Source organism: Pongo abelii, chromosome 6 (assembly GCF_028885655.2).
Source record: "Pongo abelii isolate AG06213 chromosome 6, NHGRI_mPonAbe1-v2.0_pri, whole genome shotgun sequence".
NCBI lineage: Eukaryota > Metazoa > Chordata > Mammalia > Primates > Hominidae > Pongo > Pongo abelii.
The window spans coordinates 11282620-12421543 of NC_071991.2; the positions used below are offsets into that span (position 1 = coordinate 11282620).

The 1138924-nt window shown below is 50.5% G+C and overlaps 16 protein-coding genes, 5 long non-coding RNA genes and 1 other non-coding gene across 64 annotated transcripts in view; 12 read left to right on the plus strand and 10 right to left on the minus strand.

Moving 5' to 3' along the window:
* Nucleotides 1–11731: 11731 nt before the first annotated feature.
* LOC129060252 (uncharacterized) lies at nt 11732–16509 on the minus strand. Its single transcript, XR_008526828.1, has 3 exons — nt 16396–16509; nt 13724–13813; nt 11732–12086 (listed from the first exon to the last, which is right to left on the minus strand). It is a non-coding gene; the product is annotated as an uncharacterized LOC129060252 (long non-coding RNA).
* A 16747-nt stretch (nt 16510–33256) lies between these two features.
* On the minus strand, nt 33257–49437 carry MYL10 (myosin light chain 10). 2 transcript variants are annotated; one of them, XM_002817804.3, is made up of 8 exons: nt 49181–49437; nt 44317–44409; nt 44058–44159; nt 43129–43204; nt 42225–42329; nt 36143–36221; nt 33588–33636; nt 33257–33499 (listed from the first exon to the last, which is right to left on the minus strand). In XM_002817804.3, the coding sequence occupies exons 1-8, from the start codon at nt 49256–49258 to the stop codon at nt 33401–33403; spliced, it is 681 nt and encodes a 226-aa protein (XP_002817850.3). In that variant the 5' UTR covers nt 49259–49437; the 3' UTR covers nt 33257–33400. The 2 variants fall into 2 exon arrangements, with proteins under 2 accessions (XP_002817850.3, XP_054415102.1); XM_054559127.1 differs by lacking the exons at nt 44058–44159; nt 49181–49437 and having other exon boundaries at nt 33263–33499; nt 44317–44469.
* Nucleotides 49438–242948: 193511 nt separating this feature from the next.
* CUX1 (cut like homeobox 1) lies at nt 242949–710294 on the plus strand. 14 transcript variants are annotated; one of them, XM_024249252.3, is made up of 24 exons: nt 242949–243234; nt 342982–343092; nt 454178–454225; nt 496512–496590; nt 523548–523685; nt 530543–530666; nt 537322–537398; nt 540852–540918; nt 584202–584250; nt 595600–595704; nt 603592–603780; nt 614858–614916; nt 618886–618934; nt 620556–620652; nt 621683–622354; nt 623848–623913; nt 625122–625223; nt 626403–627247; nt 629435–629600; nt 630161–630217; nt 653054–653356; nt 659779–659967; nt 664932–665196; nt 674331–677332. In XM_024249252.3, the coding sequence occupies exons 1-24, from the start codon at nt 243172–243174 to the stop codon at nt 674995–674997; spliced, it is 4587 nt and encodes a 1528-aa protein (XP_024105020.2). In that variant the 5' UTR covers nt 242949–243171; the 3' UTR covers nt 674998–677332. The 14 variants fall into 14 exon arrangements, with proteins under 14 accessions (XP_024105020.2, XP_063581536.1, XP_063581537.1 ...); XM_063725466.1 differs by having other exon boundaries at nt 621989–622354; XM_063725467.1 differs by having other exon boundaries at nt 621989–622354; nt 626406–627247.
* LOC129060598 (uncharacterized) lies at nt 252557–260766 on the plus strand. The gene is made up of 2 exons (XR_008527395.1): nt 252557–252621; nt 255149–260766. It is a non-coding gene; the product is annotated as an uncharacterized LOC129060598 (long non-coding RNA).
* On the minus strand, nt 619128–619257 carry LOC112134496 (small nucleolar RNA SNORA48). Its single transcript, XR_002915917.1, has one exon. It is a non-coding gene; the product is annotated as a small nucleolar RNA SNORA48 (small nucleolar RNA).
* Nucleotides 710295–710398: 104 nt separating the features above from the next.
* SH2B2 (SH2B adaptor protein 2) lies at nt 710399–746826 on the plus strand. Of its 4 annotated transcripts, none has more exons than XM_002817805.4 (9): nt 710399–711602; nt 726677–727437; nt 732938–733039; nt 735030–735121; nt 739771–739862; nt 739947–740117; nt 742651–742859; nt 745439–745610; nt 746417–746826. In XM_002817805.4, the coding sequence occupies exons 1-9, from the start codon at nt 711503–711505 to the stop codon at nt 746743–746745; spliced, it is 2028 nt and encodes a 675-aa protein (XP_002817851.3). In that variant the 5' UTR covers nt 710399–711502; the 3' UTR covers nt 746746–746826. The 4 variants fall into 4 exon arrangements, with proteins under 4 accessions (XP_002817851.3, XP_054416304.1, XP_054416307.1 ...); XM_054560329.2 differs by having other exon boundaries at nt 739950–740117; XM_054560330.2 differs by lacking the exon at nt 710399–711602 and adding an exon at nt 713306–713576.
* Nucleotides 746827–774052: 27226 nt separating this feature from the next.
* PRKRIP1 (PRKR interacting protein 1) lies at nt 774053–804361 on the plus strand (the record flags this gene model as incomplete). The annotated part of the gene is given in 6 exon segments (NM_001133284.1): nt 774053–774208; nt 775300–775378; nt 777221–777321; nt 782267–782352; nt 785090–785154; nt 802708–804361. Coding segments are annotated over 6 exon segments (555 nt in total). The 3' UTR covers nt 802806–804361.
* Nucleotides 804362–811161: 6800 nt separating this feature from the next.
* Nucleotides 811162–827303, plus strand: ORAI2 (ORAI calcium release-activated calcium modulator 2). Of its 3 annotated transcripts, none has more exons than XM_009242668.4 (4): nt 811162–811310; nt 813880–813988; nt 816619–816856; nt 823949–827303. In XM_009242668.4, the coding sequence occupies exons 2-4, from the start codon at nt 813981–813983 to the stop codon at nt 824486–824488; spliced, it is 786 nt and encodes a 261-aa protein (XP_009240943.1). In that variant the 5' UTR covers nt 811162–811310; nt 813880–813980; the 3' UTR covers nt 824489–827303. The 3 variants fall into 3 exon arrangements, with proteins under 3 accessions (XP_009240943.1, XP_009240945.1, XP_009240947.1); XM_009242670.4 differs by having other exon boundaries at nt 811176–811310; nt 813857–813988; XM_009242672.3 differs by lacking the exons at nt 811162–811310; nt 813880–813988 and adding an exon at nt 819392–819621 and having other exon boundaries at nt 816719–816856.
* Nucleotides 827304–831311: 4008 nt separating this feature from the next.
* ALKBH4 (alkB homolog 4, lysine demethylase) lies at nt 831312–842499 on the minus strand. The gene is made up of 3 exons (XM_002817809.5): nt 842291–842499; nt 837234–837431; nt 831312–835600 (listed from the first exon to the last, which is right to left on the minus strand). The coding sequence occupies exons 1-3, from the start codon at nt 842411–842413 to the stop codon at nt 835013–835015; spliced, it is 909 nt and encodes a 302-aa protein (XP_002817855.2). The 5' UTR covers nt 842414–842499; the 3' UTR covers nt 831312–835012.
* On the plus strand, nt 842439–850491 carry LRWD1 (leucine rich repeats and WD repeat domain containing 1). The gene is made up of 15 exons (XM_002817808.5): nt 842439–842737; nt 843371–843605; nt 843708–843824; nt 844756–844896; nt 845136–845240; nt 845479–845604; nt 845680–845794; nt 845971–846071; nt 846272–846479; nt 846993–847065; nt 847161–847301; nt 849541–849632; nt 849777–849932; nt 850017–850129; nt 850234–850491. Exons 1-15 carry the CDS (start codon nt 842658–842660, stop codon nt 850372–850374), a joined length of 1944 nt encoding a protein of 647 aa, XP_002817854.3. The 5' UTR covers nt 842439–842657; the 3' UTR covers nt 850375–850491.
* Nucleotides 850492–850750: 259 nt separating this feature from the next.
* On the minus strand, nt 850751–856307 carry POLR2J (RNA polymerase II subunit J). Of its 2 annotated transcripts, XM_002817810.5 has the most exons (4): nt 856070–856307; nt 853471–853560; nt 851617–851791; nt 850751–850982 (listed from the first exon to the last, which is right to left on the minus strand). In XM_002817810.5, the coding sequence occupies exons 1-4, from the start codon at nt 856120–856122 to the stop codon at nt 850947–850949; spliced, it is 354 nt and encodes a 117-aa protein (XP_002817856.1). In that variant the 5' UTR covers nt 856123–856307; the 3' UTR covers nt 850751–850946. The 2 variants fall into 2 exon arrangements, with proteins under 2 accessions (XP_002817856.1, XP_063581725.1); XM_063725655.1 differs by having other exon boundaries at nt 850751–851791.
* On the minus strand, nt 853472–900690 carry RASA4B (RAS p21 protein activator 4B). 3 transcript variants are annotated; one of them, XR_010140646.1, is made up of 22 exons: nt 900532–900671; nt 894840–894896; nt 893088–893201; nt 892508–892569; nt 889694–889823; nt 886148–886229; nt 884073–884204; nt 883675–883769; nt 879787–879904; nt 879408–879558; nt 879079–879143; nt 878223–878335; nt 877825–878017; nt 877462–877599; nt 876751–876895; nt 876122–876291; nt 873992–874129; nt 871200–871335; nt 867809–867929; nt 860746–860853; nt 856041–856548; nt 853472–853560 (listed from the first exon to the last, which is right to left on the minus strand). XR_010140646.1 is itself a non-coding variant. In XM_024249818.3 (21 exons), exons 1-21 carry the CDS (start codon nt 900594–900596, stop codon nt 866357–866359), a joined length of 2412 nt encoding a protein of 803 aa, XP_024105586.2. In that variant the 5' UTR covers nt 900597–900690; the 3' UTR covers nt 865905–866356. The 3 variants fall into 3 exon arrangements, 2 of the variants coding, with proteins under 2 accessions (XP_024105586.2, XP_054416309.1); XM_024249818.3 differs by lacking the exons at nt 853472–853560; nt 856041–856548; nt 860746–860853 and adding exons at nt 865905–866478; nt 866590–866654 and having other exon boundaries at nt 900532–900690; XM_054560334.2 differs by lacking the exons at nt 853472–853560; nt 856041–856548; nt 860746–860853; nt 894840–894896; nt 900532–900671 and adding exons at nt 865905–866478; nt 866590–866654; nt 894668–894824.
* A 530-nt stretch (nt 900691–901220) lies between these two features.
* On the minus strand, nt 901221–933342 carry UPK3BL2 (uroplakin 3B like 2). Of its 4 annotated transcripts, XM_002817812.3 has the most exons (6): nt 933078–933342; nt 931065–931226; nt 930648–930867; nt 929561–929637; nt 929151–929271; nt 924515–928041 (listed from the first exon to the last, which is right to left on the minus strand). In XM_002817812.3, the coding sequence occupies exons 1-6, from the start codon at nt 933187–933189 to the stop codon at nt 927933–927935; spliced, it is 801 nt and encodes a 266-aa protein (XP_002817858.1). In that variant the 5' UTR covers nt 933190–933342; the 3' UTR covers nt 924515–927932. The 4 variants fall into 4 exon arrangements, 1 of the variants encoding a protein (XP_002817858.1); XR_008527397.2 differs by lacking the exons at nt 924515–928041; nt 929561–929637; nt 930648–930867; nt 931065–931226; nt 933078–933342 and adding exons at nt 901221–901828; nt 904335–904439 and having other exon boundaries at nt 929151–929395; XR_002915767.3 differs by lacking the exons at nt 924515–928041; nt 929561–929637; nt 930648–930867; nt 931065–931226; nt 933078–933342 and adding exons at nt 902988–904439; nt 914234–914387 and having other exon boundaries at nt 929151–929398.
* A 5857-nt stretch (nt 933343–939199) lies between these two features.
* LOC129060600 (uncharacterized) lies at nt 939200–952682 on the plus strand. Its single transcript, XR_008527398.1, has 3 exons — nt 939200–939290; nt 950419–950877; nt 952142–952682. It is a non-coding gene; the product is annotated as an uncharacterized LOC129060600 (long non-coding RNA).
* On the minus strand, nt 950217–956101 carry UPK3B (uroplakin 3B). Of its 5 annotated transcripts, XM_002817815.4 has the most exons (6): nt 956013–956097; nt 955698–955847; nt 954875–955100; nt 953595–953674; nt 952651–952780; nt 950217–951683 (listed from the first exon to the last, which is right to left on the minus strand). In XM_002817815.4, exons 1-6 carry the CDS (start codon nt 956095–956097, stop codon nt 951524–951526), a joined length of 831 nt encoding a protein of 276 aa, XP_002817861.2. In that variant the 3' UTR covers nt 950217–951523. The 5 variants fall into 5 exon arrangements, with proteins under 5 accessions (XP_002817861.2, XP_054416318.1, XP_024105488.2 ...); XM_054560343.1 differs by having other exon boundaries at nt 955674–956101; XM_024249720.2 differs by lacking the exon at nt 953595–953674.
* On the plus strand, nt 955360–956650 carry LOC129060601 (uncharacterized). Its single transcript, XR_008527399.1, has 3 exons — nt 955360–955869; nt 956017–956224; nt 956518–956650. It is a non-coding gene; the product is annotated as an uncharacterized LOC129060601 (long non-coding RNA).
* Nucleotides 956651–961958: 5308 nt separating this feature from the next.
* Nucleotides 961959–1017621, minus strand: DTX2 (deltex E3 ubiquitin ligase 2). Of its 9 annotated transcripts, none has more exons than XM_063725656.1 (12): nt 1017441–1017605; nt 1015540–1015713; nt 1002038–1002272; nt 998473–998829; nt 996083–996722; nt 986919–987019; nt 981854–981994; nt 967461–967540; nt 965522–965680; nt 964390–964551; nt 963511–963600; nt 961959–962573 (listed from the first exon to the last, which is right to left on the minus strand). In XM_063725656.1, the coding sequence occupies exons 4-12, from the start codon at nt 998738–998740 to the stop codon at nt 962346–962348; spliced, it is 1869 nt and encodes a 622-aa protein (XP_063581726.1). In that variant the 5' UTR covers nt 998741–998829; nt 1002038–1002272; nt 1015540–1015713; nt 1017441–1017605; the 3' UTR covers nt 961959–962345. The 9 variants fall into 9 exon arrangements, with proteins under 9 accessions (XP_063581726.1, XP_054416311.1, XP_024105481.2 ...); XM_054560336.2 differs by having other exon boundaries at nt 1002038–1002102; nt 1017441–1017594; XM_024249713.3 differs by lacking the exon at nt 1002038–1002272 and having other exon boundaries at nt 1017441–1017621.
* Nucleotides 1006463–1009256, plus strand: LOC100443146 (farnesyl pyrophosphate synthase-like). Its single transcript, XM_054560344.1, has one exon. The coding sequence runs from the start codon at nt 1008314–1008316 to the stop codon at nt 1009118–1009120; it is 807 nt and encodes a 268-aa protein (XP_054416319.1). The 5' UTR covers nt 1006463–1008313; the 3' UTR covers nt 1009121–1009256.
* Nucleotides 1017622–1036684: 19063 nt separating the features above from the next.
* ZP3 (zona pellucida glycoprotein 3) lies at nt 1036685–1084022 on the minus strand. 3 transcript variants are annotated; one of them, XM_054560346.1, is made up of 9 exons: nt 1083149–1084022; nt 1051116–1051340; nt 1046751–1046869; nt 1043657–1043760; nt 1043073–1043250; nt 1042565–1042682; nt 1038387–1038478; nt 1038115–1038251; nt 1036685–1036912 (listed from the first exon to the last, which is right to left on the minus strand). In XM_054560346.1, exons 2-9 carry the CDS (start codon nt 1051272–1051274, stop codon nt 1036698–1036700), a joined length of 1122 nt encoding a protein of 373 aa, XP_054416321.1. In that variant the 5' UTR covers nt 1051275–1051340; nt 1083149–1084022; the 3' UTR covers nt 1036685–1036697. The 3 variants fall into 3 exon arrangements, with proteins under 3 accessions (XP_054416321.1, XP_024106159.1, XP_024106158.1); XM_024250391.2 differs by lacking the exon at nt 1083149–1084022 and adding an exon at nt 1079491–1079758; XM_024250390.2 differs by lacking the exon at nt 1083149–1084022 and having other exon boundaries at nt 1051116–1051427.
* SSC4D (scavenger receptor cysteine rich family member with 4 domains) lies at nt 1067313–1087905 on the plus strand. 3 transcript variants are annotated; one of them, XM_002817818.5, is made up of 11 exons: nt 1067313–1067602; nt 1072812–1073010; nt 1076276–1076311; nt 1076731–1077036; nt 1078514–1078591; nt 1079456–1079770; nt 1081977–1082054; nt 1083349–1083423; nt 1083539–1083850; nt 1085196–1085273; nt 1086863–1087905. In XM_002817818.5, exons 2-11 carry the CDS (start codon nt 1072845–1072847, stop codon nt 1087177–1087179), a joined length of 1761 nt encoding a protein of 586 aa, XP_002817864.2. In that variant the 5' UTR covers nt 1067313–1067602; nt 1072812–1072844; the 3' UTR covers nt 1087180–1087905. The 3 variants fall into 3 exon arrangements, with proteins under 3 accessions (XP_002817864.2, XP_024106157.2, XP_054416320.1); XM_024250389.2 differs by lacking the exon at nt 1076731–1077036; XM_054560345.1 differs by lacking the exons at nt 1076276–1076311; nt 1076731–1077036.
* A 24631-nt stretch (nt 1087906–1112536) lies between these two features.
* The window catches only part of YWHAG (tyrosine 3-monooxygenase/tryptophan 5-monooxygenase activation protein gamma), a 37988-nt gene continuing 11600 nt past the window's right edge, over nt 1112537–1138924 (plus strand). The window contains exons 1-2 of one of the 2 annotated variants that reach the window (XM_054559078.1): nt 1112537–1112889; nt 1115952–1118495. In XM_054559078.1, coding sequence (XP_054415053.1) covers nt 1118409–1118495 — 87 coding nt within the window. In that variant the 5' untranslated portion in view covers nt 1112537–1112889; nt 1115952–1118408. 2 annotated transcript variants of the gene reach the window in all.
* Nucleotides 1118502–1125787, plus strand: LOC129060603 (uncharacterized). Its single transcript, XR_008527400.1, has 2 exons — nt 1118502–1120301; nt 1121577–1125787. It is a non-coding gene; the product is annotated as an uncharacterized LOC129060603 (long non-coding RNA).

Sequence of the window (1138924 nt, forward strand, 5' to 3'; positions counted from 1 at the left end):
CAGCAGCAAGGAGAAGTGCCTTAACAAAAGCAGGGAAAGCTCTTATAAAACCATCAGATCAGGTCTGGCACAGTGGCTCATGCCTGTAATCCCAGCACTCTGGGAAACCGAAGTGGGCAGATCACTTGAGGTCAAGAGTTCGAGACAAGCCTATCCAACATGGTGAAATCCTGTCTTTCTACTAAAAATACAAAAAATTACCTGGGCATGGTGGCGCATGCCTGTAATCCCACCTACTTGGGAGGCTGCGGCAGGAGAACTGCTTGAACCCAGGAGGCAGAGGTTGCAGTGAAATGAGATCTAGATTGCGCCATTGCACTCCAGCCTGGGCAACAAGAGCAAAACTCCCTCTCAAAAAACAAAAAAACAAAAACAAAACAAAACCAATCAGATCTCGTGAGAACTCACTCATTATCATGAGAACAGCAGCATGGGGGTAACATCCCCATGATTCAATTACCTCCCCCGGCTTTCTCCCACACCACATGGGGATTATGGGAACTACAATTCAATATGAGATTTGGGTGGGGACACAGCCAAACCATATCAGAAGCACTGTGTCTTTTTCATTTCCAGCACCGGTTAGAGTTGTCACCTTGCATTTACTTGCACAATTCTTAGATTGCTGCCAGTTTCCTGTTCGGTCCATAAGCCCTATCTGACTTTGATCCATCATTGTGCTTCCAGAATCTAAAACGGTGTCTGACATGTAGAGGGCTTCCAAAAATGTTTCCTGAATGAATGATGAATGTGTCTATGTCTTTGCACATGCTGTTCCCCCTACCCGAAATATCCACCCTTTCCATCCCCTGTCAGTACACCTCTGCATCCTACAAGAATCAGCCCAAGTGTCACCACCTCTGGAAGGCCTCCCCTGGTGCCCTAGGCAGACACATTGCTTCTGCAGCATCGTGACCATGGGCTGGAAGAGAGCAGCCTTGTCACCTTGCACTACGGTAGCCTGGTGCATAAATACTGTCTAAGAAATCATTGCAGTTTCCATATTTTTATGGAATAAGGAAGCCTACTTCCAGCATGAACCCAACTTAGAAAATACTCTCAGCCAATATTTCAGATTTCAGCACAACTCTCCATCAGGGTGCATGACATGAGGACTTTGCAGATGCCGTGGCAGAACCTATGGGCCTAGATGAGAGGGAAGGGGTGGAAGCTGTGCAGGGGCCCACAGCACAGGCTGCCCTACGGAGGCGGGTCTAGATGCTGCTGCTGATGTAAGTCTGATGTGTTATCACAGAGACCCATCCTGAGCCCTGGAGGAGTCCAGCCCAATGCTTAGTGGCAAGGCATTTACAGAGGATCCATTCCATTGTGGAGGGAGCATGATTTATCCTCGTAAATAACACCTACTCCACATTGATATGTGTCTTCCTTGGCACAACCCTGCCAGCTCTACACATGGGATTTCAAAAGTGACTGATTTCTCAATCTAGAATCCTGCACAATGTCACCTTGGACCAAGAAATACTTTTTTTTTTTTTTTGAGACAGAGTCTTGCTCTGTTGCCGTGGCTGGAGTGCAGTGGTGCAATCTCAGCTCACTGCAACCTCTGCCTCCTAGGTTCAAGTGATTCTCCTGCCTCAGTCTCCCGAGTAGTTGAGATTACAGGTGCCTATCACCACGCTTGGCTAATGTTTGTATTTTTAGTAGAGACGGTATCGCCATGTTGGCCAGGCTAATCTCGAACTCCTGACCTCAAATGATCTACCCACCTCGACCTCCCAAAGTGCTGAGATTACAGGCGTGAGCCACTGCACCCAGCCCAAGAGATCAATTTTACAGCAAAAGGTCCACAATGGATACATGGCGATGGGTTCCATCGGTCCTATCAACAACCACATGAGCTGGACACAGTCAGCCTGGATGACCATTGAAATGGCTTATTAAAGGCTGGGCTAAGGGGCCAATTTGAGCTTTCTCTGTGGGGTTTTGAGCTTGTATTAAATTAAAATGTATCTGGTGGCTCATGCCTGTAATCCCAGCACTTTGGGACCCCGAGGAAGGAGGATCGTTTTGAGGCCAGGAGTTCAAGACCAGTCTGGGCAACATAGTGAGACCCCATCTCTAGAAAATATGTATAAAATAGCCAGGCATGTTGGTGGATGCCTGTAGTCCCAGCTATTCAAGAGGCTGAGGTGGGAGGATCGCTTGAGCCCAGGAGTTCAAAGCTACAGTGAGCCATGATTGTGCCACTGCATTCCAGCCTGGGCAACAGAGCAAGACTCTGTCCCCAACTCTCTGCCTCCAAGAAAGTACCTGGGATTTGTTTTAATCAGGTATGGCGAGGCCAACAGATCAGGAGATGAATGCCGTGAAGCAAAAAGTTTTTACTCACCCATCCCTAGAAACAGGAGGCCATGTGGAGTCACTCAGAAAGTACTCAGGTAGGTCAGGAGGGAGAGACGGAGGGGGAACGGGGCAAGAGCCTTCACTGTGATTTGTGCAAGGAGGAACGGGTGAGGCTGGGGGAATGGGTTGATTGGGTTTGGGATTGGCTCATTTGAGTAATTTCAGCAGCCTCCAGGGTATAGGGGCCACTCCTAGCTGTCTGATGTCTGGCCCTGGGATGCTGGGGGTAGAGGAATATTGTCTCCAAGAGTGCAAAAGCCAGATGGAGAAGGTGGTCGAGTTTAGGCTCTGGATTGGTTGGTTTGCATACCAAAGGCGTGCTAGCGCTCGCAGGAAAGTTGTTTACCATCTCTAGGAATTCACTAGCGCTGGAAGGAGCAGTCTCTCCAGGATTAGCAAGGCCCCCAGAAGTCAAAGCATCATAAAATACAGAAAATTTAAACAAATATTACTGATACAAGCTATCTTCTACAATGTGCTGTACACATTGAACCAACAGTCGATGCACCGTATCCCAATAGCTGGAATTGAAATGTTCCCAAAGCAAGGACTGACCCCTCCCAAATCACTCCCAGTGTCCCCAGTGGCACCAGACAGCCCGGTTTTCCAGTTGCCAGAGAAACACTTCCATTAGAAAATTCACTGAAATGGGCCAAGTGCGGTGGTTCACGCTGTAACCCCAGCACTCTGGGAGGCCGAGGCCGGTGGATCGCTTGAGCCCAGGAGTTTGAGACCAGCATGGGCAGCATGGTAAAACCTCGTCTCTACCAAAAAAAAAAAAAAAAAAAGTTAGCTGGGTTGTAGTGGTGTGTATCTGTGGTCCACACTACTTGGGAGGCTAAGGTGGGAAGATTACCGAGCCTGGGAGGCAGAGGTTGCAGTGAGCCATGATGGCACCACTGCACTCCAGCCTGGGCGACAGGGTGAGACCTTGTCTCCAAAATAAATAAATAAATAATAAAACCATGAAAAGTTCCTCTGAACCTGCGTCTGTAAATGTGTAAATGTTATCTGTCACTTTGGGTTTCTTGTGCCGATGAAATAGAATTCAAAGGAAGGAGCTGCAATACTAACGGGGGTCATTACTGAGTATTATGAGGGGTCTGGATGGCTGCTGCACAGTGGAGGTAGGGAGGAGTCTGTCTGGAACATGGGGTTTCACCGGGACCCCATGAGCCCAGCAGACCATGAGGATCTTGGTGCATTCGTGCCTGGTGATAACGGTGAACAGGGGGCAGTCATGCCTGGCAGAGAACAGGCAACCAAAGGCTGGGGCCCCTCAGGGATGAGGGCCTGGGTCACCCCAGCAGGCAAGAGCCTTGGACCATCTGAAGTGCTGGCTCAGGGTGAAGGAAATCTTGCATGGGGTCTCCCTAGAGGGGACTGATGACAAGTATTAATTATGGACTTGGGACCAGCTGCAGCTGCCCGGAATGTAGCTCATTCCAACACATCTTTGTATTCACTGTCTCTGTAGCTCATGCCTGTCCACTCTCCCAAAGACTCAGTGCTACCATGGACTTGGGGTGGGCACATGTGGATCTGAGTGGTGCAAGGGGTGGACTGTGGCAGACACTTTCTGGTGCTCTGTGTCAATTTCCATTGATTTCCTTCTGATTTCTGCAGCAGCAGTGGTGGTCAGTTACGGGCAAGCGCAAGCATGCAGGGAGTGTCCCACATCAAGCATGTGACAGCATCTTTTCCCGCTCTGGCTCAGGGTCCTTTCAACAACAAGGGTCTGTTGAGGCTATGAGCAAGCTCTGTCCAGAATTGTGAGGAAGTCAGTGTCCTCAAGGGACACCCTCTACCTCTCCGGGGGTGGAGGAACAGGTGGATACATGCTCCAGGCTCCTTCTTGCAGAAGGACAATTCTGGGAGACGTTCTATACTCTTTGCAAGTGTTCCTACAGAATCAAGCCCCCTTTTGCTGAAGCAGCAACCATGATAACTCACCCTGACACCAGCTTTTCCTCTTTCTCTTTAACACTCTTTTTCCTTCTGTCTGTTCCTTGAGGTGCCTCCCAAATAAACTCCCAACTCCCAAGACCTTGTCTTAGGTTCTGCTGTGAAGGCTCCCAAACAAAGACACCCCCGTGTTTTTGTTTGTTTGTGACGGATTTTCGCTCTTGTTGCCCAGGCTGGAGTGCAATGGCACAATCTTGGCTCACTGCAACCTCCACCTCCCGGGTTCAAGTGATTCTCCTGCCTCAGCCTCCCGAGTAGCTGGAATTACAGGCATGTGCCACCAAATCCAGCTAATTTTGTATTTTTTAGTAGAGACGGGGTTTCTCCATGTTGGCCAGGCTGGTCTCAAACCCCCGACCTCAGGTGATCAGCCTGCCTCAGCCTCCCAAAGTGCTGGGATTACAGGCATGAGCCACCACACCCGGCCTGTTTGTTTTTCTGAGGCAGGGTCTTGCTCTGTTGCCTAAACTGGACTGCAGTGGTGCAATCATAGCTCACTGCATCCTTGACTTCCCAAGTTCACGTGATCCTCTCACCTCAGCCTCCTGAGTAGCTGGGACTACATGCATGCATCATCATGCCTAGCTAATTTTTTGCTGAGATGGGATCTCACTATGTTGCCCAGGCTGGTCTAAAACTCCTGGGCTCATGGCTGGGTGTGGTGGCTCATGCCTGTAATCCTAGCACTTTGGGAGGCTGAGGTGGGTGGATCACTTGAGGTCAGGAGTTGGAGACCAGCCTGGCCAACACGGCAAAACCCCGTCTCTACTAAAAATGCAAAAAAAAAAATTAGCTGGGCGTGGTGGTGGATGCCTGTAGTCCCAGCTACTCAGGAGGCTGAGAGAGGAGAATCACTTGGACCCGGGAGGCAGAGGTTGCAGTGAACTGAGATCGCACCACTGCACTCCAGCCTGGGTGACAGAGCAAGACTCCATCTCAAAAAAATAAAAATAACAAATAAAACTCCTGGGCTCAAGTGATCCTCCTACCTCAGCCTCCCAAAGTGCTAGGATTACAGGCATGAGCCACCGTGCCTAGCCAAGGACACCCTGTAATCAAGCAGTCCTGGTGGAACGGCTGGGGTGGCCCAGGGCAGCAGGTGTCTGGCCAACAGTTTCTAGTGTTTTGTGACTGCTACTTATTGACACACATAAAAGAGACAGTCATACTGGTGTGTACTGGTGGAATGTCGACTCTTGTCTTCAACAATGCCAAAGTTCAGGGTTTAGTAAAAGTATTTAAACAGGGTGTGGTGGCTCACACCTGTAATCCCAGCATTTTCGGAGGCTGAGGTAGGTGGATCATGAGGTCAGGAGATCCAGACCAGCCTTGTTAATACGGTGAAACCCTGTCTCTACTAAAAATACAAAAAATTAGCTGGGTGTGGTGGCACATGTCTGTAGTCCCAGCTACTCGGGAGCTGAGGCAGGAGAATCGCTTGAACCCGGTAGGCAGAGGTTGCAGTAGGCCAACATCGTGCCACTGCATTCCAGCCTGGGTGACAGAGCAAGACTCTGTCTCAAAAAAAAAAAAAAAAAAAAAAAAGTACTTAAACTGGGCCTGGTGGCTCACACTTGTAATCCCAGCACTTTGGGAAGCTGAGGCAGGAGGATAGCTTAGGCACAGGAGTTGGAGACCAGGCTGGGGCAACGTAGTAAGACCCTCCATCTCTATAAAAATTAGCCAGGCATGGTGGCATGTACCTGTAGTCCCAGCTACCTGGGAGGCTGAGGTGGGAGGATCGCTTGAGCCAAGGAGGTCGAGGCTGCAGTGAGCTATGATTGTGGCACTGCACTCCAGCCTGGACAACAGAGTGAGACCTTGTCTCAAAAAAATAAAAATAAAAAACAGTATTTACAGGTCTGAGAACTGCTCAGGTCGAGCCATTCATAACTAGTTCTTTCATGTATTCATAACATTCCGAGACAAAACCTCCATTTAGGTGATTATCTGAATGGCTGGGGCCTACGCCACTGGTATATAGAGTATGCCGCTTGGTAAGTGGTCTCTCTTTTCCTAAATGGGGCTTCAGCCAGAAATTTGTCTTGTTTGGTTTTGTTGGGTGTTCAGGTTGTGCCAAGCATTACATATGATGCTTGAGTCATAATCACGTTGATAACAGACAAAGAAGCAATTTATGGGCCCTTCCTGTACTAAGCACTTCATATGCAGGATCTTGTATGCCTCAGAATTACTCTCTAAGGTAGCTATTGCTGTTACTTCCAATTTCTTGATGATAACACTGGCTCAGAGAGGTTAAGTAACTTGTCTGGGGCCACTCAGCAGTTAGGTGACAGAGCTGGTATTCTTGTCCTCTCCCTGGGCTGTCTTTTTAGTAGCACCTGTGAGCTCCAGAGCCTGGAAGAGATGCAGTCATTTCTGCTCACATCCTATTGGCTGGAACTGGTCACATGACCCCAGGTGAATTGCAAAGGATGCTGTGAGGTAGAGAAGCACGTGGCTAACTGGTGAACATTCGCAGCTCAGCACCAGATACAGCCGGGTGCAGGCAGGGCTCTGTGAGATGTGGTCATCTCTGCACATTGATTGCCATGCAAGGCTTGACTCAGAGCATCTGTTGGCCTGTGTCTGCTTCTCCAACCTGTGCACGCACAAATGGGACCAGCCCTCGGCATCTCTGAGAGACTAGAAGAGGCCTTGAACTCCACTCAGGGTCAGCTCTTCCGAACGCAGATTAATTGCTGTTGATGTTCTTTGGACATAATTTTCCGCGAGACAGGATCATTTGGAAACCCATAAATACACATTCAGATGCACGTGATGGATAATAAACTCGGCTCCAACGAGTCATTTGAGCTGCCATAAATCTTGTTTGCATTTTCTTCCCTGGTGCTTGTAAATCAGGCCCTATCTCCGCCTTCTAGGTCCTGGTGGCCCCTACCTGCCATCCATTACACTGCAGGTGGAGCATCTGACAGCCAGCCCCACACACTGCCCTCATGCCCTACGCACATCCATCACGTGGCCAACCCTGCATCCTGCTACCCTCCTGGGGGGGCCCAGGTTCCCTGAAGTTTTACTTGTCTCTTGTGCTTTTCTGAGTAGCAGCTGTCCCCTACCCCCAAAATCACAGATTACACGAGCCTGATTGGGTTTTAACGACATGGAAGTTTTAAAAGCAAACTGGAGCGAGCTGCCACTGGGTTTCTATCCTTTCCTTGGCCTGTGTCCCTGTGAGCTGTTTTGTTTTCAACAAGCCAACCATGCAAAGAGCAGACAAAACCTCACGGGGTTTGGAATCAGATGCGGTGGGCTGCAATGGTTCTGTAATTAAGAGATTTCAGCCGAGTTCTTTCTCTGGGCCTCGGCGTGCTCATCTGCAGGATGGAGATAATAAACCCTACTTCCTCGGATTGTATCTCAGTATAATAATACTCAGGTAATCGACATTAAAGAAACCCCCAAAACTCAGTTGCTTAACCCAATGTACAGGTTTGATTTTTGCCCCATGCAAAATCCAGTATGGCAGCTTCCTTCTCTCTTACAGCTTTGTTTTCTGGAGTGGATATTCCTCTAAGATCACTGCGGCAGGAGAGGAGAGAGACAGAGGACACTGGCTCCTAACTGCTCCAGCCCAGAAGAGATGCAGTCACTTTCTGCTCACATCCTATTGGTTGGAACTGGCCACGTGACTCCAGGTGAATTGCAAAGGATACTGGGAGGTAGAGAAGCACATGGCTAATTGGTGAACATTTGCATTCCTGCAAGAGTGGTTGTGAGTGTTCGATCACATGCAGTTCTCGGGGCAGGGCACCGGAGGGCTCTAGCAGAGCCTCGAGATGTCAGAGATGAGCCTAAAATAAGATTGACCGGGCGTGGTGGCTCATGCCTGTAATCAGAGCACTTTGGGAGGCGGAGAGGGACGGATCACTTGAGGCTGCCTGGGCAACATGGTGAAACTCCGTCCTTACTAAAATACAAAAAATTAGCTGGGCATGGTGGCATCTGCCTGTAGTCCCAGCTACTTGGGAGGCTGAGGCAGGAGATTCACTTGAACCTGGTAGGTGGAGGTTGCAGTGAGCTGAGATCGCTTCATTGCACTCCAGCCTGGGCGACAGAGTGAGACTTTGTCTCAAAAATAAAATAAAATAAAATTTTGCCTGTGACCTGCTCTGGGCTGGGCAGCAACTTTTGTTCCTTTGGAATCCAGGCAGGACCCAGAGGTCAGCCCTGGATCAGAGGGACTGTTCCTCCTTCCTTCCTCCTCCCACCCTAAGGATGAAATCTGTTGCTTGTCCTGGTGGAATTCTCTTTTTCCAGCTCCTATTCTCAAAAGCACCCCATAAAATACCAAAAATAAACACTGTGCATGGCTTCCATTTGGGGAGGATTTGTCTTTTTCCTTTAATACTTCTTACCACGACATACCAGCCTTTCATCTTTGCACGCCTGGGTCCGCGACCCTGGGAGGCAGGCCAAAGGCGGTGTATGCAGGCCTCTTGGGTCAAATGAGGACTTACCCCTCTGAATGCTGAGGAAAGCACAGGAGACTGTCTGGGGGAGGCAGCACGCAGTGAACAGACAGGGAGATGCTGGGTCTGGGCCTGGAAGGATGCGTAGGAGTTTGTCAAGTGGCAAGGTTGAGGGAACAGACAGGGAGACATTAGGTCTGGGCCTTGAAGGATGCATAGGAGTTTGTCAAGTGACAAAATTGAGTGTGTTCCTGGCAGAGGGAGCAAAGTGTGCAGAGAGATAGGAATGGGAATGGACTGGCGTGTTCTGGGAGCAAATGGAAGTTCAGGAAGTCTGGATGTGAGGGTTCCTGGTGATGCAGAGGCCAGGAGGACTGGGTTGTGGAAGACCAGACTTTATCTCCAGGACAGTGGGGAGCCAGGGAGCAGTGCAAGTGAGGCGGGGACGTCCCGGGACACCTGCCTGCCACGGCCAACTTTTGTGACAGCACCGAATCTTGTATTGGTGGCAGGGTGACCTGTTTTCTCCCCACATTTCACTTCCTGGGCAAAGGCAGTCTTGCAAGAATCTGAAAGGAGGCACCACATAAAATGACTCTTTTTTTTTTTTTTTTAAGTAAAAAGTCAACAGTTCCGTGATCTTTATAAAAATTAATCAAGAACACATGCGTTCTATTTTTCATAAATTGCGAGGGATCAAAAGGAAAGGAAAATGCTCTTAGGGTAAAAGACAATGGGAGTTCCATCACCAGCTGGAACACTCCACACACTGTCTTGGAGTGGAGGGGCCTTCCCTGCACCCGGCGTCCTGGTGTGCCTCCCTGGAGAGAGAGCATGGGCTGGGCCCGAGATATGGGGTGGGCTTAGATACGACCCAGACCTGAGATACTCCCAGGCAGGAGCAGGGGACCAGGCCCAGCAGGGGGCAATAACAATCTCTGGAGGGACAGTCCAGGGCCGAGGGAACCCAGAGAAGGTCTCTAAGTGTCTCGGACACAGGAGGAGGAACAATTAGAGAGGAGACCAAATGGGTGGGCTGGGGATGTACTGAGACTGTCTTTTTTTTTTTTTTGAGACAGGGTCTCTCTCTGTCACCCAGGCTGGAGTGCAGTGGCACGATCTCAGCTCACTGCAACCTCTGACTCCTGGGTTCAAGTAATTCTCCTGCCTCAGCCTGAGACTGTCTAGAATGTACAGCTAATGAATCTCGATTTTTCTCTTGTACTTTTCTCCCCAGCTATCTGAGGATGGGGGCACAATGGCAAAAGCCCTGGGCACAGAAAATCAATCCAGCTTTTCTCTTACACTTTGTAGGGTTTTTCATTTTTTTTTTTCTTTTTGAGATGGAATCTCGCTCTGTCACCCAGGCTGGAGTGCAGTGGCACAATCTCGGCTCACTGCAACCTCTGCCTCCTGGGTTCCAAGCTATTCTCCTGCTTCAGCCTCCTGAGTAGCTGAGATTACAGGCATGCGCTACCACGCCCTGCTAATTTTTGCATTTTTAGTAGAAATGGGGTTTCACCATGTTGGCCAGGCTGGTGTCGAACTTCTGGCCTCAAGGGATCAGCCCACCTCAGCCTCCCAAAGTGCTGGGATTGCAGGCGTGAACCACCGCGCCCAGCCCCAATCCCATCCTTTGAACCTCAATGCCCTCATCTGTAAAATGGAGATCATAATGAGCCCTACTTCCCCCAGGGGAGCTATGGACAGGTGCATGCTCTCCCGGGCCTCTCTCACACTGGCCTTCCCCTTGCCGGCCTCCCCTGGGTCTATCTGCTGTGGGGGCTGCAGTCACTCATGGGCAGGAGAGGTGAGGAAATGCAGTTGCACAGGCCTAGACCCAGCTGATGCCCTGCATGTCCAAAGCCCAGTGGGGCCTGGGCCTCTGGTGGCCGGGACACCCCTGTGTCCAACCCAGGGTGGAGAAAGAGGCTAGGAGGACATGGTGCTCTGAAGGCCTTTTGGCATCCTCAGGGGACCAGATCCAGGGCTCCTCCTGCACCCTGAGCCCCACCACAGGAGTCGAGCAGCACCCAGCCTGCCGCCAGCCACCCCCGCGGTGGCCTGGTGCCAGCCCTGCAGGCGAGCAGTGAGATAATCCGGCTAGACGGGCTGCCATCTTGGCACGTCCCAAGACGCCCGAGGCCACGGGGAGCTTCAAAAGGAAAATTAATGTCTCTTACCAGCAATTAGAGGAAATTATTCAGATAGAAATCTTGTTTTCTATCTCCTCATCCTTGTTTTTGAATCCCCAGCCTTTGATTTCTTTCTTCTCTGGGGATTCTCAGAAAGACGCTCTGAGAGCCTGGGCTGTGCACCGAGGCCTAATGAGGGCCTGGCACACCTGGCATCGCAGCCTCGCCCGGGGTAGTCGGCTTCTGAGGCCTGTGCCTCCTGAACCCAGCCCTGAGGTCTTCCAAAGAGGCTGGCGGGCCCTTGGCAGCTGAGGGCAGCTCTCCCGAGGTGGGTGGGCCTCTGCTGGGGCTGGCTCCCCCTGATGCCCAAGGGAGGTGGCACGGGGCTACAAGCGGACGTCATGCACCTGGGGTGAAGGGGTGCTGAGGGCACTCCTGGGTGGAGGAGAGGCCCGAGGGGTGGACTCAGTGGGAACTGACACCCTTCCTGTCTCAGCGGGGACCCCTCACACTCTCCACCTTTCAGTCTTTCCCCACTGCCTCAGATGCAGCCTCAACTTCCCAATCTGGCGCTCAAAGCCCTGCGGATCTATCTCCGTCAGCTTCCCTGGCCTTTCCCCCTATCCCCTCCTCTAAATGTCCCCCACTCCACCTGCCCAGGGTGCCGGCTTATTCCAGACAAGAGCTCAGCCGCCATGACCCACGGTGGCACACACCTGGACCTGACATAAATGACCTTCTTCTCTTTTTCTACCTGGCAAACTCCTGCACCTCCTCAGGTGGCCCAGCCCTGCCTCACCTTCTCAGAGATGCTGGCTTGGACCCCACCCATCAGAATAGTTGGCATCTCTGTCACCTAGCCCAGGCCACTGTCCTGAGCTAATCAGGAGCTACTCATGGGCTCTCTTCCCTAGAAGCTCCTCGAAGCCAGGGAGAAGGGCGGCTTCATCTCCAGGTTCCCAGCACCAGGTGGCCCAGAATGGGCTTTAATAAGCTCCTGCTTGAATGAGTGACACCCGATGATAATGATGGCTTGAATAAATGAAGGAATGAATGAATGGGACTGATTAGAAGAGTCACCAGGAACAAGGTGTCAAGAGACTAATCTTGAATCATGATTCAGTCACTTCCTCCCCGTGTGACATGGAGCAAGTTGCTTTACTTCTCTAGGCTTCAGTTTTCAGTTCTGTAGAATGGGATTAATAGTTTTAGCCCTGTCTTCAAAACAGTTGTGTGGCTAAAACAAAATAAAGGGGTTGCCAGGCATGGTGGCTCACATCTGTAATCCCAGCACTTTGGGATGATGAGGTAGGTGGATCATTTGAGGTCAGGAGTTCGAGACCAGCCTGGCCAACATGGTGAAACCCTGTCTCTACTAAAAATACAAAAATTAGCTGGGCATGGTGGCGGGCACCTGTAATCCCAGCTACTCAGGAGGCTGAGGCAGGAGAATTGTTGAGCCCAGGAGGTGGAGGTTGCAGTGAGCTGAGATGGCACTACTGTATTCCAGCCTGGGTGACAGAAGGAGACTTAATCTCTGAATAAATAAATAAAGAAATAAAGGGGTTGAGCATGCAATTATATTAAAGGTCCATGTACCACTCATCCCTCCCTCCCTCCATCCATCCATCTACTCATTCATCCAATTATCAATTCATCCATCCATCCACTCATCCATCCACCCATCTATTCATCTATTCACCCATCCACCATCCATCCACTCATTTATCCATCCATGCACTCACACAGTCATTCACCCCCTCACCCATCTATGTATCCATCCAATTATCCACGTATCCATCCATTCACTCATTTATTTATCCATCCAATTATCCACCCATCCATCCATTCACTCAGCTATTTATCCATCCAATTATCCACACATCCATCCATTCATCCACCCATTTATTTATCCATCCAATTATCTACCCATCCATCACCCATCCATCCATCCATCCATCCTCTTGTCCATTCATTTAACAATCAATCACTGAGACCTCCTGCATGCCAGGCCTGTGTTGAGGAATGGGGGACAGTGTGGGGTCAGAAGAAGTACCTGCCTCCAGAACACTCTCTCAGGGAGAGGTCATCAGTGGCAGCAGAGAAGCCCAGACAGGAGCTAAGGGAAGGAGGCTGAGCATGCCATCTCAAGAGTGCAGCCCAAGCTGGGCGCAGTGGCTCACACCTGTAATCCCACCACTGTGGGAGGCTAAGGCAGGCAAATTGCTTGAGCCCAGGAGTTCGAGACCAGCCTAGGCAACGTGGTGAAACTGTCTCTAGAAAATATTAGCCAAGGCCGGGCACGGTGGCTCATGCCTGTAATCCCAGCATTTTGGGAGGCTGAGGTGGGTGGATCACCTGGGGTCAGGAGTTCGAGACCAGCCTGGCCACAATGGTGAAACCCCATCTCTACTAAAAACACAAAAATTAGCTGGGTGTGGTGTCATGCACCTGTAGTCCCAGCTACTTGGGAGGCTGAGGCAGGAGAATCGCTTGAACCCAGGAGGTGAAGGTTGCAATGAGGCAAGATTACACACCACTGCACTCCAGCCTGGGTGACAGAGCAAGACTCCATCTAAAAAAAAAAGAAAAGAAAGGAAAAGAAAAAATTAGGCAAGCGTGATGGCGCATGTCTGTAGTCCCAGCTACTCAGGAGGCTGAGGCAGGAGGATCACTTGACCCCAGGAAGCAGAAGCTGAAGTGAGCCCAGATCACGCCACTGCACTCCAGTCTGGGTAATAGAGTGAGACCCTGTCTCAAAAATAAAACAAAACAAAAAAAGAGTACAACCCAAATCTCTGCTTCCCACCACCTCAAATGCACCTGCTCTTGTCATGCTCAGCCGGCTTCAGAAACCCTAGGAGGCCAGGAACACTTCTGCCAGGGGTCCAGTTGGGAGGACATTTGGAGGACCTGGTCATGGAGGTGGAGGTAAAGAGGAAGGGAAAATCAGACACAGAGAGGTGAAGAACTATGCCCCCAACTACTGTTGAATTGGGATGTGAGTCCTGAGCCACATTCTTAACCAGGTCCACATCCTGGATCAAATGGGCCCTCAAGTCAAGTGCTCGGAAAGCCTCCAATAAGTGGCTGGCCAGCATCTGTTACATACTTCCCCTGACGTGACACTCACTACCTTTCCAGGCTAGTGAGGCTCATCTGTGTATGGCTCTGACTGTGAAAAGCTCTTTCTTGGATAGAGGATCCACACTGGCCCTGGCTGTGCCCTCTGGACCCTGTATTCCCGCTGGCCTAGAATGTCCCTGCAGAAACTTGAAGACAGTGGTGTGTCTCTGAACCTTCTCTTCCCCAACATGGGTACTCTTCCCTGCTCCCCACAAGTCCTTTCACCTCCCAGCTGTCCATCTGGCACAGAAGATCAAGTGCATTGCTGACACCACAAGGGAGGGGAGGCAGCTTAGAAGATCAGGAAAAAACCTTATGACACTAATTTAGGGTCTTAGCCTCACCCTTGGCCTTATCCTGTGCTTTCTAGACATTAACTTTCGTCAGCCCCCAAATCTTGATTTAATCATTCCATCTTAATGTATTGATGTATTGTCTTCATTGCTATAAAATGCCTTGATTCCTTTTGGGGAGTAGAGATAAATAATAAATAAAGGTACTAGTTAACCCCCCCTAAGTTTTGGAAGATGATCACATCTGGGTCCTTTCTCTCTTGCCTGCTTCAAGAAACAACTGTTAATTCTTTTAGTAAGTTTCAGGCCAGTTGATGTAATGACAATATCTTGAAATCAACCATAGTGGCCAGGCATGATGCCTCATGCCTGTAATCCCAGCACTTTGGGAGGCTGCGGTGGGTGGATCACATGAGGCCAGGAGTTCGAGACCAGCCTGGCCAACATGGCAAAACCCCATCTCTACTAAAAATACGAAAAATTAGCTGGGTGTCATGGTGCGCACCTATAATCCCAGTTACTCGGGAGGCTGAGGCAGGAGAATCACTTGAACCCGGAATCCGGGAGGCGGAGGTTGCAGTGAGCTGAGATCACACCACTGCACTCCAGTCTGGGTGACAGAATGAGACTCTGTCTCAAAAAAAAAAAAAATCAACCACAGTGAGGGTCTTTACACCATGAGAATTGGCAAACGCTACCAGTCAGGGCTTTCCCCACTACATTTTCCAGCACACAACTGAATATGCCTCTCATCTTTCTTCTCCCCACACAGCAGTCAAGTGAGGAGGACTGCCTGATCCTAGAGAGTCCAACCCTCCCAAGACGCAGACCAGGGCTCTATTCTCACAGGACTTTCCCCTCACCTGACTCTCCTCTGCACATATGCTGTCTTATTCTGTATTCTTTTAGGAGCCGCAGGGCTTCAAGAATGCACCCATTCATTCAACATATGTTCAATACCACTATCTGGCAGGCCCCGGGCTGGGGACTTGTGACTGGGGACTTACGGATTGGACAGAGCTGCCTTCTCTACCAGTGCCTTTGAGGGGACTCACTCTATGTCATGTGCATGATTCATGCTATCTCATTTAACCCTCACAACATCCAGGCCCATTTTATAGATGAGAAAACTGCAGAGCCTGGAGTGCCAAGTGGGTGATTGCTATCGGTTCCGCTCCGAAGACCCAGGCTTATCACTCCAAAATGACAGTGGTGGTGATTTTTTCTTTTCTTGTTTGGTCTCACTATGGCTCTGAGAAGAAGCTGTTCGTTGCTCTATTTGCCAAGGGGGAAAACCTGAAGCTCAGGGATGTTGACCGGTCCAACTTGCAAGCTTGAATGAAAATGCAGGACTCTGTCTCCTAATCCAGGTGGTGGTGCAAAGTGAGCCCCCCTCCTGGGGTGGAACCTTGAGTTGGGAGCCCTGAGTTCTTGTCTCAGCTCCACTGGTGATGTCAAGGGTGACATTGGACAAGTCACTTCTCATGATCTAAGCCATTCTGTGCCCCTTAGCCCTGATCGTTCTGAGCCCCAGACCCTGCCATCCCCTGTCACTTGAGCTTCATCATAAGATGTTCCATGAACATTGCCACTTATTGCAACACAGATGGAACTCTCTAAGCCTCTGTTTCCTCATGCGTAAAAACTGGATAACAGTAGTTTCCACTTTACAGGATATTGTGAGGATACAATAATATCATACTCTCAATGGATTCCTCACAGCGCAGTGGTGTGATCTCGGCTCATTGCAACCTCCGCCTCCCGGATTCCGGGTTCAAGTGGTTCTCCTGTCTCAGCCTCCTGAGTAGCTGGGATTACAGGTGCGCTCAGTGAATGTTAGCCATTAAGTATCTGGGAACATGTCCCCACTGTCTAGCTGGCTGTGGTACTCATGTATGAAGCCCACAAACATTCAAGTATCCAATAATCACCTAAGATGCACACAAGTTCATCCATTCAGTGTTGACATGGACAGATGGTACGATGGATTACAGATGGCTATAAATTATTTGTCATGCCTTTCAAGAAATCTATTTCCTTTCCTGTTTAGTCTAGACTATCCTCATGGCTGCTTACCCAATAGAATGCAATGGAAGGAACAGTGGCCAGTCAGTGTCCTAGTCTTCAAGACTGGCAGTTTCTGCTTCTCCCTCTTGGAACACTTGCTCTTGGGACACTGCTTCTCTGAAACCAGACATCATGCTCCAAAAGATGTACAGAAGCCACATTTAGGCACTCTGGTTGACAGCCCCACTAAAGTCCCAGGCAACATCCAACATGAGCTGCCAGTCATATGGATGGGCCATCTTGGATATTCCAGCTCACTATAGCCCCCAGATGGCTGCATCCCCAACTAACATCACATAAAGCAGAAGAACCTCCCAGCTGAGCACAGTCAACTCATAGGGTAATGAGATTTAAGATGGTTATTGCTTTAAACCACTAAGTGGTTGGGAAAATTTGTTATGCAGAAAACCAAAGTGTTGGGGCCATCTGTTATGCAGAAAACCAAAACATATAGTATTCCCATTTATGAAACTTTAAAGTATTTATTTACTACTTTTTGAAAAAGATTAGTCATTCTATACTACAGAAAACTATAACAATAATTTGCTGCCTGTATTTGTATAGCCTGCAAGGTAAGTAAGGCTTTTACACTATAACATGGCTGGAAAAAATCAAAAGAAGAATATTATTTTGTGAGCTATGTGAGAAATTTATACAAAATTCGAATTTCAGTATCCACAAATAAAGTTTGATTGTAATACAGGCATGCTCATTCATTTATAGCTTGTCCACAGCTGCTTTGTCATGAGAGCAGTAGAGTTCCATGGTGATATCAGAGGCCATATGGACCACAGCACCTAAAATATTTGCTGTCTGGCCCTTTCCAGGAAAAGTTCACCAACTCCCTTCTCTAGAGCATTAATTATGTATCATCATTTTGAACTTAAAATCCTGCATATAAGAACTTGTATGTGTCTGAACACTTACTTACTGAGTCCTGTAAGGAAAAAGCAAAAAAGCAACAGTGGGCTTTTTTGCTTATTTATTTTTAATGTTTATAGAGACACGATCTCAGTCTATCACCCAGGCTGGAGTGCAGTTGTGCAATCACAACTCACTGCAGCCTCCATGTCCCAAGCTCAAGTGATTCTACAACCTCAGCATCCTGAGTAGCTGGGACTACAGGTGCATGCCACCATGCCCAGCTATATTTTTTATGTTTTATTTTGTAGACACAGGATCTTGTTATGTTGTCCAGGCTGGTCTCAAACTCCTGGGCTCAAGCAATCCTCCCACCTTGGCCCCCCAGAGTTCTGGGATTACAGGTGTGGGCCACGGTGCCAGGTCTATTTATTTGTTTGTAAGTTTGAAAGCTTTCAGAAGTATAAGAGTGGCCCAAGCTGGGCGCAGTGGCTCACACCTGTAATCCCAGCACTTTGGGAGGCCGAGCTGGGTGAATCACTTGAGGTTGGGAGTTCGAGACCAGCCTTACCAACATGGAGAAACCTAGTTTCTACTAAAAATACAAAATTAGCTGGGTGTGGTGGCACTTACCTGTAATCCCAGCTACTCGGGAGGCTGAGGCAGGAGAATTGCTTGAACCCGGGAGGCAGAGGTTGCAGTGAGCCGAGATCACGCCACTGCACTCCAGCCTGGGCAACAACAGCAAGATTCCGTCTCAAAAAAAAAAAAAAAAAAAAAAGAATGTCCCAACAGTGTGCAAACATAGATAGGAGGAACGCCTAGAAAGCATTCAAAGAGAGATCAAAGGGAAACTCTGATAATGGGGACGAACAGGGGACTTTGAAGAAAGAAACTAGAAATGGAAGGGGTCCTAGTGGGAAAAGGACATTCCCTAAGACCAGCACAGCATCCATGCCCCCAGCCCTTTCTATCCTCCCCGCCCCCACTGTCCTGCCCTGGCCAGAGCTCCAGGCCACACTGTTCCCACTGTAGGGCCTACACTAGCTGTCTCCATCTTTGTCCCCTTCCCATCTTCCTCCACTAGGGCTCAGCTTGACAACCCTTCCTCATGCAGCTTACCACCTCTAAGCCTGCATTCCCTCCCTTCTCTATGCGCTGAAGTTCTGTATATAGGACTTGCCTCTAAGATCCCACTGGCCACGTGGTAACGTTGAGACCCAACCACTCATTCTTCTGCTCCCTGGGCTGGGTGCACCTCGTGGGTAGTCATTGGCCTTATTTATCTCTGGGCCCCCCAGGAAGGCATGAGAGCCAAGCTGCTGAACACAGGGGCCCTGCAGCTTGTACTGAGCATTTGAGTACCAGACACTTCTAGGATTTCACGATGGAAGACCCTACGATACGGCATCTCCTTCCCATGCCACGCTATCAGGGACAAGGGGTGCAGAGACAACGGGGCCTCCCAGCTGGAGGGACTGTTCAGGGCCAGCTCTGAGCTGCCTCCCACCCTCGCCTAGCCTCTGGCAGGGCCTCTGGCCAGGCAGGAACGGCCAACAGAGTCACCTCCTGCTGACAAGCCTGGCGCTGACAGCCAGGATCTGGGAGAACAAGAAGTCCATTCAAGGCGCAGGGCCGGGCGGGCCCACTTTCAGGTGTATGATCTCACCTCTCGGAAACTGGCAAGCCGCCGGAGGGCCTCGTCAAGCCTTTGATGACCCTGTGCTGAGGACGCAAATCCTAGGCCTGGCCGACACCCTTCTCCAAGGACCAATGACTGAGGCCAGATAGGGTCCCAGATGGAGCCTGGGTAGGGGTGAAACTGCGCAGGCAGATGGGCAGAGCATCCACCCTGGAGAAGAGACCCAGGCCCAACCAGGCCCCAGAGCCTGCACGAGCACCTGGAGTGGCAGGGACAGCCCAGCCACCTCCTGTCCCACTTCCTGGGAAGCAGCAGCTTGTGTGTTCTGGTCAGTCAGCCTTGGCAAAGCTGACTGGTGACATCAGGCAGGCACCCCCTCTCACCCAGATCCTGGGCCCCCCACACACTGGGCCCAGCTGGGGGATGGAGCTGAAGGAACTTTGCTCCCAGCTCATCTTGTTTCTAGGCTTTGTCGCCCAATGGCCACTGGCACCCTGGTGGAAGGGACCAGCCAGGGGGAGCCGTAGGCCCCATCTCAGTTGGAATCTCCCAGGGTAACTGGGCCTGCAGCTTGCTGGAGTCCATACTCTTCTGTGAGCTCACAGGGCAGATCCCAGGAGCCAAAACTGACCCAGAGGGAATGGAACTCAGATGGTCAAGAAACCACTGCCCTCTGCCCTCTTGGCATGCGACCTTAGTTCCACCCATAGAGACCAGATGGCAGTCTCTGGCTTTTCCAAGGACCCACGGGGCAGGAATCCAAGACAGAGCACACACTGGCCTCTCACTGTGACCAGCAGTGGCCTCTGTCATCACCTCTGTGGACAGCAACACATGCCTTCCATCCATTCCCCAAAAGGAAGGCAAAGCCACAACACCCATGCAGGGGCCGAAGCCTCGCGAGAGGTTCCCCATGCCTTTGAAATGACTACTGTGCTCTGGCTGGAGGCCCCGGGTCCTGCCACCTGACCCGAGAGCCTCTCTCAGCTCAGGTCCTGCCTCCTGATCACTTGCTGAGCTTGGCCTCCCAACAACTGTGATGACAACAGGCTGTCTACTGCCTCTCGGAGCTCCTCCTGCCCTGGTGGGCCTGGCTCATTGGTGCCCTGGATGGCTCCCCATCTCCCAGCAACCAGGACTTCCCCCTCCTCTAGGCCCCCGGGACTCTGCCTAGCCCATGCCCTGGGATGTTTATGGATGTGTCCACTGCCCAGCTTCTCAAGAACAGAGGCTGGGTGTGAGCCCATACCGATTCCTAGTGCTTAGCACGAGCCTGGTCCAAGGAGGCACCCACTGGTGGTTTGCAAAGTGAAGTCTCTGGTCATTGAAAGGGCAGTGTGACCACATCCTTGGAGTGAAAACATGACAGGCTTCGAGAGCAGACAGCCGTGGGCAGTTGGGGCCCTTGGACAAGTATCTTAGCTTATCTGAGCCTCAGTTTCCTCATCTGCAGAATGGGAATATTAGCACCTATTCCTCTACAAAATAGCACAGCAACACAAGGCTAAAGAGAGGTGTTTGTTGCTTTTGTTTTTGTTTTGAGACGAAGCCTCACTCTGTTGCCCAGGCTGGAGTGCAGTGGTGCAATCTCAGCTCACTGCAACCTCTGCCTCCCAGGTTCAAGTGATTCTCCTGCCTCAGCCTCACGAGTAGCTGGGACTACAGGTGTCTGCCACTGTGCCTGGCTAATTTTTGTATTTTTAGTAGATATGGGGTTTCACTGTATTGGCCAGGCTGGTCTTGAACTTCTGACCTCAAGTGATCCGCCCATCTCAGCTTCCCAAAGTGCTGGGATTACAGCGTGAGCCACCATGCCCGGCCCTAAGGCTGGAGAGCGGTTTTAGAGAGACCAACCATGTGAAGCCCTGTCTACCAGATTCAACACAGGTGCTCAAAAAAATCAGTCCCTGCTCCAGCTCTGGGCTTCTCTGTCACTGGCCTTCTGTGCCCAGTCCCCCGGAAACTGACCTGAGCTGGGGTGTGAGCCTTTACATCAGCGTGTAGGGAAAGTGCTGGGCCAGGGTCCTCCGCCCTGACTTTTGGGCTCATCCTGCCACTTCCTGCCTATGTGTGCAAATGAGAGCTGCCTTTTCTCTCTGAATCCTAGCTTTCTCAACTGTAAAATGGGTACTCCAGGCTGCCTGGCCCACCTCACAGTGGAGGTCCAGGTGCTGTGTAGACTGTCGAGGGTCATGTGTCAGGTGGCCCAGGCCATCCAGGGACTGGGCAACCTCACTGGCAGGTGGGCATAGGGACGGCTCTTGTCCAGGAGGGCCTGCCTGGATGGTGACCCAGTGAGAGTCCTCAATCCCCAGCCAGGGCTGCTGTGGGCCCAGCCTGGCCTGAGATCCCATCCCAAAGGCAATGACCATGCTTCCGCCTCTCGAGTAACTGGGATTACAGGCACACAATCATACCCAGCTAATTTTTTTAGTAGAGACAGGGTTTCACCATGTTGGCCAGGCTGGTCTTGAACTACAGCCCTCAAGTGATCCGCGTGCCTCCGCCTCCCAAAGTGCTGGGATTACAGGCGTGAGCCACTGCATCTGGCCAGGCCTCCAGCTTTTAAGGGAGACTCACATCTGCTCACTTGATGGAAGTTCTGGGCAGGGCAGGAGGGAGAAGAACCAGTATTTACCAGAATGGATGAGAGCATTCCAGGAGGGGCCTTTCACTGAATGGAGGCAGCATGGAAAAGAGGCAGGTGGGACCGGACGGTGCAGGAGCCTGAGGCTGTCCCTCCAGGCTGTCCCTGGGATCCAGAGCCTCATCCAGGCCCCATCCTTGGCTCTTCTACCGCCCCTATCCATGGAAGCCAGGAATCTTGTTGCCCCACTTTGGGAGTCAAACTTCACAGACAAAGAAAGCTCTCCCACTGGAGGTGCTTGGAGGCCTCAAACCTGCATCCTGGAATAACCCAATGCCCTGATGGGCTGGGCTGCAGAGAGGGAGGGAGAGGTTATGGGAGTGCTGGCAGTGGAAATGGCTGGAGGTATGTCATTCCATCTGCAGACCAGGAAACAAGGGATGGCAGAGGGGACCGCACAGCCAGGCAGTGACAGGTGGGGGACACAAAGGGAGACACCCCCCCTGCCACCCATTGTCCTGGGGGTGCTGCCCAGGTTCCTGAGTGAGTGGTTGTGTCAGGTCACCTAAAGAACCCTTGGAAGCCCGTGAGGAGAGGAAACCCCCTTTCAACAAATGTGGAGAAAGGCGTGGATCAGAGTGTAACAGCTGAGGTCCCCGATGACTGTGTCCCGCTCCACGCAGGGCCCGGGGCACACAAGCCTCCTTGGTCCCCTCCTGTGGACATGCGACAAGGACCAAGGTCTCTTCCCCCTGAATATCCCATCCTCCCCAGCCTCCTGCCAACTGCCTGCCTTCCAGTGCCCCCAAGGACACAGGACGGAGGCTGGATAGAGGATTGCTTCGTGGACCTTTGCTGGGGACATGTGGACAGGCAGGGGCTACCAGCTCAGAGCGAAGACGTCACAGATGTGTGAAAACACTGAAGATAGGGACACAGAAGCACCGAGCGTTAGGTGGCTGGAGTCACTGGATCACAGCATCTGGAGCCAAGGGTTTCCACTGTTCCCAGGTGTAATTCTTCCCCGCAGCCGTGCAAGGCGGGTGCCCCAGCTGTACTCACTTGGCTGCTCTGTGGGTCGCACAGTCAGTAAGAGGCAGAGCTGGGACAGGAGGCCAAGCAGGTAGGTGTCTTGATTCGGTGTCTTACCCTCTCTGGCCTCAGTCTTCTCATCTGTCAAATGGTATAATAATAGGATGTACTTCTCAGGGTTGCTGGGAGGGTTACACATGTGAGTGCACAGTGCCTGGGGCTCGGTGACTGTTCTCTAAGTGTTTGCTGCTATTTTTTTTTCACTTAAGGAAACAACATCGAATAGGTTAAGCAGCCGGGGCTTGAATTTAGTCTTCTCTGCACCAAAGTTGCGCTGTGGACTCTTGGGCCGACGGTGATCTAGAGATTCCCAAGCCCCAGAGGCTTTGGGGAAGGCGGAGCCAGGAGAGGCTGCTCAGCTGTCAGTAGATGGCGCTGTGGGGCCACAAGGGCCGCCCTCGCTGCAAAAGCGCGTTGACGCACCAGGCTGTGCACAGACTAGGGTCTCCCCGCCCCGGGCCAGGCCCTGCACCAGATATGGCCCCAGGAGAGGGGGTGCCGCTTACCCTGTTTCCCTGATGAGGGATATGAAGGCTCAGAGAGGTTGAACCACTAGCCTTGAGGTCACACAGCTATGAGGCGCAGAGCTGGGGCTCGCCACCCCAGATGCCTCACTGAGATCTCCAGCCCCACCCCCATCCCACCCCTCACCCTGGCCCTCCAGAGGCCACAGTGACTCCCTGGCGCTTGATGGGAGCCAGGCGCACCCGTCCTCCCCCCATGGCTGGACATTCCAATGAAGCTGAAGCCACCAGCTTTGAAGTGAGAGCTAAACCCGGATTAGGGCGGCTCCAGGCTGGCCTCTCCTTCCCAGCCCCATTGCCAGGCCCACGCCCACCAACCACGTCAGGCCAGAGTCCTGGCGGCGCAAAGGGGTCTGGGGCCCAGAGGGGGCAGGACTTGCCCCGCACAACACAGTCCCTCTCATTGATGCTGTCTGCTAAGAAGCCTTGGGGGCCCCCACGACATGCTACTAGCCTGAAACCCCACGTCACGCGGGTGCCAGCACAGAAACTCCCACGGGGCTGGGAGGCTGTGTGTCCGTCTGTCTGTCTGTGAGCAGCCACACTTCCCTGGCCTCATCCTGCCTGTTTGGGTCCCAGGATCAAGCCTCTTTATTCAAGGAGATTTGGACTCAAGACTGGAAGATGACACTGGTATAGTGAAGCTACACCAGTTCTGGAACCCGTGTTCCAGAAGGTTCTAGAACATCCGCCTTCAAATTAATCTCTCACAGCCTCTTCTCCAGAATTCAGCTCTTTCCAGACTTCACTTTTTTATTTTTTATTTTATTTTATTTTATTTTATTTTACAGAGTCTCGCTCTGTCGCCTAGGCTGGAGTGCAGTGGTACAATCTTGGCTCACTGCAACCTCCACCACCAGGGTTCAAGTGATTCTCCTGCCTCAGCCTCCCAGGTAGCTGTGATTACAGGCATGAGCCACCACACCCAGCCTTATTTTATCATTATCTTTTTGAGACGGAGTCTTGCTCTGCCGCCCAGGCTGGAGTACACTGGTGCAATCTCTGCTCACTGCAACCTCTGCCCCCTGCTGGGTTCAAGTGATTCTCCCGCCTCAGTCTTCCGAGTAGCTGGGATTACAGGCATGTGACACCACGCCCGGCTAATTTTTATATTTTTAGTAGAGACAGGGTTTCACCACGTTGGCCAAGCTGGTCTCAAACTCCTGACCTCAGGTAATTCGCTCACCTAGGCCTCCCAGAGTGCTGGGATTACAGGTGTGAGCCACCGCGCCCGGCCTTTTCCCAGACTTCAGTGATTCCCATTTCACTTTCATGACTTTTTTTTTTGTAGCTAAATATTGTTTACATTTATCTTTTTCCTTAAATCGACTCTATACATATGTTTATTTTAAAGAAAGCTTTTATAAAAAAGGAACCTTGCTATCAAAAATGAAAAGCTAGTCCCCTGTGCCACGTACAGACAATATATATAAAAATGCATGCCACGACTGGGCACAGTGGCTCATGCCTGTAATCCCAGCACTTTCGGAAGCCAAGGTGGGTGGATCATGAGGTCAGGAGTTCGAGACCAGCCCGGCCAACATAGTGAAACCCTGTCTCTACTAAAAATACAAAAATCAGCCAGGTGTGGTGGCAGGTGCCTGTAATCCTAGCTACTCGGGAGGCTGAGGCAGGAGAATTGCTTGAACCCAGGAGGCAGAGGTTGCAGCGAGCTGAGGTCGTGCCACTGCACTCCAGCCTGGGCGACAATGCAAGGCTCCATCTCAAAAAAAAAAAAAAAAAAAATTGCGTACCACGAAAACGGAACAATGCCGTTCAATTCTGGCTGGCTGCCGGGGCCTAAGGAAGGCTGTCAGCCTGGTGTCTGCTCCCCTGCTAAAGAGGGCAGTAGGCTGGTCAGAGAGCTGTCCGCACCAAATCCAGCCTCTCTCCTTGATGCAGCCAGGAGAGAACATTGTGGAAGAAGACTCCCTTTCAGCATCTTTCATTTGGAGACTGGTCATCATCTCCTCTTTGTCTGCATTTCTCCCACCCATTCTTCAAGTTATCACCTCCTCCAGGAAGCCCTCCAGGCTGAAAAGGGCATCTCCAACTGTGCTTCTTCAGCTCCACAGGCATTTCCTGACTTGGCATTTGTCATCCTGGTTTAATAAATCACATTTCTGGTTATGTCACTCCCAAGGGAGTGAAAGTGTCCCTTTTTTTATTCCTTAGAGACAGGGTCTTGCCTTATCACCCAGGCTAGAGTGCAGTGGGACAATCATAGCTCACTGCAGCCTCCAATTCCTGGGCTCAAACAATCCTCTTGCCTCAGCCTCCCAAGTAGCTGGGACTCCAGGCACACACCACCACACCTACCTTTTTTTTTTTTTCAGAGATGGGGTCTCACTATGTTGCCCAGGCTGGTCTCAAACTCCTGGCCTCAAGCAGTCCTCCTGCCTCGGCCTCCCAAAGTACTGGGATTACACACGTGAGCCACCGCACCCAGCAAGGGCCAAACCTTTACCATGGCCCACACGGTTGTGGGCCACTCCCTTCTATCCGCCACAGCCTGTCCTCTGGCGGTCTACCTTTCTGCCACCTTGAGTCCTTCTTACATCATGATGTCCTCACTGGTCATGGTGTCGGCCTTCTCCTGGATATAAGCTCATTGTGGTCTGGTGAGGTGTGATCTGTCCACCCTTGGGTCCCAAGGCCTAGCCTGCTTGAAGGAGGAGAGCAGCCTGGAAACTTAGCATCGTCACTGTCTCCATTTTCCAAATGGAGAAGCTGAGTCCCAGTGAGGTTGGTGACTTTCCCAGGGTCACCCGTCTAGCCGTGGCAGACCTGGATGCAAACCCAGGCCTCCGGGGCCAGCAGGGATCCACTCTCCCCTAAACTCCCTCTCTCTCAGGGCTCTACTTCACCTTGATCAAGCGAGACGTTGTGTTTGAGAGAGACAGGAAGAGAAAAACAGACAGGGACAGACCCCTGGGACCCCCAGAGGCCCAAGCCAACCGCCAGCCAGACTGAAATCCTTAGCCCAGCCCGGGCCTCAGCTCACAGCAGGCATGGAGTACAATTTCCCAACCAGACTCTAGCTATGGGGGCACCCCCTCGGAACCTCACCGCATGCCTTCACCAGCCCCTGAGGCCTGAAATTCCATGAGGACATTTCATTGCCCTGAAGTGTGGTGTCCCAGGCTAAAGACACCATCAGCCCCTAGTCCCCACTCCCACCCCAGCCACATCCTGACTGTGAAAAAGGTGCAGCCGCTCCCAGGATTGCCAGAAAAACAGAGTGATGGTGGAAGCCGGTGCCAGGCAGGGTCCCTCCACCAGCCACGCTGTCCTGGGAGGGGCCCCACCCTCCTGCGGTCAGCAGAGGATCTCTGGGAGAGTCGCCGCCCCGCCAGCTCCAAGCCCCTGGGGTCCGTCCTGGAAAGACCTTCAAAGGACTTGGCCATTCTTGAGTGAGCGCCAGGATGGAATCTGCTCCCAGAGTCAATTTAAGCAGACACACGGGCGGAAGGAATTTGCCGTTTCTCTTAACAGCGACCCCCTCATGATTTATGCGGGGGCCACTGTCCGAAGGCCCCCGGCTGATGGATCCCGAGCGGAAAAATGAAATGCCAAGACCCAGGCGTCTTGCTGGGCTAATTACTCTCAATGAGACCCAGCTGGCTGTGGGAGCCGGCGGCGCCGGGGCAGGCCCGGATCCCTGTACCCAGCTCCCTGGGGCTACAAAGGCCTGTCCCAACCCTGCCTGTGTTCCCTGTCTGTCACCTACCAGGCCAAGTCTGGGGCTACCAGGGATTCTAGGAGAGCCACTTTGGCCAGATAACAAGATGCATCACCTTGGATGCTGCCAAGCAAGCCCAGGACTGGCCATGGCCTTGGGTTTGCTGCTGCCCTGGGGGGTACAGATTCCTTAAGACACCAGGGGCCCTGGGGTTCCATTCTGCTTATGGGAAGTCTAAGGCCTAGACAGACAGGGAAAGTACCCTGAAGCCTCCAGGAGGCTCAGGAATAATTGCAATTCCAGCCTCAGCTTCTGCCCTGCAGTGTCTTGGAGGCCCAAAGCCACAGAGCTGCTTCCAGATAACTCCCGTGATTCAGGGCTGGCTCTCTGGGTGTCCTGGAGCCAGTCAAATATTTCCCAAGAGCCTCCTCCATGCCAGGCCCCACGTAGGGTGCTGGGGGCATAGCCGTGGGCAAAATCCAGCCTACTCCCTGCCCTCAGGGACTTATGGCACTCTGGGGGAAGACAGACACCACTTACCAAAAAGCGAAAGTTCTTAGTGCCATGAAACTATATGGAAAGTGATTTGGCCTATTCCGCTGTCAGGGCCTTAGGATACGCTGCTGATCTGAGACCAGAAAGCTGAGTAGGGAGTGTGATGGTTAATACTGGGTGTCAACTTGATTGGATTGAAGGATGCAAAGTATTGATCCTGGGTGTGTCTGTGAGGGTGTTGCCAAAGGAGATTAACATTTGAGTCAGTGGACTGGGAAAGGCAGACCTACCCTCAATCTGGGTGGGCACCATCTAATCAGCTGCCGGTACGGCCAAAATACAAAGCAGGCAGAAGAATGTGAAAAGACTAGACTGGCCTAGCCTTCCAGCCTATATCCTTCTCCCACGCTGGATGCTTCCCGCCCTCGAACATCGGATTCCAAGTTCTTCAGCTTTGGGACTCAGACTGGCTTCCTTGCTCCTCAGCTTGCAGATGGCCTATTGTGGGACCTTGTGATCCTGTGAGTTAATACTTAATAAACTCCCCTTTATGTATATCTATATCTCTCTCTATATATATTCTATTTTATATAATATGTTATATAATATATATTATATAATTCTTTGTATATATAATTATATATATATATCCTATTAGTTCTTTCCCTTGTGATCCTGTGAGTTACTGCTTAATAAACTCCCCTTTATATATATATCCTATCCTATTATATATAATATATATAATAATTCTTTATATATATAATTCTCTATATATAATAATTCTCTCTATATATATATCCCATTAGTTCTTTCCCTTGTGATCCTGTGAGTTACTACTTAATCAACTCCCCTTTATATATATATCCTATCCTATTATATATAATATATATAATAATTCTTTATATATATAATTCTCTCTATATAATAATTCTCTCTATATATATCTCCCATTAGTTCTTTCCCTTGTGATCCTGTGAGTTAATACTTAATAAACTCCCCCTCTCTCTATATATATATCCTATTTTATATATATATCCTATCCTATTATATATATATATCCTATTAGTTCTTTCCCTCTAAGAACCCTGACTAATACAGGAGGGACTGGGCAAAGGGGGCAGGGAGTGTTCCAGGCAGAGGGAGCAGCACGAGCAAGACTCTGCAACAGGAGGAAACGTAGGGCCCCCAGTGAAACTGTGCAGCTGGAACCCAGAGCCCAGGGCATGGTGCTGCAGGGAAGTTCAAGAGGCCAGCAAGCGGTTCTTTTGTTTGTTTTGTTTTATTATTTCTTTTAGAGATAGGGTCTTGCTTTGTTTCCGAGGCTGGTCTTGAATTTCGGGGCTCAAGCAGTCTTCCCACCCTGGCCTCCCAAAGTGCTAGGATTACAGGTGTGAGCCACCGCACCCCGCCACGTTCTTGTGCCGTTAAAAAGGTGCTTCCAGAAAGAACTCTGGAAAGACAGTGTGTCCATCCACATGCTCATTCTTGCTGATTTCTCTCTGGCTTTTGGGAGCCTCAGCCCTCCACCCCTGGAAGGGCAGCTCTGTGGATTACCCCAGTTACCGGGACCAGAGGAAGAACTGGAGAGCCTGGGGTCATCCAGGTATTCCTCAAGGACTGGACAGAAAGGTGTGGATATTGAAGGCAGCTGGCCGTGTGCCCAGGTCAGGGGCAGTGGAGACCACCAATGAACCAAAGCTTGGGAGAGAGGGGCCTCCAGGAGGCCATGCTGTGTAACTCCCAAGAGTGGCGGAGACCAGGGAGTTGGAGCCACCAGCAGCCTCACAGTCGGCTTGTGCCGTCTGAGAGGCCCCCTGCTTTTCTTTTCCCTGGGGCCCCACTGGAGTCTCGTCACTCCCATGCCTGTAGCCTACCCCCATCCTGGTATCTCCCAGCCAGAGACCGTTGAGGGCAGAGGTGTGGTGTTACTGGTGTTATTGATCACCCTTTCTGAGCACTGGTACAGAGGAGGTATAGACAAGTGGAGACACTGAGGACAGAGGAATAAATGAGATGAATGCCCCTGGCCTCCTCTCTGAGCTGACGTGGAGTCCCTCTGGCCTTCCCTGCCGACTGGCCCTGTGTCTTGGAGGAGCCGGGCTCCTGCAGGTGGGCAGGCCTAGCTGCAGGGAGCAGCTGGCAAGCAGTTGCCTGTGGCCTACGGTGCCTTGGCTCTGGCTTGGTTCTGCGGGGCACAAACAGGTCTGACAAGTTCCTCAGCAGCAGAGACAGGGCTCGGTCCATGATTTCCAGGAAAGTCAAAGTCTTGGAGAGCAAGCGGAGCCAGGCTGGGGGTGGAGGGAGGAGCTCCTCTGCCACGTACCTGTCCCCTGTGTCCTGAGCCCAGAGCTCCAGACTGATGGTGGTGCTTCTCTCTCCCGCCTCCCACAGAGGGAACAGGAACTCAGCAGTGGGGGAAGAGGAAGGGAGACCTTTCACTGTGGCCGAGGGGTTGGGGAGTGTGGCGCCTGTGGTTAAGCAGCTACCGTCAAAGCCAGGGCTGGCCCTCTGTAGGGTCCAACATGCCACCCTCCCTGGCCTCCTTCCTCCTGGCCTCTCAGGTCTGAATTCTACCCTCAACCCACAGCCTCCAATCCTTGGCTGCAGGGACCTCCTCCCTCAGCCTCAGCCACCGTATTCCAGGGTCACACCTTAGACCTGCTCTTCTCTTCCTTAAACACTCGGTTCTTGTTTCTTACTTTTCTTTCCTTTCCCTCCCTCCCTCCCTCCCTTCCCTCCCTCCCTCTCTCTTTCTTTCTTTCTTTTTCTCTTTCTCTCTCTCTCTTTCTTTCTCTCTCTCTTTCTTTCTTTTTCTTTCTTTCTCTGTCTTCCTTCCTCACTCCCTTCCTCCCTCCCTCCCTTCCTTCCTTCCCTCCTTTCTTTCTTTTCTTTTCTTCTCTTTCTTTTTCTTTCTTTCTTTCTTTCTGTCTTCCTCCCTTCCTCCCTCCCTCCCTTCCTCCCTCCCTCCCTTCCTCCCTCCCTCCCTTCCTCCCTCCCTTCCTCCCTCCCTCTTTTCCTCCCTCCCTTCCTCCCTCCTCCGTTCTTTCCTTCTTTCCTCCTTTCCTTTCTTTTCTTTATTTTTTTTTCTTTTCTTTTTGTTGAGACAGGGCCTCAGGGTCTCTCTCTGTCACCCAGGCTGGAGTGCAGTGGTGCAATCACAGCTCACTGCAGCCTTGAACTCCTGGGCTCAAGTGATTCTCCTGCCTCAGCCTCCCAAGTAGCTGGGACTACAGGTGTGTGCCACCACACCAGGCTAGTTTTCTTGTATTTTTAGTAGAGATGATGTTTGGCCATGTTGGCTGGGCTGGTCTCAAATTTCTGACCTCATGTGATCTGCCTGCCTCGGCCTCCCAGGGGCTGGGGTTACAGGCATGAGCCACTGCATCTGCCCAACAGTTGCTTAGATATAACACCCAAAGCACAAGCAGAAATAGCTAAAATAGACTTCATCAAAATTTAAAACTGTTGTGCATCAAAGGGCACTATCAAGAGGGTAAAAATACATCCCACAGAATGGGAGAAAATATTTGCAAATCACATATCTAAAAGGGTCCAGGCTGGGCATGGTGGGCTCACGCCTGTAATCCCAGCATTTTGGGAAGCCAAGATGGGAGGACTGGTTGAGCCCAGGAGCTCAAGACCAGCCTGGGCAGCTCTCCAAGTAAATAAAAAAATAATAAAATAAAATAATATAAAAATTAACCAGGTGGGGTGGCTCATGCTTATAGTCCCAGCTACTTGGGAGGCTGAGGTGGGAGGATTGCTTAAGCCCGGGAGATTGAGGCTGCAGTGAGCTGTGATGGTGCCACTGCACCCCAGCCCTGGGTGACAGAGTGAGACCCTGTCTCAAAAATAAATAAATAGACAAATAAATTAAAATAAAAAGATCTAGTATCTAGAATATATAAAGAACTTCTATAACTCAGCAACAAAAAAGTGTAACACAATTTTAAAATGAGCAATGAACCTGAACAGATTTCTCCCAAGAAGAGATACAAATGGCCAATAAAAACATAAGATGCTCAATGTCATTATCCATTATAGAAACGCAAATCAAAACCCAAATGAAATACCACTTCATACCCACTAAGATGGTTATAATTTTGGAAAAAAAAAAAACAGAAAATAACAAGTGTTGGCAAAGATGTGGAAAAATTGAAACCCTTGTACATCACTGGTGGGAATACAAAATGGTATAACCTTTTTGAAAAGCAATTTGGCAATTCCTCAGAAGGTTAAATATAGACTTACCATATGAACCAGTAATTTCACTCCTAGGTATATGCCTAAGAGAATTGAAAACATATATTTACACAAAAACTTGTACACAAATGTTCATAGTAGCGTTATCCATAATAGCTAACAGAAATATCTCAAATGTGCATCAACTGATGAATAAACAAAATGTGATCTATCCATAAAATGGGATCTTATCTGGCTATAGAAAGGAATGAAGCCAGGTGCGGTGGCTCACGCCTGTAATCCCAGCAATTTGGAAGGCTGAGGCGGGCAGATCACCTGAGGTCAGGAGTTCGAGACCAGCCTGGCCAACATGGCGAAACCCCATCTCTACTAAAAATACAAAATTAACCAGATGTGGTGGCACACGCCTGTAATCTCAGCTATTCGGGAGGCTGAGGCAGGAGAATCACTCGAACCCAGGAGGCGGAGGTTGCAGTGAGCTGAGATCATGCCACTGCACTCCAGCCTGGGCAACAGAGTGAGACTGTCTAAAAAAATAAAAATAAAAAAAAAAAAAACTGGGTTTTATGGTATGTGAATTGTATCTCAATAAAAAGGTTTTTTTTAAAGTATGCACTCTTTTGCCTCTTTTTCCATACAACATAGTATATATGAGCAATCAACGAAGCTGTTGTGTACATCAGTAGTTTATTCTTATTGCCATGTGGTATTCCCATGTATGAGTGCCCTATCATTTATTTATTTATTTATTTACTTATTTATTTTTTCAGACAGGGTCTCGCTGTCTTCCAGGCTGGAGTGCAGTGGTGTGATCATAGCTCACTGCAGCTGCCAACTCCTGAGCTCAAGTGATCCTCCCACCTCAGCCTCCTGAATAGCTGGGACTATAGGCATGCGCCACCATGCCAGGCTAATCTTTAATTATTTTTATTTTTATTTTTTTTGTAGAGATGGGGTCTTGCTATGTTGCCAGGACTGGTCTCAAACTCCTGGCGTCAAGCAATCCTCCTGCCTCGGCCTCCCAAAGCTCTGGGACTACAGGCCTGAGCCACTGTGCCTGGCCTCTTTTCAGATCGTTATGGCCATTTGGATATTATTCTTGTCATCTACCTTTTTTGGGGTTATAATCTATTATAGATATGTAGGATTTTAAAAAAAATATCTTCTGGATATGAGATCTTGTCACGATCTATGTGTTGCCGGTATCTTTTCTCATCCAGTGCCTTTTTGCATTCTTAATTGCATCCTCTGGTGAGCAGAAGTTTTTAATTTTGATGAAGTCCAGTTTATCCACTTTTATGGTCAGAGCTATGTGTGTCCCGTTTAAGAAATCCTTGCCTACCCCCTAAACATCCCTTGAAGCTACCTCTTCCCTTCTGACGTCTTCGCCTCTAGCCAGCTCTTTACAGCCAGTTTTCTCCCATGCTTCTCCATTCTTCTCCCACCGACGTCTCCCACGTCCCCACCCCACTTTTTGCCCCCTCCTCTGCCTTCCTCACTGCAGTCAGCACCATCTCCTGCCCAGGGACAGTCCTGGCTCCTCTGAGAGTCCCTGGGACCAGCACAGCCTCTGGCACGCACTAGGTGCTTAATAAAAGCTCCATAAATGAAGGCAATATCCTGTGGCTTAGCTGGGAGTCGTTAAAACTGTCAATTAGCTCTAAACACTAGCTCCTCGGGAACATTTGAGCAGAGCCAGAGAAACAAAAAAGTTTTGGAAAAACCAACAAGATAGGAATGTTTCGTTTTCTCCCTCGCTGGAGCATTTACCGCACAAACTCAGACCTTGTTAGCATTATTTATTCTTGCTTTGTCCCCAACCATAGGACAAGGGAAGCCTTTTTCCTGCGCCATCTGGCTTCAAGAGCTCCCTGTCACCCCCACAACAGTGTTTGCTGCCCCTGAATGTCGGGGAGACTTGTCATCCCCTAATCCTTCTCTTCACCATGAGTGATGACGTAGCACAGGTTTCTGTAGTCCAGGTTGCCGTACACATCTGGGGGAAACGCTGCAAACATCTGCTTGACCTGGGAAGGAGGAGAGAGTCAGCCGGCACCAGGCCAAGTGGGAGCCAGAGCAAAGAATCCGCTGTGACCCACCAGAATCCCAATTTACCTCCTCCTCACTGAAGCGGTCTGCCTGGGTCATAAGTTTTTCTTTGATGCTATTCAAGGGAGAGACACAGTCATGTTCAGGGAACGGGATACCCAGCTTGAACATGCAGATCCCAGGGGTGACGAGGGGCAAGCGGGGGCAGGGGGACATCCTGGACCATGAGGACATCAACCTGGGGCTGGCCCTGCCGGCCCCTCCGATGGCCAAGTAGCTTCTGAACCTCAGTTTTCTCCTCCATGAAGTGGGCTTTCCTCCCAGCATCAGGCAGGGACCAAAAGCAATGACCTGGAGACCCCATCATGGGAGCTACTCCGATTTCCCATCATGCACTATAACCAAGCTCTGGATCATTGAGGGGAGACACCTCAGGTCCCCCGCTACAGAGCCTCTTTTGCCTGATTCTGGACACACTCTTTTCTCCAGCTTGTGACGTTCACTGACACCTGCACAGCGTTTTAGAGACAAGATGCTTGTGCTCCGCCAAGGGTACAGGAAGGCCTGCCCAGGTCCGTGTCCTCCTGGGCCTGCAAGGGACTGGCGCCCCCTCAAGCTTGGAGGGTCCTGCAGGGTTCTTAAGGGAGCTCAGTGCGCAGGGATGGGATCAGATGGCTGAGTGGGGCCTCGTTCACCCAGAGCGTCCTCTGGCACCGGCTGCAGCAGGCCTCGCTAAGGAACAATGCACATTTTCCATTATTTATGTTTCTGTGGGACAGTCACAGTTTCCAGCTCTCCAAGCTGGGGACTTTTCACAGACTCTGTTTCAACCAGAGCCTCCACCGTGGCCTGTCTGGCCTGCCTGGCCTGCAGCCACAGATCCAGGTCCCATGTCCCAAGGCAGTGCCTTCAGTTCCCAAATTAGGTCCCCAAAGGGTCTTCCCGGCCTTGTCCTTGCACCGGTGAGAGTGAAGGTGGTTGACAGTAGAGGGAGGGCTCGGGGTTACTCTGGGGTTGCCTCTGATGCCTCCTCAGGTCCCCAGGATGAAAGTAGGAGCCACAGACCCCGAGGGAGGGGTGAAGGGGAGGACTGTGGCCTGTGGCAACCCTCAGCATCCCCTCCCCATCCCAGGGGAGTATGTGACTCATGGTCTTGGAGTTGAGAACGTGTGAGACGGGACAGACCCTCTCCACCTCCACCCCTGCTGCATCTGCCCTCTCCCTTTGAGATGGGAGAATCTCAAAACTAGCAAAACTAGCCTCAAAATGAAGGCCAGCAGCATTACAGTAATTGATCCGGAAGCCTGGGCTTGGGGAGGAATCTCACCTGCCCCAGGCCACCCTCAGGTCCAGCAAGGTTCTGAAGGGACTGCATCGGCACAGCTCAGAGGTCAGCCCTGAATCTTGGGTCCTGCGAAGGCTGCCACTCCCCTGCCCACTCGTGCCTGCAATTCTTGGCTCTCTGTTCCCTTGTTGTCACTGGGTGGGGCACCCCCTACCCTCACGATGGCAGCCCCGGTACCTGCCAGACAGCAGCCTGCAGCCACTTCCTCTTCATGCATTCCAAGTGAGCTGGTCACTTTCCCCAATCCTTACTGCCCTCTTGCCCAAGGCGGTGCTGCCTACGATCTGGCTCAGTCCTCTCCCCAGACCCTGGATCCTATGGGCACTGGCCCCTGGCTCTTTGCTTATCTGTCCGCCCGACTCCGTCTCGACGGCCGTGACCCTCCTGGGAGCTGCAACCCTCTCCTCTCCTTCTCCAGGCTGGCCTCCATGGTGTTCTTGCCTAACTCCTCCTCAGGTTCTCCCATGCTCCCAGGGCAGACGCAGGGTCCAGGGGCTAGGGTGTGAGCGCCCCCCCACAGGCCCTGCCTGCCACTCTGTGCTCAGTCTCCTCTACACCATCTCCACCTGCACCCTCCAGCTGCAGCCAACTCTGAACAAACATGCACAGGCCAAGCCCTGGCCCTCTGAGCTCTCTGTTCCCTCACCTAGAATGCTGTTCCCGCCCTAGCCTGGGCAACCCGTAGTCATCCTTCAAGACCTGCCTTTGCCCCCACACCCACCCCACTAGGAAGCTCTCCTGGAGTGACCCACTACTTCTTTTTTTTTTTTTTTTTGAGACAGTCTCACTCTGTCACCCAGGCTGGAGTGCAATGGCGTGACCTCGGCTCACTGCAACCTCCACTTCCTGGGTTCGAGCGATTCTCCTGCCTCAGCCACCAGAGTATCTGGGACTACAGGCATGCACCACCACGCTAATTTTTTTAAATTATTTTCAGTAGAGATGGGGTTTTGCTGTGTTGGCCAGGGTGGTCTCGAACTCCTGGTCTCAAGTGATCTGCCCACCTCGGCTTCCCAAAGTGCTGGGATTACAGGCGTGAGCCACCGCGCCCAGCCTGACCCACCATTTCTTATCCATTTCTACTTCCACGCACACATAGAGAAGGGGACACCAAGGCCCAGAGAGGGGAAGGGACATCAAGCGATATCACTGGGCTGGGCAGCGGCCCCCCAGCTCCTGGCTTCTGGGAGAGGAGACTGGGCGACCATCCACCCTGACCCCAGCCCAAAGCTGGCTTATTCCCCTGAGCATTTTCGGGGAGTCAGGGGAAACTTACACATCGGCCTTGACGAAACCTTTCCCTTCAGTGTCGAACACTTTGAAGGCGTGAAGAATGGTCTCCTCTGGGTCCGTGCCTATAAGCAGCACATACAGGGCAGGGAGAGAGGCAGGTGAAGAGGGCCCCACAGAGACAGGCACCAGGCTGGGCAGGGGCTGGGGATGGGGGCAAGTCCCACGGCCCCTGCACAGAGGCACAGCTCTGGGGAACTTCTTCCCCAACTTTCACTGCACAGCGAGTGCCGAGCTCACTTGAAGCAAGAGCAAGGAGGGAAACAGGTAATTGTAATCATAGACAAGGGTACCACATATATATATTTTGTGAACAACCTGCGCAACTGTACACGGAGACCCTGATTGAGCATTTAATTTGTGCTTAACCCTTCCCTATTTTGCAGATGGAAAAGCTGAGACCCAGAGAAGTTAAGTGACTTGTCCAGGGTCTCACAGCTGCATGACCAGTGGTCTGGGTGAGGGGGCATGACTCTGGAGCTCACGTGTTACCCAAGCTGTGCACAAGAGGCCGTGGGTGGAGGAAAAAGAGTTCTGTATGTGGATGCCAAAAGGCTGGGGCTTGGGCAGTGGAATTGGAGGGGTCTGAGAGACTGTCCCGGCCAGAAGTCGGGCAGGTGGGCCAACAGGCCAAGGGAAGGGATTCAGGGGGGCAGAAGTGAAGCCAGAGAAGTTCCGCTTTTATCACAGTCACAGCACAGCCTTGGGAAGAGATGTCATTAGAAGAAATGAATCTGATACCCACAATGGGATTGAATGTGCAGCCCCCACATTGCACCAATGGGAAACTGAAGCCCAGAGAGAGGAAGGGTCTTGCCCAAGGCTTCACAGGCTGCGTGAATGACAGCAGGTGACCTGGCCACCCTCGCCCGGTGCCCTTTCCCCCTCTGTCACCATGTCCCCCTTGTTCACTGTGGATGCGGGGGTGCCCCCTTCCTTTCTTCAGTGCTCAAATGTGTCATTGGTGAAAGGGGACAGAGATGGTGCTTGCTACCCACCTCACAGGAGCAGCTAAGATAACATACCATTCATGGTAAGGTTTTAACGAACATGGGTCGATCAGGGCTGCAAATACAGCTGAGCACTCTATGCCTGCAGCTTTAAGATTTTATCCCCTGGAGCTCTGAGAGCACCCATAGAGTAGATGTGGATTTCTTGGTTTATCATAGAAAAAACAGGCTCAGAGAGGTTTCATTACTTGCCCAAGGCCCCACTGATAAGAGAAGGGAGGATTTAAACCCACCTCTGTGGACTCCAGAGTCTCCTGCTCCTTTTGTCACCCTGTGCTCCTGCCTGTCAGATTAGGTCAGCCAGGGCCATGTGCCTCCCTCATCAGACTAGGTCAGGGCCATTTGTTCCTCCACCATCATGCTAAGTCAGGACCATCTGTGCCTCCCCCATTAGACTGGGTCATCACCATCTGTTCCCCCTGCATCAGACTGGGTCAGGGCCATCTATGCTTCCTCCATCAGATTAGATCAGGGCCTCATCTGTTCCTCCCCCATCAGACTGGGTCAGGGTCATCTGTGCCTCTTTCATCAAACTGGATCAGGGCCATCTGTGCCTCCCCGATCAGACTGGGTCAGGGCCATGTGTGCCTCTTCCATCAGACTGGATCAGGGCCATCTGTGCCTCTCCCATCAGACTGGGTCAGAGCCAACTGTGCTTCCCCCCTCAGATTAGATCAGGGCCTCATCTGTTCCTCCCCCATTAGACTGGGTCAGGGCCATCTGTTCCTCCCACATCAGACCAGATCAAGGTCATCTGTGCCTCTCCCATCAGACTGGGTCAGGGCCATCTGTGCCTCCCCCATCAGACTAGGAACTAGCCAGGACTGGGCAGTGTCTGAGTCTCTGCGCATCTCTGAAACTGGCACAGAGTGAAAAAACCTGGCACACCCTGGCCTCGCTGGCCTGGGAACTCCTAGAGGGCAGAGCCATGGACTGCCTCTGGGCAGGGTGGCAGGGAGCTGGTGTGCCCAGCAGAGAAGCTCAGCCCAAGGTGCAGCGAGGGCAGGGCTCCAGGCCCTCACAGCCTGGCCAAGCAGGCAGGGGGTAGCGGGTGCCTCTAGGCGGGTGAGGGTTGAGTGACCAGAGCATCACATGGGGCACCCATGTGGGATTTGCCTCCGAGGCCACAGCCTCCCAGGTTTCACTGATTAGTTGAAAATTCCCAGCGTCTTTGAAGAGGCCTCACTGCTGGGGTAGGTTTGTGGCCGGCTCCAGCCTGTCCCCCTGCGGACCATGCACATGGGCTTAGGCACCCAGCACAGCCCTGCCACTCCCTGTTCCTGTGGCTGGCAGTCTTCCCTTCTCTCCTCCCCAGAAAGAGCCTCTGTTCTTGAGACTGCAAACCTCATAAAATCTGCTATAAAGTGGCCACCTCCCCCCATCATCGTTGGGAATCTCATGACACAGTCTCCTCTTCCCAATTAGCGGGGTGAGGTGGCGCCCGCCCCAGCACCCTGCCCTCCCGGCTCCTGTCCCCTCCCACCGGCCTCTCACGCAGTCTGGCCACGTCTGCACGACAGGCTCAGCCGGAGCCCCAGTCCCGGCGCCCCTGCAAAAATGAGAAAAAGCTGCAGCCCTGCAGCCCACACCAGGCCCCAGGTCACAGCTTCAGCTCAACCATGGACCGACACGAGGTTTTAGTCTCAATATTCCCATCTGCGAAACAGGTTTGGGGCCCACCGTGAGCTGACAGAGTCCCCTCCCCTTCCCCTGAGCACTCTTGGAGGTCTCTCTAAACTCCTGCTCTGGCAGCAGGGCCCCTCGCCCATGCCCAACACCAGGGGCGGGAGGTGCTCACAGCCTCACCTTCTGGGCCGGGCCCTGGGCCGTCCACCCTGGCAGAACCGCAGGCCACTTCCCCAGGCCCTCCCGCTGGCCTTTAACATGCCTCCTTCAGTTACATGCCTCTGGATAAAAGAATCAGGCCTGTCTGCTTCCTTTGAAGTTGCTGGCTGGAGTCACACATGTCTTTCCCATAGAGCATTCTTCTCTCCCGGCCTCCTGGGCTTCTGAGCTCTTCCAGGAGGCGGACATGGTCCTGGAAATAGGCCCCGACAAGCTGCCTGGAGGTGGGCCCAGTGATGCTCCTGATTCGGCTAGACAGCCCCAAGTTCAAAGCCTGCTCCGGATGAGCCTGCCCTCCCCAGCCCTGGGTTTCCTCATCTCTCGCACCCAGGCTGATGGCTGTCTTCCTTCTGGCTCTAGATCTGCCAGGACACGGTGCGTGGAGGCTGCTCTACCCCACAGCAGGTCACGACCCATGAGAGTACTGATTTTTCACCCCATCAAACCTGTGATGTCAGGTCGGATCACCCTATGGTGGAATGGTGGCCCCTAAAAAGATACATCCACCAGAGGCTGGGCACGGTGGCTCACGCCTGTAATCCCAGCACTTTGGGAGGCCGAGGCAGGCAGATCACGAGGTCAGGAGATCGAGACCATCCTGGCTAACACAGTGAAACCCCATCTCCACTAAAAATACAAAAAAATTACCCAAGCATGGTGGCGGGCACCTGTAGCCCCAGTTACTCGGGAGGCTGAGGCAGGAGAATGGTGCGAACCCAGGAGGCATAGCTTGCAATGAGCCAAGATCACACCACTGCACTCCAGCCTGGGTGACACAGCAAGACTCCATCTCAAAAAAAAAAAAAAGTTATGTCCACCAGAGCCTGCAAATGTCACCTTATTTGGAAAAAAGGACTTTGCAGATGTAAGTTAAGCATCTTGAGATGCAGAGATCATCTTAGATTATCCTGGTAGGACCTGAATCCAACAGCAGTTAGATTCTGGGCACGGGGGCTCATGCCTGTAATCCCAGCAGTTTGGGAGGCCAATATGGGCGGATCACTTGAGGTCAGGAGTTCGAGACCAGCCTGGCCAATGTAGTGAAACGGTGTCTCTACTAAAAATACAAAAAATATTAGCCGGGCATGGTGGCGGGTGCCTATAATCCCAGTTTCTTGGGAGGCTGAAGCGTGAGAATCACTTGAACCTTGGAGGCGGAGGTTGTCCTAAGCTGAGATGGCACCATTTTACTCCAGCCTGGGCAACAGAGTGAGACTCCATCTCAAAAACAAAACAAAAAGAAACAAAGAGGCAGGTGGAGGGAGGTTAGATAGAAGAGGATGGGGCCATTGACGACGAGGCTGAGATGGGAGAGGTAGAGCCACCAAAGGCTGGGAGAGACAAAGAACGGATTCTCCCCAAATCCTCTGCCAGATTTCGCACTTCTAGGCTCCAGGACTGTGAGAGAATACGTGTCTGTTGTTTTGAGCCACCCGGTTTTGCAGAATTTGTTACAGCGAGCTCAGGAAACTATTATAAGCCCATTTTACAGACCAAAAAACTGAAGCCAGAAAGCAGATAAATCTGTGCAAGGTCAGCCTAGGAGTCAATGGGAAGCCAGGGTCTGATCCTAGGCCTAGCCAAGGCAGGGGGTCCAAGGGAGGGGGCCCAGCAGGGGCAGCCTGAGGGTCGGGGGCTGACAGTGCTCACTTTCCAGAGGCCACTGCCTAGGCTGGCCTTTCCTTTTTTTTTTTTTTTTTTTTTTGATGAAGTCTGGCTCTGTCACCCAGGCTGGAGTGCAATGGCACCATCTCGGCTCACTGCAACCTCTGCCTCCTGGGTTCAAGCGATTCTCCTGCCTCAGCCTCCCAAGCAGCTGGGATTACAGGCACCCACCACCATGCCCAGCTGATTTTTGTATTTTTAATAGAGACAGGGTTTTGCCATGTTGGCCAGGATGGTCTTGATCTCTTGACGTCATGATCTGCCTGCATTGGCCTCCCAAAGTCCTGGGATTACTGGCGTGAGCCACCACCCCCGGCCTTCATTTGTATTTATGGCTGCATCCCATTGCTTGCATTACCATCTGAACTCTGCCTCCTGTCAGATCAGCCGAGGCATTAGATTCTCGAAGGAGTGTGAACCCTATTGTGAACTGCACATGGCATGCGAGGGATCTAGGTTGCTCCTTAATGAGAATCTAATGCCTGATGATCTGTCACTGTCTCCTGTCACCCCCAGATGGGGGTGAGCCACCATGCCCGGCCTTGGCCCTTCCTTCTAACCATGGAACCCTCAAGCTCTGGGACGTCACTATAGGAGAGCTCCCCCAGGGCCAGGACAGAAAGGAAACACAGATGGCTCCAACCCTCCACCCAACGTCTAATGCTGTGTCTCGGGCAGGTACACTGGTTACAGCCAGGGTTTGGGGTTGAGGCTGCATCCCGGCCACTTTTTGCTGGAGCATCTAGGGCAGGGGGCGTGACTCCTCTGGGTCTGAGTCTCTTCATTTGTGAATGAGCCTCCCCGATCCTTCCTCTGGGGGCTCCAGTGACCACAGAAAAAGACAAGGGGAGTAACTTGCCCTGCACAGGGGTCGACCACAGCATCTTTTGGAAACACCCTCCCTCCGGCACCCTCTGCCTATCCCCCCAGCCCCATGTGCAGAGCAGGTAAAAGGGGCTCACAGGTAGGAAAGTAGGGAGGCAGCATGGATGGGGGCAGTGGGATGAGTGGGCAAAGGGGTTAAAGGCAGGGTTTAGTTTTTGTTGTTGTTGTTGTTGTTGAGACAGGGCCTTGCTCTGTCACCCAGGCTGGAGTGCAGTGGTGCGATCTCGGCTCACTGCAACCTTCACCTTCCAGGCTCAAGTGATCCTCCCACCTCAGCCTCCAAAGTAGCTGGGACTACAGGCATATGTCACCATGTCTGGCTAATTTTTGTATTAGTAGAGATGAAGTTTCATTATATCATCCAGGCTGGTCTCAAACTCCTAGACTCAAGCAAACCGCCCACCTCAGCCTCCCAAAGTGCTGGGATTACAGGCATGAGCCACCATGCCCAGCCAAGACAGGGGTCTTTACAGTTACCCCAGTCTGCAGTGAAGAGAGGGAAACTGAGGCAGGGCCCTTGAAGGTGCGTGCACCTGGGGGCTGATGTCTGGGGCCACATCATGCTCCCACCTGTGTTGTGTATGTGTGTCAGGCCCCTGCCTTCCTACACCCATCCCCCTGCCATTCCCCGCTGCCCCCCAGGACTCCAGGTGCCTGGCTCACCCTTCAGCTTCTCCCCAAACATGGTCAGGAACACCGTGAAGTTGATGGGTCCGGGGGCCTCCTTCACCATGGCCTCCAGTTCCTCGTTCTTGACATTGATGCGGCCTGCGGGAGGTGAGACGTGGGGGCGCACGGGAGGATAAGAGAGAACAGAGCTTGGGCCTCAGAGGATCCCACAGAGCCTCCTCACTCAGCTGCCCCACGTGCCCCCCACTCAGCCCTAAGGCCCTGTCGCCTTTTTGGGGGACTCTTTAGGGGGCATTTGGGCCACAGCCAGCTTCCGGCTGCCTCCAGCCTCATGAGAAGGGAGCAAGTCACTCTCATCCCCATTTTACAGGTGAAGAAACTGAGGCCCAAGAAGCTGCAGCTGAGGTGCACGGGGGCTGCAGGCTCAGGGTTCCTGTGCCCCAGGAGGGGATCAGTGGATGCCTGGATGCTGGGATTCCCTGTGGTTCCAGGGGACACTCAAGATTCCCAGGGGCTCAGGGCCTGGTTACGTCCGTTCCGCCACCTAAACCCCGCATAGGCGACTTCAGGTTCTTCCCTGGGGCCTTAGAGGGGTCAGAAACCTCAACCTGGGAGTTGGGTCTTTCCCTCCGACTCAGCTTGTCCCCTGCTTTCCTGGCCCCTCCCCACACCCAGGGTCCCCTACACCAGGCCCAGGCCCAGGCCCATGCTGCTACTCCTGTCCCTGAAGTGTTTTCCCCTTCCCTGGCCAAATCCTTCTCCAACCCCCCAGGAAGGTCCCCCCCCTCCCGACTTTCCAGGCAGCGGCTGTCTTTCCCCTGTGCTCCCCAGCACAGGAGCCTCTCACGCTCACTGCGAGCCCTGCCCCGCTGGCCCCAGCTGCCCGCTCTCTCTGGATGGCCTGGCCCTAAGCTCCCCCGGCTGCTGGCTCACCCACCCAGCGCGGCAAAGGTGTCCCTCAAGTCCTCTTTGTCGATGAAGCCATCGCGGTTCTGGTCCATGATGGTGAAAGCCTGGCAGAGACACAGGTGCTAAGTGGCCACCCACCCTTCCGAGCCCGGCCACCTCCCCTAGGGACCGTCCTCCTGCCGACTGCTGCCCAAGGAGCCTCAGGGCAGGTCCCTCTGGCAGCCCAGCTGGGATAGGCTTCATCCCCAACCCCTCATTTCAGGCACACGGCAACTCCAGTTTACAGACAGGGAAACTGAGGCTCAGAGAGAGAAAAGCCTGACCCGAGGTCACACAGCAAGCACAGGGTCAGGTACAGAGAGATGAAGAGGCTGCCTGAGGGCAACAGGTCACACACCCAGGCTCTGGGCCAGGGCCATGGCAGCCTCAAAAAGTAATGTCATTGGCCAGGCATGGTGGCTCATGCCTGCAATCCCAGCAATTTGGGAGGCAGAGGCAGGAGGATTGCTCGAGGCCAGGAGTTTGAGACAAGCCTGGGAGAAATAATGAGACCCTGTCTCTACAAAACATTAAAAAATTAGCCAGGCATGGTGATGAATGCCTGTAGTTTCAGCTACTCAGGAGGCTGAGGTGGGAGGATCGCTTGAGCCCAGGAATTTGAGGCTGCAGGGAGCATTGACTGCAACACTGCACTCCAGCCTGGGTAACAGAGCAAGACCCTGTCTCATAAAACAAATAAACAAACAAACAAACAAAACCTAATCATTTGAAAATGTAGTAATGGGCTGGGCACTGTGGCTCACGTCTGTAATCCCAGCACTTTGGGAGGCCGAGTCGGGTGGATCACCTGAGGTCAGGAGTTCCAGACCAGCCTGGCCAACATGGCAAAACCCCATCTCTACTAAAAATTCAAAAAATTAGCCAGGCATGGTGGTGTGTGCCTGTAATCCCAGCTACTTGAGAGGCTGAGGCAGGAGAATTGCTTGAACCCGTGAGGCGGAGGTTGCCGTGAGCTGAGATCACGCCATTGCACTCCAGCCTGGGCGACAGAGCCAGACTCTGTCAAACAAACAAAATAATAATAATAATAATAATAATAGTAATAATGACATCTTCAGCCCCTTGAGACTGAAGCCTGAGCCTCTGCCCAGCTCCTTGAGCAACTGGCATGCATTCCAAGAATCCTCATAACAGCCCCATGGGGCAGCAGACCGACCTCTTTAAACTCCTGGATCTGGGACTGATCAAACATGGAGAAGACGTTGGAGCTGGCGGTGCCTTCTGCTCTTTTCCGAGCTCTTCTCGGTGCCTGCGAGGTACCAGACAAGGCCTTGCAGCGGCCCCTGCCTCGGGGGTCAGCCCCCACCCCCTGTCTCACCTCCCAGGGCATCACAGTCCAGAATGACACCGCTCCGCCCTCCCTGGTGCCCACAGCAGACAGACAAGGCTACCCCTGAAGCCTTGCAGGTAATCAAGACGTTTTCCCAGCCCATGGCAAGAAACCTGCACGGCGTGCACCCCCACAGAGCTGGACAGCTGCTTCCTGGCCCTGTCCCCCGGGCTCCGGAAGGTGGGCGGCCGGCGCCTGCGCTGCGGAGCAGAGGCGGGCATCTCTTCCTTCAGCCTCCCCATCTCTACCCCGGCATCCTCCACTACAGCTGGAATCTGACCTTATCGCCAGCTGCTAAAAACCTTCTTTGTGTTCTCAGGAGAACAACTGAGCTCTTAGCACCCCCACAGGATCTGCCTCTTGCCCCCTCCCAGAGCTGCTACTCCCTCTCACCCAGGCCCTCTACTCTGTCCCAGAGCTGCCTTCCCTCCCGGCGTTTGCCGCTGCCTAGTATGCGTTACTCTGTTGGAATTCCCTGCTTGGAATGTCTTCCCTGGAGAATCTATCTAGAGACTCCTACCTATCCTGCAGCCTCAGCTCCCTGTCACCTCCTCCGAGAAGCCTTCCCTGACCCCAGGCCCTTCTCCCCTCCCCGCATGGTTTCACGGTGGACTGTCACCCCCACAGCACGTATCACACTGTCCTGACATATCTGTGTGTCTGTGTCCTCGACTAAGTGGACACCTCAGGGGTAAAACCCACTTTGCCCCATCTTTGATCTCTTCTGTCCCCAACCTGAACCTGGCTCAAAGTGGGGATCAGCCAGTGCTTGGAAATAGCTGCCCAGAACTCAGGGCCAACCCACGCAGCAGGCAAAGCAGGAGGCCACCCACGTTGAGTAGTTAGATGGTCTCCGGCCGGCCTTCCTGCCTCTGTGAAGTCAGGGTGTCTGGAAGTCCACCATTGGGCATTTGCTGAAAGCCCTAAGTCCCCAAGACCCCCTGTGGGTCCTGTCCCTCGGCAGCCATCCTTACAGCCCCCAGGGGCGCTGTGAGCCCCAGAATGGGCTCTCGATGGGGGAAAAGAATTGCTGGATTCCAGAGAGGGAGGTGGACGGGATGGCACAGAAATGGGTTCCCACCGCCAGCTCCTGTCTCCATCACAACCTGTACCACCCTCTTCTGCCAAGCCGTTGTCTACCCGCCCCCGCCAGAGCAGAGGAGTCCCCTCATCCCCTGCTCCCCTCCCCCCACGCCTGTGTGGTCCCCCCTGCCCCCAGCTCACTGCTGTCCCCACCCCCGCCCAGGAGCCTGCCACGTCGAGGGCGGGAGCAGAAGCGCCGGCTGACTTATAATTAGCTTTTACTGGGTGCTTTGTCTCTCCTAATCCTTTGAAAGGGGGCTGCCAGGGCGGCCGGGACGTTATGATGCTGTAAAACCTCTGTAATATTTATAAATCCTTTCAGACATCATAAAGAAAAGAACTTCCCCGCAGAGTTCATCTCACATAATTACATATACATTTCCTCCGATTAATAAAAAATGATCACTTCCGTCTGTGGGAGGTTCTGCCCTTTCTCTGGCAGACCTGGCTGTGGCCTCGGCGTCCTCAGTCCCTGCCCCCCACGCCCCCAGCCTCTCATGATCCCCCTGGTTACACCCCCACCTTACAGTGTCCCAGAGCTCCACGAGGGAGGGCGAGATCATGTTCTCTACTGCGCAAGAGAGTCCTAAACCCTAGGGTCTTTGCAGCCCAGCTGTCTTGAAAATTCCTTTTGAGGATGGGCCCCTGAAAAATAAAATTCCCCTGAAAGGAACATCTCAGGGAAGAAGGGGGGTCATCCGGATCTGGGTTCAAAGCCTGGCTTGGCTGCTCCCAGCCTCTGTGATGTTAAGAAATTCACTTGTCTTCTCTGAGCCTGTTTCCCCATTTATAAAACCTAGAGCATGTCGAGCTCAAAGCATCAGGACATGTATTAGACACCTACGGACCTCCAGGCAGGCCCCATGCCCAGTCCTGGGGACCCAGGGCTGAATCAGGCCCCGTCTTGGTCCCCAAGAAGCTCACAGTCCCGCTGGAGGCAGTCCATAGAGGCTGACGCGGAGGAGGGACAGGCGCTGAGAAGACGAGACAGAGAAGCCCCTAGGCCCTTGGGCAGTCAGGAGGTGACAAGCCGAGGCTGACAGCTGAGTCAGAGCTCTGAGCCGAGAGGGACTAACTAATGAGGCAGGTGAGATGCAGGCACAGAGGGACAGCCAGATTGATACGCCGCAGGGAGTCCCCAGGCACAGGAACCCAGAGTAAGCCCCATGTCACATGAGGTGCACAGGCAAAGGTGAACAGGGGGACCTCGGAGTTCCAGAGGTGCCACGCTGTCCCGAACACTGACCCCCGGCCCTCCCAGGGGGCCCCTGCCCTCAGAGCCACTGCCCCTGTGAAGCCCCCAGGCCCTGCCCACCTCGTCTCTCTCCACCCTCCTCTTCCTCATTCCCCAGCAGTCCCCACGAAGTCCAGGAAAGCAGAGGCTCAAATCAGGACCCACGCGGAGAGGAGTCCCGAGTGGGGCAGGTCCAGGCATGGCATCGAGAGGGAAGAGCAGGTCAGACCGGGGCAACATCATATCAAGGTCAGGAAGGTCAGTGAGAGGCAGGGTGAATTCAGGCAGGAGGTGAAGGTCAGAATCACACACGGAGTCAAGGTCACAGAACAAGGTCAAAGTTGAGAAATGAGGCCGGGCGCTGTGGCTCACACCTGTAATCCCAGCACTTTGGGAGGCCGAGGTGGGTGAACCACTTGAGGTCAGGAGTTCGAGACCAACCTGGACAACATGGTGAAACCCCATCTCTACCAAAAATACAAAAAAAAAAATAGCCGAGTGTGGTGGCGGGCACCTATAATCCCAGTCACTCGGGAGGCTGAGACAGGAACCTCACTCAAAGCCAGGAGGTGGAGGTTGCAGTGAGCCGAGGTCGAGCCACCGCACTCCAACCTGGGTGACAGAGTGAGATTCTGTCTAAAAAGAAAAGGAATTGCAGAATGAGGTCAGGGGCAGGGGCAGGGGTCGGAGGGAGGGGACCGCAGTGCTGAAGCCAAAGACCCAACAGCCACAGGCCTGAGCTCCCCAGGGAGGAGGTGGAGGTGAGAGGAAGGTGGCCGTGGCAGAGGCAGAACAACCCCAGCCTACCATGGTCTGGAGAGCTCCCTGGAGCTGCAGCTGGCCTGGGGATAGCTCAGAGATGGCCCTTAAATAGTGGTCCTCCCAGGGCCCCTGGCATGCACCAGGCCCGGTGTGGAAGGTGATCCATGACAGGATGAGGACCTCCCTGCCAGGCACCTGCCTTGGGCCATTCAGAGTGGATGGGGTTGGGGGGAATCTGTGGGCAAAAACCACGGACGCAGGGACTGCCTAAGCCTCCAGGATCTCCGAGAGCCCTGGGCCAACTGTTTTCTCTAGAGCCAAGGGACCAAGGCCCAGGAAGGGGCATTTGGCCAAGGACACAGAGTAAGTTGAGGCCGGCAACCCCAATGGGAAGACTTGGCCTTGAGTCATCAGGGAGTGTTGCCCAGGGTGGCGCCACCCATGCCAGCTGGGACCAACTCAGATTGCAGTGTGGCCGGACCTCTGGAGCCGTGGGACTCTGGGTGGGACATCACCCTCTAGGAGGCTCAGCCGTCTCATAGGAATTGGGGGAAGGGTGTGACACTCCCCTGGTCTGCTTATGGAGAGGGTTTCTGCACCAACCTGGCCCTTGGGGGCCCTTTCTACCAATATGCCTATTATCAGGGCCCCCATTCCACACCCACAGGCCAGGGGACCCCCTCAGGGCACTGAAATGCTCAATGAACAGAGAAAGCAACAAGACAAATAAAAGAAAAATGGGGTGGGCGTGGTGGCTCATGCCTGTAATCCCAGAGCTTTTGGAGGCCAAGACAGAAGGATCGCTTGAGGCCAGGAGTTCAAGACCAGCCTGGGCAACATAGTGAGACATCCGTCTCTACAAAATATCAAAAAAATTAGCCGAGCTTGGTGGTGTGCTCTTGTAGTCCCAGTTACTCAGAAGGCTGAGGCAGGAGGATTGCTTCAGTCCGGGAGTTTGAGGCTGTAGTGATCTATGATTGTGCCACTGCACTCCAGCCTGGGCGACAAAGTGAGATATTGTCTCTTAAAAAAAAGAAAATAGAAAAATGGAGGTGACTCTGATGAGGAAGAACTGAAAAATGAGACCTCCGTTCCACCCTGGCCTCACACACATACATATCCATCCCCACCAGGCCTGGCCCAGCCCAAGAATTCTCTAGTAGATCTGCCAAACAGAGCCCACACCTGCCCTGGAAAGCCCCTCCTGTGTCTAGTGCAGCCCCAGCAACCCCAGCTCGGCCTCAGAGGCTGCCACTGTCCATCTGGGGCCCGCCACATCTGATCAGCTGCCAGGGCCGGCAGTGCAGGGTTCAGGCAGTGAGCCCACAGGTCCCCAGGGGCTGGAGAGCTTAACTGTCCCTGGAGCTGGCCTCAGGCCTTCAGGCCCGGGTACAGCTGATCCCCTGCCTTGGGGGAAGGGAATATCATCATAATAATAAGAAGAGTAGCTAATATACAACACAGAAGGTCAGGCCATGTCTTAAAACACGTGTCCTCACATTCAATCCATACCCCATTTTTCAGATAAGGAAACTGAGGCACACATGGGTTAAGTCACTCACCCAAGGCAGATAAGAAGTGGGGCCAGAGGCCAGGCACAGTGGCTCATACCTGTAATCCCAGCACTTTGGGAGGCCGAGGAGGGAGGATCACTTGAGGCCAGGAGTTTGAGACCAGCCTAAGCAACATGGTGAAACTCTGTTTCTACAAAAAAAAATTTTTTTAATTAAAAAATTAGTCAGGCATAGTGGTGAAGGGAAAAAGTTCCCTTATCCCCTTCACAGGGCATGCGATGGGGGTGTGGCTTGCTTCCTCCGTACCCCGCTGCTCAAACCTCTAGGGGGACCATGCAGACAGGCAGGCTATGGGGCTCTGACCCCACAGCAGTGTCTAGGGGTGGATGCTTACAGCTCCTGAAGCCCCAGTGGGCATGTGTTACAGGATGCTCTTTTACTTTTGCCATCTGTAGGTGGCTTGTGTTCATCAGCTCAGTTAGACCCTCTGCCTTATTGCAAGGACAAAGGGCTTTCTGTATCCTGGGGTTCTTGCCTTGGTGTACTATGAAAATTGAATCACACGTGGGCTTGGAGAATGAGTGCGAGGTTTTATTGAGTGGTGGAAGTAGCTCTCAGCAGATGATGGGGAGTCAGAAGGGGGATGGAGTGGGAGGGTGATTTTCCCCTGAAGTCAAGGTGCTCAGTGGCCAGACTCTCCTCTGACCATCCCCAGCCAAATTCCCCTGGGCATTTGTGTTATTCAGCCAGTCGATGGCCTGCCAGCATCTGCTGGTGCTGTCGATGTGCTCTTCCGATCCTCTGCTCCTCTTGATGTCCAGCCACCTGTGTGTGTGCCCACTGGGGTCTCAGGGTTTTCATAGGCACAGGATGGGAGGGGGGCGTGGTGGGTCAGGGTGGTCTTGGAAAATGCAACATTTGGGCATATAAACAGGAGTGCCTGTCCTCAGCTGGGTCCGTGGGCACAGGCCCAAGGGTGAAGCCCTCTCCAGGGACCCTGCCTTTCTCCTCTCAGCACTTCCCTGTCCCCCTCCTGTATCAGCGGCACATGCCTGGAGACCCAGCTACGTAGGAGGCTGAGGTGGGAGGATCACGTGAGCCCAGGAGGTTGAGGCTTCAACGAGCTATGATTGCACCACAGCACTCCAGCCTGGACAACAGATCAACGTCTCATTTCTTAAAAAAAAAAAAAAAAAAAAAAAAAAAAGAGAGAGAGAGAGAGAGAGGTGGGGCTGGGACAAGAGCCCCTCTTTCTAGTGTTTCCAGAAGGAAGCTTCCAAAAGGTTCTGCTTATTCAAACTCTCCCCTCCTCCTCCTCCCTTCCAGTCATCCCTGACTACAGCTGACTCTGATGTCCCTAAACTCCTATGACTGAGTCCTCCTCCCAGAGCTGGGGCCAGGTCCTGCCATGATGCTGTACAGCCCGCTTTCTGCAGCAGGAAACTGTGTGCCTCAGTTTCCCCGACAGGGCTGCTCTCCTGGTGTCCTGGCGTTCCTCTCCGGGGAGACAAACCACACGTTCCACAGGTGTTCAGCAGGGCAGGGGGAAAGGAGAACCCAGCTCTGGGGATGGGAGCCTGGATTCCAGTTCCAGCCGCCTGGACCTGCTGCAGAAAGGGGCCTGTGTGACCGCGACAGTGGCTGGGGTGCAGGCTTTCCATGCCCGGTCTGTGAGCCTGGCCCTGGGGCCTCCTGGCTCTGGGCTTACAGACTGGGTAGCGGACCTATAATTCCTGCTTCCTGGCCCTGGCTTCCTGCTGCCCTGAGGCCTCTGCGAGCAAGGGTTCTTGCCTCCGGGGAGCACGCCCAGGACCATGGCAGGGGCTCCCAAAGGCCGGGGACAGGCCTGAGCAAGCGGAGAGCCCCCCCGCTGCCTGCCCGGAGGAGGGGAAGCGGTGCTGGTGAATCACACCGGGCTTACAAATTAGTCTGAGTGGATTTCCTCCCCGGCCTCCTCCTTCATAGGACCGGAGGCAGGAAGAACCGGTGAGAAATCTGGTAGAGACGTGAAAACCCCCGGGTGAGATGGTTGGGAGATGTTTGTTCCTGGGGGGCGGGAAGTGTGAGGGTGCAGTGGCCTTGAGAAGGGGGAGCCGTGAGTTCTTCACCCTCAGTTTTCCCCATCTGAGAAATGGTGCCAGCGGCTAGGACCCCTTGAGGCTGCCATCGGGAAGCCTAGTGCCATTGGAAGGAGGTGGGCTTTGGGGTCGTCGGCCTGGGGTTTGGAGAACAGAGCCTTCCCCTGTCCCCCTTTCCCCCATGTAGACGGAGTCCTTGACAGAACTCGCAGCCTCTCCAAGCTGCAACCCCCTCTCCCAGGTGACACTGCAGTGAGTCAGTTGTCGTGGCTGGGTCGCACTGTTTGACTCAACTGACCACAGGGCCAGGGCCAGTTCTTGGGGTCAGAGACAGTCTGAGGGGTCTCTGCTCCCAGCCAGGGGACCCTGGAGAGCAAGTATCCTCTGGAACTGGAATTCCAGGTCTGCCTGGGGTTGAGTCAGAGAATACTTAGCACTCCCGGTTTCCAGAGGTAACCAAGGTCCTGGGAGTGGCCAAGCCGGGAAGAGAGCTTGGAATGAGCCCAGCTGCCTGGCAGGGGGACAGCTGTTCCCCCAGACAACACTGGAACAAGCTGGGGAGATGCTTTCCTCTTTCAACCCTCACCCCTAACCTCTCACCTCTAACTCCTCAGGGCCAGCAGGCTGTCCCTGTCCCCCAGCCCCACAGCCCTTGACCCCTTCCCTGGCCAGCCACCACCCTGACCTTAGCTGTTCTGCAAATGCTTCCCGAAATCTCCTTCCTCCAAGCCTTTGGCCACATCGTATGTTTCCCTACTCATCACAGTCGGTCTCCAGCCTGCTTTAGAACACCTCTCGGATGGGCGCGGTGGCTCCTGCCTGTAATCCCAGAACTTTAGGAAGCCAAAGTGGGCGGATCATCTGAGGTCAGGAGGTCGAGACCAGCCTGGACAACATGGCAAAATCTGTCTCTACTAAAAGTACAAAAATTAGCCAGGCGTGGTGGTGTGCGTCTGTAATCCCAGCTACTCGGGAGGCTGAGGCAGGAGAATCGCTTGAACCCGGGAAGTGGAAGTTGCAGTGAGCTGAGATAGCACCACTGCACTCTAGCCTGGGTGACAGAGTGAGACTGTGTCTCAAAAAAAAACCATAAAAAACAAAAAACAACAAAAACAAAAGGAAGCCAACAGTGCTGCCTTCGGTCTGTGGCCAAAGGCCCGAGAGCCCCTGGCAAACCACTGGTTTAAGTTCAAGAGTTCAAAAGCTGAAGAACTTGGAGTCTGATGTTCGAGGACACCTCGAAGCTTCCAGCACAGAAGACGAAAGCTGGAAGACTCAGTGAGTCTTCTTATTCTACTTTCTTCTTTCTGCTTTATTCTGGCCTCACTGGCTGATTAGATGGTGCCCACCCAGATTACGGGTGGGTCTGCTTCTCTCAGTCCACCGACTCAAATGTTAATCTCCTCTACCAACACCCTCACAACACACCCAGAAACAATACTTTGCATCCTTCAATCCAATCAAGTTGACACTTAATATTAGCCATCACACCTACCTACTGAATTTGAGAGCCTAGGCCACTTTCTGACCCTCCCTGAGCAATCCCAGGCTGCCATAAAAAATGCCTGCAAATTCTTTGACACTTTTTCCATGGAGAGGAGGGATCTATACCGTCATTCCTTGCCAACGGGTAGGCTTTTGTGACTGCTTTGACCAAGAGAGTAGGGTAGAAGTGTCACTATGTGACTTCTGAGGTTAGGTCACAAAAAGCCATGGAGCTTCTACCTTATTTGCTGGGACTTTGTGCTGGAGCCCTGAGTCACTCTATGATGAGTCTGACTACCATGAGGCGGCCATGTTGTAGGGAAGACCAAGTCACATGAAGAGGCCTCGTGTCTGCACTCTAGTCAGCAGTCCTTGCCTTTGAGTCATCATCCGAGCCTCCCAGACAACAAACATGTGAATGACCAGTCTTCAAGTGATTCTGGCACCAGCTATGGAGTCACCCCTATCCTTAGAGTCCCCCAAGCTGAGGCCCTAGACATTATGACAAGCCACCCTCACTATCCCTTTTCTGAATTTCTGATCCATAAGAACCCCTGAGCACACTGCTATGCTTTGGTGTGTTTTTTTGTTTTTTATTTTTCTTTGAGATAGAGTCTCACTCTGTTGCCCAGGCTGGAGTATAGTGGTACACTCTCAGCTCACTGCAACCTCCACCTCCTGGGTTTAAGCGATTCTTCTGCCTCAGCCTCCCGAGTAGCTGGGATTACAGGCACCCACCGCCATGCCCAGCTTATTTTTGTATTTTTAGTAGAGACTGGTTTCACCATGTTGTCCAGGCTGGTCTCGAAGTCCTGACCACAAGTGATCTGCCCGCCTCGGCCTCCCAAAGTGCTGGGATTACAGGCATGAGCCACCGTGCCCTGCGCTTTGGGGTGATTCTTTACAAAATATCATAATAACCATCACAGTGAGATTTAAATGTGATCTGTAGGGGGACAGACTGCACAGCCACAGCCCACTCCTCGGGACTCTGGGCCCGTGGAAAAATGAGAGCATGAATTTGAAATCAGGTGAAAGTGATTTCAAGTCCTGCCGGACCACTTGCTCTGTGACCTCACCCACATCACTGAATTTCCCAGAATCCTCAGCTTCTCCACCTGTCACATGGAATCAGTTTTCACTTGGCAAGTTTGTTACATGCCTGGCGCTTGTAGATTGCGGCTACCAATCCTGTCTGGTTATTGGCAGAGGACATGCTGCCCGTGACAAGACACTGAGCCAAGAGATGCCTCTATTGGGCTTCCAGAACGTGCTTCCTGTGCCATGGCTACAGTGTCCTTAGTGGAAGAGAGATGCCCTCACGGCCTGCCCTTTCTGGCCTGGCCAGGGCAGCATGACTCATTGGATGACCCCTCACCCCATCCTAAATGTCACAGCCCTGCACCATGGCTTCCCTCAGACCCTGTGGCCCAAGGACAGACAGTAGGCTGGGTCCACAGGAAACACCCAAAGCCACACAATGCCATTTGCCTATTCCCCCATCTGTATCTCCTTTACCCATCTCTGTCACATATTGAGAAAATGGCTCCAGATTGGGGGTGCACACAGCCCCTGAGCTCCTGCAGCCATCAAGGCTCCTGACAGGCTGGAGCCGACCGGGAACTAGAGGCCGGCTCAGGCCAGAGCAGCCACACATAGCATTTCAGAAAGACCCTGACTCGGGGCCAATTCGCCTCTTTCTCCCTTACCCCAGAGGAAATAGCTTCTCATGTCCATCAACTCTCTCATTGCCAGGTGGGATGCCTAAGATGTTGACAGTTAGAGAGGGTGGGTTGTCTTTTCCCAAAGCCCCTGGTGTCCCCTCCTCCCCAGCTCCCGTCCCATCTGGAGCCTTCTTCCAACTGGAGGTCACTTAGAAAAGACAAGGAAACCTTTAAACTAAGAATGCCTCCTGGAATGCCTCTTGCCTGTTACATAGCTGCAGCTCAGCAGGCTGGTGAATGTGCTGTCTCGCCCACAGAAGCTCAAGAGAGGCATCCCATTCAAGGGGCCTGTGGTCACAGCATCCTGCTGTAAAAATAGCTGTGGATGGCTGGGCACGGTGGCTCACGCTTGTGATCCAAGCACTTTGGGAGGTAAGGTGGGAGGATCACTGAGGTCAGGAGTTCGAGACCAGCCTGGCTAACATTGTGAAACCCCATCTCTGCTTATAAAAAAACAAAAAAATTTAGCCAGGTTTGGTGGCACGCACCTGTAATCCCAGCCACGCAGGAGGCTGAGGCAGCAGAATCATTTGAACCCAGGAGGCGGAGGTTGCAGTGAGCTGAAATCATACCACCGCACTCCAGCCTGGGAGATGGAGGAAGACTCTGTCTCAAAAAAAAAGAAAGAAAGAAAAAAAACGGCTGTAGAATCAATGGCTGACAGGAGAAAGAGTAGGGTTTTTCTGCCCAGTGGTACTGGAAGTCACCCTAAAAGCGAGTAGATGAGGTCTCTGAGCCAGGTCTGGGAACCTGTGGCTGGATCTTGTTTGCTATTTTTTTTCTTTTTTTTGAGACAGGGTCTCGCTCTGTTGCCCAGGCTGGAGTGAAGTGGCACAATCAGGGCTCACTGCAGCCTCCCAGCCTCAAGCAATCCTCCCACTTTAGCCTTCTGAGTAGCTGGGACTACAGGTGCACACCACAATGCCTGGCTAATTTGTGTATCTTTTGTAGAGACGGGGTCTCGCTATGTTGCTCAGGCTAATCTCAAACTCCTGGACTTAAAGGATCCTCCCGCCTCAGCCTCCCAAAGTGCTGGGATTACAGGTGTGAGCCACCACACCCAGCTGGCTTCCTGACTTTTGAGGTTTTGGGACTCCAACTGGCTTCCTTACTCCTCAGCTTGCAGACGGCCTATTGTGGGATTGTGTGAGTCAATTCTCCTTAATAAACTCCCTTTCATATATACATCCATCCTATTAGTTCTGTCCCTCTAGGGAACCCTGGCTAATACAGTAGGGGAGGCAGAATTCAAATACAGGCCTGAGGGACTCTGTCCCACAGCCAACTATGTGAGCCCAGGAAGTCCAGGAAACTCAGTGGGGGGTGGCACAGCATGGCAGGTAGTGGCTCTCTGGCTACAGCTAGGAAGGCCTGCATTTGGAAAGGGACCCGAGAAGGGAAGAGAGGTCGGGCCCCCTTTTGCTGCTGAGAATGACCTTGAGAGGAGGCTGGGCCTTCCTTCAATGCCAGCTCCCTCTGACTCAGCCTGGACTGGGGCATCACCTCTCTGGGTCTGCGTGTCCCCACATACCCTTCCTTGAGCCCCTGACCCAAGCCCTGGGGGAGGGAGGGGCTTACACATTTCTCTCTTGCCTCACTGTCCATCGACAGCTGTAGAAACTGAGGCTCACAGTCTGGGCATGGAGGCTCACGCCTATAATCCCAGCATTTTGGGAGGCCGAGGCGGGTGGATCACCTGAGGTCAGGAGTTTGAGATCAGCCTAGACAACATGGCAAAACCCTGTTTCTAGTAAAAATACAAAAATTAGCCAGGTGTGGTGGTGTACGCCTATAATCCCAGCTACTCGGGAGCCTGAGGCCAGAGAATTGTTTGAACCCGGGAGACGGAGGTTGCAGTGAGCCCAGATCGTGCCACTGCACTCCAGCCTAGGCAACAGAGTGAGACTCTGTGAAAGAAAGAAAGAAAAAGAAAGAAAGAGAAAGAAAGAAAGAAAGAAAGAAAGAAAGAAAGAGAGAGAGAGAAAGAAAGAGAGAGAGAAAGAGAGTGAGGGAGGGAAGGGAGGGAAGGGAGGGAAGGAAGAGAAGGAAGAGAAAGAAGGGAAAGAAAGAAAAGAAGGAAGGAAGGAGAAAGAAAGAAACTGAGGCTCAGGACGGCTGAGCCTCCTAAGCCAGCTGCTTCACCAACCTTCTGCCAGCTCTAGCCCTTTCATCCTTCTGCCCTGTCAGTCCCTGCCCTCTGCAAGTGGGACAGGGGTGAGGGGAGTGTAGGAGCTCAGGTACGTGCATTCTCCAGTCCCCGTGGCATTTCTGCAGGGGTTTGGAGCAGAAGAGAATGGTGGGGTGGGCGGAATCCCCGGAGCCTGCGTGGAGGAGGAGAGAGAGGATGAGCTGGGCCCTGCTGGATGCCTGGTTTTCCTATCTTTCCCCTAAGAGCCAGGCCGACCTCGTCCTGCTGGACGCCTGAGGAAACTGAGGCTTGGAGCAGTGAGGGGCCTGCTCAAGGTGCACCACTGCAATTCCAGCCGTGACTCCACCCACCCCATTCCCTAAGGGGTGCCTGGGAGCTGAATAGCCTGGAAGTTCAGGTGGGACCTCCCGGAGGCTCTAGGCATCCATGTAGTGGACGGTGGCTCAGGCAGGCAGTGCCCAGGGTCGGAATCTTCCCAGGGGCCTGGAGGTTGCCAAACGGGCCCAATTTGCTGTGCTAATGTGGGCTTTCTGCTACTTGGAAACTGCACACACCCTCCTCCGAGAGCTGAGCCAGCAGCAACAGGACAAACTATAATTATGACAAGTTACATCCTGTTGTCCTGGCTCAGTTATTAGCCACATCGCCCAGCACCCAGCAGCTTGCACTCCGGGGGTCTGCCAGAAGCAGGGAGGGTGAGGTGAGCCATTTGTTAACGCTCGCCCTCTATCCTGCCATACAACCGCTCCCCCACCCCCTGCCAACTAGGGGTGCCTTTTCCTGCTAGTTACTCATCCCCTAAACCTGACCTCAATCAGCCTCCAAGAGAGATCGCTGAGCTGGACATTCCACCAGCCTCCACAGACCGGGGCACCCACAGCAGGGAGGATGATGGACAGTAGGGAGTCCTCCCGAAAGATATCCCACAGCAACACTCATTTTGATGCCTTTAATCCCACACTTCTGGGGCTGGGCTCTGAGACAGGAATGCCATCCATGTTTGTGCCTTGCACAACTCCAGGGAAGCCACTCATATAGACCGCAACAACTGAGAACCTTAGACTCCAATGAAACTGTGGCCTCTGCAGTTGGGCAGTGTACAACTTGAATGGCTGTACATGTTCTGCAAGGTACAGTTTCTCAACTCCTTCCCTCAAGCAAATAAGACACAAGTCCTGGAGGCACAGATCTGTCCACCCAGCTGACAAATTCCGGGACTGCATTTCCAGAATGTTCTATGTGAAGTGGGAAAAGGATTCTTTCTCTTCTCTCCTCCTCTGGACCAGTGTCATCATGGGAGTTCTGAGTACAGTTGCAGGCCTGCTCTGGGAGAGAAACAGATACATGGAAGGAGAAATTCCAGGAGCTTGGGAGATAGCAAGGACTCATACCCAGATTGTCTGAGCCTGGCTGATGTTCTTCAGTCAGCAGAGCTTCTCGGACCTCAAGTTTAGAGAGTTAGATTCATCATGAATTTTGGTTCATGGAACACCCGATCATTGGCCCATAGCTGGCCCTTTTTTTCTCCATCTGGTTGATTAATTGATTGATTGGCTGATACAATGAACATCCATGAACACCACCCAACTCAGGGACTAGAATGTCACCAATAACTATGTCACTTATGCCTTCTGATACAGTTTGGCTGTGTCCCCCGCCAAATCTCATCTTGAATTGTAGCTCCCACAATTCCCACGTGTCATGGGAGGACCTCCCATGACCTGGTGGGAGGTCATTGAATCATGGGGGTGGGTCTTTTTCATGCTGCTGTTCTCATGATAGTGAATAAATCTCATGAGATCCGATGGTTTTATAAAGAGGAGTTTCCCTGCACAGGCTATTTCTCTTGTCTGCTGCCATGTGAGACGTGTCTTTCACCTTCCGCCATGATTGTGAGGCCTCCTCAGCCACGTGGAACCGTGAGTCCTTTAAACCTATTTCTTTTGTAAATTACCCAGTCTTGAGCATGCCTGTATCAGCAGTGTGAAAACGGACTAATACATATTCCTATCCACCTGCCCTCCTCCACACAGAGGAACGACCATCCTGAATTTATGCCTATTATTCTCACCCTGATTTTATGACATCTACATGTACACTTAAACAACACATACTTGAATTTTGCTTGTTTTTAAACTTTTTTTTTTTTTTGAGATGGAATATTGCTCTGTTGCTCAGGCTGGAGTGCAGTGGCATGATCTCAGCTCACTGCAACCTCTGCCTCCTGGGTTCAAGCGATTCTCTTGTCTCAGCCTCCCAAGTAGCTGGGACTACAGGTGCCCACCACCATGCCCAGCTAATTTTTGTACTTTTAGTAGAGATGGGGTTACACCATGTTGGCCGGGCTGGTCTCAAACTCCTGACCTCAGGTGATCCACCCGCCTCAGTCTCCCAAAGTGCTGGGATTACAGGCGTGAGCCACCGCGCCTGGCAAAAATGCCATTCCATTTATTGTGCACTTTATTTCTATTATTATTCCATTGTAATATATAATTAAATAATTCTACAACTCACCATTGTGTAGAATCAGTGGGAGCCCTGAGCTTGTTTTCCTGCAACTAGATGCTCCCATCTGGGGGTGACAGGAGACAGTGACAGATCATCAGGCATTAGATTCTCATTAAGGAGCAACCTAGATCCCTCGCATGCCATGTGCAGTTCACAATAGGGTTCACACTCCTTTGAGAATCTAATGCCTCAGCTGATCTGACAGGAGGCAGAGTTCAGATGGTAATGAAAGCAATGGGATGCGGCTGTAAATACAAATGAAGGCTGGGGGTGGTGGCTCACACCAGTAATCCCAGGACTTTGGGAGGCCGAGGCAGGCAGATCACGAGGTCAAGAGATCAAGACCATCCTGGACAACATGGTGAAACCCTGTCTGTACTAAAAATACAAAAATTAGCCAGGCATGGTGGTGGGTGCCTGTAGTACCAGCTACTCAGGAGGCTGAGGCAGGAGAATCACTTGAGCCTGGGAGGCAGAGTTTGCAGTGAGCTGAGATTGCTGTCACTGCACTCCAGCCTGGTGACAGAGTGAGACTCCATCTCAAAAAAAAAAAAATGAATACAGATGAAGCTTCGATAGCATGCCCAGCCCTCATCTCCTGTGCTCCAGCCCAGTTCCTAACAGGCCAGGACCGATACCAGGGGTTGGGGACACTTGGTCTCGCCTATTGCTCCTAAGCTACAAACCTGTTCAGTACGAGACTGTACTGAATATTGCAGACAACTGTAACACAATAGTATTTGGGTATCTAAACATAGAAAAGAGACAGTAAAAACACAGTATAAAAGATAAAAAATGACACACCTGTCTACAGCACTTACCACAAATGGGGCTTGCAGGACTGGAAGTGGCTCTGGGTGAGTCAGTAAGTGGAGAGTGAGTGAATGTGAAAACCCTGGACATTACTGTACACCACTGCAGACTTCATAGACGCTGGACACTCAGGCTACATGATTTTCTTTCTCTTTTTCTTTTTTTTTTTTTTTTTTGAGATGAAGTTTTGTTCTTGTTGCCCAGGCTGGAGTGCAGTGGCCCAATCTTGGCTCACTGCAACCTTCACCTCCCAGGGTTCAAGTGATTCTCCTGCCTCAGCCTCCCAAGTAGCTGGGATTACAGGTGCACACCACCACGCCCAGCTAATTTCTGTATTTTTAGTAGAGATGGGGTTTCACCATGTTGGCCAGGCTGGTCTCCAACTCCTGACCTCAGATGTTCTGCCCGCCTCAACCTCCCAACGTGCTGGGATTTCAGGCGTGAGCCACCACGCCTGGGCGATTTTTTTTTGAGACGGAGTTTTACTCTTGTTGCCCAGGCTGGCCTGCAGTGGTGTCATCTCTGCTCCCTGCAATCTCCACTTCCTGGGTTCAAGCAATTCTCCTGCCTCAGCCTCCCGAGTAGCTAGGATTACAGGCATGCGCCACCACGCCCGGCTAATTTTGTATTTTTAATAGAGACGGGGTTTCACCATGGTGGTCAGGCTGGTCTTGAACTCCTGACCTCAGGTGATCTGCCCGTCTCAGACTCCCAAAGTGCTGGGATTACAGGTGTGAGCCACCACGCCCCGCCATTACATGATTTTTATTTAAAAAAAAAATGTCTTGGCCGGGCTTGGTGGTTCACAGCTGTAATCCCAGCACTTTGGGAGGCCGAAGTAGGAGGATCGCTTGAGGCCAGGAGTCCAAGACCAGCCTGGGCAACACAGCTAAACTCTGTCTCTACTAAAAAAAAAAAAAAAAAAAATTAGCTGGGCATGGTGGCATGTGTCTGTCATCCCAGCTACTCAGGAGGCTGAAGTGGGGGAAGATCACTGGAGCCCAGGGGTTTGAGGCTGCAGTGAGCAAAGATGGCACCACTGCACTTTAGCCTGGGCCACATAGTGAAATCACTTCTCAAAAAATGTGTATTTTTTCTTTCTTTAGTAATAACTAACCTCGGCTTACTGTAACTTTTTTACTTTATAAGCCTTCCAATTCTTTTTAACTTCTTTACTCTTTTGTAATAACATTTACTTTAAAACACAAACACATCGTACAGCTGTACAAAAATATTTTCTTAGGCCAGGCGCGGTGGCTCATGCCTGTAATCCCAGCACTTTGGAAGGCTGAGGTGGGCGGAACACTTGAGGTCGGGAGTTCGAGACCATCCTGGCCAACATGGTGAAACCCCGTCTCTACTAAAAATACAAAAAATTAGCCAGGCATGGTGGTGGGTAACTGTAGTCCCAGCTACTCGGGAGGCTGAGGCAGGAGAATCGCTTGAACCCAGGAGGTGGAGGTTGCAGTGATCTGAGATCACGCCACTGAACTCCAGCCTGGGTGACAGAGCAAGTCTCCATCTCAAAATAAATAAATAAATAAATAAAAATAAAATAAATTTTTTTCTTTATATTCCTATTCTATAAGCTTTTTGCTATTTTTAATTTTTGTTTTTACTTCTTAAACTTTTTTGTTAAAAACGAAGACACAAACACACACGTTAGCCTGGGCCTACGTGGGCTCAGCATCATCAATATCACTGTCTTCCACCTCCACATCTTATCCCACTGAAAAGTCTTCTAAAACTCCTGGGGCTGTCATCGCCTATGACAACAATGCCTTCTGGATACTTCCTGAGGGAACTGCCTGAGGCTGTTTTATAGTTAACTTTTTTTTTAATAAGTAGAAGGAGTATACTATAAAATAATGATAAAAAGTGTAGTATAATAAATACATAGGCCGGGTGCAGTGGCTTACGCCTGTAATCCCCACACTTTGAAAGGCCAAGGCGGGCAGATCACTTGAGGTCAGGAGTTCGAGAGCAGCCTGGCCAACATGGAGAAACCTAGCAAAAAATACAAAGATTAGCCAGGCATGGTGGCACATAAATCTCAGCTACTCGGGAGGCTGAGGTAGGAGAATCACTTGAACCCGGGAGTCAGAGGTTGGAGTGAGCTGAGATCACGCCACTACACTCCAGCCTGAGCGAGAGAGCGAGACTCTGTCTCAAAAACTAATAATAATAAAATACATACATACATAAACCAGTAGCATAGTCATTTGTTATCATTATCAAATATTATGTACTATATATCATTGTATGTGCTAGATTTCTTTTTTTTTTTTTTTTTTTTTGAGACAGGGTCTCGTTCTGTTGCCCAGGCTGGAGTACAGTGGTGCAGTCACAGCTCACTGCAGCTTCAATCTCCTGGGCTCAAGTGTTCCTCTTGCCTCAGTCTCCCAAAGTGCTGGGATTACAGGTGTGAGTCACTGCACTTGGCCTTGCTTATTTTTAAACTTTAAATAAAGTTTAAAGTTAGCAAAAGTCTCTAGGAGTTGCCTTTTCACTGCACATGACACAATCAGGCATCGCTTAATGACAGAGATACGTTTTCCGAGAAATATGTTCTTAGGTGATTTTATTGTTGTGTGGACATCCTAGAGTGTATTTACACAAACCTAGATGGGCTAGCCTCCTACACATCTAGGCTAGAGGGTCTAACCTGTTGCTTCTGGGCTACAGACCTGTATAGCGTGTGACTGCATTGAATACTGAAGACGCTTGTAACACAGGGGTAAGTGGGCAGGCATTTGGCCATCTCACACTATTTAGACGAGGGATTCCTCCTTCACCAATGGGGTGAGTAGGAGATGATCAGGGCACATGTGACTTGCTTTGATCAATGGCATGAGAGGAGAAATGACGGGCCAGTCCCAAATCTAAAGTCTTGACTCTCTCCTTCTGCCTTCACCCCATGCCATGACCAAGAGAGAAGCTGCACCCTCAGCTTGGGACCCAGGAAGAATATACTCAGAGCAGAGCAGCCCTGGCCAATCCCCAGACCCTTAGCTTGAGTCAGGACTTCCCACCAAGTTCAACATAGCCCCAAGCTAGATCAACCAAGCCCCAGCCAAGCTGCAGAGCCATTAGCATTAACGAATGTAGCTTTGAGCCACCAGAGATGGGGGTGATCTGTTACTCAGCATTATGGTGTCAATGGCTAATCCATTGCATCAAAATTCACTTTTGTTGCTATATGACGTCACATGTGGCTTATTCTTAAATGTGTAACTATAGGCCCATTAATGTATCCGCTTTTCCTATTGATGAGTATTTGAGTTGTTTCAATCTTTTGCTACCATAAATAGCACTGTCTTAACCTTCTTTTAAATTTCTCAGCCAGGTGCAATGGTATATGCCTGTAATCCCAGCACTTTGGGAGGCTGAGACGGGCAGATCACCTGAGGCCAGGAGTTCGAGACATGCCCAGCCAACATGGTGAAACCCCATCTCTACTAAATACAAAAATTAGCCAGGCGTGGTGGCGGGTGCCTGTAGTCCCAGCTGCTCGGGAGGCTGAGGCAGAGAATCGCTTGAACCTGGGAGGCGGAGGCTGCAGTGAGCCAAGATTGCGCCACTGCACTCCAGCCTGGGTGACAGACTGAGATTCCATCTCAAAATAAATAAATAATCTTGATGTGTGTAGGCAAGAGTTTCTCTGGAGAATATAGCTAGAAGTAGAAACGCACATATTCAACTTTACAAGATAGTATCAAATTGTTTTTCAAAGTGGCTGCACCAGTTGTCACTCCTACCAGTTATCCATGAGACCCGGCTCATTTCATCCTATCCAATATCTGCTGTCAGAGTTGGGTGGTTTTTTATTTTTGCTTTGTTTTGTTTTGGGTTTTGTTCTTGCTTTTTTCTTTCTTTTTTTTTTTTTTTTTTTTTTTTTGAGATGGAGTCTTGCTCTGTCGCCCAGGCTGGAGTGCAGTGGCGCGATCTCAGCCCACTGCAAGCTCTGCCTCCTGGGTTCACGCAATTCTCCTGCCTCAGCCTCCCGAGTAGCTGGGACTACAGGCGCCCACCACCACGCCCAGCTGATTTTTTGTATTTTGTTTAGTAGAGATGGGGTTTCGTCATGTTAGCCAGGATGGTCTCGATCTCCTGACCTCGTGATCCACCCGTCTCGGCCTCCCAAAGTGCTGGGATTACAGGCGTGAGCCACCGCGCCCAGCTGCGCTTTTTTCTTTCTTTCTTTCTTTCTTTCTTTTTTTTTTTGGGACAAAGAGACAGGGTGTCACTCTGTTGCCCACGCTGGAGTGTAATGTTGCAATCATAGCTCACTGCAGCCTCAAATTCCTGGGCTCAAGCAATCCTCCTACCTCAGCCTCCTGAGTAACTGAAACTACAGGTGCATACTCCATGCCTGGATAATTTTTATTTTTTTATTTTTGTAGAGATGGGGGGGTCTTGCTATGTTTTCCAGGCTGGTCTCAAACTCCTGGCTTCAAGCAATCTTCTTGCCTCCGCCTCCCAAAGTGCTGGGATTACAGGTGTGAACCACTGTACCTGGCAGAAAAATATTTTTTTATGAATGTAGTGTAGCCCAAGTTCTCTATCTTAATGTAGCCAAATTTTTCTTTGCTGTTTTGGTGTGTCTCACACCACTTCACTAATAGCAAACAACATTAACAGCAACTAGATGCTAAATGTTCTATAACAGGGATAAGTTGAATTATGTCAAACCCACACAATGAAATACTATACTGCAGGCCAGGTGTGGTGGCTCATGTCTGTAATCCCTGCACTTTGGGAGACTGAGGTGGGCGGACCACCTGAGGTCAGGAGTTCAAGACCAGCCTGGCCAACATGATGAAACCCCCATCTCTGCTTAAAATGCAAAAATTAGCTGGTCATGGTGGTGTGCACCTGTAATCCCAGCTATTCAGGAGGCTAAGACAGGAGGACTGCTTGAACCTGGGAGGTGGAGGTTGCAGTGAGCCGAGGTCACGCCACTGCATTCCAGCCTGGGTGACAGAACAAGACGCTGTCTCAAAAAAAAAAAAAAAAGAAAAGAAAAATATTATACTGTAGTTAAAAATCATTATTTCAAACACATATGATATAAAAAGATATTCACATTGTAATAAGTAAAACGGCTAAGTAACAAAATTTGATTCTAAATGTGTTAGGATAAACTGAAATGTCTTCCACCTGTCATTAGACCCAGACTTAGAATAAAAATCAATCTAATCCGAGCTGAGTCCATCCACACAGGTTAGAAAAGAGCCCTTTATTGCTAGAGAGGGTTTTATGGTGATATAAGTCAGGCTTCCCAGGAAAATCTACGGAGGGGACAAGACCAATGCCGTATAAATGAGGAAAACAGATTCATCTTTTTTTACAGAGTCTTTTTTTTTTTTTTTTTTTTTTGAGACAGAGTCTCGCTCTGTCACCCAGAGTGGAGTGCAGTGGTATGATCTCGGCTCACTGCAATCTCTGCCTCCCAGGTTCAAGCAATTCTCTTGCCTCAGCCTCCTGAGTAACTGGGATTACAAGTGTGCGCCACCACGCCCGCCTAATTTTTGTATTTTTAGTAGAGACGGGGTTTCGCCATGTTGGCCAGACTTGTCTTGAACTCCTGACCTCAAGTGATCCACCCACCTGGGCCTCCCAAAGTGCTGGGATTACAGGTGTGAGCCACCATGCCCAGCCCAGGTTCATCTTGATTTGAAATTGGCCACGTTACTTCTGAGAAAGAAATGATGAAAGCAGTGGTCGTTTTGGTGAGATGTGCTTAGTTCTTGCCCTCCTGAGGGTGGCCCCTGCAGCCCTCTCTGGGGGGATCCTGAGGTGGTCCAGGGGTGCCAATCTTTGCTCCCCAGCAAAGCACCAGAAGGGGCCAGTGGAGGGTAGGGGAGACGGGGAGATTCAAAAATTTCTCTGTCATATAAGATTAGAAACAAGTCAAGTGTGGTGGCTCATGCCTGTAATCCCAGAGTTTTGGGGGGCCGAGCGGGGAAGATCACTTGGGCCCAGGAGTTCAAGACCAGCCTGAGCAACATAGCAAGACCCCGTCTCTACAAAAAATGTAATAATTAGCTGGGTGTGATGGCGCAGGCCTGTAGTCCCAGCTACTCAGGAGTCTGGGGTGGAAGGATCCCTGAGCCTAAGAGTTCAAGGCTGCAATGAGCTATGATGGCACCACTGCACTCCAGCCTGGGTGACCAAGGAAGACCCTGTCTCTAAAAAATAAAGCCAAGAGGGCAGGTACGGTGGCCAGCACTTTGGGAGGCCAAAGTGGGTGGGTCACTTGAGGCCAGGAGTTCGAGACCAGCCTGGCCAACATGGTGAAACCCTGTCTCTACTAAAAATGCAAAAATTCCCCGGTATAGTAGCGCATGTCTGTAATCCCAACTACTCGGGAGGCTGAGGCAGGAGAATCGCTTGAACTTGGAAGCGGCGGAGAATGCAGTGAGCCAAGATTGCGCCACTGCACTCCAGCCTGGGTGACAGCAAGACTGTCTCAAAAACTAAAAATAAAATAATAAAATAAATACAATAAAATCAGGAACTACCTATTGGAAGGTGGAACTTCTTTGAGATTTGCATCAAAGTTACATTTGTATAACAAATGCCCTAATTTATTTATATTGTCTATTTCAGGTGGCTGGGCGCAGGTGGTGGGGGTAAGCCCCTACAGAGATTGGAGGGAGAGCTAAAGATTCCCTTAGCCCTCACTTGTGCTGTGTGTGGTGTAGGTGAAAGTGACAAGGGGTTTCTTTCTCCACAGGGGAGGAGAGGCGTATCTACGACCAGGATGTATCTAACACGGGGACTTAGAGGGAGGGGATGCAGAGGAGAAAGGAAAACAGGAAGAGGGTCTTCTCCTCTCTGCTCCACCTCAGAGCCCCTAGCAGAGCTGGGCACATGGCGAATTCTCCGGGAAACCTCCCAGGCTCCGCTCACGCTCCCACCTGGCCCCAGGTGACCTCGGGGTGCCCGCGCTGTGGGGAGCCTTCAAGGCGCCCGAATGAACCTGGGGACTGTTTGAAGTCCCGGCACCTTCTAAGGATTCCGTTTAACAAGCTGGGTGCCGTGAGCACTTGGATGAAAGGCATTATGTAAAGACATGATATCATTACCTATTAAAGCTCGTTTTCTTAGAAACAGGAAGGTCCATTTGCCAAGAGTAAATAGTAAGGGCAAACCCTGCCCAGGCACAGGACCCCGCAGTTGGGAAAGTCATGCTGGGTGGGCTCAGGAGCCAGCATGAGTCAGAGTGTGGGGGTGAAGAGGGGTTGGAGGTCTCCCCCGCGCCCCAACCCCAGGAGGGAGAAGTCAGCAGAAACAGCAGCTGGGGCCCCAGGGGGCTGGAGAATTCCAGCCTAGCAGGAATGAGGGAATTACTGGCCCGGCCTGGATGGAGGGGGCCACTCTGTCAAACTCAGAAACACCCCGACATCCTCTGCAGGATGTCACCTCCATGAAGGGACAAATGGGGGTTGCTGGCCCTGTAATTCCCCTTTCATTAATTCTACAAATGTCAGGCCGGGCACGGTGGCTCACACCTGTAATCCCAGCACTTTGGGAGGCCAAGGTGGGTGGACCACTTGAGGTCAGGAGTTCGAGACCAGCCTGGGCAACATGTTGAGATCCCTGTCTCTATTAAAAATACAAACAAGTAGCCAGATGTGGGGGTGTCTGCCCATAATGCCAGCTGCTTGGGAGGCTGAGGCAGGAGAATCTCTTGAACCTGGGAGGTGGAGGCTGCAGTGAGCTGAGATCGACCCACTGCACTCCAGCCTGGATGTCTCAAAAAAACAAACAAACAAAAACATTTTTTGGAAGAGGTGGTATCTGAGCTTCACCTGGAAGGATGAGTAGGACTTGAGGGAAATAACAGGAAGGAACACAAGCACCTTGAATATGTCCAGGGATTTCCAGAGGCAAAATGCACTTCACTCACCCAGCAGGAGGGCCCTGGACTGGAAGCAGGGCCGGGCTTCCCATCCTTTCTTGAGCATGAACAAGCCAAGGCTTACAGTGGGCCTGTGACCCACCCCTGACCAGACCCCCCACCTCCCACCCAGCTCTCCCCCACCCCCACCATGCCAGGCCCTGGCACTGAGGTTGTACCCCGTCTCCCCGTCCTGCAGAATCCAATCAGCTCCCCCAAACTCAACCTCAGGCCGCGACCCTCGCAAAGGCCCGGAGGAGCCAGGCGCTGCTTCCCAGCAACTGCGTTTCCTCAGCCTTGTTTACAGTTGTTGAACTATTTTCGCCAAATTAATTAAATACATGCTAAATCCTCTCCAATTTGTTGTGCGATAAATTAAAGATGCGAAGATTGTGAAACGCTCAAGGAAGCTCGTTGATGCTGATAAAAGCCGGCACCATAGCCCCGAGTCAAGCGTCAGGCAGTCCAGAGTCTGCTTCTACAACCCGGCTGAATCAGAGCGGGGTTCTGAGGTCTCAGCTGCCAGGGTCCTGGGGAGACTTCATGTCTACCCACAAAGGTGACTCAAGGTGCAGGGGTGCCCCATGTCACTGGAGAGCACAGTACATGGCTGCCAGGGGCACAGGACACAAAGTCCTTCCCCAGAGTGTACCACAGGGCTTCCTACAACCCCTCAGGTCAGCAGCTTGCGGGAATAGCAACAGCTCGACCAGGCGTGGTGGCTCACACTTGTAATCCCAGCACTTTGGGAGACTGAAGTGGGAGGATCACTTGAGCCCAAGAGTTTGAGATCAGCCCGGGAAATACAGGGAGACCCCATCTCTACAAATAATTTTTTAAAAAACTAGCCGAGGCTGGGTGCGGTGGCTCATGCCTATAATCTCAGCATTTTGGGAGGCCGAGGTGGGTGAATCACTTGAAGCCAAGAGTTCAAGACCAGCCTGGCCAACATGGTGAAACCCCATCTCTACTAAAAATACACAAAATTAGCTGGGCATAGTGGCATGCACCTGTAATCCCAGCTACTCAGGAGGCTGAGGCAGGAGAATCGCTTGAACCTGGGAGGCGGAGGTTGCAGTGAGCTGAGCTAACCTCTTTGCACTCCAGCATGGGTGACAGAGCGAGACTCAATCTCAAAAAAAAAAAGAAAAGAAAAATTAGCCAGGCATGGTGGTGTGCACCATGAGTAGTCTCAGCTACTCAGAAGCTGAGGCAGGAGGACCGCTTGAGCCCGGGAGGTCAAGGCTGCAGTGAGCTATGATCACGCCACTGCACTCCAGCTTGGACGACAGAGTTAAGAACCTGTCTCCAAAAAAAAAAAAAGAAAGGAATAGCAACAGCTAACGCTGATCTGAGATCGCAGCGCGCAGTAACTCATGTAATCCTCATGCATCTCTCCAAGGGAGCACAGGAAGTAACTGGCCAGGTTCACACAGCCTGGGAGGACAAAAGGCCTGGATAGAGGCTGGGCTGTCCAGCTGTAGAGTCTGTGCTGTCCAGCTGTAGAGTCTGTGCTGTCCAGCTGTAGAGTCTGGGCTGTCCAGCTGTAGAGTCTGTGCTGTCCAGCTGTAGAGTCTGGGCTGTCCAGCTGTAGAGTCTGGGCTGTCCAGCTGTAGAGTCTGGGCTGTCCAGCTGTAGAGTCTGGGCTGTCCAGCTGTAGAGTCTGGGCTGTCCAGCTGTAGAGTCTGTGCTGTCCAGCTGTAGAGTCTGGGCTGTCCAGCTGTAGAGTCTGTGCTGTCCAGCTGTAGAGTCTGGGCTGTCCAGCTGTAGAGTCTGTGCTGTCCAGCTGTAGAGTCTGGGCTGTCCAGCTGTAGAGTCTGGGCTGTCCAGCTGTAGAGTCTGGGCTGTCCAGCTGTAGAGTCTGTGCTGTCCAGCTGTAGAGTCTGTGCTGGTAACCGCTATGTACACGAGACCCTCCTCGAGATCCTCCTCTAGCTCCGGCCTGTGCCAGGCATGGCTTTGGCAGAATCAGCCACCACAGGCCAGACCACACCCCTAGGAGGCCTCTGAGGTCTGGGACACACACCATCCCACCCACCCCACAGCTAGCATCTACCTCGTTCTAGTCTCGTTCTGTGTAAAGTGTACCCCATTGGCCTACATGAGAGGGCAGGTCACCTGTGAAAATCCCTTCACTCAGACAGGGGCCTCCTGCACCTGCCTGGGAAAAAAAGAGAGGCATGAGTGTTCTAGCCAGAGAAACTGAGGCACAGAGGGTCTTGCATCTGTGAGTCCGTGGCCTAAGCCCCCTTTCCTGGAGCAAGGTGATGCATAGATTCAAAGTGACCACACAGCCATTGCCCAAATGTGGATCCAGTGGAACCCCAGGCTGTGTGTTTGTTTGTTTCGAGATGGAATTTCACTCTTGTCACCCAGGCTGGAGTACTATGGAGTGATCTCGGCTAACTGCAACCTCTGCCTACAGGGTTTAAGCAATTCTCCTGCCTCAGCCTCCTGGAATTATAGGCATGCACCACCACACCCAGCTGATCTTTGTATTTTTAGTAGAGAGGGGGTTTTGCCATGTTGGTCAGGCTGGTCTCGAACTCCTGACCTCAAGTGATCCGCCCACCTCGGCCTCCCAACGTGCTAGGATTACAGGCGTGAGCCACCACGCCCGGCCTGTGTTTTCTTTATTCCATGTTGTGGATGAAGAGACTGAGGTCCAGAGAAGAACAGGGACGCGTGCCCAACACGCAAAGAGAGCGGGTAGGAGAGCTAAATTCAGACCCGGGAAGGGCTGGCTGAGCTGCTGGTACCCAAAGCCCAGGTCCCATGCTGGGCTCCCCGGTCACTGCCATCACTCCGCTCCCCCAAGGCAGGCAGTCTGGGTGTCTTGCGGCCCAGGGTGCATTTCACAGAGCTTTGATTCCACCCTGTGAGGTGGGCACGGGTGTACCCCACCCGCTAAGCAGCACTGAGAACCCAGAAACAACTGTGGATTTGAAAACATCTCGTAAACTCCAAATCCCAAAAAGGATGGTGATTTTTGGAAATGTTGATGCTGGAGAAGAGGATGGGGACAAATTAGGTGAGCTCCAGGCCAGCGCCTCTTGCTAAGACACACGCACCCCCTCAACAGACCTCATTCCTTTAAAAAATATATATATATATTTTTTTTAAGAGACAAGGTCTCAGTCTATCACCCAGGCTGGAACGTAGTAATGCAATCATAGTTCATTGCAGCCTCGAACTCCTGGGCTCAAGTGATCCTCCTGCCTCATCCTTCCAAGTAGCTGGGACTACAGGAGTGCACCACTGCAGCTGGCTAATTTTTTAATATTTTTAGTAGAGGTGGGGTTTCACCATGTTGGCCAGGCTGGTCTCGATCTCTCAATCTTGTGATCTGACCCCCTCGGCCTCCCAAAGTGCTGGGATTACAGGCGTGAGCCACCACACCCGGAAGCTTTTTTTTTTAGCTCATCAGCTATCATTAGTGTCAGTGTATTTCATATGTATGGCCCAAGACAGTTCTTCTTCCGATGTGGCCCAGGGAAGCCAAAAGATTGTATACCCCTGGACTGGAGGGACAGTGGGGAAGAGCCAGGAGGATATGGGACCACCTGTGATCAAGGAGAAAGCTCACCCCCATGTCCTGTGCTGTGGCCAATGGGTGGTGCCAGTCATGCTCCTTCAAGGAAGCAGAACCAGGAAGGGTATTTATTATAGAATAAGAATGAGCATTGGCCAGTCTTGGTGGCTTATGCCTGTAATCCCAACATTTTGGGAGGCTGAGGCGGGCAGATCACATGAGGTCAGGAGTTCAAGACCAGCCTGGCCAACATGATGAATTCCCGTCTCTACTAAAAATACAAAAATTAGCCAGGCGTGGTGGTGTGTGCCTATAATCCCAGCTATTCGGGAGGCTGAGGCAGGAAAATCGCTTGAACTCGGGAGGCAGAGGCTGCAGTGCGCTGAGATGGCACCACTGCACTCCAGCCTAGGCGAAAGAGCGAGACTCCGTCTCAAAAAAAAAAAAAAAAAGAATGAGCGTTGAGATGGATGGGACAGTCTGCAGAAGTCAAGGTTCAAAGAGGGGGAGATGTACTGGGGACTAGGGAAAAGTCACTGGCCAGCTCTCCCGCAGCAGGGAGGCAGGCAGAAGAGCTGGAGCTTGTGGGGAATCTGGGAGCCCGGAGGATGTGGCTGCTTCAATACGAAGGCAGGGCCAGTGTAGACGCTCATGGAGGTCTCTTCACACCATCTCTGTAAGATCACAGCCAAGCGTCCAGGGAAGGCACGGGTCACTGTGACTTCTTAACAGGGCCAGCAGCCTGGGAGAAGAGCCAGCTACCAATCAGGGAATAGGACACGCAGAAGAGTGTGGATAAACTGGAACCTGCGGGCACCTCTCTGTCCGTCTCTCTGCCCTGCCTCTAGCCATGATGATGCTCAGAGCACAAAGTTCGCTTTAGTCCAACTCTAACTCAGACCCACAGTGGGAAGGGGATTCTAGGAAACAAGGCTCCAGCTTGGCCAACTTGAGTCAGTACAAAACCACCACAGCAGGAAGAGATGGAGCCACTTGCTGAGACCAGGCGCCGGGGATGGGGCCAGGTTCAAGGATGCCTGGTATGGTTGTGTATGTTGTTCACTGCTCAAGAGCACCTGGCTAGGGAGCCAGGAGGGGCTGAAGCTGACCCTGGCATGAAGCCATATCTACTTGGAGGAAGGGGCATCTTTTTCTAACTTGCATAAGATACCATTCAAACCTGGGCAGGATGAGGGAAAGGCGTGGTGTGCTGGTTGAGGTGGGAGGTGTGGGGGTGTCCATAAGGTTAAGCTTCTCCCAGCATCTGTCATCCCCCTCTGTGACCAACACTGTAAGAGCCCCATACACAGGGCCCTTGCTGTCAGTTGGACTAACCAGTAACAGGCTTGTGGCATACGGCGATGGTCCTAAAATTCCCAGAGGGCAGGCAGTGCAAAAGCAGGCAGAGCCAGCTAACTTGGAGGGGGGATTGTGCCTTAGGCAGAGCTGTTTCAGATAGAACGAGATGTCTTTTGAGGTAGTGAGCTCCCCGTCACTGGAGGTATGCAAGCAGAGCCAGATGGATGCTTGCAGGGTTTGGTGCAGGGGATGTCATGAAGCTCCAGGTGGCAGTTCAACCACTTGCTCCTCCTGGACAGTGAGTCAGACATGAACAAGACCTCAGAAGATTGGTGTTGGGTCTCGGGCGGGGTTGGAGGGAGTTCCTATCCAGCCCTCCCCCACCCTTTGTCTCTGCTCAATTCTTTTTGGAACCAGCTTAGGTATTTAGAAGATTAATTTCATGTTTGTGCAAAGCAGGGGATTAGGAGGGGAGGAGACTGAGGCTTTCTGCAAGTTGTTAATCTAAAAAAAGACTGCAAAATCGCTCTGGCTACGAGTCACAGATGAGGGTGCCACTCACCGCCAACAAGCCAGGGCTTTTCATCAGTAGTTTGCTTTCATTTTCTGCCGTCTCAGGACCAACACTCTTGAGCTCTGGGGAAGATCAAAGGCAGAACATGGTGGGGTGGCCTCCATGCCACAGAACAAGGAGGCTGGAGTGCCACCCCCATCACCCCTATCCTGCCGAGGTCCAGACTGCAGACCTCCAACAGAATTCCTGCCACGAGGACCACCCTGACTCCTCAGTCCACTGCCACCTCCTGCCTCGCTCCTTGGTGCTCCTGGAGGAACCAGAGGCTCAGAGAGGGCATGGATTCACCCCAGCACACACAGCAAGTCGCTGATTCCTAGCTCAGAGCTCCTCCTCGATGCTGCCACTTAGAGTTGAGGCGGTGGGAGCTGCTGGAGCCATTCTGGGACTATCTGGAAGCACAGCCCATGCATCCAGGAGGGATTTTTTTTTTTCATTATTATTTTTTTGTAACAGCATTATTGGGATAGAATTCCCAAGCCATACAATTCATCCATTTAAAGCAGGGATGTCCAATCTTTTGGCTTCCCCGGGCCACACTGGAAGAAGAATTGTCTTGGGCCACACCTAAAATACACTAACACTAACGATAGCTGATGAGCTAAACACAAACAAACAAAAAAACTGTCGCAAAAAAAGTCTCATAATGTCTTCAGAAAGTTTACGAGTTTGTGTCAGATTGCATTCAGGGCCATCCTGGGCCACATGTGGCCCACGAGCCACGAGTTGGACAAGCTTGATTTGAAGTGTACAATTCAATAAACTATTGAATTTTTGTATATTCAGAGTTGTAAAGCCACCACCAAAATCAATTTTAGAACAGTTTCATCTCCCCAAAAAGCAACCGTGTACTCATTGGCAGTCACTCCTCACTCCCTTCCCCATCCCAGCTCCTTGTAAATAATCTACTTTCTGGCCAGGCAGGGTGGCTCACGCCTGTGATCTCAGCACTTTGGGAGGCCGAGGCGGGTGGATCACTTGAGGCTGGGAGTTCGAGACCAGACTGGCCAACGTGGTAAAACCCTGTCTCTACTAAAAATACAAAAATTAGCCGGGTGTGGTGGCGCATACCTGTAATCCCAGCTACTCAGGAGGCTGAAACAGGAGAATTACTTGAACCCAGGAGATGGAGGTTGCAATGAGCCAAGATCACGCCACTATACTCCAGCCTGGGCAACAGAGTGAGACTCTGTCCCCCGCAAAAAAAAAAAAAAAAAAAAGATGAGCTCAGGAAAGATTTGGCCAGTTTATAAGCAGAACTAGAAGGGAAAAAGGAAGAGGCCAGAAATGTCGGGGTTTGCAGGGTTTGAAAAGCCAACTGTAGGCTGGGTGCAGTGGCTCCCCCCTGTAATCCTAGTTCTTTGGGAGGCCAAGATGGGAGGATTGTTTGAGCCCCGGAGTTAGCGACCAACCCTGGTGACACAGCCAGACCCCATCTCTACAACAAATTTAAAAAATTAGCTGGGTGTTTTAGCGTGCTCCTGTAGTCCAAGCCACTCAGGAGGCTGAGTGGGAGGATCACTTGAAGCTAGGGGTTTGAGACCAGCCTGGGCAACATAGCGAGTCTCTGTTGGAGTCCAAGGCTGCATTGAGCCATGATCGCACCACTGCACTCCAGCTTGGGTGACAGAGAAAGAACATGTCTCAAACAAAACAAAACAAAATAGAAGAGAGAGAGAGAAGAAAAGCCAACTCTTTCTGGCTTTTAACTTCATATATGTTAAATGTCAATAAATTTACCTTCGTGTATGTAAAATGTCAATTAAAAAGTGCCCTTGATGAAACAAAGTTAATTCAGGAGATAGAAGATAACGTGAACAAAAACTCTAATTAACATCCCCAGGATATTCACTAAGTAAACAAAAAAAGAGCTCTGGGGAATTCAAAATATCTTTGCTAGAATTTTTAAAAGGTAACAAAAGAGTTGGTGATTAAAGCTGAGGAATCTCACAGAAAGGAGAAAAAGAGAGATGGGAGATAAAAGATCAGACGTAGAGGGGAAAATCCAACCGCTCTCCCTGGGCGTTCCAGAAAGACAGAACAGAGAATATAGAAGGAAATAAGTGACCAAAGACACACAAGAAGAGAGGTTCCCAGAACAGAAGGCTAGGAGCCTTCAGATTGACTGGCCATACAGCACGATAATAAAACTAAAGACGGCAAGGTGCGGTGGCTCATGCTTGTAACCTTAGCACTTTGGGAGACTAAGGTGGGAAGATTGCTTGAGGCCAGGAAATCAAGACCAGCCTGGGCAACATAGTGAGACCCCATTTCTATTTAAAATAAAATAAAAATTTATTTTGTTTTTATATTTATTTATTTATTTATTTATTTATTTATTTTGTGGCAGAGTCTCGCTCTGTTGCCCAGGCTGGAGTGCAATGGTGCGATCTCAGCTCACTGCAACCTCCACCTCCTGGGTTCAAGTGATTCTCCTGCCTCAGCCTTCCGAGTAGCTGGGATTACAGGCGCCCACCACTGTGCCTGGCTAATCTTCATATTTTTAGTAGAGATGGGATTTCACCACGTTGGCCAGGCTGGTCTCAAACTCCTGACCTTGGCTATCCGCCTGCCTTGGCCTCCCAAAGTGCTGGGATTACAGGCATGAGCCACCACACCCGGCCAATAAAATAAAATTTTAAATAAAACTAAAGAAAAGGCATGAAGAAACATCACTGAGAAACTTCAGTAGGTGTACCAGTGATAAACAGATGGTCCTAAATATTTCCAGTGGGCAGAGGTGAAAGCAAGTCACTACAAAAGAACTGCTGATAAGCTGGACACGATGGCTCACGCCTGCAATCCCAGCACTTTGGGAGGCCAAAGTGGGTGGATCATTTCAGGTCAGGAGTTCAAGAGCAGCCTGGCCAACATGGTGAAACCCCATCTCTACTAAAAATACAAAAGTTAGCCGAGTGTGGTGACACATCCCTGTAGTCCCAGATACTTGGGAGGCTGAGGCACGAGAATCGCTTGAACCTGCGAGGTGGAGGTTGCAGTGAGCAGAGATCATGCCACTGCACTCCAGCCTGGGCGACAGAGAGAGACTCTGTCTCAAAAAAAGAAAAGAAAAGAAAGCAACAGAGCTGTGTCTTCTGGGTTCTCAAGGAAAAGTTTTTTGTTTTTTGTTTTTTTTTTGAGATGGAGTCTCGCTCTGTCGCCCAGGCTGGAGTGCAGTGGCGCGATCTCGGCTCACTGCAAGCTCCGCCTCCCGGGTTCACACCATTCTCCTGCCTCAGCCTCCCGAGTAGCTGGGACTACAGGCACCCGCCACCACGCCCGGCTAATTTTTTTTTGTTGTTCTATTTTTAGTAGAGACGGGGTTTCACCGTGTTAGCCAGGATGGTCTCGATCTCCTGACCTCGTGATCCGCCCGCCTCAGTCTCCCAAAGTGCCGGGATTACAGGCGTGAACCACAGCACCCGGCCAAGGGAAAATATTTTTAACCTAGAATTCTATACCCAATCCAACTATTGTGAACACGGAAAATCTGAGACGGGTCTCCGTTAATTTAGAAAGTTTATTTTGCCAAGATTGAGGACACGCGCCCGTGACACAGCCTCAGAAGGTCCTGATGACATGTGCCCAAAGAGGTCGGGGCACAGTTTGGTTTTATACATTCTAGGGAGACATGAGACATCGATCAACATATGCAAGATGAACATTGATTCGGTCCGGAAAAATGGGACAACTCAAAGCAAAGGTGGGAAGACTCAAGCAAGGAGGGGGCTTCCGGGTCTTAGGTAGATAAGAGACAAATGGTTGCATTCTTTTGAGTTTCTGATTGGCCTCTCCAAAGGAGGCAATCATGATGACACGCACCTGTAATCCCAGCTTCTCGGAAGGCTGAGGCAGGAGAATTGCTTGAACCCTGGAGGCGGAGGTTGCAGTGAACCAAGATTGTGCCACTGCACTCCAGCCTGGGCGACAGGGCAAGACTCCATCTCAAAAAAAAAAAAGATATGCCTTTATTTCAGTGAGCAGAGGGGTGACTTTGAGTAGGATGGGAGGTAGGGCTGGGAGGCAGAGGCTGCAATGAACCGAGATCAGGCCACTGCACTCCAGCCTGAGCATCAGAGTGAGTGAGACTCTGTCTCGAAAAAAATAGATAAATAAAAATAAAAATAATAAAATGAATTTAAAAATCGAAAAATGCTTTTGTAGAGATGGGGTCTTGCTATGTTGCCCAGGCTGGTCACAAACTCCTGGGCTCAAACGATCCTCCCACCTTGGCCTCCCGAAGTGCTGGGATTACAGGCGAATGCCACGGTGCCTGGCCTGTGAATGCTTTTTGCTTTAGGGTCCAGTTTTTCTTTCTCTGGAAGTTTCTAAATGCTGTTCTTTTGCCTGCATTTTCTGCACCTTGAGTTCTTCTGATGTTTCAGAAACAACATCAAATCTATGGGGCCCTCGTTTTCCCTGGGTTTCTGGTCACTGGTGTTCACTACTCGCTCATCCTCTTTTGCTGATCTGGATCCTGGCATCTGGACACCCCCTGGACTGCAGCTGCTATTGCCTGCATCCCATTTCTCCCTCTTTCTTTTTTTTTTTTTTTTTTGAGATGGAGTCTCGCTCTGTCACCAAGGCTGGAGTGCAGTGGCTCAATCTCGGCTCACTGCAGCTTCTGCCTCCCAGGTTAAAGCGTTTCTTCTGCCTCAGCCTCCCGAGTAGCTGGGACTATAGGCGTGAGCCACCACGCCCAGCTAATTTTTGTATGTTTAGTAGAGAAAGGGTTTCACCATATTGGCCAGGCGTGTCTCAAACTCCTGATCTCATGATCTGCCCGCCTCAGCCTTCCAAAGTGCTGGGATTACAGGCGTAAGCCACAGCACCTGGCCCTCCCTCTTTCTTGGTTTATTTATTTATTTTTCCCTCTGGGAGGGATGGATAGACAATACACTCGTGAAGATTTTGGAAGTCTAAAAAATGGCATGGTCCCCAGGCTTGTTCAGTAGTGTGAAAGGAAAATAAATCCTGGGGCCCCCACTTCACTAAGCTAAAGAGAAAAGTCAAGCTGGGAACTGCTTAGAGCCAACCTGCCTCCCATTCTGTTTTGTTTTGTTTTGTTTTGTTTTGTTTTTTGAGATGGAGTCTCGTTCTGCCGTCACCCAGGCTGGAGTGCATTGGCATGATCTCAGCTCACTGTAACCTCCACCTCCCGGGTTCAAGCGATTCTCCTGCCTCAGCCTCCCTACGGGCGCCCGCCGCCATGCTTGGCTGATTTTTTGTATTTTTAGTAGAGACAGACTTTCATCATATTGGCCAGGCTGGTCTCGAACTTCTGACCCCAGGTGATCCGCCCACCTTAGCCTCCCAAAGTGTTGGGATTACAGGCACTGCACCCAATTTTTATTTTTATTTTTTGAGATATATTTATTTTTATTTTTATTTTTTGAGATGGAGTCTTAGTCTGTCACCCAGGCTGGAGTGCAGTAGCGTGATCTCAGCTCACTGAAACCTCTGCCTCCCAGGTTCAAGAAATTCTCCCGCCTCAGCCTCCCAAGTAGCTGGGACTACAGGTGTGTGCCACCACGCCCGGCTTTTTGTATTTTTAGTAGAGACAAGAATTTGCCATGTTGGCCAGGCTGGTCTCAAATTCCTGACCTCAGGTGATCTACCTGCTTGGCCTCCCAAAGTGCTGGGATTATAGGTGTTAGCCACTACGCCCTGCCCCCCCAAATTTTTTTTAATTAGCTAGGTGTGGTGGTGAGTGCCTGTAGTCCCAGCTACTTAGAAGCTGAGGTGGGAGGATCACTTGAGCCTGGGTGGTTGAGGTTGCAGTGAGCTATGATGGTGCCACTGCAATCCAGCCTGGGCAACCAAGTGAGATCCTGTCTCAAAACAAACAAACAAACAAACAAACAAAAATTGTGGGGTCACATTATGGTTGATGAGCAAGGCAAAGTGTGACAGTCAAGGGAAGCCTCTGAGTGGTGTGGAGAGGAAGTCATTTGCCTCACTGTGAGATAGGTGACCCTCGAGGCTCAGAGGCTGCGAGGGTGGAGGAGTGAGAGGAACCCCATAAATGGGGCTAATGTCTTCACCGAATGAGGGGTTATGGGGATCAATGGATGAGCCTCCAAGGATCCTCAGAGACATTTCTGCTGCCTGACCAGGCCAGCATCCCACAGCCCAGGAGGCTGGGCTCTGTATTTGGTTCATTGATCCAAGTTCCCTCTAGACCCCGGGATCATCTTCCTACCCCACACCACACTGATCCCTCCCACCTCTCATCTCAGCCCACTCCAATTCTGACAAACACATTCCCCAGGACCTCATCAAATCCCACACCGGTACATGCTCGGGAAGGGGTGGAGTTGGTTCCAGAGAGGTTGGCAGTGAACTGAGTGAGGGATGGACAGATAAACTAAAGGAATTTTCCTGGAGGGAAGGGCTTGAGGGTAGAGGTTGGGCGGGGGCTGTACTCAGCTGCTGTCAGCAAACATCTATAGAAGATCCAAGGAGGAGGACGCAGACCAACTGCAGTCTGGGACCCCAGATTGCTGAACCATCAGCAAAGGGAGGGTGCTGCAGGGAGTTCCATTTGCGTTCAAATAAGGAAGCCCACTTGAAGGACAAGGAGTGAGTTCTCCATCCAAGGGGGTGTGTAAGCAGAGGCTGCACATCCACCCTGCTGGGATGGTGCTGGTAGGATTCAGGCATGAGATGAGGATCTCCAGCCCTGAGACTCTAAGAAAAGGAGATGAAGAGCAATGGGAGGGAGGGGAGAGCAAGACAGGGCCCGAGGCTAAAGAACAGACGCCACGATCTCAGCTGTGGAAGCGGCAGCTGGAGATGGAACAAGCCCTTATGTGTGGGGAATTCGTCTCAGCAGATGAGGTACAGCGAGGATGCTCACGATGTCTCCTGAAATGAATACCTTCTGGAAAAAAAACAAATTCAACAGAACCCATTTTTTTTTCCACTAATAAACCAAGCCAACTTCAGTGCCATCCTAATTTATCTGTTGAGAAAGGTCTTTATTCTCAGGAGGTGGGAATACCCCTTCTTATTATTATTATCATCATCAACATTTTTTTTTTTTTTTTGAGACGAAGTCTTGCTCTGTCGCCCAGGCTGGAGCACAGTGGCATGATCTCGGCTCACTGCAATCTCCACCTCCCGGGTTCAAGTGATTCTCCTGCCTCAGCCTCCTGAGTAGCTGAAATTACAGGCGCACGCCACCACGCCCGGCTGTTTTTTTTTACTTTTAATAGAGACAGGGTTTCACCATGTTGGCCAGGCTGGTCTTGAACTCCTGGCCTGATGTGATCTGCCCGCCTCGGCCTCCCAAAATGCTGGGATTACGGGCGTGAGCCACCACATGCCCGGCCAGACTCCCAAGTTTTCTTTGTCAATTCTTGCTTTAAATATCTTGAGGCTATGTTATTAATGTATAAAAGATAAAAATTTTCTATCTTTCTGATGAATTTACTCTTTTTTATTTTCCATTGACCCTCTTTATCTCTAATAATGCATTAGACCTTAACATCTATTTTTTCTAACATTGATATAGCTACCTCATCTTTTTTCTTTATTTGCCTAGAGCATATTTTTCATCCGTAGATTTCTAATCCTTCTGTGTTCTTATTTTTGTGTGTCTTATGTTTTTGTGTGTCTTATGAATACCATATACTTGAATTTTATTTTAATTTTGTTTGACAATCTTTGTCTTTTAACTGGAGAGTTTAGTTTGTTTGTTTATTTATTTATTTATTTATTTATTTATTTATTTATTTAGAGACGGAGTCTTGCTCTGTCACCCAGGCTGGAGTGCAGTGGCTCGATCTTGGCTCACTGCAAGCTCCGCCTCCTGGGTTTACACCTTTCTCCTGCCTCAGCCTCCCGAGTAGCTGGGACTACAGGCGCCCGCCACCACGCCCAGCAAATTTTTTGTATTTTTTAGTAGAGACAGGGTTTCGCGGTGTTAGCCAGGATGGTCTCGATCTCCTGACCTCGTGATCCACCCACCTCTGCCTCCCAAAGTGCTGGGATTACAGGCGTGAGCCACCAAGCCCAGCCTATTTATTTATTTATTTATTTATTTTTTAGATACAGAATCTCACTCTGTCGCCCAGGCTGGAGTCCAGTGGCGCGATCTCAGCTCTCTGCAACCTCCACCTCCCGGGTTCAAGCGACTCTCGTGCCTCAGCCTCCCAAGTAGCTAGGACTACAGGCATGCACCACCATGCCCTGCTAATTTTTTGTATTTTAGTAGAGACAGAGTTTCACCATGTTGCCCAGGCTGGTCTCGAGCTCCTGAGCTCAGGCAATCTGTCTGCCTCAGTCTCCCAAAGTGCTGGGATGACAGGCGTGAGCCACCACGCCCAGCTAGTCCATTTATATTGAAGTGATTGGTGAGCAATTTGGGTTTATTGCTATCATCTTATTATATTTTACTATTTGACTCATGTTTTCTCCTTCTTCTTCCCTCTCTTTTCTTGTCTTCCTTTGGTTTATTAGTTAGATATTATTGTAATAATGTTGCATAACAGAAAACTTCAAAATCTCCGTGGTTTACAACACCAAAAACGATTTCTCACTCGAAGATCTGAGGCTGGCTACCGCTCTGCTAGGTCTTGTAATTATTCTATATTGTGGGTCTCCTCTAAGCATATTCTCACAGGGAGCAGGCTGAAGCAGGAGAGGCTACCTAGGGCATGTTTTTCTCACAGCAGTGGCAGGCACAGAGGGACAAAGCTAAATCATGCAAGGACATTTAAAACTTCAGTTTGTGGCCAGCTACAGTGGTTCACGCCTGTAATCCCAGCACTTTGGGAGGCTGAGATGGGCAGATCACTTGTGGTCAGGAGTTCGAGACCAGCCTGGCCAACATGGTGAAACCCCGTCTCTACTAAAAATACAAAAACTAGCCAGGTGTGGTGGTGTGTGCCTGTAATCCCAACTACTCAGGAGGCTGAGGCACGAGAATCACTTGAGTCTGGGAGGCAGAGGTTGCAGTGAGTCAAGATCACGCCACTGCACTACAGCCTGGGCGACAAGAGTGAAAGTCCGTCTCAAAAAAAAAAAAACAAAAAACAAAAAACAAACAAACCAGAATGTAGATTTTCCCCATGAAAGACAGTTTTGCAGGGCCATTTCAAAATACATCAAAGAAATATATTTGTGGGTAAAATACTTTGATTTCTTTCAGGGCCTGCTATCTGTCATGCTGGTATCTTATTGCTAAAGAGAGTCTTGTTTTGTCAGTCTTAAGGTCTCTGTTTTAATGTGAATGCTGGTCAGCTGTACCTGAATTCCAAAGGGAGGTGGGTATAATGACACATGTCTGACCAAAGCCATTCCCATCACAGCCTGAACTAGTGTTTCAGATTTACTTTAGAATGCCCTTGGCCAAGAGGAGAGAACTATTCACTTGGCTGGTGGGGGTGCTTAGAATTTTATTTTTGGTTTACAGCTCCTAGGAGAAATATGTGTGTAGGTACACCCACCACACACAAACACCCCCCACTCATATAGATTATAATCTAAAAACAACACATTCTGGCCGGGTGCGGTGACTCACGCCTGTAACCCCAGCACTTTGGGAGGCTGAGGTGGGCGGATCACCCAAGGTCAGGAATTTGAGACCAGCCTGACCAACATGGTGAAACCCCGTCTCCACTAAAAATACAAAAATTAACCGGGCATGGTGGAGGGTGCCTGTAATCCCAGCTTCTTGGGAGTCTGAGGCAGGAGAATCGCTTGAACTTGAGAAGTGGAGGTTGCAGTGAGTGGAGATGGCACCAATGTACTCCAGCCTGGGCGACAAGAGTGAAACTCCGTCTCAAAAAATAATAAATAAAATAAAAAATATAAATACATAAAAACAACACATTCTGTTAGATTCTATTTTATTTATTTTACAGAAGACAAAATGAAGTTCAGAAGTGTGAAGTGACCTGCTTGGGGCTTCCCCACTTAACAGGGGCCAGAGTTAGAATCAAAATCCTGTTCAACTGGCCCCAAAGCCAGAGTTCCTTGTACTACCTTGTCCCTCCCCCCTCTATCTCTGGTCATCTCTGCATGAGGCTGAAACAAAAAGGCAGATCATTGCCTTGCTCAGCCTTAGCTGGGAACAGGTGCATCGGGCAATGCAAATCTTTCACCACTCTACAGATATCCGTAAGGGACAGCAAAAGGGAGCACCAAGTCACTGTGAGTATCGACTTTGGGATTACAAACAAATTGCAGTGTGTAGGTGAATTGACAAATGCAGAATTCATGAATGATGAAGATCAACTCTACAGATGCTCCTTGACTTACGACGAGGTTGCATCTCAATAAACCCATCTTAAATGGAAAACATTGTAAGTTGAAAAATGCATTTAATGGCTGGGCACAGTGGCTCACACCTGTAATCCCAGCACTTTGGGATGCCAAGGCGGATGGATCACCTGAGGTCAGGAGTTCGAGACCAGCCTAGCTAACATGGTGAAACCCCATGTCTACTAAAAATACAAAAAATTCGGTAGGCGTGGTGGTGCACACCTGTAATTCCAGCTACCCAGGAGGCTGAGGCAGGAGAATCACTTGAACCTGAGAGGCGGAGGTTGCAGTGAGCCGAGATCACGCCACTGCACTCCAGCCTGGGCGACAAGGGTGAAGCTGTCTCAAAAAAAAAAAAAAAGAGAGAGAGAGAAGAAGAAGGAAATGCATTTAATACACCTAATTTACCAAACATCGTAGCTTAGCCAAGCCTACCTCAAACATGCTCATGTAACCAAATACCCCCATTTTTCTAAGAGATAGTTTAATTATTTTTCTCTCTCCCTTCTTTCCTCTTTCCTCCTTTACGCTGCTTCCTATTTAGCTATTTAGAAATGCAATTATAGCCTTTTACCTCCCCTGCACCAGATACTCCCTATTTAGGGGTCCCCAGCCCCCAGGCCATGTTAGGAACCTGTTAGGAACCGAGCTGTGAGTGGCAGGTGAGTGAGCATTACTGCCTGAGCTCCACCTCCTGTCAGATCAGCGATGCCATTAGATTCTCATAGGAGCGCAAGCCCTATTGTGAACTGTGCATCCGAGGGATCTACGTTGTATGCTCCTTATGAGAATCTAACTAATGCCTGATGGTCTGAAGTGGAGCAGTTTCATCCCAAAACCATCCCCTGCATCCACGGGCTGTGGAAAAAACGTCTTCCATGAAACCAGTCCCTAGTGCCAAAAAGGTTGTAGACAGCTGCCCTACAGGCAGTTAGATGTGCCCTAAGCACATCTAACTATGTGCTTAGAAGCTCCAGAGCGGAACTCTCTCCCACCAGGAAGTTGCCTTGGCAGACAACAGTCCATCTGCAGCCCAAAGTGTGCCCGCTACGAAACTCTCCCCCACCTGGAGAGTTTTTGGCCACTTCTCCAATGTAGTCCTATCCACGAAGGTGCCAGCAGTCACCAGCTCAACGGCCTGGTCATGCTAGCACCAAAGCTATCATGAAGAACCCCCCAACCTGCTTGCTTCCTTCCCTGCGTGTCACTCATGCCAAGCCCCCTTCTAAAAGCACCTTCTAAAAGCACCTGCCTTCTGCTCTAAAAGTGAAGTGATACCCTTAAGGCAGGAAGCCTGTACTTCTCCCCCTAAGCTAGCTTTGGAATAAAAAGTCACTTTCTTGGCCAGGCGTGGTGGCTCACGCCTGTAATCCCAGCACTTTGGGAGGCCGAGGCAGGCGGTTCATCTGAGGTCAGGAGTTCAAGACCAGCCTGGCCAACACGGTTAAACTCTGTCTCTACTAAAAATACAAAAATTAGCCAGGCGTGGTGGTGCGCACCTGTAATCCCAGCTACTTGGAAGGCTGAGGCAGGATAATGGCTTGAACTCAGGAGGTGGAGGTTGCAGTGAGCCAAGATTGTGCCACTGCACTCCAGCCTGGGCGGCAGAGCGAGACTCTGTCTCCAAAAACAAACAAACAAAAAGTCACTTTCTTTTTTTCTCTTTTTCTTTTCTTTTTTTTTTTTTTTTTTGAGACGGAGTTTCACTCTTGTTGCCCAGGCAATGGCGCGATCTCGGCTCACAGCAACCTCCGCCTCCCGGATTCAAGCGATTCTCTTGCCTCAGCCTCATGAGTAGCTGGGATTACAGGCATGTGACACCACGCCCATCCAGTTTTGCATTTTTAGTAGAGACAGTATTTCTCCATGTTGGTCAGGCTGGTCTTGAACTCCCGACCTCAGGTGATCTGCCCGCCTCAGCCTCCTGAAGTGCTGGGATTACAGGCGTGAGCCACCACACCCAGCAAAAAGTCACTTTCTTTATATCAGACTTTGCTCTTGTTCATTGGACTCTACAAGCAGCAAGCGACTGCACCCGCAATTCGGTTACACTCAGAACACTGACATTAGCCTACGGTTGGGCAAAATCATCTGGCAACACAGTACTCTGTCCAGTATGATTGTTTACCCTCATGGTTGCCTGGCTGACTGGGAGTTGCAGCTCACTGCAAGAGAGTATCATACTGCATATCGCTTGCCCCGGAAAAGATCAAAGTTCAAAATTCAAAGTATGGTTTCTGCTGAATGCATATCGTGAAGTCAAAAAATCCTAAGTCGCACGATTGTAAGTCTGAGACTGTTTGTATGTAATCTTTCATCCTCTGCCAGAAATATCTCTTCAATAATTGTCCAGTGCTTTAAGTACATTTCCAGAGAGCTGGGGAGTAGGGGGACAAAGGGCCTTGAGCAGAATGGTCAATGCCTTTGTGCCTCCAAACTTCATCTGTTAAATAGAAAAAAGAATCCAGGTCAGATGAGCAAATGGAATGATGTCAAAGTGCTCAGCAAACAATAATGTACAAGAAAGTGCTTAGCAAACAATAATGTATAAGAAAGTGCTTAGCAAACAATAATGCACACAAAAGTGCTTAGCAAACAACAGTGTACATGAAAGTGCTTAGCAAACACTAAGGTACACGAAAGTGCTTAGCAAACAATAATGTACACAAAAGTGCTTAGCAAACAATAATGTACACGAAAGTGCTTAGCAAACAATAATGTACACGAAAGTGCTTAGCAAACAATAAGGTACACGAAAGTGCATAGCAAAAAATAAGGTACACGAAAGTGCTTAGCAAACAATAATGTACACGAAAGTGCTTAGCAAACAATAATGTACACGAAAGTGCATAGCAAAAAATAAGGTACACGAAAGTGCTTAGCAAACAATAAGGTACACGAAAGTGCTTAGCAAACAATAATGTACACGAAAGTGCTTAGCAAACAATAATGTACACGAAAGTGCTTAGCAAAAAATAAGGTACATGAAAGTGCTTAGCAAACAATAATGTACATGAAAGTGCTTAGCAAACAATAGAAGTGTTAATACCACCTGCATTCTTGCAATAGCACTGAACCTACAACTTCAGTGACACTCTGGTTCTAAGCATGATTTTCAGTTATTCCCAAGGAACTGAAGTTGATGTAGCAATGAATGTCCCAGGAGCAACTAGACCCACTTCACTTCTCTTGATTGTCATTTAATATTCTTTTATTAAGCATCAGTTGTGAGTGCAACCTAGAGAACCACTTCATGTCAGAGACATCAGAACTGAGCTCAAGAGACACTCAGGTACCTGATCCAGACCTCAAAGGAAAGATCTGTCCAAAGTTGAGGAACTAAGAGAATGATCTGTCCACCTAGACAACGCCAGGCCCTAGGAGAAGGTCTGTCTACTCAGACCCTACAGGATAAGCTCAGGGAACAGTTTGACCACACAGGAGCTGCTGAAGAACAGCCAGTCATAGGTGCGGGGGGAGAAGGGTGCAGGGAAAGAGGCAGGAGGAAGATGTGCTTCCAGGGGGGCAGAAGTTAATGGCGCCCAATGCAGCTGAGATGTCAAGCATGACACAGACTGAGAATTACCCATTGGGTTTGGGCCATGATGTGGTTTGGTTGTGTCCCCACCCAAATCTCATTTTGAATTGTAGTTTCCATAATCCCCATGTGTCACAGGAGGGACCCAGTGGGAGGTAATCGAATCATGTGGGCAGTTACCTTCATGTTCTCATGATAGTGAGTGAGTTCTCATGAAGGCTGATGGTTTTATAAAGGCGTTTCCCCCTTTTGCTCGGCACTTCTCCTTGCTGCTGCCATGTGAAGAAGGACATGTTTGCTTACCCTTCCACCATGATTGTAAGTTTCCTGGGGCCTCCCCAGCCATGCTGAACTGTGAGTCAATTAAACCTCTTTCCTTTACAAGTCACCCAGTCTCGGGTATATCTTTATTAGCAGCATGAGACCGAATAATATGCCCCATGTGTCATCTCATCTTCAAGCACCCCTCTGGATGTGGGTTCAGAGAGGCGAGTGGCTTGCCAAAGGTCACACAGGTGAGAGGAGCCAGAGGCAGGATTTAGAGGCTGGCCAGGCACAGTGGCTCATACCTGTAATCCCAACACTTTGGGAGACTGAGGTGGGAAGATCACTTGAGGCCGCAAGCTCAAGACTGAGCCTGGGCCACATAGCAAGACCCCATCTCTACAAACGAAAAAGAAAAAATTATCCGGGCATGGTGGTGCATGCCTGTTGTCCCAGTTACTCGAGAGGCTGAGGTGGGAGGATCACTTGAGCCCAGGAAGTTGAGGCTGCTGTGAGCCATGATCACGAGACTGCACTCCAGTCTGGGTGACAGAGTGACACTCTGTCTAAATAAATAAATTAATTAAATAAAGCCTCAGTTTGTGTTACCTCTACTCACAATCATTGGCTAACGCAAGTCATACCGTCAGACTCAATATCAAAGGGGGGGGGGGGAGTTTGAAAACCAACGGCCTCAAATTCTTTGGTTTTGAAACTTGAATGTGATGAGAACCTCCAGGCTACTCATTAATTTGCATCTGAGATGGGACTCAGAAGTCCACTGCACACCCACGAGGCCCCAGTAGCACGCATGGCCTCCTTCCTACTGACCCTTGTAGCCGGGGGTCCCTGAGTTCTGTTGGGCTCCCCCTCACCACCCTGCCTGCAAACACATCTGAGTACATCACCGAGGTTGCTCCCCAAGGGAGGAGGGTGGCCCCCAGGGCACTCACAGCCCCTCTCCTCTGCCTGGCCGTCCCCTGAGCTCTCTGCAGATTCCTCATTAGCAAGTGCAAAGCCAGCCCCTTCGCGCCTTCCCAGGCCTCGCAAGGACTGAGAGAGGCCGGAATGCAAGCCCCGAACCGCCCTCCAGCAATCCTTCATTATCCCTTCCCTCGCAGGTCCCACCACCAGGTAATTCCATTGTTAATTAAAATCCTGCAGCCTTTAATATCTCGGCTCATAATTGCTGTTTTCCCCAGCCCTGGATTGGCTGTGCAGGCTTCGGGGGGACCCGGGATTTTTTCCTGGGCTCTGCTTTGTACAACCACCGGCTGTCTATTTCCTCAGCCTCAGCCAAAAACCTTCTCCGTGGGCTTCAGTAGTGGAGCAATGGGGACCACCCTGGTGGCCATATTAGCACCCCCTGGATGCCTCCTAGGAAACGAGGCCAAGGAAGGAGTCGGTCTCCTCCCCCAACCCCAGGCAGGCCTCCAAGTACAACCCCCAGCAACATGGCCTGGGAGACAGAGACAGCCAGCTCCTGTACACGGCGGGCCACGAAGGCTCCAGAGTCCCGCAGAGGCCCCCTGAGACCATGTTCATAGGCAACAAGGATCTTCCTCATCCACGTATCATTTGCTGCTCCCCCGAGCCCAGAGCCCCCATTGTTCAGCTAAAGAAGAAAAAGATCAGAGAGGGAGGTGAATTTCCCAAGGCCACACAGCAGAGCCGGGAGGCCTAGAGTGCAGACCTTCTGCTCTTCTGATCATACCCTCTGCCCGTTGACCTTCAGGACCTTTCTCACCTTCCTGCTCTCAGCGTCGATACCTTTCTTCCTCCTCTGCTAGCCTCACTCACACTTAGCCCGGCCCCTGTCTCTTCCTCTGCCATTCCCATTCTAGCTAAGGAGCTGAATGCTGTAGATGCCCACAGGGGAGGCAGGGGGCCAACAGTGAGAAAGGACAGAGGACTGTGACTATTGGTCACAGATTTCAAAGGCTGGAGGACCACAGTGGAGCCAGGAGGCGGGTGTGCTGAGGTTAGCCCTGTCTTTTTTTTTTTTTTTTTTTGAGATGGAGTTTTGCTCTTGTTGCCCAGGCTGGAGCACAGTGGCACAGTCTCGGCTCACCGCAACCTCTGCCTCCTGGGTTCATGCACTTCTCCTGCCTCAGCCTCCTGAGTAGCTGGGATTACAGGCATGTGCCACCATGCCCAGCTAATTTTGCATTTTTAGTAGAGACGGGGTTTCTCCATGTTGGTCAGGCTGGTCTCGAACTCCCAACCTCAGGTGATCCACTTGCCTCGGTTTCCCAAAGTGCTGGGATTACAGGTGTGAGCCACCGCGTCCAGCATGCTCTATCTTAATCACTCTGTGCTGTTGATCCAAAGGCCCCGTAAGGACTGAAGGATCATCCCCCCGTCCCCTGCCTGCTGGGAAGGGAACCGAGTATTGCCCTCTGTGGAAGACAGCACCTCACTCAAGGTCAGGCCTTTCTTGGGCAACCGTGCAGATGGGGGCAGAGCTTGGCTGGCCTGGCTCCAGCTTTAGAGGGTCTGAGAGTGGACCGAGCTCTTGACGCAACTGCCTTGCTCCTCCCTCCGTGCCCCCTGCTGCCGTCCTCCTCCCCGGCAGGTGTTGACCCCAAGACCATATGACCATAAAACCTCCATCCAGAGTCTGCATCCCGGGGGGACCTGGCCTTCTAGAACCATTTTTCTTTTTGGGATTTCTAGGGCCTGCTTCCTCTACTCTCCCTTCCCACAGGGACCCCAGACCCTGTGCACCATGACCCATTACCCACGCCTGTCCCATGCTCCTGGCTGGTCTGTCCTTTCAGAACTGGAGAACGGAGACGTATCCTCTCCACTCTCAAGAACCTCAGCTCGACCAGGTGCTACAGATCCTGCCTGTAATCCCAGCACTTTGGGAGGCTAAGGCAGGAGGATTGCCTGAGCCTGGGAGTTGGAGGCCAGCCTGGGCAATGTAGTGAGACCCTGTTTCTACAAAAAGTTTAAAAATTGGTTGGGCACGTGGTGCATGTCTGTAGTCCCAGCTACTCAGGCGGATGAGCGGGGAGGATCATTTGAGCCCAGGAGGACGAGGCTGTAGTAAGCCATGATTGCACCACAGCACTCCAGTCTGGGCAACAGAGTAAGACCCTGTCCCCCCACCAAAAAAAAAAAAAAAAAACCTCAGCTCCCCCCAACAGAAAATCTTCAGGGGCCGAGGACCCCTTCAGAGCCCTTGATGCTTCTGAGGTCAGCTGTGTCATCCCAAATTTCCAGGAACTGGAAAATCTGTCACTGTCCCAGTTGCATAGCTGGGAGGTGTTGGAGATGGAGTTCTGAAGACATCTGATTCTCATCTAATCCTCAGCTCACAGCTGCCTCAGTCAGCCTCCAACAAGATTCCTCTGTTACTGGTGGCTGTGCGAGAAAACCAATCCTTGAACTGACCAGCTCTTCTGACTGCTCAGAAGTAGGATCATGTTTTTGTTTTTGTTTTGAGACGGAGTTTCACTCTTGTCATCCAGGCTGAAGTGCATTGGCATGCTCTTGGCCCACTGCAACGTCTACCTCCTGGATTCAAGCAATTCTCCTGCCTCAGCCTCCTGAGTAGCTGGGATTACAGGCACGTGCCAGCATGGCCAGCTAATTTTGTATTTTTAGTAGAGATGGGGTTTCACCATGTTGGCCAGGCTGGTCTCGAACTCCTGACCTCAGGTGATCCGCCTGCCTTGGTCTCCCATAGTGCTGGGATTACAGGCATGAGCCACCGTGCCAGGCCAGAAGTAGGATCGTGTTTACAGAGGACTGCTTGCATTCATTCATTCATTCATTCATTCATTCATTCACTCATTCAATAAACATGATGTCTTGAGCATCCCTTGTGCCAGGCAATGTGTTTGTTGCTGGGGACACCTTAGGGAACAAGATGGACAAAGCCCTGATCCTCTTGGAGCTTCTATTCTAGGGAGAAAGACACACAATCAACAAGATAAATAAGTAAAATAACATACAATAGGTTAGATAGTGCTAAGTGCTAAGGAGGAAAATAACAGGGAATATGGACAGGAAATGCCTGCGGTGGGTTAGAGGGTGAAAGTTGAGTCAGGGTGGCCAGGGAAGGCCTCAATGGGAAGGTGGCTTTTGACAAAAGGGTGCAGGAAGACCAGGTGCAGTAGCTCACAGCTGTAATCCCAAAACTCTGGGAGGCTGAGGCAGGAGAAGTTTGAGACCAGCCTGGGCAATGTAGCAGGACCCTGTCTCTACAAAAAAACTTTTTTAATTAGCTGGGCCTAGTGGCACATGCCTGTAGTACCAACTACTCAAGATGCTGAGGTGGGAAGATCACTTGAGCCTGGGAGGTCGAGGCTGCAGTGAACTATGATGGTGCCACTGCACTCCAGCCTGCGTGACAGAGTGAGACCCTATCACAAATGATTGAGAGAGAGAGAGAGAGTGAAAGGGTGAAAGGGTGAAAGGGTGCAGGGCCCAGCTGGGAACAATAGGTCACATGGAGCCCTTTCTCTGGACTCTTGGTGGGGAAGTTCCTCCAAGGAAGAAGTTCCTCCAAGCAGAGGCTAAGCAGAAAGGAACGGCTGCTGCCCCAGCTTCCCAGTCTGGTTGTCCTGACAGGGGCAGCAGGAAGGGTGCACGGACACCCACCTGAGCGAGGAGCTTGCTAGGCAGGGGGCCCCCTTGTCCCAGTGCTTCCACCAGTGCACCCAACCTGAGCCCCGCCCAGGTCCTGCTCACCTGCTGAATGGCCTTCCAACACTGAAGACCTCAATCAGTTGCTTCCTGGCAATGAAACACCTGCAGCCTCCTTGCAACAAGTACTATATATTGGAAGGGCACCCTGAGATTCCAGGCGAAGGAAATCGGTCACCCAGCGGTGTTGTGTGTTCCCTGCAGGAGATAATGCAGATTCAACCAGGTCCCCTAGCCTCCATGAGGAAAGTGCCCTGCACTGTCATCCTGACCACAGTTCCTGGAAACCCACAAGGAAATTGGCACATTCTGCAGATCTGATCTGCTGGCTTCATCTCTGTGAGGCACCTAATCAGTGACAACACCCAGATCCAGGCTAGAGCCCTGTAGCAGTCCACTAGTGAATCTGTGCTGGCTGCCCCTTCGTGTTTGCTAACAAGCCTTCTGCGGTATCAGGGAGGGACACCAAGCTCTCCCCACTGTGTGACCTGAGTGTCTCTCTTTAGCTCCCATGTGTGGAGGAAAGAAAGGGAAAGGTGCCAGCTGATATCAAAATGGACTGAGTAAAACCATGACAAATACAAGACAAACTACCTAAAGTCCTTTGGAACCATTCTGGCCTTGGGAGGTGTCTGAATCCACAAGAAAGACTCAGTGAGAGTTAAAAAGAAGCATTCTGCTCAAGACTGGAGAGCAGCTGGGATGAGGCTAAGTAGAAACGGACAACAGCTACAAATTCATGAGAACGGGAACTGCCATGGATTGGACAGCAGGGCCCTTTGTGTGTGTGTGTGTGTTTGTGTGTATGTGTGTGTGTGTATTTAAGAGATGGGGTCTCATTCTGTCACCCAGGCCAGAGTGCAATGATGTGATCACAGCTCACTGCAGCCTCAACCTCCTGGATTTAAGTGATCCTTCCACCTCAGCCTCCTGAGTGGCTGGGACAATAGGCATGCACCACCACCACCATGCCCAGCTTATTTTTAAAACTTTTTTGTAGAGATGGGGTCTCAGCCAGGTTGCCCTGGCTGGTCTCAAATTCCCGGCCTCAAGCAATCCTCCCGCCTCAGCCTCCCAAACTGCTGAGATCACCGGTGTGAGCCACCATGCCCAGACCACACACACTTTTTATTCATGAGAAAAGTGAGGCTCAGAGAAATTAAGTATCTTCTCCAAGTGGTGTGGTAGGGATTTGAACCTGCATCTCTTCAAATTTCAAGAGGCATCTTTTCGCCTTTGAGACAGCCAAACCCCTCAGGATGTGCATGTTTTCCATAGATGGAGGGAGCACCTTGAGTGCCAGCAGGAGGCAGTGTGGAGCAGAGGAAAGGCCAAAGCTTTGGACTCAGACCCACCTGGGATTGCATCTCAATGCTGTGCTATCTTGAACAAGTTACTAAGATTCTCTGAATCCTGTTGTTGTTGTTGTCGTTGTTGTTTTCCTTATTGGTGCTGCAAAAAGTTATCACAAACTTAGTAGCTGAAAACAACACAAATGTATTATCATTCTGGCAGTCAGAAGTATGAGATGGGTTTCACAGAGCTGAACTCAAGGTGTCGGCAGGACTGTGTGGCTTTCTGGAAGCTTGAGGAGAGAATCTGTTTTCTTAATTTTCCTTCTTCTTTTATTTTTTATTTTTTTTAAAGACAGCATCTCGCTCTGTCGCCCAGGCTGGAGTGCAGTGGGATGACCTCGGCTCACTGCAACTCCACTTCCAGGGTTCAAGCAATTCTCCTGCCTCAGCCTCCCAAGTAGCTGGGATTACAGGCATGCACCACCATGCCTGGCTAATTTTTTTGTATTTTTAGTAGAAACAGGGTTTCACTATGTTGGCCAGGCTGGTCTCGAACTCCTGACCTCAGGTGATCCACCCACCTCAGCCTCCCAAAGTGCTGAGATTACAGGAGTGAGCCACCAGGCCGTGCCTGGCCTTAATTTTCCATCTTCTAAGACTACCCACATTCCTTGGCCTGTGGTCCCCTTCCATCTTCCAAGCCAGTGTGTTAGTCCCTTCTCATGCTGCTATGAAGAAATACCCGGGACTGAGTAATTTATAAAGAAAAGAGGTTTAATTGACTCACAGTTCTGCATGACAGAGGAGGCCTCAGAAAGCTTACAATCATGGTGGAAGGCAACTCTTCACAGGGCAGCAGGAGAGAGAATGAGTGTCAGCAGAGGAAATGCCAGATGCTTATAAAACCATCAGATCTCGTGAGACTCACTCACTATCACGAGAACAGCATGGGGGAAACTGCCCCCATGATTCAATAACCTCCTACCAGGTCCCTCCCACAACAGGAGGGGATTATGGGATTACAATTCAAAATGAGATTTGGGGCCAGGCACAGTGGCTCACAGCTGTAATCCCAGCATTTTGGGAGGCCAAGGTAGGAAGATCACCTGAGGTCAGGAGTTCGAGATCAGCCTGGCCAACATGGTGAAATCCCATCTCTACTAAAAATACAAAAATTAGCCAGGCATGGTGGCATGTGCCCGTAGTCCCAGCTACTCGGGAGGCTGAGGCAGGAAAATCGCTTGAACCTGGGAGGCGGAGGTTGCAGTAAGCCGAGATCACGCCACTGCACTCCAGCCTGGGCAACAGAGCAAGACTCCGTCTCAAAAAAAAAAAAAAAAAAGAAAAAGAGAAAGAGAGATTTGGATGGGGACCCAAAGCCAGACCATATCAGCCAGCAAGGTAGCATCTTCAAATCTTCTAACACTGACCTCCTCTTCTGCCTCCTTCTGCTTTAAAGAACCTGATCACGGCTGGGTGCAGTGCTCATGCCTGTAATCTCAGCACTTTGGGAGGCCGAGGCGGGTGGATCACCTGAGGTCAGGAGTTCCATACCAGCCTGGGCAACATGGTGAAACCCCATCTCTACTAAAAATACAAAATTAGCGGAGCGTGGTGGCTCATGCCTGTAATCCCAGCTACTCGGAGGCTGAGGCATGAGAATTGCTTGAACCTGGGAGGCGGAGGTTGCAGTGAGCTGAGATCGCGCCACTGCACTCTAGCCTGGGCAACAAGTGAAGCTCTGCCTAAAAAAAAAAAAAAAAAAAAAAAATTAAAACCAGTTTTAAAAGCGATTATCTCACCAAGGTTATCAAAATTTTTAAAGGAGCCAGGGCCAGATGCTCCCTGCCACCCGCAAACCCACCCCTGGTCTGCTGTAGGCAGGCTGGGTCACAGCAGGCTTGGCAATAAGGGGGTCCCCAGGGGAAGTGCTCCCTCCAACTGGAGGCTCCTGCCCTGGCTGCGGGGATGCCCTCCTGGGAGGTGAGCTGGCTGGAGTTATGTGCCAAGACTTAATTAACCCTGGAGCAACCAGATGTCCAAGGACAACTCTGGAGCCACTGAGAATGACCCAACCTAGATCTGGCATTTCCCCCACAGCCCCAGGTGCAACAGACTAGAGGGGCTACCTCCCAGTCAGCCACAGCCAGCTGGCTCCGGGCCTCTGGAAGTGCTAGTGCTTGGGGTCCGCTGAGCTTTCTGACTCCTTCTCAGATATTTTAAAAATCCCAGCCTAAATGAATTTGCTACTTGCAGTCTTGTGCCTTTAAGTGAAATTCAAGCCACTGATTTCCAGAGTCTAAGTCACCAGCTGGTTTTACAAATAGACATGCAAGTTCCTAGAATCTTCCAGCTGTTTGCCTTCAAAGACGGGACACCAGATTTCTTTTATGAGGCAACCCTTGAGCCCCTAGAGGCCTAGCTTTGGAAGGAAGGAAAGATTTAGGCTGCTTAAGTCTTATTGCAGCCACTCATGGCTACCATAGACAGTTGTGCAGCCTGCGCACTGCACAAATGCCCCCATCTGGGATGTCAGGGGGAGCAAGCATGGGAATTAAGATTCAGCCACACTGCACTCACCAATGGCATATATGATCTCAGACTGGCCCCTCCCAGAGGGAGGTGCACACACAGTGCGGGCTCAAACTCTGCTTCTCAAACTAGCTGTCCATCATGCACAAAACGTGGCCTACCCGCACAAAATCAGGATGCTGCTCAAATCAAATGTGACACAGCTCAGAAGCTGACAAAACTCAAACTGGTCTATTTCCCCGTGTGTTTGAGGATCACAAACTTAGATGTCAAGGCAATGTCGAATTTCCATCTGGGTGCCTGGACGTTACTCTCAATCTCTGTGTTCATCGTGTCTCAACCTGTAACTGTTTGCCCAATGCTGGGCCTAGAGGCAGCCCTGCTCTCACCCACTGTGGGTTTCCTGCGTATACTCTGGGGCCTCCTAACCTCACTCTTTGGTAAATAGTCAGAAATCAAAGCCAGGGGTAAGTTCTGAGTCCAGAAGAAGAGGCAGTGAGGACCTCCTTCCACAGGCCCCATTTTTCTTCCTTCCTTCCTTCCCTTCTCTCCCTCCCTCCCTCCCTTCCTTCCTTCCCTCCCTTCCTCCCTTCCCTTCTTCCTTCCTTCCCTTCTTCCTTCCTTCCCTTCTTCCTTCCTTTCTTCCTTCCTCTCTTCCTTCCTTCTTTCCTTTCTCTGTTTCTTTCTCTCTCTCTCTCTCTTTCTTTCTTTCTTTCTTACAGAGTCTCACTCTGTTGCCCAGGCTGGAGTGCAGTGGTGTGATCTCAGCTCACTGCAACCTCACCTCCTGGGTTCAAGCAATTCTTGTGCCTCAGCCTCCCAAATAGGTGGGACTACAGGTGTGTGCCACCACACCTGGCTAATTTTTGTATTTTTCGTAAAGATGGGGTTTCACCATGTTGGCCAGGCTGGTCTTGAACTCCTGACCTCAAGTGATCCACCCACCTTGGCCTGCCAAAGTGCTGGGATTATAGCCATGAGCTACTGTGCCTGGCCCAGGCCTAGCTTTCTGTTACGCCTGGACGTGCTCTCAGAAGCTTACTAGCTGGTGTGGAGAGGCCGTTTCAGAGGGAACACGGACTGTCTAGGCTCTGAAAAGCTGCCTAGATTCTGTCCTGTTTGTGAGAAGGCTGGCACTGAAACCTCCACATCACCCTGAAGTCCTGGTCTAGACCCAGGAGGCATCAGCAGTGTGAGGTGTTGGCTGGTTATCTGTTGTTCCCTAACAAGCCACCCAAAGCACTGTGGCTTTACAAATTTTATGATTCTCGTCCTCATGGTTTCATAGAGCTTACTGGTTTCAGCTGGGTGGGTGGTTCTGGCCTGGGATCACTTGTGGAGTTACAGTCAGATGGCATCTGCGGCTGGTGTCATCTGACTAGAAGTCCAGGATGGTCTCCTTACTTACATGTCTGGTGGCTCAGCTAGAAGACCCAGGTCCTGGCCAGATCACTCTCTCCCCCTACCAGACTTCTCCATGAGGCTCCTTGGGCTTCCTTCCAACATGGCCACCTCAGAGGAGTCAGACTTGTTACATAGTGGCTGGCTTCCCCTAGAGCAGGCATTACCAGAGAGCCAGGTGGAAGCTACAAGGCTACTTCTGACTTAGCAGGGCACACAGTCCTGTCCACTGTGTTCTCCTGGTATACCCAGGGCCAGCCCCTATGTATTCAAGGGGAGGGGATTATATAAGGGCATGAAAACCAAGAGGCAGGCTGGGCGCGGTGGCTCATGCCTGTAATCCCAGCACTTTGGGAGGCAGAGACGGGCGGATCACAAGGTCAGGAGATCGAGACCATCCTGGCTAACACGGTGAAACCCCGTCTCTACTAAAAATACAAAAAATTAGCCAGGTGTGGTGGCGGGCACCTGTAGTCTCAGCTACTCGGGAGGCTGAGGCAGGAGAATGGCGTGAACCCGGGAGGCGGAGCTTGCAGTGAGCCGAGATCGCGCCACTGCACTCCAGCCTGGGTGACAGAGCCAGACTCCGTCTCAAAAAAAAAAAAAAAAAGAAAAGAAAACTAAGAGGCATGGTTCATTGGGGCCCTCTCTGATTACTATCCATGACAAGGGCAAGCAGGTCCAGGGTGGGAGAACAGAGAACAGGTGGCCTGACTGTTCCCTCCAGCTAGGACTGAGCTGGGCTTTTCCACAAGCACCATCATCCATTTATTTCACAATTGTTCTGTCACCCGCCACAGTGATGACTCAGCCCCTGTGACTCAGCCAACTATCTTTCCTATAGGAAATGATCCTTCCAGGTGGAGAAACAATGCAAGATATTCCCGTCCTCAGTATTCAATCCAAATCACTGATTCAATATCTGTATATTTAGTAACAGGCCTGTAATCCAAATGCTTTGGGAGGCTGAAGCAGGAGGATCTCTTGGGCCCGGGGTTCCAGACCAGCCTGGGCAACATGGCAAGAACCCACCTCTATAAAAAAGATTGGCGTGGTAGTGCACGCCAATAGCCTCAGCTACTCAGGAGGCTGAGGTGGGAGGATCATTTGACCCAGGAGGTCGAGGCTGCAGGGAGCTATGATCACACCACTGCACTCCAGCCTGGGCAACAGAGAAAGACCCTATTGCAAATATATTTATATCATATTTATATTTATATTATATAATTATATTATAAATATATTATAAAATATAATGTAAATATAAATTTATCTTTATAAACATATATAATTATATATTTTATATATATATACAGTATTGATTATAGCCCACTCCATTTTTCAGCTAGTTCAGAAAGATCCACAATTTTTTTCCTCAAGCCACAGTCTCCAAATGATTGAACTCTTTCGTGTATTTCCAGCCAGACACGCACAGCTCTCTATCCATCCACCCAGGAACTCTAAACAAGCTCCTCCCCTCCCAAGTCTTGCTTTTCTTCTGGAAGAAAGGGGGGTTATGGAGACAGAGAGGTTGACCAGATGGCTGGACTCCAAGAGCCACCATTATGATCAAGGGGCTCCAGCTACCTTCATACTCTTCGGCAGGTTCCTCCCTTATCAGAGTCTTAATCTTCTACCTGGATCACAGAAAGTCAGACAAGATGACTCTATGGGCCCTCCCAGAACCACCATTCTTCAGACTCTCATCCGACCCCCTTCTGCACATCCAGGAATACAACCACTGCCTTGGGATTGGGATTTCAGCCCAGATGTTCAGTGTAGCCTGTTCTTCCCCAGATCCCACTCCTCTGAAGTTCAAACCATTGCAAACAGGCAGACACTGCAATGGAAGCTGATCTGACTCCATTCTCTGGCTGGGTGCAGTAGTTCACACTGGTAAACCCAGCACTTTGGGAGGCCGAGGCAGGAGGATCACTTGAGCCCAGGAGTTGAAGACCAGTCTGGGCAGCATGGCAAAACCCCATCTCTACAAAAAATAAAAATAAAAATTAGCTGGGCGTGGTGGTGCACATCTGTAGTCCCAGCTACTCGGGAGGCTGAGGCAGGAGGATCGCTTGAACCCAGCAGGTCAAGGATGCAGTGAGCTGCGATCACACCACTGTACTCCAGCCTGAGCAACAGAGTGAGACACTGTCTCAAATAAAATAAAATGAAATATTAATAAAATAAAAATAAATCCAGCTGGACATGGTGGCTCATGCCTGTAATCCCAGCACTTTGGGAGGCCGATGTGGGTGGATCACAAGGCCAGGAGTTCGAGACCAGCCTGGCCAACAAGGCAAAACCCCTTCTCTACTACAAATACAAAAATTTGCTGGGCATGGTGGTGCATGCCTATATTCCCAGCTACTTGGGAGGCCGAGGCAGGAGAATCACTTGAACCCGGTAGGCGGAAGTTGCAGCGAGCCGAGATCACGTCATTGCACTCCAGCCTGGGCAACAAGAGCAAAACTCCGTCTCAAAAAAAAAAATTTTTTTTTAAATCCATTTTCTGGCCCCTAGCTACCACTGAGTGATGGGGCCAGGGTGGGCAGCAGCTTAGTGTAGCAGAAAAGATTGAGATGAGGGGTCTGCCAGGCTGGGTGACAATCCAGGCTTTTCTACTTGGTGACAGCATGACCTTGAGGCATTTCTTAACCTCTCTGAACCTCAGTTTCCCCATTTGCAAAATGAGGGTTATAACGCCCACCTCGCAGGATAGGTCCTATCTGAGAAGGCCGGAGGAGTGCATGTTATTATTCAAACTGCATACTGGAAAGTGACATCTGTTTCAAAGGCAGCGGCGCTGATTCTTGTCACCGGCTCAGAGCCCTCCCTGATATAATTTAGGAGTTCTGGGTTTGGGAGTGATCCCCGGGCAGAGCTGCCATCTCCCTCCACCCCTGACATCCGCAGGATGAATAAACCCTGCAGCCCGCCTGGAAGGGTTCTCGATGCAGCAGCCTCGGAAGATGCCCTGGGCTGTCGTACTCTCCGACAGGCCGTGCTAAAAAATGACTCCAAGGAAAAGTAAGCAGACACTCCGGGCCATAAATATTTCAGAGCGGAATGAACGTCCTTTCCCCAGCACCGACTTGCCATATATATTATTTATAAAACCATAACTTGAGTTGAAAGGTAGTCATCGAAAGAATAGACAGTCTCACTCAGATTCACCCGGCGATTGGGAAAACCATCTAGATGGAGAGAAAATAGTCTCTGGGCTAGGTGAGGTCATAGGAAGTCACCTGGCCCCATCCCCTGGCCCCAGCCTCACCTGGAGGGACAGCCCAGAGAGGCCCTGGACCCAGCAAACTGCCAGGTTTGCACAACCCGGGGCCTCCCTGGTTTCTTAGGAAATCTCCATTAAATGACAAACAATAGTCACAACCAGATGGTTAAAAAAAAATCTGTTAGCCCCCTTTATAACAGGGATAGGGCTTGTCATGACAGAGGAAGCTGAGAAGGGCTTCCCAGAGGCTATTGGGTGAGCAGACTCACTCCCCAGCTAATTTTTGTATTTTTAGTAGAGACGGGGTTTCTGGTCTCGAACTCCTGGCCTCAGGTGATCCGCTCATCTCGGCCTCCCAAAGTGCTGGGATTACAGGCGTGAGCCACTGTGCCCAGCCCTATATTGATTGTGTAATATGTATGTGGATATGAGGTAGGAGGTGGGGCTTGATAGAGGACCAGATAGAGGACTGGTTGAAACAGGGAAACAGCAGCAAAGCCCCTCTCCGTAAGACACGCCCACCAGCACCATGTCAGTTTCCCTTTGCCACAACATCCGGAAGTTACCACCCCCTTTCTATAAATTTCTGAATACTCCACCCCTTCATTTGCATGTAATTAAAACAGAGTATAAACATGTACAATAAGACAGCTTCCACTCCCTCTGATTTTATCCCTGACCCATCAGCACTACTGGCTCACTGGCTTCCCCTCGCTTACCAAGTTGTCCTTTTTTTTTTTTTTTTTTTTTGAGACGGAGTCTCGCTCTGTTGCCCGGGCTGGAGTGCAGTGGCGCGATCTCGGCTCACTGCAAGCTCCGCCTCCTGGGTTCACGCCATTCTCCTGTCTCAGCTTCCCGAATAGCTGGGACTACAGGCGCCCGCCACCACGCCCAACTAATTTTTTGTTTTTTAGTACAGACGGGGTTTCACCGTGTTAGCCAGGATGATCTCGATCTCCTGACCTCGTGATCCACCCGCCTCGGCCTCCCAAAGTGCTGGGATTACAGGCGTGAGCCACCGCGCCTGGCCCCAAGTTGTCCTTAAAAACTCTGCTCCCCAAATGCTCGGGGAGACTAATTTGAGTAATAATAAAACTTCGGTCTCCGGCACAGCCTGGTCTACGTGAATTACTCTTTCTCTATTGCAATTACCTGTCTTGATGAATCGGCTCTATCTAGAGAGGGCAAAGTGAACCCCTTGGGTGGTTTCAGCCACACCCTGCCATGGTGTGCATGCGCGTGTGTGCAGATGTATCTTCCTCCCCCATCCAATCCTCAGGCCGGGCTTGTGCCCCTGAAAGCCCGCAGTTCTGCAGGAGGGGGTCCCTGTGTTCCCCCCAAGATCCTCCCAGATTATGCCAGGAACCCAAGGAGGACTCACAGATGCCCTGGAAACTCCAGCTTGGCTGCAGTGGGCCCCTGAGGCTCTCCCTCTCCTGTTGCAAGGCACTGCAGCCCCCTGAGCTACTAGAACCCTCAAAGGTTGGCCACACTGCCCACCTCATGGAAGACACCACCACAGCAGACACAGGTGAAGTTCGCTCCAAAGTGTGGGTGTCCAATGTCAACAGCATCACAATCTTCTACGAGGCACCATCTCATCATCACCAAAGCTGCCACCCCCGTGATGTGGAAGCACAAGAGGAAATGGTCTCAGCCAGGGACGGTGGCTCTTGCCTGTCATCCTAGCACTTTGGGAGACCAAGACAGGAGGATTGCTTGAGCCCAGGAGTTCAAGACCAGCCTGGGCACCATAGCAAGACCTCCCCACTCCAACCATCTCTACAAAATATAGAAACATGAGTCAGGCATGGCAGAGTGCACCTGTAGTCCAAGCTGCTGGGGAGGCTGAGATGGGAGGCTCGCTTGAGCCCAGGAGTTTGAGGCCAGCCTGGGCAACACAGCAAGACCTCCCCCTCCAGCCATCTCTACAAAATATAGAAAAATGAACCAGGCGTGGCAGAGCATGCCTGTAGTCCCAGCTACTGGGAAGGCTGAGATGGGAGGCTCACTTGAGCTCAGGAGTTTGAGAACAGCCTGGGCAACATAGCAAGACATAGCAAGACATCCATAGCACAAAAACAATTTTAATAATTAGCCGGGTGTGGTGGTAAGTGCCTCTGGTCCTAGCTACTTGGGAGGCTAAGGTGGGAGGATTGCTTGAGGCCAGGAGTTTGAGGCTGCAGTGAGCCGAGGTTGCACCACTGCACTCCAACTTGGGCAACAGAGTGAGACTCTGTCTCCAAAAAAAGAGAGAGAGAAAAAGAAACAAAATAGAAACCACTGGTAATTCCGTGACCCAGAGGTACTCCAATTACCACTGGTGTCCATGTGTGTGGATGGACGGTTACATATGCATAAATATCTATACACACACATATGTATATATCCCTGTAGGATAGTATGAATGAACTTTAATTTATTTAAACTATTCCCTACTATTGTTCCCACCTAAGGCGTGGGAATCCCAGGTCCCAGCTGGAGAGAGACTGTCCCAAGGCAATGCTGTGGCAGCACTGAGGTCAGTGAATCACCAGCAGAAATGAAAGCCGCTGGGCACTGGGCCGAAGGTCTCAGGAGACTCAGAAGAAACTTCTGGGATCAAGGCCCAGCCCAGCTGTCTGGGGGCTGTGCAGTATCTGGGGACAAACCAAGGAAGGACAGGGATCTGGTGGGGTCTTCCTGGCACCGTGGTGTTCAAAATGAACACAGCACCATCTGCTCCGGCCCCCATCCCACAGACCCCCTGCTCAGACTCATGACTCCAGTGGGGTGGCCCATCCCACCCTACATGCAGGCTGGGGCTCTTCTCCATCCCTACAGTGGATCCTAATCTAGCAGCCACGGTCAACAGGACCAGGGCACGGCAGAGTGGGGCATGGAAAGGTGGGAGAAGTTGCGGGGAGGGTGCACGAGCTAGGGAAGGTCTCGAAGGCTCTCAGGGAAGGCAGAAGTTAGGCTGCTAAGGGCCTGGATGGGGCCTGATGCAGAGAGAGGAGGAGACCTTCCAGGAGAGAAAAAGTGTGCACCAAGACCCCAACCAGAAGCAGACGTCACCTGGTCGGCGGGGAGGCCCAAAAGGCCACAGTCCCCCACCACCACCCAAGGGAAGCCCCCAGGATCGGAACCACTGGCCACCCTCAGGCTCATTGGCTTGGTATGGCTCTTTATTTTATTTTATTATGATCATTTTTTAAGAGACAGGGTCTCACCCTGTCATCCAGGCTGGAGTGCAGTGGACCATCATAGCTCACTGCAGCTTCCAACTCCTGGGCTCAAGCAATCCTCCTGCCTCACCCTCCCGAGTAACTGGGACTACAGGTGTGTGCCACCACACCTAGCTCTTTTTTAAAATTTTTCATAGAGGCAGGGGTCTTGATTGCTGCTCAGGCTGGAATGCCGTGGCGCTATCATAGCTCACTGCAGCCTCAAACTCCTGGGCTCAAGCGATCCTTCCGCCTCAGCCTCCCGAGTAGCTGAGACTACACTACAGGCATGTGCCACCACATCTGGCTAATTTTTTAATTTTCTCTAGGGATGGGGTCTCACAATGTTGCCCAGGTTGGTCTTGAACTCCCAGCCTCAACTGATCCTCCCACCTCGGCCTCCCAGAGCGTTGGGGTTACAGACATGAGCCCTGGCACCTAGCCAACTCTTTAAGATCAAATGCTGGCCGGGAGCAATGGCTCATGCCTGTAATCCCAACACTTTGGGAGGCTGAGGTGGGCAGATCACCTGAGGCCAGGAGTTCGAGACCAGCCTGGCCAACATGACGAAAACCCATCTCTACTAAAAATACAAAAAAATTTAGCCGGGCATGGTGGTGCACACCTATAATCCCAGCTACTCAGGAGGCTGAGGCAGGAGAATTGCTTGAACCCAGGAGGCAGAGGTTGCAGTGAGCCGAGATCATGCCATTGCACTCCGGCCTGGGCAAAGAGAGCCAAACCCCATCTCAAAAAAAAAAAAAATGCCTTTTGTACCCCCAACCATTTGAGGCGGGGAAGATACAGGGCCCTACTGAGAGGGGAAGGGAGCAGGGCCCGGGGTCACTGTGTGAACTCGGGTGAGATTCCCGTGCTCAGGGGGTAAAACAGGGTTTGCAGTACCTCCCTTAGGGCTAGAAGTAAGAATGAAATGCAAGAGCAAACGTAAAAACCCCAGGCTGGAGGGCTGAGCCTATTGGTGCCTTGGGAGTCACAACAGTGGGATCATTCACACACAGACAGGCCTGGTGGAATCTTCCAGACCGGCGCCTTGTGGCGAGGAGGCAATATGTCCCACGAGGACTGCTCAGGCCCCAGAAGCCCCCCTCACTTGGGCACAGCCCAGCTACCATGCCCTCCTGGTTAGTGGGCACAAGAGTGTCGAGGGAATATGCTTTGTGGACAGCAAAGTCCTTCTTCAAAGGGGTGTTTCCACCTGCAGATCTGAGCAGGACATGAGGTCATGTCGGGCCCCAGGACAGCAGCCCCTGTCCTAGGCTCGGCCCTGACCCACCTTTTCTGGAAGCCGGTCCTCGAGTACCCTTAGGGCCTTTACACACTCACACATGCAGACACACGCACATACACACACACACGCAGACACACATGCGCACACACAAACACACACACGCATACACGCACACATGTGGACACAAGCACACACTCACACACACATGCACACACGGCTGCCTCCACTCACTCAGGCCTCCAACCCCCTCCCCAGCTGTAGCCACCACCGCCACCCCCAAAATTAAAAAGAAATAAAAATAAAAAACTGAACGAGTTAATTTGCTAAAATGAACCAGAATGCAATAACTGATTACATTTTTCCCCAAAGGAAACTTGAGTTAATTTGGCCGGTGACTCATATGCCTGGCTGCCAGTGACAACACACACCATCCCAGACACAGCTCCTCGCTGTGCCCCGTTGCCAGCCGTCCCCCTCCTGGCTTCCCTCCTGCGGGAGGCGGGGACGGAGGGGTGGAGGCAGAAGTGCCCACTGGATAAAGAGCTGTTTGAGGCCTTTCTGAAAGCGCAGGATACACACGCATGCACACAGACATATATCTGTACAGAAGTGCGTGTCTGTGCACTCACACCAGGCACGCACATGCACACACACACACGCCTGCACCACAGCTGAACTCTGGCATGGGCTACTCAGTAAATCATTCAACGATAACCTCTGCATACCAATACTGGGGGAAAATCCAATTAAAGTAACTCATTACTAAGTCATTCCTATTTTCCCAGCATCTTAAAGCTCCTGGGAAGAGAAGGGAAGGACAGGCAGATTACTAATGCGACCTCTCCTAGGCTGTGGGGAAAATTCCTGGCCCGGCTCCCAGGGGTGGAGGCCCCAGATGGATTTCTCTGTCTGCTCAGGGGTGGGGGGAACACTGGGGACAGCCCACCTCCCCATCCCTGTGCCCTGTATATGGCCATAGCCTCTCCTGAAAACAGCACACATAGCTCAAGCTAAGTCCTAGGGTCAGCAGACCCAAGAGGCCCAGCCTTGTCATTCACATGCTGTGTGACATTGCACAAAGCGCTTAACCTCTCTGAGCCTTAATCTCTTCTCTAAAATATCTTCATCTGGTGGTTGGTTTTTGGGTTTGTTTTGTTTTGTTTGAGACAAGGTGTTCCTCTATCACTCAGGCTGGAGTGCAGTGGCACAATCATAGCTCACTGCAACCTTGGCCTCCCTGGCTCAAGCAATCCTCCCGTCTCAGCCTGCTGAGCAGCTGGGACTACAGGTATGCACCTCCATGCCTAGCTGATTTTTTTGTATTTTTAGTAGAGATGGAGTCTCAACATGCTGCCTAGGCTGCATCATCTGATTTTTTTTTTTTTTTTCTCCCTGAGATGGAGTTTAGCTCCCGTTGCCCAGGCTGGAGTGCAATGGTGTGATCTCTGTTCACCGTAACCTCCACTTCCTGGGTTCAAGCTATTCTCCTGCCTCAGCCTCCTGAGTAGCTAGGATTACAGGCACCCACCACCACGCCCAGCTAATTTTTTGCATTTTTAGTAGAGATGGGGCTTCGCCATGTTGGTCAGGCTGATCTCGAACTCCTGACCTGAGGTGATCCACCTGCCTTGGCCTCTCAAAGTGCTGGCATTACAGGCGTAAGCCACCTCATCCATTCCACCTGATTTCTTTAAACTGGGGGGTGGGGGAGGGAAGGAAAGGTACACACTTTTCCCCTCCTCTTTCCCCCTTGCCACTGGTTGGGTTACAGAAGTGATGGCAGGAGCTGAGGCAGCCGTGTTGGACACAAAGATAGAAGTCACCTACTGAGCAAGACAAGAAAACCCGGCAAGATACAAGGAAAACGGAGAATGGTTCCTTGAGACTGTGGAGCTGCCGTAGAAGCCCTGGATTGTTTGTCATCAGACTATTATATGCAAGAGAAACAAACTTCTATGTTGTTTTCAAAATATGTTACGTATATTTATGTATCACCATCATCCCTATGTTCACACATGGTGAAATCTAAAACCATTCAGAGGCCGGGCGCGGTGGCTCACACCTGTAATCCCAGCACTTTGGGAGGCCGAGGCAGACAGATCACTTGAGGTCAGGAGTTCAAGATCAGTCTGGCCAACATGGTGAAACCACGCCTCTGCTAAAAATACAAAAATTAGCCAGGTGTGGTGGTGTGCACCTGTAATCCCAGCTACTCAAGAGGCTGAGGCAGGAGAATCACTTGAACCTGGGAGGTGGAGGTTGCAGATAGCCAAGATAGTGTCTCTGCACTCCAGCCTGGGCGACAGAGTGCGAATCCATCTCAAAAAATAAAATAAAATACAAAACCATTCAGAGGAGGTCACTCGATAAAGACAAGAGATGTCCCCGGACTCCTCATCCAGTAATCCAGTGAAAGGACACTACTCAGGGCTCCAAGTTTTGGCCCAACTCACCCACCAATTTCTGTGCATCCTCAGGTACATCATTTTCCTCCCCATGCCTCAGTTTCCCTACCTGTCTTTTGACACTAATATCAGTCTCAATTTTTAAATGCTGATCAATGAAGGACTCAAGCCAAGGATAGGCAGGAAATCACTTTGTAAAGAATTGGGATTGGGCAAGGTGGCTCATTCTTGTAATTGCAGCACTTTGGGAGGCTGAGGTGGAAGAATCACTTGAGGCTAGGAGTTTGAGACCAGCCTGGGGAACATAGAAAGACCCTTGTCTCAAAAAAAAAAATTTAAATTAGCTAAGCATGGTGGTGAGCATCTATAGTATAGCCCAGCTACTCTGAAGGCTGAGGCAGGAGGATCACTTGAGCCCAGGAGTTTGAGGCTGCAGTGAGCTATGCTCACGCCACAGCACTCCAGCCTGGGTGACAGAGCAAGACCCTGTCTCAAAAAAAAAAAAATTATTTTAAAGAGCAGGGAGGCTGGGCATCTGGGCATGGTGGCTCACGCCTGTAATCCCAACACTTTGGAAGGCCGAGGTGGGAGGATCACTTGAGCCCAAGGAGTTCAAGACCAGCCTGGGAAACATAGGGAGAACTCCATCGTTATAAAAATTAAAATTAAAAAATTAGCTAAACGTGGTGGTGCGTGCCTGTGGTCCCAGCTACTTGAGAGGCTGAGGCGAGAGGATCCCTTGAGCCCAGGAGTTGGAGGCTGCAGTGAGCTGTGATCACACCACTGCAGTCCAGCCTGGCAACAGAGCAAGACCCTGTCTCAAAAATAAATAAATAGGAGGGTGGATCACGAGGTCAGGAGATCGAGACCATCTTGGCTAACATGGTGAAACCCCGTCTCTACTAAAAATACAAAAAATTAGCCGGGCGTGTTGGCGGGAGCCTGTAGTTCCAGCTACTCAGGAGGCTGAGGCAGGAGAATGGCGTGAACCTGGGAGGCGGAGCTTACAGTGAGTCGAGATCGCGCCACTGCACTCTAGCCTGGGCAACAGAGCGAGACTCAGTCTCAAAAATAAATAAATAAATAAATAAATAAATAAATAAATAAACAAACAAACCAATAAGTAAATTAAAGGACAGAGAAAAGCAGGAACTGGGTCTAGGTGTCTAGGTGGGACTGATGACTGGCTGGAGCACAGAGCGTAGAGACACCCGCAGCCACCAAGCTGGTTTCAACCTCACCTGATCCTGTTGCTAAACCACCTGGCAGGAGAGGAAGCTGAGAAAGAGAGAAAGCCCAGAGGAGAAGCTGGAATCCCACCACCCAAGCCCTACCACACAGCTGCAGGTCGTCAGAGCCTGCCAGAGCCCTGTGCCCTCCTCCCAGGCCAGACAATGGAGACAAAGGCAATCCCATGTGGGGCGCAGGTCAGGGCTCCGTGTGGCCCCAGGAATGATGACACCTGGGGACGGTTCTCAGAGTGGCCAGACGTCTGCCTAAACTCTGAGCCCAAAATTCAAGCACAGAATAACTGTCCACCATGACCTTGAAGGCCAGCTCTCACAGCCCCGGGGAGCAACAGCCAGGCTTCTGGGCAGCGGGCACCAGCGGTGCCCACCCTGAGGCACACCCAGGCCCCACCATCCCCTTGGTGTGGGTCTGAGCTCGTGCCTTTCGGCATGTGCACAGCCTTGGGGTCGGTCTAGCCTGGATTCGAATCCCACCTGTATCACTTACAAATGGAGGGACCTTGATCGAGGAGGTTTTACAACCTCCCAGAGGCTCAGCCCTGCCCCCCTACACCCAGGGGACTGCTGAGAAGCTGAGAAGCTGAATGAGATCAGGGCATAGACAGCCGCGCATGCTGTAGGCTCACACATAGGAAGGGAACTTCCCCTGCCTCCCAACCATGGCCATCTGCACCCTGACTGGCGTGACAAAAGGGCAAAAAACATTGGTCAAATTTCTATGCAGCATCCTTCAATGTCCCCAAGCCCTGTTATTTCAAGATAGAAATCGGGCTAATGTGCTTCCTCTTCTCCAGAAAACAGACTCCAACATGGTCAAAAAACCAAAGGTGGCTGGGCGCAGTGGCTCACGCCTGTAATCCCAGCACTTTGGGAGGCAGAGATGGCTGAAACACCTGAGACCAGGAATTTGAGACCAGCCTGGCCAACATGGCAAAACGCCGTCACTAACTAAAAATACAAAAATTAGCCGGGCATGGTGGCACACACCTGTAATCCCAGCTACTCGGCAAGCTGGAGTGTAGTGGTGCGATCTTGGCTCACTGCAACTTCCGCCTCCTGGGTTCAAGTGATTATCCTGCCTCAGCCTCCTGAGTAGCTGGGATTACAGGTGCACACCACCACGCCCACCTAATGTTTGTATTTTAATAGAGATGGAGTTTCACCATGTCGGGCAGGGTGGTCTCAAACTCTTGACCTCAGGTGATCCACCCATCTCAGCCTCCCAAAGTGCCAGGATTACAGACGTGAGCCAGCACTCCCAGCCACACCTGGCTTTTTCTTATTATTTATTTATTTATTTAGAAATGGGTTCTCACTCTGTGGCCCAGGCTGGAATGCAGTGGCGCAACCACAGCTCACTACAGCCTTGACTTCCAGGGCTCAAGTGAGCCTCCTGCCTCAGCCTCCCAAGTAGCTGGGACCACAGGCACGTGCCACCACACCCGGCTGATTTTTAAAATTTTTTGTACAGCTAGGGTTTTGGTATGTTACTCACACTGGTCTCGAACTCCTGACCTCAGGTGATCCGCCCCCCCTCGGCCTCCCAAAGTGCTGGGATCACAGACATGAGCCACCGCGCCAGGCCCACATTTTGATTTTTAAAGCACGCACCACATAGCTTTATGTCCTCATTGTTTCCACCTGAATCTCCTTATACAAGACTCTCAGGCTAGGCCGGGCACAGTGGCTCATGCCTATAATCCCAGCACTTTGGGAGGCCGAGGCAGGCATATCATTTGAGGTCAGGAGTTCAAGACCAGCCTGGCCAACATGGCAAAACCCCGTCTCTACTAAAAATACAAAAATTAGCTGGGCATGGTGGTGCATGCCTGTAATTCCAGCTACTCGGGAGGCTGAGGCAGGACAATTGCTTGAACCTGGGAGGTGGAGGCTGCAGTGAGCCAAGATCATGCCACTGCACTAGAACCTGGGCAAGAGAGTGAGACTCAGTCTTAGAAAAATAAATAAATAAATAAATAAATAAATAAATAAATAAATAAATAAATAAAAATATTCTCAGGCTGAATCACGAAGCAGGGTGGTCCCAAGCCCCCCTCAGCTGACACAGCCCAAGAGGGCATCTGCAAAGAGCAGGACTGTGGGTTGTGGGCAAAACGTGGAGGGGAGGTAGAGGAGAGAAGGGGACCCCCTACACCAGGAGGAATTTGCAGGCTTCGCCAGGGAAATAGGAAGGCACCCCCTGCCCCAGGGAGGCGGGCAGGGCACAGAGGGCATTTTCCAAATTGTACAGCCACAGGCACCACTCTGCCCAGAGCTCCACTCACACCCTCCAACCCCCTAGTCACACAGACACACATTCACGCACACACACTACAGTCATACACACAGAGACGTGCATTCACATATACACTCACAGACATACAGATACACACTCACAGGCACACACAGACATGCATTCACATACACAGTAACGCAGAGACACACACAGACAGGCATTCACAGAGTCACACTTACACACAGACATGTATTTACACATTCAAATGAATACACACACTAACACACAGAGACACACACAAACACGCACACACAGACATGTATTCACACACCAGATGCACACACATACACTAACACACAGAGCTGTACTCACGTAGACCACACACATACACACGTAGGCATCATCACTACGCTAATGTCTCTCAATGTCCTACGACAGGTGTGCACCGCCTTGCCTTGTATTGAGGTGCCACTGCAGTACTGGGGTTCCGCCATAGTGCTGGGGTCCACTCACCCATAGACCGTGCATCTCCAGCTTCACGTGCAGGAATTTCCTGATGCCGCAGGGCCTTTTGCTGGGGAAGATGCTGGTCTGCTCAAAGTCAACGTGGAATCTGGGCAGAGCCAGAATGACCTGCCCCAGGCTTGGGAGCCCAGCATATAACCCCCCTACACACAGCGCCATTCAGACCCTGGCACCCCACCGTTGGGCTCCCTAAAGATGTGTCCGTTCTGCTTGACTTAAACACTGTATTCCTGGTTGGTCCTTCAGTGACAGGGGAGGGAGGAAGAGGCTGTGGCTTGCAGGACAGGGGTTCAGAATATGGGCAATGGCTTGGGGACCTCCTACTTGTAAGGAACCAGGGTGGGGTCCTACTGGGGGGACGGAAGCCCCAGCAGCCCTGGCCTCACTGCCTCCGGGAATCCTCTGCCACAGGTTCCACCCCGCAGCCCATCCTGGGCCTGTGACCCACAGCCTGTGCCTCCTGTCCCCTGTCCCTCCCAGCGCATCCTGAGCCCACCCTACCCGGCCCCCGCCACCCCTGCTGCACTCCCAGGGCTGACCTTCTTCCCTGCCCAGGCTGGACATCCCGCCTCTCTTGCCTCCCCATTGACCTCCCTGATGGGACTAAGTGGAGGCTTCTGTTCATGGAAACTGGGGTTAAGGAAGCAAACTACAGGGCCTGGGGTCAAGGTCAGGTCCAAGATCAGGGCTGAGTCAGCCCTGACTTCCTTCCTCCCGCCTCTTCCCCAGGGCATCCAGGCCCTTAGGTGTCAGGAGTTACAGCCTTGCCCTCGCCTCCTGCTCCTCTGGCCGAGGCCAGGGCGGCCCCTTTCTGCCCCCCTCCCCGTCGTTCGCTCCCTGAGGGCGCAGCAGAAGCACGGGGAACTCCGGACCCCACGAGCCGCCCTGGACGAGGTCGCGCCGCCGCTTCCCCCGGACGCCGCTAGGTGGCGCCACGCTAACGAGGATCGGGATAGACCGGAGGGGCCGCGCTGCCACCAACCGAGTCCCCACTCCCCGGGTCCCCATTCCCCGGGCCCCAGGCTCGCTCCAAAGCTCAAACACGCACCCGGGGCCCCTTCCACCACCCTCCCTCCCCACCCCTGGCATCCTTAGCCCTCGGCAGCTCCCGTGGTCCCAGGGGCCTGTCCGGTCCCTTAGCAGGAGACCTGGAGTGCACGGCCCGTCCATGGCTCTGGGACGCAGGACAAAGTGGACGAATAGGAATCAACCATGGGGAGGGAGGGGCCACCCAGGAGAATCCCAGTCCACGGAGTAAGGGAGGGTGGCATGCTGAGTGCCAGGCAGAAGGCCTGGCCCAGGCGGTGCTCCCTAAGTGAGGGTGCACCCTCACTTACATCCTTCCAGGATAGTTCCTCTTCACATCCTTACAGGATAGTTCCTTGCCTAGGCGTTTTCTCCCTTAGTTTGGGGGTAGTGGTTTTTAGGGCCCCGTGTGAGAGTGAGAAGGCTCAAGAGTGCCACTACCCCAAAACCAAGGGGGCAAGTGGCAGACCCCACCTGTACCAGCAGCAAGGAGCTGCTTTAATTTGCTCATCCCAACATGTCTATTAGAGGTTTTACCAACGAGGAAGATGGGCTCAGAGCCCAAGGTCACATGGGGGTGGATGGCAGAGGCAGGGTTGGAACCCAGGTCTGGCAGATGCCCTTGCCATGCCCTGGGGTGCCCCAACTCTGACCACAATGAGCCCTTCCAGCTCCTTCCCTGCCCAAAACTAAACCCTGAGGCACAGTGACCGGGCCACACTCAGACGTCCCTGACTCTATGCTCCACCTCTGTCCCTCTGAGACTCTCACTGTCCTACAGCTGCCTTCTGGTCTTTGCAATGGCTGATCTTCCTGCCGGAAAAGGTGTTTCCCCAGCCTCACCCTTCAGGGCCCACTCTGGCATCAACTCCTACAGGAAGCCCTCCCTGATTGATCCCTAAGTGGAGGCTTCAGGTGGGTCCCAGCCTCAGGAAACTGGCATCAGAGCCTCCCATGGTCCCGGGCTCAGACACAATAGTGAACTCAGCCAGGTGAGGGAAGACCACGATGCTGGTCCATCAGCAGCCTGTACCACACCCCATTTACAAAGAAACTTTTCAAAGGGCATTTAGGGTAGATGATAAAACTATGGCCCAGAGAGGCCAACTGACTGGTGCAGAGTCACACAGCAAACCAGAAGAGAGACTAGACACCAACCAAGGTCTGTCACTATATTCATGAAAGAAAAGAAGACTGGGTGCGGTGTTTCGTGCCTGTAATCCCAGCACTTTGGAAGGCCAAGGGGGGCAGATTGCTTGAGCCCAGGAGTTTGAGACCAGCCTGGGCAACATAGTGAGACCTCATCGCTACTAAAAATGTAAAAATTAGCCCAGCATGGGGACGTGTGCCTGTTGTCCCAGCTACTCAGGAGGCCGAGGCGGGAGGATTGCTAGAGCCCAAGAGTTGGAGGCTGCAGTGAACCGTGATTGTGCCACTGCACTCCAGCCTGGGTGACAAAGCAAGGCCCTGTCTCTAAAAAAAGAAAGAAAATAAAAGGAAGACCAAAAGCAATGAATTTAAAACACACACACACACACACACACACGAATGCATGAGTGCATGCATGTACTTAAGTGGTAGGGCAAAGTGCCGCTGTGGACTGCAGCTGGGAGAGAGGGTGACTCAGTGCCAAGATGCCCTGCACGGGGCCCCTCGCTTCTGAGAACAGTCCAGAAGCCGCTCCCAGCATGCAGCTAAAGCCATCCTCTCCTGTGGGCACATCCCTGGGGACAGACCCCGTCTGTCATCACCTGGCTTGTGTAACCCAGAAAGCTCTGTCCTCCAGTCACCAGGACAGTGTCACCCATAATGAATGCCCCAGAGCACCTAGGGGTAAGTTGAGCTGGGTCAGGCCAGGCCAGTCCAGGCAGCCCCCAGGGACCCCAAAACCCACTGGCATCCACCTCTCAGGGTCTCAGGCTGAGAGCCATAGGTGCTGGGGGACATTATGGAAAGTGGCCCCAAGAAGGCTTCACAGAGCAAGTCCTACACTTAGGAGTTGGATCCAGGTTCAGCCCCTGCTCTGCCCTGCCTCAGTGTAGCTCTGAGTGCTTCTCTGGGTTTCATTAATACAACCATGGGCTGGGGTGGGTGGGCACGGAGTAACGTGTGCTGAAGAGAGAGAGAGAGAGACAGACAGAAAGAAAGAGAAGGCGCATGCATATCATGCATATCTTCACACTACTACTTCTTCTCTCTTTTTTTTTTTTTTTTTTGAGATAGGGTCTTGCTCTGTTGCCCAGGCTGGAGTGCAATGGCATCACCATAGCTCAATGCGTCCTTGAACTCCTGGCCTCAAGCAATCCTTCCACCTCAGTCTCCCAAGTAGCTATGAGTACAGGCACATGCCAACACACCTGGCTCATTTTTAAAATTTTTTTGTAGACATGGAATCTTGTGCTGTGTTGCCCAGGCTGGTCTTGAACTCCTAGCCTCAAGTGATTCTCCTGCCTTGGCCTCCCAAAGTGCTGGGATTACAGGGCATTAACCACCTCTGGCCCTTCTCTCTTTTTCTTTCTTTCTTTCTTTCTCTTCTTCGTTCCTTCCTTCTTCTTCTTCTTTTTTTTTTTTTTTTTTTTTTTTTTTTGAGATGGCGTCTCGCTCTGTCGCCCAGGCTGGAGTGCACTGGTGTGATCTTGGCTCACTGCAACCTCCACCTCCAGGGTTCAAGCAATTCTCCTGCCTCAGCCTCCCCCATAGCTGGAAAACTACAGGCACCCACCACCACGCCAAGTTAATTTTTTTTGTTTTTTTTGAGATGGAGTCTCGCTCTGTCTCCCAGGCTAGAGTGCAGTGGCGTGATCTCAGCTCACTGCAAGCTCCGCCTCCCGGGTTCATGCCATTCTCCTGCCTCAGCCTCCCGAGTAGCTGGAACTACAGGCACCTGCCACCACGCCCGGCTAATTTTTTGTATTTTTAGTAGAGATGGGGTTTCACCATGTTAGCCAGGATGGTCTCGATCTCCTGACCTCGTGATCCACCCGCCTCGGCCTCCCAAAGTGCTGGGATTACAGGCATGAGCCACTGGGCCCAGCCAATTCCTTCCTTCTTTCTCTTTTCCTTTCTCTTTCATGCTTTTTTTTTCCTTTCTTTCTTTTTTTCTTTTGAGAGCCAGTTGTAAATCATTTACCTGCAGAGGCTGAGAGAGCAGCCTCTTCCTCCTCCAGCCCAGGAAGCCAGCCAGCAGCACATCCAAGCAGCAAGCTGACCCTGTCCTCCCTACCCCGACTTGACCTCTGCCCCAGGGACGCTCTGGGGCCAGACATCCTCTCTGATATTTTCAGAGAGTCACCTCTGGGCCTCCCGGGGACCATCCATACCAGGGGGTGATGGTTTCTGAGGTTCGACCCCAGGAGAACACAGCAGTAAGCCCTGAGCCTCCCGGACAATCTCCGCACCACTCAGCAAGAGCCCAAGCTGATCAATCAGTGAAACGGGAAGGCAGGGCCATCGTTAATTCAGGCAGCACCGGCATGGAGTTGGCCTAATTTGGACATGGCCTCTGCTAAAGCTGGCCTTTGAACCCTCCAAGAGGGGGGAGAAAAAAAGAAAAGAAGAGCTTTACTAAGCTATAAGCAGAAGCAGGACTGTAATCGAGCTGCTTCACCTATTTAAGGAAAGTGATCATTTTCAAATGCGTTTAATGCATGAATTCGGGTACACCAAAAACTGATATCCTGATTATGATCCACCCTTTGTCCCCTAAAGGTGGTGACACCCTCCTTAGCACCACCAGCAGTCAGAATTGCTGCCAGCACTGAGCATTAAACTCCCCATCTTGTGTTTTGTTTTTGTTTTTGCTTTTGTTTTTTGAGACGGAGTCTTGCTCTATTGCCCAGGCTGGAATGCAGTGGTGCAATCTTGGCTCACTGCAACCTCCGCCTTCTGGGTTCAAGCAATTCTCCCGCCCCAAACTCCTGAGTAGTTGGAATTACAGGCACACACCACCATTCCTGGCTAACTTTTGTATTTTTAGTACAGACAGGGTTTCGCCATGTTGTCCAGATGTTCTTGAACTCCTGACCTCAAGTGATCAATGGGCCTCAGCCTCCCTAAGTGCTAGGATTACAGGCATGAGCCACCGTGCCCAGCCAAAACTCCTTTTTAAAGAACATCCTTGGCTGGGCACGGTGGCTCACGCCTGTAATCCCAGCACTTTGGGAGGCCAAGGCGGGTGGATCACCTGACGTCAGAAGTTCAAGACCAGCCTGACCATTATGGTGAAACCCTGTCTCTGCTAAAAATACAAAAATCAGTGGGGTATGGTGGCACGTGCCTATAGTCCCAGCTACTTGGGAGGCTGAGACAGGAGAATTCTTTGAACCTGGGAGGTGGGGGTTATAGTGAGCTGAGATCGTACCACTGCACTCCAGCCTGGGCGACATAGCGAGATGGTCTCAAAAACAAAAAAACAAAACAAAACAAATTCTGGCCAGGCACAGTGGTTCATGCCTATAATCCCAGCACTTTGGGAGGCCAAGGCAGGAGGATCACTTGAGGTCAGGATTCTGAGACCAGCTGGAGCAACATAGTGAAATCCTGTCTCTACAAAAAAAAAAAATGCAAAAACTTAGCCAGGCGTGGTGGTGCACACCTGTAGTCCCAGCTACTCAGGAGACTGGGATGGGAGGATCGCTTGAGCCCAGGAGATCGAGGCTGCAGTGAGCCTGTGATCATGCCACTGCACTTCAGCCTGGGCAACAGAGCAAGCCCTTGTCTCGAAAACATAAAAGAACATCCCGCCATCCATTCCATCAGGCAGCCCTTCTCTCTTTCATGTGGCAATGTTTATGAGAGGACAGCTGTGGCCACAGCCCTGTTGAGTCCACACACACAGATATTTTCTGTGGCACGTTGCTCCTGTTCTGCCCTTCGTGGGGTCTGATTGCAGAGGCTCTGGGGATAGGACGTCACTGGACTGCAAATTAGCACCGGCGCCACGTCTGTCCCACGTCCCGCCCAAGTTTAACTTGACTTCTCTTAGTTGCTACCCCGTCAATGTTTGCCCAGCGAATGTTCACTGGTCCTACTCACATCCCAAGCGAGTGGCTGGCAGGAAGGCCAGGGCTGTTGGGGAAAGCAAGTAACTGCCTGTTCTGGACAAGGTCAGTGGCTTTTAATTATTTTTCAGCAGAATTCTCTTTACAAGCAAAATCATAGTCAGAGCCTCCGGATGTAAAACAAGAGAGAACAAAACGGCTATAGTTGAATTGGGCCCTGCCTAGCTGCCCCTCCGCCTGGAATTTCCTGGATTTTCTCTGGATCTTCTAGTTTTGAAGTCTTTTTTTTTTTTTTTTTTTGAGATGGAGTCTCCCTCTGTCACCCAGGCTGGAGTGCAGTGGTGCGATATCGGCTCACTGCAACCCCCACCTCCCAGATTCAAGAAATTCTCCTGCCTCAGCCTCATGGGTAGCAGGAATTATAAGTGCCTGCCACCATGCCCGGCTAATTTTTTGTATTTTTAGTAGAGACGAGGTTTCACCATGTTGGCCAGGCTGGTCTCAACCTCCTGACCTCGGGTGATCCACCTACTTGGGCCTGCCAAACTGCTGGGATTACAGGCATGAGCCACTGTGCCCAGCCTAGCTTTGAAGTATCTGGTTTCCACCAGGGCCTGATCCTGCCTTCATCCAGAAACTCAGTCTCGAACTCCTGTGGGTGTAAAAGAAAATATAAGGAACAAAAATTGCTGGCACAGTGGTTCATGCCTGTAACCCCAACACTTCAGGAGGCTGAGGCAGGAGGATCGTTTGGGGCCAGGAGTTCAAGACTAGCCTGGCCTCTTCACACATAGCAAGATCCTGTCTCTCTCTCTCTCTTTTTTTTTTTGAGACAAGGTCTCTTTCTCTCACCCAGGCTGGAGTGCAGTGGTGTGATCTTGACTCACTGCAGCCTCGAACTCCTGAGCTCAAGAAATCGTCTTGTCTCAGCCTCCCAAGTAGCTAGGACTACAGGCACGCACCACCACACCTAGCTAATTTCATTTCTTTTTAAAATTTTTTGTACAGACAGAGTATGGCTATGTTGCCCAGACTGGTCTCGAACTCCTGGCCTCAAGCGATCCTCCCACTCCCGCCTCTCAAAGTGCTGGGATTACAGGCATGAGCCACTGTGCCCAGCCAAAACCCCCATCTCTACAAAAATGGAAAGCCTGTAGTCCCAGCTACTTGGGAGGCTGAGGCAGGAGGATCACTTAAGCCCAGGAGTTCAAGGCTGCACTCCAACCTGGGCAACAGGGTAAGACCTCCATCTCTAAAATAGAAATAAATAAATAACAAACACTGTGCCAGGTGGGTGCGGTGGCTCACGCCTGTAATTCCAGCACTTTGGGAGGCTGAGGCGGGCAGATCATTTGAGGTCAGGAGTTCAAGACCAGCCTGACCAACATGGTGAAACCCTGTCTCTACTAAAATACAAAAATTATCCAGGCATGGTGGTGGATGCCTGTAATCTCAGCTACTCAGGAGGCTGAAGCAGGAGAATCACTTGAACCCAGGAAGCAGAGGTTGCAGTGAGCCAAGACTGTCCCACTGCACTCCAACCTAGGCGACAGAGTGAGACTCCCTGTCAAAAAAATAAAATAGGGCCAGGCGCTGTGGCTCACGTCTGTAATCCCAGCACTTTGGGAGGCCGAGGCGGGCAGATCACTGGAGGTTGGGAGTTTGAGACCAGCGTGGCTGAAACCCCACCTCTACTTAAAAAAAAAAAATAGCCGGGCATGGTGGCACACTCCTGTAGTCCCAGCTACTCGGGAGGCTGAGGCAGGAGAATCACTTGAACCCAGGAGGCAGAGGTTGCAGTGAGCCGAGATTGCACCACTGCACTCCAGCCTGGATGACAGACAGAGACTCCATCTCAAAAATAAATAAAAATAAAATAAAATAAAAATAATAAACAAAAATTGGAAATTACAATAACGTCTCCAAAACATCATTTCCTGGGCTCCACCTCCAGCTCCCCAGAGTCCCAGAAGGAAGAATTCTCTTCTTTCGCACCTAACAGCTACCCTGTCCCTCCGTGGCTCCAGGTCAGCCTGGCAGTGATGATTCTGGTTATATCATCTTCCAAACCAATGACTGGGATGCTGAGGCCTGCAGAAGACCCCGTTGTCCCTACCAGCACCTCGGACACCAGATTGGACCTAGGAGCCATCTCCCATGACTGTACAAGTGACAATAAATCACTTGTTCTTCATTCATTCATTCATTCAATGCTATCGTGTCCCTGGTGTCCAGGGCAGAGCCAGGGACAGCTGTGAAGGGCACATTCTCATTGACATGTGCCAGGCTTTGCACTGGGCACCAGGGACATGGCAGTGCCCAGGTAGACAGAGGTGCTGCCTGCGTGAAGTGTGAGATGGACTCTGGTGAGGACACGGGCAGTCCCAGCCTGGAACCACACAGGCATCCATGAGAGCAGGAGGGGAGCTCTGGGGCCCATGGAGGGATCTGATTCAATCTGGGAGTCAGGAAAGGCTTCCTGGAGGAAGTGGCCTCTGAGCTGATACCTGGGGAGTTAGCAAGAAGAAGAGGGTACAGGCTGGGCACGGTGGCTCATGCCTGTAATCCTAATGCTTTGGGAGGCTTAGGCAAGAGAATTGCTTGAGGCCATGTGTTTGAGGTCAGCCTGGGCAACATAGCGGGACCCCATCTCAAAAAAAAATTTTTTTAAAGAGGGTGGGTGCATGGCCGGGAGTGGTGGCTCATGCCTATAATCCCTCTGGGAGGCCAAGGCAGGTTGATCACCTGAGGTCAGGAGTTCGAGAACAGCCTGGCTAACATGGTGAAACCCCGTCTCTACTAAAAATATGAAAATTAGTCAGGCATGGTGGCACATGTCTGTAATCCCCGCTGCTCGGGAGGCTGAGGCAGGAGAATTGCTTGAGGCAGAGGTTGCAGTGAGCCGAGATCGCACCACTGCACTGCAGCCTGGGCAACAGAATAAGACTCCATCTCCAAAAAAAAAAAAGAAAAGAGGGCCGGGTGCGGTGGCTCACGCCTGTAATCCTAGCACTTTGGGAGGCCGAGGTGGGCAGATTGCCTGAGCTCAGGAGTTTGAGGCCAGCCTGGACAACATGGTGAAGCCCTGTCTCTACTAAAATACAAAAAATTAGCCAGGCGTGGTGGTGGGCGCCTGTAGTCCCATCTACTAGGGAGGCTGAGGCAGGAGAATCACTTGAACCCAGGAGGCAGAGGTTGCAATGAGCTGAGATTGTGCCACTGCACTTCAGCCTGGGTGACAGAGCAAGACTCTGTCTCAAAAAAAAAAAAAAAGAGGGTGCAGGCGAAATGGGGTTCCAGCAGAGGAAATGGCACGTGCCAAGGCTCAGGGTGTTGCAGGAGTGTGGGAGCTGGAGTTTGGTGTGGCTTGGAGAAAGAGGTCAAGGTGAAGGTCTGGGCTGAGGAAGGCTAGTGAGGGACAATTGGATTTCTAAGGTCCTAGTAGGCAAAGCAAAGAGGGAAACTCTATCAGTCATCACATTCATGGGTCCAGGCAGGTGCTGGGGATATGGACATTTTTTTCCAAGGACTGAGGCCAGGGAGAGAGGCCTTCTGTGTGCTCCCATAGGTGCGTACAGGGGTAGAGGGAGGGTAGCATTTTGGACAGCACCCCCATGACAGAGGCACGTTGGTAGTCCGGGGCCAAGCAAAGGCTGGTAGAAGTCAATCTGTGAGCGTCCAACTCCCAGGGGTCCCATTCCACCATACCTCTAACTGGTAACATTTGGGATCCTGGAGCAGCAGAGGGCCCACAGCAAACAGCCCAGTCCCTGTCTTCCGCTGCTTTTCCTCATCCTTCCTCAAGGCACACCTTGTACCAATGTGGCATTGGCCTTTAGCAGGCAACCTTGCCTGAGCACTGCAGAGGTGCATCCTTGCCTGCACTGGCTGGTTCCCGATGGAGCTGCGGCTGCCACCAACCCCTGGACCCCAGGCCGCCTGCTGGTGCTGCACAATCTCGGCTCACTGCAACTCCGCCTCCCGGGTTCAAGTGATTCTCCTGCCTCAGCCTCCTGAGTAGCTGCGATTACAGGCATGCACCACCATGCCTGGCTAATTTTTGTGTTTTTAGTAGAGACGAGGTTTTGCCATGTTGGCCAGGCTGGTCTTGAACTCACCACCTCAGATGATCCACCTGCCTCGGCCTCCCAAAGTGCTGGGAGTACAGGTATGAGCCACTGCGCCTGGCCTCTCCTATTGTTTAAATGCATCTCTGTACGCCTCCTGACATCCTTTTCTGAGCAAGGCAGGTGACTTGTTTATTGTTTATTGTTTATTATATTGTTTATTGTTTAGTATATTGTTTATTATATTGGTTATTGTTAACCAAATAAATAAATTCAAAATGACTCCCCACCCACCCACTCCTCCCAGTACTGAGCCATTGCCGAAAGGTGAGTGTCATGAGGCCAGGGTGACTTTATTCCCAGGGGGCCCCAGGCTTCTTGTGCCAATGAACCCAGGCAGACCTGCACCCATTCTGCATGTGCCCTGACATCTTAGGGAGGCAAGACCCCCTTCCCACCCCAAGCCATCCATCCATTCATTCACTCAGTCACTTGTTCAGCAGATGACGGGTCTGAGGCTCTAACTGGCTCACCCCCTGGCTGCCCTGGGCCTAGGGGACGTGGGCCTCAGCAGCTGACTGATGGGGCCTGTGGGACAGTCTGTCCTCACCCTGGCGTGAGGCTTGCTGCAGAGTCCGAAGTCACCATGTGCCTCCCGGCCTGGCTCTGTGCTGGCAGAGGCTGTTCCCTGGAGCAGATGCAGGCTCCCATATGGGGCCTCAGAAGCCCGGCCCTGCCCGCTGCCTGTAGCCTCTGTCACCTGCTCCTACGCAGGCATCTTCAAGGCCTCCCCTGCAGACACAGCTCCAACCTCCGCAGGCATCGGGCCAGGGCTCCCTGCAGGGCAGCCATCACCCCAGCGGGCACCAACCTCCTTCCTCTTCAGAGCTGCCCCAGGTCTCCAGGGACTGGATCCAAGGCTCTTGGGTCTTAGAGAGGACTGGAGACGCCCCGTCCTTCATCCCCTCCTCCTGCCTCAGTGCAGCCCTGGATCCTCAGATCCTTCCCCAGGATGAGAGGTGGCAGTAGAAGTGAAAGCTCCATTTCTCCTTCATGCCAATAGGCAGACAGACAGACAGACAAAAAGGCAAGCAAATAGGCAAGCAGACAGACAGGCAGACCAGCAGACGGGTAGGCAGACAGACAGGCAGGTAGGCAGGCAGAGAGATGGACAAGCGGGCAGGCAGACAGGCAGACAGACAGGAAGATAGTCAGGGAAACAGACAGACAGATGGACAGACAGGCAGACAGAAAGCAGACTGGCAGGCAGACCGGCAGACAGATGGACAGGCAGACAGACAGGCAGACTGGCAGGCAGACAGGCAGACAGACGGGCAGACAGATGGACAGGCAGACCCACAGAGAGGCAGACTGGCAGGCAGACAGGCAGACAGACGGGCAGACAGATGGACAGGCAGACCCACAGACAGGCTGACTGGCAGGCAGACAGGCAGACAGATGGACAGGCAGACAGACAGGCAGACTGGCAGGCAGACAGGCAGACAGGCAGACAGATGGACAGGCAGACCCGCAGACAGGCAGACTGGCAGGCAGACAAGCAGACAGATGGGCAGGTGGGCAGGGAGGCGAGCAGTTGGGCAGGCAGACAGACAAACAGGCAGACAGACAGACAGGCAGACAGTCAGGCATGCATAAAGACAGGCAGACAGACAGGAGGCCATCAGACAGGTGGTCAGAGTTGCAAAACTCCCAGGCCAAGCAGAGACATTTTGACAGAGCAGGGTGGTGGGTTTCCCAGGGTCCTCTCCACTGTGGTGATGAGCAGTGGCTCAACGCCCCCACAGGAAGTTGGAGAACAAAGACCAGGCAAGGGGGCCACCTGGTCCTCACCCTGGTCACCCCGGCCATCACCCCATGGGGCCCGGCTGACCCACGAACTCTCCGTGGCTCCCGGAGGTGCCATCACCCTCATCTTAGGGGAGGGCGCCTCGCGGGGCCGAGAGTACAGAAAGAGCGGAGTCTTATTGTGCACTTTTTCTTAAGTCTGTGATAAGCTCCTTCTATTAGACTATAGATCTCATCACATAAAATAGATTTGTGGACTCGCAGCCAGGGAGAGCCACGTTCTGGAGCGGTGGAAACGGCTCATTTTTCCCTCTCTTCCGAGAGTAACTGATGGTCATGAATTTTTCACCCAAATGTCGCCACTAAAGATGTCACCAGCCTCCCTCCCCTGGAGATTTTACGATCTGGCTCTAATGGGGTGGGGGTGGGGGGCCTGGGGAGAAGGGACTGGTGTGACCTGGAGCTGCAAAAAGGATTCAATGTCATCCGATGGGGCGGTGGGGAATCAAAGGGGTCAGAGGCTGGGGTGATGATGCCAGGTGACAACAGCAGTTCTGTTTACTGAGAAGTTACTGCATGCCAGACATGTCATCCACCCTCTCTGGCTGAAGTTCTTGATGCAAATAAGATAACATGAAGTAGCTGGGCCAAGATGTAAGCCATACACTTGCCTTCTCACCTGTAAGGAGAGAATAACTCTTTTTTTATTTTTTATTTTATTTTATTTTATTTTATTTTATTTTATTTTTGAGACGGAGTTTCGCTCTTGTTGCTCAGGCTGGAGTGCAATGGCGTGATCCTGGCTCACCGCAACCTCCGCCTCCTCGGTTCAAGCTATTCTCCTGCCTCAGCCCCCCGAGTAGCTGGGATTACAGGCATGCGCCACCACGCCCAGCTAATTTTGTGTTTTTAGTAGAGACGGGGTTTCTCCATGTTGGTCAGGTTGGTCTAGAACTCCCGACCTCAGGTGATCTGCCCGCCTTCGCATTCCAAAGTGCTGGGATTACAGGCAAAAGCCACCGTGCCTAGCCTTTTTTTTTTTTTTTTTTTTTTTTAAAGAGAGAGAGAGTCTTGCACTGTCACCCAGGCTGGAGTGCAGTGATGCAATCGTAGCTCACTGCAGCCTCAAACTCCTGGGCTCAAGTGATCCTCCCACCTCCACCTCCCGAGTAGCTGGGACCACAGGTGCCCGCCACCACACCTGGCTAATTCTTTAATTATTTGTAGGAAGGACAAGGGCTTGCTATGTTGCCAAGGCTGGCATTAAACTCCTGTACTCAAGCGATTCTCTCTCCTCGGCCTCCCAGAGTGCTGGGATTATGGACACAAGCCGCCACACCTGGCTGGGAGTAACTCGTTTGCAAGAATCTGTGTCAAAGTCCTTCTGCAAGGCTACACTCCAGGAAAATGGGATGCTGGCTTTGGCAAGGTGTGTTTTCTGTTTGGGTAACTCATTAGGGAAATACCTACAGCCATTGTGGGAGAGGGGATGAAATTAGGACTGGAAATAGCCACTGTCTCCCTGCTCATGGAATCCCAGCCAGCCTCCCCAATCAGGAAGGGTGAAGTCCATGCCGGGAGGGCCTGACCAACACCTGAAGTACCAGGAGAGCTGGAGCCATAGACTCGTCACCCTCTGCGGAAGGATGGGAAGCCGGATTGAATGAGAGGGTTCTGGGAAACAAACAGAAAGAGGAGATCCAGGCATGGGAAGAATGTTTTTGAGGGACGTTACCCCCAAACATCCAGGCTGGCAGTGCCTGCTCCCCTCGGATGGTGCAGAGCAAGGAGAAGGTCAGACAATGGCCCCCTCGTCCTCCCACACCCTGAACCACAGAGTTAAATAACAGCGGCACCTCCATCACAGCCCAGGGTCTATTTGGTTTGCAGGGACTGGCACCAAGCGACAGACAGTCGAGGAAGGGGTGCTACTTCCTGATCAGCAGAGAAGGGACTAAAGAAATGCTCCTGGCCGGGCGCGGCGGCTCACGCCTGTAATCCCAGAACTTTGGGAGGCCGAGGTGGGTGGATCATCTGAGGTCAGGAGTTTGAGACCAGCCTGACCAACACGGCAAAATCCCATCTCTACTATACAAAAATTAGACAGGCGTGGTGGTGCATGCTTGTAATCCCAGCTACTCAGGAGGCTGAGGCAGGAGAATCACTTGAACCTGGGAGGCGGAGTTTGCAGGGAGCTGAGATCGTGCCGTTGCATTTCAGCCTGGGCGACAGAGCAAGACTCTGTCTCAAAAATATAAAAATAAAAATAAATTTTTTAAAAAGTCCTCTTTCCCAGGGTGAGGAGGCCCAGCCTGGGGGAGAGGGAGGCAGTTTGCATGGAGCCCATGGGAGGGGGCAGCAAGACTGAGGGATGGGCGGCAATGGAGGAGACACATCGAACGCCAAGCCCCAAGAGGGGACTCGGGAAATGTCCAGGGATTGATTGACACTTTACAAGCCTCAAACACGTTGCACGTGGCACTCCCCAGATTATTGCCCTATAAATGAGTATGCAGCACGTTGACTGATTCATGACCGGGAGGAATCCAGTCCGAGACAAGTAAACAGATGACTGCAGTACCGCCCAATAACGCTAATAGGTGCTTTGAGAGAAGCAAGTTCAGGGTTCGCTTTCCAAGCTCAGGGTTAGTGACTGGCTTGCTGGGCAAATTACTCACTCTGCCTGGGGGCAAGGAGATGTCCAGGAAGGCTTCCTGGAGGAGGGGACAACTCACCTAATAACCATTAGGAGCACTTGGAGTGCAATTCTCTTGTTGGCAAGAGAGTGATTAATACCGGAGGTGGGTCTACTGTGTGGAGGAGAGAGTGGAGGGACAGTGAGAGAGGAGAAAAGGTTGGGGACAAGCTCAGAATCTCTTGGAGCTAGAGCGTTTTTTCTTTTCTTTTCTTTTTTTCTTTTTTTTTTTTTTTTTTTTTTTGCGACCGCGGCTCACTGCAATCTCCGCCTCCCAGGTTCAAGCAATTCTCCGGCTTTAGCCTCCTGAGTAGCTGGGATTACAGACCCATGCCACCATGCCGGGCTGATTTTTGTATTTTTAGTAGAGATGGGGTTTCACCATGTTGGCCAGGCTGGTCTCCAACTCTTGACCTCGTGATCCGCCCCCCTCGGCCTCCCGAAGTGCTGGGGTTACAGGCATAAGCCATCGAGCCCAGCTGGGAGCAAGAGTTTTATTTTGAAAAATACATGCAACTTTTGCATCCTGCTCCGTAATACAGTGTTGGTTTTTGTTTTGGGGTTTTTTTTGTTTGTTTGTTTGTTTGTTTTTGAGAAAGGGTCTCCCTCTGTCTCCCAGGCTGGAGAACAGTGGCTCCAGCATGGTTCACTGCAGCCTCAACCTCCCAGGGTCAGGCAATCCTCCCACCTCAGCCTCCCGTGTAGCTGGGACCATAGGTGCGCACCACCACCCATCACGCCAGGCTAATTTTTAATTTTTTTGTAGAGATAGGCTTTCACCAGGTTGCCAAGGCTGGTCTCGAACTCCTGGGCTCAAGTGATTCTCCTGCCTTGGCCTCTCAAAGTGCTGGGATTACAGGCATGAGCCACACGCTCAACCAGCGTTGGTTTTTATGTAAAAACAAGTTTTCTTTCTTTCTTTCTTTTTTTTTTTTTTTTTTGAGACATAGTCGCTCTGTCACCCAGGCTGGACTTCAATGACTGCAATGGCACATTACAACCTCCGCCTCCTGGGTTGAAGCGATTCTCCTGCCTCAGCCGCCTGAGTAGCTGGGATTGCAGGCATGTGCCACCACACCTGGCTAATTTTCACATTTTTAGTAGAGACAGGGTTTCACCATGTTGGCCAGGCTCGTCTCAAACTCCTGACCTGAGGTGATCCACCCACCTCGGCCTCCCAAAGTGCTGGGATTACAGGCGTGAGCCATTGCGCCTCGCCTAAAAACAAGTTTTCTAATTACTTACCACATATGAGTAGACAGGTCAATGGAACAGGAAACAAAGCCCCAAAATGTACCCCAAAACATACTGGAATTTAGCATATGATAAAGAGGGCCTTACATCAGTGAGGTAAGCATGGGCTTTTTAATAAATGGTGTTGGTAAAACAAGGAAACCATCTGGAAACAAATAAAACCGAATCTGTTCGCCAGAACACAAAAACAAATTCCAAATGGGCCCTGAGATTTAGATGTAAACATTAAAATCATAAGAGAACCAGAAGAAATATGAATGAATCCCTTTATAACTTTGGACTGGGGACCACCTTCCAATGACTTAAAATCCAAAAACCAAGAAGGGGGGATAGTGAGCATTTAAGTTGATGATGATGATGATGATGATGATGATGATGATGATGATGATAATAATAATAATAATAATAATGGGGCCAGGCACAGTGGCTCATGCCTGTAATCTCAGCACTTTGGGAGGCTGAGGCAGATGGATAACCTGAGGTCAGGTGTTTGAGACCAGCCTGGCCAACATAGCGAAACCCCGTCTCTACTAAAATTACAAAAAAATTAGCCAGGCGTGGTGACATGCCTGTAATCCCAGCTACTCAGGAGGCTGAGGCAGGAGAATTGCTTGAACCTGGGAGGCAGAGGTTGTAGTGAGCTGAGATCATGCCACTGCACTCCAGCTTGGGCAACGAGAGCAAAACTCTGTCTCAAAAAATTAATTAAATTAATTAATTAATAACAATAATGAACAACTTCTACATGACAAAGAACATCATATGCAAAGTAAGTCAAAAGACAAACAGGGAGAAAATATTTGCAACCCATATTACAGCCAAGGGGCTGCTTTCCCTAATATGTAAAAAGTTCTTACAAAAAAGAAAAAAAAGACCAAAAATCTGGTAGAAAAATGGGCAAAGGATTTGAACAGAGCATTCCAAAGAAAAGAAATATAAGTGGGCTTTAAACATATGAAAATGCTCAACCTTATTCATATTAAGAGAATAATGGACCTCGGTGGTGGCTCACACCTGTAATCCCAGCACTTTGGGAGGTTAAAACAGGAGGATCACTTAAGCCCAGAAGTTTGAGATCAGCCTGGGTAAAAATCTCATCTCTACAAATATTTTTTTAAAAAAAGTTAGCCAGCATGGTGGCACATGCCTATAGTCCCAGCTACTCAGGAGGCTGAGGCAGGAGGATTGCTTGAGCCCAGAAGGTAGAGGTTGCAATGAGGTGAGGTTGGGCCACTGTACTCCAGCCTGGGCGACACAGTGAGACCTGTCTCAAAAAAAGAAAAGAGCGAGAGAAACGAATTATACACCACACCAGAATACCATTTCTTACCTATCAGATAGGCCAAAATCCAAAAGTATGCCAACATGGTCCAAGGATGAGGCTATTGTGTAGGCAAACAGGCCGTCTGGTATGTTGCCGGTGGGAATGCAAAATGATACAACCCCCAGTGGCAAGTGATTTAGTAATTCTTATCAAAGTTACAGATGCATTCACCCTATGGCCTGTCAGTCCCACTTCTGGGAATTTGTTCAACAGTTTCACCTTGAGCATTTAAGAAATGATGTACATATAAGCTTAATCATTGCAGCTGCGTGTAGCAGCAGAAAGCTGGCAGCAATCCAGTTGTTTCACACGTTATCTATGCAAAAAGACAGTGAAATAAATCATGGTACATCCACGCAATGAAATACTATGAAGCTGTTGAAAAAGGAGGAGGAGGAGAAAGAGGAAGAGGAAGTGGGAGAGGGGAAGAAGAGGAGGAAGAGGAGAAAGCTCTCTATACACTGACGTGGAAAGATCTCCCAGATAGAATATTAGGTAAAAAACACAAGGAGTAGAACACCATAGGCTGGTGGGGTGTCTCATGCCTGTAATCCCAGCACTTTGGGAGGCTGAGGCAGGAGGAACGCTTGAGCCCAGGAGTTCGAGACCAGCCTGGGCAACATAGCGAGACCTCGTCTCTGCAAAAAAATTTTTAAATTAACTGGCATGGTGGCTAACACCTGTAGTCCAGACTACTTGGGAAGCTGATGTGGGAGGATTGCTTGAGGCTGGAAGGTCAAGGCTGCAGTGAGCCGTGATCATGGAACTGCACTCCAGCCTGGGTGACAGAGCAAGGCCATCTCAAAAAAAATAAAAATAGGCTGGGTGCAGTGACTCACGCCTGTAATCCCAGCACTTAGGGAGGCCGAGGCAGGTGGATCACCTGAGGTCAGGAGTTCGACACCAGCCTGGCCAATATGGTGAAACCCTGTCTCTACTAAAAATACAAAAATTAGCTGAGCATGATGGTGGGCGCCTGTAATCCCATCTACTGGGGAGGCTGAAGCAGGAAAATCACTTGAACTTGGGAGGCAAAGGTTGCAGTGAGTTGAGATTGTGCCACTGCAGTCCAGCCTGAGTGACAGATTGAGACTCGGTCCCAAAAAAATAAAAATGAAATAAAAATAAAAATAAATAAAAAGAACAGCATCTATGTCAGCAAATACAGATTGCTTTATGCATTTGCATAAAGAAATACTAGAAGGATACACAAGAAACTAATTGTTCCTCTAGGGATCAGGGGGATGAGATCCCTGGGACATGGATAGAAATGGGACTTGTGATAAATGCCTTTTCATCGCAGTTTGGACTTCAAACCGTGTGAAAACATTACATATCCACACTTTTGTAATGATATTAACATAAATAACTTGCCAAGAAAGTAAACATCGATATTTATCAGGTATAGGTCTGGTGGTTTGTTCATTCCTGAATACCAAGTCCTAGATCCATGGGAACTTGCCCCCCAGTTTGGAGGAAACAGCAATGGGGAGCCATTGAAGGTCTCTGAGCAGGGCAGGCACATGGTGAACCCAAGAAAGCCCATAGCCCTGCAGCCAGTGCTCAGGGCCAACTGACAGCTGTAGGGCCAGGGGACCTATGGCTGCAGCACTATGGGCAGCTTTGGATCAAAGCAGAACTTCCTTGGGGGCCCAAGCCCCCATGCACCCCCGTATCCAATGTCCAAGCTGCCCTGGAAGCAGCTTATCACTCAGCTCTTGCCTTCTGCTTCCTACATAGGGAGGAGATTTCTACTATCGGGAGAGAGTCGCCACCCGACAGGGCTCAAGGAAGCCCACGAGAGCCGGTTTCCAAGACCAGGGGCTCGGGCTGGGCTGGCTGAGCCCAGGTCCCTCAACCATGGCAAGTTGCTGAGAAGCCTTGCATGGCAGCTCTGATACCCAATGGGGACCTAGTGGGTGTCCCTCTTCTCCCTTTCAAAATGAAGACATCCTTCCAGCTGCAGCTCAGGTATAAGTGGAGACAGAGGGAGTCCTAGAATCACTCTCCACACCCCACCTCCTTCAGGAAGCCTTCCCAGGCCATCAAGATGGTAGAACACCTCTTCAGCCTCCGTCTTCTGGACCAAAACCTGCCCTGCTGCCTTCTCCGAGTCCTCCGTCCAGGGCTGCGACCCTTGGTCCTGACTTCACACCACCGCATGACCAGCCCTCCAGCTCTGGCATGCTAGTCCTTCATCTACAGCTCCCAGCCCCTCACCTTTGCTGCCCCTGCTTGGGAGCTTGTCAATACAAACACTTTGCAAACTGTAAAGGGCTGCGTACCGACAAACACTTTGCTAACTGTAAAGGGCTGTGCACCCACAAGCACTTTGCAAACTGTAAAGGGCTGTGCACCCACAAGCACTTTGCTAACGCTAAAGGGCCATGTACCAGCAATGTCTCCTGAGGTTAGGAGGAGAGGGAGGGAGAGGAGAAAGCCTCTGACTGTGGTTCTCCACCACAGGCCTGGGTTTTACTGCCCGCATGAAATGCTGTGTTTGCTTGGCACCCCACCCGGTGGCTTGTACACACCTGTACGCGGAAGACTGTAATTTTGCAGCATTAATCACAGGTAGGATCACACCCAAGTTCCTGGCACTCCACTCCCCAGGGAGGGCTGGCCAGGCCGTCGCCTTTGTTTTCCAATTATGCTGTCTTTTATTGTTTTTTTGTTTTTTTTTTTTGAGATGGAGTCTCACTTTGTCACCCAGGCTGGAGTGTAGTGGCGCGATCTCAGCTCACTGCAACCTCAAGTGATTCTCCTTCCTCAGCCTCTCGAGTAGCTGGGATTACAGGTGCCCGCCAACATGCCCGGCTAATTTGTGTATTTTTGTAGAGATGGAGTTTCACCATGTTGGCCAGGCTGATCTCGAACTCCTGACCTCAGGTGATCCACCTGCCTCCCAAAGTGCTGGCATTACAGGCATGAGCCACCATGCCCGGCCTTATTGCTCTTTTAACAACAACAGAAACACTTAAAGAGGCAGGGTCTGAGGGTGAAAAATGACATGCAAAAAAGCCACGCAATGCCACTGCACTTGGTACCTAGAGGAAGTTCTGTGTCTGGACAGAGCACTCCCCATAGGCGGGTGTGAAGAGGCTGTGCGGAGTAGTGGCTAGCACATGGGCTCTGGCATCCTACAGCCCTGAGTTCAAATTGTGGTTCTGGTGCTAACCAGCTGTGTGACCCCAGGCAAGTGACTTGCCCTCTCTGAGCCTCCATTTCCTAATCTCTAGAACAGTATATCGAAGACAAAGGACTGAGATGACCGTGGGGAGAGGCTGCTACTTAGTAGACCTTTGTCAATGCCAAGTCCTCCCAGGCCCTCCCATAGCTAGTGCTGTCTGTTTCTCCCTCCAATTCATATCATTTCCTACAGGTGTTCACTCACTGCTATGCACGCGGTAGGTGCACAGGGTGGCCGAAACAGCGTGGGCTTTGGAGTTGATTTTTCTTTTCTCTTTCTTTTCTTTTCTTTTTTTCTTTTCTTTCGGTGTCTTGATCTGCCACCCAGGCTGGAGCCCAATAGCGTGATCTCGACTCACTGCAAACTCCACCTCCCAGGTTCAGGTGATTCTCCTACCTCAGCCTCCTGAGTGGCTGGGATTACAGGTGCCTAGCACCACGCCCAGCTAATTTTTGTATTTTTAGTGAAGACGAGGTTTCACCATGTTGGCCAGGCTGGTCTCAGACTCCTGACCTCAGGTGATCCACCCACCTCAGCCTCCCAAAGTGTTGGGATTACAGGCGTGAGCCACCGCACCTGGAGATTTTTCATCTATTCAGTAAATATTAACTTCCTGTGGCCAGGGTGCTGGGGATCTGGCCCCACACAGACGGTGTAGGAAGGTGTCTTTTGGCCCATGCCTTCCTGATGCTGTGCCCTGGGTTGGGGGAGGAGTGAGGCAGGCGCAGGAGGAGGGCAACACGTGCGAAGGTCCGGAAGTGAGACAGAGGGGCTTTGGGAACAGTAGACTGGAGTGTGCAAGGGAGGGCGGGAGACAGGAGGCCCAAGGCCAGATCCTAAAGGGCCTTTGCACCTGGGCTATGGAGTCCGAGCTCCATCCAGAGCACATAAGGAGCCACCAGAAGGACTCAAAGCACTTTGATGCGCTAAGGGGAAATGTGGGTTACGAGGCCAGGACTGGAGGCAGAGGGTTGGTAAGAGGTTGCAGTTGTGGACCAGTTTCAAAAGATGGATGGGAGCTGGGCACAATGGCTCATGCCTGTAATCCCAGCACTTTGGGAGGTCAGGAGTTCGAGACCAGCCTGGCCAACATGGTGAAAGCCCGTCTCTACTAAAAATACAAAAAAATAGCTGGGCGTGGTGGCGGGCACCTGTAATCCCGGCTATTCAGGAGGCTTCAGCAGGAGAATCATTTGAGCCAAGGAGGCCGAGGTTGCAGTGAACCGAAATCACACCGCTGTACTCCAGCCTGGGTGACAGAGGGAGATTCCATAAAAAAAAAAAAAAAAAAGATGGATGGGAACCAAATCTGGGGTTACTTTTTTTTAGAGACAGAGTCTTGCTCTATCACCCAGGCTGGAGTGCAGTGGTGCAATCACAGCTCCCTGCAGCCTCGACCTCCCGGGCTGAAATGATGCTCCTACCTCAGCCTCCTGAGTAGCTGGGACTACAGGCATGCGCCACTGAGCTGGGCTGAGGTAACTTTGTGTCCCTTCTCAGCCATTTACCAGCTGTGAGACCTTAGGCACGTGATTGACGTAACTCCAGGCCACGTTTCCTTGTTCCTAAATTGCAATAGTGATGCCTGGTTCCCCAGGTAGCAAGATTTAATAGAGATTAAAAGAGGGGCTAGCCGGGGGTGGTGGCTCATGTTTGTAATCCCAGCACTTTGGGAGGCTGAGGTGGGTGGATCACCTGACGTCAGGAGTTTGAGGCCAGCCTGGTCAATGTGGTAAAACCCCATCTCTACTAAAAATACAAAAAATTAGCCGGGTGTGGTGGCGCACGCCTGTAATCCCAGCTACTCAGGAGGCTGAGGCAGGAGAATCGCTTGAACCTGGAGGGGGAGGTTGCAGTGAGCCAAGGTCGTGCCATTACACTCCAGCCTGGGCAACAAGAGCGAGACTCCATCTCAAAAAATAAAAAAATAATAAAAGAGGGGCTATGCCATACTTAATAAATAATTGCATAACTAAATAAATGGGGACAGAAAGACTGCTCTTTCATACAGTAGAATGCTGATTAATACGTGTACAAGAAAAGAAGGAAATAGGAAAGTCACCAGTAGACAATGAGTGTGGCAAATGATATCACCAATGGATGCTAAAATTGATGGATGAGAGTTTAAGCAGAAACAGGATGTGCCTGGTCTCAAAGTATCACCCCAAAATAATGGTTAACTAGCAAGAGAAGGGAGACAGTAACTGTACAGGGAGACTCCACTGTAATCAGTGAGCAAGGCTCCTACTGCAAGATGCGCGCAGACTGCACTGAGATGGACGTGATGTTATCTTTGTGATATTCTCACCCAAAATGCATACACTCGCTCTGAGCAAGAGAACGCACTGGACAAACTCAAAATTGAGGGAAATTGGACAAAATAGCTGATTGGGGTTAGTCTTCAAAAGTGACTTCCGGCCAGCCACGGTGCCTCACACCTGTAATCCCAGCACTTTGGGAGACTAAGGCAGGCAGATCACCTGAGGTCAGAAGTTCGAGATCAGCCTAGCCAACATGGCGAAACCCCATCTCTACTAAAAATACAAAAATCAGCCAGGCGTGGTGGCTCGCACCTGTAATCCCAGCTACTTGGCTGGCTGAGGCAGGAGAATCGCTTGAACCCGGGAGGTGGTGGTTGCAGTGAGCCGAGATGGCACCACTGCCCTCCAGCCTGGGTGACAGAGCAAGACTCCGTCTCAAAAAAAAAAAAAAAAAAAGTGACTTCCAGGCTGGGCACAGTGGCAGTGGCTTATGTCCATAATCCCAGCACTTTGGAAGGCTTAAACAGGAGCATTGCTTGAGCCCAGGAGTTCAACTCCATCCTGGGCAACATAAGGAGACCCTGTCTCTACTAAAAAATACAAAAAGAAAAATAGCCTAGCATGGTGGTGCATGCCTGTGGTCCCAGCTACTCAGGAAGCTGAGGTGGGAGGATTGCTTGAGACCAGGAAGTGGAGGCTGCAATGAGCTATTATTGTACCACTGCACTCCAGCCTGAGCAACACCGCGAGACCCTGTCTCAAAAAAGAAAAAAAAATGACTTCCAAAGCGTCAAGGTTATGCAAGAAGAAAGACTGAGGAGCTACCACCAACAGCAGGAGGTGAAGGAGAAATAAGAATTACATGCAACATGGGATCCTGAGAACAGGATCCTGAGAACAGGATCCTGAGACAGAGTAAAGACAGCCATGGAAAAACCAGTGAGATTCAAATAAACAGGCTTTGCAGTTTTCTTAATGGTATTGCACCCACGTTAATCTGCTTCTGATCATTGCACTGTGTTTATATAAGACATTAACTTTAGGGAAAGCTGGGTGTCACCTATACAGAAACTGTATTTGTCCAACTTTCCAGTAAATCTAAAATTATTAATAATTTAAAATAAATAAGTTGGTTTATTTTTTTTTTAAAGGACTATATCAGTTATCAGTTGTTCTTAGCCTCGGAGACACATTTGATCACCAAGAGACCAAGAGAGTTGTGTGTCTTGCTTTTTTTTTTTGAGACAGGGTTTTGCTATGTTGCCCAGGCTGGTCTCAAACTCCTGGCCTCAAACAATCCTCCTGCCTCGGCCTCCCAAAGTACTGGGATTATAGGCGTGAGCCACAGTGCTCGGCCCCCAAGAGAGGGTTTTAATACTGTGTCCTGGCCCCTCCTGGGATCAGTTGAACCAGTATCTTGGGAGAGGCCCAGGCATGGTTAGTTATTAAAAGTCCCCAGGTGATGCTCATGGCAGCCCCTGTTGAAGGGTGGGCTATATGTAAATTACTTGGCCCAGAGTAGGCTCTTTTTTTTTTTTTTTTTTTTTTTGAGACAGGGTCTCACCCTGTTGCCCAGGCTGGAGCACAGCGGTGCAATCTCAGACTCTCTGCAGCCTCAAACTCCTGGACTCAAGCAATCCTCCCACCTCTGCCTCCCGAGTAGCTGGGACTACAGGCACGCAACATCGCAACTGGCTAATTTTTTTTTTTTTTTTTTTTTTGTAGAGATGGAGTTTTGCCATATTCCCCAGACTGGTCTTGAACTCTTGAACTCAAGCGATCCACCCACCTCAGCCTCCCAAAGCTACACGCATGTGCCACCATGGCTGGCCTGGTTCTTCAATAAATGATCATTCCGCAATATAAATGTGTGGGTTCATCACCTGACATCTTCATGCACTCACAGACTGTTGAGCACCTACTACGTGCCAGGCACTGCGAGACACAGCAGGGATGCCACGGTGGGCAAGAAAGACAAGGTCCTCGTATTCCAGAGCGGAGTGGGGACAAGACAAACAATAAATGCATGAAATGATCACACATGGGACTTTACAAAAAAGGAGGCTTTAATGGAAATAAATGGATATGATAGGGAGTAACTGGAGATGGAGGTGCAAGTTCCATTAGATGGAGTAGTTCAGGAGGACATCCTGGAGGAGGTGACATTTTAGCTGACAGTTAAATTGGAATGGTGAGAAAGATGCAACCATAAGAAGAGCCGGGGAGAGACTAGATTTTCTGTGCAATGGAAAGACTCCAGCGATCATTGAAGGGATGAAGGGCAAGGCAGGGATGTTCTTTGATCTGATTTTGTTGTTTTTTTTTTTAAGACGGAGTCTCGCTCTGTCACCCAGGTTGGAGCATAGTGGCGTGATATCAGCTCACTGCAACCTCCACCTCCTGGGTTCAAGTGATTCTCTCACCTCGGCCTCCTGATAGGCTGAGACTACAGGCGACCACCACCACACCCCGCTAATTTTTGTATTTTTAGTAGAGACAGGGTTTCACCATGTTGGCCAGGCTGGTCTCGAACTCCTTTCCTCAAGTGATCCACCCACCTTGGCCTCCCAAATTGCTGGATTTACAGGTGTGAGCCACCACACCCAGCCTCATATATATATATTTTTTTAAATTATTATTTTTTAGAGACAGGGTCTCATTCTGTCATCCAGGCTAGAGTGCAGTGGTACAATCATAGCTCACTTCAGCCTCCAACTCCTGGGCTCAAGTGATCCCCCAACCTCGGCCTCCCAAAGTGCTGGGATTACAGGCACGAGCCACTGCACCCGGCCTGATTTAGGATTTTTAAAGATTACTCTGGAAAGCAAAAAGGTTACTCTGGCTGCCAGAGGGAGGCTGATCCATGGGAGATGAGTTAGGAGGTTCTAAGATCTGTACAGGAGAGAGATGATGGTGGCTTAGACCAGAAAGGCGGTGACAGAGGAGGAGTTGAACACATTGAAACTGGCACCCCATTGAGCTAAGGGTTGGGGTAAGCAGTGCCCTGGCCGCCTAGCTCCTCAGCAGAGCAACTGCCCTTTCGTTTATTATTATTATTATTATTATTGAGATGGAGTCTTGCTCTGTCACCCAGGCTGGAGTCCAGTGGTGCCATCTCAGCTCACTGCAACCTCCACCTCCTGGGTTCAAGCAATTCTCCTGCCTCAGCCTCCCAAGTAGCTGAGATTACAGGTGCCCACCACCACACCTGGCTAATTTTATACTTTCAGTAGAGACAGGGTTTCACCATGTTGGTCAGGCTCGTCCTGAACTCCTGGCCTCAAGTGATCTACCCACCTCAGCTTCCCAAAGTGCTGGGATAACAGGCGTGAGCCACTGTGCCTGGCCAGCAACTGCCCTTTCAAATCCAGCCAGTGCCTACTTGTTAGCACCTATCGCATGCCAGTCCCCCAGCCCAGCAACATCATGGCCACAGGCTCCCCTCCTGCAGTCACCCATATGCCTGAACATGTCACGTCCTACAGTCACACTGTAAGCCACATGCTCCCAAAGTCCCTAATACTGATGGCAGAACTAAAGCTCAGAGAGAAGAAGACACTCAGCCAACATCACACAGCTTGTGGAACCCAGGACAGCCTGTTCCGCTGCCCCAGGTTGGTTCCCCAATCAGGACCCACCACTTCCTCTCAGCCTGGAGGATGAGGGGAGGTGTTGGCAGAAAGCCACCCTAGTGCTCCGAGCAAACAAGGACAGGATTGATCTCCAGAGCCAAGCTGGGCCCACGCAGCTGAAGATGGCAGCACTGTCATCTCCAGGGTGCCTGGGCCTCAGCCCAGAGACGTAGTTCTACCTGCCCAGCCTGATCCCCGAATTCCTAGACATCCCAGCCCAGGAAGGCCAGGTTCCCAGGAAAGCAATTCTTACTAAGGTGTGAATGGCTGATAGCCAGTCCTTTCCTGAAAGGGAGTGACAGCATGGGGACACTGAGCTCCAGAAGCAAAAGAAAGGGGAAGGTACTAAAAATAAAACCTTTGGCCAGGTGCAGTGGCTCACACCTGTAATCCCAGCACCTTGGGAGGCTGAGGCAGGCGGATCACTTGACGTCAAGAGTTTGAGACCAGCCTGGCCAATATGGTGAAACCCCGTTTCTACTACAAATACAAAAATTAGCTAGGTGTGTTGGCAGGCGCCTGTAATCTCAGCTACTCAGGAGGCTGAGGCAGGAGAATCGTTTGGGGGGCGGAGGCTGCAGTGAGCCAAGATCACGCCACTGTACTCCAGCCTGGGAGACAAAATAAGACTCTGTCTCAAAAAAAAAAACTTAGCCCCTTTTCTATTTTACATCCTCTTCACAGCTGGAGCTCCTCGGGGCTCAGTTATTAGCTGCAAACTCCTCCACTTAAATCCTCAAATCAGCAACAGATGGAGGAACTCAGCTTCCAGCTCAGCCCCACCTAATGCTGGAGTCCCGTCGACAGTGGACAATTGTCCCCTCCTGGCTTGGATGCCTCCAATGACCAAGCCTTATTATGTTCATTTAAAAACCTAGTGTTATTTAACAACATTGCTATTAGAAAGTCCCTTTGCACGTGTGAGCAACAAAGCAGTAGATATAAAGCAAACACGGCTGGAACTATTGGTTTCCTTTTTACAGATGGGGAAACTGAGGCACCAGGAGGTGAAGGCATTGCCCGAGGACACCCATGAAAGAATGGAGCTGGCCAGGCACAGTGGCTCATGCCTGTAATCCCAGCACTTTGGGATGCCGAGGCAGGCGGATCACAAGGTTAGGAGATCAAGACCATCCTGGCCAACATGGTGAAAATACAAAAAAAAAAATACTAAAATACAAAAAAAAAAATACAAAATTACTAAAAATACTAAAAATACAAAAAAAAAAAATAGCTGGGTGTGGTGGTGCTTGCCTGTAATCCCAGCTACTTGGGAGGCTGAGGCACAAGAATCACTTGAACCCAGGAGGTGGAGGTTGCAATGGGCCGAGATCACGCCACTGCACTCCAGTCTGGTGACACAGCAAGACTCCGTCTCAAAAAAAGAATGAAGCTGGGATGTAAACCAAGGCAGGGATCCTGGCTCCTGAAACCTCTCCAGTGAGTGATCTGAAGGCCCCGGACCCTGGCCTGCTGACTGCATCATTAGCTACTCCCCAACTAAAGTGTGGTCTCCCAAAGGCCACTTCCAATGCCCTGCCATGTGCCCCAGGAGGAAGTGGGGCCTTCCTGACCCAACTTTGAACATGCACTTGGAGCTGAGCGCGGTGGCTCACACCTGTGGTCCTACCACTTTGGGAGGCTGAGGTGGGTGGATCACGGGGTCAGGAGATCGAGACCATCCTGGCTAACACGGTGAAACCCCAGCTCTACTAAAAATACAAAAAATGAGCTGGGCGTGGTGGTGGGCGCCTGTAGTCCCAGCTACTTGGGAGGCTGAGGCAGGAGAATGGCGTGAACCCAGGAGGCGGAGCTTGCAGTGAGCCGAGATCGTGCCACTGCATTCCAGCCTGGGCGACAGAGCCAAACTCCATCTCAAAGAAAAAAAAAAAAAAAAAAAAACGAACATGCACTTGGAGTCCCCAATCAAGACAGCCTGGAAGAAATGAGGGCAACATGGGCGACTCAGTGGACCCCAAATGCAGCCACCATGGCTTCCCCTGATCCACACATCTTCTCTTGTCCCCTGCCTTCCATCCACTCACATGCTGGGCTTTCTCAGCATCCCTGGCAGGGACCTCTGTCTCGGATCACAAAGATGAATAAGAGAAGGAGGCTGTTGGCCTGGCGCGGTGGCTCACAGCTGTAATCCCAACACTCTGGGAGGCTGAGGTGGGCGGATCACCTGAGGTCAGGGGTTTGAGACCAGCCTGGCCAACATGTGAAACCCCATCTCTACTAAAAATACAAAAATTAGCTAGGTGTGGTGGCGCACACCTGTAGTCCCAGCTACTCGGGAGCCTGAGGCAGGAGAATCTCTTGAACCCGGGAGGCAGAGGTTGCGGTGAGCCAAGATCGCACGACTGCACTGCAGCCTGGGCAACAGAGCAAGACTCTGTCTCCAAAAAAAAAAAAGAGAGAGAGAGAAGGAGGCTGTTTTCCTCTTGACCACAGAGTGGGGTGGGCGGGTGAGTGGGAGACAATGTAACGAGAGGACGCAGGCCTCCTCGTCACAGGCCAGCTTCAGGATGAGGCCTCAGCGGAGGATGGTGGTTCCCACCTTTAATCCCAGCACTTTAGGAGGCTGAGGCAGGAGAATCGCTTGAGCCCAGGAGTTCAAGACCAGCCTCAGCAATATAGTAAGACCCCCATCTCTACAAAAAGAATTTTAAAAATTAGCCAGGCATGGTGGCACATGCCTGTAGTCCCAGCTACTCAGGAGGTGAGGCAGGAACATCTCTTGATCCCAGGAGGTCGAGGCTACAGTGAACTGAGATCATACCACTGCACTCCAGCCTGGGCAACATAGCAAGACCTCATCTATATGTAAATAAAATATGCATAATAATACTTTTTTTTGAGACGCATTCTCACTTTGTTGCCCAGGCTAGAGTGTAGTGGCACGATTTTAGCTCACTGCAACCTCCGCCTCCCGGGTTCAAGTGATTCTTCTGCCTCAGCCTCCCGAGTAGCTGGGATCACAGGCATGCGCCACCATGCCTGGCTAACTTTTGTATTTTTAGTAGAGACGGGGCTTCACCATGTTGGCCAGGCTGGTCTTGAACTCCTGACCTCAGGTGATCTGCCTGCCTCAGCCTCCCAGAGTGCTGGGATTACAGATGTGAGCCACCATGCCGGCCTAATAATAATTTTTAAAAGACAAGGCCGGCTGGGCACGGTGGCTCATGCTTGTAATCCCAGCACTTTGGGAAGCTGAGGTGGGCAGATCACCTGAGGTCAGGAGTTTGAGACCCACCTGGCTACCATGAGAAAGCCCCGTCTCTACTAAAAATACAAAAAATTAGCCAGGCGTGGTGGCACACGCCTGTAATCTCAGCTACTCAGGAGGCTGAGGCAGGAGAGTTGCTTGAATCCAGGAGGCAGAGGTTGCAGTGAGCTGAAATCGCACCACTGCACTCCAGCCTGGGTGACAGAGGAAGACTCTGTCTCCAAAAAAAAAAAAAAAAAAAAAAAAACAAGGTCTCATCCTTTCCTGGTTGGGGCTTGGAAATCACCTCTCTGAGCCACACAAGATTCCCTCCAAAAACAGTCCCACATCTAGAGGACACAGAGCCGTCTCTGCCCTTGCACCCCTTCCACAGTGATTGTGGACTCTGGGATGAAGGGACAGCTGCACTCATGCCCCCTTCTGCCTGTTCTCACATCCTTCCAATCCTAGACCACCCCTCACCTTGTTCTCTTGGGAACCCCAGCTGCCGTCAGCCCCAGACCCCCCGAACCATACTCCTACTGGGACCTGGGCTACCTTAATCCGGGCCCCCTCCCTCCCTGCAAAAGGCTGCGAATGCTTTTGAGGGCTGGAACATCTGGCTAATGGCGGGGAAAGTGCTGAGACGACAGGTTATTTCAACACTGTCATCATCTGTTGGGTATTTCAACACTCAGTGCTTGTGCAAGAGACTTAATGGGACCTGTCATAAACTCACGCTGTCTCAAAGCTCGGGCACGTCGCGGCGGGGCTGATGGGGAGTTGTCGGGGTTTAGCAATAGGCCCTGTCTTGGGGCCCGTAGCCTCCTTAAGGGTTATTTTGGCTCCACCGTGGAAGGCTCAGAGAGAAATCTCAAGGTGTCAGAGAAAATCCCGAGCAATTACCTCCCGGGGTAATTAGATGGTGGCACAGATAGCCTGTCTTCCTGCCTTCCCTCCTGCCCGGCAGAGGGAGGGAGAGTGGGGGACCAGCCAGCCCAGTCCCCTGCGCCAGCCCCGTGGGGGAAAGAGGCCGCAGATGACCTCATGGAAGCAACGGTGGTGAATCACGGCCCAGACCACGTTCACATTTCCCCGGGGGTGGGCAAGCGTGTTGATCACCGGAGCAGCAGCTTCAACACCCAGAGAGATGGGGGGCAGGTTGGGGGCTGGGGGTGCTCCAGGAACCCTCCGGCCTCTGTGCAGCAGACCAGAGCCTAGATCTGGACTCGAGATGTTTGATTCGGTTCAGCCCTGATCCAAGACTTTGTCTGAACTCAATCGCCTCTCTGAAAGGCTACACAGGGTGGAGGGTGGGGTAGCGCCTCCCGAAACCAGGAGGCGAGGTCCCCGGGATGGAGGTCGCCAACCACACTTGTGAGGGCTGTGCAGAACTCCCCACCACTGGCTCTCCTGGGGCAAGTAAGAGGCCCTGCCCCATGCTGGCAACACCGGAAATGAACTAAATTGGGCAGAGCAGAGACTCTAGGGCCTCAGACAGCCCCACTGGCCGGGAAGAGGGGCAATGGCTGAGCTACAGAGGCCTCTTGGTATAGGGATTCATAGGAGGGCCCTGGGGAGGCCTGAGGGATGAGTGATCAGAGACTCCCTCAAAGACAACCAGAGCCCCAGCTGAGAACCAGCTCGGTGCTCATCCACCCTCCCTGTTCCACCCCAACACGCTTATCCCCAGAGTGTTCCGGAGAGGTGGTTCCAACTAGGGGTCTGGTGGGAGTTCATGAGGATGGGCTGGAAAGGGAGCACAGAATTCCCAGCCCTGGATGGGACAGGCAGGGAGGTGCCGGGACAGGACACCCAGGGAGAAGGAAGAACGTGGAGAACGCGGAGAACGCATCGGGTATGCCAGCAGGACTGTGTGCCGGGAGACCAGAATGCAGGCCATTAAGACACGGACCGGGCAGGCCTGGGCAGGGCAGCCCACGAGTGCGGATCCCTTGGGGCACTGGGGAGCTACAGAAGGTCTTTGATTCCTGCAGTTACACATACACCAAGGGACTTTGAGCCCCTTCTCGGGCTCGGTCTGGCAGCAGCTAGGGAAGAGTTCTAGGGGTGGGTAGGAGGAGGTGGGAGGTGCAAAAAGTCGGAGAATAATCTGAGTGAGGACAACCGCCAGGATGAGAAGGCGGAGGGGGCATGGGACTAAGGACGCTGGGAAGTAGACACCCCAGGACTGGGGCCTGAGCTAGGAGGAGCTGTACGAGGAGGGGCCCCTTCTCAGAACCAGTCTACAGAGGTGAAAGGGAGGACAGATAGGGAGGGGCTTGCTTGGACTTTGGGATCTTCCTAGAAATCGGCCACACAGGACCTAGATGGTCTCTGTGTCCCTCTGTCATGGGGACAACAATCCTCCGCTTCAATCGGACCCTTTAGAGTCACTCATTCTCCCAGTGCATACATCAACCAAGAATACGGCTTTTTGTTTTGGTTTGGTTCGGTTTTGTGGCTTGTTTGGGTTTTTTTCCCAGACAAGGTCTCACTCTGTCACCCAGGCTGGAGTGCAGTGGCAAAATCATAGTTCACTGCAGTCTCAAGCTCCTGGCCTCAAGTGATCCTCCCACCTTAGTCTCCCAAGTAGCCAGGACCACACAGGCGTGCGCCACCATAACTGGCTTTATTTATTTACTTATTTTTAATTTTTTTTTTTCTTGAGACAGAGGCTCGCTCTGTCACCCAGGCTGGAGTGCAGTGTCACAATCTCGGCTCACTGCAACCTTCACCTCCCGAGTTCAAGTGATTCTCCTGCCTTAGCCTCCCAAGTAGCTGGGATTACAGGCGTGTGCCACCACGCCGGGCTAATTTTTTTGTATTTTTTAGTAGAGATGGGGTTTCACCATGTTGGCCAGGCTGGTCTCAAACTCCTGACCTCAGGTCAGGTGATTCACCCACCTCGGCCTTCCAAAGTGCTGGGATTACAGGCATGAACCAACGCACCCGGCCATTTCTTTCTTTCATTATTTGTAGAGACACTATGTTGCCCACGCTGGTCTTGAACTTCTGGAATCAAGCGATTGTCCTGCCTCAGCCTCCCAAAGTGCTGGGATTACAGGTGTGAACCACCACGCCCGACCTGAGCCCCTGCCTTTATACGATCACATCACCACCTCCAAACAGGGGAGAAGCTGCCCGCCCTGCCATCTTCAGACAGACAAGGGTTGGGGACAGAATGGTTTCCTCTGACTCGCAGTCGGGACTCACCTGATGCTCACTCCTGTCCTGTGCGGCAGGCACTGTGATCATCCCATTTTACAGATGAGAAGACTTGCTGCTCACAGGTGCGGAGCCCAGGCCAGCCATCCCTGTGACCTCTCTCCTGCCTGGGGCAACTCAAGTGTCAGGACTGGCCCTCCTTTACTTTCTGGGCAGGAAACCTCGTTGGAGCTCCCCTGGGTGAGGTGGGAGGGATCCAGCCCCTGCCCCTCACCAACACTCCAGTGTGGCTTCCTGTCTGCCACCTCCCTCCCTCCCATGCCGAGGACCAACGTTGCCTGGGTACAGGGGCCCATGGTGAAGCAACCGTGAAACAGAACGAGGCCCTGGGATGGGAGTCAGGAGACGGATGCTGTGGCAGCCCCAGCCCCGACCCTAACACCTTCTGCCATCAGGAGGAAGTTATCTATCAATTCCAGGCTTCCAATTTCTGCCCTGCAGAAAGGCAGTAGCCTCAGCTTCTGGTCAAGAGATGACATCGTGGCGTGGTGGAGAAAGGCCCCCCGAGCACAGCCAGCCACCAGGTTGGGGTTTTAGTCCTACCTCTGCCTCTGGAGTGGACAACCTCGCTTCCCCAGGCCTTGTCTTCCCTTTTTTTTTTTTTTTTTTTTTGGAGACGGTCTCGCTCTGTCACCCAGGCTGGAATGCAATGGTACGATCTCAGCTCACTGCAACCTCCGCCTCCTGAGTTCAAGTAATTCTGCTGCCTCAGCCTCCTGAGTAGCTGGGATTACAGGTGTGTGCCACCACGCCTGGCTAATTTTTGTATTTTTAGTAGAGATGGGGTTTCACCATGTTGGCCAGGCTGGTCTTGAACTCCTGACCTCAGGTGATCCACCTGCCTCAGCCTCCCAAAGTGCTGGGATTACAGGCGTGAGCCACCATGCCTGGCCTTCTCATCTTTAACTGGGGTACAATAGCATCTCTCTCAGACACAGCCCAGTGCAGGTGCCACAAGAGAGACGCATGATGTTCTCAGTGTGACAGGCAACGTCCCCATCCTGCTCTAGAACCTTCTGTGGTTCCTTGACAGACCGTCCCCAGCTGGAAGGCTGGACCACCAACTACTTGCTAAAAACAGGTCTGTGGACTGTGGGCTAAGTGCAGGGGCTCATGCCTGTGATCCCAGTGCTTTGGGAAGTGGAGGCAGAAGGATCGCTTGAGGCCAAGACCAGCCTGGGCAATTCAGTCTCTACAAAAAATTAAAAAATTAGCTGGACATGGTGGTGCATGGCTATAGTCCCAGCTACTCAGGAGGCTGAGGTGGCAGGATTGCTTGAGCCCAAGAGCTGGAGGCTGCAGTGAGCTATGATCACACTACTGCACTCCAGCCTGGGCAACATAGTGAGATCCCATCTCTACAAAAAAAAATAAATAAAATTTAAAAAACAGGTTTGTGCCAGGCACGGTGGCTCACACCTGTAATCCCAGCACTTTGGGAGGCCAAGGCAGGTGGATCACCTGAGGTTGGGAGTTCAAGACCAGCCTGGCCAGCATGGTGAAAGCCCATCTCTACTGAAAATACAAAATTAGCTGGGCATGGTGGCGGGCATCTGTAATCCCAGCTACTCGGGAGGCTGAGGCAGGAGAATTCCTTGAACCTGGCAGGTGGAGGTTGCGGTGAGCCGAAGATCGCGCCACTGTACTCCAGCCTGGGCAACAGAGTGAGACTCCCTTCGTCTCAAGGAAAAAAACAGAAATACAAATACAGAGCAAGGAGAAAGCACTGGAAACCCAAGAGTGGGGAGCGTGAGGGCTGGGACAGGGGTGACAGGAAGGGTGACATTTCCTCTTGCATGCCCCGTGGCAGGCCACGTGCCGGGAACGAGATGCCCACAGTCCCTACTCTTCTCACCCCAGCTCTGAACCCAGGCAGGGCTGCATACAGCATGCCGAGAGGCTCCTAGCTCCTGAGAACGGGGCCCAGGAGGGCATCCAGACTGGCTCTGACCCCTCGCTCTGGAGCAGCCTCCCAGCCCAGCCTCCCAGCCCGGCCTCCCACTCGGCGCAGGGCAGCCCAGACACCATGGCTCAGGCCAAGGGCCTCCCGCCGTGGCCTCTCCCTCGGCTGCACTGGATGGCACCGTCTCCTCACGCATCTGCCAGTTTACATTTCCCCAACGAAAAGCAGCTTTGTTTATGGAAAGAGCTATTTTGGTTCCACGATTTCCCTCCACTCCTCCGGCTCACAGGCGGGATGGCGGCTGCTCTCTTGGGGAGCTAGGAGGAACCGTGGAGCCATCTCCACCCCCTCAGGGAGGGGACCACAGGGCTCTGGCAGGTGGAAGGGGACAGAGACCAGGGACACAGTGCCATCACCCCCACGAAGGCTCTGGGAAAATGACCAATGCAAAAACCATGTCCAACACCAGGTCAGGGCAACCTTGCCCAGAGGCAGGAGAATGGGGTCCCCACGAGCTGCTGACTTGGGCACGGCACACTCTGCCTGCCCCAACCACGTGCCCTGGGCTCTTGGACCATACCCTCCTCTTCCCACAGCTCTGCCTGGTAAGGAAGGTTATTATCCCCATTGCACAGATGAGCAATTGAGGGTCCTGGAGATGATGAAGCATCTGCAAAATTACAAAACTTGGGGACAAGGGGCAGAGTTCCCTTCCCGGGACCCGGGGGTCTGACCCCAGATCTCATGCTTCTTCCCCTGATGCCACCCTCTGATGGAAGTAGAGACACATTTCTCATAGAGACGGGAGCCAGTAGGAGTCCAGGGTCACTGCCATGCCTCAAAAAATGTGTGGCAAACATTAACTCCAGTGACAGGAGGCAGCGAACCAAGTGTGAGTGGCCATAGTCCAGTTTACAGCATGGAGGCCTGCCTGGAAGGAAACTTCAGTTTCCTAGATGGGAGCCCCGATGTCCCAAGGGGCAGGAGGGATCAAATAACAGTGTCCCTCCAAAAAAAAAAATCAAGAGGCCAGGCCAGTAGCCGTGGCTCATTCCTGTAATCCCAGCAGATTGGGAGGCCAAGGTGAGAGGACTGCCTGAGGCCAGGAGTGTGAGACCAGCCTGGGCAACATAGCAAGATCCCGTCTCTACTAAAAAAAAAAAAAGCTAGTGCAGCATGGTGGTGCACTCCTGTAGTCTCAGCTACTTGGGAGGCTGAGGAGGGAGGATCACTTAAGCCCAGGAGTTAGAGGCTGCACTGAGCTATGACTGCACCACTGCAATCCAGCCCAGGAGATGGAGCAAGAAACAGTCTCAAAAAAAAAAAGAGAGAGAGGCTTGGCCAGACACAGTGGTTCACGCCTGTAATCCCAGCACTTTGGTAAGACGAGTCAGGCAGATCACAAGGTCAGGAGTTTTGAGACCAGTGTGGCAAACAAGGCAAAACCTGTCTCTACTAAAAATACAAAAATTAACTGGATGTGGTGGCAGTTTCCTGTAATCTCAGCTACTCAGGAGGCTGAGGCAGGAGAATTGCTTGAACCTGAGAGGCGGAGGTTGCAGTGAACCGAGATCGCACCACTGTACTCCAGCCTGGGGGACAGAGCAAGACTCTGTCTTGAGGGAAAAAAAAAGAATTATATAATAGATCTACTTCCTACTCTTCCCTCCAGATGAAGAACTCCTGGCTGGGGGTCAGACACATTCCTTTTGCCTCCCTGAACACCTCCAAATGCCCCTCCTATGTCTGGGGAATTCCCCACCTTGTGAATTACATGCACCTTTTCAGACTCCCTTGGAGCTAAGGTTTAATCATGTGACCTGGGCTCCACCAATCCATGCACCCACCAGACTCACAATAAGGAGCAATGACCCAGGAAATAGAGGCCATGTGGAATCCATTCTGGCTGGCAAAGGGTCAGCTCCCACATCCAGTTTCTGAAAGCAGCACCGTGACCCACGTCAGAGCCCAGTGGAAGGCTAGCCTGGCATGCGGTGGGATTTGGGGCCTCGCTTCTGATTGTACAGCCTCAGAGCCTGGAACTCTGGCTTTCAGGGAGATACTGAGTTACGTAGGAGCTTTGAATAAATTCCTTATCTGCCTAACCCAGCCAGAGTGGGTTTCTGTGTCTGGAATTACAGACCCTGATGTGTTCACCTCAGGATAATGAAAATGCTCCGGGAAGCCCCGGCTCAGCCCAGCTTACAAGAGTCAGAGGTATTTGTGCATGAGCAAGAGGCCTGCCCTGCCTCCTCCAAGACGGCCCTGTGATGGGCCACAGGCTGGGGATGGGAGGGAATGGAGGTCCACCAGGCCAGATCCTCCCTGGCGTGTGAGATGCCCCGACACCAAACCCAGCCCAGGACAGAGGTCTGGGCAAGAGTGGCTTTCACACCCCAATGGTCCTGCACATCCATGTGCCTCCTGTGGGGCACATCCAGAGCTGTGCCCCACAGGAGGATCACTTGGGCTCAGGACTTTGAGACCAGCCTGGGCAACATAGTCAGACCCCATCTCTACAAAATATAAATAAAAATAGCCAGGCATGGTGGTCCCAGCAACTTGGGAGGCTGAGGCAGGAGGGTCACTTGAGCCCAGGAGGTCGAGGCTGCAGTGAGCCATGGTTGTGCCACTGTGCTCCAGCCTGGACAATAAAGTGAGACCCTGTCCCCCACCGAAAAAAAAGACTTGACATCTCATCTTCTCTTTCAGGAAGCTTCTAGCCCTATGCTTTCTGAGTCAGGTGCCTCCCAGGAACATCCAGAGGCACTGGGGCCCCATCAGCTAACACAAGTCCACACTAGATTGAAACCGTCCATTTCAGGTCCTGTCCATCCATCTCCCTATTGAATGGCAGCCCCCAGAGAGCAAGGGTCATATCCGGACCACTCTGAACGCCCAGTGCCAAGCACAGTCATGACGCGGTAGATGCTCAGTGTGTTTGCTGAGTGACTATATGAGTCACAGAATGGATGTGCTCCCTTGTGGGAGAAGCCTGAGGTCTTGGCATGGTGAGAACCAGGAAGGAGAAGAGCAGTTGCAGAGTGGCGCTGTGGCTTGGTGGGCAGCACACACTCCTACCTGAAGCCCCCAGGCCATTGATCACCTATGCAAAAGGCATGAGAAGGGCTGGCCAACGCCTGCTGCTCCCACCACTGTGGGTTTATTCGTGAGCCCCGCAGAAAAGTATTTCCCAGGAATCTGGAGCTGCGGACTTGCTTCAACGCTCCACTTATCCCACTATTGATGTGGATTTTTAGACACAAGTTCTCACTCTGTCGCCCAGGCTGGAGGGCAGTGTTATTATCATAGCTCACTGCAGCCTCAGCCTCCCCAGGCTCAGGTGATCCTCCTACCTCAGCCTTCCAACTAGCTGGGACTACAGGTGTGCGCCACCACGCCTGGCTAATTTTTATATTTTTTGTAGAGGTGGAGTTTTGCCTTGTTAGCCAGGCTGGTCTCAAACTCCTGGATTCAAGCAATCCACCCACCTCAGCCTCCCAAAGTGCTGGGATTGCAGGCATAAGCCACCACACCTGGCTCCCAACCACTAATGGTCTGTATCTAGGAGACTTGCACCTCTCCATTTATTTGCCAGGGACACCTGTCCAGCATACGTCAAGGAATGAAGCAGTGATTGAGCGGCTTTGGAGTCTCTCTTCTTTCCCTAACATGGGCAGGCAGAAGGAAGTTCCCAAGGGGCCCCTCAGAGGGAATCTGGCAGCTCCAACCCGCCAGCCTGGCTGCCATCGTCAGCAGAAGAGGACAATTGCAAAGGGTCTCTGCTCCTCCAGACCATAGCTGCCCGAGACTCACACCTGGTCTTGCAAGCTGGCATCAGTGGGGTTATCCTGGCCCTACAGGGCTGGCCCAGAATGACTCACAGCCCATACCAAACCGTGGATGGTGGAAGACTCTGGACTCCCTTCCCAAGATGTCTGTGACGTCTCGTTGTGGACACAGCATTAGTCATATGTCACAATTGCCTGGGACCCAGAGCCCAGCTTCCACTGAATTTCAGTTCAGGGACAGCCTCAGCTTCTTGCATGAGATGCCTCCAGCCTCCAGCACAGCCACCAGATGTCAAAATCCTTTACCTTAGTTTCCATGCCCAAACCCACTCACGACAGGCATCTGTGTGGGTAGAAGGTTTACTGTCACTTGGAGAGGCAGAGGGATTTGCTTTGCAATTATCAGGACCTATTAAAATCCTTCTCCCTGGCCGGGCGCGGTGGCTCACGCCTGTAATCCCAGCACTTTGGGAGGCCGAGGCGGGCGGATCACGAGGTCAGGAGATCGAGACCATCCTGGCTAACATGGTGAAACCCCGTCTCTACTAAAAATACAAAAAAAATTTAGCTGGGCGTGGTGGTGGGCGCCTGTAGTCCCAGCTGCTCGGGAGGCTGAGGCAGGAGAATGGCAAGAACCCAGGAGGCGGAGCTTGCAGTGAGCCGAGATTGCGCCACTGCACTCCAGCCTGGGCAACAGAGCAAGACTCCGCCTCAAAAAAAAAAAAAAAAATCCTTCTCCCTAGATGTTTCTGTGTCATCTCTGCTCTGGCCTCCGCCTTCTCCTTCCTCCTCCCGCCCCTGAAATCCTGCCTACCATCCAAGCAGAACAGTCCAGCCCCCATGGTCCTGCCTTCAATCCCGAAGCATCTGATCCATTTTCCTAAACAAGGAGGATTTGCTTCTAAGCAGAATTTGGTGCTGGTTCTTAAAATAATGGATTTTTTTAAAAAAATCCCTTGACACTGGGATCAGAGTCATCTTTTCAGCACAGTTCCTGGTACTTCTTATGTTGCAAGAACCTGAACTGAATGCACAGAGACTCAGACCTCAGAGAGTCCAGGAGAGGTGAGGCCTACGTGGACCAGAGCAGAGCCGGTGGGGTGATAACAGGATGAGAGAAGGCAACCCAGCCCTGGCGGGGACTAATGAGAGCAGTGGCCTCTCCTTGGAGGAGCCAGAGAAAGCTTTTTCTAGAGAGGTCACAGGAGAGCCAGTCTTGGAGGGGTTTCATGAGCAGAAAAGGCAGCTGGGATGGTCAGCCAGCAATACCTCTCCAAGATGCAGCACTCACACTGCACCGTAATCACTGGGTTCAGACCAGGCATGGTGGCTTACGCCTGTAGTTCCAGCACTTTGGGAGGCTAGGGCAGGAGGATCACTTCAGACCAGGAGTTTGAGACCACCCTGGGCAGCATAGCAAGATCCCACCTCTACAAAAAATAAAAATAAAAAATTAGCCAGGCATGGTGGCATGTGCCTGTGGTCCCAGCTACTCAGGAGGCTGAGGTGGGAGGATTGCTTGAGACCAGGAGTTAGAGGCTGCAACGAGCTATGATTGCACCACTGCACTCCAGCCTGGGTGACACAGTGAGGCCCTGTCTCTAAAAAATAAAAATTAAATTAAAAAAAATAATCCGGTTTAGTGTCTGCCTCCTCCATCAGACTGGAAACTCATGGAAGGTGAATGACAGGGGCTGAGGTGCAAGTTCAGTCAGCCTCTGGCCCTGGGAGGAAGAAAGGGAAAAAGCAGGTTAGGGGATGGGACTGCAGTCACAGCTCAGAGGCCCTGCGTGCCTCTGACACTGAGGCAGAAACAAGGGAAAGCATTAGCTGGATTTCTATCCTACACGTGTCAGCGGATGTGATGGCTTCAAACTGAAAGTGAGCAGGTTGCAGGTCCTTGGGCCACACCTATGAAAGGCTTTTTTATTTTTTATTTTTTGAGACAGGGTCTTGCTCCATCACCCAGGCTGCATTGCAGTGGTGCAATCACAGCTCACTGCAGCCTCAAACTCCTGGGCTCAAGCAATCCTCCCACCTCAGCCTCCCAAGCAGCTGGGACTATAGGCAGGCACCACGATGGCCAGCTATTTTGTTGTTGTTGTTGTAGAGATGGGGTTTCACTAGGTTGCCCAGGCTGGTCTTGAACTCCTGGCTTCAAACGATCCTTCTGCCTCTGCCTCCCAAAGAACTGGGATTCGAAAGGCCTTTTATATGAAGCATTTGTGACCCACCAAAAATCCCATCATAAGTCCTGTTGCTCTGACAAGCACCATAATTCCGCATCTGTCCAGAATTCTGCATTTAGGAGGAGGCTTCAAAGCCCACGTGCTCAGAGCTACGGTGTAGACTCTATACTCCACCATCATCCCACAGGATTCAGGGAGCAGCTGGAGGTGAGATAATTGTAGGCTCCGGCTCTGCACCCTGGGTGGGATTAGCATTAGTTAGTAGGTTTCTCTGTCCCCTCAATCTCCCCGCTCCCGGGACTTGCAAAGCAGTGAGAGTGGGCAACACGCCGTCTAACACAGTTAATTACACGTTGCTTGCATTGTGCTCTAATTACTGTTCAGGCGTGTGGGGCTCCTCGCCTGCACTGGATCCTGGAACTCAGAGAAAGAAACTTCTGTCTCCTGTAATCCCAGCACTTTGGGAGGCTGAGGTGGGCAGATCGCTTGAGGTCAGGAGTTTGAGACAAGCCTGGGCAACATGGCGAAACCCCATCTCTACTAAAAATACAAAAATTAGCCAGGCGTGGTGGCGGGTGCCTGTAATCCCAGCTACTCGGGAGGCTGAGGCAGGAGAATCACTTGAACTCGGGAGGAGGAGGTTGCAGTGAGCCGAGATGCCACCAGTGCACTCCAGCCTGGGTGACAGAGCGAGACCCTGTCTCAAAAATAAAAATAAAAATAAAAATAAAAATTATAATAAATAAAATAAAATTGATTGTAGAAATTGCATTAATGGATACATTAGAAGTCATTGAATTGTATATTTTTAATGGATGAATTGCATGGTATGTGAATTATATCTCAATAAAGCTATTACTTAAACAGGAGAAAATAAAAAACCCCAGCGACAATCTTCCTCAAGTTCCTTGGCAATAGGAGGCCTTGCCATCCCCACCCAGCCTGCCTGAGTTCCTGCTTACAATTGCTTCTTTTTTTTTTTTCCTTTGACACGGAGTCTCCCTCTGTCACCCAGGCTGGAGTGCAGTGGCGCAATCTCAACTCACTGCAATCTCCACCTCCCGGGTTCAAGTGATTCTCCTGCCTCAGCCTCCCGAGTAGCTGGGATTATAGGCACACACCATGATGCCCGGCTAATTTTTGTATTTTTATAGAGATGGGGTTTCACCATGTTGGTCAGGCTGGCCTTGAACTCCTGACCTCAAGTGATCCGCCTGCCTTGGCCTCCCAAAGTGCTGGGATTACAGGGGTGAGCCGCTGCTGTCAGCTGCTTCTTAAATGCAGCTGGGGACAAGCAGAAAGATGGCCCTGTCTCATGCCAGGCAAACGCAGAGCCCACTGGACAGAGTTCCCTGAGATCGAGGCAGGGATGACGCATGGCTGCCTTGTGACCAGCTGTCTCTCCGCTCTCTGGTGAACTATCCCAAGCCAGACCGTGGTTTTGTAATCTGAAGTCTAAGGCCGTGAATCAACATAATCTACTTATCAAGACCAAAGGCTGCGGTCGCCGTGCATGTAGAAGGAACAGCTCACAGTGCATGGCGCCTTCATGCCAGAGGGCTGGGCCACACCCTGGTGCCCACTGGGGGTGGTGCCCAAGGTTCCTGCTGGACTAACCAAACACAGCCCTGGGCCACACCTTCCCACAGGCCTCTCAGCCATCTCAGCTCTTCCACTTGGAGCCTGAGAGTCTGACACCCCCCACCTCACCCCCAGTCGGCTCTGTGACTCCCAGTGCTCTGGCTTTGGCATTTGTTTTGCTTATTTTAGAGACAGCGTCTCTCTCACTGTGTTACCCAGGCTGGGGTGCAGTGGCGCCATCATGGCTCAATGCAGCTTTCAACTCCTGGCTCAAGCGATCCTCCCACCTCAGCCTCCAGGGTACCTGGGATGACAGGCATGCGCCACCATGCCCAGCTAATGTTTTAAATGTTTTGTAAATGTAGGGGGTCTATGTTGTCCAGGCTGGTCTCGAACTCCTGGCCTCCAGCGATTCTCCCACCTCAGCCTCCCAAAGCCTTGGGATTATGGGTGTGAGCCGCCGCACCCAGCCTGGCTTTGGCTTCGGCATTTACTTTATGTTGTAAAACACAAAAGTTCAATCAAGGCCAAGTCTTTCAGCTTAAAACCCTTCAGTGCCTTCTGGGGATAAATACTGAGCTCTTGGACCCAATTTCGTTTGACCCCTGGGAGTCCTGCCCTGACTGGGAGCCCCCACAGCTCATCCTCCCCGTGGCCCCTTCACTCCAGATACACAGGTCTTATTTTAGCTCTTTGGTTTTTTGTTTGTTTGTTTGAGACAGAGTCTCGCTCTGTTGCCCAGGCTGGAGTGCAGTGGTGTGATCTCAGCTCACTGCAACCTCCACCTCCCGGGTTCAAGTGATTCTCCTGCCTCAGCCTCCCGAGTAGCTGGGATTACAGGTGCATGCCACAATGCCCGGCTAATTTTTGTATTTTTAGTAGAGACAGAGTTTCACCATATTGGCCAGGCTGGTCTCAAACTCCTGACCTCATGATCCACCCTGGCCTTGGCCTCTCAAAGTGCTGGGATTACAGGCGTGAGCCACCACGCCTGGCCTATTTTAGCTCTTTGTAGTCCTCCTGTCCCCTCTTACCTGTGAGCCTCTGGGTAACGTCTTCAGCCCGTTGTCTTTGCATCCAGCTAATTAGGTCACTTATCCCTACAGAAACCCATCTTTCAAGGAATGGCCATCCCTGCTGAGGCCACTGAGCCCTGTTGACTCTGGACTCTCTCCCGTCTCTCCGCGGCGCTGGTCAGTGTGTCCATGTTGCTGCGATTGCTGAATTAATGTCTGTCCCTCCCTCCAGGCCATGCATGATGACACCCCCTGTAGCTGCCATGGAGCCCAGCACCCAGCGGATATGCAAAAAGCCCACGTAGGCCAGGCATGATGGCTCACGCCTATAATCCCAGCACTTTGGGAGGCTGAGGTGAGATGATCGCTTGAGGCCAGGAGGTTGCAACCAGCCTGGGCAACATAGTGAGACCCCATCTCTACAAAAAATTAAAAAATTAGCCGCGCATGCTGGCATGCACCTGTCATCCCAGCTACTCTGGAGACTGAGGTAGGAGGATCGCCTGAGCCCAGGAGTTCCAGGCTACAGTGAGCTATGATGACACCACCGCACTCCAGCCTGGCCAACAGAGTGAGACCCTGTCTCTGAAAAAAAAGAAAGAAAAGAGAGACAGAGAGAGAGAAAGAGAGAAAGGAAGGAAGGAAGGGAGGGAGGGAGGAAGGAAGGAAAGGAGGAAGGGAGGGAGGGAGGGAGGGAGGGAAAAGAAAGGAGTGGAAAATTCAAGGTTGGTGTAAGCTGAATGAAAAAGCATTGTCCTGGAGTTGCACTTAAGCCCATTCCTGTTTTCAGCCTCTCAAACTCTCCCATTTTTCCCAAGCATAAATTGATCCCAGTCCTCCTCTACCTATAACCCACCAAGAGCTTCCCATTGTGATTGTAATAAAACCTAAGCTCCTTACCATCACTCACAGGTGACGTCACCTACAGATCCTACAGGGACATGGTCCCTGCCTCCTCTTACATCACAGTGGGAAACTCTTAGAGGGTTCAAGGGGGAGAAGCGTCTTCCCTCCTAGATTGACATTTCAGCCACTTTGTGCCCTGACCCTCTCCAAGTTCATTTCCGTCTCCCTCTCTGCAGGGCCAGGTGAATCAGAAACTGATCGCATGCTGGAGAACCAATGACCCACTGCCCTTGAGCCTCTTCACAGGGACATTTGCAAGAGGAGTTTTTTTTTTTTTTTTCACCAACGTCATTCGGAATTGCCAGGACAAGGTGATAATCAAAAGCAGACGGCTTTGAGTAATTTTATTATTGTTATTAAATTGGCTACAGACAAGGCATTCCCTCATTACCTGCACCTGGGAGGGACCATTTGCACCACTGCCAGCCCCAGCCCCAGCCCCAAAGGAAGACATCCACCATCCGTCCCTCTGCTGGGCAGGCATAGGAACAGAGGATGTGACCTCATGGCCACCCCATAGGGTCACCTGATACAGAATGAGGCAGGCACCAGCATGGATTTTACGTCACCCCACCAGGGTGGCGAGGGGGGCAACAGGCCCTCAGTCATGTGGCGACAGGGCAGGCGTTCAAGGAGTATCCACATGACAGGTTTTTGATTTGGGGCTTGGAAAGAAGTAAGGCATCCATGGCCAGGTGTGGTGGCTCACGCTTGTAATCCCAGCACTTTTGGGGGGCCGAGGTGGGCAGATCACCTGAGGTCAAGAGTTCAAAACCAGCCTGGCCAACATAGTGAATCCCCGTCTCTACTAAAAATGCAAAAATTAGCCTGGCATGGTGGTGGGCGCCTGTAATCCCAGCTACTCAGGAGGCTGAGGCAGGAGAATCACTTGAACCCGGGAGGTGGAGGTGGCAGTGAGCCGAGATTGCATCATTGCACTCCAGCTTGGGTGACAGAGTGAGACTCTGTCCCAAAATAAATAAATAAATAAATAAAAGAAGTAAGACACCCACCACACACCCCTCTGTCAGCTTCCTCTGGGACTAGCGTGGATGTTCTCAAAGGCAGCAGAACTCTAGGACCATTCCTTTATTATTTTTTTTTAGAGACAGGATCTTACTCTGTTCCCCAAGCTGGAGTACAGTGGCACAATCCTAGCTCACTGCAGCCTCCAATTCCTGGGCTCAAGCGATCCTCCTGTCTCAGCCTCCTAAGTAGCTGAGACTACAGGTGCATGCCACCATGCCTGGCTAATGTTTAAATCTTTTTGTAGAGATGGGGTGGGGGGGTCTCACTATGTTGCCCAGGCTGGTCTGGAACTCCTGGCCTCAAGCCATCCTCCCACCTAGGCCTTCTAAAGTGCTAGTATTACAGGCCTGAGCCACAGCATTTGGCCTAGGATCCTTCCTTAGAGTCCCTGCTGTGAAGCTGGGCTGGGCTGCTGACGGATCATGGCAGATGCTGATTACAGGGAACAAGAACAAAATAGGAAGAGCCTCTGAGCATCCTTCCCTGGCTGTTCCCTATGCTTGTCCTTCTCCTTGCCCTGAACCTACACCTGTTCCATGCTCTCTCAAGGAGGTCCAGTTCTGTGCATTTTATTTTTTTTAAGAGGTAAACTGGAGCAGGCTGGGCAGGGCACAGTGGCTTATGCCTGTAATCCCAGCACTTTTGGAGGCTGAGGTGGGCAGATCACTTGAGGCCAGGAGTTCGAGACCAGCCTGGCCAATGTGGTGAAACCCCATCTCTACTAAAAATACAAAAATTAGCTGGACATGGTGGTACATGCCTGTAATTCCAGCTACTCAGGAGGCTGAGATAGGAGAATCGCTCGAACCCAGAAGGTGGAGGTCACAGTGAGCCAAGATCGTGCCACTGCACTCCAGCCTGGGCAACAGAGCAAGACTTGTCTTAAAAAAAAAAAAAAAGATGTGAACTGGAGCAAAGTTACAGCCAATGGGCTCTGGTTGCATGCCAGCAGGGTTTTTTTCATTTTGCCTCTCTGGGAACCCTCATATTCCCTGTACCCCTGCCCCCTAACAACAGAGAGGAGCTCCAGGACAGCAGGAAGAAGAGACAGGACTGGGGAATGGATCAAACACGGTCCTGCTGAATAACTAGCCAGGCAGTGGAAATGCTTCTGAACAGTAAAATTTCAACAGAAACACCAGAGAAAGGAGACGCCGGCCAAGTGGGCAGAGAAAGCTTGGCCCCGAACACAGCCTCCCGTTCCAGCTTCCGCAGGGGGATTAAAGACAGATTCGGCCGCTCACATCCAGCCCTTGTGAGGGGCCCGCCGCTGCCCCAGGCATTAACACCCACCTCCTGATTCATTTTGTCCTGACCACAGCCCTTGGGGGAGGAAGAGGCATGCCCATTTTACTGGTGGTGGCACTGAGTCTCTGAGAAATGTAATGATTGCAAGGGAAGCCAGGCTCTTTGCCTGCTGGCCCAGGGCTGTTTTCAAGGGAACCTGAAACCTGACCTCCCTGCCCTGGCTCTCAGCACAGCCTCCTGCCACCTTCCCACTGTCCCCCCCGCCCCGCCACTCCCATCCCCCTTCTCACACACCTGCCTGCAGGCTGGTGGCTGGCCACTACTGGAAGACTTCCAGGCGCTCTCCCCTCTCCATTCCCTGAAACATTTTGGAAGAAGGGAGAGGCCGGGAACTTTGGGCCCAACATGAAGGACATTAGTAGGTGTTAGAAAAAATAGTCAAGTGTGAAATAAATTCCTGCAAACCTCCCGGCCTTGCTGGGAACCTTCACTTCACTATCCGACAAACCCACAGCTAATAAATCAGAGGTGGTGACCAGAGCTGGAATGACCAAAACAGCCTGAGCTGGATCCACACAGAGCCTCAGAGGGGCAGAGAAGGGAGCGCTCTGGCCACCTGCCCCTCTCCTGTAGCGCCAGCTCCCTGAGCATTTTTTTTTTTCCAAGACAGAGTCTTGCTCTGTCACCCAGGCTGGAGTACAGTGGCGCAATCTCGGCTCACTGCAACCTCCGCCTCCTGGGTTCAAGCGATTCTCCTGCCTCAGCCTCCCAAGTAGCTGGGATTGCAGGCACGTGCCACCACACCTGGCTAATTTTTGTATTTTTAGTAGAGACGGAGTTTCGCCCATGTTGGCCGGGCTGGTCTCGAACTCCTGACCTCCAGTGATCAGGAGTTCACTGCGGTGATCAGGCCCGCCTCGGCCTCCCAAAGTGCTGGGATTACAGGTGTGAGCCACCTCACCCAGCCCTCCCCAAGCTTTTTGAGTTCTCCCTGCAGACTTAGAATCTTTGGACAGCTTCCAAAATGACTCCCTTACAGCCAGAGCTGGGTCCCAGGTCATGAGAGGTTTTCAGAGCGTCTGAACAGACAGGCCAGCTTGGGGATCGCTGAGAGGGTATACCTCCCACTCTACGAAGCCTCCTCCTGAGACCGCAGCCCCCATACCCTGAATCCTATCCCAGCTGGCCAGGCCTTGTGCCACCTCTTCTCACCAGGCAGGAATTGAGGCCCACAGAACAGAAGAGATCTGTCCAGAGCTTACTCTGAGTCTATGTTCCCTCTCTGGGCCCCAGCATGTTGTGTCTGTACCTGAAGGGTATATGTACAACCTGATGTCTCATGTGAGCATGTGAATTCTAGCCGGCTGGCCCAACCAGAATCCAAGCGCTGTAAAGGCAAGGCTTGAGCCTGGTCTAATTTTTGCAGGCTAAAATGCTAGACCCCAGCTATAGAAAGAAAGAAGAAAGGAGGGAAGAGAGGAAGAAGAAATGTGAAACAAGTAAAGTTTTGGAACTGGGATTTTATTCTGATGGGGCCACAATAACAATGACTTGTACAATTCCTTCAGGCGCGTTGGCTCACACCTGTAATGCCAGCACTTTGGGAGGCCGAGACGGTAGGATCGCTTGAGGCCTGGAGTTCCAGACCAGCATAGGCATCAAAGCAAGACCCCAAATCTACAAAAAATTTTAAAATTAGCCATGTACTGCATTCCCAGTGGTGCGGGCCTGCAGTCCCAGCTACTCAGGAGGCTGAGGTGGGAGGACTGCTTGAGCCCAGGAGGTCGAGGCTGCAGTGTGAGCTATGACCATCATGCCACTGTCGTCCAGCCTGGGTGACAGAGGGATATTCTGTCTCTAAAAAATAAAAATTAGCAGCCTGGCACAGTGGCTCACACCTGTAATCCCAGCACTTTGGTAGGCTGAGGCAGGCAGATCACAAAGTCAGGAGATCGAGACCATCCTGGCTAACACAGTGAAACCCCGTCTCTACTAAAAATATAAAAAATTAGCCAGGCATGGTGGCACACACCTGTAATCTCAGCTACTCTGGAGGCTGAGGCAGGAGAATCATCTGAACCCAGGACGTGGAGGTTGCAGTGAGCTGAGATCATGCCACTGCACTCCAGCCTGGGCAACATAGTGAGAATCTGTCTCAAAAAAGAAAAATTAAAATTAAAAATTAGCCAGGCATGGTGGTGCATGCCTGTAGTCCTAGCTCTTCAGGAAGCTGAGGCAGAAAGGTCACTTGAGCCCAGGAATTCAAGGCTGCTGTGAGTTACAGTCATACCACTGCCCACCAGCCTGGGCGACAGAGCAAGACCCTGTAAAAGAAAAAAAAGAAAAGGGATTTTGTTCTCCTGCTCTAGAGTGTGAAGTCCCAGGGAAGGACTGTGATAGGCCCAGGCAGTGTCATGTGACCACCCCATTGGCCCAATCACGATGACCAGAACTGAGTCTGTTCCAAGAAACAAGGAAATGGCCCAGGGCAGACAGAGTCCCAGATGTCCACTACAGGTGGGTTTATTTCGTTTGCCCAGCATATCAGCTCTGGAAAGGAAGGCAAGAAGAAGGGGTAAGTACTATGGCCTCCACCTTCTGGCTGAGAAACTGAGACCTTAAGAGATTTCTTTTCTTTTTTCTTTTCTTTTTTTTTTTTGAGGCAGAGTCTGGCTCTGTTGCTCAGGCTGGAGTGTAGTGACATGATCTCGGCTCAATGCAACCCCTGCCTCCCAGTTTCAAGCGATTCTCCTGCCTAAGCCTCCCAAGTAGCTGAGATTACAATCGCCCACCACCACATCTGGCTAATTTTTGTATTTTTAGTAGAGACGGGGTTTCACCTTGTTGGTCAGGCTGGTCTCAAACTCCTGACCTCAGGTGATCTACCAACCTCAGCCACCCAAAGTCCTGGGATTACAGGCATGAGCTACTCTGCCCAGCCAAGATTTCTCCCATCATGAAACACTAAGTGGAACCTGTACCTGCCTACACCCATCCCCCACAAAGCCCAGGCCACAGCTGCCCCCACATCAAAGGAAAATTCAACTGGGGCCAGACACAGTGGCTTACGCCTGTAGTCCCAGAACTTTGGGAGGCCGAGGCAGGTGGATCACCTGAGGTCAGGAGTTCGAGACCAGCCTGGCCAACATGATGAAACCCTGTCCCTAATAAAAATACAAAAATTTAGCCAGGCGTGGTGGTGGGCACCTATAAACCCAGGTACTCTGGAGGCTGAGGCAGGAGAATCGCTTGAACCCGGCAGGTGGAGGTTGCAGTGAGCCGAGATCGCGCCACTGCACTCCAGCCTGGGCAACAAGATTGAAACTTCATCAAACACACACACACACACACACACACACACACACACACGGAAAAAAAAGAAAAGAAAATTCAATTGGGACTTAACTCCTGCCAGAATTAAAGTGAGAGAAGGGAAAATGGATTTCAAATGTGTTTTGAGAGATTTCTTCAAGACTGAAATGGCATTTTCTAGCACATGTCTCAGCACAAATCCATGTAGAGAAGGAAGCCGTGTTCAGATGAGAATCTGAGAGCTCTGCGTGATAGAATTGGAAGAGGTCCGGCCAGGCGTGGTGGCTCACACTGTAATCCCAGCACTTTGGGAGGCTGAGGCGGGCAGATCATCTGAGGTCAGGAGTTCGAGACCAGCCTGGCCAATATGGTGAAATTCTGTCTCTACTAAAAATACAAAAAGTGGCTGGGCATGGTGGCACATGTCTGGAGTCCCAGCTACTCGGGAGGCTGAGGCAGGAGAATTGCTTGTACCCGGGAGGAAGAGGTTGCAGTGAGCCGAGATCAAGCCACTGCACTCCAGCCTGGGTGAGAAGAGTAAAACTCCATCTCAAAAAAAAAAAAAAAAAAAAAAGAATTGAGAGAGGTTTTAGCAATAATGTCATCCCCCCAGGTGGGTGGTCTCACAAGTTCATGCAAAACCAGAAACAGGCTAATAATGGCTGTTTATTGAGTGCTGGACATTTTTTGTATATTTGGGGAGCACTTCCTCCCCGACCCCTGAAGTTTGCATTGACAATGAGGAGTCCCCTCTTCACTTCCTGCTTTTCTGATCCACTTCCTTCTCCCCTAGGAGGAGGACTCATCTGATTGGTGGGTTTGGGAAAAGGAAGTGACTGCCCATTTTAGTCCCTTCTAGGCACGTTTCAGTCCAATCAGCTGCCCACAGAGGGTGCCTTCCCATCTCAATTGATCCAACTCGTGCAAGTCTCTTGTGTCAATTGAGTTCTGAACTTCGGAGGAGGAGTTTGAATGTGTGTGTGTGTGTGTGTGTGTGTGTAAAATATATATAATACATAATAATATATATTGAATTCCCAACAATATATATTACTATAATTATCAACAATACTGTGAGATGAGTATTATTCCCACTTTATTTTTATTTTATTTTATTTTTTGAGATGGAATTTCACTCTTGTTGCCCAGGCTGGAGTGGAGTGGTGCTATCTTGGCTCACTGCAACCTCTGCCTCCCAGGTTCAAGCTATTCTCCTGCCTCAGCCTCCCGAGTAGCTGGGATTACAGGCACCTGCCACCATGCCCGGCTAATTTTTGCATTTTTCATAGAGACAGAGTTTCACCATGTTGGCTAGGTTGGTCTGGAACTCTTGACCTCAGGTGATCCACCTGCCTTGGCCTCCCAAAGTGCCAGAATTACAGGGGTGAGCCACCACCCCAAGCCTCTCTTTCTCTTTCTTTCCCTTCCTTCCTTCCTTCTTCCTTTCTTTCTTTTTCTTTTTTTTTGAGACAGGATCTTACTCTGTCACCCAAGCTGGAGTGCAGTGGCACTATCACAGCTCACTGCACCTCACCTGGGGTCAGGAGTTCGAGACTAGCCTGGCCAACATGGCGAAACACCGTCTCTACTAAAAATACAAAAATTAGCTGGGTGTGATGGTGCGCACCTGTAATCCCAGCACTTTGGGAGGCCGAGGCAGGCAGATCACCTGAGATCAGGAGTTCAAGACCAGCCTGGCCAACATGGAGAAACCCTGTCTCTACAAAAATACAAAAATTAGTTGGGTGTGGTGGCACACGCCTGTAATCCCAGCTACTCAGGAGGCTGAGACAGGAGAATCACTTGAACTCAGGAGGCGGAGGTCAGCCGAGATTGTGCCACTGCACTCCAGCCTGGGCGACAGGGCGAGACAACGTCTCAAAAAAAAAAAAAAAAAAAAAAAGAGAGAGAGAGAGAGACTGGAGGGAGGGAGGGAAGAAGGAGGGAAGGGAGGGAGGAAGGAAGGGAAAGAGGGAGAGGGGAGGGAGGAAGGAAGACTATCTACTTTTCAGGGTTAGTATGTAGCATTCAATGTAAAACTACACACAGAGTGATTACAACCGGTCATAGCACACAGTGAACACCAATACAGCCTGTCTACTGCAGTTATTATCCATGTGCCCTTGAACAAGTCTCCTGCCGTCTTGGAACCTTGGCTTCGCTATCTGCGTAGCAGATGAAATGGTGGCACCCCGTGAGGTGGTTCACATGAGTGTCACATGGGAAAAGTTTTGGAGAAGGTCTTTGCAGTGTGTCCAGCTCAGATCAAAGGCAAGGGGTTGGGATTCTCTCACACCCTACAGGAGCCCCAGTGCATAAAAATGGGCTGTTCCTGCCCTCTGGGAGCTCACGGTCCAGTGCAGGGGATTATTAAACTATGCAAGGAAATACAGTATGGAAGGACCTGCAGGCTCTGACATATGGAATTTGGATTTTGTCTTAAGTCCAATGAGAAACCATCAAAAAGTTGTAAGCAGGGGGAAATGTGATCTGATTGACATTTTAATAAAATTACTCTGGGCCAGGCGCGGTGGCTCACGTCTGTAATCCCAGCACTTTGGGAGGCCGAGACGGGCAGATCACGAGGTCAGGAGATCAAGACCATCCTGGCTAACCAGGTGAAACCCCGTCTGTACTAAAAATACAAAAATTAGCCGGGCATGGTTGCAGACACCTGTAGTGCCAGCTACTCGGGAGGCTGAGGCAGGAGAATGGCGTGAACCCGGGAGGCGGAGCTTGCAGTGAGCCGAGATTGTGCCACTGCACTCCAGCCTGGGCAACAGAGCGAGACTCTGCCTAAAAAAAAAAAAAAAATTACTCTGGTTGCCAGGCGCAGTGGCTCAGGCCTGTAATCCCAGCACTTTGGGAGGTCAAGGCAGGAGGTTCACTTGAGGTCAGGAGTTCAAGACTAGCCTGGCCAACATGGTGAAACCCTGTCTCTACTAAAAATACAAAAATTAGCCATGTGTGGTGGTGCACGCCTGTAATCCCAGCTACTTGGGTGGCTGAGGCAGGAGAATTGCTTGAACCGGGCAGGCAGATGTTGCAGTGAGGCCAGATCGTGCCACTGCACTCCAGCCTGGGCGATGGAGTGAGACTCCATCTCAAAGAAAGAAAAAAGAAAAAAAGTTACTCTGGCTGCAGGGTGGAGGATGGGTGAATTGGAGGTGGAGCGAGGGCAGAGGCCCCCACGGGTAGGGCAGCAGAGATGGCCAGGAATAGCTGGATTGGGGTACTTTTGGGAGCTGGAGTCTACACAGTTTGATGTCAGATTGGGTGGGGAAGGTGAGGGGCAGGGTGATGTCAAGAAGGACTCCAAGGCTTCTGGCCTGAGCCCTGGGTGGAGGGCGGGGACATTCCCTGAGAGGGGAGAGCCTGAGTTGAGTTTGGGACACGGGGAGTTGAACATGCCCTTGAGACATCCAAGTACAGGTCCCAGGGACAGCAGGGTACACACCGTGACAGAAGGGACTCAGTGAGTGGGTGAGGGCGGGTCTGCTATCCTTGGAAACAGCGCTTCAGAGGACCTAAGGGTGAGACCCTTGGGCCAGGGAGACCTGGACGGCCCCAACCCCTTCTTCCCATGTCCCACTACTGCCAACTCTAGGGGAAATCTGGAGTCTTCCAAGGACTTGGTCCTAACACAGTGGTGCACATTCCTGCAATTTTCAGGGAGAGAAGGGGCCCAGAGGGATGGAGCCAGCCTGGGCAGTCTCCAGGGAGGAGGAAGAGGAGGAGGAGGAGGAGGAGGAGGAGAGGCACAGAGTGTGGCCTGGAAGCCCCTTCCTCAGTCTGTTTGCACAGCTGTCCAGGCCTGGCTGGGCAGGGAGGAAGTGAGTCATGGGTTTCCGGTTCACCAACCCCCACCTCCAGGGGAGGACAAGGTGCCTGCAGGTATGGAGTTTGGTGATTAAGTCTCCCCTGGGGAAGCTCCTCCTCTCTCCCTCCTCCCCAGCCCTTTGACCACACCTCTGGGGATTGTTTTAGCTTTGTTTTTTGGCTTTTTGTGTTTGGTTTTTAGAGATAGGGTCTCGCTCTGTTGCCCAGGCTGGAATGCAGTGGTGTGATCATAGCTCACTACAGCCTCCAACTCCTGGGCTCAAGCCATCCTCCAGCCTCAGCATCCCAAGTAGCTGGAACTGTGGGCACACACCACCACACTTGGCTAATTTTTTAATTGTTATTTTTTGTAGAGACGAGGTCTCGCTATGTTGCCCAGACTGGTCTGGAACTCCTAGCCTCAAGCGATCCTCCTGCCTTGGCCTCCCAAAGGGCTGAGATTGTAAGTGTGAGCCACCATGCCTGAGCAATCCCCATTTCACGGTTTAAAAGGAAGACTCGGGGCCTAGCGCAGTGGCTCACGCCTGTAACCCCAGCACTTTGGGAGGCTGAGGTGGGCAGATCACCTGAGCTCAAGAGTTCGAGACCAGCCTGGCCAACATGGCAAAACCCCATCTCCATTAAAAATACAAAAATTAGCTGGGCATGATGGCACATGCCTATAATCCCAGCTACTTGGGAGGCTGAGGCAGGAGAATTGCTTGAACCCAGGAGACAGAGGCTGCAGTGAGCCAAGATTGCACCACTGCACTCCAGCCTGGGTGTCAGAGTGAAACTCCAACTCAAAAAAAAAAAAAAAAAGGTGGATTCGGGAAGGTCAAGTGACTTCCCAAGGGCATTAGGCATCTCTGTGCTGGGCCTGCTTGACCCCAGGTCTCTGCTCCTGCCCACTGTGCCCTCACAGGATACCTCTCAGAAGTGAGAGAACTCTCTAGGTAGGAAACAGAATAGCATGGGAGGAAATTTCCCTCCCAGACCCATGATTTGGTTACTCCTCTCCTCAGCCCTGCCAACAGCCCCAAGGTGCACAGAGACCTTGCTTCTGAGACTCTGGCCAAGCTGGCTCTGAGAGTGAAAGGCTCAGTCTCTCTTGCCTAGGGAAGAAAGATGCAGCCTTTACAATCATGCAAGTAACCGTTTACCCACTTGGCTTCCTGTTAGGTTGTGTTTTTTTTTTTCTTCCTTCCCCCAAGGGGTGTCTCTTATCTGAAGGTTCTTAGGGGCTTTTGGTGCTGGGCTGTTTACCAATGCGTGACAGTTAGTGTCAGAACCAGCCTCTTGGGAAGAGTGAGGTGAAGAAAAGCAAGACCAGGTGAGCCCTCGGTCATCCACACAGACACAGGAGTACAGGCTGGATGGGACAAGCACGCCCTGGGCAGTGAAGGACCATGGCCACATCCAGCTCTCCTGCCAATTTCAGGCTCCGTCTTCCAAACAGGGCCCGATTTAGCCAAGTGAAAATGAGTTGGTGGCTGGGCGTGGTGGCTCAAGCCGGTAATCCCAGCACTTCGGGAGGCGGAGGCAGAAGGATCACTTGAGGCCAGGAGTTTGAGATCAGCCTGGGCAACATAGTGAGATCCCACTCTATAAAAAATTATAAAGTTAGCCAGGCATGGCTACACAATCCTGTAGTCCCAGCTACTTGGGAGGCTGAGGAGAGAGGATCACTTGAGCCCAGGAGTTTGAAGCTGCAGTGAGCCACAATTGCGCCACTGCACTCCAGCCTGGGCAACAGAGGGAGGTTCTGTCTCTTCAAAACAACACATTTAAAACATTTCGGCTGTAATCCTACCACTTTGGGAGGCCAAGGCAGGTGGATCATCTGAGGTCAGGAGTTCGAGACCAGCCTGGCCAACATGGTGAAACCCCATCTCTACTGAAAATACAAAAATTAGCTGGGTATGGTGGCTGGCACCTGTAATCCCAGCTACTTAGGAAGCTGATGCAGGAGAATCACTTGAGAGGGGGCGGAGGCGGAGGTTGCAGTGAGCTGAGATCATGCCACTGCACTCCAGCCTGGGCAACAGAGCAAGACTCTGTCTCAAAAATAAAAAATAAAATAAAAATAAAACATTAGAACAGTGCTTGGTACACAGTGATGGCTCAGTAGGTGTGAGCCAGTTATGCAGCACTTAAAGCATAGCCTGTGCAAAGAGGCCATGCTTCTAGCTTAGCCTTTCCAACAGCATCTTTCCAGAACTTTCTGTCTCCGGTGGGCAAGGACCGTGAGAAACACCATAACCTGGAGAGGAATTCTGGGTCTCGAGATGGCTCCAGTTGTGCCTGTCTTAGGCAAGTGGGGTGGTGTGTGTGTGAGGGTGAGGATTCCAGGAAGGGTCCCCGCACTTCACTCCTGCACCTCTCGCTCCCCACAGCCCCCCTCCCCTTCTCTAACTCCAAAAAGCCCAGAGGCCCAGCCGTGTTTGGAGAAGGAGGGGGCCCTGAAGCTTGGGCCACCTTCAAAGTGACTGCAGGGAGGAAGATGTGGACACTAGACTACGTACTGACCACTCTGAGAAGGAAACCCGCAGGGAAAGGTGGATGGGCGGTGGGCGTCACGGCAAAGGGGTTTAGGGGATACAGGGATGTCTGTGAGCTGTGGGAGGTGCACACTGAAGACCCAAGAGGTGAGAATGGATGGAACTGCCCCTGAGAAAGGCGACAGGGGTCCCCTCCTCCCCTGAGAAGGAACAAACCCTTGCACTTGTCGGCAGGGCCCTGAGAAGTGGAAAGTGGATTTGGTCTTCCTTAGGAGACCATCACTCACCCGCAGCACCCTAGAATGTAAACAGGGCTGGGAATGCAATGACCAGGTCCTGGTACCTTAAGGGCTGGTACCTCTACCTCCATCAGGACCTGGTGCCAGAAATAAGAAGATTCTTAGACTATCCCCACTGGAGGCTGGGCGCAGTGGCTCAGCCTGTAATGTCAGCACTTTGGGAGGCCGAGGCGGGCAGGTCACTTGAGGCCAGAAGTTTAAGACCAGCCTGGCCAACACGGTGAAACCCCTCTACTAGAAATACAAAAATTAGCCGGGCATGGCGGCGGGGGTCTGTAATCCCAGCTACTCGAGAGGCTGAGGCAGGAGAATCACTTGAACCCGGGAAGCGGAGGTTGCAGTGAGCCGAGATTGTGCCACTGCACTCCAGCTGGGACGACAAGAGTGAGACTCCATCTAAACAAAATAATAAATAAAAAATAAAAATAAAAAAAGAATATCCCCACTGGAAGGGTCCTGCAAGGCCAGCCACGAATCTATACAAGTCCTCGGACAGACTGAGAAACTGAGGCTCAGAGAGGCGGCCCCCACCCCATCGGAGCGTCCAAGCTCCACGCGCGCGCCTGGCAGGGGGCGCCCTTCCCCGCCGCGCGTGCCGGGCAGGGTCCCCCAAGGAGAAATCCCTCTTAAAAGAGTTTTTCCTTTCGCGTGAACTCGCCGCCTGCATCCAGCGGCGCGGTCTCCAAGGTGAGCCTCGCACAAATGCGTTGCAGATGTGCTCCTTCCATTTCTGGCTACCGCAGAGCTGCTCGGGAGCGGCGGCGGCGTCCCCAGAGCGATCCAGCCCGCGTTTTCCGTTCCGCCCGCCAACTTTTGCAAGCTATAGTTATTTGATAATGATTTTTTTTTTTAAACCTCTCCCAATAATTGTTATCCTCCCCGCCCGGTGCAGCTCAGGTGATGGGCACAGACGGCAACGCAGCCGCCGCCTCCTCCTCCTCCTCCTCGTCCTCCTCATCGTCCTCCTCCTCCTCCTCCTCCGGGTGCGCTAGGCTCTGGCTCCAGCCCAGGGGGAAGAGCCACAGCGGAGGCGCCTTCTGCAAAGGCAGCGGGGAGGGCCCCCGAGGCTGGGCCAGAGCGACCCCGGATCCGCCCCCGCCCCCCTCCATGAGGCCTCTCACATCCTCCCCCGGCGCAGGCCACCTCCCCCAAAGCCCGCTCTCCGGAGGCCAAGGCTGTCTGGTGAACTGCTAGGGGCTGCTGGGCACAGAGTTCAACGTTGCAAATATTTATTAGGCACCTACTGTGTTCCCAGGCCCTGAGCAGAGCTGGCCTCCAAAACAAATGAGAACAGCCCTTGCCCTCAGGGAGACTGGGGGACGCCACCCCTAACCTGGGAAGGTGAGAGGGCTTCCAAGGCAGGGATCCCCCCACATAACCTGCTCAAAGTGCCAGTGATAGACAAGGAGGGAAGGCTTGGCTCCGCAGCAAAGCTCAAGGCAGAGCTCCGCCCCATCCCCATCACCTTCAGCCCTTCCTCCGGTTTCTGCCAAGGGTCATCGCTGAAAGCAACCTCAGAGCCTCTTTTAGAAAGCTACGGGTCTCTGCGGTCGTGTTGGCTCACGCCTGTAATCCCAGTACTTTGGGAGGCCGAGGCGGGCGGATCACTTGAGGTCAGGAGTTCGAGACCAGCCTGGCCAACAAGGAGAAATTCCGTCTGTACTAAAAATACAAAATTTAGCCAGGTGGGATGGTGTGTGCCTGTAGTCCCAGCTACAGCCTGGGCTGAGGCAGGAGAATCGCTTGAACTGGTGATGAGCCGAGATCGTGTCACTGCACTCCAATCTGGGCCAGAGCAAGACTCTCTTAAAAAAAAAAAAAAAAGAGCTACCGGGCTCAGAAAATGGAGTCATGTAGGTAAGAGTGGAAGCAGGTGCTGAGAGGCAGACCCACACTGACTCCTCTTTGGAATCCCTGAGATGCACACATAAACAGGAGTGGGAGGAGGGCAGGCTGGAGAGAGCCCAGGTGAGCTCCTGACCCCCACTGGGAGGGGGTCACATCTGGGTCTGATGGCTCAGCCACAAGTGGTTTGAAAGGGGCCCTTTGCTGGAGGGATGTGAGCCCAACCTCAGCTTGGTTACATCCCCAGAAAGCCCGGAGAGTTCTTTTTTTGTTTGTTTTTGTTTTTTGAGACTGAGCTCATTTTTTAAGTTTTTAAGTGAATATTCAGTTTTGGTTTAAAGTTTTTAAATGAATACTAAGAGTTTTCGTTAAAGTTTTTTTTATGCATACTAAGTTCTTTCTTTCATTAAGCCTGGGTTGATTTTCAGCTTTTTAATGAATACCATTTTAATTATTTATTTTAAATACTAAGGTTTTGTTTTTTGTTTTGTTTGTTTGTTTTTTGAGACGAAGTCTCACTCACTTTGTCACCCAGGCTGGAGTGCAGTGGTGCAATCTGGGCTCCCTGCAACCTCCGCCTCCTGGGTTAAAGTGATTCTCCTGCCTCAGCCTCCCGAGCAGCTGGGATTGCAGACATGCACCACCATGCCTGGCTAATTTTTGTATTTTTAGTAGAGATGAGGTTTCACCATGTTGTCCAGGCTGGTCTCAAACTCCTGACCTCAAGTGATCCACCCACCTCGGCCTCCCAAAGTGCTGGGATTACAGGCGTGAGCCACCGTGCCTGGCCTTAAATGCTAAATTTTTATTTTAATAAGTTTTTAATTAATTCATTTTAAGTTTTTGGGGTTTTTTTTGTGGGGGTCCAGGGGGGACAAGGTCTTGTGTGTGGTTCTGTCACCCAGGCTGGATGCAATGGCGTGACCATAGCTCACTGCAGCCTCACACTGCTGGGCTCAAGTGATCCTTGGTAGTGGCCGGAGTTCTGGGTACCTGGAGGTGCGCAGTGATAGAGGCATTTCCCAGGCAGGAGGTACCACTTAGGTGATGACTGACTCCTGGTAACTCTTTGGCCTTCCCTGAACCACGAGTCACTCTGGAGCAGCGAATGTATTATCTCTATCTCGCCAACCAAGAGCTGGTATAGATAGGACATTATTGAAGATCTGTCTAAAGGCAGATGGAAGAGGGGCCCGTGAAGCCCACTCCAAGGTCTAGTTTTCTTCTTGTTTTTTTTTTTGTGGGGGGAGACAATTATGGGTTTTTGTTCTTTGAGGGGTTTTGGGGGTTTTGTTGGTTTTTTGGTTGGGTTGTTTGCTTTTGAGACAGGGTCTTGCTGTGTCACCCAGACTGGAGTGCAGTGGCACAATCATGCCTCACTGTAACCTCAACCTCCTGGGCCCAAGTGATCCTCCCACCTCAGCCTCCCAAGCAGCTGGGACTACAAGCATGCACTGCCATGCCTGGCTCATTTTTAAATTTTTTTTAGAGATGGGGTCTCACTATGTTTGCCCAGGCTGGTCTTGGACTCCTGGCCTCAAGAGGCCCTCGGCCTCCCAAAGTGCTGGGATTACAGGTGTGAGCCACACCACAGTTGCCTAAAGTCTAGTTTTATCTTGTGAAGAGTGAGGAGCCACTATGAGGTGATAAGTCAGGGTCCTTCCAGACCCTTCCAGGAAGCCCACTCCAACTGTTACCCTGGGGTTCACTGGTATCTCTGAGCACCTTGTGCCTCTGAGCCAGGTCCCCGGCTATGGAAGGGGTGGGGGCGATGCTCCTAGAGGTTGGAGGACAGATCATGAAGGACAGAACAGTCTGATTTTCCTGGAGGATGCCCCTTCTTAGACAGGCCAAGCCCCCAGCCAGTGCCTCCTCCTTCCCAGCACTCAATGCTGCTCCTCTGCCTCCTTCATCTTTCACTTCCTCTTCCTCCACCTTCTGCTGCTCACCAGAGCCCAACTCACATTTCTTTAAAAACTTAAAATGGGCTAAGTGCATGGTGGCATGCACCTAAAATCCCAGCACTTTGGGAGGCTGAAGCAGGAGGATCGCTTGAGGCCAGGAGTTCGAGGCTGCAGTGAGCTATGATCACACTGCTGCACTCCAGCATGGTTGACAGGCTGGTTGACAGGCCCATCTCTAAATATTAATAATAATAGGCTGGGTGTGGTGGCTCATGCCTGTCATCCCAGCACTTGGGGAAGCTGAGGAGGGCAGATCACCTGAGGTCAGGAATTCGAGACCAGTGTGGCCAACATGGTAAAACCCTGTCTCTACTAAAAATACAAAAATTAGCCAGGCCTGGTGGCGGGCACCTGTAATCCCAGCTACTCGGGAGGTTGAGGCAGAAGAATCGCTTGAACCTGGGAGGCAGAGGTTGCAGTGAGCTGAGATCGCACCACTGCACTCCAGCCTGTGCAACAGACCATGACTCAGTCTCAAAAATTAATAATAATAATAATAAAGCTTCTTTGATGAATGGATCCAAACTTTTCCAATCAGAAAATCTAGAAAGAAGCTATTTTAATTTCGGCATATGTATAAGTTTCATGGTTTCAGGGGTGTCCAAGGGAGAGAATACAGTCACTGGTTCTTAGTTTCTGTTTCTGGTTGGGCCAGTAAATCCCCTTCCTCATCCCTCTTTTCCGCTTGTCACTAGAGACAGAAACTAAAAACCATGGCTTCAGGCTGCTAAAAGCCTAAAACGGAACAGAACAACAACAACAGCCACATAAGGCAGGTTGGACAAGCTTGATAGGGTTTAGTATCATTTTTTATTGTTTATTCTCTGTGGACAGGGCACATCATCTGCTCATTGTGGGACCTGCGCAAGACCCAGATCAGGGCTACCTCCTCCAGGAAGCCTTCCAGGCTCTACAGGCTGCATCAGGTCCTATCTGCCATGCTCCCACAGCCCCTGGGGTCCTCACCATTGCAGTCCTCAACACACGGTATTGGAGTCATTGGTTTACCCATCCCTCTCCCTCATCACGAGCTCCTGGGGGCAGAAACTACAGTCATTCCTCCCTGTGTCCCCAGCAGTGCAAGCAAGGTGCCAGGAACAGTTAGTGGCACTGAGTCTGAGAAGCAGCCTGGCCTGTGTGAGTTGCCTTCTGCTCCAGCTGTGTCCTGGGTCGTGATGGGATCAGGCCTCCTTATAAGAGGCCCTTTCACAAGCTTGCCACCCTCCCCCACCGGGTTGTGGGACCCTCTTCGGAGCCTCGGAGAAATCCCTCTCTTCCTGTCTCCCTGGGCTCAGCCACCACCCTCCCAGCCTGCCGGGAGGGGCTCCCACAGGCACCTCCCCTCCCTGTCCAGCCCGGAGGAAGGGGATCAGATGCCGGGCTGGAGGCCCCTTGTCTGCACGGAGGCAGGATTTATCTCAGTTTGGGGAGGTCTGGGGCCCCCAAAGTCCTAGATCATCATTAGTTCCATCAAAGAAGCGGCTGTGATCTCAGAGACAAGATGCATGGTGTTCAAATTGGAAACAGCCTGGTGGGCCGAGGGGCAGCACTGGGTGGGGTGAGGGTTCGGGCCGCCTCCGGGGGAGCCCAGGACACTGGAGGCATCCCACAGACGGTCACAGGAAGAGGAGGAGGAGGAGGAGGGAAGAGAAAACATTCCACTCAGGCTCCAGGGAAGAGAGCCATGCACAGATGGAGCAGAGCCAAGTCTGCGAGTCAAGGCGACCTCCCCACGGAGGCTGGAGAGAAAGGATGGCCAACTGTACTCACTACTCACCCCATGAGGGTCCTACTGTGTCCCACCCCGCACCGCAAACCTTCGTGGGCCCTGTCTCACCACCCACAGCAACCCCTGGGAACTAGAAAGTGAAGGAATGCATTGCCTTTGCTTTACAGATGGGGAAACTGAGGCTCGGGTGGGGGGGGCAAATGGATGTGCTCTAGATCACCAGGGGTACCTGGCACGGCTGGGGTTCCAGCCCAGGTGCCTGGGTCTCTGGAACTTCACCCCGACTCTGGAAAGCCATAGCAAGGAATTGGTTTGTTTGTTTGTTTTAAACGGAGTTTTGCTCTTGTTGCCCAGGCTGGAGTGCAGTCTCACGATCTCAGCTCACTGCAACATCCGCCTCCCGGGTTCGAGCGATTCTCCTGCCTCAGCCTCCCAAGTAGCTGGGATTACAGGTGCCCACCACCATGCCTGGCTATTTTTTTTTTTTTTTTTTTGTATATTTAATAGAGATGGGGGGCTGGGCGCAGTGGCTCACGCCTGTAATCCCAGCACTTTGCGAGGCCGAGGTGGGTGGATCACGAGGTCAGGAGATCCAGACCATCCTGGCTAATATGATGAAACCCTGTCTCTACTAAAAATACAAAAAAATATTAGCTGGGTGTGGTGGCGGGTGCCTGCAGTCCCAGCTACTCGGGAGGCTGTGGCAGGAGAATGGCGTGAACCAGGGAGGCAGAGCTTGCAGTGAGCCAATATCGTGCCACTGCACTCCAGCCTGGGCGACAGAGCGAGACTCCGTCTCAAAAAAGAAAAATAGAGATGGGGTTTCACCATGTTGGCCAGGTAGACCTCAGGTGATCTTCCCGCCTTGGCCTCCCAAAGTGCTGGGATTACAGGCGGGAACCACTGTGCTCAGCCAAGGGATTGTTGAGCGTGTACAGTTCTCTATCCTTGTCGCTGCCTGTTAGCGGCTGGCACCAAGACAGCAGTTCGATTTGAAACTTGAGGTTTAAAATAGAGCTGGAGAAACAAAACAGAAATTTCTCCTAAATATTGAGAAGTAGCCATACTAGCAGACAGAATGAGATTTAACTAGTACATTCAACTATAGAAACAAACATAAAAGATCTCTCCCACCCTACTGCTCTTTGTGGATGACCATCTCTGTCTAGACCCCCTCCAAAGGATGTCCTCTAACCCCTGCCCACCCCATAGGCCTCCAGACATCTGGTCTCTCTGGTCCCCCTGGTCCTCCACCTGCGCTCCCCACATACTCCCCACAAGTCCCTTTCCAGTGGATGGAGAGTAGTTGAAGCCGCCGTCTGCTGGTGCTGTGGGCCACCTGGGCGCAGTCCCTGCCCGGCTCTGCTGAAAAGAGAGAGGCTCTGACTTACTGGATGTGGCCCCCAGCCCCCAATGGACAGAGGCAGCCTCCAAGAGGTAGCCAAGACATTAAAATGCCTGCAAGGCGGGTGGGGTGGTAATGGTTTAGTGGACAATAGGACCAGAGAAGTGATCAGGTGAGGAAGCTGTCCCTAGGAGCAGGGGAGAGAGAGGAGATAGGACTTCTGTTGGTCAGGCATGGCAGTTCGTGCCTGTAATCCCAGGACTTTGAGAGGCAGAAGCAGGAGGCTCACATAAGGTCAGGAGTTCAAGACCAGCAACATAGCAGGACCCTGTATATAAAAAAAAAAAAAAAAAGGCTTCTGCCTAAGAGTGTTTCAGAGACTCTGTTTATAATGGTGAAAAATGTGGAACAACCTAAATTTCCAGCAATAGTTAACTAATCCCATGTGATGTTCTATCAAGTCGCCATTACAAGCAATGCTTGTGGACTTCTTTTATTAGCATGGGAGAAGTGCTGTCAGCACGATACAAGATTAAATGAGATAATTTATGTAAAGGATTTATCACAGTGCCTGCCACAATATAAACACTCAAAAACTGTTAGCTGTGGTGTGTGATACAGGCAGGAATGAAAAAACATATATATATGGAATAATTCCAGATTTGTAAACAACAACAAACACGTTTTAAAAGGCAGGAGGGGCTGGGCACGGTGGCTCATGCCTATAATCGCAGAGCTTTGGGAGGCCGAGGCGGGAGGATTGCTTGAGCCCAGGTTTTCAAGACCAGCCTGGGCAACATAGCAAGACCCCATCTCTAGAAAAAATTTTAAAAATTAGCCAAGCGTGGTGGCGCATGCCTGTAGCCGCAGCTACTCTGGAGGCAGAGGTGGGAGGATGGCTTGAGGCCAGGAGTTTGAGGCTGCAGTGAGCCATGATTGCAGCACTGTACTCCAGCCTGGGTGATACAGCAAGACCCTGTCTCAAATAATAATAATAATAAAGGCAGAAGGAAATATTAGAAAATATTGTTGAGTTGTGGGATTATTGGAGATTTGGGGGCTCACTCCTCTGTATTCTCCAATTTTTCTATGACTGGATATATTTTTCTATTAGTGGAAATTTTTTCCAGCATTTTATTATGCAAATTTTCCAACATGCAGCAGAGTTTAAATAATGTTACAATTAGCGAATATATACCTCTTCCTGGATTCCACACTAACACTTTATTATCTTTTATCTCACAACCATTCACCTACCTAACCTCGCTCTATCCAGTCATAAATCAATCTTAGTTTTCATAATGCCTTTTAATTTATTTATTTATTTATTTTTTTGAGATGGAGTCTCACTCTGTCCCCCAGGCTGGAGTGCAGTGGCGTGATCTCGGCTCACTGCAACCTCCGCCTCCTGGGTTCACGCCATTCTCCTGCCTCAGCCTCCCAAGTAGCTGGGACTACAGGCTCCCACCACCACGCCCGGCTAATTTTTTTTGTATTTTTAGTAGAGACGGGTTTTCACCGTGTTAACCAGGATGGTCTTGATCTCCTGACCTCGTGACCCGCCTGCCTTGGCCTCCCAAAGTGCTGGGATTACAGGCGTGAGCCACCGCGCCCGGCCCTATAACGCCTTTTAAAGTAAACTGCAGACACCTTCCCGTAAATACTTCAACACGCGTATCAGGAAAAGTAGGGTTTTTTTGTTTTTGTTTTTGTTTTTGTTTTTGTTTTGAGACAGAGTCTTACTCGTTGCCCAGGCTGGAGTGCAGTTGTGCGATCTCTGCTCACTGCAACCTCTGCCTTTTGGATTCAAGTGATTCTTCTGCCTCAGCCTCCTGAGTAGCTGAGACTACAGGCGTGCACCACCATGCCCGACTAATTTTTGTATTTTTTTAGTAGAGTCAGAGTTTCACCATGTTGTCCAGGCTGGTCTTGAACTCCTAAACTCAAGTGATCCTCCCACCTTGGCCTCCAAAATTGCCAGGATTACAGGCATGAGCCACTGCACCTGGCCAGGGAAAGTAGTTTTTAATAGTTACCTAGAGGAGAGAGGCTGTCCTCAGCCCTGAGAAAGCAGCCCCCCTTCTCCACCCTTCTTGCAACAGGCTAATCTGGAGGGGCTGCCGTGGGGTGGGGTGAGGCCCAGCCCTCCAGCCTTCCTCTCTGGGTGACCTAATCTGCCCTTGCAGCCCCCGGGTTTCTCCTGACCTGATGCAGAGACAATGAGATGTAAATAAACCTCTCTTCTCTTCATCACCGAGGGTGTGGTGAAGGTTACCTGAGATTAATCTGAATTCACCTTGGGCTTCCTATAGGGGTAAAGTTGTCAGATTAAGCAAATAAAAATATAAAAATCAGCCAGAATTGGTGGCATGCACCTGCAGTCTCAGCTACTCAGGATGCTGAAGTGGGAGGATCACTTGAGCCCAGGAGTTCGAGACTGCAGTGAGCTATGATCGTGCCACTGCACTCCAGCCTGGGCAACAGAGCAAGACCCTGTCTCTAAAAAAAAAAAAAAAAATTTGCCGGGCGCAGTGGCTCACACCTGTAATCCCAGCACTTTGGGAGGCCGAGGTGGGCAGGTCATGAGGTCAGGAGATCAAGACCATCCTGGCCAACACAGTGAAACCCCGTCTCTACTAAAAATACAAAAAATTAGCTGGGTGTGGTGGTGGGTGGCTGTAGTCCCAGCTACTTGGGAGCCTGAGGCAGGAGAAGGGAGTGAATCCGGGAGGCGGAGCTTGCAGTGAGCCGACATCACTCCACTGCACTCCAGCCTCCTTGGCAGGGCGAGACTCCGTCTCAAAAAATAAAAAAAGAAAAGAAAAGAAAAGGAAAAATACATAATATAAAAAATACAGGACACCCAGTTAAATTTGACTTTCAGATTAACAAATTTTTTTAGTGTAAGTTTATCCCATGAAATATTTGGGATATACTTGTACTAAAAAAATGACGCAGTCTGTATTTTATCTGGCAACCCTATGCAAGAAGGGAGAATCAAAGTCCCAGAAAGGAAAGCATGTCAGGAGTTAGGATACGGGATGGGATTTTTTTTTTTTTTTTGAGGCAGGGTCTTACTCTGTTACCAAGGCTGGAGTGCAGTGGTATGATCATAGCTCACTACAGCCTCGACCTCCTGGGCTCAAGCAATCCTCCTACCTCAGCTTCCTGAGTAGCTGGGACCACGGGTGTGCACCACCACACCTGGCTAATTTTTTTATTTTTAAGAGAGACGGGGTCTCACTATGTTGCCCAGGCTGGTCTCAAACTCCTGGCCTCAAGCAATCCTCCCACCTCAGCCACTCAGAATGCTGGGATTACAGGCGTGAGCCACCATGCCTGGCCCAGCTGGGGATTTTTGATAATAAAGTCTCACATTTGTACTGTTCATTGTAGCCCACAAGGTGTTTTCAGTTTGTCATCTCACTCAAGGCTCGTTATCAGTACCCAGGAGAGTAGGATTTTATTCCCATTTTAGAATTGAAGAAACTGAGGCTCCTAGAAGCCCAGCTTCCAGCTTCCCCACCCAGCTGAAAAGGTGCGGGGTTGGTGCTCAGCCGCGGCATCTGGCCTCCCGTGCAGGCTCTCCCCAGTCTTGTTTCTTGCTCTGAGCTCTCAGTAGACTACACGTTTTTATCCTGAAACCCACAAGCGGGGTTCCGGGACCAGGCTTTCAAGCCTGCAGCTCCAGCGAGCTTGAACGACCCTGTTTAAATGGACGTTAAAACGATGCAGAGAGAGTCCACCATCTCATCTCACTCAGAGGGGTCACGCAGAGTCAGAGAGAGGCCTCTGCAGGGTCTGCCTTCTCTGAAGTCCCTACTTTCCTATTTGCAGGGCACCTGTGTGCCTTGCAGGGCTGTGTGCAGAGCCGAGAGGTAGGCGCTTACTGGGCGACAGAGTTGAACCACCAGCCAAGACCAGTGATCCAGGCAGAGGCTGAGCTCTGTGTAGCTTTGGTGAAATTGAAGTTTTAGAGTCTTTCTTACATCAAGTGAGAAAGACCATTATCTGGCCGGGCGCAGTGGCTCACACCTGTAATCTCAGCACTTTGGGAGGCCAAGGCTGGTGGATCACCGGAGGTCAGGAGTTTGAGACCAGCCTGTCCAACATAGTGAAACCCCATCTCTACTAAAAATACAAAAATTAGCCAGGCATGGTGGCGGGCGCCTGTAATCCCAGCTACTCAGGGGGCTGAGGCAGGAGAATGGCTTGAATCCGGGAGGTGGAGGTTGCAGTGAGCCGAGATCATGCCACTACACTACAGCGTAGGGGATAGAGCGAGACTCCATCTCAAAAAAAAAAAAAAAAAAGACTATTATCTCATATATCTGCATGCATGTGGCCATTGCTTCATCTATTGGTTGCTTGGTTTGTCTGGAGACAGGGTCTCGCTCTGTCACCCAGGCTGGAGTACAGTGATGCAATCATAACTCACTGCAGCCTCTCACTCCTGGGCTCAACGATCCTCCCACCTCAGCCTCCCAAGTAGCTAGGACTACAGGTGTGCATCACCATGTCCAGCTAATGTTTAGTTTTTATTTTTGTAGAGAGTGGTTTTGCTATTTTGCCTAGGCTGGTGTCAAACTCCTGGCCTCAAGTGATCCTCCTGCCTCAACCTCTCAAAGTGCTGGGATTACAGGTGTGAGTCCCTGCACCCAGCCAGTTCAATGCATTTAAGCAGTGATTTTAAAACGTACTTTCTTTTGCTATCATTATTCACTGAAAAATGTGCATTTAAATTTAGTAACGCAGTAACCAAATCTTTCTAGGTTGAATATCGTTGCATGCTGTTCTGACAAAGGAGGGGAAAACTCCCTGTCTGAATTTCCATGTTCCCTCCTCCTACACACATACACATCCTGCGCCACAACAGACTTTTTCTTTCCCAAAAGGAAGGTTCTTTTTTTTGTTTTGTTTTCACTTTGAACTCCTGAGATTCGTTTCTGGCAAGGTTCCTTTCCTCTCTCTCTACCAAACGGTTTTGAAACAGTCATCATTTCTCTGAGATGATAAACAGTGAGAGATTGCTTTTACTTTTGAAGGCAATGAAAACACGTCTATGGTTTCACTTTGAAACACATCAGGAAAAACACTCCTATCACATTTAGCACGTGTAAAGGAATTCTCCATTCATGGGCCACCTGTGTGTCTGATGATCGTTTGATACTGCTTCCCAAGTTTCAGCAATCGCTGGAAGCCACTCAATCACATCCAGCCTCGCGATGTGCTACCCGATGTGTTTTCAGCAGTTACCCAGCGTTCTGCAGGTCTCTCCGCCACTCCCGTTACATGTGTTTTTGGGTAATCGCCAATCTTTTCACAGATGAATGCCAGAACGTGGAACAAAGGCTTGAATGCAACGAAAGCACGTCGCGGTTTTTTATTTTTTCTACAAAAGCGTCAGCATCACAAATTGCAATGGACAATGGTCCCCGATGTGCCTGCACAGACCCCGTTATTCCACCTTGTACAATACCGCGGTGCCGCCAGCATTCCCCACAGATGCGTCCACCCTTCTGTTGCGAATTTGGCCCCATGTGACAAATTCCACTTTCATTAGCGGATGATAATTCATTACTGACAGTTTCATTAGGAAGTCAATATCTTCGCCTCGCCCAAACTGCAACGATTTCAGATGTGCTTTACTTCTTCTGTATTTTCAGAATTTTTACAGAGATTTTATTTTTCAAAGCAGAAACTCCTGTGCTATGTGAATAAGTCTATATATATATACAACTTTATATATATACACAACTTTATATATATTATTTATATATTTATATATTATTATATATTATATATTTATTTACATATATTATATATTATATGTAATATATTATTTATAGATCATATATCATATGATATATTATGTATATGTCGTATATCACATATGATATATTATGTATATGTCGTATATCACATATGATATATTATGTATATGTCGTATATCACATATCATATATTATGTATATGTCGTATATCACATATCATATATTATGTATATGTCGTATATCACATATCATATATTATGTATATGTCGTATATCACATATCATATATTATGTATATGTCGTATATCACGTATCATATATTATGTATATGTCGTATATCACGTATCATATATTATGTATATGTCGTATATCACGTATCATATATTATGTATATGTCGTATATCACGTATCATATGTATATGTCGTATATCACGTATCATATGTATATGTCGTATATCACGTATCATATATTATGTATATGTCGTATATCACGTATCATATATTATGTATATGTCGTATATCATGTATCATATATTATGTATATGTCGTATATCATGTATCATATATTATGTATATGTCGTATATCATGTATCATATATTATGTATATGTCCTATATCATGTATCATATATTATGTATATGTCCTATATCATGTATCATATATTATGTATATGTCCTATATGATATATCATATATTATGTATATGTCCTATATGATATATCATATATTATGTATATGTCCTATATGATATATCATATATTATTTATATGTCCTATATGATATATCATATATTATTTATATGTCCTATATGATATATCATATATTATTTATATGTCCTATATGATATATCATATATTATTTATATATCCTATATGATATATCATATATTATTTATATATCATATACGATATATAAATTATTTATATCGTATATGATATATGATATATTATTTATATATCATATGTCATATATTATATATTATTTATATATCGTATATCATATATTATATATTATTTATATATCGTATATCATATATTATATATTATTTATATATCGTATATCATATATTGTATATTATATTATATATTATATATACCATATTATATATTATATATACTATATTATATATTACATATACTATATTATATATTATATATACCATATTCTATATATACTATATTATATATACTACATACTATATTCTATATATACTATATTATATATACTATATTATATTATATAATATATATAATATATCACATTATGTATTATATATAATATATAACATATCACATATATAATATATAACATATCACATTATATATTATATACAATATATAACATCACATTATATATTATATACAATATATAACATATCACATTATATATTATATACAATATATAACATATCACATTATATATTATATACAATATATAACATATCACATTATATATGATATAATATATAACATATCACATTATATATGATATACAATATATATTACAATATATATTATATATAATATATAATACATTACATTATATATTATATATAATATATAATACATTACATTATATATTATATTTTATATATAATACATTACATTATATATTATATTTTATATATAATACATTACATTATATATTATATTTTATATATAATATATTATATGTTATATTATATGTTATATTATATTTTATATATAATATATTATATGATATATTTTATATATAATATATTATATGTTAGATTATATTTTATATATAATACATTATATGTTAGATTATATATTATATATAATGTATTCTATATATATCATTATATATAGAATATATATAATATATATATTATATATATATAGAATATATATATAATATATATATTATATATAATGTATTGTATTTTATATTATATTATATATAATGTATTATATAATATATTATATATTATATATAAATATATAAATATATATTTATATATTATATATAAATATATAAATATATATTTATATACATTATATATAATATATAATATATAAAAAAGACATATATAAGTTGCCCATATATTATAAAGTTGTATATATATACAACTTTACATATATATACAACTTTATATATATACAACTTTATATATATACAACTTTATATATATATTTTTATATATATACAACTTTATATATATATTTATATATATACAACTTTATGTATATATTTTTATATATATACAACTTTATGTATATATTTTTATATATATACAACTTTATGTATATATTTTTATATATATACAACTTTATATATTTTTATATATATACAACTTTATATATATATTTATATATATAACTTTATATATATTTTTATATATATAACTTTATATATATTTTTATATATATAACTTTATATATATTTTTATATATATAACTTTATATATATATATAACTTTACATATATATATACACACACACAACTTTATAATATATGGGCAACTTATATATGTCTTTTTTTTGAGATGGAGTCCCCCCTCTGTTACCCAATCCGGAGTGTGGTGGTTCAATCTCAGCTCACTGCAACCTCCACCTCCTGGGTTCAAGAGATTCTCCTGCCTCAACCTCTCATGTAGCTGGGATTACAGGCATCTGCCACCATGCCCAGCTAATTTTTGTATTTTTATTACTGATGGGGTTTCACCATGTTGGCCAGGCTGGTCTCGAACTCTTGACTTCAAGTGATCCACCCGCCTTGGCCTCCCAAAGTGCTGGAATTATAGGCATGAGCCACCATACCCAGTCTATATATGTCTCCTTTTTTAGAGAGAGATGGGGTCTTGCAATGTTGCCCAGGCTGGTCTTAAACTCTTGCTCTCAAGCAATCCTCCCACCTCTGCCTCCCAAAGTGCTGGGGTTACAGGCATGAGCCACTGCCCCTGGCCTCAACTTATGTATGTGTTTATGACCATATATATAAGTTAGTCTTAATCATCTTTTCAATACCAGCAAAATCAAAGAGTCTCTATAAATTGAGATAGTGATTCAGATTTTTCTTACCTAAACTACAGTGGTTCTTTCCCTTCCCAGAGATGGCCTTTACATGTTATCAGGAAACATGGATTTCGTCTGCCATGCCCTGCAATGTTTCTGCTTTTATTTTTCTGGTGATTTCATTTTGAATTTGCTGACTTCTATAGGCATCAACAGATTCATACATTAGAATCACTCTCTTTTATGGCCTCCCAAAACTCCCTCCAAATTGGCTTTATTCACAGAAGGAATATTCTTGTCATGACTCCTTAAGGATAAACACTGTTTCGCAAGAAATAAAATATGTTTAACTTTGAATTTCAGGTGTGTTCTTGTTTCCTCAAGCTGTTATGAGTGAGCAGATAATAATTTGTTAGTGACAGTTTCACTAGGAAATCAATATCCTTTCCCAATTGCAAATGATTTCAGGTGCATTTTACTTCTTTTGTATTTTCAGAATTTTTACAGAGATTTTCTTTTTCAAAGCAGAAACTCCTTGTACTGTGCAAATGAGTCTGCTCTGCAAAACATTGACAGAAACAATGAGGAGGGTTTTTTAGTTTTGTTTTGTTTTGTTTTGTTTTGTTTGAGACAGGGTCTTGCTCTGTCGCCCATGCTGGAGTACAGCGGCATGATCTCAGCTCACTGCAACCTCTGCCTCCCGGGCTCAAGCAATTCTCCTGGCTCAGCCTCCCAAGTAGCTGGGACTACAAGCACATGCCACCATGCCTGGGTAATTTTTGTATTTTTAACAGAGATGAGGTTTCGCCATGTTGGCCAGGCCACTCTCGAACTCCTGACCTCAACTGATCCACCTGCCTCGGCCTCCAAAAGTGCTGGGATTACAGGTGTGAGCCACCTCGCCTGGCCAGGGAGGGTGTTTTTTTTACCCCATTTCCTACCCTGGAAATCTGACTCCAAGAGTTTTCATCACTTCCAGATTTGCCTTAAACTCCTCACACATTAAAAATACATTTTAAGACTCGGTAACATAGTGAGACTCCATCTCTACTAAAAATTAAAAAAATTAGCCAGGCGTGGTGGTGCATGCCTGTGGTCCCACCTACTCAGGAGACTGAGGTAGGAAGATTGCTTGAGCCCAGGAGTTCAAGGCTACAGTGAGCTATGATCACACCACTGCACTCTAGCCTGGGCAATGGAGCAAGATCCTGTCTCAAAAAACTTAAAATTAAAAATAAAGTAGAAATAAATTTTAGCTTATCTATCACAAATGTCAAACTATGTGTGGCATCCTGGCATGAAACCCTGTAATTTTCTATATCTATATTGCCGTCATTTATATACAGATTAAGTACTGGTGATAAAGGCATACTTGAAACATTGAGTCCCACCATTTGACAACATGACTCAAGAATGAAAAACAGATCGGGTACGGTGGCTCACACTTGTAATCCCAGCATTTTGGGGGGCCAAGGCAGTAGGATGGTTCAAGCCCAGTAATTTGAGACCAGCCTGGGCAGCATAGTTAGGCCCTCATCTACACAAAAAATTCAAAAATTGCCAGGCACGGTGGTTCACGCCTGTAATGCTAGCACTTTGGAAGGCCGAGGCGGGCAGATCACCTGAGGTCAGGAGTTTGAGACTATCCTGGCCAACATGGCAAAACCCCGTCTCTATTAAAAATATAAAATTTAGCCGGGCCTGGTGGTGGGCACCTGTAATCCCAGCTACTTGGGAGGCTGAGGCAGGAGAATCACTTGAACCAGGAGGTGGAAGTTGCAGTGAACCGAGATCGCGCCATTGTACTCCAATCTGGACAACAAGAGTGAAACTCCATCTCAAGAAAAAAGAAATCAAAAATTAGGTAGGTGTGGTGGCACGGACCTGTAGCCCCAGCCACTTGGGAGGCTGAGCTGGAAGGATCGCTCGAACCTGGGAGGTCGAAGCTGCAGTGAGCGATGACTGCGACATGGCACTCCAGCCTCGGTGACAGAGTGCGACCCTGTCTCAAAAACAAAACAAAACAGAAAAAACATTGCTGGCATTCCTAAGAATGGGGTCAATATCTTCAGAATCGAACTGCCCTGGACTCAAAACGCTCCCACGTTTCCACTTATCCACAGGCTTTTTAGACTGACTAAGCCAAACTCTTAGAAATATAAACACAGAATTTGATTTTCACATCTTTTTTCCAATAATTGCACTTACCAAGAGAGAAACCATAGCTGACCATGATCAATGTATCCAATGATTGAAGGAGTGTAAGACATTTGTCTTCTCAGCAATACAAAGGTACGCACTTGTCAACGTGAACAGGAGGTTTACTTCAGTCAGCAGACACAATATTTGTCAACTGAGGATGCTAAACTGATGGATCCCATGGTGTTGGCTTTCATTTTTCTTTTGTAAGTGCCTTTTTAATTTTTCTTTTATAGAGATGGAGTCTCACTATGTTACTCAGGTTGGTCTCGAACTCCTGGACTCAAGCGATCCTCCCACTGCGGCCTCCCAAAGTGCTGGGATTACAGGCATGAGTCACCGTGCCCAGCCAGCTTTCATTTTCTATCTTGATGAGGAGATAACTATTTTTTATTATTACTATTATTTTATACTACTACAGCAGAAAGAGAAGAATGGGCTAGGTGTGGTGGCTCACACCTGTAATCCCAGCACCTTGGGAGGCCGAAGCAGGAGGATTGCTTGAGGGCAGGAGTTTGAGACCAGCCTGGGCAACATAGCAAGACCCCAGCTACAAAAAATTTAAAAATTAGCCAGGCCTGGTGGTACATGCCTGTAGTCTCAGCTACTCAGGGGGCTGAGGCAGGAGGATTGCTTGAGGCTGGGAGTTTGAGACCAGCCTGGGCAACACAGGAAGACCCCATCTCTACAGAAAGAAAAAAAATTTTAATTAAATTGTTTTAAAAAGAGCTGGGCCCAGTGGCTCACGCCTGTAATTCCAGCACTTTGGGAGGCTGAGGCAGGTGCATCACCTGAGATCAGGAATTCGAGACCAGCCTGGCCAACATGGCGAAACCCCGTCTCTACTAAAAATACAAAAATTAGCTGGGCACGGTGGTGAGTGCCTGTAATCCCAGCTACTCGGGAGGCTGAGGCAGGAGAATTGCTTGAACCCGGGAGGCAGAGGTTGCAGTGAGCCAAAATCGCACCACTGCACTCCAGCCTGGGGGATAGAGCAAGACTCTGTCTCCAAAATAAAATAAAATGAATTGTTTTTAAAAGAGGATGATGAATTGTATTTCATACATATGTAGCTAATTCCACGTTGTCTGACTTCTCGAACACGTTTTTGACATTAATGCAGTTTTTCTACTCTGCCTTTTTGGGAAATCGGGGTCACTCCTGGGATGTTCCATTCACCCTCTTACTCCTTGGACTTTTGAGGAACATTTCCATTCCAGGGACACAGCTGAGCCCTGGACACACAGATGAACAACCCATTCCCTGGCCTGGAAAGCTCATAACTCCAAAGGTAAGACAGCTGTTGACAATTCCAAACTGTTTTTATTTACAACACTTCTAACACCAAACCCAAACGTGTGAGGTTTTCTTCCCCATATCAACCAATTCTCCAACTTTCCGGATACCAACTGGGTGTCCTACAATTCAAATCAATTCTTCTTTATTTTATTAATTTATTTATTTTGAGACAGTGGCCCAGGCTGGAGTGCAGTGGTGCAATCACAGCTCACTGCAGCCTTGACCTCCCAGACCCAAACAATCTTCCTGCCTCAGCCTTCCAAGTATCCTCTGGGACTACAGCACCACCATACCTGGCTAATTTTTAAAAAATTCTTTTTGCAGAGACAGAATCTTCTTATGTTGCCCAGGCTGGTCTTGAATTCCTGGGCTCAAGTGATCCTCCCACCTCAGCCTCTAAAAGTGCTGGGATTATAGGCATGAGCTGCAACACCCGGCCAATTCAATTCTTTTTTTTTTTTTTTTTTTTTTTTTTTTTGAGACAGAGTTTCTCTCTGTTGCCCAGCTGGAGTGCAATGGCATGATCTCAGCTCACTGCAACCTCCACCTCCAGGGTTCAAGAGATTCTCCTGCCTCAGCCTCCTGGGTAGCTGTGACTACAGACGTGCACCACCACACCTGGCTAATTTTTGTATTTTTAGTAGAAATGGGGTTTCACTATGTTGGCCAGGCTGGTCTCGAACTCCTGACCTTAAGTGATCCACCCGCCTCGGCCTCCCAAAGTGCTGGGATTACAGGCATGAGCCACCGCACCCAGCAATTCAATTCAATTCTGACACTAACTGCCAGGAGTTAGGGCAGATCCCACAGGATAAGGACTCAGTCCCGCAAGATTGCTGCCCACTTCAGATGCCAATCACATGTATTGAGTGCACAGAGGACCCACTTTTCTTTTGAGATAGGGTCTTGCTCTATCACCCAGGCTGCAGTGCAATGGCACACACAATCATACTTCACTGCAGCTTCGATCTCCTGGACTCAAGCAGTCCTCCCGCCTCAGCCTTTCAAGCAGCTGAGACCACAGGTGTGTGCCGCCATGCTCGGCTAATTTTTATTTTTTATTTTGTAGAGACAGAGCCTCGTTATGTTGCCTAGGCTGGTCTCAAACTCCTGGACTTAAGTGATCCTCCTGCCTTGGCCTCCCGAAGTGCTGGGATTACAGGCATGAGCCACGGCACCCAGCCCCATATCCTCATTTTTGTCCAACTTGGCTATAAAGTTGTGGGTTGGTTCCCACAACCCCCTACTCAGATTCAGTAATTTGCCAGAATGGCTCACGGAACTCAAGGAAACACTTTCTTTACTATTACCGGTTCATCTTCAAGGATATAATAAGGGATACCGATGAAGACACAGAAGAGATTACACACGGCGAGGGGTGGGGGACTGGTGGAGTTTCCATGCCCTCTCCAGCGAGCCATGCTCCGCCCAACTTTTTTTTTTTTTTTTTTTTTTGAGATGGAGTTTTGCTCTTGTTGCCCAGGCTGGAGTGCAATGGCGCGATCTCGGCTGACGGCAACCTCTGCCTCCCAGGTTCAAGCAATTCTCCTGCCTCAGCCTCCCTAGTAACTGGGATTACAGGCATGCACCACCACGCCTGGCTTATTTTGTATTTTTAGTAGAGACGGCGTTTCTCCATGTTGAGGCTGGTCTGGAACTCCTGACCTCAGGTGATCTGCCCACCTCAGACTCCCAAAGTGCTGGGATTCCAGGTGTGAGCCACCACGCCCGGCCTCTCCCCGCATCTTGATGTGTTCACCAGCCTCAAAGCCCCCTCAACCCAGTCATTTTTAGGGGTTTATGGAGGCTTCGTTACATAGGCATGATTGATGAAATCATTGGCCATTGGTGATTAATTCACTCTCCAGTCTCTCTCCCCTCCTTGTAGGTCCAAGTTGGGGCTGAAAGTTCCCACCTTCTAATCATGTGGTTGGTTTTTCTGGCATCCACCCCCATCCTGAAACTGTCTGGTGACCCAGAAAGTGTCACCTCATTAGCATAAACTCAGATTTGGTGGAAAGGAGTTAGTGATGAATAATAACAGACACTCTTGGGCCGGGCGTGGTGGCTCACACCTGTAATCCCAGCACTTTGGGAGGCTGAGGTGGGTGAATCACCTGAGGTCAGGAGTTCGAGACCAGCCTGGCCAACATGGTGAAACCCAGTCTCTACTAAAAACACAAAAATTTGCTGGGCGTGGTGGTGCACACCTGTAATTCCAGCTACTTGGGAGGCTGAGGCAGGAGACTCACTTGAACCCAGGAGGCAGAGGTTGCAGTGAGCCAAGATGGCACCACTGCACTCCAGCCTGGGTGACAGAGTGAGACTCCGTCTCAAAAAATACATATAAAAATATAAAAAAATAAAAGACACTCCTAGCACTCAGGAAATTCCAAGGGTTTTGGAGGCCTGTGCTTAGAACCAGAGACAAAGACCAAATATAGATCTATTTCTTACTATATCACAGTTACAGTGGGATAACTGCGGGAGATCGGTAGGTCATTTCTTCCTGGTGGGGTGAGGAGGAAGGAGCAAAGGTTTCATAGAAGTGACTGGCAGCCAGGCAGGGTGGCTCAGGCCTGTAATCCCAGCACTTTCGGAGGCTGAGGCAGGAGGATTACTTGAGTTCAGGAGTTCAAGACCAGCCTTGACAGCATAGCAAGACCCCCATCTCCACAAAAAAAATTGAAAAATTAGCCAGACATTGTGGTGCACACCTATAGTCCCAGCTACCCAGGAGGATGAGGCGGGAGGATAGCTTGAACCTCAGAGGTTGAGGCTGCAGTGAGCTGATTGCATCACTGTACTCCAGACTTGGTGGCAGAGTGAGAACCTGTCTCAAAAAAAAAAAAAAAAAAAAAAAGGCCAGTTGCGGTGGCTCATGCCCTGTAATCCCAGCACTTTGGGGGGCTGAAGCTGGTGGATCACCTGAGGTCAGGAGTTCAAGACCAGCCTGACCAACATGGTGAAACCCCGTCTCTACTAAAAATACCAAAAATTAGCCAGGCATGGTGGTGCACGCCTGTAATCCCAGCTACTCGGGAGGCTGAGGCAGGAGAATTGCTTGAACCCAGGAGGCGGAGGTTGCAGTGAGCCGAGATCGCGCCACTGCACTCCAGCCTGGATGACAGAGAGAAACTCTAGCTCAAAAAAGGAAAAGAAAAGAAAAGAAAAAAAGAAGTGACTGGCAGTGGCAGGAGCAGGGGATGACTTGTGGCCACCCATAAACCCAACCAACACCCAAGCCACCACCTCCAAAATCATACAACCTCAGTGGAAAGGCCATGAAAATTCAGTTTCAAGACAAGTTCCCAGTTTCTCTACCCAACCTGATTTCAACCCTCAACCCTCTCCCAAATAGAAATTTGGTGGGGGGGTTGCTTTTTCAGGCCCTTTGCCCACCTTTAGGGAGAGACAGCCTCCTCCTCTGGCACTAAGAGGATGCTGGTGTTAGCTAGTGCCATCCTTCACATCCAGAAAGGACTCCCTGCTCCCGGCCCCCAAAAGCAGACCTTGTTCCACCTTGGATGGGGCTGATATGACAAACACCGGTGCCTGTCCCAGGATCAGACACATTTCCACAGAATCTCTGGGCATGGGACCTAGGTGTCTGCATGCATTTAAAACAATTTTTTTAATTTTTATTTTTTATTTTATTTTATTTTATTTTATTTTATTTTTTTGAGACGGAGTTTCGCTCTGGTTGCCCAGGCTAGAGTGCAATGGCGCGATCTCGGCTCACCACAACATCCGCCTCCCAGGTTCAAGCAATTCTCCTGCATCAGCCTTCCAAGTAGCTGGGATTACAGGCATGCACCACCACGCCTGGCTAATTTTGTATTTTTAGTAGAGACAGGGTTTCTCCATGTTGAGGCTGGTCTCGAACTCCTGACCTCAGGTGATCTGCCGACCTCAGCCTCCCAAAGTGCTGGGATTACAGGCATGAGCCACTGTGCCCGGCCAAATTTTTTTTATTAAAGAGATATGGAGTCTCACTCTGTCGCTCAGGCTGGGGTGCAGATTATAGTTCACTGCAGCCTTGATCTCCCAGGCTCAACTGATCCTCCTGCTTCAGCCTCCCGAGTAGCTGGGACTAGAGGTGCGCACCACTACACCTGGCTAATTTTTTAAAATTTTTGTCAGCCGGGTGTGGTGGCTCACACCTGTAATCCCAGCACTTTGGGAGGCCAAGGCGGGCAGATCACCTGAGGTCGGGAGTTCGAGATCAGCCTGACCAACATGAAGAAACCCCACCTCTACTAAAAATAAAAATTAGCTGGGCATGGTGGCACATGCCTGTAATCACAGCTACTCGGGAGGCTAAGGCAGGAGAATCACTTGAACCCAGGAGGCAGAGGTTTCAGTGAGCCGAGATCGCACCATTGCAGTCCACCCTGGGTAACAAGAGTGAAACTCCATCTCAAAAAAAAAAAAAAAAATTGAAGAGACAGGGTCTCACTATGTTCCCTAGGCTGATCTTGAACTCCCAGCTTCAAGCAATTCTCCCACCTCAGTCTCCCAAAGTGCTGGGATTACAGGCATGAGCCACCGTGCCTAGCCCTGCACTTTTAAACACCTGCCCGATCACCTGTTATGCACACTGAAGTTTGAGAACCGCTGCTCTTACCTTTTGTTTCATAAAGGGGAGTGGGGCTCCCTGGGAAGCCAGACCCCCAGGACAACCAGGATCACTGATGCCCATTGGAAGGCTGGGCCTTGGAATTGAAAAACCTGCCTGGTTGTGAATCTGGGCTCTGTCCAACAGCCTCACCATGGAGGACGTCCTCCATCTGTCAGGCCAGCCTGACTCCCACCCAAACCAATCCAGACAGAGGAAGGAAATCAAACATAGCATCTGGATTTTGCCAGCAACCAGGCACTCGGGACCTTACCCGCTTTTCCATTTCCTGGGCTCACAGCCCGCACCCTCTTCCCCCTCCCCTACGACACGGCCTTGAGTCAGGTCTCCCCAGCTCCTACAGCTTCCTCTATGGTCTTTCTCCCTCTAGTCTCTGCGCCTCCAACCCATATGCCATTCTGCTGCCTGGGCAATCATCCATAAATGCAAATTGATCTGATTTCTCCCCATCAAAATCCTTAAATGACTCCTCATTGTCTATGAGGAAATGTCCAAATTCATCAGCCCAGCATTTAAGACCTTTCAGACGTCCGACTTCCTTTCCTTGTCTCCGAATAGCCCCACTGATGTTCCTACCCACCACCTACCTGCTCCCTCATCCCAGCATGTCCAGGCGCCCCTGATGCAGTGTAGACAGTGGTTATGGACTCAAGCTTCTGGAGCCAGACCTCTTGAGTTAAGATCCTAGCCATGCCTTTGACAAGATCTTGGGCCTGGCTGGGTGCCATGGCTCACACCTATAATCCCAGCACTTTGGGAGGCTGAGGCAGGAGGCTCGCGTGAAGTCACAAGTTCGAAACCAGCCTGGCTAACATGGTGAAACCCCGTCTCTACTAAAAATACAAAAAAAAAAAAAAAAAAAATAGCTGGGCATGGTGGCAGGCGCCTATAATTCCAGCTACTCGGGAGGCTGAAGCAGGAGAATCATTTGAACCCGGGAGGTGAAGGTTGCTGTGAACCGAGATTGCACCACTGCACACCAGCCTGAGTGACAGAGTCAGACTCCATCTCAATAAATAAATAAATAAATACAAATAATAATAATAATAATTTTAAAAATGTAAAAGCCTGGCATCCCTTTTGCTCCCTCTGTTACCATGTGACACACCTGCCCTCCCTTTACCTTCCACCATGAATAAAAACTTCCTGAGAGGCCGGGCATGGCAGCTTACACCTGTAATCCCAGCATTTTGGGAGGCCAAGGCATGCAGATCACTTAAGGCCAGGAGTTCAAGACCAGCCTGGCCAACATGGTGAAACCCCCTCTGCACTAAAAATACAAAAATCAGCCAGGCATGGTGGCACATGCCTGTAATCCCAGCTACTTGGGAGGCTGAGGCAGGAGAATTGCTTGAGTCTAGGAGACGGAGGTTGCAGTGAGCAGCCTGGGCAATAGAAGGAAACTCTGTCTCAAAAAAAGAAAAAAAAAAGGCTCCCTGAGGCCTACCCAGAAGCTGAGCAGATGCTGGCACTATGCTTGGACAGCCTGAAGACCCCTAAGCCAAATAAACCTCTTTTCTTTATAAATTATCCAGTCTCAGTCATCCTTTTTTTTTTTTTTTTTTTGAGACAGTGTCTTGCTCTGTCACCCAGGCTGGAGTGCAGTGGTACAATCTCGGCTCATTGCAATCTCTACCTCCCAGGTTCAAGCGATTCTATTGCCTCAGCCTCCCAGCTAGCTGGGATTACAGACACGAGCCACCATGCCTGGTTAATTTTTGTATTTTTAGTAGAGACAGGGTTTCATTATGTTGGCCAGGCTGGTCTCGAACTCCTGACCTCAGGTGATCCACCTGCCTCGGCCTCCCAAAGTGCTGGGATTACAGGCATGAGCCACTGCTCCCAGGCTCAGGCATCCTTTATAGCAACGCACAAAGGACTAACACATTTACCTTGTATCAGCTTGAGGACCAAACACTAAAAGCCACATGATAAAGGAGAAAGCTGATTTTTATTTATGCAATGTTTCCTAAAGCCATAAAAGACGATGAATATTTCCAAAAAGAAGAAACTGAACAGAATAAAAGGTTAGACTTTTTTTTTTTTTTAATATCAGAGAGGTAATAAAATAGAAAACCTTTTTTGTTTAATTAGTCATTATGATCAGGTATCTATGGAAACAAGTCCGTGATCATGCTGGAAATAGGTAAATCATCTCCTCATTGAACAATGTAACAATCAACACAAAAGCTGGAGGTGTGAAACATCAACGTTCATTTCTTCAACAAGTGCTTTTTTTTTTTTTGAGACAGGGTCTTGTTCTGTCACCCAGGCTGGAGTGCTCTGTTGCCCAGGCTGTGGTGCAGTGGCGTGATCTTGGCTCACTGTAACCTCCGCCTCCCCCGTTCAAGGGATTCTCATGCCTCAGTCTCCCGAGTAGCTGGGACTATAGGCACCTGCCACCACCCCCAGCTAATTTTTTTTTTTTTTTTTTTTGAGACAGAGTCTCGCTCTGTCGCCCAGGCTGGAGTGCAGTGGCGCAATCTCGGCTCACTGCAAGCTCCGCCTCCCTGGTTCACGCCATTCTCCTGCCTCAGCCTCCTGAGTAGCTGGGACTACAGGTGCCTGCCACCGCGCCTGGCTAATTTTTTGTATTTTTAGTAGAGACAGGATTTCACGGTGGTCTCGATCTCCTGACCTCGTGATCCGCCCGCCTCGGCCTCCCAAAGTGCTGGGATTACAGGCATGAGCCACCGTGCCCAGCCCACCCCCAGCTAATTTTTACAATTTTAGTAGAGACAGGGTCTCACCATGTTGGCCAGGCTGGTCTCGAACTCCTAACCTCAAGTGATCCACCTGCCTCAGCCTCCCAAAGTGCTGGGATTACAGGCACAAGACACCATGCCCAGCCTCCTCCTAGTAATTTTCTATCCACTCACCCCACCCTGCTCCCAGGCTATGAATTCCCACTTTTTCCTGTGGTATTTGTAGTTAAGTCCAATCTCTTTCCCTACTGCAAGATCCCATCGTGGTGGTTCTTTACCCTGTCGCAGTGGGCCCCGCTTTTATTCAAGGTGTTAATTTTTTCTTTAACACTGGAAACTTGTTAGAAACACAGGGTCTGCCCAGGCCCAGTGGCTCATACCTGTAATCCGAGCGCTTTGGGAGGTCTAGGCGGGAGGATGGCTTGAGCCCGGGAATTCTAGACCAGTCTGAGCAACACAGCAAGACCCTCATCTCTATTTTAAAAAGATTTCAAAATTTAGCCAAGCGTGGTGGCACACGCCTGTGGTCCCAGCTACTCAGGAGGCTAAAGCGGGAGGATCGCTTGAGCCCAGGAGGTCAAGGCTTCAGTGAGCTGTGATCGCACCACTGCGCTCCAGCCTGGGCAAAACAGTGAGACCTTGTCTCCTAAAAAAAAGAGAGAGAAAAACAAAACAAAAAAAGATCACAATGAGCCTTTTTTCCGTTTTACAGGTGAGGAAGCTTCAGCTCAGAGTTGAGGGTTTCCTAAGTGGCCCAATAAGGGTGGCCTGGTGCCTCGCTCCAAAAGGCCTTATCAGTAGACCTGAGATGATGGGCTGTGTGGTCTTCATTAACCTCTGAAAGCATGCCTGGGGAAGAAGGGACCAGCCCGGGCCCTGAGGGCCTCCTCAGAACAAGACCCTGCTTGTCCAAGTGCCTCACTCCCGGGTGGCTTGATTTCCAGGAATATCAGAGCAGTTCCCTGCAACGCCCACTCAGACCCAGGAGCCTTCCTGGTATCAGTCCTGATCCCAGCAAACTGCACAGATGGCTGTGTCCATCCCCCGGCTGTGCAGGGAAGCCCAGGGAGAGCCTGAACTTCAGCCACTGGTCCCCGCTTTCAGGCCTAACCCTGCAGCAGCTGAAACCAGGGAGAGTGGGGGCCGGAGTCTGCAGGGGTGGTAGGGTTTCTCTCTGCTACTGTGAGCTGCAAAGTCCATTTCTGGCCTCAGCGAGGGCTGCCTCCTGCCCTCTGTTCTACTCTTAACCCCTACACCATGGGACCATTTGCTGGTCTCCAGATTTCTTTTCTTTTCTGTTCTCTTTTTTTTCTTTTCTTTTCTTTTCTTTTCTTTTCTTTTCTTTTCTTTTCTTTTCTTTTGAGACAGAGTCTCACTCTGTCACCCAGGCTGGAATGCAGTGGAGCAATCTCGGCTCACTGCAACCTCTGCCTCCCAGGTTCAGGCGATTCTCTTGCCTCAGCCTCCCAAGTAGCTGGGACTACAGGCACCCACCACTACACCTGGATAATTTTTGTATTTTTAGTAGAGACAAGGTTTCATCATGTTGGCCAGGCTGCTCTCGAACTCCTGACCTCAAGCGATTCGCCCGCCTCGGCCTCCCAAAGTGCTGCAATTACAGGCATGAGGTCTCCAGATTTCAAGCTCGCACATGTTAGAGCTCACCCTTGGAACTCAAGCCAGCTCTTCATTGTGCAGAGAGAAAGATAGAGCCCAGAGAAGGTAATGGAGCTGCCCTGGTCACACAGCAAGCCAGAGGCACAGCCAGCCTGGCACCCAAGGCTTCCCTTTCCAGGGCTTCAGCCTGCCGGCCCACCATGTGCCCCAACGTGGCCATGGCCAGAACCTTGCCCCAAACACCCACTGCAGGGCCCTGTACCTGCTGTTCCCTCTGTCTGGGAGTCCCATCCTCTCAACATCCCTATGGCTTATTTTCTGCTCTCTGCTCACAGATCAGCTCATTGGAGAAGCCCTGTCTGACTCTACTTTCTAAAACAGACCCCTCCCCACTCCTGCTTTGTGGCTGTGCACAGCTCTAGACATTGTCTGATATTATATTCTCTGCTAATTGTTTTATTTCGGTCATTTTCTGCCTCTCCCTGGCCTGAATTTAAAAGCCAAAAGGGCTGGTGTTGTGGCTCACACCTGTAATGGCAGTGCTTTGGGAGGCTGAGGCAGGAGGGTCACTTGAGGCCAGGATTTCAAGACCAGCCTGGGCAACATAGCAAGACCCAATCTCTAGAAAAACTAAAACTAGGTCGGGCATGGTGGTGCACACCTGTAGTCCCGGCTACTTGGGAGTCTGAGGTGGGAGGATCCTTTGAGTCCAAAAGTTTCAGACCAGACCAGGTGTGGTGGCTCATGCCTATAATCCCAGCACTTTGGGAGGCTGAGGTAAGTGGATCGCTTGGAATCAGGAGTTTGAAACCAGTCTGGGCAACATGGTGAAACCCTGTCTCTACCAAAAATACATAAATTAGCCAGGTGTGGTGGTACGCACCTTGTAGTCCAAGCTAATTGGGAGGCTAAAGTGGGAGGATTGCTTGAGCCCGGGAAGTGGAGGCTGCAGTGAGCTATGATGGCGCCACTGAACTCTAGCCTGAGCGACAGAGTGAGACCCTGTCTCTGTTAAAAATAAATAAATATTTAAAAAGAAACAATAAAAGCCAGAGTGGCAATGACTTTGTTTTGTTTGTTGCTGTGCCTCCTGTGGCCGGAACAGTGCTTGACATAGCAGAGGTTTTCACTAAGTATCTGTGGAGTGAATGCATGAATTCACCCATGCTTTCCAGGTCTGAGGGTGGTGAAATATTCCCTCACCATTGTGTGCGGAGAGCTGCAAACACATCCCAGCTTCTTCCCTTCATCTCCTCTCTGGTTTGCAGATTCAGCCTCTCACAATTCACTGTTTCCAGGGAATTGCATGAGGGAAACGGGCCTCATCTTCATCTTGTCCTTAGATTACTGGTCTTTATTTCTCCCCACACACAAGCCCCAACCACCAGCCACCACCATCCTCCCCTGGGCCCTTCTAATTGCTCATCTTAGAATGGTCTCTCCCACCTTCCAGGTGAAATGGCAGACAGTTTGCAATTCTATCTCCTTGTCTATTTAATCCTCACGGCCATCCACAGATGCCATCACAGTCACACTCAGCATCCTGACCCCCAGGCTCAGAAAGAGTGAGTAACTTCCCCGAGACCACACAGCTAGGAAAGGAGCAGAATAGACTCAAGCCCCAATGCCCTGATTCAGAGTTCTTTTGTCAGCTTTTCTCTCTCCCTTTCTCTCTTTCTCTCTTCCTTTCTTCCTTTCTTTCTTTCCTTCCTTCCTTTCTCTCTCTCTTCCTTCCTTCCTTTCTTTCCTTCCTTCCTTTCTCCCTTCCTTTCCTTCTTTCTTTCCTCCTTCCTTTTCTTTCTTTCCTTTCTTCCTTTCTTTCCTTCTTCCTTTTTCTCTCTTTCTTTCTTTATCTTCCTTCCTTCCTTTCCTTCTTTCTTTTTTTCTTCCTTCTTTTCTTTTCTTTTTTTTTGAGACGGAGTCTCGCTGTCTCCCAGGCTGGAGTGCAGTGGCGCCATCTTGGCTCATTGCAAGCTCCACCTCCCGGGTTCACGCCATTCTCCTGCCTCTGCCTCCCAAGTAGCTGGGACTACAGGCGCCTGCCACCACACCCGGCTAATTTTTTGTGTTTTTACTAGAGACGGGGTTTCACCATGTTAGTCAGGATGGTCTCGATCTCCTGACCTTTTGATCCGCCCGCCTCAGCCTCCCAAAGTCCTGGGATTACAGGCATGAGCCACCGCGCCCGGCCTTTTCTTCCTTCTTTTCTTCCTTTCTTCATTTCTTTTTTCATTTTCCTCCTTCTTTACTTTTTCTTCCTTTCTTCCTTCCCTCCTTTCTCCTTTTCTTTCTCTCTTTTTCTTTCTCTTCCTTCCTTACTTTATTTCTTTCCTTCTTTCTTTTTTCTTCCTTCTTTTCTTCCTTTCTTCTTTTCTTTTTTCCTTCTTTCTTTCTTCCTTCTTTTCTTTTCCTTCCTTTCTTCCTTCCCTCCTTTCTTTCTTTCTCTTTTTCTCTTTCTTTCCTTCCTTCCTTCCTTCTTCTCTCCTTCTTTCCTTCTTGTCTCCTTCTTTCCTTCCTTTTTTTTTTTCTCAGATGGGCTCTTACTTTGTCACCCAGGCTGGAATGCGGTGGCATGATCACAGCTCACTGTAGCCTCAACCTCCTGGGCTCAAAAGATTCTCCCACATCAGCATCCCAAATAGCTGGGACTACAGATGTGTGCCACCATACCTGGCTATTTTTAAGGTATTTTTTTAGAGACACAGTCTCACTATGTTGCCCAGGCAGCCTCAGATTCCTGGGCTCAAACAATCCTCCTGCCCCAGTCTCCCAAGAAGCAGGTGCACATCACCATACCTAGCTAATTTTAAAAATTTTTGTAGAGATGGGGTCTCGCTATGTTGCCCAGTCTGGTCTCAAGCCATTCTCTCACCTCAACCTCCAAAAACATTGAGATTACAGGCGTGAGCCCCTTGCCCGGCCACCTGCCTTTTCTAGGTCATCTCTGAGGTCCAGCATGGAGGGAAAATGCCAACACTAAATCAACACTGGGGGAGTAATGTGAAGTGCCTATTAAGTTGCCGGTGCTCCGTGAGGGCCCGTGATCCCAGACCAGGGGGCTCTGTTCGTGGAGTCTGTTCTCTTGGGATGCCGTCCAACAGGTTGGGCAATCCTCCTTCTTTGGCCCCTTCTTTTTTTTTTTTTAAACGGAGTCTCGCTCTGTCACTCAGGCTGGAATGCAGTAGCGTGATCTTGGCTCACTGCAACCTCTGCCTTCTCAGTTCTATTGATTCTCCTGCCTCAGCCTCCTGAGTAACTGGGACTACAGGTGCCCGCCACCACACTCGGCTCTGGCTAATTTTTATATTTTTTAGTAGAGACAGGGTTTCACCATATTGGCCAGGCTGGTCTCGAACTCCTGACCTCATGATCCACCTGCCTCAGCCTCCCAAAGTGCTGGGATTACAGGTGTGAGCCATGGCGCCTTGTGGCCCCTTCTTTTAATTAATTTATTAATTAATTTATTTTTATTTTTATTTTTTTTTAAGGTGGGGTCTCACTCTGTCCCCCAGGCTGGAGTGCAGTGGTGCGATCTCGGCTCACTGCAAGCTCTGCCTCCCAGGTTCATGCCACTCTCCTGCCTCAGCCTCCCGACTAGCTGGGACTACAGGCGCCCGCCACCACGTCTAGCTAATTTTTTGAATTTTTAGTAGAAACGTGTTTTCACCGTGTTAGCCAGGATGGTCTCGATCTCCTGACCTCATGATCTGCCTGTCTTGGCTTCCCAAAGTGCTGGGATTACAGGCATGAGCCACTTTGTCCGGCCTAAATTTTTAATTTTTATTTACTTATTTTTTTTAGAGAGAGTCTCACTCTGTCGCCCAGGCTGGAGTGCAGTGGCGCAATCTCCTACAACCTCCGCCTCCTGGGTTCAAGAGATTCTCCTGCCTCAGCCTCCCGTGTAGCTGGGATTACAGGTGTGTGCTACCACGCTTGGCTAATTTTTGTATTTTTAGTAGAGATGGTGGTCTCACCATGTTTGCCTGGCTGGTCTCGAACTCCTGGCCTCAAGTGATCCTCCTGCCTTGGCCTCCCAAAGGAGTTGGAGATCCACAGACCTCACCTCTACCAAAATATAAAACTAGCAGGGCGTGGTGGTGGGCACCTGTAGTCCCAGTTACTCAGGAGGCTGAGGAAGAAGAATAGCTTGAACCCGAGAGGCAGAGGACACAGTGAACTGAGATCACACCACTGTACTCTAGCCTGGGTGACAGAGTGAGACCCAGTCCAAAAAAATAAGAAAGAAAGAAGGAAAGAGAAAAAAGAGAGAGAGAAAGAAAGAGAGAGAGAGAGGGAGGGAGGGAGGGAGGGAAGGGAGGGAGGGAGGAAGGAAAGGAGGAAGGAAGGAAGGGAGGGAAAAGAAAGAAAAAGAGAGAAAGAGAAGAAAAAAAGAAAGGAAAGAAAGAAAGAAGGAAGAGAGAGGGAGGGAGGGAGGAAGGTAGGAAAAGGAAAGGAAGGGAACGGAGGAAGGGAGGGAGGGAGAAAGGAAGGAAAGGAGGGAGGGAGGAAGGAAGGAAGGAAGAGAAAATAGGCAGAGAGGAGAGTATTTAAGGAGGGAGGGAGGTATGGCCAAAGTTGTGAAGTTGGTAATGATCATGGTGTATTTCCAGGAAAAGTAGGTCTGGCAGAGCCAAGCATTCCCCATGGGAGCCCCGAAGTGAACAGGGGAGTGGAGACAGATGATGGACGGCCTTGAATGTGACAGGCTCAGGGATTTGGACTTCTCATAGGCCACGGGAAGTCACTGAAAGTTCATCAGCAAAGGGACATAATGGCTCATGATTCAGAAAATGTATGGATGGACTGTAGGGGTGGGTGGAGCAGGAAGGCAGCCCATATTAGGAGGCTGCCCTTCCAGCCACACAGGAGCAGAGGAATGATAGAATATCACCCTGAGGTCTCACCCCCATCATCCACAGGTGAGAAAACTGGGGTCCCGGAAGGGAAAGTGACGGCAACATGCCCAAGGTCGAAAAGCCACCGAGGAACAGAGCCTGAACCTGACTTCTGGGTTTTAATTTTTTTTACTTTTAGAGACGGGTTTTGCTCTGTCACCCAGGCTGGAGTGCAGTGGCACAATCATAGCTCACACAAGCCTTGAGCTCCTGGGCTTAAGTGATTCTCCCACCTCAGCCTCCCGAATAGCTGGGACTACAGGCGCACACCACCATGTCTGACAAATTTTTTTTTTTTTTTTTTTTTTTTTGTAGAGATGAGGTCTCACTGTGTTGCCCAGGCTGGGAGATTTTTTGTTTTTATTTTCCTTGGAGACAGAGTCTCACTCTGTTGCCCAGGCTGGAGTGCAGTGGCATGATCTTAGCTCACTGCAACCTCTGCCTCCTGGGTTCAAGCAATTCTCCTGCCTCAGCCTCCCAAATAGCTGGGACTACAGGTGTGTGCCACCAAGCCCGGCTATTTTTGTATTTTTAGTAGAGACAGGGTATCGCCATGTTGGCCAGGCTGGTCTCAAACTCCTGACCTCAAGTGATCTGCCCGCCTCGGCCTCCCAAAGTACTGGGATTGCAGGAGTGAGCCACCGCGCCTGGTATGTTGTTGTTGTTAATTTCTAGTCCCAGTGTCTTTCTGTTACAGGAGACCCTCCCCAGACCATAGAACCCAGTAGATATTCAAAAGATAAATGCGGATGTGATGGTTTGATGTGCTGCCCCGCTTAGGTTGGTGGCAGTAAGGAGGCATAATAAGTGTGAAAGACAAGGCTTAGGGATTGATGGTGGTTTGGAGCAGGGTAGGAGGGGAGGTGATCAGCAGGGCTTAGACCACCATCGAAGATGAATGACAGCCAGAGGAAGTCAGGCCAGGATCTCATTTGTCTGACACAGGAGGAGCTCATTCCCAGAGATGGCTACACAAGAGGGTCTCCTCTAGGTTGGAGCTGCGGAGAGACCCAAAGTGCATCAGAGCCGGGTGCGGTGCCTCACGCCTGCAATCCCAGCACTTTGGGATGCCAAGATGGGAGGATCACTTGAACCCAGGAGTTGCAGACCAGCCTGGGCAAACATCGCGAGACCCTGTCTTTACAAAGGATTTTAAAAATTAGCCAGGCGTGGTGGCACTTTCCTGTGGTCCCAGATACTTGGGAGGCTGAGATGGGAGGATTGCTTGAGCTAGGAAGGTCGGGGCTCCAGTGAGCTGTGATCAAGCCACTGCACTGTGATCATGCCTGGGTGACAGAGCTGAGACCCTATCTAAAAAAAAAAAAAAAAAAGCAACAAGAACAACACAAAAACAGGCTGGGTGCGACAGCTCACACCTGTAATTCCAGGACTTTGGGAGGCGGAGAGGGGAGTGGATCACTTGAGGCCAGGAGTTCGAGACCAGCCTGGCCAACATGGTGAAACCCCATCTCTACTAAAAATACAAAAATTAGCTGGGCATGGTGGCGGGTGCCTGTAATCCCAGCTACTTGGGAGGCTGAGGCAGGAGAATCGCTTGAACCCGGGAGGCGGAGCTTGCAGTGAGCCAAGATCGTGCCGTTCCATTGCACTCCAACCTGGGGGACAAAAGCAAAATTCTGTCTCAAAAACCAAAAAAAAGAACAACCCAAAAACAAAGGGCATGAGAGACGCCCTGATCCAGAACCTGGGTGTGGAGAACAGGAAAGGGAATTCGAGAATTCCCCTGAGGGGCCCTTCCAGGAACACCCCAACTTGCTGGGCATCTGCAGGCCCCCTGCACAGTGGGAGGCCCAGCATGGGAGAATGGAGGCCCCCACCTCCTGGCAGCAGAGCCAGCGGGCTCTCCTGATGACTATGAGCTAATCACTTACCTTCTTTGTGTCTTGGCTTTCTCATCCGTAAAATGGGAATGATGATACTTCCCTACCTCATCGCCGAGTTATGAGAATTAATTAATGTTTATAAAGGACTTGGAGATCCACAGATGAAAGCCTCTAGAGAACTACAAAGTATCATTACCGTAATTACATTACACTATTATATCTCGGGCCAAGGGCTTTCTGCAGCTTTGCTTATTACTGAGAATGGGCGATGGCGTGCAGATAAAACCCAATCTCCTCCAACCATCGCGCAAAACGCCGACCCAACTTCATCCAGATCTAAGCTCCGGGAGATTCCATCAGGCTTGGAAGACATGACAAGCGTCTCCAGCATGAAAATCCCCCAGGGGCAGTGAGACATGGAGAAAAGACTACCTTCTCAGTTTCCTCCTGGGAGCAACAGTTCCGGGGGTCTTAGGGAATCAGGGGCTACTCTGCCTTCCTCCAGAGGCCACCTCCTCATAGGTCAGTCTGATTCAGCAACATCCAGTCAGGCTTTCTCTTCTAGGGGGCACCCCCCACTTTTTTTTAGCAGAGACACAGGTCTTACTTTGTTGCCCAGGCTGGTTTGAAACTCCCGGCTTCAAGCGATCCTCTTGCCTCGGCCTTCAGAAGTGCTGGGATTACAGATGACATGAGCCACCGCACATGGCCTCTTGGGGACCCTTTTTGATGTTAAACTGGGGCCTCTATAGGATCCCTGCCCATCATTTCCCTGGCTCCAAGTCAGACTCTCCTTCCAGACCCAAAGAAGACAGCTGCTTGGCCTCGGATGGTAAACTCTCCCTCGTTTATTGAACCTCCAACGATTTTGGTGTTTACCCATCTTCCCTCATTTCACAATAGCCCAACCTGACCGGGTAGGCGAAAGCTAGATCAGAAAGAAATATAATTACCTTTTTACGAGCTTATGACATGGTTGCACCCTACTCTCCTGCCAGCTTGTCCAGTCACTCACGAATGATGATATACATACTATAAATTATATCATTATCGACCTATAATTACAGGCAACATATATATGAATCCCCCTGAAGGAGATTTAGGCTCCAAGATTACGTACCCTCGCCCCTTGGTCCCTTGGGAAAAAGCCCGTTGCAAGAGGGGAGGTTGTTACCAATTTCCAAATATCACAGACGCTCTGTTAAAACAACAGAGACGCCCCCTCCCAGCTTCATGTATACACACCCCCGGGCTCCCTTAGAACAAATCAGCTCACCCCCCAGCACGCACAAAGACTGAGATGTTGGCAGGAACAGATCTGGACGTGTGAGGGCTGATTCTCAGGGGGAGACCAAGGGCAGAGTGCCCTGGCTCCGGGAGCTCCAGGGAGAAGGACTGGAGTGCGTGGAGCAGGACGAGGCCCTAGGATACCAAAGTAGGGCAAGGCTGGGAGGGCTATTGCTCCCCTCTGTCCTCAAAGGACACCCTTAAAGACACCTGCACCTCCCAGGACAGAGCATTGGTGCCCTCAGAGATGCCCTCTCTCCATCAGGACATTTCCCAGTGCCCGGCAGTGGTCTAGCCACACAGTCACCCTACATCATCCTGAAGAGTGATCTGGAGGGCTAGACCTGGCTGAGATGGGCTGCAGATGCTCCCGGGCCTTTGGCTGATGGCAGGGGGGTGTGACTCCTGAGCTCAGCTCAGTTCCTCATGGGAACCCTGGGCCGGAAGGAGATAGTAGGCTTGGTATAGGAAGGGGACCAGGACCACTCCAGATCCCCCGCTAGGTGCTAGAGCTGGCCAGCCTTCCACACCTCTCTTCCTCCCTTCTATGGGCTTCCTGGAAGCTCTGGGGCAAGCTCTGGGGAGCAGACATGAAAATAGCAAGTGGAGCCGGGCGTGGGGGCTCATGCCTGCAATCCCAGCACTTTGGGAGGCTGAGGTGGGTGGATCACCTGAGGTCAGGAGTTTGAGACCAGCCTGGCCAACATGGTGAAACCCTATCTCTACTAAAAATACAAAAATTAGCCGGGCGTGGTGGCGGGTGCCTATAATCCCAGCACTTTGGGAGGCTGAGGCGGATGGACCACCTGAGGTCAGGAGTTGGAGACCAGCCTGGCCAACATGATGAAACCCCATCTCTACCAAACATACAAAAATTAGCTGGGTGTGGCGGTACTCATCTGTAATCCCAGCCATTGGGAGGCCGAGGCAGGAGAATCACTTGAATCTGGGATGTGGAGGTTGCAGTGAGCCGAGATCAAGGCTCTGTCTCAAAGAACAAAAAAAAAAAAAACAAAAAGAAAAAATAAAACAGCAAGCCTCATTCATCCTTAAGGAGCTCAGAGAGAGAGAGAGGCCTTTGGCCAGAGGAGCATGTATTCTGCAATGAACGTGACACCAGAGGGCCCGGACAGAACCCAGGGGCAGGACAGAGGGAGGTGGGAACTTGACAGATCAGGAAGGATTTTGCAGGTGGGAAAATGGGAAAAGGAGATTCTGCAGAGAGAGCATCTCCCATGAAGGCGTGGAGGTCTGTCCACGCTGCAGTGAGCACGCCTGCAGTACTTACAGCACTAGCCAGGCAGAGGTGAGAGGGGAGGCTGGATCGGGCCAGCCCTCCCCACTCTACCTTTCCTATCTTACCTCCAGGTTTTCTTCATACAAACCCACACTCAGCCAACCCGACACCTTGGCGTCTCCAGTGATCCCCTCAGTCTTCTGCAACATTTCCTCCTTCCTCTTCCTTCTTTTGTGACATCCCCTCCTCCCGGTCCCACCAGCTTATCTGGTCACACTTGGGATGTGAGGGCCTGGATGATTGTCTATCAGGGTATGACACACACTCTGATCCCCAAATAGCCTTGCCCTGGTCAGCTCCTCCAACCAGCCCGGGACCGGGCACACAGCGGCGGGAGCAGGAAGAGGAAGAGGGTGCCGGGGGACAGAAGGGTTTTACCCAGAGTCACAAGTGGCAGACTCAAAACAGCCGAAAGCCTCCTCCATCTGGATGGCAGGCGACCCCAACTGTGGCTCTCCCTCGAGTCACATCTTGTAAAAAAATCATTTGCACATTTGAATTCAAAGCCCCTCAAAACAGTATAAACACCACCATCCCGCGTACCATAAAAACCACACTGAGCATTTATGGAAACTGAAACATGTGTATTAACATATGGCAAAAATTTCACTTACTGCATCTTTTTAGCATTGGACTGATGCATGAGGCATCTGTGCAAAAAGCATTGGAATGGAAGCTTCAGAAACGAGCAGAACGAGAAAAAGGCTGTCGCGGAGGCTGGCAGGCCAGCAGGGCGGCAGGGAAGCCCGAGGATCCGTCCCTGGCACAGGCTGGTGGCTTTGGCAGAGAGGCAGGGGTTGGCCCACCAAGGAGCAGGGCCCAAGAGTATACGCAGCACAGCCATCCACCGCAGACCCTCCGAAGCAGCCCCCACCCGCCCTTCAAACGATTCTCCCACCTCAGCCTCCCAAGTAGCTGCGATACAGGCTCCCGCCATCATGTCCAGCTAATTTTTGTATTTTTACTAGAGACGTGGTTTCACCATGTTGGCCAGGCTGCTCTTGAACTCCTGACCTCAGGTGATCCATCCGCCTCCGCCTCCCAAAGTGCTGGGATTACAGACGTGAGCCACTGCGCCCAGCCACTGCCTTCCTTCTTCTTTCTTTTCTCATTTTTCTCTCCCTCTACCTCCAAGCAGTAGATGGATCTTAGACGCTGGAAACAGGAGAAGCAAGCTCACTTCTTTTTTCTCACCTCCGGTCCCAGCAGGAGAGAGTCGAGTCATTCTATGCTCCACCATCCATGATTGAATATTTTCTTTACTATTTATTTATTTATTTACTTACTTATTTTTGTAGAGATGGGGGTCTGGCTATAGTGCCCAGGCTGGCTCCAACTCCTGGCCTCAACAATCCTCCCTCCTTTGCTCCCAAAGTGCTGAGGTTACAGACTTGAGCCACAGCACCTAGCCTCATGATCGAGCTTTGATGGGAGTCCCAGAGTAGGACCTTCACTAGCTTCTGCTTGGAACCAACAGCCAAGTGTCCCTTGTGGCTCATCTAGGGTTGAGATGGCTGCAGCCTGCCCCATTATCTCATCTAAAAGGCCAGTTAGGGCCAAACACAGTGGCTGACGCCTGTAATCCCAGTGCTTTGGGAGGCCAAAGTGGGAGAGTCAGTTGAGCCCAGGAGTTGGAAGCTGCAGGGATCTACCATCATGCCATTGCACTCCAGCCTGGGTGCCAGAGCAAGACCCTGTCTCAAAAAAAAAAAAAAAAAAAAAAAAGGCAGGAGGCAGTCAGCAATGTTCTTCTCCTTCCTTAAAGGAATGTTTGTGGTTCCAGGACACACAGTCCCTGTTCACTGAGCCAACCCCCCATGCTGGGCTTCATGTCTAGGAGTGGCAGCTGCAAGCAAGAATGCCAAGACCCTTACCAAACCCAGCATTCTGATGGTCATAGGTCCTTCAGCATCCTTCAATTCTAGCTGGCAGCAGCCTCAACCTGGCAAGTGGAGGCCCCCTTCAGGCCTGCAAATGGGGCTCTACCCGGAGTCCTCACATCAGCACGTGGCATGGAGCCATGCTTAGGGATGTGCTAGTCACTCTGAGTTGCTTTGAAAGAATAAGCCAGCCTTGGGCCAGGCGCAGTGTGGCTCACATCTGTAATCCCAGCACTTTGGGAGGCCGAGGTGGGCAGATCGCCTGAGGTCAGAAGTTGGACACCAGCCCGGCCAACATGGTGAAACCCCGTTTCTACTAAAAATATAAAAAGTATCTGGGCGTGGTGGTATGTGCCTGTAATCCCAGCTACTCAGGAGGCTAAGACAGGAGAATCGCTTGAACCCAGAAGGCAGAGGTTGCAGTGAGCCGGGAGCCACTGCACTCCAGCCTGGGTGACAGAGCGAGACTCTGTCTCAAAAAAAAAGAAGGCTGGGCACAGTGGCTCACGCCTGTAATCCCAGCACTTTGGGAGGCCGAGGTGGGTGGATCAGAAGGTCAGGAGATCGAGATCATCCTGACTAACACAGTGAAACCCATCTCTAGTAAAAATACAAAAAATTAGCCGGGCGTGGTGGTGGGCGCCTGTAGTCCCAGCTACTCAGGAGGCTGAGGCAGGAGAATGGCATGAACCCAGGAGGTGGAGCTTGCAGTGAGCGGAGATTGTGCCACTGCACTCCAGCCTGGGCGTCAGACTGAGACTCCGTCTCAAAAAAAAAAAAAAAAAAAAAAAATAAACCAGACTTGTAAATAGCCACTGGCCCAGGGTGAGTTACAGTTTCCATGAAATGAGATAACAAGAAATGTGCTTTGGGTTACTTTGATACTGTGTGTCTTTGACAAGAGATCATGTGTCTTTTACAAGAGGTCAGGTGGACTTTCAGCTTCCCTTTGAGTGAGAGAGCATCCAAAAGGGTGATGCAAAGAACGTGGCCACGTGGCTGTGGAGCCTGTGGGATGGGGACATGCAGCAGATCCACTCATGTCATGACACGAATGTGGAGAATGAAGGCACCAGAACCGCCACACCTCACACCTTGCAGGCTCAGGCATCTGCTGGCCTCTGTCATCTGATTGGGGTCTCTGCTAATTGAGGGACAGGTGTGAGAGTGAATAGCCACAATCCTGAAAGCAAGGTGGAACAGCATCACCAATGCATAAACATGCTGGCTGCCAAGAAGGGCCCTTCCGGCCGGGCATGGTGGCTCTCGCCTGTAATCCCAGCACTTTGGGAGGCCGGCGCAGGAGGATCATTTGAGCCCAGGAGTTTAAGAGTTTAAGACCAGCCTGGGCAAGCTAATGACACCCCCATCTCTACCAAAAAAAAAATATATATATATATATATATATATATGTGTGTGTGTGTGTGTGTCATGAATAGTAGCACACACCCGTAGTCCCAGCTACTCAGCTACTCAGGAGGCTGAAATGGGAGGATCACCTAAGCCTGGGAAGTCGAGGCTGCAGTGACCCTTGACGGTGCCACTGCACTCCAGCCTGGGCAACAGAGTGAGACCCTGTCTCAAAAATAAATAAATTGGTCAGCACGGTGTCTCATGCCTGTAATCCGAGAACTTTGAGAGGCTGAGGCAGGTAGATCACCAGAGGTCAGGATTTGGAGACCAGCCTGGACAACATGGCAAAACCCTGTCTCTACTAAAAATACAAAAATTAGCTGGGTGTGGTGGTGGGCACCTGTAATCCCAGCTACTCAAGAGGCTGAGGCAGGAGAATCGCTTGAACCCAGGAGGCAAAGGTTGCAGTGAGCAGAGATTGCACCATTGCACTCCACCCTGGGCAACAAGAGTGAAACTCCATCTCAAAAAAAAAAAAAAAATTAATTAATTAAAATAAAGAAGGGGCCTTCCAGTGTGGGGGCTTATGGGTCCTTGGGGTTTTTAAATCCAAGGCTGAGCAAGTCTGTTTCTCACGGGTGAGGGGTAGCCAAGCTGGTCTGGAACTGGGAGCCTCCATCGATTTCTCCCGATGGCAGCTTTCCAGGTCCACAGTGCTGATTTGTGCTGGCGTGCTATCCTATCTGTTAATCAATGGCATGGGAGAGAACATGGACCGCTGGGCAGATCCCCACAGTGCCTATCAAAGAATAACATTGAGTCTCAGCCTTACACGGAAGGAGGAAATTAATCCACTGCCCTCCCACTCATGAGGATGCTCCTCCCTGCACCCAGACACGCAGTTTGCAAAGTGCTTCCGTACACATCCACACGGTTGAGATGTGCAGCCCCCCTATGAGGGAGGCATCCTGACCCTCACCTTCTTAGATGGGAGGAAACTGGCTGGGCGCCATGACTCCCGCCTGTAATCCCAGCACTTTGGGAGGCCGAGGGGGGCAGATCACCTGAGCTCAAGAGTTCAAGACCAGCCTGGCCAACACGGTGAAACCCCATCTCTACTAAAAATACAAAAATTAGCCAGGCATGGTGGCATGCGCCTCTAATCCCAGCTACTAGGGAGACTGAGGCAGGAGAATTGCTTGAACCCAGGCAGCAGAGGTTGCAGTGAGCCGAGATCACGACACTGCACTCCAGCCAGGGCAACAGAGCAAGACTCCATCTCAAAAAGAAATAATAATAATAATAAATAAAAATAAATAAATAAAAGGGAGGAAACCGAGAATCAGAATATTGAAGTGACTGGCCTAGGGCCATATGGTCAGTGGGTGGCAAAGACATGACTCAGAACAATGTGCCCTGGCCCAAGGGTTCCTCTCTCTTCAGAAGATTCCCCCACCTCCAGTCAGGAAATCTTAACTCATATTAAAAGCCAGACACTAGGTCCTAGCCCTCTTTCTTGCACAGTGGGTACTGCGTGGGTGGCTGCTAACTCCTTATCAGAAAGTAGACTTTCAGCCTAATGCAGTGGCTCGTGCCTGTTATCCCAGCACTTTGGGAGGCCGTGGCAGGAGGATCACTTGAGTCCAGGAGTTCGAGACCAGCCTGAGCAGCCTAGCAAGACCCCATCTCTACAAATAAAAATAAAAACATGAGTCAGGTGTGGCGGTCCACAACTGTAGTCCCGGCTACTCAAGAGGCAGAGTTGGGAGGATCCCTTGAGCCCAGGAGGTTGAGGCTGCAATGAGCTATGATGGTGCCACTACACTCCAGCCTGGGCCACAGAGTGAGATGTCTCAAAAAAAAAAAAAAAAGTAGGCTCTCTTAGTCAACCAAATTGCCTAACATTCTATCTCTTTAACCATCAGAATATCAGAACCTGGCCCTGAGACAAAAGAATATCTAACTTTCCTTTCTTGCTTTGATAAAAATCAAAGCCCAAGAGGTAAAGTCAAGGATTACCAACCATTCCCCGCAGCCAGCATCCCGGACTTGGGGTTTATCCCTAGCCTTATGGGGTTCCTGGCCAGGCAAAAGGCAGGCAGGGCTTCCTAGCTCTCTCTATATTTCCTGTTCCTCTCATAAAGAAAAAAAAAATGTGGTGGGGCCCAGAGCACAAACAAGTTGCAAGAAGATGAGATGATACGCTCTTGTCACCATCCTGGTATTTCAGTATCTAGAGAATGGCAGCTCAGTGCTTGCACTGGCAAAGAAAGTGGGGTAATTGATATATCTTACGACATCTTTCAGAATGTGCTCCTCCCTGCTTTAATTTCAGCCTCAAGGTGTGGAGAAGCAGGCTGCTTTCTGAAAAACAAGAAAAATACATCCTTCCGTTAACCAGGGTACTAAATGGCTTCAGGCCTTTCTCACACCTACAGCCCCAGAGGGCCCCCAAGAGTCCTTGGGTGGTCTAGGAACCTTTCTTTATTATTATTAGGGACAGGGTCTCCCTCTGTCTCCCAGGATGGAGTGCAGTGGCACAATCATAGCTTACTGCAGCCTCCAACTCCTGGGCTCAAGCCATCCTCCTGCCCTGGCCTCCCAAAGCACTGGGATTACAGGTGTGAGGCTTAACATCCAGCCCTAGGAGCCTTTTTTATTGAATCTGTCCTGGTTTCCTCCTGCTGGAAAAGGGGTGGGAGGATGTGATATGATTTGGCTGTGTTCCCACCCAAATCTCTTGAATTGTAACTCCCACAGTTCCCTCGTGTCGTGGGAGGAATCCAGTGGGAGGTGATTGAATGATGGGGGTGGGTCTTTCCTGCACTGTTCTCGTAATAGTGAATGAGTCTCAAGAGATCTGATGGCTTTAAAAACAGGAGTTTCCCTGCATAAGCTCTCTTTGCCTGCTTTATATCCTGGCCACGCCAGCAGCTGATTAGCTGGTGCCCACCCAGATTAAGGGTGGGTCTGCCTTTCCCAGTTCACCGACTCAAATGTTAATCTCCTTTGGCAACACCCTCACAGACACACCCAGGATCAATACTTTGCATCCTTCAACCCAATCAAGCTGACACTCAGTATTAATCATCACAGGTGGGTGTGGGGTTGGATGGCCTTCCAGAAGATTCTGTTCTGAGTGACCTTGGGAAGCCAGGCTGTGACGTTGGAATGAAGGTCCAGAGATGACTGTGTACAAAGGGAAGGTAGAACGTGGGTGGGCAGGGGACAGGGTTTGCTGTGTTTCTGGCATTCAATGTCCACTGTGATGGAGGAAAAAAACCCTTCCTGAATTCCAGGGGGAATTTTGAGTGATGTCAGGAGAAGCAGGCGCACAGGTGTGCAATGCATGTTTGCCAAGACAGCCACATAAGCCGTCGGCAGGAATCAAGGTACAGGAAGGGCTTCCTGGGGTACTCAGTTGGGAAAGGGGTGCTTTGGAGTAGCTGGGAGGGCTGGAGCACTTAGAACACTTAGCCCACTGGGAGTCACTCCATGGACAGAACATGATAAGGCAAAGGCCACATGGAGGACCTGAACACCTCTGGGTGACCTCAGACTGTCACTTCTGGTCTCTGGCCTCCGTCTCCTGTTCAATCATCAAAGCTGTTTACCGACTTCCAAGAGTCACTGTAAGTCCCAAGTGTGGCGACAGGCGTGCAGGAAACTCACACACTATAAATTCTCTTTCAAAAGTCAGGAGGAAGCCGGGGGAGCGGACGTTGGTCTAGACTGCTGTGACATTTCTGAAGCTCTTCTGAAAATCCACCACCATCCGCAGTGTGCCAGGAAGAGCCTCTGTCTGAGGACAGCCATTGAGAAGTGGACAAGAGTGGGTACATTTACAATTTGCAGAGAGGAAAAAAACAAAAAAAGGAAGAAAAACAGTCATCCGCGCTGGCTGGCTCACGGTCACACACATTTCTGGGTCCTTCCCCAGCAGGCAATGACATCTGGTAACCCCATTGTCTGCTATCTGCAGGGAAGAAAGTGTTAGACACGAGGGCAGATGGAGTTTGCCTAACGTGTCTGTTCTCTTCTTTGCTGCCTTTTCAACTCTTCTTGGGAATGCAGCAAAATAGCAGCTGTTCATAATTTCATGAATAAAGAACTATGTAAATTTCAACTATGAAAATGTGTTGCGTCTCTTGTGGGCAAAGTGTGGTGTATGCTCCTGCGCCGTCTCTATTTCCATCTCGTGCGCATGTTGGAGTTTATCTAAACGGCACTCTCTGGGTAGCTGCTCAGTTTCAGATTCAGACTCAGCTAATTCATGACAAACAGCTTCGAGAACTATCCCTGCTTAGCCAGAGCAACAGGCTTGGAGGCCAAGCTCTCAGGGTTATAATTCAAGGCCCATTGCCTCTGAGTAGGATGTCAGTCTCTTCTCTATGCCTTTCTTCCTTTTCTTTTTTTTCTTTCTTTCTTCCTTTCTTTCTTTCTTCTCTTTCTTTCTTTCTTTTTTCTTTCTTTCTTTCTTTTTTTCTTTCTTTCTCTCTCTCTTTCCTTCCTTCCTTTCTTTCTTTCTTCTTTCTTTTTTTTTTTTTTTTGACAGGGTCTGGCTCTGTCACTCAGTCTGGAGTACAGTGGTGCAATCTCAGCTCACTGCAACCTCCACCTCCTGGATTCAAGCAACTCTCCTGCCTCAGCCTCCTGTGTAGCTGGGATTACAGGTGTGCATCTCCGTGACTGGCTAATTTTTTGTATTTTTAGTAGAGATGGGGTTTCACTATGTTGGCCAGGCTGGTCTCGAACACCTGACCTCAGGTGATCTACCCACCTCGGCCTCCCAAACTGCTGGGCCACCTTGTGAGCCACTGTGCCAGCCTCTATGTGTTTCTTTTTATTGATCTGTAAAATGGGTATAATGATGTGGAAAAAAAACAGAAAAGAAAAGAAAGGAAAAAAACACACACACACAAAAACGGAACATTTGTGGTCTGGGTGTGCATACCTACTGTGGGAGGCCCAAACAGAAGGATGGCTTGAGGCCAGGAGTTTGAGATCAGCCTGGACGTCATAGTGAGACCCCATCTCTATGAAAAACATTTAATTAGCTGGGCATGGTGGTGCACACCTGTAGTCCCAGCAACTTGGGAGGCTGAGACAAGAGGGTTATTTGAGTCCAGGGAGGAGTTCCAGGCTTCAGTGAGCTGCAGTCGCGCCACTACACTCCAGCCTGGATGACAGACAGAGACCCTATCTCTAAAAAAAAGAAAGAAAGGAAGAAAAAAAACAACATTTGCATAATAATTATGGAGGCCAATTATGTTTAGAGTTTTCTTCCAAATTCCTGCACAAGGCCAAAATTACCAGCAAAGGATTCCAGTCCCTAGGACCTAGATGGGTCTCCATGGGTATACACAATTCTAAAGCTGTCATATCCTCGACTCCTGGGACCTCCAGGCAGCTTCTGGACAGTTATGGACGCCATCTTGCTGGGGAAGTTACTGCACTCTTTGCGAACAGTCTTTCTAGTTCATTTCAGAAGGGCAGGGGGCACCCCTTTTTGGATGGGTGTCATCTGGGAAAGATACTGAACCTATTGTGAAGGAATCCAGTGTGTGGAGCGAGGACCTATGAGTGGACACTGTAGAAATTCCAAGTTCAGGCTGGGCGCCGTGGCTCACACCTGAAATCCCAGCACTTTGGGAGGCCGAGGCGGGTGGATTGCTTGAGGCCAGGTGTTCAAGACCAGCCTGGGCAACATGGTGAAACCCCGTCTCTACTAAAAATGCAAAAATTAGTCAGGTTTGGTGGCACACACCTGTAATCCCAGCTACTTGGGAGGCTGAGGTAGGAGAATCGTTTGAACCCAGGAGGCGGAGGTTGCAGTGAGCAGAGACCGTGCCACTGCACTCCAGCCTGGGCAACAGAGCAAGACTCCGTCTCAAAAAAAAAAAAAAAAAAAAAAAAATTCCAAGTTCAGCCCCTTAAAAGGAGGAGTTTTCTGGTGATGCTCCAGAGATGGACCAGACTGCTCTGGAAGGATGAGGGCAGAGTCCTGGTTTCCGGTTGGTTAGGGTGCTGCAGAGAAGCACCTCTCATGTTTTGATGCACGCAGGAATCACCTGAGGACCTCGTTCAAATGCAGACTTTAATTCAGCAAGTCCAAGGTGGGAGGCATTTCTAACCAGCTCTCAGGCTTTTCTAACCTGATGCAGGTGCAACTGGTCCCCAGACCATACTTAGGACGCTGATCTTTCTTTCTTTTTTCTTTTAATTTGTGATGGAGTCTCGCTCTGTCGCCCAGGCTGGAGTTCAATGGCACCGTCTCAGCTCACTACAACCTCCACCTCCCAGGTTCAAGTGATTCTCCTGCCTAAGCCTCTCAAGTAGATGGGATTACAGGTGCGTGCCATCACACCCAGCTAATTTTTGTATTTTTAATACGGACGGGGTTTCACCATGTTGGCCAGGCTGGTCTCAAACTCCTGACCTCCGGTGATCCACCCTCCTCAGCCTCCCAAAGTGCTGGGATTACAGGCATGAGCCACCTCGAGGACACTGATCTTTCATATCTCCCCAGCCCCAAGGTCTGTCCTTCTGTGATTATATGATCAAATGACCATTGAGTTAATGGCACAGAGGGTCCTGGTTGGCTTGGACCAGTGAACGTAGCAACAGGAGTTAGAGAACCTCCATTCACAGGGTGTTCTTCTTAATGCCCCCTGCTTTTATCCTCATAGACAAATGATTTCTGTGTTGTGTTGTGTTGTGTTGTGTTGTGTTTTGTTTTGTTTTGTTTTGTTTTGTTTTGTTTGAGACAGGGTCTCGCTCTGTCATCCAGGCTGGAGTGCAGTGGTGCAATCTCAGCTCACTGCATCCTCAACTTCCCGGGCTCAGGTAATCCTCTTACCTCAGCCTCCCAAGGAGCTGGGACTACTGCCTGCCACAAGGCCCAGTTAATTTTTGTATTTTTCATAGAGACAAGGTTTTGCCATGTTGCCCAGGCTGATCTTGAACTCTTGGGCTCAAGCGATTGGCCCGCCTCGGCCTCCCAAAGTGCTGGGATTACAGGTGTGAGCTACCACGCCAGGTTAACTTTTGTAACTTTTGTAGAGATAGGGTTTTGCCATGTTGTCCAGGCTGGTCTTGAACCCTTGGGCTCAAGTTAATGGCCCACTTCAGCCTCCCAAAGTGCTGGGATGGTTTTCTGTTTTGTGATTAGCAGAGAGAGTTCCGCTGGGATGGTTTTCTGTTTTGTGGTTAGCAAAGAGAGCCCCACTGCACCTGACCCTCCCTCCCTGAGGCCATTTGGGAGATTGTGGAGTCAGACCACATTGAAAGCTCAGCCCCAAAGGGCTTCCACTGAGGAGGCTGGGGCTGGTGTGGTTTGTAGCTTCAAAGAACTCAGACAGAGGTCTTTTCCAGAGTCAAGGTGAAAAGAAGAGAGCAAATTACAAGAATGTCATTGTGCCTGCAGGCAGGGAATTTGTGACTAAGACCCTATCTCTGTCCTATGTTGCCTATGGCTCCCCCTCATTCCCCAAGCCCAGTCCATTCCTGCCCACCCTGATCAACACCAAACCATCAGATTAAGCCAAAGCACATCACGAAGATTTTCCTCCCCTTGCCAGGCACCAGGTCTGGAGCTGGGGACCTTGAGGTGGGCCAAGCACAAGGCCCCTCCTCATGTTGTACCATGAAGACCAAATGATCAGTACAAGAAGAGAGATGGAAAGGACCCCTGTGGACTGGGGTAATCAGGGTGGGTTTCCTAGGAGAGGTGAGATTTCAGAAGGGTCTTAAATTATGAAGATAAAGATCATTGACCTAAGTGTCCATCAACAGTGGATTGGCTAAAGAAAATGTGGAACCATATACACCATGGAATACTAAGCAGCCATAAAAAAGAATGAAATAATGTCCTTTGCAGCCACATGGATGCAGCTGGAGGCCATTATCCCAAGTGAAATAACTCAGAAACAGAAAACCAAATACCACATGTTCTCACTTATAACTGGGAGGTAAACAATGGGTACTTATGGATATAAAGATGGAAATAATAGGCCAATCAGGGTGGCTCACACCTGTAATCCCAGCACTTTGGGAGACCAAGGTGGGTGGATTACTTGAGGTCAGGAGCTCGAGACCAGCTTGGCCAACATGGTGAAACCCCATCTCTACTAAAAATACAAAAATTAGCCAGGTGTGGTGGCACATGCCTGTAATCACAGCTACCTGGGAAGCTGAGGGAGGAGGATTGCTTGAACCCAGGAGGCGGAGGTTACAGTGAGCTGAGATCATGCCACTGCACTCCAGCCTGGGAAACAGAGCAAGACTCCATCTCAAAAAAAAAAAAAAAAAAAAAGATGGAAACAATAGACACTGGGGTCTCCAAAAGGGGGGAAGGGGCAAGGGCTGAAAAACTATGTCATGGATATTATGTTCGCTATTTGAGTGATGGGTTCACTAGAAGAGCAAACCCCAGCATCACACAATATACCGAGATCACAGACTTGCACATGTACCCCATGAATGTATAATAAATAACAACAACAACAAATTAACAAGATATTTAAAAAAATAAAGATCACTGGCAATGGGTCAGAGGTGAGGCATATTGTGGAGATTCCACAGAAAAAGCCCACTGAAGAAGCATGGGGGCCGGGTGTGGACACTCAGGCCTGGAATCCCAGTACTTTGGGAGGCCAAGGCGGGAGGATTGCTTGAGGTCAGGAGTTTGAGACCAGCCTCGCCAACATGGTGAATCCCCATCTCTACTAAAAGTACAAAAATTAGCCAGGTGTGGTGGTGCATGCCTGTAGCTCCAGCTATTTGGGAGGCTGAGGTGGGAGGATTCCTTGAGCCCAGGAATTTGAGGCTGCAGTGAGCTATGATCGCACCACTGTGCTCCAGCCTGGGCAGCAGAATCAGACCCTGTCTCTAAAAAAATTAAAATTTAAAAAATTAAAAAAGAAAAAAAAAAGAAAAGGAGAAGAAGCATGAGGGTAGTTCTTGGCCCAAGACTCCTCAGTCATGTGCTTAAAGCTTTACCTTTGACCAGCAAACGCTACCCCTATGCCCTCAGCAGCCTCTTCCCAATCAGGCCCCCTCCCACCTCTCTGCTTGTATTAGGTCAAACTCAGTTCTCAATTAGCTGGTCGTGGTGGGCGTCTGTAATCCCAACTACTCAGGAGGCTGAGGCAGGGGAATCACTTGAACCTGGGAGGCAGAGGTTGCCTTGAGCCAAGATCATGCCATTGCACTCCAGCCTGGGCAACAGAGCAAGATTTCATCTCAGAAAAAAAAAAAAAAAAGGCTGGGTGCAGTGGTTCATGCCTGTAATCCAAGCACTTTGGGAGGCTGAGGTGGGCAGATACCATAGGTCGGGAGTTCGAGACCAGCCTGACCAACATGGAGAAACCCCGTTTCTACTAAAAATGCAAAATTAGTCGGGTGTGGTGGCGCATGCCTGTAATCCCAGCTACTCGGGAGGCTGAGGCAGGAGAAGCGCTTGAACCCAGGAGGCGGAGGTTGAGGTGAGGTGAGATTATGCCATTGCACTCCAGCCTGGGCAACAAGAGCAAAACTCTGTCTCAAAAAAAAAAGTCAGTTCTCCGGGAAGCAGACTCTGAGACAGAATTTTCAGTGAAGAAAGCTTATTGGGACTGGGTGAATACTTCTGGATCAATACATTTAAGGAAGTGAGGGAAGGGCTGAGCTGCTCTAAAGTCACAAAGGCCACAGTGAATCCTGTGAGGTCCCCTGGAACTGGGTTCACCCATCAGGATTGTCCCACCCTGAGGCATGGGGACTGGGCCTTTATACCCTCTACACTGAGAAGCCATAGATGTTGGCTGCCTTCGGGGAGGGACACGGACTTGACCAAGGTGGCTGTCTTTGGGGAGGCTGTATTTGCAAAAGGACTCAGCTAAACGCTGTTAGCCACCGGCATTCCCAGCAGCAGGGCACTGAGGGTGTCAGTCCTGAAGGAATGACGGGCAATGCCCCACCCTCCACTGTGCAGCCAGACCTACTCCCCACCTGGTCAGAGAGAGGAGCCTCACCTAAGAGGAGGGACCTGTGCCCTTGGCCTTATAGCACAGAGAAAACAAGAGAAAGCAAACTTGTTTCCAAAGGGCCATCATAAAAATACTATTTATTGATTTTTCTTTTTTTAATTAAAACATGTTTGGTTTTTTTTTAATTATCAATCATAGAGATGGGATCTCGTTATGTTGCCCAGGCTGGACTCGAACTCCTTGTCTCAAGCGATCCTCCTGCCTTGGCCTCCCCAAGCTCTGGGATTACAGGTATGAGCCACAGCACCCAGCTCCCTCTTGTTTTTAAATCTTTTTCCCTCCCCTTCTCCTGTTCGAAGGCATCGTGGCACAAGTCTTACTCTTGAAGCATCAGCCTCTCTGACTGTAGAGAAAGAAACATCAGTGAAGAGTTTTCAAATGGCAAAAATAATGACAGTAATCAGCCGTCTTGTTATTTCTTGGGGACTGGGTGAAGTCAGTCCTTATTCAAAGAGATGGAATTTTCAGCATGGTTCCAATATATCTTTTAATGGTTACACACATAGGTCCCTGAAAAGTATCCATGAGAAATAAAAAGAGCTGGGCTGTTTCTCTGGGTATTCTCTCAGCAGAAAAAAAAGAAAAAAGAGAAAACTGACTTGAGGGTATTGCTAAAAGATTTTCTGGTGTGGTTTTCTTTTCTTTTTCTTTCTTTTTTTTTTTTGTTTTTTTGTTTTTTTGTTTTTTTTGAGACAGTATCTTGTTCCGTCACCCAGGCTAGAGTACAGTGGCATGATCACAGCTCACTGTAAACTTGGTGTCCTGCACTCAAGTGATCCTCCCACCTCAGCCTCCCGAGTAGCTGGGATTACACGCATGTGCTACCATGCCCAGCTAATTTTTGTATTTTTTTGTAGAGACAGGGTTTCGCCATGTTACCCAGGCTGGTCTCAAACTCCTGGGCTCAAGCAATCTGCCCTATTTGTTTTCATTTGCGGGACAGGGCATCATGTATTATTTAAAAAAAAAAAAAAAAAAGCACCAGGCATGGTAGCTCACCCCTGTAATCCCAGTACTTTGGGAGGCCGAGGTGGGAGGATTGCTTGAGCCCAGGAGTTCAAGACCAGCCTGGGCAATATAGTGAAATCCTATCTCTACAAAAAATTTAAAAATTAGCCAAGCGTGGTGGCAAATGCCTGTAGTCCCAGCTACTTGGGAGGCTGAGATGGGGAGATCGCTGGAGCCCAGGAATTCCAGGCTGCAGTGCGTGGTGAGCACACCACTGCACTCCAGCCTGGGCGACAGAGCGAAACGCTGACTCAAAAAAAAAAAAAAAAAGGAAAAAAAGAAAGAAAGAAAGGAAAACAAATTGGATCATCAAATTGTCTGAGTCAGCTGAGAAACCACAATTTAATGCCACCTTTCTATACCCAGAGTTCCTATCTTTGAATCAAATTAAGTAGAAAAACAAGTTTAAAAAAAATCCTTAAATAATTATGGAGGTGGGCAGAGGTTTGTTTTTTTTTTTTTTTTTTGTGATCGAAATGGTTGATAATGCTTGTAGAAGAAGGGAAAAACATCTCATATAAAAATTTAATCTGAATGTTTTTGTTGTTAAAAGTCTCCTGTGAATCATGAATTATGAAAAACATGACCCAGGAAAGCTGTGAACAAGTTGATTCAAGTATCTCAGGCATGTGATGATCTCACGCCCCAGTCCAGCTTGGCTTCTGGGACGGTTAGGATTTTATCAGGTTCAGGGAGCACTGATGGCCTAATTCTGGCTCCAGGCCTCGCTTGGCTCTTTTCACACTGGCGCCAGATGTTTGGGAAGTTTTCAGGAAATTGTGGAAAACCAGACCTCAGGCTGGTCACCTTCCAGCAAGGTAGGAGGTGGCTGGTATGGTTTTCCCATTATTTTTTTCTTTTTCCTTTTTTTTTTTTTTGAGACAGGGTCTTGCTCTGTCACTGAGGCTGGAGTGCAGTGGTGTGATTTAAGCTGACTGCAATCTCGACCTCCCAGGCTCAAGCGATTCTCCTTAAGGATTGCAACCTCAGCCTCCCAAGTACCTGGGACTACAAGCCCACACCACCACACCTGGCTAATTTTTTTATTTTTTGTAGAGACAGTGTCTTGCTATGTTGCTCAGGCTGGTCTCAAACTCCTGGGCTCAAGCAATCCTCCCACCTCAGCCTCCTAAAGTGCTGGGATTACAGGCGTGAGCCACCGTCCACAGCTGCTCACCCATTCTTAAATACAAAAGGAGACCCTGAAAATAAACTGTACAGAGGGATAGATTAGACCTCATGACCCTTGACCTTTAACTCTTCACTGAGGAATGAGTCTGGCTCATTTTTTCCTACCTGCACTCATCAGACATTTATTACACGTGGTGGGGCGTGGTGGCTCACGGCTGTAATCCCAGCACTTTGGGAGGCTGAGGCGGGTGGGTCACCTGAGGTCAGGAGTTCGAGACCAGCCTGGCCAACCTGATGAAACTCCGTCTCTACTAAAAATACAAAAAATTAGCCGGGTGTGGTAGCGTGTACCTGTGATCCCAGCTACTCGGGAGGCTGAGGCAAGAGAATAGCTTGAACCCGGGAGGTGGAGGTTGCAGTGAGCCGAGATAGCGCCACTGCACTCCAGCCTGGGTGACAGAGCGAGACTCTGCCTCAAAACAAACAAACAAAAAGACATTTATTAGATGCCTACTATGTGTCAGGCCTGTAGAGAAATATGACAAGGTCTCCACCCTGAGGTGGAGCCCAGGCCAGTGGAAGAAACTGGAAAATAACTGAAACACAGTGAGACCAACAGACTGCAGGCAACATCCGATTCTGAGATGAAATCCATGCGACGTGCTCTGAGGGCCAAAGGACAGCCTTGGCCTGGAGAGTTGGGCACCCTCACAAAGTGGGACAGAAGACCTGCCCGCCCCTTGCATGGAGTGATTAAACCCCGGGCAAAGAAAGGAATCAGTGATGACTCTGGTGCCTGGGACGTTCAGATGTGGGTGGATGTTAGAAAACGCTTTAACAACTGTCCAATCAGAAGGGAGGGACCCTGACCAGTCATGGTGGACGCTGGCCATTAAAGGACCGTGGGGCCCTATTGGTGTACATGGTGTCTGGGGAGGAGGGAGGAGGGAGGATTCTGGAGGGCTGGAGCACTGATGGAAGTATAGAGGCTGAGACCGGAAGTAGGGGCCTAGAGCTTAACTCCAAGGAAAATAGCGAGAAGCCTGAAAGACTTGCCAGACAGTGGCCAGGTGGGGCATAGTGGCTCACGCCTGTAATCCCAGCACTCTGGGAGGCTGAGTCAGGTGGATCACATGAGGCCAGGAGTTTGAGACCAGCCTGGCCAACATGGCAAGACCCCGTCTCTACTAAAAATACAAAAATTAGCTGCGTATGGTGGTGCACACCTGTAATCCCAGCTACTCGGGAGGCTGAGGCAGGAGAATAGCTTGAAACCAGGAGGCAGAGGTTGCAGTGAGTTGAGATTGCACCACTGCACTCCAGCCTGGGCAACAGAGGGAGACTCTGTCTCCAAAAAAGGGAAAAAAGGAGAGATGCCAGAGGTAAGCATTTCAGGAGGCTCACTCAGGTGGCCCTGGAGAATGGCCACTGGGTGACTTCGTCCCTAGGTCCTGTGAACTTGAGAGTATAGAACCCAAGGGGGAGGGAATGAAGGGAAATGAAAAGCAGAAGCAGGTTGGGAGCAGTGGCTAACACCTATAATCCTAGTGCTTTGGGAGGCCGAGGCGGGCAGATCACTTGAGGCTAGGAGTTTGAAACAAGCCCAGGCAACATAGTGAGATCCCATCTCTATAAAAAAAAAAAAAAATTATCCAGCAGTGGTGGCATGTGCCTGTAGTCCCAGCTACTTGGGAGGCTGAGATGGGAGGATCCCTTGATCCCAGGAGTTTGAGGCTACAGTAAGTTATGATCACACCACTGCACTCCAGCCTGGGCAACAAAGCAAGACCTTGTCTCTAAAAAAGAAAAAGAAGGCCAGGCGCAGTGGCTCATGCCTGTAATCCCAGCACTTTGGGAGGCTGAGGTGGGCGGATCACGAGGTCAGGAGATCGAGACCATCCTGGCTAACACGGCGAAACCCCGTCTCTACTAAAAATACAAAAAATTAGCCGGGCGTGGTGGCGGGCGCCTGTCGTCCCAGCTACTCAGGAGGCTGAGGCACGAGAATGGTGTGAACCCGGGAGGTGGAGCTTGCAGTGAGCCGAGATTGCGCCACTGCATTCCAGCCTGGGTGACAGAGCAAGACTCCATCTCAAAAAAAAAAAAAGAAAAGCAGAAGGGTCTGGGCTGTCGTTCCCAATCTTTCCCTCTTTCTGATGCACAGTGAGGGTCCAGTCACGTAGTGTCCACTTCTATCATCTCTCCACCATCCATGACCTAGAAGCCGCCCAAGGCAGAAACTGGGCTTTACGGACGTGATTTCTGTATCATCATTTTTTTTTTGAGGTTTTTTTTTTTTTTTTTTTTTTTTTGAGAATTGCTTTTCAAGCAATTCTCCTGCCTCAGCCTCCCGAGTAGCTGGGACTACAGACACACACCACCACACCCAGCTAATTTTTGTATTTTTAGTAGAGATGGGGTTTCACCATGTTGGCCAGGACGGTCTCAATCTCTTGACCTTGTGATCCTTCTGCCTCGGCCTCCCAAAGTGCTGGGATTACATTGCACCCAGCCTTGCATCACCTTCTTAAGCCCCTTTTTTCCGGCCCCACCTAATATCGCACACATCGGGGTTGCCTGGCCTAGCGCAGCACAGCCTAGCCTGGAGGAGAAGTCCATACTTAACCTATGCCCGGTGGGGGATGCTGCCTTCACCAAGGTGTGAGCCCATGGAGGCTGGCCTCCTTTAAGAGTCTGGCCAGAGGACTTGAGGTGGCCTAAACACACCATGAGCAGACTAATGACATCAAAGTGGAACCAGAATGATAAGTCCTAGCTCGCCAAAATTTGAGCGTCTGTTCTGTGCCAAACACTATAGCAGACATTTTATTATTTATATATTTATTTATTTTGAGACAGAGTTTTGCTCTTGTCACCCAGGTTGGAGTGCAATGGCGTGATCTCGGCTCACTGCAACCTCCAATTCCCAGTTCAAGCGATGCCTCAGCCTCCTAAGTAGCTGGGATTACGGGTGCCCGCCACCATGCCCAGCTAATTTTTGTATTTTTAGTAGAGATGGGGTTTCATCATGTTGCCCAGGCTGCTCTCGAACTCCTGACCTCAGGTGATCCACCCGCCTTGGCCTCCCAAAGTGCTGGGATTACAGGCATTAGTCACCCCGTCTGGCCTATGCTACTTCCAAAACCCTACCATTGTCCTTTTAGTGATGACCATACCCAGGCGATCTCGATGCCCAAGATTTAAGGTGCAGGAAATCCCACTGGAGTTCAGAGCTGCTGCTTTTTTTTTTTTTTTTTTTTCCTCCAAGAGGAATTGTTAAAGTCAAATTGACCAAGTTCTTTCTGCAAACCCGATGCCTTCACATGCCTGTCTCCAGATCCATGCTTCAAGGCCAAGTGTTATTAATAAAAGTAATGCAGATTGGGAGGCCGAGGAGGGCAGATCATGAGGTCAGGAGTTCGAGACCACCCTGGCCAACATGGTGAAACCCCGTCTCTACTAAAAATAGAAAAATTGGCCGGGCATGGTGGCTGGCACCTGTAATCCCAGCTACTTGGGAGGCTGAGGGAGGAGAATCTCTTGAACCCAGGAGGCAGAGGTTGCAGTGAGCCGAGATCACACCACTGCACTCCAGCCTGGTGACAGAGTGAGACTCCATCTCAAAACAAAACAAAACAAAAAGCCATCCTGGCTAACACAGTGAAACCCCGTCTCTACCAAAAATACAAAAAAATTAGCCGGGCGTGTGGCAGACACCTGTAGTCCCAGCTACTCAGGAGGCTGAGGCAGGAGAATGGCATGAACCCGGGAGGTGGAGCTTGCTGTGAGCTGAGATCGTGCCACTGCACTCCAGCCTGGGCGACAGAGTGAGACTCTGTCTCAGAGAAAAAAAAAAAGTAATGGAGAAGCTGAAGGTTACCCAACTCGTTTCCTGGGCTTGCTTCTCTCTGTCACAGTTCCCTGACAATGATGAAAGCCTGTTCTTTCCAGCCCTCGGCCTCTGTTGGTCCTCACTTTGCAAATGTCTTTCCCAATCTTCACCCACACCAGAAACTCCACGTCTCCCCATGAGAGTTCCCAGGACATCCCATGAGCCGTTTGCAAGAGAGTGTATCACCTTTAACTCGCCCCTGTCTGTTGCAGGAAACAGGGGTCAGACCGTTCTACGCTTTGAGCACATGGCTTTTGAGGCTTCTCACTTGATCCTCAGAGCTAAATGCTCTCAGGTCAGAACAGCAAAGGACTTCGGCCTCAGCCCCAGCAAGAGATATTGTCATTGCATACAATCAGCCAGGAATACCTTCATTCATTCTACACATCTTTATTGTCACAGCCTGGCCCTGAAGTCAAGAGAATGAGAAAGGTGGAAGACAGGCTCGGTGCCTGCCTCCCTGTGTTTAGAGGTTAGCAGAAAAAGAACTAAATCAGGGATGCATTAGAAGTATGGTATTATGCCACCATGGAATACTATGCAGCCATAAAAAAGAATGAGTTTGGCCGGGCACAGTGGCTCATGCCTGTAATCCCAGCACTCTGGGAGGCTGAGGCGGGTGGATCACCTGAGGTCAGGAGTTTGACACCAGCCTGACCAACATGCTAAAACCTCACCTCCACTAAAAATACAAAATTAGCCAGGCATGGTGGTGCATGCATGTAATCCCAGCTACTTGGGAGGCTGAGGCAGGAGAATCACTTGAACCTCGGAGGCAGAGGTTGCAGTGAGCCGAGATGGCACCACTGCACTCCAGCCTGGGCAACAAGAGAGAAACTCCATCTCAAAAAAAGAAGAAAGAAAGAAAGAATGAGTTCATGTCCTTTGCAGGGACATGGATGAAGCTGGAAGCCGTCATTCTCAGCAAACTAACACAGGAACAGAAAACCAAACACCGCATGTTCTCCCTCCTAAGTGGGAGTTGAACAATGAGAACACATGGACACAGGGAGGGGAACATCACACACCAGGGCCTGTTGGGGGGTGGGGAGCAAGGAGAGAGAGAGCATTAGGACAGATGTCTAACGCATGCGGGGCTTAAAACCTAGATGACAGGTTGATAGGTGCAGCAAACCACCATGGCACATGTATACCTATATAACAAACCTGCACTTTCTGCACGTGTATCCCAGAACTTAAAATTTTTTTTAAAAAGTATGGTATTATGCATACTAGGCTGGGTGTGATGATTCATGCCTGTAATCCTAGCACTTTGAGAGACCGAGGGGGGTGGATCGCCTGAGCTCAGGAGTTCAAGACCACCCTGGGCAACATGATGAAATCCCGTCTCAACTAAAATGCAAAAAATTAGCCAGGCAAGGTGGCGCACCTGTAGTCCAGCTACTCAGGAGGCTGAGGCAGAATGGCTTGAGCCCAGGAGGTGGAGGTAGCAGTGAGCCGAGATCACGCCACTGCACTGCACTCCAGCCTGGGCAATGAAACGAGACGCTGTCTCAAAAAAAAAAAAAAAGAAAAGAAAAGAAAAGTGTGGTATTATGCATACTGACAAAAGGGAAAAGTGAACCAGCTCCCAGCTGAATCCTACTTTGCTAAGTTGTGTACATGTTTTCTTTACTCATTTCCATTCACTTATGTATGTTAAATATATATTTTTTAATTCCTGCTGTATCAGTTAAAGGACTAGCAGGAAACAGAATCAAACAGGGACGATTTAAGAGAAGTTAAGAAGGGACTAGGAGGCTGGCTGTGGTGGCTCATGCCTGTAATCCCAACACTTTGGGAGGACTGCTTGAGTCCAGGAGTTTGAGGCCAGCTTGGGCAATATGGCAAGACCCCATCACTATAAAGATTGTTTTTGGCTGGCCATGGTGGCTCACGCCTGTAATCCCAGCACTTTGGGAGGCCGAGGCAGGCAGATCACTTGAGGTCAGGAGTTCAAGACCAGCCTGGCCAGCATGGTGAAACCCCATCTCTACTAAAAATATAAAAAACTAGATTGGCATGGTGGTGCTTGCCTGTAGTCCCAGCTACTTGGGAGGCTGAGGGAGAAGGATTGCTTGAACTTGGCAGACAGAGGTTGCAGTGAGCCGAGATCGAGCCATTGCACTCCAGCCTGGACAACAGAGCGAGACTCTGTCTCAAAAAAAAAAAAGTTTTTTTTTTTTGTTTTTTTTTTAATAGCTGGGCATGCACCTGTAGTCCCAGCTACTCGGGAGGCTGAGGCGAGAGGATTGCTTGAGGCCAGGAGTTTGAGATCAGCCTGGGCAACATAGAGAGACCCTGTCTCTACAAAAAAACTTTTTTTTAATTAGCCAGGTGTGGTGGCACACTTCTGTGGTCCTAGCTACTTGGGAGGCTGTGGCAGGAGGATCACTTGAGCCCAGGAGTTTGAGGCTGCAATGAGCTATGATTGCTCCACTGCACTCCAGCCTGGAAGACAAAGTGAAATCCAGTCTCCAAACAAACAAACAAACAAATACCTCACAAACCATCAACAAGCAAAGGACAGTTAGGAGAGTTGGTTAATCCGTGCTCTTTCAGGAAGCCAGGGTGCACAATTTACTCTCAAAATAAGAGTGGGCAGGGGTGGAGATGGTAATCATTCATTACCATTTTGTCTATATTAATCGACTAAACCGATAACCAGCAGCTGTCTCGCGTCTTTGTGAATTCACAGACATAATGTGTGTGCATCTGGGTCTTAACAAGAGATCATGGAGGCTGAGTAATGTTTGGGCAGAGAAAAAAATTATTGCATTAAGCAATATGATCTTCAGCAATTGACAGCTGGTGATACAGAAGCTTTCAATCTTTTATTTTGTCTTAGGCTGAAAGGCGAAGTCTGGTGTTTAGCTGTATTTTGTATTGATTTTCCAAATGACAAAGAAAATTTCAAAAGCTGTCAAACAAACACGAGACGCTTACGAAGTGAAGCTGTGTTTCATTGGGATTTATGCTTTCTCCCTCATCTATTATGGATATTTCATTAGCGATTAGTCAGAAACTTTTGAAGCTAGCTTTGGAGTTTGTCATTTAGAGCTTTCATATCAATTTCCTTAAAACATAAGAAATAACATTCCTATAAATAAGGCAAAGGGCTAAGGCAGATAATATAATGCAGAAGGCAAAACATAATTTCCAAACATATGCAATTATGAAAAATAGAATAACAAAGTAGGCAATGTTTCAAATGAAGTTCCTAAATGCACATTTCATTTAAGCTTAATAAAATATCACTTATATTGCAGTAATACCATTTAATTATTAAAAATTCTATCCAACCGGATTAATAACTATGTAAAAGATGCTTGTCTAAATTCAAAATTTTCCTCCACTCAGCAGCCTCTCATTATGAAGACTAGCCCTCATTTAGAATGAATTTTCTTCTGTCCATCAAAAACCCTGCCTGTTAACTCATTTTTAACACTGTAAATTATTTATATCAGATGCTTGGAAACACAGAGCAAAATAGAGAAGATGTCACCCACGCATCATTTTATGTTCATTTTTCATCTACTATATCTTCTTAGGCTCAGGCAATTTTTAAAAAGCAAATTTTTTGAGACAGAGTCTCACTCTGTTACCCAGGCTGGAGTGCAGTGGTACGATCTCAGCTCATTGCAGCCTCCAACTGCTGGGCTGAAGTGATTCTCCTGCCTCAGCCTCCTGAGCAGCTGGGACAACAAATGCATGCACCACCATGCCCCAGGTAACTTTTTGAATCTGTTGTAGAGACGTAGTCTTACTATGCTGCCCAGGCTGGTCTTGAGCTTCTGGCCTCAAGCCATCCCCCCACCTCGTCCTCCCCATGTGCTAGGATAGAAACTGGCCTTTATACATGCTAGGTGTCCCACACACATGGGACATGTGTTATTTTTATTTATTTATTTATTTTGAGGCAGCGTCTCACTCTGTTGCCCAGGCTGGAGTGCAGTGGCAAAATCTTGGCTCGCTGCAACCTCTGCCTCCCGGGTACAAGCGATTCTCCTGCCTCAGCCTCCAGAGTAGCTGGGACTATAGGCGTGTGCCACCACACTTGGCTAATTTTTGTATTTTTAGTAGAGATGGGGTTTCACCATTTTGGCCAGGCTGGTCTTGAACTCCTGACCTCAAGTGATCCACCCGCCTTGGCCTCCCAAAGTGCTGGGATTACAGGCATGAGCCACAGCGCCCGGCCGACATGTGTTATCTTAATTATTCCTTACAAGCTCGTGAAGCAAGTTTTATTGCCCCCATTTTACGGATGGGAAAAGTGAGGCATAAGGAACTCATACAACCAGTACAAGCAACTGGGCCTGTTCTGAAACTTTACAATTTCTGCCTTTTCCCGCTCATCACACCGCTAAAGCAACTTGTAATTATTACCGACTATAATTTCCAAAGAATTCTGTGGCTTTGTGATTTGGCTTTTGTTGCATTATGAACAACCTGTTTTTGTTATTTTTTTTTTTTCGTTTTTCAGCTAGAGTCTCGCTCTGCCGCTCAGGCTGGAGTGCAGCAGTACGATCTCAGCTCACTGCAACCTCCACCTCCCGGGTTCAAGCGGTTCTCCTGCCTCAGCTTCCCAAATAGCTGGGATTACAGGCATGTGCCACCACACCTGGCTAATGAATCATGAACAAGCTTAATTCCAGATAACAGCAATGGGGCCTGTCTCACCCATGATACACGTTGGGAGTAGATCTTAAATTGATGGTTTTATTAATCAGCGACATGTCACGGAAATTCAATCTCACAGAGTTTGGGGACTAGACAACCAGACAGGATGTGCTGGGAAGTTTCCATCTGTGTTTAAAATATGTTTTAGAAGTTGCTGCTGGCCTATTGTGGTTGCTTTTTACTCAATCGTTATTGCAATCTTGGCCTCAGGATACCAAAGAGTAAGACTTCAGTTGCTCAGTGGGATCTGAGATGGGCAGGAAGGCGGTTTTTATTCTGTGCAACAAGACTCTTTGCTTCTTTCACTTAGTTTGGGTTCCAGAGTCTTTAGAGGCTTTGGTGATTTCACCCGACCACTATTTCTAGCAAGTCAGGAAGATGAGGCCAGTGGCTCAGAGGTTGAGGCCACAGCCTGGGAAAGGTAAGGCCACGGCCAGGCACAGTGGCTCATGCCTATAATCCCAGCACTTTAGGGGTCTGAGGCAGGAAGATCGCTTGAGGTCAGGAGTTCAAGACCAGCCTAGGCAACATAGGGAGACCCTGTCTCTACACATATATATATATATATACTTTTTTTTTTTTTTTTTTTTCTGAGACAGGGTATCACTCTGTCGCCTAAGTTGGAGTGCAATGGCGTGATCTCAGCTCACTGCAACCTGTGCCTCCCAGGTTCAAGCAATTCTCGTGCCTCAGCCACACGAATAGCTGGAGTTACAGGTGTGCACCATCACACCAGGCTAATTTTTGTTATTTTTAGTAGAAATGGGGTTTCACCATGCTGACCAGGCTGGTCTCAAACTCCTGACCTCAAGTGATCCACCTGCCTTGGCCTCCCAAAGTGCTGAGATTACAGGTGTGAGCCACCACACCCAACCAAAAAACGAAAAAATTAGCCGGATGTGGTGGGGTGTGCCTGTAGTTCCAGCTACTCAGAAGGCTGAGGCAGGAGGATTGCTTGAGCCCAGGAGTTGGAGGCTGTAGTGAGGTATGATGACACACCTCACTGGGTGACAGAGAACGAACCTGTCTCAAAAAATTTAAAAACAAACAGAAATTAAACCATATTGGCTAGGTGCAGTGGTTCACACCTGTTATCCCAGTGCTTTGGGAGACCGGGGCAGGAAGATCACTTGAGCCAGGAGTCTGAGACCAGCATGTTTCTACAATTATTTTTTTTCCGAGGTGGAGTCTCACTCTGTTCCCCAGGCTGGAGTGCAATGGAGCAATCTCAGCTCACCGCAACCTCCGCCTCCTGAGTTCAAGTGATTCTCCTGCCTCAGCCTCCTGAGTAGCTGGGATTACAGGCACCCACCACCATGCCCAGATAGTTTTTGTATTTTTAGTAGAAATGGGGTTTCGCCACGCAGGCTGGTCTCGAACTCCTGACCTCAGGTGATCCGCCTGCCTGGGCCTCCCAAAATACAGGGATTACAGGTGTGAGCCACTGCTCCCGGCCAAAAAAAAATTTTTTTTTTTTTTAATGCTAGCTCGATGTAGTGGCACACAGCCCTAGTCTCAGCTACTTGGGAGGCTGAGGCAGGAGGATCGCCAGAGCCCAGGAGTTCAAGGCTTCGCCACTGCACTCCAGCCTGGACGACAGAGGGAGATTTTGCTTCTGAAAAACAAACAAACAAACAAACAAACAAACAGAACCATATTGACACATTGTTATTACATCGCTATTAACTAAAGTCCACAGTTTACATTAGGGTTTACCTTTCTAGTTGTACAGTTCCAAGGATTGTGAAAAATGCATGTCACGTGCTTACCATTACAACATCACACATAATATTTTCCCTGTCCTAAAACTGCAGTGCTATGGCTCCATCCCTCAGGTATTTTCGTCATCCTGAAGTTAAGCAAAAAATGATATTCCAGGAACAAGAAAATAAGAACAAACCCTACACTCCCGATGGGCTGAGACCATTATAGGATATGGACCTGGGATGGTGAATGCAATGTTCTGATAGCGATGAAACAGAGTTATTGAAGGAGAGCAGGGCCAAAGATCCCTTCTGGAATGAGGAATAAGGAGGAAGAAAAATTAAAACTGTCACTGAGGGATGACTGTGCCGAGGTCTAATGTGTATTAACTCATTTAATCCTAACAAAGATACGACAAGGTATGTTCAATAATTATCTTAACCTCCAGCATTGGATGTCATTTTGAACACAGCCATAGGGCTGGGTTAGGTAAGGTTCAGATATTACAGGTGAGGACAAGGTGACTCAGAGAGGTTAAGTAACCAGCCCAAAGTCGCCCAGCAAAAAAGCAGCATGCAGTGCTTAGGGTTTGCACACAGGTCTGTCTGTCTGACGTCCACATCTGTGACCTTCTCTCTGCCCAATGGCGCTGGCTCCTCTGAGATGCAGAAGGGTGAGGATTGAGCTTTTTTCATCTGCAGACTGCCCGCTGCAATTGTTCTAGGGAGTGTGAGGGAGGCAGTTTTTAAGAGACTCAGCAACAGGAAATTTGGTCTATTGTTTGAAACAAGAGGTGCAAACAAGTGCCCGCTTTGAAGTGCTGAATAACAAACTCTGCCGGGAGTGGAAAGGCAAGAGGCTACAAGATTCTAGAGCTGGTGTCAAATGCGCAAGACACGGGGCAGAGGGGAAGAGGTGGTGCAGGAGAAACTGGGGCAAGATCTGTTTGAAGAGAACGGGTCTTAAATAGATCAGGCTACAGGGGACAGCAAGGGGTAGGGGGACCCAGAGGGTCATTTCTTTCTTCTTTTTTTCCTTCCTAAGGGAGCATGTGTGTGTTTTAAAAGAAAACATAACAATCACAGGTGGGGGTAAGAGGCAACCAGGTGAACAGTAAAACACAGACCAGTTTCAAAAGAAAACAAAACCAAACCCCGCCACCTGGTCTGACTTGGTTGGTAATAAAACGCTAGTGGATAAACGGAGCTTGTGTAAACTAATCCCACCTCCCACTCACAAGTCAGTATTAAATTTAGGAATGAGAGAGTCTAAGATACCGACTTGGAATTACTTACAATTGTTTCACTAAACTGCTCGCCTTGGACTGTGTAATAGCACATCCATGACCCCACCCTCCCAGCCATAGCTGCCAGAATGGGATTGTTAATCAGATACTTCCCCAGACAGTCCATGAAACCAGACTCCCCTAAAGTGAAGATAGAGCCCACGGCAATTAGCAAGTAGATTCCCAATGATGACTTGGAAAACACACCCTTTTCTAGCTGCTTAGACTGCCAACCACCCGTCTTCCTGTACTTAAGGGGGACTTTTGACTCTTCCCGACGTCTCTCATTTGCAATCAATGTCTCATTCAAGACCAAGGTCAAGTTATCAATCTTGATTATAGATGCCCTGGACCGGGGTGTCTGGAGCCTCCACCGCCGCAGAGAGATGTCTGGAGACAAAGCCTCTACGGGGAAGGATTGCTGGCAAGCAGTTTGCGGCAAGGTAAGTTGAAAGAATCCTTCCTGGGCAGGTAATACCCAGGACTTCCTGAAGGGGGGAAATTGAGGCTCCCTTTTGGACAGCTCAGGTAGGTTCTGACCAGTTCAGGGACCAGGTGTGGCAAAACAGCTGCATGTAAGTCTGGGGTGGTACCGAAAGTCCACACTTTGGCTTACCAGAGAGTAAGTCGTTGTGGAGAAGTTCTTTTACCTTGCTGAGCCTCAGTTTCCCCCTGTTTAAAAGGGAGATAATGCTTTGTACCTTGCAAAGCTGCTACCAGGGTTAGAGAGAAGCTGTGTAGAGCTCAGTGGGTAATAACTGTTGTGATTAGGCGGTTTTACAGGCAAAGATGACTCTTGCAGACTTGTGACTTCCCATCTGGCCTTTCCAACCTCAGGAGGATAGTAGATAACAGCAATGTCCCTTCGTGGCTCTATTCCCAGTCCCTTGCCAAGAGTTCTCATAAACATTTTATTCTGGGGAGGCGTGAACTCAGAAGTCCCCCAAAGGGAAAGAAGTCTAAGAGAGGTGTATGGCTGAGTCAGAACGAGGGACCCTGAAGTCTTAAGAACATTTTCTTCTAGCTAAATCTTGACTCACAAATACAACCAAGTAGTACCAAATACGATTTTTCATGTGTACATCAAATAATTGGCTTAATAGGATCAAACCAATTACACATTTTCCAGATCTTCCCAGTTGAATTTTAAGCTCTCTCCCGGGCAGGAGCTACTGTATTTCAGGTGGCTTTATATACACTCGGCCACCTTGCCTTCTTGCCTGCTCCAGCAAACACACACACACACACACACACACACACACACATCCCCACCACCACCACCAATACCACCAGACTGATACAGGCTTCAGGAACAGTTGCTGACTTTATTTTGCATGACATTTGAGAAAACGGGAAACTTGACTTCTCTGTATAGAGCTGGGGGGGTCTCAGCCCTGGTTTCTGAAATAAAAGGTCCCAGGTAGACAGGCCTGGAAGCTGAATATTAGACCAGTCTTAGCAGGGTTTACAGGCATGAGCCAATGTGCCCAGCCCATTATTGTTTTCACAGGTTACTGCCCTGTTCCCACTCCCAACTAAATTGTAAGCTTCTAAGGGCAGGGACTTAGTTCACCTCTGCCATGTGGTTGGTTTTTTTAGTGTCTGACACAGCACTTTGCTCAACACATAGTGTTTGGTGATTGGACAATGGGCTTTCCAGCATTATTGGTGACATCCTTATCTGCCCCTCAGAAAACCTTTTTAAAGAATACAGGCCAGGAGCAGTGGCTCATGCCTGTAATCCCAGCACTTTGGGAGGCTGAGGCAAGAGGATCTCTTGAGCACAGGAGTTCGAGAACAGTCTGAGCGAGATAACGAGACTCTGTCTCTACAAAAAATTTAACAATTAGGCTGGGTGTGGTGGCTCACTCCTGTAATCCCAGCACTTTGGGAGGCCAAGGCGGGCAGATCACAAGGTCAGGAGATCGAGACCATCCTGGCCAATATGGTGAAACCCCGTCTCTACTAAAATACAAAAAATTAGCCGGGCGTGGTGGTGCATGCCGGTAGTCCCAGCTACTTGGGAGGCTGAGGCAGGGGAATAGCTTGAACCTGGGAGGCGGAGGTTGCAGTGAGCCGAGATCATGCCACTGCACTCCAGCCTGGCGACAGAGCAAGACTCCATCTCAAAAAAAAAAAAAAACAACTTTTAACAATTAGGCATGGTGGTGTATGCCTGTGGTCCCAGCTACTTGGGAGGCTGAGATGGGAGGATCACTTGAGCCTGGGAGGTTGAGGCTGTAGTGAGCTATGATCATACTACTGCACTCCAGCCTGGGCAGCAGAGCGAGACTCTGTCTCAAAAAAAAAGTAAAAACAATTAAAAGAAAAAAGAAGACAAAGATCTCGAAGATCCAGTTCAGCGGTTGGCATTGTGTCTGCTGCCTTCCTCAACTCGAGGTAATGACTTCAATTTCTCTCAAATGCTTTTGTTTTTATGTTCACTTCAATTAGCACTAATAGAACAGCACTTCGCACCTTCATAAGGTCTTTCCTTGGAAAGCTCTAAAGCATTTTACAAGAAAGTGTTAATTATTCCCATTTTACAGGCCCGAAACCTGAGGCAAAGTGAAACAGTGACTCAGTGGCAAAATTAGGACGTGATTTTCCCTCTCTGTTTTCAATTGCCTACTATAATCATTAGATCACAAGACCCCTTTTAGGTTAGAGTTAAGTTACTGTTTAAAGAGATGAGAGGCTGGCACGGTGGCTCACCTCTGTAATCCCAGCACTTCGGGAGGCCAAGGCGGATAGATCACCTGAGGTCAGGAGTTGAAGACAAGCCTGGCCAACATGGTGAAACTCTGTCTCTACTAAAAATATAAAAAATTAGCTGGTTGTGGTGGCGGGCACCTGTAATCCCAGCTACTCAGGAGGCTGAGGCAGGAGAATCACTTTATCCCAGGAGGCGGAGATTGCAGTGAGCTGAGATTGCGCCATCGCACTCCAGCCTGGGCAACAAGAGCGAAACTCTGTCTCAAAAAAAAGAAAAAAAAAAAAAAAAAAGACCGGGCGCAGTGGCTCACGCCGGTAATCCCAGCACTTTGGGAGGCCGAGGTAGGTGGATCACGAGGTCAGGAGTTCAAGACTAGCCTGGCCAAGATAGTGAAATCTTGTCTCTACTAAAAATGCAAAAATATTAGCCGGGCATGGTAGTGGGCGCCTGTAATTCCAGCTACTCCAGAGGCTGAGGCAGAGAATTGCTTGAACCTGGGAGGCGGAGGTTGAGGTTGCAGTGAGCTGAGATCACACCACTGCGCTCCAGCCTGGGCGACAGAGTGAGACTCCATCTCAAAAAAAGAAAAAAATAAAAAGATGACATAGGCTCTAATGTGTCCTTATTTTAAATAACATTTACTATTTCCCTGCATTATACAGGTGGTATATACTCATGTAGAAAATATATAAAATATAGAAATAAGGCTGGGTGCTGTGGCTGATCCCTGTAATCCCAGCAGGTTGGGAGGCCGAGGAGGGAGGATGGCTTGAGGCCAGGAGTTCAAGATCAGCCTGGGCAATATAGAGAGACTCTGTCTCTACCAAAAATTGTTTAAAAAAATTAGCAAGGCTTGGTGGTGTATGCCTGATGACTTGAGCCCAGAAGTTCGAGGCTGCAGTGAGCTATGATTTTACCACTGCCCTCCAGGATGGGGAACAGTGAGACCATGTCTCAAAAAAAAAAGAAAGAAAGAAAGAAAAGAAAAAATATTAAGGAAAATAAGTCACTTATAAATTCATCATCCAGAGACACCCACTCTTAGGAGTTAGCCTGTTTTTTCCCTAGCATTCTTTTTTTTTTTTTTTTTTTTTTTTTGAGACAGTCTCTCACTGTTGCCCAGGCTGGAGTTCAGTGGCGCGATCTCAGCTCACTGCAACCTCCGTCTCCAGCGTTCAAGCGATTCTCCTGCCTCAGCCTCCCAAGTAGCTGGGATTATAGGCGCCTGCCACCACGCTGGGCTAATGTTTGTATTTTTAGTAGAGGCGGGGTTTCACCATGTTGGCCAGGCTGGTCTTCATCTCCTGACCTCAGGTGATCCACCGACATCAGCCTCCCAAAGTGCTGAGATTATAAGCGTGAGCCACCATGCCAGGCCCATATAGGCTTTTCAAATTATACAAGTGTGTGTGCCTGTGTCTGTGGGTGAATATTTTGATAAGAAAAGTAAGTGCCAGAGTCGAGGCTTACTTTCCTTACTTCTTCCTTCTGCCATTTACCTCTCTCACACAAAAATAAAATGTTGACATCCCCTTAGATTCTACCCTGGTTAAAGCTAGCTTCTTAAACCTCTAAAGATATTATAATACAGACTCTCAAAAACTGACACTACATCAAATATTTCACGTGCATGGAGCTTGAGGGAATGAAAAAGTTTTCTACTCCTGCTAGAAATACAAGCTTTTCTATTTCCTATTTTCCACTGGAACGATCTTTCTCTTCTCTCTTTTTTTTTTTTTTTTTTTTGTCAGAGTTTTGCTCTTGTCACTGAAGTGCTGTGGTGCGATCTCAGTTCACTGCAACCTCCACTTCCCGGGTTCAAGCAAGTCTCCTGTCTCAGCCTCCCGAGTAGCTGGGACTACAGGCAGGCGCCCACCACCACGCCCAGCTAATTTTTGTATTTTGAGTAGAGATGGGGTTTCACCATGTTGCCCAGGTTGGTCTGGAACTCCTGACCTTAAGTGATCCCACCTCGGCCTCCCAAAGTGCTGGGATTACAGGCATGAGCCACCGCGCCTGGCCGGAACAAGCTTTCAAAATCTTGCAAAACACACTTACTCAGGAAAAAAAATAATATACAATCTGACAGTGCTTATGACAAAAGAAAATCTAATTACATTTCATGAAAACAAATCTTCCTTCAACACCAACTGTATAACTGTGGAGAAGTGTCATGAAAGAAGATGTAGAAAAATATTTTGCTTTGTATGATGAATACAACTGGGAAAAAAAAAAACCCAACCCGTGTCTATACCCTACATAGCCTAGCACCAGGGACGTAGTTGTTGTTTAAAATATTGGATGGCAAACTTATGTTATAAGAGCAATATTAATAATGAAAGCTCAATATACATAAAATGCACATGGTTCATATCTCCCAGGAGGAAAGCAAAGAAATTAGTATAAGTCTGAGCACAGAACTTGAACTTTACATGAAGCAAGTTAATAATAATATTTATATAGTGTTTTACATATCTCAAGTCCTTTCAAGCTACTGTTACCCTATTAATTTCTAGTGATTCAGCAATGACATCAGTGAGAGTCACAGAAGATGGCATTTATTTTAATTGTGTACAGGAAATGGGTAATATGACATCTCTGTGGGAGTCTCATGATGTGGGGGAGATAAAAAAGGAAAAGCAAGATTTGATATTCGAATAAACTCGAAATATCAAGAAAATGTAGGCCTGGGTGTGGTGGCTCACGCTTGGGAATTCTAGCACTTTGGGAGGCCGAGGTGGAAGGATCCCTGGAGACTGGGAGTTGGAGACCAGCCTGGGAAACTCTGCTCTGTACAAAAAAAGAAGAAAAAAAATAGCCAGATGTGGTGGCACATGCCTGTGGTCTCAGCTTAGCAGATTGAGGCCGCAGTGAGCCTTGATGGTGCCACTGCACTCCGGCCTGGAGTACAGAGTGTGACTCTGTCTCAAAAAATAAAGAGGTCAGGCGCGGTGGCTCACACCTGTAATCCCAGCACTTTGGGAGGCCGAGGCAGGTGGATCACTTGAGGTCAGAAGTTCGAGACCTGCCTGGCCAACATGGTGAAACCCCCATCTCTACTAAAAATATAAAAATTAGCCAGGCCTGGTGGCGCATGCCTGTAGTCCCAGCTACTCCAGAGGCTGAGGTGGGAGAATCGCTTGAACCCGGGAGGTGGAGGTTGCAGTGAGCCGAGATCGCGCCACAGCACTCCAGCCTGGGCAACAGAGTGAGACTGTCTCAAAAAGTAAATAAAAAATAAAACAAAATAAATTAAAATAAGAGAAAAGAAAACCAAATTTATATTAGAATATAAATTTGGTAAGAAAGAGATTGCAGCCAGGGGTCAGTGGCTGGTGAGATGGGCTTTGGAAGCTTGTGTGATAACAAAAGCTCCAGGTCTCTTGTTAGAAACTTGAATGTCCTAAAGCAAGGAGGAGTCAAGTCCATTAAGCTTGATGTATTTTCTTCTTTTCTTTTCTTTTTCTTTTTTCTTTTCTTTTCTTTTTTTTTTTTTTTTTTTCTGAGATGGAGTCTCACTCCGTCACCTAGGCAGAGTGCAGTGACGTGATCTCGGCTCACCGCAACCTCTGCCTCCCGGCTTCAAGCAATTCTTCTGCCTCAGCCTCCCGAGTAGCTGGGATTACAGGCACACACCACCACACCTGGCTAGTTTTTGTATTTTTAGTAGAGACGGCATTTTACCATGTTGGCCAGGCTGGCCTTGAACTCTGGATCTCAAGTGATCCGCCCGCCTGGGCCTCCCAAAATGCTGGGATTACAGGCGTGAGCCACCTCTCCGCCATAGATGTATTTTCAAAGTGTAAGCCACTACCATCTGAGTAGCCAAGCTGTACACTTTTTTTGTTTAAGACAAATCGGAGAGAACAGAACATAATCATTAGAGGTGTCGAAAGATACCTAGAGTGAATGTCATTAACATATGCTGTCCAGAAGTGGAAAGAAGGGGGAAATGGTGGGCCAGACATGAAGTCTGTGAAGATTTCCAAAAGGAGACCGAGAAATGCTGTCACCAGGGCCAGGGTGGCAGGGTGGGAGGGTGGTGAACAGGAGTCTACTGTTTAGAAATCATTATAGTTTGTTCTTACAAGTTGGGCAGGTTTTTGGTACAATTATATAACTACACATACATTCAGGGTATTGAAATGAATGATGTACTATACATGTAATTACATGCAGCAAAATGTGTACTTTTATTTGGTGGGTATTTACATATAGTACACTGAATAGTGTACTTAAAAATAATTAACATAAAACATTCTTTTAAAAACAGAGCAATTAAAAGTAGTTTGGTTTTCTTGAGCTCAAAAAATAAAAGAATCTGGAATCTTCCTTTCATTTATTCCAGTAGTCTATGCCAAATCATTCTAAAAGGCAGTCGCCAAAGACAAAAGAAAGAGTCATTCTCCTCTGTTATTCATAATCTTTTGATTTCAGGAAAAGGGATTTTCAAATGTAAAGTGTCTCAAAACTTCTGTCTGGTCTTAGTCCTAAATTTAAAACATTTACAAATTCAGGCAGCTTGCATTACTACCTCGATATAATTTTGAACTTCTATGTTTGTAAAGTTGAGATTCTCCACATAACTTTTTATTAAGAGTAGGATTCCTTTATACCATACATCAAAATAGTCATATCTTTATGTTTATTTACGAATAAATTATGATGTAAGCATTTAGCATTATGAATTGTTTCTGATTATCCAAAATATTTCTTGTTGAAAACTATTTGAAACTCGTTCTAGTTTGTATGCAAAAAAAAAAAAAATTCAGAAAATAGATTAAGGTTTTAGAACGAACCTCTTGATTTTTCCTTTGAAGTATATCTGATTTCTGAGTTTTTTTCATTTTCCTTCTAGCTTGGTAAAAATTATAGATTATTCCCCAACTTTTCTTGGGGATAAAGTTTCTTAACTTTAGGTGAAACTTAATTGCATGAGTCCATAAGAAAAGATCTTGTATGGGATAAAGAAAATGGATTTTTAATATAATGCCTTACAGTGTAAGACATTTTTCAATTTGGAAGAAATTCTTGATAGTTAATTCCTTCAAGGAATTAGGTGAAGTATAACAGAACAACTTCTAAATTTGAATCTTTAGAAAACAATGCGACACAGTTTCATTTCTTGGGGTTGCCAAGAGGGCCAATTTAGTAGTAATCTACCCATATTTTGGAGAATTGGACAATTTTTTTTTTTTTACCTTAGTGGATTTAATAAACTGTAGGTGGATGTCAGGGAAAGGAGAATCCATTAGTGTTAGGAGGATAGGAAAGAATGAACTCCCAAAAGCACTTTACAATTTTCTGCAAGTTAAATTAGTTAGTATTATCACATCCCCCATGTGGCTACTTACTGCTTTTTAGGCAAAATAAAATGGGCCAGAAAAGAGATTTAGGAATTCTGGGCTCAAATATTAATTATTCAGTTACCTTATTTGGGGCTAAGCTGTATTTCATTTAAAGGCGTCAGGAACAAACATCATCTTGGTCAGTTCCTCCATCTGGTGACTGGGGGCTTGATTTTGAAAACTTGGGTGGCAATTTGGTCATATACTTGGAAACTGTGAGGTTTCATCCCCTAAAGGGAGAGCCTGAGTGTCGAAAAGTGACCAAATGCCTGTGGATTGTTTTTTTTTTTTTTCCTCGTTTTTCATTCTAAGTAATATTAATTATGTGTCCAGGTGCCCGAGGTATTTCTTGGTACTGGGCCATTTATCTTGAGAACTTACCTGCCTCTCACACTATGTTCTGGGAGGTCATAGCCATTACTGTATTATCTTTGTAGGTGCCAGTGGAAATCTAGGTCCTAAAACCTATAAAATATTTTGTAAATATTTTATGCAGTGCACAGCTTTGTAGATCCACCCTGCCAGTGGGTATTTCTGGGTTTTTACAATGGTGGGGCTAAAAGTCAATCTGAAACAATACAAAAGAAACAAAACAGTCTTTGGAAATAAATACAATTTGCTTTTATTCTGTGTCTATACTTGCTCAAGAAAAATCAAGTGCACTTTAAAAATTTTTTTTAGGTCTCTGCTGTTTCACTCAACGCAGATAACTTTTGATCAGTGGTTTATTTTGAATGATTTTCTTTTTACAAAGTAACGTTTTATGGTGCTGGTGAAAGTTATTCTAAACTCCCCCCTTCCCACCACCCCCTGCAGAGAGCAACAAGGTTTATGTAACCCAAAGCTTTGGTGGGAGAAATCTAAACTGTATTTAAATAGAGGTTAACCTCTGGGCCATCCAATATAGTGTGTCTGTACTAAGTCAGGTTAGCATGTAAATAATATAAATATAACCAGAAATGTAACAACGGTATTTAATAGTCATCAGATTTATTTCTAAAATATTGCCATGGATTCAGAATCCTGAATTCCAACCAGATGTATTTCGGGAGTATTACACAGGTCATATATATTTCACTTTTTTGGTTCAAACCCAGGGGATCTACACGATAATTAGATTGAGAACATCTGCATCAAATCCAAACCATTTCCCTGATCCTTCCTTGAGCCTTCCCCATGGGAGGGATTTCTTTTTTTTTTTTTTTTTTTTAAGCCCCTGCACATTTTATTTGTCTAGCCACCTTTAGCGCAATTCCTAGGTCTCGCCTGCCTGCCACCGCAGAAATAGACATGGGAAGGGAAGGCGGAAGCACCACCCCCCACCCCCGCCGCCTCCCCGAGTGTGCAGGCATCCTTAGAAGTCGCATTTCCCCGGCACAGTAGTGTCCCGCGGTGGCAATGCCGCTTCCCGCCAGGAGCCTGAATCCGGGACAGGGCGTGGCCAGGCGCGGGGGCCTGGGCGCGCCGGTGGGCACGTGCGCGGGGACCCGAGGACCCGAGTGTCGGGGCGCCGCTGCCCTCTACCGGGCGGCGCGGTCGGAGCTACAGCGCGGCGGCCGGCCGACTGCGCGCGCGGGCTGGGGCGCCCCACACAGAGGCAGCCCTTGGTCACCCGAGATCCACAGTGCCCTGCTCTGCGCGGCGTCACCGCATCTGGGGTGGAGGCTCGCAACGTGCCCCCCGACGCCAGCGCGCTCCCACCCACCAGCGAGTCAAGGTTGCGTTGGGGAGGCAGTGAACCCCGTTCCCGACATCAGGAGCCTCCCCTTGGGGAAACTGAGGCCCCTGGCCAGCAGCGCAAGACCTGGAGACACGCGTGTTCTCTAAATCTTGGGACTTTCATTTCCAGCCTCTTCCTCCAAAAATGCCGAATTCACTGCGCCAACCCTCGAACTCGCTTGAAAAGCAATTGTTTTCCACTTGCGCGTTTTATTTTGTATCCTATACAGATTTTATTTACATATGCATTTTGAGATTAAGGAATTTGGGGACTTGTTTTAACTAATTACTCGTTCAATGAAGTACGGGAGAGTCAAAGAACAGTATTCCTACTGGAAACTCCAAGTCACACGTGTGTAAAATCAATGAAAGATGACGATCATAAAACGTGTGCTTTCGCCAGCTTTCCGCGAGGAGAGAAATCAAAAGAGAATTTATTTTTTGGCTTGCATTTTAGCATTTCTGTAAACTTGGGACCACGCTTTCCGTTTTCAGTGAGTGCACCCACACTTTCCAACTTTCTGCGCCCAAAGTTGCAACAAACCAAGGTGTCTGAACCACAGGAAGTTTCTTGGGCTGTTCCGCTGAAGCGGCGCGGGGGGACACAGAACTGGGCTCCCAGACTTTTCCTGTCGTGGCCTAAACTGGAACGGCTTGGGCGAATGGGGGCTGCCGGGACCCCCATCGCCACCGCCGTTGGGGTGCGTTCGGGTGCGACGCTGGCACCGCCGCGGTCCAGGTGTGGGGCATCCACGCGTGCGGCCCCGAGAGGGTCAGGGCTGTTTCCCCCTCAACTCCACTCCTCCAAACATGCCACGCTGTTCCTGGTCGTCTCGGTGTCCCCGTCCTCGCTGGGCGCAGAGGGATCAGAGTGTCGCCGTCCACCGTCGGGGCGCCTCCCACGCACGCCGCTGCGGGGGGCCTGAGCCACTCAGGGGTCTGGTGGGGGGGTCCCGGGCAGGTGGTAGCGGCGTCTCCGCGCTCTGGACACTAACCACTACACGGGCGCTCCGACGTTCCCCCCAACAGGAGCCTTGAAGGCGCTGCGCTCGGCCACCGCGGGCGATCGCGATCCCTGCGGGAGACCCCCCCCCCCAGCCCTCCCCAGGTGCGCGGTGCCGGGGGACCCCGGGCGCTGCCCTCCAGCGCCCCCTCGGGGCCGGGTCTGTGGCCGGCGCGACCGCGGACTTTGAGGGGGGGTTGTCCCGAGGGGCGGGGGTCGCCGGCCGGCCCGCGGAGGGGAGGGGGAGAGCGGCGGTCGGGGGGTTGGGGGAGCAGGGGCCGGGGCCGCGCGCGCGAGGCCGGGCCGCGGCCGCCGCGCCCTGGGGCTGCGACTCCGGCTCCGGCTCGGGCTCGCCATGGCTGCGGCGGCGCCGTGAGGAGGAGTCCGCGTCCTCGGTGGCGGCGGCGGCGGCCGGCTCCAGGCCGGGTTTTGGCGCCGCCCGCCTGCTGCCTCCTGGCGGCTCCTGAACTCCAGCCCCCTCTCTATCAGCCGCTCACTCCGTCTCAATATGTCTCAAGATGGCGGCCAATGTGGGATCGATGTTTCAATATTGGAAGCGCTTTGATTTACAGCAGCTGCAGGTCAGGCTCCTCCGCGCTCGGCCTCGCGCCCGGGGGTGGGGGCTGCGGGCGGTCGCGGCCTCCGCCGGGGGCCCCGGGCTGGCCCAGCCGCCGGGGGGCCCGCGGCGGCGGGGAGGAGGGGGGTGCCGGGCACCGCGGGGCCGAGTCGGGGCCGAGTCCCTCCCGCTCCCCGGCCCCCATTGATCACTCGCTTGATCGGAAATTGATCCTCTTTGTTCAATTCATCGATCAGCCCAAGATGGCGCCGGGAGCCGCCGCCGCCACCACTGCCCCCGGTGTCTGCCCCCACCCCGGGCGCCCCCCCGGGCCCCGCGCCGCCGCCGCCGCCGCCGCCAGCGCCGCCGCCGCCGTTGCCGCCGCGGGACCGGGGAGGGGGCGGCCCCGGCGGCCCGCGGGGCGCGCGCGCGAGCGGGGAGCGGGGAGCAGGCGGCGGGGGGCGGGCGGCGGCGGGCGCCGGGAGGGGGCCGCGGCCCGGCGGTGGCGCCCGCCCGCTTGCCCCGCGCCCCCGGCCCGCCGTATTCCCGGGGAAAGTTTGTGGGGAGTTGCTGCGGGGGGTGAAGCGCCTGCCTCTCCAGGAGGAGCCGCCGCCACTGCCGCCGGCGCGGCGGAGCTGGGGCTGGTGGCGCTGTGGTGCCGCCGGCTCGGGGGAGGGTCAGAGCGGCCACCGGCGGCGGCGGCGGCGCGGCCCGGCTCCGGCCAGGCGGGCGGGTGGCCGGGCGGGCGCCCGCGCTCCCTACCCCCGGCCGGCCCCGGCCGCCGCCCCCGGCTGTCACCGGCCCGGGCCGCGCCGCCGCTCCGGCACCCCGCGTGTGGCTCCCGGCGCGGACCCCCGGGTTTGTTTACGTCCCGGGGAGCGCCCCGGGGCCACCCGCGCACCTCGCGGCCGCCCCGCTCTTTTGTGTGCCTGTGTCGGTGACGCGGACCTGTCCCTCCGTGGCGGACCCCCGCGGGGGCGCTTTGGGGAAACTTGGCGACGGGCTGCGGGGGTGCCCCGCGCGCAGTGCCGCTGGGTCCCGGTGTCCCGGACCGCCGGGTGCGGGCGCGGGAGGAGGAGGCTGCAACTTTCCCTGAACGCAGGCCCCGCGCTGTTCCCCCGGGTGCCCGGGCGGGGTACGCTGTCTCCCCGCCGCCGGTCCGAGCCGCGATCGCCGCGCACCTGGGGGCTCCGGCGGCCCCCGGTGACCTGCCGTGCCCGGTCCCTTCCTTGCCTCCCCTCGGGGCTACTGCCCTCTCTGCAGGGCCCGCCATGGAGCGCGCGGCGGGTGCGCTCGGAGATGCCTTCTCGGGCCGGGTTTTCGAAAGCAGAGCCCCGGGGGCCCGTTGGGACTGTGGCGTGCCGGGCGGTGGTCCGCGCGCGGAGTCCCCGGCGCCGCGGGGGGACCGTGCCGGGGCTCCCCGGCCCGCGCCCGAGCCGCCGCCGTGCCCAGGGGGCGAATGCCCGCCTGCCACCCCCCGCCCGGAGGAGCGGCGCACCCTTAGGGTCCGCCCCGCACGTGCCAGCTCGGCGCCCGCGGCGCCCGGACAGCCCCGGGACTCTGCCAGGTGGATGTTGTGCGTAGCCGGAGCCAAGCTGAAGGTGAGCGGCGTGTGGGCCAGAAGTCCCGAGATTGCAGGCGCGAAGGGAACCCGGGATGTCGGGGGGTGCCCGGGTCCCGCGGCTTAGAATGCCCCAGGGCGGCCTGGTGCTCTGGGAGGGGATAGGAGGGTTCCTCAGGGCCCCTGGGGAACTGCAGCTGCTCCCAGCTGCTAAGGTGTGCGTGAAGGTAAACTTGGCTGAACTTTCCTAACCTGGAGGACTGGTGACAGGGACCTACAGCAATACCTTTGGGAGCAAAGCTCGAGATGCAGGCTTGTATGAAACGAAGCGGGTTGCATTAAAACATATTTAAATGGAATCTGACAACTTTAATTGTATATGCTTGTTTTCTGCTCTTGCCTACTAAGAACGATAAAGCCGAGTCATAGTCGTTATGAAATTTCCTGAAATTTCTCGCTTAACTAGGAAGAAGACTATGCGAAATATGTATTTCCGATAAGATTAAAACTTAAAGGAGTTTAAGTATTTATTGACTAAAATAGATTACTCCAAAGTGTCTATTGTGTAAATTAGATTCCTGGATGTAATGAACACAGCCGAATGGCATTTTTGATAAATTGGTCTACCCTGTTTTAGTAAAAATAGCTCCCTTTTACCATAATTTAATTCCTGTGCTTACTGTAAAACCCGTTGTGGAGTTTTAAGAGACAAACCTTATTATTATTATTTTTCTCTCTTGTCTTCCTAAATGTGACATCCTAGCTTAATATCAATGAAGTGTCTTTTTTAAAGCATCCTGGCAAAATTGCCTGGAAAATGGATTTGGTTTCTAGAGTTACTAGATTGTAAGAACTCTAAACCATCCTGTCCCCCATATTAGCTACTTCTTCAGGGCATCAGGGCTCCAGGATTCCACCGAAAGTTTCCATGTCAGTTTACTTGCACTTTATGTGGATATTAAGAAGAAACCAAAACCAAACCCCAAAACAAAATCCCTTATTTGAATGCCATTCCTCTTTACTCCTTTGCTTTTGGTGGTTGCTAACGATTTGGCCTTAGATGATTTCCAATGGGTTTGCAAACTTCAATCGAATACGGAATGTCAAAGTTCAAGTCTCAGGCCAATCTGGTTCTTTTCTCTGGGCGGTGAGGAGGCCTTTGGAGTTGGTGTCTGGTTAATTCCCACCGATAGTCAGTGAGTCAATAGAACGACAGTTTGAGAGAGAATTCATTAGTTCCAGATTTTTCTCATTTTTCCAGACCTCTTTATACTGAGATTGGGTTGCCACCTGGGGGTAAAGAGGCTGATCGGTCTTAGCAGAGAGAAATCCAGGTTGGAGATGTCAGCGGGTCCAGGTGAGGTTGGGCAGTTCCGCAGTTCTGCAACCCTGGCTCACTGGGTTCTAGTCCCTCGGCTTCCTGGGTCTTGAAGCTGCCGCCTTGGCACAGGAGTGCGTGCTCAGGAAGAGAGTTTCTGAAGACTGTGTTTTATTCCGTTTCCTTTTTAGTCCCAAAGGCTTATGGCATAGAAGTTTCAGTGCTTTGGTATTGCTAAGACTAGTTGGACAAGTTTTTTATCCTATCTCAGACTTGTAAAAACCAGGATTTCTTTTTAAATAAGAAAAGCACTGTTGTATAAATTTGTCTTTTAAATACATATTTGAAAAGAGGACAGTTTCTAAGACAAAGCTCATGGCACTCTGTATGTTAGTGGAGCTTTGAACTCTTTGGGATGGGGCCCGCCAATGATTGCCTTCCCTTTGGGACACTATTCCCACATAGTGACCAGCCTTCCCCTTTAAGCCGCCTCTGCAAAAGTAAACTTGAAAAGTTGCCTCCTTTTTCAGAATCAAAAAACAATTTCAGTTTTGCTGAAAGTCCATTTTCTGATGGCTTTTCTTCCCCCTGTTGTGGAAGTGTGTATGTTACTGGCTGTCCAGTACTGTTTGCCATAATAAGTATATTATTTTAATTAAAATGTCCCATCTAGTACCCTTTATAAAAGAACAGTTCAAGAAATTACACCACTGCTGCTCCTGCTTTTGTTTTCTTGGTTCTTTTAATATGGGTGTCTTTGAGGTTGGATGTGGGAAGGGGTCATTGGCAGTTGATTTAAGTTTTTTCCTATGTGAAACTCTTTTTTTCCTTAAAGGTACAAGTGGTGAGTTAATGCAACAACTCCTGGTACAGTTGAGTCCACAGAGACCCCTTTGACTACATCCTCGGCTTCGTGTATCTTCTGTCAGTAGTTAGCCAACCTAAGAAAGTTGAAAGGGCCAAATAGTCCAATACCTTCAGGAATGATTCTCTCCTAAATCCACTGAGCTAACCTTAAAAATTCAGTCTGGTGAACTGTGCTGAGCCTAAAACCTTTAATGGCTATTTAAAAAGTCTCCTGTTTTTGCACAGTTAAGACAAACCCACCAGGGTTTATATGGGAGCTGTGAAGGAACAGTAGTTTGTGCCCTCTGATTCCCTTCTGGGTCTACCTGTAGCAGTAAACAATCAAAACCACTCCTGAGGCTGTACTCACTTTCTGTGTCTTAGGAGAGAAAACAAGGCTAGAAGTAGAAAATCCACATTTGTTTCAGCTCCTCTGTAATGCCCCAGGAACGTCTGTTTTTAGTGAAATGAAGGAAGGACACGTTAGGGGAAAACTCATACATTTCATAAACAGAGAAATTCATCATATGAAGAATCCTACAGAGGTAGGTTAAATTCCTACCCGTGCTTCCATTTCAAATAGTTTACACATTTGTCACGTGTAAATTTCACAGACAGGTATATCTGACGAATTGTAACACAAATGCTGCGTAAAAGGCAACTCTAACCATTATTCGAATATACAGGATCCAGGATCGTGAGTTATTGTAGAAATTACTTAAGACCTATTTAAAATTATTGAATACATAACTTTAAAAAATATAATTGCTCTCTCTATGAAAAGTGACTTTTATTATAATTGTCAAAGACAGAAATTTGTCTGTTTTGTCCTTTTGTTTTGTCTGAAGCCCCACGTTATCGCTGCAGAGAGAGAGTTTTGGTTTCCACCGAAATTTCCCTGCCTCCGATTGTTTAAACCAGACCCTTAATCTTATTTTAACATATTTAAAATGTTCGAAAAACCCGGAAGAATTGTTTTGTGTAAGTAGCAAGCGAATGTAGCTTAAACACTCAAGCAATTCTGGTATCTAATTGGAAACAGGTGGAATTCTTGGAATCCCATGTTTGAGTCTTTTTATAGCAAAGCCCAGGGACACTTTTCACTTATAGCCATTCGTTTTGTCGAAGCTATTTGTAGAGGGGCCCCACAGCCTCTCCTTATGTCCCACTGTTACTTACCTGGACAAAGCAGTCGTGCTGGGCGCTTTAGGAACTGGATACCTGTGAATGCCTGGATGCCGAGAGAAGTGTGTGTGTGTGCCGATAATAGAGTGAAAAAGGAATCTAATGGTATAGTTAGACAAGCAATTTAATATCTGCATTGTTATATGACTTTAGAGCAAAGAATTTGTGAATTCATTTGTGATTTCTGACTTGATGAACCTTGACTGACCAGAGCATGTTAGGTACATTTTATTATACCCCAATAATGATATAGAATTCAGAGAGAAGATACTTCCCCCCCCCAAAAAAGTTCTACATTTAGAGAATATAAACTCCACCAGCAACCAAAAAAGTATTAACTTGGTGAGGGGGATATTTTCTTATTTTTTTTGAGACGGAGTCTCGCTCTTTCCCCCAGGCCGGAGTGCAGTGGCACTATCTCAGCTCACTGCAAACTCTGCCTCCCGGGTTCACACCATTCTCCTGCCTCAGCCTCCCGAGTAGCTGGGACTACAGGCGCCGGCCACCACACCTGGCTAATTTTTTGTATTTTTAGTAGAGGACGGGGTTTCACCGTGTTAGCCAGGATGGTCTCGATCTCCTCACCTCGTGACCCGCCCGCCTTGGCCTCCCAAAGTGCTGGGATTACAGGCGTGAGCCACCGCACCCGGCCTATTTTCTTTTTCTTTTTTTTTTTTTTGAGACGTGGTTCTGTCGCCCAGGCTGGAGTGCAGTGGTGCGATCTCGGCTCCCTGCAAGCTCCGCCTCCCGGGTTCAGGCCATTCTCCTTCCTCAGTCTCCCAAGTAGCTGGGACGATAGGCGCCCGCCACCATGCCTGGCTACTTTTTTTGTTTTGTTTTGTTTTTTGAGACGTAGTCTGGCTCTGTGGCCCAGGCTGGAGTACAGTGGCGCGATCTCGGCTCACTGCAAGCTTCGCCTCCCGGGTTCACGCTGTTCTCCTGCCTCAGGAGTAGCAGGGACTACAGGCGCCCGCCACCACGCCCGGCTAATTTTTTCTATTTTTAGTTGAGATGAGGTTTCACCGTGTTAGCCAGGATGGTCTCGATCTCCTGACCTCGTGATCTGCCCGCCTCGGCCTCCCAAAGTGCTGGGATTACAGGCGTGAGCCACCGTGCCCGGCCGATATTTTCTTAAATATTAATGGCAGGGCCCTCTGGATTGACTGTGTCATTTGACCCATTCTATTTCCAAGGCGTGGTCTTGAAAAGCAGTCGATCACCCTGGTTTTGGGATGTGTTTCAGAACCAAGTTTCGATGGTGTGTCAGTGTTGGATTTTCCTGCTGAGGACAGCTAAGGTTTGGTATGGAGCAATTTTGGATTTGCTGAGCTGTAATCAGTCCAGCTTCTCTGCTGTCTTCTGAGAAGGTTGATGGAGGAGAGTGGTCTTTGGCGGGGATGGAGGTTTCCCTGCAGGAAATGAACCAGGACTGAGGGGAACCTGTGCTGTTCCCCTCATTTGTGCTGCGCCTGAAACAGCTTTGAAGCACCTGGCTTGTGACTTAAAAGATTTTTAAAAAGCATTTGTGCTGCCCTATTCGGGTATTACACAGTGAGGGTGAACCATTCTTTTCGAAAGATGTCTAAGGCCAGGCGCAGTGGCTCATGCCTGTAATCCCAGCACTTTGGGAGGCCGAGGGGGGCAGATCACTTGAGGTCAGAAGTTCGAGACCAGCCTGGCCAACATGGCAAAACCTCATCTCTACTAAAAATACAAAAATTAGCCTGGCGTGGTGGTGCATGTCCATAATCCCAGCTACTCGGCAGGCTGAGGCATGAGAATTGCTTGAGCCCAGGAGGTGGAGGTTGCAGTGAGCTGAGATCGTGTGACTGCACTGCAGCCTGGGTGACAGAGCGAGACTCTGTCTCAGCAAAAAAAAAAAAAAAAAAAAAAAAAAAAAGACATCTAATTTGTTGTAAAACCTGTCAAGAATCTTCCCTTTAAAAAGCTAACACCTCTCTAATAAAAATAATTTTAATTTTGTTGTAATTAAATTCAGAGAGGATGATGTTAGTGCACAAAATAAAGATTGTCAATTTCTTTATTTTAATCCAGCGGCATTTCCTTACTGCAGGAGGCCCAGGACCGTTGGCAGAAATTTTGTGATTAGAGCCTCGGGCCATGGGAAGTGCAGGTACTGTGGCCACAAAGTTCGTCGCCCAATCCCTGGCTGACCCCACAAGCAGGATTGGTACAGATCCCACCCTCAGGGGTCTTCCTACACAGAGAAACATAATCACACAGGTGACTGGAACGGAGCCAAGGATGGCAGTGTTCCTCCCAGGGATTTACTAACACTGCCAGCAACTCAAGAACTAGCCAGCCAGGAGTTTCATAGTAAGTGAAACTGACTTGGTTCTGCTTCCTTTCATGAAAACCTTTGTGAAAATGAGCCCAATAAGGGGTCCAAACCTTTATAAAGCACAGGCCCCCCCAGAGTGGACCAGGCCCTGGCTGACTCCATCAGCCAAAGCTTGAAATCTTGGATGGTCTGGATGGTCTTGACCGTGTGTGATTGATGCAGTTAACAAAGGAGGAAATTAACAGAGCTTATTCTGAGACACCAGGGAAGTGGCTTGTTCTTTCTTCGGGTTACTTTGAGTGGATACTGGCACACTGCTTGTTTTCTTATAGATACCCTTCTATTGGGCTGTGCTTATTCAATAAGGAAATGCAGTTAACATTTTTTTAAAAAATGAACCACGGGTTATGAGGTGTTCCGAGTTTGGTTAAGGGAAAAACAAATTGACAAATTAGCTCTTTCTTAAGTGAGTATTGCGAAACAGTGAGAAATAGAATGCCTGTCGTACCGTCATTAAAAATTTATCTGGGTGTTGACAGCTTTTTGTTAAATGTAAGACATTCAGATCCTGTCCACCCAGCATATGAAAAAACCAAACCAAACCAAAAAACAAAATGCAACACAAAACCTTCTTTCCATTTCCCCCCAAAAGCAAGACAATTTTTCTTAAACTGGGGCTTTCTCCCTAATGAATTGCCATGATTTTGTTTTCTCTAATATAGTTTTATATCTTTAAGACAGAACAAATATCAACTCTTTTTATTTTATTTTTTGAGACGGAGCCTCTCTGTCGCCCAGCCTGGAGTGCAGTGGCACAAACTCCGCTCACCGCAACCTCCACCTCCCAGGTTCAAGTGATTCTTGTGCCTCAGCCCCCACGAGTAGCTGGGATTACAGGCGTGCACCACCACGCCCGGCTAACTTTTGTGTTTTTAGTAGAGACAGAGTTTCACCATGTTGGCCAGGCTGGTTTCAAACTCCTGACCTCAAGCAATCCACCCACTTCGGCCTCCCAAAGTGGTGGTATTACAGGTGTGAGCCACCGTGCCTGGCCTCCACTCTTTTTAGACACCTTTGTTGAGTTGTTGTTTTGGGCCTGTAAGTTTCTCTGGCTTATTGCCACTTTCCCCTCCTGTTTCTAGGGGAGAAATGATTATTTAGATAAAAAATAATTTGATAAAAGGTAGCAGATGATACCAAAGGTAAATCTTTGTTTTGAAGAGCCTGAAGCTGTGAGCACTGGTAAAGCCCCGGGCTGCAGTGAGGGAAGGGCCGGCTCGGAGCCACCCTCAGCCTAGCCTCCGGGTGTTAGCTGGAGTCCTTGCTGTCAGGATGGCCTGTCACTTCTCGCCCTTCTCCTGCCCTGCCAAGCCTGTCCCTTCCTGTGTTGTGACAACTTTTTTTTTTTTTAAACAAGTATTTCTACAGCTCCATTATTTTGAGATTCTTGGAAGAAAGATACTATGTAAATGAAAATTAAAAATAAAATTCTCGCTGGAGGGAATCGTATACATGTAATGTTTTTGATGAGGTTTGGAAAAGACTTTCGTTCTCCCTCTGGAACTGGGAACATTCTGTGGCTCCCGTCACCATTTCTGTGTCACTCTGAAAGGTGTGGCAGATAATGGTGAAACATATTATTTTCTGTTTTTCACCAAGTAGTTGACCCAGAACTTGAACCCATGCAGTCCTGGGTCCAGTGAATTATTTCTGTTGCATACAGTTCTGCTGTGTCCTCGCCGAGAACGTAGTCAGCAACCGCCTGGAGAACACCAACGTTTCAAAAGAAAAAGGGCTGGAGTCCCCAACATACAGAGATTACAGCTAAAATTACGACCAGAGCTGTAAATCAAATCCCGTCTTCCCTTCCTATTCACACAGCAGAGATGTTATAAGCCATACAGGTTTGAGACAGAAAATTGAGAGCAGAGGAGCATGTGTTTAAACCAGCATAGAAACATTCATTTACCAGAATTGCTTTATTTCAGCCGTATCTCAGCTCGTTGCTTACACAGTAACGCATGCTGTCTCGTCACTCCGCCAAGTGGGAGACAAGTTCAGGTTTCTGCTCCATGGGATCCAGGAGCCTGCAGTCACCGGTGAGCCTGGAGGACCACAAGGTGGCCGGGGCCCTTGGAGAGCTGTGCTGCGGAATCGTAAAGCTACCACCCGGAGCTGGCCGTCCCAGACGGAAAGCTTGGTAATCTCTTCCCCTCCACCTGGTCCTCAGCCCTGGTCCCGCAGTTTGTCAGCATCGACGTGGGACTGGGAGAGGAAGGATATTGCCAGTTATGGTTGAATGTCATTGTCAGGAGAATAAGAAGTAGTTTGTGATTGTTTTACGTGGCTCTGTGTTGGTATATAATTATGCTGTCATCTTAAAACGCCCTGATACCTTAATGAAATCTGTGTGTGTGTGTGTGTGTGTGTGTGTGTGTGTGTGTTTGCAGTTAGTCTTCGGGACTGCTTATTGTGTGTGAGAGTCAAGTCTTTCTAACACACACGAGCTGAGTGTATCATCTTTTACTTGTTTCAAAACAGCCCATTCGAAACAGGTCGCAATCCGTTATAAATGCAGCTGCCAGATTAATCTTCCCGAACCATTGATTTCATCATGCCATTCCTCTCCTCAAACATCCATGGTGGCCCACTTAGGCACAGAATGGAGACGACATTTCTTAGGGTAGCAGACAGAGTTCCTGATAGTCCTTTCTGCCCCACCTAAACCTTTTCCATCGCAGCTAGAATGACTCCAGAATCTTGCTTATTTAGGGGAGCTCCCTCATCCTCCCTCTGTACATCTGAGCTTCAAGCCTACTTCAGAATTTTTTTGTTTTTTTTTTTTTGATTTTTTGAGGCAGGGTCTTGCTCTGTTGCCCCGGCTGGAGTGCAGTGGTGAGATCATAGCTCACTGAAGCCTTGACCTCCCGGGCTCAAGCAATCCTTCCACCTCAGCCTCCCGGGTAGCTGGGACTATAGGCATGCACCACCATGTCTGGCTGATTTTTCAATTTTTTTTTTTTTTTAGAGACAGGGTTTTGCCCTGTTCCCCAGGCCGGTCTTGAACTCCTGGGCTCCAGTGATCCTCCCTCCTTGGTCTCCTAAAGTACTGGGATTATAGGTGTGAACCACTGCGCCCGGCCTTCAAGCCTATTTCATGCATTCCTTTTTCTTTTGCCCCTGTGTGCCCGGCAGTAGTGATGGAGACTTAAAATAGCAGTGGCTTCTCGCCTAGAGGGGCAGACAGGACTGGCAGGACGAGGCTGGGATGGATGGAGCAGTGTGTCTGAGCCTCTGGGAAGGCTGCAGGAAGGGCTTGGAAGGCGGGTCGGGGAGTGGGCAGGGGGCGCCCACTGAGTTCCGTGTGCTTGGGGAGGTGTGGGAGAGAGGGCTTTCCAGCAGAACAGTCGTGGGGTGGCCAGGGATCTCTAGGGCTCCCCTCTGAGCTTGGGTTCCCTCCCTCTGCCCTGATTATCCCTTGGGTACCCACCACACCATCGCCACACAGGCCCCCACTCTCTGCCTTGTGTGTCTGATTTAGTACTCATTCAGCTGCTTAAGAATGCAAAATTAATTCTTTTTTTTAATATAGTGAAAGCAGGTAGATTATATTAAAACGGCTGTGTTTTGAAAGCTACTGATAGGTACACCTATGGAATAGATGTTTCTTTTTCAGTCCCATTAATTATCTTTCTGTGCAAAGTAACATAAGTGTTACTTTTTCAGTCCCATTAATTATCTTTCTTTGCAAAGTAACATAAGTGTTGGTTAAAATACAGTTGACCCTTGAACAACATGGGGGTTAGGGGCTGATCCCTTCTTCTGTTCCCCTCCACCCTGCCTGCACAGTCAAAAATCCACCTATAACTTTTTTTCCCTCCCCTCCCCTTCCCTCCCCTCCCCTTCCCTCCCCTCCCCTCCCTTTCCCTCCCCTCCCCTCCCTTTCCCTCACCTCCCCTCCCTTTCCCTCCCCTCTCCTCCCCTCCCCTCCCCTCCCCTCCCCTCCCCTCCCCTTCCCTCCTCTTCTCTCTTTTCTTTTCTTTTCCTTTCCCTTCCTTTTCAGACGGAGTCTCACTCTGTCACCCAGGTTAGAGTGCAGTGACATAATCATAGCTGACTGCAGCCTGGACATCTGGGGCTCAAGCAGTCCTCCCACATCAGCCTCCCAGTAGCTGGAACTACAGACGCTCACCAGCATGCCTGGCTAATTTTTAATTTTTTTCTTTTTTTAGAGACAGGTTCTTGCTTTGTTGCCCAGGCTGGTCTTGAGCTCCTGGGTTCAAGTAATCTTCCTGTCCCAGCCTCCTAAAGTGCTGAGATTATAGGCATGAGCCACCAGGACCACGTAAAACTTTTCATTCCCCAAAAACTTAATTACTAATAGCCTACCGCTGATGGGAAGCCTTACCGATAACATAAACAGTTGCTTGATTAACATGTATTTTGTATGTTAATATGTGTGATATACTGTATTCTTAGAATGAAGTAAGCTAGAGAAAAAATGTTATTAAGAAAGTCATAAGGAGAGAGAATATATTTACTAATCAGAATGTAGAATGGATCATCATAAAGGTCCTCATCCTCTTTGCCTTCACATTGAGGAGTCTGAGGAGGAAGAGGAGGGGTTGGTCTTGTTTCAAGGTGGTGGAGACGGAAGGGCTGGAGCAGGTGGAGGGGGAGTCAGGAGAAGCAGGCCCAATTGGTGTAACTTTTTTTTTTTTTTTGAGATGGAGTTTTACCCTGTCACCCAGGCTGGAGTGCAGTGGCGGATCTCGACTCACTGCAACCTTCGCTTCCCAGGTTCAAGTGATTCTCCTGCCTCAGCCTCCTGAGTAGCTGAGACTACAGGCACCCGCTACGACGCCCAGCTAATTTTTGTAGTAGAGACGGGTTTCACCATGCTGGCCAGGTTGGTCTCAGAATTCCTGACCTCAGATATCTGTCCGCTTCGGCCTCCCAAAGTTCTGGGATGACGGGCGGGAGCCACCGCACCCAGCCCCACTCAATGTCACTTTTATTATGGAAAAAAAAAATCTGCGTGTAAATGGCCCTACACAGTTCAAACCTGTGGTGTTCGAGAGTCAGCTGTATGTATAATTGTACCTGTGGCACATAGAACACAAAAAGATCCACATTTTTAAAAACAGCACTGGGCAGAACAATTTTTTGACAGAGGTTTGTTGCTTGACTCTGCTGATGGCCTGAGCGGGAAGAAACTTCCCCATGTGAACGAATGGGGAAAGTGCATGTTGTAGTTCTCAAAACCCAAAAAAATCTAAGAGAAACCCAGCAGCAAGAAACACAGAGGTTTGGGTGTCAGCATCGGAGGAATGTCTCACGTCTGCCTTGTCCCCCAAACCCCGTCCCAGGGGTCTGGCCTGTGTCTGGGCAAAGGCACGCCCTGCTCCGGGTCGGCCCCATTTCAGAGCAGTGGCCCTCATAGGCTTTGTGCCCTCTTCATTTAGTCCAAGAAAGTACCTAGGATATTTTTGTAGAGGTGACGTCACTGTCTGGCTGCAGAAGCATTTGCTTGGATTTGGGGAAGTGAGGGCTGGGAGAGGAGGGCTTAGAGAGGCAGGATGCCCAGGCCATTGCGGTTGGCTGATGAGAGGTGGGCTTAGCGTCTGCAGGGACAGGGTGGAGGGAGAGGAGCCATCCCCAGCAGGGGGAGGGGGTGTGCCCCCTTTGGGATATGGAGGTTTTGGGGGGCTGGTGGGAGGGAATTCCAGGAGTCGAGCCCCTGGGGAAAAGGAGGCTTTAAGGTCAGTGGAAAAGTGGGTGCCGAAGTCTGGAAGATGAGTTGAAACCTGGAGTTTGAAGCCCGGGGAGGATTTTGTTGGAGTGTTGGCTGGTGCTGGAGAGTTTTGCATCACTTGGGGTGGGGTGGGGTGAAGAATTAATTTGAACTGGCACAGCACCCCTTTCTCTTGACTTTCCATGTTCTGGAGTGAGGACGGCTTGATGTTTCAGCAAAAGGAGTAGTGGAGAGAGAGAATATTGCTTGTAGGATTGGGTTCCACATACCATATCCAGTTTTACATCCACTGGTGACAAGACAGGAGCTTTTCAATTTTTGTTTTGTATTTTTATGTTTTTGTGCACTAACAGTAATGGTTTCATGGGAACAGATGGCGGGTGGGCACGGGCTTAGGCTCTTGGTTTATTTCATGTTACTTGCATGACAGCCCTATGGAGCTGCGTACCTGCCACAGGTGAGAAGCTGGGAGTTGGGGTTACATCCTGGACTTTGCCGAGCTCCAGGCGTGTTTTTCCTCCCGACCCGCGCTGTTCCCTAGACAACCCTCAGCCGAAGCAGTGGGGTCATCGGGTGACTCAGAAGGAACCTCTTCTCAGGGGCCACCCAAGATGAACTTGGCTGGGTCTGGGTCAGTTAGCAGTGAGCAGCTGGGGATGGAAATGGGGCCGGGGTGGGTGGGCTTGAGGGGAGCACTTTGTCGGGGAGGCCTGGCTGGAGCCTTGCCCTGGCAAGAGGCTTCAAACTCAGCCCCGCAGAGAAGGGCCATCTGATGATAGAATCACAGCTGCCCCATCATTCCCATTAGCAAACTTAATCTTATAGTTGGGGTACGGTTGTGGCTCAGGTTGTAAGGAGCCCCCCTGTTGGCATTACTCGGTATCCTCAGATGCCCCATCCTTGCCTGAAGCAAGTTTGTTGGGACAGTTTTGGGGAACTGTTAGGAGAGAGGCCTGGTCATGGGGCCGGAGGGGCCCAGAGGAGCGGCCTGCCCTGTCTGTGGGCGGTTCGGTGAGTGCTAGATGGGGTGTCTCTTTACAGGACTTTCCTCTGAGATGCCAGGGCTATGCCCCTGGGTGCTGGGGAGTGAATTGCCCGTAGATACTGATACCTGTACTTAACCCTGTGACGGTCAAGACCAGATCCCCACTCTCCAAGCCCCTGGGAAACTGGTTGATGTAGCCCCTGCAGTGATACTGCACTCAAATCCATGCAGATCCCCTGACATGATCGGGGCAGCACCCACCACACAGGCTTCTGTTCTGAGCTACATGGGATGTTGGGCGTGTGTTTTCTAAGAGATTGATTTCCTAAAACATGTACCAGTGGCCGACTGGCCTGAGAGAAACAGCCTGGTCACAGCGACATCCCTGAGATCTTAGCTTCTTTTCCTCAGGGAATTATCATTGGACTGGAAAACTGAGGTTTTGGGCCACTCTGGATTCAGATGCTTTTGTTGTTGTTGTTTTGAGACAGGGTCTTGATCTGTTGTGAACTGCAGTGGTGGGATCATAGCTCTCTGCAACCGCAAACTCCCAGGCTCAAGTGATCCTCCTGCCTCAGCCTCCTTAGTAGCTGGACCACAGGTGTGCCCCACCATGCCTGGCTAATTTTTTTTGACATATTTTTATACAAACAGGGTCTTAGTATGTTGGCCAGGCTGGTCTCAAACTCCTGGGCTCAAGTGATTCTCCTGCCTCAGCCTCCCAAAGTGCCGGGATTATATAAGCGTGAGCCACCGCGCCCGGCCCAGATAACTCTTGCCTGCCTGATTTTTTTATAATGATGCACTTTGTTTTGTTAAAAATTTATAAATTTAAAGACAAAATATGCAAAAATGTGCACTGGTCTCAGAAATAACACAGCACATTCGAGTGAAGTTGTTGGCAGTTCCGTGTGTTTTGGGGTGACTCATTTTTTTCATAGGCCGTTGGGGCCGTGCATCCATTCGTGTTCTGAGCATATCTCCATGGTACCTGATGACTCGAATGGATCCTGTTCAAGCCCCTGGGTTACCCAAAGAAATACACTCCTGGCCTGCTGGTTGCTCAGAGAATGCAGGACACATTGGGGTATCACGAGGTGTCCGATGGCAGCGGGTTGGATGTGTCTGCTGTGTGGACAGGGCAGGGGTTTGGAAAGATGGACTCTGGCTGTCTTGCTCCAAAGACTTCCTTAGGCCATTGTTGAGCATTTATTGAGTGTCTCCTGTGTGCCAGGCAGCATTCTAGCATAGGAATTGAGTGACCAGACATGGAATCCTTGCCCTCAAGGAACCGACATTCTTTTTTTTTTTTTCCAAGATGGAGTCTTGCTCTGTCGTCCAGGCTAAAGTGCAGTGGTGCAATCTCGGCTCACTGCAACCTCTGCCTCCTGGGTTCAAGTGATTCTCCTGTCTCAGCCTCCCGAATGGTTGGGATTACAGGTGTGCACCACCATGCCGGGCTAATTTTCTGTATTTTTAGTAGTGGCAGGGTTTTGCCATATTGGCCTGGCTGGTCTCGAACTCCTAACCTCAGGTGATCCGCCCACGTCAGCCTCCCAAAGTGCTGGGATTACAGCCGTGAGCCACCATGCCCGGCCGGAACTGACATTCTTGCAAGGGGGATGGAAAACAAAGGCAAGGGATAAGTGAGTGCCCAGTGGCCTGGGAACAGACGGAGCAGGACTGATACCCAAAGCCCCACAGAGTTACTTCTGTCTTCTGAAGGCCCTGAGAAATAACTTATTATTATTATTATTATTATTATTATTATTATTATTATTATTATTATTATTTAGAGACAGAGTCTCGCTCCGTCACCCAGGCTCCAGTACAGTGGTGTGATTATAGCTCACTGCAGCTTTGACCTCCTGGGCTCAAGCGATCCTCCCACCTCAGGTTCCCGAGTTGCTGGGATTACAGGCATGCGCCACCAAGCCGGGCTAACATTTTGTATTTTTTGTAGAGATGGGGGTCTCACTGTGTTGCCCAGGCTGGTCTTGAACTCCTGGCCTCAGGCGATCCTCCTGCCTTAGCCTCCGAAAGTGCTGGAATTCCAGGCCTGAGCCGCCACGCCTAGCCCCGATTTTTAAACTGAAGAGGGATGGTTCAGTTGTTGGGGTATGTCTTGGAGGATCCTTCCGGAAGCCCCACATGGAAGGCGGGCTAGAGTGAGGAGGGAGGGGTGATAATGGAACCAGGAGGGTGTGGTGGTCATGGCCTGGTGAGAGGATGCCAGGCTGTGGCTGTGCCAGACTCAGTGTGCCTGGCCCTGGCATTTCAGGCAAGGATCACTGAGGGGTGATGGGAGAGATGGGTGAGTGGCATTTCTGCAGGCATCCAGAGGGGTGTGAAAAACTGAGGTTGGGGAACAGCAGGGGCAGGGAACAGCCTGTGGAGGATGTGGTCATCAGTGTCCCCCACCGACATGGCACATCCAGCGAGCCCACTGTGTCCCCAGCACCTGCGGTGCAGGGGGCTGGCACCTCCAGGGGCGGGCTCTGTGCAGACGTCCACCCAGTCAGGCCCCACAGGTTTATCAAACACAAGTGGGGTGATAGGACCCACACTTCGGCGTTGGACGTGACTCACGCAGGGAGTCGGCTTGGAGTTCCTTTATTCATCCCTATTTGCTTTCTGTCTGTAATCCTTTGTAATTGCCTGGTTTCGTGATGTAATTCTAATGGAAATAAACTCGAACCTTTCAAAATTCTGTAATTAATTGCATTCAGCTTCAATGACAATGACTAATTATAGTGATACCTGGTGGCAAGGCAGGTACCTACTGCTGGGGGGCTCCTGTCTGCTTGGTACTAGGACTGCCACTTCTGGGCGCATCGGAGCGGCTGCACGGGGGTCGGCTGGCTGCCCTGTGACCTGCTCCGGTGCCTCTGGTCCCCACCTTACCAGGAGCAGCGCCATGGCCATGCAGGGAGGGGCCGGAGAGGGTGGCGGTGTGCAGGGAGGAGCTGCTTAGGGGTGGGAGGGCTTGGACTTGTCTGCAGGTTAAAGAGAAGTCTTGCTGGGAAAGTAACTTCAGGGCTGGTTCCCTGAGGGCATTCTTCTCTGATTCACGTATTTTCCTGAGAAAAAGGAGGGAGGGTGCGTCCGACTGAACATGAAGGGTTCAAGGAACGGAAAGGCAAGCCAGGTACAGTGGCTTACACCTGTAATACCAACACTTTGGGAGGCTGAGGCAGGAGGATCGCTTGAGCCCAGGATTCAAGACCAGCCTGGGCAGCACAGTGAGACCCCATCTCTACAGAAAAAAAAAAGAAAAGAAAAGAAATTAGCCCAGCATGGTGGCTCACACCTGTGACACCAATACTTTGGGAGGTCAAGGCAGAAGGATCGCTTGAGCCCAGTAGTTCAAGACCAGCATGGGCAACAGTGAGACCCTGTCTCTACAGAAAAAAAAAAAAAAGAAATTAGCTGAGCATGGTGGTGCACACCTGTGATCCTGGCTACTCAGGAGGCTGAGGCAGGAGGATCGCTTGAGCCCAGGAGTTGGAAGCCGCAGTGACGTATGACAGTGCCACTGCACTCCAGCCTGGGCAACAGAGCAAGAGGAAGACTGTCTCTTAAAAAAAAAAAAAAAAAAAAAAGAATCCAAAAGCAAGCTTATGGAGAAGGGAGAAAGTGCGACAGTCACCTCGAGGAGTGGGAGAGCAGAAGATGGATGTCAGGTTAAAAACCATTACTGTGCTGTAGTATTTCCAGGAAGCCAAGTCCAGGGCTCTGGGACCTGTACACTGTGGCATCAGACCCTAAAACAGAGCTCTGAGGTTTTAGCCTTCCCAGAAAGTCTGTATCCTTTTTGCAGACTGGTTTTATTTTGTGTTAGGAGGAGGTGATTTTGCTAAGAAATCTTCACTCCAATTTTTCCCCCCAAATCAGGGCACTTAGCATCTCCTTCTAACGGGGGGTGCAGAGTCTGTCCTAGAATGGGACACACAGTGTTCACATGAGGACCGAGTAGGTGGGGTGCTGGGCCGGCCCCTCTGATCGGTCCTACCCTGTGCAGCCACGTGCCTTTCCTTATCCCCAGACTCCTGTTGTCACGATTCTTCCAGGGAAGAATCTGGAAGTGGAATCCACAGGGCGGTGCCCAGGGATGGCCTTCAGTGCCTAGTGTTCTGTTTCAGGGAGATGCCTCTTATTTATTTGAAAAGCTGATTCTTTCTTTCTTTTTCTTTTTTTTTGAGATGGAGTCTCCCTCTGTTGCCCAGGCTGGAGTGCAGTGGCACTATCTCAGCCCACTGCAAGCTCCGCCTCCTGGGTTCAAGCGATTCTCCTGCCTCAGCCTCCCGAGTAGCTGGGACTACAGACACCCGCCACCACGCCCAGCTAATTTTTGTATTTTTAGTAGAGATGGGGTTTCGCCATGTTGCCCAGGCTGGTCTGGAACTCCTGACCTCAGGTGATCTACCTGCCTCGGCCTCCCAAAGTGCTGGGATTACAGGCATGAGCCACCACGCCCAGTCTTATTTTCTATTTTTAAAGAAAGAGCAGGACTGAAAACATTTGCACGCACAGTGAGTTTTAAAAAGTTCCTTTTTTAGAGAGGACCAAGAAGGTGCAGAGTACTCTTGAAAAGAAATTTTTTTTCTGTTCTAAATGTGCCGCTTATTGCCCTGGTGCAGAGAGCAGTTCTTTTGACACAATACCGCCGTCCCGTAACTTTTTTTTAAAGCTAAAATTCATATAATGTACCATTCACCTTTCCAAAGTTTAAAATTCTGGCCAGGCCTGTAATCCCAGCACTTTGGGATGCTGAAGTGGGCAGACCACTTGAAGCCAGAAGTTTGAGATCCGCCTGGCCAACATGGCAAAACCCTGTCCCTACTAAAAATACAAAAATTAGCCAGGCGTGGTGGTGAGCGCCTGTAATCCCAGCTACTCAAGAGGCTGAGGCAGGAGAATCTCTTGAACCTGGGAGGCGGAGGTTGCAGTGAGCCAAGATCTCGCCACTGCACTCCAGCCTGGGTGACAGAGCGAGACTCTGTGTCATAAATAAATAAAGTTTAAAATCCATAGATGTTTGGTATATTCACAATGTCGTGCAGCCATCACCACGATCTAGTTCCAAAACGTTTCCAACACTCCGACAAGAAACTCCCATACCTGTCAGCAGTTACCATCTGTCCTCCCTCCTGTACCCCTGGCACCCTGTAACCATTCGTCTATTCTCTGCCTCAGTGTGTCTCGGGAATCAGGGATCATGTGACCTTCGTGCCGTGGCTTCTCTCACGTAGCACAGTGTTTGCAGGGCTCACCCACATTGACTCATGCACGTGTCTGGGTAGCATTCTTTTTTATGGCTGAATAATATTCCCTGGTATGGGCATACCAGGTTTTGTGTATCTTTTCATCAGCTGGTAAACATTCGAGCTGTTTCCACTTTTTTGGCCATTGTGAATAACGCTGCTGTGAACATTCGTGTACAAATGTTTGTGTGAATGCAGTTTTCCATTTTCTTATGTGCAATTGCCAGGTCATATGTAGTCACTCTGGGCTTCACTTTTTGAGTCAGTTGTATTTTATTTATTTATTTTTTTATTTTTGTGGGTGTGCATATTTATGGGGTACATGAGATGTTTTGATACAGGCATGCAATTCATAATAATCACATTGTGGAGAATGGGGTATCCATCCATCACAGATTTATTCTTTGTGTTACCAACTGTCCAATTATACACTTTTAGTTATTTTATTTATTTATTTATTTTGAGTTGGAGTTTCACTGTTGTTGCCCAGGCTGGAGTGCAATGGTGCGATCTCGGCTCACTGCAATCTCCATCTCCCGGGTTCAAGCGATTCTCCTGTCTCAGCCTCCCAAGTAGCTGGGACTACAGGTGCCAGCCGCCACGCCCGGCTAATTTTTGTATTTTTAGTAGAGACGAGGTTTCACCATGTTGGTCAGGCTGGTCTTGAATTCCTGACCTCAGGTGACCCACCCGCCCTGGCCTCCCAAAGTGGTGGGATTACAGGCGTGAGCCACTGCGCCCGGCTGCTTTTAGTTACTTTAAAATGTATGATTAAATTATGATTGACTATAGTCACCCTGTTGTGCTATCAAATACTAGGCCTTATACATTGATTCTAACTATTTTTTTATAGCCATTAGCCGTCCCCACCTCCCTGCATTGTTGCATTTTGACCTGTGTAAGTCCCGTTTGTTCTCCAGAATGCTTCTTTTAACACCCAGCCCATTCCATCTCTCTCTCTTCTGCCCTGGGTGTCATGCCATCTCTTCCTCAGATCTCTCCTGGGGTGTGTAGGTGCTCCCCTGCGAACCACTGCTGTGCACAAAGTGATTTTGTGCTCCGGCAGGTGGATCGCTTGAGCCCAGGAGTTTGAGACCACCCTGGGCTACACAGTGAGACTCCATCTCTACAAAAAAATGGCTGTTGTGCAGTTTGGGATGAGAGTTGGTTGCCCCCGCAGTCCTTCCTCCCCCCAACCCCACCTGCCCTCCTTGCTCAGCAACAAGGGACCCCTGTCCCTGGGCGATGAAGCCTGAGGGTTGTCTAAATCAATCCCTGGCCAGGCGCAGTGGCTTATGCCTGTAATCCCAACACTTTGGGAGGCCACACTTTGGGAGGCCAAGGCGGGTGGATCACCTGAGGTCAGGATCACCTGGCCAAGGCTCTGAGACAGAGCAGCGAGACTCCTTCTCAAAAAAAAAAAAAAAAAGAATCCTGGCTGTTCCTTCCCCACGGCCAGTGGACATTACACTTTGTTTTGGCCGGAGAAACTGGGAGTGCCCATTGTCTGCCTGGGGACATGCCTGTGGGAGAAGAGGCTGCCCCCACCTGCTACCACCATCCCAGCATGGGTGTGGGGCAGGGGCAGGGGAGACAGAGTAAAAATCGCAGAGGACATGGGGCAGGAATATGGAAGGAACCTGGGCCCTCGATGACTCTGAGTGAGCCAGTCCTGCAGTGCCCCGTCCCCATTTTTCTGTGGCCTGAGAAAGTCAAATTTCCTCATCTTTTGTAGTTGGCCATTGTGTTATTTGGAGGTGGAAAAGCATTCTGAAACAAGCCGCTATAATGAAAATCCAGGTCGTAGCAACTTGCCGTGCACGGCTTTGGCTTGGCATGGACTTACAGTGACGTCTTTGAGATGCACTGGTCTGGGGTGCAGGTATATTTGATAGTGTGAGGAGGACATATGTCCTCTAAGCTCTGTTTTCTAAAGGCAGCAGAATTCCATTTGCCAAGCCAGATGTCCCTCAATACGTTAGATCCCGCCAATAAAACATTAAGCAATTACAATGGTTAATATTCAGTAAAGTATAATTAGAAGCTGGCCGTAAATTGTGAATGAAATTGGCAGGTTCCATACGTTACAGTGAAATACCAAATCTTTTTTTAGTTGTGTATGTGTATCTCAGTGAGTCTGTCAACTCAGATGGGTGAATCTTACCTCCTCTGTGGATAGAAACGAGCTCAATTTCAACTCAGTTCACTATAATTTTAAATGTTTAAGAACATCTTGCCAGTTGTTGTATCATGTTAAAGATACTGAAATCTGGCTGGGTGGAGTGGCTCATGCCTGTAATCCCAGGACTTTGGGAGGCCGAGGAGGGTGGATTGCTTGAGCCCAGGAGTTCAAGACCAGCCTGGGCAACATAGTGAGACCCTCTCTACAAAAAAATCCAAAAGTAGCTGGGCATCATGGTGATGCCCACCTGTGTTCCCAGCTACTCAGGGGGCTGAGGTGGGAGGATCACTTGAAGCCGGGAGGTCGAAGGTGCAGGGAGCCATGATCGTGACACTGCATTCCAGCCTGGGTGACAGAACGAGACCCTGTCAAAAAAAAAAAAAAAAGGATACCAAAATTCTCAAGTCAAATTATAAGGGTTTTAACATTCCCATTTCCACACCATGTGCAAGAAAAACCAAATCCTTGTTTTCTGCCTGCCTTTACGGTCCATTCTCATTTTCAGCCCCCTTTCCTTATTCTACTGTATTAATTATGCCTTTATATAGACGCAGACTTATAAAATATGTGGCCTATTTTGTGTGTATACGTGGTTTTAATTCATAAGTGTGGCATTGTGCCCTAAATCTTTTTCTCCTTCCTTTTCACTCATCACATTTTTTTTTTTAAATGACACAGAGTCTCGCTCTGTCGCCCAGGCTAGAGTGCAGTGGCACAATCTCGGCTCACTGCAACCTACGCCTCCTGGGTTTAAGTGATTCTCTTGCCTCAGCCTGCTGAGTAGCTGGGACTACAGGCGCCCGCCACCATACCCGGCTAATTTTTGTATGTTTAGTAGAGACGGGGTTTCACCATGTTGGCTAGGCTGGTCTTGAACTCCTGATCTCAGGTGATCAACCCACCTCGGCCTCCCAAAGTGCTGGGATTACAGGCGTGAGCCACCTCACCTGGCCTCACTCATCACAGTTTTTGAGATCTTGTTGTCTATGTCATTCCCTGTGAATTTTGTTTGTTATGACAGCCGTATTGAAATCCATCTTCAGGGCCAGGCGCAGTAGCTCACGCCTGTTATCACAGCACCTTGGGAGGCTGAGGTGGGTGGATCACCTGAGATCAGCAGTTCGAGACCAGCCTGACCAACATGGTGAAACCCCCGTCTCTACTAAAATACAAAAAATTAGCGGGGCGTGGTGGCGCATGCCTGTAGTCCTAGTTACTTGGAAAGCTGAGACAGGAGAATTGCTTGAACCTGGGAGGTAGAGGTTGCAGTGAGCCGAGATTGTGCCATTGCACTCCAGCTTTGGCAACAAAAGTAAAACGCTGTCTCAGAAAAAAAAATCCATCTTCAGAATTGACCTGTGTTAATCTGTCCAGACTGCCTGCCGTGACAGAATACCATAGATGGGGTGGCTTACACATATTTACACAACACATATTTATCTCTCATAGTTCTGGAAGCTGGAAAGTCCACGATCCGGGTACGGGCCAACGTGGTTCCTGGTGCGGGCCCTTTTCCTGGCTTGCAGATGGCCTCGTTTTTTCTGTGTTGCTACACAGCAGAGAGTGTGCGCAGGCAGGCAAGCCAGCTCTCTGGTATCTTTTGTTTTAAGTACACTAATCCCATCCTGAGGGCTTTACCCTAGTGACCTCATCTCATCCTCATGAACTTCCAAAGGCCACACCTCCAAGTACCATCATATTGGAGGCTGGGGCTTCAATGTATGAATTTGAGGGGGATGGATGACACAGTTCAGTCCCTAGCAGCACCCTAGCTCACACGTCCATTTCCCTGGGGCTGGTCATCCTCGGTGGTATCTGACCCCCCTCCCCCAAGCCCCTCCACGCACAGCACTGCTAGGAACGTTCTTACACACGTCCCTTACCGGTATCCAGGAGCAGCCTTGCTGGATCCAGCCAGAAAGTGGTCCTCCTTTCACGAAGCACCTCCAGATCGCTTCCCAGCGTGGCTGCCCCACTTACTCCCCCACCCACAGTCGTGAGAGTTTCTTTCCCCCACAATCTCATCTGTGCTTTGTGGAGATATTTTTTGCCAGTGAGATGGTTTTAAAGTGGTACTTCAGTGTTGTGTCATTTTCTCTGATCACCAGGAAAGTCGATCTTTGCGATAAGCCTCATTTTATACTTGTCAGCTTTTCAGATTTTGCCTTTCGTAAATTGTCTGGTCATATATTTTGTCCTTTTTTTTTTTTTAATGGTTTACCATCTTTTTGTTGATTTGCAAGAGCTCCTTGTATGTTTCACATGCGAATAATTTGTGAATTTTCTTTCTTTCTTTTTTTTTTTTTTGAGACAGAGTTTTGCTCTTGTTGCCCAGGCTAGAGTACAATGGTGCGGTCTCGGCTCACTTCAACCTCTGCCACCCGGGTTCAAGCGATTCTTCTGGCTCAGCCTCCCCAGTAGCTGGGATTACAGGCATGTGCCACCACACCTGGCTTATTTTTGTATTTTTAGTATAGATGGGGTTTCACCATGTTGGTCAGGCTGGTCTCAAACTCCTGACCTCAGGTGATCCGTCTGCCTCGGCCTCTCAAAGTGCTGGGATTACAGGCGTAAGCCACCACGCTGGCCGTTATAGTTTTTTAAATTAAAAAAAATTAAAATTCTAATAGATTATTGTGGTATAAAGGAAACAATTGGTTTTTGTTGATTTTGAAGCTGGGAAGCTTGCTGTTAATATTTTTACTAATTAACTTGATTCTGTTGCATTTTCTCTGGAGATAATATTATATGCAAAAAAATGCAAGTTTTTATTTGTTCCTTTCCTTCTGATTCTTACAGTGGAGTGACTTGCTGGCTAGAATCTGAAGTACTCAATTACAGGGTGGTGGTGATAGAGGCTGCCCTTTTCTTTTTCTTTCTGTCAAAGGAGATTTTTGGTAGAAGGTTTAACCAGGTGAAGGAACTACCTTAACTCCCCTTTCCATAGTTTTTAGAGAATTTTTTTTGGTATAAATAGGCGTTATCCTCTTGCAAATACTTTTCCTTAAAACCTATTCATGTCCGTGCAATTTTTATCCTTTAGTTTATGAATGTGGTAAATTACATTGATTGACTATATGATGTTGAATTATTTATTGCTTTCTGGGATAAACTCTTCTTCCTCTTGTATTTTAAAAATATTGTTGGATTTGATTTACAGTTTCAAATCTGTGTTATTAAGTGAAATTGGCCTATAATTTTCTTATTCAGTTGGAATTGAGGTTTATTAGTCTCATGAAATGGGTAAACGTTGTGTTGGAACAATTTATATAACATGAGGATTATCTGTATCTTAAAATTTGATAGCTCACCTTTGAAACCATCAGGGCCTGAGACTTTAGAATGGTGGCTGGGAGGCATTGAACATTTCACTTTTTTTTGTTTTTGGTCTATTGAGGTTTTCTATTCTTTTTTTTTTTTTTTTTTTTTTTTTTTTGAGACGGAGTCTCTATCGCCCAGACTGGAGTGCAGTGGCGTGATCTCGGCTCACTGCAACCTCCACCTCCCGGGTTCACACCATTCTCCTTCCTCAGCCTCCCGAGTAGCTGGGACTACAGGTGCCTGCCACCACGCCTGGCTAATTTTTTGTATTTTTAGTAGAGACGGGGTTTCACCGTGTTAGGCAGAATGGTCTCGATCTCCTGACTTTGTGATCCGCCCACCTCGGCCTCCCAAAGTGCTGGGATTACAGGCGTGAGCCACCACACCCGGCAGGTTTTCTATTCTTATGCCAATTTTGGCATTTTATAATTTTCTAAAAATGTTTTCATTTTATCTTGGTTTTAAAACTTAACTGTTCTGTGATCATAGTATTTTTTTTGTAAATCTGTTTTGAACTCTAGCTGTCTCCCATTTCTACAGTCTGTATTTCTGAATTTATTTACAACTCTTCTCTTTTTATTTTTAGTTGTGCATAGAGGTTTGTTTAATCTTACTGATCTTGAAAAAACAGCTTTTGGTCTTGTTAATCTTGCCTTTTTGTTTATGTGGCTTATTTCTCACCATTATTTTACTCTCTGAGTGCATTTTTTTTCTAACTTATTTTTTTGAATACTCAGCTTTTTATTTCATTTCATTTCATTTCATTTATTTATTTATTTATTTTTGAGACAGCCTCACTCTGTCACCCAGGCTGGAAGGCAGTGGTGTGATCTCGGCTCACTGCAGCCTCTGCTTCCCGGGTTCAAGTGATCCTCCCACCTCAGTCTCCCGAGTAGCTGGGATTATAGGCGCCCCTGCCACCACGCCCGGCTGAGTTTTGTATTTTTAGTAGAGACAGGGTTTCACCTTGTTGGACAGGCTGGTCTTGAACTCCTGACCTTGCATGATCCACCCACCTCAGCCTCCCAAAGTACTGGGATTACAGGCATGAGCCACTGCTCCCAGCCTTGAATACTCAGCTTTTTAAATTGGGATTCTTTCTTGTTTTGGATAAATCTATTCAAAGCCGTAACATTTCTGCTAAGTATTATTTTAGCTGTGTTCCACAAATTTTGACATGTAGTGCTTTCATTTTTATTCATTTTGTAATTTTCTATTCATTTTGTAATTTCCCTTATAATTTTCTCTTTAACCTAAGGGTTATTTAATACTGTATATTTCTTAGATTTTTGACACTTTTCTTTAATGGCTTTTAAAAATGTTGTTGGTGTCATTTTTATCACATATGGTCAGAGAACATAGTTCACGTAATCCTGGTTCTTTGGAATCTATGAGGTCTTCTTTTTGGTGCCTTGCACATGGTGGATTTTTGTGAATTTTCCATATGTGCTCAAAAATAATGTGTTTTTTGAGTAGAAAAAAAGTTATATATGCAGTATACAAGTGACATATACAGTATAGTCATACAGTTTGTTTGGTATATGGAATATATTCATGTCAATGTTTCTTTGATAATTTTCTTCCCATAGTTTTTTTTTTTTCTTTCTTTTTTTGAGACAGAGTCTCACTCCATCACCCAGGCTGGCATGCAGTGGCGTGATCTCTGCTCACTGCAACCTCTGCCTCCCAGGATCAAGCAATTCTTGTGCCTCAGCCTCCCAAGAAGCTAGGATTACAGGAGCACACCACCATGCCCAGCTAATTTTCATAGTTTTAGTAGACTGGGTTTCATTATGTTGCCCAGGCTGGTCTTTAACTCCTGGCCTCAAGTGATCCTCCTGCCTCAGCCTCCCAAAGTGTTGGGATTACAGGTGTGAGCCACCATGCTGGGCCTTCCTATAGTTTTTGACAGTTGTTACATTATATTAGGTTAAGGCTGTACTGTTACATTGCATGTATGATCATGATCTTTAGATTTTCCTGATCTATTGGGGTTTTTTTTGATGTCTATATAGACTCTTATGATGTTTTTCGCGTTAAATTCTATTCGTTTTGACATTAAAATTATTCTTTTTTTTTTTTTTTTTTGAGACAGAGTCTCGCTGTGTCGCCCAGGCTGGAGTGCAGTGGCGCGATCTCGGCTCACTGCAATCTCCACCTCCTGGGTTCACACCATTCTCCTGCCTCAGCCTCCTGAGAAACTGGGACTACAGGCGCCCATCACCACACCCGGCTAATTTTTTGTATTTTTTAGTAGAGACGGGGTTTCACCATGTTAGCCAGGATGGTCTCGATCTCTTGACCTCGTGATCCGCCCGTCTCGGCCTCCCAAAGTGCTGGGATTACAGGCGTGAGCCACCGTGCCCGGCCTATTCTCCTATTTTTTTGTTTGTTTTTGGTTTCCATTTGTTTGATGTTGCTTTTTCTCTTTAATTATTTCCAATCCATATCATTTTGCTTTCATTGCATTTGTTGCAGACCTGTGATGTAAGATCTTGTTTTTAAAACCCAGGTTGAGAATCTTTGATAAGTGAATTTAGCTGACACACATTTCTGGTAGTTGTGTTATATTAGGATTTCTGCCATCTTATTTTGTGTTTTCTGCTTACCATTACTTATTTTTAAAAAAGCTTTTCTTGTAGTGCTTTGTAGGGTTGAACTTTCTTCTGCTGGATTTTAAAGTTGTGCCATCTATTTTATTCTTCTAGAGCTCAGAATTGTGATTATTCTTAAAATTATTAAGAGCCACTTATGTGATTAGTTTTTCCTATCCATTTCTTTTTTTTTTTCTTTTAGAATATAATTGATTTTTAAATTCACTTACTTGTTTCAACTGCCTGGAGTAGGGATTCCTGTCAGTTTCTAAAGCCTATTAATATCTTTGTCTTTCTGTCAAACAAGTTAAGTGATAGGGACCTCGTTTCCTCCCTTCAGCCCTTTGAGATCGTCTAGATTCTAGGATAATGGTGCCATATAGGACTGTGGCCCTCGGGTGTGCAGAATCAGCGTCACCAGGTATTAGACTTTCAGTATTAATGTTCTCTCCTTGCTAGAATATGTGAACAAATGTGAACCTTTTGAAAGAGCCCATCCTTCAGGATGGATCCAGAGTGGCTAACCAGGTCTAAATTTAAAATAGAGCCAGACGGCCATTTGCAGATTAGAAGTCACACACTTAGTCTGAGTTCCCTGAAAACCTGCACCTTTCTTAAGTTTGGGACTTTCAGAGCTCACCTGACCCAACTAGTCTGAGTTCACCAGCCCTGGCCAATCAGGGCTCAGCTGTGTCAACCAATCAGCCCTAAGCACGTTTGAATCATTCATAAAGAAATCTGATTGGGAACCTGGGTGGGCACTTTTGCTATTAACAAACACCCCCCCCCCCCCCACACACAACCCCAGCACCTTCTGTTTACACCGAAGGCTGCATCTCCCTGGTTTGCACATTGTTCACGGGAATAAAGTCTCTTTCCTCCAGATTCCTTTTCAGAGCACTTTTGTTAAGAAGTATTTTAAATGATAGTGCATTTAAAGAAGTCTTTCTGTGATAAACTTCCTGAGACTTTAAAGTCTGAGTCTATACTTATTCCACCCTCATATTTAAGTGATACATTAGCTGGATGTAAAATTGTAGGTCAAAATTCTTTTTCTTCAACACCCAGATTATTTCCCTGTTTTCGTTTTGCACAGAGAGTCACGGTTGAGAAATATGAGGACAGTGTGATTCTTACTGCTTTGGAGGAAGTCTGGTTTTTCTTTTTATCCCTGTCTTCATTCTTTTTTCTTTTTATCCTTGTCAGCATTCTTCTCTTTTTTTTTTTTTCCCGAGACAGAGTCTCTCTCTGTCGCCCAGGCTGGAGTGCAGCAGCACGATCTTGGCTCACTGCAACCTCCGCTTCCCGGGTTCAAGTGATTCTTGTGCCTCAGCCTTTTGAGTAGCTAGGATTACAGGCACCTGCCCCCACACCCGGCTAATTTTTGTATTTTTAGTAGAGACGGGGTTTCACCACGTTGGCCAAGCTGGTCTCGAACTCCTGACCTCAAGTTATCCATCCACTTTGGCCCCCCAAAGCGCTGGGATTACAGGCGTGAGCCACTGCACCTGGCCTGTCTTTATTCTTTAATGTCACCAAAATGTATCTAAATAATGATTTCTTCCCCCTACCTATCTTATTTGGCACTTTACCGACCCTTTGATTCTGATGTCTTATTTTTTTCTTTTATTCTAGGGAGTTCTCATACATTTATCTCTCCAAATATTTTCTCTCCTCTCTTTGTTTTTTCTTCTTTCTAGGACACCCACTGTACAGGTGTCAACCCTTCTTCTGTTGTCCATCTCTCTCTGTCTCTCTTTTTGAAATGGAGATGGGGGTCTCACTATGTTGCCCACTCTGGTCTCAAACTCCTGGGCTCAAAGCAGTCCTCCTGCTTTAGCCTTCCATAATGCTGGAATTACATGTGCGAGCCACCACGCCTGGCCTGTTCTCTGTATCTCTTAACATTAGCCTCATTCTCATACATGAAGAGAGTAGCCTTGGTGTAGACTGGCCACGAATTGGCGATTGTTGAGATGGGTGATTGGTAGTGAGGGTACCCATGAATTGGCAATTGTTGAGACAGGCGATGGGTGGTGAGGTACTGTTTGTATGTATTTGAAATACTGTCTGTGTATAGCTCCAGTTGACTTACCTCCTACTGAGACCCACTGGCCTTAGCCTGTGGTGTGGGGTTGAAAGTGGGGAGGGAATAGAGGAGGAGGCTGGCTAGATAGGCCTGGGGCTGGCTGCCAGGACAGTTAACATGACTTACATGGCACATCTTACATTTCTATGGGACAGTGCTGTTCTGATTTAGCCCCTTGCTAGGCAAAGTGATTCATGAACCAGCAACAGTGGTATCGCCTGGGAGCTTGTTAGAAATGCAGGATCTGGCCAGGCACAGAGGCTTATGCCTGTAATCCCAGCACTTTGGGAGGCTGAGGCCGGAGGACCACTTGAGTTCAAGACCAGCCTGGCCAACGTGGTAAAACCCCATCTCAACTAAAAATACAAAATTAGCCAGGTGCAGTGGCACATGCATGTAATCCCAGCTACTTGGGAGGCTGAGGCAGGAGAATCGCTCGACCCCAGGAGTCGGAGATTGCAGTGAGCTGAGATTGCGCCACTGCACTCCAGCCTGGGTGACAAAGGGAGACTCCATCTAAAAAAAAAAAAAGAAAAAATGCAGGCTCTCAGGCCCCACCCCAGGCCTCCTGAGTCAGAATCTGCATTTTTATGAGACTGCCAGGTGAATCATACGCACATGAATGTTTGCACATTAAATGAGCACTGGTCTGGATCCTTTAAAAAGGGATGATTGGTTTTATTTAATTCATATTTTAATAGAGTGACTCCTCCCTTATCTTCCAAGTTGAACTCTCCCAGCATAGATGGCCCAGCTACCAGGGCTGATGCCCACAGTCTGTGCATAAACAGGGGAGTTCCCGAGCCCTTTTCCAAGCCGCTTTTAAATGCAACTCCTTTTTTTTTGAGATAGGCTCTTGCTCCATTGCCCAGGCAGGAGTGCAGTGGTGCAATTCTAGCTCACCGCAGCCTCGACCTCCTGGGATCAAGCGATCCTCCCACCACAGCCTCCCACCTAAGCCCCCTGAGTAGCTGGGACTACAGGCGTGTGCCACCACACCCAGCTGATTTTATTTTTTGTATTTTTTGTAAAGGCGATGTTGTTCAGGCTGGTCTTGAACTCTTTGGCCTCAGCGATTCTCCCACCTCAGCTTCCCAAAGTGCTAGGATTGCCAGCGGGAGCCACCCTACCCAGCCGAACTCCTTTCTTACACATAGTTCTGACAGTATCGATCATCCACCCTTCAAGGTGCTGATACATTAAAACAGCAAATTGGAAGTAGGCCAAGGAGGTGCTAGTGGCAGCCCCACGGACAGTAGCATTTAGGACCAGCTGCCAACTTGATAGTGGGAGACCAGAAAGACTAAAAATAATTGCAGGCTGCGTTGGTCTGGTATAGATGCTGACTTCCTGACATGTAGCTGGGTGCAGTGGCTCATGCTGTAATCCCAGCACTTTGGGAATCCAAAGTGAAACGATAACTTGAGGCCAGGAATTCGAGAGCAGCCTGGGCAACATAGCAAGACCCTGTCTCTACAAAAAATGAAAAAAATTAAAAAAAATTAGCTGACGTGGTGGCACGCACCTGTAAGTCTCGGCTACTGGGGAGGCTGAGATGGGAGGATCGCTGGAGCCCAGGAGTTCGAGGCTGCAGCAAGCTGTCATTCTATCACTGCACTCTAGGTTGGGCAACAGAGCGAGGCCCTATCCCCAAAGAAATGACAAAATAAACAGTCAACCACCTGGTGGAGAAGGTAGTATTTTCACCAACGCTGTAGCGAATGACAAGGCCAAGACAAACACTTGTTTGGAAAATTTAGTTTTGGGGAACCTCCTCTCCTCTAGTGTGCTGGATTCATGATATATTGTTACCTGGAAATGGCAGCTCTCAGTGGATAAGAACCTGGGATTTTAGAGATGGCGCATGTTTGGAGGCACCTGATCCCTGTCAGCAGCCATGCGTCCCACTGTCTAGGCAGTGGCCAAGGGTGCTCTGTCTTGGATGGCAGACAGCGCATCTGATTTGGAATTTTTGTCCCAGCACTTCTTAGCTGTGTGACTTTGGGCACTGCTGAACCTGCTTCCTCCGTGAAACAGCCAGCGATAAAACTATTTACTGTGTAGAGGATTCTGTGAGACTCAACGTATGGCAGTGCCTGATGTACTATTCTAAATTTATTTTTATTTTTATTTTAGAGATGGGGTCTTGCTGTGTTGCCCAGGCTGGTCTTGAACCCCTGGCCTCAGGTGATCCTCTGGCCTCAGCCTCCCAAAGTGCTTTTTCATTTTCGCCTCAAAATGAGAAAGTAAAGTGTTGTGGTGTTGGCAGCTCACCCATAGAAACTGCTTTAAAGGCCAGGCACGGTGGCTTATGCCTGTAATCCCAGCACTTTGGGAGGCCAAGGCAGGCAGATCACCTGAGATCAGGACTTCAAGACCAGCCTGGCCAACGTGGTGAAACCCGTCTCTGCAAAAATTAGCTGGGCATGATTGCGGGTGCCTGTAATCCTAGCTACTCAGGAGGCTGAGGTGGGAGAATCACTTGAACCTGGGAGCCAGAGGTTGCAGTGAGCCAAGATCGCGCCATTGCACTCCAGCCTGGGCAACAGAGCGAGACTCAAAAAAAAAAAAAAGAAAAAGAAAAAAAGAAACTGCTTTATATTAAAAGAAAAATAATGGTCATAATCTGGCCTTAGGGGCCATAGCATCAATGGTGAGGCCTAGATCGCCCAGGTCACTGGGCGTGTATTGACGTTGTTTACATGTTTTATTTCTTTTATGCTTTTTCCCAGAGATTGATTTTTTTTCTCCCTTATGTGATTAAAAATATCTGCTTACACGTTAAACCCAGCTCAGTTGGCATAATGTCTTTTTAAGGCACAAGCCAGCTTCCTGGGTGTGAGCAGCTTCCACATCAAATGTTCAGTGGGCAAATGAAACATGTGAGTCACACAACACTTGGCACCTCTGTGGCTTTTAATATTTGGTGGCAAACTTCCTACTGCGAGGAGAAAATTTTCAAAGTGGAAGTCCTTTCAGATCCAGATGGCGAAAGAATTTGTTGGGCGAGGGATCTTGATTCTTAATGTTGAGGGGACTAGGAATGTTTGAATTTTCTCCCCCTTGTATTTTCCCAGCCTGGTAGGCCTCCATGGGGGCCAAATTTAGTTGCGAATTTGACCACTTTTGTGCAGAGTGAGGCTCCATCTATGGAATGTGCTTAACCATAAGGATCAGAAAAATTTCTAGTAGCTTTGTTAAGTGCACAGCAAACAGAAGACAAAGTGTGGCCGGGTGCGGTGGTTTATGCCTGCAGTGCAAGCACTTAGGGAGGCAGAGATGGGAGGATTGTTGAGCCCAGGATTTCAAGACCCAGCCTGGGCAACATAGCAAGACCCCCTTCTCCAGGAAAAGGAAAAAAAGAGTTTGAAAAAAGTGTGTAGACTAACTGAACACTTGCAAGACAATTTTTTTTTTTTTTGACTGTCTGGAGAGCTTGGGTTCCGTGAACACAATACAGCTCTTGTTCCACGTGACTTACAAGTTGGGCCCCGGGTTTTGTTTTCTTGGCCGAGATCTTGAAGACTGTCTCCAAGTAGGTGTTTCTTCCTTGGCAGCAGGTTTGGCCAGTTATGTAGTCAGCCCTGTCCTTCTCCGAAGGGTGGGTAGTTGAGTTGGGGGTATGAGAGGGGTGACAGTGGGTCATCTTAGCTTTTTTTCCTATTTCACGCCATTGTTCATGGATAAAAGTGCAGGTTTGTGACATAGGTAAACTTTTGTCATGGGGGTTTGTTGTACAGATTACTTCATCACCCAGGTATTAAGCCCAGTATCTATTAGTTTTTGTGTGTTTTTTTTTAGTTATTTCTCCTGATCCTCTCCCTCCTTCCACCCTTCACCCTCCAAAAGGCCCCAGTGTGTGTTGCCCCCCTCTCTGTGTCCATGTGTTCTCATCGTTTAGCTCCCACTTATAAGTGAGAACATGCAGTATTTGGTTTTCTGTTCCTGAGTTAGTTTGCAAAGGATAATGGCCTCCAGCTCCATCCATGTCCCTGCAAAGGACGTGACCTCTTTCTTTTTTTCTGGCTGCATAGTATTCCGTGGTGTGTATGCGCCATGTTTTCTTTATCCAGTCCATTATTGATGGGCATTTACATTGATTCTATGTCTTTGCTATTGTGAATAGTGCTGCAGTGAACATACATATGCATGTATCTTTATGATAGAATGATTGATACTCTTCTGGGCCTATACTCAGTCATGAGATTGCTGGATTGAATGGTATTTCTGTCTTCAGGTCTTTGAGGAATCACCACACTGTCTTCTATAATGGCTGAACTAATTTACACTCCCACCAACAGTGTATATAAGTGTTCCCTTTTCTCCACAACCTTGCCAGCATCTGTTACTTTTTGACTTTTTAGTAATAGCTATTCTGATTGGTATGAGACAGTATCTCATTGTCTCATGCAATTTTTTTTTTTTTTTTTTTTTTTGACAGGGTCTCACTCTGTCGCCCAGGCTGGAGTGCAGTGGCGCGATCTAGATCTTGGCTCACTGCAACCTCCGCTTCTGGGTTCAAGCTATTCTTCTGCCTCAGCGTCCCTAGTAGCTGGGATTATAGGCATGTGCCACCATGCTTGACTAATTTTTGTATTTTTAGTAGAGATGGGGTTTCACCATCTTGGCCAGGCTGGTCTCAAACTCCTGACCTCAGGTGATCCGCCTGCCTTGGCCTTCCAAAGTGCTGGGATTACGAGTGTGAGCCACCATGCCTGGGTTATTTCATTTTAAAATACAATTTTTCTGAAGGTAGTCATTGTTTTTGCATGTTTTCTTTTCTTCAAAATATTTTTCATTTGTTAACATTTTATAAGGCTTAATATTAAAAAAGAACCAACCCCACCCCACTTCTCCCCACTCTCATTTCCTACACGCAAGAGCAGCCCTGGTTTTCTTTTTCTTTTTTTTTTTGAGACAGGGTCTCGCTCTGTTGTCCAGGCTGGAATTGCCATGGTGCGATCATGGCTCGCTGCAGCCTTGACCGGGTGTAGGAAATGAGAGCACTGTGCCCAGCTAATTGTTGTATTTTTTGTAGAGATGGGGTCTCACCATGTTACCCAGGCAGTCTCGAACTCCTGGGCTCAAGCGATCCTCCCACCTCCGCCTCCCAAAAAGCTGGGATTACAGGCATGAGCCATTGTGCCCAGCCAGCCCCTGGTTTTCTAAGTAGCAGGCTTATACCACTTGTCTTTGATATTTCAGTGTTAGGTGTTGACTTACTGATGTGTTTTATGAGACATGGATGAGGATTCCGGCCTCAGAAAAGGCCGCCTCCACCTCTCTCTTTCTCAGAATAGTCACATTTCACCTGTAATTCCAGTGCTTTGGAAGGCCGAGACAAAAGGATCACTGGAGGCCAGGAGCTCTTGACTAGCCTCGGCAACATTGCAAAACTCTGTCTCTACCAAAAAAATTAAAAATAAAAAAATTATCCAGGTGTGGTGGTGTGCACCTGTAAGTCCCAGCTACATGGGTGGCTGGGGTGGGAGGACTGCTTAAGCCGGGGAGGTCAAGGATGCAGTGAGCTATGACCACACCCCTGTACTCCAGCCTGGGTGACAGAGCGAGAGTCTGTCTCTTAGAAAATAACAAATAAATACATCTTCAAAAGCATAGTCATACTTCTCTTTTTGGCTCAATCAATTTTCAAATATACAGTGTTTCCATAGCTATGATTTTGTAAATATTAGTATTCTTTGTACACTACTTAACATATCCCTAAACTCTCCTCCAGCAACATAGATCTCTTAAAATATGGAAGGCCATCAGTGAGGTAGGGTTTCATCTTTCTTGAAGACAGCCCTTCTTGGCCCCCCTATTCTGCCCAGCTGGGTCTCCCATTCCTCATCATCTCGGGGGCTTTCTCCCATCTCTCTCCAGCTTTGGATCTCCTGACTCCTGTACGCCATGGCTTTGTTCTTCCTGGTTAACCTCTCATTTGCTGCAGGGACGTTCTCCGATTGCTTCCTGATAGATGGTGACCATATCTGTGATCTGACAAGACCTTTATTCTGTCCTCAAATCCCAGGTTGGAAAACACTTCCTGCAGAATGGGAAAGATTTGGCTCCCCGTTTTCTAGCATCCGTCAAGGGCGTTCTGCATTTTTGTCCTTTGTTCTAACACCTTGTAGAGTTGTCTTTTTCTTCTTCTTCTTCTCAGATTTCATGAACATGCACCTTGGCGTGGTTCTCATGGCCTGGTCTGTTTTCTGTCTTCCAGAGTTGCGTTAGTCAGACGTTGCACTTTGTGGCCTGATCTACTAATTTTTCTTACTTTTCATTTGTCTTTCTTCTCTCTTTTTTTTTTTCTTTTGAGACAGGGTCTCACTCTGTCACCCAGGCCAGAGTGTGGTGGTACCATCATGGCTCTCTGCAACCTCCACTGCTTGGGCTCAAGGGATCCTCCTGCCTCAGCCTCCCCAGTAGCTAGGACTACAGGTGCACACCACCATGCCTGGCTAATTTTTTAAGTATCTTATAGAGATGGGGTCTCACTATGTTGCCCGGACTGGCCTTGAACTGCTGGTCTCAAGCAGTCCTCCCACCTTGGCCTCCCAAAGTGCTGTGATTACAGGTGTGAGCCACCGCGCTCCGCCTTACCTTTCACTTTCATGCCTCTGTCTTTTTTGATGTGTTTTCTGCAGGAATTTCTCAACCTTCCAGTCTTTCTAAACTTTTATGCATCTTATTTTAGATTTCCAAGTTTTCTTATTCTTTGAACATTTTTATGGTCTGTTCTTTCATGGAAGACCTGTTATATTCCTGGCTACATTCATCACAGTTTTTTAAAAAAGTTTTTGGCCAGGCAAGGTGGCTCATGCCTGTAATCCCAGCACTTTGGGAGGCCAAGATGGGCTGATTGCTTGAGCCCAGGAGTTTGAGACCAACCTGGGCAACATGGCAAAACCCTGTCTCTACTAAAAAGATAACAATTAGCTGGGCATCGTGGCGCACACCTGTAGTCCCAGCTACTTGGGTAGCCGAGGTGGGAGGATGGCTTGAGCACTGAAGGTGGAGGTTGCAGTGAGCCGAGATCACACCACTGTACTCCATCCTGGGCAACAGAGCAAGACCCTGTTGCAACAAATAAAAAAAATTTTAAAACGTTTTCTTCTGTTCTCTGCGTTGAATTTTTTTTTTTTTTTTTTTTTTTTTGAGATGAAGTTTCACTCTTGTTGCCCATGCTGGAGTACAATGGCATGATCTTGGTTCACTGCAACCTCCACCTCCTGGATTCAAGCAGTTCTCCTGTCTCTGCCTCCCAAGTAGCTGGGATTATAGGCGCATGCCACCATGCCTGGCTAGTTTTTTGTATTTTTAGTAGGGACAGGGTTTCATCATGTTGCCCAGGCTGGTCTTGAACTCCTGACCTCAGGTGATCCACCCGCCTCGTCCTCCCAAAGTGCTGGGATTATAGGCATGAGCCACCGCGCTTGGCCTCTGCGTTGAATTCTTATTGTCTTTACTTTGTAAAATGTTTTTTAAAAATATGTAAACAGTTGCATACCATGCATTTTGGTTGCAAAATATAACACAGTGAACACCCAGGAACCCTCCACCCAACCCTAAGAACCAAAGCTTTGCCAGTCAATTGCATCTGCCTGTATATTCCTCCCACCTCCTATCCCTGCCCCCCCCGGGACAGGTGACCCATCCTAAGTGGTGTATTTATTATGCTCTTGCCTAAAATAATGTATTTTCTGCACCCATGAATAGATGCTTAAGTAGTACATGATTACTCTTCCCTGAGTTTGAGCTCTATAAAAATGGTATTATTCTGCAATAGTCTTGCAGGATTTGCTTTTTGAACTTGAGTTAGTGCAACCTTATCTGTGAGGTTGTCTATTATAACTGTGGTCCATTTATTTTCTCTGATGCTTAAATCCAGTTGTGCGGCTAGACTCAAATTTCTGTAGCCTTCGTCCTGCCGCATTGTCTCTGTTCCTCGTTTCACTCTTTGTTTTGGTCCCAGTTAGAGGTTTCCTCAAATGCCTAGTGACGTGTTGTTGTTTGTTCATATATCAGAGCATGGCAATAGAAGGGTGTGGGTGTGTGTCTGTGTGTCAGGGTGAAGAGCAGTTTTGGTGGTCCCCACCGTAAGTGATTAACCCAGGTGTCTAGTTGCGGGGAGCCCCCAGGCATGGGTATCAGTGGCTCATTCTCTTGGACTGGTCAGTTTCTCCAGCAAGGAGCCCTCAGTGTTCCTGCTGGGTGGTGCAGTTGGGAACTGTTAGTCTGACCACCTGTCTTCTAGGCACCAGGTTGGGGAATGTGCTGGGATATTCACTCAGCCCCCTGCCCATGGTCATGAGAAACCCCAGTCTTCTGCCCACAGTGCAGGAGGGACCTGACCGCAGTGGCATTTTGCACACCTGCCGGCCTCCAAGTCCTGCAGCTCGAATGAGCTTGCTTGCTGCAGGTGGCCTGCTCCATCTTGAGGCTTGTCTGGAAAGGTGGCTTCGGCTTTCCAGTACTTTCCAGCTTCTGAGATTTTGGGGGCTTTTCATTTGCTCTTGCTTTCCTGTTCTCTTTGTCAGGTGAGTTTATACCTTCCTGTTCCAAAGCAAGCAGGATCATCTGCCGTGTTGAACTGGATGTCAGACAATTCTGAAATGTGTGCATAGGGCAAGGCTGTGTATGATGATACCATTTTCATAGGAAACACTTCGGTTTTGGTTTTGTCTTTCGAAGTCATCTTTTGTGAGCTCCTTCTAGCCGGGCTGCCAGTGAGTAACATACGATTAACATAAGTTTGGAGTCTGTCTGCAGAGCAACTTTATGAAATGCTCAGAAAGCCAGTCACCTAAGCATAGGAGCCTGTTTGGTGGTGATGGGATGAGGAAGCAGTGGGGGCTTTGGTGCCAGAGGCCTGGGCTCAAATCCTGCCTCCATCATTTAGGGGTTGGGCATCTCCATTCCCTTATCTCTGGGTGGTGAGAACTTCCTAAGTTCTTAGTGTTTGGAAGGGACCCCCTCCATAAAGTGAGGTGCCTCTTGGCCACTGCTCAGCCAGTGGGGGCTGTTCCTAGCAGTTGCCTCCTCCGATTGCTGGACTAAGAAATGACACCCTGTCTCCCGTTTCTGTGGCACCCCATTCTCAACAGCGATGCTTCTGCCTGTTTTTAGTCACACACACCTGCACACTTAAAAGGACTAAAAATGGACTTTGTTTTTGTTTTTTTTGTTTTTTTTTTTGAGACGAAGTCTGTCTCGCTCTGTCACCCAGGCTGAAGTGCAGTGGCATCATCTTGGCTCACTGCAACCTCCGCTCCTGGGTTCAAGCGATTTTCGTGCCTCAGCCTCCCAAGAAGCTGGGACTACAGGCATATGCCACCACACCCAGCTAATTTTGTATTTTTGGTAGAGGCGGGGTTTCACCAGGCTGGTCTCAAACTCCTGACCTCAAGTGATCCTCCCACCTCAGCCTCCCAAAGTGCTGGGATGACAGGTGCGAGCCACTGCACCTGGCCTGGACTCAATTTGGATTGCAATGCCCCGCAATGGTGACTTTCCTCTTTTCTGTTAATGCATCCGCTTACCTCTTGCTTAAAAATTTCCCCAGTGCCGTGGCATCTTACCTCTTGCTGAAGTGGGTGCTGATGCTTTGCTGGGGGCTGGACCCCGTCCCTTGGAGCCTGGCCCAGGCCCTGCCTCCCAGCAAAACCCTGGCCGCCTTTCCAACTTCAGAGGCTCTATCTCCTCCCAAACCCTGTAGCCCTTCCAGTCGCTGGTCACTGACTTCCATTAATTGGCCCGGTGGCCTTGCCTGCCAGGGGGACCATGAGGTGAGGGGCCGTGTCCTCCGAGTTGTCTCTTTCTCCAGGGTGCTGGGGACCCAAGAAATACCTGGTCGTTTCTCCTAGGTTGATAAGGAAAATGAGGCCTAGGTAGGGACAGGCAGGATTTCACCTGAATTTACAAGATGACGCAATGGAAGAGTCTTCAGTGTATTTTCAGGTATTTTAGAATTGAGTCACAACATTCATTTTGGTACTTTCTCTGTGTTCTTCCCATGTGTTAAAAAGCAGCTTAAGGCCGGGCGCGGCTAATCCCAGCACTTTGGGAGGCCAAGGCGGGTGGATCACGAGGTCAGGAATTCGAGACCAGCCTGGCCAACATGGTGAAACCCCGTCTCTACTAAAAATACAAAAATTAGCTGGGCGTGGTGGCAGACGCCTGTAATCCCAGCTACTCAGGAGGCTGAGGCAGGGGAATCGCTTGAACCCGAGAGGCGGAGGTTGCAGTGAGCCAAGATCGCGCCATTGCACTCCAGCCTGGGCGATAGGAGTCTCCATCTCAAAAAAAAAAAAAAAAAAAATGCAGCTTAAGTGGTGGCTTAACGCCTGTAATCCCAGCACATTGGGAGGCTCAGGTGGGAGGATCACTTGAGCCCAGGAGTTTGTGACTAGCCTGGGCAACATAGCAAGAATCCGTCTCTACAAAAAATAAGAAAAATTGGCCAGGCATGGTGGCGTGCATCTGTAGTCTCAGCTCCTTGGGGGCTGAGGCTGAAGGATCGCTTGAGTCCAGCAGGAGGTCAAGGCTGCAGTGAGCTATGATCAAGCCACTGCACTCCAGTCTGGGTGACAGAGTGCGACCCTGTCTCAAAAAAAAAAAAAAAGGGAAACAAGAAAGAAAAAAGCAGCTAAATTCTGCTGGAAGTGTGCAGTAAAGCACAAGTTTTCAGCCATCAATGCAGGGAGCCGTTAATCACGACCCATAATAACCAGAATGTTATTCCACAGTTGCGGTTTGTTTATTTCATTAGAGTTGTGTCTTCACCTATTTCCCTCCCTACTCTTAATTGTTTATCCAAGTTAGTGTTTTCCATTCTTTCACTGAAGGCTCTAAAAATGGTCCCATCAAGAAGTCTGGTAGATAACGGAAGACGAAGTTGACTTTACAGAAAGATGAATTTTCTTCCCTAGAGCTGGAAAACCCTTCAGCGTGTCATGCGTTCCCCAGCCAGGACAGACAAAGCCACGCAATCTGTTTCCTGCAGGCCCAGAGGGGAAGGCTTCCTCCTTGTGGTTAGTGACTTCAAAAGCTGTCCCCACTAGAGCAAGTCCAACTCTTCCTCTAGTTCTGATGACCTCATGGCAGCCAACTGAGCTGCTGAACGCTGTTTTTTTCTATGCAGAAACCCTCCCGACTTTCACGAGGAGTTGACAGGTTTTCCTCTTCACTCGGGTTCCCTCGTCATCGTTAAACTGAAACTGCCTTCTTGTAGCCAAATTCTGTGGTCCCTTTTCGGCCTCGGCCTCCTTGACCTCTCCGTGTCCCCCCCTTGGCTCTCCCACGCCTGCCAGCCCCTGCCAGCCGTACCACAGGCCCCGGCTGTGAACCCTCCCTCCGCGGTCATGCGGCCACGCCTCTGCTCAAGCTGTGCCTCCTCCCGGGCGCACCCTCCCTCTCCCATCCTTCAGCGTCTGAAGTCCTGCCCAGCTCCGGTTCCTGTTTCTGTTAGGACGAGGCCCTTCAGATCCTCTCCAGCAGGTGGACTCTGTCCTGCCCCGTACCCCCCGCCGCGGGCCACTTTTTGGGCCTGCGCCATGTTCCTGCCCTTACCCCGCCCGGTGTTAGCGTCACGTGGGTCCTGATGTCCTCCCGCTCCCAGGCCTCTGTTTATCTGATTGGGGGCTGTGCTTGACTCTGAAACCCGGGCACCTCCCACAGGGCATTTTGCCTGTCACAGGCCTAGCATTCAATACCTATTCTATTTTTGAAATATCTGCAGAAATAAAAAGAAATAACTATTTTCTTCTTCAGGAGTTAAGATGCATGGCCACCAACTACTTTTCAATACATAAAATATGTTTTCAGCACAGAAAGGCCTTTCACCGCTCTTACTTACAGCCTGCTTTTGGTATGATGGGGACGGATGAAAAATGAGGACTGTAGGCCTCCGAAATCAGCTGTTTTGAATTAAAGAAAGCAGCGCACGCTTTGAGTCAGGTGAAGCGAGGATGGGGTTTCACCCGTAGAGGATGAATTTGCTGGGTTACTTTAAACTGGAACTGTTCTTTTCAGAAATGAGTGAGGCAGGAAGGGAAAGACTGAGCTTGTCTGGCTGGGTCGGATGACCCCCTTTGCAAGGCCATCACCCTGCTAGGTTGACTTAGCTCAGAATGACTTAGCTGTGCTATAGCTTTGCATAATTGCAAGGAGCTTTGTTTCGTTTTTTTTTTTTTTTTTGGCAGGGAATTTTTTTCCCCCTTAGCTCTTCCTCCTGGTGTATTTGTAGAGATCAGCTTCATCATGGTCATTTAACAGTAAGGGCCGGGGGTGGTGGCTCATGCCTGTAATCACAGCACTTCGGGAGGCCGAAGTGGGCGGATCACTTGAGGTCAGGAGTTCAAGACCAGCCTGGCCAACATGGTGAAACCCCATCTCTACTAAAAATACAAAAATTAGCCAAATGTGGTGGCACGCACCTGTACTCCCAGCTCCTTGGGAGGCTGAGGCAGGAGAATCACTTGAACCCAGGAGGCGGAGGTTGCAGTGAGCCAAGATGGTGCCACTGTACTCCAGCCTGGGCAACAGAGTGAGACTCTGTCTCAAAAAAAGAGAAAATAGAACATACTATTTTTGTTGTTTCTGAGGAGTAGGGTTTCTTACCAGGGAACCTGCTTAAAAAAAAAATGCAGTATGTAGATTCCTTAAGAACAAAGTTAAGCAGCAGCTAACCAAGCACATGGCTAAAAACCCGGCCAAGAGCATTGTAGTATCTGGTTTTGGGGTTGGTGGTGGGGATCCCATTTTAGAGGCCGACTTTGGTTTGTGATGGTTAGGTTTTACTTTCTTAGGTCTCAGCTCAGCATGTCCCCTTCTCAGAAGAGCCATCCTCACCCATCCCTTCTTGGTCCCTCCCCACTTCCCTGACTTTTTCTTCTTCAATGACTTACCTGCACATGATCCCCCTACTTACAAAACCTGTGTCTTCCACTCCTCTTGCCCAAAAGAATGTTTGAATTCTGAAAACAATGACTTTGTTCTTAGCACCCACAACAGCAATTGCTCAGTGAGCCCTATGTTGAGTGAGTTAGTTGTGAGCTGTGGTGATTTAGTGAGGGTATACTTTGGCCCTTAGAATGGGAATGGCTTTTTTTTTTTTTTTTTTTTTTGAGAAGGCGTCTTGCTCTGTGGCCCAGGCTGGAGTGCAGTGGCGCGATCTCAGCTCAAGAGATTCAAGAGAGTCTCCTGTCTCAGCCTCCTGAGTAGCTGGGATTACACGCACTCACTACCATGCTCAGCTAATTTTTGTATTTTTAGTAGAGACTAGGTTTCGCCCTGTTGGCCAGGCTGGTCTCAAACTCCTGACCTCAGGTGATCCGCTCCCCTTGGTCTCCCAGGGAATGGCTGTTTAATCACAAGAAAGTCTTCCCTTCATGTGTTGTGAAAACCAGCAGTATTTTAATTGAAGAAATCCGGTATTGTTCGGCTTTCTAGATTTGGAAGTAGGTCAGGTGGCTAATGATTGAAAATGGACCGGCAACCAGAGGGCCTTTGTAAACTGTAGCTCGACTTCAGGCTATAGTTTTGTTTATGCCCTTGTCACTAAAGGCACTGCCCATGAGAGCTGGGTTTGCAGTCCCTGCTGAGCCGGGGGTTGAGAGCAGAGCCCTAGAGTAACTCAGCAAAGGCATCCCTCCCTGCACCTGAGCTGGGGGAGAGGCGGCTTATGATTAACTCAGCGATGTCTCAAATGCCATTTCTAGAGGCTGAACACATTAACTTTTAAAAAATGATTTAAAAATTACCAATTGACCGTATCCGGGGCTGAACCTGCGTGATTCAGCTTCTTTTAAAAATATCTTTTCTCAACAAATTGCTTCCTTAACATTTTAATTTGTTGATCATCAAGGAAGCTTGCCAAATATTAGCTGTTCTTTTCCATTTCCTACCGCCTCAAGCTTCCCGTATTTGGCCTATTTCAGTGGAGCTGTAAGGTCACTCCCTATTTTTCTTCCCAAATAACTATTTATTACTGTCAGGTATTGGCGGGTTTGATCCAGCTGTCATCAGAACGTTTGGAAATACCGATTTTTGCCAGAATGCTGATTTAATGATCTCATACCGGCATGGCTTGTTCTCTCTGCAGACTTGATAACTTGTTGAATATGTTCCCTTTTCTTATTGAGCAATGGTGCTTTTTGAAAATTTTTCCCAGCCAGAAGGCTTCGTGGGTAGTATCTTTAAGATCCTAGCAGAAGGTTGCTTTTCTCTCTCTTTCTCTCTCTCAATCCTTTCTTTTTCTCTTTTGTTTCTTTCTTTCCTTCTTTCCTTTTTCTTTCTTTTCTTTCTTCTCTTTCTTTCTCTTTTCTTGACTTATTTCCTTCTTTCCTTTGTCTTTCTTTGCTCCTTCCTTCCTTCCTTTTTTTCCTTCCCCTTTCTTTTTCCTTCCCTCCCTCCCTACCTTTCTCCCTTCCTTCCTTCCTCTCTCTTTCTGTCTCTCTGTCTCTGCCTGCTTTTTCCTCTCTCTCTCTCTCTCTCCCCCCCCTTCTCCCCTCTCCTATCCTCTTCTTCCTTTTTTCTTTTCTTGGAAGGCCCAAGATTAGTAGCAGAGACTCTCCTTGAAGGGGATAGATGCATTGTCGCTGTTTGGTATTTTGAACAGATTCTTAAGAAAATGTTTTCCTGGTGGAAGATTTCAAACACACATGAGGTGAGAATAATGAACCCTGTGTGCTGCCCCCAGCATGATCAGTTCCGAGCTATCGGCCTGTCTAGTTTCATCTCCGCCCCTACCTACCCCTGGAATTTTGAAAAGGACATCATATTATTTTGTCCATAAATATTTCAGTATGTATCTCTAAAAGATAATGTCACTTCGAAAAAAATACCTAATACCACGATCACACCTAAAACATAAACGAACAATATGAAGGGTCAGTTTCTGCTGTGTGGCACGGCAGAATGATGCTCTGTGGGGTCCCAGGGGAGAGGTGAGCTAAGTTCAGTGTGTCACCTGCAGTCACCTGCCATCACCTGTCCCAGGGCCTGGGGCTAGCCACTGCTCTTTTGTGAGCCTCAGTTTCTTCATCTGTAAAACTAGAGGATTGCACTAGTCTGTCTGTCTTTCCTTCCTTTCCTCCCTTTCCTTTCCTGTCCTGTCCTTTCTCCTCTCTCTCTCTTTTTCTCTCCCCTCCCTTCCTTCCTTCCTTCCTTCCCTCCCCTCTCTCCTTCTCTCTTTCCTTTTTTTAAAGAGACAGAGTCTTGCTCTGTCACCCAGGCTGGAGTGCAGTGGTGCAGCCATAGCTCACTGCAGCCTTGACCTGGTAGTCTCAAGTGATCCTCCCACCTCAGCCTGTGAGGTTCCGGGAGCACAGGTGGGCAACACCATGCCTGGCTAATTTTTAAATTTTTTGTAGAGACAGGCTAGTCTTGAACTGGCCTCAAGCAATCCTCTTGCCTCAGGCACCCAAAGTGCCGGGGTTATAGGCTGAGCCACTGCACCTGGCCTGCGCTAGTTTTTTTGTCTCTAGAAATCTGCATCTCTGAATGTGTGAGGTCCTGACCTGCTTTAGAACAGATCTCAGCCACCCTGCTCCTTCGAACCCACATTTCTGCCCCGTGCCTGCTGGTCGCAGGAATTGGCACATTTTCCTTTAGCTGCGCCCACCAGTCCTTGCACGCATACTCCTGGTCACTTTTTTAACGTCTGGCAGACGGTTTCAAGTGTAATGGTGTCTCTGCATAATAGTTGATTCTCTAAAGAACAGAGTCTACTAAGTGGAAGCTGCGTTTCCACATTTAGCAGTTAGCTGTTAAGAGCCAGTAACAGGTGCAAATTTGCAACCCGTTTTTTCCCCAATCTTTTGGAATGGAAATGGTTCAGTCATTTGAATTTAACAAACTGCCTGCCTGCCATGCACTGCAGATGCTGGGCTGCAAAGCTGGTTGTGGTGGTGGTTGGCCCCCTGGGTGCCCCTGTCTACTGAGGGTGGGACAAGTGGAGGACTGGAGGCTCAGTGCCGCAGGGGCACATGTAGGGTGGGGTGGGGTGGAGAAGAAGTCCTGACCCGTCCTGATTTGGTGGTGCTGGTGCTTATGGGCTAGTGAGATTTCTGCATGCCCAGGCTGGCTGGTAGCCATGTGTCAGTCATTCATAATCCCAGTACCAGAGTTATCATCACCCCTAACTTTTTTTTTTTTTTTGAGACGGAGTCTCACTCTGTGGCCCAGGCTGGAGTGCGGTGGCACAATCTCGGCTCACTACAACCTCCACCTCCCCGGGTTCAAGCGATTCTCCTGCCTCAGCCTCCCACGTAGCTGGGATTACAGGCGCCTGCCACCATGCCCGGCAAATTTTTATATTTTTAGTAGAGATGAGGTTTCACCATGTTGGCCAGGCTGGTCTCAAACTCCTGACCTCATATGATTCGCCCACCTTGGCCTCCCAAAGTGTTGGGGTTACAGGCATGAGCCACTGCGCCCGGCCACCCCTAATGTTTTGATTTATTTCCTTTGGATTTTTTTTTTCTCCAAATAAATGGATTGATGATATCTATTGACATAGTCAGAAACTCAAGAAACATCTATGGAGCATCTAGCCATGGAGCAGACACTCCTCTTGGTCTCGGGGGTGTGTGATGGGAAGGTCAAGGTCCTTCTAGTCCTCCAAGAGCTTCCAGTCTGGTGGGTCCCTAGAATATAATACATTGTGTGTTGTCGTAGGCGGGACCTGCACGCTGTGCAGTTGGCTTTACGGTTGACACCAGGCCACCAGTGGCCTCCTCCGCCTGCCCTTCCAGCCTGCGGTTGTCCTTCAGCTGCTGCCTATGAAATGTGATCCTTTCCATAAGTCCCCAGCACAGAAACTGGGAAGGCAGTTTCTAAGAAGGCCCTTCTGCTGGGCTGGCTCAGAACCTGCCGCCTTTCCTCTGACTTGCCTATAAAAAGGTGGGTTTTTCCTCCTGCCTATAAAAAGGTGGGATTTCACACTGACATAATTTACATCGAGGGACATATTAAGCCTGGTGTAATTTGCAAGTGTGCCCCAAACACGTTTCATCATCAGGCTCGTTGTGGAGACCACGGTGTCCCTTTCCTTCCCATCGTAAGTCCCCGGTGTGTGTGTGTGTGTGTGTGTGTGTGTGTGTGTGTGTGTGTGTGTGTGTGTGTGTGTGTGTGTGTGTGTGTGTGTGTGTGTGTGTGTGTGTGTGTGTGTGTGTGTGTGTGTGTGTGTGTGTGTGTGTGTGTGTGTGTGTGTGTGAAATGTCACACCCAAAGTTTAGAGCTCAGAGAGGATAAAGACCCGTATTCCCAAACTTATCAGGAAAATGTGGCTTCAGATTATTTTTTTCGCAGCAATAATTGCATTTCATGTATTTTTTTTTTACTTATTACACAAAATTTCAAATATATACCCAAACAGAAGAAGATCATGAATGCTTTTGTGTCCGTGACTCAGCTTCAATAATAATTATTTACTTGTCGTTGGCCTTGTCTTATCTGTAACTTTCTCATCGCTCACCCGACTTAAATTTTGAAACAAATCCCAGACATCATATCTTATGCCATCCACAGATACATCAGTGTGTATCTCTAAAAGAGAAGGACTTTGCAGAAAGTACAACCACAATACCATTAGCACACCCTCGAAAAATGACAAAAATTCATCAATATCAGCTATCCAGTATCAAACTGCCACTTTCCCACAAATGTCATAATTAAAAAAAAATTTGTTTCAATTAGAACAAGAAAATCCAAGTGAGATTCAAGAGTCCCACTGGGACTGGTTCATGTGTCTTAGTCTTTTGAGAGTTCTTTTTTTTTTTTCTTTTTTTTTTTTGAGATGGAGTCTCGTTCTGTCGCCCAGGCTGGAGTGCAGTGGCACGATCTTGGCTCACTGCAACCTCTGCCTCCTGAGTTAAAGCGATTCTCCTGCCTCAGCCTTCCGAGTAGCTGGGATTATAGGCATGTGCTACCACACCCAGCTAATTTTTATATTTTTAGTAGAGACGAGGTTTTGCCATGTTGGCCAGGCTTGTCTCAAACTCCTGACCTCAAGGGATCCGCCCGCCTCGGCCTCCCACAGTGTGGGGATTACAGGTGTGAGCCACCGTGCCCAGCCAGGACTCTTTTTATATTGCAAAACTGAAACTCTGCACCCATTAAACAATAACACTCCATTCTTCCTTCCCCACCATGCCCTGGCAACCATGATTCCACTTTGTGTCTCTGCCTTTGACCACTCTAGGTCCCTCGTCTAAGTGGAATCATACAGTATTGTCTTTCTGTGACTGGCTCAGTTCACTTAGCACAGTGTCAAAGTTCCTCCATGTTGTAGCTTGTGTCAGAATTTCCTTGCTTTCTAAGGCTGAACAATATTCCCTGGTGTGTGTATACCCCATTTTGTGTATTCATTCATCAATCAGTGGATGCTTGCGTTGCTTCTGCCATTTGGCTGTAGTGATGCTGTGTGAACTCTGGTGTGTATATATCTTTTCAAGATCCAGTTTTCATTTCTTTTGAGTTTATACCCAGAAGTGGAATTGCCGGGTCTTATGGTAATTCTATTTGGGTTGCACCATTTTAGATTCCCACCAACGGTGCACAAGGGTTCCAATTTCTCCACAGCCTCACCAGCATTTGTCATTTTCTGGATTTTTTTTTTTTTTTTTTGGAGACAGGATCTTACTGTGTTGCCCAGGCTGGAGTGCAGTGGCACAATCATGGCTCACTGGATCCTTGACCTCCTAGGCTCAATCAGTTCATCCACCTCTGCCTCCTGAGTAGCTGGGACTATAGGTGCGCACCACCACACCCCACTAATTTTTATATTTTTTTGTAGATACGGGGTCTTGCTGTGTTGCCCAGGTTGGTCTTGAACTCCTGAGCTCAAGCGATCCTGCTGCCTTGGTCTCCCAAAGTGCTGGGGTTATAGGGGTGAGCCACCATGCCCAGCCTGGATCTTTTTCTTTTTTAATGGTAGACATCTTAGTGGGTTTAAGGTGGTATATCTCATTGTGGTTTTGATTTGCATTTCCCTAATAGATAGTTATTTTTATTTTTATTTAAAAGGAGTCTCGCTCTGTTGCCCAGGCTGGAGTGCAGAGGTGCTATCTTGGCTCACTGCAACCTCTGCCTCCTAGGTTCAAGCAATTCTCCTGTCTCAGCCTCCCGAGTAGCTGGGACTACAGGCGCACACCACCATGCCCAGCTAATTTTTATATTTTTAGTATTTATATATTGGTCAGACTGGTCTCGAACTCCTGACCTCAGGTGATCCACCTGCCTCGGCCTCCCAAAGGGCTGGGATTACAGGCATGAGCCACTGCGCCCAGCCTAATAGATAGTTATTTTTAATACTTATTTAAGCTTCATGTTTCAACTGGGGGTGCTTCATGATGGGGAATATATTAATATTTAATGAGCCACCTTAATTATTTCTAACAAAGTAAAAAAGGGAAATACTATCTCCCACATGGTATTTATGATGTATATCATTTTTTAAAATGTTTTGTAGAATCGGACAAAAATCGGACCAGTCCTCTCAGTTTATCACCAAGATACCAAAACCCAGAGAGAATGAGGCTTTGCCATAGCCTCGGCCCTGGGAGATAGAAGAGGAGCCTGGGGCCCAGGTTCCCCCTGCCCTGGCTGCCCAGTCCTTCCCCTGACACCATTTCAAGGTCCCCTTGTGGAACTTCGGTGGGGAGGCCAGGTGCACAAAGTCCGGTTTGTTGAGCTACAGATGCCCGTCAGCAGTTGCTGTTATTATAGACTGGTGGTTCTGATTTGTCAAGAAACCCAGAACAACTGTTTTTCTTCTTTGCAGTGGATGTGTGTGCACATGACCTTTTGAGAACATATTTCCTGATATGGTGGAGGCACTGATGTTCGTGCAGACTAGCTAAGTTAAATCTTCATTTCTTTCAGCTGAAATTGCCTAGCTGCTCCTTTAAGAAGTGCGCTGTGTGGAGTTATCATGTTTCTCATGCTGTTAAGTGTTTACTGGCAATCCTGTCTACCTTAGCGTATTATTGTCAAATGACAAGGGAGTCCCCCGTCAGAGAGCAATGACGCAGCCTGTACTTCTGGGGGCAGCCAGCGTCTGAGCGTTTCCACGTTCATTCTTACGCAGTCGGTAGGCTCAGGATGTTTGTGAACGCCGAAGGGTGTGCGTGCACCCTGGAGTGTGGAGATACTAGCATGCTACTTAATGATGGCCACCACGGGACGTGCGCGCTCATTCATTAAGCTGACGTTTTATGGTTTGTTGAGTGAGAGCAGGCACAATGGTAGGTAGTAGGTACTGGAGCAAATGACTGCACCGGCCCTCATGGGACTTCCATTTCAGTGGATTCAGGGGAAAGCAGCACATTTTTTTGAGAGACCTTGGCAAGGCAGGTGACCTTGACGTCGACCAAAGGAAGAGAGATTTGGAATGCTTGTTTTACAGCCTCCGGTCAAAAAAAATCATATGGGACCCTTTATTGCAGACTGGAACATTTATTTCAAGGTCTCAAATTAAACTAGAGGAGCCCAGGCATGGTGGCTCACACCTGTAATCCCAGCATGTTGGGAGGCTGAGGTGGGAGGATTGCTTGAGCCCAGGAATTTGAGACCTGTCTGGGCAACATAGTGAGACGCCCATCTCTACTAAAAAAATAAAAATTAGGCTGGGCATGGTGGCTCACGCCTGTAATTGCAGCACTTTGGGAGGCTGAGGTGGGTGGATCACTGGAGGCCAGGGGTTCAAGACCAGCCTGGCCAACATGGCGACACCCCGTCTCTACTTAAAAAAAAAACAAAACAAAAATTAGCTGAGTGTGGTAGTGCACGCCTGTATTTCCAGCTACTTGGGAGGCTGAGGAACTAGAATCTCGAACCTGGGAGGTAAAGGTTGCGGTGAGCCGGGATTGCACCACTGCATTCCTGCCTGGGTAACTGAGTGAGACGCTGTCTCAACCAGAACAAAAATTAACCAGTTGTGGTAGCACTTGCCTGTAGTCCCAGCTATTTGGGAGGCTGAGGTGGGAGGATCACTTGAGCACAGGAGTTGGAGGCTGCAGTGAGTCATGATCATACCATGGCATTCCAGCCTGGGTGAGAGAGCAAGACCCTGTCTCTTAAAAAAAAATTAAACTAGAGTAGATAAATGAGCAGGCATAGTTGTTTGCTGATCATTCACGGTTGAGACAATGAACAGCTCATTAAATAAATTGTTGGTAACAATGAAATCAGGAGAATTTCAATCCTAAGTCAGTGTACACAATACAAGGCACAAAACGTTGAGTTAAAGGTGGTTCTACTTTGCCCTCTAAGCATTTTATTGACTTCAAAACCTACAAAGGCGGTGCCATGGCAGCCTTTGGGGGAAACTGATACATAGGAATAAGAAGTTTCAAAAAGTTTCACAAAAGTTGTATTTGGGGCTGGGCACAGTGGCTCACACCTGTAATCCCTGCGCTTTGGGAGGCCAAGGTGGGCGGATCACTTGAGGTCAGGAGTTCGAGACCAGCCTGGCCAACATGGCGAAACGCCATCTCTACTAAAAATACAAAAACTAGCTGGGGGTGGTGGTGCCTGTAATCCCAGCTACTCGGGAGGCTGAGGCAGGAGAATGGCTTGAACCTGGGAGGCGGAGGCTGCAGTGAGCTGAGATTGTGCCACTGCACTCCGACCTGGGAGACAGAGCAAGACTCTGTCTTGAAAAAATAAAAGTAAAAAAAGAGAGAGAGAAAAGCAAATTATCTGAAATCCAGAAAGATCAGAGAAGGGAAGGAATGGCTGGAGTAAGTGTTGATCAGCGGACACACTCAAGGGTTTCGTAATGCGCTCGCCCTGCCCCAGGCATCAAGGGAGGTGCACACTCTGTGCGCTCAGAATCCCACCAGGGGCCCACCTGCCACCCCGTTCTCACCTGTGACCACTCACGGCAGCCACAAGAGGCACAGGTGTTAGGTCTGCCCCAGCCACGACACCTCAGCACGTGGTGTGTGGCTTCAACCAGGCCACCACGGGCACACTGGGAGGGGAGGGCTTCTGTGCGGCCATGCTTGATAAACAGTCTGCCTGGGAAACTGAGCATCCAAAGTGCCCTCTGAAGGAGTGGGATGCTGCTGCCCGTGGTAGCTCCGTCACACGCATTCTGGAAGGTACCTCCCGGTAAGCAACCTGATGTTTCATCTATCACTGTTGACGCATCTCCATGTTACAGAATTAAGCATATGGAAGCAAAACGCCGCAGGAATACAGAACGCATTCATGATCACCACGGAAAATCAAATCAAATCAAATCAGTCCAAATGCAACTTTTTTTTTTTCTGAGACAGGGTCTCGCTGTGTCGCCCAGGCTGGAGTGCAGTGGCACTATCTCATCTCTTAGTAGAGATGGGGTTTCACCATGTTGGCCAGGCTGGTCTTGAACTCCTGACCTCAAGTGTTCTGCCCACCTTGGCCTCCTAAAGTGCTGGGATTACAAGTATGAGCCTCTCTTTTTAAAAAAAAATAGAGATGAGGTCTCGCTATGTTACCCAGGCTGGTCTCAAACTCCCGGCCTCAAGCGATCCTCCTGCCTTGACCTCCCAAAGTGCTTTGATTACAGGCGAGCTTTTCTCTTTTTAAGGCAACTTGTGTGTAGAATCATTCACTTGTGCCTTTTGCTGTTGTCTCTGTGTTGAGGAATCCAGAGTCCAGTCCTTCTAGACTTATCTGGGGACCCGAGTTTCCTTCTGTAGAGTTAAAAATACCTGTCGCATCCATCCCCAGTCCCTTTACGGCACCTGTGTAGGTCTGTGGTGGAGCTGGCTTTTGTCCTTTGCTGTCCCTGGCTGAGCCTTGGCCTCGTCTTGGGCCGATGCCTCCTCCCGTGGGCTGCCGTGATGTGTTGGCATTTCCTGGGGAGAGTCTTGTGCTTGCTGTTTTCTCCTGTCTCAGTCTTTTCCCCCAGGGACCTGGCATGTCTGTGTGTTGGGGACCCTTTGTTCATCTTACACACTGAGGACAGGCACCTTAGCGCTTCGTGCCCTGGGATGAAACAGCCACTAGACACCCAGCCCTGTGCCCTGTGTCCACTGCAAACCTGATCCTGTTTTTTGGAGCCCCTCACTTGGCAATGAGACCTTCATGGGTGGGGTTACTGAAGCAGGAGTTGGTTTAAGTTAAATACCATCAGCCGCAAAGCTCAGAGTGGATGATGAAGTGCTTTAGGGGTTGACAGGGCAGAGCTGGCTGTAGGGAGTGATGGAGAGAGGCTCCCAGGAGGGGAACCCTCTGACGTGGGAGTTAAAGGACTGGGGCTATTTGTCGTGGGGGGATGGGAGCAGTGGCTTGGGAAGGGACAGAACCGGAGCAGGAGGGCCTTGCGCACCGATGCTTTTGAGGACTGGATCTGAACGGGAGCGTGGGGAGAGGGCTGGAAACCTGGGCGGGAACAGGAGAGGAGAGGCCTCTGGATGCCAGCAGAGCTGTAGCCATGATCTGGGCCATGCCCTGGGAGACGCTTCCGCAGGAGGTGGTGTGGCTGGGGCGGAGACTTACTGGCTTTGGAGGGCGGGCGAGGGGGCAAAGGGCCTGGGGCATGGACTTGGGTAGGTAGCAAAGGCCAGAAGGAGTGAGAATCATTCCACCTGGGATGTGGGAATGGCTGGTGGGGACAGGCAGGGGGAGACCAGGATGAGCCCCATGTGCGCGTGACCTGTGGCAGAGGGGCTGTGTCGGAGCCCCGGGTGGCGGGAGGAGCGTCAGTGTGTCCAGAGGACGCGGTGCCTTTCAGACCTCTTGAGTAAGAGACAGAGTGGGTCTGTCCTGTCTGGGCTGAGTTTTCATTGCCCAGCACAGTGCCTGGCACACAGTAGGTGCTTAATAAACACGTGGACTGAACACAAGAGGTTGAGGGAAAAGGTAGGAATTGGCCACAGGTCTCCTAATGCCTGGCATGTACGTTAACGCATCTGTGAGGATGGAATTTAAAGGCAAGAGCCGGAGGCCCAGGGCTGAGGCTGTGGGGTGAGCGCAGCATTTGCGGGGCCCGGGCAGGATGTGGCTGGTGGGGCGGGGGAGGGAAACCAGCATGTTAGAAGGTCAGCCCAGGTCAGGCGGCCAGCAGGGCGGGAGGAGGCGTTGGTGTGCACACGCGGGGAGCCTCCGTGTCCTCAGGACACCATGGAAGACGGCAGGACACACGTGCGAGCCACAGCAGGTGGGCGGGAGCACACAGGCTGCAGAGGAAGTGCAGGGGAGGCGCAGGGGGGGAGGCAAGGCTCTGGCGTTTCCCAGGAATGTAAACCCGGCTTCAGCTTTCCCGTGGCTCCTCTCCGCCACATCTTAAATCCTCTTGCTAACACGCGCTCCACCCCCTGCGCTCCGCCCCTGTGGCCTTATTTCCCACCGTGGTGGGCAGCTTGTCTGCCGTCCCCTTCCAGGTGCCCCGCAGAACCACCACCCCTCGGAAGGCGGCTCCTCGTGCCCCCCCCCCCCCTTGTGCCTTCCCTCCCCAATGCCTTTTCTGACCCCCTCCTGAGACCGCCTCCCTGTGGGCCATTTGAGCACCTGTAGCGTTCCATCCTGTGTCTTCAGCCCTTTGCTCTTTGTAGCTGTCTCACCCCGCTGTAGCTTGTGAGGCCACGCAGGCCCTGATGTTTAGTGTTTTTTTTTTTGTTTGTGTGTTTTAAAGACAGCATCTCCCTTTGTCACCCAGGCCGTTGTGCAGTGGCACCATCCTAGCTCACTGCAGCCTCAACCTCCTGGGCATAAGAAGTCCTCCCACCTCAGACTCCTGAGTATCTAGGACTACAGGCTCTCGCACCCACCACGCCGGGCTAATTTTTGTATTTTGTTGTTGTTGTTGTTGTTGTTTTGTGGAGACAGTGTTTCACCATGTTGCTCAGTCTGGTTTCGAACTCCTGGCCTCAAGCAATTCACCCGCCTTGGCCTCTTAAGTACCGGGATTACAGGCATGAGACATTCCCTGATGTTTAGTTTTAAAGAGGGGGTGGTGCTATTTATCTCCAGGCTCAAAGCAGGGCATTCTTTCCTTAGGATCTGCGATACTCCAGTCAGGGCTGTCTCTTTTCTGCCTTTTGTAAAACTCTTGTCTAGAAATTAATGGATGAGGGAAGCTAGGGACTCTTCTCAGATTATTTCTTGTGAAAACCTCAAGAGTCTGAATTTACAGGGAAATCTTACAATTAGCTTGATGTGGATTACAGAGCGGCAAACAACCTTAAGTGGCAGAGCTGGTTCTGCAAGATTTTTCCAACCCTTTGTGGTCTAGTTTTCATTTTTCCCCTTTTAAAGTTGTTTTCAGCTAAAGCTGCGAGGACAGTATAGAGTTTTGCCTTGTAAAATTGGTAGTGAGTAATTTTAGAATAGATGCTTATGAAGTCTGTAAATAAATAGTAAGGCGCCTTGCCTAGTTCCACGCACATGTCAGTTTCGTAACTATCTCCTGAAGCTGAGCTCACCTGCCGGTGCCTTGGATGGACCTAGCCGCCAGGGGCTGCAGATGAGTAGGAGAGCGGGTGTTGCCCAGAGCAGGGTGGACACCCCTGTTCCCTGTCATGTTTTCTTCTCCAAAACCGGCCGCAGGCCATTGGAGAGCATTCCTGTTGCTCTCTGCACCCCTCTTTCTGAAGCATTTTACTATGTGATCCTAGCATCTGTGGTTCAGGAGATCCTGCTACGTTTTCCTGACTGCCTTGCTCTGCCCGGGAATACCTGGCTCATCAGCAGAATACAGGCCTCTGCTTAACTGAATTTGGTCTTGTAGTGAGGACTGAGAAGTGATGTACTCAGTTACATGATAATTCTAAAAAATAAAAAAAGCCTTTTTTTTCTTTTAACACCCATCATAGTGGCAGAATCTTAAGTCTGCGTGTAGAGGGGGTTGGCAGGGCAGTAGAAGCAGGGGGCCCTGTGTCCTGTTGGTAGAAGAGTGAGCAGAATGGCCACTGGAGAGCCACTCGGTGGAGGTGCCTGCAGCACAGCAGACTAGCCTCCTTCCCAGATGAAACATGCATCTTAGAGGCAACCTTGGGCACGTGCACAGTGAGACAGGTACAGGAGTGTCTGTTGTCATATATTCCAGGACACAGATGTGCATGCGTGGTGCTGGCCCCCATCAGGTGGCATCTAGTAGAAGTAAGGGTGGTGGTGGCATGTGTGGTCACCTCGCCAGCATGGCCTCACACAGGAAATGGCTGTTGAAAATTGTGTGGGCCAGGTGCCGTGGCTCTCGCCTGTAGTCCCAGTTCTTTGGGAGGCCAAAGTGGGCGGATCACCTGAGGTCAGGAGTTCAAGACCACCCTGGCCAAGTTGGTGAAACCCCGTCTCTACTAAAAATAAAAAAATTGACTGGGCATGGCAATGTGTGCCTGTAATCCCAGCTACTCGGGAGGCTGAGGCAGGAGAATTGCTTGAACCCTGGAAGTGGAGGTTGCAGTGAGCCAAGATTGCACCACTGCACTCCAGCTTGGGTGACAGAGTGAAACTCCGTCTCAAAAAAAAAAAAAAAAAAGAAAAGAAAGTTGTGTGCAGCGTGATTATGTGAGTTCAAGATGCAAAGCAATGACTTTATGTTATTAAAGATCTAGCAGACATAGAAGGATATTTTATTTATTTATTTATTTATTTATTTATTTTTGAGACAGAGTCTCTCTCTGTTGCCCAGTTTGGAGTGCAGTGGCATGATCTCAGCTCACTGCAACCTCTGCCTCTTGGGCTCAAGTGATTCTCATGCTGTAGTCTCCCGAGTAGCTGGGATTACAGGCGCCCATCACCACGCCCGGCTAATTTTTGTATTTTTAGTAGAGACGGGGTTTTACCATGTTGGCCAGGTTGGTCTTGAATTCCTGACCTCAAATGATCCACCCACCTTGGCCTCCCAAAGTGTTGGGATTACAGGCATGAGCCACCGCGCCCGGCCCATAGAAGGATTTTTTTTTGGGGAAAGAATCTGTAAAGTGATTATTTTGGAGGTGGAGAGGAGAAAATGAGACTAAAGAAGATAGAGTGGGGGCTTCTATGATAATGTTTTGTTTTTTTAAAAATAGCAGATATGACAAAATGATAAAATTTGGTAAAGCTGTGTGTTAGGTACATAGGAATTTATACTTTTCTGTGTGCGTGAAATATTATGAAAAAATAAACCCATGTACACTATCTGTTTTTGTGTGTGTATGTGTCAATAGGATTTAGGCCTTTTTTGCACTTCTACGTTAAAGTTTTCAAGATGAGGGTATTTTTCCCCCTCTCTGTTAGAGAATACTAAAGTTATGTTGGTTTTATTTTTTATTTATTTACTTAGTTTTTACAGTGTACCATTTTAATCATTTGGGTATCCTTTTTAAAATCTCTGAGCTTTTTTATTTTTTATTTTTTTTGAGACAGAGTCTTGCTCTGTCACCCGGGCTGGAGTGCAGTGGCCCGATCTCAGCTCGCTGCAACCTCCGCCTCCTGGGTTCAAGTGATTCTCCTGCCTCAGCCTCCCGAGTAGCTGGGATTACAGGCATGCACTGCCATGGCCAGTTAATTTTTGTATTTTTAGTAGAGACGGGGTTTCACCATGTTGGCCAGGATGGTCTTGATCTCCTGACCTTGTGATCCTCCCATCTCGGTCTCCCAAAGTGCTGGGATTACAGGCATGAGCCATCGCGCCCGGCCTCAGCTGCTTTTTTTTTTTTTTTTTTTTTTTTATTTTAAGTTCCATAGTACATGTGCAGGATGTACAGGTTTGTTACATAGGTAAACGTGTGTACCATGGTGGTTTGCTGCACCTAGGTATTAAGCCCAGCATGCATTAGCTATTTTTCCTAATGCTATCCCTCCCCCCACCCCATATTTTTTATTTTATTTTTTATAGAGACAGGGCCTCACTATGTTGCCCAGGCTGATCTCGAATTCCTGGCCTAAAAGCGATCCTCCCACCTCAGCCTCCCAAAGTGTTGGGATTACCAGGTGTGAGCCACCATGCCCGATATTATGTTGGCTTTAATTATATTTGTGGAAGAATTTCTATGTTCTCTTTCCTTATTTTAAATATTGGGAGGTAGATGAAGCATTTTAGGTTTCTTTACATTTGAAGAAGAGGTATATTTTCTTAGGTTCTTCTTTTTGTGAGACAGAGTCTCGCTCCATCACCCAGGGTGGAGTGCAGTAGCACAATCTTGACTCACTGCAACCTCCACTTCCCGAGTTCAAGCGATTCTCCTGCCTCAGCCTCCGGAGTAGCTGGGATTACAGGCGTGCACCACCACACTCGGCTAATTTTTTGTATTTTTAGTAGAGACAGGGTTTTGCCATATTGGTCAGGTTGGTCTCGAACTCCTGGCCTCAGGTGATCCGCCTGCCTCGACCTCCCAAAGTGCTGGGAATACAGGCATGAGCCATGGCGTCCGGCCAGGTTCCTCCTTTTGATAGAATAATATAGGTACTTGCCTCTGTTTCTGTTCAGTATCAGTGAATTATCTACAGGAAAACGAACACAGGAAGACTGCTGAAGAGGCCCACAGTGCCTGCATTCCCTTGCCTCATGTAGTCTTAGACTATTCAGGATGCTTTGAAAAGAGTAAACTGTAAGTCATATTTCATATTCTCTGGGCCGGGATCTGGAATGGTTTCATATTGCCCATGAAACAAGAGATGCTTCTCAGAATGAGATTTCTGGCTTAATTGAATTAGGATTATTGCAGGCAGGATGGGAGTGAAATGGTACATTCCTTTCATGCCAGTCGTGGAGAGGATCTCCGTGCAGGCCGTTGATAGAATAATATCCTGCGCTTCCTTGGTGTCTCTCTCTGAGGAAATAAGGGCTTAATATGTCCTATTCAATTAATCCTCACCGCATCCTTAAAGGTAACTGGAAGGCAGATAGTATTAACTCCATTTTACTTAAAAAGCAGCGGAAACATGATGATTTGGAGCTCCCTGGGAGCCCTCGAACTTTTCTCTAAACTCCACCGGTAGCTGAGGAGCAGGACGCACGCACAGAGGAAGGACATATTTATGGCGCTTCGCCTTGGTGCCAGGCACCGTTGGGAACTTTTTAAGATCGTGATGTCTTTGAATTCTCAGGACGTTTCTGCGAGGTGGTGGGCGGTATCATCCTGGTTTTTCAGGGAGAAGCCAAGTCACTGGCCCAGGTCCCCAAGCTGGCCGGTGTGGCCCGGTCTGACCCCGAGGTTCTGCCCGGGTTTCTGTCCCTCCAGCCTGGCATCGTGAACTCAGGGGAAACAGATGGGGAATCTTGTTGTTGTAGCAAAGATTCTAAGGATTTGAAGCAAAATCAACACACTCAGTTGTAGAGGGTACCACGTGGTTGATACCATTGAAAACAATTGCACCTAAATGAAATAATTTGATGGCATGGAGTTGAGTTTCAGAGTGCTTGCATCACACCTTCTGACACCGGGCTGGGGGGCCGCCTGTCCCAGAGCATCGAGGACAGACACCGCTGCTGTTAGATCTCATTCCACCCCTTTAGTGGGGACCCACCGCGCGCCGGCCACAAGACTATTTTAATTTGTAACAATTCTGCTTGATGACAGGAAGGCATCAAAAAGGACAAATCAGGCTAATTGGGGCTTCTTGTCCACTTGGGGGGCATGTCTCAGTGTCTTGCCTGGGGCCTTGTACACACCCTCTCTTACTGGGAGTAAAGTGAGGTTTAGAAAGATTACCTTTGTCCTGGGTCATTTTTCCTTAAATGCACAGCTAGGATGCAAACCCAGACCTCTCTGACGACAGTTTGCAAGCTCTTTCAGGTACCGCGTCAGCCACATGCCAGGCCTTCGGTGGGGTGATGTTTTTTGTTGTTTTTAGAAAATACTGCTAATCACTCATGGGAAATAGGGATGAGGGCTTAGATTTCAGCTGCTTTGCATTAGACAATGATTTCTCTTATTATAAGCAGAGCTCTCTATTAACCAAAAACACTTGGCTGTTAGACATGGTGTTTAATTGCTGTTAAAATATATTTTTGTCACACTGCCCTATAATAAGCCAAAGAACTGTTTGTGCCAAACAGCGAAGGGAAGCTAAGGGAGGATGAAAACCATGCCTGCTACTCCACCTCCCTTCTTTCGAGGTCGTGGTGTTTTGTTTGCTGTTTTAGCTGTGATGTGTGCGTACCACTCGTACCTTTCACAGGAGGACACCTCAACTGAATACCAGTCAGGACCTGAGACGGGATGAGCCCTCCCTACAGTGCCCATGGGTAGGTACGCCACTCTCTGCCCCTTAGCCGGAAGCTCTGCTTTTTCTACCTTTAGAGATTTCTTTCATCCTCTATTATGTAGGCCTGACTTTTTGCCTAATAAAGGAAAAACAACCATCTATTTAGCACTCTTTTTTTTTTTTTCCAAAATGGAAATGACTTTCTCTCTGATTTTTACAAAGCAAAAAATGAGAGTAAAGATTAAGAAACTACAAGAAATTATGGTGAAGGGAGTAAAGATGGCCATGAATCCTATGACTGCCGATGGTTTGGTCCCAGGATGCATTATTCAGATATTTTCTCCCTGTGGGCTTATGTAAACAGAAAGCTAGGTGAGTGGAAGTAACACTTCAAATACTGATTTGTGGCTGGGTGTGGTGGCTCACGCCTGTAATCCCAGCACTTTGGGAGGCCGAGGTGGGTGGATCACCTGAGGCCAGGAGTTCAAGACTAGCCTGGCCAACATGGCGAAACCCCATCTCTACTAAAAATACAAAAATTAGCCAGGTGTGATGGCTCACGCCTGTAGTCCCAGCTACTCTGGAGGCTGAGGCAGGAGAATCACTTGATCCCAGGAGGCAGAGGTTGCAGTGAGCCGAGATCGTGCCACTGCATTCCAGCCTGGGCGACAGAGTAAAAAAAAAAAAAAAAAAAACCTGATTTGTAACAATTTTGTGTCCTAGCCTAGAGTTTACCGTACTATTGAAAATGTCTTTTGGCTGGGCACAGTGGCTCATGCCTGTAATCTCAGCAGTTTGGGAGGCCAAGGTGGGCAGATCACGAGATCAGAGATCGAGACCATCCTGGCCAACATGGTGAAACCCTGTCTCCACTAAAATAGAAAAAATTAGCCGGGCGTGATGGCATGCACCTGTAGCCCCAGCTACTCGGGAGGCTGACGCAGGGGAATTGTTTGAACCTGGGAGGCGGAGGTTGCAGTGAGCTGAGATCGGGCCACTGTCCTCCAGCCTGGCAACATAACAAGACTCCGTCTAAAAAAAGAAAAAAAAAGAAAATATCTTTCAACGATAGCTAAACGTATATATATATACATACACACACACTGTATTTGAAGTGACATGTTACATGGTGTTCCACTGTATGATTTCTCATATTTCATCAAATTGATCCTCTTGAACTCCTGACCTCAAGTGATCGGCCTGCCTCGGCCTCCCAAAGTGCTGAGATTCCAGGCGTGAGCCACTGCGCCCCCTCTGATCTTCTTTTTTTTCATCTTTTTCCTAGTTTCTGACCTTGCTACCACCGTGTACCACATTGGGATGGGTATCCTTGTACATCCATGCAGCTTTTCGATGATTTTTAATGTCTGATTATTTTCTTAGGTTAAATTTCTAAAAGTAGAAGTGAACAGTGTGTGCACATTTTTATGACTTTGGGTACATTTCATTACATTACTTTCCAGAAAAGTTGGAACAATTCATAGCAGTAACTGCACTGAATTTCTTGTATTACTTACCTATTTTTAAGCAAGTAATATAATCTCTTGGTTCCAAAAACAAAGCATAAAGAAAAGTCTCCTATCTGCCTACCTCCCCACCCACTGTTGCTGATTTTTTGGTGTGTATCCTTCCAGAGTTTCATTATGTACACAGAAACAAATACCAGTGTCACCGTCCTTTGTATGCACATAGTCTAGCGTGCTATGCATACTCTTGTGCAAGTGGCTTTTTATTTTTTTAAATTAACAGGCCAGGTACAGTGGCTCATGCCTGTAATCCCAGCACTTTGGGAGGCCAAGGAAGGCGGATCACTTGAGGTCAGGAGTTTGAGATCAGCCTGGCCAACATGGCAAAACCCCGTCTCTACTAAAATTACAAAAATTAGCTGGGCATGGTGGCAGGCACCGGTAATCCCAGCTACTGGAGAGGCTGAGGCAGGAGAATCGCTTGAGCCCAGGAGGTGGAGGTTTCAGTGAGCCAAGATCGCGCCACTGCACTACAGCCTGGGTGACAGAACGAGACTCTGTTTCCAAAATAAATAAATAAAAACAGTGTTTCTTACACTTTTCAAATCAGTACATTAAAGTCCCTCCAATTGTGTGTGTGTGTGTGTGTGTGTGTGTGTTTATTAAAGCAACACCATTGTTCAATGATATGAATAGGTATATTTTATATACTTGGTTACATTTTGATAGATATTCAGGTTGCTTCCCTGAAGAATGTTGTGCGTACACCGTTTGACACAGGTGCAAGCTTATCTGCAGGGGGAAGCTGATCTACAGGACTCATTCCTATAGGGAGAGGGGCTGGGCCCAGAGAGTTAAGTGTTTGTGAATTTGTAGGAACTGCCAGCTTACCCACACTTACCAGTTTACACCCCTTCCCTCCAGCACTGTCTGCAGAGAGCCCTGTCCTCCAGGGCCCTAATGCTAATTCTTTCATGATTGCACTAATTATATGCACAAAAGGAATGCAACAGAACAAAACAAACCACCTGGTTTTGTAGGTGTGGAAGTGCACATTGCAGTAAGGAGTCAGTGAAATCGGTTACTGTGGGATACTACACTCCCCTCTCCTCGGTTATTTTACTAACTTGGAATAACGCCACTTCCTTGTAGGAAACAGGCAGTGACTGTCAGTGCGTGTGCCCAGGAGAGGGGTGGGTCCTTTTAGAGACCGACCTCGTAGTTAGCCAGCAACAGGCTGCAGCTTAGCTAGATGAAAAGTTAGTTTGAGAAGCTAGATGAAAAGTTAGTTTGAAGTCATTGCCGCTAAGGCTGGCAAGGTGTGGCTGGGGCCAAGTTGGGGGAATGTCATAGCCGGCCCTGTGCGCCTGAGCCCACAATTACTGCGTCGCTGCTGGGGTCTGGCAAAGTTCACCTTGATGCAGTTTTGTTCAAAGCAGTGCGATTTCCAAGCCACAAAACAGATCCTTTTCAATACAATGTGATTCTAAAAATTCTATTAATAAAGAGAAAAAAAAACTCACCAGCAGCTTACAAGATCTTTTTTTTTTTTTGAGACAGAGTTTCACTGTCGCTGAGGCTGAAGTGCAGTGGTATGATCTCGGCTCACTGCAACCTCCGCCTCCCAGGCTCACACAATTCTCCTGCTTGAGCCTCCTGAGTAGCTGGGATCACAGGTGCGCACCACCATGCCGGGCCAATTTTGTATTTTTAGTAGAGATGAGATTTCGCCATGTTGGCCAGGCTGGTCTCAAACTCCTGACCTCAGGTGATCCTCCCGCCTGGACCTCCCAAAGTGTTGAGATTACAGGCGTGAGCCACTGCACCCAGTCAGGAGATCTTAAAGTAGAAGTAACTATGGTATTTTTTTCGAGAATTCTGTTAGGGCAAGAAGCCCATTCGTACTGTGCTGGAACCATCCTGACCCTGTCTGTTCTTTGCAGGAACTCAAACCAATATGCCTAAGGAGCTGAAAGTGTTGCATTTCAAAGCCTTTTCAAGCATATCTTGAGGACACTGTTCCCTGCAGCTGAACTGAAGTCTTGATCTGAGCCCAGGAGGAGTCCCTGGGGTTGTCTTGTTGGGGGTGGGGGAGTGGGAATGCTTGCACTCAGCTTTGGGGGACCTTAACCCTTTTCCCCCTCCCCTGTCCCCTTCACATAGCTTTAACGTGAAAGTCTTTCTGTCCGTCAGATCTCCCCTGTACAAAGAGTGGTCTACTCTAAAAATTGCTTTGAAATTGGAATGGACCCCTCCCTCTCTTCTATTTTAGTTCTAGTTTCTAGCTCTTTAAAATAATGCAGCTTTTCGCTTTATTGTTCTAAATCAATGCATTCTAGCCATTGGCTGTCCCAGTTGTTTTCCCTGTGGCTGGGAGCCCCTCTCGGTGGTTGAGGCTGGTCTTACCATTGCTCCAGTGGTCTTCGGCCTTCTGGGGTTTACTTCCCCTGCCCTGGAGGCCTGGGGCCAGCTAGCCAGTGTAGTGTGACCCCCCCGCCGACAGTGGGCTCTCCCGGCTGGCCCAGTCGAGGGTGGTCAGTTCCTTTTGTGGCCTCGCCTTCTTGGGAGGTAAAAGTGGCCCCCTGGGTGCCGTGTGGCCCACCCGCAGGGTCCTTGGTGGAGCTCCAGCATTGATTCCTGCAGGTTCAGCTCCTGCCCCAAGGCAGCGTCCAGCTGGCTGAGTGGGGTTCTCCCAGGGTCCGTAAGCACAGGACAGCCTGCTTCTGCATGGGGGCGCACAGGGGACCGCAGAGTTACACTCAGACCCTTCTCCCACCTCCTGACTTGTGGACTTTGGTGGTGGGTGGCGACAAACTGGAGTCCACTGGGTCTGTGGCAGAGAAAGGTGGCTTTGCTGGGGGCTGGGGGAGAGGAGGCGTTTTTGGATCGCAGCATATACCTTGTCTAGAATTGTATAAAAACGTACAGGAAAAGGCTGATTTTTTTTAAAAGGCTGTTTTTTTAAAAACAACTAAAGGCACAAAAACTCCAAGTGTGAGAATATCCAGAATGCGTTTATATAATGTGCACCGTTGAAAGGAACATTGAAAAAACAAAAAACTCCGAGGAACAGGTCATCGGGTTTGGAGAAGTTTCCTTCAGAAAGTTCTCTTCCTGCTTGTTCACTGTGGATCAAAGCTCGTTGGCAATTTCGGAAGCTGGCGTTCTTGAGACTTGGTGCCTTTGGAACGATGGCTCACAATGAGGACAGTGTGCGTTCCCGGCAAGAATGAGTGGTGGGGGCTTTTCTCCTTATCACCCGTTCCCCAGACCCCTCTCTCCGGCCTCATAAAGAAACAGATGGTGCATCAGGAATAGCTCAGAAATCACGTTGGCTCCTGGCTGTATAAAGAGTGGGAACTGGGATCATAAAAATTTGAAATCTCCTAGGAAAGGACAATGATTCCCTCAATGAAATATTGATGTAAAGGGAGCATTTTAAAAGGCAGAAATGATGAACCCTGATTCAGGTTGAAGCTGGTAGTGTACTTTAACCTTTTTGAGAATTGTTAATTTAAAAGCAAATAGAATGAAATATAGACTATAAAAGCAGATTAAATCATTTTTATGCATTCTGGGTTTTTTTGGTGTCACGTGACAGGAAGAGTTAATACAAAGAAGACCAGCTTTTGGAAAGACAGTGGGGCTCACGTGATGAAACGCAGGCCATGACCCCTTTAGGAATTGGAGGGAAGCCAGCCAGGCCAGGCCCCCCACCCCCGGGTCCTGGGTTGGGGCTCTGTGGGCCCAGGGAGCCCCCCAGAACCAAATTCTCCACTAAGAGCAATTTTTAGAAGAGCAGCTGCCCATCCCATGTCCAATTAGAGCGAGCAGATGTTTAAGAAACATGTCTGATTGATTTTGGGAGAGCCCCCCGCAGTTTGATGTTTTGCTTGGAGGTAGGGGAAACGGGGGCTGAGTTACAAGTATCTACCTGTAGGAATAAACAATTCTTTTGAAATATCAGTAGGGAAGAAAGAAAAAAAAAAGGCAGCTTAAGATTTATCTAAAAAGGAAGTGGAAAGTTAAAGTTGCTGGAGATCTCATTACTGTCTGTCTCGCTCACCGTAATTAAAAAATGCCTGAATGATCTTAATAACACATGATTCAGCTGACAAGCACTAATTGCCCTGTATCAGGCCAAGAGAAGATGAATGTTGTCAAGAAAACCACAAGTCAGACAAGCTGATTCTCTGTGAGTCTGACACCGTGTTCCCATGTACAGACCAGTTTTTACTGGAGTTCTTCCAGCATCAAAAGCAGCTTCTTACCTTCCCATTAATTTTCATCGCTGGCAGGCCCGAGTTGTTTGCAATACACTGACTACCTCCCTTGATTCCTCCTGGCTGGCTCAGGAGCTTGGGTCTGCAGACAAAATGTAAATATGTTTCTTGCTCTTATCTTTGTCCTTTTTCAGAAAAGAAATCTGTTCCCGTCCAATACGAATGCCCTGGTGGGCTTGTCAGTGAATTACATGGTATTTGGGAATTGATTTTCTGACGCCACCGATTTGTCAAGAACTTCTCCTGCCTTTTCAGTGATTTGACAGCACCTGTTAGGCTGTAGGACCATGTGATTGGGCAGTTCTTCTGCCGAGAAAAAGGGGACTGATGACTTTTTGTCACTTTGGCATCCAGAAACCTCCTTGAAGGTGGAGGTTATTGAGGGAGGAGGCAGGAGTGGAAAAATGCTATTGGTTTGTTCCTGCGCTTTTATAGAACAGCCGAACCATTCTATGGCAATAAAACAGAATCATAGGGCAAGGTGTAGTGGCTCACACCTGTCATCCCAGTATTTTGGGAGGCTGAGGCAGGAGGATCACTTGAGCCCAGGAGTTTGAGACCAACCTTGGCAACATAGTGAAACCTCGTCTCTACCCAAAAATAAAAAAAAATTAGCTGGGCTTGGTGGTGCATGCCTGTAGTCCCAGCTCCTCGGGAGGCTGAGGTGGGAGGATCGCTTGAGCCTGGGAGGTGGAGGTTGCAGTGAGCCGTGATCACACCACTGCACTCCAGCCTGGGCAACAGAGTGAGACCCTATCTCAAAAACAAACAAACAAAAAAGGAACTTGTTTCCTAGCAAGAAGCAGATGAGGCTGGTGAATAAGCTTACCACATAAGTAAGTAATCCACTCACTTAGGGAATTTCGTGACCAGTCACTCAGCACGTCCTGTTGCGAGGGGGACAGCTGACCAACAGGATCATCTCAGAGTCACCCTCACACAACTTGGCTTAGCCTAGTTGGCAAAAGTGTCTCTTTTCAGAGACCTACCCTCCTGGAATTGAAATAAAATGAAAATTTGTGATGACGATCAACTACTGTCAGCGTGACTTAGGTGTAGAAATTAAAAAAGAAAAAAAAGACCACTCTAAAGGCATTTGTGCATGAAGACACCCACAGAAATAAAGCCGGGGTGCTGTTCTTGGTCTTCATTCAGGCTAGCACCTCTCATCACCTTTTCACTTTGGAGCTCAGGGCCTGGTTCACTCAGCAAGTGAGTGGCTCACACAGTAGATGCTCTGCACACAGTAGATGCTCTGCACACAGTAGTAGCTCTGCACACAGTAGTAGGTACTCAGAATATAGCAGCTGTTGATGTACATGTTTCCGGAGGGGCCAACACAGGAATCTGCACGTGGGTCCTTGCTTTAAGCCCAGCCCCTCTCTGTGGGTGTGGGATGGAGTCTTCCTTTCTTGGTGACCGGCGCCCTCTGGGGTCACTGGAGGCCTGGATTTCCCCACTGGCCCAGTGACCTTGTTTCCTTGTTCCCTGTCTCGCCCAGCCTTGGCTGTCCTGGGATTTGAAAATCTGGGATAAAGCCTTTTTCGGTCCTCTAAGGCCCTGCTGGTTCTGCGTGTTCCAGGGAGCTGCACCTCTGGGTGGTGAGCTGGCCTCTTTGGCATTTGATTTATGTATAGCCCTGAGTCACTGGGAGCGGATCTAGAGACCAGGCCAGTGACTGATTTCAAACGCTAACACTCTTGGCTCAGGCTCAGGTTTCAAGTCAGCCTCCAAAGGGGATGTTTGCTCATTTCGTCATCTTCCTATCACAGCAATTTTCGTCATATGGAGGGGTGGCACTCATGTACCTTGATGATTATTATTCTTTTAAAAAATGAAGTTATTTATGTTATGGGGCGAGTTCGTCACACAGTCCGAATGTGGAATGTTGCCATCCTTTTCATCCCAATCCTGCCAGTGATTTCTGTTTACAATAGAACTATTGACATTGTATGGGGATGAAACTAGCATGAGATAGTAATTGTTGGCTTGCCTGAGATTTTCATCATATGTACACAGAGACAAAACCTGGCTTTAGTTCCTAAAGCTATTGCTATTTATTGTACTTTTATTAGCCAATGTTACAGATCCCCATAGCATGCCAGAGGCTATTAAGAAATACAGGGGCCGGGGGTGGGAACGAAGTCCCTGGCTATGGATCATGCAATTGATCTATAGTTACTTTTTTTTTCTTTTTCTTTAAATTTATTTTTAAATTTTAAATTATTATTATTACTATTTTTTGAGATAGAGTTTCACTCTTGTTGCCCAGGCTGGAGTGCAGTGGCACGATCTCCCCCTCCCAGGTTCAAGCAATTTTCCTGCCTCAGCTTCCCAAGTAGCTGGGATTATAGGCGCCTGCCACCATGCCTGGCTAATTTTTATATTTTTAGTAGAGACGGGGTTTCACCATGTTGGCCAGGCTGGTCTTGAACTCCTGACCTCAAGTGATCCACCCACCTCGACCTCCCAAAGTGCTGGGATTACAGGCAGCAGCCACCATACCCGGTCCAAATTATTATTATTTTTTATAAGATAGGATCTTATCACACAGGCTGGACTGCAGTGGTGCAATCATAGCTCACTACAGCTTCCAACTTTTGGGCTCAGGTGATCCTCCCACCTCAGCCTCCTGAGTAGCTGAGACAGCAGGTACATGCCACCATGCCAGGCTAAGTTTTAAAATTTTATTTTGCTAGGGGGTCTCGCTGACTTGCCCAGGCTGGTCGTGAACTCCTGGCCGCAAGTGATCCTCCTGCCTTGGCCTCCCAAAGTGCTGGGATTATAGGTGTGAGCCATGCTGTTGGCCAGTTTTTAGTTATTATGGATACATAATAGTTGTACATGTTCATGGAGTACTTGTGATGTTTTGATATAAGCATACAGTGTGTAATGATCAAGTCAAGGTAATTGGGATATATACTTACAGTTAGCCTACAGTCTTATTGATAATGTTCTCAGAAATTTCTGATTCCAGAACTCCTTGCTCCTCTCCCATAATTAGATAATGTGTTTTTCTGTCCAGTAATTGCTGCAGTACTCATTTTTAGATGGGGTAGGGAAGGCTGTGTGCCATGTGGGGGCCTCATCCCAAAGACCTTGTGCTGTTTGGAACAGGTAATTATTTAAAGCCCCGTGCGAGGTGGGTGGGTGTTAAACTCACACTCTCCACACCTTCCCAGAGTGCCTGGGAAAGCAGGCTTCTCTAAGAAAGTGGAATAGCAAATAGGCACTGATCCCTGAGAGAGATAAATAATGATCGTCAGTTTCATGGATTACAGATAATTCCGTTTAATGTCCTCTGTTTTTCCTTTTTGCAAATTTCTATGCATTATATAGAACATTGACTTTAGCATAGAAAGTGCTAATTCTTGATTTGGCACTTTAATGGATATTTACACAGTGACACCATAAACATTGGATAAACAGAGGATTTGTTTTAATGAGATCTTCGGTGATTTGAAGCCATTTCCCCCTTGCCTTCTGGAATCCCGGGCTCCAGTTCTGCCTGGTTTTGGTGATGCTGTCACAGTGGAGGGCTGACTGCAGGCCTCGACTGTGAGCCCGCACTCGGCCACCTTTTCATTTCCTCGCTGGGTTCCAGGCTCTTGGAAGCACTCGCCTCCTCCCCTCCCTGCATGTCCTCTGCAGTGCCTATTTCTGTGATTTGCATATGGCAGAAATATTTGTTGAACTGAATTATTTTTACACACAAGCCTTTCATGTGGCCAACATTTTGAGGTCTGTCTCCTTTGGCGGGAGTCTGGGAGGAATCGTCCAGTTCACTAAGAAGTGTTTGATAGCTTCAGGGCAGGCGTGCCCTGATTGGGGCTGGATGCAGCCCTGCCTCCATCCAGAGGCTCTCTGTCCAGGAGGGGAATGAACCAAGTGCCCAGATCCCCCCTCTACAATGTTTTTGCAGAGGTGACTGTCACCTGCCAATGGTGACAGTCCACCAGGGAAGTCCAGAAGGCCTTTGGATTAAAGCTACAGGACAGGCAGATCCCCCCGCAGGGTCAGAAGGGGAAGAGAGAAGAGAGAGAAAACCAAAGGTGGGAAGGTTCAGCTACTCGGGGCTGAGGTGGGAGGATCCCTCAAGCCCAGGAGGGCAAGGCTGCAGTGAGCTATGATTGCACCACTGCTCTCCAGCCTGGGTGACAGAGCGAGACCCTGTCCCAAAAAATAAAAAATAAAGATGGAAAGATGGGAGGATTCTCCCCAGGAAGGCCCAGGCCACAGGGTCCCCTTGTCCTTAAAGGCCAGCTCAGTGAGGCTACAGGTCCCCTTGCCCCAGTTCCCCAAGCACAGAGCAGGCATGGCCTTGGACGACTTCCTCTTTGTGTCTCATGGACTACTCAATAAATATTAATGTTTTCCAAAGATATCTTGCCCAGCTCTCCCTGACGAGGCTGTTGGCTTGAAGGAATAACAACACTCGTTGCACTCACGGAATATTAAGTCTGTGCCAGGGCCTGTTCTGAGCTCATCACTTGTGCTGACTCGGTCTCTCCCCACAAGCTCACAGGGCGGATGCTATGTCACCGCCGTTTATAGGAGAGGAAACTGAGGCACAGGGTCCTTCTGTGGCTGGCCCCCATGAGCAGGCGGCACATCTGGAATTCCAGCCTGTGCAGCCTGGCCCCAGGATCCCTATGCCTCGTGGGGGACACTCTGGAAGTGACAGGTGAGGCACTTCTCTGGCCTCTCTGGATCTGCTGGCCCTGAATGTGGGCGGTTACCCTTTTGGGGTGCTATCGGTGCCTCTTAGATGTCTCAGTGACCCTACAGGGTCTGCCTTCCATAGGACTGCCTTTTTCTTCTTTTTTGAGACAGGTTCTCACTCTCCTGCCAAGGCTGGAGTGCAGTGGCCCAATCTCACCTCATTGCAACCTCTGTCTCCTGGGCTCAAGTGGTCTTCCTACCCCAGCCTCCCGAATAGCTGGGACTATAGGCGTGCGCCACCATGCCCAACTAATTTTTTTTTTGTAGTTTTTTTGGTAGAGATGGGGCTTCACTGTGTTGCCCAGGCTGGTCTCAAGCTCCTGGGTTCAAGTGATCTGTCCACCATGGCTTCCCAAAGTATTGGGATTACAGGTGTGAGCCACTATGCTCGGCCGGCACCCACCTTTTTGTGGACTTTTCTTTGTTGACTTGGCAACCAGCAAGGTGCAGGCTTTTGCCACCAACACGATACCCATGGGGAGAAGCCCCGTGGCCTCCGTGCCTGCCAGAAGAAAGGCTTAGGATCCCCTGAGAGGGCCCACATGTGCACTGCATGCCTGGATAGCACATGCCAGCTTCACTGAAGCCGGATTTAGTTCCTGAGTATGTTATGGAGACGTGCCCAGAGCAGACTGCAGGGACCGCAGGCACAAGGTGGTCAGGTGGGCCTGGCCTTTGGAGGAGGCTGGGCACGGCCACCTGCTCCTCCTCTCTCCCGTGGGCAGGTTGGCCTTGTTGCCATTGGAAACTCTTGAGAGCTCACGGGTGTTTTCTGGTCATGTGACCTAAATGGGAGGCTTGCTGAAGGGTAGATGCTGCTTCACCAGCAACAAGAGGAGCCCCCAGACCTCAGCCACAGGGCAGCCCCCACCCCGCTCAGCCCCCACTTTTCGCTCCCTGCTCAGCAGAGCAACACATACCATTGCCCAAAGGATGGACCAGGCACAGTGCGGGGCCCAAGAGCAAATGTTCTGATGAAGGAGGTCAGTGCTGGACACTGCTGGGTGTTGCTGAGTCCTGGGCTGGCAGGGACAGTTTTGCAGGGATGCTTTGGAAGGGGCTTTGCTGGGGAGGGGGTCTCTAGGAGGGGCAGCCCCTGAATAGGGCAGCTGAGTTGCTATGACTGCATCTTCCTTTCTTCCCGATGGGGGCAAAACTCACTCTTCTTTTTAACCATTCTCTGTTATCTGTTTTTCTTTTCTTTTGAAACTTTTTTTCTTTATTTTTTTTTAGAAAGAGGATCTTGCTCTGTTGCCAGGCTACAGTGCAGTGGTGTGATTATAGTTCACTGAAGTCTTGATCTCCTGGGCTCAAGCAGTCCTCCTACCTCAGCCTTCTGAGTAGCTGGGACTACAAGTGTGAGCCACCATGCCTGGATAATTTTTATTTTTATTTTTTTAGAGATAGGGTCTTGCTATGTTGCCCAGGCTGGTCTTGAACTCCTGGCCTCAGGTGATCCTCCTGCCTCGGCCTCCCAAAGTGCTGGGATTACAGACATGAGCCACTGCACCCGTCCATGTCCTCTTTTTCTGAATCAGGAGGATAAGGGCTCCCCATGACACTGGCATCAGCATTGGGAGCATTTCCGTGACCCCAGGGCTGCTGATACGCCCCGTGGACAGGGCAGGATCCACAGCTAAGTCAGTAAAGCACCATCCTCTGGGACTGGCTGTCATATGACATTTCTTGCTTTTAGGACCATTGGACTGAAAAACCAAATCCTGCCACTGTATCTGGTGATGACAGTGACCTTTTTTTTTTTTTTGCTTGTTTAGAAGCTTATGATTCATCAGATCTCTTTTGGTTTATGGAAAGCCCAGATGTCGTGGTCGCTCTGTGTGCCCACTCCAGGAGAACGCATTCAATGTCAAGGAACCCTGTAGTGTGCAAAGTTGGATTTAGGGATTTCCCGGATAAAGCTCACGGAGGGTCAATGAGTTCCATAAACATTATTGAGGCCGGGCGCGGTGGCTCACGCCTGTAATCCCAGCACTTTGTGAGGCTGAGGGGGGCGGATCACCTGAGGTCAGAAGTTCCAGACCAGCCCTGCCAACATGGCGAAACCCCGTCTCTACTAAAAATATAAAAATCTGCTGGGTGTGGTGGCACATTCCTGTAATCCCAGCTACTCGGGAGGCTGAGGCAGGAGAATCGCTTGAACCCAGGAGACGGAGGTTGCAGTGAGCCGAGATTGCGCCACTGCACTCCAGCCTGGGTGACAGAGCAAGATTCCGTCTCCAAAAAAAAAGAAAAAAGAATTATTGAATGTCTTCCTTGTACCTGACACTGTGCTTTATCCCATTTAATTCCACTGGATAATATGTTGAATTCAGACTTGTTCATAGATTTATATACATCTACATATCCATCTTAATACATTGGTTTATTCTGTTTCTCCATGTTCATACCGCCAGCCTGATGCCTCATTTGCACAAATGAATGGATGAGTGAATCCAGCTTGTTCTTTTATTTCTCCCCAGGATCTGGTATGTAAGAGATGGTTATTTTTTAATTTGAGACAGAGTCTCACTTTGTCACCTAGGCTGGAGTGCAGTGGTACAATCTCAGCTCACTGCAGCCCCTGCCTCCTGGGTTCATGCGATTCTCATGCCTCAGCCTCCTGAGTAGCTGAGATTACAGGCGCACACCACCATACCTGGCTCATTTTTGTATTTTTGGTAGAGTCAGCATTTCACCATGATGGCCAGGCTGGTCTTGAACTCTTGACTTCAAGTGATCCACCTGCCTCGGCCTCCCAAAGTGCCGGAATTATAGGCATGAGCCACCACACCTAGCCAAGAGATGGTCATTAAAGTTGAATTTTGGCACTCCTTACAGAAACCCTACAAAGTTGGTATCACCTCTATTTTGCATATCAGAAAACTGATGCTGGCCAGGTGCAGTGACTCATGTCTGTAATCTCAGCACTTTGGGAAGCTGAGGCAGGAGGATTGCTTGAGGCCAAGGGTTCAAGACCAGCCTGGGCAACATAACCAGACCCCGTCTCTACAAGAAAATTAAAAAATGAGTTGGATGTGTACCTGTGGTCCCAGATACTTGGGAGGCTGAGGTGGGAGGATCGTTTGAGTCCTGGAGTTTAAGGCTGCAGTGAGCTATGATTGCACCACTAAATTCCAACCTGGGCAATGGAGCAAGACCCTGTCTCAAAAAAAAAAAAAAAAAAAAAATGTGCTGAGAGAGAGATCGTTTCCCCTGAGGGTCTTTGGATAGTTTGTAGAAAAACAGTACTTTTCCTTCTAAAGCCCTGTGGCTTTTTCCCTATTCCAGGTGCACATTGGCCTTTGAGGCTGGAAAACACTTTTACTTACTTCCAGCTTTATGGGATTCATAAAATGGCCTTGAGAAAAGTAAACCGATTTTTCTCCTTTTAAAAACATCCAGTGGGCCAGGCGCAGTGGTTCACACCTGTCATCCCAACACTTTGGGAGGCCGAGGCCGGCGGATCACTTGAGGTCAGGGGTTTGAGACCAGCCTGGCCAGCATGGTGAAACCCCATTTCTACTAAAAATACAAAAAATTAGCTGGGCCTGGTGGTGAGCGCCTGTAATCCCAGCTACTCGGGAGGCTAAGGCAGGAGAATTGCTTGAACCTGGGAGGTGGAGGTTGCAGTGAGGCGAGATCACACCGCTGCACTCCAGCCTGGGCGACAGAGCAAGACTATATCTCAAAAAATAAATAAACAAACAAAAACATCCAGTGCAGGTAAAGTGTTCAGGAAATAATTTCCTGGAAGAAGGAACTCTGCAGTTGCAAATGCGGCCTTCTTACATGTCGCTTGTAGGGTGTTGAAACTCTCTCGCAATCCCAGTGACTTGAGATGCTCTGTTTTCTGGAAATCTAAGCTTTTCCACCTTCACTACGGGGTACCAGGGTCTTTGTAGCAGAGATGCAGCTGCCTTGATGGTGGAACCACTCCCGCCAGTGTGTGGTGGGGTGCCCCTAGGGATTTGGGGAGAGAGAAGGCCAGTGGCAGGGACTGGCTGGAGGAAGAGGGTGCGAGGAAGAACACTGGCTGACATTTGAAGGAACGTGCTTCAGTATCAGGGAAGCCCAGCGTGGGATAATCGGTGTCTTGGCAGATGGGCTTGACGGGGAGCTCTGAAGCCGGCAGTGTTTAGAGATTCAAAGAATAGGGGGGCTGTGGGGAGTCTTTTGGTTCACAGCAGTGTCCCCCAAACCGGCACAGTGGTATGAGAGTGGGCCGGCCAGGGAAGGACAGGGTGTTAGGTCCAGAGGTGCTAAAATCCCCAACCATGGTCAAAATGGGGACATGAAAGACTCGGGGTTCAGAGCTCACCTGAAGGATGACTGTCTCCGCCTCTGCCCCCACCTTGGGTCAGAGCTGGCTGGGAGAGCCCACCCTGAAGCCTGTCCTTTGTGGGAATCAGCATGAGGGGTGCAAAGCGTTTGGCAAGGCCCAGCACCAAGTTTGTTCTTGGGATCAGAGTGACACACGCACCTTACATTTTTAAGCTGCTGGTTTTGTGGGTCAGTACAGGGAAAAACGGTGAGTCTCTTTTATAAAATATATATAGAGGTTGGTGCGAAAAATAGCAGCTTGTGTCTGCTTGTGTATTTCTACTCACTGCTGGGACACAAATCTACCCTCCCGTTTTCTGAATTGTATTCATTCAAACTCTGATTTAACCTCTATTAAGTTAACGAATTGGGCACGTTAGCCTCGAACTCTTCAAGGCTGTGGCTGTAACCGTCACCATCTCCTGCTTCTCAGTTTACACACTCACATGAGAACTTTTTTATTTCTGAAGTGTGGCCTGACATTGTTTAGGCTGTTGTTTGGTGCTTATTTTTAACTCTTCTTTTGTCACTTAAGTATGATGTCTTAATTCTTATTTAGTGTTAGATCACTTAGCAGGATTTTTTTTTTTGAGTGGGGTGGGGGGGTGGAATATGATTTTGTGTCACATTTTGAATACTTCTCTATGGCAGTATCTTTTAGAGTTATTATGGACCCTGTAATTCTGTTCTCAAAGACGTTTAACCACTAGAGGTAGACACCAAAAATGTTTTATTTAATTGTCTCATTTGGGACTCTAATTCAGTGAAGTTGGCTGTTTGGAGTCTGAGACTGGGTCTGTTTTTTTGTTTTGTTTTGTTTTGTTGTTGTTTTATTTGTTTTGAGACAGGGTCTTGCTCTTCTGCCCAGGCTGGAGCGCAGTGGTTTGATCACACGTCACTGCAGCCTCTAACTTACAGGCTCAAGCGATCCTCATGCCTCAGACTCCCAAGTAGCTGGGACCACAGGTGCTCACCACCAGGCCCAGCTGATTTTTGTATTTTTTCTAGAGACAAGGCCTCATAAGTAGTTGTTGCCGAGGCTGGTCTTGAACTCCTGGGCTCAAGTGATCCTTCTGCCTCAGCCTCCCCAAAGTGCTGGAATTACAGGCATAAGCCATCACACCCAGCCAGGACTGGATCCCTTGACTCACTTAATGATCGGGTTTATTTCTGACCTGCATGAGGTGCGGTGGGGAACCCAGAGATCAATAAGACAGCCCCTACCTTCTTGGAGCTGTATTTAGCAGGGTCATAGAAGACACACTCATAATCAGAAAGCATCCAGAATGTGACTTATGGCTAGGGAGAATAGAGAAGGGTTCATGGAGATGGTGGCATTTGACTGAATTCTGAATTTGGGGTTGTAGATTTCAAATATTAGTTTGGGGACAGTCATCCTTTTATTTTCTTCTCTAAATTTAAAGAAATTGTTATTTTAAAAACCAATTGGAATGGGTATTGAATTTCTGTGTGGAGAATGTCTACCAGTTTTTCATCATTTTCTCCATTGCATAGTGTCAATAAGTGTTAAATGGAATGGTCTGTAAGGCTTTGTTGATAATTTTCTTTTCTTTGATTTAGACTTGTAAACTAGAAACCCTGTGTGGGTAATGAGCAGTGCCTATTTCAGCTTCTTGTCCCCAGAAATCCACTCCCTAAAAGGCTTGTTGAATGAATCAGATGTAGGAGCATCTCTTTTGTGTTGGAGCGGAGAGTCAGTCCGGACTTTGAGCCTCTCCTTGCACTGACCAGCGGCAGGCTAAAGACAGTTGGACTTAAGAAAACTTCATCTAGAAGCAATATGCTGGTCAGATTCTTTCAATGCTAGGTTTAGTATCGTTCCTTTTTCTCCCATTTGGTGAAGTGGTGTAATGCTTTAGCACATTTTAAATAAGATTACACAAGCGGCTGTTAGTTGGCATCAAGAATCTTTTAATCTGGAAAGAAAATGTTACCTCCTTCATTTGCAAAACAGAGTGTTTCTGGCACCGTATCCCAAAGTGTCTTCTGGTTGTTCTGTTTTTCAGAAGTTACTGTGGGCTTCTAATTACCCTCATTTAGACATCCAGGACAGAAATTGCCACTTCAACAAGAAAATTTTGTAATGAGCTGGAGGAAATGGTTTCATCATTACTACGTTATATGCAGTCTGAAAGTCTGCGTGGATTTTTATTTCACAAGAATGTGACTGTTTAATTGAAAAATTTTGTTAAAATGTGCTTTCTGTTCCTATCAGTATGTTGTTAATGCTTATATAGCCATGCTCAAGTCAGTGAAAATTGGTGCCCTTTGCCAAAATACTTTTTTTCATTTTTGTGTAGAATTTTGTGAGCTAGATCTCTTTTTGTTTAATTAGGCCCTACAAGAAAATGAGGGAGAGCTGTATTTAAATTTTTAGACCATTAAAGGGCCTAAAACTATCCTAGATGAAAGGCCCCCAAAATTAGCTTTAATATTTATTATATGAATAAAACCAATAGGGAAAACGTTTCCAGAAACCCTTTCTCTTTTTCCTTCTTCAGACAGCTGGCTAAGATTAATTGCAGGCCTGAACATGGGCATGTTTGCTAGTTTCTCTTGTTCTATTACTAGAAAATAACTCTTAGGAGAGAAATACCGTCTCCTTGTATTTGGGGGGCAGGTTGTACATTTTATAACTCACTAATATAATAAAATGTTTGTTGATAACATCATATTTTGCTTTCTGATAGAAAAGTCCTAATTTCTATTTTCTTTTTACTTTTTATTTTTATTACTTTTTTTTTTTTTTTTTTTTAAATAGAGATGAGGTCTTGCTGTGTTGCCCAGGCTGGTCTTGAACTCCTGGGCTCAAGCAACCCTCCCACCTCAGCCTCCAAAAGTGCTGGGATTACAGGCATGAGCCACTGCCCCTGGCAAGTTTGTTTTACTTTTTATTTTTATTACTTTTGTTTCTAATTTCTACTTTCGACAGGATTCCTTTTAAAATTTTAATCTAGGAAACAAAACTGCACGTGAAAGATTTGCCTTGTAGACTGAAAGTTCTGGAAACATCAGCTCCAGGCTGTGGTGTGAAGCTGTCGGGCTGATACGCCTGGTAAGAAGCGCGTTTGGGGCACGGACCGTCACCTTGCCCCCTGCGAGCGTTCTTTCATCAATTGAGCAGTCAAGCATCCCTTTTGAGCCAAGGGTTTGCCAAAGACTCTTACGTGGAGAAATGGACAGACCCAGTTGCATGCTCATGTTAGGGGCAGAGAGAAAGAAGGAAAGATCGTTGTCTAGCTTAAGCTCTTGTGCTTCTTCCCCACATGTATTTGACTTCCCAAATTGGATTGCCTGTTGTGATTGAAAAGATTGTCAGCACTATGTAAATGAGAACGAGAAGTAAAAGTGCATCTCATGCAGATAATTTCTATGTAGATAATTTGCCATAAAAATTTATATTGCAGTCCTTAAAACCTTCGGAGATTTAGTCTGTCTAGGGAAAGGTGATTTATATGGCGTTAAAACACTTTTTATGTCCCAGTCCTTTAGATTTAATGTTTATTGCCTATAAAAATGAAATCTTCTTGTGGATATTTAAAAGTTTTGGTACTGTGTGAAATATATATTCAAGTTAGAAATGCTTTGGAGATGTTGTAAATAAGTGGCAAATCTCTTGCTCCAAAGTCCACTGTGTGGTCTGGGCCCGCGTCTTGGCTTTGCACACCTGAAAAGCTGCCTCGGGCACCGGTGTCTGATCAAGGTAGGAGAATGTCTTATGTAGGGATTGTGTTGGTTTTTCAAAAAACTTAAATGAGCTAACAAGGATGGAACTATTATAATTCCTCAGAAAGTTATGCAAGGTCTGACCAGAATTTCATTCCAATCTGCAGAAAGACTGAATTATGGCGCAGGTTTTTTTTTTTGGTTTGTTTTTTGTTTTGTTTTATTTTGAGACGGAGTCTCGCTGTGTCGCCCAGGCTGGAGTGCAGCAGCACGATCTCGGCTCACTGCAAGCTCCGCCTCCCGGGTTCACGCTATTCTCCTGCCTCAGCCTCCCAAGACGCTGGGATTACAGGTGCCCACCACCACGCTCGGATAATTTTTTGTATTTTTAGTAGAGACGGGGGTTTCGCCATGTTGGCCAGGCTGGTCTCAAACTCCTGACCTCAGGTGATCCCCCGCCTCGGCCTCCCAAAATGCTGGGATTACAGGTGTGAGCCACTGCGCCCAGCGTATGGCGCAGGTTTTAAAGAGTGGAAGTGCTTTGACAATGCACTGCCCAGTACAAAGCAGTTTTTAGGCCTTTGCAGCCACTCAGATTCATAACGGCAGGCTTCAATTCTGGTCTTAAATAAAACTCTCATGGAGTAAATAAATCATATGGTGGGGACAGCACTGCTGGGGAGGAGAATACTATTTAAGCATTTTGGGGGTTCCTGAAGGATGTTTCTCAAAGTGAGCGCTGGAGAGGAGTACCTGGTTTGATTGTTGAACTAAAGTGTGGTTTCTGTAACCCCAGGGAGTTCTTCCCTAGGTATGATTGAGCTCCCTGAGTGCTGGGATGGTGGCCTCCCCAGCCTGTCTCCAAGTCCGAGTGCTGGTCGGCTTCTTAGACTCCTTAAAACGCTGGGTATTTTATTTAATTAATTAATTAATTTTTGAAATGGAGTCTTGCTGTGTCGCCCAGGCTGGAGTGCAATGGTGCGATCTTGGCTCACTGCAACCTCTGCCTCCTGGGTTCAAGCAATTCTCCCGTCTCAGCCTCCTGAGTAGCTGGGATTACAGGCATGCACCACCACGCCTGGCTAATTTTTGTATTTTTAGTAGAGACGGGGTTTCACCATTTTGGCCAGGCTGGTCTTGAACTCCTGACCTCAAACACTGGGTATTTTAGAAATCATGTGGGAAGTGCTTTTCCTAGAGTTTTGTAGCTCCTCAAAAAGGCAGAACTAATCGACCAGGCTTCCCCATTGTAGCCACAGTTGGATCCCAATGGTAAGGGCCATTGGGAAACCATCTAGCCTGGGTGAGTCTGGCCTGGGACCCGGCATGGGGAAGAGACTGGACATGAAGGCTTTGGATGGGCAGCTTGGTCTGGACAGTATTGGGAATAAAGGAACTTGAGACTTTGAAATTGCTGTGATGGGGGTGTTCTCACCTGTCCATAGGGGTGGGATGTCAGTAAGCTTTGCTGGTGTCTGTCACATAGATACTCAGCTCTGCATTGCAGCCCCAAAAGGAGCCTGCATTCTTAAAAGAATTTTAGGGGAAGAAAGATTTAAGAGAGCACCTGAAGTCCTGAATCCCTTCAGATGGAATTCATGGCTGCCTGTAGTCAGCTGCCAGTCCAACTCTGCCCTCCAAAAGAAGTAGCAGAGATTGAGTTTTCAGTGAGGCAGTGAAAAGTTGTCACATTTGCCTAATTCTTGTAGAGGCAAGAGTGGGAATAAACTGGAAGGGGGTGGATTATTGGTGATTTGGGGGCCACGTTTCCTTGTATCACCTGTAAAGTTGTTTTTTTTTTTTTTTTTTGGAGACAGGGTCTTACTCTGTCATGCAGGCTGGAGTGCAGTGGCACGATCACGGCTAATTGCAGCCTCAACCTCCCCAGGCTCCCAAGTAGCTGGGACTACAGGCATGCACCACTGCACTTGGTGTATGTATTTATTTATTTATTTATTTATTTATTATTTTTTCAAAGAGACAGGGTCTCCTTATGTTGCCCAGGCTGTTCTCAAACTCCTGAAGCAATCCACCCACCTCAGCCTCCCAAAGTGCTGGGATTACAGGTGTGAACCACCATGCCTGGCTCACCCATAAAATTAAAATGAAAAGAGCAGACCACAGCCAGCAGTCTTCAACCTCCAGCTCTCACAGGTGGTGGGCAGCCTTGCCCCAGGTGCAGCAGGTAGGCCAGGAAGCAGGTGTAGGAACAGAGCAGCAGCAGGCACTGTGGGAACATGCAGAGTAAGCGTCGAATCGTTGTGCAATTGTGGAAACGTGAATGGGTGAATGAAGGGGTGTACGAAGGTATACACAGGAACGCCACCGTCAGCTTTGTGTAAAGTGGACCAGTGAACAGATTGCTGGTATTGCTTCTGACAGCTCTGCTCCTCAGGGGAAAACGGTGAACTCACTTTAGAACTCGCCTTTGTCAGCTCCAACTAGACTCTGGAAGAAACACAAACACTCAGACTTCCCCATGACAGACTGTGAACCAAAGCCAGTTACACAGCTACAGTCACTAATATTTTTGGTATAAAGCAGTTGCTAAAATTAATTCCAGTCTGAAACCTGATGAATTCTCAGTCATGGAATTAACAGGTCTCAAATGGGAAAAATAAAAAATTAGCTTGATTAAAAATAAATGTTTGTGCTGGAAATGTGGAGCCTGTCTGTCCCTAACAAACTAAATATGAAGTTTTTCATCTTAGAGGATTTGTTTGCCTTTGAGTATTCATAGGGAAAGCGCATGTTTGTACCAGAAATTTAGAGACGCACTCCCAATAAGTTCTTATGAGCAGTCAGTATTATCCTTTTTGTATAAGGCCAGCAATCAGTCCCTATGAAGAGTAAGATACAAGCCTGGCTCAGCAGTGGCCCCCCGAGCCCATCTGATGTGCAGAAAAGTCACACACACACAACTGTCTTGAAGGGCAGCTTCCTTTCAGCCAGCACCCATTTACTCCCTCTTATTAGGCCTTCCTCTGAATTTATATCAAGCAAACTATTTAGGACACATCTGTGAAGCAGGAAGTGTGTTTCATTTTGTTTTTAATGAGGTTTCAAACTCTCTCTTCCCATCTCTGTCCCTGGATGACAGCGCAGAGTTTTACATCATTTGCTGTTAGACGTCTTGTGGCTTGACATCCTCGAAGGCTCAGCCACCCCTGGGTGTGATTGGTTAATATAGCAAGTGAAGAAGAAGAGGTGGTCTGTTAAGAATTTGGAGATTCTGGCCAGGTGCAGTGGCTCACGCCTGTAATCCCAGCACTTTGGGCCAGGGCCGGAGCAGGGGCGTTGGGGAGGGGGCGGGCATTGCTTGAGTCCAGGAGTTCGAGAGCAGCCTGGGCAACATATCAAGGCCTCCTTTCTATAAAAATTTCTAAAAAGTAGCTGGGCATGGTGGCATGCACCTGTCATGTCAGCTACTTGAAAGGCTGAGGTGGGAGGATTGCTTGAGCCCAGGAGTTCAAGCCTGCAGTGAGCTATGATCGTGCCACTGTACTCCAGCCTGAGTGAAGGGCGAGATGTTGTCTCTTAAAAAAAAAAATAATAATAATAATACAGTAAAGAAAAGAAAAAAGTAGAGGTTCTGTGCTTAGAAGATTTCTAACAACACAATTGGTTAGACTTTCATAATTATTTCGCTGATGTGAGTATCACAACGCAGGTCATGGGCAACAGCTTACTATTTTCACACCCAGCTTCAATGTTAAATGACCCCCAGAGTATAGCGTGACCAGTGTGATATTATCATCTCCAAATCTTTATAGTTTTAGCTGTTGGGATGGATAACTGAATAACCATTTTTTTTTTTCCAGTGTGGTGGTCTTGGCGTTTTGCTTATTGGTGTGTGTGTTTCAAGAGGAACCTCTGTTCCTCGGACTTGATGTTCAAGTGGCAAGTCATGCAAAAAGCTGGATTTTATCAATAGTTTTTGTCTAAAAACCAAAACCAAAAAATTCTTCCCCCACAGTACCAGTGCTTGAAATAAACTGCCCTCCTACCCCCATCCAGCTTGCCTGCGTGGATCCAGTAGCACCCCCGGTACCCCGGTGGGCCTTTTTGGCAGCCCCGAGGGGTCAGGGATCTAGGGGGATGAGTCACCGCGGGGAGCACAGATGTACTTGGAGTGGGGAATGGTTGGGGGGGACCCATTCCCCTGCTTTAAACCGCAAATGTCTTTTGATATCTAGTAAAATTGGCAAGCAGAATGATTGAAAACATGTGAGAGGTAACTGGATCTAAGTCTCAAGTAGTACATATTTGAGAAGTTTTCCCCAATGTAAAAGTCACTCTTTAAGAGCCTTAAACTAATAAAAACAAGGAAATTCCATGTTACGGCTGCCACTCGGCCTTTTCATTTTTATTCCAGAAGTCAGATCTGACAGGTCAGCAACTCACTGGCTCTGGGCTCCCTGTGTTTAAAGCAGTGGGGACGAGGAGAAGAACTGGCAGCCGCCGGGACGGGGAAGTCTCCAACGCCATTCAGTGCCAGGCTCGTAATTCCATCTTAGTTTATCCTATTTTCTCTTCTTGGGGCAGCTTCCTGTATTTACTTTATTCACTGAAGCTGCTTCAGGATTACTTTAGAGACTATTCTTGTTTCTTTCCGTTTCTGTGTCTTTTTTTTTTTTTTTTTTTTCTTTTTTTTTGAGACAGTCTCTCCCCCTGTTGCCCAGGCTGGAGTGCAGTGGCACAACCTCGGCTCACTGCAACCTCCGCCTCCCGGGTTCAAGCGATTCTCCTGCCTCAGCCTTCTGAGTAGCTGGGATTACAGGCACGCACCACCACACCTGGCTAATTTTTATATTTTTAGTAGAGACAGGGTTTTGCCATGTTGGCCAGGCCAGTCTCGAACTCCTGACCACAGGTGATCTGCCTGCTTCAGCCCCCCACAGTGCTGGGATTACAAAGCGTGAGCCACCGCACCCGGCTATAGTTACATTGGCTTGGAAGAATAACATACTGAGTGGCATGGAAGGCGTTGGTGCACATAGGTGCGGCATCCCAGAGCCCCGTCCACTGGCAGCTGCTTGTGCATGGCTGCCTGTGGCTTCTTGTCTGTGATGGAACCTCGTGGGCAGAGGAGTGGCTGGAGAGCATCACCAAGGCTGCCTGGTCCAAGTTGCTTCCTGTTGCTGCATGGGCGGTGTTCTGGGGTCCAGACCCTGGGTGGTAGCGATAAGATGGTGATGGGGTGGAGTGGGTCCTTATAGATCCCACATTACTGGGCGGCCTTTTGCCCTTCAAACCAGATCACAGTCCCCTCCCTGCCAGGTGGTCCTCAAGAAGTCACAGGAGGCTGGGCGCGGTGGCTCACGCCTGTAATCCCAGCACTTTGGGAGGCCAAGGCGGGTGGATCACTTGAGGTCAGGAGTTCAAGACCAGCCTGGTCAACATGGCGAAACCCGGGCTCTACTAAAAATACAAAAAAAATTAGCCAGATGTGGCGGTGCACTCTTGTGATCCCAGCTACTCGGGAGGCTGAGACAGGAGAATCGCTTGAACCCAGGAGGCAGAGGTTGCAGTGAGTCAAGATTGGATTGTGCCGCTGCACTCCAGCCTGAGTGATTCTGTCTCAAAAAAATAAAAAAAAAAGAAGTCACAGGAGGCCCAGCATACAGAGAACATCAGGTATAGAGAGATGTCCTTCCTGGGCCAAAACAGGTGGTGTCATTTTGCTGAGTTTGATAGAGAAAAAATCCTGATGTCTGTGTACATAAGAACTGACATCTAGAGTTCGAGAAAAACCAGTGATGAGAACTTGAATTTGGAGGAGTCACAGGGAGATCGGGAACGCTTGGTAATTGGCATGAATTTCCTGCCTCCAGGGGCCTGGCATAGAGACCTAGGATGAAGAGGGGGCCATCGAGCGTTGTGTGAACTTGGAGAGTGTGGGGAGCTGCCCCAGCCGAGGGCACTGGATGGGAATTCATGCCAGAACCCCATCACATAGCGGCAGGAGCTGTAATTGTGCTTCTTAATTGTGTATCTTCATTTAGTGCGAGTTTAGGTGGTTAGCAGTAGCTCTTTAGCTAGCTTTACAGAGTTTAAGTTAAAGAGCCCCCCAGCTATCTTGTAGAAAGCACCCTGGACAGGATGGGGTGATGCTGACAGCGGGAGTTGCTGTTCCAGCACCCAGAATGGGGAGACTAGCAGCACTTCTGGGCAGCGCATGAAGCAGCCTCTTCCCTCCGCCGGTGTCCCTCATGTCCAGCAGAGCTGGAAGTGAAACTCACTGAGGATTGACGCGGCCCCTTTAAAATCGCATCTCCGCTCTTGGCACCAGGAGCTGTCATGTAGTGTAACCTGTTGGTGCCCAGAACCCAGGTTTCCTGGTGGCAGCCAGCGGTACTGGTGCCAGGAGGCAGCGAAGGAATCACTTGCGACGCCCGCTCTCTCTGCCATACGAGCGTCGTTCTGCGGGGCCATCTGGCTGGCAGCAGCTCTCAGCCAATGGCAGGATGTTGTAAACCTCACTCGCTGAATGCGGCACCGAAAATCTTGAAAATTAACTGCAAAAATAAAATCAAAGCTGGCTCCGAGATGGTATTTCTTGGCCTGGCATAAGCTCTCCGGATGAACTTGCTCTGCCTTGTTGATAGATGCCTCTTACTAGTTTGGTTTTTTCCCAGGAGCCAGTTGGCATCTTTTAACTTTTCCTTGTAAAATCCAGGCAGAAACATTTTGAGAGCTTTCTGGAGTTTTTATTTGCTAATTAAAATGTGAGAAGGGAACACAGCCACAGGTAGAGGTCTAGTGCAAGCCACAGCTGTGATTCAGAAGAAGAAGAAAAAAAAGCCAAACCTGACAGTTTCAAAATGAAGTTATTAGCACTTCACCTATAACTGTGATAGCTTTTAACTTGCATGATCTGTCTCTTAGGCACCACCTCCCATCCGAACCCCAGAGCATATGGGAAAAGGAGCTTATGTGTGTAAGTTGCAGGATACTTAATCGCTGAAGAATCTAACAATGATAACTACTATCTCTCTGGAAGTTTTTTTTAACTTAGAAGAGTATGTCTTGTTCTGTTTATATATCACATAGTTTTCCAACGACCCTGGGAGGTGAGGTAGGTGGTATATTTTACCAATGGGAAAATTGAGGCTCAGGAAGTCTTGGTGACTTGCACAAATTCCCATAACGAGAAGCTGCTGAATCCAGGATGGAACCTGGTCTACCCCAAATACCCCTACTGCTTCCTAGGGCCCAGTAATGCCCCTGGGTAGGGCGGGCCCAGCTCTGGAAGAAACAGGGCTATGCAAAAAATCACCCAATATTGGATCACTAGCCTTCTTCCCCTTGCTAAATAATTAAGCAAAATCTGTTTTTATTTGTTTTTGAAATGGAGTCTCGCTTTGTCGCCCAGGTTAGAGTGCAGTGGTGTGAACTTGGCTCACTGCAACCTCCACCCGTAGGGTTCTAGCGATTCTCCTGCCTCAGCCTCCTGCGTAGCTGGGATTACAGACTTGCACCACCACACCTGGCTATTTTTTTTTTTTTTTTGTATTTTTAATAGAGACAGGGTTTTGCCATGTTGGCCAGGCTAGTCTCGAACTCCTGACCTCAGGTGATCCACCTGCCTCAGCCTCCCAAAGTGCTGGGGTTACAGGTGTGAGCCACTGTGCCTGGGCACAAAATCTATTTTAATTCTGCAAATCATAAGCAGCCAGTGGCCCACCAGGCCCAGCTGTATGTGCCCAGGGACCCCCCCAAAGCGTATATGTCCCGGGCACACACACACTAGGTGGTTTGTTTTGTTCCCCAGCAGCCCGTGTCTGCCCGGGCAGATGTTAGTGGCTGGGGAGCCCCAACAGGGAGTGAGCCACAGGCCCGCGGGTGGCTTCCCCGCCAGTGTTCTCCTCGCGAAGGGGAAGGGAGCCCTTGCCAGAATGGCTGGTGCCCTAACAAATTGATTCCTGCCAAACAATAGAAATAAATATTTTCAGCAGACAGAAATGTTGGCTCTGAAAGCATTCAAATTAAAGGCTTATTTCTGAAACAAATACTTTAGGAGGAAAACATTTTTACCAGCGCAGATGAGATCAGAGCTATTCCTTTTGGCAGTGGCAGGACTATTTTGAGACTCAGCCACAACGGTTTCCCTGCCCCTGTCTCGTTTTTCACTGATGACCTCGCCCCCTGTTTCATGGAGACAGGGAATTGCACTCAGCTAGAGGCATGGGGAAGAGATGGTGGCATGGTGTTCTGCAGAGAGCCTCAGCTGGACAGTCGGCCGAATCTGGATTCAAATCCAGGCCCTACCTCTCCTGCTATGATTTCGACAAAGCCAGTCAGTCATCTGATCATCAGCTTCCTCAGTCTGTGAAATGGGGCGGTGCCTACCTTGCAATGGTTAATAGCGTTATCCTCAGGACCTGGGGGTCATTGGAGGCCAGCACTGTCCCTAGAACTCTCTGTGTTGATGAAATGGTCTCTACCCGCCCCAGCAAATATAATTGCCACTAGCTACGTGTAACTGTTGGGCCCTTGAAGTATAGCAGCTGGAATGGAGGGAACAAATTTTAAATTTAACTTAGATGAAATGTAATCCACATGTGGCCACTGACTACCATTTTGGATAGTGCAGTTCCCGTTCATCCCTCTCATTTCATTAGTTGGTCCCTGGAGCCAATTAATTGGTTGGAGGGTCAACCCACTACAAATCTCCCAAGTCTTTCTCTGTGCCGGATGCAGCTGTGCAGAGTTTGGGCCTGTCTGTTGTCTTTGGCATCCGTCTTCTGTCCTGCAGCCAGAGCAGTGGGGCAGTGCCATCGAGCTTGGCAGAGGAATGAATATCTTAGCCATGAACTCCCCAAATCAACCTTCATGGGCATCTCTTATTAATTTTCTAAGAGATGGGGTCTTGCTGTGTTGTCCAGGCAGGACTCTTGGGCTCTTTCCGCCTCAGCCTCCCGAGTAGCTGGGACTGCAGTTGTGCACCACCACAACCCTCTGATGCTTCTTAATTTTAACAAGTTCCCATATGTCTCAAGATGTATGCTAAGTATAAAAAATAATAATAGAAGGCATGAAGTCAAGGGGCCTGTTTCCCGGGCGTTTGTTGCAGTGGTGAGTCACATTCATGCGAAGCCTCGGTTTCATTATCTGTAAGACCAGATCAGCAAACCGCCTGTGACGGCCTCTCTCCCTGGTTGACCCCGAGGCCAAGAGGAGGGGCAGGGTCAGCAGCCGGCCAGATCTCAGCAGCCCCTCCCCATCCTGGTCTGGGGGAACACAGGAGGTAGAAAACAAGTGACCCACCCAAGGCGGGCGGTGGCAGGGGAGGTCCCACTTTAACAGGAGGCAAGATGGCCGGAAGAAAGCTACAGGGAACCCAGGCAAATGGAGATGAGCAGACCCCAAGAACTATACCTCGGGGGCTGGCTGGGTGGAGGGATTAGGGTCCTTTGGGCTCCTTGCAGAGCCAAAGATTGTAGTGGGGAGCACCACGTGTGCCTACAAGGCTGAGCCTGGCAGGCAGAATTGTGTGTTGTTTTGAGATAACAGCCACAACAGAGCAGTAAAGAATACTGCTTATAAAACGGACATTTTTTTGTAGCTCAAAAATGGTCAAATATCAGTAATTTCATGCAGTTTGAGTAATCCATAAAGCAGAGCCCTTCTCGTTAGGGCTGAGAATTATCCTCCCCTCTCCCTGCCACACAGCCGGCCACGTGGCCTGCCCCCGGCACCTGCTCCGCCTTACATGTCATTATGCGTCTCCGAGACAGCGTCTCTCACATCTCACCGTTTAAATGAGCGTCTAGCAAGTATTCTATGGAGTGCAATGCTTGTTGGATACATCTGGCATTTTCGTCTTTGCAGAGTGGGTTTGTGACGGGGTGAAAAACAAAAAAAACAAATTCTTGATTCTTGATGGAAATCTCTCAGTCCTGAGAGATTTATAAAAAAGGCTTGTAGGAAAACTTTGTACGCATAGCTTTTGTACTCCAAATTATTTTGTAGACCAAATTATAATTTTTTATTCAATCTTATTTTCTGAATAGGTAACGTGTTCACTTGGTCTAAAATCAAAATTTTAGCCAGGTCCAGTCACTCACACCTGTAATGGCAGTACTTTGGGAGGCTGAGGTGGGGGGCGGTCACTTGAGTTCAGGAGTAACATGGCGAAACCGCGTCTTTACAAAACACAAACACACACACACATACACACACAAATAAGTTAGCTGGACATGGTGGCACGCGCCCGTAATCCCAGCTACTCAGATGGCTGAGGGGGGAGGATTGCTTGAGCCCAGGAGTTCGAGGCTGCAGTGAACTGTGATTGCATCACTGCAGTCCAGCCTGGGTGACAGAGTGAGACCCTGTCTCCAAAAAAATAAAATTCGTATGTTTATATACTGAGAAATTTTGTCTCCGCCTCTGTCCCTTTTTATCCCTACTGTTTACCCTAAGTCAGTACTGTACTTCTGTTCATTTTCTGGGGGTGTGCTGAACAGATTCAAGAGAATAGCATTTCCATGGAAAGTCCACAGCTCGTAAGTTTCACTTGAATTTCCGTGATTGGGAGTTAATATCAAATAATCTCTCAGAATCAAGAAATACTGATACATATCAAATGTATAATAACATTTTGAGATTTTTTTTTTTTCAGACAGTCTCACTCTGTTGCCCAGGCTGGAGTGCAGTGGTGTGATCTTGGCTCACTGCAACCTCTGCCTCCCAGGTTCAAGCAATTCTCCTGCCTCAGCCTCCCAAGTAGCTGGGATTACAGGTGCCCGCCACCACACTCAGCTAATTTTTGTGTTTTTAGTAGAGATGAGGTTTCACCATGTTGGCCAGGCTGGTCTCAAATTCCTGACCTCAGGTGATCCCCCTGCCTTGACCTCCCAAAGTGCTGGGATTACAGGCATGAGCCACTGCGCCTGGCCCCATTTTGAGAATTAAAGGAACATGGGCACATAATCTTTATACGAGGTGGAGTCAGATTGAATAGCAAGAGGAAGAGAAACTGACATCCATGCTCATTGCACTGGGCGTTTTATGTGACTTAATCCTCATAGCAGCTCTATGAAGTATGTATCAGAGGGTGTCCCCATTTTACATTAAATCGCTTGCCTGGATCACTCAGCTGGGGAGGGTGAGAGCCAGGTGGCCTACCCAAGGCTGTGTCTCTGGGTGGGGGGCTCAGAACCTCTCTCCCTCGTTTTGTAGTAGCCAGACATTGTCTCGTATAAACTATAGCAACTGGAAGTGAACCAGGTCTTTTCCTGCCCTCTGATTTTGGTGGAAGATGTGACCTACCCAGGAAAAGCACTATGATTTTAGGAGTTTAGGTGCACAAAGCTATTTTCCAAGCATGCTCATTCTTCTCCCAAGCTGGGACTCATTGCTGCCCCTCTGCCCTCATCTGTGGGGCCGAGGGAGCTGGAGTGACAGCCACAGCAGACCGCTCTGCATCCCTGTATGCCTTGTGGGAAACAGCAGAGGAGGTGGCGTTGCGCCCATCTTACAGATTCGGTGGCTTGCCGAAGCCGTTCACCCAACAGGCAGTGGGAATCCGTGTTCACGCTGGTCCTTTGGATCAGAAATTCAGTGCCCTTCCCTCCACACCACGCTGTAGACACCTCTTTCCTCTCCTAGACCCGGAACATCCTCTCTTCTTCAGGGTACTGGGGACCAGGATCCACCCTCGTGGTGAGAAAACCACACCATAAATAAACACAGCCACCATACGCCGTGAGATCTGGCCAAGAGGTTTCCTTCTGTTCATTCGGCCCCTAATCTCCAAGATGGGAAAGCATTGCCAGCTGCCCTGTGTAGAGATTCCTGAACACGCAGTGTTTCTTATTAACCCCCCCAGATAACCAGAAAATCAGTCTTTGGGCAAGCGCTTGCTTCTCCACATGCCCAGTATTTTCTTTCTTTCTTTCTTTTTTATTCTTTTTTTCTTTTTTTAATGAGACAGGGTCTTGCTCTGTTGCCCAGGCTGGGCTCGAACTTCTGGCCTGAAGTGATCCTCCCACCTCAGCCTCCCAAACAGCTGGGACTATAGGTGTGCGCCACCATGCCCCGCTAACTTTTTTTTTTCTTTTATTTGGTAGAGACAGGGTGTTGCTATGTGGTCCAAGCTGGTCTCAAAGTACTGGGCTCAAGTGATCCCCCCACCTCGGCCTCCCAGAGTGTTGGGATTACAGGTATGAGCCACTGTGGCCAGCTATTCTTTAATTTACTAGCGCTGACTACCTGCCTGTGATGTCGCCAGGACTCTGCAAAGTTCTAGGAAATTCATAGTGAGCAAAACACAGTCCCTGCTGGAGTTTGCAGCCCATGGGGAGACGGCACCAACCCTGTGCCCAGACTAGGAGAGCTGCCACGCAGCCACTCACTGAGCTGAGCACACAGGTTCCCATCTCTTATGAGGTAAGGCAGGAGGAGCAGGGAGGGAGTTGGGGAAGTGGCATCAGAACATTTTTTGGAAGAGAGAAAGGAAAGGTTTCCAAGCAGAAGGAATAGCCTGTGGCGAAGTCCGAGGGGAAAGGAGGGGACCCTGTTCTCTGGGGACACTAGGGGAACGTCAGCGTGCCAGGTCAGGGTTTTGGGGGGCCCTGGGTGGTCTTATCCGTGGCCCCCAGGAAGCCACAGAAGGCATTTGAGCAGGGAACGCCAAGCTCATGGCGGGCTTTGGCAGGGCGCGCCCCGTGTCCTGGAGGACTGTGTCCTGGTCATCTTTCCAGGCCCCCACTGCACGCCCTTGAGGACTAGGAAGGGTGCCTCCTTCTCTGCATCAGGCTGACTCCTAGCAGCTGCCGTATCTCCAGCTTTCCCGCTTTCAATTATGCTTTTTGTCTCCTTTTCCTCATTGCCAGCCCAGGCCTGTGTGGGGTGGTGGAGTGGGTAGGAGCTCACTGCTTAGGGTGGGTGGGCAATGTGGGTGGTGGTGGTTCCATGGGTCTCTCCCTCCCACTGTCCCGTCTTTGCCACTCATCTGCTGCGCCCCCCCCCCCCTCCGGGACCCCTTTTGGAGGTCAGTCTCACTCTGTGGAAACCCTGGCTTCCTGGTTCGAGATGCCCCCTCTGGCCCACGTGTCTGACATCACATACCAGAACACTGTGGCCATCATTCAGGATTTTTTATGACATAGCAGTGAATCAAAGCCTGTCAGTGGGAAAGTGATGGGGAAGGATTAAGTGTCTGAGGATATTTGGGAAATATGAGGTTAGACCTGGTTCTCAAACTTACGAAATAAGCGAAAACATGAACGTTCACTTTGGGAATTCTGCAAGATTCTCCTTTAAATGGAGTCCATGAAGAGAACAAAATGAATTTTCTGCAGCGTTACGCGGGAGCACTTTTCGGAAATGAGGTTTCCTAGGACCTTGTCAGCCCTTCAAAGCCTAGGTCTCCTTACTAGGGGGGAAGAAATGAGATTTTATTTATTTTTATTTTTATTTTTTATTTTTTGAGACCAGAGTTACTCTGTTCCCCAGGCTGGAGTGCAATGGCGCTATCTCGGCTCACTGCAACCTCCCCCACCGGGTTCAAGCGATTCTCATGTCTCAGCCTCCCGAATAGCTGGGATTACAGGTGTGCGCCACCACACCTGGCTAATTTTTGTATTTTTAGTAGAGACAGGGTTTCACCATGTTGGCCTGGCTGGTTTTGAACTTCTGACCTCAGGTGATCCACCTGCTCCAGCCTCCCAAAGTTCTGGGATTACAGGTGTGAGCCACCCACCGGCCACAAACTTATGAAATAAGCAAAAACATGTACTTTAACTTTAGGAATCTACAAAGTTCTCCTTTAAATGGAGCCCACAAAGAGAACAAATGAACTTTCTGCAAATGAGATGTCCTAAGACCTTGTCACCCCTTCAAAGCCTAGGTCTCATTACTGGAGGGGAAAAAGTAAGATTTTAAAATATCAATGTTTAGCCAGAGTCAGTGGCTTACCCCTGTAACCCCAGCACTTTGAGGAGGCTGAGGTGGGAGGATCACTTGAGCCCAGGAATTCAAGACCAGCCAGGACAACATAGCAAGACCCCCATCTCATTAAAAAAAAAAATTGTTTACTTTTAGGAGTAGGCATTACATTTACGTGCTTAAAATACCAAAGGTACCCAAGTGTAGATATGAAAGACTTTCCTGCCCCCAAATGAGTGCCCAGCCCCTTAATTTCTTTCCCCTGGTATGGATACTGCCAGTATCTTATGTTTGTAGAACCTTCTACAGAACCTTGTGTAGGTAGAAGCAGATTCTATGCATCTATGTATATCTGTGTATTTGCGGTGACTAGATTGATTGCTGTTGATGGACATATTCTGGGGAGGTGTTTTTACACTTCCATTACCGAGCACAGGCTCACAGGATGGCACTTTCCCGCATGTGCCACCATGCCTGGCTAATTTTTATATTTTTAGTAGAGACAGGGTTTCACCATATTGACCAGGCTGGTCTGGAACTCCTGACCTCAGGTGATCTGCTCGCCTCGGCCTCCCAAAGTGCTGGGATTACAGGCATGAGCCAATGTGCCCAGCCTGTTTTTTGTTTGTTTGTTTTTAAATAGAGACAGAGTTTCACTATGTTGGCCAGGGTGGTTTTGAACTCCTGACCTCAAGTGATCCACCCACCTCAGCCTTCCAAAGTGCTGGGATTACAGGTGTGAGCCACCGTGCCTGGCCTTGTTTTCTCCCTTTTCTAAGCCCCCCACCTCTGTTTTTGTCCCACGGTCTGGTCCTGTCTGTCTTGTTGCACCTGGCAGTCAGGGTTGACTTGTGATTTACCTGCACCATCCGTGGAGCCCCTGGCCTGGTGGGGGATGCTGGTGGCAGAATGAATTCGGGTCTGAGGTCAAGCGTGTGTCTGTGAGAGTACAGAAAATGAACCGTGATGTAGCGTTTACCGTGCCACAAACTTGAAATGCATCATCTTGATTATGTCCAGAGAAAGGAAGTCATTTGACCACAGCCACACAGGTTACAATGGGAATGGGGCCTGGAGTCCAGGTGTGAGCTACCACACCCAGCCCACATACACTTTAAAGATGACCAAATCCAGGCTGTAATCCCAGCACTTAGGGAGGCCGAGGTGGGAGGATCACTTGAGGCCAGGAGTCCAGTCAGGTTTGGGAGGCCGAGACAAGAGGATCGCTTGAGCCCAGGAGTCCAGTCAGGTTTGGGAGGCTGAGGCAGGAGGATCGCTTGAGGTCAGGAGTCCAGTTCAGGTTTGGGAGGCCGAGGTGGGAAAATTGCTTGAGGCCAGGAGTCCAGTTCAGACACCACTGTTTGAAGCGTCTTGAGATGTTTTCAGTAGGGGGCTGGGAGAGGTGATAGAAAGAGGCTGGTGAGTGGGCTTAGGCCCACCACCTCTTTCTAGCCAGAGAACCCTCCATTCATCGAAATGATTCTGTTTTTGGAAATGAAACAAAAAATAAAATGCTCTTAGGACCTTCCTGTGCGGGAACCATGGCCGACCTTTCCCTTTTTGTACAAGTGATCTATTTTTTTCACTAACAAAACCATTTAAGATTTCTATATAGGATGTGCTGTTTGATTAGTTTGACAGATAATCCCCCAAGAAACATCAGATGAACTCACTCTTTGGATTAAAGTTTGAGATAATAAAACAAGAATACTTGTGTTGCTGTTGTGGACAGCCCAAGTATGTTTTTCCCACCAGCCCAGGGGTTCTGGGGGCAGGAGGTGTCCTTTGCAGGCCTAGAAGGACCCACCTTGTGGGAGCCTGGCCCTGTGCGTCTGCAGAGAGCACTTGCCGGAAATCTCAGTGGGAAATGGTGGGGATGCCTCCCATACCTCCCACTTTAGAACAAACAACTGACAATTACACTTTTTTTTTTTTGAAACAGAGTCTCGCTCTGTTGCCCAGGCTGGAGTACGGTGGCACCATCTCGGCTCACTGCAACCTCCGCCTCCCGAGTTCAAGCGATTCTCCTGTCTCAGCCTCTCAAGTAGCTGGGATTACAGGCGCACACCACCATGCCCAGCTAATTTTTTGTACTTTTAGTAGAGACGGGGTTTCACCATGATGGCCAAGCTGGTTTCAAACTGACAATTACACTTGTTGAGACAGGGTCTCCCTCTCTCACCCAGGCTGGAGCGCAGTGGCTTGATTATGACTGACTGCAGCCTTGACCTCCTGGGCTCAAACGATCCTCCCGCCTTAGCCCCCCAAGTAGCTGGAACCACAGGCACCCACCACCATGTCCAGCTAATTTTTGTATTTTTTGTAGAGATGGGGTTTTGCCATGTTGGCCAGGCTGGTCTCAAACTCCTGGGCTCAAGTGATCTGCCTGCCTCGACCTCCCAAAGTGCTAGAATTACAGGCATCAGCCACTGTTCCCGGCCCACATATACTTTAAAGGTGAGCAAATCCAAGCCAGGCATGGTGGCTTATGCCTGTAATTCCGCACTTTGGGAGGCCAAGGCGGGCAGATCGCTTGAGGCCAGGAGTTCAAGACCAGTCTGGCCAACATGGCAAAACCCCCTCTCTACTAAAAATATAAAAATTAGCTGGGCATAGTGGCTCACACCTGTAATCCCAGCTTCTCAGGAGGCTGAGTCTTGAACCCTGGAGGTGAAGGTTAACCAGTGAGCCGAGATCACACGAGTGCACCCCAGCCTGGGTGACAGAGCAAGGCTGTCTCAAAAAAAAAAAAAAAAGGTGAACAAATCCAAATGGATCTCTGGTGTTATTTAAATACTTATTTGGGAAAAAAATTTTCCCACAATTTCTGTTAAGCAGACAGCTGGTTACATGGTAGTTTTTTAATTTTGTTTTTAATAACATCTGAAATGCCTGGCTGAAAGTCTGGAGTTGGGGGCAGAAAGAAACTTAAAATGTTAGGAGCTTTGCCCTTTGAGGAGCTGTCAGAATTGGAGAAAAAACATCCCAGAAATTGTAATCAGTGAGGAAAACAGGATTCCAGCTATCCACAGCACCCCAGCTGTACACCAGCGTCACGGGATGAGGGATGCCTGTGTGCACGTAGCCCTTGGTTTCTGAGCTGAGACAGCAGCAGCCAGGCCGACTTGGTGATAGGCTTGGCCTGCCCCTGCGGTGGACTGCCTGGGCCTGAGCCTTGGCCTTGGTCTCAGCCCTGTGGTGGATGATCTGAGCCTTGACTTTGGCCCTCCAGTGGATGGCCTGAGCCTTGGCCTTAGCCCTGTGGTGGATGATCTGAGCCTTGACTTTGGCCCTCCAGTGGATGGCCTGAGCCTTGGCCTTGGCCTCGGTCCTGCCATGGATGACCTGAGGCTTGGCTTTGGCGCTCCAGTGGATGACCTGAGCCTTGGCCTTGGCCCTCCAGTGGATGACCTGAGCCTTGGCCTTGGCCTTGGTCCTGCGGTGGATGACCTGAGCCGTGGCCTTGACCTGTGAAGCTCTTCTATGCAAGGGCGGGGCTCCCGTTGGTGACACCCACTTGTTGAGTCTACACCTGGGAAGCTCTTGGTCAGCTTGGCCCATTGACTTGAGTGAGGGATAGTTGCCGTCCAGCGAGTGCTGGGGGTGTAAGGTGGACCGGGCCACACGGCTGCCAAGGGGCCGGCTGGGTGGGACTGAAACCTGACCCATGTGGGTCCTCATTGCCTCCTGACATCAGTCATCCCGTGATCTCTTGGAAAGATAAAAACACATTTTCTGCGTTCTGGTGCCTCTCCTTGCCAGACATTTTCTCAGTAAAGTTTGTGTCTCTTTCAGCCTAGTTGGAAGTGCCAGGTTCTGAGCCCATCAGTTTGCTGCTAGCCTGCCAGCTTCCCATGACCTGGGGCCTGGGACCAGGGGCCCACAGGTGTTTCTAGCTGGAGAGGAATTCTAGATAGTTCTGAGCGGATACCCTCTTCTGTCTTCCTCAGGAGAGTTCTGGCTTGGCTGGGTGGTGTTTTCTGTGACCAGCAGTGGCCACCACCACCACCAACCCCTCTTCCCCCTCCCCTCTTCCTCCCCCTCCCCCCTCCCTCCTCCTCCTCCATCTCCCTCCTCCTCCTCCATCTCCATATGCCCTGAGACTGGCCAGTGGGCAGCATATTGTGCAAGAAACAGCTGTTGTTTTGACAAAGGACATACTCGCCTCACTTCTTGCATCACCAGACCCACGAGGCTCTGGATTCCAGGCCTCTGCCCCTGCAGGTGGACACACAGACCGTAACGCAGAGGCTCACGTGTCCCACACTATGCATTACCATTTGTGTACACACTCGTTCACATTTAGCAGCATTGTAAAAATTAATAGATAGTGCACTTCTTCCAGCTAGATAATGCATGCAAATGGCAAGACAGTCCAAAGATACACACTATGGAGTAAGTCCCTCTCCCCACCGGCCCCTCTGGAGAGAGCCAGGCACGGTCACAAGTTTCTTCTGTATCCCTCTGGAGATAATCACAGCCTATGTGAGCATATGGATGGATATTCTTTTAAACATTGTGTTGCGGTTTGCTTTTTGGCTTGGATGTATCTGATGATTATCATATCCCTTACAATACACCGTGTTTTTTTACATTGCAGGAAAATCTGTGAGGGGCTAAACCGACAGGGTATTGCTGGGCATGGAGGAGGTTGGGTCCAGGTTTTTTGCTCTTTGTGACTTTGTAATGCCTTTCAGATGTGACGACTCTCCATACGCCATCTCACACGTGACCCGTGACTCATGGGCCGAGGGCTCTGCATTTGGGACCCCCACCTCCACCTCCCCAAGATGCATTTCATTCCCTTGTTAATGTGTCATTGTAGTTGACGCTTTGAGGATAGGCAGGCTTGGTAGATAATAAAACAGTATTTGGCTTATGTTTAATCGCTGTCTCCTCCCACAGCCCGAGAACGCCTTAGCGTCCTTCAGAAAGGATTTGGTGGTGCTGTTTTTTATGTGTGTGTGTGTGTGTTGTTTTTTAAAAAAATTTTCTCCAAGGGACCCGGTCAAAGATTTCAAGCCTTAAATCTGATCAACCCAATCTGGGGCGGCGGCAGCTCAGTCTCTCCTCCTCGCTGTGCCAATCTGTTTCTGTGGTGACGGGTGGCGGCTTGGTGTTAAATTTGGAGACCCCCGTGGGTTTCCCATGCCGACCTGCATATGTCTGCAGGCGCGGGGAAGGGAGGGCCGCAGACCCCCGTCGAGTCCCCGACTGCCAGCAGCAAGTTGCCGCAGGTGCACTGGCTCTGCAGCCCCGGGATCAAGGTGGGTTCACCTTGCACCGGGCCACCTGTTTCAGTTCCCTCCTCCACCAGGCAGGCTCTCTGACAGATCAGCCCAGGGAGGGGCAGGTGGGGGCCAAGGGGGATGGAGGGGGCCCACAGACCCCCTGCTCATCTGGCATCTTCCCCAGCGTTTCCCACACTTGACCCACTAGATGAGAAGTTGGGGGTCGGGCCTGGGACCTCACAGTCCCCTTCATACCTCCAGTGCCTGCCGACTCAAAGACATCAGTAGACGCCTACCGATTGGCTAACCACCCCCAGCACCCCCACCCTGCTAGGCTTCCATGCAGTGGGGGAAGTAGGGACCCCCAGCTGAAAGCAGTCATGTTCTTTTTGTTTTTCTCCTAAGTTTTCTGCGTCTGTGTGCGATTGGAACGAAACATCAACTCTTTTTTTTTTCTTTTTTGTCATATTTCAATATTGGCTTTCTTCCCCGCCTTCTTTCGAAGGCTCCTTTTATAACTTCGGCTGCTGCTGCTTAAATATAGATGTCGAAGCCCTCCTCCCTCCAGATTGTTTATATTTTTGAAGAGCCTTCTGCTTCGCTGTGACTGCTCCTCTCTTATCTGTATCCCCCGTTCCACCACATTGGTTTCGGTTGCTCTTTTTTTTTTTCCCTGCCTTCCCTTAACTGGGATGTGTTTCAAATGTGGTCTATCAAAATGTTCAGTGTTTCCCTTTTTTCTGCAATAGCTTTGACATCTGTTCTTGAATTCTAGCCCACGTTATTCCTTAGGACTTGTTTGCCCAAGATGTGCCTGAATGCCAGAAATACTAAGGGGAGAAGAGTGTGGTGTGGTGGTATCTTCCCCTCGTCGCCTGGTTTGTTGTTTTATTGTTGTTTTTTTTCTTTCTTCCCCTGCTTTTTAAAGTGTCTACAATTCCTTCCTTCCTTCCTTCCTTCCTTCCTTCCTTCCTTCCTTCCCTCCCTCCCTCCCTCTCTCCCTCCTTCCCTCCTTCCCTCCTTCCTTCCTTCCCTTCCTCCTTCCTTCCTTCTTTCTTTTTTCCCATGGGACACCTCACTCTATTGCCCAGGCTGAAGTGCAGTGGCGTGATCTTGGCTCACTGCAACCTCTACCTCCCTGGTTCAAGCGATTCTCCTGCCTCAGCCTCCCAAGTAGTTGGGATTACAGGCATGTGCCACTATACCTGGCTAATTTTTGTATTTTTAGTAGAGACAGGGTTTCACCATGTTGGCCAGGCTGGTCTCAAACTCCTGACCTCAGGTGATCCACCCACCTCAGCCTCCCAAAGTGCTGGGATTACAGGCGTGAGCCACCTCACCCGGCCTGTTTGTGATTTGTAAGTTGACAGCATGCTTTCATCCCATCTGGCATGGCCCACCCCGTAGTGGTACCAAGGAAGCATTTCCCAGCAAGAACTTGTAACGTGTAGGTTTGCTGGTTTACTTCCGCCAAGGAGGAAAGCCTGTGGGACTTGGTGAGGTGGGTGGTGGGGGGTGGAGAAGGAGAGGCTCTGGTGTGCTTCTTGGAGGCGTGGGGATAAATCTTCAGCTTTGATTTTTCTCGCCGTTCAGCTCTGCTTGGACTCAGGGTGACGGTCCCCACCATGAGAAGCCAGCTGGAGCAGCCACCTTGGATCCCAGCAGAACGGGCCGCTGTGTGTCTTTAGTCGCCGAAGCGACTCGGCAGGAAAACAGGCCTTTTGGTGGCGACAGCAGTGTGTCCTTGGGCGCCTGCTGTCAGCCTGGAACACCATTCTGGGGCCATCTGCTGCAGGCTTGTTGGAAACAGATCCTCTTGGCAGCTCTTCCCAGAATTTCTGAGGCCAGGGCACAGGTTCTCTGGCGCGTTGATTATCGGTTTGTTGCGGGGAGCAGAGCCCAGAGCCCTCAGCCCCCTAGCGGGTCTCTCATGGGGAACCCACTCCTGGTGGTCCTCAGCGTTCCCGCGCAAGTAATGTGATTTGAGAATAACCGCCAATGCCAGGTGCCTCGTTTCTGAAAAGTGGTTGGAAATAATTATTCTTGGAATGTACCTTTTAAAGGTCCCTCTTGAAAACTAATCATAGGTTAATGGTCTCGAACATGATGCTTGGCCTAGAGTGAGCTCACCATAAATATTTGTTGAATGAATACAAACCAAGTATTACTCCCAGAGATCCCAGGCCCCCAGCTTTGAAAGACAGAGGGCATAGCTCAGCAGAAGGACTAGAGCCCAGGAGAGTGGCTGGCTGGAAGGAACCCTTGGGAAGAACAGGCGTGGAGCAGCTTGGGGAGGCGGGTCCTTTGGGCATTAGCCTGATAGTTGTGGCTGGAGCAAGAAAGATGTTTCTGTGTATTCTGTTACGGGAACAGTCATTTATGGCGTGCACATTGAGGCACGACCCATGATGTCGAACAAACTTGGTTTTCTCAACCACTTCACATGGGATGGACGTGGGATGGGGGGATAATGTTCATTTCTCTGCCTTCCCGCCGCCCTCCAGCCCCTCCTCTGCCAATGAGTTGATGATCCCTAGAGCCACTGGGGTCTCTCCCCCAGTGTTCTGGTCAAATGCAAATAGGACCCTCCTCTAGTACACTGCAATTACAATCTCACTTTTCCTTTCCTGTTTCCCCAACAGAGAGAACTCGATGCCACCGCAACGGTATTGGCGAACCGGCAGGATGAAAGCGAGCAGTCCAGAAAGCGGCTTATCGAACAGAGCCGGGAGTTCAAGAAGAACACTCCAGAGGTGAGGCGCATGACCATCGTGTTCGCTTTGAAGGGATCTTAGAATGCTGGTGCATATTCAGGCGACGCTCCGTGAGCGTTTCATTTTCATCAGACGAATGCACGGCCGGCAAACAACCCGTTTCTTTCCCCAGATGTCTTCAGCCCCATTTCCAGCAGAACGCATGCCATCCTGCAGGCTGTGGGGATGTGGAAATTGATAGGTTGTCTGGAAATATGGAAGTCAGAGCTAATTCCAGTTGCAGATACTAGACTAGCTGGGTCTGTAAGAACACGTGGGCAGGTGTGTGGGTGTGTCAGACCCTGGAGTTCGTCCCAGACCCTGTCCCATGTCAGTTAGCAAGCCACCAAAGTCCATAAGGGATCCTGTGGGGTGGAAGGTCCTCGGGGCCTGTTTCCCCGGTGCTGGGGCAGGCAGAGTGTCTGAAGGCTGCACGCATCTGGGCATAGCAACACGCCTAACGCTTCTTGTAAAACAGACATTTTGCCTGCTAGGCCTTTTAAATGCCTCTCTGTTTCTTGAAATATGCCGTAAAGGGCAATGGAAATGTGCTTTTTACATACTCCTGTTTTTTCTCTCGTGAGTGTGCAATTGGGGGACAGTGTTGAGTTGCTGGGGTGGCATTTTTCTGCTTGTTTCCTGGGCCCCTTCTTCCTTCCCTTCAACCCTACCAGGGGCTTAGTAAGAAAAAAAAAAAGACCCAAGCGTGTTGCAGGCAGATGAGCAGTCGCAGGAATGGCTTTCCAGGTGACATCTGCCAGTTTGGTCCCCATGGTGCTCATCCTGCGGGCTCGGACCCCAGCCTCTCTTACACCTTCCCCTTGTATGGGAAGGGGTCGCAGCAGCCCACAGCTTCGGCCCAGCTTCCGGGCTTGGGGAATCTTCTCCATAGCTCTTGGCTCTTCCATATAGGACATAGGAACATGCCTGGAGGCAAAGCTCCTTTCTAGGAGAGATGCCCCTCTCTTACTTACATAATATTGCTGGGAAATTATATGTGAACTGCATTTTTAAAAGCGGGCTCATTTAAAATGTTTCAAAGGAGGCTTGCTAGTCAAGGGAGTGCTGGCGTGAATCATTATAGAAAACAAATTAATAACCTTCTGTCTTCAGAATAAATATTTTGGGAGAAAGCCTGGTAGCAGAGTAGAAAGAAGGTAGCCTTTGGCCACAGAGCCAGCTAAGGGTTCAAATCTCACACCCGCTGCTCGCCTCGGCTGCCCCTAAATGCAGGTACTCCATGTTTCACGAGACCAAAAATGCAGGTGGGATCACTGGTGCTTGGGGGTTTCTGCCTTCTCTGCCAGTGTTGGGGAGTGGAGGGCCCTATTCTCCATGTCAGTCTTGCCATGAGTAAAAACAGGAGGAAAAAAAGAGCTGGGGACAGAACGTCCTTCTTCTGTTGCCTCCAGCGGCTTCAGAGCAGACTTTCCTGGAACTCTGGTTTCCTGAGCGCTTGTCCTTGACTCAGTTTCCCCAGCTCAAGCCCCGCCACATCCATCTTGCGAGCTCCTCTTAGTGCCATTCCTATAGCTAGTGGTCGTCCGCCGTTCTGTATCGTCACTGCCCTTTCCTCGGTGACCACATGTCTGCGGATTTCCATAGAAAATCTTAGAGGTTTGGCTGGGCGCAGTGGCTCACGCCTGTAATTTCAACACTTTGGAAGGCTGAGGCAAGCAATCACTTGAGGTCAGGAGTTCAAGACCAGCCTGGGCAACATAACAAGACTAATCTCTGTTATAAAAAGTAAAAAGAAAAAAGAAAACATTTTATGATTAAAAACAAACAAACAAAAAAACCCAGAAAATCTTAGAGGGGCAAGGCCATCCTTCAGAGGCCACGGGCAATAAATACACGAGTGTAATCAGCCAAAGAATGAGGTTCCTAAGAGGCCTGGCTTCCCGGGTGTTCCTCAGAAGTCCCCAACTCCTAGTGACAGTAGAGGAGGAGCGTGTCCCCCTTCGGTCACCCTGTCTGTTCCTTATGCTCTGCTGATAAATGCCGCTCGTACTGTGCTGAGCCCTATCCCTCCATCGTGCCTTGTGTCGAATTCCACATTAGTTACTCAAAGACATCTGGCCTTAAACTTGGTGTTTTTATCTCCTTCTGATCCCAATAAATGGAAGAGGCCTGGGGAGGCAGCAGCCTGGTAGGTACCTGCCACTTGGGGCATTTCTTCTCAGGACACATTTTTAGACTCTGTCTTCAGGGAGAAGGAGGCTGGAACTCACCAGGAAGGGGAGGCAGAGGATAGAAGGTCACCACCTGCTTGGCCCCAACCCTGCCACTGCCAGTGGATGGAGGGTGGCGCCCACTTCCTCATCTTTGGCTGTAGTAAGGAGGGTCTCACTGCAACATGTGGTCCTGGGGAGGCGGGGAGCGGGGAGCTGACTTCAGGCTCCTGCCCCACCGGCCCCATGCACCTTCTCATCCAAGGACCAACCTGGAAATCTGTGGGGCACCCATGCAGAAAGTCCAAGATGAGGCCCACTTCACTCGTGCCAGCAGCCAGAGCCTCCTGCTGGTAACTTTTTTTTTATTTTTTGAGACAGAGACTTGCCCTGTTGCTCAGTTTGGAGTGCAGTGTCACAATCTCGGCTCACTGCAACCTCCACCTCCTGGGTTCAAGTGATCCTCCTGCTTCAGCCTCCCAAGTAGCTGGGATTACAGGCGCACGCCACCACCACACCCAGCTAATTTTTGTATTTTTTAATAGATTTCACTATGTTGGCCAGGCTGGTCTCGAACTCCTGACCTCAGGTGATCCGCCCATCTCAGCCTCCCAAAGTGCTAGGATTACAGGCATGAGCCACCGCACCCAGCCCTCCTGCTGGAAATTTTGAAACCACATAAGACCAGAGCAGTGGTGGGAGCGGGAGGCTGTGGCCGGAGTGTGCTGGGTGTGCAGGAGGCGGAGTTCCTTGCTGTTCCCTGTGACAGCAGGTGTGTGTGGGGGGTGAGCTGTGACAGTACGTGTGTGTGTAGATAGCACATGTGTGGAGCCTCAGCTCAGTGCCTGGCCTGTGCCCCGAGGGGACGTTGGGTCACCGTTTGGGGTCTCAGTCTTGAGGAGCTACCACTGCCCCGACACTGGTTGCTCCTCTGGCCACACCGCAGGATTGATTACTATCCGTGGAGGTGACGTCGGGATGTTGCATGTGTAGAAACGAGGCTTGCTTAGAGCTTTCACCTGTCGGGTAGGACAGCCTGGCTTACCGGAAGGAGGGTGTCCTCTTCCCTACGGATGCAGCCCACGATCCCCACGGCAACATACCTTCTAGGGCACAGCGTGGCAGAGCCAGGGCTGGTGGTGTTCCTGTTGGTGTGATACCAAGGGTGTTGATCTTGATGGAAACGCCCACATCTCCCTTTGTTCTGGGAAAGGAGGAAAGGTTTCCCGGTGTCTGATGAATGTCTAATGTGTTCCACGGGGAGGATTAGGCACCCGCGAGGGTTCAGTGGGGAGTAAAGTTCGTCTGCCGTCGGAGATTTCACCTTCTAGACTGGCCCTTCCCAGATGTCACTGGGAAAAGCTCTAGTCCAGGAGGGAAAAGGTGGCTTCTGACGGGGAAGTGGCCGGGGAGGGGTGCTGTGTGGTGGCTGGGACTCCGACAGGTGGGAGAAGCTACAGAAACATCAGGAGGTGAGCGCCAGGATGTCTGGAGCCTTGAAGGGTTTTTCTGGGGACAGGATCCTGCTCTGTCACCCAGGCTGGAGCGCAGTGGCACGATCACAGCTCACTATAGCCTCCAACTCCTGGGCTCAAGTGATCCCTCCGTTTCAGTATCCCGAATAGCTGGGATTACAGGAACGTGGCACCACAGTGCCTGGCTAGTATATTTTATTTTACTTTATTTTTATGTTTTTTTTTTTTTTTTTTTCTTCAAGAGTCTTGCTCTGTTGCCCAGGCTGGAGTGCAGTAGCGTGATCTTGGCTCACTACAACTTCTACCTTCTGTGTTCAAGCAGTTCTTCTTCTGTGCTCAAGCAGTTCTTCTGCCTCAGCCTCCCGAGTAGCTGGGATTACAGGCATGCGCCACCACGCCCAGCTAATTTTTTTTGTATTTTTAGTAGAGAGGAGGTTTCACCATGTTGCCCAGGCTGGTCTTGAACTCCTGACCTTGTGATCCACCCGCCTCAGCCTCCCATAATGCTGGGATTACAGGTGTGAGGCACCGTGCCTGGCCGTAGTTTTTAAATTTTTTGTAGAAATGGAGCCTTTTGCTGTTGCCCAGGCTAGTCTCAAATTCCTGCGCTCAAGCAGGGTCCTCCCACTTTGGCCTCCCAAAGTGCTAGGATTACAGGCACGAGCCACCGCGCCCGGCTGAAGGTTTTCTGTTTAGGATTAGTTTTTTTAAGTTTCAGTTTTATATCATTAGATTAATATATTTGTCATCATTTGATATTGTGTCTTTTTAATCCAGAAATTGTAGTTAATTTGCAGAAGATTGCAGTTCCTCTGCAGATAAAATTGTATACATTTTCTTTGAATCTACAAAAAGAGTCTCTTTGAATCTACAAAAAGAGTCCCTTTGAAAGAAAAACGTTTTTAAATATTCTAACTGAACATCCATTCCCTATTGAGTTAAGAATCAATCGTGGAACATAATACGTGGTGGAGTGTTTCTAGGGTATAGTGCTTCCTATGTTTTTGTTTTTTGGAATATAGTGGCACAATCATAGCTTACTGTGGCCTTGATGTCGTGAGCTCAGGTGATCCTCCTCTTATAGCCTCCAGAGTAGCTGGGACTATAGGTGCGTGCCACCACACCCTGCTAATTTTATGTTTTGAAGAGACTGGGTCTCACTTTGTTGCCCAGGCTGGTCTCAGACTTCTGGGTTCAAGCTAAATCACCCACCTTGGCTTCCCAAAGTGTCAGGATTACAGGTGTGAGCCACTGCGCCCAGCTCTGGTTTTTGTATTTCTTACTTCAGGCGACATACTTAGTAGCTGTGCGTCTTGGGGCAGATACCTCCCAAAGCCCCAGTTCTGTCATCTATAAATAATGTAACAACAGGGCCCCGCTCACAGGGTTGCTGTGTGCACATATGTGTGTGTACGTACCCATGTGCCTGTACGAGAAGGGCTGCACGCAGGCCTGTCCCTAGAGTTTAGCTTATGTTCATTATTAGTATTAACCTGGGAATACTCACTCGCCGTGTAACTCATGAGATACAGTGGATTTCTGTTCCTCAGAGCTAGCTTGGGGGAAATTTCTATATTTTATTTTATTTATTTATTTAATTTATTTATTTACTTACTTACTTATTTATGAGGCGGAGTTTCACTCTTGATACCCAGGCTGGACTGCAGTGGCACCATCTCTGCTCACTGCAACCTCCGCCTCCCAGGTTCAAGTGATTGTCTTGCCTTAGCCTTCTGAGTAGCTGGAATTACAGGCACCTGTCACCACGCCCGGCTAATTTTTTGTATTTTTAGTAGAGACGGAGTTCCACCATGTTGGCCAGGCTGGTCTCGAACTCCTGACTTGAGGTGATCCACTGGCCTCGGCCTCCCAAAGTGCCAAGTGGCATGAGCCACCGCACCCGGCCTTAGCTCGGGCAACTTTAAAAAAAAATAAGAACAAATATAGGTAGTTTCAGCTTAAAGTATTTCAAAAGTTGGTTTGTGGCCAGGCACAGTGGCTCACGCCTTGTAATCCCAGTGCTTTGGGAGGCTAAGGTGGGAGGATCGCTTCAGACCAGGAGTTTGAGACCATCCTGGGCAACATAGTGAGATTCCATCTCTACAAAAAATCAAAAGATTAGCCAGGATGGTGGTGTACACTTGTAGTCCCAGCTATTTGGGAGGCTGAGGTGGGAGGATGGCTTGAGCCCAGGAGGTTGAGGCTGCAGTGAGCCATGATCACACCACTGCACTCCAGCCTGGGCAACAAAGTGAGATCCTGTCTCAAAAAAAAAAAAAAAAAAAAAGGGTTTGTAATAACAGTTAATCATCTTACAAATATTTATTGAACACCTTCCATGTGCCAGACAGTTTGGCCCTGGGAATAAAACTCTATCTCCATTCTTTAAAAAGTTTCTTATCTTTCTTAGCGAGCAAATAGAACCCAATGGCAGAGCATGTTAAGTGCTAGGATAGAATGACTGGAATCTTCTGACTGTAGACTTTCCCCACAGAAACACTCTTATGTCAGTGGTGATAAAGTTCTCCGGATAAGCCACATATGGCTCAGTAACCCTTTTTATAGATAAACAGTTCTGCTTTTTGAGCCTTGGTTCTTAACCTTTAAAATATCCATAAAAGTTGAGGACCTAAGCCCCTGAGAAATGCACGTTTGCAGTTTCTTGGGGGCTCTCAGACACTCATCCATGCAGCCCTAGTTTGGAACACAGTTCCCTGGGCCCATAGTCCCAGTTTCAGCTCACCATTCCAGGAGAACCACGTGGGTCACCTCCACCCTCCTTCTCCTCCTTGTGCCCTGGGGTGGAAGGGGATGAAGGAGGGAGGAGGGGGGACTCTAGAGCTTTAGGGTGGGTGACAGATGAGTGCCAAGGCCTGACCGCTGGGCAGGGACAGAGTGTACCTGGCCTTGGGCTGGGTGCTGGTGATTGGGAGATGGGTGAAGGAGCAAGGCCACCTGATGTGACAAGGGGCTCCACGGGCTAGCAGCAGGGGCGGCACCTCTGCACTGGGCTGGCCACAGCATGTCAGGAGGGAGCAGCGGCAGCTTTCTGGAAGCCCGGTGGTGTTAGAATCATGTATGTGAGCAGTGGAGGCTGAAAGCCTAGCTCTCGCAAACCCCAGAAAGTGTCTCTTAGCCTTTCCGTTTGCCGTTTGCTTTTCCGTGGCTTTGATCGTGGCCAAACTCTGATTTTCCGCGTATGTGATTCCAGAGTTCTTCCGGAGGTGAGGTCACGGGAGGTCTGCAGCACGTCTGACCTGCAGCCCTGGCTCACTGGCCTGGCTGTAGGGAGTTAGTGGATGGAGAGTGGCTGGGCAGGTTGGAGACCAGGTAACCCGGCGTGGGGTCCTCCCTGGAGAAACCCCCAGTGCTCCTGCGACATCAGCCTGGCTTCAGAGGTCTGCTATTTGAATGTGATGCTCAACTCTCCAATAAATGGTCGTCTGTGTTAGCTTGCTTCCAGAAAGAGCACAGGGATGGTTTTGGGCTTTGTTCTGCTTCTTTTCAGTATGGGAGGAACCTTTCCTGATGGGAGGAAAGAGAGGAGGAGAACCACATTCCTGAGATGCTGTGATTTTATCATGAAACCATCCCCAGCCCTCATCCTGGTGACGTCAGTCGGCCCAGTCCTACTCCAGAACGCTTCTTGGGTGTCTGTCTGCAGGACTTTGCTCGGTTAATTTTTGTCTCCTCTAAAACAGACCCCGTTGCTCTGGGAGGAGAGCCGAGCTGCGGCTCAGGGGCCGTCGCTGGTCATTTTTGCCCTGATGTATTTTTGCCTCCACATTTCTTGATCTCTGGAACATTAATCCCAACGATGCCTGGTCCGCGGTGCTCACAGTCTGCGTCTGTGCTTTCTACACCTGTCCTGCTCAGATGCACGTGATGTCACACCCAGGTCTCCATCCTGGCTCTTGTTGGCTGCGGCGGCAGCCGTGACTGTCGGGGACGCCTGGCTCAGCACGCCCACCTTGCAACAGGGAGCACCCTTTGCTGCTCACAGAACTGCCCATCCACTTTCTTTTCCTTTCCTGGGTGCCAACATCTTCTGCTCCTTCTACGCCGGCCTGGCGTATTTCTCTGATTTCTGTGTTCCCAGGTAGCAGTTGTAAAAATTCAGGCTTGGGAGTTGTCTTGAGATAGGACTTGGAATGGAATCTTTTACCATCCTTGAAATTGGCTAGATTTGTGGATTCCTTCCCAACCCCGGCAGGCGCGGCGAGGGGAGGAGGTCCCTCCTTTTTATTGATCAGGATGCACTGTGTGCGGGGTAAGCCAGGAAGCCACGCACCTGACACTATCTCTGCCATGGTGAGGAAGACAGAGGATGGGAAGATGCTGTGAACTTTTATGATTCGTTTTTCACTCTCGGTGAGAAAAGGAGCTAGCAGGATGGGTGAGGGAGTGGAGGGCAGTAATATATAGTTGTGGCCTGGGCCCAAACGCATTTAGTCACTGCCTCGACAGCCTTTATATAGACACCACCAGAGTGACTCAGCCTGGAAAAAGAGAGTCACTTAAAAATAAAGTTGCGACTCCAGTGGACACGTGGTGCACAGGCTGCCCTGAGATAGTCACCAGGGCTCCATGGCCCTGCACGCCCCCCATGGCCCTGCGCGAGTCAGGTGGTGAAGTGAGGGTGATCATTGTAACCCCATCTTGGCATTGTCGTGAAGATTTAGCAAAGTCACATATCATCCCCGATTACTTTTTCCTTTTTTTTTTCTTTTTAGAGACAGGGTCTTGCTCTGTGGCCCAGGCTGGAGAGCAGTGGCATGATCTCAGCTCACTGCAGCCTCAACCTCCCAGCCTCAAATCATCCTCCCACCTCAGCCTCTTGAGTAGCTGGGACTACAGGTGTGCACCACCATGCCTGGTTAATTTTTTTTTTTTTTTTGTAGAAATGGGGTCTCACTTTGTTGCCCGGGCTGATCTCAAACTCCTGGGCTCAAGTGATCCTCCCACCTCAGCCTCCCAAAATGTTGGGATTACAGGGGTGAGCCACTGCACCTGGCCTTTGATGCTTTTTAAACATGAAACAGCATCCAGGCATCATCAGCTACTCCTTGATATGTCAGTGTTACCCACTGGACTCTCAACTCTTCTCTGTTATCAACAAATTTTGTTTTACTCCTCATTAGACCCCAAAACCACTGCACACAGAAAAGTGAAAAGCCCAGCCTCATTTTCCTTTCATCACGTTGAGCCCATTGAGTTGGCTTCATTGAAGGCCCACAGCCCTGATGTGACACAATGGGGCCTTTTTTTGAGCTAGAATTCCACTCTGTCACCCGGGTTGGAGTACAGTGGCTCAGTCTCGGCTCACTGAAACTTCTGCCTCCCAGGCTCAAGCAATTCTCCTGCCTCAGCCTCCCAAGTAGCTGGGACTACAGGCATGTGCCACCGTGCCCAGATAATTTTTTTGTATTTTTCGTAGAGATGGGGTTTCACCATGTTGGCCAGGTTGGTCTCAAACTCCTGGCCTCAAATGATCCACCTGCCTCGGCCTCCCAAAGTGTTGGGATTACAGGCATGAGGCACAGTGCCTGGCCAAAAGTAGATTTCTATAGAGATAGAAACCCCCAGGGGTGAGGGGATAGAGGAATGTGGAATGACTGATAGTTGGTATGAAGTTTCTTTTTGGAATATAAAAATGTCCTGGAATAAGACAGTGGTGACACTTGCACAGCTTTGAATATGCCAAATGCCACTGAACTGTGTACTTTAAATGGGTGAGTTGTATGGTATATAAATTATATATCAATAAAGCTGTTATTTAAAAAAAAAAAAATTCAGCCAGGTGGCCAGGTGCAGTAGCTCATGCTTATAATCCTAGCACTTTGGGAGGCTGAGGCAGACGGATTGCTTTTGCTCAGGGGTTGGAGACCAGCCTGGGCAATATAGTGAGACCTCACCTCTACAAAAAAATAGAAAAATTAACTGGGAGTAGAAAAATTAGCTGCGAGTGGTGGTGCGTACCTGTGGTCCCAGCTACTCAGAAGGCTGAGGTGGGAGGGTCACTTGAGTCTAGCAGGAGGTTGAGGCTTCAGTGAGCCATGATTGCGCCACTGCATTCCAATGTGGGGGACAGAGTAGAGACCCCCGTCTCAAAACAAAACAAAACTAAACTAAATTAAAAAAGAATTCCTCTCTTCATGGGGGTGTCAGAAACCCCTGAAGAGATTTCTTATTCAGTTGTTCTCTCATCCCCTAAAGAAACTCCCCACAGAAAAGTATCTTGTGAATTTTCATTTTTGCAGGGGGCAGTTTGGTTTTAAAAAGGCTGCTCCAGGATTTGGCAAAATGAGAAAACCCCAGTAATCAACTTGGGTGTTTAATCATTCTAGAATCACCTACTGTTAAGTTATAATAAGCCTTTAACTAGACAAAGCTTAAAAATTAAAAGTGAACTTTTAACTGTTACCAATTAAACCCTTTAAGCCAGTTTATCAACCCAAGACATTATTTTCTTTCTTTTGGGTCTCTAGGGGAGAAGAGGTGCCTTGAGTGGGACCAGTAATGAAGGCAATTTGAACCTAATTCGGGCCCCAGTCAGGGAGGGTGGCTGCATTATCCCCCTACAGCCCAGCAAGACCTTGCCGCATGGTCTGCAGAGCACCAGCGGGGGCCCGTAGGGAAGAGGAGGTTGCCTGGGCCCAGGGACATTGAGTGCTAGTCAAGCCCTGGTTTCATTTGCTCCAACAGCATTAATAGTATTGTGACTTCCATGGCACTGTGACAGAAACTTAACCCCAGTTTCTTTGTCTGCAAAAACATACCCTGCCTACTTCAAGGGGTCCTGGAGGCTGAATGTTCAGTCTCAGGCCAGGAGTAGAACGCATAACTAGTAAGTGGTGACATGCAGTGACCTTGAGCAAGGTCACAAACTGTTCTAAGACTTGGTCACCTTATGTATAAGCAGGAAGAATTGGTGCTATCCCATTTCACCCAGGAGGTGAAATGAATTCAGATGCACAGAGCATATAGTAGGTGCTCAATAAACACCCTCCTCTCTTCTTTCCTTCCTTGCTTTCTTTTACAAGTAGTGCTGAGCCCTTTTCTAGGGCCAGGGGCAGTCAGATACAGCAGGGATGGAGGGAGAAGATTCCAGATCTCACAGAGATCCGGCAGTGGCCAAGTAAACAAATGATGCACAAGATAATTTCAGGTGGCGGTAAGAGCTCAGACAGAACAAGATGGCAGTGAGTGATCAAGGATGGGCAAAGGTACTTTGGGGAGTCAGAGAACGTTTTTTGATCTTAAGAGTGCAAAATGACTTTTTGTATCACCTGTCAGCACAACACACACACACACACACACACACGGAGGCTTTAGTGCAAATTTTGAAATAACCATCGATAAATTTGGGCAAGCTGTTAGCAGTGGAGTCCCCCACATTTCTTCCATGTAAAGCCCTGATCATCTTGGCTCTAACCACTCACTTACTTTGAAGCGTCAGATTCAGTCTCTCTGCTTTCTAAGACCAGGGATGCTATTTAATTTGGGCATTAGAAAATTCAGTTGGCCAAGTGCAGTAGCTCATTTCTGTAATCCCAGCACTTTGGAGGCTGAGGCGGGAGGACTGCTTGAGACCAGGAGTTTGAAACCAGCCGGGGCAACATAGCGAGACCCCATCTCTACAAAAAAATGAAGAAATTAGCCAGGCGTGGTGGTGCACACCTGTAATTCAGGAGGCTGAGGTAGGAGGATCCCTTGAGCCCAGGAGGTCAAGACTGCAGTGAGCTATGATTGCGTCACTGCACCCCAGCCTGGGCGGCAGAGCAAGACCCTATCTTCAAAAAATACAAAAACACACACACACACAAAATTAGTCAATGAATTGTGGAGTTTCAAAGAGACCTTATTTTGTTTGTTTGTTTTCTGGGCCAAAGGCCCAGAAATTCTTAGGTAATTCTTCGGTAATTAATTCTTAGGCAATTCTTAGGTAATTAACGAGGAGCTAATCTCCCAGTTGCTCTGTTCCTTGTCACTGGAAGTGGTCAGAGCCGTGGCGGGGCTTGGCCCAGGGGCGGCGGGTGGCATCTGAAGACCCCGCAGGCCCTGCTTTCCTTCCAGGAGCATCTCAGGACGGCCGCTCTGTCTGTCTGCTCCCGCCCCTTGCTGAAACATCAACAAGGCCGGCATCCCCTTTCCTTCCTGAGAGCCATGTGTCGCTTCCTTCATGTGTCCAGCCGTTTTTACAGGGCTATTTTAAGTATAACAGACGCATTATCTGAGAGTTTAATAACTGTCAAACGGGAAGCACTGTCATTAGATTCATGTGCCCTGGAATTTTGGTCGAAAACATGCTGCGTTCTATCACGTCTGAGCCTCTATTTTCTTATCTCAAAAAATAAGAATGATAACGACCTCGGAGTCATTATGGGCTGGATGAACTCTTACAGGGATTCAGAACAACCCATGCACCAAGTAGAAGGTCAATAAATGGCTTATTGTGTTCATGTTACCAAAATCTACTCTTTTGAGAAATTGTGTTCACAAATGGCCTTTTTTTTTCTTTTTTTCTTTTTTCTTTTATTTATTTGTTTTTTTTGAGATGGAGTCTCCCTCTGTCACCCAGGCTGGAGTGCAGTGGCGCGATCTTGGCTCACCGCAACCTCTGCCTCCCGGGTTCAAGCGATTCTCCTGCCTCAGCCTCCCAAGTAGCTGGGACTACAGGCACCAACCACCACGCCCGGCTAATTTTGTATTTTTAGTAGAGATGGGGTTTCACTATGTTGGCCAGGTTGGTCTCAAATTCCTGACCTTGTGATTCACCCACTTCGGCCTCCCAAAGTGCTGGGATTACAGGTGTGAGCCACCGTGCCTGGCCTCACAAATGGACTTTAAAGCTATAAATGTGACGGGGGCCAGAGGCTCACACCTAAAATCCCAGCACTTTGGGAGGCTGAGGCTGGTGGATCACTTGAGCTCAGGAGTTTGAAGCAGGAGAATTGCTTGAATCCGGGAGATGGGGGTTGCAGTGAGCCGAGATTGCGCCACTGCACTCCAGCCTGGGCTACAGAGCTTTATTATAAAATAAAGCTATAAATGAACACTTTAAAAAATTCTTAAAGCCTAGGGTAGACCCTAGTTTCTACTGCGGACTTGAACAGATACAGTAAAATAAAAACTTGCCTTCTTCCATATGTGTCTAGAGAGTTATTTTCTCTCCTTTTGCATTAGTTTCACTGTTCATAGAGTGGAAATGTTTGCTGCTGGACTTTCTTTTTTGAAGCTATTCTTTGAGAGTAGCCCATAACTTGTCTTTCTGGTCAATAACCTCAACTGAAATGCATTCTGAATGGAGAACGTCATTCTGTGTAGGATTTAATAATAACTTCGGCACAGAAAAGCACTCTCTGCCTCTTCTCAGCAAACAACTTTGTTGAGCATGATTTTAAAGGTGTAACGGCTAAATGTGAAAGCCATATGATTTGGTTGAAATCGTGGTGAGCTGTTATTAATATTTATTGAGTACTTGCTAGGAGTCAGGCATTATGCTAAGTGCATGACAATCATTTCTCTGCCCCTGGAAGTCACCCTGGGAGCTAAGTATCATCGGTGCCACTTAACGGAGCGTAAGCCACCCACCCACCTACCAGGATTTTCCCAGGCAGACAGACTCCTGGGAATGAGGCCATATAATCCCCCGAACAACCTGCCTCCTTAGGGTTCCAGAAGCCAATTTTTTTTCTTTTTTGAGACAGATTCTTGTTCTTGTCACCCAGGCTGGAGTACAGTGGCCTGATCTCGGCTCACTGCAACCTCTACCTCCCAGGTTCAAGCGATTCTCCTGCCTCAGCCTCCCAAGTAGCTGGGATTACAGGCACCAACCACCACGGCTGGCTAATTTTTGTATTTTTAGTGCAGATGGGGTTTCACCATGTTGGCCAGGCTGGTCTTGATCTCTTCACCTCAGGTGGTGACTCACCTGCCTTGGCCTCCCAAAGTGCTGGGATTACAGGCATGCGTCACCGCGCCCGGCCTAGAAGCCAAATTTTTAGTCACTTAACCGTTAGCAATTCCTCTCCATTAGATTTTTTTTAAAATTGCTTTTGAGTATTTCTTTGAAGTGGCATACTCATTTAAAGGATTCTATATGTCAGGGGGAACGTTTTCTAGGAGTGTACTTAGGAAGGAACATATCGTTATAGCCTAAAATTTGCCATTGGCCGAAGAAAGCCTTCTTAACTTACGGAATTGATTATAAGCCAAAGCGTGGGAAAATCTCCCCTTCCACTTTGAGATTATGTCAGTCAAGAAAATGACAATTGGATGCCAAGCCATGCTAAGTCTGATACTTGCTGTCTTCGTTTTCTTCTTTCTTTGGCTAGGGGGCTGGGGCGCATGTGGTGTGGGTGGGACTAGTCACTGAGCATGTTATTGACTAACATTGGCTTTTCATTTTAACTTGCAAATGTGAGTGGCATAAAAGTGAGTTTACGAGGAGCGTGACTGGCGTGTTATGCAGAGTCTTGTAATTTTGTTTGTGGCCCTTTATTTTAAGAAGATGTTGTGTTATATAGTTGGTGTCCTTAAAGGAGTATATAATTGGATCCGGAAGCTTAGATTCTGATTCTGACTTGGCCACTTAATGAATGCAAGATCTGAGCAAGCCATGTCCTCTCTGTTGTTCAGTCTAAGAAAGGAGTTGTTGGTGCTGAGCGCGGTGGCTCATGCCTGTAATCCCAGCACTTTGGGAGGCTGAGGCGGGCGGGTCACTTGAGGCTGGGAGTTTGAGACCAGCCTGGCCAACATGGTGAAACCCCGTCTCTACTAAAAATACAAAAATTAGCCGGGTATGGTGGAGCGCACCTGTAATCTCAGCTACTCAGGAGGCTGAGACGGAGAATCACTTGAACCTGGGAGGCAGAGATTGCAGTGAGCCAAGATCATGCCACTGCACTCCAGCCTGGATTTCAGAGCAAGACTCTGAGGTTGTGTGTGGCTGAGAGCCACAAATTTTGCAACAAGAGACTCGTCCCTTTTCCAAAGGTGTGCTTATTCCTATTGATCTTACCTGTGGGCCCAAGACTTAGGCACATCCCTTTCTTCTTAAAAGGCATCACCTCCTCTGCCTCTTGGAGTTTTCCTACCTAGAATTCATTCATGTGCGCAGCAAATATTCCTGGCAGTCCCATTGTGTGTGGAATGGGGTAAACGAGGAAGGCTGTTGTAAGGGCTCGGTAACTTCAGGGACACAGCCGTCGTAGCTTATGATGGCAGCTGATATTTAGTGAGCACTTACTGCATATCCAGTACTATTCTAAACACTGAAAAGGCATTTAACTAACTTAATACTCACAGTATCCCTACAAAACAGGTACAGTGTTTATTTCTGTTTCAAAGAGAGGGAAACTGAGGCCCAGAGAGGAGGAGTAACTTGCCTAGGCCCACAAGTGGCAAAGCTGCCTGAAGGTTTTTTTTTTTGAGACAGAGTCTCACTCTGTCGCCCAAGCTGGAGTGCAATGCCACGATCTCAGCTCACTGCAACCTCTGCCTTCCAGGCTCAAGCGATCCTCCCACTTCAGCCTCCCAAGTAGTTGGGGCTACAGGCACGCGCCATGGTGTCTGTCTGATTTTTGTATTTGTTGTAGAGAGGGGTTCTCACTATGTTACCCACGCTGGTCTCAAACTCCTGGGCTCAGTCCCTCCCAAAGTGCTGGGATTATAGATGTGAGCCACCGTGCCCCTCAGGAATTCTTATTTTTTAGATGGAAATTTTAAATTGGCTTTTATTGGAATCTCATTAAATTTGTAGATTTGAGAGGCTTTAGAAGGCATTTTCAAGTTTTGATTGATTGTTTTAGATTTCATTCATAGGTGAATTTCATTCTCTATATTTGACTCGAGGGATCCACAGAAACTACCTACATGGACTTCACTTACTCTGGTTCATTGTGTGGGATACAAAATCGTCAAAATTGAAGGATTGATCATTGTGTCTGGAGCCAGGTATAAAAATAAACCTCACTCTGTTATCATAGGTGGCTGTGATTAAGATCGAGAGAAAGGTCGGCCCTGGGCCTCCTAACATTGACAGTTTCCTTCAGAAGATTAAGTGCGGCTTCATTTTTGGCCCGGGCCATCAGTAGCTTAAAGCCATTACTGTCTATTGGCTGTTTGGTTTGTCTGAAATATGGGGCCGGCCTCAGCCTATTTCCCTGGGGTCAGGTGTGTTCACATAATCAAAGTGCCAGGAACCCATATCGCATGCAAGCATGTGTGTTCAAATTAGCCTTCTCCAGGGAGGAATTCACAGCGCCGGCAATACGCGCAGAGATGTTCTTTTGCACTTTTGCATTTTAAAACATGCATCGCTTATGAGCGCAGCATTTTCAAGCCTTTTCTTGAGATCAGCTCGTTCAGTTACATGTGCTTTTGAAGATGACCATTTGTGAAACCGTCAACCACTGGCAAAGTGAAGAAAAATGAAGATTTCGGCCTGGTTGATGTGTGCTCGGGGAAGGGTGATAGCTTCTGTTTCCTTGAATTAAAAGTTGCAGACAAGTATATTTTCATTTATTTTGTTTATATATCAACAACCCACGAAAGGTATTTCATACGTATTTTAATGATTGCTTTGCCGCCATCACGAAAAAATACTGTTTCACTTAACAGTGAATTGAGACAAGGGACAGTGATGTGTGAATAGAAATAAAGAAATTAAAGTGAAAAACAGGATCAGGGTAGGTTCAAGGGCTAATAATTTAAGAACAGAACATGTGGTTTAACTCTTTTTGCCACTCTAAGGGGAGGTGATATTTGTATTTTTCTTTTTACTGAAACCAGATCGTGAGACACGCTTTTCATTCATACTTGAAACTTGATAAAATGTTTGGCTTTATATTAATTTTCTCAATTATAAGTGTGGGAAATGAATTCGTTGATAACCCTTTTCAAGTAAATGAACTGATAGATTAGAACCAGAAGAGCCGAGAGTCATTTTTATTTTAAAATTCTTTTTGCATGAACACATCTGTAGTGTTGAGGAATATGTGGAAAATTGAAATATTGCTTCTCTCCTACTGTGTCTCCAGTGCCTCGATAAATCACCTTTTTTTTTTCCTTTTAAAATGTCTGGCCTTATAATTTATGTTTGCATAACCCATTACTAAATTCATAGTAGGTGTTTTAGTTGGCAGGCATTATTCCAGGGATTTGGAGGAGTTAAAAAAAAAAAATACAGAGCCTTTGTTAGTATTTATACTAAGTGGACATTTTCCTTTTTTAACAACAACAACAAAAAAGAATTAGATTTTTAAAAAAGAATTCAGAGCTAGCTATTTACCTTTTTCCTAGACAAACACTACTGAGTCCATATTCTCACATTATTCATTGTCTTAATGGAGATTAAGATTTCTTAGTGGACTTTATAGCTTTTCTTTCTTTTTTTCAAAATTAGAACTGGCCGAAGAAAATGCTTCTGCTATTAAGATTGGGTGAATTTCTACGGAATTTTCAGTAGGTGTCATGTTGTACAGGAAATAAACATTTCTGTTTTAGTAAGTTTTCGATTTCTTACCTCCCGTTGACCGTTTTGATGAAAGTGAAGATGAATACATTCATTCATTTACTGCAGTCTTTGGTACTTGAACAGAAATAGCAATGTTCTTGGTTTGTTCGCATACTTGTGGCTTACCTTTGAGACTTTCTAATTTTTAACCAGACATTTAAAAATAGCCATTCTGTCTTTTAGCCCTAATTTAGAAAAACTTGTAGCGCTTTCCTTTGAAATGATGAAAAGAAAAGTTCTTTCTGTTTTCTATCATCAAAGTTTAAAAAGCAATGTTTGGATATTTTAAAAGCCGGAAAGACCATGTATGGTGTGCTGAGGAAGTTTGCTTTGTTTGATCATTTTCTCTTCCCCTCACCCCCATCAGCTGGCTAATAATGTTTTCCATGTAAAATGTGTATCACAGCCTGTTGAAATCCCTGTGGTTAATCAGAAGAGAAGTTGTTTCTATCCTATGGAACCTTAATACAGTTGTCAGGAGGTTTGTGGCATCTTTAGTCTCTTTGTGAAATAGAATGCCTGTTACTATTAAAAGGATAATAGTACGTTAAACAGAAATTCAGAATTCATCACACCGTAACCATGATCTAAAGGTCAAGTTGTACAGTATAAATTTGAAAATCTCTCTCTGACTTCCTTTCCACCTAAATTAGAGCCTGAAAGTCATGAGAATTTTGTCTTATTTTTGTTTATTTTAGAGATAGTGTAGTCGATGTTTTAAAAAGTTGCCACCTTTTCACTATAATGCGCTCCCATTATCAGAAATGTTTATTCTGGTTGTATCTCTCTGACAACCTTCAGTACTTCACAGATTAATTTAGTTTGGATTCAAAGAAGTGCCTCTTCTATTTCTGTGTTTGTTTCTAGAAACTTTGAGGTGGAGGAATTATTGTTCCTTCTTCTTGGCAATGTGCAGGGTTTCACGAATCTGACTTTTAAAAGCTCAGCTCTCAGCCCCGAGCCTCTCAAGTTAAAGAAAGGGTTTTGCAGCTTTTGGTAGACGAGAAACACATTTTATGGCTCTTCGTGAAGTCGCCTGCTCTGTCCACGTCCTGTCCTCTTCCTCTTTCCCGGTTTCTGGGTTCCCTGGCTCTTGTCATGAGGCTTTCAGTTTTGTGTCCCAGAAAGTGCTTTCCCCGGGGACAGTGCCATGCCAAGGCTGGGAGAAGGGAAAAAGGAGGTGTTTATTGCCTTGAAGATGCCTTCCAGCCTTTATTATTAACTCCCTTCCAAAGTAAACTTTCGGGTTTTTTTCAAGTCTGTTCTGGCCAAAGTACAGGTGGGTTTACCGTGTTCTCTGGGAGTAGAGGTGAAAACAGCATTGCCCGGGGTAAGGAGCAGGAGGAGCAGGAGGAAGAGGAGGAGGAGGAAGGGTCCACGTATAGGAGTGGATGGAGGGGATCTGTGAGACAGCTGCTGGGACAGATCTGACTTATAGACTGTCAGGCCTCTGAGCCCAAGCTAAGCCATCATATCCCCTGTGACCTGCACGTACACATCCAGATGGCTGGTTCCTGCCTTAACTGATGACATTCCACCACAAAAGTGAAAATGGTCTGTTCCTGCCTTAACTGATGACATTGTCTTGTGAAGTTCCTTCTCCTGGCTCATCCTGGCTCAAAAGCTCCCCTACTGAGCACCTTGTGACCCCCACTTTGCCCACCATAGAACAACCCCCCTTTGACTGTAATTTTCCTTTACCCACCCAAATCCTATAAAACGGCCCCACCCTTTTCTCCCTTCGCTGACTCTCTTTTCAGACTCACCCCATGTGCATCCAGGTGAAATAAACAGCTTTATTGCTCACACAAAGCCTGTTTGGTGGTCTCTTCACACGGACGCGAGTGAAAGAGACTGCCATACATGAACGGACAAGGCCTGGCTCTGTCCACGCTTTCCCAGCTCTGTGTCCTGCCATTGGACATGCTGGCACATCTGCTGTGGGTGCCCTGCACTTCTCCGGGCACTCCTGGCCCAGCTGGGGAGGTTGGCATGGTATCCACCATTTTGATCTAAAGTAGTAAATGAACTCGTGGGAGGGCAGCACCCAGCAGATGTTTGGAGCTAGAGACAGGGCTCTGGGGATGTGTAGGAACCCGGACCTGGTGTGGCAACGGTGTGGGGCTGTCACGAGGCGTGAGGAGGCTGGGGTGGTGTTGGGGACAGCACACGATGGTGGGGCTCAGGCCAAGTGAAGCTTGGACTTCATTCTGTCTAAGGCCTTGCCAAGTGTCAGAGGGTGCACACTTGGGAGTCACATGGCCAGGCTCACATTTCCAGCCGACGTTACACTCTACAGCCTGGCAGCAGATGGATGTTTGGGGACAGAGGTGGAGCCAGAACAGCTGAGACACTGTTTTAGAGGACTCTGCGAGAAACACGCTCTTAAAACAAGGAAGCGGTGGTTATGTCTTACCCATGCAACACCGATCTGTTGTGGACCAGCTATGTGCCGGGCAGTTGCAGGCCCTGAGGCTGCAGCAGTGAGCAGAAGGCCAAGGTCCCTGCCCTCACGGTGCTTACATTCTAGTGGAGACAGACGTTAAACCACAGGGCAGGAAAACACTGTTCAAGGAGATGCAGGTGGAGGATTCTGTTCAGGGAGATGCAGGTGGAGGATTCTGTTCAGGGAGATGCAGGTGGAGGATTCTGTTCAGGGAGATGCAGGTGGAGGATTCTGTTCAGGGAGATGCAGGTGGAGGACTGTGGAACTGGGGCATAGAGACGGTGGGTTTTGAAAGCACTTGGCTGAGAAGGATGGGAGGAGGGAGGAGGGCGGGTACATCTGTAGATGGACCAGGTTAAGGTATGGACTTCCCCATCCTGACAAGGGGGAGCCCCAAGCTTGTTTCCAGGTGTGACGGGGGTGGGGAGAAAGGGAGCATTCCAAGAGAGGCACGAACGTCATTTCCAGAGGGAGATGAAGGTCACAGAGTTTGGGAGGAGATGGGATCGGGCACTGGGGCTGGCGGGCGGACAGGAGGGAACTCAGGGAGATGGGAACCCCGGGGAGGAAGTTAGGGCAGGATCCCCTGGGAGTTTTCCCGGATAAGTAGGAGAAAAGCTTATCCTTCAAGGGTGAGCGGGGGCTAAGTGCAGGGGACAGAAGAGAGGAAAGCCCGGCGACCATTATGCCCGGCTGCCGTGGGTGGTCTGGATTGGAGGCGGCAGCCGGGCTGTGTTTGTACGGAGGGTGGCAGGGGGCCAGCGGAGGAAGCTGCCCAGGCGCCAGCCCTGCCATCCCCACCGGCCTCCTCGCTTTGGGGTTTTGCTTTCTGCCCTGGCCACGTGGGACCGGCTAGGTGGAGATCATGCAGTCAGGGTTCCTGGCTCTCAGAACCGTAATGGTTAAGCAAGCAGCTTCGTTTCCAGGCACGCAGGAGCTCCCCCGTGTCAGCGTTTTCCTAACATGGCTAATCATAAAAACCTCCTGGGTGTGTGTGTATGCTTGTTAAAAATACTGTCCCTGGGCCCCACCCTAGACTTAGTGAGACACAGTCACCGGGGAAGGGCCTGGGGACTTGCATTTAGAACCAGCCCCTGGAATGCTTACTCTGAGGCCAGTTTGGGCCCCCTCCCATGGCCTCCGTCTGTGTCCCTTCCTCCAGATGCTGATTGAGATGTGTCCCCTGCCGGGGCTGTGGTTTGCATGTCTCTGTCTCTGTCACAAAGTAGATGCCTGGGGAGTGTGTGCTGTGTGGCCCCCTGAAGACCCTGTACCGGGATGTCAGCACCCCAGCCCCCAGCTCCTCCCCCTGTGAAAGACATTAGCTCCTGGAGGGGCTCAGGTGGTGGAAATGAATCTTACCATCAATGTTTAGACCTAAAAGCCGTCTCCAGGTTATCACAGCACAAGACAGAGATAGAGGCAGAACCTGGTGTCTATAGGATTATTTTTGAGCAAAGATCACCCAAGCTTTGGCAGAGGCCAGGGTTATTCACATGTCCGAGTCCCTGGAAGTGAGGTGTGAGGAGGTTGTGGGGGGCCTTCAGAATGAGGGAAAAGGGATAAATCAAAATCAAGTCTTTTTTTTTTTTTTTTTAATTGAGACGGAGTCTCGCTTTGTCTCCCAGGCTGCAGCGCAGTAGCACAATCTTGGCTCACTGCAACCCCTGCCTCCCAGGTTCAAGCAGTTCTCCTGCTTTAGCCTCCCGAGTAGCTGGGACTGCAGGTACGTGCCACCATGCCCAGCTAATTTTTTTGTATTTTTAGTACAGACGGGGTTTCACCATGTTGGCCAGGCTGGTCTCGAACTCCTGAGCTCAAGTGATCCGCCCGCCTTGGCCTCGCAAAGTGCTGGGATTACAGGTGGGAGCCACCGCGCCCGGCCTAATGATACAAATATTAGTAGATTTCTGCTTACTCACTTCATCACTACCAGCATTTTCTAGCAAATGTGAGTTCAGCAGTCACCAAAGATTTTTATAAATCATAGGAGACAGTCTTTAACGTTGAGAAGATTCTGTTAACTCATCTGTTCTACCCGCACTCTTGCCCTTCCCCCCTCACAGAAAAGCCAGAAGGTGAATAATTGAATTACAGATGGCAGTAAATATTTGGATCTAGCTACTTATGAGGCCTTAATGATATCAGTCAGTACAAAAGGTTGATATGTTGGTGTGTGTATGTTTTTTTTTGGTTTTTTTTTTTTTTTGAGACACAGTCTCGCTCTGTCACTCAGGCTGGAATGCAGTGACGTGATCACAGCTCACTGCAGCCTCCACCTCCCAGGTTCAAGCGATCCTTCCATCTCAGCCTGCTGGATAGCTGGGACCACAGGCGTGTGCCACCACACCCAGCTAATTTTTTGCAGAGACAGGGTCTCACTGTGTTGCCCAGGTTGGTCTCAAACTCTTGGGCTCAAATGATCTTCCTGTGTCGGCCTCCCAAAGTGCTGCGGTTACAGGCATGAGCCACTGTGCCTGGCCGATATCCACCATGTTTGGAGCCTGTTTTTGGTTACATTTCATCCTCATCTACTGGCCTGGAGATATTGGTGTCAATCAGCTCTTCACTGGGGGAAGAGATTTTTTTAAAAAGTCAGATTTACACTCAGTAAGATTCACCCTTTTCAGGTGTCCACTTTGATGAATTTTGACAACCACATATAGTCATGTGCCACCACCACTATTAAGATACAGGACAGGCTGGGTGCGGTGGCTCACACCTGTAATCCCAGCACTTTGGGAGGCCGAGGTTGGCAGATCACCTGAGGTCAGGAACTCGAGACCAGCCTGGCCAACATGGCAAAACCCTGTCTCTACTAAAAACACAAACCTTAGCCGAGCATGATGGCTCATGCCTGTAATCCCAGCGCTTTGGGAGGCGGGCAGATCACTTGAGGTCAGGAGTTTCAGACCAACCTGGCCAATGTGGTGAAACTCCGCCTCTACTAAAAACATAAAAATTAGCTGGGCATGGTAGTGTATGTCTGTAGTCCCAGCTACTTGGGAGGCTGAGGCAGGAGAATCGCTTGAACCTGGGAGATGGAGGTTGCAGTGAGCCAAGATCGTGCCACTGCAGTCCAGCCTGGGCAAGAAGACCAAAACTCCATCTCAAAAAAAAAAAATATATATATATAGGATGGTTCCACTGTCCCCCCATTCTCCCAGGCCTCTATGTAGTCAGTCCCTTCCCCCGCCCTCAGCCCATGGTAACCACTTACCTGTTGTTTGTTCGCATCATTTTGTGTTTTCTGGAGTGTTACATGAAGGGATCATGCCATATGCAGTCTTTGAGTCTGGCTTCTTTCACTTAGTGCGGTGCATTTGTGGTTCAACAACGTGGCCGCTGTCAGTGCCAAGTAGTATTCCATTGTATGGATGTGCCACAGCGTGGAGGGATTTTTAAGGCTGGTCAGGCAGTGCTTATGTCACGAGTCCAACATCCAGTCCCCTGGACCATTTAAAGCCAAGCACAGCCCCACACCTAACCCTCGTCTGAACAATCTTGTACAGCCACTCTGCAGTTTCACATCCTGAATGTAAGCAGTCTTTTTTAAAGAAGGAGGTTTTGGGCCAGGTGCAGTGGTTCCTGCCTGTAATCCCAGTACTTTGGGAGGCTGAGGATGGTGGATTGCTTGAGCCCAGGAATTTGAGACTGGCCTGGGCAACATAGTGAAACCCCACCTCTATAAAAAAATACAAAAATTATTGGTGGTGGTTGCCTGTGGTCCCAGCTACTTGGGAGGCTGAGGCAGGAGGATCACTTGAGCCTGGGAGTTTGAGACCAGCTGGGGCAACATAGTGAGACCCCTGTCTATAAAAAATACAAAAATTGGGGCTGGGCACAGTGGCTCACACTTTGGGAGGCCAAGGTGGGTGGATCAGGAGGTCAGGAGTTCAAGACCAGCCTGACCAACATGGTGAAACCCCATCTCTACTAAAAAGACAAAAATCAGCCAGGCATGGTGGCGGGTGCCTGAAATCCCAGCTACTTGAGAGGCTGAGGCAGAGAATTGGTTGAACCCGGGAGGTGGAGGTTGCAGTGAGCCGAGATTGCACCACTGTACTCCAGCCTGGGCAACAGAGCGAGACTCTATCTAAAAAAACAAAAAAGTCAGGCATGGTGGTGTAAGCCTGTGGTCCCAGCTACTTAGGAGGCTGAGGCAGGAGGATTGCTTGAGCCCGGGAGGTTGAGAATGCAGTGAGCTCTAATTGTACCACCGCACTCCAGCCTGGGTGACAGAGGGAGACCCTGTCTCAAGAAAAAAAAAAAAAAAGGAGGTTTTAATGTTCGCAAAGCTGGTCAGTTTCCAGTCTGGTGTCACCAGTGGAAAAAAGATGTGAGTTTTGTTGGCAAGAGAAGCTCGCCCAGAGACACGCTCCATGAAGTCCCTGGACCCCGCTGGGGGTGCCTGTGACGGAGGGCAGGCTGTGGTGCCTGCAGGCGCGCACAGGCGAGATGGAAGGAGTAAGGGGTTATTCCTTCCAGGCGCAGCTCTGCCTGGAGGCCAGATGTCCTCCTCCCTTCGATCTCTGAATTAAAGACACTCTTCTAGTATTTTCTTATGTTTATATATATGTGTATATATATATGTGTGTGTGTGGGTGTTTTCTTATTGTTCTAGTTCTTATATTGTCATTTAATTCCTTTGTCCTTTAGCGTGCAAGGGAATGTGTTTTCTTATTAGATTGTAAGCTCTGGGAAGGTAAGACCAACACTTCCACCCTCCCAGATCCTTGGTTGGGCACGTTATTGATCAGTCCACATCTGCTGCTTGGCTGATTGATTAAACGCTGTGGTGCCTGTATTCACTGAGGGATTCCAGACCCCTGTCTAGCCCAAGGATGCCTCACAGTGGGAATGCTGGCACAGCTGTCTTGGCAATCAGTAGACCATCCTGTCAGTTCTTCAAGCCCAGAGAGGGTCTGTGACTTGCCCAGAGTCACACAGCAATCCATTAGTGAGGCCGGCCCCTTCCCTGGGCTCTGCATTTCTCTTGTAGTGAAGAGCTCCTCACAGTTTATTTGCATACTGTAAATTTGCAAAGTCAGAAGGAAAAGGGCAGGGAGCCGGGCTTCCTTGAGGCAGGTGGCTCTTTTAAGGCTGGGGCATGTTGTCACCAATCTGAGCTTGTTTCCATGGATGCAGCCAGCTGGGCAGCCTGTTCCCGTCAACCTGAGCCCTGATGGAGCCTCGGACCTGACAGGCTGCCTGAGGAACTCACTGGGAGGAGGGCGGGTCGGGGGAGACCCAGGAGCCATGCTGGAGTCTCTCTCTGGCCTACTTTTTGCCATAGTTTGAAGGGAAAGTTAGTGAATTGCCAGGCTCAACCTGCAGTTTCCACAAAACTGGCACAGGAGTGGGCTTCATCGCTGCATGGGGAGACCTCATTTGCGGGTCTGCTTAGCGGTAGCTGGAGTGTCTCTGAGGAATACCTGGCTTTCCTCACTGTTCCTGGAGAATCTTAAAGACGAAAATGGAAGAAAGGGCTCACATCTTTGTTTTGTGCTGCAAGCAAAGTCTTGGAAAAACGAATGATGCCAATGGAATCCATTTCTTGTAATTAAATTTCCTTAAGCTACTGGATCTCCTTTTCTTGCTGAGTTTGCAGTTTGGCAGTTGCAGTTTGATAGCCCAATTCTGAGACTGGATCCCTCTCTTCCCTTGTCTGGTAGTTTTCACGTAGGGGCATTCCTGAACTCCGTCTGCCTCGTTTCAGGCTGGGATCACAGATCAGGAGCAAAGGCTTTATGATATTAACTAGTCAACAGATATATTCTTTGAAGAATTTCTGTGTTTTTAATTACGCCACGCAAGCCTTTGGACGCAAGGGTTATGAGGGGCATTTTGCATTGCTAAATTCCAGCCTTGATTGCAAACGTGTAAAGAGCAGAAACTGCTCAGAACAAGTTGTTAAAACCACAGACACAAGGGAAAGGTTTCTCTCTCTCCCTCCCCCTCTCTCTGTCCCTGTTTTTAAGTCCTTTCAGCTGGAGGTGAAACTGCAACATTATCAAACATGCCAGTACACACTGTTTCCCAGGCCTGTTTTTGCATGAGTTGGGGTAGAAATGTACCCAGCTTCTGTTCCAGTAGGTGGAGAAAGATGCTTAAATCCTAGAAGCACTGTTCACCTACCTTTTTAGGGTACTGCAGGTTTAGCTCGAGGGTTGGAGGGCGTCCAGAAAAGCATGACTAAGAGAGAAAAAGACTACTCCCAAAGCTAACAGGGTGGAGTATCATAGCCAGGACAGGAAAATTCCCAGCAGGGAAATGGCCTGTCTGTAATGCAGACACATTGGGTCATAGGTTTGCTTTCACAGAATAAGTGAAATGGAACAAAAATCTTTTTTGAATTCTCATTCCAAGAGGCCCAGTTTCTGCAGGTGTGTCTTTTCGATCTCACCTTGTATTCAGTATTATTTCAAGCAATCTCCATTTTAGGCAGTGTCTACTCCAGACCAAAAAACCTGGCTAAGAAAGAAATTTTGTTGTTTTTGAGACAGGGTCTTTCTCTGTCACTCAGGCTGGAGTGCGGTGGTGTGGTCTCAGCTCACTGCAGCCTCGACCTCCGGGGCTTCAGCAATCCTCCCACCTCAGCCTCCCTAGCAGCTGAGACCACAGATGCCCGCCACCATACCCGGTGAATCTTTAAATTATTTGTAGAGACAGGGTTTTCCTGTGTTGCCCCAGGCTGGTCTTGAACCACTTCTGGGCTCAAGTGATCCCCCTGCCTCAACCTTCCAAAGTACTGGGATTACAGGCGTGAGCCACCGCAGGCCTCCCAGACTCTGGGTCGCTTTTCATGTTGCGAGGGCAGCTTGAGCTCCTCCACCGATTGCTCCAAGCCTTTGCTCCAGCTCTTGGTGCCTGGGGTGGTGGGAACAGCATGGGCTTCGCTGCACACGGACCTGGGCCCAGATCTTGGTTCCATCGGCTGCTGGGAGATCAGTTCCCTTCTCTGTACCTCCATTCAGCTTGGACGGGAATCTGTCCTTCCTAGAACAGCTGTGATTAATAACTGAGACCACACCCATGTTCGTTGTGGCTTAGTGCCATGCACACAGGTACCTAGTGGATGTTAACTTTCCTCTTCATCCTGGTCAGTGCTTTTTTTTTTTTTTTCTTTTTCTTTTTTTGTTTTTGAGATGGAGTCTCGCTCTGTCACCCAGGCTGGAGTGCTGTGGCGCAATCTTGGCTCACTGCAACCTCCACCTCCCTGGTGCAAGTGATTCTCCTGCCTCAGCCTCCTGAGTAGCTGGGATTACAGGCACCCGCCACCATGCCTGGCTAATTTTTGTATTTTTGGTAGAGACGAGTTTTCACCATGTTGGCCAGGCTGGTCTCGAACTCCTGAGCTCAAGTGATCTACCCGTCTTGGCCTCCCAAAGTTCTGGGATTACCAGCGTGAGCCACTGCACCCGGCCTCTGGTCAGTGCTTCTGTTGTGTTCAAGAAAAATGACCAATTCATCTAAAACTCCGAGCTGGCAGATGCTCTTCTGCGCTGTGGCAGCTGACCTCAGTGCTGCTTTCGGTGTCCTTGGTGCAGTCTTGGCGTTTGCTCTCAAATGGGCTCTTTTCAGTATCACGTATCATATGCAGGATGCAGAGGGGCCCGGGTTATATACCGAGAGTCAGAGGACTTATGCGGCCACAAGTAGGTTGGGAACAGTGTCCCCTAATAGGATGAGTTTTGGGCTTTAAAATTTAAAAAAAAAAAAATGGGGGTATCAATGAGTCTCGTTGGCACCTTTTGGTTTGTGGAGGCTCATGATCTAATATTGGTCTCTGCTGTATACCCGGCACAATACCTGCCACTTAGGCATTCCATAAATATCGTTAAATAAGTGAATTAGGCTGAGTGCCATGGCTCACACTTGTAATCCCAGCACTTACGGAGGCCGAGGCTTGAGGATCGCCTTGAGCCCAGGAGTTTGAGACCAGCCTGGGCAACATAGCTAGACCGCGTCTCTATTTAAAAATTTAAAAAAAAATGACGACTTGAGCCGCACACAGGTTCTTGCCAAAGCCTCTATTAGTGCTGTGACTCAGGAAAGAAAACTTGTTTTTTTCTTCAGTTGACTGGGCTTAGCCATCCCAGGTGTGAGTGACCCAGGCCTTGAGAGCAGGTAATGCATCCATAGGGAGCCCTGTCTCCACCCAGGGAGACTGTCCCAGTCCATCCTGATGGCTCCTTCCAGAAAGGGGCGCAGTGGGCTGGGTTGCAGGTGGTAGTCGTGTCCAAGAGTCCTGCAGGATGGAGTGGGAAGAGGCGGGAGGGCTGCCCTGCACTGCCAGCTGTTCATCCACCCCAGTGCCATGGAAACAGAGCTCCTGCTTTTCCCCAGGAAGGCGTTGATACATTTATAGGCCAGCATTCAACATTAGCGTTGTGCTCTGGCAGTCTCAGCAGTAAGACATAAACCTACCAAGGTCTGGGGGAACCACTGGGTGTTACCATCCTGGCTCACGCGGGAGACGCATGCTCCTCCGTGACTGTTTGTGGCCAGTGAGCCACCAGTTGACACCAGCAATCCAGCCTTCTGCCCCTCTCACTTCACAGATGAGGGAAGTGGGGACCTGCCTAAGGTCACGCTTTGGTGCATTTCTCAAATGAAACCCAGGAGCCGGAATTTTTCTACTGAGCTCCTGCTAAGAGACCCTGGGCCGTTTCCTCTGGGCAGTCCATGTCATCTGCTGTGGCGTGTATGTTCATGGGTGATTCTGTTTCTGTTTTTAAACCCTGTGCCTCTTGGTTGGTGCTTTTCCTCCTGGAGGGTCCTGCAGACCTGCAGCAGTCACCTCGGGCCACCCAGGGAGCAGGTGGGCACACCCAGGTTGCATCTGTTGCCACACTGGTGCAGGCCGTGTTGCACATCACTGCTGCCGGGTTGACCCCGCTTGGCGTGAAATGAAAGGGCCTCTTTTCTGAAGCAAGGTGTTGCAGTTTAGCCTGGGGATGAAGCTGCTTCTTCCAATACCCAGAGTTAACACCAAATGCCACAAGAGTGAGAAAATAAGACAGCATTGTACTTTCCCAGAAATTGTCACCCCAGGGTGCCACCCCACCTCCCAAGCCCACTCTGGGACTCCTTCCACACACAGTCACCCACTGATTACCAAGCCTGCGGGGCAGGTGCTAGGTGCGTGCTGGGAGTCGGGGGTGGATGAGGTCTTTTGCAGACAGGGCAGAGCGACCTCAGGGCAGAGCCATGAGGGCCTGTGTGCAGCGGTTCCCACCCAGGCAGGCTCCGGCTCTGCACCTTCAGCTACAGGATACATTTGCTTTCGACACCTCCACTGTCATTTAGACACAAAGCACACCACCACCGAAACCACTCCACAGAACGTAGAGTTTCTTGCCAGGAAAATAAAATAAATTAAAAGTCACTAATACTTTTATTTAAATGGCGAGTACATTTCCTCTCTGTTGCATTTTGTAATTTATACCTGGGAGTTAATTTATTGTTATTTACAGTTGCACAAGGACTCATGGAAACGCCGTGTGTATCGAGTGTTCTCATCATGCTGGGCATGGTCCCAGGTGCTGGGGAGGCAGGTCATAGTCCTGGCCTCGTGGAGCTGATGTTCTGAACGAGAGTTAAGTTCCCAGTGGGACATCCTGAGAGCCCAATGCAGGTCCTGGCCAGGGTTGTGGGGACTGAGGGGAAGACCTGGATGGCGAGAGGAGATCTACAGGATTCTGTGTGCGGGGCTGCAGGCCAAGAGGGAGGAGTTGGGGGTTCTAGTCCGCCACGTTCAGGGAGCCAGACGTGTCTGCTGTCCCAAACCTCCTGTGCGCAGGAACGTGGTTGTGATGAGCCTGTATCACCTTCCCTTCCCTCCACCTATGGGTCTGAGTGGCAGGAAGAGTTCTAGCTCTGTCAGCCAAGGCCGAGGACACCAGAGGCACAGGGCTTGGTTTAGGAGTCAAGACAAGGCGTTTGCTTATTTAAACAATGAGTTCTGCGCACTTCCAGTGAGCGGTTCTGTGGTCAGGAGGGCGGCACCTGGAGAGACGTCAAGGTAAAATTGTGGATTTGGAAGGGTGGAGGATGGAAGGCCCCAGAGGAAACCAGCGGTCAGGGACTGAGGAGGTGATGGCATTCTCTAGTGTGATGTGTGGACAGACAGAGTAGAAGAAACAAAACCAGTCTTGAAGTGACAGGTGGGTCAGACGGCAGCTTTCTCTGGACTCGGGTCAGGAAGAGAAGGGTTTCCAGCAGGAGGGAAGATTGCGCTTAGGAAGAAAAGGGTTTGCTGGGCTCGATGGCTCACGCCTGTAATCCCAGCACTTTGGGAGGCCAAGGCATGTGGATCACCTGAGGTCAGGAGTTCATTTTGAGACCAACCTGGCCAACATGGTGAAACCCCGTCTCTACTAAAAATACAAAAATTAGCCCAGCGTGGTGGTGTGCGTCTGTAATCCCAGCTACTTGGGAGGCTGAGGCAGGAGAATCACTTGAACCTGGGAGGCGGAGGTTGCAGTGAGCCAGGATCTTGCCACTGCACTCAAGTCTGGGTGACAAGAGCGAGACTCCGTCTCAGAAAAAAAAAAAAAAGAGAGAAGGGTTTCCAGCAGGAGGGTCAGTGGCGGTCAAGCTTGCAGCTGGCAAATGTTGGGTTGGATTTGGGGTGGGGAGTGAGGCCAGGAGCTGGTAGAGGGGGGCAGAGGAAGGAAAGATCACTCACTGCTAAGCCTTTCAGATGAGTTCCCCATGGTCATCAGAGGTAGGCCTTGCTGTCTTAATTTTACAAAAGATGAAAGTCACAGGAGGCGTAGACTTGCTCGGTGAATTCGTACTCAGTTCAGCAGACTCCAGCATTGATGCTCAGCCCATGCTGCCGCTGGGGAGGGCTCAGGGGCCAGTGTTAAGTGAGACCAAGGAGGTGGCACCCCTGAACCAGTCTCTCCGTGAGCTCGGTGGTGAGAAAACGGTGCACAGGGAGAGGAGCCACAGAAAGCCCGGGATGTGTCACCCAGGGTTTCAGCTGGGAGGGGACAAAGCCGATTTGGGTGGGAGAGTGGAAGCAGGTCCCAAGAACGAGGAAGCAGTGACCAACTTTTATTTTAAATGTTTTGATGACAGGTTTAAAACTTGAGTAACTTCACTGTAAAATGGCCAGGCGTGGTGGCTCACACCTGCAATCCCAGCACTTTGGGAGGCTGAGGCTGGAGGATCCCTTGAGCTCAGGAGTTGGGAGACCGGCCTTGGCAACATAATGAGAACCTGTCTTAACAAAAAATTAAAGAATTAGCCAAGTGTGGTGGCATGTGCCTGTAGTCTCAGCCACTTGGGAGGCTGAGGCAGGAGGATTGCTTGTGCCCAGGAGCTCGAGGCTGCAGTGAGCCGTGATCATGCCACTGCACTCCAGCCTGAGCAAGAGCGAGACTCCGTCTCAAAAAAACAAAAACCAAAAAAACCACCTCACTATTCTAGGCACGAGCCCGAGCTTAAATATTTACCCCATGTCCAACCATAAGTTAATCCTGCACACACCTTCATCAGTTTCTTAAAGAAACTGGTGCCCCAGCACAGGGCATGCCAACGTATTAGACAGGCAACAACTTAGACATGGGGATGAAACGAATTCCATCTTAAATCTCAAAGTGCACAATACAGTCTCTAAAATTAAAGAAAAGAAAGATTTATTTCCAAAAAAGCCCACAGTGAAATAATTGTCTCAGTCTGTGGAGAGAGCTAATTTGGACAGAATCACATATTTTGATTCCTGGGATTTTTTTAAAAGGAATCTTTTAAAGCAGTAAATGAAATATTTTTGGATGTAGACGAAAATGACTTACTTAGCCATTCCACTGGCAATGTGGAAAGGATGAAGACCAATTTTGAGTTAGCAAGGACACCTTCAGAAAGTTCAGCTCCCAGGAATTGTTGACCCTAGCCATCCATGTCTGTATTTCCTCAGGACTATTGCTTACGGAATTAATTGGGACTAATTTCTGTTGCACCTGATCTCTAGCCAAAACACTCACATTTTGCCTCATCTACAGAGACCTGGGCTGAGTTTTATCTCTGCGTCACTGCCGGGTTCCCTGCCCCCGCTCTGTTAACAGAGCTATAATTAACTCACAGGACGCCAGGCAGCCAGATTCGGCCAGGCGCCAAGAAATCAGCCCCAATTACTATATTCACATTGTCAGTAATGCCCACTTCACAGCTTCTGCTAATTTGAAATGGCAAGTTCCAACTTTCCATAGTAAAATTACCATTTTTGTCCTATTCTATTACGTGGTGATATTTGTCCATTATTTGGGCTCCGTAAACTTGGCATTATCATGACAATTAGTTGTTGAGGGTTTTCTAAAATGATTTGCAATTACATCTCTTAAGCGGAAAACTGTCTGCTCTGATGGAGTGAGAATCCATTCCCTCTGTGCCCTAGATCCACTTTAGGAATTGGCTTTTCATAGGGGAACGTGGTGTCTTGGGATTTTATAATAAAGTCGAGCCTTTAAAATAAGGGCTAGCCTTGGAACGTTGCCTGCTTTGTAGATTTCCAGCGTTCAAGTTGTCTGATTTCTTTATAAAGATGGAGAAGTGTCTCTGTCCCTCTGGGTCTCCGAGTTCCCTTGAGTCTGGGCCTCTGTATCTGGATCCCCTCAAGCCCTACATTGTTGTAAGAGCCAAATTAGCCAGAGGCTACTGGTTGGTGGCTCTGCTGGGGCATCACAGAGTCTGTCTTCTCTGACATTTGCTGACCTTCAGCCCTCCCTGGTACAGGAGCACCCCATTGAGGTCCTCCGTTTTCCAGAGTGCTGTCCCTGAGGAATCACCTGCCTGAGTCCCTAAGCTTGGGACTGGCTGGCCTGATTGGGTTGTACATTTTGTTCTCTTTTCAGCAGAGAAACCTCAGGAGGCACCATGCCGGGCCACTGTGCCCCTGCAAGTGTGTCTGAGTGTGGCCCAGGACCCTGGCCATCACTGGTCTGCAACAAGATAAGCACAGAAGTTCAGAGTAGGTGTCTAGAAATGTTCATAGCAATTTAACGTGACGGTGACATCCAAGTGGCATTTTAATTTTATTTTATAAAGATCTCAGTCCACAATGGGCTGGAAATTTAAAAATCTGTCGTGTGTTCTTCTCCCACAGATTGTTTGACAAACATTGGTCATTATTATTATTATTATTATTATTATTTTGAGACAGAGTCTCACTCTGTCGCCCAGGCTGGAGTGTAGTAGTGCGATCTCGGCTCACTGCAAGCTCCGCCTCCTGGGTTCATGCCGTTCTCCTGCCTCAGCCTCCCGAGTAGCTGGGACTACAGGCGCCCACCACCACGCCTGGCTAATTTTTTTTGTATTTTTAGTGGAGACGGGTTTTCACCGTGTTAACCAGGATAGTCTTGATCTCCTGACCTCGTGATCCGCCCGCCTAGGCCTCCCAAAATGCCGGGATTACAGGCATAAGCCACCACACCCGGCCAAACATTGGTCATTATTTAATCTCCTCATCTCTGATTGGATTTCACTGTGATCATTTACTGTGGCTAAGGCAGAGTGCTTGCTTTTTTTTTTTTCTTTTTCTTTCTTTTTTTTTCTTTGAGACAGAGTCTCGCTCTGTCGCCCAGGCTGGAATGTAGTGGCACGATATTGGCTCACTGCAACCTCCACCTCCCGGGTTCAAGTGATTCTCGTGCCTCAGCCTCTCAAGTAGCTGGGATTATAGGTACACATCACCATGCCCAGCTAATTTTTGTATTTTTAGTAGAGATGGAGTTTTGCCATGTTGCCCAGGCTAGTCTTGAACTCTGACCTCAGGTGATCCACCCACCTCAGCCTCCCAAAGTGCTGGGATTACAGGCATGAGCCACCACGCCCGGCGAGTGCTTGCTTTTTCTGCTAGACAGGGATCCTCAGGCCCAATCCCTGAGAGAGGGGCTTCTGAGAGGTGAAGGAGGCAGGAGTTCTTGCCCCTGACTCTCAGGAGCTGGTGTCTCCTGGGCATCACTCACGGATGGGCTGGTTATTGCTCATTACCCCACAGGATCCAACAGTTCCAGTACAAGCTTCTTCTTTGAGACAGAGTCTCACCCTGTCGATCAGGCTGGAGTGCAATGGTGGCGCTATCTCAGCTCACTGTAACCTCCGCCTCCTGGGTTCAAGCAATTCTCGTGCCTCAGCCTCCTGAGTATCTGGGATTACAGGCGCCCGCCACCATGCCCGGCTAATTTTTGTATTTTTAGTAGAGACGAGGTTTCACCTTGTTGGTCAGGCTGGTCCTGAACTCCTGATCTCAGGTGATCCGCCTGCCTCAGCCTCCCAAAGTGCTGGGATTACAGGCATGAGCCACTGCGCTTGGCCCAGAAGACTTATATTTTATGATATAAGAAAATTATATGAAATTCCCAAAAAAACCCAGAAAATTATATGAAATTCAAATTTCATTGCCCATATTTGTTTTTTTTTTTTTTTTTAAATTGTAGTAAAATACACATAACATAAAATTTACCATTTTAGTTATTTTGAAATCTACAGTTTAGTGGAATTAGGTACATTCAGTGTTGTGCAAGCCATCACTGCCATCCATCTCCAGAACTTTTTCATCATTCCATACCTCACCTCCATAAATAAAGTTTTATTGGCACTCAGCCATACTCATTTGTTTATCTATTGTCTGTGGCTGCTTTTCTGGGCTACAGAAGCAGAGTTGAGTAGTTGCAACAGAGACCATATGGCCTGCAAAACTTAAAATATATATTTTTTCTTCTTTCTTTTCTTTTTTTATAGAGATGAGGTCTCACTACGTTGGCCAGGCTGGTCTCAAAAATCCCAGACCCAAGCAGTCTTCCTACTTTGCCTCCAAAAGTGCTGGGATTACAGGCGTGAGCCACGTAGAATATTTACTATCTGACCCTTTCCAGTGAAACTTGGCCAACCCCTGTCCTGGTGCACACTCTCCTTACTTCTTAGTTACCATAGCAACTGCCTAACTGGTCTCACTTCCTTCGGTTTCATTCCCTTTCTGTATATCTGCCCCCCGGAGGAGTTTTTCCAAGATACAATTCTGATTGATTAACTTCCCTCGTTAAAATCTTTTAGCAGGCTGGTGCGGTGGCTCAACTTGTGATCTCAGAACTTTGGAAGGCCAGCGTGGGCAGATCACTTGAGGCCTGGAGTTCTAGACCAGCCTGGCAACATAGCAAAACACCATCTCTACTAAAAATACAAAAAATAAGCCGAGTGTGGTGGTGCATGCCCATGGTCCCAACTACTTGGGAGGCTGAGGTGGGAGGATTGCTTGAGCCTGGGTGGCAGAGGTTGCAGTGAGCTGAGATCATGCCACCACACTCCAGCCTGGGTGATAGGGTGAGACACTGTCTCAAAAAAAAAAAAAAAAAAAATTTCCTTCAGCAGCATCCCGTAGACTAATGCCATGTCTGGGAACACCAGTCCCAGGATAACTGCACTAGTTATTAAAGGCTCTATAAACTCTTGCAGAAAAGAAACCTGCTGAACATTGATCAACCCAGTACCCTTCAAAAACTCATTGACTGTGCAAGTCTTTTTGGTTTTTCCCTTTTTTGTTTTTTTTTGGAGACAGTCTCGCTCTGTTGCCCAGGCTGGAGTGCAGTGGCATGATCTTGGCTCACTGCAAGCTCCGCCTCCTGGGTTCACGCCATTCTCCTGCCTCAGCCTCCCGAGTAGCTGGGCCTACAGGCACCCGCCACCACACCCTGGCTAATTTTTTTTATTTTTAGTAGAGACAGGGTTTCACCATGTTAGCCAGGATGGTCTCGATCTCCTGACCTCATGATCCGCCCGCCTCGGCCTCCCAAAGTGCTGGGATTACAGGCGTGAGCCACCGCATTTTTCCTTTCTTACCACCCATTCTCATTAGCCTACAGCAGGGATTGGCAAACTGTTTACTTTAAAGAAACAGATGGTAAAATACTGTAGGTTTCGGCAGGGCCATATGGTCTCTTACAAAGACTCAACTCTGCTGTAAAGTAGCCATAGATAATACAAAAATGGTGGGCGTGGCTGTGTGCCGATAAAACTTTATTTAAAAAGACAATCAGGCCCATTTGAACTCCTGTCCTATAGAGCAGTGGCTGTCAAGGTGTGGCCCAGACCAGCAGCATCACAGGACCTGGGGACTTGTTAGAATTGCAGATTCTGACCAGGCATAGTGGCTCATGCCTGTAATCCCAATGCTTTGAGAGGCCAAAGTGGAAGGATTGCTTGAGGAGTTCAAGACCAGCCTGGGCAACATAGCGAGACCCCATCTCTACAAAAAAAAATACAAAAATTAGCTAGGCGTGGTAGCATATGCCTGCAGTCCCAGCTACTCAGGAGGCTTGAGGATTGCTTGAGACCTGGAAGGCTGGAGCTGCAGTGAGCCATGATCGCACCACTGCACTCCAGCCTGGGTGACAGAGCGAGACCCTGTTTCAGTAATAAATAAATTAAAAGTACAGATTCTCAGGTCTACTCCAGACCTGCTGAATCAGAAAATACGAGGGCAGGCCCAGCCGCCTGTGCCTTCACCAGCCCTCCTGGCTAAGGCCTGAGAACCCTGCTAACGGAACCCCGAGTACCTTTCAGAACATGTCGACCTCATTCGCAGGGATCAGTGGCCCTTTGCCATCTGGTCTCTGGCCAGTGTCCCTCCCTCATCTGGTGGAGTTGGTACTGATGCCAAACCACCTGTGGGTTCCGAACGTGCCATCGTTTGTCCCACCCACGCATTTGCACAAATGTGGTCCTGTGTGGCTCACTCCCTTTTCTGCCGCCACCTTCTCCCCCACTGCACCGTGCTGGTCTCGGCTCAGGGCTTACCTGGTCCCAGAGGTGTGTTGGGAGGTCCCCACCCCTTCCCTCTGCCCGTTGCGTTTTCCACCCCTGCACTGGGTGTGCATAGGTGTGCAGGGCACATCTGTGTGTCCTCTGCGGTCACTGACTTGATTGTCTGCCTTTCCCAGGAGGACGTGGGCTCTGTCGGGACATTTTATCCGTCTGTTTACAACATGAAATAGACACCTCGGAAATGTGTGTGTGTTCCGTAAATGAAGGAGCAGAGGGACCCCTTTGGAGCATCTCAGAGGCCAGGAAGCCTGGCTTCTGGCCGCCCTGCCCGCTCCTCACGTGTGAGGGGAACTGGGGAAGTCGAGTCAACCCTCTGGGGTTCCTGATTTTCTGCGGTTCTGGGAAGAGCTGGCAGTGGAAGGCCTCCCAGCCATTTCCTCTTCTCCCTCAACTCTGACTCACTGATTGATTAATGTTTGGAAATTGTGACTCATCTTGTTAGAGAAGGAAAAGGAAATTTTATTTTCTTCATTCTCCCTCCCTTTCAAATAAGTAATAAATAAAAAGTGGCTGATCTTCCACTTGGTGCGGTAAGAAGCATTTAAATACATTCCCTGCCCTCATAATTGGTGGCTTCTTGGAGAAAGGTACTTATTAGAAGAAAAACACTTCCCTGTGTGTTGGTGTTCAGCCTTCTCGTTGATGAAATTACATGGTGAGTTGGTGAGTGAATTTACCTTCCCCCTTTTTAAAGGTATTTGTGGCAGCTCTTGTTGTAGGAATCGGGGGAGAGGAGCCACTTCTCTTTTAGTAAGAAATGCGAAGAGTGGCCTCTCCATCTTCAGAGTTTCAAAATGAGTTCACTCGGGTGGTGAGTAATGATGTCTTAAGCTGGCTTATTAAAGGCGGAGGAATAAGATGTTCTTGCTTTACCTCACGTACCAAATATAGATAAGGCGCTGGATCAGCAGGGCCTCAGGCCCGTGCCAGGACACAGTCGGGCCTGGCGATGTCTGTTTTGTCTCACGACGTGGAGGGTTGAAGGGGAAGCACAGCCTTTGCTTTTAAGGGTTTTCTTCTGGGAAATCCACAAAAAAAAAAGAGGCATTTGTTCACTTCTCACGTTGTGATGTTGAAATTATGGTTTGGAGTTTTACATTTGCCTTTTAATTCTCTTTATGGGCAGCATGTCTATATGTCTTAGGCTCTTGGTTCTGGAAGACCAAGTAAATTCACTATCTTTTCAAATTGTAACCCTCTGGTCTGGGTAACACAGCGAGACCCCCATCTCTACAAAAAAAATTTTTTTAAGTCGGCCAGGCATGGTGGTGCGCACCTGTAGTCCCAGCTACTCAGGAGGCTGAGATGGGAGGATCGCCTGAGGCAGGAGTTCATGACCATCCTGGGCAACATAACAAGACCCCATCTCTATGAAAAAATTTAAAAATTAGCCAGGTACAGTGGTGCACACGTGTAGCCCCAGCTACTTGGGAGGCTGAGGTTGGGGGATAGCCCAGGAGTTCAAGGCTGCAGTGAGCTATGATGGTGCCACTGCACTCCAGCCTGGGTGACAGAGTGAGATCCTGTCTCAACAAAATAAAATTGTAATCCAAAGTAAGGGCTCAATAGATGTTAGCCACTGTGATTATTCTATTATTCTCATCCTCGTTGTAAATATTTGTGTGGCTTGGTGCCTAGCGTCTTTTGTACCTGTATGTATTGCCAAGGAGAATCCCAAGGAAAAAAAGTAGAAATATGGTTAAAGCTGGCTGGGCACAGTGGCTCATGCCTATAATCCCAGCACTTTGGGAGGCCGAGGCAGGCAGATCACTTGAGTGCAGGAGTTTGAGACCAGCCAGAGCAACATAGCGAGACCCCTTCTCTACAGTGTGCTGGCATTTGCAGTGCAGGCACCATTGCCCATGGTAGCGATGAGGAAGCTGTAGCTTAAACCAACTTCCAGAATCACTACTCTGGTCACACAGCTGCTCGCAGGTGGCATCATGAACACGCCTAGTCTGCCTGCTGCTTAACCACGACAAACTCCATCCCCTTCCACTTTGCCTGGCTGAGGATTGGATGCATTACGTAGAAATATTTGAACTTGGAAGCTGTTGAAATGCAGGTTCAGGCCAGGCATGGTGGCTCACATGTAATCCCAGCACTTTGGGAAGCCGAGGCAGGCGATCACCTGAGGCCAGGAGTTCGAGACCAGCCTGGCCAACATGGTGAGACCCCGTCTCTACTAAAAATGCAAAAATCAACTGGGCGTGGTGGTGCACGCCTGTAATCCCAGCTACTCGAGAGGCAAGAGAATTGCTTGAACCCTGGTGGCGGAGGTTGCAGTGAGCTGAGATCATGCCACTGCACTCCAGCGTGGGTGACAGAGACAGATTCAGTCTCAAAAAAAAAAAAAAAAAAAAATACAGGTTCAAGGAAGGGAGAGGATGATTTGTGTTCCGCTCTACACCTCCTCCCTGGTCCATTCCCTTCTTCCTGTTGGACCGTTGCTGTGACACAGGTGATCTGAGCGTCAAGAAAAAGGCACTTCTTGCTTCTCAGTGATGATATTAGCCAGCACCTGCTGCTTGTATTCACTGTGCTGAGTTCTACCCATTTATTCTCTCATTCAGTCTTTACATCTCCCTGATGAGGAGGCATAATAGTATCAGCCCATTTTATAGACTTGAGGGAACTGAGCCCAAGCCACTCAGCCGGAGAGTGACTGAGCTGGGGTTCCACCAGGTCTGTCTGCTCTGATAGCAGGCACACCTGACCTCCGCACCTACCCACTTCCCCACTTCTGCAGTCTCATGCGTCCCAGGGAATGCACAGCTGGGGCCCCTCTCTTAATTTGCACCCTTCCTGAGCCAGTTCAGAAGTCCCAAACTGTGTCTTTCTGGTTGGCTATGTCACTGGGCCCAAGGATGGCGCTATGGGATTAAAGATCTTCCACACTGACCCTCTCCACTAACGGGAAATCAGAAAAGGGAACTTGCAGAGAACATTGGCACCAATGGTTGGACCTAGGGATTTGTAGCCACCTTTCTAAGGGAGATAGAGGACAGGGCTAAGAGTCACAACTTTTGTTCTCTACCCTTGAGTAATCGAATACTTGCAAAGCCCTGTTTCTAAGGTTATAAAAAAAAAAAAAAAAAAGGCCGGGCCCGGTAGCTCACACCTGTAATCCTAGCACTTTGGGAGGCCAAGGCGGGCGGATCACGAGGTCAGGAGATGAGACCATCCTAGCTAACACGGTGAAACACCGTCTCTACTAAAAATACAAAAATTTAGCCAGGGGAGGTGGCACATGCCTGTTGTCCCAGCTACTCGGGAGGCTGAGGCAGGAGAATGGCGTGTGAACCCGGGAGGTGGAGCTTGCAGTGAGGCCATGTCTCAAAAAAAAAAAAAAAAAAAAAAAAGGCAGCTTTGAGGGACAAAACATTCAGCGTGGCCGGCTCTCCGCATCTTACAGTGGTAGGGATGAAATGCACGCGCCCACATTTGAAATGAGAATCGCGGTGCCTCAGTGAAACGGCAGCCTCTCCGGATGCCAAGCTGAGATCATTTCCATTTCTGTGCCGAGATCGGCCTTTTGCAGAGATAGATGGGTTATATTTATCACCAGCTAACTTATTAGCATGTGACACCAGATACACCAAATTGTAATCTGACTCATAAAAGGATACGTAGTTCATGATGGTGAAGCAGGTCAGTTTCAAAAAAAAAAAAAAAAAAAAGACAGATAATGGAATCAACGTTTCCTTCAGAAAACTTCTTCAGGGGTAAACTGGTGTAATAGGAATGTCCGTTCAGACTGTTCTGTAAACAGTTACCTTAAGAATTTTATATTCCTTTGACCCAGCAATCTCCCTTTTGAAAATCTATCGCAAGGAAAAAAATTAGAAATATGGTTAAAGCCGCCTGGGCACGGTGGCTCACGCCTATAATCCCAGCACTTTGGGAGGCGGAGGCGGGCAGATCGCTTGAGTGCAGGAGTTTGAGACCAGCCAGAGCAACATAGCGAGACCCCGTCTCTACACAAAATACAAATTGTTTGCTAGGCATGCTGGTGTGCACCAGTAGTCCCAGCTACCTGGGAGGCCAAGGCGGGAGGATCGCTTGAGCCAGGGAGGTCGAGGTTGTGGTGGGCTATGATCACACCACTGCATTCCAGCCTAGGTGACACAGTGAGACCCTGTCTCAACCAAAAAGAAAAAAAGAAATATGGCCATAGCTTTATGAACAATAATGTTTATTATAGTGTTATTGATATACTAAAAACAGGTGGGAGGGAACAAGGCTAGTGTCCAATATAGAGGAATGGCTAAATGATGTTAAAAATCATTCATTCAAATTATTATGTAACTGATATTGTTTCCCAAGAATATTTACTAACACGGAAATATCATGATATCACCCAAAGTGAGAATTACAGATGCTGTATCATCCTAGTTTTATGAAAGAAAAATGTTCAAAAATATAAAGACAAGATGAATATATGGACATACAGCACAGTAGTTGCAAATACCTGCACATCACACAAGGGCTGGTGAACAAGAGGACACTGGATTCTTCCAGGCCTTTTTCTAAGTCTTAGCAGGGATTATTTTTGGTTGGTGTGAGATTGGCTTTTTTCTTTGTTATGCTTTTCTGTGTTTTGCAGATTTTCTCTATAGAGAATGTTATTTTTTTTAGGCAGGGCACGCTGGCTCACGCCTGTAATCCCAGCACTTTGGGAGGCTGAGGTGGGCAGATCACCTGAGGTCAGGAGTTTGAGACCAGCCTGGCCAACTTGGTGAAACCCCCTCTCTACTAAAAATACAACAAAAATTATAGCCGGGTGTGGTGGCAGGTGCCTGTAGTCCTAGCTAGTAGGGAGGCTGAGGCAGAAGAATCGTTTGAACCTGGGAGGTGGAGGTTGCAGTGAGCTGAGATCACGCCACTCCAGCCTGGGCGACAGAGTGAGATTCCATCTCTTAAAAAATTAAATTAAAATAATAAAAAAAAACCCAAGAGAATGTTACTTTTTAATTTGAAAACAATAAGAAAATGTCCAAGTCTGCAAAATAGAGTCTTTTTGAAAGACTCTTTGTACTTATTAATTTATTTACCAGACATCTTTAAACAGAAACAGTGGTTAAGCATGAGAGTTTGGAAGTCCCATAGATCAGAATCCCAGCTGCCGTTTACTCACTGCAGTCCCTGCGCGAGTAATTCAGTCATCTTAAGTTTCCTTGTCCCTACCTTTGTAATGGGGGATCTCTGGTACCCATCTCATGGAGCTGCTAAAGTGATTAAATGAGACAAAACTATGCGAGCCCTTTGCTGGAACATGTTTCTGGAACACTTGCTATTATTAGTGGAAATATTGCCACCGTGGCATGTGCCAGACTCCGTGTGAAGTGTGCAGAGTGCTAGGTGGGTAAGAATAGCCCCCCTCCTTCTAGAACCTCCAACCCCAAGCTGGGAAGGGGCACACAGGTAACAGAAATGACAGCGTTGACGTCTGGTGTGTGCTGTGTAAGTCATGTCATCTGTGCTGAACCCTGGGACTCAGGAGAGATGTGGTGGGGCTGTCGTGGGAACTGGGCCCTACCTGGGAGCCAGGATGTGGGCCCGGCCTGAAGCTGCAGCTGCAGCAGCAAGATGTGAGAATATTTAGGAGATGGAACTTGGTTCAGTGGGAGGAGTAACCCCAAAGGACTCTAGGGTGGTCCTGAGATTTTCTTTCTTTCTTTCTTTCTTTCTTTTTTTTTTTTTTTTTTTGAGGCGGAGTCTCACTCTGTTGCCCAGACTTGAGTGCAGTGACACAGTCTCAGCTCACTGCACCCTCCGCCTCCCACGTTCAAGTGATTCTCCTGCCTCGGCCCCTCAAGTAGCTGAGATTACAGGTGCACACCACCATGCCTGGCTAATTTTGTATTTTCAGTAGAGACAGGGTTTCACCATGTTGGCCAGGCTGGTCTCAAACTCCTGGGCTTGAGCAGTCTGCCCACTTCAGCCTCCCAAAGTGCTGGGATTACAGGCGTGAGCCACTGTGCCTGGCCAGTCCTGAAGTTTTCGCAGAAGCATGAAAACACAGAGAGAATTCCTTTTCTGTCATAAGGAGATGATATCTTTTTTTTTTTTTTTAAGAGACAGTATCGCCCTGTCGCCCAAGCTGGAGTCCAGTGGTACAGTCGTGGCTCACTGCAGCCTCGACCTCCCTGGCTTAAGCAATCCTCCCACCTCAGCCCTCGTAAGTAGCTAGGACTACAGGCTCATGCCAGCCACCATGTCTGGCTAATTTTTAAATTTTTTATAGAGACACAGTCTGGCAGCGTTGCCTAAGCTGGTCTCAAATTCCTGGGCTTAAGTGATCTGCCCACTTCGACCTCCCAAAGGATTATAGGTGTGAGCAACTACGCCCAGCCTGGATGACTGGATGATGCCTATAGATTCAGGAAAAAGACTTTTCCCCCAGAATGTTTTCCTTACCTAGCTCTATGTGTGTGCAGTGTGCAGTGTGTGTGTGTGTGTACAAGAGAGCGTGGCTAAGACAAGGGTATTCACCTGGCATCCTCATTCCCAAGTTGCCAATACTCCTCTCCCCTTTTTTCTTAACTCACCACCTGGGAAGTTTTCCTATTTCTCTTCCCCCTATCCCAGATAAGAAGAATTGCCTTCTTTCCTCCCAGCTGATTTGCTTTTCTCGTCATTATATGGCAAACCAGGCTGCACTCCCCTCCTAAGGCAGGCGGTGGTTCGCTTTGGGCTCTGAGTCCTCAGTGTTCTGCCTCTTCGGGTGCCAACCAGGAAAGCCGCCTTCCGCTTTTAGAGCAACGTGAAGAAATCATGGCAGCCCACGTAAGATCTCTCATTATTTCTGTTGAAACTGATTCTATCGAGGGTGGAGTGCATTGCCTTTAATTTCTTTGTTTGCGTGTATTTTTTTTCCCTCTCTCTCACAAGAAGTATATTCTTTTCTTTCCTGTTTGTTCCTGCTCGATTTGGGGAGGCTGCTGTTTCCACTGCCTAATTAATGGGAAGGTGTTCTGCAGAGGATTTCACCGCGTACATGTTCTCTGTTTGGACATGGTACAACCTGTGGACCCTTTTAAACATAGTTACATGTTTGACTCTTTATAGGGTAATAACTCGATTAATTTTGCAAGGCTTTTTAGAATACCATTGTTCTCTTGAAAAGAACAGGTTTGCTGTTTTAACAAGACTTTAATGCCATCGAGATGCCTCACATTGGCACGGTTGCATAAGAATCGCACAGTCCCATGAAATGAAATTGAGAGAGCTTTTTCTGGCGCCTGGTTGTTTGGGACGGCCTCCGTTCGGTGCTTTTTTCATCCTCGACCCAGTGACCAACTGTGTTTGCCCTGATATTTCTTTGAATTCCACCATTCCGAAATGTCTCCGGAATCTGTCGTTTTAGCTTTTGCAGCAAGGTTCATTGTGTTTGTCTTGCCCGCTTCAGGTTTCTCTAATGAGATTCACGTGTAAAGGAGGATTGGCAATTAATCGAATGACTGATTAATTGTGAGATTCTTATTCTTACCAAGGAATGCTATAGAAGTCCTGGCTTCAGATAAAATTCTCAATGAGGGCCAGGTGCAGTGGCTCACGCCTGTAAGCCCAGCACTTGAGGAGGCCGAGGTGGGAGGATCACTTGAGCTCAGGAGTCTGAGACCAGCCTGGGCAATATAACAAGAACCCATCTCTGCCCGAAAAAAAAAAATTAGCCGGGCATGGTGGCACACACTTGTGATCCCAGATACAGCTACTTCGGAGGCTGAGGTGGGAGAATCTATTGAGCCTGGGAGGTTGAGGCTGCAGTGAGCCGAGATGGCACCACTGCATTCCAGCCTGGGCAACAGAGCAAGACCCCGTCTCAAAAAAAAAATTCTCAAAGAGGCCTTAATATACGTTTTTTAATCGTAAGCTTTAAGAGCCTGGTCATGCAAAGAGAATTCAGTGAGATGAAAGATTGTTTATTTCCTTCTGTGCATTGGTCACACCTTTGATTCCACAGAAAGGCAGTGTGCTGTCCTAACAGAGCTGAGTGTGTGGAGTCTGAAGACCTTCCTCCCTCTCAGCAAATGTCTATTAAATGTTTCCACTTTGCCAGTTCCAGTGCCAGTGCCCTGTGATTAGAAGGTGAGCTTCACTGAGGCCTCCTGGTGTCGTGGAGAGGGAGCCCCAGGAATGGCTGGATGCAGAGGGTGAAGGTTGAGACGCAGGAGAGGAAGCAGTCAGCCTTCTGGCTTGGGCTATGGTGGGTGGTGCTCTCCATGAGATTTCAAAAATGACTAGTTTGGGGAGGAATGAAATTGGCATTTGGAGAGTGTAAGATACTAGTGGGGTCTCCAAACAGAGCTGCCCAGGAGACAGGCTGACCATGAGGAGAGTAGTATTGACCTGGATGTAGATTTGGGAGCCACTCACTGGGAGAGAGATTCCATCTGTGCGTCCCTGGGCAGCGTGATCATGGGAATACCGCTTAACCTCAAATCCTTGGCTTTCTCTGTAAAGTAAATGTAATAAGATCTCCACAGGGTTTGCTGTGAGGGTTGAACGAGCTCAGTGCACATGAAAGTGCCCTATACACTCAAAACCAGCTATAAATATTGGTTATTATTGTTAGGATGCTGACGTTCAAATATAATTTGCCAAAATCATTTGGGAAGCATTGCATACTCCAGTCCCACATGGAGATTTGCAGGGCATGTGATTATCTGTTTGTTCATTTAGTCACGATATTGATCAATATAGAACAACTAAAGCAGTATATTTTAAAAATCAACCAGGAGCAGCCATTCTTTGAAGTGTTACACAACCATTAAAAATTAGGTTTGGCCAGGCGCGGTGGCTCAAGCCTGTAATCCCAGCACTTTGGGAGGCGGAGGCAGGCAGATCACCTGAGGTCAGGAGTTCGAGACTAGCCTGGCCAACATAGTGAAGCCTTGTCTTTACTAAAAATACAAAAATTAGGCATGGTGGCAGGCGCCTGTAGTCCCAGCTATTCCAGAGGCTGAGGCAGGAAGATAGCTTGAACCCGGGAGGCGGAGGTTGCATTGAGCCAAGATTGCGCCACTGCACTCCAGTCTGGGCAACAGAGTGAGACTCCATCTAAAAAAAAAAAAAAAAAAAAAAAATTGCAGAGAGTTTGTAGTACCTGGGTCAGGCTCAAGCAAAAAGAAAGCAACTTAGGAAGTATATATACAGTATTATTACAACTACAAAAGAAACAGGCAGAAAAAACCCTGGAGGGAACCATGCCAAAATATTAAGTCCCCTTTAGGGAGCAGGACTTGGAGTCATATTTCTTTATGTTCTCCTGTGCTTTAAACATACTCTGCCATGACATATTCCTTCTGTGATCAGAAAAATATAAACTAACATTAACAGCAGAACATCCCTTCCCCCCAAATACAGGTGGGAATTAGATGTCTGAAGAGCTGAAAAGACAAGTGTATCGATTTCATCTTTTTAATATTTCCCTGCAATTCATCTTGCCTTAATCACGGTTTTCTCTCTGGCCGTGGAATCACAGAGCTAACTGCACAGAAACGGTGTGAATGAAACCATGTTGGCCCTACGTGGAATCTCAAATTGCTCTGCCCTTTCGGGATCTTCCGTTTAAGTTTTTGGATAATGAAAATTTGATCTCGATTTCAACTAAAGCTGTTGTGTATAAATCTAACGTTTCTATTTAGCGAAGGTTTTTAGCGGTCCATAGAGGCCGGAGATAACGAACTGTTACTTGTCTTCTGTCTTTCCCGTGTCTGCCGTGGGTTCTGGTTTGTAGGCAGATATAAATGCAGATACGTGTGCCCCTGTCATGTCTGAAAGGATGATAGAAGCGAGCTGAAGACTCTTTCCTGGGAGAAATGGATTTCTCCCTTGCTTTTAGAATTCTCGACTCCTCCCATTCATTCTGAGCAATAGCCATCATACCATATTTCATCAATCTCAGATTTCTTTTTTCTTCCTTTTTGTGAGACAGAGTCTTGCTCTGTCACCCAGGCTGGAGTGTAGTGGTGCAATCATAGCTCACTGCAGCCTCAAACTCCTGGGCTCAAGCAATCCTCCCACCTCAGCCTCTTGAGTAGCTGGGACTACAGGTGTGCACCACTGCACCAGGCCAATTTTTGTATTTTTTGTAGAGACAGGGTCTTGCCATGTTGCCCAGGCTGGACTCAAACTTGTGGCCTCAAGTGATCCTCCTCCCAAAGTGCTGGGATTCCAGGCATGAGCCACTGCGCCCAGCCCAATCTCAGCTTTCTGGTTTGGCCAAGGGATTTACTCTCAAGTTGTAAAGTAAACAACTTGTGCTTTTCTGCTTTTGCCATCTCCTGGTTCCCCCTGCCGATGCCACCTCTGATGCCACTTGTCACCTTTCTCTAAACCACCCCCTTCTCTCACCTGGCAGGAAAATTCCCTACCTATCCGTCAGTGACCCCAGCACCGGTTTCAGTGCCAGAAAATGTGCTGTCCTCCCTGTATTTGGCTCGCCTGTCCTCCTCACTGATATTTGCTGCTCATTGGGTGGGGGAGGAATCACATGGGTTAGGTGCCCATCCGTCCACTCCTGTATTCCATGCGCGACTACGGTGGCCCAGAGTTGGATTCCAGCGTGTGACGTTGAATGAGGTAGGCGTGGCTCCCGTCCCCGGGCTGCACCCAGCAGTTCATCCCGGATGCAGGCCTCTGCCTTCCTCTACTCTCACCTCTTCTCTGCAGAGAAGTGACCGCTGCTGGTTAGTAGGGCAGGAAGTGGAGGCTGGAGGGCATTTGAGAGGGCAGAGCTGAGTTCTGGCCTGATCCAGTCACTCAACAGCCCATTTCCTCATCTAAAAATAGAATAATAATCAATTACTTAGTACCTGTCAACACAAGCCTATGTATATATATATATTTTTTAAGAGACCAGGTCTTGCTCTGTTGTCCAGGTTGGAGTGCAGTGGCATAATCATGGCTCACTGCAGCCTCAACTCTTGGGCTCAAGTGATCCTCCCACCTCAGCCTCCTGATTATCTGGGACTACAGGTGTGTACCACCACATCTGGCTAACTTTTTAATTTTTTATAGAGATGGGATCTCACTATGTTGCCCAGGCTGGTTGCAAACTCCTCACCTCAAGTGATCCTCCCACCTCACCCTCCCAAAGTGTTGGGATTACAGGCATGAGCCACTGTGCCTGGCCAAGCCAATATTTTAACAGGCCCTTTACCTACGTAATTTCACTTCAACTTCTCAACAACCCTGTGAGGTCAGGAGGTCGGGTATTCTTGTCAAAGACACATCAAGAAATGACAGGGCGGTACCGGGCACAGTGGCTCATGCCTGTAATCCCAGCGCTTTGGGAGGCTGAGGCGGGTGGATCACCTGAGGTCAGGAGTTCGAGACCAGCCTTGCCAACATGGTGAAACTATGTCTCTACTAAAAAATACAAAAATTAGCCTGGTGCAGTGGTGAGCACCTGTAGTCCCAACTTCTCAGGAGGCTGAGGCAGGAGAATTGCTTGAACCTGGGAGGCAGAGGTTGCAGTGAGCTGAGATCCTGACAGTGCACTCCGGCCTGGGCAACAGAGCGAGACTCTATCTCAAAAAAAGGTGAAAGAAATAACTGAGCAGGAATTTGGGCCCAGGTTTCATCACCAAATTTTGTATGTTTTAGCTATCATTATTGCTGTCCTTGTTATTGATGTTATCGGCCCTGAGGGTATAATGATGAGCAGAATATATCCCGATTCTAAGAAGTCAAGAGGAAAGCAAGCTAGCTTTGCTTTATTTCGAGTTTCTCATTCTTTTTTGCCATCATTCTTTTTTGATCACGAAATGCCCACCTGTGCTCTAGAAACCACGTCTCCATTGGACACGCTTTGGGAGTACTGGCTCCAGTGATTTGGGTGGTTTTGCATTGATTTCACATCCAGCAAGCAAACCTCAACACCTTCAGACTGTCCCCAGCAACCAGAATATTGTTGTTTCAGAGTTGCGAGGGACCACAGCTGTCAGCCTGTCTGTCCACCCTGCCTGGCACTGGCCTTAGTTGGAGGATGGTTGCATTTGGACCAGAGCAGAGGCAGATATCTCATTCCTCCAATGAAATATGAGGGCTTGTGCAACAGGCTTCTTATCTCATCTCCACCTGATCCCAGGAGCCTGATTCCTTTCCAGGGAGCAGCAGATGAGACCTTTCTCTTTCCAGCACCAGTGTGTGTGAGACAGTGAGTGAGTAGGGTTTAATGGTGATTAAAGGCGTGGTCTTCATTTTGACACCTTTTGTTTTATAACAAGCCTAACAACCATGGACCTACTTCTTGCCAGACAGAAAAGTCATTCCCGTGCCTTGCTCCTGAGCCTCCTTGGAAATGGCAGATCCGCACACGAGGAATTACTCTTCCTCGAACAGCAGCGTATGAGTCGTGCCTCTTCCCTAACTCTGCTTTGCAGTTTGTGACTATAATCTAATGACTCCAGCGGATGTTGATCAGGTCCTTGGTGTGGGCGAGGCACTGTACCACGGGGAGGGGGCTTCCTTCCTTTGTTCCTCCCCAGTGCAAAGCAGTGGGTATCACAGACAAAACTCACAAGCCACAAAGAGGTTCCCAGGTCGGGCTGGCCTTTGTGCCCATGACATCTCCCTCCCAGACCTATTCTCCTTCCACCATCCTTGGTTCCCAGTCAGGGCGTGGTGGTGGGGGAAGGGCAGGGCCAGCAGGGCATATGGCCTGGCCCTGTCCTGCAGTGGGGTTGACTGTGGCACTGCTCCAGAAAAATGGACTTCGTTGCCAGCGTTAAAAAATGATGACTTGGAGATTGAAAGAGGTTGAAGAGATAGGAGCCAAAGGCCATGTGTGGACCTCATTTGGATTACAGTTGGAAACAAACCAGCAGAAAACATGCTTCTGAAACAACTGGAGAAATTAGAACAGTGGATTTCTGGATATTTTATGATATTGAGGAGTTATTGCTGTTATTTATGAAGTGATAATAGTGTTTTATTTTGTTTTGAGACAGGGTCTCACTCTGTTGCCCAGGCTGGAGTGCAGTGGCACCATCAGGGCTCACTGCAGCCTCAACCTCCCCGGGCTCAGCTGATCCTCTTGCCCCAGCCTCCCAAGTAGCTGGGACCACAGGTGCACGTCACCATGCCTGGCTAATTTTTGTATTTTTTGTAGAGGTGGTGTTTCACCACATCACCCAGGCCCCAGATAATAGTGTTTTGACTGTCTTTTTTTTTTTTTTTTTAAAAAGGATCCTTATCTTTTAGAGAATTCACACTGAGATATTTCTGGATCAAATGACGTGATATCTGAGATTTGCAACAATTAATATAGTAAATGAAACAAGCCTGGCTGAGAGTTGATACTCATTGAAAGCACATGATGGGCACATGGGGACTGGTGTTACTGTTTGCTTGATGTGGGCTTGTCTTTGAGATGTTCATAGTAAGGTGGTATTTTGCACAAAACCCCAGCTCTGATTTTTCTGGGAAAAGGGAAGGCCTGGTGACTGCAGGCTGCTGGAGCTTTAGATGGGTGGGAATGTCCTAGGTGGCGGATGTCCCATGGCCATGTGGAGGGAATGATAGGAAGAGCATGGCAGGGGGCCAGATGCCTCGACAGGTGAGGGCCACCTGCAGGGAACATCAGCGGCGTGTGCTTCTTGAGGGTCGTTACCCACGGTCTGTATCTCCCTATATTCACCAAAATACACATGGGACTTCCCTTCTGATCAGGTACACAGCCAAGGGGATCCTCTGGGCCGAGCGGACCTGCCAGGGAAGCCCTCAAGTGGTCTGGATAGAACAAGCAGGGGGCTTCTGCGACAAGCCAGCCTAGCTCCAGGACACCCCCATCCAAGAGGGATTTGACAGATCCATCCCAGCCCCACAACTTGGTTCCTTTGCAGAGGGATCATTTGGGATTCTTTTTTTTTTTTTTTTTTTTTTTTGAGATGGAGTCTCACTCTGTTGCCCAGGCTGGAGTTTAGTGGCGCAGTCTCGGCTTACTGCAACCTCCACCTCCCGGGTTTAAATGATTCTCTTGCCTCAGCCTCCTGAGTAGCTGGGATTACAGGTGCCCTCCACTTATGCCCAGGTAATTTTTGTATTTTTAGTAGAGATGGAGTTTCACCGTGTTGGCCAGGCTGGTCTTGAACTCCTGACCTCAGGCTATTCACCCGCCTTGGCCTCCCAAAGTGCCGGGATTACAGGCGTGAGCCACCGCGCCCGGCCAGGAATCTTTTTCCATTTGCCACACTTGTGACTCAGCCAAGTGTCTTTTTCAAAGACTAATAAAGCCTTCACAGCTTCCGAAACACCGCACTAGATCTGGTAGCGGCGGACAATTTGGATTCCTTCTCCAGTGGGAAAGATTCAAAACTTCAGGTTTCAGAAGCCTTTAAAAGCTTCTTGTTTGTGTGATGTTCATTGAATGCAAATTCTTTCGCAAATAATGGCCTGCATCTGCTTTAAAGAAGTAAACTCATCTTGCTGAGCCCGGGCATGTATGTGTCTATGGTGAAAAACTGCAAACACACATTCTGTTAGCAGAATCGTTTAATTAAACCACATTCTTGAAATGGTCTGCGCTGTAGGAAGGGATGTTGTGTGCACCACACTTTCTAAAAAGATATGTAAAGGGTCCCCAGAAACATATAATCAGAATTTATCCTAGACAAGTAATTTCCTCTCCCCATGTCTGTGTCCTCATCTGTAAAATGAGATAGCGGGGCCAGGACGTCTGCAAGGTCCTTGGAGTGATGCTGTTCACAGGTGCTGTTACTTGGGGGAATCATAATGCTCTAGGGTTTTTGGTTTGGGGATTTTTCTTTGTTTTTTTGAGACGGGGTCTCCCTGTGTTGCCCAGGCTGGAATGCAGTGGTGTGATCGTAGCTGCCTGCAGCCTCAACCTCCTGGGTTCAAGCAGCTCCCCCTGCCTCAGCCTCCAAGTAGCTGGGACTATAGGTGCACACCACCACAACTGGGTATTTGTTAAAATTTTTGTACAGGGGAGGTCTCCCTGCATTGCCCAGGCTGGTCTCCAATTCCAGGGCTCAAGTGATATTCCCACCTTGGCCTCCCAAAATGTCGGGATTACAGGCATAAACCACTGCACCTGGTACTAGGGTTCTATCCTTTGTCTTTTAAAAAATCTTCACATAAAAGTTAATTGTGGGGTGGGAGGGAGTTCCTATATCAGAAGTATGTCAAAATACAAGAGTCAAGAGGTTGAGTCTGGGGTCCAGGTGGGTCCCCTGGACAACCCTCTGCAGACTTGCTGCTGCTTTTGTTAAAGTGTCTGGGAGTCCCAAGCCACATGGGGTAGGGGCATCAGAGGAGTCTAGAATTATTATTATTTATGAGACGTGGTCTCGCTCTGTTGCCCAGGCTGGAGTGCAGTGGCGCCTTCTCGGCTTACTGCAGCCGCTGCCTCCCAGGTTCACGTGATTCTCCTGCCTTAGCGTCCTGAGTAGCTGGGGTTACAGGTGCGTACCACCGTGCCTGGCTAATTTTTGTATTTTTAGTAGAGACAGGGTTTTCCCACGTTGGCCAGGCTGGTCTCAAACTCCTGGCCTCAAGTGATCCCCCTACCTTGGCCTCCCAAAGTGCTGGGATTATAGGCATGAGCCACCATGCCCGGCCTGAAGAGCCTAGAATTCTTCAGCCCTCTCCAGGATATCCCTGCTGTCTGGGGGGAGGCAGGGGAGAGTTGGTGAGGAGAGGACTGTGCTGTGGGGGTATGACTCTGCAAGGTGACCCTGGCTCTGCAGCTGATCAGCTCTGTGGCCTTGGGCAGGACACTGGGCTCCCTGAACTTCTCTCTCCACATTGGTAAAGGGTCTGGTCAGGCCAGCTATGGGCTAGTGGTGAGAGTAGCAGAGATACTGGTCTGTTACTGGGAACGCCCATGAGCTGATTGCTGTCATTAACCTCCCTGCACTGAGAGTTAAACAAACAGGCACCTAGGATGGGGGCAGTGGTTCACACTTGTAATCCCAGCACTTTGGGAGGCCAAAGCAGGAGGATCACTTGAGGCCAGGAGTTTGAGACCAGCCTGGGCAACATGGTGAAACCTCATCTCTACAAAAAAAAAAAAAAAGCAAAAAATTAGCTGAGCGTGGTGGCGCACACCTGTACTTTCAGCTACCCAGGAGGCTGAGGTGGGAGGATCGCTTGAGCCCAGGAGTTCCAGGATGCATTGAGCCAAGATTGCGCCACTGCATCCATCCTGGGTGACAGAGCAAGCCCCTGTCTCAAAAAACAGCAAAAAAAAAACAGGCACCCAGATTTTCCTGTACCGTAAAGAGAAAAACCTTGAATTTAGATTAGGAAGGTCTGACCCTGTCACAAACAAAAGTGACCAAATCATACATTTTGAAATTCACCTCCTTTTGACAAAGCCAGGATCCTCATGAAAGAGAAGATTGTGATGTGAAGTCAGCCCTGCACTTTCAGCATTTCCAGTGTGCAGGTTGATAGAATCCCACGCTTTTTAGCGGTCGAAAGGAACTTAAGATGTAGCAGTTATTTCAGAGTTGTGAAGCAGAGACTAAAATAGTTTGAAGCTGAATTTTAAGCCTCTTTTGGCCAGATCAAAGAAACCCAAACTTCTAAAAATACCAAATTAGCTTTTTAAGCATAGTTTCTATCTTTAGTTGAAAATGTGTGCAGTGTATACTTCTGGAACCTACTTAAATGTATCCATTGAAATGAAGATGTACCTTGAAAAAAGAGGCACCTGGTCTGCAGTAATAATTAAGTAACTTTCTCTGCCCTTGACTCTCGCCCCAACCCGTATCAGGATTCCACGGTCCCCTTTCTCCTTCCTTTTTCAATTCTGAATCCATCCTTGTCTTCTTGCCGGAGTTAGCACCAAAAAAAAAAAAAAAAAAGTTACTCTTGTAGTTGACATGTCATAAATGAAAATGGATATTCCCTCCCAGGGCACAATCTGAAATATTTGTATTTGGGTTTCAAATGTGTGATAAGATGCTCTCTGTGGCAGATCGGCCTTTCTAATTGCTGTGCTTGTTAAAATTCAAATTAGGCTTTATTCTCTTAGCAAACGTTGACTGACAGTTGCAGAGAGTGGCCCAGAATGGGACTGAGTGTTGGGTGGCCAGGAAGCCTGCGGTAGGAAATTCACGACAGACCCTTCATAGAGAAGTGGCCTTGACTTTGAGTCCTTCCATCCCAGGTGCTTTAGAGACAGAGCTGCCTGACCCTTCCTTAGCTTGGCCCGGGAGAGCGTTGGAGGGGGCTGTTCCCACCTGCAGTTCCTGAAGGACAAACTGTCTGATACAGGCTTCATGTGGGGCTGGCCAAACCCCACCCCAGGATTGCAGAACCTGAGCTCGAGGAGTAGTGGGACATGACCTCCCCACACCTCTGCTGAGTATCCCAGACCTTCCCATGTCTTTCTTTTCTTTATTTCTTTTTTTTTTTTTTTGAAAAGGAGTCCCACTCAGTCGCCCAGGCTGGAGTGCAGTGGTACGATCTTGGCTCACTGCAATCTTGGCCTCCCAGGTTCAGGCAATGCTCCTGCCTCAGCCCCCCGAGTAGCTGGGATTACAGGCACGTACGACCACACCCGGCTGATTTTTGTCTTTTTAGTATAGACAGGGTTTCACCATTTGGGGCGGGCTGGCCTTGAACTCCTGACCTCAGCTGACCCACCTGCCTCGGCCTCCCAAAGTGCTGAGATTACAGGCGTGAATCCCCGCACCCAGCTGAACCTTCCCATTTCTAATCAGGACTGACCCTGGGATCAACTGACCTCCTTGGAGTATAGAGGCATCCTGGTTGTCTGGGGACTTTGGGTGGGATCTCTGCCAGTTTTGCCTGCAGCGGAAGGAAAGGGAAGTGACTTATCTTGGGCACCTGCTTTGAACAAGGCACTGAGCTGAGCACGTTCACATGCATCTGCTAATTTAATCCTGACAACGGTCCTGAAAAAGATACTTTCCCCATTTTCCATCTGGGGAGACTGAGGCTCAGAGAGGTCACTGGCCTGCCCAGGATGGCGCTGCCAGCAAGGGGTGAGCTCATATTGAGTCTGGGTCGGTGTGACCCTACAGCCATGCCCTTGCCACTATGCCATTCCTGCCCTCCTGGCTGGTTGTGTTCTGCCCACTTCCAAGAATGATTTCCAATGGCCTGCAAAGGTACAGTTAGCACAGTATGACAAGCAAGGCATGAGACTGGGAGTGAGTGGGAATGAAGAGGAAAGAAAGTGAGAGGAGGCTGGGCATGGTGGCTCACACCTGTAATCACAGCACTTTGGGAGACCAAGGCAGGAGGATCACTGGAGCCCAGGAGTTCAAGGTCAGCCTGGGCAACATAGGGAGACCCACTCTCTATTGTAAAAATAAATTGTAAATAAAGTGAGAGAAAAAGGCAGTTAGAACCAGAATTAGACAACTATCCAAAGTTCCCCAAGCCCTGTGTACTTTGTAAAGATGAGATACAGACTTGATTGTGAGCTTCCCAGCAACCAGTGCAAAAAGGGCAACCAGGTGAGTCATGTGACTCACACTGTCCACAAGCTCGAAACAAAGCACGCGTTGAGGGAAAGCAAGCTCCTCTGGTGTTGGCAAAAAAAATTCTCCCTAAGATCCTCGTAAAAAGAAGTCACTCGGTTTCATTGCCAGTTACAAGTTACTGGCAACCAAGTGCCACTGGCAGGTATCTTACAGCTTAATAGAAGCAGCATTACATTGATCTGAAAGAAGATGAGAATTACAGGCCCATTTTTAGGAGTGGATACACCTCTTTCTAAAGGTAGAGGAACTTCTGTCTGGATTTATGAGTTGGGTGATTTCAGATACTGATTTTTTTTTTTTTTTTTTTTTTTTTGAGACGGAGTCTTGCTCTTTTGCCCAGGCCGGACTGCAGTGGCGCTATCTTGGCTCACTGCAAACTCCGCCTCCCAGGTTCACGCCATTCTCCTGCCTCAGCCTCCCAAGTAGCTGGGACTACAGGCGCCCACCACCACGTCCGGCTAATTTTTTGTATTTTTAGTAGAGACGGGGTTTCACCATGTTAGCCAGGATGGTCTCGATCTCCTGACCTCGCGATCCGCCCGCCTCGGCCTCCCAAAGTGCTGGGATTACAGGCGTGAGCCACCGCACCCGGCCCAGTTGCTGATGTTTTGAGTTCAGATACAGAGTAAATGTAGCTTGTAAAGTACTGGTCATTAGAACCAGAGAATGAACTCTGTCCCTCTCTTTTAAAAAATCTGGTTGGTTTAGTCTTTTTAGACACATACCATTTGGGGACAAAGAGATTGATCAGAATTTTCTTGCCTCCTCGGACGGCATCTGACCTGGCTGGGTTGCGGGAATCTGTTGGAGAGAGAAGCGTGTCATGGATCCCATGTCGAAAACAGCCTTGAAGAGGGCCAGGAGCACGGAAGACCCGGGGAGGGCCCTGACCACTGGGCACATCTGCCCTTTGCCTCTCCTTTGGCGTTTTCTTTCTGCCGGTGGCCCTTTCTGCTGTATTCACGCGCCCTCACCACCTCCTGCGTATTCGTGTGCTGGGGTTCAGCCGCCAAGGTGGAGAGAGACTCCCTGTTGGGGAAGGACTCCGGCCCCAATGCCTCCTCTTCCAGGCCAGTCCGCCATGGTGGGTGGGAAGAGAGGCCACTCCTAGAGAAAGAGACACTGTCAGTAGGTGTCAGGAGGGGTCCCGGTAGCTCGCCGCATGGTAACCAACAGACACAGCCCTTCTTGGCATTCAAAGTTGCACCCTGATGCCTGCCAGGGAGTCGTGACTTTCTGTTACCACTGACCCAGGGCAGAGTTTTAAACAGTGACCTTAAGGCGAAAAGCTCCAGATCTCGTTACTGACCAGTGCAGCCAGCCACTGCCTTCCTTCCTTTTTGATTCTAAAAATGACACTCGGGTTTTAGAGGGTTGCTTTTCAGGCAGCCGAAATCCCCGCATGCACCTTCTGGTACATTTCAGGAGAGAAGAATCAAGTCCATCCACGGTATCCTTGCCCAGGTACTGGTATCCATCAGAGCGTGATTGGGGTTTCAGCAGAGCCAGGCCTGCTTTTCCTGGCAGAGGCTGGGCCCCTTTAGATTTTTCTTGTAGCCTGAATGTACCTCCAAGCCCTTCCTTGCTCAGCACCCGTGACCCACTGGGTCACAGTGACCCACATCCCATGGCTCTGACCGCAGCTGGACTCATCTCACACTCACAATCATCACGGTCCCCAGAAGGCACGTGTTTTTAATGAGAGGCTCATTTCCACCACTGCCCCCCAGCCCTCCACAGCAAGCCAGTGCAACGCCAGGACAGAGTCTGCCGACAGGGGAATTGGAGACTGGAGGGAGCAAGTCTTACCTTTTTGGTTTGACCATTTAAATTGAAGTCATGCATACAGGGAAAGTTATGCATATAGAAAAATGTACACTTCATACTGTGTGCATTCAATTAATTTGTGCAAAATGAATGCACCGGTGTCCCCTACACACAGATGGAAAATGCCACCAGCACCCTTACCAGCCCCCACCTGGCCCCCTGAATTGGAGTGAATTTTAAAAGAAGAGGGAAAGAAAGTGACATTTCCCAATTAGAACATATGGGACAGGCACTTTGTATACTGTCCACCTTGCCCCAGATTCTTTTTCTTTTCTTTTTGAGATGGAGTCTCACACTGTCGCCTGGGCTGGAGTGCAGTGTCGTGATCTCAGCTCACTGCAACCTCCACCTCCCAGGTTCAAGAGATCCTCCTATCTCAGCCTCCCGAGTAGCCAGGATTACAGGTGTCCGCCACCATGCCTGGTTAACTTTTTGTATTTTTAGTAGAGACAGGGTTTCACTGTGTTGGCCAGGCTGGTCTCGAACTCCTGACCTCGTGATCCACCCGCCTCGGCCTCCCAAAGTGTTAGGATTATAGGCGTGAGCCACTGCGCCCAGCCCAGATTCTTTTTTTTTTTTTTTTGAGATAGGGTCTGGCTCTGTCGCCCAGGCTGGAGTGCAGTGGCGCAATCTCACTGCAATGTCCACCTCCCTGGGCTCAAGTAATCCTCTCACCTCAGCCTCCCGAGTATCAAATTCTCATTTTAAAAATTTAAGAATCAGACCCAAAAAGAACAAATGACTTGACCATGACTGAGGCCACAGAGCTGAAAATGTCCCCATCCTGGAGTCTTACTGTGGCACAGTCTCATCTTAACCACACGCTTGAGTTTTATCCTCTCTGCGTCTTTCATAGATTATCAGGAAGCGAAATAACCTGTTAATATTTTCAAAACTTCTTATGAAATGTGAAGTGCTGTATAATGATTAAGATAGAAAGGAGAAACTAGGAAACGAGAGCTTTTAATCCTAGCTTACAGGAAATTCTAACTAGTAGGAAATCTAATTCAGGCAGCGCTGGGAAACATCACAGGCCATGAGATGAAAGTCAGCTAAATTGGGATCTAATTCTATAATCTAAATATAGATGTAGATATATTACAGGTTGGCCTTTTCAGCTGGAGAGAATATCATTCACTCCAAAAGTGCCTTTTGTATCACAGAGAAGAGCGCAGCCAGGAGTGGTATCAGCTGAGGAAGGGGGCGGGCAGCTTGGCGTGAGGGGCTTTCATTCATTCCTTAGTCATCTCTATTTCCTTAAATTTTATAGTAGGAATTATTTGTGCGTTGTATGTATAATAAACACATGGAAAAGACAAGAGCGAGGAAGGCATCTCAGGAGTGTTTTTGGGAAGAAGGCTGTCATGGCATGTGGGCAGAGGGAGGCCTGGGAATGGGATTTGCTGGATCAGAAAGATGTCCATGTTCTTTGCCAATTTGGCATCAGAAATGGCCCACGCCAGCCAGGTGTGGTGGCTCATACCTGTAATCCCAGCACTTTGGGAGGCTGAGGTGGGTGGATCACCTGAGGTCAGGGGTTCGAGACCAGCCTGGCCAACATGGCAAAACCTCGTCCCCACTAAAAATACAAAACTTAGCCAGGCGTGATGGCAGGTGCCTGTAATCTCAGCTGCTCAGGAGGCTGAGGCAGGAGAATCCCTTGAACCCGAGAGATGGAGGTTGCAGTGAGCCGCGATTGTGCCACTGTACTCCAGTCTGGGCAACAGAGCAAGACTCCGTCTCAAAAGGAAAAAAAAAAAAAAAAAAAGAAAAGAAAAGGCTCACATCTGTAATCTCAGCATTTTGGGAGGCTAAGGCAGGAGGAGCTTGAGACCAGCCTGGGCAATATAGTGAGACCTCCTATCTCTACAAAAAATGAATTTTTTTTTTTTTTTAATCAGCTAGGCATGGTGGCATGTGCTTGTAGTCCCAGTTACTCAGGAGGCTGAGGTGGGAGGATCACTTGAGCCCAGGAGTTTGAGGCTGCAGTGAGCTATGATTGTGTCATTGTACTCCAGCCTGGGTGACAGAACGAGACCCCGTCTCTAAAAGAAAAAAGAAAATGCCTGTTTCAGTTGTCACTCCTCACCAGTAAGGCATGGGAGTGTTCTCTTCCTCCAAACTTCACTAACCCTGGATAATGGCATTGTGATAAATTTTCTACTGGTCAAAAAATATATATTGCCTTAAATTCAAAACTCGTCAATCAACAGTGAGGTTGGCTGTCTTTCCGTGTGTTTGTTAGCCAGTGGTATCTCCTGTGTAAATTACCTTTTGACATCCTTTGTTTATTTATTTTGGTTGGTCTTTTACCTGGTCGTCGTCTTACTCACTTTTAAAGAGCATGAATTAAGGCCGGGCACAGCTGCTCACGCCTGTAACCCCAGCACTTTGGGAGGCCAAGGTGGGTGGATCACCTGAGGTCAGGAGTTCCAGACGAGCCTGGCCAACATGGTGAAACCCCGTCTCTACTAAAATTAGCCAGGCGTTGTGATGGATGCCTGTAATCCCAGCTACTTGGGAGGCTGAGGCAGGGAGAATCACTTGAACCTGGGAGGTGAAGATTGCAGTGAGCCGAGATCACACCACTGCACTCCAACCTGGGCACAGAGAGAGACCCTGTCTCAAAAACAAAAACAAAAAACCACAGTATGAATTAATTATTTCTGTCTTACATATTGTAGAAATTTTCCCCAAATCTACCATTCATTTTGTAAACATAAACATATATTTCTGTACTCTCTTATAGTAATTGTAGATTTCTAGTTTTTCACTTGGTTTTTGAATCGACAACAGTTTTGTGTGTAGGATGTTGTAGTGTAAGGGATCTGTTTTTCCCCCCAAGCAGATAGCTCATTTTCCCAATGCAATATTCCTTTAAATATTCTGAATAAAAGAGAATTTTAAAAATCTGTTTTTGAGCGATGGGAAATGTGAATCAAAAATATGCATAAGGAATTTTTGATTGAAAAACCCAGACGGGGGCAGGAGTTTGAAATGAACTACCCCTAAAAGCCAAAACTTGTAGAGGTGGCAGCCTGAGGGCTTTCCAGAGAGCTGTAATTGACTGTTTCTCCCATCAGCCACTCTCCTCTTTCTCATAACTTTTTTGGGCAGCCATTAAAGATCTGATGACGAGCGTGAATGTGGCAGCATTTTGGCATTTTGGATGGTGGCATAATTGCACATATTGAAAAACTCTAAATTTACATCGGTGGATCCAGTGCGTCTCATTATACTGGAGGTGTGAAAACTCCATGTGCCTCTTTGAACAATTGTCCTGCTCTGTCACAGTTCAGGGGAAACAAAAGTAGCTCCAACTTCCCAAGATTTAAATTTGACTTTATTCCATTTAGTTGATATTGTAACTAGAATTTGAATAGTCTTTTCCCTTTCTGATTTTTTTTTTTTTTTTTGGAGATGTAGTTTCATTCTTGTCACCCAGGCTGGAGTGTAGTGGCATGATTTCAGCTCGCTGCAATCTCCACCTCCCAGGTTCAAGCAATTCTCCTGCCTCAGCCTCCCAAGTAGCTGGGATTACAGGTGTGCACCACCACACCCGGCTAATTTTTGTATATTTAGTAGAGATGGGGCTTCACCATGTTGGCCAGGCTGGTCTTGAATTCCTGACCTCAGGTGATCCTCCCACCTCGGCCTCCCAAAGTGCTAGGATTACAGGCGTGAGCCACTACACCCGGCACCCTTCCCGATTTCCATTTCCACTTTTCTCTCTCCACTCCTGAAGATATATCAACCCACAAGGAACTTCCTTCCAGCCCTTACTTAAAACATTGCTCTTTTTCCAGCTCCAGATATTCTCTACATTGGCTGCCACTCCTCCTTGTCTCTGTTCAGTCTTGGAAAATTGGTTTGGTCCAAGCTGAAGCTATTCTTTGAAGAAATACCATTATTTTTAAATAAAAGGATTCCCCAGCCTGGACAGTGTAGCAAGACGCAATCTCTACCAAAAAATCAAAACTTTAGCCAGGCATGATGGTGCACACCTGTAGTCCCAGCTGTTCAGGAGGCTGATGCAAGAGAATGGTTTGAGCCCGAGAGACAGAGAGAGGCTGCAGGTTAGCTATGATCGTGCCACTGCACTCCAGCCTGGGCAACAGAGTGAAACCGTGGCTCAAAATAAATAAATAACATAAAAAGATTCCTCCTTTGAGAGAATCGCTTGAACCCGGGAGGCAGAGGCTGCAGTGAGTCGAGATTGCACCACTGCATTCTAGCCTGGATGACAGAGTGAGACTCCGCTCAAAAAAAAATAAAAATAAATAAATAAAAAAGATTCCTCCTTCCAGGAGCCAAGAACTAGGAATCTCAAGCTGCAATCTTGCTTTTTAAGCATGGTTATATATGGGGAGTCAGCAGAGTGTGTGAAAATTATTAAAAAGTAAAGCATGAGACGTGACTGAGCTCTTGAGAGCGGACCACTCTCCCCTTCTTAAAACGTTTTTTTTTTTTTTCCCTGACCCCTGTCTGAGATACAGGCTCTCCTGGTTCAGCCCACCTTGCCTATCACTCTCTGCTGGGTCCCCACTCGCGCCCTGCACCTGAGGTTGGAGGGCACACAAGTCTCGGGGACCTGCCCTTTGATATCTACAAGACCCTGTCCTCAGGGGATCCCATCGACTCTCGTGGCTTAAAATACCATCCACAGAAGGATGGCATCTATATTTATATTAACCCAAATATTCAACTGAATATTCAACATCTCTACTTGGAAAGACATCTTCCAGCTTCACATGGCTTCAAAAGAGAACCGTTGACCCCTCCCACACACACCGCCTGCACCACCAATCCCAGTCCCCCTGTCACCTCGGGAAATGGTGTCACCACCCAGGGGCTGCTCAGGCTAAAACCTAGGTGTGCCCTGGGGCTCCCCGTCTCTCCCCCGACATGCCCGGTCCAGCAGCAAGCCCGTCCTTCCTCCTGGATACACCTGGGCTCCCAGCTACACGCTGTCACCTTGGCCCAAGCCACTGTCATGGCCACCCCACCACCACTTCCATTCTTAGCTGCCTTCTGTCCATTCTCTTTCCCCAGCGGCCCCAGTTTTATTTCTAATGAACACAGTTCAGATCTTTCCGTCTCCCTGCTAGACCCTCTGATGCCTTTCCATCCAACCTGCCACATTCGGTGACCGCACATCACCTCACTGGCTGGGCCATGGCCCCTCTAGCCCCGGTCTTCACCCTTGAACCTGCCTAGCCTCTGTCCTCATCCTTTGCGCCCCGTGGCTTCTTCCACTTTCTTCCACCTGGATCATCCGGGAATTCCAGCTACTTGTGCTCTTCCTGTCACACGTTGCCTGGTGTGTCATTTCCATCTCTGTCTACCTTTCCCTCCTAGAATGCCATTCCCAGGCATGAAGAGTACTTTCAGGTCACTTCATGGCGTACCTCCAGCCCCAGGCACAGAGCCCGGGATATCATAGGTGCACAGTAAAACATCTGTTGACGGGCTGGCTGGATTCTATGTGGGAAGCATAATGGCCAGTGTTCACAAATTCCCGGGGCCAGAGGGGCGCTGCCTGGTGTTAACCACCTGGTGCCCACCCTACCTTTAAAGCCAAGAGTGTCCATTTAATGAGCAAGAAGCAGAAATCCTGGGCAAGCAGTGCAGATGTAGGTTTTCAGGAACATGTTGACCACTCAGAAAACCTTCCAGGAGGTGAGTACCAGGAGATGGAGGTGCTCTAGCCTGTGATGCTGGGAAAGGATTGTGGGCTGGAAAAAGGGCTCCCTAGTGTCGGCGTATGGGCCGCTGGGTGGAAGAGGGGCTCTGAGACCCTCACCCTGGAGCAGGTCATCACCCACACCAAAGGAACGAAGCGTGAATTCAGTCATGCTTAAAATGTTGAATTGTTGGCAAAAGTCCAAGTTAATGAAATAGCATGAAAAATGGACGTGATGAGATTTTTGAATTGTAATTAGATTAACATTGTCACTAGTTATCAGTCTGATATATCTTATAAATCAAACGTTGGGTTGATTTATCTTGTATCACTTCTAGGGACTTACTCCTAACAGTAACTCACAAACCAGCCCCAAATCAGAGCTGGTAGGATGGGCTCCCAGCTATCTTTAGGAAGTTTGTTTGTTTGGGGAAGACAGCTCCCCCTTGGCAGGGCTCAGGTGTTTTCTTTCTTTTTTCTTTTTTTTTGAGATGGAGTCTCGCTCTGTCATCCAGGCTGGAAGTAGCACAATCTCGGTTCACTGCAACCTCCACCTCCTGAGTTCAAGCAATTCTCATGCCTCAGCCTCCCGAGTAGCTGGCACTACAGGTGCCCACCACCACGCCCAGCTAATTCTTGTATTTTTAATAGAGATAGGGTTTTACCATGTTGACCAGGCTGGTCACGAACTCCTGACCTTAGGTGATCCACACGCCTTGGCCTCCCAAAGTGCTGGGATTACAGGCATGAGCCACCGTGTCCGGCCGCATGTTTTATTTCTTCGTCCGTTATTCAGGAACTTTGTTTCCAGCGCTGTGAGTAGAGGCCCAGGGCTGTGAGTAGAGGCCCAGGGCTGGGTGACAGAGTGCAGAGAGCGGGGCCCTACCCTTGAGCTGTTTCTGGAAGGGCTCCCAGCCAGCACCGGGCTTAGGGAGCAGTGCCCTGCAGTGTCATTCTAGGCCAGGAAGGTTGTGATGAATATTATTCTCAACAGAGGGTCCCCAGGGCAGTGATGCCACTACTCAGGATCTTACAGAAGAACCTTCAGGCTGGGTGTGGGGGCCCACACCTGGAATCCCAGCACTTTGGGAGGCCGAAGTGGGAGGATCGCTTGAGCCCAGGAGTTCGAGACCAGCCTGGGCAACATAGCAAGACCCTGTTTCTACAAAAAAAAATGTTTAAAAAGTAGCTGAGCATGGTAGCATGCACCTGTGGTCCCGGCTGCTCGGGAAGCTGAGGTGGGAGGATTGCTCCACCCGAGAGGTCGAGGCTGCAGTCAGCTGTGATTGTGTCACTGCAGTCCAGCCTGGGTGACAGAGGGAGACCCTGTTTCCAATTAAAAAAACAATAAAAATCTTCATTTTGAAGAATCTGACCAGTTCTCTACCTGGCACTTGAGTGAAAAATGACACAATCCAAAGTAGGTGGCAGATTGGTTCTCACTCAGGCAGTCCCTGGAGACACCTCTCCCGCTTCTGACTCGGGGGAGAGTGCGGTGACATAAACCACCTTCTTCTGCTCTAGGCCAGCTTGTAACTGTTCAGCCAGCCATCTCCTAGCTCTGTGAGCCCCCGGCCCAAGAATGGGGCTCCTCAAGGCCCCGAGAACCAGCCCGCCATCCCCACGGATGTACCTGGAAGCCACAGTGCCCCACACCCCGTGGGACTTTCTCCCAAACACAGCACCTGCGCTTCCTGACTCCTCTCTCTGAATCTGGCCTTGGAGTTCAATGTCCTAGGAACTTAACTCTAGGATGCTCTTTCCCCCTTTAGCTACCGAGTCACATGCTGCGTCTTTGGGAATTTCAGGCAATATTTAAGTTGGTGCAAAAGTCATTGTGGTTTTTGCAATTAATTGCAAAAATAATAAATGGAAAAATGAATTTGTGGATATCAGGCTTGCCTAGGGAGATGACCTAGGAAGAGGCCTCATTTGGCATAGCTCCTGAACAGGGAGAGGTCCTGACATGAATACCCCCCTTCTTTTTGTGAATCCTGACCCAGTACTGTGTCCCCGGCCCCCTCCTCCCCCAACCTATACACACGCCTCCCTTTCCCTTACGGGACGTTTTCTACCACAATTCCTCTCTCCTGACATTGTATATGTTTGTTTCTTACTTGTCTTGCCGCATGAGGATGTAAGTTGCCTGAATTCAAAAACATGTCTTATTTTTTGTGAATGAAAGAGTGGCTGGCATGTAGCAGGTACTGAAATTATTTGTAGAGTGAATGATAAATCTCAGTTCAGGGCACTCAGTGTGGCCTGGGCTATGTGGAATAGCCAATTGGTGGCCACAGAGAGTTGCCAGCCATTCCCAGGCTGGCAATGTGAGTCTTAGCCACTCTCTTTTACAGATAATGTGCTTATTAAAATGATATCCCAGGCGTTCTCCAGTGGTGTTTGAATCGTGAATGCAAATGTCAGAAGCTCTGAAGTTTAAAGTCTTTTTTTTTTTTTTGAGATGGAGTCTCGCTCTGTCGCCCAGGCTGGAGTACAGCAGTGCGATCTCGGCTCACTGCAACCTCCGCCTCCCTGGTTCAAGCGATTCTTCTGCCTCCGTCTCCTGAGTAGCTGGGATTACAGGCAAGCACCACCACGCCCGGCTAATGTTTGTATTTTTAGAAGAAATGGGGTTTCACCATGTTGGCCAGGCTGGTTTTGAACTCCTGACCTCAAGTGATCCGCCACCTTGGCCTCCCAAACTGCTGGGATTACAGGTGTGAGCCACCGCACCTGGCCAAGTTTCAAGTCTTGACTCTCATAAAACCAGGGAGGTTTCGCTCGGTCACATAAGTGGGAGGGAAAATTAACTGTTGTTTTCTGTATTCACCAAGATGGCCTAAAATAAGCAAGCAGAAAAGGGAAGAAAGAAAACCAAACCCATGAGGTTGTCCAGGTCGATCTTGGCAGGTATTTTCTTGCCTGTTGATTGCTAGAGTTTCCCTCTACCTGCATTGCAGGCTGAAATGTCTGACTCAGCCCTGGCCAATAACATAGCCATAAAAAGTAGTTTCCCCTGAGAGCTTTCTCTTCCTCCATAGCTGTGAGTGGCCACAGCTTCCACTGTAAGTGAGAAAAGCTGAGTGTGCCCCGGCTGCCTTGTTTTTCTCACCAAGGTGTTATGAGCTGGTGGGGAAGGCCAGGAGCTGGGGCAGCAGCTTTAGAATTAGTGCAAGAGACAGGAGGACAAGTCACTGGGCCTCCTGAATTTCCTCACCTGTAAAACAGGGACAGTTTTTTAATTTCTTTTTTTGTTTCTTTTTTTTTTTTTCTTTGTTTGAGATGGGGTCTTGCTCTGTCACCCAGGCTGGGGTACTGTGGTGCGATCTCGGCTTACTGCAACCTCTGCCCCCCGGGCTCAGGTGATTCTCATGCCTCAGCCTGCTGAGTAGCTGGGATTACAGACGCAGGCTACCATGCCTGGCTAATTTTTGTATTTTTAGTAGAGATGAGGTTTCACCACGTTGGTTAGGCTGGTCTCGAACTCCTGGCCTGAAACGATCTGCCTGCCTCGGCCTCTCAAAGTGCTGGGATTACAGGTGTGAGCCAACAGGGACTTTTTTTTTTATTATTATTATACTTTAAGTTCTAGGATACATGTGCACAACGTGCAGGTTTGTTACATATGTATACATGCACCATGTTGGTGTGCTGTACCCATTAACTCGTCATTTACATTAGGTATATCTCCTAATGCTATCCCTCCCCCCTCCCCCACCCCATGACAAGCCCCGGTGTGTGATGTTCTCCTTCCCCAACAGGGACAGTTTTAATCAATCCCCTTTTTGGGTGGTGTCAGGACACCCACAGAGGTGTGGGTCTAAGCTCTTTGTGAGTGTCCATGTCCTGTGCCTAAGGAAAGCACTAGTCATTCATTCATTCACCCAACAGTTACTGACAGCCAACCTCAACAGGAAGGAATATTATACAGCCACTAAAATGTAAAATCACCAGTGCTGTTTAGAAGGATGGAGATGTTTATGTCATTGGCTGTGTGACCAAAAGAAAAAGTTCTGCTGGGGATGTGGGATGGGCATATACATGTTTTGAATATAAGATCTTTCTTTAATGCTGTTATATTTGGTCTCCATAAAATAATTATTCTTTGGGTGACAACCTCTTAGAAAAAGAAAGAGAAAAGCAGCTATTTGCATAATCCTCAGCCCAGGTGTGGTCTCCTGCCCCAGGAACCTTCTGTAACACCCCTCCCATCCTCCCACCAGTGGTTCCTCCCTCGGTGGCATGAGGTGGTTCATTTTTTTTCCTCTGTGCCCACCCTGGGTGCCCTGGGCCCATGGTCACTGACTGCAGTGAACAATTATGTATGAGTCTGTTAGTTCATTTGCATTGCTATAAAGAAATACCCGAGGCTGAGTAATTTATAAAGAAAAGAGGTTTAGTTGGCCCATGGTTCTGCAGGTTGTACAAGAAGCGTGGCGCCAGCATCTGCTGCTGGTGAGGCCTCAGGAAGCTTCCAATCATGACGGAAGGCAAAGAGGACTTGACATATCACATGGGGAGAGAGAGAGTGAGAAGGGGGAGGTCCCAGACTCTTTTAAACAACCAGATCTCACAAGAACTCAGAGCAAGAACTCACTCATTACCAGGAGGTGGGCACCAAGCCATTCATGAGCCATCTGCCGTCATGGCCGAAACACCTCCCACCAGGCCCCACCTCCAGCACTGGGGATCACATTTCCACATGAACTTTGGAGGGGACACTAGCCAGGTGTGGTGGCATGTACCTGTAATCTCAGTTACTCGGGAGGCTGAGGCAGGACAATCGCTTGAACCCGGGAGGCAGAGGTTACAGTGAGCTGAGATTGCGCCACTGCACTACAGCCTGGGTGACAGAGCTGAGATTGCACCATGCGCTCCAGCCTGGGTGACAGAGCAAGACTCTGTCTCAAAAAAAAAAAAAAAAAAAATATATATATATATATATATATATATATATATATATGTGTGTATATATATATATATATTAGGGGACAGATGTCCAAAGTGTGTCAGTGTCCATCATGGCTATTAGACTGTCAGGCATTGAATGTGGGCCTGTGTTTTATTTGTCTTTATTTCCTCGTTGTTGAACACATGGGTGTGCCTCCTATGGATGGGACCAGTGGCTGACTCACCTTTCCAAACTTGCGTCCTGATGATCTGTAAAGTGTACCCACCCTGTAAGATTGTCGTGGGACAATGTAGATAAAAACCTCGATATACAGCCTAGTACACAAAGGACGGTGTAAATATTCTCTTCCGTGCTTCGTAGATTTCATTTTTGAACGCTCAGATTGTTCTCTGGCAAAAAAAAAAAAAAAAGTGCTTGCAGTGAGAACCTGCCCTGCACTCTCAGGCGAGCTGTTGGGTGCAAGTCCTGCAGGACTGAGCTCTGAAGGCCACCCACTCCCTGGGTTGTGCTTGGATGATGGCATCCCTCCTGGCACAAGCGCAGATGGGCAGTCGGGAGGGAACATCAGCCTGGGAAAACTAGATGTCAGTGAAAAATGCTGGAGGTGGCTGGCATTCGCAAAACTCAGTCGTAAAAAACAGCACATTCTCAGTACAAAATGAGCGCTGTTAAAAATAAACCACGCAAGAAGAAATATATTTGAATACGAGGGCATGGCAAACAGTTTTGCAAGGTATTAAGATCGCATTAATCTTAATTTTATTATATATTAAAGTTTCTAACTTTTCAAATAATGCAGTTTTCGTTGTTTTAAAACATCTGAGAATTATAGAGCTATTTGGTGTGGCTGTCAGGCAAGGACTCCTGCCATTTATTGGGGCCCTGGTTTTATTTAATAGCCAGATGAATGGAATAGTTAATAAAAGAAATATTGCTTTATTCCCTGACATTTATGTCCTTGGTTTCCAATAAAGAATTGAAATTATGAATAGTTGATGGTTTAAATTGATGTTTTATGTTGAACGCTAGCTATAATTTGCCCTCTGAGGATTGTAATACCGAGAAACAGATGGTTTCTCACAGTAACAAATTGCTATGTGTATACACTCTATAGTCTTGGCTTTCAGATACTTTCACCTTCGGTTCTGAGCTGCCCTGCAGACGGGAGGGGGGTGGTGCGGGGAGATCAGCCTCTGGAGGAAGGGGTTTCCTGCCTGGTGGGGGAGACACAGACAGGCCCTGGGGGTTCAGGGAACCTGGGGAAATGTAGCTGGCCTGGGATGGTGTCAGTACCTGGGGCCAAGAGGAGCGTTCTGTCCAAGATCATGGTAGCAGCTGCAAGGTAGTGCCTGCAGGACTGCTGTGCGTGTGGCCGTTTGACACCATGCCGTGCTGCAAACTCCACATCTTCCTAGAACAAACAGGAAAATGCCGTGGAGACTTGTTGCCAGATTTTTGCAGTTGCCTTGCAGTGGAGAGGTTAAGACCTTGGACTCCGGAGCCAGGTGGTTGGGCCACTTTGGGGGAAGTTTCCCGAATTCCCACATCTCAGTTTCCTCATGTGTAAAATGTGCATAAGAGCAAAAGCCACCGCCCTGGTTTGAGGATTCAGTGAAACCATCCCTCTAACACAACACTGAGCCCAGTGCCGGGTATGGTGTCAGTGTCTGCCAGGTAATGGTGTAACGAAAATTACAAAGCAGATTGATGTGGTGTGATTCTTGACGTTACAAAAGCTTCCTTGTTTTTCAGAGGAAGTTCCCACAGGGGTTCTTTAGACAGGCAGTGCATTAAGGTTGCAGAAATTTACTTTCCAGAACGTTTTAAAGGAACGCAGCTTCGATGGCAGCAAGGTACCTGAAACAGGAACCCTTTCCAGAGTGTCTCTGTTTTGTTGGCCTTTGAGACCTGCCGCTTCTGACTGCGGGGACCTGGGCTGCCCCAGATCTGCCTGTCAGAAGCCTGGAGTTGTTAAGCTGGTGAAATTTAACACCACTGTGAAGAGCCCCTCACAGACAATTCAGGAACACTTACAGATAGAAACGGGTCCTGGTTTTAAGGTGTAATTTTGCACAAGTGTTAACAACAAGAGATGGAATTGGTAATGAGGCACTGGGGTCAGATCTTCATATTTTTGTCACATTTCATCGGTGAGATCAGTAGTTCTGTCTTCTCTAAGAGGAGTGTGGAATTTAGTGTTTTTCCTTTTTTGGGCTGTGACCCAAGAGCTTGTTTTCAAGATATGTATTTATTTAGAATACAAGGCTCTTTTCCATAAGGAAAGAAAATGTTACAGAAATGAGCTCTCAGTTAATTGAATAAGAAACCTGTTCGTCTCATGACTCACTTAAGAGAGAGCTGGCAGCCCTTCCTGAATGCCTGTTACAGGCGGCACTGTATCCTTTTACTTAACCTTCCCAAGGAGGATGAGGGTTGCAGGCTCCCCAGGCCCATCGCTGTGTTGGTGAGTGACAGAGCCTCTGTAAAGGAATGGGGATGAGCTCTGAGCCCTTTTCCCATGGGCTCTGCTGCCTGGAAGCATGCCCTCCCTCGGCTTGTCTTCCAGCTCTCACACAGAACCAAGTGATAACTGGTGGTGGTTTGGAGACGAGAGGAAATGGACTGTAAGGACCATTGAGTTGGCATAAGGAGACCAGGGCCCAACTCCGGACCCTACCAGAGCAGAGTCTTTCTCCTCTGTAATGTGAGACTGTAGAGCTCTAGAATGTTCCTTCTCCAACTCCTAGCTAATGCTGTCAGGGCCCTGCTGCAGCGTCCTTCAGTGGCTCCCTGTGGCCTGAAGGACAAGCCAGCTCCTGCTCTGGAAGCCGTGGGGATGTGGTCCTAGCCTGTGCTCCTGCCTCGCTCACCTCTCTGGAACGCCAGGGCCACCTCTCTGGGCTCCTCCTGTGCCCCAGTCTGCTCCCGCCACCCCTGTCCCACCGTGCTTCCTCCCTCCCTGTGCCTTGGCTCAGGCCTTGCCACCTGGAGCTCTGACCTCGTCCGTCTTGGAATGAGGCACCTGCGTGGGTAGCCCGTGGGTGGAGTTGCGATCATCTGTTTGCTTTCGGTTCACTCCCGCGTCCCGACACAGTGCCCAGCACATCGTCGATGAATGAGCGTGGGACAAATGCTTGCACAGAAGTCCTTGTGTGAGCCACGACGGTAAACAGAGGCGCTCCTCTCGTCCTAATGTGGAACTCCCCAAGCTGCGGGAAAGGGCTGCATATGGACCACTGCTCACTCACGGCTCAGATACTTCCACGGTAATGGGTTGGTGACAGTGACTCATAGCTTCTCATAGGTTCAAGCGGAAGAAATGGTGAGTCCTGGAGCACTGCTTGCTTTGAAGTCTGTTTCAGATTAGGGTCATGTTTCAAAGTTTTTGAATTTCTTTTTTATTCAAAAGACATTTGATGAGTTGACTATTGGGGGGACCTTGACCCCGGTGACTCCGTGGGACAGGGGAGACCCCTGGGCTCCCTTATAAGCCTGCTGACTCACCGCCTGTTCTCCATCTTCTGTCTTCTGCATTAGAAGCAAGGGCGGGGATGTTGCCTTTCCCGGCCACTGCGGTGTCCTGGCAAAGGGCACATGCCCGAGGGCCCTTGGTGATCCGAGGGAGGGCTGCACCAGGGACATCGGAGTGCTGATCTTAGAGGAAACGGCAAACGAATGGAACTGATCTGACTCCATATTACTCCTTACGCAGATGCAAAACAAATACACATGATTTTTCGTCCTAGAAGAAAGTCTAAACGAACTCTTGACAAAAACAGCCAAGTTCAGAGAAAGCTGACTCTGTTGGTGTAAGAAGCTTTTTTCAGGCCGGGCGTGGTGGCTCATGCCTGTAATCTCAGCACTTTGGGAGGCTGAGGCAGGTGGATCACTTGAGGTCAGGAGTTCGAGACCAGCCTGGCCAACATGGGGAAACCTTGTCTCTACTAAAAATAGAAAAATTAGCCGGGCGTGGTGGCGCATGCCTGTAATCCCAGCTACTCGGGAGGCTGAGGCAGGAGAATCACTTGAACCTGGGAGGCAGAGGTTGCAGTGAGCCGAGATCACGCCACTGCACTCCAGCCTGGGCAACAAAGAGAGAATCTGTTTCAAAAAAAAAAAAAAAAAAAAGATAAGAAGCTGTTCTCCATGAGTCAGCCCCGGTGTCTGATAAGTGTCTGCAGCTGACAGCTCAGAGCTGGTGTCAACCCACTTTGGAGGCTGCGGTGGGAGGCAAGAAACCCAGACAGAACCCCTCCTGGCTACAAAACCTCCAGGCTTAACTGTGGCGCCCACTCCATGGTGGGTCTTAACTCTCCTGAAAACACTTCATGGGCTGCAGTCCTCTCGGGTGCTTCTGCGCCAGCTCTTCCTCTTCACCTCCTGCCACAGATCTGTGTCCCCAGGTTCTCCTGTGTGTCTCCCTGCTCCTCCTTTCCCTCCAGGTCCGATTCCACAGCCCTGGGCTGCCTTTCCACCTCTGCCTTCTCTGGGGTATGTCCTCACCTCTCCTGTCACCATTGTCCTCAGGGATCGTCCAGCTTTCCAGGCATTTGGAAAGAGGCCTCCATACCTTGATGTGGCCTCCCAGGTTCCTTGTGACAGATTCCGGCATCGGGATACCGGGGGCTGGGCGCGGTGGTTCATACCTGTTATCTCAGCACTTTGGGAGGCCAAGACAGGAGGATTGCTTGAGGCCAGGAGTTCGAGCCAGCCTCGGCAGCATAATGAGATTCCATCTCTACAAAAAAAATAAAATTTAGCCAAATGTGGTGGCGTGCACCTGTGATCCCAGCTACTCGGAAGGCCAAGGCAGGAGGATTGCTTCAGTCCTGGAGGTTGAGGCTGCAGTAAGCTATAATCGTGCCATTCCAGCCTGGGAGACAGGGTGAGATCCTGTCTCAAAAAAATAAAATAAAATAAAAATAATAATAATTGTGGGGGAAGGACACTCAGATTTCCTACTGGAAGCAAGGCTTCCTCATTCAGTCAGATTCTGCTCCTGCTCCAAGGCTCGGCTCAGGGGCCTGCCCCTCCGTGAACCTTCCCAGCCCTCAGCCCCCTTCCTTCCTATTCCCGCAGCACCGACGTCACCTCGTCCCGCCCGACTCTGTAGCATGCAGACCTCCGTCCTCCACCCAACTGCAGAACCGGAGACCTCAGGTGGTATCTGGTTCCACGTGTCCCCAATGGCACCTCGCCTGGGACGCTGTCTGCGCCGACCAGTGATAACAATGGAAATAGCAGGCGTGGCTGACCGTGTGCTGAGGCTTGGCGTGCCGCACTGGTCACCCGTGATTTCATCTCAGCCTCTAGCATCCTGCTGGGGTAGGTTAATAATCCCTGGATTTCTCAGATGCGAAATGTTAGGAAAGTCTGTAAGCCCCCATGGAAGGTCCCGGAGCCCAAATTCAAACCCGAGTGGAGCGTTCTGTTGCTTCGCTGTGCTCTGGTGTGAATTTTAACGTAAGGTCCTGGTATTTAAGAGCTCGAAGACACCATGGAGGTGGAGAGCTCAGCCCTGTCATTGGATGGAAGCTGAGACTGGTGAGATTCTCACCGGGGCTTTTGCAGGGAGTTTGGGGGAATTTTGAAGGCGGTACAGGTGTTCTGACCCCAACACCGTCTCCTCCAGCTGGGCTACACACTTATTTCCTGCTCCTACCCTGGGTTAGCCTCATGGACACGGTGGGCCTGGAGCAGGAACCCACCCGATAGAAGACACTTAAAGTCTGTCTGTACACGTTCGGTGTGGGCATCGCTTGCATGCAGGTGCAGCTTTTGCTCTGGGAAACCACTTTAAATGAATTGATGGCCTCACCACGGTGGAGCCGTGGCTTGACTGCGGAGAGACTCCATTGTAGAGAAATATTTGAGTAAAAGATTTCATGTTAGAACAGCATCTGCATGCAAATAAGAGGCATGGGCGGGTGCGGTGGCTCACACCTGTAATCCCAGCTACTTGAGAGGCAGAGGCAAGAGGATCTCTTGAGCCCAGGAGTTTGAGACCAGCCTGGACAACATGGTAAGACCCATCTCTTAAGGAAAAAAAAAAATGTTTAAATTAGCTGGGCGTGGTAGTCCCTGTAGATGAAGCTACTCGGGAAGCTGAGGCGAGAGGATTGCTTGAGCCTAGGAGTCCAAGGCAGTAGTGAGCTATGATTGTGCCACTGCATTCCAGACTGGGCAACAGAGCCAGACCCCATCTCTTTTTTGTTTGTTTGTTTGTTTTGTTTTTTTGAGATGGAATCTCGCCCAGCCTGGAGTGCAGTGGCGAGATCTTGGTTCACTGCAACCTCTGTCTCCTGGGTTCAAGCGATTCTCCTGCCTCAGCCTCCCAAGTAGCTGGAATTACAAGTGCCCACCACCATGTCTGGCTAATTTCTGTATTTTTAGTAGAGACGGGGTTTCACCACGTTGGCCAGGCTGGTCACGAACTCCTGACCTCAAGTGACACTCCCACCTCGGCCTCCCAAAGTGCTGGGATTACAGGTGTGAGTCACCGCACCCAGCCCAGACCCCATCTCTTTAAAACAAAAAACTACATGGGATAAATGGGGAAAACGCTCTTGAGACAAGACCAAAACATACAGTGGCTGCTAAATGTCAGTGCCACGAGCCCAGGGTTCTCCTACATCCCCTTTCGTGGTCAGGGAGGACCTCTGGGCTCTGTGTCTTCTGTGATTCTCCCCTGGCTCGGAGCCCTTTGCACCTGCACCTCACAGCACCGCTCAGGTCCCTGGGGGTAAAGTGCCATAGGATAAAAGCCACAGGAGGGTTTTGAAATTCTCTTTTCCTCTCAAATATGTACTTCCGCATCTTTACAGAGTCTCGTCAATGCTTTTTAAACCTCCCCTGGGATTTGAACCAGCGCCCATAGATACAGATGGCTTGTCAGGTCAGCCAGGTGCTGCTACTGAGGCGGCATCTGTCCCTAGCCCCGCACCCACAGGTTCAGAAGGGGAACGCTTCCCCCGGGTGGCTTATGAGACCCAGTACTTCTAGTTTCACTTCATTAAAAACACTGTACAAAAGAAAAAGGCTGTCAAAACACAAGCAGTGTTTGAAACGAAGCTTTGTAGATCCCCCTGCACCACCACCATCGTGGGCAGCATAGCGGATGAGTTCTGGGACATCAGCTAAAATGTGTGCAAGAGAAGCCAGGGCGCGTGGCAGATGTGTGTGTCTTTATGGGATTCAAGTCATGTCTCTGTTTTGTTGACCAACTTCCGCTAGAATTCATAGCCATCTAGCCTATGTATTGGATTTTTATTTCTGTGATGTCTGCTTCTTTTAAAAATATCAGATGGGGCCGGGTGTGGTGGCTCATGCCTGTAATCCCAGCACTTTGGGTGACCGAGGGGGGCGGATCACTTGAGGTCAGGAGTTTGAGACACACCTGGCCAACATGGCCAAACCCTGTCTCTACTAAAAATACAAAAATTAGCCGGGCATGGTGGTGTGCACCTGTAATCCCAGCTACTCGGGAGGCTGAGGCAGGAGAATCACTTGAACCCAGGAGGCAGAGGTTGCAGTGAGCTGAGATTGCACCACTGCACTCCAGCCCGGGGGACAGAGTGAGACTCCATCTCCAAAAAAAAAAAAAAAAAAAAAAAATCAGTTAGTAGCCAAGCACCATGCACACACCTATAGTCCCAGCCACTCAGGAGGCTGGAGGATCACTTGAGTTCAGGAGTTCAAGACCAGCCTGGGCAACATAGCAAGACCTCATCTCTACAAAAAATAAAAAATTAGCAGGGCATGGCGGCACATGCCTGGAGTCCCAGCTCCTTGGGGGAGGCAGGAGGATCTCTTGAGCCCAGGAGTTCGAGACCAACTTGGGGAACATAGTGAGATTCCATTTCAAAAATATATATCAGTAGGTTAATCCAGACTTTGTGACATGGGCCAACTGGCCAAAGTCACATCTTAGAGTTGTGGACTGTGTAATCAGGTAAGTGTGGCTACAGTCACAGAAAGTCAGGGTAGAAAGAGGCTTGGAGGGGGGTGCACTTCTTCTAGCCAGAGCTTTCCTACTGAGCTCCTTAAAGCTCAGGGGAAAGTGGGACGGGGTTGGGGGCGACCTAAAACCCACCCCCTCCCATCTTCAACCAGAGCGACCCCGTTTTTACCTGCTCAGCAGTATTGTGCATCCGTGTAAAATTTTACTTGAAAATGGCCTTCTGCTGTTAAAACTACAAAAAAAGGTTGAAAGTGGCCAACTTAAACTCCACTCTGTTTCTTTTTTGACTGGGGACACTGGTGTGCATAGAAGGGAGGTGTCAGCTAACGAGACTGTGACCTCACCACAGATGCCCGCCCGTGGGTGATGGAGCTCCCAAGTCCTGGGCCACACCCTATGTGCCCCGTGCCCAGCAAGTTGGTGGGGGAGGGGTCAGTACATGTTTGTAAGATAAAGAAAAACATGCTTCCCAATCGGCCATATTACCCAGAGGGTGATACTGATTTAGGTCTTATTTCAGTTTGGTTAGAGAAGCTCAGGTACCAGTGAGCAGAAGTCTGGCCATTGTGGTGGCTTCTGGAAGATGATGTGCCATACTGTTAGCAGGGGTGCAATTTGGGGTGTGAGGCCACCAGAGCTTTGATTCCCCCCCGCCCTTGTATTATTTGGAGTTTTTTTGTTGTTGTTCATGATAATTACCTGCTATTAGACAACAATCTAGTTCCATTTGCAATAGGGAATAATACGTCTGTGACACAGTCTCCAGACTTAGGGAGCCTCTGGCCACCCCGAGGGGGACCTGGTCATTCTGCTGCTGGTCATGCTTAGCTCCGGGTGGCTGACTAGGTGGCCTGGGCGGGAGGGTCCACCCTTTGCCTTTATAAAAAGAAGGGCTTGGGCCAGGCGTGGTGGTTCATGCCTGTAATCCCAGCACTTTGAGAGGCCAAGGCGGGAGGATCACCTTAGGTCAGGAGTTCAAGACCAGCCTGACCAACATGGCAAAACCCCGTCTCTACTAAAAAATACAAAAGTTAGCCAGGTATGTGGTGGTCGCCTGTAATCCTAGTTACTCGTGAGGCTGAGGCAGGAGAATCGCTTGAACACGGGAGGTAGAGGTTGCAGTGAGCCGAGGTTGCACCATTGCACTCCATCCTGGGTGACAGTGTGACTCCGTCTCAAAAATAAATAAGATAACAAGGCGCGCTGGAGATGGCCACAGGCCTGCAGCAGCTGCACCATCAGGGAAATGGAGTCAGAGAGAGCTGCAGCTGCTCTGATGGGGGGGTGGGAGTGTGCAGGATCCTCTGGGGGTGGCTCAGGCCTCCCAGGGGAGCACTTACCTTTTCATTTCATAGTATGTCGGAGCTGCTGATGCAGGAATAAAGCAAAGTGCGTGCCACTCCGTGCGACTGCTGTTTTTTCATTCATTCATTTATTTGTCCTTCCTCTACACATGTATGGCAGATTAACAGAAGCACCTCCACGGCCTAGCGATGTGGCCCCCACGGGTTTCTTAGCCTCTCTGAGCAAGTTGGACAGGGCTGCCTTTTCCTCTCCCTAACTCTGACTTCTGCCCCAGCCTCTTCCATCTAATGTCAGCCCTCGTCCCTGCACTGCGCCTCCTGATGCAGACTGGGACGCTCTCAGGCTGTGTTTGAGCCACCCCTTCATCCTCTGTGCTTTTCCCTGGCATCCTGGACTACCCTCTCCCCTTTGTGGTGCTCCTAGGCCATTCCCAGTGCTCCTGTTACTCTCTGTCCTCCCAGCCCCAAACCCGTCCAGCTCTGTATCCATCTGCCCAGCTGCCATTCATGCTGCAGACGTAGCACTCCCGGAACCCATCTGTCTCCACACGTTCAGGCTTCCAGCCCCCTAACCCCAGTAGTGGCCGCAGTGCCCAGTGGGCCACCCCAGCCAAGCCCAAGAGTGGCCACGTGGGAGCCCTTTTTCCATCTCCCTCCCCTCATCCACACATTACCAAGTCTTGCCAATTTCATCTCCTGAGGACCTCAGCTTCTGACATTCTCTCCCCATTATACTGCAGTTGCCACCATTATTTCTCTCCTAGACCTTGGCTGGCATTACTTGGGCATTCATTTCTTTAGAACCTCTTGGCCAGCCTTGCACACCTTTAACTAGACTAAGAAGATTTGAGGCTGGGGGCGGTAGCTCATGCCTCTAATCCCCAGCAGTTTGGGAGGCTGAGGTGGGCAGATCACCTGAGGTTAGGAGTTTGAGACCTACTTGTGCAACATGGTAAAACCCCATCTCTATTAAAAATACAAAAATTAGCCAGGTGTGGTGGCACACGCTTGTAATCCCAGCTACACGGGAGGCTGCGGCAGGAGAATCGCTTGAACCCAGGAGGTGGAGGCCACAGTGAGCCAAGATTGTGCCACTGCACTCCAGCCTGGGTGACAGAGCAAGACTCCGTCTCAAACAACAGCAACAAAAAAGAAGATTTGAGCTCCCTTCCTAGATCCACGTCTCTGGACCTGGGCTGAAGGCTCTACTCCCTCCATCATCACCTTCAGGAACCTGCTTATTACTTTCCTCCCAAGAATGTTCCAGAAGGTCTTGGTTTAATTTCTGGAGGGCATTCAAGAACTCAGAGTCATCTCACGTGTCTAGAAGAGAAACATTAAGGCCAGGCACAGTGGCTTATGTCTGTAATCCCAGCACTTTGGAAGGCTGAAGCAGGAGGATCACTTGAGCCCAGGAGTTCAAGATCAGCCTGGGCAACATAGCAAGATCTCATCTCTACAAAAAAAAAAAAATAGCCGGGCATGGTGGCACATGCCATTAGTGTCAGTTACTTAGAAGGCCGAGACGGAGGAATCATTTGATCCCAGGAAGTCAAGGTGCAGTGAGCTGTGATCCTGCCATTGCACTCCAGCCTGGGCAACAGAGCAAGACCCTGTCTCAAAATTAAAAGAGAGAAACAGAAACATGGCGGCTCAGAAACCTGGCTGGGGGTGATTGTGGGGAACTGCTGCTGACGGGCTCTCGGGCACACCCCCCACTCCAGCCATTTTGCCTGGATGCCTTAGGAAACACTCCTCATACCCTCCTGAGAGTCCCATCCAGGCCGCCGTGGCTCACTTATCCCTGCCACCTGGACTCCAGAAAACATTCTCGGTAGAAACCCACAGAAACTGTTCCCAGTCACAAAGCACGCCAGGTGCATCCTGTTCTTTCTGTCATTTAAAAAAATGAATGTATCTTTATCCCTCCTTCTTATAAAACAGTACCCTCTCACCCTGCATGGCTTGAATTCTGGTCTGTTTTATGCCTTTGGATTCAATGACCTTCATCAAATGTCTGCAAGGCAAGGGCCATTTACAGTAAACATGGTTGGAACTTCACTTAGCAGTGTACTTGGGTAATAAATTCTGGTCACAAAATAGAGAAGCAAATGCAACAAATAATCCCACAGACCATTATAAAATGTCTTTTAGACGATAGTTGTCAAGGATTAGAGTTACTCGTCCAAAACTGTTTTTGGTGTTTGGAAGCATCCGAACATCGGCTGGCCCATGTCCCATAGGGGCGTCTGCTCAGCACCCTGGTGAGTGGAGAGTTTTGTGTATGGGGACTTAGCAGAGCGGTAGGCAGTTTGCAGGAAGGTTGCCAACGCTTATTAATATTTACCAAAAAGATGCAGGACCAGCCGCGGTGGCTCACGACAGTCCTCCCAGCACTTAGGGAGGCCAAGGTGGGCGGATCACCTGAGGTCAGGGGTCCAAGACCAGCCTGGGTAAAATGGAGAAACTCCGTCTCTCCTAAAAATACAAAAATTAGCCAGGCATGGTGGTGCACACCTGTAGCCCAGCTACTCGGGAGGCTAGGGAAGGAGAATCGCTTGAACCTAGGAGGCGGAGATTGCAGCGAGATGAGATCGCGCCACTGCGCTCCAGCCTGGGCAACAAAGAGCAAAACTCCATCTAAAAAAAAAGAGAGAGAGAGAGAGATGCAGGACCATCTGCCTATGTTACATTTTGGTGATGATATCTGACCTTCTGGGAGAAGAGAACGTCTTACCCCCACAGACCCAGGAAGGCGTGCACGTGAGGATGGCAGGAGAGTGACTGTGGACACTTCCTGTGTCGCCATCCTCTGCTCTAGGTGTGTACTGGTCACAGGCACAGGACAGAAGGCTCCCCAGAGTCCGATCCCATCTCTTGAGCCTGGCTGGCTATCCTGGAACCCCCCAACCTGCTGACCTTTGGAAGTGGACAGCAGCCCACGCCTGCAGGTGGCCCGGCCCCGCTGTGCAGCCCTGTTACAGCATGTTGTGTTTTTCTGGCTTGTCTCTGCCCAGCCCCATGTGACCATGGAGGGGGCCCCGAGCAGACCTGGGGGTGGCGATACCGAGGCAGAGGCAGGCGCACAGTGGTTTCCAAGGGAGAAAATGAATTCATGATCTAAAATGCAAAACCTTAATTATGCCTGACTCCTTTCCTCCCTCCCTCCCTCATTTCTTTCCCTCCCTCCCTCATTTATCTCCCTCCCTCCCTCCCTCATTTCTCTCCCTCCCTCCCTCCATCCATCCTTCCCTCGTTTCCTTCCGTCCCTCTTTTTCCTTCCCTCCCTCACTTCCTTCCTCTCTTCCTCTTACCCTTCATTGACCTTCTTTCATTTTGTGACTTTGTCAAATACAGCCCCAGGCTATCTTCTCTTTCTCCTCTGCTCCAGGCTGTTTTCTCTTGCTCCTCTGCCGCACACATACCCTTCCACCCTGTGTCTGTCCATAGAAATCTCGCGTCCCCTCCAGTATTCCTGCCCACGGTGGCCTCTGTTAGGAAATTCCAGCGCAGTCTCCTCACAGGGCGGCCCTTCTGGGAATCGCTCCCCTGCGCTCGTGTGCACTCCAGCCCAGCCCTCAGAGCTGCTTACCTGGCTCTTGTCTTGTGTCCTCTGACCGCCCATCAGGGCCTGTCCGTGGGGCTGTGTCTGCAGGGGAGCAGCCCCAAATACAGTCCTTGTCAGCACCCCGATCTGGACCTGAATTGGGCCCTTGCGCACACTAGCTGTGGACCGAAGACAAATCAGGTTCTCCCCGTCCCCACAGTGGGGAAAGCGGTAGTGTGGGCCTCCCTGAGGTGCCCATGATGGTGTAATGAGTGCGTGCACGGAGCCTGCTCCACGTCTCTATGGACATTGCCATAACTTTTGTTTTGTTTTCTTTGTTTGTTTTATTTTGTTTTTTCTGAGATGGAGCCTCGCTCTGTCACCCAGATTGGAGTGCAGTGGCGCAATCTGGGCTCACTGCAACCTCCGCCTCTTGGGTTCAAGAGATACTCCTGCTCCAGCCTCTCTAGTAGCTGAGATTACAGGCGTCCACCACTACGCCTGGCTAATTTTTGTATTTTTAGTACAAACGGGGTTTCACCAGGTTGGTCAGGCTGGTCTCAAACTCCCGAACTCAAATCATCCTCCCGCCTCAGCCTCCCAAAGTGCTGGGATTACAGGCACGAGCCACCATGCCCAGCTAACTTTTCAGTTTATAAACACTAATACCTACTTGTGTCCCACGGCCTCATCTCAGCCATGTGAGGCTGATGTTGTGCCCATTGTACAGATGGCAGAGCAGGCTCAGGGTCAGGAAGCTGCTGGAAGCCACCCAGCCATGTGGCGCAGAGCACAGCCGTGTGTGCAGTGCGGGTTGCAGGACTGTGCCTGAGTCTGGGACAGGGTCTTCGCGACAGCTCTTGGAATCCTCTCTTCTCATCATTGTTATCTCAGAGAGCTTTCACTGTTGGATAAGAGGCTGACCCCAGACCCCACCCCAGTGCTGCTGGGCCCTGTGGGCACTCACAGAGCAGTCCTTACTGGCCTGACTCATTCCTGAGTCTCGGGGGTTCCTGTGCCACCAGAGAACGAACTCCCCAACTGTCAGTCACTCAGCTCAGTGCCTGTATCTTAAACTGGGCACCTTTAGCAAAAGTGCAGTATAGAACTGTGTACCCTCCTGCCCCAGCCCAGGACCTAGCACACAGCCGGGTACTGTGCCATCATAAGCCTTGGTAAAGACTGCTGTAGGCATCACAGTACAGATGGCAGGGCTGTGCCCGGGCTGCAGGCACCCATTTACCACATGTGTGCAGTGTGGATTGCAGGGCTGTGCCTGGGCTGCAGGCACACATTTACTGGGTGTGTGCAGTGCGGATTGCAGGACTGTGCCCGGCTGCAGGAACACATTTACCGGGTGTGTGCAGTGTGGATGGCACGGCTGTGCAGGCACACATTTACCGGGTGTGTGCCACGTGGATGGCACGGCTGTGCAGGCACACATTTACCGGGTGTGTGCCGTGTGGATGGCAGGATCGTGCCCGGCTGCAGGAACACATTTACCGGATGTGTGCAGCGTGGATTGTAGGGCTGTGCCTGGGCAGCAGGCACACATTTACTGGGTGTGCGCAGTGCGGATTGCAGGTCTGTGCCTGAGCTGTAGGCGCACGTTTACCGGGTGTGCACAGTGTGGATTTCAAGACTTAGAGATGAGACAGCCAGTTCTTGTCCTGCCCAAGGGTCGGGCAGGGGTAAGCATCAAAGACCCAGGGTATCTTTCCCAGCCCGGGCGGTGCCCCCAGCCATTGCTTCTCAGCAGGACAGCCGGCAGGGCATCTGTCGTCTTCGTCCACCAGCATCATGACCTGTTTGGGGGAGAAGTAGTATTTCCACACCCCACTCAGGCTGATAGCGTTTGAGGAGGAAGAGAAAGAGAGACTTTTGGCTTTCCTGATTTCAATCTTTCTGAAGGTGGACCCATCACTGGTGAAAAAAATTGGTTTTTTTGGAACCAAGAAAGCGGCCTCGGCCTCCAGTGCCCGAGCAGACTCTGGCCAGGGCATAGGATCCTGGCGACGATGCTGTGCTGTGTTGGGCAGGAAGCCACTTCCTCCCTCCAAACGTCAGTGTCGCTCTCTCTTCCTCCCTTTCTTAAGTTGAGGGAGCTGCTATGCCAAGGGCAAGCAAGGAACAGACCCCTGAGCGCCCAGGTTCACGGCTGGGCTTTGAAGCAGGAGTTTCCTCTTGGCCCTCCGGCCACACCTCTGTAGGGTGCCTCTGCAGCATTTCCCTCCTCGGGCAGGAGCCTGGCTTGCAGAGGACAGACAGGCAGGAAGAATGCTGGCCTCCACCGTGCCACCAGATCCTGTCCCCAGGCCAGCAGGAGGGGAGGGGAGGCAGTCTCATCACTGCAGCAGGAGGGGCCACCTCTGGAGTCCGCATGGCTGTGGCTGGGCTGTGATTCTAGAAGCAGCAGCTCTCACCTCCACTCTCTAGGGATTTTTATCTTTCCTTTACGAACCTTTTTTTACCTTCTTTTTTTTTTTTTAAGATGGGGTCTTGCTTGTTGCCCAGGCTGGTCTCAAATTCCTGGGCTTATGCGATCCTCATGCCTCAGCCTCCCAAAGTGATGGGATTACAGGCATGAGCCACTGTGCCTGGCCAATTTTTATCTTTCCTACCAGCCTTTTCATGTGAGCTGAGCCTGCAGGCTGTGCCTAAGCATAGCCCTTTGAACTTGATTGACCATGAGCTTCGAAAGGCTCCTTTGCAGTCTCAGTTCTCTGGCAAATACACCAGCTCGGTTAAGACGACTTTGATTGATATTGGCTACATCTAGAAAGCAGGATTGCCACCACTCCTCGAAGCACCCCACGATTAGAGTGTCTGAGTGCCGCTTCTGCTCTGCCGAGGCTGGTGACAAATTGCCTGGAAAGACCTCCTGACAGAGGATGACGGGCTCGTCTGCAGCAGGGCCGCTTGCAGCCCAGTTGCTTCCAAGATTAAACCTTTCCAAGGCAGCCTGCACTGCCCCGTACACAGTTGGGCTGCTTGGTTTAAGATTACGGATGAATGTACTGAATTGGATCTCATTTAAAAATATATAGATTTTGAAGTTTGAGGGCTCAGGAAGAAAATGAAATCCTTTGTCTCAAACCAGGGCCTGGTTTTATCAGTGGTGTGCGTGCGTGTGTGTGTGTGTGCGTGCGTGTGTGTGTGTGCGTGTGTGTGCATGCGTGTGTGTGTGTGTTCTAAAGAGACCCTAGTGGCCACGCACCGTGGCTCACGCCTGTAATCCCAGCACTCTGAGAGGCCAAGGTAGGAGGATCACCTGAGGTCAGGAGCTCAAGAGCAGCCTGGCCAACATGGCGAAACCCTGTCTCTATAAAAATACAAAAATTAGCTGGGCGTGGTAGCAGGCAACTGTAATCCCAGTTACTCGGAAGGCTGAGGCAGAAGAATCGCTTGAATCCGGGAGGCGGAGGTCGTAGTGAGCCAAGATTGCGCCATTGCACTCCAGCTTGGGTGACAAGAGCAAAACTCTATCTCAAAAAAAAAAAAAAAAAAGAGAGAGACCCTAGTTTAGCTCCTTCGGAAAGCAGCTGCCCTGCATTGAGACACATGTGTCTTAAGCTTGCTTCTGGATGCTAGCACTAAAATAGCAATCGGACTCTGCATGCCTCTCACAGGCAACTTGTCCACAAAACCGCTTCCAAATGTTTTCCCAAGTGCATGTGTCCGACCCAGTCTTCTTTCTCATCTGCCTCCTGTGGAAGGAAGATCGCATCTTGAGTTCTAAAGATTTTTAAATAATCTCGTACCTGCAGAGCAATGTATGTTTCATGTCCATTGACATTGGAAAACATTCTTGTCTAATCAGTCACTCTGGTCCTGCTTTAGATTTCTCCAAAAATAGCCAGATCCCGTGGGCACGTTGAGGCTGCAGCCCATTGTGCAGAATTGCTTAATGTGTACCTCACCTGGTTTTGGCCTTCACTCAATTGTTGCTCCCTTAGCAAGATGTTCGTTTGGTTGGGTTTTATGTGCAGGAATGCTGGTGGGTTGGCTGAGTATTAGTATTTAAGGGAAGGTTTTGTTTTTATTTTGTTTTGTTTTTAAGAGCTAGGGTCTCACTTTGTCACCCAGGCTGGAGTGCAGTGGTGCGATCATAGCTCACTGCAACCTCAAACTCTTGGGCTCAGGTGATCCTCCCACCTCACCCTCCCTGAGTAGATGGGACTACAGGGTGTGCGTCACCATGCCAGGCTAATACTTTTTATTTGTATTTTTGTAGAGGTGGGGTATCGCTTTGTTGCCCAGGCTGGTCTTGAACTCATGGGCCTCAAGTAATCATCCCACCTTCGCCTCCCAAAGCATTGGGATTGCAGGCATGAGCCACCATGCCTGGCCATAGGGGAAGATATTTTTAAACATGATTTGCTTTCGACTCGTGTCCTGCATTTGTTAAAGACCCTAGATTGCTCCAGGTGTTCTAAAAATAACCAAGCCCACCTCCCTGCCTTCTAGACGTGGGCTGGAGGGTCTGCCAGGAGCATTCTTGGGGATTCCCAGTAGCCCCAGTTAACCCAGGCTGACTTACAGTTCCTCCCTCTCTTAACTAAAATAATGTTGAATTTTTGTGTTCCTTGTCTTTTAACTGAAAAGCTCCGGTTTGTTTGTTTGTTTGTTTATTTTCTGAGACAGAGTCTTGCTCTCTTGCCCAGGCTGGAGTGCAGTGGTACGATCTCGGCTCACTGCATCCTCCGCCTCCCAAGTTCAAGCCATTATCCTGCCTCAGCCTCCCGAGTAGCTGGGACTACAGGTGCCCTCCACCACACCAAGCTAATTTTTCTATATTTAGTAGAGACAGGGTTTCACCATGTTGGCCAGGCTGGTCTCGAACTCCTGACCTCAGGTGATCCACCGCCTCAGCCTCCCAAAAGTGCTGGGATTACAGGCGTGAGCCGCTGCCTGGTGGTTAGGATGTTCCTCCTGGCCATGCACGTGTAGGACACACAACAGGTTTTCGATAAGTGTGTGCTGAGCAAAACTCACTCCTTCCTTCTGGACACATTCATCACAGGTGTGCTCGAAGCAGCAAGAGCTTGCCCCTGCTCAGAAGTGCTTAGATGCTAATTAGCTGTTTCCGCAAAGGTACTGAAATTGGAGGCATCAGTGTTCATCCTTTAGCTATAGCGTTGGAAAAATGTGATTGATTTACAACTGTGACTAAAAAGGTGTTTAGAGAACTGTTCTATGTAAAACAAGACGGTAAGCTGGGCACGGTGGCTCGTGCCTGTAATCTTGGCACTTTGAGAGGCTGAGATGGGTGGGTTGCTTGAGCTCAGGAGTTCTAGACCAGCCTGGGCAACATAACGAGACCCGCATCTCTACAAAAATATATTTTTTAAAAAAGCTGAGCATGGTGGTGCATGCCTGTAGTCCCAGGTACTCCAGAGGCTGAGGCAGGAGGATCTCTTCAGCCCGGGAGGTGGGGGTTGCAGTGAGCTGTGCTTGCACCACTGCACTCCAGCCTGGGCATCAGAGTGAGACCCTGTCTCAGAAAGAAAAAATAAATATATATAGTGTGTGTGTGGTTGCAACTTTTGCACATCACCTTGAGTTCTGGGCAAGGGGAGAGGAACTGAGTTTGGTCACTCCCTTCTTGCGTGGATGGCTGTGGGATTTGGGTGAGTTTTTTGCTCCATAGTACTTTTCACCCTGTATTTTCTCATAGGTTTTGCCCCACTGGGGCTTTGTGTAGAGATTGGGGCTCTCAGGTCCCATATGGCACTTACTAGCGAGAGTTCCGAGTGGCCAGTCCCCTCCCTGCCCTGGCATTGGTACAAGGGGGCCTTGCTGTTGGACCACAGTCTTCCAAGAGTCCAGCTCCCCTGTTCTATCGAGTCTGAAGCAAGGTCCCACTTGGGAGTTATAGATGAGGCTCCTTTGATGTCAGAGCATCGCAGCGGAATTCTAGGCCACCCGGCAGTGAGTGCTCTCTGCAGATCTGTGAGCGGTGCTGGGCCGCCCTGCCACATCCATCCCTAGCACCGTATCTGTGTGATTAAAGCCGTGACCTGCCCCTTGGGTGGAAGCCTTCCAGTCCTTGGAAGGGAAATCTTTGCTGCTGCTACTGTCTGCAGAGAGACTCTTTTTTTTTTTTTCTTTTTGTGATGTAGTCTTGCTCTGTCACCCAGGCTGGAGTGCAATGGCACAATCTTGGCTCACTGCGACCTCCACCTCCTGGGTTCAAGCAATTTTCCTTCCTCTGCCTCCTGAGTAGCTGGGACTACAGGTGCTCACCCCCATACCCTGCTAATTTTTGTATTTTTAGTAGAGACGGGGTTTCACCATGTTGGCCAGGCTGGTCTCAAACTCCTGATCTCAGGTGATCTGCCCACCTCGGCCTCCCAAAGTGCTGGGATTACAGGCATGAACCACCACGCTTGTCCCAGAGGGACTCTTTAGAGAGAGGCTCCTTGATCCCACAAGGGGCGGGGGTCTCTGACCAGGCACAGCCCCTCCCCACTAAGCCCAGGACCTGGTGCTGAGCACACACACACACACACACACACCCGCCCCCCGCCCCACTGTTCTGTTGTCAGATGTGTTTGTTGTTTTCTTGTAAATAAACAGTATGACCATAAAGGGAGGTTACTTCTTAGCTGCTCAGAAGGTGACCAGAGCAGGGCTGGAGTGCCAGCCTTGCATTCATTGTTTGCTTTATTGCAAGGCTGCTTGGAATTGAAGGGGATCTCCGTTCGAGTCTGAGCTGGAGGAAGGAAGGGGCTTCTGCATCGTGGATAGAACTTGGGCTGTCCCCGAGGTCAGGGGCCTGGGCTCTGGTGCAGCCCCACCACTTCATCAGGTCACCCCAGGCGGTTTCAGCCTCTGATTTCTCATCCCTGGAATGGGGTGTTTGCAGCCTCGTAGGTTGCTATGGGGATTGAATGAGATGTGTTCGTGAGCCAGTAAGGCAGCCAAGATGTCACTTACATGGAACTTACATTGCAACCCCAGTTTTAGAATGACATAGGATGTTAAATATCACCATCTCCTTGAATATTCACAGTCCGCAGTTCACTTCATGTTACAAGGTGTTTAGTTCTAGGCTGGGCCTGTAATCCCGCCACTTTGGGAGACCAAGGTGGGAGGATCACTTGAGGCCAGGGGTTCAGAACCAGCCTAGGCAACATGATGAGACCCCTGTCTCTACAAACTATATGTATACACATATAAATTTTATAAAGATGTTTAGTTGTTCTGAATTTCCTAAAGAATACAGCTTAACTTTTTTGTCTTCCTTTACCTGCACCTGGCTGCAGTGGGAAAGATTTTTCCGGTAGCACAAGGTGGACCAGGTGAGCTATCCTCACCCGATGGGGCTGAAAGACAGGGCTTTGGTATCCTGCCCCAGAGCCTGGCTGTTACCACATGGCTTGATTTGCGATGCCAAGCAGCCTTCCTTACGGGTCCACACACCTCTGGTTTTTAGCATGAGATTGGGGCAGCTGTTCCTCCTCTGGCCCAGCCAGGTATAATCAGGTACAAAGGAAAGTGACCTAGAATGAAGAGGTTCCCCTGACCTGGTGGTGGAATTGGAGGCTGGGAGCACAGGTCGGATGGCTTAGTTCATCTCTTTGGCAGTGGATCAAATCCCCCTCCTCCCACATACTTGATTTATGTGGACTGGGAAAGAATGTTGGGTTTCAACGTAAAGAAAATAAATTTGGCTGATAACTCATAAATCACAATAAACTTTCCTTCCAAGAGTGTTCTGAGCTTTTAAGAAATATATTCCTATCCCACATCTCAGTTGATATTCACAGCCACCACTGAGCTAGAGTCATTCCCAGGTGGAGAAACTGAGGCTTGGGAGTTACGCCTGCCTTGGAGAGGGATGGGGCTAAGACTTGGGCTCTGGTGTCCTGACCACCGAGCCTGGTTCCTTCCACGTGGCCTGATTCCTGGGATGTGAAGCAGCCATCCTCACAGGGCCACACACCTGGACAGGTACACAGTGCAGCAAGTAGAGAGGCAAAGAAACAAGGGAATTGATCAGGGGTCCACACGCTTTCTCTAAAAGAGCCTGGTGCTACATATGTTAGTCTTGATGGAGAAAGAGGCAAAATCAGGATATCCTGTAGGCACTTATGTAACCACTTTAAATGCAACCATTTAAAAGTGTAAAAACCATTCTTAGCTCATAGGCCGTAAAAATCCCAGCAGCTGGCTGGTTTGGCCGGCTCGCCGCGGCTTGCTGACCCCTGGGAGAGAGCATCTGCTGCTGTTGCAGGCAGGGGACTGCAGGTCGTCCCCCTGTTCGGGTCCCACTCCTGCCCGTCATTCAGGCTCTGTCAGCTTCTACCCAGAAGTACCTGGGAGTCGGGGGTTTTGCTGTGTCACAGAGAACTTGGCTCTCGATAGAGTCAGAAAGGAATTCTGGGAAAACTCTAGAGATGCATTAAAAAATCTCCACTGGGCCGGGCGCGGTGGCTCACGCCTGTAATCCCAGCACTTCGGGAAGCTGAGTCAGGCACATTACCTGAGGCCAGGAGTTCGAGACCAGCCTGGTTTTTTGTTTTGTTTTGTTGAGACAGGATCTTGCTCCATCCTCCAGGCTGGAGTGCAGTAGCGCGATCATAGCTCCACTGCAGCCTTGAGCTCCTGGGCTCAAGCGATGCTCCCACCTCAGCCTCCCAAGTAGCTGGAACCACAGGTGTGCACCACTGTACCCGGCTAAATTTTTTTATTTTTGCAGAGATGACAGTCTCCCTATCTTTCCCAGGCTGGTCTCAAACTCCTGCCCTCAAGTGATCCTCCTGCCTCGGCCTCCCACAGTGCTGGGGTTATAGACGTGAGCCGCTGCGCCTGGCCTCTTTCTTCTTGAGGCTAGTTTTCCTGACTGTGTGATTCCCAAAGCTTCACCCCACTGATGCTGGGTTCCCCTTCTCTCTCTACTCCACCTACTGAGGCTGGGGCTTTTAGGGACAGTCAGCAGCTCAGCCTCTGGAAAGACCTGGAAAGATCACATCCTTCTGGGAACCTGCTTCTGGAGGCACAAGTGGTGTAGCTCCTCTTAGGCCCTTTCAATGAAGTAAGAGCAGCTCATTAGCATCCCAGGCTATAAAGCCTGAAACCCTTTGCTTTTACCAAAACCAGAGGGTCTAAAGAGAAAAGTCATGAGGAACGAGCGGCCGTGTAGATGAGGTTGGCCAGAGAAACTGGTTTGTTTTGGAAGCCGATAGAAGATCCGCTTGGAAAGCTAAGGCTGCCGAGGTTGAAGTCTGTCGTTCTTAGTTGCAGACCCTAGGGAGGAAGTAGGAGGACCCCGGTGGGGCTGCAGCCATTCAGAAAGAAAGGTGCCTGGGGTTTCCCTTCAGAACCTCCCTCCTTTTAACCTGGGAGTAAAAAGAAAAAGACCCGCGGGGTTCACTGGCTCGGAAGTCGGTCTCTTTCAGTTTGGAGCCTCCAGTTGGAAACCTGCCTTTTAATGGCCAGGCTGATGGTCTAGTTACTCTTTGAACAGGGAAGCCTCGTCAGGCTCTCTGCTGACCACGCCTCAGTGCTCCCTCGAAGGACAACTCTGGAATGCCAGTTTTTATCGCCTCTTGGTAGAATGGATTTTTTTTCTTTTCTTTTTTTTCTTTGAGACAGAGTCTCATGCTGTCACCCAGGCTAGAGTGAAATGGCATGATATCGGCTCACTGCAACCTCCGCCTCCCGGGTTCAAGCAATTCTCATGCCTCGGCCTCCCAAGTAACTGGGATTACAGGAGCGTGCCACCATGCCTGGCTAATTTTTCTATTTTTAGTAGAGACGGGGTTTCAGTATGTTGACCAGGCTGGTCTCAGGCAATCCACCCACTTCAGCCTCCCAAAGTGCTGGGATTACAGGCGTGAGCCACCGTGCCCGGCCCTAGAATGAATTTTTCTTTTAGGGAAAATAAGGTTATTGGTGAATGGGTTTGGGCTGTCGTCTTCAGAAACGACAAGGGGCTGCTCCATGCTGCCCCTTGCAAGGGGCTGCTCCATGCTGGGTGTGCGAGAGGAGCAAGAAGCCATCCCTGCCCACCACGGTGCAGGCCGGGATGCAGTGGAAAGCCCTTGCTTCTTAGATTTCCCACACAAAAGTGTATTTCTTGTAGATTTCGCCAGTGCGGGCCTCCTCCTCTGCTTGGCAGTGGCTCTCCGCGAGCTGCCTCGGGGTGGATCTCTCATCTTTGCTGCTGGCCTCATCCAAGGAACAGACCCCACGCAGGGAGCCGAGATGCCCCGAGGTCTTCACTGATGGCCCTCTGAATTTTTATTTTGTTTGTATTTCGTTTTTTACTGATTGAATTTTTGAGACAGGGTCTCGCTCTGTCACGCAGGCTGGAGTGCAGGGGCGCGATCCTGGCTCACTGCAGCCTCGGCCTCCTGTACCTAAGCCATGGCCCTCTCTGACTTTGAACCCCTCAGTTCATTCTCAGATTAGACCACTCACTCACTGAGGCCCTCGGCTCTTCCACAGGTCTCAGCCTTTTGCCCCTTTTAGTTTTTAATTGTTGCAGCCTTTCTGTTCTCTTCCCCTCTCCTGTTAAGGGGACATTTCCAAGGGCCCTGGCCGTAGAACTTCCTCACCTCCCACCCTCCGCCCCTGGGTGCCAGGGCCTGGGTCCCCTGTGGAAGTCCTGCCAGCTCCGGGTATTTCCCAGCGTGGATTTCTCATCATCTTCACCACTGGATCAGTTCCTGGCCTGTGCCCTTCCTGTCTGGCTCGTGGCAGGGGCTGCCACCCTCACCCTCACCTGGGCCCTAAACTTCTACAAAGCCCCACTCTCTCCTGTTTCCATCAGTCTGCTTGCCAAGTCCAGTTTATTTTAATTCTGGGGAACGTTGTCTTCCTCCTCCCCCCTACCTCGCCACCACCCACCTCTGGTGTTTGTTTTTTTTTTTTTTTTTTTTTTTGTCTCGCTCTGTCACCCAGGCTGGAGTGCAGTGGTGCGATCTCGGCTCACTGCAACCTCCGCCTCCTGGGTTCAAGCGATTCTGCTGTCTCAGCCTCCTGAGTACCTGGGACTACAGGCACCTGCCACCACACCCGGCTAATTTTTGTATTTTTAGTAGAGGCAGGGTTTCACCATGTTGGTCAGGCTGGTCTCGAACTCCTGACCTCAGGTGATCTACCTGCCTTGGCCTCCCAAAGTGCTGGGATTACAGGTACCACTTCTGGTTCTGTTACCTTCGTCCAAACTTGTATTTCCCAGCTGGTATCTTCCATCTCCAGGCTTTCCCCTCTGGCCTGTCCTTTAGCAGGAGTCACCTTCCTAAAGCAGACCCTGGTCTGGTCTCTGCGTACTACCTTTTGCATGGTTGGTGGCCGTCCACCCGCCTCTCAGGCCATGTCTGGGTTCTTCTAGGGCCTTTGGTGATCTGGGAGCCTGTCCCCGCTGGCCCCCTCTCCCATGTCTTACTCCATCAGCTTCACCTTGTTTGTATCTCTGGATCTCCTCTTTTTTTCCTTCTGTTTGCATCTTGTCTCTTTCTAGAAAGCCCCCCCACCTCTACTCGCCCCTCTGTGTGCAAATGTCACCCAATTCAGGTGCCCCCAGCCCAGCAAAGAGGGATTTTCATTCCTTGGGCCCCCGTCGTAGGCTAGCTGCTCCTGTCTTTCGGCACATTTCATTTCCTGCCTGGTATTTCAGTCGTGTGCGTGTCTTTATTCTCCTCGTGTAATCCCTGAGGTGCAGAGTGCGTGTCTGTCCTCCTCTGCCCTCTCCAGAGGTCGGAATATGACCAGTGTTCAGCACCCAACCAAAAGAGCCCAAGAATCCCAGGTCCCCAGCCTGTCCTGCTCTGCTGGGGGCCCACATGCCTGGGGACAAGGCACCTTTCCTTCCCTGACCTTGACTAGGACAGGACACAGGGTAGGGTCTGAACATTGAGCAATTGTCAAACTGCCTACTTACGATGAACAAAATAGCTTTTCAGGAGGCAATACCGCAGCACAGTCATGGTGAATCCTGACGCGCACCCCAGGTCTTTTATCAGGATTTTTGTTTTTCCTGGTGGGCACAGATGTGGGTGGAGCAGATCAGAGGCCTCTCAGGTTCTTGATCACTCATGGCAGTTCAGGCCTGCCAGTAGTGAGGTCAGAGATCCATACAGCAGGGGAGAGAAGGGGGAGGTACAGGGAACCCTCGGCCCCGCGTGCTCCAGCAGGTCTGCGTGATTAACCTGAATTGCAGTGTTCAGAGGCTCGGCCTGCCAGCCACGGCGTTTCCAGATGAAATGCAGCTTAGAAGGCAGCGTGGCGTACTAGCTTTGGCGCCAGCCGCACCCAGAGTTTGGATTGTAGCCAAATGGCCTCAGGTGCAATGTACAACCTCTGGGAATTCCAGATTTCCTATTTACACGACAGGGATGATTCCATACCTGAAGGGCTGTTCGGAAGCATCTAGAAGCAAGCACAGTGGAGTGGCTGTCATGATGCTGACCGCACAAATGATGGTGTTAGGATCCCTCCACGGATGTGGCCAGGTGACACCCCTCACCTGGGCCGCACAGCACCCTAATGTCCACACTGAAGAAAGGCTGCGTGGGGCTGCAGAGCGGCTCATTTCTAAGAAGGCCAAAGAAATTGCTCAGTCCAGACCAGGGAACCCAGCTTCTCTTTTAGAGGTGGGATCTTGCTATGTTGCTCAGGCTGGTCTCGAACTCCTGACCTCAAGTGATCCTCCCGCCTTGGCCTCCCAAAGTGCTGAGATTCCAGGCATGAGCCACTGCACCCAACCTGTAGCCTCTTTCTGCAAGTAAAATGATTCAGGTGAGTTCAGGCCCACGCCAGGTCTTAAACCCTGGCCCTCCGCCCATCTTCCAGCCTCCACCCCTTCTCTCTCCTTACAGAATCTTCTGTCCTTCTGCATACCAGCGTGGCAGACAGGTTGGCCAGCGGCCTTGGACTTCTTTATCTCTAGTACATGTTCCTGTAAATTTAAACCTCCTCAGTTGGGTAAAAGCTTTGGAATTACTAACATTCCTTTTGTGCTGCCTAATGTTCTTGCCATTTAAAAGATTAGCAGGCATAATTTCAGCGAGCCTTCATGACTGGCGTGCCTCACTTAGCTTAATCTCTGGTTGGTACATGTTAAAACCTATAAAGACAGCCTCTCCAGCACACACGGGGAGCTTGAAAATGAAAGAAAGGTTGCTCTGACCTCTCAGAACAGCGGACTTCTTAAAAAAGAAAGAGTGAGGTGGGCGGCCTCCCTTGCTGCCGGTGCTAGATTCCATGATATGAAACAGCAAGGGTGCAGCTGGGCGCGGTGGCTCGTGCCTGTAATCCCAGCACTTTGGGAGGCGGGAGTGGGCAGATCACCTGAGGTCAGGAGTTCAAGACCAGCCTGGCCAACATAGTGAAACCCCATCTCTACTAAATAATACAAAAATTAGCCAGGCATGGTGGTGAGCGCCTGTAGCCTCAGCTACTCAGGAGGCTGAAGCAGGAGAATCACTTGAACCCGGAGGTGGAGGTTGCAGTGAGCTGAGATCACGCCACTGTACTCCAGCCTGGGCAACAGAACAAGAAGACTCTGTCTCAAAAAAAAAAAAAAAAAAACTGACTTGCATATGTGCTTACATAAGAAAGGGAGATGCACCGAGTGGACCATGCATAGCATCTCTTAAATCTGTATCATGGAATTCGTGATTGGGCATCTCTTTCGTATCAGGCAACATACAGGTGTGTACATACCTGTAGCTTCCCGGAAATGGAAGGAAGTAGAGATGACATTGTCTGTTACTTGTTTGTATGTGTGTATGCGTATTTAAGTTAATATGTGTCTGTGTGCATAGGGACATGTCACATGCATGTGTGGCACATTTATAGGATGAAGGGGTGTCTAAAAGACATTCGGGAAACTCAGTGAAAGGAGTTCTGCCGGTGGGCATGAGAACCACACTGAAAGATGCCAGTTGTGCTTTGTGTCTAAGCCAAAAGCGTGGATATCATTTTATAAAAGTAAAATTATATTGGCCAGGTGTGGTGGCTCATGCCTGTAGTCCCAGCACGCTGGGAGGCCGAGGTGGGCGAATCACCTGAGGTCGAGAGTGTGAGACCAGCCTGACCAACATGGAGAAACCCCCATCTCTACTAAAAATACAAAAAACTAGCCGGGCGTGGTGGCACATGCCTGTAATCCCAGCTACTCAGGAAGCTGAAGCAGGAGAATCACTTGAACCTGGGAGGCGGAGGTTAGCCAAGATCACGCCATTGCACTCCAGCCTGGGCAATAAGAGCGAAACTCTACCTCAGAAAAAAAAAAAAAAGTAAAATTATATTATTATTGACGGTCTCTTTGTTCAGGTAAGCCGTCTCCGGATATATCATTGTATGGTGTATCCATGCCAAGGATTTGGTGTGAGTCTCGAAGCATTCACACCAAATTGTGGCCAAGCCCAGCACTGAGAGCGCAGTGGGCGTTCGGAGGAGGGCACGTTTGGATTTCGTGATCGTCTGCCTGGCAGGAGCTGCTCAGCCCCTACAGCCCCTTCCCCGAGACCACCAATGCCTTTCTCTTCAGTTTCACTATTCTCATACGCTGGTGATGGGATTTTGGAGACAAACATGGTCTCTTCTGCTTGCTTGCTTGCTTATTTATTTATTTTTCCTCCCGGGTTCAAGTGATTCTCCTGCCTCAGCCTCCCAAGTAGCTGGGATTACAGGCATGCGCCACCATGCCCAGCTAATTTTGTGTTTTTGGTAGAGATGGGTTTCACCGTGTTGGCCAGGCTGGTCTTGAACTCCTGACCTCAGATGACCTGCCCACCTCGGCCTCTCAAAGTGCTGAGATTACAGACATGAGCCACTGCGCCTGGCCTTCTGCCTTTTTTTGTTAACTCCCTGTGGGTGGGAGAACTACCCAGTGGAGTCGGTGCCTAACCAGGGCAGGACACGGAGGTACACCCCTCTCATTTTCGGCGGCAGGGTGAGAGGATTTTTATTATCTTACTTAGACACTTGAATTTATTTGTTTATTTTGAGATGGAGTTTCGGTCTTGTCACCCAAGCTGGAGTGCAATGGTGCGATCTTGGCTCACTGCAACCTCCGCCTCCCGGGCTGAAGCAATTCTCGTGTCTCAGCCTCCCAAGTAGCTGGGACTGTAGGCGCGTGCCACCACACCTGGCTAATTTTTGTATTTTTAGTAGAAACGAGGTTTCACCATGTTAGCCAGGCAGGTCTCGAACTCATGACCTCAAGTGATGCACCCGGCTTGGCCTCCCAAAGTGCTAGGATTACAAGCGTGAGCCACCATGCCTGGCCTTCAGTAGCTTTTAAAGGTTGTAGCTGAAGATTTTGTACTTGTCACATGGGGGAATATGATAATGAAAGCAGAAGACAGACTAGCCACTCTAGTTTCCCCAGCATCCTCTCTGGCTGGACTCTTTGAAGGTACTGCCCGGGATCATGAAGAGATGGCCCTGGCTGCTTCCAGAAGGTATACATTCCCGTGTCCACTCTGTGTCCTGGAGAGTAGGGGCAGGGGGGGACTGTCCATCTTTTTATCTCTGTCTCTTAGTACAAATTGAATGAATGAATGAATGAATGAAGCAAGCATTCCCCCAGAGAATTCTTAAATCATCTTAGCCAGTCATGGAATTTCCCAGCAAGTCAGCTTTTAGAATCCTGAAAATATTTTCAGTATTCATCTCTTTAAGGAATATATCAAAAGCCGTCAGCACCAACCACGGTTTTTCAGCTGATTCCCAAATGTGTGATAAGAAACACCTAATTCCTTGGGGGAGAAAACTTGTTCAGGTGAAATTCTTGCAGTAATCCTTACGGCCCTGTGGTGTTCGCTAAGATGTAGCAAGAATGTAAATAGCTAGGTACTTTGATCTACCTCAAATACTTACTAGTTTAAACATTCTGCCGTTCTGCTGTCATACCCAAAAAAAAAAAAAAAAAAAAAGGCACCGTCCCAGGGTCATGAATGACATTACTGTCGTTGGACATGCTGTCTTGTGTGGCTGAGACACAGATCAAGAGAAATTTGTAGGAAAGACAATAAGATACAAAAATCGCCGAAGCTAATGTCAAGATGGAGATAAATAGATCTATATTTGCCATATATGGTAGTAAAAGAAAAGTCTGTGCAAATTTGCTCGACATTTATGGACTTCTATGATTCATCTACCAGGGCCAGCAGCTCCAGCCAAGAGATATAGAATGTCTTCAACTGTATTTCTTTCCTAAATTGTTTCATTACAAAGAAGCCATGTTGTGTATTCAGAAGAAAATTCCAGGACTGCGTGAAAGTCACTATTTGGGAACAGGCCTGAGAAAGCTGGCTTAGAGGAATTCCGAAAGTATTCAAAAGGCAGTTATTGACCAAACACATAATAATTCTCTAAGCATCAACAATTTTCCATAGATCCAAGCTCACGTATACAGCGTATTTTCTGTGGCTAGTCACTCCAGAAATAGAGGGTTCCCTGCTTTCTTAACTGACTGACTCATATGCAAACTCTTCTCATTTCATTTTATTATTTTTTTGAGAAAGAGCTTGTTCTGTCTCCCAGGTTGGAGTGCAGTGGCACAGTCACGGCTCACTGCAGCCTCAACCTCTCTGGGTTCAAGCCATCCTTCCACCTCAGCCTCCCGAGTAGCTGGGACCATAGGCACATGCCACCACACCTGGCTAATTTTTGTATTTTTTGTAGAGACAGGGTCTCGCCATGTTGCCCAAGCTGGTCTCGAACTCCTGGGCTCAAGCAATCCTCCCACCTCAGCCTCCCAAAGTGCTGGGATTACAGGCATGCATCAACATGCCCAGCCTGTTTTTCGTTTTAATCTGTTATTGAGTAAGTTGCAATTTGTGGCTCCATTTCCAGGGACAGAGTACAAAACAGATATTGAGCCATGTGTATCCTTCAGGTCCAGCAGCTTCTAAACTGTGTCTATATCTGTTCAGGTCCCTGGAACTCTCCTGGGCAGCAAGCTCACAAGAGACCGACCTCTGTGGCCTTCGCAGCGGGTTGCTGTTAGACACACCTTTTAGAAGCTACATTCATAGTATCTCAAAAGACAGACATAAGGGGTACTTGGTATGGCCACCACTCACTCCCAGAACACAGCCACCATTTCCCACCTAGAATTTCCTGTCAAATGTGCTCATTATAAAACAGCACGCATCCTGAGAATTGCAAAGTTGGACATAGAGATCAATACAAATTAGACTTCTTTTTAGATACACTCTACGCTCTGCAGAGCCCTCTGGGGTCTCCAAGGGCTGGGACCTGCTGGATAAAACTGGATGAAACTAAGTTGCTGCTTCTTTGGGTCCCCTTCCTAGCCGCATGCTGCTCTGCCATCGGGGATGCTAAAGTCGGGGAGGGCCAGGAAGCCTTTCTTTGCTTGGAAGTTTTTGTTTCTCATTCGCCCGCTAGGCTGGGATAATCCATTGGGAAGCCTCTGAGCGTCTTTAAACATAAAATCTAGTTTCAAAGGTTTAAATTCCCTAGTTGCCCCCTAAGTTATATGTTGCTTAGGCTTGGTTGCTATCTGTATGGTATAAATAATTCCATTTAGAAATTAAGAAATTATGGGCTGCATTTTCAACGTCAGTGGCTCTGTAGTATCCCCCAACCACCAAAAAAAAGCATCTAAAAATTGTGAGGTTACCGCTTAGATCTTTCTTTCTGGCTGCACATGGGTTACCAGGTGCCTTGCCAAGATCCTGCCTCCGTGTCCATGTGTGAGTTTGAATGAGTGTCCTGGAAAGCATATACACCATGCTTTGTGTCTGCAAGTAGATTTACCCATCGTTCATTATTAATTATTCCTCTGAGCAGCTCTGTGAAGCTAGTAAATATTAATAAACAATATGTGCTGATTATGAACCTAAGACGAAAGGATGTCTTTTTCAAGCCGCTTAATTTTAGGTAAACTAGTTGCACACAAGCAATGAATAAACGTGAAGTCAGGCATCCAGGCGGAGAAACAAAATCAAACTGGAACTGCGAAAGGAGAGTGCCTGAGATCTGATTTTATTTTATTTTTGGGATGGAGTCTCGCTCTGTCACCCAGGCTGGAGTGCAGTGGCGCGATCTCGGCTCACTGCAACCTCTGCCTCCCAGGTTCACGCAATTCTCCTGCCTCAGCTTCCCAAGTAGCTCGGACTACAGGCACACACCACGATGCCCAGCTAATTTTTGTATTTTAAGTAGAGACGGGGTTTCACCGTGTTGGCCAGGCTGGTCTCGAATTCCTGACCTCAGGTGATCTACCCGCTTCAGCCTCCCAAAGTGCTGGGATTACAGGCGTGAGCCGCCATGTCCAGCCGAAAGGATACAATTTATTTAAAGACAAAGGAAAAAGAAAAGCCATAATTGTGTTCACTTAGAAACGTCTCCCATTTCATACCGATGTCTTTCCTGGTGGTGGTGTCCAAATGCTTATATGTGTGTGAGATTCATTGTTATCATGTTGGGGTCAGACTGTAAACATGCTTTATAAAAGTTCGTGGCTCCTTTCACTCATCCGCCCCCTATGCATCGTCCAGATCTGAGTTCACGTGCTCCTTCCCCAAAGGAGCCTTCTCTGCTGTCTAGGGTCAGGTCTGCCTCTTTTTTTCTTTTTCTTTTTTTGGAAGCAGGATCTCACTCTGTCACCAGGCTGGAGTGTGGTGGCGCGATCACGACTCACTGCAGCCATGACCTCCTAGGCTCAAGCAGTCCTCCCACCTCACTCCCAAGTAGCTGGGATTACAGGCACATGCCACTACACGTGGCTACTTTTTAAAAATTTTTTGTAGAGATGAGATCTTGCTCTGTTGCCCAGGCTGGTCTCAACCTCCCAGGCCCAAGCGATCCTCCCTTAGCCTCCCAAGTAGCTGGGACTACAGGCTCATGCCACCACACCCAGCTAATTTTTTTGATTTTTAGTAGAGACGGGGTCTGGTTATGTTGCCCAGGCTGGTGTTGAGCTCCAGAGCTCAAGCAGTCCTCTCGCCTTAACCTCCCAAAGTGCTGGGATTACAGGCACATACCCCTGTGCCCGCCCAGGTTTGCCTCTTAAACTCCCTTCGCTCCATGTGTCCCTTCTGCAGCACCGGCCACAGATCCACAGATAAGTGTCATCCATGCTGGTGGTGATTTGACTCATGTCTCACCTGCCACACAACAGAAGCCCAGGAGGCACAGCAGCCTGTGGTCTCTGCTCATGATTGAAGGAGCCCCTGAAACAGGGCCGGAAGGCCCAAAATAGCCACTCAACAAACATCTGTCGAATAAATGGAAGTCACGTGCCTCATTCCAAGTCTTTGCTGTTCTTCAAAAAATAATGATACTCCAGGCTACAGTGAGTGATGACCACGCCCCTGCACTCCAGCCTGGACGACAGAGCGAGACCTCGTTTCTTACAAAGAATTATACTGACTACCTAATATGCGATTGTATTGCTTTAGTAGAATTCTCTCATAAGTACTCCCCTGGTGTCGGAATCCACATTGTTCCCAGTTGTTCTCTGTTCTAAACTCATGCTGAACATTCTTGTGCATAAATCTCTGTCTACATCTCTGATTATTCTTACGGATAGAATCCTGAAAGTACTAAGAGAAAGGATTCATCTGCATTCTGATTTTAAACAGCTCATTTGTCTAAATGTTAGCAGGGCCTAAGATCTGGAGTAAATGACACAGTGGCAAAAGTTGGAGTCACACATCCTGGTTGGTTTCAGAGAGTCCTGGGCTGAAATGGTGCCTTTGGGGTCCATCCCCGTCTAGCACAGGAGTCCCCTTTGCAGCAGTGTCCATAAAACGTTAGCTTGGGCTGGGCGTGGTGGCTCATGCCTGTAATCCCAGCACTTTGGGAGGCCGAGGCGGGTAGATCACCTGAGGTCAGGAGTTTGAGACCAGCCTGGCCAACGTGGTGAAACCTTGTCTCTACTAAAAATGCAAAAATTAGCCTGATGTGGTGGTGGGTGCCTATACTCCCAGCTACTCAGGAGATTGAGGCAGGAGAATTGCTTGAACCCGGGAGGCGGAGGTTGCAGTGAGCCAAGATCGCGCCACTGCACTCCGGCCTAGGCGACACAGGGAGACTCCGTCTCAAAAAAAAAAAAAAAAAGCTTGGTGATGAGTCTGGGAAGAGCATCTCTTCATTCATTCAATCCACAAGTATTCACTGAGTGTCTGCCCTGAACCTAGCAGCATCCTTTGGCCCAGGAATAGAACGGAGGAATGTACATCTCCTAGAAATTGAGACCTCACCGTTCTCGCTAGAACATAAACTCCCTGAGGGCAGGGACTGTGACTGTCTCATTCACTGCTCATAGTTAATGCTCAAATGGTTTTTGAATAAATTAAAATACAGTATGTGGGCCGGACGCGGTGGCTCACTCCTGTACCCCAGCGCTTCGGTAGGCCAAGATGGGTGGATCACCTGAGGTCAGGAGTTTCAGACCAGCCTGGCCAACATGGAGAAACCCCATCTCTACTAAAAAGTACAAAAATTAGCCAGGTATGGTGACCCAAACCTGTAATCTCAGCTACTCAGGTGGCTGAGGCATGAGAATCGCTTGAGCCTGGGAGGTGGAGGGTGCAGTAAGCCAAGATCACACCACTGCACTCCAGCCTGGGCAACAGAGCGAGACTCTGTCTCAGAAAAACATGTGGTTCCTCTCTTTGACAAGTTCCAAATCTATTGATGTATATAGATGCATCAGTAAATCACAGATGTATTTTCAAAGTTCTGAAATGTACCTAGAGATTTGTTTATTTTTGAGATGAAGTCTTGCTCTGTCACCCAGGCTGGAGTGCAGTGGCACGATTATAGCTCACTGTAGCCTCAACCTCCTGGGCTCAAGCGATCCTCCCACCTCACCCTCCCGAGTAGCTCGCACTGTAGGCACTTGCCACCATGCCTGGGTAATTTTTTTAGAAATTTTTTGTAGAGCAGGAGTCTCTCTGTATTGCCTAGACTGGTCTTGAACTCCTGGCCTCAAGCAATCCTCCTGTCTGGGCCTCCCAACATGCGGGGATTACAGGTGTGAGCCACTGTGCCCAGTCAGAGGTTTCGACATGAGCAGTTATTCAGAAAGGGACCTGGAAGAATATTTTGAAATCAGACCTAGAGTCAAATCAGACTTATTTAAGAGAATTAACCAGTGGAGCCTGAATTTGGCTTCTCCCATTTCTTACCACTGATCCCCTGGCCATGAGGACAGCCCTGCAGGAAATTCCTGTGCCAGGTGGGCTAGCCCAGGACACATGGCTTTGGAGACTGGGCAGGGCAGATCCAGCCCAGGGTACTGGAGCTGGCACTTGCATGCCCCTCTCACTGGGGTGTCTGATCCCCAGATGCCAATGAGGCTCTGGCTGTCCTGTCTGAGCTGCCCCTGAGGCCACACACAGGATCTCAGAGTGGACAAACAGCCTTTCCCTTGACAATGAGCAGTTCTCAGCTCTGAGACCAGAAGAAGCCTTAATGCAACCATTTCTCAAAGTTTCAGTCTCTTAAAATTGGGGACTCCAGAGAGCTTGTGTGCGTGCGTGCGTGCGTGCATGTGTGTGTGTGTGTGCTGTATCTCCCAGTATTGACTGTGTTAGACATGAAAGCTGAGGAGTCTGCAAAGCACAGGAACACACAGACACACGAGCCACTGGTGTCAGAGTGAGGCTGTCATCACACATCGCAGCCATCTGGAAAACTCCACTGCACACTTGCGGGAGAAGGTGAGGAAAAGGCAAGTAACAAGAGTAGTTTTGACCTTGTGGATCCATGAAAGGATCTGGGGAGCCGGGAGTCCCCAGACCCTGCTTTGAGGATCGCTGGCTTAGTGGCATTGGCATCCAGGCTCCGCCATAACCCTGAGCCATGGCCACGTGCTGCCAGATCATGGCCTCTGTGCAGTTCGAATCTGCCCTTCTTCTGAGTCCTTTGCACCATCCTCAGCCTTTATCCTCCTCGGTCCACATTCAGGCATTAGCACTTAGATAACTGCCCCCGCCGCCCCCTCTCCACACACACACACCCCACTTTTCAACATCAGACAAGTCTTTTGTCTGTCTGTTTGTTTTTTGAGACATAGTCTCATTCTGTTGCCCAGGCTGGAGTGCAGTGGCACAATCTCGGCTCACTGCAGCCTCCGCCTCCCGGGTTCAAGAAATTCTGCCTCGGCCTTCGGAGTAGCTGGGATCACAGGCACATGCCACCATGCCTGGCTATTTTTTCTATTTTTAGTAGATTCGGGGTTTCACCATGTTGGCCAGGCTGGTCTTGAACCCCTGCCCTCATGTGATCCACCTGCCTTGGCCTCCCAAAGTGCTGGGATTACAGGCATGAGCCACCATGCCCGGTCTCATCATCAGACAAGTCTTGCAGATCCCCTCTTGCTCGGGAACTCAGGGGTCCCCGCCTGCAGCTTCAGGGTACCCCTCGCTGCTTACCAGCAGGCACCCTATGTTGAAATCCTGCACCCTCATCTCAGTTCCCGATCCCACCAGTCCCCCAAAGCCAGCCCTTCCCATGGTGGAGTTATAGCAGGTACCACGCGAAAGCCACAGCATCAGCATTGGAGACTCTGCCAGGACACGTAACGTGTTTTAAATGGCGCAAAGACATTTAAATGGGAAGAAATTATAGCAGGAGTGAGTTTATCCCTTTCAAGATAATCTTATTTAATAACCAAAAAACTCACAAAGATGTGCATTTTATCTAACTACAAAAGCAGCATGGCGGGTTATATATTGTGGTAATTACATGTTTGGGGTTTCATTCCTCCTTTAAACCAGATTTCTTTCATTTCAGAAAATCAGCCATTGTAGAAAAAGACTATTCATTTATTTCATTGCTGGGTGGCCCATACACTGTAAAAATAGGTCAAGAACAGTAATCTAAATTGACTGCTGATAAATAATTAAAGCTAATGGAATTTTTCTCAAACCTGTGAACTAAAATCTTTGAGAAATTGCCAGGACATACTTACTGTCTGCTGTTGTATAGAAAGATATTTTTTATTTAATACTTGAGTTTCAATGCCATTTAAAATTACCCTTTTCTATCACAAGGACTGGAAGGAATATGTGTTCATCTACAAAAGTAACCAAAGGAACGATGCCACGTTGATGGTTATATGGTTCATCTCCAGATGAGATGGGAAGTGACGGTTTCAGTATCCTGAGCAAAAGAAATTTCATTTTTCACTGAACTGGATTTTAAGTTGAAGTCTACAGTCCACATATCATATAATATATATTGTCTTGTTTTTAAAGACTCCATACCTGGTCTGAGCTCTTGTATACATTGATAAGGGAAACTTACAGCTATCTTACATGACATCCAGGAAAATAAATACTAAGAACATTTTTTCTTTCATTAGTAATTACTGTTCTCCCATTGGTGCTACCAGGACCTTATAAAAAGACATCGGGGTCAGGCGTAGTGGCTCACGCCTGTAATCCCAACACTTCAGGAGGCCGAGGCAGGTGGATCCCTTGAGGTCAGGAGTTCAAGACCAGCCTGGCCAACATGGTGAAACCCCATCTCTACTAAAAATACAAAAATTAGCTGGGCATGGTGGTGGGGGGCGCCTGTAATCCCAGCTACTTGGGAAGCTGAGGCAGGAGAATTGCTTGAACCCAGGAGGCAGAGGTTGCAGTGAGCTGAGATCGCGCCACTGCATTCCAGCCTGGGCAACAAGAGTGAAACTCCGTTTGGAAAAAAGAAATTACAAAGTGAGCTAAGACCAGAGGAGAGAGGAGAGGCAAGAGCGGAGAATTACCCCAGGTGGGGGAGATCTGGAACAGAAGGTGACAACAGGCCAAGCCACAGGGCCAGGTCCCTAAGGGTCCCCACCTCTAGCACCATTGGCAACAACCTTGCGACAGTCAGAATCAAGTCTTTCAGAAGTGACCCAGTTCAGCCCCTCACTACCCCCACCCTGCCCCAGTGCTCTTGGAAAGACTACATTGTCACCAAAGGAGAAAGGGTCCCACCCCTGAGCTGTCACTGTACAGGATGGGGTACCACCAAGAGATGTTGCACCTCTTAAATGCAGTCAGGGTTATTTCCCAGAAAAGTATCCAAGTTACTGTAGAGTGAAAAAGACATCCAGGAAAACCTGGATTATCAGATTTTTTTTTTTTTTTTTTTCCCCATTTGGAGACAGGGTCTTGCTCTGTCACCCAGGCTGGATTACAGTGGCACAGTCATAGCTCACTGCCGTCCCAAACTCCTAGGCTCAAGCCATGCTCTGCCTCCGCCTCCAAAGTAGATAGGACTACAAGCCTGCACCACCATACTCACTAATTTTTGTATTTTTTCTAGAGACGGGGTTTCACCATGTTGCCCAAGCTGGTCCCAAATGCCTGGGCTCAAGCAGTCCTCCTGCCTTGGCCTCCCAAAGTGCTGGGATTACAGTTGTGAGCTACCAGATACTTTTTTTTAGATGGAGTTTCGCTGTTGTTGCCCAGGCTGGAGTGCAATGGTGCAATCTCGGCTCACTGCAACCTGCTCTTCCTGGGTTGAAGCGATTCTCCTGCCTCAGCCTTCTGAGTAGCTGGGATTATAGGCGTGCACCACCACGCCCACCTAATTTTGTATTTTTTGTTAGTAGAGATGGGGTTTCTCCATGTTGGTCAGGCTGGTCTCCAACTCCTGACCTCAGGTGATCTGCCCGCCTCAACCTCCCAAAGTGCTGGGATTACAGGTGTGAGCCACCACCCCCGGCCCAGATATTTTAAAAATAGAAATGACTTGATGACTTTAGAGATGTGTTTGTAATTCACAGCCTCCTTCTGTGTGTGCATTGTGTTTGTGCTGATTCCAGTGAGCCTCTCGCTCCTGCAGACAGAGGTGAACCTCCGTGCAGCAGCTCAGCGTGTCACCAGCTCTGGGTCCCTGGCACGTGACTCTGGGATATGGGGAGTGGAAGAAAGCTCATGGGAATTGGGAGCACGAGGCCCTAAGATGGGGCAGAGCCTTCCAGAGAGGGCCTGGGAGTGTGTGTGTTACGACTCTCGCTCGTACATTACAGGTGCAATTGAACACTGCATGACGATTTTGTCCTATTTTGCTTTTACATCAGAATGGTTTCCTCCAGCAATTGGCATTACCTAGAAAATTCCTTAATAGCATTTTGCTGTTCAGTCCTCTGACCTAAAAACTGAGTTGTGAATCAGCGGTTTCGAGAATAATGGAAATCCGGCCAGACACAGTAGGACACGCCTGTAATCCCAGCACTCTGGGAGGCTGAGGTGGGTGGATCACTTGAGCCTAGGTGTTTGAAATCAGCCTGGGCAACATGGCGAAACCCCGTCTCTAGAAAAAATGCAAAAATTAGCCGGACATGGTGGCGCATGCCTCTAGTTCCAGCTGCTCGGGGTGCTGAGATGGGGGGATTGCTCGTGCCCGGGAGGTCAACACTGCAGTGAGCTATGATTGAGCCACTGCACTCCAGCCTGGAAGAGCGAGACACTGTCTCAAAAAAAAAAAAAAAAAGGAGAAAATAATGGAAATCCTTCCACATAGAAACATCTCTGTGTAAACATCATTTATTTGCTGTGTACTCAAAGGAGAGAAGGTTGACATGAGCTATTCTGGCTTTCGCCAAAAGACATATGATAGGAATTATCTCAAGAACATCACTTTCTGTGCATTAAGATGTTTGTTGCTTTTTGCCCAATAGATGGGATGGGATGGAAACAAGGTGAAAACATCACTGACAAACCTGAATTAAGTATATAACTGAATTAAGTGTGTAACTTGAATTAATTAAGTTTTAAAATATGGCCAGGTGCAGTGGCTCAAGCCTATAATCCCAGCACTTTGGGAGGCTGAGGTAGGCAGATTACTTGAGGTCAGGAGTTCGAGACCAGCCTGGCCAACATGGTGAAAACTTGTCTCTACTAAAAGTACAAAAATTAGCAGGGCGGAGTGGCTCACACCTGTAGTCCCAGCTACTTGGGAGGCTGAGGCAGGAGAATCACTTGAACCTGGTGGGTGGAGGTTGCAGTGAGCCAAGATCACATCACTGCACTCCAGCCTGGGTGACAGAGCGAGACTCCATCCCCGCCCCCGCCGCAAAAATGTTTTTAAACATGTGTTCACTGCCTCATTATCATTTGTTCCACTGTGGTTTTGGACGGCCTTAACCCCACTTTTTCCAGTTTATGACCACAAAGAAGGATTGTGCGGGTGTGCATGAGGACCAGTAAGCGGCAGAGTCTGCATTTTCTGGTGCTGTCCAGACAGCAAAGAGTGCTGTGTTCTAGAAAGACAGTAAATCGTATCATGTCCTTGCTAACCAATGACGGAGAATTTTGTGGGTCAGAATTGAGCATCTTTTTTGAGACAGTCTCTCTCTCTGTCACCCAGGCTGGAGTGTAATGGCACGATCTTGGGCTCACTGCAGCCTCAACCCCCCGGGTTGAGATGGGGAACCTCCCAATGTGCTGGGACTATAGGCGTGAGCCACCGTGCCTGGCCAGAATTGAACATCTTTGTATCTTTCTTCTTAGTTTAGTACAAAACTGAATAATATTTGCAGGCAGCAGAATTGGATCGGGAATTTCTCAAACTGCCAAAGATGAAATTAGAATGAGTGATTTTTGGCTGGCAGCTTGAAGTACATATATATCAGTTTGTGTATGATACGTGTGAGTATATAGTGGTTTTTCCCTCTTCAACTGTCTTTAAATATGTGTGCGTGCGTGAGTGTGTGTACAAACACACATGTAACTTTAATATCAAAAAGGTTATTTTTGTAGGTCTGTTAGGAGACATGAATATGCTCAAAAGGGAAAAAAATACATGGATAGGGTGAGAGGAGTTTGCTTTATTTAAGGACATTATAAAAGGCATAGCCCTTCTGCCTTTCTGGAATGCTGTGACAGAATATAGAAATAATTGTGTCATCTCCTGTACTTCTCAGAGCTGGTGTTTGCATGAGGCTGGCCCTGTGCCAGGTTGGCAGGGTTGGGGGTAACCCGGGAGCATGCCTGCTAAGGCACACTGCCATTTAGGGCCTGGCCTTGCCCCTGCACATCAGCCCCCTGCTCTCCTGCATCAAGCTCTGCCCTCTTCCATTTCCCTGCTGTAATCTGAAATCTCTCAGCCCCACCAGCTTTCTCATTCCGTGACTTCATCTGGCTTGTCTCCTTCCCCTCTGAATCTGAGCCCTTGTTAAGCCTTTTTTTGTTTTTTCTTTGAGACAGAGTCTCACTCTGTCACCCAGGCTAGAGGGCATTGATGCGGTCTCAGCTCGCTGTAGCCTCTGCCTCCGGTGTTTAAGCGATCCTCCCACCTCAGCCTCCTGAGTAACCTGGACTACAGGCATGCACCACCACGCCCAGCTTATTTTTGTATTTTGAGTAGAGATGGGGTTTCGTCATGCTGGCCAGGCTGGTCTCAAACTCCTGACCTCAGGTGATCCACTTGCCTCAGCCCCCCAAAGTACTGGGATTACAGGTGTGAGCCAGCGTACCCAGCCATAGCTATTCTTCCATTCATTCCCTCATGCACCCTTTCCATGTCTTTTGAGTCCCCACTGTGTGCCAGGCCCCATGGTCGTTTTTCCTGGACCCTGCTGGGATCACAGTAATCTTTCCCCCATCATTCTTTACGCCTTCCACCCTCTTTTCCCTTGTTACCCTTTGTGTTATATTTTGTCCTCTACTTTTCTGAAAAGCACAGTGGGTGAAATGCGGTGATGTGTTAGCTTCCTGTTGTTGCTGTCGTAACCTGCCATGCGCCGAGTGGCTTAAAACAACAGAAATTTATCATCTGACAGTGCTTGAGTTCAGGAGTCCAAAGTGGGATGGATTCCCCAGGCTGGAATCAAGGTGTCAGCCAGAGTTGTGTTCCTATTAGAAGCTCTGGGGGAGAATCAGTTTCCTGGCAGTTTCCAGCGTCTCGGGCTGCCCGCATTCCTATAGCATTCTTATAGCATTCTGACCTCTGCATCCGTCCTCAGATCTCCTCTGACTCTGAGCCTCCTGCCTGTCTCTTACCAGGAGCACTGGGATTACACCGGGCCCACCTGGATAATCCAGGATCATCTCCTGACTCATGATCACTGACATAATCCCATCTGCAAAAGCCCCCTTTACCATTGCAATCTAACGCATTCACAGATGCCAGCTATGAGGACGTGGTTATCTCTGGCGGACTATTATTGGTGCTGACCACAGATAGCCTTATTTAATATAAAAAGAGATTGGTGGCCAGGCATGGTGGCTCATGCCTGTAATCCATAGCACTTTGGGAGACCAAGGCGGGCATATTGCTTGAACCTGGGAGTTCGAGACCAGCCTGGGCAACATGGTGAAACCCTGTCTCTAAGAAAAATACAAAAACTAGCCGGGTATGGTGGCGCATGTCTGTGGTCCCAGCTACATGGGAAGTTGAGGTGAGAGGATCCCTTGAACCTGGGAGGCGGAGGTTACAGTGAGCCGAGATCATGCCACTGCACTCCAGCCTGAGTGACAGAGCCAGACCCTGTCTTAGGTGGGGAAAAAAAAGATTGGTAAAGAATCTGATTATTTTTTGTCATGGAGCCTGGTGTAAAAATATAGAAAGTCATCTAGTTGAGGAAGTAACAGGATTGACTTCTCCAAGGAAATAATGGTATCACGTTTAGAAATGCATCCTTTGGAACAGTATATAGTTAAAAGGGAAATTATAATGCTTCTTGACCAAATGTTTCTACAGGATCACAATACAAAATAACGTGGGCTGGTGATATTTGTCAAAAAACTTGTGGTACGGTGGCCAGGCACAGTGGTTCACACCCGTAATCCTAGCACTTTGGGAGATCGAGACAGGCAGATCGCTTGAGTCCAGGAATTCAAGACCAGCCTGGGCAACATAGCAAGACCCTTATCTCTACAAAAAAATAAGAAAATTAGCAAGGCATGATGGTGTGCGTCTGTAGTCCCAGCTACTCAGGAGGCTGAGATGGGAGGATCTCTTGAACCGAGGAAGTTGAGGCTGCAGTGAGCTATGATCTATCACACCACTACACTCTAACCTGGGTGACAGAGCAAGACCCTGTCTCAAAAAAACAAAAACTTGCTGTACAGGTCTGTCCTCTAGGTCCCTCTGCAATGATGGAAAAGTTCTGTGTCTGCATGGTTGGAAGCAGTAGCCACCAGCGCCAAGTGGCTACCGAATCCTTGAACTGTGGCTAGGGTAACTAAGAAACTGAATTTTCCAAATTTATTTAACTTTAAGTTATATTTAAATATAAATAAGCACATGTGGCTGTATGTGTTGAATAAGAAGACTTCTTCATCTGGGATCTTGATAGGTCTTACTTAGGAAGCCTCTGATAAAATAATTTGCAGAGTTTTATTTCTAATGGCAAGGTCAGTAGCTTTCCTCAGATTCTCAGAAGGCTTCATCAACTAAAATGTAGGCCTGGCGTGGTGGCTCATGCCTGTAATCCCAGCACTTTGGGAGGCTGAGATGGGCGGATCACCTACGATCAGGAGTTTGAGACCAGCCTGGCCAACATGGTGAAACCCCATCTCTACTAAAAATACAAAAATTAGCCAGGCGTGGTGGTAGGCACCTGTAGTCCCAGCTACTCGGGAGGTTGAGGCAGGAGAATCACTTGAACCTGGGAGGTGTAGGTTGCAGTAAGCCGAGATCTCACCACTGCACTCCAGCCTGGACAACAGTGAGACTCTGTCTTAAAACAAAAACAAACAAACAAACAAACAAAAACAAAAAAAACATAGTTTCAATGCCTAAACTTTCAGTAAATAAGATATGATCTTAGTCGAGTCTTTTCAAAGTTTTTGAAGCACTTTCTCAGTTACTTCATTTTAAATAAAATGCTCTGAACAAGATCATAAGTACACACCTATGGGATGTCCTGGTGTTTCGAAATGGGCACTAGTGGCATGGGATAAAATTTATTGTGACTGTCAGATGCAGATTCAAAACAGGCTGTATCTCCCACTTAACAGTGCATTAAAATGGCAGCTAGGGCCGGCCACGGTGGCTCACGCCTGTCATCCCAGCACTTTGGGAGATGAAGGTGGGCGGATCACCTGAGATTAGGAGTTCGAGACCATCTTGGCCAACATGGCGAAAACCCATCTCTACTACAAATACAAACATTAGCCGGGCGTGGTGGCGGGCGCCTGTAGTCCCAGTTATTCGGGAGGCTGAGGTGAGAGAATCACTCAAACCCAGAAGGCAGAGGTTGTAGTGAGCTGAGATCTTGCCACTGCACTCCAGATTGGGCGACAGAGCAAGACTCCATCTCAAAAAAAAAAGAAGCAGCTAAGACACAGTGCAGTAGCCCAGGTCCATTTCAGATAGAAACAGCCAGGCAAACCCCCCCATTCTAGTCTATTTTATTCTAAGCAAATTATCTCACTTAGACTGACATCAGCGAAAGCTTTAGTCTGTAGCACATTCAAAATGAGGTATATGTGACCAGGAGTTAGTTGAAATAAAACATCGTTGTAGGCCGGGTGGGGTGGCTCACGCCTGTAATCCCAGCACTTTGGGATGCTAGGGTGGGAGGATCTCTTAAGCCCAGGAGTTTGACCCTCGCCTGGACGACATGATGAAACCCTGTCTCTACAAAAAAATACAAAAATTAACCAGGCATGGTGGCAAACGCCTGTAGTCTCAGCTACTTGGGAGGCTGAGGTGGGAGGATGACTCTAGCCCAGGAGGCAGAGGTTGCAGTGAGCCGGGATTGTGCCACTGCACTCCAGCCTGGTCAACAGAATGAGACTTTGTCTTCAACAACAACAACAACAAAGAACCACCTCGTTGTATTCTTAAATAAGTTTAAATCCTGGAGCGCCAGTTGGCATTATTTATGTTTTAGGAGTGCAGGAATGGATGAGGTCCCAGGCTTGCTTTAGATAATGATAATCAGCACTGACTGCCACACTGTTTTTAGGAGGCCTTAACCAATGTTTCCCTTCTTTCTCCTTCTCAAATGGCTGCTTCCTGACCTCCGCCTCCTGCTCCAGGATTTGCGCAAGCAGGTAGCGCCGCTGCTGAAGAGTTTCCAAGGAGAGGTAAGCTTTTCTATTCATTTTCTATCCTGAGCCACCCTTCGTGGCTAATTGGTCTTTTTATTCACGTTAAAGAAATGCTCCGGGCAGAAGGTGCTGCCCAGATGGTGCCTTCCCGGCTGCTCCGACCCAGCGTCATGCAGATTTTGCGCTCTGCGATGTGATTTTCCACTGGGTCCTTGGTGAAAGCCCTCCTGGAAAAGGAAGCTATGCGCAGAATATACAGAGCTGTGGTGGATTCCCAGCAGAAGCGCCCCGTGTGTGGTTGCAACAGGCAGGTTGTTGGCGCCACGGCCTTTAGGAGCCCATGCGTCCCCTCTAGGAAGTCGCCTTGTCCCCTGAGCTGGTCTGGGGCTGCCAGTGCCATGAGTGTGTGCCATAAGTGTGGTGCTTTGGTGAGAGGCTGGCGGGGGCACAGGGATGCCACTTGATCACAGGCTTGAAACACAGAGCATCTGGCAGAAGCCATGAGGAGCAAGCCTAGGCTCGGTAGAAGGAAGTGGTTTCTAACGGATCCTTCCAGAGAAGGACGGAGCCATCTGGCAGACGGCACGTGGGTGGCAAGTCATCGGGACATCTGCCCTGGCTACCTGTTAGCGGGAACAGCAGCCATAGAGGGGACTGGGCTCCATGTGAGTGACACTCCTTGCCAGCCCTTTGTGTAAAGATTCAGTGATGTTTAGAAAACCAGAAATTATATTATTCTTGCAGATTTATTGAATCTCACCTCTTTAGCTTCTCCCGTTGGAAAAACAGAAAGTGGAATCATAGCAGGCTGATAAGGAAAGGAAACGAGACATTTCCAAAGCCCCTGAAAGAGCCCATGTTGGTACAGTCTTAGGGAATTTTTTTTTTTTTTTTTTTTTGAGACAGAGTCTTGCCCTGTCACTCAGGCTACAGTCCAGTGGTGCAATCTCGTCTCACTGCAACCTCCGCCTCCCAGGTTCAAGTGATTCTCCTGTCTTAGCCTCCCGAGCAAGTGAGATTGCAGGTGCGCACCACCACACCCAGCTAATTTCTCTATTTTTAGTAGAGACGCAATTTCACCATGTTGATCAGGCTGGTCTCGATCTTCTGACCTCAGGTGATCCACCTGCTTTGACCTCCCACAGTGCTGGGATTACAGATGTAAGCCACTGCACCTGGCAGGGATTTTATTTTCTTGCAACTACTAAGTCACAGGGAACACATGGGGGAAGGGACAGGAGAGATATGGCCATGAGATATACAGTAGGTTCCGCTTGGGACACAGGTGATGTGGGCCTTATATATGGAAGGCTGGGTTCCTGGGCCCAGAGCTCTAGAGCAAGTGGTTGGGCTTCCGTTTGGGAAATTCATCAGCTGGGAGCGAGAGCAGGGAGTGAGTGAATGAAGGAGGCCAGGGAGATTGTAGCCAGAGACAGAGAGGCAATTTCAGGACATCAAAAGGGACCAGCATAGAAAGAAGACACAGCAGTTGGTGATGGCTGGAAATTTTAGAGGGTAGAACAGTGCTCCTCTCTTTTTATGATTTTCTTCCTGCCTCATTCAGCCCCCATGCACGTAGCTTGGTCCGGCCAGCAGGACACCCGCATCCCAGGGCTTAGATGGACTTGAACAGTCTTTTTCTCAGAACTTCATCTCCAAGCCCGTAGTTGATGAGTGAGGCTGTTACCTGACACCTACCCACGTTTGATCTTACCTGTTCTGTTACCTGTCCAGCAGCTTTTGGGAGACCCACTGGCTTCCTAGTTCTCTCACTCAAAGAGTTCAGTGTGCTTTCTAGGTGTTTGCTTGTTTTTCTTTCTTACTGAAAAATTTCAAAGCTGTGTAAAAATGGAAAGATTAGTACAGTGAACAACTGTATTTTTTTTTTTTTTTTTTTTTGAGACGGATTTTCGCTCTTGTTGCCCAGGCTGGACTGCAGTGGCACGATCTCGGCTCGCTGCAGTGGCATGATCTCGGCTCGCTGCAACCTCTGCCTCCCCGGGTTTAAGCAATTCTCCTGCCTCAGCCTCCCAAGTAGCTGGGATTACAGGCATGCGCCACCCCCTCAGCTGATTTTTGTATTTTTAGTAGAGACGGGGTTTCATCATACTGGTCAGGCTGGTCTGTCATTCCTGACCTCAGGTGATCCGCCCGCCTCGACCTCCCAAAGTGCTGGGATTACAGGCGTGAGCCACTGCGCCCGGCCCACCTATACGCTCTTTACCCAGATCCACAGTCACTAACATTTCACCTCATGTACCTCCCCCCTCCCCTCCCTGCCCACCACTTTTGCTGAACATTCAGAAGTAAGTTGCAGAAGCAGGCACTGTGTCCCTCAAACACACATGGAAGGCTCCCGAAGTTAAGGAAATATTAGCATTCTCCTACATTACCACAATAACCACAAATATCACACCTGGGAGAATTCACAGTAATTCCAGGTCATCTCATATTTGATCCAAAATCAAATTTTTCCAATTATCCCCAAGATGTCTTTTATAATGGCCCTCCTCACAACTGAGGTCCAGTCAGGTTCACACATTACATTTGGAAATCTGTCTATCAATTTTCTATTTTAAAAAGTGTTTTTTTTTTTGTTTTTTTTTTTTTTGAGACAGGGTCTCGCTCGGTAACCCAGGCTGCAGTGCAATGGTGCCATCATGGTTCACTGCAGCCTCCACCTCCTGGGCTCAGCAATCTTCTTGCCTTAGCACTCCCCCGCCCCCCCCAAGATAGCTGGGACTATACGTGTGCACCACCGCATCTGGCTAATTTATTTTTATTTTTAGTAGAGACGAGGTTTCAATACGTTGCCCAGGCTTGTCTCGACATCCTGGGCTCAAGCCATCCTCCCATCTTGGCCTCCCAGAGTACCTTGATTACAGACATGAGCCACTGTACCCGGCCCCTGCATTATCTCTTTTAATGTAGGACATCCTCTCCATCTCCATCACCTTTATTTATTTTTATTTTTATTTTTTTTAGACAAGGTCTTGCTCTGTCCCCCAGGCTGGAGTGAAGTGGCGCAATCTCAGCTCACCACAACCTCCACCTCCCGGGTTCAAGCAATTCTCCTGCCTCAGCCTCCCTAGTAGCTGGGATTACAGGCATGCACCACCTTGCCCAGCTAATTTTTGTATTTTTAGTAGAGATGGGATTTCGCCATGTTGGTCAGGCTGGTCTGAAACTCCTGACCTCAATGATCTGCCCGCCTCAGCCTCCCAGAATGAGTGCTGGGATTACAGGCATGAGCCACATCACCTGGTGTGATTTGTTTGTTTGTTTGTTTGTTTTGAAGAGTCTTAGCAAATTATCTTGTAGATAGCCCACGTTCTCAGTAGGATAATGGGTTTGATTCCTGATACCTTAAATTTGAAATACCCAAGAAACATCTAGGCTAAGCTTCCATTTGCCTATTTTTTTTTAAAGGCCATATGAAAGCTAATCATAAATAAATACATAAAATTATCACAGATTTTGAACCCATAAAAGAAAGGTAATTTTTTGGTACCGTTAATTAATATTTATCAAGCCTCTGCTAATTTATAAATAAATTTTATTATGTATACTTAAGGTATACAACATGATGCTGTGGGATACATACTGACAGTAAAATGGTTATACAGGGAAGCAAATTAACATATACATCGTCTCATAGTTACTCTTTTTTGTGTGTGTGTCAGGAGCAGCTAAGATCTCATTTAGCAGAAATCCCTCATATTGCAATTATATTTACTATAGTCCTTGTTTGCACATTAAACCTCTAGACACTCCCATCATCATCCCTCCCAAAATGTTACATTTATATTAAATAATTTGTACTTTTTTTTTTGTTTTTTTTTTTTTGAGATGGGGTCTGGCTCTTTCACCCAGGGTGGAGAGCAGTGTGGCATGATCTCGGCTCACTGCAACCTCTGCCACCCTGGCTCAAGCAATTTGCCCACCTCAGCCTCCCAAGTAGCTAGGACCACAGGCGCTTGCCACCATGCCTGCCTCAATTTTTGTAGTTTTTGGTAGAGGTGGGAGTTTCACCATGTTGGCCAGGCTGGTCTTGAACTCCTGAGCTCCGGTAATCCACATGCCTCAGCCTCCCAGAGGGCTGGGATTACAGGCATGGGCCACGACGCCTAGCCTGAAAGTGGGTTTTAAAATATTTTACTTCCATCCTTTCATTATGATGTGTTCCTATTTAAAAGGTGATCATGCCTGTAATCCCAGCACTTTGGGAGGACAAGGCAGGAGGATCACTTGAGCCCAGGAGATCGAGACCAGCCTGGTCAATATAGTGAGACCCCGTCTCAGGCTCGTGCCTATAATCCCAACACTCTGGGAGGCTGAGGCAGGTGGATCACCTGAGGTCAAGAGTTCGAGACCAGCCTGGCCAACATGATGAAACCCCGTCTCTACTAAACATAAAAAAATTAGCCGGGCATGATGGCATGTGCCTGTAATCACAGCTACCTGGGAGGCTGAGGCATGAGAATCAGTTGAACTCGGGAGGTGGAGGTTGCAGTGAGCCAAGCACTCTAGAGCCACTGCACTCTAGCCTGGGTGACAGAGTGAGACTCCGTCTAAATAAATAAACAAATAAAAGTTTCAGATAATGAAATGATTACTTATAATTATTATAACAAAATCACAAAATGTAACTCACACTGAAATTAGATATCGATTGATTGATTATGATACCTAATTTTGGGTGTTTCACAAGCCCAGCAAATTGATGGGTGGTGTGGGGGAGGTGTACCCTTAATATGAAGTCCAATTTAAAGCTTATTCTAGCCCAACAATAATTTAGACAATCCCTTTAGTAAAGTAATGCACATACCCTCTAGGAAAATGCTGTCTTTCCACTAGTCTGGCCAATCCTTGCTTCTCTCCCTGAGAAGGGGCGTGGTATGGAAGGTTGAGGGGATGAGGGGCTGGCTCAGAGAACCTCTTGGTAGTGGGGGACAAGTGTCCTCAGGGAGGAAAATCCTCTTAAGAAATAACTTGAGTGCTCGTATTAGAGAATAAATGAAAAACTAACAATCTGTGAACTAAGCATCGGCTTTATAAAATTACAGTAGGCTGGTGTGATGGCTCACGCCTGTAGTCCCAGCACTTTGGGAGGCCAAGCCGGGAGGATCATTTGAGGCCAGGAGTTTGAGACCAGCCTGGCCTAACCTAGCAAGACTCCATCTCTATTAAATAAATAAACAAACAAATAAGTGTACAACAGAATAAGTTCAAATAGAATGAAAGAAATGACAAATATAATGATAAACATAAGAATAGAAATGAATGAAAAAACAAAGAGCCAGGAGAGAAACATTGCAGAAGTCATTTATTTGAAAATACCACTGCAACTGACAAACCACTGTACTCATCAGGACAAAAAATGTTGGGAATAAAATTGGGGATGACATTGCAGTTGCTGCAGAGATTAAAAAGATAAAGGGAATGTTATAAGCAACTTTGTGCCAATAAATTCTGAAGTCGAAAAAGTTCCAGAATTCTGTTACTAGCAAAATTGATTAAAGAAGAAACAGACAACTTGAATAGCTTTGTAACTATTACTGAAATATTTCCATAAGGTCTAGACAGTTTCCGAGAGAGTTTTATCAATCATTCATGAAATAGAGAGTTCTCATACTTAGCAGACTCCTTCAGAAAATAGAAAGAGTGAGCACTTCTTAACTCCTTTTATGAGGCTAATATAACCTTGATACCAAAACAAGACAAGAACAGTACAAGAAGGGAAAATTAAAAGTCAGTCTTATTGGCCAGGTGTGGTGGCTCACATCTCTAATCTCAGCACTTTGGGAGGCTGAGGCAGGCAGATCACTTGAGGTTAGGAGATCGAGACCAGCCTGGCCAACATGGTGAAACCCCATCTCTACTAAAAATATAAAAATTAGCCAGGCGTGGTGGCAGGTGCCTGTAATCCCAGCTACTTGGGAGGCTGAGGCAGGAGAATCACTTAAACCCAGGAGGCGGAGGTTGCGGTGAGCTGAGATCATGCCACTGCACTCCAGCCCAGGCGACAGAGCGAGACTCCATCTCAAAAAAAAAAAAAAAAAAAAGTCAGTCTTATTATTGAATAAATACGCAGAAGTCTTTTCAAAGGTATTAGTAAATTAAGTCCATCAAGCTTGGTATATCCCAAGAATGCCGTTTTTTTTTAAATTTTCAAAATTTATTAACATAAATCCATGTCATTAGCAGATTAAAGGAGGAAACAACTTCAGTAGTTATACGAAAAGATTTTGATAAAATTTAAATCCATTCATGATTAAAAACTACCAACAGGCTGGGCATGGTGGTCAGGAGTTTGAGACCAGCCTGGACAATGTGGTGGAACCCCGTCTCTACTAAAAATACAAAAACAGGCCGGGCGCTGTGGCTCACACCTGTAATCCCAGCACTTTGGGAGGCCGAGGTGGGCGGATCACAAGTTCAGGAGATGGAGACCATCCTGGCCAACATGGTGAAACCCCAGCTCTACTGAAAATACAAAAATTAGCTGGACGTGGTGGCATATGCCCGTAATCCTAGCTACTTGGAAGGCTGAGTCAGGAGAATCACTTGAACCAGTGAGTCAGAGGTTGCAGTGAGCCGGGATCATGCCACTGCACTCCAGCCTGGTGACAGAGAGAGAGACTCTATCTCAAAAAAAAAAAAAAAAAAAAAAAAATACAAAAACAAAAAATTAGCTGGGTGTGGTGGGTGCAGGCCTGTAAACCTAGCTACGCAGGAGGCTGAAGCAGGAGAATCACTTGAACCCGGGAGGCAGAGGTTACAGTGAGCCGAGATCGCATCACCACACTCTAGCCTGGGCAACAGATCAAGATTCCATCTCAAAAACAAACAAACAAACAAACAAAAAACCCTACCAACAAACTAGGAGTAGAGGGAAACATCTTAGGAATAAAACTTCTTTAACGTGGTAAAAGGTATTTATCAGAAACATACATTAATCATCAGACCCAGTGGTGGTAAAAAAAAAAAAAAAAAAAAAAAAATTCCCAGAAAACCAGGAACAAGACAAGAATACCTACTATTGCTACTTTAATTAACACTGTACTGGAAGTCTTAGCTAGCAGAGAAGACAAATGAAGTACAGATAGCTCTTGACTTAGGATGGTGCAACTTTAGGATGATGCAAAGAAACTGTACTTTGAGTACCCATACAACCATGCTGTTTGTCAGTTTCAGTACAGTATTCAGTAAATTACATGAGCTGTTGAATACCTGATGATAAAATAGGCTTTGTCTTGGATAATTTTCCCCAACTATAGGCTAATGTAAGTCTTCGTTACTACTTTACTACTTTAAAATATATTTAAAGTAGGCCAGGCTAAGCTATGATGTTTGCTAGGTTCGTTTATTAAATACATCTTTGACTATAATATTTTCAGCCTACGGTATAAGTATTGCAACAGAAGAAATCAAACTGTCATTTTTCAAGTGAGCCTCAATTATTTAACCAGGTTACTAGGTACAAAATCAATATACAAAAGTAATTATATACCCCTGTATCAGCAGCAAACTTAAAAAGTCATTTAAGTTTTTAAATTTGGCTGGCTAGAGATAGCCAGCCAAAAAAAATCTATAGCTAGAAATAAATGTAACAATACAAGGGAAATCTTTCTGGAGAAAGATGTAACATTTATATTGAAGGATATTAAAGGAGATTTAAATGGAAAGAGAGAAAGTATACAAGGAGAGCAGTTTCCACTACTATTGAAGCGATCACTTTTCTCCAAATTGATCACAGAATCGGTCATTGTAGTTCCAGTAAAAATCCCAACAAAATTTTTTTTTTTTTTTTGAGACAGAGTCTCGCTCTGTCACCAGGCTGGAATATAGTGGCACCATTTCAGCTCACTGCAACCTCCGCCTCCCGGATTCAAGGTTATCTCCTATTTGATCTAAAATCAAATTTTTCCAGTTATCCCTAAGATTTCTTTTATAACGGCCCTCCCTGCAACTGAGGTCCAATCAGGTTCACATATTACATTTGTGTAATCCCAAGTAGCTGGGATTACAGGCGCCTGCCACCACACCCAGCTAATTTTTGTGTTTTTAGTAAAGACGGTTTCACCAGGCTGGTCTCAAACTCCTGACCTCAGGCAATCAGACTGCCTCTGCCTCCCAAAGTGCTGGGATTACAGTCATGAGCCACCGCGCCCGGCCCCAACAAGAATCTTAATGAAACTTTTGAAAAGCTGATTCCAGAATTTTTATACGTATGCAAGAACAAATGGTAAATAATAGTGAACATAATACTGAACCAGTCCAAGTTAGAGGAATTGCCCTACCAGATTATTAAAGCTACAGTAGTTGGCAGAGAGTGAGATAAATAAACCAAAGGAACACAATAAAGAAATCAGAATCTGGCCGAGCGCGTTGGCTCTTACCTGTAATCCCAGCACTTTGGGAGGCCAAGGCAGGAGGATCCCTTGAGGTCAGGAGTTCCATACACCACCCTGACCAATATGGTGAAACTTCGTCTCTACTAAAAATACAAAAATTAGCCTGGTGTGGTCACGTGCTCCTGTAGTTCCAGCTACTTAAAAGGCTGAGGCAGGAGAATTGCTTGAACCCAGGAAGCGGAGGTGGCAGTGAGCCGAGATCGTGCCACTGCAGTCCAGCCTGGGCCACAGAGTGAGACTCCATCTCAAAAAAAAAAAAAAAAAAACCGGAATCTGGCCTATGCATATATATAGAAGCTGAATAAATTGCAAAGATGGTATGGATCAGTGAGGAAAGAGGGGACTTTTCATGGTTCTCTGACGATTGGCAAATCCTTATAGATTAAACGAAGTTGAGACCGAGTGCACTGGCTCCTATCTGTAATCCCAGCACTTTGGGAGGCTGAAGCAGGCAGTTCCCTTGAGCCCTCGTGTTAGAGACTAACCTGGGCAACATGGTGAAACCCTGTCTGTACAAAAATTTACAAAAATTAGCTGGATGTGATGGCACACACCTGTAGTCCCAGCCACTTGGAAGGCTGAGGTGGGATAATCATTCCACCTTTTGTGGCTTGAGCCCACAAATTGGAGACTGCAGTGAGCTGTTGATCGCATGCCACTGCACTACAGCCTGGCTGACAGAGCAAGATTCTGTCTCAAACAAACAAACAATTAACTAGAGTTGGAGCCCTACCTTACACCGTGTGGAAACACAAATTACAAGGAGAGTCTTAGATCAAAGCTTTTAACTTTATAGAATAAAATATAAAAGATGATGACTTTGGGCTGGGTAGAATTTCTTTCTTTTCTTTTTCTTTTTTTTTTTTTGAGACGGAGTTTTGTTCTTGTCGCCCAGGCTGGAATGCAATGGCACGATCTTGGCTCACCGCAACCTCTGCCTCCCGGGTTCAAGTGATTCTCCTGCCTCAGCCTCCAGAGTAGCTGGGATTACAGGCACCCGCCACCACGCCCGGCTAATTTTGTATTTTTAGTAGAGACAGGGTTTCTCTATGTTGGTCAGGCTGGTCTCGAACTCCCAACCTCAGGTGATTCACCCACTTCGGCTTCCCAAAGTGCTGGGATTACAGGCGTGAGCCACCGCGTCCAGCCCTGGGCTGGGTAGAATTTCTTTAACAGAAAACCATAAAAGAGATTGTTGCAGTGAACTACCTTAAAATTTTTAAATAGGAGCTTTTTTCATGGAAAGATACCCTAAAGAAAGTGGAAAGATGGCCGGGTGTGGTGGCTCATGCCTGTAATCTCAGCACTTTGGGAGGCTGAGGCAGGCGGATCACTTGATGTCAGGAGTTTGAGACCAGCCTGGGCAACATGGTGAAACCCTGTCTCTGCCAAAAATACAAAACTTAGCTGGGCATGGTGGCACATGCCTGTAGTCTCAGCTATTTGGGAGACTGAGGCACCAGAGTTGCTTGAATCTGGGAGGTGGAGGCTGCAGTGAGCTGAGAGCATTGCACTGCAGCCTGGGTGACAGAGTGAGACTCTGTCTCAAAAAAAAAAAAAAAGAAAGAAAAGAAAAAGCGGAAAGATAAGGCCAGTGCACTGCTAGCTCCATGGTATGTTCATGTGAACTAGAAAAAAGGTTTGCCATTCTCAGTACTTTTCACATCACCTGTTGGAAACTTGCCGTAATAAAGATTCATACTTACCTCAGTGTTTACCGTGATAGATTCAGACGTCCAGAATGTGAAGCGTACTGTCTAGGGCTGTGCATCCCACCATTGTATGTGGGGTAACCTTGGCCATGATTTACAAATCTGGAAGAGGTAGTTGTCACACCTGTAATTAACAATGTTCACAAGATATTCAAAATGCTCGCGTGTCAATGGGGGGAAAAAGCCAGTAAGGAAATGAGTACAAGTCATGAGCGTAATTGTCAGAACATTGGAATGGTCAGTAGCTATATGGAAAGATGTCTAGGTTGCATAATAGCCAGGGATATGCAGATTAAAATGACTCATCAGCAAGTTATTCCTCCCCACCAAGTTGGCTAAAATTAAAAAGTCAAGTTAGGAGCGTAAGTTGATTTAACCTTTTTGAAAGCCAGTTTGGCATCTGGTGATAAAGACTCACCTGTACCTTGATGCAGCAGTTTCACTCCTAAATATATACGCTAAAGAAACTTAAGCATGGCGGGCGTGGTGGCTCATGCCTGTCATCCTAGTACTTTCGGAGGCAGAGGTGGGAGTGGTGCTTGAGCCCAGAAGTTTGAGACCAGCTGAGCAACGTAGTGAGACCTCCATCTTGACAAAAAAATTAAAAAGTTACCCAAGCATGGTGGCACATGCCTGTAGTCCTAGCTACTCAGGAGGCTGAGGCAGGAGGATCACTTGAGCCTGGGAGTTGGAGGCTTTGATAGCAACACTGCACCCCAGCCTAGGAGACAGAGCCAGACCCTATTTCAGAAGAAAATTAAATAAATAAATAAACTTAAACTTGTTTGCCCTGGAAAACCAGTGCAGAAATTTTGAAAATAGTTAACATATGTGAACAACCCAGCCGGCCATGAACAGGAAAAAGAATATGATAAAACTTTGTTGTAACAAAAGATTAATAATAGAAAGCATATGGATTTATTTACTGAAAGTTACGAGCTCTGTATACCCAGGGCCTCTCCTTCACGAGCACTAAATAAGTGTTTATTGGATGGATGGATGGAAGCATCGTCCTCATCTTACAGATAAAAGGACTAAACCCGAGAGAGGATTCCAAGTCACACAGGTCGTAATGGCAAGACTGGCCTCGATCCTGGGGCCGTCTGGCATCCCAGAAGTGCTAACGCTGGTGTACTCTGATACTGCTTGAGCGGGGCCCCTCCCTGATCTCAGCCAACCTTTCCAGTCTTTGATTGACACTTTGAGAGGCCGAGACAGGCAGATCACTTGAGCCTAGGAGCTCCAGACCAGCCTTGGCAACATAGTGAAACTCCATCTCTACAAAAAAATGCAAACATTAGCCAAGTGTGGTATCACACACCTGTAGTCCCAGCTACTTGGGAGGCTGATTTGGGAGGATCATTTGAGCCCAGGAGGTTGAGGCTGCAGTCACCTATGATCGCACTATTGCACTCCAGTCTGGGCAACAGAGCGAGACCCTGTCTCTATTTCAAAAAAAAAAAAAAAAAGATTGATGTTCATCTTGCATACAGTGCTCTGCAAACCCTGCCTGAAGCCCCCTTCCCTTCTAACCAGCGCCTCCTAGATAAATTCTGGAGCTTGTTGCATTGTCTCACGTGTACATCCGTAACTGTGTCCACGCGCTTTGCTACAACCACGATCTGCATCGTTGGAAGGAGTGAGGCCCAGGTTAACTGTGAATTTCATCACAGCATCACCTGCCAACATGGCCTGAGGGAGGGACCAAAGAATGATCTGAAACTTCCCTTTGTGCCGAATGTCTCCCTTACATGCAGCGTGCTGGGCCACATTCAGGGCTGCATGCAGGACGTGCTCTCGGAGGCTGGGTTTTACTCTCTGGTCTTCATTCAATGCAACCTTTTCGGGAGCCGCCTGCTTCCAGCTATGGGCCAAACGGTTGCTAAAGGTGTCTCATTGAATACAGTCAACTAGGATCCTGCTATTCTAATGAAGGGAAACTGATGATAAACGCAAAAGGCAATGTTAGATGGCACCAGGCACTGCGAGGGAGACACACTGGGTCTTGGGGTAGAGTGGGAAGAGGTGGTAGTGACTTCTTCAGTCATCCAGGGAGGATGACGGAACATCAGAGGGAAGAAGCAAGGAGAACCAGCCACACTCGGAGCTGGGAAAGAGCAGCAGGAAGATGGGGGCAGTGAGTGCCAGGGCTCTGCAGGGATGGGCTTGCCTGGCAGGGAGCAATACCAAGGAAGTTAGTAGGGCCTGGGTCATGCCAGGGCCTTGTAGGCAGAACCCTTAAGTTTCTTTGTAGGGACCCTTTGGCCTCCCCTTTGAACTAGGCCCTTTCAAAGAGGTACAGTAGAAAGCAAATTCCCCATGGGCACCGGCAGGATGATTTGACAGATTCTAATCAAATAATTGGGGAAATAAAGTTGGGTGAACTACAACAGTCTATGAATGAGTTAAAAGTGACTACGAGTCTGCTGCCCATCTTGCAGCCCATGTCTGTTGAGCTGTAACATATTTAAGCATTCAGATCTAAAGGCCGTTGCTAAATAAAGCCAGGGCGTCCATGTGGTTCGCTCCAAAGAGCATTTCACAGGGAGCCGGTCCAGGCGCTGCCGCCCACCACCTCTGTGACCTTGGGTGAGTCTCGGGGCCTCTTTCTGCCCGATTTTGCTCATCTGAAAAACGAGTGGGTTACCCAGATCCTCCCCCAAGGAGCTCCGTCGCCCTGAAACCTCATGAGACTCACTGGAGCAGTACTTTCGTTGACTATCGCTAGCAGAACCGAAAAGGACATTTTCCAGCAATGTAGATCTGTTCGAAAATATGATGAGCTGGCTGGGCGCAGTGGCTCATGCCTGTAATCCCAGCACTTTGGGAGGCTGAGGCGGGTGGATCACAAGGTCAGGAGTTCAAGACCAGCCTGGCCAACATAGTGAAACCCTGTCTCTACTAAAAATACAAAAAATAAAAAAATAAAAAAATTAGCCAGGCATGGTGGTAGGTGCCTGTAGTCCCAGCTACTTGGGAGGTGGAAACAGGAGAATTGCTTGGACGACCACCTGCCAGGGAGATTGTCACCTCTTATCCATTCTTTTTTTTTTTTTTTTTATGAGATAGAATCTCTCAGTGTCACCCAGGCTGGAATGCAGTGGCGCAATCTCGGCTCACTGTAACCTCTGCTTCCTGGGTTCAAGCGATTCTCCTGCCTTAGCCTCCTGAGTAGCTGGGACTTCCAGGTGTGCGCCACCATGTCCGGCTAATTTTGTATTTTTAGAAGAGATGGGGTTTTACCATGTTGTTCAGGCTGGTCTCGAACTCTTGGCCTCAAGTGATCAACCCGCCTTGGCCTCCTGAAGTGCTGAGATTACAAGCATGAGCCACCATGCCCTTGCCTTATCCATCTTCTAAATGCCAGATCCTCCAAGTCTTCCCAAAATACCCAGCCAGAAACAGATTCTTCCTCTTCTCATCTCTGATAGTCTGATAGGGCTTCATTTATATCTTCCTTTTTATTATTTATTTATTTATTTATTTATTTATTTATTTATTATTATTTTTTTTTGAGATGGAGTCTTGTTCTGTCGCCCAGGCTGAAGTGCAGTGGATGATCTCGGCTCACTGCAACCTCCACCTCCCGAGTTCAAGCGATTCTCCTGCCTCAGCCTCCCAAGTAGCTGGGACTACAGGTGCTCACCACCACGCCTGGCTAATTTTTTGTATTTTTAGTAGAGACGGGATTTCGCCATGTTGGCCAGGCTGGTGTCAAACTCCTGAGCTCAAGTGATCTGCCTAGTGGTTAGGATTCGGCGCTCTCTCTCCCTTTTGGTTTTGAGCCTAAAGACATTCTGCCCTTATAGTTTACTTACCAAGGCCTTATGCTTCTAAAATGTAGAAGGGAGGATGTGTGTGTGAGTGTGCGTGAGTGAGTGTGTGTGCGTATGTGTCTTTGTACCTATTTCTTTCCCCATCTTACCAGTACTTGCCTAAATAACTGCATTAAGCATCATGGGTGAAATAGGATTAGAGAAGGTTGGACCAGATCAGTGGCTCCCAAAGCTGCTGCTGGGTTGGACCAGTGCTGCACTGGCCCTATGAGAATTGCTCACATGTTTCCAGAAATACAGCTCCCCGGGCTCCTACCCTGACATTCTGGTGTAGAAAGCCTGGGGTGGAACCTTAGAATCTGTCATTTTTCAAAGCCCACCTCTGATGCTCATGCACTGCTAGTTGTAGGAACCACTGGGCTCGGTTCCCTGAAAGAGCTCTTTCTCCTGGTAACAAGTTCTGTGACTCTCTCTGGCCACTCAAGCTCCTTAGATTGGTGTGTTAGGAGCTCCATGACTTGCCTTTGAAATATTTTTCCAGCTTCAAAGTCTTGGACTTCTACTCTGGCCGAACTGGCCTGTGTATTATGAGTCACCTGAACATACTTTTTGATTTCCTGAAGCCTCTGTTATTGTTAAGATCCTTTTGCTGTTCCCTACCTATAAAACTCATTTCCATCCTTTAGGGCTGAACTGAAAAGTCTATCTCCTTTGATCATTTTCCTGACCCTCTCAACCAATTTCTAACTTTTTCCCTCTTTTTTTATCCTCAGCTCTATGAAAGTATCATTAACAAAGAAAAGTTGTATATATTTATAGTGTATAATGTGATGGTTTGGGGTTTTTATTTTTTGAGACAGGATCTCCCTCTGTCACCCAGGCTGGAGTGCAGTGGCATAATCAGGGCTCACTGCAGCCTTGACCTCCCGGGCTCAAGCGATCTTCCTTTTTCAGCCTCCCAAGTAGTTAGGACTATAGGCGCCTGGCCAGGCTAATTTTATATTTTTTCGATTTTAGTAAAGCCAAAGTCTGGCTGTGTTGCCCAGGCTGGTCTTGAACTCCAGCAGCACAATCTCAGCTCACTGCAACCTCCACCTCCTGGGTTCAAGCCTCAGCCTTCTGATTAGCAGGGACTGTGGACGTGTGCCACCACGCCTGGCTAATTTGTGTATTTTTAGTAGAGACGAGGTTTTGCCGTGTTGGCTAGGCTGGTCTCGAACTCCTGACCTCAAGCGATCCTCCCACCTCATCCTCCCAAAGTGCTGGGATTACAGGCGTGATCCACCACACGCAGCCCAATGTGATGTTTTGATACATGCATACATTACAAAGTGATTTCCACAATCTGACAACATGCCCATTAGCTCACAGTCACTGTGTGTCTGTGTGTGTTGAGAACACTTGAGATCTACTGCCTTAGCAAATGTCATGTATATGATTACAAGATTATTAACTATAGTCACCATGCCGTACCTTAGAAAAGAAAACCTACTTTTCTTGCATAAGTAAAACTTTTACCCTTTGACTGGGGGACCTTGAGTATGTGCAGATTTTGGTACATGCAGGGGGTCCTAGCACCAATCTCCTGAGTGTACCAAGGGATGACCGTGTGTATAGAAAATCACATGTTTATTACCCATTTATTTGTTGTTGGATGCTTAGTCTGTTTCCATATCTTTCTATTGTAAATAGTGCCGCAGTGTACATGGGTGTGCAGATAACTCTTAACAATACTGATTTCAGTCCCTTTGTGGTGTTGCTGGATCGTATTAATTTTGGGAGGAACCTCCGTACTGTTTCCCATAATGGCTGTACCAATTTACATTCCCACCAACAGTGTACAAGGGTGCCCTTTTCTCCATGTCTCACTAGCACTCATGTGTCTTTTTGGTAATAGCCCTTCTAACAGGTATCAGGTGATACCTCATCGTGGTTTTGAGTCAAATTTTCCAGACGATTAAAGATGTTGAGCAGCTTTTCATATACCTGTCGGCCATTTGCGTGTCTTTTTTTAGAGAGAGACAGGGTCTCGCTCTGTTGTGCAGGCTGGCGTGCGGTGGTGTGATCATGGCTCACTGTAGCCTTGAACCCCTGGCCTCAAGTGATCCTCCCGTCTTGGCCTCCCAAAGTTTTTGGGATTACGTGAGCCATTGCACCAGGCCTTATGTGTCTTCTTTTGAGATCCTTAGCCCATTTTCCGTTTTTTTTGTTTTTTTTTTTTTTTGGAAAGAGTCTTGCTCTGTCGCCCAGGCTGGAGAGGCTGGAGTGCAGTGCTGCGATCTTGGCTCACTGCAACCTCCGCCTCCTAGGTTCCAGCGATTCTCCTGCCTCAGCCTCCCAAGTAGCTGGGATTACAGGCGTGTGCCACCACACCCGGCTAATTTTTGTATTTTTAGTAGAGACGGGGTTTCACTATGTTGGCCAGGCTGGTCTCGAACTCCTGACCTCAGGTGATCCGCCTGCCTTGGCCTCCCAAAGTGCTGGGATTACAGGTGTGAGCCACTGCGCCCGGCTACCTTAGCCCATTTTCTAAACAGGGTGCTTGTTTTCTTGTTATTGCATTGTTAACTTTTCCCCTCTTTCCAGCCCACTCTTAAGATTGTACACGCTTTGAGGGCCTGTATCTTGTCTTAGATGCTTTATCTATTCTTTGCCTTATGGAACTGGTTATGTAAAACATTCTTAGCTGAATTTCCCCCTGCTTCTCGCCTTCTCCTTGTTAATGAGTACTTACTGAGTGCGATGTGCGAGCATCTACTTTGGTTCCTAGACGCCCACAGGCAAAATAGGTCAGTGCCCTGCTGGGAGTAGGGAGAGGTTGTCAGGGTCTTCTTTGGGTTTGTGGCCAGACAGGCAACTGTGGAGCAGGCCAGGCACTCTGGGGACAGGATGACGCATTCTGGCTGGAAGATACAGGGAGGCTTCCCAGGGACCCTAACACAGCCTGCTGCCCTGGACCTTTGCTGGGGAACTGACTTCTCACCCAGTATGTCTGTCCGCAGGCTCTTGGGCCTTCTGCGGTGGTGGAGGTGACAGTGGTGTTAGCTGTGGTGGTCACCGTGGTGATGTGGCTGCTGTACTGTCATTATCTTATGGCAAAACCCGCAGGCCTGACACACACAGTGTCTCCCTGTAAGTTCGCGCCATGATGGCTCAATTAGGGACCCATCGGACTGCGTCTCAACATCCAGGCCAGCTGCGTAATTGAAAGCACATTTTCTCCTCCAAAGCTGCAGCTGGTTTGGTTCTGCTCATGCAGAAAGGGATCTAACCTTGCATAACATAGGAAATGAACAGTTGAGAGAGAAGCCAAATTCAATTTCAGTCAGATATGTTGAGGCTAAGTCCATGATCTATGGAAGCCGGGGCAGGAGCCGTGCGCCTGTGGAAAGGGGCGCTCTCAGCAGTCTATTAATCACGGCCGCCCGCCCGGCGCTGCCGCCACTGCCGGGTGCCACCGCGCCCGCGCGCCCCCTCCGATGCGGGCTGGAGCGCAGCCAAGCACTCCAGAAGTTAACCTCTTAAAGACCCGGAGCTGCTTTCTGTTGAATAAATGTAATTTTGTGGTCAGAAATAAATGCTTGTGATATAGCAGGAGCTTTGAAAACAACGGCAAGCCGGAGCGATTACAAATTGCTCCATGTTGTACAAGTCAACAGCAGACATCAAAATTCCACGTGGAGGGCAAATTGATTTCGGCCCAGAGCTCTGCAGCTATTCAATAAAAGTCCTATTAAACCATTGTATGTAATGAACAATCCAGAGCAAATCTAATATTTTCAGTGGATAATTATTTTTAACATCCTCTCGGTAACCGCTGGTAGATTTCTTGGATGTTTACAGCTCGAACTCTGGCAGAGTGGGCCTTCTCAGCTGTCATTTGGCGTCAAGGCCCGGGGGCCCGCTCCAGGGACCCAGCTGCCTACATGGCTCCTGAACATGGGGTTCTGGGCCTGGGGTTCAGGCTGCCAAGGAAGGGTGCATGGGGTTTCTGAATCTCCCAGTGCCTGGGATGTAGTAGATGCCTGGGAAGTGTTTGTTGAATTGAGCTGAACTGAGTTGAAATGCACAAGAGGAAGCTCTAAGAACCCCAGAATGACTTAGGAAAATGATATTGTGGTAAAGTTGACTCAAAACCTGAGGCTGAAGAGACCAGTGGGTTGCAGGTAAGGAAATTGAGGTCCCTTGGGATAGAGAGACCAATGTCAGCCCCTATGGGAGTCGGGACAGAGCTGGCACCCCGGGAACCCCAGGACTTACCCATTTCACTTCCCTTTTTTGGAGATGGACTCTTGCTCTGTCACCCAGGCTGGAGCGTAGGGATGCGATTTCGGCTCGCTGCCACCTCCGCCTCCCAGGTTCAAGTGATTCTCCTGCCTCAGCCTCTGAAGTAGCTGGGATTACAGGCACGCACCACCATGCCTGGCTAATTTTTATATGTTTAGTAGAGACGGTTTCGCCATGTTGGCCAGGCTGGTCTAGAACTCCTCACCTCAAGTGATCCACCTACCTCAGTCTCCCAAAGTGCTGGGATTACAGGCGTAAGCCACTGTGCCCAGCCCCCATTTCACTCCTGTTCTGTTTTGGTTTGGTTTGGATTTTTTTTTTTTTTTGAGACAGTCTCACTCTGTCACCCAGGCTGGAGTGCAGTTGCACGATCACAGCTTGCTGCAGCCTGGACCTCCTGGGCTCAAGCAGCCCTCCAGCCTCAGCCTCCTGAGTGGCTGGGACTACAGGTACACAGCACTACACCCAGCTAATTTTTGCTTTTTTTTTTTTTTTTTTTTTTGAAGAGATGAGGGCTTGCTGCATTGCCCAAGATGGTCTTGAACTCCTGGCCTCAAGTAGTCCTCCCACAAAGGCCTCCCAAAGTGTTGGGATTACAGGCATGAGCCACCACACCCAGCTGACTTCTGTTCTTGACAGCTTACCAAGTGCGTGCTTTGTCAGGGAAGCCACACTGGGAGAGTCGCCAAAGCAATCTTGTTGCTCATCTAGTGTTCCCACCCCCGGGATGCTCCCCTACCTTGCTCATGATGAGACTGTAACCCTGTCCCCTTCCAGACCAAGAGCTTCTCAGGGAAGGTCTGTTCATTCATTGATTCATTAAATATTTGCTGAGCATGTGTGCCAGACTAGACCAGAACTAGACCCTGGTTAGTGGTGGTAGGTGAATGAATGCAGCCATTGCTTTCATGAAGCTTAACAGTTTAGCAAGATCTGTATCCCCATGTGGCACAGTGCCTGGCGCTCTGTTAAGTGATGGTGCATGGGTGGATGGATTGGTGGACAAATGGGTGGATGGTGGGTGGGTGGGTGGGTGGATGGATGATTTGATAGATAAATGGGAATGAATAGATGGTTGATTGCATGGAGGGATGGGTGAATAGGGGATAGATGGATGGATGATTGGATAGAGGGACGGATGGCTGGATGATTGGATAGAGGGACGGATGGCTGGATGATTGGATAAAGGGATAGATGGATGGATGATAGGATAGAGCTATGGATGGATGAAGGGAGAGATGGAGGGAGGGAAGGAGAGAGGGAGGGAGCGATGGATGGATGGATGATTGGATAGAGGGATGGATGGATGATTAGTCTAGAGGGAGGGAGGGATGGAGGGATGGATGGATGGATGGAGGGATGGATGGATGGATGGATGGATGATTAGAAAGCACCATGTGTCTGTAAGAATAGATTGACTCTTACTCATTTTCGTCTCCTGGAGTAAAATCATCCAACTTGTAATGCTCAGTCATACGGTATTTATTTGACTATCGTGGATTTTAAATTTCTAGGGTATTTTATTTTCTGCAGATCTCCCTTCCCTTGGAAAAACTCAATATGGATGTTAATTGGGTTTTACTAAAGTTCCATCAATTTAATGCAGTTGTTCCTTAAATGAAACTGACACCAAGGACCACATAGCCAAAGGGAGCCCACGTTCCTGTGTGTGGTTCTGAGGAGGGAGCACAGGATGCAGTTTGATAACAGCTGAGAGCCCTGAGGAGTTTGTTGCTGGATGTGGAGTATTCCATGTCTCGTCCCTCCCCTAGTCTTTTTCCAGTTGTGTCACAACTCCCTTTGCTAATAATATTTTGCACAGCATTTTACGTCTACAAAGCACCATTTCCATGATGTCACTCACCCTTCCTTACCACCCTGTGCTGGGGGCATCATCATCATTCTGAGTTACCAGCAGGAGGGGTAGCAGAGAGTCCAAGGAGCAAGGCAGGGACTCCCAGCTCCAGGCTCCAGCCTCTCCTCCCCTCCACCCTCTCCTGGTCCTGTCCTGAAATCTTTGGCTCCCTTGAACCTTGTTATGCCCAGGCAAATGCCACCCTCATGCCACTGTATTCCCACCACCTCCAATGAGTGTCCCCAGCCTGATGGGGTCACACGCTTGTCCAGCCACCTGCACAGAAAAGCCTCATGGACACAGCCCTGCGAGGTCAGAAATAGACCGAACAGGGTCACTCGGTTGGAAGCGGTGGTAGTGTTAGAACCCAGGTGTTTGAACTCGGTCTAATATTCATTCCACTCTCTCATACACACATAAGGGCACATGACCACTATTAATCAAATTTTAAAAAAAAATCAGCCAGACACGATGGCTCATGCCTGTAATCCCAGCAATTTGGGAGGCCAAGGCGGGCGGATTACCTGAGGTCAGGAGTTTGAGACCAGCCTGGCCAACATGGTGAAACCCCATCTCTACTAAAATACAAAAGTTAGCCATGCATGGTGGCACACGCCTGTCATCCCAGCTACTCAGGAGGCTGAGGCAGGGGAATCACTTGAACCTGGGAGGCAGAGGTTGCTGTGAACTGAGATTGTGCCACTGCACTCCAGCCTGGGCAACAGAGCAAGACTCTATCTCAAAAATAAGTAAATAAAGGGAATTTGACATAAAATCATTAATGTTGACTATTTCAGCCTGGGTGACAGAGTGAGACTCTATCTCAAAAAAACAAACAAACAAACAAACATGAGCTCCGTGTCTGTTTCATCTGTTCCCCTCTAAGTGTAAACTTGCTGACCCTTCAGCCAGGTGGGCCGGCGGTCACCGAGATCCCTCCTCGCTGGGGGAGTGAATAGGCCTCTCCCTGCTTTGCTGCTATTCTTTGGCCTTGTCTGCTGCCTCTTTTCTTGGACCACCTACAAGGACCTAGAGGGACACAGTACTGAGGGCAGGAGCTGGGAAAGGCCTGCCATGGTTCACTGATAGTAAGAAATAGAGACTCTGAAACAGAGCAGACCCAGCGCAGCCCTTTGAGCAGATGAAGGAGGGTGAGAAGAAGAGCATCCCTTCAGCAACAGCTGCGTGCCAGAAGCTTTGCTTACGTTCTCCCATTTCATCTGCACAGCAGCTCAGCCCAGAGAGGAGAGGAGTAAATGGGCCCAGAGAGATCAAGTAACTTCCTTGGAGCTTGTCAGCCTTGAGCTGAAACTTGGACTCTGATGTCGAACTCCGAAGCCCATGCTTATTCTGTAAAGCCTGAAGAGTGTCTTGGAATTGCTTTAGAAGTAGGAGAAGAGGGGGAACCTGTGAGATTACACTGTCTTCCAGTATAACAAGAAAAGAGAAACCAGTTGGATGCGGTGGCTCACACCTGTAATCCCAGGTGTGATGGAGAGGCCGAGGCAGGAGGATCACTTGAGCCCAGGAGTTTGAGTCCACTATGGCAACATAGTGAGATCCCATCTCTACCAAAAAAGAACCAAAAACAAACAAAAAAAGAAAAACAGAAACCCATGAAATGATCCATGGGTACATAGGAAGGGAGAGAAACTGGTTCCTAGGGCTGTGGGAGGAATGACCGCAGGCCTGCCCTGGGAAATAGCTTTGCTTTTCAGGGACCCCCTTGATGTTTGGGGACTTAGGAGAGCAAGTCTGGCCCTGAGATGTGGGACCAGGCATCCCCACAGAGCACACATCAGCAGGTAAGGGCTGCCGCTCTAGGAACAGTCTTGTCTCGGCGCAGGCATGAGGAGGGCTCAGGAGTCTGGCTTCGAGCATTCCTGCCATCCCTACTGAGGAGCTGCCACTGTGGACCAGGACACCCCCATGATAGGAGCAGACTCCCGGGGTGTAGACACTGCTTCCCTTTTCACACTGTCTCCTGAATTTTCTCCTGGGTTCCTGCTTAAAGGAGCGGAGAAAACCAAACCGGCAAGTCACTGATCTTGGAGTCAGATCTGGATTTGAATCCTGACATCATTTGCCAGCGTGACCTTGAATATCTCATGTCCGCTTCTCTGTCCCATCCATATAACAGGAAATCTGTCTCGCAGAGCAGAGACGTTATATGCACATGTTTAAAGATGATGGCATAAAAGCAGTGCTGGATGGGAGCTGGTAGCTATTTATTGATTATAGGATCTTCCAGGTCCTTTAACTTCTTCAATAGCCGTACTCCCCAGGATTTAACCTTTTGGGGCTTTCCCTGTATCTCTGTCCCACTGTCCCATCCACACTCCAGAGTAAACTCATCTGGACTGTTTGGGGCTGGTGGTTCCAAATTTTTGCCTCTGGCCTGGGCCTGTCATCCAACATCAGGCTTCCCTGGGGCTCCCACTTTGGGCACCTCACTAACTAATAATCTTCATTTCCCATGTAAACATAGGCACCTCCGTATGCCCCATTTCAGGAGAGGTAACCAGCCCCTAGTTGCCCTGGCCAGAACTCTGGGAGAAGCTATGTTTAGTATTAGATCCTGTGAATTCTTTTTATTATTATTATTATTTACTATTATTATTGTGTTGGGCTCTCGCTCTGCTGCCCAGGCTGGAGTGCGTTGGTGTGATCATAGCTCACTGCAGCCTCGAATTCCGGGGCTCAAGTGATCCTCCCGCCTCAACCTCCCGAGTAGCTGGGACTACAGGTGCATGCCACCACTCCCTGCTAAGACCCTGTGAATTCTATTTCCCTAACCTCGCTGGAATCGGCTCCCTCCTTCCCAGCAGTTAGCTTCCTCCCTCTCTTTCCTAGTCTGGTCTGTCTGCCACCAGTTGCCATCCTGTCCCGAGTGCTTGCTTCATTTCCCACCCTGATTGACATCCTCAGGGATTCCCCTTCAGCATAAGCTGCCTCCCGTGGGCGTGGTCCCCTGCACCTCCCTCCACAGGCTGGCCCCTGCCTGCCTCCTCACCTCACGTATCCCCAGTCACCTCCTCTGCTCCAAGGCACGGCAGGTCCCTGCCCTTCTCTGAACAGGTCACTCTGTTTGAACACGTCTCTGTGTCTTTGAATAGCCCTCCTCCCCCCACTGAAGCCTTGTCCCTCCCACCACGAATAAAGATGATCTTTGTCTTCTTTAAAACTTGCCCTAAGTTTGCAAAACACAGGATGTAGAGCAGCATCTAATAGCCTATCATTTGTGTTTGAAAAAAAAAATTGGGCCGGGCGCAGTGGCTCACGCCTGTAATCCCAACACTTTGAGAGACTGACGCGGGCATATCACCTGAGCTCAGGAGTTCGAGACCAGCCTGGCCAACATGGTGAAACCCCGTCTTTACTAAAATACAGAAAATTAGCCAGGCATGATGGTGTGCAACTGTAGTCCCAGCTACTTAGGGTAGGAAAATCAGAGGCAGGAGAGTCGTTTGAACCTGAGAGGCAGAGGTTGCACTGAACCAAGATCATGCCTCTGCACTCCAGCCTGGGCGACAGAGCGAGACTCCGTCTCAAAAAAAAAAAAAAAAAGGAGGAAGACAGTGCATGTCTATAGGTGCTTGTAAATGCATAAATATCTCTGGGAGGATGCCCAAGACTATCTTTACCTCCAGACCAGGCAGCTGGATGACAGGTGGATGTGGATGGGAGGAAGACCTACTTTTCACTATCAACTTTGTTGTCGCTTTGCTTTGCTTTTTACAATTAAATGACTTTTAGTGTATTCACTAAGTCGTGCAGCCATCACCCTAATTCCAGAACATTTTCGTCAGCTCAGAAAGAAACCTCATACTAGCCAGGCGCAGTGGCTCACATCTGTAATCCCAGCACTCTGGGAGGCCAAGTCGGGCAGGTCACTTGAGGTCAGGAGTTTGAGAACAGCCTGGCCAACATGGCGAAACCCCATCTCTACTAAAAAAAAGAAGTACAAAAAAATTAGCCAACCGTGGTGGTGGGCGCCTGTAATCGCAGCTACTCAGGAGGCTGAGGCAGGAGAATCACTTGAACCTGGGAGGCAGAGGTTGCAGTGAGCTGAGATTGCACCACTGCACTCCGGCCTGGGTAACAGAGTGAGACTCCGTCTAAAAAGAAAGAAAGAAACCTAATACCCATTAGTGGTCACTCCTCATTTATCCCAACGCCATCCCTTGGCAACCATGAATCCCCCTTCTGTCTCTGTAGATTTGGCCATTCTTAACATTTCATATCAATGAGATCAAATAATATATTAGTTTTTTGTTCCTGGCTTCTTTTACTTAACCATGGTTTCGATATTCATCTATGTTGTAGCATATACCAGTACTTGCTTTCACTCTTTTTATGGCTGAATAATATTCCACTGTATGGATGTCCCATGTTTTATTTATCCAATTATCAGCTGATGGCCATTTGGAGTTTTTTTTCCCACTTTTTGGCTATTATGAATAATGCTTCTATGAACATCCATATACATAAGTTTTTGTGCAGGTAAACATTTTTGTCTTTCTTGCCTACCTAGGAGGAGAATTGCTGGGTAATAGGGTAACTCTATTTTTAACATTTTCAGGAATGGCCAAACTGTTTTCCAAGGTGGCTGGATGGTTTTACATTTCTGTCAGCAATGTAGGAGGGTTCCAGTTCAATTTCTCAACATCCTTTCTAACACTTAGTATCATCTTTTTTTTTTTTTTTTTGGAGACAGGGTCTCGCTCTGTTGCCCAGGCTGGAATGCAGTAGCATGATCTCAGCTCAGTGCAACCTCTGCCTCGCAGGTTCAAGCGATTCTTCTGCCTCAGCCTCCTGAATAGCTGGGATTACAGGCGCATGCCACCACGCCCAGCTAATTTTTTTGTATTTTTAGTGGAGACAGGGTCTCGCTCTGTTGCCCAGGCTGGAATGCAGTAGCGTGATCTCAGCTCAGTGCAACCTCTGCCTCGCAGGTTCAAGCAATTCTCCTGCCTCAGCCTCCTGAGGAGCTGGGATTACAGGCACGTGCCACCACGCCCAGCTAATTTTTTTGTATTTTTAGTGGAGACAGGGTTTCACCATGTTGGCCAGGCTGGTCTTGAACTCCTGACCTCAGGTGATCTGCCCGCCTTGGCCTCCTAAAGTGCTGGGATTATAGGCGTGAGCCACCGCACCCGGCCCCATTATCTGTCTTTTTGATGATAGTCATCCCAGTGGATGTTGTGGTATCTCATTGTCGTTTAGATTTGCATTTCCCTAATGAGTATTGGCATTGAGCATCTTTTCATGTGCCTATTGGCCATTTGTATCTTTGGAGAAATATCTATTCATATCCTTTGCCCATATTCTAATTCAGTTACTTTTATTAAATTTTTTATTTTTAATTTTTGTGGGGACGTATATATATATTTATGGGGTGGAGCACATGAGATGTTTTGATACAGGCATGCTATGTGTAATAATCTCATTATGGAAAATGGAGTATCCATCACCTGAAGCATTTATCCTTTATGTTACAAATAATCCTATTATACTTCTTTAATTACTTTTAAATGTACAATTAAGTTATTGACTGTAATCACCCTGTTGTGCTATCAAATAATAGGTCTTAATTCATTCCTCCTGGCTTTTTTGGTACCCATTAACCATACCACCTTTCCAGCCCCACTACCCCTCCCAGCCTCTGGTAACCATCCTTCTACTTTCTATGTCCAAGAGTTAAATTGTTTTTATGTTTATATCCCACAAATATGTGAGAATATGAGATGTTTGTCTTTCTATGCCTGGATAATTTTTTTTTATTTAATGAGTTGTAAGAGGGCTTATATATTCTGGAGTATCTTTTCAAAACTTCCATTCTGTGGGTTGTCTTCTCACTTTTTTTTTTTTTTTTTTTTTGGAGACAGAGTCTCACCCTGTTGCCCAGGGTGGGTGCAGTGTCACGATCTTGGCTCACTGCAACCTGTGCCTCCCAGGTTCGAGCCATTCTCCTGCCTCAGACTCCTGAGTAGCTGGGATCACAGTTGTGTGTGCCACCATGCCCAGCTAATTTTTGTATTTTTAGTAGAAACAGGGTTTCGCCATGTTGGCCGGGCTGGTCCCAAACTCCTGACCTCAGGTGATCCACCTGCCTCAGCCTCCCAAAGTGCTGGGATTACAGGTGTGAGCCACTGCACCCAGCCTCTCTTTTCACTTTCTTGGTAGCGTCTTTAGAAGCACAGAAGTTTTACATTTGATGAAATCCAATTTATCGATTTTTCTTTTGGTGTTTGTGCTTTTGGCATCATACCTAAGAAACCATTGCCTAATCCAAGGTCATAAAGGTTACACCTGTGTTTTCTTTTAAGAGGTTTTATAGTTTTAGCTCATACATTTTGGTCTTTGATTTATTTTGAGTTAATTTTTGCATATGGTGTGAGGTAGGGATCAAACTTTGCTCTTTTGCATGTGGATATCCGGTTGTCCCAGCAACATTTGTTGAAACACTGTTCTTTTACCCTTGAATTGTCTTGTCACTCTTGTCAAAAATCAGTTGATCATAATATGAGGGTTCCTTTCTGGGTTGTATTGATCTATATGTTTATCCTTATGCCACTACCAGTTCAGGTCAATGTAGTTTTATATTTAGTATTGAAATCGAGAAGTGTGAGTCCTCCAACCTTGTTTCCTTTTTCAAAATTATTTTGGTTATTTGGGGTCACTGCATTTTCATATGAATCTTAGAATCAACTTGTCAATTTCTGCAAAGAAGCCAGCTGGGTCTAGGCACAGGGGCTCTTGTCTGTAATTCTAACACTTTGGGAGGCCAAGGCAGGAGGATCACTTGAACCTAATAATTCCAGACCAGCCTGGACAATATAATGAGATCTCATCTCTACAAGAAAAAAATTAAAGATTAGTCAAGCATGGTGTCACATTCCTGTAGTCTCAGTTACTCAGGAGGCTGTGGCAGGAGGATCACTTCAGCCTGGGAGTTGGAGGTTGCAATGAGCTGAGGTTGTGACACTGCACTCCAACCAGGGTGACAGAGTGAAACCTTGTCTCCAAAAAAAAAGAAGAAGCCAGCTGGAATTTTGATAGGCATTACCTTGAATGTGTAAATCAACTTCGTGACTATTGCCATCTTAAAAATATTAAGTCTTCCAATCCATAAGCATTGGCCATCTTTCCATTTAGTTTAGTGTCTTTCAGCAGTGTTTTATGGTTTTTAGAGCACAAGTTTTGTAGTTCTTTTGCCAAATTTATTCGTAAGTATTTATACTTTTTGTGAGCTATTATAAATGGATTTTTTTTTACTTTCACTTTCAGATCATTTATTGCAAACATATAGAAAGACAAATTATTTTTTTACAGGGATACTTTGTTGCATTGACCTTCACTTGTTTATGCTTTGAAGATATTGTGTTTCTTCACAAATTGAAGTCTGTGGCAACCCTGAGTCAAAAAGCGTTGTGTCAGCATTATTTTTCCAACTGCAGGTGCTCACTTCATTTCTCTTTGTCACACTTTGGTAATTCCCACAATATGTCCAATTATTCACTATTATTATATCTGATATGGTGATCTGCAGTCAGGGAGCTTTGATATTACTATCGTAATTGTTTGGGGACACCACAAACTGTGCCCCATATAAGATGGCAGACTTAATTGATAAACATTGTGTGTGTTCTGACTACTCCACCAACCAGCTGTTTCCCATCTCTTCCTGTCTTTGGGTTTCCCTGTTTCTTGAGACACAACAATATTGATATTAGGCGAATTAATAATCCTACAATGGCCTGTTTAATTAAGTGAAAGGAACAGTCACATGTCTATCACTTTAAGTCAAAAGCTAGAAATGATTAAGCTCAGCGAGAAAGGCATGTTGAAAGCTGAGGTAGGTTAAAAGCTAGACTTCTTGCACCAGTTAGCCCAGTCATTAGTGCAAAGGAAAAGTTCATCAAGGATATGAAAAGTGCTGCTCCAGTGAACACATGAATGATAAGAAAGCCTTATTTCTGATAGGGAAAAAATTTTGGTGGTCTGGATAGACGATCAAACCAGCCACAACATTCTGTTAAGCCAAAGTCTAATTCTCTTAATTGGCTCTTAATTGTCTCAAGCCAAAGCCCTGACTCTTCAATTCTGTGAAGACTGATGGAGGTGGGGAAGCTACCGAAGAAAAGTTGGAAGCTAGCGGAGGTTGGTTCATGATGTTTAAGGAAAGAATTCATCTCCATAATACAAAAGTGCAAAGTAAAGCAGCAAATGCTTTGGTGGAAGCTGCAGCAAGTTATCCAGAAGATCTAGCTAAGATAAAATCAATGAAGATGATAGCACTACTCAACAGATTTTCAATGTAGGTAAAGTAGCCTTTTCTTGGAAGAAGATGTAATCCAGGACTTGCATAGCTAAAGAGAAGTCAGTGTCTTGTCTTCAAAGCTTCCAAATGCAGGCCAACTCTCATTAGGGGATAATGCAGCTGGTGACTTGAAGTTGAAGCCATTGCTCATTTACCATTCGGAAAAATCTTAGGGCCTTCATAATTAAGCTACACCTACTCTGCCTGTGCTCTAGAAATGGAATAATAAAGCCTAGATCACAGCATCTGTTTATAGCATGGTTTACTGAATATTTTAAGCCCACTGTTGAGACCTACTGCCCAGAATAAAAAAATGTTCTTTTCTTTTTTGAGACAGTCTTGCTCTTGTCACCCAGGCTGAAGTGCAATGGCACGACCTCGGCACACTGCAACCTCTGCTTCCCAAGTTCAAGTGATTCCTTCGCCTCAGCCTCCTGAGTAGCTGGGATTACAGGCTCCCACCACCATGCCTGGCTAATTTTTGTATTTTTAGTAGAGATGGGGTTTTGCTATGTTGGCCAGGCCGGTCTTGAACTCCTGACCTCGTGATCCACCCGACTCAGCCTCCCGAAGTACTGGGATTACAGGCATAAGCCACCACACTCGGCTGATAAAAAGATTTTTTTTTTTTTTTTTTTGAGACAGAGTCTCACTCTGTCACCCAGGCTGGAGTCTAGTGGTGCGATCTCGGCTCACTGCAACCTCTGCCTCCTGGGTTCAAGTGCTTCTCCTGCCTCAGCCTCCCAAGTAGCTGGGATTACAGGTGTGTGCTACCACGCCTGGCTAATTTTTTATATCTTTATTAGAGACGGAGTTTCACCGTGTTAGCCAGGATGGTCTCGATCTCCTGACCTCGTGACCTGCCCACCACAGCCTCCCAAGTGCTGGGATTACAGGCGTGAGCCACCACGCCTAGCCAAAAAGTTCTTTTCAAAATATGACTGCTCATTGACAGTGCATCTGGTCAACAAGAGCTCTGATGGACATGTACAAGATGAATGTTGTTTCCATGCTTGCTAACGTAACCTGCATTCTACAGCACATGGATCAGGGAGTAATTTTGACATTCAAGTCTTATTTTTTAAGAAATACATTTTGTAAGGCTATAGCTGCCATAGATGGTGATTCCTCTGATAGATCTAGGCAAATTAAATAGAAATCCTTTCCTTCTGGAAAGGAGTCACCATTTTAGATTCCATGAAGAACATTTGTGATTCATGGGAGGGGGTTGAAATAGCAACATGAACAGGAGTTTGGAAGAAATGGATTCCAACCCTCATGGATGACTTTGAGGGGTTCAAGGCTTCAGTGGAGGAGGGAACTGCAGATGCGGTGGAGATAGCAAGGGAACTAGAATCAGAAATGGAGCCTGAAGATGTGACTGAATTGCTGCAACCTCATGATCAAATTTGAATGGATGAGGGGTTGCTTTTTATGATGAGCAAAGAAAGTAGTTTCTTGAGATGAAAACTACTCTTGGTGAAGATGCTGGGAATATTGTTGAAATGACAACAAAGGATTTAGAATATTCTATAAACTGAGTTGATAAAGCAGTGGCTGGGTTTGAGAGGATCGACTCCCTATTTTTTAAGAAGTTCTACTGTGGGTAAAAATCTATCAAACAGCATCGCATGATACACAGAAATCTTGTGTTAACGAAAGAGTCAATCAACCTAGCCAATTTCATTGTTGTCTTAAGAAATTGCCACAGTCACCCCAAGCTTCAGAAACTACAACCCTGATCAGTCTAGCAGCCATCCAACACCAAGGCAAGACTCTCCACCAGCAAAAAGATTACAACTCCCTGAAAGCTCAGATAATCGTTAGCATGTTTTGGCAATAAAGCATTTTTTAATTAAGATATGTACATTTTTGAGACATAGAGCTGTTACATACTTAATAAACTATGATATAAACATAACTTTTATATTCACTGGAAAATCAAAAAATTTATGTGACTTGCTTCATTGCCATATTTGCTCTTTTTGTCGTATTTGCCTTTTTTGTTCTATTTTTGAGACAGTCTCCATCACTCAGGCTGGAGTACAGTGGCACAATCTCGGCTCACTGCAACCTCCACCTCCTGGGTTCAAGCGATTCTCATGCCTCAGCCTCCCAAGTAGCTGGAATTACAGGCATGTGCCACTACACCTGGCTAATTTTTTTTTTTTTTTTTTTTTGTATTTTTAGTAGAGACAGGGTTTCACGATGGTGGCCAGGCTGGTCTCAAACTCCTGACCTCAGGTGATCTGCCTTTCTCAGCCTCCCAAAGTGCTAGGATTACAAGCGTGAGCCACCGTTACCTGGTCTGTTTTTACTTCCTTATGGTGGTCTGGGACCAAACCTGCATTATCTTTGAGGTATACCCATATATTGATCTTGCATCATGCAGTCTTGCTGAATGTGTATGTTTTTATACATCTACAATTTTTTTTATTGTACACATATATTATCTACTCACAACAATGGTGATGTAAAAATCTCAGGTAGGCATTTATCCCCTAGGAAGCCTGCCCCACACCCCCACCGGCATTTACCCGAGGGAGGTAGGGGAGGGGAGCATTACCCCATCTTAAACTTTTTGGGAGCAGCAGTAGGAATCTGTGTCTCCCATAGGCTGGAATAGAACACGGCCTAGCACATCTTAGCCTCCTTAAATGACTTTATTGACAGAATGAAGGAAGAAGTGAAGTGGGGGTGAGCAAGCAGCCAGCACCTCCTTCCTCTGAAGAGCCTGCTGCAGGCAGGTTTCCCTGTTGTCTAAGCCGTGATCTGCCATCCTGGAGCATTTACCTGCTCGTTCTGGTTTTGCACTGTGGGGAGAGAGAAGACAGCTAATCTTTCTTCCCCAAGACAGCCTTTCAGATAGATGTTGACAGCCAGAATGGCAGATGTACTTGGAAGGGCTTTGTAAACTCAAGGAGAATAGAAATCCTCGTTGCTGTTTTTATCATCTTGGCTTTTAATCTTATGCTGTCCCCTGCCGCAAATCTCCTCTATGGATCCCACACCCTTTCTCCAAGCCAGCGGCTTCTTCGGGGCCTCTCTAGTTTTCCTCTTAGAAACTTTACTAAGTTTACCTGGGGCCAGGTACGGTGGCTCACACCTGTAATCCCAGCACTTTGGGAGGCCAAGGCGGGTAGATCACTTGAGGTCAGGAGTTCGAGACCAGCCTGGCCAATGTGGTGAAACCCCGTCTGCTAAAAATACAAAAATTAGCCGGGCATGGTGACAGGTGCCTGTAGTCCCAGCTACTCGGGAGGCTAAGGCAGGAGAATCACTTGAACCCAGGAGGTGGAGGTTGCAGTGAGCCGAGATCGTGCCACCTCACTCCAGCCTGGGTGACAGAGTGAGACTTCATCTCAAAAAATAAAATAAAAATAAAATAAAATTAAACCCTCAAGATTTGGCCTGCGTACATGTCTGTTTTGGACAGCACCCGGCTCAGTCTTAGCTGACTTCTAGTGTTTAATGTGGCCCTTCAAACCATACTTTGCTCTTGAAAACATTCTACAGCCAGACTTTGAGTGAGACAAAACTACCCTATCATATCCCTGCAGCTTTGTTGATTTTTATTGGCCTATAGTCCGACAGAGCTCATCGATTTGAAAATTCTTTTAATGGCCTGTGTTTATTTCTAAATCATTAGCTTGTAAACTCCCAAGGCATACAGGCTAGTGGATTGTTCTTGAATATGCCGTCTTAACTGTGGTCTTAAATGTTGCTTAGGGTCCGGGCGCGGTGGCTTACGCCTGTAATCCCAGCACTTCGGGAGGCCGAGGCAGGCAGATCACTTGAGGTCAGGAGATCGAGATCATCCTGGCTAACATGGTGAAACCACGTCTTTACTAAAAAAATACAAAAAAATGAGCCAGGCATGGTGGTGGGCGCCTGTAGCCCTAGCTACTCGGGAGGCTGAGGCAGGAGAATCGCGTGAACCCGGGAGGTGGAGCTTGCAGTGAGCCGAGATCGCACCACTGCACTCCAGCCTGGGTGACAGAGCAAGACTCTGTCTCAAAAAAAAAAAAAAAAAAAAAAAATGTTGCTTAGGGTCCTGGTCTTCCAGGACTTTCCACATCTTGGCTTCCTGCTTGATTTGATCATGACGGGGAATAACCTATGGTGTGGTGGAAAGAAAGGTGCTGACTTTGGATTTATTAGCGAAGGTTAGCGATGTTGACCCGGTTTCTATCCAGACAGTGTCAGATACTTGATGTAGGAGGTTCCCACGTTTATAATCACAACAGCTCAACAAGGAGGGAGTTACTACCCTCACTTAATAGACAAAGAGATCAAGGCTTCATTATATGTATACACACACATATATGCACATACACATACATATATGCATATATGTATACACACACACACACACACACACACACACACACTTTGCTGCCCAGTCCTAGAGTGCAGTGGCATGGACTTGGGTCACTGCAACCTCCGCCTTCTGGGTTCAAGCAATTCTCCTGCCTCAGCCTCCCAAGTAGCTGGGATTACAGGTGCCTGCCACCACGCCTGGCTAATTTTTTGTACTTTTAGTAGAGATGGGGTTTCACCATGTTGGCCAGGCTGGTCTTGAATTTCCTGACCTTGTGATCTGCCCACCTCGGCCTCCGAAAGCACTGGGATTACAGGTGTAAGCCACCATACCTGGCCTTTTTTTTTTTTTGAGACAGAATCTCACTCTGTCTCACTCTAGCGCAGGTTAGAGTGCAGTGGCATGATCTCAGCTCACTGCAACCTCTGCCGCCAGGGTTCAAGTGATTCTCCTGCCTCAGCCTCCCCAGTAGCTGGGATTACAGGCGTGCACCACCATGCCTGGCTAATTTTTGTATTTTCAATAGAGACAGGTTTCACCATATTGGCCAGGCTGGTCTCGAACTCCTGACCTCAGGTGATCCATCCGCTTTGGCCTCCCAAAGTACTGGGATTTACAGGCGTGAGTCACCGTGCCCAGCCAAAGACTTCAGCATTTAAGTAACCTGCCTCCCAGTCACCCAGCCAGTGTGTGCTGGAACTAGGATTCCAACCCAAGTTTGTCTTTTGATCAAACCACACACTCTTTCCATTGACCATATGGCCCCCAGCCCCAGTGCCCAATGTTGGATGTTATCATATCCCTAGGAGGGGCCAGGAGCCAGGTTCCAAGTAACTTGGTGGGTTTCTGCATCTGAGAAGTGAAGCTGGTGAGACGGCGGTTCCTTCACTGTTTTCCAAGGGCTGCCACGGCTTTGATCTTGACAGCAACCAAGATGTATCTCCCCACTTTGCAGATGAAAAAACTGAGGCCCAAAGAGGTTAATTCAGTGGTTCAGGCAGAGCACCTGTTTTACGTTGGAGCTGGAAATCAAACCCTGGTGTGCCAACAGCATGCCCAGGCTCTTGGCTGTGTGTGGCGTGGACTTGCCTACCACATGGGCATGACCAGGCCCCTGTGGTACACTGGAGAGATGAGCCTTTTTTATTTCAAAATACACAGCACTTCTTGGCCGGGCAAAGTAGCTCATGCCTGTAATCCCAGCACTTCGGGAGGCTGGGGCGGGTAGATCACCTGAGCTCAGGAGTGAGCCACTGTGCCCGGCACTGTATGTTACTCTCTTAGAGATATGGCCAACTCTTGAGATCTGTAACCATCAGCTTTTACTAGATTATGCTGCAGTAACAAACTGCTACAAATCTCAGTGGCCTGTGGCAACCAAAGATCATTTCTTGTTCGTGTGTCATGTTGCCTGGGGGTTGGCTGTGACTGTGCCCCAGCCCCGTGGGTGGTCCTCATTCTAGGATCTCAGTGGAGGAAGTAGGTCCTATAAGGTCCTCGCAGCGGAGGGAGGGAGCATACTGGCTCTTAAATCTTAACGCTCAGATAAGACACCATCACTTACATACCATTGGCCAAAGCATTTCATGTGGCCATGCCTGACATCACTGGGGACGGAAAGCACCCAGGGCGAAGTTGCTGTTATACCACAAGTCACGTGGCAGTGGGCAGAGATGTGTGACGCCTCCTCCAGGGAGCCTAGATGGTAGTTGGGAGCGGCAGCAGCATGTTCCATGTGACTCCGGGAGCCCACAGCACAGCCCTGCTGGCACTCACATGGTTGGGCACTTTCTCACCCCTTCCGTATCTCAGAGATCTGGTGGATTTCTATGAACTTGTTTTCCAAACCTAGACTGGGTTTTTGTACTATCATAAGCAGATACTGATTGAGAGCTAGATTAAAATACCTTCCTTTAGACATTTGTCTTTATCTTACTTGAGACAGGATCTCACTGTCACCCAGGCTAGAGTGCAGTGGTGCAATCATAGCTCATTGGAGCCTTGACCTCCTGGGCTCAAGGGATCTTCCCAAGGAGGTGGGACCACAGGCATGCACCACCACACCCACCCAGCCAATTTTTTATTTTTTGTAGAGACAGGATCTTGCTACGTTGCCCAGGTTGATCTCGAACTCCTGCACTCAAACGATCCTCCCACCTTGGCCTTACAAAGTGCTGGGATTATAGGCGTGAGCCACTGCGCTACGCATTTGTCTTTAAATGTAACACTTAGCCGGGCGCGGGGGCTCATGCCTGTAATCCCAGCACTTTGGGAGGCCGAGGCGGGCGGATCACCTGAGGTCAGGAGTTCAAGACCAGCCTGACCAACATAGAGAAACCCCATCTCTATTAAAAATACGAAAATTAGCTGGGCATGGTGGCAGGCACCTGTAATCTCAGCTACTCAGGAAGCTGAGACAGAAGAATCTCTTGAACCTGGGAGGGGAGGTTGCAGTGAGCCAAGATCGCACCATTGCACTCCAGCCTGGGTGACAGAGCGAGACTCCGTCTCAAAATAAATAAATAAATGTAACACTACATTAAAAAAAAAAAAAAACTCAACCTTATGAAAGTGATGTTGCTGAAAACATAACCGTGGAATCCAGTAGCAGCCATTAGTGCAGATGTGCGGCTCACTGCAGGAAGACAGCTGGAGAGCGCTGTTGGGTGTGTACAGTGGAGAAAGACTACGTCCCAGGAGCTACTGCCAGCCAAGTGGCTGTCATCATCTCACAGCACACAAAACAGATGCTTACTGCACAGAGAACTCTTTACATATTAAGCATTTCCTTTCCTTTTTTTTTTTTTTGAGACGGAGTCTCACTCTGTCACCCAGGCTGAAGTGCAATGGCGCGATCTTGGCTCACTGCAAGCTCTGCCTCCCGAGTTCACGCCATTCTCCTGCCTCGGCCTCCCGAGTAGCTGGAATTACAGGCGCCCACCACCACACCCAGCTAATTTTTATAGTTTTAGTCGAGATGAGGTTTCACCATGTTGGCCAGGCTGGTCTCGAACTCCTGACCTCAAGTGATCCACCCACCTTGGCCTCCCAAAGTGCTGGGATTACAGGCGTGAGCCACCGCGCCTGGTCAAGAACCCTTTACATATTGAACATTTTCATAAATATTTAAACCTGGATTCCCGAACCCTTGGGTCACGTCTGCAGACCATGCAATTTGCCATTGCGGAAGATATTAAAAGCATATTAAACACCCACTGCGTGCCCGTGGTCGGGAGGAAAAACAGTTGATGCTACAGCTTAGTTTTCCAGGAATTCAGGATCCCTGGGTCAGGCAGCCTTATCTGTCGTCCTAGAACTCCAGGACAGCCCCAGGTGGTGGTGGGAGTGGCCGCGGCTGGGAGATGGATCTGCTCTGAGCCTGCGGATCAGGATAGCATTCCTGGGAGGCGCCTTCCAGGCGGAGGGGAAATTGCTCATGTGTTCTGGGAACTGGGAGTGACTGGGTGTGGCAGGAGTGTGAGGCATGGCAGGAGGTGAACCTGAAAAAGAGGCTGATCCCTCAGAGCAGGACAGGTTTTACCCAAGGCCGCAGGCCAGTGTCTCACCGTCTCTAGATCCGTCCCGGTTTAGCTTCTTCTAAATGGTTTTGTGTCTGTGTGAGAGAGTGTGTGAAATGGAGTTTTGCTTTGTTGCCCAGGTTGGTCTTGAACTCCTGGGCTCAAGCGATCCTCCCACCTTGGCCTCCCAAAGTGCTGGGATTACAGGCATGAGCAACGGTGCTGGCTCTAAATGGTTTTAAGGGCACGGTACCTACCTCAAGCTAACGTGCAGGCAGGCACGAGCGAGCTGGAACCCTAGCCTAGGATCCTCTCTTCAGCAATCCTTGCCTTAAGACCTCGCGTTAGACGTTTGCTCATTCACAGATCCCTCCCCTTCTCAGAGGGAGCTGTGTTGCCAAGCCTTGGCTTGCATCTCCAAGGCACGCAATGGATGGGCTGGGCTCCCTGCAGGGAGTCAGGAGGGGGTGGGTGGGGGGCGTGAAGGTGAGCAGGACACTGTCCCTTCCTCCCTCCCTCCCACGGGTGCTCTTCCTGGCTGGTAGCCATGTGGACACCTTGGGGGAAGCTGTTCAGTGTGGCAAAGTCACTGTGTTGTGTCTGGTACTGGGGCCCTTGCCAGGGTAGGTCAGTGACTCGTCCAGCCCCAGGAGGCTGCTGCTGTCCCCTCCTCGTGCAGATGAGGTGGGGCTGGTGTTCAAAGCCCTGGCTCCCTCCCTCCCTCTAGACTCAGAACAGCCCAGGAACCCAGCTCGAGGTCTGGAGGAAGTGGTGTGTGCATTGGGTCTTGCAGCATAGATAGGTTTTGAGTGGACGGAGAGGTTAGCGAAGGGTGTTCCAAGTAAGCAAAGCACGGAACTAGGAAGTCACCGGCTGCAGCAGGGAAGTCACACAAAGGAACAACCCACCACAGACTGGGTGAGCTGCAGAGGGAGGATGGACCAAACTCCAACTTCAGGGTCATTCTGGTTTTTTTTTTTTTAAGACAGGGTCTCTCTTGGTCATCCAGGCTGGAGTGCAGTGGCTCAGTCATAGCTCACTCCAGCCTTGAACCCCTGGGCCCAAGTGATCCTCCCACCTCAGCCTCCGAGTAGCTGGGACTACAGGCGTGGACCACCGTGCCTGGCTAATTTGTATTTTTTTGTAGAGATAGGGTCTCACTCTGCTGCCCAGGCTGGTCTTGAACTCCTGCCTCCATTTCCTAAATTGTTGAGATTACAGGCCTGAGCCACTGCGCCCAGCCTTGAGGCCCATTCTTGTCTATGGGGCGGAGGGGACTTTATCATTTAGAAAAGGATCTTTTAAGTCATCTCTTTTAAGAAACCTCATGGTCCATTTGCATACTAAATTAATTAAACTCATCGGCCTGACCGTGTTCCTCAGGGGTGGGCTGGAATTTCCCTGTGTTAGTGGAAGAGGGCACGGGGAGAGGACTGAGAGTCGTGGTCCCTGTGATAACAGCTCCAATGAGTGGAGGAACACTAGGGTTTTTGGTTTTTATGCCGGTTTAGATAAAATGACATGGATACACGTGGAGTGGTTGTTTTTTTTTTGTTTTGTTCTGAGATGGAGTCTCGCTCTGTCGCCAGGCTGGAGTGCAGTAGCATGATCTCGGCTCACTGCGACCTCCACCTCCTGGGTTCAAGCAATTCTCCTGTCTCAGCCTCCTGAGTAGCTGGTATTACAGGCGCCCGCCACCATGCCCGGCTAATTTTTGTATTTTTAGTAGAGACAGGGTTTCACCATGTCAGCCAGGCTGGTCTACATCTCCTGACCTCGTGATCCACCTGCCTTGGCCTCCCAAAGTGCTGGGATTACATGTGTGAGCCACCACGCCCAGCTCAGTGGAGTGGTTTTAAAACCCCGGTGTCCACGGGGCTAGTTCCTTCTGCTGGCTGTAGGGGAGAATCTACTGTGTCCCTGTCCCAGCTTCTGGTGGTTTCCTGGTCATCTTCATCTTGCAGATCATCAGCCCAGTCTCTCCTTCATCTCTCTGTGACATCCTACCTGTCTACATGTCTGTTTCTGTGTCCAGGTTTCTCCTCCTTATTGGATCCTATTGGACGAAGCCCCAGGCTAATGACCTTGCCTTACCTTGATCACCTGCAGAGACCCTAGCTCCAAATAAGGTCACCTTCACAGGTATTGGGGGTCAGGACTTCATCATCTTTCAAAAGACACAATTCAACCCATAATAGCCCCGAAGTGTGCCGTGTAAATTACCAAACCCCACATCCAGGGGAATAACCCAAACAGGAGACAGGAGGACAGAGTTCGGGATCCTTCCAGATCCCAGCCCTTGCCTCCAGGAGATGCAGCCACCCGGTACCCTGAGTTGGAATACCTGGGAAGTGAGGGGCCCTCCCTAGGCAGATCCTAAGCCAGAAAGAGAAGCCTCTGTGTGGCCATCAAGCAGTACGGACAGCAGCCGGGGCGTCTGCCCAGCTTTCTGGACAGACTCTGTTACCCACCTGCCTCTCTCAGAAGAGCCCCAGGGAGCGTTCCAATTCATCTGGAGAAGCAACTCCAAATCCGTTGCTTACTCTAGACATCTATAATATGTGGGCTTAGGTACAGTTGAAACAGTGCCATTTAGTTCCCAAAATTTGTAATAGATATTGAGAAAGATATATGATACAACAGGGAAGGAAAACACAACGCACAATCTTACGTATAGGCTGATTTCAAGTACTTACGTACACGCATTTTAAGCAGCTTGATTGAGATATAATTCACATACCATATAATTCACCCATTTAAAGTCTGGAGTTCATTGACTTTTAGGATATTCACGAAGTTGCACAGCTGTCACCACAGACAATTGTAAAACATTTTCATCACCCCAAAAGGAAATCCCACACCCTTCAGTTGGCATCCACCAGCCCCTCCTTCCCACCCACCCCCAGTCCAAGACCACTCTAATGTATAATACATCTGTCTCTTGTTTGCCTGTGTGTCTGCATTTTGTGTAACTTTTTTTTTTTTTTTTTTGAGATGGAGTCTTGCTCTGTTGCCAGGCTAGACTACAGTGGTGTGATCTCAGCTCACTGCAACTTCCACCTCCTGAGTACAAGTGAAGCAATTCTCCTGCCTCAGCCTCCTCAGTAGCTGAGATTACAGGTGCATGCCACCATGCCTGGCTAATTTTTGTATTTTTAGTAGAGATGGGGTTTCATCATCTTGGCCAGGCTGGTCTCAAACTCCTGACCTCATGATCTGCCCACCTCGGCCTCCCAAAGTGCTGGGATTACAGGCGTGAGCCACCGCACCTGACTGCAACTCTTTTTTTTTTTTTTTATAATTAGGAAAAAAAAATAGAAATAAAGACCTGATAGTCTGACTCCTGCCGGTGAGTGGCAGATTTTAATTATACTTTTAAATTTTTTTTCTATATTTTTGATATTTTTCTGATCACACAATGAGGATGAGTTGCTAATAATGGGGGAAGGGGTTATTTTAAAAACAAAGCGTGGTCTTGTCATATTAATAGTCCTTGTAGGCAAGGCATGGTGGCTCATGCCTGTAATCTCTCCTGACCCCTGAGGTCAGGAGTTCAAGACCAGCCTGGCCAACATGACGAAACCCCGTCTCCACTAAAAATACAAAAAAAAATTAGCTGGGCATGGTAGCGCACTCCTGTAGTCTCAGCTACTTGGGAAGCTGAGGCAGGAGAATTGTTTGAACCCAGGAGACAGAGGCTGCAGTGAGCTGAGACTGCGCCACTGCACTCCAGCCTGGGCAACAGAGCGAGCCTCTGTCTCAAAAAGAAGTCCTTGCAGATTGTTCTGAAACTCTACTCAACACCAAATTCGCAACCTTGTTTTTTGTTGTTGTTTTTTTGTTTTTTGTTTTTTAATTTGAGACAGGGTCTCGCTGTGTTGCCCAGGCTGGAGTGCAGTTGTACGAATACAGCTCACTGCAGCCTCGAACTCCTGGGCTCAGGCAGTCCTCCCACCTCAGCCTCCCAAGTAGCTGGTATTACAGGTGCATTGCCACCCGCTCAGCTAATTTTTTTGTTTTTTGTAAAATTTTTATTTTTAAATTTTAATTTGTAGATAGCTCATTATTTTGCCCAGGCTGGTCTTGAACTCCTGGGCTCAAGCTATCCTCCTGTCTCTGGCTCCCAAAGTGCTATGATTACAGGCGTCAGCCACCACACCTGGCCTAGAATCACAGCCTTATCTTATCGGGTTGAGGGGAGTGGAAATGTGTCTGAGTTCCAAACAATTGACTTCAAATTGGAATCTTGGTGCACAGCTTGTTAGAAGTTGGAAATGCTTGCATTGCACTAGGCTGCTATGCGTTCGATTTTCTAGGCCCAGCTTCCGCTAGCCATCGTCCCCCACTTCTGAGCGCCCCACATCCTTAATTAGGAGACCTCTCTCAGCCCTTAACAAACTGCCCTGTGGCTCAGGTGAGAGGCCCTGTAATTAAACCACATCCTTTGCCTCTGTAATAACATCGGAGACAGCATAGTTCTAGGAGGGGACAGACGGAATATACAATTTCCTGTCCTTTGCCTGAGCCAGTATGACATTGGTACATGTGCAGTCTTGTGTATTTCGGCTGTAAAGTGCGATCTGTTGTCTCAGCAAGTGTGTAGGTAAGCTAAATATTCTAACAAGTCGGTCCAACCACGGCAGGCTCTTTGCATATGCGTCCAGCATAGTTGATGAACAGACGTCTACACTAGAGGAAACTGGCTCAGCTAGTCAGTTCACAAAACAAACCAATCCTGGCCACCGTCGCAAAACCTTGCCAGTTGCCTAATCTGGAATCCCCTGGACCGTCCTCGATTCACCTTGTTCTTCTGGGCCTCACATCAACTGTGTGTGTCGTTGATCTCTCCAGCCTCCCCCTCCTCCTCCTCAACACCCACAACCACTGCCCAGCGCATCTCACTCAGATGAATGCAGTGACGTCCGAGAGGTCTCTTCCTCCCTGCCCTCTGCTGTGCTTTTTCCACCCTGACTGCTGCCCAGGTGATGAGGGTCGCCCTGCACCATGTGCCCTTGTGCCCCTCAAAATCTCACCCCACTTACTTGTCCAGCTGCGTCACCCACAGCTCCCGCATATGTATCCGCATTCCCACCTGGCAGACTCTCGTGGGTCCCCTATGCCCCATGGTGTGTTGTAGCGTGTTGGTGGACTCTTAATCTGGACTCCAGGAATGGAGCACAGGCTGACATATGAATAAGTGTCTTAAAACAGAACACATAGGCCAGACGCAGTGGCTCATGCCTGTAATCCCAGCACTTTGGGAGGCTGAGGCGGGCAGATCACCTGAGGTCAGGAGTTCGAGACCAGCCTGGCCAACATGATAAAACCTCGTCTCTACTAAAAATACAAAAATTAGCCGGGCATGGTGGTGGGCATCTGTAATTCCAGCTACTTGGGAGGCTGAGGGCAAGAATCGCTTGAACCTGGGAGGCAGAGGTTGCAGTGAGCTGAGATCGTGCCACTGTACTCTAGTCTGGGCGACAGAGCAAGACTCTGTCTCAAAAAAAAAAAAAAGAATTTTATGAAATTCTTTGCTCTCGGGATTTAAATGCGTTCGTCCGTTTACATGCAGCGTCTTACCCGTCCACCTGGGTGAAATGCTTTTTAAGACTCTGCTCCAAGGTCACGAATTACTGCCTGAAGTTCCCTTCTCCATGTGCCCGGGGATTTAATTACTTGTTAATTACAAACCTGTTTCCCTCCTAGACCCTGAGCTCCTGGGGGTAGGAACTGTCTCTTCCCGCCCACCTCTGATCCCCAGCAGGGTCTCGCACATGGCCAGCTCCTAAGTCAGTACTTGGAGAAGAAAAAAGACCAGGAAGGGCTTGCCAGACCATTCTCTATGGAAGACCCACCCAGTGTTCCCTGCTATAGAGTGAATGGCTCCATACTCCCAAATCTCTGCTCTTCCCTCGTTTACCTTCATGAACAGGGTCCTTTTGTGTTTGCAGGCATTTCCTCTAAGAGGTTGAAGCCCAGTTGTCAAGCATCTATGCGGAGGAATCAGACTTCCCCTTGCTACGGGAATTCACTAGATGTGTAATGCTTTGTAAATTACCTCTTGACAAATGTTGAGCTCTTTGTTTTTCTTTCTTTCTTTCCTTCCCTTTCAGATTGATGCACTGAGTAAAAGAAGCAAGGAAGCTGAAGCAGCTTTCTTGAATGTCTACAAAAGATTGATTGACGTCCCAGGTAAGCCCCAGCATTAATGGCCCACCAGTGGGGGGCGTTGTGTCTGGTGAGTCAGTAGGTTTTGGGCTCATTCTTCTTGGCTTTCCTAAGGAAAATAAATACGCCATCAGTGGCAACTTACCCCCAAGAAACCAGGGAGTGCAGGACACGTGAATTCTCCACAACCCAGACTTTGGGTATGGAGGGAAATTGGATGCACTTGTTGAAGTACTCACGTAATCTCTAGGGGATGACTTCGTAAAAGCAGAGACCCAAATCTCTGGGGCTACAGCATAAAACCCTGCACGTACTGCAGAGAAGATGCAGACCCGATGTGTGTGTGCTGTGCGGAAGTCCCTCATACTGCCCAATGCCACCTTTAAGACTTTAGGAATGGCCCTACTAAGACACCTGGAGTGTCCCGCTCCCCTGCCACGTCATCCAAGATCAGTGGCCCCTGGACAAGCCCTTCACTTAAGGGTTATGGGCAGAGGGTAACTGATAATCCTTGCAGCTACAACCAAGTATGTCAGTTGTTTCTTTTATTTTTATTTTTCTAATTTTATTTATTTATTTTTGAGACAGGGTCTTGCTCTGTCGCCCAGGCTGGAGTGCAGTGGCACAATGTCCGCTCACTGCAGCCTGCACCTCCCGGGCTCAAGCAGTCCTCCCACCTCAACCTCCCAAGTGGCTGGGAGGTACATGCCACCACACTCAGCTAATTTTTGTATTTTTTGTACAGTGAGTGCGATGAGGTCTCACTTTATTGCCCAGGCTGGTCTCGAACTCCTGGGCTCAAGCTATCCTCCCACCTCAGCCTCCTAAAGTGCTGTGAGGTTAAAGGCAGGAGCCACCACGCCCGGCCCCGTGTCTTCTTTTAGAGGGATTGAAGAATTAAAATTTAAATATGTTTGTGAGGCATTCTAAGAGGTGATGGCTTCCGATTCTTTATTCTGGAAAAGTGAGAAGGCAGGTAGAGTGCCTTGAACTCTCTGGTCCTGTTTGTGGGTCCTCAATTGCCTTAGAACCTGGAGTAAGGTGATGGACATAACTATGTGGGGCCCAGCTCAGCCCTGGAGAGATGCTGATCAGAAAATTAGGAAAGTCACTTGATGCCTTTCTCTGCCAAGCAAGGAATTGGAATTACCACCACCCTCCCCTCTCCACCCATTACAGTTGCACACTTGCCCTTGTTAGCAATTCTTTGAATATCATTGACGTCATTAGAGCTACATTAACAGAGCGAGGCAGACTCAGGTCTCCTTTGTACCTGTCCTTGTGTTCTGATTCAGGTCCACCACGGGCTTTGCTGTCCCCTCTTGGAGCTGGGATTAATAGAGGTCACACCAAACACGGGACAGCAGAAAGCACTTCGGACAGGGAATGGGGAGACCCAGATTCTCCTTCCCTGGATGACATTCCTTTTCCTCTCTGGACTTCAATGTTCTCATCTGTAAAATGGAACAGGGTCAGGGAACAGCCTAACCGTAGAGAATGGTTTGCTTTGTTCTAAACTTTTGCTGTCTTAGGAACTTATCTAGTTATTAGTTCTAAATTCTAGCCTTTTGATTTTCTGTGAGAGTTTGTATCTGACTAGGAGTTCCCTGAAGAACCTGACTGAGCCTCACGCAGCGGCTCCTTCACAGTAAAATGGATCAGAGTGTTACCACTGGAGGGTGTCCACGTTCTTGGCGTTTTGGGCAATGAATTGGACAAAATGCACAAAGCAAGGAAAGAATGAAGCAACAAAAGCAGATTATTTACTGAAAATGAAAGTACACTCCACAGGGTGAGAGTGGGCTGAGCAGCCGCTCAAGGGCCCAGATACAGATTCTTCTCCAGTCCAAATATCTCCTGGAGGTTTCCCACTGGCAATTGGTGTTCACCCCATGTAAATGAAGTGCTGGCCCTCAGTCAGTCTCATCAGTTGCAGAAAGCAGCCAACCAGAGGCTGAAGTGAAGTTAAAAAGGTCACGCTCCTATGCAAACATCTTGATTGGTTGTGGAAAGTAACCAATCAGAGGCTAAATTGAAGTTACAAAGTTGCACTTCTGTGCAAACAAAGACTTGGCCCTGCAATCAGTCTGTTTGGTTGCAGCCAATCAGAGGCTGAAGTTACAAAGTTACGCTTCTCTGCAAACAACTGATTGGTTGCAGAAAGCAACTAATCAGAGGTACTTTCAATTTCCCATCTGCAGTGCAGAAAAGGTGGGGGTTTGCAAAGGAAGTAGCCGCTGGTCCTTTTGTTACTTAGGCATGGAAAGTGGGGGTTTTTCCTTCGATTTAGTTCTAGGAAGTCAGGGTGAATCGGCCTTTGGTTCCCTGCCTGCAGACCCTATTCTCCTGCCTCAAGAGCACTGTCCCTCGGGCGTCAGCAGCCTGGCGGGCATCACTGGCATTTTCTTGTGCGTAAGGTAGTGACTGAGAATTTTCTCTCTGGACTATGTCATGTCCATACTGACGCAGGGATAAAGAATTTACAGAAAAAGCGTGACCTGGGCTTTGAGAAATTTTATTTTGTGTTTCGAAAGAGTTCATTTTTTGACTTTTTGTTGGTTTCTCAGGCTCAGGAAGGTTCTGCTCCATTCTATTCCCGGAAGTTCTTGCTACCACTTCTGGGAGCAGGATCCCAGAAGGGGAGTGTTTTCCAGCTGAGAACTTTGTCCAGTTGGTGACTTAGTCGAAAGAAGACTGGCCCACTTCATCTTTGCCAGAGACCCAAAGACTCTTTAGCTGCTGTTTTCTAAATAACATGTAATCTCTTTTTTTTTTTTTTTTTTTTTTTTTCTGAGACAGAGTCGCACTCTGTCAAAGAGGCTGGAGTGCAGTGATGCGATCTTGGCTCACTGCAACCTTCGCCTCCCAGGTTCAAGCAATTCTCCTGCCTCAGCCTCCCACATAGCTGTGACTACAGGCACCTGTCATCACACCCAGCTAATTTTTGTACTTTAGTAGAGACGGGGTTTCGCCATGTTGGCCAGGCTGGTCTCAAGCTCCTGACCTCAGGTGATCCGCCTGCCTCAGCCTCCCAAAGTGCTAGGATTACAGGCATGAGCCACCATGCCCAGCCTAGCTGCTGTTTTCTAAATAGCCTGTAATCTCTTTTCAAAAAGTCAAATTTGTACCTCAGTTTTTCCCTAGTGAAATTTTCCAACTGGGCAGTCACTTTAAAACATTGCTAGGTTTCTTTCTCTGCAGTTACGTTCTGTGTTAATTTCCCATAGAAAAAAGACCGTTTTTCTCATCAACGTTTCCTCTTTACCTGAGCCGACCTTGTCCATGTACACGTACAAATTTTGTAGAATTTTGATCATAGCATGGGTGTATATTCATATTCTGCCTTTCTCTCTTAATATTATGATTCTTATTATTACCGTAAGCATTTTCCTATATTGGTAATATTCTTCACAATTTTTATTTCTGGCCAGAGAATTGAAGTTTTCAGTTTAACTTGATGAATGGTGGGAGCAAAGAATGTTTGATGTTTTCTGTAATACTAAAAGTCAATACATCTACATTCCACATAGATCACTTTCACCCACCGCCTCCCAGGTATTTCTTAAAAATGCTGTAATCTGCCAGATCTAACAAGTTACTTACGAATCAGGAATGGTGCTCGGAGCACTCTCCCTGTGTTTTGAAGTCTGATTATTGCTCAGATGCAATCATTTCTGTGACTGAGGCTTACAGAAAGGGCCCGGTCAATAGCGATGATGCATTTACTGACAGTCACTCAGTCGAGGGGAGTCGGGGTGCCTTAACTGTCTGCATACTTCAGGCCTTAATCCAGTGGAATCCAGAAATATTAGTAGGGTACAGTAAGTTCTGCTAGTTGCAAGAGACAGCAACTCACGCTGTCACAGGAAAAGGCAGGAAGCCCGTGGGAATAATGCAACAGGCATTCCAGCTATATGCCACACAGCCCTGCTCCTGGATCACAGGGACAGCCGCCAAGCTGGCCCCAGGAACAGCGGAGCCAGAGTCCCACCCAGCCCAGGAGTGACAGGCACCTGACCGAACCAGCTCCCACCTGCTTCCCCTTCCTGAAGTTTTATTTTTTTGTGCATTTCCTTGTTGCTTATCTCTGGGTCTCATTACAGTGACAGCTCCGTGAGGATAGGGCTTTGCATTGTGGCTCTCTGCCCAGTGCCTGGCATGCAACAGGTGGGACATAGTCAATGACTGAAGGAGTCAATGGACCCAAATTCCCGCCACTCCCACTGAGTCCTCAGCAGCGGAGTTCACCAAGGGTTGCACTGGTGACTCTCAGAGCTTTGTCCCTGGTCCAGGTCTCTCTCCTGAGTGCCAGCTTGCATATCCGACTGCCGCCTGGACTTTCCTGCTGGGATGGCTGGTGGGCACCCACCTGATGTGTCCGGCAGAAGCCGTCTTCTTACTGCCTTCCTTCTTTTGGCAGGTAGCATCACCTCCCACCTTGCTGCTCATGTTCTGAGCTTTTTGTTTTTCTTGAGACGGGGTCTCGCTCTGTCACCTGGGCTCGAGTGCAATGGTGTGATCTCTGCACACTGCAACCTCTGCCTTCTGGGTTCAAGCGATTCTCATGCCTCAGCCTCCCAAGTAGCTGGGATTACAGGCGTGCGCCACCACACCTGGCTAATTTTTCTATTTTTAGTAGAGATGAGGTTTCACCATGTTGGCCGGGCTGGTCTGAACTCCTGACCTCAGATGATCCACCGCCCCCCCCCCCCCCCGGCCCCCTTCAGCCTCCAAAAGTGCTGGGATTACAGGCCTGAGCCACCATGCCTGGCCTGTGTTCTGAGCGTTTTGTCACCAACTCTGGCCATCCGACCTTTAGGATGTGTCTCAATTCCATCCACTTCCTTCACCCAAACTCCTGCCCTACAGTCTGCAGTTCACGTTGATGTGAGTCTAAGTGCTTACAGGGCGGCCAGACTCTTCCTGGCTAATCACCACTGACCCCTCTGGATTAACCTGTTGAGACGCCACTTCCTGACAGAGAGGCCTTCCTGGCCTCCCCAGCTGGTTTAGGGGACCCTTCCCATGCACACACACACCCTGGCCGGGGACCCTGCCGTTCACTTCATCGTAATTCCTTGGTAACTGTTTGGCCGAGAGACTGGTTCAGTGCGGTTTTGTCCCTATTTCCTTTGTTTCCACCCCAGTGCCTGCCATGTGGCAGAAACTCCATAAATATTGCTATAAACGAATGCGGAAATTAATGAATCAAATTATTTCTTCAAAATGCTGAGTGTTTTTTTGGTCTCAGGCTCCTACTGTTCCCACTGAACCACCCTCCCGAGGTTGAAGCTTCCCAGTGAGGGCAAGCACTGCAGAGCGCTAAGACAAGTCAATTGCAGGAGAACAGAATGTATCTTTTATTGAGTTGTAGCAGTTTAATAGCTCTCTGAACTCTCATTTTACTTTGGTGTCACTCTATAAAGATTTACGTGCCTGCATAGACATTTATACAGCACTTAGCATTCGGAGTTGCCCAAACCAGCACATGTGCATCTGAGGACTTCGGCTTTGGGGCCGGCCCTTGGTGCCTGGGATCTGTGTTTGGTTTACCAGACGTCCCGCCGGTGCCCCAAGCCCAGCACACAGGGTAGGATCTCCCTGCACCCCAGCTAATCCCCCACCATCCCCACCCGCCCACTTCTCCCTCGGTGTTCTGGCTCCTCCCTCTTCTTCATCTTCCACCTTCTGTAATTTCCTTCACATTAAAGACACCAAGGCCAGGCGTGGTGGTTCACACCTGTAACCCCAGCACTTTGGGAGGCTGAAGCGGGCAGATCACCTGAGATCAGGACTTTGCGACTAGCCTGGCCAACATGGTGAAACCTCGTCTCTACTAAAAAAATACAAGATATTAGGTGGGCGTGGTGGTGGGCACCTGTAATCCCAGCTACTTGGGAGGCTGTGGCAGGACAGTCGGTTGAACCCAAGAGGTGGAGGTTGCAGTGAGCCAAGATTGTACTACTGCACTCCAGCCTGGGTGACAGAGCAAGACTGTCTAAAAAATAAAGAAAATTAAAAAAAAAATAAAGACACCAAATAAGCATTTAGCAATACAGTAGCATTGAACCATCGTGGTCCTCATATACCCTCTGAGTAGGTTTGATAGTTCAGACCTTGCTGTTTCTGTTCTTTTCATTTGCCACCAGATCAGTTCTTATTCCTTAGTCAGTTTCGCGAGTATTATCAGACTTATCTTCCTGGGTATTACTCGGGTCAATGCCTGAGACCCCAGCACCCCTCATCCCCCACACCATACCCCCAGGGCATCAAGAACCAGGCCGAGGCCCAGGGATACAACAGCCAGCTCAGTTCCTGCCCTCAGAATATACAGCCTGGTGGGAATATGAGCATTAAAAAGTAATTGCGACCGGGTGCAGTGGCTCACACCTGTAATCCCAGCACTTTGGGAGGCTGAGGTGGCTGAATTACCTGAATTACTTGAGCCCAGGGGTTGAAGACCAGCCTGGGCAACACGGTAAAACCCCGTCTCTACAAAAGATACAAAAGTTAGCTGGGCATGGTGGCGTACGCCTGTAGTCCCAGCTGCTCAGGAAGCTGCGGTGGGTGGATCACCTGAGCCCAGGAGGTCAAGGCTGCAGTGAGCCGAGATCGTGCCACTGCACTTCAGCCTGGGTGACAGAGTGGGACCCTGTCAAATTAAAAAAAAAAAAAAAAATTAGAAAAAAGAAGAAGAAAAAGTAATTGCACAAATAACTGAATTTTAGGCGCGATAAGCAAAGGCCACTGGGCAATGAGAGTATAGAATAAGGTGAATCAAGCAGGACAGAGGCAGCTGCCCTCAGGTGGCACCAACTGAGGCCAGGAGAAGAAGACACAGGAAGCAGTTTTCTGACCAGAGAAAGCAGCAGCAGGGAGGAGCTGGGACGAGAAGGAGACCAGCAGGTGGGGGGAATGTCGGGTCAATGGGGCTCAGTGAGCAGAAGAGGAAAAGGACCCAGGAGCAGCCAAGCCCTTGCAGCAGCCAGACGGAGACACTGAAGTAGTCAGAGGGGCTGTGAATAATGACTCTGGGGATCGGGCGCAGTGGCTTACTCCTGTAATCACTGTACTTTGGGAGGCTGAGGCAGGAGAAGTATTTGAGGCCAGGAGTTCGAGACCAGCCTGGGCAACATAGCAAGACCCCCCCTCCCCCCCCCCAATCTCTTTAAAAAAAAAAAAAAAAGATAAGTAAAATACGCAGCCTCTGTCTCTAGTTCGAGACCAGCCTGGCAACATAGCAAGACCCTCCCATCTCTTTAAGAAAAAAATAAACAAGTAAAATAGGCAGCTTCTGTCCCTTACTGTAATGAAATGAGAAATGTCTCTGCTCTTAAAATGTGACCCTCTGAGATAGCTGGGAATATTCTGGAATGACCGCTTCTAACAGGCTCTTGCATGGCTGGAATTTTACTGAGTTCTGAGCAAAGTTATGACAGTATGCATAATTCGTCAGTAATTAACCTTGTGTGGGTGACTTGCTCTTGCTTCTTGATACTTTTTTTTTTTTTTTTACAATGAGTATGTATGTATTTCTACAATGGCGGAGAGCATAAATTAGGAAAATATTCAACTCGCAATCTTAGTTTCTGAATAGGCCTTATTAATGTATTGCAGATAAGAACTTAGTCAAGTAGTTGTAGGATAAAACACAAGTGTGACTTTTCTGTTCCAGAAACATCTTAGTAATGGTTTTGGGGGGTTTTGTTTGTTTTTTATTTTTTAGCAGCGGGGTCTCTGTTGCCCAACCTGGAGTGCACTGGTACCATCATAGTTCACTTAACAGCCTCCTGACTCAAGTGATCCCCCTGCCTCAGCCTCCTGAGTAGCAGGAACTACAGGCACACACCACCACACCTGGCTAATTTTTAAATTTTTTGTAGAGATGGGGTCTTGCCATGTTGCCGAGGCTGGTCTCAAACTCCTAGGCTCAAGCAATCCTCCCGCCTCGGCCTCCCAAAGTGCTGAGATTACAGGCATGAGCCAGCACACCCGGCCTAGTAATGGTGTATTTTAAAGAGTTCCTAGGTAGAAGAAAAAGACTAGGCACTCCAGAACTTCTGTGCTTTGGTTGCAAAGTTCACTGGAAGCATCTCTTTGCAAGTTGTCCTTGCCTCTGTCTATGACCTGCTATCAGAACCGTATTTTACTGCTTGCTGAGATGCAGTTTAGTTCCTACAGACACAAACCTTTCAAACATAAAGGCAGTGCCTGGAAGGGTTTATTTTAAGATTTAAATCTTAGGAAGCACATTACCAGTGATATAAAATATTCATTGACTCATGAAACACTGCTAGAAGTCGCTCTTTCGTGACTGACTTGTCTCCCTTTATTTCCATAGGTTAACTGGTCTGCCTTTGTGAAAAGTAGATGTAGGTTTTTCGAAAGTCCTAAAAGAGAGCTGGCTGGAAAGAGTGCATTTGTAGACCATTCCATTTTCAGAGCCTGCTCCCAAATGCCCATGCTCTGAGGTCCTCCCCCCGGGAGAGGTTTCATTTTGGATGTAGGAAAACCATCTCTCCTGGTGACTATCCTTGTCTGCCTAGCATCTGAGAATCTAGAAATAAAATGGAATGTCATCATTTTTGAGAACTGCTTTTTAATGCTCCTCCAGGAGAATAAAATAGCAATCTGGTTCTTGGTGCCTGCTACTTTCAAGTGAGGACACATTACAGGTTAAAATTAGAAAACACTGTTCTTTTATACTTCTTTCTCCGCTGCCTGCCCCTCACTCAAAGATCCCACATTAAGACTCCTGGAAAAAAGAGTGAAGAAATCAGCCCAGCGTGGTGGCTCACGCCTATAATCCCAGCACTTTGGGAGGCCGAGGCAGGCGGATCACCTGAGGTCAGGAGTTCAAGACCAGTGTGACAAACATGGTGAAACCTCGTCTCTACTAAAAATAGAAAAATTGGCCGAGTATGGTGGCGTGCACCTATAATCTCAGCTACTCAGGATGCTGAGTCACGAGAATCGCTTGAACCTGGGAGTCGGAGGTGGCAGTGAGCCTAGATCATGTCACTGCACTTTACCCTGGGCAACAGAGTGAGACTGTGTCTCAAAAAAAAAAAAGTGACAAAATCTTACGATTTCGTTAGAAATAGCCCCTGGTTTTCATGCCAAGATGTTCATCAATGTGCCACTTGGTAGCCTTCTCGAAGGCGATAGAAATGTGGCCGTTGCAGCCTGATTCTGTACGGTGACTCCAGTCCACGTATTCCAGGTCTCCTGGTGTTGGCAAACAAGACCTGGGACCCAGGGCCCCTCCGGAGAGCTTCCTGTAACTTCGGTAGTGGGAGACATGCGGGATCCCTTTACAAATCCTCAGTTTGCCTTCATAAAACATCTTCATTCATGTGATTAAGAAGCAATCACAGGCCCCAAACAAAACAAGACAGAAAGAGGAACTGGGTCTGGAAGAACAAAGCCCCGTGGGTGGTGGATAATGTGCTGACTCCTGTCCAGGATACAGGTCCCTGGCCCCAAGCTGGTCCTGAAACAGCCTCGGGGGACGAGGCTATATGCTCTGTCCCAGTTACACTCAGGCCCCGGCATTAGGGAAATTGGAAACCAGGCATGGAAGCAGCCCCTACCTTCCTCGGCCAGGTTCACAAACCTGGGGCTCAATCCACCTCTCCATGTAGGACACTGTATGTTTGCAGGCTGAGGAATTGGCCACCACTGTTCTAAAGACAAGCGGGCATGACAAGATGGGCGTTAGGCCCGTTGCTGCCAGGTTTTGGCGGCTGCCGTCCTTCCCAAGGCTTTCCCTTCTCCATCCATCCTCCCCCCGGTCCCTCAACACAGCACTAGAGTGAGAACACCCTGGATGTGACTTGGGGACTCCTCCTCGGTGTGCTTGCGTGGAGAGTGGAGAGGTGCGTCGCTTGTGACCCGCTTTGCCGTGACCGGGGTGGTCCTGGCGTGCCGGGTATCTAGACAGCTTTTCATCAGTCGCTCATCAGCATGCTAATTGCCGTATGACTAATTATGCCCTGAATTCCAGTTGATTTTCTTAATGAGACAGCTGGGTTAATTATGTAATCGTATGATTACATTAGCCTAGAGTGCCCTGGCGAAAAGTAGCGTCTGCCGCACTGTGATGTCATCGCGGGGACGGTGCTCACAAGGGGGACATTCATCCTCAGGCTGGTGGCAGGGGACGGCCCCCGTCGCCCGCAGAGCGCACTGTGCAAACATGAGCCTCGTGTCTATTAAGATTGGCCTTTTCAGCCCTCACAACCTACAAGAAAAGCAGTTCACCACCAGCAGTCTCCTCGCCACCCTGCGCCCTCTCCACGCCCCCAGCCGAATCCAAAAGCCGCCTGCAGGCCTCTGCAGCTCTTCTGAGATCCAGCCATGTGTCCTTTCTTCTCACAGGACCTCTCTGCACAAGGCTGTTGGGCTTTATCAGGGTACCCCAGCACTTCCTTCGGAGTGATCCGAAGAACTCAAAGCAAAATGTTTGCATTAAAGTCCCAGAGCGACTTAGTTTACGATAACATATAAACAAGCCCTAGACTGGCCCCGACCTTAGATCCCACTGCGCACCCCAGATACGCTGTTTCATTCCTTCTTTCTGCCCTGATCTCTAACACACATCATATTTACTAGGAAAATACATGACCGATACCTTCTGGTTTCTGGCCGCTTCACTACTCCCCATCACAGCAGAACTCCCCTGGGAAGTGACTGCCTGCTGAATCCACTTCTTCACCTATTTACACTCTTCCTCCTTAGACTTTTGTGGCTTTCTCCTCTTCCTCTGCCAGGGCTCTAAATGTTGAAGTATGCCAGGACGTTATTCTTAGCCTTTTCCTTTTCATTTACATTCCCTCCCTAGGTGACTTCTAAAACTCCACATGACCAAAAGAGAATGATCAGTTCCCCCCACGTGCTCCCAAGACAGTCAGTGGCATCACCATTCACACAGGTGCTTTGGCCACTGATATGGTTTGGCTCTGTGTCCCCACCCAAATCTCACCTCAAACTGTAATCTCCACATGTCGAGGGAGGCGATTGGATCATGGGGGCAGTTTCCCCGTGGCTGTTCTCATGATAGTGAGTTCTCGCGAGATCCGATGGTTTTATAAGTGTTGGGAAGTTCCACCTTTGCTCTTCTCTCTCCTGCCGCTTTGTGAAGAAGGTGCTTGCTTCTCCTTCACCTTCTGCCATGACTGTAAGTTTCCTGAGGCCTCCCCAGCCATGTGGAACTGTGAGTCCATTAAACCCCTTTGCTTTATAAATTACCCAGTCTCAGGTATTTCTTTTTTGAGACAGAGTCTCACCATTGCCCAAGCTGGAGTGCAGTGGCACAATCTCGGCTTGCTGCAACCTCCTCCTCCTGGGTTCAAGCGATTCTCCTGTCTCAGCCTCCCTGAGATTACAGGCACCTGCCACCATGCCCGATTAATTTTTGTATTTCTAGTAGAGACAGAGTTTTGCCATGTTGGCCAAGCTGATCTCGATCTCCTGACCTCAGGTGATCCATCCGCCTCCGCCTCCCAAAGTGTTGGGATTAGAGGCATGAGCCATCACGCCTGGCCCAGGTATTTCTTTATAGCAGTGTGAAAATGGACTAATACAGCCACAACGCACAACTCAGCCTGGGTTCCCTTCTTTCTTTCACACGCAATAGCCAGGCTGTCAGTAAGTCCTAGTGAGCCAGCAGCCTCCAGAATGTATCCCAAATTCGGCCACTTACCCTTCAGCCACTGTCACCTAGTCCAAGCCACCTGTCTCTGTCACCTCACTGCACTCACACCTCCACCTAACGTCCTTTGCACAGCAGGCAGACGGGTCTACGTCAGTGGTCTCCAAACTACTTTTGCTTATGCACCTCAAGAGTAAAAAAGTTTGAATTGGGCCAGGCACGGTGGCTCATGCCTGTAATCCCACCACTTTGGGAGGCCGAGGCAGGCAGATCACCTGGGGTCAGGAGTTCGAGACCAGCCTGGCCAACGTGGTGAAACCCCGTCTCTACTAAAAATACAAAAATTAGCTGGTGTAATGGCAGGCGCCTGTAATCCCAGCTACTCAGGAGGCTGACGCAGGAGAATTACTTGAACCCAGGAGGTACAGTAAGCCAAGATCGCGCCACTGCACTCCAGCCTGGGCAGCAGAGCGAGACTGTCTAAAAACAGATACATACATACACACATACAATGAAATGTACTCATTTCAAGTGTGCAGTGTGATAGCGTGGCCACCTTCACAGTCAAGATGTAGAACATTTCTGTCACTTCAAAAGTTCCCTTCTGATCCCAGTACCCAGCAACTGCTGTTCTGCCCTTTGTCACTTCTGGAGTTGTATAGAAGTGGAATCATTTGGTCTGTGGTCCTACATCTGGCCTCTTTCACTCAGTGCAGTGTTTTGGGATTCATCTAAGTTGCTAGTATCATTAGTCCTTTCCTTTTTATTGATGAATGATATTCCACTGTGTGGATATATACCAATTTGTTTATCCAACAGGTATGTTGACAGACATTTGGTTGTTTGTGGGTATTATGAATCAGTCTATAAACATTCATGGAGAAGTTGTTATATAGGTATATGTTTTTATTTCCCTTAGGCAAATACTTAGGATGAGGGTCAGGGTACCTGTACATTTTACCTGATAAGAAACGCCAAGCTGCTTTTCAATGTAGATGTATCACTTTATTAATTTTTTTCATTTTCTTTTCCTCAGGATAGCAAAGTTACAGTTGTATTATTTTATCCCCTCATGAGAAATTGAGAGGAGTTCCAGTTGCTCCATGTCTTTTGTTTCACTGGTTATTTTCTAATTTTAGACATTCCTAGTGAATGTGTAATGTATTTCGCTACGATTTTAGTTTGCATTTTCCTGATGATTAATGATGCAGAATATTTTTTCATGTGCATTTTTGCTTTCATAGATTTTTATTTATAAAGGTTTCAATCCCTTGCACATTTGAATTTTGGAGACAGGGTCTTGCTGTGTTGCCTAGGCTGGAGTGTAGTGATGCAGTCATAGCTCACTGCAGCCTCAGTCTTCCAGGCTCAAGCGATCCTCCCACCTCAGTCTCTCGAGTAGCTGGGACTACAGGCATGTGCCACCACACCCGATTAATTTTTTATTTTTTCTAGACATGAGCTCTAGCTATGTTGCCCAGGCTGGTCTCAAACTCCTGGGCTCAAGCAGTCTTCCCACCTTGGCCTCATGAAGTGCTGGGATTATGGGCATGAGCCACTGCGCCTGGCTTCTATATACGTTTTAGATTCAGCTTGTCAGTTTTTACAAAGGAGCTTTCTGTGATTTTGATTAGGATTCCATTGTATTTGTAGATCAATTTGAGGAAAATTGACAACGCTATTTATTCTTCCAGTCTAAACATAATATATTTATTTAGTTCATCTTTAATTTCTCTGAGCAGTATTTTACAGTTTTGATGTATAAACCTGGCACAGATTATGTTCAGTTTATTTCTAAGTTTAAGTCATGTTTTTGAATGTTATATTAAAGGGTATTTTCTTTTTAAAAAAATCTACAATCTGTTTATTTAATTATTATTATTTTTAATCTCGCTTCATCACCAAGGCTGGAGTAAAGTGACGCGATCTCAGCTCAGTGCAACCACTGCTTCCCAGGTTTAAGCAATTCTCCTGCCCCAGCCTCCTGAATAGCTGGGACTACAGGTGCCTGCCACCACACCCGGCTAATTTTTGTATTTTTAGTAGAGACAGGGTTTCACCATGTTGGCCAGGCTGGTCTCAAACTCCTGACTTTGAGTGATCTGCCCACCTCAGCCTCCCAAAGTGCTAGGATTACAGGTGCAAGATTAAAGTTTATTTTCTTTGGAAATTTATTTTCCAATTGTTTGTTGCTTTTATATAGAAATATAATGAATTTCATATATTATATAATTTTTACATTTTAACAAATAAAATATATAAATATATATTTTATATTATATAATGTTTATATAATAATAATATAGGTGACCTCTTAATGCTCACCTATTAGCTCTAGAAATTGTTTTCAAGTTTTCTTGAATTGTCCATATGCCCTTGAAGACAATATATACTTTTTTTTTTTTTTTTTTTTGAGACACAGTCTTGCTCTGTCACCCAGGCTGGAGTGCGGTGGCACAATCTTGGCTCAGTGCAACCTCCGTCTTCTGGGTTCAAGCAGTTCCCTGCCTCAGCCTCCCAAGTAGCTGGGATTACAGGTGCCCGCCACCACGACTGGCTGATTTTTTTGGATTTTTAGTAGAGACGGGGTTTCACCATCTTGGCCAGGCTGGTCTCGAACTCCTGACCTCGTGATCTACCCGCCTTGGCCTCCCAAAGTACTGGGATTACAGGTGTGAGCCAACGCACCTGGCCACAATATATACTTTATAGATGTTGGATGGAATGTTCTATAAACATCAGTTAGGTCAAGTTGGTTGATAGTGTTGTTCATGTTTCCTGTATCCGTACTGATTTCTGATCTATAATGCTGTATATTTATTTTCCTGGCTTTTTTTTGGCACTTGCTACCTGTATATAATGTTGACTAGAACTAGAGAAAGCAGACATCCTTGCACTGGACCCAACATTAGGGAAAAGCATTCAGACTTTGATAATTAAGTGTAATATCAACTGTAGATTTTTTTGTAGATGCCATTTATAAGATGGAAATTCTCCCATTCTCAAATGTTAAACAAATCTTGCATTCCTAGGATAAATCTTACTTAGCTATGCATTTTATGCATATTATGCATTTTATCATATATTTTGTGCATTTTAAAATTTGCTGGATTCAATTTGCTACTGTTTTACTGAGGACTTTTGCCTTTAAATTTATGAGGAACGATATGGTTTGGCTGTGTTCCCACGCTATCTCATCTTGAATTGTAGTTCCCATAAAACCCACATGTCGTGGGAGGGACCCGTGGGAGGTAATTGAATCATGGGGGGTGGTTACCCCCATGCTGTTCTTGGGATAGTGAGTGAGTTCTCACAAGATCTGATGGTTTTATAAGGAGCTTTTCCCGCTTTGCTTGGCACTCCTTCCTGCTGCCATGTGAGGAAGGACATGTTTGCTTCTCCTTCCGCCATGACTGTAAGTTTCCTGAGGCCTCCTCAGCCATGCTGAACTGTGAGTCAATTAAACCTCTTTCCTTTATAAATTACCCAGTCCAGGGTATGTCTTTATTAGCAGTATGAGAGCAGACTAATACAGAAATATAGAACTATAGTTTTCTGGTTTTTTTCCTTTGAATGTCTGTATAGGGTTTTCACTTTAAGGTTGCACTGGTCTTGTAAAATAAGTTACAAAGTGCTCCCCCTTTCCTCTATTTGCTGAAAGAGTTTGTATAAGATTGCAGTTATTTTTTTCTTAAAACTTAATTCATCAGTGTTGCCATCCAGGCCTGGAATTTTCTTTATGGCAAGTTTTTAAATTATAAATTAACTTCTTTAACAGATGCAAGGCTATTAAGATTTTTAAATTTCTTCTTGAGTCAGTTTTGGTAATTTGGAATTTTTAAAGGAATGATCCATTTCATCTAAATTATCAAATTTGTTGGCATAATATTGTACATAATATTTTATTAACTTTTAAATATCTGTAGGATGTGTAGTGATGTCCTTTCTTATATTTCCTGACATTAGAATTTGTGAATCCTCCCCCCAGGCTTTTTTCCTTGGTTAGTCTGGCTAAAGGCTTATCAATTTTAAAGTTGTTTAAAAATAGAACCAGCTTTTGTTTGCATTGGTTTTTCTCTTTTTTTTTCTCCTTGTTTTCAGTTTCGTTGCTTTCTGTTCTTATTAGCTACCTTCTACTTACTTTGGGTTTAATTTGCTCTTCTTTAGGAGTTTTACTAAGTGGGCATTGTTTTATTTCATTGTGATCAGAGAACATGTTTGTATGATTTCTGTTCTTTTGAATTTATCAAAAGTTGTTTTCTCATCCTATACATCGATGAATGTTCCATGTGTACTTAAAGAGAATGTGTATTCTGTAGTTGTTTGAATGGCATGTTCTAGAAAAGTGAGATCTGTTTAGTTAGTGGTGTTCTTCAAGTCTCTTATATCCATATTGACTATATAAAAATCATAATATTAATTAATGTGAATGGCTTTTTTTTTTGTTTTTTTTTTTTGAGACAGAATCTCACTCTGTCGCCCAAGGTTGAGTGCAGTGACACGACCTCGGCTCACTGCAACCTCTGCCTCCCAGGTTTATGCAATTCTCCTGAATGTGGATGGCGTTTTGAAATCTAATTATTATTTTGGATTTTTCTTTTTTCTTTCAGTTCTGTCAGTTTTTGATTTGCATAGTTTGAAGCTTTGTTTTGGGGGAAATATACCTTTAAGATTATTATATCGTCTCTCAATTGTTTGATTCTTTTAAGTTTATACAGTGACCTTCATTATTCCTGGAAATATTCCATATCGTAAAGTATTCTTTTTCTGATTTTAATATAAGCACTCTGGCTTTCTTTTGATGAGAGTTTTTATGTTATATATTTTTTCTATCCTTTTACTATTAACCTGTCTGTATCTTCATGTTTAAGTTGTGTAAATAGCTACATCTTGCTTTTTTATACATTCTATCTGCCTCTTAACTGGAATGTTAGATCATTTACATTTAATGTAATTATGGATAAAGTTGGATTGAAGTCTACCATCTTACTTTTTCTATTTGTCTTGCCTGTTTTTTCTTGTATTTTTCCTGCTTTTGATTAACTGATTTTTTTATGTTTTTATCTCCCCAATTATCTTATTAGCTATAACTCTTATTTTCTTAAGGGTTACTTTAAAGTGAAAAGTAAGCTGGCCATGGTGGCTCACACCTGTAATCCCAGCACTTTGGGAGGCCAAGGTGGGCAGATCACCTGTGGTCAGGAGTTTTAGCCCAGCCTGACCAACATGGAGAACCCCTATCTCTACTAAAAATACAAAATTAGCCGGGCATGGTGGCACATGCCTGTAATCCTAGCTACTCAGGAGGCTGAGGCAGGAAAATCTCTCGAACCCGGGAGATGAAGGTTACAGTGAGCTGAGATCGTGCCATTGCATTCCAGCCTGGGCAACAAGAGCAAAACTCCATCTCAAAAAAAAACTGAAAAGTAACCATCTTTAACTTATCATTTTATACCTACAAATAATATACCACTTCACATACAATATAAGAATCTTATAATACATTGTCACTTTCTCACTCTTGTTCTTTGTGCATTTTTACTGATTTTACTTCTACCTATATTATAACGCTATAATACATGGTTACTATTTTTTCTTTAAGCTGTTATCTTTTAAAGAAATTTAAAATGAAATTATAATATTTTATTTTTACTTATCTATTTACCGTTTCCAGTGTTGTTTATTCCCTTGTGTGGATTCAAGTATGCACATGAAATCATTTTCTTTTGGTCTATAGAATGTCCTTTTAACATTTTTTATGATATAGGCACACTGGCAATGAATTCTGTTAGTTTCATTCATCTGGGGAAAAAAATACGTTAATCTCACCCTTTTTTTTTTTTTTTTTTTTTTTTTTAAGACAGAGTCCTGCTCTGTCACCCAGGCTGGAGTGCAATGGTGCGATCTCAGCTCACTGCAACCTCCATCTCCCGGGTTCAAGGGATTCTGCTGACTCAGCCTCCCCAGTAACTGGGATTACAGGTGTGCACCACCACGCCTGGCTAATTTTTGTATTTTTAGTAGAGACGGGGTTTCTGCATGTTGGCCAGGCTGGTTTCAAACTCCTCACCTCAGGTGAAATGCCTGCATTGGCTTCCCAAAGTGCTGGGATTACAAGCATGAGCCACCGCTTCCAGCCACCTTCATTTTTAAAGAGTATTTTTTGTCAGATATAAAATAGTTTCTTGGGTCTGCCAGTCATGGTGGCTTATGCCTGTAATCCCAACACTTTGGGAGGCTGAGGCAGACAGATCACTTGAGGTCTGAAGCTGGAGACCAGCCTGGCCAATATGATTAAAGCCCTGTCTCTACTAAAAAAACAAAAATTAGCTGGGCGTGATGGTGCACACCTGTAATCCCAGCTACTCGGGAGGCTGAGGCAGGAGATTCTCTTGAATCCAGGAAGCAGAGGTTGCAGTGAGCTGAGATCGTGCCGCTGCACTCCAGCCTGGGTAACGGAGCAAGACTCTATCTCAAAAAATAAATAAAATAAATAAAATTAAATAGTTTGTTAGTGGTTTGGGTTTTGGTTTTTTCTCTCTCTGGACTGACTGTTTCTGAGACAGGACATCTCCAGTAATCCATATTTTTTTTTTAACCTATATACAATTAATCTTTTTCTCTCCACCATTTAAGATTTTCCTTTTCTAATTTTGATTTCAGAAACTCTCTTACGCTTACTGGTGTTCTTTGGGTTTATCCTGCATGGAGTTTGTAGAGTTTCTTGAATGTTTAGGCTTATAGCTTTTATGAAGTTTGGAACATTTTGCCACTGTTTCTTCAATACACCCTTTCCCCCTGTCTGGGAAATGTATGTTTGGTTGCTTAATTTTGTTTCATAGGTTGCCGAGGTTTTACTAACTTTTTTTTCAATCTTTCTCTCTGTGTATTTCTGTTTGGTTTGTTTCTGTGACTATATCTTTAAATTCACTGATCTTTTTCTTTCACTGTATCTAATCTATTTTTCAGCAAATCAAATGAATTTTTTTCATTTCACATATTTTAGGCTTCACAATTCAATTTGATTCTTTATGTTTTCTGTTCCTCTCTGTATTGTATTCATATTTTTCTTTAAATCCTTGGACATGCTCATAATGGATGTTCTAGTCTGCTTCTTCCATTATCTCTTGTCATTTCTGGTTCTGTTTTTATGAAGTGATTTTTCCCCTGATCATCCTGCTGCTTTGCATGTCTAGTAATTTTCTATTGAATTTTAGACATCATGAGCTTTAACTGGATTTTGTTGTCTTATTTAAGTTTGGGCAGGCAGTTAAGTTACTTGCAGGTCAGTTTGATCATCCTGAGACTTGTTTGTAGCTTTTTGGAGTGGATATGGGCAAGCCTTGAAGATGAGTTGAGCCCTCCACTCAGGTGGGACACTTCCAGTGTCTTTACTCTTCAACAAGTCCTTGCTCTTCAACAAGTGTGTCCTCTCTGGCTGGTCGCAGTTGGAAAGTCCTCCAGCCCTCAAACTGTGGGGGGTTTTCAGCTCAGACTTTCCTTTCTATTCTTGCCTGGCCTTAGGAGTTTCACCCTGTGTGTAGGCACTTTAGCTCTTGGCAACAGATTGCCTCTCTGCAGATTTCTGTAGCTCTTGTCCCTCCTTTTCAGCGCTCTGCCTTGCAAGTTCCAATTGCTGCAGCCATCCAATCTTCTGATGTGTGTCCTTCAATGGACAGGGAGACCAACACACTCTGCTTGGGTTTTTTTCTTCATTGTGATGCAATCCAGAGAGTTCTTGCTGCCAGGAAGGGTAGCATAGGGCTCGTCTCATTTGCTTCCCTTCCTTCAGGGAAGTCTTGTTCCACCAGTTGTCCAGCGTCTGTAAATAGTTGTTTCATTGACTTTGCCTAGTTTTCTAGTTGTTTGTGACCAGAGCGCAAGTTGAGTATCAGTAGATCTGTCATGGCCAGAAGCAGAGACTCCAAGTTCTGTTAATTTTGATTTTTGGATTTCATGGAAATGGCTGGAAAAAATAACTTACAAAGATAAATAGATTCAAACCAAAGAAACACATTATTGGCTATCTTTACAAAAATAGGATTCATATTTATGAAATCTAGGTATAGGTTGAGTGTCTTTTATCCAAAATGCTTGGGATCAGAATGTTTTGGATTTGGGATTTTTGAATTAGTGATACTCAGCTTGTACTAATTATGAGAAGGTATTTGTTGAAACTCAGCTAGTCAATTTTCATTTTCCATGATACAATTTTTTTTTGGTTTTTTTTTGGGTTTTTTGTTGTTGTTGTTGTTGTTGTTTTGTTTTTTGAGATGGAGTCTCTCTCTGTCGCCCAGGCTGGAGTGCAGTGGCGCAATCTCAGCTCACTGCAAGCTCCACCTCCCAGGTTCATGCCAGCCTCCCGAGTAGCTGGGACTACAGGAGCCCGCCACCACACCCAGCTAATATTTCTGTATTTTCAGTAGAAACAAGGTTTCACTGTATTAGCCAGGACGATCTCGATCTCAATCTCCTGACCTCATGATCCGCCCACCTCAGCCTCCCAAAGTGCTGGGATTACAGGCGTGAGCCACCACACCCGGCCTCTTTTTTTTTTTTTTTTTTTCTTCTAGCTTTTCAGAAGATCCTGCGTTTCTTATATTAATTAACAAACGATTTGAAACTTCTTTTGGCAAATGTTTACTCAGATTTGAGTTGGTAAATAATAGTAGATAACATTTATTGAGTGTTAACTCTGTGTGTGGCAATTTTCTTAAGTTAATCCTCACGACAGCACCATGACATTGGCACAGTTACTATGCCCAATTTATAGATGAAGAAACTAAGGCACAGAGGGGTTAAGTAACTTGTCCAAGATTGCACAACCAGTAAATGAGAGAGCTGAGACTTGAACACATGCAGCCTGGCTGATACTGCAGACCATTACACTACGCTCCCTCTTGTGTGATATAAGGCATTGAGCCATTTTTGTAAGAGGTGCTGTCTTTGCCCATCAGTATATAGATGATGGGAACATTTCCATATATTCACTTTTAGAATGCTGTCACTGTAGCATGAAATAGTTATTTTCCTCAACAAGCATTAAAGCACCACATTTATTGCAACAATTTAGAGTATGTGTTTATTTTTTCAAAAGTATCTGTCAAGCGGCATATTACTGATATGATAGCCATTTACCATCACAAAACAGGGCAGGTAATTTGGGTCCGTTAGCTTGCTTTTTTTTTTCTTTTCTTTTTTTCTCTCTGTTTTGAGGACAGGGTTTCGCTCTGTTGCTGAGGCTGGAGTACAGTGGCATGATCATAGTTCACTGCAGCCTCTAACTCCTGGCCTCAAGCAATCCTCCCACCTCAGCCTCCCTAGTAACTGGGACTACAGGTGTTTTCCCACCATGCCCAGCTAATTTTTTATTTTTTATTTTCAGAGATGAGGTCTTGCTATGCTGCCCCAGCTGGTCTTGAACTGCTGGCCTCAAGTGATCCTCCCACCTCAGCCTCCCAAAGCACTGGGATTACAGGCACGCACCGCCCCACCCAGCCAGGATCACTTAGCTTTTCTAAAGAAAATCGTATAGCTCATCTTTAAGCTTAAAACTCTTACATACTTTTGCCAAGAGAAAACCAACAAACCATTGTGTGGGTTGAAGTACTACAGTTTTGGTTTGGTTTGGTTTGGTTTGGTTTGGTTTGGTTTGGTTTGGTTTGAGATGGAGTCTTGCTCTGTCACCCAGGCTGGAGTGTAGTGGTGTGATCTCGGCTCGCTGCAACCTCCACCTCCTGGTCTCAAGCAATTCTCCTGCCTCAGCCTCCCAAATATCTGGGACTACAGGTATGCGCCACTACACCCAGCTAATTTTTGTATTTTTCCTGGAGACAGAGTTTCACCATATTGGCCAGGCTGGTCTCAAACTCCTGACCTCAGGTGATCCACCTGCCTTGGCCTCCTAAAGTGCTGGGATTACAGGCCTCCTAAAGTGCGCCATGCCGTCCATCTCTGGCTGCTTCTTGACAGGAACAGAATAGCATCCAAATTCTGACCATTGGCTCATTTCAGACATTGTACTTTCAGCTCTAGCATTTAGTTTGCTTCTTTTTATATCTTCTTTTTCTCTCCTCCTTGCACTCCTATTTTTCTTAAAATCCTTGTGCGCAGGCTCCCTCTCCCTGATGTCTTTTCCCTTCCTGTTCTCCCTCTCCTTCCCTGGGACCACACTGGCTTCTCACTATGCCTTGACCATGCCCTGTTCACAGCTACCACAGGACCTTTCACTAAGCGCTGCCTCTGCCTGGGGTGAATCCTTGCAGTGCCAGGATTCATCCCCGCTCACTTCTTCAGAGGCCTTCCCTGTCCCCTTGTCTCTAGGACCCATTCCCCTCACTCCCTGTGCCTCTCCTTTCCATGCTCGGCAGCGCAAATGCTCCTCACTCACAGTGGGGCTATGCCCCAGTCAACCCATCACAAGTGGAAAATATCATGAGTCAAAAATATATTTAATACCCCTAACCTACTGAACATCATAAGTTGAAAATATCATGAGTCAAAAATATATTTAATACCCCTAACCTACCGAACATCATAAGTTGAAAATATCATGAGTCAAAAATGCATTTAGGCCGAGCGCAGTGGCTCATGCCTGTAATCCCAGCACTTGGGGAGGCCGAGGTGAGCAGATTGCTTGAGGCCAGGCGTTGAAGACCAGCCTGGGAAATGGGGTGTGAATCCCTGTCTATACTAAAAATACAAAATTATCCTGGCATGGTGGTGCATGCCTGTAATCTCAGATACTTGGGAGGCTGAGGCAGGAGAATTGCTTGAACTCGGGAGGCGGAGGATGCAGTGAGCCAAGATAGCACCACCGCACTCCAGCCTGGGCGACACAGTGAGACTCCATCTCAAAAAAAAAAAGAAAAGAAAAAAAGAACTCCTTTTCCCAGTTTCTCCAGGAGCGCTCTTCCACTCATCTGGTCTCCTGCCTTGCGTTTGTCATTTACATGCATGGCTTATCTCTGCTATGAGGCTGAGCCTTTCCCAGAGCAGCTAGTTGGTTCTGTTGCTTAGGAAATATTTGTTAAATTAGTACTGAAAGAGATTTTCTTTGGCTGCTGGTTAAGAAAACAGAAACTGGTTTTTTTTGTTTGTTTGTTTCTGAGACAGGGTCTCACTCTGTCCCTTTTCTGAGACAGGGTCTCACTCTGTCCCCCAGGCTGGAGTGAGACCCTATCTCTTAAAAAAAAAAAGTCATAGCTCTCTGCAACCTCCACCTCCTAGGCTCAAGGAATCCTCCTACCTTAGCCTCCCAGGAGCTGGGACTACAGGCGTGCACCACCATGCCCGGCTAATTTTTGTATTTTTTCCAGAGACAGGGTCTCACTTATGTTGTCCAGGCTGGCCTCAAACTCCTGGGCTCAAACAGTCTTCCCTCCTCAGCCTCCCAAAGTGCTGAGATTACAGGTGTGAGCCACTGTGCCCAGCCAGTAAGCAGAAATCATACTGAGAATTTTTCATACTCGTTTGCCTGGCCGGCTTCTTTCCTTCTTCCTTCCCTCCCTGGGTGAGATGCACCCACCCCATCCATTGCAGAGCGGGCTCCGCCAGCCTCTGACTGCGATGGCTGGAATTAACGAGATAATGTTGCGTGCACTTAGGAAAAGGTGCTGAATATGTACAGTATTGTTGTTTGTAATAATTATGTTCTTTGAGCCCTGTGTTGCATAACAAGCTATATAATACCTCCAAGATTGCTTTAGGAATTAAGTATCAGATGATTGTAAAACACTTTACAAGATTGTCGCATTGGGTGGGTGGAGCTGGCAGGAAAGCGTGTTGAATCGGAGGAGGAGGCTGGGAAGACAGGGGTTACCAGATTTTGTGTGTTCCTGTTTTATATATGGGTGTGTCCTCTTCGCCTCCTCCAGACGATTCCCTAATTGAGCTGCTAAGATCGGAGGCATCTGAAGTTCGCATAAGACCTGACAATCCTTTTGTGGGGTTTAAATGGCATTGGAAATCATTAACGAGACAAAAAGCTATGATTTCCGTAGATTAACGCACAGGTTGGGTTTTGGCATGCCAAAATTCATTGTTTTGGTCTTTAGCCCAAACATGCTAGAGTCATTATATTGTCATGCAGTAATTAGCTGTTCCTTTAATACAAGTAATAAAAATTAAGCCTAAGAAGTTCTTTAGCAATGCCTCTTACATATCCCAAAACAATATTCAAATGCTGTAGGCATTTAGCCATTCAGCTGTACTGTAGTAAAGTTTGGAGTTTAATGCACAGAGATGTTTGAACATTTAGTTCATCCTTTAGTCTGTGACCAGCTTTGCTACATAGGCATTAACCTTTAGTAGTGTCAGACTAAATATACATGCCGTAATGAATGATGATGAGATTGCCTGAATTTTCATTTACAGTATAAGGCTCTGAAAATTGGTGTAAAGGTCTGGTTCCTTGGTTCCTCCTCACTTGATAATGTGCGTGTCATTTTCATGTCACCGGATTCCTTGCTTAACAGCATGGGAGAAGCTATTTTTTAATTCGAAGCAGATACAGTGGGGTCCTGGCCTTTTGAAAAGAATGGACTGGAAATGTTGTTGACAGAACTTTTAGGGAGGGCAGGCAGTATACTAGGTTTGTTCTTTAAAGATATAATTTGCCGGCACTTGTGCTAGAAAGCCTACATGAGCAACTCTTAATAGAATTTTATACGTGATCAAAGGTTCCTCTCTTTACCTCCTCTTCCCTGACCTCTATGACAAGTTTAAATCGTGGTTCTGTATAAAGGAGGCTGTGAACGAACGGGCTGTTCACTTTCTTGAGACCATTTGCCCAGCACAAGGCCGTGAAGGTGGGGAAGAGGGGCAGGCCTGAGAAGGTGAAGGTATCCAGAGAAGTTACGGAAATTTTTTTTACAAACAGTACCTGGAATGTTTTCGGGAATTCTGTTTTTGTGTGTTATCACAACTCCTGCTTGCAAAGAACCATCTCCCCAGGATAGCTTCCCCCCCCCCCCCCGCCCCCCCCGAGACAGGATTTCGCTCTGCTGCCCGGACTGGAGTGCAGTGGCTCAATCACAGCTCAATGCAACCTCGACCTCAAGGGCTCAAGCGATTCTCCTGCCTTAGCCCCCCTAGTAGCTGGGACTACAGGGGTACGCCACCATGCCTGGCTAGTTTTTTGGTTTGTGTTTTTGTTTTGTAGAGACAGGCTTTCACCATGTTGCCCAGGCTGGTCTCGAACTCCTGAGCTCAAGCAATCCGGCCACCCTCGGCCTCCCAAAGTGCTGGGATTACAGGCATGAGCCACTGCAGCCAGCCTCCAAAATAGCTTTTGGAGTCAAATTTAACATAAATATTTTGATGCTGATTAAAATAATAATGAAAAGCCATGCACCAGAAAGAAATGCAATTATAGGCTGTGTATACGTGCAGAGTAAGTGCCCAGCAGCCAGGGATTCTGCATGATGGACTGTGTTGCTGTGAAACCCCAGCACCCGGGATCTGCTGACGTTGAACCCAACATATCCCAGTGCCTGCCTTTTGTAAACTCTGCAAAGACGCTGGCATCCTAAAGAGTCCCTGGCTCCCGCTGGATACGTTAACCGAGGCATGGTAGACCTGGCCCTCAATTCCAGGAACCTAGGGTGGTCTGAAAAATTAATGACTCTGGCATTTGAAAATTAAGTGAGCTCTTAAATATATACTCTTGTTGATCCGCTGGGCATGGTGTTTGGCATTCTTCGACTGGAGACTAAATCTCTGCAGCCATCTCACAAGTGACGCTGGCGCCCATACCAGAAATATATTCAATAATCTTTCTAAGCCCTGTGGACTTGCGTATTCTTCCACTCTGATGGAGCCCGAGAATTCCAAAGGAAGTATGCCCCAGGTACCCAGCAGGCGGAATATAATTGCCTCTTAGGCAGCAGAAGGAAAACTAAAGATCGCATGGATGCGGAAGAACATTTAACGTCTCTCTATCCTGTGTTGAATTCACAGTAAAGGCGAGAGCCGTGAGTTTATACTGTAAATTCCAGGTCTGTGACTTCTGACTTTGGATTAAAAATCCAGTTTTCTGGAAGTGAATCTGATGGCAGATGTGACCTTGAATTGGCCGCAAGACCCCAGCACTGGCCTGGCTGCCGTTCAGCGCGCGCTGCTCTGCACTTTGTTATCATCAGGATTGTGGTGGCCTCCTGGCCAGCTGGTCTATGACAGGGCCATGCCAGGCCACCAGCTGTGCCTCTGCAGGGGTCTCCAGCCTTGGGACCTGCAGCCACTAACCCCTGACTCTTCTGAACACCCTTCATTAGTGAAGGAGGATCGTAATGGAAAGTGGTCATGTCGTGAAATGGGGTGGCTTCTTATAAAGCCTAAGTGTTTCTTTCCTCTGCTTCACCAAGTGACCTACCTTGTTGTAAAGAATGGTCACTCAGGGCTGGGTGGGGTGGCTCACGCCTGTAATCCTTTGGGAGGCTGAGGCGGTCAGATCCCTTGAGTCCAGGAGTTTGAGACCGGCCTAGGCAACATAGGAAGACCCTATCTTTACCAAAAAATATAAAAATTAGCCCAGCGTGCTTGTGCATGCCTGTAGTCCCAGCTACTTGGGAGGCTGAGGTGGGAGGATCGCTTGAGCCCAGAAGGTGGAGGCTGCAGTGAGCCGTGATCATGCCACTGCACTCCAGCCTGGGCGACAGAGTGAGACCCTGTCTTAAACAAACAAACAAAAAAGCATGATCACTTGGAGTTAACAGACTTAGGTGTGCATTCTCCATGCCAACCAACTAGCTGGGTGACCTCAGGTGAGTCACTCCGCTTCCCTGGGCTTTAGTTTCTGAGGCCTCTTTCTCAAGATCTTTGTAAGGCTCAAAAGACAAAATGTCCATAAAGTGTCCCGTGAACTGTGTGGTGTTCTCAGGCATCAGGTGTTACTTCCAACCTCATAATCACTGGACCCTTAAACATCCCGGCACCTGTCCACAGACTTGTCCGTCCTCCACATGCAGCTCCGGGGATGTGATTGACCTCCTGGGGCTGCTACCTGGTGTATTTCTCTACTTATCTGATCAAAGAATGAAAATCATGAAAGTGTCACACCAGGCAGGAGTAATCGGGAAATACCAGTGAATCTCGTGGCTATTGCCAACCCATTTTCACACCTTGAGGACCCCGGGCTGGGTCCCTCCTTTGTAAAGCACTTGAGAATTCTCCCACCCAGCAAGGGGGCTGGCTGCAGGGGCATGACTGTGGCCTCTAGGGAGCCCCCTGGAGCTGATGTCCCAGGAGCCCTGCTCTGAGCCTGTGTACCACCGTGGAGGGGGCCTGTTTGCGGGCAGAGTGGGGTGATGGCTGTTTTCCTGTTGTGCAGATCCCGTACCAGCTTTGGATCTCGGACAGCAACTCCAGCTCAAAGTGCAGCGCCTGCACGATATTGAAACAGAGAACCAGAAACTTAGGGAAACTCTGGAAGAATACAACAAGGAATTTGCTGAAGTGAAAAATCAAGGTTGGTGGAAAATGGGTTCTTTGCTTTTTCTTCTCTTCTTTTTTTTCTTCTCTTCTTTTCTTTTTATTTTAATTGGCTTTTCCCATACTTTTGAGACCAGCTCTCCTTGTAATATACACGTCATAAAGTCAGGGTGGGGCAGGAATCTGAGTCGTTAAAGAGAGATGATAATCATGCTGAGCTATTTCGAAGTAAAACTTTTCCTCTGCACAACAACGACGACAACGTAAGATTTTATTGCCCTCTGATGAGACCGATCAGGATTCTTTGAAAATTCTTCCTGTATCATTACGTGATTGGGTCTGCCTCTTGAAAGGCCGATGCGTTGCCTCCAGGCGACACCTGTCAGAGAGCCAGCTCATGATCAAAGGGTCACACACAGTAAGTCATTTAATAATTGCTGCGGATACATTAAGGCTTCAGACACATCTTAAAGGCTGCATGCTTAAGCCCCGCTGTTGCCTTGTCAGCATCGCCTATTCATTAGGAATTTAATGAAAGAAAACAACCTCTTGGTGTGTTTGCCCAGCCGTCAACAAGACAGAGAGGGCAAAGGTTGCCTGGCTTTTCCCGTCAGGGAAGAACAAAGGAATCTCTCCTCTACCTAAAATCCAGAGGCACTCAGGATCCGGGAGCCTGTTGGCTTCCTTGGCTTGAAGGAAAATCATAGCCCCCCTCTGACAGCAGCAGCAGCAGGTTTTTCAGCCAGCTCCAAAGAATAATTCGGCCTGTTTGTTTTTGTTTGGGAATGTGAGTATGGAATTAAATTGAAAGGGGAGGCTGCCCATTCCTAGTGGCCTTCCATTGACCATTTGTAGAGACCTCAATAAAGAGTTAATTGGGGCCACGTGCGGTGGCTCACACCTGTAATCCCAGCGCTTCGAGAGGCCAAGGTGGGAGGATTGCTTGAGGCCAGAAGTTCGAGACCAGCCTCGGAAACCTAGCAATACTGTGTCTCTACAGAACATCAAAAATTAGCTGGGCATGGTGGTGCACACCCATGGTCCCAGCCACTCAAGAGGCTGAGGCGGGAGGATCGTTTGAGCCCAGGAGGTCAAGCCTGCAGTGAGCCGTGATTGTGACACTGCACTCAGTCTGAGTGACAGAGCAAGATTCAGTCTTTAACAACAACAGAAAAAGTTAATTGGCAAAGACTTTTTTTTTTTTTTTTTTTTTGAGACGGAGTCTCACTCTGTCTCCCAGGCTGGAGTGCAGTGGCGCAATCTCGGCTCACTGCAAGCTTTGCCTCCCGGGTTCACGCCATTCTCCTGCCTCAGCCTCCCGAGTAGCTGGGACTATAGGTGCCCGCCACGGCACGCAGCTAATTTTTTTTTTTTTTTTTTTTTTGATTTTTAGTAGAGACGGGATTTCACTGTGTTAGCCAGGATGGTGTCAATCTCCTGACCTCGTGATCTGCCCCCCTCAGCCTCCCAAAGTGCTGGGATTACGGGCGTGAGCCACCGCACCCGGCCAATTGGCAAAGATTTCTAAAAGTATCCTGTGGCTTTAAAAACACTGCAGACAGACCAGGGAAGAAGAATTGTCCATGGGAATGATCCAGAAAGCATCTGTGATGATGTCTGAAGAGCCAGAGGTAGAGGCGTGGGCTGTGAGGGCAGCGGTGCCCAGGACCTCCGAGCACACCTCCCTGCAGTGTGGGCATGGGGGTACTCAAGCCCTCAGGCCAGCAGGGCTTCTTTGCTGAAATTTGGGGGCATGAGGTGACAGGCAGTTGGGGAAGCCAGACCCCACTTCTTTCTGACTTTGCAGAGAGTGGTGAGCCTTTAGGACCAGAAGGGACAGCTGTGTCCTGCTAGAGAGCGAGGCATTGGGCTTACTAGGCTGGAACTGCTGTGAGGGAAGGTATTACCTTCCCCTGTAGGAAGCATTTCATGCCAGAATCACTCCAGTATTACAGTAAAAGGTAACCTGCAAATCTGCACATTGAGTTTTCATAGATACGCTACCCGAAAGGGGAGTATCCTGGCTTTTTTTTCCCCCCTTCATTGTCCTCTGATATCTAATTTTGATAGATCCACTCTCTGGTTTGTTTGGTGGGTGTTTTTTATTTATTTATTTATTTATTTATTTATTTATTTATTTTAGATTCAGGGTCTCGCCCTGTCACCCAGGCTGGAGTGCAGTTGCACGATCATAGCTCACTGCAACAACCTTGACCTCCTGGACTCAAGCAATCCTCCCGCCTCAGCCTCCTGAGTAGCTGGGACTACAGGCATGTGTACCACCGTGCCCAGCCTCTTTCTGGCTTATTTTATTTTTTTGAGTTTGCTTTTGTTTTGTTGGAGGGAGGTGGGGCCTGGAGGGCTGTGCAGGATTGTCCTTCCCTTCTCCTTCTATCACCGGTGCCTCAGTTACCACCTTCCCAGTGGCCAGGGCTTTGCACTGGGGTTGACCAGGATCCAAGCTGGGTGTGGATGTTCTCTCCCCAAAGATCTCATCCACACTCGGGAATGGCTTTTCACAATGAGTTATAGAGTCCAAGATTTAATAACAGCTCCAGGCCAGGTGCAGCGACTCACGCCTGTAATCCCAGCACTTAAGGAGGCCAAGGTGGGCAGATCACTTGAGGTCATGAGTTCGAGACCAGCCTGGCCAACATGACGAAACCCCATCTGTACTAAAAATACAAAGATTACAGGCATGGTTGGGCACGCCTGTAATCCCAGCTACTCAGGAGACTGAGGTGGAAGAATCACTTGAACCTGGGAGGCGGAGGTTGCATGAGCTAAGATCACACCACTGTACTCCAGCCTGGGCAACAGAGAGAGACTCCATCTCTAAAAAAGAATGGCTCTGGAGGCAGACAGACAGACAGACAGACCTGGTTTGAGTCCTTTTATTGCTACCACCTAGCTGTGTGACCTTGGGCAAATTATCTCACTTTGCTAAAAGCCTCTTTCTCTTGGGAGGCAATTCTGATATTTACCAGGTAGGGTTGGTGTGGGATTAAATATGTATATACACACAGCATTTGGCACTCAATAGTACCTGCTACTTATTCAGCAGTGTGGTTTTTGCCAGAAATTTACCCCCCTTTATTTGGATAACAAGTGTTCCCAAGCTCCAGAAAAATGTCATTTCCTCTCCCCACTTTCCAAGAATAAAAGTGATTATAATTTGGGAAGGTGGGCGGTGCATATCACTTCTTGTAATTATCACAGCAGTAGTGTAAATGATTAAAAAGTTAGAGCAGGGGCCAGCACAACGGCTCATGCCTGTAATCCCAGCACTTTGGGAGACCGAGGCGGGAGGATCTCTTGAGGCCAGGAGTTTGAGACCAGCCTGGACAACATAACAAGGCCCTATCTCTTAAAAAAAAAAAAGGATGGTGTGAGTCCACTGTGTGTTGCTGTAAAGAAATACCTTAGGCTGGGTAATTGATGAAGAAAAGAGGTTTATTTGGCTCATGGTTCTGCAGGCTGTATGAGCACGATGCCAGCCTCTGCCCAGCTTCTGAGGGTCCTCAGGAAGCTTTTACTCATGGCAGAAGGTGAAAGGGGATCAGGCATGCCACAGGACGAGAAAGGTGGGGGCATCCCAGACGTCTTAACAACCAAATCTCAGTGACTCGTCACCAGAGAGAGGCCACCAAGCCATTCATGAGGGATTCACCCCCATGACTCAGACACCTCCCACTTGACCCCACTTCCAACCCTGGAGATCAGATTTCGACCTGAGATTTGGAGGAGGCAAACATCTAAACTATATCAGGTACATAACAAAAGTTAGAGCAAAGAGGGAACTTCTGCCTCATGGGCCACAGCCCCACCCACCCCGCAATGATGAGTCAATGGAGGCCCCAAGTAATGCCAAGCGCTTTAGATTCCTCTCTGTTATGCTGGCCCCCTCCTCCCCTACACGTGCCTGGGAGGCCTACTGAGACACCTAGCATCTGCGCGGGATGCAGCCTGGGCCAGAAGGCCAGAGGCTCTAGGATGAAGTGGCCTCTGGCTGAGGTTGGGCTGGTCCGTGAGCACTCACCAGGGACCAGGGGGTGGCAAAGAGACCTCATCAGGCACAGCACACTGTCGAGGTCACACACTGTGATGTGTCACTGAGGAGCCCCACTGGAGCAAGCGTTAGGGTCCAAGTGCTGTACAGCCACTTCCAGCTGGTCCTTAAAGGCAAAAATGAGGCCAGGCGTGGTGGCTTATGCCTGTAATCCCAGCACTTTAGGAGGCCAAGGTGAGCACATCATTTGAGGTCAGGAGTTCAAGACCAGCCTGGCCAACATGGTGAAACCCTGTCTCTACTTACAAAATACAAGAATTAGCCAGGTGTGATGGCACACGCCTGTAATCCCAGCTATTCGGGAGACTGAGGCATGAGAATTGCGTGAACCTGGGAGGCAGAGGTTGCAGTGGGCCGAGATTGTGCCACTGCACTCCAGCCTGGGTGACAGAGCGAGTCTCTGTCTCAATAAAAAAAAAAAAAAGGCAAAAATGCCGCATGTTTACACGAGAATGTAGACCATTGACGTAGCAGAGCAGTGCGGGATTTTTCAGAGCTGACCTGTCTGGAGTCCATTCTGGAAATGTCCAGCTCTTGCCTCACTTTGGCCTCATCTGTATGGCTTGAGAGAGATGTATCACCAACCATTGTGTGCGCAGAGCATTTCTTCCAGGCCCTGAACAGCCAAACCAAAAGGCAGAAAGGTGCCCAGTCCCCTCTCCTGTGCCCTGATGGGATGGTTGGTGGAATTCCACCTCTATGGAAAGCACTCTGGGACACACCTCATGAAAAAGGCCAACCTCTTCTCTTAACAAAAGAGCCTTTAACACAAAAATTAGCCAGGTGTGGTGCGTGCCTGTAATCCCAGCTACTCAGGAGGCTGAGGCAGGAGAATTGCTTGAACCCAGGAAGTGGAGGTTACAGTGAGCCAAGACTGCACCACTGCACTTCAGTCTGGGCCACTGAGCGAGACTCTGCCTCAAAAAAAAAGCCTTTAGCTTGTATGCACTAAGCCGCGTGGGTGTTAATCCCCCAGGTGATGCGCTCCTGCTCTGGCCAGCGCATGTCTGTGCAGCTCAGGGAGCAGGAATGGGTGTGAGTTACACACCTGGCAGGTGCCCTTGCTGCACCAGAGGGAGCTCCATTGCCACAAGCCCTGTCTGGGCCTCCCCCAGCTCTGCCCGGCCTCGGCTCCTTCAGTCATTCATGCCACAGTGCTTTCCTGAGCATGCGTCTGTTTGCCGGCGTGCAAAGAAAATGAGCCTCGCCTGCTAAGAGGTAGATCTGTAGCAGCGGGCGACAATTCCTAAGAGCTCCCCTCTCCTGGGGGCTGGGGCCACAGTGCTTCTCCACAAAGCATCCAGCATGCGGAGTGGCATAGGCGTATCTGGAGGAGGGCGCAGGTGGAGTTGTCCTGCCCCAGAGCCACCCACACACAAGGCATCCAGCATGCGGAGTGGCATAAGCATATCTGGAGGAGGGTGCAGATGGAGTTGTCCTGCCCCAGAGCCACCCACAGGTCTGTTCCATTCATCAAATCTGCTTTGATGTTCCCCATTTGGGCAGTTGAGGTGATGTCTGTGAACTTGCAGTTGGTGGTACGGGAGCCACTCACCAGAGCCGCCTGGGCCTGCGCTTTCCCAAGACAGCCCTGCCTCCCATGGGGCCCCTCGCTGCCCCACATCCCTGGTGCTCACACGTCACTCTAGGACTCCTCCAGGCCACATGCCAGTCACCGGAGCATCTTCCCCTAGGCTACATACAGCACCCTCTGCTCTGCACATACAGCCCATGACCACCAGAGTGGAGGGCACTCCAGGGTGGGTCCCTTCCAGCCCAGTCCCTCCATGCTTTATCCACCTAGCACCACATGTTTCTTGTCACTTGTGAACCAGCAGAGCTGCGAGGCCAGGCCTGCTTGCTTGCTTCCTTCCTTCCTTTTCTGTCTCCGTCTCTTTCTTTTGCTGTTTCTCTCTGTTTCTCTCTCTCTCTCTCTCACTCACTCACTCACTCTTACTCTGTCACCCAGGTTGGAGTACAGTGGCGCAATCATAGCTCACTGCAGCTTCAAACTTCTGGGTTCAAGACATCCCTCCACCTCAGCCTCCCAAGTCCCTAAGCTGGCACTGCAGGTGTGCGCTACCACGTCCAGCTAATTCTTGCCCTTTTTGTAGAGGCGGGACTCGCTATGTTTCTAGGGTTGGTGTCAAACTCCTGGGCTCAAGGGATCCTCTCACCTTGGCCTCCTAAAGTTCTGGGATTACAGATGTGAGCCACTGTGCTTGGCCTGTAGACTTTCATCTTTTTATTTATTTGTAATTTGTGTGGGTACATAGTAGGTGTCTATATTTATAGGCTACATGAGACGTTTTGATACAGGCATGCAGTGTGAAACATCACATCATAGAGAATGGGGTACCGTAGACTTTCTTGACTCCACTTCGATTGCTTCTTCCAAAATGCACACACCATTATGAACTATTTTTTTTCTGAGAAAGTACTTAAACCCACCTAAAACTTTATTAATCGTCCCTCAGTTACAGGACTAATTTAAGACTCATCAATAAGATAGTATGATATTTTACCATTGATTTCCATCTCCCCCCACCCTTTTTTTTCTTTGACTGGTACTACAGGAACCAAAGCTCTTCTTTTCAGCAAAATCCATTGATCCTCCTCAGCCTAAACGTTTAAAGTTCAATTTAACATTTAGGGAGTTAAAGGTCTCCAAAGGGACTCGTAACCATTGATTTTGTGTCAGAGTTGAAGAGCTAAGGTTTAAAACACACCGATCCTACCAGGTTATGAGAGCCTTGTACCTATAGCCATATGGAATTGTGTGCTTCTCTTACTGTAGGTTTTTTTTTTTTTTTCCTTTTCTGCAGAGGTTACGATAAAAGCACTTAAAGAGAAAATCCGAGAATATGAACAGACACTGAAGAACCAAGCCGAAACCATAGCTCTTGAGAAGGAACAGAAGTTACAGAATGACTTTGCAGAAAAGGAGAGGTGAGCGTGGCTTCCAGGCACACACAGACTGACATAGCATTTGCCCCCGAACTTCACATCACAAGACATGTTGATAAATGGATCTGCAAAATAAGCCCAGGTTGTAACCCCAAATCTATAAGGGGCAAAATGTTTCAAAAATGATATTCTGGCCGAGTGCGGTGGCTCACGCCTGTAATCTCAACACTTTGGGAGGCCGAGGTAGGTGGATCATGAAGTCAGGAGTTCGAGACCAGCCTGACCAACATGGTGAAACCCTGTCTCTACTAAAAAATACAAAAAAAAATTAGCCGGGTGTGGTGGTGCGCATCTGTAATCCCAGCTACTTAGGCTGAGGCAGGAGACTCACTTGAACCCAGGAGGCAGAGGTTGCAGTCAGCCGAGATCACGCCCCTGCACTCCAGCCTGGGCAACAGAGTGAGACTGTGTCTCCAAAAAAAGATATTCTACATTTGTGAGGTTTCCTTGAGCAAAATGCATCTGTCTTTCCCAGTCAGTGGATGGTGTCAGGCAGCCAGTGAGCCCGAGAGTATCCAAGCCGTGTAGGTGCAGAGGTGAAGCTCAAGGCATGAGTCGTTAGCAAGGTGGCACCCGGCAGCTGGACCTGGGCTGAGACCACAGAGGAAAGCCCATTTCCCAGTGTGTGTCATCTGGGGACAAGCCCTGGGCTAGTGCTAAACTCTTTCTGCCTTCTCAAGCGAATTGATATTTAATATTACACACACACACACACACACACACTCACTCTCTGATGTGATATTTAATATTACACACACGCGCACACACACAATCTCGGTGGGTTTTTTGGTATTGCCTCTTTCATTACCTCACATATCAGGGAGTTAGTAAAATATATTAATGCCCTGTGTAACTGATGTGAGTTTTAGATTTCTAATGACTTACATTACCAAAAACATTTCCCACAAACAATGAGCTGGTTTTCCCCTAGCGTGATGAGTTAATGAAAGTTAGATTCCTTGTAACAACAATAAGGACTATTGAGCTTACGGATCCCAACCATATAGATCGTTTTTTGTTTTTTTTTTTTAAGAGTTTCACTCTCGTTGCCCAGGCCGGAGTGCAATGGCGCAATCTCAGCTCACTGCAACCTCTGCCTCCTGGGTTCAAGTGATTCTCCTGCCTCAGCCTCCCGAGAAGCTGGGACTACAGGTGTGCACGCTACCACGCCCAGCTAATTTTTGTATTTTTAATAGAGACGGGGTTTCACTTTGTTGGCCAGGATGGTCTCGATCTCTTGACCTTGTGATCTGCCCACCTCGGCCTCCCAAAATGCTGGGATTACAGGCGTAAGCCACCACACCCAGCCCTTGGTGAACTTTTATAAGGTGGGCTCTGTAACAACATCATTGGGTTAAGAGGTGGGGCTTAGACACTGGACCAAATTGAAGACTAGCTAAAACAGGGCCTGGAGAGAAGCAGCTTTCTGTAAAACTGCCCACATCAGTTTACCATTGCCATGGTAACACCCAGGAGTTACCACCCCTTTCCACAGCAATGATCTCACAGCCCAAAAGTTACTACCCATTCCCTAGAAATTTCTGTATAAACTGCCCCTTAATCTACCGGTAATTAAAAGTAGGTACAAATATGACTACACAACTGTCCTCAGCTACTACTGGCAGCACATGGCCTATGGGGCAGTCCTACCTCACGAGACCAGTCACAGAGCTGTAACGCTGCCACCTCCATAAAGCTGCCTTCTTCAGCCCTACCACCAGCTCGCCTTTGAATTCCCTCCTGGCTGAAGCCCAGAGCCTTTGCCAGCTAAGCCCTCCTTTGGGGCTCGCCTGCCCTGCAGCATCATGAAGGCCTCTGAGGAGTGCCATTAAGCTGACTTCATTCAAAAAGAAAACTGGCTGGGCACAGTGGCTCACATCTGTAATCCCAGCACTTTGGGAGGCTGAGGCAGGAGGATCCCTTGAACTCAGGAGTTCGAGACCAGCCTGGGCAATATAGAGATATGCCATCTCTGTGGCATGAATGAATGAATGAATGAATGAGCCATGCATGTCAGCATGTGCTTATAGTCCCAGCTACTCGGGAGGCTGAGGCAGGAGGATTACTTGAGGTCAGGAGTTCCAGGCTGCAGTGAGCTATGATCAGGCCACTGCAATCCAACATGGGTAACAGAGCGAGACCTTGTCTCAAAAAAAAAAAGAAAAAAGAAAAAAAAAAAAGAGGCTGGGCGCGGTGGCTCACACCTGTAATCCCAGCACTTTGGGAGGGTGAGGTGGGTGGATCACTTGAGGTCAGGAGTTCAACACCAGCCTGACCAACATGGTGAAACCCCATCTCTACTGAAAAAATGCAAAATAAGCCGGGCGTGGTGGCCCATGCCTGTAATCCCAGCTACTCGGGAGGCTGAGGCAGGAGAATTGCTTGAACCCGGGAGGCGAAGGTTTGCAGTAAGCCAAGATCACGCCATTGCATTCCAGCCTGGGCAACAAGAGCAAAACTCTGTCTCCAAATAAAAAAGAAATAAAAGAGAACTGCCAGCTTCCACCCACCCAGGGCCCTCCCTGCATCAGAACTTGGCCGTAGGCTTTCAGTACATTCTCTCACTAATTGCCCAGGATGGATCTGTAACATAGACCATCTCTTTTCATAGAGGGAGAAAGCAGGTCGTGGGTGAGGTACCTCCTACAGCTTTTGCAGCTAATCAGGGCCAGAGGTGGGACTTTGCAACTCCAGACTGGCACCTGCCCACCTCTGCAGCCCTGGCCTTCCCGTCTGCTCCATTGTGGCCACCTGGAGCCCTGGCTGCCAGACCAAGGCCAGTCCCTTGGGGCCACGCCCAACCCTGCAGGTGGAGGCCACATCCATCGTCCCTGGGGGAGTGCGACAGGGCACAGACTCTAGGAAAGGAGTGCGCATCACAGAGTCAAGGCTCGGACAGATGGGCAGACCCTTGACCCCGTTGATATGGATTTGGTCCTAAGTAAATGCCTTTTAGGAAAGCACTCCTCACCAGTGAGTGACCAAGAGGGAAAACGCAAGCAATCTCAGTGCCCTGCCGTGGGGAAATGGGTTAGTAAAAAGAAGGGACCATCCCTAACTGGGATGTTATGTCACCATTAAAATATTAATAATAGTTATGGAGAATTCATAGTAATGTGAGAAACGTACCTAATATAATATGAAGTCAAAGCATGCACCATACAAAATTATTTACAGTGCAGTATGATTGTACATCTTCCTACAGCAAACTCATGCATTACCACAATGTGGAAATAAACACATACAGGAATTAAATATTATTCAGTTGACTTTTCTTGTTTTTTGAGACGGAGTCTTGCTCTGTCACACAGGCTGGAATGCAGTCTCACAATCTCAGCAACCCTCCGCTCCAGGTTGAAGTGATTCTCCTGCTTCAGCTTCCTGAGTAGCTGGGATTACAGGCGTGTGCCACCAAGCCTGGCTAATTTTTTAGTAGAGACAGGGTTTCACCATGTTGCTCAGGCTGGTTTTGAACTCCTGACCTCAGGTTATCCGCCCACCTCACCTCCCGAAGTGCTAGGATTACAGACATAAGTCACTGTGCCCAGCTCTTGACACTTCAAATTAGGTAAAGGGATTAGCTATATTAAAATATACGATAACTGATTCTTAGAGGGAAGGGCTGAAGCTAGAATTTACTTCATTCATTTTGTGTGTGTGTGTGTGTGTGTGTGTGTGTGTGTGTGTGTGTTTTGAGACAAAGTCTCACTCTGTCACCTAGGCTGCAGTGCAGTGACACGATCTCAGCTCACTGCAACCTCCACCTCCTGGGTTCAAGCAGTTCTCCTGCTTCAGCCTCCCAAATAGCTGGGGTTATAGGTGCCCAACATCACACCCAGCTAATTTTTATATTTTTAGTAGAGACAGGATTTCACCATGTTGGCCAGGCTGGTCTTGAACTCCTGACCACAAGTGACCTGCCCACCTTAGCTTCCCAAAGTGCTGGGATTACAGACGTCATTCTTTATACCAAAAAATTGTTGATGGATCTAGGATTTAAATATTATAATTTTTTATTGTCACAAACATACTGGAAGAAAACTGGGGTGCATATTTGTTTTTATTAATATGACTATTTAAAACTTAAAACAGATTCTCAAAAACAAATAATAACATTTTAAAAGCATCAACAAACTAGGAAGAAATATTTGTACCATGTAAGACAAAAGGCTAATTTTCTTTATATACAAAGAGGTCTTCTAAATTAATAAGAACAAAATCCGCTCTACAAAAATAGGCAAAGGAGATAAGTAGGCATTTCATACAAAGAGAAATAACATAGCTTTACTCAGCAGTAAAAATTTAAATTTGATTTTATCTTGTGTTGGCAGAGTATACGAAAACACACTTACATATTGTTGGTGGGAGTTTAAATTGGTGAAAGTTTTTTGTTGGGAAGTTTTTCACTATCTATCAAAACAAGAAAACTGGCCAGGCGAGGTGGCTCATGCCTGCAATTTCAGCACTTTGGGAGGCTAAGGCAGGCAGATCACTTGAGGCCAGGAGTTCGAGACCAGCCTGGACAACATGGTGAAACCCCTTCTCTACTAAAAATACAAAAAACAACCAGACTTGGTGGTGCACACCTGTAATCCCAGCTTCTTGGGAGGCTAAGGTATGAGAATTGCTTGAACCCAGGAGCAGATGTTGCAGTGAGCCGAGATCATGCCACTGCTCTCCAGCCTGGGTGACAGAACAAGACCCTGTCTCCAAAAAAGAAAAAAAGAAAGAAAAAATTGCAGATACCCTTTAGCCATTGTAATTCCTCTGTTAGCATTTCATCCAACAGATTCACTCTCAAAATTATACAACAATATCTCCACGATGATCATTGAGGGACTGTTCAGCAGAAAGAAACCTAGAAACAATCTGAGTGTCCACAGAGGCTTAAGTTAATTATTTAATAAGAATGAGGAAGAACTGTGTTTGCTGGAATAGAACATTTCCAAAATACGGAGAGAAGTGAATAAAGAAACCCAGAATGTGGTGCATGTTGTGATCACCTTTGTATTAAAAGAACAGGGCAGGGAGATTATATTGTACTGTAGTATATTAAACACTTCTTTTTCACTAGCCTATTTCATATTCATATTACACTATAGTATATTACATTACTTCATTATTACACTATAGTATGCTACATATTAGTTCATACTGTGCTATAGTATATTACATTCATTCATATTTTGCTGTACTGTGACATATTAATTTATATTGTGCTATAGTGTGTTACATATTCACATTATGCTATAGCATGTTACATATTAGTTCATGTTACGCCGTAGTATTTTACATTAGTTCACATTCCACTATAGTATGTTACATATTAATTCATATTATGCTATAGCATGTTACATATTAGTTTGTATTACACTATAGCTTGTTACATGTTAGTTCACATTACGCTCTAGTGTGTTACACATTCGTTCATATTACGCTCTAGTGTGTTATGTATTAGTTCATATTACCCTATAACGTGTTACTTAGTAGTTTATATTACACTATAGCATGTTACGTATTTAGTTCATATTACACTATAGCTTATTACATATTAGTTCATAGTACACTATCATTTGTTATGCATTAATTTCTATTATGCTATAGTGTGTTGTGTGTTTGCTTATATTAATTAGACTCTAGGCTGTTACATATCATAGTTACATATTCGTATTTTGCTATAGTATGTTACATATTTGTTCATATTACACTTTAGCCTGTTACATATGATGTTGTATTTCTGCACATGCAGAAACATTTTAGAAAAATACAAATGAAGTCTATCTGAGGAGCGGAAATGAGCCAAGGGTTAGTAAGAATCTTCCACTTTCCATGCTCTTGTCGTATTTGATTACATCCCTGAGTGTCCATAATTGAAATACATGAAAATATTAGCAGTGCTTTTCTAGAGGTGATAAGAATTGGGGTGACTTTGTAAACTATGTCATTTCTACTTTTCTGTATTCCCAGTTTATTATTATGAGAGCATATGTTATATTCATATGATATAAAAATAATAAACTTATTTTTGGAGGTTTTTTATTTTTTTTCCCCCCAGATTAAGAGGAAGGAATGCTATTTATCGACCAGGGAATTCACTTAGAGATCCTGGGAAATCTGAATCTGTGGAATGCAGTTGCGAGCATTCACAATGTCCCCATTAGGTATTGCAGTTGCGTTTGCATTCCATTATAACAGAGACAGAACAGCTGCCACATCTATTTAGTGCATCCTTTATTCCAACAAACTCCTTCATTGTGTCAGCAGAATGTAAATGGATCATTCTTCTTGGGCTAACTTCAGAAAACAATGAGTGCGTGATGATGATTTTTTTTTTTTTTTCTTTTTAAGATCTGGCATTTCAAGAACAAATTACATTTAGGATAACCTTCTACGCCAATTACCACCCATCAAGCCCCACGGTTTGCACACTTGCCGTGATGTGACACGCAGTTACAAAGTTGGGGTGTGGAAGCTGCGGGAGCGGGGCCCACGGCACACGTGTCGTCGCCGGCGATACCCCGTGGCGCGCCTGCCGCCAGCTGAGCGCAGGGAGGGAGCTGAGCTCAGCCGAGAGGCACACGTGCATTTCAGTTGGTAAAGGAGATGACCAATTTGGCTTCATCCTCTTCCTTTGCAGAAAGCTGCAGGAGACACAGATGTCCACCACCTCAAAGCTGGAGGAAGCTGAGCATAAGGTTCAGAGCCTACAAACAGGTTTGATACTCTCGTTCCTAGTACCATGGATGTGGGGAGGACCCAGGGGGAGAGTTGGGTCAGCCCCCTGACCGCCCCGGTCCCCGCGGATACCTGTTGCTCTTCGCGGCCGTGGGAGCTGCCAGGAGCCCACGCTGAAGAATTCCGCAGCACGCCCGCCAGCTGCTGCGCCTCATTCCTCACTGACTTTGAGTTGTTAATGTAGAGGTGGGAGGATCTCAATTCCATTTTCATCCCTTCCACACGCCATCCTTGCTTCCTGCTCTTTTTCCAACAAACACGTCTAAATCACCAAACTGTCAAGGACTGACATTTCATTTGGAACAATAATAGAAAAAAAAAAAAACTCACTTCTACCCTAAGTGAAGTTAAGGAGAACAGTAATTTCAGACCTTTAAAATTTAAAAGCCACCAAAAAAGGTTATGCTCAAGTTTTTACAGTATCTTTAAACTTCTTTCTCTTGCTCTCTTTTTTTGTTTTTTTTGTTTTTTTTTTTTTTTTTTGAGACGGAGTCTCGCTCTGTTGCCCAGGCTGGAGTGCAGTGGCGCGATCTTGGCTCACTGCAAGCCCCACGTCCTGAGTTAATGCCGTTCTCTTGCCTCAGCCTCCTGAGTAGCTGGGACTACAGGCGCCCACCACCACGCCCGGCTAATTTTTTGTATTTTTAGTAGAGACGAGGTTTCATCATGTTAGGCAGGATGTTCTCGATCTCTTGACCTCATGATCCGCCCGCCTCAGCCTCCCAAAGTGCTGGGATTACAGGCGTGAGCCACCGCGCCCATCCCTCTCTCTATTTCTTGTTTTGTTTTGTTTTGTTTTGTTTTTGTTTTTTTGAGACAGGGTCTTGCTCTGTCACCCAGGCTGGGGTGGCATTGGTGTGATCTCAGGTCACTGCAACCTTAACCTCCGTGGGCTCAAGCCATCCTCCCACCTCAGCCTCCCCAGTAGCTCGGATTACAGATGCCCGCCATAATACCCGCCTAATTTTTGTATTTTTAGTAGAGATGAGGTTTCACCACATTGGCCAGTCCGGTCTCAATCTCCTGAGTTCAAGTGAGCCACCACACCCAGCCTTTCTTTTTTATTTCTGAAAGAGAAGCATCACTATGTATTTCATTTAAATGTATTTTTAAATTTTTATTATTTTTTTTGATGACCCAGAACTGAGCAGATTATTTAAATGTAGACAGACATCAGAAGTCATAATTCAACTTAAAACACAAATGACGAGAGTGGGAGAAGATAATCACAACAAATTTGACAAATGGATAATTAAAAAATGTAAAGGCTGCCAATCAGTCCGTTAAAGGAGAGAAGCAGTGCAGTCAAACAATAAGCAAGGGATATGAACAGTCAGTTCACAGAAGAAATGCAAATGGAAACTACACATATGAAAAAATGCAAAGTTTTTTTTACAGTCGGGGAGATGCAGATTCAATTAGTGAAAGACTGTTTTGCCTGTCAGACTGACAGCATTTTTTAATTATTTATTTATTTATTTTTGAGACAGAGTCTCGCTCTGTTGCCCAGGCTGGGGTGAAGTGGCACGATCTCGGCTCACTGCAACCTCTGCCCCCCGGGTTCAAGTGATTCTCCTGCCCCAGGTTCAAGTGATTTTCCTGCCTCAGCCTCCCGAGTAGCTGGCATTACTGGTGCACACCACCATGCCTGGCTAATTTTTGTATTTTTACGAGGTTTTGCCATGTTGGCCAGGCTGGTCTCGAACTCCTGACCTCAAGTGATCCACCTGCCTCGGCCTCCCAAAGTGCTAGGATTACAGACGTGAGCCACTGCACCTGGCCTAATTTTTTATTTCGTTTTAGAGACATGGTCTCTCTCTGTTGCTCAGGTTGGAGAGCGAGCAGTGATACAATCATAGCTGATTGCAGCCTCAAACTCCTGGGCTGAAGTGATCCTCCTGCCTCAGCCTCCCAAGTAGCTGGGACTGCAGGCACACACCACCACACGTGGCTAATTTTTTTTTTTTCATTATTTCTTTTATGGACATGGAGTCTCACTGTGTTGCCCAGGCTGGTCTTGAAGTTCTGGCCTCCAGTGATCCTCCCACTTCAGCGTCCCAAAATGCTGGGGGATCACAGGTGTGGGCTACTGCACCTGGCCTTTAAAAACAATATAGCAATTCTGGCCTGACAAAGACTTGTCAAAAATTGTTGAAACATCCAGTGTTGGTGAGGGTGAAGTGGCACTTATGGAATGGATGGGCATGGAAGGAGCCTCTTGGGAGGCCAGCTGGGTGGCATTTATGTAAAGCTCCAGTGCCCAACCTGTTCAGCCAGCAGCTTCACTTCCAGGTATCCTGATGAGAGAACTGAAGGTTATTGCCACTGCCTGCGTCCACATGTGGAAGGACTCCCATACCATACTGCCCAGGGAAAAGGGCTAGTCTCAAGAAATATTCATACCGTCCCATTTATGGGGGTAGAAAATTAAAAAAGATATATACACACACATATATACATGCAATTATGTATGGAAAATTTTTTCTTAATATAAAATACACTTTCTTTTATTTTGTTATACTTTTTTGAAATGAGTCTCGCTCTGTCACCCAGGCCTGGAGTGCAGTGGCATGATCTCGGCTCACTGCAACCTGCATCTCCAGGGTTCAAGCGATTCTCCTGCCTTATCCTCCCAAGTAGCCGGGATTACAGGCTATGTGCCACCACGCTTGGCTAATTTTTGTATTTTTAGTAGAGACAGAGTTTCGCCATGTTGGCCAGGCTGGTCTCAAACTCCTGACCTCAGGTGATCTGCCCGTCTCAGCCTCCCAAAGTGTGAGCCACCTCACCCAGCCAGAAATAATAAAATACACCTTAAAACATGAAATCATCCAGGTACAGTGGGCCACACCTGTAATCCCAGCCCTTTGGGAGGCCAAGATGGGAGGATGACTTCAGGCCAGGAGTTCCAGACCAGCCTGGGCAACACAGCAAAACCCTGTCTCTACAACAGTGTTTTAAAATATTAGCCAAGCGTAGTGGCTTGCACCGGTAGTCCCAGCTACTTGGGAGGCTGAGGCAAGAGGGTGGCTTGAGCCCAGGAGTTCAAGGATGCAGTAAGCTGTGATTGTGCCATTGTACTCCAGCCTGGGTGACAGAGTGAGAAAACTTGTCTCTTAAGAATGGAAGGGAAAGAAAGAAGGAAGGGAGAGTGGGAAAGAAGAAAGGAAGGGAGGGAGGGAGGAAACTATTAACATTGGTTCTGTCTTTGTAGGTGCTTGGGATTAGATGAGGCAGAAATGAAAGGGGATTTCCTATTCCATTTTTTATATTTTCATCATCTTGGCCTCTTTTGTGTTTCTTTAATCTTTATTTTTCCATGCACCTTGCTCTTCACAGAAATCTTTGCCTCTTTTGAAATGAGAATAGATTACCTGTGTATGCATTCTTTTAAAATTTCATTTAAATAGTTAGTAATTCTTTGCCTTTCAGCCCTGGAAAAAACTCGAACAGAATTATTTGACCTGAAAACCAAATACGATGAAGAAACTACTGCAAAGTAAGTCTCTCTGCTTGGCCTCCCTTATCTGAACGCATTTCTCACCTGATTTTGCTTGAGTAGGGCAGGATCGAGAAGGTTCTTGACCTCCATGCTGCTGCAGGGACACAGTGTCTTTCCCATGAGTTACTCGCATCGGTTCAATGCACGTTCTAGCACTCACTGGGTAATCCTTCCAACAAACTTCCTTCTTTGTTGTGATGGCTGGTCACTGCTATGCCTTCTGCCATGAAAATTTGGGAGTTAGTTTATATAAGATGTGACACATGGGACATTTTTTGTATGGAGTTGAGTCTGGGTAAATCACATGTCTTTTTCCCTGGGCCACAGTTCTTCATTTCTCCCAGGGCCCTTTAGGAAGGCCTGCCCCAGAATAAGCACATTCCCACGCAGGCGTAGGGGTCATGTCACACCTAACAACGCTAGGTGTGGATATACGGATAGACACAGATTTGGGCAGGCAGAGTCACAAAAGGCCAAGTTCCTACCCAGCTCTTGTCCAAAGGAAATTAGAGGTGTCCACTACAAGTGTACTTTTTACCAGCCCATCTTTCATGCAGGACACCAGCAAGGAAGAAATAATAATTGACATAAATCATGAAAAGATGAAGAAATGGCAGAAATTGCTCCTAGCCATGGCCTCCTCTACCAAATTCTCGGGGGGCAATGCCAGGCTAGAGTTTGAACCCCTTTTTCCTGTTCTGGAACGCTCTTCCCATCTTCCATTGAAACACACATGCGTGCTTACTGCCATGTCTCTCGGGTTTCCCTGTTCCAGTAACAAAGGTCCCTGCACTCAGCTCACACAGTGCCTCCGTGGGCATCGGCAAGAAGATGGGTGCTTCTGAATGGCGCCGCTGTCCTGCCAGGCTCCAGCTCTGTATGGGGTGCTGGCACTTACTGTCCCTCTGCCCCATCTCACGTGACCTTGGGCTTTGAGGTGCTGCTGGGTCTGTTGCTTTCAGGATGCTGTATGGGGTTCTTGGCCCTTTGCTCTGGGTCGTTTAGTAGCCCGAGACCTCGAGAGCACAGCTTCCCAGCCTAGTGGTCAGAACGGATTCTGATCATGAGTATGAAACTTACAAAGACTAAAACATCACCACTAGATCAGCTAGTCTTCTCTCAATTACTTCTGCTTGGACCTGATTAAGCAACTTACTTACTTGCACTGAGTAAGTTGTTTTTCTCATGAAATCTGATTTTTAAAAATTAGTATATTTCACCGGGCATGGTGGTGTGCACCTGTAGTCCCAGCTACTTGGGAGCCTGAGGTGGGAGGATCACGTGAACCCAGGAGTTGAGGCTGCAGTGAGCTGTGATCGTACCACTGCACTCCAGGCTGGGCAACAGAGCAAGACCCTGCCCCTAAAAAATTTTTAAAAACATTTTTTTAGTTTTAAAAAACATGTCAGGGGCTGATTGTCCTTCACGTAAAAATTAGCCCTGTCTCAGGACTGTAGCTGAGAGGTCAATGGCTCTCTTGGGGTGCGCCCCACCTGCCCTCTGAAGTAAGAAACATTCTTGGCTCCCCGGTGGTGAGCCAGGCCGAGGGGTGTGGTGTGCACGAAGGGAAAGAGACTCACTCGGTTACATGATAGGCACGGCTCAGAGATAATAGATTCATTCATTGATTCAACAGATGTTCACAGAGGCTTCCTCTGTGCCTTGCCCTGTGCAAATTCTGAGACTTTTATGGCTCCATGGGGAGACGGGCCATTGCAATCCAGCATGCCCAGTGCTGCAATCAAGGGGACGGGGCGCTGACTGTCAGCAGGTCAGACAGGGAGCCTGCAGGTGGCAGGCAGGGCACTCCCATTGGGATTGTCAGAAGAGAGTTTGGCAGGGTGCAGTGGCTCACGCCTGTAATCCCAGCACTTTGGGAGGCCGAGGCAGGTGGATCACCTAAGGTCAGGTGTTCGAGACCAGCCTGGCCAACATGGCAAAACCCCGTCTCTACTAAAAATATAAAAATCAGCTGGGTATGGTGGCGTGCACCTGTAACCCCAGCTACTGAGGTGGCTGAGGCAGGAGAATCGCTTGAACTCGGGAGGCAGAGATTGCAATGAGCCGAGATAGCACCACTGCACCCCAGCCTGGACTACAGAGCCAGACTCCATCACAAAAAAAAAACGGTCAGTATTGGGCCTATTTGCAGAGATGCAGTTCCTAGGCTCATAGTACCGGCAGAGTTTCCACGCCTGGGTTTGAATGAGCCAGAGGGGGGAAAGGTAGCTAGAGCCTGAAGGTGAGGGCCCCCTCGAGGGGAGCCGTGGCCTTGGGGAGGGGAGAGGGACCCAGGGCAGCGCCAGGAACCCCTTACCTGGTCCCCTCTCTCCTCCCACCAGCCAGGGCAGCTGGGGAAGGGCATAGTACATCCCTGGCACCAGGGGAGCGCAGGGAAAGAACTGTCAAGCAAGCCTTCCTAAAGAGGGTGTATGGGATTCGGGATTGGAAGATGAGTCAAGTCAGGGTTTGCAGAGGTTTGTGAAGATGCAAGGCTGGTGAAGCCTGTCTTGGGGAGGACCTGCCAGAGGTTTTGAACGATTTGCCTGTGGCAGGATGGGCACAGGCTGGCAGGGCATTTCCCACATCAGAAACGGTCTGGACACTGACAAAGGCAGCCTAGGACTAACCACGTACTGTAATAGTTCCCGGAGTAAGTCATCCCCCAAAAATGCAGAGAATGGCCTGAGAGAATTGGATCTTGGCTACTTTCTTTTAACTTTGGAGGCCATGGGCTCATTCTGAGACCTCCCCCACTGCCTTTCCCTCCCCTTTTATTTTCCAGGACAGATTTGTCACTATTCCATCTGCTTCAAGTCCAACCTACACATATTTTATTAGACCAGACACGTTTTTATTCATGTTTGTGAATATAAGCCCCTTGGGGGCAAATCTTTTCACATATGGTCTTACAGCATTTCAAAAACAATTTATTTTCCCTCTTTTGAAGGAGGGATTCTTAGGGCCAGGCACGGTGGCTCACACCTGTAACCCCAGCACTTTGGGAGGCTGAGGCGGGCGGCTCACTTGAGCCCAGGAGTTCAAGATCAGCCTGGGCAACATGACGAAACCACGTCTCTACAAAAATACAAAAATTATCCCAGCGTAGTAGCTCCTAACTGTAGTCCCGGCTACATATAGGGCTGAAGTGGGAGGATCGCTTGAGCCCAGGAGGTCGAGGCTGTAGTGAGCCTAGATTATACCACTGCACTGCGACCTGGGTGACAGAGCAAGACCCTGTCTAAAAAAAAAAAAGGAGGGATTCTTAAATATTTGTTGACGGGAACTGGAGAGGCATGAAGGAAGATGGGTTTTGGAGAAAGACTGACTTGGGAGTGATTCACTAGGGTCCACTGCCAGTTCTCTGCAAGACCCTGAATGAGCTATGAGCTGTCCACCTCCCTTTCTGACCTGTATAATGGGCATACCAGAAGTCAAGTCACTGGGTGGTTTTTGTTGTTGTTGTTGTTGTTGTTTTGTTTTGTTTTGAGATGGAATCTTGCTCTGTCGTCTAGGCTGGAGTGCAGTGGTGCAATCTCGGCTCACTACAACCTCCGCCTCCTGGGTTCAAGCGATTCTCCTGCCTCAGCCTCCCAAGTAGCTGGGATTACAGGTGTGCGCCACCACATCCAGCTAATTTTTGTATTTTTAGTAGAGACGGGGTTTCACCATGTTAGCCAGGATGGTCTTGATCTCCTGACCTCATGATCTGCCTGCCTTAGCCTCCCAAAGTGCTGGGATTACAGGCGTGAGCCACTGCACCCGGCATGCTGGGTGGTTTTGAAGAGGAATGGGATATGTGTGTACAGCACCTGGCATGGTGAGAGTCTGAGGCTAAGCTGTCAACAGATAGAAGCTATTCCCAGCAAGCTCAGAGCAGGGCGTGGTAGGCGTTTCTGAAATTAACGGCCTTGGAGGAAATTGACCTTCACCGCATCACCACGATGGACTGGGCCCATGTTGCCTGTCTGTCGTGGGGAGATGTCACAGGGTACCCATCCCTCTCCCCTGTTTTGGAGAGAAGCCCGCAGGTCTGTGGCACCGAGGCTGCTCTGAGACCCCAGTTTATCGTGAGCAGTCATCGCCATGCGTCAGCTGGGACAGCACGGGCTGACTGTGGCAGAGACAACGGCAGTAAAGTTTTCCATGTGTAGGCTTGAAGCAAAATGTAATTAGCCTTTATGTGCAGAACAAGGGCCCATTGATGAATACAGCTGGTCTTTGTTTTGTCCTGTCGTTGAGAGTGGGAGGTAAAAGTGTTCTTCTTCATGTTTATTAATGCAAGATTCCTTAGACAAATGGCAAGCACAGTTTAATATTTGTTGGAACATGGGGGCTTTGCCAAAACAGTTGTTGTGTAAGAGGATTGCAAGGTTTCCGATTATAACCATTTCTGGGTTAAATAAATGAATTATTTCTGCCCTTTTTTTCTTTTTTGAAATTTTTTTTAGTGTCAGGGTCTCACTGTGTTGCCCAGAGTGGTCTCAAACTCCTGGCCTCAGGTGATCCTCCCGCCTTAGCCTCACAAAGTGCTGGGATTACAGGCATATGCCTCACATTCTTTCTTCTTTAGTTAAAAACATAGCTCCTTCTCAGATGGTCACCCTGTGTACAGATCTTCCCGCTTCTCTTAGCAAATGGAGATTTACCACCCTAATAGTCTTAACCTTGGAGACTCTAGCAAAGGAACATGGTGTGGATTTTAACATCTAAACAATTCCTTGGGATGGATGGCCGTGGAGGTGGCAGATCCCTGGAATCACGCAGCAGCAGCCGGCCCAGAGAGAGGCCTGGGCATCCCTCACTGTCCCAAGTTCCTGCATCCGTCTCCTGCAGCTGTTCACTTACTTGATCTTGGGTTTGGGTTGCTACTGCACCCTCCAGCAGGAATGTCACCCTCCCAGCCAAGCGGCTAGTGTTCCGGGCAGAATTGCAGGAATTCCCATTTTTGCTGAAGTCCACGATCCTATGCCCTGTCCCCATGAATCTGGATTGGAAAAGGAGTTCCAGCTGCAATACACACAGTCAGCTTCTTGCATTCCTCCCCACTCGTGGGCCGAGGCACTGAGCCTTGATGAAAGAAAATATTGAATCACACTGAAATACTACATTTTTTATAGCTAACATTAGTCTTAGGAGAATTTGCACCTCCCAAACCTTTCCTGCCAGTAAAATTCATATTTCTTAAGGTTACTCATGTTGTATTCCTAGCCTATATGCTTTTTTCAAAGAACGACATTGTATATACACATACTTACATAGTACGGTTACAAAAGAGACATTTACGAGGAACTTCACTTGGGTTAATTTTAGAGTATTTTCTTTATAATGTGTATATAACCAGCACTTTATCACAAAATACAACGTGCTCTGAAATAGCAGAAAACTTTCCCGTAGCTAACTCAGCATTGGGGAGCCTCTACACTTCTTTGGAGGGATAGAGAACTCCAGGTCCCAAAAGAGGACATAAGACAGAATTTGAAAAGGGGAGGAGGCTGGGCACGGTGGCTCACGCCTGTCATCCCAGCACTCTGGGAGACTGAGGTGGGAGGATCACTTGAGCCCAAGACCAGCCTGGGCAACATAGTGAGACCCCACCTCTACCAAAAAATACAAAAATTAGCTGGGCATGGTGGTGTGCCTTTAGTTCCATTTACTTGGGAGGCTGAGTTGGAAGGTTCGCTTGAGCCTGGAAATTCCAGCCTGTAGTAAGCTATGATTGCATCACTCTACTCCAGACTGGGTGACAGAACGAGAGCCCATATCTAACAATAATAATAATAATTTTTTAAAGGAGGGGAGGAGCATACCAGCAGTTCAGGACACAACTCTCTGCATGGCGAACGTGGATGGGATGGATACTTTCTTTTTATTTTATTTTTCATTTTTTTGAGACAGAGTCTCTCTCAGTTATTCAGGCTGGAGTGCAGTGGTGCGATCATGGCTCACTGCAACCTCCACCTCCTGGGTTCAAGTGATTCTTCTGCCTCGGCTGCTGGAGGAGCTGGGATTACAGGCTTGTGCCACCATGCCTGGCTAATTTTTGTTTTTTTGTTTTTTGTTTTGTTTTTTTTTTTATTGTTTCTTTTTGAGACTGAGTCTCACTCTATTGCCCAGGCTGGAGTGCAGTGGCACGATCTTGGCTTACTGCATCCTCCGCCTCCCGGGTTCAAGCGATTCTCCTGCCTCAGTCTCCCAAGTAACTGGAATTGCAGGCATCTGCCACCACACCCAGCTAATTTTTGTATTTTTAGTAGAGACGATGTTTCGCCATGTTGGCCAGGCTGGTCTCGAACTCCCAGACTCAAGTGATCTGCCCGCCTTGGCCTCCTGAAGTGTTCGGATGACAGGCATGAGCAGCTGGGATGGATACTTTGTTTACGTACTCTTCTGGACTATTTCACAATGATTTCCTGAGTGTTATCTTGCTTGCCCTTTCCTGAAGTCGTTGGGGCAGCTTTTATTGTGCTCATTGCATGGATGAGGAAGCAGTCCCAGGAACACGCAGTCAGGCCCCGGACCTGGTCCTTTAGGCTCAAATTCCACTGCTCTTTGCTTGAGACCATGGTGGTCTTCAAAGCCCCTTTCTGGTGCCAGCTTTGTAATCAAGCAGCAAAGGTGAGGGCTAGCCAGGTGAAGGCAGGCGTTCCTGGGGGGTTCAGCCTTTCCCAGCCTCACAAGCCCCTGTTGTATTTACCATAGCAGATTGATTTTTCCCTTTTTGAACAATAATTCTGCATGAAAGACTCACGGAACTGGGGCCAGGTAGAGCCCGGTTGACTAAACCTGAGAATCACCCAACTGTCTTGACCATCATATTTAGACAAATATTGCATCCCCTGATTGAATTGGAAAGGGACAACTTAAGCATCCTGAAAATAGAATCTGTCTGCTATACCTTTAAGAATGTAAAATTTTCTATTTCCTGTCTTTTTGATGAGTCATCAGTTTCCAGTACGAGTTGCTGTAATTACCCTGGTTGGATTAATTTCCCTAAAAATAGAGAAGCAGCCACTTTTATGGTTTTCAGAGTATGGACTTGAATAAAGAACCTCCTGTCCCTTAAACCTTAGAGAGCACTAAATCAGACTTGCAGGGAAAAACCAATGGCCTTTTTTTTTTTCCTTCCTATGTCTTATCTCCAAAAGCACTTGTGGATTTTGTAGAATTCTTTGGATTTTTTTCATCTCTGTACAAGTATTTTGCTCCACACCTAAAAATTGATGCCTGGGTGAGCCCTGAAGGATTTTCCTTGTCTTTTGTATTAACACCAGCTGTCTTGGCCCCCTCTGAATAGTACAACCATGACCTGGTGTCTCCTCAGGCTGGGGACTAGACAAAAACAAGGGGGTGGCTTCGTAGTTCCAAGTCCAGGTAGAAATTCCTCTGAGCGCTGAAGATTCTTTGCCTGGTCTGTGGACCCCAGACATGGCTAGGAATTGTAATTGACATGTAATAGACATGCCTATTGCAAAGCATCAGTGAGAATTGCCAAACTTTACTCCTCTCCTTCATTGATGTTTAGGGAAGGCCTGCTTTACCGTGGTAGGTGTGGTGTCAGGTGCTGGAACGATAAAGACAGGGTGGGAGGGGGCTTACAGACATCACATGCACACACACAGGCTCACACCCTCTGTACGCAAAAACACATACACATAAATAGAGAGGCAGCTGGGCACGGTGGCTCACACCTGTAATCCCAGAACTCTGGGAGGCCGAGACGGGTGGATCACCTGAGGTCAGAAGTTCAAGACCAGACCAGCCAACATGGTGAAACCCCGTCTCTACTAAAAATACAAAAATTAGCCGGGTGTGGTGGCGCATGCCTGTAATCCCAGCTACATGGGAGGTTAAGGTAGGATAATTGCTTGAACTTAGGAGATAGAGGTTGCAGTGAGCCGAGATGGTGCCACTGCACTCCAGCCTGGGCAATAGAGTGAGACTCTGTCTCAAAAATAAAAAAATAAAAAAAAACAGGCACTGTGCATGTGTCCATTTATATAAACATGTTTGTGAATATAAACATGCAATCAGTTTTTTAAAAATTTTTATCGGCCGGGCACGGTGGCTCACGCCTATAATCCCAGCACTTTGGGAGGCCGAGGCGGGCGAATCACGAGGTCAGGAGATCGAGACCATCCTGGCTAACATGGTGAAACCCCGTCTCTACTAAAAATACAAAAAATGAGCCGGGTGTGGTGGCGCGCGCTTATAGTCCCAGCTACTCGGGAGGCTGAGGCAGGAATGGCGTGAACCTGGGAGGCAGAGCTTGCAGTGAGCCGAGATTGCGCCACTGCACTCCAGCCTGGGTGACAGAGCGAGACTCTGTCTCAAAAAAAAAAAAAAATTATCATACAGTCTCGCAACCAGTCCTACTGCTTTTATTTGTTTATTTTGAGACAGGGTCTCACTCTGTCACCCAGGCTGGAGTACAGTGATGCGATCTTGGCTCACTATAACCTCCACCTCCTGGTTTGAAACGATTTTCCCACCTCAGCCACCCAAGTAGCTGGTATCACAGGTGGGTACCACCACACCTGGATAATTTTTGTATTTTTAGTAGAGACGGGGTTTCACCATTTTACCTAAGCTGGTCTCGAACTCCTGAGCTCAAGTGATCCACGCATCTCGGCCTCCCAAAGTGTAGGATTACAGGCATGAGCCACCGCGCCTGGCCAATAAAGCAATCATATTCATCCAGCATCCTTTGAGAGGGTAGAGAAAATCATTATTCACAGACTGTCACCTGGGTTTGGCGTGCATTCCTACAGATTTTACCTATTTAAGAGATCCTTAAAGTTTTTCTGATTCACTGTTAAGGTAAGCCTAGGGATTTCACAGTGTATATGTGAAGGAAATGGGTAACGGACGGTTGAGTGAATACAGTGTATAGATCGTAGCACATATGGTGATCTGTGAAATGGGGGTGTCATGACACACCCCTTCCTGCATCCCAGAATTGTGGGGGTCAGGGCGGATAATGGACGTTTCTGCAGCCTTCATAGCAGTGCCAAATGCAGGCTGCAATCCAGCAATGTCACTGCTGGGTATTTATCCAAAGAAAGGAAATGGCTGTGTTGCAGGCATGCCTGCACTCACACATTTATCACAGCACTATTCACACAGCAGCCTATGTGGGGAAGTGACCTATGCGCCCAGCTTCAGATGAATGGATGAAGAAAATGTGGTGTAGATCCACAGCGGAATACGATGGAGCCTTACAAAAGGAAATCCTGCCATTTGCAACAATAACATGGATTCATCTGGGGGGTGTTACATTAAGTGAAATGCACCAAGCACAGAAAGACGAATACCACAAGATCTCACTCATGTAAAAGGTTGATCACATAAAAGTTAAGAAGAATGGTAGTTACCAGGGGGTGAGGAGAGGTTGGTTAAATGATACATATTTATAGGTAAACAGGAGGAATAAGTTTGAGAGATGTATTAGACAGTGACTATAGTTAATGCCGATATATTGTAAAATTGGTTAGTAGAAATTTTCTTTTTTTTTTTTTTTTTTTTTTTTTGAGACAGAGTCTCCCTCTGTTGCCCAGGCTGGAGTGCAGTGGCATGATCTCAGCTCACTGCAGCCTCCGCCTCCAGGGTTCAAGCGATTTTTATGTCTCAGCCTCCCAAGTATCTGGGACTACAGGCACAGGGCACCATGCCCAGCTAATTTTCGTATTTTTAGTAGAGACGGGGTATCGCCATGTTGGCCAGGCTGGTCTCGATCTCCTGACCTCAGGTGATCTGCCCACCTCGGCCTTCTAAAGTGCTGGGATTACAGGCGTAAGCCACCGTGTCTGGCCCCATTTTTTAAGTGTTGACTGAAAACTACCTCAAAAGAGGGACTTTATCCCACACTCTGTACACCACAGGCTTAGCAAATCATGGCTCTGCAGGAACTCTTGAGCCTTCCCTGTGATGATGAGTGGGTCAGGGTTACCGCAGAGCTGAACGGCCTCTGTAGCGTTCAGCCTGCAGCCTGCCCAGTGAGGACATTTGCGCTCTGGAAAGGTAAACTCAGGATGCTGTTGGCTCCTAAGCAGAAAGCAGGCACCACCCAGCCTTCAAGTGCTTCAACAGTGAAGAGTTAGGATGGAGGCCCAGCCTGGAACATTCACGCCACCTTCTGCCCCCAGTAAAATTCCTTAAAGCTATGAGGTTCTGACTCACCACGGGGAGTCCCTGGCCGCCGCTGGGAGGGCCTTGGCCACGCAAATCTCAGTGACATAGCACATCTTATTTGCTTCAGAAGTGGCAAAGGAGAAAGTGACTTGCCTCACGCTGCCCGGTTCCACCCAGGGACCTTGTGAAGAGACGCAGGAGGGCTGGCAGAAAGGAGAACCATCCTTCCCTTGGGATACTCCTGAGATCGCACCACTCCACTCCAGCCTGGGTGACAAGAGCAAAACTCCATCTCAAAAAAAAAAAAAAAAAAAATGAACAGGCACTATACATGTGTCCATGTATATAAACATGTTTATGAATGTATATAAATTTTTTAAAAATTTTTGTCATGCAGTCTCAGCCAGTCCTGCTGTTTTTATTTTATTTTATTTTATTTTATTTTATTTATTTTTTTGAGACAAGGTCTCACTCTATCAACCATCCTGGAATGCGGTGATTGGATCTTGGCTCACTACAACCTCCACCTCCTGGGTTCAAGCAATCTTCCCACCTCAGCCACCCAAGTAGCTGGAATTATAGGCTGTTTCCTTTTACATGACATTATTTTCCTTTTTATTTTTTATTTTATTTTATTTTTGAGACAGAGGCTTACTCTGTTGCCCAGGCTGGAGTGCAGTGGTGTGGTCTCAGCTCACTGCAACTTCTGCCTCTTGGGTTCAAGCGATTCTCTGGCCTCGGCCACCCGAGTACCTGGGACTACAAGTGTGCACCACCACTTCCGGCTGTGTGTGTGTGTGTGTGTGTGTGTGTATTTTTTGTAGAGATGGGGTTTTATCATGTTGGCCAGGCTGGTCTTGAACTCCTGATCTCAAGTGATCCGCCTGCCTCGGCCTCCCAAAGTGCTGAGATTACAGGCGTGAGCTACCGCGCCTGGCCCATGACATTATTTTTAAGTACAAAAGCCGTACATGTTTACTATACAAAATTTAGAAAATTCTCAAAGATTTTTTTAAAGGAAGCAGATCATCACTCATAATCCCACAGCAAAGATGATCATTGTTAACATTTTGGCCTATTTCCATAGTCTTTTTTTCTATACAGATTGTTCCTTACAATGGCATTATGTCCCCCTAAACCCGTCGTAACTTGTAAATACCTTAAGTCTAAAATGCGTTTAGCGCACCTAACCTAAACGTCATAGCTTAGCCTCACCTATTTTAAGCGTGCTTAGAACACCCACGTTAATTAGCGTACAGTTAGGCAAAATCATCTAACACAGCTGTCCCCAACCTTGTTGGCAACAGGGACCGGTTTTGTGAAAGACAGTTTTTCCACGGACCAGTGTGGTGGGGGGCACGGTCCAGGATGATTCAAGCACGTTCTATTTATTGTGCACTTTATTACTGTGACTTGGTAATATATAATGAAATAATTCTACAACTCACCATCAAGTAGAATCAGTGGGAGCCCTGAGCTTGTTTTTCTGCAACTACACAGTCCCATCTGGGGGTGATGGGAGACAGTGACAGATCATCAGGCATTAGATTCTCATAAGGAGTGTGCAGCCTAGATCCCTCACATGCGCAGTTCACAGTAGGGTTTGCGCTCCTATGAGAATCTAATGCTGGTGCTGATCCGACAGGAGGCAGAGCTCAAGCAGTCATGACAGCAATGCGGAGCAGCTGTAAATACAGACGAAGCTTCCCTCCTGCAGCGCATCTCCTGCTGTGCGGCCCACTTCCTAACAGGCCACAGATGTGGCCCAGGGACTGGGGACCTCTGATCTATATAGTGCTTTCTTTTATGAGATAGGGTCTCACCCTGTCACCCAGGCTGCAGGGCAGTGGCACTATTGTAGCTCACTGCAGCCTCCAACTCCTGAGCTTGAGCAATCCTCCCACTTCAGCCTCCCGAGTAGCTAGGACTGCAGGTGTGCACCCCACACCGGGCCAGTTTTGTATTTTTTGTAGAGACAGGGTCTTGCCTTGTTGCCCAAGCTGGTTTTGAACTCCTGGGCTCAAACAATCGTCCCACCTTGGCCTCCCAGAGTGCTGGGTGGAATTATGGGCATGAGCTACTTCGCCCAAACTCGTCTGCTTTTTACCAGTGGCATAGACTGATAACATGATTTTGATTTCTAGGGTTTGTTTTTTTTTTTTTTTTTTTTTTACCTGACATGTTGTAAATATTTCTTGCTTATCATTAAATATTCTTCAGAAACACAGTGCATACTGTGTGACATTCCATCATGTAGGTGATGGAATAAGACTTACCGCTTATTTCCCTGCTGTTCAGGAGCCTGATTTATTACACTGCTTTCATTGCCCTGTGGGTTTTAATCTGGGGAGCTTTGTCCCTGTTCTTTCTATGCCTTCATGTTCTGCCAGTGGCTGTGGCACCTTGTTCGTGTTTTTTGTTTGTTTGTTTTGTTTTGTTTGAGACGGAGTCTTGCTCTTTCACCCAGGCTGGAGTGCCGTGGCATGATCTCGGCTCACTGCAACCTCCATCTCCCAGATTTAAGCAATTCTTCTGCCTCGGCCTCCCGAGTAGCTGGGACTACAGGTGTGTGCCACCACGCCCAGCGAATTTTTGTATTTTTAGTAGAGACAGGGTTTCGCCATGTTGGCCAAGCTGGTCTGACCTCAGGTGATCGGCCCACCTCAGCCTCCGGAAGTGCTGGGATTACAGGCTTGAGCCACCATGCCCAGCCGGCTGTGGCATCTTGAGGTAGCCTCCCAAGGCCATCATCAGACAAGAGCGTTTGGAAGCCCAGAACTCTCCAAGGGCTCACAGCAGTACTGTCACGGGGCCTCTGTTCCTAGACTGCTGCTCCATGACATTTGTAGATGCCTCTAGTGAAAAGTCAGGGACAGTGGATGATGTGCACGGCTCAGAGACCCTGACTCTGGTCCCATCTGTCCCCAGGTGTGGCCCCACAAAGCCCCTCCCTCGGCCGCAGCACCGGATCGAACCGGATTGCCAGGCAGGACGGAGGAGCCGGACCCTTTGTCAGCCTCTTGCACTTTCTTGCCCAGTTCTACTTCCCAGAGACCTGGATCTCTGATGCTGTCTCCCAGCAGGGCCTGTTTGTGGAGTGGCCTTCAGGCAGGGCTGCATCCAGGGCACCGGGCAAGGCATGAGTCTCGGTGGGAAGAACCTGGGTCACAACATCGTAAATACCTGGGTTTAATTCCCAACTCCATGAATTATGTAACCTCAAGCAGGGCAGGAGGTTTCCTCACTCAGACCTTAGTATTTTCATAAGTGAAATAAAAGAATGCCACGCCTCACCTGTAATCCCAGCACTTTGGGAAGTCAAGGCAGGTGGATCATTTGAGGCCAAGAGTTTGAGGCCAGGCTGGCCAACATGAGGAAACCCTGTCTCTATTAAAAACACAAAAATTTGCCGGGCGTGGTGGCAGGTGCCTGTAATTCTAGCTACTCAGGAGGCTGAGGCAGAAGAATCACTTGAACTGGGGAGGTGGAGGTTGCAGTGAGCTGAGATCCTGCCACTGCACTCCAGCCTGGGCAACAGAGACTCTGTTTCAAAAAAAAAAAAGAAAAGAATGCCACATTAGTGCCTGGCACAGGACCTCTATAAAGGGTGGCTGACATTGCTGCTGCTGCTGCCTGCAAGGCACCTGGGATCACCTGGCACATTTTAAAAAGGTCTGCTTACCTCCCCCTGCTCAAGGTCTCTTCCCACTCTTAAGAATTCTGTCGCTTTCCATGATGAATTTGTAAAAATCGTTATCTGCACTGCAAGACCTACTCATCCATATTAGCCTGCCACAGCTGGGGCACCCAGGTGCAAGGCTTTGTTTCCCATCATCTTCCTCAGGGACCCTAAATTTTAAAATCTGCATCAGTCACCATTGAGGTGCCACTAAATGTGGTGGCCAAAAGTTCCAAGTTCAAACCATTGCACAGCTGCAAATGCCTTCATAGATGTGTCTCTAAAAAATCAACACCGGGGCCAGGCACAGTGGCTCACCTCTGTAATCCCAGCACTTTGGGAGGCCAAGATGGGCAGATCACTTGAGGTCAGGAGTTCAAGACCAGCCTGGCCAACATGGTAAAACCCCGTCTCTACTAAAAATACAAAAATTAGCTGGGCGTGGTGGTGGGTGCCTGTAATCCCAGCTACTCGGGAGGCTGAGGCAGGAGAATGGCTTGAACCCAGGAGGCAGAGGCTGCAGTGAGCCGAGATTGTGCCATTGCACTCCAGCCTGGGAAACAGAGTGAGACTCCATCTCAAAGAAAAAAATCAACACCAGAGGTTAATAATCTAGTAACTAACTGTCTTCTATGTGCCACATTTTTGCAAGATCCAAGTTTTAAAGTGAGAACAAGCTGTTCGGTCCCCTCCCAGCTGACTGTGACACCAAGGTGGCGGCCCACATTGGAGATCTGGCTCCATCTGATTTGGAGAATTTGGGGCACCCTGGGCTGGTGTGAAACAAATTCAAGGAGGTGCCAAACAGCCAGGCACCCAGCAAGGATGCCCAGGGCTCTTGTTCGGGGATTTCGTTAAAAAACTTTTTGGAACCCACCTCAAAGAATGAAAAGTTTCCTATAGGAAGGCAGGAGCGAGCGAGATAATTGAACTCATTGATTTCCTTCACGGCTTGTTTGCCCTTTCATTCTCTTCCCGAGGTGCTATTTGTTGAGGAATGTCTCCAATTGCCAGAAAGACAGTGGGGTGTCTCGTATTTCCTCGCCACCTCTCCTTTCAGCCAGTGCTGAGTTCTAAGGCAAGCCTGCAATATGAATTTTTAATGCCGAGCTTTATGGCATCACTCCTGCACAGCCCGACTGCATCGCTCTCCTGAGCCTTCAGATTTAATGCTCCAATGAACAGAGCAAAGACTGGGGCATTCAACATCGGTGAGAATTAACCCCCACATGACCACGGCGGTGCCCTCTGATTTTCCTAAAGGGAGTTGGGAAAAAATAAAATAAAAATTATGTAGTGTTGGCTGGGTGAGGTGGCTCACACCTGTAACTCCATCACTTTGGGAGGCTGAGATGGGTGGATCACCTGAGGTCAGGAGTTTGAGACTAGCCTGGCCAACATGGCAAAACCCCATCTCTACTAAAAGCACAAAAATTAGCTGGGCATGGTGACGGGAACTTATAATCCCAGCTACTTGGGAGGCTGAGGCAGGAGAATCACTTGAACCCAGGAGGCGGAGGTTGCAGTGAGCTGAAATCACACCACTGCACTCCAGCCTGGGCAACAGAGCAAGACTCCATCTTATAAAAAAAAAATCATGTAGTGTTGAGAATCCTTGCTATCAAAATAGCCTGAAGCACAAAAGCACAGCTTATTCTTGAAATTTTATGGAATAGCCTATATTTTTACCTTTTCGCTTCTAAGTTGGACGATGTGTGCTTCGATGCATTTCTGTGATCTTCCCACCCTTAGAAAAAAAAAATCTCTGCAGGCTGGGAGCGGTGGCTCATGCCTGTAATCCCAGCACTTTGGGAGACTGAGGTGGGCAGATTGCCTGAGGTCAGGAGTTCGAGACCGGCCTGGCCAACATGAGGAAACCCTGTCTCTACTGAAAATACGAAAATTAGCCGGGCATGGTGGTGTACGCCTGTAATCCCAGCTACTCAGAAAGCTGAGGCAGCGAGATCATGCCACTGCATTTCAGCCTGGTCAACAGAGTGAGACTCCATCTCAAAAAAAAAAAAAAAAAGAACTCTCCAATTTGTAGGATTTAATGAATATATAGATGACCGGCTGCTCTGCGGTTTCCATGGAAAGCCCAAATGTAATTAGAAATCCAATTTCCGATGGATTTTTCCAATGGAAAAAGGACAGGTTGTGTTAAGTGGCTACTTCTTTTTTTATGCATTTGGTTGATTGTCATTTTCTTATAGTAGCTGTCTGAATTTTTGCAGACGTCAAAACTAAGAAAAAGTTGTATATAAAAATTGCTCAATTGGCCAGGTGCAGTGGCTCACGCCTGTAATCCTAACACTTTGGGAGGCCGAGGCGGGAGGGTCGTTTGAGGCCAGGAATTCAAGACCAGCCTGGGCGAAACAGCAAGACATAATTTCTATTTAAAAAAAAGAAAAAAGTTTGAAAATAAAAACTGCTCAAATTTAAGTACATTAAAGAAGGACAGAGTTGTTAGTAAATGGTAGAGTAACAAGCCAACTATGTAGAAGTCAGTAGAATCAGAGCTGAGCCCCATGCAAAATAAAGTCTATTTAGTTATTTTTATTTATTTTTTATTTTTTATTTTATTTATTTATTTTTTTTTTTTTTTGAGACAGGGTCTTGCTCTCTCGCCCAGGCTGAAGTGCAATGGCGCAATCTCGGCTCACTGCAACCTCCGTCTCCCGGGTTCAAGCAGTTCTCCTGCCTCAGCCTCCTGAGTAGCTGGAATTACAGGCGTGCACCACCATGCCTAGCCAATTTTTGTATCTTTAGTAAAGATGGGGTTTCACCATGTTGGCCAGGCTGGTCTCGAACTCCTGACCTCAAGTGATCCACCCACCTCTGCCTGCCAAAGTGTTGGGATTACAGGCGTGAGCCACCACGCTCAGTTTAGATGTTTAAAACATTTAAATGTGACCAAAAAGAAACCCATAAAAAACACTAGGAGCAATTTTAGGTATATATTTATACGATAAGGGGGTGGAAAAAAACCTTTTTTTTTTTTAAGCATGATGCCAAAAGTAGAAATCACAAAGGGAAGAAATTCAGAGCTTTGTGGAGATGGATGGGCGGGTGGATAGATGGATGGGCGGGTGGATAGATGGATGGATGGACGGATGGATGGGCAGATGGATTTAGACAGACTGGCAAAAATATTTGCAGTGTATATGAGAGAGAGAGAGAACGTGTGTGTGGGTGTGTGGGTGCGCGCGCACGCGCGCGCACCTTTACAGAACAATAAGAAAAAGTTTCATTTCCCAATAGTAAAACCTCTATATTTTCAGTTTCTTACTAGACATTTCTACTATGAGCCTCTCAAACTCAGATTAAGTTGTTATTCTCCATAACTTCCCCCTTCCCTATAGTCAGCCCCGTTCTGCTTTCTTCCTCTGCCCCGACCATACCTGCTCCTCCTTCATTCCAGAAACTGAGGGTATTTCGTCACTCCTTTGTGAGCCCTCCTGTCTAATTCATGTTAGTTCTGCCTTCTTGCAACATTTTACATTCCCAACTTCATCACCACTCTAACTACCGTCATTTAAATTTGTTTTTCTTTGCTTTTCGGGTTTTTTTTTTTTTTTTGGTTTTTTTTTTTGGTTTTTGAGACAGGGTCTCACTCTGTCACTTGCAGTGGTGCAATCTCTGCTCACTGCAACCTCCACCTCCCAGGTTCAAACGATTCTCCTGCCTCAGCTTCCTGAGTAGCTAGGGTTACAGGCACCCGCCACTACACCTGGCTAATTTTTGTATTTTTAGTAGTGACGGGGTTCACCATGTTGGCCAGGCTGGTCGCAAACTCCTGACCTCAAGTGATTCACCTGCCTCAGCCTCCCAAAGTGCTGGGATTACAGATGTGAGGCACTGCACCCGGCCTTAATTTGTTTTTCATCTCTTGGTCTCACTTCAAGATCTTCTGAACTTGACCATCTGCCACCAGTATCTCCCTGGACAAAACCACCCTTCAAGCATCTCCTAAAGTTATCTTTCTAAAATCTGTCCCACTTAAAATCTCTCCGTGGCGCCCTCTCTCGTATCTAAGGGAAAGTCCAAAATCACAACGTGATGCACAAGGCACTTTGGGATGCAGCCCTGCCTTCCCAGCCTCATCTTAGGCCAACTCAAACTCCACCGTCCTATAGAATACCAGGCCTTTCTTTCCCCAGCTCACCTTGCAGCTGGCTCCACCTTTCCTGACAAGCAGATCCTGCCCTGCCTTGCCTGCTCCCATGCTCACACTTAACTGCTCTGGTGAAAGAGGGTTCTGGTCTCCCTCATTATAGGGGCTCTTCATGTGGGGTCTATAGAGAGAACCCGGGAGCTTCATGAATTGGAGCCAGAAAAAAATACGTCTTCTTTTTTTTTTTTGAGATGGAGTCTTGCCCTGTCACCCAGGCTGGAGTACAGTGACGCGATCGCAGCTCTCTGCAACCTCCGCCTCCCGGGTTCAAGCGATTCTCCTGCCTCAGCCTATCAAGTAGCTGGGACCACAGGCGCGTGCCACCACACCCAGCTAATTTTTGTAGTTTTTAGTAGAGACGGGGTTTCACCATGTTGGCCAGGCTGGTCTTGAACTCCTGACCTCGTGATCCACCCGCCTCCGCCTCCCAAAGTGCTGGGATTACAGGCGTGAGCCACTGCGCTCGGCCTAGAAAATACATCTTTATTTCCATCAGTGTCTAACTGCAATGTAGCATTTCCTTCCATTGTAAATGAAGCCCCCCACACAGGGGTAATTGCAGACTGTGACCTCCTTGCGAGTGGAAGTCACAGAGGCTTTCACATCTCATTCCTGTTGTTGCAGAGATCACAAACGCTGTTTGGATTCATCACTACTTCAAAATGTCAGTGGTTCTTAGATTTGTTATTTAGTGCAACAGTAAAGAACAGTTGTTCCTGTATCACAAATCTGGTTTTAAAAAAAGATTGTCCTGGCGCAGTGGCTCACGCCTGTAATCACAGCACCTTGGGAGGCCAAGGTGGGCAGATCACTTGAGGTCAGGCGTTCGAGGCCAGTCTGGCCAACATGGTGAAACCTCATCTCTACTAAAAGTTTAAAAAATTAGCTGGATGCAGCTACTCTAGTGGCTGAGGCAGGAGATTCGCTTGAACCCGGGAGGCGGAGGTTGCAGTTAGCTGAGATTGCACCACTGCGCTTCAGCCTGGGCAACAGAGCTAGACTCAGTCTCAAAAATAAAAATAAAAATAAATTGCAATAACTGCACTTCAAAATAATTGTTTTCCTTGGTCCTTAAAACATGATTAGACTTCTGTCCAATAATGGCCTTATGGACTTACGTCTTTAAAACATTCCAAATAGATGCTTGTATTCTTGACAAGACTTCCAGAGGGGACCGTGGCAAAGGAAGGGTTAAGCATCTGCATCAGATTGACAGTGTCTTGACCGGATCCTCCTCCGTCTTTCCCCCACCGCTTTGCACAGTGCCACTTTGTACCACATGACTTTTTATTTGTTTGTTTTGAGACAGGATCCAGCTCTGTTGCCCAGACTGGAATGCAGTGGCGCAATCACGACTCACTGCAGCCTTGACCTCCTGGGCTCAAGTGATCCTCCCACCTCAGCCTCCTGAGTAGCTGGGACTATAGGCAAGTGCCACCACACCCAGCTAATTCTTTTTATTTTTAGAGATAGGGTCTCACTGTGTTACCCAGGCTGGTCTCGAACTCCTGGGCTCAAGCGATCCTCCCACCTCTGCCTCCCGAAGTGCTGGGATTACAGACAGGAGTCACAGCGCCAGGTCCCTATTTTACTCTTTGTGTGTTTCCTTATATCCTGTAAAGATGGGTACAGTGGAAACTGGGCAGTAATTCTACGCGTATTCTGGATTTTAGCTACTCACTCACATCTATGATTACTTTTACCTGTCAATTAATTGCTTTTCTTTTCACTCGAGTTTTAGTGATTTTCACTGTCCAAAAGAAACGTGTATAGTTAACCCTTGAACAACACAGGGGTTAGAGGCACTGACCCCTGACACAGTGAAAAATCCAAGTACAACTTTTGACTCCTCAAAAGCTTTACTGACAGCCTGCTAGTGACCGGAAGCCTTACCAGTTATATGAAGTGCCGGTTAAGATGTTTTGTAAGTTACATATGTTATATACGATATTCTTCCAATAAAGTAAGACAGAGAAAAGAAAATGTTAAGAAATCCTAAGGAAGAGAAAACACACTTTCTGTTCATTAAGTGGAAGTGGATCATCAAAAGGTCTTCATCCCTGTTGTCTTCACATCACATCAAGTAGGCCAACGAAGAGGAGGGCTGGTCTCGCTGTCTCGGGTGACAGCGGAGGAGGACGTGGAGGAGGTGGGAGGGGAGCCAGACACACTCAGTGTAATTTTACTGAAAAATATTCAAGTTGAAGTGGAACCATACTGTTCAGACCCATATTCAAGGGTCAACTTATGTGTGTGTATGTGTGTGTGTGTGTGTGTGTACACACACACAAAAAAATATATATATAAATAACATGGGTCCCAGCAATCTTATCCTTAATCATTTCTAATCTGGTTTCAGTGAGAGAAAATAGTCTTTTCAGGCCAGGCATGGTGCCTCATGCCTGTAATTCCAGCACTTTGGGAGGCCAAGGCAGGCGGATCACTTGAGGTCACAAGTTCAAGACCAGCCTGGCCAACATGGTGTAAACCCATCTCCACTCTAAATACAAAAATTATCCTGGTTTGGTGGCACGTGCCTATAGTCCCAGCTACTTGGGAGGCTGAGGCAGGAGAATCCTTGAACCCAGGAGGTGGAGGTTACAGTGAGCTGAGATCACACCACCACACACCAGCCTGGGAGACAGAGCAAGGCTTCGTCTCAAAAAAAACAGAAAATGGTCTTTTCTCCTCAACCCATTTTCTTATTTTTCAGTGATTTATTATATCTTTAACGTGTCTGAAGTTTATTATAGCATATAAAGTAATATTTGTTTCTGTTTGTTCTTTACTACTCAGTTTGCCCAATAATATTGATGATTTCTTCCCCCAACATATAATATCTGACAAATCAGGTATAAATACATATATCTCTGGATTTCTATCTATAATTTCATTCTATCAGTCTAGTTTTTCGCTCTAATAAGTGCCACACTCTTGATGACATCTCCTTGTTTTCTATTTCAATATTTGTATAGCCAGTTTACTATTGTTGTTTTTAGTTTAAAAAAAGAACAACAACCTTTAGTATTTTGGTCACCTATTTTTTCTGTATGCATCTTGTCATTTTACCAACTTTTTTTTTTTTTTTTTTGAGATGGAGTCTTGCTCTGTCACCCATGCTGGAGTGCAGTGGCGCGATCTCAGCTCACTGCAACCCCCACCTCCTAGGTTCAAGCAATTCTCCTGCCTCAGCCTCCCCAGTAGCTGGGATTACAGGCACCCGCCACCAAACCCAGCTAATTTTTGTATTTTTAATGGAGACGGGGTTTCACCATTTTGGTCAGGCTGGTCTCAAACTCCTGACCTCGTGATCCGCCCACCTCGGCCTCCCAAAGTGCTGGGATTGCAGGCGTGAGCCACCGTGCCCGGCTATTTTACCAACTTTTATAAATTAACTTGGGAGAGAAATGTATGTTTCTTTATATTTAATGCAACTGTACATAAATGTATCATTCTCTTCCTTTGCTCCAAGCATTTTGTAATCCAATTTTTCTACAGATGGAATTTATACTATGTTATTTTAATTCCCATGTGCTTCTATGTTTACCTCTGTTGTAAATGAGATAGATCTTTTATTTCATTTTGTGGATGTTTATTACTGGTATAGGGGAATTTGTTATTTTCTTGTGTTTACCAAGAAACATAGGGCTTTGCTGAGTGCTTGATTGTCCCAGCCCATTTGCTCAAGTGAAGCCCTTGGATCTGGGGAGCGTGGGACTGCATTACCTACAAGTAGTGAATGTGGCACCCTGTGTGACACTCAGAACCTCCTATCCTCTTTTTCATTCCTGTTTTCAGAAGGAGCATTCTGTTATAGGTCTGGGAAGAATCGTGGAGGCTCTTGGTTTAAGCCTGTGTCCTTTTCCATGTTAACCAAATGCTCCAATGATTTCCCCTCTGTAAATTGAACTGTGACCTGGTTTTTAGATTCCATGGGATCAAAGCCCCACAACTGTGTTAGATCCTCCTAGTGGGGTAATTTTCTATTAGGTCGGTGCAAAAGTAATTGCAGTTTTTGCCATTAAAAGTAATGGCAGGTCGGGCGCGGTGGCTCACACCTGTAATCCCGGCACTTTGGGAGGCTGAGGCAGGCGGATCACCTGAGGTCACGAGTTCAAGACCACCCTGGCCAACATGGCAAAACCCTGTCTCTACTAAAAATACAAAAATTAGCCGGGCATGGTGGTGGATGCCTATAATCCCAGCTACTCGGGAGGCTGAGGAACGAGAATTGCTTGAACCCGGGAGGTGGAGGTTACAGTGAGCTGAGATCGCGCCACCGTACTCCAGCCTGGGCGAGAAGAGTGAATCTCCGTCAAAAAGGAAAATAGTAATGGCAAAACTGCAGTTACTTTTGCACCGACCTAATAGTAGGATTATACTTTTATATAGTACATTTCATTCCATTTTTATTTTACATATTTTATAGATTTTCTTGCTTATTTAAGACAAGTTGAAGCTTATGTTTCTATTTACTGTGCCATTTAGCATTTCTTATTTCTCCCTAACATTATTATGCTACATATAATATTGATTAGTCTGGCTTCAAACCTTACCTTAATTAGCCTTAAAAAAAAAAATCTAGTTGGCCAAGTGCACTGGCTCACACCTGTAACCTCAACAATTTGGGAGGCCAAGGCAGAAGGATCACTTGAGCCCAGGAACTGGAGACCAGCCTGGGCAACGTAGTGAGATCGTCTCACTAAAAAAATTAAAAATTAGCTGGGCATGGTGGTGCTCACTGTAGTCTTAGCTACTTTGGAGACTGAGGAGGGAGGATTGCTTGAGCCCAGGAGGTCAAGGCTGCAGTAAGCCAAAATCGTGCCACTGCACCCCAGCCTGGGCAACAAAGTGAGATCCTGTCTCCAAAAACAAAAAAGTCTAGTTAATCTTTGCCTTTTTACTCAAAATGTGTTTCTACCAACATTTTTGGATTTTTAAAAAATATGTATTTTATTTTTATGGGTAAATTTGGCCTAATTACATTTACTGACAGAACTCTTAAATTTCTCTTTATTGTTGAACTGTTGATCCTTTTCTTTTTTCTAATTCACAGTATCTCTGTCCTAGGCTTTCTGATCTATTTAAGGAAGATTGAATGAACAGCCTAATTGACCCTCTGAATGTCCCCTGAGCCTTCTAATCAGCCCTGCCTTGAGCCGCCTCTTGTAGCTGAAATTCACTTTCTGATGCAGAACCATTGAGCCCTTCTGAAACCTTTTCAAAACTATATATTTAAATTTTCTTATCAAACTGTACTGTTATTAGATTACATGTCTAGCATAGCAGCAAATTATACCTCATTATATTAACCTTGCCACTTCCCTCTACAATGAGACCCGATATTTTATAAAATACTCTGGACCTACAAATTCCTGCTGGTGAATTCTTTAAAGTTATATGGATTTTCAACGATTGTCTGCTCCCTTTATAAAGCAGCTGCTGTTTAGCAGGATTATTCATTAGTGGTAAGAATCCTTTATTCCCTAGCATATGGTAAATATTTTTTTACCAACTTGAGGTATGCCACTTAGATCCCATGGGGTTTACACTCATAGACAAAGGCATTCTTCTCATCACATTGTTTTAAACAATCCAGCTGCCATTTTAACTTTCACTAAACTCAGAAATTTATCAGCTTGGCCAGGCGTCGTGGGTCACGCCCATAATCTCAGCACTTTGGGAGATCGAGGCAGGCAGATCATTTGAGGTCAGGAGTTTGAGACCAGCCCTGCCAACATGGAGAAACCCCACCTGTACTAAAAATACAAAAATTAGCTGGGTGTGGTGGTACGCGCCTGTAATTCCAGCTACTCGGGAGGCTGAGGCCCGAGAATCGCTTGAATCCGGGAGGCAGAGGTTGCAGTGAGCCGAGATCGTGTCGCTGCACTCCAGCCTGGGCAACAGAGAGAGACTACATCTAAAAAAAAAAAAAAAAAGGAATGGTATCAACTCGACACTGGTCCTTCTGTAAGTTAAAACCTGGGAAGTGCCCTACCCTGGCATTTGAAAAGTGGCTGAATCCAATTTCCTGTCCAGAATTACAAGACATTGTGTTGATCTATTGATGATCAAAAGCATAGCTAAGCTGTAAGGCTGGTTATTGGATATACATCTTCCTAGAGGAGAGATTATTACCACCTGAAACAGCTTTTGGCTTGTCCAATAAGACTCCTTTCCAGCCAGGCATGGTGGCCCACACCTGTAATCCCAGCACTTTGAGAGGCCAAGCTGGGGGTACTGCCTGAGCACAGAAATTCGAGACAGGCTGGGCAACATAGCAAGAACTCATCTCTACTAAAAATTAAAACCCCTTTCCAAAATGAATTTTTTTTTTTAAGACAGGATCTTGATCTGTCACCCAGGCTATAGTGCAATGGCACAGTCATAGCTCACTGCAGCCTCAAACTCCTGGGATCAAGCCATCCTCCTGCTTTACCCTCTTAAGTGGCTGGTTCTACAGGGGCACACCAGCACACCCAGCTATTTTTTTTTTTTTTTTAATTTATTGTAGAGACGGGGTCTTGTTACATTGCCCAGGCTAGTCTCAAGCTCTTGGCCTCAAGCGATCCTCCAGCAGTCCTCCCACCTGAGCCTCCCAAAGTCCTGGAATTACAGGTCTAAGCCACTCCGCTCAGCCCAAAACAAATTCTATAACCATACCAGAAAAGTTGTTTTTCGTTTAGCTTTTTACCTTAAAACTTTCATTACCCCTACTTCCAACAAAGTATTTGAGGTGGATTTAACACAAGACACAGAATCAATAAAGCTCTTAAGTGAAGTCTGAGATTTAAAGGAGAATAGCTCAGTGGGGAAGATAACTTCTAAGGCTTGGCTTTGAATAAAGCCCAACTCTTCAATAGCCTGGTGTGACTAAGACATGCTCTACCTATGTGGGTTTTTTTTTGGAGACGGAGTCTTGCTCTGTCACCCAGAGTGGAGTGCAATGGCATGATCTCGGCTCACTGCAACCTCCGCCTCTGGGTTCAAGCAATTCTCCTGCCTCAGCCTCCCAAGTAGCTGGAACTACAGGCGCATGCCGCCGCGCCCAGCTAATTTTTTGTATTTTAGTAGAGACGGGGTTTCACCATGTTGCCCAGGCTATTCTTGAACTCCTGAACTCAGGCAATCCGCCTGCCTTAGCTTCCCAAAGTGCTAGGATTACAGGCGTGAGCCACTGCACCCAGCCTCTATGTGTTTTTTTTTTATTGTTAAGAGTTCGAGGCTGGGTGCAGTGACTCATGCCTGTAATCCCAGCACTTTGGGAGGCCGAGGCGGGAGGATCACTTGAGGTCAGGAGTTCAAGACCAGCCTGGCCAACATGGTGAAACCCCGTCTCTACTAAAAATACAAAAAAAAATTTAGCTGAGCGTGGTGGTGCACGCCTGTAATCCCAGCTATTGGGGAGGCTGAGGCAGGAGAATCTCTTGAACCCAGGAGGCAGAGGTTGCCGTGAGCCAAGATCATGCCACTGTACTCCAGCCTGGGGGATGGAGCAAGACTTCGTCTCAAAAAAAAACAAAAACAAAAAAAACAGTATTACTATGCCACCCTGATACACTGTTTGCTTGGCTAGGAGGGAAAACTTCTTGTTGCAATTAACCTTTCTATTTTTTTCACTACGTCTAAGTATTGTGAACTTCCTTTGTGGTATTTTAGTGATTAGACAGGATGGAGGGCGTTCTTAAAGATTCATGGCCAAATCCGATGATGTCAGAGTGAAGGGAACGGACGGTCTTCATGGGGCCAGCAAGTCTGGCCCCATCTGAATTGTTTGTCTAACACTTCACAAGCAGAATAGGAACTGCTGAATTATTCATTTTCAAGTTGCCCTAAAAAAAGGTACTTAGCCTGCCCAAAGGCAGACTTTTGGTGCCAGCAAGAGGAAGAGGAAGGATGCTGTCTTTCCTATGAACATTCTCGTGCCTCCACTGCCTGGGTCTTCAGTTTCACTTCCCAGCCCCGCGGGGTGCAGGAAACCACCAGCTAACTTAAGTGCAAGGCAATTTAGCAGGGAGGGAATTGTGGACAAATCTATAGAACTCTGAAGCCACAGGTGAGCCAAGCATTGAGTTTACTCGGGAAAGACCAGGGGGAGGAAGGTTGAAGGAGCTTGGGTTGGTCAGATGGTGCCAGGATTTGGGACCTGAGCCAGGGAGGTGGGCCCAGGAAGTGGGATTGGGCTTGGGGAAGGAGAAGGAGAGGAAGCTGAGAGCAATAATTAGTATGCAATCAGAAATTTTTTTTATTCTTAGTTTTAGCTTCTCTGCCTCTGCCACCAAATCTGGTTTTTTTTTTTTTTTTTTTGAGACAGGCTCTCACTCTGTTGCCCAGGCTGTAGTGCAGTGGCACAATCTTGGCTCACTTCAACCTCTGCCTCCCGGGTTCAAGCAATTCTCCCACCTCAGCCTCCCGAGTAGCTGGGATTACAGGTGCATGCCACCACTCCCAGCTAATTTTTTTTTTTTTTTTGTATTTTTAGTAGAGACAGGGTTTCTCCATGTTGGTCAGGCTGGTCTTGAACTCCTGACCTCAAGTGATCCACCCACCTCAGCCTCCCAGAGTGCTGGGATTACAGGCGTGAGCCACCGCGCCCGGTCCCAACCTTTCCTTAACACTTCCTACCACGCAGTACTTAGGGGAGAAAGTCATTAGAAACCTTTGCATTTGGGAGTAAAGATAGGGCTTTTAGTAGAGACAGGTTGCCTACCATGCCCTTGAGCCCATGCACCACTGTGTCACCCTGCGCCTCAGTTTCCCCACTTATGAAATCCTAGCAGTCTTCCTCTGTAGGTCTGCACTGCTCCCCTGTGGTGTGTCTTTTGTGTAGCGCAGGAGGCAGGTGAGAGAGAGAAGCCCGCGTCTTGTCCAAAATACGATTTGGCTCATTCTTGGGCAGCGTCTGTTGGAGCTACAGGCGGGATGCTTACAGGTGAAGTAAACCAGGAATGGCAAACAGAACCTGAAAGGTGTTCTGAAAGAGAGAATGCAGAAATTGGGCAAGCAGTACTCCCACCAGTAGGAAAGTTTGCTGGCAAAGTTTCACACTAAAACATGAAGGAGACTGCTAAAAACAATGGGTATAGATGACAGAACAGCATCCCTTCCTAAACCTTTAAAAGTCTGAAACTAGGGCCAGGTGTGGTAGCTCACACCTGTAAGCGCAGCTACTTGGGAGGCTGAGGCAGGAGGATCACTTGAGCCCAGGAATTCGAGGCTCCAGTGAGCCATGGTAGCACCACTGCACTCCAGCCTGGGCAACAGAGCAAGACCCTGTCTCTATAAAAAATAAATTAGCCAGGTGTAATGGTGCACACCTGTAGTCCCAGGTATTCAGGGGATCGAGATGGGAGGATCGCTTGAAGACAGGAGTTCAAGACCAGCCTGGCCAACATAACGAGATCTCGTTTCTGCAAAAAATTTAAAAATTAGCCGAGAGTGGTGATGCACACTTGTAGTCCCAGCTACTTGGGAGGCTAAGGCAGGAGGATCTCTTGAGCTCATGAGTTCAAGGCTGCAGTGAGCCATGGTCAAACCACTGCACTCCAGCCTGGGCTAAAGAGCAAGACCCATCTATTTAAAAAAAAAAAAAAAAGTAATAATAAAAACAAACAAATCTGAAAGTAAAGAAGTAACAACCAGTCCCCATTTCCTGCCAGGTTGCTGTCTACCCATGATTCCTGGCACAGTTGGGGCAAGTCCCCGGAGTGCAGGTGCCATGTTGCCTGCGTCTTTGTAACTGTCCCATGGCCAGGGGGCTCAATGGATGGCAGGCTGCCGGCCCACGATGTCAACAGCAGGAACTTGTGCCTCAGTTTCCTCCATCACCTAAGTGTAGGCCTCTCACCATGACAGTTCTCTTCCTGGGTCAGATGGTACTTGGGGGGTTCCCTTCCAGAATTCATTTTCTTCCCATTCTCTGTTCTTGGCTAACAATCTTTTTCTTTTTTTATGAGACAGAGTCTTGCTCTGTCGCCCAAGCTGGAGCACAGAGGCGCGATCATAGCTCACTGCAGCCTCCAACTCCTGGGCTCAAACAATCCACCCACATCAGTCTCCAAAGTAGCTGAGACCACAAGTGCATACCACCACACCCAGCTAATTTTTGTATTAATGTTTTGTAGAGGTGGAGCTTCACCATGTTGCCCAGGCTGGTCTCGAATTCCTGGGCTCAAGCGATCCTCACACCTTGGCCTCCCAAAGTGCTGGGATTATAGGTGTGAGTCACTGCACCTGGCCCAATCTTTTTCTGTGTCAAAGAAAAAATATGGTATATTATTTTTTAAAGCCACATTCTTCTTATAGAGATGTGCTCTTTGTATACATTTTTTTCCCCTTGACAAGTGGGTAAACGAGATTCTGGGAAGGTAACTGTCTTGACTAAAGTTAGCAGAGTCTGGCATCAGGCGGACCGCACAGGACGGCCACTTCTTTTGTTTTTTTGTTTTGTTTTGTTTGAGACAGAGTCTCAATCTGTCTCACCAAGACTGGAGTGCCATGGTGCGATCTCAGCTCACTGCAGCCTCTACCTCCTGGGTTCAAGCCATCCTCCTGTCTCAGCCTTCCGAGTAGCTGGAATTACAGGCATGCACCACCACACCCAGCCAATTTTGTATTTTTAGTAGAGATGAGGCTTCACCATGTTGGCCAGGCTAGTTTCGAACTCCTGACCTCAGGTGATCCACCCACCTCAGCCTCCCAAAGTGCTGGGATTACAGACGTGAGCCACTGTGCCCAGCCAGGACGGCCACTTCTAATCCATATTCTTTGCCACAGCCACAGCCACGCAGCATCCTTTAGATTCTCCTTCTTCTGAGTATTTTTATGTCTTGCTTATCACCTTGTTTCATTGCAAATGGAATAGTAGCAGTCAGCATCAGCGCAGGCTTTACAATTAATGAGTGACGATGGAGGGATACCTGACTACTGTGATGCTCTTCGCTTTTTTTATTGTCTTATGGGGTTTTTTGTTTATGTTTCATATGTTAAATTTCCAACCTACGCGTGACCTGGTGCCAGCATCTCCCGTTCATGGCCCATCCTGTCTCACCTGTCCCCACTCCTGTTTTGACTTGAAGCTACTCCCAGAATCCTTTCATTCCCTTTGTAAACATTTTAACACACATATCCTCACAATAAGGACTTTCTTTTTTAATATAGTCACAGTGCAATTAGCACATTCAAAAATAGTTTTTCACCGGCAGTCCCAGCAACTCAGGAGGCTGAAGTGGGAGGATTGCTTGAGCCCGGGAGGTTGAGGCTGCAGTGAGCTATGATCACACCACTACACTCCAGCCTGGGTGACAAATCAAGACCCTGTCTCAAAAAAAAAAAAAACAGTAAAAATAATAATCATAATAATTTTTTAATATGATCAGGTAAATCTAGCCAGTTTTGAAATTTCTAGTTGCCCCCAAACTTCATAAATGGTTTTATTTTCTAAAATTATTTTAATTTAGGCTGGCACAATGGCTCACGTCTGTAATCCCAGCACTTTGGGAGGCCGAGGCGGGTGGATAACTTGAGGTCAGAAGCTCGAGAACAGCCTGGCTAACATGGCAAAACCTCGTCTCTACTAAAAACACAAAAATTAGCTGGGTGTGGTGGCACACACCTGTAGTCCCAGCTACTCAGGAGGCTGAGGCAGTGGAATCACCTGAACAGAGAGGCGGAGGTTGCAGTGAGCCAAGATCGCACCACTGCACTCCAACCCGGGCAACAGAGTGAGACTCCGTCTTAAAAAAAAAAAAAAAAAAAAAAAATTGAATCTGGATTCAAGTAAAATCCACACTTTGCAGTTGGCTGGTGTATCTTTAAGTCTTGATCATTGTATAGATTCCCTCTTTGTCACTTTTTGTTTTCCTTGCAATGTATTTATGCTAGAAATGGGGTCATTTGTCCAGAAAAGATCTCCACCCCACTGCTGAGATTTTACTGATTGCCTCCCCAGAAATAGTTTATCATGCTCCTCTGTCCTCACGCTTTCCTGCAAACTTACAGTTGAATCTAGAGGCTTGATAAGATTCAGGCTAGAAGTCTTTGGCCAAAAGCCACTTCGTGGGTGGTTGTGATGATCTCGTGATGGTCTCAGGTACTGGAAGTGAGCGCTTACCAGAGGAGAAAGGTCCTGACTTTGATATACAATCATAATGAATCCAGGCGTGGAGCTTGGTGGTTTACAAAACCTTTTCCTTTCTCTCTGTGTTCTTGTTTTATCCTCATGCCAATTTCTTTGAATTTCATGGCCCCTCCTGTATAGGTGACTGTCCAGCTCAGAAGTCTGTCCAAGGTCAAACAACTAAAAGACAATAGGAGGGCCGGGCGCAGTGGCTCACGCCTGTAATCCCAACACTTTGGGAGGCCAAGGTGGGTGGATCATCTGAGGTCAGGAGTTCAAGACCAGCCTGACCAACATGGTGAAACCCCGTCTCTACTAAAAATACAAAAATTAGCTGGGCATGGTGGCACACACCTGTAATCCCAGCTACTCATGAGACTGAGGGAGGAGAATTGCTTGAACCTGGGAGGCGGAGGTTGCAGTGAGTCAAGATCGTGCCATTGCACTCCAGCCTAGGCAGTAGAGCGAGACTCCATCTCAAAAATACATAAATAAAAATTTTTACAAAATAAAAATGCAGTGGAGAAGAATTCCAACCTGTTTTCCACCAGCCACACTCTATTCTGTAGACCACAATTTTCCTAATTTCACTTGATTTTAAAAAACAAAGGAACCTCCACACCCAGCCCGCTCTCCACTTCTTTGGGTAGAGCAGGGCTGTTAGAACTCAAGAGAGATGCAGGAAGCAGCCGCCGATGAACCCAGATGCTCATCCCTGGAGGCACTGTGCGGTCTCAGGAGCAGAAGCCGAATGAATTATGCAATATCAGAGCCTCATTCCCTGGGCCACAGCTGTCCCATGTTCCCTGCCTGGAGATGACTGAAGCCCGAGTGACAGTCACAGGCTGTTCCTGATCATGCCGAGGGTCACACGCTCTGGTGAGCACCCAGCTGGCCAGAGCTGTGCTATTGGTTTGGCACAGGTAGAAAGTTGACCCCGCACGTGCCGTAGAAGGTCATTTCGTTTGGTTCATCAGCTATACTCGGACGGAGCTAAAGGAAGATTTTATTGAAATTGTTTCCCATGAGCAAGTCAACTAAATAGTGGGGCAGGAAGGGAAATTTTCTTCCCGTTTGGGATTGAAAAGATGAGGCTTAACCAAACTCGTTTTTATGTTGTTTTTTTCTTTCTTTCTTTCTTTCTTTTTTTTTTAAACAGAGTCTCACTCTGTCGCCCAGGCTGGAGTGCAGTGGCGTGATCTCAGCTCACTGCAACTTCCACCTCCCAGGTTCAAGCAATTCTCCCACCTCAGCCTCCTTAGTAGCTGGGATTACAGGCACACACCACCACACCTAGCTAATTTTTGTATTTTTAGTAGAGACGGGTTTTCACCATGTTGGCCAGGCTAGTCTCAAACTCCTGAACTCAAGTGATCCACCCGCCTTAGCTTCCCAAAGTGCTTGGGATTACATGAGTGAGCCACTGCCCCTGGCCTAAACTTGTTTTTAATCATTACTGTTGTATCATTTAAATTACTATAATGGTAATCTACAAAGAACAAATTCTGGTTAATTTCTGAGCAGGCAGAGGTGACATCCTGGCCGTTTAACTGTCTCTCGGCACAGTGTTACTTCCAGCAAAAATGAAAACCTCTATTTCCAGAAGGTTATCTGTAGGGATAAAGCTCCACAGACTGGACCGACTCTCTTTCCAGGCCTTTGATTGGGGAGGGGTGGGGCCACCCTGGAGTGTGACACATTTGATCCGGGGCTTGGAAGATGCAAGATGGCTTCATCCTCCCCTCTACTTCTGCCAAAGCAGAAGTGGTTTAACCTTGGGTGGAGAACGAAAGATAGGGCAAGTCGTACAGATGAGGGCTGCCAAGAAAACCTTTCCCCGAAAAACACTCTCTCCTCCCCTCCTCCCCTTCCCCATCAGCCTCCGTGTCTTCAGTCCTGACCTGGTTCACAGATCCGTGTTGGGCACGGGGATGAGTGATGAGTGGTGAGCCGGGCCGCCTGGTTCTGCACTCCAGGACCTCACAGTCCAGTGGACAAAAAGAAGCCTAATTCTGGGTCTTTCTATACTTCTCCCCCAAGACTATTATTGCCTTGTTTTTCAAAGGCTCTGAAAAGCGAATCATTTTCCTTCTGCAATAACATCTTGTAGGCTCTTTCCTTAAAAGTCGTATTTACAATTTGGCAAAAGAAATCTACCCTTTCTGCCCTTTAGAATACTAGCCAGTGAATGGCTGTCTGTCAAGAAGAGAGGGGACCTCAGGTATCACAGATGTCGTTAATTTGCATATTTGGGCCGGTGCGGTGGCTCACATCTCTCATCCCAGCACTTTGGGAGGCCGAGGCAGGTGGATCACTGGAGATCAGGAGTTCGAGACCAGCCTGACCAACATGATGAAACCTGGTCTCTACTAAAAAAATAGAAAAACTAGCCGGGCATGGTGGCGCATGCCTGTACTCCCAGCTACTCGGGAGGCTCTGGAGGCAGAGGTTACAGTGAACCGAGATCACGCCACTGCACTCCAGCCTGGGTAACAGAGTGAGACTCCGTCTCAAAAATAAATAAAGAAAGAAATAAATTTGCGTATTTGGTCAACCAGTATTTTGTGAGTACCTGCTGTGTTCTCTGGAACTATGGCAGTGGATAAGCAAGTAATCAATATATGAACAAGAGACTTTGAGACGGGAATAAATGCAACAGAAACAAAATGAATGGACATTGGAGAGTGTGGCTGTGGAGAGGCCTCTCAGAGGAGGGCCAGGAGGGCTGAGACCTAGAATGGCTACCTAGGCCTGAAGGTGGGACAAGCATGGTGCTTCCAAGGAACAGAACAGGACTAAAGAGGCTGGGCACGGTGGCTCACACCTGTGATCCTAACACCTTGGGAGGCCGAGGCAGGCAGATCACCTGAGGTTAAGAGTTCAAGATCAGCCTGACCAACATGGTGAAACCCCGTCTCTACTAAAAATACAAAAATTAGCCGGGCGTGGTGGCACACACCTGTAATTCCAGCTACTAGGGAGGCTGAGGCACAAGAATCACTTGAACCCCGAAGGCAGAGGTTGCAGTGAGCTGAGATTGCACCAGTGCACTCCAGCTTGGGCAACAGACCAAGACTCTGTCTCAAAAAAAAAAAAAAAAGAAATACCCATCTTTTATTTAAAAAATCTTAGTAAAATAGGAATATAGTTGGATATTTCATTAATAAATGTGTATATATATAATTATGTTATATATAACTACATATTAATGTATGTGTTTTATATATTATATATATATAAAGCCAAAATTCAGCAACATGGCTTCATGGTGAGCCATTAGATCTGGTACCCACATATCAGTCAGGCCCCAAACCAGGATTCTCTTGTGTTTAAGATAGTTCTGGAAGCACTAGTCAGTTCAGTTGTCCAAGAGAAAGAAAGACGAAGATTTTGGATTTTGGGGGAACAGGTGGTGTGTGGTTACATGAGTAAGTTCTCGAGTGGTGATTTGTGAGATTTAGGTGCACCCATCACCTCAGCAGTATACACCGCACCCAATATATAGTCTTTTTTCCCTCACCCCCTCCCACCCTTTCCCCCCGAGTCTCCAAAGTCCTTTGCATCCTCATAGCTTAGCTCCCATTTATGAGTGAGAACATACAATGTTTGGTTTTCCATCCTTGAGTTACTTCACTTAGAATAATAGTCTTCAGTCCCATGCAGGTTGCTGTGAATGTCATTAACTCATTCCTTTTTAGGGCTGAGTAGTATTCTGTCATGAGATAAGTATTCAAAGGGAGTGCTGAGAGACTCTGCCATCTTTATTTGCAGATACGGCCACAGGATGCCTCACAACCCCGAGAGAGCCACTGAAAAGTTGTTACAAAATTGAACAGGCTTCCGTTTCCCTGTGTCCTCTGTCTCTAGACGGCCGTACCTCTCTACCCCAGAGTCCCCTGCTCAGTAAATCTGTCCTCATCCTCCAGGGTACAGACTGGATGTCCCCTACTCCAGGATACTGTTTGTCCTGGTGTCTGCAGAGGCCCTTGTACCACTTTCTGGGATGTCACTGTGCTGAATCGCTGGTGGCTGCCATTTCCTTCCACCTCCCGCTGGGTAGACAGGAAGGGGGTCCCTGCCCACCGACCCACCCATGCCCGGTATATCCCTGCTGAGCTCCTAGGATGTGCAGGGTGTACTCCTGTGTGCTAGCGAGAAGGGAGTCCCAGCGCCACTACGCCATTGCCCACTCCTCCCCTGGGACATTTGTTTCCCTTGGGTGTGGTTCATGGTAGGTGCCCCTACCATGGGACATTATTGGTGGGAGACCGCCCTCTCTCAGTCTGAGCTGGGCCCATCACCATCAGGGCGCGACAGCCACAGCAGGTGCCTTTGCTGGGAGTAATCTTGCCCTGGCTCGCATGAGACTGCAGACCAGACCTTCCTCTCCGTAAGATCAGGCATTTGTGCTCCGATCAGCTTTTCCTATAGTTTTGTCCCCCACCCCTTGCCCAACTCTTTGACCCCCCGAGTTAAGGGGATTCCAGACCCAGAGCCAAGTGACCTTCCTCAGAGCCTGGCCCTGTCTCCACTGCTTCAGCAACCTGCTCTTTCTGGACAAGGTCCAGCGAGCCCCACCTCTGTCCATTTCCTGTACCCCCTGTGCTAAGAAAGCCTCACCTGCAGTGTAGGTTGTGGTGAAAAATGACCCCCCTTAAGGACAGAGCAGGTCATCACATGCAGCCCTGGGGTGGAAGGGGAGAGTTCGCTTGTCCAAACCTAACTGGAGCTTTTCTACTAAAGCAGGAAGAATTAATCTGTAGATATTTCTCCTTTCAGTGCCAAAAACTTTCTGATCTGGTATTGAGACTACTGGTGGGTTTTTTTGGGTTTTTTTTGTTTTTTTATTTTGTTTTGTTTTGTTTGAGACAGGGTCTCGCTCTGGTACCCAGGCTGGAGTGCAGTGGCACGATCTCAGCTCACTTCAACCTCCGCGACCGGGGTTCAAGCGATTCTTCCGCCTCAGCCTCCCGAGTAGCTGGGATTACAGGCGCTCGCCACCATGCCCGGCTAATACTTGTATTTTTAGTAGAGGCAGGGTTTCATCATGTTAGCCAGGCTGGTCTCAAACTCCTGGTCTCAAGTGATCCACCTACCTCGGCCTCCCAAAGTGCTAGGATTACAGGAGTGAGCCACTGGGCCCGGCTGAGACTATTGGCTTGTGAATCAAGTCTAAGAAGATACACTAGTCTTTGAAGGCCGCTCTGTATGTTTTTCCAACTGCCTTGTAGATATACTTTGTTTTAGCAGCTCCTGATGCCAGCGTGCTTATTTGGGTATTGAAATATGTGCCAACAGCGTGCCCCGATGCCATGCGTTAGCCCCCAGGAGGCTCGTGTGAAAGTAAATACTAGAATTTCTAGCGTGGATATAATTTCCCTTCCGTCGACCTTCACCATGTCCTTTTCAGTTCCTCATAAAAACTGTGTGTTAGCCCAGAGAATACCCTGAAATGATCTGTAGTGAACTGATTGAACGAACTACATATTCTAGGCCAAACTGAAATTATTCGCTATTTGAAGTCAGAGCCGAGCGTAATACCGGGCAGGTTAATAGATCAGTGGAAGCTGTTTTGTCAGCTCATAAAAAGGTGAGAGATCTAAATTTTTATAATAAATCATTTTGCTGAGCAAACAATATGTGCGGTTATTACGGACTTTGGAAAATAAATGATTTTAGACCAATGTCAGGCTGCAGATACTGATGTGGTTAGTTGAGCCTTCAGCATGAAGAGAATGAAAAATCTTTGGAATACTGTTGACACTCACGCTATGAAACCACATGCCATTTAATTCATTACTGCGCTTCCAAGATTACATTTACAGTTGTGGTATTAACCCCTGGGCATTTTTGTATTACTTATTGCAGACACTTTGTCAGGCAGGATTAATTCAGTGGGGGAGGAGGCAGCAGTTTGGAGAGAAAGTGGATGATTAAGACTGGGGTGGGGCTGGGCGCGTTGGTTCACGCCTGTCATCCCAGCACTTTGGGAGGCCGAGGCGGGTGGATCACCTGAGGTCAGGAGTTCGAGACCAGCCTGGCCAACACGGTAAAACCCCGTCTGTACTAAAAATACAAAAATTAGCCGGGTGTGGTGGCGCATGCCTATAATCCCAGCCACTCGGGAGGCTGAGGCAGGGAGAATCGCTTGAACCCAGGAGATGGAGGTTGCAGTGAGCTGAGATCACGCCATTACACTCCAGCCTGGGCAACAAGAGTGAAACTCCATCTCAAAAAGTAAAAATAAAAATACAAAAATTAGCTGTGATTGGGTGCGCCTGTAATTCCAGCTACTTGGGAGGCTAAGGCAGGAGAGTCACTTGAACCAGGAAGGCAGAGGCTACAGTGAGTTGAGATTGTGCTACTGCACTCCAGCCTGGGCGACAGAGCAAGACTCTGTCTCAAAAAAAAAAAAAAAACCAAGGAGGCAAGACCCGCCTCCTTGGTCCTGGTCTGCAAACACTGACAGCCACACTTCACATCTTCCAAAGCCCCGATCGCACTTACTCAGCTAGTTGTATTTTTCTTTCGGCTTTTAAAAAAGAATACCTCCTTAGAAAAGTTAATAACGGGCCAGGCACAGTGGCTCAGGCCTGTAATCTCAGCATTCTGGGAAACTAAGGCAGGAGGATCGCTTCAGGCCATGAGTTCAAGACCAGCCTCGGCAACATAGCAAGATCAACCTTGTCTCTACAAAAAAGAAAAAACTAGCTAGGTGTAGCAGTGCATACCTGTAGTCCCAGCTACTCAGGAGGCCAAGGCAGGAGGATTGTTTGAGTTCAGGAGTTTAGGACCAGCTTGGGCAACATTGTAAGACCCGTGTCTCTAAAAAACAAATTTGTCTTTTAAATTAGCTGGGCTTGATGGTGCACACCTATAAGTCTCAGCTACTGAAGAGACTGGGGCAGGAGGATCACTTGAGCTCAGGACAAGAGTTGGAGGCTGCAGTGAGCTATGATTGCAACACTGCACTCCAGCCTGGGCAACAGAACCAGACCCTGTATCAAAAATAAAAAGGAATTCTCAGAAAAATGAATAACAAACATACAGACTTTTTTTTTTTCTGAGACAGGGTCTCACTTTGTCACCATCATCTTGGCTCACGATCCTCCTGCCTCAGCCCCTCAAGTAGCTGGGACTACAGGCATGCACCACCACACCCTGCTAATTTTTGTACTTTTAGTAGAAACGGGGTTTCACCATGTTGGCCAAGCTAGTCTCGAACTCCCGACCTCAGGTGATCCACCTACCTTGGCCTCCCAAAGTGCTGGGATTACAGGCATGAGCCACTGCACCTGGCCGACTTTTAAAATAATAATCATAATGTTTCCTCACCAACTGCATCCCTGGTTCCTCCCATTGTTTCCTCCTGTGGTTTCTGGTCCCTTCTGTGAATGGAGGCAGCAGCCCCTCCGGGCCTAGCTGTCACCACAATCCCTGGTATGGAATAGGCCTGCCCTGCAACTGCAGTGTGTGGTGTCGTCATTGTCATTTGAAAGCTTGGGGAAAAGAGAGTTGCTTTCGTCATGGAAGGTAAGTGCAGTCCTTGTTATCACATTTAATATTTTGGTCCGTTTAGCAGTTGCTTAGTAACCAAAGCGCAACTGACCAGGAGATGGAAAAGTTGAAATTCACTTCTAGGGATTGCCTCACACTGCCAAGTCTGCACCTTCCCGCGTCAATGGGACTGATTTTTTTTATAAGTGACGTGAAATCTTCTGGAGATGAGGCGTGGTTTTCCGGATATTAGGTGTCCTGATGAAAATCCAAAGCCATGTGCTATCTGAGAGGAAATCCAGAGAGTGTGCACTTTCCAGGAGGTGCCCAAGCCCCACCCAGGCCCCATAAACCTGGCAGGAACTGGACTCGACCCGCACAGACCCCAGCCCTGCCAAGCCGGCCTCTGTGTAAAGCTGGGCCCCTGGAACCTTGCTCTTCTCTATGCCTGGGCCTTTGGCCACTGGCAACACCAGGCCGCAAGTGAGGAGTGGATGAAAGCAGCCAGGGGCGGGCCGGCACCCCCAGGCAGCCACGCCTCCAGCTTTTCAGCTCAGCACTCCCAAAATCTGGGAGCTGCACCCAGGGAGACGGCGTCCTCCTGTTGCTGCTACTCCCAGAAGAGTCAAGGCTAAGTAAGCTCCCTGGCCGGAGGGTTTTCCTGGTTGACAAGCAGCAGAGAGGAGGCATCGGCGAGGCATCTTGGAGACTGGGGCCATCCCCTTCCTTTTCTTCCTGTCTTCAGCAGAAAGGCATTGAATGCCTACCGTGTGTTTTTCTCCTTCAATTCGCTTGAGAGACACACAGCAGGGCTGGCTTCTCTGTCCTCCCACCATGTACATTGCCAGAAAGAGCTGCTGGTATCCCTGGAGGACCTAAACACACAGGCAAAAACAGCTGGGCCCCAGAGGAGAGCAGTGCTTCTGAAAGACACACCCAGACCCCAACAGTGGGTGTGATATGAGGCGGGACAGCTGGGCCACAAAGACAAAGTCAGCACCACAAAGGCACGCAGGGAAACAGAGGAAGATATTGGCGGTGTGAAGCGAAACCAACAGGTAATTTTCAAATGGACCAAGAGGAAGTAACAGCATAAAAAAATTAAATAACTTAGGAGCAAAGAAGAAAGGATACATTGCCAGCTGGGTCTGGTGGCTCATGCCTGGAATCTCAGCACTTTGGGAGGCCAAGGCCAGAGGGTTGCTTGAGCTCAGGAGTTCGAGACCAGCCTGGCAACATAGCAAGACCCCATCTCTATAAACAAAATGTTTTTAAGTAAGTAAATAAAAGAATCAACACAAGCCTGGAAAATGAAGATATTTCCCAGAAAGTAACTAAAAAGATGTAGATGTAGATGTTAGAAAGAAAAGAAAATTAGAGATCAATTCAGGAGCTCCAACATCCACCTAATAGGAATTCCAGAAAGAGGAAGTAGAAAATAGGCCAGGTGCAGTGGTTCACACCTATAATCCCAGCACTTTGGGAGGATCGCTTGAGCCCAGGAGTTCAAGACCAGCCCGGACAACATAGCAAACCCCCATCCGTACAAAAAAAAAAACAAATAGAAAAATTAGCTAGGCATGGTGACATGCGCCTGCAGTCCTAGCTATTAGGGAGGCTGAAGTGGGAGGATCGCTTGAGCCCAGGAGATTGAGGCTGCCTTGAGTCGTGATCATACCACTGTACTCCAGCTTGTCTCCAAAAAAATAAATAAATAAATAAATAAATAAATAAATAAATAAATAAATTGCTAAAGACCAGTTAGATCAAGTTAACCTTGATCCAGAAGGCAGCAAGAAAAAGCAAAATATAAAAGTTGAATGACATGGAGGACAGAAGTAGCTATGCCAACAATATCCAAATAACAGCAGTCTCAAACAGAATAGAAGTATTCAAATGAAAATAAATTAGCCAGAATCAAAGAAAGAGAGGGCTTATATAGGGGCCACACTGAAGCCATTAGGAAAAGTCCTCACCTAGACCCACATTCAGTGTCTCTTCACTCACCAGCCGACCAGTCCCCATCCACCTCCCAAGTTCTGCAGCCAGCTCTGCTGATGCATTCAGAGGAGGATTTAGGCAATTGTCAACCTCTGCACATCTTGTTGTGGGTACACAGCAGCTATGTATTTTCATTGTCATCTTTTAAATCTACGACATTGGTGAGATACGCAGGACCCAAGCCTGCATCTCTATGTGCCCATTCCAGCACCAGGAAACTTTTAGGGGTCTGAAACGCTAGTGGAGCAAGTGAATGAATGAATGAATGACGGTAGCCAGGGCAGTTTTGACCTGTGTATGTGGACATTGGAAATACACGATAGGTAACTAACTGAAGTACAAAACTGTGTTTAAAACTTGTGATTTGGGACAGGCGCAGTGGCTCATGCCTATAGTCGCAGCACTTTGGGAGGCCGAAGCGGGTGGATGGCTTGAGCCCAGGAGTTTAAGACCAGCCTGGGCAACACGGTGAAACCCTGTCTCTACCAAAAAAAAGAAAAGGAAAAAATTATGTGTGCTGACGTATGCCACTAGTCCCAGCTACTCTGGAGACTGAAGCGGGAGGACTGCTTGAGCCCAGGAGGCAGAGGTTGCAGTGAGCCAAGATCACACCACTGCACTCTAGCCTGGGTGAGAGTGAGACCCTGTCTCAAAAAGGAAAAAAAAAAAAAAATTCCTTGCAATTTGCCTTAAGAAAAGTTTGCAAGCTTTTATTTTGTGTCTGAAGGAGTTTATGCTCTGAATTCTTCATCAACAGGGCGTCAAGGTGGCAGCTTTCTGCATTGACTGGTGATTATCCTTTTCTGATATGTTTTAAGACCCTTAACACTTTTAATTTTTTTTAATTACCATTTGTAGTATCAGACTATCTTTGCACAGCAATTTTTCTGTCAGATCTTGGAGGTTTCACTTTGAGATGATACAGTAGGATGTTTCATCATTTAAGTAGCCCCGTCCCTTCCCCACTCCCTGCACCCAGCACTGTACTGCAGAGGCCCAGTTTGGGTATTTATCTTTCAGAGACACTGCCTTCTTCATGAAATCGTCCTAAAAATAGCTTCATTTAACTAGGCCATTTGACAGGCTTTTTCAGACTTTTTCTCAGACCAGTCTGAAAGCCGGATATTATTTCAAACAGATACAATGAACATTGAACCTGATCACAAGGCATCTGTTACCCTATTCAGGCTGCTGGGAGTTGATAAGGCTACCTCAAATCACTGTGTGCAGTTAAAGGCTACAAAAGCCTCAGGCCACAAAAATTCCCCAGCCCAGGGGCCTGGAGACACCCAGGGGCCCGGAGACAGTTTTTCCAGCTCTCAGTGTCGAGGGTGTACCTTAGCCCGTTTTCTGTTGCTGCAACAGAACACCTGAGGCCAGGGTGATTTATAAAGAAGATAGGTTTATTTGGCTCACGGATCTGCAGGCTGGGAAGTTCAAAGACATGGCCCTGGCTCCTGGCGAGGGCTTCAGTGCTGCATCATAACATGACGGATAGGGTCAAAGGGGAGGTGGATGCGTGCCAAGAGGAACAACCCAGGGAGGTTCCTGGCGTTATGATAACCCACTCTCAAGGGAACTCATCCAGTCCCTAAAGTCTGGTCAGAGCAAGGACTCATTCACTGCCAGGACAATGGCACCAAGCCATTCATGAGGGGATCCGCCCCCATGACCCAAACACCTCCCCCTAGACCCCACCTCCCAATGCCCCCACACTGGGGATCAAATTTCAGTAGCAGTTTTGGTGGAGACAAACCGTAGCAGGGTGGGTGGGTACTCTCACTTGGACCTGTCTCCTTGGGACCATGGAGCAGGTTTCGGAAGGACAGAGCTCTCATTGTCAGGCCTGTCCAGCACCCTGGGCTGTCCCCAGGAGTAGACTTGCCTGTCACTGACAGGATGGGCCACATCCAGGACTCTGGCATCCAACGTGACATGCAGCCCTGTGAATACAGGACAAATTCTAGGGATATAGGGCAAAAGGGACCTATGGCCCAGCATTCAGAGACAGCTCACAGCGTGAGCACCCAGTGAAAACTCAAACCTGGAAACTAGGACTAGGGACAGTGCCACTTCCTGAGACAGAGCCGCTGAGAGGGTCTGGGAAGGGTGGACGGGGTGGAAGTGGGAGATGAGGTTCCCTGGGACGAGAAGGCATTCAGGCAGGCAGCGCAGGTGGAGGCCTAGTGATGAGGGAGGCCTGGCTCTTCGGGGTCCCGCACGAGATGGGAGTTGTTAGAGCACAGGGTCCTGAGAATGAGTGGCGGGTAAGGCCAAGAGGAGGAAGGACCCTTGGTGTAGAAGGGCCTTGCGTGTGGCTGAGGGAGGGATTGCGTCCTGAGGGCAGCAGAGTGCAGATGCGTGTGGACTCAGACCCACGGCATGAGAGCCCTCAACCCCAACCAGGTCCCTGTGGCCGTAACATTGGCTCCACGTCCCTTGGGCATGCTAAAAAAACCTTCCTTGGGTCACAGACAGTTCCAGCCTGCGGCCTCCTAACAGAGACCGTCCTCAGGACCTGCTTGCAGACGTTGGGGTGGTGGTCTGCCCGGATGTCCTGCTCTAACCTCCCATAGGCTTTTGGAGTTGGCCGTGCCCTTCTCAAAAGGACTCTCCAGGCCGGGTGCAGTGGCTTATGCCTGTAATCCCAGCACTTTGGGAGGCCGAGGTGGGTGGATCACCTGAGGTCAGGAGTTCGACACCAGCCTGGCCAACATGGCAAAACCTTGTCTGTACTAAAAATACAAAAATTAGCTGGGCGTGGTGGTGCACGCCTGTAGTCTCAGCTACTCGGGAGGCTGAGGCAGGAGAATTGCTTGAACCCAGGAGGCAGAGGTTGCAGTGAGCTGAGATCTCATCATTGCACTCCAGCCTGGGTGACAGAGCTCTGTCTCAAAACAAACAAACACACAAACATAAAAGCACTCTCCACATTCCTCTCTCATCATGCTCTGTGTTGGTTTCACGTGTTTGCCTTTAGATTACTCAAGGAAGTACTTTCAATACAGAAAAAGGGAAAGGCAGAACCTGGACAATTGCTTTTATAAGCAGGCTGGGCCATAGCAATGAACCCAGGCAGTCTGCACCGCAGCCTGTACAGTCCCCCAACCTGTGTCTCCATCCTCACCTACCCTCCTCACCTCCAGTTGGCCACCTTCTCCTGGTTTCCTCATTCCTGGTGAGGCTTTCACTGCCAAGTGCCTTTTCCTAAAGTAGCCTTTCCCCAGCTCCTCCTCTCACCCCCGGCCTGGCAAACTTCTACTCATCCTCCAAAACCCCACTTACCTGTCACCTCCTCTGCAGCCTTCCTTGCTTCCCTCCCACAAAGAGAATTTATTTCTCCCTCTGTTTTTCTCAGAGCACTCTGCTCAGAGCTCTTTTTGAACCCTTGGCAGGACATGCTGTATTTTATATTTTTATGGTTATGTCTCCCCAATGAGATTGGGACCCCATCAAAGGCAGGCACCCCATGCGCACCAGACACGTGATTATCAAAAGAGCGCATGGCGTCAGCAAGCACATCTCTTCCCCCAGTGTGAGCCCACCTCCTCCTGCTGGACAGCATTGGCTCACGGGTCTGCACAGCCTTCCCGAGCCCTGAGCTAGGAAGCTGTCCCATCAGTCACCCCCTGAGCCGGTCTCCTTGTGACTAACCTGCTCTCTCCCTCTCACCCTCCTAGGGCCGACGAGATTGAAATGATCATGACGGACCTTGAAAGGGCAAACCAGGTAGGACCCTGGACGCTTTTAGTCCTAAAACCCACAATAGCGGGCCCGTTTCTGGCATCTCGGAAGATGCGTCACCCGAAGTTAGAAGGCCGGTTATCCTTCCATTTTTTACTGACAGCTTTCAACATCGATGCTCCTTCTGATGTCGTGAGAAGTAGGAGAAGACATAAAAAGTCCCAGGAACCATTTCCTTGGCAAAGTCTTTGATGTGGTTCCAACATCTCAGACATCCCATGGTGAACATCCCCTCTAAAGTGGTAACTGTCTCCTTTTCCCTACTCCGTCTCTAAACACCCGTCTGTGTAGCTGTGGCATCCGTGACGGTGTAGACATCTCCCCATGGAATTATCCTCGGAGAGTTCCCTAGTGTAGACACCTCACCACGGTGTTATCCTAGGAGAGTTCCTTACCACCACGTTCTCATGGGTCGCAGCCACTTGCTCCAAAGAGGGCTCTCAGCTGACGGCCCCCTTTTGGCTGACACTTGGTTCTCAGAGAGGCCTTATGGCAAGTACCCAGCACAGTGTCCAGCACAGATCCAGCACATGGTGTTGGGTGATTCTAAACACTCTGCTTCCTGGAAAATTCAGCCATCCCCAAAACCCCTTCCTCCCCCCAGGAGCCCACAGAACAGGAAAACATTTTACTTTAACCGGTGCTGCTGTTGCTCTGAAAAGAAAGTGGTCCCCCGGCTGGGCGCGGTGGCTCATGCCTATAATCCCAGCAGTTTGGGGGGCCAAGGTGGGTGGATCACTTGAGGTCAGGAGTTTGAGACCAGCCTGGCCAACATGGTGAAACCCCATCTCTACTAAAAATACAAAAATTAGCAAGGCGTGGTGGCAGGCGCCTGTAATCTCAGCTACTCAGGAGGCTGAGGTAGGAGAATCACTTGAACCACTGGAGGCAGCGGTTGCAGTGAGCCAAGATCTAAGTGTGGGCAACAGAGCAGAAACTCCATCTCAAAAAAATACAAAATAAAATTTAAAAATAAGAGCTTTGGGCCGGGTGTAGTGGCTCATGCCTGTAATCCCAGCACTTGGGGAGGCCGAGGTGGGTGGATCACTTGAGGTCAGTAGTTCCAGGCCAGGCTGGCCAACATGGTGAAGCCCCATCTCTGCTAAAAATACAAAAAGTAGCCGGGTGCGGTGACATGCACCTGTCATCCCAGCTGTTCAGGAGGCTGAGGCAGGAGAATCACTGGAACCCGGGAGGCAGAGGTTGCAATGAGCCAATCACGCCACCATACTCCAGCCTGGATGATAGAGCAAGAATCTGTCTCAAAGACAAAAAAAGCAGTTACTGGAAGGAGTTACCTTCATCACAGATCACTATTCCTATTTCTGAAGTTTCCACCGGCTCCCCCTCTCCCCTCAAGGCCAGTCTTGGGCATGCCTTGCCTTTAGATGGCACTTCTGGGCAATCTAACGTGCCCAACAGGAGAGCCTGGTTTGTTAAACGGGAGAGCCTTATCCTGTGAATATCAGTGCACTATCCGGAACAGACACTCTGTGGTCTCAGAGACAGTCCCCAGGTACCTAAGAAGTTTGGCAAAGCGAATGCACTTCTCAAGGTGCCGAAGCCACTCAGTGGACCCCAGTCTCAGGAGACACCAGACAGGGCCGTAGGGACAGGTGCTGACTCCAGAACGACACGGGTTCAGTTCCTAACTCGGTATTTCCTGTGTGGCCTTGACGGGTCTCTTAATCTCTTAAATTTCTTGGTCATAAAAAAATCAAAAGAAAAGTGAACCTTGAGGCCATTATGCCAGGGGAAATACGCCAGTCACAAGAAAAGACAAATACCAAATGATGCCACCTGTATGAAGTATCTAGAGGAGCCAACTTCAGAGAGACAGAAAGTGCCACAGTGACTGCCAGGGACGAGGGGAGGAGGGAAATATGAAGTTGTTGTTAAATGAGTACAGAGTTTTGGTTTTGCAAGATGAAAACATTCTGGGGATTAATTGCACAACCACGTAAACGTCCTTGATGCTACTGAAAAGTACGCTAATGGTTAAGATGGTAAATTTTATGCTTTGCGTATTTTACCATGATTTAAAATATGTTAAAAAAAATTTGAAAGAAAGGAAGCAAATTTAGCTAATGCTTCCTTTGCAAGGTTGTTTTGAGGATTTGAGGTAAAATGCCAGAGTAAAAAGTAGATGGTGGCCGGGCACAGTGGCTCACACCTATAATCCCAACACTTGGGAAGACCAAGGCAGGTAGATCACTTGAGGTCAGGAGTTTGAGACCAGCCTGGGCAATTTAACAAGTCCCCCATCTCCATAAAAAATACAACAGCTGGGCGTGGCAGTGTGCCTGTAGTCCCAGTCACTTGGGAGGCTGAGGCAGGAGGATCGCTTGAGTCCAGGAGGTAGAGGTTGCAGTGAGCTATGATTGCACCACTGCACCCCAGCCTAGATGACAGAGTGAGACCCTATCTCAAAAAAAATAAAGCAAAAGAAGTAGATGCCTAAATAAATGTTAGTTCCGTAGCTGATGAAGAAGCACAGGTTTTGGGGGAATTGTAAAGTCCTGCCTTCAGGAAAGGGTGGTGAGGGGTAGAGGCGAGTTCTCACCAACAACTCAGCCAGAGTTTATAGCCTGATACAGCTGCATTAATAGAAATACAGTTTCTAGAATGAAGGAGGTGGTGATTCTGCTCATTGGCAGCAATGAGTCCATGCCTAGGAAATTCCTTTTTTTTTAAATTTATTTATTTTTCTTCTTTGAAATGGAATTTTACTCTTGTCTTCTAGGCTGGAGTGCAATGGCACGATCTCAGCTCACTGCATCCTCCACCTCCTGGGTTCAAGCAATTCTCCTGCCTCAGCCTCCCAAGTAGCTGGGATTATAGGCGCCCACCACCATGCCCGGCTAATTTTTGTATTTTTAGTAGAGACAGAGTTTCACAGTGTTGGTCAGGCTGGTCTCGAACTCCTGACCTCAGGTGATCTGCCCGCCTTGGCCTCCCTAAGTGCTGGGGTTACAGGCGTGAGCCACCGTGCCCAGCCGGAAATTCCATTTTAGACTGGAAGCCACACTGTAAGGAAAACAGCTCCTTGGAGTGCGTTCAGAGACGACTCCATGGCCAGGACAGGGAGGGGCTCTAACATAAAAGGAACTAGGGGGTTTGGAGACGTTCCTAATCTTGGGGTAGCAGGGAAAGATGGCAGCACCACTGGACAGCAGGAGCAAGAGGAATAATTTCAGGAATCTGGGATACGAAAAGATAAGGGGGAAGGGTCATGGGGGCATTTGTGGGTTCTGTCCTTGTAGTTCTCAAGAGCCGACCAGAAAGAAAGGCCAGGGGACGGAGCCAGGCTTTTTCTGAGAGACCCCTGTAGACCCCAGCCAAGCATAGAGGCTGGTGAGAGGAAACTTTTTTGTTTTTGCTTCTGAGACAGTCTTGCTCTGTTGCCCATGCTGGAGTGCAGTGGCGCAATCTCGGCTCACTGCAACCTCCCTGTCCTGGGTTCAAGCGATTCTCCTGCCTCAGCCTCCCGAGTAGCTGGGACTACAGGCATACGGCACCACGCATGGCTAATTTTCTTATTTTTAGTAGAGATAACTCCTGGGTTCAAGCGATCTGCCCACCTCGGCCTCCCAAAGTGCTGAGATTACAGGCACATGCCACCACACCCAGCTAATTATTGTGTTTTTAGTAGAGACGGGGTTTTGCCATGTTTGCCCAGGCTGCTCTTGAACTCCTGGGCTCGAACGATCCACCCACCTCCGCCTCCCAAAGTTCTGGGATTACAGGCGTGAGCCACCGCGCCCAGCCAGGAAGCTTCTTCACAGTGGAGTTCCTCCTCAGTCTGGCTCTCCAGAGTTGCCATGCTGAAAGATACTTGCTCTGGAGAGAGTGAGCTACCTGTCACCAGAGCTATGCAAGCAGATTCAGGCCAGCCCTCCCGGAGAGCATGAGATGGGGAATCACGCACAGAGTGGACCGAAGGAGGCATTGAACAAGAAGGCTCAAAGGGTCCCTTTTGACCCGGAAGTCTAGGATTTCGTGAAGCTACAGGTGAACCCATTGGCATGAGAAGCATCCAGGGAGGAAAGAGGCAAGCCCTGGAATATCGAGAGAATATTTCCAGCAGGAAAAGAAGTGGAAGGTTAAAGGAAAGCCAGAGAAGGGGACGTTGGTCTGGGCCATCAACTAAGAGAAAAGCTGCCCAGAGCCAGGCATGGTGGCGGCGGCGGCTGTAGTTAACCAGCACTTGGAGAGGCCGAGGCAGGAGCATCACTTGAGCCCACGAGTTTGAGACCAGCCTGGGCAACATAGTGAGACTTTTTTCTCTACAAAAAAGTTTTAAAAAAATAGCCAGGTATGGTGGTGTGCATCTGTGGTCCCAGCTAACCCAGGAGGCTGAGATGGGAGGATCTCTTGGGCCCGGGTGTTCAAAACCAACACCAGAGATGCAGGTCGGAGAGTGGGCTGGTAGGAGGGGACCTGACCAGGCCTGTGGGAGGGTCTGAGTGTGAAGGATTCATCCTGGGAGTAGTGAAGAATTGTGGGCGGGATTGAGACATCAGGTTTGAGTTCTAGAAGGATCTCTCTGGCTATACGTTGGAAAACAGATGGGAGTGGAAAGACCAGAAGCCAGGAGATCAGTGGGAGGCTATTGTGACAGTACGGGGATAGATGGCATGGGCCTGAGCCGAGGCCATCCCTGCGGAGGTGAGCTGGAGGCGGGCTGGGCAGGAAGAGGAGGGCGCAGACGCGGTCCCACACTGTTGCAGGCGGCAGGCATCTGGACCAACGCCTTTCTCATCAGGAAACCCCCAGGAGGAGCAATTTACTACCTCACTGGCATACAACATTCATTTTCCCTAGGTGTGTAGTTAGAATGTTCTACTGAGACCTGAAGTGCTCGTTTATTGCTAAACCACTGTGCTTCCGTTATGGAGAAGTAGCAGAGCAGTCGGCACCTGTCAATTACCTCCGAGCCTCATTCACCCCTGTTTGTTGAACATCAGGGCACTGGCATAAATACTCACTGTCCCAATTGGTGACAGTAAAGGTTCAGAACTCTTGAGACTTCAGGGTAAATAAGAAGCCACAGCTTTGCACTTTGAACTGCGTGTGAAACCCCCTCCCCGGGCTTTCAGGCTTTCAGCAATTCACGACTTTTTTGCAGTGAAAAAAAGCGGCCCGCCCACTGCCCCTCCGGGGCCTCCTTTCTGAGCAGTGGTGATCCGAATTGCTGGTGGGCCTTGGTCTCAAACTCCTGGGCTCAAGCTATCCTCTTGCCTTGGCCTACCAAAGTACTGGGACTACAGGCATGAGCCACTGTGCCCGGCTTTGAAGCCAGCATTTCTTTACTACCTACGAGGCCTGCTCAGAGTCTGTGCTCAAAAAGATGTACTGAATGAATATGGGCTTTGACGGGCAGGCTGGAGTGCAGTGGCATGTTCTCCTAGCCCACAGTGGGGCTGGGAGGGAGTCATTGAAGCGAGCTGCCCTTCTCCTGTTCACCTGCCTGGTGTTTATGTCACAAGACTGCCCTAGTGGAGGACCCTCCAGGTTGAGGTTAGGGGTTGGAAACCACAGCTGACCCTCACCACGGAGAGTGGGTCTCCATGGAGGCCTTGGCCACTGGTGCAGCATCAGCGTGGGACACGTGGTGGTCAGCATTTGGTCTCCAGCTGTGGTAGATGTTCCTGACCTTCCTGCAGAGTCATTGACATGGGGTTACCTCTGGGAGTCAAGATGTTCGCTGTAATTGCGCGCTGGGGGTAGGGCAGCAGGACCTCAGCCCATCATCAGCTCCTGGGTCTACTTCGTTCCTCGGGGGACTTGTTCATCTCTGGTGTCCTCAAGCCTGAGTTTTAATGGCCATGCAAGCAGAGAACAAGAGACAAAGCCTGGGGCCAAGAAGGAGGTGGAAGATTGGATCAGAGACTACCCCCCTCCCCCGCCATATAAAACCAGGGACTTCAAAGGCCACACTCTGAAAGTGTAAACTGGCGGGGTGGGGGAAGGAGTCTGCCCTTAAAGGGAGACGGTGAGGGTTCTCTCTTGTTGGTTCCAGAGGGAGAAGAAAATGAGCCTCCCAAGAGAATTCCTAACCACAGCCACCTCTCCACAGGTCTGGGGCCACGTTTCACATGAGACCCCCCAGCCCTCTCCTCACACCTTCGCCCCACCAGGCTGCAGCTGGCCCAAGGCCCTGTCTTTATCCTCTGCAAGCCCACCCCTCTCTGTGTCCTTCCCATGATGCCTCACCACATTTTATGAGTCAAATTATTCAGACTTCAGAGGCCTGGAAGTAGCTGTCTACATCCTGTATTCACATCCCAATCAGGGGCACTGCGGTTAGGGGAAAGCTTTTTTTTTTTTTTCTGAGATGGAGTCTCGCCCTGTGACCCAGGCTGGAGTGCAGTGGCGTGATCTTGGCTCACTGCACCCTCCCCCTCCCGGGTTCAAGCAATTCTCATGCCTCAGTCTCCCAAGTAGCTGGGACTACAGGTGTGCACCCCCCACACCCAGCTAATTTTTGTATTTTTAGTAGAGACAGGGTTTCACCATGTTGACCAGGCTGGTCTCAAACCCCTGACCTCAAGTGATCTGCCCACCTCAGCCTCCCAAAGTGCTGGGATTACAGGCGTGAGCTACTGCACCCAGCAAAAGCATTTACTTGCTATACTTCCTGGGGCCTTTCAGGGACCCTTGAGGGATGGGCAGGGGTTGGGGGGCCCGTGGAACTTCCTCTAGGATGAAGTGACCTCGTGGTCCCCTGGTTCCGGCTCTCCTTCCCCAAATCAGCCAGTGAGGAATATGACGCCAGCCCAGGGAGCAGAAAAGCCTCCTTCACCTTCCCCAGAGACGTGAAGCTCCCCTGGGTCTCACAGTGGAAACCATCTCTGTATTTGCTGGCTTGACTCTTAACAGGAAGAATTCCTGAGACACGGTGTCGCTGGCTGCTTGCTACCTCCCAGGTGACTGCTGAGGGGAGGCAGAGTTTAACCTGATGCCAGCTAAGAGTAATTTCCCCCAAAAGGGTCTTCCATTTTGAGATGAGGAGGATGGTGAGGTGTGCCTGGGGCCACACATGCCAGGGACCTTCATGACAATGTCCTGGACACCATCACCAGGTGATGGGCATCGGCTTGTGTGAGCCCTGTGGCCGCCAGTCCCCTTGCCGGGTGGCTGTTTTCTGCCATCATGGTCTGGGTTACCACCAATATGCAAGCAGTATCCTCCTCACCCCCATGTTTCTAGCATCAACTCAGCAAATGACAGAGAATAGGCAAGAAACAGCAAGAAAGATCTCCCGGGACAGTGCTCAGGCTCTGCGAGGGGCCATTCTCATGGTGGGGCAGACACAAAAGTAGAACGAGGGCTCCCAGTGGCCCTGCCTCTGCAGGGACACAGGAGGAGACGGGAGCCCGACGGTGACCACAGGGAAGTGATGTCTCAGGGCCGCCCCCGCTCTTGCGTCTGGGGTTCCGGATCTAGAAACACAGCTACAGCTGGTTGAACAGGGGTCTTCAGGAAGACGCCAGAGCCTCAAAACCAGCATCACCACGCGCCGACCCGGCACAGGGCCCCCTTCTTCCTGCCTCAGCTGCCAATGATGGGCTACACTTACTTCTCAGCTCCTGAAACGAATTCATCCCAGCTCCAGATCAGCGTCTGTTTCCCTGTTCCTTCCTTTCACTGCCATTAGGCCTGTTTTTAGTTTGAATTCTGCTGTTTCGTGGACGTCTCACCGCACAAACCACCTCAACGCTTCGTTTTGTGAGTTTTGTATTTTTTTCGACGCCCTCAGGACAGAAATCCTGAATAACTATGTGATCAGAAAGTTGCATGAAAGTAACGAAGTCAAGCCAAAAGTGATAGAGGTCTGACCACTGTGACCGCCAACAGACGGGCCACAGAGAGACTGTCTGTGAACTTGGAAACTGATTGCAAGTACAAATGCTACACAGAAATTATACAATCAGGCTGGGCTCGGTGGCTCCCACCTGTAATCCCAGCACTTTGGGAGGCCGAGGCGGGCGGATCACTTGAGGTCGGGAGTTCGAGACCAGCCTGGCCAACATGGTGAAACCCTGTCTCTACTAAAAATACAAAAATTAGCTGGGCATGTTGGAGGGCGTCTGTAATCCCAGCTACTCAGGAGGCTGAGGTGGGAGAATCATGTGATCCTGGGAGGTGGAGGTTGCAGTGAGCCAAAATCACACTGCTGCACTCTAGCCTGGGTAACAGGGTGAGACTCTGTATCAAAAAAAAAAAAAAAAGAAAATTATGCAGTCAGAAATTGAAATCATCAACAGCTGGATCCCTTCTTTTGTGAACTGTCACCCTGTGATGAGATGGTATCCTCTCTGAACAGCTAAATGCCCGCTTGAGACCCATGAAGGCTCCTGCGGACACCTTGTAACCAGATGCCCGGGACATCCCCAGCGCTGGCCGTTCCAGAACACTTCAGAGCCAGTGTTACAAGTCAGGGTGGTGAGGTCACCTCCTTGGCTGCCACCAGAACAGCTTCTCCACTAGGCTAAGAAATAGGTTTTCTAGCCTAAGAGACCAGGAGAAATATCTCCAAATACATCTTATTCCAGGCAGAGTCTTAGATATTTTTTGCCCAAGAGTTGAACTGACCAACAAGGCAGGCATAAGCTCTTCAATGATTTGACGTGATCGTCAGAAAGACTTGGCGTGACTCATCTGGAAATAAACTGGGAAAAATCTTTTTTGTTGAAGAGGACATTTTTCTGTAGTCTTAATAGTTGATTAGGCCGGGTGCAGTGGCTCACACCTGTAATCCCAGCTCTTTGGGAGGCCAAGGCACGGATCACCTGAGGTCAGGAATTCAAGACCAGCCTGGCCAGCATGGCAAAACTCCGTCTCTACAAAAAATACAAAAATGAGTCAGGCGTGGCGGTGCGTGTCTGTAATCCTAGCTACTCGGGAGGCTGAGGCAGGAGAATCGCTTGAACCCGGGAGGCGGAGGTTGCAGTTAACTGAGATCGCACCACTGCACTCCAGCCTGGGCAACAGAATGAGATTCCATCTCAGGAAATTAAAAAAAAAACAAAACAGTTGATTAATTAGCATGAACCAGAAATCACCTCTACAGTCCTGGACATACAGGTCACCTTGCCACCTTCCTGATGGCTGGTTCTAGATTCAGTGTGGACGAGAGATAGTGACAGAGGTGACCTGCTTGGGCCTAGGCAGACCCACCCAGGCACCACATGAATTCAACTGAATGTAATTCCAAGAGCTCCTGGAGAGGCAAGACAGGCGGCCACCAGCACCATCCTGGGCAGACGGAACTGCCATTAGAAATATCCTAAATTGGCTGGGCGCGGTGGCTCATGCCTGTAATCCCAGCACTTTGGGAGGCCGAGGCAGGCAGATCATCTGAAGTCAGGAGTTCGATACCAGCCTGGCCAACATGTGAAACCTCATCTCTACTCAAAACACAAAAATTAGCCAGGCATGGTGGGCACCTGTAATCCCAGCTACTCAGGAGGCTGAGGCAGGAGAATCGCTTGAACCCAGGAGGTGGAGGCTGCAGTGAGCCAAGATCATGCCACTGCACTCCAGCCTAGGTGACAGAGCGAATTTCTGTCTCAAAAAAAAAAAAAAAAAAAAAAAATTCCTAATTTGTCTGTATGCAGGGCAAATAGATTCAATGCTGTTGCCACATAATTGCTTAAAGCTGCCAAAGCCACTCCTCCTAGAACTAGATTAATCAGCCAGTTCCAGGGCAGGCCAACTTCTTGTGTCTTTCTGAGTCCTTTCTCAGCCATTGTTAGCCACACGCTGCTGTGCCACAAAATAAGAAAACACACGATGGAGAAGCTGCTTGGCCAGGCTTTGCTTTTCTTTTTTTTTTGAGTTAGTTTTGCTCTTGTTGCCCAGGCTGGAGCGCAATGGCGTGATCTCTGCTCACTGCAAACCTCCACCTCCTGGGTTCAAGCGATTCTTCTGCCTCAGTCTCCCGAGTAGCTGGGATTACAGGCATGTGCCACCATGCCCAACGAATTTTGTGTTTTTAGTAGAGACGAGGTTTCTCCATGTTGGTCAGGTTGGTCTCGAACTCCCGACCTCAGGTGATCTGCCCACTTCAGCCTCCCAAAGTGCTGGGATTATAGGCGTGAGCCACCGCACCTGGCCAATTTTTTGTACTTTTAGTAGAGACATGGTTTCACCATGTTGGCCAGGCTGGTCTCGAACTCCTGACCTCAGATGATCCACCCGCCTGGGCTTCCCAAAGTGCCAGGATTACAGGTGTGAGCCACCACACCCAGCCTTTGGCCAGGCTTTTCTGATTGAATGTTTCTAGCAGTGGAATGTAAGTCTGGGAGGAAGAAGCGGAACTTTCACCTCAGCCCACGTGTCCCATGTCATTCGCCACCGTCTCCCACCTGTCTTAGAACTGTGCCTCAGTCCTAAGTATTAAGCTGGCACAAGGCCATTCACAAACGACCTCTGCCTGAGTTCTGTGTCCCGGGCACTTCCGTGACTAGGGACCGTGTTCCCATTTTACAGACAGGTAGGCGGCAGCTCAGTGAGTTTGGGTAACTTGCCATGGTATGTCTTTTCCCAGACACCCTGTTGGGTGGCGGGCACTGGGGTGACCTGTCCTCTTCATCCAGTGGGAAATCCCCATCTGCTCTCTGGGGGTGGTGGTTTCCTTGTTCAGGAATTGCAGGCAAATGATGGAAAAGTCCACTCATTTGTCCCGCAGCCCCCAGCACTGGTCTATGCCATCCTCTTGCCTACGTCCTCGGATTGGCCTGGTTGGCTGAAAATGCCAGGATCAGCATTCAAAACACTTTGTCCAGTGAAGGGTTAAATATGTTGAAATATGCCCGGCCTTTACAAAAGCAGTGGCATTTACATCCTGTACGTTTATGGAAATCCTTGCTGAAGAAAAACAACCACAACATTGTTTGTGCGTGTTTTTAGGAAGAGAATGGCCAAAGTGTCTTTAATTCACTGTTTACCCGTGAGAATTACTCCCAGGAGTAATCCCGCAATAAAATCTTCTTGGTCTATGAGAATAGAAAGAAATTGAATCAAAAGACTCGATTTCCACTTGTATTTATTCAGTCTGGGAAATTCAGTGGGCCGGAGTATTAGTATCAGCAGGGGATTCCTTTGCTCCTAGCGTTAAATTACTGTCATAATCGCTCAATTATTTCTTCCTTGTACTGTTTAAAATAAAAATCCATCACATTCTGTGTTTTTTTTCCTAGCATTTATTAGGTTGAGTGTTTAGGAAAATCAATTATAGTCAGGCATGAATTGATGAATGTTCTTGTAATAATTGTCAGTTGTTAAACTGAATGTACTTTCTCTTTCACCCCTTTTCATTTCCTTCAGAGGGCAGAGGTGGCTCAGAGAGAGGCGGAGACCTTAAGGGAACAGCTCTCATCGGCCAATCACTCCCTCCAGCTGGCCTCACAGATCCAGAAGGCACCAGACGTGGTGGGTAGCCCCGGCCCCGTGGGGGACTGTCCCCGCCTGGCCTCTGCACCTTCAAGTTACAGCCGCTTGCTCCTTTTTGTTTTCAGCATCTCTTTTTGGGAATCACGTTTTAACCAGTACTGCTTTCTCGGTGGGGTTTGCTTTGACCAACTGGGGGCTGGAGCTTGTTAAAGTCGAAGGAAGAGCTTTGCTAACTGTGCGTGGGTGGGCTGAGGCCAGCGTGGCGTCCATCCAGGGCCAAGGTGGAGGCTGCGCAGATACAGTCACAGACACAGTCACTGTGCCCCAGCCAGGCCTGGGGTGTGATTGCTGGCGTGCGGGTGGAGACCTGAACCAGGAGCCGCTCCAGAATGACACGGAGAAATTGAGGGTTTCCGCTGTGCCCTTCCAAGATGAGGAACAGTTCAGGATGAGCTGGGAGGGTAGGGGTGGGTGGGCAGAGGTAATAAAATAACATTCTGCACCGAGTTTATAGAGCAGGAAGAGTGGGTATCACACCACTTTTTTGCAGCTTGCTTTTTCTGAAATTCGCGCAAATGGCTCTTCGCCCAAACATTCCTAGCTCGATCAAGGTGGCTTTGAACTTTGGGTTTCCAGACTCTTTTTCAATGCTGTGTAGGGACAAGGAACAGCGTAGGAGCTAAGACCTTGGGTGTTGGAGCCGTAGCCCCCGGTGCAGACCCCAGCTCTGCAGTCTGGTGATGGGGACAAAGGAACTTAATGTCCCTGAGTCTCCGTTTCGCCGCCTGTAAACTGAGGGGTTGGCGCAAAAGTTATTATGAGCAAATAACTTAGAGCAAAGCTGGACATGTAATAAGACTAAGTAAACCTTAGCAGTAATTCTGATCCCTCAGAATTTATCTCTGATCCCTCAGTTTTGGGGGTTTTTTTTCTTTTTTTTTTATTAAGACAAGTTCTCTCTCTGTCACCCAGGCTGGAGTGCAGTGGCGCAATCTCGGCTAACTGCAGCTTCCACCTCCCAGGCTCAAGGGATCCTCCCAGCTCAACCTCCCGAGTAGCTGGGACTGCAGATGCACACCACCACACCTGGCTGATTTTGGTATTTTTTTGTAGGGACTAGGTTTCGTCGTGTTGCCCAGGCTGGTCTCAAACTCCTGGACTTAAGTGATCCTCCTGCCTCAGCCTCCCAGAGTGCTGGGATTACAGGCGTGAGCCACCACGCCTAGCCTGATCCAATTTCTAGCACATAATTTCATCACTAGTTCACTTACAAACCTCAGTTTTCCCATGTGTAAAATAGGAATTAAGTGATCACAAGGCCCCTCTAAGTAGCCCTCATCCTAATATTACAATGAGTACATATCAGTTGTAGGAGTCCTTTTATTCAACAGTGACTCTGTTGAGTCCTTGCTATATGCCAGGGCTTGTAGTGGACACCCGAAGAACCATAAGGAGTAAGATGAGGCTGATTGCAGAGAGTACAGTCTCGTCAGAAGAACTTGCTCTTGTAATAAATTCATCTGTCAGTTTGACAATCATTATTTCCACCCAATCTGTTAAACAGGGTACCGTTATTTCTTTTTTTTTTTTTTTTTTTTTTGAGACAGAGTCTTGCTCTGTCGCCCAGGCTGGAGTGCAGTGGCGTGATCTCCGCTCACTGCAACCTCCACCTCCTGGGTTCAAGCAATTCTCATGCCTCCAGCCTCCCAAGTAACTGGAGTTGCAGGCGCATACCACCACGCCCAGCTAATTTTTGTATTATTTGTAGAGATGGGGTTTTGCCACATTGCCTAGGCTGGTCTTGAACTCCTGTCCTCAGGATGTCCACCTCCCAAAGTGCTGGGGTTACAGGCGTGAGCCACTGCGGGATCTCACTAGGTCACCCAGGCTGGAATGCAGTGGAGTGATCATGGCTTACCTCAGCCTCCCAGGTCTTGAACTCCTGTCCTCAGGTTATCCACCTCCCAAAGTGCTGAGATTACAAGCATGAGTCATCATTCCGGCCCTGTTTTTTTATATAGATGAAGAAACAAAAGCTCCATGAATGTAAACACCTTTTCCCAAAGCACAGTCAATCTAATGGCTGAGCTAAGACCTGAATTAGGCCTTCTGGCACCTCAGTCTGTGGCTTTTAAATTATTCCCCAGGAGTGAATCTAAATCAAGGTATTAAGACTCCCTTCTAAGAATAGATTTTAGCTTTCTTTTTAAAATTAACATTAAATAAAACATTTGTTGCTGGGCGCAGTGGCTCACGCCTGTAATCCCAGCCCTTTGGGAAGCTGAAGCAGGAGGATCACTTGAGGCCAGGAGTTTGAGACCGGCCAGGGCAAAATATCGAGACCCCATCTCTACAAAAATTTTTAAATTAGCTGGGCATAGTGGTATGTGCCTATAGTCCCAGCTACTCAGGAGGCCGAGGCAGGAGAATTGCTTGAACCCAAGAGGCAGAGGCTGCAGTGAGTTATGATTGTGCCACTGTGCTCCAACCTGGGCAACAGAGAGAAACCCTGTCTCCAAAAAGGTAAATATGAGACTGGGTGTGGTGGCACACACCTGTAATCTTAGCATTTTGGGAGGCTAAGGCGGGCAGATCACCTGAGGTCAGGAGTTTGAGACCAGCCTGGCCAATATGGTGAGAACCTGTCTCTACTAAAAATGGAAGAATTAGCTGGGCGTGATGGCGGGCTCCTATAATCCCAGCTACTCAGGAGGCTGAGGTAGGAGAATCGCTTGAACCTGGGAGACAGAGGTTGCAGTGAGCCGAGATCATGCCACTGCATTCCAGCCTGGGCGACAGCAGGACTCCATCTCAAAACAAAACAAAACAAAAAAGCAGATATGATTGAAGTGTTTCTGGATGTAGAGAAAAGATTTGCATTGAGCAGGCCATCACGTCCTTCATACTTCATGGACTCTGGAACTGAATTTTAACTGAATGTCCCTTTGGCTCTGTTACGGTTCCTTCCTCTAAGTTTAGACAAACTGGGTGCAGCACCATGGCTAGGGTGGGAGGCAGCCTTCAGGACAGGGTCAGCGGCTTCCCCTGGCCCCTGGGGTCCTGCTTGGTTCTGCAAAGGAAGCCGTCTATTCTGATGTGTCTACATGGGGCCCCTGAGCTCAGTGTTTTGGTTGAAAAGAATTCTGGCACTATCCTGGACTGCAGCAACCAAAACATTTCAGAAGGAAATGAATGTTTTTGCAGGTAGAGTCCGTTGTGGATCCTAGGGGCGCTTAAACACTTCATCATCGGTTAAGTGCTGTGTTTACATGGCACCGGTTCAGTCTCCCCAGAGCAGCCCTGTGGGGCTCCCCGCGGGCATGTATTTCCACATAGCCAGTGGGTTCCAGCTGCAGCCAGTTGGGGAGCAAACATAGGAAACTGGGCCAGCGGAAAAATGGTCTGTTGGGCTTGGCTGGCAGAATGCAGCAGAGAAACAGTGGAGTCTGTAGATCTAGCAAAGGCCAAAACCCATCCATTGGGTATCCCAGTGGAATCCGCAATTCTAGAAGGTGAGCGGTCACTGAGTGAGCTGCTGGCTCAAGTTTGCAGCCATGCTGGGCTTTACATAGTTTTGTTTGTTTGTTTGTTTGTTTTTTAGTGAGACGTAGCCCCGCTCTGTCACCCAGGGTGGAGTGCAGTGGCGCAATCTGGGCTCACTGCAACCTCCACTCCTGGGTTTAACCAGTTCTCCTGTCTCAGCCTTCTGAATAGCTGGGATTACAGGTGTGCGCCACCATACCTGGCTAGTTTTTGTATTTTTGGTAGAGATGGAGTTTCACCATGTTGGTCAAGCTGGTCTTAAACTCCTGACCTCAGGTGATCCGCCCACCTCAGCCTCCCAAAGTGCTGGGATTACAGGCGTGAGCCACCGCACCCAGCCTCCCTAAAGCTTTGAAGGCCACCTCTTCCTCTCTCTGATTTCCTCTCTAGCTTTTGCCCATGTCTCTCCCAGCCATCACCCTATGGACTGACAGGCCGCTGCTTCTCATCCAGGCCCCCTGGATCGCTCCCCAAGCCCCTCTCCGTTTCTTTCTTCGTTCTCCCTTATGTCCTTGTGACAGGACAACTGGGAGTGCCCACTGTGTTGAGATGGAGTGAGCCACAGTTTCAGATAAAGGAAGGATGAGCCAGGCGCAGTGGCTCACGCCCATAATCCCAGCACTTTGGGAGGCCAAGGCAGGTGGATCACAAGGTCAGGAGTTCGAGACCAGCCTGGCCAAAATGGCAAAATCCCATCTCTACTAAAACTATAAAAATTTGCCTTTGCCAGGCATGGTGGCATGTGCCTGTAATCCCAACTACTCAGGAGGCTGAGACAGGAGAATTGCTTGAACCTGGGAGGCGGAGGTTGCAGTGAGCTGAGATGACACCGCTGCACTCCAGCTTGGGTGACAGAGCAAGACTCCATCTCAAAAAACAAAAACAAAAAGATAGAGGGAGGATGGTCATGTCTGTGTCATTTCCAAGGTCTTACTGCTTTGGGGTTCATTTTCACCTCGTTTAGTTCATGCGAGACAGCGATGATTTTTGCTATTTTATGAAGGAGGAGTTTGTGGCTTGAGTTGCTGGGAGTTGGCCAGTGCGGCCAAGCTCTTGTGGCCATGCCCAGCCGGGTGCAGGAGTTGAGCCCTCGACCACCCGCTGCCTGGTCCCCACTCTGGGTCCAGGGACAGCACTGAAATCCACACCTTTGACCTGTGTCATTAGAAGCATCTGTCCCAGATACATTCACTTTGACTTGCCCCTGGTAAAACCCACATTCCCTTGGCTGGTTTTACTGACCCTTTTCGTAAAAGCCCTTTAATCAGTGTCTATGGCCAGCACCCCTCAGGGTGGAAGATTAAGATGAGGATGTGATATAGTATGATTCAACCTGTGCCCAAACTGACCTCCCTACATGTCACTTCTGCCATGTCCCCTCCTTGCTCCAGAGCTGGCAGGGACTCCCCAGGGCTGCCACCACACGTCCAGGCGCCTCTGGCCACCCCTGGCAGCCGTCACTCCTCCAGCCCTGCCCCACGCTCCTGCCAGCCTCTGCACCTGCCTGCATGTCCTCCACCCTTCCCCGGCACCCACACTGAGATGGAGCCCCCTTTCCTTCCGACAAGGTCCCGCCAGCCCTCCCGAGGCCCACCCATTCCCCTCTCCTGTGGGTCAGCCCCACGTGCCGTTGTCCTGGTCCTCCTACCCTGGAGGGCTCGTGACGTTGGCCCTGCCCGGCATTATTCAGAGCGGTGCTTTCCAGACTCCCTGTGATGGACAGTTTTGTTTTGTTTTTTAAATTTCCAGTCTGTGGCAGACTGATCGTTTTATATAAAAGACATTTAAAATGTCACCGAAATGCCGAATCGCTATAAAAGTTTCTAAACACTTATTCTCGATTTCTGTAATTGCCTCACTGTGCATCAGCAACAGTTTGCAAATTGGCAACGATCCGTGCAGCTCACGCTGCACAGAATGGGCCTGGACAGCCTGTGCCTGGTAAATAAGCCGACAGGAGATGCTCGCTGCAGCCCCCCAGGGCCACGCACACAGCTGTCAGAGGTCAGGAGAACCGAAACACCTCTTTTACAACCTCATACAAATCAAAGAAGCAGGAAGGAGTACCCTCTTTGCACACAAAACTTTACAAACTTAAATGGTAAAGGCCTCATTTTCCCCGAGGGAGATATGAAACATTATTTCCCTGAGTGAATGCCTGTCCCCAAATTTGAAAATCCGTGGTGAGCACACGGTGCATGGGATGGCCCAGCTGCACCTGCCACCCGGGGCCACGGTGCCACCCTTTCCCCACAATACAGGCAAGATCAGGACGTGAAACTGAGCACTTCAGAGGGGGGACAACGGCAAGGACAGTGGCTTTCTGTGTTACAGCATGAGCTGCCCCCAGGATTCGGCTGTCATAGACACCATGCAGCTCTGCCCTCTCCACCCCAGCCCCCGTCTGGTCTGTCATGCGCAGAATTGCATCTGCCCTGCAGAAAAGATTTCAGAATCTTTCAGGAGCCAGGATTCCCTTTTTTTTTTTTTGGCTTTGACACAGTCTTGCTCTGTCACCCAGGCTGGAGGTCAGTGGTGTAATCATGGCCCACTGCAGCCTCAACCTCCCCAAGCTCAAGCGATCCTCCCACCCCAGCCTCCTGAGTAGCTGGGACTATAGGCGTGCACCACTATGCCTGGCTAATTTTTGTATTTTTTTGTAGAGATGGGTTTTCGCCATGTGGCCCAAGCTGGTCTCGAGCTCCTGAACTCAGGTGATCCACCCACCTCTGCTTCCCAAAGTGCTTGGATTACAGGTGTGAGCCACAGCTCCTAGCCCCATGATTACTTTTAAAGCTTGAAAAAAAGTACTTGAGTCATTGGGAAGTAGAAGTACAGATTTGACTTTTTCCTTTTTTTTTTTTTTTTTTAATACCTTGCCTTTTTTCTATTTTGCATATTTTCCACAATGAGCATTTGGTGAGGTTAAGGGGGGGGTAGCCAGTTTTTTTTAAATCAGTTATCCTAAGAGTTCTTCAACAAAGGAACACCAAATATACATCTTCCACATCTTTTAATTCTTTTATTAAATAAAATACTGGCTGGACACAGTGGCTCATGCCTGTAATCCCAGCACTTTGGGAGGCCAAGGTGGGTGGATCACTTGAGGTCAGGAATTCGAGACCAGCCTGGCCAACATAGTGAAACCCCATCTCTACTAAAAATACAAAAATGAGCCAAGTGTGGTGGTGCCCACCTGTAATCCCAGCTACTTAGGAGGCTGAGGCAGGAGAATTGCTTAAACACAGGGGACGGAGGTTACAGTGAGCCGAGATGGCGCCATTGCGCTCCAGCCTGGGCGACAGACCAAAACTCCATCTCAAAAAAAAAAAAAAAGAAAGAAAAAGAAAATGCTGATAGAGAGTTTCCAATTTGTCAGACAATATCTCAGCTTCCGGGTAATTTAACAGTGAATCTCAAGGACCTTGGATCCCACCTTGTGGTAGAAAATCTCATTGGTTTGGGAGCATTCGAGGGAGGCTTCCTCCCCTGAGCCACCCACTCTGCCGTTCCCCTGCCTGGAGCACTCTTCCCTCTTCCCCAGCGCTCAGCAGCCCCTCCCCACCTCCTCCAGGTCTTGGCTCACACATCACCATCTCAGTGAGTGTTTTCCTGGCCATCTTATTAAACCCCCTGCCTCTCTCAACTCTGACTGTGTGGCCTCTGTTTTAAGTCTCCTTTGACAGTGGTCACCCTGCACACTTTTCATTACTAAGTGTATTTTCTGCATCTCACTCACCCGGCCCCATCTCTGCTGGGCTGTAAGCCCTGGAAAGACAGGGACTTTTCTCCTGGTTTTTTTGTTTGTTTTTTTGTTTTTGAGACAGAGTCTCATTCTGTTGCCCAGGCTGAAGTACAATGGTACAATCTCAGCTCAGCGCAACCTCCACCTCCCGAGTTCAAGTGATTCTCCTTCCTCAGCCTCCTGAGAAGCTGGGATTACAGGCCGCCACCACGTGCCTATAATTAGCCCAGCTAATTTTTGTATTTTTAGTAGAGACGGGGTTTCACCATGTTGGCCAGGCTGGTCTCGACCTCCTGACATCAGGTCATCCACGCACCTCAGCCTCCCAAAGTGCTGGGATTACAGGCGTAAGCCACTGCAGCTGGCCTGGACTTTTGTCCTTGGATTCACTGCTATATGGTTGGTACATGGTGGGCACTCAGTACATATTTGTCCAGTGAATGAATCCAGGTGGCAGCTAACCGCAGGGGGAGGAAGGTGGTATAGGGGAAATGCAAGCAAGGGCAAGAAGTGACGTCCTGCCATCACCATCCACACACTGACATCTGTGCAGCTTCTGTCTCAGTTGCCAGCACAGGTAGCCCCGAGCACCTGCCTCAAGGCCAGCGCAGTTTTGTCATCTCTTTTCTCCTCCCCAGGAGCAGGCCATAGAGGTGCTGACCCGCTCCAGCCTAGAAGTTGAGTTGGCCGCCAAGGAGCGGGAGATCGCACAGCTGGTGGAGGACGTGCAGAGACTCCAGGCCAGCCTCACCAAGCTGCGGGAGAATTCGGCCAGCCAGATCTCGCAGCTTGAGCAGCAGCTGAGCGCCAAAAACAGCACGCTCAAAGTAAGGGGGCTGCGGGGGCCGGGGGTGGCCCAAGGAGGCAGGGTGGGTGGCTGGACATGCACACGCACACACACCCTCTGCCTTTCTGGACCTGATAGCAAGTGTGGCAACCTTGAACCTCTGTAAAGTAGCACCAAGCAGAGTCCTGGAGTCCATGGCAGGGAGACTGGATGTTGAACCCTGCCATCAGCCCTTGTGTAGACAGCATTTCCCTCTTTTTTTTTGGAGTCGGAGTCTCGCTCTGTTGCCCAGGCTGGAGCATGGTGATGTGATCTCGGCTCACTGCAGCCTCCACCTCCCAGGTTCAAGTGATTCTCCTGCCTCAGCCTCCCCAGTAGCTGGAACTACAGGCGTGCGCCACCACGCCAGGCTAATTTTTATATTTTTAGTAGAGGCGGGTTTCACCGTGTTGGCCAGTCTAGTTTCAAACTCCTGACCTCAGGTGATCACCAGCCTCGGCCTCCCAAAGTGCTGGGATTACAGGCGTGAGCCACTGCCTTTTTTTTTTTTTGAAAAGGAGTCTCACTCACTCGCCCAGACTGGAGTGCAGTGACAGGATCATAGTTCACGGCAGCCTCGAAGTCTCGGGCTCAAGCGATTCTCCTCGCCTCAGCCTCCCAAGTAACTGGGACCCTGGGACCAAAGACATGCCCCACCACACCCAGCTAGTTTTTTAATTTTTTATAGAGATGGGATTTCACTATGTTCCCCAGGCTGGTCTGGGACGCCTGGGCTCAAGCAGTTCTCCCACCTCGGCTCCCAAAACACTCTGGGATTATAGGCATGAGCCGCTGCACCTGGCCCAATGTCTTTTTTTTTTTTTTTTTAATTGAAATTTTCTTTTCGACACATGACCAAATTTATGCCAAAACTCAGTTTCCAGCAAATCTATTGCTGATGCTGATGGCTCCCACGACCCTCCCTCGCTCCTTTCTTCTGCCTCTTTGGGGTGAATTTCACCCATTCACTGAGAACTGTCCAGCACCAGGTCCCTTGGAGGAGACAGTCCTTCCGACTTCGGGGATAATGGTTGAAACCTGGTTCCGTCTGTCCTCAGCCAGGTCGTTTATTTTTCATTTTATTTTATGTTATGTTATGTTATGTTATGTTATGTTATTTGAGACAGAATTTCATTCTGTTGCCCAGGCTAGAGTGCGATGGTGCCATCTTGGCTCACCGCAACCTCTGCCTCCCAGGTTCAAGCAATTCTCCTGCCTCGACCTCCCGAGTAGCTGGGATTACAGGCATGAGCCACCACTTCCGGATAATTTTGTATTTTTAGTAGAGACGGGATTTCTCCTTGTTGGTCAGGCTGGTCTCGAACTCCCGACCTCAGGTGATCCGCCTGCCTCCGCCTCCCAAGTGCCGGGGTTGCAGGCGTGAGCCACCGTGAGCCGGGTCGTTTATTTTGTCACCGCCATTTCTTCCTCTCTCATCGGCTTACCCAATGAGTACCAGGATTCAGTTTTTATTTCTAGATTTAATCTCATTTTCTCATGTTACAGCCATTTCTGACCCCAGCAATGGCATCATTATGAGATAATTTGCCTTTCTCTCCATTGTGGAGTTAAAGGGCGTGACTCAGATACACACCGGCTACAAGAGAGCAAGGTTGTAGACCTCACATTTTTTATTATAGAGCAATTTCTTCCAAATCAGTTAAGGTTTCAATGTTTGCCTTCACAAAAAAATGAAATGCGGTTTTGCAAATTAATGTTCGTTATCCGTATCTTGGGGGAATTGTTTAATACCGTACAGTTAATGAAACAGTTCAGCGATACTTCTTCCAAAATCATTGCTACCTTATCTTCATCTAATCTAATAATCAAAACATATCTTCTAGTAACAAGACTTCTGGTTTTAATTATCTTAACTCCTTGTTGCCAGATTTCGCTGATACGAAACCCACATGCAGAAACCCGGGTTTCCTCTCACCCCAAAGGAATAAGGTTAATTGAATGAGATACCTTCCGAGGGCTCTTTGTTTTTCCTAATGTGTATAATGTATAGCCTCAAATATAACCTAAAGGAATACAATTGTTAGGAAAATATTTTTATGAATAAGACTTGGCAAATTGGCAACCTGATGCTTTTGCCATGGGGAACCCTGCCCCCGCAGTCTTGGCTACTCAAAGAACTCACCTTTACTTACCACAGAGCTGCTTTCTTTTTTTCTTCTTCCTGTCCCCTTCCCCTCTTTTCTCTCTTACGGGGGACCCTCGGACGCACGATGGGGCCTTGAATTAGGTTGCTGTTTGGGAGAGGAGGCTCCAAGCTCCCAGCTCTGGGCTCAGCTGTTTGGAGTTGCGAGTGGTTTTCCCATGAACACTTGGCAGCAGGTCCTTGATCTTTGAGACATGTGCCAGGGTGTTTGGTGACAGTCACTTGGGGAGAGGGCATTTCCCATAAGCAGAAGGCTTATTGGGCAGAATCTTTTGTTCTGAGTTCGTTGAATTGTCTCCACCCATACTTTCCAATGATACTTTCTGTAGTTGGATATATGGGAGGACTGACTAATTGGTTTTCTTTCTCTAATCCATTGAAATTCTCCATCTTTCTGCCATTGAAATTTCTCCTCTTCCCTCAAATTTGATTTGTCATTTCACAAGGATACCAGACAGCTGCACATCTTCGAGTCTGTCCTGTCCAGGGCTCTACTTTTTCAAGCAAAGTTCCCCATAAGCGCCCCGCTATCCACGTGTGTCACGGGACATCTCTAACCTTTAATTAGGCATGGAAACAGACGCAGAAGTGGAAGATGTTTCCTCCTGCCTAATCTGACAAGTGCTTAAGCATAGTGCCACTTGTAAAGAAGAACTCTGTTTTTGCAATTAATGAAATAGCCCGACCGCCGTGACAAGACTGCTTTTTGATAACTCTCTATTCTGTGGTCTTGTGTTGGAATGCTTTAATATAGAAGCAGTATAATTAGCTAGTCAACTGCACTGTACTTGCTACAGCACAGAAGATAATGCTACTAATAGCTTCGATTTAAAATAGATATTTATAAGAAAGGCTAACTAAAAGAACACCAGTCTCCCAGAAGAAGAAATTATATTTTTCTAAAGATGCGTTAAAGATCAGTGCTTCCCACTGGGTGGATGGTCACATGCGTTAGAATCACCTAGGGGTCTTTTTCCAAACTGCTCCTGTTTCCCCACCCCTCGCCCCACCTCCTGAGGTTCTGATGGGTCCCATGGAGACACTATGGGATGATGCTATGTCCCTCAGGGTGCTGAGGTGGTATAAAACCCACCATCTCCCCACACCCTCTGGCCTTGGGGGTCTCTCTTTTCATCTTGCATTCTCGGATCCCAGGAGTTCAAGACCAGCCTGGCCAATGTAGTGAGATCCCACCGCCCCCCCGCCTTTTTTTTTTTTTTTTTTGGAGACAGAGTCTTGCTCTGTCTCCCAGGCTGGAGTGTAGTGATGTGATCTCGGCTCACTACAACCTCCACCTCCTGGGTTCAAGCAGTTCTCCTGCCTCCGTCTCCCAAGTAGCTGGGATTACAGGCGCCTGCTGCCAAGCCCAGCTAATTTTTTGTATTTTTAGTAGAGACAGTGTTTCACCATGTTGGCCAGGCTGGTCACGAGCTCCTGACCTCGGGTCATCTGCCCACCTCAGCCTCCCAGAGTGTTGGGATTACGGGCGTGAGCCATCGCGCCCGGCCCCATCTCTTAATTTTTTTTTTTAATGAGCCAGAGTGGTGGCACATGCCCGTTGTCCCAGCTACCTGGGAGGCTGGGGAGAGAGAATCACTGGAGCATATACAGCACCCACCCCATTGCTTTGGAGATTTGGACTCACCATCCAGAGTCCAGAGTATCCTTGGGCTCCTCCCCAACTCCCAGCATCAGCAGAACCTAAATCTCCATGCCTGCTGCCTCTCCCTGAGGAACCATGGAGACACATGTCCTCATCTGGGGAGAGTCCTTGTCCAGTAGAAAAGGAGGGGCATGCTGCCCAGGCCTGGACCCCAGAGATGCAGTGTCAGCTAAGGGTCTGTGCCTCAGACCCCTGCCCTGGGCCAGGGGGTCCCCGTGAGGCCGAAGACTCCCACACCAACTCTAACCTGAGCCAGTCAGACAGTACCACATGGAGCCTGGCCCCATTTATCTGCACTGCAGATGCCACTCTGCCCCCACGGTCAGAATTTTATGGAAAAGAGATATTGTCACCTTGACCGCTGGCTGTGCAACCTGGAAGACACGACCTTTCCCTGGGTCTCTGCCTTAGTCAGACCTGCCAGAGGCCCCTTTGCTGTTTTTTTGAGACAGGGTCTCACTCTGTTGCCCAGGCTGGAGTGCAATGGCACAATCATAGCTCACTGCAGCCTCGACCTCCCTGGCTCAAGGAATCCTCCCACCTCAGCCTCCCAAGTAGTCGGGACTACAAGCACACGCCATCACACCCGGCTAATTTTTATATCTTTTGTAGAGAGAGGGTCTTGCTATGTTGCCCAGGCTGGTGTCAAACTCCTGGGCTCAAGTGATCCTCCCACCTCAGTCTCCCCTAGTGCTAGGGTTACAGGCGTGAACCACCATGCTCTGCAGTAGATAGACATAGTTTATAGATTGAACACGTAATTTGCTAATGCCAAAATAGTTGGCATTGTAAAGTTTATTATCATTTAAATCTTAGCCAGGCTTTTAAGAGCTTCAAATAGATAATTCTTCTGGCACTTCAGGACCCAGCTGGGGAGCACCAGCTAGGTTTCTGGAGGCATGTGGGCTCCGTGTATCTTTTCCATCGTATTATTACAACAGGTGTGTTTGATTGGCACTTGATCATCCTACATCTCACCACTGTCCTTTGAAAACCCATATTCATTCTGAATCTCCCCATTCTTCAGATGAGAAACATGAGGCCCAAACAGGCTAAGGTTATCCAAGGTCACAGTCAGCCGGGGTAGGACCAGGTTGGCAGCCAGGTCTCTGACACTTGGCCTTTTCTTACCTGTCTGTGTAAAGCCCACGTGTGTTCCTTAGATTCATGCATTTTATTTTCTTTTATTTTTAAAGACAGGATCTTGCTTTTTTGCCCCAGGATGGAGTACAGTGGCGTGATCATAATTCACTGCAGCCTCAACCTCCAGGGCTCAAGTGATCCTTCCACTTTAGCCTCCCAAGTAGCTGGAACTACAGGTGTGCACCACCACACCCAGTTAATTTTTAAATTTTTGTAGAGACAGGGTCTCTCTATGTTGCCCCTGCTGGTCTTGAACTCCTAGGCTCAAGCAATCCTCCTGCCTTGGCCTCCCAAAGTGCTGGGATTCCAGGCATGACCCACCGCACCCAGCCAGACAAGTGCATTTTTCAGGAATATGACCAGTTCCCAGATTCTCTTTCCACAGCCTTGGACATGAAGTTACCCTCGACAGCGGGAGCCACTCCAGGGCACATGTGCTCTTTATCTGTGGCTCTGCTGCAGAATAGCGGGGACCCTGGGAGGTGACAGGCTGAGATCCCGAGACCTTCACGAACAGAGACCCTGGAGAAACAGAACCAGAGACTCTCTTCAGATCCAGTGTAGCCAGATTCAACCCCACCTAGCAGGGATGTAGTAATTGTTGTAACAAGGACAGTAACAGTGCTAACCACCATTTACAGAGCACTTTGCCATGTGCCCAGCACTGTACTAAGCTCTAAGTACCCAATATTTTTTAATCCTCATCAAAGCACTGTAACACATAAACACGATCCCCATTTTATAGATAAGGAAACTGAGGCTTGGAGAAGTCAAGTCTGGGTGGGTGGGTTGGTTGGTTGGTTGATTGGTTGATTTATTTATTTATTTAGAGACAGGGTCTCACTCTTTTGCCTGGGGTGGAGTGGCACCATCACGGCTCACTGCAGCCTCCACCTCCCAGACTCAAGTGATCCTCCTGCCCCAGCCTCCTGAGTAGCTGGGACTACAGGCACATGCTAACACACCCAGCTAATGTTTTGGGGTTTTTTTTTTGTAGAGACGGGGTCTTGTTATGTTGTTCCTGCTTGTCTTGAACTCGTATGCTCAAGTGAGCTACCACACCTGACCCAAGATGTTAAGTCTTATCTAGGTTCACCCTGCAAGTACATGGTGGAGCCAGGATCTGTTGGACTCTGGAGCCCAGGTTTGCAGAGAGCCCCTGGCTCATCCTGGCCTCTCTGGCGTCTCTGGTCCCACTGCAGGCAAGTGGGACCGGCCTCAGCTCTGTCGAGATCTGCACTGTAGGACCCCAGAGATTTTTTTATTTATTTGGGTAGTCAGACCCATCTGCAAAAGTTTTGCAATCATGAAATCAGATAGCGTATGAAATGCTAGGAATAAGCACAGGTCTAGCATACCACGCGGCCAGCGGTAGCGTGACCTGACAGGAGGAGTGCGTCTTCAGAGACATTGAGAAACTGGCGTGCCTGTCGCCCGTCCCAGGTTCAGAGTCTTTGAAACCGGGCTTTCTGGGAACCCAGCAAGGAGTTTCTGATTGAAGAACCGCACTGAGGACAGTTAGTCTTTTTTCCACACTGGGCATTTTCAGCATTGGAGGCCAATGGGAGCCCTGCGTCTGCAGGTTTTGAGATGTGGCACTCACAGCAGGGTCACTAGAATGGAGACGTCCATGGGACTGGGTTACAGGTGCTCCGCCAGTTGGGAGAAGTGTCACCAAGCAGCCTCCCCTAGGCTCCATCCAGCTTGTCTGCCCAAGACAGGAAACGTCATAGAAGGTTTACAGAAGAGATCTTGGGGACTTCCTAGTTCAACTGCCCCTAGGTGGATGGCAGAACTCTCAATGGAAGCTGTTTAGCTCTCAGCAAAAACTCACGGCCAACTAAAATACAGTCGTGTGTCACTTAACAGTGAGGCTGCATTCTGAGAAATGCGTCATTAGGTGAATGTGTTGTTGTGCAATCATAGTGTGTACTTGCACAAACCTAGATAGTATATATATATATATATATTTTTTTTTAATGCCTATTTTTCATACAGAAAACCAAATGTCCCAGCACCATTACTGAGCATTAATCATTTCCCCTGCTTGATCTGCAGTGCCTTTATAAAGGGCCGTATGTCAGCTTTCCCTGTATGTTCCATTAGAATCTTACGGGACTCAGGCCAGGCACGGTGGCACAAGCCTATAATCCCAGCACTTTCGGAGGCCGAGGCAAGTGGATCACCTAGTGTCAGGAGTTCAAGACCAGCCTGGCCAACATTGTGAAACCTCATCTCTACTAAAAATACAAAAGTTAGCCAGACGTTGTGCGGGCACCTGTAATCCTAGCTACTTGGGGAGCTGAGGCAAGAGAATTGCTTGAACCCAGGAGGCGGGGGTTGCAGTGAGCCGAGATCGTGCCACCGCACTCCAGCCTGGGCAACAGAGCGAGACTCCATCTCAAAAAAAAAACAAAAAAACTCTTATGGGACTTAGGCAGCCTTTGTTGACCAAAGCGTTATGCGGTGCATGGTTATACACGGATTCCACTCCTAAAACCTTCCGATTAGGGCCAATCACAGGCCTTCGAAGAAGACCTGCAGCCGTGCCCTTAGACAGAAACCGTAATGGGACTTAGCAGTGCTAAGAGTCCCAATATCAAGGCCGGGAACCTGGAATCTCGGCACTTTGAGAGGCCAAAGCAGGAGGATCACTTGAGCCCAGGAGTTCAAGACCAGCCTGGGCAACATAGTGTGACCTCGTCACTACAAAATAACTTTAAAAAAAAAAAAAGTCCCACTGTTGAGGGCCCAGAGTTGCCAACATCTGCACCGGTTCTTTGCTTTGTGCAAACCCTTGAGTAATTGCTGTTATTCCCATTTTACAGATGAGAAGTTTATTAACTTGTCCATAGGCACCCAGCTCATAAGTGACAGACTCGAGTGCCAGGCTTAGGCCATCGGCGTTCTTGGTCTGTGCCATGCCAGGCTCTGAGACCCTCTGTGTGCTCCTCCGTCTGCCTTATTCCCAGCCAGCTCCTATTCTCTGGATATGACCATGTTTATGCACGTTCCGTATCCAGCTTCGGTGATCGCGACCGTCTGACATGCATTTTGGATTCCAGTGACACTGAATAATCTCTCGCAACGGAATATGAGTATATTAGTACCAACTGCTATTTGACGATAGGGAAGAGAATAAAATAATCACTTCTTGACAGGCCCCTTCTGAGAATCTTTTGTAGGAAAATGAGTGCCTTTTACCTCCTGTTTGATTAGGACTGAGAAAACCATCATAATATACAAAGTCAGCAAGAGGCTTTCAAAGGGACCTAGGGCAGAGCAGTTTCATGCAACGGGAAAGGCACACTCAAGAAATCACCAGCGAAGGCAACAGAAAAGATGGGCCCAATGAAGGCTGGGCAGCTGGAATCCCAGCACTTTGAAAGGCCAAAGCAGGAGGATCACTTGAGCCCAGGAGTTTTAGTTAGTTAGTTATTAATAGTGTGTGCTTGTACAAACGTCGATAGTATATATGTTTTTATTTATGTCCCAGCCCTGTTACTGAACAGTAGTCATTTCCCCTGCTTGATCTGCAGTGCCTTTATAAAGGGCCATATGTCAGTTTTCTCTGTATGTTCCATTAGAATATTAGGGACTTAGGCTGGGCATGGTGGCTCAAGCCTGTAATCCCAGCACTTTGGGAGGCCGAGGTAAGCAGATCACGTAAGGTCAGGAGTTCGAGACCAGCCTGGCCAACATGGTGAAACCTCATCTCTAATTATTATTGAATAATTAGTTAATTATTTATTAGTTAACTAATTAATAAAACACCTGAAAAAAAATTTTTTTTTTTTTTTTGAGACAGAGTCTTGCTCTGTCACCCAGGCTGAAGTGCAGTGGTGCCATCTTGGCTCACTGTAAGCTCCGCCTCCCGGGTTCATGCCATTCTCCTGCCTCAGCCTCCCGAGTAGCTGGGACTACAAGCGCTTGCCACCACGCCCAGCTAATTTTTTGTATTTTTTTTTTTTTTTTTTTTAGTAGAGACGGGGTTTCACCATGTTAGCCAGGATGGTCTCAATCTCCTGACCTCATGATCCACCCGCCTTGGCCTCCCAAAGTGCTGGGATTACAGGCATGAGCCACCGCGCCCAGCCCTGAATTTTTAAAACAGCGGGCAGGTTGGGATTTGGATGGCGCCATCTCCTCCCCAAAGTCTAGAATGTTCTCAGTTGGCTTTAAACTGTGGTCTTAGCCATGGCTAGTCAAGCAGAACCTGAAAGGGCACCTACAGCTGGGCATGGTGGCTCACGCCTGTAATTCCAACACTTTGGGAGGCTGAAGTGGGAGAATCACTTGAGCTCAGGAGTTTGAGACCAGCCTGGGCAACATAGCAAGACCCCATCTCTTAAAAAATAACCGGGTGTGGTGATGTGCATCTGTAGTTCCAGCTACTCAGGAGGCTGAGGCAGGAGGATCGCTTGAGCCCAGGAGTTGGAGGCTGCAGTGAGCTATGATTGCACCACTGCACTCCAGCCTGGGTGACAGAGCAAGACCCTGTCTCTTTTTAAAAAAAAAAAGAAGAAGAAGAAGAACAAGAAGCATAATACCTAGAAACCCTGTAGAGGGGAAGTTACCGGAAATGACAATTGTTCACCTCTAGCTTGGAAACATGCTGAATGGCCAGAACACCCGCCCGGCACCGCCCCTCCATGTTCTTGTTTTATGTAGAGTTGCCTCATTTCCTCCAAGGAGCTCCCTTTAGAAACGATCAAAAGCAAACTAGTCCAAAAACACCTTCAGAAAAGAAAGCACCCCCTACGACCACCCCACAGCAATGGCTCCTCTCACAAGAAAGCTCTGCAGAGCTGTGGGCAGAAACGGCCACATCAGGCCGGGTGGGGTGGCTCACACCTGTAATCCCAGCACTTTGGGAAGCTGAGGTGGGAGGGTCACCTGGGGTCGGGAGTTCGAGACCAGCCTGGCCAACATGATAAAACTCCGTCTCTACTAAAAATACAAAAAAAATTAACCAGGAGCGGTGATATATGCCTGTAATCTCAGCTACTGGGGAGGCTGAGGCAGGAGAATTGCTTGAACTTGGGAGACGGAGGTTGCAGTGAGCCAAGATCACGCTACTGCACTCCAGCCTAGTCAACAGAGCGTGATTCTGTCTCCACCAAAAAAAAGGATTAAAAAGAAAAAAAAGAAACAGGCCACATCAATCCCCAGTGAGCTCACAGACCTTTCTGGAGCCCACTGGAGCATCACCGTACTTTGGAAATGTGCCATCCCTCCCCTAGGCCCCTGAGAGGGAGCAGCATCTCGGTCAGGGCCCTCCCCGCAGGACTCAGACCAGCTGGCTGTCAGGGAAGCCACCAAGCACTCGACTGAATAGGCCCCTGCTCCTAAAACCCCAGCATCCAGGGGTTCAGGAGCTCAAAGGCCTTTGCCCTGATGCCTATTTGATGCCTACTGTCAACACAAAAGGGCTATGTCTCTTGTTAGCGGAGGTCCTCCCAAAGGTGTTGACAACCAGCTGTATGAGTTCCTCAGCCTAACATATTTTGTTTAAAACCACATGCTGCTTTTCAGATACCAGGAAAGCCTCTCCTCCTTCTGTTTGCTGTTTCATGGCACTTCCTACAAAGTACACTTTTCCTCCTCTGCTTTTCACCTCTGGAAAGATTATTCCTTCTTTTTTTTGCGGGGGCGGGGGGAGCATTTTTTTTTTTTTTTTTTTTTTTTTTTTTTGTAGAGGTAGGGTCTCCACTCCTCACTCTGTCACCCAGGCTGGAGTGCAGCGGCACAGTCATAGCTCACTGCACCCTCTAACTCCTGGGCTCAGGCAGTCCTCCCACCTCAGCCTCCCAAAGTGCTGGAATTACAGGCATGAGTCACCACACCCAGCCTTCATTCTGCTTTTGCTAAGTTGTACGTTACAACCTTACAGCATCCCTACACACGTTGCTGTGCCTGGGCACGCACTCACACTGGGCAGGCCAGGAGCGTGAAGGACAAAAGATGGCCCCAGCACTGTTGACTCCGTTCGCAAGGGCTGGCTTCCCCTCTCAGGCACAGCAGGCTGTTCCGCAGTGAATGCCATCGGTGAAGTCCATCGACCTGTTGTCAGGCATGGCCACTGATCAAATTATTCTCTGTTTTCAGCAACTGGAAGAAAAACTCAAAGGCCAGGCTGACTATGAAGAGGTGAAGAAAGAGCTGAAGTAAGTACGGAGAGCCCTGTGGCCCCTCACAAGCTGGGGCGCGTTAGGGCCATCTGCTAACAATGCCAGGCCGGTGGCAGGCAGCCTTGGCCCCCTGCCCTCTGGCTCAGCAAATGCCCGTAAATGCAGCCAGAGTTCTACCACTCCACGGTGTCCTGGGCTACCCAACACTGTGGGCATTTGCCCTCGGACCTGTCCCTGAATTCTTTGGGCTTTTGCTAAAAGCTGTGCATTGCAGGTATTCCAGAATGTATGGAATCAGGGGCATAGGGCTTTTACAGAAATGATCAAATATGACCTTGTTTTGCAACTATAAATTCCCCAAACAGAAACAAAGCACAGGAGGAAAACGTTTTCGGGTTGAAGGTGGGCATATGGCCTCACGCTGCCCTGGCCTCCTGGACTCAGGAACTCTGTCTTCCAAACTCTATTCTCCATCTGTGAGGCTGTAGCGGAAAGCTTATCATCTTTTCAGGGCTAATGATGGCATTCTCAGTTCTCAAGCTTCAAAGTTCCCTTCTCGGCCAGCAGCCCCCACCTCTGCCTCCTCACCCTGAGCCTGCTTTGGCACTCTGGAGCTCCCAGGTCCTGGTCTTTACCTGTCCCCCCACATCCATCGTGCTCCAGGCTCACTGACTTCCCCTGCAAGCCTGGAGCCTGTGGTCAGACCCTCTACGTTCATACAGCTCCCGTGGATCGTCAGCCATTCCAAGCCTTCCCACTGGCATCCCTGCCTCACTCCTAGGTTATTAAGCACTGCAAACGAAGGTTGCCTAGGGCATGGTGACCAGCCCCACAAGTCCCCCGTGCTTCTCGTGGCTGGAGCTCTGCTGGTTCGAGGCTTCCTCAGGGGTTCCTCCCTGCCCTTGTCACTGTTACCCCAACCACTATCCACAGATGCCCTAGCCCTCTGCTAGGGACAGACTCCCGCCTCTGGTCTCAGGTGCCACCTCCCATCTCTGCAGGCTGCCCCTTCCGCCTAGACCTTGGGTCCCTTCCGTCCTGCCTCTCCTGCTGTCCCATCAGCCCCTTTCTCTCTTGCTGGTATCTTCCATTTCTCCTTTTAAGATGAGCCTACACCCACTCACCACGTTTTCTTTGTATTGTTAATTCCATTCTGCTAAGAAAAGCTCATCGGGCATCCTCTTGAACCATCTCACTTCCATGACCAGCTGCCTTCTCTCGCCTGGGACCCCCAGCCTCCCTGGCATCTGCTGGCTCTCGTAGTCCCTGTCCCCGTCCCCACCATGCTCTCCCCCTGAGTGGTCTCATCCCCTCTCCAGCTGCAAAGCCTCTGCCGGCGCTTCCTCGGACAGACCCCTTCATCCCTCTAACAGTTCCAGCTTCTGTAACTTACTTGCTTGCTTACTTATTTATTTATTTGACAGAGTTTAGCTCTTGTTGCCCAGGCTGGAGTGCAATGGTGCTATCTCGGCTCACCGCAACCTCCGCCTCCCGAGTTCAAGCGATTCTCCTGCCTCAGCCTCCCAAGTAGCTGGGATTACAGGCATGAGCCACCACCCCAGGCTAATTTTGTGTTTTTGGTAGAGATGGGGTTTCTCCATGTTGGTCAGGCTGGTCTCAATCTCCCGACCTCAGGTGATCCACCCACCTCAGCCTCCCAAAGTACCGAGATTACATGTAACTTATTATTAAACATTACCTGGTTAACCTTCTCTACCTGCCTCTCCTATCCCATTCTTTCCTTCCTTTCCCTCTTCTTCCCTCTTCCAAAAAGAAAAAGAAATTGGGCCTTTTAATTTTGAGCCAGAGAAACTCTGCTGCGAAGGCCTTTCCCCAGCCTCACCCTGGGAGTTAGTCGTTGTCTTTGTTGTCTTCTTCTTCTTTCTTCCTCTTCTTCTTTCTTCCTCTTCTTCTTCTTCTTTCGTCCTCTTCCTCCTCCTCCTCCTCCTCCTCCTCTTCCCCCCCAACCCCCACTTTCACTTCATCCCCTGGGAGCTGAGGCTTCCAGGCTCCAGCCTGCAACACATACCGGTCTACTCCCTCTCATCCACAGCCCTCTGGGCCACAGGCTGCCCCTACCCCCACTGCAGGGCTGCTTCGCCAGCCCCGCTTGTCACTGCATTTCTGCTGACTCTTTCTGTTGCATCTGCACACGACAGGCCCCACCACCATGTGCACATCTGGAAGCCCCACTCAGGTGGCTTCTTTGCCCAAATGCGCTCCTAGCTTCCCACTTCCTGGTGAACCAGCTGTGCTTTTGGGTTCTTGCCTGCATCCCCTTCTCAACATCGTCCCATTTCCACTTTCTCACCCCCACGCAACAGGGGATGCTGACCTCAGATCCTCACGCGCTGTAGCACAAGACACCCTGTCCCTTCAGGGCCCTTCTCCAATGCTTGTTCATCATGATTTTGAGACGTGGTCTCCAACCCATCAAGATCCCTCCTGCTGGGGTCCTCACAAGTTCTGTCTCTTAATGGACCACTTGGAGTCTTGCCTATTACCTGTAATGGCCTGTAAATTTCCTGGAGTACGGACCAGGAGTGGTTCTGACTCCCCACGGCAACAAGCGGATAGCAGGCTGCTGGTAAAGATCTGTAGAATAAAGAGACACGTGGTCTTTTATTACATAATCGTAAAGAAAATAAGAAACAAAGGACAGGATTCCATCTTAAAAAACCCCTTTTGGCCGGGCTCAGTGGCTCACACCTGTAATCCCAGCACTTTGGGAGGCCGAGGTGGGTGGATCACCTGAGGTCAGGAGACCAGCTTGGCCAACATGGTGAAACCCCATCTCTACTAAAAATACAAAAATTATCCAGGTGTGGTGGCACACACTAGGGAGACAGAGGCCGAAATCGTGGCTGCAGGAACACGGTGAAGGTCCGGTTGACTCTGTACCTGCGAGTTGTAAATCTCACGGTCCAGCCAGCCTGCTCTGAGTCTCTCTCTTCCATCCTTGGTATTTCAAAGAAACGCTTACAGCTCCTTCAAAGCCACATAGCCTCACTTCCCCTCTTCTCCCTGGTAAACTCAGCAAAAAAGGGACATCTACAGCAAAAGGAACTCAAGAAACAGTAATAATCCTGGGGACCTGGACTCACTGAGACAGCCCAGAGACCGCAGTGATCAGGGTGCGGCCCTTTTCAGTGCCACTGAGAACAAGGGAGGGAGAAGTCACCTTCTCTTGCCACACCTTTGTCATTGCGCTCCTTCCCCAACCTGGGGCTGCAGAGAAGTTCTGCCCACCTGGCTTCTGAGTCATCCAAGTCTAGGACGTTGCTCTTTGCCTGTGTCCTCTGGTCCCCAGGTAGGTGCCAGTTAGGAGTGAGGTGTGGACAGTGGCCGCCCTGGTGGGTTCCCCTCTCTCTGGCTTCTCCTTACAACTTTTTCCTTCCCTTTAAGCTTTACAAATACATTCCACTTGCAACAATGTTATGTCTGTATTAAACTTTAAAATTATACTCTGAACAGACCTGGTGTGATTCCATATGGAATGATTTACATGCTAGGCAAGAAACTTTTGCCAGCCAACTGCTAGTTGAATAGTTATTCTAGAGACATTATCAGATTCTATTACTGCCAGGAAAGTTGTTAAAGTTGACAGTTCTTCAGTTCCTGGAGAGCAGGAAATTGTAATGTTAATGCTTATTAATGTGGCTATTGTCAAAGGTATAAGTAGAAAATAATCACTCTCGTGGCTCATGCCTGTAATACCAACACACTGGGAGGCTGAGGCGGGTGGATCACTTGAGATCAGGAGTTCGAGACCAGCCTGGCCAACGTGGTGAAACCCTGTCTCTACTAAAAATACAAAAATTAGCTGGGCATGATGGCACATGCCTGTAATCCCAGCTACTCGGGAGGCTGAGGTAGGAGAATCGCTTGAACCTGGGCAGACGTTGCAGTGAGCCAAGATTGCGCCACTGCACTCTAGCCTGGGTGACAGAACGAGACTCTGTCTCAAAAAATAAATAAAATAACCCCTCTGTCGTGCTCTTGCAGCATTCTGAAGTCCATGGAGTTTGCACCGTCCGAGGGCGCTGGGACACAGGTACGTGTCTCACTCAATGGTCAGCACTAGCCTCAGCCCTGCCGCTGGTTACCACTGGTCCCTCCGGCATATCCCACGATCTCACTGTTTCTACGAGACCTCTCACTTACAGCTGATGAGTCATACTTCAAGAACATTTAACCAAGTTAAAGCAAATTATCTTTTCTTTTTTTTTTTTGTCTCTCCTTTTTTTCCATGTGTCCAAGCCATGAACCAGGCATAGATCAAAAGCCAAGCTGGGGATGAACAAGGGATTGCTTCATCCCTGACTGATAGGAGATGGGCACTACTGTAAAGCAAATTGTCTTTAACAAAAAGAGGCAAAAAGAGAAAAGCTAGTGTTTTCCAAACTGGTAACTGAAGTGAAATTGTGATTTCACTTGAGCAGGTACTAAGAACATAAATAAAAAACAATTTCAGATTGTGTTTAAGAAGGCCAGGCTCAGTAGCTCATGCCTGTAATCCCAGCACTTTGGGAGGCCAAGACAGGAGGATCGCTTTGAGGCCAGGAATTTGAGACCAGCCTGGGCAATATAGCAAGACCACATCGCTATTAAAAAAAAAAAAAATAGCCAAGTACTATGGCATATGCCTGTGGTCCCAGCTACTTGGGAGGCTGAAGCAGGAAGATCGCTTGAGCCCAGTAGTTCAAGGCTGTAGTGAGCTATGATCGTACCACTGCACTCCAGCCTGGACAACAGGGTGAGACTGACTCTATTTTTTTTTTTTAATTGCATTAAAGAGCAGCCAAAAGTGGATTGGTTTAGGAAATTTAGTTACACGCTGCCTCAGTAGAGAAGGCACAAGGGAAGGATGACAGTGGCCCAGGGTCATCTGGTGGCCAATTAAAATTGACATCCCAGACCAAGCACGGTGGCTCACGCCTGTAATCCCAGCACTTTGGGAGGCTGAGGTGGGTGGATCACTTGAGGTCAGGAGTTTGAGATCAGCCTGGCCAACATGGTGAAACTCTATCTCTGCCAAAAATATAAAAAATTAGCTGAGTGTGGTGGCGCATGTCTGTAATCCCAGCTACTTGGGAGGCTGAGGAAGGAGAATCACTTGAACCCAGGAGGCAGAGGGTACAGTGAGCCAAAATCGTGCCACTGCACTCCAGCCTGGGTGACAGAGTGAGACTCCATCTCAAAAAATTAAAAAATCAAATCAAATAAAATTGACATCCTAAGTGGAATCTGACTCCTGATGCCCAGAAGACAGCCAACATCTTTGTGGCTGGCAAAAAAAAAAAAAAAAAAGTTCCCTTTACAGTAACGTTCGGACAGACGTTTGTGGCTTGGCAGCCAGTCTTAGGGCCAAATGAGGCGCGGGTTCAGGTCGCTTGAATTTGAGAACAGATGAGAGAATTAATTTTTTAGAAGCTGTGGAAGTCTAAGAAGGAAAATGACTTCAACTAGAATCCATTCTTTCTAAAGGGAACTTGTTTTCCACGTGTGTTAAACGTCTTGGGAGGAAATCAGCTGTCCGCAGCCCACTTCCTAATCAGATCGAGAGCTGGGTGGAAATGCGGACAGATGGAGGGAGGCAGGGCTCCGGGCCTGGTGGCCTGGGGAGCGGATGGGTGGCCGGCCCCGCAGTGAGACCCCTGCTCTGCCCCTTCTAGGATGCGGCCAAGCCCCTGGAGGTGCTGTTGCTGGAGAAGAACCGCTCGCTGCAGTCCGAGAACGCCGCGCTGCGCATCTCCAACAGCGACCTGAGCGGTAGGTTGGCCGGGCTTCGCGCGTGTGCGGTGCTTGGTTCGCTTCCAGGGGTCGGTCGAGGAAGAGGAAGGTGAATCGTGAGTCTGGGCAGATGCATGGCCAGAGAAGCGCCGGTTGACGAGAACCTTTGACTAACGCGTGTTGGGTGTCCTCCTCCTCACCGCTCCTCCCTTCCCTTCCCCACCCTGCTTAAAGCTGGATGTCGAGACGAGCCAGCCGCACAGGCTCTGCGGAGGTCAGTTAGGGGCAGTGTGGCTGGAATCCCCGGGAGGGACAGCTCGGAGGACGTCGGCCTTTCTGATCCGTGTCTGGTTGTGCTGCACAGAGGCCAGGGGCAGTGTGAACCCAGCCTCGCTCTGGTGGTGTTTTCAGGGACAGCCCCGGGCCTGCCGGGTCCAGTAGAGGTTTTTCTTCCTTGGTCAGGTTTCCCCTGGGGACGCGTCCCCCATCCTTAGCCTTTCTTGGCTCATCCTCCAAATGGTGGCGTCACTGACTGTGCTTCTGGTTTGGGCAGCTGGTAAAACGCGTACAGGTGTCTCGGGCTCTAATGGTATTGCATTCTCAAAACGGGCGCGCGCCTCCAGATGAGGGGGCTCGGTACGGTGCATCTGCCTCAGAGCAAGAAGTGCGAGCGAATCCATTGGTCCTAAAATGTCAGTGTTTGCTGCTCCTCCGGCCGGGGCCAGCGGGCCCAGTAAGAGGCCCGCGACCCGTCAACTCTTCCCTGTGTGTGTCACCGGCTCCTTGTCACGCTAGGAGTTTGAGTCTATGTCAAGGGGACTCTCCAGGCTGCAACGTACAAGAAAGGCGCAAACATGAATGCATGTTGCTTGTTTTGGGAAGCCTCCTTTGGCTGACTTACAAATTTAATCGGAAAACAAACCAACCCACCTCATTGGCCCTTGTAAAAAAAAACCTGCACTTTTTTTTGTTTTCCCTTTTGCGGGGGCAAACTTTTGCATTTTGGTCTTGGTTTTTTTTTCCCCCTTTGGAATCCCCCATAATGCATTCTGTTTGCCCTTCCTTGTAGGGTCAGCCAGGAGGAAAGGGAAAGACCAGCCTGAAAGTCGGCGCCCGGGATCTTTGCCGGCCCCCCCTCCTTCTCAGTTGCCCCGCAACCCGGGGGAGCAGGCTTCCAATACTAATGGTACACACCAGTTCTCACCAGCGGGGTTAAGTCAAGACTTTTTCAGCTCATCCCTGGCAAGCCCCAGCCTACCCCTGGCTTCTACAGGAAAATTTGCACTAAACTCTCTTCTCCAGCGGCAGCTAATGCAGTCCTTCTACTCCAAGGCTATGCAGGAAGCCGGAAGCACAAGCATGATTTTTTCAACAGGTCCATACAGCACAAACTCCATATCTTCCCAAAGTCCATTACAACAAAGCCCAGATGTCAATGGCATGGCCCCATCCCCCAGCCAGTCAGAAAGTGCTGGGAGCGTCTCCGAGGGCGAGGAGATGGACACTGCAGAAATCGCCCGGCAGGTCAAAGAGCAGCTGATTAAGCACAATATCGGACAACGTATTTTCGGACATTATGTGTTGGGACTATCTCAAGGGTCCGTCAGCGAGATTCTGGCCCGGCCCAAGCCATGGAATAAACTGACTGTTCGCGGCAAGGAGCCATTTCACAAGATGAAACAGTTCCTCTCCGATGAGCAGAACATCCTGGCCCTCCGTAGCATCCAAGGCAGACAAAGAGGTGAGAGACTGGCGTTGGGTGGCGCCAGCGTGTGAGCCCGTCACAGAGTTGCACGTGTGTGTGCATGCGTGTGTGTGTCTGTGTGCGTGATGAAACATTTGTGCATCACATCAGGTAAAGTTCTCTTTACTTCTGCCACGTCCAGAGCTCAAGGGTGACCCGGCATGAGTTAAGGCTGTTAGATTTGGGAGATCTGGCCTTTGAAACGCACTCAGCACTCCGTACTTAGGAAACCCTATAGTATTTCAATACTAGAGATCATATCAGAGGGAATTGCATTACATGATGTATAGCGTCTCAGTATGCTTAGTGGCTATGGGTCCAATTGGCCTTGGGTGCTGGTCTTACTTTTGGGAGGAGCCCTTAAGTCCCCTCCAGCCCCATAGCAGCAACGCTGACTGGGCTCGATCCTCATGCAAAGCTGGTTCTGTAGGGAGAACACATCACAGATGACACCTCCCCTCTTCCCACCCCGCAGAAGAGGGCGTGTCCCATGGCCACGTTCCCTACATTGTTCACAGTCCATTAGTGATTTGTTTAGCATTATGAGTAAAACAGGCCTGGCTTGAGTAGAATACACAAAAGTTTTATTTAAGCACCCTTTCTACCCAACCCTCCATAAAAAGATAAAATGTCAGTTACATTCGTAATTTCAAAAATCCCAGCCGGGCACAGTAGCTCACGCCTATAATCCCAGCAGTTTGGGAGGCTGAGGTGGACGGATCGCTTGAGTCCGGGAGTTCAAGACCAGCCTGGGCAACATATATTTTGTAATCTTTTGATCTACAAAAAAATCAAAAGGTTAGCTGGGCGTGGTGGCGTGTACCTGTGGTCCCAGCTACTTGAGAGGCTAAGGCAGGAGAATGGCTTGAGCCCAGGAGGTGGAGGCTGCAGTGAGCCATGATTGAGCCACTGCACTCCAGCCTGGGTAACAGAGTGCGAACCTGCCTCAAATAAAAAAACAAAAAAGAAAGTTCCTTTTCTGTTTAAGACCAGGGGATCGATGTGCCACATCAGCAGAGCTATAGAGAGGTCATTTCATCAGACATATTTGAAACACCCTGAAATTTAGACTCAAACAGAGCAGGGAGATGTTTTGAACAGCATCAATTTGCACCAAGAAAATGCAGTGTTTTATGAGGATGTTAGCCGAAATTGAATGTCTTTGGATGATTAATGCGAGCTTTGTTTTGGGGGCTGGCGGGTGATCCTCCTTCAAGGGAGTCCTCCCTCCCGTGGACCTCCCTGGCCTCGATGCCGTAGGTCGCGACTTAGATTTCCCCCATCTCCTTTTGCAGCAGAGCCACGGCCTCTGCGGGCCAGTCAGCCAGGGAAGGGCCTCTCAGAAGATTCTAGAAACTCCCGAGTTGCACAGGCAGCCCTGAGCCCTTTCTTTAGCGACAGGCGGCTCAGATTTCATGTCACACAGCCCATATCGTCAACACCACCATTCCCCTGATTGTTTTGTTCTTACCACACTTGTTTTTCAACAGAGAATCCAGGCCAGAGCCTGAACAGACTATTTCAGGAAGTACCGAAACGAAGAAATGGGTCTGAAGGTATGTTGCAGGCAGGCGTTTTCTTTGCAGTCAGTCACCTAGGGAAGCAGCATGTCCTTAGCTGTGTATTTGGGTTAAAACTGTGCAGTGTGATTCTGGCCTGGAACCTGATGGAAAAACAGCTAGTAAGTATAAAACAAGGCACGGGTTCAAGCACACCCAGCCCCTTCCTCCCGAGCTGCCTGCCCTCTCCCAAGCGCAGGAGGGGGTGAGAAGAGGCATTGCTAAGCTAAGCCCCCCGAGTCTGAATCCCAGCCCACTTCAGATCCTAATTACCCGGTCCCCCGTTTTTCTCAGACGCAGTTGAAAAAATAACAACGGTTGCTCTGAGAAAAGTCAGGTGACCCCATCAAATTAAATACTGCTGCTTCCTTGTATTTTTAACTCGGAAACACACTCAAGGTCCTACGGAACGGACGCATCCCACATCGTCCCGGTGGCATACTTGTTTTTAAATGGTGGTATACTTGTTTTGAATGCAGTGGTTCCTATTTAGGAAGGTAGTAAGAAATTAAACTATCCGGGTGGCTTCCCGAAAGAGCTGGGGCCAGCCCCTGGGCCATAGTAGCTTCATTTCATCAGCACGTGTGCCTGCACAAAACATCACCATGTGGCTGAAAGAATCCATCCTCCCCTCTTAGGAATTTCTGCAGGCTCCTTTCCTCCTTTGTAAATTTTAAAAAGATACTATGTGATAATAGGTGCAAACAATTTTTTAAGTTAAGCCTGTCTTTCTTCACCCTGTGCCTCTGAATGATTGATAGACAATCAGCCTCAAACCCTCTACCCTCCTTTCCCGTTTGTCCTGTGTGGGACCCCAGCCTCCAATAAACATCTAACCCCGAGGAGAGTCAGTCCCAAGCCACAGCAGTTGCTTCTAAGTGACTCATGAGAAACATTGCCTTTTAATCACTCGCCTTCTATATATGTGGATTAAATGATCGGTTCTCCCGGGTACTAACCTACGGGTGGTGTCCGGCTCTGGCAGAGTAACATTGACCGTAAGGTCAAATGAGCAGGAAATCCCTCCTGCCCGGTGTCGCTGTGAAGTTGCACTCACAGCAAACACAGGCCACTGGGAGGCCACATCTGCCTCCTTGTGTCACCAGCCCCCACCCGGGGCTATATATCAGAATGACGTCTTCGCGCAGCGCTGATTTTTGTCCGAGGTTTGGGTTTGATGTCATTGGCGCAACTTCTCCCCGCAGGTAACATCACCACCCGGATCCGAGCCTCGGAGACTGGCTCTGATGAAGCCATCAAGTCCATCCTAGAGCAAGCCAAGAGGGAGCTCCAAGTGCAGAAAACTGGTACAGCTTCCATTTCTTCACCCACTGTCTTCCAAACTTAATTAAGAGAATTGTCATGAGTGCTCTGGTCAGCAGTAATTAACTTTTTTTTTTTTAAACAATAATGAATGTCTGTTCTCAAGCATTTAGGCACGTAGAGAGAAGCAGGTCTATGTGATCTGTATTTGCCTAATAGTTACTTTTTTTTTTTTTTTTTTGAGATGCAGTCTCGCTCTGTTGCCTGTGCTGGAGTGCAGTGGCACGATCTCAGCTCACTGCAACCTCTGCCTCCCGAGTTTAAGCAATTCTCCTGCCTCAGTCTCCCGAGTAGCTGGGGCTATAGACATGTGCCACCATGCCCACTGATTTTTGTGTTTTTAGTAGAGACGGGGTTTCACCATGTTGGCCAGGCTGGTCTCGAACTCCTGACTTCCAGTGATCCGCCCACCTCAGCCTCCCACAGTGCTGGGATTACAGGCGTGAGCCACCGCGCCTGGCCCCTAGTTGTAATTATTCACAGAAATTACACTCCTCAACTTTGATAGAACCACTTGCATTTCAGAATATAGCACAGGAAAATGAATACCAAGTATAAAAATTATCAGAGGTCAGGTGCGGTGGCTTACACCTGTAATCCTGGCATTTTGGGAAGCTGATGGGGGAGGATGACTTGAGTTCAGGAGTTTACGACCAGCCTATGCAACACAGTGAGAGACCTTGTCTCTTAAAACACTAGCCAGGCATGGTGGCATGCACCTGTGGTCCCAGCTACTTGGGAGGCTGAGCTGGGAGGATTGCTTGAGCCAGGGAGGTGGAGGTTACAGTGAGCCGTGATGATGCCACTGCACTCCAGCCTGGGCAACAGCAAGATCCTGTCTCTAAAAAAAAAAAAAAAAATTCTCGGGGAAAGGAGCCCCAGGAGGGCATGTCAGGGAGCACTTTCACTGACACCCCCTTTATTACCCTCTACATCTGTGTGTACCAAACGCCACCAGGTCATCGAGCTGTAGCGTCAGGCCCTGGTCCTTGGTTCAGACAAGATGCCTGAATGTCTCACTGACAGGGGCCATGCTGGGGAAATACACAGTGTGGTTCTCCCAAATAACCCACACTTTGCAGTAGGTCAAGTTAGGATGAGAAGCATGTCCCCAGCTGAAGGGGGCTGCCCTGCCACACTCTCACCCCTGTTTCTCCGTGCAGCAGAGCCGGCCCAGCCTTCCTCCGCATCCGGCAGCGGGAACTCTGATGACACCATCCGCTCCATCCTGCAGCAAGCCCGCCGGGAGATGGAGGCCCAGCAGGCCGCCCTCGACCCTGCCTTAAAGCAGGCACCACTGTCCCAGAGTGACATCACCATCCTCACCCCCAAGCTTCTCTCCACCTCGCCCATGCCCACCGTGTCCAGCTACCCGCCTCTCGCCATCTCCCTGAAGAAGCCCCCCGCAGCTCCCGAGGCTGGTGCCTCTGCTCTGCCGAACCCCCCGGCCCTCAAAAAGGAGGCCCAGGACGCCCCCGGGCTGGACCCCCAGGGAGCGGCCGATTGTGCACAAGGGGTCCTGAGACAGGTGAAAAACGAGGTGGGCCGCAGCGGTGCCTGGAAGGACCACTGGTGGAGCACGGTGCAGCCGGAGAGAAGAAATGCCGCCTCCTCCGAGGAGGCCAAGGCCGAAGAAACGGGCGGCGGGAAAGAGAAGGGCAGCAGTGGCAGCGGAGGTGGCAGCCAGCCTCGGGCCGAGCGCAGTCAGCTCCAGGGACCCTCGTCGTCAGAGTACTGGAAGGAGTGGCCCAGCGCCGAGTCCCCTTACTCCCAGAGCTCAGAGCTGAGTCTGACCGGGGCCAGCCGCAGCGAGACACCGCAGAACAGCCCCCTGCCATCCTCCCCGATCGTGCCCATGTCCAAGCCCACCAAGCCCTCGGTCCCCCCGCTGACCCCCGAGCAGTACGAGGTCTACATGTACCAGGAGGTGGACACCATCGAGCTCACCCGGCAGGTTAAGGAGAAGCTGGCCAAGAACGGCATCTGCCAGAGAATCTTCGGGGAGAAGGTAAGGGATCTGATCTGGGGGCTTTGGTTCTCCCGTCTCTTCTCCTTGCTGAGGACCAAGTATCTATCCCAGAGCCTGTGACCCTCACCCATTTCAATTCACCCAAGAGCGGAGCGTAGGGCATCCTCTGCTCCCAGACTTCCAAGGTGCGGCTGGTGAACATTCCAGCCCCTGATCCCATTTGCCGAGCCCGGACTGCAGCCAGGTTCTAGGCTCAGACTTTCATCTGCATGCTGCCCTTTCGACCTCTCAGTTACGCTGGGAAGTGGATGGTAAAATCCCCAATTGACAGGGAAGGACACCAAGGCTTGGGGACGTTAACTACTTGCCCCAAGCTGGCCAGCAGCTGAGTCCACATCCAGCTTTTGCTGCCAAGGGGAGCTGAGGGGCACCCCTGCAGGCTTCTTTGGCCAAAAAAGATCTGATCTGATCACACAGAGGGACCACCAGTACGCAGAAAGCCAAAAGGGACTTACTAGAAAAAGCTGCAGAGAGCATTATTGTTCCTTTCTGTGTAACTCTTGGATATTGTTCAGTCAGAGAGGTCAAGCAACCTGCCCAGGGACACACAGCTTGGGGATGGCCCAAGCAGGGTGGCCCGTGTTTCCCCGTCATCCTTCCCTGGCTCAGGAAAGTGTAATCGTGCATGGACGAGCTTCTAGGCCTTTCTGTTCTTGACACTTTCGTGGTCACTGAGATTCAGGAGAATGAGGGTTAACCGCGCCTGCCAAATCTAAAATAAACAGCATGTCCTAGTATCATTTTATTTATTTATTTTTTGAGATGGAGTCTCACTCTGTCTCCCATGCTAGAGTGCAGTGACGCTATCTCGGCTCACTGCAACCTCTGCCTCCTGGGTTCAAGCGATTCTCCTGCTTCAGCCTCCCGAGTAGCTGGGATTGCAAGTGCCCACCACCACACCCAGCTAATTTTTCTATTTTTAGTCGAGTCGGGGTTTCACCACGTTGGCCAGGCTGGTCTCCTGACCTCAAGTCATCTGCCCACATTGGCCTCCCAACCCCCTACCATTTTAGATTAAGTAATGGAGTGCTGAATAGAAGGAGAAGCACCACTCTCCCCTAAAAGGCACCTTCCTGAGGGAGCACGTGGCTGGATCAGCAGGGGACAAATCCCACCCCCTCCCCTGCCAAGCCAGGGTCCCTGCATGGCGCCGTCCCCGCACTCCCCGCCCCGCCTTCCACTCAGTGTTTGCCATATGCTGTGCTGTGAATCCTGGTGATGTCCGATGGCGAACTTTGCCCTGATTTTGCAAAAGGTGAAGGGGGGCGACTAGAAATGAGGATGAGTATTTCAAGCCCCTTGAGATTTCTAGTTCAGTGTTGTAAAAATACCATTTGAGAACATTGAAATAGACATTCGTGCTCATGCCTTAAATTTAGCAGAGACTTAATAGCATTGAACTTGTTTGGCCCGTGAGTGCAGTTTTATTCTGGAACTTGAGAACTTTTCAAAAGAGTGATCGGATGCAGCCCCTAAATATCCCAGGGCGGCATCTGTGTCCTGTGGGGGGTGTTTGTGCCTATACATATGTATGGCCATATGGGAGCATCAGAAAACTCGGGTGTGTACACGCAACTCGGCAATCATCTGCGGCGGAATGTCACTCCCAGGCCGGCTCCCCAGGTCCCACCAGCTCACCTCTGGGCCCCCACCTTTGATCAGGATGTGGTCAGAGCAAGCAGACCTTTCTAAATGCCGGCCTGGCTCAGCGTTTGCAGAGGACACCAGCTTCCCCGGTCCCACCGGCACCCACTGCCCCACCTCTGGAGGGATCTTGTCCCTGGCACCTTAGCCTTTCCCGGTACCACCAGGTGAAGAGCAAGGTGCTTGTACACACCTCCTCCGCAGGGTGTCAGGGTGACAGCCCTGCCATCTTGGCAGGATCAAGACCCTGGGATGAGACCCTCTTCCCTCCCTGGGAGCTAAGAGCTGTGGCTGTAACCATGGCTCACCTGAAAGTCCCCCTGTGCTGAGGTCTCAGCCACCGTTGATCTTTAAATGGGTATTCCCTGCCCACAAGCTGTCACCACCACCAGGCCGCGGTTCTGTGCTCAGAAGTCAGCCCTAGACACGCCCTGTGCGTGGTGCGTGTGCATTGCAGCAGCATCTGTGGCGTCATGCTAATACCCAGGCACTGATGGCCATATGTGTTCGGTGCCACTCCAGGTGCTGGGCCTGTCCCAGGGCAGCGTCAGCGACATGCTTTCCCGACCGAAGCCATGGAGCAAGCTGACGCAGAAAGGCCGAGAACCCTTCATCCGGATGCAGCTCTGGCTGAACGGCGAGCTAGGCCAGGGTGTTCTACCCGTCCAGGGCCAGCAGCAAGGGCCAGGTAATGGGAGTCCTGCCACAGGAGAGGGGCTGCCCCCACTGTAGCAAGGACCTGGTCACAGCAGCCCCACCTGGGCTATGCAGAGAGGGAGGAGGGAACTCCACCCCAGGAGGTGGCCAGCCACACTCCCCACCGTGGGCTGGTGCTGGGGACAGAACCGTCCCCTTCCTCCACAACCTGTCACCGTGGGACTGACTTTAGTGTTTAGGAGAGAAGATCATGCCTGTCTAATTTTATAAGCAGCAGAAAATGAGTTACCAATTTAAAAAATGCTGTTTATACATAAATACAGGTAAAAGTCAAGTAGCTGAATCAGGGAGTCTGGAAAGAAAGTCAGCCAAAGGTATTAAAGTGGAAGATGTCACAGGCAAAACCTTTCACCTGCTCCTGGCCCGGGGGCCTGGCCTTGCAACAGCAGCGCCTCCCCGGCCCGCAGGTCCCCATGCCCGCCCCTCCCCAGGAGGAGTGGGAAGCCTCCCCGGGCCTTGCCACATTCAGTTAGGAAGCTTTAAGCCCTGGGCCGCGTTCCTTCCTTTAATTATAACCTTTTTCTACTTTAGTCCTCCACTCCGTGACGTCGCTCCAGGACCCGCTGCAGCAGGGCTGTGTGAGCTCAGGTAAGCAGCCAGTTTCTGTTGCTTTTGCATGAAATGTCTCACTGCCTTTTCTGTTGTCCCGTGCTGTGGTCTGTCCCGGCGAGACTCCAAGGGACTGCACGTTCTGGATTTGGGGAGCTGAAATATGGCATCCTGTCTGCAAACGGGGTCCCTCTCTGTGTCAGTTTCTAATGGAGAGCGAGCTGACAGTGCGTGGAGGGACTCTGCCAAGATTTGCACACCCACTGTCATCCTTTGTCAGCCCAGAGCCTTGTGTTCAGGGCTGGAGTCTAAGTCGGAGACAGATTCCCCACTCAGGGGGCTTACCGTCTGATAGGAAGGGACAAAGCACAAGCACACGTCCCTCTCTTCAGGGTCATGTTGGGGGACTTCTTGTCTAACCGGAAGACATCCAGGCAGCCTCTGAGCAGGAAAATGGGGAGCTTTGAGCTTGAGCAGTGGGAAAGGTAGGGTAGCAGAAAGGAAATGGCCAGGAAGCCCCTGAAGACAGCTCAGGTGTGAACGGATGGAGAGCTGCGAACTGAGATCTGAGCCTGGGAGCAGGTGGTGGCAGAGGGTGGTGGCTGCAGGCTGAGAAGTTCGGGCTCCTTCCTGTCTGCATTTCACAGCCTCGAGGTCTCCAGCCACACTTGTTCTCTTTGCCACACGGTGCCTGGATGCAGCCTACCGAGGCTGACTCATGGCCACGGCTCCCAGGCTCCCTTCTGCGCCCCCCGCCTCCCTTCTCGTACGCCGATCCCACACTTGGAGCTGAGCTTTTCACAGCCAGCTTTTAGGAACAGCCAGCACTGTGAGCTGGTCCTCTTTTTCCCTTTCTGTATTTTTCTAAACATGTTGATTCGTCTCCATATCCCATTGATTCATTGAAAACACAAACAAAGCTAACAGGAGCACGAAGCCCGCCAGCTTGCCGCAAGCTCCACGAGGGGGAACATGTGTAGCATGGGGAACAGCTGTGTGGCAGGGGCTGCTGCTTCTGCAAGAGCCCAAACCCTCACACAGATGCAGCCGGAGCACCTCGGTGGCATCCAAGTCCCCAGTTGAGAGTTCTGCGTGTTTTCTGTGTTCTGATTTGATTCTGACCAACGTGGGGGTCGGGAGGCTGCATCTCACCCGCGCCGTGGGTCTTCTTGGCTGGACATCTAGGTGGAGCGGGCGCCCATTGGAAGAAGGGATCACTCATTCTGGCTTGGCCAATTTAATTAGAAAGTACCAAGAACTAATCCAGATCGGCTCGAGTTCAGAATACTTCAGGGGAAATAATGGACGTAGCTGTTTGTGCTGGAGTTTTACGGACGTCTGCTTGGAAAGTTAGCCTTGATCCCCTGCTCTAACGGGAAGTTGGCCTTCTTTAAACTCACGAGAGTATTTGAGTCCATTGAGGCAGGACTGAACTTGGCAGAAAGTGACTAATGTGTTCTAGGTCAAAACCCCTCTTTAGGCCGGGTGCGGTGGCTCACGCCTGTAATCCCAACATTTTGGGAGGCCGAGGTGGGTGCATCACCTGAGGTCAGGAGTTTAAGACCAGCCTGGCCAACATGGTAAAACCCCATCTCTACTGAAAATACAAAAAAATTAGTTGGGTGTGGTGGTGGGAGCCTGTAATCCCAGCTACTCAGGAGGCTGAGGCAGGAGAATTGCTTGAACCCGGGAGGCGGAGGTTGCAGTGAGCTGAGATCGTACCACTGCACTCTAGCCTGGGCAACAGAGCGAGACTCCATCTCAAAAACAAAAAAAAAATCCTCGTCCTACATAAAACAGGAAGTCTCCCCTGGTGCCAGGCCTGCTAACGATCGATGCCAGAAGCAACTTCTCCGTGACGGAACAAATCCTTGAAGAATGACGTTTTACTTTGTATTGTAACAGATCATCGCCACTGTGCTGGAACATTCGTACAACAGTCACATTTCAAACCTAGGAAAAACACACTAGGCTCCTAAGAGGAATGTAAATGATATTTGTAAAATATCAATTGACTTTATAGAATAAAGTTAGTTAAGACTCCTGGGCAATCTCGCAGATTGGAAGCAGGAGAGAGAAAAAGGCGATGAGCCCCTGGATGAAACGGAACAGAGTATAGAAGTTGCCAGTGGTTTTTTTGAAGAGGCAGCAGATGGGTGTGTCTCCCCCGCCCGCCTTCCATGTCATTCCAGCAAGAGGGGAGGTTGAGCACAAATCACTTACCCAAAACCCTGAAGTCATAGGAAAGCCACCAGCAGAAGCAAAAATCATGGTGACTAGGGAGAAAAATGGAAAAAGATTTCTTATTTGCAGGAAAATTTTTTTTTTTTTTTTTTTTTGAGACAGAGTCTCGCTCTGTCACCCAGGCTGGAGTGCAGTGGCGCAATCTCAGCTCACTATAACCTCCACCCCCCCGGGTTCAAGTGATTCTCCTGCCTCAGCCTCCCGAGTAGCTGGGAATACAGGTGCCCACCACCACGGCCGGCTAATTTTTGTAGTTTTAGTAGTGACAGAGTTTCACCATGTTGGCCAGGCTGGTCTCGAACTCCTGATCTCAGGTGATTCCCCCCACCTCGGCCTCCCAAAGTGCTGGGATTACAGGTGTGAGCCACGCACCTGGCCAGGAACATTTTTAAAAATTGTATAGCATAATGATGGCAAAGTGAAAATATTTCTCTGGACCAGGAAGACTAGGAGGGCTTTGCCGAAAGAAAAGAGATTATCATATGGCTTTCCTCGTCTGAATCTTTACTGTCAGAGGTTACTTTTCAAGGGAGTTTCACACAGAGGCTCACATCTGTAATCCGAGCACTTTGGGAAGCCAAGGCAGACAGATCACCTGAGCTTAGGAGTTCGAGACCAGCCTGGGCAACATGGTGAAACCCCATCTCTACAAGAAATGCAAAAATTAGCCAGGTGTGGTGGCACGCACCTGTAGTTCCAGCTACTTGGGGGACTGAGGCGGGAGGATTGCTTGAGCCCGGGAGGTCGAGGCTGGAGTAAGCCAAGATCACGCCACTGCACACCAAGCTGGGTGACAGACGGAGACCCTGTCTCAAAAAAAAAAGAAAAGAAAAAAAGCTATGTTCACAGTATATGGAGTGTGTGTGTGTGTGTAATGGAGTCTCACTCTGTCGCCCAGGCTGGAGTGCAGTGGCACAATCTCAGCTCACTGCAACCTCCGCCTCCTGGGTCCAGGCGATTCTCCTGCCTCAGCCTCCCAAGTAGCTGAAACTACAGGCATGCGCCAGCACACCCAGCTAGTTGTATTTTTTGGTAGAGACGGGGTTTCGCCCTGTTGACCAGGTTGGTCTTGAACTCGCAACCTCAGGTGATCCACCCACCTCAGCTTCCCAGAGTGCTGGGATTATGGGCATGAGCCACCGTGCCCCACCTAGTATATGGAATTTAATTTAGAAAAATAGAGTTGCTTTCTAACAGTGGGTTTTAGTAATTCCTTGGGATGAGTGACATGAGAGACTCTAGAATCTTCCTTGACAGTGTCTCTGCAGAAGCTTCCAGCATTGCTGCCCCTGAAGCAGGGGAGCGAGCCTCTGTCCTAAGATTGCTACAAGGATTCCGATTCCCTGTTCTTCCCATGGCTACCCCAGAATCCTTTCAAGAGGCCCCCAGACCCAGAAGATGCTCCCTCCATTGCCTGCCTCAAGTAGCTCGCCGTGGTAGAACCAATGTCTGCAGGAAGGTCATTGCAAGCCCGGCTTGGCTTCTTCCTGAATGTCAGTGAGAAATGCTCAGTGCTTGAGATTCTGGGCCTCGAAGATGGACTGGCGGTTGGTTTTCCTTCCCAGGTAGGCAGGGACTTTGGACAACTTGCTCAGCCAGCCACAGCCCTGCAGTAAGGGAAGCGGGCTTACAGTGGAGTCCGTGGGGGCGGATGGCTCTGTGCTCTGTGCTCGGTTACCATGGCGATCAGGTGCCCTGCTCTAGAGTGGCCTCGCCCATCTGAACAGCAAGCTGCCGGCCCAGGAGTCTATTTTCTTTTCCTCACTGAGAGCTCCCGTCAGCCTTTTCCTGCTGGGTTCTGTTGCCCTGTCTGTCCTTCCATTTTCCTTAATGACTTAGATGCCAATTTGCCAAAAAGGAGGGAGAAACTGACATTTCATTCACATCATCACTTTTTCCTCTTGGCGGATACAACTGGCTTTGAATGTTCCTCTAAGAATCCGAGCATGGGGGTGACGGCCTTGGGCATTAAGGAAATTTAATGCCATTTTTAAGCAGCAGCGTCACTAGTGTCCCACCACTTTTTCTTAGACACTGTTGAGGCCTTGAAAAGGCGTAAGGTGAGCGATAGGTTCCATGCCAGTCATGAGTAACTTTTTTTTAAGAAAAAGGATTTTTAAGAGACAAATCTTCAGATCAGTTACCTGTTAATAGATTTCCTGGTACGTCTTAACTTTCTACAAATATTTTGTTGTTGTTGGCTTCTTGCAAAATGCCCAGCACCTTGGGATATAAAGGGGGGTGTAGTTATAACCAGGGTCATCTTTGATCTCATTTGGAAAACTTCATTTCAAGATGGAGTTGCAGGTGGTCCTTGGGGACTGATTCTGCAAGCTCCTTTTGTCTGTCAGTCATTCCAGGCTTCATCCCTCATTCCTGGACCTCACACTACTTAACCATAGCAAACATTCGTTCATAGAGGAGAAGGTAGGGGCTCATTAAGGCTTGTTTGCTCAGAATGTGCCCTTCTTATCATTTGGCAATTTATTTTATCTTATTCTATTTATTTTATTTATTTTTTATAGATAGACGGGGACTCACTCTGTTGCCCAGGCTGGAGTGCAGTGACACAATCACAGCTCAATATAGCCTCAGTCTCTCAGGCTCAAACAATCCTCTCTCCTCAGCCTCCTGAGTAGCTGGGACTTACAGACACTTTCCACCACACATGGCTAATTTTTTTATTTTCTGTAGAAGTGGGTCTCTCTTTTTTATTCTTTCTTTTTTTTGTTGTTTTTGTTTTTGTTTTTGTTTTTTGAGATGGAGTCTCGCTCTGTCGCCTGGGCTGGAGTGCAGTGGCGTGATCTCAACTCACTGCAGCCCACACCTCCCGGGTTCAAGCAATTCTCCTTCCTCAGCCTCCCAGGTAGCTGGGATTACAGGTGCCTGCCACCACACCCGGCTAATTTTTGTATTTTTAGTAGAAATGGGGTTTCGTCATGTTGGCCAGGCTGGTCTCGAACTCCTGACCAAGGGTGATCCGCCTGCCTCGGCCTCCCAAAGTGCTAGGATTACAGGTGTAAGTCACCACACCCGGCCTTTTTTTGTTCTTTATTTCCAAATACCCAAGTAAGCTGGAGAAGTAGGGGGTCTCTGTTGCCAGGGCTGGTCTCAAACTCCTGGCCTCCCAAAGTGCTGGGATTACCGATGTGAGCCACCACACCCGGCCACTTTGTAACTTTTTAATGTGGAAGCATTTCATTGCTGTTGCTAACAAGCTGTTACGTCTGCGTTCACACTGGCTTCAGGTGTATTATGGCTATCCAGGTGGAAGGATGGTCCCCTGCCCTTGGCTGAATCGTGAAATACCCAGCTCTTTCCTGGCGTGTTAGGAATCATGGGTTCCAAGCCTTCTCTGCTGCCTGTTGCTGTTCCCAGTCAGCCAACAGAGTATCAGTTGCCTCTTTGAGGAGACAGCTGCTATGGTCTGTCTCTAACGTGGGTGGTCCAATGTGTGCCCCTCTTTGACGTGAAGCCCACGGGGCCATGGGCTGTCCATGACCTTGTACAACCAGGAGATTCCCGTGGCCGCAGCCCCTTTCGCGGACAGGTCCACGTTCCTTTTGAATGTGCGTGTGTATCATGGTCATGGCTCTTAGCTGGTTCCCACCAGACAGCCAGGAACACGTGTCCAGGGCTCGTGAGCTTTGAACTCTGCAGTAAGATTCTGAAGCAGTGTCCTTGATAAGCAGTTGGCTCTCCCATGTTCATGGCTAACAGTCAGTGTGGGGGGCATGTGGATAGCATGTTCATAGGGACAGGAGGGGCTGATTGCACCCCTGGGAATTCCACGGCACTGTCTAAAGCAGGCAGGGGCCAGGCACGGTGGCTCACACCTGTAATCCCAGCCCTTTGGGAGGCCGAGGTGGGTGGATCACTTGAGGTCAGAAGTTTGAGACCAGCCTGGGCAACATGGTGAAACCTGTTCTCTACTAAAAATATAAAAATAAGTCAGGCATGGTGGCTTGCACCTGTGATCCCTGCTACTCAAGAGGCTGAGGCAAGAATATCACTTGAACCCAGGAGGTGGAGGCTGCAGTGAGCAATGATAGCACCACTGCTCTGCAGCCTGGGTAACAAAGCGAGACCCTGTCCCCCCCAAAAAAAAGAATATCTCCTCAGTTGGAGACATTAAAGAATCAGCTTTTTGGCCGGGCGCAGTGGCTCACACCTGTAATCCCAGCACTTTGGGAGGCTGAGGCGGGTGCATCACCTGAGGTCGGGAGTTCGAGACCAGCCTGGCCAACATGGGGAAACCCCGTCTCTAGTAAAAATACAAAAATTAGCCAGGCGTGGTGGTGCACACCTGTAATCCAGCTACTCGCGAGGCTGAGGCAGGAGAATTGCTTGAACCCGAGAGACCGAGGTTGCAGTGGGCCGAGATCACACTATTGCACTCCAGCAGGGCAACGAGCGAAACTCCATCTCAAAAAATAAATAAAAAAATAAAAACTCAACCTGATCTCGGCTGAGCTAAGATGCAAAGGGACTGGCTGTGCCACCGTGAACCCTTCCAGAGGCAGGTGAGGCAGGCCGCGCGGGACCAGCACGGGAAGTCCCGGCTGATGAGACGAGGCTAGGGGGCCGCCCCAAGAACCACAGGAGGAAGGGCACATGCACTTCTCGAAAGTTCCTTGATGTGTGATGTGTAGGGATCACTCGGGGACCTTGCCAGAAAGCCCCTTTGTCACTGTGCGTGACCTGCTCGTTCAGTTCCCCAAGCCCCTCCAGATGCTTGTGGGATTCACGGTGGGGGCTGGCCACATGTTGCTGGAACCAGCACCCTGTGACATTTATGCAGGAGAACACGGGCGTGTGGAGGGTCTTTTGTTCCTGGACAGCCCTGCGTGGGGGACCCTGCACACCCAGATCCTGCACAGATGTCCCAGGCAGCCAGTGCTGAGTACCACAGCCCACTTCAGGTTTTGTTTCAAAGCAACAAACGTCGCTGTCATCAAGTGAGCAAGGCGGCCTACGCAGGCTGCCAGCACCGCCCCAGCACCCTGCAGTCCCACCTCCCAGCACCACCCATCACACACCCTTGGGGAAGGCTGCTTTGCCAGAACTCGGCCCCCAAAGTCTCTGTTCCTAGAGCAGAATTTGTCCCTGTGCCTCACCCAAAGAGAGGGGAGAAGTCATAGCCCAGAGTCACAGATTTATTTGACTTTTTTGTTTTTATTATGATTTGCAGGATTTTTTCCAAGAAGTAAAATGCACGATGGTTACAAAATGCAAGCATTCAAACTTACAATCTTTTTAAGAAATCGGTCACCATCCCTCCCTCATCCTCCTGTCACATACCACCCGCCCCCCACACCCCACCCCACCACCATCCCCAGTTTGTCGTGTGTCCTTCAGGACAGTCATGCATCTAAATATTTATTCCACGCAGATGGGGGACGTGCAGGCCTCAAAAAGGCCATGTGCCTTGCTTTTCTCACTTAGTAACACACCGTGGAGACCTTCCTCCATCAGCACATGGAGAATTTTCCCTTTTTGTGTGTACATGTGTGAGAGGGAGTCTCGCTCTGTCACCCAGGCTAGAGTACAGTGGCGTGATCTCGGCTCACTGCAGCCTCCGCCTCCCGAGTTCAAGCAATTCTCCTGCCTCAGCCTCCAAGTAGCTGGGATTACAGGTGTGCGCCACCACACCCGACTAATCTTTTGTATTTAGTAGAGACGGGGTTTCACCATGTTGCTCAGGCTGGCCTCGAACTCCTGACCTCTGGTGATCCACCCGTCTCGGCCTCACAAAGTGCTGGGGTTACAGGTGTGCACCACCACGCCCGGCCAGATGTCTGCTTTTAAAACAGACTCTAGTTGCATCTTCCCACCTCCTTTGGTGGAGATTGTCCCTTGCAGATGGTGCAAGGTGCTCCTGGCGCCTCAGTCCTGTGAGAGGTGATCTATATGTGCCTTTCCAAAGTCTCGACTTCTACAAAATGCTATTCCATCCTTGGAAGTTGCCTGTTCGTTGACCAATTCCTTAAAGTGGATACAAAACCTTGAGCTTCCAGAGTAAGACTATAGGACCTAGGTCATTGCTCAGGCCATCTGGGGCCAAGCTAGTATGGAACCAGGCCAACTAGGCTAGAAACAGCCGGCGAGGCTGAGAGGTCACATAACTCTCGTTCTTCCCGTCGCTTTCCCTGGACCCACCATCCTGGTGCTCCCTGGTTTCCCCTTCTGAAAAGGCCCGACAGGCCCAGTCTGGCTTATAGACACGTCCCGTTCTTTCCCCTTCAGGCTTTCCATAGAAAACAGAATTTACAGCACATTGGACATTCAATACAAGAGGCAAAAGTAGGTCATAGGAGCAAATGAGGACTTCAGTTTTCAGCGGTTGAATTCTAGGGAAGGAATGAAGAAGCTTAAATGCCTAGGTGATTGCAGAAAGGGGGGTGGGAATAAAACAAGGGAGTCCACATGCTGGCGTGGTCTCTGTGCCACTCACAGAGCTGATGTCCTTAATCCTTAATCAGTAAGTGAGGCCGGGTGCAGTGGCTCACGCCTGTAATCCCAGCACTTTGGGAGGCCGAGGCGGGTGGATCACCTGAGGTCAAGAGTTCAAGACCGGCCTGGCCAACATGGCAAAACCCTGTTTCTACTAAAAATACAAAAAAATTAGCTGGGCGTGGTGGCGGATGCCTGTATTCCCAGCTACTCGGGAGGCTGAGGCAGGAAAATAACTCGAACCCAGAGGTGGTTGCACTGAGCCGAGATCACACCACTGCACTCCAGCCTGGGCAACAAGAGCAAAACTTCGTCTCAAAAATAATAATAATAATAATAAGTGGAAATGGTTCCCTCCTCTTATGGATGGAGTAAACCAAGGCTCAGAGATAAGAGGTGATTTGCCCCAATCAAGAAGAAGGTAGTGGCCAGGCGCGGTGGCTGACACCTGTAATCCCAACACTTTGGGAGCCTAAGATAGAAGGATCGCTTGAGTCCAGGAATTTGAGACCAGCCTGAGCAACATAGCAAGACCCCATCTCTACAGGAAATTTAAAATTTAGCCGAGCATGGTGGTGCGCGCCTGTAGTCCCAGCTACTCAGGAGGCTGAGGCAGGAGGATTGCCTGAGCCCAGGAGCTGAATCAGCAAATCAGTGACAGCATGGAAGCCACGTTTACTAGGTTTGGCTGTTGGAAAATGCATAATCCACCTGGCCTAGGCTGCATGGAGTGTCCGTGCTCCTTTGAAACCTCTTCTGGTCTAAATTCAGTGAACCTATACACACTGGCTTGAGGTCTTCTCCCTGCTACAGGGCAGCCCTGCCTTTCAGCTGTCACGGTTCCCCGGAGTCATGCCAACACCCAGGCCCCAGCCCCAGGCGGACTGGCCCGAGGGACCTGCTCCGCTCCCGGCGAGGATGAGGAGGGGAGTTTCTTAACAGCATTGCCCTGGATAGAATGGGAGCCAGGCAGGAGGCTTCCATCGGGGCCTCCTCTAGATTTTGTGTTTACTTCTTCCCTTTGGAACCGGATTCCTAAATATAGCCCGAGTCTGAATTGGCAGATGTTGGGTCTGTCCTTTCCATGAGGGCCAAAATTAGTCTGTCATTTGGCACCTAAATAAAGCAGCCAAACTGCCTTTATACCAACTTTGCAATTAGGCAGTAGTTGGAACATTCTATTTGATAAGGCAAGTTTTATGGATGCCTTAGCAGCACCTCTGAACCTAGGAGGCTGAGGAGAGAGGACACCCGGGCCCCAGAGGGACACTCCTTCCTCGCCATCATCAGGCCTTCTCATTCCAGAGTTAAGGTCAATTTTGTTTCACGTGGCTTAAAAACATCTCGTGAATGTGGAAAAGACAATCAATGCTCCCCAGAAATAGCATTCTGAGAGCACGGCAATGGTTACTCCAACTTTTTTTTTTTTTTTTGGCAAGCAAAGAAAAATCTGTCCAGAGTGCCTGGAGCTGGGTTAGTGCAGGGACTCCCCAGGGGCCGCAGAAAGATGTTATAATCAATTATCACATCATAACACTGATGTATGATAATTACTGAGTGTTTCTCCTGAGATAGTGCAGCATTTGGCTGGGATGCCGCTCTTTCACGGTCCACTGCCTGATTAATATGCAAATAATAGGCTGATTGCATGATGAATGCAGAAATGAGTTCGCTGATAACGTGAGCACCGAAGCGGGAAGATGATAAATTACTTTTACTGACTGTCCTACATTAAGTACCCTTTCTCAACAATTTCATCACAAATTAAGTAAAGCAGTATGGAGAGATTAGGAGGACGTGTAAAATAATGTACCTTAATGGTTTTTCCAATACCGTCGCGGAAGACGAAAATCTCAACTTGGTTCTGCCCGGTGCTGCCCCGGGTCTTTGTAGGGCCAAGTGAGTTCACTCACCTGGGCATTGAGTGGAAGACAGGAGGCACCCCACCACACCGGCATGTTCCATGGGCCATGATCAGCCATGGATTCTCCGAGGAATATTCCATTGCAGCCCAGACGTCACCCGCACACTGGGCCAACAGGCAGCATCATGGAGGAAGGAGGACAGGCTGCTCTTGGGGCAGACACAGCATCCTCCACATGGATGGGCACCCCCAAGCCTGCTGTCCACCATGTGCCTGCAGGAAAGGAGCATTTCTGAGCTCCAGGCCTGGAAGACTCGGAAAGAAAACACTTAAGACCTCCTGCCTGGGCACAGTGGCTCACGCCTGTAATCCCAGCACTTTGGGAGGCCGTGGCCGGAGGATCACTTGAAGCCAGGAGTTTGAGACCAGCCTGGACAACATGGGGAAACCCCATCTCTACAAAAAATACAAAAATTAGCCAGGCATAGTGGTGTGCATCTATAGTCTATAGTCCCAGCTACTTGGGAGGCTGAGGCGGAAGGATCATTGGACCCTAGGAGGTGGAGGTTGCAGTGAGCTGAGATCACACCACTGCACTCCAGCCTGGGCAACAGAGCAACACCCCATCTCAAAAAACGAACAACAAAAAAAGACCTCCTTGACTTTTTAGCTCTTCCAAGTCTCAGAAATCTGGAAAAATTAATTTCACTATTAGAATGGCAGTGGGCACACTGGCCAGAGAGCATGACTTGGTAAGGGACGGGTAGGTTTGCCCAAAGCCAGAATTGAACCCTTGAGAAAAAGAGGGTGTGCACACACACACACACACTCACTCCCACACACACACACTCTCTCTCCCCCACACTCTCCCACACACACTCACTCTCTCCCACACACACACACACACACACACTCCCCACACACACACTCTCCCACACACACACACACACTCTCCCCCACACACACTCCCCCACACACACACTCCCACACACACACACACACACTCTCCCACACACTCCCACACTCTCCCACACACTCTCCCACACACACTCCCACACTCACACACACACACTCTCCCCACACTCTCCCCGCACACATTTCCACACACATTCACCCACACACACACTCCCACACACACTCTCACCCACACACACACACTCTCCCACATACTCTCTCCCACACGCATACACTCCCACACACACACACTCTCACACACTCTCCCACACACACACACTCTCTCCCTCACACACATTCTCTCTCTCCCTCATACACACACACATTCTCTCACACACATTATCTCTCACACACACACACTCGCAGTGATTAATCTTTGATTACAGCAAAGCAATTTAACTAGAGGCTTTGTTTTTTCCCGTCTTAGTAATATGTATTTAGACTGTTTGTATGGCATACATTTTGTCTTAATGCACAGGGACGCATTGATAAGTGTTCGTACACACAGCTGGCTTGGTAATAAGGTTATTGAAGGTAATTTGAAAGCGTCATTTCTAAATCAGTATGGATCTGCAGAAAAGCCGGAACAAGGCGAGCCTGTGCCCCTGAAGCAGGGCCATCTGTGTCACCCAATGTCCCTTCAGCAATCTGGCCAGACTGCGAGTTCACTACCAAAATCGAATTGTAACTTAAGCAGGGTTTTTAATTTTTAATATCTGCAAGCTCTGCTTTTGATATGCTTATTTCCTTAAGAGCTTATAAAAGATACACAAGCCAACTGAGCCTGGAGGAAAAGCAAGTTTCCACTCCGAATCCCCGGCAGGTCCCCTCCCTGCCCACGGGTGAGCTCTGGTTCTGTGCAGGTTCCCTCCAGCCACAGGGCCTCATCACCTCTGCAGCTTCCTCCTCATGCATTTCAGTCCAACACAGAATTTCTAAGATCATTTCTCCCCAGCGTACCTTCCCATGTCGGGGAGATGAAAAAGGAGAGTCGAAAACCATCCCAGAGGGAGGGAGGCTCCGGATGGATGCGATGGTGTCTAGAGGGAGGGAGACTCTGGATGGACACGATGGTGTCTAGAGGGAGGGAGGCTCTGGATGGACACGATGGTGTCTAGAGGGAGGGAGGGTCCGGATGGACACGATGGTGTCTAGAGGGAGGGAGGGTCCGGATGGACACGATGGTGTCTAGAGGGAGGGAGGGTCCGGATGGACGCGATGGTGTCTAGAGGGAGGGAGGGTCCGGATGGACACGATGGTGTCTAGAGGGAGGGAGGCTCCGGATGGACGCGATGGTGTCTAGAGGGAGGGAGGCTCCCGATGGACGCGATGGTGTCTAGAGGGAGGGAGGCTCCGGATGGACGCGATGGTGTCTAGAGGGAGGGAGGCTCCGGATGGACGCGATGGTGTCTAGAGGGAGGGAGGCTCCGGATGGACGCGATGGTGTCTAGAGGGAGGGAGGCTCCGGATGGACGCGATGGTGTCTAGAGGGAGGGAGGCTCCGGATGGACGCGATGGTGTCTAGAGGGAGGGAGGCTCCGGATGGACGCGATGGTGTCTAGAGGGAGGGAGGCTCCGGATGGACGCGATGGTGTCTAGAGGGAGGGAGGCTCCGGATGGACGCGATGGTGTCTAGAGGGAGGGAGGCTCCGGATGGACGCGATGGTGTCTAGAGGGAGGGAGGCTCCGGATGGACGCGATGGTGTCTAGAGGGAGGGAGGCTCCGGATGGACGCGATGGTGTCTAGAGGGAGGGAGGCTCCGGATGGACGCGATGGTGTCTAGAGGGAGGGAGGCTCCGGATGGACACCATGGTGTCTAGAGGGAGGGAGGCTCTGGATGGGCACGATGGTGTCTAGAGGGAGGGAGGCTCTGGATGGACACGATGGTGTCTAGAAGGAGAAAGGCTCTGGATGGACACGATGGTGTCTCTTCTAGTTAGAGGAGCTCATGATTGACTTCTCAGAGCAACTTCTCGCTCGCTTGGCAGCAGGGACCTGTCACACCCCTGTGCTGTGGCCAGGACCATGCTGCCTGCACTGCTGCACCTCCAAACCCTGCCCTGACACTGCTCTCCCCAGAAACACCCTCGTCCCAGACTCTGTTTGAGTGACCCGCTTAGTGACTTCGGCCTCCCGCTTTGGTTACAAGATGTGGGGGCGCAGGGTCTGCCTTGCTCATGGCTGTACCCCCACACCTGGCACATGGAGGGTTTCCCCATTGTGGAAAGCACAGGTCCCATCTTCAAGCAACTTAGAAGTCAGGTTTGGGGAGGTAAAATACACATCACACAAGTTAAACAACCTTGCTCTAATTGAAACAGGTTTTCTTTGGGGGCCAGATATGGTGGCTCATGCCTGTAATCCCAGCACTTTGGGAGGCCGAGGTAGGAGAATCACTTGAGCCCAGGAGTTCAAGACCAGCCTGGGCAACATAGTGAGACCCTATCTTGACAAATAATAATTATAGTAAATTAGCTGGAATGGTGGTATGTGCTTGTAGTCCCAGCTGCTCAGGAGGCTGGGGCAGAGGGATTGCTTGAGCCCAGGAGGTCGATGCTGCAGTGAGCCGTGATTACACCACTGCACTCCAGCCTGGGCAACAGGGTGAGACCATGTCTCAAGAAAAAAATCAAGAGAGAAAGAATTTTGGCTCCCATGTCATTATAAGAGTTTCTTGGGCAAACCTAAAAACATACATTGTTGGCCAGGCACGGTGGCTCAGGCCCGTAATCCTAGCACTTTGGGAGTCTGAGGCGGGAAGATCACTAGAGTCCAGGAGTTCAAGACCAGCTTGGGCAACATAGTGAGACCCCCATCTCCACAAAAAATTAAAAATAACCAGGCATCGTGGCGCACGCCTGTTGTTCCAGCTACTCAGGAGGCAGGGGCGGGAAGATCACTTGAGCCCAGGAGGCAGAGGCTGCAGTGAGCCAAGATTGCACCATTACTCTCCAACCTGGACAACAGATCAAGACCCTGCCTCAAAACACACACACACACACACACACACACACACACACACACTATGGCTATATAGTTGTCACACAGACACACCCCAGCACCTACTAGGTACCAGAGACTTTGAGTTCATCTTATCCTATTCTTTCTTTAGTCCCTGCAGAGGGTGTGTGTGAGAGAGAGAGAGAGAAAGAAAGAGAAATCATTGCTGTTCCATTTTATAGAAGAAACTGGCACCCATTGGTGGGGGTGGGGGGGGGCATTGATCTTTCCTGGAGTGGGGCAGAACTACCACCCGTCCCCTCTAGTTCCTCTGAGGCGTCTTCCCACCCACTCCAACCCTTCTCCACCTCCCCCCCCCCATACTCCCTACAGAATCTTTCTCAGGTTCTTTCTGCTGTTGAAAAACAGTGATTTGATAGGTTTGGGGCTGGCAAGGGATGTGTCCAAAGCTTGATGCTGCCACTTGTATGGGCACGGGCCTTCCCAGGGGGCAGAAGGCCAACCCGGGACCCTCGGGAATTGGACCTTCCCGTCGGCCCCCCCGCTGGCATCAGGCATAGCTGCTCACCTTCTTGGAAAGAAAGCCATTTTGTAGTTTGGCCACGCTGGGTACGTCTCTGATATTCCTTAGTATGTTGTTGGGCTACTTTTGTTTCTTTCGTGGTAGGGAAACATCCAGTGGCCCAGGAAGGAGGTGTGGAAGGCTCATGAGTGTCTCTGTGACATCTGCTAAAGTCACTGCATATTTTGTTTCAAGCTCTTGCTAATCAGTCAAGATGCCAGTCTTACTCAAAAGAAGAACACATAGGTTTTTATATGGGCTGTGTCTAATGGAGACGGAGGACTGTTCGGGTGGAGATCCAGCAGGGCTGTGAGCTTCTGCTGCTGGATTCAGAAGCAAGGCTTGGGAACCGAGGAGCCCAGAGTCGCTGCCACGGCCGAGGAAAGCCTTGGTGTTCAGAAATTTCGGAGCTGGTCATGCAAGAGTGTCTCATGTTTGTGATATGAGCCTGTATGACCAAAATACAGGAGGCCAGGGCCGGACACGGTGGCTCACACCTGTAAGCCCAGCACTTTGGGAGGCTGAGGCAGGCAGATCACTTGAGGTCAGGAGTTCGAGACCAGCCTGGCCAACGTGGCGAAACCCCATCTCTACTAAAAATACAAAAATTAGCTGGACCTGGTGGCGCACACCTGTAATCCCAGCTACTCAGGAGGCTGAGGCAGGAGAATTGCTTGAACCGGGAGGCGGAGGTTGCAGTGAACCGAGATTGCACCACTACACTCCAGCCTGGGCAACAGAGTGAGACTCCGTCTCAAAACAAAAAACAAACAGGAGGCCAAATGAGCGTTGCTGTTCCCCTTTGATGCTGAGAAACTCACTCCAGGCATAAACCCCCAGGGGGTGTGGTCTGTTCAGAGCACAGGGTCAGTTCCAGAGCAGGTCTGGTGCCCACATCACGATCTGTCCCTCTAAACCCAGCTAGGAAGTATCCAGGCTGGTGGTCACCCTGTTGTGGCTTCTGAAGCTGTCAGCGCCAGTCGCTAGAAAGGCCTGCAGGCTGGGAAGAGTCTTTCTGAGCCTCCAGGGCTCCTGCCAGCCCCAGCATGCCCACACTGGGCACCTCAGAGCCCGCTGTGCGTCCTTGTATCTTGCACCACTCCCTGCCACCTCAAGGCCCATCCCTCCCTTGGGCTCTCCTTTCCTCTCCTCCCGGGCTCCCTTGATGTTTTTTATTTGTGTTTTTTTATTTTGTGTTTTATTTTATTTACTTATTTATTTTTTTGAGATGGAGTAGCTGGGACTACAGACATACGCCACCACACCTGGCTAATTTTTGTATTTTTAGTAGAGACAGGGTTTTGCCACGTTGGCAGGGCTGGTCTCGAACTCCTGACCTCAAGCGATGTGCCCACCTCGGCCTCCCAAATGTTGGGATTACAGGCGTGAGCCACCGTGCCCGGCTTCCCTGCTCATTCACACTTACATGTGCCAGGCCACGACCACCCTCCCCTCTCCCCTCTCCCCTAACCTCCTCCCTCCTTCCTCCCGCCCTTCCGTACGTGTCTGTCTGTATAGTCATTGGAATTTCCTGGCTTGGCATGGGCTCAAAGCCGAAACCATGGACAGAATGAAAAGTGGCGCATCAGACCAGCCGCCAGTTAAATAATGTTTGGGTTCTTGTCAGAATGTCACGGAGTACCCTGTCATTTTGTTTCAGCAACTTGTCCTTCCGAATGCACAGTTCGCCTTATGGCATGCCAGCAGTAAAAATGTCACTTACAATAATTACTTTTTGGTGAAAATGCTTGCTGACTTCCCACCTTCAAGCTGTTTTTTACACAGTGGGGAGATAATAAGAAACGACTGTATCCTGACTGCTCAAATGAACACTAAATGGAATTTGGGTTCTTATTACTGCGGATAGAGGGCCGGGTATGGAAATTTCAACAGTGGATCGGAGGAACTGCGGAGAGATGTATCTCCGAGAATTACGGCAGGTGCGGGTTTTCAATTGGCTCCCATTGAAAACTTAAGGCAGCTGTTGTTTGCCTGCTGTTTTTGGAATATAATATTTTTCATAATCCTTTTATAGTTCCTGAATGCCTTGTGTGTCTCAGAGGGGCTTGAGTCACTATCTCTGCTTTCTGTAGCTTGCTAACCAAGCTCCTCTTATGCCAGATTCAGTGCCTTGTTAAAAAAAAAAAAAAAAATTAATTCACATAGATCACTTTTTAAATGTAACACCTTACTATTGCTGTCAAAACTGGATGGATGGGACTGTGCAGTGGGGCTTTTAAAATATGCAAATTACCCATTTTCAATTGTCCTGGTCCTGCAGGCTGCAGGGTCCTTGGAAGCGAGGTTTTTGTCTGATTTCTCCCTTATCCCCAAGACACAGAGTAGGTGCTTTAAAAATGTGCGAGTAGGCTGGATGCGGTGACTCATGCCTGTAATCCCAGCACTTTGGGAGGCAGAGGTGGGTGGTTCGCTGGAGCCCAGGAGTTCGAGACCAGTCTGGGCAACATAGCAAGACCCCATCTCTCTACGAAATATACAAAAATTAGCCAGGCGTGGTGGCACACACCTGTGGTCCCTGCTACTTTCAGTCATGCATTGGCAAGAAGGCTAAGGTGGGAGGGTCTCTGAAGCCCAGGAGATCGAGACTGCAGTGAACCATGATCACACCACTGCATTCCAGCTGGAGCAACAGAGCAAGACCCTGTCTCAAATAAAATAAAATGAAAGTGAAATGACGCAGGAATGACAGTAGGCTGCAATTCAGAATCACGTGGTGTTGGCAGATAGCAGGATGGGTAGGAACGTCGAGGTTTTCCCCTCCTAATCTGGTTCTGATCCTTGCACCATCTGTGTGACTTTAACCAAGTCACGTTGCCTGTCTGAGCCTCCTCTCACCTGGGATGTAGGGTGTAAATTTCCACCCCAGGGGCCATTGGGAGAATTGAATGAACCACATGCAAACGCCCTCAGCTCGCTGCTCCATTCACGCCTGGTATGAAATGTGTTTTGGTTCCCTTCCACAATCCTATGAGTGGATCAGCTTTTTGTGACTCATCGTTAAGTCTTCGAGATTCACGCATGTCGATATGTGGGTTGTAGAAAAACTGTGCCTGGGAAGGCAGGCGCAGTCACTCTGTCACTAACGCACACTTGGGTGCAGGGTGCAGGCGCCACCAGCTGTACAGGGGCTGTTTAGAATATGGCGCATCCACCTAGCTCCTGGCTGTGTGTCTCGGGGCACCATATCTTTTTTTTTTTTTTGAGACAGAGTCTCACTCTGTTGCCCAGGCTGGAATGCAGTGACACGATCTCAGCTCACTGCAACCGCTACCTCCCGGGTTCAAGCAATTCCCCTGTCTCAGCTACCAGAGTAGCTGGGATTACAGGCGCGCGCTACCACGCCTGGCTAATTTTTGTATTTTTAGTAGAGATGGGGTTTCACCATGTTGGCCAGGCTGGTCTCGAACTCCTGACTTCAGGTGATCCGCCCGCATCAGCCTCCCAAAGTGCTGGGATTACAGGCATGAGCCACTGCGCCCGGCCAGGGCACCATATCTTACCTGTGTAAAATGTGGGAAGTGGCTGGGCACGGTGGCTCACACCTGTAATTCAGCACTTCTAGAGGCCAGGGTGAGAAGATCACTTGAGGCCAAGAGTTTAAGGACCAACCTGGGCAACATAGCAAAACCCTGTCTCTATTTATTAAAGTTTAAAAAAAGTTTCATGTTTTAAAAAAGATAAATGCATCATACAGGATGTGGCCTTTTGAGTCTGTCACCAGCGTCCCTGTCATGTGCCAGGCATTGTGGGAGAAATAGCACTCAGTCATAAGATTTATGTTGACTGTAGGTCTTTATAGAAACAAATACATTTGACTAGGTGCAGTGGCTCACCCTGTCAGGGTGGCGAGGGTGAGGGGACCATCTGTGCAGCGGGGAGAGTTGGCTTCCTGTAGGATTCACTGTCTGTCCTAACAACAAAAATACGGTCAATAGAAAAGAAACATTACTTCTCCTTTCCAAACATTAGCAAATGGAGCCCTGTGATTAAAACGATACTCTCTGAAACAACAAGGCTTTGCTCTGTTCCATGCAATTAAAAATAATAATTAAAAAAAGAAAAAAAGGGCCAGGTGCGGTGGCTCACACCTGTAATCCCAGCACTTTGGGAGGCCAAGGTGGGCGGGTCATCTAAGGTCAGGAGTTGGAGACCAGCCTGGCCAACATGGTGAAACCCCGTCTCTACTAAAAATACAAAAATTAGCTGGGCTTGATGGCACGAACCTGTAATCCCAGCTACTCGGGAGGCAGAGGCAGGAGAATCATTTGAACCCGGGAGGCGGAAGTTGCAGTGAGATCGTGCCACGGCACTCCAGCCTGGGCAACAGAGTGAGACTCTGTCTCAAAAAAGAGAAAAAGAAAAGAATGACTTTCTTCCCAACGTGATATTCTGAGCGCGTGGATTCACGGTGTCTCCAACGCGTCTGTTTGCTGTGGCATCTCTCCATGCCTGTGCAAAAAACATGTACTCAATCCTGTTTCTTTGACCTGAGACCGTAGCCACAACTGTGCATGCGGATGTCTGTTGGCGAGTAAACTATCTCCCAGGAAGAGTGCAGCTTCCAGCTGTCTTCTACATTTTAATTAATTAATTTATATATTTATTTAGAGACAGAGTCTCACTCTGTCCCCAAGGCTGGAGTGCCGTGGCACGATCTCAGCTCACTGCAACCTCCGCCTCCCCGATTCAAGCGATTCTCCTGCCTCTGCCTCCCCAGTAGCTGGGATTACAGGCACCCGCCACCACGCCTGGCTGATTTTTGTATTTTTAGTAGGGAGGGGGTTTCACCATGTTGGCCAGGCTGGTCTCGAACTCCTGTCTTCCAAGTGATCTGCCCGCCTCAGCCTCCCAAAGGTCTTCTGCATTTTAGACTCAGACTGAGAGTGGAAAGACAGATACAAGCCACCTCCAGCAACCAGCCGCCACATGTCACTTTCACACGCCTGGACCTCTCAGGGCTGGGACAGGGCTTTGATCTCAGGGGGCCCGCCTTTGTCTGTAGTCACAGGCTGGAGCACAGAGGGACACCTGTAACAGTAGTGAGCACCCCTGTTTAGTTCTCCTGGGGGTTCATGATGGCAGAAATCCACACCACTGGCTTGCAAGGCGTGCTGGAAGAAAGAACTGCACAGCCTCTGAGTTTCACAGTGACTGCCTCCGCCAGCACCCAGAACAAAACGGGGAGGTGCCACAGCAGCCGGCACCACACTCGGTTTATTAGCCAGGCAGCCGTGATGTTGACCTTGCTGTGGGTTAAAGGACACAAAACCTGAAAAGAAATCTGTTTATCATTTGGGAAATTCATGCCATCCTTGACGGTATCCGGTGAGCAAGATGGATGATCTGCCAGGCCGGCCCCTCGCATGGGTGAATCACGCCATCCTTACAGTATGATTCCTCTGCCGGCTTCAGACACAAAAATAACATTTGCGGGGTTTTATATCCAGTTCTCTGGTGACCTGGGGGGTGAGCAGAGAGAAGAAATCTGATTTGTAAGATTCACATTGCCCTAAAGATTTATACGGACCATTTCTGCCTCTTACGCTTGTCTCTTCTACATCTTTCAAAAACCGGTTTGGCGTGTGTTTTTCTCTTTGTAACCTGATTTCCCAGGTCAAGGACACAGCCTTATGCGATGGCGGAAGTTTGTGCCGGTTCAGGATGATAAACGGGTTGATCGCTTAAGTTGCAAATGTTTTATTTGAGGCTTTGCTCTTTCTAGGTATGAATACAAAATATTCCTTGTAGTTGGAATGTATTTATGGCAGGTTAGTGTATCCTGGATACAGTATGTCCAGAAAAGGACTCTTGAGATAAATGGTAAATTGAAGTTAAGTTGCTGCTCTATGCTACATTTTCTTTTCAGCCAGGTAACAAGTATTTTGGGCTATCTACCATGGTGCTGATGTTGACTGAGTGACCTGCTAGGGCCCGAGGGAGAAGCAGCAAGAGTAAGACCCTTGGCCAGGCATAGTGGCTCATGCCTGTAAACCCAGCACTTTGGGAGGCCGAGAAGGGAGGATCACGTGAGGCCAGGAGTTCAGCCTAGGCAACATAGCAAGACCTCATCTCTACAAAATAAAAAATTAGACAGGTGTAGTGGTGCACATCTGCAGTCCCAGCTACTTGCGAGGCTGAGGTGGGGAGGATTGCTTGAGCACAGGATTTTGAATCAGCCAGGGCAACCTAGCAAGACCCCATTTCCACACAAAAAATTTTTACAAGACCCTGCGAGCAGAGAGCATGGCCTGGGCCCTCTTACCTGGCACTGTGGGGTGCTACTCTGTGTCACCCTCTGTGGGCATCGGGGGAGAGATTGTGCCAAGACACTGAGCTGGGCCAGGGGCAGATTCTGCCTTGTAGGAAGGACCTCAGCCCGAAGCCACATCTTCCTCCTGGACAGTTTCTATCTGCAGAAATTAGGAAATGGTCTAAGTCTTTATCTCAGACATCCCGGAACTGAAATCCAGCCTCTTTTATCAGGTTTTATGGGATGTTATCAGAGGTCAGAGGGATCACTCACCAACAGAGCCCAGCTGGCATTTCCCACTGGGCACCCACAGCGACCCCAGCAAGGCAGAAGAGAGTGTAGACTCTGGCTTGTCCACACCAGCCCAGTCACTTCTGCTGTCGGTTACAGCATGGCTTATACCAGCAAAGAGCTCGATTTTCAGAAGCAGGCAGAACGGGCAAGTCCCAAGGTTGTAGGTAGAACTCTAAAATGGAAGAGCTGGAGAAACAGGGTTCTCCTCCTCTCCTTGCCTCTCTCCGTCTTCCCCTAGAGTTGGGTGCTGTGGAGTTCTGTGCTCTTCACAACAAAAAAACAGCTGGGCATGGTGTTGTGCACCTGTGGTCCCAGCTCTTCAGGAGGCCAAGGCGGGAGGATCTCCTGAGCCCAGGAGGTCGAGGCTGCAGTGAGCCATGATTGCACCACTGCACTCCAGCCTGGGCCACAGAGCAAGACCCCATCTCTAAAAAAATAAAAATAAAAATAAACCACCCTAGGTCCTGAGACCCAGTGCTGGGGGACCAGAAGCTATGGCCTTATGTTTCCACAGTTTTTGGTGTTTTTTCTTTTTTTCTTTTTTGAGATGGAGTCTCACTCTCACTCTGTCACCCAGGCTGGAGTGCAGTGGCGCAATCTCAGCTCACTGCAACCTCCACCTCCCGGGTGCGAGTGATTCTCCTGCCTCAGCCTCCTGAGTAGTTGGGATTACAGGCGTGAGCCACCATGCCTGTCTGATTTTTGTATTTTTAGTAGAGATGGGGTTTCACCATGTTGGCCAGGCTGGTCTCGAACTCCTGACCTTAGATGATCCACCCGCCTGGCCACATTTCCTCTTAAGGGTCTTCATAACTGTGGTGACTACGTATTATGGGCAGCCCTCATTTAAAACAATCTGTCTATGCTTTTTGTTCTGGAAAATATGGACAACATAACTACACAAGTTATGATCTAGCCAAAGTGCTTCTGAATTACCAAGTGATGGGGTTTCATTAGAAGAAATCATGACAGCGATAATATGATTAATAGGAGTTTTTTTAGCAGAATGCCCTCATGTTAAGCCTTCCGAAGCCTTTCTTTTAAATCCCTAGTTTTTCTCGCAGTGATGTTATTTTTGTTTTTTAATATGGAATATTAGAGGTTACTCTCAGTCAAAAAAATATGAAACAGTTCACTAAGACCCACAGAAAACCCTACCGTCTGCTTCTCCTACAGAGCGTTTAATTAGTATTTCCTAGATAAGGAACGTAGATGGTCGTGGTGAAAGACGGCTATTTTCAGGCACGGTTTCTCGTGTGCTTTAATTACAGAAAGCACTCCAAAGACCTCCGCCAGCTGCAGCCCTGCCCCTGAGTCCCCGATGAGTTCCAGTGAGTCGGTGAAGAGCCTGACTGAGCTGGTCCAGCAGCCCTGTCCCCCCATCGAGGCGAGCAAGGACGGCAAGCCACCGGAGCCCAGTGACCCGCCAGCATCCGACTCCCAGCCCACAACGCCGCTGCCTCTCTCCGGACACTCGGCCCTCAGCATCCAAGAATTAGTAGCCATGTCCCCAGAGCTGGACACCTACGGCATAACCAAGCGGGTGAAGGAGGTGCTGACAGACAACAACCTCGGTAGGTTCTCCTCTCGGCTGCTGAGTCAGGAGGTGGCAGGGAGTTTGCAGGAGGAGCAGGTGAAGGGCGGGCCCTAGGCCAAGCCAACCACAGAGTCTCAACTTGTGTAGGCACCCTCTGAGAACATGAAACGTCCTATAGTTGTGAACAGTAGGGAGCAGGCGTTCTGCAGGTCAGTCCCCACCTCCTCCCCACCCTGCACCCCCATGGGGACCAGTTAGAAGATGAACATGGGGTCTGAGTGGACTCCAGAGGATCCATGCAGACTCTTTTTTTTCTGTCTTTTTTTTTTGTTGTTGTTTTTTCTTTTTTTGAGACAGTCTTGCTCTGTCACCCAGGCTGGAGTGCAGTGGCACAATCTCAGCTCACTGCAACCTCTGCCTCCCCGGTTCAAGTGACTCTCGTGCCCCAGCCTCCTGAGTAACTGGGATAACAGGGGCCCACCACTACTCCTGGCTAATTTTTGTATTTTTAGTAGAGATGAGGTTTCACCATGTTGGCCAGGCTGGTCTCGAACTCCTGGCCTCAAGCAATCTGCCCACCTCAGCCTCCAAAATTCTTGGGATCACAGGCATGAGCCATCTTGCCTGGCTTGGATGTATCTCAATAGAGACAGTCTGAGTAAGTCCAGATTGCTTGAGGCTACAGTCTGAGACCAGCCTGGGCCACATAGCAAGACCCCATCTCTACAAAAAATTTTAAAATTAGCTGGACGTGTTGACGTGCACCTGTAGTCCCAGCTACTCAGGAGCCTAAGGTGGGAGGATCACTTGAGCCCAAGAGCTCGAGACCAGCCTAGGCAACATAGCAAGACCCCTTCTCTATAGCAGATTTAAAAATTAGGCTGGGCGTAGTGGCTCATGCTTGTAATCCCAGCACGTTGGGAGGCCACAGCAGGAGGATCGCTTGAGTCCATCCAGGAGTTCGAGACCAACCTGGGCAGCATGGCAAAACCCTATCTCTACAAAAAATATAAAAATTAGCCGGGTGTGGTGGTGCACGCCTGTAGTTCAGCTACTCGGGAGGCTAAGGCAGGAGAATCGCTTGAACCCTGTAGTTTTAGGCTGCAATGAGCTATGATCATGCCACTGTACTTCAGCCTGGACAACACAGTGAGATTCTGTCTCAAAAAAAGAAAGAGGTAGACACCCAGTAGAGCCTGGCATCCTCGGGGCTCCAGAGCTGGGCAGCGTCCACCCGACAGTGCCAGGATGGCTTAGTGGAAGGTCTGACGAACCCCGGTTCTCACTCTGCTCACTGAGTCCGTGATGCTGGCCAGGCGGCCTGCGTTCTCAGATCCCCCTCCACGAAACTGGAATAACCACACCTGCCTGGGGGGTGTGAGTAGCAGCAATTTCTAGCACCAGGCCTGACTGGTAATAATAGTCATTGTTACTTTATCATTGCTATTCCTGCTGCCTTGCGAAGCCATCTCCATTTCACAGCCCACAGCTGGGGCGGGCAGCCCCTGGGGAACTCACTTCGTCACCCTGGCATCCCACCGTGCCTCAGACCTGGCCCCGGCCTGGCACATGCTCCAGCCCCCCGGGTGCTCGGCCTCGGTTGGTTCTCTGTGCTCTGTGTCACTGCTCATCAGCTGCTGTGGCTGTAAGAATGTTACAGTGTTTCATCATTTTTATTTATTTATTTTTTTTGAGATGGAGCCTCACCCTGTTGCCCAGGCTGTAGTGCAGTGGCGCGACCTCAGCTCACTACAGCCTCTTGGCTCACTGAACCCCGGGTTCACATGATTCTCCTGCCTCAGCCTCCCAAGTAGCTGGGATTACAGGCATCTGCCACCACGCCCAGCTAATTTTTGTATTTTTAGTAGAGACGGGGTTTCACCATGTTGGCCAGGATGATCTTGAACTCCTGACCTCAAGTGATGCACTTGCCTCGGCCTCCCAAAACGCAGGGATTACAGGCATGAGCCACTGTGTCTGGCCTTTTTTTGTTGTTGTTGTTGTTTTTGAGGCAGAGTCTCACCGTCTCACTCAGGCTGGAGTGCAGTGGCACAATCGCGGCTCACTGCAATCTCTGCCTCCTGGGTTCAGGTGATTCTCCTGCCTCAGTCTCCCAAGTAGCTGGGATTACAGGTGCCTGTCACCATGTCCAGCTAATATTTGTATTTTCAGTAGAGACAGAGTTTTGCCATGCTGCCAAGGCTGGTCTCGAACTGGCCTCTGGCCTCAGGTGATCCACCTGCCTTGGCCTCCAAAAATGCTGGGATTACAGGCATGAGCCACCACGCCGGCCAAGCCTATTTTGTCCTTTTAAACCACCGTGCTCCTCCAGTGTGGTGTTAACCAGGCAGGGTTCCCTGGTTTAGGCACGCGGAGATTGGAAACCCACCCTTTCTATCTTTATTTCCCAAGGGTGAAAGTCAGTTAAAGGGGCAGTGTTCTCTGCAGAGCATGCAAGCACAGCCCTACCAAGTGGTTGCAGTGTGTCTGCTGCTCATGGAAAGGCCTTGTGTGTCTTTTGTTTCTCCCATAGGATGAGAAGAGAAGGGAGGCTGAGCACGGTGGCTCACTTGAGAATGACAGGTGGCCTGTAACCCTAGCACTTTGGGAGGCTGAGGCGGGTAGATCACCTGAGGCCAGGAGTTCGAGACCAGCCTGGGCAACACAGTGAGACCCCGTCTCTACAAAAAAATAAATTAAAATTATTATCCAGGCATGGTGGCGCCCACTGTAATCCCAGCTGCTTGGGAGGCTGAGGTGGGAGGATCACTTGACTCCAGGAGGTTGAGGCAGCAGTGAGTCACGGTGGCACCACTGCACTCCAGCCTGGGCAACAGGGCAAGACACTATCTCAAAAAATAAAAATAAAAAATAAAATAAAAAAAAGAACAGAGTAGCTGAGTACCACTAAAGTTTGCTAGTGATACTAAACTAAAGTTTGTTAGTGATCTAACAGCCTGGGGGTTAGGCCAGCTTGTCCAGTGGAAGCCTCGCATCCCCATGTCTGTACGATGCAACAGACAAAACAGAATGAGAGAAAAAGTCATATCAATGAGACCTTATATAATTAAGTCAATTCATAAAAATAAAAATGTAGCTGTTGATTGGAAAAAATGGCTAATTCCCATATGTTCATCAGTTATTGAATCATGCAGGGATTCCTAGACTTGAGTCATCTCCCCCTTCATGACTCGTCACACATCCAAGGAAGCAGACCAGTTGCATCACTCCCGCCCACCTCCTTATAGGAAGTGGCATTTCGTGTAAATGTTGAAAATCAGATAGGGTCTAGCTCTGTTGCCCAGGCCAGAGTGCAGTGGCACGATCATAGCTCACTGCAGCCTTGAACTCCTGGTCTCAAGCAATCCTCCCACCTCAGCCTACTCAGTAGCTGGGACTACAGGCACACACCACAAGCCCGGCTAATTTTTTTTTTTTTTTTTTTTTTTTTTTTTGAGACGGAGTCTTGCTCTGTCGCCCAGGCTGGAGTGCAGTGGCGCGATCTCGGCTTACTGCAATCTCCGCCTCCCAGGTTCACGCCATTCTCCTGCCTCAGCCTCCCAAGTAGCTGGGACTACAGGTGCCTGCCACTATGCCCGGCTAATTTTTTTGTATTTTTAGTAGAGATGGGGTTTCACCGTGTTAGCCAGGATGGTCTCAATCTCCTGACCTCGTGATCCGCCTGCCTCAGCCTCCCAAAGTGCTGGGATTACAGGCGTGAGCCACTGCGCCCGGCCTTTTTTTTTTAAAAATAGAGATGGGGTTTCACCATATTGCCCAGGCTGGTCTCAAACTCCTAGGCTGAAATTATCATCCATGCCACCATCATTGCTGGAGTTTTCCTTGATGTTGGTTTTACTGGGTGAAGGTTTGTAGCTTTCTTCAGGCTCTCAAATGGGTCTGTAGCCCCAAAACGATTAAAAGTCATGGCTAGGAAACATCTAGGAGTCATACAGATAATTTTCCAGGAATAATCATCTGATTTTTTTTTCCCCGTTCAACTGGGAGGCCTAAGCAAAGAGCAACTAGCTATTCATATATATTGCTTTCCCGAACATAGCAAGCTCCTTGAAATGAAAATAGATTCTTTTACCATGTTAGCATTAAGTAAAATTTTCTCTTTTTTTTTTTTTTTTTTTTGAGAGGGGTCTCGCTCTGTCGCCCAGGCTGGAGTGCAATGGCACGATCTCGGCTCACTGCAAGCTCCGCCTCCTGGGTTCACGCCATTCTCCTGCCTCAGCCTCCCGAGTAGCTGGGACTACAGGCGCCCACCACCACGCCCAGCTAATTTTTTGTATTTTTAGTAGAGACGGGGTTTTACTGTGTGAGCCAGGATGGTCTTGATCTCCTGACCTCGTGATCTGCCCACCTCGGCCTCGCAAAGTGCTGGGATTACAGGCGTGAGCCACCGCACCTAGCCAAAATTTTCTTATAACAACTAAAAAAAAAAAAAAAAATCATAAGGACTTGGGACATTTATAAACTAAAGAGTTTGAAAAGCAGAGAAACACAGGTTTACAAAATCAGTAAATTTATCTTTAAGTTTTTTGTTTTGTTTTGTTTTGTTTGTTTGTTTCTTTTTAAGTTTAAAATGACCAAGCCAGGCGTGGTGGTGCACACCTGTAATCCCAGCTACTCGGGATGCTGAGGTAGAACAATTGCTTGAGCCCAGGAGTTCGAGTCCAGCCTGGGCAATATAGCAAGAGCCTGTTTCTTTAGGGAAAAAAATAAAAAAAGACTGATAAGAAATTAATGTCTCAGCTTCAGTGCTTTCTAGGCAGTAAACTTTTACTTGGAGGCCCCCTTCTTAGAAGCCATTGTGTGGTGTTTCTATTTCACAGACAGGATGTAAGCCACAGAGAGAACAAGCCAGCCCTCTGTCGTCTCCCTGCCCCGGATGGGGAGAGGTGCCTTCTGTTCTGTACGCTTTATGGGGTCAAACGCTGGCCCCTCTGATCCCAGTCTCCACTTCCACCTAATAAGTCCTGTTCATTCAAGTACTCCCGTCAGGCCATCCAGGTTATCACTGATCCTAATTTGTATCTTTACAAGCGGTGGCCCTCTAAACCAGCAGCAGAATGGCCCTCAGAGAAGTGAGCCTTTCTTTCTAAGCTCCTGACAAGCATTGCCAACTCAATGCGGCTGTGCTCTCCACAGCGAAATGCCCTCTGATCAGCCTGTGAAGCGGGCTGCCTACCCCTGCCTGGGAGAAGAAAAGGTATCGGGAAAGGGGTTTTGATCCACTTCCAGCTACTTTATTTAGCAAAGGCAGCCTAGACTGCAAAAGCAGACTTTGGAATTGGAATTGGCCGGCCTCTCAGAAAAGCAGAGCTGGGCAGCTCCCTCTCCTCTGTCCTGCTGTGATTGTGGGTTGCCTGCCCCGTTTTCTCAGCGAGACCTGATAACCTTGCTAATTGTGGAAGGAGACTCAGGTTGCCCTCTGATTTGAGGTTGTACAAGAGAGGTCTCCTGTTTGCTGTTTGGCCTTCTGAGCTCTGGCTTAGAGATTTCACTGCCTCTGAGAAACACCACAGGTGTTAGTGTGACCGCAGCACATACAAAGCCTGAAGGCTTTTTTTTTCCTTTTTTTTTTTCTTTTTTTTTTTTTTGAGACACGGTGTCTCTCTCTGTTGCCCAGGCTGGAGTGCAGTGGTGCAATCATAGCTCACTACTGCAGCCTCAACCTCCCAGGCTCAAGCAATCCTCCCATCTCAGCCTCCTAAGTAGCTGGAACTATAGGTACACGCCACCACGCCTAACTAATTTTTTGTGTGTGTATTTTTGTAGAGACTGAGTCTCACTGTGTTGCCCAGGCTGGTCTCAAACCCCTGGGCTCAAATGATCTTCCCGCTTCAGCCTCCCAAAGGGCCCTTCTGGCCACCACACCAGGCTGAAGGCTTAAGAGAAACGTCATTGGCCGGGTGTGGTGACTCACGCCTATAATCCCAGCACTTTGGGAGGCTGAGGGGGGTGGATCATCTGAGGTCAGGAGTTCAAGACCAGCCTGGCCAACATGGCAAAAACCCGTCTCTACTAAAAATACAAAAATTAGCCAGGCGTGGTGGCGAGCACCTGTAGTCCCAGCTACTCTGGAGGCTGAGACAGGAGACTCGCTTGAACCTGGGAGGCGGAGGTTGCAGTGAGCCAAGATTACACTACCGCGGTCCAGCCTGGGTGACAGAGTGAGACTCCATCTCAAAAAAATAATAATAAAGAGAAATGTCATTGGTTGTGTGTACGGAGAATGCAAGAGCAATGCCAACTCCCTGGCCAATGGAGAGTATTAAAAGTCTGGTTGAAGATATATTTCTACCACGTGTTTGCTGTAAGCTAGGATGTCGCCAGCCCAACCCTGGGCCTTTAAACTCCTGTGTCTGATTTTAACCTTGACAAGTACTTGGCCCTTCAGATCCCTGGCTCTCGGTGACAATACCTGTCTCGCTTCTGTTTTCTCTCTAGGCCAGCGCTTATTTGGGGAGACCATCTTAGGGCTCACCCAAGGCTCTGTCTCCGACCTCCTTGCCCGCCCCAAACCCTGGCATAAGCTCAGTCTGAAAGGACGAGAGCCCTTCGTCCGGATGCAGCTGTGGCTGAACGACCCCAACAATGTGGAGAAGCTGATGGACATGAAACGGATGGAGAAGAAAGGTAAGTCTCCCTGCCCCGCCAGGGCCAGCTGCGTCCTCATTCATAGACAGGCTGTTTCTTCCAAATCTTTCACACACAGCTGATGAGGGACATTGACCCATGACCAAGGGACTGGAGGACAGGGCAAAAATATTTTTGGATGGTCGTCCGCTAATGAGTACCTAAGAGGGCTGGGAAGATGTGTAACTTTTTCTCTCCAGCAGCCTGAATCTAAAGATTTTTTTAGCACTGGGAGCACTTTTAACCAAGGAGAGCGGAACAGCTCTGGGGGCGCTGCATTTGGTTTTTGTGTCGTGTGGGTGGCTGATCGGGCTATCACAGCATTTACTGAGCGTGTACCAGGTGGCTAGAGGCCTTCCTTTGTTATCAGAGAGAGAAATAAGAAATGCATTTTGTAGGCAGGGCACGGCGGCTCACGCCTGTAATCTCAGCACTTTGGGAGGCTGAGGCAGGCGGATCACTTGAGGTCAGGAGTTCAAGACCAGCCTGGCCAACATGGCAAAACCCCTTCACTACTTAAAAAAAAAAAAAAAGCCAAGCGTGGTGGCGTGCGCCTCTGTAATCCCAACTACTTGGGAGGCTGAGGCACAAGAATCGCTTGAACCCTGCAGGCGGTGAACAGAGATTGAGCCACCGCACTGTAGCCTGGGTGACAGACCATGACCCTATCTCAAAAAAAAAAAATGCATTTTGTAGATCAGGAAACAGAGGTTCAGAGAGGTTCGGTGCCTCCACCAAGGTCACCCAGCCTGGAAAGTGACAGAGCAAGCTCCTGCCACAACAGATCTCTCTCTTGCTGTTATTTCTCAGCCTCTGGGGATTTGGCCTCCCTAGAGGAATAACCCCACATGCACCCACATGTCATCTCGAATGTGGATTCCTGTTCTTCTTGCAGCCTGTAGGCTACAGCATAGGAAAAATGCCTAAAGCCCGGTGTGCTGTGCCTCGTGGTTTGCAGTTTCTAAGCGCTGGTCCTCGCCAGTGAGTCCGCCTCTCGAGCACCCTCAGTCCTCAGGTCACCCATGGTGCTGGGAGCTCACTGGGCGGCTGAACTGCATCCCTTAGGGGCAGAGACTGGGAACCAGCTGCTGCTGGTCTGACCGTAAGAAGAGGCAGCCTCCCTGATCAGCTAACGCAGAGGACCGTAACTAAGAGTGGGCATCCCAGGGGCCGGGCGCAGTGGCTCACGTCTGTAATCCCAACACTTTGGGAGTCCGAGGCAGGTGGATCACTTGAGGTCCAGAGTTCGAGACCAATCTCAGCAACATAGTGAAACCCCATCTCTACTGAAAAATACAAAAATCAGCCAGGCATGGTGGTGCACGCCCATAATCCCAGCTACTTGGGAGGCTGAGGCAGGAGAATCGCTTGAACCCGGGAGGAGGAGGTTGCAGTGAGCAGAGATGACACCACTGCACTCCAGCCTGGGCAGCACAGCGAGACCCCATCTCAAAAAAAGAAAAAAAGGGCATCCCAGGCCCTTGAGTGGTTCTGCCCCAGCCCACCCTGCCCCCACCCCCCCAACACACACAGAGCATCTGAGCCAGGGGTGGGTACGGAACCCAGGCCTGTCAGTTCTTAATTCACCCAAAAATTCCAGCCAAGCAACACCGTTCTCACCCAACCTAGGAAAGGGCTGCTGAAGGAGAGAGAGTATCTGGTGCTTTCTCTACAAACCCTGTGGGGGTTCCTTTATAATAATAGAGGCTTCTATTTTCTGAGAACTGCCCTGTTTGCCAGGCACTGCGCTAAGACTGCTCTCCATCCACACGACCCTGCTTAGATGTCCTTATCCAGGAAATATGAAGCTCGGGGCTTCATGCAGCCTAGCCGATTTCAATAGCTCCTATCAGTAGGGAGCGGGAATTCACACTCAGGGCTGTCCAATTTCAAAGCAGATGCTCTTAAATATACGTCCGCTGCCTGTGCTGCGAGCTGCCCCCCTGGGATGACCGAAGGACACTGCTGCTGCCCACTGATGACCTGCCCAGGTAGTGGCCTCTGCCCCATTCAGGGCCCCTCTAGCGGGCTCTGGCCTGTCCTTGGGCCTGTAGTCTAAGGGTCTGAGGTAGGCCACGCCTCTTGGGCAGCCCCAGGCAGCACTGTAAGCTGCAGAGGCCTGGTGCCACATTGCCCCCCCAAAAGTTTTCAACTTATTTTTCGTTTTGTTTTTTTGTTTGTTTTTTAAAGTCTCGCTATATTGCCCAGGCTGATCTTGAACTCCTAGCCTCAAGCAGTCCTCCCATCTCAGCCTCCCAAAGCGCTGGGATTACAGGCATGAGCCACTGCGCCCGGCCCTTTCAACGTCTTATTATGGGAAATCTCCAACATAAACAAAAGTAGAGAGAATGCTGTCATGAACACAATATATCTGTGCAGAGTTTCCCGTTATCCCATCATCCGAGCAGCGTGAAGCTTCCTGCCCTCGCCAGGAGGCAGCCCTCGGCCCTTAGGAGGGAGGAGGCCCTGACAACCGGGCTCTCTGCTGTGTTTCTCACCCTGGGGCCCTTAGGAAAGGACCTTAGTCCCCGCAAATACGTCTCCAGGGCTTCCCAGGCCTCTCATCTTCCCTCTGCACAGGCTCGGGGCGCCCTCTTGTGTTACAAATGAGTTACTGTTTCTGCGGGGCCCAGACCTTTCCAAAGGTGCCCCAGTCTCCAAAGCCACTGTGGTCCCGTGGCCTTCTCTTCACTCCTGGGGGTACCGGACACGACGGCTGCTCCCTAGAGAGGCCTTCACCAGCCCCCCGCTAGCCCCTGGTCAGTTGTCTGTCCCCTAGGAGGGAACTGGAGGGAGTCCCCAAGGTTGGACAATCCAACTCCTTTCTCTGGATCCAACAGCTTTGACTCCGCTGTTTGGGTTTTCTGTGGGGAAGATTTACCTTCTCAGTTGCTTCTGAGTTCTCATGACAAAATAGCAAGTTAATTAAGGAAATCCCTTGCCTAAGTTGTTTATTTTATTTTATTTTATTTTTTTAGAGACAGGGTCTCTGTTGCCCAGGCTGGAGGGCAGTGATGCAATCATAGCTCACTGCTGCAGCCTCGGTGTTCTGGGCTCAAGTGATCCTCCCGTCTCAGTTACCCGAGTAGCTGGGACTACAGGTGCATGCCACCACACCTGGCTAATTTTTAAATTTTTTTTGAGACAGGGTCTCGCTATTGTTCTCCAGGCTGGTCTCAAACTCCCAGGCTCAAGCAATCCTCCCACCTCAGCTTCCCAAAGTGCAGAGATTATAGGCGAGAGCCACCACACCCAGCGATGTCCTTCAAGATTCAGTTTAAACATCATCTCTTCTAGGCAACTTCCCCTTCCCCCTCCCCAGGTGTAGGGACCAGCCCCACAGGGTCAGTGGGTCTCTCCCCGTGTGCGGAGACGAAAGAGTGTAGAAATAAAGACACAAGACAAAGAGATAAAAGAAAAGGCAGCTGGGCCCGGGGGACCACTGCCACCAAGACGCGGAGACTGGTAGTGGCCCCGAATGCCAGGCTGCACTGATATTTATTGGATACAAGACAAAGGGGCAGGATAAGGAGAGTGAGCCACCTCCAATCATAGGTAAGGCCACGTGGGTCACGTGTCCACTGGACAGGGGGCCCTTCCCTGCCTGGCAGCCAAGGCAGAGAGAGAGAGGAGACAAAGAGAGAAACAACTTACACCATTATTAGAGACTTTTAGTACTTTCACTAATTTGCTGCTGCTATCTAGAAGGCAGAGCCAGGTGTACAGGATGGAACATGAAGGCGGACTAGGAGCGTGACCACTGAAGCACAGCATCACAGGGAGACGGTTAGGCCTCCGGGTAACTGTGGGCGAGCCTCCACAAGAGGTGGAGGAGTAGAGCCTTCTCTAAACTTCCCCTGGGGAAAGGGAAACTCCCTTTCCTGGTCTGCTAAGTAGTCGGTGTTTTTCCTTGACACTGAGGCTACCGCTAGACCACGGTCCACCTGGCAACTGGCGTCTTCCCAGATGCTGGTGTTACCGCTAGACCAAGGAGCCCTCTGGTGGCTGTGTCTGGGCATAACAGAAGGCTCGCAGTCTTGTCTTCTGGTCACTCCTCACTATGTCCCCTCAGCTGCTCTCTCTGTATGGCCTGGTTTTTCCTAGGTTATGGTTATAGAGTGAGGATTATTATAATATTGGAATGAAGAGTAATTGCTACAAACTAATGATTAATGATATTCATATATAATCATCTCTAAGATCTATATCTGGTATAACTATTCTTGTTTTATATTTTGTTATACTGGAACAGCTCATGTCCTCGGTCTCTTGCCTCGGCACCTGGGTGGCTTGCCACTCACACCCAGGCCTGGCTGAGGAACTCTTCTCAGTATCCCCATGGTCCCTTGCACTTACTTACCCCCACCCCACTTTTCACTCTGCTGGGAACATCTCTCTGGATACTTCTCTGCCTCCCCTACTAAACTGTTAAGTTGTGCAGGGACAGGTGAGGACCTCACATTCCGTCAGAGCAGGTCCTTGGTGAGCATGTGCTGGAAACAGAATGGCTCTCATCTTAGTGTTGTTTCTTTTGTTTTGTTTTGTTTTGTTTGAGACGGAATCTTGCTCTGTTACTCAGGCTGGAGTGCAGTGGCACCATCTCGGCTCACTGCAACCTCCACCTCCCGGGTTCATGCAATTCTGCCTCAGCCTCCCTAGTAGCTGGGATTACAGGCGTGCACCACCACGCCCAGCTGATTTTTGTACTTTTAGTAGGGACGGGGTTTCACCATATTGGCCAGGCTGGTCTTCAACTCCTGACATCAAGTGATCTGCCCGCCTCAGCCTCCCAAAGTGCTTGGATTACAAGCATGAGCCACCGTGCCCAGCCTCATCTTAGTGTTTTGAGATGCTCTATGCAAAGTCCCGCAAGCCGGCACTATGCCATCCCGCTAGCGGGACTGGGGATTTGGGCTTCTGTCCCAGCTGGGCCTGACCTCAGTCTGCCATCTCTTCCTCCGCAGCCTACATGAAGCGGCGGCACAGCTCAGTCAGTGACAGCCAGCCCTGCGAACCGCCCTCTGTCGGCACCGAGTACAGCCAGGGCGCCAGCCCACAGCCCCAGCACCAGCTGAAGAAACCCCGGGTGGTGCTGGCTCCGGAGGAGAAGGAGGCGCTGAAACGAGCCTATCAGCAAAAGCCATACCCGTCACCAAAAACCATCGAAGACCTCGCCACCCAGCTCAACCTGAAAACCAGCACCGTCATCAACTGGTTCCACAACTACAGGTACGGCTGGCTCGCAGGGAGCGCCAGTCGGCCCAGGGGAAGGGGCTGATGTGTCCGGAGGCCGCCATGGCGCACAGGGATGAGGCTGGGGGGCGGGGAGGGGGGCGCTGGAAGCTCGGTGATTGGTCCGTTCCTTGGTCCCTTAGGTTTTTTTTTTTTTTTTTCTTTTCTTTTTTTTATTTTTTTTTTGAGACGGAGTTTCAATCTTGTTGCCCAGGCTAGAGTGCATTGGTGCAATCTCGGCTCACTGCAACCTCCGCCTCCAGGGTTTAAGTGATTCTCCTGCCTCAGCCTCCCAAGTAGCTGGGATTACAGGCATGCACCACCAAGCCCGGCTAATTTTTGTATTTTTAGTAGAGACGGGGTTTCACCATGTTGGTCAGGCTTGTCTCAAACATCCTGACCTCAGGTGATCTGCCCACCTCGGCCCCGCAAAGTGCTGGGAGTACAGGCATGAGCCACCACGCCGGCAGTTCCTTAGGTGTTATTGGAGGTTTTAACTCCAGAGATGTAAGGCCACGCCCCTTCCCGTCACTGTCACATGGTTAGAAACAGGTGGTGTCTGCCATGACCCAGAAAGAAAATCACCTCTCGATTACATCATTTAGTAAGGGAGAGTGTAGGCATCCATGGTTCAAAAGGAGTGGAACTTTTGTGGTTTAGTTTATATATATCTATATTTATATTTGTATTCATATTTATTTATTTTTAGAGACAAGGGCTTGCTCTGTCACCCAGGCTATAGTGCAGTGGTGCAATCATAGCTTACTGCAGCCTTGAACTCCTGGGCTCAGGCAGTCCTCCCACCTCAGCCTCCTGAGTAGCTAGGATGCCAATGCACCACCATGCCTGCTGATTTTTTATAGAGACAGAGGTCTCACTCTGTTGCCCAAGCTGGTCTCAAACTCCTGTACTCAAGCAGTCCTCCCACCTCAGCCTCCCAAAGCCTTGTGATTATAGGCATGAGCCACCGCACCTGGCCTGAACTTTTATTTCTTAGTGATTTTGCAGTGCTTTCTCGGGGTCTTCTGCCGTGTTATCTTCCAAATTAGTTTGATTAGTTCTGTAATTAAATAAATGAAGTCATTTAAGACCTTTACATTTGGGAAAGTTCATGAGTTAACGAAGACAGATTGAGCATCTTCTAGATCTCAGATTCTGAGCTAAGTGTTTCACCGAGTTATATAACTTAATCCTCACAGCTCACAAATGTATATGAGATAACCATATTCTCATCATTCCTTTTTTTTTTTTTTTTTTTGAGACGGAGTCTTACTCTGTCGCCCAGGTTGGAGTGCAATGGCACGATCTCGGCTCGCTGCAGCCTCCTTCTCCCAGGTTCAAGTGATTCTCCTGCCTTAGCCTCCTGAGTAGCTGAGACTACAGGTGTGCACCACCATGCCTGGCTAATTTTTATATTTTTAGTAGAGACGGGTTTCATCATGTTGGCCAGGCTGGTCTCGAACTCCTAACCTCAAGCGATCCACCTGCCTCAGCCTCCCAAAGTGCTGGGATTACAGGCATGAGCCACCGCACCCAGCCACTTCTGTTCATTCTACAGATGAAAAATATAGAACTCAGAGGGGCTAAGGAGGTCAGGCCCCAGTGCTCTCTTGGTAGAACAAAGTGCGCTGGGATGAAGTGTTTGGAGTAGATGGAGGAAACCCACTGAAGGATCCTGAGTTTCTGATCATAGCTATAACCATACTCTCTACTGCTAGAAACCAAGAATTCCAGGGCCCTGATGGAGATCCCTAAGCTAGTGCCTTGCCATTGACCATCTCAGGTGCTGCTTCCCATTGTCCCTAGGGCACAGTAACATTGGGGTAGGTGCTCCTGGTTCAACCAAGGTCACCCTACGTAGGTGTAGCTGATGGCAATGGGGACCTCCCAGCTGTGCACGTGACACAGTCATGGGCAGTACAAAGTCACAGTCAGGCTGGAGGGGAAGTTGTGTCTCTCACCAGGCCCTCCCTCCCCCATAAGGTCCACTGGAGTTCCTGAAGGGGCCCAGTAAACAACCCAGGCTCTGAACAAATTGGGAAACTAAAATATTAGGTCGGAGCCCAAATCACACCTTTATTGCCCATAGAGGCAAAGTCACAGGATGCTGCTCATTGTGAGAGCTGAGCGCACCTGCTCCGTGGACCCTAGACCCAGGCAAACTTCCCCACAATGGCAGCCCTGGCCCCGCACGGGCCTCCCCGTGTTCCGGCTGCCTCCCGCAAGGACAAAATCCAGGATTAGCCAGGTGTGGTAACACTCACCTACAGCCCCAGCTACTCAGGAGGCTCGCTTGAGCCCAGAAGGCAGAGGTTGCAGTGAGCCGAGATCACACCACTGCACTCCAGTCTGGGTGATACAGCCAGACCCTGTCTCAAAAAAAGAAAGTCCAGGAGCTGCACAGCCAGTTTCTTCATTCCAAATTTAGCAATCAGATCAAAACAGAGGCAGAGGGAGGCCAGCAGTTAGAACAGTGGAGGTCCCTCTACTTGGAAGGAAACTTCAACAGTAATGAAGCAGAATGAAGGAAATGAACGGAAACGTGGACAGGGGTTTCCTGAAGCTTCTCTTCGACAGGTGCCATGCTATCCCATTTCCACTTTCTTTCTTTTTTTTTTTTTTCTGAGACAGAGTCTTGCTCTGTCACCCAGGCTGGAGTGCAGCACCACAATCTCGGCTCACTGCAACCTCTGCCTCCTAGGTTCAAGCCGTTCTCCTGCCTTAGCCTCCTGAGAAGCTGAGATTATAGGCCCCCGCCACCATGCCTGGTTAATTTTTTGTATTTTTAGTAGAGTCTGGGTTTCACCATGTTGGCCAGACTGGTCTCAAACTCGTGACCTCAAGTGATCCACCCACCTCGGCCTCCCAAAGTTCTGGGATTACAGGCGTGAGCCACCACGCCTAGATGCCATCTCTACTTTCTAGCCACAAAGATGCGTGCACTTTGAAGTCTCCTGCAATTCACATCCATTTTAGGGCGTGTGTGATAACTCTTTCTATAATACAGACGCATGCAAAGCCCTAGGTTACCATCTGGGCATAGATGCTACCAATTATACAAAACAGTTCCAAAAGTATGTTCCCTGGCCCTGCTGGGGCCACGTTTGTTTCCCAAGTCCCCCAACAGGCCTCAGCTGCATGGCAGTCACTGCCCCCTGGCCAGGGTACACCCCCTCGGGTTTCTTAGTTTGCTGCTTGTCTTGCTGGTCTTCTGATAGTCATGCCTATCACACTGTAGTCTGTGGTCATTGTGGGGACGCCTCTTTTGTGCATTTTAGCACTAGGAAATTCAGTGGTACACCTGTGGCAAAGATAGAGAAGGGGAGAGAAGAAGAATACCAGTAGGACCTCAAAACTTAGTAAATAAAATTTAGTAATCACAGGTCTGGGCTGGGTGTGGTAGCTTATGCCTGTAATCCCAGCACTTTGGGAGGCCAAAGCGGGTGGATCACTTGAGGCCAGGAGTTCAAGACCAACCTGGCCAACATGATGAAACCCCATCTCTACTAAAAATACAAAAATTAGCCAGGTGTGGTGGTGCACACCTGTAATCCCAGCTGCTCAGGAGGCTGAGGCAAGAGAATCGCCTGAACCTGTGAGTTGGAGGTTGCAGTGAGCCATGATCATACCACTGCACTCCAGTCTGGGTGACACAGCGAGACTCTGTCTCAAAAAAATAAACGAATCCCAGGTCTGAATCCAGAGTAGACACTCAACAAATGCTTCCTTTCAAAAATAACTCCACAACAAAGCAGGCTGGGCTGAGTCAAATATGGGATCCAAGAGATGAGTTTGAGCTGCAGAGATCTGGAAAAATATCATGGAAGAGGTATGAGATGAGTAGGCTCTTGAAAGGAGGATTGGAGTAGAGAAGAATTTTATAAGCAACGAAACAGGTGGAAGGAGAAACGAGGGGCCAAGCACAGTGGCTCATGCCTGGAACTCCACCACACTGGGAGGCTGAGGCAAGAGGATGGTTTGAGGCCAGGAGTTCGAGACCAGCCTCAGCAACATAGTGAGACCCTGTCTCTACAGAAAATAATAATAATAATAATAATAATAATAATAATAATAATAATAAAAAAATAAATGAAGGAGAAGTGAGCATTCAGAATTAGCATGAAGTCGCTTGTCTAAGATCACCCAGCAGCGGCGGGCTTGGTGGTTCACGCCTATAATCCCAGCACTTTGGGAGGCCAAGGCGGGCAGATCATCTGAGGTCAGGAGTTCGAGACCAGCCTGGCCAACATGGTGAAACCCTGCCTCTACTAAAAATACAAAATTAGCCCGGTGTGGTGGCACATGCCTGTAATCCCAGCTACTCTAGAGGCTGAGGCAGGAGAATCTTTTGAACCCCGGAGGCAGAAGTTACAGTGAGCCGAGATTGCGCCATTGCATTCCAGCCTGGGCAACAGAGCAAAACTCTGTCTCAAAAAAAAAAAAAAAAAAAAAAAAAAGACCACCCACCCAGCAGGCCAAGGGCAGAGGGGCAGAGCAGAGATGCAACTGAGTTTTTTCTCCAAGGCTTTGGTTCTTTCACTAAATGCTTTATACAGACCAACCTGCCGTTATACCCGACAGAGCTTCCCAACACTGGATGTGTTAAATCCCTAACCGAGAACGTAGTTGTTTACGTTCTTTTCTCAGGGGTTAAACAGGAAAAGTAGATTTTCTTTTCTCCTGCCCCACTGGAACCCTCAGGGAGTAACACTTGGTGTCAATTTTTGCCCCCTCAAAAATAAAAACCAAGCTTTATTTCCTCTTATCCTTTCACTTTAAGGGAATTAGGAATATCTCTGGCTAAAGGCAATTAAAAATATCTCAGGCTGGGCCGGGCATGGCCTGTAATCCCAGCATTTGGGGAGGCCAAGGTGGGAGGACTGCTGGAGCCCAGGAGTTTGAGACCAGCCTGGGAACGTAGTGAGACCGCATCTCTACAAAAAATAGAAAAACTTAGCCGGGCGTGGTGGTGCGTGCCTGTGATCCCAGCTACTCAGGAGGCTGAGGTGGGAGAATCACTTGAGGAGGTTGAGGCTGCAGTGAGCTGTGATCATGCCACTGCACTCCAGCCTGGGGAACAGAGCAAGACCCTGTCCCCCCGCAAAAAAAAAAAAACATATCTCAGGCTGACCATTTACCCAGGATTGACGACGAGATTGCCAGAACAACACGCCACAGGACACTGCTCTCCCCTGGAAAAACAGGTCCACCCAAGTAGGAACTCGGATTCCGAACCCTCGTAGCCATGGCATTCCACGAGCCTTGTGTGACTTCCCTAAAAACCACAACTGCTCCTGGTAGCTCATCTTTCTAGGCCAGAAGACAGTATTCCTTAGAAACATGGAGACAAATCTAGGCTAAGAAGGATGATGTCTCACATCTGTGGGGCACAAAGGATGTGCCAGGTGCTGAGCCAAAAAGTTTTTTTTGTTTGTTTGTTTTCTGATTTTGGTTTTGGTTTTGGTTTTTTGAGAAAGGGTCTCGCTGTGTCGCCCAGGCTGGAGTACAGTGGCAAAATCTCAGCTCACCGCAGCCTTGAACTCCCAGGCTCAGCCAATCCTTCCATCTGAGCCTCAGGAGTAGCTGGGGCTTCAGGTGCATGCCACCACACGTGGCTAATTTTTTGTATTTTTCTGTAGAGATGGGGTTTTGCTGTTTTGCCCAGGCTGGTCTCTAACTCCTGAGCTCAAGTGATCTCCCACCTCAGCCTCCCAAAGCCCTGGGATTACAGGCATGAGTCCCTGCACCCTGCCTGAGCAGACAGTTTTATAGATGTACCATCTTATTAGTCCCTCCATCAGCACCCAAGTGCAGTGCTGCTGGCCCCATTTTACAGGCAAAGTCTGCACACAGGGGCCAAGCTCACAAGCATGGAAACACAGGCCCCATGCCTAACGGTGTCCCCTCCCCACCCCAGCCTTAGGGCTTATCACAGCACACAAACAGCGGCTGGATAGGGGGAAGGGTGACCCCTTTTTGAGTGGCTACTTTGGGTCCTACATCATACATTTAATACCTTATTTAATCTTAATAACTTCTCTGCAAGGAAGATACCATTCTCCACATTTTTCAGACAAGAAATAAGAAAACTGAAGTTGTAGCCAGGCGTGGTGGCTCACGCCTGTAATACCAGCACTTTGGGAGGCCAAGGCAGGTGGATCAGCTGAGGTTAGGAGTTCAAAACTAGCCTGGCCAACATGGTGAAACCCTGTCTCTACTAAAATACAAAAAATTAGCCAGTTGTTGTGGCACGTACCTGTAGTCCCAGCTATTCGGGAGGCTGAGGCAGGAGAATCATTCGAACCCAAGAGGCGGAGGTTGCAGTGAGCCAAGATCGCAGCACTGCACTCCAGCCTGGATGACAGAGTGAGACTCCCATCTCAAAAAAAAAAAAGAAAAAGAAAAAAGAAAGAAAAATGAAATTTTCTTATTTCTTACAGAATCCTATGGCTATGAGTTTAAATAACTTCTCCAAGTTGCACAGCTAGTAAGCACCATAGCCAGATATCCAACCCAAGTGTGCCTGCTTCCAAAAAGCCTGTACTCTGGTTTTGGGTCGGGCTGGGACCAAACCTCCGTATAGCCTCCCGCCTCCCCAACCAGAGTAGGTGGGGTGGAGCGTTTCACCCCAACTAGCAGCCTCACTGCCAAGGAGCTTGAAAGCCATAGCGCCCAGGAACCTGTTCACAGAAGCCACCATTTCCTGGGTTCCCAAGGTAGCCCCAGGGAAAGGGGAAAGACTTACACACCTTGGAACTTCTGGGGGGCTTCTCAGAACCTTTCCTTTCTGAACCAGAGCTCACAAATCTTTCAGGGCAAGGTTCAGAGCTCACTGCACGCAGGAACCAAATAACTCCGTAGCAGATTCACAACCCCCTGCACCCCACCAGAGTTCAATACCCTGGGCTAAGCTACAGTAGGATCTTCCCCAGGGGAGTCCCCACAGTCAGCACAGGATCCGGCGCAGAGTAGGAACCCAGAAAACCTTTTTTTTTTTTTTTTCCTTGAGACAGGATCTTGCTCTGTTGCCCAGGCTGGAGTGCAGTGGCACAGTCTTGGCTCACTGTAACCTCCGCCTCCCAGGTTCAAGAGATTCTCCTGCCTCAGCCTCCTGAGTTGCTGGGATTACAGGTACCTGCCACCACGCCCGGCTAATTTTTGTATTTTTAGTAGAGACAAGGTTCCACCATGTTGGCCAGGCTGGTCTCAAATGCCAGGCCTCAAGCCATCTGCCCGCCTCAGCCTCCCAAAGTGCTGGGATTGCAGGCGTGAGCTACCATATCCAGCCTCAGAAAGCCTCATTGGCCGGGCTTGGTGGCTTACACCTGTAGTATCAACACTGGGAGGCCAAGGCAGGAGAATCACTTCAGCCCAGGAGGTCAAGTTTGCAGTAAACTATGATCTTGCCCCTGCACTCCAGCCTAAGCAACATCATGAGATCCTGTCTCTACAGTATTTAAAAAATTTAGACATGGTGGTATACACCTGTTGTCCTAGCTACTCAGGAGGCTGAGGCAGGAGGATCACCTGAGCCTGGGAGGTGGAGGCTGCAGGGAGCTATGATCACACCACTGCATTTCAGCCTGAGTGACAGCAAGACACTGCCTCTAAGTAAAATAAGGGAAGGAAAAAAAAAAGAAAAAGTACAGAATTAGGTGGAATTCCACGCTACCCTGGACCACAAGCCCCCAACCTGACCTTCTGTGGCTCAGAGATTAAAATTGTCACTTTGGCCACTATCCAATAATTGGTCCTCTCTCCTGAAGTCCTGCTGGATGCAGCGGTTATCAGGCAGTTTCATTGATGAACTCACCCAGCCTTCATTACTGCACACCAGGCGCCAGTGCAAGGCCTGGGTGTACAAAGAATAAATAGGACCTTGCCTTTCTCAGTCTGGGTGGAGCAGGATGGGATGAGATGGAGGAAACGTGTCACTCGATAAGAACCCTGGCCAGAAGTGGTGGCTCATGCCTGTAATCCCAGCACTTGGGGAGACCCAGGCAGGAAGATTGCTTGAGCCCAGGAGCTCCAAGACCAGCCTGGGCAACATGGCGAGACTCCATCTCTTAAAAAAATTTAAAAATTAGGCCGGGCGCGGTGGCTCACGCCTGTAATCCCAGCACTTTGGGAGGCCGAGGCAGGCGGATCACGAGGTCAGGAGATCGAGACCATCCTGGCTAACACGGTGAAACCCCGTCTCTACTAAAAATACAAAAAATTAGCCGGGCGAGGTGGCGGGCGCCTGTAGTCCCAGCTACTCGGGAGGCTGAGGCAGGAGAATGGCATGAACCCCGGGGGGCGGAGCCTGCAGTGAGCCGAGATTGCGCCACCGCACTCCAGCCTGGGCAACAGCGAGACTCTGTCTCAAAAAAAAAAAAAAAAAAAATTTAAAAATTAGCAAGCATAGTGACACAGTTGTGGTCCTAGCCACTCAGGAGGCTGAGATGGGAGGATCACTCAAGCCCAGTAGTTGGAGGCTGCAGTGAGCTGTGATGGCACCACTGCACTCCAGTCTGGGTGACAGAACAAGGCCTTGTTACCAAAAGGTTTTTGAAAAATAAAATAAGTGGCTGGATGCAGTGGCTCACACCTGTAATCCCAGCACTTTTGGAGGCCGAGGCAGATAGATCACGTGAGGTCCGGAGTTTGAGACCAGCCTGGCCAACATGGTGAAACCCCATCTCTTCTAAAAATGCAAAAATTAGCTGGATGTGGTGGCGGGTGACTGTAATCCCAGGTACTCTGGAGGCTGAGGCAGGAGAATCGCTTGAACCCAGGAGGCAGAGGTTGCAGTGAGTGGAGACTGAGCCACTGCCCTCCACCTGGGCGGCAACAGGGAAATTCTGTCTCAAAAAATAAAAATTAAAATAAGTGCCCGTGGCAATTTGTTGCAGTGGAGAAGAGGGGAGTGGTGTCCCAGCCCTGAGATGGCTCCTGGCCAGGCCCGGAGGGGTGGTTGGTGACACTGGAGAGGGGTTGCCCCGTGGCCCCAGGGTCGCTGGAGGGGCACGGAGGGGCCTCCAGGCTGGATGGAGCAGGAGCCCCAGAGAGAGGGGTCTGGCTGGGGTAGCACCAGAGGCCCTGACCCCAGCAGCATCCCCCTCACGTCCCTGCCGCTTGTTGTCTCGTAGGTCTCGGATCCGCAGAGAACTGTTCATTGAGGAAATTCAGGCCGGGAGCCAGGGCCAGGCGGGCGCTAGCGACTCACCCTCAGCCCGCAGCGGCCGGGCGGCGCCCAGCTCGGAGGGCGACAGCTGCGACGGCGTGGAGGCCACTGAGGGCCCAGGCAGCGCCGACACCACCGAGGAGCCCAAGTCTCAGGGAGAGGCCGAGCGGGAGGAGGTGCCGCGGCCAGCGGAGCAGACGGAGCCGCCGCCCTCGGGGACCCCGGGCCCGGACGACGCCCGCGACGACGACCACGAGGGAGGCCCCGTGGAAGGCCCGGGGCCCCTGCCCAGCCCCGCCACCGCCACCGCCACCGCCACCGCCACCGCCACCGCCGCGCCCGCGGCCCCCGAGGACGCCGCTACCTCAGCCGCCGCCGCCGCCGCCGCCGCGCCGGGGGAGGGCCCCGCGGCCCGGAGCTCCGCGCCGCCGCCCAGCAGCAGCAGCAGCAGCAGCAGCGCCCCCCGCAGGCCCAGCTCACTGCAGAGCCTTTTCGGCCTCCCCGAGGCCGCGGGCGCCCGGGACTCGCGCGACAACCCCCTGCGCAAGAAGAAGGCCGCGAACTTGAACAGCATCATCCACCGCCTGGAGAAGGCCGCCAGCCGGGAGGAACCTATCGAATGGGAGTTCTGAGGGGCCGTGGCCCCGGGGCGGGCAGCCAGGCTGGGCCGCAAGGGCCTGGACGGGGTCGGACGGGGCAGGCGCTGTGGACACCGTGGCCTGGGCTTGGCCCACGGCCTGCACCGACCCAGGGCCGGACCTGAGCGCGCAGCCCAGACCCACTCCACGGTCCGCAGCCTGCACCGACCCGAGGCCCAGATCCAAGGCCGCGGCCCAGACCCACTCTGCGGCCCACACCGACCCTGAGGCCCGGGCCGACCCTGCGGCCTCCACCGACCCCGCGGCCCAGACCCAGCCCGCGGCCTGGACCGCTTTGCGCACTTACCGCCCTGCGGGCCACAGGGCAAAATCGCCATAGGCCAAGGTGCATATAGAAAACAAAGGAGCATTAAGCCCAATCTATGTCGTGTTTTCAAGGAAGAAAACGGAAATGTGTGGTCGAGCTTTTTTGTACCCTGAAGTGTTTTTTTAATTGCCCTAAGTGATTTCCACAGGTTCTGGAATAACTCTTACAGCTTTGCCTTGTGTCCTCCTGTTCCGTGTGGGCTTTAAAAGAAAAAAAATCAAACCCACATATTAAAAGGGGGCTTTTTATCTGCCATCTAATGGCTTCAGAGCGATAATACACTATTATCTTCTTAAACCAGGAAAAAATAAAAGGGGAGGGGGTGGGATTTTTCAGAAAAATTAAAAAAGAAAGTTTTTGTAGCTGTTCAGTTGCCACTAAGAGATTGCACAGTCAAAACGACTCTAAACACACTAGTTTGGATTCCTAAATATTTTCAAGAAAAGAATCTTCTCGTTTGAAACTTTGAATTAAAATAAAACACATTTACTCCACATATTTTTTAACAAAAAGAAAACGTCACATCAGGAAACTCTGATTTTGTGGTAGCTGACATAGTGTTTTCTTGTATGTGAATAGAATCCTGACATGTAGTGCACATCGATGTATAGCTTTAACTGACCCTGGGTTTTGCAGACCAGGGTTTGTTTAATACACTCCATTCTAGGCCAAATCAGGACAAAAAAAAAAAAAAAAAAAAAAAAAAAAGAAAAGATCCGAATCTAGGTATTTTATAATCTGCTTTTTAACCTCTAACCGCAGAGCACGCTGATCAGACCTCATATCTTGGAGGTTTAGGAGACAAGTTAGAACTGTAGCATGTACCTGTTAATTTTGTTTAATTTATGGTGTCTCAGTCTGTCTGTGCGTCTGCACGTGTGCAAGCATTGAAAGAAAGGAGAGAGTAGTCCGGGCGAGCACAGCAGGCAGTTCCAGGGCCAGACGGGCCCGTCCCCAAGTAGATAGCAGTCTACGGATCTCTCTCTGGCACAGAAGGCACCTCACCTCACACCACTCTCCTGGACACCTGATGAACTGAGCCCTCCCAGGGGAAGACACTCCCCAGGCCTGGGCAGGGCTTACACGCGCACTCTCTCTCTCTTTCCCTTTTTCTTCCCACCGCAAGCACTGATGACCCTGTTGAACTCGTGGGAAACTTCCTTTCTCTGCAGGAGAGAGAACGTGGCATTCTGGGCTCCCCACTCCCATCCCTGTAGAAATGGCCCAAACTCACACCAAAACGTGGATGCTCTTCAACTTCCAAACCTACCATTTGCCCTTCTTTCATTTCGCCTCTTAGAAAGTTCTTTTATGCACAGTTTTAGGGCAGTCTAAGTACAAACTGAAAGTCTAACTTGTCTCTGATTCCTCCCTTGTCTATGTGTATATGCGTGAGAATAGAGGCGGGTGAGAGTGTGCGTGCGTGTGCGTGTGTGCAATTTTATACGTCTGTGTATTTTCTTAAGTACCTGTGCACACGTAGAGTGCATTACTGCCACCTTTTTCAATAAGCTGTTTTATCAGTTACGGCTTCTACAAGTTTGCTAATTTAGACTCCTTTATTGCCATATCTTTAAACTAACAATAGATGATTTCGGTATATATATATATTTTTTTTTGCTTATTTATAGGTGCTGTATTTTATTATCTGATTGTTAGGAAGGGATGAAAGGGGCAAATATTCTTTAGAGGGATAGACTGCCGGCAGTATTGGGTATAATTTACAAGATGTAGTTGTCATACTGTATATTACTGATTGAAAACTTTTTGACCGTATTGTGTATCATTGAAACCTTTGTCTTAGGTCAACATCTTTGGATGACATTTTAATGGTGCATTCATTATTTCTTAAGTTTAATTAATATTACTTTTTTTTTATTTGGGGGGTGGGAGGGAGTTATAATTTTAAAGGTATGCTCTGGCTATTCCACCTCCGTGTGCTTGTTAATTAACTTGTAGGACTTTGACTGTAAGATGTGAAACCACGTTTCTTGCATGATGTTTTAGAGATTATTTCATTTACAGTCTTTTAACCTGCAACTGCAGCACTTAGTTCACGTTTTCACAAATTTTGAGAGTCACTACACTAAAGACAATGCCTTTTCATGAATAAGAAGTTTTCAGAAGGCTCTAGGGGGCTGGGAGGCAGGCCGTTTGTTTGTCTTTTGTTGGGGGTATCATTTCTGAACTTGAAATCCGGTTCAGGGAGAAGAGAATTCAAAATTAGAGGAGCTTAAGGGGACACGGGTCAACATCTAGCTCAATTCAGGTGCATGGAGAAGAGTGAGTTCACATCAGTGACCCTTAGGACAGTGAGTGGCAGAGCCCTGATGACTGTGGCGTCCTCTCCACAAAACCCTCAAGGGACTTTTGTCACCATGTGTGATGAATCTTTAAATATTGTCTAATTTTTATAAGATGAAAAGTTAACAGGAAATAGTAGGCTAGGGTTTAGTTTTAAAGGCATGACTGTTATTTACAAAGGTGTTAAATCTGAGGAAATTGACAAATACAGATTTGTCCCTTCTAGTGGCCAAACAGTAACAGTCTAAAATGCAGTCATTTTGACCCTCCCAAGCAATTTAGTCATATGTGTTGTTTTCTCTTTTTTGTTTTTACTTCTTAGATTTTTAACTAGGTTACTGTTTGTTCCCATTCTGTCTTTTTTGCCAGACTTACATCTGGTGCCGGATACAATCAGTTGGTTAAATTTTGCTTGCAGTTCTGTGTATTTTTTTCCTCTATTATTTATTTTTTTTTTTAAATGGAGATCCTAACCTTAGATTTTTGATGTGAAGCTAGCACTGTCTGTAATACTTCTAAGAGCTGCCACTAAAATAATACAGCAATCCGTGGCCAGGGGAGCACCCCCTCCTGGTTGGGCCCCTCAGTTGGAGTCTAAGGGTTAATCTCTCATCTTGCTAAGCAGTATTCAAGTGCCTTGAACAGTGTCCCCTCGGCATGGCTCCCCTTCAGCAGGCTGGCATTCCAAGCAGTGGCCCCCGCAGGCAGCCGACCCCCTTCCTCTTCACGCTCTACGAGTTTAAAAAGCTGATTTATACCTCTCCCCTGGGGGAAACGGTTCCATATAAAACACTAACACTTAATTACAAGCTCCATTATGCCATTTTAAATGGCTTCTTTTTGTTAATTGGAGGCAGTGTTCATAACTTAAGGCTTTTGCCATTAACTTAGCTGGCTAAGCAGAGGCTCGGCATAAAATCAGTGTTTGCATTTAGCCTCTTGACCCGGGGTTCTGGCCCAAGCTCCCTTGTGATAGCTGAGACGGCAGGTGTGAGAGTTCTGTTCTAGACCTGTGCCCAACTCACTTCCATCCCAGAGGAGTCTTCTATCCTCCTCCCCAATCCCCGAGCTCCCAGGTAACCTCCTCTTGAACTTCTGTATCAGTGAAGACATCTGTGGTTTCTGCTCACCAGACCTCTCTTTAGAAAGGGTTATCAGAGCCATGGAGCTTAGCTCAACTGGATTCTTCTAGACGATCTTAGGAGGCATCTTGGCATGAGGCAGCTTCTAAGCGTCTCCTGGGACAGGATCGGGGTGGCAGCCCAGGGATGCATGCGTGGGAGAACTCTCTGAGAAATGCCAGGATCGTGGCTCACAGGGACCCACCATCAAAACCTGCTACTTTGTGCAAGTAATTGAGGCAAAAGATACCAGTTGACGGCCTCCCTGGGGTAGATCCCTTGTACCTCCAAAGTACAAATACCTCCCTGCTCAGTTTCCTTCCTGTCGCCATCTTTGTTTTCTTCCCATTGAAAAACCATCCTGTCTGATGTGGACGTTCAGGTCTGCTGGTTGGCGGTCCGGGTCCTGAGTGCAGCAGAGCTCTGGGTTAAATATTCCTTTCTGGCCACCGCCCAAGCCCAGGTGGCCAGCTCTCATACCCCATCTCCCTCCTTGGCCAGGGCCAGCATCAGGCGTGCAGCTCACGACCAGTTTACACAGGCTGCAAAGAGATCACTGTGGGCCTCAGCTGACTACTTTAAGATCATGCCACAGCCAGGCCCTAAAAAGAGAGGGGAACAGGAGTCCCCAGGTGAGCTCTCTCACGGGCAGGTGCCTTCCCGACTAAGGTTGGACTGGATGACTTTGTTCCTCCTGCATGCATGTCCTTTGATACAAGGGTGATCAGTGAACTCTGTTGACATTCTATGCAATGTTTTTCATTCCTCTGATTTTAGCAAAGCAAATCTTACTGAAAAATAGCAGAGCCAGGGGAACGGACGCATGTCCTTCTGGGAGTCACACAAAAGCAGAGATTTTGAACTGAGGGGCGACAGCCTTTGCCTTAAATGCACTATGACAGGCGCTTCTTGGCAGACCAGTAAAAACAAAAGCCCATAGACCTTACTCATCCCAAGGCCGACAAGCCAGCTGTACAGGGCGAGATGTAGCAACACGGGGCATGAGCAGTGGGCGTGCTGGGCTATTCGCTGTGGTACTTTAGGCTGGAGGTTTGGCTCCTGTGCTGCCGGTGGGGGGCCCTGTCCCTCCCCAGATATCCTCCCTCTTCTTCACACTCCTCATTGTCCCTTCTACCTCACTAACCTGTGTTCTCCATCTGATGTCACCCAGAACCACACCCCACAGAACTGTGAGGCACGTGGGCTGGAGAGGGCAGAAAAGCTGCCAGCGCAGCAGACACGAGCATCCCTCTGCCTGGTGGGCCGGCTTTGTGTGTCTCTCCTTTTGTGAGCACAACACGGAGAAACAGCTGTGCTCTGCAAGGCACACGGATTTTTCTCTTGACTTCCACCTGTTCCCAAAGCTCCAGCAGCTGTTTCTTTTGCAGGCAGGGCGTGGTCTCGGGCCTCCGAGGGTCTTGTCTTCTGTCCGCCTTCCTTTCTGTCCAGTCCTGTTCAGCTGTTAAGATCCATCATGGCCATTATCCTTGCCCCGGACTGCCCCAAAGTGGCCACATGAGGACACTTCCCAAGATTCCCAGCTGGCTTTGGGGAACGCGGTAGCTCTTGGGTGTCTGTCGTCTGTGGCGTGGTTTTAGCGTCACTGCGAACGCTACTTTGCAAACATCAAACATCTCAAAGACGGAAAGGATAGATGGCTTTCTCCAGCCTACATGCCCCGTCCACAGTTGCATCACCCTCTTATCCCAAAAGAATATGCCAGTTCCCATCCAGCACCGAAGAAAACCGGCTCCTGGGGCTGCTGGTTGGAGGTGGGTCTGTCCACCGTGGGGGCCAAACTGTTCCCCTGCTGGAGAGAGTTTGCAAGTAAGAACCTAAGGATGGGGACAGCATCCTGTGCTTGGGCATCGACCAGCCAAAGCTCACATTTAGAAATCCCTCAGTGCTTCTGTGGTTTCACCTGGGCATTGATGACATTAGGGAAGCCTTTGTGACCACAGGGCAGGGCTTGTGCCCTGAGTGGCAAGGTGGTGACCTGGGGCCAGTGTGATGTGGTTGGATCTCAGTGTGTACTGAATGCCAGTCTGGCCAGCACACTCGAACGCTAAGAGAATGGTCCAATTTGATGATCTTGTTTCTATTTCGATCAGGTTTTGACTTTTTGTAGATGAAAACTACCAGGGAAAAGGGGAAGCAGGTACCCAATAAAGTTTAGAAGGATCCAGTCTGTGAAACCCTTAGAGATGGGCCGAAAGTTAAGTCCACAACCCTTGGGCTTAATCAGGATGGAAGAGGAGGGGGTGTGGGGGGCAGAGCGTAAAACAAGCCCCAGCCCTACTCCCGGCCCCCCAGCCCAGTCTTCCCAATCCCAGAGGCCCCGGCGGCCTGTGCTCCTCACCACCCTGGTCAGGGCAATAGAAGGACATGCAATTTCCACCTGTCTGCCCGACTTCCAAAAACTTCCTCCTCCTGCCCAGGCCTCTCCCACCGCCACCTCCCCTCCAAAGATAACCGTGTCCATGCCATCCGTGGCATCATCTCGAGTTTTCATTTTTGGATGAAGTGACATTTAGCTTTAACAAGACATTTCCAAAGCGCCTAGTCTCCTCCAAAATGCTAACTTTAAAAGTTGGGCATTGTAGGCGAAAAATCCCGAAAAAAAAAAAAAAAAAAGACAAAAAAAAAGGCTGGCGAGAGAAAGACATTTGGCTATGCATAAATGTGCACTTCCCCCATGCCCCCGTTCTTAAACTCTTAAGATACCTTTGAGTTGCTTTTCATGAATCCTTTTAGTTTACCCGATAATGTTAAGAAAGCATTAGTCTGCGTTACTGTAATTTCTGTAGTGTTTACGCTTTAATTTCTACCACAAAATATGCTATATGCTATGTATCAAGCTTTCTGTAATCAGAAAGAAAAGGTGCCTTATATCCCAATGTCACGGCTACATCCCTATGGAAATTAATCAGAAGCACAGTGTGTACGGAAGCATTGGGACTTCTGCTGGTGAAACAAGAGACCATTCAGCAAGACACATAGAAGTGGCACGGAGCTGCTTTTGTTTTATAATTCTTTTTTCCCCCCTTTTGCTTCTTCTTTTTTATTATTATTTTTTTTTTTTTGTAGTTTGCTTTAAACAGAAAGCACTTAAATAGATGACTATGTGTAAAAGCTCTGTGCAATTGAAATCATTTTTCTTCATTTTTAAAAAATAACGTATTGCACACCAAATGAACTCAAAGTAAGCTTTAGACCAGGACGATTCAGGTTATGAATGAGTTTGTTCACTGTAGTTCCGTTTGTTCATGAACCGAAGGGAAAACAGGCCTCCCCGACTCCCTCCAGTCTCCCAGCCTGCCTCTTGGTGACCACTGTGCTGGGCGTGCGGGGCCCGAGGGCTCTGGCCGGAGCCGCTGGCCTGACGAGGCAGGTTGGGGAGTGTCCGTGATTCAGAAGCTGAGAGGCTTCCCCAGTGTCTGAGGCCACAGCCATCCCTTCCAGCACTTAATCTTGTCTTGTTGAAATGGACTGACTGCTACTGACCTGCCGGCGTGCGTGAGGGTGATTATAAAAGGATGTTTCCTTGAGAAAAAAAAAATTATTTCTATCCTCTTCTATTTATTATTAGGTTAATCATTTAAGTACTTATCAGGAGTGTATTGTTATTTTGTGTTTTGTTGTCATAAATGCTTTTTGCTGTCACTCTAGTGGTTACTATCCTCTGCCTTCCTCTTCTCCCCCACTCCCCCAGAGAACCAAGGCATCTGGGGGATTGACTGGGGGCAGAGGGGGTTTCCCCAGCAAAATCAAACACCTGTCTCCAGAGTAGCCACTCAAAAACTGGTGGTCTCTATGTGTCTAACTTTTTAAATGAGAGAGTTTATGAACAAAAAAATCTACCAACGTGTGAGGGAGTTGCTGAGTTGAAGAATGCTCGCTTGAGGAGCTTCAGAGGAATCTTAGCAAAGCCAAGTTCAGTTCCCCAAAGCCTCCTAGAGCCTCTGGTAAGACTTCTGGGTTCATGAAGTTTCAGCGAGCCCTGGTCAGAGAGGGCGCGGTGGCCTGGCCAAGACTTTACCTCCAAGCGAGAGAGTGATTTCTTGCAAGGCCCGCACGGGTTGATATGTTTTGGTTGGTTTTTTGTTGTTGTTGTTTTTCTTGCGTACAAAGTTGGTCAAAACCATCTTTCAAAGCAACAGTGTTTTGTAGTACCAGGCTGTGGCTTGAGGGCTCACCTAGGAGATCATAGGCAGAGGGCCCCTTTCCCCTCTAGGTGGTTCAATGTGGAGGAAGGTTGGGTGTGGAGATTGCTTGCTGTGGCCCCAACCTCAGCCAGCAGGACACCCAGTTGTTGCCAATCGGGTGTGAAGGTGAGGCGCCCTGCCTCGATCCCGTGGGCCCAGCAGAAGGAAACTTATCCCAGGCCAAGGCAAGGGCCCTGCTCACCCCAAGGTAGGCTGGGAAGAGCATCTCTTTCCATACCATCACCTCCGCTTCTCCAAGATCGCCGGGGGCCCTGATTTTGTTCTCTCTTTGAAAGAAACCCTCCACCAAAACAGTGGTCCCCATCTCCCAAAAAGGCTTTTTTTTTTTTTTCATTTTTCTCTAATTAGTCTATGCATTTCTTTCTCTCTCAAACCATTTTCTGCCTCTTCCCTTGAGAAAACGGGCATCTCACGTACCCCCATCTGAGACCTCTTGGAAAAAAAAAATCCCGTGTATTCTGGAGATGTGAGAATTCACCCAAAATTCTTGAAGCATTGGAGAATAACTTGTTATAAAATAAAAGTGGGGGTAAAAAGAAGGTGGTTTTCCCCACATCCCTTTGCATTGAATAAGAGACCTAGTTCTTTGCGTTTGTGCAATAACTCTTTGCTGCTTGCCTTGAGAGCGGGTAGCACCACGCTCCTGTCCAGACTACTAACAGCACAAGACGCACTCGCAGGGTGGCGGAATCTTCCGGAAAACTCTTTATAAGCTCAGCTCTCCCCACCCCACCCCCGCTCCAGTGTTTTGTCACGTCTTACATTTTAGCAGTATTTTATATTTTCTGTAACGCATCAAGTCTTAGATCTTTCTAGAGCTTGTTTGTTCATCCTCACAATCACAGATTTTTTTTCTCCAATCCTCACAGAGACCCAATTGACCAAAAAAAGAAAAAAGGAAAAAAAAAAAAAAAGTCGTCCTTTTTTTTTTTTTTTTTGTACAAATCGCTTTGAGATGCCTCTGGTGTGTTGCTGTGTGACATCTCTCTGATAACATTTTATTTCTTGCTATTTGTTTTTCTACATTAAGAGTCAAAGTTGACCTGGCTGGCGTGGGGGTGGGGGAGGCACCCGTCGGCCCCTTGGTGTTGTCCCTCTGTCTTTGGTTAGCCATACGATGTTTGTTCTCAGCACTGTACAACGGTCCCTATATAATACGGAGAAGCAATATCACTGTATGAGACTCACACCATGTATTATTATTCACTAGCACCCTAGGTGTGATAATTGAAGTAAATATCTTTTATACAAACACGAGAATGTGTGGGTTGTTTTTATTTAAAGTGCTCTGGCCTGAGGACGAGCAGCAAACACTGTCATTCGGGGTCCAAAGGGCACCTCGAGAATCGCCGTTCCCGAGGTCGTCCTCCTTGCACCTGTCCGCAGGTCCTTGGGCGTGTGGCTTCCAGGCACACAGAAAACCATGTGGCTCTAGGATACATGGGGATCTCGGGCACTGTTCTGTCAATCTGCATCCGGTTCACAGGAAGGGCTTCGCCGGGGCCTGCGTTCCTACTTGCTGTTGTCACCAGCACTGTTTGTCTACCCTTGAACCAAGCCCTTACCCTCCCTGGCATCCGCTTCCTTGTCTGTAAAATGGAGACACCATCGCCTGGCATATAGGCTTGCTGTGGGGAACCAGGAATGGTGGCCAGTGCTGGTGTGGCACTGGGCTGGTGGTGGCAGCCCCAATCGATGGCACTCGGGCAACCGGGACTACGGCCAGGCTCCTCTGCCATGTGGCCTGCAGCTGGTCAGTGGTGTGGCCTCAACCTTCTGTGTGGGGGTCTCACTGTGCCCCTGACTCCTGATGTAACAGAAAGACAGGTGAAAGGCACCAGTTAATGCTTGCGAGTGGGCGGGACACGGGGATTGGGACAGTGGCTTGCGGGTCTCTGGAGCGCCAGGGCCACTGAGAAGAGTCTCTTTCCAGATGGCGCTCGGGCTGGACGTGGGGGGAGAGCTCTGCAGAGGTGGCTGTTAGGCTTCTCCGCGCAGTTGTGACTCAGAGGCTGTTGCTCGTCTTGAGACCTACCGGGTTGGAAAAGAGCCGTCTGCCAGGCCAACGTGTGTCTGGTGGAAGTGGGGGATGACTTGGTCGCGTATTAATTTGGAGATTTCAGATTGTGAAACACCCACATGTGATACAGAATCATAAGCCCCTCTCTGAATTAAACTGGATTCAATCCTCCCTCCAGTGGGAGAACCCAGAGTATAGGATGGAGACATCCCCCAGTGCCAGGTGCCCTCGGCAGCCCCGCGTCGCATGCAGTCACTTAGGGCTGGGGGTGTCTCTAGAGTTGCCCAAAATGCCGGTCCCCTCAGATAGGAGAGGCGTGCATAAAACCCTAAGAGCTGGCCAGGCGCAGTGGCTCACGCCTGTAATCCCAGCACTTTGAGAGGCCGAGGCGGGTGGATCATTTGAGGTCAGGAGTTCAAGACCAGCCTGGCCAACATGGTGAAACCCCATCTCTACTAAAAATACAAAAATTAACCAGGCATGGTGGCGGGTGCCTGTAATCCCAGCTACTTGGGAGGCTGAGGTAGGAGAATCGCTTGAACCTGGGAGGCGGAGGTTACAATGAGCCGAGATTGCGCCATTGCACTCCGGCCTGGGCAATAGAGCGAAACTCAGTCTCAATAAAACAAACAAACAAACAAATAACCCTAAGAACTCTGCCAGTTTGGTATTTGACAGACTGAAGTCTAACGTGGTTAATTTTTCTGTTTGCTAGTTTAGGTATGCCCCTATGTATTTAATGATCTGCTAACTAAATTAAAATAAGAAATGTTAAAAAAAAAAAAAAAAAAAAGGAAGGAAAGGAAGGAAGAAAGAACAGCTGGGCACAGTGGCTCATTCCTGTAACTCCTATAAGCCCAGCACTTTGGGAGGAGGTCAAGGCAGGAGGATTGCTTGAGCCCAGGAGTTTGAGACCAGCCTGGGCAACAGAGTGAGACCCCATCTCTACAAAAAATAAAAAATTAGTTGGGCATGGTGGCATGCGCCTGTAGTCCTAGCTACTCTGGAGGCTGAGGTGGGAGGATCACTTCTGCCCCTGAGTTCAAGGCTGCAGTGTGCTATGATGGCACCACTGCACTCCAGCCTGGGCAACACAGCAAGACCCTGAATCTTGGAAAAAAAAAAAAAAAGGAACACTTAGCTCAAAGTCTTCTTCCCCAGAAAGTTGAGACAGGGTCTCAAGTCTGTCACCACCTCCTCCTCCCAGGCTTAAGCAACCCTCCCATCTCAGCCTCCCAAGTAGCTGGGACCACAGGTGTGCACCACCATGCCTGGCTAATTTTTTGTAGAGACGGGGTTTCGCCATGTTGCCCAGGCTGGCCTTGAACTCCTGAGCTCAGGAGATCCACCCACCTGGTTCTCCCAAAGTACTGGGATTATAGGAGTGAGCCACTGCGTCCAGCCTCCCCAAGTGCTTCTAAAGTGAGATATAATTAAGCAAAACTGCAGTTGTAACTGGTTTTGCAGGGTCAGCTGCAGAGGCAGAAAAAGAGAGTGAGATTTCATGCTCTGACTGCAATTGGGCGATGCCTCCATTCCAGGCAAATGGTTCAGCCTTGACCTTTCTCCCGTCCCTGCAGTTATGTGGGTCTGAACAGAACCTTGTTCCTTGCTTTTGTTTTTGTTTGAGACAGAGTCTCTCTCTCGCCTAGGCTGGAGTTTAGTGGCGCTATCTCGGCTCACTGCAACCTCTGTCTCCTGAGTTCAAGCAATTCTCCTGCCTCAGCCTCCCGAGTAACTGGGCTTAGAGGTGTGCACCACAACACCCAGCTAAATTTTAGTATTTTCAGTAGAGATGGGGTTTTACCATGTTGGCCAGGCTGGTCTCGAACTCCTGACCTCAAGTGATCCGCCCACCTTGGCCTCCCAAAGTGCTGGGATTACAGGCGTAAGCCACTGCGCCCGGCCCCTTATTTGTTATTTGTTTTGTTTCGTTTTGTTTTGTTTTTAAGATGGAGTCTGGCTCTATCACCCAGGCTGGAGTGCAATGGTACAATCTCGGCTCGCTGCAACCGCCACCTCCTGGGTTCAGGCGATTCTCCTGCCTCAGCCTCCCAAGTAGCTGGGATTATAGGTGCCCACCACCACACCTGGCTTTTTTTTTTTTTAATTTAATTTTTTTTTATTTTTTATTTTTTAGTAGAGGTGGGGTTTCACCATGTTGGCCAGGCTGATCTCGAACTCCTGACTTCAAGTGATCTGCCTGCCTCAGCGTCCCAAAGTGCTGGGATTACAGGCTTGAGCCACCGTACCCAGCCACGTTCCTTACTTGATGCTCTGAGGAAATACAATTGCACGTAGACAGGGTGGCGCGACGTGATGATGAGATATATTAGAGCACTTGAATTGTCTGCAATGGTCCTGTGTGCTTCTGTTAAAAAGCCCCTCTGAGTGGCTGCCTGGGGGCGTGCTGCTCCTCTCCACGGTCCTAGCATGCCAGCTTTGGGGGCACACAGCTTGCTGGTGTCTACTTCAGCTCATCACTGATTCCTGTGAGGTGGCAGAGGCCCAGACCTGCATGTACAGACCCAACCAGGGAACTAGGAGGGCTCCACAGAGCTACTGTGATGTTGCCGGGGCTCCCGGCCGGTGGGCCATTGCTCAGCAAACAACTCATACAGTGTGGAGTGACTGGCCTCCATAGACAGGGGAGATACAGCCTGGGCCCAGCCTTGGGCAGGCATTGCTGAAGTTCCTGTCTTTTCCAAGAAACTCAGACTCTTAGAATACCAACAGGAAGGGCCCTGGTCGAGCATGGTGGGTCACGCCTGTAATCCCAGCACTTTGGGAGGCTAAGGTGGACGGATCACCTGAGGTCAGGAGTTTGAGACCAGCCTGGCCAACGTGATGAAACCCCATCTCTACTAAAAATACAAAAATTAGCCAGGCATGATGGCGCATGCCTGTAATCCCAGCTACTCAGGAGGCTGAGACAGGAGAATCGCTTGAACCCAGGAGGCGGAGGTTGCAGTGAGCCAAGATTGCGCCACTGCACTCCAGCCTGGGCAAGAGTGAGACTCTGGCTCAAAAAAATAAGAAATAAATAATACCAACACGAAGAGCCCCTTTTTTTTTTCAAGCAGAATCGAGTATGGATAAGTAATAGCAGAGCTGCCCATTTGGGGCAGTGGTGTGTCTCCAGGGAGCAGGATTTGAGGACAACCCTCCCACTGTTCAGGGAGGTGTCAGTGTCTGTGGTCAAGAGACACTGGCTGTATCAGGATCCCAGCAGCGTTTCTTAGGGGCTGATGACCGTGAGCAAGTCTTAAGTCGACACTCAGGAAATCTTTGAAAGAATGAATGAGTTTAACTTCCTAGTGCTTCTGTTTCTGTCTCTGTAAAGGGGATATAAAAAGCCAAACTCGGTCGGGCACGATGGCTCACACCTGTAATCCCAAGGCTTTGGGAAGCCAAGGCAGGAGGATCACTTGAGGCCGGGAGTTCAAGACCCATCCTGGGACACATAGCAAGACCCCGTCTCTACAAAAATGTTTAAAATTCGCCGGATGTGCTGGCACATGCCTGTAGTCCCAGCTACACGGGAGCCTGAAGGATCGCTTGAGCCCAGGGGCTCAAGGCTGCAGTGAGCTATAATTGCACCACTGCACTCCGGCCTGGGTGACGGAGTGAGACCCCATCTCCAATTGAAAAAATAAGAGGTAGGTGGCTCATGCCTGTAATCCCAGCACTTTGGGAGGCCGAGGCAGGTGGATGACGAGTTCAGGAGATTGAGACCATCCCGGCTAACACGGTGAAACCCCGTCTCTACTAAAAAGACAAAAAATCAGCCGGGCATGGTGGTGGGCACCTGTAGCCACTCAGGAGGCTGAGGCAGGAGAATCGCTTGAACCCGAGGCAAAGGTTGTAGTGAGCCGTGATACCTCCACTGCATTCCAGCCTGGGCGACAAAGCAAGACTCCATCATGGATGGATGGATGGATGGATGGATGGATGGATGGATGGATAACTCACAGGGTTACTGAGAGTACCCAGTGAGAAGACCTGGAAACCACTCACCCAGCACCCAGTGGCAGGGCACAGCCTGGAAGGATCCAAGTGAGGCCTATGCAGTTACTGGCAGTGGAAGCAGCAGAGGACTGGCTGGCCCTGCCAGGGCCTTGCTGCCCGTGGCCAGGCCCCATCTCCTGGGGTCTCTAGTCTCCTCTAACACACATGGCCTCTGGGTTTGGCTGTGATGGGGTGGGACTGAGCCGTGGTAGATGCTTACATCAGACGGATCACAAAGAGGGCCAGCTGTGCCCCAGCCTGGGAGACCCTGCAGCTGTGGGAATCCCGGTGCAACTTTCCAACTGAGGAAACAGATGCTTGCCGTGGGGTAGCATTCACTCGCCCGTGAGCTAATACATACCGAAGGCTGACTGTGGGCCGCTGCCTTACACGCTGGGGTTATTACAGGGCAAACCAGGAGCTCACCTTGTGGGAGGGACAGACAGTAGACGTAATAAATAAGTGAATGAGATAGTTGCTTCGAAGGTGATCAGTGTTATAAGGAGGATGGGAAGAGCAAGTGAAAAGGGTTAAAGTTTTGTTTTTGTTTTTTTTTTTTTTCTTTTTTTTGGAGATGAAGTCTTGCTCTGTTGCTCAGGCTGGAGTGCAATGGCATGATCTCAGCTCACTGCAACCCCCACCTCCCAGGTTCAGGCGATTCTCCTGCCGCAGCCTCCCAAGCAGCTGGGATTACAGGTGCATGCCACCACGTCCAGCTAATTTTTGTATTTTTAATAGAGACAGGGGTTTCACCACATTGGGCAGGCTGGTCTCGAACTCCTGATCTCAAGTGATCCACCCGCCTCGGCATCCCAAAGTACTGGGATTACAGGCGTGAGCCACCCACACCCAGCCTTTTTTTTTTTTTTTTTTTTTGAGATGGAGTCTCACTCTGTTGCCCAGGCTAGAGTGCAGTGACACAATCTCAGCTCACTGCAACCTCCTCCTCCCAGGTTCAAGCAATTCTCCTGCCTCAGCCTCCCAAGTAGCTGGGATTACTGGTGCATGCCACCACGTCCAGCTAATTTTTGTTATGTTTAGTAGAGACAGGGGTTTCATCATGTTGTCCATTCTGGTCCCAAACTCCTGACCTCAGGTGATCTGCCCGCTTCAGCCTCCCATAGTGCTGGGAGCCACTGCGCCCAGCCGAAAAGGGTTAAAGTTTTAAATCAGGTGGTCAGGGTAGGCCTCCCTAAGAAGTTCACGTCTTTGTTTAATTTTTTATCTTTTTCTCTTTTTTTTGAGACAGGGTCTCACTCTGTCACCCAGGCTGAAGTGCAGTGGTGTGATCATAGCTCACTGCAGACTCTAACTCTTGGGCTCAAGTGATCCTCCCAGCCTCCCTAGTAACTGGGACTACAGGCACACATCACCACTTTTGGCTAATTTTTCTATTTTTTGTAGAGACGAAGTCTCGCTATGTTACCCAGGCTGGTCTCAAACTCCTGGCTTCCAGCAACTTTTTTTTTTTTTTTTTTTTGAGACGGAATCTTGCTCTGTCACCCAGGCTAGAGTGCAGTGGCGCGATGTCAGCTCACTGCAACCTCCACCTCCTGGGTTCAAGTGATTCTCCTGCCTCAGCCTCCCAAGTAGCTGGGATTACAGGCGCCCACCACCGCGCCCGGCTAATTTCTTGTATTTTTAGTAGAGACGGGGTTTCACCATCTTGGCCAGGCTGGTCTCGAACTCCTGACCTCAGGTGATCCACCCGCCTCGGCCTCCCAAAGTGCTGGGATTACAGGCGGGAGCCATCGCGCCCAGCCCAGAAGTTAACTTCTAAACAGTCCTGGCAGAGCTGAGGGAACGAGCCCTGCAGATGTGAGAAGGAAGGACGTTCTAGGCAGTGGGAACCGCCAGTTCAAAGGTCTCGTGGTGCAAATGTCTCTGGAAACCAGCATGGCCGCAGCACCGTGACCAGGAGGGAGCGGGAGGCGATAACGTCAGAAGAGACCAGGGAGAGGCGGGGCATGGGGGCCTTGTCGGTCATTGCCGAGGCTTTGGTTTTTACTCTGAGTCAACTGGGGGCCCTTGGAGGGTTTGAACAGAGGGTCCTGGCTCTGGTGGAGAAACAGGAAGTAGGAGTTAATCGTAGGAGTGAGTAAGGAGGGGTCAGCACAGGGGAAGCCCTCAGAAGCTCACCCAGGAGGCCACGACTGGGGCTGGGTTTGACCCCCCGAGCCATGCCAGATGAGCTGCTTCTCAGCCACCGTGTGGGATCAATTTCTTTCACACTGAGCTTGGTCGAAGCCCGCTGCTTTGTGCTGTGGATCTTCTGGCAGCCAGGGAACGTGGACTTGGCCCTGCGTATGGCCTCAATCACACGCTCATTGTTCTGCTCTTAGTACGGATAGACACAATGACCTGGCCAACGTGAACCCTGGCTGTCACACCCTGGGGCTTTCCAAGGGCACCCCGAATACTTGCCTGGTGCCTAGACTACAGACAGCACGAGGTCAGAGACACAAATGTCCAGTGGAAAGAATTGTCTCCAAGGTTCCTTAGGGCAACCCATATAAGAAACAGACTATGTGGCCGGGCGTGGTGGCTCACGCCTGTAATCCCAGCACCTTGGGAGGCCAAGGCGGGTGGATCACCTGAGGTCAGGAGTTCCGGACCAGCCTGGCCAACATGACGAAACCCTGTCTCTACTAAAAATACAAAAATTAGCCAGGCATGGTAGCGGGCGCCTGTAATCCCAGCTACTCGGGAGGCTGAGGCAGAAGAATTGCTTGAACCCAGGAGGCAGAGGTTGCAGTGAGCCGAGATTATGCCACTGTACTCCAGCCTGGACAACAAGACCAAAAATCTGTCTCAAAAAAAAAGAGAAAGAAAGAAACAGACTATGTACTTTACTGAGGAGGCTGCTGTTTGCAACCACTGCACCTTATGAGGTCACTATTTTTTTTAAGAGACAGGGTCTCACTCTGTTGCCCAGGCTGGAGGGCAGTGGCATAATCATCGCTCACTGCAGCCTTGACCTCCTGGGCTCGAGCAATCCTCCTGCCTCAGCCTCCCAAGTAGCGGGGACAGGCGTGCACCACCACACATGGCTAATATTTTAATTTTTTGTAGAGACAGTTTGGCTATGTTGCCCAGGGTGTTCTCAAACTCCTGGACTCAAGCAATCTTCCTGCCTCAGCCTCCCAAAGTCCTGGGATTACAGGCATGAGCCAGTTGCACCCGACCAACTTTTTAAAAGGCTCTCTCTGGCTGCTGTTTGGTGCCCAGAGCATAGGTGGCAGAGGGAGGCCAATGAGGAGGCTGATGCCATCATCGCAATGAGAGGTGGTCATGACTCAGACTAGGTGGCAGCAGTGGTAACAAGGGACTGGATTCTGGAGATATTTTGAAAGTAGAGCCAAAAATGAGACTTACGGCAGGCGCAGTGGCTCACACCTGTAGTCCCAGCACTTTGGGAGGCCGATGTGGGCGGGTCACTTCAAGCCAGCAGTTTGAGACCAGCCTGACCAACATGGTGAAACCCTGTCTCTACTAAAAATACAAAAATTAGACGGGCGTGGTGGTTCATGCTTGTAGTCCCAGCTACTCAGGAGGCTGAGGCAGGAGAATCTCTTGAACCCAAGAGGTGGAGGTTGCAGTGAGTCGAGATGACACCACTGCACTCTAGCTTGGGTGACAGAGTGAGACTCCGTCTCAAAAAAAAAAAGAGAGAGAGAGACTTAAGACAGATTCAGCATCAAGAGTGATGGAGAGGAGTGAGGCTACCTCCGGGGTTTGGTCTGAGCCACCGAAGGGTCGCAGAGAGCTGGGTCAGGCCGGGAAAGGGGTCTCTGCCTATCCCTGCAGATGTCACCTCCCAGGGCTGGACTACAGGGGTCCACACTTGGGCTTGGGGAGGAAGGGATCAGGCTGAAATTCACACCCGTGAAGGTTGAAATGCCAGTAGAAGGTCAAGTAGAAGATAAATCCAAGGAGAGGCGTGGACTGGAGTCCCACACTGGGGAGCCATCGGCTTGTCAATGGCATCCCGCATGGCCAGAGCGGATGAGAGGGCAGAGTGAGGCATCTGTGGACGGTCCCTGTGCAGCAGCAGCAAGAAGCTTAGCAGGGAGGGCAAGGACCAGTCAAGGAAACAGGGACAGAGCAGCCAGCCGGGGAAGGAGGCCCAGGAGGGTCGGTGACCTGGAAACTAGCTGCTAACACAGCAGCTCAGATGAGAGCCAAAAAACAAGGACGTGGCAATGTGCGGAGGTCATTAGGGACCTTGGCAAGGACAGTCCGCGTGGGGGGCGGCAGAGTCTGATGGGAAGGGCTTGAGGAATCGGAGGAGCGGAATTAGATGCTTGAGAAGAGACAGCTTCTTCAAGGAGTTTTGCCGGAGTGAGGTCAAAGGAAGGGGCATGTGTGCATGTGTACATGCCTGGTAGGAGAACATGCTTGCCTGTATGTAGAAGGAAGAAGCAAGAGCTGGCGCTGCAGGAGAGGGTGGCATTGCTGGAGACCCCATCGAGTAGGGGTGGGGGCCAGCACCTGCAGGCATGGAGAGCCAGCCGGGGGGGCTCAGTGGTCACCTGTGGCTACCTGCAGGATCTACAGGTGCAGAGGCAGGGAGGGGTGGATGAGGCAGCAGCTTGGCCCCCTCAGTGTCCTCCTAGCAGAGATACCATGTGCACCGAGCATCTCCACTGTTCCTACCTGGCCTGCAAGTGATTTAATAAGACAGGGGCGGCTGGGCGTGGTGGCTCATGCCTGTAATCCCAGCACTTTGGGAGGCTGAGATGGGTGGATCACGTCAGGTCAGGAGTTCAAGACCAGCCTGGCCAACGTGACGAAACTCTGTCTCTACTAAAAATACAAAAATTAGCCAGGCGTGGTGGTGCATGCCTGTAATCCCAGCTATTTGAGAGGCTGAGGCGGGAGAATCTCTTGAACCTGGGAGACAGAGGTTGCAGTGAGTCAAGATCACAACATTGTACTCTAGCCTGGGTGTCAAGAGTGAAACTCCGTCTCAAAAAATAAATAAATAAAAAGACAAGGGCCCCTCATGCCTTCAGGAAAACCGTAGGTACAACACCACTGGCCTTACTATGATAAGTCTCTGCATTTAATCCTTCTGCAGTCAGAAATCATGCCTAGACTTTTTTTGGGTGTGGGGCAGAAGGGGACAGGGTCTTGCTCTATCACCCAGCCTGGAGTGCAGTGGTGCAGTCGTAGCTCTCTGCAGCCTTGAACTCCTGGACTCAAGCGATCCTCCCACCTTAGCCTCCTTAGTAGCTGGGACCACAGGTGCACACCACGATGCCTGGCTAATTTTTTTATTTTTCTGTAGAGATGACGTTTTGCCATGTTGCCCATGCTGGTCTCAAACACCTGAGCTCCAGCGATGCTACCACCTCTGCCTCCCAAAGTGCTGGATTCCAGCCATGAGCCACCGCGCCGAGCCCTCCTGAAGTCTTGAGCTTAAAGATGCTTTGATTCCCTCCTCCCCTCTGTGAGGTGCCCCCTCTAGGATGTCTTTCCGGGTTCTCTCAGAAGGATGAGGTCCCAGTCTTTCGTGAGGGGAAGGGGACCATCTTGGGCCCTTGCCCCACAGACTCCTTTTCCAAGCCCCTTTCCCTGTCTTATGCTCACTTATTCATCCATCACCTGTCATCCCCCTCTCTCCCCTAAACAAAATCTGTCCCTCTCTCCTGGGTTTCTGGGTTGCAGATGGTCCATTCCACACACTCCATGCTTCTCAAGATCCCCTCTCGGGCACATGTTACCGCTCTTTCACCAGTTCTGCCCATCGGGCTGTGCCTTGCAGCCCTGCATACCCCCACCACCTCGACGACAACACCTTCGCCTCGCTCAGCCTCTCTGTAGCTTCTGACCCCCTGACCCTCGGTATTCATTGACCCTCCTGCCTCATCTTGGTGCCTTCACATGCATCCTCCTGGTGTCTCCTCTGCCTTCTGCCGCCTCTTCTCAGGGTCTTTGCGGGACCCCCTTTGTGGGTCACCCCCTGAGGCTCCGGCCACCTCACAGCAGCACTCTCTCAGAACCTGTCCACCACCCCTGATGTTCTGTATTAGCTGTTCTGGCATTGCTATAGAGAAATACCTGAGGCTGTGTAATTTATCAAGAAAAGAGGTTTCTTTGGCTCATGGTTCTGCAGGCTGTACCAGAAGCGTGGTGCTGGCGTCGGTTTGGCTTCTGGGGAGGCGTTGGAGCCTTTACTCGTGGCGGAAGGCGAAGTGGGAGCAGGTGTGAGACATGGCGAGGCCAGGAGGAAGAGAGAGAGAATGGGGGTGGGGCAGGTGCCACGCTCCTTAAACAACCAGATCTCTATCTCAGAGACAGCACCGTGCCACGAGGGACCTGCCCTGTCCCCCAAACACCTCCCACCAGGCCCCACTTCCAACACTGGGGATTAATTACATTTTTTTTTTTTTTTTTTTGAGACAGGGTCTCACTCTGTCACCCAAGCAAGAGTGCAGTGGTGTGATCACAGCTCACTGCAACCTCTGCCTCCTGGGCTCAGGTGATCCTCCCATCTCAGCCTCCCTAGTAGCTGGGACTACAGCTACACCACCACACCCAGCTAATTTTTTTTGTGGGTTTTTTTTTGTAGAGACAGGGTTTTTCCATGTTTCCCAGGCTGGTCTTGAATTCCTGGGCTCCCTCCTCAGCCTCCCAAAGTGCTGGAATTATAGGCAAGAGCCACTGCACCTGGCTTGATTACATTTCAACATGAGATGTGGACAGGGATGAATATCCAAACTGTATCATTCCACTCCTGCCCTCCTCACGCAAATGTCATGTCCTTCTCACATTGCAAAATACAATCATGCCTTTCCAACAGTACCCCAAAGTCTTTTTTTTTTTTTTTTGAGATGGAGTTTCGCTCTTGTTGCCCAGGCTGGAGTACAATGGTGCCATCTCAGCTCACTGTAACCTCCGCCTCCCAGGTTCAAGCCATTCTCCTGCCTCAGCCTCCCAAATAGCTGGGATTACAGGCGCCCGCCACCATGCCCGGCTGATTTTTTTTTTTTTTTTTTTTTTTTGTATTTTTAGTAGAGACGAGTTTTCACCATGTTGGCCAGGCTGGTCTCAAACTCCTGACCTCAGGTGATCCGCCCACCTCAGCCTCCCAAAGTGCTGGGATTACAGGCGTGAGCCACCACGCCCACCCCCAAAGTCTTAACTCATTACAGCATTTTGGTCACAACCATCGAACCAGTCTCTAAGAAGTTCCAAAGTTTCCCTCATCTTCCTGTCTTCTTCCAAGCCCCCCAAACGCTCCCAAGCTCTGACCGTCAGGGCCCTAGATCTCCTCAACCAGCATCTCCAGCCTCAGGTCCACAGGTCCAAACCCCACCACACACATACCCTTAGCTGTTCACAAGCACCTTTGTGCTTACCAGAACCGAGCCAGCCAGCTGCCCACCCCTTCCCCCACAGGGGGCCAGGCCCGAGCCTCCCCACCTGGGTTCTGTACAGCGATGGGGTCCACAGCTCTCTCTCCAGCTCCTCCTGTGGCCTCGCCCCAGAGCCCTGTACTCCAGAGGTTGAAGAACTTGCCGAAGGTCGTGAAATTCATAAAAGGCAGGGCCAGAATGCAAGCCCGGTTCTGGACTTGACATCAAGTGGCCACCAGAGATATGACCCCAGCTTCCCCACCTGCGTGTTCCAGCCTCCAGCAGAGAAGGCAGGGTGAGGCAGCTGGTGGGGGATAGGGGACCCTCCCATGGCTGGTGAGGCCCTGTCCTTCTCTAAGTACATCTAACTGAGGCCCCTCTCTGGGGGAAGCCCGCACAGCCAGTCTCCTGGCCTTTGCGTCCCCCCAGCATGGAGTGACAGTTTCAAAGCACAGCTCTGGTTGCTGCTGGGATCCAGCTGGGCTCTGGAACAGTGTCCAGATCCTGTCCCCTGCATCCTCCAGTTCTCTGTCCACCCCCCTCTACCCAGAGCCTTCCCTCCAGTCTCACCGCCTGCCAGCCTCTGCTGCCCTGTCTTACCCAGCCTGTTCTCTCTGCCTCACAAGCAGCCATCCCCCAATTCTGCTGCCCGTGCAACTGGCCTGTGCTCCTATCACCCCAAGCCACCTCTTCAGGGATGGCCTCCCCCAACCACTCAGCCCTGCACCCTGAGATCCCCTCAGGAGCTAACCCAGTGCCCAGAGCGTCTGCAGCAGCGCCAATGGCCAGGCCTCCAGGCCAGCTTAACACATGGACCCTCTCCAGGATAGCGGGCCACCAGCTGGGAACCAGGGCAGCCTAGGATAGAGGGTTTGCAGCCAGGGTGCTCACACCCGCACAGAATGTCACCTATATGCACAGCGGGACGGTGTGCCCACCCCTGCAGGAGCAGGCACAGGAACAAGTGCACAGGGACCGGGCCCACGCACCCCATCATCTCCCTGGTGCCCACGGATGGCGCTGGGAGCTGCAAGTCGCTGCCACCCCAGGGACCTGACCAAGACCACACTGGGGTGGCCACAGACTGGGGGCAGATAAAACAGGCAGTGCAAGGAATCATCTCAGCAGCTTTTTATCTACCCCTCTTGCCAGGCGCACACCTCCAGGGAAAAGGGCTCACTCTGGCCGGGCAAAAGTCACCTCTGCAAAGGTTCCCCATCTCAGCCCTGTCTCTCTGTCCCCCAGGCCCTCATCCCTGAGGTGGAATGTGGTTTCCCTGAGCCTTGTTGGGGCTTAACACCCTCTTTTTATCCCAGGAGTCTGTCCCCATGGGATCAGTCCCAGCACAGTTCTTGGATGTGCTCCTGTTTGTGGCCAAACTGAAGCATCCCCTCCCTTGGTCGAGGCCCTTCACCTCTATTAATGTGACCCAAGGCCCCATTAGCTTTCTGGTGGTTTCGTCTCCCTACATCTCACAACTGCTGTCCACCTCCCATCCTAAGCATGCATGGCCGGCTCTGCCATCCCATCCCACAGGCCAGGACCCAAGAACTCTGCACCCAGGCCAGGAGGGCATGGCATTTATCGTCTCTCTGGTCCTCTCCCCTTTGGAGTCTCCTTAAAGTCCCTGCAGGTGGCCCAGGGCCAGCCCCAACCCTGCCCCCGACAGTCCTCCCTCCAAGACCGGGTCCTGTCTTCAGGTCCTGCCTCTTCCTTCATCCCCTCCTCACTTCCGCAGACACCACCTTCCTGCCAGGGACCCAGGGGCTCAGTGAATGTCTGAAAGAAGAAATCCATTTAGGGGCCCAGCGCAGTGGCTCACGCCTGTAATCTCAGCACTTTGGGAGGTTGAGGCGGACAGATCACTTGAGGTTGGGAGTTTGAGACCAACCTGGACAACATTGCTAAACCCCGTCTCTACTAAAAATACAAAAATTAACTGGGTATGGTGGCAGGCGCCTGTAGTCCCAGCTACTCAGGAGGTTGAGGCAGGAAAATTGATTGAACCTTGGAGGCGGAGGTTGCAGTGACTCGAGATGGAGCCACTGCACTCCAGCCTGGGTGACTGAGTGAGACTCTGTCTCAATAAAATAAAATAAAATAAAATAAAATAAATCCATTCGGGGCCTGAACGAGGCGAGACTCTGGTGTGGTCAAGGGCTTAGACAAAGCTGGGGGTGGATGCCTTGGGTTTGGTTCCAGGTCTGGAAGTCTCCGTTCTTCGACTGTAAAATGTGAATCGTCTTTTCTGACTCATCTGTAAGGACTTGGTGTGCAGTGGGAACCCAGGAGCATGTGGGGGTGAGGCTGGGCTGCCCCATCCTGGCCCAGGACTCTGAGCCCAGCCAGGGCAGGTATGACAGCCGGTCAGCGGGCCGCGCAGTCAGGGATGAGTCCAAGGAGGAGGCCGCACATACCATTTCCCTGGCACTGCCCACAGCCTGCAGCCTTTGTGCATTTCTGAGGCCACAGTGCCCCCTGGCGGCTGTGCAGCCTACCCCAAAGGACAGCGTCCTGGGTCTCAGGCCTCCGACTTCCTCTCTGCAGCCCCAACAGCTCACCCTAAACAAGGTTATTGTCACCATGTTACATGTCATCATTTGGGACCAGAAAGGGAGATCCAGTGGCCCTGAGTCGCACAGTCAACCAGAAACAAGGCCAAACCTCACCCTCAGGGCAGCCTGGCTCCTGGGTCACTCAAGTCCTGCCTGGCAATGCATGCTTGGGTCTGGGTCCCTTCCCCGACGTCTCTCACCCTCCTGCAGGGCAGGAAAGTCACAGTTTGGATGCTTTGTTATAAAGATGACCCTGGCACCTGGAGGAGGGAGAGACAGACAGGGCTGTGGGTCAGGGGACTCCTTGGGGACCACACCACCCCCACCACTGCAGCTGGAGCCTCTGTTGGGGGCGGGACCAAGCACCTCTGCTGTCAGCCCAGAGATGGGACCCCTACACACCCCACTGCACCCCCGGCAGCTTTCTCTGCCTCTCCTACCCCCAGGCTTCCCACTGGACATTATCCCAGAACATCAGCTATGGAAGCAACTTAAGCCTCTTTGCCCCTGCATGACAAGCAAAGTGAGGCCCAGAGAGGGAAAGGTGCTGGCCAGGGCCCCCCAAACAGCTGTGGGCAGAGCCACGTTGCACCGGTTTCTCCTAATCCCTGACCTGAGCTCCTTCTCCTACCCAGGGGATTTCACCAATCCAGAGAGTACTTGGGGCCAGGAGTGCCTCTGACAGTCAGGGAGGGCTTCCTGGAGGAGGCCCTAGGTCTAATGGGGTCTTCTAGGCAGTGGTGAGTTGGGAAGGAAGAGCCAGCACTCTCATGGCATCCAGGCGGCCCTGCTTCCAGACCGTGGGTTGGAGGGGCAGAACCAGGGGAGGGCACCAAGCGTCCCACCAGGCTCCCTCTGACGGCCATGTCTTCCTTTGGCCACAGGACGCTGTGCGGAGCTGCAGGTCCGTGTCACTGAGGCTGTGGCCACAGCCACTGAGCAGAGAGAGCTGATCGCCCGCCTGGAGCAGGACCTGAGCATCATTCAGTCCATCCAGCGGCCCGATGCTGAGGTGAGCCCACCTCCCTGCCCCATGGCCATCTCGCCACCTACCCAGGGTTATTTTAGCCTCTGCAAACACTGACTTCCCAGATTCGCCTGTGTATCAGGCAGCTGGGGACAACCCAGAAGGGCTGTCACCTAAAACCATTGGGTTCTCCCTGCTTACTCCATGAATACCACCCTGCCTCCGATTTGGGGTGACAGGCCATGGGGCAGAGGCCACAGGGCTTCCTAGCGGTAGCACGGAGGCCCCTCTTTCCAGGCACTGCCCTGAGAGCAGAGGCAGAGCAAGGCCAGGACCATGCACCCATCTCCCAGCTAAAGGACCTGGAACCCAGAGATCACAGCAGGCTGGGGCATAAACAGCCCAGGGAGGGCATCTCCTCGCCCACCTGCCATTCTATAGAGGCCACAGTGGGACTCTGGGAGAGAAGTCTGGGCTGTCCCAGGTCTCGTGGCAGGCTGGTTGCAGGGCCAGGGAGGCCCAGGTGTCTGATGCATGTCAAAGCTGAGTGGCTGCGAGGAGAGCCGCACTGCTGCTGAACTCTGGCCTCAGGAGTGACTCAGGGCCCAGCCATCTCTTCTTTGATAGCTCATGCCACGCGTCCAGGTCCGGGCCCTCCTGCAGCCAGCCTGCACCCCGGACGGCCCCACCCACTCCTTGCCACACCCACCCCGCCATTTGCCTTGGCCATGCTGAAAGGGAATATTCCGTGCCCACTGTGTGGAGGCACCTCCTCATCGCTTCCTGTCACCTGCAGGGTGCCGCCGAGCACCGCCTGGAGAAGATCCCGGAGCCCATCAAAGAGGCCACTGCCCTATTCTACGGTAAGGAGAGGCCTGACCAATGGAGGGAGGAGGAGGGAAGAGGAGACAGGTGATACCGCCTGAGAACCCAGATCCCCAAAGAGTAGTCCCTTCCTCTAAGAAGGTCAGGCCCCCACGCCTGCAATGCAGCAGCAACCTTCGAAGGGTCAGGTAAGGCCAGGTGTGGTGGCGCACATCTGTAGTCCCAGCTACTTTGGAGGCTGAGGTGGGAGGATCGCCTGAGCCCAAGAATTGGAGGCTGCAGTGAGCTATGATGGTGCCACTGCACTCCAACCTGGGCGACAGACCGAAACCCTGTCTCTAAAAAACAAAAAGGTGAATGAGCCCCCAACCTGCCTTTCTGGATCTTAGCCTGACACCCCCCACCTTGGGGCCCTGACCCTTCGGCCCTGCCGGTAGCCCGTGAAAGGCTGGTGAGTGGTGATCAGCCAGGCCTCACTGCCAAAGTGCAGCCAGAGGTCCATGCAGTGAGGCGAAGGCAGCCTCCTTGGGTATTGAGGACAGAACCTGAGGCTGCTGGACTGGGATACTGGGGGTGTGCCCATGCCTCCCCAGTTCCCCTCCTGCCCCTTCGCTTCCCCAGGGGATATAGGCCTAGTCTGACAGCTGCAAGGGTCTCAGATTCAAGGACAGAGTGACTGGGAGGGGAGTTCTGGGCCTGGCCCTCTGACAGTGCAGACGGGGTTGCTGGGCCCTTCCCCAGAGTCCGTATTGTCAGGGCAGCCCCTGCCATCCATTGTCACGCTCCCCAGTTCCCCTGGCTGTCCCCTCCCCTTCCCTGACCTGCCCAGCACCAGGGAGTCAGACACCATGTGGCTTCTACCCCATGGCATTTGGCCAGAAGTCCCCCAGGGCTGGGGGACCCGCCCCAAAGGGCCCCCTGCTGGGTTCCGCCTCCTGCCACCCCAAGCCACCCTCCTCTACCTGCTAGGACCTACAGCACCAGCCAGCGGTGCCCTGCCAGAGGGCCAAGTGGATTCACTGCTTTCCATCATCTCCAGCCAGAGGGAGCGCTTCCGTGCCCGGAACCAAGAGCTCGAGGCCGTGAGTCACATCCTTCTCTCCCTGATGCTCCTTGGGCCCAAGGATACAGTGGGGGAACACACAGGCTTTCAGGAGAGATGCGGCACAGACCGTAAACCTCAGGGGGAAGAGATTTGTTCTGTGCAGTCAGGAAGGGCTTCCTGGAGGAGGTCATGCCACACTGGGCTTTGAAAGAAGACTCAGATGCTCACAGTAGAGGAGACACGGGGGCCAGTGAGCCAGAAGGGAGCATAGATCATTCCAGGCGAAACAAGTCACAGGCGAGTGCCCTCTTGCCAGGCTGGGGGACATGGCCTTCAATCTGCAGGGAGGGGCACCAAGGAAAGATTTAAGCCAGGCAGTGGCGCTGCAAGAATGCAGGGTGAGCCCGGCGCGGTGGCTCACGCCTGTAATCCCAACACTTTGGGAGGCTGAGGCAAGCGGATCACTTGAGGTCGGGAGTTGGAGACCAGCCTGGCCAACATGGTGAAACCCCGTCTCTACTAAAAATACAAAAATTAGCCGGGCGTGGTGGCAGGCGCCTGTAGTCCCAGCTACTTGGGAGGCTGAGGCAGGAGGATCGCTTGAACCTGGGAGGTAGAGGTTGCAGTGAGCCGATGAGATCGTACCACTGCACTCCAGCCTGTGTGACAGAGCAAGACTCCATCTCAAAAAAAAAAAAAAAAAAAAAATCCTTCCTTTTTAAGGCTGAATAATATTTTATTGTGCATAAGAGCACATTTTGTTTATCCATTCAGCTATTCATTTCCGTTGCTTCCACCTTTTGGCTGTGGGAAATAATTCTGCTATGAACATGGATGTATAAATATCTCTCCAAGTCTCTGCCTTCAATTCTTTTGGGTATCTACCCAGGAGTGATATTACTGGATCCTATGGTAATTCTATGTTTAACGTTTTTAGAGGACGCGTCATACTGCCATATACTTTTTTTGTACTGCTCAAGTTTTGGTTGTGTTTGTTTCTTGAGACGGAGTCTCGCTCTGTTGCCCAGGCTGGAGTGCGGTGGCACGATCCCGGCTCACTGCAACCTCCACCTCCCGGGTTCAAGCGATTCTTCTGCCTCAGCCTCCCGGGTAGCTGGGATTACAGGCATCTGCCATCACACCCAGCTAATTTTTGTATTTTTAGTAGAGACAGCGTTTCTCCATGTTGGCCAGGCTGGTCTCGAACTCCTGACCTCAGGTGATCTGCCCACCTCAGCCTCCTAAAGTGCTGGGATTACCGCGCTGGCCACTGCTTGAATTTTGAATAGTGTGAAAGAAACACTTATTCAAGCATTTGAATAAATTGAAAACTGAGATTCCATTTCACCTTGCCCTTAGATTGGCAAATATGAAAACCACACAGTGTGTGATTCCATGAATACGAAACATCCGGTATAGGCAAATCCATAGAGACAAAAAGGAGACTGCCGGTTACCAGGCAGTAGGGGAGGAGGGAATGGGGAGTGACTGCTGGCAGGTTTGGGGTTTCTTATTGAGGTGATTTTAAATGTTCTGGAATTAGGTAGTGGGGATGGTTGCATAACATTCTGAATACAAATGACCGAACTGTACATTTTGAAATGCTGATGTTTATGTTATAGGTATTATATCTCAATAATAGTTTTTAAAAGGCTAATACCAATGACAAAAAAAAGTGTGAAGAAATCTGACCAGGCATTGTGGCTCATGCCTGTAATCCAAGCACTTTGGGAGGCTGAAGTGGGAGGATTGCTTGAACCCAGGAGTTTGAGACCAGCCTGGGTAACGCAGTGAGACCCCGACTCTGCAAAAATAAAAAAGTAGCTGGGCATGGTGGTGCGAGCCTATAGTCCCAGCTACCTGGGAGGCTGAGATGGGAGGATCACTTCAGTCGGGAGGCTGAGGCTGCAGTGAGCTCTGGTCATGCCACTTTATTCTAGCCTGGGTGATAGAGCAAGACCTTGTCTCTAAAATATGTAGACAGCGGCCAGGCGCAGCAGCTCACACCTATAATCCCAACACTTTGGGAGGCAGAGGTGGGTGGATCACCTGAGATCAGGAGTTCGAGACCATCCTGAACAAAATGGTAAAACCCTGTCTTTACTAAATACAAAAAAAACTAGCCAGGCATGGTGGCACATGCCTGTAATCCCAGCTACTTCGGAGGCAGAGGCAGAAGAATTGCTTGAACCCGGGAGGCAGAGGTTGCAGTGAGCCGAGATTGACTGCGTCATTGCACTCCAGCCTGGGCAACAAGAGCGAAACTCCGTATCAAAAAAATAATAAAAATAAAAATAAAAAATAAAATAAAATATATAGACAGGGTCTTGCTCTGTCATATATTAAGGTTGATGCAAATGTAATCATGGTGTTTGCCATTACTTTTAAGGGCAAAAACCACGATTACATTTGCACCGACGTAATACATATGAAGAAACCTGACCCAAGATCCCTGACTTCTGCCTGGGGTGGGGCCGCAGTGGGGGAGGGGGCAGCTTTACAGAGTCAGGCAGGTCAAGGAGAAGGTTGTGGGCACAGAAGGCGCTCCAGGTAGACGGAGCAACACCTGTGCCTGCACCGAGGCCTCTCCCCCACCCCTTTCCTTGCCCCTCTCCCCATAGGAGAACCGCCTGGCCCAGCACACCCTCCAGGCCCTGCAGAGTGAGCTGGACAGCCTGCGCGCCGACAACATCAAGCTATTTGAGAAGATCAAGTTCCTGCAGAGCTACCCTGGCCGGGTGAGGGCCCTCCCCTGGCCTCAGCTGCAGGTGGACCAGGCAGGGAGAGAGAGGCCGATCAGGGCTCTGGAGGTGGGAGGGTCGGGGACCAAGACCTGCTGGGCAGCACTGGGCCCCAGAGGTCCCCTGAGGCCTTCCGACATCTTCCCACCCACCTGCCTGCTAGCTGCCCTCCCTAAGCCGGGAGAAACTCACAGAGTGGAGCTCCTGTCCAGATTCATTCATAAAAACTGGCCAGAAGGGCCAGGCATGGTGGCTCATGCCTGTCATCCCACCACTGTGGGAGGCCAAGGCGGGAGGATTGCCTGAGCTCAGAAGTTTGAGACCAGCCTGGCCAACATGGTGAAACCCCATCTCTACTAAAAATAATAAAAAAGTAGCCAGGCATGGTGGCGCATACCTGTAGTCCCAGCTACTCAGGAGGCTGAGGCAGGAGAATCGCTGGAACCCAGGAGGCAGAAGTTGCAGTGAGCCAAGATCACACCACTGCACTCCAGCCTGGGCAACAAGAGCGAAACTCCGTCTCAAAAATAAAATAAAATTAAATTAAATTAAATTAAATTAAAATAAATAATAAAATAAATAAAATAAAATAAAATAAAATACTAGCCAGAAGGGCCGGGCACGGTGGCTCATGCCTGTAATCCCAGCACTGTCAGACGCCGAGGCGGGTGGAGTTTGAGACCAGCCTGGCCGACATAGCGAAACCCCGTCTCTACTGAAAATACAAAAATTTGCCAGGCATCGTGGCACGTGCCTGTAGTCCCAGCTACTCAGGAGGCTGAGGTGGGAGGATCACTTGAGCCCAGGAGGTAGAGGCTGCAGTGAGCTGAGATCCAGCCACTACACTCCAGTCCAGATGACAGAGCAAGACCCTGCCTCCAAAAAATAAAAATAAATAGGCTGGGCATGGTGGCTCAGGCCTGTAATCCCAGCGGTTTGGGAGGCTGAGGCGGGCGGATCACTTGAGGTCAGGAGTTCCAGACCAGCCTGGCCAACATAGTGAAACCCCATCTCTACTAAAAATATAAAAATTAGCTGGGCGTGGTGTCATGCACCTGTAATCTCAGCTACTCAGGCGGCTAAGGCAGGAGAATCGCTTGAACCTGAGAGGTGGAGGTTGCAGTGAGCTGAGGTCACACCATTGCACTCCAGCCTGGGCGACAGAGTGAAACTCTGTCTCAAATAAATAAATAAGCAATAATAAAAAATGTAAACAGGATTTGGTCCACACTCCAAAAAGCAACCAAGAGAGTGGATCAGAAACTCACTTGCCGAGTTTTTCTGGGCTAGGGAGGCCTGTGCGTAGCTTCTCTCAGACCCCAGGCCTCCCAGGGACCACCCCGTGCCAGGAAACCCTTTCTATGAGTGAGAGAAGAGCGTGGGGCACAGTGGGGCAGGGATTCATCTCTCCCCCTCCCTTTGGGGCCCAGCAGCCACCAGCCCCGTCCCCACCCATCAGAGCCGCTCCTTGGCCACCAGAGGGCACTCAGACTCTGCAAACCAGCCTGGCTCTGGGTGGCCAGCTGGGGGGCGTCTCCTCTCCCAGCTGCCTGCCGGCCCGCATGACCACCCCACACTCCCAGCAAACCCACCTTCCTGCACCTGCGCCCGGCCCTACCTGGGCCTCAGTTCCCCATCTGTGCCCAGAGGCACTGTGGCCCTGACCCCATGGGTAACTCCATGCCCCTGTGGCAGGAGGCACCAGCCACATTCACGTTGTCACCCCAGCACCCTCTCCTCCCACCTCTGGGATCTAGGGCTCCCTCCCCCACTTCCCTTTTTTGCAGATGAGGAAACTGAGGCTCCCCTGGGCTCCTGCCCTTCCCGCTGGGCCCCAAGGCACTGACTGGGTCTCTTCCCCTCCCTGTCTGTGCAGGGCAGCGGCAGTGATGACACGGAGCTGCGGTACTCGTCCCAGTACGAGGAGCGCCTGGACCCCTTCTCCTCCTTCAGCAAGCGGGTTCGTGAGCCCAGCCTGGGCAGGGGAGGGGAGGGGCCTCAGCCCAGGGAAGCCCCCATCACCTGGCCCCCATCCCTGAGCACTCGGCCTTCCGTGGCTCCCCTCGTCTGGGTGCTCTCGGCCAGCCTTGCCACACCAGCCCTGCACACTCTGGCCCCTCAGGCCAGGAGCCCCCCCAAGACAGCCTCCCCACCGCTTCAGTGCAATGTAGCCCCAGGGCCCATTCAGGAACACCTGCCGACGGCTACCTGAGGGTGTGTGGCAGTGACCAGGTTAACCTGGAGTGCATTTAGGGGACAGGCAGACAAGGAAAAACCAGTTACAGCTCCCAGAGTCAGGCGATCCATGGTGGGGACCCCACCCTACAACTCCCCTCCCCCACCCAGACTGCAGAAGCTCTGCCCGTGGAGAACTTTCCCGTGGGCAGAATGGGCGGCTGCAGAGGCGGGGAGGGGCTCTCACAGATGTCAGGGGAGTCCAGAATGTCACACTGAGTAGACTGTGCACCCAGGGAAGCCCCTGGCAGCACCCTGGCAGCCCCCTGGGGGTCTGCAAGAACAGCAGGCAGGGTGTCCTGTGGCTGGCCAGGCCCTGCTCTCTGCCACAAGCCAGGGCCTGTGAGGTCCTCTGGGGTCCTTTCCTGATTGTCCCTCCCTGTGCAGGAGCGGCAGAGGAAGTACCTGAGCCTGAGTCCCTGGGACAAGGCCACCCTCAGCATGGTGAGTCCCTGCCCCTACCCGCCCCTTCCCCGGACAGGCCTGAGCCTCTGTCTCCAGGCACCTCTTCACCTGCCCTACAGCCCAGGCTGGAGGAGCCGCCTGCCCTGCCAAGAGTGGCTGTGTGATCTGGGACAGGGTCTCTCCCCTTCCCGGGCAGATCCTCTGAGATCATGGTTCACAGCGTGGTTCTGAACTGGGCTGTAGCGGGGGCCATTCCTCAGAATTCCTGCAGCCTAGAGTCAGGCGTGGTGGCTCACTCCTGTCATCCCAGCACTTTGGGAGGTGGGAGGATTGCTTGAGCCCAGGAGTTCGAGACCAGCCTGGGCAACACAGTAAGACCCTGTCTCTACAAAAAATAAAATTAGCCAGGCGCAGTGGTGTGCACCTGTAGTCCCAGCTACTCAGGAGGCTGACGGAGGAGGATCACTTGAGCCTAGGAAGTCAAGGCTACAGTGAGCTATAACCACTACATTCCAGCCTGGGCAACCTTGTCTCAAAAAAATGTTTTTAAAGAATTCCAGTGGCCGGGCATGGTGGCTCACGCCTGTAATCTCAGCACTTTGGGAGGCCGAGGTGGGCGGATCACCTGAGGTCTGGAGTTCGAGACCAGCCGGGCCAACATGGTGAAACCCCATCTCTACTAAAAATACAAAAATTATCTGGGTGTGGTGGCGCTCGCCTGTAATTCCAGCTACTCAGGAGGTTGAGGCAGGAGAATCACTTGAACCCAGGAGGCGGAGGTTGCAGTGAGCCAAGATCGTACCACTACACTCCAGCCTGGGCGACAGAGGGAGACTCCGTCTCAAAAAAAAAAAAAAGAATTCCAGCAGCCCATGTCCCTGGCCCATAATGGTGGAATGGGGGCCCCAGCTTCCTGTCCCTTCCCTCCTCTTGCCACCCTAGGGCCCTTTCTGTGAAGCCCAGGCAGCCCTGCAGGGGTGGGTGAGGCCGGCCCCATCCCCACTCACCCCTCACCCCTTCCTTGCTCCCAGGGGCGTCTGGTTCTCTCCAACAAGATGGCGCGCACCATCGGCTTCTTCTACACACTGTTCCTGCACTGCCTGGTCTTCCTGGTGAGTGTGCACACGGGTGGGCCAGGGACACATTCACCACCCCCAGCCCTGACCTCCAGGGCAGCAGGGGCCTGTTACGGTGGCCTGGCCCCTGGGCCTACCCCAAGCTGCATCTCAAGCTTGCGGCCACGCCTCTCCCCTTTGAGAGCCTTGGCCCACCCCAGGGACAAGAAGGACCCACCCCATTGGGACCTCTGGCCAGGGCACCAGCCAGGCCGCTCTGTGAAAAAGGCCTGGCTGATTGCCTCTGGGACTGGTCCCAGAGGGGCTTCGTAGGAAGAAGGGATGGAGTGGGAAGGGAGCAGGTCTAATGAACTCCACCAAGGGACAGTCACGAAGGCTGCACAGGGAAGGGGCGTCTTGAACTAACCTCCTCAGCTGTGGAGGTGGCATTCTAGTTAATGGATAAGGGCCTCCATGTCTGCCAAGTTGGGGGAGAGGAGGGGTGGAAGGCTGTGTCTCTGGAAGGATCCAGCCTTGGGGACTCCTGTCCCCAGCACAGTCAAGATGGCCCCTACAGGGCTAACCTGGGCTCAAGTTCTGACCCCAGGGCCCAGGAGGTCCTGGCCCTTCCAAGGGTTGGCCCACAGTATTAGAGGCGGTGCCTCCGTGTCTGGGCCCATCTGACCATCTGCAGAAACAGTCGGCGCAGGAGCATGTCTAAGGCCACCCGCCCCGGAGCCTGGGGCTCAAGAACCTTTATGTTCCATGCCAGGCCCAGGGGCCACGGGTGGGCTGCAGGGGTGGCCTTGAGGCGAATGGGCAGCTCACCGTGTCTCCACCTGGCCAGGTGCTCTACAAGCTGGCATGGAGCGAGAGCATGGAGAGGGACTGTGCCACCTTCTGTGCCAAGAAGTGAGGACCCCCACTTGGGCCCCCCCTCAGCCCCACAGCGAGCTCCCAGCACCCCCCGCAACACCCCCGAGTTCCTGCCGCATGTCCCCCACTCCTTAGCCCTCCATCACAGCCCCCCATTCTGGCCCTCCCCCTATCCCTACTCCTGGTGTCCACTACCCGCCAGCCCCACCCCATCACATGGTACACACCCCCCTTCCCCAACACACACACTTGGCCTCAGCAAAGCTTCCCGTGTCCCCCAGGTTCGCCGACCACCTGCACAAGTTCCACGAGAATGACAACGGGGCGGCGGCTGGTGACTTGTGGCAGTGATACCCCGGGGCCTCCCCCGTGACAGTGTTGGCTGTACCTCCACCCCGACTGCTCAGTGCATCTAATCACTTAGACTCCCCTGAAGAATCCCCCATGGAAACTGCCCTTATCTGCTGTCCAGCAGCTGCCAGAGGCCCCAGGTCCCCTTGGGTCCCCTTGAAAGAATGTCTCGGTCACATCAGGCCCGCTAGGACCAGAGAGCCAGCCCCCAATGCCCGGCCAGGCTAAGCCGCAGAGACCCTCTCAGCCCCCACCTCAGGCTAGGGCTCTGCCCGCAGCCTGACCTCTAGCCCTGGTGGCAGAGGTCCCTCAGCTGCGAGGCTGATTGGGTGACCACCCATTCCAGCTGCGGTTAATCCAGCTTGGGCCTGTCTGCACTGCGATCCTCTTGGGCTCTCCTAGGATCCCCCCATGCCCCGTAAGAGGTGGAAGGCGCTTCCTTCCAGGACAGCAGGCTTTGAGTCCAGCACCCCCAGCCTGCCTTTGCCACCGGCCCCACCCTGCAGAGTATATGAGGCTTGACAGAGTCTGCCTCCTCCCCCACTGCACCCCAAGAGAGAGAGCCCCAGCCAGCAGAACAGTTTCTATTACTCGCTCCCTGCCCCCAGACCCACGTGATTTCTGCTGTCTTCTTTAGCAAGATATTCTGGTTTCTAGATAAGGAAGAGTCTCTAATGAGCCCCGGAGCCCCAGTCTCTTCAGACTCATGGATTGGTCTGAGGGGTCTGAACGTCTCCTAGCCAATCAGAACTGGCTGTGGACCACCCTAGCACGGCCACCTCTCAGGGCCACTGGCAGGCCTTCCTGAGTTAGATTTGTAGTTGCATATTTAGCTTTGCACATTTGAAATAAACCACAGTTGCAGCCACCCTGGTGCCCTGTGCTCTGGGACGCTGGAGGGACTGGAGGCTGGTGGGGACGCCTGCGGTGCCACCCCTGGGAGCTGGAGCTGGGGGCTGGCCTCACAGCTGGGCACACAGAACATTCCTCCCCCTCTTCTCATCTCCAGGAATTCCATGAGTACGTTCAGAGCTCTGCTGAAACCCAGATCCAGTGTCTGAGTGCTTTTGAGAGGACAAGTAGCACCATCAAAAAGAGAAACCCATTCCTTTATTCAAAAACCACCCGGGGCCAGGCGCGGTGGCTCACACCCGTAATCCCAGCACTTTGGGAGGCCGAGGCAGGTGGATCACTTGAGGTCAGGAGTTCGTGACCAGCCTGGCCAACATGATGAAACGCTGTCTCTACCAAAAATACAAAAATTAGGCGGGCATGGTGGCGCATGCCTGTAATCCCAGCTACTCAGGAGGGTGAGGCAGGAGAATCGTTTGAACCCGGGAGGCGGAGGTTGCAGTGAGCCAAGATCGTGCCAGTGCACTCCAGCCTGGGAAACAGAGTGAGACTCCATCTCAAAAAAAAAAAAAAAACCACCTGTCAGGCTGTGGTTGGGTGTATGACGTGTCTTGGTCCACGTCAGTTCCTGGGGAATCTCTGCTTCCCTTTCTGTGCTCCCCTTTCCCATGGGCCCCCACCTGCCAGGGGCTGCAGAGCCCATGCCCATCAATCCCCCTGAGCACCAGCCTCGCATGGGAGCCCCCCTGAGCCACAGGTTCTGGGCCACCTCACCTCCAGCCCAGCCTCGGATGGAGGAGCGCATTCTCTGGGTCTGGAGTGGGTGCATTAACCCATTGTCCAGGCATCACAAGACTGGCTACAAACCCAGGTCCCCCACTGCAGCCCACCAGGCCAGGGTCTCCTGTGCTACCTCTGTCTCCATTTTAGTTCTGAACAGTCTAAAGCGTGTGTATCCAGGGGCCTTTCTTTGGGGTCCCAGTCCCAGCACCCCTCATCTCCCCTATGAGGACTTCCTCCAAGCCCCTCAAGCCTCCTGCCCTCAGGGACCCATGATGGACCTTTCCTCCCCGACCCTCATTCCTATCCCCAGCGAGGTGACAGCTGCTCTTGGCCAACCACGCCCCCTCCACCCCCACAGCCACTTCCACATCTCCATCAGTTCCTCCTTGTGGGTCCGAGGCGCTCTGCCGCCGGCCCCTCCTCGCTTCCTCCTCCCTGGGGATGGATCCAAGCTATTGTCCTGCCCATGGCTTTCCATCTCAGGACCCTCTCTGGCCACTATCATCCCAGCAGTGGAGTTCAGCCCACTACTCTGAACCAGGTTAGTCCACCGCGGGTCAGGCTCTCCCCCCTCCCGGGAGGGTGGAGACCACAACCAGGCCATTTATGGAGCTTCCCTTTCTCCCACTCTCGGACACCCCCTCCTCCCCTTTCCCGGCCGCATTCATAGGTGTCCTGGTTCCCAGCCAGGCGTGCAGGCCTGTGTGCAGCTCCGATCGAGGCCTGGCGCACTGCCGAAGCTTTCATTAAAGTGTCTGCTGGCCTGGTCCTGCGGAGGGAACAGAGCGGAGATGTGGGGCAGCAAAGGGGCCTGCCTGGCTTCCGTGCCCCCGTGGAGGGCAGCACGGGGGTTCTGGGCAGCAGGTGAGGGCCCTGTCCCCTCCACCTTCAACTCTGGAAGCCCCACCTTTCCATCCCTAAGAAGGGTTTGATAAAAGCCCTTGTCTGTCCAGCCTCCTGGGAAATTAGAGATGGGAAATGGCTCTGGGAAAAGTCAGAGGTCAGTTTGGGCCCAGGAGGGCGACAGATGGAGGCAGCTCCGGCTGGCAAGGAGACCAGGACAGAACTGCCAGAGGTGGGGGCAGGGGACAAGGAGGGAGATGAGAGGAGAAGACACCCAGGGATCCCCCCTGCTATCTCTAGGAGCAAGACTACTGTCTTCTCTGAGCGGCCCCTTCCACACCTCTGCCCCCACCGAAGCCCTCCCTCCCCTCTCAGACCCCTTCCAGGCCTGCTGAGCCCCCTGCACCTCTTTCAGGAAGCCTCCCAGAGCCCCCGCGCCGTGCCCTCAGCACCAGGGGTCAGGCTACAAGTGCCCCGCAAAGCCCAGCGGGACTGTTTCCTTAGCCCCACTGGTCTCTGCCCTAACGCAGGCGAGTTCTGGAGCCAGGCAGGGGTGAGCGAGGTGCCAGGGCTGTGGCCCCTCATCGCCCCTCTATGATCTCTGACACCTCTCCGAGTGGCATCAGGCCCCCATCACAGCGAAGGCTGCGTGGTGGGGGCACTGCGCTCAGGGGGGCCGTCCCACCCTGTGGCCCGGGGGCGATTTCCCGCACCGGAGGGCTGCAGGGAGGGGGCGTGGAGGCGCCCTCGGGATTTATGAGAACCAGGCGTCGACTTCCTCCGTTGCGACATCCAGGCCTCCTCGAGGCTCCCATTGTCCCCGCTGCGGAGGGTCTGGCCACAGCGGCGGCTCCCGCGAAGCACCCGTCAGCGAGGGGCGCTTCCAGGGCGTCCGCGTCCCATACACCCGCCACGCAGGACATTCCCCCGGCCCCACGCGCCGCGCTCCCGGGGCCACCACCACCACCCTGGGCTCGAGGAGTGGCCTCCGCGAGGAGGAGTGGGAGTCCCGCGCCTGGCCTGGGGCCGGCTCGGCGACATGGGGACCCCCGCCCAGATGGGGCGACTCGGAGCCGGCTCCTAACCCCTCTCTCCGGGCCCCAGGGCCGGGCAGTCTCGGCACCGCAGCTGCGGGGAGCCAGCAAGCACCGGCCACCGGCGCCGCTCGGGCTCAGCGGATGGCCGGGGGCGCGGCGGGGGCGGGGCCTGAGCGGCGCAAGTGGGGGCGGGCGGGGCGGGGATCACAGCGGGGACGGGGGCGGGGCCATGACGCGCGAGGGGGGGCGGGGCCGGGGCTCGCGGCGGGGGCGGGGGCGGGGCGGGGCGGGGCGGGGGCGGGGCGGGGGCGGGGCGGGGGCGGGGCGGGGGCGGGGCCGGAGCCGGGAGGCGCGCGCCTTGCGGGCGGGGGGCGCGCCGCGCGGGGCTGGGCTCGGAGCGCGCGGAGCTCGGCTGCCAGAGAGCCGCGCGGGGGACGCGCCAGGACCGCGAGGAGCGCACGAGCCTTCGAGGCGGTGAACGAGGGAGGGAGCAGCCGCCACCGTCGCCAGCTCGCTCCCGGAGGGAGCCCAGTCCGCCGCGGGCCATGAGCCACCGGGCCCGGGGAGCCCGGCCGCGGTCCGGACAGCGCTCAGCCGGCGCCCCAGCCCGCTCGGCCGCAGCTGCGCGCCTGTAGGTATGGCCTCCTTATATCCCGTTCCTCGCTCCCTGGTCCTTCCCCTGGGACCCCTGTCTGTCCCCGGGGACGTGCGCTGTGTGCGCACCGCTGCCCGGAGGAGAGCGGCCGCACGCGCCTCAGTCCGCGCGTGTCGTCTTTGTGTGCGCGGGTGGGAGGGAGGAGGGCGCGCGAGGGAGGGGACGCGCCCCCGGCTGGATCGGCTCCCCGATCCCCATCCCGGGCGGGGCGGGGAGGGGAGCCTCTGGAGGGGCCGAGCCGCCTCTGGAGCAGCTGCGCCCCCGCCCCCTGCTAGGGCCCCGGCCGGGTAGTGGGGCGAGAGCAGCCGGGCCCTTAGAGGAGGGGTCTCTGGTTGGGGGAGGGGGTGCCCAGGTCTCTTCCCTACGCTGGGAGCGCTGGGAGGGTGCGTCAACCTAGAATGAGGGTGAGGGCCACGGGGTGGGATCGGGGAGGACCTCCTCCAGGCCACAGTCTCTGGGCAGGCACGCCCTCCCTTTGGCCCAGGCCCCCCTTTCTCGACCCGCCCAGCCGGGGAGCTCCCCGGAACCCCCGATTGCGGGGAGGATCGTGGAGGGTGCCCAGGAGGCCGGCGCCTTTAAGAAGGGGCGGGTTCGTGCCCTCCATTCAGGCCCTTGGGCCTCGGCCATTGATGAACCTGCGGGCAGCGCGGGCCGGAACCGCGCCAGCCCAGCGGGCTGAGGCCGGGCAGAGGCAGGGACGCATCCTGGGCCCCTGCAGCCCCGAAGTGGGGGCCTTCAGGGAGGGAAGTCTGCAGTGACTGGAGCCTCTCAGGAGCCACGCAAGGCAGACCGGGCAGCCCCAGGCGAGACCCTGAGCACGAATAAGCCAGGATCTACGTGCACTTCGAGCTAGTGCAAGGGAGAGCCTCAGGCTAGGCTGTCAGACCTGGGTGGAGCCCTACCAATGCCCCCGAGCCAACATCACCTACCCTGTAAAATGGGATGGTGCTGCCTGCCTCCTGGCTAAGGGACCGGCAACTCCCGGCAGGAATTGCGTCCCAGAGTCAGGTCCCTGGAGCTCCTCTGGGAGGACTGGGGGCAGGGGGTGTGGTTTCCCCAAGAGGTTTTGACTGCCTCTTGAGCTGAAGCCCCCCTACTCTGTCCCACCTTGAACTCTTCCAACCTCTTCCCTCCTGGCCTCCTCGCTCCACGCAGGAAGAGGTTGGGAGAGTGACCTAGAACTTTTCAGCTCCAGGAACTTTGGGAGAGGTCTGGTGGTGGCGGTGGTGGCACTTCTTTTAGGCTAGTGTGGATCAGGGCATTTTTGGGGGTCTCAGAGACAGTTTCCCGCCAGCTACTTCCTTAGAGGTCTGTCCCAACAACATACAAGAACAGCCCCACCCCGTGGCAGGCCGGCTTCTGATGCTGCTTGGTTGAATGCTTCTGGGTAATCAAGGGTTAATGCGCACGCTTTTCTTTTTACCCTTGTGAAAAATCTGTCTAAAGTGTCTAAACCCCTCTTCCCTACTTAATGTGAGTCTCCTAGGGAGGACTTCTGTACAAATACCCAGGGGTGGCCTTCCCTTGGGGGTCTTGGAAGTGGGATCTCCACCCAAGTGATCCTGGGCCTCCCAGGGCTGAGCTTTTGGTTTCAAACTTACTTGTGCCAAGCTAAGGGCATCAGGGTCGCTGTTCGTGTCATCTTTACAACAACCCTGTGGGTTTAGTGCTATTATTATCCCCACACACTTAGGGAAGGGAGGTGACTGGCCCAAAGTCCCGCAGTCAACAAGCCAGGCCTCCCAACCACTGCTCTCTGACAAGAGGCTGGCACTTCTTGCCCTGCCTACCCAGCCTGGGTTGCAAGGAATTGGGGGTTTAGGGGCTTCAGACCTCCTGGCTGCTGTCTTCCTGGGGCTACGCTCATTCTTACTGTCCAAGTGAGGCCAGGGGACTGGTCAGAGCCCTGGGTCCTGGGGAGGTTTCTCTTCCCCGCTCACCTGGCTGGGTGCTGTTTTATGGCTATGCTGTGTCTAGGGGGATAGCAGGTGTGACCCCTCAACACGAGGTCACAGCCCACACCTGTTTGGGCAGAGCAAAGCAGGGCATCGCTGTGTGGGCGTGCAGCATCTTTTGGTTCCTCTGGGTGAAGCAGGGTTTGGGCCCCATTCTCCACATACTTCCGGGCCATCTGAGGGTAGCGCCCACCTGCGGGGTGGGGAGGACAGCCAGCCAGGAGCTCACGGTCTGGTGGAAGAGACAGGCCACAGCCATGCGGTGTGGTGGAGGGGCAGGGGGCAAGGGTGGAGGTGGGGACAGGATCAAGGGGCGTTCCCGAAGCCTCTGTGGGCTTGGGGGCCTGCCTGCTATTGGGGCAGAACAGGGGAAGTAGGCAGTGCCTGGCTGGGTGCTGAGGCTCTGTGCAGAGGACAGGCAGGAATTGGAGGAAGAGGATGTATTCGAACTTGGATGTGGTGAGTTTGAGGTACCTGGAGATCAGCCAGGCTGGGAGTTGAGCTCAGAGAAAAGCCCAGGGAAGCTTTATTAGCACCTGTAGTCCCCAGAGTTCGGGGATGCTCAGATCTTAGGGGTGCCACCAGAGGTCTCAGGAGGCACTGGTATGAGTGTCCTGGAAAAGCCAGAAGGCAGCTGGGTGGGATGAGTTGGTGAGGGGCACTAAGGGGGTATCCTGCAGGTTTAGGGGGCTGGGCCAGGGCCCATGTGAGACTTATGACACTGGGGGAGTGGAAGGGGCTGAGTGTCTCAGGCCAGAGCTGGAGATGGGGGGGAACCTCTGCTGTGCAACCCCAGAAAGGCAGGGTGGGGTGGGAGTAACCAGGGCCGGTGCAGCTGGAACCAGCCCAGCCTGCCCTCCACCTGCAGAGCCCATCCAGGAACTGTCCAGCACTGGGCGCTCCTGAAGGAGGCTGAGTCTGCCTCTTGAGCCCACAGGCCCTGGCTTAGCTTGTTGTCCTGGCCCCCACTCCCTGCTCATCTGACCCCCACTTCCTGCAGAGCCCAGCTGTGGATTCCCCTACCCCCACCCAGCCACTCATAGTGCCCCATCCTCTAAAGGTAGTCATTTCCTTTCCTGAAACAGGGATTCAGTCTTCCCACTCTGCCCTTGGAAGCGGAGTTCCCCAGAAACAGGTCTCAGAAAGGGACCAGCCTGGAACTTGGCTCCCTACCCCCTTTTTTTTTTTTTAATTTTTTTGAGACAGAGTCTTACTCTGTCGACCAGGCTGGAGTGCAGTGGCGTGCAATCTCAGCTCCCTGCAACCTCCACCTCTGGGGTTCAAGCAATTCTCATGCCTCAGCCTTCTAAGTAGCTGGGGTTACAGGTGTGCACCACCATGCCTGGCTAATTTTTGTATTTTTAGTAGAGATGGGGTTTCAACGTGTTGGCCAGGCTGGTCTCAAACTCCTGACCTCAAGTGATCCACCCACCTTGGCCTCCCAAAGTGCTGGGATTACAGGTGTGAGCCACTGCACCTGGCCTCCCCTTTTGTCCATTCCACGCCAGACCCCTCCCACCTGGCGCCTGACACACAGTGGGAGCTCACCACTTCGTGGTGGCCAGAGCATGGTGGGTGACAGTCACCTCCCTCCCCAGAACCCCATTTCTTCATCTCTACATTGGAGAAACAACTCTTTCTTACAGGGAAGATGTGGGGAGAAGGGTTTTAACAGGGCCATGGCCCACTGAAATGTGGTTTCTAGAACGCTGACCTTGGCCACACTGGAGCCTGGGTTTATGTGTTGGGGCAGTGGGTACCTCTGCAGCCGCCTGCACGAGCAGTTGGAGGAAAAGGGAATGAATAGAGCTGTGATTTTTAAACAAATTGCTTATTTAATCTTCATGACAGCCCCTTGAGGTTGGTACTGCCGTCACCTCCATCTTAACAGATGGGGAAACTGAGGCTGCAGAGTCCGAGGGGTCATTTCACGGGGTAGCAGGGCAGCTGGGATCCAAACCCAGACAGTCTGACTCCAGATCTCAGACTTTTAACACTGTCCCAGTGTGTCAAATGACCAGAGGTGACCATAGGGAGACGCCCAGGCAGTGGGGCTCCCTTTGCTGGGGAACAGCTGTCAAATGCAACTGTGGGAACCCCTGGGACTGAGGGTCTGCAGGCCCCAGTGCGAGCAGGGCTTGTCAAGCTTGGGATGTCTGCAAAAGCCGGGGGGCTCAGCAGAAGGGCTCCCACCCTCCCATGGCGGAGGTAAAGGCTGAGCGTGGCATGAGAGGCCTGGGGTTGTCCTGGGTGCAGGGCTGTTGTAATAGCTGCCTCCAAGCAATGCTGCTCAGGGCGGGCCTTGGACTAGAAAGTTATCTGCACGGAAGAGCAGCTAGAGAAACTAATGCTCAGAACAGCCAAGACCACTTAGTACCTACTCACCCGTACAGAGGCATACAAGTCCCAAGGGCTCTGAATCCACACCTGTCCCCATCGCCTGCCAGAAGGCCCCCCCCCACCCACTCTGCAGCAAAGTCACAGCAAGTTCAAGGGTTAAGTTAAGACCAGAAACCATGCCTACTTTGCCTTCTGCCAGGGTGGTGGAGTGAGCGCAGGTATTCTGGGAGGGGAGAGTTGGGGAATTCCAGCCACATCTGGCAGGAGGCCCTGGTTCAGAGCCTACCTTGTGGGGATGTGGTCTCTGGGGAGGTGAGAAGTAAGATGGGCTTGAAAACCAACACCCACGTATTCAGCAGTGAAGCAGAGACTGTGCTGTGTGCTGTGTTCCTGAATCCACAGGGGAGAGAGAGACTCATACCTAGTCAGCGGGTGGGAGTCACTCCAGGACAGAGGGATGGCCTGCCCAAAGAGCATCTGTGTCCTGCCCAGGGAGGGGTGCAGAGAGGAGGCTGGAGGGGTGGAAGGGACTGCCCCACCAAGGCCAGGAGGGTGCTTGAGGAACAGCAGGATTGAAGGAGCCTCTGTTGTCCAGAGCAAGGCTGAGCGGGCCAGGCCAGTGCTGCTAAGGTCCTGAGGACCCCTAAGGGCAGTGGACATGAGAAGGCATGGCTGGGCAGCTTTTCTGAGGATGGTGGAGGTGAGCAGAGTGAGGCCTTGTCTCTTGTGTCAGGCAAGGAGGTACCCCAAGAAGAGGCTGCACGAGACCAGCCTGGGCAACATAGTGAGACCCCCATCTCTACCAAAATATCAAAAAATTACCCGGGACCAGGTGCGCTGGCTCACATCTATAATCCCAGCACTTTGGGAAGCTGAGGCGGGCGGATCACCTGAGGTCGGAAGTTCGAGACCAGCCTGGCCAAGATGGTGAAACCCTGCCTCTCCTAAAAATACAAAAATTAGCCGGGTTTGGTAGGACGCACCAGTAGTCCCAGCTACTCAGAAGGCTGAGGCAGGAGAATCGCTTGAACGCAGGAGGCGGAAGTTGCAGTGAGCCAAGATCATGCCATTGCACTCCAGCCTCGGCAACAGAGCAAGACTCCGTCTCAAAAAAAAAAAAAAAAATTACCTGGCCATGGCATCATGTGCCTGTAGTCCCAGCTACTTGGGAGGCTGAGGCAGGACAATTGCTTGGGCCCAGGAGTTCGAGGCTGCAGTGAGCTATGATTGCACCACTGCACCCCAGCCTGGGCCACAGAGTGAGACTTTGTCTCCAAAAAAAAGGGCCTCAGTTTCCCCATAGTGAATGGTTCATTGGGGGGTAGGTGGCACTGCCCACCCCAGGACGTAGGAGAGGACCCTTAGTTCTGACCGTCTCCCCCTTCATGCACTTGGTTCTCTGCTGCTCTGAGGACGAAGCTAAGTGAGGGTGCAGGAGGAAGGGGGGTCTCTTGGCAGTGGGGCGCAGCCTTTTGAGGTGCTGCATAGCTAGTTTGACCTGTGGGACCACTGACCATCCCTCCTCTTCCCGGTGATCCTGGTCTCCTGTGGCTGGGATGGTGCTGGGGAGGAGGTGGGGGGGGCGCCCGCTGGACGTGGGCGGGGCTCCTGCCTCTCCCCGCCCCCAGGGCCACCGCCCACTGTGCCGCGCATCTATTGGTCGCAGGCCCATTAGCTGGGGCGGCGAGTCCGACTCATCAATATTTTAAGGAATGACCCGGCCTTGGGGTCCGGAATTGCTGCGCGGGCGGGGGCTGAAGACCGGCTTTTTTTTTTTTTTTGTCCTCCAATTGTCAGCGCTATTTTTACCGCCGGAAAGCCGCCGCCCCCTCCCCCATGCCGGCTGGACCTACTGTCTAGCCGGGCTGGGGGCTGGGGTCTCTTGTCTGAGTTGCTGGTCGTGGGGTTAGGAGAGGCCGTGGCTTGGAAAGGCGATGAGCAGGGACTCCATTAGACTTCCCCTGCCGTCCTCGCTCCATCCCCCACCACCAAAAACCCCTCTGAAGCCCCCATCCCATCAGAGATGGGAAAAAAACAAAACAAAACAAAACATTTTTTTCAGGAGGAGAAGCCAGACAGCCCAGCTGAGCCTAGAAAAACCGGAGGTGGAGGGGTGTAATGGATGGGGGGAGGGTGGTCTACCCGCCCAGTGCTCTGAGGAGGGCCAGCACCATAAGGGGCCCTGGGTGGGCTTCCTTTGTCTCCAACGCCAGTCCTCAGAGAAGCAGCCTGTGAGGGGGAGAGGCAACCCCCTACCTGTCCCTAGTCCCAATGGAATGACAGCCCAGTCTTCAATGTCCAAGGCCATCACTTCTGCATCAAAATCAGGAGCCCCTAGAAGCCACACACAGCTCCAGCAGCCCCATTTTACTGATAGGGAAGTGGAGGCACCAAGAGACACAGGGCCCGGCCCAGGACAGAGTCCAGATCTCTCAGAGCCCAGTCCAGCACTGCCTGGCACCAACTCAGCTGGTCTGTTCGGACACCTTGGGACCATAGGAGGAGAGCTGACCACCAAGAGAGTTAAAGACCATAGGGGTCTTGGAGATCAGAGGGGGAGAGCAGTATAGGGAAGTTTTCCTGGGAGAGGAGAAGGTTTTGTTTTGGTTTGGTTTTTTGAGACAGAGTCTCGCTCTGTTGCCCAGGCTGGAGTGCAGTGGTGCAATCTCAGCTCACTGCAGCCTCAGCTTTCTGGGTGAAAGTCCTCCTGCCTCAGTCCCCCAAGTATCTGGGACTACAGGCGTGTGCCACCACACCTGCCTAATTTTTGTATTTTTAGTAGAGACGGGGTTTCACCATGTTGCCCAGGCTGCTCTCGAACTCCTGAGCTCAAGTGATCTACCTGCCTCCGCCTCCCAAAGTGCTGGGATTACAGGCGTGAGCCACCACATCCAGCCAGAAGAGAGGGTTTTGCACGGTCTAAAGGGAGGGAAGATGTTGACTAGTCGGAAGAGTAAAGTCCCTAGAGAGGGCTTGAAACACCAACCTTGGCAGCACCGAGGTTGGAGGAGCTCCCGCCCTGCCCATGCCTGCACATGGGTTGTAACATTTCAGACACCACCTCCTGTGCCATCTTGCCACTGAGTGGTCAGAAACTGAGAAGAATGGGCTCAAAGGTTGGGAGTGTGGTCAGTGTCACTCACTCAGGGAGCACCCGTGGGGTCACATCTTGAGCCCAGGTCAGCCAAGCTCCCTACATGGGGTCTCCTCCCCAGTTCTGGTCCCAAAGGTGAGTGGGGACAGTGCACTCCTGCCTCTGCCACAGCCAGGCCCCCTTCTCTGTGTCTTGCAGCCTCCCCTCTACAGAGAACCATGTCCGGGCCTCCCTCTCTCCATCTGTAGCCAGGTGGAGGCCTCCCTGCTGGCACTGCTGTTTGGAGACTTATACCTCTAGCTGCTCCACCTGCTTCCTCTGTGCATCCGGGGCTGGACCTACTGAGGGCTTCTGTGCCTGGCATCAGGCCTACAGGCTCCTGGGTGGCCTGCAGGGTTAGGTAGGGGAGGTCAGGGCAGTCCCAACCTCCCAGTGCCTCCCAGGCCAGTCCCTGCCTAGGACCTGGCCACACCTGCCATGCCCTTAGAAGATTCCTCTCTAAGTTCCACTCCTACTCCAGTGAGGGCTACCTGAGACCCACCTGCGACAGCCTCCCCCAGGGCCCTGTCCCCCATCTCTGTGCCTTCTCCCTACCAAGGGTTCCTCCAGCCAGGAGGAAGAGCTGGGGGCAACAGGGATTGATGTCTGAGGACTCGGCACTGGGGCTGACTTCCTGCCTGCCGCTGCCTGCCCCATGTGGGGGCATAATCATCTCACTCAGGGACCCCACATCTACCCTTCCCAGGCTGCCAAGTCACTGGCTCTGAGCCCCGTGGGGGTCGTAATGGTATAGGGAGAGAGATGGCCACCATCAGGAGCACTAGGCTACCAGATAAATGGATGGGCTTGGAGCTCAGGGACAGGGTTTCATGGGTTCAGCTGCGGCCCCACCCCCACCCCAGGAAATGCCACCCCTGCAGGTCATGGCCTGGGCCTGGGCTCGTGACCTTCCCTGGAGGCCATGGTGGTGGTGGTGACAGGTGTGTTCCCGTCTCCACCCCTCAGGGAAGAAGCAAGTTCCAGGAGCCTGGACTTTTGCCCTGCGCACTCTCTGTCTCAGATGGGGAGACAGCCATGAGGACAGACACTTGAAGTACCCTATAACTGGCACCATGCAAGAGAGACAGGCAGGAGGAGACTGTGGGAGCTCAGAGGAGACACTTGTACTGGCCTGGATCAGAGAGAAAGGAGGGGTGTCAGGGAAGGCTTCCTGGAAGAAGTGGCTTCTGGATTAATTATTGAAGGGTGAGTAGGAGTTAGGGGAAGAAAGGAGGAAGCACGGGGCAGGGAAAAGGTCAGGCATGAGCAAAACTCGTGGGTTCCTCAATCCCCATCCTCCCCCCACCTTCCTGAACTCTAACCACCACCACCACTACCCAACCGCCAATGTCCTGATAAGTCCTGCCCCCAACTCATTGTTCAGGCCCCCAGCACCCTCTTTATGTTCTTTGCACTCAGGAAGCCCAACGCAATAACCACCTCTTGAAGGAAACCTTCCAAACTCCCTGCTCCCCTCCCCCAGTACCAAGGCAGGAGTCTTCTAGGAGACCGCTGGTTTGGAAACCTGTCCTTGAAGCTAAGCAGGCTCAACCGGGAGCCCTGTTCCGTCCCTGGGGCTGTCCCTTGGTTATTGACTGCAGATTGATCGCGAGGTTGCCCCAAGGAGAGAGGGAATTCCCACGGTGCCCTATGGCCCAGAGGCCTCGCAGATGATCTCACAGAAATGGGGCAGCTATTTTTACCTGGCATTTAATTACATGGTTTGGATCCCAGAGGAGAGATGAGATGGTGATCCCAGGAGCTGCGAGGGAGGGGCATTCCGGAAACTGTGGGGATCCTGGGAGGACAGGCGAGGGCATGATCCTCTAACTCAGTTCCTTGGAAGGATGGTCGCTTTTCCCCCAACACTAGGCTGGCTCCTTAGACAGGGACTCCCCAGGCACTACATCACCGCACTTTATCACTATTGGTAATTTTCCCCCTGGCTTGGATGGGGGCTGTAAGCACACAGCAGGTTGGACCTGTGTCCCCAGGGGCAATGACAAGGCCCCCAGGTCTGATGGGCTGGGCCCAAGCCACACAGTTTAGCCATCCAGAGCTGTGAAGGACAGAGGGGCCTGGGAATAAGAGGATGAAGCTGGGGTGAGGAGACAGCTGGGATTCCTGGATTGGGGATTCAAAATCGGATTTGAATGGGAATTCTGGGGGAAGCCAGATTCCAGAACGTGGGAATGTAAAAGTAGAAGCGTGCAGGCCATTGTGATGGAAAGAAGCAAGGTCTTCAATGTCAGTACAAAAACTTGGTCCCTTTAGCCAGGCATGGTAGCTCTTGCCCGTAGTCTGAGCTACTCGGAAGGCTGAGGCGGGAGGATCGCTTGAGCCCAGGAGTTGGAGGCTGCAGTGAACTATGACCTCGCCACTGCACTCCAGCCTGGGAGACACTGCAAGACTCTTGTCTCAAAAAAAAAAAAAAAACAAAACCTTGGTTCTTATCCACAGCTTTGCTTTCCAAGGCTTCAGATACCCGTGGTCAACAGAGGTCTGAAAATATTAAATAGAAAATCCCAGAAGTAAACATACAAATAAAAATGTAAATTGCAGGCCATTCTGAGTAGCAGGATGAAGTCCCAAACCGTCCCGCTGTTCTGCCTGGGATGTGAATTATCCCTTTGTCCGGCATATACGCACTCTAGATATGACCCGCTCGCCACTTAGGAGCTGTCTGGGTTATTAGATCCAAAAAAACATAGTGGACCAGGTGCAAGTGGCTCATGCCTGTAATTTCAGCACTTTGGGAGGCCAAGGCCAGAGGATTGCTTGAACCCAGGAGTTCAAGACCAGCCTCATCAATAGAGTGAGATCCCGTCTCACACACACACACACACACACACACACAAATACAGTGTACAGAGGTTCAGTATTAGCCAGTCTCAAGCATCTGCTAGGGTTCTTGGGACATATACCCCTTGAACAAGAGGGAACTACTATATTTGATCCACACTAGGAGGAGACCCCTCAAGTCCTGGAGTCACTGCAGACCTGGGTGAGAACCCTGGACCTGTCTGGTCACTAACAAGCTGTTTGTCCTCAGGCCCCATGTGAGGGCTTAGGCGGTGACAGCTGTGGCATGCCTGGTGTGCCGAACTCATTCATTTGTTCCTTCAGTCAGTGTTTCCCAAGCGCCTGCCATATGCCCAGCACTGAAGACACAGCCATTTCTAGGACTGGCAAAATCCCTGCCTTATGAAACTGGCATTCTCGGGGGAAGGGGGTGGAGGGGGACACACAACCAAGCAACTAAATATATTATCTGTCAGCCGGCAATAAGGATAATGGTGAAAATAGGCAGAGTGCATGGAACGCATCAGAGGGAGTATTGTCATCAGAGAGATTTGTCATTCTCAAGAGTGGTCAGGGAAGGCTATCCGCCAAGCCATTGGTTGAGCAGAAACCCGAAGAAGGTGAGGGAATGTGGAGGAAAGAGCATTCCAGGCATGTGCAAAGGTCCTGAGGTAGAAATTTGGCTGCTATGCTTCTGGGAGGGCAAGGAGGCAGGTGCAGCCAGGGAAGAGTAGCAGGAGGTATATCCAGAGGGGTAAACAGAAGCAGATCATGTCAGACCCTAAGGGCTGTGGATAGGGCTTCGGCTTTTACTCTGACTGTAATAGGAACCACTGCAGGATTTTGTGCAGAGGAGGGACGTGATCTCTCTTGTGTTTTGGTTTTGGGTTTTTGTTTTTGTTTTGTTTTGTTTTGTTTTTGAGTCAGAGTCTCTATCACCAAGCTGAAGTGCAGTGTCACGATCATAGCTCACTGCAGCCTCCAAATCCTGGGCTCAAGCGATTCTGCCACCTCAGTCTCCTTAGTATCTAGGACTGTAGGCATGCCACCACATCCAGATTGGTTTTTGTTGTTGTTGTTTTTGAGACAGAGTCTTGCTCTGTTGCCCAAGCTGAAGTACAGTGGTGCCATCACAGCTCACTGTAGCCTCAACCTCCCAGGCTAAGGTAATCCTCCTGAGTAGCTAGGACTATAGGCATGTCACCACATTCAGATCAACTTTTTTTGTTTATTTTTTGGGACAGGTTCTCGCTCTGTCCCCAGGCTGGAGTACCGTGGCCCCATCACAACTCACTGTAGCCTCAACCTTCCAGGCTCAGGTGATCCTCCTGAGCAGCTGAAACTACAGGTGTGCGCCACCTTGCCCAGCTAATTTTATGTATTTTTTGTAAAGACAGGGTTTTGCCATGTTGCCCAGGCTAGTCTTGAGCTCCTGAGCTCAAGCAGTCCGCTCACCTCGGCCTCCCAAAGTGCTGGAATTACAAGCCAATGTGTAAGCCAATGTGCCCGGCCAAGACAATTTTTTCGTTATTACTTTTTCTTTTTTTCTTCTCTTTTTTTTTTTTTTTTTTTTTTTTTTTTTTGAGGTGGAGTCTGGAGTCTCGCTCTGTCGCCCAGGCTGCAGTGCAGTGGCGCGATCTCGGCTCACTGCAAGCTCCACCTCCCAGGTTCACGCCATTCTCCTGCTTCAGCCTGTGCCTGCCACCACGCCCAGCTAATTTTCTGTATTTTTAGTAGAGATGGGGTTTCACTGTGTTAGCCAGGATGGTCTCGATCTCCTGACTTCGTGATGCGCCCGCCTCGGCCTCACAAAGTGCTGGGATTACAGGCATGTGCCACCACACGTGGCAGTCTTGAGTTTTGGAAATGACTGGGCTCCTGGGAGGAGAACAGACTTCAGAAGAAGTGCGATCAGGATCCCGGGGACCATAAAGCAGCTGCTGGAGTGCTGCATGTGGGAAAAATAGTTATGTGAATCCCAGGACGGCAGCCTGGACCTGGAGGAAGGAGCTGAGTCCTCGGTATATTTCAAAGGTCCAGCCAGCAGGATTCCATGTGACTTCTTCCTTTGTACCCGGCTTTGGGGAACATCAGAAGAGGTCACTGAGGAAGTGAGGTCACCAGAGACGCATGGGGACCCCACTTGAAAGCATCCGTCATCCCAGCCTCTTCTGCCAGCCCCAGGAATGACCCTGAGGTTCCCTGAGACTACTGTTTGGGGAGAGAATGAATGCAGGGCTGGCCCTTCTGCAGACACCACCTCCTGCCTCCCCAGTTGTCTTTCTCTTTCTTTTTGCAGTCTCCCTCTGTCGCCCAGGCGGGAGTGCAGTGGCGCAATCTCGGCTCACTGCAACTTTTTCCTCCTGCGTTCAAGTGATTTTCCTGCCTTAGCCTCCGGAGTGGCTAGGACTACAGGCGTGTGCCACCACGCCTGGCTAATTTTTGTATTTTTACTGCAACCTCCGCCTCTTGGGCTCAGGCAGTTCTCCTGCCTCAGCCTTTTGATGGCTAGGGTTACAGCGTGCACCACCACACCCGGCTAACCGGCTAATTTTTGTATTTTTAGTAGAGACGGGGTTTCACCATGTTGGCCAGGCTGATCTCGAACTCCCAACCTCAGGTGATCCACCCACCTCGGCTTCCCAAAGTGCTGGGATTACAGGCGTGGGCCACAGCGCCCGACCCCAGTTGTCTTTCTCTTTACACACATCCATGCTGCTTGGAATGGCTGCCTGCTGTAGTCCCACAACACACACAGCCCCAGAGAGTCCTAGGGGAGCTGGAAGGAGGGGACAGGTGGGCGCACTGATCACAGGCCTGAAAGTCACTGCGCGCTCTTCTCGCCCGCAGCCGCAGGTGGCTGCGATGGGACGGAAGCCATGAATGGTGCCGGCCCTGGCCCCGCCGCAGCCGCCCCGGTCCCGGTCCCGGTCCCGGACTGGCGGCAGTTCTGCGAGCTGCATGCGCAGGCGGCCGCCGTGGACTTTGCGCACAAGTTCTGCCGTTTCCTGCGGGACAACCCAGCTTATGACACGCCCGACGCCGGAGCCTCCTTCTCCCGCCACTTCGCCGCCAACTTCCTGGAAGTCTTCGGCGAGGAGGTGCGCCGCGTGCTGGTGGCTGGGCCGACTCGGGGCGCGGCCGTGCGCGCGGAGGACATGGAGCCGGAGCCCGCGGACACCTCTGCACTCAAGGCGGCGCCCTACGGCCACTCGCGGAGCTCGGAGGACGTGTCCACGCACGCGGCCACCAAGGCCCGCGTTCGCAAGGGCTTCTCGCTGCGCAACATGAGCCTGTGCGTAGTGGACGGCGTGCGCGACATGTGGCACCGGCGCGCCTCGCCCGAGCCCGACGCGGGAGCTGCCCCGCGCACCGCCGAGCCCTCCGCCGAGCCCCGCGACAAGTGGACGCGGCGCCTGAGGCTGTCGCGGACGCTGGCTGCCAAGGTGGAGCTGGTGGACATTCAGCGCGAGGGGGCGCTGCGCTTCATGGTGGCCGACGACGCGGCTGCGGGCTCCGGGGGCTCGGCTCAGTGGCAGAAGTGCCGCCTGCTTCTGCGCAGGGCCGTGGCCGAGGAACGCTTCCGCCTGGAGTTCTTCGTGCCGCCCAAGGTGAGTTACCCCATAATCCCACTTCCTGGGGGGACCAGAGGAGGCGCCTGGGCAGCAGCTGAGGGTGCCAGGGACTGCCTTTGGGGACCGTGTGGTCTAATCTGGTTGACAGGGTGAAGTATTTGGTGCCAGGACCCTGGGAGGTGGGCCCGTCATGCCTCTTGGACAAGTCACGCCTTCAACCCCGGTTCTTCCTTTGCCAGGAAGGGTCCTCTGGCTACACCAAAGGGTTCTGGGGCACTGGTCTTTTCTTTCTTGTGTGTGTGTGTGTGTGTGTGTGTGTGTGTGTGTGTGTGTGTGTGTGTGTGTGTGTGTGTGTGTGTGTGTGTGTGTGTGTGTGTGTGTGTGTGTGTGTGTGTGTGTGTGTGTGTGTGTGTGTGTGTGTGTGTGTGTGTGTGTGTGTGTGTGTGTGCGCAGTGGCATGATCTCGGCTCACTGCAACCTCTGCCTCCTGCGCTGAAGGGATTCTCCTGCCTCAGCCTCCCGAGTAGCCGGGATTTACAGGCACCCACCACGATGCCCGGCTAATTTTTGTATTTTAAGTAGAGACGGGGTTTTGCCATGTTGGCCAGGCTGGTCTTGAACTCCTTACCTCAAGTGATCTGCTTGCCTCAGCCTCCCAGTGTTGGGATTACAGGCGTGAGCCACCATGTCCAGCCTTTCTTTCCTTTTTATTTTGAGACAGGGGCTGTCACCCAGCCTGGAATGCAGTGGTACAATCATGGCTCACTGCAGCCTCCACCTCCCAGGCTCAAGCAGTCCTCTCTTAGCATCCCAAGTAGCTGGGACCACACACACCGCCACTCCCAGCTAATGTTTTTTATTTTTCGTAAAGACGGGATCTGACTATGTTGCTCAACTGGTCTGGAACTCCTGAGCTCAAGAGATCCCCCCCACCTTGGCCTCCCAAAGTGCTGGGATTACAAGCATGAGCCACTGTGCCCAACCCAGGGCACCACCGTTCTTAATGTTGTTCAAGAGCCCGGCTACCTGCCCTCCTCTCCTGCACCCCAAGGGTGCCTGGCACCTCCCAGAGCTGAGGCCTGCAGGGATGAGGGCAGGAGTGACGGAGCACATTCGCAGAGGGCTCCCTGGGAGGTCTGTGTCTGACTCCATGGGGCTCTGCTCTTCCCCAGCTCAGCTGCCAGGCTCCAGCCCAGCCCCTGCCCAGGGGGTCCTTTTCTGGCCAGGGGGATGCCAGGCTTCTTTCTGGCTGTCACCAACATTGTTGCTCACTGGCGTGCACTGACCCTTCCCCTCTTAGGGGCTGGCCATCAGGTCCCTGGCAGTAGTGTCATGTCTTCTCCAAGGTGGCCCCCCTGCTTTGGAAAGTGGGAATAGCTGTAACAATAGTGCACACACTCTGAGAGCCCACAGGTGTCCAGACCCCAGCGTGATGGGCATCTGCACAGACACACTGTCATCCTCTGGGTACCCCACCCCAGCAAGGTGAGCACATGGTCCTCAGATTACAGAAGAGAGCGCAGATGGATGCTCAGAGAGGGAGTGTGGCCTGCCCAACGTCACCCAGCTGGCAGGTGCCAGAGCTGGACTAACATGCCAGGGCATGGTGGCGCGCACCTGTAGTCCAAGCTGCTTGGGAGGCTGAGGCAGGAGAATCGCTTGAACCCAAGAGGCAGAAGTTGCAGTGAGCTAAGACCGCGCCACTGCCCTCCAGGCTAGGCGACAGAGTGAGACCCTATCTCAAAAAACCAAACCAAACCAAAACAAAAAACTGGGGGCCGAGTATGGTGGCTCACGCCTGTAATCCCAGCACTTTGGGAGGCCGAGGCAGGCGGATCACCTGAGGTCAGGGGTTTGTGACCAGCCTGACCAACATGGAGAAACGCTGTCTCTGCTAAAAATACAGGATTACATGCCTGTAATCCCAGCTACTTGGGAGGCTGAGGCAGGAGAATCACTTGAACCCGGGAGGCAGAGGTTGTGGTAAGCCGAGATCACGCCGTTGCACTCCAGCCTGGGCAACAAGAGCGAAACTCTATCTCAAAAAAAAATAAAAATAAAAATAAAAACTGGTCTAGTGATACCTGCCACCCTGGTGGTCCCAAGAATGAAGGGACATGGAAGTGGAGGTCCTTGGGCACTGGGAGGTTTGGGCAGGGGGAGGTTTTGCTGGTACAGTAGCCGACAGCACCCCCAGGGACCACTGGGGGCCCCACACCCGCCTCCCGCATCAGGGCCCACTCTGTCCCTGGGTGCTCTCTGAGTCACCCACCGCTTCTTGGCTCTCTCTCCATCTCTCAGTCTGCTGGGGTGCAGGGGTGTGGGCTCCCCAAGGCTCCGTGCCCATGAGCCACATGGACCCTGGAAAAGTGACTTCCCAGGGACACAGCTACTCTCTGAAGAGCTTTTTCCCCAGGTCCCAGCACCCCTACACTTCCCTAGGCCTTTTTTCCTGCCCAGGCCCTTGCCTTTAATTCCCTGGGAGAAATCCTAGACCCCTAAGCCCGACTCCACTCCTTGTCAGAAAGGGAGACCGAGGCCCAGTGACGGGTGGGGTGGGGCTTACCCGGGTCACCCAGAGGGCAGGGACAGAGGCCCAGGGCTCCAGGGCTCCAGCGCCTTGGGCCTGAGTGACAGTCACAGCTGCCCTTCTGTAAATAGCAGTGTCTGCTGCCCTCGGGGGAGGGGAGGGAGCAGCTGGTGCCCGCCCCCCACTCCCCGCACCGCTTAGTCCCAGCAGAGCCCACTGATTTTGCTGCTGGCAGAGGGCAGTGTTCCTGCAGGGTCACTGGGCCCTTCCCCTCCTTTGTGTCATGCAAAGGTGGGGGCATTTGTGGGTATTCAGGAGTCATTCCCATGGGAGGGCAGCTCCTACCATGCTAAGAACTTGGTTGAGTTTCCCAAATGTGTCTGGTCCCAGGAGACAGGCTCCCAGGGTGAGTGAGCCCCCTGGGATGCCCCGAATGATACCCCCACTGCCTCTGCACCCACCCACGGTCCAGATCTCTTGCCTCCGAGAGGCCTAGATGCACCCTTAGAACAGTCAGGAGCTCGGGGCCTGCAGGCTCAGAAGCCATTGCCTGGCACCTTAGATTTCTCTCTCACACAACCTTTGAGGAGCCAGCCCTGGTGAGTCGGGTCTCTGGCTTCCTGCCTCCTCACCCCAGCAGGAAGAGCCTCCTGAACCCCAGGTCCCCTTATTGCCCTATGCCAGGCCAAGCCCTGGGGACGCAAGGAAGAATGAGGCCGGCCCCCTGCCATTAGGGATACCACTGGGAAACCTGGTATTTTCAGGATGCTTGCAAATCTTACTGGGGTGAGCCCCAGAGGAAAAGTCTGGGCTACGTAAGTGTTCACCAGGTGGCCAGGACCCTGGAACGGGCACTTTTGGAGGTTCAAGCTCTGTGGGCAAAGGCCTGGAGTTGTAAAAGAAGTTGACCATTCAGGCACGTAGGCACAGTGAGTTGTGGCTGGAGTGCGTGGGAGGAAGCCGGACCAGGACGGATGGACCTCAGATTCCAAGCTGGGGAACTATAGCATCTCTGGCCAGCAGGATACCTGCTGAAGCTTCCAGTCCAGGCCTCCACTGCAGGCCTCTGTCTGCTCTGTCCCTGGCCCCGCTGGCCAGCATGATGGCCGCACACCAGGGTCAGCCAGGCCCGGTTCATGCTCCAAGCCTAGCCCTGCACCCGCTGGACAGGGGCCAGTTCTTCCTGGAATTCCCATCTGCCTGCCCATCAAATGTGTGGCCTTTCCTTTTCCTCCTAAGAAAGTTCCTGTCCCGGAGACAGCCCTGCTGGGAATCTCACTCAGGCCAGCCCCAAAGGGGCCTCAGGCTCACGGCAGGGAGCTTTGAGGCAGAGTGAGTGGGGCCAGGCACAGAGTGGCAGTCCCACAGAGCCCTGCCAGCTCACCTTGAATCAACCCTGCCCGCAGCGTTGTTGGGAACACTGGTCCCTTTTACTCACTCCAGGAAACAGTGAGCCCCGTTCTGAGTCGGGGGCTCCAGGCCCTGCTCTGGAAGGTCGGGTCTGTAGCAGGAGACCAGCATTTTTTCTTTAAGCAACCAGGTTTTAAGACCATCATTTTTTAATTTTTTATTTTATTTTATTTTATATTTTGAGACAGGGTGTCACTCTGTCGCCCAGGCTGGAGTGCAGTGGTGCAATCTCAGCTTACTGCAACCTCCGCCTCCCAGGTTCAAGTGATTCTCGTGCCTCAGCCTCCCAAGTAGCTGAGATTACAGGCACGCACCACCACGCCTGGCTAATTTTTGTATTTCTAGTAGAGATGGAGTTTCATCATGTTGCCCAGGCTGGCCTGGAATTCCTGACTCACCTCAAGTCATCCTCCTTGGCCTCCCAAAGTGCTGAAATTACAGGTGTGAGCCACCACACCCAGCCAAGACCAGCATTTTTTAAAACGTGAACTAGAATAGAATAGAAAATATCACACTCTATCCCACACAGGAAGGGTAACTATGTCTGGTGAGATGTTTGTTTCAGAGATATTTTTACCTGCGTATGTGTGTATTGGGCCCCAGTGTTAAATGTATTTCTCACAATGGGTCAAGGTCAAAAATAAGAAAACCACAGATCTCGTGGGTACGTTGGGCAGAGGGCAGCCCAGGTGGGGTTCTCTCCTCAGGGCTTGGAGGTAGGAGGCTCAGATGTCAATTCTGGTTACGTTCTGGACTTGCAAGGTGACTATAGGAGGAGGTCCTTTTTTTTTTTAAGGCATCGTCTCACTGTCACCCAGTTGGGAGTATAGTGGTGCCATCATAGCTCATTGCAGCCTCGACCTCCCCTGATCAAGCGATCCTTCCACCTCAGCCTCCCAAGTAGCTGGGACTACAGGCACGCATGCCACCACACTTGGCTAAGTTTTTTGGTCTCTTTTTGTTTTGTTTTTTTTTTCTGTGAAACGGAGTTTCATTCTTGTTGCCCAGGCTGGAGTGCAATGGCGCAATCTCGGCTCACTGCAACCTCCGCCTCCTGGGTTCAAGCGATTCTCCTGCCTCAGCCTCCCAGATAGCTGGGACTACAGGCATGCACCACCACGCCTGGCTAATTTTGTATATTTTTTAGTAGAGATAGGGTTTCTCCATGTTGGTCAGGCTGGTCTCAAACTCCTGACTTCAGGTGATCCGCCCGCCTCGGCCTCCCAAAGTGCTGGGATTACAGGCGTGAGCCACCGCACCCAGCCCGTTTTTGGTCTTGAGTAAAGATAAGGTCTTGCTATGTTGCCCAGGCTGTCCTTGAACTACTGGACTCGGGCCATCCTCCTGCCTCAGCCTCCCAAAGTGCTAGGATTACAGGCATGAGCCACCATGCCTAGCCAGGAAAAATGTCTTTCTTGTTTCAGAGAAATGCCTTCCTCACCTTCCCCATCTGTGAAATGGGGATTGGGACTCCTCTGTACCAGGGTGGCTGTGGCAGTCTATTTGAGGGCCACTCTAACGCCTGGCAGCAGGGAGGGGATGGAGAGGGTGTCGGAAAGTGCTGGGGCCACTCACTGTCCTTCTTCTGACCCCCAGGCCTCCAGGCCCAAGGTCAGCATCCCACTGTCAGCCATCATTGAGGTCCGCACCACCATGCCCCTGGAAATGCCAGAGAAGGATAACACATTCGTGCTCAAGGTGAGGCCTCACCCCTAACCCCAGAGATCCTCCGGCTGCCCCAGGCCACCTCCCCTTTAGGTGCTCCAGCTCCGTAGGGGAGCGAGGGGAAGGAGCCTAAGGTGGGATGGTAGTGGGAAGGAGCCCTGGTGTGGGGGGCGTCCCCAGACCCTATGACAGATGCCTAGCACATAGCTAAGACTTGAGTCTGGGCTCCACAGCCAAGTGCCTCGGGCGTTGCCCAACATCTGGGCCCCTTGCTCCCATTTACCACTGGGCCTGGGCAAAGCTCATCAGTTTCACTTCCTGCCCTCCCATCCCCCACTGGAGCCAGCACATACCCACCCGGCTGGTGGCCAGCCGGCAGCCAGCCGGCAGCAGTTATGCAAATGTTCCCGTCCCAGGGCACTGGAGTGTGGGAACTGGGCGGTCTCCCACAGAGGGCACAAAGGCATCAAGGGTGGGCGGGGAGGCACCCCGGTGGGTCTAGGGGCAGCCCAGCCTTTTCCCAGGCCCCACACCGCTGCCAGGGTGGCCTGCAGGGGTTTCTGAGGACACGGCTCCAGGCTGCCAGAGCTGTGGTCCCTGGGCCTCCACAAAGGATCAGAGGGTGTTGGTGAAGCAATGTCCCCGGGGAGGCCTGGTCCCACCCACTCATCCTGCATGAAGCCCCCACCCTCTTCTCCCAGCTTCTGGTTGTGTTTGTGTTTCTGCCCGTTCTCATCTGTTTAGTCACGGACTCACTTATTCATTTAGTGAGTGTTTACCAACCCCGGACCCTGAGTCATGCCAGGCTGGGGGCTGGGGACACAGCCCCTGCCCACCTGGTACCCTCTAAACTGCTGATCATGCATGACAGCCTTGAGGCAGAGGGGCTCACCTGCCTCAGTTTCCCCATCTGTTCAGAGAGGGATTAAAGGCAGTCTCCGAGAACCCTCCCAGCTCTGTCATCCTGGGAGCCCAACAACTACATTTTTTTGGTTTTTTGTTTGTTTGTTTGTTTGGAGATGGGTCCCACTCTGTCACCCGGGTTGGAGTGCAGTGGCATGATCTCAGCTCACTACAACCTCCTCCTCCTGGGCTCAGGCGATCCTTCCATCTCAGCCTCTTGAGTAGCTGGGACCAAAGGCACACGCCACCATGCTTGCCTAATTTCTGTATTTTTGGTAGAGATGGCGTTTCACCATGTTACCCAGGCTGGTCTCGAACTCCTGAGCTCAGGAGATCTGCCCGCCTCAGCCTCTCAAAGTGCTGGGATTACAGGCGTGAGCCACCACACCCGGCCCAACAACTGCATTTTGACAGAGGCAGCATGGGACCTGGGTGTCCCAGAGAACCGGGTTCAGGCCCTGGCCCTGCCACTGGCTGCTGTGTGACTTTGAGCAAGTTCCTTGGCCTCCCTGAACCTTGGTCTTCTCATCTATAAAATGGGGGAAATGGCTCCTCTCCCTCACAGGGCCGTTGGGAGGAGTTGAGCAGAGTGCAGGGTTATGCTCTGGGCCTGGCCCCAGCAGGGATGTCTCCTGCCCTCTTCCCCTTCAGAGGCTGCGTATCTCAAGTGCATGGCCATGCCGGTAGAACTCCAGGCACTAAGACATGCAGGCCCCCCTACTCAGTGTGCTTGGCCAGCTTGCCTCTCCACTTAACTTGAACCCCACCCCTGGGGTGCCAGGGCATGGGTTTGGGATGCTGGGCCACCCATCCCTCCCCCTGCCGGCATGACCTCCTCAGAGGCTGCGTCTCCAAGGCAGAGGAGCTGAGATCAGTGGGGTGGGACATATCCCCAGTGGGGAGGCCCAGCAGGGAGGGAATACAGAGTGTGAGCTGGGTCCCTGGCCTGAGTTCCAGGTGGTACCTGACGGTGACCCCCCTGTCTTTCCTGCTGCTCATGCCCTTGAGCCCTGCTGTGGGAGAGGGGGATGAGCCATTTGAGCCACTCTGGCCCTATGTCCTGTGGTCTGGAGCCTGTCTGCTGACCGTGTTCTGCACTCCTGGCCACCTTCCTCCCCAGGTAGAGAATGGAGCCGAATACATCTTGGAGACCATCGACTCTCTGCAGAAGCACTCATGGGTAGCTGACATCCAGGGCTGCGTGGACCCCGGGTGAGTCCAAGTGGCCCGAGGATGGGTGGACAGGCTGGGTATATCCTTGGTCCAGCCTTCACCAGGAGCATCTTCCTAACAGGGCGGGAGCTCAGCTTGAGAAATGAGCAATTCAATGCAATTCAGGTTGGTGCCAGCCAGGATCATCCTCCTTTAAAATACCCCCTACCTCCAATCCCCAGCAGGCGCTATGAGGCCTGCTCTATGGGGCCAGGGCCTGGGGACCTGGAAGGAAGTTGGACCAAGTCTTGTCTTCACCCCAAGAGAGCCTCAGAGCACTAGGAGTTGGGCAGAGATGGGAGTGAGTCCCCAAAGGGCTGGGGGCCTGGTGCAGTGGCTCACATCTGTGACCCCAACACTTTGGGAGGCCAAGCTGGGAGGACCGCTTGAGCCAGGAGTTCAAGACCAGCCTGGGCAACATAGCCAGACCCTCTCTCTCTTTTTTTTTTTTTTTTTTTTTTTGAGACAGGGTTTTGCTCTGTTGCCCAGGCTGGAGTGCAGTGGTGTGATCTTGGCTCACTGCAATCTCCACCTCCCAGGTTCAAGCAATTCTCCTGCCTCAGCCTCCTAAGTAGCTGTGATTACAGGCGCCCACCACCGTGCCCAGCTAATTTTTATATTTTTAGTAGAGACGGGGTTTCATCATGTTGGCCCGGCTGGTCTCGAACTCCAGACCTCAAGTGATCCGCCCAACTCAGCCTCCCGAAGTGCTGGGATTACTGGCATGAGCCACTGTTCCCAGCCAACCCTGTCTCTTAAAATAAAAAGAAATAAAAAGAGTTGGAGAGAGGCTCCTAACCCAGCCCTGGGCTCAGGTCAGGGAAGGGTTGCTGGTAGGCGTGCTCACCTAACCCGAGGCTTAAATAAAGAGTGGACCAACGCCAGGCAGAGGAGGATAGGAGAGGGCAGAGAGAAAAGCCCAGCAAAAAGAGTGGAAATGGAACTGGGCACGGTGGCATGCATCTGTTATCCCAGCTACTCAGGAGGCTGAGGCTGAAGGATCGCTTGAGCCCGGGAGTTGGAGGCTGCAGTGATCTAGGATTGCGCCACTGCACTCCAGCCTGGGCAACAGAGCAAGACCCTAACTCTTAAAAAATAATAATAAAAATTTGGCCGGGGCCAGGCACAGTGGCTCATGCCCATAGTCCCAGCACTTTGGGAGGCCGAGGCAAGCGGATCACCTGAGGTCAGGAGTTTGAGACCAGCCTGGCCAACACGGTGAAAACCCATCTCTACTAAAAATACAAAAATTAGCCAGGCATGGTGGTAGGCATTTGTAATCTCAGCTACTCGAGAGGCTGAGGCAGGAGAATCGCTTGAACCCGGGAGACAGAGGTTGCAGTGAGCTGAGATTGTGCCATTGCACTCCAGTCTGAGCGACAGAGCAAGACTCTGTCTCAAAATAATAATAATAATAATTTTAAAAGGTGTGGAAGTGTACAGGCACCTGGGACTCGCAGGGAACATCAAGGCCTTTGGGACAGCCAGTGAGGAGGAGATTTTGATGAAAGCTCAGGAAATGGGTAGGTCAGGGACATTGGGAGCCATGGCAGGTAATAAGCAGAGGGCAGTTACGGTCAGCTATGAACAGGAAAAGCAGCAAGAAGGTTGACTCCACCATCCAGGAAAGATGCCAGGCCAGGAGTAGGAGGGACAGGCAGCCCGACAGGCCGAGCAATTGGCAGCAGCTCTGCTGGCTAATGGGGTGAGCCAAGCCCCGGGGGGAAGGGCCGCTGCTTTCTAATTAACAGCTTCATTTAAAGAAACACAATTAAGGTCCTGGGCGCCTCCCAGGCCCTGATCCACAAAGTGATTGTAATCCCTCCTCCGCCGCCCTCCGGACCATCTGCTCTGCAAACTCTTTCCCCAGCCGCTGTGAAGGTGAACCTCACTTGGTGGAATTTTCAAGCTGGCAGGGTCCCAGACACCTCGCGTCACAGATCGGGAGAGAAACCTTCCCACCCTCTGAGGCTCTCCACGGGATCCCAGGAGGAGCCCAGCCCCTCAGGGATAGTGGGCAGGGATCATGGGCCCTCAGTGGGGACTGCCCACTTAGTGGTATCAGGGCCAAGTGGTATCCTTGGCTTTCTGAAGTTTCATTGGAAAATCAATTTGCAAACGGCAGATAAATGAGAGAAAAGGCATACACATTTATTTATTTATTTTTATTTTATTTTATTATTTTATTTTTTAGAGGTAAGGTCTTGCTCTGTCACCCAGGCTGGAGTACAGTGGTGCAATCAAGCTCACTGCAGCCTCGACCTCCTGGGCTCAACTGATCTGCCTGCCTCAGCCTCCCAAGTAACTGAGACTGTAGGCACATGCCACGATGACTGGCTAATTTTTTTTTTTTTTTTTTTTTTTTGAGATGGAGTCTCGCTCCATCATCCAGGCTGGAGTGTAATGGCACAATCTCAGCTCACTGCAACCTCCACCTCCCAGGTTCAAGCAATTCTCCTGCCTCAACCTCCCGAGTAGCTGAGATTATAGGCACCTGCCAACAAGCCCAGCTAATTTTTGTATTTTTAGTAGAGACGGGGTTTCCCCATGGTGGTCAGGCTGGTCTCGAACTCTTGACCTCAGGTGATCTGACAACCTCATCATCCCAAAGTGCTGGGATTACAGGCGTGAGCCACTGCACCTGGCCTAATTTTTTTTTTTTTTTTTTTTAGAGACGGGATCTTGCTATGTTGCCCAGGCTGGTCTTGAATTCCTGGGTTCAAGAGACCCGCCTGCCTCAGCTTCCCAAAGCACTGGGATTACAGGCATGAGCCACAGTGCTTAGCCGCACAAGGCAGATTAACAGGCGAAAAAGCGTGTAAATTTATTTAACGTGTATACATAGGAGCCTTCAGAATGAAGACTCAAAGATACAGGGGAGGGCTGGGCGCAGTGGTGCACGCCTGTAATCCCAGCACTTTGGGAGGCTGAGGCAGGCACATCACCTGAGGTCAGGAGTTCGAGACCAGCCTGGCCAACATGGGGAAACCCCATCTCTACTAAAAATACAAAAATTAGCTAGAGGTGGTGGCGGGCCCGCTGTGATCCCAGCTACTCGGGAGGCTGAGATAGGAGAATTGCTTGAACCTGGGAGGCGGAGGTTGCAGTGAGCTGAGGCTGCGCCACTGAACTCCACTGGGTGACAGAGTGAGACTCAGTCTCAAAAAAAAAAAAAAGCCCAGGCGTGGTGGCTCACGCCTGTAATCCCAGTACTTTGGGAGGCCGAGGCAGTCAGATCACGAGGTCAGGAGTTTGAGACCAGCTTGGCCAACATGGTGAAACCCCATCTCTACTAAAAATACAAAAATTAGCTGGGCCTGGTGGTGGTGTGCGCCTGTAATCCCAGCTACTTGGGAGGCTGAGGCAGGAGAATCACTTGAACCTGGGAGGCAGAGGTTGCAGTGAGCCGAGATCACACCACTGCACTCCAGCCTGGGCAACAGAGGGAGACTCTGTCTCAAAAAATAAAAAAAGGATACAGGGAAATGGTCCATTTTTATGCTCAGGTTCAGCAAAATATGGACAGCAGTGTAGAAAGAGGATTGGACACAAAGGGTAGGATCTAAAGGGAATAGACGGAGCAGGGGACCCAGCCAGGCCTGTCTGTCCAGATTCTTCTCGGCCTCTCTGAGCAGCATTCCTTCCTTCTGGATGTGGGACAGAACCCTATCTTGAATGGGGGGGGTCTTATGACCTACAGTCAAACCAGGCAGATTGGGTAATTTCTTTCTTTCTTTTTTTCTTTCTTTCTTGCTTTCCTTTCCTTCTTTCCTTTCTTTCTTTCCTTCCTTTTGTTTTTACTTTTTTTTTCTGCTCCATTGCCCAAGCAGGAGGGCAGTGGGGCATGATCAGAGCTCACGGCAGCCTCCAACTCCTGGACTCCATTGACCCTCCTGCCTCACCACCACGCCCAGCTAATTTTTTTTTATTAAGACGAGATTCTCAGGGCCGGGTGCGGTGGCTCATGCCTGTAATCCCAACACTTTGGGAGGCCAAGGTGGGCAGATCACCTGAGGTTGGGAGTTTGAGATCAGCCTGGCCAACATGGAGAAACCCCGTCTCTATTAAAAATACAAAATTAGCCGGGTGTGGTGGTACATGCCTGTAATATCAGCTACTCGGGAGGCTGAGGCAGGAGAATCGCTTGAACCCCTGGGAGGCAGAGGTTGCAGTGAGCCGAGATCACACCACTGCACTCCAGCCCTGGCAACAGAGTGAGGCTCCGTCTCAAAAAAAAAGAGTATTTTTAGGTTTTATGAGTATGTTTTGGAAAAAGGGGTTCTGGTTTCTGTGACCCACCTTGGGAAAGAGGGACTTTTGTTTCTCTGGTGCCTCTGGGGAGAAGAGGACTGAGAGACAAGTAGGCAGGAGAAGGTCAGAGAAAAACTTTTTTGTTCGAGGCTGCTGCTGAGGACTTTGTTTTGGGGTATTGTTTTCTGAGCCCCACGAGTGGCCTGGTCAATCACACGGTGGCCACAGAGCCAGCGTAGGTGGGACAGAGGGACATGGAGGCAGAGGGAGGTGACCAGAGCCAGGAGGCCTAGATTCTGGGCCATGGGACTGCCAGCCACTGCCTGGCCACGTAAGTAGCCTGTGGTCCGAGTCCAAGTCCCACGGCAGGACATGGCTTCCATTTCTTGTCTCCACAGTGACAGTGAGGAAGACACCGAGCTCTCCTGTACCCAAGGCGGCTGTCTGGCCAGCCGCGTGGCCTCCTGCAGCTGTGAGCTCCTGACTGATGGTACATAGGGGGACAGGGTTGGAGGAAGGGCACACTGGGGGTGGACAGATAAAGATACGTGCATCTTACCTGCCACTTCCCCAGCAGTCGACCTGCCCCGCCCCCCAGAGACGACAGCCGTGGGTGCAGTGGTGACAGCCCCCCACAGCCGAGGTCGAGATGCCGTCAGAGAGTCCCTGATCCACGTCCCGCTAGAGACCTTTCTGCAGACCCTGGAATCCCCGGGCGGCAGCGGCAGTGACAGCAATAACACAGGTGCCAGTGGGGACAGTCTGCTCTTCCCACCCCACCTCTCCTGGACCCCCACCCCCGGCCATGGCCACCCGTGGGCTCCCTAAACCTTGCTAAGCCTCAGAAGCTGTGACGTCTCATCCCCCTGGGTCCTTCACACATCTCCGAAGTACTTCTGGCCTTTGTAGACTGGTCTAGGAACCTGGCCCCTCCCACTGGACCCAGTTTCAATAGAAAATGTTCACAGGGGCCGGATGCAGTAGCTCACACTTGTAATCCCAACACTTTGGGAGGCCAAGGCGGGCAGATCACCTGAGGTCAGGAGTTCGAGACCAGCCTGGCTAACATGGCGAAACCCCATCGCTACTAAAAATACAAAAATTAGCTGGGTGTGGTGGTGCACACATGTAGTCCCAGCTACTGGGGAGGCTGAGGCAGGAGAATCACTTGAACCCAGGAGGCAGAGGTTGCAGTGAGCGAGATCATGCCACTGCACTCCAGCCTGGGCGACAGAGTGAGACTCTGTCTCAAAAAAAAAAAGAAAGAAAAGAAAATGCTTACAGGGGCTAGGTGCAGTGTCTCACACCTGTAATCCCAGCCAATGTTTTTTGAGGCTGAGGATCACTTGAAGCCAGGAGTTTGAGACTAGCCTAGACAACATAGCAAGACCCTATCTGTACAAAATCTTTGAGACAAAGTCTCACTTTGTTGCTCACGCTGGAGTACAGTGGCAGATCACAACTCACTGCAACCTCCACCCCCGAGTTCAAGCAATTCTCATGTCTCAGCCTCCCAAGTAGCTGAGATTACAGGCGCCCGCCACCACACCTGGCTTATTTTTGTATTTTTAGTAGAGATGGGGTTTTGCCATGTTGGCCAAGCTGGTCTTGAACTCCTGACCTCAAGTGATCCTCCTTCCTTGGCCTCCCAAAGTGCTGGAATTACAGGCGTGAACCACCACGTCTGGCCACAAACTTTTTTTTTTTTAAATTATCTGGGCAGTTTGGCGTGTGCCTGTAATCCCAGCTACTTGGGAGGCCGAGGTGGGAGGATCACTTGAGCCCAGGAGGTCGAGGCTACAATGAGCTGTCATCACACCATTGCACTCCAGCCTCGGCAACAGAGAGAGACCCTGTAAAAAAAAAAAAAAAAAAGAAAGAAAAGAAGAAAGGAGGGAAGGAAGCAGCTCACAGAAAAGGATCCATAGGGTTGGAATCAGGGGCTGGAAACAGGCGACTGGATTTGTTCCTAAGTTTGTTGATGACTTACAGAGCAACTCCAGGATAGTCCTTCACAGCTCTGTGCCTCAGTTTACCTCATAGACTTTACCAGTGGGTTGGGTCAGCTCCCTGCCCAACTCTAAAATTATTCCAGCTGGGCACAGTGGCTCACACCTGTAATCTCAGCACTTCAAGCAGCCAAGGCAGGAGGAGCTTGAGCCCAGGACTTCCCGACTAGTCTGGGCAACAAGACTCTGTCTCTACAAAAAATAAACAAAAATTAGCCAGGCATTGTGGCACAGGCTTATAGTCCTAGCTACCCAGGAGGCTGAGGTGGGAGGATTGCTTGAGCCCAGGAGGCCAAGGCTGCAGTGAGCTCTGATTGTGCCACTGGACTTCAGCCTGGGTGACAGAGCAAGACCCTCTCTCAAAAAATAAGTTAAATAATAAAATTATTCGGCTGGGCACAGTGGCTCACACCTGTAATCCCAGCACTTTGGGAGGCCAAGACGGGCGGATTGCCTGAGCTCAGGAGATCAAGACCAGCCTGGGCAACATGGTGAAACCCTGTCTCTACTAAAAATACAAAAATTAGCCTGGCATAGTGGTACATGACTGTAATCCCAGATACTCGGGAGGCTGAAGCAGGAGAATCACTTGAACCTGTGAGACGGACATTGCAGTGAGTCGAGATCATGCCACTGCGTTCCAGCCTGGGCAACAGAGCAAGACTCTGTCTCAAACAAAAAAATATTCAGGCCAGGTGCAGTGGCTCACACCTATAATCCCAGCACTTTGGGAGGCCGAGGCAGGAGGATCACTTGAGCCTAGGAGTTTGAGACCAGCCTGGGGAACACAGCAAGACCTTGTCTCTAAAAAATAAAAACTAAGGCCGGGCGCAGTGGCTTACGCCTATAATCACAGCACTTTGGGAGGCCGAGGTGGGTGGATCATCTGAGGTCAGGAGTTCGAGACCAGCCTGACCAACATGGTGAAACCCCATCTCTACTAAAAGTACAAAAATTAGTTGGGTGTGGTGGCGGGCACCTGTAATCCCAGCTACTCGGGTGACTGAGGCAGGAGAATCGCTTGAACCCGGAAGGCAGAGGTTACAGTGAGCCACTGGGATTGCGGCATTGCACTCCAGCCTGGGCGACAAGAGCAAAACTTCGTCTCAAAAAAAATAAAAACTAAAAACCAACAAACATTTTAAAAATTATTCCAACAGCATTTTGCATGTAAAAAACCAACAAGATGTCACCTCTCTTCTCACATTTATTTATTTGTCCCCCTTTCTCCTTCCCCCCATGTTCCTCACACTGTCATCCCCACCTCAGGGGAACAGGGTGCAGAGACGGATCCCGAGGCTGAACCCGAGCTGGAGCTATCCGACTACCCATGGTTTCACGGGACACTGTCCCGGGTCAAGGCTGCTCAACTGGTTCTGGCAGGGGGACCCCGGAACCATGGCCTCTTCGTGATCCGCCAAAGTGAGACTCGGCCTGGGGAGTACGTGCTGACCTTCAACTTCCAGGGCAAGGCCAAGGCAAGTGTGCATGGGGCGCCATGGGGGTGCAGTGGCCAGCCCTGAGGGAGAGGGGTCATGGTGACCCGGGTCCTGAGTCTGTGCCCCGGAAACAGCTGCAGGCGAACAGGTGTGGCATGACTTCCCACGTGCCCCACTCGCCCTAGCCATGCTCCATGAGCCACCTGCGTCCCTCCTACACATCATTGAGGGACTACAGTCAGCCCTATTTCAGCCTCTCCATTCTCCAGAAGGGGAAGCCACCTACTGGCGGCTGAGCCCTCAGGAGGCTGGGCCCTTCTAATAACCCAAATCTGCAAATCCTTCAGCCCCTGCGCTAGGGGGATCTCATAGCACTGGAGCTTCTGAGGTTCTCCACCCAGAGATCCCCCAGTGCGGAGTTGGAGCCAACTAAGGCCCTCAGAGCCCCACCTTCTGCCCCACCCACCCCAGACAGCCCCTCTTCCCTGCCCAGGTCAGGTCACCAACCCCTGAGAAGCACACACGGGCAAGCCCTAGAGACCCAGCAGGGGAGGAGGAGCTGGGCTGGGTGGGAGAGCTGTGCAGGGTCTGGGGGGTGGGGTTCAGCATTGGAGGGGACAGCCTGATCAGACACCTGCAGGGGAGGGAGAATTGTAGAGGGGAAGACAGTCAGGAAGGCGATCCCGACAGCACCCAGCTGGATCAGAGGCATGATGGTACACCCAGGCGGTGTGCTTTCAAGGAAGAGGATTGCATGCTATATTGACCTAAAATGCTTTTTTTTGAGACAGTCTCGCTCTATCCTCCAGGCTGGATTGCAACATCGCAATCTCAGCTCATTGCAACCTCCACCTCCGGGTTCAAGCAATTCTTGTGCCTCAGCCTCCCAAGTAGCTGGGATTACAGACACGTACCACCACACCTGGCTAATTTTTGTATTTTTAGTAGAGACAGGGTTTCACCATGTTGGCCAGGCTGGTCTCGAACTCCTGACCTCAGGTGATCCACCAGCCTCAGGCTCCCAAAGTGCTGGGATTACAGGCGTGAGCCACCACGCCCGGCCTATTGACCTGAAATTCAAAGGAAAATTTGACAGCAAAGCCAAATGATTATGGGGGGGTGCAATGTGGCCAAAGGGGGCAGGAACCTCAGTGCCCGCCCCCGCATCCCAGGTTTCCGATAAGGAAACACTCAGCCCGGGCTCCTGCCAAGACGGATTTCCTGGCGGCCCCTACTAGAGGAGGAAGAACCTTAGGACTCCTGCTCCAAGCCTGCAGCTAGGGGACAGTGTCTCTCTGCAGGGACCCCGGCTGCCCTAACCCCTAGTGGCCCAGTGCAGACCCTCTAGTGGCTTCTCTCCTGCGCCGGGTTGGCCCCACCGTGCAGAAGGTAGCACCTCCACCAGCGACATTTCCCTGGCAAGCAGCCACTCTTACAGTTCCTCCGACAACCAGGTGCTTAAGGCTATCCCTGGTGATGCGCAGTTTACTTCTCAGCCAGTGCTGCTCCAGGCAGCCTCCCAGAGGGCCTGGATCTGACTCATGCCCAAGCCAGAGGCTAGGATGGGGGAACAAAGGGTGGGCGGGAAGCTCCTCTCCTTCCTGGAACGAGACCCAGCCTTGAACCTGCCTCTCACCTCTCTACCCGGCTGCTCTTCTCCCAGAGTGGAGATGACTGCCCCAGGCCTGATAATTGAATGGTGGGACAAAGTAGGAACCCCAGCCTCCAGCTTACATACCTCCTGGGAGGGAAGATCACTACCTTCCCAGAGGCAACTTTTTCCACCTTCACGGAATAAACATCTGGAAGGTCTGGCAGAAGATTGGGATGCGTCCAACTTGCTTCTCCTCACCCCTGGGACCCAGTTGTGCCCTGTGCAGGCTCTGCCCAGCTATGAGGCTGCGGTGGGACCCCTCTGTGCTGTTTCTCTCGGGCTGAGTCCCTGCATTGTCCTGGCAACTTATTCTGCTAAGTGGCAGAGCTCACTTGTGGGACCGCCACCCTGCTCCAGAGATTGTCTGTATTTTTTTGTTTGTTTTTTAAAGGGTTGGGGGGGATGTCACCATGTTGGCCAGGCTGGTCTTGAACTCCTGACCTCCAGTGATCCACTCCCCTCAGTCTCCCACTCCTCCGTAGCCAGCCCTGGGGAGCTTTCCACGCCTCCGGGTTTTGGCTCTGCAGGGACAGAGGGCCAACCTCTAGCCTCCTGGGCTGGGGGAACCACCCAAACAGGAGTTTTCTTCCCTGCTCTGTGCCCTGTGACCATGGGCCAGTCATTCCCCTTCCCTGGGCCTTGGTTTTCCTATCTCTAACATGGGGGCAGTAATCCCTATCTTCTGGCATCAGGGAGGGGATTAGAGATTATAGGTGTGTAGGGCATGGGCCCATAGTGGGGGTGCTCCCAGTGTGGGGACAATGCCTGATGCCTTCTGTCCCAGCCTGGGTCCGTTGCCCCCATTCCCCATCTCCAGATGGGGCTCATGTGTGAGGGGCCCCCTGGCCCTGACACAGCCCCATACAGCCCCTGTGAGCCTTGGTCCTTCCATCAACCCCCAAAGGCGCTTACCCAGGTGCCCAGCCCCGGACCTGCCCCTGACCACACCCACCTGTACCCACAGCACCTGCGCCTGTCCCTGAACGGCCACGGCCAGTGTCACGTACAGCACCTGTGGTTCCAGTCTGTGCTTGACATGCTCCGCCACTTCCACACACACCCCATCCCACTGGAGTCAGGGGGCTCGGCCGACATCACCCTTCGCAGCTATGTGCGGGCCCAGGGCCCCCCACCAGGTAAGATGCCGCCACCTGGCTGGTGTGATTACTCAAGATGACTTCCCATTGATTACTCAAGAAGGTGGCCCCTGGGGTGGGATGAGCCCCAGGTCTTCTGTCCCATAGCCTCAGCCGTGTCCCTCCCACCCTAGCCTAGCCACAGCAATTTCAAGCAGTCAGGTCATAAGGAATGGAGGCAGAAGTGGCAGCCTAGAGGCAGCCAGGTCCCTAATGATTCCTGGCAAGGGGAAGGGGGTGCCCAACAGCAGTGCAGGTGGGTGTATGGGGGTGGGGACAGGGGTGTGGATTAGGGCAAGTGGAATGAAAGGAGCTGGGGATATGGATTCCCAAACCCTGCACGGGGGAGGCTCAGAGCAAAGCTGCTGGGACCGAGCACTAAGGGCATGGGTGCACGTGCATGCGTGTGCTTGTGTGTGTGCATGAGTGCATGTGTGCATGTGCCCGTGTGTGTACGTTTACGTGTGCGTGTGTGTGCGCATATGCATGAGCGTGTGCAAGTGTATGCATGGGCGCGCATGCGCTTGTGTGTGTGTGCCTGTGTGCGAGCGTGTGCATTATGTGTGCGTGTGTGTGCACTCCTGTGCGTGTGGCTATATGGGCGTGCACACGCGTGGTTAGGTACATATATGTGTGTGTGCTCCTGTTTATGCATATGGGCGGGTGTGCTTGCATATGTGTCCGAGGACATGGGCTGCAACTCGGAAACCTGAGCGTGGGCCCTGGCCCTTTGAGGGATCCCGGCCTCCCTGCAGGATGTGGCCAGCCCAGGTCCCCACTCATGCCCTGCCGTCGCCTTGTTGCAGAGCCGGGCCCCACGCCCCCTGCCGCGCCCGCGCCCCCGGCCTGCTGGAGCGACCCGCCCGGCCAGCACTACTTCTCCAGCCTCGCCGCCGCCTGCCCGCCTGCCTCGCCCACCGACGCCGCCGGCGCCTCCTCGTCTTCCGCCTCGTCGTCCTCTGCCGCGTCGGGGCCCGCCCCCCCGCGCCCCGTCGAGGGCCAGCTCAGCGCGCGGAGCCGCAGCAACAGCGCCGAGCGCCTGCTGGAGGCCGTGGCCGCCACCGCCGCCGAGGAGCCCCCGGAGGCCGCGCCCGGCCGCGCGCGCGCCGTGGAGAACCAGTACTCCTTCTACTAGCCCGCGGCGCCGCCCGGGTGGGACACGCCAAGCTCTTCAGTGAAGACACGATGTTATTAAAAGCCTGTTTTAGGGACTGCACCTGGCTCTCCTGTCGTCCTTTCTCCCACGGGGAAGGCGGGGACTGCGGGGCAGCCACTCTCAGAGACCCCCGTCCGTCAGGGACCCCCGTCCAGCCCAGTGTGACCTGACACCTGCCAGGCCCCCTTGCAGCTCTGTCTCTGGTGGGACAGCTGAGAGACTCCCCATGGGGCGTCGGGCAGCACCTGAAAGAGGGCCCAACAGCAAAGGTTAGGGCTTAGGATCGGGAGGGGGCTTTAATGGAGCTGTGAGGGAGAGAGATGGGGGTAGTAACAACGAGGGGTGCTGGAAAGAGAGGAGGGGCATTCAGGACACAGTGAGGGATGGGGAGCACGCCCAAGTCATACGGAGAACTTGGATGCCGGGAGGAGGAGTGGAGGCCCGGACTAGGAGGGTAAAGGCGTTTTTGGGCAGATCTATGAAGCCTGGCGGTGTGGACAGGGCGGCAGGGCAGGATGTCTCTGTATTAGCCCTTAGGGGATTGGGCAATGGAAGAGGCTGGATTTCCCAGCTCGGTCATAGACTTAAACTTAGAAGAAGCTTAAAGAGCCCTCCCACCCACCGCGCTCCACCCCATTCACACCCCGTCCCCACCCCCTCCCATTCCCACCCCACACCTACCCACAAGTGGAATTCCAGCTGTGACTCCCATGACCCCAGGCTCTGGAGACACTGCTTGCTGGCAGTCCCAGCACCCCAGTCCCCAGGCAGTGTTCAAGAAAGATCCTGTTCCTACTAAGCCAAACCTCTGCCTTCCCCACAACACCCCAGACCTGGGGTCACAGACCCACAGTCCCCTTGCCCAAGACTGGCCTTGCAGGGCTTGGGTCAATGATGCATCCATCTATTTTTCTTTCTTTCCCCTTCCTTCCTTCCTTCCTTCCTCTCTCTTTCTTTCTCTCTTCTCTTTCTCTCTTTCTTCTGTTTCTCTCTCCTTTCTTTCCTTTTCTTTCTTCTTCTTTTTTGAGACAGGTGCAGTGGCACGATCTTGGCTCACTTGCAGTCTCAACTTCCCGGGCTCCAACTGTCCTCCCACCTCAGCCTCCCAAGTATCTGGGACTACAGGCATGCACCACCATGCCCAGTTAATTTTTTTTGGTAGAGACAGGGTTTCACCATGTTGGCTAGGCAGGTCTCGAACTCCTGAGCAATCCTGGGTGGGAGGTGATCCACCCACCTCAGCCTCTCAAAGGGCTATGATTATAGGCATGAGCCACTGCGCCGGGCCAGTGATGCGGATTTCAGATCCCTAGACATCTAAAGCTCTCAGGACTGTAACTAAGACACTCACAGCCTCTTCCCCATAAAAGGGGCATGAACACCCTTGGGCGGCTCCCAGGACTTTCAGCCACCCAGTCCCCATGCACAACATCATCAGGAAGTGACAGAGCAGGGCCCCCTGCTGCTCCATGGTGAGGGAAGACTACAAATTCAGAGGTCAGGAGAGCACCCTGCTACCTCTGCTTCCAGCACCTCCATTCGGTTGTGACCGGAGCCCTTCTGCCCCCGTGCCTTGGTGGTTTGGGGTCTATGCCAGGCCAAGTGCAAGACCCCATTCCATTCCAACAAGAACAAAGCAGGCTCTGGACTGAGGCTTGGGCTGGGCAGAGGAGCAGGGGCAGACTTAAGACTTAGACCCACCAGGCGGGGGCAGTGGTTCACGCCTGTAATCCCAGCACTTTGGGGGGCCAAGGCAGGCAAATCACCTAAGATCAGGAGTTCGAGACCAGCCTGGCCAACATGGTGAAATCCCTCCTCTACCAAAAACACACACACACACACACACAAAAACTAGCCAGGCATGGTGGTGCGCACCTGTAATCCCAGCTACTTGGGGGGCTGAGGTGGGAGGATCACTTGAACCCAGGAGGTGGAGGTTGCAGTGAGCCAAGATCGCGCCACCGCACTCCAGCCTGGGTAACAGAGTGAGACTCCATTTCAAAAAAAAAAAAAGACTTGGACACAGAGTGTGCCAGCCTTCAGGCCCTCCTGTCCTTTCCTCCTGATGTTGTCAGCCACAGCAGAGGCCACTCTCCATGCTGAATGCTCAAAACAGAATCAGCACAGAAGCAGGCAAAAGCACTGATGGCTGTCGCCTTTGCTCAATGGGGGGCTCATGCACATACGCACACGCGTAGAGTATAAGACTGTGGGAGAGGGTCTGTGCCCATCCTAAGGGGGCAGGTGCTGTTCCTGGGTTGTTCCCAGGCTAAAGTGAATTCGGGGGGACAACAGAAGTTGATACAGTGATCCCCCGGGCTCTCCCAAAGGATGCAGCAGGAAGGCCCAGGAGGTCAGTGAAAAGGGGGCTCTCTCTTCAGTATGGTCACCAGCGTGAGATCCTCAAGCCTGTCACTCAAGAGGGTGGTTCCAGACAGCCCAGACTCAGTGGGGGCTCTGGCGAAATCACAGCCGTTGCACAGATGGCAGCAACATTTTCAAGGGGTTTCATTTGTTCCTCAACAAGCATTTCAGATGCCTGCTCTGCGCCAGGCCAGGCCCATGGGGTAACTGAGCCAAGCTTTGGGACCACAAGTGCCCTGGCTGACTGTGACACTGGGTGTCGAGGACATGGGGGACTGCAGGTGCAGGAGCAGCAAGGTGGGATATGAGACCTGCAAGGTAGAGAGAGCCTTCAATGCCAGGCCAGGGAGTTTGGAAGGTGCTGAGAGCCAATGCCAATTAAAATGGTAGCTGAGATCACCCTGTGGCCAGAGGGTTGGGGCAAGGATGGATTGGAGGTGGCAAAATGAGGCGGGGGGCCAGGGAGGCTCTGGTGGGTCTAGGTGAGGGGCAAGGGGCCAGGGCAGGGCAGCAGAGAGGAGGACAGTGACGGAAGAAAGATCACAGCCGCGTGTGGTGGCTCACGCCTGTAATCCCAACACTTTGGGAGGCCAAGGCGGATGGATCACTTGAAGTCAGGAATTCAAGACCAGCCTGGCCAACATGGCGAAACCCCGTCTCTACTAAAAATACAAAAATTAGCCGAGCGTGGTGGCGCGTGCCTGTAATCCCAGTTACTCGGGAGGCTGAGGCAAGAGAATCGCTTGAACCCAGGAGGTGGAGGTTGCAGTGAGCCGAGATCATGCCACTGCACTGTAGCCTGGGAGACAAAGAGAGACTTGTCTCTAAATAAATACATAAATAAACAAATAGAACTGGCGTACAAAACAAAATAAAATACAATACAATAAAAATCAGTTCCTTCTGGTGGGCATTTCTGTTATATTTTTCTTCTTTTTTTTTTTAGGGGGGATGATGTGACCCTGCTTTCATGGTCTGTCTTCCTACTGAAAATCAACATCAATCGAGCTTCTGCCTTCCTGCTCCGGGGTAGGGCTTTTTGTCTTCCCTGAGATCACCTTAGCCCCTGTTGGGCACTTCTAACTTAGAAAAGTTCTAGCCCATTTGGGGTAGAAGAAATAAACTTCCTGCAATGTCGAGGAGCTCTTACATCCCTAGTATTAAGAGACAGCAAAGCAGCCAGGTGCAGTGACTCATGCCTGTAATCTCAACACTTTGGGAGGCCAAGGCAGGCAGATCACTTGAGGTCAGGAGTTCGAGACCAGCCTGTCCAATATGGTAAAACGCCATCTCTACTAAAAATACAAAAATTAGCCCAGCATGGTGGTGGCGCCTGTAATTCTAGCTACTCAGGAGGCTGAGGCAGGAGAATCACTTGAACTCGGGAGGTGGAGGTTGCAGTGAGCCAAGCTTGCGCCACTGTGCTCCAGCCTGGGCAACAGAGTGAGACTCTGTCTCAAAAAGAAAAAAAAAAAAGCAAAGCAATGCACTAATGTGAATGTTGAGTAATGAATCTCAATCATTGTCCCCACATCCTACATTTATTTCTTATTTATTTTGAAGAGTGTCTTGATCTGTCACCCAGGCTGGAGTGCAGTAGGGCAATCACAGCTCACTGCAGCCTCAATCCCCTGGGCTCAAATGATCCTCCCACCTCAGCCTCCCAAGTAGCTGGGACTACAGGTGGGTGTCACCACACTCTGCTAATTTTTAATTTTATTGTAGAGACGAGGAATCTCACTATGTTTCCCAGGCTGGCCTTGAACTTCTATCCTCAAGCGATCCTCCTGCCTCGGTCCAAAAGCCTTTTTTTTGTTTGTTTGAGACAGAGTCTTGCTCTGTCACTCAGGCTGGAGTGTAGTGGTGCAATCTTGGCTCACTGCAACCTCTGCCTCCCAGGTTCAAGCAATTCTCATTCCTCAGCCTCCCGAGTAGCTGGGACTACAGGTGCCCACTACAACGCCCAGCTAACTTTTGTATTTTTAGTAGAGTTTTAGTAGAGACTGGGTTTCGCCATGTTGGCCAGACTGGTCTTGAACTCCTGACCTCAGGTGATCCACCCGCCTCGGCCTCCCAAAGTGCTGGGGTTACAGGCATGAGCCACCGCACCCGGCCTCAAAATCCTTTAATAAGAAAAAAACATGTATTTGGCCAAAACATGCATTTGGCTAGGTAGAAAGTTTTCTGCAGTGCTCACCCTTCCCCTAAAAGGCCCTAAGCCAGGGATTTCTAATCTCTTTTGTGCCTCAGGCCCCTGACAGTCTGGGGAAGACTATTATGCCCTGCTTAGCATAATGTTTAAAGTGTACAGAATCAAATACACAGACTTGCAAGGAAAACCAATTACCCTGAAATTCAGTCAAAATATTAAATACAATTAAAAAGTAATCAAAATATTTTTTTTAACTGGTGATGTGGTAATATACATGCTTCTTTATTAACACTTTAAATAGCAAGCTTTCATAGCAGCCCTCATAACTACTGTAATTTCAGTCAATGATGAGCATGAATGATACTTTGGAGTTCTGTAACAAACTAGACGTGCTGTGAAAAGATCCCTTATTTGGATAAGCTCAGTGGCTCACATCTGTAATCCAGCACTTCGGAAGACTGAGGTAGGAAGATCGCTTGAGGCCAGGAGTTCAAGAACAGCCTGGGCAACAGAGTGAGACCCACCCCACTCTGCAAAAAAATACAGAAAACAGCTGGGCACGGTGGCTCACACCTATAATCCCAGCACTTTGGGAGGCAGAGGCAGGCAGATCACTTGAGGCCAGGAGTTCAAGACCAGCCTGGCCAACATAGTGAAACCCCGTCTCTACTAAAAATACAAAAAAATTAGCTGGGTGTGGTGGCACGCGCCTGTAATCCCAGCTACTCCGGAGGCTGGGGCAGGAGAATCGCTTGAACCTGGGAGACGGAGCTTGCAGTGAGCCAAGATCGTGCCACTGCACTCCAGCCTGTGCAACAGAGCAAGCGAGATCTGTCTCAAAAAATAAATAAATAAAATAAAATACAGAATTTTAGCCGGGTGTGGTGGAGTGTGCCTGTGGTCCCAACTACTCAGGAGGCTGAGACAGGAGGAACACTCAAGCCCAGGAGTTCCTGGGCAGGAACACTCAAGCCCAGGAGACAGGAGGAACACTCAAGCAGTGGGCTATGATCTGGCACCACTGCACTCCAGCCTGGGTGACACAGCGAGACACTGCGTAAACAAACAACAAAGAAAAGAAAAGATTCCTGATTTCCATTGGTGGCAAAGTAGCAGCTGCTGCTAATACTGTTGGTGGTTTCTCCTTAAATGAAAGAAATGTAATTTTTCAGTTAGAAGTTAACTAAAATAAGGATGTAATTTTTTACCCACTTAAGTTTACGAGCCTCCTGAATTTTTTTTTTTTTTTTCCGAGACAGGGTCTCACTATGTTGCCCAAGCTGGTCTCAAACTCCCGCTTCAGCCTCCCAGAGCGCTGGGATTATAGGTGTGAGTCACCATGTCCAGGCCAAACTTCCCGAATTGTATCTGTGAACCATTCAAGACCCTTAGATGAACAACCCTGTTCTAAAGAGTGGAGACACATTGCAAGAATTTGAAATAAAATGTTCAGGCCAGGCGTGGTGGCTCATGCCTGTAATCCCAGCACTTTGGGAGGTCAAGGCAGGGGGATCACTAGGTCAGGAGTTCAAGACCAGCCTGGCCAAGATGGTGAAACCCCGTCTCTACTAAAAATACACAAATTAGCTGGCTGTGGTGGCAGGTGCCTGTAATTTCAGCTACTTGGGAGGCTGAGTCAGAGAATTGCTTGAACCTGGGAGGTGGAGGATGCAGTGAGCCGAGATCACGCCACTGCACTCCAGCCTGGGCAACAGAGAGAGACTCCATCTCAAAAAAAGGAAAAAAAAATGTTCAGGCTCACACCTATAATCCCAGCATTTTGGAAAGCCGAGGCGGGTGGCTCACCTGTGGCCAGGAGTTCGAGACCAGCCTGGCCAACATGGCGAAACCCCGTCTCTATTAAAAACACAAAAATTAGCCGGGCTACTTGGAAAGCTGAGGCAGGAAAATCACTTGAAGGATTTTGGGAGATCAAGGTGGGCGGATCACCTGAGGTCAGGAGTTTGAGACAAGCTTGGCCAACGTGGTGAAACCCCATCTCTACTAAAAATATAAAAATTAGCCAGGCTTGGCGGCACGTTCCTGTGTCTACTGCTCCATCTCAAAAAAAAAAATTTATTTGAGACAGGGTCTCGCTCTGCCACCCAGATTGGAGTGTAGTAGTGCGAACATGGCTTACTGCAGCCTCAACCTCCTGAACTCAAGCGATCCTCCTGTTTCAGCCTCCCAAGTAGCTGGGACTACAGGTGTGCACCACCACACCCAGCTAATTTATTTTTTTTATTTTCTGTAGAGGTGGGGTCTCACTGTGTTACCTAGGCTGGCCTCGAACTCCTGGGCTCAAGTGATCCTCCCACCTCAGTTTCCCAAAGTGCTGGGATTGCAGGCATGAGCCACCGTGCCCAATGTTTAGTAAATATAATTTTCACTTCCTTTGTGTGGTGATGATGTAGTCACCACACATGCAACTTTGGGAGTACCAGCATCACATATTTAATGTGTGCAAAGAGAATGGGCGCCGTGGCTCTTGCCTGTAATCCCAGCACTTCGGGAAGTCGAGACAGGTGGATCACGAGATCAGGAGTTTGAGACCAGCCTGGTCAACATGGTAAAACCCGGTCTCTACTAAAAATACAGAAATTAGCTGGGCTTGGTGCACACCTGTAATCCTAGCTTCTTGAGAGGCTAAAGCAGGAGAATTGCTTGAACCTGGGAGGCGTAGGTTGCAGTGAGCCAAGATCACGCCACTGCACTCCAGCCTGGGCAACAGAGAGAAACTCCGTCTCGGAAAACAAAAAACAATTAAATTAATTTGTGCAAAGGTTCTGAAGTTTGCACCAAAGGTAAGAAAAGCTTACGGTGTCTTTTACAGTTAGTTACTATTGCTGCAAATTACTGCAAAACTTAGTGACTTACAGCCGCAACAATCATTTTGTTCTTTCTAATAATTGCTGTGGGTCAGAAATGCAGGAAGAGTTCTGCTGGGCAGTTCTGGCTTATTTTGTTTTTATTTTTTTATTTTATTTTATTTTTTAGATGGAGTCTTGCTCTGTCACCCAGGCTGGAGTGCAGTGGTGTGACCTCAGCTTACTGTGCACATGCAATTTTGGGAGTACTAGCATCACGTATTTGTGCAAAACTTCTGATGCGTGCACCAAAGTTAAGAATAGCTTACGGTGTCTGTCCTAGTTACTATTGCTGCATAAATCACCCCAAAATTTAGTAACTTACAGCCTCAACAATCATTTTATTCTCTCTTGTAGTTGCTGTGGGTCAGAAATTCAGGAAGGACTCTGCCATGCGGTTCTAGCTCAGGTTCTTTTTTTTTTTTTCATTCTTTTCAGATAGAGTCTCACTCTGTTGCCCAGGCTGGAATACAGTGACACGATCTTGGCTCACTGCAACCTCCGACTCCCTGGTTCAAGCAATTCTCCTGCCTCAGCCTTCCGAGTAGCTGGGATTACAGGTGTGTGCCACCATGCCTGGTTAATTTTTGTATGTTTAGTAGACACCGGGTTTCACCATTGGCCAGGCTGGTCTTGAACTCTGAACCTTAAGTGATCTGCCCACCTCAGCCTCCCAAAGTGCTGGGATTACAGGCGTAAGCCACCAAACCCGGCCTCAGATTCTTAGACAGTTGCAAACAGATGACAGCTGGAGCAGAGCAGCTGGGCCTGGCTGAACATCTCTCTCTCTCAAGTGGCCGCAGGGTCTCTCCATATGGGCTAGCTTGGGCTTCCTTACAACATGGTTGCCTCAGAGCTGAACTGTTTATCTGGTGGCAGAAGGCTTAAAGAACAAGTATTCCAGCAAGAAACCAAACTTAAAAACCATTCAATGTCACTTTGGCACAGTTGGTTACAGCCTACCCAGAATTCAGGGGGAAGAGAATCAGACTCCATCTCTCCATGGGAAAGTAGTAAGATTCTAAAGGAGCCTGTGAGATGGAAGACTTTTTTTTTTGAGATGGAGTCTTACTGTAGTGCAGTGGCATGATCTTGGCTCACTGCAACCTCTGTCTCCTAGATTCAAGCAATTCTCCTGCCTCAGCCTCTTGAGTGGCTGGGATTACAAGTGCCCACCACCGCGCCCCACTAATTTTTGTATTTTTAGTAGATAGGGTTTCACCATCTTGGTCAGGCTGGTCTCGAACTCCTGACCTTGTGATCCACCCGCCTCGGCCTCCCAAAGTGCTGGGATTACAGGGGTGAGCCACCATGCCTGGCCTGGAAGACGTTCTTGTAGCTATTCTTGCAGATATTGATGGAAGAATATCTTGTAGACATTCATCTTTAGAAGATAGAATCTGCCAGTGTCTGTGGCTGTACCTATCTCACTTTCTTCTGCTTTTAAAAATAAATAAACTGGCCGGGCACGGTGGCTCACACCTGTAATCCCACCACTTTGGGAGGCCGAGGCAGGCGGATCACGAGGTCAGGAAATAGAGACCATCCTGGCTAACATGGTGAAACCCCGTCTCTACTAAAAATACAAAAAATTAGCCAGGCGTGGTGGCAGGCGCCTGCAGTCCCAGCTACTCAGGAGGCTGCGGCAGGAGAATGGCGTGAACCTGGGAGGTGGAGCTTGCAGTGAGCCCAGATCATGCCACTGCACTCCAGCCTGGGCGACAGAGTGAGACTCCGTCTCAAAAAGAACACAAATAAATAAATAAATAAATAAATAAACAAACTCTAAAGTATGCCAACAACCAAGCTGATCTTAGGAACTATAGGAATAAATGCAAACCCAGTTTGGTAACTAAAATGTATTATAATCCAAGTATGCTGGTGGTATCTTTTTATAAATTGACTCTTGAGGAACTTACAGTAAAAATGATCAGGAGTTTGAGATCAGTCTGGGCAACATGGCAAGATCGCTTAAGCCAAGTGGGGACTGCAGAGATTGCAGTGAGCCAAGATCACACCATTGCACTCCAGCCTGGGTGACAGAGTGAGACACTGTCTCAAAAAAATTAAAAAAAAAAAAAAAATTCCAGGACCAGATGGTTTTACTGGTGAATTCCACCAAACATTTACTGACACTCACCAAAGAAGATACATGGATGAGCCTGGTACGGTGACTCACGTCTGTAATCCCAGCACTTTTGGGGGTTAAGGCAGGTGGATCGCCTGAGGTCAGGAGGATCGGACAGGTGTGCTACTCAGGAGACTGAGGCAGGAGAATCGCTTGAACCAGGGAGTAGGAGGTTGTAGCCTGGCCAACATGGAGAAACCCCGTCTCTACTAAAAATACAAAATTAGCTGGGTGTGGTGGCGCATACCCTGTAATCCCAGCTACTCGGGAGGCTGAAGCGGGAGAATCGCTTGAACCAGGTAGGTGGAGGTTGCAGTGAGCCGAGATTGCGCCATTGCACTCCAGCCTGGGCAACAAGAGCAAAACTCTGTCTCAAAAAAAAAAAAAAAAGGAATATTGACAGCAGTAAATTAAAACACATCGAATAGGCCAGGCGCAGTAGCTCATGCCTGTAATCCCAGCACTTTGGAAGGCTGAGGTGGGAGGATCACTTGAGACTAGGAATTCAATATCAGCCTGGGCAACATAGTGAGTCCTCATCTTTATAAAAAATAAAAATAATTTTTGTATCTTGGTTGGATGTGGTGGTTCATGCTGGTAATCTGGTAATCTCAACACGTTGGGAGGCCAAGGCGGGAGGGTGGCTTGTGCCTAGGAGTTCAAGACCAGCCTGGCAACAGAGTGAGACTCCGTGTCTATAAAAACAAAAACTGAAAAATCAATCTATATATTGGTATTTTTTTCCTCATCTTGGTTCCCCTTCTCTACAAAAAAAAAAATGAAAAAATTTGCCAGGAGTGGTAGGGCACATCTGTAGTCCCAGCTTCTTGGGAGGCTAAGGTGGGAGGATCACTGGAGTTCAGGAATTGGAGGCTGCAGTGAGATGTGATTGCACCACTGAGATCCAGCCTGGGCAACAGAGCAAGACCATGTCTCTAAAAACAACAACAAACCACACACACACACACACACACACACACACACATCAAATATAATCTCAGTCTAATCAAGAGAAAAATATCAGACAAGCTGGGCACGGTGGCTCACGCCTGTAATCCCAGCGTTGTAGGAGACCCAGGAGGGTGGATCATCTAAGGTCAGGAGTTCGAGACCACCCTGACCAATATGATGAAACCTCGTCTCTACTAAAAATACAAAAATTAGCCGGACATGGTGGCGGGCTCCTGTAATCCCAGCTACTCGGGAGGCAGACACAGGAGAATTGCTTGAACCTGGGAGGCAGAGTTGCAGTGAGCCAAGTTCGCACCACTGTACTCCAGCCTGGGCAACAGGCCAAGACTCCGGCTCCAAAAAAAAAAAAAAATCAGACAAATTCCAATAGAGGGACATTCTACAAAATAGCCGACCAGTACTTCTCAAAACTGTCAAAGTCATCAAAAGCAAGGAACATCTGAGAAACTGTCACAGCTAAGAGGTGCATGAGGAGACATGACAATGAAGGTAATACGGTGTCCTGGATGTTCACATTAGAAGAGAATGTGCCCATCAGAATGCATCGCTTACAGAAAGAGCACCAGACAACGGGATAATAGGATGACTTACACATTGCGGTCAGAAAATATACTCAGTATGATTTCAGTCTTTTGAAAAGTATTGAGATTTGTTTTACAGCCCAAGCATGTGGTCTATCTTGGTGACTATTCCAGTGCATTTGAAGAAAATGTGTATTCTGCTATTGTAGTGTGAAATGTTCTATAAATGTTAATTATGGGTCGGGCGCAGTGGCTCACCCCTGTAATCCCAGCACTTTGGGAGGCTGAGGCAGGAGGATCACCTGAGGTCAAGAATCCTAGACCAGCCTGGCCAACATGGTGAAACCCATCTCTACTAAAAATACAAAATTATCCGGGCGTGGTGGCAGGATCCTATAGTCCCAGCTATTCGGGAGGCTGAGGCAGGAGAATCACTTGAACCCAGGAGGCAGAGGCTGCAGTGGGCTGAGATGGTGTCACTGTATTCCAGCCTGGGCGACCGAGCAAGACTGTCTCAAAAAAAAAAAAAAAAAAAAACAACTCAATTAGGTCAAGCTGGGAAAGTACTGTTCAGATCTTCTATATTCTTATTGTTTTTGTCTTCTTTTTAAAAAATCAATTGCTGAGGACTGGATGCGATGGATCATGCCTGTAATCCCCAAGCTTTGGGAGGCAAAGGCAGAGGATTGATTGAGGCTAGGCGTTCAAGACCACCCTGAACAGTATAGCGAGACCCCATCCCTAATAAAAATAAAAAAAGTAACCAGGCATGGTGGTGCATGCCTGTAGTCCCAAGCTACTCAGGATGCTGAGGCGGGAGAATCGCTTGGGCCCAGGAATTCGAAGCTGCAGTGAGCCATGATAGCACCACTACAGCACTTTGAGAGCCTGAGTAACAGAAAAATACCCTGTCTCTAAATTTTAAAAGTTAACTAAGTCTGGGCACAGTGGCTCACGCCTGTAATCCTAGCACTTTGGGAGGCCGAGGCAGGTGGATCACCTGAGGTCAGGAGTTTGAGACCAGCCTGGCTAACACGGCAAAACCCCGTCTCTATTAAAAATACAAAAAAAAATAGCCAGCATGGTGGCTCATGCCTGTAATCCCAGCTACTCAGGAGGCTGAATCAGGAGAATCGCTTGAACCCAGGAGGCGGAGGTTACAGTGAGCCGAGATCGCGCCATTGCACTCCAGCCTGGGCGACAGAGCAAGACTCCATCTCAAAAAAAATAAATAAATAATAAAAAAATAAAAATTAACTAATTAAAAACAGATAACATCAATTGCTGAGGGAACAGTGTTAAAGTGTCCAAATGTGATTGTGGGTTTGCCTATTTCTCCTTTTAGTTCTGCCAGGTTTTCCTCCTTATATGTTGAATGCTGTTATTGGACCATGCACATTTAGAGCTGTTGCATCTTTCTGTTGAATTGACTCTTTTATCATGAAAAACGCATCTGTCTTTTTCTCTGGTAGTACTTTTGGCCTTATAAACCACTTTGTTAATAATTTAGCCACACCACCTTTCTCATGGTTGGTGTTTGTAGTCCATAACTTTTTTCATCCTGTTATTTAAATATGTCTGTGTTCTTATATTTATTTATTGTATTTATTATTATATTTTTGAGACAGAGTCTTGCTCTGTCACCCAGGCTGGAGTGCAGTGGTATGATCTCAGCTGCAACCTCTGCCTCCCAGGTTCAAGCGACTCTCCTGCATCAGCCTCCCGAGTAGCTGGGACTACAAGCATGCACCACCACACCCAGCTAATGTTTGTATTTTTAGTAAAGACAAGATTTCACCATGTTGGCCAGGCTGGTCTCAAACTCTTGACCTTAAAAGATCCACCTGTCTTGGCCTCCCAAAGTGCTGGGATTACAGGCGTGAGCCACCAAGCCCAGCCTATTTCATTTATTATTATTTTTTAAGACAGGCTCTTGCTCTGTTGCCAAAGCTGGAGTGCAGTGGTGCAATAATAACCCATTGTAGCCTCAACTTCCTGGGCTCGAGTGGTCCTCCCATCTCAGCCTCCCAAGTAGCTGGGATCACAAGTTCACTCACTGCAACCTCTGCCTCCTAGGTTCAAGTGATTTTCCTGCCTCAGCCTCCCAGGTAGCTGGGATTACAGGCGCGCACCGCCACACCCAGCTAATTTTTGTTTTTGTTTTTGAGATGGAGTCTTGCTCTGTAGCCCAGGCTGGAGTGCAGTGGCGCAATCTCGGCTCACTGCAACCTCTGCCTCCAGGTCCCGGTTCAAGCAATTCTACCTCAGCCTCCCAAGTAGCTAGGATTATAGGTGCATGCCACCATGCCCAGCTAATTTTTGTATTTTTTTTAAATTTCATTTTATTATTATTATACTTTAAGTTTTAGGGTACAGGGGCACAATGTGCAGGTTAGTTACATATGTATACATGTTAATTTTTGTATTTTTTAGTAGAGATGGGGTTTCACAATATTGGCCAGGCTGGTCTTGAACTCCTGAACTTGTGATCTGCCTGCCTCAGCCTCCCAATAATTTTTGTATTTTTTAGTAGAGATGGGGTTTCACCATGTTGGCCAGGCTGGCTGGAACTCCTGGCCTCAAGTGATCCACCTGCCTTGGCCTCCAAAAGTTCTGATATTACAGGTGTGAGCCACTGCGTCTGACCTGGGTAACTTATTTTTAAAAAGAAGTTTATTTACCTCACAATTCTGCAAGTTGCACAAGAAGCATGGCGCCAGCATCTGCCTCTGGGGAGGGCCTCAGGCTGCTTCCATTCATGGGGAAAGGTGAAGGGGAGCCCGGGGTGTGCAGAGGTCACGTGGTGAAAGAGGAAGCAAGAGAGAGGAGGAGGTCCCAGGCCCTTTTTAAACAACCAGCTCTAGTGGAGACTCAGAGTGAGAACTTGCTCACCCCCGAGGGATTCACCTATTCACAAGAGATTCACCCCCATGACCTAAACACCTCCTGTTACGCCCCACCTCCAACCTTGGGGATTATATTTCAACATGAGATTTGGAGAGTCAAAAATCCATACCATAAGCTGGGCACCGTAGCTCACCCCTGTCATCCCAGCACTTTGGGAAGCTGAGGCAGGCGGATCACCTAAGGTCAGGGATTCCAGACCAGCCTGGCCAACATGGCGAAAGCCCGCCTCTACTAAAAATACAAAAACTGAGCCCGGAGTGGTGGCGGGCGCCTGTAATCCCAGCTACTCAGGAGGCTGAGGCATGAGAATCGCCTGAACCCGGGAGGCAGAGGTTGCAGTGATCCGAGATCATGATACTGCACTCCAGCCTGGGTGACAGAGGGAGACTCCATCTCAAAAAAAAAGAAAGAAAGAAAAAGAAACTGGGCTCAGACAGGTTAAATAATCTGCCCAGGGTCACATAGCAGTAAATGATGGGACTGTGATTCTAACATAGTGTCTGACTCCAAAGCCTATATCCTCTCTTATTTTTGACTTTTATTTTAGAATTGGGGGTACACGTGCAGGTTTGTTGCAAAGGTATACTGCATGATGCTGAGGTTTGGAGTACGAATGAATCTGTTACTCAGGTAGAGAGCATTTTTTAGCTCTTCCCCCTCTCTCCTCCTCCAGAAGTCCTCGGTGTCTATTGTTCCCACCTTTATGCCCATCTGTACCCAATGTTGAGCTCCCACTTATAAGTGAGAACATTCAGTATTTGGTATTCTGTTCCTGTGTTAATTTACTTAGGATAATGGCTTCCAGCTGCAACCATGTTGCTGCAAAGGATATGATTTCATTCTTTTTTATGGCTGCATACTATTCCATGTTGTCCAGGCTGGTCTTGAACCTTTATGACTGATCTTCTCTTTTCCCAGTGAAGTTGGGAGGCTCCTAAGGACAAGGATGCAGGCCTGGCTCTGGGGTGGCTCATGCTTGTAATCCCAGCACTTTGGGAGGCCAAGGCGGGCAGATCACCTGAGGTCAGGAGTTCGAGACCAGCCTGGCCAACATAGTGAAACCCCATCTCTACTAACAATACAAAAATTAGCCAGGCGTGGTGGCGGGCGCCTGTAATCCCAGCTACTCGGGAGACTGAGGCAGGAGAATCACTTGAGCCCAGGACACGGAGGTTGCAGTGAGCCGAGATTGCACCACTGCACTCCAACCTCGGCAACAGAATGAGACTCTGTCTCTAAAAAAAAAAAAAAAAAAAAAGACAAGAATGTAGGCCCTGCTAGTCACACTAAGACTTCTAGGGAGCTGAGAAGGATCCAGTCACATTCTCGGTTCAAGACTATCTGGGCCAGCCAGCCAGGGAGACAGAGGTGTGTTCCTATAGAAGGAAATTCTGTAAGGAGAACTGTGGTGTCTCTTATGTGGCCCCCGCCCATTCTGCAGCAGCTTCAGGAGGGAAAGGTGCAATTCCAGAGAGTGTGAGTTGCTCAAGCTGCAAATGAGTCAGGAACGGGTAGAGCGTTTTCAAATAAAAAGCGTGCAAACTCAGCTGCTACCCAGAGCCCCAGGAAAGGGAAGCAGTGTCCAACCCGCTCCCATCTCACTGGGCCGTGATCGCACTTCAACTTCTGTTTTCCGTACAGTTCTGCTTTGTCCTTGGGAAGAGCCCTGCATGAAGTTGAATGGGGCCAAAGGAAAGAACAAGGAGGCATAAATGAGCTCTGAAGGGTCCCTGAGCAACAGAGAAGGGAGAGGTGAGAGCAACTGCTGGGAGGAGGCAGGGCCCAAGGCATAAAGGACTTTAGGCCAAGGAGCTGGATTACCTGATGGCATCATAGCATGCTAATTAAGAACACAGGGCCAGGAGTGGTGGCTCACGCCTGTAATCCCAACATTTTGGGAGGCCCAGGCGGGCAGATCACCTGAGGTCAGGAGTTCGAGACCAGCCTGACCAACACGGAGAAAACCCATCTCTACTAAAAATACAAAATTAGCCGGGCTTGGTGGCGCATGCCTGTAATCCCAGCTACTCGGGAGGCTGAGGCAGGAGAATCACTTGAACCGGGGAGGTGGAGGTTGCAGTGAGCAGAGATCACGCCATTGTACACCAGCCTGGGCAACAAGAGTGAAACTCCATTTCAAAAAAAAAATAGTATCAGCCGGGCATGGTGGCTCTTGCCTGTAATCCCAGCACTTTGGGAGGCCACGGTGGGCAGATCGCTTGAGCCCAGGAGGTTGAGGCTGCAGTGAGCTATAATCGTACCATTGCACTCCAGCCTGGGTGACAGAGTGAGACTCTGTCTCAAAAAAGAAAAAAAAAATGTCTACTAAGACCTCCACTCCCTGTAATGGCACATTAAGTATCTCCAACCAACCCACTCAGTGAGTAAGATAGGAAAGCTGGTCAAATGTAGTTTTTAAAATCTTAAGCCATTGTAATGTTGACGAGGTAGTGAAGAATGATGAGGCTACAGCCTGGGAGAAGAACAAAAAATCTAGAGAGGTGAGCCCAGCATGGCAAACTACTTTTTCCTGGAGTTGTCTGCCAATTTGGAAGAGGTGGATGAACGTCTAAAAGGCTGAGAAGCCTTTCAACAGCCTTGTTGGGCTAGGGGACAATTATTTGAATACAGGACCTGCCAAGGCAAGGGGCCCTATTAAAGCCTCTGCGCTTTGGAGTGAAACCAAAAAAAAAGGCTGCATCCTAGGAATCAGAAATAGACCAGAAAGCCAGGCACAGTGGCTCACACCCATAATCCCAGCACTTTGGGAGGCCAAGGCGGGCAGATCACTTGAGGTCAGGAGTTCTAGACCAGCCTGGCCAGCATGGTGAAACCCTGTCTCTACTAAAAATACAAAAATTAGCCGGGCATGGTGGTGCATGCCTGTTGTCCCAGCTACTTGGGAGGCTGAGGTGTCACAAGAATTCCTTGAACCCAGGAGGTGGAGGTTGCAGTGAGCCGAGATCACACCACTGCACTCCACCCTAGGTGACAGAACGACACTCTGTCTCAAGAAAAAAAAAATAGAAAAGAAAGAAATAGACCAGCCCTTCTGTGAACTAAAGTCCAGCTTCAAATCATCTCAGTTCCTAAAATTGAATAAAAGTAATCATAGATTCATAGACTGTTAGCACTCTCAAGCGCTAGCAATGTATATCCTGGCGGAAGCCAAGGTAAATTCTCTCCAGAGGTAGTTAATATAATGCTAAATTAAAAATAAATATCAAGGTTTAAAGGTTAAAAAAATTATTCCTCAAGATAAAGAGTAACTCTTCACTGTAATAAAAAGTTACATTCACCAGGAAGCTATAAGAATTCTAAATTTGCATGTACCTAATAATATTGTCTCAAAATACATAAAGCAAAAATCAACAACTCTATAAGACTAAATAGCTAAACCAAAAATAGTGGGAAATTTTAACATACTTTTCAACAGAAACTGATAAAATAGTTAGACAAATAATTAGTAAGGATATAGAAGATTTGAACAACTTAATCTATGGACATATATGGTCAGAGTGACATGATGAAGCTGGCTTGTATCCTCTCATGAGAACCAATTTTTAAAATTTCAAGACTTTTGTGAACCAGCTGATATCACCCTAGTAGCTTGACATTGACCACTACGGGAATATTTATATAATAGTATGATAGACAAATGCTACCAATCACAGTTTTATCCCCTTCCCCTCTGAAGCCAGTTAGTTTTTTTACTTTTTCTTTTTTTTTAATAGAGATGGAAGTCTTGCTGTATTGCTCAGGCTGATCTTGAACCCCTGGACTCAAGCCATCCTCCTGCCTCAGTCTCTAGTAGCTGGGATACCATGTCCAGCCAGTTGTTAAGTTTTGTTTGTTTGTTTGTATTTGAGACTGAGTCTCACTCTATCGCCCAAGCTGGAGTGCAGTGGTGCGATCTCAACTCACTACAACCTCCGCCTCCTGGGTTCAAGAGATTCTCCTGCCTCAGCTTCCTGAGTAGCTGAGAGCACAGGCGTGTGCCACCACACCCGGCTAATTTTTTTTTTTTGTATGTTTAGTAGAGACGGGATTTCGCCATGTTGGCCAGGCTGGTCTTGAACTCCTGACCTCAGGTGATGCACCTGCCTCGGCCTCCCAAAGTGTTGGGATTACAGGCGTGAGCCACTGCACCTGACCATGCTGCATCTTCTTTGCCCTAAAATGACCCCTTGGTCTGAAGAGATGACATAGGAGATCCCTTGCCCACAAGTCAGATGCATTTTGCAAGCCCTTGAACGATGGTGCTGGCAGAGGTACTGCAGATAGAAAAGGCAAGTCCATTTCTGGTGTAGTACCAATTAGAGTAAGACAAATCAATGCCCCCCTCTAGGATGAAAGGCGGCCAGTGTAATCAACTTACCCCCAAGAGACTGACTGGGCTCCTCAAAGGATCATGCTGTATCATGGGTCATTCAGTTCAGGCATTCAGTGGCAGCAGTAAATATATCAGCCTTGCTGAGAGGGAGCCCATGCCATCATGCCCATGTGTAGCCTTCAGTCCTGCGCGTGGCCATTCTGCTCATGGACCAATTGTACAATCACTGGAGTGGCTTAGGACAGACACTGCATGACCTCTATAGACAAGCTATCTTTTTTTTTTTTTTTTTTTTGAGACAAGGGCTCACTCTGTCACCCAACCTGGAGGGCAGTGGTGTGATAATCACTTTTGGAGGCTGAGGCAGGAGGATCACACGAGCTTGGGAGGTCGAGACCAGCCTGGACAACAGACCAAGACACCATCTCTACAGAAAATTTAAAAATTAGCCAGGCGTGGGCCGGGCGCGGTGGCTCATGCCTGTAATCCCAGCACTTTGAGAGGCCGAGGCGGGCGGATCACGAGGTCAGGAGATCGAGACCATCCTGGCTAACACGGTGAAACCCCATCTCTACTAAAAATACAAAAACTTAGCCGGGCGTGGTGGTGGGTGCCTGTAGTCCCAGCTACTCGGGAGGTTGAGGCAGGAGAATGGCTTGAACCCAGGAGGTGGAGCTTGCAGTGAGCTGAGATTGCGCCACTGTACTCCAGCCTGGGCGACAGCGAGACTCCATCTCAAAACAATAAATAAAATATAAAATAAAATAAAATAAAAATTAGCCAGGCGTGGTGATGTGCTTCTGTAGTCCCAGCTACTCAGGAGGCTGAGGTGGGAGGTTCACTTGAGCCCAGGAGGTTGAGGCTGCAGTGAGTTATGATTGCACCACTGCCCTCCAGCCTGGATGACAGAGTGAGACTCTGTCTCAAAAATAATAATAATAAGTAAACCAATAAATAAAAAGAAGTGTAGGGGCTTCAACCACATTGGCCTCTGGGTTTTCAAAAACCTGTCACTCCAAGCCTTGGCCTCATGGTGGGCAGGCCCGAGCTGCCTCAGAGGGTACAAGGAGCTTAAGGCTGAACTCCTCCCCAAAGCAACTCAGACAATGGAGGGTTAGCTCCCCTGCAACCTGGAAAATCCACATTGTTAATTAGGTCAAGTTTGTTGAGGATCAATGTTCATACGATTAAGTCCACCCTTTTAAAGTATATGGTTCAAGTCCAGGCATGGTGGCTCACACCTGTAATCCCAGGACTCTGGTTTGAGACCAGCTTGGGCAACATAGTGAGACCCCATCTCTACAAAAAAAAAAAAAAAAAAAATTAGCCATGCATGGTAGTGTGCGCCTGTAGTCCCAGCTACTCGGGAAGCTGAGATAGGAGGATTGCTTGAGGCTGAGAGGCAGAGGTTACAGCGAGCAGAGATCGGGACACTGCACTCCAGCCTGGGCAACAGAGTGAAACCCTGTCTCTAAATAAATAAATAAATAAATAAATAAATAAATAAATAGAAGTATATGGTTCAACAAGTTTGATAAATGTGGATGGTTGTGTAGCTGCCACCACAATTCAGATATAGAACATTTTCGTCATCCAAATATTATGCAGAGAGGCCAGGTGCAGTGGATCACGCCTATAATCCCAGTGCTTTGGGAGGCTGGGGATGGAAGGATCGCTGGAAGCCAGGAGTTTGAGACCAGCCTGGTCAATATAGCAAGACATCGTCTCTACAAAAATAATAATAATAATAATAATAAAGTAAAAAAAATAGCCAGGTGTGGTGGTGTGCACTGATAGTCCCAGCTATTCAGGAGGCTGAGGCAGGAGGATCACTGGAGCCCAGGAGTTTGAGGCTGCAGTGGGCTATGGTCACACCGCTGTGCTCCAGTCTAGGCAACAGAGTGAGACGCCATATCAAAAGAAGGAAAGAAGGGAAGAAGGGAGGAAGGGAGGGAAAGAGGGAGGGGGAAAGATATCCATTACCCTGAGGCCCTTTCAAGTCAGTCCTGTTCTCCTACTTGGCCCGTGGCAACTGCTGATCTGTTTTCCGTCCCTATCATTTTGGCTTTTCCAGAACATCAAGTAAATGGAACCATTCAGGTTGTGGCCTTCTATTAATAGGTCTGACTTCACTCACTAAGCATAATGCATCTGAGATCCATCCACGTTGTTGCAAGCCTCAAGAGGTCCTTCCTTCCTTTTTCTTTTTTTCCTTTTTTTTGAGACAGAGTCTCACTCTGTCGCCTAGGCTGGAGCAGAGTGGTGGGATCTTGGCTCACTGCAAGCTCCACCTGGGTTCACGCCATTCTCCTGACTCAGCCTCCTGAGTAGCTGGGACCACAGGCACCCACCACCATGCCCAGCTAATTTTTTTGTATTTTTAGCAGAGACAGGGTTTCACCCTGTTAGCCAGGATGGTCTCGATCTCCTGACCTCATGATCCGCCTGCCTCGGCCTCCAAAAGTGCTGGGATTACAGGCCTGAGCCACCTCACCTGGCCTCCCCCTTTTTTTTTCTTTTGTGATGGAGTCTCACTCTGTCGCCCAGGCTGAGTGCAGTGCTATGATCTCTTAATCCACCTTCTTAATCCGACTCACTGCAACCTCTGCCTCCCAGGTTCAAGCGATCCTCCTGCCTCAGCCTCCCAAGTAGCTGGGATTACAGGTGTACACCACCACGTCCGGCTAATTTTTGTATTTTTAGTAGAGATGGGCTTTCATCATATTGGCCAGGCTGGTCTTGAACTCCTGGCCTCAAGTGATCCTCCCTCCTCGGCCTCCCAAAGTGCTGGGATTACAGTCATGAGCCACCACGCTCAGCAAAAGCTCCTTCCTTTTATTGCTAAATAGTATTTCCCTGTAGGTCTGGATCACAATTTGACGGACATATGGGTTGTTTCCAGTTTTTGGAAATTATGAATCAAGCTACTGTCTGTATTCACACAAAGGTCAGTCAGTGGACATATATTTTCATTTCTCCAGTTCGAGACCAGCCTCGGTAACAAGAGTGAAACTCCATCTCAAAAAAAAAGAAAAGAAAAAGAAAAAGAAAGAAGAAAAAAAAACTTTGCTGTTTTAGTACTTTAAATATCAACCTCCTTTGAGGAGTACTCCTTTGAGTACTCCTACTCAAAGAATTGAGGTAGGAGTACCCACTCCTCTAGGGTAATCAACCATCCTGACTTGCCAAAGATTCTCTTGGTTTTAGCACTGAAGGTCCCACTTCCTGGGAAACCCTTCAGTCCTAGGATCAAACTAGGACAGGTGTGGTCACCTATTTTTTTTTTTTTTTTTTTTTTTTTAGACAGTCTCTCTCTGTCTCCCAGGCTGGAGTTCAGTGGTGCGATCTTGGCTCACTGCAGCCTCCGCCTCCTGGGCTCAAGCGATTCTCCTGCCTCAGACTCCCCAGTAGCTGGGATTACAGGCGGCCCCCCAACCCCCCACGCCCAGCTAATTTTTGTTGTATTTTTAGTAGAGACGGAGTTTCACCATGTTGGCCAGGCTGGTCTTGAAATCCTGACCTCGGATCATCCACCCACCTCGGCCTCCCAAAGTGCTGGGATTACAGGCGTGAGCCATGTTATTGAGTGTCAGGCACTGTTCTGGGCACTGCACGTCCAAACATCATTTTACCCATGCGCCAGCATCAAGGTAGTTTCGCTTGTACCAATCTTGCACATAAGGAAACAGCCTTAGAGAGATTAGGTTGCTTGTGCAAGCCCAGGGTAAGTGGCACCCAGTCTGCCATCTGCAAAGCACTGGTATCTTCCAGCCAGTAGACCTTGCTCCCTGGGTGCCCAGTTCTGGGTCTCAGGAAAGGTGGATTAAGGCTCCTAGTGGCGGGACCTGGGTGGGGATTTGCTGCCCTCTGGTGGCAGAAGGGACATCACCCTGGGTGTGAGACTTGTGGGCATCTGTGAGGCGGCCTTTCATCCCAGGGAGCCGGACCTCAAATCTGACCTCAGTTAGCTGAGTGCGGTGGCACCAGCCTGTGGTCTTAGCTACTCAGGGGTCCAAGGCTGAAGAATTGCTTGAGGTCAGCCTGGGAAACATATCAATACCCCATGTCTACAAAAAATGTGAAAAATTAGCTGGGCATAGTGGTACATGCCTGTAGCCCTAGCTTTTCTGGACACTGAGGCAGGAGGATCCGTTGAGCCCAGGAATTTGAGGCTGCAGTGAGCTATATTGGCACCACTGCACTCCAGCCTGGTGACAGAGTGAGACCCTGTCTATTGAAAAACATATATCTGCTGATAAATATGTCCACAATTTAGACCAGACTTAGACACTGAAGTTATTACCAGCTCCTTCACGCCCACATGCCTTAACTCTCTCTTGCCTTCGTGCATTCCTTCACTCCATTCATTCGCTTAACTTCCATCCAGCAGCTCTGTGCCAGACACTGAGGCTGGGGGTGCCAGGGAGACCTTTATCAACCGGACAGACACTGCCCTGCACTCCTGGCTCTGTAGCTTTCCGATAGTCCATTGCCTCACATGTTCATTTATTAAGTGTCCATTTATTGATTGAGCCTTCATCCATTCTTTCTCCTAATGTCCTTATTCATTCATTCATCTGTCACTTGCTCACCTCACTGACATATCTATTCAGTCTTCATATATCTTTTCATTCCTTTATTCTCTGAGCATCCCGGAAGTACCCACTCTACACCACACCAGGGTTAGATGCTGGGATTCTAACCCAGCCCACTACCCTGCCAAGACCATGGGGACGCAGATAGTGAGGACATAGTGGTAACTACTTCACCAATTATTGGGATTCAGAGCTGGGGGAGCACCAAGAAGCGAGCAATTCACTTCCTGGAGGTGAGGGGTGGGAGAGGCAATCTGAGAAGTCTTCTTGGAGGAGGTAGCATTTTGACCAAGTTGAGAAGCCTGTATGGGAGTTCTCCGAGGAAGAAAAGATGCTTTGTTTTGTAGACAAAAGTCTTTGTTCTGTGGAGTGTTTGGAGAAAAGTGAGGTACTGGTTGCTAACGTATGTGATGCTGGGTGAGTTTGTGTGCATGGCCCCAGCCAGGCCAAGCCCTCCCCAGGTTCCAGTGACACACCTGGGCCACTAAGGACCCTTAATTCCACCCTGAGCTCCTAGAAAACCACCCACTATTGGGCAGCCAGGAACGACCTTTGGAGAACAAACACTTCACCCTCCAGGTATCATCCACTTGTCCACCTGTTCATCCCTCTGGGGACTCAGTAGGAGGGCGACCCTGTCCCTAGGAGCCCGTGTCCCTCCAGCAAATGTTTCTTTCATTTTTATTTTTATTTATTTATTTATTTTGAGACAGAGTCTTGCTCTGTCGCCCAGGCTGGAGTGCAAAGGCATAATCTTAGCTCACTGCAGCCTCTGCCTCCCAGGTTCAAGCAATTCTCCAGCCTCAGCCTCCTGAGTAGCTGGGATTACAGGTGTGCACCACCACACCTCGCTAATTTTTGTATTTCTAGTAGAGACGGGGTTTCACCATGTTGGCCAGGCTGGTCTCAAACTCCTGACCTCAGGTGATCCACCCACCTCGGCCTCCCAAAGTGCTGGGGTTACAGGCATGAGCCACCGCACCAGGCTTTTGTGGTCATGGAATGGTCTTGTGTGATGTTGGTGTCCTGGAAATTACTTTTGTTTGACAAGAGAACACCAAGACCCAGCTGTGAATGTCTGGCCAGCTCCCAGGGAAACAGAACAGGAACTGGACAGAGCTTCTCCTTCACATTCTTTCCCTTTTTCCTTCTCTTGTCCCACTGATCACAAAACCCACACCATTACCTCGCTGACAATATACCTGCTAACCCCGAGGCTTTAGTCATACAAAGAAAATAGCCATTCTTCTGTGCTCTCGTAACATTTAATCATGCCTCTTACTTAAAGAATTCCAGCCGGGCATGGTGGCTCACGCCTATAATCCCAGCACTTTGGGAGGCCGAGGTGGGTGGATCACCTGAGGTCGGGAGTTCAAGACCAGCCTGATCAACATGGAGAATCCTTGTCTCTACTAAAAATACAAAATTAGCTGGGGTGGTGGTGCATGCCTGTAATCCCAGCTACTCGGGAGGCTGAGGCAGGAGAATCGCTTGAACCTGGGAGCCGGAGGTTGCGGTGAGCCAAGATCGTGCCATTGTACTCCAGCCTGAGCAAAAACAAAAAGAGCGAAACTCTGTCTCAAAAAAAAAAAAAAAAAAAAAAAAAGAATTCCAGAGACTGGCCTTAGGAGATCCAAATATCAAATGAAGCTTGCGGAGTGTCCCACCTCAGGAAGGAATGCTGAACAATTGATTGACACGCTTGTTGCCACCAGCCAGACTACCAGGTGACTCATTACTTAAGATAACCATCGCAACCAGATATGTGACCTGCATACCCTCACAACCAGATATGCGACCTGCATACCCTCACGTGCTTTGCCCGGCCCAGCCTGCATACCCTACCCCTGATGTCAATTCTCATGCTTTGCCTAATAAAAATTTCCCAGCCAGGCGCAGTGGCTCATGCCTGTAATTCCAGCACTTTGGGAGGCCGAGGCGGGCGACCATGAAGTCAGGAGATTGAGACCATCCTGGCCAACATGGTGAAACCCTGTCTCTACTAAAAGACAAAAAATTAGCCAGGCATGGTGGCGTGCACCTGTAGTCCCAGCTACTTGGGAGGCTGAGGCAGGAGAATTGCTTGAACCTGGGAAGCGGAGGTGTAGTGAGCCGAGTTTGCACCACTGCACTCCAGCCTGGCGACAGAGCAAAACTCTGTCTCACACACACACAAAAATTCCCCACTGGCTTTTCCACAAGTCAGCTGGAGGATCCCTTCACTTCTGCTTCCATTGTCTCCCCTGCACTCAAGCAAAAGCTCTGAAATAAACGCCTTGTCTGAGAAATCTGCTTGGATCCCTGTTAAGTCTCATTACAAGGGGAGCCAAACAGCCTATGGTCTGTAACACCAAATGTATGTGAGCAACAGTTTTTCTCTTTCTCTTTCTCTCTCTAATTTTTTTTTCTTTTTCTTTTTCTTTTTTTTTTTTAGACACAGAGTCTTGCTCTGTCACCCAGGCTGGAGTGCAGTGGCACGATCTTGGCTCACAGCAACCTCCATCTCCCAGTTTCAAGCTATTCTCCTGTCTCAGCCTCCCGAATAGCTGGGATTACAGGCACACACCACCACACCTGGCTAATTTTTGTATTTTTAATAGAGATGGGGTTTCACCATGTTGGCCATGCTGGTCTCGAATTCCTGACTTCAAGTGATCTGCCCATCTTGGCCTCCCAAAACGTTGGGATTACACGTGTGAGCCACCATGCCGAGTCTTTTTTCTTTCTCAATGTCAACTAAACAAAAAATCAGGCTTTTAAAAAATTAAGGTTAGTTTTTTGCGATCTTACTGAGGACTGTAACCAGGGAAAGTCTTTCACAGAGTTTGTTAAACTGCTCCAAAACAGAGTTTCAGCACACATTTATATATTTATATGCAGTTTATATAAAAACATTTATATACAGTTGGTGGTACCCTGCATGTGCTCAGAAGTTATATCAAGCTGGGCGTGGTGGCTCATGCCTGTAATCCCAGCACTTTGGGAGGCCGAGGCGGGCGGATCACCTGATGTCAGGAGTTCGAGACCAGCCTGGCCAACATGGTGAAACTTCATCTCTACTAAAAATACAATAATTAGCCAGGCGTGGTGGCGTGCACCTGTATTCCCAGCTACTCAGGAGACTGAAGCAGGAGGATCGCTTGAACCTGGGAGGCAGAGGCTGCAGTGAGCCGAGATTGCACCACTGTGCTCTAGCCTGGGGGACAGAGTGAGACTCTGTCTCAAAAAAAAAAAAAAAAAAAAAAAAAAAGTTATATCTAATGTGCTCAGAAGTTACAATAGAGCAAAATTTCATCAAGGCTGTGTGTGAGGGTATATCTAGTTACAGATTACAGAGGCTTGGCTGGGCATGGTGACTCATGCCTATAATTTCAGCACTTTGGGAGGCCCAGGCGGGAGGATCGCTTGAGCCCAGGAGTTCAAGACCAGCCTGGGCACCACAGCAACACCTTGTCTCTGAAAAAATAAAAATAAAAAAATTAACTGGGCGTGGTTGCATGCGCCTGTAGTCTCAGCTACTCAGGAGGCTGAGGTGGGAGGAGTGCCTGAACCCGGGAGTTCAAGGCCGCAGTGACCTATGATCGAGCCCCTGCACTCCAGCCTGGGCAACCAAGCGAGACACTGTCTCTAAAAAAAAAAAAAAAAAAAGTTACAGAAGCATAATCATTAATCCCATCAGGAAGAGGCAGGGGCTAGGATCATTGAACTTGTCTTTTCTAAAAATGCAGTGATTCAGGCAAAAGAGGTGGAAACCTGTGTTCTCTCTCTCTTTCTCTCCCCAGCTTATTGTTCAGGGCGTTATTGGAGAGGGCTGAGCTCAGTCACCGAGTCACGGCCTTTGTGAAATCCTGCTCGCAAGCAGAATGAGCAGACATGGTTCCTTAGGTTTACTACTTTGTCTCACACTACGAGAGGGTCATTCATTGGCAGAGGTGTATTTGCGGCGGGCCAGGTATAGAGTAATTCGAGGCGGACAAAGGAGGCAGGTCCCAGTCTTCAGGGAGCTCAGTGACATGTTTGCGCTGTCTTATGTAAACAGGAGATTGTCAGAAATGGAGGAGGGGGCACTAGACCCAAGGAAGTGCCCGGACAAAGCCGGGAGGAGAGGAGAGCCGACGGGGAGGAGGTGCCGAGAGCATCAGCAGGGCTGCTTGGTGGCACGAAGACGCCCGCGGGGACTGGAGAGGTCTGCTAGGGCCAGGCTACTCAGCTACGGAGGGCCACCTCCTCTCCAGGGACGTGAGCATCTAGCTGCACTGATTTGTTGTTCAGGAACAGGAAATGAAACCCCGCAGCTTTGAACACAATAACCCACGCCAGCCTCAGGCTCATGAATATTCAGCAGGCTGCTAGCGTCTTGCAACCCCGCCTCCGTCCCCCTCTGCGGAGACTGCGTATGCGTCGCCGGCGCGCGGCTGTGTCGTCATAGTTGCGCGCCGCCGCCGCCGCCGCTCGCTGGGGAAACTGGAAGGCTGCCATGGCTAGCCCAGCCGCCTCCTCGGTGCGACCGCCGAGACCCAAAAAAGAGCCGCAGACGCTCGTCATTCCCAAGAATGCGGCGGAGGAGCAGAAGCTCAAGCTGGAGCGGCTCATGAAGAACCCGGTGAGACGAGGCCCGGGCTCCACGGCCCGTCCGAGGCCCACCCCCTTCCTCTGCAGCGCCTCTGGGTTCTCGCAGGTCCACCTTCCGCGCCTCCAAACTCAGAAACTCAGTATCCGACCCTCCAAGAGCAGTCTTTGGGGAGGAGGAGGAGGAGGAGGCTGTCCCGGAGATAGTGAACTTCCCGTCTCTCCTTGTGTGAGAGCCCAGCTTGAATCAAAGCACGGTGGAGCGGCTTCCCGTGCTCCAAGACCCCTTCTGGTTTAACTTTCTGTGAACAAAAAGCGTTAGACTGAAAAGGTAGAATTTGTGGGTTAGCAAAAGGGTATACTCTAAACAACACTAATCGTTAGAAAGACAGTGGCCGAGACGTTTGGAGCGGGTCACTCCTCTCCCGCCCACACCCCCTCTGGGCCTCGGTCCCCTCAATCATAAAAACAATTGAACGGGAACGGGAACGTCCTTTATACCTTTAACTAGAAAAGCTTGACTCTTCTTATCTAGTAGTGTTAAAGTTGGCGGTTTCTAGCTGGAAACTATGGCTCAGGTTTCTCAGTTCTGCTCCGGAAAGCGTAGCCCTGGGAAGGTGTGGACTGTGTTATACCCAAGAGTACATAGAATGAAAAAAACCACGACAGAGGGAAGAACACAAAATCAGCTCTGTGTCCAAGCAGCAAAGCAGTCGTGCTTCGTTAGTCAATTAAAGTTGTTTGGTCATAAGAGATGTAACTTGGGCTGGGTGCTGTGGCCCCTGCCTGTAATCTCAGCGCTTTGGGAGGCCAGGCGGGAGGATGATCTGAGGCCAGGAAGGAGTTCAAGACCAGCCTGGGCAACATAGTGGGTCCCTGTCTCTACAAAAATAAAAAAATTGCCTGGTGTGGTGGTGCACGCCTGTGAGTCCTAACTACTCTGGAGACTGAAGCGGGAGGATCACTTGAGCCCAGGAGTTCAAGGCTGCAGTGAGCTCTGATGGCACCGCTTCACTCCAGCCTGAGGAACACAGCAAGAACCTGTCTCTAAAAAAAAGAGAGGGAGATATATAATTTTGTCAACAGGTTTATACTTAGAAATGCTTTCATGTTTAAATGTTGCAGGACAAAGCAGTTCCAATTCCAGAGAAAATGAGTGAATGGGCACCTCGACCTCCCCCAGAATTTGTCCGAGATGTCATGGGTAATGTCTCTGTGTGTGTGTGTGTGTGTGTGTGTGTGTGTGTGTGTAAATATAATTTTTTAAGGTAACTATAGGCTGGGCGTGGTGGCTCATGCCTGTAATCCCAGCACTTTGGGAGGCCGAGGCGGGTGGATCATGAGGTCAGGAGATCGAGGCCATCCTGGCTAACACCGTGAAACCCTGTCTCTACTAAAAATACACAGAAAAAATTAGCCGGCATGGTGGCAGGCATCTGTAGTCCCAGCTACTTGGGAGGCTGAGGCAGGAGAATGGCGTGAACCCGGGAGGCGGAGCTTGCAGTGAGCCGAGATGGCGCCGCTGCACTCCAGCCTGGGCAACAGAGCAAGACTCCGTCTCAAAAAAAAAAAAAAAAAGGTAGCTATAAAAACCCTGTAGTTAGTATTTGTTAAATCCCTGATGAGGGGAAATATGTGTTCACATGTTCGTGTTTTGCTTTTACAATGATGGGGATATAGTTGCTTTTACTTGTTTTTCATTTGACGTCGGTAAATTTAGCTTAAGGGCTGTAGTTGCTTATGGTTTGGCACTATAGAATTTTCTCCTGCAGTATTGCGGTTTTTTTTGTTTTTGTTTTTATTTTTCTTTTGGAGACAGAGTCTCACTCTGTCACCCAGGCTGGAGTGCAGTGACACAATCTCGGCTCACTGCAACCTCCGCCTCCCGGGTTCAAGCAATTCTCCTGCCTTAGCCTCCTGAGTAGCTGGGACTACAGGCCCGTGCCACCATGCCTGGCTGATTGTTTTATTTTTAGTAGAGACTGGGTTTCACTATGTTGGCCAGGCTGGTCTTGAACTCCTGACCTCAGGTGATCTGCCCGCCTCAGCCTCCCAAAGTGCTAGGATTACAGCTGTGAGCCACAGTGCCTGGCCATCTCCAGCATTATTCTTAATAATGCATTGTGGGGTTTTTTGTAAATAAAAATAGTGTTATTATTTTGTTGGATCATAAATTAACATATCTACAGGCTTACCATGGAGATAGTGTGGGTTTAGTTCCAGGCAACCTAGTTAAAGTGAATGTCGCAATAAAGGGAATCATATAAATTCTTTAGTTTCCCACTGTACATACAAGTTTTCTTTATAATGTACTATAGTTTAATGTGCAGTAGCATTATGTCTTTAAAAAGCAACGTAGGCCAGGCACGGTGGCTCATGCCTGTAATCCCAGCACTTTGGGAGGCTCGAGTTCAAGACCAGCCTGGGCAACATAAGAAGACCTCATCTCTACTAAAAATGTAAAAATTAGCCAGGCATAGTGGTGCACACCTGTGGTCCCAGCTACTTGGGAGGCTGAGGCAGGAGGATCGCTTGAGCCCAGGAGGTTGAGGCTCCAATGAGCTGTGATTGTGCCACTGCACTCCATCTTGGGTGACAGAGCAAGATCCTGTCTCAAAAAAAAAAAAAAAAAAAAGCTGAAGAAAAAACACTTTTACAAAAATATGATTTTTCTACATATACTACTTTGTAAGCACCTTTATTTCATTTAATGTATCATGGATGTCTTTTCAACTCACTAGAAATCTAGCATGTCAAATGTGAAATCATGGAGGAGGTGAGAAAGTCACTTAACCACAGTTTGCCCCTCCTGATACTGCATTTGAGTGGGATTTTTAGTGACTTCACATTCAACATTCATAGAACAAATAATTCACGACATCTACAATATGCCAGGTACTGGGCCAGTTCTGGATACAGTGGGGAGAAAGGAAGGCATGGTCGCTTCCACAACTTCCACTTTTTGTTTCTTTAGTCCCCTTCGATTAAGGGTCACCTGTGTTGGTAACTGAATTTCGTCTAGAACTGTGGACTGTTCTGGCTACAGGTTCAAGTGCTGGGGCCGGCAGTGGAGAGTTCCACGTGTACAGACATCTGCGCCGGAGAGAATACCAGCGACAGGACTACATGGATGCCATGGCTGAGAAGGTCAGTGAGCCAGAAGGCTGGCTGAGGCCCCATGTTTGGGCAGTGTGCATGGACTCTCTTTAGAAAAAAGCATTTGAGGAGGCTGGGCATGGTGGCTCACGCCTGTAATCCCAGCACTTTGGAAGGCCGAGGCAGGGGATCACCTGAGGTCGGGAGTTTGAGACCAGCCTGACCAACATGGAGAAACTCTGTCTCTACTAAAAATACAAAATTAGCCAGGTGCATACTTGTAATCCCAGCTACTCGGGAGGCTGAGGCAGGAGAATCTCTTGAACCCAAGAGACGGAGGTTGCAGTGAGCCAAGATCGTGCCATTGCACTCCAGCCTGGGCACCAAGAGCGAAACTCCATCTCAAAAAAAAAAAAAAGAGAAAAGAAAAGAAAAAAGCGTTTGAGGAAGAATAGATACTGCTGGTTGTGGCTGGTGTGAGGTCTGCCTTCTATGGACAGCACGAAATGCAGAGTCTCAAAAATACAAAACCCCATCTCTACTAAAAATACAAAAATTAGCTGGGCATGGTGGTGGGCAACTGTAGTCCCAGCTACTTGGGAGGCTGAGCCTGGAGAATCGCTGGAACCTGGGAGGCGGAGGTTGCAGTGAGCCTAGATTGCACCATTGCATTCCAGCCTGGGCGACAGAGTGAGACTCCGTCTCAAAAAAAGGAAAAAAAAAAAGACACCAAGCAATAATCATAAAATATTGTAATATTTAGCCATAAAAAGGAACAAACTACTGCTCTGTACAACAACTGGGATGATTCTTTAAACATGCTGAGTGAAAGAAGCCTTGCACAAAAGAGACCATATTGTGTAATTCCATTTATATGACGTTTTAGAGCAGGTACAATTAGTATGTGTGAGGAAAAAAACTGGTTGTCTGGTTGGGGTCACGGTTGACTGGGAAAGATGTATGAGGGGACTTTCTGGGGTGATCAAACTGTACACTCGAGATCTGGACATTTGGTTCTGTGTAGATATTAACTTTATTTATTATTTTGAGATGGAGTTTTGCTCTTGTTGCCCAGGCTGAGTGCAGTGGCGTGATCTTGGCTCACTGCAACCTCTACCTCCCGGGTTCAAGTGGTTCTCCTGCCTCAGCTTCCTGAGTAGCTGGGACTATAGGCACGACCCACCAGTCCTGGCTAATTTTTTGTATTTTTAGTAGAGATGGGGTTTCAGTATGTTGGCCAGGCTGGTCTTGAACTCCTGACCTCAAGTGATCCACCTGCCTCGGCCTCCCAAAGTGCTGGGATTACAGGCGTGAGCCACCGTGCCCGGCCAGCTATTACTTTAAAAGGAAAAAGAAAAGCATACACAAATATGAAACCCTGTTTAATAATGTGCGTGCTCGAATGTTCAAGAATGGAACGTCCTGATGTCTGCAGCTTACTTTGAAATGCACCAAAACAAACAAACAAAAAAATGATGAATTGATGGAGGAATAGAGGTATGAGTAGAGCTCTGGAAGGGAGGAATTATAATTTTCCCCATTTTATAGATGAGGAAAATGAGGCTTGGAAACAGGACTGCTGGGAAGACATAATACAATGCATACCAGTAGAGGTATGGATAGATCGATAGGTATGTGATAAAGAAAATCCAGCACAACAGGAATTGTTGAGTGAAAGGGGAGTGGATATATCGGCTGTATAATTCTTTTAACTTTTCTGTTGGAAATTTTCAAAATAAAACATTAGGGAAAATTTAAACCTAAGAGACAGCCAGGATACAGAAGAAAATATGTAAGAATTTATTGGAATGGCCAAAATTGAGTTAGAAAAAATTCTGCTTTTGGGGGCCAGCCGTGGTGGCTCATGCCTGTAATCGCAGCACTTTGGGAGGCCAAGGTGGGTGGATCACTTGAGGTCAGGATTTTGAGACCAGCCTGGCCAACATGGTGAGACCCCATCTCTACTAAAAATACAAAATTAGCCAGGCGTGGTGGCACACGCCTGTAATCACAGCTACTCGGGAGGCTGAGGCAGGAGAATCACTTGAACCCAGGAGTTGGAGGTTGTGGTGAGCTGAGATCACGCCATTACACTCCAGCCTGAGCAACAAGAGCAAAACTCTGTCTCAAAAAAAAACAAAAACAAAAATTAACCAGGCGCAGTGGTGCACACCTGTAATCCCAGCTACTCGGGAGGCTGAGGCAGGAGAATTACTTGAACCTGGGAGACGGAAGTTGCAGTGAGCTGAGATTGTGCCACTGCACTCCAGCCTGGGCGACAGAATGAGACTCCTTGTGAAAAAGAAGAAGAAAAAAATCCTGCTCTGGGCGCAGGATGGGGTCATTGTTGTGCTGGCTGTCAACTGATACTTGCTTGTCCTGTAGTTTTTCCTGGCCCCTGGGTGTTGGTGGTTCTTCTTGTTCCTGCCGTCTTCTGTTGGTAACAGTCTCAATCCTAGTGAGAAGTATTAGACAGTTTTTGTCACAAAACTCTACCAGGTCACTGCAGTGGGTTTGCCTGTCAAAAATAGTGCTCTGTGTATAGAAACCATCAAGCTGGGTGTGGTGGCTCACGCCTGTAATCCCAGCACTTTGGGATGCCAAGGTGGGAGGATCACTTGAGCCCAGGAGTTTGAACCCAGGCAACGTGGCAAGACCCCATCTCTACAAAGAATGCAAAGACTAGCCAGATATGGTGGCAGCCGCCTGTAGTCCCAGCTGCTTGGGAGGCTGAGGCAGGAGGATCGCTTGAGCCTGGACTGTCAAGGCTGCAGTGAGCTGTGATCACGCCACTGTACTCTAGCCTGAGTTAGTGAGCAAGACCCTGTCTCAAAAAGAAAGAAAGAGGGTGGGGGGTGGAGGGAGGGAGGGAGAGAAAGGAAAAGAAACTACTACCAGAAACACTTTATAAACTATTTTAGAGGGGAGGACATAGAGCAGGTTGCTGTCTCAAACACTGTAAATTCATCTGAAGTTTTTACATATTTATTCAAGACTCAGAGAAAATACAGAAAAATGTTTCACAAACCTTGGCCTCTATGCAAATGCAAAGATTCTTATTTTGGATGGCAAAAGACAGTCTCTGAGATTTAAAAAAAAAGGAAAGAGCATCCTCGTTTTTTAGTGACAGATCACCTCCATCAGAGCCCAGTCCCACTCACCCCTGCTTGAGACATTGCCTCTGCCAGGTACGGCAGCCAGCTGGGGCTCTGTTTAGTTCACTTGCTGGTAAATTCGGCTTCTTCAGCAGCACAGAGTAAGACATTCACAGCTCAGCTTTTTTTTTTTTTTTTTCCCTGAGACAGAGTCGCGCTCTGTCACCCAGGCTGGAGTGTGATCTTGGCTTGCTGTAGCCTCTGCCTCCTGGGTTCAAGCAATGCTAGTGTCTCAGCCTCCCGAGTACCTGGGATTACAGGTGCCTGCCACCAGGCCTGGCTAATTTTTGTATTTTTGGTAGAGACAGGGTTTCACCATGTTGCCCACACTGGTCTCGAACTCTGGACCTCAGGTGATCTGCCCACCTCAGCTTCCAGTGTGCTGGGATTACAGGCGTGAGCCACCGCACCTGGCCTTCACAGCTCAGCTTCTAAGCAAATCAAATCTTTTAGATTTAAGTCATTTGCTTTTTGGTTGTCCAGAAAGTTGATTAATTAAAGTTGATTTCCTTCCTGAAGGAATATTTTCTGCCCTCAGAGAGAGGGCTTGTTTGGTTTGGTTTCTGTGCCACTGTAAGCAGATGCGTACAGCCCTGGCAGTGCAGACCAGCAGAGGTGTTGAAGGCACCTCTTCCTCCTTTGCCGGCTCCTTATTTTTTGCTCCATTGACCTTTATGGCTGTGACTGGAAGAAACAAGAGATGACACTTTGAATCAGTAGATGTCTTTGTAGTTTACAGGTGGTTTTCTATTTTTTTTTTGAGACAGTCTCCCTCTGCCGCCTAGACTGGTATGCAGTGGCGCGATTTCCGGTCACTGCAACCTCTGCCTCCTGGGTTCAAGTGATTCTCCTGCCTCAGCCTCCCGAGTATCAGCCTCCCAAAGTACTGGGATTACAGGCATGAGCCATTGTGCCCAAACCCTTATTTCATTATTGTTCCTAACAGCTCTGGGAGAGAGGAATTACAATTTTCCCCATTTTATAGATGAGTAGACTGAGGCTTGGAGACAGAACTGCTGAGAAGAAGTAATGCAGTACTTACAAATATCTGTGTGGGTGTGGGTGTGTGCTTAGTAGCAGGTCATGGCAGCAGATGGCATGCGTTACGCTGCGTTAGAATCAGTCATTTGGTGGCTGGGCACAGTGGCCTGTAATCTCAGCACTTTGGGAGGCTGAGGTGGGAGGATCCTTTGAGGCCAGGAGTTTAAAACCAGCCTGGACAACATAGCCAGAGCTGTCTCTACAAAATAAACATAAGAATTAGCCAGATGTAATGGCATGCACCCATAGTGCCAAGTACTCAGGAGACTGAGACAGGACGATCTATCAAGCCCAGGAGTTCAAGATTGTAGTGAGCTGTTGTGCCACTGCACTCCAGCCTAGGCAACAGAGTAAGACCTTGTCTCAAAACAAAAACAAAAAAACTCAGCCATTTGGTAACTATGGTTGGGCTTAGGGCTTGAAAATGCCATGGTTCTGACCCTCCAGCCATTCCTTCTAATGAGCTGTGGGCAGTGTCGGAGGCCCCAGCTGAGCAGACGGTGAGCGCTGCCCTCAGAGTGTCCTCTGCACTCCCTCCTGTATTGTCTCCTATATCGTGCTGTGCATGAGTGGTGCCTCCATCAACTGAAAGAGTTACTTCGCCATCGGAGACCTATGTATTGATTACCTGCCCTGCCTCTGGGACAGCCTTTTAAAGTTAAAATGGCCCTGGGGACCCAGGTAGTGCCTCTAGCACCCCCAGTGGTGTGACTTCTAGAACTCTCCTACTTTGCCTGAGCAAAACCTCCCACAGTCTGCCCAGACCAGAGCGTGTCTAAATGATGTGGGTTTTGTTGCAGCAAAAATTGGATGCAGAGTTTCAGAAAAGACTGGAAAAGAATAAAATTGCTGCAGAGGAGCAGACCGCAAAGCGCCGGAAGAAGCGGTAAGCGGCATGGCCTAACTGTGATGACACTTAAGGGCCAGGGGTGGTGGCTGGGTGAGCTGAGTCCTTGCAGTCAGTAGTAGTTCCTCTGCGTGACCTGTAGGGGTCATGAGTGTAAAGCAATGACTTCAACTACCTAAGCAGAGAGCAAGTTCCTTATGACCCTCCAGCTGGTTACAGATTGTCCAGAGCTTGCAAGTCAGGACTTCAGTGATCACATTGATTTCTGTGTCTCCTTCAACTCTGTATTTTTTTTTTTTTTTTTTGAGACAAAGTCTCACTGTGTCCCCCAGGCTGCAGTGCAGTGGCACAATCTTGGCTCACTGCAACCTCCGCCTCTTGGGTTCAAGCAATTCTCCTGCCTCAACCTCCCGAGTAGCTGGGATTACAGGTGCCCGCCACCATACCCAGCTAATTTTTGTATTTTTAGTAGAGACGAGGTTTCACCATGTTGGCCGGGCTGGTCTTGAACTCCTCACCTCAGGTGATCTGCCTGCTTTGGCCTCCCAAAGTGCTGGGATTACAGGCATGAGCCACCACACGCGGCCGCATCTGTATTTTAACAAGGTGCTGCAATCAAACTTCCCATTTAGCATGTTTCTTAAATTACGGTTTATGACTCCCTCAAGTGACTACATGGTATATAGGCTGTGTGTTTATATGTATATCTGTGTGTTTACATAAGTGGTCCCTCAACTTTTGCAGTTAGAGCTGAGCAGGATTCTAACAACAGCCCCTAAATATCTTGAAATGAAAAAGCATCTTTAGGGACCAGGCATGGTGGCTCACAGTTGTAATCTCAGCACTTCAGGAGGATCACTTGAGCCCGGGGGCTGAGGCTGCAGTGAGTTACGATCGCACCACTGCACTCCAGCCTGGGTGACAAAGTGCAACCCTGTCTCTACAATAATACAAAAAATTTTTTTTAAAAAAAAAACATCCCCATTATTTCTGAGGTTGCTTTGCCTCAGGGTGCCCCGGGATTTGCTCTTGAATCCTAATGAAAGCAGCTGATAAGGATGGACTGGCAGAGTCATGCAAAAGTTTTGGTTGGTGCAAAAATAACTGCAGTTTTGGACCGTGAATTTTAGATCATTATAACTAGGCTGAAACCATGTTTATTGATCAACATTACAATCAACACATTTTCACCAGTGAGAAATAAGTTTATTTCTATAACGTAAAAATCCATGCTCCGGGATTTGAAGAACTCTTGGAAAGCATTTTCTGCATCCTGCCGGTTGTGGAAGTGCTTTCCCTGCAAAAAGTTGTCAAAGTGCTTGAAGAAGTGGTAGTCGGTTGGCAAGAAGTCAGGTGAATATGGTGGATGAGGCAACACATTGCAGCCCAATTTGTTCAGCCTTTGAAGCATTGGTTGTGTGACGTGTGGTCGGGCGTTGTCCTGGGGAAGAATTGGGCCCCTTCTGTTGATCAGTGCTGGCTGCAGGCGTTGGAGTTTTCAGTGTATCTCATCGATTTGCTGCACGTACTTCTCCAGTGTACTGGTTTCACCGGGATTCAGAAAGCTGTAGTGGATCAGACCAGCAGCTGACCAGCAAACAGTGGCCATGACCTGTTTTGGTGCGAGTTTGGCTTTGGGAAGTGCTTTGGAGCAGCTTCTTGGTCCAGCCACTGAGCTGGTTGTTGCAGGTGTCATGTAAAATCCACTTTTCATCACATGTCACAGTCTGATCAAGAAATGGTTCATTTTTGTTGTGTAGAGAAAGAGAAGACGACACTTCAAAATAATGATTTTTTTGATTTTCGCTCAGCTCATGAGGCACCCACTTACCGAGCTTTCTCACCTTTCCAGTTTGCTTCAAATGCTGAATGACTGTAGAATGGTCGATTCTGAGTTCCTCGGCCCCTTCTCATGTAGTTGTAAGAGGATCAGCTTCCATGATTGCTCTCAATTGGTCATTGTCCAATGACTGATGGCTGGCCACGATGCTCATCTTCAAGGCTCTCATCTCCTTTGCAAAACTTCTTGCCCCACCACTGCACTATACATTCGTTGCCAGTTCCTGGGCCAAATGCGTTGTTGATGTTGTGAGTTGTCTCCACTGCTTTACGACCCATTTTGAATTTGAATAAGAAAATCACTTGAATTTGCTTTTTGCCTAGCATCGTTTTCATAGTCTAAACATAAAATAAACAAGTAATAAGTTATTAGCAAAAAAAAAAAAAAAAAAAGCCGATTAAAATGATGTATAACATAATCACATCTATTTAAGAATATATTGGCTGGGCGTGGTGGCTCACACCTGTAATCCCAGCACTTTGGGAGGCCAAGGTGGGCGGATCACAAGGTCAGGAGATCGAGACCATCCTGGCTAACACAGAGAAACCCCGTCTCTATTGAAAATACAAAAAATTAGCTGGGCGTGGTGGTGGGTGCCTGTAGTCCCAGCTACTCGGGAGGCCGAGGCAGGAGAATGGTGTGAACCCAGGAGACAGAGCTTGCAGTGAGCCGAGATCGCGCCACTGCACTCCAGCCTGGGTGACAGAGCGAGACTCCATCTCAAAAAAAAAAAGAATATGTTCCAATATCAAACAGCAAATTCCAGCAATGCAAAAACGGCAATTACTTTTGCACTCACCTAATATTTTTCTTATTTTGTTATCGTAATGTTTGTGTTATTCCTCAGGTTTTAAAGATACCATAAGGAGGTGTTTATTTTCTAAAATATACCATAAGGTAGTTAAGGAATCAGTGTATATGGTTTTACATTTTTAGCCAGAAGTTAAAAGAGAAGAAATTACTGGCAAAGAAGATGAAACTTGAACAGAAGAAACAAGAAGGTGAGTGGTGCCCACTTTTCTTGGCTGTAGCCTCTTTCTTGCTGTTGGTCACAGTGGCTGAACTGTCAGGAAACACAGGGACGGAGAGTTTGGGCTGGATGGCTGGCCACTGAAGAAATAACAGCTTATTCATATTAGCTAGGACCCATTGAATTGCAAGTATCAGAAAACCAAACTGGCTTAAGCAAAAAGATACTGGCTCAAGTTAGGTCAAGGACAGACCTCCCTTCTGGCATGGCTGGTCAGGGAGATCAGTGACATTATTGGTTATTGACATCTCCTCCTCTGGCCTGGTGTCCTGTCCTCAGGCAGCTCACACTCCTTGTGGTTTTGAGGTGCCTGCAGCATCTCTCGGGGCTACATCCCTCCTCGATCTTGTCCAGGAGGGAAAATTGAGAGGATGTCTCAGCTTTCCTAGCAGAAGTCTTTTTGTGTCTCTCTGGCTCTGATTGAGTCACTTGCCAGGTCAGGTAAGAATGCTTTTGGCTACAAGCAACAAAAAAGTGCCTAAATCACGAGGAGTTGGTTTTTTTTTTACAAGATGAGAAATCTGGTAGTAGGTGGCAGCGTGATGTGGCTCAGCAGTTGTGGGCTGGCTCCCCCGCACGTTCCTTGGCCTTTACCCTGAGAGTGTGAGGTGGCTCCCATGGCTTCTGGCACCATACCTGTGTTCAAAGCAAGAAGAAGGGGAGTGAGGTGGTACTTATGTGGTCTGCCTTTTTTAAATTGGAGAGCAAAAGTTTCTCCAGAAGTGCCCAGAAGACATCACGTTAAATACTAGGTCTCTTTGCCATCCCTAGCTGCCGTCAGGCTAGAGGAATAGAAAACAGAACTGTTGTAACCAACTCAAACCTATCGTGATCCAGCACTGCGAGCTGCGTACATTGCCACCCTAGCCAGATTCCAGGTCCCATTAATAAGGAAGAGTGGGGGTCAGGGTTGGCTGTTAGGTCAGCATCCCACCGTGCTGCCAATCCTGCCACCTCTGAACTCATCACAATGCTAGTGGTGCTATCCCCCATCCCTGGGAACTCATGGGCTGTGAATAAGGGAGGGGGGCCCCAGCTGGAAAGGACCAAGGTTGCTAAGAGACCAAAAAATGACACTGTCCCCCACGTGACTGAATCTATGGCTATTCCATGCTTGACTGGATCTGCTTCCTGAGTGCATGATTGTGGTTTTTGGTTTTAGGGTGAAGTCAGACTTTCATTGACATATTAAAATAGAATTGGGCTGGGCATGGTGGCCCATGCCTATAATCCCAGCTACTTGGGAGGCTGAGGCAGGAGAATCACTTGAACCCAGGAGGCTGAGGTTGCAGTGAGCCGAGATCACGCCATTGCACTCCAGCCTGGGCAACAAAAGCAAAACTCCATCTCAAAAAAATAAAACAGGCCAGGCATGGTGGCTCGTGCTTGTAATCCCAGCACTTTGAGAGGCCAAGGTGAGTGGATCACCTGAGGTCAAGAGTTCGAGACCAGCCTGGCCAACATGGTGAAACCCCATCTCTACTAAAAATACAAAAATTAGCTAGGCGTGATGGCAGGCACCTGTAATCCCAGCTATTCAGGAGGCTGAGGCAGGAGAATTGCTTGAACCTGGGAGGCAGAGGTTGCAGTGAGCCGAGATTGTGCCATTGCACTCCAGCCTGGGTGACAGGAGCGAAACTCTGTCTCAAAAATAAATAAAATAAAATATGATTGGCCACTTCTAGGAACCACTTCCTTATGAGTTGTAAATGTACTGTGTGACACATCGGATATAGTTGTAGGTTGTTCCTTACCCTTTCCTAGAAGAAATTATTTTAAACTGCTGAAATGTGACTGATAGGACCTCATCTCTCAAACCACCTCATCCCTTCCCCTCCACCGCAACAGCAGATTGTGGAAGTACTTGGCCCAAGTAGGAGGATTGGGCATAAAAGCTATTCTCGCAATCTGTTAAGGGGTTATTGTAGCTTGGACCGATTATATTTGGAAATTTGAGACCAGCCTGGGCAGCATAGTAAGACCCCATCTCTACAAACAGTAAAAAATCAGCCAGGCATGGTGGTGCACACCTGTAGTCCCAGCTTTTTGGGAGGCTGGGGCAGGAGGATTGCTTGAACCCAGGAGTTCAAGACTAGTCTGGGCAACATAGTGAGACCCCATCTCTACAAAAAGTTTTAAAAATTAGTCAGGTGTGGTGGTGCACGCCTGTCGTCCTAGCTAGTCTGGAGGCTGAGGCGGGAGACTCGCCTGAGCCCAGGAGGTCAAGGCTGCAGTGAGCCATGATTGTGCCACTGCACTGCAGCCTGGGTGACAGAGCAAGATTCTGTCTAAAAATAATAATAATAATAATAATAGATCTCCTTTGCTGAGTAATTTGACCCTACCTCCTCAGGGTTTGTTGGTTTTGCTGCTTATCATTGTCATTGTTGCTATTTGTGTGTTTAGTGACTTTCCTAACAAATTCTGTAAAACCTGTATTCTTTGTTGTGTTTGGACTCTGAAGTCTCTGCTCGGTCAGCTTAGTTGGTCAGTGGAAGATGAGAGATTTCCTTGAATGTCTTGAACCACCGCATCTCCCAGTCTTTGCCAAGGAGCTCTGTGTGTGTGTTGGAATGTGCCTCCAACCCCCTGGCAGGCAGTCTGCAATTTGCTGTAGCTTTTACTTCCTGCTTGCACAGAGCCTCCAGGGCAGCAGAGGTGAGCGGTCGGGGCCTTGGCTGTCTTTCTTGGGCATGTGCACTGCTCTGGTGGCCCTCTAGAGTCCCAGCTTTTCCTTTTCAGCTTTTTGGTCAGTTTCTTGTTTGTGTCCATCGTTACTGCTGTCTTGGTTGGTGGGATGTTAAACAGTTGTCACTGATGGTTTTTGACAAACGCCCAGAGGAAAAAGCTGTTCATGTTGAGTGAGCTCACCTCAATACTGAGTCAGATCAACTAAAGACAGGCCTTGCAGGTAGACGTTTCCAGGGAACTGCCAGACAGGTCAACTAGGGCCAGTACCCTGGGAATGGAACTTCCAACAGCTCCCAACCCAGTCAGCCTCCTCCCATTTTTACAGCTACTGTGGCAGGGGGGCTCTTGGTTTTCAAGACTCCCTCAGATCTGGGGAGAGGGAGATGGGAAATTAAAACCCACAGAGCTCATGCTCTTAGTGAGGTTCAGGCATTTGAACAGCTTGAGGAGCATTTCCAGAGTTCTGAAAAAATTGATTTTTAGGATTTTTGCCAGTGTTCTGTTACCTTTATGGAGGAGCAGATTTTTGGAGACCCTTACTCTGCCATTCATCCCTTTAGATTTTAACTTTCAAACAGCACTGCATTTGAAGTATGTTTCCTGTACGTCAAATGTTTGGGTCATGTTTTTTAATTCCTTCTGACAGTCTGTCTCTTTTGTGATATGTTTGGATTCAAGGGTACCATTTAATTTGTTTTTTGTTTTCATTTTTGTGTTTTTGAAGCAAGGTCTCCCCTTGTCACCCAGGCTGGAGTGCAGCAGTGCAATCACGGCTCACGGCAGCCTCGAACTCCTGGTGGGTTCAAGCAATCCTGCTAGCTCAGCCTCTTGAGTAGCTGGGACTACAGGTGTGTACCACCATGCCTGGCTAATGTGTTATTTTTTTATAGAGATGGGGTCTCACTATGTTGTCCAGGCTTGTCTTGAACTCCTGGGGTCAAGTGATCCTCCCACTTCAGCCTCCCGGGTAGCTGAGACCACAGACCTGTGCCACCACACTCAGGTAATTTTTGTGTTTTTATAGAAACTAGGTTTCACTATGTTTTGAACTCTTAAGCTCAAGTGGCCCTCCTGCCTTGGCCTCCCATAGTACTGAGATTTCAGGCATGGGCCACCATGTGAAGCTGTCGTGGTTTTTCTCTGGCTGCTTGGTGTTTTTTTTGGTTTTTTTTTTTTGTTTTTTTAAGATGGAGTCTTGCTCTATCACCTAGGCTGGAGTGCGGTGTGCAGTCTTGGCTCACTGCAACCTCCGCCTCCTGGGTTCAAGCAATTCTCCTGCCTCAGCCTCCCTAATAACTGAGATTACAGGCACGCACCACCATGCCCAGCTAATTTTTGTGTTTTTAGTAGGGATGGGGTTTCACCATATTGGCCAGGTTGATCTCGAACTCCTCACCTCAGGTGATCCGCCCACCTCAGCCTCCCAAAGTTCTGGGATAACAGGTGTGAACCACCACACCTGACCTTAGTTCTATTTTTAATTTCTGTGTAATCACCATACTTTTCCATAGTAACTGAACCATTTTATACTCCCACCAGTGCAAAAGGGCTATAATTTCTCCACATCCTCACAACACTTATTTTCTGTTTTTGAGGGTTTTTTGTTTTGTTTTTAGGTAACTATCTTAATGGGTGTGAAGTGGTATCTCACTATAGTATTGATTTTTGTTTCCCTAATGATTTGTGATGTTGGGCATCTTTGTTGTTGTTTTGTTTGTTTGTTTGTTTTTGAGACAGTCTCGCTCTGTCGCCCAGGCTGGAGTGCAGTGGTGTGATCTCGGCTCACTGTAACCCCTGCCTCCACCATGCCCGGCTAATTTTTGTATTTTTAGTAGAGATGGTGTTTCACCATGTTGGCCAGACTAGTCTCAAACTCCACCCACCTCGGCCTCCCAAAGTGCTGGGATTACAGACATGAGCCACCACGCCCAGCCAGCACCTGAACATATTAAAAAATGGTTAATACCCCATGACTGTACATGCTTTGTACCAAATGGGAAGAATAGAGTGTTCTAAGGATAACCGTCATGAAAGTGGTTTGGGCTTGGACTCATTGGCTCACATCTGTAATCCTAACATTTTGGTAGGCCGAGGTGGGAGGATCACTTGAGCCCAGGAGTTTGAGACCAGCCTGGTCAACAAAATGAGACCCCATCCCTACAAAATATTTAAAAATAAGCAAGGTGTGGTGGTGCACACCTGTAGTCCTGGCTTCTTGGAAAGCTGAGGTGGGAGGATGGCTTGAGCCCAGGTGGCTGAGGCGGCAGTGAGCTGTGATTGCACCACTGCACTCCAGCCTGGGTGGCAGAGCAAGAGCCTGTCTCAAAAAAGAAGTGGTTCGTATGCCATTTATCTCGCCTTCTCAGTTTCCTTCTTTATTTTTCATTTTGTGAGAGTAAGCAAGCTTTTCCAGTTATCCGGTGGAAAGAAATGGGAGTAATGTGGTAATACCGAGTTGCGCCCCAAGGTGGCTTTGGTGCTTCATGGGTCCTGGATGGACTCAGAGGCACAGATCACTCAAGCTACTTTGGCTCTTCTCCTAAAAAGCAGGAGGGGCAGCTGGCTGGGTGTTCTGTTGTTGGAGAGGACATCTCACCGCTTGTTTTCTGTGCTGATCCAGTAGCTCGGGGAAGACTCCCAGCAGTGTGGGACTTGTGTCTGAATGACAGCATAGGATGACATTAAGCCAATGTGGATTATTCTGAAGCCTTGAACTCCCCAGATGATGTATTCCCACACCACTGTTACTTATCCTAACATAGGCCTGCCCGTCAAAGAAATCCAGGGCGCCCTTAGGGGATTTGTTACTAGGCACATCTAGAGCAGAGCTTCTCCATAGTTGCACTACTGATGCTTCAGGCTGGAAAATGCTGTGTCATGAGGGGCTGTGTCTTGGTCACTGCAGGGTGTCTCACGGCGTCCTAGTGTCTACCCCTGCTGAGGCCAGGAGCACCCACCTTCCCCCAGTCATCAGCAATTGGAAGTCTTCAGACACTGCCAGATGCACCCTAGTGGAGGAGGACGGAATTGTTCCTGCCTGAGAGCTCCTGATCTAGGGGCAGGTATCCGGTGTCCAGAAGGCACTCAACATGTGTTTGGATCAAACTGTTTCTTTCAGAGCCAAAATCCTTCAACATAATATGCTGGAAAACTACCCACATCCTTTGTGTCTTTGGAGAAAAGAGATACTCTATGATCATTTTAGAAATTTTTAAAATATGCAGAAAAGAACATCATCAAAAATAAAAGTTGGCTGGGCACAGTGGCTCATGCCTGTAATCCCAGCACTTTGGGAAGCTGAGGCTGGAGGATCATTTGAGGCCAGGAATTTGAGACCAGTGTGGGCAACATAGCAAGACCTTGTCTGTATTTTGTAAATAAATATAAGTTATCTGTAACCTGTACTAAAAATGACTTTAACACTTTAATATAATTTCTTTGATTTCAGTTTTTTCATATATAAGCCTTATTTCTATAAATGCCATATTTATAGATGTCCTGATTTTATCACGTAACATTGTATCACAAGTGTTTTCCCAAGTCTGTACTTACAAGGATTTTTTTCTAATCCATCTGTTAAAAACAAAGTGTGTGCTTCAGTTGCAGTCAGTGGCATTTTACCCAGTATGCCTGTAGCCTGTGAATAAAATTTCAGATTCCTGGATCTTAAAATATTACATAAACAGTAGTAGAAGAGTACTGGAAGGAGGGCCGGGCGCGGTGGCTCACACCTGTAGTCATAGCCCTTTGGGAGGGCGAGGTGGACAGATCACCTGAGGTCAGGAGTTCAAGACCAGCCCAGCCAACATGGTGAAACCCTGTCTCTACTAAAATACAAAAATTAGCCGGGCATGATGGCGCGTACCTGTAATCCCAGCTACTCGGGAGGCTGAGACGGGAGAATCACTTGAACCTAGGAGACGGTGATTGCGGTGAGCTGAGATTGCGCCACTGCACTCCAGCCTGGGCGGCCAAGTGAGATTCTGTCTCAAAAAAAGAAAGAAAAAAAAAGAGTAGGGGAAGGAAATTATGGAGAAAGCTCAAATATCATCACCCAAATTGATCACCTTTTTCTCTATTCATTTTCTGTGAGTCTCCATGTGCACATCATTTGTGTGTAGCTAGAATTATAGGAAGTTTTCCATTTTGCTTATTTTATTTAACATTATACACATATTGCTTAATGAAGCAATTCCTTCATAATTTTTTCAGTGACTGGTAATATCCAGCAGTTGACATGCCATAATACACCTAATCTTTCTCCTTTTATGAAACAGTAGATTGATTCCAGTACTTGTCTTCTGTGAATATCCTGTGTCTTTCTCCCTTCCCCCTTTCTGGGGTGATAGATTAAGATAAATTTCTAACCCAGGCATGGTGGCTTACACCTGTAATCTCAGCACTTTGGGAGGCCAAGGCAGGCGAATTACTTGAGCCCAGGAGTTGGGAAACCAGCCTGAGCAACATGGTAAAACCCTATCTCTACACAAAGTAAAAAAATTAGCCATGTGTGGTGGCACATGCCTGTATTCCCAGCTACAAGGGAGGCTGAGGCAGGAGGATCACCTGACCTTGGGGAAGTTGAGGCTGCAGTGAGCTGTGATCATGCCACTGCACTCTAGCCTGGGTGACAGAGAGAGACCCTGTCTCAAAAAGGAAAAAAATAATAAAGATAAATTTCTAACCATGGGAATTACTATATCACACAGTATAAAAAGAACTCCTGGCTCTGGAAGTACATTGCAGGTTACTTTCCAAAGGGATAGCCCCAGTTTTTGCCGTTGACGGTGTGTGTAACAGGGTACACTCTCACCATATCCTTAACATTTTACTCTTCCTCCACATGGGTAAGAATGGGGCACATGAAAGCCACTCAAGGTCTTACTGGGGATTGAGTAAAAAGCCTTACAGAAATACAGTGCAGACCTGCAAGACCGTGGAGGCAGTCCCACTCTCTTGCCATTCCACCCACCACACACCCACCTGTGTACAGCCTCCAAAGCTCTTTTTTTTTTTTTTTGAGACAGTCTTGCTCCATCACTCAAGTTGGAGTGCAGTGGCGCCAGCTCAGCTCACTGCAACCTCTGCCTCCCAGGTTCAAGAGATTCTCCCACTTCAGCCTCCCAAGTAGCTGGGATTACAGGCACCTGCCACCACACCAGCTAATTTTTGTATTTTTAGTAGAGATGGGGTTTCGCCATGTTGGCCAGGCTGGTCTCGAACTCCTGATCTCAGGTGATTCACCCGCGTTGGCCTCCCAAAGCGCCGGGATTACAGGCGTGAGCCACCACGCCCAGCCCCAAAGCTATTTTATAAAATGTACATTGGATTGTCAATCATTCTTCTGTCTTTATAACAATACCCAAGATCATGGAATGCTTGTTACGTACCCCTAGTTCTAAATGCTTTGCTTGTATTAACTAACAGTCCTCACAGCAGCCCTGTGAGGTAGTCAGTGGTGCTGTTATCCCCATTTTACAAATGACAGACCTTAGGCACCGTGCGGTGATGGTGCCCGCAAAGCTGCAGAGGATGTGGGCAGCAGGCCAGGATGTGATCCCAGGCACCCACACCCGCCCATGAGGCAATGCTGCGTGAAACCCTGTCAGCAGCCCCAGTGTTCCTGGCCCTCACGGTCTGGCCCCTTCTGGTCTCCACCATGCTGGTCTGTCCACTCCCTTCCACATGCCCCCAGCTCTCTGTCCTCCAGCCTCACTGCATGTGCTTAGGCTGCCTGTACTCTCTTCACGCCGCCTGACTTCTCATCTGACTGGAGAAGCTCTCTTCACCTTCAGCTTCCTCTTACAATGCTTTCTGTTTCTGTGTAAAGCCTCTCCTCACCTTCCTCCGGCGCCCGGCCCTAGAAGTCGCCTTTCCTGCCAGCCTGCCCCATGGGGTTGTGTGGGGTTGTGTGTGCCCTTGGCTGCAGGCCCTGCCAGATCAGATAAGGTGCTTGTCCATTCAGCTATAATGTCAGTTCCATCTTTTTCAAAATAAGCCTCATTTTAAAATGACTTTAGATTTATAGAAAGATTGCAAAGATAGTACAGAGCGTTCTCATATATCCAGTCTCCCCATTGTTTAACTTCCTAAATTAACCTGGTACATTGGTGACAATGTGTGAACCCACATCGATACACTTGTTAGCTAAAGTCCATACCTTATTCCAGCTGCCTTAGTTTTTACCTGCTGCCCTTTTCTTGCTCCAGAATCCAATCCAGGGCACCGCATCACATTGTGTTATCACCCATTCTTCGGCTCCTGTTGGCTGTGACAGTTTCTCAGACTTTCTGTGGGTCCAGTGCTCTATAAAATGGCCCTCAGTTGGGATTGGTCAGATTTTCTCATGATTTGACTGGGGTAGTTTGTTTTGGGGATGAGGACTACAGAGGGAAAGCACCCTTCTCACCACACATCAGGGCGGTGTACTGCCAATGTGGCCATCAGGTTTTGTGGCGTGTTTTTTTTTTTTGGTTTTTGGTTTTTGTTTTTTTTTTTTGGAGACAGGGTCTCTCTCTGTTGGCCAGGCTGGAGTACAGTGGGACCATCTTGCCTCACTGTAGCCTTGAACTTCTGGGCTCAAGTGATCCTCCTTCCTCAGTCTCCTGAGTAGCTGCAACTACAGATGCGCACCTCCACACCCTGCTAATTTTGGTGTTTTGTTTATTTGTTGAGATGGAGTCTCGCTCTGTTGCCCAGGCTGGAGTGCAGTGGCGCGATCTCGGCTCACTGCAACCTCCGCCTCTTGGGTTCACGCCATTCTCCTGCCTCAGCCTCCTGAGTAGCTGGGACTACAGGTGCCCACCACCACGCCCAGCTAATTTTTTGTATTTTTAGTAGAGACGGGGTTTCACCACGTTAGCCAGGATGGTCTCGATCTCCTGACCTCGTGATCCACCCACCTCAGCCTCCCGAAGTCCTAGGATTACGTGTGTGAGCCACCACACCCAGCTAATTTTGGTATTTTTTCTGGAGACGGGGTCTCACTGTGTTGCCCAGGCTGGTGCCATCACTGTTGATGTTTACCTTGATCACATGGCTGAGGTAGTGTGGTCAGGTTTCTCCCCCATACGTTTACTCTCTTTTCCCCTTCCTGTACGTTACTCTGTAGAAGAAAGTCATTGTGTGTAGCCCACACGTAGGGAGTGTGGGGCTGTGTTCCTCCTCCCTGACAGTGGAGAATCTACATGTGTCATTGAAGTCATTCTGCACGCTAGGGTTATTTCTTCTTTCCATGTATTTATCATTATTTAATCATTTCCATCTATCAGGATGAGCTTATGGATATTTATTTTGTACTTGATAGTCCATTATTACTGTATTTGTTTTACTACTCATAGTATTCCCAGCTTTGGCCATTGGGAGCTCTTTCAGTTGGCTCCTGTGTTCCATTGACAAAGTCCCATAATTGTGGGTACTTTTTTTTTTTTTTTTTTTTGAGACAAGGTCTCTGTTACCTAGGCTGGAGTGCAGTGGCACCATCATAGCTCACTGCAGCCTCAAACTCTGGGCTCATACAATCCTCTCGCCTCAGCTTCCTGAGTAGCTGGGCCCACGGGCGTGCACCACCATGCCCGGCTAAGTTTTAAAATTTTTTTGTAGAGACAAGGGTCTTGCTATATGGCCCAGGCTGGTCTCAAACTCCTGGGCTCAAGCAGTCCTCCTGCCTCAGCCTCCCAAAGTACTGGAATTATAGGCATGAACCGCCACACTTGGCTTCCTTACTTCCTGGTACTATAGGATATTCCAGACTCGTGTCTTGTGTTTCCTGCCCTGGACCTGGGATCAGCCATTTGTCCAAGAAGTCCTGGCTGCTGCTTTCTTCTTCTTCTTTTTTTTTTTTTTTTTAAGACAGAGTTTCACTCTTTGTTGCCCAGGCTGGAGTGCAATGGAGCGATCTCAGCTCACTGCAACCTCCGCCTCCTGGGTTCAAGCAGTTCTCCTGCCTCAGCCTCCTGAGTAGCTGGGATTATAGGCACGTGCCACCACACTCAGCTAATTTTTATATTTTTAGTAGAGACAGGGTTTCACCATGTTGGCCAGGCTGGTCTCAAACTCCTAGCCTCAAACAGTCCACCTGCCTCGGCCTCCCAAAGTGCTGGGATTATAGGCGTGAGCCACCATGCCTGGCCCCTGGCTGCTTTTACTAGAGAAATGGTATTAAAACCCAAGGTCTGCGGACTAGGCATGTTCTGTGCTACAGGATAGTTGCTTTTAGGCTCTCTCAGCTGACAGAGCCAGGAAATTTACCTGTGTACTCCACCAGTATATATGTACATATCTGTCAATACTAATACCCATAACTATCCTCATCCATATTACACTAACCTGAGTTCATACTGATGTCTCCAAGTCCAGCCCAGTATGACATGGCTCATTCTAGCCTTCTCTCCTTGTTTCTCTGTCACCTCTCACTCCAATAGTGAGTATCTTTGCTACCACCATCCACTAGCCATTTGCTTAATTGCTCAATTCCAGCATACATGGATAATGGTTTCAGAATTGTTTACCGTTACCCTGGGGGAAGCATCATTATCAACTAGAGGACATTGCTATGTGCAGTCCCTTCAGCCTTACAGCTTACAGAGGCCACTCGTTTCAAGAATTATTTAGATCAGCACTTTCTTTGTTTATAATGTTTAAAAAAAATTTGAGACGATGTTACATTTTATCACCCAGGCTGGTCTTGAACTCCTGGGCTTAAGCGATCCTCCGGCCTCAACCTCCCAAAGTCTGGGATTACAGGCGTGAGCCACCACACCTGGCTGATCAGCACTTTTCTCCACACTCCCTTCACAGAGGTCATTTGGTACATTTATGATACGTTTGGATTCATGTGTCACCTTCTACGTTCCATCCTGGGACCCCAACTTCCTAAATGACTTTTAAAATTAGCATAATTCAGCCAGGCACAGTGGCTCATGCCTGTAATCCCAGCACTTTGGGAGGCTGAGGTGGGCGGATCACTTGCGGTCAGGAGTTTAAGACCAGCCTGGCCAACATGGTGAAACCCCATCTCTACTAAAAACACAGAAATTAGCCAGGTGCTGTGGCGGGCACCTGTAATCCCAGCTACTCAGTAGGCTGAGGCAGGAAAATCACTTGAACCCTGGAGGTGGAGGTTGCCGTGAGCCAAGATCACACCACTGCAGTCCAGCCTGGGTGACAGAATGAGACTCCGTCTAAAAAAAAAAAAATAATAATAATTAAGTTTTAATTACTTGTGCTGTAAGGTTCTGTGGATTTTGTCAAATGCATAGTACCATGTATCCACCACTGCCATATCATACAGAAGAATTCCACTGCCCTAAAATAATTCCGTGTTTCCCCTGTTCAGCCTCCTTCCCACCCCCAGCCCCTGGCAGCCCCTGACCTGTTTACTGGCTCTGTGGTGCTGCCTTCTCCACACTGTCAGAGTCGGAATTAAAGCGTATACAGCCTTTCCAGATCGGCTTCTTTTCCTTACCAGAACGTGGCTTAATGCCCCATTCCTTTGGCCAAATAGTTTTCCACCGTCAAGATAGACCACGGTTCACCCACTGAAGGACAGCATGGTTGCATCCAAGTTTTGGTGATTATGGATAAAGCTGCAACAAACATTTGTGTGCTACTGTTTTTTTTTTGTTTTTTTTGTTTTTTTTTGTGTGTGTGTGTGTGTGTGTGTGTGTGTTTGAGATGGAGTCTCTCTGTCGCCCAGGCTGGAGTGCATTGGCGCAATCTCAGGTCACTGCAACCTCTGCCCTCTGGGTTCACGGGTTCAAGCAATTCTCTTGCCTCAGCCTTCAGAGAAGCTGAGCCAGGCATCTGCCACCGCGCCTGGCTAATTTTTGTATTTTTAGTGGAGACGGGTTTTCGCCATGTTGGCCAGGCTGGTCTCGAACTCCTGACCTCAAGTGATCTGCCCGCCTCGGCCTCCCAAAGTGCTGGGATTACAGGCATGAGCCACCGTGCCCGGCCTTGTGTGCTAGTTTTTGTGTGCACATAAGTTTCATATCAACTGAGTAGTACATCTGCAGGAACATGATTGCTGGGTTGTATGATAGGATTAATCTTGTTAACTTTGTAAGAAACTGCCAAACTGTCTTGCAAAGTGGCTATTCCGTGCTGTGCTCCCACCAGCAATGATAGTTTCTCTTACCTCACATCCTTCTCAGCACTTGGTATTGTCCGTTTTTGAATTTGAGCCATCCTAATATATGTGTTGTGCTTTTTGTTTTGATTTGTGACAGTATCTTTTTAATTCTTATATCACCAACATGAAGCATAGTAACTAACAGGAAATAGCCACTTGATGATTTCTTACTGTTATATATTTGTTATGTTGAAGGAATGAACTGGGGTAATTTTGTCAAATTGCCAAATGACTTGACTGTGCTCCCGGTTTCTGAGTTTCTCCTCCCTGAGAGTGATACTCTTAGACCCTGACAGTGGGTCTTCCACACACACAAAATCCCTTGTGTTGACCATTAGTGAGATACAGGTTGAGCATCCCAAACCCAAAAATCCAAACTCGAAAATGCTGCCAAATTCAGAGCTTTTGAACACTGACATGACGCTCCAAGTAGGAATTCCACCCCTAACCTCATGCAAGAGGGCACAGTCGAAACGCAGATACACAACACAGATTATTCAGTGTCTCCCAGGGACAGAAGACCCTCCCAGCCTCCTTTAGCTGCAATACAACCTTTCCACATACACCCAGATTTTTCCCCCACACAGGCACACCTACACAGGGTAAGAAAATGGCGCCTCTCCAGACCACACACACACCAGCGGCAGGTTCCCCACAATGCCCCACACGGCGCCCAGACCTCCATGCTTACTCAACAGTTTCTTTGCTTGTTCTCTGCTTTGTTATGTAAAGATACTGTTGAAAACGTGAAAAAGGCCTGCAGATCCCCTGTGGGTAACAGTGATAAGAAAAGGAGGAAGCATTTGTGTTTTTCTGTAGCCCAGAAAGCCAAGAATGACTGCCACGCATGACCTGAAGAAGCAGAAAGATAAAAGGTTGAAACACCAAAAGCCATGAACAGAAGTTGGTGAAAAATTGAAAAATGAGGCCGGGCACAGTGGCTCATGTCTGTAATCCCAGCACTTTGGGAGGCCAATGAGGGAGGATCACTTGAGCCTAGGAGTTCAAGACCAGCCTGGGCAACATGGTTGAGACCTCGTCTCTACAAAAAAATACAAAAATTAGCCAGGTGTGGTGGCACACACCCATAGTCTCAGCTACTCAGGAGGCTACAGTGAACCGTGATCACACCACTGCACTCCAGCCCAGGTGACAGAGTGGAAACCCTGTCTCAAAAAAAAAGGCCGCGTGTGGTGGCTCATGCCTGTAATCCCAGCACTTTGGGAGGCCAAGGTGGGCAGATCACAAGGTCAGGAGATCAAGACCATCCTAGCTAACATGGTGAAACCCCGTCTCTACTAAAATACAAAAAATTAGCCGGGTGTAATGTCACACACCTGTAGTCCCAGCTACTTGGGAGGCTGAGGCAGGAGAATTGCTTGAACCCAGGAGGCAGAGGTTGCAGTGAGCCAAGATCGCGCCACTGCCCTCTAGCCTGGTGACAGTGTGAGACCCGTCTCCAAAAAAAAAAAAAGTGTCCAGTAACCCTTTAATCCAAACACAGCATAGTAGGTGGGGATTGAAAGCCTGTTGTTACCATTTAGCAGCCGATCCAGGTGTTCCCGTGACACAGCTGTGCTGCTTAATTACTCTGAACATACTATTTTCCACTGTATGAATGGCCCATCGTATTTATTACTGTTAAGCACTTACGTGTGAATAAGTGTAGGAAAAGGATTGCTTATCAGTAGCAAATAAATTCAGAGTAAGAAATGATGGTGATGCCTAGCCACAGATCAGCCACATGGGTGAGAGACAGACGCCTTTGCTTTCTGATGGTTCATTGTACACAATGAACCATACACAAAATTATTATTATTATTATTTCATACACAAAATTATTATTATTATTATTATTATTATTATTAGAGATGGATTCTAGCTCTGTTGCCCAGGCTGGAGTACAGTGCTATGATCTTGGCTCACTGCAACCCCTCCCTCCTGGGTTCAAGCGATTCTCCTGCTTCAGCCTCCCAGTTAGCTGGATGACAGGCATGTGCCACCACGCCTGGCTAGTTTTTTTTTTTTTTTTCTGAGTGTTTCACTTTTGTCCAGGCTAGAGTGAAGTGGCATGATCTCGGCTTGCTGCAACCTCCACCCACCCCCCACCCCCTGTTCAAGCAATTCTTCTGCCTCAGCCTCCCAAGTAGCTAGGATTACAGGTGCACCACCACGCCCAGCTAATTTTTGTATTTTTAGTAGAGACGGGGTTTCGCCAGGTTGGCCAGGCTGGTTTCAAACTCCTGACCTCAGGTGATTCACCCGCCTCGGCCGTTGAAAGTGCTAGGATTACAGGCGTGAGCCACCACACCCGGCCTAATTTTTGTATTTTTATAGAGATGAGGTTTCACCATGTTGGCCAGGCTGGTCTCACACTCCTGACCTCGAGTGATCCACCTGCCGCGGTCTCCCAAAGTGCTGGGATTACAGGTGTGAGCCACCATACTCAGCCACAAAAATTATTTTTAAATGTTATATTTACCTTCAGGCTATGTGTATGGGGTGTATATGAAACATAAGTGAATTTCATGTTCAGACTTGGGTCCCATCCCCAAGATATCTCATTGTGTAGATGCAGATATTCCAAAGTCTGAAAACATCCAAAATCTGAAACACCTCTGGTCCCGAGCATTTTGGATAAGGGATCTGCAGCCCATACTGCATTTTCAAAGGCTTTTCAGCCATGGGGAACGCTTCCAGTCCTCCTCTGTTGCTCCCTTCCACAAACATCCAGCTCAACCAGTATTCTACGATTCATCAGAAGCAGAATTAAAGATCAGACCCTATGCTCTTTTTTTGTTTGTTTGTTTTTGTTTTTTGAGACAGAGTCTGCCTCTGTCACCCAGGCTGGAGTGCAGTGGTGCTATCTTGGCTTACTGCAACCTCTGCCTCCTGGGTTCAAGCGATTCTCCTGCCTCAGCCTCCCAAGTGGCTGGGATTATAGGCACCCGCCACCACGCCCGGCTAATTTTTGTATTTCTAGTAGAGATGAGGTTTCCCCCATGTTGGTCAGGCTGGTCTCAAACTCCTGACCTCATGATCCATCCACCTCCGCCTCCCAGAGTGTTGGGATTACAGACGTGAGCCACCGTACCTGGCCCCTTATACAATTTCTGCAGACAACATAGGCAGAGGCTGAGAGAGTCAGAGAACGTGTTTGAGCCTGGGTCCCTGTCTTAGCGAATAGGAGATCTCGAGCAGCAAGTTCCTCCACCTCTCTGGTCTTTTATCTCCTTCATCTGTAAAATGGATATATAAGAGTGGTACTTACCTCATAGACTATTGTAGGAATTAAACAGGGTACTCTATGTACAGACTTAGCACAGTGCTTCCATGTAATAGTGTTGGACAAATATTAGCTATTAAAATATCCTCACCATTTAAACTTTAAAAAAAAAAAATCTGTTCCCAGGCTGCGGTGCAGTGGCATGGCTCACTGCAGCCTTGAACTCCTGGGCCCAGAAGGTCCTCCTGCCTCAGCCTCATGGGTAGCAAGGACTATAGGCATGTGTCACCAGGCCATTTTTTGTAGAAATGGGACTTGCAGTGTTGCCCAGGCTTGTCTTGAACTCCTGGACTCAAGTGATCTATCCTCCTCAGCCTCCCAAAGTGCTGGGATTACAGGTGTGCACCATTGCACCCGGCTTCCCCGTTTGAACTTTCAAAGCTAATCATGCTGTGTGGTATGAGGTTGAGGGGAAAAAGGGATGCCCCAAATTAATGAAACTAAATCTTCCAGATGCTTTCGCCAGAGCCGTGCATGTTCTTTCTGGGGTCCCATCCTGGGTATGACGGTGAATTTTAGGCTGGGCTGTGCCTTCGGCTGTGCAAGGCCCCCTGCTTAGAGGCCCTTTGCCTGACCTTTGGTGACACAGCAGTAGCAGCGCTCAGGGTGTGTAGTGGGCGTGTGGGTGGCCAGGGCAAGCCCTGCCCATGTGCGGCGAGGAGCATTGGCTGGCCCGGGTGAGCCCACGCATTTGTGAGTTGCTGAGGCCACTGTGCCTGTGGCCGGCGTCCTGGCATGGCTGAGCCGGGCCATCTGCTGCTGCCTTGTGGTCTCTGCCTCTGCCTTTCCAACTCTCACTTGTCCTCCTGCTCCCCCATGAAGAGGGGGAGGGGAGGAGTTGGAAACACGTTGTCCTCGTGCTCCGCTTCTGGTTGGCAGTCATGATGGGGGACAGGGAACCTGTGCTGCTCACAGGTGTCAGGAGGGGCTTCCTGGGCCATGCTTGGGAGGAGTTGGGAAGCTGGCATATGTGTTGAGGGCAGAGCCCTCTGCCACACAGGTTTCGGAAATCCTTTTGCGGACAGCAGTGAGAACTTGAGACTTCAGCGAGAGTGTTGTCAGCCTGGCATTAGGTGTTGAAGAGCTGGGTCGGGAAGTTGCCCACCCAAGAGGCAACTTGAACCATGTAAAAGTAGTAGGGCCTGGTTTATGAGGTGTCGGGTCTTGCGTGTGCCTCTGGGCCTTTGGGTAAAGATGGGGTGCACCCGTGAGAACAGTGGTAGATCAGGTCTGTGACCCACCCTTACTCCTGGGGAATGGCTCAGAGGACTGGCGGGCGTGAGGCATGACCCTGGTTTCTTGCTGTACAGTCCAGGAACGGGGACTTCTGTCTTCCCATCAGCTCTCCTCTTTGAAAGCACCCTTGACCCTGAACGATTTTGCATGTCTGTAATTTGAATGTTATGTGGTTACAGGACCCGGTCAGCCCAAGGAGCAGGGGTCCAGCAGCTCTGCGGAGGCATCTGGAACAGAAGAGGAGGAGGAAGTGCCCAGTTTCACCATGGGGCGATGACAATGTTTGCCACAGCCTCTGCCTGGAACCTGGCTCGTGCTATGACCAGAAGGGAAAGGCAGCTGTTTGGCTCTTTCTCCCCCGCAAGGACCCGCTGACCCGCTGGATGGAGAGCCAAGGAGACCCCTCCCAAGCCGCTCGCAGTCCTGCATTTGGCAGGGTTGGGAGCCTGAGGGGCCATCTCCCTGACACTCAGAGGCACTGCCTTGCAGACGCCATCAGTGTTCCTGGTAAAAGGGGACAGAGAGCCTCACCTTGCCACATATTTGAACAGTGATGAGTTTGGGGCTGGTTTCTGGGAAGGGAACGTTTATTTAGTAAAGAGCAGAACACCCTTGCGTTTTGTTGGGACATGTGGACCGTGAGTCACAAACACTCTGGAGAAGGCTGAGATGCCACCATTCCCACGGGGACTGAAGACACATTACGTGGACCTGGTCCCAGGCTCAGTGAGGAGATGGCCTCGGCTGTGGGGCTGGTCCATGTTGCCCACTCACTCCAGTGGGAAGTGGGGACCACGCCACAGAGGGTCTGCTCCCACTGCAGCTCCCGGTGCTCTGGTGTTCTGGGAAGCCCTGGGTGTGTGCACAAGGAGGCCCGGGCCAGGGGCTTCACCAGGGGCTGGGTCACAATGGCACAGGGTGTGTGGGAAGTGCTGTGGGGGAAGAGCTGGTCACCGGAGAGTGAGCAGGCGGAGACTCCAAGCTGAGCTGAGCCAGAGCAGAAGGCGAGGGATTCCCAGCCGGACCAGGGTTCTCACCGACAGCTGCATTTTCATCCCAAAGCGGAAGGGGGTCTAAACAGAACGGGCTGAGAGAGGCGGGACTGGGTCAAGTGGGTGGAGCTCCTCCTTGCATGACTGCAACCGTCAGGGCTTTCAGCTGGCTCACAGCAGTTGGGGCCAGTGGAGAGAAGAGAGGCAGAACTGCTGTGTCCTCAGGTGGCGCAGCCCCAGACTGGCATCGAGGCACTAGGCCCGTGCAGAGAAGGCACCTGCAGAGAGCAGGGCAGCCTGGCACAGGGGCGTGCGCCTGGAATCCCAGCTACTCGGAAGGCCAAGGCAGGAGGACCGCTTGAGTCCAGGGATTCAAGGCCAACCTGGGCAATAGAGCGAGACGCTGTCTCTTAAAAAACGACGATGATGATGAACACAGAGGATGGGGCACTGTGCTGGGAGCCAGGGGACCTGGGAGGAGCTGAGACCAGCCTTTTACCTCGGGGTTTTGAGGCAAACAGGGACGACAGAGACGGTTTCTAGTTAGAGCCTTGGCTCCATTTTTGGATGATTTAGCCCCGAGTTCCTGTGTCTATTTTATGCCCCTTACATACTTTGATAGAACTGAGGAAATAGTGGTTTTGAGTGAAGGGAAAGGAAACCCAGAAACATTTTACGTTGCTTTTACTTCTGTAGTGTAGATTTCCCCGGCCCCTCTCTGAGCCCTGTAGCATCTGTGATAGCTTCTGTCCCTTCATCGGTTCGTGTCACAGGGATTTTCTTTCCCAGGAAGCGGACACGGAGAGTTATCCCTAATAAATGAGCACATGCCCTGGCTGTACATTTTGAAACCTGTTTTTCTCTGTCTGGGACTGGCTGGTTTGCGTTTCGGTTTTAGTTCTATCTTTGGACTGTTGGTTTCCATCCCTCTCCCCACCCCTACATGTGTCACAGCCCCTGCCCTGAGTCTGCAACCTGGAGCTTGTGGGCCGCCTCAGTGCTGCGGAGGGTGCTGGGGCTTGGAGCCTGATGACCTGGCTTTGAATCCTGCCCCTGCCTCCGGTAAGCCAGGGGACTGTGAGCGAGTCCCTTCCTGCCTCTGCCAGCTCACTGGGCCAAGAGAGACAGTCGCCACAGGCGTGCGTTGGGTGGATGGGCACATGGCGACACAGCAGGATGCCAGGTTGCGGTGGGCTTCACCCCCATGGGGTGCGGGAGATGATATTTAGGCAGGACATGTCCTGTAGCCCTTTCTGGCCATTAGTACTAGGTTATCAGCCTTAAGTTGAGAGATTCTTTCTTCAGGGCATCACTTATTTAGGAAAAGAGGAATAAACAGATGTCATCATTGAGAAAGGAGTGGGTGATACTGAGCCCCTGCCCTCCCCCACCAAAAAAAAACCACGATTAGGGGAGAATCATGAAGTAATGTCCCTCATTGCTCGTGGGTGGGAAGGAGTCTGGAACTGAACACAGAGGTGTAGTTAACAGAATCGTCTCAAAAAAACTCACACACAAGAATTCTTATGGCCAGGCGTGATGAGCTCACACCTGTAATCCCAGCACTTTGGAAGGCCGAGGCGGGAGGATCGCTTGAGCCCAGGAGTTTGAGACTAGCCTTGGCAACACAGTGAGACCCCATCTCTACAAAAAATTTTAAAATTAGCTGGGCGTGACGGTGCGCACCTATAGTCCCAGCTACTTGGGAAGCTGAGGTAGGAGGATCCGTTGAGCCGAGGAGTTCAAGGCTGCAGTGAGCCGTGATCACTCCACTGCACTCCAGCTTGGGTAACACAGTGAGACCCTGTCTCAAAAACAAATATATCTAGGTTCCCTGGTGATGCCCCTGTAATTCTGCATCATTTATGATTCATGCCCAAATACACATTTTAACAGGTATTTTACTGTTTAAACAGGAGATTCTACTACAGAACCCACCCCTTTAATTAGTTAACTTTGAGACAAGGTCTTGCTATGTCGCCCCGGCTGCAGTGCAGTGGCGCCATCATTGCTCACTGCAGCCTCCAACTCCTGGGCTCAAGCATTCCTCCCACCTCAGCCTCCCAAGTAGCTAGGACTACAGGCATGCACCACATGCCAGCCTAATTTTTGTTTGTTTTTGAAACAAGGTCTGGCCTTTTTGCCCAGGCTGGGATGCAGTGGCATGATCTCAGCTCACTGCAACCTCCACCTCTCGGGCTCAAGCCATTCTTCCACCTCATCCTCCCAAGTAGCTGGGACTACAGGCGTTCACCACCATACCTGGCTAATTTTTGTATTTTTTGTAGAGACGGGGTTTTGCCATCTTGCACAGGCTGGTCTCCACCTCCTGAGCTCAAACGACCCTCCCACCTCAGCCTCCCAAAGTGCTGGGATTATAAGTGTACACTACCGAGCCCTGCCCTGTTACTATTTTAAATTTATTTCCCTGTTTCCAACATTTATATTTTGGTAAAAAACAAAAACGACATTAAAATTGAGTTAGAGGAGTGTTCTACTAACTCTTGGAAATAGAACTCAGGCCAATTCTTTTTCATTCATGGTGGAGACACGTGTTTTCTCCTTCTCCCTCTTGGAAGTTAATTTCTGTTTACTATTTGGTGTACTTGACTAAAGTGAGCTACGATTACCATATATTAACATATATTTCAGTAGAGAGAACACTCTTGGAAATTAACCTGGAGCGAGTTCCAGGAGGCCGTTTCCTGTTTCCTTCACAGAACGTCGCAAATCCACTGGGTGTGGTGGCTCTTCCCTGTAACCCCAGCACTTTGGGAGGCCTAGGCGGGAGGATCACTTAAGGCCAGGAGTTCAAGACCAGCCTGAGCAACATAGTGAGACCCCACATCTCTACAAAATAAAAATTGAAAAGTGCACCTGGCCTAGTGGCATAGTCCTAGCTACTTCCAAGGCTGAAGTGGGAGAATCACTTGAGCCTGGGAGATCGAGGCTGCAGTGAGCCATGACTGTGCTGCCGCACTCCAGCGTGGGTAACAGCAAGACCTCGTCTCAGAAGTAAAAGGCTGGATGCAGTGGCTCACACCTGTAATCCCAGCACTTTGAGAGGCCAAGGCGGGTGGATCACCTGAGGTCAGGAGTTCGAGACCAGCCTGGCCAACATGGTGAAACCCCATCTCTACTAAAAATGCAAAAATTAGCCAGGCATGGTGGCAAAAGCCTGTAATCCCAGCTACTGGGGAGGCTGAGGCAGGAGAGTTGCTTGAACCCGGGAGGCAGAGGTTGCAGTGAGCCAAAATGACACCACTGCACTCCAGCCTGGGCAACAAGAGTGAAACTTCGTCTCAAAAAATATAATAATAAATGAAAAAAGATAGCAAATGTTTATTGAGCACCAACTAAGTGCAAAATCCAAGGGATTCCAAGGCCCATTGCTAGGCACTGGGGATGGTGGTGGACAAGACACAGTCCTTGCCTTCAGGGGGCTCCAGGTCTGAGCAGGAACAGGACTGGGGAGAGCAGCACAGCCTGCTGTGTGGGCACCTGACCCAGGCCTCTGTGAAGGCGAGCACCGAGCTGAACTCAGGTGGCTCAGGAGAACAAGAGTCCCCAGAAAGCGAGCTGGGGAGGGAGGAGGCACCCTGCCATGGCCTCAGACCCTGTTAATCAGGGGACTGGAGTCTCAAAGGCCACAGGGTAGGGGCTGGAATGGAGAGACATGGGGGACCTTTGAGTTTGTGGAAGGGGACAAGGCTCCTGCCTTGCCATGCAGACCAGAGGTGATGGTGGCCTGAGTTAGTGCAGACGCAAGTGGGGACAGGGAGAAGTAGGGGAGAGGCCAGCAACGTGGAGGTGGGGAAATTCTCACGACCCGATGGGGAGGGGACTCATGGGTGCCAGCAGCTGAGTGGGTGAGGGAATCCTTCTGAGACGGCTGACCCAGGCGGTGGAGCAGGAATGTGAGGGAAGATGACAGATTCGGCTGTGGGCCTGCTAAAGTGGAAGGCCCTAGGCATATTTGCTGGGAAGAGAAATCAAGGCTGAAGGTGATGATGGGGTCGTGAGGCTGCCCTGGTCCTTGGAACTATGGGAGTAGATGAAACCAGTCAGGAGCATAGAGAGGAGAGAGACCCAGACAGAACCCTGAGAATCGTGTATCGAGGGGACAGAAAATGGGGGGACAAGCAGGCAGACTCACTGGAGCCAAGGAACAGGGTTTCCTGGTGGAAGGAGGGGTCCCTGATGACAGGGCTGACGGCTGAAACATCCTCTGGGTTTAGGAGCTGGGTTTAGGCGGGCAGATCAACTGAGGTCAGGAGTAGGAGACCAGCCTGGCCGACATGGCAACACCCCATCTCTCCTAAAAAATATATACAAAAATTTGGTGGGCGCCTGTAATCCCAGCTACTTGGGAGGCTGAGGCAGAAGAATTGCTTGAACTCGGGAGGTGGAGGTTGCAGTGAGCCAAGATCATGCCATTGCACTCCAGCCTGGATGACGAGCGAAACTCCATCTCAAAAAGAAGCTATTATAGGCCAGGCGCGGTGGCTAACCCCAGTAATCTCAACATTTTGGGAGGCTGAGGCCGGCAGATCACTTGAGGCCGGGAGTTCGAGACTGGTCTGACCAACATGGTGAAACCCTGTCTCTACTAAAAATACAAAAATTAGCCAGGCATAGTGGCCCGTGCCTGTAATCCCAGTTACTTGGGAGGCTGAGGCATGAGAATCGCTTGAACTCAGGAGGTGGAGGTTACAGTGAGCCAAGATGGCACCACTGCACTCCAGCCTGGGCAACAGAGCGAGACTCTGTCTCATAAATATGAGAGAGAGAGAGAAGAAAGAGAAAGAAAGGAAAGAAAAAGGGAGGAAGGAAGGGAAGGAAGGAACGAAGGAAGGAAAGGAAGGGAGGGAAGGGAGGGAAGGGAGGAAGGGAGGGGAAAGAAAAATGAAGGGAGGGGAAAGAAAAATGAAGGGAGGGAGGGAAGGAAGGGAGGGAGGAAGGGAGAGAAAGAAAAGAAGAGGGAGGGAGGGAAAGAAAAGCAAGCAAGCAAGCTATTCTGTGTTTGGTTAGGAAACCAACTCTGCAAAGCACTGGCAATTATGACTTGCATTTTGCTTCTGTCTGGGCATGCTGGATAAATATGCCTGGGGGGTGGCGGCATCAGTAACAGGCACAGGAAGCTTTCTCAAGGATGAGTGAAGTCGCTGCAAGAGTGAGAATTCAACAAGCAAAGGACTCCTTTGCTGAAAGCATGTTCATCTATGATGCAAACTACTGTCGTTTACAAAGTGTTTTCTTCCTGGTTTTTTTTTTCTTTTTTGAGACAGAGTGTTGCTCTCTGGCCCAGGCTGGAGTGCAATGGCGTGTGATCTTGGCTCACTGCAACCTCCGCCTCCCAGGTTCAAGGGATTCTTCTGCCTCAGCCTCCCCAGTAGCTGGGACTACAGGCGTGCGCTACCATGGCTGGCTAATTTTTGTATTTTTAGTAGATACGGGGTTTTACCAGTTGACCTGGCTGGTCTTGAACTCCGGGCCTCAGGTGATCGGCCTCCCAAAGTGCTGGGGTTACAGGCATGAGCCACCGAGATTCATTTTACCAAGAACTCCACGTTGGAAAGCCATAACATGATTGCTTTTTGAGGACTTCACCCCTGAAATTCAAATGATCCCTTACCCATAGCCATTGATTGGGGTGGCGGGAGGAGGGCCAGTAAGGAACCCTGGGATTTGCTTATGCCCATGTTAGAGCCTAACCTGCCTTTTAGGTCAGTAACCCAGAGGGGAAAACCTGGTTTATTAGACTAAGTGTCCTCCTGGTTTCATTCTGGCTCTCAGCAGTAGCCTGTAAAATACAACTCGAAGTGTAGATGGATTTAACCTGGCGTCCGTAACATCTACTCTTCCAATTGTCATAAGATGTGGGCTGGCTGACATGAGTGGAATTTTTCCTTCGTTTGGATAAATGTGTCACGGTCCAATGCTGTTGTGACAGATGGAAAAATCCTATGTAGGGCACGCAGCAGCCTACCCGGCACGGAGGAAGGACTCCAAGGGACCGTCTGGCACCGCTGGGCTGATAGGAACCCATCTTGTCTGTCTGTGAATTATTCATGTGCTGCACTTCCTGAAAAGAACACTCCTGTTTGACTACCTCGCTCGTAAAACCGCAGAGAATTCACCGTTAAGGGTGAGAGGCTCCTTGCAGTAGGGAGTGGAGAGGCCGGGGCACAGCAGAAACTCTTTGCTGCTGTCTGCGAACAGCATGAGAAGGACAGCGCGCTGCACTGGAGTTGGGACCCCAGGGGTCTCGCTGGGCCTGTGAGTGGCAGTGCGCTCTGGGTGGCAACCCCCAATTAGCTCAGTGCAAGCTCTTCATGGTGCCATCCAACACCCTGGGCAGGGGCCAGGCAAGGTCGCTAATGCCTGTATGCCCAGCACTTTGGGAGGCTGAGGTAGGAGGATCACTTGAGCCCAGGAGTTCGAGACCAGCAGAGGCAACATAGCGAGACCCATCTCAATTTTTTTTTTAATTTAAAAATTAGCTGGACATTGTGGCACATGCCTGTAATCCCAGTGCTTTGAGAGGCTGAGAGAGGATTGCTTGAGGCCAGGAGTTTAAGACCAGTCTGGGCAATACAGGAAGACTCTATCTCTAAAAAAGAATTTTTTCTTTTTTTGGCCGGGCATCGTGGCTCACGGATATCATCCCAGCACTTTGGGAGGCCGAAGCGGGTGGATCACCTGAGGTCAGGAGTTCAAGAGCAGTCTGGCCAACATGGTGAAACCCTGTCTCTACTAAACATACAAAAAAGTAGCCAGGCTAGTGGCGTGCACCTGTAGCTCAGGAAGCTGAGACAGGAGAATCGTTTCAACCCCGGGGCGGGGGTTGCAGTGAGCTGAGATGGCACCACTGCACTCCAGCCTGGGTGGCAGGGCAAAACTCCCTCTCAAAAAACAAACAAAAGCAAAATTTTTAAAATTACCACGGTGTGGTGGCTCCTGCCTGTAGCCTCAGCACTTTGGGTGACTGAGGGCAGAGGATCACTCGAGCTCAGGAATTCTAGGCTGCATTGAACCATGATCGCACCACTGCAGTCCAGCCTGGGCGACAGAGCCAGACCCTGTCTCAAAAACAAAAATTTAAAAAAAATCCTGTGAAAACTCGGGCGTGGCCAGACGGATTCTCCCCTCCCCACCTTCCTTTCCCCTCCACTGCCCACCTGGCACCCGCCCGCCCTGTCCCCACTCCCCACCCCTCCACGCAGCCAGCGTCCAATGCTGGGCACCCCCCGAGGCTCACCCTGCCAAGGCTGGGGCTCCCCTTTTTCGCCCGAACCCAGGGGCAGGGAAAGACCAGCTCGTGGTCTGTGGGTAGCCGGACCCCCAGTGGGGCTGGGGGGGCCTCGCCTTGACTCCCAGAGCTGGGGCCGGGGACAGGAGCTTGGACAGGAGGGATGCGCGCGGGTCAGGGTCTTCCCACCTCCCCTGCTCCTCTCCCTCGCGCGATCCCGGGGTGGTTCCAGGTGAGGCGGGGACCCCCACCCCCCCACTCTCCGAGGAGGCGCCGCCAGCCCCGCCCCTCCCGGCCCGGCGGGTGACGTGGCCGCGGCTCCCCCGCGGGCGGGTCACGTGTTGGCGGCGCCTCGTTGCCTTGGCAGCGGCTGCGGCGGCCGCGGGGGCGGGGTGGAGGCGGGGCCGGGGGACCCCGCGCGACAGGCGGAAGGAGGGAGGGGGCCGCGCTCGGCGCCCCGGCCCGGCCACTGGGCCACAGGCCACGCGGCCACGCAGTCCGAACGGGAGCCGAGGCGGGCGGGGCGAGGGCAGCTCCGGTGAGTGTGGTGGCGCGGGGGCCTGGTGCGGGGAGCGGGGTCCCTGCGGCTGGGGGGGGCCGGAATTGGACCGGGGACGCTCGGCGGGGAAGGGGACGACTGTAGGCTGCCGGGGCGCGGTCACTACCCATCCGGGGTTGGTGACCTCCACCCCGCGGGATCCCTGGCGGGGTGCGGCGCCCAGAGGATCAGGGTCGGGGGCGCAGCCGGGTCCGGACACCGGGGCGTCCCTGGGGGAGGGACAGGGATGCTGGCTGGCGCCCCTGGGAGGCCCCCTCCCAGTGCGCCTGCTGGAGAGAGACACTCGCCATTGCCGGTGCCCCAGATGCTTAGAGGAAGTCAAACTCCAAGATCGCCCTCTGGAAATGTGTCCAATAGGCCAGCCAGGAAGAAAAGCTCATCTCTAGAGAGGGGATCGCGTTATTCTACAAGACCTGTTTTCTCTGACTGCTCATTAAAGCAAAAAAAAAAAAAAAAAAAGCAACCCCACAAGGTTCAGTCCCGGAGCATCCTCTAGGGTCTGTGCCACCTAACAGAAGTACAGGGCTCCATCCTGCCCCACCCCACCCCCTGCCTGGGATCCAGTGTGAGGCCCAGACTCTGTCCCTCCCCCTGGGCCACCGGGCCTGGCACACACAGTTGGCATTGGGAACATAAAGGATGAATTGGAACCCCCTCCTGGGCTACTTCGAGACCTGCAGACCTGTCTCAAGACCTAGCTCCAGGCAGACAGACATCGTTTCCTCCACAACCCCACCTACTCTGGGGACATCTGCAGGGCCTCACCGATGGGGCATGGGAGGCCTGGCGGCTCCCAGGAAGCCACCCTCAGCCCTCACTGCCCTGAGCTCTTCACCTCCACTCTCAGACCTGAGCCCAGCCCACCCTTACTGATGGGGCGTCCCTCTTGTTCACCCTTCCTTCCTTTGGAGGCCACCAGGCTCTCCCTTGCATCCCACTCCTGCCAGTTGGCCGGCCATTTCCCTGGGTTGAACTGTGGTCCCAAACCACAATGATCTAGCAGTGCCCAGACCGTTCCACTCACCAATTTCTTCCGTTCTCCTGTGGCTGGATGCCCAGTTATGCTGCCCAGACCCTCCGGCTCTTTCCACAGCCCCAGGCTCCAAGTGTCTTCCACCCACATCTCCCTGCCCCCTCCACCCCCCAGGTGGCAGCCAGCCTTCCCTCCATACCTCCTGGACAAGGAGAGCCACCCCACACGTACACCTGGAGTGGCCTTCCCATCTCTCGGAATCCTTCCGTGCAGGCAGCATCTTGTCTTTGAGGAAAGGTCCCTCTTTTTTGAAATTCTTTTTAGAGGCTGGGTGCAGTGGTTCACGCCTGTAATCTCAGCACTTTAGGAGGCCAAGGTGGGCAGATCACTTGAGCTCAGGAGTTCTAGACCAGCCTGGCCAACATAGCAAAACCCTGTCTCTATCGAAAATACCAAAAATTAGCCAGGTATGGTGGCACACACCTGTAGTCCCAGCTACTCGGGAGGTTGAGGCGGGAGGATCGCTTGAGCATGGGATGTAGAGTTTGCAGGGAGCTGAGATTGTGCCACTGCACTCCAGCCTTGGTAACACAGCAGGAACCCCATCTCAAAAAAAATTATTTTTAGAGACAGCATCTTACTCTGTTGCCTAGGCTGGTCTCCAGCTCCTGGCTGCAGGTGATCCTCCGACCTTGGCCTCACAAAACACTGGGATTACAGGCATGAGGCACTTTGGCCTGCAAAGGGCCGCTCTGTCTCCTCCCCGGTGTTACCCGCAAGCACCTTTTCCTGGCCTCAGTGTGAGGCAGCCAGTCCTCTGCTCCCTGCCCTCCAATGAAGCCTTTAGCTCAGTGGATGAGGAGTGCCCCTAACTCTTTTTTTTTTTTTTTTTTTTTTGAGATGGAGTCTCGCTCTGTTGCCCAGGCTGGAGTGCAGTGGTGTGCTCTCGGCTCACTGCAACCTCTGCCACCACACCCGCCTATTTTTTTTTTTTTTGAGACAGAGTCTCACTCTGTCACCCAGGCTGGAGTGCCGTGGTACGATCTCGGCTCACTGCAACCTCCGCCTCCTGGGCTCAGGCGATTCTCCTGCCTCAGCCTCCTGAGTAGCTGGGATTACAGGCGCCCACCACCATGCCCAGTTACTTTTTGTATTTTTAGTAGAGACAGGTTTCCACCATATTGTCCAGGCTAGTCTCGAACTCCTGACCTCTAGTGATCCGCCCGCCTCAGCCTCCCAAAGTGCTGGGATGACAGGTGTGAGCTACTGCTCCTGACCCACATCCCCTTATCTTGCTGCCCTACTGGGAGGCCATGAATTCTGGCCTCTTTCATCTTGGATCTTTAAGTGCCAAGTGCGCTAAGCACCTGTGTGATGGAGGAGGGAGGACGGAGGGAGCAAAGGTTAGCGTCTCACCCCTCCAGTCTCTGTATACTGCGGTCATCAGACCTGCATGCTCAATTCTGTTAACTATGGGGGTGGGGGGAGAGGAAAAATGCAGTTTCCAAATTACAACATTTTCCATTATGTGGAGCTAATCTATGGATTGCAGCGTTTCTCTGAATTCTCCCCAAGGGAAGGAACGTCCCAGGGATGGAAGTGCTTGGACGCGGTGCTGCTCGCTGTGGATGTGCGCAAGGAGATGGGACGGAGAGCCTGAGCTGGCATTCGTATAAATGACCTGGTAATTGGCATCCCCTGGCAGAAATAGCACAGAACTGTTCCCAGAGGTCCTGTTGGCCAGGGAAGGCTGTGGCTTTGTAGCCTTGTTGAGAACAAAGGGAAAGGCAACACTGTTTTCCACCTCCAGCACCTTCCTGTGTAATTTCCAAATTAGGGCATTTTTAATTATGGGGGGCTCGACTCTGGCATGGATGGACTAAGTTTGGGGCATTTCCTCAGCTGCTGACCCTGTTAAGCACCCCCCACTCCACTCATCCACCCCAGCCACACTCCCTGGGACCTAGAAACACGGATCTGTGTGTAACAGCCTGACATAGACTTTCCATGGGGCCTATGTGGGCCTGGACATAGAAGGTTCTTCTCTTTTCTTCTCTTCTCTTTTTCTTTTTCTTTTTCTTTTCTTTTCTTTTTTTGAGACGGAGTCCTGCTCTGTCACCCAGGCTGGAGTGCAGTGGCGCAATCTTGGCTTGCTGCAACCTCTGCCTCCTGGGTTCAAGCGATTCTCCTGCCTCAGCCTCCCGAGTAGCCAGGATTACAGGCGCCTGCCACCACGCCTGGCTAATTTTTGTGTTTTTAGTGGAGACGGGGTTTCACCATGTTGGCCAAGCTGGAAAAGTCACTCTTTTTGATGCCAAGTAAACCACAAGGTGCCTGTGCCCTTGAAGCACGCCCTGCAGATTAATTAGAACTGGATCCTGGCATGTGGCCGAGCAGCCCAGCTCCTTGGGACACACGCGACCGCCAATCCCCTACTTAGTGGAGATTTAGGTTTAAATTCACAAATCTTGACAGATCCGTCCTTCTGATGTTTAATCCATGTTAGTCAAACCAGATGTTTACCAGGTGTGAGTCCAGGCATCTCCGCCGTCTGTTTCTCCTTAAAATGTGGTCATGTGAGTTGGTGGATTTCATTTTTCATCTTGCTAAAAGTTTGCCTTGTAGCTTAGATGTGGCTTTAGTTATGTAAGTCCAGTGTTTTTCTTAGGGTGAACTGTACTGATCAAAATTTAAGTTGAAGGCCAGGCGCGGTGGCTCACACCTGTAATCCCACCACTTTGGGAGGCTGAGGCGGGCGGATCACCTGAGGTCCAGAGTTCAAGACCAGCCTGGCCAACATGGTGAAACCCTGTCTCTACTAAAAATATAAAAATTAGCCAGGCATGGTGGCGCATGCCTGTAATCCCAGCTACTCGGGAGGCTGAGGCAGGAGAACAGCTTCAACCCAGGAGGCGGAGGTTGCAGTGAGCCAAAATTGCGCCACTTCACTCCAGCCTGGGCGACAGAACGAGACTCTGTCTCAAAAAATAAATAAATTTTAAAAAAATAATAAAATGTAAGTTGGATCTGTGAAACTAGCAGCTACTTGGAAATGTTTATTCCATGGCTGGCACCTGGATGTTGGAAGAAGTCTTTCGTCTTCAGATGCATTATCTTATTCAAAAGCCCTAGAGGTGAGGCCGGGTGCAGTGGCCCACACCTGTAATCCCAGCACTTTGGGAGGTGTAAGAGGGAGGATCACTTGAGGCTAGGAGTTCAAGACCAGCCTGGGCAATATAGTGAGATTCCTGTCTCTAGGAAAAATTAAAAAATTAGCAGGCATGGTCCTGTGCTTGTGGTCCTAGCTCCTCAGGAGGCTGAGGCAGAAGGATCCCTTGAACCTAAGAGTTCGAGGCTGCAGTGAGCTATGATCGTACCACTGCACTCCAGCCTGGGCAACAGAATGAGACTCTGTCTCTATTTTTTAAAAAAGTAGGCTGGACGCGGTGGCTCACACCTGTAATCCCAGCACTTTGGGAGGCCGAGGCAGGTGGATCACCTGAGGTCAGGAGTTCGAGACCAGCCTGGCCAACATGGTGAAACTCCATCTCTACTAGGAATACAAAAATTAGCCAGGTGTGGTGGCGGGCGCCTGTAGTCCTAGGTACTTGGGAGGCTGAGGCAGGAGAATTGCTTGAAGCCGGGAGTCAGAGATTGCACCACTGCACTCCAGCCTGGGCAACTCGGTGAGACTGTCTCAAAAAAATATATAAAATAAAATAAAATAAAAATAAATAAAAAGTCCTATAGGTGGAAATATCCCCATTCTCAAGATGAAAGATCCAGGTCAGAAAGGTCAGCTGTCATGCTCAGAATCACAGAGTAGAGTCAAATCCAGGTTTCATAACTTTAGGTCCTGGAAGACTGGGCGCGGTGGCACATACCTGTAATCCCAGCACTTTGGGAGGCGAGGCAGGCGGATCACTTGAGGTCAGGAGTTCGAGACCAGCCTGGCCAACATGATGAAACCCTGTCTCTACTAAAAATACAAAAATTAGCCAGGCGTGGTGGCGGACACCTATAATCCCAGCTACTCAGGAGACTGAGGCAGGAAAACTGCTTGAACCTAGGAGCCGGAGTTTCCAATGAGGTGAGATTGCCCCACTGCACTCCAGCCTGGGCGACAGAGCGAGACACTGTCTCAAAAACAAACGAACAAAGAAACATAACTTTAGGTCCTGGGCACTTTCTAAACCCCTGGGCTCTGGCGTGGGCTGTATATGGCAGCCTCTGTAGGTTGAATGGGCTTGGAGTCTAGCTCTTCCAGGCTGCAGTAACCTAGGATGTCTGAGCATGTCTCTCTCTCACCCTCAGCCTGGCTCCCACCATGAGCGCTGAGCTCAACGTGCCTATCGACCCCTCTGCTCCTGCCTGCCCTGAGCCCGGCCACAAGGGCATGGATTACCGGGACTGGGTCCGCCGCAGCTACCTGGAACTGGTCACCTCTAACCACCACTCGGTACAGGCCCTGTCGTGGCGGAAGCTCTACCTGAGCAGGGCCAAGCTGAAGGCCTCCAGCAGGACCTCCGCCCTCCTCTCCGGCTTCGCCATGGTGAGTGTGGGTGCCAGGTGAGGAGCACACTGGTCAGATGGGCTTTGCTAACTGAGGTCCTGGGATGCCTCGGGGACCAAAGCCTTCCCTCCAGTCTCTGGCAGCCAGGATGGACCAGTGGGAAGCATCTGCCCAAGTCCCAGCTCCTCTAAGAGGACGACTCTATCAGTGCGAGTGGGGGTGCTGGGAGTTGCCAGGGGCTCCCAGCTCTAGAATCTTCAGAAAGCCCACTCTGTCCTGTTCACATCAAGTATTTGCTTAGCAAGGAGGGAGGTTGGTGCGGGGTAATTATAGTAGCTCAGGTTCTGTGACTCACACCTGTAATCCCAGCACTTTGGGAGGCCAAGGCAGGAGGATAGCTTGAAGCCAGGAGTTTGAGACCAGCCTGGGCAACACAGCGAGACCCCTGTCTTTACAAAAATAAAATAAATAATTAGCCGGATGTGGTGGCGCGCACCTATAGCCCCAGCTGCTTGGGAGGCTGAGGCGGGAGGATCACTTGAGCCCAGGAGGTGGAGGACTCGAGTTATGACCACACGACTGCACTCCAGCCTGGACGTCAGAGTGAGACCCCATCTCTAAAAAGAAAAAATAAAATTTATTTATTTATTTATTTTGGCCAGGCGTGTTGGCTCACACCTGTAATCCCAACACTTTGGGAGGCCGAGGTGGGTGGATCACTTGAGATCAGGAGTTCGAGACCAGCCTGGCCAACATGGTGAAACACCGTCTCTACTAAAAGTACAAAAAAATTAGCTGGGTGTGGTGGCAGGCGCCTGTAATCCCAGCTACTCGGGAGGCTGAGACACAAGAATTGCTTGAACCTGGGAGGCTGGAGGTTGCAGTGAGCCAAGGTCACGCCGCCATACTCCAGCTGATCAAGAGTGAGACTTCGTCTCGAAATAAATAGATTAATTAATTAAAAAGATAAAATCAAATCAAATCGCTGCATGGTACAGGGTTTCCTGGAGAAAGGTGCCCATGTCTGCCCCGTCTCGGGCACCACCCAAAAGTTTGGAACTCTCAGGGATCTCTGAGCAGGGCCTCAGGGATTGATTGGGGTTGGATCAGTTTAGCCCAGTTAGCGATGCAGACGTTCCTGGAATCTGGCCTCCAGGGTGACAAAGGAGAGCTTTTGGCCTGGCTCCCAGCGGCCACCTTCCCTCTGAGTCATCCCCTAGGACAAGAGTCAGTTTCCGACAAAGCTGCGGCTCTGACAAGGGGCCCATCTCCTGTTGACTCCAAAGCCGCTGACCCACACCCCTGGAGGGAATTGTCCCAGAGGTTAAGGACTCACAGTGAGGACACAACAGTGTGCTCACAGGTCCTATTGGGTGGAAGTGATTTATTTGTTTTTTGTTTTGTTTTTAGAGACAGGGTCCCGCTCTGTTGCCCAGGCTGGAGAGGGCGGTGGTGTGATCATGGCTCACTGCAGCCTCTACCTCCTGAGCTCAAGCCATCCTCCTGCCTCAGCCTCCTGAGTAGCTGGAATTATAGGCACGTGCCACCATGCCTGGCTAATTTTTTTTTTTTTTTCAGAGACAAGTTCTCTGCTCTGTTGCCTAGGCTGGAGTGCAGGAGTCCAGTCATGGCTCACTGCAGTCTTGAACTCTCAAGTGATTTTCCCACCTCGGCCTCCCAAAGTGCTAGCATTGCACCTTGTCCAGCCTGTTTCCTTATGTGAAAACAATTATTGTTTTTCTTTTTGTTTGTTTTTGTTTTTTGTTTTGAGATGGAGTCTTGCTCTGTCACCCAGGCTGGAGTGCAGTGGTGTGATTTCAGCTCACTGCAACCTCCGCCTCCTGGATTCAAGCGATTCTCCTGCCTCAGCCTCCCAAGTAGCTGGGACTACAGGCACACGTCACCACGCCCGGCTAATTTTTGTATTCTTAGTAGAGATGGGGTTTCACCATGTTGGCCAGGCTGGGCTCAAACTCCTGACCTCAGGTGATCCGCCACCTTCGGCCTCCCAAAGTGCTGGGATTACAGGCAGGAGCCGCCATGCCTGGCCTCAATTGTTTTTCTTAGGCCAGAGCCTCAATTGTTAGATTGATGGTGCAATTTAAAAGAAAAAGCTGGCTGGGCATGGTGGCTCACTCCTATAATCCCAGCACTTTGGGAGGCTGAGGTAGGCAGATCACCTGGTCAGGAGTTCGAGACCAGCCTGGCCAACATGGTGAAACCCTGTCTCTACTAAAAATACAAAAATTAGCTGGACCTGGTGGCAGGTGCCTGTAATCCCAGCTACTCCGGAGACTGAGACGGAGAATTGCTTGAACCCGGGAGGCGGAGGTTGCACTGAGCTGAGATTGCGCCACTGCACTCCAGCCTGGGCCACAGAGCGAAACTGCATCTCAAAAAAAAAAAAAAAAAAAAAAAAAAAGAGGTGGCTCTTGCTATGTTGCCCAGGCTGTTTTTTTTTTTCTTTAATTATTGTTATTTTTTTCTTCATCTTGTACCAAGGGAGAAATATTGTTGTTTCATTTTGTATTTTTCCCCCAAGTATTTTTGACCTGCGGTTGGTTGAATCTGCAGATGTGGAACTCACAGATACAGAGCGCCAGCTGCAGTGGGAAGCAAGTGAACCGTCTGGCGTGGAGCTGAGCCTCCGGGGAGCTGCAGTGCACCTGCTTGATTAGATTAGCATAGCACCATCAGGTCAGATCGTTCTTCACACTGCAGGGCAGCCTGGGAAAAATAAGTGACAAATACAAATCATCAGAAACTGTAGCTGAGTCGGGGCAGTGCCCTGGGAAGAGGCAAAGGTACAGATTGCTAGGTAGGGTTCGCCCTTTATAGTGTGTCTTCCCTCATTAGAATTGCAAAGCTGTTCCTTTGTCTAGCAACACGTGCTTATGCCTAACGTGAAGCTTAGTTCTTGATGCGTATTCTTCCCCCAACACAGAGAACCAGTGATCCGAGGCTCCACCTCATAAAACCTCTGCATAGGCCAGGCGGGGTGGCTCACGCCTGTAATCCCAGCACTTTGGGAGGCCGAGGTGAGCAGATCACTTGAAGTCAGGAGTTGGAGACCAGCCTGGCCGATCTGGTGAAACGCTGTCTCTACTAAAAATACAAGAATTAGGTCGGGCGCAGTGGCTCACACCTGTAATCTGAGCACTTTGGAAGGCCGAGGTGGGCGGATCACGAGGTCAGGAGATGGAGACCATCCTGGCTAACACGGTGAAACCCCGTCTCTACTAAAAATACAAAAATTAGCCATGCATGGTGGCACACGCCTGTAGGCCCAGCTACTCGGGAGGCTGAGGCACGAGAATCACTTGAACCCGGGAGGCAAAGGTTGCAGTGAGCCGAGATCTCTCTACTGTACTCCAGCCTCGGCAGCAGAGCGGGACTCCGTCTCAAAAAACAAAAAAATTAGCCAGACGTGGTTGCTGGCACCTGTAACCCCAGCTTCTTGGGAGGCTGAAGCAGGAGGATCACTTGAACCTGGGAAGGGGAAGTTGGAGTGAGCTGAGATCATGCCACTGCACTCCACCCTGGGCAACAGAGCAAGACTCCGTCTCAAAAAGAAAAATATATTAGTCAGCTGTGGTGGCGCATGCCTGTAGTCCCAGCTATTGGGGAGACTGAGGAAGGAGAATCGCTTGAACCCGGGAAGCAGAGGTTGCAGTGAGCCAAGACAGCGCCACTGCACTCCAGCCTGGGCAACAGAGCGAGACTCTGTCTCAATTAAAAAAAAAAAAAAATTATTTAAATAAAAAAAATTCTGCATAAACACAGTGAAAAATTGCCTTCTTTTTTCTTCTTCTTTTTTTTTTTTTTTAAAATAGAGATGGGGTCTCGCTTTGTTGTCCGGGCTGGTCTTGAACTCCTGGGCTTAAGTGATCTCCCGCCTCAGCTTCCCAAAGTGCTGAGATCACAGGTGTGAGCCACCTCACTCAGCCCCTTTTCTCTTTTTTTTTTTTTTTTTTTTGAGACGGGGTCTTGCACTGTCACCCAGGCTGGAGTGCAGTGGCGCGATCTTGGCTCACTGCAAGCTCCGCCTCCCAGGTTCACGCCATTCTCCTGCCTCAGCCTCCTGAGTAGCTGGGACTGCAGGCGCCCACTTTTCTCCTTTTAAGGTGGAACAAAACCACTTTTTGCAAGCCCTGCCCCTTATCTCGTAATCATCTTTATTTCCTGTCTTGGAGGCCTCTGTGGTTTGTAATATTTGTCACTTGGGCCATATCTTTTGAGGTGACCATAGCCAACCCAGGGCCACACTGAGAAAAACCACCCCTCAGCCCATGTTCTGTGGCTACTGGTTTTTGGATACGTTTCACAAGGGCCCCAGCCGTATTACTGCTGAGTTGCTTTCCGGCTCTGGTCCACTAGGACTGCCGTGTCTTTTTTTTTTGAGATGTAGTCTCGCACCGTCGCCCAGGCTGGAGCACAATGGCGCTATCTTCGCTCACTGCAACCTTTGCGTCCCAGGTTCAAGAGATTCTCCTGCCTCAGCCTCCCAAGTAGTCGGGATTACAGGCGCCCGCCACCACGCCCGGCTAATTTTTGTATTTTTAGTAGAGATGGAGTTTTGCCATGTTGGTCAGGCTGGTCTCGAACTCATGACCTCAGGTGATCCGCCCACCTCAGCTTCCCAAAGGGCTGGGATTATAGGTGCCCGGCCATATTTTCTTTTATCTAGGAAGCGTTCCCTCACCACTGAAAGCGAGGTGAAGAAATGAGCTGCTAAGAGGTGGCAGTTGCTGAAGGACATTATGAAATCTTCATATATATTATTTTATTTTTTACTTTATTTTTTCCCCAGACAGGATATCGCTCCATTGCCCAGGCTGGGGTGCAGTGGTACATTCATAGCTCACTGCAGCCTCCAACTCCAGGGCCCAGCCTCTTGAGTTATTTTTTTATTTTATTTTATTTATTTTTTTGTGGCAGGGTCTCACTCTGTCTCCCAGGCTGGAATGCAGTGGCATGATCTCAGCTCACTGAAACCTCTGCCCCCCGGATTCAAGCGATTCTCCTGCCTCAGCCTCCCGAGTAGCTGGGATTACAGGCACGAGCCACCATGCCTGGTTCATTTTTGTATTTTTCATAGAGAAAGAGTTTTGCCATATTGGCCAGGCTGGTCTCGAACTCCTGACCTCAAGTGATCCGCCCCGCCCCCCTTGGCCTCCTAAAGGGCTGGGATTACAGGCATGAGCCACCGCACCTGGCCTGAGTTTTGTTGTTGTTGTTGTTGTTTTTGTTTAAACAGGGATGGCTTAGGTCTAGGAGGGAAACACAGTGGATAGAACCTTCCCCAGGCTTCTTTTTTTTTTTTTGAGACAGTCCTGCTGTGTCGCCTAGGCTGGAGTGCAGTGGCATGATCTCCACTCACTGCAACCTCTGCTTCCTGGGTTCAAGTGATTTTCCTGCCTCAGCTTCCCGAGTAGCTGGGATTACAGATGCCCGCCACCACGTCCAGCTAACTTTTTGTTTTTTTAGTAAAGACGGGGTTTCACCATGTGGGCCAGGCTGGTCTTGAACTCCTGACCTCAAGTGATCCACCCACCTCGGCCTCCCAAAGTGCTGGGATTACAGGCGTGAGCCACCGCGCCTGGCTGACCTCACATTTCAAGACACCAAGCAGAGCCTGCCGTTCCTTGGTTTGTTCGTTTTAGACCATACCTGCTGTAACCTCTGACTGTGGTTGATGATTTTGCTTCCTTAGGAGACCCAGCCATGCCTCCTTTCCACAGCTTCCCTCCTCACCCTCGGCCTCACTTCCATCACCTTTCCTGGGCTTTAGAGATGCCGGCTCTCACTGGGCTTTTGGCCTCTGCTGAGGAGGCACCATGTGGTCTGTCTGAGGCCGTCCAGGTGTGCAGCTCTGAGTCTGGGGACTCTCCACAGTTTCAGTTGTTCTGTTTTAAAAGGTCCGTTTCCCTTTTTTTTTTTTTTTGTCAAGATGGGCTCTCACTATGTTGCCCAGGCTGGTCTCAAACTCCTGCACTCAAGCGATCCTCCTCTGCCTCCCAAAGTGCTGGGATTACAGGCATGAATCATCATGCCTGGTCAGTTTTTACCTTTTGAAAGGTCAGTTTCCTTTTTTTGTAGAGACGAGGTCTCACTCTGTCACCCGGGCTGAAGTGTAGTGGTGTGATCATAGCTCACTGCAGCCTGTTATCTCCCGGGTTCAAGCAATCCTCCCACCTCAGTCTCCTCAGTAGGTGGGACTACAGGCGTGTGCCACCATGCCCGGCTAATTTTGTATTTTTTGTAGAGACAGGGTCTCCCTCTGTCCCCCAGGCTGGAGTGCAGTGGTGTGATCGGGGCTCACAGCAGCCTGGAATTCCTGGCCTCAAGTGATCCTCCTGCCTCAACCTCCCAAACCACTGGGATTACAGGCATGAACCATTATACCCAGCCAGTTTTTCACTTGTTTCTTTTGTTTCCTTCCTTCCTCCCTCCCTCCCTTTTCTTTTTCTTTTCTTTTTCTTTCTTTCTTTCTTTTTCTTTCTCTTTCTTTTCTGTCTTTCTTTCTCTTTCTTTCCTTTCTTTTCTTTCTTTTTTTTAACTTTTGTGGCTTGTTTTGTTTTGTTTTGAGACAGAGTCTCACTGTGTCACCCAGGCTGGAGTGCAGTGGTGAGATCTTGGCTCACTGCAGCCTCCGCCTCCCAGGTTCAAGTGATTCTCCTGCCTCAGCCTCCCAAGTAGCTGGGATTATAGGCACCTGCCACCATGCCCGGCTGCTTTTTGTATTTTTAGTAGAGACGGGGTTTCACCATGTTGGCCAGGCTGGTTTCCAGCTCCTGGCCTCAAGTGATCCACCAGCCTCGGCCTCTCAAAGTGCTGGGATTATAGGCGTGAGCCACCACGCTGGCCTCTTCTGTACTGTTGAGATGTTTTTCTCAGTGCAGTCTTCTTTAGATAATTAGAACAAAGGAAAATGTGAAACATTTGATCAGTGAGGAGGTTGTCCTCTGGTCTTCAGGGCCCAGAACATGGGTGAGTCCTGCCAGCAGGTGAGCCCATGGCTACCCTGTCCCCCGAACCTGGCCCAGCCCCTGCTCTGCCTGGTAGGTGGCCCTGGTGGGGCCATGCCTTGCCCTCCCCACACCCAGCAGCACCTGTCTGCTGTCCCCGCAGGTGGCCATGGTGGAGGTGCAGCTGGAGACGCAGTACCAGTACCCGCGGCCGCTGCTGATTGCCTTCAGCGCCTGCACCACGGTGCTGGTGGCTGTGCACCTGTTCGCCCTCCTCATCAGCACCTGCATCCTGCCCAACGTGGAGGCCGTGAGCAACATCCACAACCTGAACTCCATCAGCGAGTCCCCGCACGAGCGCATGCACCCCTACATCGAGCTGGCCTGGGGCTTCTCCACCGTGCTTGGCATCCTACTCTTCCTGGCCGAGGTGGTGCTGCTCTGCTGGATCAAGTTCCTCCCCGTGGATGCCCGGCGCCAGCCTGGCCCCCCGCCCGGCCCCGGGAGCCACACGGGCTGGCAGGCCGCCCTGGTGTCCACCATCATCATGGTGCCCGTGGGCCTCATCTTCGTGGTCTTCACCATCCACTTCTACCGCTCCCTGGTGCGCCACAAAACGGAGCGCCACAACCGCGAGATCGAGGAGCTCCATAAGCTCAAGGTCCAGCTGGACGGGCATGAGCGCAGCCTGCAGGTCGTGTGAGGGGCTGAGGGCCGGGGCTGGGGGCGGCCCTGTGCCCGGGAGTCGGCAGAGGCGGGGATTTGTCAGATGCAGACATTTTGCAAGGCTGCCGGGTAGTTCAAGACCAAAGTTTTCCTCTTGTCTTAATACCATAAGGACTGGATGACTTCTCCTGAGATAGAACCGTTTGGTTCAATGACGGACCGTGTTGCTAAGAGCGTTGCGGGCAAAGCCAGGCTGGTTCCTTGGCCTCGGGGTTTCCTGGGTCGGGGACACAGTGAAGAGGCTCCAGCGGGATCTGCCCATCAGTCCTGGGCCAGGAGGGGCTCCAAGCAGCACCCAGTGGTCCGGGGGAGTCTCAGACCCATCATGCGTGGCTGGCAGACCTGGGAGAGCCAGGGCAGGGTTTTGCTTTCAGAGAAGGATTGCCCCAGATACCCGTGGTGGACGTCATGGGTGCTGAGTGGCCTGTGTGGCAGTGATGACACGAGGGCTTCAGCGTTTGAGTGGGTGCAGGTGCATGCCAGGGCTTGGTGCTTCCCCGCCTGGCCCTGGAGGGAGCTGCCGGCCTGGCTTCGGGGGAAGACAGGAGCCAGGACACACGTCAGCCCAGCAGGTGTGGGGGGTGCTGCAGCCCTCGGCAGTGGGGTCAGGCCCTGGGGGATGTTTCCAATGGTGGGCAGCCTGGCCAGGCTGGAGGAGACATGTTCACGGGCATCTATGAGACGCCCCCTTGAGGAGGCTGAGTTATTTGAGGGCTGCTACAAAGTACCCTAGGCTCAAATTCTCTTTTCCCAGCCAGAGCCCTGGCCACACGGACTCAGCGGGGCCACCGGGGTGGGGAAAGGACCCCTCCCCCGCCCCCCGCAGCCACCGGCCTCCAGCTCTCGGCCACAGAACGGCCTCTAAGGCTGACTCAGCCGCTCCCCTGGGCTGTGGCAGCAGGAGGCGGGGGCTCTGGCTCAGGGCCCGGAGCCTGTGCAGCTTGCCTGTGGCCCCAGGCAGCGAGGGGACAGCCTGGGGGACTTCCTGCCTAGGCAAGCCCATTGGCCTGGCCTGGCCTGTGGATGTGGGGCCAGGGGCCGGCCCAGGCCAAATGAGTGCCCTCCTTGTTATGACACCAAGTGACTACAAGGGAGGCAAGACCCCTCCAGGCCTCTCAGCCGACACTGGGTCCCACCACACACAGTGACCGTGCTGTGCAGTGCAGGTTCTGGCCTTTTCCCTGAAGGCATCTGGTAGACCCGAAGCCACGCTCTTGGGCCGCACATGCACGCCGCAGCACCAGCTGCCCTGAGCTGCTTGTACAACCAACCACCTTTCCCCTCTTCTCCAGCTGTAACCTGGAGAGTCAGCCATGCCTTGTCTTTTGTTCTCATAAATAGTCACTGGGGCCAGGCGCAGTGACTCACGCCTGTAATCCCAGCACTTTGGGAGGCCAAGATGGGTGGATCACCTGAGGTCAGTATTTTAAGATCAGCCTGACCAACATGGTGAAACCCCATCTCTACTAAAAATACCAAAATTAGCCGGGCGTGGTGGCGGGCGCCTGTAATCCCAGCACTTTGGGAGGCCAAGGCGGGCAGATCACTTGAGGTCAGGAGTTCGAGACCATCCTGGCCAACATGGTGAAACCCCGTCTCTACTAAAAAAATACAAAAAATTAGCCGGGCGTGGTGGCGGGCACCTGTAGTCCCAGCTACTCGGGAGGCTGAGGCAAGAGAATGGCGTGAACCTGGGAGGCGGAACTTGCAGTGAGCCAAGATCACGCCACTGCACTGCAGCCTGGGCGACAGAGCGAGACTCCATCTCAAAAAAAAAAAAAAAATACAAAAATTAGCCGGGTGTGATGGCGGGCACCTGTAGTCCCAGCTACTCAGGAGGCTGAGGCAAGAGAATCACTTGAACCCAGGAGGCAGAGGTTGCAGTGAGCTGAGATCACGCCATTGCACTATAGCCTGGGCAACAAGGGCGAAACTCTGTCTAAAAAAAAAAAAAATCACTGGGCTTCTTCATGCTCTGATCACATCTCTTGTAAAAGCTTCAGCTCTCTCCAGGGTTCAGGTTGGCCGTGCCGTGGAATTCTGGGTGGCCTGGTTGGGGTCTCTGGAAATGTGGCTGCAGCAGAGAACAGAGACCCTGACACGCAGTTCCCCGTGCTGAGGGGCCCTTGGGGAGTCATGCCGAGGGTCCCCACGAGAAAGTTGTGGCATCCCCGGGGGCCGGAGAAGAGCCCCGTGTCTTCTGAGGGGTTCGTCCTTTGTGTACCCTGCAGACATTTGTCTGCGACCTTTGCCCTCCAGCACGTCTGTACTTTACTGCAGCCTATAGAAACGCCTCTTACGGTTTAATATGTGTTTGCTTTGCTAAAGAATATCAACATCGGCCAGGCGAGGTGGCGCACGCCTGTCATCCCAGCACTTTGGGAGGCCGAGGTGGGAGGATCACGTGGGCCCAGGGGTGCGAGACCAGCCTGGGCAACATAGCGAGACCCCATCTCTTAAGAAATTATTTTAAATTAGCCAGGCCGGGCGCAATGGCTCGCGCCCGTAATCTTAGCACTTTGGGAGGCTGAGGCAGGCAGATCACTTGAGATCAGGACTTTAAGACCAGCCTCGGCAACAACATGGTGAAACCATCTCTAGCAAAAATACAAAAAATTAGCCGGGTATGGTGGCGGGTACCTGTAATCCCAGCTACTCAGGAGGCTGAGGCAAGAGAATCGCTTGAACCCAGGAGGCAGAGGTTGCAGTGAGCTGAGATCGTGCCACTGCACTCCAGCCTGGACAACAGAGCAAAACTCTGTCTCAAAAAATAATAAAAAAATAAAAATAAATTAGCTGGGCGTGGTGGTGCATGCCTGTAGTTCCAGCTACTTGGGAGGCTGAGGCGGGAGGATTGCTTGATCCCAGGAAGTAGAGGCTGCAGTGAACTATGACTGTGCGAGTGGCTGGGCGCGGTGGCTCACGCCTGTAATCCCAGCACTTTGGGAGGCCAAGGCAGGCGGATCACTTGAGGTCAGGAGTTCGAGACCAGCCTGGCCAACATGGTGAAACTCTGTCTCTACTGAAAATACAAAAAATTAGCTGGGCGTGGGTGGTGCTCACCTGTAGTCCCAGCTACTTGGGAGGCTGAGGCAGGAGAATCGCTTGAACCCAGAAGGCAGAGGTAGAGGTGAGCCAAGATGGTACCACTGCACTCCAGCCTGGGCAACAGAGGGCAACTCCTCAAAAAAAAAGAAAAATAACTAAAATGTGATTGTGCCACTGCACTCCAGCCTGGGTGACAGAGGGTGACAGAGTGAGACCCTGTCTCTAAAAAAAAAAAAAAGAAAGAAAGAAAAGAGAAGAAAGAAAAAGAAAAGAATGTCAGCATGTCAGCGTTCCTCCAAGGAGGGGCTTTGGGTCAAGACAGGCCGGCTCTCCTAAACAAATGGCTCCCCACGGCTGGGAGAGGCAGCAGCCCCTTACCCTGGCCTGAGTCTTTTGGGAGGGGCCCTGCTGGGCCTTCTTCTGCCGCCCACCTTCCTGGACCATTTGTGCCCCTACCCACACAGTACCACACTCCCCAGACTGTGGAACGCCATCTGGGGGCCAGTTACTGTACCTGGTCCCCAGGCAGAGCTCTTGGCCTGGCAGCATCCAGGCAGGTATTAAGTGCCCAGTGATGGTGGCACTTGTGTGGGGACGGAGCCACATCCAAGTCTAGCCCTCTGATTAGGAGGATGACGGTCTTGGAATTTCTTGTTCTTTTTCTCCTAGGGTTCTCGTTCTCCCGGCTCCAGCCTTTCTAGTTTCGCGGCACGAGGCAAACCATTGCTGTGGGAATAGCAGTGACCATGGGTAGGGCCATGGTGGCCGGGAGAGGAAACCTCAGGGTCACCCCAGAGCCTATGGGGAGACAGAGGGTGAGCTGTTGTTGGAGCTGCAGAAACGCCTTGAAGGGCAGCATGGGCGATGGGGAACGCCATTGCAGCTTAGAAATTCAGTTTCTGGAGGTTTAGCCTGACTTTGAAGAGTATTTAAGAACAGAGGGCTCCAGTCCAGGTGCAGTGGCTCACATCTGTAATCCCAGCACTTTGGGAGGCAGAGGCGGGCAGATCGCCTGAGATCAGGAGTTCGAGACCAGCCTGGCCCACATGCTGAAACCCCCATCTCTACTAAAAATACAAAAATTAGCCAGGCGTAGTGACACACGCCTGTAATCCCAGCTGCTCGGGAGGCAGAGGCAGGAGAATCACTTGAGCCCGGGAGGCAGAGGTTGCAGTGAGCCGAGATCACGCCACTGTACTCCAGCCTGGGTAACAGAGCGAGACTCTGTCTCAAAAAAAAAAAAAAAAAAAAAAAACAAAAAAAAAAAACAGGGGCTTCTGCCTCAATTTGCCCAGGAGCCAGCCGGGGCCCATCCTAATTTGGAGCACAGTCTTCCCGGTGCCCAGACATGCCAAGGCCCCTCCCACGTGGGACACCCTCTCCGTTTAGTACCTGACCACCTGTTTCAAAACGCAGGTGTTTCTGGTTTAGAAACTTGGAAGGCGGAATGTGTTTTTGCGTCTTCTGGGAAGGGTCTGCTGAGGACCAGACCACGTAAGCCTGAGTGGATCCTGACTCAGCTGCAGCCCTTACCTGCCTCGTGCTGATGATCTATGCATGGCGTTATGTAGATCACGTGCAGCAGACACATCCACTGTCCTGTGTGCGGGTTTTTAAAACAGTTGCCCTGGATGAAACTGAATAAACCAGTGACGCTGTTCAAAGTCTTTCTGTTCTTGGGGGGACGCTGTGGGCAGAGGGGATAAATTGCAGCCCCTGGCCCTCCCCTGGCATCTGCTGACTGGGGGACCCACATCGTGGCATGAAAACCTTCTCCTGGAGCGCCCTCTGGCCTCCTGTCGCTGGTCACTGGCCAGTGTCCTCCCAGCATGCCCCGGCAAGGGGGGCGTGGACATCTCTAGAATGGAGGCAGGGTACTCATGTCCAGACACGCCGCCGTGGGGCTCCACCCCGAGAGCGCAGGGTGCCTCTGCTTGCTGCTTCCCCTCCCAGACAAGGCCCTCTCTTTCCAGAAGCAAAAGAAGGGGCAGCCCCAGAGGGTGGCTGAGCAACAACAGAGCCCACCTGGACAGGGTCAGCTTGGAGGTCCCCCCAGTCCCTTCAGGAGAGGAGCCACCGGAGCACTGGTCACCTCAGGACATTCTCCAGCCTCAGGTCCCTATGGGGCAGCAGGAACAGGTGGGTCCCTCCTGCGGGCTGGTGGCACTGCTGAGGAAGCACCAGACAGCCTTTTTTTTTTTGAGACAGAGTCGCTCTGTCGCCCAAGCTGGAATGCGGTGGCATGATCTTGGCTCACTGCAACCTCCTCTTCCCGAGTTCAAGCGATCTTGTGCCTCAGCCTCCCAAGTAGCTGGGATTACAGGCACGCACCACCATGCTTGGCTAATTTTTGTATTTTTAGTAGAGACGGGGTTCACCATGTTGGCCAGGCTGGTCTCGAACTCCTGACCTCGTGATCTGCCCACCTCAGCCTCCCAAAGTGCTGGGATTACAGGTGTGAGCCACCTTGCCCGGCCTATGTTTATAGATTTATTTTAGAGACACGGTCTGGCTCTATTGCCCAGGCCGGAGCTGGAGTGCAGTGGTGCAATCACAGCTCTCTGCAGGCTCCAGCTTCTGGGCGCAAGCAATCCTCCCACCTCAGCCTCCCAAGTAGCTGGGATTACAGGCACACACCACCACGCCCAGCTAATGTTTTTTTGTAGAGATGGGATCTTGCTATGTTGCCCAGTCTGGTCTTGAACTTCTGGCCTCAAGCGACCCTCCTGCCTTGGCCCCCCAAAGTGCTGGGATTACAGGTGTGAGCCACCATGCCTGGCCCATTCTGTTTTTTTGTCGGCCACTGAGGTAGAGGCCCTCTTCTAGGAAAGAATTTCTGTTTGTTTTGTTTTGTTTTTTTGAAACAGAGTCTCTCTCTGTCTCCCAGGCTGGAGTGCAGTGGCATGATCTCAGCTCACTGCAACCGCCACTTCCCGGGTTCAAGCAATTCTCCTGCCTCAACCTCCTGAAAAGCTGGGACTACAGGCATGCACCATGCCCCGCTAATTTTTGTTGTTGTTGTTGTTGGTTTTTGAGATAGAGTTTTGCTCTTGTTGCCCAGGCTGGAGTGCAGTGGCACAATCTCAGCTCACCGCAACCTCTGCCTCCCAGGTTCAAGCAATTCTCTTGCCTCAGCCTCCCAAGTAGCTGGGATTACAGGCATGCGCCACCACACCTGGCTTATTTTTGTATTTTTAGTAGAGATGGGGTTTCTCCATGTTAGCTAGCCTGGTCTCAAACTCCCGACCTCAGATGATCCGCCTGCCTCAGCCTCCCAAAGTTCTGGGGTTACAGGTGTGAGCCACCGCACCCAGCCTTTTTTTTGCATTTTTAATAGAGACTCAGTTTCATCACACTGGCCAGGCTGGTTTCGAACTCCTGGCCTCAAGTGATCCGCTGGCCTCAGCCTCCCAAAGTGCTGGATTACAGGCATGAGCCACTGTGCCAGGCCTTGTTAATATTTTTAACTCTGGCACTTCACCCTAGAGGCTGCTAGGAATCAGGTGTGCCAAGCAACTGGCACCACTCCATGGAAAGCGTCTGGGGCAGTGCCTTGGTTCTGCCAACCCTGAGAGGCCAGGCTGCCCCTTGGGCTGGGCAGTGGCCTCAGTACCGAGCCCCGGGCCAGCAAGCCCACAAGCCTTGAGAAAGACTGCACTTCCGGTGGAGGCTGCAGTTTCCTTAAAGGGAAAATCTGCCCCACCCCTGTCAAGGGCAGGACACAAGTCACTGGCATTGAAGGACCCACTCCACACCCAGCAGATTATTGACGCAGTCTTTTTTTTTCTTCCCCAGAGAGAGTCTCACTCTGTTGTCCAGGCTGGAGTGCAATGGTATGATCTTGGCTCACTGTAACCTCCACCTCCCGGGCTCAAGTGATTCTCCTGCCTCAGCCTCCTGAGTAGCTAGGATTACAGGCGCCCATCATCACGCCTGGCTAATTTTTGTATTTTTAGTAGAGACGGGGTTTTGCCATGTTGGCCAGGCTGGTCTTGAACTCCTGACCTCAAGTGATCCTCCTGCCTCAGCCTCCCAAAGTGCTGGGATTATAGGCGTGAGCCATCTTGTCCGGCCCAAGACTTTTTGCCTCAGATGCTGCAGAGCCCTGGTGAGGCCCAGGAGGGCAAGGCCCAGACAAGAGCCAAAACCCATGTAGAACCTGGCAACCTATAGCTCACACCTGTAATCCCAGCACTTTGGGAGGCTGAGGTGGGCGGATCGCTTGAGCCAAGGAGTTCGAGACCAGCCTGGGCAACAACACGAGACCCTGTCTCTACAAAAATACAAAAATTACCCGGGCTTGGTGGCGCCTGCCTGTAGTCCCAGCTACTGGGGAGGCTGAGGTGGGAGAATCATCTGAGCCCAGGGAGGTCGAGACTGCAGTGAGCCAAGATTGTGCCACTGCCCTCCAGCCTGGGTAAAATAAGTGAGACCATGTCTCAACCCCTTTCCCAGCCCGTCTGTGGCCCACTCACCCATGGGTACTGTGGGATAGGGGACAGGCCGGCTCAACACAAATGGAGGCAGGAATAACCCCAGAGAATGGGCTTTGCATGGAGCTTGGCCCCTGTCCCTGCCTGTGAGGGAGGACCAACCTCAGCCTCACCACCTGCCACTCTGAGCAAACAGGGAGCGCTGTTTCCTGAGCATCCTTCCGAAGCGGCTGAGGGATGTCAGCTGAGCCCCCGATGGGCCTGCTCTGGAGCGGGATATCTCCGGAAGCCGCCCTTGGAGCAGGCACTTCCCTATTTGGGCGTGTCCCAGTCCCATGCCTCACCGTCCCCTTGCTTGAAGCTCCAAGAGCATGAGAGTGGGCGGCTTGTTCTGCTGAGGAAAGTGTGCTGATGGATGCAGAAATGGCCGCTCCAAACACGGGTAAGCAGACGTCACCCTGTAGCTGGTGGCTCCTGGGGCCCAGCCCTGCAGAAACACATGGGGCAGGCTGGGCAGAGGGGCGCACACCCGTTATTCCCAGCGCTTTGGGAGGCTGAGGCGGGAGGATCGCTTGAGCCCAAGAGTTTGAGACCAGCCTGGGCAACATAGCAAGACTCTATCTCCACTAAAAATCAAAACAAAACAACTAGCTGGGTATGGTAGCACATGCCTGTAGTTCCAGCTACTGGGGAGGCTGAGGGGGAGGATGACTTAAGCCCAGGAGTTCAAGGCTGCAGTGAGCCACGATTGTGCCACTGCACTCCAGTCTGGGCAACAGAGCAAGACCCTGCCCCGCCCCACTGAAAGAAAGAAAAAAGAAAAGAAAAAGAAAGGAAAAGAAAAAAGAAAAAGGAGACATACGAGGCTATGGGGCAGTGTACGGGGGCCAGGCTGTGGCAGAAGCATCCCAGCGTGGCCTTCTCCAGCCCCATCCTGGTTGGGTAAGGTGTCACCATGGGTCTTCGTGTCACAGCTTCAAGGACAGACCCAACTCTGGTGTCACGAACTTAACAGGTAATGGAGTTTCCTAAAGTGTGCTCTGCAGGAGTGCTGGAAGGGCCAGCATGGAAGGACCCCAGGGAGGGAGGTTTCTTTGCTCCACAGCGTCCCCAAGCCTCACCAGGCCTCTCCCCTCCAAGTCTCTGTGTGCATCGTTCTCCAGATGTCCCTCCCCATTGCTGGAACATCCTGCAGGGGCCAGCCCAGCCTGTCGGGGGCAGAGACCCTGCACTGGCCCCCTCAAGAGTGGACCTGCGGGCTGGCTTATCTGCTCCAGTGCAGTGAGGATCAGCTGGAGCTCCGACCCGACTCACATCTGGATGCGCAGCGAGGGGCCCGTTGGGGCTGTGATACGGTGAGGAAGCCGGGCTCTGTGCTCTTGCTCCAAGTGAGTTGACCAGGGAGCCGAAGTTAAGGTGGCCTGGGAGCCACTTCCTCCTACCTGGTGGCTGGTCTGTCACAGCCACTGGAAACCCATCAGCCTCTCCCCGGGGTCTATGCGGGGCTCTTCAGCCCTCCTGGGGGCTCAGTGGCTGGGACGCTGCTTTACAGACAGTGCATGGCTCCGCCACCTGACAGCTCCCAGAGGGTTCTGGGGGTGACTATAAAGAGTGGTGCTGGCCCCGAACCTTTCCTGTTCCCCTGGATTTAGTTCCCAGCAGGTGGTGGGGAACTGAACATTTTTTCCCATAGTGGTGGGAGAGGGCTGGCCACATGGGTCCAGGCCACCCCCTCAGCCTCCACAGCCTGCCCCTCGCCCAGCCACAGGAACAGCAGAGCAGCTACCCCATCCAGGTAAGCCCCCCCCCCACACAGCCCCATCACAAAGGAATAGCCTCCTGGTGAGGTGGGAGGTGAGGAGCTTTTTATGTTTTCCTTTTATTTATTTTAGGGACAGGGTCTTGCTCTGTTGCCAAGTAAGTGCAGTGGTATGATCATGAGCTCAATGCAGCCTTGACCTCGTGGTAAAGCCATCCTCCCGCCTCAGCCTTTCGAGTGGCTGGGACTACAAGTGTGTGCCACCATGCCCAGACGCCCAGCTAAGGTTTGTATTTTTTGTAGAGATGGGGGTCTCACTATGTTGCCCAGGCTGGCCTCAAGCGATCTTCCCACCTCAGCCCCGCAAAGTACTCGGATTACAGGTGTGAGCCACTGCGCCTGGCCGGGAGCTTTAATTTTTCCTACTTGTTAACAGCGTTATGGGGCTGGGAGGAGGCTCTCAGATTTCCCTGCCCTCCTCACATCCCCAACCCCCGTGGGCGTGGGGGTGTCAAGCATGAGTCAGGCTGAGCCTGACTCTGAAGAGCTCTTTAGTCTAAACTTCAAATCTTCAACCAACCAACTCTGTTCCCTAATGCAACACGTTCCCCAAATGAAGGGACTGGACGGTGAGATATCAGGAAACCCCATGAAAATAGATGCATAATAAAGGTGAAAATCATTTAATATGTTCCCTTTTTTTTTTTTTTTTTTTTTTTTTTTTCAAAACAGTCCTGCTCTGTCGCTGAGGCTGGAGTGCAGTGGCGTGATCTTGGCTCACTGCAACTTCCGCCTCCTGGGTTCAAGCAATTCTCCCACTTTAGCCTCCCGAGTAGCTGGGATTACAGGTGCGAGTCACCACACCCGGCTAATTTTTGTACTTTTTGTAGAGACAGGTTTTCACCGTGTAGGCCAGGCTGGTCTCGAACTCCTGGCATCAAGTGATCCACCCACCTCAGCCTCCCAAAGTGTTAGGATTACAGGCGTGAGCCACTGTGCCCGGCCCCTAGTATTTTTTAAGCTCAAATGCTCCCATGTCCCCAAGACTGTGACAAACTAAATAACCAAAGCAAGTGTGGCCACGGTCCAGGTGGAAGGGTGCTGCCCGGAGGTGCGTTCCCAAACCTGGGCGGGGCTCACACTGCTCACAGCATCAGGGGTCAGCCATCTTCTCTTGAAACCCCGTGAGTTGCAGGAGGCCCTGTTCTGTGCTCCTCATTTCAATCCCAGGATCAGTCAAGTCTGGAGCCAGGGAGGCGGCTCACACGGGTCTTCCCTGGAAGGAGAGGGCGATCCGCAGCAGTTCCTGGCCCAGCTCTTGCTGCCTCCCTCCGGGGCCGAACTCAGACGACAGCTCCCGGAAAGTGACACAGACGCGGCGGGCCTCGATGTGTCTGCGGTGGATGGCGTGCTTCCACTGGTGCCGTGCGGCCCCCGTGAGGACCAGCAGGGAGCGGGCGGGTAAGGGGATGGCCACCTCCACCTCCTGGCATAGCACCGACCTGCTGGGTGCTATCACGCTGTCCACCAAGGCCTCCGGGGCAGCCGACGGGGCCGAGCAGAGGAGCAGGCTCCCGGGCGCCTCCCGACACATGGACAACACGGTGGGGGACAGGAGGTTGAGGCTGACCAGCCGCTCCCCCCACAGCCAGGCGTCGTCCAGGTGGGGGTCGATGGCAGAGCCCCGCTCGGGGCAGTAGTCCAGGTTGCACTGCTCGACGGGCCGGAAGCCCTCCAGCCCCGGGTAGAGGCCCATCCTCCGCACCACCTCCCGGCTGAAGCTGGGGAGCCCACAGAAGCCCTCGGTCTTTAGCTTCTGTTTCCGAAAATTGACTTTGGGGCCATAGTCCTAAAGGATGAAGACAAAAAGGACGTGAGGTGTCTGAGTTTACCAAGATGTCTACCACAGACTAGGTCGGAAGAATTCAATCACAGTGACCGAGGCAAGGAAAAGCCCCCTGGCTTCATGGAGGTGAAGCAGGAGGAGGCAGACTCAAGGAGACAGAAGTGACAGCAAATGGCCGGGCGTGGTGGTGCATGCCTGTAATCCCAGTGCTTTGGAAGGCTGAAGCGGAAGGAGCTCTTGAGGCCAGGAGTTCGAGACCAGTCTGGGCAACAAAGTGAGACCTCCTTTCTACAAGAAATTTAAAAATTAGGCTGGGCATGGTGGCTCACGCCTATCATCCCAACACTTTGGGAGGCCCAGGCAGGTGGATTGTTTGAGCCCAGGAGTTCGAGACCAGCCTGGGCAACATAGCAAAACTCCGTCTCTAGTAAAAAAACAAAAATTAGACAGATGTGGTGGCACAGGCCTTAGTCCCAGCTACTTAGGAGGCTGAGGTGAGAGGACTGTTGGAGCTCAGGAGGTTGAGGCTGCGGTGAGTGGAGACCGAGCCACTGTACTCCAGCTTGGGAGACAGAATGAGACACCCTGTCTCAAAATAATAATAATTATCTGGGCTTGGTAGCACATGCCTTAGTGTCAGCTACTCAGGAGGCTGAGGTAGGAGGACCGCTAGAGCCTGGGGGGGTCAAGGCTGTGGTGAGCCGAGATCGCACCATTGCACTCCAGTCTGGGCGACAGAGCGAGACCCTGTCTCAAAAAAAACAAAAACAAAAACAAAAAACCTGTACACAAATGTTCACAACAGCCAAAAAGTGACAACAACGCCAATGTCCATCGACAGATGAATGAGGAAATGAAATGTACAAACATCCAACAGGATGTCACAAAAGAATGGGGCCGGGCGCGGTGGCTCATGCCTGTAATCCCAGCACTTTGAGAGGCCGAGGCGGGCGGATCACTTGTCAGGAGTTCGAGACCAGCCTGGTCAACATGGTGAAACCCCGTCTCCACTAACAATACAAGAATTAGCTGGGCATAGTGGCAGGCACCTGTAGTCCCAGCTACTTGGGAGGCTGAGCCAGAAGAATGGCTTGAACCCGGGAGGCAGAGGTTGCAGTGAGTTCAGGTCATGCCACTGTACCCCAGCCTGGGTGGCAGAGCGAGACTCTGTCTCAAAAAAAAAAAAAAAAAAACAAACTACAATGAAGGGTGAGGGGGCACCTGGGGATGTTTGGACACAGGTGGGGAAGGAGTTGGAGGGAGCGGTGGGCCCGGGGAGGGGGAAGGTGGGAATGCGTGTGAGGAGACAGGACACTGATGGTGACAATGGGAGGTGGGGGCGCCTGCAGCTTGGGAGAATGGGGTGCCTTCACCACGACCAAGCCAGCTGCAGAGAGGGGCAGAGAGCCCAGCAGCGCATATCACGGGGAGATGGGGTGCCCGGGTGCACCTCTGCCCGTCGGACACATGTCCTGCAGTGAGTCTGGCTGCCCACAGCCCCAAGGTCTGGGGAACTCGCCCACTACCAAACCTGGAGGTTTGTGGGGTGTGGCTGCAAGGAGGGGGACGGCCCCCAGCAGTAGGGCTGTCCCCTCAGCGCAGCCCAGCACCCCCCATGAGCTCAGGGTCAGTCTACCTGCTTCCTCCGTCCAGACTGGGAGAGCTTCCAGGGGTCACGGTCCATGAGCCGCACCAACTCAGCTTCTTCCTCCCGGGTCACAAAGTCCTCGATCAGCATCACTCCTGGGAAGGGGAAGGCCCAGCCCTCAAAGTCAGACTCCTCTGCGCCCACGGCCCAGCCAGTGTCGGAGCAGTAAACGAAACGGTATGTTTTCTGCAAAAGAAACACAGGTCCACAGGCTGGGCAACACAGTGAGACCTGGTCCCTACGAAAAGTTAAAACAGGCCGGGCGCGGTGGCTCACGCCTGTAATTCCAGCACTTTGGGAGGCCGAGGCAGGTGGATCAGCTGAGGTCAGGAGTTCAAGACCAGCCTGGCCAATATGGTGAAACCCCATCTCTACTAAAAATACAAAAATTAGCCAGGCGTGGTGGCAGGTGCCTGTAATCCCAGCTACTCAGGAAGCTGAGGCTGGAGAATTGCTTAAACCCAGAAGGCAGAGGTTGCAGTGAGCCAAGATGGCACCACTGCACTCCAGCCTGGGCCACAGGGTGAGACTCAAAAAAAAAAAAAAAAAAAGTTTAAATAAAAATTAGCTGGGTGTGGCAGAGCACACCTGTCATTTCAGCCACTCAGGAGGCTGAGGCAGGAGGATCATTTGAGCCTAGGAGGTTGAGGCTACAGTGAGCCATGGTTGCGCTACTGCACTCCAGCCTGGACAACAAAGCAAGACCCTGTCTCAAAAAAAAAAAAAAAAAAAAAAAAAGGAAAGACACATCCTGGAGCCATGGCAGCCCCTGGCACTTGTGTGCCCTCAGGAGCCCCTCTGATGGCTCATTCTTCCCCTCAGGACACCGTGGAAGGCAGCTGGAGTCTAAGGGGAGGTGCAGGCAGAGCCTCTGCCCCAGGCTGACCGGGGAAGGCCCGCAGCCCTCTTGAGCTAACACGGATTTGATTGGTTTCCTTTCTCACTTTCCTCCCCCATAAAAGAGAAGGGTTTGTACAACACGTTTTTCCTTCTCCATTTTACAAATGAGGCTCAGCAAAGTTAAGGAACCAGCCCGAGGCTGGACAGCACCTCCTGCACTCCCATCTCCTCAGCTGCTTCCAGGAGGCCCCAAACTGCCTGACTACCTTGAATCTGTGCACCCTAATCTCTTTAGGTCTTTGCTGATGCCACCCCGGTGTCCCAGGGTCTGGCCCGTGCCTATCACCAGCCTGAGGGTCATCTAGGAGGGCAGCCTCCTTCCCTACAGAGCTGAGTGTTCAGCTAAGCTCCTCAGTGCCCCAACCTCCCTTCTCTTCACTCTTGTCCTCAGGGCACCTTTCCAGACCCAGCATCACCCCTCAATCCTCATACCCTGGGCTGTCACTCAACTCCCACCCTATGTCCCTCTCTGCTCTGCCACCATCCCCGAGGCCTGGCGGTACTCTAAGGGCTCCCCCATGCTAAAGAAAGTAGAAACCACACCGGGCATGGTGGCTCATGCCTGTAATCCCAACACTTTGGGAGGCCAAGGTGGACGGATCACCTGGGGTCAGGAGTTCGAGACCAGCCTGGCCAACATGGTGAAACTCCATCTCTACTAAAAATACAAAAACTAGCCGGGCATCGTGGTGCGTGCCTGTAGTCCCAGCTACTCAGGCGGCTGAGGCAGGAGAATCCCTTGAACTCGGAAGGTGGAGATTGCAGTGAGCCGAGATTGTGCTAGTGGACACCAGCCTGGGTGACAGAGTGAGACCCATTTTGAAAATAATAATAATACATTTGTTTGTTTTTTTGAGATGGAGTCTCAGTCTGTCACCAGGACTGGAGTGTGGTGGCACGATCTCGGCTCACTGCAACCTCTACCTCCTGGGTTCAAGTGATTCTCCTGCCTCAACCTCCCGAGTAGCTGGGACTACAGGTGCACGCCACTACGCCCAGCTAATTTTTTTCTTGTATTTTAGTAGAGACGGGGTTTCACCATGTTGACCAGGATGGTCTTGAACTCCTGACCTTGTGATCCTCCCGCCTTGGCCTCCCAAAATGCTCGGATTACAGGTGTGAACCACCACGCCTGGCCAATAATAAATTTTTAAAAAAGAGTTTCGCCCATGAAATAGCCAGTATTTGCATCCATGGCACTGAACATTTTACATGGATTATCTAGTTTCATCCCCAGGACAGCCCCAAGAGGAAGGTACCATAACTATCATGGGCAGGAGGTGTAGACATGCAGAGGTTCTGGCCAGAGTCACCCACTGAGGACCTCCGAGGCCACCAGAACTCAGCCCTGGGCTCTGTGGCCTGTCTCCTCTTCCTCTCCCATCTCCAGGCCCCTCACACCCTGGGCTGCCACTCACTGTGGGCCGCTGTCTTTCTCTGTTCTTCCCTCCAGGAACCTCAGCCCCTTCTAACACTTTACTTCCAGCCACCGACTCCAGCTCAGACACCTCCTGAGATTGGCACTATCTCCTCCTGCTCCTGGGGCCCTCCCACGGGAAACATTAAAACTGGGAGTCCCCTGTATGTCAGCTGAGCAGGATGGACTTGTCCGAAAGGCCATGGAGCACTCTTGAAGGGTTTTAAAGGAGTGACGAGGTCAAATGTGAATTTTAGAAAGATCTGGAGGGGGGAGGGGCAGATATGAAGGGGTGCAGGCTGGAAAGCCAGTGAGGAACTGCCCCCGTGCCCTGAGATCCTGGACACCTCACTCTCCTTGTTCCATAGCCATCGGGTTGGGAAGGTGTCACCTTCACATGGCCACTGGCACAGGTCAGACTTGCCACAATCTTTTTTCTTTCTTTTTTTTTTTTTTTTTTTTGTTTGAGGCAGGGTCTCGCTCTGTCACTCAGGCTGGAGTGTAGTGGCGCTCACAGCTCACTGCAGCCTTGACCTCCTGGGCTCAGGCAATCCTCCCACCTCAGCCTCCCAAGTAACTGGGACTATAAGCACACACCACCACATCTAGCTAATTTTTAAATTTTTTGTAGAGACAGGGTCTTGCTATGTTGTCCAAGCTGGTCTCAAACTCCTGGACTCAGACGATCCTCCTGCCTCAGCCTTCTAAAGGGCTGGGATTATAGGCATGAGCCACCGCACCTGGCCCCTTCCACAAATTAAAACTCTTAAGTTCATTCATATTGGTGTACAGCCATCAGCACCAGTCAGAACTTCTTCATCTTGCAAAACTGAAACTCTTTCCCTATTAAACAACAGGTCCCCATCTCCCCTTCCAGAGCCCCTGGCAACAACCCTTCTACTTTCTGTCCCTGTGACTACCCTACATAGCTCACACAACAGGAATCCTGCAGTATTTGTCTTCTGTGACTGCTTCCTTAACTTAGCATCGTGTCCCCAAGGTTCATCCACGCTGTAACATATGTCAAAATGTCTTTTTTTTTTTTTTTTTTTTTGAGACGGGGTCTCACTATGTTGCCCAAGCTGGAGGGCAGTGGTGTGATCACAGCTCACTGCAGCCTTGACCTCTGAGGCTCAAGCAACCCTCCCACCTCAGCCTCCTGGGTAGCTGGGACTACAGGTGCGTGTCACCATGCATGGCTAATTTTTTGTAGAGGTAGGGTTTCACCATGTTGCCCATGCTGGTCTCAACTCCTGGGTTCAGGTGATCCGCCTGCCTCAGTCTCCCGAAGTGCTGGAATTACAGGTGTGAGCCACCGTGCCCGGCCTGTCCTTCCTTTTTAAGGCTGAATAGTATTCCACTATGTACACCACGTTTTGTGGATCAATTCATCTCTTTTTTTTTTGAGAAGGAGTCTTGCTCTGTCACCCAAGCTGGAGTGCAGTGGTGATCTCGGCTCACTGCAACCTCTGCCTCCTGGGTTCAAGCGATTCTCTTGCCTTAGCCTCCTGAGTAGCTGGGATTACAGCTGTGCCTCACTAAGCCCGGCAAGTTTTTGTAATTTTAGTAGAGGCAGGGTTTTGCCATGTTAGCCAGGCAGGTCTCAAACTCCTGACCTCAGGTGATCTGCCCACCTCAGCCTCCCAAAGTGCTGGGATTACAGGCGTGAGCCACCACACCCAGCCCAAGTATCTTGATAGATACTTGGTTTGCTTCCATCTTTGGGCTGTCGTGAATAATGCTGCTATGAACATGGGTGTGCAAATATCTCTTCCAGACCCTGCTTTTAGTTCCTTTGGATATATACCCAGAAGCAGGATTGTGGATCATGGGTAATTCTATGTTTAATTCATGAGGCATGCCATGCTGTTTCCATAGGACCTTGGGCACTTTTACCATGGACGTTGGGGCAGTTTCTTCACTGGCTTCCCAGCCTCCACACCTTCATATCTGCCCCTTCCCTTCCCAGGATCTTTCTAAAATTCACATTTGACTTCATCACTCCTTTAAAACCCTTCAAGCGCTCTCCATGGCCGTTGGGACAAGTCCAGCCTGCTCAGCTGATGCACCGGGGACCATCTGTGATCAGACCCCCGCCAACCTCTCCAGCCTCATCTCTCTCACCTGAGGCATCACCAATCCACCTTCCTACCCCACGCAGTTTTCTGGGTTGGAATGCCCTTGCAACCAACCACAATCCTTCCATGCCAGCCCAAAGGCGCTGAGTTCTTTTTCTTTTTTTATTATTTTCTTTTTGTGAGACAGTGGCTCGATCATAGCTCACTGTAGCCTCCAGCTCCTGGGTTGGAGCGATCTTTGGGTTCCTCTTCGTTAGTTAACTGGAATTCACTGTCTCCTTGCCTATTGCCGTCCACGGCCTTCAGGCACCGTTGGATTGGTATTCAGAACCCTCGATCGACCCTTTCCCTGTCATCTCCCTGCAGGCCCGTGAAGCTCCCAGCGCCAGACCCGAGAGGCTACGTCGAGGTTTGCAGGCAGATCCCCCCAGAGTCCCCGAGGTGACCTGTAATCGAACCCACCCACGTTCCAGCTCCTTCCCCACTCCCAGGCCCGCTCCTTAAAGCCCTCATCTCCTCACCGTGCATCACCCCTACCGCAAGGGTCCCTCACAGGCTTCGATCCCGGCCCCTATCCTGGCCAAGCTGGACCTCAGTTTCCCCAGATGCAGAGCGACGCTTGTGGGCGCGGCCCCTCTCCCACCCCTTACCGCTGGGGGCAGCTCCCAGGGCGGGTCACCGCCGCGCTGCCGCTCGCAGATCAGACAGGTCCGGATGCCCTTGCAACCGCATTCCCGAAGGACTTCGGGGGTCTCGGCGGTAGCCGCCGCCATCGCGCCGTCCGGGTGGCCAGTGCGCAGGCGCGGCCGTGGGGGCCGCTGGGAGTTGTAGTCCTCGCGGGGCGGGGGCACGAGGCCTAGGTTCTGCTTCCTTCCGGTCGTTAACGCCCACGGGCTCGCGCGGCGCCGCCTCCTGGGCTCAGTTACCGCGGACGCCAGTACCGGGCTCCAGGAGACGCGGGGCGACGCTAGACGCCGGGGTGGCCGACTGGGTCAGCGCGGGCTGCGCCTCCTCGCCATGGGCCCCCTCTCGGCGCGGCTGCTAATGCAGCGCGGGCGCCCCAAGAGCGACCGGCTGGGGAAGATCCGGAGTCTGGAGTAAGAGCCGGGCAGGGGGCGAGGCTGTGTCCTCGGGGCCGGGCGGTCGGGGGGAAGAGCGGGGACCCTCCCCAGCGGCCCGCCTGTCCCCGTTATCGCCCTCTGGGTTCGGCAGAGTGGTCCAAATGTCTTCTTGTTGGGAGATCGTGGTCCCACCCGCTCGCCGGGAGCCCCGAGGGGCCTCATCCCCTTAAGGGAGCCCCGACAGTTAGGGGCACAGCCTGCCGCTATCGTTAGAGGGCCTGGGAAGCACAGACGAGCCCCCGAAGGATCAGGAAGAGCATCCTGGAGGGGGCTAGGATGCCCCCCAGTCCTAAAGTAGTTGCAGTTTTTTGTTTTTGTTTTTAAGTGGTAGGGAGTCGGGAGTAGTGGCGCGCGCTTCTAGTCTCAGCTACTCGAGAGGCTGAGGCGGGAGGATCCCTCAGCCCAGAGTTGGAGGCAGCAGTGAGCTATGATCGCGCCTAGGTGACTGAGTGACACCCCGTCTCTAAAAATAAAGTAACGGGGGGATGGGCAGGGCGGCTACACTTGTGCGAGAAATGTCAGGTGAAAAAGCCTTCTGAGGTAGCCGGGGCAGATTGGTGTGGGGTGCAAAGCCTGCCTGCCCCCTAAGCCTTCTACCCCCAACTCCAGCCTGTCAGGATTGGAGCTGCTCTCCGAGCACCTGGACCCCAAGCTCCTGTGCCGCCTGACGCAGCTGCAGGAGCTTGACCTGTCTAACAACCAGCTGGAGACGCTGCCGGACAACCTGGGCCTGTCCCACCTGCGTGTCCTCCGCTGCGCCAACAACCAGCTGGGGGATGTTACTGCTTTGTGCCAGTTCCCCAAGCTCGAGGAACTCAGCCTGGAGGGCAACCCCTTCCTGACGGTAAGTGGGGGCCTCCCACCAGCTTCATACCTGGGGCCAGGACTCTGTTGGGCTCAGGCTCAGCATCTCCTGAGCCACTGCCCTTCACCCCCTCTTCCCCAGGTCAGTGACAACCTGAAAGTCTCCTTTCTCCTGCCCACGCTCCGTAAGGTCAATGGCAAGGATGCGTCCTCAACTTACTCTCAGGTGGAGAACCTGAATCGGGAGCTGACCAGCAGGGTAAGGGGATGAGAGGATTATTGTGTGCTTAGGAGCTGTGGGGCCGTTGGGAGAATGATAGAATTGGACATCAGGAGGATGTTGAGGAGGGTGACTGATAGGGGCTCTTTGCCCCAACAGCCCCTAGCCTGATGTGCTACTTTTTTTTTTTTTTTTTTTTGAGATGGAGTCTCACTCCGTCGCCCAGGCTGGAGTGCAGTGATGCGATCTTGGCTCACTGCAACCTCTGCCTCCCAGGTTCAAGTGATTCTCCTGCCTCAGCCTCCCGAGTAACTAGGATTACAAGCACCTGCCACCATGCCCAGCTAATTTTTTTGTATTTTTAGTAGAGACAGGGTTTCACCATGTTGGCCAGGCTGGTCTCAAACTCCTGGCCTTAGGTGATCTGCCCGCCTTGGCCTCCCAAAGTGCCGGGATTACAGGTATGAGTCACCACACCCGGCCTGACTCTTCTAAGTAGCTTTTGCTGGGGTGTTTCTTTTTTACTTTACTATTTTTTTTTTTTTTTTTTTTTTTTAGAGACAGGGTCTCGCTCTGCTGCCCATGTTGAAGTGCAGTGGTGTGATCATAGCTCACTGCAGCCTCCAACTCCTGGGCTCAAGCGATCTTCCCGCCTTAGCCTTCTGAATAGCTGGGGCTTTAGGCGCATGCCACCACGTCTGGATCATTTTAAAATTTTTTGTAGAGATAGGATCTTGCTCTGTTCCCCGGGCGCCAACTCCTGGCCTGAAGCGATGCTTCTTCCTCAGCCTCCCAGTGGCTGGGACTGTAGGCACCTGGGCTGTTTCTGATGTGTGTGTGTGTGGTGTTTATGAGGCTGTGATTCCAGGAGGCTTCCAGCAGGTGGCGGGATTGAGATTCCCTGAGATGGAGGGCTGGGTCCGGAGGAGCTGGGGTGGGCCGGGCCTGGATCTGGTCCCTCTTGCACCAGGTCACAGCTCACTGGGAGAAGTTCATGGCCACACTGGGCCCTGAAGAGGAAGCTGAGAAGGCCCAGGCGGACTTTGTGAAGTCGGCTGTCAGGGATGTCCGCTACGGGCCCGAGTCCCTCAGCGAGTTCACCCAGTGGCGGGTATGTCCCTGTCCCAATGTGCAGAGAGTCACTGGCTCTCGTATCCCTAGCTGCCTGGAGGTCCCTGGCCGTGAAGGGCTGAGGGGCTGTGGGAGTGGAGTGAGTCAGGGTGGGCAGCCCTGTTGGCTGGAGAGGCCCTTCCCCAACTCTGGAAGCACAAGCTCCCCCTGACTATGCATCGGCAGGGCTGGGGGCACCTGGGACTCTGCCCAGCTTCCTGATGGCCTGGCCCCACCCAGGTGCGGATGATCTCTGAGGAGCTGGTGGCCTCCAGTAGGACCCAGGTGCAAAAGGCTAACAGCCCAGAGAAGCCCCCAGAAGCTGGAGCTGCCCACAAGCCCAGGGTGAGTGCAGCTCCCAGGGCTCTGAGGCCAGCCCAGTCCCTCCTGCCCGGAGAAGCTGCAGGAGACCAAGGCGTCCTGGGCATGTGCCCAGGAGGCACCCCAGGTCCCGGCTCACTCCCTAGGTGACCCCGGGCCAGCCTGGGCCTCCTGCACCCACAGTGAGGTGGGGTCCAGCCTGTGATGGGGAGGAAGGAAGCCCCAGGCAGACAGGCCCATGGTCACAAGGCCCCCTCCACAGGCCAGACTGGCAGCCTTGAAACGGCCAGACGACGTCCCACTCAGCCTCTCTCCCAGCAAGCGGGCGTGTGCCTCCCCGTCGGCCCAGGTGGAGGGCGGCCCTGTGGCAGGCTCCGATGGCAGCCAGGTGAGCTGAGGTGGCAAGGAGCAGGTGGCAGATGAGCCGGGGCTGGGCAGCCGTGACCCTCCTCTCCCCCTACAGCCTGCTGTGAAGCTGGAGCCCCTGCACTTCTTGCAGTGCCACAGCAAGAACAACAGCCCCCAGGACCTCGAGACCCAGCTGTGGGCCTGTGCCTTCGAGCCGGCCTGGGAGGAGGGTACATGGTGGCGGGCGGGCGGGGCAAGGGCCGCTGGAAATGGGGCCGCCTGGATGGATGGGGGATCAGGAGACAGAGCTTAAAAGGCGCCATTAAGGCTGGGAGGAGGAGGCTGCAGGGAGGACCTGGATGGGAAATGTCTCTGTTCATCTGACCTCTCAAAACCGGGTACTCAGGGGCCACATCCCAGACTGTGGCCACGTGCGGCGGGGAGGCTGTGTGCGTAATTGACTGCCAGACGGGCATCGTGCTCCACAAGTACAAGGCACCTGGCGAGGTGAGTGCAGGGCCCTGTCCCTGCTGGGCAGGGGTGCCAGACTGACTCCTGAATAGCAGCATGGGGATGGATGCAGGCTCGGCCCCCTGCCCCGCGGCCTTTCTCTTTCATGCTGGGGCTCCCTCCCCCAGGCCCGGGCTACCCGCATGTTCACACCAATACCTCTGCCCCAGTGACTGTTTCCTCTAACCCCCGCCCAGGAGTTCTTTTCTGTGGCCTGGACCGCTCTGATGGTGGTCACACAGGCCGGCCACAAGAAGCGCTGGAGTGTGCTGGCGGCCGCAGGCCTGCGGGGCCTGGTCCGGCTGCTGCATGTGCGTGCTGGCTTCTGCTGCGGGGTCATCCGGGCCCATAAGAAGGCCATCGCCACCCTGTGCTTCAGCCCCGCCCACGAGACCCACCTCTTCAGTAAGCCCCTCCCCTTCACCCCTGGGACCCCCAAGCACCCCTGTCCTGCTGCCCCAGTAGCCTCCACGCTCCCCTCCCTGGGATGGCTGGGAGCTCGGGCGCCTGCCAGGCCCCAGTCTGCACCGCTCCGACTCTAGCTTTGGCAGGAAGCCATGTCACTTCAACCCTGGCTTTATCCACAGCCTGCTCTGTGGCCTTGGAGTTTTCCAGCAGCCTGGGCCACCACTCTGTCCCCTGTCAGTGACCTGGGGGGATGCCCCTGCCCCCGGGTGTGGCGCCCCCGGCAAGCGGGATGGATGAGCCACAGGAAGTGGCCGCTGGAGCCACCGCCTCAGGTTAGCGCGAGGAGACAGGGATTGCAGGCCCGGGAGTGTTCCTGTTTCCTAGCCTCGGCCCGCCCTCCCTGCCTCGGAGGGGCTGGCCTTGGGACCGTGGGCTCAGCCTGGGTTGCAGCCAGCAGGAGGGAGCAGGGTCACCTCAGGGCCACTTCTCCCCTGCCCCACCCCTCCTCAGCGGCCTCCTATGACAAGCGGATCATCCTCTGGGACATTGGGGTGCCCAACCAGGACTACGAATTCCAGGCCAGGTGATGCTTCGGGCAAGGCTGGGGAGTGGCCAGCTGCTGGGGCAGGGACACCTCGGTCCAGGTCTGATGCTCTGCTCCCCCTTGCCCACTGGCAGCCAGCTGCTCACACTGGACACCACCTCCATACCCCTGCGCCTCTGCCCTGTTGCCTCCTGCCCGGACGCCCGCCTGCTGGCCGGCTGCGAGGGCGGCTGCTGCTGCTGGGACGTGCGGCTGGACCAGCCCCAAAAGAGGAGGTGAGGCTGGACAGGGGGCACCTTGGAAGCCAGGCCTCTGCACAGGGTGGCTGTTGGCCCAGATGGGCTCACAGCAGCCTGGGCACACCTGGGTAACCATAAGGGTTGTTTCTAGGGGCCTCTTCGCAGAGCTGGTTTGTCCCACCTTCCTGCCAGGCTCTGGAGGAAAGGACTCTGACCCTGCCCTCACTCTGGGTTCAGCTGTGGGACTGGGCCATGATGACCTCCCTTCACCTGGGGCTTCCGCACCATGCTGTGCCCACGTGATCCAGCCCACTCCTGCCGCTCAGCAGCAGTGTGATGTCCTCTGTGCTAGCGTAATGTCCTCATCTGTAAAGAGGGGCCGATGGCTAGCAGAGGGCAGGTGAGGTGGTGTCTGGGCAGGCAGGCTTTGGAAGTGCCAGGTTGAGGCTTTGTGGCTCATCCGTCCCACCTGGAAGGCCTCTGAGACAGGGCTTGGCAAGGGGTCCCTGTCCTCTTGGGGCCCCCAGCCTACTGAGGAAGACAGATGCTCAGCAAAGGTAGCCAATCAAAATCCCACACTGTGATGCCAGCTACGAAGGACAGGGAAAAAGAGTAACGGGCAGAGGGACACTAGCGTGGGGGCCTCAGGGGACTCTGCTGAGGTGACCAGCGGCAGATGGATATCCTGGGGCTCATGCTTTCCTCCCTGCAGCCCGGCGAGGGAGTCAGCGGGCGGAGGGTGGGAAGGTGCTTGCATGGAGGAAATGGTATGTGCAAAGGTCAGTGGCAGGGGAGCTGGCTGGCCTGCTCGGCCATGTGGCCACAGCTGGGTGGACCCAGCCCAGAACGAGGTGGCTAGGGTGCCTGGGCGGGGCATGCTGGGCTTTGTCAGCTACAGTAAGCTTTGCATTTCTTTTTATTTACTTTTTAATTGAGATGGAGTCTCCCTCTTGTCACCCAGGCTGGAGTACAGTGCCTCGATCTCGACTCACTGCAACCTCCACCGCCAGGGTCCAAGTGATCCTCCTGCCTCAGCCTCCCGAGTAGCTGGGATTACAGGCGCATGCCACCACACCCGGCTAATTTTTTTTTTTTGAGATGGAGTTTCACTCTTGTTGCCCAGGCTGGAGTGCAATGACACGATCTCGGCTCACTGCAATTTCCACCCCACCGGGTTCAAGCAATTCTTCTGCCTCAGCCTCCCGAGTAGCTGGAATTACAGGTGCATGCCAATACGCCCAGCTGATTTTTGTATTTTAATAGAGATGGGGGTTTTGCCATGTTGGCCAGGCTGGTCTCGAACTCCTGACCTCAGGTGATCCACCCGCCTCAGCTTCCCAAAGTGCCAGGATTACAGGCGTGAGCCATTGCACCCAGCTGATTTTTGTCTTTTTAATAGAGACGGGGTTTCGCCATGTTGGCCAGGCTGGTCTCAAGCTCCTGACTTAAGGTGATCCACCCACCTCAGTCTCCCAAAGTGCTGGGATTACAGGTGTAAGCCACCGCCCTGGGCCAAGATTTGGATTTTTAGCCTACCTACAACAAACAACCCAGGAGGAGCTTCGACACAGCAGCTGCTATGTTGAAAGGAACAGCAGGGGCCTTGGTGGCAGAGGTGGTGGCGGTGGTAGTTAAGGGCTTATCTTTCTCACCAGCAGCCCCTGGGCTGCCTCCTCCCCTCCCTGCCCATATGTCTGGTCCCTGTGTCTAAGATGCTGCTTCTCATACCCTCTGCCCAACTGGCTCAGGCCTGGCCCATGGTTAGCTGCTGGGCCACTCTCCTGGCTCTAGGCTAGCCTCCGAGAGTCAGGTAGCTGCCGGGACACTTCAAGCAGACACTCCCACGCACTCTCAGCTCTGAAACATTCAGCAGCCATTCCCCTGTCTTTAGAGTCAGAGCAGATGCCCCCAACAGCCCCCTGGGCCATGGCCTGGAAACACCTGCCCTACTTGGCTGCCAGGAGGCCTCTGCTCATCTCACACTCGGTCCCAGAGGCACCGGCTCGCTTTTCTGACCACCTGATCTAGCCCTGTCCTGGAAGAGCCACCCCTCATGCCTCTAGGTCACTACTGTGACTCGGGACACTCAGGTGCTGGCTCCCCCTTCCAGGACAAACTGAACCTTCCTGGGGCCAAGAATATCTCTTTGGTGCCATCTTCTGTGCAGCTTTCACACAGGGCAGGGTCCCCAGCAGGTGCCCTGCAGATGCCTGGGTGACTGGGCAGCTCTCTATCTGCAAGGAATGGCCAACTGGCATCTCCTGCTGCCCCACAGGGTGTGTGAAGTGGAATTCATCTTCTCTGAGGGCTCCGAGGCATCTGGACGGAGAGTGGATGGGCTGGCATTTGTGAATGAGGACGTCGTGGGTGAGTGAGCCCAGCTCGCGGGACAGCCTGGCCTCCGGGCACACAGATGGACTGCTTGTCCCTGGGCTGGGCTTCTGAGGATCTCTAGTGGGAGGAGGTATCTGGGAGGGGTCACCCTGCACAGCTCTCCCTTCTCCCCCACAGCCTCCAAGGGGAGCGGCCTGGGCACCATCTGCCTGTGGAGCTGGAGGCAGACGTGGGGGAGCCGGGGCAGCCAGTCCACGGTGGCAGTGGTGGTCCTGGCGCGGCTGCAGTGGTCGCCCACCGAGTTGGCCTACTTCTCACTCAGCGCCTGCCCTGGTGAGCCTGCCCCCCCTGCCCGCCCCATCCTGCACGGCCTCCGGGAGCTCTGCCCCTACTCAGACTCCACCTCTGTCCTGGCAGATAAGGGGATTGTGCTCTGTGGGGATGAGGAGGGCAACGTGTGGCTCTACGATGTCAGCAACATCCTGAAGCAGCCACCCCCGCTGCCGACAGCCCCGCAGGCCCCCACGCAGGTACCGCCCGGCTCATCCTGCCCAGGCTTGGGCTGGCAAGGCATCAGGGGCCCTGCCTTTGGTCAGCAGGAGCCCAGCCCAGCCCTCCTCTCTCTCCCCACCAGATCCTGAAGTGGCCCCAGCCCTGGGCTCTTGGCCAGGCGGTGACCAAGACCATGGTGAACACGGTGGTGGCCAATGCCTCCTTCACCTACCTCACCGCCCTGACGGACTCCAACATCGTAGCCATCTGGGGGAGGATGTAGCCTCACGCCATTGCAAAGGACCAGGGACACAGCTAACTTATTCAGCTTTGGGCCGATGCAGGTGGGGGGGTCTTTCTATCAGTGAATATTTTTATTAAACTCTACTGTGGACAAGAAGCCTGTGGAAGTGTTCCTGCTTTGATTGACAGGCAGGCCCAGGAGCTGAGGCTTCTAGAGCAGAGACTCTTGGGAGCTCATGGGTTTGCACACTTCCCTCCGGCTCAGCACAGCCTCCGCAGCAGCCCCTGGACTCCGGATCTTTGGTCCAGAATAAATTCATCCCTGCCAACCGGAGGCCCTGAAACAGGTCATCTGCCTGCATCAAGCCTGACTGACAATCCATTTGCTTGTGAAGTCACCGCTGCTCAAGTCCACATCCAGGTCTCTTCCGCCATACTTTATTAGGAATATAAAACCTAATCTATGTACACGACACGTCGGTGTCAGGGTGAGGGCTGGCCACAAGGCGGGCCATGGCTGGGACTGGCCGCTCTCTTCGGCATGGTACCTGGAGTGGAGGCGGGCACAGGTAGGTACGGGGCTCACAGGCCGAGCAGAGCCCCCTCTGGCCCCTACTCAATTCCTTCCTGCTTGTCTTTTATGGCCACCTGGGAGAGAAGAAGGCGGCGGAGACTGAGCTAGAACGGCTGGGGCAAGGACGCTGGAAACACAGGCCCAGCATCCCCCAGCCAGGCCCTTCCTGGAAGGCAGCCATGGGCCACACTCCCCAGGACAGTGGAGCAGACGAAGGGCCCTCCCAGCTGGCCCAATCCAGCAGTTCTCTATGGCAGCCACAGAGGCTTCCTGGTGAGCAGATGACTCAGACACTGAAATCCCCCAAGCTGTGGCTCTTTCCCCTCTAAACTGTTCTAGACTCTCAGGCGCCCTGCCAGGAACAGGCGTGGGCCACCCTGGGGTGAGCTGCCTCCCAGAGGCCTGGAAGGACCAGGCCTTGCCGACCACCGACAAGGGACATAGAAGAGCACCCCCAAAAGGACAGCAGGTCCCCGCCCCGATCTGACCCACAGCACCCGAGGGACCCTGCAGTGCTACGGAAGTCCCGACGGGAGCCACAGGCCTGGACTCCACAACCCCTCGAGCCTGTGGTGGAAGTCCCTGCTCTTCCATCACTGCCACCTCTCCCCCAGGACCTCCGAAGAAACAGGCCAGGGCTGTCCCAGGCCTGGGCACACGGGCCAGTGTCCAGCCCATCCCATCTGCCCCTCCAGGCCCCGCCCTCACCCGGAAGCGCTCCTCCAACAGGGACAGCTCGCTGATGAGGTCGGTGATAGCGTTGGTGAAGGCTTCCTGGGGGCTGTAGTCCGGCGTGGTCTGCACTCGGATGATGATCTTGTGCTCCAAGGGGTGGGGGACTTTGTAGCCAGCAAATAGCACCTGCGGGTCCTTTAGGAGTTGTCTGAGGTCCAGGGACAGACAGTGTGAGGGTCTAGCCTCGTGCCCTTGGGGCTCAGGCCCAAGCTGGGTAGCAGCCAGCTCAGAGCAGAAGAACAGACTTTCTAGCCAAAAATCCCCCCCAACTTTTTTCCCCAAAAGTCTTCAAGGAAAGTAACACTTTTAGGAAGATACCTCATGTGGGGACACCCTACCCCCGCCACACACACGGTCCCCGACACCCTCCACATCCATAAAGTTGAAGGACCTGAGCTGGAAACGGATTCCAGCAACCTCTTCCCACCGGGCACCGCAGTGCTGGCAAAGAGATCTCCCAGGCAGGGAATGTCCAGCCAGTGTTCAGTGACTTCGAACCAAAAAGCCCGCAAAGAGCATCCACGCAGCAAATAAAGGCAGCAGGAGAGGAGGGCCAGCTCCCAGCAGTGAGTGGAATGCAAATGGAACTCCACCCTCCGAGCAGCACAGCTGCCAGCGGCTGGCCACACACACTGGGCCCTGTGCCATGGGGCTGCGTCACGTACTGTGCCCTGGGCACGCAGGGGTCTCCTCTAGAGCGGCTCAGAGTGGTGTGAGCACCACGAGGGGAACCCGTGCATAGGTGGCAACACTAGGCTCAACAGCAGGGGAGCAGCAGGGCCCCAGGAGAGCTTGGGTGCCCCACTGGCTGGGCTCCGGGCAGGAGTCCTCCATCCCCATGCCCGACCACACCAGGAGACTGGGCAGACCCCACTCACAGATGGGGAAAGGCCTGGCTTCGCTGGTGGCACCAGAGGGAAGAGCCAAGTCTACAGTAAAATGACAAGTCCCTGGGCCAGAATGGCAGACACATCCCTGACCAACCACCTGGCTAGGACCTCATTGGTATAAACAAACACCCACCAACCAATGCAGTGCGCCCATGAGGGGCACTGGATAGCCACAGAACTCTCCTACTTCTCTTGTTAAACAGAAGTTCTAGTCTCTGCCACATACATTTTAGAAGCCCAGGTGGCACTGAGGTCACAAACGGGTGGCATGAGGGGAGCTAATCTTGACTGCTTTTCAATGCCCCTCAGCATGAATAACACACAGGCCTACTGTGCTGGAATCTGCTGCTCGTTCATTTACAGAACGTGCACTTAATGGTGAATGTAAGGCCAGGCGCAGTAGCTCACGTCTGTAATCCCAGCACTTTGGGAAGCCGGCGGGGGATCACCTGAGGTCAGGAGTTCGAGACCAGCCTGGCCAACAGAGTGAATCCCTGACTCTACTAAAAATACAAAAATTAGCCGGGCATCGTGGCGTGTGCCTGTAGTCCCAGCTACTAGGAAGGCTGAAGCAGGAGAATCACTTGAACCCAGGAGGCGGAGGTTGCAGTGAGCAAGATCGCGCCATTGTACTCCAGCCTGGGCAACAAAGAGAGAAAACTCCATCTCAAAAAAAAAAAAAAAAAAAAAAAAAAACAGTGAATGTAAACGCACGTGTTCATTTACAGAATAAGCCACTACAGAAGCATGGCTTATGTGAACACATGGAGGTCGGTGTCATTTTGATAAAAAGGTACCAAGATTATAAAATGCCCAGAGCAAGCCCCCAGAAGGACTTCCTGTAACTCAGAGAGACTGAGGAAGATCTTGGAACTTGCGCTTTGCCCAGAGGGGCCCATTAAACGCAGCCCCTGAGAGCCTATGACAGGAAACTTACGATTTAATGATGTTTCCCAGTGTGTGGTCTTCTTTGTTGATGGTGAATAAACAGGCATTGGGTACCTTGGTGTCCTTGTTAATGGTGATCCTAGGAAGACACAGAGGCCACAGATGAGGGGCAGGGGCTCCCCTCCTCCTGGCCAGGTGTGGTGGCTCGTGCCTGTAATCCCAACACTTTAGGAGGCTGAGGTGGATGGATGACCTGAGGTCAGAAGTTCAAGACCAGCCTGCCCAACATGGCAAAACCCTGTCTGTACTAAAAAAAAAAAAAATTATCTGAGTGTGGTGATCCATGTCTGTAGTCCTAGTTACTTGGGAGACTGAGGCAGGAGAATCACTTGAACCTGGGAGGTGGAGTTGCAGTGAGCCGAGATCATGCCACTGCACTCCAGCCTGGGCAACAGAGTGGAACTCTGTATCAAAAATATAAAAATAAACAGGAAAAATAAGCTCTGCCTCCTCCTGGAGGCCTTTCTCAATCTCTTCATCCCATACAGGCCTCGCCAACCCGGTCCCCTACTTCCTGCTACCCCAGGACTATGGAACCTTGGCCTTTTCTGAATTCCTTTTTTTTTTTTCGGTAGAGATGGGGTTTTGCTTTGTTGTCCTGGCTGGTCTTGAACTCCTCACCTCAAATGATCCCTCCTGCTGCCCAGGCTGGAGTGCAATGGTGTGATCATAGCTCATTGCAGCCTCCAACGCCTCGGCTAAAGTGATCCTCCCGCCTTAGCCTCCTGAGTAGCTGGGACCACAGGTGCACGTCATCATGCCTGGCCTGTTCCTTTTTTCTTATGCCAACATAATGAAGCAACCAAAAGGTGAAGAAGGGAGGCCCTGAAGTTACACGGTGAGGCTGGTCCTGACCCTGTGAGTTCCGAAAGCAACCATCCCCCTGGCTGGACTGTGTAGTCCTTCCATCCATTCCCCAGAACAAGTCATGCTCTGGCATTTACTATGATTTTAGTGAACGCTTAGATGGACAAAGACAGGAAACTTCATTGGATTTTCCAAGACAAGTGGTTTTCAAAGTGCAGCTCCCAGATAGGCAGCATCAGAATCCCCTGGGAACTTGTTAGAGTCTCCGACCTCCCACTTACTGGACCCAGAACTCTGGAGGTGGGGCGCAGGGATCTATGGTTTAAGAAGCCCTTCAGGTGATTCTAATGCACACTCAATTTGAGGGCAACTAGGCTGACAGTAAAATCTCACACAGGTGAGAAGTATCAAGTTGAATATCCTTTTTTCTAAGGTGGTTTCTCCAGGTTGACACCACACACATTTTAGGGTGCATAATTCTTTCTTGTGGGGTGCTGTCTTGTGGACATTGTAGGACATCAGCAGCATCCCTGACGTCTATCCAGTAGATTCCAGTCATAACCCCCTTTGACAACGAATAATGTTCCCAGTTATTGCCACATGTCCCTTGTGGGGCCAAATGGACCCCAGTTGAGAGTCTGCTCTAAAGGAGGCCGAAGTGGCTGGCAAGGGCCAGACCAAGACCTCTGCACGCCAACCTGGGAACAATAAGAGCCAATGGTTATGAGGTCTTCCAGGTGCTGAGCTTTGGACCAAGAGCTTTACACAAATTACCTCATCCAATTCTTTTTATTTTGAGACAGGATTGCGCTCAGTCACCCAGGCTGGAGTGCATTGATGCGATCACAGCTCACTGCAGCCTGTAACTCCTGTGCTCAAGCAATCCTCCCACCTGAGCCTCCCAAAGTGCTGGGATTAAAAGCGTGAACCAGCGCACCTGGCCAGATCCCTTTTTTGTTTTTTGAAACGGAGTTTCGCTCTTGTTGCTCAGGCTGGAGTGCAATGGCGTGATCTCCGCTCACCTCAACCTCCACTTCCCAGGTTCAAGTGATTCTCCTGCCTCAGCCTTCTGAGTAGCTGGGATTACAGGCATCTGCCACCACGCCCGGCTAATTTTGGATTTTTAGTAGAAACGGGGTTTCTCCATGTTGGTCAGGCTGGTATTGAACTCCTGACCTCAGGTGATCCGCCCGCCTCGGGCTCCCAAAGTGCTGGGATTACAGACGTGAGCCACCGCACCCGGCCTGAATCCCATGTTTAAGTACAGTAATAAACTCATCTTCCAGATGAGGAAACAGGGCCTCCGACAGGTCACGCCACTCGCCCACAGATACAGAGTAGCTAAGTCCCCACTTAGCCGAACCCAAGCTCTCTCCCCTGGACTCCTTCAACCTGCAGGCAGCGAGGAGCCACTGCGGCTTTTACGCAGGCCGCTGACAGATCGGAGGGGATGGAGGATGGAGATGGCGGGCAAGAGACAAGAGAGGAAGCTGCCAGATCCCAGAGAAAAAGGGCTATGGAGAACCAGACACTCTGGGTTCGAATACAAGCCCCGCCACTTCCTGTGTGTCCGGGACAACTTGCTCGCCTCCAAGCCTCAGTGTCCTCATCTGCAAAATGGACACACTCGCCACTGCCTCGCGGAACGGCCTTAAATTTGGCCGACACAGGCCGAGCGGACGATCAAGCAAAAGCTGTTTCCCTCCCGGGGCAAGAGACACCCCAGAATGCGACAGTCGCAGGCCCGCGCACCTCGGCCCGCCGCTGCCGGCGTCACTTACTTCTTCTCGCCCTCGAAGAGCAAGAACGACTCGAAGGCTGGAGGGGCGTTCATGCTCCCGCCGCCGTCGCGTCCAGACCCCAAGTGTCCACAGCCACCGCCTCCAGAGCCCTAATAAGAAGCGTCTTCCGGATTACTCCGGCGGGGCAAACCCGCGTAAGGATCGGCTCATCGCCCTCTGTCGGGCTGGAAGATCTTGCGCAGGCGCGAGAAAAGCCCGAGAGGCCGGTGCCTCTGCGCATGCGTCAGTCGAGAGGCTCCCCCCGACCCCCCGCCGCCGCCGGCCTTCCCCCCGGTATGGCTTTCCCCGTGTGCGCTTTTCGGCGCATGCTCAGAGCGCCGGGAGGGCTGTTCTGCCCCTACAGAGGTCTCCTAGTCCTGGCTGAGCGGGAACTTCAAGCTGTACCTTTCTCCGTTCCCCATGTCCCTTGATCTCTCTTTGGAAACGTGCACCCCCTTGGAGTGCGCAGCAGGAGGCCCCTGAACAGAGAGAATAAAGCTAGGGGGTAGTGGACAGCTGCGGCTAGCAGCCGTAGGGGGAGCAGAAGAAGGTCTCGTGGCCAGAGGCAGATCTATGATAAACCCCCTGCCCAGGCTGCCTACACCGACTGCTGCAGGACCCCTGCCTGGGGGGTGCCGCCGGCTTGTTAGCCGGGAGGGACAATTGGGTGAGGGATGCAGAAGGAGGCAGGTGTATACAGCAGTGAGAGGGGAGCCCGGAGGGTTACGTATATCTTTTTATATATTATTTATTTAGAGGCAGTGTCTCCCTCTGTCACCCAGGCTGAAGTACAGTGGCGCCATCATGCAGCCTCCAACTCCTGGGCTCCAGAGATCCTCCTCCCTCAGCCTCCCGATAGGACTGCAGGCATGTGCTGTCACACCTAGCCATTTTTTTTGGGGGGGATGGGGGGGTCTCCCTATGTTGCCCAGGCTGGTATTGAACTCCTGGCCTCCAGCAGTCCTCCCGCCTCAGCCTCCCAAAGTGCACTTGGTGGATGTGGGTGGCAAGCCACCCAGGTGCTGAGGCAAGAGACCGAGGGCACGAGCTGTTCCAGTATAATAAAATATATAAAATAAGAATAGTTATACTAGATATAGATCTTAGATATGATTATATATGAATCATTAATCATTAGTTTGTAGTAATTAGTCTTTATTCCACTATTATAACAATCCTCGCTCTACAATCATAACTTAGGAAAAACCAGGCCATACAGAGATAGGAGCTGAGGGGACATAGTGAGGAGTGACCAGAAGACAAGAGTGCGAGCCTTCTGTTATGCCCGGACAGGGCCACCAGAGGGCTCCTTGGTCTAGCGGTAACGCCAGCATCTGGGAAAACGCCTGTTGCCAAGCCGACCGTGGTCTAGCTGTAGCGTTAGTGTCAAGGAAAAACACCCGCTACTTAGCAGACTAGGAAAGGGAGTCTCCCTTTCCCTGGGGGAGTTTAGAAAAGACTCTACTCCTCCACAGGCCGGCCCGCAGTTACCCGGAGGCCTAACCGTCTCCCTGTGATGCTGTGCTTCAGTGGTCACGCTCCTAGTCCGCCTTCATGTTCCATCCTGTACACCTGGCTCTGCCTTCTAGATAGCAGCAGCAAATTAGTGAAAGTACTAAAAGTCTCTGATAAGCAGAAATAATGGTGTAAGCTGTCTCTGTTTGTCTCCTCTCTCTCTCTGCCTCAGCTGCCAGGCAGGGAAGGGCCCCCTGTCCAGTGGACACGTGACCCATGTGGCCTTACCTATGATTGGAGGTGACTCACTCTCCTTATCCTGCCCCTTTGTCTTGTATCTAATAAATATCAGTGCAGCCTGGCATTCGGGGCCACTACCAGTCTCCGCGTCTTGGTGGTAGTGGTCCCCCGGGCCCAGCTGTCTTTTCTTTTATCTGTTTGTCTTGTGTGTTTATTTCTACGCTCTCTCATCTCTGCACATGGGGAGAGACCCACAGACCCTGTGGGGCTGGACCCTACAGGTGGATAAGTGTATCTTACCCTTTTTGGTTTCATTGTTTTGCAGACTACAGTTTAGCATAAAGGCCCTCCTTGAGCTGTTTGAAGCAACAGGGACTGGGGTCTCAGATGAGCTACCAGAGCCCTAACAGTTTGGCAGCTGTTTCTCCAAGGCTGGGCAGCAGCTACAGTGCCGAGGAGATCTGGAGCTTCTACCCCTTCTGGGAAGGCATTTCCTACTTGAGTTCTTGCACCCTGGCAGGAGGAAATCTCATTCTGCAACAGCCCCACACAGAATCTGACTTTCCAGGCGAAGTGGGTGGGCACCTCTTTAACTGGAGAGGAACAGAAAGTGATACGGGTAGGCCGGGCATGGTGACTCACGCCTGTAATCCTAGCACTTTGGCACTTTGAGAGGCTGAGGCGGGCGGATCACTTGAGGTCAGGAGTTCGAGACCAGCCTGGCCAACATGGTGAAACCTCATCTCTACTAAAAATACAAAAAATTAGTCGGGTGTGGTGGCGTGCACCTGTAATCCCAGCTACTTGGGAGGCAGAGGCAGGAGAATTGCTTGAACCCGGGAGGCAGAGGTTGCAGTGAGCCGAGATTGCGCCACTGCACTCAGCCTCCCAAAGTGCTGGGATTACAGGTGTGAGCAACTGTTCCTAGCCAAGGGTAGCATCCTTGACCCAAGCTTTTCCAGGGTGACCCAGAAGTGTGGAGGTTATATCCTCAGGGAATTATTACCCTTATCACTTTTTTTTTCCTTTTTTTTTTTTTTTTTTTTTTAAGATAGAGTCTCGCTCTGTCGCCCAGGCTGGAGTGCAGTGGCATGATCTCAGCTCTGTTGTCCAGGCTGGAGTGCAGTGGCGAGATCATAGCTCACTGCAGCTTCAAGCTTCTGGGCTCAAGGAGTCCTCCTGCCTCAGCCTCCCCAGTACCTGGGACCACAGGCAGGCACCACAGTGCCCTGCTAGTTGTTGTGTTTTTTTTTTTTACTTTTTGTAGAGATGGGGGTCCAACTTTGTTGCCCAGGCTGGTCTCGAACTTCTGACCTCAAGCAATCTTCTCGCCTTGGCCTCCCAAAGTGCTGGGATTATAGGCATGAGCCCTGCCCCTGGCCACACACACCATGCTAATTTGTTACACATTGGCTGTGGTTGCTTTCATGCTACATGGCATGGTGGTTATGACTGAGAGCTGCATGTCTGGTCCTTTACAGAAAACGTTTGCTGATCCTCATCTTGGGGATTGTGCTTGTGTTGACTTTGCTATTTATTGTTTGGTTACAGCCCAGACACTGAAGTTACTTATTAGCTTGTGGGTTTCTATCCCGTAGGAAAGAAAACTTCATGGTCAGGCGCGGTGGCTCATGCCTGTAATCCCAGCACTTTGGGAGGCCGAGGTGGGCGGATCACCAGGTCAGGAGATGGAGAACATCCTGGCCAACATGGTGAAACCCAATCTCTAAAAATACAAAAATTAGCTGGGCGTGGTGGTGAGCGCCTGTAATCCCAGCTACTCGGGAGGCTGAGACAGGAGAATTGCTTGAATCCGGGAGGCGGAAGTTGCAGTGAGCCAAGATCGCACCACTGTACTCCAGCCTGGATGACAGAATGAGACTCCGTCTCAAAAAAAAAAGAAAGAAAAGAAAACTTCATTAATTAACCAGTTTTGTATGTAATATCACAATCTTATTCTAGCATTCTTCTCTTAAAATGCTTACAGGCCAGGCACAGTGGCTCACATCTGCTAGTCCGAGCACTTAGGGAGGCTGAGGGAGGATTGCCTGAGCCCAGGAGTTTGAAACTAGCCCGGGCAATATAGCAAGATCTTGTCTCCACTAAAAATTTAAAAAATCAGCTGGGCATAGGAGTGTGTGCCTGTAGTTCCATTTACTTGGGAGGCTGAAGCAATGGGATTGCTTGAGCCCAGGAGGAAGAGGCTGCAGTGAGCTGTGACTGCACCACTGCACTCCAGTCTGGGTGGCAGAGCGAGACCCTGTCTCAAAAACAAAACAAAACAAAACAAAAGAATGCTTACAAATACACGAAATACATGTACCCAGCCTCTCAGAATGATCCATGAATCAGAGTTCCCACTCTTTTTCTGAACTGGTGCGTAATAGATCTTTGATATGTGTTCATGATATATATGAGTCATCTTTTTTACGTATTTGAAAATTATACTTTGAAAAGGCCTTGTCCGGAGGTGGTTGCTGCATACCTGTTTCAGATTTCCTAAGAGGTTGAGAGAAACAGGTACTGGGTGAGCTGGGTCCACTCAAGCCTTCCCAGGGTGCCTGCCCTGCCCTGTGGTGAACACCAGCCCCCTGGGCTGCAGATATCTGCCTGGGGGTCCAATCAGATCCTCAAGATATCTGGGACTGGGCATGATGGCTCACGCCTGTAATCCCAGCACTTTGTGAGGATGAGGTGGGCGGATCACTTGAGTTCAGGAGTTCAAAACCAGCCTGGCCAACATGGTGAAACCCCATCTCTACTAAAAATACAAAAATTAGTCAGGCGTGGTGATGGGCACCTGTAATTCCAGCTATGCGGGAGGCTGAGGTGGGAGAATCACTTGAACTTGGAAGGCGGAGGTTGCAGTGAGCCGAGAATGTGCCACTATCCTCCAGCCTGGGTAACAGAGGGAGACTCTGTCTCAAAATAAATAAATAAATAAATAAAAAGAAAAAAATAGGCCAGGTGCGGTGGCTTACATCTGTAATCTCAGCACTTTGGGAAGCTGAGGCAGAAGGATCATCTGAGGTCAGGTGTTCGAGACCAGCGTGGCCAATATGGTGAAACTCCATGAAACCCCATCTCTACTAAAAAAAAAAAAAAAAGACAAAATATTAGCTGGGAGTCGTGGCAGGCGCCTGTAATCCCAGCTACTCAGGAGGCTGAGGCAGGAGAATCGCCTCAACCCAGGAGGTGGAGGTTGCAGTGAGTTGAGATCACACCACTGCCCTCCAGCCTGGGCGACAGAACCAGACTCCATCTCAAAACAAAAACAAACAAACAAAAAACATCTGGGAACCTGCCCCAGGCGCCAGTTGAATGCCAGGGCTTGAAGTCTCTGGGAGGGGGTGGTACAGACTTGCGGGACAGGTGGAAGGTATACCCTCTCCTGTTCCTCTCGCTTTTCCAGGTGGCCTTCAGAAACAATGTGGCATCCTGGGCTATGGGCAGCTCTGCTCAGGGCCTGAGAGGAGAACCGGGGGGCAGTGCCAGGCATGCACTGATGTTAACTTCCCTTCCAGCTGCAGTGGTCAGGATCTGGGGAGGGGAGGAGAGGAGTGGTGGATGCTGCCAGAAGGGTAGCTGTGTGTGTGCACTCAAGATCCAGGTATCCACTTGCAGCCCTAATAAGTCCACGGCTCTTTCCCTTTCACTGCCTGCATTTAGGCTCAGGAGACCCTGGAGGCCATACTTCCTGGATAGTATGTCCTTGAAACCCAAGGAGATCCAACAGGCATGAGGATTTTTGTGTACCCCTAAGGAAGTAGAGAACCAGGTGCTGGTGATTTGGGGTGGGGTAGGGGCTGCATCAGGCTCAGCTGTCCCTGGACCCAGGGCCTTGGGACAGGAAGGGAGCAGAGGGACCCAATCCAGCAAAAAGGCTTAGGAGCCCATAGGACGGCAGAGCACAGGAGACTATGACGCTCTAAGGGGTCGGGCTGGTGGGCTGCCTATGGGGGAAATAGTATCCACCAAGGCCGCAGCCAGGAGAAAAGGCTGATATGGCCCCAAAAGCCATAGGGAAGAGGGAGATGGCAGGCCCCTTGAATCTTAATTTCTCCTTGACTTTTTTTTTTTTTTTTTTTTTTGAGACAGCATCTGTCACCCAGGCTGGAGTGGAGTGGCCCAATCTCAGCTCACTGCAACCTCCACCTCCTGGGTTCAAGCATTCTCCTGCCTCAGCCTCCCAAGTAGCTGTGATTACAGGCACCTGCCACCATGCCCAGCTAATTTTTGTATTTTCAGTAGAGACAGGGTTTCACCATGTCGGCCAGGCTGGTCTCTAACTCCTGACCTCAGGTGATCCACCCACCTCGGCCTCCCAAAGTACTGGGATTACAGGCATGAGCCACCGTGCCCAGCCGTCTTTGCCTTTCAATACAGTTCCTGGAAGAGCCAAGGTATATGGGCTGCCCCACTGGCCCTGCCCCAGAACCTAGGTGGGCAGCCAGGTCAGGGGTCATGTCTGAGCCCTGGGACTCTGGGGGCTGTCCTAGGCTAAGGACAAAGAGGGGAGGCTCAGAGCTTGCTTGGATGAGCGTTGAGAATGTGTTCGTGGCTGGGTGCGGTGGTCCTGTAATCCCAGCACTCTGGGAGGCTGAAGTGGGAGGATGGCTTGAGCCCAGGAGTTGGAGACCAACCTGGACAACATGGTGAGACCCTGTCTCTACCAAAAGCACAAAAAATTAGCTGGGCATGATGGTGCACACCTGTAGTCCCAGCTACTCAGAAGGCTGAGGCAGGAGGATCACTTGAACTCAGGAGTTGGAGGCCGCAGTGAGTTATGATCACTCCACTCCACTCCAGCCTGGGCAACACAGTAAGACTCTGTCCCAAAAAAAAAAAAAAAAAAAAAAAAAAAAAAAAAAAAAAAAAAAAAAAAGATGTTCTGGAAGACTCTGCCCCTCCTCTGTCTTTTTTTTTTTTTTTTTTTTTTTTGAGATGGAGAATCACTCTGTCACCCAGGCTGGAGTGCAGTGGCACGATCTGGGCTCACTGCAACCTCCGCCTCCCAGGTTCAATCCGATTCTCCCAAGTAGTAGGGGTTACAGATGCGCACCACTGCACCTGGCTAATTTCTGTGTTTTTAGTAGAGACTGGGCTTCGCCATGTTGGCCATGGTTTGCCAGGCTGGTCTCGAACTCCTGAACTCAGGTGATCTGCCGGCCTCAGCCTCCCAAAGTGCTGGGATTACAGGTGTTCTCAGTCTTGTTAATTACACTGGGATTTGCTGTGTACAGTGAGGTCAGGATGAGGGTGGTGGGGTGGTGATCAGGGGGACCCATGCTTCTGCTCAGGGGGTTGGCAGAAGCCAGCAAGGCTTGGGGTCTCCCTGTTTGGAGCTCTCCAAGTTGAGAGTGCAGAGGAGTGTGAGATGCGTGTGAAAATGCAAACTTGGCCCTCCCTGGCTGGAGGCTGGCATTGGGTGAGTCTCTGGTAGGACCAGGCCATGTATACTTTTTAAGCTTTTTTATTCTTGAAAAGTTCAAAGATACACAAAGCTAGACTATGCTGGATAATGAGCCCCCACATACTCTGCATCTCTTGTCTGTAATTATCAGCTCGTGGCTACCTCTACCTCTCCCCTCTACCTCTTGTCTCAACTCTACCTCTCCCCCAACCCCTGCCTCTGGGTCATTTTGCATCAAATCCCAAATGCCTATATCATTTATCCTAAATATTCCATAAATAGTCCACTATGTAGCTCTGAAAGATAAGGACGCTTACAACACAACTGCAATATCTTTTTTGTGTGTTTTTTTGTTTTTGTAAAGATGGGGATTTCACCATGTTGCTCAGGCTGGTCTCGAACTCCTGAGTGATTCTCCCACCTCAGCCTCCCAAGTAGCTGGGATTACAGGCATGTGCCACTGTGCCCAGCCAAGTGCAGTATCTTATCACACCTTTAAAAATTAATAATTCCAATCAGCCTATAGTTGATCAGTGTTCACATTTCCAATTGCCTCATAAAAAGATCATTTCTTAACATTTTGTTTTATTGCAATTGGTTGCTGTAAGTCACCTAAATATCGTCTCTTTTTTATACTTTTTATTGTAGTAAAATAGGTATAACATAAAATTTGCCATTTTAACCATTTTAAGTGTTTAACTCAGTGGTGTTAATCACATTCACAATGTGTAGCCATCACCACTATTTAGTTCAAAAATTTCAAGTCTCCTTTATTTTCCTTTTTTTTTTTTTTTTTTTTTTTAATTTTAGGGACTAGGTTTTGCTGTGTTGCCCAGGCTGGCCTTAAACTCCTGGCCTCAAGGTGATCCTTCTGCCTTGGCCTCCTGAGTAGCTGAGACTACAAGTGTGCACCGTCACACCCAGCTTCAAGTCTCTTTTAATTATTATAAAGTTCTGGCCATGCACAGTGGCTCCCAACTGTAATCTCAGCACTTTGGGAGGCCAAGGCGGTCAGATCACCTGAGGTCAGGAGTTCGAGACCAGTCTGGCCAACATGGAGAAACTCCATCTCTCCTAAAAATACAAGAATTAGCTGGATGTGGTGGCACACGCCTGTAGTCCCAGCTACTCGGGAGGCTGAGGCAGGAGAATTGCTTGAACCTGGGAGGCAGAGGTTGTAGTGAACCAAGATCAAGCCATTTGTACTCCAGCCTGGGCAACAGAGTGAGACTCTGTCTCAAACAAAACAAAACAAAACAAAACAAAACAAAACAAAACAAAACAAAAACTATAAAGTTCCCCTTCATCTGAAAATTGAATGTGATTTTAAACAACCTATTTGAGCTCTGAGGTGGATGTCTAAGTTCCAAGCCCACTCCTCCCTTCTGGGGGTCCCAGTTTCATGATCTCTTCTTCCCTTTCCTTCCTGGTAGCTTAAAAAAATAGAGGAAAAAGGTGAGGAATGAAGGAATGAATGGATGCAGGCAGACGTGAAAACAGCGCCTACCTGGAGGGCTGGGACCACCTGGAGACGCCCTGTGTCTATGAGCTGCTGTTGTGAGGAGCCTGGAGCCAGTGGACACTGGGAGGGAGGAGGCTTTAGAGTGGGGGGCAGCCACGGGAGGAAGGAGGTTGGCTGAGCCAGGTCTGGGGGCCTCAGGGACTTCTGTGTCCTCATAACACACAAAGGCCCTGCCCACCCTGCCCAGGGCCGCCCACAGTAGCAGCGGCTGGTGGTCCCTGCAGCTGGTCAGCCCCAAGAGCAGTCACAATGTGTGGCTTGGGTACCACAGGGCCGGAAGAGAGGGACAGGGGCCCTGCTCCTGTCACCTGCTGCTTCTGCCACCCCAGGACCAAGTCATTGGTGTGAGCCGGTGGCCAGACATCACTGCCCTGCAGGCAGTGGGGGCTCCTCTTGGGCTGGGGGCAGGGCTTGGTGGGCAGCCCTATGGGAGGGGGAGCTGGTGGGGGACCACAGGGACTGACCAAAGAAAGGCAGGCCAGATCCCAGGACACCAGGGGCTCTAAGTCCCCAAGAGTGGGGACTGGGCCAGAGTCAAGTTTTGCCGACCGTCGGACCAGCCCCGGGCCTCTATGATGAAGGCATCAGAGAAACCCCATGGGGCCAGGAAGGGGCTGGGGCAACAGTGGACCTTTGGGATCTGGGGTCAGAGGGGGAAGGAGGTGACTGCATGGCAAGGCAAGAGCTGAAGGCCTTCTGGAGAAGGAGGGTCCAGGCCTTGTCCCCGCCCTGATCCAGGTCACTGTGGACGCAGCTGGGAGCTGAGCCTGGCAGCCCATGTGACACCACGGTGGGGGGATGGGAGCCCCTACGTGGCCAACACTGCCAGCCACACAACTAGAGGGCTTGGGGTAAGGGCTGCGTGAAGAGGAATGGGGTCTCTGAGTCCCGCCTCTGTGCTGTCCTCAGGGACACCCTAGAGAAGGGACTTGCTTGGGGGCTGCTTTGAGGAGAGAACAGCTGGTTGGACACTGGGCTCTGTGGCCTGCGGGACATGATAGAGGGGACCCAGGGGCATGGTGGGGACAGCAACTGGGAAGGGAAAGGAACCCCCGACCCCAGAAGAGTGGGGAGAAGAAAGAGGGGGGAACAGGGATGCCCAGAGCCCATGCTGTCAGCCCCATCATCGGCACATCCACCGACAGCCTCCGGCGTCCCCCCGAGCCCACTTTCTCCCCAGACCCTCATCACAAGACCCCAGAGCCTGGACAGTAACAGCAGGTTTACTGTTGGCAACAGCACAGCCCTGTGGCACCCAAGGGTAGCGGGTGGGGTGGCGGCCGGGTCTCCTGGGGCCCCGTTCTCCCTCCCATTCTCTAGGTCCCTGGAGGCCAGACCCCTGGGTGTGGCCCGTCCTAGCAGTGGTTCTGGCTGGGTCTGTCCTAGGCAGGAGAGGAGGGTCCCTGGAGAGGCAGTGATGGCTACAGCGGCTGTAGGGAGCCGGGGACACTTCAGGCCAGCCATGACAGGCCCAAGCCTGCTCAGCTCTGCACTTCTGGGGATCCCCTTATTCCTGACTCTCCCCCCTCCCCCATTTGGAAGAGACCTAGGACCTGCACCCTAACGAGGAGGACTGGGGTGAGGGGGTGCAGAGCGTCCTGGGGCGGGGCTCCGAGCGCTTGGCAGGGGACTCGGCAAGGGGAGCGCAGGGCAGGCCTCACGTCTGCAGCTCCAGGAGGCAGTTGGGCTCTGAGGGCGGGGAGCCGGCTGGGCTGGAGCTATGGGCCTCCCGGAGGTCCTGCAGCACCTGGAGCAGCCGGGCCAGTGAGTCCTCCGGGGCTGCGGGCAGAGGCAGCCGTGAGGGCCCCTGGGAGTGAGCGCGAGGATCCCACCCGTGCATCTCTGGAGGGGGCTCGGGCCACGAGCAAGTCCCAGGTGGGCAGGACCTACCTTCGCCAGGGCTCGAGAGCACAGTGCCTGCCTCTGCGCCCCCGCTCAGCTCCCGGTGCCTCTCCCTGTGGGGGAGGTCAGAGTGAGGGCCAGCAGCCTCCACTCTCCCTGCCAGAGCTTCTGGTGTCCTTGTGGGAAGGCTGGGGGTGGCCCAGCATGGGCCTCCTGGACTAGAGGTGGCTCTGGGGGTGATGGCAGGGCTGACTCTTTCAGTCTATGAAGAGGAAACACGGGCCCAGCCTCGGCCCTGGGCCACCTTCCAACTTCTCCCTCCCCCGTGTCTCCTCCTCCTCCCCACCCCACTGTGGGTTGACCAGAAGGCCCTTTGCATTTGTTTTGTTTTGTTTTTGAGACAGAGTCTTGTTCTGTGGTCCAGGCTGGAGTGCAGTGGCGCAATCTAAGCTCACTGCAACTTCCATCTCCTGGGTTCAAGCAATTCTCCTGCCTCAGCCTCCCGAGTAGCTGGGATTACAGGCGCCCTCCACCACATCAGTTAATTTTTGTAATTTTAGTAGAGAAGAGGTTTCACCATGTTGGCCAGGCTGGTTTCAAACTCCTGATCTCCAACGATCTGCCTGCCTCCACCTCCCAAAGAGCTGGGATAACAGGCATGAGCCACCGCGCCCCACCTTCGTGGGTTTTGAGGGCAGAGATAAACTCTGGAAGAGTCGATGAGGAATGGGGAGGACCACACCCTTCCTCCTTGCAGAGTGTAGGGGTGTGAGAGATGAACGAGCTCCAGCTTCAGTTGGCTCAGGGGAAGCTGAGCGCGTGGGAAGCACTGGATCACCTTGAAGTATCCTGGCACCGGCCGCATCTCCAGAGACCCTGAGTGATGGGGCCTTGGCATCCTGTTTTTTAAAGCTGATCTTTAAAAGCATCCTGTTTTTTCTAAGCTTCTGCCAGGGCTGAGAACCACTGGATGAAGCAAGACGGCCAAGAAACTCAGGGAGTTGGCCGAGGCTGTTCCTGTGCTCCAAGGGCCCGGGGGGAACAGCTGGGCAGGTTGCAAGGTGGGCTCAGCACACGGCATGAAGCAGGCATGGCCCTGACCCTTGGGGCCTCTGTCCTAACCTGAGCTGGCCTCATGCTGCAGAGAGGTACTCCTGGTGCCCTCCCCAGATGTGGCCAATTAGAAGAGAGGTGACCAGCCACCACGGAGCAGCCCCAAGCCTGGCGCGTTCCCCGGGCTGCACAGGCTCTTCTGGGTGGGACTCACCACAGCATGGCCTCCACGCCCAGCAGGTGCCGGTAGATGAGCTGGGCCTCAAGGTCATGGTCAAGAGGGTCATTCCACTCCTGCAGGGTCACCCGTGACCGGGTCTTATCGCAGCCCTGACCTGGGGGCACAGAGAGGGCAAAGTTACCAGCAGACACTTGGGACTACCATGTCCAACATTGGGGTTGCACAGATGGAGAAACGGAGGCCTGGAGGGGAGAGAGATGCACTCGGGGGTCCCTAGTGAGGGTTGGGCTGGGAGCACAGCCTGCTAAGTCTGACCCAGGCCCTGCCTCGGCTCCCCACCCTCTGGGGGCAGCCGCTTCTCTTGGGGTCAGCCCCTGCACCACGGGATGCGTGACTGTGGAGCGTGGATGTCATCAGGATATGACTCAGGGAGCCGGGTAACTTTTTTTTGTTTTTTTTGAGACGGAGTCTCGCTCTGTCGCCCAGGCTGGAGTGCAGTGGCGCGATCTCAGCTCACTGCAAGCTCCACCTCCCGGGTTCACGCCATTCTCCTGTTTCAGCCTCCTGAGTAGCTGGTACTACAGATGCCTGCCACCACGCCCAGCTAATTTTTTATATTTTTAGTAGAGACGGGGTTTCACCATGTTAGCCAGGATGGTCTCGATCTCCTGACCTCGTGATCCACCCGTCTTGGCCTCCCAAAGTACTGGGATTACAGGCCTGAGCCACTGCGCCCGGCCAGGGGGCTGGGTAACTTTCTGGAAGGCTGTCTGCCTGGAAGGGAGCAGGCTGAAATGTTAACATCACGGTGAGGTGGGCCACAGGGGGTTCATGCCTTAGAATGAGCTGGTCCTGCAGCTTGCTGTCTTTATGACCTTACCAAGTCATCTGCCTTCCCTAAGCCTCAGCTTCTCCTCCATACACTGGAATAACAGGCCCTGTCTCTTGGGCCACGGTGGGTCCCACCTTGCCAATAATGAGAGTATCGCTATGATGGTTACAGGCAGAGGCTGCAGGTCATATCAGCCAGCCAGCAATGCCCTTGCAAAGAGTCACCAAGAGGTCAGGCACAGTGGCTCACACCTGTAATCCCAGCACTTTGGGAGGCTGAGGCAGGAAGATAGCTTGAGGCCAGGAGTTCAAGACCAGTCTGGGCAACATAGTGAGACCCCGACTCTACAAAAAAATAAAATAAAAAATAGCTGGGTATGGTAGCATGTGCCTGTAGTCCCAGCTGTGCAGGAGGCTGAGGCAGGAGGATGGCTTGAGCCCAGGAGGTCAAGGCTGCAGTGAGCTATGATTGTGCCACTGCACTCCAGCCTGGGTGAGAGAGTGAGAGACCCAACCCAAAACAAAAACAAAAAGAGTCACCCATCCCTATACAGTGCTTGGCTGTAAATCCAGGGCTGGGCTAGAGTGGGTGGGTCAGTTTTCGATGGCCTCTGCCACACTGGGCTCTGGGGACCAAGGTTTGGCCTGGCCTGAAGGACAGGGGACTCGAAGTGCTGAGTCTACTCTGTAAAGTAAGTGTGGATAACAGGGAGAAGGTCTCGAAAGTTCTAGAACTGTGCTGTTCTACAGGGTGGCAGCTAGCCACATGAAGCTATTTGAGTTAATTAAAATTAAAACAACTTTTTTTGTTTGTTTCTTTTCTATTTTTTTTTTTTTTTTTTGAGATGGGGTCTCGCTCTGTCGCCACGCTGGAGTGCAGTGGCACCATCTTGGCTCACTGCAACCTCTGCCTCCCAGGTTCAAGCAATTCTTCTGCCTCAGCCTCCTGAGTAGCTGGGACTACAGGCCCACACCGCCATGCCTGGCTAATTTTTTTTTTGTATTTTAATAGAGATGGGGTTTCACCATGTTGCCTAGGCTCGTCTCTAACTCTTGAGCTCAGGCAATCTGCCCACCTTGGCCTCCCAAAGTGCTAGGATTACAGGCGTGAGCCACCACACCCGGCCAAAACAACATTTTTAAAAATGTAAAACTCAGGCCAGATGTGGTGGCTCACTCCTACAATCCCAGCACTTTGGGAGGCTGAGGCAGGAGGATTGCTTGAGCCTGGGAATTCAAGACCAGCCTGGACAACATAGCAAGACCCCACCTCTAAAAAAATTTTTTTAAATGAGCCAGGTGTGGTGATGCATGCCGGTAGTGCCAGCCTACTCTGAGGCTGAGGCAGGAGGATTGCTTGAGCCCAGGAGTTGGAGGCCGCAGTGAGCTATGACCGTGCCACTGCACTCCAGCCTGGGCAACAGAGCAAGACCCTGTTTTAAAAAATTAAACAAAAAAAAAACCCCTCGGCTCCTCAAGCCACATTTCAAGTGCTCAAGAACCACAGGTGCTAGAAGCTAGAGTACTACACAGTATGGAGTCCTTCTAGAAGCTCCTCTATGCCATCCCTCTAGTGCCCAAGTCTCAGGGTCCCCTCCCACCCACAGCTCCGGATTCAGATGGCCAGCATTGGAGTGTGTGAATCCAGGGGCTCTCTGGCTCTCATTAGCAGGGGGTTCCTCGAATGTGTTCCTGAGAACACCAGTTCTGTAAGAAGCTCCTTGGGGAAGAGTAGGGTTCCCTGTCAAATGAGTTTGGGAAGTGCTGGGTTAAACCACGTTAGAAATGGAACTCTAGGCTGGGCATGGTGGCTCACACCTGTGATCCCAGCACTTTGGGAGGCCGAAGAGGGCAGATCATGAGGTCAAGAGTTCAAGACCAGCCTGGTCAACATGGTAAAACCTCATCTCTACTGAAAACACAAAAATTAGCTGGGTGCAGTGGCTTGTGCCTGTAGTACTTGGGAGGCTGAGGCAGGAGAATCACTTGAACCTGGGAAGCGGAGGTTGCAGTGAGCCAAGATTGCACCACTGCACTCCAGCCTGGATGATAGAGCGAGACTCAGTATCAAAAAACAACAACAACAACAAAAAACAAGAGCAGCTTGACCAACATGGTGAAACCCCATCTCTAGTTAAAATACAAAAAAATTAGCTAGGCTTGGTGGCGAGTGCCAGTAATCCCAGCTACTGGGGAGGTTGAGGCAGGAGAATTGCTTGACCCTTGGAGGTGGAGATTGCGGTGAGCTGAGATCGTGCCATTGCACCCCAGTCTGGGGGACAGAGTGAAAGTCTGTCTGAAAAAAAAAAAAAAAAAAAGAAGAAGAAATAAAAAGAAACGGGATTCTAATGTGTTTTCGGGCCTCCTTAGAGCCTTCAGCGAATTCACTCATATGCACCACACACATCACGTGGCATTTCCCAAACCACCTGGTCCATGGCACCCTTTCTGCCCAGAGCTCCTGGAGGGGCCAGCATTGCTTGGGTTAGGTCCCTGCAGGTGCACAGCAGGGCTCAGGGCCCCGTCGTTCAGCCAGAGGCCCAATCTTGCAGTGGACGGATGCAGAGCCCGGGGCCCAGGCCTCCTCTCCCACCTGTCTTCTCTTTTTGGTGGCAGCAGCTCCACTTGTCCCCACGGAAGACGCCAGGGTGGTAGGAGCCCAGCAGGCCGGTGTTGTTGATGCTCACCTTCCGCAGTGCAGACAGCCACTGGTTCAGCTCATTCACACACTGCAGGGGACATGGAGGGGGAGGCCTGTTCAGACGTCACCTCCTCTAGGAAGCCCTCCTAACTCGGAGCTCCTGTACCACACCAGACGCCATGTTCACCACCACCCCAACCCAGCAGCTTTGAATGAATTAGGAGAGGCTGCCCTTCCTCCAGTGGAACATGACCCACGCCCGGGGACATGGCCTGGAGAGCAGGTGCAGTGGCTCACTCCTATAATCCCAGCACTTTGGGGGGCCGAGGTGGGAGGATCGCTTGAGCCCAGGAATTCAAGACCAGCCTGAGCAACACAGCAAGACCTCATCCTCTCCTCTCCTACCTGTCTTGTCTTTTTGGTGGCAGCAGCTCTACTTGTCCCTGAAGAAGGCACCGGGATGGTAGGAGCCCAGGAGGCCAGTGTGGGCGGGATTTCAGCCGCTGCTGGCCCCTTGGCCACGCTTGTAGGTATTCCAGAACCCGCCAAATATATTTGGTGGCCCTGATATCACTACTTTTCCCTGTGGCTCTGGCCCCTGACACAAAAGGGAACCCCTAGAGGGAAGGGCACAGAGGGACAGGTCTGTGACTTCCTCCCCACAGGCCATGACGGTCACACCCAGAAGAAACCAACCCCCCTCCAGCTGCAGGCTTCCTACTTGTCTCACATGTCCCTGCCCTAGATACACATCTGGGTCACCCTCCTACAAGGTCCCTGCTCGAATGCCACCCATCAGAGGTCTTCCCTGACCACTCTTTAATTTTTTAAGGTTTTTTTTTTTTTTTTGAGACAGAGTCTTGCTCTGTTACCAGGCTGGAGTGCAGTGGCTCGATCTCGGCTCACCGCAACCTCCACCTCCCAGGTTCAAGCGATTCTCCTGCCTCAGCCTCCTGAGTAGCTGGGACTACAGGCACGCGCCACCACACCCAGCTAATTTTCATATTCTCCCTGGCCACTCTTAATAGGGCAGACCGCTCCCTCCTATACCCCACTCTGTTCCCTCCCTTGCTCCCTCAGTCTCTTCTGGTTCCCTTCAAGTCACTATCACAATTTGACTTTTCTTTTCTTTTAAGAGACAGGGTCTCACTCTGTTGCCTAGGCTGGAGTGCAGTATTGTGATCATAGTTCACTACAACCTCCAACTCACTGCAGCCTCCAACTCCTGGGCTCAGGCTATCCTCCTGCCTCAGCCTCCCAAGTAGCTGGAATCACAGGTGCATGCCATCATGGCTGGCTAATTTTTTTTTGTAGAGATGGGGTCTTGCTACATTGGCCAGGCTGTTCTCAAACTCCTGGCCTCCAGTGATCCTCCCACCTCAGCCTCCTAAAGCACTGGGACTACAGGCATAAGCCACTGTGCCTGGACCGACATTTGAAACATGTATTTATTGGCCCATCTTCTCCCCGGGATATCAGCTCCATGAGGGCAAGACTCTGCCTCATCTGCCACTGTATCCCCTCACCTAGAATCACGCCTGGAACCTAGGAGGTGCTCAGTAAGTATTTTTTAAATAAACGAATGAATGAGTTAATGAAGGAACAGATGAGAAGGTTATTTGAGAACATGCACCCAGAGCCACACAGAGCATAACGTTTGATTATTAGGCATTGATACAGACACAGAAACGCACAGGTGCCAGCTCAGACTTTCTGTTTTAGAGACAGGGTCTTGCTCTGTTGCCCCGGCTAGAACGCTGGGATTATCGGCATGAACCAGCGTGCCTGGCCCCCATCTCAGTTATCTGGAAATAGTTTCCAACAAACGGGTGCACATGCAAATTTCACATCATGGGGATGCACCTGTCTGTGCACTGGCCCACACACAGACCTACACATGGATGCTCTGGGAAAGACATGGGCCATGGCCTCCTGGGGGCTCAGACCCCTGGACAACACACACACACCTGTCCCTGACACCTCCCAGATTAGACATACCCTGCGGTGCCTGATGTAGCTGGTAGGGGGGCGAGAGGCTCAATCAACTCTTTTCTCATCCAGTCCACTCAGGCCACTCCCACAGCACCCAGGCCACTCCCACAGCACCCAGGCCATTCCTACAGCACCCAGGGCACTCCCATAGCACCCAGGCCACTCCTACAGAGCTCAGGCCACTCCCACAGCACCCAGGCCACTCCCACAGAGCTCAGGCCACTCCCACAGCACCCAGGCCATTCCCACAGCACCCAGGGCACTCCCATAGCATCCAGGCCACTCCCACAGCACCCAGGCCACTCCCATAGCATCCGGGGCACTCCCATAGCACCCAGGCCACTCCCATAGAGCTCAGGCCACTCCCACAGCACCCAGGCCTCTCCCATAGAGCTCAGGCCACTCCCACAGCACCCAGGCCATTCCTACAGCACCCAGGGCACTCCCATAGCACCCAGGCCACTCCCACAGAGCTCAGGCCACTCCCACAGCACCCAGGCCATTCCCACAGCACCCAGGCCACTCCCATAGAGCTCAGGCCACTCCCACAGCACCCAGGCCTCTCCCACAACACTCAGGCCACTCCCACAGGGCTCATGCCACTCCCACAGCACCCAGGCCTCTCCCACAACACTGAGGCCACTCCCACAGGGCTCATGCCACTCCCACAGCACCCAGGCCACTCCCATAGCACCCAAGCCACTCCCACAGTGCTCAGGCCACTCCCACAGCACCCGCTCCCCTCCCCACACCTTGCACTGCAGGTAGGCAGTCTGGGGCCTTCCGGCGTCGTCCATGTAGATGACCTGCATGACGTGCGAGCTGCCAAAGCTCTTTTCCTCCACCTTTTCCGCTGCCCGGATGTTGGCTAACTTGATGAGGGCGCTTTTCTGGGACAGGCGGGGAGGAGAAGGCTCAGGGACCTAGCCAAGGCCATTCCATTCCCCATCTCTGGGCCTCAGCCTCCCCTTCTGCAGCACCAGGGGTAGGTGTGGGAGACCCAGAGTGACCTCAGCCAGGGCAGAGCACAGACTGATGGTGACCAAGTGCCCAGCAACTGGGAGGGGAGGACCTGGCTTCTCAGGGGGGAACTCCCAGAAGGCCTGGGAGGTGTGAGCTTTGGGGTAGTGTCTGGACAGCCAGCATTCTCTGGGCTACAAAGCCAATCCAGCCGTGGCCAAGGCTTTGTGACTTTGCATTTATTAATTTTCCAACTTGTTTTTGTAGTCCCAGGCTCTAATAGTCATATCCTGACTGGGGGCACTGGCTCACGCCTGTAATCCCAGCACTTTGGGAGGCCGAGGCCGGTGGATCACCTGAGGCTGGGAGTTCGAGACTAGCCTGACAAATATGGAGAAACCCCATCTCTACTAAAAATGCAAAATTAGCCGAGCATGGTGGCGCATGCCTGTAATCCCAGCTACTCGGGAGGCTGAGGCAGGAGAATCGCTTGAACCCGGGAGGCGGAGGTTGCGGTGAGCTGAGATCGCACCATTGCACTCCAGCCTGGGCAACAAAAGCGAAACTCCATCTCAAAAAAAAAAAAAAAAAGGGACCAGAATTAAATAATGCCCATGTAGTCAAATCTTTCAAACCTGGCAAGGAAGATGTATAATAATCATCTGAATGCTTTGGGAGGCTGGGGCGGGAGGATTACTTGAGGCCAGGAGTTTGAGACCAGCCTGGGCAGCATAGCAAGACCCTATCTCTGCAAAAAAAGTTAAAGAAAATTAGCTGGGCTTGGTGGCACGTGCCTATAGTCCCAGCTACTTGGGAGGCTGAGGCAGGAAGATTGCTTGAGCCCAGGAGTTCGAGGCTGCAGTCAGCTATGATCGCACCACTGCGCTACAGCCTGGGTGACAGAGCAAGACCCTATCTCAAAAAATAATTATCATCATCTGAGGGGTCTTTGGTCGGAAGGGGCAGGCCCCTTGTCTGGTGGGACCCCTGAGCTGGTTCTTTGAGAACAGGGTGGGTGATGAGCTTCTTCACCTACCCCTAGCCCACTCTCACCTGCCCAGGGCTAGGCTGGGTACTACTGGCAGATCATCCCCATAGCCTGCATGACTGGGGGCAGGTGTACTGCAAGGGGTCACCAGGTCCATGGAGGAAGTACGTCCTCAGCCCTTCCTGGGAGAAGAGAGCTTGCAGGAGGTGACCCATGACTCAGAGAGGGCTGTACAAGATGATCTTTGAGATCTCTTCCCACGCCAAGATTCTGTGCTTCTATATTCCTGCCTCTTCCAGGAAGCCTCCCCTAGTTGCCCTAGCCTCCTCCTCATCTAGCAGCCCAGGTGACATACTATCTTTAATAATACCATTTGCCTAAATAGTACTACCTGCCAGGCCCTGGGTCAGGACCCTTAGGGAGATCATCTCATTTAATCCTCAACAACCTGGTATGGTAAGGTCGGATCATCTTCCTCCCTTTTTTTTTTTTTTTTTTTTTTTTGAGACGGAGTCTTGCTCTGTTGCCCAGAGTGCAGTGGCACGATCTTGGCTCACTGCAACCTCTGCCTCCTGGGTTCAAGCGATTCCCGTGCCTCAGCCTCCTGAGTAGCTGGGACTACAGGCACCCAACATCACACCTGGCTAATTTTTTGTATTTTTAGTAGAGACGGGGTTTCTCCATGTTGGCCAGGCTGGTCTCTAACTCCTGACCTCAAGTGATCCACCCGCCTTGGCCTCCCAAAGTCCTGGGATTACAGGCGTGAGCCACCGTGCCCGGCCCTCCTAGGTTCTGATAAGCAGTACAGATGCCGCACACCTGGCTTTCTTCTCTGACCCTGGGGGTACCTCAGGTGGGCTCCAAGGAAGAGGACAGGTGCCTCTAAGGTGCCATAACCTCTCAGCCCCACTTGCCGGCCTCTCTCCTTACCTACCTTGGAGCTGGGCGTCTTGGCGAAGCTGAGGGCCTCGGTAGTGAGGGAGAAGTAGAGCTTCTTGAAGGAGGAGGACATGAGGGGGCCCTTGCCCTTGGTCCTGTGGATGAAGAGTGGCCCCTCCTTCACAGGTGGCGCCTGCAAACTCAGCATCCGCTGCAGGTCCAGCTCTGCCAGGCCAGGGAGGGAGGGGAATAGAGAGCCCAGTGAATGAGGGCGGGACCGGGGAGGGCGGAGCAGTGGGCGGGGCCATGGGGCTCAAGGGCTGAGCAAATCTGAACAGCAGGTAGTGGACGTGGTCATGGGGCTCAAGGGCGGAGCAAACATCAACAGCAGGTGGTGAGCGGGGTGACAGGTGGACTGAGGAAGGCAGGGCCATGGGCTTGGAGGCGGGACACGCGTCAATAGCAGGTGGCGGCGGGGCTATGGAGCTCAAGGATGGAGCAAATGTCAACAGGCACAGATGATGGTGGGTGAGGCCATGGGTCTAGGGGTGGGGCAAATGTCAACAGCAGGCGGTGGATGGGGCCACGAGAGGAACAAACAGCGGTGGGTGGGGCCATGGGGCTCAGGGGCGGAGCAAACGTCAGCAGTAGGCTGCGGGCGGGTCTGTGCAGGGCGGTGCGCACCATCCTTCTCCTCGATGTCCACGAGCTTGGTGATGAAGTCCTTAAGCTGCGCCACGCCCTGGCGCACGGTGGGCTGCAGCGGCTCCATCCAAGCCTCCTTGGCCCTGGAAGCCGGCGTGTCCATGTTGCCCACGTTCTGGACTGCCTGGAGGTGACAGCAGGAAGGACCAGGTTCTGCTGGGTTAGGGGCCCAGCCACTGCACCCCCTCCCACCCCGCCCCCAAGTCTTTGCTACTCAGCTGGAGAGATGGAGGCAGAGGCGACAGAGGCCATGCCCACGGGCCCCCTCCAGCCCCACTAGGGATCAGGGAGGAGAGGATCATGAAGTTTGATGCCTTATGATAACTGAGACCACTTGGGCCTTCCTCTGTAGGTTTAACTGACGCTGCTGCACTGGGTACCCCACCCCGGTGCCGGGCACATAGGTGCAGCCTGAGAGTAAGCAGACCGGGGTTGGAAGGTCCCGCGATTCACCACCGACAGGCTGGGCGGCCTTGGCAACCTCCGACCCCTCGCAGGCCTGTTCCCTTATCCATGAGATGGAGCTCGGACAAGGTGGCCACAGGAAGGCTTTGCAAACTGTGAAGTACAGTGCCCACGTGGGCGTGCCAGTGGCCTCGCCGGAGCCGGTAGGGAACACTCTGCAGTCCAGGCCAGGGCCCCGGTGGGACACCCAGCTGTGCATCCCGCCCGTGGCCGCAAGGCCCGCACCTTGGCCAGCAGGAGCAGTGTGCGGCTGGTGCGGGCGTCCGCGTGGCGCTCCCGCAGGTGGAAGAGCTTGGGCGACATGATGGCGGGAGAGAAGAAGCGCAGGCACAGGAAGCTGGTGACGGCGATGAACGGTACATTCTGGAGGGGTGCGGGAGAGTGCGGGCTGGAGTCCCCCAGACCTGGGCTCCTGGCAGCCCCCTCCCCTTAGGCTCCCTCCCTGACCCTTCCCGGGACACAGCCTCCCTGGTCCTCCCCAGCGCTCCCTGGTTCTCCCCAGCGCTCCCTGGTTCCCCACCGCTCTTCGCCCCTCGCCCCAGCCCAGTCCAACCCGGCCCAGCCTAGCCCGGCGGGTGGAGGGCGCACCTCGTGCTGGGCGCCGGGGAAGCGCTCGCGCACGCGCCGGAAGAGCTGTCGGAAGGTGGCGCGCACCACGGCGGGGCACGCGCGAACCGAGCGGCTGAGCGCGCTCAGCAGCGCCCCCAGGTGGGCGCGCAGCGTCTGCGCGCTTTGCTCCAGCACCTCGGCCTCGGTCTGCGGGCGGTGCAGCCCGGAGCACCTGCGTGGAATGGGGCGGGTTGGCAGAGGGGGTCGCGGTCAGCGCCAGGGCCACGACAGGAACAGTGGCTCTCACAGTAGCCAGGACACGGACACAGGGGACAATACACGGGTGGGCAGAGGCACAAACACACGTGCTGACAGGGCCTGATCCCAACCTGCTGCCGCTGCGCCCCGCACCCCCCCGGAGTTACCCCCGGCCTCACCCTACATCCTTAACTTCCACTTTGCTGGGGTCCAGCTCCACGTACTTCTTCTCCTCAAACACCTTGTTGATGATGGGGCCCAGGACGCCGTGCAGGTACTGCATCCCGGCCACCTGGGGACCACCACAGGTCACATTGATCCTGTCTCCCCCAGTCCCACTCCAGCTGCCCACCCTCTCCCGGCAGCTGCCCCTGCACCATTTGCCTGCCGTATCCGCCCAGGAGGGGGCCAGGTACACATGCAGGGCAAACTGTTTATCCATGAATGAATGAGTGAGTGAATGAATGAATGACTAGAATTCTTAGCCCTTGTAATCCCAGCACTTTGGGAGGCCAAGGCAGGAGGATCACTTGAGGCCAGGAGTTTGAGACCAGCCTGGACAACATAGTGAGACTGTCTCTAACTTAAATTTTAATCACACACACATTCTTTTTGGGAGGGGGCGGGGCACGGAGTCTCGCTCTGTGGCCCAGGCTAGAGTGCAGTGGCGTGAGCTCACTACAACCTCTGGCTCCTGGTTCAAGTGAGTCTCCTGCCTCAGCCTCCCCAGTAGCTGGGATTACAGGCACCCCCCACCATGCCAGGCTAATTTCTGTATTTTTAGTAGAGATGGGGTTTCGCCATGTTGGCCAGGCTGGTCTCGAACTCCTGACCTTAAGTGATCCGCCCGCCTCAGCCTCCCAAAGTGCTGGAATTACAGGCATGAGCCACTATGCCCAGCCACATTCTTAACCTTAAAGGGCTCTGAATACGGAGCTAGAACACTGGAGTGGAAGTCCCAGCCCCCTCTGTCACTCTCTCTGAAGCTGGGTGTTGTCATTTGTAAGATGAGGACAATATAGCATGCAACCTCACCTTCAGAAAAGACTCCATGCATTTTGAGGCCAGAGAGTTGCTCCGGAACAGGGTGTTGGTCTCACCTACAAACAGAGGTCCCAGTGGGTAGGGGGCTGGGACAAAGCTTTTAGGGGAGGGGGAGGACAGAGGACCCTGGGGCTGGGGGATCTAAGCTGGCCCCTCAATAAAGGGCCTCCTCGCCACCTCCCAGCCCACTGTCCCACCTCTGCCCTTGGCTCTGTTCCTTGCCACCCTCCTGTCTGACCCCATCTGCCTCCCACAGGAGGAGCCCACCCACCCCCAAACACCTCCCAGTGTTCTGGGCCCAGCTCCCTCCCAGGCCTCACTGGTGCGACTCAGCTCCAGCTGGAAGAGCAGGTCCAGGAAGTCCTTGGCCAGCCCCTGCCCCAGGAAGAGCTTGAGCAGGTTCGTGGCCACATCCTGGCGACACTCGGTGCTGGTTGTCTCCTCGATGAGTGGGATCAGCTGCCCTGGGCCCTGCAGGGAGAGGCACGGGGGATCCCAAACCCTTCCCTCTGAGGACCTCAGAGCATCCCAGGGAAAGAGGACATTTTCCCAAGGGGTGGCTGGGGACGGGGCCCTGGACACTGGCCAGCTCCTCACATCCCCAGACCTCAGTTTTCTGCTCTGCAGAATGGGTTTAGAAGGACAGGGGCACAGGCCTACCGCCACTGGACCCTCCCACCATGCCCAGGCCCCCCTCACCTGTATGCCCAGCTTGACCTCGTGGCACAGCAGCTGCACCAGCGGCTGGTAGGAGCTGGAGGGCAGCACCATCTCGTCCCGCAGCCGCACCTCCAGCTGCAAGGAGCCCAGGTTGCCCCTGGAATGGGCAGCCTGTGACCTCTCCACCAGGGACTCAGGCCACCCTGGACCACACCGCTCCCATGGCCTCCAGTTTTTTCCCTTGGGGCCAGCCTCCCATCTGTCTGCTCAGGCCCTCCATCTGGGTGCCCTACACAGCTCTGCCTCCCAGGCTCTGCCTGGGCTATTTATTTTCTCTTTTTGGAAAGCCCTTCCTGTTTCTGCATTCAAGGCACCTCTATCTGTCTTCAAGGTCTGGCTCCCTGCCACCTCCAAGCTTGGGTATGTGGAGCTCCCAGCCTTGAATCTATAAACTCCCAGATAATGGCACCATCATGTGTATACTTTACAGCAGAAGCAAATCCCCAACCCTCATAACAACCTAATAGGGAAACTGAGACCCGAGCCAGTTCAGCAACTTGCCACATTAGATCGAGCTTCCAAGCTTCCCTGTTCTGACAGGGAAGGTCAGAACAGAGGAGGGTGTGGACCAAGGCATGACATCCTCTAAGGCTCCCACTGCCCCTGCTCAGCACGAGCCTCATGCACAGGAGCAGTGTTAAGATGGGCCCCTGGGCCTGGCGCAGTGGCTCATGCCTGTAATCCCAGCACTTTGGGAGGCCAAGGCAGGTGGATCACTTGAGGTCAGGAGTTCGAGACCAGCCTGGCCAACACAGCAAAACCCTATCTCTACTAAAAAAAAAAAATACAAAAATTAGCCAGGCATGGTGGCAGGTGCCTGTAATCCCAGCTACTTGGGAGACTGAGGCAGGAGAAGCACTTCAACCCAGGAAGCAGAGGTTGCAGTGAGCCAGGATTGTACCACTGCACTCCAGCCTGACTCTGTCTCAAAAAAAAAAAAAAAAAAGATGGGAAGATGGGCCTTGGCTGGTTCTATGGAAACACCTTGTGCTGGACACACAGCCGTCCACCTGCCCCTACCCTGTTAAGGATGGGAATTGGGGGAAGGGGGGTCTGGGGCCTTCCACAGAGACACAAAGCTGAACCATCGAGGGCTGTGGGCTACAGCAAACAAGCCAGAGGGCTTTCTAGACAGGCTGCCAGATTTAGCAAAATGACCCAAGACACCCAGTTAAATGTGAATATTTTATTTACTTATTAACTATTTCTTTAGAGATGGGGTCTTGCTACGTTGCCCAGGCTGGTCTTGAACTCCTGGGCTCAAGCGATCCTCCTGCCTTGGCCTCCCAAAGTGCTGAGATTACAGGCATGCGCCACCACACCCAGCCTAAATTTGAATATTTTTAGTATAGGTATGTCTCAAATAGTGCATGGTCATTCTTCTTTTTTTTTTTTTTTTTTTTTTTTGCTGAGATGGAGTCTTGCTCTGTCACCCAGGCTGGAGTGCAGTGGCGCAATCTTGGCTCACTGCAACCTCCACCTCCCAGGTTCAAGCAATTCTCCATCCTCAGCCTCCCAAGTAGCTGGGATTAGAGGTGCCCACCACCACATCCGGGTAATTTTTGTATTTTTAGTAGAGACGGGATTTCACCATGTTGGCCAGGCTGGTCTTGGAGTCCTGGTCTTGAAGTCCTGATCTCATGATCCACCCGCCTCGGCCACCCAAAGTGCTGAGATTACAGGCATGAGCCACCGCACCCAGCCGTTTTCTTGAGACGGAGTTTCGCTCTTGTCACCAAGGCTGGAGTGCAGTGGTGGGATCTCAGCTCACTGCAACCTCCATCTCCTGGGTTCAAGCGATTATCCTGCTTCAGCCTCCCAAGTAGCTTGGATTACAGGTGCCCACCACCATTTTTTGTACTTTTAGTAGAGACGGTGTTTCACCATGTTGGCCAGGCTGGTCTCGAACTCTTGACCTCAAGTGATCCACCCACCTCAACCTCCCAAAGTGTTGGGATTACAGGTGTGAGCCACCATGCCCAGCGGTTATTCTTATACTAAAAAAGTATTCACAGCCGGGCGCAGGTCAGGAGTTCAACATCAAGCCCGGCCATCACGGTGAAACCCCATCTCTACTAAAACTACAAAAAATTAGCCAGGTGAGGTGGTCCCAGCTACCTGGAATGTTGAGGTGGGAGGATTGCTTGCACCCAGGAGGTGGAGACTACAGTGAGCTATGATCACCACTGCACTGGTGATACAGGTGCATGCCTGTAATCCCAGCTACTCGGGAGGCTGAGGCACAAGAATTGCTTGAACCTGGAAGGCAGAGGTTGCAGTGAGCCAAGACCGTGCCACTGCACTCCATCCAGCCTAGGTGACAGAGTGAGATTCTGTCTCAAAAAAAAAAAAAAATTATTCACTGTTTATCTGAAATTAAGTTTTAACTGGGTGTTCTTTTTTTTTTTTTTGAGACAGAGTCTAGCTTTGTCACCCAGGCTAGAGTGCAATGGCGCAATCTTGGCTCACTACAACCTCTGCCTCCGGGGTTCAAGCAATTCTGCCTGCCTCAGCCTCCCCAGTAGCTGGGATTACAGGCGCCCGCCATCTGGCCAGGCTGGTCTCAAACTCCTGACCTCAGGTGATCCACCCACCTCGATCTCCCAAAGTGCTGGGATTACAGGCATGAGCCACCACGCCTGGCCTAATTTTTTATTTCTTTGTAGAGATGGAGTCTCACTTTCTTGCCCAGGCTGGTCTCAAACTCCTTGCCCCAAGTGATCCTCCCACCTTGGCCTCCCAAAGAGCTGGGATTACAGGCATGAGCCACCGCTCCTGGCCAACAGTCAGGAGCTTATCTCACAACCCTATTCCTGGAGAATCTGGCATAGGGAGTTGGAGCTATGGCTCAGGGACACTGACCTTGGAGACTTGAACTCTGGTCTGAGGTCTGCAGGGAAATTTTCAAAGGGAAAATGTCTGAGCACTTGTTTCAGAAACTTCCAGAGGCAGAAAGCAGGAGACCTGTACAACCTGTGAGCTAAGAAGACAGACCTGACCGGGTGCGGTGGCCCATGCCTGTAATCCTAGCACTTTGGCAGGCTGAGGCGGGTGGATCACTTGAGGTCAGGAGTTCGAGACCAACTTGGCCAACATGGTGAAACCCTGTCTCTACCAAAAATACAAAAATTAGCCGAGCATGGTGGCACACAGTTGTAATCTCAGCTAATCCGGAGGCTGAGAGGCAGGAGAATCACTGGAACCCAGGGGGTGGAGGTTGCAGTGAGCCAAGATTGTGCCGCTGCACTCCAGCCTGGGTGACAGAGCAAGACTCCATCTCAAAAAAAAAAAAAAAAAAAGACAGAAGACAGAAGACAGAGCTGAGCTGAGTGCGGAACTGTGGGGAAAAATAAAGGGGAGGGGCCAGGCGCAGTGGCTCACACCTGTAATCCCAGTACTTTGGGAGGCCGAGGTGGGCGGATCACAAGGTCAGGAGATCGAGACCATCCTGGCTAACACGGTGAAACCCTGTCTCTACTAAAAATGCAAAAAATTAGCCGGGCACGGTGGCGGGTGCCTGTTGTCCCAGCTACTTGGGAGGCTGAGGCAGACGAATGGCGTGAACCCGGGAGGCGGAGCCTGCAGTGAGTCGAGATCACGCCACTGCACTCCAGCCTGGGGACAGAGCGAGACTCCGTCTAAAAAATAAATAAATAAATAAATAAATAAAAAATAAAGGGGAGGTGGAGCCCAGCCAGGATGAGAAGGATGCTGGCCTGGTGGGCAGAGGCTGAGGGGATCCTGGAGCTGTGTCTCCCGACCTCTTACCCTTGAGCAGCCCCCCTGCCCTGCCTGCCTGTAGCCAATTCCCAAATGTCAGCCCCCACCCCACCCCTTGAGGCCGGCTGCCCAGCCCCACACACTTACTCGTCATGCCGCCGGCTCTTGGACTGGTCGGGCTGCAGCCGGAACCAGCCTTCCTCCTGCTGGGCCACCCGCAGTCTCTGGACATCGATCACCACCTGGGGACATAGTGGCTGTCTTCCTGGAGCTGGGAGACTTAGGTCTCCTCCTTGCCAACTACTGTTCTTAGTGGGGAGGGGCTCCTTCCAAGGGTCCCTGAGTGCCAGTGGCGGTGGGGGAAGTTGCTGGTTCTGGCAGACGGTGGTGGGGTAGTCCCAGCCTTCCTGAGTGTCCCTCTTTGGGGAAGCCGGAGGGAGGTCCCTGAGGATGGGATGGCTGCAATGGAGCCAGGTGCTGGGGGACAGCAGGTTTAGCCTGCCGGGGGTGGGGGGACGGGGAGGAGGCGGGGCGGTGGTGCTCACTTTGCCCAGGAAGTCATTTCGGCTGACAAGGTCCCAGTCCCAGGCCTCCACGCACAGCGCCTCCGTGGCCCCCTCCTCCAGCTCAAATTCAAACGTCTCATTCCAGCGTGGGTAGCATGACTTCTTCACGATCTGCCCAGAGGAGGGTGGGAGGGGGTTAGGCTGATGTCACTGGACTCCCCAGGCTGGGCAAAAGGCAGAGCTGCCCCAGACACCTCCCCTGGGTTCCCCACAGCCTCCTTGCCTTGGAGTTTCTGCCACAGCAGAGGTTAAAATGTCCTGTCCAAGCTCCCACCCATTTATCAGATGGGGAGAATTGAGGCCCAGGGTGGGGAAAAAAACGTATCCAAGACCACACAGCCAAACAGTACTGACTATGAGGATGTGGTGAACAGGGAACACCTCTACACTGCTGGTGGGAATGTGAACTAGTACAACCACTATGGAAAACAGTGGAGATTCCTTAACTAACTAAAAGTAGAATTACCACTTGATTCAGCAATCCCACTACTGGGTATCTACCCAGAGGAGAAGTCATTATACAAAAAAGATACTTGCACACATATGTTTTTGTTTTGTTTGTTTTGTTTTGTTTTTGAGACAGAGTCTTGCTCTGTTGCCCAGGCTGGAGTGCAGTGGCACGATCTCTGCTCACTGCAACCTCCGCCTTCCGGGTTCAAGTGATTCTCCTGCCTCAGCCTCCCAAGTAGCTGGGATTTCAGGGGCCTGCCACTACGCTCGGCTAATTTTTGTATTTTTAGTAGAGACGGGGTTTCACCATGTTGGCCAGGCTGGTCTCAAACTCCTGGCCTCAAGCAATCTGCCAGCCTTGGCCTCCCACAGTGCTGGGATTACAGGCGTGAGCCACTGCGCCTGGCCAAGATACTTGCACACGCATGTTTATAGCAGCACAATTCGCAATTGCAAAAATGTGAAACCAGCCCAAATGTCCATCAATCAACAAGTGGATAAAGAAACTGTGGTATATATATACGATGGAATACTACTCATCCATAAAAAAGGAATGAATTAATGGCATCCACAGCAACCTGGATTGGATTGGAGACTATTATTCTACGTGTAGTAACTCAGGAATGGAAAACCAAACATCGTATGCTCTCACTCATATGTGGGAGCTAAGCTATGAGGACGCAAAGGCATAAGAATGACACAGTGGACTTTGGGGACTCGGGGGGGAAGGGTGGGAAGGGGATGAGGGATAAAAGACTACAAACTGGGTGCAGTGTATACTGCTCGGCTGATGGGTGAACCAAAATCTCATAAATCACCACTAAAGAACTTATGTAACCAAACACCACCTGTTCCCCAATAACCTATGGAAATAAAATATTAAAAAACAAAGCAAAACAAACAAAAAACACAGGGCTGGGCGTGGTGGCTCATGCCTGTAATCCCAGCACTTTGGGAAGCCAAGGCAGGAGGATCACTGGAGGCCAGGAGTTCGAGACCAGCCTGGCCAACATGGTGAAACCCCATCTCTACTAAAAATACAAGAAATTAGCCTGGTGTGGTGGCGTGTGCCTGTAATCCCAGCTACTCGGGTGGCTGAGGCAGGAGAATCTCTTGAACTGGGAAGGCAGAGCCTGCAATGAGCTGAGATCCAGCCACTGCACTCCAGCCTGGGTGACAGGGCGGGACTTGGCCTCAAAAAAAAAAACACCACAAAACACAAAGCACAAAACAAAAACAGTAGCAACTATACTGAGAAAGCAGACCTTGGTGTCTTCGTGCCCAGGACTGGGCCCCTGACCCTGGACGTTTCCTGGGGGTGGGGAAGGCAGCATGGGTGTTCCCAGATAAACCCCACTCCGGCTGTCTCAATCCCCTCCTTACCCCCAAGCATGGCCAGGAGTGAGCGGAGTTGGCCCAGAGGTCCTGGGACCTATTATGTCCCCTCAGAGAGGTCACCCCTTTCCCTCGGCGTCCTCTGTAAGACTGTGGCCCCCAATCTGTCCCCCCAGGGGACGGTGAGCAGGTGGTGAGGTGAGCAATGGGGGCGTGGCTGGCAGGTCCCCCGAGCCTCCTGCCCCTTCCCTGCCCTCTGGCCTCCTCACCGAGGTCTCCTGTGTCCGGCCCTTGTAGCGCACTCGGACGAAGGGGTCAGATGCGCCATTGCGGTCCTTTGGGGCCAGATCCCTGGTGGGGGTGGAGGAAGATTGGATCATCGACTTGTCCCTGAGCCCCCCCTCCCCCACTTGTCACCACCATTATGTAACCACAGCGGGCCAAAAGGCCTGGGCACATTCCGTCCCTGGCAAGCTGACTGTGGACAGTGCGCCTCTGCCGTTTCTGGGCCCTGCTCCCATAGCCATCTCCCCAGGGTCACCCATGTGGCCAAGAACCCCCCAAGGTGGAGGCCATGGGTCCTTCCCACCAGGCAGCTGCAGGCCAGTGGCTGCACCTTGCTCTGGGGGTGGCAGAGGGGCGGTGTGAGTGCTGCCAGAGAACTGCTGGGGCAATGTTCCCGGCCCTCCGTTCCCGGGGCTGCCCTGAGCCTTGGTTTCCTCGTCAGGAAAATGGAAAAGTGAATCGCTACTGGGCTCAGGTTTAGGGAGAGAGTGTGCTTCTGGAAGGTCTGCCCCAGTAATGTCGCTCTACTTGGTGGAGGGGTGAGGTGCAGCCCTGATGGGTGGCCCTGCCCTTTCTCCATAGATGGGTCTTTACACAGCCCTAGTCTAGTCATGGTACCCCCAGCTTTTTTTTTTTTTTGAGACGGAGTCTCGCTCTGTCACCCAGGCTGGAGTGCAATGGTGCAATCTTGGCTCACTGCAACCTCCGCCTCCCGGGTTCAAGTAATTCTCCTGCCTCAGCCTCCTGAGTAGCTGGGATTACAGGTGCCTGCCACCACGCCCAGCTAATTTTTGTATTTTTAGTAGAGACGGGGTTTCACCAGGTTGGCCAGGCTGCCCTCGAACTCCTGACCTCAGGTGATCCACCCGCCTTGGCCTCCCAAAGTGCTGGGATTACAGGCGTGAGCCACCGCGCCCGGCCCTTTTATTCTTTTCTTTTTTTTTTCTAAACAAGGTCTTGCTCTGTTGCTCAGGCTGGAGTACAGTGATGCAATCATAGCTCACTGCAGCCTCCACCTCCTGGGCTCAAGCAATCCTCCCACGTCAGCCTCCCAAGTAGCTGGCACTATAGGTGTGCCCCACCACACCTGGCTAATTTTTAAATTTTTTTGTAGAGACAGCGTCTTGCTGTTGCCCAGGCTGGTCTCGAAATCCTGGCCTCAAGAGATCCTCCCGCCTCTGCTTCCCAAAGCACTGGGATTACCGGAGTGAGCCACCGCACCCTGCCAGTATCCCCTACTTAGAACTCTTTGTGGAAGAACACCAAAGCCCACTCATCTTCGATATTTTAAGCCTCTCATACCTGCCTTTCTTCCCCCTCAAGACTGTCTAATAAAACCCCAACATTGAGGCTGGGTGCAGTGGCTCATTCCTGTAATCCCAGCACTTTGGGAAGGAGGCTGAGGCAGGAGAATTGCTTGAACCTGGGGAGGCAGAGGTTGCAGTGAGCCAAGAAAACACCACTGCACTCCAGCCTGGGCGACAGAGCCAGACTGCCTCAAAAACAAAACAAAACAAAACAAAACAACAAAAAAAACCAGCCTGGGCGCAGTGGCTCGCGCCTGTAATCCCAGTACTTTGGGAGGTCGAGGCAGGCAGATCGCCTGAGGTCAGGAGTTTGAGACCAGCCTAGCCAACATGGTGAAGTCCCGTCTCTACTAAAAATACAAAAAATAAGCCAGGCGTGGTGGTGCACACCTGTAATCCCAGCTACTAGGGAGGCTGAGGCAGGAGAATTGCTTGAACCCATGAGGCAGAGGTTGCAGTGAGCTGAGATCGGGCCACTGCACTCCAGCCTGGATGACGGAGCGAGATTGTCTCAAAAACAAAAAACAAAAAACCCCCAAGGTTTTATTGAAATATTGAGAATCTCCCCAGAAAAAATAAGGAGGAAATGTTCTTTCTTCCTCTGCAGCAAATGGACCTTCTTAGGCTGACTTGGAATTGCAGCAGGAGTCTCATTGCCGAGGACAACGGGGGACAAGTCCCCTCACTCTGAGAGAGGCCTGGACATTCCTCTCCCCTGCTAGGACTCACTAGGAGAAGGCCAACCACTGTGGCCCCAGAGGATGGGAGAGAGGAGATTCCTGGAGAGAGGGGAGGGCCAGGGAGACATGCTTCAGTGCCTCCCATCTCCGTGGGTGACGATGGGTGCCTGGGAGAAGTGGCCCCGAGGTCCCAGAGCCCGGCCACGTGTGTGAGCGGGTGCACACGTGTGCATGCCTGTCCCCCAGACAGCCTGGTGCCCGGCAAGGATAAGGATGGAGGAAGCAGGTGAGTTGGGGTGGGGCGGGGGGGAATGAATGGCGGAGGCCAGAGAGTGAGCGAGTGTGGGGGCGTGGCTGAGGCTCAGCCCAAGCCCAGACATTTTCCATCCATTTCTATTTTCCCAGCACAGAAAATAACTCCCGGGAAGCCAGAGTGAGCAACATGGGCATCATCCGACCCACACCCCTCCTCTGCCCAAGGGAAGTCTTCCTCTTAGACAGGCTGACCCCTCAAGGGTGGGGGGAACACTGGCTCCATAGGGCTGCCTGGCTGGGGGCCACCCTCCTGCCCCACAGGCAGGGAGTGACTTGGGGAGGTGGGTTTGGAGCCGGAAGGGAAGGCGCTTCTCACGGACAGAGTGTGACTCAGGCCCAGACGGGAGTGCAGCCTGCAGCTAAAAATACCCTGAGGGTTGGGGCTGTGGCCCTGTCACAGGTGACTCAGGCCCATGGAACCATCCAAACCACTGTCCCTCCTTGGGGGAACCCTCAATTTGCCCATCGGGAGATTTTCAGCAACATTTTCACCCCCCAACCCCACAAAGACCCACTTACCCACACACACACTCCCACCAGGCCAAGTTCACACTGGGGTGAAATAAACATAGGGAAGCCGGCCTTAGCACTGGGGGACTGAGGCTGTGTGATCAGAGTTTGGGGTCCCCTCACCCCTACCCCTACTCGGCGTCTCTGTGATGGCTCCAGTCCCTCCACGAGAACATTAGACTGTCCCTTAAGGGACATGTCCCCTTGAGTGGAGATCACCCAAGAAGCATCTTCAAGTCCAGAAAACCTTCCCAGACCCTGTCTTTTTCTTTTTCTTTCTTTCTTTTTTTTTTGAGATGAAGTCTCGCTTCTCACCCAGGCTGGAGTGCAGTGACGCCATCTCGGCTCACTGCAACCTCTGCCTCCCGGGTTCAAGACTCCTGCCTCAGCCTCCCGAGCAGCTGGGATTACAGGCATCCGCCACCATGCCCGGCTAATTGTTGTATTTTCAGTAGAGACGGGGTCTCACCATGTTGGTCAGGCTGGTCTTGAACTCCTGGCCTCAGGTGATCCACCTGCCTCGGCCTCCCAAAGTGCTAGGTTTACAGGTGTGAGACACCGTGCCTGGCGAGACCCTCTCTTGAGAGCAGGCTTTGATGGGAGGTGGCCAGCTCTGGGACCATGAGGTAGAGGTGGGGCGAGGTGGGGCTCAGCTTCCTCATTGGGTTTCTCTAGTTGCAGGGGACCCACTGCCCGCCCCCAGGCCCCTGAGTCTCACCTGGCCTCTAACACAGAGCAGCGTAGCCGGCAGGCCCGGGCCCCTGGCCGCACTTCCAGCCGCAGGTGGATCTCGCCCTGCACCTCCTCATCGGGGTCGACCTCCGTCAGGTGGGCCCACCCGCTGAAACCTGTGGGGTCAGCTCAGCCAGGAACCCAGCCCTGAACCACCACACCCTCCACCCTTAGCCCCACCAGGCACCTTGAGGCACCTCCATAATCTCCTGGGAATCCCCTAGGCACCCATGAAGCAGGGGCTGGTATCCCCAATGACAGATGGGGAAACTGAGGCTCAGCAGGTGAAGAAACAGCCGTTGGAAGAGCTGGGATTAGAATCTAAGTCAGTGACCTGGGGCCTGTGCCCTCACTACTGTGTCATTTCTTTGTTGTTGTTTTTAGAGACAGGGTCTCACTCTGTGTGTGGTGTGGTGGCACATGCCTGTAATAACAGCTCCTCAGGAGGCTGAGGCAGGAGAATTGCTCGAACTCAGATCGTGCCATTGCACTCCAGCCTGGGTGACAGAGCAAGACCCCATCTCAAAAAAAAAAAAGATGGAGTCTTGCTATGTTGCTCAGGCTGGTCTCAAACTCCTGACCTCAAGCAATCTTCCCACCTCAGCCTCCCAAGGTGCTGGGATTATAAGCGTGGACTGCTGTACCCAGCCAGATTCCCCATCTTAAAATGGGAAGAGAGTGGCCCTCCCCTAGGGCTGCTGGGAGGAGGGTCTGAGGTCTGGATGGGGAAGCTACAAGATTGCGCCATTGCACTCCAGCCTGGGTGACAGAGCAAGACCCCATCTCAAAAAAAAAAAAAAAAAAAAAAGATGGAGTCTTGCTATGTTGCTCAGGCTGGTCTCAAACTCCTGACCTCAAGCAATCCTCCCACCTCAGCCTCCCAAGGTGCTGGGATTATAAGCGTGGACTGCTGTACCCAGCCAGATTCCCCATCTTAAAACAGGAAGAGAGTGGCCCTCCCCTAGGGCTGCTGGGAGGAGGTCTGAGGTCTGGATGGGGAAGCTACAAGGCACCCAGAGGAAGCCTCACTGGGGCTACTAGACCCCAGAGATGCCGGCTAAGGCTGCAGGTGGGAAAGGCCTTTGGCCTGGCAGGGGCCAAGAGGCCCCATGAGTCAGCAGAACCTGCCTCCACCCTGCCCCCATCCCTGGCCCAAAGTCGCAGGCAGGAGCAGGTGTGTGTGGGGGGAAGCCAGTAAGCGGGACATAAAGGCTCTGATGGCAGAGCCCATAGCATCCAAGAACTGGTTTGAACCCTCAGAGAAGCCCAGAGAAGGCAAGAGCTGCCCAAGGTCACACACAGTGAGGCTGGCACAGGGCTGAACCCTCAAAATCATGTCTGAGCAGAGCATGGTGGCTCACACCTGTAATCCTAGCACCTTGGGGAGGCCAAGGCGGGAGGATCCATCAAAGCCAGGAGTTCAAGACCAGCCTGGGCAACAGAGTGAGACCCCCATCTCCATTTTTTTTTTTTTTTCGAGACAGAGTCTTGCTCTGTCGCCTAGGCTGGAGTGCAATGGCGCAATCTTGGCTCACTGCATCCTCTGCCTCCCAGGTTCAAGAGATTTTCCTGTCTCAGCCTCCCTAGTAGCTGGGATTACAGGTGAGTGCCTCCATGCCCAGGTAATTTTTATATTTTTAGTAGAGACAGGGTTTCACCATGTTGATGAGGCTGGTCTTGAACTCCTAATCTCAAGTGAATTGCCACTGGGATTACAGGTGTGAGCCACCATGCCCGGCCTCCATCTCTGTTTTTCTTTTGGAGATGGAGTCTTGCTCTGTCATCCAGGTTGGAGCAATGGCGTGATCTTGACTCACAGCAACCTCCGCCTCCTGGATTCAAGCGATTCTCCTGCCTCAGCCTCCTGAGTAGCTGCGATTACAGGCGCCCACCACCACGTCCAGCTAATTTTTTGTATTTTTAGTAGAGACAGGGTTTTGCCATGTTGGCCAGGCTGGTCTTGAACTCCTGACCTCAGGTGATCCACCTGCCTCAGACTCCCAAAGTGCTGGGATTACAGGTGTGACCACTGCACCCGGCCTCTATTTTTTTTTACCTATACAAAAATTGTCGCTGGGCGTGGTGCCTCATGCCTATAATCCCAGCACTTTGGGAGGCCAAGGCGGGCGGATCACCTGAGGTCGGGAGTTCGAGACCAGCCTGACCAACATGGAGAAACCCCGTCTCTACTAAAAATACAAAAAAAGCAGGGCGTAGTGGCACATGCCTGTAATCCCAGCTACTAGGGAGGCTGAGGCAGGAGAATCGCTTGAACCTGGGAGGCAGAGGTTGCGGTGAGCAGAGATCGCACCATTGCACTCCAGCCTGGGCAACAAGAGTGAAACTCCATCTCAAAACAATGTCTGCATCCCAGAAATAATTGAAAGGGATCTCCAGCCTGGACTGGCTCTAGGCCAACCCTTCAAACTTAGGACACAGTGGTACTACGGCCCAGGTGGAGGCGACCCCATGGGTTACAGAAGGAGCTGGCCCGATTCGGAGAAGGGGTCCCTACGCTTCAGCAATGGAGTGTAAGGAGGCCCCTTCTTCTGCCAGCAGAGGCCTCAGATTCCACCCGTAGCAGCCCCTCTTCACCCTAGGGAAGAGGCAGTAACAACCAGGCTTGGGGACATGCAGCAGAACAGAGGCCAGGAGTATAGAACGTGGCCCTGGCTTCTGGGGAGAGTAGAAATGGCTTTCTCTGAGCAGGAGACCAGATGGAGCCTAGAGGGGGGGTCTCTGAGTGGGAGGGAGGCCAGGGACTGGGCAGACCAGTGCGGGAGGGAAAGGGAGAACTTACCCTTAGGGTGAGAGGCTAGGGTGTCCCTTGTAAGGCAGACCTTTCCGATAACGTCGTCCCGGCTAGAGGAGGGAGATGGAGCCAGAGCTGGGCAGGGCTTCAGTACCTGCCCTCTGGGGCCTCCCACCAAGTTCAGGGCCCCCCGGAGGGAGCAGGGTGGTGGACACCACCGTTATTTCCAGAGTAACCCAACAGAGCTGGACCTGTGGCCCTTCTGTAGGCTGTGGGTTCTGGACCCTCTAGGGGGATGTGATTGGTTTCTCGCATGCCAGCACATGCCAAGCTCATGCTCTCTGGGTGCCTATCTCACAGCTCACACCTGCACGCACACATGTAGTCCATGCACACTTGTGCCCGCATGCCTGCACACACACGTGTGTGATGTGGCGCATGCACCATGGAGCCACGCATGTGCACACCCACACGCTCATGCCTTTCGCCCTCCCAGGCCCCCAGGCTCTGCCTCCCTCCAGGCTGCAAAGAGGATGCCAAAAAGGACCCAGGAGTCCTGGTGGTGAAATGGGCCAGGGAGCAATCAGATGGCCAGGTCTGGGTCCCAGCTGGAGAGGGGGGCACTCACCTGAGGGCATCCTCATCCATGACGTAGAAAGCCACAGCGTGGAAGGTGGGCGGCAGGTGCACTTGGTACTCCTCACCCCAGAAGGGGCACAGGGTCTTCCACACCGTGGCTGTCCTGCAGGAGAGAACCCTCAGCACGTGCCCAGGCCACTCCCAGGCCCTGAGCTGGGACCTTCCTTGTATCTCCCCCTACCCCTATAACAACTGGCTCTGCCACTGATGTGTTTTCCCTGTGCCAGACCCTACTGTTCACCACCAGTCACTACCCCCTGACCTTCCTCTCTGCCCTGGATGGGGCACAGGGCTGCCTTTCTCTGGCTGTTATTTATTTTATTTTTTTGAGACGGAGTCTCGCTCTGTCGCCCAGGCTAGAGTGCAGTGGCGTCATCTCGGCTCACTGCAACCTCTGCCTCCCAGGTTCAAGCAATTCTCCCTGCCTCAGCTTCCTGAGTAGCTGGGATTACAGACGCCTGCCACCACGCCCAGCTAATTTTGTCATTTTAGTAGAGACAGGGTTTCACCCTGTTGGCCAGGCTGCTCTCGAACTCCTGACCTCAGGTGATCTGCCCGCCTCGGCCTTCCAAAGTGCTGGGATGACAGGCGTGAGCCACCGTGCCCAGCCTCTCCAGCTGTTTTACATTTGGGGAAACTGAGATCACAGTTGGCAGGCATTGGCCTCAGGTCACAGGGTAGCTGCCTCGGCGACTGCTGAGCCTGGCCTCCCATCCTCACCCAGCTCTGATCAACCACCTGTGGATCAGAGCCTTCAACTCATGGGACTCAGCGGGCTAGCGGGTGGGGAGACGCTGAAGCCCCCAAGGACCCAGATGAAAGTTCACGGGACCACCTCATGCCAACCACTTCTCAGACAGGTCATCTGTTTCCCTTCTGTATCAAGAGCATCAGAGACATCACACCCCTCTCCCTCTTGCTGTCTGTGGTTTGCAGACCCTCGAGAAAGGCTGGGAGCCTGCTAGCAGGTGGGGAAGGACTGGGAGTTTGGTAGCCTTGGCTCCGAGTAGGCCACGGGTATTCAGGCGGGCAGAACAGCAGGGCAGCTCTGGCCATGAACTTGGAAGCAGGAGCCTGGGTGAAGGAAGAGAGAGGACAGCAAAGATCCTGCCCAGAGATCATGGGGACCATGGAGGAAGGGACATCTGGAGGAAGTGACTCTTCAGGATGCAGGCTGGGGTTGCCCAACCTCGAGGGATAATCACTATGGGACTCTCAGGGGACAGGACCCAAGTTAGAGCCAGGACCGGGGAGGGGAAGGGAGCTCGGGCTCTGGGGCGGCCAGACTTGGGCTCCAGTGTGGCTCTGCCACTTTTACTAGGCATGTGACCTTGGGCAGGGTAGTTAGTCTCCCTGAGCCTCAGTTTCTTGGTCTGTAAATGGGGTCTAATGATATCGTATCTCGCTAATTGCAAGAACTAAACGGTCTGGAAAAGGGCTGGCTCCACAAATGAGAGTTGTTACAAATCGTCAGCATCTGTCTCTCCCGGAGGTTGTGATGATTGCAAAGATGAACAGAGTCTGGTGAGAGGCCCTTGGCCAGGCCATTTCCCGGAAGGTCTTTCTCACCTCTTAGCTGGGGTGTCAGGGCGAGGTGGGGAATCCCAGGCAGGGGACCAGATGCTTCAAGCCCCCTCCCATCTCCGTACAAAATTCACAACAAAATTCACACCCCTTTGCGGGGAGAGCGCGGGCCGATGAGGGGCTGAGCGCCCCTCGGTCCTGGGGGTGGGGGCGGTACCTGATGATGGGCTCATTGTCCACCTTCACGATGCAATAGGGGTCGCTGCTGCCGGTGCTGCAAGACAAATAGGCAGGGGCGGGGCTGGAGGACGGAGGCGGGGCGGGGCCTCGCGGCACGCTCCTCCCTCTTCCGGCCCCTCGGGAGGAGTGCGGGGAAGACAGCGGAGGCTGAGTCTCCGCGTCCTGGTTTGGAGACCGCAGGCTCCTCCGGCCAAACACGGGTCCCCGCCCTCAGCCGGGGAGCGGATGGTGAGGGAAGGGCAGGAACCCGCACCAGGGCTCCCCTTTGGCGGGCAGGGGTGGGAGTAGATGGAGGGAGAGTTGTGGGGGAGGGAGAAGGAGGGGGAAGAGACAGGGATGGGTAGAGAGAGAAAGGAGAAGACGGGGGCGGGGGGGAAGGAGGAAGGGGAGAGACTGGGAGAGGGACAGAGGGAGGGGCAGAGAGGGAAGGGGACGGACAGGGAGGTGAGAGAGAGGGAAGAGGAGACGGAGGGGGCTGAGAGGGAGGAGGAGAGAGAGGGAGGGGGTTAAGAGGGAAGGGGGTGATAGGGAGGGGGAGAGAGAGGGAGGAGAGTAAGAGGGAGGGAGTTAAGAGGGAGGGGGAGACTGAGTGAGGGGGTGAGAGGGAAGGGGTGAGAGGGAGGGGGAGAGAGGGAGGAGAGTAAGAGGAAGGGGAGTAAGAGGGAGGGGGAGACTGAGGGGATGAGAGAGGGGAGAGAGGGAGGGGGAGAGAGGAGAGTGACAGGGAGGAGAGTAAGAGGGAGGGGGAGACTGAGTCGGGGGTGAGAGGGAGGGGGAGAGAAGGAGGAGAGTAAGAGGGAGGGAGTAAAAAGGGAGGGGGTGAGAGGGAGGGGTAGAGAGGGAGGAGAGTAAGAGGGAGGGAGTAAAGAGGGAGGGGGTGAGAGGGAGGGGTAGAGAGGGAGAGGGGAGAGACAGGGAGGGGAGGGAGAGGGACAGAGGGAGGGGGTACTGGAAACCTCCTGTTCCTCCCGCAGGGGATAGAATGTTCCTCCTTTCTATGCCCTCCTACCCCATCCGTGCCTCCCTCCAAAACAGCTCCAAGCAACAGCCCCAGGCAAGCTCCTGGACCCCTACCCTCCACACCAAAGTCGAGCCCCTTACTCTCCCTGGAGCCTTTGCTCCTGCTCTCCCCAACACCGACACTGCTGTCCCTCCTGCCCAGTCGGCCTTCAGCCCTGCCAGAGCCCTCCCTTGCCCCAGGGCGGGACGGGGAGGAAGGCCTCCCTGGACTCACACTGCCTGCCCACTTCATCCAGCCTGGTAGTGATCAGCTGCTTCCCACCTGCTCTGAGCTACCTGGGGGCGGGGAGCATGCCTGTGTCCCCAGGGCCCCCACAGGGCTTGGCACAAGACAGGCGGCCCATGAGTGTTTGCCGAATGAACAGACGAATGAATGAACTGATGAGTGAATGAATGAATAAATGTAACAGCTATCTGGGGAAAGAGGGATGGGCGAAGGCAAACGCACGCTCAGTTCCAAGGGTCTCAGGTGTTGGGGGGCTCCTGGGGCTGGGAGAGGCCTGCAGCCAGGCCTAGGGCTGGTACTGGGTAAAAGTGGGGGAGTGAGGGCTGTCTCTAGAGCTGTTCCTCCACTGAGTGTCCATAAAAAGGAAGTGTGTTTCTATGGTGGAGGGTGGGGAATTCCAAGCTCTGCTTCCCTTCTCAAAAGGGGCTCTTCCGGCAGAGGAAGGCACTTGGGGCCAACAGCTCCAGAAGCTCCTGGACACAGACAGGAAATGTCTGCCAAGACTCAGTTTTCCTACCTATAAAGTGGGAAGTGTAACCCCGGCCCACAAGGGAGCTTCCCTGGGTTCTGAGACGATAGAGAAGGTCTTGGAGGTGCTCAGTAAATGTTAGCACTGCCTGCATCTCTGACTGTAACCTCCCCCTGCCATCATTTGAGAGCCCCCTCCTCCTGGCCAGGCGTGGTGGCTCACACCTGTAATCCCAGCACTTTGGGAGGCCGAGGTGGGCAGATCACGTGAGGCCAGGAGTTCCAGACCAGCCTGGCCAACATGGTGAAACCCCGTCTCTACGAAAAATACAAAAATTAGCCAAATGTGGTGGTGTGCACCTGTAATCCCAGCTACTGGGGAGGCTGAGGCAGGAGAATCCCTTGAACCCTGGAGGAGGAGGTTGCAGTGAGCCAAGATCGCGCCACTGCACTCCAGCCTGGGCAACAGAGCAAGACTCTGTCTCAAAAATAAATAAATAAAATAAAATAAAGAGCCCCCTCCTCCAGGGAGCCCCCTGTGAATACCCCAGCTTGCATCCCATCAACCCAAAGCCAGGGGACTCCAGGTCCTAAGCAATCAGGCCTCTGGACACCCCAGGTGCTGGGCTGGGCTGCAGGATCCACGAGCCATAGAAGGAGCTCAGAGGAGGCAGGGAGAGGTCAGTACTGGCTGAGGCAACAGGGGACCTCCCTGGGCTGTCCCCCACTACTGGGCTGCTACTGCTTCCAAAGGCCTGGAAGCAGGACCCGAATCCTGGTGGGCAAGGACTGTGAAGAGCTGGGTGGCTGGATCAGAGATGGGGCAAGAGGACGGTATTGAGAGCAGGCCGAGGCCAGATTTAAGGACCTGGGCCCAACCATGGTCCCCAGTGGGCTGCTGGGACCCAAGCCCTGCCCAGTTCCTTCTTCGCTAGTGTTAAGGCCCCTAGGCTGCCCACCTCTCTCATTTCTCCTTTCCCGAGCCAGTTGCCACTGGCCCTGTCTGGCTACTTTCGGGGCCTCTATATTTAGGGCCTTGGCAGTTTCTAGACTGTGGAAGGAGGATCAGGGAAAACCCCGAAATAGCCTTGGGCCAGTCCCCAAGGCCACTTGGTGTGGGAGGCAGTGGGTCACTGGTCATCGTGAGACTTGGCTCATGCCTAGGTACGCGGGGATGGGAGACAGTGGGAAGGGGCAGGGCAGGAACAGGCAGGCTCTGAAAGCTAGCAGTGCTGGGGAATGCAGCTGTGCTCTGTGCACTTTAGAGGAATAAAAACCCATGAGTAGAAGTGGCAGGAAGGCAGCTGGCAGCTGTGTGAGGACAGCTTCCTCCTTGAAACTGTCTCAGTCAAGATGAGCCACTATGAGAGGTGGTGAGCTCCCCGTCCTCAGAAGTATGCAAGCCCTGGCTGGAGGGGATGCTACTCAGAAGATAGGCGGGGCGCTGGTGAGGCACAGTGAAACTCCAGTACTCAGTGAGGGCCTCCCATGATCTCCAAACCCCTGCCCGACTCTGCAGCCAAATGCTTTGCATAGGATTTCCGAGGCTCAGTCTCACTGAGCCCAGCCGCAAGCTTGCAGCCGTGGGCAGGCTAGTATTCTCAGCCTGTCGGCAGCAGACAAAGGCAGTCTGAATCCTGACTTCTCTACCTACCCTCTTGGCAAATGACTTTCACTTCCTGAGCCTCAGTTTCCCAGTGTGCAAACTGAGGATGTCTATCTTATAAAGTTAAGAAGAGGATTAAGTGGGGGAAGTCCTCAACACCTCTTATTCTCCCTACTATGGACCTGGTGCCAGGATGAATGAGTCACCGTCCCTGCCCTCATAGTCAGCTGGGACAGGCACCACTTGATGGAGGAACTGCCACACCAGGGGCTTCCTCCTGCCACCCAGAGTGGTGGGGGGCGAGACCAGGAGCCAGGAACTCTGCCCAAGGGCACCAGGGAATGCCCTGGAGAGGAGAAGTTTGAGAGGGGTCCTGAAGGTTGAATAGGAGTTTACTGGAGGACTGAAGTGGAGTGCTTGAAGGCAGAAGTCCCCACACATGGGCGAAGGCAGAGATGTGAAGGGTAGTAGCCCAAATGTAAGGGACTGTTTATGGGATGGTTTAAGAGGCGGCTGACAGGTCAGAGCTGTGTATGCAAGCCACAGGGGAAGATGGGGGGTTGCAAAGGAGACGTGAGTAGGGCAGGCAGGGGGGCAGGGTGAGGATCGAGATCCCAAGGCACCCCTCCACTGTAGATGGAACCCCTTTGCCCAGAGGCAAAGCACTGGGCAGGGAACCAGGCACTGGGCTCCCAGGTGGGCATACTCCAAGAGCTTCGCTGCTCTGGGCTGGAGAGAGCCTGGAGCCAGGCACTAGGGCCAGCTGCTGTGGGGATGAGGAGGGAGGCGACAGACGGAGGGGCTGCTCCTCCCAGCCGCCACCAGCCAGAAGAGGCCAAGATGACCTAGTTCCTAGCGCCAGTGGTGGCAGGGGGTGGGGGGTGCTTAAAGGCTGGGCCTGGAGGCTGAGACCCTTCTCAGAGCTCCTCTGCCTTCCCAGCCCACAGACCTCACTGCCAGCTCCCACTCCACCTCCCTCCAAGCCTCCAAGCATGGAAACCCACCTAGGGATGCCCACTGCCCTCCCTTCCCCATTGTCATGGTAACTGCTGAGCTGGGTCTCATCAGACCCAGGGGGCCTGGAACTGGCACTGCTCTCGGTGGTGGCGCGCTGAGCATGCTGGGAAGCTCGCAGGGGCCACCATACATATGTGTGAGCAGAGTGCCTGCCCCCCACCCCGCTCCACCCCCTCGCCCATGCTGGCCACTTCTCTGCATCCAGGAGCCCGGGGCGCCTCGAGGAGGAGCCCAAGGGGTGGGGAACTGCAGCTCCGCAGACTTTGGACTCTGTTTCCTCCAGGCTCCCCTTCTCCCCCTCCCACCCTCCTCCTCCAGGCAGCCAGTGCCCCTCGACCTTTGAGCTTTCCCCCTCTTCCTCTAGAGGGATTTCAACCCCTAGTTTAAAGAGGGGAAACTGAGGCTCTAGGAGCAGGGAGCTGCCTAAACCCTGCACATAAGGAAGGTGGTGGCAAGACCAAGATGGGGGGCCAGGGGTCAGGCAGCTCAGCCCTGGGACCTACTGAGAAGAGTGAAACAAGGGGCCCCTGAAACCTCCCCAAATCGAGCCAGGGACCAGGGGAATCCCCAGATGTCAGTGCCTGTTAGAAGCCCTAGACTCGAGACCCTGCTCTGCCTGCCACTTGGAGCCTGCATTTCACGTCTCTGATCCTCAGTTTTCTCATCTGTAAAATGGAACGGTGAGAACTGCCTTTCGGGGTGGTTGCGAGGATTAACGGGATGGCTCAGGTGTAAAGCCCAAGTCACAAGCGACAGTTACTACCCTCCTTCCCTCCCCCACAGTCCTGCACCTGTCCTGGCCTCCTGACCTGTTCTCACTTTTCATGCCAGTCCCTCCTACCCAAGTGCACAGCAGGAAGCCCGGGGACAGCCCCTGGGCCCCAGCATGTGCTTCAGGTGCACACTCAGGGGCATTAAGGGCTCTGGAACTACTGAGGAAGACCCTTCCTTTGCAGGGGGACACCCCACCCCCTCCAACCACACCCCGGGGGCAGATCACCAAGACGTCTCCCCTGGCATGTCACCCGGCTCCAGCTCCTGTCCTATCAAAGCCCCTTCCCCTCGTGAGCCGCGGGTCGCTGACAAATTCTCACCCCCTCCCTAGTTCCCAGCCCCCAGCCCTCGGTGACACTTTCCCCCCCGGTTGTCACCCCGTCTGGTGCTCGCAGCAAATGTCACTGTCCCCATTTTCCCCGCCGATCCCCCACGGCGGCCGCACTCCCGCACCCTCTCCGCTGCTCTACGTGTGGGTGGACCCAGGAAAGGTCAGGCGTCCTGGGGGGCAGTGCCCCTCCCCGGAAAGTTGGGGCTCCCACCCCCGGCCGCGCTCACATGTCCTTGGCGGGCAGGTTCTTCCCCTCCACGATGCGGATGTACAGCGAGCTGCGCTTGGCCATCGCGGGGTCCCGGCTCGGGGGAAGCCAGACACCGGGGTCCGGGGTGGCGGGCGGCGGGCGCTGGACTGGGCGCCGCGGGGGGGCGGGCCCGGGAGGAGGCGGGGGCGGGGCGGCGGGGGCGGGGCTTCGCTGCCACTCCACTCACCCCGCCCCCGCCCCACGTGCGGGGGAGACTGCGCTCGGGCCGGCCAATCCGCGACCGGGGTTCCCCGGGGAGGGGCGGGGCCGGCCGGGGCCGCAGCCCTCATTGGCCGCCTGGGGCGTGAGAGGCGGGGCCTATGCGGAGGCGCTGACGCTCGCCCGGCTGCCGGCGCGGTGGCTCTAGGGGGGCGCCCCTGGAGGCGCGGGTGGGGGATCCGGGCCGCGTGGCCTGGGCCGCGGGTGCGGGATCCGGGCCGCGTGGCCTGGGCCGCGGGTGCGTGTGGGCGGCGGGTGTGGTCCGAGCGCGAGTACCGAGGAGCACCGAGCACCGGGGGATGGGGGGGACTCTCACTGTAAGCTGGGGACACGCGGGCCTGGCCGGGGAGCGCGTGCAAGGAGGGGACACGTTCCCACCGCGCCGGGACCACCGAAGTCTGGCGCGTGGAAGGCCCTGCGTGGATGTGAGTTGAGTGAATGAGCGTTCGGACGAATGTAACAAACAGCCAACAGGAGTGTTTATATCACAGCCACCTGGACCCAGAAGGAGACAAAGAGAGCCCGGGCAGTTCAGAGGTTTTGGAAACTGGCATTTGGGTCTGAGAGACCTGTTTTTGTTTTGATTTTTTGTGCACCTGCTTGGGAGGAGCGGCCTCCTCAATTGTCACCTCATTTACTCCTCCTGCGTCCCCCCACAGTGGGAACCTGGATGAGGTTCACAGTGGGAAGATTTCCTGTTGGAGGGTCACGAGGTCACACAGGTAGCACCGGGGCGGGGCCAGGTTTGCCAGGCTTGGCCTCCCAAGTAGTCCCTGATGGCAGGTCTTTCCACTGGAGCGAGATCCTTCTCACAGATTCTGTCCAGAGCGGAGTTTCTAGAATTATCCATCTTCATGGCTCAGTCTTGGGGCCCTGCACAGCAGTGACTGGCCCTGGGGAGCTGGCTCCCCTGGGGGCATTGTCGAAGCATGACCGCAGAGTTGGGTCAGGACCCAGCTTCACCACTCCCTTGCTGGGTGACCCTGGGCAGCTTCCCGAGCTTGTGAGCTGGTTCAGTTTCATCGACTGCAAAGAGGTCGTGAGAGCAGAAACACCTGCTCAAAGTACACAGGAGATATTGTGATGTGCCGGCTCACGCTTGTACTCCCAGCACTTTGGGAGGCCGAGGTGGGCGGATCACCTGAGGTCACCTGGCCAACACGGTGAAACCCCATCTCAACTAAAAATACAAAAATTAGCCGGGCATGGTGGTGGGTGCCTGTAATCCCAGCTACTCGGGAGGCTGAGGCAGGAGAATCGCTTGAACCTGGGAGTGGGAGGTTGCAGTAAGCTGAGATCGAGCCACTGTACTCCAGCCTGGGTAAAGGAGTGAGACTCTGTCTCAAAAAACAAAGTACACAAGGAGATACGGTGTGTGGGGGGATGTCTAGCACAGATTCTAGTTTCTGTTATATTGTTTTCTTTTCCTATTTTGTTATTTGTATGGTACATGCACATTTGATCAAATTCAAAAGCAGAGACTGCTGCCAGAACGACTCACAAGGAACTAAGAACACTAGATGCCTGTGGGAGGGAATCTGTGTGGCTGGGTGAGACTTGCAAGACTTACTTTTCTTTTTTTTTTTTTTTGAGACAGAGTTTCGCTCTTGTTGCCCAGGCCGGAGTACAATGGCGCGATCTCAGCTCACTGCAACCTCTGCCTCCCCGGTTCAAGTGATTCTCCTGCCTTAGCTTCCTGAGTAGCTGGGATTATAGGCACCCACCACCACGTCCAGCTGATTTTTTGTATTTTTGGTAGAGACAGGGTTTCACCATGTCAGCCAGGCTGGTCTCGAACCCCTGACCTCACATAATCCACCCACCTCAGCCTCCTAAAATGCTGGGATTACAGGTGTGAGCCACTGTGCCCGGCCGAAAATGTGTCTTTTAAAAGAAAGAAAGAAAGGAAAAAGAACTTTGAGAGACTGAGGCGGGCAGATCACCTGAGGTCAGGAGTTTGAGACCAACCTGGTCAACATGCTGAAACCCCATCTCTACTAAAAATACAAAAATTAGCTGGCCGTGGTGGCACACGCCTGTAGTCCCAGCTACTCAGGAGGCTGAGGCAGGAGAATCGCTTGAACCTGGGGGGAGGCGGAGGTTGCAGTGAGCCAAGATCGCGCCACTGCAGTCCAGCCTGGGCAACAGAGCAAGACCCTGTCTCAAAAAAAAAAAAAAAAAGAGAGAGAGAGAAAGCAAGCAAGCATGCTCATTCTATCACTGGGCAGATATACCATCTCTCTTCAACAGGTCTGGGTTCCCTGTTAGTGGACAGGCCGATTGTTGCCAACATTTGCTTTTACCTGACAACTGCGTGGCTCACACATTTTGCATGGGAGCAAATGCAGCTGAGAATAAATTCCTAGAAAAGGAATCTCCAGGCCAGAAGACACGTATGCAGAAAGTTCATTGGATTTGCCATGTTTCCCGAGGTGGTCGCTGTTTCCGACTACAGGGCCACCAACATTCAGGAGAATGTCAGCTCCCCCGGTCCTAGTAGCCCACTCGTTGTCAGTCTTGTAATCCTTTTTCTTTTTTCTTTTTTTGAGATGGAGTCTCACTCTTGTTGCCCAGGCTGGAGTATAATGGCGCCATCTCAACTCACTGCAACCTCTGCCTCCCAGGTTCAACCAGTTCTCCCATTTCAGCCTCCCAAGTAGCTGGGATTACAGGCACCTGCCATCATGCTCAGCAAATTTTTGTATTTGTGTAGAGACAGGGTTTCACCATGTTGGCCAAGCTAGTCTTGAACTCTTGACTTCAGGTGATCCACCCACCTCAGCCTCCCAAAGTGCTGGGATTACAGGCTTGAGTCACCACACCTGGCCTCTTTTTTTTCTTTTTCTTTTTTTTTTTTAGAGAGAGACACGGTCTTGCTCTGTGGACCCTGCTGGAGTACAGTGGTAGGATCACGGCTCACTGTAGCCTTGACCTCCTGGGCGCAAGTGATCCTTCCACCTCAGCCTCTGGAGTAGCTGGGACCATGGCATACACCACCATGCACCACTAACTTTTTATTTTTTTGTACAGATGGTGTCTCACTATGTTGCCTAGGTTAGTCTTGAACTCCTGGCCTCAAGCAATCCTCCTGCCTCAATCTCTCAAATACCTTTGACTGTAGGCACAAGCCAACATGTACGGCTAATTTAAATTTTTTTTTATAGAGATGAGGTCTTACTATGTTGCCCAGGCTGGTCTCAACCTCCTGGCCTCAGGCAATCCTCCTGCCTCAGCCTCTCAAGTAGCTTTGACTATAGGCACAAGCCAACATGTACGGTTACTTTTTAAATTTTTTTTGTAGAGATGAGGTCTTGCTACGTTGTTGCCCAGGCTGGTCTCAAACTCCTGGCCTCAAGCAATCCTCCCACCTCAGCCTTCCAAGAGAGGCCCTTGGGGCCTAAACCATGGCTAGTCTCCCTAGAACAGTTCAGCCAGCACATCCCTCCCTCCCCTAGAGCCTTCACCCACCTCTGCCAAGAGTTCTAGACCCCACAGTGACCTGGTCACCAGCCCTTCTAGAGTATAGCTGCACAAAACAGATGTAAACAAATGAAATCCTACCTTCTCCAGAGCAGTAGACCCTCGATAATGCCACCCACAATCCCCTTACTTTGTTGTGCCACGCTTTCCCGGTTTCCGGTTCAAAGCAGCAAGAACCAGCTCCAACTAAACAAAAAAGGATTCATTAGATGGATATCTAGTATGTTACAAATTATCCAGAGAATTAGGCACGAAGGCCCCACATCACATTGTACAAGTGGCTTGGTGCAGACACCCCCATCGCTGGCCCTGGCCCCAAACCCGTCATCTCACACCAACATGGGACGCCCTGTGCTGCCGCTGCAACTGTTACACTCCGAATCCCTCTTCAAGACAAGGCTGGGAGAGCCAGCGACAGATTGTTGGCATCTGTGCTGGGAGCCGGGAGAAGGAGGCCCCTGGACAGACAGAAAGGGAGTTCTTGTGCTTGGGAGCCCAAAGACTGGCTAGATTCACCGTAGTATCTTAAATTTCTCCATGTCAGTTCGAGACTAGCCGGGGCATCACAGCAAGAACCCGTCTCTACAAAAAAATTAAAAAATTAGCCAGGCATCGTGGGGCTCACCTGCAGTCCCAGCTACTCGGGAGGCTGATGAGGCAGGAGGATTGCTTGAGCCCAGGAGGTTGAGGCTGCAGGGAGCTATGATCATGCCACGCCACTCCAGCCTCAGTGACAAAGTGAGACCTTGTCTCTTAAAAAAAATAAATACATAGGCCCGGCTTGGTGGCTCATGCTTGTAATCCCAGCACTTTGGGAAGCTGAGGTGGGGGGATCGCCTGAGCCCAGGAGTTTGAGACTAGCCTGGGAAGCACTGTGAAACCCCCTCTCCACAAAAACAAACAAACAAACAAACAAACAAAAAAGGAGCCATGAGTGGTGACATGAGCCTGTAGTCCCAGCTAGTTAGGAGGATCACCTGAGCCCAGGAGGTGGAGGCTGCGGGGAGCTGTGATTGCACCACTGCATTGCACTCCAGCCTGGGCGATAGAGCAAGATCCTGTCTCAAAAAAAAGAAAGAACAAACAAAAATAAACAATGCCAGGCACAGCAGCTCACGCCTATAATCCCAGAACTTTGGGAGGCCAAGGCGGCTGGACCACTTGAGGTTAGGAGTTCAAGACTAGCCTGGCCAACATGGTGAAACCCTGTCTCTACCAAAAATACAAACAAATTAACTGGGCATGATTAACTACTCAGGAGGCTGAGGCATGAGAACTGCTTGAACCCAGGACACGGAGGTTACAGTGAGTTGAGATTGTGCCACTGTGCTCCAGCCTGGGTGACAGAGGGAGACCCTGTTTCAAAAATAAATAAATAAAAATTTAAAAATAAATTAATTTAAAAATGGAATTTCTCCGTGTCACACCCCGGATGACAGCCTTTAGCACCCACTAGATGTCCCCTGGACTCCTGGCACCCACAGTTTTCTCATTTGATTCTCATGACACTCTGTTGGGTAGATAATCACCTCTATTTGCCTGAGATTCCTGTGACATGCCAAGAATCCTACAGCACACTCCATTTCAGAAGGAAACTGGGGCCCAGGCACAGGGGCTCACTCCTGTAATCCCAGCACTTTGGGAGGCCGAGGCAGGTGGATCGCTTGGTGGTGGTCAGGAGATCGAGACCAGCCTAGCCAACATGGTGAAATCCCTGTCTCTACTAAAAAAAATACAAAAATTAGCTGGGTGAGATGGTGGCGCATGCCTGTAACCCCAGCTACTCGGGAGGCTGAGGCAAGAGAATCGCTTGAACCCGGGAGGTGGAGGTTGCCGTGAGCCGAGATTGGGCCACAGCACTCCAGCCTGGGCGACAGAGTGAAACTCTGTCTTAAAAGAAAAAAAAAAAAAAGAAGGCTCCCTGCCTGGGGGTTGCTGGACTGTTCTCAACACCTGCCATTCTGCTGTAGCTCCAGCCCCTAAGGGCACATGAACCCCTCCCCTTCTCATCCCCATCATCCCTCCCCATGGGAGCACGGCCTGTGAGCTCGGGGACTCCTAGGGCAGAACATCCTTGACCCAAGATTCAGCCAGGGAAGAGAGCCAAGTTTTTAGCACATTCCCAGAAACTGCTCTCTGGGGAGGGGGTGAGTCAGAGGGTGGGGCTGGGAGGGGAGCCTAGTCCTGGCTCCACCAGTTAGTCCAGACACACCAATCTCTGGTGGGCATAAAAACAGCCAGACACGGTGGCTCACACCTGTATTCCCAGCACTTTGGGAGGCCAAGGCGGGGAGATCACCTGAGGTCAGGAATTCAAGACCAGCCTGGACAACATGGTGAAACCCTGTCTCTACTGAAAATACAGAAATTACCCAGGTGTGGTGGCGCATGCCTGTAGTCCCAGCTACTTGGGAGGCTGAGGCAGGAGAATTACTTGAACCTGGGAGGTGAAGGTAGCGGTGAGCCGAGATTGTGCCACTGCACTCCAGCCTGGGTGATGTCCAAAAAAAAAAAAATTAATTTTTTTTTTAAGTAGAGCTGGGTTCTTGCCATGTTGCCTAGGATGGTCTCGAACTCATGGGCTCAGGCAATCCTCCTGCCTCAGCCTTCCAAAGCACTGGGATTACAGTCACCATACCCTAGCCTCTGGCTATGTATTTTTAGAGACCCACAAAAATGTTTTTATTTATTTTATTTTGTTTACTTATTTATTTATTTTTTTGAGATGGAGTCTCGCTCTTTTGCCAGGCTGGAGTGCAGTGGCACGATCTCGGCCCACTGCAACCTCCACCTCTCGGTTTCAAGCAATTCTTCTGTCTCAGCCTCCCAAGTAGCTGGGATTACAGACGCGCACCACCACGCCCAGCTAATTTTTGTATTATCAGTAGAGACAGGGTTTCACCATGTTGGCCAGGATGGTCTTGAACTCCTGACCTCAGGTGATCTGCCTACCTCGGCCTCCCAAAGTGCTGGGAATACAGGCATGAGCCATCGTGCCTGGCTGTTTTTATGTTTTTTAGAAGCAGAAGAAAAAATATATATATATATATATTTTTTCGAAACAGGGTCTTACTCTGTTGCCCAGGCCAGTCTAATTTCAAATTCACAACTGTGCACCTCAAGTGGGGTTGATTGGTTGGTGTATGTATGTATGTATGTATGTATGTATGTATGTATGTATGTATGCATTTGAAACAGGGTCTTGCTCTGTTGGCTGAAGTGCAGTGGTACAATCATAGCTTACTGCAGCCTCAATCTCCTGGGTTCAAGCAATCCTCCCACCTCAGCCTCCCATGTAGCTGGGACTACGGATGCATATCACCACGACTGGCTAATTTTTTTTATTTTTAGTGGAAATGGGGGGGTCTCATTATGTTGCCCAGGCTGGTCTAGAACTCCTGGCCTCAAGTTATCCTCCTGCCTTGGCCTCCCAAAGGGCTGGGACCACAGACGTGAGCCACCATGCCCAGTCAAACAGGAATAGTAATGAATATGTAATAATGAATCTGGCCTGACTGGTATCAGTCAGTCTTTATGCCAAAGCAGTTGTAAAATATACATTTGAATATCTTTTTTTTTTTTTTTTTTTTTTTTGAGATGGAGTCTCACTCTGTCACCCAGGCTGGAGTGCAGTAGCGCAATCTCAGCTCACTGCAACCTCTGCCTCCCTGATTCAAGGCATTCTCCTGTCTCAGCCTCCCGAGTAGCCAGAACTTTAGGGACCTGCCACCACGCCTGGGTAATTTCTGTATTTTTAGTAGAGACGGAGTTTCACCAGGTTGGCCAGGCTGGTCTCAAACTCCTGACCTCAGGTGAGCTGCCCACTTCAGTCTCCCAGAGTGTTAGGATTACAGGCATGAGCCACTGGGCCTAGCCATATTTGAATATCTTAACCCATATAAGTCAAACATGCCTAGGGCTCACAAAAGTTACAGTGCATCCTGGCACAGCAGAGGAGGCAGCTCTTGAGTTTCAGTGCATGCTTTTGATATTCACTATAGGTCAATGTCGTTGAAAGAAAAAGTGTTTGAGGCTGGGCACAGTGGCTCACGCCTATAATCCCAGCACTTTGGGAGGCTGAGATGGGAGGACCCCTTGAGGCCAGGAGTTCAAGACCAGCCAGGGCAACATAATGAGACCCCCTTTGCTACAAAAAATAAAAATATTAGCCAGGCATGGTAGTGTGTGTCTGTAGTTCGAGCTACTCAGAAAGCCAAGGCAGGAAGTTTGCTTGAGCCTAGGAGGTGGAGGCTGCAGTGAGGTATGATCGTACCACTGCACTCCAGTGTGGGCGACAGAGCAAAACTCTGTCTCCAAAAACAAAAAACAAGGCCAGGCACGGTGGCTCACACCTGTAATCCCAGCATTTTGGGAGGCCGAGGTGGGTGGATCACCTGCGGTCAGGAGTTCAAGACCAGCCTGGCCAACATGGTGAAACCCCATATCTACTAAAAATACAAAAATTAGCTGGGCGTGGTGGCGGGTGCCTGTAATCCCAGCTACTCGGGAGGCTGAGGCAAGAGAATTGCTTGAGAACCCGGGAGGCAGAGGTTGCAGTGAGCCAAGATCGCACCATTGCACTCTAGCCTGGGCAACAAGAGTGAAACTCAGTCTCAACAAACAAACAAACAAACAAAGCAAGGAAGGAAATTCTTACACATACTAAAAGATGGATGAAACTTGAAGACATAATGCTAAGTGAAATGAGCCAGTTACAAAGAAAGACAAATACTGGTTGCTTCCACTTATGGGAGGTATCTGGAATAGTAAAATTCACAGAAGCAGAAAGGAGAGTAGAAGTTTTCAGGGGCTGGAGCAGGGTGGGGAAAGCGAGTTGTTTATTGAGTATAGGGTTTCAGTATTGCAAGGTGAAAAAGTTCCAGAGATCTGCTGCACAACGATGTGCATATAGTTAATACTACCGTGCTGTCCACTTAAAAATAGTGAAGATGGGCCGGGCGCGGTGGCTCACGCACGCCTGGAATCCCAGCACTTTGGGAGGCCGAGGTGTGTGGATCGCCTGAGGTCAGGAGTTCGAGACCAGCCTGGCCAACGTGGTGAAACTGTGTCTCTACTAAAAATATAAAAATTAGCTGGGCGTGGTGGCGCACGCCCGTAGTCCCAGCTATTCAGGAGGCTGAGGCAGGGAGAATCACTTGAACCCGGGAGGTGGAGGTTGTGGTGAGCTGAGATGGCGCCACTGTACTCCAGCCTGAGTGACAGAGAGAGACCTCCTAAAAAAAAAAAAGGCTTAAGGTGGGCTGGGTGCGGTTACTCATGCCTGTAATCCCAGCACTTTGGGAGGCCAAGACCATCAGATCACCTGAGGTCAAGAGTTCAAGACCAGCCTGGGCAACATGATAAAACATAAAATTTTAAAAAATAAAGAAATAAGGCCAGGCGTGGTTCCTCACACCTGTAATCCCAGCACTTTGGGAGGCCGAGGCGGGAGGATCACTGGAGGTCAGTAGTTGGAGGCCACCCTGGCCAACATGGTGAAACCTCGTCTCTACTAAAAATACAAAGATTACCTGGGCGTGGTGGTGCACACCTGTAGTCCCACTACTCGGGAGGCCGAGGCAGGAGAATCGCTTGAACCCGGGAAGTGGAGCTTGCAGTGAGACCAGATGGCGCCACTGCACTCCAGGCTGGAGACACGGTGAGACTCCGTCTCAAAATAATAATAATAATACATAAAATAGTTAAGATGGTAAACCTTATGTGTTTTTTACCGGAATAAAAAAAATGTACCCATATCCCAACTTTGTCATATATTTTGGCTATATAAAACAATTGAAAAGAATTTTATAACTTAACTTTCAAAGCGGTTTGGGGGCAAGTAACTCATTTGATTTGCTCCTGGCCTCGACTTCTCTACCAACATCACGCATTCTTGAGAATCTTAGGATTCTTCCAAAGTGAGAAAATGTGACCTACAAATTGTTTTCACATGCAGTGATGCATTTTGAAATCCTAAATTTAACAATGGATGAAACTGACATAAAGTTATATTTAGAAGACATTTCAGTAAACATTTACTATTTTTTAATGTTGCAGTTTTAATATTTTGGAGCCAAAGCATTTTCCTCTCTTAAACCTCGAGGAGTTTTAGGAGCTGGAGGCCTCACGCCTCTCCTGGAAAAAATTGTCCTTGCCCGAAGGAAAGACTCCTGAGCCACCTTCCGTCTTCACCCATCAGACTCTAACAGTGGCTTCTGGTGCCTGTCCTGCTGTGCCATGGCTCAGAGCCCCCAGAGAGCACTTCTGGGAGGAGGCAGGTCCTGGAAGAATGAGACCAAAGGCATTGCTGGAGGAAGAAGGAGAAGCCCAGAAAACTGGATAGGAGGCAGGAGCAGGGGATGAGGAGGAAGCTGGGTGGCAGGTGCAGAGGGTGGCAAGGGCAGCCCTCTCCGAAGGCCAGAGGAGCCCAGCTGTGAACCGGCAAAAGCTGGGCACAGGAGCCAGGGACACAAGGATCCCTGGCAGACTCTGGGCCAAGTGACAGCTGTATGTTAAGAAGTCCTGGCCGGGAGCGGTGGCTCATGTCTATAATCCTAGCACTTTGGGAGGCCAAGGCGGGTGGATCACGAGGTCAGGAGTTCAAGACTAGCCCGGCCAAGATGATGAAACCCTGTCTCTACTAAAAATACAAAAATTAGGCGGGCATTGTAGCAGTTGCCTGTAATCCCAGCTACTCAGGAGGCTGAGGCAGAGAATCGCTTGAACCCGGGAGGCAGAGGTTGCAGTGAGTCGAGATCATGCCACTGCACTCTAGCCTGGGCGACAGAGCAAGACTCTGTCTCAAAAAAAAAAAAAAAAAAAATCCTGGCTGGCCAGAGGAGCAGGCTGGGAGGCATCAGAGGCCAGATGGGGTTCTATCCCCAGCTTCCCCCTACCTCACCAATCTTGACACTCCTACTGCACCATTTAGACAGATACCATTGAATAACAGTTTTAAAGCCAAGGTCCACAGGCTGGGCTTGGTGGCTCAATGCCTGTCATCCCAGCACTTTGGGAGGCCAAGGCAGAGGATCGCTTGAAGTCTGGAGTTCAAGACCAGCCTAGGCTACATAGCGAGACCCTGCCTTTACGAAAAATAAAAAAATTAGCCAGGCATGGTGGTGCACACCTGTAGTCCCAGCTACTCAAGAGGCAGAGGTGGGAGGATCGCTTGAGCTCAGAGGTCATGGCTGCAGTGAGCTGTGATTATGCCACTGCACTCCAGCCTGGGTGATAGAGCAAGACCCTGTCTCCAAAAACAAAAAGCAAAAACCACAAAAAACGAGGTCCACAGTGAAGATTGCAGGCTCTGGAGCCAGACAAGTGAGTTCAAATCCTACCTCCACTGCTATGATAGGAGCTGCTGTGTGACTGTGGGCCAGTTATTCAGCCTCTCTGGGCTTCATCTGCCTAATCTGTAGAGTGGGGCAATGGTGGCTGCACCCTGCAGAGTGGCTGGGAACAGTGTGTGCTGGTGAGCCACTTGGTCACCAGACCTCAGAGGGCACCTCCCTGGGGCAAGCACTCAGGACATCCTCACGTTAATCCCCAGAAGCAGAGGAGCAGGGCTGTTCTCACCATCCACCCCTCACCCCCCCTCCTTTTTTTTTTTGAGATGGAGTTTCGCTCTGTTGCCCAGGCTGGAGTGCAATGGCGCAATCTCGGCTCACTACAACCTCCACCTCCCGGGTTCAAGTGATTCTCCTGCCTCAGCCTCCCGAGTAGCTGGAATTACAGGTGTGTGCAACCACACCCTGCTAATTTTTGTATTTTTAGTAGAGACAGGGTTTTGCCATGTTGGCCAGGCTGGTCTTGAACTTCTGACCTCAAGTGATCCGCCTGCCTTGGCCTCCCAAAGTGCTGGGATTACAGGTGTGAGCCACTGTGCCCTGCTAATTTTTGTATTTTTAGTAGAGACAGGGTTTCACCATGTTGGCCAGGCTGGTCTCGAACTCCTGACCTCAAGTCATCCACCCGCCTCGGCCTCCCAAAATGCTAGGACTACAGGCATGAGCCACCATGCCCAGCCTCACCATCCCCCTTTCATGGATGCAGAAATCATGGACTGAACCCTTAACTCTGCACCGGCCAGCCTCAACACACCAGGTCCTCACCAAGGACTCCGGGACTAGATGCTGGTGTCCTGTCCACTTCATAGATAAGGAGCTGCAAAGTCACAATGACAAATTCACCCCGCTCCTAGCACGGCCCCCAGCCTCGCAGAGGTCAGAAAGAAAGACCCTGCTCTGAAAGAAAGACAGACAGACAGACAGACAGACAGAAACAGATGGAGAAACATAGAGGCAGAGAGACAGGACATCAGAAAGAAAATTCAGGCTCATGCCTGTAATCCCAGCACTTTGGGAGGCCAAGGCAAGTGGATCACCTGAGGCTAGGAGTTTGAGACCAGCCTGGCCAACATATTGAAACCCCATCTCTACTAAAAATACAAAAAATTAGCCAGGTGTGGTGGCAGGTGCCTGTGATCCCAGCTACTCGGGAGGCTGAGGCACGAGAATCGCTTGAACCTGGGAGGCGGAGGTTGCAGTGAGCCGAGATAGAGCCACTACACTCCAGCGTGGGCAACAAGAGCAAAACTCCGTCAAAAACCCCCCAAAAACAAAAAAACACCAAGAGAGAAAATTCAGAGGCCAGGAGTGGTGGCGTGAACCTATAATCCCAGCTACTTTGGAGGCTGAGGTGTGAGAATCGCTTGAACCCGGGACACAGAGGTTGCAGTGAGCTGAGATTGTGCCACTGCATTCCAGCCTTGGTGATAGAGTGAGACTCCGTCTCCAAAAGGGAAAAAAGAGAAAATTCAGAGACAGAGAGGGCTGCTCTGAACACTCAGACTGAAGTAGGGGTGAGGGTGGGGGGAATGTTGCCCCCAGTTTTCCCAGGGACCGCTTGTGGAAGGTGGGGTGGGAAGAGGTTGCAGGTCCCCTCTGGGCATCTCAGGGGTGGCTGAGAATGGTCTCCAGCAGAGGCGAAGGTGGATAGAGGCAGGCATAGGGCTGGTGACAGGTGTCACCTTAGGACGTGCCCTGAGTCCATGGGGATCCAAAAAGTGAGCAGAGCATGGCTGCCAGGAGGGCTTCAGCCCTGCAGTAAAGAGAGGGTTTCTGTGTGGTCTTAGACTCTGATGCTCTCCTTTCCCTTTTTTCTTTCTTTCTTTTTAATTTTTTTTTTTTTTGACACAGAGTCTCCCTCTGTTGCCCAGGCTGGAGTGCAGTGGCGTGATCTTGGCTCATTGCATCCTCTGCCTCCCAGGTTCAAGTAATTCTCCTGCCTCAGCCTCCCAAGTAGCTGGGATCACAGGCACCTGCCACCATGCCCAGCTAATTTTTTTGTATTTTTAGCAGAGACGGGGTTTCACCATGTTGGCCAGGCTGGTCTCCAACTACTGACTTCAAGTGATCCTCCTGCCTCGGCCTCCCAAAGTGCTGGGATTACAGGCGTGAGCCACCGTGCCCGGCCAAAATTGTTGTTGTTGTTATTGTTTTTCTTTTTGGAGGGCTGGGCGTAATGGCTCATGCCTGTAACCCTAGCTACTCCGGAGGCTGAGGCACGAGAATCACTTGAGCCTGGGAGGTGGAGGTTGCAGTGAGCTGAGATGACAGAGTGCCTGAGTGACAGAGTAAGACTCTGTCTCAAAAAAAAATAATTAAAAAAAAAAGAAAAGAAAAGAAAAAAAAGAAAAAAAACTTCTAAATTTTTTGTAGAGATGATGTCTCACTGTGTTGCCCAGGTTGGTCTCCAACTCCTGGACTCAAGCCATCCTCCCACTTCGGCCTCCCAAAGTGCTGGGATTAGAGCTGTGAGCCACTGCATCCCACCTGTACCTTTTTCTCTGAGGCCTCCTGGAGCTGCATCCCTTAATCCCCTCAGCCCCAGCCCCTGTGGGTGAAAACTGCTGCCCGCTCTCGAAGTGAGAAACTGACGCGTAGCAAGGCAAGTGAAGCCCCAGGAGTAGGTGTTACCTGCCAGCCCAGAGCTGGGAGTCCAGAGTCTTGGGTCCAGATCTCTGCCATACACTCTGGGAGCAACCAAGGACACACTGCTCCCACTGAGACTGGAGATGGTCCCAGGGGGCTTCCTGGAAGAGGCAGCACCTGAGCTGGGCTTGAAGAAGGGCTGGGAGAAAGAACAGGAGGAAGAGCTGGGAAGTGGGGGAAAGAGGCCAGGTGCAGCTCTGAGGGCACTCCCCGAGCAGAGATGGCCCAGGGCTGGGGGAGACAACGTGATTCCAAGGGGACTCTCGCCTCCAGAACCCTGTGCAGGACCTGGCCAGGCCTCTTCTGACTCCACAAGGAGAAAAATGTGTGTGCAAGCAAGGGGACTTGGGATGGGGCCAGTGCAGCTGCGGCTGGAACGTAAACCTGTCGTGGCTTCTGGCGCCACGGCCACCCCCAGCCAGGGAAAGGGCCCTGGCTCGGCTGATGAGAACCAGGAGCCAGGATGGAGTCACAGTGGGGACGTGGGAGGGTGGAGGTGACGGCTCTTGTTTTTCAGCCTGACCCTTGCCCATCCACTACTCCCCCTATCCACTACTCCCACAGATCCTGGGCACTGTGGGTAACGGGAACCCTGGCCTCTAGATGCCCCCAGCCCTTGGATCACTGGCGTCCCCCAACCACTTAGCTGCCCCCAGTAGGTCCCCCACCATCCCCCTTCATCTCTGCCTGGGATCTTCTGCGTGGCTGTTCCCCCATCCCTCCAGTGCCTGACGCCACCCAGTGTCTTGCTAACCCACAATTCTCCGGACTACTCCATGGATGCTTGCTGGATAGAGGTGGACATTTTGCATACAGAGAACTGCACAAATATTTTATTTATTTTTTTGAGATAAGGTCTCGCTCCGTTGCCCAGGCTGGAGTGAAGTGGTGCGATCATAGTTCACTGCAGCCTCAATCTCCTGGGCCCAAGCAATCTTTCCACCTCAGCCTCCTAAGTAGCTGGGACTACAGGTGCATGCCAGCATGCTCAGATAATTAAAAAAAAAAATTTTTTTTAGAGTCAGGGGGCTCGCTATGTTGCCCAGGCTGGTCTCGAACTCCTGGCTTCTAGCAATCTGCCCACCTCGGCCTCTCAAAGTGCTAGGATTTCAGATGTAAGCCACCACATTCAGCCAAAGTGCACAAATCTTATGTGGACAGCTCGAGGAAGTCTTACACGGGCCTATGACTGCATCACCATCTCCCAGATCAAGAACTAGAACATTCCCAGCCCCAGGTGGCTTCCTTGTGTCTCATACCAGTCATCACCACCTCCGGGAACAACTTCTATCCCAATTTATTGCCATAGATTACTCCCACCTGCTTTTTTGAGATAGGGTCTCACTCTTTCACCCAGACTGGAGTGCAGTGGCACAATCACAGCTCACTGCAGCCTCCAACTTCTGGGCTCAAGTGATCCTCCTGCCTCAGCCTCCTGAGAAGCTGGGATGATAGGCCTGCACCACCACGCCTGGCTAATTTTTTTTTTTTTTTAAGATGGGGTCTTGCTATGTTGCCCAAGTTAGTCTCAAACTCCTGGGCTCAAGCGATTCACCCCCCACAACTGGCCTCCCAAAGTGCTGGGATTACAGGTGTGAGCCACTGTGCCCACCCGGCCCTCCTGCCTGCTTTTGCTCTTCATATAAATGGAATCCTACAGTGTATATTAGCTTGTGCCTGGCTTCTTTGCCAATGTTACGTGCAGGGGAGTCACCCATGTCACTGAATAGCGTTCTACGGTGTGGGCGGAGGCCTCACAACCTGCCTCTTCACTAGCCTGTGGATGAACGTCTGTTGTTTCCTGTTTGGGTCTGTTACAAAGAAGGCTGATCTGAATGTTCTTGCACGTGTCTTTTTTTTTTCTTTTTTTTTTTTTTGAGACGGAGTCTCACTCTGGCCCAGGCTGGAGTGCAACGGTGCAATCTCGGCTCAATGCAGCCTCCGCCTCCCAGGTTCAAGCGATTCTCCTGCCTCAGCCTCCCGAGTAGCTGGGACTACAGGCACCACCACCAGTCCTGCCTAATTTTTGTATTTTTAGTAGAGACAGGGTTTTGCCATGTTGGCCAGGCTGGTCTCAAACTCCTGACCTCAAGTGATCCGCTCCCCTTGGCCTCCCAAAACACATGTCTTTTGGGAGGCTCAGTGCTCATTTCTCATGGGGAGATATCTAGAAGCAGAATTGCTGGGGCCCAGCGCAGGTGTAGAGCACTGGATTCTAAACAGGCCAGTTCTTACTGTGCCTCTCCAAGCATTTCACACACGTTCCCACCACCTTCCCAGGGGACCTACCACATGTCTCCTTCACCTCCCTTTATTCTCCCAGTAACAGAAACTTCAGATCTGTCAGCCTCTGTTTTGCAGAGCAGGGCAGCCCTCCTGACCTTGCTCCTATCCTAGTGGGCCCAGGGCACACCCGTCACAGCTAAAGGGCCCACTGGGTTGGCCAACAAGGAGGGAGCCCTTTCCTGCAGGCTGAGAGCCTCAGAGCCTCTCTCTGTCTTTCTCTCTCTCTTTTTTTTTTGAGGTGGAGTCTCGCTCTGTCACCCAGGCTGGAATGCAGTGGCACAATCTTAGCTCACTGCAGCCTCTGCCTCCCAGGTTCAAGTGATTCTCCTGCCTCAGCCTCCCAAGTAGCTGGGTTTACAGGTGCCCGCCACCATGCCCGGCTAATTTTTCTATTATTTATTTATTTATTTATTTATTTATTTTTAGTAGAGATGGAGTTTCACCTTACTGGCCAGGCTGGTCTCGAACTCCTGACCTCAAGTGATCCACCCACCTCGGCCTCCCAAAGTGCTGGGATTCCAGGCATGAACCATCATGCCCAGGCCCTGAGAGCTTCTCTGATGGCACTTTGGGACTGTCTGTTTGCAGTCCATCCCTCTGTGGCCTGGCCATCCCTTTACCCCCAGGATAGAGACTGTGGTCAAGCTATTCCTGCACCCAGTGCCCAGCACACAGCTTGATGTGGACAACAGGGAACCAGCGGCTCACAGATAGGTGGGGTGGGAGAGAACAGCTTAGAGACAAATGTCTCCTAGTTTGAGGACTAAGTCCAGAGATGTAGCTTCAAGGTCCAGTTTCTCTGCTTGGGCCTGGGGAAAGCTTTTCACTTTTTGGGATCTTAGTATGAGCCTGGTGTCCCTCCAGGGTCCAGGTGGGCCCTTCCATTCACCCCAGCCTTAGACCCAAGGCAGATGAGTTGAGTACAACCAAGAACCATTGGCCACACCCTTCCCAGGCCCTGGGAGGTCACTTCTTAGACAGCCCAGGCTGGAACTGGCCCACGGTGGGAAGAGAAGGGGTCTCCCACTGGAGATAAGGCCTCCAGTCAATGTCTCTGACATTCATGGAGATCCCTCTGGGGCTCGGTGGCTGGTCAGAGGGGTCGAGGCAAGGCCCTGGGCAGCGGGTGGACAGGCTCCGTGTCAGAGGGACCGTCAGTCACCCCGCCCTTGGCCGTCAGCCCAGACCCAGGTTCCTCTCTTCCCAGAAGTTCATCCCCCTAAATGGACTTACGTGCTTAGCTCTCATTAACCTTCTGAACCTTCCAGAAAGGGAGTGGAAATGTCCTGCCTCGTCTCCTGCTGAGGAAGCCTGGGTAGGAGTGGAGGAAGATAAAGGGACCCCCCAAGGGCTGCTGCTGGGGCCAGAGATGTGGGGGTCCCAGGCAAGGGTGTTGTCCTGAGCAGGGTCTCTGCACCAGCTCGGTCACCAAGGGGGCTCTGCAAGTTCACCCAGCAGAGGTGGGAGAGCTGGACACCCCTGCCTCTGTCTTAGGGATCCTTGACTCCCTCCGCACCAGCCCAGCACTCCCCCGCCAGCCGCCTCTCACTTCCCTCCTCCAGCAATTCTTTTTGTTGCTTTTTTGAGATGGAGTCTTGCTCTGTCCTACAGTGGTGCGATCTCAGCTCACTGCAACCTCCGCCTCGCGAGTTCAAGCAATTGCCCTGCCTCAGGCTCCCGAATAGCTGGGATTACAGGTACCCACCACCACACCCATTTAATTTTTGTATTTTTAGTAGAGACGAGGGTTTTGCCATGTTGGCCAGGCTGGTCTCGAACTCCTGACCTCAAGTGATCCACCCACCTCAGCTTCCCAAAGTGCTGGGATTACAGGTGTGAGCCACTGCATCCGGCCCAAGGGCCCATCTTAACACTGCTACTGTGCATGAGGCTTGTGCTGGGCAGGAGCTCCCTGGGCTGGGCTGAAGTGACGAGGGGTAGCTGGCATGGGTGGTCTGAGTCTCCAGGTCTGTGTTCTCATTGCTCATCTGTCTCCCTCCGTCCCTTCACCCCAGCAGAGACAGATGACAGCCTGCGCCATGGGTGGCCAGGAGATAATCTTTCTTTTAATTTTGTATTTTATTTATTTATTTATTTATTTTTTGAGACACAATCTCGCTTTGTCGCCCAGGCTGGAATGCAGTGGCACAATCTCAGCTCAGTGCAACCTCCAATACCTGGGTTCAAGCGATTCTCCTGCCTCAACCTCCTGAGTAGCTGGGATTACAGGCATGTGCCACCATGCCCAGCTAATTTTTGTATTCGAGATATTCTTTTGTATTCAATATACTTTTTTTTTTTTTTTTCGAGATGGCGTCTTGCTCTATCACCCAGGCTGGAGTGCAGTGGCGCTATCTCAGCTCAGTACAACCTCTGCCTCCCGGGTTCAAGAGATTCTACTGCCTCAGCCTCCTGAGTAGCTCGGATTACAGGTGTAAACTACCATGGCCAGCTAATTTTTGTATTCGAGATATTCTTTTTTTTTTTTTTTTTTTTTGAGACCGAGTCTCACTCTGTTGCCCAGGCTGGAGTGCAGTGGCACAATCTTGGCTCATTGCAATCTCCACCTCTCGGGTTCAAGAGATTCTCCTGCCTCAGCCTCCCAAGTAGATGGGATTACAGGTGCCCGCCACCACGCCCGGCTAATTTTTGTATTTTTAGTAGAGACGGAAATGTTGGCCAGGCTGGTCTCGAACTCCTGACCTCAGGTGATCTACCCGCCTCAGCCTCCCAAAGCGCTGGCATTACAGGTGTGAGCCACCGCACCGGTCGATATTTGAGATATTCTTGAACTCTGTGTAATTTGGAGGTTGACAAACCACTCGAGGTGGAAGAGACAGAAGTGGTGGAAGCATTTGAAGAAGGCATTTGAAGCTGAGCTTGGAGGACCAGAGGACTGGAGCTCCAGGAGAAGGGGTGGGAGGTGGGGGAAGGGTGCCAGGGAGCAGCTGGTGTGAGCCCTCGTGCGCCATCCTGGAGACCCAGGAGCCTTGGGCCTGACAGCACAGCTCAAATCCGTCCAGCAAGCAGGGGTTCTGGCCCCTGCAACACTGAGTCCCCCAAATCCCTACAAGTCCCCAGGGGCATCTGGGGACAGTCTGCATTTCAGCCGGGAGCTCACCTATGGGTCCTGGGAGCAAGGGGAAGCCATCCCCTTTGCCTGGGGTGTCCTGATTGGGAAGGGCCCCCACAGCAGGGTGGCTGGGACCCCAGAGAGACCCCTCTCTCGAACCATAGCCCTTGCCTTTTTGTGACCGTGCAATGGAAATATCCCCCAGGAAGGTTACTTTGATGGGGTCAGACCGGGTAGCCCCCGCCCACTCGCTGCCCCAGACTCTTGGACAAGCTGATTCCCTCCCCGAGGCTTCACAGCCCCCCACTGCCCAAGTCTTCAGACCCCTCAGGTAAACCCTTATTTCCAAGAGCGCCCCGGCTCCCATGTCAAAGAGGGGGTGCAGAGACACACTGTGTGGGTGAGTGGAGGGCTGCCTGGTTTCCAACAGTGGTCCCCTTGGGGCACCTGTGCTCCTGCTGCAGTGGACGGCTGGGTGTCTGGAGGAAGGGCTGGGGTGTGGAGACAGCGTTGGGGCACAGCCAGCAGGGGAGAGGGTTCCAGGCTGACCCCCTCTGCATCTGCTGGCTTCAGGGGGATGGGCTGTGAATGGTTTCTGTCACCTGATATCCACTTGTTCTTTTTCCTTTCTTTTCTCCCTCTCCCCCTCCCCTCCCCTTTCCTTCCCTTTCCTCCTTCCTTCTTTCCTGTCTTTCTCTCTCCTTCCTTCCTTCTTTCCCCTTCCTTCCTTCCTCTCCTCTTTCTTTTCTTTTTTCTTTCTTCTTTCCTTTTCTTTTCTTTCTTTCTTTTCTTTCTCTTTCTTTTCTTTTTTTTCTTTTCTTTCTTTTCTTTCTTTCTCTCTTTCTTTCTTTCTCTCTCTGTCTTTCTTTCTCCCTCTCCTCTCTCTTTCTCTCTTTATTTCTTTCTGACAAGGTCTCAGGGTCTTGCTCTGTGCCCAGGCTGGAGTGCAGTGATGCAATCATAGCTCTCTGCAGCCTCGACCTCCTGGGCTCAAGCGATCCTCACACCTCAGCCTCCTGAGTAGCTGGGACCACAGATGCACACTACCATGCCCAGCTAATTTTTAAAACTTTTTTAGAGATGGGGGTCTCCCTATGTTGCCCAGGCTGGTCTTGAACTTCTGGGCTCAAGCGATCCTCCCGCCTAGACCTCCCAAAGCGCTGGGATTACAGATGTGACCCATCGCACCCAGCCCCTGTTCTTTCCCTGCTCTTATTTCTGCTGCTTTTTGCCCTTTTCCCCACTGAGTCCAGCCCTCGAACTGACGCCAGCTCTCTGATTTTATCTTGTGTTTATTGGGAAATAGTGGTGCCCATCTCTGGGCCAGTCCAGACAGCTTCCCCCTAGGAAGTGAGCCGATTTCCCACGGTGTGTCAGAGTTAAAAACAAGGACAAGAGACAGCATGAAAGACGTAAGAGAGGGGGTATAGAGAAAGACAGAAAAGCAGAGAGAGGGACACACAGGTCCCCTACTTCCCCTTCTGTTTGTTCATTAATCAGGCTAATGTCAGGTGGCACGGGGGGCACTGGACATCACTTCATGGCTCCAGATCATTGTCCCCAAGTCTGTTTTCCCAGGCTGTCCCCTTAAGAGCTGGGCTGCCGCGACCACACCCTGCAGTCCATGTCACCCTCCAGCCATTGGTGCTCTGTGGGTGTGCCCGGCAGAGCCTCCAGCTCTGTGCCTGCCCCTTGGAATGCCCCTAAAGCCCTCCCAGCCCCTTACCCATCCTTCAAGGCCACACCTGTACCCCTCCTTCATGCAGCCACCAGATGGGATCGGGAGGCAGGGTGCGCCTCTCTGTCCCTCAAGGGTTCCCTGGTCATCTCTGTGCATGTCTAGATGCCACTGAGATGGACTGGCCTTGATGGCCGGGACTCTATGTCTTAGCATCCAGCATGGCCAGCTGAAGTCAGTGGCTGCAGACTGTGGGAATGAGTGAGTGAGTGAGTGAGTGAATGAATGAATGAATGAATGGGGGAGAACAGAGTGACCCGAGGGAGGGCCAGACCTGGACAGGAGCTTCTGGTGCCTCTTGTCCCTCCTTTTTTTTTTTTTTTTTTTAAGATGGAGTCTGGCTCTATTGCCCAGGCTGGAGTGCCGTGGCACAATCTCAGCTCACTGCAACTTCTGCCTCTCGGGTTCCAGTGATCCTCCTGCCTCAGCCTCCTAAATAGCTGGAACTACAGGCGTGCACCACCACACCCAGCTAATTTTTGTATTTTTAGTAGAGACGGGGTTTCGCCATGTTGACCAGGCTGGTCTTGAACTCCTGACCTCGTGATCCACCCGCCTCGGCCTCCCAAAGTGCTGGGATTACAGGCGTGAGCCACCGCATCTAGACCCCTCTTGTCCATTCTTTTCATGGATGAGGAGGCTGAGGCCCAAGCCAGTCGGGGGTGCCAGGACTGGGGCTCCGACATTTTCTCTCCCAAGGGATTCTCAGGATCCCTCTCTGGGAACATGATCAGCGGCTTTAAGAGGCCAGGGGCTTTCCCTCCAGCCAGCCCTGGACTCCCAGCCCCAGAGAACCTGGAGAAGCCAGCCTTGCATGGCTGGGATTTTCTTTTTTCTTTCTTTCTTTTTTTTTTTTTTGAGACAGAGTTTTGCTCTTGTTGCCCAGGTTGGAGTGCAGTGGCACGATCTCGGCTCACAGCAACCTCCGCCTCCCAAGTTCAAGCAATTCTCCTGCCTCAGCTTCCCGAGTAGCTGGGATTACAGGCATGCATCACCATGCCCAGCTAATTTTGTACTTTTAGTAGAGACAGGGTTTCTCCATGTTGAGGCTGGTCTCAAACTCCTGACCTCAGATGATCCGCCCGCCTCGGCCTCCCAAAGTGCTGGGATTATAGGCGTGAGCCACTGTGCCCAGCCTATGGCTGGGATTTTCATCGGGAGAATCTCACTGGCTATGTACTGCACTCTCTCCCAGCCCCTGAGATTGGGCTCTGGGCTCAGCACTGAGCAGGACCCAAGGAAGTGGCTTAAGTCTTTGTGGCCAGGCGGTGTCTGCTGTAGAAAGCAGTGTGGCATGTGGCCGGGGGGTACTGTGGTCAGGGAGAGAGGTTGCCTGGGGCTGTCCAGGCTTCAGCCTGGGAAAGGGAGCACCCAGGGAACCAAGACGAGGTGCAGGGATGGGGGCAGCTTTGGGCTCGGCTGTCAGGGAAGCATATTGGCATGAGGGGCCTCCTGGATGTCCGGTCAGAGATGGCCAGGGGACCAAGGACATATAAGAGGCAGCTGAGGGTTGCTGGGCGAGCTGCCTCACGCCTGTAATCCCAGCACTTTGGGAGGCTGAGGCGGGCAGATCACCTGAGGTCGGGAGTTCGAGACCAGCCTGGCCAACATGGTGAAACCCCGTCTCTACCAAAATACAAAAATCAGCCGAGCATGGTGGCGGGTGCCTGTAATCCCAGTTACTCGGGAGGCTGAGGCACGAGAATCGCTTGAACCCAGGAGGTGGAGGTTGCAATGAGTCAAGATCGCACCATTGCACTCCAGCCTGGGTGACAGAGCCAGACTCTGTCTCAAAAAAAAAAAAAGAAAAAAGAGAGGCAGCTGAGGGGAGGGACAAGGGTCATTAGTCTACATTGGAACTGGCTGAGGCTGGTGCCCAGGCATAGGGGAGCTAAGTGGGTGCAGGCCCAGGAGGTGAGCAATTGCCAGTGACACCTGTCCCTACAGGCGGAGGAGGAGTTGTGAGCTCAGCTGCACAGGACATTACTCCAAATGGGGCTGAGGAGCAAGGGGGACCCCCACACTCCCCACCTCCCAGTGCTGAGGCATGTGGGTAGGGGGCTACCCAGGAGGGCTTCAAGGAGGAAGTGTTCTGAAGGAAGAGGCAGGAGGGTAGTGAAGGGGACGTGTGGGGGCCACCCCTTCTCCGGCTGGCAAAATTGTCCTGTCCCCGCTGGGTGCGGCGGCTCATGCCTGTAATCCCAGCACCTGGGGAGGCCGAAGTGGGAGGATCACTTGAGGTCAGGAGTTTGAGACCAGCTTGGGCCACACGGTGAAACCCGCACCCCACCCCCCACCCCACCCAATCTTTACTAAAAATACAAAAATTAGCTGGTCATGGTGGTGCACTCCTGTAATCCCAGCTACTCGGGAGGCTGAGAGATGAGAATCACTTGAACCCAGGAGGCGGAGATTGCAGCGAGCAGAGATCGTGCCATTGTACTCCAGCCTGGGCAACAGAGCAAGACTCCATCTCAAAAAAAAAAAAAAAAAAAAAATTTGCCCTGTCCCCTGAGACTCAGTGGTCAGCCCCTGCAGAGTCCTCTCTGCACACCTCCAGCCCCACCCCGGCCTCAGCAGACCTCTGTCTGGGCAGGACTTTGTGGCCTTCTCTCGTCTGGAGACCAGAAGGCCAGGAAGGGAGGCCAGGCATGGTGGCTTATGCTTGTAATTTCAGCACTTTGGGAGCCCAAGGTGAGAGCATCTCTTGAGCTCAGGAGTTCCAAACTAGCCCGGGGAACATGGCGAGACCCCATCTCTACAAAAAATAAAAAAATTAGCTGGGTGGTGGCACATACCTGTAATCCCAGCTACTTGGGAGGCTGAGGTGGGAGGATTGCTTGAACCCAGAGGTTCAAGGCTGCAGTGAGCTATGATCGTGCCACTGCACTCAAGCCTGGGTGACAGAGTGAGACTCTGTCTCTCCAAAAAAAAAAAGAAAGAAAGTTAGCTTGTTAGCTAGGTGCCTGTAGTGCCCGTAATCCCAGCACTTTGGGAGGCCAAAGTGGGAGGATCGCCTGAGCCCAGGAGTTCAATGCTACAGTGAGCTATGAAGGCGCCACCATACCCCAGCCTGGGCAACAGAGCGAGACCCCATCTCTAAAAAAGGAAAAAAGAAAAAAAAAAAAAAGAAAAGAAAGAACAGGAAGGATCTAATTCCAGGGGATCAGCATGAAAGCGGCGTGTGCCTCTGTACGTCCGTTTTGCCTTCTCTGTCCTGCTCTGACCCAGCAGATTGGCCTCCAGGGACTGCACCACTCAGACCCCACACTCTCTTGCTTCTGGTGAGGTGTGGCCAGTGGAGGCACTGGCATGGGATCAGGGGGCGGGAAGACAGAGCCCTGTTCCCTCTGGTGGCTTCATCCTTCCACCTACAGCCCCTGCTCCTGCAGGGCCCCTCACCCATGGCTACTGCCTGCTGGTCCTGGAAACATCACTCCCTCCCTCCCATCAGCAATCAGATCCAGGAGTGCTTCGGGCCCCATTAGAGCCAAGTCCCAGGTCACCCTCTCTTGTCCATTCCCCTAATGCTGCCCACACCTTTGTAAACGCTCTCAATTGTCCTGTGAGACAGCATACCATCTGTTTCCTGCCAGGGCCCGACGCATACAGGGTGTGGGCAAGGGTTTGTGAAATGCAGAGTCTTAGAGTTCACCCAGTTCAACCTTCCCTTTTAAAAATGTTTCATTTTAGAGACAGGGTCTTGCTCTGTCACAGAGGCTGGCGTCCAGGGGTGCCATCATAGCTCACTGCAGCCTCCAACTCCTGGACTCAAGTGATCCTCCCACCTCAGCCTCCATAGTAGCTGGCTCTGCAGGTTCACACTACCATGTCTGGCTAATTTTTCTTTTGTTTTGTTTTGAGACAGTCTTGTTCTCTGTCACCCAGGCTGGAGTGCAGTGGCACGATCTGGGCTCACTGAAACCTCCTTCACCTGGGTTCAAGTGATTCTCCTGCCTCAGCCTCCCCAGTAGCAGGGATTACAGGCATGCACCACCATGGATGGCTAATTTTTGTATTTTTTGTAGAGACGGGATTTCATCATGTTGGCCAGGTTGGTCTCAAACTCCTGACCTCAGGTGATCCTCCTACTTCTGCCTCCCAAAATGCTGGGATTACAAGTGTGAGCCACCACGCCTGGCCTTAACCACCATGCCCGGCCTTAATTTTTGTATTTATATTTTGTAGAGATGGGGTGTTGCTATGTTGCCCAGGCTGGACTTGAACTCTTGGCCTCAAGCAATCCTCCTGCCTCAGCCTCCCAAAGCACTAGGATTAGAGGTGTGAGCCATCTGCACCTGGCCTAACCATTTCTTTTTATGTAAGGGGAAACTGAGGCCCAGAGGGTGTGAGTGATCTGTCTTGGGTCACTCAGCCCCAGGGTTGGGGCTCATAGCTGTTCTGAAAAGGTTCTGGAGAGGGCAGGGCTTATCTCACAGAGGTTGGCAGCCTGTCTGCCCCGTGCCCTGCCTGCCTCTCCCAGCCTGGTAGCTTCAAGATCATTTGAGCATTTCCTCCACAGCAGGAGCCGGATGCATCTGCTCCACCTAATAACCCCATTAGGGCCATTTGCACCTCTCAGGGGCAGGCGCCTAGGAACCCAGCCAGCGCCCTCCTCCCTGACCTCTTGCCCCAGAGGGCGGGGCCCCTCCACATGGCACAGGGTGTCTTCCGGTCTCCTCTCCATCCCTCACCCTCCCCTACCTGCCCATCAGCAACACGTTGCTCCTCCTGCCTGGCACCCTTCCAAGGTCCACCTGGCCCAAGTGTCCTGCTCCTTCTTCAAAGCCACCCCTCCCCAAGATGCTGCCTCTGAAGCTCAAACAGTCCATCTCCCTGACAGCTGTGCCCTCTCCTTCTCTCGTATGTGGTAGTATCACTGTCCTCCCCCTATAGCAGTGGGCACCTTGAGGGCAGAAACTTGCCTCGGGCATCTCTGGCCCCTGGGGTCCGAGCACTGAGCGGGAATCCTGATGATAAATGTTGCATGAGCTGGGCACAGTGGCTCACGCCTGTAATCCCAGCAGGAGGATCACTTGAGACCAGGAGTTCGAGACCAGCCTGGGCAACACAGTGAGACTCTGTCTCTACAAAAATTTAAAGAATTAGCCAGACGTGATGCCATGTACCTATAGTCCAAGCTACTCAGGAGGCTGAGGCGGGAGGATCGCTTGCACCCAGGAGTTTGAGGCTGCAATGAGCTATGATCACACCACTGTTCTTTCCAGCCTGGGCAACAGAGTGGGATTCCATGTCTACAAAAAAATTAAAAATTAGCTGGGCGTGGTGTCATGAGCCTGTAGTCCCAGCTACTCTCAGGAGACTGAAGTGGGAGGATCACTTGAGTCCAGGAATTAGAGACTGCAGTGAGCTATGATGGTGCCACTGCACTCCAGCCTGGGCTATAAGGCGAAACTCCATTTCAAAAAAAAAAAAAAAAAAACGAAACTGCGCCTTTTGCCTTTTGTGTACTCCAGGAAAGGATTGGAGGAAGTGGAAGCAGACGGCTTGAAGTCCTCCAGGCAGCAGGGGGCAGGCTGGGGAGAGGGGCCACAGGGAGGATGCTTGGGTGGAAAGACAGCAAGTGCCAGCCATGCTGCCCCGTGGCCTTTGGGTACCAGGAGGCTGTCTGGGCAGGACAAGAGGAGCACCTATCTCAGGTCCACAGTCCGCCAACAAGCCCAGCTAATTTTTTTGTCATTTTTGTAGAGATAGGGTTTCACCATGTTGCCCAGGCTGGTCTCGAACTCCTGGGCTCAAGTGATCCTCCTGCCTCAGCCTCCCAAAGTGCTGGGAATACAGGCCTGAGCCACCACAACCGGCTTTGGGTCCACAGTCTTCACAGTTCCCAAGGCATGTTCACCTTGGTTTAGTCTTACGGTGGCCTTGTGGGTTCAGGGTTAGCATCCTCATTCTACAGATAGGGACAGTGAGGCTGGCAGAGAGGCCTGTCCTGCCCCCGGTGACAACTGCCCTAGGATCCTGAGCCTCGCCCCGGTCCTGCAGGCCCTTGGGAACCTCCCTAGGATGAGGAGCCAGGGGCAGTGGTACAGAAAGACTGCCCAGGTGTACCATGTCACAGGCAGGCAGGGAGGTGTTGGGGGCATTTATTTCTGATAGAGACTGGCACAAGCTTTGGGCTAAGGACACCCGCCCCCCACCCTCATCTAGAAACAATCTCTCTCGCCGGGCACAGTGGCTCACGCCTATAATCCCAGCACTTTGGGAGGCCGAGGCAGGCGGATCACAAGGTCAAGAGATCGAGGCCATCCTGGCCAACATGGTGAAACCCCGTCTCTACTAAAAATACAAAAATGAGCTTGGCATGGTGGCGTGTGCCTGTAGTCCCAACTACTCGGGAGGCTGAGGCAGGAAAATCGCTTGAACCCGCGAGGCAGAGGTTGCAGTGAGCCGAGATCGCGCCAGCCTGGCGACAGAGTGAGACTCTGTCTCAAAAGAAAAAAAAAAAAGTAAAGAAAAGAAACAATCTCTCTCAGGGTCCAGAAGCTTCAGGGTGTGTCCCAGCCCAGGCTCTGCAGCCTGGCCTGGGAGGAGGTGGAGGGACACGTGGGCCCCTCTGGAACCCCTCAGGAAGCCCCCTCGGCGGGAGTGCTGAACGCGAGGTGTGTGGTGTATCTTCTCACACTCCCTGTCTCCTCTGGGCCTGATAGGGAAGTGCTCCTGCAGCTGTTGAAGCTTGGGAGGGGAGGAGAGAGGGAGAGATGATGGATGCTGAAGAAAGGCTCTGGCCAAGATCCCACAGCCATTGGCTACCATGCTCCGACCCATTGCATAGGGGGAACTGAGACTCCACTGGCCGGGCGGAATTAACCAAAGGGACTGAGGCGATTCCTCTAAACCTCACAAATCTAGCTCATCGCTCCTACCCCCCATCACTCTCCCCCTCCACCCTCCACACCTCAGGACCCCGCTCAAACATTATCTGCCCGTCTCCCCTGATCAAAACCCACTCCTGGCTCCCATAGGCTGTAGGATACAGCCCAGTTCCTCAGCTAGGCACCTGGGGCCCCTGGCCTGACCTGGCTGCATGTACCCCTCCTGCCCCTCCTGCCCCCACACCTCCCCACCCCCTTTTTAGAGTCACTCCCTCTCCCCCTCCCTCTCCTGCCAAATCCCACCAGGGCTAGGTCTCCCCTTTTCTCTAGGAAGCCTTGTGGACACTCTCTGTGCCCCAGGCTCAGGCACCTGAGCTCTGTATGAAACCCCGACACCCCCTTTTTTTTTAAATGGAGTCTCACTCTGTCACCCAGGTTGGAGTGCAGTGACGCAATCTCAGCTCACTGCAACCTTCACCTCCCAGGTTCAAGCCATTTTCCTTCCTCAGCCTCCTGAGTAGCTGGGGTTACAAGCACGTGCCACCACGTGCTTGTAATTTTTTGTATTTTTAGTAGACCGGCTAATTTTTTGTATTTTTAGTAGAGCTGGGGTTTCACTATGTTGGCCAGGCTGGTCTTGAACTCCTGACCTCAGGTGATCCGCCGGCCTCAGCCTCCCAAAGTGCTGGGATTACAGGCGTGAGCCACCGCACCCGGCCTGTATGGCGTCTTGAGGCAATGCTCAGAGCTTGGCCTGAAAGCAATTCACCTCCTCCCGGGGCGCCTCCCCGACTGGGGTGTCCGCAGGCGGCACCCACTTGCAATCCCAGATGCTGCCACCGGGGGCGCACAGTGCCCGCTTGGAAGGTGGACACGGGCGGGCGGGGAGGAACTAGAGAGGGAGGGGTTAATGCCCAAGGGCCCCGCCCCTCCCAAGAGGCATGGGCGGTCTCAGCCCGGTCCACTCACCAGGTGTATATGAGCACAGCCAGGAGGACCGTAAGGAGGACGGCCAGGAGGATAGACAGGATGGCGATGATGACCACGGTGCCCGGGCTCTGGGGGCCGGGGACAGCCCGAAGTGCCTGGGCTGAGGGCAGTGATGGGAGCCGCAGAGGCCGGCAGGAAAAGAAATTTTACCTGACCGGAAGGGGCCCTTGGGCAGAATCCAGACCAATCACAGCCCTGCCTCCCCTTCCACCACCCAGGCCTGGGGGAAGGGGGTGGCTGGGGGAGGGGCGCCTGCAGATTGCAGGATGGTTGGCTGCCTCTGACTGAGTGGTGAGCTGACCTGTTCCCCCAGCCCATCCTCAGTCCTCAGGACCCCCAGGCCCCCCGCCCCCTGCCCCTACTGTTTGACCGGAGCCTGTGGCCCCTACCGTGCTGCAGGAGAGTGTCGCTGGACCACTTTGTTTCAGCCACGAGTCCTTCGTCATTCATCACCAGGAACTTCACCCTGAATGGGAGACGCAGCATTGGCCATGGGGATCCCCCAGACTCCTGAAACCATCAGACCCTGGTGCCTGCAAGTCTGTCCCCTGGAGTCCCAGGCCCTGGGGAGAGCAGCCCTGGGAGGGGGCCGGAGGCTGGGGCTAAAGAGCCCAACAGAATGTGTTGAAATCTAGGTGTGACATTTCCAGCGGTGTGAATTCCCTCCCCCTCTCTGGGCTTCTGTGTCCTCATTTGGGAAAGGTAGGGGGCGGGTATTAGATCTCTCAGAACTGAACACGCGGGAATCAAGCATTTAGTGAGGGGAGACCCTGTCTAGATGGAGAGACACCACCTGAGTGGTCCACACGGCCCGTGGGGACTGGGGCTTGAGGTGGGGAAACTTCTGCTCAAGAAAAGCAGGATAAGCCAGGCATGGTGGCTCACGTCTGTAATCCCAGCACTTTGGGAGGCCAAGGTGGGCAGATCACTTGAAGCCAGGAGTTAAGACCAGCCTGGCCAACATGGCGAAACCTCATCTCTACTAAAATTACAAAAATTAGCCAGGCATGGTGGCAGGTACTCGGCCAACATGGCGAAAGCCCGTCTCTACTAAAAATACAAAAATTAGTCGGGTGTGGTGTCAGATGCCTGTAATTCCAGCTACTGGTTAGGCTGAGGCTGGAGAATCGCTTGAACCCGGGAAACAGAGGTTGCAATGAGCCGAGATCACACCACTGTACTCTAGCCTGGGTCACAGAGCAAGACTCCATCTCAAAAAAAAAAAGGAAGAAGAAAGAAGAAGAAGAAGAAGAAAGAAGAAGAAGAGGAAGAGGAAGAGGAAGAAGAAGAAAAGAAGGATAATTCACGTAATTCATGAAGGCCTCCCCAGCCCCTGCCTGCTGCTTCCTCTTCCCTTTGGCCAAGCAGGAGCAGGGGACCCAGGCATCCTGCTGGGGCCCTGGTGAGCCTCGTAGGAGCTGCCCCAGGCTCCGGCTTGGGTGCAGGCAGGAGCCAGGGCCTGGCAGAGCCGCTTACCTGTAGGGGCCGGGTCCCGGTAGGGGATGGTTGCAGCCAATTTTTGTTGGTTGGCAGCGGGTATCATTGCCAACGCGGAGGACACGGAGCTGGCCTCTGACCTGGCCACGCTTGTACAGCACCCGGTTGGCCCTCAGTGTGAGATAGTAGCCCCTCTGGGAGAAGTTGGCAGGAGCAGGGATGTCCTGGTTTGTCTGTGGGGCCGTGAAGCTCTGGGTGGCTAAGGGTGGCACCATGGTCAGACAGGTCACACAGCAGGATCCCACCCTTACCCCACCAAGCCTGACAGCCCTCCCCAGCCCCATCCCCTGCAGCACCTGCTCCCTGCATCTCCCCGCAACACACCTGCTACTGCCCTCAGGCCCGCAGGCCCATTTCACAGAGGGAAAACCGAGGCCTGGCCCCAGCAGCACCCACCATTGCTGAGGGCCACCACCAGCCAGATGGTATCCAAGTCAGAGATGTTGTGGCTGCTAAACTGGTCCAGAGGCTGCTCCAGCGTGAAGGTGGACTGGGTGAGCCTCCCCGCCAGGGTGTCGTTTGAGAGCTGGGGTACATAGCTGATGTGCTCTGGGGCAGCTGGAAGGGGAAGGCAGAGAGGAGAGGCCAAATGGGGCAACCAAGCCCCCAACAGCTCTGGTCTCCCCCGGCCCAGATCCAGACTTAACATGGGAGCCCCAAGTTAGGGGCACTTCCTGGGAGGTCAGGTCCGGTATGAACCAGGAAGCTTCCCCGGCAACTCTACGCCCCATGGGCACGGGTGGGAGGCCTGAGTCCAGCCCCTGGCCCCTCTCTTAGGAGCCTACTAGAGGTGGGCACTGTGGGAGGTCTAGGACAATGGTGGCATGGGAGGTCCCACCCTGGTGGTAGGCACGGTTCTCCCGGGCCGGGCTATGTTGGTATGGAACTGGAATTTGGGGGCAGCCTGACCCTAGGCTGAACTCTGCTCCTGACATGCCCAGTGACCTCCAACTTAAGTCCCTCCAGCTCCACCCACATGGTCTAGGTTGTTTTGATTGATGAGAGGATGCGTGGCTTGGCTGGGGACACAGACTGCCCAGAGGGTCCGGGGACTCTGAAGCCAGAGCTTGGTTCCGAGTCTAGAACGTCCTCTTCAATCCGCCTGGTTCTCTGCCGCCTCCCAACACAGCCCCAAGGCATCTTCGCCTTCAGGACCAGGTCCCCCTCTCAGACTCCCACCTCATCTCTCTGGGGAAGGATGGCGGACGAGGACAAGCTTCCCAGGTCCATACCCCAAAGGGGACTCAGGATTGGCAACTTGGCCTGTGTCCAGCCTTGCTGGTTGGAGAGCTCAGACCTCCCCAACTGAGCCTCCCAGGCAGGAGCAGGACCATAGCGCCCCTCCTCTCCCCAACCCCAAATACTGGTCCAGGAGAAGCAGAACGATGGAGTGGGCTTCTATGCAAGTCTCCAGCAGCTGCCCCTGTTTGGTTTGGTTCAGTTCAATTTGATTCATTTATGCTGAATTCAACTCAACTCCAAAGGTTCAAGCTAGAGTCTTCCTTGGGGGCGACTGTCATGATTCCTTTCTTAGAGCTCCCAGTCCTATCTCAGAAGCCCAGGGCACTCTGCGTGCAGGAGGCACTTAATGTTTAGAAAGAGAAGTGGAGGCTGGGGGCGGTGGCTCACGTCTGTAATCCCAGCACTTTGGGAGACTGAGGTGGGCGGATCACGAGGTCAGGAGTTTGAGACCAGACTGGCCAATATGGTGAAACTCCATTTCTACTAAAAATACAAAAATTAGCCAGGCATAGTGGTGCACAGCTGTAATCTCAGCTACTCAGGAGGCTGAGGCAGGAGAATTGCTTGAACCTGGGAGGCAGAGGTTGTGGTGAGCCAAGATCGTGCCACTGTACTCCAGCCTGGGCGACGGTGGGAGACTCTGTCTCAAAAAAAAAAAAAAGAAAGAAAGAAAAGAAAGAGAAGCGGAGCTGGCAGAGATTGGGGTTGGGGGCAGAGATTGTAGGATTGTATCTCTCAGCCTGTCCAGTTTTTCTTTTCTTTTCTTTCTTTCTTTTTTTTTTTTTTGAGACAGGGTCCTGCTGTTCGGCCCAGGCTGGAGTGCAGTGGTGCATTCACAGTTCACTGCATGGGCTCAAGCCATCCTCCCGCCTCAGTCTCCCAAGTAGCTGGGATTACAGGTGCGCTCCACCACACCTAGCTAATTAAAAACAAAAATCTTAAAAAAAAAATCTTTTTTAAAAATGGGGTCTTGTTATGTTGCCCAGGCTAGGCTTGCCAGAGCTTCCTGGGGACATGCATTGTCCTGGACATCTAGAAACCTCTCCTCAGGGAAAGGAAGGAGGCAGGAGCCATGTGTGAGGATTTGGAAACAAAGTGAGGTCTTGGGTCTGTCCTGCAGCCTGAGATGCAGCGGGTACCCCCGTGCCAATCCCCACCCTTACTCACCCACGCCTGTCCCAGGCTGGACACGGGTCAGTAGCAGCAACAGCGACATTAGCAGCTGGGACTGTCCCGCAGAGAGCCCTATGGCCGGGCCAAGCCTCCAGCTGTTGTCCATCTGTCTGTCCGTCCGTCTGCAGTGTCTGCAGCCCCAGAGGCTCCCCCGTCTGTAGTCTGTGCTGGGCTAGGGGAAGCTGTTCCTGGCATCTCCTGCTGCCCCTCCCAGGTACCCCCTCCTCTCAAACAACTGGTTGGACAGGTTTTGGGGCAGAATCTGCCAGCCCAGTGAATCTGGCATCACCAGGGAGGGGTCTGAAGAGAACAATCAGTTGCAAGACAAGCCTGGACTCCCCCCACCCCCTAGGAGCGCCTGACCAGGGAGGGGCTGAGGAAGGAGGAGGGGCAGCCTCAGGATCCAGGCACAATCTCAAAAAATAATAATAATATAAAATATAAAAAATAATTTCAATCACACATCACACCAAAAAATAATAATAATCTTGCTCTGTTGCCCAGGCTGGAGTGCAGTGGTGTGATCATAGCTCACTGCAGCCTTGACCTCCCAGGATCAAGTGATCCTCCCACTTCAGCCTCCCTAGTAGCTGAGACTGCAGGTATGAGGCACCATGCCCAGCTAATTTTTTGTTTGTTTGTTTTGAGACAGAGTCTCACTCTGTCGCTCAGGATGGAGTACAATGGCACGATCTCGGCTCACTGCAACCTCCACCTCCTGGGTTCAAGTGATTCTCCTGCCTCAGCCTTCTGAGTAGCTGGGATTACTGGTGTGCACAACCACTCCTGGTTAATTTTTGTATTTTTGGTAGAAACGGGGTTCGCCGTGTTGGCCAGGCTGGTCTTGAACCTCTGACCTCATGTGATCTGCCTGCCTCGGCCTCCCAAAGTGCTGAAATTACAGGCGTGAGCCACTGCGTCCGGCTGCCCAGCTAATTTTTTAATTTTTTGTAGAAACAGAGTCTTACTGTGTTGCCCAGGCTGGTCTCAAATTCCTGGGCTCAAGTGATCCTCCCACCTCAGCCTCCTGAAGTTCTGGGATTCCAGGTGTGAGCCACCATGCCTGGCCTGTATAATACAGTTTTTCCCTCTCTCACTCCCTTTCGAAAGGCAGTTGAAAGCAGACATCGGAATGTGGGAAGAGCTTGTTTCCCCTTTTTGAAAACACGTTCTTGCTCATCGACTCATACGCTCCTTGGGTCCCCAGAGATGGGCAGGGCAGGTGTTATGACTAATCTCATTAACAGATGAGAAGAAACCTGGGGCCCGGCAGGGAGAGAAACTTCCTGCAGTCCCAGGGCAGGTCAGCGGCAGGGCTGGGACCCAACCCCAGGTCTCCTGTACCTAGGCAGGACTCCCTCTTTGCCTTTTTTTTTTTAATTTAATTAATTAATTTGAGATGGAGTCTTGGTCTGTCACCCAGGCTGGAGTGCAGTGGCACAATCTTGGCTCACTGCAGCTTCTGCCTCTGGGGTTCCAGTGATTCTCCTGTCTCAGCCTCCTAGGTAGCTGAGATTACAGGCACACGCCACCACGCCTGGCTAACTTTTGTATTTTTAGTAGAGACAGGGTTTCACCATGTTGGCCAGGCTGGTCTCAAACTCCTGACTTCAGGTGATCCACCCGCCTTGGCCTCCCAAAGTGCTGGGATTACAGGTGTGAGCCACTGTATCCAACCTGTCACCTTTTTTTTTGAGACTGAGTCTCCCTTTGTCACCCAGGCTGCCGTGCAGTGGTGCCATCATAGCTCACTGCAATCTGTCTCCTGGGCTCAAACGATGATCCCGCCTCAGCCTCCTGAATAGCAGAGACTACAGGTGTGCACCACCATGACTGGCTCATTTTTAAATTTTTTGTAGAGATGGGGTCTCACTATGTTGCCCAGGCTGGTCTTGAACTCCTGGGCTCAAGTGATCCTCCTACCTCGGCTTCCCAAAATGCTGGGATTACAGGTGTGAGCCACTGCACCCGCCCTTGAATGGATCTTAAAAACCCACCTAGGCTGGGCGTGGTGGTGCCTGTTTGTAGTTCCAGTGCTTTGAGAGGCTGAGGCCGGAGGATCACATGAGGCCAGGAGTTTAAGGTTGCAGTGAACCATGATCATACCACTGCACTCCAGCCTGGGCGACAGAGTGAGACCCTGTCTCTAAACTAATAATAACAATAATTTTTGAAAGTGTTAAAATCCACCTAGAATTTATTTTTGGTGTGATGTGTGATTCAAATTTTTTTTTCTCAAGTTAGCCCATTATTCAAACACTAAAATATTGAAAAATGCATCCTAAGCCGGGTGCAGTGGCTCACACCAGCACTTTGGGAGGCCAACGCGGGCAGATCACCTGAGGTTGGGAGTTCAAGGCAGCCTGACCAACATGGAGAATAATAATAAGCCGAGATTGCACCATTGTACTCCAGCCTGGGCAGCGAGAGTGAAACTCCATCTCAAAAAAAAAAAAAAAAAAGAAAGAAAGAAAGAAAGAAAAATGTATCCTTTCCCTATTTGAATTGAAATGCCTTTTTTTTTTTTTTTTTTTTGAGACGGAGTCAGGATGGAGTGCGGTGGTGCAATTTCGGCTCATTGCAGTGTCTGCCTCCCAAGTTCAAGTGATTCTCCTGCCTCAGCCTCCCAAGTCGCTGGGATTACAGGCACACACCACCAACCCAGGTAATTTTTGTTTTTTTAGTAGAGGTGAGTTTTCACCATATTGGCCAGGCTGGTCTCAAAATCCTGACCTCATATGATCCGCCCACCTCGGCCTCCCAAAGTGCTGGGATGACAGGCGTGAGCCACCGCGCCTGGCCTTAAATGCCGTTTTTATCATGCGCTGCAGACTAAGCATCCTCAGTGTCACCTCTCAGCTTGATGTGGGACAAGCCACCAAGGGTGTCCTCACCACGGCCCCGCTCAGGCCACCAGTTGGCTATGTTTGCCCCTGCCACCCCAGGCACACAGGAGTCCAGGAGTCCTCTCTGGCCTTGCCTTTATCCTGGGGCAGCTGCAGGTGACAACCTCTGGAAGAGGCGGTAAGAGGAGCCAGGACACAGGCCAGTCTGAGGGACACGCTCCTCCCACAGTCCTGGAGAGGCACCTGCATGTTTCTGCACCTGGAGGGCCGGGCCAGGGTGGGGAAGACTGGGGATGAGGGGGAGGCTGGACCCTGCAGGCTCTTGGACCTGTGGTCAACCGGGAAGCCAAGTCCCTGATCTGCAGTGAGGCTGCGGCTGCCAGCCCCTCAAATAGGCACAGTAAGCACCTCCCAGCAATGCCACTGTGCAGAAGAGATGCCGATGGTGACAAGGGGGGCCAGGGCGGTCCCCAAACCAGACACCCCACCTTCAACCTCTGCCATTTTTCTTCTCCAGGTCAGCCCTGGGGCCCCGGCACAAGCTCAGGAGGGGAGAGAGGCCGTGCAAAGTGACCACTCTGGACCCTCTGCCCTGAGAGCCTGGGCACTGGGAACTAGATGTACTGTGATTTAGAAAAACGCGGCCGGGTGCGGTGGCTCACAGCTGTAATCCCAGCACTCTGGGAGGCTGAGGCAAGAGGATTGCTTGAGCTCAGGAGTTCGAGACAAGCCTGGGCAATATGGTTAGACCCATCTCTACTAAAAATACAAAAAATTAGCTGGGCATGGTGGTGCATGCCTGTAGTCCCAGTTACTCATTAGGCTGAGGGTTGAGGCATGAGAATTGCTTGAGCTCAGGGTGGTCAGGGGAGGTGGGGGGGATGGAGGGTAGAGCGGAGGTTGCAGTGAGCTGAGCTGGGATAATGCACCACTGCACTCCAGTCTGGGTGACAGAGTGAGACCCTGTCTCAAAAAAAAAAAAAAAAAATGCATCTTATACCTCGAGGGCCATGGAGACTTTCACGCCTTCCTCTGTGTGTGTGTGTGTGTGTGTGTGTGTGTGTGTGTATTCAGGTCAACTTCTGGAATTTCTGTTTCATTCCTTGGATCAATCTGTCTGTTCAGGTGTCAGTACTAGACTATTTTAATCCCTCTATGTATGTATGTATGTATGTATGTATGTATGTATGTATTTATTTATTTATTTTGAGACGGAGTTTTGCTCTTGTTGCCCAGGCTAGAGTGCAATGTTGCGGTCTCGGCTCACTGCAACCTCCACCTCCTGGGTTCAAGTGATTCATTCTCCTGCCTCAGCCTCCCAAGTAGCTAGGATTACAAGTGCCCACCACCACGCCTGGCTAATTTTTGTGTTTTTAGTAGAGATGGGGTTTCACCATTTTGGCCAGGCTGGTTGAGAACTCCTGACCTCAAGTCATCTGCCCACCTCTGCCTCCCAAAGTGCTGGAATTACAGGCGTGAGCCACTGTGCCCAGCCAATCGCTGTATTTTTATAATCTGCTTTGTTCTGTAAATGATCCCTCTCGAGTGTAACTCACTAGTGGGCTGTGTCCTTTGGTGAATGCCTCTTTTTCCCATTAAACTGTAACTCTCTGAGGGCAGGGACTGGATCTGTTTATCTGTTTAGTTCTCCCACTGAACCCTCACTGTTAACCTAGGGGTCTGGCACCATAGCTGTGTCCAGTAATTTTTTGTTTTTTTTTTGAAGCAGGGTCTTGCTGTGTCACTCAGGCTGGAGTGCAGTGGTGCAATCAGAGCTCACTGCAGCCTCGAACTCCCAGGCTCAAGTCATCCTCCTACCTCAGCTTCCTTAGTACCTGGGATTACAGGCACATGTCACCACAACCATCTAATTTTTAAATTTTTTACTTTTTCTTTTTGAGATGGAGTTTAGCTTTGCTGTCCAGGCTGGAGTGCAATGGCATGATCCTAGCTCACTACAACGTCTGCCTCCTGGGTTCAAGCGATTCTCCTGTCTCAGCCTCCCAAGTAGCTAGGATTACAGGTGCCCACCACCATGCCCGGCTAATTTTTGTATTTTTAGTAGAGATGGGGTTTCACCATGTTGGCCAGGCTGGTCTCGAACTCCTGACCTCAAATGATCCACCCACCTCGGCCTCCCAAAGTGCTGGGATTACAGGCATGAGCCACTGTGCCCAGCCAATTTTTATTTTTTTATTATTATTACTATTATTTTTTGAGATGGAGTTTCACTCTTGTTGCCCAGGCTGGAGTGCAATGGCTCGATCTCGACTCACTGCAACCTCCGCCTCCTGGGTTCAAGCGATTCTCCTGCCTCAGTCTCCCGAGTAGCTGGGATTACAGGCATGTGCCACCACGCCCAGCTAATTTTGTATTTTTAATAGGGACAGGGTTTCACCATGTTGGCCAGGCTGGTCTTGAACTCCTGACCTCAGATGATCCACCCACCTCGACCTCCCAAAGTGCTGAGATTACAGGCATGAGCCACTGTGCTCAGCCCCAATTATTTTTTGAAGATAATAGGGACATCTCCTTGCTCTCTGTGTCTGGCCAAGTAGCCCTGGGTGACACTCGTTTTTTTATTTGGTTTTTTTTTTGTTTGTTTGTTTGTTTTTGAGACAGAGTCTCGCTCTGTTGCCCAGCCTGGAGTCCAATGCCATGGTCTCGGCTCACTGCAATCTCCGCCTCCTGGGTTCAAGTGATTCTCCTGCCTCAGCCTCCCAAGGAGCTGGGACTACAGGCATGTGCCACCACACCTGGCTAATGTTTTTATTTTTAGTAGAGACGGGATTTCGCCATGTTGGCCAGGCTGGTCTCGAACTCCTGACCTCATGATCCACCTGCCTCGGCCTCCCAAAGTGCTGGGATTACAGGCGTGCGTCACCGTGCCCTGCCATGACACTCGTTTTATAGCATTAGGCTGGTGACCAGAATGTCACAGCTTCTGGGCAGAGGCCAGCTTCCATGCTGTGTCCCATCTTCCTAGTGCAGATGTCCCCAGCTGCAGTGAGTACCAGTGTGAGGGACTGGGCTCCAGACGCCCAGAGGGGCCAGAGGAATGGCCAAGCCAAGCTCTCAGGAGTAGCCGATTCCCCAGCACCTGCCTGCCCATGCACCTTTGGGGTGACTCATGAGACAGGGTGGGGCTCCCACCTGCCCTCTCCCAAAAGGCAATCAGCTATAAAGGCTCTCAGAGGCCCACCCAACCCCAGGTCATCAAACAAGGCCCCAGCTCCATGGCAACCATTATACTCATTCATCAAGGAGGAGCAGAGGGAGGTGCTTCCTGGTTCACCTCACCCTCAGCAGAGACAGACCCCAGATCTGGGCCCAGGACTTTGTGCGGGAAGGGGAAATGCAGGTGACTCAGCCCCTACTCCTCCATCAACTCGGCCTCAGGCCTCTCCCCAGACCCTGATGGAGATCTGTCTGTGATAATAATATCAAGAGGAAAAGGCCCCACGTTCATCCATCCCACCCTGGCTCTGACTTTTTTGTTTTGTTTTGTTTTTTGAGACAAAGTCTCGCCCTGTCCCTGAGGCATGATCTTGGCTCACTGCAACCTCTGCCTCCCAGGTTCAAGTGACTGTCATGCCTCAGCCTCCTGAGTAGCTGGGATTACAGGCATGCACCACTACACCTGGTTAACTCTTGTATTTTTGGTAGAGACGAGGTTTTGCCCATGTTGGCCACGCTGGTCTCGAACTCTTGGCCTCAAGTGATTGGCCTACCTCGGCCTCTCAAAGTGCTGGGGTTAGAGGTGTGAGCCACCGCGCCCGGGCCTTTTTGTTTCTTTTTTTATTATTATTCTGTTATTTTATTTTTATTTATTTTTTGAGACGGAATTTCATTCTTGTTGCTCAGACTGGAGTGCAATGGCATGATCTCAGCTCACTGCAACCTCCGCCTCCTGGGTTCAAGTGATTCTCCCACCTCAGCCTCCTGAGTAGCTGGGATTACAGGTGCTCACCACCATCCCCGACTAGTTTTTTTTAAGATGGAGTTTTGCTCTTGTTGCTCAGGCTGGAGTGCAGTGGCATGATCTTGGCTCACTGTAACCTCCACCTCCCGGGTTCAGGTGATCCTCCTGCCTCAGCCTCCTGAGTAGCTGGGACTACAGGCGCATGCCACCATGCCTGGCTAATTTTTGTATTTTTAGGAGAGACAAGGTTTCACCATGTTGGCCAGGCTGATCTTGAACTCCTACCCTCAGGTGATCTGCCACCTCAGCCTCCCAAAGTGCTGGGATTACAGGCATGAGCCACCATGCCCTGCAAATTGTCTCTTGCTGCATAACAAATGCCTCCAAAACTCTGAGGCTTAAAGCAATGCTACCTTATCTCTCGAGGTTCTGTAGGTGGGCTGGGCTGGGCTGGGCTTAGCTGGGAGGTTCTTCAGCTAAGTACGGCATCAGCATTAGCTGGGGCTACTCATGCAGCTACAGGCAGCTGGGAGCTGGGCTTCACTCACGTGTTTGGGATGGCTGGAACAGCTAAGGACTGGCTGGATCTCTCTCTCTCTCTCTCTCTTTCTCTCTCTCCCTCTCTTTTTCTCTCTCTCTCTGTCTCCATGAGTCCCTCATTATTCAGTGGTCCAGCCCAAGCTTGTTTACCTGGCAGGAAGAATTCTGAAAGGGCAAAAATGGAAGTTGCCAGCCCTCCAGTCACAAGTCCCAGGTAGACATGAATTTTGAGGGGACACTATTCAACCAAATGCAGGGGGCTAGGGCTTTTGGGGTGCTCAGTGAGGAGGTTACTGTGGTCGGCCAGGCAACAGAGCAGAGTGGTGGCAGCAAAGACCCTCTCTAACTTCATTTTCCATACTGGGGCTGTGCAGAAGTTCTAGCCTGAGAAAGGGCCCAACTTCCATGGCTCCAAGTTTTCCTAAAGTTCTGATGCCTTCTGTGCTGAAGCTCAATTGGCCAGACACTGGCTAGAGTGATGATCTTAGAGGACAAGTGGTGGATCCCAAGTGCTACCAGGCACCCCTGCCCTGACCCTGGGAGCAGATGGGTCAGGTGTTTGTGGGAGAAGTTGTCCCCCAGGGCCTGGCTTACGTCCCCCTCACTGCTCTGCCCAGGATCACCCTCCCTGCCGCTCACACCACCTCAGCCACTGAAGATCTTCCTCAACCCAGTCTGCTCATCTTGCTTGGGCATCCTCTGCATGGTCCAGCTTCTTGGGGGTGGCATTCAGGGCCTTCCACCCCTTTCCCAGGCCATATCTCTTACCACACCCTCTTGACCTCCCCAGTTCCACATCCCTTGCCCCGGTCAGCTGAGCCTTTCCACAAACCCACTGTGTTGCCCAGTTCCTAGTTTGTTTGTTTTGAGACAGAGGGTCTCGTTCTGTTGCCCAGACTGGAGTGCAGTGGTGCAATCTTGGCTCACTGCAACCTCTGCCTCCTGGGTTCAAGCGATTCTCCTGCCTCAGCCTCCTGAGTAGCTGGGATTCCAGGCATGCGCCACCACGCCTGGCTCATTTTTATATTTTTAGTAGAGACGGGGATTCACCACGTTGGCCAGGCTGGTCTTGAACTCCTCAGCTCAAGCAAACTACCTGCCTTGGCCTCTCAAAGTGCTGGGATTACAGGCGTGAGCCACTGTGCCTGGCTAATGGCCAATTATTTATCTCCCTTCCCTCCATCTTCAACAGGGGCTCCAGCTCCAATGCCACCTCCTCCAGGAAGTCCTCCTTGCACCTCTGCCCCACATTAGGCTGGGCCAGGTGTCTCCCTTGGGCTCCCAGCACTGCCTGTGTTGCCCCCATCATAGCTCCTCTCCCCTGCACCACACTTTCTAGGCCAGGTCCTATCTGGACCCCCAGTTCTGTCTGGCAGGGGACCCCAAGACAAAGAAGCACCCAGATACATTTGACAATCTGATCCTGCTCACAACTCGCCACCCCTCCTGCCCAGCTCAGCCTCTCCAGCCCCCAGCCCGAGTGTCCCCTGACCTAGGGCTCTCCCACTGGCCTGAACCCCTGGAATCAGGGCTGAGACAGGGCTCCAGGTACAGGGGCAGGGAGGGCGTAGCTGAGACCAGAGCTGCCATGAAAGCCTCTTGGGGACGTTGGCCCCCCTCCCCTGGGGAATGAAAGGTGGGGGCAGAGGAGGGAGGGAGCGGCCAGGATGATTAATGGGACATTTCTCTCTGTCCCTCAGGGGGAGAAGCCAGGGAGAAGAATGGTTGTCAAGGGCAACACATTCTTTCCAGGCTAACTCTCATGTGTCACTCACATCACAGGGAGTGGGGTTTCGGGGAGGCTGGACTGCAGCGTGGGCCCAAAGGGACCTTGGAGATCTTCTAGGTAGAACGCCCATTTTACAGAGGGGAAACTGAGGCCGGGGAGACAGGCATGGTGCCCCGGTGGGGCTTACACAAAAAATGAGGCTTAAAAAAGGGGCAATCCTGGGCTGGGCACGGTGGTTCATGGCTGTAATACCAGCACTTTGGGAGGCAAAGGTGGGAGGATCACTTGAGGTCAGGAGATCAAGACCAGCCTGGCCAACATGGTGAGACCCCATCACTACTAAAAATACAAAAATTAGCCGGCCATGGTGGAGGGCGCCTGTAATCCCTAATCCCAGCTACTTGGGAGGCTGAGGTAGGAGAATTGCCTGAACCCAGGGATGGGCATGAGCCACCGCGTCTGGCCAAGCATACGAATTTTGAAGGAACACAATTCAGTCTGTAGCAGGGGGGGTGCCTCTCCCATGAGTGGGACGCTCTCTAAGGACAGAGACTGGACCCGAGCCCTCCGCTGAGCCCATGGGTCTTAGACTGGGTCTAGATCTGTTGTCCTGCCCAACAGTGGCTGCTCCAGGGGATCAGGGGTGGCTGCCAAATGAGCAGTCAGGCGTGTCCCTCAGCTCCTGTTTCTTTCTGGCCTCTTCTCAGAAGGTGGTGCCATCCTGCTCTCCACCATAGTCTGGGCAGCTTCCCAGGCTGCTGTGGGCAGAGATCAGAGGCAGATCCAGGGAGGCAGTGGGCTGGGCTGTTGGGGGCCACTGCCCTGCAGTGTCGCCAGGAGTGGAGATGCCCAGCTATGACCCTCTATGGACAGTGGGGAGGCCAATCTCTGCAGAGTGACCTTGTGTCCCCAGGCCTGGGGAGGGGATGGGAGGCTCTGAGGTGGCGGCTGTGCATGGTCAAAGTGACAGCTTAGGCCGGATGTGGTAGCTCACACCTGTAATTCCAGCACTTTGGGAGGCTGAGAGGGAAGGATTGCTTGAGCCCAGAATGTGAAGACCAGGGTGGGCAATGCAGTGAGACCCCGTCTCTACAAAAAATTTTAAAATTAGCTGGATGTGGTGGTGCATGCCTGTAGTCCCAGCTACTTGGGAGGTTGAGGTGGGAGGACCACTTGAGCTGAGAAGTTCGAGGCTGCAGTGAGTGAGCCCTGATGGTACCACTGTACTCCAGCCTGGGCAACAGAGTGAGACCCTGTCAAAAAAAATAAAAATAAAAAAAAGAAATCGGCAAAATGAGAGGTGAGTAACAAAGCTGAGGAAAGGCAACAGCCAGAGCATCTTTTTTGTTTGTTTGTTGTTTTTTTTTTTTTTTTTTTTTTTTGAGACAGAGTCTCGCTCTGTCGCCCAGGCTGGAGTGCAGTGGCTCAATCTCGGCTCACTGCAAGCTCCGCCTCCCGGGTTCACGCCATTCTCCTGCCTCAGCCTCCCGAGTAGCTGGGACTACAGGTGCCTGCCACCATGCCCAGCTAATTTTTTTGTATTGTTTTTAGTAGAGACGGGGTTTCACCCTATTAGCCAGGATGGTCTTGATCTCCTGATCTTGTGATCCACCCGTCTTGGCCTCCCAAAGTGCTGGGATTACAGACGTGAGCCACCGTGCCTAGCCAGCAAACCATTTTTTGTTTGTAAAGTTGGGATCTTGCTATGTTACTCAGAGTGGTCTCCAACTCCTGGCCTCAAGTGATCCTCCTGCCTTGGCCTCCCAAAGTGCTGGGATTACAGACGTGAGCCACCGTGCCTGGCCAGCAAACCATTTTTTGTTTGTAAAGTTGGGATCTTGCTATGTTACTCAGAGTGGTCTCCAACTCCTGGCCTCAAGTGATCCTCCTGCCTTGGCCTCCCAAAGTGCTGGGATTACAGACGTGAGCCACAACGCCCAGCCAATGCTCACAGTTTTAAATGTCTAATTACAAAATGAAAAACATGCTGTGAAGGAAAAGGACACAGCTCTCAGAGAGCTGAGAGTTCAGAAAGGGCTTCCCTGAAGAGAGACAAGGGAAGGGCAAGAGGAAGAGGCGCCTGGGGGAGGAGCCGTCTATGGACAGGGAAGGACAAGGGCAAAGGCAGGGCGTTCTAAACAAGGGTCTGTGTGGCTGGAACAGTGGCAGCAAGAGAAGGCTTATGGGGGTACCATGACTGAGATGATGAACTTAGATTATGTTTTTATTTATTTACTTATTTTGAGCAAGGGTCTTGCTCTGTTTCCCAGGCTGGAGTGCAGTGGAGTGATCATAGCTCACTGCAGCCTTGACCTCCCAGGCTCAAGCGATCCTCCCATCTCAGCCTCCCGAGTAGCTGGGACTACAGGTGTGCAACACCATGCCTGGATAATTTTTTTTTTTCCCTGTGACAGAGTATCACTCTGTCGCTCAGGCTGGAGTGCAGTGGTGCGATCTCGGCTCATTGCAACCTCTGCCTCCTGGGTTCAAGCAATTCTTGTGCCTCAGCTTCCCAAGTAGCTGGGACTACAGGTGTGCGCCAGCATGCCAATTTTTGTATTTTTTAATGGAGATGGGGTTTCGCCATGTTGGTCAGGCTGGTCTCAAACTCATGGCCTCTGGTGATCCGCCCACCTCAGCCTCCCAAAGTGTTGAGATTACAGGAGTGAGCCACCACACCTAGCCTATGCCTGGAAAACTTTTTTTTTTTTTGAGACGGAGTCTCGCTCTGTTGCCCAGGCTGGAGTGCAGTGGCGTGATCTTGACTCACTGCAACCTCTGCCTCCCAGCAATTCTCCTGCCTCAGCCTCCCGAGTAGCTGAGACTACAGGTGCTTGCCACCACGCCCAGCTAATTTTTGTATTTTTTTTAGTAGAGATGGGGTTTCACCACGTTGGGCAGGCTGGTCTTGAACTCCTGACCTCAAGGGATCCACCCGCCTCGGCCTCCCAAAGTGCTGGGATTACAGGCGTGAGCCACTGCACCCGGCCCACCTGGATAACTTCTAAAAATATTTCATAGAGATTAGATGTCAGTATGTTTTATTTTGTTTTGTTTTGTTTTGTTTTGTTGAGACAGAGTCTCGCTCTGTCATCCAGGCTGGAGTGCAGTGGCATGATCTCAGCTCACTGCAACCTCCACCTCCCAGGTTCAAGCAATTCTCCTGCCTCAGCCTCCCAAGTAGCTGAGATTACAGGTGCCCATCACCACGCCTGGCCAATTTTTCTATTTTTAGTAGAGATGGCATTTCACCATGTTGTTCAGGCTGGTCTCAAACTCCTGACCTCAAGTGATCCGCCTGCCTTGGCCTCCCAAAGTGCTGGGATTAGGGGCATGAGCCACTGTGCCCGACTGGATCTCTTTATGTTGCCCAGGCTGGTCTCGAATTCCTGGCCTCCCAAATTGATCCTCCTGCCTTGGCCTCCCAAAGTGCTAGGATTACAGACGTGAGCCACCACACCTGTCTGAACCTAGATTCTCTTCTTGCAGTGTGAAGTTCCTGAATGTTGGGAGCAGAGGTGCAATGTGATCAGGTTTAGAACCTGGTCCTGGCTGGGCGCAGTGGCTCACACCTGTAATCCCAGCACTTTGGGAGGTCGAGGTGGGTGGATCACCCAAGGTCAGGAGTTTGAGACCAGCCTGGCCAACATGGTGAAACCCCGTCTACTAAAAATACAAAAAAATTAGCCAGGCACGGTGGTGCACGTGTATAGTCTCAGCTACCTGGGAGGCTGAGGCAGGAGAATCATTTGAACCTGGGAGCTGGAGGTTGCAGTGAGCCGAGATCGCACCACTGCACTCCAGCCTAGGCGACAGAGTGAGATTCTATCTTAAAAAAAAAAGAAAAGAAAAGAACAAAGAACCTGGTCCCTCTGGATACTGAGAGGGGAATGGGCGACGGGCAGGAGTGGACATGGAGAGTTCAGCTAGAGAGAAGCCAGGGACACGGACATCCCAGCGGGAGACCAAGGTGGCTCTTGCTTGGGGATTGCAGGGAAGATGGAGAGAAACGGGTGGCTTAGACACTCCAGGGAGGTAAAGCGATCGCTGGAAGTGAGAATGAGGGAAGGGTGCTTTCTGGCTGCCTGTGCCCACCTGCTGCCATCCAAATTCCTTTGATGTTTGGCCTGCTGAGTCATCTGCAAGTCATTACCCCACAACAGTTGCTGTTTTTCCTTTTTAACAATGCATTTGTTTCGAACCATTGAGCCATTATGTTCCAGGCCAATGGATTTTGTGGTGTTTCCCCAACTACACAGTCCTGGGGAATATTTTAAATGCCATTTAATAAAAAGTTCTGCACGGTGCCGTTCCCATGGACGTGTTCTGCTCAAAGCCGTCACGAGCTAGTACTCAAGGGGATGGGGTTCGGCTGAGGACCCTCTTGGGTGTGACTCTGCTGGGCAGAACGCCCTGGCACAGCTCCCCAGGGCCTGATGTGACTTTGCCTGTGCTGGGCAGTGCCCTTGGGTTCGTCTTTTTTTTTTTTTTCTTCAGACAGAGTCTCGCTGTGTTGCCCAGACAGGAGTGCAGTGGTATGATCTCGGTTCACTGCAACCTCCGCCTCCCGGATTCAAGCGATTCTCCTGCCTCAGCCTCCCGAGTAGCTGGGACTACAGGCACGAGCCACCGCATCTGGCTATTTTTTGTATTTTTAGTAGAGACGGGGTTTTGCCATGGTGCCCAGGCTGGTCTCAAATTCCTGAGCTTAAGTGATCCACCCGCCTCAGCCACCCAAAGTGCTGGGATTACAGGCGTGAGCCACCATGCCCCGTCTTGTCTTTCAAAAATATTAAGGATATATTAATGTTCTTGTGGAACACACTTGCCGTTAAGATGACATCCCCAGAACCCCTTTTCCTGGGGCCGTAAAGCAAACCGGGGTGGTTCACTCACTTGCAAAGCACAGAAGACCCCAATTTTTGCATTCACGCCCAGGCCACATCAGAAACTGGGCATGGCCTCTTCCCTCTGCCTCATCTCCCAATTCCTGCGGCCACCTCCTGCATATTTCTGGAATCCAACTCTTCCTCTCCAATCCTCTTTGTCTGCCCTGGTTCAGATCTTGTTCTTCCCAGCCCACAATCCCTGCTGCCACCCCTTGGCCACCATGGGTGCCACTGCAGAGCAGGACCGTATACATCCCTGGTCTCTCTGAATAGCTCTCTCTCCTCCTCTCTCCTTCTTCCCTCTTTTTAAAAAAACTTTTTAGAGATGGGGTCTTGCTGTGTTGCCCAGGCTGGTTTTGAACTCTTAGGCTCAAGAGATCCTCCTGCCTCAGCCTCCTTCTTCCATTTGCCCTTCAAAATTCAGCTCAAGGCCGGGCATGGTGGTTGTCACCTGTAATGCCAGCACTTTGGGAGGCTGAGGTGGGAGGATCCGTTGAACTCAAGAGTTTAAGACCAGCCTGGCCAACATGGTGAAACCCTGTCTCTACTAAAAATACAAACAAATTAGCCAGGCATGATGGCAGGCGCCTGTAATCCCAGCTACTCGGGAGGCTGAGGCAGGAGAATCACTTGAACCCAGGAGGCGGAGGTTGCAATGAGCCAAGATCACGCCACTGCACTCCAATCTGGACAACAGGGCAAGACTCCGTCTCAAAAGACAAGAAAAGAAAAGAGAAGAGAAGAAGAAAAGAGAAGAGAAAAAAAAAGAGTCAGCTCAGAAATAACCCCAGGGACCAGGCGTGGTGGCTCATACCTGTAATCCCAGCATTTTGGGAGGCTAAGGCAGGTGGATCACCTGAGGTCAGGAGTTCGAGACCAGCCTGGCCAACATGGTGAAATTTCGTCTCTATTAAAAATACAAAAATTAGGGGCCGGGTGTAGTGGCAGGCGCCTGTAATCCCAGCTACTCTAGAGGCTGAGGCAGTAGAATTGCTTGAACCCAGGAGGCGGAGGTTGCAGTGACCTGATATCATACTGTTGCACTCCATCCTGGGCGACAAGAGCAGCCTGGGCGACAAGAGCAAAACTCGGTCCCCCCCCCAAAAAAAAAAAAAAAAAAAAAGAAAAAGAAAAAGAAAAAGAAGAGAAAGAAAGAAATAACCCCTAGGAAGCCCCCTTGGCTCTCGGTGTGGGCCAGTAGCCTCCCCTGGGCTCCTGGACTATGATTCAGTCTTTACACCCTAGGTTCCAAGATCTGTTTAGAGGGTGTTTCCAAAGTCAAGTTCCAGGCGGCTCCTGAGGGTGCCGGCAGCTCCTCAGTGGGCACAGAGAGGCTGTGCAGAAGGGAGGGGCAGCTGCAGGCTCGCACGGGAAGTCCCTGGCGCTGCGCCTGGCATCAGCACGGATTCTGACAGTAAGAACAAACACAGAAGGGCCCCAGGACACGCAAAAGCCTGTGGCCAACATGGCGAAACCCCATCTCTATTGAAAGTACAAAAATTAGCTGGGCGTGGTGGGGGTCACCCGTGATCCCAGCGATTCAGGAGACCAAGGCTCGAGAATCACTTGAACCTGGGAGGTGGAGGTTGCGGTGAGCAGAGATCGCGCCACAGCACTCCAGCCTGGGCGACAGAGTGAGACTCCACCTTAAAAAAAAAAAAAAAAAAAAAAAGTCATGGCAATCCTGCCCCAGCTGGTCCTTGAACCCTGGGAGGATTCATTCATCTTTTCACACAGCAAACACCAACGGCCCCCTCCTTCTCCCTGTCATACCCCTCCGGGGCTGGGCCCCTAGCTGACTGTCTTGGGTCTGGATAGAACAGCGTGAGGCAGTCTCTGCTGGGGGTCACTGATAGGGAGGTGGTCTTTTAACCTGTCTTTTTTTTTTGAGACGGAGTCTTGCTCTGTCGTCCAAGTTGGAGTGCAGTGGCACGATCTCGGCTCACTGCAACCTCTATTTCCCAGGTTCGAGTGATTCTCCTGCCTCAGCCTGCCAAGTAGCTGGGATTACAGGCACCCACCACCACACCGGGCTAATTTTTGTATTTTTAACAGAGACAGAGTTTCACCATGTTGGCCAGGCTGCTCTCAAACCCCTGACCTCAAGTGATCCGCCTGCCCTGGCCTCCCAAAGTTGGGATTACAGGCGCGAGACACTAAGCCCGTCTGTTAACTCTCTCTCAATTCCAGGCAGAGGGACCTGGGCTCCACTGTAGTGGGGTTTTTTTTTGTTTGTTTGTTTGTGTGTTTTGTTTTGTTTTGTTTTTGAGATGGAGTCTTGCTCTGTCACCCAAACTGGAGGGCAGTGGCAAGATCTCAGCTCACTGCAACCTCCACCTTCCGGGTTCAAGTGATTCTCCTGCTTCAGCCTTCCAAGTAGCTGGGATTACAGGCCCGCGCCACCATGCCTTGCTAGTTTTTGTATTTTTGGTAGAGACAGGGTTTTGCCACATTGGCCAGGTTGGTCTCTAACTCCTGATCTCAAGTGATCTGCCCACCTCAGCCTCCCAAAGTACTGGGATTACAGGTGTGAGCCACTGAGCCCGGCCTGTTCGTTCAAGACAGGGTCTCACTCTATTGTCCAGGCTGGAGTGCAGTGGCATGATCACAGCTCACTGCAGCCTTAAACTCCTGGGCTCAGGTGATCCTCCTGCCTCAGCCTCCCGACTAGCTGGGACTAGAGGTGCACGCCACCAACCCTGGCTAATCTTTTTTTTCATTTTTAGTAGAGATGGAGTCTCGCTATGTTGCCCCAGCTGGTCTGGAACTCCTGGGCTCAAGTAATCCTTCTGCCTGAGCCTCTCAAAGTGCTAGGATTCCGGGTGTGAGCCATGCAATCGTGTAACTTAAAGGGGCTGGCTCCCCTGGCCAGACGTCACCTGGGACACCAAGGCATTTGACTGAATCTGTTTCTGTCTATACCTGAAGGGGTTCTGGTGGCTGGTGGGGGTGCCGGCAGCATGGAGGAGGGGCCTCCAGAGATGAGGCGCTCAAGGGCTTGCTTGGGAGGGAGCACTACCCAAACCACATACCTGGCCCTGAAACGCATGTGTGGATTTTCCTAGGAGATGGGGGCACCTCAAAGTACAAGCCGGGACAGCAATCAAGGGACAGGCTCGGGGTAACCCCATGGGGCAGAAGCTGAGCAGGGCCCTGGGCTCCCGGTATAAATTTCCTGTCCCAGCAAGGGCACCATTCAGGCCAGGGTGGGCTCCAGAACGCATTTATTCACCTCCAAAGAGGGCTGCAGACCAAGGGTCACCACCGGGCTCCCTCCGCTGGCAGGGCCTGCATGCCGGGAGCCGCGGTCACATTAGAGGGTCCGGGAGCGCAGCCCAAGGGGGGCGTGTGCAGCGGCCGTGGACAGAGTGCAGCGGGCAAGTCACTGAGCCTCAGTTTCTCTATCTAGAAAATCGCTGCGGCTGTGCGGACTGCATGGCACGCAGTGGGCTCTCAGGCGTGATTGCTCAACCCTCTGGCTTGGCGGAGGGAGGCCTAGAGTCCCGACCTCCACCGACCCCGCCAACGTGGCATCTGCTACCGCCTCCGAGGTAGAAGGGGTAGCGAATAGGAGAGCGCATGCGCACTGGCCGTGAGGCGGCCTGGCTGCGGCTCACCGGCGACCCCGAGTGGCGACGACGGGAACCACCGGCCTTGTGCACAGATGGACGCTTGAGGTTCTGCACAGACGGTCCTTCCAGGTGATGGAGGCTCCTGGGTCCTGGAGAGCCTACTGGGGTGACGGTCTAAGGGCGTGACAGACCCCCGAAGCTACAGGTCACATCTGGACACGTGGTCGTCTCAGGTCTAGAGAAGGCAGCTCCCCAAGGTCGGGACCGGCTGTGCCTGAAGCCCCAAGTCTAACACTGTATGTGGCATACAGCAGGTGCTTAATAAATGCTTGAGGGGGTGGATAAGGGCTAGAGCCATCCATATGCACAAGAGGGTTGGAGGTGTTGGCCAGAATTGGTAGTCAGATGACCATGGAGAGTCCCACTCTCAGAAAGGTGCTGTGCCCAGGGGCAGTAGAGACACCTCTGAATCCTCACCCCGCCCAGCCACTGATGTGTGGGACGGGGGACGGAGGGTGGCTCAGGTCTCATAGGCCCCAGGATGGGCTCAGCTCCCTGCATCAGGCAAAGCACAGTCCTCTGCAGGCCTCCTCCTGGGGTCTGGGAGCTTGCGCGGTCAGGGCGGCCTGTCCACATGGTCTCCAGCCTCCCTCGCAGGAGGTCAGGTGAGACAGAGGTGGGGATGGAGGTGGGGACTGGGTATCCAGCCTGCCCATGGCCCTCCCCTACACCCTCTTGAGTGCAACTTACAGATGCTTGGAGGGGGAGAGAAACCGGAAAGGCAGAGGCTGGTGCTGGGATTCCAGGCAGGGTAGGGGGTGTGCTGGTGGGGGGGAAAGGCAAGGAGCCCTGAGGGGGCCTGTGGGTGCAGGAGCTGGGACAAAGCACCATGCACACGCTCCCGGCGCCCCATCTCCCCCAGCCCCACGCAAAGAGGCCAGGCTAGGGGCTGAGGCTGGGGAGGGGGTCCAGGCCAGGCTCGCAGCCCACCGGTAGTGTGGTGGCCTCGCTGGGTGGGATGTGGTGGGTCATGTAGCGCTTGCCCATGAAGAAGCCAATCCGCAGCTGCTCCGGGGCCTCCTCCGGCCACCACAGGCTGGAGCTGGGCAGGGAGAGGAGGAGGAAGAGACGTATGTCCCTGCCACATGGGGCACGTGCTGGGTCAGGGCCTGCTCTCCTCCCTCCCAGTTCCCTCACCTGCAGTCTCTCTCTCTCTTTTTTTTTTTTTTTTTTTTTTTTTGAGATGGAGTCTGGCTCTGTCACCCAGGCTAGAGTGCGGTGGTGTGATCTAAGCTCACTGCAACCTCCGCCTCCGGGGTTCAAACGATTCTCCTGCCTCAGCCTCCCGAGTAGCTGGGATTACAGGTGCCTGCCACCACACCCGGACAATTTTTGCATTTTTAGTGGAGATGGGGTTTCACCATGTTGCTCAGGCTGGTCTTGAACTTTTGGCCTCCAGTGATCCTCCCACCTCGGCCTCCCAAAGTGCTAGGATTACAGGCGTAAGCCACTGCACCCGGCCTCACCCGCAGTCTCTGATCCCTCCTTCCTCCCTTCTAGAACCAATTGGAGGACCACCTCTCCAGGTGGCCACCCTGCCTACCCTGGCGTCAGCTTACTAAACCACCAGAGGATCCACAGACAGCAGGTGAGGCCCGGGAGGAGAAGGGCCTTGACTGAGGACACACTGAAAAGACAGGGCCCGAGTGAGGCGGGCCCTCCCGAACCTGTCCTCAGAGGGGCTGCTGGCCCCATCACTGACCCCCGAGGTGCGAGATACTCAGGGTGGGAGTTCTCTGCACAGGCCCTGGGAGGGGCACTGCCCAGCTTGAAACCACGGGGCTGGGCAAGGTGGCTCACGCCTGCAATCCTAATACTCTGGGAGGCCGAGACGGGAGGATCGCTTGAGCCCAGCAGTTCCAGACCAGCCTGGGCAACATAGCAAGTTCCTGTCTCTACCAAAAATAAAATAAACCCCATGGCATGCCTGGAGGGCTTCCAGACACTGGGACCAATTCAACAGAGGGGTTCTGGGTGGGAGAGGGGCCCGAGGGGGTGTCCCCACTCACAAGTGCACGGTAGAGGCTGCCAAGAAGGCCAAGAGTAGGAGGCCGGCCAGAGAAGAGAGGATGGAGGTAATGACGATCATGCTGCCACTTCGCCGCCCTGGCCAGGTGTCGATGGATCCGTGGTTCTTCCCTGCACACACACCAGCTGCTCAGAGGGGCTGCCCCTTGACCCCAGTGCTGGCTGTCACCTCCTCCCTTGCTCCCTCCCCACTCATGCTCGCCTAGCTTCAAGGCCTGGCTGTCTCATATCCCCAGGCACCCCCGCTAAGCCCACCCCCCTGTCCCTCTTCCTCGGGACGGCACAGCATCTGTGCTCTACCAGCCTGGACCACAGCCTCTGCCCTGCTCCTACCTTCTAGGCTGCTGCCACCCACGTGCTCATCCACTGCCCTGCTCCCTGTAGCCCAGCAGTCAAGGCCTTCAGATGACAAGACTTCCACCCCACACCCCCTGACCTCTGAAGCCGTCTCCCAGGAGACCCCCACCCCTGACACCCAGGCCGTGGCACTTGAAACTTCCTGGGTCTGGTACATTCACATTCGCCCCTTGGGGTCTGCTCAGAACTCAAGCTGGCTGCCTCCCCAGCCAGCCCCGACCCTTACCCTGACCTCCTCCACACTCTCTTCCTCCCTCCCAGCAGGGGCTGACACAGGCTGACTCCCTATAGGAGGGGGGAGGCTGTCTGTGCCCACAGTGTGGCTGGAGCCCAAGAGTTGGCAAACGCTTGCGTATGGGCCGAGATGGTGCCCCTGCCGAGGGGGCTGGCTCGGTGCCCCACTCCCCTGACATGAGGTTCCGTTGAGGGCTGGGCCCGACTTGGACATGGCCTCCAGGCCCCCAGCCCTGTGGGAGCAGGGGTGTGGCCAGCTCAGCAGAGGGTGACGAGGTGGCCCAGAGAGATGGGTGAGTCCACCGGGGGCAGCGCCCCTCCTGCCCAGCGCTACCTTGGTGGAGAGTGATGGGGTCTGACCACTTGGTCTCGGCCGTGGGTGAGCCCCTGGCATTCATCAGGAGGAACTTCACCCTGGGGATGGGAGGTGGTGGGGGAGGAGGGGAGAGCTTCAGAGGCCGGACCGCCCTGGGCAGGGCCAAGCCCCAGGCAGCTCCTCTGGGCCCCTCCCATGGATGTGGAGTGGGGGTGCCTGTCAAGAGCAGCAGCCCGTGGCCTGGCCCTGCTCTGAGAATCCCCTGAGATGTCTCCAGCCACTTGGCCTGTGCCACCACCCCCCACCCCCCTGAGCAGTTGCTCTCCAGACACCAGACCTGGGCCGGGGATGCTGGTTTAGGGGCTCTCGTTCCTAAATGTCACAAGCCAAAAGAGCAGGTGAAGGTGGCTTAGCAGGGCACATGGGCAGGGGTCCCAGGCCTCCCAGAGGGGCAGCAGTAGCCGGGGGGCGGGGGGCTCAATCACCAGCAGCCTGAGGACCCAGGGCACCAGGAGCCCCACAGAGAGGCTCGGTTTGTGTCTTTGCAGGGCTAGGAGCTCTGGAAGGTCTGGGCAGCGGGGAAGGACCTGGCAGGTTGGCATTGAAAAGAGTGGCTGAGGGGGATGGGGCGGGGCATGGAGCTGGAAGCTGAGCCAGGGTGCAGCAGCAGGGAGGGCAGAGCGTGGACCTGGAGAGTAGGTGAGAGGGCAGAGGGGGGCTGGGTGGAGCGGGGTGCTGTTCCAGCCTCACCACGCCCTGCCTTCCCGGCTTCGCCTGGCCTGGTCTTCCGGAGGCCACCCCGCCTCCTCCTGTGTCTGGAGAGTCCTGACCTGGACACACTGCCTGCTTCCCCCTCCCGGCTCCCCCTGGACATTGGCAGGCCACTTGACCTCCTGTGCCTCAGTTTCCTCATCTGTAAGAGCGAGTGGGAGCCGCCTCTCCTGCTCCCTGCCTCATACCCACGAGACTGGGTCTGAACTCGGCCCCCGAGTTTCCTGCCAGATCTGCCCGTGGTAGGGGGCCAGGGGCCTAGACTTTGGGGAAGTTGCCCCATCCCACCTTGACTAAGATCCCGCCTCCCCAGAGTGCCCACCCGCTCCTCCTGGGCCTTGCCCGGCCCCAGCTGGGGTGAGCACTGTTGCTGACTCTACAGTGGAAGGAGCCCAGGATTGCAAAGGGGAGGACCGGGGCCGGGGGACCCCTCCCTGGGAAGATGCTAGAGAGAGCATCCCTGGTCCCAGCAATGCCTCCGCCCCAAGCACAGCCCCAGTCCCAGGGCCCCAGTGGAGACCACCCACCGATAGGGTCCAGGGCCAGGGAGGGGCGCATTGCAGAAGGGCTGCTGGTGGCAGCTGTGGTCATGGCCCACCCGCAGCACAGGGGCGCCACCGCTGCCCGCCATGGGGTCGTCACAGGGTAGCCGGTCCAGAGACAGGGGCAGCGTCATGTAGTGGCCATCGGTCAGCAGCTGTGGGGAGGCCGGGATGTCAGCCAGTGTCTCTGGGTTCTGGAAGCCCCTGGAGGCTGCAGGATGAGAGAACAGATGGAGTTGGGAGGGGAGAAAGCAGCTTTGTCCTTATGAGTGGGGGTTCTGTGTTCGCCCAGTCTCCAGCCCTGACCCCCCATGCCACCTCCTTCCTCAGGGCCCCCAGAGATAGTCCAGACCCAGTCGACTTTGTTACCCCTGAAGGGGAGCTTCCCTCTGGCCTTCTGTCCCCACCCAGAGCCAGGAGTGGGGAGCAGCGGGCAGTCCCAACCTGCCCAGCCCCAGCCCCATCACAGTGCACCGGCCCTGCCCCACAGGAGGCCACATCCTCCCAGTTCGCAGCCTCGGTTCCCCATCCAAAGGAAGAACTACTTGGGTTCAGAGAAAGGGTTGCAGAGCCCTTGACAGCTGACAAACCCGCCAGTTACACTACTCCCGGGATTTGGTGCTCACTATGTGTGTATTTTTCAATACACATATTACCCCTTGAGATAAAGCCCAATTCATCCGTACCTACTCTCCCAAAGGCCCCCACAGGGGCTCAATCATTGAAGGCGCTTGCTGGTGAGGGTCTCCTAGGGCCCACCACTCTCCTCGGCCATCACCCTCACCCAGGTCCCAAGCTGTCCCCGCACCATTGCTGAAGGCCACCACGAGCCAGACGGTGTCACTGGCGCTGGCATGCCCATCGAAGACACAGCGCGGTTGCTCCAGGGAGAAGGTGGTGGCTGTGACCTTCCCTTCCAGGTCCCAGGCTGTTATCTGCGGCGTGTAGGGCACCAGCTCTGTGGCCATGGGGGACAAAAGGTGAGCCACGGAGACGGGTGTGGGGGTCCCTGGGGCTGCCTCTCCCAATCGGAGGGGGGCGGGCGCCCAGGGTCCAATCACTCCAGCAGGGCCCCCAGCCCCTTGGGTCTGGCTGGATGCGTCCATCCGGGACCCTCACTCACCCAGGTTCAGGCTGGGCCGGAGACAGTTCAACGCCAGGAGGAGCATCTGCAGCCCTAGGTGAGGCTGCCCCCAGGGTAGCCCCATGACAGCCGCCAGCACCCGGGAGGCTCAGGCTGGTCTGGCTGCCTTGGGCTGCACCCCACCCCCAACAGCTTGGCCCTGGAGAAGCTGGTTAATCAGGCTGCCCCAGGGGCTGGAAAGACCTGCAAATGTAAGTGCACCCCACCCCCTTCCTCCCAGTCCAGCCCACAGCAGGGAGGAGCTGGGGGGACTCTGGTGGGAGGCAGGCCAGTGCCCAGCCCCACTGCCAGGGCCGAGGGAGAGGGGCCACTGGAACCCCAGATGCCAGCCAGGCCATCCCGGAGCCTGGATTGGGGCCCCTCCCAGTCTCTCCGCCCTGGGGAGGAGGGTCTGGCTTTTGGAAACTTAGGCTCAGGACCACATGCCTGAGATTCCTGTGCCCCAGGTGCCAGGAGCCTCCCTCTGCCTTCTGTCCCCACCCAGAGTCAGGAGTGGGGAGTAGCAGGCAGCCCCAACCTGCCCAGCCCCATCCCCATCACAGCACGCTGGCCCTGCCCGCCACGAGGCCACATCCTCCCAGATCACAGCCTCGGATCGCAGCCTCGGTTCCCCGTCCAAAGGAAGAACAACTTGGATTCAGAGAAAGGGCTGCAGAGCCCTTGACAGCTGACAAGCCCGCCACTTAAACACTACTCCCGGGATTTGGCGCTCACTATGTGTGTATTTTTCAAGATATAACTCACATACCTTCACAGCTCAGTGGCTTAAATATATATATGTCACCCAGGGAGGGCAGTTCACAGCTAACTGGAGCCTCAAACTCCCAGGTTCGGTTAATCCTCCCACCTCAGCCTTCCCAGTAGCTGGAACCACAGGCACACAACACCATGCCCCAGCTAATTTTTTAAATTTATTTAATTAATTTTTTTTTAAGATGGAGTCTCCTCTGTCGCCCAGGCTGGAGTGCAGTGGTGTGATCTGGGCTCACTGCAAACTCTGCCTCCTGGGTTCAAGTGATTCTCCTGCCTCAGCCTCCCAAGTAGCTGGGATTACAGGCACATGCCCCACACCCAGCTAATTTTTGTATTTTTAGTAGAGACGGGGTTTCACCATGTTGGCTTGGCTGGTCTCAAATTCCTGATCTCAAGTGATCTACCCGCCTTGGCCTCCCAAAGTGCTGGGATAACAGGCGTGTGCCCCCGTGCCTGGCACCCCCGCCAATTTTTTTGTTTTTGTTTTTGTTTTTTGAGACGGAGTTTTCACTCTTGTTGCCCAGGCTGGAGTACAATGGCTCGATCTTGGCTTACCGCAACCTCCACCTCCTGGGTTCAAGCAATTCTCCTGCCTCAGCCTCCTGAGTAGCTGGGATTACAGGCATGTGCCACCACACCTGTCTAATTTTGTATTTTTAGTAGAGACAGGGTTTCTCCATGTTGGTCAGGCTGGTCTCGAACTCCCGACCTCAGGTGATCCACCCACCTCGGCCTCCCAAAGCGCAGGGATTGCAGGTGTGAGCCACTGTGCCTGGCTGGCCAATTTTTAAAAATATACTTTTTATAGAAACAGGATCTTGCTATGTTGCCCAGGCTGATCTCTAACTCCTGGGAGGATCAAGCAAACCTCCTGCCTTGGCCTCCTAAAGTATTGGGATTACAGGTGTGAGCCACCGTGCCCGGCTTTTTTTTTTTTTTTTTTTTTGAGATGGAGTCTCACCCTGTCGCCCAGGCTGGAGTGCAATGGCGTGATCTCTGCTCACTGCAACCTCCACCTCCTGGGTTCAAGCAATTCTTCTGCCTCAGCCTCCCTAGTAGCTGGGACTACAGGCACCCACCACCATGCCCAACTAATTTTTGTATTTTTAGTAGAGATGAGGTTTCACCATCTTGGCCAGGCTGGTCTCGAACGCCTGACCTCGTGATCTGCCCGCCTCGGCCTCCCAAAGTGCTGGGATTACAGGCATGAGCCACCGTGTCCGGCTGCTAATTTTTAAAAATATAGTTTTGAGGCTGGGTGTAGTGACTCACGGCGGTAATCCCAGCACTTTGGGAGGCCGAGGTGGGCAGGTCACTTGAGGTCATGAGTTTGAGACCAGCCTGGCGAACATGGTGAAACCCCGTCTCGACTAAAATTAAAAACATTAGCCAGGTGTGGTGGAACATGCTTGTAATCCCAAGTATTCGGGAGGCTGAGGCAGGAGAATCACTTGAACCCGGGAGGTGGAGGTTGCAGTGAGCTGAGATCGCACCACCGCGCTACAGCGTGGATGACAGAGTGAGACTCTGTCTCAAAAAAATATATAAAAATATATTTCTTGTAGAGACAGGGTCTCACTGTGTTGCCCAGGCTGGTCTCGAACTCCTGGCTCAAGGGATCTTCCTGCCTCAGCCTCCCAAAGTGCCCAGATTACAGGCATGAGCCACAGCGCCCAACAGCTTTTAGTATATCAACAAGGTTGTGCAACCATCACCAATTCCACAACCTTCTTACTTCCCCAAAACGAAACACTACACCCATTAAACGGTAACTCTCCATTCTCCCGTCCCCAGTAACGACTAAGCTACTTCTTGTTTCCATGGATTTGCCTGTAATGGGCATTTCATAGGATGCAGTCACACAACAAGTGACCTTTCGTGTCTGGCTTTTCTTACTTTTTCAAGGTTCCTCCTCGACCGTGATTGCTTCATTCCTTTTCACAGTTGAGTAATATTCCATCCTGTGGACGTATCACACTTTGATTCACCAGTGGATGCATAATTTGGTTTTTTCCACTGTGGGGCTACTGTAAATAATGCTGCCATGAGCATCTGTGTGCACGCTTCCGTGGGCACATTTTCAATTCTCTTGAGAATGTACCTAGGAGCAGAACTGTGGTCATATGCTAATGCTGCTTTTTGAGGTTCTGTTTGCCAAAGTGGCTGCATTTTACATTCCCAGTAGCAGTGGATGAGGGTCCCATTTCTCGACATCCTCTCCAACATTGCTTTTTTAGTATAGCCATTGTAATGGGTGTAGTGTGGCATCTCATGGTTTTGTTTTTATATGTATTTTTTGAGATGGAGTCTTGGTCTGTCGCCAGGCTGGAGTACAGCGGCGTGATCTCGGCTCACTGCAACCTCCGCCTCTCGGGTTCAAGCAATTCTCCTGCTTCAGCCTCTCCAGTAGCTGGGATTACAGGTGCGTATCACCACACTTGGCTAATTTTTTGTATTTTTGGTAGAGACGGTTTCATCATGTTGTCCAGGCTTGTCTCGAACTCCTGACCTCAAGTGATCCACCCACCTCGGCCTCCCAAAGTGCTGGGATTACAGGCGTGATCCACTGAGCCCAGCCTGGCCATTTATCTTCTTTGGAGGAACATCTATTTGAGTTCTTTGCCCATTTTTAAATTGGGTTGTCTTTTTGTTGAGGTTTTTTTTGTTGTTGTTATTTTTGAGACGGAGTCCAGGCTGGAGTGCAGTGGCGCAATCTTGGCTCACTGCAACCTCTGCCTTCCGGGTTCAAGCAATTCTCCTGCCTCAGCCTCCCGAGTAGCTGGAATTATAGATGCACACCACCACGCCGAGCTAATTTTTGTATTTTTAGTAGAGACGGGGTTTCACCACGTTGGCCAGGCTGGTCTTGAACTCTTGACCTCAGGTGATCCACCCACCTCGGCCTCACAAAATGCTGGGATTACAGGCATAAGCCACTCCACCTGGCCTATTGCTGAGTTCTGCGGATTCTTTATATACTCTGGATACTAGATCCTTATCAGGTATGCAATTTGAAAATATTTTCTCCCATCCTCATCTTCAGAATCCTTTCAAGAAGCACCCAAGTCTCAGGCACCCACCCCAACTCCTGCACTCACAGGCAGTGTGAGTACAGAGTCTCAAATGTGGAACCAGGCTGGGCACAGTGGCTCATGCCTGTAATCCCAGCACTTTGGGAGGCTGAGGCGGGAGGATCACCTGAGGTTAGGAGTTCAAGACCAGCCTGGCCAACATGGTGAAACTCTGTCTCTACTAAAAATAGAAAAATTAGCTGGACGTGGTGGTGGGTGTCTGTAGTCCCAGCTACTCGGGAGGCTGAGGCAGAAGAATCAATTGAACCCGCGAGGTGGAGGTTGCAGTGAGCTGTGATCGCGCCACTGCACTCCAGCCTGGACGACAGAGCAAGGCTCTGTCTCAAAAACAAACAACAAATCAAATGTGGAACCAAACAGGTTTGGGGTCCAGCTATGCTGGGTTGTTTTTTTTTTTTTTGAGACGGAGTCTTGCTCTATCACCCAGGCTGGAGTGCAGTGGCACAACCTCGGCTCACTGCAAGCTCCGCCTCCTGGGTTCATGGCATTCTCCTGCCTCAGCCTCCCGAGTAGCTGGGACTACAGGCACCCGCCACCACGCCCGGCTAATTTTTTGTATTTTTAGCAGAAACGGGGTTTCACTGTGTTAGCCAGGATGGTCTCGATCTCCTGACCTTGTGATCCACCCGCCTCAGCCTCCCAAAGTGCTGGGATGACAGGCGTGAGCCACCGCACCCGGCCAACGCTGGGGTCTTCTAGAGAGACCTCACTACCCTTTTTATGCTGGACCAACTTACCATTAGGCACAGTGCCCTGGGCCCACACTGTAAGAGCTCACATACATTTTTAATTTCTTTTAAAATCAGAAGGGAAAAAAATGAACCTTTAGGTGAGAGAAAATCCTCTAGTATACATTAATATATTCATCTTTATACCAACATGTTGTAAAATAGATTTTTTAACAGAGAAAGGGGCTCACCAACCCCAAAGTGCCTCTGCTTCCCACAGCCATGAATGAGGTGGCCCTACCGTCCCCCTCTGGTCCCAGGCCCAAACTACTCCTCCCGGACAAGCAGCAAGATCTTGACTGGGGATATCTGATCCTCCTTCCAAGAGGAAGAATTATAACTTTGAGAATGGTGTCAGATCAACCCTGGCCTGGATTCCACCCACCTAGCCAAGCATTCAATCTGTGTCTTTTAATTATTATTTTACAGATGGGATCTTGCTCTGTTGCCCAGGCTGGAGTGCAGTGGTGCAATCATAGCTCACTGCAGCCTTGAACTCCTGGGCTCAAGCGATCCTCCCGCCTCAGCCTCCCGACCGCTGGGACTACAGACAGGTGCCACCATGCCTGGCTTATTTATTTTTTTGAGACGGAATCTCGCTCTGTGGCTCAGGCTGGAGTGCAGTGGCACCATCTTGGCTCACTGCAACCTCCACTTCCCAGGTTCAAACGATTCTCCTGCTTCAGCCTCCTGAGTAGCTGGGACTACAGGCGCATGCCACCACGCCTGGCTAATTTTCGTATTTTCAGTAGAGACGATGTTTTGGCACGTTGGCCAAGCCGGTCTCAAATTCCTGACCTCAGGTGATCCACCTGTCTCTGCCTCCCAAAGTGCTAGGATTAGAGGCGTGAGCCACCGCACCTGGCCTAATTTTTTTTTTAGAGATGAGGCCTTGCAATTTTGCTCAGGCTGGTGTCAAACTTCTGGACTAAAGTGAGCCTCCTGTCTTGACCTTCTGAGCACCTGGGATAACAGGCATGCGTCACCATGCCTAGTTCAAGTCAGTGCACCTTTGAACCTGTTTCCACATCAGTAAAACAGAGACAGCAGCTCCAATCCTGAGTGGCATTTTGTGAACCACAACCCCAGGGCCACAAAGGTGACAGCTGGTGCTGTGGGGTAACAGCCCCTGGCACGGCAGGGAGATCAGTGCCGGGCATGTGGAGGCCGCAGAGCCCAGCACCGTGGGCTCCTCCATGCCTCGCTGTGGCCTTTTCTTCAGTTATCAAATGGGAGCTGATGAGCCCATGGGACCCCTTCTTGCTCTGATGCAGGAAGTTGGGGGGGGCGCACACACACACACACACACAAGTGCACACACGCATGCATGCACACACTCAGGACCTGCTGGCTTTGGCCATAGAGCATTTATTGCAAACAAAATTGAGGTAAAAGAAGCTGACCCAGAACCCATGCCCGTCCAGGCTGGGGAAGTCTCTAGTCACCCCACGCCAGGCCCCGAGCACCACGGGCCCGAAGCAGCCCCCAGAGGACAGACGGGCCCTGCGCACTGAGGTAGCTGCATCTTAAGCCCCCATGAGTACAACTGCCCAGGGCTGCCCAATTCCCGGAGGGGAGGAGAGAGAGGGAGGCAGGGGGAGCCCCGGCTTCAGGTGGGGCACACCCCCCACCCTCAACAAACCTCCCAGCCTCTTGAGCTGGGCACTTCCTGCCTGGCCACCCAGCCAGCCATGGGGCAGCGGGGTGGCCACCAGAGGCAGGTGTGCTGGGGTGCAAGGTCACTGTTGCTCCAGGCAGTCCTCGGTCACCCCCTGGGCAGCCAGCTCAGCCAGCACGTTCTGCAGGTAGTTGGGGTCAGGATAGCCGTGGCCCGTAACGTTGCGGTCCATCTCTGTCTTGTGGTGGATCTCGTTCCACACCACGGTGTCCGTCTCACCCGTGGTGCTGGACGTGCCCACTGTGAAGATGAGCCGCCTCTTCCAGGCCACCTTCAGGAGCTCTAGGACCTGCCCGGGGAGGAGGAGGGGGAAGAGGAAGGAGGGGATGGGGAGTGAGAGGGGCTCAGTGAGCAGGGACAGGTTGGCATCATGTTCTTCCCATCCCAGCCCCTCCCAGGTGACCTCATCCACTCCCTGGCACTCACCCCATCTGCGGGGACCCCAAAACTGCCCAATGGACAGTACATTAGGATCCCACGTGAGCCTGGGCTCCAGCCCACCCCGCCTCGGTGCCCGGCACTGCCATCCGTTTGGTCCTGATGCCCAGGCACCACGCTTGAGTCCTCCCTGCTTCCACAGCCAGTGCTGGACGAGCGCCCGCCCACCCACCCTCCCTGGTGGAATCCAGGCCTCCCTGCCCTCTCCCTGCCATCCCCCCGCCTCCAGCTCCTCCCCCTCCAGCCCATTCTCACACGGCCAGAGCTTTTCCAAAGCTCCATCAGCAGCTCCACCTCCGTGGCTTTGCTGGGCACTCAGAACCAGCTCTACCCCTGGGGTTGGCCTGGGGGGCAGCCCTGTCTTCACACCCACACCTCGGGCTTCCACCCTCCTCGCCAGCTGTCCTGCCTTCCTGGAAGGCTCGTCCCCAGCCTTCTCTGCAGCCACAGAGTCCCTATTCATGTCTCAGTGCAGACACGACTGCTCCAGCCTTCCTTGGTCACCTGGTCTAACACGGCCCCTGGTCCCTCCCTGTCACACTCTGACTCTCAGGAGCTCCTGACCCCACCCAGCAGGGTGCTGGAAGGTGATGGCCTCTCCCTCAAGGCTCTGTGAGGTCCAGGCTGCCCTCCCTGTACCCACAGCGGGTCCCCAGAAAAGAGCAGCAGACACTCGGCCCGGCCTCAGCCTCTGTCCTCCACTGCAGAAGCAGAGTCCAGTGTGGCGCCTGGCCTCCCGCCACCTGGCCAGGGCCCCGTCCACCCCCGGGGCGTGTAGTGGCACTCACCTTGCGGCCCTGGGCGTTGTCTGGAAGGTAGCACTGGCGGGGAAACCCTCTGGCAGTGAACGGCTTTCCGGGATTGGGGTGCTCAGGGCCCTGCGGGAGGAACAGACACCAGGATAGGGTGCTCCGAGAGCCCGCACAGGGACAGGCCCCTGCACAGCTCCAACTCCTCCCCAACTCCGAGATGCCAACCCTGAATGTTCCTGAATTTCCCTCTGAGCTGTGGAGAAGTGGAGAGAAACCAGGGCAAAGGCTCATGGTTCAACAAGACAAAAAGACGCCTCCATCCACCACAGGTGGACCTTGGCTGGCAGCCAGTGCCCGCTGCCTGCTGCCCCGTTATCTTCCCACCCTGCCCCGGGGCCTGTGATCCACCTTGGCTCAAAACAGGAGACCGAAAAAACAACCAGGCGACCGAAAGGGCCAGGGCCCGTCTGAGTCTCCTCTGGGACCCTGGGGCCTTGTGCCTAGGCTCCTGACACCCACACACCTGGCCCTGCCACTCCCAACCCAAGGTTCCTCGACGCACAGCCTGCTGTGGCCCCGCTTCTCCAGCCCCTCCGCAGGGTTCCTCCCACTGAACCGCCTGCCCTTCTGCCCAGAACAAGTCCAGCTAAGATGGCTCCTCCTCTAGGAAGGCTTCCCTGGTTCGGGAAAGAGTGGACGGCCAGCTCTTTGCTGCCACAGCCCTAAGAGCTTGCCCTAAGCTCTGGCACTGCCTCCCCATTCCTGGCCCTCCATGGCCCTGGCCTTAGGGGACCTGGGGACCTGAGCTTGGCCACATGGGCATCCTCAGCCTTGATCCAGGGACAGACTGCTGGGACGTGGGCGGGGTGGGAAGAGGGGTGGCCAGGAGTGGGGGACTCCAGGAAGGCCCCTCACCTGGATGCCATGGGGAATGTTGTAAACTATGAGGATGGTCCCGCAGTCCTCGTGGCCGGGGAGCGACATCTGGAACCGTAATACCTCCATCTTTCCTTGGGGCTGGGTCCCCGTCTTCTCTCCATAGATGGTTTTGCAGGAGGGACACTGCAGACTTCCATCCTGAGAGAGGCAGACGCAACCCACTGAGCTGACAGTCTGAGAACACCCAAGAGCGTTACCTCCACCATCAGATGGTAAACGGCCCCGGGAATGGGCCTGCCGCCATCCCAGGGAGTTGCTGGCAGCCTCCTGCCCAGAAACTGGCTTCCAACAGCTTCCCTGCAAAGCTTTGTTTTGCACCAGCAACTCATGCCATTTTTGTTAAAGGGGCATGCTATCAGGAGACAGGTGGCAAGTGGGAAAACTCGGATCCTAAGCAGAAATCTCCATGGGTGAATCGCATTTGCAGTTGGACAGACAGCCTTGCAGCGCCTGATCTGCGGAGCTGGGCCCTGGCTGCCCAGGATGGCAGACACTAGGGAAGCCTGAGCCAGGCTCCGATGCACCACATGACTCAGTTCTCTAAGCCTCCAAACTCTGCCCATCTCTCCTGAAGGCTGATGCAGAGAGAGCAGCTGGGGGTCGGTCTGGGCGCGGCTCTTCATGTGTAGGCTGCCGTGGGGCCCAGGGTCAGCCCTGCCTCGAGGCCTGGCTCCCACCTCCCAGCGGGGTGACCCTGGGCACAGCCCCTGCTCTGAGCCTCTCCCTCATGAGCACTGTGCTGACTACACAGGGATGCTGTAAGGAAGAAGGGAGACAGTGTCTGCAGTGCTTACAAGTGGCCGAGGGGGAGGCGGTGCCCTGAGGCTCAGAGAAGCCCAGAATCTTCTCAGGCCTGGCTGGAGGGGTGGAGGGAACCAGCCGCATTGGTCCTCCTTTCAAAAGTGTGGGGTAGACCTAGGGGAGTAGGGCAGGCCTAGGAGAGCCGGCCAGGCCTTTAGAAAGGTCTTCAAGCTGGCCCCACGCCCAGCACCATCTTTTGCAGAGGCCCGTTCCTACAGTCAAACCTGGAACCCTCCCGTCCCTGCAGGGGACAGCTCAGGACCGTGGGGGCGGGCCACCCGCCTCCGCCTCGGGCCAGTGGGGGCACCTTGTTGCCATTGCAGTACATGGCCAGCAGGCACAGCAGGTGGAAGGCGTGGCTGCACTTGGTGAGGCGACCCACAGCCAGGGGCCCGACTGCCTTGCTGTCAGTCACATCACTGTATCCAGACGTTGCGGACAGCTTCTCCATGCAGATGATGCAGTCCTGGAGGAGACCAAACACGGGTCATGCTCACCAACAGTGGGCTGGGCTGCCGCGGGCCAGTCTTGGAAAAAGAGGCTTTCATGTGCTGAAACGCTGGAAGTGCGGTCAAAGTCAATTCCAAGGCCAGGCGCAGTGGCTCAGGCCTGTAATCCCAGCACTCCGGGAGGCCGATCACTTGAGGTCAGGAATTTGAGGCCAGCCTGGCCAACATGGGAAAACCCCATCTCTACTAACAATACAAACATTAGCTGGGCGTGTTGGCGGGCGCCTATAATCCCAGCTACTCGGGAGGCTGAGGCAAGAGAATCGCTTGAACTCAGGAGGCAGAGGGTGCAGAGCTGAGATTGTGCCACTGCACTCCAACCTGGGCGACAGAGTGAGACTCCGTCTCAGGGAAAAAAAAAAAAAAAAATAGTCCATTCCACAGGCTGGAAACACAGGTGAGTCACCGGGACCTGTGCCCTTGAAGGGCTTACCAGCAGCACAGGCCCGACATGACAGCAGGAGCCACCAAATGGCGAGGACGGACAGGGCAGGATCCCGGCAGAGGCCCTCGGAGTGGGGTCTTACAAGGGAGACAGGAATTGCCAGACGGACAAGCACAGAGTGGGCGCCTGGGAAGCGGGAGGAGGACGCTCTGAACGAGGACCAGCACACGGGCACTAAAGCTGGCAGGGGGTGGGCTGGAAGCAGGAGATGAGACAGAATCAGGGAGAGGCGGGCCCTCGGGGCTCTGGCTGCCACACTCAGGGGCTTGGGGCTGTGTGTGAGTTGGGAGTCCTGCTGGGGGTTCCAGGCAGGGAGTGCTCCCATGATCCAAGCTGCGTGCTGGCTGTGCAGACGGCAGCTTGGAGAGGAGGAGCCTGGGGTGAAACGGCCCAGTCACACCAGATGGGCACCAGGGCCGAGACAGAGCTGAGCGCTGGGCAGGCGGGAATGTGGCAAGGGCTTGTGGAAGGGGTGGGACACATGAGGAGGACTTTCAGGCTCCTTTCCAAACCTTTACTTACCAGATTTTTCTCATGGACTCAACAGACTGGAGAAAGAGACAAGTGAAGAGTCCCTGGGTACTGGGGCTCCTTGCCTTCCACCCGCCCCCAAGTAACGGAAGATCTCTGGGTACTGGTACTCCCGGCCATTCACCCACCCCTCCAACAGTATATCCAGGGCTCCCCGCTAAAATCAGGGGAAAGTGGTGCTGCAGTCCCCAAAACGTGGCTCAGCAGAGGTTCAGGTTCTATGGAAGCGCAACAGGAGTCTGACTGGTCCCGTTCATTACAGGAGGCCAGGAGGACAGGGCTGCAGTGAGCTGTGATCACACCACTGCACTAAGCCTGGGCGACAGTGCGCACCCCTGTCTTTAAGAATAAAAAAATTATAGGAACCTTGACCAGCTCTCCCAATAGCCGGGGGGCAGAACAGCCACCTGGACGAGGCCACCTCACTTCTACACCAGCATCCGCACGGTGGAGAGTGGGGCAGGCTGGCCCATCCCTTGTCTCTGGAATTCCTGCTCCCAGGACGGCCATCAGGCTATGGAGAGGCCAGGGCCGGGAGAGCAGGGGCTTTGCTCAGGACCACAGCTCCTTAAGTGCAAAGCTCAGACCATAACGGTGTGGGTGTCGGGAGGCTGGGAGATGAAACCAAAGGGGCTGGAGCAAGGCCCTGGCACACAGAGGCACCTGGGAAGCACCCTTCAAGCGAGAAGGGGCGGATGTCCTTTCCATGTGGAGTTGTTTCCAAACAGAAACAAAGGCAGCCAAGGTCCCAAGACACAAACCTCATCTGGGGGCACTTTCAGCTCTTCCGTGTAGTTTTTTATGACCTGCTCTGGCTCTGGCTCTGGCTTCGGGGTCGCTCCTAGAAGAGAGAAGTACATAAGTAGCGTCCTGAGGAGCACAGGCTGGAGAGGAGGCCAAAGGGCGAGGAAGGCAAGGGAGAGGTCCAAGCTGCCAGGAGGAAATGCGAGAGGGGCCCAGACAGGGAGGCCAGTGTGCGGGAGGGGAGAGCTCAGCGTCAGGCACAGAGCCCCGAGCTCCGTCGGGCAAAGCCTTCCCCAGTCCCACCGTCCGGGGACCCGGCTCAGCCCCAGGCGCCATGGAGGATGCAGAAGAGCAGAAACAGCAGCACAATCTCCTGGGAGCCGCATCCCCGCGCACATTCAGTGAGGAAACCGACCCCGGCGCTTCTGAGGCTGCGCGGAAGAGTCAGACAGCCGCTTCGGGTACAAACTACTCCAGGGGGCGTTGTGGCAGCACGATTTGATTCAACTTGCATTACCCTGGCATGAACATCGCAGGGAGAAGGGAGTCTGGGGTCCAGCGTGTACGGGCAGCTGCACACGCGCCGCCTGCCACACCGACACTGTCCCGGGAAACGCCTGCCACTGACTGGGAAGGTCTGTCACGTGCCGTAGCTCCTAAGTCCAGCGACTCTGGGGAGGGGCCAAGACGTGGCAGGAGCCCACCCTGACGGCTTCACTCGCTGTCTGTGCACACGTGCACGAAGCTGGAGGGAGAAGGGCTGCATCTCCATAAACACCGAACCCCACATCCAGTAAAGCCTCTCCTACAGACAAGAAGCTCCCTGAGCTGGTGAGGATCGGCGCGGCCCAGAGCGTTCTCTAGGTAGCGGGAGTAGCAGAGAACCACAGAGGCCAGCAGCCAAGCCCGTGCGGGGGTGAAAGAGGGACGGGGAGCCCAGTGCCACCCGTGGAGGCGCTCCTGAGAGGGGCTCCACCCCAAGGTCATGGTGGGGCTGCGGTCGTCCCAGCCTCCAGGACCAGAAGGGGCTCTGGTTTGAACCCAAGCTCATGGCCATCAGGGGCTGCAGAGAGTTCTAAGCCTGAGGGCTCACAGCTGCACCTACTCAACTCCCTTTACACCAAAAAGGGCCAGGGAGGGGACAGTTTGGCAGGGAGGTGGCGTGGTTGGGCGGAGGCTAGAGTCGGCAGGGTTTCTTTAATTCTGGTTCTCTTGCTGTGGCCGAATCATGCCACCTCTGAGCCTCGGTTCCCTGATCTCAAACGGGAAAGACGAATATGTAACCAAGCTGGAGTTGCTGTGATGGCATTGGCAGCTGTGACCTGGAGGGAAGCTGCTGGCAAGACCACACCCCCCGACCCCCATCCACACACCACACACCTCCACCCACACCCCCAGCACCTCCACACACCACACACCCACACCCACACACACCCCACACCTCCACCCACACCCCCAGCACCTCCACACACCACACACCTCCACCCCCAGCACCTCCACACACCACACACCCACACCCACACCCCCAGCACCTCCACACACCACACACCTCCACCCACACCCCCAGCACCTCCACACACCACACACCTCCACCCACACCCCCAGCACCTCCACACACCACACACCTCCACCCACACCCCCAGCACCTCCACACACCACACACCCACACCCACACCCCCAGCACCTCCACACACCACACACCCACACCCACACCCCCAGCACCTCCACACACCACACACCCACACCCACACCCCCAGCACCTCCACACACCACACACCCACACCCACACCCCCAGCACCTCCACACACCACACACCCACACCCCCAGCACCTCCACACACACCACACACCCACACCCCCAGCACCTCCACACACCACACACCCACACCCACACCCCCAGCACCTCCACACACCACACACCCACACCCACACCCCCAGCACCTCCACACACCACACACCCACACCCACACCCCCAGCACCTCCACACACCACACACCCACACCCCCAGCACCTCCACACACCACACACCTCCACACACACCCCCAGCACCTCCACACACCACACACCCACACCCACACCCCCAGCACCTCCACACACCACACACCCACACCCCCAGCACGTCCACACACCACACACCTCCACCCACACCCCCAGCACCTCCACACACCACACACCTCCACCCACACCCCCAGCACCTCCACACACCACACCACCCACACCTCCACACACCCCCACACACCCACACCCCCCACACACACCCCACACCTCCACCCACACCCCCAGCACCTCCACACACCACACACCCACACCCACACCCCCAGCACCTCCACACACCACACACCCACACCCCCAGCACCTCCACACACCACACACCTCCACCCACACCCCCAGCACCTCCACACACCACACACCCACACCCACACCCCCAGCACCTCCACACACCACACACCCACACCCACACCCCCAGCACCTCCACACACCACACACCTCCACCCACACCCCCAGCACCTCCACACACCACACACCTCCACCCACACCCCCAGCACCTCCACACACACCACACACCTCCACCCACACCCCCAGCACCTCCACACACCACACACCTCCACCCACACCCCCAGCACCTCCACACACCACACACCTCCACCCACACCCCCAGCACCTCCACACACCACACACCTCCACCCACACCCCCAGCACCTCCACACACCACACACCTCCACCCACACCCCCAGCACCTCCACACACCACACACCCACACCCACACCCCCAGCACCTCCACACACCACACACCCACACCCCCAGCACCTCCACACACCACACACCTCCACCCACACCCCCAGCACCTCCACACACCACACACCCACACCCACACCCCCAGCACCTCCACACACCACACACCCACACCCACGCCCCCAGCACCTCCACACACCACACACCTCCACCCACACCCCCAGCACCTCCACACACCACACACCTCCACCCACACCCCCAGCACCTCCACACACACCACACACCTCCACCCACACCCCCAGCACCTCCACACACCACACACCTCCACCCACACCCCCAGCACCTCCACACACCACACACCTCCACCCACACCCCCAGCACCTCCACACACCACACCACCCACACCTCCACACACCCCCACACACCCACACCCCCCACACACACCCCACACCTCCACCCACACCCCCAGCACCTCCACACACCACACACCCACACCCACACCCCCAGCACCTCCACACACCACACACCCACACCCCCAGCACCTCCACACACCACACACCTCCACCCACACCCCCAGCACCTCCACCCACACCCCCAGCACCTCCACACACCACACCACCCACACCTCCACACACCCCCACACACCCACACCCCCCACACACACCCCACACCTCCACCCACACCCCCAACACCTCCACACACCACACACCCACACCCACACCCCCAGCACCTCCACACACCACACACCCACACCCCCAGCACCTCCACACACCACACACCTCCACCCACACCCCCAGCACCTCCACACACCACACACCCACACCCACACCCCCAGAACCTCCACACACCACACACCCACACCCCCAGCACCTCCACACACCACACACCTCCACCCACACCCCCAGCACCTCCACACACCACACACCCACACCCACACCCTCAGCACCTCCACACACCACACACCCACACCCACACCCCCAGCACCTCCCCACACCACACACCTCCACCCACACCCCCAGCACCTCCACACACCACACACCTCCACCCACACCCCCAGCACCTCCACACACCACACACCTCCACCCACACCCCCAGCACCTCCACACACCACACACCCACACCCACACCCCCAGCACCTCCACACACCACACACCCACACCCCCAGCACCTCCACACACCACACACCTCCACCCACACCCCCAGCACCTCCACACACCACACACCCACACCCACACCCCCAGCACCTCCACACACCACACACCCACACCCCCAGCACCTCCACACACCACACACCTCCACCCACACCCCCAGCACCTCCACACACCACACACCCACACCCACACCCCCAGCACCTCCACACACCACACACCCACACCCACACCCCCAGCACCTCCACACACCACACACCTCCACCCACACCCCCAGCACCTCCACACACACCACACACCTCCACCCACACCCCCAGCACCTCCACACACCACACACCTCCACCCACACCCCCAGCACCTCCACACACCACACACCTCCACCCACACCCCCAGCACCTCCACACACCACACACCTCCACCCACACCCCCAGCACCTCCACACACCACACACCTCCACCCACACCCCCAGCACCTCTACACACCACACACCTCCACCCACACCCCCAGCACCTCCACACACCACACACCTCCACCCACACCCCCAGCACCTCCACACACCACACACCTCCACCCACACCCCCAGCACCTCCACACACCACACACCTCCACCCACACCCCACACACACACCCCACACCTCCACCCACACCTCCAGCACCTCCACACACACCACACACCCACACCCACACCCCCAGCACCTCCACACACCACACACCCACACCCCCCATACACACACACCCCACACCTCCACCCACACCTCCAGCACCTCCACACACACCACACACCCACACCCCCCACACACACACACCACACACCTCCACCCACACCACCCACACCTCCACCCACACCACCCACACCTCCACCCACACCCCCAGCACCTCCACACACCCCCACACACCCACACCCCACACACACCCCACACCTCCACCCACACCACCCACACCTCCACATACCCCCACACACCCACACCCCACACACACCCCCCACACCTCCACCCACACCACCCACACCTCCACACACCCCCACACACCCACACACACACCCCACACCTCCACCCACACCACCCACACCTCCACACACCCCCACACACCCACACCCCACACACCCCCCACAACTCCACCCACAGCACCCACACCTCCACACACCCCCACACACCCACACCCCACACACACACCCCACACCTCCACCCACACCCCCAGCACCTCCACACACACCACACACCCACACCCTCCACACACACCCCACACCTCCACCCACACCACCTACACCTCCACACACCCCCACACACCCACACCCCACACACCCCACAACTCCACCCACAGCACCCACACCTCCACACACCCCCACACACCCACACCCCACACACACACCCCACACCTCCACCCACACCCCCAGCACCTACACACACACCACACACCCACACCCCCCACACACACCCCACACCTCCACCCACACCCCCCACACCTCCACATACCCCCACACACCCACACCCCACACACACCCCCCACACCTCCACCGACACCACCCACACCTCCACACACCCCCACACACCCACACCCCACACACACCCCACAACTCCACCCACAGCACCCACACCTCCACACACCCCCACACACCCACACCCCACACACACACCCCACACCTCCACCCACACCCCCAGCACCTACACACACACCACACACCCACACCCCCCACACACACCCCACACCTCCACCCACACCACCCACACCTCCACATACCCCCACACACCCACACCCCACACACACACCCCACAACACCCACAGCACCCACACCTCCACACACCCCCACATATCCCACACTGCCACACACCCCCCACCCACACCCCCCACAACTCCACCCACACCCCCAACTCCACCCACACCCCCACACACCCACACCCCACACACACACCCCACAACTCCACCCACACCACCCACACCTCCACACACCCCCACACACCCACACCCCACACACACCCCACACCTCCACCCACACCACCCACACCTCCACACACCCCCACACACCCACACCCCACACACACACCACACCTCCACCCACACCACCCACACCTCCACACACCCCCACACACCCACACCACCCACACCTCCACACACCCCCACATATCCCACACCCCACAACTCCACCCACACCACCCACACCTCCACACACCCCCACACACCCACACCCCACACACACACTCCACACCTCCACCCACACCACCCACACCTCCACATACCCCCACACACCCACACCCCACACACACCCCACAACTCCACCCACACCACCCACACCTCCACACACCCCCACATATCCCACACTGCCACACACCCCCCACCCACACCCCCCACAACTCCACCCACACCCCCCACAACTCCACCCACACCCCCACACACCCACACCCCACACACACCCCCCACAACTCCACCCACACCACCCACACCTCCACACACCCCCACACACCCACACCCACCCCACACCTCCACCCACACCACCCACACCTCCACACACCCCCACACACCCACACCCCACACACACACCCCACACCTCCACCCACACCACCCACACCTCCACATACCCCCACACACCCACACCCCACACACACCCCACAACTCCACCCACACCACCCACACCTCCACACACCCCCACATATCCCACACTGCCACACACCCCCCACCCACACCCCCCACAACTCCACCCACACCCCCCACAACTCCACCCACACCCCCACACACCCACACCCCACACACACACCCCACAACTCCACCCACACCACCCACACCTCCACACACCCCCACACACCCACACCCCACACACACCCCACACCTCCACCCACACCACCCACACCTCCACACACCCCCACACACCCACACCCCACACACACACCACACCTCCACCCACACCACCCACACCTCCACACACCCCCACACACCCACACCACCCACACCTCCACACACCCCCACATATCCCACACCCCACAACTCCACCCACACCACCCACACCTCCACACACCCCCACACACCCCCACCCCACACACACACCCCACAACTCCACCCACACCACCCACACCTCCACATACCCCCACACACCCACACCCCACACACACACCCCACAACTCCACCCACACCACCCACACCTCCACACACCCCCACACACCCACACCCCCCACACACCCCACACCTCCACCCACACCACCCACACCTCCACACACCCCCACACACCCACACCCCACACACACACCCCACACCTCCACCCACACCCACACCACCCACACCCCCACACACCCACACCCCACACACACACCCCACACCTCCACCCACACCACCCACACCTCCACGTACCCCCACACACCCACACCCCACACACACACAACTCCACCCACAGCACCCACACCTCCACACACCCCCACACACCCACACCCCACACACACACCCCACAACTCCACCCACACCACCCACACCTCCACATACCCCCACACACCCACACCCCACACACACACCACAACTCCACCCACAGCACCCACACCTCCACACACCCCTACACACCCACACCCCACACACACACCCCACAACTCCACCCACACCACCCACACCTCCACATACCCCCACACACCCACACCCCACACACACACCCCACAACTCCACCCACACCACCCACACCTCCACACACCCCCACACACACACCCCACAACTCCACCCACACCACACACACCTCCACACACCCCCACATATCCCACACCTCCACACACCCCCCACACACCCACACCCCACACACACCCCACAACTCCACCCACACCACCCACACCTCCACACACCCCCACATATCCCACACCTCCACACACCCCCACACACCCACACCCCACACACACCCCACAACTCCACCCACACCACCCACACCTCCACACACCCCCACACACCCACACCCCACACACACACCCCACAACTCCACCCACACCACCCACACCTCCACACACCCCCACATATCCCACACCTCCACACACCCCCACACACCCACACCCCACACACACCCCACAACTCCACCCACACCACCCACACCTCCACACACCCCCACATATCCCACACTGCCACACACCCCCCACCCACACCCCCCACAACTCCACCCACACCCCCAACTCCACCCACACCCCCACCTCCACACACCCCCACACACCCACACCACCCACACCTCCACACACCCCCACACACCCACACCACCCACACCTCCACACACCCCCACATATCCCACACCGCCACACACCCCCCACACACACCCCCCACAACTCCACCCACACCCCCCCACAACTCCACCCACACCCCTCCACATCTCTACACACCCCACACCTCCACATCCCACTCACCCCACACCTCCACACACCACACACACACCCCCAACTCCACCCACACCCCCCACCTCCACACGCCCCACACCTCCACACACCCCACACCCACCTCCACACACCCCACACACCCCACACACCTCCACACACCCCACACCTCCACATCCCACTCACCCCACACCTCCACACACCCCACATCTCCACACATCCCACACCTCCACACGCCACACACACACCCCACACCTCCACACACTCCCACATATCCCACACCTCCACACACCCCCACATATCCCACACCTCCACACACCCCACACCCCTCCACACACCCCACACACACACCCCCACCTCCACACACCCCACACACCTCCACACACCCCACACACACACCCCCACCTCCACACACCCCACACACCTCCACACACCCCACACACACACCCCTCCACACACCCCACACACACACCCCTCCACACACCCCACACACACACCCCTCATACCTCCACACCCCACACTCCACACACCCCACACACCCCATACACACACCCCCCATACCTCCATACATCCCACACACCTCCACACACCCCACACACCCCATACACACACCCCCCACAACTCCACCTACAACACCCACAACTCCACCCACACCCCCCACAACTCCACCCACACCCCTCCACATCTCCACACACCCCACACCTCCACATCCCACCCACCCCACACCTCCACACACCACACACACACACCCCCCCAACTCCACCCACACCCCCCCACACCTCCACACGCCCCACACCTCCACACGTCCCACACCCCACATCTCCACACACCCACCTCCATACACCCCACACACCTCCACACACCCCACACCTCCACACACCCCACACCCCACACACCTCCACACACCCCACACCTCCACACACCCCACACCCCACACACCTCCACACGCCCCACACCTCCACACGCCCCACACCCCACACCTCCACACACCCACCTCCATAAACCCCACACACCTCCACACACCCCACACCTCCACACCTCCACACACCCCACACCTCCACACCTCCACACACCCCACACACCCCACACCTCCACACACCCCACACACCCCACACCTCCACACACCCCACATCCCACACACCCCCACATATCCCACACTTCCACACACCCCACACCCCACACACCCCCACACCCCCACATATCCCACACCTCCACACACCCACCTCCATACACCCCACACACCTCCACACACCCCACACCTCCACACCTCCACACACCCCACACCTCCACACCTCCACACACCCCACACACCCCACACCTCCACACAGCCCACACACCCCACACCTCCACACACCCCACATCCCACACACCCCCACATATCCCACACCTCCACACACCCCACACCCTACACACCCCCACATATCCCACACTTCCACACACCCCACACCCCACACACCCCCACACCCCCACACCCCCACATATCCCACACCTCCACACACCCCATACCCCACACACCCCACACCCCACACACCCCACACCTCCACACATCCCACACCTCCACACGCCACACACACATCCCACACCTCCACACACCCCACACCCCACACACCCCACACCCCACACACCCCACACCTCCACACATCCCACACCTCCACACGCCACACACACACCCCACACCTCCACACACCCCACACCCCACACACCCCACACCCCACACACCCCACACCCCACACACCCCACACACCCCACACCTCCACACATCCCACACCTCCACACACCACACACACACCCCACACCTCCACACACCCCCACATATCCCACACCTCCACACACCCCACACCCCACACACCTCCACACACCCCACACACACACCCCCACCTCCACACACCCCACACACCACACACCCCACACCCCTCCACACACCCCACACCCCACACCCCACACACCGCACACCTCCACACACCTCCACACCCCACACACCTCCACATACCCCACACCTCCACACACCCCACACCCCACACACCCCACACCCCACACACCCCACACCCCACACACTCCACACCTCCACACACCCCACACCCCCACACACCCCACACCCCACACACCTCCACACACCCCACACACACACACCTCATACCTCCACACACCCCACACACCCCACACACACACCCCCCATACCTCCACACATCCCACACACCTCCACACACCCCACACACACCCCCCCATACCTCCACACATCCCACACACCTCCACACACCCCACACACCACACACACACCCCCAACTCCACCCACACCCCCACCTCCACACACCCCACACCTCCACACACCCCACACCCCACACACCCCACACACCTCCACACACCCCACACACACACCCCCCATACCTCCACACATCCCACACACCTCCACACACCCCACATACCCCACACACATACCCCCCACAACTCCACCCACACCCCCCCACACCTCCACACACCCCACACACCACACACACACACCTCCCCAACTCCACCCACACCCCCCCACACCTCCACACACCCCACACCTCCACACACCCCCCACCCCACACACCCCACACACCTCCACACACCCCACACCACACACACGCCACACCCCACACACCTCCACACACCCACTTCCACACACTCCACACCTCCACACACCACATACCCCACACCCCACACACCTCCACACACCCCACACCTCCACACACCCCACACCCCACACACCCCACACCTCCACACACCCCACACCCCACACACCCCCACACATCCCACACCTCCACACACCCCACACACCCCCACATATCCCACACCCGACACACCCCCCCACCCCACACACCTCCACATATCCCACACACCCCACACACCCCACACACCCCACACACACACCCCCATACCTCCACACACTCCACACACCTCCACACACCCCACACCTCCACACACCTCCACACCCCACACACCTCCACACACCCCACACCCCCACACACCCCACACCTCCACACCCCACACCCCCCACACCTCCACACACCCCACACACCTCCACACACCCCACACACACCCCCCCATACCTCCACACACCCCACACACCTCCACACACCCCACACACCCCACACACACACCCCCACCTCCACACACCCCACACACCTCCACACACCCCACACCCCCCACACACACACCCCCATACCTCCACACACCCCACACACCTCCACACAACCCACACACCCCACACCCCACACACCCCACACCTCCACACCCCACACCCCCCACACCCCACACCTCCACACACCCCACACACCTCCACACACCCCACACCCCACACACACACCCCCATACCTCCACACACCCCACACACCTCCACACACCCTACACACCCCACACACACACCCCCACCTCCACACACCCCACACACCTCCACACACCCCACACACCCCACACCTCCACACACCTCCACACCCCACACACCTCCACACACCCCACACCCCACACACCCCACACCTCCACACCCCACAGCCCCCACACCCCACACCTCCACACACCCCACACACCTCCACACACCCCACACCCCACACACACACCCCCATACCTCCACACACCCCACACACCTCCACACACCCCATACACCTCCCCACACCCCACACACCTCCCCACACACACACCCCCATACCTCCACACACCCCACACACCTCCACACACCCCACACACCTCCACACACCCCACACCCCACACACACACCCCACACACCTCCACACACCCCACACACCTCCCCACACCCCACACACCTCCCCACACACACACCCCCACCTCCACACACCCCACACACCTCCACACACCCCACACACCCCACACCTCCACACACCTCCACACCCCACACACCTCCACACACCCCACACACCCCACACCTCCACACCCCACACCCCCCACACCCCACACCTCCACACACCCCACACACCTCCACACACCCCACACCCCACACACACACACCCATACCTCCACACACCCCACACACCTCCACACACCCCATACACCTCCCCACACCCCACACACCTCCCCACACACACACCCCCATACCTCCACACACCCCACACACCTCCACACACCCCACACACCTCCACACACCCCACACCCCACACACACACCCCACACACCTCCACACACCCCACACACCTCCCCACACCCCACACACCTCCCCACACACACACCCCCACCTCCACACACCCCACACACCTCCACACACCCCACACACCCCACACCTCCACACACCTCCACACCCCACACACCTCCACACACCCCACACACCCCACACCTCCACACCCCACACCCCCCACACCCCACACCTCCACACACCCCACACACCTCCACACACCCCACACCCCACACACACACACCCATACCTCCACACACCCCACACACCTCCACACACCCCACACCCCACACACCCCACACACCTCCACACACACCACACACCCCACACACACACCCCACACACCCCACACACACACCCCCCATACCTCCACACATCCCACACACCTCCACACACCCCACACACCTCCACACACCCCACACACCTCCCCACACACACACCCCCACCTCCACACCCCCCACACACACCCCCCCCATACCTCCACACATCCCACACACCTCCACACACCCCACACACACACCCCCCACAACTCCACCCACACCCCCCCACACACCCCACACACCCCACACACCACACACACACACCCCCCACAACTCCACCCACACCCCCCACACACCCCACACACCCCACACACCACACACACACACACCCCACAACTCCACCCACACCCCCCACACCTCCACACACCCCACACAACCCCCACACCTCTACACATCCCACACACCTCACACACCTCCCACACCTCCACACACCCATACAGACTGCCCGAACCCAAATCCTGTCACCATGGCGAGAACGCCAGACCAGAACGATGGCCCCCAGCTCAGGGTGGCCCTCCGTCTGGCTGGAATGCCCTGCTCAGGCTGAGGGGGGCCTTTTTGTTTGGAAAAGCCTGTCAACTCGAGCCATCTCCGGGTGAGCCTGGGCCTCACCTCTGCCCAGCCCTGGTGAGGCCGGGCACAGCATCCCACCCCCGCCCACCCACCCCAGCCCTTGCAGCTTTTCAGAACAGAAGGGAGCTTTCTATTAGCCACGTGTCTCAAAAGGGGCCAGCCAGGTGAACCGCCAACAGCGTGTCCTTCCCAGGTAAACCCGAGTGCCACAGAAGGTTGCCGGCCTGGTCTGCCAACAAGTCCGGCTCCTCCCCCAGGGCAGGGGAAGGGCAGGGCGTGCAGAGCCCTGGGCTGAGGGCAGGAGCTCGAGGCCCACCCCTCCCTGAGCCCGCCTCCTCGCCTGTGGCTGGAGGTCGGACACGATCGGAAGCCACCCTTGCCGCATGCCAGGCGCTTCGAGTATTTCCTAGTCCTCGCCAAGCCCCTCTGCTAAGCGGAGGCTCTGAGAGGACCTGCTGAGATGACACAGCCACTGAGAGCCAGCAGGGCCACGGCCACCCTCCCTGCCCGCCACCACGCCCACTCAGGAGCGTCTGGACTGGCCGCAGTCCACACTTCCACAGCCCAGGGGTGGAAGCAGGGCCAGTACTCTCTTGGGAAAGGTTCAGAACTTGACCATCACAGGCTGCTCCGAGCAGGTCTTGCTATAACTCCCTGACCTGCTGTGGTCCTAAAGTCCCTTCTTCCCTGGCCATGCAACGAGCAGGGCAGGGGTCACCGAGGGACCCCTCTCAAGCAGCCCACGTGGTGGCCACACAGGGCTGGGGGCCAGGGCAGCAGACCTGGGCAGCAAACCTGGGCCGCTGTCTGGGGGCCTTTCCCGAGACACATGCTGGCCCTGGCGGAAGTGACAGTTGTCCCCGCATCCTGAGTTGGGCACCGCCTCTCACCCACAACTTGTTGCTTACAAAAATCACAAAGTCCTCAAGAACAAGCCCCCCTCATGCCAGCTGTGACTGGAGGAGAGGAGCTGAACTCTGGGGCTGTGGTGGAAAGTCAGCTTCCAGGGGCTGCCTCTGCTGCTGAGCGGGGGCAGGGAGAAGGGCCACTGAGCCCCTTCCCCCAGGAGTCAGGGAGCAGAGAGAAGGAAGAGGGTCTGTGCAGAAGAGTCAGAGGCAGGAAGGCTGGAAGGAGGCTTAGCAAAGGTCAGAGAGCTTTTGGGAACAAGAACTACCTTTCATGGACATTTTCCTCAATCTCTTAACTGAGCTGTGACTTTTAGAAGCCAGACGGGAGGCGGGAGGGCTGGTGGGCTGGGGTGCGCGGCTAAGACACACGGGGAGTCCAATGGCTGACATCAGAACACTCGTCATGCCTGCACGGGTGTGAGATCAGACACGCAGAGAGGGAGAGACATTAGAAGACTCATTCGGCATGTGACGCCAACAAACCCTGCTCAGGCCAAGGACGTGACACCATCAATGGCCACGGGGACCCACAGGTCTCCCTGGGGAATGTGGCCTCTGGGGGCTGCCAGGACTACCCAGGCCAGGAATCAGAGGGTGGGGCAGCCTGGCTCATGGTAGCCCTGGCCCCAGAGCCCACAGGTTTCTATAGGAGCAACAGACAAGCCCGTGCCCTCAGTGCGCAGGTGGGGACCGGGGCGGGACCCGTGACTTCAGGACAGCAGAGGGCGGAGGACGCCACTCCAGGAAGCCGCCCACGGCATGGGGTCTCCTGGGTGGGGCTGGCTCCAAGGGCTCAGCTTCCCCAGGAGGCCCTGGGCCCTCCTGGCTTGGGGTTACTAGTCCTGCATCCTCCACTGGGTGCTGTGTGTGTGCTCCATGCCCCTCCTGGCTCATCTGGGTGCCACGGCCTTCAGTGACAGCACTGGGGTGGATGGGCAGGAACGTGGCCTCTGGGCCTGCTCCCACACTGCAGCGTCCCCATCCTGTGAGGGTTGGGCTGCAGCAAAGCCCCAGGCTGTAGCTCTGGCGCCCTTGGGCAAGGGTGGGCCTGTGGCCAGCAGCTATGCTGAGACTGACCAGCCACTCTTTCCAGAGCTCACCACTGCCCGATGCCTGCAGGGAACCCAACACTTGTCCTGGGGGACTCTCCTCTGACACTGCTTCCTTCGTGCTCCCTGATGACCCAGCGCTTCCTGGGACACAGCGTGTCCTGCTGGACGAACCCATTCCTGCCACACCCTCGGCCTACACCGCTCTCCATAGTGCCAGCTCCCTGGTCCTCCCTGTCATCGGTCAGTCAGGTCAAAAGCACCTCCTCTCCAGAAAAAAGGGAAGCCCGGAGCTTCTTAGCCATCCCTTAAGGTGGATTCCAGGGTCTGCAGAACCTGGCTTAGGAGCTGGGCACATCCGGGTGCCGGGGAAGTTGGTAGAGATCCCAGTCCTCCTGGACCCCACTCCCCGTCCAGGAACAGACGGCGTGACTCAGGGGTGAGGGGCGGCCAGGCCAGCCACTGCGCCCCCACTAGAAGAACAAAGCTTCTCAACCCAGCACATGTGCCTGGCTGTGGGGACAGAAGCAGAGGCCAGCCACCAGCCTGGGCGGCAGAGCCGAGGCGGGCAGGGTGAGTTGCAGTGGCCGCTCAGCAGGAGACACCAAAGCGTGCATCAGAGGACAGAGGTTCGAGCCCGGGAGCGCAATGCCCCCCACATCCCAAGCTTGTTCCTGGGCTCAAATGCAGTTCCTGTGGGAACTGAATGTCGGGTGGAGAGAAGGACAAGCGGGCGCGGGTGGCAGAGAGATGGGAGAGGACAGGGACAGGTGCAGTTTTCCTCAAGAGAACCTGGTGCCTCTGCACTGCCCACGTCGTCTGGGAGGACCAAAGGCCAGGACACGTCTCCCTACCCAGGGTTCTCCGGCAACACTGCCTCGGTGGGCAGGCCTTCCCTGAACACTGCCTGATGGGGCCTGTCCCTCCAAGCCTCCCGTCCCGCCCTGCTGGACTCCTGCTTTGCACTCCCCTCTGTTTCTATGGACTGTCTTCCCTCAGCACGAGTTCCACAAGGTCCCACCCGCAGCTGCATCTCCAGCGCCCCGCCGGGGCAGTGCCTGGTCCCTAGGAGGCCTGCAGCCCTCTGTGTTTGCTGAGGAAGGAAGACATCCTTGGGCCGCCACCAGCCCCCAGGAGGCCGCATGAGTGACATACGTGTCCTTTTCAACACAGGACCCACTCCCCTGAATTCAAGTCACAAACACACAAGTTCCAACCCAGAAGCCTGGAGAGGAGGAGGGCTAGGGACAGCTCCCCAAACTCCTGACAGCCCCCAAATCACCTGAATAACTCAGAGGGCCACAGCCTTTTTCTCCACCCATCTGGGAGGATTCCCGCTGTCAGAGCCCCGAAGAGTGAAGCCCCCACTCACTGACTCTCACTTCAAATTTGCAGACACCCCTCCTTCTGACACCCAGGGCCAGAGCTGAGACTCTGACCTCCCCAGCCTGGGTTCGAGCCCAGTGCCAGCCCTCACCAGCTGAGCAATCCTGGGCAGGCTGCTGACACCCATCCCTGCCCCGGGCAGCAGTGTGAGCTGTGGATGGACTGCTGCTGTGACCAGGTGAGGGATGGAGACCCTGGCCCCAGCCTCACAGTCCCTGCCCGCCCCCCCCCATAGAGGGATTGGGCTATGCCACAGCCAGGGGAGCTGTCACCTGGAGGCACTGTCACCTGGAAGCAGTGCCTCCAACACCCAGTCCTTCCAAAGCATGACCTCCTGGTTATAAACCTCCCTGCAAAACCCTGTGTGCAAAGGCTCGTCTCCACAGCTGGGCATGGTATAATTCCTCAACCCACAAGCACACCAGGGTGACAGGACACTGCTCTCCAGCTCTGGCTCCGGGGTGCTGGCCAGGCTCCTCTCATTCCCTGCCCCCCTAGACAATGCTCCCCCAGTAGGTACCAACACTGGGCCTTGAATTGGGGGAGGCAGCAGTCTACACAGCCTCCAGGCTCTCCTATTTCCTTAGGCCTGAACCAGCTTCCCGAATCTGTTTCCCCACAAGTAAAATGGACGTTAAAATACCTGCTTTAGCTCCAGGATTGCTCTGAGAGCAACGGGGACAGAGAACAGGATGGACAATTTGGGACACAGCCTGGACAGGACCTTCAGCCTCAAGAGCAGAGGAAGGGGGCAGGTGCTAACTCCACACCCAGGACACTCAGATCTGTGTCATGACCTCAGAGGTTGCTCACTGTCAGGCCTGGCCACAAAGGCTCGCAAGAGCCCCAGAGCTGGAAGGAGCTGGGCCATGAGGAACCGTGTGGGGAACCCGTCTGTTTACCCGCAACCTGTCTCCAATGCCACCACGGCCGCACACGCGCACACGGTACACTGTGACTTCCCTATGGCGCCGCACAGTGACTTCAGTGGGCAGGGACTTTTGGCCAGTGTGTCTTGCTCATTCTGTCCCTCCTGCCCCCCCCCCCCCCGCCCCGGCTGCTCCTTCATTTTCTCTTCAGTCCCGCCCAAGGTCTCTGTGGCGCACACGCCCCCGTTCCACCCAAGACTGCTCTTCTGAGGCCACAGCCAAATCCCACTGCCCCGGAACAGCTCCACGGGCCACTCCACAGCCATCACCCCCTCCAGACCTCCCCCTAGACTCAGCAGCACCGAACTGTCATAGGCAAGAAGGCCCGGGGCTGTCTCAGCTCTGCCAAGGGCTGGCAGAGAATTTTTAAATTCTCCGAGCCTCAGTTTCCTCTAATGAAAATGGGAACAACAGCCCCCACCTCAGTGATTTAAGGATGAAATGAATTCACATACGCCAAGCCCCAGGCTGCTCCTCAGTCGTGACTGGCTGCGCTCCAGCAGGCCTCAGTCTACCCCCAATCCCCCCTCACAACCACCCGCCTGACGGCTCCTGCCTCTGAATGTTTCAAGCCAAACCTCCCCCTCCACTCCACCGCCTCGAAGCTGGTCAGGCCTTGGCTGGTGCCCCCAGGTCTGAGGTCAGGCTCTGCACCGGCCGCCCTGCCTCCAGGCCTGTCCCCTCTCAGCCACTACGACAGCGACTCCCCTAAAACACCAACTCATTATTGAATTCTGCCACATCACCCTGTGAACAACGATGGCGCCATCCGCCTCCTTACATACCTCGCACTTTCCAGAAGTTAGAAAATAACCTCAGCTGGGTGCGGCAGCTCATGACTGGAATCCCAGCGCTTTGGGAGGCCAAGGCATGAAGATGGCTTGAGCCTGGGAGTTCAAGACCAGCCTGGGCAACACAGTGAGACCCTGTCTCTACAAAAAATAAAAAACTTGCCTGGCATGGTGGCATGTGCCTGTAATCCCAGCTACTCAGGAGGCTGAGGCAGAAGGATCACTTCAGCCCAGGGGTTGGAAGCTGCAGTGAGCTATGACTACACCACTGCATACCAGCCTGGGGAACAGTGCAAGATCCTGTCTCTTATAACAAGAAAAAAAAAAAAAAAAAGGCCAGGCGCGGTGGCTCATGCCTGTAATCCCAGCACTTTGGGAGGCCAAGGCAGGTGGATCACTTGAGGTCAGGAGTTCAAGACCAGACTGGTCAACATGGCGAAACCCCATCTCTACTAAAAATACAAAAATTGCCCAGGCATGGTGGCATGCACCTGTAATCCCAGCTACTCGGGAGGCTGAGGCAGGAGAATTGCTTGAACCTGGGAGGCAGAGGTTGCAGTGAGCTGAGATCGCGCCACTGCACTCCAGCCTGGGCGAGAGAGACTCCGTCTCAAAAAAAGAAAAAAGAAAAAAAATCCTGCCACCTGTGGAGCTTCTGAAAACCCTGCTAGCCAGGCTGCTAAAACAGAATGGGTGTGGGGGCCAGCAGTAGGTATTTTTAAGGATCCTTAAGGTGAAAGGATTGCTTGAGCCCAGGAGTTCAAGACTTCAGTGAGCTGGGTTAGCGCCAATGCACTCCAGCCTGGGTGACAGAGCGAGACTCTTATCTCACAAAAAACCAAACTAAACGCAAAACAGTTCCAAGATGTAAGATGTATGGTTAGTACAGCAAAAGATCTGGTTGGACCCAAAAGGTGCCTCTTATTCAACATGTAAGAGTAACTACAGCCGAAATAGGACTATTAATGCAGGCCCCACGTCCCCAGAGAGCCAAAGGAGGGGCGCCTGGGCTCACTCTGGGGTGACACCATCACCAGAAAGAGGGACTGCTCCCCCAGGGAGCCCCTTTGGCTCTCCCTGAGGATCCAGAGGGTGACAAGGCCCCACATCACAATTTCCTCCCCACCGAGTCCCGCGGGGCACAGACTGCTCTGCAGCCCGAGGGCAGGAACCTACCTGCGAGCGCCTGCTGGACTCTGCTGGGCTTTGGCATCTGCACGGGCACAGTGGCAGGGATGCTCCCCGGGCTGCTCGAGGGACCGCTGGGGAGGGAGGCACTGGGGGAGAAAAGAGCAGAGCTTACGGCGCGCCGCTGACTTATTGGAAACGAAAGCTGGAGAAACACTGCGTCATAGCCAACTGGGAGTCACTGAGGCACCTTCACACTTTCACGCTCCTTGGGTGCCTGTGTGGAGGCCTTTGGTTTTGTTTTCCTGGGCAATTCAGAGAGACTCAGGAGGGGTGTGGTGGCTCACACCTGTAATCCCAGCACTTTGGGAGGATGAGGTGGGAGGATAACTTGAGGCCAGGAGTTTGAGACCAGCCTGGGCAACATAGTGAGACTTCATCTCCAAAAAAAATTTTAAAAGTCTGCCAAGTGTGGTGGTGCACACCTGTACTTGGGAGGCTGAAGCAGGAGGATGGCTTGAACCCAGGAGGTTGAGGTTGCAGTGAGCCATGATCACGTCACTGCAGTCCAGCCTGGGCGACAGAGTGAGACCCTGTCTCAAAAAAAAAAAAAAGACTCCTAAAACAATCATTTCATACCTGTTGTGAATAAAGAAAAGAAAAAGAAAAAAAAAGGTATTTTACACTCACTAGTGTCATCAAAATGCAGGCTTTCAGGCCAGGCGTGGTGGCTCACGCCTGTAATCCCAGCACTTTGGGAGGCCGAGGCAGTTGGATCACAAGGTCAGGAGATTGATACCATCCTAACGCGGTGAAACCCCATCTCTACTAAAAATACAAAAAATTAGCTGGGCATGCTGGCACACACCTGTAGTCCCAGCTATTTGGTAGGCTGAGGCAGGAGAACCACTTGAACCCAGGAGGTGGAGGTTGCTGAGATCGTGGCACTGCACTCCAACCTGGGCAACAGAGCAAGACTCTGTCTCAAAAAAAAAAAAAAAAAAAAAAATGGCCGGGTGCAGTGGCTCACGCCTGTAATCTCAGCACTTTGGGAGGCCAAGGTGGGTGGATCGCAAGGTCAGGAGTTCAAGACCAGCCTGGCCAAGATGGCAAAATCCCGTCTCTACTAAAACTACGAAAATTAGCCAGGCGTGGTGGCAGGCGCCTGTAATCCCAGCTACTTAGGAGGCTGAGGCAGGAGAATTGCTTGAACCTCGGGCAGCAGAGGTTGCAGTGAGCCGAGATTGCACCACTGCACCCCAGCCTGGGCGACAGAGAGAAACTCTGTCTCAAAAAAAAAACAAAAAACAAAAAACAAGCAGGTTCTCATAGCACCTGTTTAGAGGAGAAAAAACCTGGCAGAAACCACTTTAGCAAATGATCATGACCTTCATCACCAGTAAAAGACAAGTCAGTATCATAAACCCCATGATAGGACGCTCTGGGAGGGATGCAACACCATTTTGGGGGGATTTAATGTCAAAAATGCATTATCTAGCCTGGGCAACAATCAAGACCCCATCTCTAAAAAATAAAAAACTAGCCAGGTGTGGTGGCATGCACCTGTGGTCCCAGCTACTTGAGAGGCTGAGGCAGGAGGATCACTTGAGCCTGGGAGTTCAAGGCTGCAGTGAGCACTGTACTCCAGCCCAGGCTGGAGACTCTGTCAAAAAAGAAATAATAAAGGGCATTATCTTTGTCCAAACATGGGAAAACAAGACAAACTCAAATTAAGGGACATTCAACAAAGCACCTCTTTGAAAGTAACAAGGTTATGAAAGATAAAGACTGACAAACTGTTCCAGCCCAGAGGAAGATGGGGAGAATAAGAACTGAAAGCGAAGTGGGACCCTGGATTGGATCCTGGGACAGAAAGAGGACAGTAGTGGGAAACTGGTGAAAAATCAAGGAAAAAAAAAAAAAAAAACTTTAGTTAAGAGTATTATACCAGCGGTAATTTTCTTTTTTGGGGGGTGAGGGGACGGAGTCTCGCTCTGTTGCCAGGCTAGAGTGCAGTGGTGTGATCTTGGCTCACTGCAACCTCTGCCTCCCAGGTTCAAGCGATTATCCTGCCTCAGCCTCCTGAGTAGCTGGGACTACAGGTGCATGCCACCATAATTGGCTAATTTATGTATTTTTAGTAGAGACGGGGTTTCACCATGTTGCCCAGGATGGTCTTGATCTCTTGACCTCGTGATCCGCCTGCCTTGGCCTCCCAAAGTGCTGGGATTACAGGAGTGAGCCACCGTGCCCAGCCAACCAGTGGTAATTTTCTGGTTCTGACAACTGAACCATGGTTATGAAAGATGTTAATGTCAGAAGCCAGATGACGGCGATATGGAAACTCAACTATTTTTGTTAACTTTTCTGGAAACCTAATTACCATAAAATAAAGGTTCTTCTTTTTTTTTTTTTAATATGAGGGTTTTGTTCCCTACAATGATTATGTTCAAGTCACTCATTTGGTCTTTAGATTTATTTTTTTTTTTTGAGACAGAGTCTCGCTCTGTGGCCCAGGCTGGATGGAGTGCAGTGGCGTGATCTTGGCTCGCTACAACATCTGCCTCCCAGGTTCAAGCAATTCTCGTGCCTCAGCCTCCCAAGTAGCTGGGATTACAGGCATGAGCCACCACACCCTGCTAATTTTTGTATTTTTAGTAGAAACACGGGTTTCACCATGTTGGCCAGGCTGGTTTCAAACTCCTGACCTCAGGTGATCTGCCCATTTCAGCCTCCCAAAGTGCCGGGATTACAGGCATGAGGCACCATACCTGGCCACTCATTTGGTCTTAAGTCATCATATTTCTTTTTTTTAGAGGTAGGGTCACGCCGGTAGAGTGACACAGCGGAAGCATGCTGGGCCCATAGAGTTGGGGTCTTGCTCTGTTGCCCAGGCTGGAGGGCAATGGTGTGATCATAGCTCACTGCAGCCTCCACCTCCCAGGCTCAAGTGATCCTCCTGCCTCACTCTCCTGAGTAGCTGGGACTACAGGTGAGCACCACCACACCTGGCTAATTTTATATATAGAGAGAGAGACAGAATCTTGCTATGTTGTCCAGGCTGGTCTGAAACTCCTGGTTTCAAGAGATCCTCCCACCTTGGCCTCCGAAAGCACTGGGATTATGGGCATGAGCCACCGTGCATGGCCTGTTTGTTTGTTGACTGTTCTCAAACAGTATTGCCTCTGTGGCCGTGCTAAGCAAAGAGCAGCTTCTTGCTCTCCTTGCCTACTCCCGATCCAAAGGCAAGGCTGGTAGTGGATCTGGGGGCCCTGATAATGCTAAGAAGGGCAGGGAGTCTGGACACCTGGGTCAAGGTCCTGGCTCTACTGAACACTCAGTTTCATTCATTTGGAGCAAGCCCCTCCCCTTCCTCAGCCGGTTTCAGCTCTTCCCCCTACTTTTTTTTTTTCTCGGAGTCTCACTGTCGCCCAGGCTGGAGTGCAGTGGCGTGATCTCGGCTCACTGCAAGCTCTCTGCCTCCCAGGCTCAAGCAATTCTCCTGCCTCAGCCTCCTGAGTAGCTGGGATTACAGGCGCCTGCCACCACGCCCTGCTAATCTTTGTATTTTTAGTAGAGACGGGGTTTCACCATATTGGCCAGGCTGGTCTTGAACTCCTGAACTCAAGTGATCCACCCACCTCGGCCTCCCAAAGTGCTGGGATTACAGGTGTGAGCCACCCTGCCCAGCCCTCTTTTCTTTTTTTTAAAGGAAAGCGGATCATCTCTGATGGTCTCTGCAACTCTAAGGTTCCATAAGTGAAGGCATTCAGGACCCTCTAGGGCAGCACTGAGCTCAAGCCCGTAGTTGGAGCCCAGAAAGCTGAAGTTTGGCACTGCAAGTCTACAAAACAAATGGGCTATGCAGCAGGCTAGGCAGCACTGGCCCAGAGGGGCTCTAAGCCCATGGGGCGCCCCCCTCCGCCCCACCCCCACCAGAGATGGGGTCCCTGGCTGCTCCATCCCACAGAAAAATCCCAGGAAGTGAGGTCTTCCTTCACCAGGGAGAGGCACATATCTGAACGAGAAGGCTTGCTTCCGTTCTAACAAGAACGAATGAGAAGTCCTTACATATCTGAACGAGAAGGCTTGCTTCCGTTCTAACAAGAACGAATGAGAAGTCCTTGCTTCCAAGGACTAGAGGAAAAGCAGAAGCACAGCGAGGCTTCCAATGGGCGGCTCACCCTGCGAATGGAGAGCAGGAACCAGGAGAATGTTCTGTAGAAAGCTCTAAAAATGTCACCACTTCCCCCATATAATCACAGTTCCTCCCCAGTGTGTGTCCCTGCTGTGACCTCTAGGAACGGAACTGTACAAGGATCCAGAGGTTCCCAAGATAGGGGCCCCTAGGGGTGGACGTAACCTCAGAGGTTATCAATCACCCTCACCATCCTCAGAGGGCTCGGACCTGCAGAACGTTCCCAGATGGGGGCACCAACTGCCCCCTGAAGTGTCCTTCTCTGAGAAGTCCCTATAGTCACGGCCTCAGGCACCCTCCTCCTCTCCCCAACTCCTGGTCCACCTATTAGGCCCTCCCTGGCTTTCCTGTCTGTGACCATCTCCAGGAGATCCCAGACAGAGTGGGAAAAGTGAGACATGAGGACTCCGAGTCTTCTATGCAGGGCGAGGGGCAAAGCCAGGAGGCCGGAGAGAAAAGAGATCCAAAGCCCCTCTCCAAGTCCACACACTCTGGGATTGGGGCTGGCAGCCAGTCCCATGAGCTGCAGAGGCTGGAGACGATGCTAGAGGCGTATGCTCCCGCTCAAAGTCGTGTGTGCTGGGCATGGCAAGTCCCCTTCCCGAGCCTCAATTCCTCTACCTATGAGGATGATTCCCAAAGGCCGCCAGGGCAGTGGTGAGACCCAGGACAAATATCCATGGGGTCCAGGTCTTGGAGGAGCAAAGGGAGGTGAAGCCAGGCCTTAAGGGCCACCAGGCACTTTCCTGTAGGGCCCTAACTACATCCTGAAAACCACAGCAACAATAGAGCAGAAGGCAACCTCAGAAACCGACCAGCTCAAAAGAAGAAGAGGCAGGGCACGGTGGCTCACACTTGTAATCCCAGTGCTTTGGGAGGCCAAGAGTTTGGGACCAGCCTGGGCAATATAGTGAGACCTGTCTCTACAAAAAAATTAAAAAATTAGCTGGGCACAGTGGCACAAGCCTGTAGTCCTGGCCACTCAGGAGGCTGAGGCAGGAGGATCCCTTGAGCCCAGGAGTTTGAGGCTGCAGTGAGCCACGATCATGCCACTTCACTCTAGCCAGGGTGACAGAGTGAGACCCTGTCTCTTAAAACAAAACAAAACAAAACACAAAGAAAAAGAAAAGAAAGAAGGAAAAAATAAAGAGAGAAGAAAAGAGACCCAGGGCCTATCATAAGTCAGGAGCAAGGCTCCATCTGGGCCCCATGACTCCAATCCCACAAGCCAAAAGACAGGTGGCAGCAGGAGGAAGAGGAAGTGAGTTCTTTTAGAGGCAAGGGCAAAAGCAGTAGCAGCAGCAGCCCACCACAACAGAAAGCCACCAAGAGCTGAGCACTGTTTTGTAGGGCCACTGAGCCATTCAGCACAGAGCAAAACGCCCACAGGCTTCACCTCGCTGAGCTGTGACAGACTGCTGGTCATAACCACCACCCCAAGCCATGCGAATGCTAAGCAGTGTCACACCCTCTCCATTAAGGGAGACAAGAGCATGCATGACACATTTAGGAAAGATTTCCATCCAACATCATTAAAACACAAGTTTTGATGCTTAAAGGGATTAACTTTAGCTACCAGGAAATCTACTGCCACGCAGCAGCTCAGCCCCAGATGACACGCTTTCTTGTATCACGGCCTGTTCCCAGGGGGCACGTGGAAGCTGTGCACATGAGTTCCAGGAAATTTTTCGATTTCACACGCTCACATGGTATTTCCAGTGGCTGCCAGTAAAAAGTCGGTTCTCGGGCTTCCCCAGGCCATGGCGCTGGTTCTAGACGGGCCCGCCTGCCCTGCCTGCCTCCTCACATCCAAGATAACTTTCACCTGATGCTGCTGACACGCACTTGGCTGTGAGAACCTTGCCGCCTGCTAGGTTAAGAGGTCAGGTATTTACTAAGCCCCGTCTGGCTCTATACCCATCAGAGGAGGGTTAACTGCAGGGGGCCTCACTACAAATCAGGCAGGGGAAAAGCCTGTTTTTCAGCGTGTAGATAGGCTCGTGCAGGTGAATTACACCTCTCCCAGCTCCAAGAAAACCAAACGAATCAGGATGCACCTACACCTACCCCAGGAGGCACGCCACTTTGAGGCTCTTTCCACTAACAGAGCCTGCTGGCCCGGTTCCCTCCTGACTTACAATGTGGGGCAAGCCACAGCATGCCCAGCCCAGCACCAAGGGAAGACAGACTGGCCCATCCACCTTCTTTTCTGTAACTTGCCTGGCCCACACCGGTAGGACCCACATCAGCACTTCTGGGGACCCTCAGGCCGGGGACGGGGACCCCAGAGACATACTGGGAGAAACGTAAATGGTTTAGGAAAGACCAACGGGGCTCAATACCAGGAGAAAGGAACAAAGCCACATTAAGTGACTTAACTCCAGAATCCCAGCTCTAGCACTATCTAGAAATTTGCCTCAAAATAATTCCTAAGAACTTAAGAAGCTCCAGGAGGCTGGGTGGAACAGAGCTGACAGAAGTCCCAGCACCTCTAAGAACCCTCCTAGGGCGGCAGATAGGGCACACTGTTCTCTGAAACAGGCTGACCCAGATACTCAGGGAGGGAAGTTGGGGGAGCACGTCCCTGAGCCTGGCTTGCCTATGTCTATGTCCTCAGACAGCCCCGATGACACCTTCCTGTACTCCCAACTCCCAGAAAGATCTCAGATGCACGTGTCCCAACTCCTGGCAGAAGATGCCCAGGAAAACTCTGACTCACCCAAGACCCATCACCCTCCTGTCTACTGGCCTCCTCCTAGCACATCCCTCAAGAGGCCTTTTGGGCCAGGTGTGGTGGCTCATGCCTATAATCTCAGCACTTTGGAAGGCTGGGGCAAGAGGATTGCTTGAGGCCAGGAATTCAAGACCACCCTGGACAACATGGCAAGACCTTGCCTCTACGTAAAACTGAAAAATTAGCTGGGTGTGGTGGTGTACACCTGTGGTCCCAGCTACTCAGGAGGCTGAGGCAGGAGGATCACTTGAGCACAGGAGTTCAAGCCTGCAGTGAACCATGATTGCACCACTGTACGCTAGCCTGGGTGACAGAGCAAAACCCTGTCTTTAAAAATAGTAATAAAATAAAATTAAAATATATTAAAAGAGCCCCCTGCCTTCCCGGGAATGTCAATAACTCCCCATGTGCCCCAGATAGCCCACTCTTGGAGTCTGGGCTGAATCCCAGCTCTGCCACTTGCTGGCTGTGTCGCCAACCTCATGGGCCTGGATGTGCTCTCCCGTAAGCGAAGAACACTGCTCAGCCTGAGAGCATCGTGGGACGAGTGAAGTCACTCATGCAGCCTGCTCAGGAGGGCCTGGTACATGACACGAACCAATGAGTGGGAGGCGCTGTCACTGTGTCCTATACAAGCTGGCAGGGTCCTCGGAAACCCAGTCTGAACAAATACTAGAGGTCCAAGAAGCTGCCAAGGAGGTCTCAACCACCCTGTGAAGTTTCAGCCCTTGACGTGGGTGCGGTGGGCAGGGGTGGGCCAGTGAGCAGGGAGGCAGCAGGATGCTGACCAGGGCCAGTGCAGAGAAAGGAGATGATCTCCTCCCTGGGACCAGGGTGGCCCCCGGCCCACCCACTCCCTCACCACCCGCACCAGGGCACTCTCAGAAAGCCCTGTCCTAGCTACCACTCTGAATTCTCAAAATGTGCTCCAAGCCCAACATTCTCAATAATGAATGGCGAAGCCCCAAGTCAGCCAGACAGTCAGAGGGCTACGGCCAGCCCAGAGCATTCACCTTGGCCAAATCCAGTGAAATCCTAGGGGGGGTTCCTCATTTTATCTTTTTTATTTTTTTCCCCCGAGATGGAGTTTCGCTCTTTGTTGCCCAGGCTGGAGCACAGTGGCACGATCTTGGCTCACTGCAACCTCCACCTCCTGGGTTCAAGGGATTCTTTTGCCTCAGCCTTCCAAGTAGCTGGGATTACAGGCACTGGCCACCATGCCTGGCTAATTTTTGTATTTTTAGTAGAGATGGGGTTTCACCATGTTGGCTAGGCTGGTCTCGAACTCCTGACCTCAGGTGATCCGCCCACCTCAGTCTCCCAAAGTGCTGGAACTACAGGCGTGAGCCACTGGGCCCAGCTTTAAGACAGGGTCTCGCTCTGTCACCTAGGGGGCTGAAGTGCAGTGGCGCGATCACAGATCACTGCTGCCTTGACCTCCTGGGCTCCAGCGATCCTCCTGCCTCAGTCTCCTGAGTAGCTGGGATTACAGGTGTGCACCACCATGCCTGGCTAATTAAAAATTTTTTGTGTGTGGAGATGGGGTCTCGCTATGTTGCTCCGGCTGGTCTCTGACTGCTGGCTTCAAATGATCTTCCTGCCTTGGCCTCCCAAAGTGCTGGGATTAAAGGTGTCAGCCTCTGTGCCTGACCAATCTCCTCATTTTAATTGCCACCCGCTCTGTCTGCACTGGGCCCGTGGTATCATTCTCTCTCTCTCAAGGAGCTGAGCGCTCTACCAGGCACTCTGGGCTGGGCTGCATCAGCACGGGGGCCAGGTCACCCGTGCCACCTGCAGCCACTGCCACGTGCTCCACATTCTGCCCTCCCTCACACCGTGCTGATAGCCCTTTGCACTAGACTGGGGCTCAGGGGTAAGGGCTGATACTCTGGTCTCTGGGTCTTTAGTGCCTGGCACAAGGCGGGAGTCAGTGTACAGGCAGTGACCCGGTGTTCTCGGGCACAATGCTCGCCGTGCAGCCCGCAAGCACAGGCCACAGGCCTTTAACTCTGCTCCATGTGGAGGCCCTTAATCATCGTGAGTGAAAGGACTGTAGATTCTAACCCGTGTGGTGACTGCCAGGACTCGGGTACAAGGGGTCAGGTAGGCTCTGGATGGCCACGGCACCTCGGCACCCACATGGCACATGCAAATGAGATGCCACAGCAGGGACCACCTAGGGGGCAGGAGCCGTGTCTGCAGGAATTGGGGTGAGTCTTCCCGGCTAAGTAAGAGCAGAAACACAGGGCAGACAAAACGAGCAGCCGTTGACCACGATACCTGACTGCGCCGGAGGTGGAGGATCCTGGGGGCAGATGCTGCGGTCCCAGGTGGGAGAGGCTGGAGCGGTAGAGGGGCTGGCTCCCCAGGGAGGGAGCAGCTGCGCCCCAGGGGTTGGTGGTGTTCAGCCTGGGCGCAGACCGGGCCCCGGAGAGTGAGGGTTTGTTGTACGGTGCAAAGGCCTGGTGGGTCCCAAACACAAAAGCGGTCCTGTGTGGGGGGTGCTGGGGGGCGGGGTATGCAGGGAGGCTGGTCATGGAGTGGCGGTAGCGGCCTGACACGGGGCCAGTTCCGCTGCCGCTGAGGCACTGGTGGCAAGAGCAGGCGACGCCTGTGTGGCCCGGCGGAGCGATGATGGTGGTCACCGGGTAAGGCGGCCCTGCTTGGCGCCGCACGCTGCGGCAGAAGCTGGAAGTCTTGTTGGTCTGTGTATGGGTGGCGTAGTTGACAGTGTAGTTGTATCCCAGGGGGGCCAAGTCCACAAGCTGGTTGCCCCTGGCCACCTGCTGCTCCAGATAGTCACAGACGCTGGCTTCATAGGCGGTCCAGGAGCCATCGTCGCTCAGCCACTCCCAGATGACACCTCGGCCAGGGGCTGAGTGCTGGGGGAACAGGTGTCTCCGCACAGCCCGCATGGTGCCTGTTTTCAAAGGAAAACAAAAGGTTAGTCTGCTAGCGTCCCCAAGATACAGGGAACGTTCAAATTCTTTTTTCAACCACCAAAATAAACAAATAGGAACACAGTAGGTACACAGTCATGCTGCTATTTGTTTATTTATTTATTTCTAAAGGCAGGGTACCCCTTTGTCGCCCAGGCTGCAGTGCAGTGATGTGATCATAGTTCACTGCCACCCTGACCTCCTGGGCTCAAGCGATCCTCCTGCCTTAGCCTCCTAAATAACTGGGACTACAGGCACATGACACCACACCCAGCTAACTTCAAATCGACCTCTATAACACCTGCCACTTTCAGTCCCCGATTAACACTTCCTGCTCTCTGCCAAATATGCAATTTCCGTGTTATTATTTATCCTGTCTGCTATCTTACTCAGTTGACTTCACACACTGTGAAGGCAACGACTTGGGAGCTGACTGACAGCCACAGTTTTCACAGACTCTATGACACTCCTGGAAACACATAGTTTCCAGGGCTGGGCGTGACGGCTCAAGCCTGTAATCCCAACACTTTTGGAGGCTAAGGCAGGAGGATCACTTGAGCTCAGGAGTTGAAGACCAGCCTGGGCAACACAGGGAGATGGAGACCCAGTCTCTACAAAAAACAAACAAACAAACAAAAATGAAAAAAAACCCATACTTTTAAAAATAAAACTAAAATTAAAATTGAAAAAAAAAAAGGAAAAACCTGTTTCTCAAGTCTCCTCACTGGTGACACTGTGGGCCAATAACTCTTTATTGCAGGGCCAGCCCGGTGTGCTACAGGATGGCGAGCAGCATCCCTGGCTTCCACCCACCAGATGCCAGGAGCACCCCCACCTCCCACCCACTCAGCTGTGACAACCAACAATGTCTCCAAACATTGTCAGATGGCCCTGGGGACAAAATCACCCCCAGTGACAACCACCAGATTAAAGGAAGGGATGGCTCTGAGAGGAAACTGGTGCCTCATTCTCAATAATACTGATCAAAACACACTGCAAGTCCAGGCGCGGTGGCTCACGCCTGTAATCCCAGCACTTTGGGAGGCCGAGGCAGGCAGATCACCTGAGGTCAGGAGCTCGAGACCAGCCTGGCCAACGTGGCAAAACCCTGTCTCTACTAAAAATACAAAAATTAGCCAGGTGTGGTGGTGGGTGCCTATAATCCCAGCTACTTGGGAGGCTGAGGCAGGAGAATCGCTTGAACCCAGGAGGCAGGGGTTGCAGTGAGCCGAGATCGCGCCACTGCACTCCAGCCGGGGCAACAGAGCCAGACTCCATCTCAAAAAAAAAAAAAAAAAAATAGATCAAAACACATCGCAGACCAAAAAGCAGAAACGCACACATGCAGAGGGGCGCAGTTGCCTGCCCAGGGCACAGTTCCCTCCCAGGGCACACAGCCACTGAGTGGTGGGGCAGGGCCCTCTGAACTCCTATGACGTACCACCTCCATGCCGGCCTGCCGGCCAAAGGGACCCTCCAACCTCTGCGGTCGGGACAGGCATTTCTACTTTGCAAGACAAGGGGAAGGGCCTCCCACAGTGCCTCTCCACTGTGAGCTGCACTCAACCTATGTGGATGTTCCCACTCACTGCACCCACCCACCACCACGTGTGCTGCAGGGAGAGAGCAGAAGCTCTGTAAGTCACGTCCATCACCCCAACACCTGGCGCAGAGCCTGTGGGAAAGCAGGCGCGGCGCCCAGATATGTGCGAGAGGCAGACAGCGTCTTACCGGTGTCCTGGCGGAACTGGGTCCAGCTGGGGAGGTCAATAATGTAAGGGGCCAGCGAGGGGTCTGCCTGGCCCAAGGGGATGCTGTGGGCCAGGCTCCCAAGCCCAAAACGTTGGCCCTTCTGCTGGACAAACTGCTGCTCGATGAAGCTGCAGACGGTGGCACTGTAGGGATGCCAGGTGCCCAGCCCGTCCTGCCATTCCCACACGGCCACAGCCACGGGGCTGGTGTACACCTGCACCAGGGAAGGGCTTGGGGCCATGGCCATCTTCCCAAGGAGTCCCGCTGCTTTCCCAAACGGCTTCAGACCCCTCTGGCCTGGAGTCCCGAGGTCATTGCCTAGTGCCTCTGGCAGATCTGTGAACAGGACAGACACGAGCAGTTACCAATGCACATCAGTAGCCCTGCAGAGTCAGCCTCAGCGCAGGGAAAATACATGATGCTTTTCCACAGCTGATTTTTTTTTTTTTGGATACAGGGTCTCACTCTGTCACCCAGGCTAGAGTGCAGCAGTGCGATCTTGACTCACAGCAGCCTCAAACTCCTGAGCTCAAGCAATCCTCACAACTCGGCCTCCAGAGCAGCTGGGACAATAGGCATTCGCCACCACACCCAGCTGATTTTTTTACTTTTTGTAGAGATGATGTCTGTGTTGCCCAGGCTGGTCTCAAACTCCTAGCCTCAAGGGATAGACTCGCCTCAGCCTTCCCAAGTGCTGGGATCACAGGTGTGAGCCACTGCGCCTGGTCTCACGCTTGCTTTTCTTCCCCTAACACCTTAAGGGCATCATGAATCAAGAACCTGATCCTGCCTCTTTGCTGTGGCAGCCAGGAAGAATTCAAAGTCAATCCTGCAGCCTACCTACCGCCGCACAGGCCCATGAAGAAAGACAGCATAAATTCCGGGTGCTAGTCACCAGCCCAGCTTCTTTCTTGCTACTGATAATTCCCCTCTGACCCAACTGCTTAGTGTGTTTCATCATGCATGTATTTTTTTTTTCTTTGAGATGGAGTTTCACTCTTGTCACCCAGGCGTGTGATCTCGGATCACTGCAACCTCCACCTCCCGGGTAGGTTCAGTGATTCTCCTGCCTCAGCCTCCCGAGTAGCTAGGACTACAGGCATGCACCACCGCGCCCAGCTGATTTTTTTGTATTTTTAGTAGAGACGGGGTTTCACCATGTTGGCCAGGCTGGTCTCAAACTCCTGACCTCAGGTGATCCACCCACCTCAGCCTCCCTATTAGCACCCACCATCCTGAAGATGAGAACCCACCATGTCTTGGAAAGCAGCAGGGGTTTTGGGACACCCAGGGAGCAGGGGCAGAGCTGGGAACTGCAGCACAGGTTCTAGCTCCTCATGTCTCCAGGGTGCCCTGAAGCATCACTAACCAAAAAGGAAGCCCTAGATGGGCACCGAATCACCCCTCTCTGGCCTCTCCAAGGCTCTCTGCACCCACTCCCCCACCTGGCCCCTGATGATCGGCCACCAGGCCCAGGGAGCTCTTCCCCACATCCCGAGCTCCACCTCCCGAGACCTTCTCCTTGCAGTCACTCCAGCCCACCCTCTTCCCTTGCGAACACTCCACGTCCTCCAGGCCCAGCTTGCATTGCTCAGGGTGACCCATCACATGCCCTCTGCACCCTCCACAGCACCGACCAGAACTCTAGTAACCGCATCCACGGGTGGCTGTGACTTCAGTCCTTCTGCTCCTCCCCAGGTGGCAGCAACCCCAAGCCTGCTTTGCTCACAGCTGCATCGCCGGGACCCAGCAGGGGCGTGCCACGTGGTGAGTGTTCTAGAATGTTCTACACACCGCTTCAGAATGACAGAGTGAATGTGGACAATGATTCCACTCAGCACCTGCAGCTGTCTGAATAAGAAGAGGCCTGTAAATGCCCCACCTGATGGCCGCCCCCCAGGGCACCGGCTGTTGGAGTGCCGGTCCAGGGTCCAACATTTAGTGACCAACATCAAATGTACTTGTCTCTCCTAAGCCGCACTGACTGCCATGGTGACATTTCTCCCACTTACAGACAGGAAACCAAGGCTGAAAGAGGTCAAGGGGACTGGGTGTGGTGGCTCACACCTGTAATGCCAGTGTTTAGGGAGGCTGAGACAGGAGGGTCGTTTGAGCACAGGAGTTTGAGGCCAGCCTGGGCAACACAGTCAGATCCCATCTCTGCAGAAAATTTAAAAGTTAGCCAGGTGCGGAGGTGCATGCCAATAGTCCCAGCTACTCAAGAGGCTGAGGCGGGAGGATGGCTTGAGCCCAGGAGTTAGAGGCTGCAGTGAGCTATAATCCCAAGGCACTCCAGCCTGGGTGACAAGAGGTCCCACCTCTAAAAAAAAAAACAATCAGAGCTGATGCAGCGTGTGTGTGCACACTGATGCCAGAGCCCAGGCCTGCTTCTTTCCAGGTGCTGCTCCAGATCTGTCTCCCTTCCAGGGAAGGTGGTCTTACCCTTCTCATTGAAACCTTGCTGGGGTAGTATAGTCTGGGACCACACCAGAAGCCCAGGGTCCCCATCTTATCACAAGCCACGCAACTATGAAGACGTCACTGTAACTACCTAGGTCTCAGTTTCCTCATTGGCAAAATGGGGATAAAATATGATGTGTATGCTTGGGAATCACCAGATTGTATCAGTGGGGGCCCTACTGGCCAGGGTCCTTCATGGGTGTGTTGTCACAATGAGGGTGTATAGTGCTTGAGAGATGAGGGTCGTTCTCTCCTTTTCGTTTCCCCCTGTTTAAGAAGGGCCTGTAAGTGAAGCCCAAGGTGAAGCTCAGACTGAGCCCTCCTCGCTAAGAAAATGGGCCTTAGAGCCAGACCCGACCTGGGTTTGTTCTTCGTGCTGCCTCTTAGTCGTGTATGTGTGACCTTGGTTGAATAACTCAAGGTCACACATACACTATTTAATAAAAGGTGACATTTATTTATTTATTTATTTATTTAGAGTCCGAGTCTCACTCTGTCACCCAGGGTAGAGTGCAGTGGCCGCGATCACCACTCACTGCAGCCCCATGGCCTCCTGGGCTAAAGCCATCCTCCTGCCTCCACCTCCCGAGCAGCTGGGACTACAGGCATGTGCCACCATACTCAACTGATCTCTTAATTTTTTGTAGAGACAGGGTCTCCCTCTGTCACCCAGCTGAGACTACAGGCATGCGCCACCAGGCCTGGCTATTGTATCATCTTGATAGAAGTATCTAAGCTCTCCAAGCTTGCTTTCTTTGGGAAAATGGAGTTATCAACATGTATCCTAAGTGTTTTTCATGAGGATAACACAGACGGGTGTGTATAAGGTGCCCACACAGCACTAGGCATACAGCAGAGAGTCAACCCATCTTGGCCTCCCTGCCTCTCCTGGCACTTGCCCACCCTTTCAGTCTCCAGGAGGAACGGCCGCACGGGCAGCCCCGAGTACACAGCATGAGAATACAGGTGAGTCAGGCCTGCTACAACTCCGAACACAGGAATTGGCAGCTCTGTGAGTGCCAGGCCTGCCACAGAGCTGCCAATTCCTCTGACAAAAGCCCACAACCCGCCCCGAAGATCAGACCTGGAGTGCCCTCGGGCGGGCGGGCGGGCGGAATAGTTCAGCTCAGTGTCTTCAATTAGAAGTTTCTGTAACCACAATGAGGTACAAATCAGAGGACTGCCTTCCAAGCCAATTACTCCTGGGTGTCACGCATCTCTCGGGCAGCCAGGGCCGCCTCCATCATCGGCACACGGGGTATGTCCCAACATGTCCTCATGGCCCGGATGAACCAACTCTCACAGCTCTGCAAAACAGCCTGGGAAATACAGGCAAGGACTTCAGCTAAAACTTTCCACGACGGCACGCAGCCTCCCCAGTGGAGGGCGCGCCATGGCCCGGGCCCTAGGAGAGTACTGGAGACTCCAGAGGATGACAAGGCACACAAGCCCCTCCATGACCAGCCACTGTTCCTACTCACACCAAGCCCGCCACCTTTGATACCTACATCTAATTCTAGAAAGTTCCAGAACATTCCAAGCCACTTACCACCTTCTAGCAATTGATCCTCCCTCTATACCAGCCCCCAAGCAAACACGCCCATCCTTCCAGACCCAACCATGGTATCCCCTTCTCCTGGGCCCCCTGACCCACAGCTCGCCAGAGAGGGCTGGCTCCACCTACCCTTGTGTGCACGGTGCAGGGCAATTACACAAACACAGCTGCACTCCCTGGTTTCAGTGGCCTTCTCTCCACCAAAACAGAAACTCCCTGAGGGCAGAGCTGGGGCTGCAGCTCTTCAGGTGCCCAATATCCCAGAGGCTCTGAAACACCAAAGGAGGGGTGAGCCTTCTGCTCCGGGGGCACAGGCACCTTTGAGTCACTGCCCAGAAACGCCCACTGCGTTCCCCTCGAACCCAGCAATTACGCACAATACAGTGGCGTGTTGGTGCACCAGTCTCTGCAGCAGCCTCGGCTTAACCATCACTTAGCTACAGCTTAAAAACCGAATTTGTTCCAGCTCCTAATGATGTGGGTTCTTCATTATGAAAATTATTAGTATTATAATTGGCCATGGGAAAAAGCCTCAATTTGGAGGCAGCCTAAACACTTTACAATAAAGGAATTCTTGCACCAATTATGGAACATTCTAATGATGGAATACAAATCAGTCTTAAAAAAATGAAAGAAAGGGCCAGGCGCGGTGGCTCATGCTTGTAATCCCAGCACTTTGGGAGGCCAAGGCGGGCGGATCGCTTGAGTCCAGAAATACAAGACCAGCGTGGGCAACACAGCAAAAGCCTGTCTTTACAAAAAATAGAAAAATTAGCCATGTGTGGTGGTGCGTGCCTGTAGTATCAGCTACTTAGGAGGCTGAGGCGGGAGGATCACTTGAGCCCTGGAGGTTGAGGCTGCAATGAACCATGATTGCACCACTGCACTCCAGCCTGGGTGACAGACAGAGACCCTGTCTCATAAAAATAAATTAATTAAAAATTAAAAGTCTGGAAAGAACAACACTAAAATGTCACTGGAATCAAAGAATTATGGGATTTTTTTTCTTTTTTTTTTATTTTTGAGAAGGAGTCTTGCTCTGTAGCCAGGCAGGAGTGCAGCAGCGCAATTTTGGCTCACTGCAACCTCCGCCTCCCGGGTTCAAGCAGATCTCCTGCTGCAGCCTCCCAAGTAGTTGGGATTACAGGCACGCACCACTATGCCTGGCTAATTTTTGTATTTTCAGTAGAGATGTGGTTTTGCCACATTGGCCAGGTTGGTCTCAAACTCCTGACCTCAAGTGATCCACCCACCTCAGCCTCCCAAAGTGCTGAGATTACAGGTGTGAGCCACTGCACCTGGGCTATTCTTTCTTTACCTCTTTCTGTACTTGCAAATGTTCTAAAATAGTCATATAACTTTTTAATGATCAAAGGTTTTTTTTGTTTTTTTTTTTTGAGACAGAGTTTCATTCTTGTTGCCCAGGCTGGAGTGCAATGGCATGATCTCGGCTCACTGCAACCTCCGCCTCCCGGGTTCAAGCGATTCTTCTGCCTCAGCCTTCCAAGTAGCTGGGATTACAGGCACCCACCACCAAGCCCAGCTAATTTTTTTTTTGTATTTAGTAGAGACGGGGCTTCACCATGTTGGCCAGGCTGGTTTCGAACTCCTGACCTCAGGTGATCTATCTGCCTTGGCCTTCCAAAGTGCTGGGATTACAGGCGTGAGCCACTGCACCCGGCCAAAGTTTTTTTTTCTTTTTTTTTTTTTTTAATATTAACAACTTTGACCAGGAAAAACAAACCTTGCTTTTCTTTTACAGTCTCTCGTCAGGTTTTCACTGCAAATCTCTGTCCAGAGGATCGTGGCTGAGGCACCATGGAATGCTGCTGTTCTACTGGAGATGCAATTTCATCCAAAAGAAAAAGGGAAAAGTATCCAAGTCTTTCTAGTCTCCAGGCATTTAGAAAAGCTTTAGAACAAGATCTGCGCTGGCACAAGAATCTGAGTGGAAATCACCCTGCCCAGCTGTGAGCCCCGGGGCGGGTGAGCCACACACTTGGATCTCAGTGCAGTTGTGGCCTCTGGGAAGAAGGCTTTGGATGCAGATTTTAAACAGGTACTCAACTCAGACTGAGTAACGGCTACTTTCAACTTAACAATATGTGAGAAATCCATCTCATCACTGCAGACCTGCTGAAATCTGTTACAACTAATCCTTCAATCCTCACCAGAATGCTGGCTGTCCTGCCTCTGCTGTCCCGAGAGAAGATGAAAGCTACTGGGTGGCCACAGGGCAGTTATGTCCCCTTCTCTAGGTTCTGTGATTCTGGCAGTTAGAATGGGTTTCCAGACTTTTACAAGCAGAAACCCTTATACATGTGATTATATGCTGTCCATCAACATGTAAAACAGGCCAAGTGTGGTGGCTCACACCTGTAATCTCAGCGTTTTGGGAGGCCAAGGTGGGAGGACCACTTGAGGCCAGGCGTTTGAGACCAGTCTGGGCAACATAGCAAGACCCTATCTCTAAAATAAAAAAAGAAAAGAAAAAAAGAAAAAGAAAAAAAATGTAGGCCAGGCACGGATCACCTGAGGTCGGGAGTTCGAGACCAGCCTGACCAACATGGAGAAACCCCATCTCTACTAAAAATACAAAATTTGCCGGGCGTGGTGGCACATGCCTGTAATCCCAGCTACTAGGGAGGCTGAGGCAGGAGAATCGCTTGAACCTGGGAGGTGGAGGTTGCAGTGAGCCAAGATTGCGCCATTGCACTCCAGCCTGGGCAACAAGAGCGAAACTCCGTCTCAAAAAAAAAAAAAAAAGTAAAACACAGAAATGTGGGATGTTGTTTTTGACACAGAGGTGGCCTCCATTCCTATTTTTCTTCAAGAGAACCATGAAGCTCCTTTACAAAATAGGTGAGTTCTTTTCTTTGAGACAGAGTCTCCCTCCATCACCCAGGCTGGAGTGCAGTGGTGCGATCTTGGCTCACTGCAACCTCCGTCTCCCAGGCTCAAGTGATTCTCATGCCTCAGCCTCCTGAGTAGCTGGAACTACAGGTGTGCACCACACCACACCTGGCTAATTTTTGTATTTTTAGTAGAGACGAGGTTTCTCTGTGTTGGCCAGGGCTGGTCTCAAACTCCTGGCCTCAAGTGATCTGCCCACCTCGGTCTCCTAAAGTGCTAGGATTACAGATGTGAGCCACAGCACCTGACTGCAAAATGGGAGAGTTCTGAGAAGTGTGGACTGGAAACCAGTGAGAGGAGGTAACTTCTAGAACCTCTTCCCAGCTCTGATTCCATTAACATGGTCTAAACTTTCCAAACTCAACCCACACCACTGTTTTTCTAAGCTGTTTCTCTTTCGGGCAGTTTCCAGGAGGCCTGGGCCTGAAACTCCACACCCCACCAGCTGACACAGTGTACGTGACCTGGAACTAGAAATGACCTTCTCACAGGGCAGATGGCCACCTACGGGGGATGCCTTGTTAGAAAGCCTCTCCAAAGACCTGGGAGAGTCGAATCCTGACACAAACACATCAAACAAATGTTCTACTTTACTAGAAATTTTGTTTAAAACATACAAGTTAAAATCAGCAGCTGAGCATGGTGGCTCACACCTATAATCTTAGCTACTCGGGAGGTCGAGGGAAGAGGATTGCTTGAGGCCAGGAGGTCAAGACCAGCCTGGGCAACACAGAGAGACCCCCATCTCTATTTATTTAAAAAAAGGGAAAAGAAAACAATTTGGTAATATATATATCAAGAGGCTTAAAAATGTTCACTTCCTTTGATCCAATAATTAAGACTCTAACTTCAGAAAATTATAGAAGAATTTTAACATGAAGCTATTCACTACAGCACTATCTCTATTACATAAAACAGAAGCATAGGGCAAACTCCATAGAAGTCAATAAAATGTTAACAGCTGTCTTTGAGTGGAGAAACGATAGGAGACCTTTTTTTTTCTTTTTTTTTTTTTTACTTGCTTCTTTTCTTCTTCATATATAGGAGACATTTTGTTTGACTTCCTTATATATCTGAACTTTTCACATTTTCTAAAGTGAGAAAGTATTACTTCTATTATCAGAAAAAAACTCTCCTGGCCAGGCGCAGTGGCTCATGCCTGTAATCCCCAGCACTTTGGAAGGCTGAGGGGGGGGCGGATCATCTGAGGTCAGGAGTTTGAGACCAGCCTGGCCAACATGGTGAAATACCGTCTCTACTAAAAATACAAAAATTAGCTGGGCATGGTGGCATGCACCTGTAATCCCAGCTACCTGGGAGGCTGAGGCAGGAGAATCCCCTGAACCCAGGAAGCAGAGGTTGCAGTGAGCCGAGAACTGCACCATTGTACTCCAGCCTGGGCAACATGAGCCTCAAAAAACAAAACAAAAAACAAACCTCCCTTAAAATGCCAAACACTTTTAAAAGGTCATAAATATAAACCAAACCACCACCACCCCTGTGTCTTACCATTATCACTTTAAAAGGCTGCTATCCCAGTGTAGTTTCACTAATATCAGGCCCTGTCAACTTACCATGGCACCTCCCTGACAACAGACACATCCCCCCATCCCCGAGCTCCACAAGAATGGAAGAACAAACCATCCATGTTCCTGACTATGACAGTAGTCCTGTGAGTACAGCAAGATGGGGCTTTGCTTGAAAAGGGATCACTCAGGCCAGTGCCTCCCACACCTTACTGGAAGATGTCACGAAACTAGCATGTGATTTGTCGCGAGATGGGGCTTTGCTTGAAAAGGGATCACTCAGGCCAGTGCCTCCCACACCTTACTGGAAGATGTCACAAAACTAGCATGTGATTTGTCTCTTGCACAGTGGGTGGCTGGAAGGGAAGTGACAACTCTTCTGGCTGGGGCCTCCAGGGATAGGTCAGAGCAGAACCTTCCAAAGGGCACCCATGGTGCCGGCCCCAGTAACCTACGATTCCCTTGTGGTCAACCAGCTTCTCCAGAACCAAGAACCCACTGGCTCCTGGATGGCCAAGAGCAATCTGACCACCTGCAGCCAGTCAGAAGGTGGAGACCTGGTTTACGGGCCTACCCAGAGGGCAAAGTACTGGAGTAATGGGGGCAGCAGTGGATGTGTAGTAGTAACAGTAATAGCAGGCCTGGTGCGGTGGCTCACACCTTGTGATCCCAGCACTTTGGCTGGCTGAGGCAGAAGGACTGCTTTGAGCCCAGGGGTTCAAGGTTGCAGTGAGCTATGATCATGCCACTACACTCCAACCTGGGCAACAGAGTGAGACCCTGTCTCTTTAAAAAAAAAAAAAAATTAACTGCCAAGCAGGAACCCGCATCCAGGAACACAACCCTTTGCTCCTCCTTCAGAATGAATGGAAACTAGGCTGGGCGCGGTGGCTCACACCTGTAATCTCAGCACTTTGGGAGGCCAAGGTGGGCGGATCACGAGGTCAGGAGATCGAGACCATCCTGGCTAACACAGTGAAACCCTGTCTCTACTAAAAATACAAAAAATTAGCCGGGCGCGGTGGCGGGTGCCTGTAGTCCCGGCTACTAGGGAGGCTGAGGCAGGAGAATGGCGTGAACCCAGGAGGCGGAGTTTGCAGTGAGCCAAGATCTCGTGCCACTGCACTCCAGCCTGGGCGACAGAGCGAGACTCTGTCTCAAAAAAAAAAAAAAAAAAAGAACGAATGGAAACCAGAAATCAGATGTTTATGCCCAAGAAAAGCAGGATTTTGTTCAGCACTACTCCCAGATCGTTAGGGTGCTGACTGAGGATGAGATGGGGCACCCAGAGACAGGAGATGCCACTGCCCGGCTCAAGGAGGTCCTGGAGTACAGTGCCATTGGAGGCAAGTATCACTGAGGTTTGATGGTGCTAGTAGCGTTCCGGGAGCTGGTGGAGCCGAGGAAACAGGATGCTGATAGTCTCCAGTGGGCCCTGACTGTGGGCTGGTATGCGGAACTGCTGCAAGCTTTCTTCCTGGTGGCAGATGACATTATGGATTCATCCCTTACCTGCCAGGGACAGATCTCCTGGTATCAGAAGCTGGGCATGGGTTTGGATGCCATCAATGATGCTATCCTTCTGGAAGCATGTATCTACTGCCTGCTGAAGCTGAATTGCTGGGAGCAGCCCTATTACCTGAACCTGATGGAGCTCTTCCAGCATTCTTCTTATCAGACTGAGATTGGGCAGACCCTTGACCTCATCACAACCCCCCAGGGCAATGTGGATATTGGCAGATGCACCGAAAAAAGGCACAAATCTATTGTCAAGTACAAGACAGCTTTCTACTCCTTCTACCTTCCTGTAGCTGCAGCCATGTACATGTCAAGAATGGATGACAAGAAGGAGCACGCCAGTGCCAAGAAGCTCCTGCTGGAGATTCAAGAGTTCTTTCAGATTCAGGATGATCACCTTGACCTCTTTGGGGACCCCAGTGTGACTGGCAGAGTTGGCACTGACTTCCAGGACAACAAATGCAGCTGGCTGGTGGTTCAGTGTCTGCTACGGGCCACTCCAGAACAGTACCAGATCCTGAAGGAAAATTACAGGCAAAAGGAGGCCGAGAAGGTGGCCCGGGTGAAGGCACTATACGAGGAGCTGGATCTGCCGGCCGTGTTCTCGCAGTATGAGAAAGACAGTTACAGCCATGTTATGGGTCTCATCGAATAGTATGCAGAGCCCCAGCCCCCAGCCATCTTTCTGGGGCTTGTGCACAAAATCTACAACTGGAAAAAGTGACCTAGAGACTGCAAGGGCAGGGAGAGAAGGCTCTCAATAAATAAATTATTGTGTAAAATAAATAAATAAATGAATAACAGCAATGGCTACCAGGTAAAGGTTTACCAGGCACCAGGCACCGTGCTAAGCCCCTCCACCTGACTAGTAATTCTCGTTGGTCCTCACAACTGGGGAAGCGGGATATTTCCATTCCACAACTGAGAAAATTGAGTCACCAGAAGACATGCAGCTTCCCCAAGGATATCCAGGGACTAAGAAAACCCAAATCTGTTTCCAGAGTTCCTGTCTTTCCCACCAAGACAGACTGATGACGGACAAACTGGCCTGTAGATGTGTTTTGCTTGGGCTACTAAGGTTTGGCTTTTAAAAACTGAGCTGATGTTTAAAAATTGGAATATTTGGCCGGGCTCAGTGGCTCACACCTGTAATCCCAGCACTTTGGGAGGCCAAGGCAGGCAGATCACAAGGTCAGGAGATCGAGACCATCCCGGCTAACTAGGTGAAACCCCATCTCTACTAAAAATACAAAAAATTAGCCAAGTGTGGTGGCGGGCGCCTGTAGTCCGTTACTCGGGAGGCTGAGGCAGGAGAATCGCTTGAACCTAAGAGGCAGAGGTTGCAGTGAGCCGAGATCACGCAACTGCACTCCAGCTTGGGCGACAGAGTGAGAATCTGTCTCAAAAAAAAAAAAAAAAAAATCTAGATTTCAAGCTTCCCTTGAAAATCAGAAAAGATGGCAACATTTGCAGGCTGGACCTAGATCCATGATCTACCTAGCAACACCAGCTAAACTACAATGGTGGCTGGGACGTCCTCTCTGGGTGGCCACAGCTACCACAACTCCCTATGGCTGGGGCCAGCATGCTTTTCCTCAGACTTTTTTTTCCTGCAAAGGACAGAAAAAGTCTTTGCAATAACTCTGCCACTAGACCACAAGAACAGCCATAAACAATGTGTAAACAGGAGGGGTTGCATACCAATAAAACTTTATGAACAAAATCAGGCAGTGGGGCTGAACGCGGTGGCTCACGCCTGTAATCCCAGCACTTCGGGAGGCTGAGGTGGGTGGATCATTTGAGGCCAGGAGTTTGAGACCAGCCTGGCCAACACAGTGAAACCCCATATCTACCAAAAAAATACAAAGATAAGCCAGGTGTAGTGGCATGCGTCTGTACTCCCAGCTACTTGGGAGGCTGGGGCAGAAGAATCACTTGAACCCAGGAGGCGGAGGTTGCAGTGAGCCAAGATTGCGCCACTGTACTCCAGCCTGGGCAACAGAGTGAGACCCTGCCTCAAGAAAAAAAAAAGAAAAAAAAAATGCTGGCCGTGGTGGCTCACGCCTATAATCCCAGGGCTTTGGGAGGCCAAGGGGGTGGATCACCTGAGGTCAGGAGTTCGAGACCAGCCTGGCCAACATGGTGAAACCTTGTCTCTACTAAAAATACAAAAATTAGCCAGGCATGGTGGCAGGTGCCTGTAATCCCAGCTACTCAGAAGGCTGAGGCAAAAGAATTTCTTGAACCTGGGAGGCGGAGGTTGCAGTGAACTGAGATCGTGTCATTGCTCTCCAGCCTGGCAACAGAGTGAGACTCCATCCCAAAAAAAAAAAAAAAAGGCAGTGGGCCAGATTTGGCTGAGGGGCCATCATTTGCAGACCTCTGCCCTGTGGCCTCCCTCACATCTATTACTGTACTTTCACACTCCTACAGTTGAGCAATACTTCTCTGAACTCATGTCTCTATCAAAAAGTGAGAGAGCGCTCTGCCTCTGGCTAGCTTTGCCAACAACACGCCCTGACCTCTGCAGACATGTCAGCCTTTGCCCAACACCTAAGGGTGAAATACAGCATCCAATAGCACAGCAGGCAGCATGCCAACAGCACCCGCCCCTGGGAAGCCCCAGGTGCTCCCCAGAGCCACACCAGGCGTTGATAACATTCTCTGCATCTGGGAATCAGGCCCTGGCCTCCCTCTCACCTCCTCTCTCCATTCCCCCCGGATCCTCAGGATCTGTTCCCATGGCTTCAATATTCCCTTGCACACAGATCACCCAAAGCTGTCTTCATGATACCCTGCCCGAGCCCCTCAAACCGTCAGTTCCCGCCATCTGGACCTCCTGGCAGTGCCCAGGGCAGGTCAGGCTGTTTCATGCCCTTCGTCCCCCACTGAGAATGCCCATCGCACTTGTCCACTTACTCATCTCTTAATTCCTAGCTCAAGACTCTGCCCTGTGAGATCTTTCCTACGTTCACTCCAGCTCCACAGGCAGAAGTGGCCACTTCTAACAATCAATGCCCACATGACGTCTGAGTGCCATTATCTGTCTCCTCCACTGGAGAATGCATACGCTCCTTAAAGGCAAGGGTTATGCTCGGGAAAAGACTTCAAACCAGACCCAGAAAACTGAGTACTAGGGAAAAAATACATTTCGCTATGTTAACATGAAGAATGGCTGATCAACAGAAAACACCTTAAAGAAAGAGGAATAATAGGTTAAAAGCTGGGAGAGGATATTTGCAATAGACACGAAGGATTAAAATCAGCAATATATAAAGAGCCCTATAGATCAACAAAAAATAAAGCACCAAGAACCCTACTGAAAAACTGGCAAAAGACATGAATATTTCACAGGAAACACATATGCCAATAAACATAAGAGGAGATATTCAGCAGCAGGGCTCAGGGACCTAGAAACCAAGTTCCCAAAGATTCCATTTTCTACCCATTCACTTGGCCAACAGCAAATGTTGGTAAAACTGTGGAGCTGCAAGACACAGGACGCTGCTGGTAAAGTGGATATTGGTATAAGCACTTCATTCAGGAAACGGTCTAGCAACAGCTATGAAAGATGAACATTGCCGAGCATGGTGGCTCAAGTCTATCATCCCAGCACTTTGGGAGGCCAAGGCGGGTGAATTGCTTGAGCCCAGGAGTTCAAGACCAGCCTGGGCAACACAGTGAAGCTGCCTCTACACAAGCTTTAAAAATTAGCTAAGCATGGTAGCCTGTGCCTGTAGTCCCAGCTATTCAGGAGGCTGAAGGGGATGGATCCCTTGAACCCAGGAATTTGGGGCCACAGTGATCCATGATCATGCCACTGCACTCCAGCTGCCTGGGTTACAAGGTGAGACACTGTCTCTAAAAAAAGAAAGAAATAGGCCGGGCGCGGTGCCTCACGCCTTGTAATCCCAGCACTTTGGGAGGCCGAGGCGGGTGGATCACCTGAGGTCAGGAGTTTGAGACCAGTCTGACTAACATGGAGAAACTCCATCTCTACTAAAAATACAAAATTAGCCAGGCATGGTGGCACATGCCTGTAATCCTAGCTACTCAGGAGTCTGAGGCAGGAGAATCGCTTGAACCCGGGAGGCGGAGGTTGCAGTGAGCTGAGATCGTGCCATCGCGCTCCAGCCTGGGCAATAAGAGTGAAACTCCGCCTCAAAAAAAAAAAAAAAAAAAAGAGAGACAGAGAAACAAAGAAATATACATGTAAGATAAAACTAAGAAAAAAATGAAAGAAAGGAGAGAATGATTACCTCAGGGTAAGAACAGAAAACAAATGAAATGATTAGATGTTCTAAGGGGACCTGATAAAGTAGAAAACTTTGTAAAGTTTTTTAAAATTAAAAAAAAAAAAGATTAGACATATACTTTTGTTTCATGATCCCAGCTTTTGTTTTGGGTGCCTAGATTGCCAGAGCTTACTACATTTATTAAAAATAACTTACTAAATAAGGAAAAGTAGGTCAGGCATGAACACTGAGGAGTGTGTACTAATCAATCTTGTTCTCAGCTTAGCTGATAAGGCAAACACCAAAGAGACTGCTGAATTCATCTTTGTACTCCAAGTGCCAAGCACAAGCCCCGGCGCACAGAATTTCGGGAGGCATTTGGGGAATGAATCAGGGCTCTTCTCTCTAGCCCATGGCCTCATTTCCTGTTGGCCTCTTAATACCTTCAACACGTCTGAGGCCAAACGCATCTTCCTTCCTCATTCTCCTTTTCCCCCTGGATTTCCCCCAGGAGGCCAAGAGAAAAACCTCAGATTCTCAGTCCTCCTCAGCCTGCTCCCCCAGGCCTAGCAGCTGCCTGCCCTGCTCTCTCCTCACCTCTGAAGCCCCCTGCTAACACCTGGCCAGGACCCTTATGCCTCTCACTTTAATAAGTACCCCTCCCTGCCGGGTGCAGTGGCTCACGCCTGTCATCCCAACACTTTGGGAGGCCTCGGTGGGTGGATCGCCTGAGGTCAGGAGTTCGACACCAGCCTGGCCAACATAGGGAAACCCCCGTCTCTACTAAAAATACAAAAATTAGCCAGGCATGGTGGCAGGTGCTTGTAGTCCTAGCTACTTGGGAAGCTGAGGCAGGAGAATCACTTGAACCCGGGAGGCAGAGGTTGCAGTGAGCCAGGATGGCGCCACTGCACTCCAGCCTGGGTAACAGAGCGAGACTGTCTCAAAAAAACAACACAAAAAACAAAAAAACAAATAAGTGCTCCCTCCCAAACAGCTTCTCCAACTCCGCTTTCTAACCCTCTTGTACATCTCAGATGGGGGGGCAGACAAGATTAAGCTTCCTGAACTAAGGTTCTGATCCTGTCTTTTACACACCTCCCCTGGATCTCTAGAATGAAATTCAAATTCCTTAGGCTGACAGTCAAAGCCGATCACGATACGGCCCCTCCCTTACTATCAACAATATTTGCCGGTGCGCTTCCCTTCCATCCCCTCATCTATACCTCCCTCTCCACAATCCCCCTCCAGAGTGTAAGTGAGGATCCACTACTCCCATCTGCATCAGGGTGTCTGTCCCCACCCCCGTGGCTCTGCTCCAGCCTGAATCCCACCCACTTGGTCCCCTGTCCTCACCTTACCCACCCTTTTCTGGCCCAATTTAAACAGCACTTCCCACGATGCCTGGATGTGCCCAGCAGAAAGCAAACACCCTCTAAATTAGCCAGGCGTGATGGTGTGCACCTGTAATCCCAGCTACTCGGGAAGCTGAGGCACGAGACCCTCTTGAGCCTGGGAAGCGAAGCTGCAGTAAGCTGAGACTGCATCACTGCTCTCCAGCCTGGGTGACAGGGTAAGACCCTGTCTCAAAAAGTAAACAAACAAAACAAAACAAAACAACAACAAAAAGAATGAAAGAGAACACCCTCTTAGCAACTTCCTTTTCAGTTCTCTATGTTCCCTTTATCTCTTCAACTAGACTATGAGCAACTGAGGGCAAAACCACTCACCTGCCTCTCCCCACGAAGAAGCTGGCGTGGTGTAAGAAGACTGTCACAAAGCGAATAATCCAGTCTAAACCCATTCCACACGTTCCAGTGTGCTCCTTTAAAATGTCCCTCACGAGGCCAGGCACGGTGGCTCAGGCCTGTAATCCTAGCACTTTGGGAGGCTAAGATGGGAGGATCCCTTGAGGCCAGGAGTTAAGAGACCAGCCTGGACAACGTAGAGAGACACTGTCTCTAGATAGAATTAAAATATTAGTCGGGTATGGTGGTAGGCACCTCAGCTACTCCAGAGCCCAGGAATTTGAGGCTGTGGTGAACTATGATCACTCCACTGCACTCTAGCCTGGACAGCAGAAGCAGACCCCAACTCAAAAAAATAATTAATAAAATGCCCCTCATGGAAATCTCCTAAAATCCTTCCACTCCCGAGTCTTGGCATGGCCCACATAACCCTCCCCGCTCAGAGCCCTCTACCTGCTTTTCCAGCCTCCTCTACCACATACTAAGCTACCTACAGTAGCCCAGCTGTGTCCCGGTAGCTTCATGACTTTGCAAACGCTGACTCCTCTCCCAGGCGACTGTGCCCCACTTTCTAAGTCCTACTCCTTCTTCACAACCCCGCTCAACTACCACCTTCCAGGACTCTTCCTGACCCTCCCTCTAACCGTCCCCTTTCTGGATGTGGGTAGGAGGGCCTTGTGATTTCTCCCAGCTCAGTATATATCACACTGACAACACCTTGTCACTGACTCTGGTTTGTCTTTTCCACCAAACAATGCGCTCCCAAAAGACAGAGATCTTGTCTGGCACCCAGTAAGGGTTTATGCAACAAAAGAAATGAAAACTGCCAGTTCAAATGCAGAAATCGTGACTTGTGTCTTCTATCCCATTAAGCATGTCTTAAAGTGGAAAGCATCTTCTAAGACTAGTTAGTTAAACAGGAGAAGCAGCTGGCAAGACGCCACTGCAATTTATTTGAGACAGGTAGCAATCAACAGTCAACTCCCAGGGCACATGTTTATCCTGCAGACCTCAAATTCCACCCTCACTAATCCCCACCTTCTCTGCACCAGATAGAGAAGACAGCAAGGTCAAGTCCCCATGGCTCTCACCTTTTCTCTCTGGAGAGCTGGCGCAAACTGTCCCTTCTGGATGAAGACACCAGCTCCTTAGGAGGAATGACTTGTTTGAGTTCCCATCTTGATACAAACCACAAACAACAAAAACCCGGCAAATCTGAAAGGCTTGCTGACTCAGCGACACAAATTCCAAGGCACCTTTGCCAACTAGGAAGAAGATGATCAGGTTTTAAATTAAGAAACAGCAGTTAGTAAAAACTAAGGTACAGATGTTGGATCCGTGTGCTGTGCCTGGGGACTGAAAATCAACAGATTTATTTTCCAATAGCCTGGGCGCAGCAGGAGGTACAATAGTCTTCTTCCACCCACTTAACAATCAAGGAGATGGTTGAAAAAACAACAAAAAGCAAACAAACAAAAAAACCCTGAGCTCTTTTTAACATTTTTTATTATTATTAGTTTTTGGAGACGGAGTCTTGCTCTGTCACCCAAGCTGGAGTGCAGTGGCGTGATCTTGGCTCACTGCAGCCTCCGCCTCCCAGGTTCAAGCAACTCTCCTGCCTCAGCTTCCTGAGTAGCTGGGACTATAGACTCGCGTCACCACGCCTGGCTCTGAGCCCTTTTCTTTAAAAAAAATAATAATAATAATAATAAATAAAAATAAAAAGTTCGTTTTGTTTGTTTTTTGTTTTTTTGAGATGGGGGTCTCCCTCTGTCCCCCATGCTGCAGTGCAGTGGTGTGATCATAGCTCACTGCAGCCTCCAACTCCTGGGCTCAAGCGATCCTCCTGCCTCAGCCTCCCAAGTAGCTGGGACTACAGGCACCCACCAACACGCCCATCTGATTTTCTACAGAGACAGTGATCTCAGGAATCCTCTTCGTTTCCCAGGCTTGTCTCAAATTCCTGGACTCAAATGATCCTTCCACCTCGGCCTCCCAAAGGGCTGCGATTACAGGCATGAGCCACCGTACCTGGCCTGAGCCCTTTCACAGAAAACTCTAAAAGGACTTCATAAGCCAGTCTGGCAGCTAAGCATCCAGGAAATCAACACACCAGAGAGGGTAAATATTTAAGGTCACAGAGCAACCCAATCAGAGGGCTTGCTATCCGGATGGCTTAAGCCCGGATGGTGGCTACCAGAAAGTCTACCTTCTAGAGCGCTAGAGGAGCTAGGAGGGCATGCAGAAATATTCTGAGTTTCTCAAGGGTCCAGGCGTCTGTACACACGCTATTTATTTCCATCGCTGTTGGCGCTTAGAGAAGTGGAGCCAGCTTGGAGGAGGAGGGCAGCTGGCTGAGACAGTCGCGATGAAAGCGCAGCTCCAGAAAAGGGAACCGAGTTCTAAATCTTTTTCGGCACCCCTTACGCACCCCAATAAGTGACCCAGGGCCCCAGGAACTCCTGGGAAGGACCCCATAGGAAAGCAGGGAAGCAGAGTTAGGAAGCAAACTCCTCCAAAGTACAACCCCCGGCCCAGTGAGTCCCTTCACCTGGGGGTAGACCCCAGCAGGACCAACCCCTCGTCAGGGAGAAGGTGGCAATCTCGTCACCGCCTCCTCCGGGTACTCTGGGAAAGGGTGCGCTCCTCCCGAGCGACCCGGACTCCCAGGGGCCGCGCCCCTCCGCCTGCGAGCCCCTCAGCCTTCATCCGAACGTCCCCTTTCGCACCCGGCACCCTGTCCCGTCCAAAGCTGCCGGCGCCTCCCAAGTCCCCCAACTCCCGCCCTCAGGACCTTGATCCCGGAGACCGATCCCCCCGACACCCCCGATCTTCCGGGACCCCCAGATGTCCCCGCTGCCCCGGCCATCGGCCCCCCTCACACCCCCGCCCGCCCCCTTCCGGTCCCAGCTAGGCTCCGGCTCCCCGCGCCACCCCGCGCCCCCGGGACCGCAGCCCTAGCGACGCGCAGGTGGCCTGCCCGCCCTCTCACCGAGGCTGAGGAGGACAAGGGGACGGGGCTGAGGGCACCACCGCGCTGGGGCTGCAGCTCCGGCTCGGCCTGGGCAGGGCTCTGCCTGTGGCTCCGACTCTCAGGAGAAGGCAGCCAGAGTGAAACTCGGCGTCGCAGCTTCCGAGCGAGCAGCTGCGCATGCCCGGGGCGTGCGGCCTTCTGGGAAATGTAGTCCCGGTAGGGCCCAGGGGGCGGGCAGAAGGCGGGGCTCAGCGGGGGAGGGGCTCAACCGAAGGCGCACCTGCTCCGGTCTGTTTTCTTCCTTCGCCTGCTCACTCATTGACTTATTCCTTCATTAATTACTGACTTAATTTTAACTAGTTTTTACTAGCACATACATAGTGCCAGGTCATGTGCTACTGTGTTTCTCTTTTTTTGTTTTTAAAATTAATTTTATTTTTCTTTTTTGTACAGATGGGGGTTTTGCAATGTTGCAATGTTGCTCAGGCCGATCTCAAACTCCTGGCCTCAAGCGAACCTCTTGCTTCAGCCTCCCAAAGCACTGGGGTTGCAAGTGTGAGCCATCGAGCACAGCCTTTTTAAATTTAAATTTTTGTCTTTTTCTTTCCTTTCCTTTTCTTTCTTTCCTATTTATTTTTAATATTTATTTATTTATTTAGCTACTGTGTAGTGGGAGTGTGGGAGTGAATAGGTGAATCAGAAATGGTTTCTTGGCTGGGCGCAGTGGCTCATGCCTGTAATCCCTGCACTTTGAGAGGCAGAGGCGGGAGGATCACCTGAGGTCGGGAGTTCCAGACCAGCCTAGCCATCATGGCGAAACCCCGTCTCTACTAAAAATACCAAAAAAACTAGCCGGGCGTGGTGGCTTGTGCTTGTAATCCCAGCTACTCGGGCGGCTGAGGCAAGAGAATCGCTTGAACCCGGGAGGCAGAGGCTGTAGTGAGCCAAGATCGCGCCATTGCACTCCAGCCTGGGCAACAGAACAGGAATTCCTATCAAAAGAAAAAAAAAAAAAAAAAAAGAAGAAGAAGAAGAAAAGAAAAAGAAAAAGGTTTCTCGCCGGGAGTGGTGGCTCCCCCTGTAATCCCAGCATTTTGGGAGGCGGAGGCAGCCAGATCACGAGGTCAAGAGATTGAGGCCAGGATGGCCAACATGGTGAAACCCCGTCTCTAGTAAAAATACAAAAATTAACTGGGTGTGGTGGCGCGTGCCTGTAATCCCAGCTACTCGGGAGACTGAGGCAAGAGAATCACTTGAACCCTGGAGGCGGAGGTTGCACTGAGCCAAGATGGTGCCTCTGCACTCCAGCCTGGAGGACACAGTGGGAATCTGTCTCAAAAAAAAAGAAAGAAAGAAGAAAGAAGAAAGAAAAAGGATTTCTTTCCTGGGAAAGCTTCGTATCTAGTTCGAAAGTCTGGCACTTAAACACACAATTACGATATAGTGGGGAAAATGTTTGGATAAAGGAGGGCACAGAAGGGTATGCCTAACTTGGGGGTGGGGAGAAGACATCACAAGACAGAAAAAGGCTATGTGGATTTTTCAGTCCATAGAGAAATTTGCCAGTTGGAGCATAGGTAAGCTCTTGTAAAGCAAGAGAGATGTGAAAGTGCCTCATGCACTCTGGAGGCAGTGCAAAGTTCCTGGTGGCCAGGACAGAGGACACATGGAGGGAAGGGAGTGAGGAAGGAGAAAATGCACTAGGCTATGGCAGGATCTGAGGAGTATGGGGAGAAGCTAGGGTAAGATTACGATGAACTTTAGATAATGTGAGTGTTTGCACATGTGTGCACATACTGCGTATGTTGAATACTATGTATACAGTTTCAGGGGGATCAAGGTCCTCTGAATCTTGGAGGACCAAGAACCCAGTTAAAGATACTTACCTAGAATGACATTATCCTAAGGTCATTGATCCTTTATCAAGGATTTTTATTTTCCTTTTTTTTTTTTTTGTGAGACGGAGTTTTGCTCTTGTTGTCCAGGCTGGAGTGAAATGGCACAATCTCGGCTCACTGCAACCTCTGCCTCCCAGGTTCAAGTGATTCTCCTGCCTCATCTCCCAAGTAGCTGGGATTACAGGCATGTGCCACCACACTCAGCTAATTTTTGTATATATATATTTTTTTGAGATGGAGTCTTGCTCTGTCGCCCAGGCTGGAGTGAAATGGCACAATCTCGGCTCACTGCAAACTTCGCCTCCCAGGTTCAAGCAATGCTTCTTCCTCAGCCTCCCGAGTAACTGGGATTACAGGCACATGCCACCATGCCCAGCTAATTTTTGTATTTTAGTAGAGACAGGGATTCACCACGTTGGCCAGGCTGGTCTTGAACTCCTGACCTCATGATCTGCCCGCCTCAGTCTCCCAAAGTACTGGGATTACAGACGTGAGCCACCGCATCCGGGCTAATTTTTGTATTTTTAGTAGAGACAGAGTTTCACCATGTCAGCCAGGCTGATCTCAAACTCCTGACCTCAGGTAATCTGCCCACTGCAGCCTTCCAAAGTGCTGGGATTACAGGTGAGGGCCACTGCATCCGGCCAGAGTTCCATTTTTAAAATCTGAAAAGACGGACTATTTTTATTTGGGAAAAATAAAGAGTTCTGGTTGTGAAAAGAAGTAAAATAGGACAGTATCAAGAGGGAGAGTAGGGGGCATGGACTTTTATATTTTAGACAGGAGAGAGAAGAGTGTGCTGATTTCTGAAATTGCAGCAGGATGTCTGCCCCCTGGGAAAATGGAAATGAGGGAAACAGGCTTGGCCACTTGCAAAGTGAACTTTAAACTAATATACGTAGCAAAGGGCCAGAGACAAAAGAACTGCCTGGCAGGAGGGGGCTGGTTAAATAACCCCGGAACACTAGGTAGCCCTACAAGGAATGAGGAAGACTCACAGTGCCCTAGATCTATTGTTAAACCAAAAAGGAACTTTGAGCCAGGCAAGGTGGCTCATGCCTGTAATCCCAGCACTTTGGAAGGCAGAGGCAGGTGGACCACCTGAGATCAGGAGTTCAAGACCAGTCTGGCCAACCAACATGGTGAAACCCCGTCTCTACTAAAAATACAAAAATTAGCTGGGTGCAGTGGTGCGCACCTGTAATCCAACTACTCGGGAGGCTGAGGCAGGAGAATCGCTTGAATCTGGGAGGCAGAGGGTGTAGTGAGCCAAAATTGCACCATTGCACTAGCCTGGGTGACAGACTGAGACTCGGTCTCAAAAAAAAAAGGAACTTTCAAAATAGAGGGTAGAGAATATGAGAATATGCACCCATTTGTGTTTTTTAAACAATTGCATACAATAAACGGGCTTGCAGACGAAGAAAATTTCTGGGAAGAGACCCAAGAAGCCCCCAGAAGGTAGGGGGATAAGCTGAAGAATTGTTAAAGATTTTATTTATTTATTTTTTGAGACAGTGTCTCCCAGGCTGGAGTACAGTGGCGTGATCATAGCTCACTGCAGCTTCGACCTCCTGGGTTCCAGTGATCTTCTTGCCTCAGCCTCCTAAGTAGCTGGGACTACAAGCGTGCACCACCATGCCCGGCTGATTTTTGTATTTTTTGTCAAGACAGGGTCTCACCATGTTGCCCAAGCTGGTCTCAAACTCCTGGGCTCACGCATTCCTCTTGCCTCCGCCTCCCAAAGTGCTGAGACTACAGGCATGAGCCACCGCGCCTGACTGAATTTTTAAAGATTTAGAGAGGGCTGTCAGCTGGGCACAGTGGCTCATGCCTCTAATCTCAGCACTATGGGAGGCCAAGGTGGGAGGATCACATAAGGTCGGGAGTTTGAGAACAGCCTGGCCAACATGGGGAAACCCTGTCTCTACTAAAAATACAAAAATTAGCCAGGTGTGGTGGCATGCGCCTGTAATCCCAGCTACTGGGGAGGCTGAGGGAGAAGAATCTCTTGAACCCAGGGGGCAGAGGTTGCAGTGAGCCGAGATCGTGCCTTTGCACTCCAGCCTGGGCAACAGAGTGAGACTCTGTCTTTAAAATAAAATAAAATAGGGCTCTCTCCTCTCTGGCAGTACCCCACTCCCCACAACATACACAGTAGGGCAGTTTGCCACTCACATTCTTGCATAAAGGTCCACAGCCCAAAGGGCAGCGGCAGGAAATGTTCCTGGCAGGGGTTCTTTGTCTGAAATTTTCCGCCTAGAGATGGTGTCTTTTTTTTTTTTTTTTTGAACTCCTCAAAGGCTGGGGTTTGTTCAACACACCCAACGGGCCACCAGTGCTCTGAAGCAACTGAAAATGAATGACGTGGCCCAAGAAAGAATGTGACTGTTGGCCACAAAATGGGGAGTGGTGTGGAGCAAAGAAATTTAAACTCTAATACCCATAGTCCCAGCACCTGGGGAGGTCCAAGTGGGAGGATCGCTTGAGCTCAGGAGTTTAAGACCAGCCTGGGTGACAAGGCAAGACCCCATCTCTACAAAAAATAAAAAAATTAGCCGAGTGTGGTGGGACACCCCTGTGGTCCCAGCTACTTGGGAGACTGAGGCAGGAGGATCACTTGAGCCCAGGGGGTCCAGGCTGCAGTGAGCTATGATGACACCACTGCACCCCAGCCTGGGTGACAGGGTGACATCTTGTCTCTAAAAAAAAAAAAAAAAAAAAAGGGCCAGGTGCAGTGGCTCACGCCTGTAATCCCAGCACTTTGGGAGGCCAAGGCGGGTGGATCACAAGGTCAGGAGATCAAGACCATCCTGGCTAACATGGAGAAACCCTGTCTCTACTAAAAATACAAAAATAAAATAAAATAAAATTAGCCGGGCATGGTGGTGGGCGCCTGTAGTCCCAGCTACTCGAGAGGCTGAGGCATGAGAATGGCGTGAACCCGGGAGGCGAAGCTTGCAGTGAGCCGAGATTGCGCCACTGCACTCCAGCCTGGGCGACAGAGTGAGACTCTGTCTCAAAAAAAAAAAAAAAAAAGGACAACACGTGGGGGTGGGGTATGGGTAGAGGGTATTTGCAAACTGTTAGAACTTTTCAGATGAATGAACGGCAAGCACATGTACCTTATTTTAGATTTGCCACAAGGGAACCAGTGAAAAGGGTGAGCCTTTTCTTTTGTTTTTGAGATGGAGTTTCACTCTTCTTGCCCAGGCTAGAGTGCAATGGTATGATCCTGGCTCACTGCAACCTCCACCTCCCATATTCAAGTGATTCTCCTGCCTCAGCCTCCCAAGTAGCTGGGACTACAGGCGCATTCCACCATGCCTGGCTAATTTTTGTATTTTTAATAGAGATGGGGTTTTGCCATGTTGGCCAGGCTGGTCTTGAACTTCTGACCTCAGGTGATCTGCCTGCCTCAGCCTCCCAAAGTGCAGGGATTACAGGCGTGAGTCACCTGCCCAGACAGGTGAGCCCTTCCAAAACATGTTCCAAGGGGCTGGGACTTACATAAGATAATTATCTGGGGAAGACTGGTTTACTCCTCAGGGCTGTAAAGCCATCTTTTTTTTTTTTCCGAGACAGAGTCTCTCTGTGTCGCCAAGGCTGGAGTGCAGTGGCATGATCTTGGCTTACTGCAACCTCTGCCTCCTAGATTTAAGTGATTCTCCTGCCTCAGCCTCCTGAGTAGCTGGGATTACAGGCGCCCGCCACCACGTCCGGCTAATTTTTTTTTATTTTTATTTTTAATAGAGATGGGGTTTCACCATGTTGGCTGCAAAGCCATCTTGCTTTTCTTTGTTGTGCAGGTTACACCAGGGTCCTGAGCTGGCGCCATCACCGGAGACGCCAGGTGATGTCCATTCATCAGAAATAATGAGCAAAGCAGCTATGACTTCTAATCAGACCATCCCTCCAGGGTGTCAGATGGAGGCCAATTAGTGGAGGCACTAGACAACCAAATTCTGCCTTTCCAAGCAAAACATCAGAAAGTGTTCTAGCCCTTAGCATTGATGCTGGAACCCAGTGTCTTGCTTCTGCTTGGGTTTTCATGATCTTTCTTTGCTCTGGGTGAGCTGGGGGCTGGTTCTAGGATCAGAACCTTCAGAGGCACTAAGAAATGCCACCTGGAGTGGAGTTAAAGAAGTTCTTTTTTTTTTTTTAACTCATAATATTGTCAGAGGCGGGTGAACCAGAGCAACTCCATTTTGAATAGGGACTGGATAAAATGAGGCTGAGACCTATTGGGCTGCATTCCCAGATGGTTAAGGCATTCTAAGTCACAGGATGAGATAGGAGTTTGGCACAAGATACAGGTCATAAAGACCTTGCTGATAAAACAGGTTGCAGTGATGGCCAGGCGCGGTGGCTCACGCCTGTAATCCCAGCACTTTGGGAGACTAAGGCGGGCGGATCACAAGGTCAGGAGATTGAGACCATCCTGGCTAACATGGTGAAACCCCGTCTCTACTAAAAATACAAAAAATTAGCCAGATATGGTGGCGGGCGCCTGTAGTCGCAGCTACTCGGGAGGCTGAGGCAGGAGAATGGCGTGAACCTGGGAGGCAGAGCTTGCAGTGAGCCGAGATCGCGCTACTGCACTCCAGCCTCGGCGACAGAGCGAGACTCCATTTCAAAAAAAATAAATAAATACATAAAACAGGTTGCAGTGAAGAAGCCGGTTAAAACCCACCAAGACCAAGATGGCGACGAGAGTGACCTCTGGTCATCCTCACCGCTACACTCCCACGAGCGTCATGACAGTTTACAAATGCCATGGCAATGTCAGGAAGTTCCCCTATGTGGTCTAAAAAGGGGAGGCATGAATAATCCACCCCTTGTTTAGCATATTATCAAGAAATAATCATAAAAATGGGCAACCAGCCACCTTCGGGGCTGCTCTGTCTATGGAATGGCCATTCTTTTATTCCTCTACTGTCTTAATAAACTTGCTTTCACTTTATGGACTCACCCTGAATTCTTTCTTGCGTGAGATCCAAGAACCCTCACTTGGGGTCTGGGTAGGGACCCCTTTCCTGTAACACTATCATTCTCAAGTTTTGTTTTTTTTTTGAGATGGAGTCTCGCTCTGTCACCCAGGCTGGAGTGCAGTGGCGCGATCTCAACTCACTGCAACCTCCGCCCCCCAGGTTCAAGCGATTCTCCTGCCTCAGCCTCCCGAGTAGCTGGGATTACAGGCACGCTGTAATTTTTGTATTTTTAGTAGAGACGGGGTTTCACCATCTTGGCCAGGCTGGTCTTGAACTCCTGACCTCATGATCTACTCGCCTCGGCCTCCCAAAGTGTTGGGATTACAGGCGTGAACCACTGCGTCCGGCCCATTCTCAAGTTTTGTTTTGCTTTGTTTTGTTTTGTTTTGTTTTAGAGACAAGGTCTCACTCTGTTGTCCAGGCTAGAGTGCAGTGATGTGATCACGGCTCACTGCAGCCTGGAACTCCTGAGCTCAAGCGATCTTCCTACCTCAGCCTCTTAGAGTGCTGGGATTATAGGCTTGAGCCACTGCATTCAAACTCAAGCCCTTTTTCTTTTTTAATCTAAATTCCTTTTTTTCTTTCTTTATGAGTTGGGGTCTTGCTCTGTTGCCCTGGCCAGAGTGCAGTGGCTGGATCATATCTCACCGCAACCTCCAACTCCTGGACTCAAGTGATCCTCCCGCCTCAGCCTCTGGAGCTAGGAATACAGGCACTCACCACCATGCCTGGCTAATTTCTATATTTTGTTTGGTAGAGATGGGGTTGCATTATGTTGGCCGGGCTGGTCTCTAACTCTTGGGCTCAAGAGATCCCTCCACCTCAGCCTCCCAAAGTGCTGGAATTACAGGTGTGAGCCACCGCGCCCAGCCCAAATTGACTGTTTTTTTTTTTTTTAATTTCACTTTTCCCCCTGTGATACAGCCCCAGGAGATCCCCCAAATAAATTCTTAAAACAGTCTTATGACTCTAATGTCAGAAATCCTATCTATAGGAACAATGGTATGCAATGGTCAGGAACTAGTGCCACCTGACTTTTAGCAACAAGGAAGTGGGCCAAAATGCAGCCTGATTAATGCTTAATTATAATTCTATTTCTGTCCAGAACCCAGCATGCAGTTCTTGTCACTCCTGTGGGGATAGTTTCATTCTCATTGTAAATGAATATTCTGGTGTGTTGGTTTGGGATATATAAGTTGTTCAAGAAAAGGGATCAAGCCTGGTGCGGTGGCTTATGCCTGTAATCCCAACACTTTGGGAGGCTGAGGTGGGTGGATCACCTGAGGTCAGGAGTTTGAGACCAGCCTGGCCAACATGGCAAAACCTCCATCTCTACTAAAAATACAAAAATTAGCTGGGTGTGATGGTACACACCTGTAATCCCAGCTACTCAGCAGGCTGAGGCAGGAGAATCACTCAAAACCTGGGAGGCGGAGGTTGCAGTGAGCCAAGATAGCGCCATTTGCACTCCGGCATGGCCGACAGAGCGAGAATCCACCTCCAAAAAAAAAAAAAAAGAAGAAAGAAAGAAAAGCAAAGCATGCTTGGCGACCGTGCTAGGTTTTTTGAGATAAGTTTTTTGTTAAATAAGAGCAATTTTGTTTAACTTGGGGGTTATTTAAAGATTGTTTCAAAATATGGATTTAGGAAGGAAATAGAAACAAGGTGGGAAGAAGGCCAGTAAGTAGGAGAAATGTGAAAAAAAGTTATAAGTATGAGGATGTATTTTTGGTAAAGAAAGTTGAAAAGAGAGTAATTTTTCATTTTGCATAAGAGAGGACTTTGGTCAAAATCAAGAGGAAAGGAAAGTAAATTTCTGTCCTAAAGTAGATTGCTAATATAAAAAAAGAAGTATAGGACAAAATCAAAGATTTAAGGAAGTTGTAGAAGGTTTGTGGAAGATTAATCTCATGAAAGGAATTTGGTGTGTGATTAAGCTGGCTGAAATTAAAAGGGGATTATTTATAAGATTTTCAGCCAGGCGTGGTGGCTCATGCCTGTAATCCCAGCACTTTGGGAGGCCGAGGCGAGCTGATCACCTGAGGTCAGGAGTTCGAGACCAGCCTGCCCAACATGGCAAAACCGCATCTCTACTAAAAGTACAAAAAGTTAGCCGGGCGTGGTGACAGGCGCCTGTAATCCCAGCTACTCACAAGGCTGAGGCAGGAGAATCACTTGAACCCAGGAGGTGGAGATTGCAGTGAGCCGAGATCACGCCACTGCACACCAGCCTGGGTGACAAGAGGGAAACTCTATCTCAAAAAAAAAAAAAAAAAAAGCCATAAATATTTATAAGATTTTCTAAAAATTGAACTTTCTTTTTCCTTTATTTTATTTATTTACTTTTTTTGAGACAGTTTCACTCTGTCACCCAGACTGGAGTGAAGTGGCGTGATCTCGGCTCACTGCAACTTCCACCTCCCCGGTTCAAGCGATTCTCCTGCCTCGGCCTCCTGAGTAGCTGGGATTACAGGCATGCGCCACCACACCTGGCTAATTTTTGTATTTTTAGTAGAGACGAGGTTTCACCATGTTGGTCAGGCTGGTCTTGAACTCCTGACCTCGTGATCTGCCCACCTCAGCCTCCCAAAGTGCTGGGATTACAGGTGCGAGCCACTGTGCCCGGCCTAAAATTGAAGCTTCTTTTGAGGCAGGGTCTCACTCTGTCACCCAGGCTGGAGTGCAGTGGCATGATCATAACTCACTGTAGCTTTAATCTCCTGGGCTCAAGTGATTCTCCCACTTCAGCCTCCCAAGTAGATAGGACTACAGGTGTGCACCACCACACCTGGCTAATTTTTACTTTTAGTAGCGGTGAGGTCTTCTCATGTTGCCTAGGCTAAAAACTGAGCATTAATGTCGAAAGTACACTGATGGATACAAGGCTGCAATTTGGGCCCCTATGTTGCAACCACAGAGTTTTTCTGGACCATTGATCTACCCTTTAGAAGAAAATTGTAAAAGATTTTTCTTTACCTTTTAGGTAACTGGCCTAGGAAATAGAGAATCTGTTTCATCAAGAATATTGGCCAGGGCCGGGCGTGGTGGCTCACGCCTGTAATCCCAGCACTTTGGGAGGCCAAGGTAGGCGGATCACGAGGTCAGGAGATTGAGACCATCCTGGCTAACACAGTGAAACCCTGTCTCTACTAAAAATACAAAAAAATTAGCTGGGCGTGGTGGTGGGCACCTGTAGTCCCAGCTACTCGGGAGGCTGAGGCAGGAGAATGGCGTGAACCCAGGGGGTGGAGCTTGCAGTGAGCCGAGATCACGCCACTGCCCTCCAGCCTGGGTGACAGAGTAAGACTCCATCTCAAAAAAAAAAAAAAAAAAATTGGCCAGGCATGGTGGCTCACACCGGTAATCCCAGCACTTTGGGAGGCCAAGACTATCAGATCACCTGAGGTCAAGAGTTCAAGACCAGCCTGGCCAACATGGTGAAACTCTGTTTCTCCTTAAAATACAAAAATTAGCCGGTGTGGTGGCGAGCACCTGTAATCCCAGCTACTTGGGAGGCTGAGGCAGGAGAATTGCTTGAACCCAGGAGGCAGAGGTTGCAGTGAGCTGAGATCACACCACTGCACTCTAGCATGGGCAGCAGAGCAAGACTCCCTCTCAAAAAAAAAAGAGTATTTACTGTGCTTTGTGTCTTTGAAATCTTTTCTCACTTTGGTTTTATTTCACAGTGACTTGTGATCTTACTTTGATCAAGCGTTTTAAAACTTTGATATTTGACAAACTTTTCAAAAATCAAAATTAAGGCAGACACAGTGGCACACACCTGTACTCCCAACACTTTGGGAGGCTGAGGCAGGATTGCTTGAGCCCAGGAGTTTGAAACCCACCTGGGCAACATAACAAGATCCCATCTCTACAAAAAATAAACAAAATTAGCTGGACATGGTGGCACATGCCTGTAGACCCAGCTACTCTGGAGGCTAAGGTGGGACAATCACTTGCTTCAAGAGTTCGAGACTGCAGTGAGATATGATTGTGTCCACGCACTCCAGCCAGGGTGACAGAGTAAGACCCTAGCTCAAAAAAAAAAAAAAAAAAAAATCAAAATTAAGTATTTTTGACCTCAAACTAACTTTAGGATGTTCCAGAGGACCCCTGAACCTCTCAAAGGATCTGAAAAAAAAGAAATATTAAACCAATTGGGCTTATCTGATATATTAAATTATATGAGGCTGGGCACAGTGGCTAATGCTTGTAATCCCAAGGGACGCCAAGGCAGAAGGGTTGCTTGAGCCCAGGAGTTTGAGTCCAGCCTGGGCAAAATATCGAGACTCCCGTATCTACAAAAAATTTTTAATTTTTTTTTTTTTGAGACAGAGTCTGGCTCTTGTGGGCCAGGCTGGAGTGCAGTGACGCCATCTCGGCTCACTGCAAGCTCTGCCTCCCAGGTTCAAGTGATTCTCCTGCCTCAGCCTCCTGAGTAGATGGGATTAAAAGTGCCTGCCACCTTGCCTGGCTAATTTTTGTACTTTTAGTAGAGACAGGGTTTCGCCATGTTGGCCAGGCTGGTCTTGAAGTCCTGACCTCAGGTGATCCACCTGCCTCCGCCTCCCAAAGTGCTGGGATTACAGGAATGAGCCACTGCACCTGGCCAAAAAATTCAAAAATTTTAAAAATAAAATAAAATATAAGGCCGGGCATGGTGGCTCATGCCTGTAATCCCAGCTCTTTGGGAGGCCGAGGCAGGCAGATCATGAGGTCAGGAGTTTGAGACCATCCTGGCTAACACGGTGAAACCCCATCTCTACTAAAAATACAAAAAATTAGCCGGGCGTGGTGGCAGCCACCTGTAGTCCCAGCTACTAGGGAGGCTGAGGCAGGAGAACGGCATGAACCTGGGAGGCAGAGCTTGCAGTGAGCTGAGATCGCGTCCCTGCACTCCACCCTGGGTGACAGAGCGAGACTCCGTCTCAAAAAAAAAAAAAAAAAAAAAAAAAAAAAAAAAAAAAACATAAAATAAATTGTAAGAGGACTGGCAAAATAAGAAATATTTCACCTTGAGATATATTTATATGGGTATGTTATTAATATATTCAAAAATTGTATAACATATCTAAAAATCTGATGTGTCTTGGTATAAATGGTATCAGTCAATTTTGGTTCAGAAATAACATTTTTGTCAATTATGTCATCACTACCATGGACTCAGACCAGGTTTTGGCTGTGGTCACTTGAAGTCTTCATGTCCACACTTAATTGCTTTAGTCTAATGTCTTTCTGAAAGCTTCTTGCAGGCAATTATAATCCCAGAGAGTTATGTCTTCAAGGAGCTTCATGGAAAGAATGAAGTCTGACAAGTACGGGTTTCTAATAACTTTGAGTTCACACTATTGAACTAAATTTCCAAAAGTCGGCCAGGCACAGTGGCTCATGCCTGTAATCCCAGTACTTTGGGAGGCCGAGGTGGGCGGATCACCTGAGGTCGGGAGTTCGAGACCAGCCTGACCAACATGGAGAAAACCCGTCTCTACTAAAAAAAAAACACAAAAAAAAATTAGCTTAGCTGGTCGTGGTAGCAGATGCCTGTAATCCCAGCTACTCGGGAGTCTGAGGCAGGAGAATCGCTTAAACCCGGGAGGTGGAGGTTGCGGTGAGCTGAGATTCTGCCGTTGCACTCCAGCCTGGGCAACAAGAGCGAAATTCTGTCAAAAAAAAAAAATTCCAAAACTCGAATGAAGAAACTGATGGGTTTGTGAAATTGCTAATACAGATCAGAGCAAGAATTAATTACAAGACTGAATGAACTGATGAAAAATAATTATTAATCTTTTTTTTTTTTTTTTTTTTTGAGATAGAACCTTACTCTGTCGCCCAGGCTGGAGTACAGTGGTGCGATCTCGGCTCACTACAACCTCCGCCTGTCAGGTTCAAGCGATTCCTTTGCCTCAGCCTCCCTAGTAGCTGGGATTACAGGCATGTGCTACCACGCACGGCTAATTTTATATTTTCAGTAGAGACAGGGTTTCTCCATGTTGGTCAGGCTGGTCTCGAACTCCCGACCTCAGGTGATCTGCCCACCTCAGCCTTCTAAAGTGCTGGGATGCTGGGATTACAGGTGTGAGCCACTGCGCCCGGCCTCATTTTTGTATTTTTAGTAGAGATGGGGTTTCACCATGTTGGCCAGGCTGGTCTCGAACTCCGACCTCAGGTGATCCACCTGCCTAGGCCTCCCAAAGTGCTGGGACTGCAGGTGTGAGACACCTAACTGGGCCTGAATCTTTTTTTTTTTTTTTTTTTTTTTTTTGTATGGCAGGGTCTTGGCTCTGTCACCCAGGCTGAAGTGCAGTGGTGTGATCATGGCTCACAGCAGCCTTGAATTCCTGAGCTCAATCGATCCTCCCACCTCAGCCTCCCAAAATGCTGTGATTACAGGTGCGAGCCACTAGACCCAGCTGAATTATGGATTTTTAAAGCCGCTTTATGTCAAACATTGTGGGTTCTTTTAATATTGTTTTCTAGATTTAAGGAAACTTTTTTAAGCTTTGTATAATTTATAGTAATCTCGTAAAGTACTTTTGAAAACAAAAATGAAAACATTTGCTTTTCCTCTCTACCTGAACTCTCCAGAATTTAGAAGCAATATATGATTATTCTTTATTATTATTATACTTTAAGTTCTAGGGTACATGTGCACAACGTACAGGTTTGTTACATACATATACATGTGCCATGTTGGTGTGCTGCACCCATTAACTCATCATTTAGCATTAGGTAAATCTCCTAATGCTATCCCTCCCCCATCCCCCCACCCCGCAACAGGCCCAGGTGTGTGATGTTCCCCTTCCTGTGTCTATGTGTTCTCATTGTTCAATTCCCACCTATGAGTGAGAACATGCAGTGTTTGGTTTTTTGTCGTTGCGATAGTTTCCCGAGAATTATGGTTTCCAGCTTCATCCACATCCCTACAAAGGACATGAACGCATCCTTTTTTATGGCTGCATAGTATTCCATGGTGTATATGTGCCACATTTTCTTAATCCAGGCTATCATTGTTGGATATTTGGGTTGGTTCCAAGTCTTTGCTATTGTGAATAGTGCCATAATAAACATACGTATGCATGTGCCTTTATAGCAGCATGATTTATATTCCTTTGGGTATATACCCAGTAATGGGATGGCTGGGTCAAATGGTATTTCTAGTTTTAGATCCTTTAGGAATCATCACACTGTCTTCCACAGTGGTTGAACTAGTTTACAGTCCCACCAACAGTGTAAAAGTGTTCCTATTTCTCCACAGCCTCTCCAGCACCTGTTGTTTCCTGACTTTTTAATGATCGCCATTCTAACTGGTGTGAGATGGTATCTCATTGTGGTTTTGATTTGCATTTCTCTGATGGCCAGTGATGATGAGCATTTTTTCATGTGCCTTTTGGCTGCATAACGATTATTCTTATGTTTACAGCAACATGGTTATTTGCATAGGTTCAGTAAGAATCTGTTCTCTGGCCAGGCACGGTGGCTCACACCTGTAATCCCAGAACTTTGGGAGGCCAAGGCAGGCAGATCACTTGAGATCAGGAGTTTGAGACCAGCCTGGCCAACGTGGCGAAACCCTGTCTCTGCTAAAAATAGAAAAATTAGCCAGGTGTGGTGGCATGCACCTGGAATCCCAGCTACTCGGGAGGCTGAGGCAGGAGAATTGCTTGAACCCGGGAGGCGGAGGTTGCTGTGAGCCGAGATTGCACCACTGCATTCCAGCCTGGGTGACAGTGAGATTCTGTCTCAAAAAAAAGAAAAAAAAAAAAAAAAGGAGGGCCAGGCATGGTGGCTCACGCCTGTAATCCCAGCACTTTGGGAGGCCGAGAGGGAGAATCACGAGGTCAAGAGTTCGAGGTGACTATAGGGAGAAAAATTATATTTCAATAGAAAAATGATAGTTTACCTGTTATTATAGTAATGTTCATTGTTTGAGTTACTTATCTACCTGTAGACTGGATTAGATTCTGGATTCTTCTAGTTTTCTCTGATGTCTGGCTACAATCTCCAATGAAGAATGAGAACTGGCTGGGCGCGGTGGCTCATGCCTGTAATCCCAACATTTTGGTAGGCCAAGGCAGGAGGAGCAATTGAGGTCAGGAGTTCAAGACCAGCCTGGCCAATATGGTGAAACCCCGTCTGTACTAAAAAAATAAAATAAAATTAGCCGGGCATAGTGGCGTGCCCCTGTAATCCCAGCTACTTGGGAGGCTGAGGTGGGAGGATGGTTTGAACCAGAGAAGTCGAGGTTGCAGCGAGTTATGGTGGTGCCACTGCAATCCAGCCTGGGCAACAGAGTGAGACCCTATCTCAAAAAATTAACCCACACCCGAAGTATTGGTTTACAGAGGCTTTCCAATGCCATAGGAAGTTTCTGGAAACTTTAGGGAAAGAGGAGGATTAAACAATGGAGTCAAGAGAACTCTCAGTGGCTTGCCACTGCCTTTCATTTCCAGTCTAGTTCCTCTAGGAGGCAGGCAGGCCGAGCCCTCTGAATCGCTGCTGGAGGCTGTCTCTCCTGGCAAAGGCCCAGGGAAACTCCTGCTGAGGCCCATCTGGAGGCTGGCAGGGAGCTGACATTCACGGCCACATCTTAGTCATAACTCCTCCCCTCCCCTGACATAGCCACTTCCTCTTTCTGCTGAGAAAAGAAGTTGAATGAAGGACAAGCTCTCAGAACGTTGCAACCCCTAAGAACTTGAGTATAAGGAAGAGACAGGTGTTGATTGCAAGAACCGTTCCCCGGTGTCTCCTGGCTCATAGAACAGCTCCAACAACACATGCTTGGATGCCAAGTGTGCCGTGAAGACCAATTCTTGCTATAACCCTGATGGAAAGAACTTCCCCATCTGAACAGAAGATGGTGATAAGTAAACAGATTGTCAGGGGTAGAAGTGCCCGTCGGACCCCAAGCCTGGAGCATTTTGCCAGCGACCCCTTTTTTTTTTTTTTTTTTTTTTTTTTAAACGGAGTCTCGCACTGTTTCCCGGGGTGGTGCAATCTTGGTTCGCTGCAATCTCCGCCTCCCGGGTTCAAGCAATTCTCCTGCCTCAGCCTCCCAAGTAGCTGGGACTACAGGCACACGCCACCACGCCCGGCTAATTTTTGTATTTTTAGTACAGACAGGGTTTCACTATGTTGGCCAGGCTGGTCTTGAACTCCTGACCTTGTGATCCGCCCACCTCAGCCTCCCAAAGTGCTGGGATTACAGATGTGAGCCACCACGCCCGGCTCAGAGACCTCTTGTGTGAGCCATGATTCTACCAAGCGCTCTACTCATTCCCCCAAGCAATCAAGTCATCCCCTTTTTACAGATGAAGTCACCTGCTAAGCTAGAAGTGGCAGGAAGAAGCCAGGTGTGGTTTGTGGCTGCTTGGGAGGCTGAGGCAGGAGGAACGCTTGAGCCCAGGAGTTGGAGTCCAGCCTGGGCAATGTAGCAAGACCTCGTTTCAAAAAAAAAAAAAAAAGAGTAGCAGTTGGGACTAGGGCCTGGGGATATGGCTTCAAGGATGTTTCCCAGCCTGCAGGTGCATTCTCTGCCATTCCAGTTGATCATCTTGACAGGGAAAGTCTACCGGCACACGCATGCTTAGATGGGCCAGCATCTCCCTTATCTGGCCCATGAGGCCTCCCTCTCCAGGCCAAGCCCAACTCTTTACTAGGCATTGAGGCCTTCCATGCCCCCAGGGCACAGATTCTCCCTTCTCTCCCCCCTTTTTTTGAGATAGTCTCACTCCAACACCCAGGCTGGAATGCAGTGGCATGATCTTGGCTCCCTGTAACCGTCATCTCCCGGGTTCAAGTGATTCCCCTGCCTCAGCCTCCCCAGTGGCTGGGACTACGGGCACCCACCACACACCTGGCTAATTTTTATATTTTTAGTAGAGATGGGGTTTTGCTATGTTGGCCAGGCTGGTCTTGAACTCCTGGTCTCAAGTGATCCCCCCACCCCGGCCTCCCAAAATGCTAAGATTACAGGTGTGAGCCACCATATCCACCTCCCCATGGTTGAGGATTTACTTCTGGATCACCACCTCCAGGAAGCCTACCTCCGCAACCCCTAGGCAATTTTGTTTTTTGAGAGGGTCTTGCTCTGTCACTTTGGCTAGAGCGCAGCAGGAGGCAGCAAGGCTGGGACCCGGGCAGTGAGTACAGCTCACTGCAGCCTTGAATTCCTGGGCTCAAGTGATCCTCCAGCCTCAGCTTCCCAAGCAGTTAGGACTACAGGCACGTACCACTGTGCTCAGCTAGTTTTTGTATTTTGTAGAGATAGGGTCTCACCATGTTGCTCAGGCTGGTCTTGAGCTCCTAGGCTCAAGCCGTCTTCCCACTTCGGTCTCCCAAAGTGCTGGCATTACAGGCCTGAACCACTGTATCTGGCCTTTTTTGACCCCCAGGCTGTTACTCCACTATAGATCACACCACAACCTGCTTAGGCCGCAAGCGGCTCACCCAGAACAATCCCTTCGTGCCACAAGTCCCTGGCTCAGTGACCTTAACCACTCAAATCACCTGGGGTTTTTTTTTTTCCCCCCCCGAGATGGAGTCTAGCTGTTGCCCAGGCTGGAGTACAGTGGGTGATCTCAGCCCCCTGAAACCTCTGCCTCTCCCAGGTTCAGGCAATTCTCCTGCTTCAGCCTCCCAGCTAGCTGGGATTACAGGCACCCACCACGATGCCCAGCTAATTTTTTTTGTATTTTTAGTAGAGACGGGGTTTCACCGTATTAGCCAAGCTGGTCTTGAACTCCTGACCTCAGGTGATCCACCTGCATTGGCCTCCCAAAGCGCTGGGATTACAGGTGTGAGCCACCGTGCCCACCCCACCCTGGGATTTAAGATGCAAATTTCTAGGTCTGGGATGGGGCTTTAAATGATACACTTCCAACAAATTCTCGGGTGATGCCAACGTTCACAGACCACACTTAGAGTATCAAAGGCCTTCCTGCTCTCAGTAGGTCCAAAGCTACCCAAACCTTGCTCTGAATGCACTGTAGACATGTCTATACCCGAGTCAACACGCTGGAGCCCCTGCCCTCAGCCAGACAGGCCATGCCAGTTGCACCTGAGCGTCTTTCAGCTTTCGTCAGCTTATGCCTAATCCTGCTCAGTAGGTGCCACCCCCATCTTGCCCACGAGGACTGGCAGGCTCACAACAGGTAGCCAGTCAGGCTGGGATGCCGCAGTGAAAGTGAACTTCCCTGAGTGAGAACGGCTTGAGTTTGGGGCAAGCCTGGAGCCAGCTACTGAGGGATGTGAAGCCTCCCACGGAGGTACCATGAACACCTTCCCCAGAGAAGGGGGCACAAGTTCCCTGGGTACCCTCCTTGGGGCACCATTCCCTTACTCACTCCTAGGGACTATGGCCAAAACCTGGGGGAGGGAAGCAGCCTATTTAGGGAGAGTGACAAAGGTAGGGGGAGGTTGAGAAGCGGCTCCCCTCGGTGACAGTGAGGCCTCATGTCTATGATCCCAGTGCTTATGGAGGCCAAGGGGAGAGGATCATATGAGGCCAGGAGTTCGAGGCCAGCTTGGGGAACATAGCAAGACCCAGTTCCTACCAAAAATAGAATTGGGCACAGTGGCTCATGCCTGTAGTCCCAGCAACTCAGGAAGCTCAGGCAGGAGGATTGCTGGAGACCAGGAGTTCCAGGTTGCAGTGAGCTGTGATTGTACTACTGTATTCCAGCCTGGGCAACAGAGCCAGACCCTTCTCTTAAAAGGGACAAATCAAAACAAACCCAAAACCCAAGCAGGTTCTCAGCTCTCCTGAGGCCTCCTACCACCAAAGCAAAAGCATCCACCTCAGAGCCACCTCAGGACCACTGGCTTATGACATGGGGCTGCCTCCTGGAATGGCTTGGAGTGCCAGTCACTCTTGCTACAGCTTTGACAAGTTCATACCAACATGCCCCAAGAATAGCTTCAAGCCCAAGGTGACAGCTAAGACCAGGCAGAAGCAGTACTCTGATCACTGCCGTACTGGGAGGGCCCAATCACGACTGGCCTTCTGGCCTCTAGCATCTGGCCAGAGCTGGCTGCCTGCTTGCCTTGGAGAAGCGGGCCTGGAAGCTCTCCCCTCCCCACTCCCATGTCTAGAGTCAAATCCATGGGGGCCAGAGATACAAGATTCTTTGCTAGCCTAGAAGTAAGGCGGGTCCAGCCGGACTGACCTTCATCTAAGAGTTTCCATGTTGGTTCCCATAGAGGTGATAGATTTCTATTGTCTAAGGACATGAACCCTGCCCAGTTTAGAGACACAGTAGTGCTTGCTGGACTATGCTGTGTGAGTGCACGGGGCGGGTGGTATACAGTCTTCCCCACCCGACACAGTCAGTACCAATTCTGACCTTCCATCTGACCACCACACCACGACCAGATATTGCTTTCTTCTTTTATTCGGAAGCAGACACAGGGCGGGAGGCAGTGCGACACCTCCTGGTGAGAACCAGGATAACAGCAGTCAGAGTCAGGGATGCCACCACGGCCAGGCCTATACCCAGCAGCACCACTGAGGTGTCAGAAGGCAAGGCCCACTGCTCTACTTCATAGTCACCACTCCTGTCCAGGAAGATCAGTGGCCCCACGGTGACATCTGCTTCTTCTGTCACTGTGGAAGGAGAACACACACCCGAGGGTCATCTTAGTCCCTAACTGGGAACTGGGTTGGAGGTTTTATTCTGCCTCGGTGGGCTAAACTAATATGTTGTCTTTTTTGTGTGGGCTAAGAAACAGTTTATAGGCAAAAAAAAAGACAGCTTTCTCGGCCAGGTGTGATGGCTCATATGCCTGTAATCCCGGCACTTTGGGAGGCCGAGGCGGGCAGATCACCTGAGGTCAGGTGTTTGAGACCAGTCTGCCCAACATGGCAAGACCCGTCCTCCACTAAAAATAAAGTTAGCTGGGCATGGTGGCAAATGCCTGTAGTCTCAGCTACTTGGGAGGCTGAGAATAGCTTGAACCTGGGAGGCAGAGGTTTCAGTGAGCAGAGATCGTGCCATTGCTCTCCAGCCTGGAGAACAGAGCTGGACACCATCTCAGTACAGGGGAGGGGGAAGAAAAAAGAAAAAGCTTTCTCATACAGAGAAAGCAGGTCACCCAAGAGGGATGCCCTAGTACATCATCTTTTTTGTAGAGACAGGGTCTTGCTATGTTGCCCAGGCTGGTCGAGAACTCATGGCTCAAGTGATTTCCCTGGCCTCAGCCTCCCTAAGTGCTAGGATTATAGGTATAAACCCACTGTTCCGGCCAGATTATTTTTTTGAGAGAGTTTTACTCTTGTTGCCCAGGCTGGAGTACAATGGTGCAGTCTCAGCTCACTGCAACCTCTGCCTCCCAGATTTAAGCGATTCTCTTGCCTCAGCCTCCCAAGTAGCTGGGATTAGAGGCATGTACCACCATACCTGGCTAATTTTGTATTTTTAGTAGAGATGGGGTTTCTCCATGTTGGTCAGGCTGGTCTCAAACTCCTGACCTCAGGTGACCTGCCTGCCTTGGCCTCCCAAAGTATTGGGATTATAGGTGTGAACCACTATGTCCAGCCAGATTATCTTAACAGTCGCTATATTTCCCCTACATGCCTAATTATATCTCAGTAGAAGCCTAGGATGACAGCAGAGCTACCCTGGCTGCCACCGAAGTAGAGGACTGTGAGCCCCTCCTGCTTAGCCCCAAGATTTGTGTTAGGGAAAGGTAGCTGCAGGCCTAGATACAAGCAGTTTTAATGGAGGACAAGACCACCCTGAAATGACAGCAGGTACCCTCAACTGAGTAGGGGAAAATGAACAGTCTCTTGGCTGTCCTGTGACATACCATGCCTGCGGTTACGGGAAGCAGACCTGGACCACTGGCTCACGACATGGGGCTGCCTCCTGGAATGGCTTGGAGTGCCACAGTCACCTTTGTTACAGCATTGACAGATGTCAGCCGGGCCTTCCACTGGGAACCAGCTGAGATGAAAGACAAGCAGCTTAGATTTTTGTTGCCTCTGCAGGAAGCAGTTTGCTGATAATATATTGGGGGAAATAGACAAGGGGTCGCAGATTCAGTTTCTACTCCAGTCACGGAGCACCTGTCCTCCTCACCTGTTGGAAGGCTTGCTGAAGGAACAGGCTTTGTTGAGTTCATCTGGGTCCTGTTCAGCTAGGGTGACCTTCAGGTGGCAGGTGATGTATATCTGCAAGGAATAACAGCTAGTTCCAGGCTGTGCCTGGAGTTTAACACACCAGTTCTCATATAACCCTTAACCCTTTAAAGAGTGAGAAGGGGCCAGGTGCAATGGCACACACCTGTAATCCCAGCACTTTGGGAGGCCAAGGCAGGTAGATCACCTGAGGTCAGGACTTCGAGACCAACCTGGCCAACATGGTGAAACCCCATCTCTACTAAAAATACAAAGTTAGCTGGGCATGGTGGTGGGTACCTGTAGTCCCAGATACTTGGAAGGCTGAGGCAGGAGAATCGCTGGAACCTGGGAGGCAGAAGTTGCAGTGAGCCGAGATCATGCCATTGCACTCCAGCCTGGCTGAGAGTGAGACTCTGTCTCATAAAATAAAGAGGGAAGGAAGAGCCTCATCTCTAAAATGGTGTAAAGGTTCACTTACCCAATGTTAGAGTAAGTAGCAACTAGTTTTAGACTGGAATCCAGCACTTATTCCCCCAGTCTTTTCCAAACTTACCCAATCATTGAGTATGCTTGACCCTGGGCTTCTGAGACAGGGTCTGTCACCCAGGCTGGAGTACAGTGGTGATGACTCACTATAGCCTTGACCTCCTGGGCTCAAGGGATCCTCCCACCTCAGCCTCATGAGCAGCTGGAATTATGGGTACAAGCTACAACACCTGGCTAATTTTGGATTTTTTTTTTCCCCCTTCTTCCAGAGATGAGGTTTTGCCATGTTGCCCAAGCTGGCCTCAAACTCCTGGGCTCAAGTGATCTGTCCGCCTCAGCCTCCCAAAGTACTGGGATTACAGGCGCAAGCTATCCGTGCCCGGCCAATCCTGGGCTTAACTCAGCATTGCTAAACCCCGCGCCCATCCCCAGGTGACCGAGGTGAATGGTAGACACCTTACTAGCCAGCAGCTTAGCTGGGCTTCTGACGCTGCCACCTGCCACTTGACTAGTTGACAAGCTACTTTTCTTCAGGGATGTAGTCACTGTATTGCCAGCTAAGGCAAGACCAAGTTGTTTGTGACCCGAGGTCCTTAGGCACATAAAGAAGCCTTTTGGACTTGCTTCTATGGAGTTTCCACTTCAGACTTAAGAGGGTTTTTTTGTTTTGTTGTTTTGTTTTTGAGGTGGAGTCTCACTGTTGTCCAGGCTGGAGTGCAATAGCACGATCTCAGCTCACTGCAACCTCTGCCTCCTAGGTTTGAGCAATTCTCCTGCCTCAGCCTCCCAAGTAGCTGGGATTACAGGCACCTGCCATAATGCCTAGCTAATTTTTTTTGTATTTTTAGTAGAGACAGGGTTTCACCATCTTGGCCAGGCTGGTCTTGAACTCCTGACCTTGTGATCCACCTGCCTTGGCCTCCCAAAGTACCGGGATTACAGGCATGAGCCACGGCGCCTGGCCAGACTTAAGTTTGATGGCTCACTCCTTGGGCAAGCTTCCCTGGGCTTTTCCTCCTTGCACACACCTCTGCTATTAGTCAAGCCTAGGTCAGCCTCCCTTCACCTGTAAGGGATATGACGACCAGAAGACTCACCAGGCTGATCCCCTGACAGTCCTGGCCTCTGGGAAATGTTTACCCACCCTTGTTAGACAAGTATGAGGGAATGAACCCAATATGAGCTCCTGCTGGGAGCTGAAGGACCCCCCTACCCAGGGAATAGTCAACTACCCTGTAAGCTCCGTCCCCTAACCTTTTTTTTTTTTTTTTTTTTTTTTGAGACGGAGTCTCACTCTCTAGTTCAGGCTGGAGTACAGTGCTGCAATCTCAGCTCACTGTAGCCTCTACCTCCTAGGTTTAAGTGATTCTCTTGCCTCAGCCTCCCAAGTAGATGGGATAATAGGCACCCACCACCATACCAGGCTAGTTTTTGTATTTGTAGTCGAGATGGGGTTTCCCCATGTTGGCCAGGCTTGTCTTGAACTCCTGGCCTCAAGTGATCCACCTGCCTCGGCCTCACAAAAAGTGCTGGGATTATTGGCATGAGCCACCGTACCTGGTCAAGCCTTCTCATTTTAGACTGACATTCCATCCTGCCACTGGGGCTAGGGGCCATTTTGACAGAGCCAGGGCTCAGTCTAGCCTTGGCCTGCCCCCAGGTCAGTTTCCCTTCATATTCCAGGCAGGGCTGAAATTCCTCCCTGCTCAACCTCGGGCAGAGCAGGGCAATTCTGCCACCTTCCAGCAGAAGCCTCAGAGCCACAAGCCTCAGTCACCACCTAGTGGCCAAGTGTACCAGCAGAGAAACTTGAAAGCACGTAAATTCAGACTTCTAGAAACAAGCCAGTTTAGCAGTTGTCTGGCTGCCCATCTTAGCCACCTGCCCTCCAAGTAAGAGGCTTCCAAGGCCCTGTTTATTCCACAAAGGAAATGTACTTTCATCCTTAGCTTCTTCCTAGTATGTTTTTCTGGTGCTAACTGGAGTCTAAGATCCCAGGGTAGTTCCCCTATAGCGGCCTTTTAGAAGCAGGGTCTAGGCTGGGTGTGGTGGCTCATGCCTGTAATCCCAGCACTTTGGGAGGCTGAGGTTGGTGGATCACCTGAGATCAGGAGTTCGAGACCAGCCTGGCCAACATGGTGAAACCCCGTCTCTACTAAGAATACAAAAGTTAGCCAGGTGTGATGGCGGGCGCCTGTAATTCCCAGCTACTCAGGAGGCTGAGGCAGGAGAATTGCTTGAACCCAGGAGGTGGAGGTTGCAGTGAGCTGAGATTGTGCCATTGCATTCCAGCCTGGACTGCAGAGCGAGACTCCAACTCAAAAAATAAAAGCTACTTGAGGCTGGGCATGGTGGCTCACGCCTGTAATTCCAGCACTTTGGGAGACTGAGGCAGGCGGATCACCCGAGGTCAGGAGTTTGGGACCAGCCTAGACAACATGGTAAAACCTTGTCTCTACTAGAAATACAAAACAATTAGCCGGGCATGGTGGCGGGTACCTGTATTCCCAGCTACTTGGGAGACTGAGGCAGGAGAATTGCTTGAACCTGGAAACCTGGAATAGCTGGGACTACAGGTACCCACCATCATGCCCAGCTAATTTTTTGTATTTTTAGTAGAGAGGGGGTTTCACCATGTTAACCAGGATGGTCTCAATCTCTTGACCTCGTGATCTGCCCACCTCGGCCTCCCAAAGTGCTGGGATTATGGGCATGAGCCACCACACCAGGTGATTTACTTCTAACCATTTACTTCTAACCAGTACTTCCTGGCTAGATGTCGGTCCTTGCACCTGCACTTCCTACCGCATCCCTCCCCACCTCAGCCATCAGAGGCAGTTCCCATCTTCATTCCTTCCTTCTCCTTCCCTCTAAGTGTCAATTTGAGCTTTCTAGTTTAGGTTCTCAAGGGGAGGCCCCAGACAGGCAGAACCAACACTTAAGAATGCAGATTCTAGGCCTCACTCAACCACCTGAATCAAACCCTGGGTTGGGGCCCAGTCATCAATTTCAACAAACCCTCCAGGTGAGGATGATGCCTTCAGAATCACTAGCCTAGCCTATGACCAAGTTCAAGAAGCCACCCTGGCTAGGAAGTTCACACTGGCTTTCTTTGCCCCTGCAGAAAGCTTCCAGGGGGGCTAACACCTGCCTTTTATTTATTTTTGGAGATGGAGTCTCACTGTCACTCAGGCTGGAGGTGCAATGGCACAATCTCTGCTCACTGCAACCTCCGCCTCCCAGGTTCAAGCTATTCTCCTGCTTCAGCCTCCCAGGTAGCTGGGATTACAGGTACCCAACCACCACACTCAGCTAATTTTTGTATTTTTAGTAGAGTCGGGGTTTCACCATGTTGGCCAGGCTGGTCTTGAACTCCTGACCTCAAGTGATCCACCCCCGCCCCCCCCTTGGCCTCCCAAAGTATTGGGATTACAAGCATGAGCCACTGTGCCCGGCTTCTACCTCTTAAGGCTTCGTATTGTTCATCCTTCTGCTTGAAGGCCTCACTAAAGCTCATGGCTTTACTTGTAAGTGAGTTACTGGGACAGAGCTCTAAGTCATTTGCTTAAGGGTAGAGCTAGTGAGTGACCCCATTCAGTAGGATATGAAGGTTGCAAGTTCAGCCTTCTTCCAGGCTGTTAAAGCTCTTACCATGTTTCTGGAGTCATTAGCAAAGTGGAAGACATCTACTGTGAACTGGAGTGTATCTGGCCCGGGTCGAGGAACTTTGAATGCAGAAGAGGCATCAGTGAGACCATCGACAAGACAGCTTGGAAGAGAACAGAATGGTGTTAACACCAGACAGGTGGGCCGGGCATGGTAGCTCACGCCCATAATCCCAGCACTTTGGGAAGCCAAGGTGGGTGGATCACTTGAGATCAGGAGTTTGAGACCAGCCTGGCCAACATGGCGAAACCCCGTCTCTACTAAAAATACAGAGATTAGCTGGGCGTGGTGATGGGTGCCTGTAATCCCAGCTACTTGGGAGGCTGAGACAGGAGAATCACTTAAACCCGGGAGGCAGAGGTTGCAGTGGGCAGAGATCAAACCTCTGTATTCCAACCTGGGCTACAGAGTGAGATTGTCTCAAAAAGCCAAACAGGTGGCTTCAGGGTCATCTTGCTAGGAAGGTTCTCTAGGCAGGGAGCCCAGTGCTCACCCATGGAAGTCCACGATGGTGTGATAAGGGGAGGCATTCTGTTCTGGTGTTGGTGTGGCCACACAGTGGTCCACAAACAACCGTAGTGGCACGTGGCTGCCAGTGTGGATTTCTGCCTGGAGGTGGGCCGCATCTCCCAGGTGAAAGGTGGGGGACCTCTTCTCAGCGTTCCAGTTCTCTGAAAGACACAGCCAGCTGGGCATGGTGGCTCACGCCTGTAATCCCAGCACCTTGGGAGGCCGAGGCAGGTGGATCACCTGAGGTCAGGAGTTCGAGACCAGCCTGGCCAACGTGGCAAAACCCCATCTCTACTAAAAATACAAAAGTTAGCTGGGTGTGGTGTCACAAGCTTGTAGTCCCAGCTACTCGGGAGGCTGAGGCAGGATAATCGTTTGAACCCCAGGAGGCGGAGACTGCAGTGAGCTGAGATCATGCTGTTGCACTCCAGCCTGGAGGTCAGAGCAAGACTGTCTCAAAAACAAACAAACCAAACCAAACAAACCAAACAAAGACACAACCAAGGGCAGGGGTTTGAGATGGCCCAGGTCTTTCCACAGCTGTTCCACCCAGGCTTCTTTTCTTACCCTCCATCAGACGCAGAGAGAAAGTCAGCTTCTCCTCCGAGAACACCGTGGTCCTGAAGGGCAACCAGGTGGGCAGGATGGCCTGGCTGCTCACATTGCCCTGCCTGAGAGAAGAACAGCAGCTGTGCACACCTGCCTCAGGTCACACCCACCTGGGCCCCCACTGATGGGGGCCCACTACAGTGTCCTCAGCTATGGCCCAGCCAGATAGCTGGTGCAAGATGGCTGAACAGACACCTTGAGCCTGAGGCTGCCCCTGCACCCTCCTGAACTTCTGCACCTGTGAGTAGCCTAACCATCCTAACTTATGCTATGATGCTATCTGGGCTGCTGAAGACAGATACAGCTGAACCTAGGAGTTTCGTTTCCAGGCTGAAATCTGCTCCCTCTTGAGCCCTGGACCTGAGTGCGGTGGCTCATGCATGTAATCCCAGCACTTTGGGAGGTGGAGACACGAGGATTGCTTGAGGCTAGGAGTTTGAGAGCAGCCTGGACAACACAGCGAGACTATCTCTATAAAAAAGAAGAGGCCGGGCGTGGTGGCTCAAGCCTGTAATCCCAGCACTTTGAGAGGCTGAGGCGGGCGGATCATGAGGTCAGGAGATTGAGACCGTCCTGGCTAACATGGTAAAACCCCATCTCTACTAAAAAAAAAAAAAAAAAAAAGTTAGCCGGGCATGGTGGCGGGCGCCTGTAGTCCCAGCTACTCAGGAGGCTGAGGCAGGAGAATGGTGTGAACCCTGGAGGCGGAGCTTGCAGTGAGCCAAGATCATACCACTGCACTCCAGCCTGGGCAACAGAGCAAGACTCCATCTCAAAGAAAAAAAAGAAAAGATAGCTGGGCATAGTAGTATATACCTGTAGTCCCAGCTACTCAGGAGGCTGAGATGGGAGGATTGCTTGAGCCCAGGAGGTCAAGGCTGCAGTGAACTATGATGGCACCCACTGTACTCCAGTCTGGGTGGCAGAGTAAGACTTTTTAAACAACAACAACAAAAAAAAAAACAAAAGCCACCACATATACTTTAGCCCTAGACGTTCAGGTTTGGGGTCTGATAGCAGGCCCTGCACAGTACTCCACAGGATGCTTGAGAGGAGAATTAGCTAAGGCCATCCTTCAGAGATCAAAGACAGGCCCTTAGGTCTTGAGATGCTACCGAGAGCCTGAACCTGCACCAGTGACTGGGAAGTCCACGGAAGCAGGTCTGGGTATCTGCAGATACCTACACCCTGCTGACCCCACAGGATCTGCTGGAAGAAGCTACTCCCAAGTGATGGATGCATCTATTGATAACCAGACTCAGGTATCTGGAGCCAGGTTAAAGCATCCCAGCCTACAACCAGCCTCTCTAGTACTACCTGCAGCCAATGGACCAGGTGAGCCACCATCCTCAGCAGTTAGGCCCAGAGACTGAAGTCAGAGACTTCCATGGTCACAGGAGGGCTTCAGTCCCTCCTGCGGGCTGGGCAACCTGCCCTCGACTCCTCTATCTCCTACCCACATAGACACCAAGTTCCTCCAATTGCTCTTAGCCCAAGTCAGCCTCTACAGTCCCTGCAACTACGAGTCAGCCTTCATCGAATCCCAGTTTTCCAGCCTCCCAGCTGGTTCTCACTAGTTCCTGCTTGTCTTCTGTACCAGCCACCAGGTGACCCTGGGCGGAGATTCAGTCCTAACCCATTCCAGGAGGGGCACCTGTGGTGAGGCTGGTAGAGGCTGGTGAGCCCATCTGTCTGGCTCCCTCGTTACCCCAGTCCCTGGGCTCCAGCCCCCAGGCTGCATGTCACCTGCTAAGGGCACACTGCCCTCCCGTGGGGTGTGTGGCCACATGGCTCTGCCCAGGCCATCTCAGCCTCAAGGTCCCACTCCAGGATCCTGTTCTAGGATAACCCCTACCATGACCCCTCCCAGGGGCATGGCTCATCCCTCATGATGTCCTGACTGGTATCAGCTCCCTACCCACTTCACACTAGCATTTTCTTTTTGAGATGGAGTCTCGCTCTGTTGCCCAGGCTGGAGTACAATGGTGCCATCTCAGCTCACTGCAACCTCTGTCTCCTGGATTCAAATGATTCTCCTTCCTCAGCCTCCTGAGTAGCTGGGATTATAGGCATGCACTACCACACTCTGCTAGTTTTTTTGTATTTTTAGTAGAGATGGGTTTCATCATGTTGGCCAGACTGGTCCCGAACTCCTTACCTCGTGAGCTGCCCACCTTGGCCTCCCAGAGGGCTGGTATTACAGGCATGAGCCACTGTACCTGGCCGCATCATCTTATACCCACTCCCAGACTGGTGCAAGGGCAGGGACAAAGTCCCCTGCACCCCATGCTGAGGCCAGCACAGGACCCAGCATTGTCCTTGGGAGCCATAGTTTCTCCTCCCACTTCAGGGCCTGAGTTCACAGGCACGTGCTTGATGCCAGGGGCTTGAGGACCACAGAAGAGTAGGCCGCCACCGCCCAGGTCAGATTCTAGAACCCAGCCTAGCACTATTTTATTATTATTATTTTTTGAGATGGAGTATCGCTTTTTTGCCCAGAATGGAGTACAGTGGTACAATCTTGGCTCACTGCAGCCTCTGCCTCCTGGGATCAAGCAATTCTCCTGCCTCAGCCTCCTGAGTAGCTGGGATTATAGGCACCCGGCTAATTTCTGTGTTTTTAGTAGAGATGGGGTTTTACCATGTTGGCCAGACTGGTCTTGAACTCCTGACCTCAAGCGATCCACCTGTGTCAGCCTCCTAAAGTGCTGGGATTACAGGATGAGCCACTGCACCTGGCCCCAGCCTAGCACTATTGGAAGGCCATTTCTGAACCCTAAGGAGGGCCGAGGCTGGCATAGTACCACCATCAGGGCTGGGCAGCTCTGCAGCTTCCAGTAAGCGGCAGTTGGGCTCCTGATATTCTCCTGGGGCTCGAACTAGACTCAGCAGGCCCCGCAATCCCACCCAGTACAGTAACCACAGCTGCAAACACTTCGGTAGGTAGTTCTAATAGCCATGCTGCAAGCTGCCGCCCATAGCCAGCCCACTTGCCCGTAGCCACACCCAAGGGGCTTTCGCACCAGGGGCCACGAGTCAGTCCCACACCGACCTCGGGTAGCGGCACTCGATGGGAATCTCTGCGCGGTTAGTCCTCACGATGGACAGGTTTCCCACAGGGCGGGGGTCATGGAGCAGGAAGGTGCTGTACACCAGGGCATCATCAGTTACCTGGAGGAAAGGTGAGAAGTTAATGCTACCGGCCATCACCTGCCCAGGTACTCCCAAGCCATACATGAGTGCTCAGGGAGGGCAGCCCACAAGGGGACAGAAAGACCACAGGGTCAAGGCCAGGTGCAGTAACTCATGCCTGTAACCCCAGCACTTTGGGAGGCCAAGGATTGCTTGAGGCCAGGAGTTCGAGACTGGCCTGGGAAACATAGCAAGACCCCATCTCTACAAAAGAGAACACAGGCTCTGCCACTGCTCAGTAAAGAAGCAGGACAGGTACTGTCTTTGTACCTCGGAATCTTTACCTGACACCACCACACGTTGACACCACCACAGGCAGTCTGGATCAACCACATGGCAGATACCATGTAGCACCCAAGCAATAGAGGCATCAGGATACATGCTTCCCTTCTGACACTCCCCCTCCACGCCCCCTAATACATACAGTTTCCTCTTTCAGGAGAGGCCCAGGGCCAAGATAGCCCCCAGGAAGCAGCCAGGAAGTGCCCAGCTGTTAACATTTATCAGCTTCTGGCTGGGCGCTGTGGCTCACGCCCGTAATCCCAGCATGTTGGGAGGCTGAGGCGGGCAGATCACCTGAGGTCAGGAGTTTGAGACCAGCCTGACCAACATGATGAAACCCCATCTCTATTAAAAATACAAAAATTAGCTGGGTGTGGTGGCACGTGCCTGTAATTCCAGCTACTCAGGAGACTGAGGCAGAAGAATCACTTGAACCTGGGAGGCAGAGGTTGCAGCGAGCTGAGATTGTGCCATTGTACTCCAGCCTGGGCAACAAGACCAAAACTCTCAAAAACAAGAAACCCACATCAGCTTCTAACCTATTCAAGCCTATTTCACACAAGGTAGGGGAGACTGATTCAGAGGTTGCCCGAGGCAGGGAGAGCACAGGTGAGTGCTACTGGGGAAATTTGCATCGTCCAATAGGGCTACAGAAGGTAGGGCCTGCTTGGGAGAGAGTTTTATAGCAAACACCTGTGTTTGAAGATTTTGCTAGAATATTAGAAAAATGTGACACCAGGCCCTACCCCAATAGAATGAAGGTATGAGATTCTCTTTGAGAATCAGTATTTTTACCTTTCCAGGTGATTAGCCTAGAGCCAGCACTGGAAACCCCTACTTTAGTCACTTCCTAACCACCTTTTGTTTTTTTGAGATGAAGTCTTGCTCTGTCACTTAGGCTGGAGTGCAGTGGCATGAACTCGGCTCACTGCAACCTCCGCCTCCCAGGTTCAAGCAATTCTCCTGCTTTAGCCTCTGAGTAGCTGGAATTATAGGCACGTGCCACCATGTTTTTTTTTGTTTTTTTTTTTTTTTTTTTAAATAGAGACAGGGTTTCACCATGTTAGCCAGGCTGGTCTCAAACTCTTGGCCTCAGGTGATCCACTTGCCTCAGCCTCCCAAAGTGCTGGATTACAGGTGTGAGCCACCGTGACTCAACCCCTAACCACCTATTCTAAGCTCACTATACCCACCTCTCATCTCAGGGAGCTTGTTTAAAAACTACTTGAGGGCTGGGTGCAGTGGCTCCTGCCTGCAATCCCAGCACTTTGGGAGCAGGGAGGATTGCTTGAGGCCAGGAAGTCAAGACCAGCCTGGGCAATAGAACTAGACCCCATCTCTACAAAAAGATAACTTGGCTGCTCACAGCAGTATATGCCTGTAGTCCATCCCAGCTATTCAGGAGGCTGAGGCGGGAGGATGGCTTGAGCCTAGGAGGTCGAGGTTGCCCAAGAGCTCAGGTGGCTGCCTGGCCCTGACCAAACTCGATCTTCAGGGAACAGTCCTAGACCTTATTAGCAAGTGCCCCAGCACAGACAGAACCAGCATAGCTCGTGGAGCCCCTTATTTAAAAGTTATTAACATTTCAGGCAGGAGGGCATTCCATCATTAAGCACTGGGCCCCACAGAACTGCACAGGCTGTATACCTAGGAAACTGGCCATGGCTGTAGGTAATTTTTTTTTTTTTTTTTTTTTTTTTTTGAGACGGAGTCGCTCTGTTGCCCAGGCTGGAGTGCAGTGGCACGATCTTAGCTCACTGCAACCTACACCTCCCGAGTTCGAGAAATTCTCTGCCTCAGACTCCTGAGTAGCTGGGATTACAGGTGCCTGCCACTACACCGGCTAACTTTTTTGTATTTTTAGTAGAGATGGGGGTTTCACCATCGTGGCCAGGCTGGTCTTGAACTCCTGACCTCGTGATTCACCTGCCTTGGCCTCCCAAAGTGCTGGGATTACAGGCATGAGCCACCGCGCCCGGCCAGCCGCAGGTGATTCTCACCGGGCAGAACTGGGAAACACCACACCAGAGGAAGGAGTTTGCAGGCTTTGCTCCTCATTGGAGTCACCTGAGATCCTTATTACCCACAGCTGGTCCCACATCCTTTCTATTTTAGCAGCCTGGACATCAGGAATTTTAGAAGCTCCACAGGTGGGGTTAATAAAAGAGGGTCTTGCTCTGCCTCCCAGGCTAGAATGCAGTGGCGCAATCGTAGCTCACTGCAGCCTCCAAATCATGGGTTTAAGCAATCCTCCCACTTCAGCCTCCCAAGTAGCTGAGATTAAAGGCAGGCGCCACCACACCCTATTTTGTGTGTGTGTGTGTGTGTGTGTGTGTGTGTGTGTGTGTGGTAGAGAAAGGGGTCTCATTATGTTGCCTAGGGTGGCCTTAAACTCCTGGGCTCAAGCAATCCTCCCATCTCAGCCTCCCAAAGTGCTGGGATTATAGGTGCCATTGCACTCCAGTCTGGGCAATAAGAGCAAAACTGTCTCAAAAAACAAAAATGAAACAACAACAACAAAATACCACTTATCAGCTTCTAACCTATTCAAGCCCATTTCACAGAAGGTGGGGGAGCCAGACACCTGGCTCCCCAAGTAAATCTAAGACATGTTTATGAGCCTCTAAACTAGAATAATTCCTCAAGTAACTCCTGCAGCTCTCTGGCCTCCCTCCCCAGGAAAACAAGGGCCTCGAGTCCTCAAAGAGAGCCCAGGAGACCACACTTAAGACCAGAGCTCTGGCCGGAGGGCTCCAGGGGCTGGACTTGCCCCCATCCCAGGCAAGCTACTGGGTCTAGGCCCAGGTGAGGAGGAGCCAGGTTCCCGAGGCGGGAGAGGACAGGCCCTCCATGGGGCTGCAGGAACTTGGTCCAGGGATCAGGGTTTAGCTGGGGAACTGTGTGCCCAGCCCTGCCCTGCCGTAAGGCCTCTTCTTGCAGCCTCTTTCCCCACCAGCTAGGGAAAGGGAGGTCTGGCCTGGATTTCTTGGTCTTTTCCTACATGTACCACAGGTTAAGCCTCTCCCCCTTGGAGCTGCCCCCAGGGACCCACTGATGCTTTTAAGGTCTTCAACACCAAGGTTATGATGCCCCCGCCCCCATACCACTTATCTATGTGGGATTTTTTTTTTTTTTTGAGCCAGAGTCTTGCTCTGTTGCCCAGGCTGGAGTGCAGTGGCACAATCTCAGCTCACTGCAACTTTTGCCTCCTGGGTTCAAGAGATTCTCCTGTCTCAGCCTCCTGAGTAGCTGGGATTACAGACACGCACCACCATGCCTGGCTAATTTTTGCATTATTAGTAAAGATGCGGTTTCACTGTGTTAGCCAGACTGGTCTCAAACTCCTCAGCCTCCCAAAGTGCTGGAATTACAGGTGTGAGCCACCACACCAGGCCCCAGTTAGTTTTTTTGAAGGCTTTTTAAGAGATGGGGTCTCACTATGTTGCCCAGGCTGGCCTCAAACTCCTGGCCTCAAGTGATCCTCCAGCCTTGGCCTCTCATAGTGCTGGGACGACAGGCATGAGCCACTGCACCCGGCCCACTTGTTTTTAAGATAATTAATACTTTGGGTCTCTTCAGAATGAGTTCCTAATGCCCCAAACATTAGAACCAGTCCCTTAGGCTATCCGCAGGGCTGTCCTATCACACATGCCTGTGTGTGTCACAAACCCACCTGAGTCAGAGTGGCATGGCTTGGGCCAGCCCGAAGTGCACGGCCACCTCTGACTCCACCCCACCTACCCAATGTCGGCCATCAGAGACAGGAGCTGCCCTGGGCCCGGTGCCCTCAGCGCCCAGCTTCAGGCTTCAACAGGGCCACCTCCCCACCTACAAGTGAGAGGGATCCATCCAATCCCACCTCCCACCGACTGTGGCCACACTCCCCATCCCCAGCTGCCTCGAACATCCTCCCACCAAAGCCAGGGCCCCCAGCCTCTCTTACCTGCATGCTGTTGCCACACTCATGGAGTCCAACCTCAAATCTGACCACATCCTCTGTGTCCATGGAGACCAGAGGCTCACAGGCCTCTGGGCCCAAGGTGAGGTCAGCAGCCCTGATGAGCTTCCCAGTGCCAAAAAGGTCTTTGCTGACCGTGAGCATCAGGGTGGCCTCCCGACACTCCACCAGTACGGGCTGTACGGACGTCTCAGGACGGCTGGCTCCACCCTGCAAGAGCCAGAGGGGTTGGGGGTAGCACAGCTCAGTACTACCCCAGAGCAGGAGGCAGATGAAGAGCCTATAGCTCAGCTCCATGGCGCCTGCAGAGCAGCGGGCAGCAAGCAGCCGCCTCTGGCCATCTTATACCCGTGGGATGCTGGCTGCTGCCACCTGGGCTCTCAGCTGCCTCCCTTCCCTAGCCAGCTGGTTGTTGCATAAAGTGGTCTCCATCCAGCAGCATCAGTAACACCTGGGAGCTTGTTAGAACTGCAAACTCTCAGCCCTCACCCCAGCCTGACCACAGCAGAATTTGGTTTTAAGCTTGGAAATCCCCCATGTGTATCCACCTTAAAGGTTTTTTTTTGCTGTGTATGTGTGTGTGTTTGTGGTTTGTTTGTTTTTGTTGTGTTTTGTTTTGTTTTGAGACAGTCTCGCTCTGTTGCCCAGGCTGGAGTGCAGTGGTGCAATCTCGTTTCACTGCATCCTCCACCTCCCAGCCAGGTTCAAGTGATTCTCCTGCCTCAGCCTCCCAAATAGCTGGGATTACGGGAAGGCATGCGCCACCGCACCTGGCTAATTTTTGTATTTTTGGTAGAGACAGGGTTTCACTATGTTGGGCAGGCTGGTCTTGAAGTCCTGACCTCTGGTGATCCTCCTGCCTCGGCCTCCCAAAGTGCTGGGATGACAGGTGTGAGCCACCGCACCCGCCCCGGCCCACTCGAAAGTTTTTAGCTTGTAAATCCCCATGTGTATTCATGTAAAAGTTTGCAAAGAGTGTGCTGGCTGCCTGGTGCACCACAATGTATCACAGCTTCCCTCCAATCCCCTGCTGGCCCTGCCCTTAGGAAGCTCGCAGCCTGGCAAGGGAGCTGTCCCGGGTCTGTGGGGGACACAGGAGAAAGCCCTCGATTGAAGGGTCAGGGGGATTAGATCCGAGACATAAGGAGCTCATTCCAAGTGTGAGAAAAAGGAGGCGGTATCATTTAGGAGACAGGAGGAATTTCATGGGTCTCTGCCTTATTTTATGGGAGGCCGGGGGGTAGGTCAGTTCAGGCAGAGGCAGCTGTGTGAAGAGAGGTGGAGAAGGGGCCCTGCGTTCTTCATTCCTGGGTGATTCCCCGGGAGTTCATACTGAGACACAGCAGAAGCGGGGCTTGGCTTCAGCTCACCCCGACCAGGGCATTCTTTTTTTTTTTGAGTCAATCTCACTCTGTTGCCCAGGCTGGAGTGTAGTGGTGCAATCTCAGCTCACTGCAACCTCCGCCTCCCAGGTTCAAGCAATTCTTCTGCCTTACTCTCCCAAGTAGCTGGGATTACAGGCTTCTTCCACCACGCCCAGCTCCTCACCACAAGGGATCCGCCCACCTCAGTCTCCCGAAGTGCTGGGATTACAGGCGTGAGCCACCACACCTGGCCCAACCACCGCATTCCTTCCTGCATTCCCAGTGATCACCAGACCCATACCATGATTTCACTGACATCATCATGTGGAAACATGCCTATCACTTAAGAGAATCCCAGGAACTGACCTTAGGAGATTCAAATATCAAACCAAGGTTGTGGAGTGTCCCACCTCAGGAAGGAATGCCGAACTGATTGACAGCCTTGTTGCCACCAGCTGGACTACCAGGTGGCCCATTACTCAAGATAACCATGGCAACCAGATAATGCCAATCTGCATACCTTCACGTGCTTTGCCCAGCCCAGCCTGCATGCCCTATCCCTGATGTAATCCCATGCTTTGCCTAATAAAAAAGCCCTCCTGGCTCTTTTCAGAGAGTCAGATAGAAAAATCTCAATCTCTTTCCCTCTCTCTCTCTTTTCCTCTCTCTCCCTCTCTCTTTCCCTCTCTCTCCCTCTCTCTCTCATGCTGCCTCCTTTATGTCTGGGCATAAGCTCCAATGAAGCCCTGTCTAGGAAAACTCATTTAGCCTCCTGTCAATCCCTTCCCTTCCCTTCCCTTCCCTTCCCTTCCCTCCCCTTCCCTCCCCTCCCCTCCCCTCCCCTCCCCTCCCCTCCCTCTCCCCTCCCTCTCCCCTCCCTCTCCCCTCCCTCTCCCCTCCCCTCCCCTCCCCTTCTCTCTCTTTCTCTATTTCTTTCTTTCTTGACAGGATCTCGCTCTGTTGCCCAGGCTGGAGTGCAGTGGTGCTATCTCGGCTCACTGCAACCTCCGCCTCCTGGGTTCAAGTGATTCTCCACCTCAGCCTCCCGAGTAGCTGGGATTACAGGCACCCATCACCACGCCTGGCTAATTTTTGTATTTTTAGTAAAGACGGGGTTTCACTATGTTGGCCAGGCTGGTCTCGAACTCTGGACCTCAAGTGATCCTCCCTCCTCGGCCTCCCAAAGTGCTGGGATTACAGGTGTGAGCCACTGTGCCTGGCCCTCATGTCAATTTCTTTTTTCTTTTCTTTTTCTTTTTTTTTTTTTTGAGACAGAATCTTGCTCTGTCGCCCAGGCTGGAGTGCAGTGGCGCGATCTCAGCTCACTGCAACCTCCTCCTCCCGGATTCAAGCAATTCTCCTCCCTCAGCCTCCTGACTAGCTGGGATTACAGGCGCCCGCCACCAAACCCAGCTAATTTTTGTATTTTTAGTAAAGACAGGGTTTCACCATGTTGGTCAGGCTGGTCTCGAACTCCCGACCTCAGGTGATCCGCCTGCCTCGGCCTCCCAAAGTGCTGGGATTATAGGCGTGAGCCACTGCACCCGGCCACCTCATGTCAATTTCTATTGCACTGAGGGCCTGAGGACCCATGGTTGGGGTAGGTAACAAGACCTGGTGAAGCCTTAGGTCCCTGGGAGTGAGAGTAGCAATTTAGGAGGCCGGGGAGGTGGGCGGGGCAGAGCCCTGTGGGTGCTAGGCTGAGATGCCGGGCTTAGCCCTGTGGGAAAAAGAGGCTGTGAAAGGAATAGTAGTGGCCGGGTGCAGTGGCTCACGTCTGTAATCCCAGCATTTTGAGAGGCTGAGGCGGGCGGATCACCTGAGGTCAGGAGATCGAGACCAGCCTAGCCAATATGGAGAAACCCCATCTCTACTAAAAATACAAAATTAGCCTCGTGTGGTGGCACACGCCTGTAATCCCAGCTACTTGGGAGGCTGAGGCAGGAGAATCGCTTGAACCCAGGAGGTGGAGGCTGCAGTGAGCCAAGACCACGCCACTGTACTCCAGCCTGGGCAACAGAGCAACACTGTCTCAAAACAAAACAAAACAACAACGACAAAAAAAGTCTACTGCAAGGGTCCTATCAGGAGATGATGAAGGACTGACAGGTACAGCACTTACCAATGGCCTGCTCTATGCTGTCCCTGGGCGAAATTCCTGCAAGAGAGGAGGAAGAATACAAAAACTAATGGCATTAGACGGGCGTGGTGGCACATGCCTATAGTCCCAGCTGCTTAGGAGGCTGAGGTGGGAGAATTGCTTGAACCTGGGAGGCAGATGTTGCAGTGAGCCAAGATTGCGCCACTGCACTCCAGCCTGGGCGAGACTCCATCTCAAAAAAAAAAAAAATTATACATATGTATGTGTGTGTGTGTGTGTGTGTGTGTGTGTGTGTGTGTGTGTGTGTGTATACATATATATATAAAATTTTAAAAAATTAAAAATTTGCCAGGCACAATGGCTCACGTCTGTAATCTCAGCACTTTGGGAGGCTAAGGTGGGAGGATTGCTTAAGCCCACGAGTTCGAGACCAGCCTGGACAATACAGTGAGGCCCCATCTCTACAAAATCAAAGAAATTAGTCAGGCATGTTGGCACACACCTGTAGTCCTAGCTACTTGGGAAGCTGAGGTAGGAGGATTGCTTGAGCCTGGGAGTTCTAAGCTTCAGTGAGCCATGATCATGCTGCTGCATTCCAGCCTGGGCAATAGAGTGAGACCTCATTTCAAAAAAATGTGGAGATGGCTGGACGTGGTGGCTCATGCCTGTCATCCCAGCACTTTGGGAGGCTGAGACAGGAAGATCACGAGGTCAGGAGTTTAAGACCAGCCTGAACAATATGGTGAAACCCCATCTCTACTGAAAATACAAAAAATTAGCTGACGTGGTGGCACACGCCTATAATCCCAGCTACTCAGGAGGCTGAGGCAGGAGAATCACCTGAACCTGGGAGGTGGAGGTTACAGTGAGCTGAGATCGTGCCACTGCACTCCGGCTTGTGTGACAGAGTGAGACTTAGTCTCACTAAAAAAAAAAAATGTGGATACACACACATACACACACGTGGAAATATATATGTGTGTATATATATTATATATAGACATAAATATAGATACAGGGAGAGAGAGAGGATATGTATCAATCTACATATTGGCTGAACCTGGCTAAAAGGTAAAGAGGTGTTCTTAGTGTTATCTGTGTAACTTTCGTCAGTTTAATTTCAAAATAAAAAGTAAAACAAAAAATAACCAAAAACATAAAAAACTCTCTGTGTCAGATTCAAGTGAGACAGAAGACGATGCTGTTAACCAAGTTCCAAAAGCAATTGCTAAAACAAAATATGAAGTTCCTAGGTATAAAACAAACAAAAAAGATATGTAAGATCTTTGAGGAAAAAATTAACAAAACTGTATTGGCAGTCAGAGTAAAGAATGCCTAAATGTACAGAGGTATTCCATGTTCATGGATGGAAAATGCAATATCATCATTATTTCAATTCTCCCAAAATTAATCAGTAATTTCTATCAAGATCCCAACATGTTTTAGCTGTACGTGGGCAGAGCTTAGTAAACTGATTCTAAAATTTATACGGAAGAGCTAAGGATCAAAAAGCCAAGGTTTTTGCAGAAAAAGAACAGCTGGTGTGAGTGTAGGGGCTCACACCTATAATCCCAGCACACGATTTTGGGAGGCCGAAGCAGGAGGATTGCTTGAGGCCAGGAGTTTGGGACCAGCTGGGCAACATAGTGAGACTTTATCTCTATGAAGAAGAAGGAGGAGGTGGAGGAGGAGGGAAGAAGAGGAAGAGGAATAGGAAGGGGAAGAGGAAGGGGAGGAGGGGGAGGAGGAAGAGAAAGAAGAGGCTGGGCGTGGTGGCTCATGCCTGTAATCCCAGCACTTTGGGAGGCTGAGGCAGGAGGATCACTTGAAGTCAGGAGTTTGAGACCAGCCTGGCCAACATGGAGAAACCCCATCTCTACTAAAAATACAAAAATTAGCTGGGCGTGGTGTCGCGCGCCTGTAATCCCAGCTACTGGGGAGGCTGAGGCAGGAGAATCGCTTGAACCTGGGAGGTGGAAGTTGCAGTGAGTGAGCCAAGATTGTGCCACTGCACTCCAGCCTGGCAACAGAGCGAGATTCTGTCTCAAAAAAAGAAGAAAGGGAGGAGGAGGAGGAGGAGGGGAGGGGGAAAAAAGAAAGAAAAAGAAAGAGAAAGAAAGAGATAGAGGGGGAGGGAGGGAGGAAGGAAGGGAGAGAGAGAGAGAAAGAGAACGAAAGAAAGAAAGAGAGAGAGATAGAAAAGAAAGAAAGAAAAAAGAAAGAAAGAAGGAAGGAAGGAAGGGAGAAAGAAAAAGAACATCATGAGACACACACCGTAACAGATATAAAAACATATTATAGAGCCATGGAAATTAAGACACATTGCTGTTAGGACAGAAAAGAAACAGTGGAATAGATGAGAGAGCCTAGAAACAGCAACGTGCATATGTGGAAACATGATACCGGACGGAGGAAACAGATGGACTCTTCAAGAAAAGGAGCTGTGTCAATTATTATCCATCTGGGGAAAAACTGGATTTCACTTCCCACATAAAAATGAATTCTAGATAGATTAAAGATCTGAATGGGAAAGAACAAAACTAAAATTTTGAGAAGAAAATATGATCTTCAGGGCAGAGTGAGCTGGAAAATATTTACTAAATAAGACCCTACCCTCCAAAAATAATGCACAAATCATAAAGAAAAAGTAACTTTTTAGAGCACTTTCATAAATAATGACCAAAATTATTATAACAATAATGACCATTTATTGCTTATTCTCAATACGGCAGGGACTAGACTGAGTCCCTTAATCCTGACACTCATCTAGGAAGGCACTATTTGCTCCATTTTACAGCTGAGGGAATAAGCACTCAGAGAAGTTAAGGAACTTGCTCAAGTTTGCACAGCCAATGAGGAACCAAACCAAGATTCAAGGGTCTCTCTGATACTTTCTGAGTTAACAACACCCAATGTGTACATTGGGGGAGATATATCCAAAAAATAACTCCAATGCAAAGATGTGTTATTATTTTGGCCTTTTGTTTTTTGAGACAGAGTCTCACTCTGCCGCCCAGGCTGGAGTGCAGTGGCACGATCTCCGCTCATTGCAAGCTCGGCCTCCCGGGTTCACACCATTCTCCTGCCTCAGCTTCCCGAGTAGCTGGGACTATAGGCGCTTGCCACCATGCCCGGCTAATCTTTTGTATTTTTAGTAGAGACGGAATTTTACTGTGTTAGCCGGGATGGTCTCGATCTCCTGACCTCGTGATCTGCCTGCCTCAGCCTCCCAAAGTGCTGGGATTATAGGCATGAGGCACTGCACCCAGCCTTTTTTTTTTTTTTTTTTGAGATGAAATCTCGCTCCATGGCCCAGGCTGGAGTACAGTAGTGCTATCCTGGCTCACTGCAACCTCCGCCTTTCAGGTTCAAGTGATTCTCCTGCCTCAGCCTCCTGAGTAGCTGGGATTACAGGTGCATGCCACCATGCCTGGCTAATTTTTGCATTTTTAGTAGAGGTGTTTCACCGTGTTGTCCAGGCTGGTCTCGAACTCCTGACCTCAAGTGATCTGCCTGCCTCAACCGCCCAAAGCAATATTTTGGCTATCTTAAGGACTTTATGGACTCACTCAGATATTCAGTAGGTGTTTTTTAAAAATAGCACTATTCGCCAGGCAAAGTGGCTCACATCTATAATCCAAGCACTTTGAGAGGCCAAGGCAGGTGGATCACCTGAGGTCAGGAGCTGGAGACCAGCCTGGCCAACATGGCGAAATCCTGTCTCCACTAAAAACACAAAAAATTAGCGAGGTGTGGTGACTACGTGCCTGTAGTCCCAAATACTTGGGAGGCTGAGGCAGGAGAACCGCTTGAACCCGGGAGGCGGAGGTTGCAGTGAGCTGAGATTGTGTCATTGTACTCCAGCCTGGGCAACAGAGTGAGATTGTGTCTCAAAAAAAAAAAAAAAAAAAAAAAGAAAGCACTATTAAAAGCCAGACATAGTGGCTTATGCCTGTAATCCCAGTGCTTTGGGAGGTGGAGCTGGGAGGATCAATTGAGTCCAGGAGTTCCAGCCCAGCCTGGGCAACATAGCAAGACCCCATCTCTGCAAGAAATAAAGTAAAATTAGCCAGGCATGGTGGTGTGTGCCTGTAGTCCCAGCTGCTAGGGAGGCTGAGGTGGGAGGATCGCTTGAGTCCAGGAGTTCAAGGCTGCAATGAGCTATGATCACATCACTGCACTCTAGTCAGGGAGACAGAGTGAGATCTTGTTTCGGAAAAAAAAAAAGAATAAAAGAATAAATAGTACTTTTCTTTCTATTTGTCAACCTGGGAAGACAAAATACCTGGCGTGTGATGGAAAATAAGAGGAACCACAAATTTGAGAATGTGCCAGACACATATACATACATAGTGATGATCATTAATTCTACAGCCAGAATTCATTAATTCTGTATCCAGACTTTAGCTGGAAGGACCAGAGTGGGTTGAGATTTAGCCCATTTTTTGCACAGTAGGGGATGAAATGAAAGTTAGGGATATGAGGCCGGGCACGGCGGCTCACGCCTGTAAACCCAGTACTTTGGGAGGCTGAGGTGGGCCGATCGCTTGAGGTCGGGAGTTCAAGACCAGCCTGACCAACACGGAGAAACCCTGTCTTTACTGAAAATACAAAAAATTAGCTGGGCATGGTGCATGCCTGTAATCCTACCTACTTGGGAGGCTGCAGCAGGAGAATTGCGTGAACCTGGGAGGCGGAGGTTGGGGTGAGCCGAGATCGCACCATTACACTCCAGCCTGGGCAAAAAGAGCGAAACTCTGTCTCAAAAACAAACAAACAAAAACAGAAAGAGATATGAAAGGAAAGGGTCTCTGGAAGTATGTGGGGACACTTTTCACTACCTCATCATTAAATGCCAAATTATATCTATATATATACATATAAATACATATAAAATATATATAATTATATATTTTATAATTTTATATATATATAGAGAGAGAGAGAGAGAGAGAGAGAGAGAGAGAGACAGCATCCTGCTCTGTTTCCCAGGCTGGAGTGCAATGGCATGATCTTGGCTCACTGAAGCCTGTGTCTCGCAGGCTTAAGCGACTCTCCCATCTCAGCCTCTTGAGTAGTTGAGACTACAGGTGCATTCCAGCACACCCAGCTATTTTTTTGTAGAGACAGAGTTTTACTTTCTTGCCCAGGCTGGTCTCAAACTCCTGAGCTCAAGCAATCCTCTTGCCTCAGCCTCCCAAAGTGCTAGGATTACAGACGTGAGCCACCTGCCTGACTAATATATAAAATTTATAGCCTGTTTCACCTCACATGTGACCCTGACTGCAGCTGAGGAAAATAAATATTTTGTACAATATTTTGGCTTTTTATTTTGTTGAGACAGGGTCTCACTGTCCCCCAGGTTGGTATGAAGTTGGGCAATCATGGCTCACTGCAGCCTCGACTTCCCGGGCTCAAGCAATGCCTCCACCTCAGCCTCCTGAGTGGCTAGGACTATAGGTGTGCGCCACCATACTTGGTTAATTTTTGTATTTTTTTGTAGAGCCAGGGTTTCACCATGTTGCCCAGGCTGGTCTTCAACTCCTGGGCTCAAGCTATCCTCCTGCCTCAGCCTCCCAAAGTGCTGGGACTACAGGCTGAGCCACTGCACCCAGTCTGCTTTCTTTTTTTTTGAGATGGAGTTTTGCTGTTGTTGCCCAGGCTGGAGCGCAATGGTGCAATCTCGGCTCACTGCAACATCTGCCTCCCAGGTTCAAGCATTTCTCATGCCTCAGCCTCCTGAGTAGCTGGGATTATAGGTGTGCAACACCACACCCAGCTAATTTTTGTATTTTTAGTAGAGATGGTGTTTCACCATGTTGGCCAGGCTGGTCTCGAAATCCTGACCTCAAGTGATCCGCCTGCCTCAGCCTCCCAAAGTGCTGGGATTACAGGCATGAGCCACCGCAGCTAGCCCTAGCCTGCTTTTTATTATAGAGTGTTTAAAATCAGCTAAAAAATAAAATCTAGGCCAGGTGTGGTGGCTCACACCTGTAATCGCAGCACTTTGGGAGGCCAAGGCAGGTGGATCACGAGGTCAGGAGATCAAGACCATCCTGGCTAACATGGTGAAACCCCGTCTCTACTAAAAATACAAAAATAATTAGCCGGGTGTGGTGGCGGACGCCTGTAGTCCCAGCTACTTGGGAGGCTGAGGCAGGAGAATGGCGTGAACCTGGGAGGCGGAGGTTGCAGTGAGCCGAGACTGTGCCACTGCACTCCAGCCTGGGTGACAGAGCGAGACTCTGCCTCAAAAAAAAAAAAATAAAATAAAATCTAAAATAAAAATCAAATCCACTCCTGCCACCCCCAGCCATTGGTAACCGTTGTCATAGTTAATAGTTTGTGCTGAATCATTCCAGACCTTTTAAAAATTTTTTTTTTGAGACGGAGTCTCACTCTATTGCCAGGCTGGAGTGCAGTGGCGCGATCTTGGCTCACTGAAACCTCCGCTCCCCGGGTTCCAAGGATTCTCCTGCCTCAGCTTCCCAAGTCGCTGGGACTACAGGCATGCACCACCACACCTGGCTAATTTAGTAGAGACAGGGTTTCACCATGTTGGCCAGGCTGGTCTTGAACTCCTGACCTCACGTGATCCGCCCACCTTGGCCTTCCAAAGTGCTGGGATTACAGGCATGAGCCACCGTGCCAGGCCTCGTTCCAGACCTTTTAATGCCTATATCATAATTGTAAAATGTGCTTACTAAATGCAATGTGGTATCCTGGATTGGCTCCTGGAGCAGAAAAAGGACGTTAGTGAGAAAACTGGTAATACTAGTTGAAATAAAATCTGTAGTTTGGTTAATATTCATATGCCAATGTTAATTTCTCAGTTTTGACAAATGTACCATGGCTGCACAAGATTCGGAGTTGTGCTGGTTACTGTGGCACTCATCTTGCATCTGTAGTGCCAGCTACTTGGGAGGCTGAGGCAGGAGGATTGCTTGAGCCCAGGAGTCTGAGGCTGCAGTGAGCCGAGATCGCACCTCTGCACCCCAGCCTGGGCAACAGAGTGAGACCCTGCCTCTAAAAAAATAAAATAATTATGCTGAGTGAAATAAGGGAGACTCAAAAGTGTTCATACTATATGGTGACTATCATTGTCGTTGTTGTTTTGAGACAGGGTCTCGCTCTGTCGCCCAGGCTGGAGTGCTGTGGTGCGATCTCGGCTCACTGCAACCTCCGCCCCCCGGGTTCACGCCATTCTCCTGCCTCAGCCTCCGGAGTAGATGGCACTACAGGCGCCCGCCACCACGCCCAGCTAATGTTTGTACTTTTTAGTAGAGACGGCGTTTCACCATGTTAGCCAGGATGGTCTTGATCTCCTGACCTCGTGATCAGCCTGCCTAAGCTCCCAAAGTGCTGGGATTACAGGCGTGAGCCACTGCGCCCAGCCACTATATGGTGACATTTATATAAAATTCTATTTTGGCCGGGCATGGTGGCTCATGCCTGTAATCCCAGCACTTTGGGAGGCCGAGGCGGGTGGATTACGAGGTCAGGAGTTCAAAACCAGCCTGACCAACATAGTGAAACCCCATCTCTACTAAAAATACAAAAATTAGCCAGGCGTGGTGGTGGGCGCCTGTAATCCCAGTTACTCGGGAGGCTGAGGCAGGAGAATCACTTGAATTCAGGAGGCGCAGGTGGCGGTGAGCCGAGATCACAGCATTCCACTCCAGCCTGGGTGACAGAGCAAGACTCCATCTCAAAAAAAAAAAAGGAGGAGGAGGAGGAGGGGAAGGGGAAGGGGAGGAGAGCCTGTTCCTGCATGAGAAGGTCTTTTCCTAACTGTCCTAAATGGAATCATCAGCATTTGAGTGTTACTGACCTCCTGGGAGTGGAAGTGTTGAAGAAGCACACATTCCGTAATAGGCAAACTCAGAGAGAATCCACCTACAGACCATAGGCAGATTTCCCCACTCTCCAGTCATGCCAGGCTGCTCCCAAAGGGTCTTTGAGGAGGAAAATCAGTGAATCAACCCCCTAGGCACCTGCAGCTTCTCATGTCAGGAAAAACCACTTGTCAGAATCCATTTATCACACCTTGAGGTGGTGACTTAGAGAAGTACTAAAATTTTTTGCTTTCGAATACAAATATTAATATGGGGCTGGGTGCAGTGGCTCACACCTGTAATCCCGGCACTTTGGGAGGCTAAGGCAGGCGGACTGCTTGAGGCCAGGAGTTCAAGACCAGCCTGGGCAACATGGCGAAACTACATCTCTACTAAAAATACAAAAATTAGCCGGGTGTGGTGGCGCACACCTGTAATCCCAGCTACTTGGGAGGCTGAGGCATGAGAATCACTTGAACCCAGGAGGTGGAGGCTGCAGTGAGCTGAGATCACGCCACTGCACTCCAGCCTGGGTGACAGAGGAAGACTCTGTCTCAAAAAAAAAAAAAAAAAAGAAGAAGAAGGAAAGAAAGAAAAATCAGTATGGGCCAGATGAGGTGGCTCATGCCTATAATCCCAGCACTTTGGGAGGCTGAGGCAGGAGGATTGCTGAGCCCAAGAGTTCGAGGCCAGCCTGGGCAACATAGTGAGACTTTGTCTCTACAAAAAATACAATAATTAGCTGGGCATGGTGGCACACGCCTGTAGTCCCAGCTACTTGGGGAACTGAGGCAGGAGGATTACTTAAACCTAGGAGTTCGCAACTGCAATGAGCTATGATCACGCCACTACACTCCAGCCTGGGCAACAGGGAGAACTTGTCTCAAAAAATAAATGAATAAATAAAATTAAAATATTAAGTCTGTTTTGTTGTTGTAAATCAATTGAGGCTTTTTAAAAAAAAGTTTTATTTTGAAATCATTCTAGATTCACAGGAAGTGGTGGCTGGGCACGGTGGCTCAAGCCTGTAATCCCAGCACTTTGGGAAGCCGAGGTGGGAGGATTGCTTGAGCTGAAGAGTTTGAGACTACCCTGGCCAACGTGGCAAAACCCTGACTCTACTAAAAAAAAATACAGAAATTAGCAAGTTGTGGTGGCATGCGCCTGTAGTCCCAGCTACGCAGGAAGCTGAGAAGCTGAGGCGGGAGGATCGCTTGAGCCCAAGAGGTTGAGGCTGCAGTAAGTTGTGATCACAGCATTTCACTCCATACCGGGCAACAGAGCAAGACCCTGTCTCAAAAAAAGAAGAGGCCAGGCACGGCGGCTCACACCTGTAATCCCAGACTTTGGGAAGCTGAGTTGGGTAGACCATGAGGTCAGGAGTTCAAGACCGGCCTGGCCAACATGATGAAACCCCGTCTCTACTAAAAATAGAAAAATAGCTGGGCACAGTGGCACGTGCCTGTAGTCCCAGCTACTTGGGAGGCTGAGGGAGGAGAATCGTTTGAACCCAGGAGGCAGAAGTTGCAGTGAGCCGAGATCACATCATTGCACTCCAGCCTGGGCAACAGAGAAAGACTCTGTCTCAAAAAAAAAAAAAAAAGAAGAAGAAGAAGAAGGAGGAAGAAGAAAGGAAAGAAAAGAAAGGAATGTATAGGGATGTGTGGTTACCCTTCACCCTAGTTTCCTCAATGTTTACATCTTTTTTTTTCTTTCTGAGACCGAGTTTCACTCTTGTTGCCCAGGCTGGAGTGCAATGTCGCGATCTCAGCTCACTGCAACTTTCACCTCCCGAGTTCAAGCGATTCTCCTGCGTCAGCCTCCTGAGTAGCTGGGATTACTGGCATGCACCACCACCCCTGGCTAATTTTGTATTTTTAGTAGAGACGGGGTTTCTCCATGTTGGTCAGGCTGGTCTCAAACTCCAGACCTCGGGTGATCTGCCTGCCTCGACCTCCCAAAGTGCTGGGATTATAGGTGTGAGCCACTGCGCCCAGCAATGTTTACATCTTACATAAAATTATAATACCAAAACCAAGAACATGACACTGACACAAGGTGTGTGTATAGTTCTGTTATTTTATCATATACAATTGAGATACAAAACTATTTCATCATCATAAATACTTCCTTTGTACTACCTCTTTGTAATCACACCCACTCTTGCCCTCCACAATCCTTAAACCTAAACATTACTAGTCTGTTTTTCACCTGTGCAATTTCATCATTTTGAAGATGTTGTATAAATGGAATCATACAATGTGTGAGCTTTAAGACTAGCTTTTTTTACTCATTATAATGCCCTTGGGATACATCCAAATTGTTGCATACATCAACAGTTATTCCTTTTTTATCTTTATCTTTTCTTTTTTTTTTTGAGACAGAGTCTCGCTCTGTCCCCCAGCCTGGAGTGCAGTAATGCAAGCACAGCTCACTGCAGCCTCAACTTCTTGGGCTCAAGTGATCCTCCCACCTCAGCCTCTCGTGTAGCTGGGTCCACAAGAATCACCATGGCTGGCTAATTATTTAATTTTTGTAGAGTTGGAGTCTCACTGTGTTGCCCAGGATGGTCTCAAATTCCTGGGCTCGAGTCATCCTCCTGCCACAGCCTCCTGGGTAGCTGAGACTACAGGCACACACCACCTCGCCCAGCTAAAGGAAATTTTGAATGCTTCCAGTTTTTGGCTATTACAAATAAAACTGCTATGAACATTCACATACTGGTTTTTTTGTGAAGATGTAAGTTTTCGTTTCTCTGGGATAAATGCCCAGGAGTACAATTGCTAGTTCATATGGTGAATGTACATTTAGATTTTTAAGACACTGTCAGACTATATTTCAGAGTGTCTGGACCATTTTACATTCCCATCAGCAATGTGTGAGGAACCCAGCTTCTCCATATCCTCACTAGCATTTGATATCACCAACTATTTTTCTTCAGCCATTCTGATAGGTAGGTGGCAATAACTCATCACAGTTCTTTTTTTTTCCCCTAAAACAGGGTCTCTCTCTGTTGCCCAGGCTGGAGTGCAGTGGCATAATCATAGCTCACTGCAGGGTCAACCTCCCAGGCTCAAGTCATCCTCTCACCTCAGCCTTGCAAGTAACTGGGACTACAGCCCAATGCACACCATCACGCCCGGCTATGTTTCTAATTTTTTATAGAGATGGGGTCTCCCTATGTTGCCCAGGCTGGTCTTGAACTCTTGGCCTCAAGCGATCCTCCTACTTTGGCTTCCAGAAGTGCTGGGATTACAGGCATGAGCCACTACTCCTGGCCACTGTTTGCCTTAATGAGAAAGATGAGAGCTTGCTTACAAGCCGAAAAATCTGGTTGGGAAGGAGCAGCTGAACGTGGAAGACAGATAGATGTGCAGATGGAGGGAAAGAGGTCCCTGAGATGACGGAAGGAATAGAATCTGGACTTCGGGGAAGAGGCTTCCCCAGGCCAGGGGAGGAGGGAGAGAGGAAGGATGGGTGCAGGCAGCAGGGGCGTGGAGATTTTGCAGCATCGTGATGGCAGCCTTCCATCAAGTATTTTCTTTTCTTTTCTTTTTCTTTTTTTCTATTTTCTTTTTTTTTTTTTTTTTTTGAGATGGAGTCTTGCTTGTTGCCCAGGCTGGAGTGCAGTGGCACGATCTCAGCTCACTGCAACCTCCACCTCCCGGGTTCAGGCGATTCTCCCACCTCAGCCTCTCGAGTAGCTGGGATTACAGGCACCCGCCACCATACCTGACTAATTTTTGTATTTTTAGTAGAGACGGGGTTTCGCCATGTCAGCCAGGCTGGTCTCGAACTCCTGACCTCAAGTAATCTGCCCACCTCAGCCTCCCAAAGTGCTGGGATTACAGGTGTGAGCCACCTCGCCTGGCACATCTAGTACTTTCTTTTTCCAAGAAATAGGAAACAGCATCATGACCAGGAGTCACGAAATTAAGTCCCGCCGGGCCCACACTCTTGCCACCTGTTTTCCTCCCTTGGCCTCAGTCTTCCCAGCCTCACCGTAAAAAGCTGGGACTGGTCCCCAATTTGTTTGATCTTCAGGAGCTTCTCAACTTTTTTTTTTTTTTTTGGCCAGGTGCAGTGGCTCATGCCTGTAATCCCAACACTTTGGAAGGCTGAGGCAGGAGAATCCCTTGAACCCGGGGAGACGGACGTTGCTGTGAGCCGAGATCACACCATTGCACTCCAGCCTGGGCAACAAGAGCGAAACAAGAGCGAAAAAAAAAAGAACTACACAAGAAGGCAAAATTAGGCTGGGTGCAGTGGCTCACACCTGTAATCCCAGCAATTTGGGAGGCCGAGGCAGGCGGATCCTTTGAGGTCAGGATTTCAAGGCCATCCTGGCCAACATGGAGAAACCCAGTCTCTACTAAAAATACAAAATTAGCCTGGCATGGTGGTGCATGCCTGTAATCCCAGGTACTCGGGAGCTGAGGCACAAGAATTGATTGAGCCTGGGAGGCGGAGGATGCAGGGAGCCGAAATCGTGCCATTGCACTCCAGCAGCCTGAGTGACAGAGAGAGACTCTGCCTTAAAAAAAAAAAAAGAAAAAAAAAAAAAGAAGGCAAAATCAGCAGCCCCCGAGTGAGGTTGTGAGGCCCTGCCTATGTGGGAAACCCACTCCATACACTGTGGCTCCTGGGACCATTTCCAAACTCTCAGCTGAGATGTGGGTCAGGACATCATCAGGGGGACTCCTGGGCTGGATCAGGGCTACCTCCAAAGATCAGGATGCTTGGCTGCCCTGCAAAGGGGTGGAGACCTATCCAGGCCTTTCTGAAACCTGAACCCTGGGGTGGGGGTGCTGTGGGGGGAGGAGGGGCTGCCTGGCCCTGAGAGTCCATGCCTCCCCCAACCACATAGCTCCGCCTCCACCTGGGTGCCCTTTTACTGGGGCCGCTCCAGCTGGTGCCGGCCACCTCCGCTCCCCTTTGCTTCTCGCTGTCCCTAAGGTTGGATGGGGACAGGCTGGGGCCACCAGCCAGCTCCATGGACAGGGACTTTGCCTCTGCTCACCTTCCAGCTGTGGAAAGAAAAGAAGAAACGCCTGTGTTGATTTCCATTCGGAAGATCCTTCCTCCTCCTAAACTTCCAGGGGCAAACAAAGTGATTCGATCTTGGATTGATTATAGAAGAAGGGACAGAAAGAGCCCAGAACATTCCCCCAGGTATGAATCCTTCGCTTTTGCTGGGGTGTTTGTGCGTGTGTGCGTGTGCACGCGTGTGTGTGTGTGTGTGTGTGTGAGAGACAGAGAGAGAGAGGCAACCATTTCCCACTGGTCAGATGGGAAATTGTCCTTGTTAATCTCCCAAGCCCCTTCTGGCTGCTGTTTTCTATGGTTCTGTAGCCATCACCTTGATTCAGTCACTCAACAAACATTTCCTGAGTATCCACCCTGTGCCAAGTGCAACCACTGAGTAAGATCTGGTTTCCGCCCTCGAAGGTCTGCAGTCTCGATGGAGAAACAGTAATGATAACAATAGCTACCACACCTAGAGTGGGCCAGACACTGGGCTAAGGCTTGTGAAAACATTTGCTCATTGAACTTGGCGAAAATGATAAGGGGTAAGTGGATCACGAACGCCATTTTACAGATGAGAACAGTGAGGCTTTGCAAGGTGAAGGTCATACAGCTAGGAGATGGTGGAGCTGATGCTGCAATATGAACCGCTGTGTTAGGCTGCCGGCTGTACTGTAGAGAATGTAGGCAACGGATGGACTCGGAAAGGGATATGAAGGGATGCGAGGGCTTTCAAGAGCCCTAATCACCAAGGACAGGGAAGGATGAAGCCTCATCTTGCCAGTGTTCCCCAGGGCATGAAGCAGGAGCAGACTGGAGGGGCCCACCTTGGAGCTGGGAGGGTGAGGAGGCAGGCTTGGTGGAGGGCTCTGGGGTCACCTGGGATTTGAAATCTGTGGGGATCAGGATCGGGGGTCCTTCTCCCTCATGCCGGGGCTGAGGTGGCAGGGGATAGAGGTGGGGAAACTGAGGATTCCTGGCAGGGTCTCTGGAAGTTGCCTGTCCCCAGGGTGGGGGCTGATCTGGCCTGGGGGGCCAGTATCCCAGCAGCCTGAGAAATGGGTGGCACCGAGGCCAGGAGGCAAAAGGAGGCCAAGATAACTATGTGCCCCCCCACGACAAGCAAAGACTGGACTGTGACTTTCCCCCTCCTCGTGGTTCTCAGCTCCCATCTCCCAGCTGTCCCCAGTCCAGGCAGAAGGAGGACAAAAGGTGATTATTCCACTGGGGGCTGTCCTGGGCCCCATGAATGGGGTGTTGAAATCCCCATGTCTGCACCCAGATAGGCTTTCATCTTCTCCCCAACCAGACTTTGTACACCAGGGCAGAGGTAAAGCCAGAGAGAGGAGGGGGTTGGGGGGACGGTGGGGAGCTCCTTCTGGGACGAGCACCCATGTCCCCCAGTCCCACTCTCAGTGTAGCCCAAACAGAACCATCGTCTCCACCACTGCCTCCTACAAAGTCCCCATCAGGGTGGCTGGGAGCCAAATGGATGCTCCTAGCTCCCTGACCCCCAACACCAAGAGAAGCCCAGTCCTGCCAGTTCAGTCTCCCATGTATCCTTCGCATCTCTCCTTCCTCTCTGCCTCCTGTGGCCTGGAGTCTGGACAACTGCATCAGCCTCTAAACCAGCTTCCCATCTCTCCCCAACCAACCAGTCCACAGTCCACACAATGCATCAGACCCTTGCTAGAAGTCTGCGAGAAAAGGGGACATGAGAGAGGCTTCTGGGATGCTGATTACACGGTGTGAATGCTCTTTGAGCTCTAAGCTCATGGTTTATGCACTTTTTTTTTCTTTTTAGTTAGAGACAGGGTCTTGCTCTGTCATTCAAGTTGGAGTGCAGTGGCGCGATCATGGCTCACTGCAGCCTTGAACTCCTGGGCTCAAGTGATCCTCCTGCCTTAGCCTCCCAAAGCACTGGGATTACAGGCATGCACCACCATGCCCAGCTAATTGTTTTTTAGTTTTGTAGAGATGGGGTCTCACTATGTTGCCTAGGCTGGTCTTGAAATCCTGGGCTCAAGAGATCCTCCCTCAATTAGCTGGGCGTGGTGATGTCCGCCTGTAATCCCAGCTACTCAGGAGGTTGGGGCAGGAGAATCGCTTGAACCTGGAAGGTGGAGGTTGCAGTGAGCCGAGATCGTGCCACTGCACTCCAGTCTGGGCGACAAGGCGAGACTCCGTCTCAAAAAAAAAAAAAAAAAAAAAAAGAGATGCTCCCTCCTCAGCTTCCCAAAGTGCTCACAGGAGTAAGCCACCACACTTGGCCCAGAGTTAATTTAAATCAGGGCCAGGCCTGGTGGCTCACACCTGTAATTCCAGCACTTTGGGAGACCGAGGCCGGTGTATCACTTGAGGTCAGGAGTTCCAGACCAGCCAGGTCAACATGGGGAAACCCCGTCTCTACTGAAAATACAAAAATTAGCCGAGTATGGTGGCACATGCCAGTAATCCCAGCTACTCGGGAGGCTGAGGCAGGAGAATCGCTTGAACCCAGGAGGAGGAGATTGCAGTAAGCTGAGATCAGGCCACTGCACTACAGCCTGAGTGACAGAGGGAGGCTCTGTCTCAATAAATAAATACATACATACATACATACATACATACATAATTTAAATCAGAAGAAATGAGCCAATAAAATGAGAAAAAATATTAAGGAAATCATAATTACCATGACACACAAATACATAAAAAAAAGTGAAGGAAGGTCTGAGAGAGTAAACGCTGCTTACAATGCTTGGCCCATTTTCGGCGGAAAGGCCTTGAAGATTTTTTTTTTTTTTTTTTTTAGGATTGGGGTGTTAAAAACAAAAAAAGTGCAAGACAGGAGGATCACTTGAGGCCAGGAGTTCGAGACCAGCCTGAGTAACACAGCATGAGAGCCCATCTCTACTAAAAAGAAAAAAAGAAAAATAATTAGCTGGGTGTGGTGGTGCGAGCCTGCAGTTCCAGCTACTCAGGAGGCTGAGGCGGGAGGATCCTTTGAGCCCAGGATAGGGAGGTTGCAGTGAGCCATGATCATGCCGCTGCACTGTAGCCTGGGTGACAGAGTGAGACCCTATCTCTAAAAAATTTTTTAAAAAATCTTTAGGCTGGGCGCGGTAGCTCACGCCTGTAATCCCAGCACTTTGGGAGGCCGAGGCGGGCGGATAACAAGGTCAGGAGATCGAGACCATCCTGGGTAACACGGTGAAACCCCATACTAAAAATACAAAAAAACAATTAGCCGGGCGCGGTGGCGGGTGCCTGTAGTCCCAGCTACTCAGGAGGCTGAGGCAGGAGAATGGCGTGAACCCAGGAGGCAGAGCTTGCAGTGAGCCGAGATAGCGCCATTGCATTCCAGCCTGGGCGACAGAGCAAGACTCTGCCTCAAAAAAACAAAACAAAAAAAAAACAAAAAAAACTTTAAAGTAAAAAAATTAATTAATTTGAAAGAGAAACTTTATATTTTTCTAATAAATAGAAAACCAGAGTCCTTTATAGAAGGCATTGTAAAATTTAAAAAGAATTAATGAAAATCAAACAATACATGTGTATTTATATCCTCCCAAATTAAGTGGGTTGCTGTCAGTGGCACCAACACTATATTTCGAACGCAAAGACCGGGTGTGGTGGCTCATGCCTCTAATCCCAGCACTTTGGGAGGCCGAGGTGGGCAGATCACCTGAGGTCAGGAGTTCAAGACCAGCCTGGCCAACATGGTGAAAACCCATCTCTACAAAAAATGAGCCAGGAGTGGTGGCAGGTGCCTGTAATCCCAGCTACTCAGGAGGCTGAGGCAGGAGAATCGCTTGAACCCGGGAGGCAGAGGTTGCAGTGAACCGAGATCACGCCATTGCACTCCAGCCTGGATGACAGAGTGAGACTCCATCAAAAAAAGAAAGAAAGGAAGAGAGGGAGGGAGGGAGGGAGGGAAGGAAGGAAGGAAGGAAGGAAGGAAGGAAGGAAGGAAGGGAAGGAAGGAAGGAAGGAAGGAAGGAAGGAAAGAAAGAAAGAAAGAAAGAAAGAAAGAAAACAAAAATCAAATGTGCAGCCCTGTAGGATAACCTGTGAGCCCTTGGGCTGGTCATGGTTTGGGCCGAGCCAACCCTCCCAACCCCCTCTCCCACCATTTGCCCTCTTCACACATCCTCAGCTCCAGCCATGCCCGACTCCTCATGTGTTTCCATCCAAGCAGCATCTTTCTCACCTCCCAGCTTTTGCCTCTGCCATCGTCTCCACTCAGAATGCCAAAGGCAAGTGGAAATGTCATTTTCCCCTGAAGCTGACTCCTCCAGGAAGTAAACACTTGGAACTTTTTTCTTTTACCTGCGGCCTTGGTGCAAGTGATCCTCCTACCTCAGCCTCCCAATTAGCTGCGACTACAGACATGCGTCACCGTACCCGACTCATAAAATAGAAATGTTCTGGGCCGGTGCGGTGGCTCACGCCTATAATTCCAGCACTTTGGGAGGCCAAGGTGGGTGGATCCCTTAAGGTAACAAGTTCGAAACCAGCCCGGCCAATATGGTGAAACCCCCTCTCTACCAAAAAAAAAAAAAAAAAAAAAAAAAATATATATATATATATATATATATATAATTAGCTGGGTGTGGTGACGCACGCCCGTAATCCCAGCTACCCAGGAGGCTGAGGCAGGAGAATCACTTGAACCTGGGAGACGGAGGTTGCAGTGAGCCGAGATTATGCCATTACACTCCAGCCTGGCCACAGAGTGAGACTCTGTCTCAAAAAAAAAAAAAAATTTCTACTAATTTTTGTATTTTTAAAATTTAATTTTTTTTCTATTTGAGGCAGAGTCTTGCTCTGTCGCCCAGGCTGGAGTGCAGTGGCATGATCTCAGCTCACTGCAACTTCTACCTCCCGGGTTCAAGAGATTCTGCTGCCTCAGCTTCCCGAGTAGCTGGGATTACAGGTGCACTCCACCACACCTGGCTAATTTTTGTATTTTTGGTACAGACGGGGTTTCACCATGTTGGCCAGGCTAGTCTCGAACTCCTGACCTCAAGTGATCTGCCTCCCTCAGCCTCCCAAAGTGCTGGGATTACAGGAATGAGCCACCGTGGCCGGCCTAATTTTTGTATTTTTTTGTAACAGACGGGTTTTCGCCATGTTACCCAGGCTGTATCTCGATCTCCTGGGTTCAAGCGATCCACCTGCCTCAGCCTCCCAAAGTACTGGGATTACAGGCATGAGCCACTATGCCTGGCTTCATTTTTAAAAATTTTTTGTAGAGATGGGGTCTCACTATGTTGCCCAGGCTGATCTTGAACTCCTGGGTGCAAGCAATCCTCCCACCTCGGCCTCCCAAAGTGCTGGGAGGCCCAGCAACATTTGGGATCTTTAATTTCAGATGTTCCAACTGTGACTTCTCCCTGGCGCCTTGATGGGAGCATCTGAAACACCCTTCACCATCTGGATGAGCAAGGAAGCAGAGATGCTAATTGGCCCCCAGCCGGATGAGAAGGGCTGGGGGTGGAGGTTGGGAGATGGGAGTGCTGCCCCTCCCTTCCTCCCCCAAGCCCTGTCTTTCCTTCTCCTCCTGCCACTGGGTGAGTCCTCCCCTGTTAGCCCTTGCCACTTCCTCTTTCTGGCTCTCGGTTGTCCCAGCTGTAACTTTATCGTAGGAGGGGTGTTGTGAATGAGCTCGTTCCTGCTGTTCTTTCCAACGCTGACCTTTGCCCAGAGTTGACGAAAGAGCTAAGAGTCTGAGTTTGGGGAATGAAGGGCTCAGTACTGGAGGTGACAGGTAAACATACCCGGGGAATGGGCAGTTAGGGGACACTGGGCACAAGGAAGGAGAGAAAGAGGGTGTGCTCACCAATCGCTGTTGGAAAGACAGCTGGTAAAAGAGATGAAATCAAATGACCTAGGGACTATCCAAACATAAGAAGAAGGCCGGGCGCGGTGACTCACACCTGCAATCCCAGTACTTTGGGAGGCCAAGGCAGGCAGATCACCTGAGGTCAGGAGTTTGAGACCAGCCTGGCCAACATGGTGAAACCCGCGTCTCTACTAAAAATACAAAAATTAGCCAGGCGTGGCAGCGCGCACCTGTAATCCCAGCTGCTTGGGAGGCTGAGGCAGGAGAATCACTTGCCTGGGTGACAGAGTGAGACTCTGTCTCAAAAAGAAATAAAGATAAATAAATAAGAAGAAGTGGAGTCAGCCAGGCATGGTGGCTCACGCCTGTAATCCCAGCACTTTGGGAGGCTGAGGAGGGCAGATCATGAGGTCAGGAGTTCAGGACCAGCCTGGCCAACATGGTGAAACCCCGTCTCTACTAAAAATACAAAAAATAGCTGGGCGTGGTGGCGTGCTCCTGTAATCCCAGCTACTCAGGAGGCTGAGGCAGGAGAATCGTTTGAACCCAGGAGGTCGAGGTTGCAGTGAGCTGAGATTGCACCATTGCACTCCAGCCTGAGTGACAGGGTGAGACTTTGTCTCAAAAAAAAAAAAAAAAAAAGAAGTGGAGTCTCAGTTTCTTCATCAGTAAAATGGGTACACAAGTACAGGCTGTAGGGGGTGGTTATAAGGATTCTACAAGATACTCTACGTGAAAGTGTCAGAACTGTCATACCCAGACCACAGGTGAGGAATTACTTTTGGGCTTTCTATTTTGCCTAGTAGGCAAATTTCACTTCCCTGTTTCTTCTCCCACCTCCACTCTCAAGCATCGTGCTCAGAACTGCATGATGAAGAAGAGTATGGCTGTCTGGGTAGTCTCTCAGCTCTACCCTTGATTTGCTATGTGGCCTTGAGTAAGTTGTCTAATCTCACTAACCCTGAAGTTGCCCTGTCTGTAAAATCCTGCCTAACTTATAAATTATCCTAATGATTAACTGAGTTCGCCTAAAGAAAGCAATGAGGGCCGGGCACAGTGGCTCATGCCTGTAATCCCAGCACTCTGGGAGGCTGAGGCAGATGGATCACCTGAGGTCGGGAGTTTGAGACCAGCCTGACCAACATGCAGAAACCCCATCTCTACTAAAAATACAAAATAAGCTGGGCACGGTGGTATGCCTGTAATCCCAGCTACTTGGGAGGCTGAGGCAGGAGACTCGCTTGAACCCAGGAGGCGGAGGTTGCGGTGAGCAAAGATGGCGCCATTGCACTCCAGCCTGGGCAACAAGAGCGAAATTCTGTCTCAAAAAAAACAAAAAAGAAAAAAAGAAAGCAATGAGGACATACATGATAGCTGAAGCAGAAAGACTCAAGGCCAGGCAAGGTGGCTCACACCTGTAATTCTAGCACTTTGGGAGGCTGAGATGGGAGGATCACTTGAGGCCAGGAGTTTGAGACCAGCCTGGGCAACAAAGTGAGACCCCTGTCTCTACAAAAAATTAAAAAATTAGGCCGGGAGCGGTGGCTCATGCCTGTAATCCTGGCACTTTGGGAGGCTGAGGCAGGCAGATCACTTGAGGTTAAGGGTTCAAGACTAGCCTGGCCAACATGGTGAGACCCCATTTCTACCTAAAACATGTAAAAATTAGCTGGGTGTGGTGGTGTGCACCTGCAGTCCCAATTACTGGGGAGGCTGAGGTGGGAGAATCACTTGAACCCAGGAGGCAGAGGCTGCAGTGAGATGAGATCATGCCACTGTGCTCCAGTCTGAATGGAGTAAGACTCTATCTCAAAAAAAAAAAAAAAAAAAAAAGCTGGGTAGGGTGGCAGGAGCTTGTAGTCCCAGCTATTCTGGAGGCTGAGGCGGGAGGATGGATTGAACCCAGGTATTGGAGGGTGCAGTGAGCTATGATCATGTCACTGCACTCCAGGCTGGGTGACAGACTGAGACACTGTCTTAAAAAAAAAAAAAAAAAAAGAAGAAGAAGAAGAAGAATGAAGTAGAAGGACTCATCCAGGTAAATCTTTAGGGAGGGAAATATAATGAATCCCAAAGCCAATTTACACATTTAAGGTGGAGCTACTGAACATCTGCTGAGTACCAGGTTCTGAGCGGAGAGTCTGGGGACACAGAGTTGAGACAGGCATGGCCACATTACCGGAGAAGGCCTCGAAAGAGGCCTGGGTATGTAGTGCCCAGGAATTCAGAGGAAACAGACAGCACTTCTAGCTGAGGGCTCCAGGATGGCTTCCCAGAGGAAGGAGCTCCAAGCTGGGAATTGAAAAAGGCTCTTGCCTAGGTGTGTTGGCTCACACCTATAATCCCAGCACTTTAGCAGGCCAACAAGGGTGGATTACCTGAGGTCAGGAGTTCGAGACCAGCCTGGCCAACATGGCAAAACCCCATCTCTACTAAAAATACAAAAATTAGCTGGACGTGGTGGTGCGCACCTGTAATCCCAGCTACTCGGGAGGCTGAGGCAGAAGAATCTCTTGAACCCCAGAGGCAGAGGTTGCAGTGAGCTGAGATCGCACCATTGCACTCCAGCCTGGGTGACAAGAGTGAGACTTTGTCTCAAAAAAAGAAAAGAAAAGAAAAGAAAAAAGGAGAGGCTGGTCAGAATGGTTAGAAGATTCTAGAAGGTTTTGTAGTGAAAGCTCAGGAGCTGAGACTCCTGCAGGTAACAGGGGTCATTATGGGATTTAGCATTAGTTTGAGACGTGCAGATCTACAGATTTACACCTGCAGATCTCTGTGGGTTGGCCCAGGGACCACTAGGAGAGGGGTGAGGCAGGGAAGCCAATCAGGACAGTCAGAGAAAGAGACAATGGGGCTTTGGCAAAGCAGGGGTACTGAAGTCCAAGAAGACGGGGGTGATGTTGAGGACTGTGGGGGTTGGGGGGGTGTGTTCCTGGGACCAGGGAGCCATGGTGTGGGCAGACGGACCAATGCTCTTCCTCACTCTGTTTCAGCCAGCGCCCTACAGCCCACTCCACTGCCCTTTCAAGGTAGGTGCCCCACCCCGCCCTTCCTCACCCTTACCTGTCCCCCAGGTACTCCAGCCTCAGACAGGGAACCACAGGAAGTGATGACTAACCAGCCCCCCTTGACTCTAGATGCCCCCATCTCAGGGGAGCTGTAGTCTCCCCATTTTCCAGAACGGATTGATCCCAAGGTTCCCATGGCTTCATGGCAAAGCAGGTAACCTGGCTGGGTCCCGTTAGCGTACGTCTGTGATCCTAGTGCTTTGGGAGGCCAAGACAGGAGGACCACTTGAGCCCAGGAGTTTGAGACTAGCCAGGGCAACATAGTGAGACCCCATCTCTACCAAAAAAATAATAATAATAAAATAAAAGGACACCCTGGAGTGGGCATCCTGGAGGTCAGACTCAGTGACCCCCTGGTGCCAGCTCCACCCTCTTCACAGAGCTGAGGCTGGTGGGGGGCCCCAGCCGCTGCCGGGGCCGCCTGGAAGTCATGCACGGTGGCTCCTGGGGCAGCGTCTGTGATGACGACTGGGACCTGGTGGACGCCAATGTAGTGTGTCGCCAGCTGGGCTGTGGCCTGGCGCTGCCCGTGCCACGGCCCCTCGCCTTTGGCCAAGGCCGAGGCCCCATCCTGCTGGACAACGTGGAGTGCCGCGGGCAGGAAGCTGCACTGAGCGAGTGCGGCAGCCGGGGCTGGGGCGTCCACAATTGCTTTCACTACGAGGATGTGGCTGTCCTGTGTGATGGTGAGTGGAGCCCTGGGACCTGGAGGGACAGACAGGCTATGGCAGGCAGCAGGGCTGTAGGCTAGATAAATGAAGAGACTTCCCACGGGTAAGGCTGTTCCATGCAGATCAGGCCAAAGGCTACAATGCCTGGTGCCGGGGAAGAGCCCCAGCCTGGGTCCCAGGGATTCTTCTGGGGCATTGCCTGACCCTGACCTCAGACCAAAAGAAAACCAGCACTACTGCTTCTATGTAAGGCTTTGACTGTCCCAGCAGAGCCCCTCTCCCTTTAAAAAAAAATTTTTTTAGAGATTTTGGAGACGGGGTCTCACTCTTTGGTCCAGACCAAAGTGCAGTGGTGTGATCATAGCTCACTGCAGCCTCAAACTCCTGGGCTCAAGGGATTCTCCCGCCTCAGTAGCTGGAACTACAGGTGCAAGCCACCCCGCTGGTTCCCCTCTCCCAGTTTTAAAACCAGACAATCAGCCGGGCATGGTGGCTTATGCCTGTAACAGCTCCAGCACTTTGGGAGGCCGAGGTGGCAAGATTGCTTGAGCCCAGGAGTTTGAGACCATCGTGGGAACATAGTACCTTATCTCTATGAAAAATCAGAAAAATTAGCAAGGCGTTGGGGGGGTCCCAGCTACTTGGGAGGCAGAGGAGGGAGGATCGCTGGAGTCTGGGGGGTCAAGGCTGCAGTGAGCCGTGATTGTGACACTGCACTCTAGCCTGGATGACAGAGCAAGATCCTGTCTCAAAAAACAAAGAAAAAACAGACTATCGGGGTCACACCGGCCATGCGCTCCACGGAGAGCTGCAGTGAAAACTGAGAGCAGTGCTTCTAGTTTTCAAGAAAATCAGGGGGTCTCATGAAAACACAGATTGAGGCCCAATCCCAGAGTTTCTGATTCTGCAGGTCCGGATGGGGCCTGAGAATCTGCATCGCTAACAGTTCCCAAGGGAGGTGAACTGCTTTAAGAACTGTGCTTCAGGCTGGGCATGGTGGCTCATGCCTGTAATTCCAGCACGTTGGGAGACCGAGGCAGGCGGATCACCTGAGGTCAGGAGTTCAAGACCAGCCTGACCAACATGGTGAAACCCCGTCTCTACTAAAAATACAAAAAGTTAGCTGGGCATGGTGGCAGGCACCTGTAATCCCAGCTACTCAGGAGGCTGAGGCAGGCGAATTGCTTTAACCAGGGAGGTGGAGGTTGCAGCGAGCTGAGATTGCACCATTGCACTCCAGCCTGAGTGACAGAGCAAGACTCCATCTCAAAAAATAAAATAAACAACAACAAAAACCGTGCTTTAGAGGAGTCCAGGACTCTGGTGTGGACCCTCTCCTCTCATACCCCAGGGTTCCTGGCTGTGACTCTTTGTGTGGCCAGAGGCTCTGGCGGCAAGCACCTTATGGGTCCATCCTCCTGCCCCTTAAACACCCCCTGGTGTGAGGATGGAGAACAGAAAGACCCCTGTATCCACTTCACTTCCTTTCCAGAATTCTTGCCAACGCAGCCCCCAACAAGGAAGATGTTAACCAGTAGAGCACCTCCTACGACACTGCCGAATGGAAAAAGTATGTAAGCATAATGTGAGCACCACCTGGGTTTTGGGAGAGGAGTCTCTCACACCCAACCCTAGGCAGTGGGAAGACAGGGATTAAAACTAAAGATGTAAAGTTAGAGAAAATGGCTGGGCACGGTGGCTCACGCCTGTAATCCCAGCACTTTGGGAGGCCGAGGCCAGTGGATCACTTGAGGTTGGGAGCTCGAGACCAGACTGGCCAACATGGTGAAACCCTGTCTCTACAAAAAATACAAAAATTAGCCAGGCGTGGTGGCACATTCCTATAGTCCCAGCTACTTGGGAAGCTGAGGCAGGAGGATCACTTGAACCCAGGAGGCAGAGGTTGCAGTAAGATAATGCCACTGTACTCCAGCCTGGGGGACACAGTGAGACCCTGTCTCAAAAAAAAAAGAAAATGAGTGGGTGGTGAGACTGGAGCTTAATCTCACAGGAAGGTCAGATGAGCCCAAGAAGGATGATCATGACTAGAACAAGAAAATGAAAAGTGCTCTAAAAGAGGGACAGTGAAAGAGGCAAGGAAGTCCAGAGGTGGAAGAGCGTCCCGTTCCTCAGGAGATCAGGGAGGGCTTCCTGGAGGAAGAGGTGTGGGGCTGTATCTTGAGGATGTCATTTGCAGTAGATGAGAAAGCAGCACGTCCCAGGCTGCCAGGAGACAGGGAGCAGGGTAGGGGGGTTGGTTTTAGGCAGAAATGATACTGTGATCCCACAGTCTGGACCAAGGAGGCGGTACCCTGGGCAGCGGGGTGAGCAGATGCCCCTGGGTTGTAGGTCCTGGGACACCGGGCTGCCCTTGTGGTGTGGACGGGGGCAGAGGCCAGTGGGAGATGCGCCCTGCCCCCGCCCCCGTCCCCAGGTGAGGGCAGCGTGCGCCTGGTAGGGGGCGCGAACCTGTGTCAGGGCCGAGTGGAGATCCTGCACATTGGCCTGTGGGGCACCGTGTGTGACGACGACTGGGGGCTGCCGGATGCCGCTGTGGTCTGTCGTCAGTTGGGCTGCGGGGCGGCCATGGCCGCCACCACCAACGCCTTCTTCGGCTATGGCACGGGACACATCCTGCTGGACAACGTGCACTGCGAAGGCGGCGAGCCCCGCCTGGCAGCCTGTCAGAGCCTGGGCTGGGGTGTGCACAACTGCGGCCACCACGAGGACGCGGGCGCGCTCTGCGCAGGTGCGGGCTCTGGGGGCGGTGGGCGGTGGGCGGTGGGGGGTGGGCGGTGGGCGGGGCCCTGTGGCAATGCTAGAGGAGGAGGCTTCGGTGGGGAGGTGGATGGGGAGGGTGTTTTGGCTGTCTTGATGCTCCCCAGAGCTCTCCAGGCAGCATCCAAAAGTACTTCTATCTCAGTCCTGTTCTAGAAGTGCCTCCGAATATCCCAGAACTCCTTGTGGTACACTCCATGGCTATGGAACAATACTGCACTAATCCAGCCTGGCCAACATGGCGAAAATTAGCCGGGCGTGGTGGTGCATGCTTGTAATCCCAGCGACTCGGGAGGCTGAGGCAGGAGAATCGCTTGAACCCAGGAGGTGGAGGTTGCAGTGAGCCGAGCTCACGCCACTGCACTCCAGCCTGGGTGACAGAGAGAGACTCCGTCTCAAAACAAACAAAAAAAAACTGTACTATTGCTTCACCAATACTCGAGAATTCTATAGCAATATCCCAAGAATGCCTCCAGAACGTTCCAGCAAGTACTGTTCCTGGACCACTTTAGAGTAACACTCTAGGATAACACTCAGAGTAACACTCTAGAATTGCCCCAGAGATATTCCAGAATTCTCTGATGCTCACAGCATTACCTAGCACACCCCTCTGTCATCCTGATGCTCTAATAATAGTATTTTCTCCCCACCTAGGCCCTCTCCAATTTGGGAGGGTTTCTCAGCAAAGAGGAATAATAGGGCCAATAATGCTATTTCACAGATGGACTCTGCTCTGTAAGAGATAAAGTGGTTGCCCACAACTCATAACTCATAGCAAACTAAGGGCTATCATTCCAAGTGTATAGGTGGGAAAGCTGAGGCCCAGAGAATCAGAGCCTCGCCCATGGTCACACAGTTAATGCAAGGCAGGCAAGCCCCCAAATTGAGACTTAGTCCAGGAGGGTTTTTGGTTTCCCTCAGCAAAGAATTTAAGTGCCAGCTGGTGTTAGCAGCTTTCATTGACACGGCAGTGCACGGCGGCAGCAGAGGTCCTGCTCCTTGCTGAGCTACCACACCTGGCTACCCCACAGGCAGTGTGCCCAGAGTAGCAGCTGAGAGGCAGGTCTGCAGTCGTAATTCTATTTACTTTCAAGTATATGCAAATTAGGGGGTGGATTATGCAGATATTTTAAGAACTAGAATGGTAATTTTTGGGTTGTCTGCGTTGCCATGGAAAGGTAACTCCAGGTGTTGCCACGGCAATGGTAAACTGACATGGCATATGGGTGGGCGTATCTCATGGAGAGGCACTCCCACCCCATCCCTGTTTTAGCTAGTCCTCAATTTGGTCCGGTGTCTGAGCCCCACCTCCTGAGTCGAGTGAGTCTCCCCTCCTGCCCCATTCCCCACTCAAGAGATTAGTTGTTTTTTGTTTTGTTTTTTGTTTTTTTACTTTAAGAGGGGCCGTAGGAGGGCAGAAGTCTGTCTCAGTGAGCCCTGACAGAGCCCCTGCTAACCCTGGGCATGGCCCTTGCCCTGCTAGCCCTGTTTTCTCTGTAAAAGGGGGATAATGGGCTGGGCGAGGTGGCTCATGCCTATAATCCCAGCACTTTGGGAGGCCGAGATGGGCGGATCGCCTGAGGTTGGGTGTTTGAGACCAGCCTAGCCAGCATGGTGAAACCCCATCTCTACTAAAAAAAATACAAAAATTAGCCAGGCGTGGTGGCAGGCGCCTGTAATCCTAGCTACTTGAGAAGCTGAGGCAGGGGAATTGCTTGAACCTGGGAGGTGGAGGTTACAGTGAGCAGAGATCACACCATTGCACTCCAGCCTGGGTAACAAGAGCAAAACTCCATCTCAAAAAAAAGAAAAGAGGAGGATAATGAGAACTCAGGACTGTGTATGGTCCTCCCTGATGGGCAAGGCCTTCTGTACTCCATGTCTGTTGGACACAGAGGGCTTCTGATGAGAACATGGGACATTGGAGAGAAATAAAAGCGTGTCTGTTGAGAGCCCTGTATAAACTGAAGTGTACACCTCACAGCACAAGTGAATTACAACCACTATCAAAGTGGGGACAGGCCTCCTTGGAACCCCGCTGCGGCTGGGCCACCAGCCCTGGAAGTAACATCTATTCTCTCCTCCAGGGAGACCCTCCCATCCTCCCCTGACAGCCCATGGCTGACTAGAGACCAGAATCTCAGCCTCTGACCCTGTCCCCTTCTCTCCTGCCCTAGGCCTGGGTCCCCCAGCGCTCACAGCACTGCCATCCTCAGCCACAAGAGAGGACTGGGCTTGGCACACAGATCCCTCCGGTAAAGAGCTCAGCCCTCCAGGCGGGAATGTTAGGGGTACAGTGGGTGCAGCTGGGAACTGGGAAGAATGTTCTGGATTCACAGGCGGGGGCCCTGGCTAACAGGCCAGGGCTTTGGCCAGATGGTGCAGAGGTGGGTGAGACAATTATGAGCAGACGGAGCAAGGATGATGAAACTCAGAGCTCTGAAAACTTCAGCGGGGTGGGAGGAGGCAGTAAGAGATTTCTTCAAAGCACAGAAGTAAAATTTGGGATGTGGGTGGTAGCTCACTCCTATAATCCCAGCACTTTGGGAAATAGGCGGGAGGATCTGTTGAGGGCAGTTAAAGACCATCCTGGGCAACGTAGCTAGACCCTGTCTCTAAATACAAATAAATAAATATATATCTTATATATATATATATCTTATATATATTTATATATATCTTATATATATTATACATATATATAATATATACATATATTTAAATTGCCAAGCACACTGGCTCACGCCTGTAATCTCAGCACTTTGGGAGGCTGAGGCAGGTGGATCACTTGATGTTGGGAGTTCAAGACCAGCCTGGCCAACATGGTGAAATCCCATCTCTACTAAAAATACAAAAATTAAAAATAAATAAATAAAAATACAAAAATTAGCCGGGCGCCTGTAATCCCAGCTACTTGTAAGGCTGAGGCAGGAGAATCGCTTAAGCCTGGCAGGCAGAGGTTGCAAAGAGCCGAGATTGCGCCACTGCACCACAGTCTGGGCAAGACAGAGCGAGACTCTGTATCAAAAAAAAAAAAAAAAAAAAAAATTAGTTGGGCATGGTGGGTCGCACCAGTCCTAGCACTTTGGAATACCGAGGCAGGAGGATCGCTTGAGGCCAGGAGCTCTAGGCTGCAGTGAGCTATGATCGCACCACTGCACTCCAGCCTGGGCAACAGAGCAAGACCCTGTCTCGAAGTTAAAACAATTTTTTTTTCAATGGGATGATGCTGAGATTGGGAATTGAGAGACCTTATGAGGGGTCGATTGAGATGAAGGTTGAATCAAGGTTAGCAGTGCAATTGGAATTAGGATAGGAACTATCCCTGGGCCTGAAGTTAGGATAATACCTAGAATTAGCTTTCGGTTCATTCAACCGTTTCCCGGAGATCCCAACGCGCGCCAGACAACGTGGTGACTCTGGGGTTGCAGCTGAGTGGGGGTACCGGTCTGGTAGGGTTGGGGGTCTTGGTAGGCGTCCCCGTGCCCTGCTGCAGGACAGAAGGCCTCCTCGTCCCCTTCGAACGCTCTAGATGCCCTGTCTCCACAGCTACAGGAGTTGGCCCCCAGCCTTCCCGGGAGACGGCACTGCTCACCACCGCCGCCTGGGCCGCGGGGAAGAAAAGTAAGTGGCGGTGCCCTGGGTCTGCGGGGGGTGGGGAAGGGTAGGGCTGGGGCTCTGCCCAGGAGCCGACAGCCCCAGCCCAGCCCCTCTGGCCGCGGGCCTGTGCGCCCCGCAGGTGGGCGGCTGCGGCTGGTGGGCGGCCCGGGTCCGTGCCGCGGCCGCGTGGAGGTGTTGCACGCCGGGGGCTGGGGCACCGTGTGCGACGATGACTGGGACTTTGCGGACGCGCGCGTGGCCTGCCGCGAAGCGGGCTGCGGGCCTGCGCTGGGCGCTACGGGACTGGGCCACTTCGGCTACGGCCGCGGCCCCGTGCTGCTGGACAACGTGGGCTGCGCCGGCACCGAGGCCCGCCTGAGCGACTGCTTCCACCTGGGCTGGGGCCAGCACAACTGCGGCCACCACGAGGACGCGGGAGCGCTCTGCGCAGGTGAGGCTGACAGCGGGGCCGCGCACTGCGGCGTGGGAGGGGCGGGGCGGCGCCACGCGCGAGGCCTCTCTGCGGCACTGCCGCCCGGGGAGCATGCGCACTCCGCAGAGGGGCGCCGCCCCGCCGTGCGCGCGATCTGCGGCTGCGCAGCGGGGCGGGGCCAGAACGGAGAGCCTCCTGCAGTGGAAAATGGGGCGGCGCCTGGGGAGGGCGGTGTGGTGCAGCTGTGAGGGGTGGTGTCCGAAGGTCAGGGCTAAGGCCGATCCCAGTTCGAGAAAGGCATCAAGTCCGTAAAGGGTGGGGCCGTTTGCTCCCGGCTAAATCTAGACCCAGCAAAACTCTATTAAGCAGAGAGTGGATCACCCTTACCAGAGCTAGCGTGTGACCTTTGGGCGGAGTCAATGGAAAGGGGTGTTTGCAGTTTGGCAGAACATTTTGAAATTCATTGATTGCTGTGGGAATTGATATCTTCACCCTCATTTAGTGCCCCAGGGCTAGTAGGCCCTACTTCCCATAGTTTTGGCCACAAAGGGTTCTGTTTTGGGGCCAAGGTTTGGAGAGGCACACCACCTATTTCTTTTTTTTTTTCTTTTGAGACAGAGTCTTGCTCTTTCACTCAGACTGGGCTGCAGTGGCACGATCATAGTTCACTGCAGCCTTAAACTCCTGGGCTCAAGCAATCCTACTCCGCTCAACCTCAAGAGTAGCTGGGACTACAAGGGGCATGCCACCGTGCCTGGCTAATTTTTGAATTTTTTTTTAGAGATGAGGTCTCACTGTGTTGCCCAGGCTACTCTCAAACTCCTGGCCTCAAGCTATCCTCTCACCATGACTTTTTTTTTTTTTTTGAGACAGAGTCTCAGTCTGTCACCCAGGCTGAAGTGCAGTGGCTCACTGCAACCTCCGCCTTCCAGGTTCAAGCGATTCTCCTGCCTCAGCCTCCTGAGTAGCTGGGACTACAGGTGCGTGCCACCACGCCTGGCTAATTTTTGTGTTTTTAATAGAGACGGGGTTTCACCATGTTGGCCAGGCTGGTCTACGAACTCCTGACCTCAGGTGATCCACCCGCCTCGGCCTCCCAAAGTGCTGGGATTACAGGTGTGAGCCACCATGCCCGGCCTTACTTTGACCTCTTAAAGTGCTGGGACTACAGGTGTGAGCCACTGCGCCCACTCAGTGACACAACCCGCATTTCTGATCAAGGGGAGCAGTTCTTTAGGAACCTATGAAGTCCTTTTTGTCCCTAGGACAGGCTTTCCTGGGGAGAGCAGGAGGGGACCTGGCCCTAAGGAACATGCTTCCCATTGTGACAGCCACCTCTTTATCTCTGTCCTTCCTGAACCAGGCCCAGAGGAGCTGGGACTGCAAGTCCAGCAGGATGGTTCTGAGACCACGCGGGTGCCCACTCCTCGGCCCAGGGACGGTAGGTGCCCATAATCCCCTGAAAGTGGGTGGAGGCATCGGGGTCTGAAGGACCTGGATTGGGGGAGGTCACAGTCTAGGTTATAAAGCTCAGCAGATTCACACTGGGACCTGGAAGTCTTGTCGTTTTTGTTGGTCTCAGGCCTCCTTTGTAGGAATATGGTGTCCAGAAAGAAGGAGGTGAGCTTTAAACTACAGCAATCTGGAGATTTCTAGAGGTGAGATCAGAATGAGGGGATAAGGATCCTGTCCTGAGCAGAGCAATGAAAAAATTCAGAATGTAGTTCTGGGAGCCCAGGGGGGTACAGGAGACCGTGATGACCTTCAGGGGACACAATAGGATGTAACAGAGTCTCCAAACAGCCAGCCTGGGGCTGGGTTACTGGAATTATGAACAGAGGACTAGAGAGAGAGCAGACATGAAGCACCCAGTGCACGTCGCGGATCACTCAAAAACGTTTGCACGCTTTCTCCCAGTCCTGAGACTATGGGTCTGGACTGATGCTCATCTTATTTATTTATTTGTTATTTTATTTTTTTGAGCTAGAGTCTTGCTCTGTCACCCAGGCTGGAGTGCAGTGGCGCAACCTCCACCTCCCAGGTTCAAGCGATTCTCGTGCCTCAGCCTCCCCAGTAAGTGGGATTATAGGCATGTGCCACCACACCCAGCTAATTTTGTGTGTTTGTATTTTTAGTAGAGACGGGGTTTCACCATGTTGGCCAGGCTGGTCTCGAACTCCTGACCTCAAGTGATCCGCCAGCCTTGGCTTCCCAAAGTGGTATGATTACAGGCATGAGCCACTGCGCCTGGCCCCATCTTATTTATGTTTGAGACAGACTCTTGCTCTGTCATCCAGGCTGGAATGCAGTGGCACAATCATGGCTACTGCAGCCTTGACCTCCTGGGCTCAAGCAATCCTCCTGCTTCAGCCTCCCAAGTAGCTGGGACTACAAGGCACACACCACCACACCCGGCTAATTTTTGTTTTTTTGTTTTGTTTTGTTTTTAGAGACAGGGTCTTGCTATATTGTCCAGGCTGCTGTCCGGCTTCTGGGCACAAGCAGTCCTCCCTCCTCAGCCTCCCAAAGTGCTGGGATTGCAGGCATGAGCCACCGCACCCAGCACCAATCTTCTTTTTTGTTTTTTTGAGACAGAGTCTCGCTCTGTCACCCAGGCTGGAGTGCAGTGGCACGATCTCGGCTCACTGCAAGCTCCGCCTCCCGGGTTCACGCCATTCTCCTGCCTCAGCCTCCCAAGTAGCTGGGACTACAGGCACCTGCCACCACGCCCAGCTAATTTTTTGTATTTTTAGTAGAGACGGGGTTTCACCCTGTTAGCCAGGATGGTCTCGATCTCCTAACCTCGTGATCTGCCAGCCTCGGCCTCCCAAAGTGCTGGGATTACAGGTGTGAGCCACCGTGCCCAGCCAGCGCCAATCTTACTTTAATTTTATGTGTCTGCTTTCATCTAGTGGATCCTAGGGCAGTGCTCAGAGTGTCTCAGACCTCTCTTTACTCCCAACCTGACCTGGCTTGGGAGTGGCCTGGCATGGACCAGCCCCTTCCAACCCAGCCCTTGTCCCCCCACAGGGCATCTACGTCTGGTCAACGGAGCCCACCGATGCGAGGGGCGTGTAGAGCTCTACCTAGGGCAACGGTGGGGCACTGTCTGTGATGATGCTTGGGACCTGCGGGCGGCCGGTGTCCTGTGCCGCCAGCTGGGCTGTGGCCAGGCCCTCGCAGCCCCTGGCGAGGCTCACTTTGGCCCAGGCCGAGGCCCCATTCTCCTGGACAATGTCAAGTGCCGTGGGGAAGAAAGTGCCCTGCTGCTCTGCTCTCACATCCGCTGGGATGCCCACAACTGTGACCACAGCGAGGATGCCAGTGTCCTGTGCCAGCCTTTATGACCCAGCCTGCTCTGCAGACCACCTCTTCTTCTGGGAGCTGTGACCTGCCCTTCCTCCTCCAGGAAGCCCTCCTCTTGTGATGACTACAGTTCACTTTGCCCCTCCTTCCCTTGCCTGGGAGAGAGCCTACCTAGACAGTGCAGTCCTGTGTGGGGGAGCCTGGCTGTACCCCCGTCCACTTACCGCGTGACCTCAGCCTGTCATCGACTGTTGTGAGCTCAATTCAGTGAAAGCTCCTGTGGTTTTGCTCAGCCAAAATCAAAACGAGGGGAAGAGAATGATTCCTAACTCTTCTCTTTGGTGGGGCTCTTTTTATAGCACCAGACCCTGCCTTCCTTGACCTAGATCCAGGAGGCTCAGAGGCTCTTTAAATGGGGTATCTCCTCTTCCCCCAACCCATCCTGGGATCCCCAAGAAGAGGGAAGGCAGGAGGGGCCTACAGCTCCTCCCTTGGGCCCTCAGGGGCTGCAGAGGAACCTAGGTCCCTGTCCTGCCCTGCTCCGCGAGGGCCTGGACTCACTCAGATGGTGCTCGGCTGGACAAGGGGACTAGGGGAGGGGCCAAAGCAGGGACAGTGGCCCCTCCCTGCAGCTGGAATCAGCATCTCTGATTGATGCCGTCTCCACCACAGAGCCTTCACTTTGCAGGAGCAAAGAACCCTGGGGGCCTGTAGCCACCGGTTCATAGGTGCCAAGTCAATAAAGCATTGTCCCCTGTCTCTTATAACTGAAGTCACTGTTTGAGCGCAAATGCATTCTCTGTGGCAGCAGGAGAGACTCTGGGCAGGGCTCTCGGGAGGAAACAGGGTTCGGAATGGAGGACGGTTCAAAAGCATCATCCAAGAACTCTCAGCAGATCCATCGCATCCTGGAAATGCTGAGTCACAGTGTCAGGCCTCCATGGCCCCTAGTGAGTCCCTTAACCCGACTCCTCTCTCCTTTCACATATATAGAAATTAACGTCCAGCAAAAGGAAGGGGCTTGCTCAAGGCCACATAGTAAGGCGTTGGAGTCACTAGAAGAGAGAAGAAATTTTTTTTTTTTTTTTTTAAGACAGAGTCTCACTCTGTTGCCCTGACAAGTGCAGTGGCACAAACTCGGCTCACTGCAACCTCTGCCTCCTGGGTTCAAGTGATTCTCTTGCCTCAGCCTCCCGAGTAGCTGGGACTACAGGCACGCTCTACCACCCCCGGCTAATTTTTGTATTTTTAGTAGTGACTGGATTTCACCATTTTGGCCAGGCTGGTTTTGAACTCCCAACCTCAGGTGATCTGCCTGCCTCGGCCTCCCAAAGTGCTGAGATTACAGGCGTAAGCCACCACGCCCGGCCCTTTTTATATTTTTTAAGAGACCGAGTCTTATTCTGTCACCCAGTTTGGAGTGTAGTGGTCTTATCATAACTCACTGCACCCTCGAACTCCTGGATGCAAGCAATCCTCCCACCTCAGGCTCCCAAGTAGCTAGGACCACAGGTGCATGCTACTATGCCCAGCTGTTTTAAAATTTTTCTTGTAGAGATGGGATCTTGCTTTGTTGCCCAGGCTGGTCTCAAACTTCTGGTCTAAAGAGATCCTCCTGCCTCAGCCTTTTCAAAGTACTGCGATTAGAGGTGTGAGCCACTGTGCCCAGCTGAGAAGAAATTCTTTTTCTTCGGTTTTGGTTTTTTGTTTTGTTTTGTTTTTTGAGACAGAGTTCACTCTTGTTGCCCAGGCTGGAGTGCAATGGCACAGTCTCGCCTCATCGCAACCTCCGCCTCCCAGGTTCAAGCGATTCTTCTGCCTCAGTCTCCTGAGTAGCTGGGATTACAAGCATGCGCCACCATGCCTGTCTGATTTTGTATTTTTAGTAGAGACGAGGTTTGTCCATGTTGGTCAGGCTGGTTTTGAACTCCCAACCTCAGGTGATCTGCCCACCTCGGCCTCCCAAAGTGCTGGGATTACAGGCGTGAGCCACTGTGCCTGGCCTTTTTTTTTTTTTTTTTTTTTTAAAGACAGGGTCTCACTTTGTTGTCCAGGCTGGAGTACAGTGACATGATACCATGTCAGTTCACTACAACCTCTGCCCAGGCTGAAGCGATCCTTCCACCTCAGCCTCCCAAACAGCTGGGACTACAGGTGCATGGCACCACACCCGGCTAATTTTTGTTTGTTTGTTTGTTTGTTTTGAGATGCAGTTCCACTTTTGTTGCCCAGGCTGGAGTGCAATGGCATGATCTCAGCTCACTGCAACCTCCGCCTCCCAGGTTCAAAGCGATTCTCCTCCCTCAGCCTCCTGAGTAGCTGGGATTACAGGCACCCACCACCATGCCTGGCTAATTTTTTGTATTTTTATTAGAGATGGGGTTTCACCATGTTGGCCAGGCTGGTCTCAAACTCCTGACCTCAGGTGATTCACCCGCCTCGGCCTCCCGAAGTGCTAGGATTACAGGCATGAGCCACCTCGCCCGGCCAATGTTTGCATTTTTTGTAGAGACACAGTCTCACTATGTTTCCCAGACTGGTCTTGAATCCCTAGTTTCAAGCGATCCACTGACCTGGACCCACCAAAGTGCTGGGATTACAGGTGTGAGCCACCATGCCCAGTCCCTTTTTTTTCTTTGAGACAGTCTTGCTCTGTCAGCCAGGCTGAAGTGCAGTGGTACAATCATGATTCACTGCAGCCTTGACCTCCCAGGCTAAAGTAAGCCTCCCACTTCAGCCTCCCGAGTAGCTGGGACTATAGGTGTGTGCCATGACACCCTGATAATTTTTTTAAAAGTTTTTTGCAGAGAGGGGGGTCTCACTATGTTGCCTAGGCCAGTCTCAAATTCCTGGTCTCAAACAATCCTCCCACTTCGGCCTCCCAGAGTGCTGGGATGGCAGGCGTGAGCCACTTTGCCTGGTCTCTCATCTCCCTTTGTTGACTCTATGTCTGCCTCCCCCATCTTTTAAGTTCTCTTGTAATTACATTAGGCCCACCTGGGTAATCCCGGATAATCCTCCATCCCGAGATCCTTAATTTAATCACATCTGCAAAATCTCTTTGGCTTCGTAAAGGAACATATGCACAAACTCCAAGGATTAGGGTATGGGAATATTTAGGGGCCAGTATTCTGCCTCCAGCAGGCTCCAAATTGGGGTTATGGCTCTCAGCCAGGGAGTGAGGTGGACACTTTGGCTCCAAACTCCATTGGCTCCTGGCAGTCATGGCTTTGTCTCCATTTGTCAGGGAGTTCTCTGAGCTGTGTCATCGGAGGATGAGGCCTAGAGAAATGTTTTTTGTTTTGTTTTTTGTGAGACGGAGTCTCGCTCTGTCACCAGGCTGGAGTGCAGTGGCGCAATCTCAGCTCACTACAACCTCCGCCTCCTGGGTTCAAGTGATTCTCCTGCCTCAGCCTCCCAAGTAGCTGGGATTACAGACACACACCATCACGCCCAGCTAATTTTTGTATTTTTAGTAGAGACGGCGTTTCACCATGTTGGCCAGGATGGTCTCGATTTCTTGACCTCGTGATCGTCCGCCTTGGCCTCCCAAAGTGCTGGGATTACAGGCGTGAGCCATCGTGCCCGGCCGAGGCCTGGAGAAATGAAAGATGAAAATGCTAAGAATTCGAGGAGCTGGGGCAGAGGGACTGGAATGTTCTAGCTGCCTTATGGTCTCTAGCACATTCAGAAATTCTTTTTTTTTTTTTTTTTTTTAAATTGAGATCAGGGTCTCACCATGTTGTCCAGGCTGGTCTCAAACTCCTGGGCTAAAGCGGATCCTCCTGCCTCTGCCTCCAAAAGTACTGGGATGATGGCCGGGTGTGGTGGCTCATGCCTGTAATCCCAGCACTTTGGGAGGCTGAAGCGGGCGGATCACTTGAGGTCAGGAGTTCGAATCCAGCTTTGCCAACATGGTGAAACCCCATCTCTCCTAAAAATACAAAAATTAACTGGGTGTGGTGGTGAGCGCCTGTAATCCCAGCTACTCCGGAGGCTGAGGCAGGAGAATTGCTTGAATCCAGGAGGCGGAGGTTGCAGTGAGCCAAGATCACGCCACTGCACTCCAGCCTGGGCAACAGAGCAAGACTCGGTCTCAAAAAATAACAATAATAAACAAAATACTGGGATGGTGGGCATAAGCCATTGTGCCCAGCCCACATTCGGGGATTCTGCTCTAGTCATAGCCATTCCAGCCACCACGCACTTCAGTGCTCTCTGTTGTCCAGAGAAACTTCACAGCTTCCTGTCCCTGGAATCTCTTTCCTATCTAAGCAAAGCACCATTATGTCTCAGCGTCCTCAGGGGGATTGATTCTAGGACCCTCTGAGGATGCCAAAATCCAGGATGTTCAAGTCCCTGAATATAAACTTATGTAGAATTTGTATATAACCTATGTACATCCTTCCATATACGTTTGTTTTTTTTTTTTTTTTGAGACAGAGTCTCACTCTGTTGCACAGGCTGTAGTGCAGCAGTGTGATCTCGACTCACTGCAATCTCCGACCACCAGGTTCAAGTGATTCTCCTGCCTCAGCCTCCCAAGTAGCTGGGACTACAGGCATGCACCACCATACCTGGCTAATTTTTTGTATTTTTAGTAGAGACAGGGTTTTGCCATGTTGGCCAGGCTGGTCTCGAACTCCTGGCCTCAAGTGATCCACCTGCCTCGGCCTCCCAAAGTGCTGGGATTACAGGCATCAGCCAAGCCACTGAACCCAGCCGTTTAAAAAAAAAAATACAGGCAGGGTCTTGCTATGTTGCCCAGGCTGGACTTGAACTCCAGGGCTCGAGCAATCCTCCTGCCTCAGCCTCCTGAGTAGCTGGGACCACAGATGAGCACCAGCACACCCAGCCAAGCCAACTGTTATTTAACTTAGAGTCTCAGCTTTCATTTTCTCCAGATGGGCTTCATGGACACTCCCTGTTGGTATGAACTGGGAGCCTTCATCCCACTTTGTACCTCCCCAGTGACCATGCTCGCCCTTGCACTTCATGAAACTGCTGCCTAGGCCGGGTGCGGTGGCTCACACCAGTAATCCCAGCACTTTGGGAGGCTGAGGTGGGCGGATCATCTGAGGTTGGGACTTGGAGACCAGCCTGGCCAACATGGTGAAACTCTGTCTCTATGAAAAATACAAAAATTAGCCAGGCATGGTGGCAGGCACCTATAATCCCAGCTACTTGGGAGGCTGAGGCAAGAGAATTGCTTGAACCCAGGAGGCAGAGGTTGCAATGAGCTGAGATTGTGCCACTGCACTCCAGCCTGGGCAACAGAGCAAGACTCCATCTCAAAAAATAATAATAATAATAATAAACTAAAAAAAAAAAAAAACTACTGCCTTGACTGTATGCTGTACTAGCCCAGTGGAATACTAAGGGCTAGGGCTGTGTCTGTTGTGCCTAACTTTGTGCACGTGTGTCACACACAGTGGAGGCTGAAATAATATTTGCCAAGTGAGGCTGGGCACGGTGGCTCACACTTGTAATCCCAACACTTTGGGAGGCCAAGGTGGGCAGATCACGAGGTCAGGAGTTCAACCCTGCTAACATGGTGAAACCCCATCTCCACTAAAAATACAAAAATTAGCCGGGTGTGGTGGCATGCACCTGTAATCCCAGCTACTCCAGAGGCTGAGGCAGGAGAATTGCTTGAACCTGGGAGGCGGAGGTTGCAGTGAGCCAAGATCGGACCATTGCACTCCAGCTCTGGGCGACAGAGCAAGACTCCGTCTCAGAAAAAAAAAAAAAAAAAAAAAAAAAAATTGCCAAGTGAATACAGCACATGCACAAATATTTCTGAAGCCCTGTGTACTAGGCCAAGTACCATGCTGGCCTCTGGAGCTCCAGAGCCAGAAGAGGCCTAGACCAGGTTCCTGTTTGCCCGACAGAGATGACCTTCAAGAGGAGAAGACAGCCAGACACGGTGGCTCATGTCTGTATTCCCAGCAGTTTGGGAGGCTGAGGCAGGTGAATGACGTGAGGTCAGGAGTTCGAGACCAGCCTGGCCAACATAGTGAAACCCCGTCTCTACTAAAAATACAAAAATTAGCCAGGTGTGGTGGCAGGTGCCTGTAGTCCCAGCTACTCAGGAAGCTGAGGCAGGAGAGTCACTTGAACCCAGGAGGCAGAGGTTGCAAGGAGCTAAGATCACGCCACTGGACTGCAGCCTGGGCAAAAGAACAAGACTCTGCCTCAAAAAAAAAAAAAAAAAAAAAAAAAAATGGAGAAGACAAATGACAAGACATTAACCAAATCAATGAACTAGATCATCTAACCTAGTGATTAGTGCTAGAAAGAAAATGAAGGCCAGGCGCAGTAGCTCACGCCTGTAATCCCAGCACTTTGGGAAGCCAAGGCAGGCAGATCATTTGAACCCTGGAGTTGGAGACCGGCCTGGGCAACATAGCAAGACTCTCCTGTCTCTACAAACAATGAAAAAATTAGCTGGGTGTGCTGGCTCGCGCCTGTAGTCCAAGCTACTTGGGAGGCTGGAGTGGGAGGTTCACCTGAGCCCTGGGAGGTTGAGGCTGCAGTGAGCTATGATCGTACCACTGCACTCCAGCCTGGGCAACAGTGATAGTCTGTCTCAAAAAAAAAAAAAAATTAATAAAAAATAAGAAAAAAAGAAAGAGAAGGAAAGAAAATGAAGCAGGGTCATAAGGTGGGGATTGGGTAGTCAGGAAAGGCCTCTAAGGAGGTGAAGTCTGAGCTGAGCCTGAGCAGGAAGAGGGAGATGGCCATGAACCTTTTGGCTATGAAACGGTTTGGGAAGCGCTATTCCACTTCAACGGAAACAGCCTGGCCTGCAGAAGGACCACGGAGCGTTGTGATTGGAGCAAAGAAGAATGTGCTAACGAATCAGAGAAGCCGGTAGGGCCTGGGCCACTGAGGGCTTTTTAGACCACAGGGAGGCGTTTTATTCTAAAGATGATGAGAATTCATTGGGAAGTAAGTGACAGAGGCGTCCTGAGTGTCAAATTGGTTCTAGGACCCCACTCCCATACCAACATTCACAGATGCGCTAGTCCCTTATATAAAATGGCGCAGTATTTGCATAGAACCTAACACACCATCCTCCTGCATACTTTAACATCTCTAGATTGCTTATAATACCTCATATGATGTAAATGCTAGGTAAACAATTATTATACTGTTTTGTTTTTGTTTGTTTGTTTTTTTGAGAGGGAGTCTTGCTCTGTTGCCCAGGCTGGAGTACAGTAGCACGCTCTCACCTCACTACAACCTCCGCCTCCTGGGTTCAAGGGATTCTCCTGCCTCAGCCTCCTGAGTAGCTGGGATTACAGGCCCACGCCACCATACCCGGCTAATTTTTCATATTTTTGGTAGAGACGAGGTTTCACCACGTTGGCCAGGCTGGTCACCAACTCCTGACCTCAAGTGATCTGTCTGCCTCGACCTCCTAATATTTGTATACTTTTTATTATATTGTTATTTTTTATTGTTTTAAAAATATTTTCCATCCACAGGTGTCGTTGAATTCATGAATGTGGAACCCATGGATACAGAAAGCCAAATGCGTATTCACAGGGGTGTGCAGCCATCACCCTGTCTAATTTTAGAACATTTTCTTTTCTTTTTTTTTCTTTTGAGAGAGAGTCTCACTCTGTCACCCAAGTTGGAGTGCAGTGGCGTGATCTCGGCTCACTGCAACCTCCGCCTCCCAGGTTCAAGCGATTCTCCTGCTTCAGCCTCCCGAGTAGCTGGGATTATAGACACTTGCCACCACGCCCAACTAGTTTTTGTATTTTTCGTAGAGATGGGGTTTCACCATGTTGGCCAGGCTGGTCTCGAACTCCTGACCTCAAGAGATCCTCTCGCTTTGGCCTCCCAAGGTGCTGGGATTATAGGCATGAGCCACCGCACCCGGCCTACTTCACTCCTTTTTATGGTGGAAGAATATTCCATTGTATGGATTTACCACCTTTTGTTTACCCATTCATCTGCTGATGGACATTGGACCATTCGTACCTTTTGACTATTATGAATAATGCTGCTATGAACATTTGTATTCTAGCATCTATTTGATAACCTGTTTTCAGTTCTCTTGGGTGTATACCTCAGATTAATACTGTTAAACATTTTGAGGAACTATCAGTTTTCCACAGTGGTTTCATCATTTCACATTCCCAACAGCAGTGCACCAGGGTTCTAGTTTCCCCACATCCTCACCAACACTTGTTATTTTCATTTTTTTTTTTTTAAATTATTGGCTGGGTCTGGTGGCTCACGCCTATAATTGAAGCACTTTGGGAGGCTGAGGCGGGCGGATCACGAGCTCAGGAGTTCGAGACCAGTCTGGCAAACATGGTGAAACCCTGTCTCTACCAAAGATAGAAAAATTAGCCGGGCATGGTGGCATGCGCCTGTAGTCCCAGCTACTTGGAAGCCTGAGGCAGGAGAATTGCTTGAACCTGGGAGGCGGAGGTTGCAGTGAGCCGAGATCGCGCCATTGCACTCTAGCCTGGGTGACAGGGTGACACCCTGTCTCAAAAAAAAAAAAAAAAAAAAAATTCTAGCTATTCTAGTGGGTATGAAGTGGTATCTCCTGGTTTTAGTTAGCATTCACATCTTTTTTTTTCTTTGGAGACAGAGTCCTGTTCCGTCACCCAGGCTGTAGGGCAATGGTGTGATCTCAGTTCACTGCAACCTCTACCATTCTGATTCCAGCAATTATCCTGCCTCAGCCTCCTGAGTAGCTGGGACTACAGGCGCACGCCACCACGCCTGGCTAATTTTTATATTTTTAGTAGAGACGGTGTTTTGCCATGTTGGCCAGGCTGGTTTCAAACTCTTGACCTCAGGTGATCTGCCCACTTCAGCCTCCCAAAGTGCTGGAATTACAGGTGTGAGCCACTGCGCCCAGCCTTCAGTTGCATCTTAATGACTAATTATGTTGAGAATCTTTTCATCTGCTTATTGGCCACTTATCTTCTTCGGATAAAGCGTCTATTCAGTCCTTTGCCCATTTTCCATTAGACTTACTCATTTTTTAAAAATGCAGAACTGTCTAGCTATCCCAGTCTAGTGGCTATGAGACCTAGCCTTTGAAAATTGCCCTTTTTGTTTTCCTAGGTCTCTCCTGCCTGGCAGAGTGGCTCACACTTGTAATCCCAACTCTTTTTTTTTTTTTTGGAGACGGAGTCTCGCTCTATTGCCCACGCTGGAGTGCAGTGGCAGCGATCTCAGCTCACTGCAACCTCCGCCTCTGGGGTTCAAGCCATTCTCCTGCCTCAGCCTCAAGTAGCTGGAATTACAGGCATGCGCTACCATGCCCGGCTAATTTTTGTATTTTTACTAGAGATAGGGTTTCTCCATGTTGGCAAGGCTGGTCTTGAATTCCTGACCTCACACGATCTGCCCGCCTCAGCCTCCCAAAGGGCTGGAATTACAGGCGTGAGCTACCTCGCCCAACTAATCCCAACTCTTTGGGAGGCTGAGGAGGGAGGATGGATTGAGGCCAGGAGTCTGAGACCAGTTTGGGCAACATAATGAGACCCCATCACTACAAAATAAAAAAAATAGCCAGGACGTGGTGGCGCATGCCTATAATCCAAAATACTGGGGCGGCTGAGACAGGAGGATCACTTGAGCCCAGGAGCTCTAGGCTGCAATGAGCTGATGCACGGGATCACACAGCTGAGATCTGCACCCTGAAGGGTGGAATTCCAAAGCTCCATGCTATTCCTGTAACTCTTGCTGTCTTATCCCCAAATCTCCAAGTGTTTATTGTTACCTCCTCTGTACAGAAGAGAAATTAAAGGCCAGGGAAGCCTCGGAGGTTCTTCTGGATCACATACAAAGACCAGGGACTAGATCTTGGGACACCCACCCCAAGCCACAGATCTCCCCGCCTCGCTGGCATAGACAACGGGGAACAGAGAAGGGCGCGGAGTGATTCGGCCTTTCCGGCCGGCCGGCCCAGTCTGGTCGCGCCTTCCTGCTGAGTCACGGCCTCCGCGGGGAGCCGCGCGGGGCGGGGCTGGGGAGACTACGGGGAGAGGGAGTTCGCCCCGCGTGGGAACCGTAGCCGCACCCCTGGCCCCACGGCAGCCTCCTGATTGGAGAGCCTGCGACTGGCACAGCCTGTCACAGCCAGCTGCAGAGTCCTGGTGAGGCGGGGCCGAGGGCGTAGGCCACACCCCCTCCCCCTCCCCTAAACCCGCCCATCGCGCCGCACCCCTCCGGGCTTCTGGGGACATCCCGGGCCCAGCCACTGGATGGGCGGGGCTGACTGGGCCCTGGGCACGGAGCCCTGCGGCCTACGCGGGGACAGGAAGGAAGGTACAGGAAGGGCCTCCACAAGCCTGGCGTGAAGGCGACCTTATTAGTCTATGCGGCCACTCGCAACTTACAAAGAGCGTTTATCTCCCCCCAACCCCGCCCCCTCCCACCAAGGCTAGGCTGGGGTATTTACTCTTGTTTTCAGGGGTCTTTACCCTTGTAACCCAGAGAGGCCTGTTAAAATTGTAAAGCCTCGGCTAGGTGCGGTGGGTCACGCCTGTAACCCCAGCACTTTGGGAGGCCGAGGCGGGAGGATCACTTGAGCCCAGGAGTTCGAGACCAACCTGGGCAATATAGTGAGACACCCCCCCCCACCCCTCGCCCAATCTCTACAAAAAAAATTTAAAAAATTACTCAAGTTGGTCACACGTGCCTGTAGTCCCAGCCACTCTGGAAGCTGAGGTGGGAGGATCACTTAAGCCTTGGAGGTAAAGGCTATAGTGAGTTATGATGACAATACTGCACTTCAGCCTGGGTGACAGAGTGAGACCCTGTCTCAAAAATAATAATAATAATAAAACCAATTTTTAATAAAACCAGGATTGGAAAGGGAGGGGCTCCTGCACACTCGCAGACATGTGCACTAGAGTGAGGGCTTAACAGAATCAGCTGCCTACAGGCACCCCAGCAAAGGCATGAGAGTGCAGGGTCTCCAGAGTGGGCCTTGGGGCTTTTTGATTTTTCGATTTCTTTTGATATGAAGTTCACTGTGTCACCCAGGCTGGAGTGTAGTGGTACGATCTTGGCTCACTGCAATCTCTGCCTCCCGGGTTCAAGTGATTCTCTTGCCTCAGCCTCCCAAGTAGCTGGGATTACAAGCATGTGCCACTACACCCAGCTAATTTTTTGTATTACTAGTAGAGGTGGGGTTTCACCATGTTGGCCAGGCTGGTCTCGAACTCCTGGCCTCAAGTGACCCCGCCTGGCCAGATTTGAATCCTTTTTGGTTTTTTTTTGAGACGAAGTCTTGCTCTGTCTCCCAGGCTGGAGTGCAATAGCGCGGTCTTGGCTCACTGCAACCTCTGCCTCTTGGGTTCAAGTGATTCTCCTGCCTCAGCCTCCCGAGTAGCTGGGACCACAGGCGCGTGCCACCACACTCGGCTAATTTTTTGTATTTTTAGTGGAGATGGGGTTTCACCATGTTAGCCAGGATGGTCTCAATCTCCTGACCTCGTGATCCGCCCGCCTCAGCCTCCCAAAGTGCTGGGATTACAGGTGTGAGCCACTGCACCCGGCCAGATTTGAATTTTTAAAAGATCACCCTGGGTATCCCACGGAGAAGAGATAGTAGGGAAACAGGGAATCCAGAGATAGTAAGGAGCAGGGAGTCCAGTTTGGAGACTGCTATGATAGTACAGGGAGAGAAGCTAGTTTGAACCCTGATGGGAGTGATACAGACAGTGAGAAGAGGATGAATTGTTGACCTGTCTAAAGTGGGCTGTCATGCCCAGGAGAATTAGAATACAGCTCCCTCCCTGAGGCCCCATTTCATTATTTGTTCATTTATCCTCTCATTTTTCTTTCTTTTTTTTTTTTTTAGAGTCAGGGTCTTGCTCTGTCATCCAGGCTGGAGTAAAGTGGTGCAGTTATAGCTCACTGCAGCCTCCAGCTCCTGGGCTCAGACAGTCCTCCTGCATCAGCCTCCTGAGCAGCTGGGACTACGGGCATGCATCACCATGCCCGGCTAATTATTTTCTCATTCATTCAACAAATATTTGAGCACCACTCTGGGTCAGAAATTATGTCCGGTCTGCCAGGGAGAGGGTCTGCTGCTGGATCCATTGAAGGCTTGGAAGGCAAAGGGTGATGTCTGCAAAGGGATTGCTGCAGACCTCACGGCAGCCCCACAACTGCACAAAATTTGGACATTGTCTTGGGGGGCCTGGCCTCATCTTCTTGCTGCCAGCCAGCCAGAGATTATTATTTTTTCTTGGCAGATGCAGAAACTGGATGCTCAGAGAAGGGACCAATCTGTTCAAGGTCACCCACCCTGAGCTAGAGGCAGTCTTGGAACCTGAGTATCTGGGCACTCACCCTCTTCTCTTCCCCCTGCAGTCTGGCTGCCCACATTGGTTTGTTTCATGCTCAGAGAGTCCCTCCGTCACTCTCAGGCAGGAGGGGAAGCTGCAGACAGAGGGACATTTGCTCCCTGCCTCTCTGAGTCCAGCTCCGGTCTTGAGATTGCTGTATTATTAGTAACAGCCCACGACTGCGCAGTGCTTAACGGCCTCCAGTGAGCCAGGGAACTTTGCATGCAATATCTCATTTGATCCACCTGGCCAGCCACAACTGGGAAGTGAAAATTATTGTGCTCATTTTACAAGTGGGGAAACTGAGGCTCGAAAACTGTATGCATTCATTGAATTACATTGAGGTTCAAAGACACACAACAAATACATATCCACCAAATTCGGATCCCTTGCTGCTGTGGGATGCCTAAATGAACAGGATGTGGACTCTGCACCCAGAAGGAGACAGCCTAGTGGGATATAATGCATATACATTCCTAGGCCTTGTGTAAGACCCCATGTGGGGGACCTTGCAGGAGAAATGTTATGGGCATCAGAGGCAGAAGAAAAGGTCCTGCCTAGTAGAAGTTCTGGGAAGCCTTCTGGAAGAGCAAGAATTTAGCTGGGGTTGAAGGACCTGGATTTGGGTAGCTGGGGAAGGGGAGATGGGCTCCCTCCATATCTTCTCCCAGCATCCTGCATCCTAGTCTTCTTCCATTGGTGTGTCTTTCTTTTTTTTTTTTTTTTTTTTTTTTTGAGATGGAGTCTCGCTCTATCGCAGTGGCATGATCTCAGTTCACTGCAACCTCCGCCTCCCAGGTTCAAGCGATTCTCCTGCCTCAGCCTCCCGAGTAGCTGGGACTACAGGCGCGTGCCACTGCGCCCAGCTAGTTTTTGTATTTTTAGTAGAGAGAGGGTTTCACCAGTTTGGCCAGGCTGGTCTTGTACTCCTTGCTTCAAGTGATCTGCCCACCTTGGCCTCCCAAAGTGCTGGGATTACAGGCGTGAGCCACCGTGCCCGGCCCAATGTGTCATTATTTTATGCACCGAATAGGCACTCAACTTTTTTTTTTTTTTTTTGAGACTGAGTTTCGATTTGTTGCCCAGGCTGGAGTGCAGTGGCGTGGGGACAAGGGGGTGACGGACAGGAGCCCTTAATTGGTGGGATCGTTAAAAATTATGCAGCCCTGTATTCAGGTGGCTGAGGCAGGAGAATGGCATGAACCTGGAACCCAGGAGGCGGAGCTTGCAGTGAGCCTAGATCGCACCACTGCACTCCAGCCTGGGCGACAGAGCGAGACTCCGTCTCAAAAAAAAAAAAAAAAAAAAAAAATTATGCAGCCCTGGGAGCTGGGATCACAACCTATTCTCACCACTCACCACCCTCAGCTCAAACTGCTTGGCTGGATTTTGAAACTGTTGAAACCATCGCCGAAAGATGCTGGGTGCAGGAGGCATATATTAACTCTAAGTTCTTGCTGGACCTGAAGGATACCTTATACCCCAGTCTCATCCAGGTCCCCATCTCTATGGGGCAGGTGAAGACTTGCTCTGAATCACTGAGAACTGGGGAGGTTGTTCTTTTTTTTTTTTTTTTTTTTTTTTTTTGAGACGGAGTCTTGCTCTGTCGTCAAGCGAGAGTACAGTGGCGCCATCTCAGCTCACTGCAACCTCTGCCTCCTGGGTTTAAGTGAGACTCCTGCCTCAGCCTCCTGACTAGCTGGGACTACAGGTGCGTGCCCCCATGCCTAGCTAATTTTTGTATTTTTAGTGGAGATGGGGTTTCACCATATTGGCCAGGATGGTCTCAATCTCTTGACCTCGTGATCCACCCACCTCGGCCTCCCAGAGTGCTGGGATTACAGGTGTGAGCCACTGCACCCGGCCGGTTGTTCTTATTTTACAGATGAGAATAAAGACTGCAAGATGTGGGCTGGGCGCGATGGCTCATGCCTGTAATTGCGGCACTTTGGGAGGCCAAGGTGGGAGGATTTCTTGAGCCCAGGAGTTTGAGACCAGCCTGGGCAACACAGGAAGACCCCTGCTCCTCATCCATTTCCTGTCCCAGAAAGTAAAAATAAACAAACAAACAAATACAATAACTGGGCCTAGCTACTAGGGAGGCCGGGGCAGGAGGATCCCTTGAGCCCAGGAGGTTGAGGCTGCAGTGAGCTATGATGCCCTCCGGCCTAGGCAACAGAGCAAGACTCTGTCTCCAAAAAAACAAAACCAAAAAAGACTGCAAGGAGCTCAGTGGCTGCCAAACATCACAGCTAGAACTAGATAGAGTCCATGCTTCCAACGCAGCCCCATCCTACGACGTCATCCTCCCCTGGAGGAAGCCCTTCAGGGGCTTGCCTCGGTCTGCGTGTGGGGAAACAGGGTCACCCTGCTGGGCTTTCTGCAGCAGTTTGTGCAGATGGAAGAGACGCCCCAGCTGCCTGGCCTGGTGGCCTCCACCTTCCCCGAGCAGGCGTCCCTCTTGCGCGGATTGGGTCCATCCCAGCAGCTTCCGGGATGAGTCTGGGGCACCTGGCCAGGCGCTCAGCGCCTTGTTTCCCTGTCTCCATCTCCGGCAATCTGTCTTCCTGTCTGTCCCTCTGTCGGATCCTCATCTCTCTCTGGGGCTGTGTTTCCACCACGGTGTGTCTGTTTCTTTTCATTACCCTTTTCTCATCTTTATTATTATTATTTGTTTTGTCTGCCTCAAGGTTTCCTCCCTGTTCTTTCTCCTATCCCAGGAATGGCCTCAGGACTTCCAGCCCCTTAGGAATCACAGTGGCCCCTGCTCTTCCTGGTCCTCTGCTGCCTACATAAGCCAGTGGATAAAAAAAATTACAGGCCAGCCGCCGGGGCTCACACCTTTAATCCCAGCACTTTGGATGAGGGCGGATCACTTGAGGCCAGGAGTTTGAGACCAGCCTGGCCAACATGGCAAAACCCCATCTCTACTAAAAATACCAAAATTAGCCAGGCGTGGTGGCGGGCACCTGTAGTCCCAACTACTCGGGAGGCTGAGGCAGGAGAATCGCTTGAACCCGGGAGGTGGAGGTTGCAGTGAGCCGAGATCGTACCGCTGCACTCCAGGCTGGACGACAGAGTGAGACTGTCTCAAAAAAAAAAAATTACAAAGGAAGGGGATCCCATTGTCATGCTCCAATCTGTTCAAGCCTTTGGCTTCCTCTTCCCTCATTGTGAAGCCCAAGAATCCGACACTGTCCCCATCTTACAGAGGTGGATGTGTTGACCAGAGATCAGACTTACTGAGTGAAATTAGAGCATGTCAGGGCCTCTGTCCCAGGCAGAATGGAAAGGTGTGGAAGCCCAAGGCCCTGGCTGCCCCACCCATCATGCTGCCCCTTCCAGACACCTTGGGCAAACCCCTTTCCTCAAAGCTCAGGTTCTGCAGCTCTGTGAGCTGTCCCTTTGCCCAAACCACCTGGTCCTAGGTGGGATTCCTGAAACCTTTGGTCTCTGATTGTAGTTTTCCTCCTTCTCCAGCCCCTGCCTCATCCTGGGGAATTCCTGCATTGACAGCACACGGCATCTTCCATCAGAGCATGTCAGGGTGAACCTTCTCAAACCTGGGCTTCAGCCCACATCCATATCAGCCCCCCATGACCCAGGGGTTTCTGTGGATCTTGGGGGACCTCCCAGAACCAGGACACTCCACTCTCCACTCTCCTTTTTTTTTTTTTGAGACGGATTCTCACTCTGTTGCCAGGCTGGAGTGCAGTGGTGTGATCTTGGCTCAATGCAACTTCTGCCTCCTGGGTTCAAGCAACTCCCCAGCCTCAGCCTCCCTAGTAGCTGGGACTACAGGTGTGTGCCACCATGCCCAGCTAATTTTTGTACTTTTAGTATAGACCGGGTTCCACCATGTTGGCCAGGATGGTCTCAATCTCTTGACCTCATGATCTGCCCACCTTGGCCTCCCAAAGTGCTGGAATTACAGGTGTGAACCACCGTGCCCAGCCACTCCACTCTCTTGATGCTCTGGCACCTCTACTCCATTGTCCCCCTCTACCTATTCTTCAGGGTCCCCCAGGCCTCCAGCCCCTGACTGCCTCCTCCTTTCCTTTCTCCACCTTGGCCAGTCTGAGCACTCACTTCTTCGGTATATTGAACTCCTTATCTCCCGATCTCATGGCCGCAGTGGGCCACTGCTTGCTGTGGGTGGTCTGACCTTGGCTTTCTCAGCTCCTGGCCCAGGCTGCTGAGGGCCCTGGAGAAAACCACAGATGGGGGGCCCTCAGGGCCTGGTCTCCAGGCCCAGCTGATATTCCAACGGCCAGTCCTTCCCCAGCGTCCTCCCCCACCCTCTCCGGAGGCTCCTGGAAACCTTCAGCCTGTTCTCCAGCCTCCTCCCATCCTACTCCATGACTCAGCAGATGACTTCAGAGAAACACTTGTCAGAGAAACAGGTTCCCAGGGACCTGTCTGCTCTCTGCTCAGAAGTCCATTCACTCGCCTTCCACTTCAGTGGGACCTCCCTGAGTGCTCCAGACCTCCCCGTTTCCAGTTATCCACCTGTCCCTCCCACCTCCACCCCCTAACCCTCCAGCCTCACTCTCTCTAGGCTCCTGCAATTAAACCGTCCCAGGCATCTCCCAGCCTAATGAAGCCTTCCTATTGCCCGCAGCCACCAGCAGTATCAGCTCCTCCCTCCTTCATCTGACCATTAATTTACTGTTCAAAACAGTTGTTTCCAAATCTTTTTTCCTTTTTTTTCCGTAAGAGATTGGGTCTTGCTTTGTCACCCAGTCTGGAGTGCAGTGGTGCAATCATAGCTCACTGCAGCCTCCAACTCCCAGGTTCAAGCAATCCCCCTGCCTTAGCCTCCTGAGCAGCTGGGATTACAAGTGTGGCTCACCACACTCGGCTAATTTTTTGAATTTTTTATTTTATACACACAGGGTCTCACTCTGTTGCCCAGGCTGGTCTCCAACTCCTGGACTCAAGAGATCTTCCCATCTTGGCCTCCTGTAGTGTTGGGGTTGTAGGTGTGAGCCACTGTGCCCAGCTGGGGCTCCAAATCTTTTTTTTTTTTTTTTTTTTTGAGACGGAGGCAGAGGTTGCAGTGAGCCCAGATCACGCCACTGCACTCCAGCCTGGGCGACAGAGCAAGATTCTGTCTCAAAAAAAAAAAAAAAAAAAAGAAAGAAAAAGAAAAGAAAAGAAATGAAGGTCAACAGCTAGTCCATATTCAGGTTTTGCTTCTCAGGACCTTTTGTTTATCTTACCCTCCCACAGCCCCAGAACCTAGGAAATCCCCATGATACCATTGCGCCCTCTTTATGTATGTATGCATTTTCTCTTTCTATGAAATGGGGTCTTAGTATGTTTCCCAGGCTGATCTTGAACTCCCAACCTCAAGCAATCTTCCCACCTCGGCTTCCCAGATACCTGGGATTACAGGCACATACCACCGTGCATGGCTCATTGAGCACTTCTTAACTTTTTTTTTTGAGATGGAGCCTGGCTCTGTCACCCAGGCTGGAGTGCAGTGGCACAATCTTGGCTCAGTGCAACCTCCACCTCCCGGGTTCAAGCCATTCTCTTGCCTCAGCCTCCTGAGTAGCTGGGATTACAGATGCATGCCCAGCTAATTTTTATTTGTTTGTTTGTTTTTCTGAGACAGAGTTTCACTCTTGTTATCCAGGCTGGAATGCAATGGCGCCATCTCTGCTCACCGCAACCTCCGCCTCCCAGGTTCAAGTGATTCTCCTGCCTGAGCCTCCCGAGTAGCTGGGATTATAGGCATGCGCCACCACACCTGGCTAATTTTGTGTTTTTAGTAGAAATGGAGTTTCTCCATGTTAGTCAGGCTGGTCTCAAACTCCCGACCTCAGGTCATCAGCCCACCTTCACCTCCCAAAGTGCTGGGATTACAGGTGTGAGCCACAGTGACTGGCCCATTTTTGTATTTTTTTTTTTTTTTTTTAGTGGAGACGTGGTTTCACCATGTTGGCCAGGCTGGTCTCGAACTCCTGACCTCAAGTGATCCATCTGACTCGGCCTCCCAAAGTGCTGGGATTACAGGCGTGAGCCACTGTCATTGAGCACTTCTGATCTGCACAGGATAGCTGGAGTTCAGATAACTTTGGCAAAGGCAAGAAAATGCAAAGTTTTTCATATTAACCCAAGTGTCTTGTTTTGAGCTGATGGATCATTGGTTCCTCATTTAGCAAAGGAGAGACAGAGATCCACAGAAGAGAAGTGATTGCTTTAAGGTTATTTAGCAAGTCATTGTTGGAACCAGGCCTCTAGGGTTCTATTTGCTGTCCTGGTTCCTGAATCCGGCATGGATGGCCGCAGTCTTGGGCAGTCCACCTGGCAACTGTGCTCCCTCCAACTCTCCAGTGGGGCCTTGTCTTTGACTCACCCTGTCTCTTGCAGAGACCACACTCCTTCTCATTCCCATGAGGGGGCAGGTCTTTCGCTTCTTCCCTCTGTCCCCTCCCTCACCTACCTACCTTCCTCTGCATCCTCCGATAGATGGGGTTAGACATAAATCCAGTTGGCCAAGCACGGTGGCTCACACCTGTAATCCCAGCACTTTGGGAGGCCAGGGCGGGCAGATGACCTGAGGTCAAGAATTCAAGACCAGCCTGACCAACATGGTGAAATGCCATCTCTCCTAAAAGTACAAAATTAGCCAGGCATGTTGGTGGGCACCTGTAATCCCAGCTACTCAGGAGGCTGAGGCAGGAGAATTGCTTGAACCCAGGAGGCGGAGGTTGCAGCGAGCCGAGATCGTGCTACTCTGGGGCTGGAGGCCAAACCTTCACTTGTCCTAAGGTGCTCTTTGGCCTTACGTAATGCTCTGGGTTCATATTTCTCAAAGGGGGTGGTGTCGAGAGCTTAGCACCTCATGTTGTGGCCACTGATGTCATTGGTCATCTTTCCATTTCCATCGCACAGCAGGCATTATGGATGGAGAGAAGCACGTGGTGAAAACCTACTCTCCACTCCTGGAGAGTGTCCAATGTGGGGACAAAAGGGCTTCACACATTCTGTTGTCATTATTGATTGATTGATTGATTGATGTGGAGTCTCGATCTGGCGCCCAGGCTGGAGTGCAGTGGTGCGATCTTGGGTCACTGCAACCTTTGCCTCCCTGGTTCAAGAGATTCTCCTGCCTCAGCCTCCTGAGTAGCTGGGACTACAGGTTTGTGCCACCACGCCCGGCTAATTTTTGTGTTTGGTGTCATCTTTAACAGCTGCTGGGCTGGGCGTGGTGGCTCATGCCTGTAATTCCAGCACTTTGGGAGGCCGAGGCGGGCAGATAACGAGGTCGGGAGATTGAGACTATCCTGGCCAACATGGTGAAACCCCATCTCTACTAAAAATACAAAAATTACCTGGGCGTGGTGGTGTGCGCTTGTAGTCCCCAGCTACTCGGGAGGCTGAGGCAGGAGAATCGCTTGAATCTGAGAGGCGGAGGTTGCAGTGACCTGAGATTGCACCACTGCACTCCAGCCTGGCAACAGAGCGAAACTCTGTCTCAAAAAAAAAAAAAAGAAAAAAAGCTGCTGGAAGCTGAGAGTGGAGGCTCACACCTTTAATCCCAGAACTTTGGGAGGCCAAGGTGGGGAGGATCACTTGAGGCCAGGAGTTTGAGACCAGTCTGGGCAACATAGCGAGATCCTCATCCCTACACAAAACAAGTTAGCTGGTCATGGTGGTGCCTGTAGTCCCAGCTACTCAGGAGGCTGAGGTGGGAGGATCACTTGAGCCCAGGAGTTGGAGGCTGCAGTGAGCTATGATCCCACCACTGCACTTACGCCTGGGCAACATAGTCAGATCTTGCCTCTACTACAAGTTAAAAAAATTTTTTTTAATTTAAAAAGTTGTTAGGGAGAAGGAAAGCTACCCTTTTTCTTTTCTTTTTTTTTTTAGATGGAGTCTCGCTCTGTCACCCAGGCTGGAGTGGAGTGGCATGATCTCAGCTCACTGCAACCTCTGCCTCCCAGGCTCAAGCCATCCTCCTATCCCAGCCTCCCGAGTAGCTGAGACCACAGTCGTGCACCATCACACCCAACTAATTTTTTGTATTTTTGGTAGAGATGGGGTTTCACCATGTTTCCCAGGCTGGTCTTGAACTCCTGAGCTCAAGCAATCCTCCCGCCTTGGCCTCCCAAAGTGCTGGGATTACAGGCGTGAGCCACCGCACCCGGCCCATATTTTTTTTCTTTTAACCCCAGAGGGTAGTATAAGAAAGCACGGGCAGAAGGTTCTGGGAATGTGAGAGCTGTCCCACAGTGGAAAGGTGACCTCGGGGAATGGTAAATTGCCTGTGGCTGGAGGTGTGCTAGGAAGGGCTGAGAACAAGCAGATGGAGAGCTGTATAAGGGATCTCCATCCTGGACAAACTAGAGTCCCTCTGCAGTCCTTTCCAGCTTAGCAATCCCAAACTCCAGGAAGACAGGAAGGGCACCTGGCTGGCTCTGAAACCTAGAAGGCACTGCAGGGTCCATGCCCCTGAGTCATCTTGACTGTGCTGGAAGCTGGAGGTGGAGATGGTACCTTTTGCCCCTGCCTGTCCCCAGGCTCAGAGCAAGGAGTTGGGGCTGAATGTCTGCGCCTACCTCCTGCCCCGGTGCAGCCTGGGCTTCTGTCTGCCTGCTGCGTCAGCACTGGCGTTCCTATTACATGACCAAGTGGGATTTGCACTCTGGAAGCATTAGTGCTGGGCTGACTCAGCAGAACGGCCAACATCAGAAAATGCCAGCTCCTGCACCCCTTCCAGCCGGCTCCCGGGACCCCTCCTGGCTGTTTTCCTTCCTTTTCAGGCAACCCAGGCTGGCCTCCTTCAGACCACTGGTGGTGCACAAACCCTCCAGAGAGATTTGAAAACATACAGATCCTCAGACCTCTCAGCACTGGAGACTCTGACCCACTCTATGTCTAGGTGGGGTCTGGGGCCGTATTCTAGATCAGCTTCCTCAAAGTGTTGGGGGACTGTGATGCACAGCTAGGCTGAGGACCACTGCTCAGCATTACCGATGAGCAGTGGTCTCTGTCCCCTGACTCCCTTGCCATTGCTGGACAGCTTCAGCTTATGGAGAAATCACTTCCTTGAACTGAGCTGAAATTGATGGGCTCTCTGCCACTTGGAGTCCTCTAAAAACACAAAAAGAGCCATCAGTGGTGGCTGACACCTGTAATCCTAGTACTTTGGGAGGCCGAGGTGGGAGGATTGCTTGAGGCCAGGAGTTTGAGACCAGCCAGGCAACACAGCGAGACATTGTCTCTAAAAAACAAAATCAAAATATTAGTTGGGCATGGTGGTGTGCACCTGTAGTCCCAGCTACTTGGGAGGCTGAGGTGGGAGGATTGCTTGAGCTTGGGAGGTTGAGGGCTGCAGTGAGCCGTGATCACACCATTGCACTCCAGCCTGAGTGACAAAGGGAGACCCTGTCTCAATACACACACACACACACACACACACACACACACACACACACGCACGCACACACCCCCACCCCCCCCCCACACACACACAAGAAAAACCACGGGCTGCCATCATCCCCACCGCTGTGGGTCCCCCACAAATCATTTGTCCTCTGTTGGTATTCCAAGTACCAAAACACTCCAGATTCTTCTACGAAGTCGAAGAATACTCCTGTTCATTTCACAGTTCAATTCAAAGGGCATGGTACAGATTTCTCTTTAAGATTCAGTTGGGGAACCCAAGCTCTAGATTGGTAAAGTACTTGGCCTAAGTTCACACAGCTGAGTTTCAGGAGAAGACTGCAGCCCAGGCTCTTCTCCCTCTTGAGAATACTTGTCTCTTTGAGACAGTGGCCCATTTTTTTCATAGTGACACACATTCCCTTGGTGGGATAATTTTATTTTATTTTTTAAAGGAGTCTTGCTCTGTCACCCAGGCTGGAGTACAGTGGCGTGATCTCGGCTCACTGCAACCTTTGCCTCCCAGGTTCCAGCAATTCTCCAACCTCAGCCTCCCCAAGTAGCTGGAATTACAGACGTGCACCACCACGCCTGGCTAATTTTTGTATTTTTAGTAGAGACAGGGTTTCATCATGTTGGCCAGGATGGTCTTCAATGCCTGACTTCAAGTGATCCACCCGCCTTGGCCTCCCAAAGTGCTGAGGTTACAGGCATGAGGCACTGCACCTGGCCTCCTTTTAAAAAATTGTTTTTTGTTTTTTGTTTTTTTTTAAATTTTTTGAGATAGCATCTCACTGTGTTGCCCAGGCTGGAGTGCAGTGGCGCCATCATAGCTCACTCCAACTCCTGGGGTCATGTGATCCTCCCACCTCAGCCTCCCAAAGTGCTGGGGTTATGGGGTTACAGGTGTGAGCCACAGTGCCTGCCCTGATTCCCTTCTTAAAGAAGAGAGTCTCCTTCATTGAACACAACTTCGCTGAGCACCTGCTCCATGCTAGGCTTGGAGATCAGAGATGGCTCAGACTGAATCTATGTCTTTGAGGAATATGACCCCAGGGAAGACAGACTCATATACATCTGAGTGCTATATGGTGGGCTCTTCTCTAGAGAACGTGGCAGGAGAGCCCATGGGGACTGAGGAGAAAGTGGTTAGTTCAACTCAGTGTCTGAGTCTGAAGGATGAGGAGGTCTGGGTCTAATGCGGGTGGGCATAGAAGGAGCTTTCAGCACAGGGAACAGCTTTTGAAAAAGCCCGGACTGGGCCAGGCGCAGTGGTTCACACCTGTAATCCCAGAACCTTAGGAGGCCGAGGCGGGTGGATCACCTGAGGTCAGGAGTTCGAGACCAGCCTGACCAACGTGGAGAAACCCCATCTCTAATAAAAATACAAAATTACCTGGGCGTGGTGGCATATGCCTGTAATCTCCTCTACTCAGGAGGCTGAGGCAAGAGAATCACTTGAACCTGGGAGGTGGAGGTTACGGTGAGCTGAGATTGTGCCATTGCACTCCAGCCTGGGCAACAAGAGCAAAACTCCGTCTCAAAAAAAAAAGAAAGAAAAAAGCCCAGACTGCTCAGATGTGGTGACTCATATGTATAATTCCAGCACTTTGGGAGGTCGAGGCAGGAGGATTGCTTGAGCCCAGGGATTTGGGACCAGCTTGGATAACTAAACATAGACCCTATCTCTACAAAAAAAAAAAAAAAGAATAGAAAATTTTTTTCTACTGGGCGTGGTGGTGTGAGCCTGTATTCCCAGCTGCTCTGAAGGCTAAGGCAGGAGGATCATCTGAGCCTAGGAGGTCGAGGCTGCTAGTCCAGCCTGGGCAATAGAGCGTGACCCTGTCTCAGAAGAAAAAAAAAGATATTTTGGATCTTTCACTGGGGAGAATGGAAAGACACTGAGACAGGGCCATTAGCTGAAAAGCTGTTGCTATAAACTGGAAGATCTTAAGAAGCATCCACCTGGTTCCTCTATTTTATAGATGCACAATCTGAGAACCAGAGAGGCAAAGTGATTTGCCCAAGGTCACCCAGGAAGATTAATGGCAAAGCCAGGGCTTCAACCTGTGGGTCCTGCCTCTTGGGTTCATGCCTCCTCCACTGGCCCGAGATCCTCAGGAGAGGCAGGCTGCAGAGATTTCCTGTCATTCTTTGCCTCTGCTGCAGGACAGCCTGCTAAGGCAGTGACAGGGAAGTGTTCCCAGAGGACAGGGTGGGGAGCATTGCTGCTTGGCTTCAGAAGATGCTGCTGCTGCTGCCTCTGCACTAATCAGGGAGCTTTCCAGCCACAGGAGGAAGCCAGAAGCCAGGGGATGGGGCTGCAGTGATTTATGACCGCACAGAAACAGCAGGACAATCATGTCCCTGGCTGTCCTGTGTGTCTGCCAACCCAACCGGACAGTATGCATTTAAAAGGTCACGTCCTCCAGTGCTGGAGAAAGGGCTGGAGGGTGCCCTTCGGTCAGGTCGATCACTCCTTTCCTGAGCAGATGCCAAGGAGGGTAGATCCTGGACAGGAAACAATGCCTTTGCTGCTAAGAGTCTAGGAGGTCTGCCCGGGTTTGAATTCAGGCTCTGTTAGCTGAGACACGGAAAGGCTGTGTGGACTTTTGGCTGATCACACAGCCTCTCTGTGTCTCTGCTTCCTTGTCTTAAAAAACAGGGATGAGGCTGGGCGCAGTGGCTCACACCTGTAATCCCAGCACTTTGGGAGGCCGAGGCAGGTGGATCACCTGAGGTCAGGAGTTCGAGATCAGCCTGGCCAACATGGTGAAACCCAGTCTCTACTAAAAGTACAAAAATTAACCGGGCATGGTGGCACATGTCTGTAATCCCAGCTACTCAGGAGGCTGAGGCAGGAGATCACTTGAACCTGGGAGGCGGAGGTTGTAGTGAGCTGAGATCGCACCACTGCACTCCAGCCTGGGCAACTGAGCAAGATTCTGTCTCAAAAACAACAACAACAACAAAAAAAACCAGCCGTGCACTGTGGCTCACGCCTGTAATCCCACCTCTAGCTCTTTGGGAGGCTGAGGCAGGCGGATCACCTGAGATCAGGAGTTTGAGACCAGCCTGACCAACATGGAGAAACCCCGTCTCTACTAAAAATACAAAAATTAGCCGGGCATGGTGGCGCATGCCCGTAATCCCAGCTACTCAGGAGGCTGAGGCAGGAGAATCACTTGAACCCGGGAGGCAGAGATTGTGATAAGCCGAGATCGCGCTATTGCACTCTAGCCTGGGCAACAAGAGCGAAACTCCGTCTCAAAAAAAAAAAAAAAAAAAAAAAAAAAAGGAAGAAAAGAAAAAGAAAAAAAAAAAAGAAAAGAAGAATAAAAAGAATGCCAGTAGCTTCCATTTCAGAAGAAGAACATGCTGAATCTAGAACTATGACTCATCACAGCTGGGTGGGGCACTTAGTGCTCCTTCAGTTTAATTTCACATTTTCAAGGTGGGGAAATTAGACCCAGAGAAGGGACAGGTCTTGCCCGCAGAGCTAGAGGCCAGACAGAAGCCAGAATGCTAGCTCTTAACGTCCTTGCTCCAGGTTTCTTTCTGCACCACCAGGCAGTGGAGGAGGAAGCCAGGATCTGAAGCCATTTGCTCTTTGTGATGTCATCATGCCTCTGAAGCCGCCCTCTAAACAGCCAGGACCTGTGGGCAGCTGCAGCTGGAAGCATAGAGCTCTGCAAAATCAGAAGGAAAAGGAAGGCAGGGCCAACTCTCCCCTGCACCGTTGGAGGGGAGGCTCCTTGTGGAGGCTGCGGATGTCATTTCTGTTTGGCTGTGAAACATCCTTTTCTTTGCATCTGCTTTATTTTACTTTTTCCCAAACAGATTTGGCCTGAGCTGTTTTTTTTGTTTGTTTGTTTTTTTCTCTTTGTGCATTAGACTGTTGGGGGAAGGAACTGAGGTGGAGAGGTCAGAGAGGTAGCCTGAAATGGGCCAGGAAGTTTCTGAGATTTCACATCTGGTCCTGAATCATGAACCCGTTTAAGCCACATGTGGGCAACCCAGGTTGGTGGTCAGGGCTCATTCCCATGGACTAGTGATGCAGGGGCCAGAGGAGCTCAGGCCTGCCCTGCAGGGAGGAAGAGAAAGGAAGAGGAATGACTTGGCGAACACTCATGCAAGAGACAGAAGGAAGTGGGAGGGTTTATTCACCAGCAGGATCGCATTTTGCTGGGTGGTGTGGTAAGAGAAGAGGGTCCGGGCCAGATCTTATGTTGGAGGAGGGGGAGAAAACTATTTCTAGACTCTCTCCCCACTCAGTCCATCTCCTCCACCTCCTGCCAGTACAGTCTCCCCAAAGCGCACTTTCTTCCCTCATTCATCTCTTTCTTTCTTTTTTTTTTTTTTTAGAGACAGGGTCTTGCTCTGTTGCCCAGGCTGGAGTGCAGTGGTGTGATCACGGCTCACTGCAGCCTCCAACTCCTGGGCTCAAGCAATCTTCCTGCCTCAGCCCTCAAATAGCTGTGATGACCATGCCCAGCTAATTTTTAAATTTTTTTTTTGTAGAAATGAGGTCTTGCTATGTTGCCCAGGCTAGTCTCAAACTCTTGGCCTCAAGTAATCCTCCTTCCTTGGCCTCCTGAGTAGCTGGGACTACAGCCACATTCATTTCTTGTTTTTCTTTTCTTTTTTTCTCTTTTGAGACACAGTCTCACTCTGTCGCCCAGGCTGGAGTGCAATGGCACAATTTTGGCTCACCGCAACCTCCACCTCCTGGGTTCGAGCGATTCTCCTGCCTCAGCCTCCTGAGTAGCTGAAACTACAGGCACGCGCCACCACGTTTGGCTAATTTTTGTATTTTTAGTAGAGACAGGGTTTCACCATGTTGGCCAGGCTGGTCTCAAACTCCTGACCTCAGGTGATGAGCCCACCTCGGCCTCCCAAAGTGCTGGGATTACCGGCGTGAGCCAGTGCACCCGGCCATATTCATTTATTTATTTCCTATTCTCTATGTACTTATCATGTGCCAGGTACTCTGCTGAGCACTGAGCAGCCAAGGTGAGGATGAAAAAGACAAAACCCAAATCTGATCATTTTCTGCCATTGTTAAAATCTCTTCACAGGCTTCCGATTAATTTCAGAATAAAAATTTAACTCCTGGGGCTGCCATTCAGTGCCCCTCATGTTCTGGCCCGTGACTCTATCCCCAGCCCCTTACCCATCACCCAGGCACCAGATACATCAGATTCTTTGCCTATCAATAAATATTTCAGGGGAGCTGGATGTGGTGGTGCATGCCTGTAGTCCCCACTACTCAGGAGGCTGAGATGGGAGGATCACTTGAGCCCAGGAATTGGAGGCTGCAGTGAGTTATGATTGTGCCACTGTACTCCAGCCTGGGCAACACAGTGAGACCCCCACCTCTAAAAAATAAGTACATAAATAAATAAATCAGGCTACCTGTGCCTCTGCCTGCTCTCAAATCCTACAATCCTTTAAAGGCTGGGTTGGAAATGTAACCAAACTCCCTGGTGAAGCTTTTCAGAACCTCTTCCTATGCAGCCTGAAAGAAGTTATTTTTTAAACAAAATATTTACAGTGCTTAACACACTCTAAATTCCTTGAGGACAGGGGTCCTCCAGCATCTGGCATAGAGCCTGCAATATTCCCCCATGGAAACTCTTTCATTCCACATTCTCATCCACACTTCATGTTTCCTATTTTATTTTTCACTTCTTATTGATTTTTTGGTTGTTATTTAGTTTTTCTTTCATAGTCACAAACTTAACTCTGCAATCCAGCCAGACATGGAAGGGAATAAGAAAATCATGAGAATCAAAGGGAACTGTAGCAAGAGCACAAAGATGATAGGATACTGGGAACAAATGGGGTGGATGGATAGGAGCTCTCCTGAGCTACTGAAGGAATGGTCTGGTGGTTAAGATAAAACACAAGTCAAATTTATTAGAGTTGTCCACAGTCAGCAATGGTGATTTTACTTTATTTATTTATTTATTTTTTAGACGGAGTTTCACTCTTGTTGCCCAAGCTGGAGTGCAATGGTGCAATCTCAGCTCACTGCAACCTCTGCCTCCCAGGTTCCAGCGATTCTCCTGCTTCAGCCTCTGGAGTACCTGGGACTACAGGCACCTGCCACCACGCCCAGCTAATTTTTGTATTTTTAGTAGAGACGGGAGTTTCACCTTGTTGGCCAGGCTGGTCTTGAACTCCTGACCTCAAGTGATCTGCCCATCTCAGCCTCCCAAAGTGCTAGGATTACAGGCGTGAGCCACCGCGCCCGGCCATAGCAATGGTGATCTTCTTGCTGGTCTTGCCATTCCTGGACCCATAGCACTCCATGGCCTCCACAATATTCATACTTGCTTTTACCTTGCCAAAGACCACCATGCTGGCCATCTAACCACTTAGTCTTGGCAGTGCAGATGAAAAACTGGGAAGCATTTGTGTTGGGTCCAGCATCTGCCATGGGCAAGATGCCAGGATCTGTATGCCTCAGGATGAGGTTCTCGTCATCGAATTTCTCCCCATAGATGGACTTGCCACCAGTGCCATTATGGTGTGTGAAGTTACCACCCTGACACATAATCCCTGGAGTAATTCTGTGAAAGTAGGAACCCTTGCCGGGTGTAATGGCTCACGCCTGTAATCCCAGCACTTTGGGAGGCTGAGGCGGATGGATCACAAGGTCAGGAGTTTGAGATCAGCCTAACATGGTGAAACACCGTCTCTACTAAAAATACAAAAATTAGCAGGGCGTGGTGGTGCGCGCCTGTAATCCCAGCTACTTAGGAGGCTGAGGCAGTAGAATTGCTTGAACCTGGGAGGCGGAGGTTGCAGTGAGCCAAGATTGCACCACTGCATTCCAGCCTGGGCTACAGAGCGAGACTCTGTCTCAAAAAAAAAGAAAAAGAAAAGAAAAAAAAAAGAGAGAGTAGGAACCCTTATAACCAAATCCTTTCTCTCCAGTGCTCAGAGAACGAAAGTTTTCTGCTGTCTTTAGAACATTGTCTGCTAACAGCTCCGATGTTACCATGGCTTTACGGTTTAGATGAGTGGTCACTTTTTTTTTTTTTTTTTTTGAGACGGAGTCTTGTTCTGTCGCCTAGGCTGGAGTGCACCGGCGCAATCTCGGCTCACTGCAAGCTCCGGAGAGGTCACTTGGCTTCTTGGTTTCCACGCCCCTAACGTTGAAGGAGACGCAGCCCGACGGCTCAACAGTAATGTCAAAGAACACGGTGGGATTGACCATGGCCAGTAGTAGAGTACTCCTGGTGGCAGCAGCGTCTGCAAAGCTCACTTTTTTTTTTTTTTTTTTTTTTGATGTGGAGTTTCGCTCTTGTTGCCCAGGCTGAAGTGCAATGACACGATCTTGGCTCACTGCAACCTCCACCTCCCAGGTTCAAGTGATTCTCCTGCCTCAGCCTCCCAAGTAGCTGGGATTACAGGCGCCCACCACCACGCCCAGCTAATTTTTGTATTTTTAGTAGAGATGGGGTTTCGCCACATTAGCCAGGCTGGTCTCGAACTCCTGACCTCAGATGATCCACCCGCTTCAGCCTCCCAAAGTGTTGGGATTACAGGTGTGAGTCACCGTGCCGGGCCAAAGCTCACTTCTTTTTTTTTTTTTTTCGAGACGGAGTCTTGCTCTGTCACCCATGCTGGAGTGCAGTAGAGCAATCTCAGCTCACTGCAACCTCCGACTCCCGGGTTCAAGCGACTGTCCTGCTTCAGCCTCCCGAGTAGCTGGGATAACAGGTGGGCCCAGCTAGTTTTTTTGTATTTTTTGTAGAGACAGGGTTTCATCATGTTGGCCAGGATGGTCTCGATCTCCTGACCTTGTGATCCGCCCGCCTCGGTCTCCCAAAGTGCTGGGATTACAGGTGTGAGTCACCGTGCCCAGCCTTTAAAAAACTTTTTATTTTATTTTTTATTTTTGAAACGGAGTCTTACTCTGTCGCCAGATTGGAGTGCAGTGGCGCAATCTCAGCTTACTGCAACCTCAAAACTCACTCCTTACTGACTTCTAGCATACTGTACATATCTCACCTATTTTCTTGGGCAGGGATTTTTGTCTGTTTTGTTCACTACTGTACCTCGTGGCTTAGAACAGGGCTTGGAACACAGTAGCTTTTCATAGATAATTGTTGAATACATAAAGTAAATAAAATGTGCAGTCAAAACTATCGGGCCTGCAGGCATAGTGGCTCACGTCTGTAATCCCAGCACCTTGGGAGGCCGAGGCATGAGGATCGCTTGAGCCCAGGAGTTCGAAACCAGCATGGGCAACAAAACTAGACCCCCGTCTCTACAAAAAAGCAAAACAAAGCAAAAAAACCTATGCTATCTGCAAGCTATGGAATAATATGAACGAGAATATATCAGCGTGACCTCAGTAGGTACGTATGTCTTAGGAGGGGAGAGAAGGGCTGGACAACCAAGCCCTAGACGCAACCCAGTTAGACGTGGAGTAGGCTCCTGGTAGCTGAACTCAATCTTTAGCACTCCACCCTGGAGAGGAAGAAGGGGTTCTCCAGGGTCAGCCAGCAGACAGCTGCATCCTTTCTGGAAATCAACCACTGTGGCCAGCCGGTATTTGTCGTTGGTCCATGTTTTCACCTATTCAGGCCCAAGAGCCTCAAGGTGGGGTGGGGGGTTTAGTGGAAGCTCCTAGCGGGAGGAGGTGACAGTCCCCAGGGTCTGGCCCCTTAATTCAGCCATCCCGCGGGCAGGCACCACACCTGAGAGTCTGGATCTACAATGGACGCGCCTCCTGTCCTTCCCCCACCACGACCTGCTACGTGATCTCGGAAACAGGGTCTAGGACTGAGGCTCCTGCCCCCTCCTCTCGTAATTTCCCGGAGAGTATGGGGCGGGGCGGTGAATCAGCACTCGCAGGGACTGATGCAGCCCTGATCCCCGCCAGGGGTCCCCAGCAGCCTCGGCATTCGAAACACCCCCCCCCGGTCCTCCTGCGCCTGCGCGCTACGTCCGCTGGGAGTTGTAGTCTCGACCGCCCCTTTGTCCTTGGTCTCTTCAACGCCTCAGTCCACTGCAGGTTACACTACAACTCCCAGGGGCCCATGCGTCCGAGGCCTGGCGGGGCGGGAGGCTCAAGGGGGAGGGGTAAGGGGGCGTCTGGAGAAGCTGGGGTAAGGGAACTGGGAAGTGAAGTGAAAAAAGGGGAGAGTGGGGCGCAGTGGGAAAGGACAGGGTGCCCGGAAGACGCGCAGTGAGCCCACCTGGGGAGCGGGGAGTTCTAGCCGCTGCCGGGCCCGGGCGGGGCCGGGCGGGGCTTGCGGACGGGCGGGCGGGGCCTGCCTCCGTCATGCGGCGTGGGCGGGGCCGCAGGGGGTTGTCCGTCCGTGGCACGCACAGCAGCCGCAGCCGCCTCGCGCCCGGTCCCGCGGTCGCAGCTCCAGCCGCCTCGTCCGCGCAGCCGCCGCCTCAGCCGCTCGCTCCGTGGGTCGGTCGTCTCCGGCACTTGGGCTCCAGTCGCGCCCTCCAAGCCCTTCAGGCCGCCCCAGTGTCCTCCTCCTTCTCCGGCCAGACCCAGCCCCGCGAAGATGGTGGACCGCGAGCAACTGGTGCAGAAAGCCCGGCTGGCCGAGCAGGCGGAGCGCTACGACGACATGGCCGCGGCCATGAAGAACGTGAGTGTCTCCTCCCCTCCCCCGCCGCTCCCTGCCCCTCCGAAGACGCGGTCCTTGGCGTGGAAGGCCCGGGGCTTCGTCGCCCTGTCGCGATGGCGGGGTGACCGCCCCGTCTCGCTCACTGAGGGGGGCTGGGGAGGGTCCCGAGAGGCGACGGGAACCCGGGCTGTGACGCGGCCTCTTCTCGGAGTGCCCGTGGCCCCGCGGCGCTGCCATTCAGGCCCGGCGCGGGCGCGGGCCGGGGCTGGGTCCCGCGGGGCTGGACTTGGGAGCGGGGTCTCCGGCTCCCGTGGCTCTAGGGGTGCAGGGGACCCGAGCGGGGAGCCGTGCGCATCCTTTGTGCCCCACTTCTCCCCTCCTCCCAGCCTGGGCGTGGGGGCGGGGGACCGCATGGATGCGGTTCCTCTTTCTCTCCCTGGTGTCTGGGCGGCGCCTTTCTCATTCACTCAGCAGGTCTCCCGGTTTTCCACCTTCCCAGCGCCCCCAAAATCTTCCCCACTGTCTGTCCCGACACATCCCTGAGAATCTTCCCAGAAACATTGTATAGGGTCTCTTGAAAACCTGAGCTCCGTGGTGCAAAATCGAAACCACCTTGCTCACGTTTTTCTTAACAAAAGGCTCTTCTTTCTCCATTCCCCCAAAGCAAGTCCTCCGGCTTTTAGGAAGGGGGAACGTTTGTCTCGCTAGCGTTTTCATTGATCATTCTCAACATGTCATCTCCATTTTATTCCCTAATGTTTTTGTATTGAAAAGGGTAGGTATTGCCTGTAAAATAAAAGGTGGTGAATGTAGCTGACTAGTTCGATCCGTGCGACATATGCCATTTCTTTTTTGAATACAGGCACGCGTCTGTTGAAATTCCTGTAAGTTGGGGGAAAAATATTCTGTCTGATCTGATAGTGCAAACAAAGCCGTGGTGAGAGGCAGTATCAAGTCATTCCAGAAGATTCTGCATTTGTCATATTGCAGAGAGCCTAGACTGGGTGGAGGCTGGGAGGAGTTATTTTAAAGGGGAAAAAGTCTTTTTAAAAATTTTTGGTTGTTAGATGCCTCTGAGGCTTTTTTTTTTTTAAAGCGAGTACATCTTCATGCTGATGAAAAGAGAATACCGATCTCCAGTTGTCGCATTTTGTCTGGGTTGCAGATTCATCCCTGTATTGCACCATTTTGTCAGTAACAGCACATTTATCTAATGGGCTGTCAACCAGTTTGATATTAGAGGAGGGGGAAGTATTGAACATTATGAAATGAAAGGTAGAAAATTAATCTAATGATTTCGGGCCCCCACTGTCTTAATATTTAATTTCCTGCCTTATGTAACAAAGCTTTTCAAATTCATCTCCATTGTGAAGTGGATGCTGGAGTGTACCTTGCGTGTTACATCTTTTAAATGAAGGATTATTGATATTACAGATCAATTCTTGAATAACTTTACTGGTTCTCAAAAGAGGACAATGCTGATACCTTTGTTTTTAAACCAGCTATATTAACAAAGAAAGGTTTTTGTCTTATTAAAGAACAGAACTGATTCTGAAATTCGGAATACTGCTGTGGCCACAGTCGCTGTCTTACAAGGTTTTAATGCTTAAATGATGTAAGTTGTACTTCTAATAGGTGTCGGTATTGGAAATATCTTCAGTTCGTGTTATTTAGACTCTTCTAATTTTTCCATATTTCTAGTTCCACAGGAAAGCGAGTGACCTCGCACCTATATCCATAGCAACCAAGTGATGTCACACACAATGACACAGAGGCTGCAATGCACCTAAGGGCTGGTAGGGAGTGTGCAAATGGCATTTATCCAAGGTAATGCAGAAATTAGCCGATAAGCCAGGTGGAATCGAGCACTTCATATTCCACCAGATAAGAATTAGTCCAAAAAATAAGGATATCATTTACCCTTAGACATGCAAATCCGTGACCTCTAGCTAGGCCTTGTTCACGCTATTGCCAGCTTTCTCACAAAAGTTTATAAGATGCTTTTTTATATTTTTAAACATTCATCTCATTTATTTAAAATACTGGGCAATGATGGAATAAAAGTAGAAGTTTTAAACGGTAATTTATGGAATAAAAGTAGCAATTTTAAACAAGAATATAGTTTATGACACTAGTGCAGAGATGGGATGTATACTTGTGTTTATTGCAGATAATTAATTTGGCAGGTTTTAATAAAAACCTTAAAAAAATGATGACTTCCTATTGAGTCATTTTCAGTTACTAGTAGGGAATGAAAACCCGTTCCAAAGCCTTTTAAGTTGAGATTTGGGAAGTTTGTTTTTTACTAGATTTGTGCTTCTGCTCCTTCACAATATAGAGGAAAGAACAGTTTGTAAAATAAAAACCTTTTTTCAAATCTGTTTCCTGTGACTTTAAGGAAATAGGCTCTGTCCCTCATCTTCCTCGTCTGTAAAATGGGACAATACTTGAAACAGTTGTGCAGATTCAATAAGAAATGTAGCAGGTGTTCCAAATGGCAACTACCTAAGACATTTTCTTCCTGTTTATAAAAGTCATCGTGGGGAATTTGGAAACTGCAGAGAAAGAAACCAATCTTACCACTCAATTGAGCTCTCTTTTAAGGCCGAAATCATCCTTAATGATGATAGAGGGATTAAAATTTATTTGAGTTTAATGAAATTATCCTAGTGCTAACACTATTGGGATCTGTGCAGAATGATAGTTCTTTGTGGGTAACCAGGACAGAAATACTGTATTGTGCATATTTTGAAAAGAAGGAAAGAGGAATGTTAGGTCTTTTAAGACAGATGTTTAGTCTTGTATTGAAGGAGAGTGAACACCTAGATGTATCCTACGTATTAGACAATATTGTCTTGTCCTTTGACTTTTAATAGTCTCTTGAGAAGTTAATATTTTAAGTAGGCTACTGATACTTGCCTCGGGGGGAGAAAAGGTTCAGGGTTACTAATTTTGTTGAAGTTACTGAGTTAAGCAGTTTAACTCAATGAGGGGTGGGAGGGCAAAGGTGGCAAAAGGCTATCGTAATTTTTCTAAATCTTCCTAGTGGGATCGATAGACTTTCAAATTCTTTCTATCTTAAATATTCCATTTCCCCCCCAGCTCTTCCAGGAGATCAATAGCTATTACCACTAATGGAGTAATGGTACCTCTGTAGACTCTTCAGAGGTGGAGTTCTGCCAACCATTATTCTAAGTCATGTGGCTTGAATTGTTCTCTTCTTGGGCGTGGAAAGAATACAGACCATACAGCTTGCCTTTCATGTGTTAGCCTTCACAGTAACTGAAGCGGATATTAAGTGCTTTTTCTGATTATTTTGGAAATCTATGTGTCTTTTGAATTCTACTGAGATTCAACATGGCGCTAAATGTTCACCCTCGTTGCAGTCCTGGATTAACTGCAAACCTTGGGTAGGGTTTCATCTCTTGTACTCAGGGAAGCCTTATTTATTAAGCCAATCTCTAAATTATTGAAAAGAGTGGAGAAAACGGTGTGTTTTTATCAAGGTAAAAGTTGCGTAACATAACTTTAACATAGTCGCATCAGATTTCAAGTGCAGTTGAGTGGCATGGGGTACATTCAGTGTTGCGCAGCCATCACCTATGTTCAAGAAGAGAGAAAGTGGTTATTTTTAAAAAGTGATGCCGGTCTGGACTACAGCTGGCTGGAATTCAGCACGCCATTACCTATTCAGGAATGTGTCGATAATGGAGTGCCCACAACAGCTCACAGCCAGCAATAATTGTCTATCCCTTTGTCTTCGTTTCCAAGCGTCTGAACTGAAAAAAGGGAATTAGCTTTAGCTACGTTTGTACTGTATTTCCACTTAAAAAGTTATGGAACTTGAACGCTGTATAATGTTCACCCAAATAAATAAGAACAATTTACTTGAAACCTGAGCAAATCGTTAACTCTTTGGGGATTATGGAAATTTTGCTGGTGTTCCAGTGACTCGTTTTCAGCCCTAAGGCTGGCTTTATTATCAGTGATTTGCCGCCTGTGTGGTGGTGGTTTCCTAATGAGCAGGATGCAGGGTTGAGACTGGGGAACTCCTGCAGCATGAAGCTCTCAACTGATGGGACGCCAGCACAAGACATTCAATACATTGTGGCTGTCAGGAGCTGGATGGGAAAAGTGCAGTTACTTTTCCCTTCTTTGCCCACTCCCAATATCAGCAGTCCTAACCTTATTTTATTGTACTGTATTTTATTTTAATTTTTTTGAGATGGAGTCTTGCTCTGTCACCCAGGCTGGAGTGCAGTGGGCAGTGGTGTGATATCTTGGCTCACCGCAACCTCTGCCTCCCAGGTTCAAGTGATTCTCCTGCCTCAGCCTCCCAAGTAGCTGGGATTACAGGCACCCACCACCAGGCCCAGTGAATTTTTGTAGTTTTAATAGAGGCAGGGTTTCACCATGTTGGCCAGGCTGGGCTCGAACTCCTGACTTCAGGTGATCTACCCACCTCAGCCTCCCAAAGTGCTGGGATTACAGGCGTGAGCCACCGTGCCCAGCCTCAAGGACCACTTTCTATGCTCAGTAGTCAAAGGGAAATACCACTTTTAAATGATATAAAACATTATCTTCTCTTTGCCTTCTTTTGAAAGCTACTTAGTGTTTTACCAGATATTCCAGTCTATAATTATGTGTGCGTTTTATTGCTTGATTTTGTTTTTTTCTTTTTTTGAGACAAGGTCTCACTCTGTCACCCAGGCTGGAGCATGGCTCACTGCAGCCTCCACCTCACAGGCTAAAGCTATCCTGCAGCCCCAGCCACACAAGTAGTTGGGACTACAGGAGCATGCCACCACACCCGGCTGATTTTTTGTATTTTTTTTTTGTAGGGACGGGGTGTTGCCATGTTGTCCAGGCTGGTCTTGAGCTCCTGGACTCAAGCAATCTGCCCATCTTGGCCTCCCAAAGTACTGGGATTACAGGTGTGAGCCACCACACCCAGCCCAGTCTATAATTACAATGCAGCTAAATGTTGCCTTTCTACAAAGGCTACCAATACCAGCTTCCTTATGGCCTCTCCTCTCAGAATTATTTTTCTGTATCTTCCCCAAATTCCATTTTAGGTGTCAGCTATCATTTTGATTAACTACCAAAACATATTATTTTACTTAAAATTGTCATTTGTAGAAATCTTGAAAATTTTGATATTTTGCTAAATGAATTTATGAATTTGAGTGGTAGAAAATTAGTTACAGAAAAAATGATTTAAAAAATTCCCTGGGTCGGGCATGGTGGCTCACGCCTGTAATCCCAGCACGTTGGGAGGCTGAGGCAGGCGGATCATGAGGTCAGGAGTTGGAGACCAGCCTGACCAACATGGTGAAACTTGTCTCTACTAAAAATACAAAAAATTAGCTGGGCGTGGTGGGGTGCACCTGTAATCCCAGCCACTTGGGAGGCTGAGGCTGGAGAATTACTTGAACCTGGGAGGCGGAGGTTGCAGGGAGTTGAGATTGCACCACTGCACTCCAGCCTGGGTGACAGAGCAAGACTCCATCTTGAAAAAAAGAAAAAAGAATTCCCAAAAGAAAGCTTTAATTTTAAGGTAAATAGTTGTAAATAATTGGTTTGCTACCATGATTTTGTAGAAAAAATAAAAATTGTAAATCTCAAAAGACCATGTGCGTGAGTCTTTTCTTTCTGTTTAAATAACTGGTGAAGTCCTAGTTAAATTGCTCCCAGCATTTCACTTGTTAAGTGTGTGTCCTACAGAAATAGACTTTTCTTTACCTGAGTTGAATACTACTAATATGTGCTGCATGGCATTAAGTTTCGGTTGTGGGCCGGGTGTAGTGGCTCACGCCTGTAATCCCAGCACTTTGGGAGGTCGAGGTGGGTTGATCACTCGAGGTCAGGAGTTCAAGACCAGCCTGGTCAACATGGTGAAATCCCATCTGTATTAAAAATACAGAAATTAGCTAGGCATGGTGGCGCGTGCCTGTAGTCCCAGCTACTAGAGAGGCTGAGGTAGGAGAATCACTTGAACCCAAGAGGCAGAGGTTGCAGTGAGCCGAGATCACACCACTGCACTCCAGCCTGGGTGACAGTGCGAGACTCTGTCTCTTAAAAAAAAAAAAAAGTTTTGGTTGTGAATAGGAAAGAGAGTGTTCTTACATAATATAGATTTTTAACATAACATTAAAACAATAAAATTATTCCAAATAAACTCTTGGGCTTCTTAACCTTTGGAAGGGTACCTGTCTTTGGAGAGAGAAAGCCCATTTTGGTGAGTGGGACCCAGGTACCCAGCTTTCCTCTGAGCAGGGGTGTCCGAGTTGGGAGTATGACAGTGACAGCAATGGCCAGCTGAACATGTAATGACAGTAGCTGAAGAGGAGTCACTGATCCACCCCCAACCTGCCGCAAGCTGAGTATGAAGAGCAGCTGCCGTGGGCAGGGAAGTGAGGAATGGCTAAGGGAGTGAGGGGAAGGCTTTAAAAAGCCAGGTTTCTTTTGAAGCCATAGAGATGATTTACATTTCTTGAGCTGTCTGAAAGGAGTTACTCATATGACTCTTAAGCTACCATATTTAAAAAACCTAGATCTGGGAAACAAAATGCCTGTGGTGCTAGTTCTTTAAGAATGTAGAAATCAGCTTGAATTTTTGACTGTTTCTATACAGACTGCTTTTGTAGCAATCTAACATGAAGCAGTGAGCATGTCTTTGCAGTGGAGGTGCAGCACAGTGAGTAGCCATGCAGATAACCCCATACTCATTGGCGGTATGTTATAATGTGAGGGCCTGCCTGGCCTGGGTAGGCTAAAGAGCAGTGTTCCCCAACCTTTTTGGCACCAGGGACCCGTTTCATGGAAGACAGGTTTTCCATGGACTGGGTGGGGTAAGGGGTAAGGGGATGGTTTGGGGATGAATCAAGCACATTGCATTTATTGTGCACTTTATTATTGCTACATTGTAGTATGTAATGAAATAATTATACAACTCACTGTAATGTAGAATCAGTGGGAGCCCTGAGCTTGTTCTACAATTAGATGGTCCCATCTGGGGGTGATGGGAGACAGTGACAGATCATCAGGCATTAGATTCTCATAAGGACCATGTAGCCTACATCCCTTTCGTGTGCAATTCACAGTAGGGTTGGCACTCCTTTGAGAATCTAATGCCACCGCTGATCTGACAGGAGGCGGAGCTCAGGTGGTAATTCGAGCAGTGGGGAGCGACAGACTTCCTGCTCTGCAGCTGGGTTCGTGACAGGCCATGGACCCGTTGGGGACCCCTACTATAGAGAATAGAAAAAAATAAATAAATAAATAAACTAAAAAAAAAAAAAAAAAAAAGAGAATAGATGTTACTATTTTCAAACCTTCACATTGGGTCTTGTATCTGTGTAACAGAGGTTAAGACTGAAAGTTATTTTTCCTACTAGGTTGAAAAAAATGACCCTGCCCAGAAAGGCGAGAAGAACGAACAGGAGAGGAGAATATGAACAACAGAAAAGGGCATTCCAAGGCGAGGAAAGCTAGTGGGGACAAGGAAGTAGGGAAGGAATATTCTAGAATATCTTGGATTTTGGAATGCCATGCCTGTTTAAGGGAGTCTGTAGTCTTTGGAAGGCTGTGAACAATGGGATTGACTACTGAAGACAAAAATGTTGGTGGCCTTTCAGGATGCTAGAAATTTCGGGGGGAAATGACAAGAAGAATCACCATAATGATTCACATGCAGGGATATTTCCATCGTGTCTTTTTCTACAGTTTATATTCTTTTGCACCTTGCCTTTTTCACTTGACATCATTTCAATGATATTCTGTCATTATTTTCAGTAGCTGAATAATCCTGTGGATATATCATAATTTAATTATTTTTTTACTTAGTATTTAGGCTGTTTCCAAATTTACATTGTAAATAATATTGATGTGGGTATAGATGGTCCCTGATTTCAGATGGTTTAACTTAACGATTTTTCTTTTCTCTTTTCTTTTTTTTGAGACAGTCTCGCTCTGTTGCTCAGGGTGGAGTGCAGTGGCGCGATCTCAGCTTACTACCACCTCTGCCTCCTGAGTTCCAGCGATTCTCCTGCCTCAGCTTCCCAAGTAGCTGGGATTACAGGCGTGCACCACCACACCCGGCTCATTTTTGTATTTTTAGTAGAAATGGGGTTTCCCTATGTTGGCCAGGCTGGTCTCCAACTCCTGGCCTCAGGTGATCTGCCCGCCTTGGCCTCCCGAAGTGCTGGGGTTACAGGCATGAGCCACTGCGCCTGAACTTAACCTGATGATTTTTCGACTTTACGATGGTGCAAAAGCAGTAGGCATTCAGTAAGCTCCTCCACTTAGAAGGGTCATGTCCCCATAAACGAGTTGTACGTCGAGGAGCATCTGGTATCTTTCAGGCACAATTCGTAAGTTAAGACAGACCCAAGAGGGGAATTACTGGAAAACCAGCTAAGAATAATGTTTAAGGTCCTCACTAGTACAGGGTATTCTTTCTTGAAAGTTTTGAAAGATTTGTTTGAATAGGTATTACGTATACATGTTTCAGAATTCAAAAGGCACCCATCGCCCTTTGTCCTCTAGGAAGGAAAATGAGGTTGAAGCAGGGGTAGGCTCAATGCCAGCTTATTTGAGGCAGGGCCCATCTCCCTTATGCTTCTTTGGAGTGATTGCCTTTTTTTTCCCTTTGACTAATGGAAACTTTCAAACATACAAAATAAAGACAAATAGTACAGTAACCCCCGTATACTCAGCTTCACCATTTTTCAGCACATTGGTCTTTTATCTGTATTTTCTTACTCTTCTGGCCTCCTCGGGGATTATTTACCAATTTGGAAGATGGCTTTTTGGAGACAGTCTTGCTCTGTTGCCCAGGCTGGAGTGCAGTGGTGCAATCTCAACTCACTGCAACCTCCCCCTCCTGGATTCAAGCAGTTCTCTTACCTCAGCCTCCCCAGTAGCTGGGATTACAGGTGCCCACCACCACGCCTGGCTAATTTTTGCATTTTTAATAGAGACCGGGTTTCACCATGTTAGCCAGGCTGATCTCGAACTCCTGACCTCAAGTGATCCACCTGCAGGCATGTTTTTGTTTTTCATTGTTTGCTGGCCATGTAGAAAAAGACTTCAGATTTTTGGAACTTGATCTATTTATTGAGGAAGGAAAAACAATATGGCAGAACTTCAAACAAAGCTATCATTAACAGATTAAATTTTTAAAACTTACATAGAATATATTTCTACCGACATTATTTGGAGCTGTGGCATGTAGATTCTCAAAAACACTTGCTGAGTGAATTACAGCTACCTCTTACTTTTATTTTTTGGTACCCTGTTGCATTTTTATCTTAGTTTTCTCTGTTCATCATCTGGCTGTCGGGGGGGGGGGGGGGGGGGTGTGTGTGTGTATGTGTGTGTGTGTGTGTGTGTGTGTGTATTAATAAATGATGACCAAAACGCGTCTGGACCGCAATGTAAAACTTACGGTACTTTTTGGTATTTTTTTTTTTTTTTGAGACAGAGTCTTGCTGTGTCGCCCAGGCTGCAGTGCAGTGGCATGATCTCGACTCACTGCAAGCTCTGCCTCCCAGGTTCACGCCATTCTCCTGCCTCAGCCTCCCGAGTAGCTGGGACTACAGGCGCCTGCCACCACGCCCCGCTAATTTTTTTGTATTTTTAGTAGAGACGGGATTTCACCATGTTAGCTAAGATGGTCTCGATCTCCTGACCTCGTGATCCTCCTGCCTCAGCCTCCCAAAGTGCTGGGATTACAGGTGTGAGCCACCGCGCCTGGCCTGGTATGAATTTTTTTACATCTATTCTCTAAATTTCTGCATTGACTTAAAATCTTCTTGGGAAGACGAGATTTTTATTTTTTTATTTATTTTATTATTTTATTTTATTTTATTTTATTTATTTATTTACTTTTGAGACGGAGTCTCGCTCTGTTGCCCAGGCTGGAGTGCAGTGGCGCTATCTCGGCTCACTGCAAGCTCCGCCCCCTGGGTTCACACCATTCTCCTGCCTCAGCCTCCTGAGTAGCTGGGAATATAGGCGCTCGCCACCACGACTGGCTAATTTTTTGTATATTTAGTAGAGACGGGGTTTCACCGTGTTAGCCAGGATGGTCTCAATCTCCTGGCCTCGTGATCCACTCGCCTCGGCCTCCCAGAGTGCTGGGATTACAGGCGTGAGCCACCGCACCCAGCCGGGAAGACGAGATTTTTTAAATTACACACTTAGATGAAATATTGTAATATAGTTTGACGTTTACTGTCACCTTGGGAAGCATTTTTATGTACTTTTCCCATTTAATTTCACAACAGTTTTATAAAGTGATAATCTTCTGATTTTAAAGGTGGAAATGTTTAATTTGCCTTAAAAAATTTTTTTCAAAGTCTAAGGCTCATGGTTTGTAATCCCAGCACTTTGGGAGGCTGGCTGGCTTACGCCTGTAATCCCAGCACTCTGGGAGGTAGAGGCGGGCGGGTCACCTGCGGTCAGGAGTTTGAGACCAGCCTGGCCAACATGGTGAAGCCCTGTCTCTACTGAAAATACAAAAATTAGGCCGGGCGCGGTGGCTCACACCTGTAATCCCAGCACTTTGGGAGGCCGAGGTGAGCAGATCATGAGGTTAGGAGATCAAGACCATCCTGGCAAACACGGTGAAACCCCGTCTCTACTAAAAATACAAAAAAATTAGTCGGGCGTGGTGGCAGTCACCTGTAGTCCCAGCTACTCGGGAGGCTGAGGCACGAGAATGGCGTGAATCCGGGGTGGCGGAGCTTGCACTGCACTCCAGCCTGGGCAACAGAGCAAGACTCTTGTCTCCAAAAAAAAAAAAAAAATTAGCAGGCATGGTGGCATGCGCCTATAGTCCCAGCTGCTCGGAGGCTGTGGCATGAGAATCACTAGAACCAGGGAGACAGGCTACAGTGAGCTGAGATTGTGCCACTTGCACTCTAGCCTGGGCGACACACTATCTCCAAAAAAAAAAACAAAAAACACAAAAAAAACAAAGTCTAAGGCTCTTGTTTTAAGTTTTTGTTTTTTCTAGAAAAGGGGTCATGGGTAAAGTGGATAGCAGCTGTTGTTTCAATTGATCTCTTTCAATTAATTTTAGCATATGTTCCATTGCTTGCAGATGCATGGAAAATCCTTTTAAACTACTACATATTTAATAATTTTTCCATTGGTTAACCTTGAGGTGGTGGCGTGTCATCTAGGTTTAAATACAGAAGAACTCATTTCCTTTAGGACAGTTGAAAGATGTATTACTCAATACAAGTGTAACCCGGTTTCTTTTAGAAAACATCATTTGATCCCACGATTGCAGTGTGTTTTTTAAATGTCATTTAACAAAGGAGAGCTTGAGATTTTTAACATGAGGTAAGTGCTGTAGTTTTGCTGTTGGAGTCTTAGAGATACTGCCAGGAGGCATGAGGGTACCACTCAGAACCGAATGGAAGCAGATACCTCACTCAAAAGAAACAGATCTGGGAGGAAGAGAAAACCTTTTGTATAGCAAATAAAAACCAGAATAATATGGTTTTATGTGGAATTTGCAAACTGGAGTTTGGAGCATGTTTTGAGGATTTGGGTGAAGATCAAAGGAGGAAAAGAGATGCTATTGTGTATAAGATATTTTCGTAGACATTTGAGTGTTTTTTGTTTCTTTGTTTGTTTTCTGAGACGGATTTTCCCTCTTATTGCCCAGGCTGGAGTTCAATGGCGCGATCTCAGCTCAGTGCAACCTCCACCTCCCAGGTTCAAGCGATTCTCCTGCCTCAGCCTCCCAAATAGCACACGCCACCATGCCCAGCTAATTTTTTTGTATTTTTAGTAGAGACAGGGTTGCACCCTGTTGGTCAGGCTGGCGTTGAACTCCTGACCTCAGGTGAACCACCTGCCTTGGCCTCCCAAAGTGCTAGGATTACAGGCATGAGCCACCGTGCCCAGCAGACATTTGAGTATTTGAATGTAAGCATTTGAATATTTTGTAGACATTTTAGGCAGGTGGAAGAAATAAATGCACTGATCTAAAATCCTAGGAAAGATACAGTTGTGATGGGAGTCCTGTTGAACATCTGTGGGGATCTTGATTCCACAAAAGAAATTGAAGTAAGCCTAGGGCGCTGTGCTACTGGAGACGGACGTTGAGTTCACACTGGTCGTCAGGGAGGGTTTCCTAGAGGAAGTGATGCCTGCGCAGTGTCTTTGGGGGACTTGAGGGAGGAGGAGAGGTTGGAGAAAGGAATAGCCAGGCAGAGGGCATAGGACGCTTAGTTTCAGGATGGAAAAGGAGAACTGGTGGCGTGATTGTTTAGTCCCTGTTGGTGGCACTCAGGGAATGCTGTGGTGGTGCGCTTTTGAGGGAGTAGCGGGAAATGAGTTGAAAGAGGTTAACAGGAACCAGTTCATGAAGGGCCTTCTAGAGTTTGTTTCTTCTTAAGCCATGGTGAGTCTCTTCAGACTGAAGAGGACTATAATCTAATTTTTGGTGTGGAGAGATCCCAGGCAGCAGTGTGGAAACTGAGTAGGACAGTGAGGCAGAGCGAGGGGAGACTGAGGAGTAGATTGTCGGGTCTAGTCTTCAGGGACCTGGACAAGAACGGCGAGGGCAGGTTGGAGAGGCAGAAATGGGTGGCCGGAGATAGAAGAAGAAAGAGGAGGAGAAAATGGTGGAAAAGATGAATTCTGGTGTTCTCCTGAATTTGAGGAAACACTTAAGTGGAGGCAAATGAACTTGGCTACAGGTCAATTTGACCGGCATTTGTAACAGTGCCTGGCACAGTGTAAGCAAAGAAACATTTAGGATCCCCTAATAACCAGGCTAGCCTAACAGCTGCAGAATATAATATCCTCTTCCCTGGTAGAACTGACATTCAAGAGGGAGCCTTCTTGTATCCCTGTGTGTTGGAACCATGCAGAACAAAGGTCACCCAGAGAAAAATGTAGCATCTGTGTCACAGTGTAAAGCGCTAGGGAGTGGTTGGCACTTAAGTAGTGACTGGAACGAGGAAGGAAAGACCAGGAAAGAAAGCTGACAAGGGGAGGAGAGCCTCAGGAAAGAGTGGTCATCAGCGTTAGATGCCTCTGTGAGTTCAGACTTAAGATGAAGACCAAGAGCACTGGATGCCTGGGGTCGGAAGACAGTGACGACTGTGCAGGGCTGTGGGGTTGAGGAGGGAGTGAAACATTGAAGAAATGGTAACAGTTGTAGACTTAATTCCAGAACCTTGATTTTGAAAGAACCAGGAAGAGGTGGGATTGAAATGCATCATTTATTTTTTATTTTATTTATTTACTTTTTTATTTTTTTATTTTTTTGAGGCGGAGTTTCACTCTGTAGCCCAGGCTGGAGTGCACTGGCGCGTTCTCAGCTCCCTGCAACCTCCGTCTCCTGGGTCCCGGTTCAAGCAATTCTGCTGCGTCAGCCTACCTAGTAGCTGGGATTACAGGCTCGCGCCACCATGCCCAGCTAATTTTTGTATTTTTAGTAGAGACGGGTTTCACCATGTTGGCCAGGCTGGTTTTGAAGACCTCATGATCCGGCCACTTCGGCCTCCCAAAGTGCTGGGATTGCAGGCCTGAGCCACTGCGCCCGGCCTCATTTTTTTAAATCTTAACTTTCATTGTATGTTAATGGGAAAGAGTAGGAGAGGGAGAATAAAAGAATGTAATAGAATGACCAGTGGGAATCCATGGAGGGGAAGAAACATCTTTTGTTGGCACTCAACAAAGGAGGCAGTGATAGGTGCATCTGCTTTTGGAAGAAAGGTCTGGCCGGGTACGGTGGCTCACGCCTGTAATCCCAGCACTTTGGGAGGCTGAGGCAGGTGGATCACGAGGTCAGGAGATTAAGGCTATCCTGGCTAACATTATGAAACCCCGTCTCTACTAAAAAATACAAAAAAATTAGCTGGGCGTGGTGGCAGGCGCCTGTAGTCCCAGCTACTTGGGGGTGGGGGGGGGGCGGTTGAGGCAGGAGAATGGTGTGAACCCGGGAGGCGGAGCTTGCAGTGAGCCAAGATCGTGCCACTGCACTCCAACCTGGGCGACAGAGCGAGACTGTCTCCAAAAAAAAAAAAAAAAAGCCTTAGGATAGGCTTAACTAATGGTCACTTTCCTCTATGAAGAAGAGGTGGCAATAACCTAGGATTGCCAGGCGATTTGTAGTGACTTCGACCTCTAGTTCTCTCTCAGTGTCCCCCTCCCTCACCTAAATCTTGGCTGTGAGGGTGGGAGGAGAGGCAGGGGGTTGGACTGATCTGGGTATTTTAGGGATGGTGTAGCAGAAGGACAAGACAGTGATATGCCTGCAGAAAGAATGGAGTTGCTGGGTCTCCATGAACCTTGCAGGGAAGGACTAAAGCCTGAAGGGAACATGCTGAGAGAGAAAGGACAGTATTCAAGAGTAAGTCTTATAGGTCAGAATGGGGACTGGGAGGTTACAAGAGTTTGACTTTAAAAGTGAATGATTCTGCATAAGGGCAAGAGTGTGGTTTGGGGTAAGTTGTCCCGATTGATGAGTTCAACTAATGTTTATAATTCATTTTTGAGAATAGCCTTGGGATAATGGAAGTGGTAGAGGTCTGGACACAGATAAATAACCCCATTTAAAGTGAGCATGACATTGATTCCAGGAGAAATTGTAGAAGCAAAGATCAGACCTGAAAGAGATTATCATGTAGGAGTCAATATGGGTGTGTTTAAGAACATTTTCAACTAATTTTGATCAAACTAATTTTGGAATAGGGTTTTTGACTGCCAGCCATGGGAGTGCTGGAACATAGTATATTAGGATTTTTTCAAGGCATTTGATGAGGTGTCTTCCTGGTATGGAGTTAGGTGAGCTGTAGAGGCATGTCATGTGCCCTAATTGTTAAAAATGTTTTAACAAGCCTAATTCTGAGGCAGGCTGATCACCTGAGCTCAGGAGTTCAAGACCAGCCTGGCCAACATGGTGAAACCCTGTCTCTACTAAAAATACAAAAATTAGCCAGGCGTGGTGGCATGCACCTGTGGTCCCAGATACTCGGGAGGCTGAGGTGGGAGCATCTCTTGGACCCGGGAGATGGAGGCTGCAGTGAGCCGATATCGCACCGCTGCATTCCAGCCTAGGCAACAGAGCGAGACTCTGTCTCAAAAAAAAAAAAAAATTCCTAATTGTTTGCTTAAAGTCCTGTACCCTGATCCCCAGGTTCAGCTGTTCCATTACACTTGGTGCAGGTGTTGCTTAACAGTAACACTTGCAGAGGGAGATAGATCTCGGGCTTTGACTGACATCTCAATAGGAATTGAGTATGATTTGCTTTTCATAAGTCAGTTTAGTTTGGAGCTGTGAAATACAGTATTAGTGTTTGCTTGTCTCAAATTACCCCTAACAAATATTTGTTAATTCTCACAATTTAACACTGGGTGAACTGCAGTGGCCTCACCCACAGTCTCTCACCTCCAGGTTAACCCAGGCTTCTTCACGTGGTGGTGGAAGGTCCCAGCAGCGAGTCCCAGCTCACAGGCACTTTTCAAGCCTTGCTTATCTCATACTTGCTCAGGCTCCATTAGTCAAAACCAAGTCACATGACCAAGTTCAGATTATGGAGGTAGAGAGATACCCCATCTCTTGATGGGAGTAGCTGGATTCATATTGGAAAGGAGGTGGGTGGAAGGAATGACAGAGTCAGGAGGAATTACTAGGACCGTTTTTGAAAACAGTCTCAGCTGGGTACATCATGTGGAGATTGATGTCATTCAGCACACTTTCAGAAGTGACTGTTGAGTTAAGGTACCACCATGATTCATGGGTGATGCTGATTCACATGGCCAAGCCCAGATTCTAGGGGTGGAGTATGCGCATTATATTAATGTGAAGAAGCAGAGAGAGGTGTGATGGGAAGAGTCTGAGTCTGGTGGCTGGGGTATCACAGCCACAGAAGAACTCACAGCAGGGTTCTTCTGCTTCCACAATATGCGCATTCGGAGCAGATGATCCTTTGCTAATGTGGAGGACGTCCTGTGCATTGTAGGGTGTTCAGCATCCCTGGCCTCCACCCAGTAGATACCTTAATAAAGCTGATTCTTAAAAACAGCTGCAATACACCATAGTTTACAACAGCTTTTACACATAACCTAATTTTTTTTTTGAGACGGAGTCTTGCTCTGTCACCCAGGCTGGAGTGCAATAGTGCAATCTTGGCTCACTGCAACCTCTGTCTCCTGGTTTCAAGCGATTCTGCTACCTCACCCTCTCAAGTAGCTGGGATTACAGGTGCCCGCCACCACACCCAGCTAATTTTTGTATTTTTAGTAGAGACGGGGCTTCATCATGTTGGCTAGGCTGGTCTCGAATTCCTGACCTCAGGTGATCCTCCTGCCTCGGCCTCCCAAAGTGGTGGGATTACAGGCATGAGCCACTGCACCCGGCTGGTTAATTTTTTTAACAGTTTAATTTTTTGGTGGGAAAGTCCTCTCTCCCCGCCACTTCCAAATCAAATCTATGATAAAACTAGTAATTAATTAGAAATAGTCACTAGTTTGTTTGATGAGTTCAGAAAGTAGCCCAGCGGAGGTTCGAAGCCTGATATACTAAATAGCAGGCTGAAAGGTATTGATAAGCAGGAGCGCATTTAGGGGAAGATTGGGACAGGGATGGAAACAGTGAGTAAGGTTAGAGAAGACTCTAGGATATGAGAACCAGCCTTGCCAGTTTAAAAAATGCATTCTGGCCCCCAAGAGAGAAAAATCTTAAGGCCAGCGAATGGCAGTTGTAGGGAAATACGCAGCCTTGATATGAAGAAGTCAAGTACTTGTTAACCTCTGAAGGTGGAATTCAACCAAGTTCTCACGGGAGCGTGCAACAGACGGTCAGAGACCGTCCTTCACCCAGCAGGGTTTGTAAGAGGGAAGGGAGTGCTGGTTTGGGGAGGAAGGTGTGGATTATCTGCATTTCAGAGTGAGTTGTCTTAGTGTGTTTCTTCTTTGACTTTTTCCTCCGTATTGGTGGGATCGAATGCTTCATAATGACAGATACCCATGGCAGGACATGTAAATTTCCTGTCCTTTTTCATCTTTCTTTTATGATAGCTGTGCATAAATCTAAACAAGCCCTTTCGTTCACCTTTTTGGAGAGGATATTGAGAAATATAACCTGCATTACATTACTAGATGTTGGTAGGAGGTCACAAGAGGAGGATTAAATGTAAGAGCCAGAGGTCTGTGCTCCATTACAGTGAGTTTTCTCTGTGTAAGTCCACGTATTAAGAAGCATCAAGTATTTCGAATTTTGTATTTCAAATAAGTTAGCTGATGATGTTTGATTGCTGGTGTGTGTGAGAGTGCTATATAAACCGTTGTATAGTGCAGCAATTTTTCAATAGCTTTGTTGAGATATAGTTTACATACCATGCGATTCACCCATTTAAAGTGTGCAATTTAATGGTTTTCAGTATGTTCAGACTTGCATAACCATCACCACATTCTAGAACATGCCATCAACCCAAAAAGAAACCCCGTATTGGCAGTCATTCCCCATCACCTCCCCTCCCAACCCAGCCCTAAGTAACCACTAATCTGCTTTCTGTTCTGTGGATTTGCCTATTCTGGACATATTATGTAACTGGAATCACACAATATGCGGTCTTTTGGACTGACTGCTTCCATTTAGCAAAATGTTTTTGAGATCATTGGTGTAGCATGTTATCAGTGCATCATTTGTCTGTCTAAATAATATTCCATTACATAGATCACACTACATTTTGTTCAGCCGTTCCTCATTTGATGGACATTTGCATCGTTTCCACCTTTTGGCTCTTAGGACTAACGTTGCTGTGAACGTTACAAGATTTCTTTCTTTTTTTTTTTTTTTTTTTTTTTTGAGGCAAGAGTCTTGCTCTGTCACCCAGGCTGGAGTGCAGTGGCGCCACCTCAGCTCACTGCAGCCTCTGCCTCCTGGGTTCAAGTGATTCTCATGTCTCAGCCTCCTGAGTAGCTGGGATTACAGGTGCGAGCCACCATGCCTGGCTCATTTTTGTATTTTCAGTTAGAGATGGGGTTTCACCATGTTGCCCAGGCTGGTCTCAAACTCCTAACCTCAAGTGATCTGCCAACTTCAGCCTCCTAAAGTGCTGGGATTACAGGCATGAGCCAACGCTCCCAGCCCCTGTCCAAGATTCTGTATGGGCCAGGTGCAGTGGCTTCCCCTGCACTTTAGGGGGCTGGGGGGGGATGGGGGCAGGAGGATCACTTTTGGTGGCACATGCCTGTAGTCCCAGCTACTCGGGAGGCTAGGCTCAGGCCGAAGGATTGCTTAAGCCTGAGGCTGCAGTGGGCCCTGATCATACTACTGCACTCCAGCCTGGGTGACAGAGTGAGATCCTGTCTCAAAAACAAAGAATTTTGTATGGACTTATGTTTTTATTTCTCTTGTGTATATCTGGGAGTGGAATTGCTGAGTCATAATGCTGCTAATGAAACATTTTGAGAAACTGCTACAATTCTTATATAGAGAAATAGAGCATGGTTCCCATCTGAATTGGCAAGGGGTAGGGCTGCTTGAGGAGAGATTATTAGACCCTCCTTGGTTAAGAACTACTTGTATAGTGGAAAGCATGTGGGATTTGGAGCCAGTGTATTTGAGTTCTGTTCTTCAGCTCTGAGCCTTAATTTTCTTTAAATTAGGAATAATGATACTTAATCATAAATGATTGTCTGGAGGGCAAGGAGTTATAATTTTGTTGAAAAAACCATTTCTGATCACAAAAGTTTATTAGAAAAATATGGACTAAATGGATACTTTCTTAACATGATAGAGAAAAATACAGTTAAACCAAGAGCTGACATTTAAGAATGAAACCACTGGAAATAGTTCCATTGAATTCAAAACAAAACAAAAAAATGCTCATAAGCATTATTGACATTGGCCTTGTCCAGGTATATATGATTCAAGTATAGGAAATTGTAACTATGGGAAAAGACAGGTGATATTTGGAAACCATAGGTTATGTTTGTAGAGAACAAACTGGAAAAATACTGGAATTGATTGTTAGTGAAACAGGGCTGATCCATACAGTTGCCCCTTGCACAATGTGTGAGTTAGGGGCACAGTCAAATCCCATGTGTAACTTTTTTATTTGTTTGTTTGTTGTTTGTGTGTGTGTGTTTTGTTTTGTTTTGTTTTCTGAGATGGAGTCTCGCTGTGTCGCCCAGGCTGGAGTGCGATGGCGTGATCTCGGCTCACTGCAACCTCCACCTCCCAGGTTCAAGCAATTCTGTCTCAGCCTCCCGAGTAGCTGGGATTACAGGTGTATGCCACCACGCCTGGCTAATTTTTTGTATTTTGGTAGAGATGGGGTTTCACCGTGTTGGCCAGCCTGGTCTCAAACTCCTGAGCTCGGGCAATTCACCCGCCTCGGCCTCCCAAAGTGCTGGGATTACAGGTGTGAGCCACCGTACTTGGCAGAAAATATTATTAAGAAAAGCATAAGAGAAACTATATTTACTCTTCATTAAGTGGAAGTGGGTCATTGTAAAAGTCTTCATCCTCATGGTCTTTGTGTTGAATAGGCTGAGCAGGAGGATAAAGAGGATTGGGCTTGCTGTCTCAGGAGTGGCAGAGGTGGAGGAAAATTCACATGTAAGTGGATTTGTGCAGTTCAAACCTGTGTTGTTCCAAGGGTCAACAGTATAGTATGTAATATTATTACTAACCGTATAAAGGTGTCCTTTGTTCTTCATTGTATCTTTATCATTTTTATACATTATCATTATCATTATTTTTATATATATTTTTTGAGATGGAATCTTGCTGTGTTGCCCAGGCCAGAGGGCAGTGGTGCGATCTTGGTTCACTGCAATCTCTGCCTCCCGGGTTCAACTGATTCTCCTGTCTCAGCCTCCCGAGTAGTTGGGATTACAGGTGTGCATCACCACGCCCAGCTAATTTTTGTATTTTTAGTAGAGATGGGGTTTCACCATATTGGCCAGTCTAGTCTCGAACTCCTGACCTCAGGTGATCCGCCCACCTTGGCCTCCCAAAGTGCTGGGATTACAGGCGTGAGCCACCGCGCCCGGCCTATTACCATTATTTTTATACAACTAAGTTAAAACACACAGAAAGCAAAGAAGTGTGGTTTGAGTTTGTTGTATACATCCATAAACTGTTTATATAAAATTGCTGGCTTCGGGCTTTTCTGAAAACTTGGCTTTCAAGATTGGCTTTAAGCTTCAATTGTAGGTATGAATAACAGGGTAAATTGTGGAGAGGGTTTGTTGGAATAGGTACTACTAGTCATCAACCTAATCAACCTTGACTGCCTCCCAGCCAGTCTGGCTTTCAGACCCTTCTAGAAATGCAGTGTGAATGCACAGATGATTTTTAGTGCCATCTAGAATTCTGTCACATGCACATGACCAGTGGATACGTGCCTGTTACCCACACTGTCACCTTCGCAATGAAGCCTTGGCAGTGTGATCGGAGAACAATTCAC

Bases quoted from the DNA above. Each gene is read 5' to 3' on its own strand.
- ORAI2 (XM_009242668.4), top strand. The intron at 816,857-823,948 runs GTGAGTGTGGGT...CTGTCCCCGCAG, and splicing joins TCCTCTCCGGCTTCGCCATG to GTGGCCATGGTGGAGGTGCA.
- POLR2J (XM_063725655.1), bottom strand. From the start codon at position 856,122: ATGAACGCCCCTCCAGCCTTCGAGTCGTTCTTGCTCTTCGAGGGCGAG. The intron at 853,561-856,069 runs GTAAGTGACGCC...GTGTCTTCCTAG, and splicing joins CTCTTCGAGGGCGAGAAGAA to GATCACCATTAACAAGGACA. The intron at 851,792-853,470 runs GTAAGTTTCCTG...CCTGGACCTCAG, and splicing joins CTGGGAAACATCATTAAATC to ACAACTCCTAAAGGACCCGC.
- SSC4D (XM_002817818.5), top strand. From the start codon at position 1,072,845: ATGGGAGCATCTGAAACACCCTTCACCATCTGGATGAGCAAGGAAGCA. The intron at 1,079,771-1,081,976 runs GTGCGGGCTCTG...CTCCTGCCCTAG, and splicing joins CGCGGGCGCGCTCTGCGCAG to GCCTGGGTCCCCCAGCGCTC. The intron at 1,083,424-1,083,538 runs GTAAGTGGCGGT...TGCGCCCCGCAG, and splicing joins CTGGGCCGCGGGGAAGAAAA to GTGGGCGGCTGCGGCTGGTG.
- SH2B2 (XM_002817805.4), top strand. From the start codon at position 711,503: ATGGATCCAAGCTATTGTCCTGCCCATGGCTTTCCATCTCAGGACCCT. The intron at 711,603-726,676 runs GTTAGTCCACCG...TCTCGCCCGCAG, and splicing joins AGCCCACTACTCTGAACCAG to CCGCAGGTGGCTGCGATGGG. The intron at 742,860-745,438 runs GCAAGTGTGCAT...CTGTACCCACAG, and splicing joins ACTTCCAGGGCAAGGCCAAG to CACCTGCGCCTGTCCCTGAA.
- LOC100443146 (XM_054560344.1), top strand. From the start codon at position 1,008,314: ATGGTGCTAGTAGCGTTCCGGGAGCTGGTGGAGCCGAGGAAACAGGAT.
- UPK3B (XM_054560342.1), bottom strand. From the start codon at position 955,995: ATGGACGCATCCAGCCAGACCCAAGGGGCTGGGGGCCCTGCTGGAGTG. The intron at 952,781-954,874 runs GTGGGTGGTCTC...GTGTGTGTGCAG, and splicing joins CCTGGCCCTGGACCCTATCG to GGAAGAACCACGGATCCATC. The intron at 951,684-952,650 runs GTGAGTGGGGAC...CTCCCTGCCCAG, and splicing joins GCAGCCTCTACCGTGCACTT to CTCCAGCCTGTGGTGGCCGG.
- LRWD1 (XM_002817808.5), top strand. From the start codon at position 842,658: ATGGGCCCCCTCTCGGCGCGGCTGCTAATGCAGCGCGGGCGCCCCAAG. The intron at 849,933-850,016 runs GTGAGCCTGCCC...CTGTCCTGGCAG, and splicing joins CTCACTCAGCGCCTGCCCTG to ATAAGGGGATTGTGCTCTGT. The intron at 850,130-850,233 runs GTACCGCCCGGC...TCTCCCCACCAG, and splicing joins CCCCGCAGGCCCCCACGCAG to ATCCTGAAGTGGCCCCAGCC.
- UPK3BL2 (XM_002817812.3), bottom strand. From the start codon at position 933,189: ATGGACAACAGCTGGAGGCTTGGCCCGGCCATAGGGCTCTCTGCGGGA. The intron at 931,227-933,077 runs GTGAGTAAGGGT...TTCCCCTTCCAG, and splicing joins CCAGCCTGGGACAGGCGTGG to CTGCCCCAGAGCACATCAGC. The intron at 929,638-930,647 runs GTAAGCGGCTCT...TCTCCCATTCAG, and splicing joins CCGGGACCCGGCCCCTACAG to GGTGAAGTTCCTGGTGATGA.
- CUX1 (XM_024249253.3), top strand. From the start codon at position 244,481: ATGGAGCGCGCGGCGGGTGCGCTCGGAGATGCCTTCTCGGGCCGGGTT. The intron at 618,935-620,555 runs GTACGTGTCTCA...TGCCCCTTCTAG, and splicing joins CCGAGGGCGCTGGGACACAG to GATGCGGCCAAGCCCCTGGA. The intron at 653,357-659,778 runs GTAGGTTCTCCT...TTTTCTCTCTAG, and splicing joins GCTGACAGACAACAACCTCG to GCCAGCGCTTATTTGGGGAG.
- ALKBH4 (XM_002817809.5), bottom strand. From the start codon at position 842,413: ATGGCGGCGGCTACCGCCGAGACCCCCGAAGTCCTTCGGGAATGCGGT. The intron at 837,432-842,290 runs GTAAGGGGTGGG...TTTCTTTTGCAG, and splicing joins CCTGGGAGCTGCCCCCAGCG to AAAACATACCGTTTCGTTTA. The intron at 835,601-837,233 runs GTAGACTGACCC...TTCATCCTTTAG, and splicing joins AGTCTGGACGGAGGAAGCAG to GACTATGGCCCCAAAGTCAA.
- DTX2 (XM_024249713.3), bottom strand. From the start codon at position 998,740: ATGGCCATGGCCCCAAGCCCTTCCCTGGTGCAGGTGTACACCAGCCCC. The intron at 996,723-998,472 runs GTAAGACGCTGT...CTTTGAAAACAG, and splicing joins CCAGTTCCGCCAGGACACCG to GCACCATGCGGGCTGTGCGG. The intron at 963,601-964,389 runs GTGAGGGGCCTT...TTCCTCCCGCAG, and splicing joins ACATTCCCCATGGCATCCAG to GGCCCTGAGCACCCCAATCC.
- ZP3 (XM_024250390.2), bottom strand. From the start codon at position 1,051,427: ATGGAGCTGAGCTATAGGCTCTTCATCTGCCTCCTGCTCTGGGGTAGT. The intron at 1,043,761-1,046,750 runs GTCGGTGTGGGA...TTCTTCTCTCAG, and splicing joins ATCGAGTGCCGCTACCCGAG to GCAGGGCAATGTGAGCAGCC. The intron at 1,038,252-1,038,386 runs GTGAGGAGGACA...CTTTCATCTCAG, and splicing joins TTCAGCAAGCCTTCCAACAG to CTGGTTCCCAGTGGAAGGCC.
- RASA4B (XM_024249818.3), bottom strand. From the start codon at position 900,596: ATGGCCAAGCGCAGCTCGCTGTACATCCGCATCGTGGAGGGGAAGAAC. The intron at 876,896-877,461 runs GTGCGGGCCTTG...TGTCACCTCCAG, and splicing joins CACTGCTCCTGCTGGCCAAG to GCAGTCCAGAACGTGGGCAA. The intron at 866,479-866,589 runs GTAGGTCCTGCC...CTCTGCCCGCAG, and splicing joins GCTCTCGAGCCCTGGCGAAG to CCCCGGAGGACTCACTGGCC.
- MYL10 (XM_002817804.3), bottom strand. From the start codon at position 49,258: ATGTTGCTTAGGCTGGTCTCAAACTCCTGGCCTCAAGTGATCCTCCCT. The intron at 44,410-49,180 runs GTATGAGCCACT...GGTACCTCGCAG, and splicing joins CCAAAGTGCTGGGATTACAG to GCACCGAGAAGAGCTCGGAA. The intron at 43,205-44,057 runs GTAGCTGGGATT...TGTCTCTGCCAG, and splicing joins CTCCTGCCTCAGCCTCTCAA to GCTTTCACCATCATGGACCA.